Source organism: Petromyzon marinus, chromosome 37 (assembly GCF_048934315.1).
Source record: "Petromyzon marinus isolate PM22_M1 ecotype Great Lakes invasive population chromosome 37, UKy_Petmar_22M1.pri1.0, whole genome shotgun sequence".
Lineage (NCBI taxonomy): Eukaryota > Metazoa > Chordata > Hyperoartia > Petromyzontiformes > Petromyzontidae > Petromyzon > Petromyzon marinus.
In genome coordinates, this window is record NC_133703.1 from 21,203,301 (window position 1) to 22,212,716 (window position 1,009,416).

Here is a 1,009,416-nt window from a genome sequence, read left to right on the forward strand (position 1 = left end):
CCGTCGGGCCTCAGGGCAGAGGCCTCAGCAGCAGCATTCCTCCAACTATGTGGAGCTGAAGACCAGCCGCGAGTTGTACACCCCCAACCAAAGGCGCAATCTGCACAGGTCGGTGTTGGCGTTTTGGGTTTTCTTGTCGGAAGCAAAGCGATTGCACGGCCCACTCTGAAGAAACTGAGCTGCAACCTCATCCCAAACAGTGAATAAAATGAAATTTGACAGATATGTAACCTGCAAAACAATTTCATATTGAACTATTATAACATCGCCTTGGCCATGCCAGCATTTTACAGGATGTGTTATTGTAAAGGACTTTTGTAAGCTGGTTGGGTGGTGCTTTATGTTTGAGTCTTTGGCTCACAATCACAAGTTTGCAAGTTCAAATCCAGGTTAGAATCATAATTGTATCTATCCTGGAGGAATCCGTCAATGATCCACTCAGCCCATCATCTTTCCAGGGCCCTTAAAATGAGTACCAGTCTGACAACTCTGTTGTAATTATCCTCTGAGGATGCTGGTGTTGTCATGGCAATGTGGAATTTCCACCACTGACTCAAGGCAGCCAACAAGTACCATCTACACCCATTTTTTTTAGCAGGAAAACTTTGTCGATATTGCCCAAAGTATTATTTTGGACCCCCCACCTCAGGAGCAGCTAGCCCAGTGGCAATGAGGGGGAAGGGCTACAGTGGCACGTTTAGCTGCCTATGATCCTCACAAGGCACTGCTATGGATAGACTGCTCTCGACAGTGTGAATGTGGAATTGCCACTATTGGCTTTGTTTCTGATTTGAAAGTCACATCGGCTCCCCAGACTCGCTGTTTGGGCCAACGGGTTTCTCTGCTGACGTGTGCAAGTGTTTCCGCCCGTGGGGGCCACCTGACGTGGCTGGTGTGTGCTCGCTTGATTTACATCCTAGCAACGTTGCGCGTAAGGAGCCCCCTCTGGCTCTCGTGGGATTCCCAAGGGACTGTCGTCGTGCGAGCCGTCAGCGCGGTGTTTACACGGGGGGGGGGGGGGTCACTTTACGATTGGCCTGTGTAGACTTGGTACGTCCTACGTCTCACAGTTGCGTATGCATTTCGTCATGAGATGCAATAAAAATTCCAAGTTGCGTATGAACCCGTTAGTGTGCGCTACTATGCCGTTTATGAGCACTGTCTTTGCTGAATGATCGTTGTAGGATTTTTATAAATACTAACTTTTTTTTTTACCAGGTAAGGCCCAGTGAGCTATATAGCTATTGTACAGAAGTGACCTGGCCACAAATGATAGCCCAATGACGTGGCTTATCACGTGGAAATTTTTAGCAGCCAAATACTCTTAAACGCATGTTTCTCAATGTGGAAGGAAAAACCGGAGGACACGGAGAAACATACACGCGACCACAGGGAGAACATACAAACTCCAAATATACAGGCGTCAGGGTTGGGATCTAAGCCACAACCTCCTGTATACTAGACGAGATAGTTAACATTTCGCCAATATGGCACCGGTGGCGAGATATATATACACTCTTAATAGATGTTCGCAATCTGTTGTGTGGAAATTAAGGGAAGCCCAAACGCCAGCATGGTGTAAATTTAAAAACAATTCCACTGATCATATAGTTTACAGCACCTGGAGATGCAGGTCGCATTTAGACATTGGTATCAATCTAAATTGTATTTGTAAAAGTGTATTTTTATTCAGGGAACATAAGGACCTCATGCACATGCTGGTGCCAGTGTTCCTTTTCATCCAAAATTTGGCTAAACTTCCTTAACGACAGTGAGAAAAATTACCAAAGCAGTGCATTTTGGCCGTTTTTTTTTAAATATATTTGTCAATTTGGGTGCGTCTAGGTTTAAGCTGATCAAGTGGTGGGCCCAGTCGTTCCTGGTGGGAGTGCCAAAAATAGTGGCCGGCTTCCGTGATGACGAGGGCGTGGTGCGGAGACTTCAGACCTTCGAGACCCTGCACATCCCCAAGATGGTCGCGGTGAGACGTGTTTCGTGCTCAAAAAAGCGAAATGTTAAATCATCACCTTTCTCATGTGAACATTAAACCCGGTGATCACTTGGGAGACGAGTGGAATGCGGCATTGGCCCGTTGTTGGGAACCGCGCTTCCGTGTTAGAGCAGAGCACGTTTTGGAGGACGCCAGAAGTAAACTTGAATGTTTTTCCTGTCCTGGTTCATTGCAGAGATCGTGTTGCTGCTAATGAAGGGTGCTAATGAAGGGCCAGGCTGTGGGGCCAGTGATTAATGGGCCTTTCACAGAAGCTTGCTTGCGGGGGGGGCTGTGTGTGCGCGCAAATGCGTTGGCATTGGCACCTTCTGATGTTTGTCTTTTACGCGTGCGTTCACGCATTTTTGTGTTGTAGGATGACCAGGAGGCATGGAATGGCTCGGTTTGTCTCAATTTTGTTGAGGCGTTTCTGACCTTCATGAAGAAGGTTGTGACAAAGGATGACCCAAAGTGAGTGTGGGGGTTATTTGACCATATTCTCCATGCTGGCCAGTGCGAATTAGTACAGGTGGGGAGCCATAGATATTTGTGCATAGGACAGTACAACAATGGATATTTTTTGCTCTTGCCCTCTACTGTGGCTCTATATTAAGGCCAAGGTTGCCCCGATTTTGTTTTATTTAGCTTCTGCTTATGCATATTTTCATGACACATTTACAGGGCTTGCCAGTTTCTGACCTGGATCTCATTATACACATAACATATTTAAAAGGCCGATCTTTATTTTTTTTAAATGACCTGTTTTAATACATCCCTGATTTGAGTTTCACAAAATTAATTATCACGCCATTTGTCCGGCAAAGTCTCAATGAAGATTTTTTTTAAAGGGGACCTGTATTGGGATGTTTGGATACTTATTATCAAGTACATTTGCATGTGGGATGACACTTAAACACCATCAGAAAACAGATCCATGCGTACAAGGGGATAACACTTGGAAGGTCTGCACAGACGAGTTAAAATCCATTTTCCCTACCATATCTGAACCGCCGTACAACTCGGCAGGTTTGAGATTTCACATTTGTGTTATCCATCAACCCTCCCCTCCAGAGTGCTGGATCACAGGTGAGCACAACCGTTCCCTGCCAATATAAAATAATAATAATAATAATTACTGGCTTGATGGCCACTCGACAAGGCTGACGATGGAGGGCAGCCAACAAAGGGGATAACATGCCCGAGATAAACGTAGCCAAATTTTTTGTCGAGATGGGACGATGAATTTGCCTCGTGTGCAGGTCTAAGATGTGTCTATTGTTTCCTAGCTAGACTTAGGAATGGCTGTGGCTTGGGAAAGCCTTCATCCAGCAGTAGATTGTTCACAGCTGCCACCTGACGATGGATTGCTGGCTTGCAGGACGGTGTACCTTTTCTCCTGGGAGCCAGGCCGCGACGTCACGTACAGCGTTCACCCTGACTCGGAGCTCGCGTTCCTGCCCGACTGGTACGTCAGCGAGATGGTGAAGTCGTCGTGACTGGCGGAGAGAGAGAGCGTTGCCACCCTCTCGCCTGCCCATCCGACTGGTGCCAGCGGGGACCGCCCATCGCCGTCTTGTTCACCGAAGCCACGAGCAGAGAACGATGGAGCGAGCGAGCCTAATGGGGATGGTGTCGCCACCTCCCTCTGTTCTCCGCTCTAACACGTCTTGACGACGTAATGTCCACCCCCCTCCACTCCACCCCTCGCCACGGCCACCACCTGATTTTATGCAGGCGCCAGGTCAGGTGCTTTTAATGACATAAATGCGAATTGCAATTAGTTGATTATGAGGGTGGCATAATTACTAAATCGCAACTAATGGACTATAAAATGGGACACTATTTAAGAAGCGTTGCTTGGAGGGAATCAAAATAAGAGTTGTTGGGAGTGCATTTTGCGCGAGATAATTCACCCCAGCACTTTTCTGTCTACCCTCCCGGCTGTAGAACCCCGGCAAATGACCGCTGTTAATGGTAATGGAAATTACGGCAAATGGCCCGGGAAGATTAACCGGAAGCGAATGCCGATGTATAAAATATAAAAAAGCAACGAACTGAAATGAAAGTACATCGATCCGTGGCAGCTTTTCGTGCGGAAGCGTTTGGGGGAGCTACCACTACTTAGAGGGTGAAGACAAACCGAGTGAGCGGTGGAGTACAGTCATTCATCCTGGACTACCTTATAAGAGGGACACTCTTATGAGTGTCGTGTCCTCGTACTGCAAGCGTCGTTTACAAGCAAACAGCAATGATTCTTATGACGATGTCTCATCAATGTGTGCGCTCATGGCGTGAGGGCTGGTTTACGAGCATTCCCTCCTTGCTGCGAATGGACATTTTCCCGAAGGGAGTGTCGTCAGCCGTGGTGAGACGCGCGTTTGATGAGCGGTTATTGAAATGTCGCGAAGGAATGCACCCGCGTCGGGAACATTTGAACATTTTCTGCATTCAGTTTTTGTCACCAAGCCGAGTTCAAGTGGGCAACGAGCAATGTGATGGTGCTTTTCTCTGCTGGTGGCCCTGAGCCGGCAGTGTAAATTCCACATTCCCATGGCAGGGGTCGGCCGAACACTCATCTGGCCACAGTTGATGGCCCACTTAAGTGGTACTCGTTTTATCAACACTTGAGGGTTGATAGACCAAGTCTTAATTCCAACCAGGAATTCAACTCGCGACTTTTAACTTAGAGCACCACCCAGCCAGTTAACACCTGGCTCAATAGTCGTTCATAGAAATTATAACATGGACTACTTGTGTCTGTCCCAGCTTCTTGTTAAACAACTTGGCAACGCTATGTCAGCACTGGTGGAATCCCGAGCGATAGTAAACTGAAATACGTGTGTGTAATATAAAATTAAATGGCCACGAACAGAGAATACGACGATGCTGTGTCCGTTTCGTTCCAGATCATAATTGAGGCAGTCGAATAGATCTGCTGGCGATATTAATCCGGGAGTACAGCGGTGATGCGTACCAATGCAGGTGATGAAGGAGTAGACGTGTGTACAGCTAAATTACCTCTTGGTGATCGCCGATAATTATTACCGTAGTTAGTAAATCGGCCCCAGTACCAATTGTGAACGACCAGTTTAGGGACTGGATGGCCGGAAAGCATGATTCCCACTGCATGATAAAATAGTGCTCTGAAGTCGCACTGACAAAGCGATCCAAAATGGGTTTTGGACGCTTTGAGGATTCTGACACACGCAAAACCAGATTTTCGTTTTGAGGCTTTGCACAACTGTCTTGCAGGTGAAACCCCCAGTCGTTTGTAAAACCTGACACCCCAAACTTTTCCCCAGTAGGTGTTTCCATTCGGGCTAATGAGTGGTTAAACCAACGAATGTCTTTAAGGGATCTTTCAACATTATCAAGACGTATCGCCAGCGTACAAATGGTAAGTTGGGTTGGGATGGGCGTGAAGTGTAATGTAGGCTTTAAAAAAAAAGTGTTCATTTTTTTTCCCCACCATTTCTAATTGTGGCATCGGTGTTGTGTCATGGGACGTGTCTTGAACGGTCACCGAGTTAGATAACAACCTACATTCTCTTTGCTCCCGTCGCCCCTCCACTCCTTCCCGTCCCTCCCCCCCTACCCTTTCGTAATCCCCAAGCACCCTCTGCCGCAGTCACTCATTCCTCGATCCCTACACGCCGAGACCGTCAAAAACATTCTATTCTGTTTCCGTTTTGGAAGCCTTTGTCAAGCCCCTTGACTTAAGGTGCTCATTCAATATAAAATTAGATGAGATATCACATAACTACTTTTGAGATCACTTCAAGTGACCTCTTTTATCCACAGTAAATGGGCGCTGCATTTACCCATGCTCCCTGCTGTACGGTGATGTTAGTGACATAACTCTCAAACTGATTTTTGTTGTTCTTAATTCTCAGAGCCGAAAATGTTGCCCAAAGCAGCAAAAATCCGAATGTGAAGTGTTTTTTGTTCATTCATTGGGTGACCTTGCCGAGACCATCCACTCACTCCCCTTGAGAACCCAGTTCAATCACTGACAGCTAAAGCCCACATTTGGAAACCAGGAGCTCAGCAATGTATGCTCTGCGCTGTTGACCTCAGAGTCACCTGTCCATCTCGATATCGAATGTTTAAAAAAAATCCCTAAGATGTTGAAAAGTCTCTTGAGAATCATCGTTTAGAATGTGTGATTCACAACACTGGTCTCTGTGTACAGCTGCTGCAAGGGGGAGTCACAGTTGGGGTCAGGATCTGGGAAAAGTCACTTGTGTTGCGTGATTTGTGAACTTGGCTGACGGTTTCAAAACTGGTTAATTATCTGCCATGGGAAAGTACTGTTCCATTGGGGCAGTTGACATGGCAAGCTGTAGCGCTTTTGCCAACTGTAGAGATTCACAGTTCGCGATCCACGTCCGCCCTGGTTAATACAACACGGTCGTGTGTGTATTCTTAAGGGCAAAGACGTTTTCGGAACTGAAACCGATTGAACTGTCAACTCCTTTGTCAATGGGACCAGTATCAAAATAATAAAAAAACAAGAATATGCTCTTTACCCTTTCTGGCAATGAAACTTGAGATGTTCAAACACCAAATAGATAACTATTGCAATGCATACAGGCTGCATTAACCACATATTTTTGGCAAAACATGAAAACAAACATGCTGTAATAATATATGCCTCGTCTTTATTAGAGCACGTTTGTTTATATGTTTTGCCCCAAGTTTGTGCGGTTAATGCAGACTTGACGCCTTGAAATAGGTACCTATTTGGTGTTTGAACATCGTAACACCTGTTTTATTGGCAGAGGAAGGTTATGAAGCCTATTATTTTAACTCCGTTGTCAGCCTGTGGTTCTCAGTCAATCAAGTAACATTTGTATGCGCATAAAGCCACACCTCTGAAAACCCTAAAAACGAGAGCCATTCTGTTACCAGCTGTCCAGCGTTTAAAAAGAAGTGTAGGCGAATGGGACAATGTTCCACAACAACAAAAGGTGTTCATATTCTTGGTTCTTTCGGTAAAGTCACGTAGAAGGGAAATAATAAAATAATAACAATTAAACAATAGAATTCTCATGACGTTTCGATTGCAACACGAGCAATCATCATCAGGTGTGTTGCAATGGAAACGTCGTGAGAATTTTTATTGTTTTATTCTTGTTATTTTATTATTTCTCTTCGACGTGACTTTACCAAAAGAACCAAGAATATGAATCCCTGCAGTCACGAAAGCTTTAAATTTAAAACAAAAGGTGTTATTTAATGTGGTCTTTCTGTGGAGAGGTAAGGTTTGTTGCGTGGCTTTCACGAGCCACGCTTAAATGTCGATTATGTCAATCGATCTCTGAAACTGCTGACTTTGTGTTTTTTTGTTTTGTTCTTTCCATGTGTATGTTATATGAACCCTAATATTTATGAGAGAAAAAAAACCGTACACGTAACGTATTAGAATTTCACGTTTTAGCTGGTACGTTCACCGCAAAAATGATAGAATTTGCTTTTACGTTTTTATACTGTGTTTCCTCGTATTCTTTAAAAAAAAAAATAGAAGAACCAAGTTACAATTGTTTCAGAAATGTGACTAAATTGTATATTTGTGTACCGTGTAAAATATTGCAAATAAATAACTTTTTTTTTAACCGAAAAAAAACTCATCTCGCTCCTTGAATCACGTCAGAACCAGGGGTATCTACGTCTGCACTTCAGGAGCGGTTGTTTGAGAACCACTGCTCCAAGCAGTAGAGCTTTAATAATACAACCCACGCCCACAATGATTTTCCACTATTAGAGATGAGATTAGGTTTTCTTTTAAAAATATATATATCGATTTTCTGTAACCATTGTGATGAGTGCAGTGGCCACCAGTGGCTGGATGCGTCACGTGAACCTTTTCAGGTGCAACATGTGAATAGCATGCGATCCGATGCATATTTCAAGAGCTTAAACATTTATATTTGATGAATAAATGCGTTCTTACGCCTCTACCGAATTGTCATTCCATATACTTTAGTTAAATAAAAAATCCTCACTTCGACATGTTACAGGAGGGGTCTTGTGTTGGAATGTTTGCCCGATTCCTATTTAAATGTTTTGCGTGTGGCAATACAGCCGATGGGTTGGAGAACACCCATGCATATCGAAGAAGTATGCAGTAGATCATCGATTATATCCAGTGGTTTCGGGGGGTTGGGCGCCGGGTTTCAAAAACGCGGGCTAATCACTCCATGATTTTAAATAGCGTTTTTTTGCACATTCTTGCATGACATGTTTGTAGGTGTTGTTACATGTGTTTAAGTTTGCTAACGACGTGAAATACGCATTAATAAACGTACAAATGGACACTAAATATCCTACTTTTAAAAGTTACCGTATTTACTGTACCGTACTTACCACTCCCATCTCAATGACTGCATCTCAATGACTCTGCATAGGGTGATATATACGTGCAGAATTTCATTGTTTAAGTTGTATGTAGTGTATAATGTACCGTATATAATAGTTAACACTGAAATCAAGCATAGCTACTTTTTTTTGTCACGCCCGGGACCGCCGGATAATGTTGTAAGCAGCCGGATAATCGATGATCAACTGCACTCAAAAGGTCCACCACACAAGTGGCATTACAAACAACAGTCGTGTGTTTGTGTGTGTGAAAAGACTTATCCCGACCATAGGCATGTGGAATTTCCAGCACCGGCTCAGGGTCACCAACAGAGACGCGCACCACGCCGCCATTACTCAGAAAAATTGCGTGAATTCGACGACTTTTGACTTGGCGCTATGGAGAGCATTAATTTATTGTACCCTAACAAAATAAAAACTTGCCAAGGTTGTTACGTATCGCTTTCTCCCTCTTTTTGAGAGAGCGGCATTGATGATGATGATGATGATGGGAGGGCTCCAGCCACTCGTTGCTAGTTATCGCAGCAGCAGGCTGGACAGTAATTAATGAGTGAACGCGCCTTAATGAGGACCGGGTCGCAGATGCTGTTTGCGGAGTGGCAACGGGCTCCTTCACCTCCTCTCCCCGAATCGCCGCGGTGACTCCTGCCGTGGACTCGTGGAGGCGACTCGGCGATTTTTTTTTCTTTTGCTGGCCAGGGCTTAATTTCAGGTGGAGCTTCCCGGGGCTGAGCTCCGGAAAATATTACTCGGCCGTCTTTTCCACCCCTCCTTCCAACTCCACCACCATTCCCGCCGCCACCACCACCACCACCACGGCCGGAGTGGGGTCCCGTGAAATGGGTGGCTCTGGAAAGTATTCCATGAGAAATTTGAACGTGACTCAGCCTCTCATCACCAATCATCACGCAGGGGGTCGATTACATGGGCACTGCTTTGTAGAATGATAATTATTTACGCAGGTCGCCGGTTTGACCCATTGGTGCGGCAATTGAAACGCTGAGAAAGTTTCAGGAATCACCCTGCCTCTGTCTGTCCACCAACCCAACAGTATAAAGAACCGGTCCTGGGCCTCCCCGAAGTCGATTCATCTTCAAATGGGTACCGCGGTGGCGAGATGTTAACTACCTCGCCTGGTATACAGGAGGTCGTGGGTTCGATCCGACCCTGACGCCTGCTGTGTATTTGGAGTTTGCGTGTCTCTCTCCCCGTGATCGCGTGGATTTTTTTCCGGGTCCTCCGGTTTTCCCCTCCACATTTCTAAACATGCGTTAGTAGAGTGTTTGCCTGCAATACATTTCCATGTAATAAGCCACTTCGTTGAGCTTTCATTCGTGGCCAGGTCGCTTCTGAAAACGAGCTCTATATCACAGTGGGCATTATCTGGTAGAATAAAGCATTTATTAAATAGTTAATAGTTTGAAATGAGTACCTGGTTCGGTGCGTAAATTTCACCACTCGGGAGACAAAGGCGGCCGGGCGTGATGCTGGCCGCCCAACACACCCCCTTGTGTGTCGTGCAGGCCTTCATAAGTGCTCGCTAACAGCACTTTCCCCAAATAGCCTGTTCAGGCTACATGGGGATTTTTGTATTGCGTTATGTATAGGCGCGTTAAATATGGGCAGACGCCAGCTCATCACGTGGGTTTGGCCGCAAGCTGCTCCCAGGATGGGAGACAATCTGGTGTTTTAAGAGTTTACAATAATTCTTCTGCGCTTCTCTAATAACACACCGACTGTACATACGCGCGCGGCCCATACGCACACGTACACACGCTCACCCAGTATCAGTTCAGTGTTCCTGTAACTCATTGTATAATTGTTGCGATCAGTCGAAAAAATACAATTTGTGCTATATTGTTTTACTTCTCGCGTGACACTGTTGTTTTTGCACTGATTCCTATTCACTTCATTACTGTGCTTTCATTTGATTTCTTTAGCTTTTTCCCATCTGGTGGCCCAGGTCACACTTGCAAATGAGACTCTGATCTGGTCTCTTGAGTTGTCACCTACCTGGCTAAGCAAATCAACTTGAACTGAACATACACAGTTACCCCTTCACGTACACATTCAGCTCACAGAATATAAACACAGACAAAGCTCCCCCGTGTAGCGTCAATAGACTGTTGGGGCAAGTGCTGTCAGCGAGTAGCACTTACGAAGGCCGGCATGACACACGAGGGGCTGGGTAGCCAGCACCACGTCCGACCGCCTTTGTCTCCCCCAGTGGCGATGTTGACTACACACCCGCACCAGGTTAATCAGGCCGAGTCGATCTAGGGGCGGCCCATGAACGGTTCAGATAATCGCCACCGGTGGTGGCCGTGAGCGGGAATCGAACTCGGGTGGCCGGGTTCGCAGCGCTAACCGCTGCACCACCGCTCCCAACACCGACACACGAAGTCTGGCGCGTGTCATGAACCTGCCAGACTGGGAGGCTGTGCGTGCGGGCTGGTGCGAGTTCTAAATTAATATTTTTACATCGCACACCATGTCGGAGAGACGGGCACGTGAAGGAGACTGCTTGTTGTTTATTTTGGCACACACCATTGCACACGCATAAGGTGCCATCCACGCACGCACACAACGTGAAAACATTCAGTCGGTCATTCTTGGCGTATTATTATTATAGAGTCATTATTACTATGATGAGGGCGGGGAGGGGGGGCGGGGAGGGGGGGAGTGGGGGGGCAGGGGTAGAGGAGGGGGGCAGGGAGGGGGGGACAGGAGGGGGGGCAGGAAGGGGGGAGGTCAGGGAGGGGGGGCAGGGGGGGGCGGGGAGTGGGGGGGGCAGGGGTAGAGGAGGGGGGCAGGGAGGGGTGGACAGGAGGGGAGGGGGGGCAGGGGGGGGTCGAGGAGGTTGTAAGAAGGGGGGGGGGGCAGTTGCCCCGACTAAGTGAGGGGCATCACGTCGGGGACGAGATGCATCATCCAAGAGATGCATCATCCAAGTCGGTGGCGAACGTTTGGAGAGCCGTGGAAACAAAAACAACAACAATAACAACGTCGTCTTCGCTGTTTGTTAAACAAACAAACAAAACGTGCCCCTATTATTCCGGTGGGGTAACTTTTAGGCGGATCTCCCCGTATCGTTTGCAGGCTGCCGCCGTTCTGCGGTTTCTAAATCGCCGCTCCAATTTCGCGTCCGTCGCGGGCTTAGTCCACAACTCGTGTCTCTCTCTCGCTCTCTCGCTCTCTCTTAATCCGCGTGCGCGTGTGATTGCGCTCTCAGATTAAACTCGTACATAAACAACCACAAAGGCTCCCCAGGTAGCCTCTCACAGACTGTCGGGGCAAGTGCTGTTGGCGAGCACACAACACACACAGACACAACACACACAGACACAACACACACAACACACATATACACAACACACACAGACACAACACAAAACACACAGACACAACACACACAACACACACAGACACAACACACACACACAACACACACACAGACACACCACAACACACACACAGACACAACACACACAGACACAACACACGCAGACACAACACACACACACAACACACACAGACACAACACACGCAGACACAACACACACAGACACAACACAACAGACACAACACACACAACAGACACAACACACACAACAGACACAACACACAGACACAACACAGACACAACACACACAGACACAACAGACACAACACACACAGACACAACACACACACACAACACACACACAGACACACCACAACACACACACAGACACAACACACGCAGACACAACACACACAGACACAACACACACACACAACACACACAGACACAACACACGCAGACACAACACACAGAGACACAACACACACAACAGACACAACACACAGACACAACACAACACAGACACAACACACACAGACACACCACAACACAGACACAACACACACAGGCTCGCACGCACGACGCCCGCACAATGCGGAGGCAATCTCCCATCCCTGACCCTCCCACCACCACCACCGAGCTCCCTGCCCCATCCTCCCCGTGTGCCCGCAGTGGTGCGGCACCTCGCTGCCTCCAGCCCTGCGGAGGCATCGGCCGTCTCGCCCTGAACTCGGTCAATCCCGCTGGCGGTGATGATGGTGGTGATGATGGCGGTGATGGTGATGATGGTGGTGATGATGATGGTGGTGGTGATGATGGCGGTGATGGTGGAGATGATGGTGATGGTGGTGATGATGATGGTGGTGGTGATGGTGGTGATGGTGGTGATGATGATGGTGGTGATGATGGTGATGATTGTGATGGTGGTGATGTTGGTGGTGAGCGGAGCGCCGGGTGGCTAAAGCACAGCAGGTTGGCACAGTAGGGGGCACAGGTGGTGCATCAGCCAGTCATCTCAGTCATCTCAGTCAGTCGACCCGTGGCACCTGGGTCTGCCCCGTGACCTCCTGCCAGCGGGCGTTCGACACTTCACGTGGCCTCAAGGTGCACATGGCCTGGCACAAGCGTCGTGGTGATGTCACCGCCGCTTAGTGGCGAATGGCGGTTGTTGTTGTTGATGGTGGTGGTGATGATGATGATGATGGTGGTGGTGATGATGGTGGTGGTGATGATGGTGGTGGTGATGATGATGGTGGTGGTGATGATGATGGTGGTGGTGGTGATGATGGTGGTGGTGATGATGATGGTGGTGGTGATGATGATGATGATGGTGGTGGTGATGATGGTGGTGGTGATGATGATGGTGGTGGTGATGATGATGGTGGTGATGATGATGGTGGTGGTGATGATGATGATGGTGGTGATGATGGTGGTGGTGATGATGATGATGATGATGGTGGTGATGATGATGGTGGTGGTGATGATGATGGTGGTGGTGATGATGGTGGTGGTGATGATGGTGGTGGTGATGATGATGATGATGGTGGTGATGATGATGGTGGTGGTGATGATGATGGTGGTGATGATGATGGTGGTGGTGATGATGATGATGATGGTGGTGGTGATGATGATGGTGGTGGTGATGATGATGGTGGTGATGATGATGGTGGTGGTGATGATGATGGTGGTGGTGATGATGGTGGTGGTGATGATGATGGTGGTGGTGATGATGATGATGGTGGTGATGATGATGGTGGTGGTGATGATGATGGTGGTGGTGATGATGATGGTGGTGGTGATGATGGTGGTGGTGATGATGATGATGGTGGTGATGATGGTGGTGATGATGATGGTGGTGGTGATGATGATGGTGGTGGTGATGATGATGGTGGTGGTGATGATGATGGTGGTGATGATGATGGTGGTGGTGATGATGATGGTGGTGGTGATGATGGTGGTGGTGATGATGATGGTGGTGATGATGATGATGATGGTGGTGATGATGATGGTGGTGGTGATGATGATGGTGGTGGTGATGATGATGGTGGTGGTGATGATGATGATGATGGTGGTGATGATGATGATGGTGGTGGTGATGATGATGGTGGTGATGATGATGGTGGTGGTGATGATGATGGTGGTGATGATGATGATGATGGTGGTGATGATGATGGTGGTGGTGATGATGATGGTGGTGATGATGATGGTGGTGATGATGATGGTGGTGGTGATGATGGTGGTGGTGATGATGATGGTGGTGGTGATGATGATGGTGGTGATGATGATGGTGGTGATGATGATGATGGTGGTGATGATGGTGGTGGTGATGATGATGGTGGTGGTGATGATGCTGCTGCTGCGTTGGCATTGATGCATAGGCACCAAGATCAAAGGGACATTCAACACCTTTCGTCGTGGCCTTAAATGGGGAAAAATATAAATATATATATACCATAGACGATGTTTCAGGCAATGCTGCCCCCCCCCCCCCCCGTAAAGAGTTCTGAGGAAGAGCCTTTGACCGAAACGTCGTTTATTATACAGGTTTCCCGCGCTTTTTGCGGTTTCGCGTGTATGCGGCTAACTCATGACCCAAAATTCGCTGTATGATGCGGTTTGAATTCACACGCATGCGGCTATGCGGTCGGACGTGTGGGAACCTCGTGTGTACTGTGTGTGTACTGTGTGTGTGTGTGTACTGTATGTGTGTGTACTCTGTGTGTGTGTAGTGTGTGTGTACTGTGTGTGTGTGTACTGTGTGTACTCTGTGTGTGTGTACTCTGTGTGTGTGTGTACTGTGTGTGTGTACTGTGTGTGTAGTGTGTGTGTGTACTGTGTGTGTGTAGTGTGTGTGTACTGTGTGTGTACTGTGTGTGTGTGTGTAGTGTGTGTGTACTGTGTGTACTCTGTGTGTGTGTAGTGTGTGTGTACTGTGTGTACTCTGTGTGTGTAGTGTGTGTGTGTACTGTGTGTGTACTGTGTGTGTACTCTGTGTGTGTAGTGTGTGTGTACTGTGTGTGTGTGTACTGTGTGTGTACTGTGTGTGTGTGTGTACTGTGTGTGCGGTGTGTGTGTACTGTGTGTGTGTACTCTGTGTGTGTGTACTGCGTGTACTGTGTGTGTACTGTGTGTGTGTACTGTGTGTGTACTGTGTGTGCTGTGTGTGTGTACTGTGTGTACTGTGTGTGTGCTGTATGTGTGTACTGTGTGTGTACTGTGTGTGCTGTGTGTGTGTGTACTGTGTGTGCTGTGTGTGTGTACTGTGTGTGCTGTGTGTGTACTCTGTGTGCACTGTGTGTGTGTACTGTGTGTGTACTGTGTGTGTGTGTGCACTGTGTATGTGTACTGTGTGTGTGCTGTGTGTGTGTACTGTGTGTGCTGTGTGTGTGTGTGTACTGTGTGTGCTGTGTGTGTACTGTGTGTGCTGTGTGTGTACTCTGTGTGTGCACTGTGTGTGTGTGTACTGTGTGTGTACTGTGTGTGTGTACTCTGTGTGTGCACTGTGTGTGTACTGTGTGTGTGCTGTGTGTGTGTACTGTGTGTGTACTGTGTGTGTGTGTACTGTGTGTGCTGTGTGTGTACTCTGTGTGTGCACTGTGTGTGTGTACTGTGTGTGTGTACTGTGTGTGTACTGTGTGTGTACTCTGTGTGTGCACTGTGTGTGTGTACTGTGTGTGTGTGTACTGTGTGTGTGCACTGTGCTTGTGTACTGTGTGTGTGTGTACTGTGTGTGTACTCTGTGTGTGTACTGTGTGTGTGTACTGTGTGTGTAGTGTGTGTGTGTACTGTGTGTGTGTAGTGTGTGTGTGTACTGTGTGTGTACTGTGTGTGTGTAGTGTGTGTGTGTAGTGTGTGTGTACTGTGTGTACTCTGTGTGTGTGTGTAGTGTGTGTGTACTGTGTGTACTCTGTGTGTGTAGTGTGTGTGTGTACTGTGTGTGTACTGTGTGTGTACTCTGTGTGTGTAGTGTGTGTGTACTGTGTGTGTACTGTGTGTGTGTGTACTGTGTGTGTACTGTGTGTGTGTGTGTACTGTGTGTGCGGTGTGTGTGTACTGTGTGTGTGTACTCTGTGTGTGTGTACTGCGTGTACTGTGTGTGTACTGTGTGTGTGTACTGTGTGTGTACTGTGTGTGCTGTGTGTGTGTGTGTACTGTGTGTACTGTGTGTGTGCTGTATGTGTGTACTGTGTGTGTACTCTGTGTGTGTGTACTGCGTGTACTGTGTGTGTACTGTGTGTGTGTACTGTGTGTGTACTGTGTGTGCTGTGTGTGTGTGTGTACTGTGTGTACTGTGTGTGTGCTGTATGTGTGTACTGTGTGTGTACTGTGTGTGCTGTGTGTGTGTACTGTGTGTGCTGTGTGTGTACTGTGTGTGCTGTGTGTGTACTCTGTGTGTGCACTGTGTGTGTGTGTACTGTGTGTGTGTACTCTGTGTGTGCACTGTGTGTGTACTGTGTGTGTGCTGTGTGTGTGTACTGTGTGTGTACTGTGTGTGTGTGTACTGTGTGTGCTGTGTGTGTACTCTGTGTGTGCACTGTGTGTGTGTACTGTGTGTGTGTACTGTGTGTGTACTGTGTGTGTACTCTGTGTGTGCACTGTGTGTGTGTACTGTGTGTGTGTGTACTGTGTGTGTGCACTGTGCTTGTGTACTGTGTGTGTGTGTACTGTGTGTGTACTCTGTGTGTGTACTGTGTGTGTGTACTCTGTGTGTGTACTGTGTGTGTGTACTCTGTGTTTGTGTACAGTGTGTGTGTGTACTGTGTGTGTGTACTCTGTGTGTACCGTGTGTGTATACTCTTGTGTGTGTACTGTGTGTACTGTATGTGTGTACTATGTGTGTGTACTGTGTGTGTACTGTGTGTGTGCTGTGTGTGTGCACTGTGTGTGTGTGCTGTGCGGGCAAGCAGCTATTTGGCACACAAAACTACTTACGGAGAGATACACTGAGACACATACACACAGGTACATACACAGAGATACAACATTGTGTGTGTACTGTGTGTATACTTTGCGTGTACGATATGTAGTGTGTGCTGTGCAAGGCCGTACTTATATAAATATTGGGGGAGACATCCCCCCAAAATTCAAATATGCTCAAAATATTCCCCCCAATATATTGCTATAAAAATATAAAAAGTAATAATAATTGCTATGCTATGTAAATAAAAAGAACAATTTGCTAAACCTTGGCCACAATATCTGGACTTGTCTTCATATAAATCAATGCATAGATTTGTGTTAATATGATTATGGTTCTTCTTTATTAATTCCTAATCTCAAACATTACATACAATGAAACAAGAAATGGTAAAAAAAAGTAAAAACAGAGCAATGTAATACAATACACTATTAGACATTATTGTAAAAAATAAAATAAAAAGTCCATCCCATGTGTTAGTGAATTTTTAAAATATTTTTAGGTAGGAAATGGCAGAAAATTCGTTTTAAAATGTAGATAATTTTCTGGGTTGGGACCCCCAGGCCCCATGGAAGATTTGGTTCCTCCCAATGTTGACTCCATGCCTACGGCCTTGGTGCTGTGTGTGTACTGTGTGTGTACTGTGTGTGTACTGTGTGTGTACTGCGTGTGTACTGCGTGTGTACTGCGTGTGTGCTGTGTACGCTATTCGGAAGGCAGCTGTCTCTCCGTGCCGCTTCGCTTTGTGCACCACCCTTTCTTTGGAACGCAGTACCACCACGACTACGGCTACTACGGCGTAGAGCGAGGGAAGCCCCTGCAACGGTTTCGTCCAGTGTCACGGACCAGTTTGGTGACACTGCGTCGTGTCAGTTTCAGTTTTCATTGCATTTATTTGATAAAGCCCTGCGAGCCATGCGGCTCTTGACTCGGATGCAACCGCAACAAACAAAAACGTGAACAAGAAACATCGTAAAGTGACTACGCGCAACAGAAAAATCCAGGAAAAAACAGCGAAGTCTTCCAGAAATAAAAACCGTGTATCAACGCTGTGTGCAAAAATCCCAGTGGGATGCAAGTCAAACAATAACAACCATAAGACAATTTAGATTCAAGTTATCAGTCTAACTCTGTACTGCAACCAACAAACATGGCTAAACCAAAACGTATCCGAAATCACCAAAGTAAAGCTATAAAAACAATGTTAACAGTGATCATAGGAACTGTGATTCAAATTTAACAGTAAACTATATCCATAACATGTACGACCAAACTTTGCAGCCATAGCTGGCAGCATGAGTCACTCCATAACAGCAGGAGGATCAGTAGCAGTATCAACATTTTTCAATGCACCTTTAAAGATCAGCACACTATAATCAAAACTCAAGATCATACTTTGCAGCGGTCATCCGGAGCGATGCAGTTGATTTCAGGCCACTGAATAGCAGTGGCAGCTAGGGGTGTACAACTCCTCTAGAGCAGTTTTGAGTGAAGATCTCACAGGTAGTGATCCAAGTTGCAGTTTATTGGTGATAGGATTCCAGACCCTGGGGGCATCAACAGCAAAGGCCCTTCCTTCAGTATTTGTACGGCAATAAGGAATGTGAAGCTGGTAAATGAGCGAGGACCTTAGGTCACATTTGTTCTTCGAAACAGTGAGGAGATCCAGCAGGTAGTCTGGTGATTTTTTTGTAAGTACATCGTGAATAAATAAGATCTGGTGCACAAGCCGTCGATCATTAAGAGATGTTAAGTTTGACCCAATGTAGAGATCACAGTGGTGGGTCCTATATGGGCAGTTCAATGCAAATCTTAAGGCCGAGTGATAAATTGAGTCAAGCTTCTTCAGTACAGTACTGGGGGCTGATTTATATACGATGTCACAGTAATCAAGTAGAGGAAATACGGTAGCCTTTATCAATTCCCAACGGAGCATAGGGGGGAAGCAGTGCTTGTGTCGATACAGTGTCACCAACACTTTCAACGATGTGATCAGATTTTTCTCCCCTCGGGCAATTGCTTAACAGCAAGAGAAAGTTAATTCTAAAAGTTGTCCTCCTTAATTGGATCGTCTAAACGAGAGTTGTTGTGACATGCGCGGTGACCTCACCACCGCAGCCTTGCCCGCCCGCGTGCCAGCCAGCAAAACTTTTTTTACAATTATATAATGAAGTATGGACATTTTTTTATATTAACTGTTCTACACAAATTATGTGGTGATGTAAAGAATGGCCGTCGCTCGAAGCGTCACCTACTTTACGCTTTGTGTTTTTTTTATTTTGAAGGAATTGTGTTTTAAGGCAGACTGGTCTCCGGCATGGTAATATGCAAATTCCACCGTTCTTCCACGCATAGCCGAAGGAGACCAGCATCGCCACCCATTCATTACGCATAAAAGGAACGGTGTGTAAATTATAATGCAATAAATATCACACACAGCTACACTATGACGCAATAAATATCACACGAGTAATTACAAAACACTAGATAACACACCCGGTTAATTGTAATACAACAGATAGTACAGTTCACTATGCCTTTATTAAAGCACGTTTTCAAATGTGCTTACTCGTCAAATTAAGACGTCGTGGTTGTCCACAAAGACAAATATCCCGACTGTTGGGGCAAGTGCTGTTTGCGAGCAGCACCTATGAAGGCCGGCACGGAACACGGCACACAAGGGGGTGGGGTGGCCAGGACCACGCCCGGCCGCCTTTGTCTCCCCCCCCCACCCCTGGCGATGTTTACACACCGCACCAGGTACTCATTTGCTGCTGAGTCGATCGAGTGGGGGGGAGGCCCAGGACCGGTTTCAATACCTGTCAACCCCTTATCAGTGTCTCACCTTATTCCAGAACAATTCAAACCTTACTGGTCACCCCGTGCCCTTATAAAAATCAACGTTCATCCTACAAAGTCCCATCACAAGGGAGAGACACAAACAAATAGACAAAAACACAATTTCTTTGCCCTATTGAAACGGCTGTACGGCGTATGGACTTGAAAACGCAATTTCCCCGAACAAGAATATGAGGTTAAACCGTGTGGGTGACACAGTGTGGGCTTTCTGATAATCGTAACCGATGTGAGTGGCGGCGCTAACCACTGCGCCACCGCTCCCCGTGTTTGCACGCACGTACACACACACAAAGATGCCCCGTATAGCCTTAACAGACTGTTGAGGCAAGTGCTGTTAGCGAGCACCTATAAAGACCGGCATGGCACACGAGGGGGTGGGTGGCCAACACCAAGCCCGGCCGCCTTTGTCTCCCTAGTGGCGATGTTTACACACACGCACCAGGTACTCATTTGAGGCCGAGTCGACTTAGGGGAGGCCCAGGACCGGTTCACATCATCGTCACATCCACACACACACATCCACACACACACATCCACACACACACATCCACACACATCCACACACACTCACCCTGAACACGGCTCTGCCGTCATTCCCTCTCGCCTCGCATGCGCAGCGCTGACAGCGGAGCGCGCGTGCAGTGCGCGTGGAGGTGGCCGAGGTGGCAGGTAGGTGGGTAGTGAGTAGGAGGTAGGTGCTGGGTGGGTAGTGAGTAGGAGGTAGGTGCCGGGTGGGTAGTGAGTAGGAGGTAGGTGCTGGGTGGGTAGTGAGTAGGAGGTAGGTGCCAGGTGGGTAGTGAGTAGGAGGTAGGTGCTGGGTGGGTAGTGAGTAAGAGGTAGGTGCTGGATGGGTAGTGAGTAAGAGGTAGGTGCTGGGTGGGTAGTGAGTAAGAGGTAGGTGCTGGGTGGGTAGTGAGTAGGAGGTAGGTGCCTGGTGGGTAGTGAGTAAGAGGTAGGTGTCGGGTGGGTAGTGAGTATGAGGTAGGTGCCGGATGGGTAGTGAGTAGGAAGTAGGTGCTGGGTGGGTAGTGAGTAAGAGGTAGGTGCCGGGTGGGTAGTGAGTAGGAGGTAGGTGCCGGGTGGGTAGTGAGTAGGAGGTAGGTGCCGGGTGGGTAGTGAGTAGGAGGTAGGTGCCGGGTGGGTAGTGAGTAGGAGGTAGGTGCTGGGTGGGTAGTGAGTAGGAGGTAGGTGCCGGGTGGGTAGTGAGTAGGAGGTAGGTGCCGGGTGGGTAGTGAGTAGGAGGTAGGTGCCAGGTGGGTAGTGAGTAGGAGGTAGGTGCTGGGTGGGTAGTGAGTAAGAGGTAGGTGCTGGATGGGTAGTGAGTAAGAGGTAGGTGCTGGGTGGGTAGTGAGTAAGAGGTAGGTGCTGGGTGGGTAGTGAGTAGGAGGTAGGTGCCTGGTGGGTAGTGAGTAAGAGGTAGGTGTCGGGTGGGTAGTGAGTATGAGGTAGGTGCCGGATGGGTAGTGAGTAGGAAGTAGGTGCTGGGTGGGTAGTGAGTAAGAGGTAGGTGCCGGGTGGGTAGTGAGTAGGAGGTAGGTGCCGGGTGGGTAGTGAGTAGGAGGTAGGTGCCGGGTGGGTAGTGAGTAGGAGGTAGGTGCCGGGTGGGTAGTGAGTAGGAGGTAGGTGCTGGGTGGGTAGTGAGTAGGAGGTAGGTGCCGGGTGGGTAGTGAGTAGGAGGTAGGTGCCGGGTGGGTAGTGAGTAGGAGGTAGGTGCCTGGTGGGTAGTAAGAGGTAGGTGCCTGGGTGGGTAGTGAGTAGGAGGTAGGTGCCGGATGGGTAGTGAGTAAGAGGTAGGTGCTGGGTGGGTAGTGAGTAGGAGGTAGGTGCCTGGGTGGGTAGTGAGTAAGAGGTAGGTGCCGTGTGGGTAGTGAGTAGGAGGTAGGATCCGTGTGGGTAGTGAGTAGGAGGTAGGTGCTGGGTGGGTAGTGAGTAAGAGGTAGGTGCTGGATGGGTAGTGAGTAAGAGGTAGGTGCTGGGTGGGTAGTAAGTAAGAGGTAGATGCCGGGTGAGTAGTGAGTAAGAGGTAGGTGCCGGGTGGGTAGTGAGTAGGAGGTAGGTGCTGGATGAGTAGTGAGTAAGAGGTAGGTGCCGGGTGGGTAGTGAGTAGGAGGTAGGTGCCGGGTGGGTAGTGAGTAGGAGGTAGGTGTCGGGTGGGTAGTGAGTAAGAGGTAGGTGCTGGGTGGGTAGTGAGTAGGAGGTAGGTGCCTGGTGGGTAGTGAGTAAGAGGTAGGTGCCTGGGTGGGTAGTGAGTAGGAGGTAGGTGCCGGGTGGGTAGTGAGTAAGAGGTAGGTGCTGGGTGGGTAGTGAGTAGGAGGTAGGTGCCTGGGTGGGTAGTGAGTAGGAGGTAGGTGCCGTGTGGGTAGTGGTTAGGAGGTAGGTGCCGTGTGGATAGTGAGTAGGAGGTAGGTGCTGGGTGGGTAGTAAGAGGTAGGTGCTGGGTGGGTAGTGAGTAGGAGGTAGGTGCCGGGTGGGTAGTGAGTAGGAGGTAGGTGCCGGGTGGGTAGTGAGTAAGAGGTAAGTGCTGGGTGGGTAGTGAGTAGGAGGTAGGTGCCTGGTGGGTAGTAAGAGGTAGGTGCCTGGGTGGGTAGTGAGTAGGAGGTAGGTGCCGGATGGGTAGTGAGTAAGAGGTAGGTGCTGGGTGGGTAGTGAGTAGGAGGTAGGTGCCTGGGTGGGTAGTGAGTAGGAGGTAGGATCCGTGTGGGTAATGAGTAGGAGGTAGGTGCTGGGTGGGTAGTGAGTAAGAGGTAGGTGCTGGATGGGTAGTGAGTAAGAGGTAGGTGCTGGGTGGGTAGTAAGTAAGAGGTAGATGCCGGGTGGGTAGTGAGTAAGAGGTAGGTGCCGGGTGGGTAGTGAGTAGGAGGTAGGTGCTGGATGAGTAGTGAGTAAGAGGTAGGTGCCGGGTGGGTAGTGAGTAGGAGGTAGGTGCCGGGTGGGTAGTGAGTAGGAGGTAGGTGTCGGGTGGGTAGTGAGTAAGAGGTAGGTGCTGGGTGGGTAGTGAGTAGGAGGTAGGTGCCTGGTGGGTAGTGAGTAAGAGGTAGGTGCCTGGGTGGGTAGTGAGTAGGAGGTAGGTGCCGGGTGGGTAGTGAGTAAGAGGTAGGTGCTGGGTGGGTAGTGAGTAGGAGGTAGGTGCCTGGGTGGGTAGTGAGTAGGAGGTAGGTGCCGTGTGGGTAGTGGTTAGGAGGTAGGTGCCGTGTGGATAGTGAGTAGGAGGTAGGTGCTGGGTGGGTAGTGAGTAAGAGGTAGGTGCTGGGTGGGTAGTGAGTAAGAGGTAGGTGCTGGGTGGGTAGTGAGTAGGAGGTAGGTGCTGGGTGGATAGTGAGTAAGAGGTAGGTGCTGGATGGGTAGTGAGTAAGAGGTAGGTGCTGGGTGGGTAGTAAGTAAGAGGTAGATGCCGGGTGGGTAGTGAGTAAGAGGTAGGTGCCGGGTGGGTAGTGAGTAGGAGGTAGGTGCTGGATGAGTAGTGAGTAAGAGGTAGGTGCCGGGTGGGTAGTGAGTAGGAGGTAGGTGCCGGGTGGGTAGTGAGTAGGAGGTAGGTGTCGGGTGGGTAGTGAGTAAGAGGTAGGTGCTGGGTGGGTAGTGAGTAGGAGGTAGGTGCCTGGTGGGTAGTGAGTAAGAGGTAGGTGCCTGGGTGGGTAGTGAGTAGGAGGTAGGTGCCGGGTGGGTAGTGAGTAAGAGGTAGGTGCTGGGTGGGTAGTGAGTAGGAGGTAGGTGCCTGGGTGGGTAGTGAGTAGGAGGTAGGTGCCGTGTGGGTGGTGGTTAGGAGGTAGGTGCCGTGTGGATAGTGAGTAGGAGGTAGGTGCTGGGTGGGTAGTGAGTAAGAGGTAGGTGCTGGGTGGGTAGTGAGTAAGAGGTAGGTGCTGGGTGGGTAGTGAGTAAGAGGTAGGCGCCGGGTGGGTAGTGAGTAAGAGGTAGGTGCCGGGTGGGTAGTGAGTAGGAGGTAGGTGCTGGGTGGGTAGTGAGTAGGAGATAGGTGCCGGGTGAGAACTGAATACCCCAGCTGTATATACACAGTGGCTGAACAATTGACTATGTATGTATGTTGGACTTATTTTTCACCATACGTAGCCAACCGTGCTAATCGGAGGTGCGAGAAATTAACTAATTAATTAATATTATTAATTAGTGTGATATTTGTTTGGAGGTATCGACAATGTCGATATTGGGTAGTAATGTGGTACTGAGTAGATATGTGCTGCGTGTATCGGCATGTGCTTTGTGGGTAAGTATATGCTGAGGGGGTGTAGGTATGTTATGTCGAGGGATATGGCGAGTGATGGGTGGCGCAGTGGTTAGCGCACTGCGCCGTGATTCCGAGCCGCGGTTAACGCCAGTGGCGAGTGCTTTCAGAACCGGTCCTGGCGCCTCCCTTAAGTAGACTCAGCCTCAAATCAGTGTTTACGTTGGCACGAGGGAGACAAAAGCGGCCGGGCGCGGTGGTGACCGCACCCTCATCTTGAAGCGTCGTGTCAACCTTAATAGGTGCTCGCTGACAGACTGCTAGAGGCTATACGGGGGCAGTCTGTATTTTGTGGATGCTGGATTGGTGGTGACTGTGTGTGGTTGTTTGCGAGGGGTGTGTGTGCGGTGGTGGTATGAGCGTGCTTGTGTGTGTGTCTCTGTGGATGGGTGTGTGTGTGTATGTGTCTCTGTAGATGGGTATGTGTGTGTCTTTGTGGATGGGTGCGTGTGTGTGTCTCTGTGGATGGGTGTGTGTGTCTCTGTGGATGGGTATGTGTGTGTTTGTGTGGGTGGGTATGTGTGTGTGTCTCTGTGGATGGGTGTGTGTCTCTGTGGATGGGTGTGTGTGTGTGCCTCTGTGGATGGGTGTGTGTGTCTTTGTGGATGGGTATGTGTGTCTCTGTGGTGGGTGTGTGTGTGTCTCTGTGGATGGGTATGTGTGTCTCTGTGGATGGGTATGTGTGTCTCTGTGGATGGGTGTCTCTGTGGATGGGTATGTGTGTGTGTGTCCGTGTGTGTGTGTATGTGTGTGTGTCTGTCGGGAGCGATAGTGTAGCGGTTAGCGCGCTGCGCTATGAACCCCCGCTCACGGCCAACACCAGTGACGATTATCTGAACCGGTCCCGGGCATCTCCTAGGTCGACTCAGCCTCAAATGAGTACCTGGTGCGGTGTGTAAACATTGCCACTAGGGAGACAAAGGCGGTCGGGCGTGGTGCTGGCCACCCACCCCCTCGTGTACCGTTCCGGCCTTCATAGGTGCTCGCTAACAGCACTTGCCCCTACAGTCTGTTAAGGCTATATGGGGGATCTTTATTTTTGTCTGTGGATAGGTGTGTGTGTCTCTGTGGATAGCTATGTGTGTGTGTGTCTCTGTCTCTGTGGATGGGTATGTGTGTGTGTGTCTCTGTGGATGGGTATGTGTATGTGTCTCTGTGGATGGGTATGTGTGTATGTGTGTATGTGTCTCTGTGGATGGGTATGTGTGTGTGTATGTCTGTGGATGGGGTTCACGAGGTCGCTGTCACCAATGTCGAGGCGGTCTGCTGCTGCTGGCCACGACGAGAGGGCTTCAGCAGAACGAGAATTCGCTGTTTCTCCTCCTGGTTTACTGTGCGGTCCATAGCGTGGGTTGCATGGCCACAATCACACTACCGTGGCTTGCCTTTAATGCCTCTGTATATCCTTGTATCTACAGTATAAGGTTCTCTGTGTATCTGTATTTTTCTCAATGTATGTCTCTGTGGGTTTACGATGCGTTCCGTAGTGTTTTGGTTGCATGGCCACAATCACACTGCCGTGGCTTGTTTATACTTTTCCATTCCTCTTTCTCCAAATAATTCTGTCCGATGCGACGAAGCTCACGGCAGACGTTCGCATGGCGAGGTTAATACTGGTAGGAAACGTAGTGGACTGGAAGCCCAACCGAGATTATCACAGGAGGCAGGGGATTAATTGTGTATGTCTGTGGATGTCTGTCCACGTGTATCCGGACACCCGGATATATATAACAAATGCGCTCCTAGTGGGCATTACTGGTAGGAATCGTAGTGGACTGGAAGCCCAACCAGGATTAATTCACAGGAGGCAGGGGATTCATTGTGTATGTCTGTGGATGTCTGTCCACGTGTATATGGAAACCCGGATAAAATGGGAGGGGTGGGGCTGGGTGAAGAGGGGAGGGTGGGGAGGGGCTGGGTGGGGAGGGGCTGGGGAGGGTGGGGAGGGGCTGGGTGGGGAGGGGCTGGGTGGGGAGGGTGGGGCTGGGTGGGGGGTGGGGCTGGGTGGGGGGTGGGGAGGGTGGGGCTGGGTGGGGGGTGGGAGGGGTGGGGCTGGGTGGGAGGGGTGGGGCTGGGTGGGGAGGGGCTGGTCACCCCGTGGTGCCCTTATAAAACTCAACGTTTAACCTACTCACGCCGGCTTGTGCCCGCCCTCACAGTTGGGCATATTTGCGGAATACACCACGTGGTGCCGCGGTTGACCCTGGCCATTGACCGAGCAACCCAACGTTCCTACCAGCTCCCTCCGCAGGAATGTGTTTTTGGAAACGGGACTCCAAAGTGTAATGTTATCTCGATATCTCAAGGGCATTTGTGTTTTCACATCGGCAATATTTCTTCAAGGAAGGGGGGAAAAAATTACAAAAACGCGATGTAATGTTAAACACATCGCTCGTCTCGGAGATGTTGTAGGTTCCAATCCTGTCAAGGGCGGAGGTTGACTCAACTCATGATCATCACAATTACGGAAGGAGGGGTCGAGAATAAGATACCTCTTTGTCGAAATGTAACCGTCCGTCCATCCATTCATCTATCCATCCATTCGTCCATTCATTCCTCAATCCATCTGTCCATCTATCCATTCATCTGTCCATGCATTCATCCATCCGTCCATTCATCCATCCATTTGTTCATTCATCCCTCCATCCATCCGTCCATGCGTCGATCCATCCCTCTATCTATCCATCCATCCCTCCATCCATCTGTCCATTCATCCGTCCGTCCGTCCGTCCATCTGTGTCCAAGCATCTGTGTCCAATCGGCGCGCCGCAACCCCGCACCAGCGCGACCCGAAGGATGCTCCAGGTGACGAGACAGCGCCGCACGGTGGTGGCCATCGCGCTCAACGTGCTGGCGCTGGGCTTCTCGAGCACGGCGTTCCTCTCCACCTACTGGTGCCAGGGCATCCACAAGGTGGTGAAGCCCATCTGCAACCCGGAGCGTGGCCAGCACGTGAACTGCGTGCACATGAACGGCACCACGGTGGGCGGCGAGGAGATCCTCGTGGCCAGCGCCGCCACCGCCGGCGGTGCCGGCGGTGGCGTCAATGCGTCGCGCGACGGCCCGGTGGGCGCCGTGAGCTACAGGAGCGTGCACGTCGTCCGCTACACGTGGGACACCGGCGACGACAAGTACGCCTACCGCTTCTTCCACACGGGTTTCTGGCTGTCGTGCGAGGAGAACATCTACAAAGAAGGTTCACCTACCTGCCTGCCCATCTACCCCACCCCACCCCCTCTACTCCGCGTGTGTGCTGGCACCTGTGGGGAGCGGTAGCGCTGTTAGTGGTTCGATTCCCGCTCGCTGGCCAACACCAGCGACGGTTATCTGAACCGGCCCTGTGCCTCCCCTAGGTCGACTCAACCTCGAGGCTACATGGGGGATCTTCGTCTTATGAGACACGGTGACACGGTAGGGAGTGGGGTAAACGGGCGTGGTAAAGGCTAGAGAAGAGATGAAGCTGGCACGGTGCGGGAGGACGTGGAGCTGAGTGGACTTGCCGGTGGCCGGTACCAGCGGTGTCAAGATCGGCCTCTGTGGAGGAGGGTCGTGAAGGACGCTGCTGCTGGGCAGTTGGAGGCAGTCGCCCTCCAGCAACAACGGAGGGCAGAGGAGCGACGCTCACAACAACGAGCGGAGCATCGGGCGGATAAAACGCAGCGAATTGGCACAGTCGGAAGCACAGCTGGTGCATCTGCCAGTCATCTCAATGAGTCAACCTGTTGCACCTGGGTCTGTCCACCTTCTAGCAGCGAGCCTCCGCACACTTCACGTGGCCTCAAAGTTCACCTGGTTTCCACAGACTTTTGGGGCAGGTGCTGTTAGCGAGGGGATGGGTGACCAGCACCACGCCCGACCGCCTTTGTCTCCCTAGTGGCGATGTTTACACAACCACACCAGGGCGAGGCTGAGTCTACCTAGGGGAGGCCCAGGAGATGTTCAGACAATCGTCGCTGCTGGCCGTGAGCGGGAATCGAACACGGCTGGCTGGGTTTTCGTAGCGCGTGGCGCTGACCACCGCGCTGCCGCTCCCCCCACTCGCCGCCGCCGCCGCTCGCGAATGGCAAACACGCACGCCGCTTATAACGCGCGTGTCACGTCGTGAAGAGTGCCGCTTATAACGCGCGCGTCACGGTGCCCGTTACTGGCGTTGTCAGCGGCTGCCCGTGCCCACCGCTCGTTAATCCTCTCTCCAGCCACCCCCCCCCCCCTTGCGCGCTTGAGTGACTGCCGCGATGTGTTCCACCCTGCCCCGTTCTGTGTTGCCCCCCCCCCCCCCGGCAGGCGAGCAATGCCGCAGCTTCGTGGATCTCATCCCCTCCGCCGAGCGCGGTAACCGACGCATTCTCTCTCTCTCTCTCTCGAGCACGACGCCCGCTCGTTACGCACCTACAGTACCTCGGGACCCGAGTCGCGCTCGTTCAGTCTGCAGGGCTCAATGCGGCTTCGAGCTGCCTTCATAAAACTAAAACAAAACTCATCCATCAGAGGTTTTTGCGGTTAGTTCGCGTTAATATGAGGAGGACATCAGCTTCATCCGCTTAGACAGTTTAAAGCGTCGCAGGCTTTCACGACCAATATTATTCATGGTAAAGGTTTTTGGGTTAGATCGCGTGAGTACACATACACTCTCCAGCACACCGGTCGGCTGAAGTAGTAAACTAACTGGCGGGCGTTGTTTACGTGACGATCCTTCCTGGCTGTGTCGTGCGGTGGAGGGTTACGACGTATTTATACTTACGTGATCTAACCCAAAAACCTTTATTATGAATATAAGCATTCACGTCGTCATTCGCCGGGTGGTGGTGATGGTGGTGGTGGCTTATGCTCGTGGACTGTGACCCAGCACTGTTGTAGCGATGTTTGGTGGATCGTCACGAAAATGTTGCGAAACTCTTTTTTTCCGTTAGGCGTCAAGGAAGTTTAATTTCCTAGCTTGCCCGCAAAAATGTGGCCTCCACATATTGGGCCATGGTGAACTGGACTCCCATGGTAAATGTTCCTTCAATGGTTCATTTTACTTTCATGGTAAACTGGACTTCAATGGTGAACTTGACTTCCAGGGTAAACTGGACTCCCATGTTAAACTGGACTCCCGTGGTGCATTCTACTTCAATGGTTAATTTTATTTCCATGGAAAACTGGACTTCAGTGGTACAATGGACTTCCAGGGTAATCTGGACACGAAGGGAACAAAGGCCACCGGACGTGGTGTTGGCTACTCACCTCTCTCGTGTGCTGTCGTTCCGTCCTTCACAGGGCGCCACGGTGGCGAGATATGAACTCCCTCGCCTGGTATGCAGCAGGTCATGGGTTCGATCTCAACCCTGATGCCTGCTGTATATGTTTTGAGTGTGCATATCACTCTCCCCGTGGTCACGTGGATTTTTATCCTGGTCCTCCGGTTTTAACGTCCACATTTAGAAACATGCAATTCAAGTATTTGGACTCCTGTACATTTCCACGTGATGATGAGCCACTTCGTTGAGCGATCATTTGTGGCCAGGTCGCATCTGAAACAGAGCCGCATAGCTCGGTGGGCTTTACCTGGTAACATTTAAAATAGTTTTGAATAGTTTAATAGGCGCTGCTACTCGCTAACAGCACTTGCTCCCCGGCAGCCTTCCTTACTCCTCGGGGTTTCCGGCGAAGGTTTTGGGGACGACTACAGACAGCCTCATCCCGTGAGCACATTAACACCCCCTGTAATTTAAATCTCTGCCATTGGCTTCCCATTCAAATTTCGGGTACAATTTAAAGTGTTGCTGCTCCACACGAGAGGCCACAAACGGCCTCGCACCATTGTCACATTCAACAACTGATACTCCTGCACGCACCGTCGCTACCTCTCCGAACAGCCCATTTACATCTGGCCCACGTGCCCAGAACTCGACTCTGCACCTCGAGTGACCGTGCCCTGTGCATGCGCTTCGCCGAGGCCACGGAACGCCCTCCCCCGCCAGTGGCTCGACAGGCGAGCTCACCCGCCCTGTTTGTTTCGGTCTTCTCTAAAGACTCGCGTGCTTCGCCTGCAGCCCTACACTTCCAGTGAACTCTGAACTCTGCCGTGTTTATATTTCCTAACTTGTTGCATGGCGCACCGAGATCCCTGCATGAATTGCGCCTTTATAAATGTACATTGTTATTAAAGGCTAATCCGGATGGTTCTTTCTTGCCTTCGTCCAGGCGTGCTGTGGCTGGCCATCACGTCCGAGGCCCTGTACATCGGCCTGCTGGCGATCGGCTTCCTCCTGATGTGTCTGGAGCTGTGCCAGCAGCGCAACATCGTCGGAGCGCTGCGGCTCAACGCGTTCGCGTCGGTGTTCACCGTGCTGGCCGGTGCGGAAGGAACATGCTCACCGCCGGGGAGATGATGGGGAGAGATGATAGGGAGAGATGATAGGGAGATAATAGAGAGAGATGATAGAGAGAGATGATAGAGAGATGATAGGGAGATAATAGAGAGATGATTGGGAGAGATGATAGAGAGATTATAGAGAGAGATGATAGAGAGAGATTATAGAGAGAGAGATGAGAGAGAGATGAGAGAGATGATAGGGAGAGATGATAGGGAGAGATGAGAGAGAGATTATAGAGAGAGATGATAGAGAGAGATGATAGAGAGAGAGATCAGAAAGATGAGAGAGATGATAGGGAGAGATGATAGGGAGAGATGAGAGAGAGATGAGAGAGATGATAGAGAGATTATAGAGAGAGAGAGATGATAGAGAGAGATGATAGAGAGATGATAGAGAGAGATATGATAGGGAGAGATGATAGACAGAGATGATAGGGAGAGATGATAGGGAGAGATGATAGAGAGAGATATGATAGAGAGATGATAGAGATAGATGATAGAGAGAGAGATGATAGGGAGATTTCGTTCATTCATCACGCGTAGTCAGCGAAGGAGCCGTTGCGCCAAACGTGTGGCTTCTTGCGATGACGGCGTTCGCCAGAAGCTGCTCTCGCTGCCGTGCACATCGCCGGCGTCTCGAGCGGCTTGCCTGATCCACGGATCACGGGGGAGGGTCGCAGTTCCACTCCGAACGTCGACCGCCAACTGAATCGCGATAAGGAGGTGGAAAGGGATGGAGAGAAAGATATGTTATTTTAAGATGTTGTGAGTGCCTTCGCAGCTCGAGGCGCCCTCTGACGCAGTTTACAAGCTAGAACACACATTTAAGAGTGATTTAGATGGCAGGGGCAGTGCAAGGGGGTTGAGGAATGAGTACCAGAGGGCACGTGGGGGTCACGACATGGACGGGGAAGGGATAGGACAGGGTGGAGGGGCGTCGGAAGGAGGTGAGGCTTTGAGAGAAGAATGAAATGGGGTTAAAGATAACAGACGGAGAGATATACAGAGAGAGAGAGAGGTTAGAGAAATGGATGGATGGGCGGGGAGAGATGAATTCAGAGATAATGACAGAGACACAGAAAGATAAAGACGCCGACAAAGAGATCAAGAGATATGCAGTGAGGGGAAGAGAGATACACAGAGAGAGTGAGAGACAGAGAGATACATAAATTAGCCAATGAAATTACAGATTTAGAGACACAGAACGTAAGAGAAAGAGAGCAAGTGTTATATATATATAGAGAAGACTTAAATAGAGACAGATGGAGATAGAGTGAGATAAATATGGAAACATACAGAGGTCGTCAGAGACAGCGAGATAAGATGTGTATCTATAGCCAAGTGAATTGATCTCATTGAGACCAGAAAGTCTGTTTTTCACTTTTTTTCAAAACATAGACTTAGGAGACTTACATGCACACCCATAGACTTTGCGTATAGACCCATAGACTTACGTGCACACCCATAGACTTAGCCTAGAGACCCATAGACTTACGTGCACACCCATAGACTTAACGTATAGACCCATAGACTTACGTGCACACCCATAGACTTACGTGCACACCCATAGCCTTAGCCTAGAGACCCATAGACTTACGTGCACACCCATAGACTTAACGTATAGACTCATAGACTTACGTGCACACCCATAGACTTAGCCTAGAGACCCATAGACTTACGTGCACATCCATAAACTTGGCGTATAGACCCATAGACTTACGTGCACACCCATAGACTTAGCGTATAGACCCATAGACGTCCGTGCACACCCATAGACTTAACTATAGACCTATAGACTTACGTGCACACCCATAGACTTACGTGCACACCCATAGCCTTAGCCTAGAGACCCATAGACTTACGTGCACACCCATAGACTTAGCCTAGAGACCCATAGACTTACGTGCACATCCATAAACTTGGCGTATAGACCCATAGACGTCCGTGCACACCCATAGACTTAACTATAGACCCATAGACTTACGTGCACACCCATAGCCTTAGCCTAGAGACCCATAGACTTACGTGCACACCCATAGACTTAGCCTAGAGACCCATAGACTTACGTGCACATCCATAAACTTGGCGTATAGACCCATAGACGTCCGTGCACACCCATAGACTTAACTATAGACCCATAGACTTACGTGCACACCCATAGCCTTAGCCTAGAGACCCATAGACTAACGTGCACACCCATAGACTTGGCGTATAGACCCATAGACTAACGTGCACACCCATGAACTTAGCGTAGAGACCCATAGACTTACGTGCATACCCATAGACTTAGCGTAGAAAACCATAGACTTGCATTGAGACAAAGACAGAATGCCTCCCAATGCCACGCCATGCTTTTTGCGCAAGAACACCTACCATAGTTGATGGTGAATTTGATGTTGCTGATGTCAATGGTTTGGCGCCATGGTGGCGAGATGTTAACTACCTCGCCTGGTATACATGAGGTCGTGAATTCGATCCCGAGCTGCTGTATATTTGGAGTTTGCACGTTCTCCCGGTGGTGGCGTGGATTTTTCTCCAGGTCCTCCGCTTTTTCCCCTACCGCGTTCAGAATCAACATCACGCGTTTGGAGTATTTGGCTGCTATAAATGTCCACACGATAAGCCACTTCGTTGAGCTATCGTTTGTGGCCAATTCGCTTCTGAAAAAGAGCCCTGTAGCTCAGTGGGCCTTACCTGGTAAAGATAAATAGATTATATATTTAAAAAAATATGCTATATCATCCATAAAAAAGTTGTTTTTTTGTTAGATCGCATAAAAATATAAATGTGTCGTTAAAACCCGCCACCACTCGACACAGCCAACTAGTAAGGGTTGTCACGTAAACAGAACGTGGCCAATTCATCACTAGTACAGCACTAACCGGTGTGTTGGAGAGCCAAGCCACGACATTTACAATCTGAGTACGACATTTCGCCAGTAATTACAACCAGCTTCATCAGGCGGACAGCCAGATTTGTGGAGAAGTCCACCTGTTTCCTTCCTTATATAGAGGCGTAGATGTGGTGACCACGCTTCTGCACTCTTCTTCAGCAAAGTGGGGGGGGGGGGGGTTAATGAGTCAATGTACATTATTCATGCGCATTATGCGGTGTATCAGATCCCCCCCTCCCCCCCTCCTTGTCCTCTGTTATCTAATTGGGGAAATTAAGCCTCATCGGATGTTAAAGAGGCCTTGAGGTCAGGTGTTCGCAGCATAAATAATGCACTTTGCAATGCTCAATTATCAATAATTGAAGCAAGTCCCATCAATTTGTATCTTTAATTGGAGCCGAGCAAGACCCCGAGGTAAGGTGACGTGTGTTCGGGGCTGCAAAGTATTTTGATTCAAAGAAATCTCAACAGCAGTCTAAATAAACATTGCTAATTAAAGCCACGGGGGTCATACATCTGCCATTCTCAGCCTACAGAGTCAGTGTAATAATAGGCACGGAATGAGCCAACGATTCATTGACCAAGCATTGATAATTTCGCTCATAACGCACGCAACAGATAGTGCAAGCAAGGCTGCTGTCATGGTCGATGCGTACTGAATCGAGTATGTAGATTAGATCTGGTATCCCCTACTTATTGGATGCTGGGTTTTCTCCGGGTGTATAATAATAATTATCGAAACATCACATATGCCAAACACCCGTTTAGTGGAAGCACTGCGTGGGTATTCACGGTTCTTGCTGCACCAGCAATACGGGGGTTGTTCATCGATTCGCTTCGTGTCCCACCACCACCCCACAAGTACGTGTGGTCAATGCAGACATGATTCCTTGCAAAAGGTTTATGTTTGGTGTTTTAACATCTTAACACCTGCTGTTTTATTGCCAGAAAATGGCGAAAGCTATTCTTATATTCAGCCTATTCATGTCTTCAGACCCTTTTAGAGACAGATGTCTTCTGTTGTCGAGACCTCCATCAGAGACCAGTCTCTCTATACATTATGAGAGACACCATCACAAACAAATCTGTCTATCCATCACCTAGAGACCGCCATCATGAGACCTATCAATTCGTCCGTGTATACGATGGGAGAGCTTCATAGGTCCTTGTCCAACAGCACTTGCCCCAACAGCCTGTGTAGGCTATACGGGGGGGTCTCTGTCTGTTGTGTGCCTGACGCAGGTCTGCTGGGCATGGTGGCCCACATGATGTACACCACCGTGTTCCAGGTGACGGCGCACCTAGGGCCTGAGGACTGGAGGCCTCAGAGCTGGGACTACGGCTGGTCCTTCTGGTGCGTCGGAATTCTCGAATGGGCCTCGCAGAAACCATCGCTTGCATCTCCATTGGCGCCGCGAGACATCTTCCCCTTTTAATTGTATGGCGTGCCGATGGGGCCATCGCGTGCGCACCTGTGTGTGAGACATGCCACGCGTGAGAAAAACAATTGGCGTGTGTGTGTGGCGCCCTGCCTGTTCAGGTGCACCTAGCCTGGAACAAGCGCCGTGGTGATGTCATTATTGTTGGGTTTGTCGTTGTCCAGTCCCTAGATCATGTGGTCCCATCATGTGTATTCCCACAGAGGTGTGGGAAGCTCCCCTGGAATAAATAAATTCATATTCCAAGGCACTGGTTCAATAAATAACCAGTGCCTTGGAATATGTAAATTAATATATAAAACACTGTGCAAGGCCACGGCCAGAGCCGTCCCTCGGGTACAGCAAATTTGGGCGACTGTCCCGGGCCCCGCGCTTTGGGGGGACCAGCGCTTCGACGTCACGGTATCAGATATAACACTTAGGGTTTAGTTTGAAGGCGTCGAGAGGGGGGGGGGCACAGAGTGGAATTTGCCCCGCCCCCCCCCGCCCCCCGCTCCCCCTATAGACGGGCCTGGCCATAGCTGCCAGAAGATCTCCAAAGGAAACTTACCACCCGTTGCTGCTTCTGCTGCTGCTGCTCGTTGCTAATCGCCGCACGAAGCGAATCGTTCCCAATTCCCTGTCCGTCCGTCCGTCCCTCTCTCGAAACACCCCCCCCCCCCCCACTCACCCACCCGACCTCCACCTCGACCCCCGGCAAATCGGGCAGCCTGGCCTGGGTCTCGTTCACCTGCTGCATGGCGTCCTCGGTGACGACGCTCAACACGTACACCAAGACCGTCCTCGAGTTCCGCCACCGCCGCAAGGTCTTCCAGCAGAAGCTGCGAGAGAGGGACGTCTTCATGGACCCCGAGGTCCTGCTCGGCCTGTGGCCCGGCACAGCCAAGCGCTGCAACCCTGGTAAGGGGGCAGCCTGAGTTGGGACGAGCGAGCGCAAGTGTCGCACTCGTTAAGCACACGAGGTGCCTGCCGCTAATGAACCACGACGCCCTCGCTGATATCGCCGCTGAGCGTAAACCTGCACGCGCCGAACAAAGACTGCGGTCACCGGCATCGCGCTCTATCAGATGCGCTTCTGCGGCCGTCTGGAACGCTCCTCCTTCCGATATTAGGAGGGCACTGAAGCTACGCACTTTTAAACCGAGATTTCTTTATAACTGCATCTTGTGTTTAGTTTGTTATCTTTCCCCGCACCTCCGATTAGCATGGTTGGTTACATACGGTGCAAAATAAGTTCTACATACATACAAGTACATCTATAAACGTGCAACTCTTAGAACATAGCTTGTCACGTGTGCGTAGTATGCATAAATTGTAAGCTCTATTAAACAATTCTATCTTGTATTTTCTATTGAGCTGGTGAAACGTCTGTCATGTAAAGAGTCTCGAATATCGTGCAGCGGCAGTGAGTAGGTGAGTTTGAGGCTGATGGACCGCTGAGTAGGTGAGTGGGTGGGTGACTGGGTGAGTAGGTGAGTGAGCGGGTAGGTGTGTTCGAGGCTGATGAACTGCTGAGTAGGTGAGTGGGTGGGTGAGTGGGTGGCTGGGTGAGTAAGGTGAGTGAGCGGGTAGGTGAGTTCGAGGCTGATGGACCGCTGTAACGCGAAGCTGCGAGGTCCAAATCTCGCTATCCGAGTGCGCGGAACTATCAGGTGTTCACCATGAGCTGTCCAACATTGACAATGTACCGGCAATCACCACGAGTCCATCAGATGACGTGGAGAGCCGCCCCGCGGCAGCTACGCGGTTAAACATTCCAACGTTGGGATAACGTTGCATGCGCTTGGAACCGTTGGACCAACGTTAGCCCGACGTTGGCATGTTTACCGGGTAGGTGCGTGCCCCCGTAGTTGTTTGTGGGATGCCACCATGGTGTGGCACCTAGCGCACTGGACATGCAGTGCAGACATAGGCCGCCGGTTCCATTCGATCTTTCTCCAAACCCCGCTGCTCCCGTGTGGTGGGGTAAAGTGTGGGTAACTCCCACCTCTTGCGAGACTTCTAACCAGCGTGGAAAAGTGGGCCACATTGTCCTCGAGAGGGGAGCTCTCTAGAGCTCTCTCCAGTAAGGACCTTCTGCCAGCAGCGGCGTGAGAAAACAATCGCAGCATTTCCCCCTTTACCCTTTATTGCTCAAGTAGCCAGGTTCACAGCGCTGTGTGATAACCACAGCACTACCCCTCTACAGTACTTCCAATTCATTGTAACAACAATAATAATGACCATGATCATCATCACCATTCACTATCGAATCCCCAGATGAAGGAGACTTGGAGCTGGGCATCAGATCTGCCGCGGCCGCCCTCACCGAACACTGCGGCGACTCCCGCTCCTCGCGGCATCCCGACCACGGGCCGCCCAACCTGTGGCCCGGCAGCGGCGCGGCGCTCCGAGGGGCGGCCGAGGCCGTCATCCTGGCCCACGGGCTGCAGCCCTCTGACGGTGGCGCTGGTAGCGGCGGTACAATACGCGAGCATCACGGCCCCGGCGTGGCTGCGAGCCGGAAGAATGCTGCACGGGAGCCGTTCTCGAGCTGCGGCCGACACGCGCTCCGGGGGGCGGCCGAGGCGCTGGCGATGGCCCACGGCTCGATGGAGAGCGAGCGGGGACCGCACGGCGTGTTCGTGAACCCCCAACGCCAAGCCTCGGTCGAGGACAAAATGTACTGAGCGCGGCGCGACGGACCGCCGGTCGAATGCGCGGGGAGTGGCGGTGGTGGGTGGGGGGTGGGCGATGTGCTAGCGAGGCTTCGTCCTAAGATCAGCCTCTGGGTTTTTTGCTTTTAATATTTACATTTATTATTTTTAAAATTTTATTTTATTATTATTTTATTTTATATCTACGTGACTTTACCGAAAGAACCAAGAATATCAGCTTGTGTACCAAGCGCGGCGCTTGCCGTAACGGCGTGCTGGGGAGAATTGTCGTAACGTGTTTCATTTCATTTCTCCGGTGAGGGTTTTTCTTTTTCTGCCCCCCAAGGTCATTCCCGGTTTGTGCGGCCGGCGTCGTCAGGCGAGGGATCCGTTAAGGAATTTTCTCGGAGCGGTGCGAACATTTCTGTTTGAGAACGGCCCGGGCAGGGAAGGAGTTTTTTTGTTGTAAAGTTTATTTTTATGGAGCTTGTTAAGATTTTCGCTTGCACTCTTCAATGAGCTTTCTTTGTCGCGTGACGGTGAAACAGATGATTTGTTTTTGCCAATTCAGGCTTTCGCCACGCACGACTGCGGCGAAAGTTCAACACGTGGCCCAATCCAGAACGGCATTCGGACCCTCCAAATGATAATAATTCTTTATACTTTTCCTGAAAAAGCATAATTTAATCTCAAGACTCCTTTTCATAATGGTGCTGACAATTTATCGATTTCATTTTACAGTATTATGCTATTCCTTTATTTGTGTTGCTTTTATTAAAAAAATAACAACCCCATCTTTTTTCACAATGTTTACGATGCTTTGTACAATATTGTGTGCATGCGTGCGCGTGTGTGATCGTGACTTTTAAAAAGCAATGGTAAGAATGAGCTCTCAGAAAGTTGCAATGATTTTACGTCCACAAAACAAAGCGAAACAAGAATTTAAGTGGGGCGTGAATGCTGACATTTGCAGTGGTAACACAGTGCCTGGAATTTGCGAGGGGAAGTCTGGGTTAACGAGTGTTCCCCGAGTTTCCAATTTACTTTCTATCCAACCGTCAATTAATTTCGTTAGAAACAATAAATATTCGCTTAGTTAACAGCGAGACGACCACTGAGGGACCTTGGGGAGGGAGGGAGGGGGGAAACCCCCAAAGAACTGAGGCAGAGAGGTTCAACAAACTGAGAGCAACCCAAGAAAGTGAAATGAAATTCCATGACACTGAGGCACAGAAACATTTAAACTGTGACGCAGGCACGGGCTGCTCCACTTTTGGGGTGGCGGGAGTTACCAAATGAGTCGGCAGAACGGTTACAACCACGTGCCAACGTTGACCCAACGTTAACGTGCCAACTTTGGCCCAACGCGTCACGTTAAACTGGGAAGGAAAGGATGGCGAGGTGTAACGTCCATCGACAAGGCGAGACGGGGCGTGGTCCGAACATTATTTAAATACAAACGTTTCAGACTCGATCACAATAACATATATTACTTCCTCATTGTGTGAAGGTTAATCGTCGTCAGCCTTCATCTATTCACTGCTGGATAAAGTGCTCCCCATCCCGTCGCCGTTGTTGACAAGCTACGCGATGTTACGCCGTACTGAGTACTTATTAATGCCAACCACATTGGTTATTATATTCTTAGCTCTTTCGGTAAAGTCACGTTGAAGGGAAACAATAAAATACATATAAAACAATACAAATTATCACGATGTTTCGACCATAACACAAATGGTCGTCAATAAAATAATAAAATATATATAAAACAATAAAAATTCTCACGACGTTTCGACCATAACACAAACGGTCGTCATCAGGTGTGATGACGACCATCAGGTGTGATGACGACCGTTTGTGTTATGGTCGAAACGTCGTGAGAATTTTTATTGTTTTATATGTATTTTATTACTTTATTGTTTCCCTTCAACGTGACTTTACCGAAAGAGCTAAGAATATGAAGTACTGCAGTCACGAAAGCTTTAAATCAAAATTTCACATTGGCTATTATTAAGAATGTTGATAAACACTCACGTCCACTGGAAGGTAAGATTAGAGTTGAGCCTGGATAGTGCTTGCATGTCTTCATTTCCCTCTCAACTATACGCTTCCACGCTCTAGATTGCAAACTCGTACCTTTGGAACTGCTTCTTCTTTTTTTACTTTGTTGTCCTTCCACAGCACCTCCGATTTTAGCCACGGTTGGCTGCGTACGGTGCGAAGGAAGTTAGACTACGTACGGACACACGCGTCTGTGACGAGCGCGTTGATGAGTGGCACTCATCCAGCAGTGGATTGACGAAGGGGGGATGTTGTGCGTGCGTGTGCACACTACAACTGCGTGATGGGCCGAGTGCTTTGTGTGTCGGAGCCAGACGCGAAAGGGTTTATTTCCAGTGACTAATCCTCGCCATGGTAATGATGATGATGATGAAACGACTGCGCACGGCGCGGACAGAATTGTGTCTCTGGGCTTACAAGGTCCGGGTAATGAAAAACCTGGTGTTTTTACAACGACAACAAATACTGTCGTGTAACGTATTTATTTTTATTGTTTGGTGTCGTTTTATTATTTGTAAGTTACACAAAAGACAAAGATCCCCCGTATAGCCTTAACAGACTGTTGGGGCAAGTGCTGTAAAGGCCGGCACGGCACACAAGGGGGTGGGTGGCCAGCACCACGCCCGGCCGCCTTTGTCTCCCCAGTGGCGATGTTTACTACACACACAGCACCAGGTACTCATTTGAGACTGAGTCGACCTAAGGGAGGCCCAGGACCGGTTCAGATTATCGTCACTGCTGTTGGCTGTGAGCGGGAATCGAACTCGGGACGCCGGGTTCGTAGCGCTAACCACTGCACTACCGCTCCCCACGTACGTACACACGCACATGGTGACTTTCAATTTGTTGCGGCATTCGACGATCGTTCAAGCTCGTTCCATTCGTGAGCCGAAAGAGCGAAAGAGCGAACGCGCCTGAGAGAGGACCCCTCGCGTGGAGATGGAACGATGACATCAGCACGTGCGTAGGATGCCAGTTGGATCGTCGAATCGTACGACTGTGCAGGCTGATGGTGATATTATCTCGGAGAAGGCGTTCATTGAACGGTCGATTGATAACGGCCGTGCGTATTTCATTTTACAGGACCGGATTTTCTTTTTGAAGACATCATCCTTGGGGGTCCAAGCCAAGCTGACACTTTTTGTTCACAACATTCGTTGCAATATTCACGTTCGCGACACCCCCCCCCCCCCCCCAGATATTCCATATTAGGGGCCGTCCATAAATGACGTCACGCGATTTTGGACGATTTTTGACCCCCCCCTCCTCCTCGTCACACGGCGTCATAAAAAGTCAGACCCCCCCCCTCAAATATGACGTCACAAAGCTCTGCCCCCCCCCCCCAAACCATATTTCCATTTTGAAAATAAAACATGCTTCAAATCGCTTTAAACTTTTGTCATTGTGGTGCGTATTTAATGTGGCGCTGCACTCTGATATTGTAGGAGTGTTGTTATAACAATTAGTGTTGTTATAACAATTCTATATTTATTTAAAGTTGCGCATTTTGATGTGACGTCACATTTCTCAACCCCCCCCCCCCTCGTCACAAATGTCTGACCCCCCCCCAGGTGCGTGACGTCATTTATGGACGGCTCCTTAACCTCTATAGGGTGTAATTACAGGTGCTGTTAGCTAGAACCTATTAAGGCCAGAACGGCACAAGAACTATAAACTATTTTTTGTATTTTACCAGGTAAGGCCCTCTGAGCTATTCTCAGCTCTTCTTCAGAAGCGACGTGGCGATCACAAACGATATCTCGACGAAGCGGCCGCTTGTCCTCACGTGGACAATTAAAGCAGCGCAAATACTCTTCTTAAACGCGCGTTTCTAAATGCGTGCGGAAAACCCGGAGGACCCGGAGAAAAATCGACACGACGACGGGCAGAACGTGCAAACTCCGAATGTAATGCGCGTCAGGGTCGGGATCGAACGCCACGACTTCATGCATACCGGGCGAGGTAGTTAGCATCTCGTCACCGCGGCGAGATGCTAACAGGGTGATGTGGCCCAGCGCTCTCGCCAGCACCACAGCTAACCACGTCTGTCTCGACCCCAGTGCTGCGTTGCCAAACCACTGTTACAATGCTCTACGCACACACAAATGTAAATTGTGTGAATACAAAATTATACCTTTATAATCGTACTGAATTCATGTTAATTGTGCGTGTGTGTGTGCCTTTGTACAACCTGGGCTTAGAAGGCCCATTGGTTGTATTGATTACTGTGTTTGTGAGATACACCCACGTGTTATTCACCAGAGCGCAGGGCGAGCCGAATTGCATATATGCATATAAAGTGGTTCCTTTTAATGACAGCTACATTATTATTATTCTTTGTACCATAATTGTACGGACCGTGGTGACCTTATTTTGTTTCCTGGCCACGGCTAACATCAGTAGTGAGTGATAACGTGGGCTCATCCCACACTCATCAGCGTGTTTTTCACAATATAGGGAGGGCTGAATTGCATATATGAATATAGCGTGGTTCCCTTTAATGAAAACTAAAATATAATAATTACAATTATTATTCGTACCATAATTGTATGAACCCTGGTGACCTGAATTTGACTAAAGCCACGACTAACGTCAGCAGTGAAGTGACATGTGGGCTCAACCCACACTTACCAGCATGGTGAGGTATGGTCAAACCATCCCCCTAACTGACACTGCCTTGGCTCAGCTTCACTTCACATCCAGGCGGTGGTGGTTTATAGCACGTGGCTTGTAACCCAGCATTCCGGAGGCCCAGGGTTGGCGAATCACAGAACTGTTGTGAAATTCCATTCAAGTGGGCATCGAGGTGCCCTGCACTGCGGCTCGCCAGGAGATGGCGGTACAAAAAGCGTTTCCTTCTCTCTGCGGGGATAGAGTGTTGCTCCCTCACGCGCTTGTGTTTTCTCTGCCTGCTCCGGTTTCCTCCCACGTGTATAAACACACTCGTAGATTAGCGAAACATATCAAAATAGAAAGGCCCGATCTAGCAGGACCCTCCTGGACTCGGTATGGCTTTCCTGGGTAAATAATATTGTTATGGTTATAATTATTACATCCAGAAAAGGGCTGTAAATTATTAATTGTAATTATCTCAACTCGGAAATATTCCTACCTCTACCCGCATAGCCTCCCTTGCGTGCGGAATGTCCTTAACCGAATCTGCTGCTGTGTCCCTAATTCAAGATTTCATGACTTTCTGACAACTGGGAACTTCCCTTCGACGTTCTCCCAAAATCCCTCACTGCTAAACTCCAGATTATCCAGAAACGATTCCGCCACCAGACTTCCAACTCTCACCCGCAAACGAGATCCCGCCAATCCTGAAATCCCTCCATGACTCCCAGTTCAACCAGGAATCAATTACAAGATCACCCTTTTTCTGTGTTTAAGATTTGAAGTAACCTGGCTCCAGCTTACCTCTCTCTGTCTCTCCTGTTTCGTCTCTCTCTCTCTGCTTCCCAACGCGCACTCTCCACAATTTAAGATCTCCGAGTAAAACACCACAGCCAACACACCGCAGGAAGGCACCCCCTCTTTCTGCTGCCCATTTCATTACAAGGAATGACAACACACCAAATTGCAGGCATTAACGTACAGACGAGCATCAAATTGATTGGACACCTCCTGAATCTAAATTGTTTATAAGCGTAAACTTAATCTACTGCACAGATTTGTATAAACGGAATCAAAATATTCAAGTTAAATTTAACTCCAAGTAAAATCTTTACTTGAAACTTTCGTGACTGCAGGAATTGATTATCTTTTGGGTCTTTTGGTAAAGCCACGTAGATAGGTTATTTTAAAATTATGTTTTAACCTATCTGCGTGACTTTACCGAAATACCCAAAGAATATCCATTCAAGTAAAACAATCTCCCCGTTCAATGGATAAGTGGGGTGGCAATGTTGTCCATTTGTGACTCCTGAACCCGTGGTGGTAATTCCACATTAGCATGACTGTGTCGGTCCCTCCATACGATAACCACTGTCAACTTTTTGTACTCGTATGATCATGTCCACTAAGAGATATGACAACGATGGAGATGCATCGTCACGAAGGGTTTTCACAGTTGTGCTGCACGGCGTCACGTTCGTTCGGCACGATGTTCGACGTTTCGCTCTACGCGCGAGGACGATGATGGAGCTCCCAGCAGGGACGTGGAGAGAAACGCCGGAAATCCATGCAAAACAACACGGGTTACAATCTGAAAATACAGCACCGTACGTAGTCAACCGTGGCTAATCAGATGATGACAATTATCAGGTGAGTTTACCTCCAACCAGGATTTGAACTCATACCCCCTTAGGTTGTCAGCCGGCCCGCACCACAGTCGAATTAGAGACCAGAATGACTCGGTTCATGTATCTTATCTGACAAATTCAGCAGAGACTCATTAAAAAAAAAGATCACACAAGCAGGCTAAACCCCGAAGAGAAAACTCCATCTCCAAGCTGCTTAGGAACACTGTTCTGTACAATGCGTTTTATATAAATCTCATTAACGACTTTGCGCGCAGTAAATGACTTCTCTGTAAAGATTTCTGTAACGTGTTTTATTCCAATTAATCTCCGTGTCCTTCTGCTGTTGCTACTGCAGCTAAGAGCAAGCCGCGTGTTCCTCCCCGGAGCCTCGCCGAGCCTCGATAGTCAGTCGCGTAACTGGCGTGGGGGCAGATGGGTGCCATGACCTTCTCTGGTGGACAAAGCTACGAATTGGGGGCCTCTTGACACCCACATTGAGATGTGTTTTCAGCAGTTTAGTATTGGAAGTAACACCGTGGTTTTTTTTAAACGTAATGTAACGCAACGAAACGTAGTTTGCTTTGGATGGCGGTGACTTGGGTGAAATAACATTGGACATAGAACTCCGTTTCTGGGATATTTGTTCCATTAGATACGCGTCAATTATATTGCAGAGATTGCACCACTATGCAGCTGTCGTGGCTGCATTCTGCGTAGACGGAGCGCGCCCCTGCAGCGCTAAATGTCTGAGACCGTGAGCGTAACGACGATGTGGTTACTACGCCACTGTTAATGCAGTTACTACGTCATTGTTAATGTAGTTACTACGTCACTGGTAATGTAGTCACTACGTCATTGATAATGTAGTCACTACGTCATTGATAATGTAGTCACTACGTCACTGTTAATGTAGTCACTATGTCACTGATAATGTAGTTACTACGCCACTGATAATGTAGTCACTACACCACTGATAATGTAGTTACTACGCCATTGATAATGTAGTTACTACACCACTGATAATGTAGTTACTACACCACTGATAATGTAGTTACTACACCACTGATAATGTAGTTACTACACCACTGATAATGTAGTCACTACACCACTGATAATGTAGTCACTACGCCACTGATAATGTAGTTACTACGCCACTGATAATGTAGTCACTACACCACTGATAATGTAGTTACTACACTACTGATAATGTAGTCACTACGCCACTGATAATGTAGTCACTACACCACTGATAATGTAGTTACTACGCCATTGATAATGTAGTTACTACACCACTGATAATGCAGTTTATTACGCCACTGAATATTAAGGACGGTCCTGTAACCGATTGCAGCCCGCAAGCTCTGCCAATCCGCTCCCTTGCAAGGATCACAATGCTCACTCTTATCACCATTAAAGTCACCATTAATCATCACCAAAAAAATCATAATCTGCATCACCATTAATCGTCAAAAGAATCAGAAGTATTTTCCGAGCAAATGTTAATTGAGCTAAGAATATCGGCCAGCAGACAACATTAAATTATTTCACAATTACAGATAAAAAAAAGAATGCAATTATGTTGTAAAATTACATTCACATTTCAACTTTAGTGATTTTAATAATGGCGTCAGTTTAAATGAGGGACTGAGATGGCAGAATTGAGATGCCAAGAGATGCGAAACTTCGGTAGTTACCGACACCTTTGGTGCAGCGTTGAATGCTTTTCATCGATAATTGTGTGCAAAATCTGGGAATTATTAATCGACAATCAGACGCGCGTCGCAGATTTTATTATTTTGCTGCTAACCCAGACGGTTTACCCGTATTCTTGTACAGGGAAATTGAGTTTTCAGTTCCATACAGCCGTTTCAATACGGGCAACTACAAAAATGTGTTTATCTATCTGTTTGTGTTTCTCCTTTGTGATGGGACTTTGTAGGATGAACGTTGAGATGTACTGTATAACGGGGACGGGGTGACCAATAAGGTCTGAATTTTATGGATGGGTGTTTAGAATTGATGTGGAGAAAGATGGCAAGCTGCCATTCTTGGATGTTCTGTTTGAGAGGAGGACTGATGGCTCTTTGGGACATTCTGTTTACAGGAAGGCCACCCACACAGATTCCTACTTAAAGCCTGATTCCCACCACCACCAGGCTCAAAATAATTATCTCATCAAAACATTATACCACAGGGCTCATTGCATTTCTGACCAACACCACCTGGCCAGTGAATTAAAACATGTACATCTGGCCCTCAAGATGAACGGATACTCTGACCGTACTATCCGCCAAGCTGTTTCTCCTACCATACAGAAACAACCACCTGATACTCCGATCAAAATCATCACACTGCCATACATAGCAGGCGTTACCAAAAAGATTTCCAAAATTCTAAACAAACACAAGATCCAGGTCCGGTTCAATACAGTAGACACAATCCGTGATCTGATTCCATCTGTAAATGATGTCATTCCTGACTTACAGTACCCCGGTGTTTACAAATTGAGTTGTACCTGCGGTGACTGCTATATCGGGGAGACGAAACGACATATTTCTGACCGAATTCGCGAGCACAAATCAGATTTGAAACACGGCAGAACAAATTCTTCGGCCGTGGCTGATCATTGTTTCAACACAGCGGGTTCTCATGACATTGTTTTCTCCAATACCAAAGTACTATGCAAACCTCCCGGTTATTACCAAAGATTTGTCCATGAAGCCATCCAGATACACAGACATAGACACAACTTCAACCGAGAGGATGGTTTTAAATTGAGCAACCATTGGAAAGATGTCATCAACCAAGTCAAACTTTAGCTGCCTTATAATTGTACAGCCATTTCCATTTCTACCAGTGGTTGTACTCGCTCTCGTGCAGTGCACCACCGCTTCCCCCGAACCCCCTGCAGCATAACAAAAGGCGGCTTAACTTAGCCCTCCCCTCCCCACCCACGTCCCTTTTCTGGCTCCTCCCCCCCCCCCCTTAACCTGTATATAATCTCGGGTGTCTCAGAGCTCTTCACTTGATACAGCTATTTGTATGTGGCTGTTCCACCTGAAGACGGAAGCTTGTGTTGCCTCCGAAACGTCGTGATTTAATTGAGATGTTTTCATTTATTTTATTTTACCTACGTGACTTTACCGCAAAAACCAAAGAGTATAGGTGTTAAGATGTTAAAACACCAAACTGAAACATTTTGCAAGGAATCAGATCTAAATTAAGCACTGATACTCGTGATAAAAATACCAAAAAAACATATTCTAATAGTATATCAATTGTTTTTTAAACGAATTGGTCCATACCAGAGACGGCTTTCTTTTGAGCCTCGTCTCAAAACGGTGTTAGACCAGAGGACATCAAAAGGCGAACATCACAAAGACAATGCCACTATCAGAGTAACGAGAGCTCGGGGTGAGCATCTACAGTGAGGGGAAAAAGTATTTGATCCCCTGCTGATTTTGTACGTTTGCCCACTGACAAAGAAATGATAAGTCTCGGTAAAGTCACGTACGTAGAAATACAATAAAATTATATTAAAACAAAAAACAATCACGACGTTTCGATCACAACGCAAGCGATCTTCATCGGGTATATTTTTGTTGTATTTACCTCCGTTATTTGTTCTTCACATCTGATGAAGATCGCTTGCGTTGTGATCGAAACGTCGTGATTGTTTTTTGTTTTAATATAATTTTATTGTATTTCTAGATACGTGACTTTACCGAAAAAAAACAATGAGTAATTTTATGCAGTCACGAAAGCTTTAATATTTTATTATCACACTTCTACGGGGAAGTTACCGTTGTAATTATGTGTAAGATGTGCCCTTTTTTGAGCTGCCGTTTTGTATTTACAAGAGGGGACAGGACAACTTCACCGCACCAAAGGGACGATGGACGGGGACCTGTACCGTCAAATCTTGGGTGAGAACCTCCTTCCCTCAGCCAAGGAATTGAAAATGGGTCGTGGATGGGTATTCCAGCATGACAATGACCCAAAACACACGGCCAAGGCAACAAAAAAGTGGCTCAAGAAGAAGCACATTAAGGTCCTGGAGTGGCCTAGCTAGTCTCCAGACCTTAATCCCATAGAAAATCTGTGGAGGGAGCTGAGGGTTCGAGTTGCCAAACGTCAGCCTCGAAACCTTAATGACTTGGAGAAGATCTGCAAAGAGGAGTGGGACAAAATCCCTCCTGAGATGTGTGCAAACCTGGTGGCCAACTACAAGAAACGTCTGACCTCTGTGATTGCCAACAAGGGTTTTGATACCAAGTACTAAGTCATGTTTTGCAGAAGGGCAAATACTTATTTCCCTCATTAAAATGCAAATCAATTTATAACATTTTTTACATGCGTTTTTCTGGATTTTGTTGTTGTTGTGATTCTGTCTCTCACTGTTCAAATAAACCTACCATTAAAATTTTAGACTGATCATTTATTTGTCAGTGGGCATACGTACAAAATCAGCAGGGGATCAAATACTTTTTTCCCTCAATGTACATCATGGGACCTCCTTTGCCAGTACCAAAATATGATAATAGGTTTTCACCTTTTTTCTTGCAACAAAGCAGGTGTTGAGATGTTAAAACACCAAACTAAAACCTTTTACAAGGAATCATGTCTGCATTAACCACAATACTTGTGGTCAGAAAGCTGTCTCTGGTGTGGACCAATCAATTTCAAAGACAATGCATATATTATAATAGTATGTTTTTTTGCTTGCGTTCTCACTACAAGTATTGTGGTTCATGCAGATATAATTCATTGTAAAAGGTTTCAGTTTGGTGTTTTAACATCTTAACACCTAAATTTAGATTTAAAGCTTTCCTGACTGCAGGAATTCATATTCTTGGTTCTTTCGGTAAAGCCACGTTGTTTCCCTTCTACGTGACTTTACCGAAATAACCAATAATATCATTAGACCTCCTTTGCCAGTACCAAAATGTAATAATAGGGGTTTTCCCCTTTTTTCTGGCAACAAAACTGAAACCTTTTTTTACAAGGATTTATGTCTGCATCAACCACAATACCTGCAGTAAAAATGCAAACAAAAACACACACTATGATAATATATGTGGCATTGTCCTTGAAACTGATTGGTCCACACCAAGGGACGGCTTTCTTTTGAGCCTCGACCCAATTGGTGCTCGACCAGATGACGCCAAAAGACGCGTTATGGCGTCATGTGGTCGAGCACCAATTGGGTCGAGGCTCAAAAGAAAGCCGTCCCTTGGTGTGGACCAATCAGTTTCAAGGACAATGCATCATATATTATCATAGTATGTTTTTTGTTTGCATTTTGACTGCAGGTATTGTGGTTAAAGCAGACATGAATCCTTGTAAAATAAAGGTTTCAGTTTTGTTGCCAGAAAAAAGGGGAAAACCCCCTATTATAACCAATAATATCTTAACACCTGTTTTATTGCCAGAAAAAAGGGGAAAACCTATTACCATATTTTGACACTGGCAAAGGAGGTTTTATGATGAAGGCTACACTTATAGTTGGCCAACGTGGAGTTTGTTTGTGACTCTTATACAAGCTGGAAATTCCAATAAAAGCCCACCCCCTTCCGGCCTGCCAATGTGAATTACAAATTACAATAGCTGTCGACGACCCCCACTGCGCATGCGCGGCGCTGTGCGTTGCCTAGCGACAGCTGTTGGGCGCCTCTGGGCTTCACAAATGAATTCAGACAAAGGTGCTTATCTCGCGTGAAATTAATAATGATTGCTTCTCAATGAGTTAAAGAACGTAACAGTTACATTGTTTAGCGTGCACTGGCCCTTGTGGTGTGTTCTTTTTGCGTGTGCGGGTATTCGTGTGATAACACGCATTGGTTAAAAGCCGAACTTTGGAATAGTGGTGATGCCACTAGGCCGCACTAGTGCAATGTCACAAAACATGATTTTAGATTTTATTCGTAATTATTTGAGAGACCAAGAGATGTAACGTCCTTGGTTGCAGTGGAGGCTGCTGCGTTGTTTATTAAGATAGGCTATTTTGTATGCCATTGTATAACTGTTATCTTTTTGATGGACTCATGCTCGTCGCGGGAATGTGGAATGTCCAGCGCTGGGTCGGGGCTTCTGTTTTAAATGCATGCGTCGCCCGATGCTACTGTCAGGATGCAAAATGTTTACGTGATATTGTAGGTTTAGAACATCACATTGACGGTAAGTTAAATAGTTGCAGTAAATTGACATAACTGCAACTCGCCATATGAATGTGGATCTTTCACCATTGGCTCAGGAATGCTCGTGGAAATGAGTGCGAATTTATTGTTCATATGAGCGGAGAGGCATGATAATGAAATGGGGGAGGCACACCAGCCTTTTGCTTAAAAAGTGAGACATTTCAACTGCTTTGTGGCATATGTCTGACCTTGGGTTGATTCTGTTGGGTTAGTTTGGAACTTTAACTTCTCATAACCTGAGCACCGTGTGTTTCCCATGTCTCCCCTGGCTTCTATGCCTATACATAAGCCGATTGCAGAAGTGCTGCCGTTTCAAACTCATGACTTCTACGATCTTCTTTCCGTAGTCAAAAGGTCTCACTTGTGTTAAATAAACGCGCTTGGTATAAGTACCGTGTTCATATTCTCAGCAGCCCTTCATGTATTCACTTTGACTTTTGACGACAGTATTCTACGTGGACTGAGAACAGTGGAGGCTAAGTATTAACAACGCCGGCTGCGGCCGACAGTGTTGTCATCCAAAATACATTGTGGTCTACTGCTGTTCGTGAAGGGCGACACGGAGTGCTGAGGTGCAGTGAGGAGGAGGATGAGGAGGACAATGATGAGGAGGAGGAGGAGGAAACGGCAGCCATCGCTCAACCGAGAGACGAGGTGCTCTTAGAGCCAGACCATGGCACTGTTTGGTGATAGACGACAACTACATTAATTGTCACCTCAAATGTGTTAACGCTTCTGAGTAAATATTCGTTGTGCAGGCTGGGGACATTCGGCTGATTAGAAAGGATGTCGATTTTCTTCTTCACTTTACAGTTTAGTTGTGCTATTGGCACATTGGACAATGTGTCCCATTTGGAACACTTGCAGGGTTAATGCGTTAGCCAATGTCCCGTGGCAAATGAGCGCAGGACAACTTGCTGAGTGATGTATCCACACTAATGGTGCTGCTCCATCCCGCACACCCTGCCATAGAGATAGTATCACATGGTAATCAATTTGAAATTTGTATAAAAAACATTCTCAGTGCCAGAGTTATTGCTAAAGTAAGTGAGGAATCAAATGTAATAAGATGGGGTTTGTTTTGCAGTCATTGTTAACTTGACTGGGACCATCAACTTGACAACCTGATTTAATCGTGGGTGGGTGTCTGAATTTTAACCCAGGACCTCAGCAGTACCGGCTCAGAGCAATGACCCCTGAGCCCACCTGTGTGCTCATCGTAAATGGTTTAAAGTTTTACTCTATCATGGCAAAGCTGGGGTTAGAAGGTTTACAACATTTCAGTGAAAAAGAGGATTTGGAGCACACAAGCGATTTGTGTGATGTGGCCCTGACTGTTATTTGAATGCATTTGGTGAAGTGCTCGTTTATTAATGTGAAATCTGATCAGGAACATTTATTGATTAGAAATTGTATTTTGTGATATTTTGTTTGCGTACGTTTAGGGCCTTTTATTGTTTAAATGTTGTAGTTGATTGTTTTGTTTTAATTCACGCATTTATTCCACAATTCTTTATCTTTGTGAAAATGCATTGTAATGTATTTTTTTTATTTAGTCACTAAATACAAATTGCAACTACTGTATAACATTCTTATTGATAATGTCATTTTTTTGTCTGAAAGATATGTATTGTCAAGCAGGGATTCTATTTAAATAGTAATTTTGTTGTGTAGTCTGGTGGCAACAGTACTGATTGACTTTGCAATTGGTAAGAGTAAGTTGTGCTTGTCAAATCTGATTAGCCTGCGCAATTACACATAATCAGTGTTATAAGCCTGTTTCACTCAGCCAGCTATTGCACCTGAAACGCATGAGGCTTTTAAACTGACAGCAAAGACACACATTCTATTCCCACCTTCCTGGGATTATAAGCCAGTTTCACATCTCTTCGAAACTAACCAAGTTAAGGGATGGAGAAATCGGAATATTTTCCCCAAATATCAGACAAAAAGGAAGATTCACCAGCATGTGTCTGGTCCTAAAAGGCGATGATCGTGCAAAGTAAATTATGTAGCTGTAGGCCTTATCACTACACGTTATTTCTTTTTTTAACACTGTAATGGCTGGAAATTGCACCTCAGAGTACGATCTATTTGAACATTAGCATGGCACTAAACTATGCAGAGTACGTGATGCGGTTCACATACAGGGTTACTGCGAATGGCGACTGGCCAGAGAAGACGGTGTTGATTTTTCCACAAGAAACGACGAGCTACTCATAGACTTGCAACAGCGGAACAGGTGATTATGTTTAAATACAATATAACATATTTACGTGTCGAATGTTTAGTGTAGCAATCTCTGTATGTTTAAATTCACGATTATAACATGTTTCTGCTTATTCTAAGTTAAGGAATATGCTACTAAATAATGCTTTTCTTTGACCCAATTTTATGGGGGAGGGGGGGTGGTTATGCTAATTTGGCTTTGTTGGAACGCTGACATGGTGGTTTGCGTGCTGCGCAATGAACATCATTACCTGAGTTCAATTACGGGCCATAGCTAGCATTCATGGCGAGTGATATTTGAACCGTTCGTGGGCCTCTCCCCACTAGCTCGCACTGACCAACGTGGTGAAGTATGGTTAAACAACGCCTGTGACCCACACAATTTGGGAATTCCTTCATTCAGCAGCGGTCTAACAAAAAAGGGCTCTAAATTCAGATTTACAAATCAAATTGACCAACATGAATCACATATTCTAGGTATTAATTTACAACATAATGGGAGATTTTTGGATTTGCATTTTCCTTTCATGAAAAAGATACGCATAGAATTGACTGATTGTATCCAGCTAGGTGGCAATGTAGCTTGAGCAATTAACCCACAGTTAGAAGTTTGCAAGTTAAATGACCACCACTTTGGAAAACTAACAGTCAGTGGTCATCTTATGGAGAGACTGGTCCCCGTTATAAAAATGTGGAAGTTCCACCACTCACGCAGGGCTGCTGACACTGATGGAAGTGAATGTCACTGTATTGCTCATTTAAGCAGTGAGACACTTTGGTATTGTGCATCTCTCGTAAAAAAATTAAGAGCAGATGTGAACAAGTCATTCACCAATCTAACTGATTGCTCAGATGGAAGGTGCTGTCTTGTACATTCTAATCAACTACAGAAAACCTTTGGGAGTTCAGCACAATTAAAATATGCAAATCGAGCTTGATCAAGATAGTGGGCACCTTTCTGACATTTACCCAAAAGACTTCACAGGGCTGAAATTGCCCATTTGAGCAGCTGGTCACATAAACAACACACGTTGTGTCGAATTACAGCTTGCCCAACATCTAACGTCGCACGCAAGCTGCCTCCGTTCATGCTGCGATGAGTTTATTTGTCTCGTCCCAGTGAGCACTTGTCACTTTTTCAAATTATTTTCTTGTAATTCGGCTCGACGGTATCAGCGAATATTCTGTCAATAATTGCTTGGGTAATCGCGTTTGCTGGGCTGTTGTTTTCAGCTCGATTAAGTTATGTTGAGTGGAATGGTATGTTGATTGATTTCATGTTAATCTTTAACACAGTGCATTGCCTGAGCTAATAGGCAGAACTACAGTGAAAAAGCCATACTTTCCCCGTGTCCATTCCTCAATAGTTCACCTTTTGCGCAGCCAAGGTGACTTTTTAAATCCTACATCAAGGCGTAACGTTTTTCCTGTGAGTTTATTAGGCATCAACACAGCATTATGTTGCCTTAAATGAGTACCTGGCACAGTGTATAAACATCAGCAATGTGGAGACAAAGGCAGCTGGACATAATGGAGATCACACCACCTCCTCGTGAACTAGGTCGGCCTTCGTTGGTGCTCGTAAACAGCACTTGCCCCAGTAAGCTATATGGGGTATCTTTGTGTGTGTGTGCGCGCGTGCGTGTGTATGTGTGTGCTGCGTTGAATTGCTGCCAAGGCTGCTGAGAAAGCTGCGAGTCAAGGACCCGCGACAAATTGAGTTGGAGAGGCTCGAGCAAGGGTTCTCCATTTACCTCAACGGGGCCAACGCGGACGGCAAACGGGTGACGCGGAAGGTCCAGCTCCCTCCCAGAAACGTCTGGACAGCAGGTACTATTGACAAATGTATACACTCAACGTATGCACGTACAGTTTAACGCATAGGCTTTCGCGTCCAATTGTAAATGTTGTGAGTGCTGAAGTAGTAACTAATTGGCACTTTTCTTAACGTGACAAACCTTACTAATTGGCTGTGACAAGTGGTGGTGGATTAACGACATATTTAAGTTGACACGTTTCTAACCCAAAAAAAAACTTATTATGGACATGCATGTACAACCTCGTTTGTATCAATCTACTGCTGGATGAGGGCCACAGCACGGCATACAGATCGCTGGCGTTAATTGATAATGCTTCACCACGCTTGTTATTGCAGATTGAAGGTGGAGAGCATAGACGTGGGAGCATATAATTACGTAGAAGTACTATACAATGATAGATTTGATGGACCATCCTCTGCTGTTGCAGTGTAGAACCGCAACACATTTTCCAAGAACTTCTGAGATATAATGAGATGGGTGCATATACTGGGTTATTTGGTCAAAGGCAAGTATTCAAAACACCTCTGTTTAACATGCGCCATTTGTTGAATCACGCCAGAGCGATTCTACGAATCGTCACAATTGGGATCACAATTTGTTGCAGTCAATTGTGTATTTTATCTCGTTTGTATCTTAATTCTGGCTCTATTTTACAATTTTGTAACTCCTTAAACATAGATAATAACATTGCCACAAATTAGTAAATAATTTGCGTGCAATTATATTGCCAGCGTAAGAATCACTGCTGCAACTGATCATTGCACGGATATTGAGTATCTATTATAAAAGCTCAGCATTCTGTTTGTTCGTCAACTAAATTAAATAGCCTTTCAGAAGGCCTGAATCAAAAATATATAGAAAGTGGACCCCCCCCCCCAGATGTGGGGGTGAAACGTTGATCCAACAGGTTTACAACAATCGTTGACCCCCCCCCCAAAAAACATTCACTCCCCACCCCACCCCCCACTACACACTCTACATACAATAGAGTCAGTAGTATCTGCACACAAGGGGTGGCGGGGAGGGAGAAGAGGATATCGGTGGGGACGAGGCGCGAAGCGACGAGAAGCATTCCGCAGGAGCTAGAATAATGCGGCCATAGGCCGCCGAAATTCAAGTAGTAGAAAAGGGAGGCAGTGGTTAGCGCAATTGATACCCGGCCATGACGAGTGATATCTGAACCGGTTCTTGTCAAACCCGCTTACCCTTTCACCAGCCCACACTGACCAGCATGGTGAAGTATGATCATACAACCACCACGACCAACACGGCGTGGGGAGGGCCTTCATCCAGCAGGTGATTGACGAAGGCGCTCAGAGTGTGTGTGGTTTTGTTAGTTCACACGGGGCCTTCGTTGTGAAAGCAAATGGCGCTGGAAAGCCAGATGCTGTCGCTGGCCTCCCTGTTGAACGGCGATCCAATTTACTTACGAACAGGTCCCTCAAGGCAGGACGGTGACGTGACGGAGGGGAAGACGGGCAGGTCTCGCACTGCTCCCGGCAAATGTCAACGCAAAGGATGGCAGCAGGTTAAACGCACAGTGTGGCATGAGCCGAGGGTTCCACCTGGGTGTAATTGATGAGGCTTGAAGAGGCATTCCAGCTTCTCTTGTTGGCAAATGATCCTTGTAGGTTGTGTGCGTGCCCGCGTGTGTGTGGGTGTACGTGTCCGTGTGTGAGCGGGGAGGTATGCTTGTGTATCAGGGGGCGGTGGTGCAGTGGTTAGTTAATGCATTGTAACACCAACTTCAATTTATGGCCAAGGATAATATCAGTGGGGAGTTATTACAGAATTGGTGCCAGGTGTCCTCTAGGATGACTCAGCCATAAATAGATGGTGTGGTGTGTGAACATCAGCACTGGTGAGGCAAAGGCGATTGGGTGTGGTGCTAACCATGCCACCCTTCACACATGCCATTCTCACCTTAATAGATGCTCACGAACAACACTCGCCCCAACAGTCTGCTAAAGTCTATACAGGGGATCTGTCTTTTTTTGTGCAGGGAGGATTGTGGTGCAATGTTTTGCATACTCTCTTTGTTCTCAGTGACTTGCCTTCGATGCCAAATCATGGAAAACGTCAGTGGCACATGGTATTTACGCCTGTTCGGGCCTCTTCTAGATCATCTCGGCCTTAAGTGATTACGTCTTTGGTGTATTAACATCAGTGCCGAGGAGATAAAGATAAAGGTGGCCAGGCGTGGTGCTGGTCACACTCCTACCACATGTGCCATTCAGATCTTAATTGGTGCTTGCCTATTCCGTAGGCTATACGGCTAAGTGGGAGATCATTGTGTGCGTGGTGTGAACAGAGTTCCGTTCAACTCAAGACGGATGGGGGACAATGGGTGAGAGTGGCTGGTCCAGTAGAATACTCGGAGGACTTTGACCTGGATGCTGACACTACACTGGATGCAGAGGAAGCGGCTGTCAAAGATAGCCGAGATGTAAGCTAACTACCACATGCAAGAGGCAGTTAAATACGAGTGCTGAAACAGTACTCAAAGGCATTCTAACCTAATCACATGCTGCTTTCAATGCACCGTTCCTCATGGTTTTCGAATAATGTATCAGAGATTTCAATAATTTTTTATTGAATTGTGGTGAATGTTACGTCTGCTATTGGCGACAAGGGTCAGGTGTAACCAGTATATATATAACTTCTCTGAATAAAAAAATGTTGATTATTACACAAGTGATTTGATGCATGCATCTTCAGCTTATTAATCTGCATTGATAACTCAATGCGCCATTACACCCCGAGAACTAATGCACCTCCGATTAGCACAGTTGCCTACGTATGGTGCAAAATATGTTCGACATACATAGATACAACTAACCACGTGAAATTACGTTGATTCCTATTTTCATTACTGTAACAACGACGAGCCTGTTCTTAAGTTTCGATCTTCATTCCATGGACAATTTTTGCTACCGACTGAATGCATAAAATTAATCACAGCCCAAAAACGGGCTGATTCAATTCAACACGAGACTGTCCATTACTACATTAAATAAATGACTCTCGTTGATCACTTTTGCAATTGTTAATTTTAACTATAATTTATTTGAAAAGTTAATATGGATTTCTGTTTAAGTTCGCAACATAATCGAGTGACATCAGAATATGTTTGAATCAACATCAATTTTGCTACATAACAAAATACCCAATGGAAACATTAAATAACTCTCGTTGATGCGTACCTAGGCTGGGAATACTGGGTTGTGCAACACGAATTTGAAATGTATTAATATTTGAAAACATTTAATGTAATTAAGCTTCCAGCTCATGTCAGACAGCCTTGGAGAGCGTCTGCATTATGCTGAGGACTTTTAGCTGTTTGCTCATTAAAATATTGCGGTCTCTTCCAGAACGAGACGGAGTCAGATGCCTCAGGAGAAAAACACAATGGGGCGAGGAAATGCGAGCCACAAAATAAGCTCCTGCTTACTCTGACGGACGTCAAGGTATTTGCCATACAGAACAAAATTCTACACAAGCAAAATATATCAACTATAAGTTAAAATACATGCTTATAATCACACTACAGCTTTTCATGAAGCCTTTATACAGTGAATCTAGCTGAGTGACACGATTCCTATACAGCTCAACTGACCGTCTTTCACACTAGCATACCTCTTGTAGACACATTGACAATAAGGTTGTATGAGAGATCTTACCTGGTAAAATAAAAAAAAAACATTTGTTTGGTAAAATAAATATAGTTTTAGTTGTATATGTTTCTTTATTATGTGTTTATGGGTAGTGGTGGCACAGTGCTTAATTAACTGTGGGAATTAAGTACTGTGCTGGTAAATTAAGTTTGATTCCTTGCCAAGCACAACTCAAGCAGTGGCTGAACTTGGCCTTGTCCTCGACTTTTGGTCGAGTCAAACGCAAAAAAAATACCTGCATTGGCAGTGTAGGCAAAATCAACATCGGGAAGACGAAAGCAGGCCAGGCATGCTTAACCCTGGCCATGCGATCCTCTCGCGTGCCGTGGCAACCATCCCAGTGGAAGTGCGAGGCTAAGTCACGGTGCGGAATGCTCTGCAGGCTCTGCGCAAAAGTTTGAAATTCAGCCTGAGCACAAGCATCTCCAGCAACAAACCCAAGGAGGGAGTCACTGCCATGGACTCGGACAAGAATTCTTCAGAGGACTCCATAGAGGAAGACCTCGACGGTGGCAGCTCAACGGGGAGTCCCGGGGAGCCGCAGGCTGCGACGGCGCTTGGCCGGCCCTCTCATCACAAGGGCACAGCGGACAAACCGTCGGCGGCAGCTGGCGTTGGCTCTGGGGAGCTCATTGTGCTGGAGTTTGCGCCAGCTGGTGTGTGTGCGCGCACACTGACAGTGTTGAACGGTCGAGTTTGAACGCGCTGTCATTTTGTTTTTGTTGTTATTTTCAACTAAGACAACATAACATGGGGCATTGCTTTAATTTAGATATGTTTTATTAGCGTGGTTGTTTTTACTTTGTTCATTTAAGCAAAGATTGTTGCTTGGCTCATTAATTTGGTTCTGATAATAGACTGTTGATTGTCTGCGCTTCAGGCAGCTGCATGCATGATTCGTCATGCAGGTAAAAGTCAAAGTTATTTTTCTGAGCGTGGAGCGGTTGCTCATACGATCTTATTTTCAGTCGTCTGGCCAGGAGTGGAAATTTCTCAATTTCTCGTAGGGATGAATCGGTCCAAAGAATAAACCACTGTTGACTTCCCACAGAGTGGGAACACATTTTATAGACCCTGGAACGCTGACCTCCCACTTAGATATTATTGTGAGTCTCACTTGGATATGATAGTAAGATTCACAATCTAACAACTGTGCCATCTAATCATCTATTTATACGTACATTTGTGCGGAGTAATTATGTGCGTTTGTGCCTTTACAATTAAGACACCATCTCACATGTAGCAACCTGCCTGGACCCTTGTACCGTCTTCCCACCCTCATTTATCCTCCTATCCTCTGTGGACAGAAAGATTTGTTAATGTTTATTGCCCACATAAATTATTAATTTATTCAAGATTCTGTCTTAACTGATATTGTTCGTCAAGAGCCATCTCTATTGCGATACTCAGGTTTTCAGTGGTGAATTATAACACAGGGGCCGTTTTAAGTATGCTGATATGTTCAGGATTTTACTTTGCTAATTCTTATCTGGATTAAGCATAAAATACCAAGCAGGTGTGATCCATATACAAAGTACATTCTTTAAAAGGAAGATGCAACCAAAAATACGAGGTTTTCTTGCAGAAAGTTATCTTGGTTGTATGTCCTGGGATGGTTGAAATATATTTTCAGGTTGTTCACGAGAAAAACGTATGTATACCTTTTTTCCCCCGTGGTGCAAATGATCTACTGTTGTACATTGTCTTGAGGAGTGGTTCCACTGAGATAATAATCATTAATAATAATTTAAATTTCTAAAGCGCCCTTACACAATCGTTCTCAGTTAATCCAAATTGCTATTGTAAACTGTAAATTGTATTAAAGATAACTTTCAAGCTACAGTCACCTCCATTGTAGATTTCTAGTGACATCACTGGAACATCATTGTTCATTTTAAATGTTGTAAATGCAGTGACATCACTAGATTACTATGGAGGGCCTCGATGGGATTTCAAAGTCTTTTTGCTCAATTAATAAGTCTTCAAACTCGTGTTAGACAGCCTAGATATGGATCTACAAGATAAGAGCTATATTCCTGGTTCTTTCGGTAAAGTCACATAGAAGGGAAACAAAATAAAATATAAAACAATAAAATTCTCACGACGTTTCGATGTTGGCGCGGAGTGGTCCAACCGTCCGTGCGGGTAAAACCACAGCAAGAATTTCAAATTTTCTTGCTATGGTTTTCACACCTGATGATGATTGCTTGTGTTGCAGTCGAAACGTCGTGAGAATTGTATTATTTTATTGTTTCCCTTCTACGTGACTTTACCGAAAGAACCAAGAATATGAATCCCTGCAGTCACGAAAGCTTTAATTCAAAAAGATAAGAGCTATTTTAAGTGTTTGAGTCGTTGCATCTTCCTTTAAAAAAGAACAAGAAACCGCACAATCATGATCGGCGCATTCTCAGCTACGTTCTGAAACCGATCCGGCCTGCTTTCTCTCCAATAAACAACGTGCTCGTAGCGGCAGAATAATAAAGCACTTTAATTATGCATCCTCCTTTTTGGCCACGTTTGGTTGGGTTACGGCCTTATTGAAATTCCTTTCAGGGGCTCGGAGGGAACGGCTGCTCTCTGCCAAGAGGAAAGCCGACGCTGACTCCGTGGTGCCCACCAAGGCGATGTTGGCGCGGAGTGGTCCAACCGTCCGTGCGGGTACTGTCATCCCGGCCTCCGTGGCCCAAGACGGGCGGAACGTCGTCCTTCAGAGCGGTAGTGCAGCATCTCTGCTTACAGTGCTGGGATGTGTGTGGTGGAGGGGGGGGGAGAGGAGAGAAAGGCATCCCTTGTTCTCTGTGTGCGCGCGCACTTACACAATGCGGCTACACAAAAGGGTTTTACCTTTCCGAATGAAAACTCGCTCTTGGTTAGGCCAGGAGATGGCTAACGCCACCGCTGGCAGTGGTGGCGTTTGATAAGGTACTTGTTTACCTTATGCGATGTTCAGTAAAAGTGGTTATGAGGTTTTTGTTCTCTGTTTTCACGACACGGAGAGCAAGTGGTAGATAATATAACACCTGTATGTATGTTGAACTTCATTCGCACCGTACGTAGCCAACCGTGCTAATCAGAGCTGCGAGTGTTAATCGGACGTACGGGGTTTTGCCACCTGTTGTCACAACACTTGTTATGACACCCACATCATTGTATCTAAGTGGGACAGGCTTGCTTCTTTGAGTCTGATGGTTTTATTTCTTCAGGCCTCTCAATTGTAGATTGGGCATTGTGTAGCACCTTGTGTGCTTAAGAGGCTGCCCGTTTAAAAGCAATTAAAGTATGAATTTGGCTTTAAAAAGACACTTAGAAATGCATTTCGTTAGCTCATATACATATATAATTGCATGTAATTAAAATAAAACACTCAGGCATCGTGAGACAGCTTTAAATAAGCACACTGGATGTAAACAAATGACAGTGGTGGTGTTTTTTGTTTGTTTGTTCCAGGTTCATCAAAGGGAGTGGAGCAGCCCCTTTCAGCAAGCAGGCGTGGGGTCTCCCAGGAGGCGGACCCCACCAGCAGGGCCCAGGCTGTGGTTCAAGCTGTGCGGACAGAAAACCAATCTCTCATGACCTCTACTCCCACAGAAAAATCTGTGCAGGTGCCCTTGGCTGGCTATTGTTGTTGTTTCCTTTGGCGGTGGTGTTGTAGAAGCAACCAGAATAGATTATTATGGCATTTGAATTCGGATGTATGTGGAGGTAGGATAGGGCGAAACGGTTTGGAATTTGGGAACAGTCCATGGCAAGAAAGTGTAGGGGACTGTATGCGCAGAACTTGAAGGATGTGTGTTGTACTTTATAAACAACTTCAGCATCTAATAAAAAGAAAGAAGCGGTAGAATGGTGTGATGGCATCAACTTGGTAGAACATTCGACTTTTCATAAGAAGATAACCATTTTCAATTCCATTTGGTAATCAACGCTGCCCTTCCATCTGTTTGAAGTCGATAAAATAAGTACCACTTTGCGGCACGCTGACAGTTGTGCTATGGAGAAAACTAATCTCTGCCCCAATATTCTTTTGAGTATGGATACACTTAGATTTTTGACGTTTTTGTGCTTAAGAGCGTCATTACACATTTCATTGCCATATTACACATTAGCATAGTTTTATACTTTAATTATGAACTGTACGATGATAATGCAAAGGTATGTGCATAGCGAAATTGAGCTCCCTAGGCACAAGAAAGCCTGGAGCAGTTACCCACCAACTAAACACAAATACCAGAGGCACAGATCTGTTAATGATTGGAGGCGGCTGGGAAGGGTTTCGAGTAATACTCAAAAGACTACGTGCTTATTCACAGAGGGGAGGCACACTGCCAAAAAGTGTAATCTGGGGAGGCCTCTTATAGTGATGCAAGAGACAATGTTCAACCCTTGCTAAGGTTGCTTGAAAGGTATTTGGCTTAAGTGAGCACAGAAGCTGAAGAATAAACTACGTATATTTTGTATTCATACACTGCCATTTCTGCTGCGCTTTGTCACATTAAGTTATGTTATTATTTGCGTGGTATTTTAAATGCATCGTCGGCGTGTTGCCTTGAGTTTAGTGTCCTACTTCATTGACGTTTAAAATGTAGGAACGTTGTATGCTTAACAGGCCACTCAGTAAGTCATGCGTAACGTTTGTAGGCTGTGATTTTTTTTGTTCAATGTTTTTTTTAGGCTAATAATTCACCCTCTGAAAACGACAGTGTCAGTAAGGCCGTGGAAAAAATTCAGCAAATGGATCTATGGTAAGGCCAGAGAGACTATTTCACAGTGGTTATTTCATTATAACTATTAAAAAGAATGACAATGATGTAATAACAATGACGAATACCTTTTTTCCACAAATCGGAAAACAGTGATCTATAGTGACAACTGCATTTTACTTCCTACACTTAGAAATATGTTGTAAATGTGATGTTTTAATAACTCTAGCACATGCCTGTATAAACTGTATGATCTGATTTTAATAATGGTGTTCAATTACCTTGACCAAATAATATTACTATGACATACTAAAGTAGCACTCGGCTAATATGTTTTCCCCCCAAAGTGCCATTTTAATGTCCTGTCATACACCATTATGTAGGATTGGTCTAAGGGATAATAATGGAGTTGTATTAAATCATTGTAATTAGTATTTGGCTTTAATAAGTGGGAATGTATAAGTTTCATATGCTTAACGCGTAAAAATGTTTGGCTGTACTTTAGATGAATGATAGACCATTACCAAAAGAGACTCATCGCAGAATAATATTGCGTTGCATTCGTATCTGTACTGCATCATGAACACTGCGACCTGAATAAAATATCTGCCCATGGCTAACCACAGTGGGGAGTAACATCTGAACAAATCCTGCCTCTTCTCCTTTCACGAACCAGCACTGACCAGGCTAGTGAAGTATGGCCAAACAACCCCATTACTGACACAGGCTTTCATCTAGCAGTGGCTTGAAGAGAGCTGTAAATTATTTTATTATTATGAGTTCTGGCATACCTTCACCTTTAATTACTCATATTAGCTACTGGCAACATTCTTTCCATTCACTTCATATTCATGTTTCAATCAAGCAATACTACACATTGTGTAGTATGAATGGCATTTTATTCTGATTTGTTTGTTGTGTCCCCTGTGCCGCGCTTGATACCCAGGCAGCAGAAAAAGCTGCTGAAAGCCCTTGGCAAGCTTGAGCTCTCAGCCTCAGCACCATCAAACGATGTCAGAACCCCGGTGAGCGATGCCAGCGGTTCGGCGAGCCCGCACATGTCGGCCTTACAAGTGGACCCGGAGCGCCCGGGAGCGTCCAAGGCACATGGAGAAAGTAGCGGCACTGGAACCACTGGGCAAGGAGCACGAGAAAAAACTTGCGGCGCAAGCCAAAATTCTCAGCAGCGGTCGAGAAAAGCCTCCATCTCGGATGAGGAGATGTCCATGAAAGATCAGTTGGAGAAGGCCACCGGGAGGAGGATTGCTAGTTCTGAGGAACCCCAACAAGTGCCCGCCTGGCTGGAGGGAGCGGACAGACGGGAGAGAACGAAGAAAAAGAAGATGTTGTCAAAGAGCAAATGGAAGCCACCCTGGCTGGAAGGCGACGTTGACTTACGCGGAGGTTCCAGCGACGAGAATCGGAACAAGGCTACAGCCTCCACGTCGCGTGTAGGTACGTGAAGGCAACGCTATTTTGAAAGCATTGTATGTCATTTAAAATTTAAACCGGGCGATGTTTTGATATGCTCATAAAAGTATTGATTATACACAAATAGATTGGTCATGCCACTGAAAATAATATTTTATTCAAGGGTAACATATTTACAAATGAATGCATGTGAAAGTAATGGTTTACCTCCCTAATGAAAATCATAGAGTATGAGTTTTTTGTATACTAGTGTTATGATTCAGGCTCGTGTTAAATTTGCAAATCTTTTCTCTTTACGGTGTTGCTGCATGTAGAGTCAATAGTGGTATGAAATTTGAAATCTCCATTTATATAAATTAATTAGAATTGATGAAGAGATTAACCAGATGATAATGAATTCCAAGTGCATTAAAACATTCCAACTAAGATTTAAAGCATGTATGCATGAGCTTTGTCCGTCTTTCTGTCTCATAGGTTGGAGTGGGCACTATAACTGTTATAAACATGAACAAAAATGAACTAAAATGTAGTCAACAGTTGTGTTGCGATTAGGTAATTACTCTATTTGAAAACCAGCCAAATTGATCTTAGGGTTGCAGAGGTGGCTGGTTGGCTCAGGCATAAACCAGTGCAAAACATTACTATTTGCAAATATGCTAAAATAATTGTGCCCTGGCATCTACCCATTGGCTTCCAGAATGAAAATTAAATAATTCCAAAACACAATCGCCAGCTTCGACACCATTGGATAATCCATGCGTATGCATGATTTTGCCTAAGTTGTTTTTAAAAATTACACTTTTCTTCTAGGAGAGGCAGTGCGATCTGCTCGGTCGATCCACAGCTCCAGCAGCAGCGGGGAGGAGCGCGGCACCCGGGATGCTCTTTGCGGGGATGAGTGCAGCAGGGGAGATATCGACTTGGTCTCATTCCTGGACGCAGGGCCCCGGAGGGCAAACAGGCCCTTGAGTGGACGTCGGAGCGCGCTGCAAACGACCAAGTGCACCGAGGCGCCCATGTTCTCAGGTGTGGTTGTAGCAGGACTGCACTTGCGTGCAAAAATGCTTGCTCGCGTGAACGTGTTTTATTAGGGAATGTGCTCTTTAGATGAGTAAAAAATCCGAGCGTCTGCAACCTTTTTTGAGCGTGGGCTACATTAGGAATGTCCTAGTTCCCCATGGACAGTCACGTTCGCGATCATTGATGTCGTTGTGGTAGCCTGTTCGCGGCAAACGATCTCGCACATCACTAAAGAGCTATGATGGAGCACCTTCCTGTGACTAATGCATTTTTTTTAAATCATTGTTGAAGCATCGTATCTCAGGTATGTATGTCCAAGAATATTTTTTTGGGTTGCATTTTTAATGTGTAGTTTACGAGAAAACATTCTGTCAACAAAGCAACAAGAATGCAGGATAAACAGTAATAAAACAAGGTACAGATGCAGAATAAAAATACAAGCACAGCATACATTTACGAATTTAATGTAACTTGTCATCCATTTTTTAGCCAGTTTAAAAATTCTAAAAAATGACTAATGCCATATAATGTGTTTCGTGGACTGCTCCAGTACTGGGGAATTGTGGACAATGTAAAATAAGTAAATATATGTCAGGGGTACCTTTGATCGCATTCAATTACGTACAGGCCTTTGACCGATGTGCTTTCTGAAAGGCCGTAATTATAATATATATTGGGGGGGACACATCCCCCCAAATATGCTCAAAATGTACCCCCCAATATATTGCTATAAAATAGAATTCTGGTGATATGATTGTGGTTATGGCTGTACTTTATTAATCCCTAATCTCTGCCATTACATACAATGAAACAAGAAAAGGTAAAATATATAAAACAAGAGCAATGTAATACAATACACTATTAGACATTACTGTAAAAAATAAATAAAAGGTCCATCCTATGTGTTAGTGAATTCTGTAATATTTTAGGCAGGAAATTCGTTTTAGACCCCCTGGAAGATTTGGTCCCCTCCCAATGTTGACTCCATTGCTACGGCCTTGGCTTTGTGGATCAGTGTATTGCATTTGATTTAATGAGGCATACTCTGAACTGGTTTCGACTTCAGGAGTTGCATTTTTGTTAACAGCACTGGCCATACAAAAATCAATAATTCCAACGTAGAGGTGGCAGGGCGGCTCAGACATGAAAGTGCTGAGCTGGCACCGCTGACTCCTGGCAGAAGCGCTGTGATTAAATCGCAATCTCAAGTGAAGCCAGTTGATCGTCTCAGCTAGGCCATCAGTCATTGCCCAAAAATGAAATAAATAAATGTGTATTAAATCTCGTTTTGAACTTTATTTGGCTAAATCCCAAGTCCGATCATTTTCAATGTCATTTCAGTTTTTATCCTAATGCTTATGAGAAAGTGAGCCTCCCCCCCCTACTGAGTGAAGGCTAAAAAGGCAACATGATTTCGCCAGGTTGTTCTGCCACATGAAGCTCACTGCTATTCAGTATTTCCAAACTGATTCTTCAACTTCGGTAATAAATAATAAGTAACAATAATCACATCGGTGTTATCTTGACTGGTAATTGAACGGCAACTCTGATGTGCACCAACTTGGGGCATTACCAGAACGGGCACAGGCTTGCACTTTTATTTTTTATTTTTACCACAAGCTATAGTTAAGGCTGAATTAATGGGTGTCCCACTAAACAAAAATCTAAGCCCACAATGTCTACCCATTGAAGTTCTTTCCCCTGGTAAAACCTCCATGGTGGGTCTTTTTGTTGATGCTGCCACCATTAGTGCCACCCTACGTGACTAACTCTTGCTTTTCGGTGCCTGGACGTGCCTTTTGCCGAACGGGTGTAGCCCACGGGACAAAGGCAGAGCAAATCACTTAATGTACGGTTAGCGTGAATTGAAAAGTGCATTGTATGTGCTATTGGCAGGTGGTGGGAACAAGAACAAATTTGGTGCACAGCTCCAAATAATAGACAACTTCATAGTTGACTAGAAACACTTGAAGTCCACGAATGCAAGGGGACACCGCTGAAAGATTACACAGATGGATTCAATACCCCATGACCTTTATTGCCATACATATTCTGGCCACCTTGCAAGCCCAGTGGATTTGGGAATTTAACAAAACTATGTGAGCTATCGGCCTTTTCTTCCAAATTGCCAGATTACAGGCATGCACCACCATGCCTAGTATAAGTGCTGGAAATAACTGAAACAAAGACGTGATATGGGCCTGTTGACTGATGAGCTTTCTCATTAACATGAGTTGCTGTGGCGCATGTGAAGTTTCATACAAATGTTCATCTCCAATTTTGTATTGTACATGTATAGCCCTTTTGTCAATCCACTGCTGGATGAGGGCTTCCCAAGCCATGTGGGTTGTGGGGGGGTTATTAACCAGTACGTTACTTCACGACATAGCCCCCCCAGTCCAGGATTTATGACTGCCCACTTGTGTAAGGGGTCACTTATCCAATTACTATCTCGGCTCATCCGTATGACCATATGTGTAATCATGAATGAGCTTCGAGATGTTCATGGAAGGCTGTTGACCAATTATATCAGAAAACTCAGTCAGTCACATTTGGTTAGAAGGCCACACCGGAGTGATGAGGGAGAAAGTTGAAACCAGTCCAGAGTTTTCCTACCTCAACATTTTGTTGGTGATGATATAAACCCTTGGCTGCCTTGTTTATTAACAACTTGCAGAGGTATGTATCATCTAAAAGTGTATTGTCTTTTGCCGCCAGTGTCAGAGTATCAAAGCTGTAGAATGTTCACAACATTGTGGTTACCAAATACTTTGTTAGGGCGTTCCCCTTAAAGGTATTTGATGAAACTTGATGTCTGTTGCCAACAAGTACTGCATGTGTGGGCCTGCACAGACAAATGTGTTATGCATTGAGTTCAATATCGTTTGTCTGTTATAATCGTTTTTATTTAGCTCACGTAGCAGAGTGCGTATTGCCATCGTGCAGCTTTGCACGTCTTGTATGTATGTTTGTTAAACGTATTTCGCACTGTACCATAGCCAACCGTGCTAATCGGAGGTGCGGGGGAAAGACAACAAACTAACGTTCACTACGAATTCATAAAGATAATCAGTTTAACACGTAGGCTTTCGCGACCAATATTATTCATAATAAAGGTTTTTGGGTTAGATCGCGTTATTTATAAATGTGTCGTAACCCTCCACCACCCGACACGGCCAATCAGCAAAAAAAGTGTCACGTTGACAAAAGACAAATAATTCACTACTTTAGCCCACCGGTGTGTTGAAGAGTGAATCCAAATAAGGTGTAACCCTCCACCACCCGACACGGCCAATCAGCAAAAAAAGTGTCACGTTGACAAAAGACAAATAATTCACTACTTTAGCCCACCGGTGTGTTGAAGAGTGAATCCACAACATTTACAGTTTGAGTACGAGGTTTCGCTGGTAAATACATCCAGCATCATCGGGCAATTCGCCAGAATGGTAAAGCCCTCGCTTGCTCCCGGTTTTATATAGAGCAGCAGGGTGACGTCATTATTTAACTCATTTCAGGTGCAGTGATTAGAGGCGGAGGGGGGGGTATTGTAATTATATAATCTACAACTCATTACTAATCATAACCATTGACTGATTACTAATCGATTATATAATTACAATACCCTCCGCCTCTAATCACTGCACCTGATATGAGTTAAATGATGATGTCACCCTGCTGCTCTATATAAAACCGGGCGCAAGTGAGGGCTTTACCATTCTGGCGAATTGCCCGATGATGCTTGATGTAATTACCAGCGAAACGTCGTACTCAAACTGTAAATGTTGTGGATTCACTCTTCAACACACCGGTGGGCTAAAGTAGTGAATTATTTGTCTTTTGTCAACGTGACACTTTTTTTGCTGATTGGCCGTGTCGGGTGGTGGAGGGTTACGACACATTTATAAATAACGCGATCTAACCCAAAAACCTTTATTATGAATCGTAAAGATAATGTTGGAGACAGACTGCCTTAAAGCAGGACAGTAATAGAGTACTGGAGGAGTGTTTTAATTTCTATGTCTAATTTGGCTCCCGACCCTAATGCCTGCATATTTGGAGTTTGCGTGTTCTCCCTGTGGCCGCGTGGATTTTTTTCTGCGTCCTCCGGTTTTTACCTCCACATTTAGAAACATGCGTTTATAGTATTTACCTGCTATAAATGTGCACATGCTAAACCACTTTTTTGAGTGATCATTTGTGACTAGGTCGCTTCTGAAAAAGAGCTATATGGTGCAGTGGGCCTTACCTGGTGTAATAAAAGTAGTAAAATGAAAATAGTACAGTTTAGTTTTTAGATTTATGTCTTATAGAACTGCTTAAATGCACTTTGCGATTACTTGTCATGAAGGTCACTTAATACGTCCGAGGTTAACGCTGTTGCCGCTTGTATAAAAACTACGCCCACAGTACTTATAAGCGGTAGCCAGGTGTAGTGCATCCGAGCGGCTAGAAATCTTGACGATTGCGCACTGAGAGAACAGAGGTCATGGCGACGAGCGATCCCGTTCACCTCGTCGTCCGCGCTTCTCCCGCTGGTATCGGTGCAGAGCGGAGCGGCGGTGCAGAGCGGGACAGCGGTGGGGACACGCGAGCGCGGTGGGCTCGGGAGCAGGACCGCTCGCTCCTCGAGTCTTGGAACTCGCTACTCAAGTTTGACCGCACGCAGAAGGGCCGCTTGCCCAGCCTGGACCTGCCCGACATGGAGGCGGCTGGGCCCGCGTCGCAACGCTCCGCCCGGTAACCCGCCACAGACTCCGGCTCCTCTCGCAACCTGCCCCGGCGCCCACCGGTCGGTTGCGGGGCTGAGCTTCCGCAGTAGGACAGGCAACACGCTGCACTGTTGACGACACCTCAGGGACAGGCGATACCACTGAAATATTTCCACTGTAGGCGTGTGATCGATTCATCGTTGCAGTTTTTTTTTATGCTAATGATATGAGTATCGAATCGTAATAATGCAGTGTGCTGCCCTTTATCAATACACTGCTGGATGAAGGCCTCCCCCACACCGTGTGAGTCGTGGGAGTTATTTGACAATACTTCACTGTCAGTGGTGGTCAGTGTGAGCGAGTCAGTGAAGGCAGGGAAGTATAAATGCATGAGCATAGAAGCACAGTACAATCATGTATGTTGTAGCGCAGCTCCGTGCTCACAAAGTAGCGAGTTACAGTGTATCAAATCATGTGTAGAAAGTGCAATTGTCGACGTATGGCTGAAGTGGTAGTGCAGTGGTTAGTGTACTTCAGTATGAACCCGGTGACCTGAATTCGATTCCCTGGCACTGATAAACATCACACCACCAACTAGCGTGATTGGCTATGTACGGTGTGAAAGAAGTTCACCATACATACATCATCAGTGGCGAGTGATATTTGAACTTGCCCCCCCCCCATCACCATCTCGCACTGACCAGCCTGGTTACGTTTGGTGAAACACGTCGTGAGGAGACCATCTAGCAGCGAATTGATAGAGAGCAGTCAATAATAATAATAATTCTGCACATTTCATGAAAATGTTTCCTTTAGGTTCATGGCCATAACGAACAAGACAGAACAACAGAACAAATACAATGTGGATTTATAGTGTCTAAATACAGTACTTTAAAGAGCACAAATGGGACAGTATCGACAGTATACACGAGGACAGTTCAGATGAGACGTAAAATGAAAGTGAGACAGACGGCACACTCACTGCTAATGCGATAGACAGTGCAAACAAGAATCGACTTTTGAATGGAATCTCGACGACTTTCTTGGATCGCGATGGGGGAGCGGGGTCGGGGGGGGGTAGTTGAGGACATATCATTATTCATGACTCGTTCCACACTGGAGTATCAAGCTGCATTAACCTGTGATTAGAGTGGTGACTTAAGTCATAGTGCTTGACATTCTCAACCAGAATGCTGTGAGTTGGAGGTCGACTTAGCCAATCACCATCCCTCTACAATTGATAAAATCAATACCACTCGCGGTGAGAGGACAACAAGTGGATGTGTATGTCTTTTGAACTTTTTTCCACACTGTACGTAGCCAACCTTGCCAATTGAACGTGCGGATAGTCTTGTGGATAGTTGTGGCCCCCAGCATATAAATGTGGACTTTTCATCACTGGAATAGACGCGAGCGCTACCCTACAGTTATTTAAGCATGGGACTACTGTAACTTGACTTTGACATTTAAAGGGAGACAAACAGCAGCGATTTCGTAGTGGTCTGCTGACAGCAAAATACATTAACTTCAAAGGTTTGTGTAGGAATGTGGCAGCTGAATTGATGATAGTCGCACACTTGTGTAAGTTTGCTCATTGTGGAGTTTCACTAGACTCCCATTGGGAAGATGCAGAGGAGGTGATTGTGTTTTCCTGCAGATTAAATTACATATTTCGTTTTTGGTTTGCTCGTGTTTATAATTACACTCTTATTTAACTTAATTTGAGCCAACGTGGAACAAGTAACTATGCATGGCCCACCACGGATAGTGACAGCTTGAGGTTTACATTTACGTCGTGTGGTTTACAAAACAAATATCATTAAAGTGTCACTTAGGGGGATAGCGTGGGTAAGGTAATCTTGCTGCTGATGAGCCTGTGCTATGGGAACGTGCGGGGTAGTGGGAAAGTGGCCCTCCCACATTTGGACGGTCTCAAACAATGGTCGCTGAGAATAATACATGCACGTTGCCAGACTGTATGTATGTTCGCAAAAATGGAAGGAACCGGAAGGAGAGGAAGTCCTAACAGAGAATGGCTTGACGACGACAAAAGAGATTGGTGCCAGAAAGATGTGGCACGACTTGAGCATATTGGCACAAGACAGAGGAAACTGGAAACAAATGACAGTGTGTAGTGGACACCTATGGGCTATCTGCCCATGGATCGTGATGATGATGATGTATGTTGAACTTCTTTCGCGCCGTACGTAGCCAACCACGCTAATTGGGAGGTGCGGGTCACACACACCGTGACCCTTGCGTTGCGCAGCCTCGCAGAGGGCTCCTCGTTCGTCGACTTGGACGAGCGCGAGGGCCCCGAGTGCCACGCGCTTGCTGCGGGGCCACCCGCCGTCTCCCAGCTGCCCTGCTGCGACACGGCCGAGCCCTTCGAGATCCCCGAGCTGCCCTACGGGCGGCGCCTCGTCATCAACATCCGCTCCACGTGGGGCGACGGCCACTACGTGGGCCTCAACGGCCTGGAGGTGTTCACGAGCACGGGGGCGCCGGCCAAGGTGGCGCGCATATGGGCCGAGCCGGCCGACGTCAACGTGCTGCCGGGTTACGGCAACGATCCGCGGGTTGTCTCAAACCTCCTCGACAACGTGAGACATTTGTTCATTTAATTGCCGGTAAAATTTAAAATGCACTTCCCGTGAACACGCAAGCGCAGTGTTGTATGTAGTTGGCGAGGGTACAGGCAGTGCAACTGCACCGGGACCCGCCGGTTGGAGGGTCCTACGCGCCTCGCTATGAAGAAGAGAGAGGTTGAATAGGGTATCGCATTCATTCATTTCCGCACCTCCGATTGGCACGGTTAGCTATGTACGCTGCGAAAGATGTTCAACATATCCTGTACATTCATTTATCCAGCATCCACACTAAACACGCTACTCTGCTGCATTAAGCGAGTAGTATTTTGGTTATTTCTACAGGAGTCGCATTTAAATCGCATAATTCCACCATGGTAGATTTCAGGAAGGTCTTAATTTATTTCATAAAAATTGAGTATTCCCACGTTAAAATGTTAATATTGATGGTATTATAATAGGGTTGGTGTGCCATCTGGCGGTGATTGTTGGACTTGCCACGAGAATACTATTTGCATCAAGATGCAGAAATTGTGATTTAAATGAGTACGCGATGGATGACTTCAGCTGTCAAAGAATCATTCATTTCAGCGGCAATTCCTGCATCTCCATTCAATGTCTCATCGGTTGCATACGATGCATTCGTAGTATGGAAATGATGCGGACGTCAGATAGCTCAGTTCGTACGACCATATATTAAGTATTAAGTCCCCTCACAACAAGGAACCCGATACATGTGTTCACAGATAGGTGGTTTCCACCAATATTTGGTGTAAAAATAGCAAATAAAAATATATAATCGACCAATTGCCAATGTTTGCAATGAGAAGCTCAATGCGGATTCCCGTAGTGAGGTGGCCATCTTTTGTTTTACAGCTAGAGGTGAAAATTCCACATTCCCATGCCCAGGGGCAGCTATCCCTGTGGGTACAAAGTCACTCAGAACTTAGTCTGCTAATGGGCATTACTCTACCAGTAGGGGAGGGGGGGCGATGATGCCTTCGTGTAATTCTAGGTTGAGTAATTTGCGGGTAATATTTTGAATGTGACACATTTGGACCATGACGCCGGCACACATTGGCCTACTCGTTTCGAATGACGTCAGGGCATCTTTCACGTCGACTGCGAAGCAGACGCTGCATATTTAATTTTAAATACCGCGGTATTAACCAGGGCGGCTGTCGGGTTTGAACCACGAACCTCCGCAACAGGCGGCCGAACACACTACCGCCGGGCTGTGTGCACGTGCACGATTGTTTCTGTCACCGAGTTTGCCTTGCCTGACCCCGGTGCGGCGCAGGTGAACCGGTCGCGTGACGACGCTCACATGTGGCTGGCGCCATTCACGGTGGGTGGCGACCACCTGGTGACGCTGGAGCTGGCCGAGCCGTGCCACCTGGCCATGCTGCGCGTGTGGAACTACAACAAGTCGCGCGTGCACGTCTCGCGCGGGGCGAGACACCTGCACATCGCGCTCGATGGCCGCGAGGTCTTCCGGGGAGAGATCGCGCGCGCGTCCGGAACGCTGATGCGAGGTCAGTGGCGGAAGGGAGCGGTGGATCGTCGTCAGTAGTCAATGAAACGGTCTGCGAAACTCTTTTTGGCTAACGGTCAAAAATACAAGTATACTTGAGGGAAGTTGGGCTGAGTCAAGCCCTGCACAGGATTTTACCTCGCGATATTCCAAATGTGTCTCCTTCCCCCGCACCTCCGATTAGCACGTTTGGCTATGTACGGTGCAAAACAAGTTCAACATATATACAGTACCTAGCTAATTATTCTCATCATAATTTCATTCATGGTTATCCTTATCGTAATCACTATGTCATAAAAAAATATAATCATTGTTACATGATGGTGTTCATTATGATCGTCATGATCATCATCATATTAGAAGCAACAAAGGTTCCAGCATATGCAGCAGTCCAGGGCCACACACCCCAATGTGTGCAGTTCAAGACCGTGGTACATTTGTTGTGCGCGCATGTGTCCGTGCGTCTGTGCACATAAACTTTGTTGCCGCCCAGACCTGGAGCAGTTTGGCGACACCATCCTCTTCACAATGGACGACAGCATCCTGGAGGCGATGGCGGCTCACGACGTCACCTTCACAGCCGCGTCGCCCGATGCGAACGGCCCGGCCACCGGCGTGAGTGGCGAAGGTCCCGGCGAGGAGGCCGAGAGGCCCCGAACGGCGCACGTGGACAGCCCCGAGGACGTTCCCGACTCCCCCTGCGTGCCCAACCCCTCCGTCGAACGGCCCACGACCCGGGCTGGACGTGGGCCCAACACCGGCCAGGTCTGACGCTGCTCCAGCCGGAAAATGCATGCGCGGTGGTGTTGCGGCGATATATTTCGATCTCCCTCAAAGAGCTTTCACCTGGTTTCTGATTACAGGTTTTTGTGTTTTCGTTGTCGAGGCACCACATTGTGCAGTATTGATCCTACATTATTTATTTATTTATCTGCTCCTGAGAAGGAGTGTGGTCTTAAATGGGGTGTTCTGAATGTATTTGTGGGCATGGGCCACTTTGTACAATTACAGTTTGCATTTAACGTGTCTGTGAATGTGTCCACATCTCAAGGCGGGGTACAAATAGGGAGGACATGCATTTTGGGAGAAAAAAAATGGAGTTCTTTTCAAGGATAGAGGAGGTGACAGCAGAGGGTACGCAGACAACGATGAAGATTGTAATGAGATACTTCGTCGAGGGACATGCCTAATTTCTTGTGATGTGTTCTCATGTTTTTCTATTGCCCTAAACTAATTTGCCTTGTGCCCTATACAGAAGGCAGCCTCTGACGAGACATCTACTCGGCTTTGTGGACAATACGTGGGGAAATGTGAGTGCTGTACTCCAGCTGAGCTGTTGCCTCATAATTATTTGACAATTAAAAGTTGTCAGCCTACGGAGTTTAAACGTATTTGTCTCTGTGGCAGCCTTGACTCGTGATCAAAATATTTTGAGTTCATTAAATTAACCGAATCTAAATAAGGACAGCACCCATTGCTTTACTGCCATCTCCTGGCACCTAGCAGTCCTAACAACTATATTCCAACTGTTGTTATGCCCTGGCAGTCACGCATCAAGCACTAACGAGGCTCAGTCCTCCTTCGTGTCCGAGATCTGATGAGATGGGGCACATTCAGGGTGCTTTGGTTGTAAGCATATTTGCTTCTTTTTTGAAGATAATGATGTTGATAAATGTCTTCACGAGTCATAATTTTAATGTTCTGTACTCTGAATATTGAGTGAGAGAGCTGATGGGAAATCGACCACCTTGTGTAGTTTTTTTTTTAATGTTGATTGCCATTAAACCAGGGGTGGGGAACTTACAGCCCACAGGCAATATCCGGCCCGCAACTTCATTTCGTTCGGCACGCAGCCACACGAGGCTTACCACTTAAAAATTATATCACTGCAAGCATCTAAACCATACTAATCAGGCAATAGCGGGAAATATTTTCAACCTTACAACACCGTGTTTCCAACTGTAACGCATTCAATCAGAATTGGCGAAGGTGTCTTGTCATTGCGTAGCCCGCCAAAGGTATTTGAAAGTCCTATTGCAGCCCTAAACGATCCCTGAAGCGAGCTTTGTTTTCCACTGATTGTGTGACCATGGCGGCACAGGTCTGAAGCTGAGCTTCTCGGCAACGTGGGGCGACCCGCACTACCTGGGCCTCACGGGGCTGGAGGTGATGGGGCCGGACGGGGTGACTATCCCACTCCAGCTGGCCATGCTCGATGCCAAGCCGCGCGACCTCAACGACCTGCCCGAGTACACGGACGACAACCGCACCCTGGACAAGTGAGAGCGAACCCCCTCTGTTCCACCCCCCCCATGCTCTAGGGGGGGATGGCCATGCCCATCGCTGTCTGGAACTGCATTCAGTTATTTGTCTGTGCTGCCAACTCTGTCACCCTGCATATATGTGTGTGTTTGTTTTGTTTACGTATACGTGCATATTTGCGTAACAATCTATTTTCACTCTTTACTTATACGCTGTCATACTTATATCCCTGGCCTTCACAAACCAGCAATGACCGGTGTGATGAAGCCCGGTCAAACAAACCCTACGACGAACACGGTATGGGGTTGCCTTCATCCAGCAGTGTACTTGACAAAGGGGCTGTCAATTCATTTATATCTGTGCGCGTGCGTTGATTTTGACGCGCGGCTGCGCGCAGGCTGATCGACGGCGTGAACGTGACGACCAGCGACGAGCACATGTGGCTTATCCCGTTCGCGGTGGGGGAGAGCCACACGCTGACCGTCACGCTGCCGATGACCCAGCCCCTCGCCGGCCTGCGGCTGTGGAACTACAACAAGTCGGCCGAGGACACGTACAGGGGGGTGGGTCTCCCTCTGCGTGCTCCGCGTCCTCAAACGCACACCCACACACAAGGCGTGCTGTGCCGGGGGTCGCTCGGACGACTCGCGACGGCCACGTCATAGACACCGAGCTGGCACGCTTGGGATCCCTTGTTTCAACACGGGCTTCGACCGCGCATGATTGAACCGAGTTGTCAAGTGTAGTTAGTCAGTGGTTTTAGTTAGGGCAACGGTAACTGCTCGAAGGGTGAAGTGGGTTTCCTCTCGCTACCTTGACATATCTTTACTGTTTACAAATCGGATCTTAGGCTGCACCCTCATTAAGATGCAGTGTATTGGAATTGTGTTTGGCGCTAATAAGCCATGGCACAGACAGACAAGTGGTGACTTTTCCCATCAACGCAATTTATACGTGTGATGTGTAACGTCTTTACACCGTCATCCCTCAAACTCTTAACATCTCAGCATGCATAACAGCACATGTTGTACTGTGTTGTAAGCGCTGCGTGTACGATGTGCTGTTTTATAAATGCTGTGTGCTGTTCTGAGAACTGTCTGCTGCATGTTGTGTTCTGAGTGCTGCATCCAGGGTGCTTTTATGCATCATGTGTTCGGGGTGCTTTGTGCTGTGTTCGGAGTGTTGCATGCTGTGTGATAACCGCTGTGTTCCAAGTGTCATGTGCTGTGTTAATTCCCATCTGATATTGTGTTCTGAGTACTGTGTGCTGTGTTGTGAGGACCATGTTGACGTGTTGTGAGTGCTGTCTTCCTTGTGATGCGTTGCGCTTTGCGATACATGTTGTGCATTGTGCTGCGTATTGTTTTGAGTATTATATATGCTGTATCCTGCATGCTGTGTATCATTTTGTTCGTGCTGTGCACAACGTACTGTATTCCGAATACTGCTTTCTATATTTTGCGTCTTGTGTGCGCACCGTATACATTGTACTGTGCATTGCGTACTGCGTGCGGCATCCTGCTTGTTGCGTGCCGTGTGTTTTTGTGCTGCGTATTGCTCGTACAAAACCTTCCACCGACGTTTGAAACAGCTGCTCCCTGCTTGGTGTGTCGCCAGGCCAAGACTGTACACGTGACCGTGGATGGGAAGGCAGTGTCTCCTCCGGAAGGCTTTCTCGTTCGCAAAGGGCCTGGGAACTGCCATTTTGACTTCATGCAAGAGGTCCTGTTTGCTGATGTGGCTCGCAGGCATGGGGACGGCAAGTCAGGGGTGCTCAAGTGAGTAGACCTATGAAGCTGTGCAACTCGCCGTTCACACAGTGAGACTGACAATGCACTGATGTCTACCATAGTCAAAAATACATGTATACACTGCTGTGTGAGGTAAATTAATCACCACAATATAGGCCATATAGCAATGTTTGATTCATTGATTGAACCTGATTCTTACACACTTATGATGCATGCATCATAAGTGTGTGAGAATTGCTTTTGATTTATAAAACATTACTCCATGCTACTCGTCAGAATGAACCAGATCGAGCAAATCTGACAGAACAAGATAGTACACATTACCAGCTAGGAAGCACAAACAAGACTGACAATACACAGACGTTAGCCATCGCTAGCAATCAAACCCAAGTCACCTGTGTTCATTCTACATCGCACTCACCACTGCGTCACTGATAGTGATGACAATACATTTGTGATATTTCACAGGAACAGACACAAAGATCAACGGGCTGCTGTTATGGAGAGAGCAAGCATGGACTATGAGGCCCCGCTGATGCCCTGTGGCTGTATCCTTTTTGGCTGTAGTGGGGGGCGGGGGGGGCATGGGGGGAGGGGGGAATCTGGGGGGCACGGGGGGGTGGCACTAACACAACCCTGAGTCTTACAATTTAAAATTAAACGTCTTTGTCGGGTCCTGGTAGGTTTAATGCATCACATTGCTACTTAAAACTGGGCAACATATACAACCACATTTTTGGATATATAATGGCCAAACATTCAGAGCTGAGCAATGTACCATTTTTTTTAAATACACCATCATGCAAATTTGAGAACACAGCACTTGTTCAGGACTTTCGTGAAAAATAATGAGGCTCATAAAAGCTATCCTGGATACACAAAGGACACCTATTTACTTTATTTCTTACAACTGATTTCCGTAATCTCTGTTTACATGCAGCTGTCAAAAATTGATCTTTAGTCAGCCACCGCATTTTGTATATGCATTTTGCATATGCATTTTGCCAAAGTTCTGCCTTCCTTGACGGCGCTTTCCAGTTCTCTTTCAGTTCCAGCTGCTGTCAAGCTGGGGCGACCCCTACTACATCGGCCTCAACAGCCTCCAATTCTACAATGAGGAGGGCGACCCGATCGCCCTGACACCCAAGAGTATCCGTTCATAAGCCAACCAAATCACGACATGCGTGCCCGGGTTTGTCTGTGCAACGTGCTCCTGAGCACACCGCCTTGTATACTGTGTGCACCGTGCTCTGTATTCTGTCCCGAGTGCTGCACATTGCGTGTTGTGCACTGTATGCCGTGTGCTGTGTATTGCGTGCTCTGTGGTGCACCCTCTGTGCTGTGTTCTGTCCTCTGTGCTGCATTGTGTACTGTACTGTGCTCAGTGATGTGTGTTCTGTGCTGTGTACTGCGTGCTGAATGCTGTTATTGTTCTGTGTGTACTGTATGCTGTGCTACGTGTCGTGTGCGTTATGTGTTCTGTGCTCTGCTGCCTAAACCTCGTAATATAGAACGCTGCATTGAAGCGCTTGGCCCCTTGACTCACGTACGCGGCAAGACATCGCGGCGTATCCCGACAGTGTGAACGTTTTGGACAGAGTGAGTGGGGATGTGCGCACGCCAGACAAGCTGGTGGACGGCGTGACGGATGGCGGCGATGGCCGGCAAGCGTGGCTAGCTCCTGTGCTTCCCGGCCTGGTAACAAGAGCAACGCCGCACGCACGCACGCATGCCATGCTCCACCACGCTCTTCCCCTCTCTAAACGAACGAAACTAAACTTTCAATTTTACCACATAAGGCCCACTGAGCTACATACCTCTTTTTCGAAAACGACCTGGCCACAAATAATGTGGAAATTTATAGAAGCCAGAATACTCTAAAAGCATGTTTCCAAATATGGAGGGGAAAACAGGGGGATCCGGAGAAAATTGACACAACCACGGGGAGAACATGCAAACTCCGAATATGCAGGTGTCAGGGATGGGATTGAACCCACAACCTCCTGTATACCAGGTGAGGTAGTTAACATTTCAACTACCGTGGCTCCCACATGTAATACAAAAATGGCTCTGAATGAAAATTTCTCAATATTAAATTGAGTGATGCAAAGAACAGCAACGTTTTTTCCACCAGGTGTGGTGGTGCACACCTGTAATGCATTGCATTTGAGTTGAGATTAGTGGATATAGCAGATATGAGTGTCTTTTGAGAATTCCACCCTTATACGCTATGGAGGTGGTAAGGAGATGGCAGGACAGCAAGTGGGTGAAAGGTCATGTTTGTAAAGTTTTTAATCCCACCTGTGTTTTCTTTAGATGCTTTGGTTTCCTGAGATGTGAACACTCCCTTCTTAAAACGGTTTGACCCAATATCTAAATTCAGGATTCCGACAATGAGTTTTGGGACTCGGCGAGGCTTTGTGGGATAAGAAAGTCCTTATTTATAACCAGGAAAGGGCATATTTAGAATGAACATCACTTTTTCATTGGACTTGGGTTAAGGAAAATATAGTAAAGGACTGTTGTTTCTAAACAACAAAGACAATTACCACAAATTGTGTGCCTGTCACGGTCTTAATTGTAAAATCTCACACTTGAGCATTGCATCTCTTCCCCCTCATCCAGGCATTAGACTGCCATAGGTGTTTTTTTTCCAGGAAAATGGTGCCACATGTAAAAATGCTGGAAAGGAAATTTGTACGAAACATTCAATCCAATACTTGAGAATTGGTGACGCTTTACAAGTAAATAAACTATTACAATTAAACTAAACATGAATTATCTTTTTCATTAATGAACAAAAATTTACACCATTGGAACCTCCTTTGCCAGTAGCAAATATTAATTGTTTTTTTACCCTTTTATCTGGCAACAAAACTAACACCTTTTTTCATTATCAACTAAAATTTAGTTTTGTATTTTTGGTAAATGGACCTTATGCTGACCCAATACTTAAAATCAAAATTTCAATGAGGCAAATGCTGAATTGGTCTTAGTTTCTCCAAAATTTATCAGCAAACGGTGGTCAGTTAAAATGGAAGTTTAAATATTTTAAATGGTTTCTGAGCACAGGCCCAAAACTTCAAGCAGCCAGCAACTGACATGAATATTAAAGTTGCTGGGGTTTTCAATGACATAAATGTCTAAGCTGTTCATTTCTTTGGTGCCGATGATTGTGTATTTTCAGTAATTGATTTTTTTTCAATGTTCCTGAATGTGGCTTGTGCGGCAGGTCAACCGTGTGTACGTGATGTTCGACTGCCCTACGACCGTCTCAATGATTAAGTTGTGGAACTACAGCAAGACGCCACAGAGGGGCGTTAAGGAGTTTGGGGTAAGAACGAGCCCCTGCCGAACGTGGTGTTATAGTACCGAGCCGTCACTGCCGAGAACCTGGCTTTGAATTCAGGATTCAGCTGCCCGTGATAAAACTGCGTTTTCAAGTATAGTGAGGCCATGATGGTGGCGAAATGTTAACTCCCTTGCCTGGTATCCATAGAGGTCGTGGATTCGATCCCGACCCTGATGTATGTTTTTTTTAAGTTTGCATGTTCTCCCTGTGGTCTTGTGGATTTTTCTCGGGGCCCTCCAGTTTTTCCCTCCACATTTAGAAACATGTATTTAGAGTATATGGCTGCTATAAACTTCCATGTGATAATCCACTCGAGCTATCATGTGGCCAGGTCACTTCTGAAAAAGAGCTGCATAGAGCTCTACCGGGTGAAATAAAAAATATGTAGTTTGAGTTTACGGTCTCAGCCTGGTTATCAATGACTGCCAATATGGTTACGAGACACATTGTTATGGTGTGTGGTGATATTCCACATTGTAATTGTCCTTGCTGCAGCTGCTCGTGGATGACCTGCTCGTGTACAACGGAGTGCTGGACGCCGTGAGCCAGGCGGCGCGTGGAATCCTGCCCACCTGCACCGGCCCCACGCCGTACCACACCATCCTCTTCACGGACAGCGCAGACGTCCTGCGACGGGAGCGACACACCGTGCTGCGGTATGATGCTCACCTCTCCTCGACAGATCTTTTACTCCAGTATTCACGGCTCCAATTGACTCCTTGGATTATCAATCTTTCCATCAACCAAGATTCTCCCAGAACATCAGTTACTCATTCTTAAATGTTGGGAGCCTCAGAGGTAGTTCTGTAACATCACCTTCCTTGGGACAATCTCAACCACCGTGCGATGCATTGCTCTGCGAGGGTCGTGAATTCCAAATGTTTCATCGTATGACATAACAAAGATAGTACAATTTGAACAAAAAATGATTTGCAAATATAAAAACCACAAGGTCAGTATTAGTCACACAGTTGAGGTGTGGTAGCTTAGCTGGCAACTGTGGTTGTGTGCGTCTCGGAGTAATTAGTGGTTTTGGGACCCCACCCAGGAACCGTGCGGAAGAGCAAGAGGTAAGCCTCCTCAACGACAACCGCATCCTGCAGAGCAGCAAGAAGACGTCGTCGGTGGATCAGGGTGAGTGTTTTGGCAACGTGGCTCTCTGACAAAGAACTGGCGAGATAGACCCTGATACTTGCCAAGTCACTCTAACATCAAAATAATATTCGTGATGCATAGATTTTCATTAGGCTGTTAAATAGAGGTCAAGCCATTGTCCTTGTCAGAATTGCACACAGGCTCAGGAGAGAAGCTGTGGTCTGTAAGCGTTTTGACTTTTCAAGTTATGCATTAACAGCTAACTGGAGGGGTGTGTGTTGTGTATTCTCACAGCTCTCCGCCCCAAGACTTGCCTCATCGAGAGGAAGGTGGCGGGGAGGAAGCAGAGATGACTTGTCACGTCCGTTGCAATGTTTTCACCGCATGGCACAACTTCTAATAAATTACACACATCCAGCGGTGTGGAGTATCACAAACACCCACGCCCTCGTGCCACATCATGCATGTATTTGTGTTTACCAACAAGCACAGCGTGCATAGTGTAAGAACTTGTGACCAGATTCACACCTTTATGAAACAGCGGAAACGCATCCCTTTGGTGATTTTCACAGCCGCTATGTGTTAGATATATTGGCATGTTTTCCAGTAATTGGACAAGAATATAATTTAATCAGGCCGTTAGTATGCACACGGATGGCGACTATTGCCGTGCGTGATACCTCAGAATGTGAGGACTGGGCTTTGAAAAACCTCGGTTTAAGTGCATTGAAACCTGCCAAATTGAACAGATGGCTCATTACTCTCAACCATGTTTTTTTGTTTTGTTCGCAGAACTCTAGATTAGGGAGTAGTTTAAAGTTGAATTCTCAAACTTGATTTGCTTTTTGCAAAGTGTAGAATGGGAGAGAATTGTGCACGTGGTCTTGATTGTATTGTACCAGCTTTGTACAATCTAAAACGAGCTGCGAATTGCACTAATCCTGCTGTAAATATGTCTTGTAAATAAAAGCATCTCGCACATGTTTGTGCTGTAGCTCGGACTGATTTTAATTTCAAAGCACTTGCGTATGCATTTTTAGTTTTCATCAAAATAAAACAAACTTGGTTTTAAAGTTGTTGTTTTTTACATTTGAGCCAAATTTTATATGGCATACATTACATTACCCTATTCATTTAAAAAAAAAAGTCTTAAATAATTTTGTATGCAATCATTTTGCAATTCAACATTTAATACAATTTACATTAGAATGTTTAGGTTTTTTTTTATATACAAAATTTATTTTACTTCCAGTTTCTTTGCACTGTATTGCAAAGTTACCATAGAAGACACCAACATCGCCCTCAAGGGTATGCCAATGCATACGAGTATCACAGTTGAAACCACAATTATTGAATTTACTCGCAAAAAGCAGACATTCAAATTTAAGACATTCTATTGGTTCGTAATGGATATGAGTTAGTACCGCCTATTGTGCTACCAACTGCCAATTCACTCTCATAGGCCATCAAGAATTAGTACCACCTAGTTTTGCAACCTTCAGTTCTGCTCTGACCCATAGATTAACTATATGTCCCCGTGTAAGAGAAATCGCAATGCTTTCTCCGTCGGTTAAATAAAGGACATCAGCCAATAAAACACCAAACAATCTCAACACATGCATGCATGTATTACCAGTCGATGCTGACGCTTCAATTTCCACACCAAAGGTTGAAGTCATTCAAAAAATGCATCCTCACGCAATTTTTACAAAACAGTTCGTAGAGAAATGTCTCGGTACTAAAAACAATATTAACAACAGAAATGTATTGCCTCCATACAGTGATAGACTACTGGTGTGTATATATACAGGTGTTGAGTCTGGCAAGTGTGGTTTTAATCCAACACGGACCTGCAATAATTTAATTCCGGTGCTTGATTCCAATCTGGACTGCTGTTGCACAAAACAAACACTAACACAATAATTAATACCAACTATAACCCTACCCTGCCTGTAACACTAACCCTCCACCCCAAACACTTAATATCTTTAACACGAACCCCCAACTCTAAAACAGCTACTATTCTAACCCAGTAAACCATCACCCGCATCCATAATACAAAATGTATTCATAGCTCCATCCCAAACCTGCAATTGTTGACCACAGGCATGTCCTCCCCCCTGTGTGTTCCAATGATTAATTAAGCATGTATATGTGAAACAGTGCACAGGTATGGCCATGAGGAACAGCATTTGCTACGAATGCTTTTCATTGTATAATAGCTGCCTCAAAACGGATACCCATAATTAATTTCTCTTTTAAAAAAACAATATTCATTACTATAAAAAAAACACAAGCCCAATCACATGCGTCCGAAAACGCGCATCCCGAAACAAATCTTTCTGTTTCGGCCTTTACGGAGGCCGCTGGGGGTCCATGGGTCACATGCAGTAGTCTGCCATCGATTTCTGTCATACACCAACTGTTGGTTGGTATTGCGTTCATGCCATTCCTCCTTTCCGATGCTTCCAGAACACCTTCAACCCAAAAAGAGAATGCTGTGTACGAAATCTAACAATAGGCTTATCTGTGCTACGATTTCTCACCCGTGGCACTGCCGCATGTTTCCATAATTCGTACAAGAAAAATGGTTGGCTTCTGCTTTTGCCAACGGCCGCTGCTCCTCTTCGGAATGGCCGTGTCTCCCACTCATTAGGTGTGGTTGATGGCACCAGCGTTCTCCGTTGCCGACGATCCTTGTTGGTGTTTAATGTAGACATTTGCCAAGTGCTCGCTGTCTTTGCTACGATTCAATCGTATCGAGGTGTAGCCATGAAGCTTGGAAGACATGTGGAGGCATGACAATGTCATCACACCGACAGGATGATGTCATCACAGCGACAGGATGGCACCCCTGGGACGATAGCATCGTATTTCTATACTCTGCATGTGGAAATGTGAGCAGCGGGGTCCACGTGTACAAGACTTGTTTAGCAATCTCCCTTTTGTTTTTGTATTAACAATGACAAAAGGGGGGTGGCTATAGTAACAGCCTCCGAGGGTAGACAAATACAATGACTCACCACCAAAGTGGATCACAGTCTGCAAAACTAAAGATGTATCTTTCAGAAAGACGATTGTTATTTTAACTTCTCTACCATTGCAAGTCAATAGCTGTAGTCATCATTAAGTTTAGCATTTTTTTCGTAGGCTTCGGGGAGACGTCGTTTTCCAGCCCCCCGGCCGTCCTGCCGCTTCATCACCACAATCAAGCAGTGTCAGTTTTTGTTGTCGCTCTCCCCCGGCCGTTAAGTCATCTGCTGCCCTCCCCGTCCGGCGCAAAACGGCACGGCCGCGTGGTGGCTCGAGGACACGGGCGGCCACGTCTGCCGTGGTGGGGCTGCCACCACAGGCACCTGCGATGTCGTCGGAGATGCCGCCCAGTGCTGGGCTCCTCCCGGGGTGGGCGACGCAACCTCAGCCCCACCGCTGTCCGACGCCTGGAGGCGCGAGAACATCGTGAGCGCCTCCGGGAAGTTGGGCGGTGTCGCCGGCGTGTTTGACGGCGCGCACACCTGCGCGGGCAAACAAAGACACGCGCGCGAGGATTTTTCAATCGGTCATGGCGAACAACGACGACAGCTGCCATGCACCACTAAGTGGCGGTAATGTCACCACGGTACATTTGCCAGGTTAGGTACACCTGAAGACCACGTAACGTATCGGATGGCTCGCTGGCAGGAGGTCCCAGATGTTGTGGGTTAACTTACCGAGATGACTCAGATGACCCCGGAATCAGAATGTATTTATAATGGAGGAATCCGATGAGCTATAAAGTTCTCTTTCACAGATGTCAAGTAGGGGCGTGTCAGAATTTAACAAGATAATAATACACAAACACGATAGGAATGCAAAGTATAGGAAAGGTAAACAAATAACTTACAAATAAAACTGAACTTTTGTATTTTACCAGGTAAAGCTCACTCAGGTATTAACCTATTTTTCAGAAGCGACCTGGCCACAAATGACAGCTCAACAATGTGGCTTATGATTTTGAAATGTATAGCATAAAAAATATCTAAATGGTCATGGTGCACATACACATGCATGCCGCCCCCCTCCCTATTTAGCCTAAAGGCCAGGATACGATAATTATTGTTGCAGGCTGGTTTCAGCAGTAATGGTGGCCGCAGTTTTCTATTGCACAAAAAAATATATATATACCGGTAGTTGCCCAATTGTGGACAACTCTGACCACTGCTGCCCCTATTGGACAACTGAAATGTCAACTTCCAATCACATTTTTAATTGGTCACTTAACTCAGGATTATTTATGCACTTCGAAGACCACTAGTCATCAGATGCTTTTTAATAAACTCTGTTTTCATTGGCCAGACGGTATTTCGTAACTTTTTGATAGTTCTATGCCAAGTTGCTCAAAATATATCTGTTGAAGGCCAAAGTACCACACCCGTTGGGTGTTTGTTTCCCCAAAGCTAATATTCACACATCCTGCACCATGTACTCATTTTCGATTGAGTTGACCTGGGGGAAGTGCAGGAAATGTTTGTATCCCATGTGCTACTGCTATTGTGCATGCTCAGAAATTGAAAACCACTGCACGACTTCTCCCACACACACACACGGATACAGTGGTGGGGTGTGAGGAGTCGAGTTTGGAAAAGCCTGGACTGTGGGTGTGGGGCTAAAGGTGATGTCTTTCAATCTTGGCGTCTGTGAGTGGCTCACGCATTTATAAATAGCCCTGGCTGCACAAGTGCATGTTATGGCCACACGCTCATGGTATGCGCGACGTAGCCCGTCTCCGCAACCCCCTCAACACGGTGTTATTTATCGCTTTCGAAAGGTTTCTGTATTTTTAGCGAGGACATGTTCGTTATTTTCCAGCCAACCATTCAAGCAACTTCGGTGATATAATTGCGCAAGCGTTGCTCTCTTCATACGCATTTGCATAATTCACCAGCAAAGGCTAGTTCGTGAATACAATGAAAACTTACCCTTTCAGGGTTACGCAACGCTGAAACCACGGGTGTTGGTGGCAAAAAATGAGCATCAACTGGGACGATGAAAACATTAACTGGAGGCTCCGTGAGGTGGGAAGAGAGTTCCATTGACCAGTTGCGGTGTGTCCGTGAAGACACTGCTGTCTGACCTTTGGATTGACCACAGCAGGTTCTGGTGATGCAGTTAAGGTAAAATAAATAAGTATATTTTTATCTCCACCATCCAGACTCTTGGCATCTCAAAGTAGTGACAGTTGATCGTGCTAATAATAAGAGTTATAAATGTGATGTAGGTCGCAATGTCTTGCTTATTCTCACTGGTGTCAACACCCTACAGCAAAGTTTGCCAAGATCTTACAAACCTATTGTTAAAATGTTTCTGAAAAATATATATTTTTACCCTGTTCGTAAATTGCAAATTGTCTGTAAATTTTAGTAAGACTAAACTAATATTATAAAAAATGTACGCTCTGGCTTACAGTCTGTTTGAATCAGAAAGGTCATGAAACCGATTATGTTTGGGGGGTTGTAGCTTCTCCATTCCCTTACACGAACCCTGAAGGAAGTGCTTGGTGACATCACCAACGCCTCCATCGTCACAGTACACGCCTTTAAACGGAGTTTGTAAAAGTGTTCTGTCAGTAAAAGGAAGCCATACCTAAATTTCGATTTAAAGCGATCTTGCTGTGACTATCCCACCCGAAGACGGAAGCTTGTGTTGCCTCCGAAACGTCGTGATAATTTTTATTTTCTTATTTTATTATTATTTTATCCCCATTCTACGTGACTTTACCGAAAGAACCAAGAAGATGAAGCCATACCTGATCTGTGTATGAATTAAAAAAAAAACACAAGGCACACACGGTCAGTAAAACTGCTGTCACGACTGTGGGTTTTTGTATTGTACTGCAAGTACCATGGCGTGGTGATGGTGGTGGCTTGTGGCCTCTTGAAAGAAGATGCTCAGAGCTGCCTGGAAGGGGGAAGAAAGCCACACAACGTTTTGGTACAAGCTCAACAGATGACCTACTCACTCCTGCTGCCATAACAGCAGATTTATTTTCAAAATATATATTTTACAACACTTTGTCAATCCATGTCTGAATGAAGGCCTCCCCTGCCCAGTGCTGTGTCGGTCATCGGGGTTATTTGGCCATACTTCACCACACTGGTCAATGCCGGTTGGTGAAGGGGTGGGGGGGCATACAGAAACAGTTCAGATCTTACTCGTCACTGATGTTAGCTGTGCCGGTTAATCAAACTCTCGGTTGTCACTTCATTATACCGTATATATGCAAGTCCAGGGTCCATAGGTTGACATTCATAAACAAGTTATATAATTGTAATGTATTTAGCCAGTAAAGTATCACCGATTTTTTTTCTAAAGGGTCCTGTATTGGAATGTTTGGCTTAGAGTATTCAAATCAAGTTGTCTTTTTGATAGACCTGTTTCTTCACCTGAAGGCCACTTGTGTTGTGGCCGAAACGTCGTGAGAATTTTTATTTTTTACATATATTTTATTATTTTATTGTTTCCCTTCAACGTGACTTTATCAAAAGAGCTAAGAATACAGGTTTGGGATGTTCATAAATTTGAGCGATCGACCAACCCGCTCTCATCCCAAAGAGCTGAATCACAGGCGTGGGACACAACGCCCAACTCACTTCCCACTGAGACATTCAAATTCATGACCTCATTTACATTAAAAAAAACGTTTCCCCTCAACTCGAAGGGACATTTACAAACAAATATAAAAGGATGCCTTTGGAAACACATCCGAAAGGACCGATGACTACTTAGCTCATGTTCAAGTGCTAGACCGCAGAACTGAAACAGCAATAGCTTTGGAAGACCTTCATCCAGCAGTGGACTGACCATGGCTGATAATTGTATCTATTGGATTATTTATTCTATTCATTCACGTATTTCTTATGTCAAGGTGTCTGGCCAAAAGAGTAGGCCAAACGCCCTTTAGAGGTAGCTTATTAGAGCCATTCTCTCTAGTGTAAGGACCTTTCCACAAGCTGGTGCAAGCAAGAATTCGCAAGGTTTGGACCTGGGACCGTTTATGATTATTTATATTTTACTGAACGCATGCAATGTTGGTGCCGAGTATACAATGGCCTCCCCTCCCTCTTGCCAAAAAAAATCGTCACAAGGGCGTTAATGTGACTAAGTACAACCCCAAACAAGCCAAGCCGCAGAATGTAAACACAAGGCGGCATTTTGTAGCTTCACACGCCAGACTGCACGCCCGCACACAAACACAAAACCTGGCAGACTTGAAGAGCACAGCTAAACAACAAACCACGGGACACAAAGAAGTGGAACGTGTATGTTTTGTTTTACGGCTGTAACTCGGCACGTTTGGAAATCGGGGTTGGTGGATCACACAAAGATGGCACTGTACTGTGAAACTCCAAACTTTGTGTGCACGGTGGCCGGGCAAATTGCAGTTAACAGTAATATGGTTCCTGACCCATCCGCGTGGACTTTTGATTGCTATTCCCCCTTTGTATGCGCGGCCTTCCTCCAACGTGGAAAGCATTACCTAGAGAGGGACTGGTCTAACATCCAATTGTGGGTCACGTCTGAAAATGTCTTGAGACTTTGTGAGGCTTTCCTTGAAAATTAATTAATAGTATTTTACATATCCCAGCCGGGGTGGACGAGGCCACGTTATTCATCATCACGATCATCGTCCACTTAGGCAGGATAAAATTAACATCGAGGAGAACAGATCACCGTCTGGTGAATAAGCTGATGACCTAACAACAGTTGGTTGACATACACGACCCTGCCACAGAAATGTTGAATTTCCAGCAACGGCACAGAACGACTACCGAATACGAGCACAATAGCCTCACGTCCACATGAGCAAGCGGGACGATTTGGATTTATTGCCTTTTCTAATAGCTCAGCCAGATGACTCAGTATATAGCTCACGAAATCATAATTTGCTGTACAGTAACATGCGCATGCATACCACGGCTGATCATCACTACCTTTGTCTGACCCTCATGCATTGCCTATAACCAAATCGCCCTGAATGTGCCCGATCTCATCGTATCGGTGATTATCGGTCATGGATTGCTGAATCTATCCGTGAGGGCCTTGGGACTGGGCCATTTTCTCCCATATCCTGATCATTCATTGAATTGTCCATACATTCCCATTGAGTGTAAAAAAAAAAACAAGAGACTCTCATGGAAAATAAACAGCTTTCTTATTCAGGCCTGGGACAATTGTGTAAAATTCATAATTCGAAATCACAATGCCATTGTAATTCCAGCGAACAATGCTGGTGTAATTATTATACCAACTGACCCCAGGCGTGTCTTATTCACTCGCTTGTGTTAAATGAAATTGGGCTGCTGCCTCTGTTATGTGTGTGTGTGGTGTCTGTGCACACTGCAGTAAATCACCGTGTTATGCAAGACCACTGCGAAACAAGACAGTTGGCAAATCACCGGTGCGGCAACGTACTTACAATGTCAGGAACACGAGAGACGACAAATACTGCATCAAGTACTCGCGTACGTGAGACCCCGGCCCACGCATTAAACCAAATACAAACGACGACATTGGTACACACACACACAATTGCTCGACGCTTGTATACAGGACAAAGATTCCCCCAACACAGCCTTCAACAAGAGTGTTGGGGCAAGCGTTGTTAGCGAGCACCTATGAAGGTGGTCACGGTACACGAGGGGGTGGGTGGCCAGCACCACGCCCGGCCGCCTTTGTCTCTCCACAGTTGCGGGCCTTTAAACGCATCGCACCAGGCACTCGTTTAAATCTAAGTCGACCTATAATTATCATGCACGACATATTGCATGTTACACAACACTATATCAGAGGGTACGTGACAAATAATACACAGTACATGTATAAACACACGCACACATGCGGGTACAGGAAACATAAACACAACAGACATCAATACAAAACACATGACATCATACGTGCACACAACACAGCGTAGCGCCCGGAGATACACAATATTTAAAATACCAGCACATACCACACAACACGCCACCCGCCAGAGCAAAACAGGAAAGAGTAGATACCAGTGTTGATTTTTTTTTAAATGTAAACACGTACCAAATGGGGAAACGCGCAGGAGCATCAACAACACAAACGTTTGATATCTCGCGACGCAAGCACCCAAAGTACGTGTCAATAACAATCACTACACCACAACAAGTATCATTCGTCGATAACAATGTCACCATTGCTGATGGGTGGTAGATATGGTGGACATGCAGTTAGGCACATAGTAGGTAGTAGATATGGTAAAGTTGGTAGTAGATACACGCCAGGTAGGTGGGCAACTATGTAAGTACTGGGAGCGGGTATGCTGGCAAGCAGTACATGCTAAGCAGGTGAGATGAATGAAGGTGGCGAATTGGTATGCAGGAGGAAATGAGGACAATGTGTGGTGTGTGGGTAGGCAGGAGAGACCAATGTGGGGTTGGGGGTATGGTGGGGTTGGGGGTATGGTGGGGTTGGGGGTATGTGGGGTTGGGGGTATGGTGGGGTTGGGGGTATGGTGGGGTTGGGGGTATGGTGGGGTTGGGGGTATGGTGGGATAGGGGGTATGGTGGGATAGGGGGTATGGTGGGGTTGGGGGTATGGTGGGGTTGGGGGTATGGTGGGGTTGGGGGTAGGTGGGGTTGGGGGTATGTGGGGTTGGGGGTATGGTGGGATAGGGGGTATGGTGGGGTTGGGGGTATGGTGGGGTTGGGGGTATGGTGGGGTTGGGGGTATGTGGGGTTGGGGGTATGTGGACTTGGGGGTATGGTGGGGTTGGGGGTATGGTGGGGTTGGGGGTATGGTGGGGTTGGGGGTATGTGGGGTTGGGGGTATGTGGGGTTGGGGGTATGTGGGGTTGGGGTATGTGGGGTTGGGGGTATGATGGGGTTGGGGGTTTGTGGGGTAGGGGGTATGGTGGGGTTGGGGGTATGGTGGGGTTGGGGGTATGGTGGGGTTGGGGGTATGGTGGGGTTGGGGGTAGGTGGGGTTGGGGGTATGTGGGGTTGGGGGTATGTGGGGTTGGGGGTATGTGGGGTTGGGGTATGTGGGGTTGGGGGTATGATGGGGTTGGGGGTTTGTGGGGTAGGGGGTATGGTGGGGTTGGGAGTATGTGGGGTTGGGGGTATGGTGGGGTTGGGGGTATGGTGGGGTTGGGGGGATGGTGGGGTTGGGAGTATGTGGGGTTGGGGGTATCGTGGGGTTGGGGGTATGTGGGGTTGGGGGTTTGTGGGGTTGGGGGTTTGTGGGGTTGGGGGTATGGTGGGGTTGGGGGTATGGTGGGGTTGGGGGTTTGTGGGGTACGTGGCAGGGAGAATGTGGATAGGCTGATACTGGATATATCGAGGGATGAGAAAAGACTATGAGTAAGTGGGTACTTGGTATACAGAAGGCAAAATACAAGATGGGTAGTGAGTACTGGGCAGCCAGAGGAAGGAGGGCACAATATGGGTGTGTGGGTACTTGGCTAAGCAGGGGGATGAGAGAAAAAAAGGTAGGCAGGGGAAGGAAATACAAAATGGGTGAGTATCAAAACATTTACTCCGGAGTAATCCGATGAGCTATAAAGCTCTTTTTCACAGATGTCCAGTAAAGGGGGAGTAGCCAGGGTAAGGAGACCAGGTGGGTAGGGGAGTACTTGGGTAGCCGGGGCAAGGAGTGAACAAGATAGGTACAGTATGTGGATACTTGGACAAGAACAGGGTGGTGGGTAGGTGGGTACTTGGTAGACAGGTTAAGAAGACACGCAGGATGGGTAGTTGAAGAGTGGACAGGTCGGTGGGTAGGTGGGTGGGTAAGTAGGGGGGTAGTTGGTCGGTCGGTGGGTAGGTAGGTGGGTCGGTAGTTGGTAGGTAGATGGGTAGTTGGGTGGGTAGGTTAGTGGGTGGGTAGTAGGTAGGTGGGTGGAGGGTAGTTGGTAGGTAGGTGGCTGGGTAGTAGGTAGGTGGTGGGTAGTTGGTAGGTGGGTAGTTGGAAGGTGGGTGGGTAGTAGGTAGGTGGGTGGAGGGTAGTTGGTAGGTGGGTGGGTAGTTGGTAGGTGGGTGGAGGGTAGTTGGTAGTAGGTAGGTGGGTAGTTGGTAGTGAGAGGGGTCGTCACCTCGAGCTGCCAGTGGGAGGTCACCAACATCTCGAGCGCCGTGTCCGCCGAGCAGCCGGCCACCATCACGAACTGGCCCACCAGCAGCTGCCTCTTCAACTCCTCGATCTTCGTAGACATTTTTAACGCGTAGGCAAACGACGACGACAACAACAACAATAACAACTAAACTCGCCACCCCCCCCCTCCTCCAACGGCGGGGGAATAACAATAAAAAATAACCAAACAAAAATGTAAACAATAACGACGATGGCAGCCGCTGTTACAACCGACTGCTGTTGTTGACCGTGAAGACAGACGATGGGTTTGCTCTGCTTTAAGAATATATATTTTTTTAAAAACACGGCGAGAGAGACTGACTGGCGGTAGCCGACGTCGAGGGGATACAACGAAGACTGCTAAATTCTATCGTTTGTTGTGATAATAATCAACAACAACGCGCGACGGCTACGCGTTGTGCGAAGGGTCTTGGAGGAGGGCGTCTGTGTACCGGCAGACGCTAAAGAGGACGAGGCGAGGTTGTTTTGTTGTTTTGTGAGGGAGACGGCCTCCCGCCAGCCATTGGCGGCCCGGAGAGCCGCGCCATTGGGCGACGGCTCCATTTAAACCTCGCCGCCATTACGTAAACATCCCTCCCCCTTCACCATCATCATCCCCCTTCACCATCATCCCTCCCCCTTCACCATCATTATCATCATCATCATCCCCCTTCACCATCATCATCCCTCCCCCTTCACCATCATCATCATCCCCCTTCATCATCATCCCTCCCCCTTCACCATCATCATCACCATCATCATCCCTCCCCCTTCACCATCACCATCATCATCATCCCCCTTCACCATCATCATCCCTCCCCCTTCACCATCATCATCCCTCCCCCTTCACCATCATCATCTCTCCCCCTTCATCATCATCATCCCCCTTCACCATCATAATCCCTCCCCCTTCACCATCATCATCACCATCATCATCCCTCCCCCTTCACCATCATCATCACCATCATCCCTCCCCCTTCACCATCATCACCATCATCCCTCCCCCTTCACCATCATCATCATCCCCCTTCACCATCATCATCATCCCTCCCCCTTCACCATCACCATCATCATCCCTCCCCCTTCACCACCATCATCATCATCCCTCCCCCTTCACCATCATCATCACCATCATCATCCCTCCCCCTTCACCATCATCACCATCATCCCTCCCCCTTCACCATCATCATCCCTCCCCCTTCACCATCATCATCACCATCATCATCCCTCCCCCTTCACCATCATCACCATCATCCCTCCCCCTTCACCATCATCATCATCCCCCTTCACCATCATCATCATCCCTCCCCCTTCACCATCACCATCATCATCCCTCCCCCTTCACCACCATCATCATCATCCCTCCCCCTTCACCATCATCATCACCATCATCATCCCTCCCCCTTCACCATCATCACCATCATCCCTCCCCCTTCACCATCATCATCATCCCTCCCCCTTCACCACCATCATCACCATCATCATCATCCCTCCCCCTTCACCATCATCACCACCATCATCATCCCTCCCCTTTCATCATCATCACCATCATCATCCCTCCCCCTTCACCACCATCATCACCATCATCATCATCCCTCCCCCTTCACCATCATCATCACCATCATCATCCCTCCCCCTTCACCATCATCACCACCATCATCATCCTTCACCATCATCACCACCACTATCATCATCACCCTCCCCCTTCATCATCATCACCATTATCATCCTTCCCCATTCTCCTCATCACCCTCCCCCATCATCACCATCATCATCCTCCTTCGCCATTCTCCTCATCACCCTCCCCCATCATCACCATCATCATCCTCCTTCCCCATTCTCATCACCCTCCCCCTTCCCCATCATCATCACCATTATCATCCTCCTCCTTCCCCATCATCACCACCATCATCACCCTCCCCCATCATCATCCTCCTTCCTCCCCCCTACCCATCATCATCATCCTCCTTCCCCCCGACCAACCTCCTCCTTCCCCATCCTCCTCCTTCCCCATCCTCCTCCCCCTCATCATCAGCATCCTCTCTCCCACCCGACCCATCCTCCTCCCCGCCTTCCGCTCTCTTCCTCTCGATCCAAAACAAAAACAATGGTTGTTACATACACACAGTGTGTATGTATAGTGTATGTGTGTGTCTGTTGAATTTATTTCGCACCGTATCGTCGCAACCCGAGGACAAACCATGAACGCACCAAGCAGTTGTAAATAAATTAGTTTGTCAATCGAGATGATTTAAAGGTGCCATAGCTCGCGGTGGCTTCCGAATGTCGGAAGGACGTTCCAGACGGCCGCAGCTGCAACACCAAACAACATACAAACACTGGCGATACATTCGTCCACAATAACAACATTTGCCTTTTACAAAGGAACACTTTTTTATTATTACAATGGCCCATTTTCTTCATAGCACGTCTCATATAGACGGTACTGTGTATTGGTTTTAACTATATATTCTTGTGAGTAATATATACACAAAATATACTGCAAGTTTATCCCACTCCCTTACTCCAATATTCGCGCGTTATTGATAATGTTTGATGATTTCACTTAAACCACCACCCACGTCTGCTTTATTGTTAGCTGTTGTGGACCGTGGGCTGAGAGCAGCCATCATCACCATCATCAACACACACACAGGCAACAATAACAAAGGCAGGTTTTGGTAAAAAGCGTTTGTTGGTTCTTTAAATAATCTTAACGATGGCGAGGGTAAAGTGTTGTTAGCGAGCATCTATTCAGACGTGGGGGTGGAGGTGATATTTAGGGGTCACTGACATGCAATGTTTACAATTCAAATGAACCACACAGGCACAGCTGTTTTGCATTATACAGAATCGGAATCTTTATTTATACTGGAGGAATCCGATGAGCTGTGACGATTCTTTGTCATAGACGACACACACACACGTTTATACAAGTCACGTACAGACAAACTCATACACAAGTTACATAGACACATCATATACACAAAGACAACGACCCCCCCCCCCCCCATATTGCCTTCACATGCTAGGGGGTGGGTGACCAACACCACGCACGGCCGCCTTTGTCTCCCCCAGTAGCGATGTTTACTACACACCGCACCGGGTACTCATTTGAGGCTGAGTCGACCTAGGGGAGGCGCAGGACCGGTTTAGATAATCGTCACCGGTGTTGGCCAGTGACGATTATCATACACACAGACATTTACATACAGAGAACACATGTTCCTGTGCAGTGTACACATATAGATGCAACACACACGTACCTACAATAGACACATACACACATATACAAACGTAATTACATATACATAGTGCACAAATATAACGGCCGCCATTCCACCACTAAGTGTAGGCAGTAATGTCATTAGAGTGCTTGTGCCAGGCTAGGTGCACTTTGAGGCCACGTGAAGTGCAGAAGGCTCGACGCTGGCAAAGAGGTCACGGGACAGACCCAGGTGTTATTGATTGGCTGATGTGCCAGGCTAGGTGCAGGAGGTCACGGCACAGACCCAGGTGTTATGGGTTGACTGATGTGACAGGCTAGGTGCAGGAGGTCACGGCACAGACCCAGGTGTTATGGGTTGACTGATGTGCCAGGCTAGGTGCAGGAGGTCACGGCACAGACCCAGGTGTTATGGGTTGACTGATGTGCCAGGCTAGGTGCAGGAGGTCACGGGACAGACCCAGGTGTTATTGATTGTCTGATGTGCAGGAGGTCCGGCACAGACCCAGGTGTTATGGGTTGACTGATGTGCCAGGCTAGGTGCAGGAGGTCACGGCACAGACCCAGGTGTTATGGGTTAACTGATGTGCCAGGCTAGGTGCAGGAGGTCACGGGAAAGACCCAGGTGTTATGGGTTGAATGATGTGCCAGACTAGGTGCAGGAGGTCACGGGACAGACCCAGGTGTTATTGATTGTCTGATGTGCCAGGCTATGTGCAGGAGGTCACGGGACAGACCCAGGTGTTATGGGTTGACTAATGTGCCAGGCTAGGTGCAGGAGGTCACGGGAAAGACCCAGGTGTTATTGTCTGTGCCAGGCTAGGTGCAGGACGTCACAGCACAGACCCAGGTGTTATTGATTGTCTGATGTGCCACGCTGTGTGCAGGACGTCACGGCACAGACCCAGGTGTTACGAGATGACTGACAGATTCATCACCTGTGCTCCCCACTGTGCCAACACCAATGCATTCACGCATGCACCAACACGCGTATTCATACAACAACGATGCCCCAACCCCACGTAGCCTTATTGAGACTTTTGGGGTGCAAGTTTTGTTAGCGAGCACCTATTAATGTCGGCACGGGTACGCGAGGGGGTGACCTGACCGTCTTTGTCTCTCCCCAGTGCTGGTGTGTATTTACACACTGCACCATGTAACCAATTAAAGGTATAGTTGAATTACGGGATACCCAGGACCATAACAAAGACCAATATCCGCCTTAACAAACTGTTGGGGCAAAGTGCTGTTAGCGAGCACCTATAAAGGCCGGCACGCCACACGAGGGGGTGGGTGGCCAACACCACGCCCGGCCGCCTTTGTCTCCCTAGTGGCGATGTTTACACACCGCACCAGGTACTCATTTGAGGCTGAGTCGACCTACACATACACACAGACACACACAGACGCACACACACACACAGACACGCATTGACGCGTACACACGCCTTCAAAGGAACACAACGTTCCATTATTTGAGACCTTTTTTTGTTGGGGGGGGGGAAGTGCAGTTGGCGGAGCACCTATTAAGGCCGCCACATCACGACGCTGCGGTAGCTTAGGGACAACGTCGTTCGCTTGGGCAATTCGAGTCCCTTGAGCGTGACTCGTTGTTTTCAAATGAACGACGACAAACAATAAGGGAGCCCCAAGAAACACAATGCCACCGCGGTTCGGGTGACATCATTAATTCATCGAGTGGTCAGGCGAGCTTGAGTCAAGACGGTACCAAGACGTGGTGGTTCGATCCCCGTCTGCAGGCGTCTATAGTTTATCCTGCAAATGTGATCATCACCATCCACAGTCGTACTAATAATCCACATTGAACAACATCCAACGTAACAAATAATCCGCAATAATAATAACCATCATTCACAATCATCCACGCAGATCATCCGCAATGAACATCGTCCAAAGTAGATAACCATCCACAATAACAATGATCAGTCATCAACATACACAACCATCGTTGGCGTGATCAAACATCAACCACAATACTGATCACTCGTGCTAATCATCCACAATGTTCACAACAATCCACACTCATATCGTCATCATATCATCATCGTCGTCGTCGTCATCATCAAAGCAATGTCTCATCCACACCGTAAAAAGCAGCCCATTCACAGCTCACTTGTTTCGCAATTCTGTAAGCTCCCACAAATGCAACAGTAATCTAGGTCCGCATTGTAAGTTAAACAGTCGCCGTGTGTGTACGATTTTGCAAGCTTTGCTAATCAATCGATAATTCGTCTCCACGTTTCCCCCCGCTTTGTTAAATAAAGAACGTCAATCAATGGAACCCGCGTTGGGGTTCATAACGTAGAATCAGGGCAACTGCATAGATACGCATTGTTCAGAATCTCAGTGTTATCATTCAAAACACGTGCTTAAAAAAAAACACCGAACTGTATTACTTCCTCGAACGCCTTTGTCTTTAAGCGAGACTCGCGTCAGCCATGGCGCACGCACGCGTTCATTAAAATCGCATTCGTTCAATAGGGGGAGGTGGAGTGAACTGCATTTGTATTCTACCGATCATAACAATGACCATACACAGCAGGAAGGCATATATTCACAGCTGCGTACTATATAATACCATACATGATTACAGTAAACCGCTTTGCGTGGAAATAGGAGCAATGTATTGGGGAGAGGGCCCTTGCCTATAACATCAGGCAATTCACCAGCATTGACTCAAGCCTGACTGCTGATGAGACACGGATGCCAAAACCGATACGGAGTTTGGGTTGTACTGAATCGATGCTGTTGAAATGATGCACTCCCAGGAGGCTGATGAATTGTGCAAGGTACATAATATTTTAGTAGAGAGGCATATATATGCGGACATATTGCCTGCTAGTAATCTATTTCCCTCTATATGTTGAGATGTTTTAAACTTGATGAGTGTGTTTGTATACGTGGGAGGAAACCGGAGCAACCGGAGAAACCCTGCGCATGCGAGGCGGGGGAGGGTGCTCAAATGTTTGTCTCTTACCGTCAGCACAGCAACATAACAAAGCTTGAGTGTGCAGATGGAACCCATGAATGTAAAAGCCTGTCCATGCTTTGATTTTAATGCTGATGTAATACACTGGGTGGGAAGGCCAGTAAATTGATCGACTACAAATATTTTATTTTTTTATGTGGAGAGACAGACTTTTGTTTATTTATCGGTTTCATAATATAAAAAAATACCATCCTCCAACAAGGGTCGGGTGGTTGTTCATCTTCGTGGGCGGTCTCGAAGCGGTTGTGGAAATTCCTCATTTCTGCGGCAGGGATGAATGGGCCGGGTGTTTAGAACATTAAAGCCACGTGTGTAGGATCCAAAGTTTGATAACTTACCAAAGAGGTTGCATAACACGTTGAATTCATCAACACCATGATGAGCTTCTTTGAAAGCGTCTTATTCGTAAAGTGTGGGCACCCACAAAACCACTGTTCAACGCTTCTTATTCTGTTTTAAATCGCTCCGCCCTATGCTTGTACTTTCGCCAGACAGGTTAAACCGCTCAAGTCGTTTTGCTTCGAGGCAAGTTACAGCAGGAAATGTTCTTCGACCAAAACAACGCAGATCAAATCAATGATAAAAAAGCCAAGGCAAAAACAAACACCGTGTTCTTTTCAGTTCCTCATTTGTTTGCTTGGGTATGGAAACCGCTCCCTTCCAACTGCTATTGCGCTCAGTATTTTTTTTGTCTGTTGGGCAATTGTTCGCTTTATCAAACGTGCCACAAATGTAGCAACACTTCCCACATGGTGATCAACATATACCGACAAACATTTTGAAGATCACGTAATGCAGAGACTAACAGTTTTATTCACCTAAACGGGAGGTTAGAAGCATTTTATCAAACCGATATGCGTCACGTTCCAATACTCCCACCACTAAAATTGTATCTTGTACTATAGGTACAGGGAGTAAAAGTCCATGTAATGAGCGGATGGCTAAAGAAGGCAGGAAGAGGCTTTCATATCCACGAGGCCTTTACTCAGTTGCAGATCAAAAACAGCGTAGGTATATGCCAACCAAACCGCATACGGTCAGTAAGCCTTGCGTTTACTTTTTGAACTCGCAGGACCCCATTCACAAAGATCCCCCGTATAGCCTTAACTGACTTCGGGCAAGTGCTGAGCAAGCGCCTATGAAGGCCGTCACGGCACACGAGGGGGTGGAAGACCAGCAGCACGCCCCGTCGCCTTTGTCCGCCCAGTGGCGATGTTTATACATAGCAACAGGTACTCATTTGAGTCGAACTCGGGGAGGCCGAGGATAATCGTCGCTGGTGTTGGCCGTGAGCGGAAATCAAAACTCGAGTCACCTGGGTTCGTAGCGCAAAGTACAATTACCAGAATATCACGGTTGGCTACGCACGGTGTGAAAGAAGTTCACCATACATACCATACGCTATTGAGCACACACATGCATAAATTCAATGTTTGCACCACTTTGCTCGGAATTGTGGCCTAACATCTTTATTTGACAAACCCATCACAAACCTGCAACGGCGATATAAGTAGATTCAAAACAATTGTAATGTATTTTCTTGCCAGGGCATCTTGGAAAAGCCCAAATCGCCCTTAAATGCTTCATTTCAATGAGCAGTAAGCGCGCCACAAGGCCAAACGGCACGTCCCATGAAGGCACATTCCTCCAAGATGTTTAACTGTAGGAATTTGCACTTTCCTTTGACTTCTCAAAGATCCAAATTAAAAATAACTATGTGCCAGTTGCACATTCTCGATCCTGTTACAAAGACGCAACAGCCACCTGGCGTTTTACAGCATGAACTCCATGGCGTTTCCATTGTAAGCCTGGCTATAAACCAAAATGTGATACAAGAGCACAAATTAAAACTCTAAAATGTGCATCATTTAACACTGCTTTGTAACAGAAAAAAATACCATAGGCTTAAAGTTTGAAGAATGGACCACTGCCTCAAATGTTAAGCATTTTTCTGTTACGAAGTAGCATTAATGGCGAAAGCGATTTGTATTTGTTCGTGCCTCACCTGCAAACAGTCCCGTATTTCATGTTTTGCTTCACCAGGTACGAACTCAAAAAGACCAAAAATGTAATTTGCGAGTGACCTGGGTAACCATTACATACATTTGTATATACACTGTCTCTGCATTTTAATCCGCCTCTGCGTTTATTCTGAATATGGAAACCCCCAAGTGGATTCGAGGGCTGACCAAAAAATATGCCATGAGCTGCCAGTGAGGTCAACATTTGAAGACAGTGACCAGCACCAGAGGGCACTGACCAACATATGCCTATCAGCCTTTAAGACACCTCACTCATGTTGGTAAGAACCATGGGATGACCAAAACATAAAATGTATTTTTACAACACGTGGCACACTGTTAAATGTACATTAAAAAACGTAATAGAACAGTATGAAGTGAAACGCAAATTTCACCATAAGTAGCTACAAAAATGAAACTAAACTATCAATATTGGTGGTATTCTCAGCAAGTCTTTTATATAATAGAGTTTCATGTACAACAGCTGCACCTAAGACTAGAAAAGCCACAACTATTTAGCCCATTTACATAACCATGTTCAACAATGCATGTTTTCTCAAAATAATAAAAACTAAAATACATTTCTGCATTACAATATTCACCGATTGCTTTTCAAAGTCCAATTATCTCGAAAAACAATTTTGTACAGCAGAATGCTTGATTGAGCACACGTGATAGGAGCCGAAATGGTACAACGTCTTGCCAATTTTACACCTCCCAACAGGGAATTATACAACTCCCCATTCGTGGCGGTACAATCCCAACAGGGAATTGTACCATTCCCAACAGGGAATTGTACCACCACGAATGGGGGGAGTTGGTGCTCACCCAGTAGCATCCAGAAGCACTTTCGGTTGCAGCAAAATGGGACCGTCGTACAGGCTTCGGCAAAAACAGGTGGCATGCGAGCAAGTGGAAGCGTGTGCACGCGATTGGAAAGCGACGGTGCACTATTTGAACCCTTGCAAGTCGTTAAAATAAAACTCAAAATCGTTGCACTGAGCGTGTGCGCCCCCCCCCCCCGTCGTTGCAGTTGGAAACTTAATGCAAAACTAAATTGGTGGCGCGGCTGTGGCCAACGGTCGATCGTTGGGCGTGGTGGTGGTGGATGCTGAAATGCAGATGGTGGCTAAAAATGCGGCACTTCACTGCAGGAGGCGGGGTGGGCGGGAGCCAGAGGCGGATGATTGGAGAATGTGCCGTGTCATGCTAGATGGGATGTGGCGGTGGACGTGGGAATGGGGTGAAGGGATCGGCCACTAAAGCGCGTGTGCTGGGGTTTGAGATGTCTTCACCCGACCGTCATGTCACGTCCCTCGGCGGAACAATCTGTACCAGTGCAAAAAAAAACGAAGCAAAAACATTCAATACTTTCTAAGGACTACCACTTAACCGTGTCCCTCCTACCTTTAAACACACACTGGGCAGTGTTAATGTCCCCTGGTGGAAATTCCACTCTCCTACAACAGGCGGAGATGTCGGTCTACAAAGTCGCAATTAAAAGTGCAAATTTTAAAAACACCGCTAGATTTTGCCATGTAGATAATTAACTAGGCTGTGGCTATTCCAGTCTGTCCAATTAGGCGTTTGAAGATTAATTAAAGTGAAAACAAATGGTAAAATTTGTCAGATGCTTTGGCACAGCACTCTGGTCACGTAACTTCAATTAAATTGTATTAAAACATATGGGGAGAGTTCTTCGAGAGCTACAATGATGCAATTCAGCGTGACTTAGAAGTTTTTATTCTCATAAATTAAACTTTTAAGGCTGTTCCAAATATGGGGAGGGGAGGGGGGACAGCTTTGGTACATATCGACAACTTTTTTTGAGTTGCATCTTTTATTGAGATCCACAAATTATTAACATTTACTTTTGCTTAACCACCAGCGTAGTTATGAACAAAACGACCTTCACTTCAAACCATTTTGTGTGACGTGTAAGAATATGCATGTGCCAAGTCTGCACATGGAAGTTTTGTAGTCAACAGGTAACGACACCCCACCACCAAACCTTGATTTGGTTGGAATTTTTTTTTCTATCAGCCATATAGTGACACGTTGACACATTTTCACACTGAATATTGGCAAAACAGCCTTTCTACTGACACACAAATTAGACTCACAGGGTCTGTAATATCCACTTCGTAACCATTTCTTGCCCCGTTAAAGTGCTGGTGAAATAGCCTATGGATCAAGACCAGACGTTGGTGTTGTTAGTACACCCAACGTTGCCAAACTTAAGTGCTCCGAATTATGTTTACAAGTCAATGAAACAGTTAATTCTTACAGGCGTCATTCAACGCACCCACTACGAGCCTCAACAACAACAAAATTAGTATCGATTGATCGCCACATCTCCACAGCACACTGAAGTACACTACTTGCGCACTTACTCTATCTCTGTCTCGCACACACGCAGTCCGGGGGGGGGGGGGCAGCCCGGGGCTACGTGTGGCGGGCGCCGCGCTCCGAGGAGCCGTGCCGCCCGTGCCGACTGCGGGAGCGGCTACGTGAGCGGTGCTTGCGCCGGCGGTCGCCCGAGCGGGAGCGGCGCCGTCTATCTGCAGAGCCCGAGCGCGAGCGCCTCCTGCGTCCTTCCCCCGAGGAGCGTGAGCTATGGGAGGGTGGGGGGGGCACACATGGGGGAAAAAGATGATCCCATTAGAAAACTATAAAGTGTTTTTGTACTTCGAGACGATACAAAATGCCACTGCCTTCACTTTTTACACGCACTAAGCAAACACGATAAATCGTCGCATTTCTGACCTGCATCGTTTAACCGCCCAGACCCAGTGCAGTATTGTGGATAGTGAAGCTGCCAATTTATATAAATGTTGACATAGCGCACCTTTCAACACATCCGCCTATAACTCATCCCACAGCGAGTCAGATATGCGACAAACTGTAACATCATGTTGTCATACTCAAATCGGTCCAATAGTTCACAATCCAATGCTAGATTAACTACAAGAGACCGCCCTGTCACACACATTAAAAAATGTTATGAGACCTCCTTTGCCAGAAACAAGATATAGGAATAGGTTTACCCTTTTAACTGGCACAAAAACTGACACCTTTATTCAAGGCATCATGTTTGCAATAACCACAACACAAGCAGTCAAAATGCAAACAAAAAAGACAACTCTGATAATATGCACTGTCCTTGAATTTGATTGGTCCACACCCGAGACGCCTTTTGGCGTCTTCTGGTCCAACACCAATGGAGACTAGGCTCTAAGAAAAGCTGTCTCGGGTGTGGACCAATCAAATTCAAGGACAGTGCATATTATTATCAGAGTTGTCTTTTTTGTTTGCATTTTGACTGCTTGTGTTGTGGTTATTGCAAACATGATGCCTTGAATAAAGGTGTCAGTTTTTGTGCCAGTTAAAAGGGTAAAACCTATTCCTATTCAAAAATGTGTGATATCTCCTAAGACCATTTTGGCAACAACCTCCCTTCTTGATCTACTTCCCCTCTGTTCCAGGAACCAAGACTTTCAAATGACTCTGTCAACCGCTGATCAATGGGGGTTGGTTTTTTATTTTATTGTATATTTTTATTCTATGGTTTATTATTATTTTATTATTATTTTGTTTCCACTCTGTGACTTTACCAAAAGAACCAAGAAGAGGGTTGGTTTCTGTTTACCTGTCGCTTCTGAGGTCTGTAAATTCCCTTCCCTGGTTGTCCACACTATCTCTATATTTCCTTAATTCATGTTCTGGCTTTTAAATACCGTGTTCCCTTCACCTCTCCTCCCACTGTGTACCGCCACCATAAAGTCTGTACAGTACCTTCCGATGCAGTTGTGTTTGGACACTTTACGAATCCAAATTGTATTGGATACAGAATCTTTCGAACCAACAAACCACAAATAAATCCACCATGAACAAATTCATGTTATTGTTAACAAATCCCACGTTGTGCCTCGTGATGAGTCCATGGCACCATTTTTTTTCAATTGTGTTTTCTGAAAAATATGGTATTCTTGAAATTTGTGGTTATAGTGCAGGTAAGGGCACGGTAACAAGAACTAAGGTAAATATGGGATGCTTCATGCCCGTTTACAATGCAGTTTTTGACTCGCTAAAATAAACAAGGCTGTTCTTTTCAGGAAGCGATAACAAAACAAGAGCAATCCTTTACACAACCGCACAGAATGCTTATAGTTAAATGGTGATAAAAAATACACTTCTATTTTTGGCAATATACGCCAATTAAAATAAGTGGTAGCTCGTCATTTGCAATTTTTTAAATGCAACCCTGATAAGAAATTGATACTACTTAACAATGTTACCAACGTGACGTTGATGCATTGCTGTGTAGCAATTTCCTTTTTATTGCCTCTTTTCCAAAAATGTTATTATTGTACCGTTGCCATCGTGTTATGACACAAAGCATCCGTTTGGAAAGATAAGAGCAGTGGATCACCCTGTGTTTGAGAATTATCCCAAAACTCTTCCGATATCCCTTCAGGTGATTTCACATCTTTACATTTTCCCACACCTTCTGCTAAGATGAAAATGTTCATCGCAAGAGAATAGTACCAAAATTTGCAATCGTTCGTTAGGATTCTTTTGCCAAATTAAGTGAAAAAATATCATTTCATCAAATGGATTTATTTTGAGAAGTCATTGGCGACTGGACTAAGAACCTTTTCGCTAAAAGTGAGAACACAGTCTTAAGCATGGGCAACTGAAAACTGGATTTGAACCCAAGATCACAGCAATGTCAAATCAATGCTAGACAGTGCAGCAGTTTTAATCTGTTGCTGTACATAGACAACTTCTGATGCCCTTCTGAAACGGTCTCCCCCTAGCCCAAGCACAGCCATTTGCTTTTAAATTCCCCAGCTTGCACTGACCTCCATCGGTTTAATGGGCCAATTCTCACATTGCACTGCATGTCACGAATTAGCTGTATTAATACCTATGGTGGTCACATTGCAGGAGCGCCACTAGAATTAACAATGGTGGTGCTTTCTCAACCTAGTGTGGGCCACGACTTAAGTTTTTGTTTTTCCACGAATGAAGCTTTAAAATATTGTCCGACAGAACTGGACACAGCCTAAAGTATGCGGCTACCAGATAAGAGAGCTCTTTAGTTTCCGGGTTACGGGTGTGGTAACTTACGCCCTGTACTCGCGGCTCCGAGATCGAGACCTCGACCTGCCCACAAACACAAAAGCACAAAACCAAGGAGGGTTAAAACAGAGATGATACTAGTGCAGCTGCACTACTTAACAAATACGACAAATTATGTATTTATTTACGACGCATTTGCTTGCGATGGTCACTGGCCCCGTCACACGAGCCAGACACGGTAGCAACAATTCTGACATTCTAAACATTATGATTATATCGCGGTGTTGTGGGGCTGCTGCCTCGCCTCCTCCGTGGTCTGTCCTCGCGCTCTCGCTCGTCCAACCTCCTCATACGGTCCTGCTCGATCTTGTCCCTCTTCTCCTCCACAAGTTTCTGCGGAAAAAAAAAGCAACCGGGGTTTAGAGCTTTACGGCAGGGTCACCTTGACTGCAGGGTTTGCGCTCAATTGTATATATTGAGACGACTCGCTTTCGCAAGGAAGACAAAGCATAAAGAACAGATGGAAAAAGCTTACGTAGAAAAAGATCGTACATAAAACAGAATATATTAAATTAAGATGACAAAACACACACAAGTGGTGTGTTACTTGTCAAAAAATATCCATACAACCACCACCAACAATGGAAAAAGCACAATAGTGAGTGTTTAAATTAGTCCCCGACTGCCTATCAACTACAAAATATCAAAAGACAAACATGAGGAACTCAAACAATGAGTCATACATGGAGTCCTCGTACCTATTCTAATTTAAGTGTTGCCATAACAACATTATTATGCAAACTCCTTAATTAAACCAGTTGAAATCTCACAAAGAAAAATCACATTCCAATTTACTATTTAATCTACACATTGCCTACTCAAGCACATACAGCTATAGGAACCCATTGTTTTATTGAAAATCACTTTCTTATTAATGGTAAGTAAAAAAATATCTATAAGCCATATACAGTTACACGTTGACACATTTTCACACCGAATATTGGCAAAAACAGCCTTTCTACTAACACACAAATTAAGACTCACAGGGTCTGTAATATCCACTTCGTAACCATTTCTTGCCCCGTTAAAGTGCTGGTGAAATAGCCTATGGGTCAAGACCAGATATTTGTGTTGTCAGTACACCCCCAAGGTGGCAAAACTTTAGTGGTTCGAATTATGTTTTCAAGTCAATCAAACTGAATCTGCATGAAACGCTATCGACAATTCATTGTTACTGACAAACCCTGCAGACATTGGTATGAATAAACGTTTGCCACCACAAGCAGTACCAATTTCTGCTCTGGCTCATAGACCAAAACAGACCGCAGTATGTCTACGAGATTTGGATACCATTTATGTTGCTTTGCAGAAATTGCAAGTGACAAATCACAGTTAAACAGTGTAACAATTTGAGTTGGGACCGTTCATCTTCTCATCACTTCTGGTCATTCAAACGTACGCATAGTTTCTGCTCATGTGCTACAAGATATGTTCTTCCAAATGTAAGCACAACATCAAATGTGAAATGATAACTGTGGGGGGGGGGGGGGGGGGGCGCCGCCTCACACCTTGAGCTCCTGGAGTTTTTCCCGGATCTCGATGAAGCCCAAGTGCAGCTTGCCGCCAAAATGGTCGGCAAGGCGCCGGTCGTTGTCGTGCAGGCCCAGGTAGGCGGAGCACACCTCGCACACGCGCAGCTTCTGCTGCTGGAAGCTGGACGCTGGCATCGAGTTGCGGTACTCCTCCTGCGGGCCACAAATAGCGGCGCGGTTATGCAACGATCGACGCTTCCCAGCCACGTTTCAAGAATTCGAGATCGGCAGTCTTGATTGTGGATGCGATTATCTTTTCGTCTCATTTTGACAGTGGCATTTGTACGGTTTCCCTTTTTACTTCATTATAAGTTGTCTTTGCTCCATGCCCAAATGTGCATATAATTCAAATACATGAGAAATAATCCATTAAATACAAACTCGCATATACTATCGACGAGCATACGAATCAATAGATGAATCCTTTTTGTGGTTACATAAATACAAGTGAAGACTGTTGTTGCATTACTGATTTAAAATCTTGGTGGTCATATTCACCCCATCATCCATCCAGGATTTATAAATATGAATACCATGTGTAGTCTTACAGGTTAGGCCACGTGTTGAGCACTTTTTCTCTTCACGAGTAGTGCATAGCTAAAGCTTAAGAGACAATTGTTAGCTTAACTTGGACGACAATTGGTTGTGAAAACCTACGCACTAAAATGAATGCACAACTGTTGTACTAACGTATAGGACTTTCCGCTGTGAAAGGAATGTGGCTCAGGGCTGTGGTTCCTGTTGGCATACGACTGTGCCAATGCTGGCGAGGAAGTGAGGTGCCTGTCTTTACCTCCGCGTCACGCTTGCGCTGTCGAACTTTCTCAACTTCGTCCATCACGTTCTGGGACTCCTCCACGTTGCCTGCAGCACCCAGGGCTTCGGCCTTGGCAAGCAACTTGCCGATCTCCTCGTTGATGGCATGCACATTCTCAGCCTGCACGGGGGAGGGGGGGGGAATTCACATGGAGCATGAGTTGAGATACTCGCAGTTTAATTCCCGGTGCCCCCAAGACAGTAAAAACAATCTTCTTCCACGTGTTTGTCCCACTCATGTGTGGTCCGCTGCCTTTGCCAACCTTCGCCACGTTGCCCTGCGCCATCTCTTTCCACTCCTCGGGCCACCTTGTCCGATTGCGCCATATCCCCTCACCTCTACTTCTGCCCTCCTCTTGATCTCGTTCCTACCACTTGCACATTCTGACCCACATAATTTTCCTGTTGTCTCTCAACATGGCCGAACCACACCAGCCTTTTCTCTCATCTCCTCTGTGATTTCTACCACCTTGAGTCTTCCTCTCACTTCTTCATTTCTGATCCTATCCTTCCTTGTCAAACCCAACACATCCACCACAATATCCTCATCTGTGTGACTACCATAGCTTGGTCCTCCCTCTTTCGTGTTCCCCAGCACCGGCCTCACCACCATCTTGTACACTTTTCCCTTCAACCAAACTGGGACCCTCTTATCGAAAACCACACCAGCCATCTCTCGTCATTTCAACCATCACAATGACCGCACCAAAATGCTCCGTTACAAAGGCAAAGCAGTGGGTGAATGGAAAATGGAACACAAGAAAATGAAAAATGTTTACAATTTCGTTTTTGCATTTCAAAATCTTTAAGCTTGAATTGGACAGCCTTCGACACAGGATGGTGAATATATACAAACAGAAGGTTTCATATAGGTTGCATATTACTTTAGCAATACAAGAATGAGAACTACATTGTTAATGTCATGGATTTATATTTCATGTATGTAGAAATTATTTCGCATTTCACGTTTGTTAACTTCATAAAGGCCAATGCAAAATATGCATGTTTATAAAATAAATATATTTTGTGTTCTCCAGGTCTACTTAACAAAAATTACTTGAGATCAACTTGTGAAAAAGTAAACCCACATATACACTAATACTAGTCATTACTAATAGTGATGTTAGTCGGGTACCGGCACAATCGTAACGTTTCCCTACGGCATGCTTCTTAATCATTAACTTCCTTTACCGAGAAAAGCCTCATTGAAATGTAAGACTCTCTGGAGAATCCTGCACGAGGAAGCGTTCTAAATTCTTTGATGCATGTTTTACACGGATATCTGCGCAGGGAAACAACACCGTTGCATTAAATACTTTACCTGAACAGTAAAACCTTGGATTGCCAGTAACTTGGTCTGCGAGTGTTTTGCAAGACGAGCAAAATGTTTAAATAATATTAATTTGATAAAACGAGCGAGGGTCTTGCAATACGAGCAGCATGTACATACGCTGTCTGCCGAGCGTCACATGATCACAACTGATATACAACGAGTGCTTTGATATACGAGTGCTTTGGATTACAAACACGTTTCCGGAACGAATTATGCTCGCAATCCAAGGTTTTACTTTATTCCGAAAGCCCAACCCAGGCGTTTTGTGTGTATTGTGAGGTTTCTACTTTTTAAATGGGTTTCTTACCTTGGCAGACACCTCAGCACTGATCTCTTCCTGGGTCTCTGCCAGGCGCTTTTTGGCAACTTCAGTTCGCCTGTCGCAGTCAGCAATGAACGACTGCAAGTGCTTCATAGCCTTGCAACAGAAACGATTGCACGAGTCATTCCCAGCACTGCAAAATGTCGGCTAGAGACATTTAAGAAACCAATATCAGCATAGCTTGAACACGATTTTCGCCTTGTCATTTCATCAACTTTTAATGGCAATCAAGCAGAACCTTCCTTATGATTGCGTTAATTAGTTGTGAGAATATCAACATACAAGAGGGTGTTTCATTTTCAAATATACAAATATAATGTAGGTGCATCAGCTTAGGAGCCTTCTGGACAAATGTGTTCCGGGATCATTTGTTTCAGCAGCAAACTACAGAATGGTTTAATATTTATGAGTAATGATCGTGGTAAGGTTTGGCATACAGATGCTCCTGGGTTATCTGGTGTAAAAGGCAATAGCCCTCCACAAACACTGTGGACTCATTCAGTACAAAAGAGAAAACTATGATAATGAATACCCTGTCTTGCTGAATAATGGGAAATAATACAGATCGGTGTCACCACCAATAGATAACATAACACTTAGGAGGCCCATCAGCCTGTTGGCCTTCTGGACCAATTTTTGTGAGAATAATTATCTTATAAAAATATATTTTCATCACATACACAAAAGCAATATGAATGAAATATATACTTACATCCACTTCGAAGAAGTAGTCTTTCTTCTTTGAAGCTATCTCATAATCAGCACGAAGAGCAAGATCATGCGTCTTTGGGCAGTCTCCCAAATCCATTCTCTGAAATAGAAGCCAAACATTGTTTAATACTTACACAAGATGACAATATTTATATTGGGCAGGAAATATCATCACCGTCTGTATGAGAACAGTGCATTTTAGAGCTAACGTCCCACACTTGTAAATATGTTTACAAGTTATCGGTATTATTGTCCACCGACAGGCAATGCAAATGCCGACTTAACCATATCATCAAATTGCATGGCCCTGCTTTGTTGTGTATGTTACTTGGTGATGCTGCATTGGCTGTGGTGCACAAGCACAATAAACAAAAACCTTAACACTGCCACATAATTTAAGTGCTACGAAGGGCAAATACCCAAAACGTGGCCTTACTATAATTGTTTTCCTTTAAGGCAGTGTTATTTATTGTTTCGAGCATTATTGTTCAGCGTACTTGAGATATCAACTTGGTGAATTGTCACAATTTTCATTCGTCTGTCGAGTTCATTCTCATTAGCCTTTAGGTTAAATTTACATGTAAATTCACATGTAAATTTTACAAATGGTGAATAATCACCTGCTACACGTAATTTGCTGCATGTACCATGACGTTAACAATCAATACTAATCGATCACTTCGTTTAATGCCGACTTGCTTATCCGTTCTGGAATGTTCCCACTTTTGGTGGGACATTTCCTTTACCCGTGTAAGTAGCCAACCCTTTACCACCCTCCTCAATTCTCCCCGTTAAGAAAACTCACAGTTGTCTGGGTGCCAGAAGCACCAAAGGCAGAGCCCTGTACTCACAGTTCCCGCCAGCGTGTCATGGGGGCAGCAGTCAAGGAGATGGCTCTTGCAGACAACATCGTCTGTGAATTTAATGCGCTGTCGACTGACGTCACCTGCAACAATGGGTTTTAAACACGATTCAATTTCTCAGCAACATCTCATACGGAAGCAGCACTTTGCTACATAGCAGGGAGACAGAAAGGGGCAATTTGCATTGCGCCATTCGTAACAGATGCACTGTCGTACATCGTGCACTGTCCTTGTTACGGACAGCAGGGACAAAGCTCTGCTTTTTGATATGTGACCAAGGTAAAATTGTGAGTTGATTGCACTAGCGTATATATGCTATTGCCTTGGGATATAGTTACGTAGAAAAATACATGGACTGTAAAACATTAACAAAGGGAATTCGAACCTTTTTACAGCTGTCATGTAGGCCATAAAAATCCAGCAGAATGACGTGTTTAATGTCAATACAAAACAGTAAAACTCATCATGCACATTTTGTATGAAAACATTTCCAAGGCAAAAATATGTGTAAATATCAGTGTTCTTAAAATATATTAGGTGTGATGCAAGTTTTTTTTTTCAGGGAGGATGCCTCTGAATACATAATGAACACAATGCCAGAGAGGAAAACACAAAGTTAAAGATAGAATACACACTGCGATTGCCGCACACAACACCATTTCACGTCTTCACTATCTGGTCAGCTGCACAAACTTTATACCTCACGCAGAACACTAAAAAGGAAAAACGTTGTCAGCCACAAACCTGTGATAGGACGTAGTCAGAAGTAGAGACAATCCAAAAAACGGTAAACATTGTACACGATTCAACCAACAAACACGTTAGGCATGTCCAGAGAGTGCTTTACACATATATAAAAAAAAACTTAGCCAAGTTTTAGGTTTTCGAGAGCAAATAAAAATAGTTGCACTCTCTCTCTCTCTCTCGAGTTTACGGCTCCTTTCAAGCAACGTATGTTGAAACTGAAAACTCTTTTTACCAGGGTGTTTTGTCACAAAAAACTGTCACATCGGTGTTTTCATTTTTTTTTACGCTGGAGCGTAAAAATTCGACGGAATCACGAAGCACTTTCCACATTTCATAACACAGCTTTAAAATTTATTTTTTTTGCATGACTCACGGCTCGGCGAATGTGACGCTTTTCTGTTTTTTCCTTGCAGACTGAGGTAGGCAGGCAAAGATACACTGAACCTTTGCAAATAAAACAAGGGGGCCACAATTGTTTAATAGGTATACAGAATTTGGCCAACAAATATTAAGCTATGAAACTGCACACTGCCATCAATAGGTTGTCTCGTGAAAAAAAAAATAAAAGGACGTACACATGTACAGTTTGTCTGCGGAAAGGGTTTAAGCATGCACATCATGTCTTGTGGCAGCATTTTATTTGTTTCCAAACTAGGAATCGACCGATACCCTATTAAACCGGTAAGGTGAGACCTCACTTTAATACGGATGCAGGTATTGCAAGAGAATGAAATGAAATGTTGTCTTTTTAAATTGCTGAAAATGGAATTGGGCCACATAGGTCTACAAATGTTTATGGTCCACAAATTCGAAAACCCAATGCAACATTTGACAACCTTATTTCACAAGCATAAAGGTTGATATATTTTTTGAGCTGGATAATTTGGCACAAGGTTTTTATAAACTAGATCAGCAAATCGTCTCACACAGGCAGCAGTGCTCAGGAATAACTAAGAAAAGAATTTCACCAATGAACCTGCAATGCGAGTAATTTGTTTAAAATTGTGTCACGTATATAGAAAAATGTCAAATTAGGCCTCTTAGGCAAGTGGTTCTCAAGCTGCAGCCCTTGCACTCCCATTCCGGTCCACTTCTGCGGCTTTGAACCACGGAAGCACGCAACACACCTTACGCATTACACCTCACGGAATTTGAATGCGAGACTTCCTCTCCATCATGACCACCAAAGACCAGTTTTTTTTATTCCATCCCAAAATGATCTTGTGCACCTTAAAGCAACAGGCAAGTTATTCCTATCTCCATGCAACCTCCAATCCTTAAGGCCATGATCCACTTGGGAAATTCAGGGCAATCATTGCCGGCAATTACCACCGGCAAATGGATGCGTAGCATTTCCCACTGTAAACGTCTCGCTGTCCAAAATGTGAACAATTCCGATTCTAGCAGCACTTAGTGAGCAACGGAGCAGCAACGTCCAATCAGATCTGAGATGGACAACACGTGACCACCCGACGTCAATTTCTGAAACCCGAAAAAATTTGTGGCATCCAAACATAACATGCATGAGATATAGACGGATGGGCATAAAGCCTTCTAATTGTTTGCTTGTCTGGTAACTAGTGGCTCGTTCTAGGCCTACTCCATCCATAATCATATTGTGACTAGTACTAGGCCTACCACACATCCCCACCCAACAGGTTCATTTATAGTCTGTAGACCAATCTTTATTCAACATACACACCCTCATCGAGGAATGGCATTCATTGGCTGCAGAAAATTCCGTCACTACATTCCGTTACACATCCAAATTGCCATAGTCGCTCATGGTTAAACCGTAGCCGATGATGATGATTGCCAGAAATTACTGCCCTGAAATTTCCATTACAGATCATGGCCTTAGACAGTCGCAGTTCAATTTCCCATGCCCAACAATCGTACGTCATACTCCAATGACATAACCTGGAGGGGCTGATAGCAGAAGCTGCTGAAACTGTAATCCAAAGGGTTCAGATTGCATGGGAGTTTAACACGTAGGCCTTCGTGATCAATAGTATCAACAAAAAAAGGGTTTTCTTTGGGTTAGATCGTGTAAATATATTATCGTGTAAATCATTATGGAGATTCCAAGGGATTGGGGTGCACATGTCAACTCTTGGGCATCGTCTTTGGATGCATACTGCTGCAAAATGTCCAAGGCCATGACACAATAGTTATGATCATTGACAATAATTCGCCATTTGTGCCAATTCAATTGGCAAGAAAATGGGTTAACATTAATAAATTACCCCAAAAATGTTTTGGATGTATAATTTGTTTAAATGTGACAGAATCTCAAAACACAATACAAATATGGAAAACATGCAGGGAGGGTTTTGTTTTTAGAAGCTGAGTAGAGTAGAAATACAACATTGCCCTTTGGGGGATGATCAGTATATCTGTTTAAACTCCCTGTATGCATTTCAATGCCTCAAACTTTGCATTCACATTTCGTATGTAGCACATGGATTAAAAACTATTATAGTAATCTTTGCGCCACTTGACCATTCTGCTTTTCTCCCTGTCCGTTCTAAGACCATTGCCTGGAACGTCGACCTATAATGTCTTAGAACAGATCACGCAACGTAGCTAAGGCGGAGGTCAACATAATTTCGATGTTGGTGCGAGTCCTCTGTCAGCATAACTGCAGCCCATATTCAATACACTACACCACACTACTAACGTGATTGCCACATAGTGAAATATAAAGGCCGACAGAGAAACCACGTAACTTACATTGAATAAAGGCAGGTGCCATGCTGGGGATTAAAGGCATGTACAGTGAGAACCACTAGCCTGAAGGTACGTCCAAGCAACGGAGCAGTGACGACTGGTTTGCACTGGGTGGGTGAATACCAGACATGAAGTCAACTATATTGACAGTCATTGGGGCAACGTCAGCTGAAATGACAATTACACCCGCGATTGCAATTCATTACGATTCACATAATTGCGATAATTGACCTCAGAGGCCTGGTTCACACACCACCACAGCCGTTATCCAGTGGCAGCGGGAGAACGTCGTTCGCGCAGTGCCACAGCACTGAAAGTACTGCGTCGCAGTACTAGATCGCCGCAACTTGAATCCATAACGTTACTATGGTGGGTGGATGCCCTCCCCTAGTCGGTTTGACACTGTATCGGTTGATGCTGCCTTGTCTGAGCGCGACGCGTTTTGGCAAGATGTGGGAGGGGTGTCGGTGGCAGAGGCTTCTTTCTTTGCACGCCCCCTCCATATTGATATCATTAGATGGCGGGCTATGTGAAAGCAGGAGCTAACATGTACCGCTGAAACCCTTCAGTAATAAAGATCAGCACCAGAAGCAGCAGCAGCAATCTCACAATACCACACCCACATCCTCAATTCTAATTTACAATCGACAAAGCACGAAAAATAACCTATTAATACTAAATAATTACATTATACTTTTTTTCCATTTTCGGTTTTAGAACGTTAACAGTGGTGGCTCACGGCTGTTATTACAACATCCACGCAACACAACATGCACTTGGCTAATTGTGCAAACAATTTAAGGCTCAGCTGATGAGCATCAAGCTCACGGAGCCGGTCCAAGCACCATGTGCAGTCCACACAACTATCAGCAACATATGGTTCACTGATGTGCTATATAATTCCTTACATCTTGAAACGGGTAAGAGTATGCTGTGCTGTCACACGACTATATGACCGGCTATGGAATGGTTTTTGGGTGCCAAGAACATGCAGTCCAACATGTCTATTGTATTGAAAAAATACCAACGTAAAAATCTGGAAAAATACTAGGGATTTGTAACGAATCGTTGCCAATATGATTTTTTGTCAATGGTACGAGTAACAATATCAATGGCTTTATAATAATTTTTACATAGTAAGTGTACGGTGTTAAGGTGTGATAATTGAATGTAATTTTAATGAAGATAAAATCACTCAACGCAGAGCTTGTGATGGCTCGCCTACATTAAGAGGATGACGGTTTGTAAAATTAACCATCGCTACCCAATAATAATAATGAGGGTCAAAGTAATTTGCAAACTCAATACTGTCGATCGCGAGTGCGATCCTAGAATCGGTTCAGATGTTATCCGTAGCCAGAATCGAACGCGCAGCCCAGTGTGCTAACTGCTGCGCCACCGCTCGAGTCCACGATACAATTAGGCGATATAAATGAACTTCCTCAACCCTAATGTTAAGCGCTTTACAATCGACAATCAAGGGCTTGAGAGTTTGTTAACAAAGAAATTGCAAATTGATAACTTGATTATAAAATTGCCCATTATCATAAATTGTTAACGATTGCAATACATTGTTAACAGTAGTTATAGCAGTCGCCTGTTGTACGCATGAGTATATATTATCTAGTTTAGCGACAACAAAGTTGTTGATAGTTTGAAACCCTAAAAGTATTAACGAGATTATAAAGTAATCCATTCTAAATTAACTCTTATTACAAAAGGAACTAATATACTATACGTTCACCTACACGGACATGACAAGATTTGTGAACAAGTCAATTATATATTTAAATTTTAACACGTAGAGCCAATTACAGTACAACCATAGAGTAGCCACCTAAATTACAGGGGGGAGGGGGGTGGGAGCAACACAATTTTCTCCACAAGTGTCATTACACCGAACATAAGCACCGTAAAAATTTGAATCACTAACAACGACCGCCCCCGTTTTAAACCCACAATCCTAACCGCGTTCGCCGTAGCGGCAATGTCACAATGGTAGCGACGTGGGCCCTAAAAAAAAAAACTCGCAACGCGCGGTTTTTATTTTTTTTGGCCGACGGAAACTGTCGCAACAAACAAAATGTGTAACCCCTCCTCGTCAAAATCTAAACAGGCAACAGACACAGTACACAAGCGCGGCCCTTAACGAACACCACCACCCCCGCCGTCACAACGATTTAAGAATAAACCCAGCGCATGTGGCGCATTTGAACAAGAGGGCGAGTCGAATTTTGGGGCCTAACCCGCATCGAGTCACTTGCCGAACAACCCCCCCCCCCCCGGCTCAGCCCAGCCCGCCCGCCCGCCGGGGCTCCCCTCGCCTAGCGACGGCGAAACTTAAGGAAAGTTCTCTCGCTCCGCGGCGCTTACCATCCCTCGCCGTGCCCATCAGCTGGTCCAGCATGGCCCGCATTTGCGCCTGCGCCGACATTTCGCGCTCACCCAACCCCCCACGCCGCCTCACCTCGTGAAGCTATCGGATCGTCCCAAGTATGTTTTACGTATTTAATTAAAGAGGGGAGTACCTCTCTCTCCGAAGTTTGTAAAAAATGGGAACCAGAGAGAGAGGAGGAGGAGGGGGGTGAGAATAAAGGCCGCAGCGATGTGAGCGGTGCCGCCTTTCACCCTCGGCTCCCTCTCCCCCTGCGAAGAAAAATGGCGGCGACTACGCCCCCCCCCTCACTTCCCGCCACACAGCACCCCCCCCGCCACCGCCGCACCCGCGTGACGTCACGGGCCGTACCAACTCCAACGGGGGCCGCCTCGAGAGCGCCGCCAACGCCGCGTACGTCATCTCGAGATAGCGCCACCACGCGTCGGCCGTGTACGTCATCACGAGATAGCGCCAACCACGCGTCGGCCGTGTACGTCATCTGGAGGTGGCACCGACCACGCGTCAGCAGCACGATGATGATGCTGATGATGGGGTGGTGTTTTCACTATTTGTGTACGTATTGTCGGGGACCGCACTGAAGGCCACCAGGGGCCTTGCGATGAAGAACGCTGCTCTGTAGAATAAAAAAGTGGCATTCAAAAAAGTGTTAAACTAACATTTCATCCATACTCCTTGGTTCTTTCGGTAAAGTCACGTAGATAGAAGATTAATAGATCACGACGTTTTAATCGCAACACAAGCGACCGTCTTCAGGTGTGAGAGAGAGAGCTACTGAAACAAGGTCTTATATAGGCCGCAGGGTAAGAGGGCGGGGCTAGAGGCGGTCTCCCTGAGGCTTTGGAAGTGGCCATTGTAAACTTGGTTCGAAACTTTCGTGACTGCAGGAATTCATCTTTGTTTTTTTTCGGTAAAGTCACGTATAAATAAGAAATAATAAAATAACATAATAGCGTACGACGTTTCGGTTGCAACACAAGCAGCCATCATCTGGTACAGAAGAGCTAAATTTACGAGAGAGGGGAAACACATAACCCCAGATGTATACACAGACACCCAAGTAGGGGGAACTAACACAGATACAACAGGGGACACAGAGAGAGAAGCATACCAAACAGTTTAGCAGAATTTGGAAACCATATAAAGCAACACAGACGGTCAGTCAAAACACAATTTCAAAGATTGCTAATCTAAATTGCAATTTAGATTGCAATTTAGATTAGCAATCTTTGAAATAACGTAATCAACCAGGCTATGCGTTAATTGTGTTTTGACCGACCGCCTGTGTTGCTTTATATGGTTTCCAAATTCTGCTAAACTCTGTTTGGTATGCTTCTCTCTCTGTGTCCCCTATTGTGTCAATGTTAGTTCCCCCTACTTGGGTGTCTGTGTATACATCTGGGGTTATGTGTTTCCCCTCTCTCGTAAATTTAGCTCTTCTGTACCTGATGATGGCTGCTTGTGTTGCAACCGAAACGTCGTACGCTATTTTGTTATTTTATTATTTCTTATTTATACGTGACTTTACCGAAAAAACCAAAGATTAAGTGGCTATTGTATTGTGAGAGATTCGCATGTCAATGCATGAGCTTAGTATGTCGCAGCATCGGTGACTTGAGCGAGAAGGACATCCCGCCCGTCTATACAAAGACATCCACGCACAATAATTGCACTTGGGTGCGGGCGGTTAAGTGGTCACCAGTACGGATATGCGACGGTCGGATACGCGACGTTGTAACCTATACACCGTCGCGCATCCAACCGTCACAACAGACACAAATAAGTTTACGTTATTATACTTTATCGTTACAACACTAATTTGTATTCTTAGCTCTTTCGGTAAAGTCACGTTGAAGGGAAACAATAAAATAATAAAATATATAAAACAATAAAAATTCTCACGACGTTTCGACCATAACACAAACGGTCGTCATCAGGTGTGTCGGTTTGCATAAATTTATTTATTTTTAAAGGGGTATTCTATTTATTTATTTTTAAAAAAACGCCAGCGCCACGCGCAGCGATTTGGCAGTTTATTTAGAAGGACGAGTCCATCTATGTTCTGAAAAGAGGAGGGGGGAGACGAAAAATTAATGTATGCTGTTTGAAAGCCACCGTAAGCGTGAACAATCAATTAAGACCTGAAATGGTTTATCAAATCCTTGCACATATACAAGCACAGAGACAATTTCAACCAAGAAGATGGATTCTGGCTTAGCAATCATTGGAAGGATTTGATAAACCATTTCAGGTCTTAATTGATTGTTCACGCTTACGGTGGCTTTCAAACAGCATACATACATTTTTCGTCTCCCCCCTCCTCTTTTCAGAACATAGATGGACTCGTCCTTCTAAATAAACTGCCAAATCGCTGCGCGTGGCGCTGACGTTTTTTTTATAAATAAATAAACCCTTTAAAAATAAATAAATTTATGCAAACCGACACACCTGGTGGTCGAAACGTCGTGAGAATTTGTATTGTTTTATATACATTTTATTATTTTATTGTTTCCCTTCAACGTGACTTTACCAAAAGAGCTAAGAATATTAATTACTGCAGTCACGAAAGCTTTAAATCAAAACACTAAGTGGGTTAAATTTCGATTTAAAGCTTTCGTGACTGCAAGGATTCATCTTCTTTGGTTCTTTCGGTAAAGTCACGTAGAATGAGAATAAAATAATAAATTGATCAAATAAAATAACACAATAAAATTCTCACGACGTTTCGGCCACAACACAAGCGGCCTTCATCAGGTGAAGGGACGAGACTGTCTGGAGGACAGCGCTGGAGTGAGAAAGCCACGCTGAGATCACGACCTTTAAGCTGTGTGAGAAGAAACAAAGCGCCTTGACAAAGGAATTAGCATATAATTTAGCATTGAAATGGCTGAGTGATTAGCTTGTGACTGGTCACAGAAATGGCTATGTTAAAGTCAAAGCATACACATCCACAGAGGCACCCCTTGACAAAGGAATTAGCATAGAATTTAGCATTGAAATAGCTAAGTTAAAGCATACACATCCGCAGAGGCACTCCTTGACAAAGGAATTAGCATAGAATTTAGCATTGAAATAGCTGAGTGATTAGCTTGTAACTGGTCACAGAAATAGCTATGTTAAAGTCAGTGCATATACATTCACCGAGGCAACTAGTACAAATCAAACAGGAGAATTTAGCATTGAAAGAACTAGGCGAATTTAGCATTGAAATAACTGTTACTGTGAATAGCTCAGATGTGTAGGCCTTAACTTCAACAAAGCCATTTCTGTGACCAGTCACAAGCTAATCACTCAGCCATTTCAATGCTAAATTCTATGCTGATTCCTTTGTCAAGGCGCTTTGTTTCTTCTCACACAGCTTAAAGGTCGCGATCTCAGCGTGGCTTTTTCACTCCAGCGCTGTCCTCCAGACAGTCTTGTCCCCTTCACCTGATGAAAAGGCCGCTTGTGTTGTGGCCGAAACGTCGTGAGAATATTATTGTGTTATTTTATTTTATCAATTTATTATTTTATTCTCATTCTACGTGACTTTACCGAAAGAACCAAAGAAGACTAAGTTGGTTGCTGTAATTATAATTAATTCAATCTGGCCGAAACGTCGTGAGAATATTATTGTGTTATTTTATTTTATCAATTCATTATTTTATTCTCATTCTACGTGACTTTATCGAAAGAACCAAAGAAGACTAAGTTGGTTGCTGTAATTATAATTAATTCAATCTGACGCGCACCACCCCCCCCTGCCCGCACCCGATGGTCGCGCCCAATGCGCTCGTCCCAAAATGGCCGCTGCGTTGAGCAGGGCACTGAAGCTTCCGGGTAAGTGAGCGCGGCTTCGCGTGGCTCTTTTGGCGACGTTTTCCCTCCTCCCCCCCCACCGCCGCTCGCAGTCGGTCGGATTTACCGGCGAAGCGCCGCAATTTGCTTAGCGGCGGCGGTGCCTGTTTGTCAGTTGTTACACGACCCCTCCCCCGGCTTCCAGCCGCGAGCGACCGAGGCTGCGATACATTCAACAAATTAAGTGGATGTGAGAATCGACGGCTTAGACTCCAGTTTACGATTTCGCACACGATTCGAATGCCGTGTAAGCCGACCTAGGTTGAGGAAATCGATTCGGGTTGGTTGTATCGCGAAACGTCGATTCGATCCGTTTGGGTGCCGCAAATCACGCCCTCCGTTATGTGTTAAAACACATTTATAAATGTGATGGGAAATGTTTAAAAATGTTACTCTTCGCCAAAAAGGCAGCTTCATTCACGACGTAAACACAGTCGTACGTTTATGATGAATCGCAGTTCGCCGTTGTGCCAATTATATCGACACCAGGACTCAACTAGAACAAATCTGTGATTCCGTTTTGACGCTTAAATATTTAATTCGGATTAATAAACAGTACAGTAGTGTTATTATCATACGCGTGTGTTCGTGACTAAAGGTCGAGAATTCCCCAAACGTAGGTCATGCATGTATATTTGTTTGCATGACTCCTATCGCGCGACGCAACATACGTGTTCATCGTTTGCGTTACGAGTTCGTGATGTACCGGCTGCTGCAATGAATACAGGGTGGTCGTGAACGCTGCTGGGTACGATTGTCAACATTCCTTAAAATTGTTCGTAAGTACATTTAACGTACGCACAGTGTCTACGCTCAAGGGTAATTCATTTCAATCTCTGGCATTTTGTTGCGACGTGAAACGCGGCGGTGAATTCCAATGAGTGCGTGAGATGTTTGGCTGTCCGATTTTGACCCGAGTTCATTGAGGCTTACTCGATTGCCTCGTTTGTAAATTAAAACAGCAGCATGATTTTTGCCTTATATGTGTGTAAATATATATACACAACCGTCAGAATATGAAGGTGCTTTATGTCGCTGGATAATCGAGCGTGTTTTGACATCGCCACACTCATTTTCAGGCAGGCCCTGTGTGTCAAAAAATATTTGACAAATCTCCTTTTGTCAAAAAGTATGTGGGGTTCTTTTTACGTGGGAGAAAACCGAAGCATACGGGTAGTAGATGTATAAAATAACACAAAACAATCCACGCAGGACAGTCAACAACCAGCTTGCTGTACTGCCACCACCTGGTCACCAGCAGCCCAGATATTTTAGCATTCCCCAGCACTTGTTTTCTGGGCAATCCACCAACAGAATTATAATCAGGATCTTTATTTGTCCTGGAGGAATCCGATGAGATTTGAAGCCCCCTTTTCCACAGATGCCCAGTAAGGGGCGGATCGGCAAGTTACTCTACAAACAATACAAAGATTAACATTGATTATATTGGTAAAAAGACAAAAATAAAAATTGGTTTTCTGTATCGACACAAGCACTGCTTCCCCCCAATGTTCCGTTTGGAATTGATAAAAGGTACCATACTGCCTCTACTTGACTACTGTGACATCGTGTATAAATCAGCCCCAAGTACTGTACTGAAGAAGCTTGATTCCATCTATCACTCGGCCTTAAGATTTACATTGAACTGCCCATATAGGATTCACCACTGTGATCTCTACATTGGGTCAAACTTAACATCTTTTAATGTTCGACGGCTTGTGCACCAGATCTTATTTATTCACGATGTACTTACAAAAAAATCCGCAGACTACCTGCTGGATCTCCCCTCCGTTTCAAAGAACAAATTTGACCTCAGGTCTTCGCTCATTTACCAGCTTCACATTCCCTATTGCCATACAAAAACTGGAGGAATGGCCTTTGCTATTGATGCCCCCAGAGTCTAGAATGCTATTGCCAATAAACTACAACTTGAATCGCTACCTATGAGATCTTCTCTCAAAACTGCTCTAGAGGAGTTGTACACCCCTAGCTGCCACTGCTATTCATTGGCGTAAAATAAAATTAAATGTTTCGCTCCGGATGACGCTGCAAAGTATTATCTGTATTTTGATTTGGCGTGCTGATCTTAAAGGTGCATTGAAAAATTTGAAACCCCGACTGATGCTTCTGTTGGTGTGGAGTAACTCATGCAGCCAGCTATGGCTCTAGGATTTGGTGTTACATGTTATTTATGTAGTTTATTGTAAAAATTCGGTCACAGTCCTTGTGAGCACTGTTACGTTGCAATTATGGCTTTATTTTTTGGTGATTTCGAAAAGTTTTTTGGTTTGGACATGTTTGTTTTGTTGTAATACGGAGTTAGACTGATTGCCTTAATCTAAGTTTTCTTATGGTTGTTGTTGTTGTTTGACTTGCATCCCACTGGGATTTTTTGCACATAGCGTTGGTGTACGGTGCTTTTTTCAGGAATATTTTGCCGTTTTTTTTCATGGATATTCTGTTTGCACAGTCACACATAGTCACTTTAAGATGTTTTCTTGTTCGTGTTTTTGTTTGTTGTGGTTGCACCCGATTCAAGAGCCGAATGGCTCACAGGGCTCTACCTAATAAATGAACTGAACTGAACAACGAACAATAAAATACAAAACAAGGCCGTAGCCATGGAGTCAACATTGGGGGGGACCAAATCTTCCAGGGGGTCTAGGGGTCCCCCCCCCCAGAAAAAAAATCGAAATTTGAAAACTCATTTCCTGCCTAAAATTTAAAAAAATTCACTAACACATAGTATGGACTTTTTATTTATTATTATCTAATAGTGTATTGTATTACATTGCTGTTTTTTCTTTTGTACCTTTTCTTGTTTCACTGTTTGTAATGGCAGAGATTAGGGATTAATAAAGTACAACCATAACCACAATTATATAAACAGAAATCTATTTTATAGCAATATATTGGGGGGGACATTTTGAGCATATTTGAATATGGGGGGGGGGGGATGTGTATATTACGGCCTTGATACAAACACTCGAGCTTGGGCAGCAACAAAAACAACTCAACTAATTCGCCAATAACACTGTAGCCTTTAAAGGAAAAATATATAATAGGCAACGTTTCAGGCAATGACCCTTGAAATCGCACCTGAGGGAGTGTTTCTTTACTCCTAGCGAATCGCCTTTGTTATTCCCATTCTTTTTCTGTTCATATGTAAGTTAAACCTCTGCACCTTGCGCATAATCACAGAAAGCCGTATCATTGTTGCAAGGACTTGGGTTGAGAAACACTGGACTAAGGTCCACTACAACCATCATTACAAACACATTCCTGCGGAGGGAGCTGGTAGGAACGTTGGGTTGCTCGGTCAATGGCCAGGGTCAACGGCGGCGTGGTGTATTCCGCAAATATGCCCGACTGTGAGTGCGGGCACAAGCCGGCGTGGGTAGGTTAAACGTTGAGTTTTATAAGGGCACCACGGGGTGACCAGCCCCTCCCCACCCAGACCCTCCCCACCCAGCCCCTCCCCAACCTCCCCTCTCCACCCAGCCCCACCCCTCCCATTTTTGGATGCACGACAGACGGACACAATAATCCCCTGTGGGCTGGTGGTGTAACCAGAGGTTCCTACCAGTATAACGTGCTGATATCGTCAAGGAGCATAAACCATCATCACGCAAACTCCGGTGGTCCTCCTCGCAGCAGCGGCTTTTGGCTCAGCCGTCGAACAAAGACGGTCACCGCATCGCGCTCTTTCGGATGCGCTTCTGCGGCTGTCTGGAATGCTCTTCCTTCCGATATTAGGAAGCCACTGGAGCTATGTACTTTGAAATATAAATTTTAAACTAATTTCTTTAGAATTGCCTTTTGTGTTTAGTTTGTTGTTCTCCAGCACCTGCGATTAGCATGGTTGGCTGCGTATGGTGCGAAAGAAGTTCAACATCCATACATTAACATCACCCTTGTATTCCGTTTTTTACGTTTATCCTGTACTTGCACTATATGAAACGATGTGATGTTTTTGCACTGTAAACTATGTTCAGTCCACTGCTGGATGAAGGACCTCAATCCCAAAGGTCGTGGGTTGCTGCGATTGTCAGGATTCCTTCGTGCATCTTCAACATTTAGGGTGTAACATTTGTTTATTTTAGCATTGCGGTGAATGTGGCGGTTCATGTAAACCTATTACAACGTATACGATAAAAAAACACAATTCAATGTGTCGTGTGTTGCCAGCTTAATAATGGGTATTCGTCCTTGCGATCTTATAACCTCACTCAACTGCATGCCGCTGTGCCACTCTTTGTTGAATCTTTCAAGGCATCGCATGCATGTTCCTCTCACCTTGGCTGCCATTCCATTTTTTATTTGCGATACCTAGCAATGCATATGTATGGCTACTTTTGTCAATTACTGCCGGATGAGGGTCCCCTCATGCCGTATTGAGGCGGATGCGGGTGTTTGAACGCAGGGGGCATATATGTGGGGGTATAGAAGTACAACAATGCATAGTCCCGAAGCAGCTTATAACCACATGTTGCTTAGCTTCCAAGATCTGATGAGATTGTGCACATTCGGTTTTAATTCACTATGTAACAGGATTTTTGTTCCTGGGTAGTACGTGTTATTTTCTAATTGTTTATGCCTCAAAAGTACAGAAAATGGCTATTATTCCCCACAAACTTTTCTTTTGTGACCAGGACTTTATGTGAAGGAATGACACAAATTTGGCCGTTTTCTCATTGAAAATAGGGAAATTTCAAAATATCACTGTCCTGATCACAAGAGTAAAGTTTGTGGGGAATAATAGGCATTTTCTGTACTTTTGAGGCATAAACAATTAGAAATAACACGTACTCGCCAGGAACAAAAACATGTTTTTATTACACAGTGTTTCTTGTCATAAGCAGCTAACACTATGCAGACTCTGAAATTATAATTGGCACGGTACCAGGGATACAGGCAGACAGGCCACTGGAGATTAAGCGTCACATTGCCATAACTGCACATGACCTAACATGCTCTTGGCATAGTGTCATATATTTTGTAGTCCCTGGCTAAGTGATCTTCACCACAGTAATGTGGAACTGCCACCTCTGTCCCCAGGTCTGGCCAGTAAATGTGTTTAGCCATTGTCCACACCTTTACTTTTTGACGTGGCCTACTTGGTAGAATTAACCCATTGTAGTTTAATCTTTGTTGTCCAATGTGTGCTTTTTCAGGTTGAGAACATCGGCTATCAGTATGTAACCACCAGCTTCTCCATCCTGCAGACTAAATACGCTGTCCGGGAAATAATAAACCTCAACTCTGTTCTGTCGCCGCTTCGCTCTAACGGAGGACGCAGCCCAACAAACAGCTCTGGTGTCGATGTCCACGTAGGCTGTGTATGGACCGTTTTGCTTACTACCATTTGATGCCTCATTCATGAGAAAAGAGACTTAATTATCACGGTTAGGTGAGATGGCCCCAGTCGTGCAGAGCTCAAGAGTGCTGAGCCAGCACTACTGAAATCCTGGTATGGGTCTATGATTGAATTGGGATTTCAGGTAAATTGAGTTGATGTTCTCAGCCAGGTCACTCGCTGACATATACGCAATAAAGCAATCGCATTAGACTTCACTGTGATTTATTTGACTAAATCCTTCACATTAGTGTATGTACTGCCGGAGCAAGTACGATGCTGGGCAGAGCGAGAAATCCGAAAATAAAATTAGGGTGAGACACGATAGTGTGTAGTGCTCTGTCACTGGTGCACAAGAAAGCAACACCTGACCTGATCTTTAAAGTCTTTATTTTTCGTGAATGACGCTTCAAACTCATGTTGGACGGCATAAAAACGCATAGCTTATGTACGTATCTCCAATCTAAGAGCTGCTGTCCGCCTTTTGGGTTGCGTCCTTCCTTAACCCAGTCTAATGGTGCTTGCCACTCGGCGTGCAGTCTGCACGGCTGCTGGCATTTCTTACGCAGCTGTGTAAACTTTAGACTAACCCCTAATGGTTCGCAGCTTTGCTTTCAAAACTCGGGAGCTGACTCCTGCTTTTTGCTTGAAAAGCCTCAATGAGGCTTTCCTGGGTAAATAATAATATATATTGATGATTGTGAGGGTTCATATCCAGGCTAAGGTCAAATGAGGCCATCGTTTTTCCTGATCTCGTAAAAATAATTACTGGCTTGGTGTAAATTCAGTCGCAGTTGACTTATCAGAATCAGAATATTTATTGACAATGGATGAGGAATACGATGAGCTATGAAGCTGTTTTTTTACAGATGTCCAGTAGGGGCAGATAAGAACGTGACAACAACAAACAGTACTAAATCATGTATGTTGTGCAAAGAAATCGCCCAAACATCCAAATAATGGTCCCTACAATGTAGAATCACCTTCACCAACCTGGGACCACAATCCGGTGTTTGCCGACAGCTAAATCTACCCCCGAGTGGAATTTGAACTCGCAGCCATTTCAATTGTGAGCCAAGCCTGCAGCTTACGGATGCCCCCAGGGGCAGGCATACATACAGATCAGGAAGATTATTCATTTCGGCACGTAGCACAGCCATGTCCTCTTTGCCCAACACGTCGTCAAAAACACCGACTTAAAGAGATTAATTACATAATAGCTAAAATTTGGTGAATGGCCCTTCTTTACAGCATGTATATAGATACATTGCACAGCCCTGTACCTCTCTGACTTTTCCATATGGTGTGAAAGAGAAGGGCTATCGCTCAAAACGTCGTCTATTATATGCACTTCCTTTTTTCAGGTCACGGTATTATTGACGAACGTGTTGAGTTTTTTTGTTGTTGCTGTTGTTTGTGCAGCACTGCCAAAGCAGTATCGCCGAAAAATGTGTCCTCTTTTGAAGCATTTAGTCCAAACCTTGCCACTGCGTTAGAAAGCAGCTTGCAGCTTGCCGGCCGGTGTCGGTTACACGGAAGGGGACCTGACGTCGTCCTTTTCAACTTTCAACCCCTCGCTGCACGCGGCCTGTTAATTTGTTACGCAGCAACGGCATCGTGTTCCAAATCGGTCAATCATCAGCCGATTTTTTTTTCGATTTAACGCTCCGTTTCCTTGAGGGTGAAAACACGGGACTGTCGCCTCGCTAACCATTAATCGAGTCAACTCACCGACTCACATTGGTTTACATTACGTTTTCACGTCCAATTGTTGGTTCAGAACGTTCAAGTTGCACATTGGAATTGTACGTCAACGCTTTTTTTTACTTTGATCGAAATCATGATTTATGAATTTTTTTGTTTAGTCCCTCAACTTTTCTAATGCTCAAAGTTCAAAACTTTACGTTAATTTTCATGTAACGGTTATTGTGCTGCGCTGGTATAATTTTGCTTTATTGTGATTCACAACTTAATCTTTACACATACTTTTAAAATCACAATGCTTTTTTGTTTCACGCTTTACGAACATTGTGTACATTTGAATGATTATTACAAGTTGATTCTGCAAGTTTTCAATTTGATAACAACCTTTACTACGGATACCTTTGTATCTCTCTAGTCTACACAGTCTTTTATTCTAGGGATTGCCTATCAATGGTCATATGTTAACGCTAAAATAATCAAAGTGATCATTTATAGCCCTTAGTCAATTTTCCTGCTGGATGAAAACTACTGCAGACTATACTCGTCTGTGAAAACACAACGCTTTCATGATAGCCTTGTCCTGCTTTAGAAACTTTGCGAATACCAAATGCGCTCATGGTTTGATTTGATGAAAGCTTTCCCAGCCCACGTCGGTCCGTGGGGAGTTAATCTGACCACACTTTGATCCGTGCACTGATTAAAACCTGCGCTCTCCCGTCACCGCTGCCGTTTCCGTCCAAGTTGTGGCGTTTGTCCGTCTTAGGTAAGCAGGGACGCGGTTCCGGTGAGTACGACCCTCTGGCCCAGGTGGACAGCCAGGAGAGCGGGGACGAGGAGGAAGACGAGGAGGAGGACCAAGACGAGAGGATCGAGGGCGCCGCCAAGCAGTCGCGCGGCAACAGCAAGACCAACGGCAGCGCCGTTCCGCGAGCCATGGACACCTTCAACAACAACCAGCAGCCGCTGCAAACTCAGGCGGCCAGTGTTAAGGATAATGATGCCGCCGCCAAGGGACCGGCGCTCGACACCGCAAGCAACGTGGAACTGCGGCCCCTCCGCAGCGACGAGGCGGATGCCAATGGCCCTGGTGAGACCGCGTTCGGGGACCCCGGCTTCTCGTGCTTCGTGGGGTGGTGGGGGGGGGGGTAGTGTGGTTGTGAGTGCATCGTGCTATGAAACCGGCGACCGAAGTTAGTTTCCTGGCCACGGCTAACATCAGTTGCGAGTGATATCTGCACCGGGGCGTCCATGCCCCCTTCACAAACCACCACTGAACTGCGCTGTGAGGTGTGGTCAAATAATCCCCGTGATTGACACGGCGTGGGGAGGCCTTTATCCTGCAGTGGTTTGATTAGGGGGCTCTAATTTATTGGGCACCACCATGAAAATATAATTGTAAAGTTGAAGTACTGCATGAGCACCAACAAAAACTCAAGAATAAAGGGGGTGGACAATGAGAATTGTTGAAATTTTTGTTGGAGATTACAAAACTACAATAATGCAAACAGCTCTTATATTGTAGCTATGCACCTCGGCTGTGTGTTCTGTGTGTATATATGTTGAACTTACTGTACGTAGCCAACCGTGCTAATCGGAGGTGCGAGGGAAAGAGAACAAACTAAACGCAAAAATCACTTCCAGGTTCCAGTCTGAAACGAGCACAGCAACATGACTCCCATACATTTAACTTACACTACAGTGTGACAGCAGTTCTTCCAACTGATCATATAAAGTCCTTTTTGTTCAATTTGTCTTAATTAAGCTTCAAACGGCTACATTACATCGTGTTCTATTCGACATCACAGCAACCGTTAGCTTGTTATGTCCAGAAGCGCCGGCCACTTCCATCACCTCTTTCTTTACGGTCATCACCCCCGCTGAACGCGTTACCGCGCTGCGCAGGCGATTTGCAGAACCCGCGCCAGCAGCAGAGCGGCGCGACGAGGGGCGACGCGGAGAACGCACGCGGCACCGCCGACGGAAAGGGCCCGGCGCGGAACGAGAGCCGGAGTGGCCGCATGCGCACGGCCGCCTTCATCGTGGCGCTCTTCGTCTGCGTCCTGTCCGTGCTCGTCTTCGCCTTCTTCATCCCGTGCCCCGTTGTGATGCCCCCGCGTGCTGCCTGGGAGGTCGAGCTGCCGGCACATGGTAGGCATCGACGGTGATGGGTTTTGTTTTGACGTTTGTTTGGAGGAGCCGTCGCCGGTAAAATGGAAGTTGCAATTTAAGATGTGGAGGTGGTCGGGTGGCTTGGGAGGAATCACAGTGGTCATGTCGGAGACTCGGAGCTGATAGTGATGAGATTCTGGGCGCGGGTGCAGGTTTGGGTTTAAACCACACCGTCGTTCAACAAGGTGCTGAAGTTGAAAGCCTCCAGCCCTGAAGACTATAACGTTTTCCACTGCATTGCAATGTGACGATCACTTCTATAGCAGGGCATGCGAGACGGTGCACTGCCATCTCGTGTTCGGGTAAACTGTGACGATTAAAATGGATGCCTTTGCGCACGATACATGCATGCAATCATGTGTATAATAATCGATGAACATCGAAGCACATTAATTCCACATTATATGCAAACCTTTTCTTGTTAATGGAATGAACGAGGCGGTGAAAACAATGCCAAAAATCATTAATTTTTTTATTGAATTATGACCCCCCCAAATCCGGACCATTAATCAATTTGATGGCGTGTGATGCATTAAATCCCTTCTCTCGATGACTTCCAAGTTTCGTCTACGCTAGATGGCACTCGTGTTCTCACATGCGGCGAGCTAACGGGCTCGGCCAAGGGTCGCCAGCGACTGTGCTCACAGTGGTCTCTCTGTCTCACCCGTGCAGCGGAGACCGCCACCGCGTTGGCCATGCTGCGCGTCAACAAGGACCCCACCACGGACGTGATCGTAATGTACCGCACTCTCAACGGCAGCGGTGACGCTGCAGCACGCTGCGTCAAAGCCGGTGAGGACCCGGGCTCACGGCATGCCAAGAACCAACCTCACTAAGAAAAAACGTCTGGCGTCTCATAGTTACACAAACTCACTCGCGTGGACACGTGGGATTGGATGCCCCCTTAATGAGGAAGAGATTGTCAAGCACGTGCCATTATCACTGCGCCATCACCCAATACGTTTTAATGAATTATTGATTAAAACGTTTTTTTTTAGCTTCTTACACACGCATCCAATGGGGTGTCGTGGACTCATTTAATATGCAATGTATGCAACTTAGGTACAACATCTTACGTGACTCCAGTGCTATGACGGAGCACCTGACCGTGACTAATTAGATACTTATTTTCATACTAACAGCCCCAGGACACACCTAGCCTAAATGTGTAGCACAAGATGAGAGCCGTTTGTTTATTTTGGGTTTGTGCTTTGCTTTATAAATTCAGGGGGTTCATATACCAACCGGGTCTGCTTGGGTCAGCAACCTGAAAAATATTTCCGCATCCGGCACACCGCATCCAGTATATCCCTCGCTATTGCTGCGAGTCATGTGCCTACTGCAATCTGCCAGAAACCCAGAAAACATTTGGTGAGAAATTAAAAAAAGATAAATGTGCAGCCTTGCAATTATCTGCTCACGCCACAATTATCGGAAGGTCCTCCCCTCAAGAAAACTTTATCAAACTCTTCCAAAGGGGTGTTTTGGCTGACTCTTCCACAATGACCAGTCGTCTTAGAAGAGGTGCGAGTCACCACACTTTACCCCACCGTACACGAACTGCCGATCAAGTAACCATGATGTATCCATTTATACTGCTGGGTGGACATAGTGGGCGCCACTGGCAAGATGTTAACTCCCTCGCCTGGTATGCAGGAGGTCATGGGTTCGATCCCGACCCTGATGCCTGTTTATTTGAAGTTTTCATCTTCTTCCCGTGGTCGTGTGGCTTTTTCTCCGGGTCCTTTGGGTTTTCCCTCCACATTTAGAGTCAACGTGTGTTTAGAGTATTTGGCTGTAATAAGTTTCCACATGATGATAAGCCACTTTCGTTCAGCTATCATTTGTGATAGCCAGGTCGCTCCTGAAAAAGAGCTCTTTAGCTCAGTGGGCCTTTCCTGGTAAAATATATATATATTTTTTTAGAGTTTAAGGAACTTGCACCGTCGATTCACCTGTGCTCACCATTGCACCACGGCAGCATCCCTGAGCGCGGAATTCTGTTCCACTGTGGGGCCCGCAGGGTTTGCCTCCGGGTGCACGGAGGTGATGGCGGTGTCGGGCGTGGACGGGGCCCGGCTGTGGCGCCGCCCGCTGCACGGGAGGCCCAGCTCCTTGCGCTGTGACGGGAAACACGGCGGCTCCAAGTCGGAGAAAGGGCGCTGCCTGCTGTCGGGAGAAATCGGACCGCTGCGCAGCGTTGTCGCGGATAACGGCACGTGCTGCTCGCATCTTACTCGGGCTTATCTGTCTGGGTTGGCGATGTAAACACGGAAAGTTAAAACCCCAATCTTGGTCCTGATGGTCATGCAATAATCCGAAATCCGTTTTTGACGTTTACACAGCTTGGTTTTTTTTACCATGAATGTTTTTGTTTAAGTTATTTTTCCCGAGTTAACTTTCATAATGGGATATCTATTTTATCTCATCATGATTTGTGTTTGTGTACTGTTTTCGATTACCTTGTGAGGAAGTTGTTTCCACGCCGGTTTCTATTTACGTCATTGTTTTTACGCTATTGCTGTTGTCATTTTGGTGGCCGAGCTCGCTCTTGCAAATGAGACTCATCTTGGTGGTCTCTTGACTTCTCACCTGCTGAAACAAAATAAACTAAACCAAGGTGAGCGGCCGCCAACCCAACATAGGACCCTCCTTAAAAAAGAGCCATGAGAAACCCGAATGGGTGATTCTTAGCTAAATAACTTTTTTATTTTAAATATTTTTTTGCATGCAAGAATATAAATTTGCAAGGATGATAATGTGAGCCAGCGGTCACCGTGATCCCATTAAGCCAAGCCACAAAGGATTCTTAGAACTGAAGACTCACGGCCAAATTATTGTATTGTTCCACATTGTCACGAGCTTAAAAAGTACACGCACAGTATCTGCTTCTTCAATCCTTCACCCCCCCCTCCAACACCAGCATTTCAAAGTGTGTATAAATATATAAATGTGTCGTTAAACCCGCCACCACCCAACACAGCCAACTAGTAAGGGTTGTCACATAAACAGAACATGCCAATTCGTCACTAGTACAGCACACAACATTTACAATCTGAGTACGACGTTTCACCAGTAATTACAACTAGTTTCATCAGGTAACAGCCACATGTGTCCACAATCTTTATTCCATAGCGTACGTTGTGAAATGGGTATAACGTTTGAACAATCCCCAATGGGCAAATTAACCGAGGACTCGGGGAGCCAAATTAATGACCCGTTTCCATGGATGCTGGGAACCGGCCCAGAAACAGTTTGAGGAACGTTAGCACCTCCCCCTGGGCCGCCTTTCCATCACTTGGTGAGCCCCAAGGTGCCGCGTGTCACATGACTCCTCCAATCCCACTGTGTTCCTCCCACCCCCTTTGTCTCGCTCTCTCCCTTCGCACGCTGTCCTAAATCAGAATCTGAACTTTCTATTTAACCTGGAGAAATCCGATGAGCCATGAAGCTCCTTTTCACCGATGTCCAGTGGGTGGCGGAGTCAGAAAGTTACAATTGTGAACAATACAAAAAAACACGATCGGAGTCCAAAGTCTCCAGGGCTAGGGAGTAAGAGTTGAGAAGAGTTTGTCATATCCTTTTTTCTTTTAGAAATGTTAACATGAATGGTTTAATTTTCGATTTAAAGCTTTCGTGACTGCAAGGATTCATCTTCTTTGGTTCTTTCGGTAAAGTCACGTAGAATGAGAATAAAATAATTCTACGTGACTTTACCGAAAGAACCAATGAAGATGAATGGTTTAGGTTAAACAATATTTTTGTTTACTAAAATCGATTAGTTTTTTTTACATTTCCATTGTATGTGTTGAACAACGTGGCCGGGAGGTCACAATGAGTGACTGCTTCTGGTATCGGCCCAAGTAAAAGGCCGCAGTTAGTTTACAGAAGTGACCCTCGGAGCCTGGTTCCAGTGTCTTAACTAGAACTGTGCTGCCTCTTGGGTCTGGCCTCGTTCCAGCGCTGAGCCGGCACCACTTCACACTGGTCATAGAAACGAGGCACGAGGCTAAAACGTATTGAGAATTCAAGGAATTCTAGGAAACCGGCTTGTGTGGCTGCCTTGGCTCTTTGTTAAATTGATTAGTCCCCAACTCTAATGCTGGGCCCTGTGCTACATTCGCAGGGAAGGACATCTGGGAGGCATGGACGGGGGCGGAGGACGAAGCCCCCCGGGTGCTGACCCCTCCCCTCGAGGTCGGTGACCTCGATGGGGACACGACCCCTGATGTCCTCTTCTGGGTCGCGCCCTCTCTGACCTTATCGGTATGACACTCCCGAAATGCACCTCTCGAGAAGAGCCTTCCCTTAGTAGTGGTGGTGATGTCTTATGTGTGTTGTATGCATGTTGAAATTTGTTCGCATCATACGTAGCCAACCGTGCCAATCGGAAGTGCGGGGAAAGGACGACAAACAAAACACTAAAAGCAGTTCTAAAGAAATGAGTTTTCAATCTAGATTATATAAAAGTGCATAGCTCCAGTGGCTTCCTAATATCAGAAGGAAGAACATTTCAGACGGCTGCAGAAGTGCATCTGAAAAGGCGCGATGCAGTGACCGTCTTTGTCCGATGGCCAGCCAAACGCCGCTGCTAGGATTACCGGTGTTTGCGTGGGACCTTGTAATGGACGTGACGAGAGAGAATTTAAAAATGAGTCACGTCTGTAATCCAGTGGCGAAGGTTGGTGGATCACACACAGATCGTCGGGAGCTTTGATACTCCTAACCTGCTGTGCTTTCAAAACGTCTTGAGAAGTGGCCAGGAGGTAGCAGTACAGCAAGTGGGTTCATAACCCATCTGTGTGAACCTTTAAGTGTTGTTTCACTAATCATCAGTTTCTTAATCGTACTTCTGAGAAATAACTATTCCTCTGTTGAAGTTCATTGTTGTGCTTACACGACGTAAAATTGTGCTTGTAATATTTATTATATCCCGTTAAAATATATATAATGTATGGTGCGCAGCAGGGAGCAGAACAATATTTTCTATTTACTCTGCTTCCTGACATGCATATAAATATTACCTGCCTTAAACAACCCACACGGACCAGCGTGGTGAAGTATGGTTAAAAAACCTCTTTAACCAGTATGGCATGGAGAAGGCCATCATCCAGCAATGGGTTGACAGGGTACTGCGAATCTCTCGCCAGCAGAATGGTTCCTTCCTGCTCCTGTCCGGCTCGTCGGGGAAGCCGATTGGTTCGGCTGTGTCACATGCCATCGCCCCGGGAGAGAAGCCACTCCCCCTGCGGCTACTCTTCACGGCGCATGGAGCCGCGTTCGTGCTCATCGCGTCCGGTACGGTACTACCCAACAGTGCAGAGTTGGTATGCCAGTGACGGTGCAGTGGTTCGCGCGATGCATTACGAACCAGGCAACCTGAGTTTGATTCCTGGCCACAGATAAAATTGGTGGCGAGTGATATCTAAACCGGAACCTGGTCACATTCCTTCTTTACCAACACGCAATGACCAGCATGGTGGAGTATGGTCAAACGATCCCCTTGATTGATGCGATGTGGCGAGGCCTTCATTCAACATTGGTTGGAAGGGCTGTGAGTTATATATATACATATTTTTTTATAATTCAGGTGATGATGCCACTACTACTCATTATGTTGATTATGGTCATTCTTGAGGTAACGTTAACCATATTGCTGCTGCTGATAATCTTGGTGGTGATTTGGATTGCTTTTAATGTCGTCATTGATAATACTCTTAGCACTGCGGATGTTGATGGTGCTGCTACTGCTACTGGCCATAACAGTATTGCTACTGCTGAAGATGATATTGATAATGTTTATGTTTCAAGTTCATTTGGTTTACCCAGTGAGAAATAATTTGCAAGAGTGAGCTGGGTCACCAAGTTAAAACTAATAAACTATAAACTATTTTTGTATTTTACCAGGTAAGGCCCACTGAGCTGTATAGCTCTTTTCAGAAGCGACCTGACCACAAATGATAGCTCAACGAAAGTGGCTTATCATGTGGACATTTATAGTAGCCAAATTCTTTAAATGTGTGTTGATTCTAAATGCAGAGGGAAAAACCGGAGGACTTGCACAAAAATCCACACGACCACGGCGAGCTATGGGGAGAACACACAAACGCCAAACATACAGGCGTCAGGGTCGAGATCAAACCCATGACGTTCCCGTATACCAGGCGAGGTAGTTAACATCTCGCCACCTTGGTGCCAAAATTACGAAAACAAAGTAACGAAGCAAAGCAATTGGAACAAAAACAAAGATCGGTGACAATGATTGGTGGCGATGACGACACGACCGTGACGATTTATCTTCATGCCTGAACGTGCCGCGATGCCCAGGTTGGGAGGTGCAGGCGCTGCCCCTGGCGGACATTTACCTGCGCGCCGTCAGCACGGCCTCGCACTCCACCGTGGCCCCAACCCTGCGAACGCACGCCGCCACGTGGGCTGGCATGGCCGACAACCTAACCGGCATCGTGCTGGTGCATCGGTACCCTCATTCATTATTTCCTTCTTCTTCTCCTCCTCCTCCCTCCTCCCTCCTCCCTCCTCCCTCTGTCGCTGGGCTCAGGCTCAAAATGTTAAGCAGGCCGGCCGAGTGGTGGAGTGAGAGTTGTTGTGAAGTGCAGCGTGGTGGCTGAGCATAGCATGGATGAGACTAAACAATCAGTCTAGTAAACAGAGTCGTCAACAAGGTTGGGTGGATAAATCAACGACTGAAGTTCGTGGGAACAGTAACCATAGTATTGCCTGCCAGTGATCGAGGGTTCATTTATCGGCTCACCCACACGGGTGAAATCCTGCTGTTGCTTGCCGTCCCGTGTGTATGGATCGGTCCAGTTCCAGTTTGGGTCCGATAGAGGCCGTGGTGCCAATCCCGGTGGGGGCGTGGCGCGGACACCCGGCCCTGCTCGTCGCCGCGGCTGGGAACGTCCGGCTGCTCAATGCCTCCGGCCTGGAGACGCTGTGGGAGGTCTCCGTGTCTCGACTCCTCAGGTGCCCACACTGGCGTGCCGCTCTCGCACACCGCCCCCTTCCCCCCCTCCCCCCCCCCCCCCCCCTCATCTGCTCAGACCATAACTAGAATTCCAAATTACCCGCAGACTACTCAACTAGGATCATACATTTCAATTATGGGACTTTGTAGAATGAACGTTGAGATTTATAATGGGCACAGGGTGACCAATAAGGTCTGAATTGGTCTGTAATAAGGTAGGGCACTGATAAGGGGTTTGACAGGTATGGAGATGTCTCGACGCGTAGGGCACTTTATCAAAAAACAAATAATTGCCATTCATACAATGTGGATTTGAAGTCCCGTCTGAATGCAACCGCATCTCTAGATGCTTACAGAAACAGTGGGTGTAATTATTTGATCGTGGAAAGCGAAGGTTGACTAGTAGAATGTGTTGCTGTGGAGCGTAACATGCGTGGAGGGGGAGTAAAGTCATTTGAGAGGGTAATGTTGCATGTATGTATGTTGAACTTTTTTTGCAACGTTCATAGCCAAATGCGCTAATCGGAGGTGCGGGGGGAGGACAACAAGCTAAACACACAAAGTAGTTTGCAGGGGTGAGTTCGTGGAGACTCTCGAACATGGCAAGTGTTATTTCGAAATTTACCGGGGTTAGTACAGTATTCATTATCACAACGTAGATGACAGTTGAGATGAACATTTAATCGCAACTAGAGGGGAAAGGGAAGCTTCTGGAGCAGATTTTGTGGGTGATATGGCAGCAGAGAGAATTCCAGAAAGTCAGGACGTCAGATGAGGAGTGAACACCCTCCGGGCCAAGTTTGACCAGTGATGTCCTTAGCAGGCCTTGGTTTAATAGGATGTCTTGCACAATAAAGGTTATTCGAACAATGATAGGACAGAGGTGGGCTGGTATGATTTTTCTTTAAGGATATTAAATGTAGTACGTAGACTTATGTACATAAGTTTAACTTCTTTCGCATCGTACGTAGATCAACCGTGTTAATCGGAGGTGCAGTCTTATCGTCAGTTATTCTTTGACGAAGAAAACATGAATGGGTTTTCTTTTTTTTTGTAAATGCAATTTCTCTTTAGTCTGCCAGTGTACGGATTCTTCAACAACGACAGCATCCCGGATATCCTGGTGGAACACGAGTTGGGCCAAGGACTCATGCAGGTGAGCAGTGAACCCAGGAAGCAAAATAGATGCATGCAGTTTATGGGGGCAGCGTGCGGGAGTTGTTGTTGTGTTTTACATTTTCTGTATGTATATGGAACGTCTTTCGCATTGTACATAGCCAACCGTGCTAATCGGAGGTGCAGTCTTACGGTTGTGCGTTCGCCAGCGCTGTCTGCACATCGGTTTGTACGCCTGTCCGCGCTCCCATTGATGTACCCCGACCGTTCGTCCTTATCTCTGCCCGTGCGTCCGTCTCACGAGTCTGTCCTCGCCTGTGCCCGACGGCGCGCTTGCGTGCCTGTGTGCGTGCGCCCATGCGTGCATCCATCCCGCGTGTCCCGCGTGGCTCGTGTCCTAGGTGTCCGTGCTGGACGGTTTGTCGGGCTCTGCGCTGTGGACGGCTGTGTTGGGAGCAAGCGGAAGCCGCGCTGCGGGGGTGTCCGTGCTCTCCGTGGTCGGCGGTGGGCGCGACGCCTTCGCGTTCTGGGGCCGCGGGGCGCCGGCTGACTCCGCGGCGAGCACTCGCACGCACGCACGCACAGATGCACGCACAAACACACGTGCACACATCGACACGTGCAACGGCAAAGATCCCCCGTATAGCCTTAACAGACTGTAGGGGCAAGTGCTGTTAGCGAGCACCTATGAAGGCCAGAAATGCACACGAGGGGGTGGGTGGCCAGCACCATGCCCGATCGCCTTTGCCTCCGCAGTGGCGATGTTTACACACCGCACCAGGTACTCATTTGCGGCTGAGTCGACCTAGGGGAGTCCCAGGACCGGTTCAGATAATTGTCACTGGTGTTGGCCGTGAGCGGGAATCGAATTCGGGTCCCCGGGTTCGTAGCTAACCGCTACACTACCGCTCCCCACGACACGTGGACGCGCACACAGACACACGTGCACGCACAAACACATACGCACGCATAAAAAGCACAGGAACAACCGATTTGATTTAACCGACATAGCATCCAGCACACATTAATTGATTCAACATCTCTTTTTTTGTTTTGTGCCAAACAGAATGGCAGTGGCCCGGCCGCACAGAGCCCTGTCCACCAGCTCTACCTGCTGCACGGGGAGATCGCTCACCTGCTCATTCCCCTCGCCAACTCGTCGGGGCCCGTGGAAGGGCACGCCGGTACGTATCCCTCCTCGCCGACCTTCCGCAGTGATTCAATGAATCGTCACAATGCGATTCAGAAATCGATTCCATTTTTTGTCGAATTTTTACCATCTCGTTTATGCGGATTCGTTCGGTCTGTTGGCCTGAGCGCACACATACAGCCCTCTGGTCAGTCCTCTCCCGGGTGACGGCTTCCCCATGCCATGCAGGTCACGGGGGTTACTTGACCATACTTTACCGTGCTCTGGTCTCGGCAACCAAAATAACAATTTGGTGAAAAACGTTATATTTCAAGAGCCGCAATGCACTTCGTGGTGAATACGAAGCGGTGGTCCTCAGTAAATACAATAAATAACGTCACGAAGTAGCAATCCTTGAAGAGCCGCGGGCGGCTCCGAAGTTGCAGTTTGCCGACCCCTGACCATGCCGGTCCGAGTGATTTGATGGTAGATCCTGAATGTGTTTAGGTATATAATTACATGAATTGTAAATAACTGATGCTCGTGCAAAAAATGCACGTATCACGAGTGGAGGAACCGATTGCGATTGACGAATCGGCGCATCGTTGCAAGTTGAAGCGTCGGCAACGCCGGCAGACGAAATGAGCAAGCGGAAATAATCAGATTAAAGCCACCAGAGGGCGGAACTCTAACACCGCGTGTTCAATGTGTCCTCACATTTCCCAACTGCAGCCTCCAATCTCGGAACAATGCTGACAACAGCTGAACGCAATATGTCCTCTCGCCATCCAAGTGACTTTAACCCGTTTCTGAATTCAGTATTGTTTCAATCTCAGTGCAATTGCTCGTAACGTTTTAAATAGTTATACCGTCTCATCCTCTGTTACCCAATTTTCACCCTCAAACGTCGTACGGGGTAGAGCGGTGGTGTAGTGATTAGCGCCCTGCACTATGAACCTGACAACCTGAGTTTTTATTAATTCCCGGCCGCTGATAACATCAGTGGTGTCTGAACCAATTGTCCCCTGCCCCCCCCCACCTTCATATACCCACGCTAAGCATTGTGGTGAAGTATGGTCAAACAACCATCATGGTGGACTTCATCCAGCAGTGGCTTGAACAGGGTGTGTAAATAATAATCATAATTATTATTATTCTGACGTTGCACCATGCCTCAGCTCCAACGCTGCAGAGTGTTCAAACAACCTCGTAGCCACCGAGCAAAATGGGAAAATGCTGGCCTGCCTTTTTTCAGGCGTGAAGCCTACGCTGGATTGCTTGGGGGGCCATTACGTAATCCGTAGTACTTGCGCTATAATCACTGCGACAACGCGGTTGACGTGTTTTAATCTGGCAGCGCTGCAACCTACGCACCACACCTCCCCCCCCGCCCCCACGTTTTTTTATTAATTCATTATTAAATATCAACATGGTCTCATAAAAAAAAAGTCCTCGCGTTATTGCTTCAATCCACGCTGTGTTTTTGGCGACTTGTTCCGTAGACGTGGGCAAGATAAAGAACGCTTTTATTTTTCTGCAACAGTTTAACACAGAGTAAGCTTTCACGACCAGTATTATGCATAAGAGGTTTTTTTGGTTAGATCGTGTAAATATAAACGTGTCGTTAAACCCACCACCACCCGACACGTAGAACAAAACACAGCAATTCGTTACTGGTACAGCACACCGGTGTGTTGGAGAGTAAACCCACGTCATTTACAATTAAAGTCCAACGTTTTGCCAGTAATTACAACTAGCATCATCAGGCGACAGCCAGAGTTGTGGAGAATTCCTCCTGCTTCGGTCTTAAATAGAGTGATACACGTGATGTTGTTACTTGTGAGCCAATCAGGTGTGAAGGCCATGGTGGGTGTAGGGGGTTAATGTACGCATATAAATTACAATGGATATGCATTGTCTGCAACAGTTCACTTTCCTCCCACAGTCTGGCTCTTCTTGTCTTCCATATCATTGTATAACCTTGTATGTATGAATGTATGTTGAACTTCTTTCACACGTAGCGAACTGTGCTAATTGGATATGCGGGGGAAGGACAACAAATTAAACACCAAAGCAGTTCTAAAGAAAAGAGTTTTTAATTCATATTTAGGAAAAGCGTTCCAGACGGCTGCAGAAGCACATCTGAAACCGTGCGATGCAGTGACCGTCTTTGTTTTATGGTTAGCCAAAAGCTGCTGCTGCTGCTGCGAGGATGACCGGAGTTTGCGTGATGGTTTATGCTCCTTGCCGAGATCAGCAAGGTATTGTGGTTCATTTGTGGCAAGCACCTTAACAGTGCACAGTTCACCCATGTGCAGTTTGGTCAACTGTTAAACTATTTACTTACCAGGTAATGCCCCCTGAGCTATATAGCTCTTTTTCAGGAGCAATGTGGCCACAAATGATAGCTCAACAAAGTGGCTTATCACGAGGACATTTTTAGCAGCCAAATACTCAAAATACAGGTTTCTAAATGTGGAGGAAAAATCCGGAGGACCCAGAGAAAAATCCACGCGACCACGGAGAGAACATGCAAAACTCCAAATATACAGGCGCCAGGGTGGGGATCGAACCCACGACCTCATGTCAACCAGGCAAGATAGTTAACATCTCGCCACAGTGGCGTGTCCATGCACACCCAGTTCAAAGGCTGTTGGGCAGAGAGGAATGTAGTTTAACTACCGCGGTTATGAACATTAAATTGTTTGCGTCTCTATATAGCGCATGCTTAAAATGTAAGTGCATACATTTGTTTTGCATCTGGAAGTAAAAATGGATTTAAATTCTGGTGTTCGCCTTTACCGCGTAATAATTTACAGTACTGAAGTGTGCTGTACCCAGCCACAGGTTCACTGTCTTGTGAATTAATAAACAATTACCAACGACGATTATGGCCACGATAAAGCAATGAAAGAGTTAGTCTGTAGGATACATGTTGCAGGTGAAACATTCAGGCAAAGTCCTAAGTAATAATGATATTGATATTTTGGAGAGAAAAAAGTTTGAACGCAATAATAAAGTTTAATGCGTCCTTGAGGCTAAAAAAAATAACTCGGCTCATTCGTCAATAACACTGCCTTAAAAATAAAAAGTGTATAGTGGGCCACTTTATGAACAATGTGGCTATTCTTCACAGATCGTAGAGAGGCCGGAGGGCTAGATGGGGGTGGGCAAAACCGTGAATGTAAACTCTTCACAAAAAATAACAATGCAGGTGTCCGCCACAGCACCACCGATTAGCACGGTTGGCTACGTGCGGTGCGAAAGACGTCCAACGTGTACATACGTAGCAACGTGGAAAATTCTGCATTACGATTGCAGAAGCCATTCTGACCGCGAGACGGCCGACGTTTCACCTGACGTGCACTTCCACGTCAGTGTCGAGATGCAGCAGGATAACGGCGTTTCCCATAATCCCACATTAAGAGACGTGATTTTCCGGAACGTCTGTGGCACCCAGCGACATTGTGGGACAAGGAGAAAGACATCGGATACGCGTTTGTGGCCGCACCGAGTGGCGGCGGTGGTGACGGCAGTGACGGAGATCCCCCTGGCGCGTTGCTGCGGCACTTTCGGTTCAGCGACGCCTTCGCAGCCCACGCGGAACCCGTGCCGGTTCCAGGGATGAGGGGCCAGCCCGGGACGGAGGCCGGCGAGGGCCTTCAGGAGTGGCTCGGCCATCTCCAGTTTCAGGCCGTGCGGTGAGACCGGGCGACGAGACACTATGCACGAGGCGTCGCATCTCTTTTTAATTGTACCCAGTGGCATTCCAGTTGTGATGCTGATGGTGATAATAATGACTGATAATGAGAATTATCCTGTTGATGTTGATGATGTTGAAGATGGGGTTTACGATGGTAATGATGCAATTTTAACGTATTGTGACGAGGATAAAAAGTTGATGGTGATGACAAAAATGATTGTGGTGATGATGGCATATATGAGAACGATAAAGTTAATGATGAAGCTAATAACAATAGTGTTGGTGGTGGGGATAATGCTGGTGATAATGATTATGATTTTTTCGTTGACGACGATTCTCCTTCGTTCCGCCCTTTGCAGCGGTGACGATGTCATGTGAGCGAGATGGACGACGTCGAGAGATATTCGAGACGACGTCTCCCAGCTGCCGATCGCCAGCTCGCTGTCCCATCATTACCCCCTACTCGTGCGGTCCGCTCCACCCTGACAACCATGAACTCGTGTGGAAAGTGTAGGGGGGGGGGGCACGGATAGCATTAAACGATTTTAAGCAACGGGATGATGAATACGTATAAGTGCGAACGACGCTGAATCCGGCGCACGGTAACACGCCCGTTTTCCCAGAGGGCTTCGGTTAAAGCTGGCGGGGCAATAGCTGCGGTCGGCTCGGAGCGCATGTTATAGCGAATCGCGCCTGCAGGGTCACCGCCTCGCTCTTTCTTTGCTGACTTTTTGGCAGTGTCTCAAAGTTCAGTTGCGTGCGGTGAAAGTGAGCTCTGTGCGTCTAATACGGGTGGCGGCTGTGATTTTGGTTTTTCGTTTTGATTTTGACGAGCGCCCCTTGTGACAGTGCAAGCGTTGTCAGTGGCGCCGAGTGGCGCACCCTGCGTGTTGGCTTCACCGAGATGGCGGGGGGTGGGGGCGGTGACGGATTGACCCGGAGGGAAAACGCTTGCATTTGCCAATATTACTTGAAGTGCATAACTGCCCTCCTGCCCCGAATGTTCGCTCTGCTGTGCATGCACACGCACACGCGCGCATGCACGCGCACACAACATTCTTTCTCGCTTCTGGCCTCCTTACACTGGGACAAGCTGCCCCTTGCACGTCAAACAATCAGCCTCACTGTCCACTTTTCATTCTTCCATTCGCTTACCCCAAACTCCTCTTTTCCTCTGCCCTTCCCCATCATCAACTTCCCTACCCGTTCAACGCACTCACTCGTCATCAACCACGCATTGTCACTCATCATCTTGTATTTCACACATACTCGTATTCATGTACTACCATCCTCATCAACTCATCTCATCGCACTGTTCTGCTGTACAAATAGTGAATTATTTGTTCATATTATGAAGCCACTGGAGCTATGCACTTATAAACGTAGGTTGAAAACTTTATTTCTTTCGAATTGCCTTTTTGTGTTTAATTGTCCTTCCCCCGCACCTCTGATTAGCACAGAAGTTCAATGTGCATAAATCAAGGCACTATATAAATTAAAATAAGATAACAACCCAGCAGCACCTCTACATTCACACTTAAAACTGTTCCTGAGACCCCCATTAACCATTAATGGAATGGTTTCGTACGCCACGTAATGAAATAATGAACATTTGCTGGCGGGCCAAGGGACGTCATGTCACCTGCGCGGGCATTATGATGTCACGTGATGTCGTGTCACAACGTGTGTAACATGCGACTCCTAAGCTGTTCCTCATCTCCACGCGTTTCACAACTCTTGTTTCTCACCCATCTCTCCTGTCTACAGATGCCTCATCTCTATCTCATCTTCATCGCTCTTTCATCTCAGTCATCCGTATATCTTTATATCTCTCAACGAGCTACGACTCCTGAGGCAACTCCCAAGAGTCTTTGCATGCCAGATCTGGCCAGTTAAAGAACTCCGTGTTAATCCATCGCCGGGTAAGAACAAAACGAAAGAATAATAATTTGCTCGTAAAAATTCCAGCTTGCGTCAAACTTAAAGCCCTTAGGTTGCGTAAAAACCTAAATCGACCCGTGTCTGGATTACCTACGATGCCAAGTCTCATGGCAAGGATCTCGGCTCTCTGGCATGGTCTACTGACTCCCTCCACACCTGCCATATGCCTGCATCCGTGAGCCCAAGAGATTGTTCTTAAACGCCCACGAAATCTGTCCACCCTGTCCTAATTAATCCACAGGCAGGCCAACTCTTTACCCACGGGCTCCTGTCCCATGTTAGGTTTTAAGGCCCTGCCTTGTTCTGGATAATATTCCTCTGGCTAGGGGCCCAGTTATTTTTTAAAATCCAAGTTGAGTTTCTGCCAAATGCTTTCGACACGCCATAAAGTCCTTTACAGCTGCCCTTTGGATTTACTGGGCTTTACTCGAGCCGTAAAGAGACTAGCAGATGTAGTTACGGGTTTGCGGTCGATATATTTGCGCTGTTTTGATCTTACGGTGAACACAGTAGGACTGGCACTTGCGCCCCCCCCCGTTTATGTGTTGAAGTAAGCCAGGTGTCTAGGCAGTAGTGTTGCGTCATAAAGCCACACGGTCCTGCTCCGTATCATAGCTGTTGCCTCATTACCACCTATTAATACACGGTTCATCGATTTACCCCAATGCCAGAGCATTACCTCTTGATATCATCCAGGTACCAGAGTATTGCCTGGAGCGGCAAGTCGAAAGTCAGATCTTCTCCACGGTCAAATGATCACTGGTTGCCACTCATCTTATTGTAGCCTCTGAGCTCGTGGTGGAAATGCCAATAACTGGGGCGGAGCAGGAGGGGGTGGATGCTTTAAAATAGAATGATCGCTGTTGGCTTGCGACATCGCGTCTTCGGCCACAAAAGGTTACCAGCGGGGCGGGCTGCGTTGAGCCACCAATCGGGATTTGAACTCATGTGACCTTCCCGGTGAGGGTCGGGTTCTTTGACCACAGCACGCAATTCTCTGCATAAACGTACGAGGAGACCGGCGCATCAACAACAGTTGCATATCGGCACAATGGTGTGAAGGCGGGGGGGGGAATGCTGAATTCACTACTGCGGGTTATCGCCCAGTCCTACTCGGGAGTCTTGCGTCCGCCACTCTAGAAATGCTGCTGCGGTTTGTTTTTGTTTTGCACAAAAGTGTTACCGTAATTTATGATGTACATTTTTTTTAAATAAAGCCCCTCGCTGCTGTCTTCTCGGCGCTCGCTCTCAGTGCGACGCGCAACCCGGAAGGCTCCCGAATCGGTGCGTTGGACGTCGCCAAGATGCTCCGTTGGAGGGGCCACACAAATCGAGGTTACCTCGTGTTCGCGCTCGACGAGAGCCGATGAGCGACGATCGGGGTTCAAACCTTGTCCAAGCGCCCGTTCTGCATCTCCACGTCAAAAAAATATCAAACATCGTTTATTCCACCGGCCTCTTGAGCCTTTCGGCAAGCCTTCTTTGAAGGGACTCCTGGAAGGCCCAAAAAAGTTGATGGACTAAAATATATATTTTTACGTGGATATATGGAGACGACGATTCATTATTTAACTTAAATTGATTTGGCGATGAAAGAGACTGAGCCAAATGCAAGTCGGGGAAGGCCAGACGGACGAGTGTTACAGCAGTTGTACGGGTGAATTATTTGCATGTGCGTTATTTATTTTAAATATATATTTTTTCAGACGCTTTCTTATATATTCAGAGGATTGTGAGGACACCACCACAGTATGCGCTTCTGCATGTCTGCGGCCGCTGCTACGCTGGCTCACTGAATGAGGTGAAAACGACTTTGAAAAGTAGTAAATCCACGTGTAACAAGACAATCCGCCACCCGTGTCAAGTGTCTTTTGGTTTATTCCCGTGTGTGTGTGTGGGGTGGGGGGGTTCCGCCAGTCGCCTTGGTTTCTTTACCCCCCCCCACCCACCCTCTGTAAAAAAAAAAAACTTTAAGAAGGAATTTATTTGACCGAAGATCCCAAGTCGGTAAAGGAGCAGCGATGTAATTTGCTTGCTGGCACCATTGCCAGTGGAAGGGCCTTCACGAGAGAGAGGGAGAGCTAAGTAAGCTTTCCCCATGAAGGGAATTTTGGCCAACTTTTTCACTGTGGCCAGACGCCTTGGTTCGAGGCGACGTTACCTAACCGCTCCCCCCCCCCCCCCCCACTGCACAAGCCCGGCCGATCGACGAGCTCGCCGTCACGTGGATTTTTTTTCTCTCTCCGGGTCCTCCGGTTTTACCGTCCACATTTAGAATCGAGCATTTAGAGCGGTGCTCCTTCACCTTTACTTAAGCCTCACCCCTCTGGTTCTCAGAGAGGGCATCTCGCACCCACAGGGCGTGCGTGCAACCGAGGTCAAGAACCACTGCTTTAAGAGTATGTGGCTGCTATACATTTCCACACGACAAACCACTGCGTTGGGCTATCATTTGTGATAGCCAGGTCGCTTCTGAAAAATAACTGTTTTGCACAGTGGGCCTTACCTGGTGAAATAAAAGTTATTCGTTTTTAAATAGCTTTGGCGAACCAATGTTTTCTAGCTGGGAGGAGCCATGGTTTTGAAATGTGCCCAATGTTTGAACTGCCTGTGCCTTGTGATCGAACCGGTGACCTTGGTGTGCTAATCATTACCCCGTGGCAGCAATCGTCCCGAGCAGGACATGAAAAGGGTCCCGAGACTTCTTGGAGGCTTCCCTGGCATGCAATGGCTATGTGATGTGCATGTGAAGCCATTTGTTAATTCACTGGCTACATGGTCTGTGTGCTCACACACGTGTACACACGGAGTCGTGGTGTTCGCCTATTGGGGGACCCGAAGCAGAATTTGTGTTTGGCTGGTTCGCCTCTCAGTTTACGTAGCCCTCGTGAGACGAGAGAGACAGAGACAAGAGAGTGTGATTTTTACTGAGATGGGAGAAACGTAGGCAAAGAGTAGAGATACTCTTTTGTTCTTTCGGTAAAGTCACGTAGGTAGAAGTAAAGTAAATCAGCACTTGTCCCGCTGTATCGGTTCCGCTTGATGACGGTTGCTTGTGTTGCGATCGAAACGTCGTGATTTATTTTATTTCTCTACCCACGTGACTTTACCGAAAGAACCAAAGAGTATGGATTCCTGCAGTCACGAAAGCTTCAAATCAAGAAAGAGTAAAGATGTCGTGACTAAAGAGATGTAAATGAGTTCGGTGGTTTATGTTACCGTAATTAGCTTGTTTGACTTTATTTGCATTCTGATTGAGCTTATTGCTTTAAATTAATCTCTCGTGTTAATACATCCAGGCGTCATCGAGCTGCTTGGGTATCTAAGACAAGTGTTCACCGATTTTCAGAGGGGAGGGGGCAGGCGGGGGGGTACTTTCGCCGATAGGACATCATCAGCGTGAGTGGGTTTCCGCCACACCATTTGAAACCATTGTTGGGTTTGACGGCAACACGACGATGATGATGATGGTGGTGGGGTGGTGTTTTCACTATTTGTGTTTTGTCCGTGGCCACACTAAAGGCCATCAGGGGCCGCCAGTAGCTCGCAGGGCCTTGCAATGAAGAACGCTGATCTAAGATTTTGCTTAGTTTGCTCATGGATAGCTCTGCCTGTGTACGCTGGCACACACGCATCTCTAAAGAGCCAATGGAACTCAATTCCCACTGGCGACAGATGAGCATCGCTCAGCACTCTGTGAGCCTGAGTAGGCATTGGCACTGACATCAAATAACATACATAATAATTAACAGCGTCTTTTTGTCAATCAACTGATTTACGAAGGACCTTCCCATGCTGTGTCATAATGGTTATTGTTTCAGCATACTTCACCAAGCTGGGCATTGCAGGTATCTAAAGCAACCCTACCAATCTAGGTTTGTCGCAGCTCTGTTGTATCGTCGCTGATGTGTGTTCCATTTTGCACATCCACCGCGGAGATGGAGCGATTAAATCGACTCGTACGCAGAAGCCACGTGGATTGTTGCGTCGCAAGACAGGGAGACGTGGCGATGGCTTTGGTGAGGCCTTCACCCAGCAGTGGATCGAGCATGGCTGTGACGATGGTGCTCGTGATGATGATGCTATTGGTGACGGGTAATGGGGTCCCGCAGCTATGGTTGCTAGCCCATTGGGGACCATGCACAGGAATCCGAATATGTATTTATACTGGAGGAATCCGATGAGCTATAAAGCGCTTTCACAGATGTAATTTTGGAGTAGCCCCGTTTTTAATTCATACAATCCTAGTAAGATGACAGACGAGATACTGTACTGACAAGAGGCAGAGATGTATGGAGCTGATGATTATATCCTGAGCCACTATTTGTATCCATTCCAAATTTGTTACGAATTTCCACTGAGCTCCTTTGGGGGCCCTGCGCCCTTTCTCGGGTTGCTTATGGGCGAGGCGCCTCCACAGCTCACCCCCCCCCCCCCCCCCGTAACGTTCCACGCGATGGCAGCAGAGGTCCTGATCGGGTGGGGAAGAGACGTAGATGACAGCCAGGGTGAGAGGAGGGGCAGCAGCAGCAGCGTTGGGACCGAGAGGATTGGCCGCTTTAAACCTGGGGTTGGGTAAAAAATTAACGAAACTTTAAAGGTCACACATAGACACCACACACACATTCTTTGTTCTCACGTTTGAACTAATTGCACCGATCATCCCCCTTACACCCCCCCCCCCCAATTGGTAGGAAGTGACAACTTGGAGAGGGCCATAAATGAACCGCCCAGGCTGTGAATGAGGGCGCCACGAAAGGGTTTAAAGTCACGGCGCCGTGGTCGAAGCGCACAATCCACATTCAGGGGGCCCGCGGGGTTAAAATCGTGGTGGCAGATTGAATCGGAACCACGATCATTACCACCACCACCACCATCATCATCGTCGTCATCTGAGGGATCAATAAACTATGCACCCCCCCCCCCTTTGCGGCAATGAAACGTGGTTAAACAAAATAAAGATCGGTTTAACACGTGGACATTCGCGACCAATATTATTAAAGACTATTCTGATAAATCACCCGATGTTGCTGGATGTGATTACCAGCGAAACGTCGTACTACTCAATTTGTAAATGTTGTGGATTTACTCTCCAACACACCGGTGGGCTGAAGTAACTAATCGGCACGTTTTGTTTACGTGACAAATCCCTTACTGGCTGTGTCGGATGGTGGAGGCTGACGACGCATTTATACTTTAGGAATAAAGTAGAGATCGATGGCTGCATTATGGCCTCTGCAAGTTTGATCCCTGGCCATGGCGAATTTCAGTGGCCGAGCGGTAGATCTATCTGGAACGTATGGCCCCTCCGAGTGAACATGGAAACCTGTGCAAACGTTGGGGCAACGTCGGTTGACGTCCGGCCAACATCTTGCGTGTTTATCGGTAAGTTGGGCCAATGTTGGTTCAATGGTTCCAACCACATTCCCACGTTGCGTGTTGACTAAAGGCTCGTTTCTCCCCGCTTCATTAACCACCACTGACCGGCGTGGTGAAGTATGGTAAAACCCTCCCCCACCTCCTCCATGACAGGGGGGGGGGGAGGGGGGAAAGAGATATTTTATCCGGCTGTGGATTCACAAAGGGCTGAACATGCACGCGTGCACCGGTGTGTGTGTGTGACGTGCCACGATTCTACTCTGCTGCGTATGGACGATGGGATAGGCTTCAGATATGCATGCATCATCTTATCTTGAAATATGTTTTATAGCGCCTTATCCAAGGCGCTTTACACAGAATTAACAATGTTACATATGAATGTAGTGGTGGAGATGAGGTTAATGAAATAGATGAGAGGAAGCAATGGGCACATCTGTGATAATCACAGCGAGTGATGATGACTATTTAATGAATGGGGAAAGAGTGAGAGCCATATAATGAGAATATGAAGAGCGAAAACAAAAGATGGCGGATATGAGGTGGAGATTAGAGGGTTATTGGGTGAGCTAGGGAAATAAGTGATTTTTTTAGTGCCCTACCTAATTACAGATCAATTCAGACCTTATTGGTCACCCCGTGCCTTTATAAATCTCAACGTTCATCCTACAAAGTCCCATCACAAGGGAGAAACACAACCAAAAAGACACTTTTTTTCCCCGTAATGAAACTGATGTACGCCGTATGGACCTGAAAACTCAATTTCTTTGTACAGGAATATGGGGTAAACCGTCTGGGGTGACAACTGTGGAGATTCCTGTCGCCGTGTATGGAGGGGGTGGTGGGGAGTGGTGGAGTGCATGGTTATAGAGTGCGCGAGTGGTGCCACGGGGTCGGTTCTGTGACCCACAGACCATGTACGTATGCTGAACTTCTTTCGCGCCGTACATAGCCAACCGTGAAACTCGGAGATACCGGGACCCGAGTTGATCATTCTCGGCGAGGTTCGCATTTCGGCCAGCGGGAGCGAGTCTACCTCTGCGACTCAAGAGACAAATATACAACTCTCCGCACGCTCGTCCGTAACACCGTGGCATTAACTATATAGAAATAGGTGACGTTTTCCAGGCACGGTCCTTTTTTTTTAAAGTACACAAACCTCGTCATTTACTGGTGGGTGGGATCGCGCAGGAGGCAATCGTGCCCCGGGGCCCTCTCAGTGAACACGCCAATGCTGGGAGATAATCGGTCAGGGAAAACCCCTCCGGCTCAACAATATCAAGATTATTTTCCAGGAACATTCTGCATTGGGAGATGTTTGGCCGAGAGAGAGAGAGAAGAGAGCTATAATTGAGTGGCATTTTGTAGGAAAAGCCCCGACTGCCCACAGAGAGGCCACGCACATCGAGGGATAACGCTCGAAGCTCCGCACACAGAAGGAATTACATTCAACTTGCTGTACTGCCCAGGGCCGGCTTAAGCTAGTGCGGGGCCTGTAGCATGTGATGTTATAAAGGGGCCCTAAATAATAATAAAAAACACGTAAATATAAAAATACACATTTTTTTACTTGCACAGTAAAGTAGTTGTATTTTTTTCATTTGCTATACAGGCATATAATACGACAAATCGCTAACCTTAAACTCCCAGTCGTTCATAAAAAAAGTTAAAGGAAGTATAGTACTATAGTAATAGAGCAAGTGCAGAATCACTGAACCGGATTTGATAGCTTGAAAGCGTTTAGCGCGCAGGGGCCCTTGAAAATGCGGGGCCCGTAGCATATGTAGCTACTTTTGCTACTATCCTACAAAAATACATTCATTTCATCCATGACTAATGTGTAAGAGATTCTCGCAACATTTTTCATATTAAATATATTTTTCTATAACATTGAAAATTGTTCAACATTTTAAAACTAAAAACTTTCACAATTTTTACAAATTTTAAACCATAAAATTCCGAACAACAATTGTACATCTTACCTTCCAGAGTTTTTTTTTGCATTGCTCGCAGGTGAAATGAGGTGCCCTAAGTTTGTCTTGATCCCCAACAGGCATGCCGAAATGTGCCTTGTATGCCTCACACATCTTAGCAGATGCTTCCACAGAGTACTTTTTCGCTCTTGTCTTGATAAATTGGCTACAGACAGAGCAAAATGCGTCTGCCAGGTGCTTTCAGCCTCTTGTTGCCATCTCAGAAAAATGCAGATATGTATCCACTTAGGCAGCTGGAACTAAACTGAACTGGTGGGCTTAAGGCCCCTGTATTTATACTACTATTTATATTACTGGAAAGTTCTAGAATGTTATAGAAGTTACTCCAAGTTTAGTCAGCACTGAATCTATCTGGAATGTTCTGGAAAATAGGTAAATTTCAAAATATCACTGTCCTGGTCACAAAAGCAAAGTTTGTAAAAAATAAAAGCCATCTTCTGTACTTTTGAGGCATAAGCAATTATGAAATAACACCTACTACCCAGTAACAAATAAAATAAAAAAAATGTTACAGTGTAATCCGGCACTGGTACTGCCAGCGGGTGTGTGGGAGTTCCGTAAATGTTATTCATCACTCCCTATGCTTCCGAAGCGTTGGCTCAAAGATGTCAACACAAGGCCCCGGCGTGCAAAGAATATTCTCATCTCTGCGCAAAGAAACTCCCGCAAGGCAATACAGTGACTCGATTTGTTTTATCACAGCAACAGCCACTGATGAGCTACACCAAACAAAGATCCCCCGTATAGGCTGAAGGGACTGTTGGGGCAAGTGCCGTTCGCGAGTTGCACGCGGAGGGTTGGGTGGGTGGCCAGCAATCATGCCCGGCCACCTTTGTCTCCCCAGTGGCGTTGTTTACATACCTTACCAGCTACTCCTTTGAGGCTGAGTCGACCTCGGGGAGAGGCCCAGGACCGGTTCAGGTAATCGTCGCCGGTGTTGGCCGTGAGCGGGAATCGAACTCGGCTCGCTGGGTTCGTAGCATAGTGCGCTAACCACTGCACCACCACTCCCCTCGAGTGACTCAACACGGATACACAAGTCTCGTCCCGTATAGCCGACGGCAGGCTGTGGTATGGGGCAGGTGTTGTTCGCGAGCACCCATGAAGGTTGCCGTGTTTAGAACCATGCATTGAGATTATTTAGATTATGTTGGTGCTATAAATGTCCAAATGATGGGGCCACTTTGCTGAGCTGTCATTTGTGGCCAGGTCGCTTCTGCGAAGTTAATGCCTCAGTGGGCTTTGCCTGGTAGGATGGGGGATGGTTCAGTGTTGTATTTGTTTGTGTGATTTGTTTACCTCTCTTGCACTTTGCACTCCTATCGTGCTTTTGTACTGTTTGTTGTTGTAACGTTCTTACCCGCCCCGACTGGACACCTGTGAAAAATAACATTATAGCTCATCGGATTCCTACAGTATAAATATTCGGATTCTGGTTGTTGTGACCAGCACCACGCCCGGCAGCTTTTATCTTCCCAGCGTCGATGTCTCAATACTGCAGACGGGTACTCGTTTAAGGCTGAGTCGACCTAGGGGCGAACTCGGCAGCGCGGTTTTGGATATTCGCCACCGCTGCTGGCCGTGGGTGGAAAACGTCGAACACGGGCCACTCGTTTCGCAGACACACGCAAGACACAAAACCCACATATGCGTTCTCATCTTGTATGCATTGTTAAAATTTATTAAGTGGTTTATTTTGTGTGTGTATTTTTTTAATTTGTACATAAATTGAATAGGAGCACGAGGAAGCTTTACAAGGCTACCGTTTTCAGTGGCGATCAAAACGATGAACGGTAGCGTCTCGGATGCCAACGCTAAAAGCATGCGCTAAGAGGGGAAATCATACAATTGATAGCAACGTAAGAAAAACAGCACTTAAAGTGAAGATTACCACTCAAGAGAAAGAAAAAACAATCTACTCTTACAATCACAAATATACACTCTTCGCTACATCGTTCATTCTTTTTTTTCTTACGCTTTTTTTAACAAAAGGGATAGTCAATAATAATAATCATTATGATGCTTTGTCATATACACATACCATGTTGAAGAAACACTTAAAAGTCTAGTCAGCTGTTAGCGGTATTCATCCGAACGATTTCCAGCACAAGGTAAAGTATTTCCCCCCCACTCAACAACACCACGAATCCTGACGAACGTCCAATAACTTAAGATGAATTTACTTTGCTGGTTGATGATAATACAACGGGGCCTAGTTGGCAGAGAGGCGGGGTGTAATGTGTATATTTTGAACTTCTTTCGCACCGTACGTAGCCCCAACCGTGCTCATCGGAGGTGCGGGAAATACATTTATCCAGTGGTTTATTGATGAGAATATATGTTGAGGGTGGGGGGGGGAATTAAAGACCGGTCAAATGGATGGGAAAATGTCATCCTCAGGCCTTGCAAGAATGTAGTACATTATGTCAGAAGTGACGATTTGCTCGCTTTAGAACACTCAATCTTTGCACACACACGATCTACGTTGCCGCCTCTGCTACAGGCACGCTCTTTCAAGCAGATCGTCGTTAGGGAGCGTTGTTAGGGAGCAGCTGTTAAAGCTGCCCGAGCACCGCATTACAACCTGGGTGCGGGTGGCACCACCTTGACAGACAGCAGTCGACTTCCGAAACGTTCACCACGTGACCCGGCCAGTCAGAGTTCGCAGCCCTGCGGCACGTGGCAGGGATGTCCCATCTCCCGCGACGAGGGCCAGTCTCACCACAGAACGAACCCAACAATTGATTTGATCACAAAGTGAGAACCCATTCTATCAACCTGGGGTGACGATCACGATGGGCTAAGCCAATGCTCGAAACGCAGAAGATCGGACGCGAAAGTGCACATTCTCGTTAGCAACGGCAAATATTTAGAAAACCACTTGGCTGGAAATTAAACCACCTCAACTTCCCTCTTTTCAAATCAGTGAAAATGTCCTTAATGTGCCCAAACAAGTCCCCCCCCCCGCCACCCCCCTCCTGTGGCGGAAATTCCACATTCCCGTGGCGTGGGCTTCGTTTATTATTGGGACGACCACACGATTCTCCTCGACGATCATCTCCTCTGCCCACCCTACCCGTGTCTGCCCCCCCCCCACGCTCTCACAACTCAAAGCGCCCACAGCACCACATGCTTGCACGTGCACAAACCAATTAGAGCCACAACAACAATCCAACTACCGAGTGTTAACGTTCCATTGCCTATCCCATACGGTCAGGTTGTCAACCGATGTGGAACCCTTCAAGACATTCATCGGCGAGCCTCAAACCCCGGCCTACTAACATCCCGTGCACCGCCTTGCGGGCAAACGACATCGGTTTCCCTGTAGACATGCTGCTCCCCGCCATGGGAATGTGGAATTTGCCATCACTGGCTCTGGGTGGCCAACACCCTGAGCCGGGGAAACCCACCTTTGTGTTTGCTTGTTACGGCCACGGTGACCTCAGTGTTATCACGCGCACCTTTCATTTGCTAACGTACGTTCGTGGCTGCCCTGATTAGCACTGGAGACGGTCACCCACAACCAGAGGCTTGACCGGTCCCCTACGTCGCGCCGTGAATTTACAGGCGCGGTCCCCTGCCTTATTTTATTTTTTTAAGGAGTCATTTTCAGTCCGTCTTACCGTCTTGCGATTAGTCGTTACAAGCGGACTACCTGGAGTGGGGTACAATTTTCGTTAAAAGAAATGCCATCAAACCATTGGCGTTGTGACGCACGCCTTGTCGCGCAGTATTGAAGGAAACTCATAGCCAAGGTCAGATGTCAACACGGCCAGCACCCTTGGCGACGATCGGTGCCGCGGATGTCATCGGGGGTGCCGCCCAAATCGCAAGACGGCACAAGCGAGAGCAGCACGTGGTCGCGTCGCGGATGGGCACGTGTTTTCATTGAAGGGGATTATTGAAGCTTCACGAAGCACGCCGAATAGTTTTCGGTAGCCGATGCAACGAGTTACAATTTGGCATCATTTCCTCGTCTTAAAATTCTCTCCGCACGCCACTCGAGGCTTCCGATTTTGTTTGTCGTTACGCAACAGTGAGCGCCGCTTTACGCGAGTTAAAAACGATTTGGGAAAACAGATTTGGACGGGCCGTAATTATACCGCCGCGAGATTATATTCCCCCAATGAATACATTTCGGACGCGGTGACTGATGTTCAGATAAATGGAGTAATTTCTCTGACCTTGAATTAGGAACCCATCAAGTTGGCATTATAGTTAATAAAATATAAATTATTGGACAAATCCGCATTTGAGCTCCGTACCAATAACTCGTGTGGATATTTCAAGGCCCTGACCTTTGCTTTTCGACCAATGATTAACACATGAAAGGGCAATTAAATTGTCATGGTTTCAGCCCGACATACGTGGTGATCTCACGAAATCATTTCGCGCACGGCCTTCGACCACCGACTGCAGTGTGCCGATTGACGGCGCAGCATACATTCATTCACTTTAAATTAAGATGAAATATTTCCAGATGACATATTTCGCAATCCCTTCAACACTCCGGGTAAATTATGGGACACTGCATCGTGCGGACGTTTAAACACTGCAAAAAATAGTGGCGCGTTGATTATGCAGATAAACCATGAACGTACGATTTTGTTTTAGTACCGTACGTGCATGTATGTGTGCTTATTTACATATTACCACGTACAATTAATTGGAAGAGCCATCGGTAGGGCTAAGAACTCCCCCGGGCATGAGAACATCACGTTAAAATCCTGGCTAATGATGCTTCAACATCATCACCTCTTCTCCGGGGTATGGAAATGGAACGCTCCCGCCACCGCGATGAGGTTTGTCCCAACAGTTCGTAAGGGAAGGCGACCGCGGTCGTTGTGGCCATGAAGTTAGACAACGATCTATCGTAAGCAGAGTTTACGTTGGAATCGCAGAAGCCACATTGGCCAATCGGCGACTTGTGGGCTGCCCAACTTTAAACAACTACAACCCCCGCTGCTCGGATTACGACCTGTGAGCTCAACACTGGTGAGGTGCAACGTGTGGCTCGAGAGCCCAGAGTGGAGTTTAGAAACATGCGTTTAGATTGTTTAGGGTATTTGTCTGCTGCTGCCGCCATACATTTCCACGTAATGATAAGCCACTTCGGTGAGCGATCATTTGTGGCCCGGTCGCTTCTGAAAAACAAGCTAATAGCTTATTGGGCTTTAATTGGTTAAATAAAAAGTTTATTTTATTTTTTGAGTGATTTGCTTACCTTTCCTAAACTTTGTACTCCTAACGTGATTTTGCACTGTGTGTTGTGGTAACGTTCTGACCACGTGCCCCTACTTGACATCTGTGAAAAAGAGCTTCATAGCTCATCGGATTCCTCCTGCTGTATAAATACACATTGATTCCGATTCTGGAGTTAGTTGCCTGTTGAGTGATAGAAGGACTCGAGACCCGATCCGCACGGCGATCGTAATTAATGGCCGTGTGTAGAGTTAGCGACTCGATTCAAGATTAAATTGTTGTTTTGCCAGTTTGGCGAGTGTAGCAGCCTCTAGTGGCTGGAGGGGGGGGGGGGTCACGTGAATTCATTACAAAAAAACATCGGAATCGAAAAAAAAACATTCTTACAGGTGCGCTTCGATGCGTATATGCATCGTGAACTGAATACCAATAGATGAATTGGTGCATCATTAGCGCAAATCGCCTACGAGCACAGGGCAATGCTCAAAGTGCCTCCATATAAAATGGGTCTCCTCGCATTAAAACACTTCGAGTGGCTTTCAAACAATCGTACAAAAATATATTAGAGTAAGTATAGTCCACAGGAGAGACAGGCGTGCCGTATAAACAAGCATATGTTTACAAGTTTAATCGAGATTGTCCTTTTCCATGGAGTTAAGGCCACCTGTAACCATCAAGGCGGCGACACCCTGAGAGTGCCGAGCGTGCGCACGATGCACGAGACACTTATTCGTTATTATCCAGCCTGGGCACTCGATCGCCAATCGGGAAGGTCGCACACGTTCCAAGTCTTCGGTGAGGGAGCGGCTCATCACATCGTCGTCATCATTATCACTACTCGCTCGGAGAAGGATAAAAATGACTATCACGGCTGTTCTGTGGATACACTTACCACCCCACCCCCACCCCTGTCAGAGAAATGTGGAATTTCCTCCACTGGATAAAGGGCAATGGACAAGAGTCCCAGAGAGGTGAGTCGTCGACTTTCTCAAACTCGTGAAAACTCAAGTAGAAATTGGACAGTTTTTTTGTAAGATTTTTTCGTGCATTTTTTTTTTACTTTATTTTAACATTTTAACCCTCATTAGAAGATTGCATGCACAGAGTGAAAAGTCAAAACTGGGGTATTTTTTTTTTATGCCAAAATATTTTTTCTTCCCACCTGGACTTATGCGTCACAAAATCATACAAAGCAAAGCCTCGACGGTCGAAACTGAAATACTGGCAATGAAAACGTCAGCCACGATTCAGGGTGAATATTAATGCCGCTTCGAGCGAGTTGGGGTCGGGGGACAAGTTGCCATCACGTGAACGCGCCGGCGAAATCGTGGGGAAAGGAAGTTCACCATCGTGCGCTACAAAAATAAACTAAATCTCGAGCATGCTTATTTGTCGACGTTGCTTATTTAAATTAGTTTCGTTGAGCGTGTTAGTTCGAGAAAACGGGTTAAATTGAGTGTATTCGTCGCAAATTTTCACCCCCCCACCCTACCTAAAGTAAAATGATTAACAACAATCTCTTTTAACACTGAGCTTCCAGTTAAGGCCGACGGGAAAAACTGCTACACGCTAGAAAGCCGAGACCGTCGCAAGGAATCGTGAAAATTTAGTACAAAATGCGACCGCTAATTGATTAATTAACATTCCGTGGAAGCAAACTTGCAAATTCCCGACACGTCATTTCCTTTGCTCATCGACAAATATAAATCGGATTGGTTGTAATAAATGATCAACTCGCAATCGACGACGACAACGACAACAACAAAATCTACGCTTCCGTAATCGTGGTAAAATTCATTCAGATGAACCGAAGAAGCTGACTCCGTGATTTTCGTAGGTCATAGTTCGTGACTTTTAACCTGGGCGACCGCTTACAAATCTGCGAGCTACATCCAAATGTTCCTCTATTCGATAACAAAAAAGGAAACTAAAAATAATAATAAAATAAAATACAATATCCTATCAATCCACATAACTGTCCAGTCAATTACCACAAACTGACCGTGTGCCATGTGAGCCAAGTGCATTGTGGGAGTAGCGTGGGGGAGTGGGGGGCGGTAGGTGTGTGTGTGTGTGGGAGAAGAAATCATGGTAAAAGTGTATTTGCCGCTCAATATAATCACCATACGTGTTAAATATCATACACATGTATGTTGTGTTTTTTTCTCTGACTAGAGACAAGAGGGAGGTGAGTCGGGGCAGACTATGGCAGGTTAACGCATACACTGATTTTGACGATGTTCGTGTATTCACTCCGGAATCGTCTTGGGTGTTGTTGGGGAAGTGGCAACAGCAGCTTTGTGGTTCTGGTTTGGCCGGCAATCAAACTCCAACGCGAAGTGACATTTCCAGGCGAGGCATGCAGGCGTTTGGGTATCTGAAGTTTCAAAGACAAAGATTCTGGCCCTCCCACGAGGTTGTCAGCCTTAAATTGGCACCTGGTACGATATGCAGCCTTCGGCACAGGGATGACAAAAGTCGGCCGAGCGTGGTGGTGGCCACCCACCCGCCCGTGCGCCGTGCTGGCCACAACGAGCGCTCGCTAACAGCACTGGCCCAAATATTATTTGCCGGCTGTATAGGGGATCTCTGTCTGACAAATGTGGTCTCGGTGGTATCAGGACGATCCCCGAGGAGTTCCTAAGATACGGCAACGTTATTTTGTCTGACACAGAAGTTCAGCGAATGACAACGTTTGTGCCAAGGGTCAAATGAGGACGGCCTTTACTTCGTGACAAGAAGCCGAGAGCATGGCTCTGAAATTAATAAAGAAAGAAATAAAAGGAAAACCTCTGATGGAGTTTGTCACCTGCTTAAAACCAAGGCCACGAGCTGCCATTGAGGGGGGGGGGTGGGGGGGAGGCACCAATGGGCAAAAAGGGAAAGGCTGAGAGAACGGGAGACTGGGTGGATGGGAGACTGGGAGATCAAAAGGCGAGGTTGGGAGGCTGGGAAAGGCAAAATGGGAGGTTGGAAGGCAGGGATATTAAGAGGGTAAATGATCTCTGGGAATTTGGTATGGAGGCTAAGAGGCAAGGAGGGGCTTGGGGATATTGGGGGGAGGGGGGGGTAGGGGGGAGGTTGGAATTTGGGAAGTTGGCTGGGAGGGTTGGGACATGAGGAGTGAGGGGGCTGAGAAGCTCGGTGGCCGGGCACTGCGAGGGAGACCGGTGGAGCCTGTGGGGCGGTGGCTTGCTGGGAGGTTTCGCTCTGGAGGCCGAGGCTATGCGGCTGCAGTGGATGGCCGTGCGTGCTGTGAGCTTTTGGGGGTGGGTTGGGTGGTGGGGGGGGGGGGTAGGTGGGTAGGGGGCAGTGAGTGCACAACGTGCGAACTTCAGAAGCTGCTGAACAGCTCCTTCTTCTTGCTCCAGTCCATGGGGGGCGCGCGCCGGCCGCCGCGCTTCCGCACGAACTTCTCCTTGGCGTCCGCCACGCTGAGGCGCAGGTCGAGGCCGACCTCGGCAAACGGGTCCCGCTTGGCATCCCCGTCGCTCGCCTGCACGGGAAGAGCGGCGCGGCGAGCCGTGCGTTAGACCGCAAGCAGGGCACACGGCGGCACGCAGAGCGCCTTCGCGACTCCCGCTCGGCGGAAAGGTGCCCCTACTACTGCAGCGTGGCGCCTATAATGTACGCGCGTGCGTACGTACTTTGAGCTTCCTTCACACACCGTACGCAGCCAACCGTAGCCTAAACCCCCCCCCTCCCCCCACTACATTCTGCCAAACTTTGTCAAGTCCTTGCGCCAAATGTGAGTGGCGGAGTGCCGACGTGGTTAGGCACGTGCAAGCGGGTTGATAAGTGATGTTTCTTTGCTGATTTCCTCATTCTGCTCACGACAAAGAGAGAGAGACAAAGTCTGTCGTATTGTTAATAGCAGAGAGAACACGTCTTGGGTTAAAATGTGCTTTGTTCAGCTGATCGGCTTCAAAGGTTGGACGTTCGTTAATGGGTGAATGTGCCGACGTGGAAAAGGATTGAGTTAACAGACTTTACGTTTAATCAGTAGCAAACGGCGGTGGCACGAGGTGCGGTGCAAATCCGCCCATCGTCTGCAATATTGCTTTTCCTTTTGTATTAATGGACATGGCGCCATAGTTTAGACAGACAGCTCTTGCCAGTTACATCTGCCAACAGAGTAGCATTTGCTTAACAAGCACCAACTCTGCTGATGAGACCCACACGGTCAAAACCAGTCCCGTGTTTCCTTGCAAAGAACTATAAACTATTAAATAAACTATTTTTTTTTATTTTACCAGGTAAGGCGCACCGAGCTAGCTATGTAGCTCTTTTTCAGAAGCGACCTGGCCACAAATGATTGCTCAACGAAAGTGGCTTATCACGTGGAAATTTGTAGCAGCCAAATACTCTAAACACGTGATTCTAAATGTGGAGGGAAAAACCGGGGGACCCGGAGAAAAATCCACGCGACCACGGGGAAAAGAGAGACACTGCAAACTCCAAATATACAGCAAGCGTCAGGGTCGGGATCGAACCCACGACCTCCTGCATACCAGGCAAGGAAGATAACATCGGGCCACCGTGCCGTGATGTTATATTCTGCTGCTGGGTAATATTTATGTGGGAAGCCAATAGGTAAGATGGACTAGAAAATATATTTAATTTTACACCGAATAATAAACACACAATGGGCGTGGACCAAAACTGTGATTTTTCCACGACCCCTTCATAGCGTACGGAGGCCTTGGCCGGGACACAATTCCCACCACGTTTACTCTGCCCCAGAGGTGACGGTGCAGCCCTGAAATTGCTCGCTCACGCCACTGCTGGCGGAAGAGCCTCAACCGGAGGTCACCACCTCTGGAGGGCATCGCGGCCTGCCCAGCCACGCCAGCAAGACTTCTTGGAAGAGCGAGCGAGTGCCCACACTTTATCTCACCACGCGAACTACCAATCGTCTGTCAGCGGTGCGCCCATTCATACCGCTGGGTGGACCAGAAACTCGCACCGTTGCTTCAACTGCCACGCGCAGTAAGCATGCTCACCATTACACCTCTGTGTACGGATGTACGTACGGTGTTGAACTTCTCTCGCACTGTAAGTAGCCAACTGCGTTAATCGTAGGTGCGGTGGGGGTTGGGGGGGGGGTCAACAAACTGTGGCAGCGTCCATGCAAAACGGTCCCCAAAAGCGTGCTCAAGGCCTCTCTTGCTGGGGCTGGCCGCCTCAGACGAACCGGGGCCGGCCGACGTTGCCGACACCACCGTGGTTATGAGAGACCGGTCTTCAACCCGACAGGGGGGGGGGGGGGAGGTGTGGCCTCGCTTCACCACCGTCAAGTTTGTTTTTTAAACTACACGGCGGCGAGTCACACAACTTGCAGATGCAGTGGATGAAACGCAGCCAAAACAAAACACGCGCTCTCGTTGAGATGTTTCTAACGGCTGCCGGGTGGCGGCTTCGGGGGCTCGTAATGGCTTTTGCCAGAGACAGGGAGCAGGCGGTGATGAGATCACGGGTTCAAATCCGGGTTTCAGCTGCTCATGATTTAACTGGATTCTCCGTGTGTGTAGCGAGCTAAGGTTGACGCGCTAACCGCTGCACTACCGCTCGCAACAAATACGGTCGCATACAAACGCACACGCTTACACACACACACACACGGCTAGCGAATTCTAAGACGGGAGGTGGACAGTGCCAGGCAGGGGACATGAGGGGGGGGGGTATCAACGAGGACACGATGGCTCACGGCGACGTGGCTCGGGCCCAACCGGGCTCGGTCGTGTGGCCCATTTTCAATGGCGGGCACGCAGGGGGACGTGGGAAAAGTTCCGCAGATTAATTAAACATTAGACGCCACACTGCATCGTTCTTTAAACAAGCACCTTATCAATTAATTGTGTTGTTTCCAAACAGAATTTGTCTTTTGTTGTTTTGCAAGAGGCGCAGGAGTACACACTGTGCCCCCTGTGCAAGTCTGGCAGTAAAAATAGCATTTTTTTTACTTTTGTATTGAGCCACGGTTTTTATGTATTATAGTTTGTTTGCCAAATTATCTCCTGATTGGGTTAATTGCGCCACGGGCATAGCCATGTGAGATGAAGAAGAAATATCGGCACCGAACGGAACGGCCCGCAGAAGATGACATTGCAGAACTACTTCTGAAGTCGATTGAACAGGCCTGTCATTGGAAACACGTGGATTAATTGTTATATACGGTATATGGTCACGTGACAATAGGGGTTTGTCACATGACCATCAACTAAATATTTAGTATTCAGAGTGAGAATAAGCTGGATCGAATGACAAAGAAAACAAAACATTTCGGGTGTCCCATTTGAAGGAAACCACTTGAGCAGTGCACTTTGAAATCTAGAATAACTAATTTCTTTAGAACTGCTTTTGTGTGTTTAGTTTGTTGTCCTTCCCCCGCGCACCTCCTTGTTGGCTACGTACGGTGCGAAAAAGGTAAAAAATGCATACATACATACATACACACTCCACTTATTAGAAAGTGGTTCAGGCCTGATGACGAATAGGCAGCCCAAGGAGATATTATGCTCAAAGCGGACGTCAACCAGGGAGACGGAGCGGTGACATGCGTTCACGTGCAGGAGCTCGACGGATTGTTGCATTGTGAGAACGTGATAAACGGTGATGCTTTGGAAAGCCTCTCATCCAGCAGTGGATAAATCATGGCTGATGACCGTTTGAAAAACAACACATTTTTGTTTCTTATTCACGTGCGTTCGAGACGCATAAAATACGAACGTTTAACTTTAAACATTTGCCTTGGACATGATAAGGAGGCTTGTTTTTCAAGCACGTGTACTTATCTTGTCACGCCTCCAACGCATTTTTATTACGAACGTACTCGCGACTTGCGTGAGAATCAACACGGAACCCCGTAGCCTCAAAAGGGTTGGTGTGTTATAGAGAGGTCACAAGTCACTGGGCCCAGACCAACAACTTGCACAACACTTATCAACAACAAAAAAGCCACTCAACACATTCGTCAATAACGCTGTGCAGGCCTTACAGGGAAATAAAACCATAACGGGTGACGTTTTGGGCAATGGCCTTTCTTCAATGGTCACAATCAGAATCTAGATTTAGACTGGAGAAATCCGATGAGCTACACAGCTCTTTTCTCACAATGGTTGGTTTCTCTCTGCCCCGACGACAGTGGTGGGCCGCTCTCGACAGCGCCCGCAACAACAACAACGCGTGGAGGAAGAGGACATTGTGGACGCATCCTTCGTGATTGCGAAGAGGTCGGGGGACTCCAGCCAACTGCGAAACGGGCGAGGTGCGCACCCCGTCAGGCCGTAACATCACCGATGACCGCCCCCCGATAGAACCACGCGAGTTCCGGTGGGACGAGTGAACTTCTCCACTCGGCTGCCCCAATACAAACACGGCGTACTCTGGTGCAACAAGCGAATTCCACTCTGCCACCACACCCTGGATGCCGTGGAATGGCTCGCAACATTTAAAAAAAAATAATACAAATGTAGCCCTGTTGCCTTTTTGTTCAAACACGGTGCGAAAGCGGACGATAGTTCGTCGCGCTCGAGCACGACTGCCAACGCAGCCTCGCCAAGAAAATTATTATTACTTTTAATTCACGGTCATCTGAAACCTGTATGCCCGTTGAACTTCTTTCACACCGTACGTAGCCAACCGTGCTAATCGGAGGTGCGGGTGAAGGACAAACTAAACACGGAAAGCAGTTCTAAAGAAATTAGTTTTCAATCCAGATGCTTTAACAGTGCATTCGCTCCAGTGACTTAATAATAGCGGAAGGAACAGCGCGTTCCAGACGGCCGCAGAAGCGCATCCGATAAGCGCGCGAAACCTTGATTCGAACTCGGGAAATTCGCCGTCGCCTGGCCGAGTGCCCGGGACCGTGGGTTTCGTAATCGTCGCAACGCTCATCCGGCAGCGCCTCAATTAGGTCGCGGCTGAAAAGATGAGGATCGGAAGCGCGGGAAGAGGGCCCCCCCCCCCCCCCCCCGCGTGTCCATGCCTCGTTAGTCGGTAATTGCGGTCACGTTAGGGACGTGCAACACCGCCGCACCGCGGCCACGGCCCACTGGGCTCATTTAACGAGCGCTCGCTAACGGCATGACCAAAATAGTCACGGTGGTAGTAGCAATAATAAAGCCTTACGTCGCGGCTACAACCGAAAAGAGCACACGACTACGTTGGGGTTCGTAGCGCGAGGGGTCGAGCAGGGGAGACGAGGGGGAGCGGGGTGCCCTGGAGGTGGGGTGGGGGCGTGTGATGACGGAGATATCTTCCTCCAACAGTGGATTGATCGTGGCTGACAATATTGATGATGATGGTGGTGGAGATGCCTCCATCCAGACGGTGGATTCCCCATGATTTACAATGATGATGTTATAGAATATAGGACACACAAACACGCGCAGGTATCGGACACACATTAGATGGCGGGAGCAAGAACAAATGCCGCTGGGTTCAAGCGCGGCGTACGCGGTGTTATCAAACGGGAGCTGCTCGCAGTCGAGAGAGCCACAGAGCTCCTGTGGCCACGCGGCTGTGTGAGCGGGGCTCACCGGAGGGGAGTATGGGGAGGGTGGAGAGTCGCCGGGCTGCTTGGGAGATGGAGGCTCGCTGCTGTTATTCTCGGAGAGGCTCCCGTTGGTCTGAACGCAACAGATACAAAGATTCACCACCCCCCCCCCGATGTTAGCCACACAAGACTGTCTTCATACGAAGACACAGAGTTATAACGACTTTTGTCTTCCTAGTGGCGATGTTTACACATCTCACCAGGTACTTATCTAGGGCTGAGTCAACCTAGGGGAGGCCCAGGACTGGTTCAGATAATCGTCACTGGTGATGGTGGCCGTGAGCAGGAATAGAACTCAGGTCGCCGGATTTGTAGCGTGGTGCGCCAACCCGAACCACTACTCCCCACACGTGTAGCCTTAACAGACTGTTGGGGTAAGTGCTGTTAGTGAGCAGCACCTATGAAAGCCTGAACAGCACACGAGGGGGTGGGTGGCCAGCACCACGCCCAGCCGCCTTTGTCTCCCCAGCGGCGATGTTTACACACCGCACCAGGTACTCGTTTGAGGCGGGAATTGAACTTGGATCGCCGGGTTCGTAGCTTAGCGTAGCACTGACCGCTACACCACCGCTCCCTACACACACACGGAGGGTGGGGGGTGGTAAACTATAACTCCCTTTAAGAGGGCACTCGGATACAAGCATGGTGTGTGCAACACAAACATGTGCTTCAGTGTGCATTTCAGTCATGAACGAATTCGGGTCAAAGTGTCTCCCTGTTCAAATTACGACTAGGCTATGTCAATCTGTTTTTTTTTTTACTAGTGGTGGAAATTCCTCATTCTTACGGTGCAAAACCGTCTTTCCATTGGCTTAGCCACTGTTGTCTATCAATCAAATCGTTGTTGCTCATTGCATCGAGTCAAAAAGGTTGTTCCCACCCTGCCATGCCCTGTAACCGCCACCACTGCTAACGTCTTGGGCCATCGTCATCATTGTAGCTCATTGGGGCCTTGCCAGCGGAAATAACGAAAGCGCAAGTTCTGTCGATGGGTCGAATCAATTTCTTCCCGGGATTTCAAACCATACAATTTTGTTTTGTTAAGTTGAGGCATCCTGGTCACACCATAAGCTGGCCAATACGAATTATAATCGTGAAATAAAGCAATGTTTCTGGGAGTGAGATTTATTCACTTTTCTCAGGAAGTATTTACCACTGACCCAGAAACTATTTGGTGAGAAATTATGGCCCCGTTGGCGAGATGTTAACTACCTCGCCTGGTATACAGGAGGCCGTGGGTTCGATCCCGACCCTGACGCCTGCTGTATATTTGGAGTTTGCGGGTCTCTTTTCCCGTATTCGTGTGGATTTTTCTCTGGCACTTCCAGGTTTTTCCCTATGCATTTAGAATCAACGTGCTTTTAGAGTATTTGGCTGCTGCGAATTTCCACTTGATGAGCCACTTCGTTGAGCTAACATTTGTGATAGCCAGGTCACTTCTGAATAAGAGCCCAGTGGGGCCTTACCTGGAAATATCAATCATTGTTCAGTTTAATCAGCCAATCGTCTCTTCGCAGTCTATCACGCGAGATTCTCCTTTTGTGGGGAGTCGGAAGCGGTTGGTGTCGCGAGGATGGGCGAGCCCCCGCCCGAACAAAAGGAACATGGAATTTTCACCGCTAGCTCGGTTCCATCACCGATGGAGACAGACACCACCACCGCCACCCCCCCCCTTGCCCCACGCTCATTTGAGCAGGGAAAACGCTTGGCCTCGGCGGCCGTGTGAGTGCGGCGACGCCGTAGCTAAACGACTGCGTACCCGGCTCTTCGGCGTCCCGTTCGGCAGGGGCTGTGGCAAGGGACCTGCGAAATACAAAAAAAAAAGCACAAAAAAAACCAAGAGGTGAAGCGCGGCGACGAAACGCGGCGGCGTTAAGTTGGTTCAACACGTAGGCTTTCGCGACCAATATGATTCACAATAAAGATTTTTGGGTGACATCGCGTAAGTAGAAATGTGGTGTCGTAACCCTCCACACCACCCGAAACAGCCAGTAAGGTTTGTCACGTAAACAACGTGCCAATTCGTTACGACTACAGCCCACCGGTGTGTTGGAGAGTAAATCCACGACATTTACAATTTGAGTAGTATGACGTTTCACTGGTAATTACATCCAGCATCATCGGGCGATTTGCCAGAATGGTTAAGTTTGTGGCGGCCGCGCGCCATGCCGCTCTCCACGACGTTCTCAGAGAAGCTCCCAGCGCAAGCGAAACGTCACGCATCGTGCCAAACAACTCGGGCTCAGAATCTTTATTTTAGACTGCAGGAGGATTCCGATGAGCTGCGGGCGCTCTTTTTTTTCACAGATGTCCAGTAGGGCCCACGGGGTCAGCAAGTTACGACAGCAGACAAGCCGAAACAACGATAGGAGCGCAAAATAGAGAAAAAATGTACGCAAGTCACTAAATATAAATAGTAAATAAACAATTCAACTTTTCATGTAACTCCGATTTATGAAGCTTGGGCCAGGCACCAAGGCGCCGTTGTGCAACACAGCGCAGGAACACGTACAGAGGACGACCCCCCCCCCACTCCACTCCCACAACCGCGATGGACCCTGTGTTGCCAATAAACGCAAAAAGTACCGGGCGGAAGGGGGGCCGGGGGGGGGCGGAGGGGAATAGGGGGGGGGGGTCGGGGGGAATGGGGAGGGAGCGGGCGGGGGGTGGGGGTGCAAATGCGCAGGACGCCAAGCAGGGGAGTGCCGGCGGTTCGCATTCTCCCCTAAGCGAGAGCGACAGAGCGCCGCTTGTTTTCCCCGCATCAACCCGTGCCACCCTGTCACCCCCTCTCCCTCCCTCCCAACACCACGCGCAGCCACCCCCGCCACTCGGAGGCTTTGGATCAAAAAGTAAAAAAAACATAATTACGCGCGTGAAGGCTCCGCTTTGTTCGAGAACGATACTTTGCTGCAAATAAATAAATAAGCAAGGCCTAAAACCGCGGCCACCACCCCCGCCGGAACGCGCTGCGCCGGGCGAGGGGAGGCCTCGTGATGGCGAGAGGCCGCGAGCGGCTTGCAAGGGTTTGGCGATGGGGCAGCTGATGCGATCGTATTTACTGCGCTCAACTGACCACAACGGGACAGAACAATTGCTCGTCACGTACGTACAGTGTCTCGGGCCGTTAAGTAACCGCTCGGGAGCGGATGGCAACGCGATATTGTTGGGAGGCTTGTCGCAACACACGGACCAATTATGTTGAGGAACATTCGTGGATTGTTATATTACATTCTCGCGTGCGGAAATATGCTCAGGAGCTAAGTGTCGATGTCGGTCCGCTGGCCATGAGGCGGCTTCAAGAGAGAGAGAATTCGTGTAGCTTTGCCATTCCTCCTCCATTGAAGAAGCGTGCAGGACTGCAGTGGTTTAACTCCGTGGTTCCAAAGTTTGGGTTGCATGGCCACAGTTGCACACAACTGCCGATTGCCCTTCATTTGTCGTTTATAAAGGAGATGTACACGAATCGGCCTAAACTAAACTAAAAAAACTATTTTACGAGACCTCCTTTGCCAGTATCAAGATATATAAATAGGTTTTACCCTTTTAACTGGCACAAAAACTGACACCTTTATTCAAGGCATCATGTTTGCAATAACCACAACACAAGCAGTCAAAATGCAAACAAAAGAGACAACTCTGATAATAATATGCACTGTCCGGGTGTGGACCAATCAAATTCAAGGACAGTGCATATTATTATCAGAGTTGTCTCTTTTGTTTGCATTTTGACTGCTTGTGTTGTGGTTATTGCAAACATGATGCCTTGAATAAAGGTGCCAGTTTTTGTGCCAGTTTAAAGGGTAAAAACCTATTACTAAAAAAAACTATATTTGATCAGGTCAGGCCCACCGAGCTATAGGAGCTCTATTTCAGAAGCGAAATGGCCACAGATGAAAGCTCGACAAAAGTGGCTTATCATCACGTGGAAATTCTATGCAGCCAAATACCCTGAGACGCGCGATGTTGATTCTCGATGTGGAGGGGAACCCTTGGTGATGTTTCTGGTGGGACACGGTATAGCCTTCACGTGGTGGCCCACCTCGTGTTTTTGTGCGACCTGAACCCTTTCCCGTTCCGATGACGTACGTGTAGGCCATCGGAACAGAACACGAAGGAAAACTCAGATTAAAATTACTTTATCTGTACCGAGGCTCCCACAAGACCATGCGTGGGAGGGCGTGTGGAACAGTTTGGCATGCCAGCTATCATAGATCAGCGGTCGTGTTGCTACGGTTCTCTACGGTGAGCGCAATGTCTTTACAAACAACGGCGCTACGCCTCTCTAAATAATATTAACGCTGACCCCTTATGCCTTCCGAGAATTAGCGGCGAACAGGACCCACCCTGCAACTTGCAGTCGCCTTGAACGGAAATGGGTTGAACACAACCGATACCATCATCTCGGTGAAATGGACGTCGTTAATTCAAATCCAGATATGATCAGCAGAGCTACATTTGTGGGTAGTAATCACAATAATATTCGCAGGGCTTTGTCAATCCACTGCTGGATTAGACAACGCCTTTGTACGCTTATTGCCATTTCTATAGTCCTGAACGAAGTTATTCACAGCGCCACGAGAGGGTGCTTCCATCTGAAACTTGGGATTGGCGAAACACAAGCTGGACATGTAAGTGGGAAAAAACTTAATGACCTCATATTTTGCTAATGACGTCGTTATTATTATTACTACTACTACTACGTATAACGCCCAAAGGAAATGAACGGCAGGAAACGTTAGGACTTTAAGAGAGGAGGCTGCAAAGATGGGCGCCACCGTGGCGAGATGTTATCTCCCTCGCCCGGTATGCAGGAGATTATGGGTTCGATCCCTAACCTGACACCTGTATATTTTGAGTTTGCACGTTTGTCTCCCCGAGGTCACGTGGATATTTCTCCAGGTCCTCCGGTTCCCCCCCACCCCCCAACTCCACCGCCCCCACATTTTTTATCAACACGTGTTCAAGAGTATTTGGCTGCTATACACATCCACGTGATAAGCCACTTCTCGGTGGGTCATCGTTTGTGACAACCAGGTCCGCTTCTCAGTGAGAGTTATGGAGCTCAGTGGGCCTCGCCTGGTACAATATAAAATAGTAGAAATAAAAATAAGACTCCTCAGAAAGAATGCGAGCAAAGCAGAGGTTCACGTACGGGCGAGTGCTCTTGGCAACGGGAGGCGTCCGCCAAGATGCGAGGCAACGGGAAAACAATGGAATGAGAGAGATCGAGGGACAGCTGCTCAAGGTGGACTCCGGGTTCTGAACGGCGAACTGAAGAGGTGGACGAGAGCGAGGTGGAGCGCTTTCGAACGGCCGGCCTTGATGAATCAACTTGCATTGGCCGCTATTATTATTATTATGATTATTAATGCTGGCACGTTTGACTGTTTTGTGTTCCGAGCGCTTCACGTTTGGCAGGATTTGTTTAACGCTGGGCTACGCGCCCGCACCCCCAGCCCCCTTCCACCACCGCCCCCAACCCCACGCCACCTGAAACTTCACCCCGCACCTCAGAGCTCAATTAAACTAACGACCGCCTTGAGGATGCGATAATGTGAAAACAACACGCGTTAATGAGCCCATCGGAAACTCCCAGAACACTCCTCTGGCTGACAACAGGCCGTCGCAACTGAAGCATAACGGCGGAGATGTATGTGGCGAGGTGGTGAAGTGGCGACGTGGCTAGGTAACAAAGAGGTGAGGTGGTGAGTTGGTGACATGGCGAGATAGTGAGGTGGTGAAGCGACGAGGTGGGGAGGTGACGGGGTGGACAGGTGGCGAGGTGACGAGGTGGCGAGGTGACGAGGTGGCGAGGTGGCGAGGTGGACAGGTGGCGAGGTGACGAGGTGGCGAGGTGATGAGGTGATGAGGTGATGAGGTGGCGAAGTGACGAGGTGGCAAGGTGGCGAGGTGACGAGGTGGACAGGTGGCGAAGTGACGAGGTGGCGTGGTGACCAGGTGGCGAGGTGACGAGGTGGCGAGGTGACGAGGTGAAGAGGGGAAGAGGTGGACAGGTGGACAGCTTGAGAGGTTGTGAGGTGGCGAGGTGACGAGGTGGCAAGGTGGCGAGGTGACGAGGTGGCTAGGTAACGAAGTGGTAAGGTGGTGAGGAAACAAGGTGACGAGGTGGCTAGGCAACGAGGTGACCAAGAGTTGATGAGGTGGTGCCTGGCAGGTGTGCCTTGCATGGTGATGCCCTTCTCCACAGGTGTGCGTGTGCACATTGTGGAAGTTTTGGAAGCAAAGTTTGAGGCCGGTAAGTCCTCGTGTGGGAGACTGTCTGGCAATACCAGGCAGTGCGGTACGGTGAGGTGAGTGCATATCGGTGCGTTGTGGCGAGTTGTGGCGAGTTGTGGCGAGTGTGTACACTCTGTTGAAGGGAGGTGAATTTTTACTGATGAGGTGTCGTGAGGTGAGTGTGCCGGTGAGTTGTGATGAGGTGTGTACCGGTGAGATATGGTGAGGCGAGTATTTACTGGTGAGCTGTGGTGAGATGAGCGAGTTGTGGGTGAGTGAGTTGCAGTGAGTTGCAGTGAGTGTGGACCGGTAAGTTGAGGTACGCTGCGTTGGTGAGCTGCGGTGGCGAGCTGTAGCGGTCAGCTGTGATGGTGAGCTGCATTGGTGAGTTGCGGCAGTGAGCTGCAGTGGTGAGCTGCGGTAGTGAGCTGTGAAGGTGCACTGCGGTGGTGAGCTGCAGAGTGAGCTGCGGAGTGAGCTGCGGTGGTGAGCTGCGGTGGTGAGCTGCGGAGTGAGCTGCGGTGGTGAGCTGCGAAGGTGCACTGCGGTGGTGAGCTGCGTTGGTGAGCTGCGGTAGTGAGCTGCGATGGTGAGCTGCGGTGGTGAGCCACGGCGGTGAGCGCATACCGGCGATGTGAGCGGGGCAGGGGGACACGCCGCAGCGGCGGAAGAACTCGTCCGCCGGGGGGTCGACCACGAGCAGCCGCGTCTCGTCCCCGCCGGCCTTGATCAGCGACACCACCTCGCTGTGCCGCTTCACCTCGATGTTCACCCCGTTCACCTGCAGCAGCACCGCCACCACCGCCACCACCACACACGGGTTCAAATCGGCCTCCCCCGCATCGTCGTCACCGTCATCGCCGTCGCCGTCCGGGTGGCAGTGCAGTGGCAACTCTCGCGCCTCGCGGCAGGCAAGGCCCAGGTTTGATTGCCGACCCGGTTGCCCTTCATCCCTCCGGGCCTATGGCATGAGCACTGCTTTGTGGGGCGTAGTTAACCAGTAGAGAGCCAGGCTATTGGAGAGCCAGGCCGGGGCCCTTGCCAAGTTGAGCAGTGAGACTCCTCGGCTTAAAATTAGAATCATAAGAGAAGGTCGGATAAGAGAAGGTCGGATAACTCACGGGCTGTGGCACCGGAGGCAGCACCGCTGTGAAGCTGGGTTCCAATCTGCGCTTGAGCCACCAATTGGTGGCATACCCGTAGAGAATTTCCGGTAACCGGCGCGACCAATAAAACTTGGGTTTTTTTCCCCTTAATTTGGCAAAATTCCAGCTCTGAACGCAATTAAAATCATAACAATAATAAAACCTCGGTTTGACTGCCATGCAACAAAACATCCCTCAATGAAGTGGCACCACGTGGGAAAGCGCAGTGCGCCCCCGAGCGCGGGTACGAGGTCGCTTTAAAGGGCCCTAAACCAGTCCTGTGACATCTTATTCACTTTGAAGGGCCCTAAACCAGTCCCGTGACATCTTATTCACTTTGAAGGGCCCTAAACCAGTCCTGTGACATCTTATTCACTTTGAAGGGCCCTAAACCAGTCCTGTGACATCTTATTCACTTTGAAGGGCCCTAAACCAGTCCTGTGACATCTTCTTCACTTTGCAGAGACCTCAGCCAGTCCTGTGACATCTTATTCACTTTGAAGAGACCTCAGCGAGTTCTGTGACATCTTCTTCACTTTGAAGGGGCCTCAAAGCCAGTCCTGTAACATCTTCTTCACTTTGAAGGGGCCTCAAAGCCAATCCTGTAACATCTTCTTCACTTTGAAGGGGCCTCAAGCCAGTCCTGTGACATCTTCTTCACTTTGAAGGGGCCTCAAAGCCAGTTCTATCACATCTTCACTTTGAAGGGGCCTCAAAGCCAGTCCTGTAACATCTTCACTTTGAAGGGGCTTCAAAGCCAGTCCTGTGACATCTTCTTCACTTTGAAGGGGCCTCAGAGACAGTTTTGTGACATTTTCTTCACATTGCAGAGGCTTCAGAACCAGTTTTGTGACAGTTTCTTCCGCGGGCAGATCTCCGGCACGGCCTGGCGCAGCATCGCTCCACGCGAGTTCCGAATTGGACACGTCGCACATCACCCTCAGAACGCGCGACCGAGAGAGAACAAAGCAGAATAGAGAATCCACACGTCAGAAATATTCAACGAAAGATGCCGTGGTCATCGTTCGGCGCCCTTCGTCCGGGAGTTGAACATCTCCACTGCCTCCTCGCTCATGGGGTGGTCGGACCGAGCGGCCACCCCCACCCCACCCACCACCACCACCCACCACCACCACCACCCACCCCCACCACCCACCCACCACCACCACCCACCCCCACCACCCACCCACCACCACCACCCACCCACCCACCACCACCCACCCACCACCACCACCACCCACCACCACCACCACCCACGCTATTTTCGGAGCGACAGTTTTGGCAGCTGCGGGCAAAATGAAAATAATCGCGGGCAGACTTTGGTGCTAAATGTGGTGGCGGCGGAGATTAGTGCCGACGGGGGGGGGTGTGGCGTTCACGCAAACACGCGGGTGAAATTAAACGCCGGGACATCACCTGCGCTCGCACTAAAGAGCGCTGCGACCATGGAACCTGCATACGTGTCTCTGTCTCGATACGTCTCTGTGTCTGTGTCTCTGTGCCTCTCTGTGCATGCGTGCCTCTGTGTCTGGGTAACGGCAGAGCAGCGGTTAGCGCCACGCTACGCCACGAACCCGGCGGCCCGAATCCGATTCCCGTTCACGGTCAACACCAGTGACGAATATCCGAACCAGTAATGGGCCTTCCACGTAGGTCGACCGAGCCTAAAATGAGTACCTGGTGCGGAGTGGAAACGTCGCTACTAGGGGACAAAGGCGGCTGGGCGTGGTGCTGGCCACCCACCCCCACGTGTTCCGTACTGGGCTTAATAGGTGCTGCTCGATAACAGCACTTGCCGCAAACGTCTGTTCAGGCTACACGGGTCTCTATAAGCAATAATTAGCACCCGGCATACACTTAGTAATGCTGCTAAGTTCCCATGCTGTTTCTGTAAGAAGGAAAATCATTTATCAATTGATCAATCAATCATTAAACACGACCTCCCTACCCTACCTATGCGTTTATTTAGTTTTTTTTATATTCTCCACAACGGTGCTGATGATTATTTGGAGTTATGCATCGCTACAAAATGTTGCGTCGAACTAAGACCCATATCGCAAAGAGATAGGGGTCTTACCTGTAACATCTGGCAATTCAGGACCATTGATTCAAGCAAAGTCTGACTCTGCTGATGAGACCACTGTGTGTTGAAACTCGTCCAGAGTTTGCGTGTATTGAATCCTTGCTGATGAAATGACGCACTCCCAGAAGGCCGCGCGGCCGAAGAGTTGCACAAGGAACACTTTCATCGTCATTTTACGCGCAGAGACGGATACGTGAAGGCAGAAGCATCGTCCGCGTGTCGACTCTACTGCCTGTGCGTCTGTCGGCAACGCCCGGCACACTCTGCAGCGTACAGAGTCTCGCCGTGACGCGTTTGCGAGAGCCATCTCCCCCCGTAGCCCCCCCCCCCACCACCGGGGGCTGGCACAGCCGGCGCTTGTTTTTCAGGAGAGAAGCGCCGCGCACGGCACGTCGTGGGGAGCAAGAGGGGACGCAGCGGCTCCCCGTGCACGCGCACGTGGAGGACACTTCGGAATTGGCTGGAAATGCCGGAGGCTCCGATCACCACATTTTAGGCATTCGCCTGCAACTCCCCTCGATTCGAACGCCTTTTGTGCCGTCCGCCCCGCGCCACGAGACGGAACTCTCGCAGAGCAAGGCAATGCACCGCGATCGAGAGCGGCCCACCAGAAGTGGATATCACACAACGACATCGGGAGATCCCTCGCAAGGGTTCCCAACTTTCAAGAGTCAGTTTAAATCACCATCATTATCAGACACCGTCATTGTTATCATCGTGGCCAATACCATCATCTTCTGCAACAACCAGGCCACCGCCACCATCGTAATCGCCATCATCATCATCACCATCATCATCATCGGTCCCCCCAGTGTTGGTGGCGTGAGGCTGCACCACTTTGTGAGAAGCGGTCAACAAAAGGTTGTTGGTTTTTTTGTTGTCCGATGGCCACCGTGAGTCCCCTGCCATGTGAATGCGGGAATTTCCACCACCTGTTTTTACTCAAACTTTTCGTGAAAAAGCCGGATACATAAAACGGCATTGGCAGTGGTGCATAACCACACATAATAAAAAAAGGCAAAGCACATTCGTCAATAACACTGTGGCAGAAACCGTGGAAAGAATATATATAATAGGCAATGCTTGGGGCAATGGCCCTTCGACTTAACCCGAGACATTGCCCGACACGTCACCTGTTATATATTTCTTCTCACTTTTATGGCCACGGTGTTATTGATGACAGCGTGTTTGAGTGTTTTTTTTTTTTTTGGCTTGGCAACGTTCGCGGAGACGAGCGGCGCCCGTCGAGCAGTTTGCCCTGGACAGAAGCTCCCTTTCTTCACTCTGCTGCCCGGATATGGAACTGATGAACACATTGGTCGGCGAGATCACAGATTCTGGTCTTCAGGACTTCAAATGCCGAGCACGCATCTCATAACTACACCGCACGCCTTGTACGACTACTGAGTCTTTGAGCTGCAGTGAACCGATGATTATGCCGATTTACGTGTGCTAATGTCTGATATGGCTATTGTACACAATTGCACTCAATAACAAAAAACAACTGTTGTGGCTTCTCTCTCTCCCTTCCCAGGTCAGTTTTTTTGCCGTTGTCATTGCCGGTTTGAGTCCAAACCCACGGCGGCGATCCTGGCAACGCTGCGATCCTGGCAACACTGCGATCCTGGAAACGCGGAGATCCTGGCAACGGGTCGATCCTGGCAATGCGGCGATCCTGGAAACGGGGCGATCCTGGCAACGAGTCGATCCTGGCAATGCGGCGATCCTGGAAACGGGGCGATCCTGGAAACGCGGCGATCCTGGCAACGGGGCGATCCTGGAAATGGGGTGATCATGGCAAAGGGGCGATCCTGGAAACGCGGAGATCCTGGAAACGGGGCGATCCTGGCATCGGGGTGATCCTGGAAACGCGGCGATCCTGGCAATGCGGCAATCCTGGAAACGGGGCGATCCTGGAAATGGGGTGATCATGGCAAAGGGGCGATCCTGGAAACGCGGAGATCCTGGAAACGTGGCGATCCTGAAAACGCGGCGATCCTGGCAATGGGTCAATCCTGGCAACGCGGCGATCCTGGCAACGTGGCTGCTGACCGGAGGCTTTTTTTTTTTAAATGGACGGCGGTTGACAGAGACCGTTGGCCAAGGGTGAATTTTTATTTTTATTAACCGTGAAACCAGAGCCGAGGCGGCCCAGTTAGAGCCGCCTAAACATTTACTGAGCAAAGGGCGGGGGGGACACGGGGGCGGCACGTGGACACGCTTGCCAAGGTGTTCCTTAACCTCCCACGCTTATCCAAGAAGCACTGACACATACTAATCTGCCGACTTAACCGGCCTATCCTACCAACCTACAAACCGTTCCTACTCTATAATTACCTACCAATCTGCCAGTCTACTTGTCAACTAATTTAATCTCTGTTTACAATTTTGCAATCTTCATGCCCTATCAACCTATCTACCATACCACCTGCAAAAATATATACCTAGCCTGCCAACAACACGATCCTTCATGGACTCACCTCCGCCCACCTCTCCCCTCTCATCTCACTCTACTCCCCTCCACACACTCTCCTACCTCTCCCCTCTCATCTCACTCTCCCACCTCTACCCTCACTCTACTCCCCTCCACAGTCGCTCTCCGTTACAGCAAGCAAAACCTTCCATCGAAGGCCCCCGTCAGCCTCTGCTTAGTAGGAGGTCGCTTCCTCTGCTGCTGCGCTCGTGGTCCTGAACCCACGTCCCCGGTCATCTTATCTGTCGGGTTCCTTTTGATGTTCAAGTCCAAGCAGTTCTTGCCCCCTTCCTATCCTCCTCCGCTATCGACCGATTATCTCTCTCTCTCTCTCTCTGAATGACGTGTCTTCAATTTCAGCTTCACTCTCTGGCTGCCCTATCTGCTGTGAAACCATCTGCCCCATCTACCCCTTCCCAGGACACCCTTCAAATTCATCCCTCTACTTTCCTTGGCTCTCAAAAGACGTGCGAGCTCATTCCGGTGCGGGTCTTGCCGTGCGATTGCACTTAGATGGCGTGTGCATCGACAATGCACTCCGACGACTAACATTGCACAGGATACATCATTCATGGGACACATCGCCTAACTACTTTATGAAACTGCTTGGGGTCATACTGTGGGAAGTAAAGAGTTGTATTCCAGTGGACATCCTTGCCCCCCATCACAAGAATGTGGAATGTCCACCGTTGGCTTGGGTGTCGCTCAGCAGAGACGAGGGCCACTCCGATACTTATTTGTTTCACGAAGAAAAATTACGAATGGACAGATTAAGTGATGGCTGGATGGACGGACTATGCAGACACACGTCACACACCGACTGACACACATCAAAGACACACATGACGGATACGAGACGAACATCACACAGATGGACCAAAAGACCGATATTACATACACGAACACATAAGTATAGACTGATCTGACAGACATCATATGAAACAGACTAAACGGACATGTATCACAGACTAATATACCGTTGGACGGAGAAACGCACTGGGCAGTGCCGTTGTGTTTTGTTAACTGTTTCGAGTTAACCAGAGCTGCCAATTTTCATCGGAGTTCAGAGTTCAGCATCGTCTAGACTCAATTTTCACGGGCCCATTGCGGGGCATCTCTGGGGAGAATGTTTTTTTTCAAGACAAGATTCGTATCTCGAGGCGAAGATTTCATTTTCTGGCAGCCTCTCTCTCCCCCGCTCTCCCTTTCCAGAGCACAAAATCAATGCGGTAACAAAGAAATCCTGGGCTCTCCAGACGTCAAGTGGAGAAAGGAGCTTTACTTATAAATTGAAAAGGAATAAAATTGTGACTTTAAACAAAAATATCCCAGGCTGTTGGCTCGTCTTCACCCTGGCGCATTTACAGAACTCTGCAAAGGCCTGAAATTCATTGCGCGATTTCCCATAATGCTTTGAACTGCCGATTTGTTTTTATCACCAAAAGCACGCAGCTTAAGCAAACTCCTACAAGAGTTAGTGGATCGCAAAACGACCGGGATTCGTCCGAGACAGCCAACCTGTAACGAAACGAGGTGGCGAACACTGCGGTCTCAAAAACAAAAACACATATATATACTCGGCGACATTTCGGGGCAGTGGGTAAACAACCAACGGAAAAACCTCAACAGCTCCGTCGACAACACCGCGGACGAGCGCTCCCGCAGGGCCACGCGTCTCGTTTGTTGGCACCGCACTGTCGAGGCGGGGAGGGGGTGCACGAGCCGCACCTCGACGATGCGGTCCTGGGGCAGCAGGCCGGCGAGCTGCGCAGGGGAGCCGTCGTCGACGGCGCGGATGAACTGGCCTGGTTTGCTCTTCTCGCTGTGCAGGTTGAAGCCGTAGCCGCCAGGGCCCTTCACCATGTGGCAGAGGCGCGGCCTCGGCTCGACGGGCGTCCCCGGAGAGGACACCTGCGGGGGGGAAAGATCCAACGTTCGACATCAGCATCGTCGTCGTCGTCGTCATCAGCATCGTCGTCACTGACGTCGTCATTGACGTCGTCGTCAGCGTCGTCGTCGTTGACGTCGTCGTCAGCATCGTCGTCGTTGACGTGGTCATCAGCATCATCGTCGTCAGCATCGTCGTCATTGACGTCGTCGTCAGCATCGTCGTCGTTGACGTGGTCATCAGCATCGTCGTCGTTGACGTCGTCGTCGTCGTTGACGTCGTCATCGTCGTCGTCGTTAGCGGAGTCGTCGTCGTGGTGGTCATCTTTATCGGCACTGTCGTTACGATCGTCATCGTCGTTTAATATCGTCGCCATCGCCAATGTTACGATCGTTGCCGTTTGTCGTTGTCATCGTCGTCATATCGTCATCTTCATCAGTATCAAAATACACCATCAATCATCGTCTTCATTGTCGCCACCGCCATCATCATCGGCAGGATAATCGTTAATATTGTTGCCATCCACATCGTTTTCATCGTCATCACAATTTTCATCTCCATCATCATCGTCATCATGTTCTTATGTCATCATTATCATCATCATCATCATCCTAAAAACAGACTGTCATTATCATCATCATCTTCAACACCATCATCATCATCATCATCTCTCATTATCATCAATATCAGTAGCAGCATTTAGACAAAATTATCATCATCATCATCATCACATACTGGAGAACTCCTCTTATCCACAGCCCTATCACCCGTGACACCTATTATCCGCGGGTGTTAAAGCCTGCGAGAACCCCTATTGACCATCCTGTTATCCGCAAATTATTCCCAAAGTTCATCAAGGGAGGGGTGTGCAGTCACTCCACCCGCGGTTTATTTAGCGGATGAGTGACGCAAATTCGCGGATAACCTTGCAGATGACAGGACCCTGCGATATTTGTCATCAAGTGTATCGCCGTGGAGAGGAGTTATCCTGTATCTCGAGGTTATCCTGTATCTCGAGGTTATCCCCCCAAAAAAACATGTAAATCGTCATCATCATCATCATCCATAATATAGGTTGTTGGGTTAGATCGCGTAAATATATAAATGTGTCGTTAAACTCGCCACCATCCGACACCGTAAGGTTTTGCCACGTAAACAGGACTTGCCAATTCGTCACGAGTACAGCACCACCAGTGTGTTGGAGAGCCAAGCCACAACACTTACAATCTGATTGCGACGTTTCGCCGGTAATTACAACCAGCTCCATTATTTTCTGGTTTGAAGAAAAGTATCCTCTCTCCATGGAGGTTCGTCAGTTTAACACGTAGGCTTTCGCGACCAATACCATCAGTGTATTGAAGAACGCTGGCGAAGACAGCGGAAAAATGCGGACACATCCAAGAATGAAAGAAAATCATTCGAGAACCCCAACGTCACAGCACCGTCTCGCTTCGACACTGCCCCAAGACACCGGTGGTGTAACCATCGACCACGTCAGAACAGCACACCACCTCTCGCGCAAATTGAACATTGTCCACAAAAATTCCATTCCTCAAACATTCACAGGCCAATGTCTAACCCCTGTCAAACATTACAAACATCGGGTGGGCACATCAGGGGTTAACACGTTGAATAAATAACAGTTTAAATCAACATAAAAAATATTTTTTCACAGTCACTCAGGAGACGCAGATTTCAATGCTTAGACCGATATCCTATCTTTAGGGAACATATCCTGAACAATCTAACTTCTTGATGGCCAGTAGGCTGAAACGCTTACATCTTTGCAACCTAAAAAACCCACAGCTCTTATCTTGAAGCTATGTACTTAGGACGACAGCCCTGGACTCACCTACGTACATTTTTACGAGAGAAAAAAATACTTTAAAATTACAATCAAGCCCTCGATAATGATTGTCCAGTGAATATAAATGTGTCATTAAAGCAGCACCACCCGACACAGCCAATTGGTACGGTTTGTCACGTAAACAAAATGTACCAATTAATTGCTTGTTCAGCCCACCGATGTCTTGGACAGTAAATCCACAACGTTTACAATATATGTACCGTGACGTTCAGCTGGCAATTACATTCATCTTCCTGGTGGCTTCCACACAGCAGTGCGCAGCCGATGAAAAGATAATGTTGCCCGACTAACTCGGAAGTGAGACCTCTGCTGCCAAACCGAATGCTGATCATGGGCACACAAGGACCAGCCAGGTGAAGTATGTTTAGCAAAACTCCCATAACTAAGTTGGCATTCGGGAGACGTTTGGCCATCAGTGTATTGAAGGACGCTGGCGAAGAGAGTGGAAGAATGTGGACGCGTCCAGAAAGACGCCGGCGGTGGAATCACCGACGGCGTCAGAACATCGACAGGCCGATGCGCACGTCTCCGTCACGAATGGAAAATTATGGACACAAGCCACAGTAGCGCGTGCGATTGTGGCCACGCAGCCCAAACCATGGACGGCAAAAGTAAACCCACTGTCGCCTGCGAGCCCCTTCAATGGAGGAATGGCAAAACTACAAAAACTCTCTCTCCTGAAGCCCGCTCGTCGTGCGTGGCCAGCAGCAGACCTCGGCATTGGCATTTAGCTCGCGAATATATTGCCATGCGCAAGAATAGAATAGAATTGACAGAAAGGCTGAACTTTTACATATTATTATTATGCATGTTAGGAACGGACACGTGACTGTTCAGTGCACTCCAGTGAACTTGTTTACAGCGAGGGAGCGAAATTTGCACATATGACAGGACAGGCGCTGTGCTGGGCTCAGCGCTTAGCTCAGTAATGATGGCAATCAATTTCCCCCTTCGTCCACGGGCGGCACCGTTTCGCCTCGGGGGAATTTTCGAAAGCTGGATGCAACGTTGGGCGGTAACAGAGGAGCGAAGGATGTGTTTTTTTTCCTTTTTTCTTTTATAATGCAAGTGAAAATATTGAGATGGGAAATAAATTGCTGGAGCGGCAAAGTAACTACGGTCAGCGCACTGCGCTAAAAGCATCGGCCCACTTGAGTTCAATTCCCGGCTACGGCTAACAAATGACTGTTCAGTATACTTATTAACAGCGAGGGAGATAAATGTGCACCGTGTTGGCGAGATGCTAACGACCTCGCCTGGTACGCAGGAGTTTGCGTGTTCTCCCCGTGGTCGCGTGGATTGTTTCTCCAGGTCCTCCGGTTTCGCCCGCCACATTTAGAATCAACGTGCATTCAAAGTATTTGGCTGCTATAAATTTACACGTGATAAGCCACTTCCTTGAGCTGTTATTTGCGGCTATGTTACTTCTGAAAAAGAGCTACGTAGCTCAGTGGGCCTTACCTGGTAAAATAAAAATAGTAACAGCTGTGGCAAGTGTTAATTGAACCTGAACCTGTGCAGTAGCTATGGCTTCACTGGCCTAGGTGAACTTGACCTGAAATGAGTACCTGGTGTGGTGTGTAAACATCGCCACTGGGGAGACAAAGGCAGCCGGGCGTGACGCTGGCCACCCCTGCCCTCGTGTGCTGTAACCACCTTCAAAAGGTGCTCACTAACAGCACTTTCCCCAACGGGTTTTGAGGCTATACGGGGGATCTTTGTCTTTTTGTGCGTGTGAGATGTGGGTGTGTTGTATGTGTGTGGGGGGCGTGTGTGCACCGGGGAGTACGCTGAGGTGTGTGTAGGAGGTTGTGTATGTGTGTGGGCGTGCGTTTCACACGTACAAACCGTGCTGTACATATTAAGCATTTTGTATATAAATAAAGTAATGAATGTTTTGTGAAACTGGTATTTGCATCACTAGATTCAGTGCTGCCCTATGTTCAGAGAATCAACAATGATGTTAAACAATGGCAAGGTGCGAGCGATCGTATTTATATCTCGAGACCAAGTCGATGCAGACTCACAGAGCATCTGGAAGATCAATGATGGGACAACGTCGACTGGTTCGTGGGCCCACCACTGATCTTGATGCATCTCAAAGCACACGCGCGGTTGCCCCTCACTCACCCGGGCTTCTGTTCTCAGAGCCCGCGGCTCCCAAGAGGAATGATCCGGGTTGAAAACCCGGTGTGGGTTGGGAGGTTAACTCAGCCCTTTCAATTTCCTCTCCAGAAAAGTATATTTGTCAAGAGCTATGGTGGAGCATTCTGGGTATCTAAAAAAAACAAGTCAACCGACTTGCGTGTGGAGAGATGTGGAGCACGACTAAACGAGAATGTATTTATTTAAAATGAGCACGTATCAGAAAATCTTGATCGTATTACCCAGGAGGGGGGTGGGTTTACAACCGCACGTGGCAGTCAAACCGATAGAGTTTAAAATCTCAGAGCTGGAACACGGCCAAATGAAAATGGGGGGGGAGAAAAAAAATAACGAATGTCATCACGACGAGTTTCGTTTGTGTACGGCACTGGTGACTGGACCGACACCATCACTGTACACTTGAGCAACCCGGTATCAGAGCCACAGGCAGCTCAAAACCCCGGATTCCAACCCAGGCCCCCTCAGTGTTGCCGGCTCGGTTCTCTGACCCCTGGCCCAAAGCCAGCCACCTTCCAAGAGAGAGAGAGAGCACGCGCGGTGGTTTTAATGTTGCGAGTCTTAGGAGGAAACCGGGCATTCCGCAGGCATGGCAGGCTTTCCTCTGACCTCCGGGGCAGTTTCATTCCTGTCTCTGAGCGATGCACACCCCCCCAGCCTCGCAACGTGGTCGAGCTGATGCTGCAACGACCCCGCATTTAAAGGCAATCATTTGTTACATGTTACCGGCACCGTGGCTGTGTGAGTGATATGTCAAAAGTGTCAGGCGTGGCGGCTCATGCGCCCACCTGCGGTTCGCGCTGGTGGGAAATTCGACGATTTTACGATGTTATGCTCCCTGTACGCGCCGGCTGCCCAGTGCGGTGAAGTATGATCACATGACCCTCAAAGCCCCGCCTCGGACCCACAAGGCGTGGGGAAGCCCTTATCCAGCAGTGGATTTACAAAGGGCTGTACGTGTACAATGAGCAATCGTGAGATGAATCATCCAGTGTTAATTATACTTGGGTATAGAATGTCAACCAATTCAGAGAAGGGATAATTTGTCCACCTTTCTTGGTAAGGGAGAAATGTTTGCTCGTCACACTGGTGGTGATGAAGTTAATGTACGTGTAAAACCATGAGCCTATTCCGTGAATAAGCCTTATTTTCCAGGGATTATTTGGTAACGGTGAAGTGGTGGTGATAAGTGACTGTGGCTGTATTAGCGTGGATAAAGGTGGCGACTGTAGTATTGGTGGGTGTAGGTAGGTCATGGTGACGCGAGTGGTGGTGACGTGAGTGGTGGTGATGGTCGTGGTGATGGCGAAGAGTGTGGTATTTGAAATGGTGGAGGTGGAAGTGGCGATGATGATGGTGGTGGTGGCAATGATACTATTGTTGATGACAATTATGCTATTTTTGACAACAATGACGATGGTGGAGGTGGGAATGATGGATGGCTGGAGTGGTGGACGCAGTGGCAGTTGGAGTGCCCGTTCAGTGTTCAGTGTTGGTTGGGGGACGGCACCACGATCCTGAAACCGTATCGTAGCCTCTCCACCGCTCGGTTGCTATGCTCACGAGGGGGCGGCCCACACCACGTCCGAGCGTGCCTCCCCCACCCATGCGCGCGGCTCTCAAGCCCTCCGGCCGAGTGTTCCCAAGTGCTCGCTGTCCCCGCTTGAGCGCACGCCGTGACTCACCGTGGGGGGGGGGGCGGGGGGGGCAGAAGGATGCCGGGCAGCAGCGTGGCAGTGACCGGAGAAGGCAGCGGTCGGCAAGGGGACCAAGCACGCTCGCTTGTCAGCAACACTGGGGCAGCGTTGCTGACAAATGTGAAGAGTTGTTTTTGTTCATTGCGCTAACGCAGCATCATCATCATCATCACCGAATACAATTTGTTAAATCATGTAAATGTGGATGATTTCCTCAAGTCTCACACGAAACAAACAGGGTCCCACAATGGGCCTGTTGTTTTGTTGCTGGTGAATAAGGGCCGCCCCCCCCCCGCCTCGTCACGTGGCATTCCGCCCCTGTGGGCCTCCAGCCGTCGGCCTCCAGGAACCTCTGGACAGCCCCTGCTAGAGCAAAACGATGGCACTCGTCACTGTGGCTTGGAGATGTTAACTACCTCGCCTGGTATGCAGGAGGTCGTGGGTTCGATCCTGATCCTGACGCCTGCATATTTAGAGTTGGCACGTTCTCCCCGTTGTCATGTGGATCTTTTCTCAGGGTTCTTCCGGTTTTTCCCACCACATTTAGAAACGTGCGTTCAGAGTATTTGGCTGCTATACATTTCCACGTGAAAAGTCTCAGTTTTGTGGCCAGGTCACTTCTGAAAAAGAGCTATAGAGCTCAATGGGCATTACCTGGTTAAAATTAAAAATGTTTTTTTTTTCTCGTTCACAAAAATCTTTCAAACTTGTGTCGGACAGCCCACGACACTCAACTTACATGTCATGGGTGGGAGGAAAATTAACAACCTCCCACGGAGCCGTTCTAACTTGCTTCAAAGAAAGCTCATTAACTCTCACCTACGAGCCTTCTCTGTTGCTGGCCCACTTTGATTAATATGCTTAGGAGCCCTTTGCTTAGCTTGGCAACTGCTAAAAGGACAAAAACAAAACACAATGTAGGCAGGGGTAAAATTTCGTGGAGTTCAGTGACATTTCACCGCATTTCCCAGAAGGTTGAGCACACACAAACACACCGCGAACAGAATGTTTGCGAAACCCACGCGCGCCCACTGTTTTGTGAACAATACAAAGCTCCAGCACTTTGGAGGCAAAGTCAGTGTCAAATGTCAAACGGGGCAATGAGCGACCCAACACTATTTGGGAGGGGTGGCCCAAGCCATTGTTTGGTAAATTTTGTTTCTTCGCTTTTTTTGGACTAATCACGCAAACTTTTCAATTTGTTTGTTTTGGATTGGATGTTGCTGCTTGGACCCTCCCCCCACCACCACCCCCGTAGGGGGGGTCGGAGAGGGGTGCGGAAGATCTGAGGGGGTCCGGCGAGAGCTGGTTGCAACGTCCGCCGACGTTCAAAACAAAACGTGCGAGTGAAAGAGATCCCACGGAAGACGCGACCTTCCCCACGGCTGCCTGCAGGAGCACAAGGTCACCGGCCAGGCACAGCGGCTTCGGTGTTTCCCAGCATCCACATTTATTTATTTCCACCCCCCCCCCCAATCTATCATAATTGTTTTCGACCCTTCCACCAATCGTATTTGTGGCGTGCGCCGTCTCCTCGTCGTCACGTCAAGAAACGGAGAATCCATTCAGAAATCTCACAAAGCCGGTTTTACACGCGGCAGGAAAATGGAGCACCCAGAGGAAACCCACGAGAGTGAGGGGGCAACACTCTATCCCACACAGTTGGGACAAATGGCATTAGCCCACAACTTGCTGTATCACCTTCTCCTTGCGAGCCCGGGGTAGGGCACCTCGATGCCCAACGGGTTAACGGTTTCGCAACATTTGCGCGGTGGACCCACCAACCCTCGCCGCTGCCTCCACGGCGCTGGTATTACAGTCCGCGTGCAAGCGTAGCCCACCACCGCCCGACAATTTGGCCGTATTTACGCGCTAAAGACAAAGCGAGATAAGAGCAGGCGGGGCGATGTGGCGTTGCCCAGACAGCGGAGCCACCATTCCAGTCGGTCACACGGCTGCCAACAGCAGCTGTCGATGTCTCAGGACACAAGATCAATGATGACACAGAGGTCTGTTTGCGATAGGTCCACGAGCAGCTTGGACTGCAAGGGGAACCCGCCCGCCAAGGAACGCAAACAGCCCCCCAGGTCTCGAGAGCAATGGTGACTCATCTCAATGGTCACTCAACCCCGGGTTGACCCTGGGAATGCGTGTCTGGCTCTCTTTACTTTCTACCACAAGGGTGCAAAGTGTAGGTGTGCATGTGGTAGTATAAGGCGGTGTGGGTGTGTTCTAAATAATAAATTCACTTAAAGGGAAGGCTTTAACCAAAAGAACAGATTTAATCTACCTGGTTCATTTGTAAAATGTAGACACAAACTTCAGACACGTCCCTTAGACTGGTCAAAATTAAGAGTGACGCTTTGCAAATTGTTACATTAATCAGTGTGCCAAATTTCGAAAAATGTATTTATTCATTCATTTCCTGTCCTATATTTTAGCCAGGTGAGTGCCCCATGAGACCAGGAGACTATCTCGAGGGAGACCTGGGTTACACAGAGCACTAGAGTAAACAATGACATTTCCACACGCAATTTGTCACGAACAAAACTCTTAAGGTTGTAAGCAAAATAACTCATTTTAAGCGTAGACGAATACATTTGCGCAGAGCACCGTCGAGTAAACCAAGCGGCTGTGGTATAAACAACGATCGCACTCGCATGTTGTAAACTTTGAATGCAGTTCATCGTTATAGCAGCGCGATTGACAGGGAACAGACCACGCGGCATTTTTGAAGCTGCTGCCGTGTACGGCCCCCTCCCGTGCGCGTTTTTTTGCCTTTGTTATCGCCGCTGCGTGTTGTTCGGAAACGGCGTCCGACGTTTCGTGCCACGTGCTGCCGGGGAGGTTCTCCGCGAACTCATCAGAATTTCCCCAGCCGGCCGCACGGAGCTAAAAAAACCGCCGGACATCTCGGCGCCAAGCAACGCGCGACACGGCCCCGTAGGACACGCACATGTCGTACGCGATGAGTTTTAATGTCACCCCCGCGGCCACAAGAGGTGTGCTAGTATTCAACGAATTGAAACCTTGAACTGTAACAATAAAAAAAAATTGCCGAGCTAACCTCATCACTCCCCTTCTCTGCTGTGGTCCCCCACCTCGTGCACATTCCCACCCTTTGGGCTGCCATTCCCGCACCGGCGTTGTCCATCGGCCCGCAACACCTTCGGCCGTGATGTGCCCTGGCCCCCAGGGCCCGCTTAAGTTTTCTTGACCGTCAACACGGCGACGCCTCTTCATCTCTCCTGTTTTTGTTCCCAGATTCGCGTGCTACCTCGGCGGAAAAAAGGCCATGGGACTAAGACGACCTCGCAACCAAGGAGAAGGAGGAGGTTCAGCTCATAAATCATTTACTTGGTCGCCCGGTATGTTTCACAATTTCAGATTATTATTTTTTTCAAAGCCGCAACTTCCATTGTTCGTCGCGAGCTCCACCTCGCCAACTTCCTGCCGCCTCCCACTTTTACGCGAGCAGCCACTGACGGGGGGGGGAGGGGTGGAAAAATAAAAATCCAACCCGGTCTTGGTCTTAACATAAATAACATAATCGACCGCGTCTCTGTATTTGCTCATTTGCCACACGTAGACATTTGGGACGTAAAAAAAAGACGGCTCACAAGGTCACGAAGGATCCACGCCCCTTGCAGAACCGCCCCGCCAACGCCCTTGCCCCCAAGTAACTTTTGGTCACGTCAATGCGATACATTTTCGCGCCGGAGAAAGATGAGAAAGAAAACAGAGTTTACGTTACAAGCAAGAATTATGTGGAGGGGGAAACGGATGTGTGGGGTTTGCGACCCTCCCGAACCTGCTCAGGTGTGTGTGTGTTAGCGAAAAGCCGCTCTGAAAATTATATTCGGCAGCAAATACAATACAGTACTGTCGAGACAAATCGACAGAATTGGCAGGAATTTGTCAGTTATCTCAGTATATTTAAATCAAAGCTGCTTCCCTGCCAACGCATAAATTAGATACTTGACTCACTGAGCTTGCTTCTGGCCATCACAGTCCAAATGTTACCTCGCCCCACCCATCTATATATGTTTTTTTTTTCCAAAACAGCAAACACATAGCATGTTATGCCAGAAAACGTTTCAACCTTTGTGTAGAGTAACAAGGAGTCAGCAAAACGGAGCACCGGAGAGTGGCCTCTTGCCGATGGCAGTTTTAATTAAATCCACCTCCCGTGCTTTTGGCACCCACACGTTCACAAAGTCGGGGGGCCAGGCAGAATGTTTACGATTGTTTCTTTTACAAAGTCAATATACTGGGCGGTATTGGTAGTGGGTGGTTTTGTTGTTGTTGTTGTATGTCTCCACACTGTGTACACCAACAGCCATATGAAGATTTGTTTGGAAGCCTCCAATCTCACTGGGGTTTTTTTGGGTTCTGTTATCACTAAATCCAGCAATTGATGGAGTACAATTTATTAACTGAAAATGTTGTGTTTTTCGCGGTCTTTAAGCAAACCAAAAAAATCGTGGCACTCAACTATTTTACTACATGGCCAAAACCAAAAACAATATTTATCTTCACGGAATTGATATTGTGCCTTTGGTTCGCCTTAACCAAGGCGCTTTACAGAGAATAAACAATGGTACGACGTCGTGTGGTAGGTGAGGTGAATGCAATAGATGGCAAGAAGCAATGGGGCAAATCTGTGATGATGCGTGAATTTGGTGAAAGCGAAATTGATGACAGTAAATGATGATTAATGGATTGAATTAATGGCGGTCCATGAGTGCCAGCCGCATAATGAGAATATGAAGAGGGAACAGTAACGGAGGCGGTGGTTATGAGCGGGAGATTGAGGGGGTTGTGGGGTGAGCTCGGGAACAAAAGTGAGTTGAGTGAGGAGCGGGAACTTTAATGAGTGAAAGTGAGGGGGAGGTTTGTTCCAGTGAAGGGGGTGGGGCGAGAAGGGAGAGCGAGTGTGGATTGAGCACAAGGAGGAGGAACAGAGAGAGAGAGTACAGATTGAGAAGGTGGAGGGTGAGAAGGCGACATAGAAAGACGCAAGAGTGGCAACACACGGTGGGGCAAGAACCTGAAGGCATGTGTAGACCAAGTTGAGGAATTTAAACAGCCAATGGTAGCACACAGGGAGCCGATGCGGTCGAGGTACGAGAATTGTCGGGAAGGTTGAATATAGATAACAGAAAACTGCTGTTCTCACATTGCGTTCCCAGCCACCAGGTCTGAGGCTAGGGCCTTGTATAGATAGGCCTTGGCTTTACTTTGGCTGGTTCAAATCCATTGACGTAAGGATGTAGCACTCAAAGGCTTCTGTCCTCGACAAAAGGCTGCATCGTGGGAGTAACTGCTGCAAGTGCATCTGATGATGATGATGAAGAAGATGATGTTTGCTTTGGCGGAGGCAGGATTGGGACTGGCAGGAAGCTCAGCCAAGAGTGGGTGCGGTTCTGTCCATTGGGCTCATTAATCACCATCATTGTATTTTAACATCGTACAAAAATAACATTAATACGGAAATAAAGCAGGTTATTTTAATATTTAAATGACTGACATTTAACGTAGCGTAACTTCAGGAAAGGTAAACTGTCAGTGTATTTTTTTGGCAAAGCGTCGATCTCATGCAATGGTCCTAGCAAATTCGGGTATGCCTTCACTTAGCGTTTAATACATCCAATGTCCTTTGTTTAACAAGGCAAGCACCCAGACCTTCTAACTGTAGCTCGGCATGTGATAGGATTACTACGGCAGTCACGGTGTATACGGCTTCGGGAAAACAATGAGTCTCCCTGCTGAAATGAAAATTGGATAGCCCGAATATACACGGCATTCCAATGGCAAGGGGCAATTATATCCATAATATTTTGATTCATAAAGGCGTTTTGAGTTAGATCGCGTACATATAAATGTGTAGGGTGCTAGCGGGTTTAACGCGATCTAACCTAAAAAAAAACCCTTTATTATGGATATTGGTCGTGAAAGCCTACGTGTTAAACTACATTTTTTATCGTTTACTTCCAACAAAGTGGTACCCATGTACGCAACTTTATTGACCCCCAGATGGATGATAGGCTAAGTATAGCCATGGCACGGAGCTGGTTTTGCAACCTCCCAATTACACGTGCGGAACTATGACGGTGGCAGCGTTTGTTTAAGCAAGTAAACTCTGGACCAGTTTAGAGTTTTCCGAGGCCTCGGCAGTTCGTGGCTAGTGGCGCAAATACCACTTGGGTTGCCTTACGTTGGGGGCGAGAGCATTCAGCAACACACTCATTGGGCCCACCCAGCGCGGTACGGCGACCGTGGCTCAAACGTGATAACAAATGTTATAACTTTGCTCCTCGTGCCGATGGCTTGTGGTGGACTGCGCGAGAGTGCGTTTTGGCGACGCAAAAAGTCACATTCTGTTCGCACAATTACTGGACAATACAATTTGGATTCATAATCGCATCTAAAACGCCTCTCAAGTAGACGCTGCGCACAAAAAAATGTGGGATTATTTTTCTAAATAACATCGGCAGAGAACAAAATCGTTTTGAGCCCCTACTTGAATATGGGCAGGGTGGATGACTGGGGGTGGGACAAGGGGACTTCCACAGACTGTGCGAGAAGCAGTGGGAGAGGGGGCAAGCTGCCACCACTGGACATCTTTGAAAAACAGCTTCACAGCTCATCGGATTGCTCCAGTCTAAATAACGATTCTGATGTCGTCGCGTAGCGTAACACCAGTGGGTTGTTCGTTTTCGCTGGACAGCTGCGCTAGTCCTCGTGCCGGGATGTTCCCGCGCATTTGGGGGCTTCTTCGGCGAGACGTCGGACATCGTGACAAACGGCACGCTGCGCGACCCGAAAATACAGCCGAGAGGGGAGCGACGTCCATCGGCATCTTTTGTCAGCCAACACGACGAATGTCGTTGGTCGAAAAAAGAAAACGTCTCTCCTGCTGAACGAGCAGAGAGAAGCTGACGGACCACAAAGCATGTCTTTCACTTCGTGTGCATGCACGTTCGATGAACTTCTTTCGGCACGTTACGTGGCCAACTGTGGCGACATCGGCCAGAGGGACGGACCCCTGTCTGCTTATTTATATTTGCAAGCGAGGGATATGTTCGTGCCAACGGGTGAACGGCGGCGTTTTCAAGCAGCGCGCCGTATTAACTCGGCTTCCTTCAGGGCACGCCATGCCACTCCACCTCCTCCTCCTCCTCTCCCCTCAGAGGCCCTCAGCTGCGGACGGACAAGTGCCACTAGCAGTCGGCCAGCAGTAACCGCACGTCAAAACAAAATCCACGCCGCTTGGCTTCAACTTCGACCCCATCCACGAACGTGGTTCTGGCCGAACGTCCTCCCCCCCCCGTCCTCAATCCTAGAGTGGCAGCTGCTGCCATGGCAACCTGAAACCAACAGCGACTTTAAGAGACTCCACTCCCTCGCATCCTGACAAGTGGATTTCTTATAAACACGCTCGAACGTAACAAACAAAACAAAAATCGATGCTCGTTGATTATTTCACTTTGTGACGAGTGCCGTCTCTGTCTGTTTGCGCGGAGGGTAATGGAATCATCTGCTGCAATCCACTCCGTCAACCGCAGCTGGGGCGGTGCTCTGCGTGGTTGCGACGCATTGCTGTGGCCGCATTGTGCGTGGTTGTCGTTTTTTTGTCCGTGAGCATGTGTGGTTGTTGTTGTTGTTGCTGCTGCTGCTGCTGCAAACTGGGGGCATTCACTCTTTAGAGCGGAGAGAGGGGCAGCGTGGCTGTGCGTGGTTGCGGACGTGTCCAAGTACGTGTGCCGTGGTGTTACACTGCATACGATTGTGTCGTCGCAATGCGCCTTACGAATGTTGCATTGCGTGCGGTTATTAATTTATAGCCTTCTCTCCGCAACTGAAGAAGGCGCCACTGGCCGATGCGTGAGCCCACCACATATTCAGACACATTTGCTACAGTTGCACTACCGCATGAACAACGGTAGTAGTGACCTGTAGTGTTTGTTTACAAACAATTGGCATGACTACCAAACTTGTATTTGTTTATCACAAGCAGACAGACGCTAGTTCAAACATTGCCTACGTGTTAAACTTACCCATCATCGTTAGGGTGAATAAAAACAGGTGCACATGTGCAACACTTTCGCAGTTCAACAGTGGTTATTGCATCGAGCAATTTGCCCCTGCCATGTAAATGAGGAATTTCCACCACTGCCTCTGGGTTGCCAATGGAGATTGAGCACTGCCCCCAAAGCTCACTTTGAGTACAGAACCACTTTGCCGTTACTGTAGATAATCACTCTCAATTTCCCCATAAACTGAGAGGCCCTTGTAATCAACAAGTCTATTTTGTAAGGGTACGTTAATTAATTGTTGCTCGTTAAGGCAGCGGTCAAATGCTGTGATTCACTCGTGATGGTTTGCTGGATAAAGAGATGGGGAATCGATAACAACCGTTGTGAAGACACACACACGCACTTGGCAGCAGACCAATGCATTGTTAAAACAAATTAAGATTGCCCTTTGCCAAGCCACTGCTGGATGAAGACCTCCACATGCTGTTCCAGCCATGGCGGGGTTTGTTCGAGCATACTTCACCACTCCGGTCAGAGCGGGTCGATGAAGATGGCGATGGGTACCAAAGGACCGGTTTAAACGCCACTAACTACTGATGTTAATCCTGTCCAGGTATTGAACTGAGGCATCAGGTGCTTAATAAATACTAGAGAGCTGGAATATCTGATTATTTAAGTAATCGATGACTCTGCCAATTATCCGTTCATTTACTCAAATCTGATCTCTGTTCCCACACGTGCGTGCCACTGGCCGGGAGGTGTTGGCAGGGGCTCGGTGACTTCATGGGCACCAATCAGTCGCATCACGCTGGCCATTGCCTGTAGGGGGTTTCCCACCTTCGGGAGGCAGGATGTTGGGGGCGTCGCTATCGTGAAGGGGGCCTCAATAAAAACGGCCACGAAAAAATGGTTCGTCGATTACGGATTCGTAGCGGCTCAGCGGGCTCGATCTACTCAGCGCCCAAGCTCGGATAAACGCGAGCTAAAAAAAACAAACTCAACAACCCACAAGGCACATCGTCGCAAAGGAATGTTTTGCCATGAAGCCGGTTGCATGTGCACCAGAGAGAACTGCTGACTGTAATTTTCCTTGGCTGGGAGGACCCATTTTTCAACAACAACAAAAAAAACACGCTTTTTTAAATATATATTTCTCGTCTCGTGTGGCTGGGAGTTGTTAAGGACGGTTATTGTTTTTTTTTCTCTCCAGGCAGTGTTTTTGTTATAAAATTGCTGAGCGTGTCCAGCTGTTGGACTGGAGACTCCACGGCAATGTGTTTTCGCCGCTGGGCCGGCTGGGAATTTCAGATTGCGTTAATGCATCGCGGATAGTAATCGCAGATATGGATCTCACAATGACCGGGTGGGATCATCAACCGATATACATTTCACCGTTTTAATATCGGTTCTTGAGCTCGCAATGCATGCGTCAGATCGCGTGCTCGTAAAAGAAAAGCAATGCTTTTTGTGTCCATGTGACCGACTCCGGCCACTGGAAGCCGCTACATTCACCGCACACATAATTTAAAATTTGAAGGCAATTAATTGAATAGTGATTGGTGTGGAGAGTTGAGAGCAATCATAACACTCATAATAATAATGATGATTATGGAATGGGTTTATCCAGGAAACGCTCCACGAGTCTCAAGACTCTCTTTCATGAGCGCCCCTGCAGTGGATTGGCTCGACTAATTCCGTTATTAACAACTGCGCCATAACTGTCCGCAGCGATGTATGTTTGTTGAACTTCTTTCGCACCATTCACAGGCAACCATGCCAATCGGAGGTGCGGGACATACGAGGTTCAATTAATGCAAGGAAAATGAATGAAATACAAAATCTATTACCCAGATTACACCACTTTCAAAATAGTAGATACGGGATTACGAACAAGTCACTTCTGAAAACCGATTTGCAGGTCACGTGCGGCACTCCTGGATACCACGAACCTTCCTTCCCCGTGCCCCACAATACAAAAGCCAGACGACACCCCACCACGTCCGGCCAGATTGCGGCTGTTTATCGTGTGATACACCAACTCCAACCACACGTGTCACACACACACACACGTCACACACACGTGTCACACACACACGTGTCACACACACACGTGTCAAACACACACGTGTCACACACACACACACACACGTGTCACACACACACACACGTGTCACACACACACACGTGTCACACACACACGTGTCACACACACGTGTCACACACACACACGGGCGGCCAATAACGGCGGGTGCTCTCCAGTAAATTCTATGCCTTCCACACCCCCCCCCGTCTGTCACTCTCTCGAGCAGAGGCCAGGATATTTTCAATGTCTGACACATTCACAAAAGGTCATCCCTCCCTACCACTACCCCCCTAAACGTCGCCTCTTGTTGTATAACACAGCTCTCTCGCTCTCTCGTTCTCTCCCGCTCCCTGCTCGCTCCCCGTTCTGTTTGACAGTGGCGAGGGAAGGCGAAGCTGTGCGGGCTTGGGGAAATTCTGCACATGATCGATCATTATGTATTCTTCACCTTGTCATCACAACGCACTGCAAGGTCCACGCGGCCTTCTCTGAACGTAACCGAAGGGGGGGAAAAAACCCCGAAATCATCGCGGCAGGGCGGCAGAGGAGCGCACATGTGAAATACCGAGGGGCAATTGTTGCGGGTTGTTATTAGATTTTTTAAAATATATCTCGAGCAATTACCGAAGGGCGGGGCAGCGAAAGACTTTGAAGCTGCCGTGTTTTGTGTAAACACCACTGGAGTGTTATCTTCAGCGGCATTGCTTTCATCTTACCGTAGTAGTTTGTTTGCGTGCAGTATTGTGATTTCCATTTGTTTGTGTTCAGAATCATTGCACAGTGATTACCCTATACAGTTAGCGCACTGAATAGGGTCGGGCAAGATGTCTTGTGACCCCCCTCCCCATTTAATTTTCTAAAACATTTTAAAGTATAGTTTATTTAAAACAGAAATTAATATACAAATGAAAACCATGTGAGGGGTCTATTATATTTTGGGGGGGTCACAAGAAATCTGGACCACACTCTGTACCGCGAACTGCACTGCGCGGTTTGATTTCCCGACCACGGCTAACATCAGTGGCGAGTAATATCTGAATCCATCCTGCCACCCCCCCCCCCAAAGGGGGGCGCCGCTTCACCAAGCCACACTGACCGGCGTGGTGAAGTATGGTCAAACTACCCCTCCATAAACTTGGCAGAGTGGGTGGCCGACCGAGGTCCATCGCGTGCGCGCGCGCGCAAGACGACTGGGCCGAGACGAGCGCCAGCAAACAATTTTCCATCGCCGTTTAAATTCTCGTCTCGGCCGACAGATGTGGCTCTCCATCTCTCTCTCTCTCTGCCTGGTCAACTTGGCCCCAGCGCGAGGTCGCGGCGTGCTGCGTTAGGGGCCGTCCATAAATGACGTCACGTGATTTTGGACGATTTTTGACCCCCCCCCTCGTCACACGGCGTCACAAAAAGTCAGACCCCCCCCCACCTCAAATATGACGTCACAAAGCTCTGCCACACCCCCCCCCCCCCCAAAAAAACCACATATTTCCATTTTGAAAATAAAACATGCTTCAAATCGCTTTAAACTATTGTCATTGTGGTGCGTATTTAATGTGGCGCTGCACTCTGATGCTGTAGGAGAAAACATTTATTAAAAAGTCTATTTAATTAAGTAGAACGTGTTGTCTATATTTATTTAAAGTTGCGCATTTTGATGTGACGTCACATTTCTCAACCCCCCCCCCCCCGCTCGTCACACATCGTCACAAATGTCTGACCCCCCCCATCCCCCAGGTGCATGACGTCATTTATGGACGGCCCCTTAACTGTAAACCGTGAATACCGCACCGAAGAGGAGACAAGAAAGAGGTGGCTGGCCGCGTAATGGTGGTGTGACCCACGCACATCAGCATCTTAACAGGTAACTACCCCCCCTCCTCCTCCCCCGCGCTCACAGCAACTTGCCACAACAACAACAACGTCTCTCTCAGGGCCCTTTGGTTTTAATCTCTACCCCCTCCCTCTTATCCCAGTTAAAATCCTTGTTGCTATCCGCGTAATGTTTGGGGGGGGGGGGTAGGAACATTGACCAATTACATCCAGGGACGGAGGGAGTTCTACCGCGTTTATACTCCGCAAATCGACTCCGCTCATCTGCGAAATAATTTTGCGGGCATTCGCCGACAATAGGTAAGATTGCGGGGTGGTGGGAGCGGGAATCGTGGAAGAGAATTCGCGGATCCTACAGCTCGCGCGGCCCACTGGGAAGTCGCCGGTGAAAGGGTTCGCTATGGATAAGAGGATTTCCACCGTACTGTACATGTTGGTCCAGAAGTCTTGGGACCTCCCCCCCCACACACCGTTTAATTCCCTACAACTTATTTTTTTAAAAGGTTTATTTAAAACAAAAATGTGCATGCATAGGGAGGGTGTGCGGGAGGGCGGTGGGGGGGGTAAATGTTAGGGGTCAATTGATTGTGGGTCACGAGACATGTGGACCACCCTGTCATCTCCTTAGCCTCCATCAGGTAAAGTGTTTTTTGGCTGCGGTTGTATCTCGCCCCGAAATCCCCCCCCCCCCCCCCAATTCATTTCGACCACGTGACGCGTTACCACCACGGGCTGCCAAACGAGACCTCGAGTGAGAGATCCAAGCTGTGTAACTTCACAGTTCCTGAGCAGCCCTGCTATGATGCACGTTCGCAGTTACCGAAGGGTGGTCTTGGTGCTGGTGGTGGTGGAACAAAAGAACAGGGGACATTCCTCCCTCCCGTTACTTTCACATGTTGAGAGACAAGCCTTAGTTTTGAGCTTGAGTCTCGAGTCTTCCTGTTGTCAAGGGCCTTTCATAATTTTTTTTGTTCTTGACTGTTAATTATTAATCCTGATCATTCGCGCGCGCGCGCGCCGTCTCGTTATATAACCGTCCCCCGCTTGCCCCCCCCACGCCCCGCTCTTCTGAAATAAACCTCTCGTACACGTCGCGTTAAAAAATAACCCCGCAAGCGCGCAATTATTTTCGTCTCACATTATGTCCAAGGGGCCGTCCATAAATGACGTCACGCGATTTTGGACGATTTTTGACCCCCCCCCCCGCCTCGTCACACGGCGTCACAAAAAGTCAGACCCCCCCCTCTCAAATATGACGTCACAAAGCTCTGCCCCCCCCCCCCAAAAAAAAAATAAAACATGCTTCAAATCGCTTTAAACTATTGTCGTTGTAGTGCGTGCTTAATGTGGCGCTGCACTCTGATGTTGTAGGAGAAAACATTTTTTTAAAAGTATATTTAATTCAGTAGAACGTGTTGTCTATTTATTTAAAGTTGCGCATTTTGATGTGACGTCACATTTCTCAACCCCCCCTCCCCCTCGTCACACCTCGTCACAAATGTCTGACCCCCCCACCTCCCTAGGTGCGTGACGTCATTTACGGCCGACCCCCAAGCGTCGAGCAGTGTAGCAATTTCCAGAAAGCTACCAACACCCGTGGGACCGTATTCGCTGTCCGACCGACCGGCCGGTCGTTCAACGTTTAAACCTCAGGTCCGGGGACAACTGCGCGCAAACCGTGACCCTTTTCTAAAACTTCCTAAAGCGAAGCAACTCACGAACGGACGAACGGACGCTAACGGCGTTCGGATGAGCGGCTTGGCCTCACGGAAGAGGCGATTTTGGGAGCGATGCGGTCCAAACGCTCTCGCCGCAGATCGTCCGCTCAAGCCGCCAAGATGACAAAGCCTTAAATGCCCGCCCTACCGTGCGACGCTAATTCGACACGACTGGCCAGAGGACACATTAGGTTGTGGTGGGGTGGAGTGGCCCTGCACAGGTGTCGCTCATGCTGAGCCAGGATTAGGGCATTTGGGCGACAAGGAATACGCAACGCGGTCCCGTTCCCGTTGACGACCGCTAGCTGGAGGGGCTCGCACTGGGCTCAGCAGTTTTGCTGTGCAAATGACATCTGGGGTCACGGGTGTGTGTGTGTGTGTCCCACCCCCAACGTCGGCTCAGGCTTAAATGGGTAAACCTTGCGGGCCACGGCTTGTGTACAGATAATCAGCATTGGGGAGACGAAGGCGGCCGGGAGTGCGTGGCGCTAGCAACACCACCCACCCACCCACCCCCCCATGTATGGGCATGCCAGCACTTGTCCTAACAGTTAATGAAATCAAACAAGGAGTCTCTGTGCGTGTCTTAGTGGTCCACAGTACAGTGGAGCAGTGGTAACTGCAATCTTTTATGAACCCGGCGATGCAAACGTGACTTTTGTTTCCTGGGCACCGTTAACATCACTAGTTGCACGCGACAACTTAAACGACCCTGTGCTGCTCAATATAACAACTCGCGTTGGACCAGCGTGACGAAGTATGGCCACGCAATCCCCCCACACAACCAACACGGTTTTGTGGGGGGGGGGGGGGAGGTGCCCCTCATCCAGCAGTGGATTTACCAAGGGTCTGTAGAGTATTATAATTATTATCGAGGTATATTTTTAGACTGGGTGGCTGGGACACAACGAGCGGGTGAAGTGAAGACCACGGGCGGGGTTGTTATCTGCCATTAATCTCAGTCGGTTAACGCACAACGCCCGGGGTCCGTCTCCTGTGACATCCCGCCTGCCTCCGCCACGCCGCTTGGCCTCAGAGGCAGGGCCGTATTATCCAATAGGCCCTGTGCGCCTAGGGCCTACGAAAACTAAAGTGCCTACTAAACTATTTATTTTTTCATGGTTTTTTTTGGTGTTTGTATGATAAACAAAAATGTCACCAAAATATCTTCTTGAATAAATAAATATATTTACTTAGCAAGGATAGGCACAAAGAGGCAGAGTCGTGTCGTTTTTTATATACATATGAGGTGAGAGATAAATTAACACCAGAGATGAGCTTTGAGATTGTTTTCATTGCATTATCAATAACATCTTCAAATGGTGTTTTTCGCACAATCTATCAATAGAGGGCTGTGCAAGAGGAAGGCAAAGGCGTTGTGACAGCGGCGGTTGTAGTGACATGGGGCAGCAGCAGTATCAACTGAAGTGGCCTAGGGCCTACAAGAACCTTCGGCCGTGCTCAAAGTGCACCAAGACCTGGCCTAAGGCAGCAGAGCTGCGACATAACCAGGGCTCCAGAGCCAATTCCCATAAGCGAGCAGGAATTTCCATTCCCCCCCCCCCCCTTTTGCTTCGACGGCATGTCGTCCGACGCGCGACTATAATTTATTGGCAGACTGTTCCAGCAATGCGGTATTGGTCATAAGTTTTGTGGGTACACTACACCGCATTTGCCAACCTGGCCAACACAATGCAGTTGTTTGTATTGTATGAGTTATAGTATTTTTCCTGTAGAGTTTGACTTGCGTCTGACCTCTTCCCTTGGCTGAAATCAATAAAGGGCTTTTGGGTGGAAGGGGGGGGGAAGAAATTGTATGTTGGGTTTCTTTTCTTTCACAAGTCTCACTCTGATGCAATTCGCTCGAGCAAACTTCGGTAACATTGTCCTTTGTCCAACCAGGTTTAAAGAAAGCCTGTCGAGATCGATTGTTTTATTTACCAGGGTCGGACCTGGAAACTTTAGTTGAGGCGTGGGCTGGCCTAGGGGTTGGCAACCAAAATAACACGAGCAGCCATTTTATTTTCCTTCAAATTCGGTAAAAAAATCAAACATTTCAAGAGCCGCAAACGCGCGTGAAAAACGTCACGGAACAGCTCTTTTGAGAGCCACTTGCACCCTTGGAGCCACAGGATGCCTACCCCTGGGCGAGCCATTCATCATCAACATTATAATCGTCAGCCACGGTCAATCCACTGCTGAATGACGGCCTCCCCCAAAAGCTGCCGTCACACGGTAGACGCGGCCATCTCCTACGCGACTGCACAATGAAGAAGGGGCCCACGGCGTGCGGCCACCCATCTCAAACCACGGCCCATGCGTCGGTGCGGCTGCCCACTTTCATCGTTCGCTGGGAGCATTTCAAATAGTCACCGTGAGGCTCCTCCTCAGAATCAGAATATTTATTTATTATTACAGAAGGAATCCGATGGAACAGTAGTTTTATAAAGCAAACCTCCCGACGCCGGCTGCAATTCGGTGAGGTTTGCTGTTTTCCCAGCAGTCAGAAGTACGGCGAGTAGTTGAGACACACGGTGATGCAGGTGTTGGTTGGGAAGCACAGATCCACGCAGAAGTGCAGCAGGGATGTCCCTTTCCTTGCTTGCCCACAACACCCACGGATCACCGCAGAATCAGAATCTTTATCCAGACTGGTGGAGGAATCCGATGAGCTATGAAGCTCTTTTTCACAGATGTCTAGCCGGGTAAGAACGTTACAACAACAAACATTGCAAAAACACGATAGGAGTGCAAAGCACAAGAAAGCTTAACAAATCACTCAAACACATACAAATAAAACTAAACCATGCCCATCCTACCAGACAAAGCCCACTGAGGTATTAACTTATTTTTCAAAAGAGACCTGGCCACAAATGAAGCGCAACGAAGTGGTCCATCATTTACGGTGCACACTGGCTCACTCGCCGTCCTCTGGACGAACGCCGCTGATCAACTCGCCCACAGGTGCACAAGAAGAGTAACTGAGCCTACGAGTCCCCGTGCGAGTCCGTGAGTCTCTCTGGACGTCTATGCGAGGATTTCGCGGATCCCTGTGGAAGTCCATGAATCTCTGCGCGAGTGTACACAACCCAAAAGCGTTGCCCAGTTAAACCAACGTCACCGCCTCGCATCCATCGTTCGCCGTCAGCGTTTCGCAAAAATTCACCACGGGGCTACTGGAGCCGTGTGGGGAAACTGGCTCACTCACAAACCAGTGTGGGAACGCAGAGCATAAACCTTGCTGATCAATCAACTCTCCCCCCACCGCATGAGAGAAAACACAGCAACATGGGCGGCTTCTGCTGTTAGGTTAGGCTTAGGTGAGTAAAAAACAAAATAACACGTACAACGTGGCTTTAATGTTCCACTTGCACAGCTTGAGTACAAAACAAACGGTCACGTAGAAAAGACTGGGCAGGTGCTTGAACATAGGCCCTCGGCCCTGTGCAAAGCCATGAGCTGGCTGCAACACGCTCCTAATCGCAGCCCTTCAATGCTGTTGCCCACCACCGCTGACATCTTTGTTTCAACAGTTGCCAACGACGACCACCTACCCCATCAACCAAGACCTCAACAATGTTCCTCGTCACCCGACTCAAGCCTCGATCCCCCACCCCATCCACCCCATTATGGGATCGCGCTGCTGCTGCTGCTATCGCCATCCTAGAATCTGGAAGAACGCTGCTGTTGCTGCTGCAGTGTGAACGTACGCATGTACGTTGAGCTTCTTTCGCACCGTACGTAGCCAACCGTGATAATCGGAGGTTCCGGGAGGACAACAAACTGAAGACAAAACAAATGTCGGTTCTAAAAAAACGAGAACAGAGCGGAACGGCGCAGACGTCCAAAGTAAACACCTCGTTCGAGACACAAACATCGCACCCGGCTGGCTTTGACATTCCTCGAAGACACCGAGTGGTACTGACATCAACCGCATCAGAACACCGCCATATTTCGGAGACACACAGAGATAAAGAGACACATAGAGACCCGTTCAAGGCAAGCCGCAGTTGCAGGCCATGAAACCCAATCTATGGACCCTATAAGCAAACCAATGTAATTCTGAACTCCTTCAATGGAGAAATACCTCTCGCCTGAAAGCCCCAGCTGATCATAGCTTGCAGCATACCTTGACATTGCTATTTAGCTCCCAATAATATAATAGAAGCCAGGACAACACCTACCCGCCCGTTAGTGGCTTGTGCGTGCGTGTGGATGTTGTGTGTTTTCCTTCAACAAGTCAACACGCCCTCAAAGCCCACGGCTAAACGTGAAGTGCGTAACCCTAAGCCCGTCCCTGAAAATGTAACCACACACAGCCGTAACCCTAACCCAGTGTCAAACCTTAATGCGAACACCCCCCCCCCCCCCTAATCCGGCCTGGCTTGGAAAAGCCAATCAATCAAACATGAGATGTATTTATAAACTCAGGTAGTAGCTGGGCTCACTCGTCCACACCATCGAATGCCCTGTGATGATCATCATAGTAATTTAATAATAAGGATAACTTTCAGACGTTTGTGTGGGTTGGTGAAATGGCGGGCAGGATCGGTTCAGATATCACCTCGGCCGTGGCCAGGAATCAAACTCGGCCTGGGGTCCGTAGTACGGTGCACCTAACACCCCACTGCGTTCCAGCTCTACCACGTATTTGCTTATTACAGTGGGAGGTTGTTTTTCTCCCTCATTTGTATTAAAGTTACGCTTTTGTTTGTCCCCCTCTGCGATGATTGCAGAAATTTTTCCACCTGATGACGGTCGCCTGTGTTGCGATCTAAACGTCGTAGTTTTTTGTTTACTTTATTTTTTTAACCTATCTACGTTACCGAAAGACCAAAAGAATATGTATTTATATTATACTTTATAAAGGTATGTACGTTGAAGTTTTTTCGCACCGTACGTTGCCAACCGTGCTAATCGGAGGTGCGGGGGGGGGGGAAGGACAACAAACTAAACACAAAAATCAGTTCTAAATAAATTCGTTCTCAATGGAGATCATTTAAAAGTGCATAGCTCCAGTGGCTTCCAAATATCGGAGGGAAGAACGTTCCAGACAGACGTACAAGCACATCTGAAAGCGCCGCGCGATGCGGTGACCACCGTCTCCGTACGATGGCCAGCCAAAAGCCATCGCTGCTGGGAGCATGACCGACGTTCACGTGATGGTTTTTATGCTCCTTGATGAGATCAGCAAGGTACTGTGGTTCATTGTGGCAACAACTTTGTGTGTAACGAGTGCAACTTTATAACGCGTTCGCTCGGCAACGGGAAGCCAATGCACCTCGGTGAGCACCGGACGGACATGGTCAGATCTTGCTGTACCAGTCGCGACACGAGCCAAATAATTTTGTACACGCTGCAGCTTGAATCCCACCCCCCCCCCCCCCCCCCGACAATCCCTCCTCTGGCTCCCAATTCTATCTCGGATCAATTACAAGATCGCCCTCGCTTGTTTATGACATCTGTTTTTAAGATTCACTCCTAAACCTCCCCGCCTCTCGCATTTCACTCCACTCCCCAACTCAAACACTCCGCTCAGGCAAAACCCAGTGGCTCCTGGTGAAACCCACGGGCGACATCCAAACGAATGCTGCACCGAGTTTAGACCGTGACGCAGTAGGGTTTTTAAAATATAAAAATACTTAGATACCGATTGCCTCGGTTGTGCATCGTAATGACTAAGGCGCTGCATCACCAGGAATGAATCCCAAATGTGGGCAGTGTAGCACGGTTATAAAGAGAACCTTGACATCGCTACACAAAGAATCACCCCCCCCTCCCACCGGGTAGCCTTAATCACTGTGAGGGCAAGTGCTGTTCATGAGCACCTATTTAGGCTCGCACTGGCTGTGGCTAACACGCCGCACACCGGGTTATCATTTTAAGCAGAGTGAACCCAGGATGGGTTCAGATAACCACCGCGAGCGGGAATCGAACTCGGGGTCGCCGGTTTCGGGAGCGCCGCCCGCCAACCGCAGCATCACCGCGACCCCTGCAAAAGGCGCAAGGGCAGCTTCCCACTCATCATCCGCGTTGACAATCAGCAGGGTCCCACGTTGACAATCAGCAGGGTCCCACGTTGACAATCAGCAGGGTCCCCCGAGTGACTGAACGCATTTCATGTAATTACTTGCAGCGTAGCGAGCGCTATGGTGGTGGTGGGCTGGTCTTTCCCCCGCAACACCCCCCCCCCCCCCCAAAAAAAAAAAACTGTTTTGACGCTGCAGCTGTGCAGCCGAGTTAGAGAGACGCGAAACGACGGACAACGCGCTGAACTACACGCGCGGCAGCGCAGGAACAAAACAACCTATGCCGTAGTAAATAACTCTAATCTTGCGGATAAGTGCCCAGGCAACGTCTGCGTGACACTGGTTACGAGTTTCATTGATGAGAACACACAACAATTGAAAAGACTTTAACGCGGCTCTCGGGCATCACACCTCTTCAAGCTCTCCAGTGACACGATTGTGTAATACGACATCACTACGCAGGCCGGGGGGATTTGACCTCCCAGTTGGATTCCCTGTCAAGGCTAAACATCGGTGGCGAGCGATATCCAAACTGCTCCTGGGCCAAAAATTCACCAATCCGCGCCGGCGTGGCGAGGCCTTTACCCGGGCAGTGGCATGACAACGTGGCTGTACACTCTTGTTGTATTATTCAAAACAAAAAAGGAATTGGCCAAACATCCCGGGTGCAAGACCCTCCTGACGGCGAGTCTTGAGATGTCCGGCTGAACTGAATACCCTCTCGCGAATTTCCACGCGTTCCGACGACGGCGCGGCGCGAGGATGAAACCGCAGGCGACTGCCGTCGACTCCCCACAGTGTGGTGCTTAGTTAGGATGATGGTGGCGGTCGACCCACTCACCAGACTAAAACAACAATAATGTACTACTGTGGCATTATAGATAGCAGCCTCCCTGCCTGCCGGGTGCGCATTCTCAACGTAGGGCCACACCCAGCGTGTCAAAAGCGCACGGACCAATGTTGATTCTGACGCTCGTGACGCATGACACATCATAAAATCGCACCGCGTAAATATTTCTTAGTCATCACGTTTTGTGTCAACTACCGCGGTCAACTACTGTACCCGAATCGTTACGGTCACGGCGGTTCTCCGCCGACAGCGTAGGCGGCCGGCATTTTCCCTTTGCTCGCGCTCACATTCGGGGTACCGTAGCAGACGAAACAAACGAGGGGGGGGGGGGGGGGAATCTAAATACAGAAATCCTACGTAAAGCAGACGGCGGGGTATACAAAAAATAAAAATGGGGTATAAAAAAAAGAGAGAGAGAGAGACACCCGATGATTCTCAACTGAAATCGCGGCTCCAAATTCGTGACGATCCGTGCATTCGCTCGGGCGGAGGGGAGGGTCGGGAGGGGATAGAATCGCACACCCAAGGTGACACGCGCATTTGCGCCCTCTAAATGCACGTTGGTTCGAAGTGTGGAGGGGAAAAAACCAGGAGGACCTGGAGAAAAATCCTCGCGACCACGGTGAACGAGACACTGCAAACTCCAAATATACAGCAGCAGGCGTCAGTGGTCGGGACCGAACCCACGACCTCCTGCATACCAGGCAAGGGGAGATAACGTCCCGCATATCGCTACCCAACGATGCCAACTTGGGAGAAATAATGGGCCGAGCTCAACCCCCCAAACATTCCGATTGTGGGACGAGTGCTCGAACCTCCGCGTGCACTCGGGGCCGATGGCAGTCCAGCAAAAAATCGTGGGACTCCCCTCCCCCCCCCCCACCAGTTGAGTCTGTGTGGGATAGAGTGTTTCGCCCTCGCACGTGTGGGAGTTTTCTTCCAGGTGTGCTCCTGAAGTTGCCTCCCACATGCGAACACTCATTTATTGTTTTATTGCCAGAAAAGGTAAAACCTATTCTTATTTGTCATACTTTTATCCTTCCAAAAGGCTATCTTGATACTCATTTACGTGCCGATAACACCTTGCTATATCGAGGACCGCAGAGCTTTGGGCAATTACTGGTGCCGGGCTCATCGCATGGCCGCCTTCCTGCTCGTCTGTAGTTTCTCATGCCTCCGAGTCGTTCTCCCTCTACGAGATCGAGTTCATACAAGTTGAAAATCATTTTTATTGACCGTAATAACGATAAACAGGCACGCTTCCGACAGGACGCTGCCCTAACCGCCAGTGCCTTAGCGGACGAACTCATGGTCACTGCGATTGGTCAGCACTCCTTTAATAAATAGGCAATGAATATATATCAGGAATCGAACCCGGGTTGCCAGAACCATTGCACAGCCAACAGCATTGCCCTCACTGCACAAAGCTGACAAGGCAGAGTCTCGCTCTACTTAAGCAATAACTACGGTGGTGCCAATCTCCAATGACTGCCCTGGGCCAGTGCTGGAAATTCCACATTCCTTTGGGGGTGGGGGGGGAGACGTGCCAGGCCATCTGAAGGATGATCTCACATTGAAGCTGGAATTATCCACACACAAAGCACAACAATATCCACTGATTCTTGCAAACCAGCCATGAGGACGAGTGGCTGTTAGCGATCACCTATTGCGGTCATCATGAGTTTTTGACACATAACGGGCTGGTGTGGCCAGCACCATGCCCAGCCACAGTGTTTCATCCCAGTGCGCATAACGACACACCACACGAGGTACTCATAGGAGGCCAAGTTAACCTAGGGAATGCCCGGTTACCACTGTATATTTCACTCAACACTGATGTATATATGCTGAACTTCTTTCGCACCGTACGTAGCCAACCGTGCTCATCGGAGGTGGGAACCGTACCCAGGTCGCAAGGTTTTGCAGTACGATGCTCTAACCACCGTGAACACCGCTCCTCCCAACCACTTGCCGCAAACAAAGACACACACACACGTGGAGGAGACATATGTAGAGAGATTAACATTTGGAGAGATATGTATATATATAAATTGCACGCAGTGAACATGCACAGAAGTTGTTTAAAATAAATCTGCCTCACGTTTTCGGTCGCGATCATGTCCAAGGCCGGGTCACACTCGGGGCCCGCGTCTCCGTCCAGTCTCCACTCTCCAGCATCGCCCGGCTGGTCCCTGTCGCCGCGTCCCCACATGTCCTCCTCCCCTCTCACTCAAGCGTCCACCCGGGTCGAAAGTCGATCCCTCTCCTCCCACTCTCTCTCTCTCTCTCTGGGAAAAATCACCCCTCGCTCACAGCTTCTATCGCCCCTCTCTCTCCAGGACCAACTGAGGCTGGCTCGCTCGCTCGCTCGCTCGCTCGGGTCCCCAAGCTCCCACAGCAGCAGCGGCAGCATCACCTCATCCCTCCCTTCCTCCCCCGCAGTATAAATTGAGGCACCATTGTGATCCTGGCTGGGGGGCCAGGGGAGGGGCGAGGCGCGTGTGTGGCGCGCCTGATACGGGGGCCCGGCCGCCGTGCAGTCGAGAGATATCGCCTATAACGTCGGAGCCGGGGAAGGGAGCCGGGAACAATGACGGAGTTATATGGGCGCGCGTGCGCTGCACGCTGCACGCCTCGAAAGCAGAGAAACAACGGGCGGAGAGGAGCGGTTCGAGAGCTGACAACCGGTTCCGGACGACGTGGCCCCGCTGGCGAGGAGGGGGGGTGGAGTGCAAGTGGCCTGCCTCCCCCCACCCAGCAGAGCAGACGCCGCTAGACCTCGCTACGCCGGCCCCCCACCAGCGCGAGGTCAGCACCGACGGACGCAAGGGGCATTCTACGTGCACCAAGGGACGGTCTGGAAAGCGCTCGCGGCGACCTAGATGCGTCGCTCGGTCACTCCGTGCGGGGTTTTCTTTTCGTCAAAGTGTCCCGGTCTCCTTCCACACGACGTGCATTGATGAATCCGGAAGAGGTTGGGTTATTTTTTTTCGAGGATGCGTAAATATGAATTTGTCGTTAAACTCGCCACCACCCGTCACAGTCAATTAGTAAGGTTTGTCACATAAACAAAACGTGCCATATAGCTACTATACTCTTTGGTTCTTTCGGTAAAGTCACGTAGGTAGAAAAATAAAATAACTTTACTTTACCGAAAGAACCAAAGAGTATGGATTCCTGCAGCTACTAGTTAAGCACAGCGGTGTGTTGTAGAGTAAACCCACAGCATATACAATTTGTTTAAGTGAGGAACCTTACGGCTTGGTCGTCTCGGGTTTAACGACACATTTATATTTACACGATCTAACCCCCGAAATAAACCTTTATTATGGATTGTATTGGTCGCGAAAGCCTACTACGTGTTCAACGTACATTCGTGCAACTGGCCAAACATTCCGTTGCAGGACGCTCCGAAAAATAACGTTTCTTGAGGCTCGGCGAGGCGAGACTCCGGGATCAATAAAAGAACACCGCCTCAGGACGGAGGGGTGGTGACGCGCAGGGGGCTACCATTGTGAGATCTGGCACGCAACGCGCAACATGAACCTCCCGGTGACCCGAGTTTTGCCAACCCCACCGTGGCTGATGTAAGCGGCAAGTGACATTCGAACCGGTCCTGAGCTGACCCCCCCCACTCCCCTTCCTTTACCAGCCTAATTTGACCAGCGTGGTGAAGTATGGCCAACCAATACAGACCCCCCCCCCGCTCCACCCCCCCCCCCCACCCTGTGACCAACAGCAACGAGAAGCCTTCGTACGGAGGTGGATTTGGCAAAGGGCTGTAAATTGTTAATATTACCGTTGCTATATTTAGCAAAAAATACCGCACAGAAAATATTTCCAGGCGGGGACGTTCTGCAGACAATGCCTCCCCTCTCCCAGCCACTCGGGAGCGGAATGCGTCTTTGTCTTTGAGAGGCACAATGGGGGGCGTGGTGGTTTGGTATTCAACACGTAAAAAAATCCGGGATCTATCCTGGGAGGGAGAATATCTCACGACATCAGGAGAGGAGGGAAGAACTACGGGTAAATGCATCGTCAGTGCCAAATTATCCTAGAAGCACAAGTAGCTACATATGTAGCTACGGGCCCCGCACTTTCAAGGGCCCCGCACCATATGTTTTTAAGCTATCAATTCCGGTTCAGTGATTCTGCACTTGCTCTATTGCTATAGTACTATACTGCCTTCAACTTCTATGAACGACTGGGTGTTTAAGGTTAGCGATTTGCGTATTATCTGGCTGTATAGCAAATGAAAAAATACAATTACTTTACTGTGCAAGTTAAACATTTGTGTTTTAATATTTATGTGTTTTTTTATTTAGGGCCCCTTTATTTAGGGCCCCTTTATAACATATGTTACAGGCCCTGCACTAGCTTAATCCGGCACTGTCTTTGGTGACGATGCATGATTTTTATTATTTGACTACTGCACAACAGACAACAATAAAAAAAGACCACTTTCAACGCCCCGGGAAGAGTTACAGATTTCTCAGGACAGCAAAGCTGCCCCGTCTTTTAAAAGAGGACGTCCAGGGAACAAGCAAACAAAACCCAGCGCAGGTGGCAACTCAAGTCGGACGTGGGCCTAGCGGAGGTTTATCACGCGAGTCGCCCTCCTGCAGTGGCGGGTGATGCGGCCTTGCGAGGGAGTACAGCGAGCGGGGCTGCAGCACAGCAAGTGGGTTTGAACGCCCCTCTTTCGTGGACCTGTTGACAGTGTCGTCTCCGTCGAAGTGATGCGCGTCTTATTCCGGGAAATTCCAATTTCCCTCCCACGTGCTGAAGGGCTACTTGACAAGCTCACCTCGCCCGATATGGTGGGCGGCAAAGGCGCAGCCCTGTAATCGCTCGCTCACGCCACTGCTGACGGAAAGGCCTCCACTGGAGGGAACTCTCCAGAGAGCCCCCTCTGTACAGTATTTGACCTGCGCTTCCATGGTGGCCTTTGAAGAGGTGGTGCGAGCCCCCCTCACCTCGACCGCACCACGCGCGGACCCTGCCGCTTGACCATCTCTGTGGTGCTGCTCACGAAAACTGCTGGGTGGACAGATGCGGTGGGAAGGGGGCGGGGAGAATTTACGAAACGTGCACCATTGTTTCGACTGCCGCGCTGGCACATCGTCGACTGTGGAACTGGCACCGTCCCGAGATCGCAGGTGCAGCTGCGCTATGTATGGCGAACTTCTTTCGCACCGTACGTAGCCAACCATGCTCATCAGAGGTGCGGGGCAGAGACAACAAACTAAATACAAAAAGCAGTTCTAAAAAAATGACCTAGACAACCTAAACAACCTAGATTTAAAATGTGCATAGCTCCAGTGGCTTCCTAGTATCGGAAGGAAAGAGCGTTCCAGACGGTCGCAGAAGCGCGCCTGAAAGCGCCACGCGATGCGGTGACCACCGTCTTTGTTCCGATGACCGAGCCGAAAGCCGCTGCCACCGCGAGGTTAACCGGAGTTCGGGTGATGGTGGTCCACGATGACCGTCGCACCGCAGCACAGGTGCACCTAACCAGGCAGGACCTGACCCTCCTGACGAGAAAGGCCCCGAGATTCTGGGGCTGGGGCCTTCGGGGTTAAATAGAGGAGCATTATGTTAAGGCGGGTGTGGGTAGGGGCCACTGCTGGCAGTGGAGGAGGCACTGAGGACAATGGGGCGGCATTGTGAGCACGGAAACACGGCGGTGGGGGGGGGGCGGTGGAATCGCCTTGGGGTGAGTACGCGGATAACAGACAAGGAAAATATGAGGTGGCACTGTGAAGATGCTGGGGAGGCGGGGGGGCTGCGTGAGCTACCGACGCGCCGCACGTGTGCGTTGGGCACCTTCGTTTTTGCATGGCGAGCGTGGACGTGAGAAACACTCGCTAACGGTTTTTTTGTTTAACCAGGTAAAGCGCCCCTGAGGGCTATGTAGCTCTTTTGCAGAAGCGACCTGGTCACAAATGAGAGCTCAACGAAGTGGCTCATCACGTGGACATTTTATGGCGGCCAAATACTCTAAACGCACGTTGCTGATTCTAAATGTGGAGGGGGGAAACCGGAGGACCCGGAGAAAAATACACGGGGAGATAGAGACACGCAAACTCCAAATATACAGACGTCGGGTAGGGATCGAACTCACGACCTCCTGTATACCCGGCGAGGTAGTTAACGTCTCACCACCGGGGGATGCTTCCCGCTCTCGTCGACGAATGTCTTAAACACAGCAGGCAGGAGTTGAGCCGCCTGAATAAACGCAACTATTTTTATTTTACCAGGTTAAGCCCACTGAGCTATGAGCTCTTTTTCAGAGGCGACTTGGCCACACATGATGATTGCTCATCATCGAAGTGGCTGATATCATCATCATCATCACACGTGGGGAATTTACCGCAGTTGCCAAATGACCTAAAGGCGTGTTCATTCTAAATGTGGAGGTAGAGGGGTGGTTGAGTGGGGGGGGGAGAAGGGCAAAACCGGAGGAACCCAGAGAACAATCTAAACGAGCACCATGGGGACAGAGAAAACACGCGGACTCCAAATATACAACAGGCATCGGTCAGGGTCCGGGATCGAACCCATGCCCTCCTGAATGCCAGGCGATGGAGATACCCCATCTCTTTGCCACCACGGTGGACGGTGTTTGGAGACGATGTTCGGACGGGCACTGCGTGAATGAAAGAGATTGCTACAAGGCTACTGCTGCTGCAGGGTTACGTGGTGGGGCAGCGAAGGGGTACTGCGGCAACGTTCATCGTTGTACCGTACTTCTGCGCTCCCTGCTCTTACCAACCCACGCCCACCTGTGGTGAAGTCTACGAGGCGGCCACCTGCCACCCCCGCAGCGCCATGGTTCGAGAGCTGCAATCCGCAGCAGGGAGGTCAAGGTGAGAGTTAAAATCCCAGCTGGCTTTGACTCAGCCCAATCATCCCGCCGGCATGGGTTAAAACAAGTACCGCTTTGTTGGAGGTAAACAGTGGTTGTCCGATGGACATATTCGTCCGCCTCCCCCCCCCGCCCCTTGCCTTGGCCATATTAATGTCGAATTTCCACCACCGGATCAAAGGCGACCAATAGAGACGAGCCCATGCCCACACTTGTTTCACACTTAAAAGTTAAACTTTTTTTGTAACATTATCTGCATCCCTGTGTTAACCCACTGCTATATGGAGCCCCCCCCCTATAACGCATCGGTTGTGGGGGTAGTTTCACCGTACTTCACCACGCTGGTCATTGCCCATTGGTGACGAGAATGGGGAGCCCACAAAACCGCTTCTCATGCATAACTTGGGTTATTTATCAAAACCGGTTCTGATACAAACCCGAGCCCAGAAACCGGTTCTGAGAACATAACTTGGGGACCCGACTTGCGAGTGAGTGACCGATGAGGGTTGGCAGCCCGGACGAGTCTGCAATGTGTGACGACGGATGAGTGGACTCGGCGGCGGTCTCGTCGTATCTGATCATCTGGATTTGGGCCAGGGTACGGCTGCTGCTCCTGGAGTCGATTTACAAGAAGGGGGGGGAGGGAGGACTGCCTGTGGCTGAGCGGTCACTCAAAAGTGAAACCCACTCGGAGGTTATTTTGGCCTCGGCTGTGGGTTCTACTGCTCTGGCAGTCATGACCATGGCTGCTGATAGCGGACCGATCGAGCCACTGACTAAACATTGGCCAGAGTTGATGGTTAACCGATTAGACACAGGACACCGTCAGATGCTTGCTTGCTTGCTTGCAATCACGCAAAGCTATCAAATACTAGCGTTCCTCCGTTCACCGTTTAGCAATGTTGTACTTATCCGTGGCGAGTCTATCAATCTGCTTGCGGTGACCATTTTATATTGTGTTTGTTGACGCTGGTAAGAAACGTTCAGCTGTGAGACGTTTGACAAGAATGACCCTTGGAGGGCCTTGGTGAAAAAATACAAATGAACGTTACAAGCATAGAAACCATAACGTTGCAGACACCGAGGAGTAAACACACCACTCAAGTAACACCGGAAGGTGACGCACACCAGGACTGACGCATCAGGTCGCGCCAAGTCCGTGATCCACACTTGCAGGGATGCAGCGCATGTCGGGCAAACAACGCCAATTTGTGTGGCGTTCTCCAACCACGTGTGCAAGAGAACGGGTATCTTAATGCGACTTGTTACGGGGCACAACATTAAATAATATGACGAAGGATGCATTGAAGAAGTTTGGATTTCGTTTTTCGAGCCCAAACCTCCTTGACCTCTGAAAGGTTGAGACCTTTTTAGAGGGGGGCCACGTTTGCCGATAATACATCATCAGTGTGAGGGCAGCCACACATTTGAAACCATTGGGGTTTGACAGCAGTGCGATGATGATGGGGGGTGGGGGGGTTTCACCCTGTGTATTGTGGGGGGCCACACAACAGCTCAGGGGCCGCACTCAAGGCCACCAGGGGCCGCCAGTTACCGCACGGTCCTTGCAATGAGGAACACTGCTGTAGATCCTATCTCACAATGCTCGAAAATGCCCATCACGAAGCAGCTAAGCGAGTTAACTGTCCTTTCCCCCAGAGTTCGCTCGCTCGCTCGCTACCCCCTCTTGCAGCTCTTTCATCGCGACTGCCACGGTTCTCCGGCGAGGTGCGCACTTCGATACCCCTGCCAACTTCGAGGAATACACGCTCCGGGAACGTCGCTCGTCGCCTCTCATCCGTACTGCGTACAATCTTCATGCTGCAGTGCAAAGCTCTTTCTCATTCCTCCACGATGGTCGCCTTCTCCCCCAAGTCCCTAAACCCTACAACTCGGTTCAAGAAATGTGTCAGCTCTCGCAAAGTTCATCCGTGCTGCCTGTCACTGGCTTTGGAACTCCCTCTTGTGGCTGGCTCTTCCACCCCCCCCCCACCTCGAGTTCCTATTAATATATACATTTATTTTTTTACCAGTTAAAGCCCACTGAGCTATTAGCCCTTTTTCAGAAGCGACCTGGCCACAAATGATAGCTCAACGTAGTGGCTTACCATGTGGAAATGTACAGCGGCTCAAATCCTGGAAGAACGTCCGTTCTCATCTGCTGCGCTTGCCCCCGTTGCTCCCCGTTGCTTTGTGTTGCAAGGACATTCGGGGCCTCTTGCTCAGCCACTGTGACGGCACCAACGTGTAATCAATCGGGAAGTTGCGTCTTCATTGTGCGCCGCTGGCATGCTCTCCCCACGGAGCTATATTCAATCCGGATGGGCGGTGCCGAGGTTCGTGCGTGGTGCGTGGGCTCTCGCAATTCGGGGACGTTGCGGAGTTCAATTCCCACTCAGGGGTTTTGGCTCTTGAGCATCAAGGTCGATAAAGTGAACAACCGCCCTGCGGGAAGTCGCTGTCCTGTACGTAAAGTACACCTGTCCCTGCCACGGGAATGTGGAATTTCCAACGATAGCAGATGAGAGCACCATCTCGCGCTCATGTTCATGGTAGACCATGTCGACTTTTGATTAAAAAATAATTATACTAAATATAAATACATGAAATAACTGTGGACTGATGACAGAATCACAGTAGCCACGAATGATTTACACACCAACGACATCTAATGACCGTACTGGCCATACTTCACCACCAGTGGGAGTTGGTTAAGGGGGTGGGGCGTCCAGGAGCGGTTATCTGTGGCCAAAAATCAAACCGAGGTCGCCCGGTTCATAGCGCAGCACACAAACCACTGCTCCACCCTCAAATCATCATCACTATTCGTGAAAATAATTTCCTGCACAAACATTCATGGGGCGGTGCTCATCTCCTGTTTACAAGCATGAGCCAGTGGTGGAATTTCCACATTACTATGGCAGGGCAGGGGGCTGATGGGGGTGGGGGGTGAGCCGATCTAGAGGACAACCACTTATTATAAATTGTGAGTCAAAACCTATCCACTGCTAGATGAAGGCCTCCACCCACCATCATCACCATCTCTCATGGTCCTGCAGTGCCACCAACTACGCAATTTCACAATCCGTGCACACGAGCCGATTTCAGCGCTCCATCTCCACGCTGGTGGGGACCCTCTCGGGCACGTCGCCTCCTTTAGCTTCTATTCCATCACCAGCCTCGGCCACCGTCCCTTTTGCCTATGACGCTGCCCTGCTTCACCGCACTTAACTTTCTCGTCATTCAATACGATCACTCCGATACGTGTTTATGATGACTCTGATCCATGTTCTGCTGAAGCAGGCGAGAGAGGAATTTGATCCATGTGTTATTCTTTCCATCCCCAAGCGTAATCATCAATCAATCAATCAATCGATCTTTATTTTACGTGCCAATATCACTATCAATGAAGTTTGGCATCGGTGCACCATTGCAGCAAAATGGAAGCGGGTGCAGGGGGCACGGGGCAGCAACAGGAATGAGAAAAATAAACCCGTCACGACATCGGCGGCTCACACCGACCGAGCAAAGTAAGTTGCAACCGCGTGCACAACAAAGTGCAACCAATTGCGACGAATAGCATAAGATAGTTAGGTAGGAAATATAAAAAACAAATTAAATAAATGGAAAGTAAAGAGGCAGTTTTTATCTGAAATTGTAGATTGTATGGGAAGGCAAGTCTTGAATTATCAGCGCAGATCTCTCCACGCGTCTTTGCGCAGCGCTCGTCAGCTTTTGTTCCATTTCCTTTACAAAGTGTCGATGTTTCCGATCCATACATCAATGCTGGAAATATAATACGCGATTTATTATTATATTTTAAATCCATTGAGGCAGGGCGGGGGGGCACTCTGGTGGGAGGAAAGGGCAGCGTGTCAGCTCAGGTTGGTTTGGGGGCCAGGGGCAAGGATAATGAAGGGGTTGGAGAGTTTGGGGGCGGGTGGGAGACGAGGCTGAAGGATGGAAATTCCTGCAAAAAAGCAAACATTGGCTTCCTTCCTCTGCCCCTCCCAGCGTCTCAGCCTCGCACCCCCCCCAACAAGCCCGCCTGCTCCCCCCCCCCAACGCACCTCATTTGCACCGCCACCGACTTCTCTATGCGTACGCTCGCTTGCAGATCCACACGCAACCGCGATCCCAGCGACCCGAGTCCGACTCTCGGCTACGACAAGCGAGGTCGTAATGACCACAGCGCACAGCTGGGAAGGGTGTTCTGGCACACCGGTCACACCCACAGAATGGCCTGCTCTTTTAAATAAAAAAAAACCGTCACGGGATCTTTAATGTCCACTACAAAGCAGACGCCGCGTTGGTCGATGCGCACACGCGCGCGGTATTAACCAGGGCGACCGCTTGGCTCGAGCTGCACACTTCAAAGCGGGAAACTCGCGGTGGCCCGCCCACCGCACCCAACTCCCTTTCCCCAGTCGCCGACCTTCCACCTTCAGGATTCTCTCCAAACCGATTCTCCCGTCAGCGTAGGACCTCAAGAATTAAACTTGGCTCGAGTTCCTTCACGATTAATGGGGTACAAGTCAATTGCACCATCTGCTCCAGCATCATGCCAACCCTGCACCACTGCCCAACAGCACCAGTGCTGCTCGTTATGACCGTGATGCATGATAGCAGCACCTGCCTCCTGAAGCATACATTACATAAAGACAAAGATCCCCTGCATTGCCTGGAACAGACTGTTGGGGCAAGAACTGTTGACCTAGGGGCACACACACACACAAAGATCCCCGTAGAGCCTTTACCAGACTGTTGGGGCAAGTGCTGCTGTTAGCGAGCACCTATGCAGGCCGGCACGGCACACAAGGGGGTGGGTGGCCAGCACCACGCCCGGCCGCCTTTGTCTTTCCAGTGGCGATAAAAACACACTGCACCAGGTACCCATTTGAGGCCGAGTCGACCTTGGGAAGGCCCAGGACCAGTTTAGATAATCGTCAATGGTGTTGGCCGTGAGCAGGAATCGAACTTGGGTCGCAGCACGCGAACATCCTTACACACACATAAACACACGCATACACATACACACCGCACACGCACACACACACACATAAACACCGCACACACACACACACACGCGCGCATGCTTTACCAGTAAACACACAATGTTGGGCCAACGTTGGAATGTGGCTGCAACCATGTTGACTGGGTTGCCCGTGTACCATCCTCCCAACCACCACCCCCCCTCCCCGAAAACCCCGCCCAAAAGAACACAGCAGCTGCAGACTTCTCATGCCATCACTGACAAGCGCAAGTGTTGCTCGTGGCAGCCTCCTGTCCAACACACAAACATAATGTGCCATTCTCTCAGCTGGGGGGGGGGGGGGGTAGAGGGGGGTGCAGTGCGGGGGGAGGAGTAAGAACGCTGGCCACTGTGGTGGCCCCTTGCCACCGTCACAGCCTTCAGAATGCCACGAATGCGAGCGTGGGATGGCCGGGTTCAAAATAATGACCGCTGCATGCCCATCGCTGTACTCAGCCCCCCTGGGCGGCGCTCGTTAATGCAAGCACGAGCCTGTAATGACTTAGCCAGTCGCCTGGGGACAAATTAAAATGTTACAAGCCTAATGCTGCTGCTGTGGCGGTGAAGATGCGTTTGAGCGAAGAGAGACGTTTTGACTTTTTGGTGGCGTAATGGGACAGCATGCTTTGACATGATGCCCTCTCATCCACCCGCCCAACCTACCCCTACGCCACCTCCTCCAGGGTTGGTGAATTGAGTCCCGTTGGCCACACATCCCCTCGTGTACCGGTCTGGCCGTCACAGGCGCTCGCCTGCCCCAACAGTCCGTTCAGGCTACACGCGAGATATATTTGTCTCTGCTGTTGGAAGGTAGGTCGGGGGATGGGTAGGCAAAACAGGTAGGTGGTGTGGAGGTAGGTAGGTGGATGGGTCGGTGGGTGCACAGTCAGGAAGATATGCAGTACACATCTAGTGCACAATGATAATTACGCTGTTATCAGACTCGCATCACGTGGAACTTCTGCAGTTCATGCTCAGTTTGTCGTCCTTCCCCCCCCCCGCGCCTCCGATTAGCACGATTGGCTACGTACGGTGCGAAAGAAGTACAACGTACAGACCATGTAACAGCCCCGTAACACAAGACCACAGAGCTAATCTGAAACAATCCACTGCTCTCTCGCCCAACTCTAGCCAGGACCCCCCCCCACCCCGCCCATTGAGCTCCATGAACTTCAGTTCCCCACGAGTCGTTCATGGCATACTTTGTAAACTTTATCTCTCAGAGTTTGGACATCATCAAGGGTTAGGGGGAGGAGGGGGGGGCAAGCCAAGCTTTGTACAACTGGTTTATCTTGTGCGGTTATCGGAGGCCCTCAACTCTTTACACAGCAGCACTGCTATCAAGTGTGCAGGCCGTGCAACTGCACCGTGACCCACGAGCCAAAGGGTCCCCAGGCCCCTCAGCTTTGAAGATCAGAGGCGCGGGGGGGGGGGGGGGGCAAATAATTCCTTGCATCAGGGCCAATGCCAACCACGCCACTGCACTGTTATTGCTCCACTCCAGAATGCGGTTTCAATCGCCGGTGAGAGGGTAAAAAGGAGCAGCCCTGCAACTGCTCCGCTCACGCCCTACCGCTGGCAGAGAGGGCCTCCCCTCGAGGGAGGCGCCGGTCGACAATCCTTCTCAGAGGGATTTTCTGGCCCAACTCCTAGTGTGACGGCACAACTTTATCATCTATTGGATGACCAACAATTTCGGTGAAGTTAATTTACAGTTGGAAGTGTATGACTTTTGGAAGTAACTTAAAGGTTTGTTCGACACGTAGGCTCTCGTGACCAATATCATACATAACACAGGTTTGTTGGGTTCAATCGCGTAAATATAAATGTGCCGTTAAACCCGCCACCGCCCGACAGCCAATTAGTGAGGTTTGTGACGTAAACAGAGCATGCCAATTCGTCACGAGTACAGCACACCGGTGTGTTGGAGAGCCAAGCCACAACATTTACAATCAGAGTACGACGTTTCGCCAGTAATTACAACTAGCTCCATCAGGCGACAGCTTCATCAGGCGACCTAACCCAAAAAACATGTATTATGAATTTAAAGGTTTGGTTCATCAGAGCGAATATACTTCATCTCCAATTGAGATTATGTAACTCCATATTTTCCCGTGGGGTTTTCCTTACATCACACAACGCTAAAAATGCATTCCACGATTAAATAAAAAGGTCAAAGTGTCGCCTACTTAAACGAGAATTGGGTGGCACCCACCTACTCCTGATGCTCCCTAAACTAAAACTATTTTTTACTTTACCAGGTAAAGGCCCCACTGAGCTACGTAGCTCGTTTTTAGAAGCGAGCTGGCCACAAATGATAGCTCAATGGAGTGGAAATTTATCGCAGCCAAAGACTCTAAGCACATTTTTTTAAATGTGGAGGGAAAAATGGAGGACCCAGGGAAAAATCCACGCGACCACGGAGAGAGAGAGACACGCAAATTCCACATATACAGGCATCGGGGTCAGGATCGAACCCACGACCTCCTGTATACCCTGCGAGGATATTAACATCTCATCACCATAGCAGCCCTGAGGCAGCATTGCCCATGGCTGGTGCCACTTCACGCACTGAAACAAAAACTCTGCTTACTTCAAAGTGGTATCCATTGTATCCACGCTGGAGGGATGATGAGCGAAGCCGATCCTCAAGCCAGGATTTGACCGAGAATTTTCTCAACTATAAAGGCAAAGGAGCGCTTCAACCAAAGAACTATTACTCAGGGTGAATCACTCATGATATCAAATTAGAACTGCCCATTTTTTCTGCTATAAAAAGGGCCAAAGTCCGACTAGATTCTTTATCATATTCTCTTTTGAAGGCAGCGCTAATGACGACAAAATTGACAACGATTTATTTTTTGGTCTGCACGCAAACGGTGTAACTCTACTTATCCACGGTGATGTGGGAGATGAGCATCACGGATCCTATTATCCGTGACGCTAACCGTGAATGTACCCCACATTTACCTGGAAAACCAACCAACGGATAACAGGAAACTCAACACTATCGTCTATAGCTTTTGTTTAATCTCGCGGATAACAGGATTCATCTTACCCGCAAAAAGTGCGGGATATAGAAAGCCGCTCTGCAATTGCAGAGGATTGAAAAGGAAACAACTTGCAGCCAATAACGGAGCCTACAGCTCGACTGGACGAACCTTTACACCGCTCCTGCTTAGCAAGGCCGAGAGACCTCCAGAAGTTGTCCGTTGATATGAAGCGACGCTAAACCGAGGTTACGAGGTGGGGTTTTTTTTTTAAATCAGAGCTTAAAAAACGCAACTTGCGTGTGAATATACTTTGAGCTATGAAGCGTCTCCCTTGATATGTTAATGAATGCTGACAAACAGGTTTGATCCTCGCTTGAACTCCGAGTATTAAATACTTGTTGCACGCGTCAGCAAAAAAGAATCGCAGTGCGTTCACGCCAACGGAGTCAGACACGTGCAGCGTTTAATGGTACAAATGCTCAAAGTTCTACGCGGATAGGTTCACGAATCCACTGCTGTACTGCTCATCGCCGAGTCACCTTGCATTCTAACCCACAGGGTGTTGTATCGTTCACGCTTGTTGGGGCGAGTGCAGTTAATGTCCGTATCCCAAAGCAAGACTGACGTCATCACTCTCAATGTCGAATGTGCCGTGTACATTCCATATTCCTATGGCATGGTCCAAAACAACTGCTGCCCAACTTCCAAACCGAGTCGCGCTGCAACCTTAATAGGCGGTCCTCATTTTGATGATGGTGGTGATGGTGTATTGGTGGTGGAAATTATAACCTAGGAGCCATGATAATTAAGATGCTGATCATCATAACGATGATTAATTCCACATTTTTCTATCACGCATTGCGAATCAATCATTCAACAACAACAACAAAAAACCTGTTATTATCCAGAAAGAATGGCGGGGGGGGGGGGAATTGCTATCAAATCATCCCAACTAACAACCTCGGTCAACAAACCCTGGCTTGGATTTGAACCCACAAACTCCTCACCTGGGTTTGACCCTGTGTCACTTTATTAAACCTGCCCAAGACTGCACTGTACGCAAGCGAGCTCGTCGTGTTGACGTTTTGTGTCATCACCGCTGCGGCCACCTCCTCCGAGTCCTCCGAGAGAAAACCAGAAAGGCCACTTATGTGGACAAGTGGTCACGTGCTGCTGCCCCTGCTACTGTCACTGCGGTTTGCTCTTCGCACAGAGCTCGCGGGTCGCGTCTCAGGTTCACGGGGAGCCGACACAGGACCACCACCCCCGCCCTCCCCCCGGGGACTTCATAATTAATTCGTTTGAAACCCAGGAAAGTCTGAGCCGAGACCTTGAGGTTTTTTTTTGGTGGCTGGGTAGGTGTGGGGGGGGCAAGGGAGGGTGGGGGGTTAGGATGCCGTGCGCACCCAGGCTGTCTGAAAATGTGTCGCCGATCCTTTATTGAGACGGATTTAAACAAAAAAACCCTAAACACACGGGTGAGAACACGCGAGAGAAAACAAACGAGTCCGCCGCTGTCCCCCTCATGAATGCTGCCTCGCAGCTATGAACTATCCACTGCAGGGTGAAGGCCTCGCTCCCCCGAAGGCTATCCGCCATCCAGTGCGTTTCCGACGACACCCACAACCCATCTGGGTAATGCGCAATCCTCTTAGGGTGTTTCCCCTCCTTTGCCTGCCTCTTGGTTATTCGTCTCGACACTTGATCGAGTCCAGGGCAAGCCCACCTACTTTTTTTGTTTAAACTCTACGAATGTATTTGTTTTCTTCAATTCAAAGTCAAAATTAAAAAAGGGTCTCCCCCTGCTCGAATTTAGCGCAAGGCCGCGGTGGCTCACCGATGTTGGCTCTGGCCAAGTCGGCGGTGGAAATTCCTCATTCCTATGGCGGGGGAGGGGGAACCGCGGGTCGCAACCAAAAACGACGTCACACTTTGTGGTCAAGATGAGGTGAAGTCGTAGCTCGGTGTCGCCATGCCCCTTGCAAGTGCTGGCCGTTGGGCATTATGGGGAGGGGGACGATTGACCCACCAGCGATTCGCACAAGCGTTGCGGTTCAAGGTCACGATTTTGTTTCGGGGGCCTCCATTGGACTGCGGGGGGTGACGAGAACCCCGTGACAAGAGACATAACGAGCGGAAGAAAATGTCGATTCGCATAACGCGCACGATCTCACGCATTTGCGTGGCGAGTCCGAGGATTTACATTCAAATCGATGAACCGGTGAAGCATTGCGCAACTTATGGTCATCATTAACTAATTCTGTGGAAATTCCGCAATCCTATGGCAGGATGGGGTGGGGGGAATCGGAGACACCCACAAAAAACAACTACAGCTGACTTCCCACGGAGCGGCACTTTCGTGTTACTGGGCTGCATACGGTGACACACGAATTCATCCCCATAATGCACAGGCACTGTGAACGAATACATATCGTAAAATCATGCACAGTACCCTAACCTAACCCTAACTTAACCCATCAAGTGATGCTTCTTCTGTGGTGCAATGGTTAGCACACCAAACTTGCAATCCAGAGGTCACCGGTTCATTCGTTTCTAAAATCCTCCCCACGTCTATCCATCCAGCAGTATAAATAGGTACAACTGCAGTAAGTTGATTGGCCAGTTGCGTGTGGTGGAGGTAAAGTGTGCCAAATACTCCCTAGAGGAGGCTCTCTAGAGAGAGTTCACTCTAGGAGAGGCCTTTCCACCAGCAGTAGCATGGGCAAGCAATTGCAGGGCTGCGCCTTTACGTGACACTGAATCAGTGAAATTAGGTTTCACAAGTCAGCCATAGAGGATCTGCAATTTTACGAATGTACATGGAAAATTTCCACCGCAATTGTATTTGTCACATGTACTTAAATACAGTGGTGACCTTACAGCAAAAGGAAATACAGTAATTGAAATACGGCACAGGAAATAATGACTCTTCTGCTGCCCTCCTTACCGAATCCAGGGGACTGGTGAAAACAGGCCACAAAATATGTCACGGGGATGGGAAAATAAATTAGACAATGAACGAGGAGGCGACGCGGATTGCAATCGCTGCAGCGGAAGGGCCTGCGATGGTGAGGGAGCTGGCGATAATGGGTGGGGGCGAGTGCCAATGTTCCCTCGCTTTAAAAATAAAAAAGCAATCATTTGCAGTATAAATTGTATTCTTCCATTTGTATTATCCGTTGCGTGTATGTATATGCCCGTCCATGGGGGGGGGGGGGCCGGGGATAATCCCAACGTGTAGGCCCCCCCGACGTCTTCAAACTAAACTGGAGGGGGTGGGCCCCAAAACACGGGGCCCGGGACGGTCGCCCCGATTCACCGTGTACCCTAGGGACAGCCCTGCGCATGTTTCCACCTGTAACGTCTGCCGATTTCATGCGTGGTGAATAATCGATTCTGACATGCGTGTAACGGATCGTATTTTGGATTATTGCATCGCGAGAACAGCGAGAGATGGCGACAGCATAGGAAAGTATTCATCCAGCTGTGGATAGATCATTGCTGACAATGACGATGGGCTACGTGTGTACGATTTTATAAGTGCATTGTGAACGCAAAGAGATAACGTTCATTGAACAATTCATTCGCGATTATAGGAGTCGTAATAGGGTTTGGGTGAGGGTATACGATATAAACCCATGTACGTACACAGAGACACAAGCTGAGACATTGATACAGACACAGGAAGGCAGACAGCTTGGCAGGCAAACAGACAGAGATACAGACAGGTAAGCCGACAGACTGACTTAGACATAGAGACATGATAAAATACATTGCGTACTAAATTATTTTGCACGTGTCGTGACCGGCACTGCAAGATACGACCATGTCCGTTCAGTGCTCGCTGAGCTGCATTGGCCTTCTGATTGCGGAACGAATACATTATGAAGGTCGCACTCCTTACACACAAAGTGCTTGCAACAAATGACCCACAATACCATGCTGATCTCGTCAAGGAGCATAAATCATCACACGAACCCCGGTCATCCTCACGGTGGTTTTTGTGGAAGACTCTTCCTGCCGATATTAGGAAGTTACTGGAGCTATGCAATTTTAAATCTATATTGAAAACATATTTCTTGAGAACTGCTTTTTGTGTTTAGTTTATTGTCCTTCCCCTTGCACCTCCGATTAGCACGGTTGCCTACGTACGGTGCGAAGGAAGTTCAACGTACATACGTACTTACAAACACCGAGAGGCAGACAGACAAACAAAACCACAAACAAGCTGGTCAGCCACCAGCTCCTGACAATATTCTGCACCACTGGAAGCAAGGCCACCCTCGTATGGAATTCAATAGACGCTCACAGAAACTTGCGATTGCATTTCTTCGTGCGGTGATTGCTTCTTATCAAAGTCCATAATTCCGTGCCCCAATTGTGCGGATCCAATTCTGTGCACACGTTCCAGAAAGAATAAAAACGGCCAGTCCTTCTTGTAGATTCCATTTTTTTTTTAGTGCCTCGCATTATTTCAGGAAGCAATGTTTCACGCCGCTTTCCTCAATGCTTCCTAAAACCTGCGGCAGTGGGAAAATGTAACGGTTTTTTTCCACAGTGATCTCAACAAAATTATGAATAATCCTTTGAGCCCCTCCCTGAATAAACACCACGAATGAAATCTCTCAGTGCAAATGTAAGCGGCTGGCTGCATGGTATAGTGAGAAAACTATATGGTTAGCGTGAAGGTTAGCACTAAGGTTCAGGTCTTGGGGCTAGCATAAGGGTGAGGAGGAGCTAACGCAAGTGCTATAGTTTGAACTAACGCTAGGAGGTTAGGGATAGGGCGAGCGTTGGGGACTAGGGGCCTTGGCAGTTGTGTCTTTGCACGTGTCTATGTGCGGCCTTTCTTCGGGCACCACTCCAATTCCCCTCCCACATAACAAACACCTATTTGAAATGAACCGGCAAAATGATCTAATCGATAATAATCCTGAAAAAGAAAAATTCTCGTTGAGACTCCACATGGATTTCTTGGTTAAATGTAAGGACGTCATTTTTTGTCCATCCACGTCTCCACATTGTTCGGTCTCTATCCTCAAAGAAACCCATGACAGATCGCAAATCCTGAACAGTCAACCGCAGTCTCGCAAATGAACCGCGCGGAGTCATAGAACGGGACGGCTTTGACCCCTCATCTCGAGTCAACATTTCTCTGCACTGCGCAGAAGACTTTGGGGGTGCACCCCGGCTAGAACGTGCATTGCGATGCCTGCCGCAGATTACTGTAGTCCTACAGACACGCGGGCAACATGAATAATAGAAGTACACGCGACTAGCCTGCTGCTGGAGTGCACAAAATTATTAATCGCAGGAGGCAACGGAAATGCAACACTGCCAGACATTTTAAGGCCGAAAGGGGGACACGGTGGGTCACGCATTTTTTTAAATATATACCTGGCTCCTTTAATTCGTGTTCCACTGGTTTTTTTTAATTGTCATTTCAACAACTAAAACTTTAATTTCATACGGAGGGCGTTTGAGGACCAATATTACGCGATTCGTAATTGCTTTATAATGTCAGACCGCAGTGTGGGCTTAAACGTCAACTCAGGCGTTGCACCCTCCTGCCGCCCTACACAGCCAAACAAATCGGGTCGTCGGCAGCTGTCGAAATGAGAACGAAATCAACAACATATTGTGGTGGTGGAGGAGGGTGCCCAGCTTCAAATTGAGTGCTGCGGTGGAGAGATGTTAACTCCCTCGCCTGGTATGCAGGAGGTTGTGGGTTTGACCCTGATGCCTGTATATTGGGAGTTTACACGTTTTCCCCACGGTGCCGTGTATTTTTCCTCGGGTCCTCCGGCTTTTCCCTCCGCATTTAGAATCAACGTGCGTTTTAAAGCATTTGGCTGCTATGCATTTCCACGTGATAAACCACTTGGTTGAGCTATCATTTGTGGCCAGGTCGTTCCTGAAAAAGAGCTACATAAGCTCAGTGGGCCTTACCTGGTATATATAAAAAAAATGTTTATAGTTTTAGATATCGCACTTACACGATGATCCGATCCAATCCAACAGAAGCCAATCATGAAACAAAACTTTGATGAAAGCGCAAGAGCGTGGAAACGAAACGTCGGCCCGAATGGCACGTGGCAGGCACGACCTCGAAATGCGCATCGGAGAGCTAGAGAGCACAGACCGTGAAAATTCGAGCAGTTATGGTGTGCCCATTGCGCTCGGCGCATTGGCACTCGGTCACGCCCGAATGAAGGGGGCAGCTGGCTAAGTGTGTTATCGTTTGGAAATGAACGTCATGTGATGACGGTTTTTCACGGTGATTTGGAGCTGGCACACACAATAACAGCCGTTTTCGCACGAGTCCTTTTAGTGGCAGCTTTCTGGTTGTGGCGTGCGTGCGTGTGTATGCGTTGCCTTTGGGGACCAGTCGGTTAACCCATGACGCCTGGGTTTGTCCCGTGGCCTCGCGTTCGTGGCGAGCCTTCCACACATCGTGAGGCCTCAACGTGCACCTCGACTGGTACAAGGGCTGCGGTGATGTCGCCGCCACTTCACTTCGCGGAGGAGAATGGCGGTCGCTGTTGGTGTCGCAATCACCGAAAAGATCTTGAACCACAACAACAAAACCGCACAACCAAGCAGCAACACCAGAAAAAGTGACACTTTCGATATGAACGCGACGACGGGTGCGCTCGCGCCCGAATGCCCCGATGGGCGCGATGGGAGTGGTGGCGTGGCGGCGACCAAATTGGACGAGCAATAGAAGGAGGAGGAGGTCTCGCACTGACCGCGCGGAAGCCGTTAACGGAGGTTTGCGCGCGCGACAAGTGGGCGAAGCGAGCGGAGCCGCTCCGTCAGCTTTCGACCTCTTCCATATTTCGGCGGTATTTATAGAAAGCGACAAAAAAAAACAACGAGAATAGATAACGACAAATTTTGATGCATTTTTTTTTAGTTGAGCCAGGAAACAAAAGAAAAAAAAACAGCGTACGAGACGTTTGCACATTTTTTTTTACAGCGGCACGCTGATGAAAACTAACGCACGGCAATACCCCGGTTTGCGTCGGGGAAGCGTTCCTGAAAGTGTGCGACGACGAATATTGAAGCGACGTCGAATCAAAGCGATTTACAGGGGTAGGCGAAGGCTGAGAGGCGACGGATAACGATGAAAGGACGGACGATGATCCTGTCGGCGATCTATGTGTGGGATTGAGGCGACGCCAATCAGGGAGTGGTGTTAATAAAGTGACAAGGCATTTGCGAAATTATGTAGAAGGGGGAGATTTAAATAGAGGGGTTACTGTACCGTACTATACAATATATTTTTTCTCATGTACAGCCCTTTGACATTCGATTGCTTGATGAAGGGTTACCCATGCTGTGTCGGTCACGGGAGTTGTTTGACCATACTTCCCCATTGCTGGTCAGTGTTGATTAGCGAACGCAGTGCCCAGGATCAGTTGAGATATCACTTGCCGCTGCTCTTAGCCGTGGCTGGGAATTGAACCCGGGCCACCGTGTTTGTAGCGCAGTTCACGAACCAATAACACGCATCGCTAGCACACCCCAAAGTAAGTACCGTGTGGTCTAATAATAACAGAAAATAACAGCCATTAACAAACGTGCGCTATGTAAAATCACGGCCGGACAAAGGCCGCCTGAGTTGGTCACGAGCGTCATTCGACCACACTTCGCCACGCCGGCGAGCCCGTGTCGGCTTAATGTTTCGCTGCGCAAGCATCCCAGCATCCCCGAGTTGGATTCCTGCCCACGGCTAACATCAGCGGGTGTGAGTCGGCAGAGTAACAATGGTACAGTATGGAGCCGTTTGGTGAACGAGCCTCGACGACAACAAAACCGCCAAAAAAGTGTTCCCCAACAGCTTCTGCGCGCAAGTTTAGATGCTTCCCTAGAGGGGTTGGAGGGGGTGGCCGTAACAAACGTCAGCCCGCTCCAAAACAACGCGCGGGCGTCAGCACGGTTGTGATATTTCAAATGGAAAAACGTGCGTAAGGGTTCCTGACGTCTCGATTTGGGTTAAGGTCGAGATCGGGGCGTGTGCAGTTGTCGGTAGTATGGCGTGCGCAGTCTGTTGTTCTCCTATAACGGCGGTGGTTGCGTTCCTGGATAACACTGCGTCACGGAACAAAAAAATTACGTCATGATAAATAATCACATATAATATATAGGGTAAAACACAGTCCGCGATGACGAGTGTTAATCGGGCTCAACTTCGCTTAGGCGGCAGCCTTAATAGGTGCTCGCTAACATCATTTTTGTTGGGGGGGGGGGTGGTAGGACTTCCACATGTCGAGAGCGCGCAGTGGGAGGGCAGAGGCATGGCAATGGGGAGTTTGTGTGCGTGTGGGACACCACTCGTGACAGCAGGGAGTAAACCCTGCACTGTCCTCCTAACGTTCCCCGCCAGCCGGAAGGTGCACTCAGGTCCCGTGCCACGCGCACCGACGACCTGCTCGTTATAGTTTATTTGACCAGTGTGGGCGGCGGGAGTGGGGGAACTCAGAAGAGGTCAGGGCGAAAGTCTCGCTTGCAAGAGCGGGCTGGCTCGCCAAAATGGTGACCGGGTCGAGCGGCGTTGCCGCGACGGAGCGAAGAGAAATCGGTGCAAAAGCAATGGTGTCACGTGGGGGGGAGGGACATCAAAAGTACTCCGCAAACGGACGTCACTGTTAAATAATTACATTCCCTGCAGGGCAACAACGGTGACGAATATCTGAACCAGTCCTGGGCCTTCACTAGATTGACTCAGCCTTAAATGGGTACCTGGTGCGATGTATAAACATCAGCGCTGGGGAGACAAAGGCCACCCACCCCCTCGTGTGCCGTGCTGGCCTTCATAGGTTCTCGCTAACAGCACTTGCCCAAACTGTCTCTTGAAGGCTATACGGGGGGGGGGGGGGGGTGGTGGATCTTTGTCCACGTCTGTGTGGGTAGTAGAAAAAAGCTCATGGCTCATTAATTATGAAGATTAGAAGGTTTCCTTAAGAGCACTCTTATATGCGAAGGTGGCTTCTGTAAAACAAATGTTATTCTAATTCTGTGTTCAATAACCAACAGATGCAATGTCATTTAATTGCATTTTTTTTATCAATCTAAAACCCAGAGCAGTCTGGTCAAATATTTACCGTTATTGTCACTACTCAAGGGATGCTGTCACTGCGGTGTCACGGCTATGAGCACCCTGGATTTGCAATTCAGAGGGCATCGCTTCGATTCCATTGCTTCGGTCAGTCGATCGGTGAAGTGTGGGGGGACTCTCACCTGTCCGACGATATCTGGCGAGCAATGGAAGTGTAGGGCCCATTCATTAGCTCCACTATAAACGCAGATAAAGACACTTGTGAAAATGTAGTGTCGCGAGAACGAACGAGGCTTTGCTCGAGAACTGATGATGAGTATTCAATTGGGATGGAAGGATGCCACCCCACGGTTCGGTGAAGGGATTCTTATTTGTAAACATTGCAGCGCTTCTAACGGCCTTCGGATTGTTCACGTGAACCCATTCTGCACAACATACGCAGGTCTGCGAGCGTCGATGCCTTCCACGAGCACGTATCGTAACCCTTAAGCACCAACGATGAAGAGATAAATCGATGCATCTTTAGACCACCCCCCCCGCCCCCGATTAAATAGCCCAAAACTTGACATTAGCTCAACCATTGCTCAGAAAGGGGCCTCGTCGAGCTGTTAGGTGGTAGGGGATTGGCCGATGGCGGGTTTCGCGCCGGCTTGTTTTTTAGGGCTCCTGCCGTGTGTTCAATGCAAAACGGGTCAGCGGCGAATCGCGGAGCAACAACAACAACAACAAAACTCCGGGCCTCGCTTTCGGCAGGCGGGCGGAGGGACGGGCGTTGCGCGCGGCATAATAACGCCGTGAATAATGCATCGACGCCAGCAGCACGCACAGCTGTTGGTGAGCGCCGCGTTACCGAACCGTTTTGGGCGGCGGCGGTGCGTGCGGTCACCGCCAGATATGCTCGGTGGCAAAAAAAAAATGTTCAGGCAAAGCCCCCAAAGTCCCTTTTCGAAAGTGCGAACCCCGTGCAAGTCAATTATATTGTCCGCATGCCAGCTGCCTACTGAACGTCATATTCATCAGCCATGATTGATCCACTGCTGGACGAAGGTGTCCCCACCTGCCCTCCACCGTTCAGCCTGCCCAAGTCGGTGTGCCCGTCTCGCACGATCCTGCCTCGCAATCATCCACTGAGAACCAGCGCACGGTTCCGCGCCCAACGTAGTGAACGTTTAATAAAAACGTGCAGCACAGCGAATGGAAACCGTAGGTGTGCTGTGGACTAACTGGTCCCCAGGCAGTCGTTACGTACGTACGTTGAACTTTATTCGTACCCGCATGTAGCCGACCGAGCTAATCGGAGGTGCGGGGGAAGGACAACAATGAGAGGTGCGGGTGAAGGAAGACACGGCGTGGGGAGGCCTTCATCCAGCAGTGGATTGACAAAGGGCTGTAATAATTATTACTACAGACCACACCCATTGAGTGAGAACTCACAATGTAACGGATCTAGTTTCAAATACCTAAATGGCTATCTACCCCTTCATGCCTGTCCACCGAAAAAGTCACCCAAACTAAGGACACTCCTGAAAGAGAGCCTTGAGACTCGGCGAGACTTTATTGCCCGGTAATCGATTGGCATGGACTGCATTATCTCACCAAGGAGCATAAACCATCACGCGAACTCTGGTTCATTCTCGCAGCGCCTTCCGGCAGGTCATCGGACAAAGATGGTTACCGCATCGCGCGCTTTCCGATGCGCTTTCTGCGGTGGTCTGGGACGCTCTTTCTTCCGATATTAGGAAGCCACCGGAGCTATGCACTTTTAAATCATCTAGATTGAAAAATCATTTTCTTTAGTTCTGCTTTTTGTATTTAATTTTTTGTCCTTTGGTGCACCTGCAATTAGCACGGTTGGCTACGAAAGAACTTCAACATACGTACTTTAATAAAATAATTATTGTGCAGCAGTAACCATTTAAGACGCACCACTCACGGACTTCACGTGACTTTAGCTCGTTCATTATTAACAACTATATATCCAGGATATAATTTCGCACCGGGTCTGACCAGGTCATCAACCCAGGAACTATGTCGGACCCACACTGGCACACCACATCCTGTCAATACCACTGTGGCTACTCGTCAGCTTACATCTACTACAGGCTACCAGCGACCTAAAATATACTGAGTGAGAAATTAAGCCTTTGGTAATCATGTACATCTCATAAGTGTCCGTGTGTGGATGTACGTGTATACACGACCTTTATTTACCAGCGCACATGTGGACAGGGGGCCCGCAAACAGATCAGCGAACAATCTAGTATTTCACGATCTTGTGTAAAAATGGGATACATCAGGGTAATTCCAAGCTATGGCATTCTGCAGTTTCACTATCACCAGCGGCCATAAACAATCCACTGTTGGATGTCAGCCTTCCCCCAAGTGTGTATTAATCTATACATTATGCCAACTTACGTGGAATTTGATTTAGAATCTAGATTTGATTAAATAATTATTTTTGAAAACTCTGGTGTATGTGGACGCGGCCTCTCCCAGCTGGTAATAACGTCCTGGGTTATATGATTGGCAAAACATATTTACGTGTGACACGTAATTCGATAAGCGGTTTATGAGCTGGAAATTCGTTATCAATAGAGGCCCAGAAAACATGCCAACTTTGTGGCTGAAATGTTCCATGTTTACTTGGAAATTGGCATCAAGTGATGCATCCTTTGCACTCCTAACTGGAGTTAAACTCGCATCGCATGCGTATATCACCCGTGTCTCACTGGGAAGGGAGTTCACATTATTAATTTATGTCATCTTGGTTTAAACGGTTGATTAAATTCTCCACTTAGCAACAAGTCAGTATGTATATATTTTCATCTTAGTAAATAAAGACAAAATAATTGCAGAAAAGCCACCTGCGTGATGTTAATGTTGTTGTAACTGGCACGGGAAGCGAATTACTCGGTTCACCGATTATGGGGGGTGGGGCGGGGCAGTGGGTCGTATACAGTATTTGGATATCACGAGAATTAAAGCATTGTGGAACTTTTAATAAAAAGGTCATTATCAACCTGCTCAAGTCAGGGGTGGTGTCCATATGTGATGACCTATAAGGTGGGACATACCACATTCACATGGCGAGAACCGGTCATTAATTACGACGGCCACTTGGTAAAAATGATCAACAAGTGGTGTGTATTTATTTTATGGACCGTGATTGTGGGGGATGGCCACTCGGCAGCTGCACCACCACCCATATCTACAATCTCACGTTATCTTGTCACACTCGAGCCAGTGGGGGAACCCCACGATATGAAGGAATTAATTGGTCCATCTGTGCTTTACAACTGGATCCAATACAGTATGTATACTCAAATAGAACACCACCAGGACATCATTAATGACCACAGCGACGACCGGCATCTCACCACAACCGCCACACAACGAACATCACGACTGTCAGATCACACCACAAGCACCACACCATCTAGCCACAATCACCACCACCATCTTGCCACAATCACCACCACCATCTAACCACAATCATCACCATCTAGCCACAATCACCACCACCATCTAGCCACAATCACCACCATCTAGCCACAATCACCACTATCTAGCCACAATCACCACCACCATCTTGCCACAATCACCACCACCATCTAGCCACAATCACCACCACCATCTAGCCACAATCACCACCACCATCTAGCCACAATCACCACCACCATCTAGCCACAACCACCACCAGCTAGCCACAACCACCACCAGCTAGCCACAACCTAGCCACAACCACCACCTAGCCACAACCACCACCATCTAGCCACAACCACCACCATCTAACCACAATCATCACCATCGAGCCACAATCATCACCATCGAGCCACAATCACCACCACTATCTTGCCACAATCACCACCACCATCTTGCCACAATCACCGCCATCACATCACAACTACCACTCCCATCACATCCCACCACTGTGACCACCATTATCAACAACCGCCAACCAACAATATCACAACACACCAGAACAACCACCACCAGGGCCACACCACCACGACCACGACGTACCTTTCCAATGCTGCTCCCGCCGCTACTGCTTGTGTCCGAAATCCTATCCTGAACCGGGGTCTTGCCACCTCCACGCGCGGCATCTTGGGCCCCATTCTGACCTTTCCCATTGGCCGTGGACCGGCCACGACCCCCATCGACCTCCTCCTCCTCCGCAGCGCCGCCGCCGCCACCGCCGCCGCCCTCCTCTCGCTCGACGGCCGTGGCAGCCGGAGGAGCAGCCGACGACGCTACGATCCCCGTGCGCGCGAACTCCTCCACGCAGCGCAGCCCAAGTTGCCGGAGCCTCTCGTCCGTCTCCCTGTCCACGACCAGCAGTCGCGTCTCGACGGCCACCGACTTGATGAGAGACACCACCGTCTGGTGCGACTCGCCCTCCACGTTGAGGCCGTTCACCTCGATCAGGCGGTCGCCCGCCCTGAGCCCCGCCACCTCGGCGGCGGAGTCCTCCTCGACGCGGCGGATGAACTGGCCCGGCTTGCCCTTCTCGCCGTGCAGGTGGAAGCCGTAGCCGTTGTCCTTGCGGACGATGTGGCACAGCCTGGGACGGAGCTGGTGGTCCTTCCCCGTCATCGCCGCTTGCTCGGATGTCGCCTGACTACGGGGTTGACGTTGCGTGCTCGGCTCTTTAAGACGTGATCGCCCCCCCCCCCCTCTCTCCACAAACAGTCTCCCCCGTTGATCCTCGATCTCTACAATGCTGTGTGGGATTGGGCAAGGTGTCCGTCTATCTCTCTGCTGCTGCTGCTGCTGCTGCGGCACGCGCGTGTGTGTGGCCGTGTGTCTTTGTCCCCCACTGGTGTTGTTAATAGGTGCTCGCGAACTCTGTGCCCGGCGCTCGTCCCTCCCGCGATGTTGCCGTTCAACGCCACGTCAAAGAGGTTAGTTACCTTGTCCCACGAAACTTCAGTTACAACGCACCAGACGCGCGGTCGGCGTGCGCTGCGCTAAATGATCACGAGCGGCCGATGGCTTTTATCAGCTGCTGCCGTCGTCGAAGCGGAGCGAGGATGGTGGAGGAGAAGAGCTTGGTGATGCCGAAGAAGCGACGCCTACAGAGCCGACATCGTCCGTCACCGCCGCTCAAACTCGCTCACGACTTCAGCAAGCCAGCCACGTTGACCGCGAGCTCCTCTGACTGTCACACATCGACCACGTGAACGCGGACACTGGCGCGCGGCAGGAGTGTGCCTGCTGGACTGGAGGTCACAGACAAAGAGAAGCAAAGGTAGGAAGGAGGAGGATGGTGGTGATGATGATGCGCTTCCTCGAGTTTCTCAGCAGAGATGAACCGGCGCGTTCCTTGTGAAGGACGAGACGCATCGAGAGAGGGCCCTCCCGGTTAACATCAGATCTCTCGTCCCCTCCTGTTGCTCTCTCCCCCTCCGTGTGTGCTCGCCTGTTGCTGATGTTGTGTGCGGAGCAGACCAGCTGTGGGGGTGGGAGGAAGCGGTGACGTCGGCGCTCGCTGATTTACATCGCGACAGCCTCCCTCCTCCTCCCCCATCATCATCCTCCTCCTCCTGCTCTGGCGTGGAGCTTTCGTGAAGGATGACGCGCGTACGCGTGGAGGGAGACTCGAGGGGACAGGGGGGGGGAGAGACAAAGACGGGGGGGGAGAGACAAAGGCGGGGGGGGAGAGACAAAGGCGGGGGGGAGAGACAAAGGCGGCCGCGGTTCGTTGTGCCGGGAGCGGAGTGGTTAGCGAGGCTCCTCTAACAAAGTTCGCCGAGCCACCCGAGTTCGATTCGCCGCTCGCGTCCGACACCGGTGAATGATTTGATCTGAACTCCCCTAGCTCGACTTCGCCTCGAATGAGCGTCTGGTGCGGTGTGGTGAGACAAAGGCGGGCGGGCGGGTGTGGTGCTGGCTACCCACCCCGTCCGTGTGCCTTCGGAGGTGCTGCTGGCGAAAAGCACTTGTCCCAAGAGTCTGCTCAGGCTACACGGGGCAGCTTTGTCTTAGTACCTACCCGTGTGTCAATTGCGTACAACCAAGGCAGTTGTCAATCCGCTGCTGGATAAAAGCCACTCTCTGACCCTCGCGGAACGAGGACGTGTTGGCATCGGTTATAGTCGTGATGAGTAAAGTGTGCCTTCTTAGTCAAAGCTTCACTTGCCCCGAAATTCATCTCAGGCTACACGGGGGATCTTATATGGGGGAATCTTTGTCTTTGATGTCGAGTGTATGATGTGTGCGTATGGGTTGGTGTATCACACACATATTGTGAGCATCGAGGTACCATAAACCCAGACTGGCCATAAGAAGGTGATAAAGCAAATGTGGACTATTTTCCATCTGTTCCATCTGTATGGGATAGTGTTACGGTTTTTTCCCACATTTAAAAATAATCATTAATTGGTTGATTATGCCTTTATATATAAAGAGGACTTCAGAGCTTGGGGTGGAATTCTTCTGCTGCCTTCCCCACTGTCGTTCTCTTTGAAAGTGAAGCAAAAACTGTGTTGGTTACAAATTAAATATATGATTGTGTGTTTGATATTGTGTGTCTGTGTGTGTTTTAGTGTGCGCGAGAGAGAAAGTGTTTCTTTCAAAGTGTGATTGCGTTCGTGTGTGAATTTGTGTGTGTGGTTATATATATATTTTTTTATATTAGGCGGTCGCCCTCCAGCAACAACAGAGGGCGCACAACAACGAGCGGAGCGCTGGGTGGCTAAAACACAGCAAGTTGGCAAAGTAGGGGGCACAGGTGGTGCATCAGCCAGTCATCTCAGTCATCCCAGTCAGTCGACCCGTGGCACCTGGGTCTGTCCCGTGACCTCCTGCACTCGACACTTCACGTGACATTAACGTGCACATAGCCTGGCACAAGCGCCTTGGTGACGTTAGCGCCACTTAGTGACGAAAGGCGGTTGTTGTGGGGATTATGCGTTTCAGTGTGTGTTGAGTGTGAGTTTGCATGCAAAATCAGTGTTTGTGTTTAAGATGAAGTAATTCAGCGTGTGTTAAAGTTTGCGTGTGAAAGTATAGTTCAGTGATTGTGCATGTCGTTGTTTTTTTTTACACCTAAACCATATCTAACTGGCTGTGCGTGTGCTGACACAATTTAGCGCTAGGTGTGCAGTAAGTGTGTAAATATGAGTTTGTTTATATGGGTGTGTGGGCTATATCTATATCTGGTTGGACCGGATTACTTAGCCTATAACTGACTGGCTTTCTGTTGTGTCACACAAGCGTGTGACTGAGTGTGGCCACCCCCCACCATTACGGCCACACCACGATGGCATGGCCTGGTTGGAGCGGGCGTGCCGCTTGTTGCAGATTCACAGTTCCAATCCAGTGGCCAACCCCGGTTAATACTGCGGGTGCATCGACCGTAATTATGTACGCGCAGTCTTGCTTCAAGGTGAACGGTCAAGATCCCTTGACGTAGTGCGCAAATTTGCCAAATTTGAAAGTTATATCCGTAAAATTACTGAATTGGGATTAGAGACATAGCAATCATCGCCGCCGCCTACTGACAGCCCCCAGGTGACTTTTGCACAAGAAACTATTCTGGTCTATTGAGATCTCACCTGGGGTAAACACGAACAAAAACCAGTGATGAGACTGGAAGGAGCGGTTCTTTAAAATGTGAAGCAAGGTGCTTAGACCGGAAGCCAGATTGTGATGATTATTATGACGAAACTGCACAAGTGATCTTTAGAGATCGGATCTCGAACTGTGCAACGTCTATGGAGTCCCGCCAGTACGAGCAGGTCCACACTTTACTTTATAATTATTTGACAGAAACACTGTATGCTATATATTGTTATGCACAACATGTGACAAGATTGACACCATACACATTCTTTACAAGAAATGGTAATTCGCATTTTAAGTCACTAGGAACATCCACTATTGTGGAAGTTACGCATGATGGCACAACGGACTGTATAAGAATGTCCAAAAAACACGTCCTAAACAATAGGAATGTATAAACAACAGACGTTGGCAACGCTGCAGCTGCTTCGAGTTTCACTTTGACAGAGACAAATGCACACACTGGCAAATCCGCAGGAAGTGCTGGGAAAGTGAGATTGTTAAACCTTCACAGTGGGCCTTGTTGCTGAATTTTCTTGGGCACTATCATCAAAACGGCACAGCCGTTGAACACCGGTTCCAGCTGCGGTCCGGTGTTGACGGAGCGGTGGTGCAACACCCGAGTTCGATTCCCGCTCACGGCCCACAAACACCAGTGACGATTATCTTAACCGGTACTGGGCCTCCCCTAGGTCGACTCAGCCTCGAACAAGTACCTGGTGCGGTGTATAAATATCGTCATTTGGGAGACAAAGGCGTCCGGGTGTGGTGCTTGCAACGCATCCCCATCGTGTGCCGTGTCGGCCTTAATTGGTGCTCGCTAACAGCACTTTCCTCTAAAGTCTGTAAAGGCTATACGGGGGATCTTTTTTCGTGTGCACGTGTCTTTGTGCTACAATCCTGGCGATCTGTTGTGATACTTTGCCATAATTAAAGACATCTAAGTGCTATCTGAACTTGACCTGAAACCTTTCTTAGGTCAAATGAGCCTGTAATAATACTTGGTACGGTGCGTAAACATTGGCACACGGGCGACAAATGGTCACATCATACCCACATTAATAGGTGCTCGCTAACAGCACTTGTACGAATGTTCAGTGGCAAATTATATCCGAACTTAATTTATCGTGTAATGTAAACATCATAACGTAGGAGACAAATGTGTCAGGGCGCGCTTGCCACGTGGTGAGTGGACATAATAGGGGGCCGTCCATAAATGACGTCACGCGATTTTTGACAATTTTTGACCCCTCCCCCTTCGTCACACGGCGTCACAAAAAGTCAGACCCCCCCCCTCAAATATGATGTCACAAAGCTCTGCCCCCCCCCCAAAAAAAATATATAAAACTTGCTTCAAATCGTTTTAAACTATTGTCATTGTAGTGCGTATTTAATGTGGCGCTGCACTCTGATGTTGTAGGATAAAACATTTATTTAAAAGTATATTTAATTAAACCGCCACTTTGTTCAAATTGTCTTGCTGTGGTTTTCACGCCTGATGATGATTGCTTGTGTTGCAGTCGAAACGTCGTGAGAATTTTATTTTTTATATTTTATTATTTTATTGTTTCCCTTCTACGTGACTTTACCGAAAGAACCAAGAAGATGAATCCCTGCAGTCACGAAAGCTTTAAGTCAAAATTTAGAACGTGTTGTCTATATTTATTTAAAATTGCGCATTTTTATGTGACGTCACATTTCTCACCCCCCCCCCCCATCGTCACACATCGTCACAAATGTCTGACCCCCCCCCCTCCTAGGTGCATGACGTCATTTATGGACGGCCCCTAGGTGCTGACAAACAGATGCGCTGTAATGTACAATTTACAATCGAAATGTGAAACGGAGGAGCTATAATCGGAATGTTGATGCCACGGCTTTGATATTTAGTGAACACGAACAATGCCATGAACTGTACTCGTTAATATAATGCAAGGTAGCCAGATGGCAGTACAGCAATGGATTATTGAATCTATCCGTATGGCGCTTTGGATAATTATCCCTTCATATACGAGGGTTTTCTCAGCATACTCTGGTTTCCCTACCGCAAGCCCAACTTTCATATGGAATGCCAAGTATGACAATTGAGGACCCTCCTAAAATTAGTTTTGAGACTGAATGAGGCTTTCCTGTTGTTTTTCTACATGTAAGACACATTGCTTTCATTTACTCAGGAAAGCCTTACTGAGTCTCTCGTCCTATATTTAAGACGGTCTTGGCATTGGGAAGTTTGACTATTCGCGAAGTTCCTGGAGAAAACGAACTGAAAGAATGAACACACTCTAAATTATATATAAAGACAAATACCCCCCCGGGTATAGTCAAGTGCTGTTAGCACCACGCCCGACTGTCGTTATATCCCTAGTGGCGATGTTTACACATCGCAACAGGCACTCATTTGAGGCTGAGTTGACCTAGGGGAGGCCTAAGACCGCTTTAGATAATAATCGTCACTGGTGTTGGCCGTGAGCAGGAATCGAACCCAGGTAGCCGGGTTTGTAGCACATCGCGCAAACTACTGTACTACCGCTCCCCACACACACACATTTTAAAGTGCTTTGCTGGTGGATTGTGGATCATAATAGCAATATTTATAACTATTTAATTAATACACACGCAAGAAGAATCCTCCCACCACTAAAATAATACGCAGTAATTTCTAGGTCCACCAGCTTATGAGCCCTTCCTTGTCCAGTCTTTTCCAAGCAGACCACGCTCTCCTGATGAGACTCAGAGAAGAACAACCCCATTCGAAGAGTTGCTTTCCTTTGCTTAAAATATATGCTTCGAGGAACATTGGTCCAGATGTTCAGTGAGCACGTGGTCCCGAAATGCCACTCCTGTTTTGTTTTATTCGCTGCATGTTACACACTCTCGATCATTTGGACATTGATAGAGAGAGAGAGCACGCAACTCCCCCTAAGACAAGGCTGTGATGAACGACCCCATTGGTATCATCACGCCTCTGCTTGCCAACCTGAATGTCCCTGATGGAAACTCTCACACACGTGCTGGGCCTTCCTCCAAGCTGAGTGGTTTGTACATTGCTAAATTAACGAGTGCTTTCAAAACCAGACTTCACTTTGGCATGGGATGTGGATCAAGGATTTTACGCATTCATTCTGCCAGCCAACATTGGCCTAGAAACCAAGTGAATCTAGTATGGAGAAACACAACAAACGCAAACACCATCAATGCATACAATACACAAACAACACACACATCGCATGCATGTAACATACATTGCACAAGACATACACTGCATACATACGGCACACTAAACAATGCTATGTTTATACAACATGCATGCATGTAATACACACACTTCACAATATATTCACGTATGCATACACAACGTGCCTACCTATATACGATACGCTGGACAACACGTGCACAAAAATAGATCTATGTAATACACACACTACGCAAAAATGCACACACCATGTATGAAGAGTATAACACAATATGCCTTCACCATGCATACATAGACGGCACACAATGCAGACACAACATTTGCACATACAACACACGCAACGTACTACGCATGACACAACATTTATACGTAAACAAAAAATGCATTATACAATACATAACACTGCCCCGTAAAGTATTGCAAGTTTGATCCACGTTCACCCAATGTTGACACGCTTACTGGGTACCGAAACAATACATACACAGACACGTGGCTGCTTTGTGCTGTAACGTCACAATGTGTGGCTCGCACAAACCAGAAGCACACGCATCTCAAGCGCTGTCTTCTGGACAGTCCTGTTTCTTCACCTGAGGACGGCTACTTGTGTTGTGGCCGAAACGTCTCGTGAGAATTTTATTGTTTTATTTTATTATTTTATTCTCATTCTACGTGACTTTACCGAAAGAACCAAAGAAGATGAACACACGCAAAGAGTTAGACCGCCACCTTGTGATCCGTGCTTGCATATGTCGGCATATTGTATGAATATTTTATTTTGATTTTCAATATTTGATGGCGCGTGCCTGCCTCATTTTTCATCGCGTGGCCTTGGACAAAAAGTCAATGCCAATACTGAACTAGGACCGTAACTGTGTTTTTGTCTTTACCATTTTTTTTACTTAGAAGTATTTTGAGCCATTGTTATAACGTTTGTTTTACGTGTGTTTGTATTTAACGCATTGCAAGTATGTAAACCAGAACTTGTATAATACAGTGGTGCACAATAACAGCCAGGTACAGATAACTTTGACGGGAAATACTGAACAGTTACATTGCAGTTATGAGCTTAGGATTAGAGGGTTAGCGTTTAGGATTAGGGTTGAGGTATTGGGGGGGGGGGGGGGGGTTGGATTCGGGGACAGAGTTAGGGGGATAAGGGTTATAGATAGTTTAGTGCCTGAGACCGACCACGGAGAGTGACATCTCAACCAGACCTGGTGAAGTAGTTACTATTTTTTTTAACAGGTAAGGCCCACTGACATGCAATGTAGCTCTTTTTCAGAAGCAACCTGGCCACAAGTGATAACCCAACGAAGTGGCTTGTCACGTGGAAAATTATAGCAGCCAAATATTGTAAACGCGTGGTGTTGTTGATTCTAAATGTGAAGAGGGGGGTGGGGGGGGGACAAACCGGAGGAGCCGGAAAAAAATCCACGCGACCACGGGGAAAGAGACACGGGATCGAACCCACGACCTCCTGTATACCAGGCGAGGTAGTCAACATCTCCTAGCCACCGCGGCGTGATCAAACAACCCCGTTGACCGACGTGCGGATTTTGGGAAACGTGTCATCCAGCAGTAGATTGAAACAACAGCTCCGCAGTAATATCGTTGCTGTATAGTATGTGGACTAGTTTTAATCCTCTTCTCCCTCGCCTACCACTCTCCGTCTCTTCTCCCAATCTTCCCTCTCGACTCACACCCTCCACCTCTCTCCTCCCGGACATCTGGCGAGAAAGAGCTTTATAGCTCATCGGATTCCTTCGTTATGAATATTATGATCCTTCCGTTTCCCTCGCTCATCCAATCCTTCCTCCTCCGTCCCCAACTAATCTCCCTCCCTCTCCAACCCACATCTCTAACCTCACTCCGCAACGTTCATGTGTAACCCCTAAACTTCATCCGCACAAAGCATGGCAGATGGGGATACCTGATGAACACATTTTTAATTCACAACAATTAACCACTCTCCCGCCGTGTGTGGCGACTGTTGGTCATCCAGAACAGAATCATGTAAACGCATAAACAGCGACTCAATGCCCCATTGAACGAAAATGAATGAGGAGCTCATCAGCCACTTCGATTGAACCTTCGTTAGTTGCTGCTCGAGATCAACATCGCCTCCCTCGCTCTCACTAACTCCTCGATCCTCCGTCACCCACTCATCTCCCTCCCTCCCTCTCGTCTCCGCATCCTTCCTCAGCTCCATTCGCCCCTCTCTCCTCCTCCTCTCCCTCCCTTGCACTGTACCACCCTCCCTCTCTCCTACCCACTCTCCCCCTCTCTCTTTCCATCGTCCCTCTCCTCTCTTTAGCCACATCCCTCTCAACCCAGCTCCTCTCTTTCATTCTCCTCCCTTCCCCACTCTCCTCCCCTCTCACCACCTCCACTCTCCTCACCACCTCCACTCCTCTCACCACCTCCACTCTCCTCACCCACCTCCACTCCTCCCTCTCACCACCTCCACTCTCCTCACCACCTCCACTCCTCCCTCTCACCACCTCCACTCCTCTCACCACCTCCACTCTCCTCACCCACCTCCACTCCTCCCTCTCACCACCTCCACTCTCCTCACCACCTCCTCTCCTCTCACCACCTCCACTCCTCCCTCTCACCACCTCCACTCCTCTCACCACCTCCACTCCTCCCTCTCACCACCTCCACTCCTCTCACCACCTCCACTCTCCTCACCCACCTCCACTCCTCCCTCTCACCACCTCCACTCTCCTCACCACCTCCTCTCCTCTCACCACCTCCACTCCTCCCTCTCACCACCTCCACTCCTCTCACCACCTCCACTCCTCCCTCTCACCACCTCCACTCCTCCCTCTCACCACCTCCACTCTCCTCACCCACCTCCACTCCTCCCTCTCACCACCTCCACTCTCCTCACCACCTCCTCTCCTCTCACCACCTCCACTCCTCCCTCTCACCACCTCCACTCCTCTCACCACCTCCACTCCTCTCACCACCTCCACTCTCCTCACCACCTCCACTCCTCTCACCTCCTCCACTCCTCCCTCTCACCACCTCCACTCCTCCCTCTCACCACCTCCACTCCTCCCTCTCACCACCTCCACTCCTCCCTCTCACCACCTCCACTCTCCTCACCACCTCCACTCCTCTCACCACCTCCACTCCTCTCACCACCTCCACTCCTCCCTCTCACCACCTCCACTCTCCTCACCACCTACACTCCTCTCACCACCTCCACTCTCCTCACCCACCTCATCGCCCCGCCCTCTCCCCCATGTCTCCTCCCCCCGTGGCTCTCTCCTTGCTCGCCGTTGCCGCCCTCCGCCTCTGCATTGGCGGAGTCCCCGCAGGGAGAGAGGCGCCCAAGGGGAGGAGACTCGGAGCGGTTGCGAGACGATTTGCGTGCCAGCATTCTTCGTTCTTTAGTCACTTTTGGTGCGGGTGGAAATTTTGTTCTCTCATTCGCCTCCCTCTCTCGCGTGCCGGTTGCGTTAGGAGTCATAATTTCACGGCAGTCGCAGCTTGCGCGCGCTAATCTTTTAGAATGTGCACGTTTCGTCGGATGCGCTGGTAACATTTTCATCGCCATCATCATCATCGTCGTCATCTTCTATCGGCCGACAGTGAAGAGCATCATCATCATCAGCATCGTCGTCATCTTTACAGGTGAGTTTTTATCCCACCCCAGCGTGCCACCGAGATCGCGTTAACAAAATGAATTCCGCTTTGTCGGCTTCATAACACCACCAACAACAACATCACACATCCACAGTTTAACATCACATGAAGCCCATCATCACCACCACCTTCCACGATCATCATCAGCATCACCGCGCGTGTAATGTAGTGCGTGTACACAATAAACACAATATTGTACAAAAGTCTTTAAGTGCCGCCACGCTGTGTCTACATTGTCCTATGGGGCTGTCGTTGAGCAGGGCGGAGATTCGCGACCGTCAAGTTCGAGTTACGGATAGTCCCCGAGTTACGACGGTCCGACTTACGAGATTTCGATCTTACGATGGCGATACCGACACGACAAAATTGTAAAATAATTTTAAATTTCGCACGGCAGGCAAACGCAGCAGCGAACGATACGTTCAATGCATGTATGATACGTAGCTTTAGCGATTTCATTTTAGGGTTGCCACGATACGATACGTTCAATGCATGTTAAAAGTTTTGATAGGTTAGATAGGATTGTTTTCTGAAACAAAAACTTTCTATAGGTAGCGCTAAGAATTTACCTTGGTTTTTTTTACTTTACATTTTACTGTGCAATACAGTGTTGTAATTAATAAATACATACAGTTTGAGATATTTTCAAACAACACCGCGGCTTGTGGAAGACGGCAAAGCTCCCCACGCCGCCTAACGCGACCGCTACGAAGTGGCGGTGACGCGTGCCAGGCTAGGTGCACCTTGAGACCACGTGAACTGTTGTCGTAGGCTTTTGCTGCTGCCAAGTCACGGCACAGACCCAGGTGCAATGGGTTGGCTGTGCCAGGCTAGGTGCAGGAGGTGGTCACGTGACAGACCCAGGTGCTACGGGTTGACTGTGCCAGGCTAGGTGCAGGAGGTGGTCACGTGACAGACCCAGGTGCTACTGGTTGACTGTGCCAGGCTAGGTGCAGGAGGTGGTCACGTGACAGACCCAGGTGCTCCGGGTTGACTGTGCCAGGCTAGGTGCAGGAGGTGGTCACGTGACAGACCCAGGTGCTACGGGTTGACTGTGCCAGGCTAGGTGCAGGAGGTGGTCACGTGACAGACCCAGGTGCTACGGGTTGACTGTGCCAGGCTAGGTGCAGGAGGTGGTCACGTGACAGACCCAGATGCTACGGGTTGACTGTGCCAGGCAAGGTGCAGGAGGTGGTCACGTGACAGACCCAGGTGCTCCGGGTTGACTGTGCCAGGCTAGGTGCAGGAGGTGGTCACGTGACAGACCCAGGTGCTCCGGGTTGACTGTGCCAGGCTAGGTGCAGGAGGTGGTCACGTGGCAGACCCAGGTGCTACGGGTTGACCGACTCAAATGCCTCCCAGCCGTGCTCCCCCACTGTGCCACCCTCGCTGCGTTTTATGCGCCCCGGCGCTCCGCTCGTTGTTGTGAGCGTGGCTCCTCCGCCGTTCTGCTTTTGCCGAAGAGCGGATATACAACAGTTCAGTGTTACATTAAACGTGCAGTCTATGAACTGTTAATCAGTGCACAATGTGCGCGTGAGCTCAGAATTAAGACTGTGGATAATATTGTGTTAAACTAAGCTCGCATCAAGACTGCACGCCTCATGCACTGTATACAGTACACGCGTGTACTGTAGATGACACGTGCAATAAGTAATCTACAGTATATATTCGGTACAGTGCATGTTTTTTTTCAGCCTGGCACGTATTGCAGTACTGTAGAGTGCTACCCGACACTCGTACAGTACAGTTCTGCATACTGCATCGTACCAGTCGACTTTGCTGTATGCACAGTACGTACAGTGTGTACAGTACATACAGTGAGTACAGTGTGTGCAGTACGTACTCGAGACTGGAGCCCCCTGTGGATCTGTGGCCAGAAAGTCTTGGTGTACAGTGCTTACTGATCTTAACTCTAACTCGTAAGTCTGTCCCTAACAACTAAGTCTGAACTCTTACCCCCTCCCTATCCCTCCCTAACTCTTCTAAGCCTTAATTCTAACCCTATCCCGAACTTGATGCCAACACTTAACTGTAACCTATATCCATAACTCTAAACCACCACCCTGAAACTATTACCCCAAATCCTTGATTTGTAACCCCTAAGCCTCAACTACAACTCCTAACTCTTAAATACTCGAACCTCTAATCCTTAACCCCGGAAATCCCAACACGAACCGCTAAACAAATTATCTAAACTCAGCCCTAAACCCTAACCCCAAAGCAGATAAACCCAAACTCTATCCTGTCAACTCTAAACCCTCACATAAAACCCCATAGACCCAAAACCTTCACCTTCAAATCTACACCCTTAAACCTACAACGAAAACTATAAGGTGTGGCTTCTCAATATCAAGTTCAACCACGAAAAAACCCCAGCAGGAAGGGCTGCATGAATGAATATCTGGTCTTTGATGGGATACACATTTTCAGGTACCAAAGTCGCTATAATATTATGTATACGCAAGCAGGTAAGTACATCTTCATATACTACATCTGTCCGTTCAAATTAAAATTAAGGTACACTTTACACATCTGATCAGCCACACGGCATTCTGGGAGTGCTAATTTCAGCAGCATCGCTTAAGCAAGAAAGAACTCGACCGATTTCGACATTAATTGTTTCATCAGCAGTTGAGGCTTACTTGAACCCTTGCTAGATGTGTATAGTTAAGGGTCCTTTATTTAAGATATGGGTCATTATTAACGCAAACTCATAATACATCAACTGATGAGACACTGACATTCGCTTGGCTTGAAACAATGCTGCTGAAAATATTCACTACCAGAAGGAGGTGTGAACATTTATTTCATTTTCACGTGGAGACATTTTATGATTAGTTCGATTCGTCATGCAGGTTGTTGACCATAACTTCACCACGCTGGTCAGCGGGGGTTGGTGAAAGAGTTTAAGGGTCAAGGGTCGAGTGGGTTTGTTATTAAATCCATTTACGATTTTTGTTTTACCACGTAAGGCCAACAGCTATATAGCTTTTTTCGGAAACGGCTTGGCCACAAATGATAACTCGACGAAGGGGCTTGTCATGTCGAAATTTAGAGCGGCTAAATATTGTAAACGCGTGTTGATTCTAAAGATGGAGGGTAAAAACAGTAGCACCCGGAGAAACATCCATGCGACCACAGGGAAAGAGGCATGCAAACTACAAATATACAGCACCCACGACCTCCTGTATACCAGGCGAGGTAGTTAACATCTCCTAGCCACCGTGATGATGATGAGAGAGAGAGACACGCAAACTCCAAATATACAGCAGGCGTCAAGGTCGGGATCGAACCCACGACCTCCTGTATACCAGGCGAGGTAGTTAACATCTCCTAGCCACCGTGATGATGATGATGAGAGAGAGAGACACCAACTCCAAACATACAGCAGGCGTCAGGGTCGGGATCGAACCTACGACCTCCTGTATACCAGGCGAGGTAGTTAACATCTCCTAGCCACCGTGATGATGATGAGAGAGAGAGACACCAACTCCAAATATACAGCAGGCGTCAGGGTCGGGATCGAACCTACGACCTCCTGTATACTTGGCGAGGTAGTTAACATCTCCTAGCCACCTTGGCACCCATTATAGCGCCACTGACGGTGAGCCCTAACTGGGGATTCCAACTGGGAGAGTTAGTGTTGGTGGCGCAATTCGCCAACCGCTGCCACCGCTTCAACACTGCATTATATGCTGGATGATATTTGTGTGTAGTGTATATACATAACTATGTTCAAACAAACGTACCTCAGAAGGCAATGTATATGATGAAGGTGGTGAGTTTGCGGTCTTTTTTTAGAAGCTTGTATTTTTATGTCCAACGTCATCAACAGCGATTTTGTCACGTTTAACTTTGCAGTGTTTGACATCACGGTAGTATATATATCTCTCATAGCAGATATATTGTGAACGTTTGTGTCTGTATCTTGGCAGATTTACACACGAACGATGCTTTGAGGAAATTGCTTGACTTTGTGGGCAACTTGCACACAATCTGCATTTGCAGTGGTCATACATTTGGTGAACTTTGCGGTACTTGGGACATAGACGACTATATCCGCTGTTGTTAAATATAAATACTGTATCAGTATTCTGTAATCCATGGTGCCATATAAACACTAAATGTAGGCCAGTCTTTACACCATAGCCATCACCCTGTTGGCGTTGATTAAACGAGTACCACTGGAATTCCACCTGGTTGTCCTTTGGATAGACTCGCCACTGTCGTAAGAATGTCGAATTGTCACTTCTGGCTCAGCACTGCCAAAAAGCGATTAACATTACCCAGTGTTTATTTAAGCAAATGAGTACTTCAACTTGACTTTTAGACTCCAGTTAAAAAGGGACTTTCCAGACCAAACATCCCAATGTAAGGACCCTCATGCAAAGTGGTCTTGAAACTCTAAAGCTCCCGGTCATGTATGATATGTTATCATCGTTTTATTCTTGGCCCTTAAGTAGTAATATGAGATTTTAGTTTTTACGCAGATCACTTGCTAATGAGACTAACATGCTCTCTCGAGTTCTCAACTGGTTCAACTAATTGACTCGATCTAGACCGGAAGATAGGAGTGTCTTTTGAAATGACAGCAAAGGGACATGTGACTCAATAAGTACTCCACAGTGTTTCCGTGAAGAGCGTGGACGTTTGCCCAATTTGTATATTTTATTAAGCATAAACATGTTTTTTTTTAGTCAAGTCATTCTATTGGCCTCTGATATCTCTCGCACCATAACAGACATGAAGGTTCTGATGCCACTTGCTACTGATGTAATGCATGCTCGGGAATTGAACCCAGTTGGATAGTTTGTAGGCTTTGCACATTGTGTTCACTTACACAGCATACAAACACATTCATTACTGCGGTTATACCATGTACAAAAGACAGAAGACTCCACAAGAAATCGTTAGATTCCTTAGCTGATTTCAGCTAGGGACTTCTCAGGTCAAATAATTCTTATATTTGGGATTGTGACAAAACAAGGGGTGATTGAAACGTATCGCCTGAAACAGAAAACAGACGAGACTCATTTGCACCAAGTGCAATGCACTTCAAAAAAACTGTCTTGCTCTAACCATTCACTAACAAAATATGTTGCTATATTGCCACTAGAAAAATAAATTGCCTCTAGAAAAAATAAATTGCCTCATCAGTTATTAATTGACTGTGTAAACATGGATGGCTCTGGGCCACTGATCTGATGAGTTTTAGTTTTGTTCTGGTTTCTCTATCTCTTGATTTACTGCGTATTTCTCTGGGTTTTTCCCATTTTCTCAGTTTTAAAGTTCACACACTGGCAGGGTTACTTCAAACGGCGGTAGAAAATAAACAGCTTCTCCCTTGGATAAGCATTAAAATAAAATAAAAATGTTACGTATAATATCTTCAAGTTAAGCTTATCATTCACCCTTTGCTGTAGCACCACGTATTCTATGTCAGGGCACAGACGTCTTGGTCACCCCTCGTATGTTTGTGGCAGCGAGATTAATTTCCCAACTGTGTCGTTCCAATTTCGCCATTGCGGGAGATCATCAGCAAGGCATAGTGCGAGTTTTCTTTACTCGCAGCGAGAACATTTGCACAAGCCGCGTTACGAAACAAAGCCAGCCTAATCCTCACTTTGGTCTCATTCGTCATTTATCATTTAGTACTTTGTGCATGAATGAACATGCATCTGACTAATATGTAAAGACAGCGAAGCTAAGAGAAAGATCCCCCATGTATCCTTACAAATGTTTGGGGCAAGCTCTGTTCGCACCCAGGCACTTAAAGTTCAGTTGTACTAGCAGAGGCTCGCTGTCGTTCAAATACTACTCGCAGCACATGTACACCACCACTTGCCAATGCTCCAACACACAACGTTTTCTTTCCCAGTGTCCTATAGGCAACCAGGGTTGTACTCAGGAGTAGGCTTCAAATTCCGCTTTCCACGTAAATGCCCTGTTATGTTTGTTGAGCACACCTTTACAAACCTAGGTCTTATTAGACAACAACATTTGTGGAAACAAACTCTGGGTCAGTGTTATCTGGGCCTTATTAGCTGGACTACCAAGATGCTGTTGTCGAGCCTTCTTTATAAATGATGGGGCACTGTTAACCAAAAAAAACCCTTTCATATTTCTTTTGTTTATCCTGCACATCCTGCCTTCAGAAAGAGGGGAATCCCCCCCCCCCGGAGTGACCCCTGATTATGCCGATGACGCAACCAAGCCCCGTCCATCACGTGTCCAGCGACACGTGGGAAGTAGTTTGGACCATTTGTTCTCTTCATGTAGTGTATTTTCATGTAATCTGATTGGTCGCATAATCGAATTGCTAATCAGCAGAGGAATCCGTTGGTTCAATAACCACCCCAGCTCTAAAAATACTTTTACGTAGAGATACATTGCCCACAATGCAACAGTGCAAAACAAGTTTTTATAACCTTCCTATTTTTGCAAGATCACTACTCAGTACAGAGATCTACAGCCCTGTAATCCACCCATTTCACTGCCTTCACGTACATACAGTGAGGGAAAAAAGTATTTGATCCCCTGCTGATTTTGTACGTTTGCCCACTGACAAAGAAATTATCAGTCTATAATTTTAATAGTAGGTTTATTTGAACAGTGAGAGACAGAATAACCACAAAAAAATCCAGAAAAACGCATGTCAAAAATGTTATGAATTGATTTGCATTTTAATGAGGGAAATAAGTATTTGACCCCTCTGCAAAAACATGACTTAGTACTTGGTGGCAAAACCCTTGTTGGCAATCACAGAGGTCAGACGTTTCTTGTAGTTGACCACCAGGTTTGCACACATCTCAGGAGGGATTTTGTCCCACTCCTCTTTACAGATCTTCTCCAAGTCATTAAGGTTTCGATGCTGACGTTTGGCAACTCGAACCTTCAGCTCCCTCCACGGATTTTTTATGGGATTAAGGTCTGGAGACTGGCTAGGCCACTCCAGGACCTTAATGTGCTTCTTCTTGAGCCACTCCTTTGTTGCCTTGGCCATGTGTTTTGGGTCATTGTCATGCTGGAATACCCATCCACGACCCATTTTCAATGCCCTGGCTGAGGGAAGGAGGTTCTCACCCAAAATTTGACGGTACATGGCCCCGTCCATCGTCCCTTTGATGCGGTGAAGTTGTCCTGTCCCCTTAGCAGAAAAACACCCCCAAAGCATAATGTTTCCACCTCCATGTTTGACGGTGGGGATGGTGTTCTTGGGGTCATAGGCAGCATTCCCCCTCCTACAAACACGGCGAGTTGAGATGATGCCAAAGAGCTCCATTTTGGTCTCATCTTACCACAACACTTTCACCCAGTTGTCTTCTGAATCTTTCAGATGTTCATTGGCAAACTTCAAACGGGCATGTAAATGTGCTTTCTTGAGCAGGGGGACCTTGCGGGCGCTGCAGGATTTCAGTCCTTCACGGCGTAGTGTGAGATCTTGCATGGAGCCCCAGGCCGAGGAAGATTGACAGTTCATTTGTATTTCTTCCATTTGCGAATAATCGCACGAACTGTTGTCACCTTCTCACCAAGCTGCTTGGCAATGGTCTTGTAGCCCATTCCAGCCTTGTGTAGGTCTACAATCTTGTCCCTGACATCCTTGGAGAGCTCTTTGGTCTTGGCCATGGTGGAGAGTTTGGAATCTGATTGATTGATTGCTTCTGTGGACAGGTGTCTTTTATACAGGTAACAAGCTGAGATTAGGAGCACTCCCTTTAAGAGTGTGCTCCTAATCTCAGGTCGTTACCTGTATAAAAGACACCTGGGAGCCAGAAATCTTTCTGATTGAGAGGGGGTCAAATACTTATTTCCCTCATTAAAATGCAAATCAATTTATAACATTTTTGACATGCGTTTTTCTGGATTTTGTTGTTATTCTGTCTCTCACTGTTCAAATAAACCTACCATTAAAATTTTAGACTGATCATTTTTTCGTCAGTGGGCAAACGTACAAAATCAGCAGGGGATCAAATACTTTTTTTCCCTCACTGTATAACAGGAGTGCGAATTCTGCCCTACACAAGCATGCTATATATAGGCCCTGGGTAGTTAAAAAAACATCTGTAAATTCCAGTGAGCTTTTTCCGCAGGCAATACGGTGTAACCCATATCCCATATACCCTGCCCTGGGATGGGCCCCAGGGTTGGCAGTTTGATGCGGGGAATTTGCAACGCGTGGGCGGCCAAAATGATACGGCATCAAAGCGTGACACGCTGTACCATGGCAGAGAGCAATCTGGGCTTGGCGGTATAGACACTCCCCTCTGCAACAAAATGGCCTCCAAACAGGGAGCACGGTTCCCAGGTTTCCATTTTCCTGAGATGTTCACCTGATATTACCTCCACCCACACCACGGTTTGGCTATATCAGTCAACCAGACGTCTTCCACTGAACTGTGGCATTCAGTGCGTGCAACATGCGTGTCCCCGTTAGCGTCTCTTGAGTAGAGCTGGGATATTTTATTATTTAAGTGCAGTGTAATCGATTGCCCTACGGATTGTCGGTTTGATTACACGTGTGCCGCTGAACGGGAGGTGATGGGTGGTGGCTTGGTGATTTTATCGGTAACTTGTAGGGGGTTTCTGCCTTTGAGAGATGGTTGGATAATGGGGAGGCTACCATTTTTAAAGGAGCTCAAGTACCCCAATCAACTACATCAAAAGTGGCCAATTGCAAAGTTTTAGTCGAATATTCGGCTTAATCTACTAATCGACCCAGCTCTGGTCTTGAGTTATCCTATGTGTGGGTTTTCCGTAGCTTCTGCGGTTTCCTACCACGTGAAAAAATACTCATTGGAAATTAATTTGGCAATTATCCCAACGCAGTGTCCTCTTGAAAAAAGTATCTTCACACTCACTGAGAGTTGTTTTATTTTTCCAACATAAATAGTGTGAATTAAATGGACACCATATTTAGATATTTTCAAAGCATATTCTGATCATTTCAAGTGATATTTCTACAGCTGTGGCTGCAGTAATGACTCAGTCCTATAACTCGTGTGTGTTCTAGATGATTTATCGACGCAACATCAGGACTAATTCTTTCCATAAGTGAACTCAAGTTTGTCCTACGCTTGCTATTGGCACAGGTGGTGCATAGGCCAGTAATCTCAGTCAGTCGACCCATGGCGCCTTGGTCTGTCCCGTGACCTCCTGCCAGCGGGCGTTCGACACTTCACGTGGCCTTCACGTGCACAAAGCCTGGCACAAGCGCCGTCGTGACGTCACCGCCACTTAGTGGCGAATGGCGGTTGTTGTTGTTGGGCATTGTAAGTTGTACATTTGTACTTTTTTTATTGGCTGAATTAACCAACAGGCTTATAAAATTAACCCCCACCACCAATCATCATTTGGAAATTGGATTAAAAAGTTAGGCTCTGAGAATAGGTTTTCCCCTTTTTTCTGGCAACAAAACAGGTGTTAAGATATTCTTGGTTCTTTCGGTAAAGTCACGTAGAAGGGAAACAACAAAAGCTGTTAGACCAGAGGACGCCAAAAGGCGAACAGCCCAAAGAAAGCTGTCTCTGGTGTGGACCAATCCGTTTCAAAGACAATGCATATATTATCAGAGTTTTTTTTGTCTGCATTGCTGTCAATGCAGACGTGATTCCTTGTAAAAGGTTTCAGTTTGGTGTTTTAACATCTTAACACCTGTTTTGTTGCCAGAAAAAAGGGGAAAACCTATTCTCATATTTTGGTACTGGCAAAGGAGGTCCCATGAAGTTGGACTCTGCTCAAATCTTATTCAAGTCAAGTCCCAGGCACCAGGCAGCTCTTGTCACAAGTAATGATATAGTAAAGTCGGCTTGATATTTTTCGTGGTTTAGCAGCCAACCACGAGGGTGACAGGTTTCACCAAGTAATCTTTTGGATTTGCCAAAAGTTGCGACGTGCTATTCAAAAGGCTTAGATTTGGTTTGCTTCCGTTGTGTGACCATACACTTCATTTTTAGTGACTCCACATCTTCATGAGATAATTAATCTGTAAGCCATTCCCAATACTGTAGAAACATACAAGATAGTATTGTGGAAAAAAACAATGATGTGATGCTTTCATTGAAGTTTGACTTGCACTGATCTTGAAACAAGATTCAGATTCGACCTCAAAACTGCTCTATATGCATGTATTCACACGATCTGACTCGCACCGTGATTTAAAACCGAAGCCTAATTTGATAATGTAATTATACTTAATATGATTAATCTACACGGAGAATTGTCCTGCAATTTTAAAACACATCTGCAATATTTGTGGAAAGTAATCTATATTTGCCCAATGTTCATGGAAGGTGGTTCATTATGAGCAATTATTGCTTTGTATTAATGTTCATCAATTACATCACATCTTGTATGGATACTACTGTTAATGATTGTTCCCATTTCAGAGCCTGACAAATTCAGGGCACATTTGATCATACAGTACAGAGTTGGGTGCCATGAAATATATAGTATACAGTTGATCATTTTAGACCAAGTCACCCTCCAGGGGAGGGTATCGCCAAGTACAAACAAAACTGGATTTAGAGAAGTTTTAGATTAACTTTTATTTTCTATTTAAACAAATTCTTCACAATGTGGGTGTATGGACATTTTAAAGATTTGGGAAATTCTAAAGAAATGTTTTTTTGTTCAGGGCACATTTATTTATTTAAATTAGGATTTTATGAAACAACAACAACATAGGGCCCCTTAACAACGTTTTAGGTGACAGAGAAACCGGCCAGGGACAATCTCGGGCGGAGGAGGCCCTCAGACCCGACGCGACCGGTCTATATAAGACGAATGTAGGGGGGTAGTGCCAGGCCTGCAGGGGAAACGAATCGGCGGTGAGGAAGGGGGGCGGCACATTTCATGTGTTAGAGGTGAATTCTACGAATTTTCGGTTTGAGGTAAATTACCACAGAACGCACACGGTGGAAAGCGGTGAGCTGTTTGACAGAGTTTAGGCACAATTCATCGCACGCATCTCTTTCGGGAAAAATAAACTTTGTTCAAAGCAAACATTAACCAAAATATATATGAAGAATAATATTTACACGCCATGGGCTGTTCGCGGGCATTTGCAACTTTAAAAAGTCGATTTGTTTGGCCGATTGTGTAATTGCGGATAATTATCGAGCGGATAATTGTTGAGCACTTAAGGTGTTGGAAGAGTGTGGGGGGGTCGGCAACACAGCGAAGCGTGCTGCTAATTTTGTGCTGCTAATTTTAAGCGCACATCTAAAATGCACAACACAGCCCTTCGCTTTTAGGGGAGGGCACACATTCTCAGCCTGAAATTCTCCACCACATTACAGCTGTTTATGCAGACGGTGGAAAGGCAAAGGGGAGGGGAGGCTCAGAGGGGAGGGTAGTTGGAGGGGGTGAGTGGGAGGGGGGGAGAGAAGCTCAGCAGCTGAGCGGTGGAAAACATTGTGGGAGGAGAGTGAGCACGACGAGACGGGAGAGGGGCACGTGAGGAGGAGGAGGAGGAGAGAGAAGCAGTCAAAAACATTCTTACCTCGGGCAAAGTGGCCGTTTCAATAGCGTGTTTATGAGGCTTCGATGTGCACACAAGACGGCCTGTCTGCCGCAACGTACTCGGGAAGTTGTTGAATTTCACTTTTTTTTCAAGCTCGTTTTTTCACCCCCTTTCTCGCTACGAATGTTACTTTCCGCTCAAAGCGGCCGAAGCTAGTGGCTGCGGCATAGTTCAACGCCTCCTTGCAAATTCAGGTTTGTTCCGAAATGTTTGGAATCTCAAATAAATATTAAACTTCCTTTCGTGCTTGCACAACGCTGCCAACACAGTTCCTGACTTTTAGTTTTTGTATACGATTTTAAATTAGTTCAGTTGTTGCTGTGTGGTTTTTTTACATTTGTGTTTCTTTACCCAGGGCCTCAACATCGGCAAGAGCGATGAGTTTCAACAAAGCTCACCGCTACGGCCGGCAAGTCAATGGGACTCACTCGGATAATGGCATCACTGTAAGCGCTCCACGGAAATTCTTTACTTCACTTTCTTGCACGTCTTCTATTTATGATGGCATAGATGAGCGTAATTTGCATATATATTTTGGATCACATGGGTGACTCCCTCAAAGAAAAACTAGTTCTTATGAAATGTGGATGGGTGTTGCGATGGTAGGATTGAATAGCTTAATTAGAATGGTGAAATCCCAGTTGCGAGTTAAACTATTTTTTTATTTTTACCACGTAAGGCCCACTGAGCTATACAGCTCTTTGTCAGAAGCGACCTGGCCACAAATGAAAGCTCAACGGAAGTGGATTATCACCACGTGGAAATGTTGGCCCAGTCCATCATTAACCTGGGAGTGCATTAGCATGAGACTGTACCAGATTGTGAAAAGTCAACTGCAGCTGTCTTTAGGGGAGACTAGCTCCCCTGCCATCGTAATGTGGATTTTCCAGCACTGAATATGGACCATTTAAAGGATATTGGCGTTGCCCCAAAAACTCATTTAACTTAAGTCGTGATAAAAAAAAAAACTGACATTTGAATCCCATGCCTATAATTTTTGAGATGTAATAGCCAATCGCATTCGATTTATTAAAGTGGCTTGATTCTACCTAAACAAGAGGTACTTGCTTACTAGGAGTGTAACAATGTATCCATTCATCATTTAGTAATTATTAAGGTTCATCAGTCACTCATCACGACAAGTGTGTTTTTTTTTATTATCCACAAATGATATGCTAACGTTACATTTAAGCAAAGGGAGCTGGACACCACGATACAAATACAACTGTACAAATTAGACCAAGAAATTATAAGCGTTTAAATGACATTCCTCGTCTGAATCGCCACGATAATAGTCGCCAGGGGGTGAATATTTCCACTGCTCGAGCTTGCCTACTTGTGTCTAGCGCAGCGCGCGAGTGCATCCATGTTGGCAGCTGTGTGTGATACACGTTATTTGTTTCCACAGTCGCCCATGGATTCCTACAGCTCTGGCTTCAGTGGCTCAGTAAATGCCAGCAAATGTAAGTCCTCCTCGTTTCACCAGATTCGTCCGGTTTATTGTTTCATCCGCAGTTGCTTCCAGGAAATCGTCTACGATGCACGATGACACGTAGGTGTAGTGTGGGCTCCCCAGCATGTACCGCAGATTGTCACACAGCCGTATTAACCCTTTTCCGTTTCCGAGACATTCGCAAGTTGCAGAGCGTGGGGTCCCGTTCACCGCTGAATCTCGGAACGTGCAAGCAGTTCGCGTTAATTTTATTTAGAGGCATAATGACGCTGTTTTTAAAAGACATTGTACTCACCGCAGAGAACTGTAGCGACACAACCGCACTCTATGACAGCTGGTGTCAAACTGTGCCGCATGCCCACCTCCCGCATGGCCTTTTACTCCCGAATCGATTCGATTCCGTTTGGAATCAATTTCGTAGCGATGAAGTAAACATACGTAATTGGAACGTAATCGGAAGAAAAACTGATAACCTACACACTTATGTACGTCATCGGAACGGAAAAAGGGTTAAGAGCTAATGCATTGTTATTTATCCCCCTCCCACAACCCAAAACACCAGCATTACAGAGGGAGATACAAATCGCGAACATGTCTCGAACCCAGAATAATACACCCCCAAATGGGGGGGGGGCGTCTGGAGGCGCTTGGGCTCACTGCCCTGCCGCTGTAGGGGGCAATGATCGGGAGCCTAAAGCTACTGGGCATTCTTTACAGCAGTGACATCAACGGCATCAGAACATATTACCAAGTCGATGTGCACATCTCTTTCATAAGTGGGACAATTGCAGAAGTCGCAGTGGGATTTGTGGCCATGTAACCCAAACTGTGGACCATATAGGAAATCACTGTAGTCTGTGCTGCTTCACTGGAGGAATCGCATTCGGCAGTTAGCAGGACAAAGTGTACACAGAAAAGTTTTAACTGGTGCTGAAAGCTCTAATCTCTGCACCCTTTGAGTGGCGAGGGGGAACACTTTGTAGTCGTTATCTGGGTCATGGGAATGTGTCCCAGCGAAATTATTAAATGCTGTCAGCAGCCTGGACGGGATCCTTCCACGGATGCACCCACTGTGCCGGCTGGGACAGATGGATTTAGCCTCCTCGTGTTATTCCAACAAAGCAAATATTGGCCCAAAGCAAATGACGACTCCAACAAGGTTTGGTCTCAACTGTTCCTGTGATGGCCTAGAAATTCTTCCTTACCGTTCAAGGCAAACGTGCCAGATTATTTGATTAAATTATTCGTTATTTTGCTCCCGACCAATTTTGTTTCTACCCCGATTACGCTGTGGACGTCACAGCGGGAGACGATGATGCACCCATTTATATCGCTTGTGGAGGAGTTGCGAGCCTTCTGCGTTTATAGGCAGTCTCAAAGCAAATAGTAAAATATAAAAGGTGAACCGTAACACAACACGCCACGTCTACTGTAAAACTATTTATTTATTTCCTATGGAATGTGCACAGTTGCCCATTTGCATCTTGACAAAATGGACAATGGCTTGGGTGGTTTTGCCCTGCTGCAGGTGATAAACACAATGGTATGTTTTCGCCAAAAATCAGAAGAACGAAACACCGAATGTTGATTTTAGGTGTTTAGGTGGAAGTACAGCAAATAGATTTACTGGGCAAAATTGTAAGCACTTTTGGTGTCCATTCTTTGCATTTGTGGGTTTTCCTTAAAAGTGGAAACTTAGCAAGCTCACATAGGAGCCTTTTGCAAATAAGCAGTAACTCTTGGAAATCGCTGAGGTTTCCCTGGTTACATTCAGGGGGTATTATTATTACATAAGGGTGTGCGAAAAACCATGTTGAACAAGCACTTGGTGTAGATAAGAGCCCCATTGAAGAGAGTCCAGGAATAGATGTGTGATGTCGTCTTCCGGAGCTGTGCCCCCTGGCATGATGCGACGGTCAGACTGAGGGAATTCCAGATGGAAATGTCTTCGACTTGTGACAAGACGCCGACTTCATAATTGAAGTACAGGGTGATCCATTGATAGATAACTCCACTAAAACAAAAGGGAGAAATGACGAGTATTTGTGTATACTATCTATTCATTCAAAGGCTCTGTGTCTCCAACAAATCGAAGGAGGATTCATATCCCTGCAGTCACGAAAGCTTTAAATCGAAAAATCGGAGGATTGTTAAACACTATCAGATGGTGCTGTGTTGGCAGTGGTGTGCGCAAGCACACATTTACAAAAAATCTCAATACGTCCGTCAATAGCACTGCATATAAAGAAGCACATAGATATAATAGGCAACGTTTAAGGCAATACAAAAAACTTTAACTCTTATCCATTACAACTTTTAATCGTGCTGTTTTGTTGCTGGCCACTTGTTGTTTTGGGCATTTGGGCCCCGTGCTCGGCAACTGTGATTTCACAATGTATCTCTGCTGGCTCCATTCCATCGGTCTCGCCTTTGATATCGGAGAGATCAGCCATTGGACGAATGGCGTCCGTGTGTTGAGAACTGGCCTTCCACCCTCACGTCTCCCCCCCCCCGTCCTCCAATGTCAGACGGCACACTTCGGTGAGACGGCGAGTCTGGGATGGAGGATGTCTGTAGGTGGACTGGTGGTTGATTTATAGACATTGTGAGATTTTAAAAGGGGGAAGGAGTAATTTGCGGAATGTTGGAGCCAATGTGCTTTCGTGACCAAATAATATATAAAGAACTAATCGCAGGAATGAGGTTTTGAGGCTTTTTGTTTTTCTACGTTAAACAGTCATTGCCCGCATACCCTTACAATCCATTCTGTTTCACGAGACCACGGGTTTTAGTCTTAGCAGAAGGGGTGGACCTGGTGGACAAAGTTCACCCCTTCTGGTGTTCGATGATTGTTGTGAATTGGGGTAATCATCTCATTTAAACATTCAGGCCTCAAGGGCAGTCTCCAGCTGTAACCAACTTTCTCTCTCTCTCTCGCGCCTCTATGTGCTACGAAGAAGGGCCATTGGGCAAAAAATGTTGCCTGTGATATATTTATTTTTCCTTTTAAGGCCACAGTGTTATTGGCGAATGTGTAGAGTTTTCTTTTTGATTCAACATTCTATTCTCTTGGTGAATTTCAGCACCTCTCGTGCCGTGACTCCATTGCATACAACAATACAGTAAGGTCTCGGAGTACGTGGGCTCGGAGTACGTGGACCCGCTCATACGCGACCGACCCCGATTCCTACTTGCACTTGTGACTCGTACTTTCGCTACACGCATGGGGCTGGAAGCGAGGAGTCAAATCTCACCCCCCTGCCATCACGCAGACGTGGATTTGACGGCGTGTAACTCTATGGCCTGCGCGAGAAACAAGTCCACCCAGCATGCACTTATCATATATAAATTATTCGTCAATCATTTGCTGTACAGTACTGTACTTTATTAAACATTTCTGTACATTTGCATACATTTGATATCACTTGTAACATTTTATATGTACACTCGTATAGACGAACCCCAACTTACGGGAGTTCTTTGCGCTGACGCGGGGGTACACGGAACCTCACCCCCCCACGTACCCTCAGACCTTGCCGTAGACAAATCTAAAAAAAACGTTGATTCTTGCCCACGCCGTTCGACGTGCGTCTCGTGCGCTTAAAAATCCGCATTAAGCAACGGATCGGTCCACCCCAGTTTTAAAGGGATGAAGTTGTATTTATTGTTTTTGAAAAGAAGCAACGGTTGCCTATGTGTACAGCGTCAGGCTCATTGAGAGGAGAGCCTCTCTGGCTATTGGGGTAACTATAATGATGTAACAGTGATAACAATCTGATTTGATACAGCCTCTCCCTCTTCTTCGTAGCACTTGAAGCTTTTTTTTTGCGTAAGTAGGGATAACGTCTGCTAGCAAGCAGCTGACATACCACATGACGGGCTGGCGTTACCGGCACCAAACTGAATGCATTCCTTTATCAGGCTAAACAAGGATCTTTGTTCGGCAATTGTGTAGGTTCCTAGGCCTCCCTGAGGCCAACTTAGCCTTACATGAGTACCTGGTGCGGTGTGTCAACATCAGTGTTGGTGTGGTGATGCCCACACCAACTCGTTTACCGTGCCGGCCCTCATAGGTGCTACTCGCACTTGCCCCAAAAGTATGTTAAGCCTATACGGGGGATCTTTGTCTTTGCGTATTTTTACCTCGTGCTCTCGTTTACAAGATTTAACAGGGGTCTTTGCCATTGTACGTTCGTATGTGTTTATGCATATAACTTTATATGCGTGTCATACATTCGTCCACATATGTGTGTGTGTGTGCGCATGTGTGTATATGTACACAATATTTGGTTGCCAAGCAATTTTACATGGGGGCAACCGGACCCCCCCAGCCGTTGGGAATGACCTCATGCGGGGACTTGGCAGTTCCTTGGCCACCCCCCTCTCGTGCAGCCCCTTGTCTGGGCCACGCTTGTGCCAAAAGGTCACGAGCACGAGTTCCCACCCAGAATGAAAACGGTTGCACGCCGACGTAAGTGTGAGATCGAGCTGCGTGCACGTGCAACCTTAAAACCACCCCGGTCGTCATGCGTGTACGTTGAACCTCTTTCGCACCGTGCCTAGCCAAACCCGTGCCAACCGGAGGTGCGGATCCCTGTAAAATAACTGCGTGAGCAAATGGCCCCTCAATGCTCGGGAGATTCCGGCGAATTACACTTGGGTGGGAGACTGCCTAGGGAATACTGTGTTGTCGTCTGTGTGGAAGACTGCCTAGGGAATGCTGTGTGTTGTAGTCTGGGTGGGAGACTGCCTAGGGAATGCTGTGTGTTGTAGTCTGTGTGAGAGACTGCCTAGGGAATGCTGTGTGTTGTAGTCTGGGTGGGAGACTGCCTAGGGAACACTGTGTGTTGTAGTCTTGGTGAGAGACTGCCTAGGTAATACTGTGTTGTAGTCTGGGTGGGAGACTACCTAGGGAATACTGTCTGTTGTAGTCTGGGTGGGAGACTGCCTAGGGAATACTGTGTGTTGTAGTCTTGGTGAGAGACTGCCTAGGTAATACTGTGTTGTAGTCTGGGTGGGAGACTACCTAGGGAATACTGTCTGTTGTAGTCTGGGTGGGAGACTGCCTAGGGAATACTGTGTGTTGTAGTCTGGGTGGGAGACTGCCTAGGGAATTCTGTGAGTTGTAGTCTGGGTGGGAGACTACCTAGGGAATACTGTGTGTTGTAGTCTGGGTGGGAGACTGCCTAGGGAATGCTGTGTGTTGTAGTCTGCGTGGGAGACTACCTAGGGAATACTGTGAGTTGTAATCTGGGTGGGAGACTACCTAGGGAATACTGTGTGTTGTAGTCTGGGTGGGAGACTACCTAGGGAATACTGTGTGTTGTAGTCTGGGTGGGAGACTGCCTAGGGAACACTGTGTGTTGTAGTCTGGGTGAGAGACTGCCTAGGGAATACTGTGTTGTAGTCTGTGTGGGAGACTGCCTAGGGAATACTGTGTGTTGTCGTCTGTGTGGGAGACTGCCTAGGGAATGCTGTGTGTTGTAGTCTGGGTGGGAGACTGCCTAGGGAATACTGTGTTGTAGTCTGTGTGGGAGACTGCCTAGGGAATACTGTGTGTTGTAGTCTGTGTGGGAGACTACCTAGGGAATACTGTGTGTTGTAGTCTGGGTGGGAGACTGCCTAGGGAAAACTGTGTGTTGTAGTCTGGGTGGGAGACTGCCTAGGGAATACTGTGTGTTGTAGTCTGGGTGGGAGACTGCCTAGGGAATACTGTGTTGTAGTCTGGGTGGGAGACTGCCTAGGGAATACTGTGTGTTGTAGTCTGGGTGGGAGACTGCCTAGGGAATACTGTGTGTTGTAGTCTGGGTGGGAGACTGCCTAGGGAATACTGTGTGTTGTAGTCTGGGTGGGAAACTGCCTAGGGAATACTGTGTGTTGTAGTCTGGGTGGGAGACTGCCTAGGGAATACTGTGTGTTGTAGTCTGGGTGGGAGACTGCCTAGGGAATGCTGTGTGTTGTAGTCTGGGTGGGAGACTGCCTAGGGAATACTGTGTGTTGTAGTCTGGGTGGGAGACTGCCTAGGGAATGCTGTGTGTTGTAGTCTGGGTGGGAGACTGCCTAGGGAATACTGTGTGTTGTAGTCTGGGTGGGAAACTGCCTAGGGAATACTGTGTGTTGTAGTCTGGGTGGGAGACTACCTAGGGAATACTGTGTGTTGTAGTCTGGGTGGGAGACTGCCTAGGGAATGCTGTGTGTTGTAGTCTGGGTGGGAGACTGCCTAGGGAATACTGTGTATTGTAGTCTGTGTGGGAGACTGCCTAGGGAATGCTGTGTGTTGTAGTCTGGGGCTGTGAGGTGTGCAGGAGGTGGCAGTACAGCGAGGGTTTTTTTTGCCAGAAAGTCGAGGCAGGCAGGATGTGGTAATGTCTCGGCACATAGCAGACATTGCACGTATGACAGTTTTATTTTAGCAAAGTATGAAAAAATATGTTTTACCCTTTCTGGCAATGAAACGGATGTTAAGATGTTCAAACCTAAAATAGAAACCTTTCAAGGAATCAAAAGGTCCCATTTTATTTTAGCAAGTTCAGTTTATTTTAGTGTTTTGCTTCATTACATTCTGGGCGTGAGCAGTGGCTCGGTTTTTCACGTATTGCGCTATCAACCTGGGCAACCTGAGTTTGATTCTCAGCCGTGGCTAATATCTTCTTCATCTTCTTCTGGCTGTCCATCGCGAACGATGACGACAGCTTGTAGCAGCATTTTCCTGTCCGTTGGTGGTCTGAGAGCCCAGCCCTTGAGGAAGCATCGGCCGCACTTCGGCCAAAAGTTGCTGCTCGTCTGCTGGGATGGGATTTGTGTTGTCCGATTGCTGCCGGTGTTGATGCTGATCGTTTTTTTTCTTCCCCCATTTCTTTCTTCAACCCTCTTGGCCGAGTCTGCTACAGCAGCCACTTGTTCACTGCTTACGGTTGGCTGACGTTTCCTCCCGTGTGTCCACATTTAATATTGGCTGTCTTGAAGTGTCTTTTAAGGATGTCCTTGTGGTGCAGTTTTTGACCACCAGGAACACGCTTGTTTACATCACTGGTGAGTGATATCTGAATCGGTCGGGAACCACCCACCATCACCAACCAGCATTGATCAGTGTGGTATATAACACAGTGCAATAATGAGCATCATTGGGAGGACGATAAGTAACAAAATAAATAAGACGACAATACCCCTGGTGTATGGTCAAACAACTTCCGTGACTGACGGGGCATGGTGTGGTGCTGGCTACACACGCCTGTAATCTAGCACTGTTGAAGCAAGGGTTGGTGGATCGCACGAATGTTGCGAACTCCCTTCACGTGGGCGTCGAGGTATCATACCGTGGCTCACCAGGAAAAGGCAGTGCAGAAACGTGCGGACTGACAGCAGCTGTACCTTCTGGAGGAGATGGGGCGTTTCTCCGTTGCACGAGTGAGATTTCTCCGGGTGCTCCGGACTCCTCACATAAACATCTTGATAAATCATAGAGGACTGCAGAGCTTGGGCATACTTTGGTAGTGCCTGCTTCGTTGCTGCTTTGCAGCTTGTCTGTGGTTCCTTGGTGATTGTGCGGGATGAGATTGTCATGATCAAAGACCACTATATAAATATAAACATATATAATAGTATAATGGGCATGCCTTCATAGAGCAATGGATTGAAAAACAACTGTCTTTTTTACGTTTTATCTTTACAGCATTCATAGACAGTATATATACAAGTAATAAATATGCAAAGCAGCTGCATGCTTGCACCAAGTGAAACTACAGCAGTGCGTAAACAGCCAGACATTATTTGAACAATACTGCAATTTCTTGTAAACTTCAGTGAGTGTCAAGCATTTATCAGGGGAGTGCAACATTGAGACGTTTGGCCAATTGATTTTAAAGGAGTGCTTTCACCAAACGTATCCTAAGCTCGTATAAGAGAGTCTTGGGAGTCATTGTTTTTGTCCGAGGCCCAAACAAACTGACCAAGAACCTGAAGGGATTGTTGTGGTTCAGTGTAAACAACTGAGGCTCAGAGAGCCAGACCTTTGGGATTTGTATGGGTGAGTGTTAATGGCCAAGGCTCAAAGGGGCCATACTCGTGCACGGTTCGGGTTCTTATAATTCGGTGTGGAAATGCCCGGAACTGACAAGACTGAGAGCGGAATAGCTCTGGGAAGGTACCTGGCATATACAGGCAGTCCCCGGTTCACGGAAGGGTTAGGTTCCCCAGAACCATCCGTAACACGAATTATTATCCTCATGTCGAAAACTGAACAATTTCCCCCCCCCCAAAAATCGAGATAAAATCCCATAGCCAGAAATAGTTGTGCCTCCCCTACCCGAATAGTAGTTCGTTTTTACAAAAGGAAAATAATTACTTAACGCTACAAACAATTCTCATTACCTTAATCCTAGTGAAGCTTGGGCTCTGTGAAGGCGGCGTTTTGGCAGAGCGAGGCGTAAGGCGGCTGCCCGCCTTACGCCTCGCTCCGCGGTATTCATCCGCAACCTCACAGCGCTGCACTACTTGCACTTGCATAACGAACCCATACATTTCCAGATATTGACATTTTTGAACATGATTTATGGGAGCATTTCCGGAAAGTCGGATTTTTGTGAGTCGGATGTTCCGCAACCCGGGGACTTACTGTACTCTATTTACTTGTGACGCATAATGACGTAATCAGGCAGGTCACAGATTCAAATCCCCCAGCCTTGGCTCAGATAAGCAGTCGTCCTATGGAAGGTGGTAGTTAGGCATGCATGGAGTCGCGAACCCTTGGGATTTTATCAACTTTTTACCCTTTGCATTTCGATTCGATGTTGTGCTTTCGTACACGTTCGTGATTCAAATACATGGACACGTATGTTGCACAAGAATGTTAAAATATTATTCATAAAGCCATCTTAATTTCCTAATTAAATTTGGCGCCACGCGGAGGAGAATTCTCGCGTAGCTTGAGTTACTCTGGGTTAAACAAGTCGCACTTGGCTGTGAGTTTGCAGCAGATGTTAATGGGAACCAGATGGAGCAGTGGAAAAAAGGCCAACGGAAAAAAAAGCGGCGAGTTTTGCCGCGAGAACAGAGGACTCATTCTCTACGCACATCTCTCCTCCGTTTCCCTTGCGTGTTCTACCCTGCCAGTGTGAACGTGTGTTTATATGTGTGTTTATGCATATACAGTGCTGCATGTCTACGTGTGTGTGTGTGTGTGGGGGAGCGGCGGTGTAGTGGTTAGCGCGCTGCGCTACAAAATCCGGCGACCCGAGTTCAATTCCCGCTCACGGCCAACACCGGTGATTAACTGAACTAGTACTGGGCCTCCCCTAGGTAGAATTAACCTCAAATGAGTACCTGGTGCAGTATGCAAACATTGCCGCCGGGGACACAAAGGTGGTCGGGGTGGTGCTGGCCACCCACCCCGTCATGTACCTTGCCGGCACTTGCCCCAATAATGAATAATAATTTACAGCCCACTATTGGATGAAAGCCTCCATGCTGTGTGGGTAACGGGGGTGGTTTGACCATACTTCACCATGCTGGTCAGTTCGGGTTGGTGAAGGAAAGGGGGAGTGCCCAGGATTCTGGTTCTGGTGTCAGGAATTGAACTTGGGTTGGCAGGTTGATGGCGCAGTGCACAGACCACTGTGCCAACCACTCCACCGCTGCGCCCTTATGTTCCTGTGTTTGTATACATTGGACTATGTAAGGTATACTTGTATGCTAACACAAACACAATGTTCTCCGAGCCTGGCACAAGTCCTGTGGTGACGCCACCACCACTTGGTGGCGAACGGCGGCAGCTGTTGTTATATAGGCACACTAAAACAATTAAAACCGAGCCAGCTCAGATTTTTCCTGGTTGAGAACAATTTGCGATGGAAGAACCACAAAGCTCAGGCCGTTGTTGCTCGCACCGGTCCTGGCTGCCTTGTCGCTTGTCTGGGGTTTCCCACACCTCTAAATCGTTCTTTCTGCCCTCTCTCTCTTTCTCTCCCTGGGAGCGAATAAAGCTGCTGTGCATGTGACACATTCTTAAATGATCATCAAACAAAACTAAATAAGCATCAAACAAAACGTCCACCGCTTTGTGGAATCTCAATTGCTCAGGATAGGCGGCATCGCTTCAGATGCGCTTCTGCGGCCATCCAGAACGCTCTTCCTTCCGCTGTTAGGAAACCGCTGGACCTATGCACTTTCAAATCTAAATTGAAAACTAATTTCTTTATAACTGATTTTTGTGTTTAGTTTGTTGTCCTTCCCCCGTACCTCCGATTAGCATGGTTGGCTACGTACGGTGCGAGAAAAATTCAACATACATCCATGGCTCGTGGAAGCAGCGAGGTCGCTTTTACGTCTGACATGACCGTATATTCACGGTGTACATGCCAGTGTAGCGGCGGATCACTGATATAGTCCTTGTGGACCTGATTTCGATCCCCCCGCGGCCACGTCCGTAAAAAACGCAGTGATATCCTGACCAGTCCTGGGCCACAATCCATATCTTGCGTGGTAAAGAACGGTCAAAGCAACCCCCCCCCCCACGTCTGACACCTGCGTAGGGAAGCATTCATCCAACAACAGTGGATGAACAAATGGGGCTGCAAATTTTGATTATTATTTATTGCAGGCGAGCGTGGGGATTTTTTGTTTTTTGTTGCTTTTGCCGTCTCGCCGCGCGTGGGGAGGGCAGCCGGCCGGCCGGGCCGTGTCTATAAAAGGGGAGAGCGGCCACGTCCATGGTGCACAGATGCGGCACAACCGCCCCATGCCACTCGCCCTGTCCAAGCCCTCGAGCGCCCTTCGAGTCGCGCAGGGGCTCCGATTCATTCCGGGGATACTTCAGGGGCAGCAGCCCGGGGCCTCCCGATTCTGAGGATGCCCCCCTCGTCTCCCGCCTCCCCACAAAAGAGTAAATATATATACAGCTTTGTAACGCTTGAAACACAATTTTTCAGCACTGTGGTAAATCCTATAGGTAACTTTGTAATTAAAGCCTTGGCATCGCTGTGAGTATTAACTACCGGTAATGTGCCAACGTTAAAATGGTTTTGTTCGTTTGAACTTTGATTTAGCGTAGCATTCATATTTCTATGACATTTAAAATCCACACATGCGCTAACCGTAATAAATAACACTTGAGTGTTTAGTGTCGGGCACGAGTGGTGATTAACCACTAAAGAGACCAGAGTTGAATGTGCAAAGACGGTGCTACCAAAAACTGTTAACGCTTCGGTGATGTGAACCTTGCGGAATTGAAACGGAAGAAAATAGCCACGTAGGAGGGTTTGTGGTGGCACGGTTTGGCGCCAACTATCAGAGTGCGGTCGTGTCACTAGAGTTCTCTGCGGTCAGTACAGTGTCTTTAAAAACAACGGTGCTAAGCCTCTCTAAATAAAATTAACGCGAACCGGTCGCACGTTCTGAGTATCGGCGGCGAACGGGACACCCCGCCCTGCAACTTGCAGACGTCTTGGAACGGGAAAGGGATAATATATACGCACACCTCCGAGTGTTGTGAGATGCATTTTGCAAGAACGGCGCGGCTCTATAAAAGCGCTCGTTAAACCGAATCCAGCTCTGCCTGGAGTCACGCCTCGGGTTTCGCAGGGAGAGACGCGTTTCATTGACCCCTCCTCTCTCGTTGACTTGGTTGCAACGGGGGTGGGGGGGGGGGACAGTCGGCGTTCCGCGTAGAGCTCTGCAATCGAGGTGGTGGGTTTGGGGCGGAGTCGCAAAGAGATCGTCACGGTGTGTGCAGCTTCCGTTCAATGTTATTTTGTTTAAACCGGGTGAGACGTCTAGGGAGCAGGGTATAGTCTCATTTGCAAGAGTGTAGTGACCTGGGTCAAAAGAATTGCCAAAGCAAACCACAAACCAAAACAAAGTACAGCAACGAAGGAAAACGGCAATCGGAACAAACAAAAAAACGAAAACGCTATATGACGCAATTCCATATCGTACAAAGAATTGAAAATATCGCGAGCAGAAACATTTGGATGTTATATCAAAGGTAAACGTGAACATTTTTCTGCAGCAGCGTGCATCGGCTCATCAATACGACTTTTACAGTCAGAGCCAAGCATGTGATTATGGTCCTGGTGCCATCGCTGTTTCGCCACCCCGACACAGTTTAATGAAGTGCAAATTTGCATATCCAACGATCAATCAGCTGCCCACACGCAGTGCAATATTTTGTGCATAGCGGTGTAACTTTTATCTGCTCTAGATGTTCACCTTTTCACAAATCCGCCTGTACCAGAGTCCCCAGCGATTTCAATGCGAGACTTTTTACTGCATCGCATCAATGCTGCAATGTTAGTAAACTGAGATCACGCACACGTTGAGCCTTTGAGCATCAGATACCAACGTGGGTCTTCTGCGTCACTAGCAGAACTTCAAGCTTGTATCGGATAGCCGGGGGGCAGAGGACAGCCTTAGGCTTGTATCTACCAGACAGGGGCCACGTGATTCACAAACATTTGTTGTTACCCCCTTCCCCTTTTCCACTCTGCGTGTCTCTCCCCTCACCCCCTTCCTTGACGTCTTCTCCCACCGCAGCTGACAACAGCTGCTCGTTCACACAGCACAGGACGAGCGCCGCGGCAGCAGGGCCCGCGAATAGTCACCCGACACGAGACGGAGAACCGGTACGGGCGAATGAGGACACTGGCACCCCCCCCCCACCTCTCCCACGGCATAGACGACGGCATCACAGGGATGGGGGGAGGGGGGTGAGGGTGAGGGGGGGGCCCTAGGGGAGGAACGATCGCGTCCTCCCACGTGGCAGACTCAGGGGGTTGCGGTTGGCAGGGGGGGGGGGGGGTCGAGGCAGGAGACGTGTAACGATTCAGGCCCCTCGCAGTTCAGCGGATCGTCACATGTTGGAGAGAAAGTCAATGCCCAAACACTTTAAAGAGGACACCTCCTGGACAAGAGTCTTGAGATTCATCCAGGGTGTGCATATGTATGAATATAAAGAGCTGATATTATTGAAAATGTAAGAGGAATTTGTATGAAAACGATGTTAACATTCATTACGTATTTTATTAAGTAAATTTTTGACTCTTTGTTGTTTTTTCTTCGTTCGGCAACTCAAGCATCCCGGAACTGGATCCAGGCGGTCAGACTCTGCCATCTCCGTGCACTCTCTGCACTCCGAGTCCACGCTCTCGATTCGCTCCACGTTTTCCCTGCACGGTCCCGAGGAGGAGGAGCAGCAGGTGAGTGCAGGGAAAGTTGTTGCTCCGGAAACAGGGAGGGTTGTCAAGGTGACACTGTTATTCAAAGCGGAGGTGAAAAAAGAGAATTGGATTAATCCGATCATTAATCCTAACACTATTGTAAATATAAACCTTGGTAACCCATACACAACACTCTCCCACCGCAGCTGACAACAACACTAATAATGACCCCAAAAATTAACAGAGCTCCACCTAAAAACCTGAATGTAACTCAAGTTATAATCTCCGCCTCAATCTAAGACGCCAGCTCTGGGGAACCTGTGCAGTGAGACTTTCCGCATTTTCCAGTTTTAAAAGCAATAACCTCATGCTAACCCCTACACCCAAGCGCTAACCTAATTCTAACATTAACCTAAAACCCCTAAACTGTAACTTAACTTGAACACTAACCCTAACCCTATTCTTTGTTTTTTTTTTCAGTAAAGTCACATAGGTACCTACGTGAACACTAAGCCTAACCCTATTCTTTGGTTTTTTTTCGGTCAAGTCACATAGGTACCTACGTAGGTACTTTACCGAAAAAAAAAAACAAAGAGTATGAATCCTTGCAGTCACGAAAGCTTCAAATCTAGACCTAACCCTATTCCTAACCGAACACTTAACCCTATAACTAACCCTGAATCCAAGCCCTAACCTCTAACTGTAACACCAACCCAAACTCTTAACCCTTGTCCTCTTTCATCGCCGCCCCCGATATCTCTCAGGAGCCACTGGTGTTCGTGGATCAGCCGTCGGGGAAGCTCACTTGCCAGCTGTGCGGGCGCGTCTACCGCGATCCCGTCATCACCACCTGCGGGGTACGTGAGCTGCGTCGCCATCACGCCATCACGCCATCGCCGCACCCCGCCTCAGGGTTTGGGTTCGAGTCCCGTCCGTTGTTACAGGGCACTTCAATAAATCGATCAATCATTATTTTACGTGCCAATATCGCCCTCAATAAAGTAGGCATCGGTGCACTTGACAAAGGGATGGGCAAGGTACAGGGGGCATACAGCAATAGGAGTTAAAAATAAACCCGTCACTCCCTCAGTGGCTGACACCGACTGAGCAATGTAACCTGCAACCGCGCGCAAAATGATGAGTTCAGCACTTGACGAGTTCAACCCCTATGATATGGGTCGATGAATGGTCAACATTCGAGATCGCGGTCGTGATGCAACGTTGTCGTGAACGCGGCTGCTGGGCTCGCCGGATCCCATTCGTAAACTCCGTCTTCGTGACTCTCGTCGGCCATGTTCTGTCCCAACTGCTGGGATAAAGGCCGCCTCCTCAAACCGGCACTGCCTCTCACAGTCTTGGGACGCAGCAATCAATCTGGCTCCTGCGCATTAGCCGATCTCATCGTTAAATAGTTGGGTAATGCTTTGGTGACGTGGTCATCCTTGTCGTTAATATTCTCTCCACTCTGTGTGCCTTCTTCTCGTCTTAACAGCACACGTTTTGTCGAAAATGCACCCTGACGGCCGGTAAGCATTTACCGTACAATCGACCACGCACGACGACGAACATTTTAGCAATCAAGCCCATTGCTCTGCATCTGTATCTTGTAGCCGTCGGTGTGTAAGTAGGTTTAAGACGCTGCGTTGTCTGCGCACGTGTAACTGTGGGGAGCACCGGCGTAGTGGTTAGCGCGTTGCACTACCAGCCTGGTGGATTCGATTTCAAGCCACGGCTAACATCGGTGGCACATGGTAGAAAAGGGGTTCTAGGTCTCCCCTAGGCCTAAATGAAGTACCTGGTGCGATGTGTATACATCAGTGCTGGAGAGACAGCGTTGGCTGGTTATGGTGCTGGAGGGCAGGGTCATTTTCATGCTCCCAACGTGAGCACGTTTGCCGCTTGTTGCAACAGGTTCACGGTTCGAATCCTGGGGCCGCCCTGATTATTACCGGGCCTGTAACAGCCACTAATTATACGCACCATCTGCTTCACAGTGGATTTTGAAGATCCCGTGAGGTCCGTTCGCAAGAACGGGGCCACTTGTGTGCCGGCGTCAGGGTTCAAATTTTGCCAAATTCGAAAATTAACCGCAAAATTATTCAATTGTGATACATTTCAGTCATTACCATCTCCTGGCAGACTAGGGCTCCAGGTCACTGTTGTCAATGAGATTATCCTGGTTCCTTGAGCTATCACCTGGTTACACAAAATACAAGTTTCCCTCGCTCAATGCGGGTTCAGTCTATGTGATTTCGCGTAGATGCGGCTAACCTATTTCTTCCCGAAATGCGCTGTATGATGCAGGTTTGAATTCACTCATGTCGGTATGCGGTCGGATGTGGGGCAACATCGTGTGTACTGTGTGTGTGTGTGTGTACTGTGTGTGTATTCTGTGTGTGTGTGTGTGTACTGTGTGTGTATTCTGTGTGTGTGTGTGTGTACTGTGTGTGTATTCTGTGTGTGTGTGTACTGTGTGTGTATTCTGTGTGTGTGTGTGTGTATACTGTGTGTGTCTTCTGTGTGTGTGTGTACTGTGTGTGTATTCTGTGTGTGTGTGTGTATACTGTGTGTGTATTCTGTGTGTGTGTGTGTGTGTACTTTGTGTGTATTCTGTGTGTGTGTGTGTATACTGTGTGTGTATTCTGTGTGTGTGTGTATACTGTGTGTGTATTCTGTGTGTGTGTGTATACTGTGTGTGTATTCTGTGTGTGTGTATACTGTGTGTGTATTCTGTGTGTGTGTGTATACTGTGTGTGTATTCTGTGTGTGTGTGTATACTGTGTGTGTGTGTGTATACTGTGTGTGTATTCTGTGTGTGTGTGTATACTGTGTGTGTATTCTGTGTGTGTGTGTATTCTGTGTGTGTATACTGTGTGTGTATTCTGTGTGTGTATACTGTGTGTGTATTCTGTGTGTGTGTGTGTGTATATACTGTGTGTGTATTCTGTGTGTGTGTGTGTATACTGTGTGTATCCTTGTGCGGTTTCGCTTTGTGCGCCCTTTTTTTTGGAAGGCGCCTACTACCGCAAAGAGCGAGGCGAAACCTGTAAACCTGAAACACGATCCCCTCGTGCACCATGTCTATAGGCAGTCGTGACGGGCTGGAAAACCGACGTACTCTTATGACTCGAGGCTTGCGTTGTACGATTGCATCTTGCCGAACGCGCAGACAAGTGCCCGGCCGACCTGGCCAAGCTGAGCGTGGTGGTGAGCAACATCGCCGTGGCGGAGCAGGTAGGCGAGCTCGAGGTCCGCTGCAAGTACGGGTGCCGCCCTGCGGGCACCCCACTGGGCGCCACGGCCGCCCCCCTCTTCCGGCCGTCGGGGTCCTACGACTACGAATCGGACCCCCAGGGCTGCCCCATCACCATCAAGCTGTGCCTACGCAAGTACGGGCACTGCCGAGAAGCGAGATGGAATGCGCGCGGGTGTGGGCACGACTTGAAAACCGACGCGCTTTGGTCAAATGCACGCAGGATCGACCCGTATGCAGTGGTTGTTGTTGGTGGAGGTTGTGGTGGTGGTGGTGGTGGTGGCGATGATTGTTTTTGTACTAATGGTGATGGTCACGGCGAAGGTTGTTCGTGGTGTTAGTGGTCGGGTCATGATGGTCAGGTTGGTTGCTATTCCTGGTGGTTGTTGGTGTTGGTAGCAACAGTAGTGGTTATTGTTGGTGTTGGTAGTGGTTGTGGTGCTAACGGCAGTGGAGGTTGTCGTTGGTAGCAGTGGTGGTGATAGTGGTGGCAACGACAGTAGCGGTTGTTGTAGATGGTGGTGGTGGTGGTAATGGCAGTGACGGTTGTTGTTGGTGGTGGTTGTGGTTTTGGTAACACCCGTGGCGGTGGTGGTTTGTTGTTGTAAGTGTTGCTCTTGTTGGTGACGCCCGCAGGGAGCACGAGGAGACCTGCGAATACCGTCCCGTTCAATGCCCCAACAACCCCGACTGCCCCCCGTTGCTCTGGACTAACCTAGAGGCCCACCTGCGCGAGTGCAAGCACATCAAGTGTCCGCACGCCAAGTACGGGTGCGTCTACACACACGCACGCACGTGTACGCTCGGATTCAAGATACACGTGCACATGCGGAACGGGTGGGTGTGTGCACGCCGCGCGCATCTACACAGGCGTGCACACAAAATCCAGTTGTAAGTGCAAGCACGCTCATGTACAGAATTACCTGTGAATATGGGTACTTATGCTCGTTCAGTAGAGCATGAAGACTGTTGATCTCACAAACCCACGTCTGTATAATGTGCCACAGCCTTGCCCTCTAAGGGATGCTGATGCCGCGGTTTAATGTACGTATGTGTATCGTCACTGGTGGTGGCCGTGAGCAGGAATCGAACTCTGGTCGCCGGGTTCGTAACGCAGCGCGCTACCCGCTACATTACCACTCCCTGCACAAAAGGCAAATATCCCCCGTATGGCCTGTTGGGCCAAGTGCTGTTAGCAAGAACCTATGAAGCCCAGCAAAGTACACGAGGGGGTGGGTAGCCAGCACCACACTCGACCGCCTTTGTGTGCCCAGTGGCGAGGATTTTACACACTAATTTGAGGCTGAGTCGACCTAGGGGGAGGCCCAGGCCTGGTTTCATTCAGATAATTGTCACCAATGTTGGCCGTGAGCGAGAATAGAACACGGGTCGCCGGGTTTGTAGCGCAGCGAGCTATAACCGCTGCACCACCGCGCACACGCACGCACACACACACAGGTGCGACTTCGTGGGGAACGACGACACGGTGCCGGCGCACCTGTCGCGCTGCCGGTACGAGGCGGTGAGCGATTACCTGCGCGCGTGCGAGGAGCGCTTTGGCGAGATGCGGCTGTCGCTGACGCAGCGCGACCAGGAGCTCGCCTTCCTGCGGAGCATGCTGGGCCGCCTCGCCGAGCGCCTCGAGCAGCTCGAGAAGTCGGTCGACGTCAAATTTGGTGAGGGGTGGGTGGGGTGGGGGGGCGTGCACGGGGAGGGGGAATGGGAGGGGGGGTGTCTGGGGCGCGAGAGGGTTGTCGGGGAAGGGGGCGGTTGTCCAGCTGTCTGTCTGTCTCCTGATGGATAGCTGACCAGCTCCTTGGAGTAGATAACTGCCTGTCTGTCTGTCTGACTGGCCGTCTGTGTTTTTTTTAACTCGTGTCATTATATATACAGACACACACACAAAGGGAAAGATACCCTGTATAGCCTTTGAACGGACTTATCGGGCAAGTTAGCGAGCATCTATGAATGGCGCATGAGGGGGTGGGTAGCCAGCACCACACCCGACCACCTTGGGCAATATTTACACATCGCACTAGGGACTCATTTGAGGCTTAGTCGACCTCGGAGAGGCCTCGGACATGGTCAGATGTATATCACTGGTGTTGGCCGTGAACGGGAATCGAACTCGGGTCACCGGATTAATAGCACAGCGCGCAAACCGCTACGCAACCGCTTCCCACCTACATATATAGGTACGCGCAAACACACTGAAGTAATTATTTACTGCTCTTTATCAATCTGCCGCTGGATAGCAAATTCAGCGACCAGATAAAATGGGCACACATCTGCAATCCAGCACTGTGGAGGCGAGGGTTGGTGGAACACACAATTGCTGTGAGAAACTCCCTTTCCGTGGGCGTCAAGGTGCCCATTCCCTGGCTCGCCAGGAGAAGGCGGTACACCGTATGCGAACTCCCACCTGTTCTATCTGTATGGGGATAGAGTGTTGCCCCCTCGCACGTGTGGGTTTTCTCCGCGTGCTCCGGTTTCCTCCCACATGTATGAATGCTCATTATTTGGCCGATAACGCCTCAACATATAGAAGACCACAGAGCTTGGGCATTTGTAAGAACAGACCCACGGTGTGGCTGCCTTCCACTTCTCCGTGCAGTTCCTCGCTCCTCCGAGTCATTCTCCCTCTGCCAGCGAGCGAATGCAGTGGCGGCAGCCGTGCATTACGAGTTAAAACTAATTTAGTAATCTTGAATGCACAATCTGATAGCGAGCGTTGAAATCAACGTTTAAGGTTGTAACCAATCGCCCCTCTTGTCATTCATTGAATTTTCACGATTTGGGATTTGACGCATGTGTTGTGACCATAACAATTGATGTTGATGAATGGATGCACTGTGTCTGTGCGACTGAATATATAGAATCATCAGTGGTATTTGAAAATATGTATGTAAACATGTATGACTCGAAATCAGTCTAACTACACAAATGATGGTATCGTAAGCTTAAAACACACACTTTCATCGATGACATCCCTAATATATACGATATCATTACTGTTTATTGTGTGTGTATGATGCGTATGTTTACACACAGACATGCTACATGAAAATCAGACGAAGCTGGGCGAAGAGCTGATGGAGTTCCGTAGAGATACCACCCTGCTAAGCGTGAGTCAGAATCTTTATCAGAATATTTATTTAGACGGGAAGAATCCAATGAGCGATGAAGCTCTTTTTCACAGATGTCCAGTAGCACACAAAATGACAGCCATAGCCAATTCAGGTATGCAGAGTCCATGGTCCAGTGACCTCTTTTTAGCCACGTTCAAGGCCATTGACATGAGCAGCCTCTTTTGCAAGGTAGACTTGGGTTTAAATTAGGATCGCAAAACAACGTAGACTCGCAGCCCTGGCGGATTTAATTAGTCTCGCATATCTCTGTGGTCTGCAACCTCTTGCCCCTAAAAAGACAAAATTCCTCCGTAAAGCTTTAACAAACTGTTGGCAAGTGCTGTTAGCGGGCACTTATGAAGGGCGGCACGTCACAAGAGTGACGTTCCAGCCTTCATCGCACTGGGTACTTTATTTCAGGCTAAGTCAACCTTGGAGAGAACCATGACTGGTTTTTCACTGGTGTTGGCCGTGAGCGGGAATCGAACTCGGGTTGCCGGGTTCGTAGCGCAGTGCGCTAACCGCTAGACTACCGCTCCCAGCTCCAGAGCCACTTGCTACCATTCCTGGCTTATGAGGTCATTTATTGAATTAGTAAGTGCTGGTTGTGTTGCGTTCTTTTAGGGACCATGTTAACAGCTCTCTCCGCTTATATATTTTTTTCTTCCGCAGGATGAGATGTCTCACATCAACGATCGGCTCAACATGGGCGTCCTGGGATGTACGTGCTTCCACAATAAACGCGCAACACTGTCTATCCGTGTTAGGAATGTACACAATACGAGCATTGTGACCGCGCCTCCGATTAGCACGGTCGGCTATGTAAGGTGCGAACGAAGTTCTGCGTACGTGCGTACGTAACTGCATGTTTGGACGGTGACATCCCATCGCATGTAAAGACCGTGAGAGCGATTGACACATCTTGGAGGTGTCTGGGTGGATCGGGGGGGGGGGGGCGAATAGCATAGCAGAGGCACTGATTTGTAATGGTTGAGATGTCAGGATTTAATCTGGGGTTTGATCCCGACTGGATGTAACCTCTGTTCTCAAGTCTAGCGAGTTGATGGTCTTAGCCCAGTAACCAACGACTGCACACAAAAAAATAATCGCGTTAAATTCCAACGCTGAAGACTAAATAACACCACCTTAAAAGAAAATAACATTCCATGATGTAATATTCTTTTTGTACTGCTTTGCAACGGATATCTCTATTTATTGCAGTCAGGGAATGAGGGAGAATGTATCACCGTTAATGTGGATAAGAGGTCACTTGAAGGGATCTCAGAAATAGTTCTGTGATTGCACCTTTTGCGGACCATTCATGGTTGTGGAGTGCTGCTCTGGGAGATTTCCGAATTGGATTGTTTTTCTCTCCATCTCATGATATGGTGCTGATAGCACAATTGGAATACGATTTTGAAAAATATACGAAAAATGTATTATTCATACGTTCACGACATTCCCCATGTGAATATCAACGACTTTTTTTTATCAGCTCAATTTGCAAACACGTCAGTTTAACACGTTAACTTTCGTGACCGATATCCATAATATAGGTTTTTTTTGGATGAGATCGCCTAAATATAAATGTGTCTGGCTGTCGCCTGATGATGCTAGTTGTTATTACTGGCAAAACGTCATACTCCGATTGTTATTGTTGTGGATTTGGTCTACAACACACCACTGTGCTATCCTAGGACGAATTGGCATGTTCTGTTTACGTGACAAACCTTACTAATTGGCTGTGTTGGGTGGTGTCAGTTTTAACGACACATTTATAGTTACACGCTCTAACCCAAATAAAACCTCTTATGGTTGCAAACACGTATTGTTTAAAAAATATATGTAGGAGGCATTATCTTATGGTCATCTTATCTTGTCTGAGAAGGAGGAGACCTGCTGTTGGACAGTTATGACCGCCTTCTGCAGAGGAGCTCTTACTCATGAAGTAATCTCTGGTGTGCAGCTTATGATCCCCAGCAGATCTTCAAATGCAAGGGCACCTTCGTGGGCCACCAGGGACCCGTGTGGTGCCTTTGTGTGCACGTCGGAGGGGACCTGCTGTTCAGCGGATCGTCCGACAAGACCATCAAGGTGTGTGGTAGCGCGAGTGTCTGCTTGAGCGAGTGTTTAGTTGGAGCGAGTGTTCTTTTTCTGGAGCGAGTGTCTGCTGGAGCGGATGTTTGCTGGAGAGAGTGTTGGTTGGAGCGAGTGTTTAGTTGGAGCGAATGTCTTGGAGCGAGTGTTCTTTTTCTGGAGCGAGTGTTTGCTGGAGTGAGTGTTGGTTGGAGCGAGTGTCTGCTGGAGCGAGTGTTTAGTTGGAGCGAATGTCTTGGAGCGAGTGTCTGTTTGAGTGAGTATTTAGTTGGAGCGAGTGTCTGCTGGAGCGAGCGTTTGCTGGAGTGGGTGTGTCATGGCGGTTGACAAAGTTCATTGCGAGGAGGTGTATTGTTACTTTGTTGCTCGTTGGGCACTGCTGTCTGTCTGTCGCTAAGGTGTGGGACACGTGCACTACTTATAAGTGCCAGAAGACATTGGAAGGGCATGACGGCATCGTGCTGGCTCTGTGCATACAGGGGTGAGTGAAATCACCGAGGCTTCAACACAGCAGAGGGACGTGTGTCTGTACACATGTACACGCACAGTGGTGCTTCAATAAAAACCTAACCGAAAACACAAACGGCTCTTAACTCGTAGACTGTCGAAATGGTATCTGCTTGAGGGCATACAATTCAACACATTTGTCAATAACGCTGTGGCTGTAAAAAAGAAAAGGTATTTAATAGAAGACATTTCGGGCAATGGCCCTTAAGAAAAAATGAGAGGGCTACTGGCCAAAAACGTCGCAGTTTATATACTTTTGTTTAAGGCCACAAATCAGATGGACTACATTCGACAAAGCGCACCACGAGTTTGAAAACATTTAATGAGTTTGTTGATTTACTTGCTGTGAAGATGGGCTATTACCAGGAATGTCACCTGCTATACATATGTTTGTTGTTGTAAGGCCACGTTGTGCTATTGATGAATGTGTTGTTAATTCTGCTTGTGCCACCACTGCCAATGCAGCAGCAGCATCGCCAAATAATTTGTTTGTAAAGGAATGCACAACAGGCATTCGCAGCTTGCTCCCCCCCCCCCCCCCCGGCTCTCAGCGCTCCTCCTAACTCGAGGGTAGACAATCTTTCTAGTGCCCCTCATACCCAGCCTGGCGTGCTCCTTCTTGTCGCGACAACGAGTTTGCAGCGTTGATTCATGACATAAAAGGCTTTGAAAACGGCGGTCAGGCTCTTCGCCGTAATAATTTTAGTGCCGCGGGGGCTTGGTCATGTCAGCCGGAAACACCATGACACCTCCAGTCGCGTGCTTGAAAGTAACTTATTTTTCTTCCCCCCTTCATAGGTGCTGCTCACTTAGCTGCACACTTGCCCCCGACAGTCTGTTGAAGGCTATACAGGGGGGGGGGGTGCGGAAGGCGTCTTTGTCTTTGTTGGTGATGTGGTGGTCGAGGCATCTCAATAGAGCCGCTGTAGAGGTGGTTTCTACGAGGCCACCAGCGCCCGCACCCAGTGGTCAAGCCCTGCCAACTCCTCCTCGAGGTTGAGCTGCACAACCGTCGGCGACGTCCCACACTTTTGGCGGGCATTCGGGGCGAGGGGCGGGGGGGGGTTCAAAAGACTTTGGTTATTACCGCAGCCGCTCCGAGATCGCAACTTTAAAGTGTTGCGCAAGCCGCAGGCTCGCGTCGTCGGGCAGCCGAGAGAGGGTGCAGCCACGCGGTGGGGCGTCGTTTGTTTTGCTGGATTGCATCTCGGCCAGGACGTGGCGGCCCTATTTTTAGCGTCACTGAAAAGCTGCTGCCATGCAAAAGCTGTTGCCATGCGGCGCGTTAGACACAGAACGACACTGCCTCCACCGCATAGCTTCATGCTATGCCCAGCTGTTCGGTACATTCCTCTGTTGGATGGAAAGTGTACGGTTTCACGGTTATTTTGTCCATCGCGGGATGTGACACGCAGACGCACGCACGCATACACTGGTGGACATAAACACACATGCACGCGTACGTACTTGCTCATGCAAGCACACGCACCTACACAGGTGTGTACACACACACACACGTGCTCTCGCGTGAACCTGCAAAGGCTTGCTAATGCAAGCATGCACGCGAACATGCATACAGTTATGTTCACAAGCAAATGCTCATCTGCACAGCCTCAAGACAAAGGTCCCCTGTATAACCTTAACAGACTGTTGGGGCAAGTGCAGTTAGCGAGCACCTATGAAGGACGGCACGGCACACGAGGGGGCGGGTGGGCAGCACCACGCCCGACCGCCTTTGTCTCCTTTGTGGTGATGTTTACACACCGTACCAGATACTCATTTGAGGTTGAGTCGACTTAGGGGATGCCCAGAACCGGTTCAGATAATTGTCATTGCTGTTGGCAGTGAGCGGGAATCACATGCACACATTCTCACATACACACGTATACCCACACCAGTAAACACACAAAACAAAGACAAAGATTCCTCATATAGCCTGAACAGACCGTCGGTGCAAAGGGCAAGTGCTGTTAGTGAGCGCCTAAATAAACAAAGACAAATATCCCCTGTATAGCCTTAACAGACTGTAGGGGCAAGTGCTGTTAGCGAGCACCTACATAAACACACACATGCGAGCGTACATAAGCAGACGTGCAAACACCCTACACACTAACGCACGCTTTGCTTTCTCTTTCAGGAACAAGCTCTACAGCGGATCTGCCGACTACAACATAATAGTAAGTCTGGCTGCAGTGCAAGTGTGATGTAGGCCGGCACCCCGCGAGACGAGACATGTCCATGCCTACAGGGGACGTGAGTGGGGGCAATGGGCAGGAGTGGCGATCCCTGTGTCTGTCTCTGTTGCTCCGTCTCTCGTGGTGTCTCTATGCCTCTCCATGCAACTCACTCTGTTCCGCTTGTACATGTCTGTTTCTCTCTGTGTATCTCTGTTTATTTGTGCCCGTGTGGTTACGGTTAAGGAGTGGTCGGGGTCGGTGTGCAGCTAATCTTGCTCATTGCCAGCGCTAACGATTGGTCACGTTCCCTTATGTGCGTTGTGAGTAGGATTTAGGGTTAGGGGTTATGCTTAGGCATTTGAGGAATCTTTGGGATTAGGGTTATGGTTACGCTTAGGGATTTTTTTTTAGGTGTAGAGTGATGGGTACGCTTACTGTTTTGGTTAGCCTTAGGAGTTCAGGTGCGTTTTATGGTTATTGTTAGCCTTTAAGTCATGATGAAGCTTAGGATTAAGATAAAACTACGAGTTAGCAATCAGGATCATCCGGTTTCCACATCGCACGCACGACCGAGGCCGTTAATGAGCTAGAACGCGGATTGGGCGAGCGGCCGCGGTTTGACGCGTTTGCCGTGTGCTCCGTGCGACCAAGGTGTGGGACATCCCGACGCTGCAGAAGGTGAGCATGATGCGAGCTCACCACAACCCTGTGTGCACGCTGGTCGCCGCCAACGGCATGCTGTTCAGCGGCTCGCTCAAGGCCATTCGGGTGAGCGCCCCCCCCCCCCCCCCCCCATCGCACGCGCCTCTGCACCTCCACCCGGCACCGGGAACGGACGATTTGTGATGACAGCACGCACTTTGGGGCACATTCTCCCCCCCCTTTACGTTTACCGACTATCGACCACGCACAGGGCGGGCGTGGTCTCGGAGCGGCTGTGGTAACCAAAGTCCTTTGACCGCCCCCCCTTCCCCCCCCCCCTGAATGCCCGCCAAAGGTGTGGGATATCGACGGTGTGCAGCTCAACCTCAAGAAGGAGCTGGCAGGGCTCAACCACTGGGTACGGGCGCTCGTGGCCTCGCAGAACCACCTCTACAGCGGCTCCTACCAGACCATCAAGGTGCCTCTACCACCACCGCCACCATCACCGCCACCATCACCGCCACTATCAACGCTACCATTGCCTCCACCATCACCACTGCAGCTTCTACAGTGGCTCTTATGAGACCTTCGAGGTTATTCCACCACCAACACCACCGTCATTACCACCACCATCATCATTACCACCTTCTACAGTGGCTCCTACCAGACTGCCACCATAACCACCACCACCACAACCATCACCACTGCCATGACTACAATCACCACCACGACTATAGACATTGAAAACGAGATTTGCATTTGTTATTATAATTTTCAGGGATGTAATGATTACATGCACCTACGATTTTAGAATATTCAAATCTCAAACGTGCAGTTAGATGCATGAATCTTAAGAAAAATAAAAAATAAATATTTGAGCAAACCATTTTGGCCTTGTTATGGTCGAGGGGGCCAAGTCGTGGATGTGGTGGGCGTGAGGTTTGTGACTGCGGTGTTCCAAGTGAGTTGGCATCGGGCCCAGCGCGTCGCGTAACAATCACTGAGCTGAGTGCGTGCGTCGTGATGTGACTGCTCGCTCGTTGCGTTTGTTCAAAGATCTGGGACATCCGCACGCTGGAGTGCGCGCACGTGCTCGAAACCTCGGGCGGCAGCGTCTACTCCATCGCCGTCACCTCGCACCACATCGTGTGCGGCACCTACGAGAACGTCATCCACGTGCGTCCACCCTCGAGGCTCGCCCGCCTACTTACCCGCTCGCCCACCTACCCGCTCGCCCACCTAGCCGCTCGCAAACCTGCCCTCAATTCCTTAGTGACCAAAATGGTTTCAGCCTCACCTGTCTGCCCATGCGCCCGCTCACCCACCCACCCACCCGATTTCCTATTTGTGCACAGATCTGCTTGCCCACTCACTCACCCGCAGCCCTGTTGTCATAGCTACCTACTTGCCCACCTACTTGAACAGCTCGCCCACCCACTCACCCACTCGCCGACCAGTCCACTCACGCGCCGACCCAAGCGTTCGTTGGCTCAGACGCCCACCTGCTCAGCCACCAAGTTGGCTGGCTCGCCCACCAACACGCTCAACGACCCCCACCCACTTTTGGGGGGAGACAACTGAGGCTGGGCACGACGACGGCTAACAAAGCCCCCCTCGGTGTGCCCTGCGGGCCTGAACAGGTGCTCGCCAACAGCACCTGCCCCCGCAGGTTTACGTAAGCTTACACGCCGTGGGGGGGACCTTTGTCTTTGTGTGCTCATGCCGCGATGCAGGTGTGGGACCTGGAGCGGAAGGAGTGCATCCGCACCCTGACGGGGCACGTGGGCACCGTGTACGACCTGGCCGTCATCTCCACGCCCGACCAGACCAAAGTGTTCAGCGCCTCCTACGACCGCTCGCTCAGGGTGGGTGGCGGGCGGAGGCAGCGGCGTCAACGGCGTTAGCGGCTGTGGTGGCAGTGGTTACCTTCGGTGCCAGCGCACGGCCAAAGCTGTAGAGGACGCGAGAGCAGTGGCGTAGCGATCGAGCGGGCAGGCGTTGGCGACTGCACCGGGGCCCAGCGGGCCACAGGGGTCAGAGTGCTCGGCTTATCAAATGGGGGGCAAAATTGGACAGGTTGGGGGGGGGGTCCCTCCGTTTCGTTCGTTGCGCCATGACCCACGACGCCAACGCCGCGCCGCTGGTGTGCTAACGTTACATTTGGGCTGACGGAGTGAACAAGACTGTGGCAGGATCAAAAACATGTGACAAATACATTTCTGGATGTCACTGTGAGGCTGGGTGTCACTGCTAGGCTGGGTGTCACTGTGAGGCTGGGTGTCACTGTGAGGCTGGGTGTCACTGTTAGGCTGGGTGTCACTGCTAGGCTGGGTGTCACTATGAGGCTGGGTGTCACTGCTAGGCTGGCTGTCACTGTGAAGCTGGGTGTCACTGTGAGGCTGGGTGTCACTGTGAGGCTGGGCGTCACTTAGGCTGGGTGTCACTGTTAGGCTGGGTGTCACTGTTAGGCTGGGTGTCACTGTGAGGCTGGGTGTCACTGTGAGGCTGGGCGTCACTTAGGCTGGGTGTCACTGTTAGGCTGGGTGTCACTGCTAGGCTGGGTGTCACCGTGAGGCTGGGTGTCACTGTTAGGCTGGGTGTCACTGTGAGGCTGGGTGTCACTGTGAGGCTGGGTGTCACTGAGGCTGGGTGTCACTGCTAGGCTGGGTGTCACTGTTAGGCTGGGTGTCACTGTGAGGCTGGGCGTCACTGCTAGGCTGGGTGTCACTGTGAGGCTGGGTGTCACTGTGAGGCTGGGTATCACTGTGAGGCTGGGTGTCACTGCTAGGCTGGGTGTCACTGAGGCTGGGTGTCACTGTTAGGCTGGGTGTCACTGTTAGGCTGGGTGTCATTGGTATACTGGGTCTCACAGTTTATTGTGAGTCCATTTGTGCATGCATCTCGTGGCTCCACTCCACGTGGTGTGTGCACATAGGTGACGAATATCTGAGCCGTTGCTGGGCCTCCCCTATATTGACTAAGCCTTAAATGAGTACTCGGTGCGATGTGTAAACATCACCACTGGAGAGACAAAGGCGGCCGGGCGTGCCGCTGACCACCCCCCACCCCCTTCGTGTGTTGTGCCGGCTTTCATAGGTGCTCTCTAACGGCACTGACCCCAACAGTCTGTTGAGGCTAAACGTGGGGGTGACCTTTGTCTTTGTGTGCATGTGCAGGTGTGGAGCATGGACAACATGATCTGCACGCAGACGCTGGTGCGGCACCAGGGCAGCGTGACGGCGCTCGCCGTGTCCCGTGGACGCCTCTTCTCCGGCGCCGTCGACAGCACCGTGAAGGTAGAGGCCAGTGGAGGGTTGGTGGCCGGGTGCAGGGCATTACAGGGGGGGGGGCGGGGGGGTGGGTGCGGCACAGAAGGGCGGCCATCCCATTGTCGTTCATTGACTCATCCTTCAGTTTACTCACTTCATCGTTCAATTAAGCATTCGTTTATTCACTCGTTGCCACAAAGTGCGTTAAATGAAGACCCCGTTTATAAAAACGGTGCCGCACTTGCCGGTGGTCGATTCAGCCCATCGCGTCTCTGGAGTGAGTAACATTTCTACCGTTTCGCAGCGACGGTGGTTGCCTTGGGTGTGGAGACTAGCCTTCGCCCAGTGTAGTTCGGAATTCCCGCTGCTGGCCGTGATCCTCGCCGGCCCTTTGTATGCGCGGCCGTGGGCGAGAAGCAGACTAATTATTAATTGGCGTGTCGCCTACGTTGTCTCTCCATTCACAGGTGTGGACTTCCTAATTACGTCACATGCTGGTCACGAGACGTCGCATCGCGCCTCCGGCGAAGTGGCCGCCAGACACCGCTCCAACCGCGCAAGCTGCGTTACGGCGCCGAAGAGTTAAACTGGACGTCGACGATGTAGTCTGTAAATATGCTGATGTCGTAACGTGACGGTTGGTTGGCGCAGCGTCTTAGACGGGCGTGAAACGGGGGCCTCCCTGATCTGCAGCTCCTGTGTGGCTTTCAGCGTTTGCCAATCTTCGTCAGGAACGCACGAAAGTTGCGTGTACGCGCATGCGCAAGGATCGCGAACTGAATTCGTACGGACATCACCACGTGTCGGATATTCCATTAATATCGACACTTCACGACGATACGTGCATTGAATCGCATAGAATCGTACATGTGATGGGTTCACCTAACTCTTGCAGCCACATTCACCAAAACGTAAAAATTATCTGTTCTTGAATCGAATCGCAGCCGTGCTTCGCGGCAAATTTTATTAGCACTCCCTGTATACATGAGGCCAACACGTGTACAATCGGGGATCGATATCTAAATTTTGAATCGGCGCTCTCTGCGTCATGTGGGACAGGCTTTACCAATCCTTGGGCACACAACTGAATTTGTAACAACCTCATTGCGTATAACGAGCACATTTATATTTGAACTGAAGATTGGTAAAAGTGGTAAGGCCCGCACCCATTGTGGGTTGTGAGTACTGGAGTTTATGAGAATCTAGCCTCAGAAAGACAAAAAAAACACGATGACCTGCAGCTTGAGTAATGAGAAAAAGACTGCAGTGACAATCAAGAGCATGAATTGACATACTGAGAAGTATACAACTGACACTGCAGTCACATCACGAGACTTTAAATGCTTTTATTCTCATTTACGACCTCGGATCGGAAGAGGTGGCTTGTAATTTGGGACATTGTGAGAATTTATATTCTTAGCTCTTTCGGTAAAATCACGTTGAAGGGAAACAATAAAATAAATATAAAATAAAAATTATTACGACGTTTCGACCATAACACAAACGGTCATCATTATTTTATTGTTTCCCTTCAACGTGACTTTACCGAAAGAGCTAAGAATATGAATTACTGCAGTCACGAAAGCTTTAAATCAACATTGTGAGAATTTGTTTTGCGTGAATGGGTTCGACTAAATTTTCTTAGATTTTTATTTTCGTTTGAAAAGGGATATTTGCATCGTCAGATTTGTTAGCATTGCCGTCGATTGTATCGCCAACATCATGAGCATCACCGGCATCTTTTATTGTCAGTCATCATCATTATTGTTATCAAGTGCATCAAAAGCATCAATCATCAGAATCCCAGGGTAGATGAAATAGGTACCACCCTGTGAAGCTAAACCTCTTGGTGGTGAGGAAGTAATCAGTCACCTCTGTATTGCATAGAAGTACGGATAATTTGCGCAAAAAAATACCATTGCTGTACCGTACTGTGCTCGGATGACTGCACTTCCCACATTCACCGACCCGCACTGACCAGCATGGTGAAGTATGGTCAACCAACCCGCACAACTTGCGCGGTGTGGGGGGAGGAGTTCCTCCAGCAGTGGTATAGGCAACAGGGGCTGTACATGCACACGCTGTCGACTGCCTAAATGCAACCGCATCTTAGCGTTGCAAAATATTGTGCCTAAGCGTGTGCAAGCGGCGGAAGTATGCATCCAAAAGAATCGATGAACGTCGACTCTTGAACCCGCGGTGTGTGTAAGAATGGCGTGTGTAAAAAACTTTTTTTGTTTAAGTTTTTATGATACCTGCAGTGGGTTCTTGTCAGCGCTGCAGCCACTAGTGGCCACCGCATTCACTACGATGTGAACATAGAAGCGACCCTTGAATCAAATCGTGATCTTTAATCGCAACATGTAAACACTCGTTAATTGGCCATTAACACCTACATACATATACATATAGGATCGCAGCACTTGTACGCACGCGTTCAACGTCTTTAGCAATTGTTGGCGCGACGGCTCTTTGAGTGGCTTGTCGATGATTCCTCGCACCTCTGCGTCGTTCCCCCCACCTCTGCGTCGTTCCCCCCCTGTTCGAGTGAACACATACTGTGCGCGTCACAAGTTATTTACTCATTGTTTCTCTTGGCGGGCTCAGAGGTGGATCGTTCCGCTTGTGGCTTGCCCCAGGCACGTGACATCTTCACCGCTGTCTCAGGACTATGTAACGCTCGGACAATGGCTCCGCAAGAGGCCGTTGGCATTGGTACGGACTGCCACTCAACATTTGTTTCGGTGGTTGCCACATGTTGCATTTGACATGGTATCAGGCCAGGTTCGCGCTGGGGTTTAGAATGTTTGACTGTCAATTTGGTTGCCAGTTCAAATCCCCGACGGTAGGTTACCGTTAAACCTGTCATAATCACCATCATTGATACGGTTGATAAAATAGGTACCCCCGATGTGGGTTGCCCACTGGCTCCCACCATGGGAAAATGGTATGTACTTTGACATTGGGTTGTTGAACCGTCGTAGAGACGATCGCTATAGCTACCACGCTATTAAAACACGCTTTGGCTGTGAAGTGAAAATGTGATGGCAGTACAGCCGTGCGGGTTCACGAACCTGTCTGTTCGGACCTTTGTTGAGTACTACCCGTCGTAGGCTTTGTAGGTTTTCTCCACACTCGCATGTTTCACTTATCCCATATTGGTACAACACACCTGTTACATCTAGATTGAAAACACATTTCTTTAGAACTGTTTTTTGTGTTCAGTTTGTTGTCCTCCCCCACCTACGATTAGCACGGTTGGCTACGTACGGTGCGAAAGAAGTTCAACGTGCACACCTTAAAACGGAAACTGTTCCAAACAAACAAAAAAAAAGGGCTCTTGGGACTCTGTGAAGCTTTGGTGGATAGGTATATTGCAATTGTTATTATGGACTGGTCTGTGACAGGAGGCCAGTGCTGCTTGCCGTACGCTGCGGCTGTTCACGGTGTCAGAGTCCCCCATAGGTCACCGTGGCCCTCAGCCCATGCCTTGCGTCGTGTATTTTTGAAACTCCTTTTGACATTTTATATACACGTCACGAAAAGCACTGTTTGCTGCACAGCTATGAAATAAAATAAAAATTGCAAGTGCCAAATGGAATGTACTTAGCTGCTAAAGATTGCCGCTTAAATTATATTTTTTAAGATTAAAAACGGATAAAGATTTTTTTTTTTAAATCGGATAAATTAACGTTTTAATCTGGATAAGGTTAACTTAAGGAAAACTGATGGTGACACAGTTCCGTGTGCGTTTTGGCCAAATTGACCGGTTAACTGCTGTGCTGGAAACAGAGTTGAACCAAATGTATTTAATAAGAGTCCTTCGTAAGTAGTGTCATTATTTTATTCCTCTTGGCAACCTCGTAAAAAAATGTGTTTTTCGAAAGACTTTATTATATGCTGACGCATTTTACGAATACAGGGTTTCTTCACTGCGGCGGCGACGTCGTCGTCTTTGTCGACTGCTGTTCTCGTGTTCGCATGGCGTCGTTTACAATGTGGATGGAAACGCGTGAGTGCCGGATGAGCCCCCCACAACCAACACGGCGTGGGGGGGGGGGGGGGTAGGGCTCATCCAGCAGTGGATTGACACGGATGTCAACTATTCACATCGCGCCTTGAGACGCGCTTATATTAAGGGCTTTTTAAAAAAATCTCTTGAATCCTTTGTTTTGGGGTTGCATTGCATTTGCTGTGAACCTGCGTGTGCTGTACAGCGACTTGTGATCTCTGGGTGAAAGGCGGTTGAGAAGTATCCTTTCTTTTTAATTACTATTACTACTCTCCCCACGTACCTGCAAAGCCAATACTTGGGGATAGAATGGCACTGGGTTTTGCCATTCACCACTTTATTTGAACTGCCATTTATTTCAGTAAAAATGTTGTTTGGGAAAATCAATGGGACAGATACAATGTATACATGCGGCATTTTTGGAGGGATTGACAAAGCTCCCCCGCCGCAGTGTAGCGCTCAGAGACATGACAAGCATTTCTGGAATCCTTTACATAATCTTGAGCCAATGCATTCCGGAGTCCGCACACGGTGAAAACAATTTTATTTCCAAGTAAAGCTACACGTGACGAAATTGTTATTCAATTAATGCGGAGAGAGAAAAAGACAATCGGGAAACGTTAACGCTTTCGAATCGACTTAATTTTCACGTTAGAAGGGAGGAGGAGGAGGTAGAGTTGACGTCTGTGCTCAGCGATTGTTTTTGACTGTGGATGTCACAGTTTAAAAAAACTGCATTCAGATTTCCTTTCCTTTTGCCAAGGGCTGTTTGCGAGTCTTGATCGCGGGCGGCGGCAGTCTCGTCAAGAACATTTACGTACATCGCAGAGTTAATGAAAGGCAACGGTTAAGAGAGGGGTATGCGGCTGAAGTAGATTCGGATAAAATATCTTGGGCATATACAGATTCCCCGTTGGACCGTTTGCTTAATCGTTCTACAATTGTGATTTGACTACAAAATATACCCGCGATTACATTGAAAATCTGCGGCTGCTATGCACAATTAACATCGATTCTACGCGCACCAGCCGTAGTGCTGGTCAGGAGAGGGTTCTCGAGGGGGCCGAGTTCCCCCAGGGTCTACATTCTCGTAATAGTGAAATAAATGTCGGTACCAAAACAAGGTTTTGGTACCGACGAGCGTCACCGCCTTCCCTCTTATGCATCAGTGGGGGGGAAGTAAGTGCAGCGGAACACGCGATGGACAAGGACAGTACACCGTTACTCATGCTTTTTAACAAATAACATGTTTAGAGTTTAACAGTGGCTGTGTTCTGGCCCCCCCCTCCCCACAGTTAACAAGGTCACATAGCTGACGCAGAGTATTTTAATTGGCACATTATCTAATTAAGTGTCGGCGCTTCATGCGTGAATCTAGTCAGTGCTCAGAAGTACAACGGAATCGATTTACAATATTTCGAAAAGTTTTACAAAATTAACATCCCATTTGTTTTGGCTGCAGAAGATGCCCACGTGTAATCTGCAGTGATCGCAGGCAGCAGCTGGTGAAGCTACGGACCAATAGGAACGGTGGGGGTGGCCCTGAGCAAGTCCCAAATCCCACACGAAACTTTTTTTGGAGTATCTCCACAGTTTATCTAATATCACTACAGCATTATGTACATATCACTCACTATAGCGTTGCCCAGTGCGTTTAAAACAGTGGACTCTGGGGCTTAACAGCCCATTGCATTCATTGTGACCCTGGTTATGAATTCGGTTTGTGTCTTAATGACTTTTCGTGGAGTCGTCTGGAATGGAAGTTCGCAACATTCTAACATTTTCATGGGTTGAGAGCAGGTCGGTGCGCTATCAGGGAATGCAATGCAGGTCGTACCAGTGGGAACTCGGGTTGTTGGAACGAAAGCAGCTGTTGGAACAAAAAACGGAGTAAGTGTTTTCCCCTCCTGCTAGCCGCCCCCACAGTACAACGTACATGTGGTCTGACCCTTCGGGCCTGAGCGGGAGTGTTGTTAGCAAAAAGGCCATCCACGAGCTGGCACCAGAGAAATACTGGGCCATTCGGCGGGGCTATCAAGTGGGATGTCATATTGGCTGTCGCACAATGTTCTAGGCCGTCACGTGGTATAACACATTGATATGTGGTGGGCTATGATGAGATGTCTTGGGACTATTACATGGGTTGTCACATCTAATAACTCATATGTCATGGACCGTCATGAGGTGCCATAGGCTCTCACATGGGCTGTCGAGGACTGTCCACGTACTGTTGCGTGTGGGCTATCGATTTTTAACGGGCTCTCAAATGGCCAGGCAGAGGCTGTCGTGGGATATCCTGTGCTCTCACGTGGACCGTCTCGTGGTGTGTCACATGTGGCCGCCACAGCTGCTGCTAGCGCTGTCGCGGGGCTGTCGCTCCGAGGAAGCGCCGGCAGCGAGGTCAGGCGCCGCCTCAGCTCCGTGGCCCCATCATGGTTTCCATGTGCATGCTCATGTTGTGGCACATCTCCAACGCCTACGGGCACACGGAACCGAAAGCGGGCACGTCAGCGGGGGTGGAGAAAGAATAACAACCCAATAAGAAGGGGCCTGGGTTCGATCCCTGACTCGGGTGCCTTTCTCCGTGGAGTTTGTAAGTTATCTTCCCCTGTTCCGCATGGGTTGACATTGCGTTCTCAGTTTTACTCCCATAGTTAAAAAAACAATGGTAGTGGTATTGACCAAACATCCCAATGCTGCAAAATATTCCTACAAGGTACTCGCTTGGGGCTTTACATATAAGTAACATCACCCACTCATGCGAAAACTTGGCAGGACCCTCCTGAAAAGGTGTCTTGACATGGTGAGACTTTCCTGGATTGCCGAGCGCTATAACGACACTGTACAGGCCAGCCCGTGGTGTCACCACCACCACTTGAGTGGCAAATGGCAAAATCTCTTCCTCCCAGGTAAGAGGTGTCCGAGGAAGGTGATATCACCGAACCACTTCTGAAATCCCTTTAATTGACCTATTTTTACCTACACTAGGGGAGCAATTGCCTACACACACTGCACCAAACTTTTTTTTTCTCAAAACTTATTTAACACTTTTTACACGATTATTGTTTTTTCTTTGCAGACAAAGAACTGAGAACAACTCGCTAAACTTGTGAATCCAATATAATCACAGACAGCTGCTCGCAATTGCACTCAGGAACGTCCAGCAGTGGGTGCAAGCTCCGTGCTGTTACCTCCTGAGCCACTCGGGCCCCCTCGTGAACGCTTTTGCACAGTCACTTTGCGGATTGGACAAACGATGAAACATAGCTTCGTAATTCCATGAGGAACGAATGTGGACAAGTCACGGGCACAGCAGGGAGAGCGGCTGTGACGATTGACAGCCTCGCCAGGGGCGGCTGTGGCCATACCCTGAGCGCCGAGACCCCCCCTGGGTTTCGGTGCCGTAGATTCTTGAGTGCGTGTCACGAGACCACCACGTTGAATGTACAATGCTCTCAGCCTCGTCTTGACCGCCAACTCGAAGGCTCGTGCAACGCGGCGGCCAGCCACGTGACGCCACGCGACGCCACGCCACGTGACGCCACGCGACGCCACGCCACGTGACGCCTCGTGACGCCACGCGTGTGACGGGAGTCGTGCCTTGCCGCTGGTTTGTGACCAGCGCGCGCCTTTGTGCGCCCGCAGCCACTACTCGTGAACCACCCGCACGTGTGTTCCCATCGTGTCCGGTTACGAATGGCTGTCGGCTCCGCGGTTGGCCCTTACATGCTGGACATCCAAGACGGTCGTCTTGCGGGAGCTCTGGTTCCCCGATATGATCTCGAGCTGCGGACTCATGGACTTGGTCGGCGGCAGGGCCTTGACGGAGTTCATGTCTCGCAGGTGCATGATGTTGAAGGGCTCCTGGCGAAGCAAAAGAGGAGACAATCATCGTCTGCGGTCCTGCACAAACTCATGGCAGCGCTTGGGCCAAACTGACAAATACGTAGCAGCTAAAGGTGCAACGATGTAATGAATCGTTGACTGATATTGTTGTGCTTGCGATATACGTACTGAATCGTGCGTGTATGACAATTGATACTTGGGAGTCGTATATGCACCATGTAACAACGTGGTCACCTGACCCATTGCAGAGCCGCGCGAGACATAGCTTAAATTTTGAATGAAATCTAGAGGCGTTATGGAAGCAAATCTATCGAATCACGAAGCAGGCGACGGCAGTTTGGGGAGGAGGGGGCGGGGGGCGTGGGGTTTAGGTTGGCGTGGGTAAATCATTGTACCTCGAACTATAGGAATATACTGACATCAAAGCATCAACCGGACACGAAAACGCAGCTGGAAGGTGTGGAGGGGATTAAGTAAATGTGACAACACCCCATAGCAGATGTTGCACGGCACTCTTGCCCCCTCCCCCAAAACACACGAGGCCACACGGCCATGCTACGCTGGCGCCGCGGCGGCCGAGGTCGCGTGTCGTGACCCAGGAGGGCACGCACCGCGTTCTCGATTTTGACGAATTGCAGCCCCTTGAGGTTCACGGCCCCCAGGCACGGGGGGATTCCGCTGCCCTTCACGTTGAAGAAGTTGGAGCCGAACAGGGGTAGGGTGCTCATCTTTTCTGCGGGCGGATGGCGAGCAGAGGGAGGAGCAGAAGGAGAGAGACGGGCGGGGAGGGACAAGCACTCGGTGTTGTTGGAGGGCCGAGTCGAAGAGAAGGCACGCAATAAGCGGTGCCACTTTTGGTCAAACTTCACACATGGCATTCACAATACTGGCTTTGGAATCACATTACGGTTTAAAACCTGCAAGCTATTGTGGGGGGGGGGCAGCAGCACTAACTTAAATGCTTTTTAGGAATTGATCCTTATGGCGGTACCCTGGGGTACCAAATAATACAAAATGGCCGAGGCAATTAAATATTTTATTTCTGGGACACTATTTTTCCCAGGGGTGTACTTAACTCCACGACTTGGGTACCAATCAATCAGAAATCGGTGCTACTCCACGATGTCGAAACGCAGCGAGGACTATTGCGCTGAACCCCTGAACGCTTGTACGCACCACGATGGTGCATCGTGTACAGCTCGTCGAGATGAGTCGATTGCCGCATCGCCGACCATCGGACTAAAAATGACTGCATCACGGATATTATGCGAGAGCCGGATGTGCTATGGTACCCCGGGGTACCGCCATAAGGTTTAAATTGCTTAACTGATTGTTGGCACAGGAACGTACCGACACTTCTCATTGGATTCAGAAATCGTACCGGCTTTTGATACCTTTTCAAGATTGCCTGGATGGAGCCAGTATGGCTCGTCTAACATTCGTGACGCTACCTGGCCATTCACAACGTCGGACAAAAAACCACACAACGTAACCAGTCTTGTCTGGAGGAGGCTCGCTCGTCCTGCCTCGCGAAATCCGAGGATACCCTCTAGTCGAACGTAATCGGGAAGTTTCGCACCCACCCAGTCGAGTGAAATCTGGAGAATAACTTTCCACCAATGCAGCGTAACCTATAGGCTGCTTGCCTACACAGTCTCCTGTAAAGTGGCGGAGACTCGCCCTTCAGTCAAGTGCAATCCAGTGAACACTCGCTCACCTAGACGGTATCGTGAAATGTCGAGGAGACCCACTCGCCCACCCAGTCTAGTGTGATCTGTTAGTTGCTCACCCTCTGGTCTAGTGCCATCTGGAGGGATCTCCACTCACCTAGGAAGGTGGTCCGGGCCTGAAGGGCACTCATGCCGTGCACGTCATTGAGCTGCTGCGAGATGAGGCTCTGCCAGTTGGACAGAGACTGCAACCGGAACCAGATGGTTGGGATGTAGGACTCCATGTCCTTCCTGCAGGAGCGCAACATGCGGCCGTCAGCGACGAGCGATCGTGCCGACTCGGACGAGCCCCCGCTCCGACCGCGCAGGTGGCGGAGGGCAGGGGGGGGGGCACTCACTGGCTCGGGGGCTGCCGGTCCTCCTTGGCACGGTGTTGCAGCGCGGCCATGCGCGCCACCATGCTCAGATGCTGCTCCGTAGGCCGGCCCGAAGGCAGCGCCAGCAGGTGGCCCATCGTGAAGTCGCGGCGCACCTGGAGGCAGACAGTGGCACAACGACGCGGAACAGGGCGGTTGGCAAGGGCTGAAACGGGGTGAGGCCCCCACCCTTCTTCACTGCCCCCCCCACCCCTTCCCTATAGCCCCCCCCACCCTTCCTCATAACCCCGCCCCCAAGCTGCCCCATAGCCCCCCACCCTTCCTAATAACCCCACTACCCTTCCTAATAACCCCGCCCCCAACCTTCCCCATAGCCCCACCCATGGGCGAGCGTCCAGGCCTGCGAGCGTGTGGTGCGTGGCCGGGTCTCCCGCCACACCTGGTTGAAGTGCATCGTGATGTAGAGGCTGTTGGACAGCACCAGCGGCTGGCCCCAGACCACACGCTTGATCCAGAAGCTGAAGGCCGGGTCGATCTTCTCCGCCTCGGCCACCACGTCCATCACGTACTCGCGCTTGAGCAGCGGCTTCTTGAAGGAACCTGTCCGCGGGCCACGAGCGGAGCGGTTGAAGTCGGACGAGACAACCGATACTGACGACTGTTAAGGAGCCTAAAGGTTTGCTGGGGCGGCGCGCGTCGCTCAAGAGGGGCAAATGGATGGCTCCGGCAGTCGACGCCAACGACGAAGGGCGCCCGCGACAGAACGCTGCCCCCCGGCGAGAGGTGGCGAGGGCTTGGGGGGTGGGGGGAGGCCTTCATCCAGCGGTGGAGTGATCGTGACCAATGACGTCCATTACGGATAAAAGGAGTAAAATGCGTGGATAATGACGAACAAAAGGATTCGTTTGTCGCCACCCCCACATCAAGTCGGATGGGATGAGCCGCGGGGGGTGTGGGGATCGGGGGGACTGGGGGGCGTTGGGGGGCATTGTGGGGACTTCTCACCGCTGTTGCACAGGGCGATGATGGCGTACTCTTGCGCCGCTTGAGGGTTGCTAAGCTCCATCTCCTTGCACAGCTCCATGAGCACGTCCAGGGCCACCTGCGTCCCACGACACCGACTCGCGGCTCACGGCCCAGCACCGCTTCCTCCGTGCCCACTGGCCCCATGCCCCCCCCCTCTAGCCGTGGTGGTAAAATCGTGCTCGGCCAGTTTAAACGGTAAAGGTGCAGCCCTGCAATTGCTTGCTTGCGCGCGCCACTGCTGGCATAAGGGGCCTCCGTTAAAGGAAGCTCCGGCGAGCCGCCACATCCCCCCTCCTCCTCTTCCACGCTGCCCTCGACGTCTTGACATAGGTGGGAGCGCGCACACTTCATGCCCCGCCACACGCGACCTGCAGTACGCGAGCCGGCGACCTCTGGCAGCTTCCCCCGCCGTGATGGCGCACGCAGCGCCAGCAGCACCAGCAGCGCCAGCAGCACCAGCAGCGCCAGCAGCGCCAGCAGCGCCAGCAGCGCCAGCAGCGCCAGCAGCGCCAGCAGCGCCAGCAGCGCCAGCAGCGCCAGCAGCGCCAGCAGCGCCAGCAGCGCCAGCAGCGCCAGCAGCGCCAGCAGCGCCAGCAGCGCCAGCAGCGCCAGCAGCGCCAGCAGCACCAGCAGCACCAGCAGCACCAGCAGCACCAGCAGCACCAGCAGCACCAGCAGCACCAGCAGCACCAGCTCTAGCCGCGCCCCACAAAGACGTGGGGTGCCGCTCGCGCCCGACCGCTCACGAACACAGCACCAGCTCCTCATAGGCTTCGGCTTCAGCGCCTCCGGTAAATGGCGATGACAGATCTGGAGCGAACACCAATATTCCGAGGAGGCGCCTGATCGCCGATCCCACTGAAAAACCTGTGGGATTTAATGTCTCCCTCGGAAACCCTGTCAGTCTGTATGTGAGCCTATGGGTGTCTCTGTGGGTCTCTATGCAGGTTTGTGGGTCTCTGTGATAGCCAATAGGTCTCTGTGAGTCTATGGGTCTCCACAGGAGCCCAGATAGTGAACCACTGAAGCAACCGTCCGCACATCAGCTAAAGCCACGTCCCCCGGCCATGTGACCTGGACGCCTACTCGTAAGTCGCTCTTCGTCCGGCCGTAGGCACAGGGAAGGGCCGCGTGCGTGAGTAGTGTTGCGGGGCTCACCGTTGAAGTCTTCACTTTGAAGAACCTGTCGATGCCACCGGGCAGGTTGAAGAGCTGCCTCTTTGAGTTCCTTCCCGACTGGAAAAGAAAACGCCGATCACCAACCACTCGGTTTGTGACGATGAACCCTAAAACCCCCACCGCTGCATCAAGATGACAAGATGACAAGACTCGAGCCGAATTAGCAATTGCGTCCAGACAAAACCATCTCGGCCCCATTAAAGAGGCATCAGGAAAACGGAACCACTCAGGTGAGACCCGAGTGGCCGGGGACTCTCGCAATCGCGATCCTCCCTCCTCCTCCTGAGCCGCCGTCGTCGTCGTACCATCATGGCGACGAGCTCCACCTCGCTGGGCACGCTGCGCCGCCCGCCGCACAGCAGCGTCTGCTGGAGCTGCTCCTCGCACACCTTGGCCATTCCTGCGCGGGCACACGGGGGGCACACGAAGACGCACATGGGGATCACCACGGGCACTCGTGGGCACACGTGTGGCAACACGCGGGCACGCAAAGGGCTGAGCAAAAAAAGACGACTATATGAAACGTATTCTTGGTTCTTTCGGTAAAGTCAGGTAGAAGGGAAACAATAAAATAATAAAAATATTATTTATTGTTTCCCTTCTAAAAATATAATATTTTGATTATTTTATTGTTTCCCTTCTATGTGACTTTACCGAAAGAACCAAGAATATGAATCCCTGCAGTCACGAAAGCTTTAAATCAAAATTGATATGAAACGTATTTACCCTGGCAGCTACCCCGGTCAGCTTCCTATCAAGCAAGCATTTGAAAGAGTTACATAATCCGTACAATGTGCGTGATGCTTTCCCGACACCCCCCCCCCCCCACCAGGGACCTCGGCACAACCGACCGTGACGAGACAAGAGTAATGAGTCAATTAACAACGAAAGTAGTTTTTATTTAGCAGGTTAAGGTCCACTGAGCTGTATAGCTCCTTTTCAGAAGTGAACTTGGCTACAAATGAAAGCTCAACAAAGTGGCTTATCACATGGAAATGTATAGTAGCCAAACACTCCAAACGGGTGATGTTGATTCTACGATTCTAAATGTGGAAGGAAAAACCAGAGGACCAGGATATAAATCCACACGATCACGGGGAGAGGGAGAGAGACATGCAAACTCTAAATATGCAGGCGTCCGGATCTGGATCGAACCCACGACCTCCTGGATACCAGGCGAGGGAGTTCACATTTTGCCACTGCGGCGACCCCTTCCGGCAGGGTGCTGCACTGTCAATGGGGATCCATTGGCATGGAGCGACCCCCCCCCCCCCTGCCTCCCTGCTCCCCCCGCATGCATGGCGGGCTTGCGGCGTACCTTGGAAGGGGGAGGGCTTGCTGGCCAGGCCGTGGAGATACGAGATCAAGTACGGCTTGAGGACGTCCGTGCACTTGAAGTACGGCGTGAGGATGTAGAGCAGCCGCCAGCCCTTCTGGGCGCTGTCCCTGCACGGACGCCCAAAGGGGGTCGTCACCGGCGGCAAACGACGACCGCGTTCGGACACTCCGATTAGCACGTACGGCGCGAAAGAAGTTCAACATACGTACAACATGCACGGGGCACTCTGTCAATCCAAACGAACAAGAATTATGAAATAACAAACTGTATTAAGTGACGATTCGATGCGTCGTTATCTATTTGCCCCCTACTTTTTGGGCACTTTTTTTTTCCCCCCGAAACGCTCCAACTCCTTTCGGTTTCCTCACGTCCGAGAGAGTCGGCGTTTCGCCCGTGCGAGGTGTCGCGCAAGGGGTTTGGGGATACGCGCGTCTCGGCGTGCGTGCGTGCGTCTTACGGCTTGTTGCTTTGGTTGTTGGTGACCTGCTTGATGACTTGGCAGTAGATCTCATCCTTCAACACGTCCTGATGCCCATACTGCCAGGGCACACAACGCACGCGCGCCACGTTAACCCAAGTCTGTGCGTGCACAACAACAGTAAATAGTCAAAATGCGCTTTATTTACCCGAGGAGGGGGGGGGGGAAGCCTCTCCGAGATTGAAGAATACTTTTCAGGAGAATCCTGCCATTGCGATCTTTGGTCAATTCCATGAAGGAGTGAAAAGTCGGGTGCACGAGGAAGTTCGCACTCAACGCTCTGCACAGTTAAAACTCAACACGTTTGAAGGAGCACAACCCCGCAGTAGCAGCTGTCCCTGTGCGGCAACAACGTGACTCAGCACCTGGCCTGCAAGCGAGCATTAATCTGCCAGTAGGGGGGTGATGATTGCTGCTGCTGCGTGTAATCCAAAATGAATCCTTTGCGGTGTCATTTTCAAAAATTGTCAAATTTGTAGCCACGATGGCCAACTCTCGCGGACGACGTTCGGGGGGTTATTGGGCGACAATCGTGAGAGAGGCAGGCGGCCCGTAGTGGCATTCATTTTTTCCATTCCATTCCATCAAATTTTTGAGTAAAAACTCTCTCCCACGAAAGGGGCCATCGCAATACTTTACTGTATAAATTAAGCGAAGGTAGTCCTACCAATAAAATCAAGACGCACGTCAAAACATCTAAACGAGGGGAACACACTCGAAGAAAAAGGGCAGCCGCTGGATTCGAACCGGAGACCTCTGCAACAACGGCTGGGCAAAATGTGTCGCCGCAATGGCACGTCACTGTCCCGGTGATCGCGCAAAAACTCACCCGCAGCAGGCTGTACACACACTCCGCGTCGGATCCCTTGGGCGGCAAGTCTCCCATGAACCTCATGATGGCTGTGCGTGGGGTAGAGGTACACACGCACAGCGCAAGCTAAGCACACATCTCACCAACAGCGATAAAATGAAGCGCTGCGTGCGACACCAACGGAGCGACGACGCAATATGTTCTCATCGTGACGGCGTTATTTATTTTTGTTATATCTTTTGAAATGTTATGATGTATAGGACATTGTCAGTGCACTGCTGGATGAAGGGAGGTAAACAAAAGCGTGGATACGTTTTTTAAAATATATTTTTTTTATTGAGGCAATGTGCGGGCACGATTACTTAACGTTGGGACGCACGTTACACACCGTCAACATAAACGTGGGCACATTTTTTTCGAACTCAAGCCCTGGGTTTCCGTTCCGTTACCGGTCAACCACTCACTCTGAAAGGATTCCACCGCCTGCTTGTTGAGGTTGCTGTCCTTGATGTCGATGAGTGAATCCTGGATCGGGTTCTGCGGAACACGCACGGGGGATTTCCCTCGAGATTCATTTTCTAAAGTAGGGTGTTAAAATAAATAAAAAACCCGCGAGGACGCAGAGAGCTACCGCCGGGTGTGTTCGCCGCAGCACATTTATTGGGACGTTTTTTTACGTCCTTCAGGGCTTTCATGCCGGTTCCAAGAGCGATGCTGGCCCGGCTGTAATCATGCAGGGGCAATTTATTTATAATGAATTTTAAACTCGGCATCGTGGTAATTGTTTTTTTCAAATTTCAGATTATGAGCAGCACTCGACAGATTGCAAACGACGCAGGTAACGAGTGCATCGTTCGTGAGGATATCTCATGTCAACAACATTAATAGAATTAACATCAGTCACTCATTTGGTGAGTCACTCACCTAGGGCTAAACAGAGATTCCTGCAGAAATTGCCCCCTTAAGGCCACACACCTCTTCCACCACCACCACCCTCCCTTTGGGCAGTCCTGGACTCACCCGTGACCTCCTCTGTGTGTCTGAGAAGGTACGGTGGGTGCGAGTCCGTGGTGTGCGTGGCCTCACCCTGCTGAACACCACCATGTCTGCCGGAGACATGGACTCATGGCCCTTTCTGCTCTTCTTGTTGAAGGGCTTCCTGTGGGGGGTCAAAAGGTCACCCGAACAAATCCACAGCGAGTGAGCGGCTGGAGTCGGCCCTTTCAAAAGATGGAAGTTTCGAGTTTGTGGTGGCCACAGGTCCACCGGTTGTTCAATGGAAAATCTCGCACAGATCCAATCATTATTATTACTACTACATACCTGTCAACCCCTTATCAGTGCCCTACCTTATTACAGACCAATTCAACCTTATTGGTCACCCCGTGCCCTTATAAATCTCAACGTTCATCCTAAAAGTCCCATCACAATGGAGAAACACAAACAAATAAAAAAAACAATTGCCGGTATTGAAACGACTGTACGCCATATGGACCTAAAAACTCAATTTCCCTGCACAAGAATACGGGTAAACCGTATGGGGTGACAAGTATGTTATTGTTGTTATGTTTACAATTTGTGTCAAGCCTACATTGTGTCTCACCCAAAATAGAATTCTCCCTCAGAATTATAATTGTACGTCGTGAATATTTAATAGAATGATGGAAACTGAAATCTTCTGGATACATTACTGGGCATGATGGGGAAAACTCGGAGACATCTTTAAAGATTAGTATCAAGTGGAAGGTTAAAGAAACAGAGATAGGCAGACGAAGATGGACACGATAGTATTGCAAATGTAACCGGGAGGACAATCAAACCAATGTCAATAGCACAGAGAGTAGAGTAGCTTCACCACAGAGGTCACAAATACGCATGAGTAGAACGACTAACAGAGATGGCATTCGTAAATAAATAAGCACGGAGATTATAGAAATATTCCATACTTCCCAACGTCCATGTATTTAGCATTAATACAATAACGTCTGATAGGCCTCATCCTTGACAGAAAATGTGGTCCTTCACACTTTGTGTTATTACTGCCATCTAATCTCGAATGTTTACATTCAGCTTCTTTCTAACTTATTAAGTGTTTTTACGACCACGTGAGTCAATTTAGTTGGCACCGTACCATTAACCCAACTACATGAGTTCAATTCACAGCAACAGTTAACATTAGTGGCAGGTGATATCCAAACCATTCCTGGGCATCCCCCCCAACCAAGCCACACTGACCGTGCCCGATTTGAAAACGAATTTCTTTAGAACCACTTTTTGTGTATAGTTTGTTTTCCTTCCCCGCACCTCCGATTAGTACGGTTAGCTACGTACGCTGCGAAAGAACTTCAACATGCATACATACAAACACGGCGAAGTATGGTCAAACAATCCCCATGAGTGACATGACGTGGGGAGGCCTTCATCCAATGATGGGACCGATAGACGGTTTAAACACGTTACATAACGCAGCATCACCTGAAGTGCCTCTTGGCAAAGTCCACCATGATGTGAGGGTTTGTCTCCACCAGATCTTCCATGTAGGGGTTCTCCTCGGACTCTGGGGCACTGCTCTGTGGGCGCACACGAAGGCAAAGATCCCCCGTATAGCCATACAGACTGCGTGGGTAAGGGGCATTACCGTGCACCTATGAAGGCCGGGAAGGCTCACGAGTGGGTCTCGGTCTGTGGATTTCATTTAGTGACACTCTTAAGTTGAGTTGACTCAAGAAGTCAAACATGTGCAACACTTTCTTAGTTATCGAAGCTTGGTGCGAGGGGCACGGAGTTGTTCCCCCCCGCCAAAATATGATCAGCTCAGCCAATGTGCAAATCTATTTAATAACGTCACCAAATTATCCTAAGTGTGCATCTTCATTGAGCAGGGTTAACCTCGTCTCCTTGTAGCCGTGCTCTGGTCTCCGGTGAGAAAAGTTATGCTCATGCGAAATGATTTTAGTTCCCTTCATGATCGCCACTGATTAAAATAATGAACGCTCCATCGACTAATATTTTTGTCAATAAATAATTTAAAAGAATGAACCCTTTCACAGCCATGCGTTTTTTTTTCTTTCACAGTAAATCTACCCTGCGACCAGTCACTGTTTACAATAAACTCTATAAACTTAATTTATATTTTTGGCAAAAAAACGTTCGGCGGGAATGCTGCCATGACCCTTGTGTGCAATGTCAAGGGGCACCACGGTGGCTGTGAGATGTTCACTACCTCGTCTGTACTCTTTGGTTCTTTCGGTAAAGTCACGTAGGTAGAAAAATACAATAAAATATATCACGACGTTTCGATCGCAACACAAGCGGTCGTCCTCGGGCAGAAAAAATAATCCAGCAGTGGAACTGCCGAATCAGGAAGAACACAACGAGCCATGACAAGAGGTTATATACGTGGCGAAGGGCAAGCAGGCGGGGTCTGAGCTGGAAAGGAATTCCATCCCCGCACGCAAGCGCGTCAGGTATACAGGAGGTCGTGGGGTTGATCCCGACCATGGCACCTGCTGTATATTTGGAGTTTGCATGTTCTCCCCGTGGTCGCATGGATTTTTCGAATCAACGTGCGTTTGGAGTATTTGGCGGCTATACATTTCCACGTGATATGCCACTTCGTTGAGCTATCATGATTGCAGCCAGGTCGTTTCTCAAAAAAAGCTGTACAGTTCAATGAGCCTTACCTGGTAAAATACAATTTTTGTTCTTTAATTTTCGTTATTTTCCAGATGTTGTCTCTAGATGGCAGCAGCAAGCAGGCATATCACGTGTGCATGTTTGCACGTGCTTCAGGCTTTAAAGGCCCTGGCTAACAGCACTTGCCCTAACAGCCTGTTTGAAATCTACATTGGGCAGCAGCGTGAAACAATCAGCACAGCAGGAGAACATCGACGAGTCTCAAACAATGGACGGGGATCGACCCGGTCGTGAAAGGGTCAACACTGCTGCCCGATAGCGCCGCCCCCCCCCCCCCCCCGACTCTTACCCTCGAGCGACTGCTGGAGCTCTCTGCCCTCTGGCTGATCGCCGTCGCGGCCGGGGCCGACGCGATGGCGACGGCCACGGCGCCCGACTGCGCCACGTGCATGGGCGGGGGTGTCCAGCTCTCCTCGTGGCGCGGCTCCGGCTGCGAGATCGCAAAGTCCGGCGGGGCGATCGGCTGCACGTAGTCGGCCGGGAAGATGCCCGAGCGGCCGTGCGCCACGCCAAACTTCCAGCCTGGAGGGGGGGGGGGTGGGGGAGGGGGGCGGCGGGGCACGGATGACGACAGGGTCAAGGGGTCGCCGTGGCGATGGGTCTTCAGGTGTAGGGGTCGGCAACCGAAATAACAAACAACGAGAGGTACAAACCTCAACAATTCAAGAGCCGCAATGCATCTCGGTACGTGCCGTAGACGCGTTACGTGACGACGGCAGTCCGTAAAGAGCCGCGTGCGGCTATGGAGCCGCAGGTTGCCGACCCCTGTGCAGGTGAAAAGACTCCACCACCCCGCCTGCGAGAGAGTGTGTGGCTGGCGCCAGGCGGTTTTTGGCGAGCTATGAAGTTAATGGAGTGCAATGTTGGAAACAAAAAATATCCGCGGTGGATTATCCACGGTTGCGGATTTCACCCATGCTCAGCCACGTGATTTGTCCGCGTGCCAGAGGCTGCTCCTCACTCGTATCGGGTCGGTGACTCGGTGCCCACGTGACCGCAAGGACGTCGGCAAGTTCAAACCGAGCGCTTTAAGAAACGACGCAGGCGGACGACGCACTCCACGTAAGCAAACCCCCTTTTTCGTACCCCAACTTGCTTACATTCAATTAACCCGTGCACTCACTTTAATCCTCGCTCTCGGGATAAACGAGCGTTGGCTGTACTATACACGTCTGGACATTGCCTGAAATCAAGCTGCTGTGGACTTGCTGCTGGGTGTTTTGTCCGTTAGTCCGCGTCCGACTTGAAAACCAAAAGTAGTGCGAGGAAAACCAATACCTCAAATATCTGCAAAACATTTTCCCTCTTTCAAAATGCAAGGGGTATTTTTTTATTTTTATTTTGTACGTAAGTGCGCCGTGGCCTGACCTGGAGAGGAGGATTTTTTTTTTCTCAAATGGAAGAAACTACCAGCACGACAACTGCCGCCTCATTGCCATCTGCGAGGCGGGTAGCAGGAGGCGCAATGAGAAAATCGCAGACGGTGAACACACGTGCGCGTTTGGACAAGTCGCCAAGAGAGAGAGAGTAGGGACTGCAAACTATTCACGATTTATCGATTGTGGAAAAGGAAAAATCGTGATGTCTGTGGTGGCAAAGCAGCGCTGAAGGTTACCACCACAGGCTGTCAACTAATCAACTCCAATGAGCCACACAGCATGGGGAGATCTTTATCCGACACTGGAATGACCAAAGGTTGTGAATTATTATTCCTATTCACTTAATTTGGAGTCGCACACCGCTCTATATTGTGAATACCTATTTTGCCTTCTCAGCCCAGAGATTATTAAAGTCATATTCTTAGGGATTTTCGGTAAAGTCAAATTGCCTACCCACTCACCCGTGACTGCAGGAATATGAATTCCTGCAGTCACGGAAGCTTTAAGTCAAGATTATTAAAGTCGTCGTCGATGCAATGGACGATGGCGAGGCACTGCTATTCTATTCTAGCGCACAATGGCAATGTGGTTCAGGAGCTAAATGCAAATGTCGAGGGTCTGCTGCTGGCCATGACGAGGCGAGACAGAGAAAGAGTTCATAGAGTTTGACTGTCCCCCCTCCATTGAAGGAGTACAAACAACAGTTGGTCTGCTAAATAGTCCATAGTTTAGCTTGCATGGCCACAGTCGCACTTACTGCTGTGGTTTGTCTTAAATTTTACATCTATGTTGACGTTATTGAACTTCTTTCGCAGCGTATGGAGCCAACCTTGCTAATTGGAGATGCGCACATCCTCCTTTATGCTCATCGGACCGTTGACATTCTGACGATGGCGAGGCACTGTTAATCAAATCAGATAAAAGACAATAAAATAATAAAATATATATAAAGCAATAAAAATTCTCACGACGTTTCGACCATAACACAAACGGTCGTCATCAGATGTCGTGAGAATTTTTATTGTTTTATATATATTTTATTATTTTATTGTTTCCCTTCAACGTGAATTTACCAAAAGAGCTAAGAATATGAATTACTGCAGTCACGAAAGCTTTAAATAAAAATTCAGATAAAAGACGTACCCCGGTCACTGAAACATTTCGGCATGTTCTACTGGGCTCGAGTTTTCTCGTCGTAAAAACATTGAAAAAGAAATCGCCGAACAGCTGTGATAATCAATCCGTCGAGACAGTATAATTTGGCTCGGTGACGAGCTATCCAATTGCTTTCCTTTTCAGTGTGGTGCCAATATATATTGAGGTGTCAGTCTCATATCGGGAGGCAGTGCTGTATTGTCGTTGTACGCAATAGCCGCTGGGGTTGACTTTATTTTGCCAGGAGAGAACCTGGTCAAAGAAATAAAGTCGACAATGTTGCCAAAGATAAAAGAGTTCAAAGCGGGAAAACAGAGGAGTCGTTGCAGAAATCGGCGACAACAGGAAATGCCACGGCACTCGAGCACTGCACACGGGAACGGGCGTGCGGCGCACCCCGCCCCAATACCAAACCCACCGACACACTTCGCCTCCCCGTGGACGTCTTCGAAATAGTTGAGGGTTTTCCGGAGCACGCAGCCGTGCCTGGCTCCTGCACGAGCGGGGCCAGCAGTCCCGAGGAACAAAACGGGCGGGCACAGCGATCGCGCGGGCCCAGCCCGGCCGAGCCGAGCGGCCGTTCAGCGCGAGAGGACGTCTCTCTCGCAGCCGTGCAGGCAACAGTTCACCCACCGCCTCCGACTACCCCGCCACCCCAACACCGGCAGCGATTCAATGAATATCCACACGGTCACTGGTCGTCATTTCATTGTTTTGCTCTCCTAATTTCGTCTACTGTTTTTCGTGTCTCGTTTGCGCACTTTTTTTCCCCCCACCCCATTGGATAAAAGTAACGCGACCATGTACCCAGGATGCGGTGGTGCTGCCCTGGCTGCTGAGGCTGTCCCTGGGGATCGTCGTTGGTGTTGGGCCCCGGGCTGAGCTCTCTGCTCTCCCTCTGTGATTCCCTCTAACACCCCCACACTCCCCCCCCACTCCTTACCACCCCCCGCCCCCTTAATCCTAATGGGATTTTGAATTTCGACACAAATGTCCTAAAATGCTGTTGCATTTATGTTTTAAAAAAAAATCAATAGATCAACAAAAAAATGTAATAAAAATGTATTTTGAGTTCAATTACTCAATCCCCTTTTAAAATATCAAAATGCCTCCTGAAGGCAGGAAACCCCCTGCAAGCCACGCCCGCTGTGACCGCAGCTAATTATACCGACGACGTCTCTCCAAGCCTCGCCCGTCCATCACCTCCCGTCCAGCAGCACGCGTCGGAACAGAGGCGAGACCTTTTCCAGCCGACTCTTCTCGTGTCGTCCGTCGAGCCGAGCAATCGAAGCGATAACCGGCAGAGTCATCCGTCACTTAAACAATCGTGTTCCAGCCCAGCTCGAAATTATCTGCCCGATAAATCCACATCGTATCGTACTGATTTCCACAGGGGAAGCATCACAAAGCTATGGGAGCCTGCGGAGGGGGGGGGGGGGAGCGGGGGTGGTGGGGGTGGCAGCACCCACCTTCCTGCATGGGGGCGGCCGCGGTCTGAAGTTTGATGACGTCTCCCTTCCTGAAGCTGAGCATGATTTTCTGGTCGGTGAAGTAGCTCTTCACCGCGATCACGTACGCAGAGTTCTGCACGAGAACAACAACAAGAAACATCTCACTTGGGTGGGGTGGCGGTGGGCGGTCGAAGCCCTAACCCTAACCCATGAGAAGTAAAAGGTGCAGCCCTGCAATGGCTTGCTCACGCCACTGCTGGTGGACGGGCATCCACCACGGGCAGCTCCTGGAGATCCCACACTCGAGAGCATGTTTTTTGTTTTGTTTGCATGTTCACCACAAGTACATGTGGTTAATGCAGACATGATTCCTTGTAAAGGGTTTCTGTTGGTGTTTTAACATCTTACAACAACTGTTTTAGTGCCATAAATGGTAAAAACCTATTATTGTACACATACATCTTCTAATAACCTCCACGATCTCTCACGGAGGCCCTCATCTTCCAATCAGTGGGTTAACAAGGACGCTACAAGTTCAAGTTGTAGCAAACAGCTGCTGCCCGGCCCTGCCCGGCCCTGCCCGGCCTGGCCGGGCGTGAAGCCCGAGGCCTAGCTGTTGGGAGTGGGACGAGGCCTAGCTCACCCTCATGAGCTCGGAGCAGTAGAAGTCCACGAGCTCCTTGATCTGGCTGGCTTTGGGCGAGTAGATGGTGATCTGCTCGTTGCGCATCGCGAACTCCAAGGTGACCTTGTTGGCGATGGTCACATAGAGGATGTCGGCATAGCTGTGCGAGAGGTCAAAGAGCACCACGGCGGCTTGGGATGAGGAAACGATTTGGAAAACTGCCACAACTTATTATTATTATAATTTTATATCAGCGTTGGAAGCCTGCAGTCATTCTCAGCTGATGCAGCGATGTGGTGATTGTAGAGACGTGAAAGAAAACGACAAGATTTGTTGCTTGGCTTCTGCAGCGGGAAAAACAACACAGAAGCCTTCTGAGCCACGCCGGGGATGGCTCGGCACGGCCCCGGCATGGTTCAGCTGTGCAGTGGAAAAAAAGTTGCTCATCTACACCATGGTGATTCGGCCTGTCCGAGCAGTGTTGCAGCTTGTGCTGGACCAGGGCTCGGCAGCCTGCGGCTCCGGCGCTGCTTACGGCTCACTAAGGGACTGCCTCGTGACGTCATTTATTCAAGGACCGCCATCTCGCATTCATCACACGGTGCATTGGGCCTCTTGAAATATTGAGTTGTTTTTTTTTACTACTACGACCGAAATCGAAAACAACAAATGTGGTTCTTCTCGTCGTTGTGTTTGGCGACCCCCTGGTCTAGACCAGCACACCCCGCTCACCTGTAAGGGGCTAAGACCTTGATGTACATTGTGTTAGCCCCGGCCAGCTTAACGATCTTCACCAACTTGATCCCCTTGTGGGATACGGCCAGCATCTGGATGTCGATTCCGATCGGGCCCTGCGTGGGGAGAGAAAAAAAAAAGCCCAACTCTTCATTCATTCGTCTTCCTCACTCTGGTACAGCCACACTGGAAGGGGGTGACCGAGATAATGCCGGCGGGGAGGGCAGGGGGGTTGTGGTGGTGGTGGTGGCTATGCATGTGTGATCTGGCACTGTGGAGGCAGCGAGGGTTTGTGGATCACACAAATCCTGTAAAACTCCTCTTCGCGTGGGTGTCGAGGAGGAGCCCGTACACTGGCTTACCTGTTCCATCTGCATGGGATACAGTGTTGCTCCCTCGCTCACGTGGGTTTTCTTTGGGCGCTCCGGTTGCCACCCACACGAAAAAACCCTCATTAATTGGCCGGTTACACCTTAATATAGGGTGCTTCAAAAAGATGTTAACACTTACATGGGACTATCGTTTTTAATGGAAAAGGAACGGATAACACACTGTAACATGATACCAAAGGTATGTTGATAGCTTCAACAAGTCAAAGTCTCCAGTTGTTCGCCATCATTGTCAACACGTGCCTAGAACCTTCTCTAAGGTGGTCTCCAGAGTCTGGAGGCACATTTCTTTTGGCATTGTTGCAAATTCTCAGAAGTGTTAAAAAAATTGTTGTAGCACCCTGTATATAGAGGACCGCAGAGCTTGACGGGGGGGAATTTGGTGCCAGTTCACGGCCTGGGCCACTCGTCTATGGTTCCTCGTCCTCCTCACGCCTCCGAGTCGTCCCCCCCTCTCTCTCTCTCTGCGAGAGCGAGCAAGCGCTGTGCAGTGGCGGCGCAGTGTTACAAATGAGTTGAAATTATAATAAAAATGCGGATGAGTTTTTCGCCCCCCCCCCCCCCCCAACTTAAATTTTTTCCCTTCTTCTCCCTGCTCCTCCAGGAATGGGGGGGGGGGGGCGCTGCTCACCGCCGCGGGGAAGAGACGGGAGAAGTAGGTATCCCACTGGTCCCGTGCAGCCATCACGATCCTCTTCTTCACCGTGTCGTCCTTGGTGGGCGTGTTGGGCGTCACCTTGCACTCGTCTGAACACAGCGTGACAAAAAGAAAGTCAAATAGCGCCGGCGCCGGCACCAGCACTGGCAGCACCGCCAGCACCGCCAGCGCCAAAACCGCCGTCGTCGGCGGGCACGTGACGACGCGTTGAGCGTAAAAATATTAGCGTGTCGTTAAGCTCGCCACCACCCGACACAGCTAATTAGTAAGGTTTGTCACGTGAACAAAATGCGCCAATGCGTTACTAAATTTTGATTTAAAGCTTTCGTGACTGCAGTAATTCATATTCTTAGTTTTTTCGGTAAAGTCACGTTGAAGAGAAACAACAAAATAACAAAATATATATAAAACAATAAAAAAATTCTCACGACGTTTCGACCATAACTCAAACGGTCATCATCAGGAGTTATGGTCGAAACGTCGTGAGAATTTTTTATTGTTTTATATATATTTTGTTGTTTCTCTTCAACGTGACTTTACCGAAAAAACTAAGAAAAATGCGTTACTAGTTCAGCGCACCGGTGTGTTGAAGATTAAACCCACAACATTTACAAATCAAGTACGATAGTCTTGATGAGGCTGGCCGTTGTAAACAAAACGACTTCTAAAAGGCTCTCCACCTCTCTCATCTGGCTTTTCGAGCGATACCGAACTTTCCGCGGCGCCTTCAGAGTACGCGGTCATTCACGTCCGCGTGAAATATCGCGCGCGTTATAAATTGCATTTGCGTCGTCGTCGTTGTGGTTAAAAAAGAAACCGTGAATAAAATATGGCTCAAATGTAGGGCCCAAACGACCACCGACCCAGCAGGATCCTCATCCTGTGGCACTCCTCCTTGGTGATCCTCATGCAGGAGTTGGAGAAGGTGTCGTGCACGATCTGGGGAAACACACGGATGCGCCATCGGTCTCGACCTCGCGTGCGTCAAGTTCCCTACACTTTAAACACGCGGGTAAAAAAAAGTGGCTTTCCGGCCACGCATGGAACGTCAACCAATAATTAATTAGTCCACCTTTCTGAATAACGGGAGATTAACAGAGCGAGATGGCATCATGGCGAAGAATCGTTGATGCAACCTGCAGGGAAAATGTGCTCTCATAAATCGCCACGCAATCGGACACTGTACAAAGGCAAAATTACTTTTTCATCCATGCTGGGACGGCGACCGTGGCATTCAATGTTTAAAAAAATAGATAAACTATTTTATTTACCAGGTCAAGCCCCCCCCCGCGCTACTAGCTCTTTTTCAGAAGCAACCTGGCCACGTACGATAGCTCAACAAAGTGGCTTATCGTGTGGACATTTTTATACCGGCCAAATAACCTAAAACCCACGCGTTTCCAATTCAGGTTCGTGTGAGCACGTCGAAGAATTGACCCCGTGACCTATTCCCTGAACAAGCCACTCGGTGGCAGCTCAGCGCTCTGACCCCCCGAGCCACCCAGACCACCGCGTTTCACAAACGAGAACCGTGACCCTGATCCGCATCGTCATCATCGCCGTCGTGCGAGCAGTGGGAAGTGGCGGGGGGGGGGGGGGGTGCTCATCACGGTACCTGCTGAACCAGCAGGTTCAGCACGGCTGGGTTGTTGAGGCTGTCCTGGGGGTAGAAGATCTGTGGGGGGGTGGGGGGGGGGGCAAAGTCTCTTGTCAATAAAGAATGTGCGTTGAACTTTTTTCACACCGTACGTAGCCAACCGTGATAATCTGTGTTTCTGTGGGTCTCTGTGTATGTACTGCATGTTGAACTTCTTTTGCACCGTACGTAGCCAACCGTGCTAATCTCTGGGTCTCTGTGGTTCTCTATGGGTGTATCTGGGTCTCTGTATGTATTGTATGTTGAACTTCTTCCGCACAGTACGTAGCCAACCTTGCAAATCAGAGGTGCGAGGGAAGGACAACAAACTAAACACAAAAAGCAGTTCTCAAGAAATGAGTGTTCAATCTATATTATTTAAAAGTGCATATAGCTCCAGTGGCTTCCTAATATCAGAAGGAAGAGCATTCCAGACGGCCGCGGAAGCAGCGCATATCTGAAAGCGCCGCGCGACGATGCGGTGACCGTTTTTTGTTCGATGGCTGAGCCAAAAGCCGCCACCATCGCCGTTGCGAGAAATCTTGGCACGGATCAAAGTTCACGTTTTATTTGTGTAACCATGGGGGAACTCAGGAGCACCAGGGATGCGGCTCCATTTGTCAGAGTGACATGGGTCACCAACATGACAAATCGCAAAAATAAATGAAGAACAGCCGGGAAGGGCGATGGCCATTCTACACAGCACATACAGCACAAGGCCCATTGCCTAAAACATCACCTTTTTAAAATATTGACGAACGTGTTGAGTTTGTTGTCATTGTCAATTGTGCTTGTGCCCCACTGCCAACGCAGCAGCCGCAGCAGCATCACCAAATAATTTATTTCATTTCGTTACGCGTCCGTCCCATGCGTATGTCTCTCATGTCATCACACCTCTATCCTTTGTCCGCTCTCGCCACGTCTCTACTTCACGTCGGTATCTCCTCTGTCACGTTATTGGGAGTTCATGAATTGAAAGGTGGGGGGGGGGGCATCATTGGACCAGCGGTTCCACTGGAAGCAAGCGAGGATGGAGCTAGCCGGCGTGGGAACGGAGCGAGCCATGCCTCTTTGCGCAGGAAGAGCTTCCAGCGCACGTCCGTGTAGCTGTAGAAGTCTTCGTTGTACCATGGATGCAGCTCCGTGTGGATTCGCTCGTCTTCAGCCAGACTCGGGCCACCCCCGCGCGGCTCCACCGGCCTCACTGGGCGGGACAGCGACGATGGTGGGGAATGACGAGAGAGGGCGACGCGGTGAGAGAGAGACACGTTGAGAGGGACGCGGTGAGAGGGACATGACTAGAGACACTGAGAGGGACAAAATGAGCGTGGGACACAAAGACATGGTGAGAGGGTGGGACACGACTAGAGAGAGACACGGTGGGAGGGACACGACGAGAGAGAGACACGGTGAGAGGGAAATGGTGAGAGAGACACGACTAGAGAGAGACACGACGAGAGAGAGACACGGTGAGAGATACACGGTGAGAGAGACACGACTAGAGAGAGACACGGTGAGAGGGAGATGGTGAAAGAGACACGGTGAGAGGGAGATGGTGAGAGAGAGACACGACCAGAGAGAGAGAGACACGGTGAGAGGGAGATGGTGAGAGAGAGACACGACCAGAGAGAGACACGGTGAGAGAGACACGGTGAGAGGGAGATGGTGAAAGAGACACGACGAGAGAGAGAGACACGGTGAGAGGGAGATGGTGAGAGAGAGACACGACCAGAGAGAGACACGGTGAGAGAGACGCGCAAGCTCACCTCCGTCCATGGCGTCGAACCGGGGCTCGGCGGGTGGCTTCGGCGCTTCGGCTCCGGCGGCGCCGGGCGAGGCCGTGGCTCCCAGGGCGGCCGCCACGCGCACCATCGCCTGGGTGAGCGCTGGCGGAGCACGAACACGGAACGCGATGCCCCTCTACGCGCCGCGGTCTCACGACACCCCCCCACCCCACCCCGCCTGTGCCGTGCAGTCTGCCGTAACGGCAAGGCAGAGCGATGTTCCCGCTCAGTGGTGCCCCATCTCGCGTTTTAAGAGCCCCCGAAGCTAGCGGTGCTGTGGTGCGGGCGAGTCTAAACATTTAAATAAACGCGTGTATTTGTTTACCAGCTAGGGCCCCTGCTTAGCCACGTAGCTCTTTTTTCAGAAACTACCTGGCCACAAATGGTAGCTCAGTGAAGTGGCTTATCACGTGGAAATTTAGAGGAGCAAAATACTCGTACGTTGATTCCAAAATGTGGAGGCAAAATCGGAGGACCTGGAGAAAAAGCCACACGACCACCTGGGATCGAACCCACGACCTCCGGTATATCAGGCAAGGTAGTTAACATCAGGGGCGGAGCCAGGATTTCAGGCCGGAGTGACATTCAACAAATGTTAATTTCAAGAATGATTAGAGAGTCAGGCTGTTGAACTAGACGCCATCGGTTGGCGACACGCTCTGACAATGCAGTTGCACGGAGTCCGCCAGACCGAGTGTCGTACACTTATACGCAGAATGTCACACCTGTCACCCCCCCTGGCTCCGCCCCTGGTTAACATCTTGCCAGGTGAATTCCTCGCAGGGCGGCGAGGGGCCGCTCGCTCACTCGCTCGCTCGCTGTACAACCGAGCCACCTGGCCAGTGCTTCAACGTGGCAACCGCAAAGCAGAACGGTGCCATAACACGCAATGGAATTATTCGTGGCAATGATTTTACTGCCCAATGTCAAGCAGCTGCGCCACGGCAAGCACAAAATGCTTTGCCGTGGCCAACTCCATTGCCGATCTCGAGTTTCCACCACAGGTAATGCATCGCCCGCAACGGATTGCTGGTGACAACTGGCTAAAAACTTGATTGAATCCTATCGCGGAAATCAGAAGAGCACCTGCCCGGGGATGTCGCTCAGTGGCCTCGCTATCGAGGAGTGTGCAGGCGGTGCAACGGCAACCGCGGCCCATGGGCTGGAGGGGCACAGGAGCTCTTTGAGCGGGGGGGGGGGGTGGAATTAGACTGGGGGGGGGGGGTTACCACCTCTGAGATTTAAAATGGGAAGAAAACTATCTCACTATGCCATAATATATATAATCATTATTGTGCTCGTTTACCCAGGAAAGTCGAACCGAGTCTCGATTCTCTTGTTGTTTAGAAGGGTCCTAACAAGTTTTTGCAGTCGGGGCACGATGTTGCTGCGACTGTGTGTAACCCCAAGTGAGTGACTTGCAGTGTAATATTTCAACATTGGAATCTTTGGGCAAGTACCAGTTCACAGTGTATGTTTCGTTGCCAATGGAAGGAAACCAGAAACCCATGCAGAACAGGGGGAGAGAACATGCAAACTCCACACAGGAAGGCACTGAACCCAGAAACCTGTTGCTCTGGGGGCACAAGTGTTAGCCTTGGGCCATCACCCTGTCGCCTGAAACTACAAGCAAGTGCACTGTCTCGAGTGAGTGGTGCATCATTGCTCAACTGACAAAACTGGGACTCTTAAAATGTCCCCGGGAAGAAACTCCCAAAATTTCCCCGAGGACGAATCAGCAGCCGCCTCAACGAGGGGGCGACCCTGGGAAAAACCTCAGACCGGTGGCAACCCGAACCTCACGAACTGCTCCAGCCTCGGTTCTCTGCTGTCGCCCCCTCGGTGTGGAACTCTCTAATCCCTTTGCACATCCGCACCACCAAATGCACTCTGACTTTCAAGAAACATCTAAAGTCCATAATGCAGGTTTTTTTTGGGTTAGATCGCGTAAATATATAAATGTTGTGTCGTTAAACCCGCCACCACCCGACACAGCCAATGAGTAAGCTTTGTCACGTAAACAAAACGTGGCCAAATCGTTACTAGTACAGCCCTAACCGGTGTGTTGGAGAGCCAAGCCACAACATTTGCAATCTGAGTATGACATTTCACCAGTAATTACAACCAGCTTCATCAGGCGACAGCCAAATTTGTAGAGAAATCCTCCTGTAAACCAAACATCTGAAGGCCCATCTGTCTGGGTCAGGCTTTCGAGCAGCCTTGAGCTTGGCTCCGCGCCACTTCGTCGGTGACTTGTCGGCAAAATGTGGCACGTTTTAAATTTCATCATCGTCATCATCATCATTATTATTAACCGGTGGAGGTGGGGGGGGGAGGGGGGGAGGGACCCCCATTTCCTTCCTCGCACCAGTGCCCATGACCCGCTCGGCGCGAAGCCGTCGCGCTAACCGTGCAGCTAAACGAATCACCCCGAGGCGCCGCGTGCAAGGGTCCTTACTTGCGCTGACCTTGTGCTTCCTCCCCAAGGTGTTCGCCTGCGGGGGGACGGACAACGCGCGCTCGTTGAGCGTGCGCGGCGGCGACGGCGGCCCCACGGCCGTGAGGCCGCGATGCCACCCACGCACTCGTGCGCCGTGCCGGCATTCGTAGGTGCTGCTCGCGAACTGCACTTGCCCCAACAGTCTGTTAAGACTACGGGGCGAAGGGGGATCTTTTTCGTGGCAGTATGACAGCACGCGGCGGCAACCCAAGCGGGCGCAGTGGGGACCACAGAGACGGCCGAAATGGAGCGAGCATTCATCATGTGGAATTGATAACGTCACGCTCGGGCCATTTGTGCGACGATCGATCAATTAAAAGTGAATTTCTTTAAAGGCGACCTTTCATTAAACCAAGTCCCCTTGTACGTGCATTGTTATCCGCCAAACAACACTTAAATGCCACGCAATTAGAAGAGTAATCAGGTCGACGTGCAACAGGTTAACAACGTTTTTAAGTTCTTTTTGGAAACGGTGGACGGTCAGGCCAGTGCCTTATCAGGCACGGCAGGGAATTCCAATCCACAGGATGGGGAGCCACAGCAGCGATCGTTTTAGCTTGAATTACAGAAACCTGATGGAGATTCTTATTATCGTGAACTGATTTGTTGGAAATTGTCAATGTGAAAAGAGACAAACCGAAACGATAAACTTTAAATCGATACAAACAATCAACGTATCTGAGGGCTCCACACCCGGGCCGTGTTTTTGTCGTCGTAGAACGACTACACTATTTTTCAACTATTAAACTTTTATTTTTTATTTTACCAGGTAAGGCCCACTGAGCCATGTAGCTCTTTTTCCCGAAGCGACCGGGCCACATTTGATAGTTTAACAAAGTGGCTTGTCACGTGGAAATGTAGAGTTGCAGCCAAATGCTCTAAACGCTCGTTGATTCTAAATGTGGCGGGAAAAACGGAGAAAAATCCACACAACCACGGGGAGAAAGACACGCAAACTCCAAATATACAGGCATTAGGGTCGGGATCGAACTCACGACCTCCTGTATACCAGGAGAGGAAGTTAACATCTCACCACCGAGGCGAGATCGTAACAATATGAAGGGAGCCCCACATGGCGTTCTGCCTCGGGACTCCAGGAACCTCTGGCCGGCTTTTATTGAGACCGACAACGGAACGCATGACAGATCATGCCATTCATTATTCATTATGTTTAACATGTGTCAAGCCCGCTTGACATTGATTGGTGTTGCACCGTAGGGTCGCGCACCTGCTACACTCCCGATGGATGGCACACCTAAGCCTGCCGTACGTAACGTGTTTGCCCAAACCCCTCTAATCAAGCTCACGCTGCTGGGCTTGCAGTACCTGAGGCGCCGGAGGCGGTGGAGGAGGAGGTGGCGGAGGATTGGACGGCGCGCTGGCGGTGGTGATGCCAGCAGCAGCCGGTGGCGGCGGAATGGGCGGAGGGGGCGGCACGTTCTCCGGGCCCTTGGCTGCCGTGGTGGTGATGGAAGGCGAGTCATGCCCGGAGGACGTGGCTGGGCTGGTGCTGCCACTGGCGTTGCCCTGCTTTGACAACTGCTTTGTCTTCTCGCTGAGGATCGTGAGGGCCTCCGAGCGTGGGTCCGATCTTTTCACGAACTTGGGTTCGGATCGCACGTTCCTGGAAAGAAACGGAGTGCACGAGCCCACATGAGCGGCTGCTATGGAGTGCAACTAGTGCATTTCACCGTCTCTGAAAGAAAGCATACTGAAATATAGCCGAGGACCAGTGAACTCCAGTATACTGGTCTTGGGCTGGCTCCGGAAAACTCGATATGCACGACGTTTTTTGTTTGTGAAATCAGCCGAAGAGGGATGCCAGCACGTGGAGGGAAACGTCGGGACGTCGCGCCGAGTGGCACAAAGCGGTTACAAACCCCTAAAACGCGTTGCCGTGCAACGAAACCGCGAAAAATCTTATCTTAACGGGATTTATATAGTGCCGTTACCAAGGCGCTTTACAGCGAAATCGCGACGGTACGATGGGTGTGTGAATGCAGTGGTGGCGATGAGGTGAAAAAAATAGATGAGAGGAAGCAGTGGGTGCAAATCTGCGACGCGTGAATCCGGTGAGAGCAAAATCGATGACAGTAAATGATGACGAATGCCCAATGGGTGGTGGACCCGCGGCGGCCAAAACCGGCAAGGTGCCCAGCAGCCCGTGGGGGGTGTTGCTACGAGAGGCACTCTGCCGTACATCTTCGGGATGATCTCCTCCGGCTTGGGAGGCGGCTTCTTGTTGTACATGCTGATGATGTGCTTGATGTTTTTCGTGGGCTCCGGCGCGTTTCTGCTCGATGCCACGACCACTTGGGGCCTCTCGGGGCTGCGGCTTTTATCCCTGCGCCAGGATTTGGAGTCGGGAACGTCTTCCTGCTCGCAGTCTGCACGCGGCACACGCAGGACGTTTGTTCGCTCACCGCACACACGCACGGCCCGTTCGCCGATCCACTGCTGGATGAGGGCCTCTCCACACGGTGGTCAGGCACGAAGCCTAGATGGTGTGAAAGCGTATAAGAACAGTGCAACGATGGAATTTGCCGTGCCCCGCAGTAGCCTACGGCAACCTAATTCAACATGGCGGCTCCCCACCCAAGCATCATCCATGCTCAACTCTGCTTAGAGTCCGAAATCTGATGGCACCGGGGGGCATTCCAGGCGATTTTGTCTGAATAAAAGTGGACGAATTAAAGGTGGCCAAAATCAACTCGCAGTTAGCAACTTTATTTCAACCAGGTTCAGAGACCACGCTCACTGAATGTCTCTTTTGCAACACGCACCACCAGAGTGACCAAGTACTATCAAACGACCCCCATGACGGGCACGGCATTGGGGAGGCATTCATCCAGCAGTGGATTGAGTTAACAGAATTAATTTTTCTCAATCTTGCCTCCTGCACAACGCGCGAGCCGTGTGTAGCACGCCTCTTCGGGAGATCACTCGAGAGTTACTCGGCTGCTATAAATGTCTACGTGATAAGCCACGTCGTTGGGCCTGTCAATTGTCGCCAGGTCGCTCCTGACAAAGAGCTCTGTAGCTCAGTGGGCGTCACCTGCTAAAATAAACGTAGCTTAAACATCGATTTCAGAGCAATCTCCCAAAATGGTGCCACCTGTATCCGTGTTATCCTCTTCTACATCGTCGCTCTCCTCGCTGGAAGTCGATGATCTCTTCCGGTATCGAGCGGGCGACTTGTCAATTGGAGGAGGTGGAGGCTTGGCGGTGGACACTTTGTTGCTCTTGCGTGAAGGAGAGGGTGATCGCTTCCGGTATCGAGCGGGTGACTTGTCGATTGGAGGAGGTGGAGGCTTGGCGGTGGACGCTTTGTTGCTCTTGCGAGAAGGAGAGGGTGATCGCTTCCGGTATTGAGTGGGCGACTTGTCTAGTGGAGGAGGTGGAGGCTTGGCGGTGGACCCCTTTTTGCTCTTGCGAGAAGGAGAGGGTGATCGCTTCCGGTATTGAGTGGGCGACTTGTCTAGTGGAGGAGGTGGAGGCTTGGCGGTGGACACTTTGTTGCTCTTGCGGGAAGGAGAGGGTGATCGCTTCCGGTATTGAGTGGGTGACTTGTCGAGTGGAGGAGGTGGAGGTTTGGCGGTGGACACTTTTTTGCTCTTGCGGGAAGGAGAGGGTGATCGCTTCCGGTATTGAACGGGTGACTTGTCGAGTGGAGGAGGTGGAGGCTTGGTGGTGGACCCCTTTTTGCTCTTGCGGGAAGGTGAGGGTGATTTTTTCTGTGATTGCACGGGCGACTTGTTGAATGGAGGTGCTGGAGCCTTGGCGGTGGAAGCTGCAGACAAAGACACACGCCGTCACGCGTTATCCAACTCGAATAGAACTAGATGGCCTGTAGCCGCATCTACTGCACTAAAAGTACGCTGCCCACTGCACATCTTTGATTATATGCTTTTACCTTAAATCAACAGGGAAGTTCAATCTATCTAGCGACCCCACTCCTCCATTTAGGACCCAACCTCTTTTTACTTTAAACTCCTGCTTGAGCCTATTTTGGCTCCGCCCCTTTAGGCTCCACCCCTTCCTGTTTAGGCCCCACCCCTTCCCCCCGGACACAGGGGCTGGGTCGATTTGGGTAGCGTTGGGGGTTTGTAAAAGGGGGTGGAGGGGAGGAGGTAGTGGTGGGCGGCGACAGTAGCGGTAGGGCTGCGGGCAGCTTCACGACGGCCAGAATCCCTCTGAGAGCATTATAATACAGCAAGCGGGGTTCTTCACGTGCAACAAGGCTAACGTATGCCGGCAGGCCACGCGACGTCACATGTCACGTGGTGTCTTGACGTCACTGCGTCTCACGTAACTAATTGGCTATGATCCAGCCACGGCTTGGTGAAGGCCTCGGCGAGCTGTAGCTGTGTCTCACAATCTTTCTGTGCGGCAACCCATCTAACTCCTGATCTCATCGCTCAGCTCGGTAAATGTTTCCACACGCCTGTACAGCCAATTACCATTTTTGGTCTTGCTCAGCTCACTGCAGTTTATAATCAAGTTACCAGATGATCTCTGTCTGCGCGTTCATTCCGACCGGTTGACATTTTCATCTCGTCATAGTCACGCCGAGGCCTTCGGTGGTGGTGGAGAAGCCATCGCCGTCGTCATATGCTCGACGAAATGTGCTCGCTCATAGTCTTTTTTTTAACGCCACTTCGCTGACAAGAAACATTGCCGTCGCCAACTACGCTCACAGGAATAACGCTGCCTAGCAGGTGCCGTGATGTTGCCGCGACGCGTGTTCCAGGGGCGGAGGGATGGCAGTTGGGCGGGAGAGAAATGGATCCCGTCAGATTGTAACGGAGGTCGATACGTGTCCCAAGCCAGCGGCAGCAACAGCGGACTTACCACCCCTGGAGAAGCGGTTGATTTTACTGGCGATGGCCATGGATCCACTCTGCGACTCGTCGGGCACGCGGCGTCTGGGCGATGGTGGGGACTGCACGGGACACACACACAGCCGAGATGCTGCTGTTATGCGACAACAACTATTTACTTTGTTTATTTTACCAGGTAAGGCCCCCGAGAGCTATGTAGCTCATTTTCAGAAGCGACCTGGCCACATATGAGAGCTCAACGAAGTGACCTTATCAGGAGGCAGGAGTACCTACACTTTACCCCACCACAAGAGACAAGCCAAGTGATTCATGGTGCTACACCCATTAATATTGCTGCGTGAACGGAGACTGTGGGAATTCAAGAAACTCGGCCCGTTACTTCTAATGCGCTTAACAATGCAGTAGTAAGCCATGTCCCGTGCGTGCATGGGTGGGTGGTGCGTCCAACCTCATCCGAATCGGAAGAAGCAGCGGGAGGAGCAGGAGGAGGAGCAGGTGCAGGAGCAGGTGCAGGAGCAGGTGCAGGAGCAGGAGGAGGAGCTGTGTAGAGCGGCACTTGCTGCTGACGTAGGCCCGTGCTCCTCAGAGGCTACGAGGGGCAGCACACGGCGGAGAGAGCGTAGCCCCGTTACGCACAGACTCTCGACGCTACCAGTTGTGGTTTGAGTGTTGAGTTTATTTTATTTGTTACGCGGGTGTTTACGTTTAGCCAGTTACCCGGCGGAGTTACAAGGCAGATCCGTGGTGCGCGAGTACAGCAGCCAGGCTCCGCGATTCCAGAATTCCCTTCCGCGGTCCATTGGGGAATCTGAGTCTGTTACACTTTTTAAATTGCATCTTAAAACTCACCTGTGTTTACAACAGGCTTTCTCTGTAACAGAGGCTTCATGCAAAGCGCTTTGAGGCCTTATGCAAATTGTGGTATTATAGAAAAGCGAGTTTACTATTATTTCTATTATTTTTGGGTAAGTCATCTTATAAGTCATAATAACAAAGAACTGAATTCAGTTCCTTCAAGAAGGCACTCTGCCCACAGAGTGAAACGTCGGCTGCCGTACCGAACAACATGCGGGCGCAACCTAAAATCGCCGCGGTGGTTAAATGTTCACTACCTCGCCTGGTTTACAGGAAGTCGTGAGTTCAATCCCGACCCTGACGCCTGCTGTATATTTGGAGTTTGCATGTTCTCCCAGTGGTCGTGTGGATTTTTCTCCGGGTCCTCCGGTTTTTCCTTCCACATTTAGACTCAACGTGCATTTGCAGTATTTGGCTTCTGCTATGCATTTCCACGTGATAAGCCACTTCTCGTTGAGCTACCGTTTGTGGCCAGGACGCGTTCAATGGGCCTTACACCTGATAAAGTTTCAAGTCGCGTCGGAGAGCCGTGCAGCACGGCGGCAAACACAACACCCGAGTTGCACTCCGCACCCTGTTGAAGCTGTGAGAAGATGAAGCTTGGGCTGCCCTCATTGCCGCCTGCTGCTGCTGCTGTTGCTGCTGCTGTTGCTGCTGCTGTTGCAGGGCCGCCGCAGTCATCTGCTGGGCCTGGCACGGGGAACAAACGTGGCCGGAAACGCTGTTTATAACTTCGGTGTCCAAATGATGGCGGAGCTGTTTGAACGCGACCGTGTCTGGGTGTGGGCGGTGTTGTGCAGTTCAGAGAGAGCTTGCAGATGAGGAAAATCCATTTCGTACGGTCGCATCGGGTGACCCCCTGCAGGTAATCCTTAGATGAGTAAGTCAGTACATCTGGTACCCGTGCCACTATTGTAGCGTAAAGGCTATCACGAAGGAGCTATGTTAATGCCTTGCATTGCAGAACATTCATGACTTGGGTCTTCGGGTCAATTGACCAACGGTGACAAAGGGGCCGCCCATAAATGACGTCACGCGATTTTTTACGATTTTTGACCCCCCCGTGTAGTGCGTATTTAATGTGACGATGCACTCTGATGTTGTAGGAGAAAACATTTATTTAAAAAGTCTATTTAATTAAGTAGAATGTGTTGCCTATATTTATTCAAAGTTTCGCATTTTGATGTGACGTCACATTTCTCAACCCCCCTCGTCACACATCGTCACAAATGTCTGACCCCCCCCCCCATGTGTGTGACGTCATTTATGGACGGCCCCAAATCCGCGTTAATTGCTTTGGCTGCACTGCGATGATGGGCGACCCGATTCAACGATTACAATTCACCGGATTAAAGCCGCACCATGGGAGGCTCAACCAGGACCATATGGAGAGCTGGCAAACCCCTCCTCTCCTTCAGCCCCTCCCCCACCTTTACATAACCACAAAGACAAAGAGCCCCCTATAGCCTTAACAAACTGGTGGGGCAAGTGCTGTGAGTGAGCACCTGTGAAGGCCAGCACAGCACACGAGGGGGTGGGTGGCCAGCAACACGCCCAGCCCCCTTTATCTTCCTAGTGGCGATGTTTATGCACCGCACCAGGTACTCATTTGAGGCTGAGTCGACCCAGGACCGGTTCAGATAAACGTCACTTGTGTTGGCCGTGAGCGGGATTCGAACCCGAGGTCACCAGGTTAGTAGCGCAGCGCGCTAACCGTTACACCACCGCTCCCCACACCCCCACTCAGTCACTCCCCTCCTCCTGACCTTGGCCCCGCCTACTGCTAATAGGCTCCACCCACCCCTCTCTCAGCCCCGCCCACTACTCGAGTAGCCCCGCCTTTTGCCGGGTTGTCAGTTGAGCACGAGGTCAGAAAAATGTTAAACCTGAGAGAAAAATCCCAAATTCAAAGCACCGGGGACAGCCTTTTTGGTACCGGGGGACTCTCCCGGCTGAGCCAGGATGTTTGGCAGCTAGATACCCGCTGCTTCTGGAGAGTATGCGTGGTACGCTGCGAACTTCTTTCACAGCGTACGTAGCCAACCGTGCTAATCGAAGGCGCGGGAAGGGCGAGAGCCGAGTCGGGGAGTGTGCCGAGTGACGCCGAGCTCACCAGCATCATGGCTTGCTGGTTGATGAGGGCCTGTTGTGCCATCATGGGATCCATCACACCTGGCGACGAGAGCAAAACATCGGCGTGGCCCTCACGGAGCGTTATAGGTCGTGGTGTCGAAGGGCAGTGAGACGTGTGGACTGTGAGCGCAGTGATAGTGCCCGAATTGGTGTGTTCTCCCGCGCTTAATTTTAAAATCGCAGTGTATTTTTTTTGGTTTGCCGTTGTTGTCGTTCAAATAATTTGCATCGATTTACGGGCGCATGTTACCCGCTCTGACGTGGGGATCGCAAATCGTGGACGTTGAGCAAAGAAAATGGAACGGAAAAGACGCGGAAAGTGCGCAAAGAAGCGGGGATAGATGCGGTCCTTGGATGACACTAACTGACAGGGAGAGGGACACAGAGGCTAGAGAAAACATCCAGATTAGAGACATCACATTGACTGTATTTTTGGTTCTTTCGGTAAAGTCACGTAGAAGGGAAACAATAAAATAATAAAAAAATAAAACTATTAATTTCTCACGACGTTTCGACTGCAACACAAGCAATCATGATTAGGTATGAAAACCGCCACTTTTTTCAAATTTTCTTGCTGTGGTTTTCACACCTGATGATGACTGCTTGTGTTGCAGTCGAAACGTCGTGATAATTTTATTGTTTTATATTTTTACTATTTTGTTTCCCTTCTAAGCGGTGACTTTACCGAAAAAACCAAGAATATAAATCGCTGCAGTCACGAAAGCTTTAAATCAAAATCACATTGACTGTTAGGGTAAGTAAGTGTTGCTGGGGCGGGGCACGTCATGGCCAGCAGGGACGGTGGTTGAGAGCCGAGATTAACAACAGGGTGGCATCCGAAGGAGAAGGAGCGACGAAAATCGTCTCTTGTGCAGGAGCCAGAACGCACCTGGCATTGCGTTGACTTGCATGCCCATGGGTGCCATGCCACCCATGCCACCCATGCCACCCATGGGTTGCATGCCTTGAACCATGTTGGGCATCATTGGCATCATGGGCATCCCCACTGTTCAGAGACAACAGGCATCATCAGCACAAGCATCGACACGCACACACATGCGTCTGAACCTAATGTCATTCCTTCCTCTTGAAGCGTTAACTCCGTCAGCACCTTCATCACAACGGGTCGAACCATCCACCCCACGATTCGATGAATTGTCGCAATTCAGGGTCTAAAGATAAAAATTCAAAAATGTAGTTTTTTGTTGTTGTTTCACGTTGTGATGAATGGTTGTCCTTCCCCCGCACCTCCGATTCGCACGGCTGGCTATGTACGTTGCGAAAGAAGTTCAACGTACACACGTACGTGATATTGCCTCGAGTGGCTACAGGGATGTCATGAAGTAAACAAACATTCCTGCGGAGGGCGCTGGTAGGAACGTTGGATTGCTTGGTCAATGGCCAGGGTCAACAGCGGCACCACGTGGTGTATTCCGCAAATATGCCCGACTGAGGGCGGGCACAAGCCGGCGTGAGTAGGTTAAACGTTGAGTTTTATAAGGGCACCACGGGGTGACCAGCCCCTCCCCACCCAGCCCCACCCCTCCCACCCCCCACCCTCCCCACTCAGCTCCTCCCCACCAAGCCCCTCCCCACCCTCCCCACCCAGCCCCTCCCCACCCTCCCCTCTCCACCCAGCCCCACCCCTCCCATTTTTGGATGCACAACGGACGGACGGACACAATAATCCCCTGTGGGCCGGTGGTGTAACCAGGAGGTTCCTACCAGTAAAATAAATGCAGCATACTGTAAATGATAAATAATAACAATAATATACAGCCCTTGGTCAGGACACCACTGCTAGATGAAGGCCTTCTCATGCTCCATCAGTCACGTGGGGTCCAGTTGACCATATCTCACCACGCTGGTCAATATGGGTTGGTAAAGAGGCACAGGGCTGGACTCCAGAAACGGTTCTGATATTCGTCGCCACTTATTCCAGCCGTGGCTGGGAATCGAACTCAGGTCGGTGGGCTTATTTTGGCACGATGCACTTGTAAAGCTAACATTTGGATCGGCACGTACGTGGTAAAAACTGGATTAAATTTGTGCACATTTACCCGATTTGTCACGCCTGTTATTACGAAGACTGTCGTGTTACTCCCGCTGCTTTAAATGTACTCTTTCACCCATCCGTCATCACATCTCTGACTGTAACATTCATCACCGGTGACATTCTCATAACGGTCCCCATCGTCACCAGCTACCGACACTTCGGTGGTGATGGGGGGGGGGGTCACTCACTCACTCACTCACCAACTCACTCAAGTGAATCCACACACACAGTGGGCGTGACGGAGACATCGCTCACTCAGTCACTCACGTGATCCCGAACGCACAGTGCCATGTGATGGGGGTGCAACTCACTCACGGACTTGGTCCAACAACACACTCTTGGTGTGTGGGAAATGTCACTCACTCACTTACTCACGTGATTCCAAACACACCGTGTGTGTTCTATGGGAAGTGTCACTCACTCACTCACTCACGTGACCCCACACACACAGTGGGTGTGACGGACATGTCACCCACTCACGTGACGGTGTGACGGACATGTCACTCACTCACCCACTCACGTGACGCCACACATGCAATGGGTGTGATGGGAAGTGTCACTCACCCACTCACGTGACGCCACACACAGTGAGTGTGACGGACATGTCACTCACTCACTTAGTCACTCAATCAACGCGACCATCCACACACGGCGAGTACGACAGGGCAGGCGGTGTCAGTTACCCACTGCCGTGACCCCACAGGGATGCGTGCGATGGGGCTTCACTCACTGGCGTTGGGCATCTGGTTTTGGTTGACCGGGGTGCCGTTCCACATGCCGCCACCTCCCTTGAGCCGGTTGGACAGGTGGCCCGGGGTCTCCTGCGAGTAACCGCGTGAGCTTCAGTACGGCTCTCCCCCAGCAGGAAAAAGACTTCGATCGATCGATGAGTCGGTAAAGCCATCGTGTAAAGTGACCATCGGTCAATCAGGCAAAGCTCAAAGCACGCAAAGATCAGTGTTCTCCAATGGAACAAGGTTTGATCAGTTATTGGCTAGCAACGATGTTTGTTCCATATCACTCAAAATGAAGTGTTTTTAAATCCAAGTCAAGCGCAATAGTAAACATAATGAGATATTTGCGCAGCTATTTGTCACCATGGCCGAGGCTATCATCTCACTATATGATAGGATCCAGTTTGATCACCAGTGGCTGAAACCAGGATTCGAACCCAGTGTCTCTGCGATACTTTAGCACTTTGACGTTCGAGGCACCCGGCCGCCCCACCACCTCCGTATGTTCACGTCGCATCATTAATCGTCTGAAAGAATAGCATTTCTGAAGGCCACTTCAAGTGTAATAAACCGTTGTATAAACGTTTGTACAGCAGTCTAAATCTACCAGCATCCGTCGATCCCTTATCAAGCAAGCTCTGCGCCATTGAAAGCCGCGGCAAAGCTTTCAATGGGTGTGCACAAAAAACTACGTTCCAGGCAAGAGGTCTCTCTCCTGCCTTTGTCACAACTTCGTTAGCATTGCGAGCTCTGTTTGACGAATGTCGCTGGGGTACTCGGAGTGCGCTGAGCAAACACATCCATTGCGCCACATCCACCGTGATGGTTGCGTGGGGCCCATCGGCACGTGACCTGACGCTGATAAGGGCCGCCCCCACGTGTGTGCTCGTTCGTTGAGTTTTTATTCTCCCCCCGAACCCGGAAAGCCGCGCTTGGATTGCACGGCGACCGCGGAAACGGGAGCGCGTTCCTCACCATCGAGCGCCCGTCGTGCCAGCTAGAGTCAGATCAACGGCGACCATTTGTGGGAGCCTCGGCGCCAATACAGCATTGGTGCTTGAATCGTCAGCTGTGCACGCGTGTTGGCCCCTTCCCCATTCCGATTCTGCTTCTCGATGACGTACGTATAGGTCATCGGAACGGAAAACGGACGAAAAACTTAAGCAAAGTAACTCAATCGGTAGCGAGGTTTCCGCGAGGCCACGCGGGAGGGCGCGTGGCACAATTTGGCACGCCAGCTATCGCAGCGCCCGTGCGGCTACTGTTCTCTGCGGTGAGTAACAGTGTCTTTAAAAACAGCGGCGCTGCGCTTCCCTAAATAAAATGAACGCTGAACCGCTTGCGCCACCCTGCAACCTGCAGACGTCTCGGAACGGGGAAAGGGTCACATTTGGCCTTACCCCGTGGCTCATGAGCGGATCGAAGAGCGTGTCCACATAATGGTTGATTTCGTGCTCGGAAAACCCCTCGCCCCGACCGTTGAACGGTGCTGCGATGGTGACAACAACAAAAACGACACGGGGAGGAGACGTCTTGGTGAAGCCTCCATTGACGCGAGGCGCGGCAGAGACACGTGTCTGCAATTTAGTTTGCCACGTTAAGCCGGTCAGAATCAAGCAAACAAATCGAGAAGCGACACGGACGAGACGAAGCAAACTAAGCCACTCTTGAATCACAGCCCTGAATCGCGATACATTTGTTGAATCGGCATGGAGATTATTCGTGACACCCACCCATGGCGACGGCCACCGATAGAGGCGAATGCATGGATTGTGGGTAAGGTTTTCACAGTGTGATCTTTCACGATATCAAATTTCACGACGTGACGATTATCGGGACATCAGCTTCCCATAATTTGTCATTGTATTTTGAAATTAAATGGAATGATATATTTTTGCTTTGATCGAGTCATTCAACTGCAGCTTCCTCAACATTTGCTTGCTGTAGATATTTTAAATGGTTACAATGTTACAACCGAAAATGCTTACTATGCCACACACTGCGAGTAATGACTAGAAATAATTACGTAATTAAATGAACGAGGAAAATTACGAGGTCGTATAAGGGGCCGCCCATAAATGACGTCACGCGATTTTGGACGATTTTTGAACCCCCCCCCCCCATCGTCACACGGCGTCACAAAAAGTCAGACCCCCCCCTCAAATATGACGTCACAAAGCTCTTACCCCCCCCCCCCAAAAAAATGCTTTAAATCGCTTTAAACTATTGTCATTGTAGTGCGTATTTAATGTGGCGCTGCACTCTGATGTTGTAGGAGAAAACATTTATTAAAAAGTCTATTTAATTAAGTAGAACGTGTTGTCAATATTTATTCAAAGTTTCGCATTTTGATGTGACGTCACATTTCTCAAACTCCCTCCCCCCCCTCGTCACACATCGTCACAAATGTCTGACCCCCCCCCCCTAGGTGCATGACGTCATTTATGGACGGCCCCTAAGTAATCACGATGCCATCAGAAACAGTTTACAAAGCCCTAATTTACTTTGAACTTCAGTTCTTAGGTTATTTCTTAAATGTTGTCAGCAGATCAACGTTGTTTTTTTACCAATAAAATGAGCAGAATAAGAATCTTTACTTATACTGGAGGAATCCGATGAGCTATACAGCTCTTTTTAACAGATGTCCAGCAACTACCGTCACCATGCAACGGACGATGCGATTGTTATAAGAATAAGTTTTACCCATATTCCTGGTTCTTTCGGTAAAGTCACGTAGAAGGGAAACAATAAAATAATAAAAAATATAAAACACTACCCAGTTTCAAAGACAATGCTTATATTACCAGAGCATGTTTTTGTATGCATGTTCACCACAAGTCCTGCGTATGGTTAATGCAGATGTAGTGACATCACAGTAACATCGCGGATGTCACTGTGTAATGTCGGCTCTGGAGAGGCAAGGCGGGCAGTGCATTGACATCACAGGCACCACGTGTATATGGGGGTGCAGTAGCGGCCCTAGAGAGGCTCGGGGAGCACTGACTGACAGTGCTGGATGGCACCACGCTTTGTGTGCAGTGCCGACCCCTATAGGATAGGGTGTGAGAGTGCCGGCCACGGGAATGGGGTTACTATAGGCTGTGGTACTCTGGTTGATCCCAGAGGACACGTGACCGGTTGAGTCTACACAGGGCCCCCAAGTGGGGGCTAGGGATGGTCACGTGTCAGGGTCGAGATCCTGCTCGAGGGTTCTGGAAGGTGGGCGTGGCTAAGGGCGGAGCCAGCCACGCCATAGAGGATATAAGCCGGGTGCCCCAGAGGGACCAGCTGCTGTTGTCATCCTGAAGAATCTACGTTCTACGTCCTACAGAGTCTCCAATACGTGGACCCGGACACAAGCTGTGGTCCGGTCCGTTGTAGCAGTTACGTTGTAATTAGCGTAGTAACTAGTGTAGTAACTAGTGTAGTTAGCCTGGTGGTCACCACCTGGCTAACTACAACAGTTACGGTGTAATTAGCATAGTTAGCCTGGTGGTCACCACCATAGGTTCTTATTCTGTGTTGGTGTTAATAAATGTGTTGCCTCCAAAGAGTATGTCTGCAACTCAGTTGAACTCACTACACAGACATGATTTCTGTTTAGCATTTGAACATCTTAACCCAACTGTTTTATTGCCATAAAGGCTAAAACTTATTCTGATACTTTGATACTGGCAATGCGATTGTTGTGGGCCTTGCGCTGCAAATCTCGCGGCAATTCAAATGGTGGAGGGGGCTGTTGAGCAGTCACGGGGTCACCTGGTGGTTGGTATCCCCGCTGGTCGAAGCCACTCATCGCGGGTGGGTAGTTGGAGCGAGGGGGCAACGTGGGAGCGAGTGATCCTGGAGGCGGCGGGATAAACTCCACGTAGCTGCCTCCTCCCGTCGTCAACCTGCCAACGACGCGGCAACGACGTCATGGGGATGTCGATGATGTCATGGCATGGCAACGATGTCCCTGATTTTTTTTTACTTACCCAATTCTTTACTTCAACCACTATCATCTTTTGATTTAAAGCTTTCGTGACTGCAGTAATTCATATTCTTAGCTCTTTCGGTAAAGTCACGTTGAAGGGAAACAATAAAATATATATAAAACAATAAAACTTCTCACGACGTTTCGACCATAACACAAACACCTGATGACGACCGTTTGTGTTATGGTCGAAACGTCGTGAGAATTTTTATTGTTTCATATATATTTTATTATTGTATTGTTTCCCTTCAACGTGACATTACCGAAAGCACTATCATCTTATGCACAAATGTATCTTCATTGCAAAGCGTCTTGCAATGAGGCGTCGTGTAAATCTCCCTGTGACATAAGGTAAGCCGTTATCGTCGTTGTTGTCAACAAGTCCATAATACAGTTCTTTTGGGTTAGATCGCGTGAACATATAAATGTGTCGTTAAACCTGCCACCACCCGACACAGCCAACTTGTAAGGGTTGTCACGTAAACAGAACTTGCCAATTCGTCACTCGTACAGCACACCGGTGTGTTGGAGAGCAAATCCACAACATTTACAATCTCAGTACAATCTCGTGGATTTGCTTTCCAACACATTTATATCGACGCGATCTAACCCGAAAAAAACCTATGTCACGGACGATAGTGGTCGCGAAAGCCTCCTACGCGTTCAATTGTCAACAAGTGTCGCTCGACGGCCGGGCACCCACGGGCTGCTGTTGCTGCTCAGCTGGTGGGGGAGCGGAGGGGGAGGAGGCGGGGGCGGCGGAGGCTGCGGGCTAACGTGCGAGCTCCCGGCGCCGGCGAAGGCGCCACCACCGCCACCACCGTGCGGTGTGGGCGAGCCGGGGCCCAGGCCGGATCCGCTGGCGGAGTGGAGGAAGTAGGAGGGCGGCTTGCGGAAAGTCTGTGGCAGCTCGACGTCGCCCAGCAGGTCCAGGACGTAGTCGTGGCCCGCGAGCTCGCAGGGCCCCGTGCCCGCGTCATACATCGCTATCGTCCAGCCGTGGCAGCCTTCCGAGATGCCCCTGTCAGCCCCCGCGACCGTCCGGGAGGAAGGAGGGGGTGGAGGACATTGATTTCATTTGGCGCGCTTCACGTCCAAGGTTATAGGCATTCACAGGCAAAAAAAAAACAATACAATGATGACCGAATAGCGCTCTTGATTGGTGAATAAACCTGAGACCGATTGGGATTGATTTATCACCAAAAAGCGCTCGTTCGTTCAGTCACTTCTTGCCTGTGGCGGCAATTCTACTTTTGTATTGTTTGTGCTGTTTGTTTTGGTGCCATTATTCATTTGTTTATTAATCTTTCGAATTGACTTGATTGTAGTAGGGTTTTCACTTGCTTGGCATGTACGTGCGTGCGTTGGGGCTTCTTTCGCAGCGTGCATAGCCACCCGCGTACAGGGGAATTGGTCCTTGCATGTTATTAATGTACAGCGTTGCGGGATGCTGTTGGACATGCTGTACAAAGTGCAATTATTATTATCACACTGCCGACTGACGTTGTGACGTCGACTGCACTTCTACGCCGATTCACCCGGCGAACAACAACAGCAGATGTGGAGGCAAAGGTGCAGCCCTGCAGTGGCTCGTTCACGCCCCCGCTGGCAGAAGGGCCTCCACTGAAGGAAGCTCTGCACGGCCACCCTCTGGAGAACACACTTTGGCCTACTTGTCCACCGCGGCTAGACATCTTGGACTAAAAAAAATGAGAACCCACACTTTACCCTACCACATGCGACCTGCCAGTTGACTAACTGTGGCATTCCCCATTCGTACTGCTGCGTGATAGAAGGGGGGTGGGGGATGGATTTAAGAAACCTGCACCCTTGCTTCGACTGCCGTGCCAGGCGAAAGAATCGGTGACATCTGCATTGCAAGTCCAGCGTGATAACCGTTGCAGCAGTAGCAGCAGCAGCAGCAGCATCCCAACGTTGATCACCTCGAGTCTCCAACAGTCTCCCTCTCTGCCAAGAGGAGGCTCTTGGAAGTCCCAAACAAGTTTGGAACTTACCTAATTCTAATCAGTGAATAATAGTCAGATGAGAGGTCGTTCAGCAGGAACTACAGAAGTCGCTCTCGTGCAATAAATATTCCATGTTTATAAATTCGATTATACGTTCCATTTCATAGAGAGAAAAAAACATGCCACGCAGGACGTGCACATTTTATGTCGTCTCATCAGAAGTGTCAGACTCGCTTGAACCAATCAACGCTGGTGAATTCACCCACACGTTCACAGGCAATGATCCCCGTCTCTCCGTTAGACAAGAGATCCTACCTAATTTGACACGAAAAAAACTTGACAGTACACACTAAAATCATCATTTAGACTCTCGCGACGAAAGCTTGACGGCACGGGGCCTTCTCGATCCACCGACCTCTGGCGGAGGACCTGCTCCCCCAGCTTCTCCCCCGTGGTCCACGAGTCCAGCCCCACGGTGGCCACGTTTCCTGAACAACGACAAAGATCAAAACAAAGACAAAGAACCCCCTTATAGCCTTAAACCGACTGTAGGGGCAAGTGCTGTTAGCGAGCACCTATGTCGGCACGGCACACGAGGGGGTGGGTGGCCAGCACCACGCCCGACCGCCTTTGTCTCCCCAGTGGTGATGTTTACACACCGCACCGGGTACTCATTTGAGGGCGAGTCTACCTAGGGGAGGCCCGGGACCGGTTTAGAAAATCGTCACTGGTGTTGGCCGTGAGAGGGAATTGCATTCGGGTTGCCGGATCTGAAGCGCAGCGCACAAAGCGTTGCGCTACCGCTTCCCGCACACACACGCACGCACACACACACACATACACACGCGCACGCACACACGCACACACGCGCACACACGCGCACGCACACACGCACACACGCGCACACACGCGCGCGCACATTCCCACGCCAATTTTCAAACCGCGTGCGTGGGCTTCAGCTATCGGTGGCAGGTGGTTTCAGGGCGAAGGGTGTCAGCTGAAGGGGGCCCCTCCTCAACCCGACGACACTCTGTCGACCGCGTTGCGTTCGAAACGCAGCAGGAGGAAGAGGGCTGGTGGTGGTTTAGCCGGCGCCGCGCCGTGAACCCGGCGACCTGGGTTTAATTCCTGGCCGTGGCTGACACCGGGCAGCATTTGATATCAAAGCCGGTTTCCAGCCCCACCTCACCCCTTTCACCAGCCCGCACTGACCAATATAGTGAAGTATGGTTGTAAAACAATATTGACCGATACGGTGTTGGGTTAGGCCTACGTCCATCGGTGAATAGATTGAGGATGGCTGGAATATATTATTACGTTACATTCAAGCACAGATTGCACGGTTGCAACCTCTCGAAGCCAGATTTCGCCAAGAAAGCGCAAGGTGCACTGCGCTATGAAAGAATTACGAATGGATCCTTCGTCTTACGAACCATGGCAATCAAAACAAATACGAATGAACCGTGCCAATAGAGCCTGGTATTATACCCTTGAGAGAGGAGCTCTCGAGAGCTCCCTCTCGTAGAGGCCTTTCCTCCAGCACCGCAGTGAGTGAGCGGGCAAATTGCAGGGCTGCGTCTTGATCTCACATCTACGATGTAGGTTTGAGCCACTGCAAAGCACCGCTGGTGGGCTGCTTGCCGTGTGCACGCGCCGGGTCAGGTTGCTCAGCAGACGGAAGGTTGTTAAAGTTTAAATCCTGGCTGGGGGTTGTCTCAGCCCGTCGTCCACCCACTGGGATTGATCAAATTAGCGTCGCTTTGTGGAGACTTCAATAGTGGTCGTCCTATGGTTAAACTCGCCCCTGGCATGGGAATGTGGAATCGTGGATAATGATGGTTGTCTAGGAGTGATAATGATGGTGGTGGTTGTCAACTATGATAATGATGACCATGAAATGGAGATGATGATGATGATGATTGTACAGAATAATGATTACGGTGGTGGTTGTCTCGAGTGACGTGGCCGATGATGTTAACGACAGTTGCCCGGAGCGACGATGAACTTTATTAGTGAATACGTGGTTCATTTTTCAGCAACCAAAATATTTCCAAATTGTCGTGTGGATCAACAATTCTGAATTCCTAACTGGAATGGAGACCAGTGGGCGAGGAAGTGGGTCTAAACGGTTGATATTAAACAACTGGCGGTGATGACGACAAGGACAATGACGCTGTGACAAAAATCGCATCAAGAATGCTCCACGCCCTGAGTACACTACGGCGCTAAAGTTAGCACTTTTTATAGCGCAAGTATTGCCAACCTTTGCACCCAATTATTACCTCTGCCAACAGTGCCCTATCAGATGCTTGTTAATATTTAAGCTTGTACTGTACACTATTCATAAACGCACATTCCCGTTTGTAAACTCTAACTTTATAGACGTGCGTGTGTGTGTGAACACTGGAAGTGACGTTATTTTTTGTTGTAAGTGTATTTTAGTTTTTATTTTTCAATTATTTTTGTTAAACATGTGCTATTGGCATGAGGTCACAGACATGAAGGATCCATTCCAGAATACAGAGCAGAGCAGAGCAGCCACGTGTATTTTCAGAGAATGGCTTGCGGAAGTGGATATCGAAGAGTTACCTCTTGAGATTCCTGAAAGTGTGACCTCTGATCCACACGGCAATGGTTAGCATGAGATGTAAAGCAGCGTAGAATGTTAGGTTGAAGCTGCCCCTATAAATGAAACCAATGAACATTCCAGGCTGCAATGTGACATTGTGTGTGCGACTGTAGTCTATCACAGCCACGGTCACACACACAGGACACGGATACTGTCAGCAGTATCTTCTTCGGACACAAACAATACTTTTGGGGTTTATTTAGCTATAAGCGTAGACTCAAATGTATTTTTGTTGCCAAATTTCAGCTTTCTAACCATTATCGGTCATTGTAAAAATGTCCATCAGTCACTCAGTCATTATTGTCCGTGCATACCATACGGTAACACTCAAAGCTTTGGACACATCGATTCAAGAATCCAATACTGTACAGCCATCTCCTGGCCATCCCACAGCTGTTTTGCTTCGGTAGAAAACAATTATCAGTTTAACAAACACCTTCATCTACTGGGTTGGTTTTCGCTGGTCCTGTTGCAACAACTTTTCGACGCGTCTTCTGGGGGGGTTGTACTGCGCGTTGTCCGATGTTCCGCTCCACGTGCTGGCAGCTCCTTCGGAGAATGAATGGAGCAGATCGTATTCTCCCCTAGACTAACTAAAGTGGACGGCTTCTGCTGTTGCTGCTGCTGCTACTGATACCAGCACGTGATGCGAAAACATCTGGCACCGTACCGAACGACACGTGACACACACAGAATCGGCGAGACGCACGGTGGCACAATCCGCGACAGGCTGCCGACCTCTGCGTGGGCGTGGGATGAAAGCTGCAACTCGACAACCTTCTCGCGAAAAAGAGCAAGCTTTTGGATAACCATCGAACAAATACGGTCACTGCATCTGTCAAGTTACTCGGCCGTTCTTCTCCCACTTGGTTATGGGCGACGCTTGTTCGCGAGCCAACACAAGCGGCCGGAGTTTGCGTGATGGTTTCTGCTCCCTACTCTGATCTCGTCAAGGAGCATAAACCATCAACCACGCGAACTCCGCTTCATTGCCGTAGCAGCAGCGGCTTTTGGCTCAACCATCGGACGAAGACGGTCGCTGCGTCACGCGCTTTCAGATGCGCTTCCGCGGCCGTCTGGAACGCATCTTCCTTGCGATATTAAGAAGCGACTGGAGCTATGCACTATTAAATCTAAGTTGAAAACTCCTTTCTTTTCCACCATTTTTTTGTGCAGTTTGTCGTCCGTCCCCCGCACCTCCGATAAGCAGGGTTGGCTACGTAGGGCGAGCGAAGGAAGTTCAACACGCACGCATACGTACCTCGTGCCTCCGCAACATCGCAAGCAAAACGGAGAGAGCGAGAGAGCTAGTTTGCGGTTGTTGTTGTTGTTGTTGTTTTGTTTGGTCCCCTCCAACCCCCTACCCCCACTGCCAGAATCTGTGCGCCGGCCGTACCGTCAAAGGAGTGGACGCTGACGGTGGTGCGGGCACAGCGCTGGTTCGCCGTCCACTCGAGGAAGGTGGAGGGGAACTGGCGTGAAGTCTCGGGGTCCCTGACGGCCTCGGACGCCCCCTGGATCAGCTTGCGCTGGCACAGGGACTTGAAGCCGTTCATCGCGTGGTCCGACACGTACCTGCGCGTAAAGCGAGGCGCGGGGGGGGGGGGGTTGGGTGGGCGACCGTGAATTCGCGAACGCACGCCCGGTACCCACGGGAACCACCATCGCCGCTTCCAGGCGGACGTTTAAAAGATCCCCGTGGCGCCATTTGACAGCGAGTGGGCCGCACGTGCCGGCATCGTGGCCCAACTCATTATGTGCCAACTCTGAGAAGCGACTCGCAACACCCCGCCCCCCACCCTGCTCCCCCCCCCTTACTGGCAGGACAATGGCCCGTTCTGTAGGCCAGTACAGCGCACATCCTCGTGCCGTATAGGGACAGCTGCCGGTGGGGGTCCCCTTGCCTACACTGTAGCAGGACCACTGGAATGGTTGAGGTGGGACGCGAGGCGCTTGTAGTCGCTGAAGTACTGAAGCGAGCGCAACTCTAAATATGATCGCGAATGTGTGAGATTCACCGACTGCCCGCTGATAGAGGCGACAGTCGGTCAATAACAATGTCTCTCGTTTGCATTTGTTCCCAGATCTATGCGTCTTCTCTCTACCATTCCAAGCGCGCGTCTCTCCACGCTCATTTGTGCGCTCTTCACATTTTATTTCCCATTAATTTTCTTCGTCAATCCCGAAGTCATCGTGCAACCTCAACACATTTGTCAACAGCACTGTGACCTTGAATGAAAACGTATAATAGGCAACGGCTAAAGCAAATGGCCCTTCTTCATAGCGCATAACTAGAGAGATCGGAGAGACTGAGTGGATAAGAATTGGACACGGTGCTTTACACCATGGGGCATGATGGGTATTTAATTAGTAGCCGTTGAGCAACAGACAAGTATTCCTCCATCAACTAATTGGTATTCAAAGTAAAATTATAAAATGTTGCTGGCACACTGCATTCTGGGTAGAAACTGCTATACGGAAGTCAACCCTACCACGATTAGCATAATATGCTTAGCGATGCATTCCTGGGCCCAATTTCCCATTTCAATAGGGCTATGTAATAGTGGTTCATATGAGGCGCCACAGAAGTCGGGTCTAACATTTGTAAGTGCGCGACAACTGCACGGTACATTCCTTCGCATTCATTATCAAGTTATTATATAGAGACATTGCTCGATATTTTATTAAACCGGTAACGTAAAGCAAGTTCAGTCTTTATTTTATGTTCGTATTTAATAAACGCTCATGTACCCAGGAAAGCCTCATCAAGTCTCCCGACTCTTTTCCAGGTTTTCACAGAAGTGGAGTAAGGGGGGGGGGGCGATGATTTCTAAATATATTCCAATTGTGGGTCATTTTAAAAAGTTGGTAATTTTTTTTACATTGAGAAATTTTGGACCACCACCCCGCGTTTGTCTATTCTTAAGAACGACGTCGCGGGATCATTAACAGCCACTGTGAGGCGGATGGCACATATATTTTACGGTTCACGCACCCGGTCTATTAAATCGGGGCGGCCGCTGGAATCGAACCGCGAACCTCTGCGACCAAGCTGTGAACACGACGCCGCTGGGCCCGCGTTGCCGCCCCCAAGTGGAATAAAGAAATAACGAAACACGAGCGACGATGAAGCTCGCCGCGAGGTGATCATCACCCTATCAGCCGAGTCATACGATAAACCATATTGCTTAAATAACCTTGAACCAACTCATTTATAACGATAAAAGACTTCCTTGAAGTGGGCTATATAAAAGTGCAAATACAGTATTGGCAGGTCGAAAATCCTCCACTCTAGTAGCCAGTTAGGGTGGCTAAGGTGCTTGCCGTCACGGGCAAGTGCGTTGATTGGGGGCCCTTTTGAAGTGTAAGGCCTCACATGGCCGCCAGACGCACTAAAGAAGTTGAGGGGCGGATGCGACACCATGGGCCATAGGTTTCTCACCATGAGGGTTGCCACCTCTAAGATCAAACAACGAAAGGACCAGGTCATATCACGAGGACAAGAATATCTCGCAATGTCAGAAGACGGGGAAAGCTACAGTCCACCGCAATGCGTCATCTCTCGTGGAGCATCGTCAATTAACTGACAAATACAGAGGCACTTTAAATGTCCCGAGGAAGACTTACAGATCTCCCACGACAAAGGCTCCCTCAACAAGAGAACGACCATGCGAAAAACCAGGACAGGTGGCGACGCTATCCACCCCTGATCATAGAGCCCACCACGAGCCCTTGGCACTGGGTGCCACGGGGGGTGTGGGGGGGGGCCTCACTTGAGCAGGTACGGTCGCAGAATGGGCGGCACGGCGAAGCAGCCGAGGCAATTCGCGAGCAGCAGCCAGCCCCGGCGGGCGCTCGCCGGGTCCGGGTTCTGCCACGTCTGGTTGGCGAGCTGGCACAGCACCTCCTGCCGCAGGCCGGGGATGTTGATGGCGCGCTGCACCACGTAACTTCCCAGCAGGAACTCCTGCATGGGGCTCATGGTGCTGTCCGCCATGAAGCGCATCACCTGCGGAGCGGGAGGAGGCCAATTGTCAGGATGGGAATGGCGCTCGACATTTCCGCGCCGAGACATCTGTGCGTCAGTTACGACAAAATCACCCTGACTGTACCCGATATCCTCGATTCTCAGAGGTCACGGGGCGTCCGGGTTCGAGAACTTCCCTCGCAAGCAGATATCACAGAACTACCTCTAAAAATTCCTTCAAGTGATCTCTGTCCCATACAGTAGGGGAGAGCACTTTATCAAACGCCCTGTTACATGGGAATAATGTTCAATGCATGGTAGTCACACCAATTTAACACGTAGGCTATCCCGACCAATTTCAAATCTGGCTGTCGCCTGATGAAGCTAGTTGTAATTACTGGAGAAACATCGTGCTCAGATTGTGAATGTTGTGGATTGCTCTCCAACACACCGGTGCGCTGTACTAGTAACGAATTGGCATGTTCTGTTTACATGACAAACCTTACTAATTGGCTGTGTCGACTGGTGGCGGGTTTAATGACAGATTTATATTTACGCGATGTAGCCCAAAATAATAATATAAATCTATATTATGACTCAAACCAATGCTTTGTTCATTCTCAGGACTGGCACTTCACTAAATTAAGTGCAGAACCAAATGTTCTGAGATGGTTTATTGTGTGCAGTCATTGGTGAGCACAACAACTCGCTGCACTTGAGTGCCCAGTTTTATCCAGGCGGCTGCCTCAATTTGAACCCAGGATCACAGCGATGCCAGCTCAGCGTTTGGGACTCTTTGTGCCACACGGTTACCTCAAATAAACTCCCAACATCTGAACAAAGCGGTTGAGAAGGATCCGTTTCAATATGTTTGCATAAATATCGCTTAAAATCAATAGAGGAAACGCATGCCAGCTTCACAGAAAGCATTGGCACCTTGATAATCACAGTACAGTATTACTGTACGAACCTCAAACAACGCTAACGGTTAACACTGATGTAATTTTTGCTCGGAACACTGTCCTGTAGAGTCTCAATTGTGTAAACCGACCCTGACGATGCCAGTGAAACATCCCTTGTACCCAATTGTTGAAACGTTGTGGATTGCTCTCCAAAACAACGGTGTGCCAAAGCAGGAACTGAACTGGCACGTTGCTCCCGTAACGTTATTAATTGGCTGCGTCGGCTGGAGGAGGGAATGTTGTTTGCGAAACACATTTTACGGACGCAATCTTACCCAAGAATCAATTGTAAGTCGTAAGAGATCGGTCGCGAAAGCCTACGTGGCTAAATTTAGAGCGGGGTCTCTGAACTCCGGTCCTCGTGACCCGGTACACGGTCCGGCCTGACGCAACTATCGACGGTGAAGTGCGTGGGCAGTGTCCAGAAGCCCCGCGTTGCGCACCAATTGAAAAGATTGGTAATCGCAAAAAGGTGGACGTTGGGAGGAAGTGGACGGAGGACTGGAGTTCCGAAAAGCTGCCGACTTCCCAAAAAATATTTAACGACTGAAGAGTTGACACGCTCTTCTCTGAAACGAGCATAAATCAAGTCGCATTAAAATATAGTAATCAAAGCTGGGCACAACCGGCACGCACACCCAATCGCGTTACGTGACACCGAGCTCTAACTGTTTTTACAGCCACGCGTAAAAGCACTTGCTGAAGAAATAAATTCACCAAGGATTTTGGCAGAGGTGACCAATTTTACGACTCGTCACATTGTTAGCAAGCAGCACGGGTGGTCAGAAAAAATCTGATTTGTTTTTAATTGCACATAAACGGCTTTGGGGAATGCACCAAGACCTTTTCACCTGTTCCGCAACCATGTTTTAAAGTCAACTTATAGTACGGTATTTACTGTGATTAGTCTCTTGGATTGGGCCTCACTTTCATAAAGGACATCTCCTTCCCCTTTACCGAGGCATAGGACGTTGAGCCAATCGCAAACAACATACGCACAAACGGCGTCATGTCACCTCACGGCGTGAGCTCACCAGCTTGAAGATGGATATGGCTTCCATCTGCTCCTCCTCTGTGATGACCTTGGTGAGAGTCGAATCCACCGGAGGTCCAAGGTAGCCGAAGCATCCGTTCTGCGAGCAACAAGCACAGCGATTGGGAGGGCGGGGGGGGGGGGGTCCAACCTGAGGTGACGTCCCGAGGGCATCCCCTGGCCGTGCGCAGGCCGAGAGTATCTCACCATACGTCGCGAACGCCAATTACGTACACGTACAGCCCCTTCCGTCAATCCTCTGCTGGATGAGGGTCTCTGCACAACGCCGCGCGGGTCGTGAGGATTATCTCGCCGTGCTTCACCCGCCGCTCGTCAGCGCGGGCTGGCCAAGGCGTGGGACCACAGACATGGAAGCGTAGATGTCCAGAACAATGGGGATTTCTACAGCCCAACACGTAGCCCTGGAGTGGCCGATGGCAATCTGTCTAAGGCAGGATTGCCCCACACTGCTTAGCTTCTGAGATCTGATGAGTCTCGGGCACATTCCGTGTGATTGGCCTGACGGGCAACGTCAATTACAATGCCAATTGTGTATCCAGGAAAGCCTCACTCTTGTTTCCAGGAGGGTCCTGCATTGGGATGTTTGGCCTCATACTGATGAGTGTTTGACCTCATATGGAAGGAAACCAGAAAACTCGAGAAAAAACACAAACGTGAGATTCAACGAGATAATGCGCAATTAGTGTGATTTGGTGGTAGGCAGTGGACTTACGTTAATCTTTGCCATACTTATATTGTGGCTGGCCTGCTATGACCTGTTCTACAAGGGACCAACGCAATGAAGTACTCCGTTGTTCCCTGAACAGACTTTTGGGGCAAGTGCTGTTAGCGAGTAGCACCTATGAAGGCAGGGGTGGCCCACAAGGGGGTGGGTGGCCAGCACCGAGCCCTGCCGCCTTTATCTCCCCAGTGGCGATGTTTACTACACACCACACCAGGTACTCATTTGAGGTTGAGTAGACCTAGGGGAGGCCCAGAACCGGTTCAGATAATCGTCACCTGATGTTGGCCGTGAGCAGGAATTGAACTCGGGCCGCCGGGTTCACACCTAACCGCGACACTACCGTGTCCCACAAGGCAACGGGGACCTCACCCACCATCGAACAAACACCGATGTTAATCATTGACGTGACCAAGGTGCCTTCTACGGGTGCCACTCTTTTGGTCGGTGACATGAACAGCAGACTGGGGAGGAAGACTACTCTGTGAATGTCCCGCGGGGGGGGGGGGGGGGGTTCAAGGGGCTCACCTTGAAGGCGCCCTTCGAGAACTTGGAGAAGGGATGGCTGTTGATGTCACGGGGGAGGTCGTAGACCCGCGTGTCCCTCATGGGAGGTGGCGACATGAGCCTCACCTTGTCGCTGTGCATGTGGTACTTGCCTGCAGCACCAACGAAAGAACATCGTCGCCTTGTCAACGGGGAAACTTACACGGCGAGGTTTAAAAACCGTGCGGGCGAATAATATTAAAGCGGGCAAAGAAATAAATGGGACGTTCAATCTGTAATTCTTTCCAACGTACCTTTGTGCTCAGACGTGTGTGTGTCTAAACGTAAGAATGTGTATAACCCATGGTGTACGTTTGCGATTAGATTGAGACAGAAAGAGGCACACATGGATTAAAAAGGAAATTCACATCGGAGACATTGCATTTTACTTCATCAGCCAGTTGATAGCTCATGACTGATGGTGATGATGATGGTGTTAATTAAAAACGACTTAGGCCTACCACGGTTACTCTCATTCCATTGCCTGGTGAGGCACCAGGACCAGGGCAGTGAAACCAGGCAAGGCAGGCCTGGGCCCTCGAGGCACTAGAAGCAAACTACATCTATGTTTATAATGATTAATGTATTGTTTAATACTTTTATTATTTTATTGTTTCCCTTCTACGTGACTTTACCGAAAGAACCAATAATATGAATCCCTGCAGTCACGAAAGATTTAAATCAAAATGATTAATGCAGTTCATAAATGTGATTGCATCACACATAATGAGAAGACGTCAGCTGTAATGACATCATCTTGTTTATCAATAACTGAGTAAAAAGTTTTAATAACTTTTGTTATGCTGTTATTGTAATTTCTTGTGAAAATGTCAAAAAATTGCGATACAGCACAGTCGCTGTTGAAATAATCATCATCACCCATTGTCTATGCACGGCTGGATGAAGGCCTCTTCCACGCCTTCCAACATTCCTCACAATGTCACGATCCATCTCACTCTGGCCTCTGATGCGCTGATGTCATCTATGGGTCCCCATGGTGGTGACTGTCTCTCGAGTATATTCCCTCCTTTGGCTGCCATTCCATCACCGGTCTCGTCCGTTGGCCTTCACCCCCACCTTCTAGCCACGTGTTCCTGCCTGCCCCAAGCCCGCATACTTGACTTGATGGTCATTATTACTATCTCTGATTTGAATTGATAAATCAGAGGAGATGTCGAGCACAATAAAAAGGCACCCCCCCCCCCCAATTTGGGGAAACATGAGCATAATGGAATTTCGCTTAACAGGGGCGAACGTTTGTTCACTGAATCATTTAAGTAATCAAGCGTTCACAGTTTCCTTGTTTTACGACGTATTACAACGATCATAATACTCTTTGGTTCTATTCGGTAAAGTCACGTAGGTAAAAAAATAAAACAAAAATCACGACGTTTCGGCCACAACACAAGCGGCCTTCCTCAGGTGAAAAGGATAGACCTATTGGGGAAGGCCACTTGTTGTCCCAACAGGTCTGTCCCTTTCACCTGAGGAAGGCCGCTTGTGTTGTGGCCGAAACGTCGTGATTTTTGTTGTTTTATTTTTTACCTACGTGACTTTACCGAATAGAACCAAAGAGTATGGATCCTTGCAGTCACGAAAGCTTCAAATCTAGAAACGATCATAATAATTTACAACAATATAATGTTAAGCCTTTTGGCAATTCACTGCTGGATGAATGCCGCACCACACTTTGATCTTTATTGTCCCATTAAATAACCCTCCCTTTATGATCCCACGAGTGCTAATGCCTCATTAACCCATGAGGAACCATGGCCTCATTAACCCATGAGGGAACATGGCCTCATTAACCCATGAGGGAACTGCTTTTTGCGTTTCGTTAGCTTGTCCTTCCTCCGCACCTCCGATTAGCACGGTTTGGCTACATAGGGTGCGAAAGGAGGTCAACATGCACACATACAAGGGACCACATCTTTGTGAAACCAACGAGGGACCTTACCTTCGTACACCCGCAGCAGCATGGCCAGGTCAGGTGGCACCTCCAACTGGGAGACAGCCGTGTTCCTGGGTGCCCATGCCTGCACACACATTCATCATCATCATCATGCTCCTCCATCATCTATCCACTGCTGGATGAAGGTCATCTAGACGCCATCTCTGGTCATCCTCGCAGCAGCGGCTTTTGGCTCAATCATCGAACAAAGACGGTCAACCGCATCGCACGGCGCTTTCAGATGCGCTTCTGCGGCCGTCTGGAACGCTCTGCCTTCCGGAATTAGGAAGCCACTGGAGCCGTGCACTTTGGAAACATCATCTAGATTGACAAACTAATTTCTTTGGAACTGCTTCTTGTTGTGTTTAGTTTGTTAGCCTTCCCCCGCACCTCCAATTATCACAGTTGGCTATGTACGGTGCGAAAGAAGGTCAACATACATACACCATACATGTACACAACATACATACAACAATCCATCTGTCTCCTTCACGCGAAGCAAACATTATTCCATGCATTTCTTCCGTGCAAGCTTTCCCACCTGTGCTGTACAGCTCCCTGACAACACAACAGGACAGCTCCATTACACCATTGCATCCATGCGTACACAACGCATGGATGTGATGTCTCTCTCTCTCGCTGTCTCTCTCTCTCGCTGTCTCTATCTCTCGATGTCTCTCTCGCTCTCTCTCTCTCTCGCTGTCTCTCTCTCGCTGTCTCTCTCTCTCTTGCTGTCCATTGAATATCCGAAGCTTAGCATGGTTGAGTCTGGCTAGTAGGTGGATGGGTGATGGTTGAGGCTTACCAGGTGTTGTAGCCGCATACTGTCAATCCATACGGTTTATCAGTATTCTTGTACAGGGAAATTGAGTTTTGAGGTCCATACGGCATGCAGGCGTTTCAATAAGCGCAAAAAAATGTTTTTGTCTATTTGTTTGTGTTTCTCCCTTGTGATGGTACTGTACTTTGTAGGATGAACGTTGAGATGTATAACGGGCCAATAAGGTCTGAATTGGTCTGTGATAAGTTAGGGAACTGATAAGGGGGTGACAGCTGTGTGTAGCCGTGGCGCTGTGAGGTGGCTCGAGAGTGGCCCTGCCGAGTGTCACACAATTCCCTGGCACTGCATATGCACGGTGGGTTCTCTCCGGTTACTCCGGTCTCGTCCCTCACCAAGTCGAGCATCACGGATAGAATTGGCCAAGCGTCCCTCGTGGGGCAGGCGATCACCATTAATCGTCGGAGCGGGGGAATGCAACAACAACAACAAGGGGTCTTTCGGCCAATTCCAGGTGCACTTTCACCCAACGATCGCAAGGCGTTTGGCTTGGGCACGCAGCGCGACTTCCAAGTCAACGCCACGTCTGGCCGCTTGAAGAGGGCAAAGGGGCAGCCCTGCAATCGCTTGCTCACGGCCGCCGCTGGCGGAAGGGCCGACACCAGACGGAACTCGAGAGCAGTGGTTCTCAACCTGTACTACCCCCTTGTTGAATTTAGTTTCAACCGAGTATACCCCCCCCCTCCCTTGCCTGACCCAACATGGTTCTGAGAAATACATGTATGAGTAATATGAACGTCAATAGTATAACCAATTGTCCATTTTATGAGATATCCTAACGAGAGAGTAACTTGCAAGCGAATAAAAACATTTTTTAACGGACGCTGTGCACGCATAAAGTGAATGTGTTCGCGCTCGCTGGTACTCTTGGAAACCCGCACTGTTTACCATCAATGAGTTTACAAAGTTTGACTTAAAGCTTTCGTGACTGCAGGAATTCATGTTATTTGGGTCTTTCGGGAAAGTCACGCAGATAGGTTCAAAGAAAATAACAACAAAAAAACTACGACGTTTCGATCGCAACACAAGTGGTCATCTTCATAAAAAAAACAGACGACCCTTTGTGTTGCGATCGAAACGTCTTAGGTTTTACATTTTGATTTAAAGCTTTCGTGACTGCAGTAATTCATATTCTTAGCTCTTTTGGTAAAGTCACGTTGAAGGGAAACAATAAAATATATATAAAACAATATATTTATTATTTTATTGTTTCCCTTCAACGTGACTTTACCGAAAGAGCTAAGTATATATCTTAGGTTTTTTTACCTATCTACGTGATTTTACCGAAAGAGTTTACAAAGATCTTTTATATCGTTCTTGGTAACCATACGGATTTACACTTTATCGTAGTTATTTTATATTGGCAGATTCATACACGATTATTCACCAATGACGCCCATCTATGATACTGGGTGCTTCAAAAAAATGTTAACACTTCCGAGAATTAACAACAATGCCACAAGAAATGTGCCTCCGGGTTCTGGAGACCACCCGGGAAAGATTTCAGGCACGGGTTGACGATGATGGCGAACAAGTGGAGACTCTTTCACTTTTTCAAGCTATTAACATAACATATGTTATCATGTTACAGTATATTGTTATCCGTTGTCTTTCCATTAAAAACGATAGTCCCATGTAAGTGTTAACGTTTGTTTGAAGCACCCTGTATAATTTCACACATTTAGAATTCAACTCACGCTACCCCCCTGGGACATTACCACGACCGCCCCCCTCCCCCCAAGGGGGGGTCCGCGTACCCTCGGTTGAGAACCACTGCTCTAGAGTAGCCCCCTCCAGGACTAACGCCCCCTCGCCCTTGGAAGAGGTGGGCATCTTGGAAGAGGTGGGCTTGCCCAAGCCACGCTTTGTGCCGATCGCACGCCGACCTGCCGGTCGATTAGCCGTGGCCGTGCCCACTCACGCCGATGGGTTGGAGAGAGTGGGCAGGGATGTAAGACACTTTACTCATTGTCTCAACCGGCAGTGTCGGGTGGTGTGGGGTGGGAGATTGGAAGCGGTGACGCGAGCACACACCGACCGCGCCGCTTTATTCGACGGTAAATAACAGCCGGAGTCATCAATTATGTTTTGTTCTCCGGCGTGGAACTTTGCACCGACCTTTACGTTGTTATAATCACCACGCTGATATGAAGGACAATACCAAAGCAAGCCTGGCCGCGTTGGGCTTGTTTGTAAACGCCCCAATTGGCGTTTGGCTTGGGGGGGAAAACAAAACCCGTGCCTCCGTTTTAAGGTGTGGCAGGCGACTACCTGTCACAGATGGAAAAGTTTGGCCATAAAACTCACTCACGGGAAAAAAAAAAACCCAAACTGGTTAGATGCCAACGCTGAGCATTTAAACGTTGGGGTTCGCTGCTTTGCGACGAACACCAAAACCTCGTGGCCGAGCAAGTAAGTTTAACTTTTTCGCACCGTTACGTAGCCCACCAACGCTAATCGGGAGGTACAACTCCACCTCCCCGCGCCCCCCTCCCCCTCTCCTTTGATGCGCGAAGAAAACAAAAGCCACTCACTCGGGCGGGCGTTGCAAAAATAATCTCCATGAAATTCTCTCCCAGGCGAGCCGTCCGCGGGCACATCGCCGACGGGGTCGCACCGGCTCTGCCAGCCACACCTCCGAACGGATGATTTGACAAGGTGCCGATAATGCACAGCCGGAAATGTACCTGGGTCACTACACGCAGTGCGACTACCAGGAAGGGATACCAATGTTCAATACAATTGAATATTGGCACCGGTAACATGATCAATACAATTGAATATTGCCAACGGTAACATGATCAATACAATTTAATATTGCCACCGGTAAAATAATCAATACAATTGAATATTGCCACCGGTAACATGATCAATACAATTGAATATTGCCACCGGTAACATGATCAATACAATTTAATATTGCCACCGGTAAAATAATCAATACAATTGAATATTGGCACCGGTAACATGATCAATACAATTGAATATTGCCACCGGTAACATGATCAATACAATTTAATATTGCCACCGGTAAAATAATCAATACAATTGAATATTGGCACCGGTAACATGATCAATACAATTGAATATTGCCACTGGTAAAATTATCAATACAATTGAATATTGCCACCGGTAAAATAATCAATACAATTTAATATTGGCACCGGTAACATGATCAATACAATTGAATATTGCCACTGGTAACATGATCAATACAATTGAATATTGCCACCGGTAAAATAATCAATACAATTGAATATTGCCACCGGTAACATGATCAATACAATTGAATATTGCCACCGGGAACATGATCAATACAATTGAATATTGCCACCGGTAACATGTTCAATATAATTGAATATTAATACCGGTAACATGATGAATACAATTGAATATTGCCACCGGTAACATGATCAATGTAATTGAATATTGACACCGATAACATGCTCAATGCAATTGAATATTGACACCGGTAAAATTATCAATACAATTGAATATTGACACCGGGAACGTGTTCAATGCAATTTAACATTGACGCCGGTAAAATTATCAATACAATTGAATATTGCCACTGCCGGGAATGCAACTGGGACACTAGATGCAGCCCCATTACCACTAAGGATTACAAAGGTTAAGAAAACAATCATGGCGAACCAATGGATCTCAGGCAGCATTCACACCATTGCTATTCTTGAACGCGAAGGCGAAATGTTCAGGAGCTACATGCCAATATCGAGGTCTGTTGGCCGCGAGAGGGCTTCAGCTGAGGGAATTTGCGTAGTTTTTGCTATTCCTCTTCCACTGCAGGAGCGCAGACTACGGTGGGTTTACTATACGCTCCTTCCTTTGGGTTTAATGGCCACAAACGCACGACACTACAGTGGCTTGTGCCCTTCAATTTCTACTGCGCACAATGAGCCCACTGAACCAACCAATGTTCTACCCTCTCTGCAGTTTTGTCTTTGCAATGCACTGCTGGATGAGGGCCTCCCCGCGCGGCGTGGGGGTCACGGGGAATTATTTGACCATACTTCACCACGCTGGTCAGCGCGGTTTGGTGAAGGCCAGGGAGCATAACCGTGGTTTCGAGCAGAGATGCCGCTGCTGCACCACCCTCTGTTGAACCATCACCCAGGCACAGCGCTGCTGCTGCAGCAGCGCCGTGACTACCCTGGCATGCACGAAGATCACCTACCCAAGCGCTATCCTCGCCCACAAAGGAAACCAGATCACAATAAATCACCGGAACCTATCGTGACCTTTACGGTTTGACCGTGCGCGTGTATGTGTTCGGGTTCACAGTTCCACCTATTATAAACATTATCGACCTACGTAACCTAAACCAGGTCTTCTGTGTGTCCGCACTATCGGTGTATCCGTCATGGGATTCCAGCCTTCCTCATGCCATCGTCGCCGCCTCAGACTCGGTTATCAGAGACGCGTGCCGTTATCCCTGCTGTTTGTACTGTTCATTAGTTTTACGACTGTAGCAGAAGACCACCCCTGGAATCAAGGTTTCCATAAGTTCAGGTCTCTCCCGCACACAGCGCACCGCGCAACATGCTCGGATCCGTGATCGTGACGAACGTTCATGAGTAATCAGAGGGGGTGACCACCAGGGCGTGGAAGCTGCTGTAGGCGTGGGGCTGTGAGATGGCAGAGTTGAGTGTCACCCCCTTCGTGTGAGTGATGGGTTTTTTTTCAGGTTTCTCCAGTCTCCCCCCACATGAAGCCAAACACTCACCGTGAGTGCAATTGGTAAAATAGTCCAATGTAGCATGCTCCTAAAGAGTAGTCGTGAGACTCAGTCAGAGCCAACTGTGCACCTCCGATTAGCACGGTTCGTTACGTACGGTGCGAAATAAGTTCAACATACATGCATACATACTTTCCTGGATTGGTATTATTATTGTTGTTGTTATGAATGAATCGCCATGCTTAGTGACAATATCCCAACGCGAGATAGGCATCGACAACTCACGTTCGCCATCGCTCCTGTCCCAAACGGCCCCAAATGGGCCTCGTGTCTCAGCTTCTCTTCTTCTTTATACTGCCAAGGGGGGGAAAAAAAACAAAAAAAAAACATTGATTTGATCAGAACCCAATGCTCGTTCCAGGAAGGTCCACGTGGTCAGCCTCCCAGGCTTGATCGTCGCAGGGCCATCGAGATAACCGCGACGTGTAGAACTACAACCGAGCCCGCAGCCGAATGTGCCCGACGTCGCCCCAATCCTGGAAGCAAAGTACGAATAATAATCCTCGCCAGTACTTGGGACGAGCGATCACCACGTGCTGTGGTGGGTGTGCGGCGGCAAAGGTGCGCGACCAGGAGATGGCGGTGCCAAGTGTCACGCCACGCTTGGTGTGCGCGTTGGTCGGGGTTGTTTTATCCCGGGCCCTACCGGTTTTCCTCCCATGTGAAGACAAACGCTCGTGAACGGAATTGGCCCAAACATCTCAATGCATGGGGACCCTGGTGGTAAAGGATCCCGAGACTCGGCGAGGCCTGCAGTTACGTCAGGAAGTTATACAGTTTGGTTAGATGGAAAAAAAAAACACTGCAATTATTCATATTTGCAGGAAGACAGTGAATATATCAACATATTGTCTGGTTTGCCATTTTCAAAAAAAGGCCTTAATAATGATTGTCAAAGCAGCAATAATAAACTTCACAGAAACGCTCCACATGTGTAATAATTGACAAAGAGTTATCATTTCAGATGAGGGTTACTCCCCCTTCGACTCTCGGCAATTCCTCGAGCCATAACTCGAGACTAGGTGTGGCCTACAGACTCCAAAGGAACCCACAGAGATACGGACACTTTTACCCTGCACTGACCCTCTCTTGCATCATGTTCACTATCGTGACCGTGATGTTCACTGCCGTGGACGTGATGTTCGCTATCGTGGACGTGATGTTCACTGCCGTGGACGTGATGTTCGTTATCGTGGCCGTGATATTCGCTGGGGTGCACGTGATGTTCGCTGGGGTGGACGTGATGTTCACTGGGGTGGACGTGATGTTCACTGCGGTGGACGTGATGTTCACTGTCGTGGCTGTGATGTTCACTACCGTAGCTGTGATGTTCACTGAGGTGGACGTGATGTTCACTATCGTGGCCGTGATGTTCACTGGGGTGGACGTGATATTCGCTGGGGTGGACGTGATGTTCACTATCGTGGCCGTGATGTTCACTATCGTGGACGTGATGTTCGCTGGGGTGGACGTGATGTTAACTGCGGTGAACGTGATGTTCACTATCGTGGCCGTGATGTTCACTGGGGTGGACGTGATATCACACTGTGTGGAACCTCCCCAGATAGTTGTCTACGAGTCCAGGTGCTCCGACATTGTACAATTGCACCGAGTCTGCATTCCTTCAACAGCGATGCTGCTTGTGATGTAACGGTTAGCACACTGGACTTGCAATCCAGAGGTCACCCCCGATTAGCACGGTTGGCTACATATAGTGCAAAATAAATTTAACGTACAAACGCGCAATTTGATCTTCCGGCGTGGCAGTTTGGAAGGATGATGCAAGTGCTTTTTTCACCAACATAAAAGAAAATAAAAAAAAAACATAAGAGACGGACTGAACGAGCATTTTTTATTTATTTTAGCCCACCCCTGGGATTCAAGGTCCCGTCTAATCTGCGGTGCGAGTTTCTGAAAAGCACTCTGCCACCCGTCCACCCAGCGGCATAAATGGGTGACACCACAGTTAGGCGATTGGCGGGTCACGTGCGGTGGGGTAAAGTGCGGGTTTAGCCTCACTTCTTCCAACACGTCTGATCAGCATGGAAGAGTAGACCAATACACCCAATAGAACTCCCTCAGGTCTCAAGCGGAAGTCCTTCCGCCAGCAGTCGCACGAGTGAGAAATTGGAGGCCTGCACCTTTACCGTGCTCTCTGGTCCTGTCTCTACTCCAGTCCGCCCCGAAGCCATCCGGAAAATATTCCGTGAGAAATTCAGCACTTGGAGTGAACAGGCAGCCACAAGTTACTGTCAACAAGTTTCCTCGACTGTCGCTACAGATGAACTTTCATTTTGTCAATTTGGCAGCTTGGGAGATGTTGAGCCGTCTCAAGATTTGCGAAAGGCATAGCCATGCTAACGATCAGTGAAAACAAAACTGTAGGAATGCACTGAAGGATATCACAAAACGAGGAGCTTGGGCTCAAAAATATATATACGAACAAAAGTTGCGCAGAAAAGGTGTCCCGAACAAAATTAAACCAACGGTTGGAGGAACACCGTTATAAATACAAGCAGAATATGTTCACCTAGGGCAGTGATTTAAGGTAGATCAGGATCAAACTGATGAAATAAAGAGGGGATCAAGAGCAGAATCTAGTGATTTATAATTAAAAGCAGCATCCCGGAAAGTTTTCAATTAGCGCACACTGCCGCCTATGTTGTATGGGTTAGACGTGGGGACAGTGTCACAGAAAGCGGGAGGGGTGCACAAACTCAGCAAGGGAGAGAGATGCTTGCTCAGAATCACGCCGAGGAAAAGGGAGAGAGAATCGCGCGAAGCAGGGGACGCAAAACCAGGGGTGTCACATCGACCACGCGAGACAGCCACGCGGACTGGAGTGGGCCACGTTCATCGCTTGAAGGGCGTGGGACGAGACTGGCGGTGAAAAACTGCGGCCAAAGGAGGGACCGCAGCCGAGGGGGGCGACCACGGCAGAGACGGAGCGGTGAGATGAGTTCACGTGCAGGAGCAACATTAATTGCGGCAGCGCAGGGACCACGACTGACGGTGTGTGGGGACGTCCTTCGTCCAGCAGTGGATCGAGAATGGCCGATGATGATGATGATGATGGGCAACGTCAGCTTTATAACAGCCCATTTCATTTGTTACCGTTTCACCTTATTACTTTCACCTTATTACTCTCACAAAGCCACCACGTTCGTGCAGCAAATGTATGCGGTTATCTGCCGTGTTCAAGCTTCCCATCCCTTCACGTAACGCTACACAGTCGAGAGACAAAGCTCAGTGCGGTAGCCATCGAATGTGCAGGCGGTGTAACTGCACCAGCTGCACCCTCGAGGGGCCCAGGACACACGCCGACCATGCTACCACGAAGATCCCCCGTATGGCCTTAACAGACTGTTGGGCCAAGTGCTGTTAGCGAGTAGGACCTATGAAGGCCGGCACGGCGCACGGTGGGATGGGTGGCCAGCACCACGCCCAACCAGCTTTGTGACGATGTTGACACACCGCACCGGGTACTCATTTGAGGCAGAGTCGACCTAAAGGAGGCCCAGGACCGGTTAAGATAATCGTCACTGGCGTTGTTGGCCGTGAGCAGGAATCGAACTCGGGTCGCTGGGATCGTAGTGCAGCTACGCGACCACTCCCTCGCACGCTAACACACCGCTGCGCGAAACGGCACATTTCGCGATAACAAATATTATTTTTAAAAACAACACGAATACGACAACGATTTGGTATTGTCCCATTACTTTCCTACACGGATGATCCATCGCTTAAAAAAACAACACTGCGTCCACCCAAACGTCTCGGTTAGAAAAAAAAAGACCCCAGCGAACAACGCCCCAGAAGAGCCAGCCTCGGCGAGCCGCGTTGTCGACCGCGCGGAGTGGTCCTGCCCAACGCCCTGCCGCACGGGGAGATGGACGGGGAGATATCCCGGGGATGGGTTCTCGCACAAACTCACGACGGCACTCACCTGGCAGGTAGCGCTTAATCCTCTCGGGCAAACCCTCGGTGGCGATCGGCAGGCGTCTTGGCCTCGCCGGTTACTCACGCCGTTGAAAAGAAAGGTCCTCTCTCCGTACGTACGTCTCTAACATCTGCCTTTTTTTCTAGCAGACTTGAAAAAAAATCGTTGCGGGCCGAATTCTAAACGGGACACCGTTAAGGACTTGGACTTGCGAACACAAACAACGCAACTATTTCCCGTGTCAAAGTCCAGCCATAAAAAGCCGTATTGCGCTACAAACGTTATCTGGCTTTACGCACTACCGCTGTGCGCCCTGCCTAACGCCGGCTCCCAGAAAACGAAGCAACACCCTGTAACATCGCACTGCAACAGGTTGCAAGGGCAGCGCAATAACGGGGGCATCGTAGGGGAAATCTCTCGTCTTTTTGCCGCTTTGGGGAAAAAAGGACGGCCGAGGTGGTGCTGCGTCGTGATCTCGCATTCGTGGATCCAGGTTATAAGTATCTGTGGAATCTCGGCTCCAAGTGGCCCCGTTAAATAGGAGGCATCTGGCCAGCTCAATAGAGCGGTAGGGTCAACACGGCGCATGTCAATGCCCTTCTTTCTGCTTCGTGCATCTCCCGTCGTCTATTTTCCCACACTCTAATACACCCCTGGTCAGGAGAAGTATTAATGCGTATCGACTTATCTACTAACACCCACAATGGTGCTGTTTGTTGTTGACCGCCTGGCGTTTTGGGCCTCTATGCCTGCGCCAAGGGATGCTTATTTTTATCAATAATTTAAAACAGCAAGACAAAATAAGTCCCTCTATTTCAAATCAGATAAGAGTCCACATTATATATATAAATAACATATATGCCCCCTGTTCAAGATATATTTAATCAACTAAATTCACATTTCTCCCACCACATAACTCGAGAAAGGTCTGTATGCTGGGTTGATTGACAACTACTGCACTTGGTGCGAGCTAGACAGGAGAGAGGGGAAAAAAAACCAAATGTCGTGATTATATTGCATTAAGATGCTTGATAACTCAAGTGGCTGGCTGGTCCAGAGGTCTCATGTGCAGAGCTGGTGCTGCTTGTAAGCTGGATTCAAGCCCAGGTTTCAGCCACCTGTGATCACAATTGGTTGGCAAGTCGATGGTCTCATCCTGGTCGCCAAAGCCGCACGAAAAGGCAAACGCCGCGTTAAACGTAAAAAAGAAAATTAATATTCGCTTTAGCGTGATTCAATTCCAGCTGGGAGAATTAAAAACATCGCTTTGTCATGCTACAACAAAAAAACAATAATCTCATATCAAGAGTGTTTGGAAACGTGCACACCGCTAACTGCATGAAGTGTAAAGATGCCAAGTCAATGTCTTAGGAGACGTCTCATGAAAAAATAAATCTCTTTTCCGGTAATTCTCCAACAGACGTGGGGCCACACCGCCATGCCAGCTTACCCGATGGATTCATCATCTCACGACGGCACGATGCTGACAGGAGAAACTTAGAACGAACTGGGGAAATACAAACGACATCACTTTAAAAGATGTTGAATTGCTTTTTTGACAGGCCTCGTGTATTACTCAATAGCTCGGGGGCTTTGCGTTTGGTTGTGTAAAGACTGAAAAGAGGGAAGACCCCACGTGGATAATGGATAACACCACACTTAGGCCTTAGGCTTCAAGGTGTTGAGAACAATACTCGTGGATCGAGGCTGCAGGGAATAGGCAACGATATTTATGCGATAGGTAAACATCAAAATGCTCTTTGGATTTTGTCGAGCGTCTCAAATAAAAAAAAAACTGCATAGCCAGACTCTTCACAGAAGGACGTGCATCGTGGAGAAGAATGAAAGCGTTTTCATTGTTGAAGAGAAGAGCCGGTCATAGGAGAAGAGGGATGTCTTGAGAGCAGGGGGTCGACAGGACAGATGGCCGCGGTAGGGAAGGACGTTCCAGATAAGAAGATTGGCAGAGAGAGAAGGAGCAATCTCCCACTGAGCGGAGGTTGACCGAGGGCTTCAACGTAACTCCTTGGTTGCTGGATTGGAAATTGAAAAAAGTGCATGGACGGGAGTAGAACGGGGGGGGGGGGGGAAGGGGATAATGTGGGGAGAGATAGGAGGCATGTAAAATGGAACATCTTGAAAACTGTGAGGGAAGTCTTGAGGTAGAACTGGGATTGGATTTGGAGCCAGTGGAGGGATCAGAGTATTGGGGTTATGTCGTTTAGTTTCTGAGTTCAGGTGAGGAGTTTGGTAACAGCAGACTCTGTAATATAGGTAGTACATCAGTGTGTTATCATCTTAATTCAGTGACTATATTCTTTTCAAACTGTCGTGAAACACAGTACACCCCACGCCAACACTTTTATCCCACCTGAGTCAAAAGCAGATAAAGGGTTTTGTGTCACACGGTGAATACGAGATGCTCTTTCCCATTTTCGAATTTTCAGGTCTGGCCAGTGATGGATAACTTTGAACACGGTCGGCTTCAGCGAACCAACGTGGAGATTGATCGCGTGAGCTCCATCAGCCCGCAGCCACCTAAATCTGATCTCTACCCCACGGGGGGAAGGGGGGGGGGCATGCCTATCCACTCCACTCCCTACACGCTGGCGTCTCCTCGCCTGGTATGCAGGAGGTCGTGGGTTCGATCCCGACCCTGACGCCTGCTGTATATTTGGAAGTGTGGTCACTACATCTACGCCTCTATATAAGGAACGAAACGGGTGGACTTCTCCACAAATATGGCTGTCGCCTGATGAAGCTGGTTGTAACTACTGGCGAAACGTCGTACTCATTGTAAATGTTGTGGCTTGGCTCTCTAACACACTGGTTAGTGCTGTACTAGTGATGAATTTCCACGTTCTGGTTACGTGACAACCCTTACTAGTTGGCTGTGTCGGGTGGTGGCGAGTTTTAACGACACATTTATATATTTACGCAATCTAACCCATAAAACTCTATATTATGGATGTACATTTGGAGTTTGCACGTCTCTCTCCCCGTGGTCATGTGGATTTTTCTCCGGGTCCTCTGGGGTTTCCCTCCACATTCAGAATCCACGCACGTTTAGAGCATTTGGCTGCTGCTACACATTTCCACGTGATAAGCCGCTTTCATTGAGCTATCACTTGTGGCCAAGTCGCTTATGAATAAACTCCTTCAAAAAAGTTTTTTTTTTATAAACAACGGTTTTATTTTAAAGTGCTACTAAAAAGTAAATAACTCGATTGGACAACGGGAAGTGGACGACATCTTGATTACAAGAGACACGTGGCGCCTGAGACACGTGGCGCCTGAGACACGTGGCGCCTGAGACACGTGGCGCCTGAGACACGTGGCGCCTGAGACACGTGGCGCCTGAGACACGTGGCGCCTGAGACACGTGGCGCCTGAGACACGTGGCGCCTGAGACACGTGGCGCCTGAGACACGTGGCGCCTGAGACACGTGGCGCCTGAGACACGTGGCGCCTGAGACACGTGGCGCCTGCTTCTTGGGCGAGGCGATTCCAGAGTTTAGCGACCGCGGCGTTTTAGACCTACACACAAATAAATATAAATAATAAGGCGTCCGTACTAAATGTTAATCGCTTTAAAGGAGGCAATTAATTGATTAATTTATGCTGATTTTGATACAGGCACGCATTGTCACCGGATCTGAGTGCGTGTGCAAAATTTCGAATTGATTGGACAACAGGAAGTAGACTACATTTTGATTACAATAATTGACCACGACAAACAGGAGTCAAGTTAAATAAAACCGTTGAAAAAGAGCTTCATAGCTCAGTGGGCCTTATCTGGTAAACTAAAATAAATTGTTTAATAGTTACATTTACAGATTTGATCTCGCCGCACGTATTTAATGCTCCGGGTGTCTTTTGAGCAAATTCGAGGACAAAAACATTCACCGACGGTGCGGCAAATCGTCGAGTTACACGAAAAAAACAAATGTGACAGATCAGCCCACAATGAATCGCATTCAAGAACGCGCGCCATAAACCGTTTGTGGTACCTGCCCATAGTGCTGTAGCGCCGCAGTAAAAGCTGCAAAACTATGCGCATGGCCCTGGTGATGCACGCTTTACCGTCCATAAACAATATAGGCTCGGCTTAGTTTTAGTGTCACGAGTAACGGGTGAGTGTTACCCCCCCCCCCCACCCCCAAGCATTAACCAGAGTACAGCCTGGCCTTTGCCGTAAGCCATCGTCTTTCCTCATGGCCGCTCACGACCAGGGTTTGCCACCTGTCCCGATTCTTCCCAGGATCGTCGTCTTTTTTTGAGACAGCTGCCCTGGCAAATCCATTGCGAGGCTTCCATAAACGTTAAGAGTCCTGCGGGGGCTTTTGCTCTTTTTCTCGAGCCAACTTTAATTTCTCCCTTTCGTCTTCCTTTTTCCTCCCACGAAATATATCCTGGGGGGTTTTCTTTTTTGCACTGCAGTCGCGACAACCACCACGGGGATGGGCAGGCGGCGCGGGAGGGGCCTGCCACGACACCACAGGCTGGTGCTCATTTGGGCTTGAAGACATGTTCACTTTGTGAGCAGCCCCGTAACTGGGCGGCCCATGAAGGACCGTAGCAAAACCACGCAGCTGTCGACTGCTGAGACATCGGCTCAGTCGCATTCCTGAAATGGCCTTGATGAAGTGAAGCGTGGGGCAGAATTGAGTGCATTGGATGGACCGATGACATCAGTCATCTCAATTTCAAGGCCAGTTCGAAAGAAAACGAATTTCTTTCAAGCTGATTTTTGCTTTTAGTTTGTTGTCCTTACCCCGCACCTCCGAATAGCACGGTTGGCTGCATACGGTGCCTAAGAAGTTCAACATACATACATGAACTCACAGAGAGCCATAGGCTCACACAGAGACCCGTAGTTTGGTGTCCTTAAACTGCACCTCGATGAGCGACGTTCATGGGAACATTAACAAACGACAGTAGCGGTAGAAGAGTCGTAAAGAGGTGGCTTGGCACCAGTAAGCGAGTCAGTGGAGTGAATCGGCGAGTCCTGGATCAACAAACAACGCGACTGCTTTACGTTGAATGCTGTCAAGTGCAGTGAGGTGGGCACTGGGCGCTCCGCCCCAAGATGACAGCGGTGTTCCAACTTGGGGTGGTCAGATGACATGTGCCAGGCATGGTGGGAGTCATGCCTTCCTGTCGTGTGTGAACACACCTCCGAGTATTATTATTTCTCCACCGTGGCTGCCTGTAATCCAGCACTATCGGGGCAGCAGCGAGGGTTGGTGGGTCACTGTAACAAGTGTTGCGAGACTCTCTTCCCGTGGGCGTCCAGGATGTGCCGTACCCTGGCTCACCAGGGGAAGGCAGTACAGTAAGTGGTCGAATCGTCACCGATCTACATTTGTACAGGGATGGAGCTTTGCCCCCTTGTGTATTTTCTTCGGGCGCTTCGGTTTCTTCCAATTTGCATAGTAAGCAATCATCATTGTTGAAACTTTCTGACCCGCCCATACTGGACATCTGTGTAAAAAGAGCTTCATAGGTCATCGGATCTCTCCTGCAGTCTTAATAAAGATTCTGGTTCTGAATCGGCCGAAAACCTCGTAAGATTAAAACCCAACGCTGAACCCTCGTGAAAAATAGTTCAACCACCCAGTGTCGCCTTCCTAGATAGATCAACAAAATCAGTATCATTATTAAGACTCAAGCTCATGCACTGGGCAGGGGGGTCAGTGCAGGAAGGGGTGGGGGGGGGTGTGGAGTAGAAGGGGGGGGGGGGCGGTGTCTCCCGGGAGCTGCGCACCTTCAGGTACCTCCGCGTGAGCACGATGATCCGCACCGCGGCCCGCAGCTGCACCCCGCCCTGCCGGTACCGCTGGAACCGCCGCCTGCGCAACGACAACGAGCCACGTCATGGGGACGGCCGCCGCCGCCGCCGCCGCAACCGTCGCCACCCTCCTAGAGGCCCCCCGACGCGCACACGCAGGTCAAAGGTGACTCACGTCCTGCTCCGGAACACAATCGCCTTGTTGAGGTACAGGCGGTTGCGCTGCCCGTGAAGACGAATAACGCGCGCTATCTTTGTTTCCACGGATTCATAAAACAAAAATAGGAGGCGATTCGAGTGAACTTGGGTGTGGCGCAATTTGTCCCACAATTCCAGTGGATGGACGACCAGAGGTTCGAAAGTGGAATTTTCGAGTTACTTGAGGTATCACGTGAATTGGGTGGTACTCTCCCCAGAAATTAATATTTTCACTTGGCTCGAATTTTGACGCAGGGAACTCAGGCCAGCCCGAGTGAATCAGTATTTTGTCCAAAAACATGGAAATTGTGTTTTATGGCCAGAGAGAGGCAAATAGGGAAATGAACATCCATAAGTTATTAGGTTCATACAAATTGGATATTTGTATTCTGTATTTTATTTAAACACAAATACAGACAGCCCATGCACCTTCTCATTCGGTCTCTGCCAGACTTCCAGAGGGGAGAGTGAACACCCAAAGCCCATCGGTTATACTCATGTTATAGAAGTAGAATGTTAGAAATATCAATTAATGGGGCGTCACTGTGACGAGATGCTAACTGCCTCACCTGGTATACAGGAGGTCGTGGGTTTGATCCCAACCCTGATGCCTGTAAATTTGAAGTTTGCATGTTCTCCCCGTGGTGGTGTGAATTTTTCTTCAGATCCTCCGGTTTTCCCCTCCACATTAAGAAACATGCGTTTAGAGTATTTGGCTGCTATACATTTCCACATGACAAGCCACTTCATTAAGCCATCATTTGTGGCCAGGTCACGTCTGAAAAAGAGCTATATAGCTTAGTGGGCTTTACCTGGTAAAATAAAAATAGTTCAGTTCAAGTGGGTGCCAAGGCCCCTTCATGCATAATAACAAAAAATACCGATCTATTCAGATTGCTATATGGAGCACTGGCACAAATGTTTAGTGCACTGCACCATAAACGTGGCGACACATAACATGAAGGGCGAGCGACTTCTGAACAAGTCCCCGGACCTTCCCTTCGACAACGCACACGGACCCAGCATGAGGTGGAGTACGGTCAAACAACCCCCACGACTGGTTGACAAAGAATCGAAAACAATCGTACAAAGATAATTAATCACACAGAATCAGTAACCTGAAAAGGACCAAAAGAAATGCTGACATCTCTCATGCCCATAAAGTACAACCCCACTCACTGAACTTTATCCCAGCCCTGTCAAACTGGAGCCACCCTTTTCAGTGACGCACACAAAAGCTTGTACGTACGCACGCACGCACGAAACCCACACCCACACAAAATAGACTTCTGGTCTCTCAAGCCCTCGCCGAGTTAAAAAAAAATAACAAACTTGAACTTAGAACCAAAAACAATACGGCAGTTTTCTATTTATATAGGGCATAGGGGTGCCTGGTGATGAGGACATCTTATCTCTGTCGCCGAGTACGCAGGAGGTCGTGGGTTCGATCCTGTACCCTGACGACGCCTGTTGTATATTTGGGGCACATGTTGCCTCTCTTTCCCCGTGGTGGTCGTGTGGATTAATCTCCGGGCTCCTCCGGTTTAACACCCTTCCACGTTCAGAATCAACACGCGTTTAGATTCTTAAACTGCTGCTATAAATATCCACGTGCGATGACGAAATTGGCCACTTTGATGAGGTATCGTCACGCGTGTGTCCAGGCCGCCTCTGACACAGCGCCAACAGCTCAGTGTGCTTTACCTGGTAAATAACACAATACCATACTCTTTGGTTCTATTGGGTAAAGTCACGTAGGTGAAAATAAAATAACAAAAAATCACGACGTTTCGGCCACAACACAAGCGGCCTTCATCAGGTGAAGGGACGAGACTGTCTGGAGGACAGCGCTGGAGTGGGAGAAGCCACGCTTAGATCACGACCTTTAAGCTGTGTGAGAAGAAAACACAAAGCGCCTTGACAAAGGAATTAGCATATAATTTAGCATTGAAAGGGCTCATTGAAATAGCTAAGTTAAAGTATACTAAAAAAAGTAACTTAGCTATTTCAATGAGCCATTTCAATGCTAAATTATATGCTAATTCCTTTGTCAAGGCGCTTGGTGTTTTTCTTCTCACACAGCTTAAAGGTCGTGATCTAAGCGTGGCTTCTCCCACTCCAGCGCTGTCCTCCAGACAGTCTCGTCCCTTCACCTGATGAAGGCCACTTGTGTTGTGGCCGAAACGTCGTGATTTTTTGTTATTTTATTTTCACCTACGTGACTTTACCCAATAGAACCAAAGAGTATGGATCCTAGCAGTCACGGAAGCTTTAAATCTAGAATACAATACCAGTTTAATTCATCTCCTAAACATGACTACACATCGTGGCATCGGTCGGGGAAGTTTGGATAATCCGTCGCGATCGCCACGCGCGAGTGTCCAAAAACTTGTCAGGACCCTTCTGAAAGACAGTCACGAGACTCCGTGAGGCCTTTCTGGGTCAACAAACGTCAACAATTATCAATATATATAAAAAGATCTGGACTCAATGCCGCCCATTCGCGTTTTAACATTGAGTTTGTGTTCAAGATAACGCATGCACATACACAGATAACGTTCCCCATGTTAGCATTAGATACCGTTGGAGGAGCGACCCGATTACGAACTGAACAACACACAAGGCAGCGTGGGGGATAGGCCAGGAATAAAACACAAAGATCCCCAGTATAGCGTTAACAGACTGTCGGGGCAAGTGCTGTTAGAGAGCAGTTGAGCACACATACAGGCACATATCATTCTGTAAAGCAGCGGTTCCCAACCCCGTGGCAAGTTTGACATCTCTAGGGGAAACATACGCGAGTCCTGACATTTTTCTAAGAGTTCAGGGCCTGTGGTTATGTAATATTGGAGAGTGAGAGAGAAGATCCTGCGAATAGCACCGAGCTCAGGGTTCTGCATTAAGGTGTTCAGGAACACCGCTTATATATGGATTGCGGCTGCAGGATCCAGGCTACGGGGTGGGGTTTACTGACATCGAAACAATGTGACACGATCTTGATTCATGAGACCAATGCCACGTTAACTACGAGTCTGATCCCACTGAGGCCATGCAGCAAGCAGCAAATGCGGCGCCACCTGTCCCACGTGTTAAGTTCTTTCCGCGCGGTTCTGCGTGATCCCCCCCCCCCCCATCAGCTCCCGCGAGCAGCGCAAGCACCTGGCCCTGAAGCCGCGGATGTGGGCCTGCAGGACCACGGCCTTCTCCCGGAAGACGCGGTACTGCTTGCGGAGGATGTAGCCCCGCAGGTGCCGCTGGATGGTGATAGCCGCCACCTTGACCCGCCGCTCGCGCTCCCTGTCCAGTCGCACGTACAGCGCCTCCTTCATGAACACCTGGACACCGCGCAAGCACACACGCCTGTATGTTGTATGTTGTATGTATGTTGAACTTCTTTCGCACTGTACGTAGCCAACCGTGCTAATCGGACGTGCGGGGGAAGGACAACAAACTAAACACAAAAATCAATTAAAAAGAAACGAGTTTTCAATTCAGATTTAAAAGTGCATAGCTCCAGTGGCTTCCGAATACGGAAAGAGCGTTCCAGACGGCCGCAGAAGCACATCTTAAAGTGCTCGATGCGATGACCATCTTTGTTCTACGGCTAACCACAGCACAACGGCAGTGGGATTATAATAAAATGTATATGGCGGTATTCGTGCAAAAACTGCACGTCACAACACTGTACAAGAAAACAGCAAAAAAAGATAACAATTTAATACTCAGCAGCGCGACCGCGGGTGTGCAATTACCGGTAATGGATTCCCAGTCGACTCAGATGTTCTGGGTGCGAATCGTTTTGCTTTCATTGTTTTACACGCTTCTGACAATTCTGTGTGTTCCTCCCCCCCCCCCCTTCCCAATTGTATCCCAACTGTTGTCAGTGTCGTGCAACTCAACGAAAATTCCACAAGGAACTCCCGCACAACTACTTCCGAGAACCCTTCAAGTGACGTCGGGTCCGCTCAATAGGGGGCAGCACTTTCCCACCCATCACGTTAAAGGGACAAATCGCTTGTTGCGTCAAATTTTACTCTCAGAGCGGGAATTTAGCCAAAATTTAGTGCAGAACCAAATTTAGCGAGATGGTTTATTGTGTGCGGTCCGTGGTGAGCACTGCACTTGAGAACCCAATTTCATGCAGGTGGCTGCCCAGATTCAAACCCAGAGTCTCAGTGATGCCAGCTCCAGCGGCTCTGACCTCTGAGCCACCCACCCACCCAGCTCGACAATCTGTGTTCGCTAAACCATGACGTACGAGTGCAATTCTCTCACACATTTCTTAGCTTTGTACACGCATTAGGTCCGAAATACACTCTACTTTTGTCAAAGGTATTTGAAAATCCTCTTCGATACTCGGTACAGAAAATGCTTCCCCCTTCAGCAATGCCGTCTCCTGGCAACTGCACTCCTGTCTCACCTGGCTGAGGCCTATCCTGAATAGGCCCTCGGGTTCTGGCTTGAGGATGTTCAGGATGGAGAGGCACCCGTTTTTCCCTTTTCCAGTGCTTTCTGTCAGAACTGCATATCTGAGCCGAACAACATAATGTATCATCATTTGCACTTTAAACCATTGAAACGAAACAACAAATATTTTATACTCTTTGGTTCTTTCGGTAAGGTCACGTAGTAGGTATAAAATAAACGAAATCACGACGTTTCGATCGCAACACAACCGACCGTCATCAGGTGTAACAGATACTGCAGAAGAACTGCTGACGTAGGAGAAAGAGCTGCTGCTGCAACAAGAGTTTATATCGGATTTTGGTGGGCTCAACCCAAGGCTAAGTGGGCGGAGCTAGAGAAGGAATTTGTACGTCAAATCCAGATAGAACAAATATTTTACCAGGTAAGGCCCACTGAGCTATGTAGCTCTTTTTCAGAAGCGACCTGGCCACCAATGGTGGCTCATCGAAGTGGATTATCACGTGGAAATGTATATCAGCAAAATACTCTAAATGCACGTTGATTCTAAATGTGGAGGGAAAAAACGGAGGACCTGGAGAAAATTCCACGTGACCACGGGCAGAGAGAGACACGCAAACTCCAAAAATGCAGACGTCAGGGTCGGGATCGAACTCACGCGCACTCCTGTGTACCAGGCGAGGCAGTTAACATCTCGCCACCATGACGCCATTGACATTCGCATGTAAAACCATTTGTATCCAAAGATCGCCAGACATCGTATTGACCACTAACAACAAAACTAAGTGGGCCTGAGCGAGGACGCACGGCTAGAATGGATGTTGATCGACGGGCGATACTGGCGACAGAATGGCAGCCGAAGAGAGAGCACATGCTCGAGAGGATGAACCACGGTGGAGATGGAGCAATGAGGTCAGCTCTAGCGTAAGGAGATGGGATGGATTGTGGTGTCGCAGGACCGTGAGAGATGGAGCCAGGACATGTTAGAATGGACGATGGTCGATGACCAATAATAATAATGGAGTGCCAGCCAAGGCATGGAACGCGCAGAGGATGTTTTTTTTCCAAGGAGATGGAGCAATGAAAACAGGTCGTGTGTAGGTGCTGGTTGGATTGCTACATCGCAGCTAGGTTCGCGAGAGATGCCTGCGGCTTGGGGAGGGGCTTTCATCCAGCGGTGGATGGACCGTGTCTCGTGACGATCTGACATGTTTCGACCCACGTGGGTGGGTGTTTTGTGGGAGGGCCAACCCATATGAGAGTTAGTTAAGTAACTGCACAGGCTAGGAAGGGCTCCCACATACCGGAGGCGGACGCGCCATTGTGACGCCAGTAGGCTTTTTCGGGGCTTATGCGTGTGGAGTTCCAACTTTCCGAATGCATTTCCATCAAAAGTACAAAGGCACAGGCGTTCGTTAGAGGCCACGAGGCCTCCCCCACCTCCTGATGAAGGAGTCAAAGGGCATCCGCACCGGGAATCCGGCCTTGCGGATTCGAATCGTCTCCAGGATCCCCAGGTACCGCAGCTGGTTCCGTACGAGCTCCGGCTCAAACGAGCCAGCTTCCTGGTGAACGGAGATCACAAGCACGGTCACTTTAAACGTCGCTCTCCTTTAAATGTTACAAACGCGTCGATCGGAGAACGCCCGTTCTGTATGTATGCTGAACTTATTTCGCACCGTACGTAGCCAACCGTGCGAATCGGAGATGCGGGGGAATGACAATAAACTAAACACAAGAAGCAGCTCTAAAGAAATGAGTATTCAATCTAGATTTAAAAGTGCGATATAGTTCCAGTGGTTTCCTAATATCGGAAGGAAAAAGGTTTCCAGACAGCCGCAGAAGCGCATCTGAAAGCGTGCGATGCGGTGACCGTCCTTGTTCCATGGCCAGCCAAAAGCTGCTGCTGCGAAGATCACCGGAGTTTGTGTGATGGTTTAAATGCAGGCATAATTAGTTTAACATGTAGGCTTTCGCGACCAATATCATCCATAAGAGCTTTTTTGGGTTAGATCGCGTAAATATATGTCGTTAAAACTCGCCATCACCCCACACAGCCAACTAGTAAGGGTTGTCACGTAAACAGAATTGGCATGTTGTGATGAATTGTACACCCTCCACCACCCCCCACCACCTGACACAAATGTGTGTCATAAAAAACTGGCAACTGCCCAATGGTGCTGGTGGTAAGTAGCAGCAAAACGCCGTACCAACTTGTGCAATGCCGTGGAGTGCTCGCTCTCACACACCGGTGTGCCGCAGCAGTACGTTTGTTCACGTGACAACTTTTATTCATGTGCTATGTCGGGTGGAGGAGGATATACAACACACATTTTACTTGTGCGATCTGACCGAAAAAATATCAATTACGTTTCAATTGTTTCTGCTTAAAACCCTATTCCTCTGCATTCTAAATGCACGAGTAGGGTTTTTTTGTAATTCAACGGCCCTTGAATTTCCCCACGTCAAGTTGTTGAGACCTCACTAATTATGATTTCGAAAGTCAATCTGAAAACCCGGTGAAATGTTGCCCTCGGTGCGCCATTTACCTTCCTGGAGTTTGGCTTCAAACATCGAATCAAACACGTGTTGCACCTGCAGAGGAGAACCATTCAGACGGAATTACGACGGCAATCGTCCACAATTAAAAACATTATTTTTTTTCCATTCCTTTTTTTGTTAGGTCCCAAGGTGTCCCTTGCAACATTATACTTTTTTTAAAAATCTAAAATGGCTCTCAACTGCCACAAAAGGGTCTTTTTTTCTTTCCTCCAAGCACTTGAGATGTTCACACAACCAACACACACCGAAACTCGGCGCTTCACGTGACGCAGAGAAGGAAAACGAAGGCACATAGCTGCCCACAATGCACTGGGCCAAAAAACGAACAAAAAGTGCCAATGGGCAGCTACGTGCCCTTCATGCGCCACTTGCTGCAGCACTGCGGTGGATGCTGTCAACCGGGGAGGTGACACAACGATCAAGTCCACCCCGGCGGCGGGTAGAATGTTGTAGCGCAGGATCGCGAGAGGTGGCGGTGGCTTGGGGAGACCTTCATTCAGCAGTGGACTGACCGTGACGGCCGATTACGGTCATCACGATGATGACGCATTTGAAACTGTCAAGATTTAGATATGTATATGCCCTTGTGGGAGAGCCAAAGAGGTTGCCCATCGCGGAGAAAGAGTGAAGAAATCGGCTGGGAATTTCTTCGAAGCTTCTTCGCACAGAGGTCAACCACACTTTTGAAAGCCCCCCCCCCCCCCCACCGTGGCCCATCAGCGCCTCCTCCTCCTGTGTGCCTTTTCCCCACCAACCACTCACCGCTCCATGCGTGACAGCAGCTCCTGCAGGGAATGCTGGAAGGCGGAGGAGACCGTGTGGCCCAAGGGACCGCCGCGAGGACCCGGCACCGCCGCCGCCAGATGGCGCCGAGTCTGAAAGATCTCGGCGAGCAGCTGAGGACAGAAGGTCGGGCGCGGGACACACGAGGGCAGCTCAGTGACTCGAGGGAGGAGGTGGACTCAGCGGAGACAGCCGCATGTCTGCACGTACACACGGTGGGTCTGTTCCTTGTTTATCGGTTGCGTATTGATCAGGCGTGTGCATACATATGTATCTATGTTGAGCTTATTTTGCACCGTACATAGCCAGCTGTACTATTCGGAGGTGCGGAGAAAGGACAACAAACTAAACACAAAAATCAGTTCTGCAGAAATCAGTTTTCAATCTAGATTATTTAAAAGTGCATAGCTCCAGTGGCTTCCTAATATCGGAAAGAACGAGCGTTCCAGACGGCCGCAGAAAGTGCACGATGCGGTGACCACCTTCTTTGTCCACCCCTAGATGTAAGTGTGTGTGTGTGTTTATAAAATATCGTGCTATAGTGGTGTGGTATTTGTTTTTATGTTTGGCGTGTGGCAGTGGCGAGTGAGTGTGTGTGCGTTGATTTGTGATCGAGGCGAGCGTTTGTGGTGATCGTGTGGCAGTGGCGAATGTTTTTTGCTGAGCGCGTGTGCATGTGTGGCAGTGGTGGTGGTGGTGCGCCTAGCTTGGCACAAGCGCAATGGTGACGTCACCGCGACTTAGCGGCGAATAGCAGCTGTCGATGTGAGCATGTAGTTTGCGGTCAGCGCGTGACAGTGGTGAGTGTTCGGATCGGGTGAATGGTAGCGAGCGGCGAGCGCTGGCTGCACCGTGGGAAGGGAGCTACCGTGCAACTGCTGCCAAGGAAGAGGTCCATCACATCCTGCCGCACGTGCTCACGATTCTTCTCCACAAAATGAGACACCTGCGCACGGCAGAGTGCCGCAGGGCGACGCGAACGTTCATTCAGCTCAAATTTGACTCGATCGCAATCGGCGCTCAAGCCTGGCAAGCGTCCGAGGAGAATATTTCACAATGCCTGCGGCATCTGGAGCGGTGCACGGTTTGTGACGTTCAGATTTCTCAGGACAGGCCTCAATTCTGAATGTTAAAAGTCCCAGTGTGTGTCATTTACAAGTAACAGACCACTCAATAGAATACATTTGCATGCAGTTTCTCCCCTCTTGTGGTTTTTATAGATGATCTGCTTCTTCTCTTCCCTAGGATCTGTCCCGGATTTTACTCCTCAGAAGTGGCAACCCGAGCAATGACGCCTCTGCGCCACCAAGCACGTCCGAGAAGAAGAGGAGCCTCCATACAGCCACCACACAGAAGCATCACACAGAAGCATCACACAGAGAAACCCTCATACAGACACCACACAGAAGCATCACACAGAAGCATCACACAGAGAAACCCTCATACAGCCACCACACAGAAGCATCACACAGGCAGCACACAAAGAAACCCTCATACAGACACCACACAGAAGCATCACACAGGCAGCACACAGAGAAACCCTCATACAGACACCACACAGAAGCATCACGCAGCACACAGAGAAACCGTCATACAGACACCACACAGAAGCATCACACAGGCAGCACACAGAGAAACCCTCATACAGACACCACACAGAAGAATCACACAGAAGCATCACACAGAGGAACACTCATACAGACATCACACAGAAGAATCACACAGAAGCATCACACAGAGGAACACTCATACAGACACCACACAGAAGCATCACACAGGCAGCACACAGAGAAACCCTCATACAGACACCACACATAAGCATCACACAGAAGCATCACACAGAGGAACACTCATACAGACATCACACAGAAGCATCACACAGAAGCATCACACGGAGGAACACTCATACAGACATCACACAGAGAAACCCTTTTACAGGCATCACACATGCTGTAGGAACTCATACAGGCATCACACGGAGGAACCCTCATGCAGGCATCACACAGAGGGCCAGCCTTCATAGAGGCTCCTAAACCTTTGGACCCCTCAAGAGGCACGGTGAGAGCAGGCCACGATGGACGTGCCTGGTAGGTGACCCGGCCCGCGTAATGCTTTATCGTGAACTCAGGCAGAGGGATCTTGGGCTTGCTGTAGAGCTCGTTACCACCGTGGTGGTAGTGGCACTTCTGCAGGAAGCTGTGGTCTGAGGCCTGCACACACACACACACAAATAATAACCCGTATCGCCTTAACAGACTGGGTAGCAAACACCACGCCCCGCCACCTTTGTCTCCCCAGTGGCGATGTTTACTACACATCGCAACCAGGTACTCATTTGTGGCTGAGTCGACCTAGGGGAGGCCCAGGACCGGTTCAAATATTTGCCGTTATTATTGGTCGTGAGCGGGAATCCAATTCGTGTCCTTGGGTTCGTAGCGCAGCGAACCAACCGCAACACTACCGCTGCCCACATCATTCCTGCACACGCAGACACAAAGATAAAGATCCCCCGTGTAGCCTTAACAGACTGTAAGGGCAAGTGCTGTTAGCGAGCACCTCTAAAGGCCGGCACGGCACACGAGGGGGTGGGTGGCCAGCACCACGCCCAGCCGCCTTTGTATTCCCAGTGGCGATGTTTACACACACGCACCAGGTTACTCATTTGAGGCTGACTCGACCTAGGGGAGGCCCAGGACCGGATCAGATCATATAATCGTCACTGGTGTTGGCCGTGAGCGGGTTCGTAGTGAACACCACCGCTCCCCACATCATTCCAGCACACGCAGACACACACACGCACACACGCAGACAAAAAAGACAAAGATCCCCCATATAGCCTTAACAGACTGTAGGGGCAAGTGCTGTTAGCGAGCACCTATGAAGGCCGGAACGGTACACGAGGGGGTGGGTGGCCAGCACCACGCCCGACCGCCTTTGTCTCCCTAGTGGCAATGTTTACACACCGCACCAGGTACTCATTTGAGGCTGAGTCGACCTAGGGGAGGCCCGGGACCGGTTCAGATAATCGTCACTGGTGTTGGCCGTGAGCGGGAATCGAACCCGGGTCGCCAGGTTCATAGCGCAGCGCGCTAACCGCTACACTATCGCTCCCCACACACACGCAGACACACACACGTGCACACGCAGACACACACACGCGCACACGCAGACACCCACACGCGCACACGCACACACGCAGACACACACAGGCTCGGACCTGAGGGAACGCGGTTTGGTCGTCAAGGATGTGCAAGATGCCGTGCGGCTTTTGTGCGATGAGGGCCAGGCAAGGCTGATTGTCGCAGAATGGAACCTCCTTCCAGCTCAGCCGGTCCCGCACATACTCCTCCTGCGTGCTCGTCCAGGCGAACACAAATGCGAGCAAGTTCAAGCAAAATTCCATCTCCACCATCACCGAGCGGGAGCCGCAGGCTAAGGGGCCGTCCATAAATGACGTCACGCGATTTTGGACGATTTTTGACCACCCCCCCCTCCATTACACGGCGTCACAAAAAGTCAGACCTCAAATGACGTCAAAAAAATAAATAAAACATGCTTCAAATCGCTTTAAACTATTGTCATTGTAGTGCGTATTTACTGTGGCGCTGCACTCTGATGTTGTAGGAGAAAACATTTATTAAAAAGTCTATTTAATTAAGTAGAACGTATTGTCTATATTTATTTTTAAAGTTGCGCATTTTGATGTGACGTCACATTTCTCAAACCGCCCCCCCTCGTCACACATCGTCACAAATGTCTGACCCCCCCCCCCTAGGTGCGTGACGTCATTTATGGACGGCCCCTAAGCTGGACAGCTGCCGGGGCGGTGAGCCGGCACCAACGATTGCTCCGCAGTCCTCTACGTATCAAGATGCTTTCAACCACTCTGCGAGCGTTCATTATGCACGTGGGGAGGAAACCGGAACGCCCGGAGGAAACTCACGCGGAGTGGGGGGGGTTCAGCAACACTCCATCCCAAACAGAAGGGACCGACATTTGTCCACACTTTGCTCGACTGCATTCTGCTCGTAAAGCCAAGGGGCACTGCACTTCGGCGTCCGCGGAGGGGGGCGGGGGAGAGCCTCGCTCCCGCCGCAGCGCTTGCTACGCCACAAGGCCACGTGCGTAGCCACCGACGCGCACCTGCTCCTGCTTGAAGATGATCTTGTTGATGAAGGACTGCAGGCACTCGTTGGCGTAGTTGATGCAGAGCTGCTCGAAGCTGTTCACACCCAAATCCTGCACGCACAGCCGGAAGGGGGAAAGCGGCCACCCACTCACTCGCTCGCGCTCTCTCTCGCTCTCTCAGAGCCTCTTAAAGAGTGATAAATCTCTTTAAGAGCAGTATTCGAACGTGCATCAGCAGATTCATGTTAAACCTGTTAAATGCAATGCCACAAAAGTCTGACAATTCGTGAGCTGCGTTGTTTTTTTTTTAAGTTGATCTGGGCAGCAACGGTTTTGGTCTTCCTAAGTTCATTCGTGTTTTGTGTGTGTTAATTATCACCAGATTGGAAACCCTTACAATGAAATGTCCCAGGTAAATAATGGTCCGTATTATTGTATCTACAAATATCACAAAGAGACATTGAAACGAACAGGCGGAGCAGAGAAGAAACACAACTCTGAGGCATCACTTTTGACTTTGAAAAAGCGGGCTTGAGCAAGGGATGACGGCTCTTGGATGAGACTGGTCACAGAAAGGTAGCCAAAAGCAAGACCACAATCGACAGCCCAACCAAGAGTGGAGATGGAGCAACGGGTTCAGTTCACGCACGAAAGTGAGATTAATTGTGGCAGCACACAGGACCGTGAGTAATGGCGGTGGTGTCGGTGGTGCGGGGGGGGGCCTTCATCCAGTAGCGGATAGAGCGTGACTGATGAACATTATGACGATTACGCTTACATCTAAAGAGCTATAATCGACTCCGTATAGTTGGGGGTTGCTTAATCTCGTCCGGTCGTTACCGCCGGCTGTGTCGGTGAAGAGGGAAACTACGGCGCAACGAAACGCCCGAAGCACCTCGAAGCCGTAAATGTCGAGAATGGCGAGGGTTACACCCTGCTGCGTGGAGGCCCCCTTGGCGTTGAGACGCGCGATGATCCAGGCGAACAGCTGAGTGTACAGCACCTTGGCCAGGGTGTCCCTGCAAAGCATCGTGGGAGAAATGTTTTTCTTGACAGTCAACTCGTGATTGTCGTGGGCAGTGTGCGGTGGCATGGCTGAGCGGTTAGTGCCACAAAAATTATTTGTTGAGTACCTAAGTAGTATGGAGATGTATTCTTGGGTCTTTCGGTAAAGTCACGTAGATAGGTTCAAATAAAATAACAAAAACAACCTAACCTATCTACGTGACTCTACGTGACTTTACCGAAAGACCCAATAATATGAATTCCTGCAGTCACGAAAGCTTTAAGTTAGTGTGGAGATGAAGACAGTAGTGGAGTAACGAGCGAGGAGCAACTAATTATAGAACCAGCATGCGCAAAAATGGTACAAACGAGCGTGGAACATCCTATCCTCTTATTTCTACTCCTTTTTTTATCACAGACGTCCCCAGAATTCATTGCGAGCCACACAGACGACACTCACCTGGCTTTGACCGAAGCCTCGACAGAGAGAGGGGAGAAAATTTTCTCCCGCATCGTCTCCTGCAAACAAAGACTTCGTGTGATTAGTTCCAACACAGCGGGCACCGATCCCTAAGCTTAAGAGAATACAAATGTGTATCTATATATGTATGCTGAACTTGATCATAGGTTTTCCCCTTTTTTCTGGCAGTAAAACAGGTGTTAAGATGTTAAAACACCAAACTGAAACCTTTAACAAGCAATCATGTCTGTTTGCATTCTGACTACAAGTATTGTGGTCAGAATGCAAACAAAAAACATACTCCGATAGTACATGCATTGTCTTTGAAACTAATTTGTCCACACCAGAGGCAGCTTTCATCAAAATAAAATCATCATTGCTACATGATGGTGATGATTGTGATCGTGATGATCATGCTGATGATGATCATACATACATACATCTTTCCCCTCTTTCGGGCCACCAATAAAAAAAAAATGTGTTCGAATTTCATAGTTTCCAGTGCGAGGTCACAGGGTGGGCGGATCGGTGCCTGACCGTGAGCTTGTAGGTGATGGACATCTGCAGCTTCTGGAAGGAGACCTGCAGGAGGTCGGCAGTGATGCGCATCTCAGGCCCGCTCGCCACGCATGCCACCTCCTGGCGGTCCATCTGCGGGTGAACGTGGAGGTGGAGCACACAGAGGTGGAGCACACAGACATGGAGCGCACGCGGGTGAGCGTGGAGGGGGAACACATTGAGCAGATAGGTGGAGCACGCATGGGTGAGAATGCAGGGGGAACACAGATGTGAGGCACATGTTGTTGGACATGGCAGGATCACAGGTGGGTGGATCACGTAGTGTACGTTGAGCTTCTTTCGTACCGTACGCAGCCAACCGTGCCAATCGGAGGTGCGGGGAAAGAACAACAAACTAAACACAAAAAGCAGCTCTAAAGAAATGAGTTTGCAATCTAGATGATTTCAAGGTGCGTATCTCAGCACACGTGGAAGGTCGCGTAGGTGTTGGGCAGGCGTGTCGCACGTACGTTGGACTTCTTTTGCACCGTACGCAGCCAAACCGGGGGTAGCGGAGGGGTGGACGGGACGGACGGCAAACTAAACGCAGCCGAGAGGCGCGGGCGAGGAGGCCTCCTTGCGCTGCCGCCGCCGCCACAGCAGTGGGGGGGGGGCACGGCACGTCGAAGCGCACCTCGGCGCGGGCGAAGTAAACGTTGCCCAGGTGCAGGATGGCGGCGAGGATGCGGAACAGGGCGCCCCGCTCCTCCAGCGAGAGCCCCAGGCGCTCCAGCGCCCCCCGCAGCCGCTGGAAGTCTCGGCCGTCGGACTTCCCCGGTAGCTCGCACACGCCGCCCTGCCAGCGTGAGGTGACGGCGGTGGGGAAGGGGGGGGCACGGGGATGGGGGGGGGGCACGGGGATGGGGGGGGCAAGGGGATGAGGGGGGGGGATGAGGGGGTGGGAGGGGCCATGTCAGGGGCAAGCTACAAACCCAACCAAGGTCATGCGAGGTCGGTCTGAACATTCAGCAGCTGACGCTCACGAAATTAATTCTCCAAGTTGCCAAATGACCGTTATGACTGGTCAAGAACACAGCTGTTTAATGATAAGGACTTTAAAAATAATTGTTAATGTTGCTTACATCTATCAAAATTTTTATATCATACATAGTGTCGTTATTAGTTTGACTTGGTAAAAACATTGATGCAGTCTTGTAAGACAAGGCATCATTGATGGCCAACTGGATTTAGTTCCCTTACCTGTGTGAAACAACAGTGCTTATTGGCTCACCTGTGTGAGTCAATAGTCCTTACTGGCTCACCTGTGTGAGCCAATAGTACATACTGACTCACCTGTGTGAGTCAATAGTGTTCATTGACTCACCTGTGTGAGACAATAGTACGTACTGACTCACCTATGTGAGACAATAGCACTCACTGACTCACCTGCGCGAGACAATGTTCTTTGCCGACTCACCTGGTTGAGGTAGTAGTACATCTCGGCATCTTGCAGTCCCAGCCTCTGCTTCTGCTGGGGTGGCAGTCCCACCAGGAGCTCGTAGAACACGTGGTAGTTCCTCTCGTTGGCGGCCTGCATGCCGCGGTGGGTGGAGGGGGAGGCGTTTGCAGATCCATCGAGATGCGTCGTGAGGAGTGTTTCTGAAACCCTCGCTCACACGTTATGATCGTGGCGGGGAGTGGGAGATCGGACAACTTTGTTTGAGCGAAAGGAAGTGCCACAATCTGTAGGTTGCAAAGCGAAAAGCGCCGGAAGTGAAATCGCAGAAGTGATGTCGGGGAACATTTGAATCCAAATCCGAAACAATATATTTTGGGATCCTCTGAACTTTCCACGAAGTATCAGTGCTTTATGCATTTCCTCACCTGATAAACAACCCTTGACCTCTCGAGCAAATACTCGGAGGTGATGGAGCCAGAGATGACACCCCTAGAGCAGAGAGCAGCGGGAATATTCCACGTAAACATTTGTAGGTACATCACAAAATCCCGACTAAATCGGCACACCACTTGTGTCCTCGCCACATAGAGAGTTTGAGGATGTTTTAAACGAGTCAGGCAAGGCATCACTATGGTCGTCCCACCAGAGGGTACAGATTTGTGGTGTGAAACTGCGTACAGGCGAGTATGTAAATGTGTATGCATGTTGAACTTCTTTCGCACACCGTAGCCAACCGTGCCAATCGGCAACCACACGCCCACTAGAGACAAACACCCAGCAAGCACTCCTCAAATAATTACGACTTCAACTTGAAATGCGCCACACACTATTCGCTCCCTCTCCTCGACAGTGTGCGACTCCAAAGGTACGAGGAGCCACGGGCAAGCGGGGAGGCAGCGGGGCAGTGAGCCAGAACCAATAATTGCCAAAAAGCTGCGGTCATCTATAAAAAAAAAATATCATACATAGAGTGTAGCGATTAGTTTTACTTGGTAAAAACATTGATGCAGCCTTGTAAGTCAAGGCACCATTGATGGCCAGCTTGATATCTTTCCCTTACCTGTGTGATACAACAGTGCGTACTGACTCACCTGCGTCATACAACAGTGTTTAATCAGGTGTTGTCAGCCAATTACAGTGTTAAAAAAATATGTGGGGGGAAGCCGGAGCGGCCGGAGAAAGCTCCCACGTGCGAGGGTACAGCACTAGTATATCCCGCTCATATGGAACGGATGGAGATTAGTCCACATTTTGCTGTGCCGCATTTCCCTGGTGAGCCAGAGTATGGCACCTCGCCGCCCACGGAAAGGGAGTTTCACGAAATGTGCGGTAATCCACCAACCCTCGCTGCTTCCACAGCGCTGAATTGCAGGCCACGTGCAGAGCCACTACTGGTGTGAGAGTAAGCAATGGGGACAATGGGCCGGATAAAATAAAACGTAAAAACGTGAAACATGCAAATGATATGTAAATATGTATATATATAAATATGTATACATTTACATTTATTGTTGACCTGCGGAGGTAGAATGAGGTGCACCTGGAATAGAATGTGTCATCTATGTTTATTGTTTCGGAATTATTGCATTTACGAGCTGGTAATTCTGCGGTCACATGGACACCGAGTCACTGGGATCCCTCAACGAGTGAGGGGGCGGCTAATAACATAACCGGGCACTCGAGTAAAAGGCACAAATAAGCACGGTTGATCCACAACCAAATAATCCACCGAGCATTAACTGAACAGAGCACGTTAAAAACCAAACCAGCATAGTCAGGGACAACACTTAAATCTCTGTAAAGAACGTGTCAAGAAAGTGGTGAATTTGTACGAAACGTTAACGTGTGTATGTTGAACTTCTTTCGCACCGTACGTAGCCAACCGTGATAATTGGAGGTGCGGGGGAAGGACAACAAACTAAACACAAAAAGCAGTTCTAAAGAAATTAGTTTTCAATCTAGATTATTTAAAAGTGCATAGCTAATATCGGAAGAGCGTTCCAGACGGCCGCAGAAGCGTGTCTGCAAGCGCGCTACGCGGTGACCACCGTCTTTGTTCGATGGCCAGCCAAAAGCCGCTGCGAGGATGACGACCGGAGTTGACCGCGTGATGGTTCATGCTCCTTGACGAGTGGGGTATTTTTGGGTTCATTTGTGGCAAGCGCTTTGTGCGCAACGAGCGCGACCTCATCTCGGACTCACCGCTCCACGAACACCTGCAGGTACTTGCCAAATCGGCTGGAGTTGTTGTTTCTCAGCGTCTTCGCGTTGCCGAATGCCTCCAGCACAGGGATTGCCTCCAATATCTGCAGTGCAATACAACGTGCGTCTTATACAATGTACTGCCTAGCGTCTGCGTGCAACAGCATCTCGTAGATGCACCTTCGGTTAGCCCGGTGGGCTACGTACAGTGCGAAAGAAGTTCAACACACATACACACATTTGGGGTATTTCTTTTGGAGAGAAATAGCGGCAGTCAGTCCTAGGCAGGAGGAGAACGGAAGGTCTGAAGCCTTCACCAACACAGGGGCAAGGAGTCAGTAGCATGGATTGCTGGGGTAAGGGAAGTCCCAGGCTATGGGGGCATTACATCACGTTTCATTCAAAATGATTGAAACACATCAACAGCTGATGTTACTTTTACTCTCCTGTGGCATGTAGGAGGAGCAAGGTTAATGCGCCAAAGCAGCTGAAGGACACATCTAATCACACGGTATGGTATGGAAGATTCGGCCAGTGTGTGCCAGATAACTACAGAACCCACAATATGTAACCACGAAGCTTCACTAACTAGAATACTGCAGTGATATGTGATGATTTTTCTAATACTCTGGGTACACCAGGAAACGAACGGACACATTGCTTACAAAGTTTGTGGTGTCACGAGACAGCGTCCGTGTGGAGCCTCTCGCAGAGCTCTGTGTAAATCCGCGTGTTGGAGAATTGCCCGTGGAATCAGATATCACAGAACTAAGTCTGAGATCCCTTAAAGTGACCTCTTTTGTCCCCCCGTACCGTACACTTTTCATCTGAACCGTGCTACGTACACATAGATGTACATTTGCACGTTTAACTTCTTTCACACCGTACGTAACCAACCGTGCCAATAGTTATCATGGGACCTTTTTGCCAGCAGAAAAGTATGAAAAATAATAATAGGTTTTAACCTTTCTGGCAATAAAACAGTTGTGTAAAGATGTTCAGACACCAAATATAAACCTTTTGCAAGGAATGAAGTCTGCATTAACCACCCACAGTACTTGCGATGAACATGCATGTTCATCGCATAGCGGTAAAACCCACAAGTTAATTCCAGGTGCTGAAATTCGGCTAAATTCAGAGAAAACCCCACGACCAACGTCATTTTGTTTTTGCATTTATTGGTGACTCGGTTGAGTCAATCATCAACTCACTACGCTTGACAACCGGGTTTAATCGGCGGCCGCCCGAAGCCACGCATCTCAACGACGCCGGCTCAGTCTCTCTGATCCCCTTAGCCACTCGGCCACCTCAGCCTCCAAGGGTTCTCGACAAGAGGAAGCGGCGACAACAGCAAAGCGCTGCGCTAAGCGGTGCCCCACGCTTCTGCTCCAGCTGCTGCACGCATACCTGCTTTGAGGGGTCCACGTGTTCCTGAGGACAGCTGCTGCTGCACACATACCTGCCTTGAGGGGCCCACGTGTTCCTGAGGGCAGCTGCTGTTGCACACATACCTGCCTTGAGGGGCCCACGTGTTCCTGAGGGCAGCTGCTGCTGCACGCATACCTGCTTTCAGGGGTCCACGTGTCCCTGAGGGCAGCTGCTGTTGCTGCTGCTGCAGACATACCTACTTTGAGGGGTCCACGTGTCCCTGAGCCAGCTGCTGTTGCTGCTGCTGCAGACATACCTGCTTTGAGGGGCCCTCGTGTTCCTGAGGGCAGCTGCTGTTGCTAGGCGTCGCCGAAAGGAACCCGAGAATCAGCTTGGCAGCCTCCGTCTTCCCTGAGCCACTCTCTCCACTGCGCAAGGACAAAAAAAACGCTCAGGAGCTCTCCCACCCTTACTCAAGCGCTGCTGTCTACGATGCAACCCAGAGACGTCACCCACGGTGGCCAAATGTTAACTACCTCGCCTGGTCTACACAGGAAATCGTGGGTTCCATCCCGACCCTGACACCTGCTGCTGTATATTTTTGGAGTTTTGCGCGTCTCTCCACGTGGTGGCGTGGATTTTTCTCTGGGTCCTACGAGTTTTTTTCCCTCCACATTTCAGATCAACATGGATTGAGAGTATTTGGCTGCTCTCAATGTCCACGTGAGAAGCCACTTCATTGGGCCGATAATAGAATTTGTTATAGCAAGGCCATAGCCATGGAGTCAACATTGGGGGGGACCAAATCTTCCAGCGGGTCTGGGGGTCCCCCCCGCCCAGAAAAAAAAAAAAAACGAAATTTGAAAACTCATTTCCTGCATAAAATATTTAAAAAATTCACTAACACGTGGGATGGACTTTTAATTATTTTTTTTACAATAATGTCTAATAGTGTATTGTATTACATTGCTCTGTTTTTTATATTTTACCTTTTCTTGTTTCATTGTATGTAATGGCAAAGATTAGGGATTAATAAAGTACAACCATAACCATAATCATATAAGCAGAAATCTATTTTATAGCAATATATTGGAGGTGACATTTTGAGCATATTTGAATATTGGGGGGGATGTGTGTCCCCCAATATATATTATAATTGCGGCCTTGTGTTATAGCCAGGTCGCTTCTGAGAAAGAGCGATCTAGCACAGTGGACCTTACCTGGTAAAATAAAAAATAAAATAGTTTAAGTTTAAATAGATTGATTGCCAGACCTGATAATGACACACTGCTGCCGCTGCTCATTGCTCAGGGCTGACAGGGCGATGTTGGCAATGGCAAAGATGTGCCTGGAAATGACATGAAAAGTCACGCTGGTCAACAACACTCATCCCGGTGCAGTGTAGTCCTTCATTTCTATGAGGGCAGCGGTTATGCTACGCTCATACCATGATACACGAACACTGTGATACACTAACACTGCTGTACACTAACACCATGATACACTACAATGTTACTGTGATACACTAACACCATGATACACGAACACCGTGATACACTAACACTGCTGTACACTAACACCATGATACACTACAATATTACTGTGATACACGAACACCGTGATACACGAACACCGTGATACACTACAATATTACTGTGATACACTAACACCATGATACACGAACACCGTGATACACTAACACTGCTGTACACTAACACAGTGATACACTACAATATTACTGTGATACACTAACACCATGATACACTACAATATTACTGTGATACACTAACACCATGATACACTAACACTGTGATACACTAACACTGCTGTACACTAACACAGTGATACACTAACACTGTGATACACTAACACTGCTGTACACTAACACAGTGATACACTACAATATTACTGTGATACACTAACACCATGATACACTACAATATTACTGTGATACACTAACACCATGATACACTAACACCATGATACACTAACACAGTGATACACTATACACTGCTGTACACTAATACAGTGATACACGAACACTGCTGTACACTAAGGGGCCGTTCATAAATGACGTCACGCACCTGGGGGGGGGGTCAGACATTTGTGACGATGTGGGACGATGGGGGGGAGTTTGAGAAATGTGACGTCACATCAAAATGTGCAACTTTTAATACATATAGACAACACGTTCTACTTAATTAAATAGACTTTTTAATAAATGTTTTCTACAACATCAGAGTGCAGCGCCACATTAAATACCCACTACAATGACAATAGTTTAAAGCGATTTGAAGCGTGTTTTCTTTTTTTTTTGGGGGGGGGGCAGAGCTTTGTGACGTCATATTTGAGGGGGGGGGGGTCTGACTTTTTGTGACGCCGTGTGACGAAGGGGAGGGAGGGGAGTCAAAAATCGTCCAAAATCGCGTGACGTCATTTATGGACGGCCCCTAACACCATGAAACACTACAATATTACTGTGATACACTAACACTGCTGTACACGAACACCATGAGACACTAACACTGCTGTACACTGAAACAGTGATACACTAACACTGCTGTACACTAACACTGCTGTACACTAACACCATGATACACTAACACTGCTGTACACTGACACAGTGATGCACTAACACTGCTGTACAGTGACACAGTGATGCACTAACACTGCTGTACACTAACACTGCTGTACACTAACACCATGATACACTAACACTGCTGTACACTGACACAGTGATACACTAACACTGCTGTACACTGACACAGTGATGCACTAACACTGCTGTACACTAACACTGCTGTACACTAACACCATGATACACTAACACTGCTGTACACTGAAACAGTGATACACTAACACTGCTGTACACTAACACTGCTGTACACTAACACCGTGATACACTAACACTGCTGTACACTGACACAGTGATGCACTAACATTTCTGTACACGAACACCGTGCTACAATACAATATCACCATGATGCACAAACACCGCGTGACACTGCACTTATTTAAAAAAAAAGACTCACACTGCAACACACTAACACTGCACAAACAGTAACAACGCACACGTATCACACGGGGTACTGCAGTACATGTACATCGCGTCTTAGCACCCCCACCCCGTCCCGTGGGTCCCGTGTGCAGTTGCACCGCCTGCACACTCGATGGCTACACGCACTGGTGACCAGGGCTGCCCCAGAGGCTCATGGAGACCTGGGACTGAAGGCCACTTGGGGCCCCCCTTCACGCCACCATTCACAGACCCATTGCGGTGGGGGGGGGGGTCTTTTGTTTGAGGACTGAGACAAATTTATCCCTTGCCCCCCCCGCCCCTTCCCACCACACCGTTTATCTCTGCCGGTTATAACACGGTTTCTCGGATCTGTACAGGGTAGTCCAGATGTCTTGTGACTCCCATCTCATTCTCTAAAACGTAATATATTTTTTAACGTAAGGTTTCTTTAAAACACCACATGAATATGCAAATGATAAAACATGTTATGGGTCAATTAATTGGGGGGGGGGGGAGGGTGGTCACAAGACATCTCTGGACCACCCTGCAGTGTATTTGAGATTGACTTCGTGGTGCAATGCATTGTCCTCTCAGTCATCAATCGAGTGGTGGAGTGGGTGTCTTGGCTCACGGTGGGTTTTCGGAGATCTCAGATCCCCGGTACATGGCAATCGTGTCCGGCCCGTAGATGTCCGTGGCACTGTAGGGATTCAATGAGAGGAGGATGCTCCCAATGTACGTCTGCGATATAACAAAACACAGGGGGGCTGGCATTAGAGTTGGTGAAGACTGTACTCTTAAACATGAGCAGGAAGACACGCAGTGAAACCGGTGTTTCTGCACCGTTTGCCATTCATGAATGAGTGATGAAGGCAGTCTTGTTCTCGCAATCGTTCAGAGTCATCCCCGAGGACTCCATTTTACAGGCATTAACAAACCAGGCCATCCTGGGTATGATGTTAAACTGCATCTGGTGATGGTGTTGCTGGAAAAAAAAACACACTGTTGAGAAAGGCAAGGGACATACCATCGCACCAGCTCTCCTTCCTTAATTATGGGTCTATAATTTCGTACGGGGTGTGTTTTCCGTGAGACTGGATGGGTCAGAGCGGTGTTTCTCGCCCTTTGTTTTGGTCCGCGCCGCTGGTGACAAAACGCATTCACGTATCTCTCAATACCAGTAATTTTATTATTAATATTACCGGATCTTATTTTTGTATACGCAGCTATAAGATGTTTTTTTTTCATCGGGGGGGGGGGCATTTAGATCTTAGAGTTAGGGTAGTTTCATCAGGGTAGTTTACCTTGCTTAATTTTTTGTAATTACAGGGTGCTTCAAATGTTTTTTAACACTTACATGGGACTATTGTTTGTAATAGGAAAAGAACGGATAGTACACTGTAACATGATAACAAATGTATGTTAATAGCTTCAACAAGTCAAAGAGTCTCAAATTGTTCGCCATCATTGTCAGTTTCAGTTTAATTTATTTGGTATAGCCCTGTGAGCCATTCGCCTCTTGAATCGGGTGCAACCGCAACAAACAAAAAACAAAAACATGAACGAGAAAACATCTTAAAGTGACTATGTGACTCTGCAAACCGAAAATCCAAGAAAAGACGGCAAAATATTGCAGAAAAAGCACCGGACACCAACGTTGCGTGCAAAAATCCCAGTGGGATGCAAGTCAAACAAAAACATTAACAACAACCACCAGACAACTTAGATTAAATTTCGATTTAAAGCTTTCGTGACTGAAAAGGATTCATCTTCTTGGTTCTTTCGGTAAAGTCACGTAGAATGATAATAAAACAATAAAACAAAATAAGACAATAAAATTCTCACGACGTTTCGGCCACAACACAAGTAGCCTTCTTCAGGTGAAGAGACAGGTCTGTACGGAAGACAGAGCTCGAATGGACGCCGTCATGTATGGACAGCGTTTATTAAGCTGTGTGGGCAGAGTTAAACAGACTGATGGCACCCCAATGGGCTCCCCCCTATCTCCAGTTGTAGCCAACGTGTTCATTGAAAAATTTGAAACTGACGCCATCCAGACTGTCACTCTACGCCCGACCTTATGGAAGAGGTACGTAGATGACACCTCTGTTATCTGGCCACATGGCTTACCAGCTCTAGACCAATTCCTCGACCACATCAACTCCATACACCCAGCCATCAGATTTACCATGGAGGTCGAAAAAGAAGGCAAGCTACCGTTTTTGGATGCCTTAATTAAAAGGAGACCTGATGGTTCAATGAGCCACTCGGTCTACAGGAAAGCGACCCATACGGATGCTTACTTAAAACCGGATTCCCACCACCATCCATCCCAGAAGAACTCCCTCATCAAGACTCTATACCATAAAGCCCAATGCATTTCCGACCAGGATCACATTGCCAGTGAATTCAAACACGTACACCAAGCTCTGAAGGCTAATGGTTCCTCCGACTACACAATCCGCAAAGCCATCACTCCAGTCATGAAGAAGGATCCCCTTGAGGAGCCATTCAAAACCATCACCTTACCCTACATTGCGGGGGTCACAAAAAATATCTCCAAAATCCTGAACAAACACAAAATTCAGGTCCGATTCAACACAGTACATAAAATCCGTGATCTGGTTCCATCTGTAAAAGATACTGTTCCAGACATACAGTACCTGGGCGTTTACAAACTAAAGTGCCTCTGTGGTAGCAGCTACAATGGAGAAACCAAACGACATATCTCGGACCGCATCCGCGAACATAAAGCAGACTTGAAACACGGTAGGACTAACTCCTCTGCCGTGGCAGAACACTGTTATAATTCAGTGGGCTCACATGACATTGACTTCTCCAAGACGGAGGTTCTTTGCAAGCCAAACGGCTACCATGAGAGATTCGTTCATGAGGCTATCCAAATATACAAGCACAGAGACAATTTCAACCGAGAAGATGGATTCTGGCTTAGTAACCATTGCAAAGATGTTTTAAACTATTTCGGTTCTTAATTGATTGTATTTCACGGTGACTTTCAGACCACAGCCCTTTCGCTGACACTGCCTCTTAATACTTCTCACACCACGGTCAATGGTATGGCTTATAGCATGTAGTATAATAATTAATAGTATAACATTGTAATATTTAACAGAACTCATAAGGCAATATAAAGCATCGTAATTGCATAGTGAATATACAACAGTGTGGTATATAGTTGGGTTCATATCATAAGACATAGTGTAATATCACAAGTCAAATAGTTTATAATCTAAAGTATAGGGTAGTGTAAAGTAACGCATTGTATAATTCAAAGGTGGAACTTGTCTATGATATGACATTATACCATGTAGTTTAGATTTGAAGATATAATATTGTACTGTATAGTAGTCCAGTTTATAGCATCGTCATGAAGCTGCTCAGGACACAACATCGTACCTTGCTGTACCTGCTCATTATCTTTAGTCTTTTTTCTTCCTCTCTGCCTTTGTTCTCAGCCCCACCCCTCCCCCTCTCCCTCTCTGAAGTTTGATCGGGCTCTTGTTCTGACTCCGCCCACACTGTTTGATAGGCGCGTTCCTTTTCATTCCTCTCTGCCTGTGTTCCCCCCCCCCCCGTCCCTCCCCCTCTCTGGAGGTGATGCTGGTAACGTAGACTCATGTTTTAACTCCGCCCACACAGCTTAATAAACGCTGTCCATACATGACGGAGTCCATCAGAGCTCTGTCTTCCGTACAGAGCTGTCTCTTCACCTGAAGAAGGCTACTTGTGTTGTGGCCGAAACGTCGTGAGAATGTTTTATTGTCTTATTTTGTGTTATTGTTTTATTCTCATTCTACGTGGTGACTTTACCGAAAGAACTTCGATTCCAGGCCAACACGTGGCCTGGAATATTCTCCAGCTGGTCTCTGGAGCCCGGAGGCAGCAGCACATGTCACGTGATGTTGTTGCAAATTCTCAGAATTGTAACATTTTGAAGCACCCTGTATATATCACAATTAAACTATTACTTAATGTCCGAAAAACAAAGGTTTAAACGTCGCCATTATTTCCGGATTAAGCTGCGTTTGCATCAGACACCACACTCTTGAGGGCCACTGTGATAGAGGGCACTCCAGCCGTGGACCTGCCCTTGGGCTCAGACAACTTTGAGATGAACAAATGATGCCTTATGGGCAGCTGTAAAAAAAGCTTTATAGCTCCTCGGATTCCTCCAGTATAAATGAATATTCTGATGACGCACAAAGTGGTCACACGTGCAGTGCGTGCACCTTCCAGATAAGGCTGATTCTTGAGATACATGTGCGTGATAAAAGTGAAAAATTACAGACACAGTAGTCACTCGGTTAACGGGTTTTTTCGGTTAATCTTTACATTGTGGCGAACGGTACCGCAGTGTTTACGTTGTGCACGCGGTGGCGCCAATATCAGCCAATCCGAGCGCTCGTAAGCGGCGCAAGAGGCGTGGCCTCGGCCAATCAGCGACGACCATGTGCGAGCCGTTTCGACCTCGGCTGCCTTGGTTTACCATTAAACATTTTCTTGTTTCCCTTCTACGTGGTGACTTTACCGAAAGAACCAAGAATATGAATCCCTGCAGTCACGAAAGCTTTCAATCAAAACGTCCGCACAGCATTTAGAAAGGGGCGCGCGACTCACGTATATGTGTCCGCGTTCGTATCTCTTCTGCAGATTCATCAGCACGACGTCTTCGTGCAGTTCTCTGGGGAGCGAGTTCACACCCACGGGGAACACGTGTGAGCGATATGGGGCCCGGGCAAAAAAATCGGGCCCAGTGTGTGCTGAACTTCTTTCGTACCGTACGTAGCCAGCCGTGCTGATCGGAGGCGCGGAGCAGGAACAAACTGAACACGCAGAAAACGGCTCTAAAGAAAAGAGTTTGTCAATGTAGATTATTTATTTTTAAAGTGCATCGCTCCCAGTGGCGTCCTAATTATCGGAAGGAAGAGCGTTCCAGACGGTCGCAGAAGCGTCTCTCTCACTCTCTCCAACAAGTGACTGCTGCTGCACCATGAGAATGTGGAACAATACAACAACCACTTGTTGAGGATAAGCAGCGCGAGACACAAATGCCGCCCCAACGCGACTGAGAAGAGCCAATATCACTGCCAATGGTGGTGGGTGGCTGTGATGATGGTGATGATGGTGGTGGGTGGTTGTGATGATGATGATGATGGTGGTGGGTGGCTGTGATGATGGTGGTGGGTGGTTGTGATGATGGTGGGTGGCTATGATGATGATGGTGGTGGGTGGTTGTGATGGTGGCGGTGATGATGGTGGTGGGTGTCTGTGATGGTGGTCGTGGTGATGATGATGGTGGTGGGTGGCTGTAATTATGATCGTAGTTATGGTGATGGGTGGCTGTGGTGGTGGTGGTGATGGTGGTGGGTGGCTGTGATGGCGGTGATGATGGTCGTGGTGATGACGATGGTGGTGTGTGGCTGTGGTGGTGGCGGTGATGATGGTCGTGTTGATGATGATGGTGGGTGGCTGTGATGGTGGTTGGTAGTGGCAGCTGTTCACCTAAGGACGGTCATGTCGGGGACTCCGTCCTCCCCGAGCTCCACCCAATCCCTGCTCCACCACTGCAGCTGTTCGTGCTTCTGCTCATGGGGGACATGGCCACACGCAACCACTGAGATGACATCTCTGCTCGCACGCTAAAGCTCACCTGTAAGTAATGGTATCAGTTGGGAAGGGGGTGGGGGGAGAGGAGGAACCTGCTACTTTTTGGGATTGTGTAAGTTGAGGGTTGTGTGGAATTGTTTTTTTTTTACATTAATGCTGCTCGGCCGGCTTGGAGTATGGATTAATAGTGTATGACACTGCCACTGAAGTATACATCAAACCTGACCATAATCTTAATTTATTGTACCCTACATAGTAAGTACAGTATTCCTCATATGCTGTGAGCACACATAAAGTGCAGTATCCTGAGGCTAAGATGAGTCGGATGTAGCGTGGCCAATATAATAATTCCCGGAACAGTGTTTTGGACTGTTGCGACTGAAATGAATCACTGGGTGGAAGAGTGCCTTTTGATTTGAATAGACAGAGGGTGGAATAAATCTTCCGTACTGACACGCGCCTTATATTATTTGGCTGCCATACATCTCTACATGATAAGCCACTTCGTTGAGTTATAACCACGTGTGGCCAGGTCGCTACTGAAAAATAAGCTAGTATCTCAGTGGGTTTTACCTGGTAAAATAAAAAATAGTTTATTGTTAGTGATTTCCTCACCTTTCCTATATTTTGCACTCCTATCGTGTTTTTGTATTGTTGTAACTTTCTGACTCGCCTCCACTGGACATCTGTGACAAAGAGCTTTATAGCTCATCAGATTCCTCCAGTATGAATAGATATTCTGATACTATTTACCATTTAATTCCGGTGACCGTGATATGCGTTGGACGGTGAACAGTGGCAGTGTATTCCTGACTTGACGACCCTCCGGTGAAGGCTCTTATAACGATATTTGCTTTCATTAAACACGTTCACCTTCCCAGGGTCTTATAAATCACCCGTTTAAAATTCGCAGCGCCGATTTAAATCTAAACGGAAATTTAATGGCTCATCTTCATTATCGCTTCCTCTTAGTTCTGTGTTATATACTTTTACTTATCCAGAAAGCCACACTGCGCCATATGACTCTTTTCAGGAGGGTCCTGTTTTGGATTTTTTAAAAATGTAATTCTAAGATGTTTTCAGCCAATTAATAAGTTTTTACACAAGTGGGAAGAAACTTGCATAAAGAGGCTGCTGTTGCTGCGGGGCTATGTTGTCAGCAAGGCCATTGCAGCAAAATATATTGTTGTACTCTACCATGCTCCCTGCCTTCACCAACCTGCACTGACCAGCGCGATGAAGTACGCTCAAATAACCCCCACGAATGCGTGGCATTGAGGAGGCCCTCGTCCACCAGTGGATTGACAAAAGGAGGCTGTACGTATACATGCATATTACAGCCGGGAGCATTTCTCTCTCTCCGAACATTCCCATGAAAACCCACACCTGCATTGGTGGATCTTCGTCATCCATGTCCCATAGGTCTCCACTGTGATCAGAAGCGGCAGCTCCCAGTCCCTTGTCCCTGTCACCAAAGAGGCTCCACTGGGCCATTTGTGCCGCTGTCTGGGCGGACAGCGGAGCCTCCCTGGGTCGGCCGGGGCGAGCCGTCCCCATCTCCTGCACGGCAGGCGTGAAGGCCCAGTGGAGAGACCGAACGCTCTGGCTGTCCCACGTGTGATCCTCATGAAAAACCTGCTGCACTCTCGGGAAGACGATCGCAAACTTGCCATCCCTGCAGCTGCCCGCTGGCTTTGTGTCTTCCTCGCTTGCGCTGCCCGAGCTCTGGCTGCTGCCGTCCTCCTCCTCCTTGTTGCAGCCCTCGCCACCTCCAGGAAGCAGCACCTTCACCGCGGCCGCCTTGCCCTCCGCCCTCTTGCCACTTTTCTTCGAGCTCTTCGTGTCGTTGGCGAACCCGTGCGCCTGAGTGTCAGCTGCTTTCACCTTCCTGTACTCTTTGCTTTTGCTTCCTAGCCTGAAGCCCCCCATCAGGAACTCCTGGGAGGAGGATGAGGACGAGCTCTCCTCGAGTTTGGTGAAGCGGCCGTTGGTTCCCTTCGACAGCGACAAGAAGTTGTCATTCTGTGCCAAGCTTCTCTTTGACAGCTGCCGGCTCAGTTGCTTCTTCCGGAGGGTCTTCAACAGCCAGCTGGACGTGCCCACGGCCCGAGTGATTTTTGCCACACCTTCCTTCCTGCTCACCTCCTTGGTCATCTTCTTCTGGATCCAGCCTTGAAGCTGGCCGATCATCCCCGGCTTCTTCGTGTCCCCGCCAGCAGGTGTGCCAGGTGACTGACCAGAGGCCGATCGCAACTTACCCACCAGCACTTCCATCCTCGCTTTCCGAGCCATTGCGCCAAACCGACCCACGCATTTCTTTCCTTCTCGTAGCATAACCTCATTATTTTCTGCAGCCGTGGCCCCATGGCTATCGCCATCGCCATCTGCGTCCTTTGCGGCTGGTCTGTCAGAGGACTTGCCCACCTCTGGGGCCCTTGGGGTGTTCTTTAGTCCCAGCATGAGATTGCTTGCTTTCATCACACTGAGCTTGGAATTTGGTGCTGGTCTGGAGTCCGGCTGTTGCGTGTTCACCACTTCATCCTTTGAATCTTTTTCATTCTTTAAATCTCCTTCTTCCTTTAACTCTCCTTCATTCTTTGACTCTCCTTTATTCTTCAGATCCTTTGCAGTTGAGCCATCCGACGGCTCCACGTCAGAAGCAGCGGCTTGGGGCTGTTTTCTTGGACTCTCGTTTTGCTTGTTCATTCCAAGCAGGACTTTGGTCGTTTTGTGCAAGGCCTTGCAATTTCTCGAGGTCAATGCAGCTTTTGTCGCGACGTGCCCTTCCACCTGAGCTTCGTCTTGCCGCTTTTCGGGCACCGTCGGCACTTCTGCCGGGGAGCCCGTTGCAGTCTGCACCGCAGAGCCACCTCTCACGCCCAGCATCACCCTGGACGTCTTTCTCAAGAGCGTAGCGTTGCCTGTCGGAGCCGATGCCGATTTACCAGCGCCGCGCTCCCTCGCATCGCTCTCGACCGCACCTTTCCATTGCTCGTCTTTCTCCTGCGGTTTGAGGGCCGCCCCTTGGACCGTATTCTCCTTTTTCAGACCGGCCATCAGCATCGTAGCGTTTCGGAGGGTGCTACTGCCGATTCGGTACGCATTCTTCATCCTGGCATCCCTCTTGTTGCCGCCGCGTTTGTTTCCATCGGAGGAGCGGTCAGCGGCCTTCGCGCCCTGCGCGGGAAGCGGAGCATCCTTTTTCACGCCTGCCACCATCATGGTTGTGTGCCGTATCTTGGCCTTGGTGCGTGGACTTGGACGCGGAACTGGGCCCCTTTTGGGCCCAGCGTCCACCCCGTCGCAGGTTTGACCCGATCCCGGCGACTCTTTTGTCTTCATTGACTCTCGTTCTTGGGTTTCTCTCCCTCGTTGGCTGACCTTGGAGGGCCTTTGAGCTACTACGGTGACTCGCTGGCTGCCTTCCCGTTTTGCTGTGGACTTTTGCGCTTCATTCTCCTCACCCTGGCTTTTGGGCGCGTCTTGCTGCGCCATCTGCGAACTCCTCATCGCCTCCTTCCTGAGCCCGGCCGCGAGCCGCGACGCATTGTGCAGGGCGGCCGCTTTAGGAAGGGGCCTCTTTTGCCTGAGGCTCACTTTTCTCGCCGGAATAGCTGCCGCCGATGTCACCACTTCGCTCTTAGTTTTATATCCAGCCAGCATAGTCGTAGCGGTTTTGAGCGCTCTTGCTCCGGCTTTACCTTGCTGAGGCCGCACGCTTGCTCGCCCTTTGTCGACCGTTCCCACTCCGCTCGGTCTCGGAGAAGTCTTGGGCAAGTCCCCCTCCTTCTCGGCTGCACTCTGTGGCGAAACTGCCTTTGGCGCCTCCTTCGCCTCCATCGTCAGCTCTGTTGGGGCATCCTCCTCGCCGTCGCTGCTGTCTGACTCCTCGCTCTCGGTGTCTGTGTCGCTGGGCTCAGCATCGTCACTGCTGTGTCCGTTGCTGCTGCCGTCGCTGCCGTCACTGGCTTTCTGTTCCGAGTTCTGCTCTTCGTTCAGAGGTGGAGTCGGAGGAGCGTCCGCTTTGGGACACACGGCTTCCTTGAGTGAAAAATTTCCCTTGCTTTTTTGTGAAGCCTTGTTCGGTTTCGCGGAATCGTCGGCGGGACACAACGGTGTGGTGGTGACACGATCGCTCGTCTCCTCATCCAGGCTTTCCTCGCTGCTGCTGCTGCTGCTGCTCTCTGCACTCTCCTCTGAGTCGCTACTCTCTGTGGTCTCATCCTGGGAGCTTTCTGTGTCAGATTTGACCTTCTTCGGCACCTCACCTCCCGATGCTGACATGCTTGCTTAATATTTACTTTCCTTTAAACACCCCCCCCAAAATTTTTTTTAGAGCTTACTCAGCGATCCAAGTGGAATGTCTTCCTCTTTCTTCATTCAATTTTGCACAAACTCAGGAGAACGTGTCTTAATTGAAGCGGCATTAACATTTTAAATATTTGAAAAAAAAGTTTTTGCTGTCCTTGAATGCTTAGAGTTAATGCCTCATTTTTGCTCTCAGCTTCAGCGATGTCCACGACACCAGGCAGCCACAGAATGGCACAAGCAGCGTCACTCATGGACAAATAATTAGTGCCATTCGATTCCCGGAGGATATGCGATAGCCTCATTTGTGAGCACAATTAAAAATCGTAAAGCCACACCCCAGGCCAGCTCTGCTTACAATTCCAGTAATAATTCCCCCCCCCCCCATACCCCCCAATAGGCATGTGCCTCGTGTTAAGCGGCACATTCGCCAGTCAACCACTGTGAATTATGACAATGCAAGGCACTGCAGCGTATATATAAAGAGCGGTGCTGCAATGCCGAGGCGGGTGGGCGGGCGGGTTGGCTCGACAGTGGGGGTGAAGAATATTAACATCAGTCGAACTTTTCGGGGGCTCTTGTATAATGCAGGAGTAATGGCAGTCTGTTGCACAGCCTGAATTATTGAGCAAAGCCGGGTTATGCTTCGACTGAAAGATCGCTGAAAACCATAGCAAATAAAAATGTACGTGTTCAGATCGGGGAATGACTCATTGCATAACCGTAGCGATGTAATGTACGCAAACTGTTTCGTATGCATGTGTGCATAATATATATAAAGTGAACCCTAGTGCTTCGTACAGGTGTGCATGTGTAACAAAATATGGCCACCCGTCAGACTCCTCTCCCCCTTTGTGTTTGTATTGTTTGGCTCAACGAAGGCGGCCTTTATCGGCGTAAATATTACATGAACCGACTTGTCAACGCTTCGGCCTGCTCCAAGCCAGTGTACCCATAGACTCCCAGCCACTGTGCACGCACACGGTATACGAGACTCCCGACTGGTATATCCACACGGATGCTCCTGCCCAGAGGATAGTAATGCAGGTTGTATTTCTGTTGTGAAAATTCTCCATGGTGCTTGTGAGCGACTCAAAAACACAACGCATATTTCGGCTAGTGAATACGAATATCAGTGGTATTGTTCACGTAAGGCCAATTCGGAGTGGTGGCAGCAGGAGGCTCTCGAGTCAGCAATTCTCCTCTCATCGATTGTTTCTTTTCATTTGTAATCCAACCTTTGCAAAAAATCATTATGGGCCTTGGTCAATCCACGAAACAATGAAAGCCTCATATTCTTAGCTCTTTCGGTAAAGTCACGTTGAAGGGAAACAATAAAATAATAAAATATATATAAAACAATAAAAATTCTCACGACGTTTCGACCATAACACAAACGGTCGTCATCAGGTGTGTCGGTTCGCATTAATTTATTTTTAAACGGTGTATTTATTTATTTTAAAAAAACCGTCAGCGCCACGCGCAGCGATTTGGCAGTTTATTTAGAAGGACTAGTCCATCTATGTTCTGAAAAGAGGAGGGGGGAGATGAAAAATTAATGTATGCTGTCTGAAAGCCACTGTAAGCGTGAACAATCAATTAAGACCTGAAATGGTTTATCAAATCTTTCCAATGATTGCTAAGCCAGAATCCATCTTCTCGGTTGAAATTGTCTCTGTGCTTGTATATGTGGATAGCCTCATGAACGAATCTCTCATGGTAACCAGATGGCTTACAAAGAACCTCTGTCTTGGAAAAGTCAATGTCATGTGAGCCTACTGAATTATAACAGTGATCTGCCACGGCTGAGGAGTTCGTCCTACCATGTTCCAAGTCTGCTTTATGTTCGCGGATGCGGTCCGAGACATGGCGTTTGGTTTCTCCAATGTAACTACTACCACAGAGGCAACTTAGTTTGTAGACACCAGGGTACTGTATGTCCGGAATCACATCTTTTACAGACGGAACCAGATCACGGATTTTATGTAATGTGTTGAAACGGACCTGGATCTTGTGTTTATTCAAGATTTTGGAGATCTTTTTTGTGATCCCCGCAATGTAGGGTAAAGTGATGGTTTTGAAAGGCTCCTCAAGAGGGTCCTTCTTCATGGTTTGAGTGATAGCTTTGCGGATTGTAGTCGGAGTAACCATTAGCCTTAAGAGCTTGGTGTACGTGCTTGAGTTCACTGCCTATGTGTTCCTGGTCGGATATGCATTTGGCTCTATGGTACAGAGTCTTGATGAGATAATTCTTCTGTGATGGATGGTGGTGGGAATCCGGTTTCAGATAAGCATCCGTATGGGTAGCTTTCCTGTAGACAGAGTGGCTCATTGAACCATCAGGTCTCTTTTTTATTAGGACATCCAAAAAAGGTAGCTTGCCATCTTTTTCGACTCTTAAGGCTAATGGTTACTCCGACTATACAATCCGCAAAGCTATCACTCAAACCACGAAGGACCCTCTTGAGGAGCCTTTCAAAACCATCACTTTACCCTACATTGCGGGGATCACAAAAAAGATCTCCAAAATCTTGAATAAACACAAGATCCAGGTCCGTTTCAACACATTACATAAAATCCGTGATCTGGTTCCGTCTGTAAAAAATGTGATTCCGTTTAAAAAGAAATTAATGCAAACCGACACACCTGATGACGACCGTTTGTGTTATGGTCGAAACGTCGTGAGAATTATTGTTTTATATATATATTTGATTATTTATTGTGTCCCTTCAACGTGACTTTACCGAAAGAGCTAAGAATTTGAATTACTGCAGTCACGAAAGCTTTAAATCAAAAATGAAAGCCTCTACAAGCTGCTCTACCATGTCTCACGACCGTGTGATGTAACAATCCACCTCGCTCCTGCACAAAAACCCATTTCATCGTTACGTCTGCACGGTGGACATTCCCTGGTGCTTTCCATTCCTTGGCTGCCAATCTGTCGTCATGCTTGAACCGTCTGCCATCAACGTGGGTTAAACACAGTATTTAGTAAGATTGAGTAGCTCTGTGGAGGAATGTATCCCGTCTTCTAGTATGCTTCAGTGGTTGTTTTCTTACCTGCGAAAAAAATAATCCAAATCTCTTCAGATCTTGAAAGCTAAAACATGGTTGAGCCTGGCCCGTATTTGATGGGTGACTATCAGGGCTTCTACCACTCAACTCCCAAGTCCTCCACTGGTGGATGGCCTCCCCCACACCATGTCGGCCGTGTGGATTGTTTGAACATACTTCACCACACTGGTCAGTGCAGGTTGAAGGAGAGGTATCACTTGCCACCGATCTTAGCCGTGGCCGGGAGTCGAACTTTGATCCCACGGTTTTATAGTGGAGTGTGCTCACCAAGCAACATTACTCAAGCCGCAAACACAAAACGAGCAAAAACAATCTTCAAAAAATAGGTTTTATTTTTTTCATTTCTGGATATACATAATTAAAATATGCATATTACAAAACATAAAAAACCCTTCGTTAAAACCTTAGTCCGGTCAAGAGAGAAATGGAAGCACGGCGCGACTGAAGTATGGCACACACCACGGGCAAGAACCGGTCGTGGGAGGGGTTGGCACCACCAGTCGCCGAAGTGCGACGCTGCATGCACGCGCCTCGAAATATCGCCCGAACATTTCTCATGGGGATACATTCACAATACATCTCCACCCACGCCGTCGCACAAAGTACACCATTATTATTATTGTTGTTTCGTCCCATTCATAGTACGTTGAACTTCTTTCGCGCTATACGCAGCCAACCCTGCTATAATCGGAGGTAAATCGTTACGACGCAGAGTCAATGTCGAAGAATTGCATAACTCCTAATGACCTCATCCGCTCTAGTACTTTACTCAGCCCAGACCTGGCCATACTTTTTGTTTTTTTAAAGATACTTTCCATTTGGTGAAAGTGTCTTCCTCAGTTTCAGCCTCATTTTTACAGTGAGAACCGGCCAACCCTGGTGATTGCATTGCGCCGAGCCAGAGCCCACAGCTCGTCCACTCGGGTGAACTCGGGTTGCTGTGATAGTTTTTTCGCAATACATTACGAAATTACATTTGCCAATGTGATGATTACTGCAATGAGTGTCCTTTAACGTCCTAATTGTATTTCACATTTGTCTTGTTTTTGCACTTTGATACGTATAAAAATGAATTATTCAAGTTATTCAACTGCAGTTCACTCAACATAAGCCAGCCATAAGTCTTTAATTATTGCAATTTTGCAATCGCTAATGCGTATAATGCTGTTGGAAAAATGGTGACAACCACAATGACATCAATTTCTGGAAATTTGCAAAGCCCTCATTTCATGGGTAATGGCTACTTATTTAGAACTCCAATTATTATTGTGAATATGAATCAAAATTGCATTATCATAAGGGAATACGAAATAAAATGGCCCATTATTTACCAAAATGCATAAGATAATTGTGGCTATTACATGATGCGATATCGTACTAAAGCCATATCACGGCAACCCTAGGTTAGCCCATCCCATGAAGTTCCAGATTGCAGCCTTTTCAATAGCATGATGGGAGCAGCATTGGCAGAACCACAGAACTTCAGGGCTCAAAACCTCAAGACTCATGCTTCAGCTGACAGATCCTGTGTTCGATTCCGGACACGGGTGCCTTGTTGAGAATGTATGTTCTCTCCTCTTGGTTCCGTATGGGTTTCCACAGGGTTCTGCAGTCTCCTCCCCACAAGCTCAAACAAAATAAAACGTCCAATTAAAACTGGCATTGGCCAAACATCCCAATTCTGAAAAAATTACTTGGAAATTATTAATTTGCGATTACACGGCAGTAACATTGTGAAAACTTGCCAGGCGCTTCCTACAAAGGAGACTCGATGAGGCTTTTTCGTGGGTAAAGAGCACAATAACTCTGGGGCCTAGTGCCCAATCCCGGGCCAGCAGAAACTGGGTCCCCCACCCCCAGTGGCTGCGGAAATGAGGCATAAGACATATTTGTGAAATCCAAAGTAAAAAAACAATTAAGTTGCCTTGTACAGACCAACAGATTCACATTCTGCTTAAAACATCCACAAGAGTAAAGCTGCATGCAAAGAAAATCACAAACAATTGCAGGGGGGAAAAAAAATACCCCCCACATACATTCGCTTCTCCGTTATCATACTCCAGTGTGTTTGATCATGTTACATTACTGTGTACAGGTAATTAACGTAATTGTTACCTGAATTATTTGTATTGTATTCAGAGTTTAAAATCGTAGTGTGTGCGTGCACATATAAACAATTACACAATACAAGTAAAGGAATTGGACACGGACATTTTAAAGAGGCTGCCTCTTTAAATTAAACCTTAACACTCGACCTGTACGCAAACACAAAATCACGTGAAATATCTTGCGAGTAAATTTTGATAAAAATTTGGATCATGTAATAATCAACTTCTACCAGCTCAATAGACGTGGTTTGAAAATAAATTGCCACTTCGCAGCACTTTATTGGTGTGTTACATTCTCACGGTGCCTCACCAATCGCGAAAATTTTAACATCCACATCCGTGTCGGTAACTCGACAATTGCATCACTCAGCTTCTTTTCACTCGCGGTACCAACACGATCACGACCTAAAAACACACCCACACTAACCTACAAGAATCTGCTACCGTAAGATCCATTTTAACTATTTAAATAAAAAATGATCCAATGAAAAATTCTTGCTGCTGGAAGATGTATAAATTGACCGTTGTCTCTCAACACAACACAGCACCGATGCCAATTGAATAACTGCTCACATATCACTCGTCCTGGCCTCCCCTGATGCGACTGCCGATAGCACATGAGGTGTAGCAGCTGGCCCAATGAGGTTAGGGAGTAGAAATCCTGGGCAGGGTTGATGCTCCCTCCATATTAACCGAATACATCCTTGCTTATATTCCTTGGAGGGAGCTGAATACCACCTGGTAAGCACCACGAGCAAATAACTCAACAAAGGTTATCCTATGGCGAAATCGGTACCTTGCCGTAAGGCCACACATTTACTGCCTAGATCACCGACGATACAGCAACGCTTGAAAACGCGACGATGAATTTTGAAAATAATCGTAGGCGTGACCATAGAAAATCACATTTACTGATGAGCTCACAAAAACATTTTTACTTTGTACACTTACTTGGGCACAAAGTCATGCCTCCCTAGCGTTATTCGTTTGACTGTTAAACTGAAGCACTTTTAAGTTTAAAGACAATCCCTCGATTTACCGGTTGCTCAACAGAGTTAAAAATGCATAAGGCAATAGTCATAGTATAGGGCATATATGCAAAGAGTGGCAAATCCTGACCAACCTGTAAATATTAACAGATTGGAACATTCTTAGCTTAACTTTTACACCCAAAGTAACAAATCAAGGGGGAGTGCGATCCAATAAATCTGACACTTCACTTTGCCATATTCATATTGAGTGGCACCCTAATACGCATAGATCAAGAAACCAATGTCTCCACCAACACTGCCACTTGTTCACCTTGTGCCATGTCCAAAACTGGTTACAGTGAACGCTGGCCTCCTGGTAACACGCCCTGTTGATCACAGGATTCTTCTCGGTGCCATTACAATGCCTGCCTTGGTAACATTTCCCTCCTCCATCCTAGACACGTGTCCTGCTTCGCACAACACCTCGAGATGTACTGCACGGCAGGCACGGGTATGGATAGAAAACGAAGTGCACTCCACCTTAATTAGGTCGGGACCAATTTCTAACAGTTTAACACATCGTAGGCTTTCGGGACCAATATTATCCACAAGAGTTTTTGGGTTGGATTGCATAAATGTGTCGTGAACCCCGCCACAACCCTACACAGCCAATTCGTAAGGTTTGTCACGTGAACAAAACATGGCAATTCGTGACTAGTTCAGCACACCGGTGTGTTGGAAAGTAAACCCACAGCATCTAAAATTCGAGTATGATGTGTCGCCAGTAATTACGAACATCACAAGGTGATAACCAGTTATGGAGAAATCCTCCTGTTTCGGTCTTATACAGTTACATACGATGTCATTACAAACCCTACTAATTGGCTGTGTTGGGTGGTGGCAGGTTTAACAACACATATTATTGGGTCTTTCGGTAAAGTCACATGGATAGGTTCAAAGAAAATAACAAAAAACACTTATTTACACAATCTAACCCAAAAACCTCTTACGGATAATTTCTTACACGTCTGCTCATACCTTGTGTGTATAGAGAGGTATTACCCCATTGTAACAAACCACTTGCGGACCTGGAACAAAGTTCACGACTATATCAGAGGGGCGCTTCGCCATACAGTAAAGGGTTTAATGACAATTTGAACTGGGCCTCTGAAGAAACAGGAGACAGTTGATGCATCGCCACACCAGTGTAAATTTGTACAGGTCTCCTTGTCAAATACAACATCAAAAACATCACACGCTGGTACCGTATACAGTAGTGTATAGTACCGTATCGTACACCAAGGGAAACGACCGGAGATTTGGCAGCACGTACGATCGTTATAAGCGGGGTTGCTAACGTAATTTTTGTATGGAGGTATAAATCAACGCAAGAGAATGCGTTCCCGCAGCTGCGTTCATTATAAAGGGGGTATTCGTTATAGGCATGGTTCGTTGTGACACGGTAATACTGTACATACATATTGTGTAATGCGTGCTTTTAATGTGAGACAGCTCAGTGGACTGTTGTAGGCTTGTATTACGCTATGAGGTCAGAGGTCTCTGTGGAGCAATCACTGTGCAAAATGGGGCTAAATGCGGGCAGGTGGTATGTAAGCGCCACTCGGTCACTGCACAAAAGCCCACGTGTCCGCAAGGCATTTTAAGGACAGCTTCAAAGCAGTGGCAGGATTAAAATGGCATGGCCAAGTGCTATTTAGACCATATCGCCCCAAACTGGAAATCGCTACAAGATCTGGAAAGATGTAAACAGCTCGATGGAAATCGTTCATTAAGACGGTTGTGCCAATTATTCTAGGAGAAAATTCTGCAATGGCCTGGACATGTAATGAGATTAAAATAATATCATATTTGGCACGACATATATGTGTGTGTGTAAAGTTGAACAAAAGAGTAGGAAGGTAGAGAACCAGATGGAGATGCGTAGCAAAGAAATCTCCCAAAGGAAACAAAACTCCAGCTATCTTACGTGACGAGACAGATTCAAGGCAGGAAAAAACCCAAGGCGTTCAAAGCTTTAACGTCGTTGTTGAGTAAAGACCCTGGGCTGGATCTGCTTTTGGCTGTAAATGCCAACCAAGGTTCCAATGCGCATTAGACTGTTAAAAATATCAATTAATTAGATGATAGCTTTGATTAATCAACAACAAAATGTGCATGTAATTTGCATATGTATGTTTGTCGTATCTCTAATCAGAATATCAGTTGCAGATATAATAAACAATAGTCACGCTACTATGTGGCTCAAATGCGCGAGGTGAAGATTGATGGAGTCGTCATCATTCCATCACGATGTGCGCGTGCACTGTGCAGTTTCATATGATTTTGAGGGCCAGATGCCTGGCGTTCACCATTTCAACACAATTGCCGATTAATCGATCTTAATATATATTTTTAAACGATCCATCGCTTTACTCAATTGTTTCATTACTGATGTACACAAATGTCAAGAACACACAATGGGCATTCAGACCGAACGAGTTGGAACTGTTCTTGAAGTCTAACTTGATCACGTGACAATTGTACGCAAAATGGAAGAAGGCTCAGGCTCAAAACCATACGGAGGGACACGGATACGTCTTGATAGCTTAACGGTTCGGGAAGCCGTGGTAGGAAAATGTTGCATATACATGAGATGTGTCATCTCAGCCCGAAGAAGCAAATGCATAACATTTCCAAATGTCACAGGCTAGTTGGCCATAAAGTTACGATCTTCGTTTCCTCTCGGCAACGGTTGATAAAAATAAACATCCCGCTGTTGTTTCACGAACCATTAATTTGTGTATCAAGTTTACCGAAGCGGCAACATGATAAGCGAATGTAAAATTATCATGGCACACGATGGGATGGGTGCCAGGCGCACGTGACTGGTTTTAAAGGCACTGGAAGCGGTTAACGCGTCGTCAGATTTAAATGCGGCTTGTAAAATAAAAAAAAATATATAAACACACCTCTCACTCGCTTCACCTGTTCCTTACTTTTGCATAAATCGCTGTTGATGTTCCAAATAAGTGCTGTGAAATGATCGTCGAGCGTATGGAGCCACAACGTGAAAATCCACACGATGATCGAGGAGGCTCTGTGGGTGTACAGGAAAAATCTATGCAGTCTAAAAATAAACGGCGTGTCTGTCTTTGCATTTTAAAATCGATGTTCAAAATAATACTTCAACTTGCATAATTTCATTCCGCCTCCATAAACTTTAAATAAATAATCCACAGCTTGAAGTTAATTCGAATGTAAATCAAAGTGCCTATAAGTCACGTATTATAATCTGCAGAGAGGCACATGACAATATTAGCCTTTACCAATTTACCTACAACCACAAGCAAATGCGTTAAGTGACTCCTGTCAGGTGTGCAACTGGTTACATTGTTTTGGATGCATACAGTATGAGGGAATCAAGTAACAGTGAAACCGTTGATTGCGAGCATAATTCGTTCCGGAAACGTGTTTGTAATCCAAAGCATTCGTATATCAGTTGTGATCACGTGACGCTCGGCAGACAAAGCGTATACATACTACTCGTATTATTGCAAGATCTCGCTCGTTTGTCAAATTAATATTTATTGAAAAATTTTGCTCGTCTTCCAAAACACTCGCAGACCAAGTTACTCGCAATCCAAGGTTTTGCTGTACCATGTTTTCCTTGACATTCCAATGAGGGGAAAAACACTTTTTTTCAACGAACAAATGAACATGGTGTAGCCTATATAATAAAGGATGCTTTATTGGGATTACATTCACTCCAATTTTTAAAAATATATATATAAAACAAATGATCAATGACCCAAACACTCTTGGGTCATTGGCAATTAGATTTATATCAGAAGAGTAAAATAGCCGAGATTCAGACTTGGGTGTACTTTCTATCCAGGATGCCAATTATCATTTGACATGATCATGTATATTTCCTTTTGATAATACAATGTGTTTTGAACTGAAAGGATTGCCAGAAGGGTCTAATAACACGCCCTCAAAATTAATTTGTGGTGTTGTTATAACAGCATGCGCCAACCATTCCATCTCGAACATATTCACACGAGCCCCATGCATAAACATTGCCTTCGCAAAATAAAAATAAAAGATGTTTTTCAGATGGCTCAATACCTCGTCATTATGTAAAGTTTTAGTTTTGAAATCCACTGTGGGGGCTTGCCTGGGATTTTTCCAATAATGCATCTCTCACCCGCTTGTTATGTCCAAGATGAAAATCACATTCCAAGATTAACACCAACAAACCAGGAGTTGCAACAGGTGGGCAATAACTTGAATACCTAATAAAGGTAACTAGAAAATAAATCAAGACATCTGTCCATCTCTCCAGATTTCAAAACGTTTGTAATCCACAACACTGTAACTTCTGGACTATATTTATGAAACAGCATACGTTTAAGCCACCAAACGCCGCACCAGTTTTACGTTTTTTTCGTGGGAAAGATGAACAGAAGCCTGCTTATTTTGCCCACAAAGCACCACAACAACCGCAAAATGAGTTATCCGATGGTAGTGTCAGATTCCATCTTGCAAAAAAACAACCCCCAGTTTGAACACTGTCTTAGTTTCAGCGATCTGCACCAAATGAATAAACCGATTCGTAAGACTCCCTTCCTTGGTGGTTGGTGTAGATTTGTCCTGTGAACCAAGCGAAGGTCAACACTGTTAAATGTTCGAAGCGACGAGTGCCAAGAGAACGACATTGGTCAAAAGTGGGGGCCCCTCTGCCCTGCCACTCTAGCAAGTGCGGCCGTGCGTCAGGACGTCGTACTTGCCCCCATGCATCGCCCTGTCTTGTGTTGGCGTGCTCAGATGCCTGCACCTCCTGGCCCTCTTCTGTTTACTACGGCCTTCTCTCACCAGGTTGAGATCTCCCGTGGAGATGTGGAGATGTGGCAGTGCCGCATGGGCAGCACCATCCTGCCCCAACCACCTCTCGCTGCTGCTGCCGCCGCCGCCGCCGCCGGCAATGACGTCTGGTCACCGGAACTCGTAGATGGGAAGGCTGTGCTCGGTCACGTGAGTGAGCGTCAGAGATTGAAACCTGCAACAAGCAAATGTTTGGTCATGTGTCACTTGGCCAACGGAAAGAAAAAAAATCCTGTTTTCAATATCAGTGATCAGGATTAACCATACCTAGAGTGTGGTAGCTCTTCGAAAGTCTCTTAGCTCTGAGAAACTCGAAGAAAAACAAAGTGGCTTTTTTTCACGAGCAGACCCTTTTTCTAAAAATAATGTTCTGAAGTCAAACGCAGGGATTCTGATAAAACTTCGAAGCATCACTTTTCAAATATTTGAATGGCATACATTTCACTTACATTACAAGTTTTGACTTTTGTTTTACATTACATCTTTCGATTCTACTCTCCTGGCTATTTTACTCTATGCTCGAACGATGTGCACACAACAAATGCGATTGGTTCTATTTTAATGGCGGAGATGAATGTGGTGAATGGCAAGATCGGGGAACACCCACCATGCTAACGTGAACAATGTGGGTGGTCATCGTGTGAAGTAAATGCCTCCGACACACCTGTCTTCCCAACTGATACTTACACCTGACAAAAAGTTTAGTCTGAACCATTATGATGCTCAAACAATGGAGGTTGTTTGAGCATACTTCACCAAGGTGGTCAGTGCAGTTTGGTGTGGGTGGGCACGAAGACCGATTAATACATCACATACCACTGATATTAATAAGCCATGGCCGGGAATCAAACTCAAGTTGCTGGTTTCATAGCACAGTGCGCTGTCCACTGCACCCCCGCTCCACTCTCAACTTACTCTTATATAGATATATTCCAGGATTTTACATGCAAAAAAGGCACTGTTGTTTGAGACAAAATTTACTATAACGTTGGCCTGCCTTCAAGCACAGCCTCACTGATGTTTTCACTCTGGAGCTATTTTTTTAAGAAGGGATGATACAAAACACCGTCACAGCATGCAGGGACCCTACACTCCCACTGATGATCACGAAAACAAGTTTGGTACCTATGAACCTAATACGACATTGGCTTATATTATTAGAAAAAGGCGTCAGTGAGATGCTATGAAAATAAGCTCCGATTTTACCCGTCTGGTGTTCCATCGTACTTTGTGAATCATGTCCTATAACTTTCTGTTGTGATTGCACAACTCCCGTGAAAATAAACTCCGCTGATATTAAAAGAACCCAACGTGACAAGCCAGCTGTTATTTTACTCTTAAGTCACACTGTAGCATACGGACTATTGCAATACACAGCATTGCCATTCGTTTTCAGTGCTTGTTAATCTGTGGTTCATCTGTTAACATTAACGATAAAATCTAATAAATTTACATTAAATATTGGTGGATGGATAACTTTGCCCCCGACCACCCTCAACAATTCAATGGATTGTCACAATTCAGTTTAACACGTAGGCTTTCGCGACCAATATTATTCATAATAAAGGTTTTTGGGTTAGATCGCGTTATTTATAAATGTGTCATAACCCTCCACCACCCGACACGGCCAATCAGCAAAATAATAATACGCTTCCAGGCCGCACTAAGCCTGTAGCTGTCAGAGCGATTAAAGTTATTTTTATTCCTCTCAATTTCAATGGATTCTCTAATTAGTCTTTGCCAGTAATAATTAGTTAAATAATACACATTACAATTCCTTATAGGGGAAACACATACTAATTAACGGATTACTAACATAGCATATAATCACTAACACACATTAAAACTAATTACTAATCTACAACTCATTACTAATCATAACCATTGACTGATTACTAATCGATTATATAATTACAATACCCCCCCTCCGCCTCAAATCACTGCACCTGAAATGATTTAAATGATGACGTCACCCTGCTGCTCGATTTAAGACCGGGAGCAAGTGAGGGCTTTACCATTCTGGCGAATTGCCCGATGATGCTGGATGTAATTACCAGCGAAACGTCGTACTCAAACTGTAAATGTTGTGGATTCACTCTTCAACACACCGGTGGGCTAAAGTAGTGAATTATTTGTCTTTTGTCAACGTGACACTTTTTTTGCTGATTGGCCGTGTCGGGTGGTGGAGGGTTACGACACATTTATAAATAACGCGATCTAACCCAAAAACCTTTATTATGTCACAATTCAGTCACAATCCCATTCAAGCATGCTATTTTGAACACTATCATGAATGGTAGTGCCTCACATGTGATTTGACGCATGTAACAGGAGCCCAAGAATCCATGTTACTCAATATGTATGAACTTCTTCTTTGGTTCTTTCAGTAAAGTCACGTAGAATGAGAATAAAATAATAAATTGATAAAATAAAATAACACAATAATATTCTCACGACGTTTCGGCCACAACACAAGCGGCCTTCATCAGGTAAAGGGGACGAGACTGTCTGGAGGACAGCGCTGGAGTGCTGGAGTGCTGTCCTCCAGACAGTCTCGTCCCCTTCACCTGATGAAGGCCGCTTGTGTTGTGGCCGAAACGTCGTTAGAATATTATTGTGTTATTTTATTTTATCAATTTATTATTTTATTCTCATTTTACGTGACTTTACCGAAAGAACCAAAGAAGATGAATCCTTGCAGTCACGAAAGCTTTAAATCGAAATGTATGAACTTCTTTCGCACCGTACGTAGCCAACCGTGCTAATCAGAGGTGCGAGAGAATGCATTATTTGTTCCACTCCTAGCATCACGCACACCGTCAGGAATACGTGACTGCAAGGTCATGTTGAATGTTCTTTTTACTCTATCGAAGGTGGCGATGATGCACGTTTAATGTTACGTGCCATTTTTACAGTGCTACAACCACAAATCTAAGAAATGAGGAGAGGTTCACACGAAGTTGTGCGAGTCACCATTCTGAGCTGCGATGATAGTAGTAGCCCTCAATAGTGGCCGCAGACTTCTGGAAGCAGATGTAGTAAAAGCCAGCGAACGAAGCTCCGTTAATGTCCTTTATTTTATGGTCCGGCACCAGAAAATGCTCCTGTCACCAAAGGGGAGAAAGAAAACCCACACAAAAAAACATTGCAATCGAGAACACGCGCGGATAACATCTGGAGGGAAGACTGGAGAAATGTGAGGATAATTATCACAGGTGCCTGATGACATCATCATGGCACATGCACTTTAATTTAATCTTTACAGCCCAGTTAAAAAATGTTATACTTGGAAAGTGAATTGCAAAAACATCAACATTCCAGTACAGTGGAACTCCTCTTATCTGAAATCCTATAACTTTAGCCCCTACACAATCCAGGAAAGATTTGTTACACAAGGATCAAAGTTTATTTTCAAATAACATAAACCACTTGCAAGTAGTCATAGCAAGGGCTACATTTATCCTATTATACACATTTGTTAATGGATAAGAGGAATTGTATGGTAATTTATTCCCATTATCCGTGTGTATCTACAGATAACAGGTTGACCAAGGTGAACATAACAAACATCGTGCTGTTGCTGCTATTACCACAATTGCTGCTGATATAATTGATCATAATGCTACTGTTGCTGCTGCTGTTATTCACCATGCCTCTGCTGCTATATCTGCTATTGATGATGCTGCTACCATTGATGACGATGGTGGAAATGATTATGACATGTAATTTTCCAGGAAGGCCTTGGACTACTTTCTTTTGCCGGACAGTGCATTTTAATAAGTTACGTTTACATTTGGAGGCACCAGGGGGGGCACCCACAAAAAAACCCACGCGTAAGGGGCGATAAAAGTCAAAAGGTGAGCACACAGGCAGGATCACATACCCACTTGCTGAACTGTCATCTCATGCGGTGACCCACTGTGCGGCTCACGCAGTCACCTGCTCTGCAGCCCACGCAGTCACCTGCTGTGCGTGTGGAAGAGACTAGTGATGGAGTGGCGGCCAAAGAATAGAATGCGTCCGAGAGGACGACCATCGTGGAGATGGCGCAATGAGATAAGTTCATGTCCAGGAGATGAAGAGTGGCATCACGGGACCATGAGGAATGACGAGAATGGGGGTAGAGAACTTTATCCAGCAATAGATAAGATGAGATGATGGATGAAAGGATGAGGATGTCAAGATAATGACAACTGCTAATCATGAGGATGCAGTTTTGTTTCTGCCACTGGCTAGTCTTGCTGGTATTGCTGCACCCACAACTCGCACTACACTATACCTCTTCTTCATCTTCGCATTACTTATGCCTTTATTCAGTCTCATGGCAAAAATGTATCCCATTGACATTTAGCTAATATTTTCACAGAAAAAGGAGATTTATTTCTGCAGACAGGATGAGACACCTAGATTTGCTTGTCAACAGTCCCCCCCCCAACTTCAACGCAGATAAAGGAGTTCCACAGTATATTTACGGTAAAGCAGGCATCCTTTGTAAAACACACACACACATCTACTTATTAAATATACCTACAGTTAGACGTGTAAAGCTAAAATGGTATGCACACCACACATACCTTCCATCGCATGAAGATGAAGTCGCTCTCTGTTAGTTCTTCAAAATTAAAATCATCCGAGTTGAACGTTTTACCATACTGCAAAAATGCTGGGAACTTGCTCTGAAAAAATATAATGGAAATAGAAGTATTTTATTCTGTGAGATAGTAGTCTTTTCGTGGGTCACCGGTTAACATGTATTATGCTACCTTAAACACAACTAACAACATAATATCTAGACAACGGACGAATAGAAACACTTCAAGAACGATGTCCTGAAGCCCTCTCATGGCTCACGAGCAAAGCTCGACATTGGCATGGTTTTCCTAAACAAGCTGCCATATTTTGATTTAAAGCTTTCGTGACTGCAGTAATTCATATTCTTAGTTTTTTCGGTAAAGTCACGTTGAAGGGAAACAACAAAATAATAAAATATATATAAAATAAAAAATTCTCACGACGTTTCGACCATAACTCAAACGGTCGTCTTCAGGTGTGTTGGTTTGCATAAATTTATTTTTAAACGGCGCATTTATTTATTTATAAAAAACGTTAGCGCCACGCGCAACGATTTGGCAGTTTATTTAGGACTAGTCCATCTATATTCTGAAAAGAGGAGGGGGGAGACGAATTTTTTTATATATATAATGTATGCTGTCTGAAAGCCACTGTAAGCGTGAACAATCAATTAAGACCTAAATAAGAATATAAATAAGATTAATTGACTAATTTAAGAAATAACCTATTCTTCAAGTACTTTTTTCGAAGGATAACTCACGTTAACAAGTGACAAGCAAAATAGTGCAATACAGGCATAACAATGTGAAGCCAAGACTAAATTTGAAAATAACCGTTGAATGCACATGACGAAACGCAAATGGTAAAGCAAAATAATTAGTCTCTTTAGAGTAACAACACCACTTCAGACACATCAAAACAATCCAATTAAAATGTCTCATTTAAAATTAAATAATGCTTCATACATTTTGCAACTGCCCTTCAGTACTAAACTTGTTCACATATTTATTCGCACCTCCGATTAGCACGGTTGGCTACGTACGGCGCGAAAGAAGTTAAATATACACACACAGGCCCGAGACCAGTTCAGATAATCGTCACTGGTGTCGACTGCGAGCCGGAATCGAACCCGGGTTGCCAGGTTCATAGCACAGCATGCTAACTGCTACACCACCTGGATTCAAGGCCCCTAAAACCTCTGCCACCACCTCTCATTAATACAAACTTCCGTGACTCACACTCAGGAGCACCACCTGCCATAACCACCCAGGCTCTCACCCAGTGCTTGCGGTCAACATCTTCGTCCGCATCCCACTTTCTGGTGAGAAAGGGCCGACCCTTGCTGATTATCTCACCATCAAAGAACGTTGTTAGAACCGGGAACTCCTGCAGCAGCAGACACATTTACCCATAAGTCAGCAACACGCCAACTCATGGGGCCAAACACGCACAATGATGAGTCAAGTAACCCTCCAGCTAGATTAGAACTTTAATTCTTTACAACAAGGTTCTTTATATTTTACTGCAGACCACATCGTAAAATGCAATGCATAGGCTATATAAAGGGCATTTATCTCTTGAAAGTGTATTACCTTTGGTGACGTAAGTGACTCACCTCTGTTAAACCTTTAATTTTCAAATATCCACAAAGAAATGCGTTCTCCATGTCAACATGCTGCAATAAAGAAAAAAAACCACATCAATTGCATTCAGTACGTTTTGATGTTAACATCTGAAACTCAGTTTTTGTCAATGAGAGACATATGCCTCATCTACTCAATTCAGATTCAATAGCCATATATATACAGCTAACACGTTTGTTGCTCAACACAAATACATTTTAAAAAGTTTGAAACTGCCATAAATAACCAAAGCTGATCCAGTGGAGTAAAACCACCAGCAGCTCGCATTGCATACAATGTCCGTAGACCCTAACCATGCTAAACGTGTGTGTGTATGGCCTGTGATGTTGACACAATGGTATCCGATTCTGTCCTGGGCCTCTCATAAGTAAACTTAGCCTGCATGGCATAGTAAAATATGGCCAGGCATGGCCCTGGCCACATCACCCCATCATTTAGTTGGTATATCACTGCCCAAAACAATCTATTAGGCTAAAAGGAAGATAGTTTTGCTTCGTTAAAGTGTAGCAAACAATGAAGGCAAAGGCTAGTCAGGGCATAATTGTTGTTGGGACTGATGAAAATATTGTTACGTTTCCACATGAATAATAATTATTTGATAGAGACGGGTACTCTAATGTTAAGTAAAATGTGTTTACACTTAACAAAAACAGTGCCCATAAATGTGTTATATACTATGCTCTTTGTTAGGCATTTGAAAAGGTACATTCTTTAAAGAAAATAAAAAAACTAAACAAAAATGTCCTGCAGAAGCTTGAGCTGATACTGCACCCGGTTTGTACCAAGGGATTTCTTAAACGTGTTAACTGGCTCAGCTGCACTCCAAACCAAATGAGGCACACATATTTGACCATGACTAGGAGCTGAAGCTGCTATCTCCAGCATGCTGCATGTGTTCAACAGATTTCTAACACAACACCACAAGAAACACTCTGTGCCCCACGAGCCATCTTTACTGGTTACTTGAGTAGGCATGAGCAGGACACGTGCTGTCATTTTGGAATTTTCTAAATGTAAACGGCGTTTAGTGAGGACAGTGCAGTAGTTGCATGCACACTGCAGCCTTTACATGGACAACTTTTTCATCAGCCATGATCAATCCACTGCTGGATACAAGCCCCACCCCCACACCTATGCCGCCACCACCCCTCACAATTTTTCGAGGCGACAATCCATCCAGCACCTGCATATGAACCGATTTCATCACTCCATCTCTTTGGTACACCTACTGTCATAAATGTTCCATTCCTTGTCTGCCACACCATTACTATCCTTGCCCACTGCCCATCACCAGTTCCCTCCATGACAGTGTTCTGCACAAGCCCGCATGCTGTTATTAATAGTTTGGGTTACGTCATTAACCTGCGTGTTCTATAACCAACGTGTTCGTCTTTCCGTCTCAATATCATTTCAAGCACGTATCTGTTTGGTGGGTATTGCAGTATCCGCATGCACACTGCTAATTTACATGGACAACTTTTTGCTTTGTACCAATTTAATGCATTGGTTGCATATCTCGTGTGCAGCTGCTTGTGACAAAAAATATATCTTTATGAATAGAGAATAAAACAATTACTACCACACGTGATATCCAATTATAGTAACTGATAAATGTAATGGGCAAGTTCTCCCGCCAACATAAGAGGTAATTAAAGTTAAAAATTAAAGACTGATGAAGGCCGCTTGTGTTGTGGCCGAAACGTCGTGAGAATATTGTGTTATTTTATTTGATCAATTTATTATTTTATTCTCATTCTACGTGACTTTACCGAAAGAACGAAAGAAGATGAATCCTTGCAGTCACGAAAGCTTTAAATCGAAATTTATTTATGCTTATTTAGACTGTTTTTACGAGAAAGTAGTTTGTGGTTAATTTGGCAAATTTTGGCCAAGACGCCAGCACACAATGGCCCACTCTTGCGAATGTCACGGGATCGTTAGCATCCACTATGAACCAGACGGTGCATAACGTTTAAGATTGATACACCCGCGGTAATAAGCAGGGTGGCTGCTGGATTCAAACTGCAAGCCTCTGTTTTAACAGTTATAATCACGCATCACGACTTCTCATTGTACTCCAGTCTTCAAAGTCAAAATTGGAAGAAGCAGGGATTTAGCATAATTTCACAAAAACAAGTAAGTTATTTGGATAAACCATTTGGTCATTTCGGTAAAGTCACTGCTGAAGCAGTTTCCCTGCTGTGATTGTCTCGCCTGATGACGGTCGCTTGTGTTGCGATCGAAACGTCGTTATCTGTTATTTTCTACCTACGTACCGAAAGAACCAAAGAGTATGATTTCCTGCAGTCACGAAAGCTTCAAATCAAGAATTATTTGGATATCTCATCATGGTAAGAGAAGTAACTTGCATTTTAGTGCATGTAATGTCTTATATAGCTTTTAAAGTGTATTTGTGCAATCCCGTTGACAAATGCAACGTTTGTCATCAAATCCACAAAACCATAAACGGAAAGTGATTACATTGTAGATATCATCCAAGGAGTTTGGCTATGTAAGCTGTTAGGCGGCATGAGCAGGCGCTTTCGTGTAACACAGAGAGCATGGCCACACACAAAATGGATTAGTAACTTACAAGTTGAGCACTGTAGCGAAATTAAGCGCCGATTGCTAACCGTATGGGCTCTGCATAAATGCTGAAAACAATCCCTATCATTAGTACAGGACAGCGGCAGTGTAAAGCAAGTCCATCGGTGATGCCAGAAATGTGGATGCAGATCTTCATGCCTCCACCACCCCTCCACCACCCCACCACCACCACGTGTATTTTAAATGTGTTCAGTGTGCGAGAAGTGGCACGCGTTAGACAATTTCGTGGCGTTACCTCGTGGTGTGCTGGCTCAGCGTTGCCACTTTTTACATTATTAATTGAACCTCACGGTGGGACCCCGGGGTTCCATAAGGCCACGGATCTCGCATAAACTGCGTTGCGACGTCATTTTACGTCTGATGAAGGCGAACCATACGGGCAATTCTATTCCTCTCGACGAGCTCTACACGATGCGCTAATGAAAGTTTAAAAGTTTTGTTTACGACCACGGCTATTTTGGCAACGACGGGTGCTTGGTGAAGAACGTGGAGAGAGGATTGATTTCTGGTGGGTCGCGGCGTTTAAGAATTCAAAACCAACTCCTGATTTGACAAATTGTTTACCCCTATGACTGTGTACACTTTAATTCACACACTATTAGAATGTATACTGTGACAAGGGTTCATATAATTTTCAGGCGATTTATGATCTAGGCAAATCCCCTAATTTTTGCCAATGCGCTTTAGAATAATCAATTTGGCCTATTTTATGATGAAGCATTTATTTGATTCATTCGCGTGTGCATTACAATTCTCACTCTTGCTTGTGGGAGCGTCTGTACAAGAAACCCGGCTGAACACACACACACAGAGAGCAAGAAGCCCTGTCGTGCCCCGTGTACACCAGAGGAACACGCAACTTCCAACACCAGTGTGGTCTACTGGCGACACATCTGGGCTGTCCCACACCACTCGGCATGGAGCTCGGTCACTAAAACTGCTACCGGTAAATATGAGTGGGTCATTCATAATAAAAAACGTGTGCGTAAGTGGCTCACCGACTCCCGACCTTTCAATACGCCGCACGGGAGACGATCCTAGAAAGCACCCCAGATCAACGTGGTATTTTGCTACCGACTAGAACGCTTCGAGAGTCGCGTAGAACACAGCGGTCTAGGGGACACGATACAAGAAACATCCATCGAGTGATGTCCCACGCCTCCCTTGAGAGACCAACACACCCAAAGCAACTCAATAGCAGTCCGCGCTGGGGAGGAGCGGGGGGTGGTGCCCTTCACCGACCTCGCCTGGCGGCTCCGCGGGGGATCCCTGGCGCCTGGCACGGCGACGAAACTAGGCCCAGGTCGTCGGGGTGCGCGGTGATGTCGCACAACGGAGCGCGCGGGCGCGCGACTGCCCTCACCTTGAGCACGACCTCGACGTCGTAGGCGTTGCCCTTGCTCTTCTGGAAGCCCCTGAACTTCGAGCCGCTGTAGAGCAGCGAGGTGTTCACGCCGGGCTGGTGCGTGTTGATGGGCGGCGGCGGCACGAGGCGCGACTCGGCGCGCACCGGCATCTTCGCGCGCCTCTCCGCGGCTGCGGGGGTGAGAGAGGGGAGGGGGAGAGAAGGGGAGGGGGGGGTGAGAGTGGGGAGGGGTGAGAGAGGGGAGGGGGTAAGGGGAGAGAGGGGAGGGGGTAAGGTGAGAGGGGGGGTGAGAGAGGGGAGGGGGGGTGAGAGAGGGGAGGGGGGGTGAGAGAGGGGAGGGGGTAAGGGGGGAGAAGGGGAGGGGGAGGAAAGGGGAGGGGGGAGTACGAGGGGAGGGGGGTGAGAGGGGGGAGAGAGGGAGGAGGGAGGGGGAAGAGGGAGGGAGGTGTGGCTCTAGCGCCGCCATCTTACTACTCCCCGAAGTGCCGCCCATTGGCTCCGTAGCCGACGCGTCACGAGACGCGCGCTCGTGATTGGCTGGCGACGGGGAGACGGGAGGGGGGCAAATAACAAAACTATTTTGGTTTTATATTTTTGGTTCTTTCGGTAAAGTCACCACGTAGAAGGGAAACAATAAAATAATAAAAATATGAAAAAATAAAATTATCACGACGTTTCGACTGCAACACAAGCAATCATCAGGTGTGAAAACCACAGCATGAAAAAAGTGGCGTTTTTTAAAAATTTTCTTGCTGTAGTTTTCACACCTGATGATGATTGCTATGAACAACAGGTGGGCTTGAGAAATTAACAAGTCAAGGAGCTCGGATTAGTAATCTGACGACGACGACAACCGGGTGGGCGAGTGAAAATCGCGGCAGTTAAAGCTTGGCGCGGTTTTATCGCATCCTTCCAATGATTGCTCAATCTGAATACATCTTCTCGATTAAAGTTTTGTCTGTGTTTGTGTATCTTGGATGACTTCATGAACAAATCGCTGATGGTGGCCCGAGGGTTTGCAGAGCACCTTGGTCTCGGAGAAAACAATGTCACATGTGCCCACAGCGTTGAAACAATGTTCCGGAACAATGAAAACTGTTTTGCTCCTTCTTCGCCCGCCGTCAGAGTGGGAGGAGTAAGATGATGTCGGTGGCGACGTTTCCCGCAAGGCGGCGTGAGAAGTGATGGGATGGACCCCCCCGTGATTCCCTGTAATTATATTTTTGAAATATATTTATATAAAATAATAATGACCTCAAACCATGTTCCTCGCCGCTGATCCAGGTGACATTCCAGGTGTCGCCATCCTAGAATGTCACCCAGATCCGGAAGAACGTTGCTGTACGGAACAGAGTGGAAACAACGCTCGTTGCACGTCCACAATAAATGCCGCCTCATGCGAGAGACCCCAAAAGAATCGTCGCACCTCTTTTTGCCTTTGCCATTCGTTCCTCGAAGACACTGGCTGGTTGCGACCGCCAACCGCATCAGAACATCACCAGGCCGCGATGCGCCCATCTCCATCGTGAATGGAAAATTTAAAGTCAAGTCCGCAGTTGCGCGACTGTGTGGCCATGCAACCCAAACTGTGGACCCGTCAAGTTAAAACCCACTGTGGGTTTGCGCGCTCCTTCAATGAAGGAGGAATATTAAATGTACACAAACTCACGTGGTACATTAGGAATGGACCACTATTTTAATTATTTCCTCGTGCAACAAGGGAGTAAAGTGCGGTGTTTGTGAAAGTCCTTATGTGCTTCATCATGAGGCCTCCTTTGCCAGTACCAAAATATACTAATAGGGGTTTCTGGCAACAAAACTGACACCTTTTGCAAGAAATCATGTTTACATTAACCACAATACTTGCAGTCAAATGCAAAAAAAAACAATACTCTGATCATGTATGCATTGTCCTTGAAACTGATTGGTCCACACAAGAGACAGCTTTTCTTAGAGCCTAGCTGTCTCTGGTGTGGACCAATCAGTTTCAAGGACAATGCATAAATTATCAGAGTATTGTTTCTTGTTTGCATTTGACTGCAAGTATTGTGGTTATTGTAAACATGATTCCTTGCAAAAGGTGTTAGTTTTGTTGCCAGAAAAAAGGGGAAAACCCCTATTTATTAGTCCTTATGTGCTGTGCAGTACATCATGGCACGTGTTTACACCAGCATGCGATAGCTGAGTTGGGCCTGTGGGTGGCTGGCAGGGTTATTGATTAACCGGACTTGTACATCAGTCAAGTGGATAATGGCGACTCGGTTAAAGATTGCTGTGTGTGACACACGTGCTGTTGCAGTCTACAGGTAAAGGACTCAAAGGGTGTTTTTTATAGTTATAGAAATGTTCTAGACGTGTTCTAGACTTCAAGCTTGGCTTTGAATTGTTAGTTTGTGATATATTCAACAGGAGGGGTTTTAGCACTGTCCATTGTAAAGGATGACGTATTGTAGTTAATAATACTTGTAAATCTCTAACCCTAATACGGTGTATTCTATAACCATGCCCATGCACCCAGAGTATGCAATGCTATTGAGAATATAATACATGTACAGTCGTAAGTTGTACAATGGTGACAAGTACAGTACGTATATTGTACACATACATAATGGGCGTAAGATACCGATATAAGTGTATGGTATAGATAGACATACAGCTTAGGATTAAAGTAATATTAGAATAGTAAAGTGCAAAGGTTACAATCAAAGACAAAGATGGTTTATCAGAAGTAGAATTGGGTTTAAGAGACACTTACTGATTAACCTGACTTGTACACCAGTCACGTGGTTAGGGGCCGTCCATAAATGACGTCACGCACCTAGGGAGGGGGCGGGGTCAGACATTTGTGACGATGTGTGACGAGGGGGGGGTTTGAGAAATGTGACGTCACATCAAAATGCGCAACTTTAAATACATATAGACAACACGTTCTACTGAATTAAATAGACTTTTTAATAAATGTTTTCTCCTACATCAGAGTGCAGCGCCACATTAAAAACGCAACTACAATGACAATAGTCTAAAGCGATTTGAAGCATGTTGTATTTGGGGGGAGGGGCAGAGCTTTGTGACGTCATATTTTAGGGGGGTCTGACTTTTTGTGTGACGAAGGGGGGGGGGTCAAAAAATCGTCCAAAATCGCGTGACGTCATTTATGGACGGCCCCTAAGGTCTGAATTGGTCTCATAAGGGGCCATCCGTTAAGTACGTACCATGGAGGGGGGTTAACCCAAATGCGTACGCTTGCGTATGGGGGGGGGTCTACTGACTGTACGTACGCATAGCAAACGGCGTGGGGGGGGTTCGTCAAGCGTACGTACGCAGGTGGGTGGGGGGTGGGGGTGTGTGAAAAGTCCGTGTCCCTACAGAGAGAGGGGGGGGGTCAAATCTTGACAGATTTTTCTGCGTCCCTACTCAATGGACGGCCCCTAACCGTCGTCATTGTCAGGAAATGAAGAGCAAGCGAATAACGAGAAGGGGGCGCTGACGCGACACCCCCACCGCCACCACCCACCCCCAAGCAACGTAGCCCACGTGCACAACACCAGCAGCCTTGCGCGTGCACACTCAGCGTCTTGCGGACAGAGCCGGAGACGTTCGGACCTTGTTGTTGTTGTTTTTGTTATTGGTTTAACAAACAAACAAAAAACTTTCCCATCTCCCCCCCGCCTCCCCAGCGTGTGCATCATCTGGCTCAAGGAGTGCTCAGCGCAGGGTGAGTGTTGTTCTTTTTTCCTACCCCGCTCACACCTAGACCTCCCCCACCACCACCACCCCTTACAGAGGATTGAAACATCACAGCTGATGGATTTGCTTTAAAAGATGATGGGTGGATTTTTTGTTGTTGCTGTTGGAATGATCATAAAAAGTTGGCAGCTCTAAACAAAAACGGCGTCAAGGGATGGCTCGGCAAAGGGCGAGTGTCGTTTTCTTCCCCGCACTCACACCTCGGCAAATTTGACGAGACAACTCACAGGTCTGAGGTTGAACATCCGCGTGTTGTCACCAAGTCCTTCAGCCTGGATCACTACCTGTGAGATCTTCAAACTTGGATCACTACCTGTGAGATCTTCAACTTGTATCACTACCTCTGAGATCTTCAACTTGTGTCACTAGCTGTGAGATCTTCAACTTGTGTCACTACCTGTGAGATCTTCAACTTGTATCACTACCTGTGAGATCTTTAACTTGTGTCACTACCTGTGAGATCTTCAAACTTGTATCACTACCTGTGAGATCTTCAACTTGTATCACTACCTGTGAGATCTTCAACTTGTATCACTACCTGTGAGATCTTCAACTTGTATCACTACCTGTGAGATCTTCAACTTATATCACTACCTGTGAGATCTTCAAACTTGTATCACTACCTGTGAGATCTTCAACTTGTGTCACTACCTGTGAGATCTTCAACTTGTATCACTACCAGTGAGATCTTCAAACTTGTGTCACTACCTGTGAGATCTTCAACTTGTATCACTACCTGTGAGATCTTCAACTTGGGTCACTAGCTGTGAGATCTTCAACTTGTGTCACTACCTGTGAGATCTTCAACTTGTATCACTACCTGTGAGATCTTCAACTTGTGTCACTACCTGTGAGATCTTCAACTTGTGTCACTACCTGTGAGATCTTCAACTTGTATCACTACCTGTGAGATCTTCAACTTGTATCACTACCTGTGAGATCTTCAACTTGTATCACTACCTGTGAGATCTTCAAACTTGTATCACTACCTGTGAGATATTCAACTTGTATCACTACCTGTGAGATCTTCAAACTTGTATCACTACCTGTGAGATCTTCAACTTGTGTCACTACCAGTGAGATCTTCAACTTGTATCACTACCTGTGAGATCTTCAACTTGTATCACTACCTGTGAGATCTTCAAACTTGGGTCACTACCTGTGAGATCTTCAACTTGTATCACTACCTGTGAGATCTTCAACTTGTATCACTACCTGTGAGATCTTCAAACTTGTGTCACTACCTGTGAGATCTTCAACTTGTATCACTACCAGTGAGATCTTTAACTTGTGTCACTACCTGTGAGATCTTCAAACTTGTATCACTACCTGTGAGATCTTCAACTTGTATCACTACCTGTGAGATCTTCAACTTGTATCACTACCTGTGAGATCTTCAACTTGTATCACTACCTGTGAGATCTTCAACTTGTGTCACTACCTGTGAGATCTTCAACTTATATCACTACCTGTGAGATCTTCAACTTGTATCACTACCAGTGAGATCTTCAAACTTGTGTCACTACCTGTGAGATCTTCAACTTGTATCACTACCTCTGAGATCTTCAACTTGTGTCACTAACTGTGAGATCTTCAACTTGTGTCACTACCTGTGAGATCTTCAACTTGTATCACTACCTGTGAGATCTTTAACTTGTGTCACTACCTGTGAGATCTTCAAACTTGTATCACTACCTGTGAGATCTTCAACTTGTATCACTACCTGTGAGATCTTCAACTTGTATCACTACCTGTGAGATCTTCAACTTGTATCACTACCTGTGAGATCTTCAACTTATATCACTACCTGTGAGATCTTCAAACTTGTATCACTACCTGTGAGATCTTCAACTTGTGTCACTACCTGTGAGATCTTCAACTTGTATCACTACCAGTGAGATCTTCAAACTTGTGTCACTACCTGTGAGATCTTCAACTTGTATCACTACCTGTGAGATCTTCAACTTGGGTCACTAGCTGTGAGATCTTCAACTTGTGTCACTACCTGTGAGATCTTCAACTTGTATCACTACCTGTGAGATCTTCAACTTGTGTCACTACCTGTGAGATCTTCAACTTGTATCACTACCTGTGAGATCTTCAAACTTGTGTCACTACCTGTGAGATCTTCAACTTGTATCACTACCTGTGAGATCTTCAACTTGTATCACTACCTGTGAGATCTTCAACTTGTATCACTACCTGTGAGATCTTCAAACTTGTATCACTACCTGTGAGATATTCAACTTGTATCACTACCTGTGAGATCTTCAAACTTGTATCACTACCTGTGAGATCTTCAACTTGTGTCACTACCAGTGAGATCTTCAACTTGTATCACTACCTGTGAGATCTTAAACTTGTATCACTACCTGTGAGATCTTCAAACTTGGGTCACTACCTGTGAGATCTTCAACTTGTATCACTACCTGTGAGATCTTCAACTTGTATCACTACCTGTGAGATCTTCAAACTTGTGTCACTACCTGTGAGATCTTCAACTTGTATCACTACCAGTGAGATCTTTAACTTGTGTCACTACCTGTGAGATCTTCAAACTTGTATCACTACCTGTGAGATCTTCAACTTGTATCACTACCTGTGAGATCTTCAACTTGTATCACTACCTGTGAGATCTTCAACTTGTATCACTACCTGTGAGATCTTCAACTTGTGTCACTACCTGTGAGATCTTCAACTTATATCACTACCTGTGAGATCTTCAACTTGTATCACTACCAGTGAGATCTTCAAACTTGTGTCACTACCTGTGAGATCTTCAACTTGTATCACTACCTGTGAGATCTTCAAACTTGGGTCACTACCTGTGAGATCTTCAACTTGTGTCACTACCTGTGAGATCTTCAACTTGTATCACTACCAGTGAGATCTTTAACTTGTGTCACTACCTGTGAGATCTTCAAACTTGTATCACTACCTGTGAGATCTTCAACTTGTATCACTACCTGTGAGATCTTCAACTTGTATCACTACCTGTGAGATCTTCAACTTGTATCACTACCTGTGAGATCTTCAACTTGTGTCACTACCTGTGAGATCTTCAACTTATATCACTACCTGTGAGATCTTCAACTTGTATCACTACCAGTGAGATCTTCAAACTTGTGTCACTACCTGTGAGATCTTCAACTTGTATCACTACCTGTGAGATCTTCAAACTTGGGTCACTACCTGTGAGATCTTCAACTTGTGTCACTACCTGTGAGATCTTCAACTTGTATCACTCCCTGTGAGATCTTCAAACTTGTGTCACTACCTGTGAGATCTTCAACTTGTATCACTACCTGTGAGATCTTCAACTTGTATCACTACCTGTGAGATCTTCAACTTGTGTCACTACCTGTGAGATCTTCAACTTGTATCACTACCTGTGAGATCTTCAAACTTGTATCACTACCTGTGAGATCTTCAACTTGTGTCACTACCTGTGAGATCTTCAATTTGTGTCACTACCTGTGAGATCTTCAACTTGTATCACTACCTGTGAGATCTTCAACTTGTGTCACTACCTGTGAGATCTTCAACCTGTGTCACTACCTGTGAGATCTTCAACTTGTATCACTACCTGTGAGATCTTCAAACTTGTATCACTACCTGTGAGATCTTCAACTTGTATCACTACCTGTGAGATCTTCAAACTTGTATCACTACCTGTGAGATCTTCAACTTGTATCACTTCCTGTGAGATCTTCAACTTGTGTCACTACCAGTGAGATCTTCAACTTGTATCACTACCTGTGAGATCTTCAACTTGTATCACTTCCTGTGAGATCTTCAAACTTGGGTCACTACCTGTGAGATCTTCAACTTGTATCACTACCTGTGAGATCTTCAACTTGTATTACTACCTGTGAGATCTTCAAACTTGTATCACTGCCTGTGAGATCTTCACTCAAAACTGCTCTAGAGGATTTGTACACCCCTATAGCAGCCAATGCTATTAAGTGGCCTGAAATCAAATGTATCACTCCGGATGACCGCTGCAAAGTATGATCTTGAGTTTTGATTATAGTGTGCTGATCTTTAAAGGTGCATTGAAAAATGTTGATACTCTTACTGATACTCCTGCTGTTGTGGAGTGACTCATGCTGCCAGCTATGGCTGCAAAGTTTGGTCGTATATGTTATGTATATCGTTTATTGTTAAATGTGAATCACAGTTCCTATGATCACTGTTAACATTGTTTTTATAGCTTTATTTTGGTGATTTCGAAAACGTTTTGGTTTAGCCATATTTGTTTGTTGTAGTACAGAGTTAGACTGATAACTTGAATCTAAATTGTCTTATGGTTGTTATTGTTTGACTTGCATCCCACCAGGATTTTTGCACACACAGCATTGATACGCGGTGCTTTTTCTGGAAGACTTTGCTGTTTTTTCCTGGATTTTTCTGTTGCGCATAGTCACTTTAAGATGTTTTCTTGTTCACGTTTTTGTTTGTTGCGGTTGCACCCGATTCAAGAGCCGAATGGCTCACAGGACTATACCTAATAAACGAAACTGAACTGGTGCTGTAAGTGCTGTGTGATTATAATAACGCTTTGTAACCTAGACGTGTCCATTGTAGCTCCCTCTCCAGAGAGGTGGAGTTAGGTCGACGCAACCGATGTGTATCGACTTAAGCGCTCATGGTAATTTAAAACGCATTGCAAGGCTCCCCAGCGTGGTGAAGTATGGTCAAACAGCGATGCTCCCATCCAGCAGTGGATAGAGAGGAGAGCTCAGCATCGCACAGAATACATATAACACTGTGCACGTACTGTATAGTGTACACAAGGATAGGCGATGCTTCCGTGGTGAAATGGGTCATGAGCACGCGGGGTAGCATTCCAGAGGTCAATCCGGTTGGAGGTAGATTGCAATCGCTGTGTGCAAACAATTCAACTTGTAGCAGCAGCAGAAGCAGCACAGTGCCAAAGGAAACACAGATAGGGCACGGTGCCCATACACGCCCTTGCAGGTATGGAGCCCAAAGATGGCAATCCGTCAATAAATATTTCTAACCTTAACTGGTGTCTTGTGTTTTAGGAATGTCTAGCTTCAGAGGAAAACCCAAATCCAGCCCAGGGGTAAGTAATATTGGCACAATATCGTACCATTGTATTTGCATAACACACGAGTCACTTAAATATTTGCATCATACACATTGCCATCGCGTTCATAAGAACATCCATAAGAGTATCATTCATTATTAAAGCAATTATTATTCGACAGCAGTTAAACTGGGTAGATATACACTAACGAGCACATATAAATATTTTCCTGTAATCCTCGGCTGGTCATGAGTTCCTCTAAACCTCTGTGTGTCCTGGTGTTGGTGAAACATTGTAAAGTATGGGAGAGAGTCCCAGTTGTTTTTCCATTATCTCAGGTGCGATTCAGGCCCCTTTTGTCATGGCTTTCCATGTTACACGGCGTGAGAGCATTTGTCATTATTATTCAATAAGATTGCCTTAAAAGGAAAACATAATAAATGGTGTTTTAGGCAATGGCCCACTGAGCTATATAGCTCTTACACCATTGGAACCTCCTTTGCCAGTAGCAAAATATGATTATTGGTTTTTTTACCCTTTTATCTGGCAACAAAACTGACACTTTTTTTTACAAGGAGGCATGTTTGCATTGACCACAATACCTGCGGTCGAAATGCAAACAGTGCGCCTTTTGGCGTCATCTGGTCCAACACCATGTGAGACGAGGCTCTAAGAAAAAGCTGTCTCGGGTGTGAACCAATCAATTTCAAGGACAGTGCATACATTATCAGAGTTGTGTTTTTTGTTTGCATTCCGACCGCAGGTATTGTGGTCAATGCAAACATGACTTCTTGTAAAAAAGGTGTCAGTTTTGTTGCCAGATAAAAGGGTAAAAAACAATTATCATTATTATATAGCTCTTTTTCAGAAGTTACCTGGCCACAAATGATAGCTCAACAAAGCGGCTTATCACGTGGAAATGTATAGCAGTCAAATACTCTAAACGCGTGGTGACGTTGATTCTAAATGTGGAGGGAAAAACCGGAGAACCCAGAGAAAAATCCACACGACCACGGGGAGAGAGAAACGCAAACTCCAAATATACAGGCCTCACGGTCGAGGTCGAACCCACGACCTCCTGTATACCTGGAAGGGTAGCTAACATCTCGCCAAAGATAGACCATTGCTCAAAACATCTCCTATTATATACTTTAACTTTTTAGGCCACGCAGTATTAATGACACATATGTTGAGTTTTGAGTTTAAAATATAAAAATTGTAAACTCGCTCCTCTTCCTTCAGTCGCGGAACAATGTCAGTTTTAATTTGTTTCCTTCAATTCCAGAGTGGTGGTACACGTCATCCAAAGCAGGGAAGCACGGGAGAACACAGGAGATCTGGTCAGCACGATCAGAAACAGGGTGAAGGACCGAGGTATAGCGGCCCACATAATCAACAGCATAAAGGAAAGCAAGAAGGCCAAAAGGCTGAAGCCGGCCAACCTGGATACAAACAAGGAGGAGGAGGAGGATCAACTGAAAACCAGACTGCCAGGCCGCATCACTCTAGACAAGGAGCGACGGCAGCATGTCAAAACCCTAGGCCACGTGATCCAAAGCAAGGAGGAATTCCAGAGTTAAATAAACTTAACCTGGATTTCTTAAGATCAGAGAAGACTGACTCGGCTTATTATAGACAAGGAGGATCTTTAGAGAAACATAAGAGTGGCCCACATCATCATCGGCAAGGAGAAACGACAGACCACCAAAACACATGCCAAAAAGATCAAAGACCAAAAGGAACTGCAGACCATCAACAGAGTCGTCCACATCATAAATCAGAAGGGGTGGGAGAGCATCAAAAGCCCTCTATAATTCAACATCAACAGAGACCCAACACGTATATTCGTAAACCAAGAATCGCCACATTTCAGCATAACCAAGGAATTACTCAGCCAGTGCAGTTTATCACGCACAAAACCCCTATTGTCAACAACACACAGTACTGGTTAAATTTGAAACCACCGACGTGCACTGTCGAAGATAAGACTGCAGACGTATTGGCGAACGTGAACAAGCAGGTCCCAGTTGTAGACATTGGCCGAGTCAACCAGACTGCACAGGACTGCCTGACTGTCTTGGCTGACACTGACCAGCATGTCTCCAAAGATGTGGTAAGATTTGGGCTGATTTTGTGTACGGTTGAAGGCTGCTTGATGCATTGCAAAATGCCATGAATTCAATTAGCTCAAAGTCCTTCAGGTAAGATGAGAGTTCTCTGGCCCACAATGGGCCTGCATCCTGTGTTGAATACATTTCTTTGCCGATAATTATTGGAGTGGAGTGTTGGTAGATTGGTTAGTGCGCTGCGAATCCTGTGACTGGAGGTTCATTTCCGGCCACAGTTAACATCCGTGGCGAGTTATGAATGCCAGCACGGCACACGAGGGGTTGGGTGGCAAGCACATGCCTATACAGGCCACCATACTTAAATAGGTATTACCGTTGGTAATGCTATTTTAGTACACACAATGGACAGGAAGGGAAAGATTAATGGGCTCGCATAATGCGCATGCATAATGTACGTGGACTCAGTAATCTCCCCCAACGCCACTTTGATCAAGAAGAGCGCGGAAGTGTGGTCACCACATCTACGCCTCTATACAAGGAACGAAACAGGTGGACTTCTTCACAAATCTGGCTGTCGCCTGATGAAGCTGGCTGTAATTACTGGCGAAACGTCGTACTGAGATTGTAAATGTTGTGGCTTGGCTCTCCAACACACCGGTGTGCTGTACTAGTGACGAATTGGCACGTTCTGTTTACGTGACAACCCTGAATAATTTGCTGTGTCAGGTGGTGGCGGGTTTAACGGCACATATTTATGCGATCTAACCCAAAAAAACCTCTATTATGGACGGTGCCTAATGTTTTACTGATAACAATCGGGCCACATTGACACTGCAGTGATGCCGTAATACTTTATAAACTGCACTCTACCTTTGTCTACTAAAAAAAACACCATTGAGTGTCTTTAAATATTCGAGACTCATGGGGTGAGTCGGCACCACTGAGATCCTTAAAATATCTGTTTACAAATACATCTGATGGGTACGTGTCTGTCCGTGTGTTTTCAAAGTAAGATACACCATATAGAGTGCAAGTACTTCTTGTATCTAGAAAGACACAGTTGGTGTCTGTGTTTTTGTTTGTTTATATAGGTGTCCGCACTGCTTTGTAAGTGCCTGAAAGTGCCGTCGGTGACGACGATGGGTCTGAAGAGCGAGTACGACATCCCTGCCATCGCAGAATTCATGAAAACCCACAAGGCGGTGCATACGTTCATCAAGGTCCGTTGTTCTTCTAGCCCAGCGGCCGTGCACTGGGTTTTAGCCAGCTCTAATTAAACCAGGCTCCCCAATATAGCGTGCAACAGCTAAAATGACCCACACCACTATCATTACGTATATCCACATTTTTTTAAATAGATGAGTAGAGCAAATTCCACGGATAACATCGTGGATAAGAGGACGTGCGATATTATTTTCCCACATGAACGTGGATAAGAATAATAGTTCTCCCAAATAACTTATTTGAAGCTGGAAATCATTCCCTCAACATGCATAACTGCAGTGATGAACAATTCCAATTTGCATCGTCATGACATGCTATGTATGCATGTTGAACTTCTTTCACTCCGTACGTAACCAACCGTGCTAATCGGAGGTGAATAGCTCCAGTGACTTCCTAATATTGGAAGAGCATTCCAGAGGACCACAGAAGCGTATCCGAAAGCGCTCAACGATGACCGCGGTTCGTGTGATGGTTTACGCTCCTTGACGGGATGAGCAGGGTATCGTGGTGTTCATTTGTGGCGAGCGCTTCGTGGGGAATGACCACGACCTCGAAAAATACGCCTGCGAGTGCGGCATCTCGGCGTGTTCCGCTGCAGGCCTACAAGAGCATACGCTGCATCAGCACTTTGCACGAGCTGGGCCGGGATGCGGCCGCCCTGCAGAAGAAGGGGGACTTCCGCGAGCTGGGCCTTGGGCCACTTTGCCGCCACCCCGCGGTAGCTGCACAGTACGGACAGCCGAGCTCGATGAAGGACGACGACATACCCAAGATCACCACCGCGGACGTCCTGAAGGTGTCGGACAGCCCTCGAGGCCGTAACTAAGCGCGATGGTGTGTGGGTAACGGGGCATTGAAGAGAGAGAGAGGACCTGAAAGTGATCACAGGTTCTGGGGATCGTTGGGCCTTCGAAATGAGTAAGCTTGGCACCGCTAAGGGTCTTGTGTTCATGTATGGGCGTCTGACTGTGATTGTAGAGTACACCGGGAACTGAAGTGTAGCCACCACATGATGAGCTCAACCCGGTCACCAATGACTACACACACACAATATAAAAACCGTGCATATAAAATTTGATTATGCACATTTATTAAATCACGAAGAGGGGTGGGGGCAAATCTTTAGGTTTCTTACTTGGACTAAGCGGTGTTTTTGGTTTGTGATCCTTCGCTGTGACTAAACTACTGCATGAACCTGGATGAAGTCCCGCAATAAAGAAACTAACAGGTAAACAAGGCATGTAGGAGAACTCCAGTTAAAGTTTGATTTTTTGTAATAGTAGGAGTGTCTATCACGGGGATAGCCCTATGTACTCAACCGTTAAACGTGAGCATTCGTATCTGAAAGCAGTCGTATGATACCACTTTTGAGTCCCGTCTCTTGTTGTGTATTGCAGAATCTGCAATCGTACTTGCTGATTAACCAGGGCCAGCGAGTGGATCAGGCCGAATTCATGATGCACCTGAAGGACAAATACAGACTGAACAGCGTGCAGGAGCTGGGAGTCAGCATCAGCAGCCTCGGCCTCGCCATTTCTGTAAGTGCACGGCCTCGGAATGCAGCGGCCTATCCTTGTCATTATTGTTACATGGACCAAACAACGACTACGGCGTAAGAGGTGGCAGGGCGGTTCGGGGAACGCAGAGCACTGAGCTGAACTAGCTTAGGTTCTGAGTTGGAATGCAGGTTTCAGCCGCCTGTCATTTTAACCAATAACGTCAAACCGTATAAATAACCTACAAGGTACGGTGAACTTCTTTCGCACCGTACATCTCCAACGTTGCTAATCGGAAGTGCGGGGATAATCGGAGGTGTGGAGTTGATGGCCACAGCCCGGTCGGTCACCAATGACTGCACAAAAAAATGAATCGTGGCAAAAAAAATGTTTCAGTTGATTTGGCAAAATTTCGGCTCTTCAGAGTGAAATTGTTGGTTTGACTGCCATACAGCAAACACCAAAAAAATCATAGTGGAGTGCGGGAGAGTGCGCCCCCCCCCCCCCACTTTTGAACGGTTTATCAGAAGTTACGTGAACATTTTTTGTGCATCTGTTCTCAGACACATGGGGGCTCGCTCTGCCCTGTGAGATTTCCGAATGGATTCTTTGTTTTTCCTTGGCATGACACTCGATATCGCGCTCGGAATAAAATGAGTGAAAAAAACTAAAAAAAATCTTTAAAGGAAAAAACCACAACCCCACCCCAGTGTGAGCTCGGAATTACCGTGCTGCTTCCACGACCAAGAGTACATAACCAGCTTGCCTGATATCGTTAAATATCTATTGACGATGTTATATTTATTGATTTAAAAAAACATTTTTTTAATACAAATATACAGTAACTGGACACACGTCGAGACGGTGGTTTTGTCGTGCCCACAGACGATTTTCAAAGTGCAGCGGTGTGACACTGAAGCGCGCGAACAAGCACGGGCCCAGCTGGAACACGATGTTCTCAGGGACTTGGAGGCCAAGCTCCAGCGGCAGAAGCAGAGCCTTCTCAACCTGTTCGACGATGGGGATGGAGGTGCCAGGCTGAAGCAGCAATATGCCAGTCAGTCTGCAGCAGAACTTCTCTACGTAGTCTTCAAGAATGCCGATCAGATATTCAGCAACAAGATAAAGAGGGTAAGGTGGGGAATAACATGGTGGGGTGGGGGGGGGTGGTGGTAAGAACGCTCGCCATGTTTGTCACTTTCAGAATCGGAGTCTTTATTATTTATTGCTGGACAAATCCGATGAGCTATGAAGCTCTTTTTCACAGATGTCCAGTCGGGGCACGAGGTCAGATAGTTTAAAAAACAAACAATACAAAAACGGGAGTGCAAAGTATAGGAAAGGTAAGCAAATGAGGAAAAAAGCTAAACTAAACTATTTGTATTTCAGCAGGTAAAGCCCACTGAGCTATTAGCTTTATTTTTCAGGACCTGGTCACAAATGATAGCGCAACGAAGTGGCTTATCATGTGGAAATTGATAGCACCCAATTCATCTAAATAATCTAAATGAACACTGCCTTGTATGGGCCATTGTCTGTCATCGGCAATGTTATACCATTGTATATTATTCTGTTATAAGGCAGTGTTAATGATGAACATGACGAGTTGTCTTTAACGTGTGCTTGTACATGACTGCCATTGTAGTTCATTAATGTATTCTATGAAAGAGGGTAGGTTGCTGATCAGCATGTATGCCTAAAATGTAAATGAAACAGATATGATATAATAATAAATTACAGGCCTTTGACAATCCACTTCTGGATGAAGGCCTTCCCTGTGCCGTAATGGGGGTTTTACCATAATTTGTCATGCTGGTCATTGCTTATTTGGTTGAATGAAGGCCCTGGACCAGTTCAGATCAGATTTCGCTCACCACCTGATGTGGCTGGGAATCGAAACTCAGGTGGCCGGGTGCATAGTGCAGTGCGCTAATCACTGCACCACCTTTCACCAAGAGCAATATTTTACAAACGTCACATTGGACAAAGCATGCCTCATTTCAGTAGCCAGATGAGTGTTTCTCAACTCAGGTCCTCACTGCTAACCGTGGTCCACCTTTCCATATTAAAATTTATCCACCGCAAACCGCATGCATGCACCTTGTGGTTGGTCATCATGGAAAGCTGCAGTATGTGGGGGGGTCATGAGAACTGGAGTTGCCAAACTCCAATTGATGGTGTATGCAAGGCCGTACCATAACTACCTCCTGACCTCCCATCAAAAATACCCATCTGCATGCGTGGGTGGTGCACGTGTGGGAGCAGACTATGGGGGAGCGGTGGTGCAACGGTTAGCACGCTGCGCTACGAAACCCAGCGACTCGAGTTCGATTCCCGCTCACGGCCAACACCAGTGACGATTATCTGAACCGGTCCTGGGCCTCCCCTAGGTCGTCTCAGCCTGAAACGAGTACCTGGTGCGGTGTATAAACATCGCCACTGGGGAGACAAAGGCGGCCAGGCATGGTGCTGACCATCCACCCCCTCGTGTGCCATGCCGGCCTTCATAGGTGCTCGCTTCCAGCTCTTGCCTTGACAGTCTGCTGTGGTGAGATGCTAACTCAATTGCCTGGTATTCAGGACGTGGTGGGTTCAATCCCGACCCTGATGCTTGCTGTATATTTGAAGTTTGTATGTTTCTCTCCCCGTGGTCATGTGGCTTTTTCTCCGGGTCCTCCGGTTTTTCCCTCCACATTTAGAAACATGCATTTAGAGTATTTGGCTGCTATAAATTTCCACGTGAAAAGCCCCTTCATTGAGCTATCATTTGTAGCAAGGTTGGTTCTGATAATATGAGCTATATAGGTCAGTGGGCCTTACCTAGTAAAATTATTTTTTTATATTGTTTAGTTCATAGTTTAAAGGCTATATGAACCTTATGGTGGTACCCCGGGGTACCATAGTACACCGGCTCTCGCATAATGTCCGTGATGCAGTAATTTGTAGTCTGTTGATGGTTGGCGATGCGACAATCGACTCATCTTGACGAGCTGTACACGATGCACTATTCAAAGTTGAATTTTTCAATACCGGATTCTTTCTGCTGATGTTTGGCGTTTCGACATCGCGGAGTAGCACTGAATTCGGATTGATTGGTACCTCAGTCGCGGAGTTTAAGTAACACCCCTGGATAAAATAGTGTCCCAGATTACTCATTGGTTTTTTCGGTAAAGTTACGTATGTAGAAATACAATAAAATTATATTAAAATAAATCACGACGTTTCGACCGCAACACAAGCGATCTTCATCAGGTGTAAAAAATAAAACAAATAGGTGACATCAACGCAACACATAGAGAGCGTTAAACTGTACGGAGGTAAATACAACAAGAAGATGAGAGACGAGAATTCAACAAACCTAAGAAAAAATTACGTGATGCAAAACCAGTCAGGCCAACAACACAGTTAGACACTTGCCTGGCGGACCACGAATTTCAGAGGAGTGCTAAATTTCGTGTTCATCCTCTGGGTTGAACATACCAGCATAGACAGAGTGAACAAATACGAGGTACAAGGCAGCAGAAATACATGTATACAGGGACAACAAGAGGCAAGTAGAGGAAAGACGGACAGAGAAGCAAGAACAGGGCTGGAGGGATGAACAGACAGAGGCTTAAATAAGTCGCAGAGGTATAATTGCCTTGGCTATTTTTTATTATGTAGTACCCCGGGGTACTGCCATGAGGATCATATGGGGGATCTTTGTCTTTGCAGACTGTTCAGGACTTCCTGTCCCTGGCGGCAGGAGACCCCTTGGCCAAGACGCTGTTCCAGATCGCCGTGTGTGGAGGTTCCCTTGCGACCCCCTCTCAACCGGGACTCAGTGAGATGTCCTCTAACTCCTGCAAACTTAAGGCCGACGACATTCAGCCCACTCTTGCAGAAAGTAAGAACCCATTCTCCTATCTGTTATCCTTAAGCTGCTAAAATGTATCGTAAGAATACCAAAGTGAGATTTAAAGATATCTACGGCAGCATGTGCCATGCACGCATGTACGACGGAAGCTGTCGGCATGAAGTAAAAATCGTAAATATGTTTTCCCTTTTGTCAATCCACTGCTGGATGAAGGCCTCCTCATTTGATGTCAGCCATGGAGATTGTTTGATTATATTACAAAATGCTGGTTAGTGAAGGTTGGTAAAGTTGGGGATTGGCATCCGGACCAGTTCAGTTACCACTCACCATTGATATTAGCCGTGGCTAGGATTCAAACTCCTCACCCAGTTCATAACTACATCGCCCGGTATACAGGAGGTCGTGGGTTCGATCCTGACCCTGACGCCTGCTGTATATTTGGCGTTTGCGTGTCTCTCTCCCCGTGGTCACGTGGATTTTTAGAGTATTTGGACACTATCTATTTCCACATGATAAGCCACTTCGTTGAGCTATCATTTGTGGCCAGGTCGCTTCTTAAAAAGAGCTATACAGCTGAGTGGGCCTTGCCTGATAAAATAAAATATAGTTTAGTTTTAAGGCAGTGTGCAAACAACTTTGGCTCCCCTGCCCCCATCATTTCCTGTAAGGGAAGGCTCCTTTCTACCCCTTTTCCACTGACACCTCTGAGCAGAGCCAGCGCAGGGCTTATGATGCTCTCATTACGTGTGGCGTCAGTGTTTTACGCAACCGAGACGCAGTGTCACCACCGTCATCTACATACTACTCGACGCGTTCATTGTGCGGGACGCCACGTGGCACGGCTCGACTTCTGAAGTAGAAACGCAACCTAAAGCCACCTGAACAGCACTGGGCTGGCTTGACGTGGTCCCAGCATGACTCAGTAGTAGAGTGGGAAAATGAGGTGTTAGTATTCCAAAGTGAAAAACGTTGGCGAACAGAGTGGAGCAATGTGAATGTCCATAATAAACACCCCATTCGAGATCCAGATATTGCAGCCCAAGACTTTGACATTCCTCGAATACGCTGCTGTACCGTCAGCCGCATCAGAAGATTTAACAGTGTGATGTGCACACCTCCTGCATGAATGGAAAAGTAAAGACAAGCCACAATAGTATGGTCATGGCCAGGCAACCAAAACTATGGACCATATAGTAAGCCACTGTAGTCCTTCAATGGAGGAGTAGAAAAAATGCAAAAAACTATAACTCCTGAAGCCCTCTAATGGCTAGCAGACCTTTACATTGTCAAATAGCTCCTAACCCCATTTTTTATACTCAAGAATTTAATATAATAGTGTCCCAAATATAGATGCTTACTATACAGCCTGAAAGGCGTAACCACAGCCACCTGCCCTTCTACATCTGCCTCCTTTTTGCCGGACGACTCTCTAACCCTCGCTCGCCCAACGCGGGCTGTGGCAGGCGTCGTGCGGGATGAGATGCTGGAGCTGCTCGGTGGAACCGGCGCCGCTGCCTCCCTGAGCCTGGGGGACCTGGCTGAGACGGAGAAGCAGCTGGCGGAGCGCTTCAACGTTCCCGACTTCCCCAGCCTGGGCCATGGCTCTTTCCTCGAATTTTTGAACGGCAACTCTAAGGCGGGTGACACGGACGTTATCGTTTAAGCTCCGTCACCGTGGCTGTTATTAAGTTATCTGCTAATCTTAATGTGCCCCCCAACACCAACCCCCCAGGCAATCTTTGGTTTGTAGGAGCTCACTCATTCTCCATCAGAACAAATTGCGTTTTTGCATATTTTTACCCTAATAGAAACGTAACTTTAAAACTACAGTTTGGTTCATAGTGGATTATATTTATAAGCGCTATAGTGCCTCACTGTTATGGACAGATAGTCGAATGGACAGAGCTAATGCTTTCCGCATAAATGTATCAGTATGCATGTTGAACTTCATTGGCACCGTACGTAGCCAACCGTGCTAATCGGAGGTGTGGGGGATTAACAACAAAAATAAGTTCGAAAGAAATTAGTTTTCAATCTAAATTTAAAAGTGCATAGCTCCAGTAGCTTCCTAATATCAGAAGGAAGAGCATTCCAGACGGCCGCAGAAGCGCATCTGAAAGCACGTGATGAAGTAACCGTCTTTGTTTTATGGTTAGCCAAAAGCCGCTGCGAGGATAACTGGAGTTTGCGTGATGGTTTATGCTTCTTGATAAGATCAGCAAGGTATTGTGGTTCATTTGTCGAAAGAACTTTGTGTGCAGCCGGAAAGTGTTAAGAAGGTGCGGGGGTGTATGCGTGTAGAGTGGTTGTTTCATTTCCGCGCATGTCCGTTTCGTTGTCGCTCAACGATGTGCTGCTGACTTTGCCGCTGCAGGTGCTGGGAAAGGCCGGGGTGTCAACACTGAGCTTGGACACTTCGGAGGCGCACGACGTCGGATTTTCTTCGAGCGGCAAACAGCTCATTGACTTTGACGCGTTGTGCGTTAACTTGAACATCACCGAGGTGACGGGTGATCGATCACCAGCACGTTGCGCGATTGCGCACGTCACACGTGCCAGTAATGTAAAACTCTCCTCAGGTGGAGCAAAAAAGGTTTATAAACCTTTGGATGAAGCGCGCGATGGATAGGCAATAAGAGCCGAACGACGCTTTTATTCATCAGTCAAATAGACGATGGCACTCGTGATGCATGTGCAGTGAGTCCAACTGAGTCGCAGACATTGTTCGTTTTAGAGGCAACACATTTATTTGTAACACGTAACACAAAGGGGTAACTGCCCCTTCATCAGATACAGCCTAGGGCGGTGACCACCCAGCTAACTACTCTATACAGAGGAGTTACTGCTACGAAGGGTCGGGTTTCTACTCGGGTCCGAGACCACGTGTTTGCCTCGAAGACGCCGAGCTTCCAGCTTGAGATGTAGGCTTCAGCTGGTGGACGTGGAACTTCAGCTGGTGGACGTGGAACTTCAGCTGGTGGACGTGGAGCTTCAGCTGGTGGACGTGGAGCTTCAGCTGGTGGACGTGGAACTTCAGCTTGTAGAATGCAGCGACCCCGGTCCCTCTCAGTGACCCGCCTTATGTCCCCCTACGGTCGGGGTCGCTCCGTCCTTGGCCCTGCCCGCCTTCTGGAGCCTTCCAGCTCCCTCTCGATCCCTCTCGAGAGCTCTCCCTGGACACGTGATCACCCCCTAGTCCCCCCACCTGGGGGCCTGTCTATGGACACTCTAGATCACGTGTCTGCAGGGTCAACCAGAGTGCCACGGCCCGGGGCAACCCTGCCCCTGGGCTGACACTCTCCCGCTCCCCCTCGTGGGAGCCCCCACCACACGCTGCGCGTGGTGCCCGCGCTATCCAGCGGTCACCAAGCCCCGCTAGGGCTGGCACTACACCCGCCCACAGGGTGTATGCGATGAGGGTGCATCGCGTGCCCTGGCCCTCTCAGCCCGGCACCATATCATGACATCCCCGATGTCACTACACATGCATCGAGTTGCGCGTGTGATGGAAAATAAGTTTTGTTTTCATGAATTATGGAAAATGTAAATGCAAATTAGATGAGTTTGGCAGCCCAGAGGGAGGAGAATGCGCCCAAGGAGATGACCACCACGATGATGGAGTGATTAGGTCAGCTCATGTGCAAGAGTTGTGGTATCCTTTGTTTAATCATGAGATTAAATATGGCCATTGAGAGACGTGAAGCAGCATCGCCTCGATTGCAAGGAGTGAGGTCAATTGTGGCATTGCAAAATCGAAATATAAATGAGCTTGTAAAAACCAGACAATTTTAAATAAGAACATCAGAAATATTACAAACGAGGGGGCGATTCAGGCCATCTGGCTAATTCGGTTGTGAGTAACCGATCAATCGAAGAATCTTATTTAATCATTTCGTGAAGAGTCCCAGTGAATATTCTTCCATGCCTATGTTGGAGAGTTGTTTTCTTTTTTAGGCTTATCGTTAGCTTCGAAGCATTGTGGTGGGATAGGCATTTGGTTTCCTGACCAGGGCCACGTGGTGTGATCGCATCTGGCTGTGCTGCAGGACCAGGATAAGGAGCCTCAGCAACAAGACGAGCCATTCAAAGACCCTTCCAGCCAGTCGCCCATCTTCCCTGGGATGACACGAAGCGACGGCAGGTAGGTGGTTCATGCCGATTCGTGCCTGTGTGTTAAAATGCGTATCGTAAAATTCAATGACGTTGGATGCATTTTTACCGAAATGCATAATTATCAATAAATACATTCATGTATTAAAATCTGTTTCATCCAGTACCTACAATGCGTGCATCAAATTGTGCACCTGAGTTATTGATGAATTGCGATTGATGCAAATGGCACGGCATAATAGCCAATGGATTGGACGAGACAGACTTGTGAGAGAACCATAGCCAAGGGAGAGAACGCCCTTGAGAGAACGACCACCAGGAAGATGGAGCCATTAAATCTTCTCACGGGCAGGTGCCACGTGGATTGTTACATCGCTGGACCGTGAGAGATGGCTACTGCCCGGCAAGGCCTTAAAAAAACACTAAAACCAAAACGTTATCATTTTTATTCAAATACAAACTATTTACCAGGTAAGGCCCACTGAGCTATTTAGCTCTTTTTTTTCAGAAGCGGCCTGGCCAGAAATGATAGCTCAATGGAGTGGCTTGTTACGTGGAAATTTACAGCTGCAAAATACTCTAAACACATGTTGATTATAAATGTGGAGGGAAAAACCAGAGGACCTGCAGAAAAATCCACGCCACCACGGGAAGAACACGCAAACTCCAAATATACAGCAGGCGTCAGGGTCGGGATGGAACCCACGACCTGCAGTGTACCAGGCGAGATAGTTAACATCTCGCCACCATGACACCTTAATTCAGCAGTGATCATGGCTTATGATGATTTGCTTTGCATCAAATGTTTACTTCCACGATTATCATGGAAACATTCATTTGACGTGGGGCAAACACATATATATATAGGTATGTATGTTGATCTTCTTACGCATCGTACGTAGCCGACCATGCCAACAGGAGGTGCAGGTGCGAATTGGAGGTGCGGGAAAGTAAGTTGAGCATAGATAAAGACTGCGGGACAAGGTTGTGTCGTTTATCACCTTCGTGGTTTGTACGACACTGAACACGTTTCGGCGGGTGTGCGGTGTCCTCTAGCCGGGATGTACAGAAGAGCCAGGCTGGCGTGGGCGTGCAGGGGAACGTGGGTGCAGACCGGGCACTGCAGTGCCTGCTGACTGCCCCCCTCCTGGAGGACCTGGCCGCCTGGTCCCACTGGGAGTTGCTCTTTGAGCAGAAGCACGGCCCGCTCAAGGAGTTTATTGAGAACGTTTGCTCGGGCAAGGTAGCCAAGCTGGGAGAAAGCACGGGTAAGTGTTTGGCGTCGTCATTTTCTTTCACTTCTCAGAACGTGTAGGTATCTGTGACGATAGAGCTTTATAGCTCATCAGATTCCTGCAGTATAAATAAAGATTCTGACATGTCAAGTTGAGGAAGGGTTGTTTAATCTAACATTCCAATTTGGAAAACGAGGCTAGTTTAGTTTTTTTAGCCAGGACAGCTTCAACGAGTCTTTCAGGATGTTCTTGCATTGCACTTCTTTACCAATTCCATTGTTGGGTGGTGGGGTAAAGTGTAGGCAATCGCACCTCTTCCAAGACGAGGCCTAAATATCCTCAGGAGGGTGCTCTCTGGAGCTTCTGGAGCCCTTTCCGCTAGCAGTGGCGTGAGCAGAGAATTTCAGGGCTTTACCTCGAGGAAAGCTGTTTGCCTGTGGCGGCGGCGGCGGTGGAAGCGAAGCCGTGAGATGCGTTCTCTGTCCCACGCAGCGACCAAGGCGGTGTTGGCCGAGGTCTCCGAGCTGCTTGCTCTGGAGTTGCAGCCGGGACTGCTGCTGCGTATCGCTGCCGAGCCGTCGCCCGAGAAATTTGCGGAAGCCGCCCTCCACCGCGACCCCGTGGTGTCGGTGGCTCAGCTCGTGTCGCTGGTGGCAGCCCAGGGCCTCTCGGAAGCCCCCCTGGCGCTGCTGGCCAATCGAATAGAAGTGGTGCTCACGATCATGGCCGAAGAGAAAGGTACCCAACGGGTGGAAGCGCACGCGCGACGACACGGGTCGAAATTCGCATCTTGGGTGAAAGAGCTTTTTGCCTGAAAATATAATGGGTGTCACGGTGACAAGATGTTAACTACCTTGCCTGGTATGGAGGAGAGCGTGGGTATGATCACAACCCTGACACCTGCTGTATATTTGGAGTTCGCATGTCTCTCTCCCCGTGGTCGTGTGGATTTTTCTCCAGGTCCTTCGGTTTTTCCCACAAAATTTAGTCAACATGCATTTAGAGTACAGTAAAACCTTGGATTGCGAGCATAATTCGTTGCTGAAACGTGTTTGTAATCCAAAGCACTCGTATATCAAAGCACTCGTTGTATATCAGTTGTGATCACGTGACGCTCGGCAGACAAAGCGTATACGTACTACTCGTCTACTCGTGTTGCAAGACCTCGCTCCTTTATAAAATTAATATTTAAAATTTTTGCTCGTCTTGCAAAACACTCGCAGACCAAGTTACTCGCAATCCAAGGTTTTAGAGTATTTGTCTACTATACATTTCCACATGATAAGCCACTTGGCTAGGATGTTTCTGAAAAAAGAGTTCTTTAGCTCAGTAAGCCTTACCTTGTAAAATAAAAAAAATATATGTATTATTTAAGTGTGAAATAATTTCCCCCCCCCACCCCCCCCCCCCCCGTTGATTTTATGACTTGTCGAGATTCAGTTATGAATTCATTGAAGGATTGATTATTTGTTTGACTGTAATTAAACCGGATTCTCCATTGTAGATATGATGGCCTAAGCTCCGTAAGCAATGAATGCCCCAACTTTTTGCTATTATTAATTTGCAAGGGTTGCAGTGCGTTTAATTTGGATAAATTCCAGTTCTGGTATCTGCTCACACGGGCCATTCTTTCACACGGAGAGTTACACTCACTTGCGGGAGATCCGATTGTCTCACGGCATGAAGCCAGTAGCATGGCAAGTGGGATAAGGTTCAGAGGAAAATACATTTTTACTTTATTAAAAAAGAGGCTCGTTTCTTCAAATATTCCAAAAAGGCACGTTTGCTTCGTGGATGCTTTTGTCCAAGTGATGTGAGTTCACACCAATTCTCTCGCACTTCTCGACTCTGAAACTCCCTCCCATCGTCCCTTTGCACAAGTTCTCATTATAACCTTGCTCAAACTCAGGAAACGATAAGCGTACTTTCGTTTCTGGCCGATTCGCATTTTTTGTCTTTTAGGCCAGTGCTTGGCAATCTCGTAATTTAAATAAATATTTAAGAGATGTCTATTTTTGCACAGCAAGAGTCAGAAGGGCAACCTCTAAACCTCCCCATAAGCCCTGCGGTAAATACCAAGTGCCCTTCGTGTACTGTTGGCCAAGCGCCCTCTCGCTTATGTCTGTTATGTTAAAAGATAAGAAACCTGAAGTGTACCCACGGACGAAGCCTGACCCGACCACCTTGTCCTGTGCCCACTCTGAACGCAGTCGACCTCTACACGGCGGGCGGCATGCAGGGTGGTGCAATCACGGCCGCCCACTTTGTCCTCGACTGCCTCTGCCAGATCCCTCTGCAGCTGTGCAAAGACCTCGCTCCACAGGTGACTCCATGTGCATTGCTGAAAACCTGAATAGCGCCGTTTATCAATCCGCTGCTTGATGAGAATGCCTTCCCCAAGCTGTGTTTGTCGTGGGAGTTGTTTTTGTCACCATTCACCACGCTCAGCAGTTCGGGTTGTTGTTTGTTGTTGAAGTTAGTGGGGAAAGGGCAGGGTTGGTTCATGTGTCTCTCGGCACTGGTGTCAGCCGTGGCTGGGCATCCAACTCAGCTTGCTGAGGTCATGGCATAGTGTCCTAACAATGACGTTAGCTCATTTTTTATATGAGAGAGTGAGGAGTTCGGATCAATTTTTTCTCCAATGCAATTCCCTCAATATTTTTTTATAGGACACCAATATGGAATTTTTTTTAAACATGCTTTAATGGCGACAGAAAGATGGACAATAACTCGATCCAGAATGCAAGATTTGGAATTTATTAACTATGTCTTGATTCCTTCTGCAATATTGCTACACTATGCACAATGATGGTGAACCAACTATGGCGGATAAATTCTTGACATCCAAGTTCAACCAACGCATCAACATTCTCAGGCGACAGTAACAACACACACTAACCAGTGTGCCACCGCACCAACGACTGCACCATCATTATATAGGTCACATACTGTCGTGAAATCAGAAACATTAAATTATAATCGGCATTCACTTCCCACCCTCCTCTTTCCCCACACCAAGCGTGTTTATTTTAAAAACAATTCATCCAACGCAATACACTCTCAAAAATAAGCTCTGTAAATAAAGACGCGTACAACCTGTAATGCCGGGCTGTATGTTTATTGTTGGAACGTACCATACATACAACAAAAACATGTGAATCGATCTAGATTTTAAGTTTTCGTGACTGCAGGGATCCATACTCTTTGGTTCTTTCGGTAAAGTCACGTGGGTAGAAATAAAATAGATCACGACGTTTTGGGCGCAACACCATCCAGATATTTGAACATAGACATAACTTCAACCGGTAAGATGGATTCAGATTGAGCAATCATTGGAAGGATGTTATTAACCAGGTAAAACCATAACTGCTTTTGGCCTGCCTTCATATCCGCATGTCCAGTTTCCTAACCCTCCCACTCCCAGCCTCGCCCACTTCCCCTCCCCACCCCGGCATTTTTTGCCGTGCTTGTGTCCTCCACTCCCCCTACCCCACACTCCCACCCTCCCGGTCTCTCCTCCCTGGCTCCTCCGCCCCTTCTCTTGCCTATATGGCCTCTTGGTGCAGCAGCCCTTTTGCCCACTTCAGCAATTGTTTCTTGCTGTGGTTGTCCCACCTGATGACGGACGCTTGTGTTGCGCCCGAAACGTCGTGATTTAATTTATTTTATTTTACACCTACGTGACTTTACCGAAAGAACCAAACAGTACGTGAATCGATAATTTTTTTTTTTACAATCCGGCAAAGTCCAATCTACTGGTGGATGAAGGCCTCCTCCCAAGCATGCAAAAATCTCAGCTAGCCTCGCAATGCAACGATCAGTCTAGCTTCCGTACACGTGCTGATTCCATCGCTTCGTCTCCGAGGTGGACGTCCTCTCGGGCACGACCTCTCCTGCCGTCGTTAGTGTCAACCACCGGCCGCCATCCCTTCTCGCGAAGTGTCCATGCCCACTTTCTTTTCTTGACCATCAATACTTTGCGCATCGTCTCTGATCCACGCGTGCTTCATTCTACTGAACGTCTGTGAAAAAAAGAGCTTAACGGCTCATCGGGTTCCTCTGATTATAAATAAATATTTCAGATTTTTTTTTTTTCTTGGCATCCGCCTGCTGGCAGGTGTTTCTGGCTCCGTTTGAGCACACCGTGGGAGAAGCCGACTGGCAAGACGTGCTGTTGCGTGCCGCGTCCATGCCCGATTGGCAGTCGGGCACCCGCAGGGCTCGACTGCAAGAGCTGGGGCAGCTGCTGGATATCGAGGAGTGGACCTGTGACTTTGAAGGAGGCCTCGAGGTACCTCGGCTGCCACAATTGCAACCAAAATAGCTGACATCGTTTTTAAAGGGGTAGCTGGGTGGCCAGTATTCAGCTGGCACCACTACAACCTTATTCTTGTAGTTTAACACGTAGGCTTTCCTGACCATTATCCATAAGAGGTTTTTTTGGGGGGGTTATATCGCGTAAATATATAAATGTGTCGTTAAAACCTGCCACCACCCGACACAGCCAAATAGTAAGGGTTGTCACGTAAACAGAACATGCCAATTCGTCACTAGTACAGCACACCGTGTGTTCTTGTAGTCCCTTGGCCTTTTGGGCTGTTTGGGGCCATGCACAATTAGTTTTGTTGTCTTTCCCCCGCACCTCCGATTAGCACGGTTAGCTACTTGCAATACGAAAGGAGTTCAACATACATACAGATTTGCCGTGTGCGTTTTTGATACGCTTTTGACGTTATTGGTGTTTTTGTGTTTCGCTAAATTTAAAATTGTGTTTAACTCTGTCGTGTAGTGGAATGTGTCTTCATATATCTCCTAGCCTCGTACGTTGGTCCTGCATTGCGCCGTTCTGCTATCACTTGCTGACCCAGGTCAGCCTTGTAAAAGAAACGTGATGTCTCAATGGGTTACCACCACTGCTCTAGGAGAACACAACAGCTTAGTCTCAACCTTGGAGCAGTACATGAGGGCAATGGATGTATGTTGAACTTCTTTCGCACCGTATGTAGCCAACCATGCTAATCAGAGGTGTGGGAAACGTTAACCCATTCTCTGGTATTTGTCTTGCAGGACCAGGAGATTACAGACAACTCGGAGGAGGACAGTGGCTCCATGGAATCAGCGTCTGGCGCTGAGGAAGAATCAGAGTTTGAGTTATGCAAATTAAAAGAGAGCACTCCGTGATTTCTGATATTGGTACAGAATCGTAAAAAAGGGGAGGATGTTTTTGCTTTTTTTAATTCAATGAGCTTGTAGCAGCAATGATGTTAGACCTCCTATGTATGGATGTTAAACTTATTTCGCACCGTAAGTAGTCAACCAAAACATGTTTCATTGCAGTCGCGAAGTATTAAAGCAAGTATCGTTACAATTATATCAGAATCCCAATATTGATTTATACTCGAGGAATCCGATGAGCTATAAAGCTCTTTTTCACAGATGTCCAGTAGGGGCATCTGTGCAGAAACTTTGTCAGTCCACTGCTATGCCATATCCCTCCACATTCCTAAACACGAGTTTAGATTATTTGGCTGCTACTATTAATTCCAATGTGTCATCATCCACATCGACGAGCTGTCATGGTGTGGCCAGGTCACTTCTGAAAAAGAGCTCATAGCTCAGTGAAAAAAAAATAGGTAAAATATGTTTAGGTTTTAAATACACACATTAGGGTACAATTTAAATACTTCAAATATCACCACACTACAGTGCAGTACATTTGGTGGGAATTGGCACAAAATTGTACGGCGCATGCACGCACTAGAGAAGAGACGTTGATCACGCGTGGCTTATTTAATTTATATGCCACTATGCTAGGGGCAAACCCGAGTCGATACATGCAAATGGTCCTGAGAATTGGAAAATAGGGGGAAAACCCACGGTAGCCAGACACTTGTATGAATGTTGAACTTTTTTCGCACCTTACGTAGCCAACCGTGCTAATCGGAGATGCTGGGGGGGGGAAGTACAACAAACTATATCGCTCCAGTTACTAATTACGGGAAGGAAGAGCGTTCCAGACAGATCCACCCCGCCCCCAGGGAGCCCCTCCCCCCTCCCAGAGAGCCCCTCCCCCCTCTCACCACCCACTCCTTCACTACCCCCACCCCTCTACGTCCCACCCCCCTACCCCTCCCCTATATCCCCCTCCCCTTTGCGACCCCCCCCACCCTCTTACCCCCACGGCGCGCGCATCACGCACACCCCCTCCCCCCCGCCGTAATGCGCGGTGACGTCATCACGCACTCGCGAGCCACCGCGAAAGTTGCCGTGCGCGGTGACGTCATCACGCACCGAGTTGAATCCCCTTGCCGCCAAAACTCGTCATGGGCGACGGTTGTTTCTCACTCGTGTAAGTTTATTCGGCCCGGAACATGTGAGGGGAATGTTCGCCTACTAAAGCATTAAAGTCGCTTGGTTGAGGGTAAATAATAAGAATATAAACATAGAAGGATTTGTGGCGAGCATTTTGCTGTGGAGTGTGGAGGGGGTCACTTAGCCATATATTTGCCAGAAGTCTGATGACCCCCCCCCCATAACCGCATCTGTTTATGTGCTTTCATGGTTTACGTTATTATCATTAAATGTTTTGTTGAGAACCATGTTTAAGTAACATCGTTATTTTTTTAAAAATCTAATTGCATTTATAAAAACCCACAGTATTTTACTTCATAAAATCACGTCAGATCTCCCACCCTGGAAATGTTCCCCGTGTCTCTTTGAGCACTATTTACCATTTTTTAAGCTAATGTAAATAACTGATCGTATAAATAAAATGAGATACACACTTATGGCATATTTGTTCCTATATTTGATATTTTAATATTCAAAATTAGACGTTTAATAAACGTATCTAACCCCTCATCGACATCAATGGAATTATCTACACCATTAAATCATTTTCCCAAATCAAGAATGTAACGTTGCACATTTTAAAATAATTCATTTTGATAATCGATGACATTAAATCAACATGTATTAAACATGTTCAATTATAAATGTTTGATAATTATCAAAATAATTGTCAAACATTTAGAAACACTGTAAACTTCATTTGCATATGTTGATCAAATTTGCAAATATGCTGAATTTAAATGTCGATCAATTTCTTTGTGCCTACTCAATTTACAACAAAATAAACTGCTATTTTATATAAGTTAATTTCTGCTTGAAGAGTGTGCGATGCATTGCTATGCTCAGCCGCTATAATAGGTGAAGATATTACTTTTAATGATTTAATATTCTCGATAATTAAGGGCATAGAGTAAGTTATTTAATTTCGATAATTAAAATTAATTACGTTTAAATATGCTGTAGATTGCTGAACAACAAAGAATCTGGTCTCACTTTTCACCTAAAGCATGTTGTTTACCTTTCACAATATTTTGGAGTTTGAAATCTATTGTAGCGGAAGGGTCAGACTCACCTGAAACTGATAACTCTTAGTCATAAATAGTGTATTGATCACAGTGTTCGATCACATAATACGTGCATTGTGTCCGATTACGTTAGTGTCCGATCAGATAATACGTACATTGTCAAATCACCTAAATACATTGTCTGTTCACGTGATAAATTGTGTCCGATTGCATGATTAACATTTAACAAGTGTATGGTGCTTAACTTCCGTTCGTGGAGACGGATGGGGCTCAATTACCTGCCGTATGATAAAGTGCGCGAATTTTGCACGTATCCCTTGCTATGAATACAATTATGTTTAACCCTTGGTCAATATATGGTGTTGTCAGTCGTGGGGAGGGGGATTTAGACCATTCTTCATTCATCACGCTGATCAGTGCGGGGTTGTGAATGGGGCAGAGAATCGGGACCGGTTCGAAATATCACTTGCCAATGATGTTAGCCATGGCCGGTAAAGCAAAATCGTGTCACCTGGTACAGCACGGTGCCCTAACCACTGTGCCACCGCTCCTATTTGGTCGCATAATTAAAATACAATTGAGTTTCATCACGCGTCTCTATACAATTAGATCTAACTATAGGTTAGAATTTTCCAGAAAATATAAAAAGGTTACATTTCACCTACACTTATGTACCATACCTGTCAACCCCTTATCAGTGCCTACCTTATTACAGACTAATTCAGACCTTATTGGTCACTCCGTGCCCTTATAAATCTCAAAGTTCATCCTACAAAGTCCCATCACAAGGGATAAACACAAATACATTTGTTTTTTGCCCGTATTGAAACGGCTGTACGTCGTATGGACCTGAAAACTCAATTTCCCTGTACAAGAATACGGGGTAAACCGTTTGGGTTGACAGGTATGTTCTATCCACTGCTGTATGGAGACATCACCTCGCTCATGCACATGAGCTGATCTAATTGCTCCATTTCCGCGGTTGTCGGATCGAGAGCGTTTCTTCTCTTGGTTGCTGCCACGGACGGCATCGTGAGTCTCGACCACTGGCCATCAGACAAGCTGCTTCAGGAATACTATACATGAATGTAAACTGTAACATGCAATAAGATGAGCAGAAATGTTTAAAACACCAAATTCTAAGGGACTAAATACAGCCATTAAGAAAGAGCCTTACATTTGAATAATTACACAAAATAGCAAGTCCATGATTTTATTTCCAATATGAAGCAATATCGCTATACAGTTTAACGTTAGAAGAGAATGGCGCATACATGCAGTGTTTCCATAATCTTGAGATTGGAAGTGAGATATTGTACTGCAGTGGTATAAAAAATATATTGACCTTGTGTCGAGCTTATGGGCTTCGTCCACATTTGCCACAGGTTAAATAATAAAGTTAAAGTGTCCATGTCCAAACCAGCAGTAAGAGACAGTTGAGGAAAGGTCACATTCCCATGGCGAGAGTCGATCTCTAAAGGAAGACCACTATTGACATCTCACAAATTGGTATTCATTTCAACTACGACTGAAATAAATAAAAAAATTACTAGTTTTTTGTTTACATTTGCAACAATTAATACAGGGCATCACAAACAGTGTGGAGGGGACACAAGTTGAACTTGGATGAGGGCTGCAGTGCTGCTGACGCCAGTGAGAAAAACCGCGGAGTTTTCACTTTTCCAGTGTTCAGGTGAGGCTCAAGTTCAAAGGTCTTCAGACGAGCGCTGATACTTCTGAGATGCAGGTGGCATGGGAATAATAATGTCTCACATTACCAGTACAGGGAGAACTACATGTGAATGCATTGTTTCAAGTGGTGTATTATTTATTGTGCAACTGAAAAAAACATAAAGAGGATGATTCTTGAAAAACCAGGGCAGTTGGCAACCCTGCTTCACATAAGTGCAAATAAAAGGCCTTGTGTCAGATGAAAATTCCACATTCATATGGTAGTGCCATATGAATATGTAATTTTGTCAAGTACATGTTAACCAATACTGCTTTAGGAACGGGACCTAGATACATTCAAAATAGTGCATCCATTATGTTAGTCTATCATATATCCAGCCTGACAACACTGGGTAATGCAGCATATAGAGTCAAAACGTATAAAGGCTCAAACAGTTCAACATTTAAATGTTGGTAATACCAGTTTTCCACCAGTCTATATCCTTAAATATATTTGTCAGAAACACCTGCCTCCTTGTGACCACTAACAAAATAAAGTTTCTCCCGGTCATGTAAAATTTTGTCTACAAAACCTTTTAATTGAATTACTGAAATTTGCTTTTTTTTGCACAATACCTGGTGCTCACAGGTTTGCCATTGTAATTTTTCACTTATGGTTGCAGAAAAAAAGGTGAGGATGTTCAGTTGCCACAAAAAGTGGTAAGTACTGAAGTTACATATCCCTATGAATTACAGTTAATATAGCATTGCTTTAAAGATGCTGTCTTTGCTATGGAACATGGCATAATATGATTTGTCCAGTTGTCAAACTTAATGAAAATTCTTGTAACAACAATATAGCAGTTTAAGCTTAACACCTTTGGTCGTATGGTCAGAGGTCTGCAGGCTTTGAAAAAGTAGATTTTCCATTTTTCCTCAATAGTGACGCCCTCTATCAAGGGATAATTATCTTATTTGGTTTATTGAATTGTAAGATTTCAACCATGTAAACATCCTTATATTCACCTCAAGTGCTGTAAAAGAAACACTTGGCACTAATGTTCACGTGATGTCATTGAATGAAGCTATCATGTCACCGTTTATAGATTTCTGGACAGGTGGTGGATACATGTGCAGATGGTGCACTGAACGTCGATTGGCCTGCAAATAGACGCTTCACATTTTCCATGAACCCACACGACTTGCCTCATCCAAGCAAAATTATGGGTCGCCGGAGCAGCCGTAAAAAATCTGCAATGACCTCGAAGAAGACTTTGAGACACAAATACGATGGATCAATACAGACTCCGTTTGCATATCTCAAGAGCAAGCAGGCACAGCTGGATACGTGAGTTCAAATGGGCATTTCTAAACTATATGAATCCTTGCATATAAATTAATAATGCAAAATGCTTGTCTTAAAAAAAAGTGTTCAATAATACAATGACAGCTGTTGATAATGTCATTATACAACTCAATTAAGATTCTGGGGCCTGAGTACACAATGACTTAAGCAATTCTATAGAGAGCTAATATAATTTTTTTTGTTAAGTTTGCACTTAAACGTGGTCAGGACCACTCGTACATCAAGTGACAAAGTAAAACAAAATAACATTTTTGACAATATCAACATTGATGTCAACTGCGAATATAAACATTGAAAACATTTACAGCATATTTATCTACTGCAACGTCATGAAAGGGGACCAGGATCAATGTGATAAAATAAATAGGCAACTAAGAGCAGGATGAAGTGCTTTTGGAAAAATGAAATTGACAAAAGCAAAATACAAACCTGCTGCAAGGAAGAAGTTTACAATTGGTACATATTATCTGCCACGACATATTCATCAGACACGTGAACACTGTCAAAAGCTGAAAAGTACACAAATAAGTATGAAGAGATGGATGCTTGGAATGAGAAACAGAAAAATAATAATCATTAACCAGACATACAAATTAGAGCCATTGACTGTTAAGAAAATTAAATGGGCTTAGGCAGGACATCGCTGAAAGGGATGATGGTTGATAGATGAGACTGGTGATATTATTACAGCCAAAGGAGTACACACGTCAGAGAGGAGAGGATAACCAGCAATGGGTGATCAAATCAACAAACTTGTGGTATAGGTTTGAGGACAATATAACATAAAATTAGAAAATGCTATATAAGTATAGCCAAACAATATTGTACCTTGGTGTGATTGCAGCTGTGCAGGCCCACATTCCGCCTGCTAAAAGACCCAGAATATTAATAACGTATCTCTGCTTGTGCTTGATGGTTGAATGGATCTGTAGGATACAAATAACTCCCTGCCTTCCTGTTAATGCAACCAAAACTGAGTATGGAAATAATGACAAGGCTAAACTGTGGAGCTTCATGATGAACAGGGATAGTACGGCACAGGATAATGGTGCAATTGCCATGCAAGTGAGTTTAACATTGTGAGGTGTCACCTTATCAGTGTATCAAGTTAAAGTCAAAGTATATCCCTGCCCAAACAAATACAAGTGGTACTAGATCGCACTAACCTTGGGGTGAATGACTGGGAGTTTAATTTACAAAACGACTTCCCAACTCTTAACTTAAAACAGTAATTGGACAAAGGTTTCAACATTTCTAAAACATGAGATTAGCATGGAGAAAATTTTTGGTCTTTTTTTTACAAAAGTAAAGGTTATACATAAGACGATCAACTCCTTTTGCATTTAAGACCACAAACTAAGTGTCAGGTGTTACAGATTTTTTTCCCCCAATTTTAATGCCATAGAACCAAGCACCTTATGTTCTACTTTGTTATTTTTCGATTTAAAGGGTACTTTGTTATTGTTTTGTCTTGTGATAGGACCACGGGACAGCAGCCACGATGCCAAGTAAGCAGTTCAAATGGTGTGCGCATGGTAAAGCTTTCAATGGAGAGAGTACTATTTGGTGTGAAGTGGAGAGAAGTCCGCCTTGCGTGGAGGCATGGCCGACACGTCAGCCTCATTCCATGGATTCCTTCCTCTCACCCAATATGTATAGCAAGGTTGAGGAGTAAAAAACCATGATTCAGCTCTCTCCAGTACCGAACACAGCTGTAAGACCAATCATAAGTTGGCGTACTGTCTACGTGTTTATACCTGGTTACCTTGATTTATTTTATGGTAATTCTGCACTTAGTAAGGGTACTTTGTTTTTGAAAGTGAACCAACTGAAATTCGTTACCAGTGTTCCTCATTGTATTGGAGAGTAGTTACACTTAATGCTTTACTATTGTTGTTTACTGAATATTTATATTCATGAACTTGTAATGCACTTAGAGGTGGTACAGTAAGATATGGCGATATGATGAAAATGTGACTATAAAACAGGTTCCCATACAGCAATGTGTTATCCAAACTCCTTCGCATGACATAAGTACATGAACTGCACACAAGTGCTTATATGGTGAGTTTTATTTATTCATTTAAAAAAAAGTATTCTACATATTTATACACATTTAGTAACTTAACTCATTCATAATAAAGGTTTTTGGGTTAGATCGCGTTATTTATAAATGTGTCGTAACCCTCCACCACCCGACACGGCCAATCAGCAAAAAAAGTGTCACGTTGACAAAAGACAATTATAATCTTAGCTCTTTCGGTAAAGTCACGTTGAAGGGAAACAATTAAATATATATAAAACAATAAAAATTATCACGACGTTTCGACCATAACACAAACGGTCACCATCAGATGTGAAAAACCAACGGCAAGAAACATTTGAAAGAAGTGTCGGTTTTTATTTCTTTTTAAACGATGTATTTATTTATGAAAAACGTTAGTGCCACGCGCAGCGATTTGGAAGTTTATTTAGAAGGACGAGTCCATCTATGTTCTGAAAAGGGGGGAGACAAAAAATGAATGTATGCTGTCTGAAAGCCACCGTAAGCGTGAACAATCAATTAAGACCTGAAATGGTTTATCAAATCCCTCCAATGATTGCTAAGCCAGAATCCATCTCGGTTAAAATTGTCTCTGTGCTTGTATAATTTCAACCGAGAAGATGGATTCTGGCTTAGCAATCATTGGAAGGATTTGATAAACCATTTCATGTCTTAATGTATTGTTCACGCTTACGGTGGCTTTCAGACAGCATACATTAATTTTTCGTCTCCCCCCTCTTTTCAGAACATAGATGGACTCGTCCTTCTAAATAAACTTCCAAATCGCTGCGCGTGGCACTAACGTTTTTCATAAATAAATAAATCGTTTAAAAAGAAATAAAAACCGACACTTCTTTCAAATGTTTCTTGCCGTTGGTTTTTCATATCTGATGGTGACCGTTTGTGTTATGGTCGAAACGTCGTGAGAATTTTTATAGTTTTATATATATTTATTTTATTGTTTCCCTTCAACGTGACTACCGAAAGAGCTAAGAATATGAATTACTGCAGTCACGAAAGCTTTAAATCAAAAGACAATTAGTTCACTACTTTAGCCCACCGGTGTGTTGAAGAGCGAATCCACAACATTTACAGTTTGAATACGACGTTTCGCTGGTAATTACATCCAGCATCATCGGGCAATTCGCCAGAATGGTAAAGCCCTCACTTGCTCTCGGTCTTAAATAGAGCAGCAGGGTGACGTCATCACTTAACTCATGCGCTGCATTGTAAAGGTGTGAACATTTCAAAATGACTACCTGACTTAACTTATTTTATTAAAATTAGTACCAAAAATGTAAAATTTTAAGTTGAAGAAAATACCATATTGCAATACAGTACATTCACATCTGTCATGCCTATACAGAATTACAGGTACTGTACAATAGAATATATGAAATAAGTGTTCTGATTTACTGCACATTAAATACTTTTTGAAAATGTTTAACTCTACTCAACTTTACAGTTGTAAATTCATTTCTGCAGACATTTTAAATGAATTCAGATATGAAAAAAAGAAGAAAAAATTACAAACTTTAACAAACATTAACAATTTCACTTGTTAATTGTGCACAGTGAACACAATTGAAAGTGTGTTCAAACAGATTTATGCCAAACATTTGCCATGTATATATAATCTTGGGTAAAGTACATAATACCCAATGTGTGAAGCAAGACTCGACACTTAAAATCTGTCATTCTATGAGCCATTCAATTATAGTGTAAAATCAAATGTGAAGTATATCAGCATTCCAACACATTTCTACCATTTATAAAGCAACACAAACCCATTCTTGAGAAGCAAAGCTCTGTGCTATGTAGCAGTCAATTACATGAAAGGATGTCACGATTCTTTTGAGTTATATGTCCACACGTGAATAAAGCTTTAAAAAGTTTCCTTTATGAAACGAGTATTTCCTTTTTTTCTTATCATTCCTTTTAACATGAACCGACTCAGTATGTTGTACCTAACGTGCTCAACATCGCCTTTTGGTTCATGCCAAACATTCCCATGTATGTAAACATCATAACTAGATAAAACGAAGATACTTATGCAGTGATTGTTGTAGTATTTAAACACTTTAATGGCTGTAATTTCAAGTTTGCACAAGTGTATAAATCACAACTTAAGCTAATGGGAACTAAAGGAGATGTGCATGTCGATTCGTAATTTATTTTTGGGTTAGTAGTGACCTGGTGAGATTTAACATTGCATTTCTGAGATTTTTTGACAGTCATACTCATATGCTGTGTCGGTCATGGGGGTTGTGTGATATTTCACCATGCTGGTCAGTGCAGGTTGGTAAAGGGATGCCTAAGACCAGTTTAGATATGACTCGCCACTAGAAATCAAACTCGGGTTATCTGGGTCACAGGCGGGTATCGACAACTGCACCACCACGTCTCGGAGTGCACGTAAAATATAATTTATAAAATATTAAATTATCGCGTCCATTCAAATGTCAACACAAGTAATCAACACAAAGAAATGTTCAAATGTGGCTGTATAGTTTACTGCAGTGATTCCCAGCCCCATGTAATTTTATGGGCAACCCGTTTTTCCAATATGCCTATGGCCATTTTTGATCTCTCTCCAAATGTTAACTTAAGGGCATTCCGTATTCTCTCTGTAATCCGTTTTCCCTCTGCAACCCTATGAGAACTGTATTCCCAATGTCCACATGGGAATTACGTTTTCCCCATGCAACCCTATAGACATTCCGTTTTCTCAACGTTAAACTATGGGCATTCCGTTTCCCCCGTGTATCCCTATTGGATTTCGCTTACCATTATTTTAGTTTGTCCCGAAATGAATCTGTTACAGTACTTCAATACACACCCATGCACCATCACTGCAATACTGTACTGTATATCTTATCCGCGTCACCAACTACTGCACAATTCCCGCTGCACAGTTCATATCCAGTTTTACGGGTAATAAAACAGACGCATCCAATTATTACCACGGGCAACGATTACGAAACCAGTCCCACCTCATGTATGCACCTCATGTATGCAAGTAATGTATGAACGCTCACAACAGGAACCTACCCCCGCCACCCCCTCCCGAGCGGATGTAGTGGTCGCGCCCGCCGCGTCATCCCGGCAGGACAGACCCTGCCGCGGACTGTTCCATTACCCCGGTAGAAGAGGTGGTAGGGGTGGGGGTGCTGGCTGTGAACTCGTGGCTGGGTGAGCATGGACACCGTGCGCGACACGCTGGGCCGGGTGTTCGGATTCGAGGCCTTCAGGTCCGCGCTGCAGGAGGACGCGGCCCGCGCCGTGGCGAGCGGTTCGTAAAGGGGGGCGCCGAGGGGGGGTCCCTGCTTGGCTCCCTGCGGGGTTACGACGCGGCGAGGGGAAGCCCCGCGGCGGCCGTGGTCCGAGCGGAGTGAGCCCAGAGTGTATCTGGGTGCCTGTGCGTTGCATGGAAGATATAGGGGGGTCTCCGTTAAAGTGATGGGGGTCCTGGAGGGGCGGGGGGGGGGTCTTGAGGGTTCTGTGTGGATGGGATGAGAGTTTTAAGGTTCTGTATGAATGTTGCACTTCTTTCGCACCGTACGAAGCCGACCGTGCTTGCCCGGAGGTGCCGGAGAGGAATGACAACAAACAAACAAAAAACACAAAAAGGCAGTTCTAAAGAAATTCGTTTACAAGCTAGATTTTTTTTTTAAAGTGCATCGCCCAAAGTGGCTTCCTCTTTAACATCGGAAGGAAGAGCGTTCCAGACGGCCGCAGAAGCGCGCACGTGAGTGAGTAGGACGCGTGGAAGGAGATGGAGCGCTGCGGGGTCACGTTGAAGATAGGCCTTGGTGTGTTTCGTGTGCTCCCGATGAATAGGAATAGGGTTGTCTGTGTGTAGCCCTGTGTGCTGCTCTGCCCCGGTACGGAGTGTCCACGAGACGTTCACAGCGGGGGTTGTGGTCCCCCTCGGGACTTGGGGGACGTCCATAAATGACGTCACGCACCTAGGGGGAGGGGGGGTTTGAGAAATGTGACGTCACATCAAAATGCGCAACTTTATAAATAAATATGGACAACGCGTTCTACTTAATTAAATAGACTTTTTAATGTTTTCTCCAACAACATCAGAGTGCAGCAGCGCCACATTAAATACGCACTACAATGACAATACATTTTGATTTAAAGCTTTCGTGACTGCAGTAATTGATATTCTTAGCTCTTTTATTAAAACAAAATAGTAACATATTTTATTGGTTTCCCTTCAACGTTTTATTTTATTATTTTATTGTTTTCCCTTCAACGTGACTTTACCGAAAGAGCTAAGAATACAATGACAATAGTTCAAAGCGATTTGAAGCACGTTTTATTTTTGGGAGGGTGGGGGCAGAGCTTTGTGACGTCATTTGAGGGGGGGGGTGTAAAAAAATCGTCCGACATCGCGTGACGTCATTTATGGACGGCCCTCTGGGGGAGATATTGAGTCGATCCGGTCAGACCAGTGGAGCGCTCCTAACATTGTGCGGTGTTACCAAACTATTCGCCCATGGGCCACAAGCGGAGATGGATTGATTGATTGGTAACCATCGAAGGTAGCAAAACACTTTGCTCGTCCGTAATCGATGGTTTTTGGGTTAATAACGCGTAAATATAGTTATGTGTGTGTGTCGTTAAACCCGCCACCACCCGACACAGACAATTAGCGTGACAAACCCAATTAGTCAGCGTGACAAACCCTACTAATTGTCTGTGTCGGGTGGTGGCGGGTTTAACGACACCCATTTATTCATTTACACGATCTGACCCAACAACGTCTATTATGGATGATATTGGTCGCGAAAGCCTGCTACGTGTTCCAACTTCGGTAGTACCGGACCAATGTATATATATTTTTTTAGTGTGGCTTATACGAATTAATTACCGAATCACCCAACGCTTTGTCCACATTCATCTCTCCGTCGTCCACGTACAGAGAGAGATTGGAACCGCTGAAGTTGCACCGGGCAAGTGGGGGGCTGCATGGGCCCCTAAAGTAAACGAGGGCACCCACAACGTCTTCCTCTTTAAATTATTACACGATTTTTATTTAACTCACTCTGTTGTTGTATCCTCAAATCTTGTAACTCAACTTTAACCCACTTCTCAATGAGGTATCGACTGCAAACTTGGTATACTTATGTCATACTGATGATAATACTATATTCTATCATTAAAAACATATACAGTATTTTAAAACATTATTTTTTATGTGTTTTCTTTCGGCTTGGCTCTAATTGTCCACGCTCAACTGACGTTGGCTGTTAATCACCACGGTCCCCTTACGTTGTGGCAAGCTTCGGGGCCACGTCCTGGAGTCGTGGAGTTATTCCATTTAAAGTACGGTACATTTCATTAAAGATGTTTTTATTTTTTAAAGTTGTTTTTAATGTATTACTTATTTCCCGAAGTGCGCACCGCGTCTGGATTTTCTTGATGTCCCGGTGGTGCGCACCGTGACAACAGCACCGCCTTGTTTATTATCCACGCTGGAGTGCAATACATCACTTGTGGTGCGGTGTTCTTCACGCATCTTCGGAGTGGAGGGACACCTTCTCCGATAGGACATCATCAGCGTGAGGGGGTTTCCAACCACGCCACTTGAAACCATTGTTGGGTTTGACGGCAACACGACAATGATGATGATGGTGGTTGGGGTGGTGTTTTCACTCTTTGTGTATTGTCTGGGGCCGCACTAAAGGCCACCAGGGGCCCGTCAGTAGTGGCCCGTGGGGCCTTTGCAATGAAGAACGCTGGCATAGTCCAATGAAACAACCGTCGTGGCGTCCCACGTATGACTTTGAAATCTTTTCAAGAAATTCAAAACTACCCGCGGTCATGTCTCAGAACCGTGCTGTGTAACAGCAAAGTGCACCACCCTCCCCCCTCCCACGTTAATTGCAATTCGCACTTGTGCATGTCTCAGGCTTGTGTGTTCTTATTGCATTCGCCTGCGTAACGCACTTTTGATTAACAGACGTTTTGATCCCGTTCGGTTGTCACCTGCCTGAACGATAAAGCATGATCCGATTTGACTATCCCTGTATAAGTACGTAACGTGGTCAGTGGGTCCCTGGGGGGTGATGGTGCCACGTGGCCCCACTGTGACTTCTGTGACACAGCACTGCACCACGTGTATGGATTCTGGCGCATGAAGCGAATTAAGCAAAATGCCATAACCCAGTGAAGCCAGATCAGAAGGTTTATCTCCAGATACTTAGTCCAGCGGTGGATTGACCAAAGGACTAACATTATACACAGGATATTTTGTTTTGGATTCGAGAAACATTATTTGCACATGCAGAGTTTTTAGAGGTATTCGTGTTAGATTTTTAAAAGATGTGTTTATAAATGGCTAGAAATCTAAGTCCTGAAAAAGTGTAATGATGCAGTTATTATCCTGAATTGGGATGATTTGACATGATTGGCTGTCCCTTTGTATGACGTATTCACCCCATATAAATTATGAACTGCATAATTAGTATGTAAGCTTTGAAAACACAGCCGTGGAAGATACTTGTGTATTTGGGCTACAGCTTGCTTCCCTGCATCTAATTATAAAGGCCTTGCTAACGTTAGTTTTAAAGTTGAACATTGACTGTATCGCGCCCGCATAAATGTTCGCATGTAAACCCCTGCCCGCATTAAACAAAGTTATACACGCTCGTAGGGTTGCTGAATGTGCTGCTGCATTAATCTGAGGCTGTACAAGTGACTACAGAGGCCAGAGCTTTAACCGCATCCGGCAGCAGCCATTCCGCGTTGTTTTAAATTCAGCACTGCGCTTCATTCGGCACGGTCTTCAACCTGGACTACTGTAGTTGTGTGTTTGTGTAGAATCCACATGAACGGCCAATTGTAACTCCACTGCTGGTTGAAAGCCTCCCCCATGCGGCGGCCTTCTCCCGCGCCTCAGATTAGCATGGTTGGCTGCGTACCATGCGAAAGAAGTTCAACATACATACACGGGGTTTGTTTGGCTGCACATAACCACAGTGGTTGGTGCGGGCTGGCGAAAGAGGTATTAGAGCCGGCAGGAGTTAAGTTTTTGCCCATGTGTTGCTGTGTCTAGGCACCAAAGATGTGTTCGTCTCCATGCCGACCGGGGCGGGGAAGTCGCTGTGTTACCAGCTGCCAGCGGTCATGGCGCCCGGGGTCTCCCTCGTCATCTGTCCACTCATTGCCCTCATCCAGGTTACGTTTTTGTTGTGTTTTGTTTGTCGTCCTTCTCCCGCACTTCCCAATTAGCACGGCAGGCTTCGTACAGTGGGAAAGAAGTTAAACGTACCTAAAAGTCCATTTCCTAAAGTAAAATTTTTTCCCCCACCCGCTGAAGAGATGGAGTGTTGAAATCAGCTTGTGGGCAAAAGTGTTAGGTGGATTGATATGTCACAGGATCACGATGGATTGCTGGCAGCGTGGGGAGGCCTTCATTCAGGAAGTCTGATTGTGATAATAAATTGGCAGTATGATAATAATGATGAGTGTTCATCGTATTCTCATTCTAGTATGTATGCATCTTTTTCTAACCTTAGTCCTTAAAAAAACTCTAACCCTTCCCTTAGGAGAGCACTTCCAGCATCGCAGTTAGAAACAAATGTCTCCACTGAACACAGGACCAGCTGGATCACCTGCACCAGCTCAATATCCCAGCGCGGACGCTCAACTCGAAGATGGGAGCGCATGAGCGACAGGCGGTGGTGGAGGACCTCCACGCCGACCCGCCGAGCCTCAAGATGCTCTACATCACGCCCGAGATGGCCGCCACGCACAGCTTCGGCGCCGTCCTGGGTCGGCTGGCGTCGCGCCAGCTGCTGTCCTGCCTGGTGGTGGACGAGGCGCACTGCGTCTCCCAGTGGGGTCACGACTTCCGGCCCGACTACCTGAAGCTGGGCCGGTTGAGGTCCTTGCTGCGTGGCGTGCCCTGCGTTGCGCTGACCGCTACGGCCACAAAACAGGTGCGTGCCTTCCTGCCAGACCGTTGACATTTATTTTTTGTCAACTCAACACGAGCCCGAAACAAAGCGCCGGTCACCGGCCAAAGGGGGTAACAGAAATTCCGCTAACAGCAGCCCGAGCTCGTCGCGACAGGACCCGGCGAAGGGGGAGAACTGGGCTCAGTGCTCTACCCAGGTGAGGACCACCAGCGGTGTCACATGATCGTTTTTAAATAGCACTAAGGGTTGCCATTGTAAAAAAAATTCACGACACTGTGTGTGATGTCATATTTCATGCTATGCCAACGTGATATCAGTTTTTCATAGCTTCTTGATTGTGTGTTCAGGGATTACCTCCATAGGCATATCAACTTGTTCCCCTCTCTTTGCTTTCAAGTCTCCTCAAAACCTTCATCTGCAACCCTGTGCATTTGAACACTGTGACCTTAAACAGGAAAAATATATAATAGGTTGACGTTTCGGGCAATGGCCCTTCTTCATCGCTCAGAGACGGGTATAATGGATATACGAGTTGGAGATGGGACTTTATACCAGAGTGTCAAGAAGTTAAGTCGGGTAAGTCTGGCTTGAACTGTTTGGTCAGTGTGATAAAATAAAGAATATGAATGGGAGAAAATGAAAGCAGCTGGAAACAAGAATCCACAATGGGGTGAAAAACAAGTTGGAAGGTTGCGGAGGTATTTGGGAGCATGCAGTTTGCTGCTCGAGTTACATAACTTGAACATATATTTTTTATTTTGTTTACTTCTCGCAGGTACAAGAGGACATTGTGTCTATCCTGAGCCTGGACAAGCCGGCGATTTTCAAAAGCTCCTGCTTTCGGCCAAACCTCTTTTACAACGTGAGCTACAAGGAGGTCATTCAGGACCCTTACAAGGACCTTACGCAATTCTGCCTCAAAGCCCTGGGAAAGAAGAATGCAGCTGGGGTACGTTCGTCTAGGTAGATTGATACGTTAATACAAATGAATGATTTTACACAGCGTCACGCAAATCGTATTTCAAAGTGGCGTAGAATTTGTGACACGCACAGTGGCGCAATAAAACGCGAAACAAGCGGGGAGGCAGCTGGAACCAACACCAGCGATTGCCAAAGCTTTGTGGTCCTACATTTGGGATGTTCAGCCAACTCCAATGGGAAGGTTAGCATTGAGGGGCTTTTGCTGGGGCAATGATATTATTGCCCCAGCATGGTGGAAGTGCCATGTTAACTAACCTCACCAGGTATACAAAAGGTTGGGGGTTCAATCCCGACCCTGACGCCTGTATATTTTGAGTTTGCACATTCTCTCCCCGTGGTGGCGTGGATTGTTTTCCAGGTCCTCTGGTTTTCCCCTCCACATTTAGAAACAGGAGTTTTAGAGTATTTGTGGCTGCTATACATTTCCACATGATGAGCCACTTCGTTGAACGATGATTTGTGGTCAGGGTGCTTCTGAAAAAGAGCTGCATCGCTCAGCGGGCCTTACCTGGTAAAATAAAAAATAGTTTAAATTTAGTTTTACTTGAATGGTTATAACCGGTTATTGTTTACCGGGCGTGTGTTAACCGTAAACATACGATGCGCCTTCTGCTTCACAGTGGACGTTCAAGATCCCGCGATGTCATTCACAGTATTCCATTTTATCAGTTTCATGGTCCTACTTTGTTCGAATAAAAAAAACCCCTCTAAATAACTATTGAAGTATAAACAATCATCATTCTCCTTCTGCAAAAACATTGCAGAAACCCTCCTGAAAAAGAGTCATGAGTCTTTTTCCTAGGTAAAAGTGTAATAATACATGAAATAAAGTAGGAGCAGTTAAGCAGCAATGTGTACTGCACTATGAACCTGGTAACTTGAGTTTGATATCCAGCCACAGCGAATATATGTGCCATGTGATCTCTAAACCAGTCCTGGGCCACCCCCCTGCTCTTTCATGAACCCGCAACGGAATGAGCGACACCCTTAACCCAGCATATGGTTGACATTTGGATGTCAAATTTTGCTTATTCACTTTGTAACAATATATATCCTATTCTTAGCTCTTTCGGTAAAGTCACGTTGAAGGGAAACAATAAAATATTGAAATATCCTGCCGTGAATTGTTTCTGTGTGCTGTAAAAGCATGGCTACTGTGACCATTGGACCATTGCGTTACATGTCTTGTGACTGCTTCTACATCGGGGTTCTATTCCTGGCGATGAACCGGCTCTGGGCAATCTCCGAGGTTGACTCGAACTTTAAAACATTCATTATCTTGCAGCGAGTAAATGTCAGAATTTATAAGACAAAGTTGGCAGGGCTTGATACAATCCACACCACCCCCTGGTATCATTTGTTGTCCTTAATAGGTGCCCACTAACAGCACTTGCCCCAGCAGTTTGACAAAGGATCAATGGGGAATCTTTGTCTTTGTGCCGCGTGCTAGGGCTTTGATGGCAGTGGGATTGTCTACTCTCGCACCAGAGAATCCTGCGACATGTTGGCCCATGAGCTCACCAAGAGAGGGGTAAAGACCAAGGCTTACCATGCAGGTGTGTGCCCTCTTTTATTGAGGGCTTGCATATTCTTAAGCGGTCACTTTCATTCTATTTCAAAGGAAGCTTCTGGTGGGGATGTCTTATTGCTGCACCTGTGTGCATGTGTAGCTCTGCGTAGAGCTGTTTTACAGTGAGTAGCCTACTTTTGCGAAATCCGGCGACATTAGTTCGATTCCAGACCATGCCTAACATCAGTGCTGAGTGATAACAAAACCAGTCCTGGGCTTTCCCCTAAAGTGACTCATATTTAATTGCGTACCTGGTGTTATGTGTGAACATCAGTGCTCCATAGCCAGTGTGACCCCTTTGGAATTCTTAGGATTCATTCTGAAGGGCTGAATCTAAGTAAGTCAGACTGACACTCGGGATTCTTTGAGTTAATGCCTGATACAGTCAGGATTGACTGAGCATTCTTAGGGAGGTATGGTATTTTCCCCCCAGACAAATTGAAGCCTTCTTTTTGGATCGCCTTCTGAGACTGTTATTTATTTCATAATGCTCATTCATCATTGATTTGTGACTTATGATTTCGCTTACCATTGGTGCGAATATAAACATTTATGAGAATATACGTAAATAACACAATTCCTTTAGTCCATTGGCCTGTTGGACTTAACTCGGCCAATATTTTCAAGCGGCATTTGTTTTTAAGCGAGCACGAACCCTGGGGCATTTTTTTTCGACCTTCTGGGTCTCACCGGCGGAGTCGCGCTTTGTTGAACAAGTGCCGTAGGATCGTCGGCCGTTGTTGTGCTTCTTCAGGCTTGAAGACGGACGACAGAAGCAAGGTGCAGGTTGAGTGGATGGAGGGAGAGACGCCCGTCATTGTGGCCACCATCAGCTTTGGCATGGGTGTGGACAAGGCCAATGTCAGGTTGGAGCTCTGCACTGCACCGGGCATTGCTCAATGGCAGTTGGGAGGTAACACACACCGCGTGTGTTATGATGCATAAATTCATCATTTTGAAATTGCCTCTTTCGTTCATCCCCACACGCATTGACCGTGCGTGTATTGGTGATTGATTATTTGTTCTTTATATTGTAATTATGCGTGGTTAAGGAGGAAAGTCTTTGCCGATACTCGTTACTTTTTCAGGAGGGTCCTGACTGTGTGTAATCCCAATTGAATAATATTAAAAGTGTGTGCTCAAAACCTTATCTGAAGCAACGATGGCATTCGTAACTTGGTTTTTAAGTGTGGTCATCAATTTAACATGATTAGGAGGCATCTGATGGTTGTGTTGTTGGACCTGTCGTCCTGTGTGCGATGCTTGTATATAAAGATTCGTGGCCCACTGGAACATTGCCAAGTCGATGGCCGGGTACTACCAGGAATCGGGGCGAGCGGGGAGGGACGGGAAGCCAGCCTTCTGCCGCCTCTACTACTGCCGTAAGGAGCGGGGCCAAGTCAGCTTCCTCATCTCCAAAGACATCGCTGCAAGCAAGGTCTTACATCACGAGTCTATCCACAGCCAAGCCCTATGGGCATATGCAGCACTCACTATAATAACATGCTGTTGTGTTTTTTTTTTACTTTTCTCAAGACTGCCATGGCAGAATTTGGGGTGGATATCAGGCTATGTCTTTTTTGCCCACTAGGCATCGGCCATGGTAATTGTGGTTGATATTAGCCAGCTGGTGTCAGGGTCAATTCCAGCTGGGGTCGAATAATTTAGGCCATTGGCCATAAGATTCAATGGCGATTCTACTAGGCTGACCAGGCACCCGGTTGTTTCCACACAATTCTGTTCGAAATTGTTTTCGATTCGGTGGTGAGATATTAACTCCCTCGCCTGGTATGCAGGAGGTCGGGGTTTCGATCCCGACCCTGACGCCTTTATATTTGGAGTTTGCGTGTCTCTCCCTGTGGATTTTTTTCTCCGGGTCCTTCGGTTTTTCCTTCCACATTTAGAAACTTGCATTGAGATTATTTAGATTATTTTGGTGCTATAAATGTCCAAATGATGGGGCCACTTTGTTGAGCTGTCATTTGTGTCCAGGTCGCTTAGAAAAATAAGTCAATGCCTCAGTGGGCTTTGCCTGGTAGGATGGGGATGGTTCAGTTGTTGTATTTGTTTGTGTGATTTGTTGACCTTTCTTGTACGTTGCACTCTTATCACGTGTTGTTGTTACTGTTTGTTGTTGTAACGTTCTTACCCGCCCCTACTGGACATCTGTGAAATAGAGCTTTATAGCTCATCAGATTCCTCCCCGTATGATTACATATTCTCATTCTGACATTCTGATGCAGTCGTGTGGTGGTGCCGCTGAGTCACCGCCTATGTCACGTGCATGGCCTTCTCTAACATGTTTCTCTTGTGTGTGTTTCTCTCCCTCACTATTTCTTCTCCCAGAAAAAAAGGGTAAGCCTTTAAATCTATTTTTTTTTATCACGCGTGCTCTTATTATGACGTCCCGTTCATGCGTGTGAAATATTTGGTTTGCGTTGTTTGTAACGTGAGGAATTCTGAGTTTACAATGGATGCTAACGGTAAAGAATAATGAGTTGGACAGTTGCATTCAACGGGAGGGCAGTTCAGCAAAATCTATTCTACTATGATTCTATGCTTTTGTCAGATTAGTGCAAAGTATTTTTCTCTGTGTTCCAGGATGATACTGGAAAGGTTTCAGAAACAGATAAGGCAGCCATGGCTGGATTCGAAGCGTTGGTCAACTTTTGTGAGAAACTTGGGTAAGCCTTTTTAAACGTGTGGTCATACGCGTCAACGCGTGAAGCCAACGTTTGCAATCGTTGTTGCACTCAAAGCTTGATAATAATGAATGTACAGTTCTTCATGATCATGATTTTATTTTACACATATATAGTGCCCTCCCGTACTCTGGCGCATCTGAAAGCACTTAACATCACAGCTCATCCCAAATGTTTATTTGAAAGGAGGGCATCCCCAGTGGCAGCTGCCCCAATTGGACACAAGGTGACTCGGCACCTGGCCAGCAAATGGGGGCAGTACTCTACCAGTAGGAGGGGGCGACAGTTTACTGTGTATCGTTCCAATTGAGTAATTTGCAGGTAGATTTTCTAAATATAGCAAATTTGGATGTCGTCATCAGAACAGCGAGTGGGCCTGCTCTTGCGAATGACATCGGGGGATATTTACGGCTAGTCCACCCACGGTAATAATTATGGCGGCCGCTGGATTTGATCAATGAATCTCTGCAACATGCGGCAAACGCCCTCCGATTAGCGTGGTTGGCTACATATGGTGCGAAAGAAGTTCAACATACGTACAGTGGTGGCCACTAGTACCCGAGGTAGCATCAACAGTTCACAGGCAACAGAGGCTACATTTACGGTTATTTTTCCACAAGCCATTACCATCGGAGAACTCCATTTATTGAATAAATAAAGATTATTTTTTATAGAGCAATAAGGGATCCCCGGCTCTCTTCACATCAGAACTGGCCTAAGTTCAGTGGAGCCCTGATGTTAAAGCAAAACTATAATTGTGTTCAATCGATATACTTGGCCGGAGCGGTACCTGCACGTAGTATAAATATTAGTAAAGCATATCTAATGATAGCCTAACAAAAGCTTTAACTATATACTTTTAGGATGTTTTCCGAAACTGATGATAGGGACATAAAATCGCTGCTGAACGAACGCGCTCTGAGTTGTAACTATTGGAGTGGTTTGACGTTCTATAAATTATTCCCAAACTTCCCACCAGAGGGCCCTCTCAACCATGTGAAGGGCTTACATGTGATGTGTGGACACACTTTACTCTGATCTGCGAAGGGAGGCCCAAAGTTTGGATCGGATATATCCCTCACCACCGATGTTAGTTGGTCATCGGAAGATCACGTCTCTGGGTTTATAACGCAGTGAACGGTGCTTGCCATAGTGCCACTGCATCCTAAACATCCGATGAGATGTTAATATTTTTTTCTCCGTTAAGGGGGATATGTTATCCGTACATTTGACCTGTGTCTTTTAAAATATTCCGAAAGGGAATAAATATTGTAAAAAAAAAAAACTGGTGTGCAACTTGGGGGATGTTAACAGACATTGTGAATTGTTTGAAGATAAAAAAAGAGCTGAATTGATTCAAATGTCACACCTCTAGTAAAGTCGCTCGTGAACATGAATCTTATCGTGAAGTTGCATTGAATTTTGGGAACCAAAAATTCATCCCGGGCACAACAACGATAAACCGTTGTCCTGTGCATCACTCACAAGATTTTAATTGAAAACAAAGTCCTGTGCATCACTCACAAGATTTTAATTGAAAACAAAACAACATGAACTGGCAGGTGAATAAAAAATATTGATCGGATTTCACAGACGATCAGATTTCGCTTGGCGCACCCGAATCGTCAGTTTATTGGAATCGCCGCCATATCAACGCAACATTTTTATCTTTAACAAAGAGGTCACTTGAATGGACGGAGGTAGCAGTTCTGTGATAACCCCTTCCACAGCCCGTTCCCTAACGCTTGAAGGATATTGTTTATCGGTCCATGCTAGAAACCTCGAAAATAAATAAGCAAACACAATTAATGGGAGCATAATTTGCCTGTTTGCACTTCATTTCCGGGCTGACGTACGATAACCGACGATTCCTCGCCACCGTTGCTTTCCGCCGTCCCTGATACTGACTGCAGGTGCAGGCACAAAGCGATAGCTCAGTATTTTGGAGACAAAATAGCCGACTGCCGCAGCGCGTGCGACAGCTGCAAGGACTCGGCGTTGGTCGTCCAGGATTTGGACGCGCTGCAGAAAGTGGGGTCGAGCAAATCCTTTGGTCGAACCGCCATCCAGCAGCCGCAGAAGGCGAGCGGCCCCTTCGGCTTCGACCGGGACCTGTACGCCGGGGGCCGGCGTGGATACGGCTTTGAGCGGTAACTGCGGCGGGCGGTTTCGATCTGTGTTGGGGGGGGGGGGGGGGCGGGATCCGTGAGGAGCCACCGACCAAAGTCTTAACGGACTGTTGTGGAATCACTGTCGTCACGTTGGATTTTGGGGGGTTAAATCATTGCCGACCGTGAGAAACCTCCGCTCGCTCCTGAAACTCGTTACTTTCATTGTTAAATTATATTGTGTTTTCGACAAGTTAACAAGTTCCGTATTCCTGTAACGCGTGAAACACGTACCGATACTTGCTGTTTGTATCGCGACCTATGTAACCACGATTGTAACCAAGATCTCTACTGAACGATATCTGTGCCGTCGTTGCAAGGACGAGCCATGAAATGGAGCCGAGGAAGCTCCATTGGGATCTTCCTGTTGAAATAAATAAAATCTACGTGAAACAAATGCCTTGCTAACACAAAACGCGCTAAATCAACGACACGAAAGCTATTATTGTAGCTTTCGGTACCGGATATCGCTTTGAATCCGTCTGCAGTATATTCATAAAAGAGCACCGTGACTTTGCGACGAAGCGCGGGAGGGGCTTTCCCTGCCTCGAAAGCGATTTCCCCTCCCTCCCCTGTTGGTTTGTAGATATGAAGAAGATGATGAAGGCGGCAGCAGCAGTGGCAACCAGGAGGAGGCGTTGAGGCTTAAGAAGGAGTGGAACGACTTGTATCGGCACCAGATCAGCCTACGCAAGGTCGGTCTTTTAGCTTCACGGTGAACTTCCCCGCTTGTGCAGGCGCGATGGGTGAGTCGGCTGGCTTGGGGGTTAGTCGGCTGTTGCGGGCGAGTCGTGCTTGTGCAGGTATGTCAGGCGAGTCGTGCTTGTGCAGGTGAGTCAGATGGTTCGGGTTGTCATGTTTAGTCAGCCGGTGTAGGTGTTTCAGCGAGTGTAGGTGTGTCGGGTGGTATAAGTGTCGCAGCAGCGCCGTCGGTGCAGGTGTGTTAACTCATCAGCTGGCGCTGCTGAGCCAATCAGCTGATAAAAAAATGAGTCAGCTGGTACAGCTCAAGTGACCGGTACAAGTGAGCCAAGCTGGAGAGTGTTGTTCATAGCCACTGCGCGTGAACCTGCCTGCCGGTCATGGCCAGGCGGAGTAGCCGTTGGCCAGTACAATTCAGGCTGTGCAGTCTTAACAGCATCTGCAAGACGTGAGACGCAAGACTCGAGAGCGTCGTGGCCTGTGAATGGCATGCATCATGTACAGTCACTTTCCTGTCACGTATATTCACTTTCACGCCTTGGGCTTTTGTGTTCGTTGACACGAGCCGGTGCGCCTTCAAAGGGAAGAACATATATACGTATAAACGGCGACGTTTGGGGGCAGCAGCAGCCCTTCCCCCCAGCACAGAGAGGCATGTGCTGTGAAGAAGTGGCATTCCATAGAAATGTTGCCTAATGTACATCTTTAAAGACAGAATTACTGTCGAAAGTGTTGTTGTTTTTTGCTCTGCGCTTCGTAATGCTTAAGGATGACACCCATCTCCCTTTTGCGCGTCTCTTGCAGAGTGAAGATGCAGACAATTTTTCGGCCCCAGGTAAGTGTGCTGCGTGCGAAGTGTTTCTCGCAGAAAAGTTGTTTCCCCTCCCCTCTCCTCCCCCCTCCCTCCGCTTGTGTGAAGTGGCCGACTGTAAAGTACGGAGCGTTGGGTGACTTGCTGGGAGGAAATAATAATTCCGTGTGAGAACATTGAGCCGGCATAGGTCTCCTGAGATATCCTGGGTTTCAATCTTGAGTGTCTGTCACCTGTAATTAAACCAGACTTTCAAATTTTAAATGCGCTTGTCCCCTCACGATAAAATTTAGAGATGCCCATCGCATTTAGAAGTTTTCATCATCGTCATCGAAAACTCATTTCTTTAGCACTGCTTTTTACATTTAGTTTGTTGTTCTTCCCCCGCACCTCCGATTAGCGCGGTTGGCTACGATCGGTGTGAAAGAAGTTAAACTGGCACACATCATGATCGTATCAGCCATTGTGTATCCGCTGCTGGACGAAGGTCTGCATGCACCCTCGCCATCCCTCACGGTCCTGCTATGCTACCACCAAACTCATTCTTGCCCACACGGAATTTATCAATCCAATCTCCGCAGTGGTTATCCTCTTGAGTTTTGAAAAACACGGTTGTGGGTACGGTAAATGTATTCTCACACGATGCTGAAACGTATTGTGCTAGATTGTGCCCTTCGATTATTCGTTTTTATTTAATTTAATTGTAATTTGGAGAGAAAAAATAGAGAAAAACATGCCGTAGCAATTTCAGTTAACGAAGCCACTTGGGATGTTTTTAATGAAATGTTTTCAGTACACAAGAACAAAGGCCAGGCGAGGTTCGTCCGCTAGGGGTGTTGGGGTGCCCACCCCACAAAGCAGCTGGAGATGAGATAATTTTTCTAATAACAATACTTTTCTATAAATAATTAAGTTGTGTTTGAAAAAAATCTAGATATAATGATTCTTTCAACGTGAATTGCCTAAAGAAGATAACATTTTGAGTTGTTCATGTAAGAATCCACTGCAACGCAGTCTTGATTTGTGCCTCGGGGAGGTCTCGGGGTGGCTGTGAAGGCGTCCGAGTGAGAGATTTCCCTTCATTCATTGCGATCAGCTTCTAGCATTTTAGCCGCGCTGTTTGAGACCCATTCAGGACGGTAAAAACGGCGCCCATGGCTGTAATGACGACATCACAACGCGAGGTTGCACTGTGAAAATTTAGTAGTAGGTCACGGCCTATACGCTCTACGCTTTTAGCAGTGTCAAAGGGGTTGTGTAGTGTGGACTTTGTGGGTCATGGAGACAGCATTTTAGTGCTTTGTTGTTTTGTTTCCTACCGTTTATAAATGCCTCACCGTTGGTAGATAACACGGTTACATAAGTTTCATGGGAAGGCCAATAACATGATGAGTTTTTTTTCTTAATGAGAACACCGAGTGTCCACCAGCCCCACCTAGTGAACATGTCACGTAGGCCGCCACTGAAAAAGGCCCGTCGGGGGACAAAAAAACAACCGCTCGCGAATGTCCACCAGGCCCCAGGTGGGTGGGGAGGGGGCAGATAACCTGGGGAGCCACTTGGGATCTAACAATGATGGACACGTTTGTGAATGTCTTTCAGACCCCGACTGCCCTCTCCTAGATGCTTCCAGCAGGAAGGTATCCAAGCTTACCGTCAAGGTATATTAAGCCCAAATGATTCCCTTCCTAAAGTTTTTAATCGTGACGCCTGCTGGCCTCCAGTGGTTCAGCAGTGAGCGCGTGTGTGTGCATTTGGAAGGAAGGACTTTTCAAGACACATTACTTTTCTTGTACCTCTCCGGCACATTTTCGTGGCGCGCGCTGTCACCGAGCGTGTTAATTCGCCACCCTTTTAATGCCACCACAACAACCTTGACGTACGTCGGAGAGAGCTATCCAGGACAACCGTGAAAAACCTGCACGGTAGCATTCGCTTCCTTTCCCCCCCAACTTTTATCTCAACTGCGCCGTTGGTGTCAACGTCGTCGTGCGACGAACATTCCCAAGTCGAGGTCGGCGGAGGCGGATGTTGCAGAACTACTTCCGAGATCCCTGATCAATACCATGGGGCAGCACTTTTCCCACCTGCCCTGTTACCAAGTAATGTTTTTTTTTGCACGACAGTCGTTGCCGGTGTGCGGTGTCCTTTGCTGTGTGCAGGTGCGTGAACACTGCATGCAGAAGTTGCTGGAGGCCCTGGAGGGTAACGAGACCTGCTGCACCCAATCAGCTGGGTTCGTGTCCTTGAACCTTCCGGGGGGGTTAATATTGGCGTGCGTGCGTGTGGTGGTGTGAGGGGGAGCGGTAGCGTAGCGGTCAGTGCGCTGCGCTACGAACCCGGCGACCTGCGTTCGGTTCCCCGCTCACGGCCAACAAATTGAGGATTATCTGAACCGGTCCTGGGCTTCCCCTCGGTCAATTCAACCTCAAACGAGTGCCTGGTGCGGTGTGTAAAATCATCGCCACTGGGGAGACAAATGCGGTCGGGCGTGATATTGGCCACTCACCCCCTCATGTACCGTGTCGGCCTTCATAGGTACTCGCTAACAGCGCTTGCCCCAACATTCTGTGACGGCGGTACGGAGGATCTTTGTCTTTTTTGTGGTGTGAGGCGGAGCGGCAGTGTCGTGGTTAGCCGCAATGCGCTACAAACGCGGCGACCCACGTTCAATTCCCGCTCGTGGCCAGCATCAGTGACGAAAATCCGAGCCAGTCCTGGGCCCTCTCCTACATCGACTCAGCATTAAATGAGTACCTGGTGTAGGCTGTAATTGTCAGCACTGGGGATACAAAGGTGACCAGGCGTGGTGCTGGCCACACCACCACCTCGTGTGCCGTACCGGCCTTCATCGTTCATCATTATCAGAATTGGCCCCCACATTCCGTGTATGCTGCACATAAGATCTTTGTCTTTGGTAGTGTGTGAGTGTGTAAGGGTGTAATGGTGTGTATGTGTGTGCCGCTGTGAGTTGTTTTGTGGGTGTGTTTCCTCGATAATTAAGCAAACAAAGTAAATAATTTGAACGAGAAACGTTTTAAAGTAATGCTGGGTATCTGATTAGGATACTATTAACGGGTTGCAATCGACAACATTCTCTATTTATCTTCAGGGCATGTTGACATGGCTCTCTTGACCTCATTATCTTATTGAAATCCCCGTCTGCTGCTGTTGCTGTGTGTTTGTGTTGGATAGCGGCGCTCGCGACGGAGGGGATGTCGATGCCAGAAGCTATGCCATCGATTTGGAATATGAGATTTTCAAGGCCAGCAAAATGTCTAACCTGTACAAGGCAATGTGTCTCAAGAAGGTAAGATGGCCAACTGTCGGTCAATGCATTATGAGACCTCCTTTGCCAGTAACAAGACATAGTAATAGGTTTTACCCTTTTTAACTGGCACAAAAAACGGACACCTTTATTCAAGGCATCATGTCTCGGGTCTGGATCAATCAAATTCAAGGACAGTGCATATTATTATCAGAGTTGTCTTTTTGTTTGCATTTTGACTGCTTGTGTTGTGGTTATTGCAGACATGATGCCTTGAATAAAGGTGTCAGTTTTTTGTGCCAGTTAAAAGGGTAAAACCTATTACTATGTCGGTCAATGGGTTGGAAATTTTTATTGTGTGTTGTGGTGGCAAGTATTTAAGTAACCAGCATTTCAATCAAAACCTCTTAAGTTTCGATTTAAAGCTTTCGTGACTGCAAGGATTCATCTTCTTTGGTTCTTTCAGTAAAGTCACGTAGAATGAGAATAAAATAATAAAATAAGACAAAATTCTCACGATGTTTCGTCCCGACAGCCGACAGTTTTGTTCCTTCACCTGAAGAAGGCTACTTGTGTTGTGGCCGAAACGTCGTGAGAATTTTATTGTCTTATTTGATTATTTTATTCTCATTCTACGTGACTTTACCGAAAGAACCAAAGAAGATGAACGTCTTAAGTGTCCAGACAATGGTTGGTGTTTTAATTGTTACCAGCTTCAAGATGTGTGTCGCTCTCATTACCCACGAATAATTACCCCCATAACTCAGTCGTGATTAATCCTAGCAATCGTTGCCATTCACCCCTGCTTGCAGACAAATACCACAGGGTCCCTCGTACAAATGAGACTCATCCTGGTCTCGTTGAATATTCACCACCTGGTTATTTTGCTGCTATAAATGTCCAAATGATGGGGCCACTTTGTTGAGCTATCATTTGTGGCCAGGTCGCTTCTGATAAATAAGTCAATGCCTCAGTGGGCTTTGCCTGGTAGGATGGGGGATGGTTCAGTGTTGTATTTGTTTGTGTGATTTGTTTACCTCTCTTGCACTTTGCACTCCTATCATGTTTTTGTACTGTTTGTTGTAACGTTCTTACCCGCCTAGACTGGACATGTGAAAAAGAGCTTTACAGCTCATTGGATTCCTCCTCCAGTATAAATGTATATTATGATGATTTTGATGAACAAAATCACCTTGATGTTGCCAACATTAGGAACGTTGCCATGTTTAAAATATTAATTTACGAGTATGCGAGCCAGCTAAGTGTGTCTGAATGTCAGCGCTGGCTAAGCGATGCACCCTTCGCTCGGTGGTGCGTGAGAAGTTGGGATTGTGGCCTGCGATGTAACTTTCTGGACAAATGTCTCTGTCGTGATAACGTTTTTGTTGTTTGAGCCATTTCTTGCGTCGTTTATTCATTCATACTTTCTGAGGGTTTGCTTGGCAGTTGCTATCAAGAGGACATGGCCTCTCGTGTATAATTAACGTAAAGCGTTGTGGGATGTATAAAATTAAAACAAAATATTAAATGTCAGCGCCAGCTAAGCGATGCTCCGCGCCGTTGCCGAATCGTGTTGGTGAAGGTGGCGGAGATCGGCCAGCACACGAAGGAGGCCCGTCCCCACGAGGTGTGGGCTCGAGGCCTGCTGAACGGCGCCCTGCTGGAGGAACAACGCCGCTCGTCGCTCGAGGCCTCCTCGCAGTCCTCCTCCTTCTACTCGGTGAGTCGATGCCCCGCACCCCCCGCACCCCCCCCCACCCCCCTCTCCCCACACTCCCCGGACGGTCATTCCGCTACGACCACTGTCGGGCCACGTGGTTCCAAGCGCTCGCAGGCTACGCACCGCTGCGCTGTCTGGGCAAAGAGTGCCTTAGGCAGAGGATCAGGGTAATCTAATGCACTGTTAGTAGTAACGTAACAAAAACATTATTGGCGTCGTGGAGAAATATAAGTTCCAAAATCGATGAGCAGGCAATACGTCTCCTTCACAGAAATGTCTCTCCAACGTAAAAAATGGAAGTAATTTTTTTTTTACTCAACCATCAGCGCCACAGCCTTCTGGGAGTGCATAATCTCAGCAGCATCGATTCAAAACAAGAAAACTCTGGACCGGTTTTGACAAATTCTCTCATCATGGTGGACAGCAACATCTGCTTATAGACTGCTTCCTTAGCAGTGGATTAACCGTATATGTGTGTGTATACTAGCCTTTTGCCCGTCCAAGGACGGGTGTATTTGCAGTAAACCTGAAACTTGCAACCGAAAAGCAGACCGCGACGTGATATTCATTGCATCCATTCGTGTGCAATGTGTAAGGCCGCGGTGACACAGACCTATTTCATTTAAAGGTTATAATCCCTTGTTCATCAAGACGTCCTTTTTACTTTGATGTCTCAACAGCGTTACGGAGATCACGTCACGTGAGGGTTCTGCCTTTGTAGTGAGGGTTGTCAGTTGACGCCGAGGAGGGGGGGAGGAGGCGCCTCGCCCCCCCATGTGGAGTGACGTCACCCGCTAATTATTATATTATTAATGGGGGGGTGTCCATTTGGAGGACGTCACCTGTTCATGATTATTAATGAGGGGGGCTGTTCGATGTGGAGTGATGTCACCTGCTCATGATTATTAATGAGGGGGGGGGTCCATGTGAAGGACGTAACCTGTCCATGATTATTAATGAGGGGGGCTGGCCAACGTGGAGTGGCGTCATGCGCGGGACACACAGACATTCTTGCCTCATCATAGAAGTAAATTAAGTCTTTTTTTTTTACTGACGTTTGTTCACCCAAAAACTGATTGTGAACCCTTTCTCTGCGTCCAGAAAAAAACCAGTCGCACAAGCCTCGTTCAGCCTACATTGAGCAGCCAGTCTTTCCAGAAGGCCTCCTACTTGCTCAAGCTCGCGAGTTCCCAGGGTCCCGAGATCCCCGCTGGTTCTAATTCGGCGAGTTCCCACGACGTGACCACCGAGTGGGATTCGGACCCAGAGTCCGCGCCGTCCACCAACGGCACTCGTTCCGGTCGCGGTGGCAGCAATGACGGCGCGCACGCCGCGGACCGACACCTCGCGAAGGTGAATTTGCGTAACCTTAAACGGGAAGCTGCCGACAGCAGCGACCAGGTGAAGCAACAGCCCTCCGGCTCTGACAAGCTGTCTGTGAAGCGGCAAGCCCTCGCCCATACCGCCAGGAAGAACTCGCAGGACATCAAGAAAATGTTTGAGAGGAAAGCCCCCGGTGGTGGTGGTGGTGGTGGCGATGGCGGTGGCGAGTCATCCGCAGAGGCCTGCGGTGCGGCTCAGGGCCAGGAGGTGCAAGTTTGCGGCGCTGCCGACGGGACCGATGTTACGGCAAACGATGCCGGAAGTGGTGTGGGAATGCCGCTGGGCAGAGACGCGGAATCTCTCACGGGTGGCACTCGAGGAAGGGAAGCACACGGGGGGAATGGATTATCGTCCTCTGCAACTACTGCCAAGGTTGACGGCGGTGGCGTAACAGCTCTTCTGGGAGAAGAACCGAGGTTGGTTTTATTCTGATGAACAAAAAACTAATTACTAATTGCATATATTTGTGTAGCAAGGGCTGCTGTGCGAGATGTTGCGGGGATGTCAACGTGAACGAGATGTGTGGATTTGTTGAAGCTGTGCGGTGGTGGCCTCAAGTAAAGAAATGGCGCTCCCGGGGCGGCACACCACACAGCGTCTCAAGCGCCTTCGCTTCAAGGTTTGTTTACGTGACAGCCTTGGGTGTGGGACGTGTGCACCGTGCGATCGGGTGAGGGCCCGGTGAGAAGAGGCTCCTCTTGTAAGGAGGTGACTTTATTTTATTTCATCGGAGTTTTGCCGTGCACAAGCCCAAAATGCCAAGTTGTCGCCGACAAACAGCGCTCGCTTTGTGTACGATGGCAAAAATATTTTTAAGGAACTGAATACCAGATGCTGAGGTCTACTCGAGGGCTTCAGGGAAGAGTTTGTGGAGTTTTTGTTATTCCTCCGTTGAAGGAACGCAGACTGCAGTGATTTACTTTTGTACGGTCCATCGTTTGGGTTGCATGGCCACATCTGGACTTCTGTGCTCTGTCTTTAAATTTTCATTCATGAAGGAGATGTGTGCAGCGGCCTGATGGTTTTGTAAATCTAGTTGAGGGTTGCACCGGTGTCTTTGAGGAGGAGGGGGATGTCAAAGCCATGAGGAGCTGCGATGATGTGTTTGGGCCAGGAATGAGGTGTTTATTCTGGACCCAAACAGCACTAATTGAGTTGTACTACACCTGAGATGTGAGTGAGCAAAGGTATGATACATAATGTCGGTGCAGACAAACATATTACAATGCAAACAGAAAGCAAAATGAAATTAAAATTGTAAATGTAAGATTAAATCTTAATGTCGGTCACGGATTTGGGCACATCTGCTCTCCCCGCGCCAACAAAAGCCATCCTGGAAAAACCCACGATCGACCTCCACTCAATGGGACCGCGCTCGTTCGCTGCTACTGGCCCCACAGTCTAGAATTATCTCTCCCTGGCCATCCGTGCTGCCATCATTTTGGCCCCTGTTGAAGTCCAGGCTCAAGATCCTCCTCTACCTCCTGACTCTTCCCCCATATATAAAGTGATTTCAGTCATACTTTTATTTTAAAAATATCGTACTTCTGGCGTCCCTGTAATGTGCGCGTATTGCTGTTCTATACAGCGTCTTCAGATGCAGTATCTATATATATCTATAACAGGAACCATGTAAGATGCCAAAGGATTACCGACGCCCGATGCGGTTATCGCCCTTGGAGACACACTGCATAATGAAGATATATATTTAAACCCACGTTTCGTTATATTACATAATGCAAGTTACATTGTCTCTCGACAACACCATTTTATCATACGCCGAGGCCTGTGCCTGCCTCGGGTAAATTATTACAAAGTGCCCACTTTCACGGACGTTGCAGGACGAGGAAGGCCAAAGCCCCACGTGCAGGAAAGTCGCCAAAGTGTCTGCAGCGGAGGTGCACGTCGGGACTCGGGGTGACGCGGAACCCAGCGGTCACTCGGAACCCAGCGGTCGCTCGGAACCTAGCCACAGCGTCATCGCCATCAGCAACAAAACGGGAGGGGCGAAGGGCGGCGGCGTCAAGCTGAAGGTGGCCGCCGACCTGGTGGTGAAGCTGCTAACGCCCTTCTTCAGGGAAGGGAAATTTGCGTCAAAGGCGAGTCGTGCGGGGACCCCCCCCCCCGTGTGGGATTCGTGTTTTACTTCGGCAGCTCGCTCTGCCCTTGCCCCCCCCCCCTCCCCCCCTTTACTTAAGGCCGCCAGCATTGTTCGTGTCAGCCGCAGTGTCGCAATGAGACCAAGTTCTCGTTACGGACGTTGGCTCGTAGAAGATCTTTCCAAATGCATCGGGTGTTAAAAAAAATATCATAGCTCCGAGCTGGTCACTTACAGTCTGCCGTACGTAGCAACAGTTGCGCGGGTTCTCATTGTCTGAAAATAATATATATTTTTTTAAATGTGCGATTTGTGAATTCTGCTGGTGGATGAAAGTCTCCCCACAGCAATGTAGGTCACGTGGATTTGTCTGGCCATACTTCGCCACGCTGGTCTGCGCGAGTGTCAGCCGTAGCTGCTAATCCAGTGGTTCTTAACCTGGGTTCGATCGAACCCCAGGGGTTCGGTGAGTCGATCTCAGGGGTTCGGCAGAGCCCCCGCCACGGAGGTCCGGACACACTTGAATTATTGTGTAAATTTGTGATGACACACACGGCCCGCTTGGCCATCACTGGCTGCAGATGATCATGCTACACTGCTTGGCCAATCAGCGCTGCGGGGAATTTAGTGCGTACTCAGTAGTCAACGTGTGACTGTTGTTGTCGTACGTCGTGTGATTTCTTTAATATTTTATCCATACTAACTATGTCGGGCAAAAGAAGAAAGTGGTCGGACGAATATGTACAACATGGATTCTCATGTATCACGGAACGTGATGGGAGTGAGCGTCCTATCTGCATGATTTGCAACGCCAAGTTGAGCAACTCTAGTCTTGCACCGGCAAAACTAAAGGAACACTTCTTGAAGCTGCATGGAGACGGGGAATACAAGAACACAACACTTGCTGAATTCAGGGTGAAGAGAGCCAGATTCGATGAAAGGGCCACTCTGCCTGCTCTTGGATTTGTACCTGTTAACAAACTGATCCTGACAGCATCGTACGAAGTTGCTTACCTGATCGCAAAGCAGGGCAAGCCACACACCATTGGTGAAACACTTGTGAAACCAGCTGCATTAAAGATGGCGAATCTGATACTCGGAACAGCGGCCGAAGGTTAATTATCCCAAATTCCCCTTTCAAATGACACCGTCAGTGACAGAATAGAAGACATGAGTAAAGACATCTTGGCTCAAGTAGTCGCGGATCTGATTTCAAGCCCGGCAAAATTCAGCCTTCAACTCGACGAAACCACAGACGTTTCTGATCTAAGCCAGCTTGCTGTTTTTGTACGCTATGTGAAAGACGACATGATAAAAGAAGAGTTTTTATTTTGTAAGCCTCTTACAACAACAACGAAGGCAGCCGATGTGAAGAAGCTTGTGGATGACTTCTTCAGAGACAACAATCTTTCATGGGATATGGTTTCTGCAGTTTGTACGGACGGAGCTCCAGTCATGCTGGGAAGAAAGTCTGGTTTTGGTGCGCTAGTAAAGGCCGATGCACCACACATCATTGTGACGCATTGTATTCTGCACAGGCATGCGTTGGCAACAAAAACCTTACCTCCAAAAATGGCAGAAGTATTAAAAACTGTGGTGGAATGTGTGAACTATGTGCGAAAAAGTGCTCTGAGGCACCGCATCTTCAGTGAGTTGTGTAAAGAAATGGGCTCTGAATTTGAGGTACTTCTGCTCCATTCTAATATTCGGTGGTTATCCCGGGGACAGGTGCTGAATCGTGTTTTTGCCATGCGTGTGGAATTAGCCCTGTTTTTGCAAGAGCACCAACACTGCCATGCAGATTGCTTCAAAAATCCTGAGTTCATTCTCATTTTAGCATACATGGCTGATATATTCGCAGCTCTCAATCATCTCAATCAGCAGATGCAGGGTGGTGGAGTCAATATCATGGAAGCGGAAGAACACCTGAAGGCTTTTCAAAAAAAGCTACCGTTATGGAAACGACGAACAGAGAACAAGAACTTCGCAAACTTCCCGCTTCTGGACGACTGTGCAAGTAAGATCGAAGATGTGTCTGGAATCGGAGATATTTCTGTATCCACGGAACTGAAGCAAACAATTGCCACGCACTTAGATGAGCTTGCAAAGTCTCTCGACGGATATTTCCCTACAAGAGAGTCATATCCATCATGGGTGAGACAGCCGTTCACGTTTGCTGTTGAAACAGCAGATGTCAATGATGAATTCCTCGACGAAATCATTGAAATTCAGCAGAGCCAGGTTCAACAGCAACTCTTCAGAACAACAACGCTCTCAACGTTTTGGTGTCGACAAATGAACAAGTATCCAGTTATTGCTAAGAAAGCCCTGGATTTTTTTATACCATTTGTTACAACATATCTTTGTGAGCAATCCTTTTCGAGGATGCTGGACATAAAAACGAAGAAAAGGAACAGACTTTGCTGTGAAAATGACATGAGAGTGGCACTTGCCAAGGTGAAGCCACGCATATCTGAACTGATCTCTCAAAGGCAACAGCAGAAGTCACATTGATTTCCAGGTATGTAATTTGTTGTGAGTTTATGCATTGTGTTGGTTTTATTCTTTGAACAAGGTAATGTTCATGCACGGCTCATTTTGTGTACCAGTAAAAAACATATCTATGTCTTGAATTTGAAAAAAATCACATTTTATTTTTCACTAAAGAGGGGTTCGGTGAATGCGCATATGAAACTGGTGGGGTTTGGTACCTCCAACAAGGTTAAGAACCACTGTGCTAATCAAACCCAGTGTTGCCACACATGAAACAGAGCTTCATACTCATTCGCTTCCTCCAGGTATAAATTAAGATTCTTATTATCAGGATTGCAAAGGAAACTTGGAACCAAAACAAATTGCAAAATGGTAAAAAGAGACGATATGCAACCGATTTTACGCACAACTTGGGCCTATGTATGTAAATAAAGATTTGGGGGGAAATGCGGTAAAAATAGCAATACCAGAAGAGAGCAAATAAGGGCTGTAGTGGCCAAGTGAATGCATTGGCAGCAAAAATATTTAAAGAGCCAATACAGCTAAAAGGTTTTGTACTGATGGACAAGTAAATAATGCCACTTGATAAGCAAATTACATTTTGAAAAAAGCAAGCAAATGGAAAAAACTATGAAATGTTAAACGGACCGTTTTTTTAATGTTCGTATACGAAGCGGTGTTGGGTGTTTGCGGTTGCCTGCATAAGGCGGCAGAGTAATTACCAGCGTAGACTTTTAGTGTCCCCGTGTCATAAATCGAAGGATGGAAGGAGTGCGTTGATTGAGGAGGAGGAGGAGGAGGAGGGAGGGGGGGTGGCATGGATTTGGTTTCCAGACGCCGCTGTTCCACAGGGTTGCTGTTGCCTTGGCGCTCTTTTAGTTTTCATTCCTCCTTCGGGGAACAAAAAAAAATCACCTTTGTTTTTTTCTGATAGAGCTTCGCTTGCACGCTCACGGGAACCCAGCCTCACATCTTCGGCTCGTTTCGCTCCCCCCGCCTGTTTTGTATTCTCGTGTTACGTTGCGTTTTTCTCTCGGATGAATTAGCGGTGTCACCACGATGGTGGTGCTCAGCTCGTTGACTGCGCCGTGAACCCGAGCCACCCGAGTTCGATTGTTGGCCGCGACTAGCATCGGTTGCGAGTGATATCTGAACCGGTCGTGGGTGCGCCCCTCTTCACAAACCCGAACTGACCGGCGGCGCGGGGAAGTATGGTCAAACACTCTTGTGACAAGCACGGTGTTGGGATGCCCTCACTCGAGCAGCGGATTGACCAACTGAGAATTACGAATAGCTATAAAAATGTATCTGATCTCATTGGATCCGGGACACTAAGTTGAGGCCAGTTAGTACTTTGATGCATGGCGAGCAGGGGGTTGTCGGATTTCGTCGGCGTGGGGCTGCGAGGTGTGGCTAGAAGATGGTAGTGCTCGGTGTCTTCCCCCCTTGTCTGCATAGTGAGTTTTCTCAAAGCGCCCCAAATTCCTCCCACAAGAAGTCAAACTCCCTGGAATGTCATTGGTCAAACATCCCAATGCGTAGGACCCTCGTGAAAGAGAAAGTCTTGACTCTCAGTGAGGCCTCTGTGGGTAAACTGCCTGAATTTAATTTCATTTATATCCAACACCGTTCCGTCAGCTGAAAGCGAAGCTGTCCAATTCGGCGCATACACCATGGTGTGAACCTGGCCGTGCGGGTCTTAGCGGACTCGCAATGATCTGACCTATACTGACCACCAACCTGACCCACAGAGACATCCTCGCTCCTGAAAGTGCCCTCCACACTGACTCTTCACGAGATCATTTCTTTAAAATCAAGGAAGGTGGACATGTTATTTCTTTCTGCGTTGCGAGTTCAAATTGTTTGTAATACTACAACCTTAGCCAGGTTAAAAAAAAGCAACTTCATGGCCGTACTCATAATCACCGTGTCTGTAAAGCGCCTAAATTGTGGAACGGCGGCCCATAGGTTGGTTTTCAGTGGCCCTCTTGAGGATGCGTTTGCTGCAGTGATCGTGCCGCCCTGTGCTTGTTCATCTAACACTGCTTTGTGGTGATGGCGATGACGGCCACAGGACCTGTTCAAGGGCTTTGCGCGGCACCTGTCGAACAAGCTGACGCAGGACAACTCTGTGACGCCTCTAAACGGTGAGCTGGCTGCTCGTGTGGTTCATGTCGACTGTTTGCTAGTAGGTTTTATATAGACTGTCTGCTAGTAGTTTTAGTATATACTGTCTCCTCATGGGTTTAGTATAGACTGTATCTGTTGGTGGGGTTCACATCCTTCCTCCTGCCCTCGGCTGGAGATGCCCTCTCTACACAATTGAATTGTCATCAGCTTGTGATTTTTATTTACATCGTTGCAACATATATTTTACGATCAGTATTTTTTGTACGTTTCGTTGACAGTGAAAGAAAAAGCCAAGGATAAAATTGGGATCTTCTTTAAAAAGCAAAAGAAGTGCGACAAGGAAGACGACTGGAAACTGCTGTGAGGACTACCTTCTCCTCGCAGTCTTCATCTCCTGTCTGCAAGGGAAGAGCGGCACCTCCAGATTGTGTTCATTACGCCGAAGCTGCTGTTGGACGATGACCCGACAAATGATTTTGTTTGTAAATACTGTACAGAACTTAAATTCGTTTTCTTTGCCTTGGACTGTACAGTAAAACCTTGGATTGCGAGTAACTTGGTCTGCGAGTGTTTTGCAAGACGAGCAAAAATTTTAAATAAATATTAACTTTTGATTTAAAGCTTTCGTGACTGCAGTAATTCATATTCTTAGCTCTTTCGGTCAAGTCACGTTGAAGGGAAACAATAAAATAATAAAATATATATTAATATATATTTTTTTATTTTATTGTTTCCATTCAACGTGACTTTACCGAAAGAGCTAAGAATATGAAATATTAATTTGATAAACGAGCGACGGTCTTGCAATACGAGCAGCACGTACGTACGCTTTGTCTGCCGAGCGTCACGTGATCACAACTGATAAATGACGAGTGCTTTGATGTACGAGTGCTTTGGATTACAAACACGTTTCCGGAACGAATTATACTCGCAATCCAAGGTTTTACTGTATTTCGTGCCTCTGAAGTAGCCGCCTGCTGTGTTGTGCCGTGCTGCGGGGCTTCTTACGTGGTGCTGCGTCCTGCGTTACCTTCCATTGGCTCGTACGATTCTGCCCGGTCCCGGCCGTCGTTCGTTCACCACTGTTCGTAGCTTTTCAGGGTCGTGCTGGTTTCTCTCTCCGATGTGTCTTCAGATTGCGTCCCGCGCGCCGTCCGGCCTGATGTGCCCGAGCGTCACGTTGGATGTTTTGCTCCATGAGCTGGGAACTACTTCCGGAACAGGATAACAGAAACTGAACACCTGAAGAAGCTCCCAGCACGTGGAGGGACATTTCGGACGTCACGCCAAACGGGGCACAGTGGTTCGAACCCGAGAGAACACCGGAGAGCAATATTGTCGATTTAGTTTCACGAGGGGTTGTGGCGATGCCGGGGGGGGGGGGACATCCGATGTGCATGGGAGTTTTTTTTTAAGGTTTTCACCGGTGTGGCATCTTCCTGGCTGCCTGCGCTGGTCTTGTAATATCCAATCGCTGGCCTTGACATCTTAAAGCTCCGCAGCATTCCTGAACCTCGTGTGCCTCGTTCCCGCGTTAATCGCGGGGCGTGGGGTTATGTTCATTTAGACACGAGGTCGTACGTGGCTGATGGAATATTTGTGTTTTAGCAAGACGGGTCAGCATGTTGAGTTTTTTCAGTGTTACTTTCAACATCTTCTCCGAAATGAGAGGAAAAAGTGCAATTTCATTAATGCTTGTAATTTTAAGAATCCAAGGATATCAGAGCACCTGACAAATGTCGATAATAAAGCCAAAGTTGTCAAATAATGTTTAGCTCTGTCCCGGACTCACATTTCATTTGAGATCTTGTTTTCGCCTAGTTGATTTGGGGTAGAGACTGCTCAATCAAGTGACGGTGCCTTATCTAGCGCATCATTTCAGAATGCAGTCACGATTGAATATTAATTTATAAATCAATTATTCTGGTGGAACTTGATTCTACTTAACCAGCTGAGAACTCTTGAGACCACAGTTTGGGCTCATTTGCGAGTGTCTCGGCACGGCAATATGAATTTACCTTACCGCTGCAATTGTAGTTAAATCGACACGTTTCATCTTGGGAGGGTTCGTGACTGACGGAAAACACAAGACTTGCACTAGATGCCGACCGAAACTTGAATTTCTGGCTTTGGCCGAAAACGAAACCAGACCGAAAGTGAAAGATTGACTTGCGGCCTAAACCGAAAGTAAACTTTTTGGCTTCGGACGAAACAGAAACTATGCCGAAAGAGGCCATTTGGCAACTTTTTGCGCCGAAACCGAATTTCGGTCGGCCTCTAGACGCGTCACAGACTCGCACGCACACCCAAGCCCCCTCCTGCTGTGTGGAACCCATGTGGAGGTGGGGTGGTGGAAGGGTTGAATTGGATCATTGGAGGGGTGGGTGGGTTGGTGTGTGTGTGTGGCTGGTGGGCGGATGAGTGAGTGCGTGTGCGCGCGCGCGTATACTCACTGTTGGCATCAGCACGCTGCTATAATCTGCTCAGTGCTGTGCGGGCGCCCGAAGATGTGTGTGTGGTGCGTGCCTCGAGCTGCCTGTGAGACTCCAGCCTCTGAGCCGCTCAAACAAAAGTGCTCCTGGTGGACTGCTGCTGCGATTGCTGGCTACGTGTGCTGCTGCTGCTGCGAGTGCTGGCTACGTGCTGCTGCGAGTGCTGGCTACGTGTGCTGCTGCGAGTGCTGGCTACGTGTGCTGCTGCTGCTGCTGCGTGCGCTGGCTACGCGTGTGCTGCTGCTCGCTAGTTGGGTGGTTTTGGGGGGGGAAGTTATTTTTTTTATTCTTCTCTGTCGTCTGTCTTATCCCACCACCACCACCACCACACCCCTCTCACGCCCATCCTTGCTTGAGTGTGCGCGTGTGTGCTGCTTGCGATCGCCGAAGAGAGTGAGGAACGTCTGCCATCAACCACCCCCGCCGCCGCATGCGCGCGTGTGCCGAAAACAAAACCAGACCGAAAGTTAAAGATTTACTTTCGGCCGAAACCGAAATCGAATTTCGGTCGGCCTCTAACTCGCACTACAGTCGAGTACGGCGCGACTGACCGCAGCTTATTGTCACGGCAGTTAATCATAAAATAACACACTGATTTTGGCAGGATGTTAATCATTTCACTTAGTAAAGTATCAATATCCCCTGCCAAAATAATTGTGGAAGCCACCGTCGAGGAACGATTAATACACCCTGGATTTGCAAATCCAGAGATCGCAGTTGAAAGATGGGAAAGATTGTTAAAACCATCCCTCTGTCTACCCAGCAGTATGAATGGGTAACTCAAAGTTAGTCCATCGACAGGCCATGCATGGTGGGGTAAAGTGTGAGTATTCCCACCTCTTACGTTTATTTATAATTTTAAGTCCACTCTTGTCTTTCATATTTGTGGTGGCCTCATCCACACCAGAATATAGGTCACGGAGGACTGACACATCAGCTGTCCCTTAAGCGGACTATCAGAAATGGCTTGGTTACGAAGGTAAGACTAACTTTCAAGAAGTCTGAATATCTGCTTTTAGATCTTCAATAATTGAGTTTTATGGGGGAGCATTATGCAATCTCTTATCAACTTTGTTGCCTGAGACTTCCTGTTGATGGCTACGAGGCCATCAAGACATATACCGTCTTGGTTTGACAACTTGTGGTTGATCTTAAATTGTTTGAAAAATTAATGATGAACAAAAACATTGCTACGTTCTTCCAGAAAGAAAAAAAACCGGTATATTATTCGTTACGAGGATAACCATGTGCATGTATATATTTTGTATATATTTAATATATTTTGTCAAATACATTTGGAGCTTACTGAATACATTTGGAAGTCATATCGGCTGCTTGTGATGCACCAATTGAGAATCGGTGACAGAGAAATTGGGGGACTACCCGAGCACAATGTAAATTGCAACAGACTGCCAGCAGTGGCTGCTGGACAATACGTTTAAAAAAAAAAGATAAATTAAGCAGATTATACACGTAGGATTCAATGAGCGATTTTTTTCTGTTCCCAATTGTTGGCGGAGGAAACATTGGCCTGGGTTTTTTTTGCTCAAATAAAACACACGAAGGATTACTTTGCCAATGCGTGGATTGGGTCGTGCAGTACAGTACGTGCAAAAGCTGAACGTAATGCCAAAGTGAAAAAAAACATTTAAACAAGCGAGGAGGCAAAAAAATCTTGGTCCATCTCCTTTCATGTTTAGACGACTTGACGACACTGAAAGCCACGAAAAATACAACACACCAGCTCAGCTCGGCGGGGACGAATGGACACGCTGAAAGAGTCTTAACTCGTCGCGACCACTTAATGGAAAGAGTTTTTTTTGTGCGTCAATGTGAGCGTGTCTCCACATCCGCCTCGACTCGACCCATTGGTAACGCAACGCTTCTCTCGTGAACAGAACGCGCCAATGACCGCTGTGCACGCCGCTGTCGATGGCGACAAACCTCACCGAATGCCGAGTGCGTCGGGTGGAGGCATCGCGTGTCGCGACACGGGATGCCTCCGTCGAGGTGACGCTGCGTTTTGGATGTTCCACACGATGAGCCAGCCCCTTCGCTGAGCTATCGTCTGTGGCCAGGTCGCTTCTGCAAAAAGATGCGACCTGGCGCAGTGGGCATTGCCTAGTAATATACAAAAAATAGTTTAGTTGTATTTGTATTTATTATTTCACTGATTTGCTTACCTTGCCTAGAATTTGCCACTCCTATTTTGTTTTTTTTTGGTGTTATTTGTTGTTGCAACGTTCTGACCCGCATCTGCTGGAACATATGTGAAAAAAGAGCTTTATGGCTCGTTGGATTCCTCCAGTAGAAATATTCCGATAAACAAAGATCTCCTGCATCGCCTGTAACAGACTGTCGGGGCAAGTGCTGTTGGCGAGCACCTATGAAGGCCGGCACGGCACACGAGGGGGTGGGTGGCCAGCACCACACCCGGCCGCCTTTGTCTCCCCAGTGGCGATGTTTACGACACACCGCACCAGTACTCATTTGAGGCTGAGTAGACCTAGGGGAGGCCCAGGACCGGTTCGGATGCTCATCACCAGTGTTGGCCGTGAGCGGGAATGGAACTCGGGTCATCAGGTTCGTAGCGAGGCCCGCTAACCGCTACACCACCGCACACTCGTACACGAACACCACACACACACTCGTACACGAACACCACACACACACGCGTACACGAACACCACACACACACTCGTACACGAACACCACACACACACTCGTACACGAACACCACACACACACACGCGCGCTCGCGAATGAATCACAAGGCTGTTGTTATTCTGAGTGGTTCGTTATAACAATGACTGCAGCCTTGCACCCTTTTGGTTCTCAATCGTAAAACAAAAAAAAAGAATGTCAATAATGACATCGGGTTTGATGAAACAAAGTAAGTTGTTGCTTACGTGCCCGTGATTAGTTCGCGTTTCCGATTATTTACCTTCTAAAAAAAAAACCTGGCCACGTCTCGCAACCTCCCCCCCCCCCGCAGCGGGCGGGCAAGGGGGGTGGTTGCGTGCACCCCCCCCCCCCGCCGGGTTAAGCAGCAGCAGAGGAAGAAGAAGAACCACCGCTCTGAGCGATCTCGCTCAAGCACCGGGACTCCCCCTGTGCCTCCCCCTGGGCCTCGTACTTGGCCGTGAGGTTGCGCACCCGGCCCAGATCAAGGCGCATCTCGGCCAGCTCGCGACGCAGCGCCGCGTTCTCCTGCTCCAGGAAGGAGGCGCGCACCACGATCTGATTCACCTTGAGACGCCGCGCGTCGCGGGACCGTTTGGCCGCCGTGTTGTTCTTCCTGCGTCGGGCCCAGTAGCGCTCGTCCTGGCACACAAGGACGGGTGGAGTTGGATTATTGTTGTTGTTGTGGCTTCGTTTAACACGTCGTAGGCTTTCGCGACCAATAGCATCCATAATAGAGGTTTTTTTTGGGTTAGATCGCGTAAATATAGTACAGCACACCGGTGTATTGGATAGCAAATTCACAACATTTACAATCTGAGTACAACGTTTCGCCAGTAATTACAACCAGTTGTTACAATTAGTTGTAATTACTGGTGTGCTACTCTACGAACGAATTGGCACGTTCTGTTTACGTGACAAACCTTACTAAATTGGCTGTGTCAGGTGGTGGCGGGTTTAACGACACATTTATATTTACGCGATCTAACCCATAAAAAAAAACGATATTCTGGATATTGTGACTTATGACACCATTACCGATGTACTACTTAAGCGTATTGACACAAGGCAGAGAAAAATGGAAACAAATTACGAAAATGTGCAGTGGGCACCTAACGGCTACCTGCCCATGGATCGTGATGGCGATGGTGATGATGATTACCGATGCCCCAATGGAGGCCTCTTATATTGCTCGCACAAAATAAATAATGCTTTTGGGAACGCATCCCCATACATCCAGCGGTGCAATGACTCCCTTTCAGCGCCGATTCAATTAGCGCTCACTCCTCCAGGAACGCATCTTGAACGCTAAGCGAGGTCTGCCTGTATACGTGATGAAGTGAACAAGTAGACGATATGCCTCATTCTCATATTTCTCTCCAAGTAAGAGAATAGATTTACTATACGTCCCATCAGCCACGCAGCCTTCTGGGAGTGCATTTTTTCAGCAGCATTTGGTTTAGTACAAGGACGCTGGACCAGTTTTGACATTCGTTATCATCAGCGGAGTTAGATTTGCTTAAACCAATGCTGGTGAGCTGTAATATGTTTAGAGGCAAGGAGCCTCTCTCTATGTTAGGTATCGATCCTTATTCTACGCAAAGCTGTATAATATAGTACATTTTAAACGCCTGGCATGTAAATGTTGTGGGTTTACTCTCCAACACACCGGTGCGCTGAACTAATAACGCATCAGCATGTTTTGTTTACGTGACAAACATCGCTCGTTGTCTGTGTCGGGTGGTGGCGGGTTTAACGACACATTTATAGTTACGCGATCTAACTCAAAACAAAACCTATCGTGGCCTTGCACTGTCACGCATGATCCTCCCAAATCACTTGGCCTCTTGGTACAAGAGGTGTTCGAGGTAGAGCTGCCCCCCCCGCCCCCCCCCCCCCCCCCCGCCTGTACGCGTGCAGTCAGACTTCTTCCGCACCACGCGTAGCCAAACCGTGCTCGGCGCCTTCGAGCATCCAGCGCTCTGCTGACCTTGAGCTCGTCGGGAACGTGACTCTTGCACGCCTTCTTCACGATGGGCTGCGGCTTGAGCTCCATGTCGGAGAACTTGCATTGCCGGGGGTCAAAGGTCCCCTGCCGGGGCAGCGAGGAGATCACCAGCTGCTCCACGGGCTCCGCCTCGTGGTCCGGCGGGGCGTCCGGGCTCCCGGGCCCCGCGTCGCTCGGCTCTGTCGATTCGCGGGCGACGCGCGCGCACCACGAGGAGGTTGCAGAGCTGTGGAGGTTGCAGCGCGACGTCTACGGCGCCGCTCGCAGCGCAGTGTCTCGGCGCAGCACGTCACAGCTTAGAGCACGAGACGTGTGGTACATCGCGCCACAGTTTACAGGACGATTGCCGAGCACATCACAGCACAGCTTGCAGCGCGACACGGACATCACAGCACAGCTTACAGCACGATGTCTAGCACAACGCAGCGTACAGCACATCACTTACAGCACAGGACAGCTTACAGCACAGCGGCCGTCTGGAACGCTCTTCCTTCCGATATTCGGAAGCCACTGGAGCGATGCACTTTGTAAATCCAGATTGAAAACGCAATTCTTTAGAACAGGTTTTTGCGCGTTGGTTTGTTGTCCTTCCCCCGCGCCTCCAATGAGCTTGGTTGGCAGCGTACGGCGCGAAAGAAATTCAACATACATTTAGAGCTTACGGAATAATGGCTAGGACGTCAGCGCCCAGGTTTACAGCACAACACCTGCAGCACATCACAGTACAGCTCGCGGCAACATTGCCTAGAGCACGTTTCCGAGCACAGGACATCGCGAAGACGGAACACACATTTATAGGGGTGGGGGGGGGGGGGGTACAGTGTTACATCGTCTGCGCTTGCAGCAGAGGCAGGGCAGCATTACAGAGGCAGGTGACTGCGTAAATGACGACCCCGCTCCTGCACACACAACAAAAACGAATCTAAGAGCTCATCGGCTTCCTCCGGCATGAATCAATAAGACGGCCGGCTACGACAAAGAGGATCGAGAGTTGAACACGCCCTAGGCTTTCGCGACAGATATCATTCAGGTTTTTTTTTTTGGGGGAGGGGGTGTGGATGGTGGGGTTGGTGTGTTAGATCGCGTAAATATTTACGTGATGGAAGAGGATCGACGTTGATGGCGCGGCAGCCGCTCGGCCCCGGTGGCAGATCGCCCACGGACGGCGCCCGAGCGGGGAGAGGCGGGGATGGCAGCGGCTGGGGAGCCGGGCCCGGGGACGCCACGGGAAGAGCCGTGGCAGTGGCCGAGGCCACGGCCGTGGAGTTGGCCACCGGAGGAATGCCGTTCTCGAGCAGGAACTCGTCCAGGTCCATGTACTCGAGCTGGAAGCTGTCGTAGTAGGGCAGCGTCTTGCCCCAGAGCGTGGGTCCAAAGAAGGCTGAGGGCCCGAGGTGCCCCCTGGGGTCGTCTTCATCTCCGTCGATGCATTTGGCCTTTTCTGCTCGAGCGGACGGTTTGGGCACAGGCCAGGTGTCAATATTGTGTCCGGCCAGGGTGACGGCTCGCGAGGACCGGGGCTGCGTACGGTGCGAAAGAAGTTCAACATGCATACATGGTGCAAAGACAAAGACCCCCCCCCCACCTCCCGTGTAGCCTGTAACAGACTGTTGGGGCGAGTGGCTGTTAGCGAGTAGCAGCACCTATGAAGGCCGGCACCGTGGCACACGAGGGGGTGGGTGGCCAGCACCACGCCCGACCGCCTTTGTCTCCCCTGCGGCGATGTTCACCACGCACCGCACCGGGTACTCGTTTGAAGCCGAGTTGACTCAAGAGGACCGGGGCTGCGTACGGTGCGAAAGAAGTTCAGCATGGATACATAGTACATGCACAGAGTCTCATTGGCAAAAGTGATCTGCTGGGTCACCCAGATGATTAACAGCAAGGCAAAGACAAACAACGCACATTTAAAATAATAATAAACTCAGTTTTATATAAGGCACAGAGATAAAAAAGAACTAGAATTCTATATTAAAATAAATCACGCCAGTAAAATCACAATCCAATGAAATCAAAGATAAAACCAAAGTAGAAATATCACAGCTGTCAACCCAGACGGTTTACCCAGTAGTTTTGTACAGGGAAATTGAGTTTTCAGTTTCATACGGCGTACAGCCGTTTGAATACGAGCAACTACAAGAACAACAAAATTGTTGTGTATTTGTTTGTGTTTCTCCCTTGTGATGGGGACCTTGTAGGATGAACGTTGAGATTTATAAGGGCACGGGGTGATCAATAAGATTTGAATTGGGCGGTAATAAGGTAGGGCACTGATAAGGGGTTGACAGGTATGAAATGTATGCGACTATCGTTCGAACCCTGGGAAGCTACCGTTGGAAAAAAAAACTGGTTGAAAACATAAAGACGTCACGATCGCCATAAAATCAATCGTAAAGAAAATGCATCGAATTAAAAATAAAATAGCCTTTAAGGCTTCATTTAGAAGAAACCACCCGAAGTTGGAGTGCCTGATGTCGATGCCAAAATCCTGTCGCGTTCCACAGACTCGGTGCAGAACGCCACTTGGAATTTGGGATGGTGCAGTAACCCACAGTTAATGGGATTGGATGCAGGGAGAGACAGGGCGCTGAGGTCCGCTGGGTGCTTACTTTACTGTGACATACAGTCAAGTAATCAGAACTACAAATATATAAAAACACTCTTGAACGAAGAGTTTATAAGACTGCAAACGCAAGTCGGTCTTAGATCGAAGATAAAATGTTGAATTCGCTGCAACGCAAACCGGCTGGGGCGCATCTATCTCCAGGGTATTGATCCCAGCTGCAAATTGCAACGCGAAGCTACAGAGACAACGAACGGACAGAGGTCGACTCCAGTACTAATATGTAAACAAACAAGGACATGAAAATAATTAATAATAGGAGTTACCCTTTATGGAAATGAAACGGGAGTTGTTTTAAGATGTTCAAACACCAAATAGACGATAGCTTTTGCAAGGAATCACGTACTGCATTGAACACACGTGCGTGTGGTGAACGTGCAAACAAACTGTGCTCTGATAATAATACATGGGAATTGTTCATAATAAAGGTATTTGGGTTAGATCGCGTTATTTACAAATGTGTCACAACCCTCCACCACCCGACACGGCCAATCAGTAAAAAAAGGTGTCACGTTGACAAAAGACAAAATATAAATAACGCGATCTAACCCAAAAGCCTTTATTATGATTCATATTGGTCGCGAAAGCTTGCTACGTGTTAAACTGATATGGCCCTTGTGTTTGAAACTGATTGTCTGACACCACAGACAACAAACGTCTTTGTGGCCTAGTCTGACAGTGCGTGAGGTTACTGCAGTACTTGATGCCTTGACAAAGATATCTCTTTGATATTTGAACAACTTAATACAAATCCTGTTTTATTTCATCATCATTAGACCTCCTTTGCCAGTACCAAAATGTAATAATAGGGTTTTTCCCCTTTTTTTCTTACGCCTTTTGGCGTCATCTGGTCGAGCACCAATTGGGTCGAGGCTCAAAAGAAAGCCGTCCCTTGGTGTGGACCAATCAGTTTCAAGGACAATGCATCATATTATCATAGTGTGTGTTTTGTTTGCATTTTGACTGCAGGTATTGTGGTTAATGCAGACATGAATCCTTGTAAAAAGGTTTCAGTTTTGTTGCCAGAAAAAAGGGGAAAACCCCTATTATTACTGCTTTATTGCCAGACAGGGTAAAAATCTATTCCTATTTGTTCGTACTTTGATACCGGCAAAAAGGTTCCACGACTAACAAGGACACATTGACAAATGCCACTGCAAAAGGGGGTTAATCACGAAGATGATCACGATATTATTTTTTTTATAAGCGCGGCTGTGTCGGGTGGAGGTGGGTTCACGACACACACACTTCGACACGACCTTATCTAATATTAAAAAAAATAAAGCAATGAAGAATCATGTCTGTGTACGTCGGCGCGTGTCTTGCACGTACGCACACCTATGTACGTATGTCCAGTATATATGTGCATGCATTCATGTGTATGTAAGTGCACCTAGCCTGGCACAATCGCTGCGGAGATGTCACCACCACTCAGGGACGAACGGCGCCAGTCGTAAGCATGCCCACGCATGTACGTGTAGCACGTACATATGTAGCTACTACATATGTTGTAGCTACATATGTTGTAGCTACAACATGTGTAGTAGCTACGGGCCCCGCACTTTCAAGGGCCCCGCGCTAAATGCTTTCAAGCTATCAATTCCGGTTCAGTGATTCTGCACTTGCTCTATTACTATAGTACTATACTGCCTTCAACTTTTATGAACGACTGGGTGTTTAAGGTTAGCGATTAGTCGTATTAGCTGGCTGTATAGCAAATGAAAAAATATAATTACTTTACTATGCAAGTAAAACATTTGTGCTTTAATATTTACGTGTTTTTTTTTTAATTGAGGGCCCCTTTATAACATCAAATATGCTACAGACCCCGCACTAGCTCAATCCGGCACTGACCACCCCTTGGGTGTGAACCCAGAGCACGAGCCACTAAACGGGATCTCTCTCCACTTGAGGATTTTCCTCCCCAAGGTCGCCCACTTTGACAATTCTCGAGGTAGACAAAATTGGCTAGAGTCCGATTGTGAATGCGGGCAACCCTCTCTCTCTCTAGGTTGCCAAAGCCCTGTCTATGGCACTGCGTAATTTGCGTAACAATAGAGGACAGGGAGAGTAATGCGTCGACTCGTCAGGCATGCTGCTCCCTCCGAATTCTGGATGAAATCCAAAGCACATTGAGGAGTGGGTGACAAATCCGCCGCCCCATCCCTTCCAGGGCGAATGGTGGAACATCACGGAGCCAGAACTCTCTCTCTCTGTCTCTCTCTCTCTGTACTCTTCGGTTCTTTCAGTAAAGTCACGTAGGTAGAAAATGATAGATTACGACGTTTCGATCGCCACACAAGCAACGTGAAGACGGTTGCTTGTGTGGCGATCGAAACGTCGTGATCTATTATTTTTCTGCCTACGTGACTTTACCGAAAGAACCAAAGAGTATGGATTCCTTCAGTCACGAAATATTATCTCTCTGTTTCTTTCTCTGTCTCTGTCTCTCTCTGTGTCTCTATGTCTCTCGCTGTGTCTCTGTCTCTCTCTCTGTCTCTCTCTCTGTCTCTCTCTCTGTCTCTCTCACGGGGACACAGACTTTAGACTTTTACGGGGACACAGAGAGCGAAGTCTGTCGAGCCAGCGCAGCAAGGCGACAGACAGCGAGGTCGACTTCAGAGTAGCAAGCTCGGCATTCTCTCAGTAAGTGGTTGTCGCGAATAACAACAACAACTTTGTGATTCGTTGAGCGCGTGTGTGTGTGGGATGTTGGTGTGTGGAATGTTGGTGTGTGTGTGGGATGTTGGAAACGTCCTGGCAAGGATTATTCAACATCGCCTTGCCAGGCACGCTGAGGAGAGGCTTGCGGAGCCCCAATGCGGTTTCAGCAAAGGGCGGTCCTGCACAGATGCCATATTTTCTGTCCGTCTGCTACAGCAGAGGTGTAGGGAATTCCAGCAAGACCTACATCTCTGCTTTATTGACCTGGTCAAGGCCTATGATACCATCAGTAGGCCTGGGCTCTGGGTTGTTCTTCGTGCTTTTGGAGTCACTGACCCTCTGCTCACGATCATTAAGGACCTTCATGATGGTGAGCGGGCCCGGGTGGCCGGGAGTCAGAGCCATTCCCTGTACACCTTGGGGTGCGACAGGGATGTCCTCTGGCTCCCACATTATTTAACATCTACTTTGACTACGTAGTTCGTGAAGCCTGCAATAGCTGTACCGGGGGAATCTCCATATGGTACAGATATAATGGGAGGCTGATCGATGCCCGAGTACGGTCAAGGGATGGCTCCCTATTGCTCAACCACGTTATGTATGCCGATGAATTGGTAATAGCTTCTCATTCAGAGGAGGAGTTGGAGACGCTGCTGCTGAGACTGGAGCGTGCTACTAAGAGATGGGGCCTTACCATCAGCCCCACCAAAACTAAGCACCTGCCTGGGTATTTTGTACCATCGGACACTCCACCTCCACAACTCCCAATCGGTGATGGGGCAGTTGTGGAGAGAGTGGAGAGTTTCCCATACATGGGCAGTGTGCTTATGACCGGCTCCAGTTTAACAGCAGAGGTCTCACTCCGAATCAGTTAAGCGGCAATATATTTTCATCGGTTGCGTAACGCTGTGTGGAAGCTACCTGGTCTGTCGCTCCGCACTAAGCTTCAGGTCTTCTCGGCCACGGTCATTCCCTCCCTTCTCTACGCTTGCGAAACGTGGACCCCCTTAATGGAACATCTTCACCGGTTAGAAACATTTAGGCTGGCCTGCCTACGATCCATCCTGGGTTTAACCAGCTGGATTGTGTGAGGAGCTCACAAATCTTTGAAAGATCTGGGCAAGGTCCCATCGGTGAGCTCCTCCGGCAGGCAAGGCTGCGTTGGCTGGGTCATGTAGCCCGCATGCCCAGCCACCGCATGCCGAAACAGCTTTTGTTCGGCCGCATCGAGGGGGCTAAACGGGCGCGGCATGGGCTAGAGAAGAGATGGAGTGATGTGGTACAGGACGTGGAGCTGAGTGGACTTGCCGATGACTGGTACCAGCGGTGTCAAGATCGGCCTCTGTGGAGGAGGCTCGTGAAGGACGCTGCTGCTACTGGGCAGTTGGAGGCAGTCGCCCTCCAACAACAACGGAGGGCGGAGGAGCGACACTCACAACAACGAGCGGAGCGCCGGGTGGCTAAAGCACAGCAGGTTGGCACAGTAGGGGGCACAAGTGGTGCATCAGCCAGTCACCTCAGTCATCTCAGTCAGTCGACCCGTGGCACTTGGGTCTGCCCGTGACCTCCTGCCCGCGGGCGTTCGCCTCAAGGTGCACATGGCCTGGCACAAGCGTTGTGGTGACGTCACCGCCACTTAGTGGCGAATGGCGGTTGTTTTTGTGTATGTATGTGTGTATGTGTGTGTGTATGTATGTGTGTGTGTATGTACGTGTATGTGTGTATGTATGTGTGTATGTGTGTGTATGTATGTGTGTATGTATGCACAATATGTTGAACTTATTTGGCATTGTACGTATCTAACCATGCTAATCGGAGGTACGGGGGGGGGGGGAATGACAACAAACTTAAACACAACAAGCCGTTTTAAACAAATTAAGTGTTCAACTTAGATACCTTAAAAGTGCCACAGTTCCCAATGGCTTCCTACTAAGTGCTCGCTAAGAGCACTTGCCCCAAACGCCTGCGAAGGCTATGCAGGGAATCTTTGCCTCTTGATAGCACGTGGGCCGGCAAGCCTTCAAGAGGTAGCACGTGTGCCTCCGCGTGCACCGCCGCCACTGTCGAAACGCCCTCCCTCCCACCAAGCGGTGGCCCAACGCGGCTTCAGAGGGATGCCCTGTCAGCAATCAGTGCCCGTGGCGGCCTGCGACGCACCAGCGGGCAACTTGAGAGTCGAGTCACCCAAGGAAGGAGTCGCACTGCCACTCTGCCCTGCTTGCTCCGGGGGTAGTATAAGCAACGCGGTGTGATGGGGGATGGAGGTGAGAGGTGAGGGTGGTGCATACTTGGCAACCCCCTATCATTGTCCTACCTTATTACAGAACAATTCAGATATTATTGATCACCCCGTGCCCGTTATCAATCTCAACGTTCATCCTACAAAGTCCCCATCAAAAGGGAGAAACACAAACACATAGACACGAAAAATATGTTGCCCGCATTGAAACGGCTGTGTGCCGTATGGACCTGAAAAACTCAATTTCCCTGTACAATAATACGGGTGGGCAAACCATTCTGGGTTGACGGCTATGGGATGAGAGGCGAGGCTGGTGAGAGGCGTTGGGCACTGTTTACGGAAACGTCGCACTCCCGACCCAGCCCGACTTTCACCCTCCTCGTCAACCCGAGCCAAGCGACTGACCGCGACCGCCTGACACCCGAGCGGCGTCACACCGCAGTTGCGAGCAACCGCACGGCAAGAGGCATGCCCGGATGCCTGTTGCCGTGCGGCCCCCAGCTACAACTCATGTCCCAGGGGTTATTTTTTTAAGGACTTGCTTGATGAGGGACAACCGTCTCGTATTCACCACACGCCAATTGCGGCTCTTGAAAAAAAAAAAGGTTTTTTTTTTACAGAATCCGGAAAAAAAATTGCTCTTTGTAAATTTTTGTTGTTGTCGACCCCAGAAGTAAACTATTAAAACATTTGTTTTTATTTTACCAGGTAAGGTCCACTGAGCTATTTAGCTTTTTTTTGTTTAGAAGTGACCTGGCCACAAATTACATCAACAACAGCCGAAAAAATACTCGAAGCGAAGAGAAAAAAAAGCGGAGGACCTGGAAAAAAATCCACGCGACCACGGGGAGAGCGCGAGAGAAACACGCAAACTCCAAACATACAGCAGCAGGCGTCAGGGTCGGGATCGAACCCACGACCTCCTGTATACCAGGCGAGGTAATTAACATCTCCTAGCCACCGTGATGATGATGAGAGAGAGACACGCAAACTCCAAACATACAGCAGCAGGCGTCAGGGTCGGGATCGAACCCACGACCTCCTGTATACCAGGCGAGGTAATTAACATCTCATAGCCACCGTGATGATGATGAGAGAGAGACACGCAAACTCCAAACATACAGCAGCAGGCGTCAGGGTCGGGATCGAACCCACGACCTCCTGTATACCAGGCGAGGTAATTAACATCTCCTAGCCACCGTGATGATGATGAGAGAGAAACACGCAAACTCCAAACATACAGCAGCAGGCGTCAGGGTCGGGATCGAACCCACGACCTCCTGTATACCAGGCGAGGTAATTAACATCTCCTAGCCACCGTGATGATGATGAGAGAGAGACACGCAAACTCCAAACATACAGCAGCAGGCGTCAGGGTCGGGATCGAACCCACGACCTCCTGTATACCAGGCGAGGTAATTAACATCTCATAGCCACCGTGATGATGATGAGAGAGAGACACGCAAACTCCAAACATACAGCAGCAGGCGTCAGGGTCGGGATCGAACCCACGACCTCCTGTATACCAGGCGAGGTAATTAACATCTCCTAGCCACCGTGATGATGATGAGAGAGAGACACGCAAACTCCAAACATACAGCAGCAGGCGTCAGGGTCGGGATCGAACCCACGACCTCCTGTATACCAGGCGAGGTAATTAACATCTCATAGCCACCGTGATGATGATGAGAGAGAGACACGCAAACTCCAAACATACAGCAGCAGGCGTCAGGGTCGGGATCGAACCCACGACCTCCTGTATACCAGGCGAGGTAATTAACATCTCCTAGCCACCGTGATGATGATGAGAGAGAAACACGCAAACTCCAAACATACAGCAGCAGGCGTCAGGGTCGGGATCGAACCCACGACCTCCTGTATACCAGGCGAGGTAATTAACATCTCCTAGCCACCGTGATGATGATGAGAGAGAGACACGCAAACTCCAAACATACAGCAGCAGGCGTCAGGGTCGGGATCGAACCCACGACCTCCTGTATACCAGGCGAGGTAATTAACATCTCATAGCCACCGTGATGATGATGAGAGAGAGACACGCAAACTCCAAACATACAGCAGCAGGCGTCAGGGTCGGGATCGAACCCACGACCTCCTGTATACCAGGCGAGGTAATTAACATCTCCTAGCCACCGTGATGATGATGAGAGAGAAACACGCAAACTCCAAACATACAGCAGCAGGCGTCAGGGTCGGGATCGAACCCACGACCTCCTGTATACCAGGCGAGGTAATTAACATCTCCTAGCCACCGTGATGATGATGAGAGAGAAACACGCAAACTCCAAACATACAGCAGCAGGCGTCAGGGTCGGGATCGAACCCACGACCTCCTGTATACCAGGCGAGGTAATTAACATCTCATAGCCACCGTGATGATGATGAGAGAGAGACACGCAAACTCCAAACATACAGCAGCAGGCGTCAGGGTCGGGATCGAACCCACGACCTCCTGTATACCAGGCGAGGTAATTAACATCTCATAGCCACCGTGATGATGATGAGAGAGAGAGACACGCAAACTCCAAACATACAGCAGCAGGCGTCAGGGTCGGGATCGAACCCACGACCTCCTGTATACCAGGCGAGGTAATTAACATCTCATAGCCACCGTGATGATGATGAGAGAGAGACACGCAAACTCCAAACATACAGCAGCAGGCGTCAGGGTCGGGATCGAACCCACGACCTCCTGTATACCAGGCGAGGTAATTAACATCTCATAGCCACCGTGATGATGATGAGAGAGAGACACGCAAACTCCAAACATACAGCAGCAGGCGTCAGGGTCGGGATCGAACCCACGACCTCCTGTATACCAGGCGAGGTAATTAACATCTCATAGCCACCGTGATGATGATGAGAGAGAGACACGCAAACTCCAAACATACAGCAGCAGGCGTCAGGGTCGGGATCGAACCCACGACCTCCTGTATACCAGGCGAGGTAATTAACATCTCCTAGCCACCGTGATGATGATGAGAGAGAAACACGCAAACTCCAAACATACAGCAGCAGGCGTCAGGGTCGGGATCGAACCCACGACCTCCTGTATACCAGGCGAGGTAATTAACATCTCCTAGCCACCGTGATGATGATGAGAGAGAAACACGCAAACTCCAAACATACAGCAGCAGGCGTCAGGGTCGGGATCGAACCCACGACCTCCTGTATACCAGGCGAGGTAATTAACATCTCATAGCCACCGTGATGATGATGAGAGAGAGACACGCAAACTCCAAACATACAGCAGCAGGCGTCAGGGTCGGGATCGAACCCACGACCTCCTGTATACCAGGCGAGGTAATTAACATCTCATAGCCACCGTGATGATGATGAGAGAGAGAGACACGCAAACTCCAAACATACAGCAGCAGGCGTCAGGGTCGGGATCGAACCCACGACCTCCTGTATACCAGGCGAGGTAATTAACATCTCATAGCCACCGTGATGATGATGAGAGAGAGACACGCAAACTCCAAACATACAGCAGCAGGCGTCAGGGTCGGGATCGAACCCACGACCTCCTGTACACCAGGCGAGGTAATTAACATCTCATAGCCACCGTGATGATGATGATGAGAGAGAGACACGCAAACTCCACATATACAGCAGCAGGCGTCAGGGTCGGGATCGAACCCACGACCTCCTGTATACCAGGCGAGGTAATTAACATCTCATAGCCACCGTGATGATGATGAGAGAGAGACACGCAAACTCCAAACATACAGCAGCAGGCGTCAGGGTCGGGATCGAACCCACGACCTCCTGTATACCAGGCGAGGTAATTAACATCTCATAGCCACCGTGATGATGATGAGAGAGAGACACGCAAACTCCAAACATACAGCAGCAGGCGTCAGGGTCGGGATCGAACCCACGACCTCCTGTATACCAGGCGAGGTAATTAACATCTCATAGCCACCGTGATGATGATGATGAGAGAGAGACACGCAAACTCCACATATACAGCAGCAGGCGTCAGGGTCGGGATCGAACCCACGACCTCCTGTATACCAGGCGAGGTAATTAACATCTCATAGCCACCGTGATGATGATGAGAGAGAGACACGCAAACTCCAAACATACAGCAGCAGGCGTCAGGGTCGGGATCGAACCCACGACCTCCTGTATACCAGGCGAGGTAATTAACATCTCCTAGCCACCGTGATGATGATGAGAGAGAGACACGCAAACTCCAAACATACAGCAGCAGGCGTCAGGGTCGGGATCGAACCCACGACCTCCTCCATACCAGGCGAGGTAATTAACATCTCCTAGCCACCGTGATGATGATGAGAGAGAGAGACACGCAAACTCCAAACATACAGCAGCAGGCGTCAGGGTCGGGATCGAACCCACGACCTCCTGTATACCAGGCGAGGTAATTAACATCTCCTAGCCACCGTGATGATGATGAGTGAGAGAGACACGCAAACTCCAAACATACAGCAGCAGGCGTCAGGGTCGGGATCGAACCCACGACCTCCTGTATACCAGGCGAGGTAATTAACATCTCCTAGCCACCGTGATGATGATGAGTGAGAGAAACACGCAAACTCCAAACATACAGCAGCAGGCGTCAGGGTCGGGATCGAACCCACGACCTCCTGTATACCACGCGAGGTAATTAACATCTCCTAGCCACCGTGATGATGATGAGAGAGAAACACGCAAACTCCAAACATACAGCAGCAGGCGTCAGGGTCGGGATCGAACCCACGACCTCCTGTATACCAGGCGAGGTAATTAACATCTCATAGCCACCGTGATGATGATGAGAGAGAGACACGCAAACTCCAAACATACAGCAGCAGGCGTCAGGGTCGGGATCGAACCCACGACCTCCTGTAAACCAGGCGAGGTAATTAACATCTCATAGCCACCGTGATGATGATGAGAGAGAGACACGCAAACTCCAAACATACAGCAGCAGGCGTCAGGGTCGGGATCGAACCCACGACCTCCTGTAAACCAGGCGAGGTAATTAACATCTCATAGCCACCGTGATGATGATGAGAGAGAGACACGCAAACTCCAAACATACAGCAGCAGGCGTCAGGGTCGGGATCGAACCCACGACCTCCTGTATACCAGGCGAGGTAATTAACATCTCCTAGCCACCGTGATGATGATGAGAGAGAGACACGCAAACTCCAAACATACAGCAGCAGGCGTCAGGGTCGGGATCGAACCCACGACCTCCTGTATACCAGGCGAGGTAATTAACATCTCATAGCCACCGTGATGATGATGAGAGAGAGACACGCAAACTCCACATATACAGCAGCAGGCGTCAGGGTCGGGATCGAACCCACGACCTCCTGTATACCAGGCGAGGTAATTAACATCTCCTAGCCACCGTGATGATGATGAGAGAGAGACACGCAAACTCCACATATACAGCAGCAGGCGTCAGGGTCGGGATCGAACCCACGACCTCCTGTATACCAGGCGAGGTAATTAACATCTCCTAGCCACCGTGATGATGATGAGAGAGAGACACGCAAACTCCACATATACAGCAGCAGGCGTCAGGGTCGGGATCGAACCCACGACCTCCTGTATACCAGGCGAGGTAATTAACATCTCCTAGCCACCGTGATGATGATGAGAGAGAGACACGCAAACTCCACATATACAGCAGCAGGCGTCAGGGTCGGGATTGAACCCACGACCTCCTGTATACCAGGCGAGGTAATTAACATCTCCTAGCCACCGTGATGATGATGAGAGAGAGACACGCAAACTCCACATATACAGCAGCAGGCGTCAGGGTCGGGATCAAACCCACGACCTCCTGTATACCAGGCGAGGTAATTAACATCTCCTAGCCACCGTGATGATGATGAGAGAGAGACACGCAAACTCCACATATACAGCAGCAGGCGTCAGGGTCGGGATCGAACCCACAACTTCCTGTGTAGACCAGGCGAGGTAGTTAACATCTCCTAGCCACCGTGATGATGATGAGAGAGAGAGACACGCAAACTCCACATATACAGCAGCAGGCGTCAAGGTGGGGATCGAACCCACAACTTCCTGTGTAGACCAGGCGAGGTTGTTAACATTTCCTAGCCACCGTGATGATGATGAGAGAGAGACACGCAAACTCCACATATACACCAGACCAGGCGAGGTAGTTAACATCTCACCACCGCGGCACCCACAATTAGCATCGGGCTCAGATGCTCGTCTGATCCGGGGTAGAGCCCGCGCAAGCCCCACATTAGCACGCGTTACCAATGTGCACGCACGTGTACACGTGCGTGTATACTCGTGTATGTGCAATGTAAGCGTGTATATGCATGTTTATGTTTTTGTGTGTACTCGTATGAGTGTGTGTGTGTTCGCAACGCAAGCATGTACATGCATGTGTATGTACATGCTTGTATGTCAAGGCTCTTGCAAAGCAGCCGATGGCTGAATTGTACTCACGCGTGTCACCAAATAAGACAACGAAACTCTCTTTGAGGAGTATCAACCCTTGACGCTCACGGTTTGATTATCCCACGGACGTCCAACGGATTCTCACGTCTTTGTTGTTTAACCTGAGAACTATCATTGTAATTAGCTCTGCGCCTCTTAATTGCTGTGCCGATTCGCGTCTTGTGTACCGGTCGGGTGCAAACAAAAGCAACCTTTACTCGCAGCCTTTCTTATGAGAAAACAGCAGCTTAACTAAGAACAACTATCCAAGGCAGTTTATTATAATCAATGTACTACGTGGGTGTTCGCTAGGTGGTGTACGTGATATCCTATCGCTGCTACGCCAACTCCTTTAAAGTGGACCAGCCTTGTGCCTGCGTGATGGCTAAATGTTTCTGTGCCTTAGTTTCCCGGGTTCTATTCTTAGTCTCCTGGCTTTATAACCTCCTCTTTCTGCGCTTTCCTGCAAACTTTTTTCCCCCCATAGGGACCTCCAATGACTTGACCCCTAATGGGCTTGACATGCGATGTACATGCAGAGTGTGCGTGCAGAATGGCGTGTGCGCCCTGACCTCCTGCCTCCGCTTGTCGGGCGCTGGGCGGGTTCTCAAGCAGAGACTTGAGCACGCTGTGCAGAGGGAAGGGGCGATGGCCAGACATGGCCATAGGGCAGCGAAGGGCAGCTGGGGTCCCGGGGGAAGAGGAGGCGAGGAGACGGGAGGAGGTTACAGCTCCGGTCCCAGGGCGACTCGAAAGCTCGGCGAAACGGAGACACTCCGAGCCCCGAGTCCTAATCTCGTGGCTTTGAGTGCGGGGGCTGGGCACAGGGAGGCGTGTGAGTGGTGAGCAGGTTGGAAGAGCAAGAGAAAAAAAACACCCAGCCACCCAAGCAGCCAGTTTACTCGCCTAGCCAACCGGTCAAGCACCCAACAAATCACCCAGTCACCTACCCAGTGACCGGCTAGTTAGGTATAAAGGCAATCGCCCGTCCAGCTACGTATCCAGCCAACCAGTCGAATATTAAGCCAATCAGCCAGGCAGTTATCCAGCCGGCTACCAAACAATTCGCTCTGCTACCTACGCGGTCAGTAACCTGCACCTCCGATTTACCACGGTTAGCTGCGTACGGTGCGAAAGAAGTTCTACATGCATACATAACCCATTCGGCCACCCACCCAACCAAGTATCCAGCCACTCAACCACCCACCCTGCCGCTTACCTCGTCACTCAGAAAGCCACCCAGCGAGGATCATGGCGATGGTATTGGTTGAGGATGGTGCAGTGGTGAGGTGTCCTCGTGGTTGTGTTGATGGTTGATCCTGTTGGTACGGTTGTGGCTTGCGGTTGTAGTGTGGGTTGTTGTGAGCTGGTGATGTCGATGGTGGTGGATGGCGGCGTGGTGGTGGTGAGTTGTGGAATTTCTTGACACGCGCGGTGAAGTCTCCGAGTAAAAATAGTCCGCTGGAATCGTGGTAGACGGAGTCGTGGTAGACGCGTCTAAAGTATTTGGTGTTTTAACATTTCAACACCTGTTTTATTACCAGTAAGGATAACATCTCATTTTATCGACCCTAGAGGGATGATGGGGCTGAGTCGACCCCTCCAAAACAGGATTTGAAATCGCGACCTTCCTAGTGTGAGCCAATCTCTCTCTAAGTGACGAGCTGCCTGGCCCGGATAAAGATAACGGAGTTTTTTTGCATTAAAACGGGACATGGTCTAAGTTTTACGTTAATGTGCATATGTTAGAAGTAGCGACTATTCATTTCAAGCTGAAATTCCCAAGCTTGACGGCAAACAGAACCCTTTTTCACCAAATCCTAAATTTAAATGTAAAAAAATATATATTATTATTTCTGAACAGACTTGAGCACAACATTTCGGTAAAGTCACGTCTTTTTAAAATATATATTTTTTCTAATTACCGAAAGAACCAAAGAGGGTGGATTCCTGCAGTCACGAAAGCTTCAGATCAACACAAAATTTGTGTGTCTCACCGACGCTTCTGCGCCAATACATTTACGGTCAGATGCAAGTCGTATCGACACGTGGTTTTAATTTTTACATTTTATTGTTGTTGTTGCCATTCTCAGTCTGCTCCCATACATGTCAACCCCAACCGGACTAAAATCCCACAGTTAGACCCCCCCACCTACCCCTAAAAACTGAGAGAAAAGCCCAAGATACCGAGACGTAGCGAGGCGCTCATCAGTCACGCGCAGGCAAGGGTGAGTCGACTTTTGGAAAGCACAGAACTAAGGGCGTGGCCACTGAGTGGTGCACATTACCATACGGACTCGCAAAGTGAATTAAACAATAATCATAATAAGAACAACCTTTGTACGTATGCAGAACTTCTTTTGCGCCGTACGTAGCCAACCGTTGAGCTGCTTTGTTTCTCCAGGGAAAAGCCGAAGGCCAACTTTTGGAGTTTGAGCCGTGCGTAAAACCCAGAAGCACTCAGGCAGCAGCTGACGGTGAGACACTGCGATGCACAGGAGCTCGACTGAGTTGTTTTACAACCAGGCAAACAACAACAACAATAACAACACTGTGAGAATCCATTGGACAGCCGCGAGACACTCAACGTTGTGAAAAAACGCGAGTCTGACGGGTAATCCTTAAGACTGGACGAGTATGCATTGTTATCCAATCCGTGTGGCTATCTCTGTGTGTGCGGAGCGGTAGTGTAGTGGTTAGCGATGCACAACGAACCTGAATACCCGGGTTCGATTCCCTCTCACGGCCAACACCAGTGACGATTATAGCTGAACCTGTACTGGGCCTCCCTTAGGTCGACTCAGCCTCAAATGAGTACCTGGTGCGGTGCGTAAAAACATCGCCACTGGGGAGACAGAGGCCTGCTGTACAGCACACCTGTGCTGATGAGAGGGGCCTGCTGTTCATCACACCCGTGCTGGTGAGAGGGGCCTGCTGTTCATCACACCAGTGCTGGTGAGAGGGGCCTGCTGGTCAGCACACCAGTGCTGGTGAGAGAGGCCTGCTGTTCATCACACCTGTGCTGGTGAGAGGGGCCTGCTGTTCATCACACCCGTGCTGGTGAGAGGGGCCTACTGTTCATCACACCAGTGCTGGTGAGAGAGTCCTGCTGTTCATCACACCCGTGCTGGTGATAAGATGGCGCCGATGATGGTAGCCTCAGCCGGTCGGTGCGCCCTGTTTTGTCTTGTTTTGTCTGTCAATTCAGTGTTTTGCCAAGATTTTCGGAGTTCTCTAACAAGAGACGAACTTTTAAATATCAGGGAAACAACTCCTGTGGATTTAATTCCTACTTTTCTGCTTCCAGCGGCAGAATTAGTAGGCATTCTAGTCAATGCCGCGCTAGGCTTTGCTCAAGCAACGAAACGCCGCCCAAGGGGTAAACGGTCGGGGGCTCTAGTACGGCTACGCAGACGCGGGATCCGAACAGTGCTTCCGAGCTTTTTCCTCTCCAACGTACATTCACTGTACAACAAAATGGATGAACTTCAGCTACTGATGGTAAAAAACAAAGACTTTCTTTCATCTTCTGTTTTGTGCTTCACGGAGACATGGGTGTGTGATTTGATTCCGGACACTTCGCTACAACTAGCAGGATTCCATCTTGTAAGATCGGATCGTGACATAGCACTCTCCGGAAAGACGAAAGGCGGTGGTATTTGTTTTTACATTAACAGTGGCTGGTGTGTAGATGTCACAGTGATTCTGCAACATTGTTCTCCACTCCTTGAATCAATTTTTATAAGCTGTAAACCGTTTTACTCGCCTCGCGAGTTCGCGTCGCTCATTTTGGTCGGAGTTTATTTGCCGCCGGGTCCTCAGGTTAAAGAGGCCCAACGCATGCTCGCCTATCAGATTCTGAGTGTGGAGCGAGCAAATACAGATTCGTTGGTTATCGTACTTGGCGACTTTAACAGAGGTAATCTCAGCCACGAACTCCCCAAATACATACAATTCATTAAATGCCCAACCAGAGAAGGGAACACTCTGGATCACGCTACACTACAGTGAGTAGAGCCTACCACGCCGTCCCCCGAGCAGCACTAGGACACTCTGACCATGCAATGATCCACCTGATTCCTGCATACAGGCAGAAACTAAAACTCTGTAAACCTGCTGTGAGGACATCTAAACAGTGGACCAGTGAGGCTGTGGAAGATTTGTGGGCGTGCTTAGACTGTACTGACTGGGATATGTTCACGACTGCTACCAATAGTCTGGATGAACTCACAGAGGCTGTGACATCCTACATCAGCTTCTGTGAGGACTGCTGTATCCCAACACGTACCAGGGTGAACTATAACAACAACAAGCCCTGGTTTTCAGCAAAGCTCAGAAGGTTGAGGTTGGAGAAGGAGGAAGCGTTTAGGAGTGGGGATAGAGACAGAGTCAAGGAGTCGAAGAACAGGTTTAGCAAAGCGGTGAGAGAGGCTAAACGACTGTACTCAGAGAGACTAAAACACCAGTTCTCTACTAACGACTCTGCTTCTGTCTAGAGAGGGCTCAGGCAGATCACCAACTACAAGCCCAGAGCTCCCCACACCACTAACGACTTCCGCCTGGCCAACGACCTGAACGAGTTCTACTGCAGATTTGAAAGACAATTGGACTGTCCTGAACTACCCCTTCCCACCCAAGAGGCCCCATCCCCTACCCATACTACAGAGACGACTCTCTCCTTTCAGGAGGGAGAAGTTAATAGACTTTTCAAGAGGCAGAATCCACGCAAAGCAGCCGGGCCGGACTCTGTCTCTCCAGCCACCCTCAGGCACTGCGCTGACCAGCTGCCTCCGGTGTTCACCAACATCTTTAACATCTCCCTGGAGACATGCCATGTACCAGCCTGTCTCAAGTCCTCCACCATCATCCCTGTGCCCAAAAGGCCAACAGGACTAAATGATTACAGACCGGTCGCCCTTACATCTGTGGTAATGAAGTCTTTTGAGCGCCTGGTCCTGGCACACCTCAAAGCCATCACAGACCCTCTCCTGGACCCCCTTCAGTTTGCCTACAGAGCCAACAGGTCTGTGGACGACGCAGTTAACATGGCCCTCCACTTCACCCTACAGCATCTGGACGCCCCAGCATCCTACGCTAGGATCCTGTTTGTGGACTTCAGCTCTGCCTTCAACACCATCATCCCTGCCCTGCTTCAGGACAAGCTCTTTCAGCTGATCGTGCCCTACTCCACCTGCAGGTGGATCACAGACTTCCTGTCTGACAGGGAGCAGTGCGTTAAGCTGGGAACACAAGTCTCTGACTCCAGGTCCATCAGCACCGGAACTCCTCAGGACTGCGTCCTTTCCCCACTGCTCTTCTCCCTGTATACCAACAGCTGCACCTCCAATCATCTGTCCGTCAAACTCTTGAAGTTTGTCGACGACACCACCCTCATTGGGCTGATCTCTGGTGGGGATGAGTCTGACTATAGGTGGGAAGCTGACAACCTGGTGACCTGGTGTAGCCAGAATAACTTAGAGCTAAATGCTCTAAAGACAGTTGAGATGGTTGTGGACTTCAGGAAGAATACAGCCCCACTCACCCCCATCACCCTGTTAGACTCCCCAGTCAAAATTGTAGAGTCCTTCCGCTTCCTGGGCACTATTCTCTCCCAGGACCTCAAGTGGGAACTGAACATCAGCTCCCTCACCAAGAGAGCTCAACAGAGAATGTACTTTCTATGGCAGCTGAAGAAATTCAACCTGCCAAAGACAATGATGGTGCAATTCTATACAGCAATCATTGAATCCATCCTCACCTCCATAACCATCTGGTATGCTGCTGCCACTGCCAAGGACAAGAGCAGACTGCAGCGTATCATCCACACTGCTGAGAAGGTAATTGCCTGCAATCTACCAACCCTCGAGGACCTGAACACGACAAGGACCATGAGGCGAGCGAGGAAGATTATGGCCGATTCCTCCCACCCTGGACACTCTCTGTTTCAGCTACTCCCCTCCGGCAGAAGGCTTCGGTCCATCAGGACCAAAACCTCACGCCATAAAAACAGTTTCTTCCCATCTGCTGCTGACCTGTTAAACAAGGCCAAGATCTTACACTGATTTTATCATTTTATCTACATAATGACACCTTTCCGATATTAACTATGTTAACCTATTTGTATTTTTTATTTTTAAATTATATCTTAAAACTATTTTATATTCGATATTTATTCAATTTTATATACTTCAGCCCCTTGGTGTTAGTTAGACTTTTAACCCTTATTATAGTAAGACTTGTTTAAAACTTAAGATCTTAGATTCCTCTATGTTGAATGTATGCACCATCCTGCCAAAGTAAATTCCGTGTCGGTGTGAACTTTCATGGCGAATAAAACCCTTTCTGACAAAGGTGGCCGGGCGTGGTGCTGGCCACCCACTCCCCTCGTGTGCCGTGTCGGCCTTCGTAGGTGCTCGCTAACAGCAGCACTTGCCCCAACAGTGTGTTGAGGCTATAACGGGGCAGCAGGGGAATCCTTTGTCTTTGCCGACTCGTTTGGTCTCCGACGACCCAGATCAGTCGACCCTTTTGGACGAGAGCATCGCCGCGCGAGACTTGAGGCTTCGCTTCTAAGCGCTCGCTCCGTGTCGCCCCGGGGCAGCACGAAGTCGGTCTGACGTTGGCCGATGGCTTTGTCGTGCGTGGCCCTCTCTATCTGTGTCGCTTTGTCGCACCAACGCTTGGCTCACGGAATAACGCAGGGGGGGTGCATACTGGCAGTGCCGGATGAAGCTCGTGCGGGACCTGTAGCATATGTTATAAAGGGGCCCTAAAATAAAAAAAAGAAACACATCAATATTTAAACAATTTTTTTTACTTGCATAGTAAAGTCATTGTATTTTTTCATTTACTATACAGCAGTATAATACGACAAATCGCTAACCTTAAACGCCCGGTCGTCGTTCATAAAAGTTGAAGGCGGTATAGTACTATAGTAATAGAGCAAGTGCACAATCACTGAACCGGAATTGATAGCTCGAAAGCATTTAGCGCGGGGCCCGTAGTATTTGTTTCTACTTTTCACTTGGAGGGACGTCGCACCCGGCGCGTTCTCGCTTTGTGCCTTTGATTGGAACGATCCAAGCCAACAACAAGACTCGGGGCGATTGCTTCTTGTTTCGTTTGTTACTTTGTTCTGCTCGAACGAGCAATTGAGGCGGCGTTCATGTGTTTGACCCCCCCCACCACTCTCCCTCCTGAGCCAGTGGTGGAGATTCCAGTGGTGTAAAGATGATGTAGCTCCGTCAAACACGTTACACTCGAAATGCTTTAATATGGTCTGAATAAATAAGGGTAGGTTTTACCCTTTCTGGCAATAAAGCAGGTCATTCAGACGTTCAAACACCAAATAGAAACCCTTTGTAAGGAATCAAGTCCTGCATTAACCACATACATTACTTGTGGTGAACATGCAAACAAACATTCTCTGAACATATATGGGCATTGTCTTTGAAACTGATTGTTCTACACCGGAGGACGGTATTCTTCAGGGCCAAGTCTCACCAGCGTCAGATCAGAGAACAACGCCAAAAGGCGAACAGTGCAAAGACAATGCCACTATCAGAGCATTTATAGCTGGGGCTTAGCGGCTGTATCGTGGGATACCTTTTTGCCAGTATCAAAGTATGAAAAAAATATTAAAAGGTTTTACCATTTGCGGCAATAAAACAGTTGTGTTAAGATGTTCAAACACCACGTAGAAACCTTTTACTTTGATGCGTGCAAAAAGGTCCCATTCCATGCTTTAATATAATTTCCCAATTTACTTTTCCTGCACCCGACCTAGGCCTCGGGTCATTTGAAAGTTATCCAACCAATCCACTGTGGTGATATTTCCCATTCCACGCTTTCTTCCAGCGTGTGTGGGGGGGGGGGGGGGCGGTCCCTCAATTGATGTTCTGGATGTAGGTGAAACCGATCAGTTTAAAAAAAAACTATATTTGACAACTGAGCACTCTACGGGACAAAGTCGAATTATCTTTGTTTTCACGTCGACCACGCGCCCCGAGAAACTCGAGACGCGGACACTCGAGCCATCGGCGTGGGGTTTCACATCTCCAAATCGTTGCGATTGTTTTTGAATGCCCACTCCCGAAGCCCGTTTCAATTCACTCGATGTTCATATTCCTACTGCCAACATTTAAAAAAAATAAACTCTGCTAAACTACGTGAATGAAGAAAACCCAAGACACAATATAACACCTTTACTGAAAAAGAAAATAATAATCAGATTTCATGCTCAATAACAACATTGAGGTTGTTGGTGCTTATTTCCCATGAAGTGCACTGCATTTCCAGTGGTGGAAATTCCACATTCCTATGACCGGGGCGGCTATTCATTTACCGTCATCGACCCTAGAGGGATGATGGGGCTGCGTCAACCCCTTCAAACCAGGATTTGAAATCGCGACCTTCCGATTGTGAGCCACTCTCTCTTTAACTGCCAAGCCACATGGTCCGGATAAGGACAACTAAGTTTTTTGTATACATTAAATCTGGACATGGTCTAAGTTTTGCGTTATTGTGCATATGTTAGAAGTAGCGACTATTTATTTCAAGCTCAAATACCCAAGCCTCGTGGCAAACAAAACCCCTTTTTCACCGAATCCGAATTATAATAAGGTCCTCGCAGCGACTTTTGACTGGCTGGGCAGCGAACAAAGGCGGTGGTCACCGCATCGCGCGGCGCTTTCAGATGCGCTACTGCGGCCGTCTGGAACGCTCTTCCGTCCGATCTTAGGAAGCCACCGGAGCGATGCACTTTTTAAATCCATCTTGAAAACGAATTTCTTTAGAACTGCTTTTTGTGTTTGGTTTGCTGTCCTTCCCCCCCCCCGCACCTCCAGATTTGCACGGTTGGCTACGTACGGTGCGAAATTGGTTCTCCATACATTGCGTGGATGTGCATTCGAGTTTATTATGATAAACGTCCTCTTTGTCCTCGTGGTCACATGTGGCTGTTATCTGAGCTGCAAACACCACCAGTAAACAGGTGCCTCTGAGAGCAGGGTGCCAATCTGCACCGCATGGCTGATGATATCTCTGTTCGCACCAGGGCAACAAAGACCTCTTACCAGCTCCATATCCTTCATACAAAGATAGAAAAACAATATTTAGTTCCATCAGGTTATTGGCTTCCCAGACCAATACTCAAAGGTTTAACCATCGGGCTCTCATCAGCAGTCAACACTTGTGAAACAAATTCTGCTGGGTTTCCAGATTGTATTGGCAAGAGCACTCCATATAAACGACTAGAGTAATGTGACCAGGTAATAGTAATGTACGGTAATAAGACTGGAACGTGATTTTTAGATGTGTGTATTTTGGGGAGCGGCAGCGTAGCGGTTAGCGCACCGCACTACGAAGCTGGCGACCCGAGTTTAGGTTAGATCGCGATCTAACACAAAATAAAACCTATATTAAGGGTGGTAGCTGTTTGGAGCAGGTGTAGGCAGCACCGGCCAGCAAAGGGGCATCAGACTGCCAGTAGTTGCAGGCGATCATGACAGTGCGCTCTCCAGATTTAATATTTTGCGGTTAATTTTAGAATTTGGCAAAATGTGGACCCGAACTTCGGCACACAACAGCCTATTCTTGCGAAAGACGTCGATGGATGATCTTTAACGTCCACTGGTGATGCAGGCGACCCGTGTGTGTGTGTGTTTTTTTACGGTTTATTACACCCGCAGTTTATAACCAGGGCAGCCGCTGGATTTTAACCGCGAACTTCTTGCAACAAGCGACGAACGCGCTGCCGCTAGGCTGTCGTTACAAAACTGCGGCGAGATGAGCAGTCTTCTTTTCGTGTCGGAGAGTTGGTCAGCCGCGTTCAAATGTTCATGTGGAGGTTAGCGAGGCGAGCCAGTGGATGGTTTCAGGAATAACCTCACGGTGAACATCTGGAACGCTGCTGGCGAATAATCGAAGCTGGCAGTGGCGTTACTGCGTGGGCCATGGTTTGAGAATGGTGACCACAGTTGCATTGTGAGCTCCTCTTGCCCGCTGGTGTAGGAGGTGGTGGTGGTCTCATTGGCTGTGCGGTGTCGACGGGGAATGAGGTTGCGCGTGCACGGATGGAGCAAGAACGTTTCGAAAGTGCTCGCTTACAAATCCAGCGGGCGTCGGTCAGACCCAGCCACGGCAAAACGTGGCCCAGAAGCCACAAGGCGGTGGTGCCTAAGCTGAGGAATGATAATCCGAGTGGACTATGCTGCCACATCATCTTAGACCAAACATTCAACACGATTGTGGATAACACTGTGGCCTTAAAAAGAAAAAACATCTATAATGGACGGACGGACGGAGCTCACTTTGTATTTTAATGAGAAAAAATATTTGAATACATATCATCTTTGTGAACATGCCAGTTTGTCTTCGGGGAATGTGTATGTGTGAGTGCGTGGCAATGGCTTTCACGAGTGGTGTCAACATGAGGATTGATGGAGGGGGATGCGCAAGATGTTAATGGGTGTTGGTCAGCTGCCGCCATCCTCGACTACAGCAGGAGGTAGGGGAACAATGCTCACAACAACGAGCAGAGCAGCAGGTAGATAAAACTGAGTTAGTCCAGTGGAGAGCGCATGTACATCTGCCAGTGACCTGAGCTAGTTCATATCTGGGTCTGTATCATATTCTTCCTGCTGGCAATCCTTCGATCACTTCTCATGGCCTCCAACTGCATCTAGTCTGGCACAAGTGCATGTTAATGTCACCTTAAGGATTCGGATTCATAGGGCAATTAATTGCCTAGGAAATCAAGTGCCCTGCATTACATCTCATCTGAACCGTTTCAATGCCCTGAAGTCTAGCCAAGGGGAGCCTCCAGTGATAGCTGTCCATATGTGGCACAAGGTGTACACAGGACACGGCCTCCAAAAAAGGGTAGTAATCAACTCGTAACACTTGGGTCTGTGCCGTGATCTCCTACTAGCAGCGAGCCTTCCAGACTTCAAGTGGCCTCGAGGTGCAACTAGTGCGGCGTAAGCGCCATGGTGCACGTCATTGCCACTTGAGCATCGAACGCCGTTTTGTTGTTGCTGTGTGGCAATATGCAATGGGGCCTTGGAAAGTGATGGGTCACAATAAAGGCGAGACACGGCTGTCACACAGCCAGCCTGCCACCCTACATCGCGGTGTTCAAACGGCAACGCCCTTTTTGTTTCCTTCAAACACGAATACTCGGCATCGTATGAAAACGAAATAAGGCATGTCGTTGAAAATAACACTATACCTTCTGTATTTACAGATTCTCAGAAATACGCACACCTTTTTTTATCATGAAATAAATCCACATGGTTGCAAAACCAAAGCAAATCCCACAGTTTTGTCTTCACAGTTTGAATTTAAACTGACGCGCCGCTAATGTTCTCTGCGCTAAAGTAAAGTAAAATGGTTTAAAAACTGTGAACAAATACCAGTAAAAATATACGTGCTGGGCTGCGATAGTTACAGGGCTGTTGACACCTTAAAATAAAAACAACGCGCTAATGAATGACATAACTTCTACAACCAATGTACCGGTAACACTAAACTGTTTAGCTTCATATACATCATCCTTTGCCAAGGTCTATACACTGCTGGATGAAGGCCTCCCGATGCTGGCATCAATCCTTCACGGCCCTGCGACGGGACTATCGTCTTCACGATGCGTTTAACATTTAAACCACGTCGGGAGGCATCACGTGCTCTGGCTTTCTTCTGATTTACAAAGTCCACGGGGTTCTTCTTTGTACATGGATATGATACATTTGCTCGTAGGCACACTACTAAAAAAAAGTGTCAAAAGTAACATTCTTCCATTACATTCCTCCGCGACCTCGACACAGGTGACCGCCGGCCATAGCTGGTCCAAGCTCGCGCGCGATTGGCTACGTGGTGGACTCTCCAGCAACCCCATTGGCCGCGTCGTCTGACAGGGGCAAGCTGAGCGTGCTGGTCACCGGGTGAACCCACGAGGTCGTCTGCGTCACGTGACTGTGGGGTGGGGTCGGGTGGGGGCCAGGGTGCAAATACAACGGCGGCGACGACGACATCAGCGTCACGAAACACGACCCTCGAAGTGTGAAGCGTCGTCTCGGAAGAGTTGTATGCACCGTAGCGCGGCTCCTCCCGAGACCAGCACTCGGGAGGAAAGGTCACGGCGATCGCGGCGACCGCGCCGGACTCGGTCACCACCAGCTCAATCGCACTCCTGGCTCGAGCGCGATTATTGTGACCCGGGGGTTGTGCCGCGCTCTGGAGGTTGCGGGCACGGGTGGCGGAGCGTGACACTAAACCAGACTCCTCTGTGCTCGCCGCGCCACGTGACAAAGTGGAAGCGTCGGCTCTCGTACACTTTATCCTTCCGCTTAAACGCGAGCCGTGGTATTTTTTTTCCGCTTGCTCTTTGTAGGTTGTAACGTGGCATCGATTTGTCGATTTCTGTTTTTAAGTTTCACACTCAAGGCTAACGACGTGTGTGTGTGTGTGCGAATCGTTTTAGCGATTTGTACAAAGCAATAATTTGCTAACGTTATATATGAGACAAATGGATGAAAAACAGTTCGAGCGAGAGCAAGAAAAGGATAAATAATGTAAACTAGATATAAAAACACGGCTAAAGATATATTCTTTAACTGAAATAACACCGCGTGAATTGCAACAATTCACCGAATCACCATGGAGTGAATCGTTGCACCGCTAACATTTTAGCTTCATGGTGTTGTAGCCGGTGTGAGCTCACCCATGATTAATTACATGGAGAGGGGACATCGCGGACCGACTACAGCTTGCTGCTCTGAAATTTCGAAACGACGCTCCAACCGCTCGTAGCTCAGTGCAGCGTGTGAAGTGGAACCCGTGGAGTTTTTGGGGAAATAATTAAGGATGTGAAACGCCGTTGTTTCCCCATGGCCAGTGTTCTACCATAAACAGCTGCTGACCACGCAGCTTAGCCAGCGGCCTCTCAAACGAAGGTTTGAACCGCAAGAGGTGACATGCCACGAGGAAGGGGTTCCATCCAGCAGTAGATTCACAAAAGGGGCTGTTAAATCCTTTATTATTCCTGCATCGTGAGGTGTGGCGACTCGCTACACGTACTTTATAAAATACTTGATGCCATCCGCTGTGTAGGCCTCTTCCCAGCCATATGGCAAACCTGGGGAGAAAAATAAACACATGGACCAAAAAAGTCAAAATACTATTTGATTTGGGTGGTGGTTGTTCTGGGACACACTTTACTACAACCCACCCATATCCACTGTCACCGGAACTACACCACCACTTTTAATAACCCCGCTCTTTATCTCAACCACTATCATATGCACAATCCTGTAATTGCCATAAAGTGCCCTGGAACAAGGCACTTTATGAATCTATGAACGATCGGCCCAGTGGTTGGTGTCCGTGGGTCGTGCCCTGTGGCCCACACTCACAATCGGCCTCGATGAGCCCGCGAATGGACTTGCTGATCTCCCGAGCCTCGGCCGCCAGGCCAAGGCAGCTGGCAGTGCCGTTCCGCACTCCGCGCGACACCACGGGGGACAGGTGATGCACCCCCACCGTCTCGCCTCTCGTCAGCCTGCACACATGCACACAAAAAAAAAGATTCCCCCGTATAGACTGAACAGACTGTTGGGTGCAAGTCTCGTCAGCAAGCACCTATGACAGCCCGCACGGCACATGAGGGTGAGGGTGGCCAGTACCACGCCCCGGCTGCCTTTGTCTCGCCAGTGGTGATGTTTACACATCATACCAAGTACTCATTCGAGGCTGAGTCGACCTAGGGGAGGCCCAGGACAGGTTCAGATGATCGAACTCGGGGCGCCGGCCTTCGTAGCGCAGCGTAGCGCTAACCGCTGCGCTACGGCTCCCCACGCATGCCCACTCACTCCCCCAGGAATGGCTGGACTCTGGTGGGGGTGACCACTGTGAAAGAACACCAAGCGCAGATCGGCGCCACGCCGGAGGGGGTGGTGTGGCCAGCACCACACCGGAGGGGGTGGTGTGGCCAAGCACCACGCCGGAGGGGGTGGTGTGGCCAGCGCCACGCCGGAGGGGGTGGTGTGGCCAGCACCGCGCCGGAGAGGGTGGTGTGGCCAGTGCCACGCCAGGTCGCCTTTGTCCCCCCCACCGAGGAGCGACGTTTGCACATTCAAACGCGCGGCGTCAAAGCTCCCGCCAAGATGCAGTTGAAGGCGGCATTCCTGCCACCGACGAGCGTACAAGAGACTCTTGAGGCTGGCTTCACGCCTCCCGCGTTGTGTCTGAACACCTATTCGTCTATTTCACGAAATGCGTGCAATGTTACAAATTGCATTTTTAAGGATGCGTCAATTGGAGGTGGGGGGGGGAGGACCCTGAACCAGTTCAGGTGTTGGCCAATGGCCGGTAATCTAACCTGGGTCACCAGGTGCATAGCACAGGTGTGCTAACCACGACGCCACTGGCTCCCCATGTACGCAACGCGTGCACGCACGCGTGTAATGGTGATACGAAACAAACAAGAGGGACATCATGAATGGCACACGAAAACAATTAGACTCTCGAATAAAATGGTGAATTTGAGTGGAGACAATACAATGGAGAGGAGGGTTGCATGATGACAATTCCTCTGGTCAATGACGAGATGCGCCCTCCGATTGGACTGCGTGCGCGTGTGTGTGTGTGCGTGTGTGCGTGCGTGTGTATGTGTGTGCGTGCATGCGTGTGTATGCGTGTGTATGTGTGTGCGTGTGTGCGTGAGTGTGTGTGTGTATGCGTGTGTATGTGTGTGCGTGCGTGCGTGGATACTCACGCCAGCTGTCCTTGCGCCGGGACCAGACTGGACAGGACCTCCTGCACCGTCTGACGCGCAAGGAGAATCCACACGCAACAGCCCATGGCGACCACACACACACAAAGATACAAAAATCCCCCATATAGGCTTAACGGTCTGTTGGGGCAAGTGCTGTTCGCGAGCACTTCCATGAAGGCCAAAACGGCACAGGAGGGGGGTGGGTGGCCACACCGCACCCAGCCGCAGTCGTCTCCCCGGTGCTGATGTTTACACACCAGGTACTCATTTAAGGCTGAGTCGATCTAGGAGAGGCCCAATACCAGTTCAGATAAACGTAACTGGTGTTGGTCGTGAGCAGGAATTGAACTCGGGCTGCTCCTCACTGCGCACGCTGGCACACAATCACGCGGCCGCTCACCCCACAGCACTCGCTCACATTCTCTCTCGCACGCCAAGAGGGAGGCCAAGGCTTCCTCATGTGACAAACAAAGACGAAGATCCCCCATGTAGCCTTAACACGCTGTTGGGGCAAGTGCTGCTAGCGAGCACCTACGAAGGCCGGTACGGCGCACGACGGGATGGGTGGCCAGCACCAGCAGGAATGGAACTCGCGGGGTTCGTAGCGTGCGCGCTCGTGTGTGCACGAGGCCGCCGAGGTATTTTGCCGTTGCTGCAGGGTCACCTCCACGAACTGCAGCAGCTTGTCAGTGGAGACCTCGAAGGTTTTCCTCGTCATCTCGGACTTGCGCAGCTGGCAGTCGAGCACGGCGATTCTCTTCCTCAGCTCCAGCACCTCGTCCTGCACGCGTGCAGCAGCGGAGAGAGCACGCTTCGAGATCGCTCGGTGTCGCTGCGATGCGCAAGAGCGACGGCAACAACAGCCCCACGCGTAGCGTCGGTCCAAATTTGCCAAGTGCGAAAAATACAGTGCCCGCAAATTATTCGACTGCAATTATCACCGTAGCATTCGTCGCTACCGAAAAAAAAACATGACGTGTCAAGACCCTCCCGAAAAGAGTCACGAGACTCTGCGAGGCCTCCCTCTCTCTCCCTCTCTCTCCCTCTCTCCCTCTCGTGTCGCCGGCGCCCCGGAGCCGCCCGCTCGCGCCAGCGCACCTTGGCGGCCTCCTTGCGCTCGAGGTCGATGAGCTGGCCCTTGACGTCGGACAGCTCGATCTCGAGGAGCCGCACCACCTCCTCGTAGTCCTGCTCCATGCTGTGCGCCTGCCGCGTCGCCACCTCCGCCAGGTGCACGCGGTTCCGCAGCGCGCGGCTCTCCTCCAGCGCCACCTGCGCCTCCTGCGAGGGGCGGACACGGACCGGCAGCGGCAGCGCGTTCGCGGCTCGCCGATTCGAATCCGGCAGGCCGCCGTTGGGTAATGCTGCGGGCGAATGAATGGTGAAATACGCACGCCCCCCGCACGCCCCCGCCCCCCATCTGTCTCTCGGTCGACGTCTAGAAGCCACGTGACACCATTCGAAGAGCAGGCCACTGTGCGCAGGCTGTCGCACACCAAATCTGCTCGCAAACTACCGGAGAGCTATGAAAAAGAGCTTCATGGCTCATCGGATTCCTCCAGTCCAAAATAAAGATTCTGATTCTGATTGGGAAACGCACAGCAGCGATCGTCGCCTCCGACCATGAAACATTTAGCAAGGAGCCTCCCAAGGATTTGCTGGGTAAACACAAATACTCTGCAACAGCAAACACGTGGCTGGTGCTGGTGCTGCTCGTGCTGATGGTGCTGGTTGGCCCAGCAGGGGGCACAGGTGGTGCACCGGCCAGTCATCTCGGTCATCTCGGTCAGTCGACCCGTGGCACCTGGGTCTGCCCCGTGACCTCCTGCCGGCGGGCATTCGACGCTTCACGCGGCCTCAACGTGCACGTAGCCTGGCACAAGCGACGTGGTGACGTGCCCGCCACTTAGTGGCGAATGGCGCTTGTTGCTAGTGCGAAGGACCGTGGTGGCGGCGGCGCCGTGTGTTGATGTCACTCCAACTCCGCGGGAATCTACGAATGATCGGCCCAGTGGTTGGTGTCCGTGGGTCGTGCCCTGTGGCCCACCGTGGCCCTCACCTGTTTTGCCTTCTGCAGCTCCTCGTGCAGATCCTTGCTCGAGTGCTCGACCTCGCTCAGCCGGGCCTGTTGAACGCGCAAGCCCCGGTCAGCACAACGCGTACACGGAACCACCGGCCGCACAGGCGGATGACTCGGGCAGGGCCCTGATTGGTTCAGTGATGACGTCATCTTGCTCTATTTAACACCAGAAGCAGGTGGATTGCATCACTATTATGGAAAATTGCCCAATGATGCTGGACGTAATTACCAGCGAAACGTCGTATTCAAATTGTAAATGTTGTGGATTCACTCTTCAACACACCGGGGAGCTGCTGGCTGCGTCGGGTGGTGGAGGGTTACGACACATCGATACTTACACGATCTAACCCAAAAACCTTTATTATGAGCGGCGAGATGTTCACAACCTCGCCTGGTATATAGGAGATCGTGGGTTCGATCCCGGTACTCCGGTTTTTCCCTCCACATTTGAGAATCGACGTGCGCTGAGGTCATTTGGCTCTTGCTATAAATTTCCACGTGATGACAGGCCACTTCGTTGGGCTATCATTTGTGATAAAAGAGCCATACGAGTCTCAGTGGGCCTTGCCTGGTAAAATTAAATAAATACTTTTATATTTTTTGGCATGTTTTTTCCTGTGGTAGCCAAGCAAGCTCGGTGTAACGCGTCGATCGTTCCTGGGGAAGGGGACAGAAAACCCGGGGTGGGGGGAGGGGAGGGTAGGGGCGAAGGGGTGTGGGGTAAACCATCATGAGGAGATGGGTGTGGGGAGGGAGGTGGAAAAATGAACACGATATAATCCTGATTTAAAGCTTTCGTGACTGCAGTAATTCATATTCTTAGCTCTTTCGGAAAAGTCACGTTGAAGGGAAACAATAAAATAATAAAATATAATAAAAACAATAAAAAAATTCTCACGACGTTTCGACCATAACACAAACGGTCGTCATCACGATGACGACCGAAGAATACGATATAATCCGTACAACAAGCACGCAGCTTGTTGTACGGATTGAATCGACTGATCACGCCCGGTCCGGTCGCGCCTGCTCCGGGCCCACCTTGAGGCTGTGGTTCTCGAAGAGAGCTTCATCCCTCTCCCTCCTGAGGCGCTCCGCTTCCCCATCGTCGCTGCCAAAGCCCTGCGCGCACAAAACGCAAACAACGGAGGTAAACGTCAATGTCGAAGTCTGCTCTAGGCCACAACGAGAGGGCTTTATGAGAGACAATTTGTGCAGTTTTCTGTTCCTCCTCCTCCTGCGTTGGAAGGAGCGTCGACTCCTGTGTGTGGGTTTACTACACGCTCGATAGTTCGGGCTGCATGGCCACAATCGCACTACTGCAGCCTGTCTTACATTGTTCGGCATGTTGATGTTTAAGTTCTGATACGGTTGACGGTCCATCACGTGCCATCAGGCGGGGCCATTGCCCGACACGTCGCGTTGCATATTTTGACTTTTAACGGCCGCAGCGTTATTGACAAATGTGAGGTTTGTATTCTTCATAGTAAAGGTGTTTTGGGGGTAGAGCGCGTAAATATAAATGTGTCGTCAAGCCCGCCACCACCCGACACGGCCAATTAGTAAGGTTTGTCGCGTACCTGAAATGTGCCAGTCCGTTACTGGTCCAGCACACCGGGGTGTTGGAAAGTAAAACCGCAACATGTTGGTATGTACTGGGCACCACCCTCCAGGCCTTCTTGTGGGGGTGGAGGGGGGAGGGATGGGGTTTGCGTGACGGTGACGCGACAACACGCGGAGCAAGCGTTCGTCCCGGTGACGAGCGCCGCTCGCCCGTCATGCGTCTCTGACCCGGCCGAGCGGGGACAGCGGCTCCAGCAGGGCGGCCAGCTCGCTCGTGCCGACCAGCACCGCGCCCTGAGCCGGCCCCATCTCCTCCAGCTGCAGGCAGAACACCTGGCGAGCTGCCCGCACAAAATCTGCGACCGAAGACAAAGACCTCCCGTGTAGCCTTAACAGACTGTTGGGGCAAGCGCTGTTCAGCGAGCACCTGTGAAGGCCGGCACGGCAGACGAGGCAGGGGTGGGTGGCCGGCACCACGCCCGACCGCCTTTGTCTCCCCAGTGGTGATGTTTACTACACACCGCACCAGGTACTCATTTGAGACCGAGTCGACCTATGGGAGGCCCAGGGCCGGTTCAGCTAATCGTCACTGGTGTTGACTGTGAGCGGGAGTCAAACTGTGGTCACCCGGGTTCGTAGCGCAGAGCAGCACACTACCGGTCCCCATACACACCCATACCCGCACCTCCGATGAGCACGGTTGGCTACGTACGGTGCGAAACAAGTTCAACACACATACAAACCCACACATTGAAATGCACAGATGCAGCCTGGAAGTGGGCTCAAGACTGGGAGGGGAGCGAGCTTCTCACCTCCGTACTTGACCGTTCCGCGCGAATCCACTTGCAGAGCTTCGCGGAGTGCCTCCTGCTGCTCTTCCCGTGCCTCCACACCCAGATAGCGCAGCGCCTGACACCGCGAGATGGCACCGCACGTCACCACACCACGTCACCACGCCACGTCACCACGCCACGTCACCACGCCACGTCACCACGCCACGTCACCACGCCACGTCACCACGCCACGTCACCACGCCACGTCACCACACCACGTCACGTCACCACGTCACCACGCCACGTCACCACGCCACGTCACCACGCCACCACACCACGTCACCACGCCACGTCACGTCACCGCCACGTTACCACGTCACCACGTCACCTCACCACGTCACCACACCACGTCACGTCACCACGTCACGTCACCACGTCACCACACCACGTCACCACACCACGTCACCACAGCACGTCACCACACCACGTCACCACACCACGTCACCACACCACGTCACCACACCACGTGACCACACCACGTGACCACACCACGTCACCACACCACGTCACCACACCACGTCACCACAGCACGTCACCACACCACGTCACCACACCACGTCACGTCACCACGTCACGTCACCACGTCACCACGTCACGTCACCACACCACGTCACCACACCACGCCATCACTCGATCAGCAGCGGAGCCAGGCAGCGCACACGCACGTCTCGAGACACTTAACAAGGCAGCTCATCTTGTCAAGGAGCATCGACCATCATCACGCAAACTCCGGTCATCCTCGCATTGGCTTTTGAACAAAGACGGTTACTCCATCGCACGCTTTTAGGTGCACCTCTGCGGCCATCTGGAACGCTCTTCCTTCCCATATTGGAAGCCACTGGAGCTATGCACTTTTAACTCTATGTTAAACACGTATTTCTTTAGAACTGCTTTTATGTTTACTTTTTTTATCCTTCCCCCGCACCACCAATTACCACAGTTGGCTATGTATGGTGCAAAAGAAGTTCCACATACATACAGCACAAAGACAAAGACCCCCCGTAGCGAGCACCTATGAAGGCTGGCACAATACACTAGCGGATTGGTGGCCAACACCTAGGGGAGGCCCAGGACCGGTTCAGATAATCGCCACAGGTGTCTACCGTGAACGGGAATCGAACTCGGGGCGCCGGCTTCGTACCGCAGCACGCTAACCGCTACACTACCGCTCCCCGCGCACACACCCACACACGCACACACACCCACGCACGCACACACGCACACACACCCACATACGCACACAGAAGAGAACAGACAGGCGCAGAATGCAGCACACTTGCAGAGCTACACAGAACGAGAGTTAGGCCACTAGCTCTGGAATCTCGCACGCCAGGTAGGACACACTTGAGCGGCCGATTCGTTTTAGCTGCGAGGACCCGTGGGACCCCTTTCTCACCAGTTCCAGCTTGTCCACCTTGAGCCGCACGTGTGGGTCCAGCGACAGCTTCCTGCTCAAGTGCCGCCCCCCTGTGACACAAACGGGCGCTCGTTCGTCACTCCGGAGAACACGTCAACAGAGGTGGCCACATCGGCCCGGCCTTCAATGACTAGGACCCGGTGCGGTGTGTTTCAAAAAGTCAGCACCGGCGAGACAAAGGCAGCCGGGCGTGAGCGCTTGGCTGCACCGTCCCCTGATGTGCCGTGACAACCGCAATCGGCGCTCGGTAACAGGAGTTTCCACAACACCCCGTGACGTCTTTTTCTTCATGAATGCTATACCTGCGTGTGTGGACCCTGCCGAGTTGATGACTGGTATGGGCGCCAAGCCTTGCCGAGAATTTCCCTGCAACGACACGACGACGTGAAAATCATTCCACAGCTCATTCTAAACTCTGATGGCACCCTGAAGCAAAAGTGGTGACAAAATCGTGACTGATTTATGAACAAAACTCATCAGTGACACCACTTGTTAAGCAAGGGTCTGTGGACCACAGACAGAACTGGAAACCTTCCAAACCCACAGGGCTCTCCATTGCAGGCTCTACACTTCTTTTTACAGAGTTAAGGAAAATGTCACGTGCGTTTGTTTCGGTACTTTTTGATGTCATTAAAAACAGAAGAATCCTTTCTGCACCTCTCAGGAATATGTTCAACCACCACCTGTAAGGTGGGCCTCCATTTTGAAAAAAGACGTGAGTAGTACTAGTCGATAGTAGCTGGCAAGCAGTAAATCATTGGGCTGCACCTTCCTGGGCTGCACCTGTTAGAGCTGCACCTGCCTGGGCTGCACCTGTTAGGGCTGCACCTGTTAGGGCTGCACCTGCCTGGGCTGCACCTGTTAGGGCTGCACCTGTTAGGGCTGCACCTGTTAGGGCTGCACCTGTTAGGGCTGCACCTGTTAGGGCTGCACCTGTTAGGGCTGCACCTGTTAGGGCTGCACCTGCTGGGCTGCACCTGTTAGGGCTGCACCTGTTAGGGCTGCACCTGTTAGGGCTGCACCTGTTAGGGCTGCACCTGCCTGGGCTGCACATGTTAGGGCTGCACCTGTTAGGGCTGCACCTGTTAGGGCTGCACCTGCCTGGGCTTGCACCTGTTAGGGCTGCACATGTTAGGGCTGCACCTGTTAGGGCTGCACCTGCCTGGGCTGCACCTGTTAGGGCTGCACCTGTTAGGGCTGCACCTGCCTGGGCTGCACCTGTTAGGGCTGCACCTGTTAGGGCTGCACCTGCCTGGGCTGCACCTGTTAGGGCTGCACCTGTTAGGGCTGCACCTGCCTGGGCTGCACCTGTTAGGGCTGCACCTGCCTGGGCTTGCACCTGCCTGGGCTGCACCTGCTTGGGCTTGCACCTGCCTGTGCTGTACCTGCTTGGGCTGCGTGCTGGGGATGCCGGGCTGCGAGGAGTAGAGCGCCACGCTGTGGAGGGCACTCGAGTACGGGGGACCCTTCCCTCGGATGAACGCGATCTCCACGCCGGCGTCCGTGCTGCATTGCGCACGGCGACACATGGGGGAAGAGGATGGGGTCTCCAACGGTGCCAACGTCTCCACGCCCGGAGCTGTCTCGGCTCTCCGGTTTTTATCCGAGTGCCGCGGTGCAGCTCACCGAAGCTTGGTGCGAGTCAGCAGCCCCTTGGCGTCTTCGTGAGTGATGCCCACGAGCGACTCCTTGTTGATGGCCACGAGCTGATCCCCTGGTCTCACGCGCCCGTCCTGCGGGGCGGACACACCGGCACGCTGATGCCCAGTCCACGCTGATGCCCAGTCTAATCTGCCCTTCTTACAGAGTCACCACCGGTTGCACCCAGCAATTCACAACGCTGGTCCCCTGTCCTCACATGCCCCTTCTGGAGGGACAATAGCCGGCGGTCGTGATGACTCGGGTGGACAACCACAAGAGGGAACGCGCCCCCTAGAGGACGTCCATCGCGGAGACCGAGCGATGAAATCTGCTCATGCGTGCTGGAGCTGGATAGATTGCTGCATCATCATGCGACCGTGAGAGATGTCCGATGGTCTTGTGGAGGCTTTCATCTCACAGTCGATAAATCATGACATGATGACGACAACGATCAAAGTGGAGAACTCTGGAGCGCCATTTCTGGAGGGTGTACAGGTTCACTGTGCCTCTCGGCGACGTGGCGGTGGCGAGAGCACAGCGGGCGCGGCACAACGAGCGTGACGGACCTTGTGGCAGTCGCCGCCCGGCAGCACCTCCTGCACGTACACCATGGGCCCGTCAGGACGGTTCGTGCCGCCCATGAGGGTGATGCCCAGGCCCGAGGTCCTGACCAGGGAGATCACCTGGATGGCGCCGCTCTCGCTCTGTGGGCTGCGGGAAAACGAACCCCCCGCTCAGATTTTAGAGTGGTGTCTTAGGGCCCAGCGATCGACGCGTGAGCCGCGCGGCCCCGGTAACTGCGCAGCTCCGGTATCCGCGCAGCCCCGGTAACCGAACGTGCTCCACGCAAACCAGTCAGCAAAACGTGGCGCGTACGTCGTCTGATATGTATAACAGGGGACTGGTTCGGGCAATGGTCCTTCTACTTATGTATTTTTTTATCCATATGTTTTACCCATAATGCAGTGTGCCTGCAAAATTCTAAGATTTTACATTTCATACACTTTGAGTTTCTATCTATCGGACCTTTTTTGCCCATATGAAATTGATGAAAAAAAATAGGTTTTAACCCCTTCTGGCAATAAAACAGGAGGTGTTAAGATGTTCAAACGCCGAATAGATGCCGTATTGCAAGGCATCAAGTCTGCAATAACCGCACGTACATGTGAAAAAACATGCACACAAACATGCTCTGTGCGTTCGCCTTTTGGCGTTCTCTGGTCGAACACTGGTGAGACTGGGCCATAAAGAAGGCTGTCTCTGGTGTAGGCCAATCAGTTTCAAAGACAATGCCCATGTATTATCAGAGATGAGCTGAGACTGAGGAAGGTGAGCGTGTCTGCATGTGTGCGTGTCCACATCTGACGAAACGTAAAACCAACGCAGTGGGAGACTTGTTTTGAGACCCGTTTCGCAGACCCCGATGAGAATCAACGAGGTGCGGTGAGAAAATTGACGAAGACGATCGCGATCGCTTGCGTCTGCGCACGCGTGTGTGTGTGCTTGTGCGTGGGAAGCGGTGGCGCAGCGATTAGCGTCCTGCACTATGAACCCGGCGACCCAAGTTCGATTCCCGCTCATGGCCAACACGAGTGACTATTATCTGAACCGGACCTGGGCCTCCCCTATGTCGTCTCACACTCAAATTAGCACTTGGAACGAATCTTAAACATCGCCACGAGGAGACAAAGGCGGCCGGGCGTGGTGCTGGCCACCCACCCTCTCGTGTGCCGTGCAGACCTTCATAGGTGCTCGCTAACAGCACTTGCCCCCCCAGTCTATTAAGGCTACACGGGGGATCTTTGTTTTTGTTTGTGCGTGCGCACCTGCTGGGCGTGGTGGCTCGCGAGTCGCGCGAGGCCGGGAACGCCCCCGAGGTGTGGCTCAGGCTGTCCTTGGGGCTGAGCAGGGGACTCGGAGATCGGGACGACGAAGCTGACGAGGTGCTGTCTAGGAACTTTCCTGCACAGTGGACGGGCAGGGGTGGCAGCAGCACGTGACCACATCATCATCATCATCACGATCTATGGGCAGATAGAAGCTGTAGGTGTCCACTGGACATTTCGTAATTTATTTCCACTTTCTTTGTGCCAATATGCTTAAGTCATGTCACATCTTTCTGGCACCAATCTCTTGTGAAGTTATCATCGTCAAGTCATTCTCTGTGAGGTCTTCCTCTCTTTCCGGGAGAGGAAGACCTCACCTGTTGTTGTCCATCCTACACGTGTCCAATTAGTGCCGGTTTCGTTCTCATCACTGCCTGCATCAGGTCCCACAACCAACAGTCAAATCTGTAACCGAAGAGGGAACCAGCCTCAACGGAATAACAGTGTAGGCCAGAAAAGCACAAGTTTAAAGCAACAACAACAACACAAACGTGTGTGAAGAGCACACGGCCACTGTGCATTATGCAAACAACCGTTGGCAGGTCCTGAAGAAGTGCATTGTGGTCCTCTTTCCTTTGGTCACGATCACAATAAATTTGAGCAACTGTTACCAGACGACATCAGCGGTGATAGACAACTGTGAACCGGTATTGTCTGCGCTGATGAATCATAATGGGGACGAAGCCGGCAAAAACAGCTGCCTACCATTGAATCACAGCTGCTGTCTAATTTTGATGGTGAGATAAGAACAAGAACCACAATGCACTTCTTCAGGAAATGCATAATGCAACAGAGGGCTGGTGTGTTTTTTACACGTTTTTGCCTGCTGTTTGAAACTTATTGCAACTAACACGGTGGCGTGAGTATCCACGCGCGCGTGTGTGTGTGTGTGTGTCCCTGCTCACGACCAACACCAGTGATTATCCGGCATCAAATGAGTGCCCGGTGCGGTGTGTAAACATCGCCGCTAGGGAGACAAAGGCGGCCGGGCGAGGTGCTGGCCACCAACCCCCCTCTCGTGCCGTGCCGGCCTTCATAGGTGCTCGCGAACAGCACTTGCCCCAATAGTCTGTTAAGGCTATACGGGGGATCCTTGTCTTTGTTTGTGAAACCACGTGTGTGTGTGTGTGTCCAGGGAGAGGGAAGCAGGCGGGCACCTAACGTGGGCGGCGTCGGGGAGCTGTGTGCTGAGCTGGCGTCACTGTTACTCGCGTACTTCTCCAGGAGCTCCGCAAACTCTCTCCTGGTCACAACAAGCAAGGGGATGTCCAGCGAGCGATCACACGCATGCCAGACGCCGTGGTTCTAGGGAACCACACTTCCGGTTCCTCGTGAATTTATTTGCGCGTGTGGGAGGAGGACGGAAATTCCGAATTCTCCATCACTGACAAATGGGGTAACCCGCCAATTGTTATGCCTTTTTGACCATAGTTCCCCCAAGACGTTTAAGCTAAAAATCCAATTAACTTGACACACGGACACAAAGCTTGGACGCTTTTGGTTGATATTTTACAAAGGATTTTTTCTGTGATAAGTCATTGAGCACTGGACTGCGGTTTTACATTGTCATGAGTAACAACAATGATAGTAAATTTGACTATCAGCTTGCCGTACAGTATTCACTCGCTCTCGAAGAGAGAGAGAATGACTCAAATGCACGGGGAACCACAAACAGGCGAGCAAGGCATCCACGCGGTTAGCCAGCGCCAACAATTGTCCAAGCTCTGCGATCTTCTATATTAAGGTGTTATTGTCCAAATGATTAATGTTTTCATGCGGGAGTAAACCGGAGCATCTTGGAGAAAATCATAATATTTACTTATACCGATGAGCTATAAAGCTATTTTTCACAGACGTCCAGTCGGGGCAGGTCAGAAAGCCACGCTCGCGAGGGGGAAACACTACCCATACCATGCCTTCTCCTGGCAAGCCAGGGTAAGACACTTTGATGCCCGCGAGATGAGAGTCTCACAACATCCGTGCGATCGACCTACCCCTCACCTCCGCAGTGCTGGATTGCGGGCGTGCGCCAGCACCACCAGCAACAGTGGTGAACAGACTGTGATCTCCAACTTGACATTCCATGCACTCATTAGCTCACGCACAGCCTCATGTCAAAGGACCATAATAATACAAATGAGGGGCTTACGAGAGACGCACAAAGAGACGTGATATAAAGGCATGCAGATTAGTCCTTGTAGGAAAGAGTCTGTCTGCAACATCATGGGTATGACCAGTGCCACCAGATAAGCATCTCGAGCGCACTGCGGTGCCACACAGAGTAACGGATTAATTCAATTAAGCTGGGTGGATCTTAATTATAGCGGGGGAACGTCCCACACCCAGCGACCTGCGGGGATCCTCGGATGCTGTAAGGGTCTTCAGAGTGCACGCAATTAAAATAAACGAAAATATATTTTTTTATTTGACCAGGTAAGCCCCACCGAGCTACGTAGCCCTTTTTCAGATGTGACCTGGCCACAAATGATAGCTCAACGAAGTGGCTTATCACACGTGGACATTGATAGCAGCCATATACTGTAAACGCATGTTTCTAAATGTGGAGGGAAAAACCAGAGGACATGGAGAAAAATCCCTGTGACCACGGGGAGAACTTTAAAACTCCAAATATGCAGGCATCAGCATCGGGATCGAACCCATAACCTGTATTCCAGGCGAGATACTTAACATCTCGCCACCGTGGCACCCCCCAATGTATGCCAGTTTTCATTGTGGCCGAGCTCCGACAACTTGCAAAAGCATAGCAGCACATTACTCAACGCAGACTAAGAGCAACTGCTGCCTCACTCGCAAACGTTCATCTTACCAAAGCCAACACAAGATACCTCGCTGAGCTCGAGTGCCCATCGAGGACCGCTTGACAATTATAAACATTTTAATAAATAAGCAGATTAAGCTGGGCTTATAAAGCTAAACAAAGATCCCTGTATTACCTTTAACACTATTGGGGCAAGTGCCGTTTGTGAGCACCTTTGAAGGCCAGCATGGTACACAAGGGGGTGGGTGGCGAGCACCACATCCAATCTTGATTTTAAGCTTTCGTGACTGCAGGAATCCATACTCTTTGGTTCCTTCGGTAAAGTCACGTAGGTAGAAAATAAAATAAATCACGACGTTTCGGGCGCAACACACAAGTGTCCGACATCAGGTGGGAAAGCGTGATCTGCTGCTGCATTTGTCTCTCCGGTGCCGATGTTTACACATCACACCAGGTGCTATTTGAAAGGCTGCGTCGAGCTAGGGGAGGCCCCGTAACGGGTTCAGATATTTGCCACTGTTATTGGTCGTAAGCAGAATCGAACTCGGGTCACTGTGTTCACAGCGCTCCGAGGAGCCCATGGGAGAAGCGGAGCGAGGAGGAGGTTGCACGGGGCGTAGAGCCGTCGCCACTCACCGAGCCTCGTCGTCGCGAGAGATGAGCAGCGACATGTGACTGCTCACGGAGGCCAGGCGCAGGACGTCGACCGCGCTACGGCGACACACGCGCACGTACCCGGCGGGATCCGTTACCAGCGCCGTCGCCCATGACCATCAACACTGGCATCATCTAACAATAGGGTTTTTCCCCTTTTTTTTTTTCCTGGCAACAAAACTGAAACCTTTTTACAAGGATTCATGTCTGCATGAACCGCAATACCTGCAGTCAAAATGCAAACAAAAAACATACTATGATTATATATGCATTAAATTTTGATTAAAAGCTTTCGTGACTGCAGGGATTCATATTCTTGTTTTTTTTTTTCGGTAAAGTCACGTAGAAGGGAAACAATAAAATAATACAAATATAAAACAATAAAATTCTCACGACGTTTCGACTGCAACACAAGCAATCATCATCAGGTGTGAAAACCACAGCAAGAAAATTTGAAAAAAGTGGCGTTTTTTTTACGTTAGCACCACGGAGAGCGATTTGACTGTTCAGATGGACGAGTCCATCTATGTTCAGAAAAGAGGAGGGGGGAGACTAAAATAATGGATGCGGTCTGAAAGCCACCATAAGCGTGAACAATGAATTAAGACCCGAAATGGTTTATCAAATCGCTCTCCGTGGTGCTAACGTTAAAAAAACCGCCACTTTTTTCACATTTTCTTGCTGTGGTTTTCACACCTGATGATGATTGCTTGTGTTGCAGTCGAAACGTCGTGAGAATTTTATTGTTTTATATTTTTATTATTTTATTGTTTCCTTCTATGTGACTTTACTGAAAGAACCAAGAATATATGCATTGTCCTTGAAACTGATTGGTCCACACCAAGGAAGTGGCGTACGCCTTTTTGGCGTCATCTGGTCGAGCACCAATTGGGTCGAGGCTCAAAAGAAAGCCGTCCCTTGGTGTGGACCAATCAGTTTCAAGGACAATGCATATATTATCATAGTATGTTTTTTGTTTGCATTTTGACTGCAGGTATTGTGGTCAATGCAGACATGAATCCTTGTAAAAACGTTTCAGTTTTGTTGCCAGAAAAAAAGGGGAAAAACCATATTATTATATTTTGGTACTGGCAAAGGAGGTCTAATGATGTAGACTGGCATCATCATCACGATCAATTCGATCATCATCATCATCATCACCAATTTTATCCGCATCGCGTCGATAATCGTCATCATATAATCATCACCGTTGGTGTCACCATCATTACTGATATGATCATCGCAGTAAAAACATTTGAAAAAAAGATATCATCACCATCGCAGAAGTGTCATTTACACTGTAAACAATTTAAGCGGCGTTGCATCAATATACCATAGAGTTGCACATTTTTTATTACAGAAATATAAGCGTCGCCAGAGCCATTTATGCCTCGAGTAAATTGAGATCTTTCTCTGAGAATGTCAGCAAAGACAAGTGGAGGCTCTGCGCGAATCCATTTAGGATTATATTTCACGAAAGAGAATTGTCAACGCACATTATAAATAAAGGATTATGTTTATTTAACACCCCCTCCCTTGGCCTTAATAGGTGCTCATTAACAGTATTTGCCCAAACGAAGTCTGTTAATGCTATATGGGGGATCTTTGTCTAAGCGTGCAGTGTTTGTGTGTCCGCTATGTTTGCTAGGTGTGTACTGTGTATGGGTGTGCACGTTTTGGGAGCGGCGGTGTAGTGGTTGGCGCACTGCGCTACGAAACCGGCAGCCCAGGTTCGATATCCGCTCGGAAGTACTGTACAACACAGCATATGACACCTGTTATACACAGCAGTAGCCCATTGGGGAGCCACTTTGGTGAGATGATAACTACCTCGCCTGGTATGCGGGAGGTCATGGGTTCGATCTCGACCCTGACGCCTGCTGTATATTTGAAGTTTGCGTGTCTCTCTCCCCGTGGTCGCGTGGATTTTTCTCCGGATCCTCCAGTTTTTCCCTCCATATTTAGGAACATCACGCGTTTAAGAGTATTTAGCTGCTGTAAATGTCCACGTGATAATCCACTTCTGTGGGCTATCATTTGTGGCCAGGTCACTTCTGAAAAAGATCTATATAGCTAAAGTGGGCCTTACCTGGTAAAATAACAAAAATAGTTTTTTGTTTTTTGGAGTTTTATAGTTCGCAGAACACTCTCCCGGGTCAACCCCTTTCTTAGCTTTCGAGATCCGAAGAGGGCAGGGCGCTCTCCATGTGATTTGGTCGCAGGAAAACGGAGTTGGCTACTTTGCGATGCAAACGCGCGCGGCGAGCGGGCACAGGCGCTGGACGGCGCTGCGTCGTTAACGGCAGGAGGAGGTCTCCCTACCTGTCATTAGTCACTCCCAGCAGACTCTCGCCGTTCACCTCCAAGATCTGGTCACCTGGCCTCAGCCGCCCTGTGTCGGAGCAGAGCCACCACCACGCACTCACGTTTTAGGCTTTGTTTCAGCTAGCAAGGCCCCAACGAGCTAAGCAGCTCTGCTACAAGGACAACCACAGCCCAAGACTGTCTGTCGGCAGTGGCGGCAGGAGCAGGATACTGTAGGTTTATAGAGTTACATAGAGACTCGTGGAGTTATGTACAGATCCACTGAGTGATATCGAGTTACGTAGAAACTCAGAGCACAGCCCAGGACCGTCAACAGTGACAGCAGTTACAGGACATTGCAGGGTGGAGGGAATGTGCAAACTCACAAGAGCAAAAACAACAACAACAAATTATTTACATGAAACCCACTCCAGAACTTCCTACAAACAGGATAAACGATAAACAGTGCTTAAAGACGGTGAAAAAAACAACGACAACAATCGCAACAATAACAAATCAATAACAGTGTCAAAAATCACGTGACGGATGTGCGTAAACAAACCACAGATACAGCCCCACACGTAATGGAGCTCAGTGACAGCATTCGTTCGTTTCGCAGCATTCACGCATTCTCAAACCGGACCTCGAAGGTGCCCTCTGTTACTTTGCTTGATTCACTGTACACCGTGTGATTGTGAACGGTTGCCGAGCCGGCGACCTTGGCTCTCATTCTCCACCTCTGTTGCCGCGTTTGCCACGGCCATTGCGGGCGAAGCACTCGAGTTATCATCCAGGTAACGTGCTTTCATTTTCTTTTTTGTCAACTTCAGTTGGGCTTGCATTCGTGCCACAGCCTGAATTTATTTAGGCTGATTTTGCTTTGTGGACGAGCCGAAAAGTCCATGTCACAATCAACAATGATCCAGGCGGTCGGAACAGTCAACATTTAATTCAACCTTAATGAACTATTTTCATTCCATCAGCAAACGTGGTCTACACCCTTTAAACGGAAATATTTCTGTGAAAGACCTACGCAACTCGTGTGATAGCGCACGGAACTCGGGAGAGTCACAGACGCGTCACCTTTTCAGCAATGCACGTTGTCCATCAACTCAAATTCTGGGACCAATCAGGCCAACTCTGGTCAACTCGGCCATCTCTAGTCAACTAAAGCCAACTCTAGCCAACTCGAGTCGATTTGGAATAATTACATTTCGTGCTGTGCCAGCAAAATCCAGTCCCAAAGTGGCCGTGGAAATGGGGCACGAATCAACGCACAGAATTCCACAGCGCAGTCGGGACTCCTGCCTCTCTGGTCTCTCGAGGTGCCATGAAGAAGCTGGGCCATTGCTCGAAACATCCCCGATGATACACCTTTATTTTTTTTTATTTTGGGGTTAGTTGGTCGCTGACGAATGTCTCGAGTTCTTTCGCTACACAATCGCTTGCGCAACGCTGCCCTACGCAGGTGTCACCGACGAACACGCGCCGCAGTGAGTGCCAGCGACCGGAGGTACCGTCTAGGGCCGCCATCCCTCCGGGCAGCACGCGTTTCACGTAAACACCGAACTCCTCTCCGGATTCGCGCACTCCACCGATCACCTTCACTCCTGCGGAACAACACGACAGCCAGGCCGGCGTTAAACCCCCATCCCTCCCCCACAGCCTGCCGACCGTTCCACATTCAAATGGGCACACAGTCGCAGACCGGAACAAAAACACCAAGTAGCTCCCACTCTGAAGGCTTTATCCAATTCGGTTTCACGGCGACCATCACCAGCTGTCGATCTATCCACGGATGGATAAAATCGCCCCCAAGCCATCACCATTCTTGAAGGTCTTCCGATGCGACGCTCAGTCTAGAGGCCTGTGCACCAGCTGATTTCATCGCTCCATCTCCGAAGTGGACATAGTCATCTCCGGTGTGCTGCCTCCTTCGTTAAAGAGTCTCGACGACCAGAAAAAGTTTTGTAGAACGTAAATTCTACTCTGTGTCTTCCAATAAATTTAGAATTTTCTGCAATATAAACTAAAAACAGTTTATTGTTGTTGTAATTTACCAGATATGGCCCACTGAGCTATGTAGCTCTTTTTCAATGATAGCTCAACGAGGTGTCTTACCATGTGGAAAGTTATAGCAGGCAAATACTCTTAAACGCTTGTTTATAAATATGGAGGGAAAAACCGGAGGACCCAGTGAAGAATTCACGTGACCATGGGGAGAACATGCAAATGTAAAAGCATTTTCAGGGTCTGGATAGAACCCACGACCTCCTGCATACCAGGTGAGGGAGTTAAAATCGCGGCATCCGCGGCGCCCCAGAACAATCTCTGAAGCCTTATTGAGCCGCAATGGAGAGTATTTGCTAATGTGGGTACAGGTGCCATGTTCGCACGAATACAAACTTCCTCATAAGCACAGCATGGCTTTCAGGTCTCCCAGAGCTTAAACAAGCCGTGAACTTCTGACTTCACTTTGCCACTGCATCACTTTTCCTGCCAGGCCCCAGTCTCACAGAGATTGTCCTAAGCAGATTTATTGGCCGACTTTGTAATTAACAAGAATGCGCATCTGGTGGGTAATATCTCTCCCCCCCATCACAATCAAGGCTAACCGCGCTTAGCCTGAAACACCACTCGCTGTGTGGTGCTCATGAGTGTCTCACCTAAACTAAACTACAAAACTCAACTATTTTTTTTTATGTTACCAGGTAAGGCCCACTGAGCTATAGAGCTTTTGTTCAGAAGCGACCCGGCCGCGAATTATATCTCAACAAGGTGACTTATCACGCGGTGGTAAAATGTTAACTACCTCGCCTGACATACAGGAGGTCGTGGATTCGATCGCAACCCTGACGCCTGCTGTGTATTTGGAGTTTGCGTGTTCTACCCGTGGTCGCGTGGATTTTTCTCCGAGACCTCCGGTTTTTCCCTCCACATTTATAAACGTGCATTTGAGAATATTTGCTGCGAAACATTTACACGTGATTTGCCACTTCGTTCAACTATCAATTGTGGCCAGGTCGCTTCTGAAAAAGAGATATGAAGCTCAGTGGGGCTTACCCGGTAGGAAAAAAAAAGTTTGAGGTTTTTTTTTTTAATATACGCTACTGAGGCAGTGCAGGAAACACAATGGCCTCGTGCAGAGCACATCACGGAGCCAGTGATGGACATCCTGGCGAAATATCAACTCTTGCTTAAGCACTGCACCAAACCCAGTTGTAATGGGACTTAAGCTCTTTAAACACGATTTAACTCCACTCGGATGATGTCACCACACACTGCACCGACCGCTCCCACACCTTCCATTCGGGTCGTTCAGTTTTGTCTCTGTACAGCGGTTTGTCAATCCATTGCTGGATGTAGGCGTCTCCATGGTGTAAGGGTTGGTTAACCATACTGCATAACGCTGCCCAGTGCGGACTGATGAAGGTCCGAAATATTACTCACCGCTGATGTTAGCCGTGGTCGGGAATAAGTCGCGGGTGTCCGTGTGGACAACGCGACGCGTTAACCACCGCACCACCACTCTCTCCCATTTGATTACTTGGCCTTATTAATGCAAAGGATTTGTTCACACTACACGGCTGACATCATGATCTATCCACTGCTGGAAGAAGGCCTCCCCAGGCTGTCGCCACATCGCACGTTTTTGCGAACAACAATTCGTACAGCTCCTGCACACACGCCAATTTCATCGCTCCATCTCTGCTTAACGCGTGCTTCCCACGTGCTTCCCACGTGCTTCCCACGTGCTTCCCACTCGCTTCCCACTCGCTTAACGCGTGCTTCCCACGTGCTTCCCACGTGCTTCTCACTCGCTTCCCGCGTGTCTACCACTCGTTTCCCTTTTGCTTCCCACTCGCTTCCCACTCACTTCCTTTTTACTTCCCACGTGCTTCCCACTCGCTTCCCACTCGCTTCTCACTTGCTTCCCACGTGCTTCCCACGTGCTTCCCACGCGCTTCCCGCGCGCTTCCCGCGTGTCTACCACTCGCTTCCCACTCACTTCCCACTCGCTTCCCACGTGCTTCCCACTCGCTTCCCACTCGCTTCCCACTCGCTTCCCACTCCACTTGTTTCCTCATTCATTTATACCTGATGACGGTCGCTTGTGTTGCAATAGAAACGTCGCATTCTATTATTTATTTTATTTTATTTCTACGTGACTTTACCGAAAGGACCAAGGAGTAATTCCTGCAGTCACGAACGCTTCAAATCAAACAACTACACGGCAGAAACGTGAAAAAAAAGCACCCAGCCTTTTTTGTAACGATGCAACAAAAAAAAAACAACCCATCGCAGCAGTTCCTGAAGGAGTGGACTGTGGTCTTTGGTTCTTTCGGTAAAGTCACGTAGAATGAGAATAAAATAATAAATTGATAAAATAAAATAACACAATAATATTCTCACATATTCTCACGACGTTTCGGCCACAACACAAGCGGCCTTCATCAGGTGAAGGGACAAGACTGTCTGGAGGACAGCGCTGGAGTGTCCTCCAGACAGTCTCGTCCCTTGACCTGATGAAGGCCGCTTGTGTTGTGGCCGAAACGTCGTGAGAATATTATTGTGTTATTTTACTTTATCAATTTATTGTTTTATTCTCATTCTACGTGACTTTACCGAAAGAACCAAAGAAGATGAATCCTTGCAGTCACGAAAGCTTGAAATCGAGTGGATTGTGGTCGTCGTCAGCCAAGGGGACACTGGCGGAGAGTGTGGGCGTCACGCTGCGCATTCCGTGACACGCGGTGAGAGCGCAGCGAGCGTTCCCAAAGAGAGGCTCACAATGAATCGTGACGAGCGTGGCTCAAACAAAAGAAGTGAGAAGCAAGGTGGGGGGGGGGGGGTGGGTAGTCCCCCCCCCCCCCTGCTGCGCACAATGGTGAGCGCGTGTCCCGGCAAGCCCTCGGGGTTCATCGCTCACTCACCGAGGCCGTTCTCGCAATCGGACAGGACGATGCGGTGGGCTGCTCGGTTGATCCCGTGAGGTCCCATGATGGTCCTGCACGCGCACGCACGGACGGGGTGGAGGGTAGGGGAAGCGTCAGGTCCGGCGTAGGAATGCGCCAAACATGTCAGTCGACAAAGGTGAGACGGCCTTCGTGTCCGGTTGCATCAACGGCACCTCGTGTCAATATGAGATAATGCACCATTCAACACGCCGGGCGCTTGGTAAACGGCGCTACGCTACGTGCGTTAGTGATGCATCGAATTCGACAGACCCAACATTTTTTTTTGTTGAACGTAACGCTCAAGATACGAGCATCGAGTTGAGAACTGCACATTTACGGCTGATGGAAATGGCACGCCGTTACATTCAGGCCAACGGGATGCACAAAAAGGCATTACAAACGAGACGAAAAGAAAAAGCAACACGAACGCGATGGTAAAAACGAGAAGGGGAACAACCGATAAATGTAATTGTGAAAACAACGCCAACTTGCCGTGGTAGGCGAGCAGATCGTTACGTGACTATTCGCAACGCACCTGCTAGTGTTCAACTTAACGGACAAAGAAAGGCGTCACACAGTTAACACTTGAACGTTAACGTCCAACCGAACTGAATTGATACGATAACCGAGCGACTTAAGGATCCGGTAACCACTTGCACGGCTCGATTGACGGCGTGGTCGGAAACGCACAGGCGCACAATTAGAGGCTTGTTGATCGGTTAGAAGCACATGGTGAATGTGCTCGAGACTAGGACACAACGTTTATAACAGCTGTGTTATGTGGATGAACCCCCACACAGCCACAAAATGCATCACACACAGTTACAAAGTGTTTACGTGCCGTTTTGCACACTATTTACAGTAAAATAATAACCAGTTTACCGTCTGTTCGTTTGACGAACCAGTTAAGCCACCAATCCCACCAGAAGGCAATTAACTCCTCGTTAATTACTTTACAGTACGAGTGGTGGCGCAGTGGTTAGCGCAATGTGCTATCTATGAACCTGGAGACTTGGATTTCGATTCCTGGCCAGCGTTAGTGTCATTGGCGAGCGATCTCTGAAATGGTCTCGAGCCGCCTGCCCTCTTTCACAAACCCACACTGACCAGCATGGTGAAGTATGGTCAAACAACCTCCGCATCTGACACGGTATGGGGAGGCCTTCATTCATGGGTGGATTGACAAAGTGCTGCGTTTTATTACTTGAAGAACTATTTGTTCGAATTACCGGTTGTTTAATAGCAGCGAAAAAACACCCGTGCAGATTAGAAAATAACAACAAAATGAAATAACAAACAAAATTACATTATTAAAATAAAAAAAACCACCTGACATATCAACATTCAAAAGTACAGCGCCTTTGCTGCAAAGCCCCTCGTTTCAACAAACAGAAACAAATGGTCGTCGCTGCTTGAAAGCGTTGATGGCCCAATGACCCACACCATCGCTCTCCTCCCTTCCGCCAGATCCCACGGGCCGTGACGCAGTCAGACGCCCGACATTTGAGGTCTGCTCTGACAATCCCCCATCGCTCCCGGTCTGGACGCGGGCTCGTCGTGTCCATCGACGACCTCCGGGCTCCCACTCTAAATCCGCCCTCTCTCTCTTTCCTGCCCCCCTCCAACCTTCAACACGCGACTACCCCAGTTCAACCTCCTCCGTCGTGTGCCGCTCCGGGCTTCCAAGTCGCCGACAAACCAACAAAAATGTCTCGCCTCGTCCACGCACGCACGCACGCACCTATATGCTCTCTGCGGCCAGAAGTGTACCGCGGACACTTTTCTTTGTTAATATTCCAGCTCTCTGACGGCACACGACAACACAGCGGTGACGTGAGACACACAGAGCACGCCCGCACGAGACATACCTGGTAACCTTCAAGCAGCCACCGTGCTGCCAAGGTCTGCTCGAGTAACTGGGCGCTTCAAGGTAATTCTTGGCATTGGCGCCGAATCTTCCTGACACCCACCCCACGGTGCCCTTCGCACCGTGTCTGACGGGTGCGTCTGTCATAGAGCATCTAGTTGATGTCACAGCAGTGGGGGGGGGGGGGGTGTGGAGGGGGATGAGTCTAGGGGGCGGGGATGAGGCCATGACGCCAAAGTTAAGCGGGTGAAAAGAAATCAGAGTCTAATTTGTGGTGGCGCTGGGGCAAACGGGGTAAGAAGACACGGGCAACGGATTGACTTAATGAGTCAAAGTATGCGGGTTCCTTTCCCATCCATCGTTGCTCACAGCGGCACAAGGTACCCGCTGCGTGCAGTCATGAAGCATGAACACCACCACCACCACAGAATCTTATCTGCAATCTGCAACACGTCCACAATGTGAAAAATATGTTACGATGAGAAAAAAAGCCAACGCTGTGTTAATGACACTCACGTTTAACTGATGACATAAAGGAAATTGATGACCTCTGCTTCTCTGTCCACAGGGATTTTTAGTTGGAAGGCTGGTTTAAGTCGATACTTTGTCCCCCAAAGTCTGACAAGGAGGAGGGGGGATAGGGAGCGATAGCCCGCTAACCCAACACCCACGTGGGCTGGCCTGTAATGCCCCTGGGAACTCGTTGTGCAATGCCCTGCATTTGGGTTGGTGCATGTGGGTTGGTGCATGTGGGTTGGTGCATGTGGGTTGGTGCATGTGACCGGCACGGATCCTTTGTAGTACAGGACTACGGAGCAGAACCATTGCACAACTATTAATTTAATCTATTAAATTACCTTGCCATTCTCTTTTATAACTTGACAACTGCATGTAGTTTAGTAATTCTTAGAGGAGCAAATTCAGTCCAAATCGGCAACGTCAAAACTACTCCGAATTTGTTGAGATGAATAACTAGTGCATTTTTTTTCAGTTTTTTTTGCACAGAAGCATAGACAACAACGGCAAGATAACACACAAAACACTGGTACTCCGTGAAACAGGTGTGATGGCAAACTGCTGTCATTCCCAATACAGGAAACATCAATAATGAATGAGCACCCCAGCTGCGCTAAGCTCATTTTTACGTCCCATCCTGTGCTTTGTGAGTCCCTTTTATGCGTTGGGACCGTCCACCCCTGCCGTCACGAGTAAATAATGCATCGTCATACAGTGCGGCGGGGCGGGGAGGACGGATGGCCTGGAGGTTACCGCAAGCTCCGCCTCCGCTCCGTAGCGTCTCTCTTTTCCACCGCACAACCGAACCGCACCGGGGCCGTGCCGAGCCAGCCCGGCGCGGCTCGGAAGGCATCCACAGGATGTTTTCCCCCCCCACCGCCGCTGGCGTCGCGCGCGCGGTGAACGAGTCGTAGCGTGCGCAGACGGCGCAGTGACGCCGTTGTGTCACATGCAATGAACGTCATCATTAGCCCCGCCCCGGGCCCTGCTTGGCCCCCGCCCCCCACCACCGAGCCAGATTCAAGACATCTTGCGAGGCCAACGTATAACGGTTTGGTTCCGGATCGACATGACAAATAGCCAACGGAAAAAAAAACCCCCACCCAAACCATTATGTCCCTCGTGCTGGCTTAGCTTGGAAGGTCGAAGAGCGGCAACGATGCTTCTGCCGTTAGGGATGCCGGTACTTGCTGGGAAGTCCGCATCCCAGCCTTGTCACATCGCTCGCAATGGTATGAGATTGGATGTGTCTATCTAGGCTCGAGTTTCCAATATATAAACCACAATTTTCGTACCTGGTGTTCCCGAATTCTAAATCCGGCCATGCCTGACATCAGTGGCGTTTCTGGAAGACTCCCGTTCCCCTTCACCAAACCGCACCGACCAAGCACAGTGGACTATGGCCCGCACGGCGGTGTGGAGAGGCGCGCGTCCAGCGGTGGATTGAGAAAAAAAAAACGAATGCAGATGTAAATATGTCCCTAAGGGTCCTGTCCCCGTCCCCCACCACCACCGCCCCCCTTTCCTCACAGCACCACAACCCCAGGTGCGCGACGTCAAAACGTCAACGGAGGGGGAGCTCCGTCTCCTCTGCGGCACGGCTCCGCAGCGGCGGCTGCGTGGGCATCGACGACGGTGGGGAAAATGAGCGAGGGGACGACGGACAAAAACAGCCACGTGGGTAACAGACGCAACGGTGAAATGCTTTGGGAGGGAAAAATGTGGTGGGAGGGGGGGTGAGAGATTGAACGGAGGCGGTAAATGGTGGGAATTTGTTCGGCCACATCATCACCCGTGCGCTCTTGAACGGAACAGATTATGACGATAAACCTGAGATATATATTTTTAAAACCCGGTGGGAAGCCCATTGAGGTTCAACAGTAATTGATTTATTCTGATATCTAGGGGGGTTGGTTGAGTAAATAGTCGTATTAAGCGCCGGATTTTCGGGAAACACGCTCATGGGTGGTGTCTGTGTCCCCCCTGGGGTTGCCCGACTTGAATTTTTAGTTTTATTCAACGAATTTAAAATGTGTGCATAAATAGCATTTAAAAATCCAATGCGCCACGGTTGCGGGATTTGAACTACCTCGCCTGGTATGCAGGAGATCATCGTGGGTTCGATTCCGACCCTGACGCCTGCTCTATATTTGTAGTTTGCGTGTCTCTCTCCCCGTGGCCGCATGGATTTTTCTCCGGATCCTCCGGTTTTTCCCTCCACGTTTAGAAAAGTGCGTTTAGAGTATTTGACTGCTATAAATTTCCACGTGATAAGCCACTTCGTTGAGCTATCATTTGTGGCCAGGTCGCCTCTGAAAAAAAAGAGCTGTGTCAATACTACCTCACTTAAGGTTTACAGCCACTGAACGTATTTTTAATAAGCTGCTCACGGATTTCCTGCCCCCTCCCCACACCCCCCCCCCCCAAAGAAACCCACCGCGAAACTGCAAGTAATAGCAAATAAATAAATTGGGGCATAATCCGAAGCAACAATTGTATTACAATCCGACCGCCAATCGGATAAGTTCCTCCTCCTGCAGCTATATTAAGCCCATCACTCGGACGGGCAGATCGGGTGCAACGGGAACTTTGCAATTTCCGATGATGAACGACGACAACGACCCATCCCTGAGGTGCACCCCCAGCCAGGGCGGACGAAGCATCGCCGCACAACGCTCGCCACCCCCTCTCTCGCCACCCCCTCTCTCGCCACCCCCTCTCTCGCCACCCCCTCTCTCGCCACCTGCCTACCGTGGGGAAAGACGTCACGGCGGACACCACCCCACCGCCCTCCGCCACCCCTCCACCATGGAATAACTCTGCAGCAAAGCATCGACAACAACAACAACAAACTCAACACAGGCGGCAATAACACTGCCGTCTGAAAAGGAACGGTATACAATAGGCGACGTTTCGGGCGATGGCCCCCTTCTTCATGGCACATAAACAGAGAGGCCAAAGAGACAGAGGAGAAAGTAAGGATTGGAAACTCCCCTTCACACCGTGGGACCTGGTGAAAATTACATTTTTTTTACGTTTGCCTGATGAGCAGTTTTAAAATTGGAATTGGGGTAGTTAGCTACGGGAAGATATTGAGTAACGGACAAACTCGAATTACAAACTGTAATTACCGGTGAAATGTCATGGTACTCGAATTGTAAATGTGGGTTTACTCTCCAACACACCGGTGTGCTGAACTAGTAACGAATTGGCACGTTTTGTTTACGTGACAAACCTCACTAAGTGGCTGTGTCAGGTGGCGGCGGGTTTAACGACACATTTATATATTATGAGACCTCCTTTGCCAGAAACAAGATATAAGAATAGGTTTTACCCTTTTAACTGGCACAAAAAAACTGACACCTTTATTCAAGGCATCATGTTTGCAATAACCACAACACAAGCAGTCAAAATGCAAACAAAAAAGACAACTCTGATAATAATATGCACTGTCCTTGAATTTGATTGGTCCACACCCGAGACAGCTTTTCTTAGAGCCTAGTCTCCATTGGTGTTGGACCAGAAGACGCCAAAAGGCGTACAACTCAAAAACAGCGCACTATCAGAGTATTGAGGGCTCGGGGTGAGCATTAACATTATGAGACCTCCTTTGCCAGTTAAAAGGGTAAAACCTATTCTTATATCTTGTTTCTGGCAAAGGAGGTCTCATAATGTTAATGCTCACCCCGAGCCCTCAATACTCTGATAGTGCGCTGTTTTTGAGTTGTACGCCTTTTGGCGTCTTCTGGTCCAACACCAATGGAGACTAGGCTCTAAGAAAAGCTGTCTCGGGTGTGGACCAATCAAATTCAAGGACAGTGCATATTATTATCAGAGTTGTCTTTTTTGTTTGCATTTTGACTGCTTGTGTTGTGGTTATTGCAAACATGATGCCTTGAATAAAGGTGTCAGTTTTTTTGTGCCAGTTAAAAGGGTAAAACCTATTCTTACATTTATATATTTACGCGATCTAACAAGACAAAAACCCCTCTATTATGGACAAACACTTCAATAAAAAATCCAGAAATGCATTTGTACGTGCACTCGTTCGCATTGAAAGCAAAGTTATAAACCGTTGCTGGCTCATTGCACGATGGGTAGAACTGCTGTTGGCCGGTTCTGTACCACAGCATAGCACCGACCGAGCGTTTAAGGATCACCCCGAGACCAAACTGCGTGACGCCCGTCCAGACGTGCGAGACGGCTGCCGCGGCGATCCGTGACTCCGCGCTGCATACAGTGTACAGTGTTTACAAAGTTTTTCCTGCAGGCTGTAGCCGTAAAGCCTCCTCGGGCCCCGTCCTTCATCTCATTACGGGATTACGCCCGTGGGTCTGCTGAGCCACCAGAGCTGCTGGGGTATTTATAGCGGCGCTCCACCGTGGGCATCTGCCCCTCGGGCAAGCACCGGACACGGGGCTGGCGTGCAAACGAAATTAAACACCTACGTTTCTTACGCGCCGAGTTGGCGACGTTAATTCCTGCACATATCGTTCGGACGAGTCACGCCGCTTTCATTCGCCTACGAACGGAGGCGAAGTATCTACGTGCGCTCAGGTCAGAGGTCACCGATGGGGTCTGCATTCGCCGAGGAACAAATGAGCTGCTGCACCATTCCTAGATAGCCGCCTTCCGCGAAAATGTCGCAAGCACAGGTCACCGTCGAACTAACGTGAGCAGGGTAGACAACATGTTCAACGCAAGGGACATTCAAGGCAGGTCTCGATTCTATACAACTGGTATTTAAACTGGCGGCAACTGTTAATGGTCTTCAGATATGCTTTAAACGTAGGACCACAGAGCTTGGGCAATTGTTGGTACTAGTTCTGGCTTCCTTCCCCCACTCGTCTGTGGTTTCTCACGCCTCCATGTGAAAACTGTGTGCGTTACAAATTCGACAGCGTTGTTGACACGCAATTTGCATAAATCATGCCATGTACAAAAATAAAACATCGTCAAAATGTCACTAAATATTCTTGCAAGAGACCCTGTTGTATTGCAAAAGCAGCAGAAAGACAAATAATGCGCACGATGTAGAGCTGTACGCACTCATCTGAGTGTGGACTTCTGGGTCATGCTGCGCATTGAGCAAGTCTCCTCTCAAACTTTCGCCATGCACGACTGCGGGCATTTTCAGCAATGCGACCCGTGATCAACTCCTGAATCACGAGCGGCTGCGGCAAAGCCCACGTGCTAAGGCTGCGTGCCGTTGCCGACAGCCTTTCGCACGGGGAGCATCACGAAACGAACCACCTGCCTGCCTGCGTAAATTTAAAAATCTTGTGAAAACTTAATGTGAGCAAAAAAAGCCAATCCCTCGATAAGACGCAACTCACAAGTTGCAGTGGTGGCTCGAGGGTCGGGGGAACCGAGCCAGCAATGCCGAGAACCCCCTGCGCTTGAATCTGGGCAGACACCAGCGATCGAACCGAATTTTCAACTGGAGTGAGTTGATAGCTTCAGCCTGGTTGCAAATCAACAAATTGAACCTTTTCACTTCATCTGACCAAAACGCCAGCTCTGAGAATGTTTGGCACGTGACGAACATTCCTCTGCAGCGAGGCATGTGGGAAAGCACAGCCCCCCACTCATGTGAGTTTAAAAATATAATTTGAAGTGGTCTCAAAAGTACTTCTTTGATATTTACTTCCACGGGCCGTGCTCTAACAAAGGGGTTTTGCAATGCTCTGCGGCATATTAGAATTGACACGTTGTCTCATGGCATCGGTAGAACTGGAATAAAATTGAAAAAGGAAAATTTTATTTTAAAAATGAAGTTATTGAAAATCAAGTCGATGTGCTGAGTGGAATGGACACTGGGTGAGTGATCGATCAGATTTGATGAGCCATAAAATTGCTCGCAGGTTTCTGACAAACAGACTTTACAAAAAAGAGAGTGACTATGGTTTTGCTGGGGGGGGGGGGGATATATAATTTGACAGATCGTGGGGTCAAAATAAGTCACTCAAAAAGCTTACCGCTGGGGATGACGGGAAGTGCTCCTGCGGCTAATAAGTTAATGAATTAATCAATTTAGGGCACTGAGAGGGTGGCAGGGATGGAATTCTGAGTTAATTAAGAGGTAATATGCGTTAGTTTAATGGCTTGCCATGTTACGGCACAATAGAAATTGCCGTTGTTATTATTATTATTGATTAACTTTACTACGCTGTCAACGTGACAGCTACACCGCTGGGAAGTAGCGGGTGCCGCCATTGATGGTCTCATCGTCTGCACGGGGACAGCCCCAAATAGTCGGAATCGGCTCTGACACACGCAACATTGTATTTTCGAATCCGCATTTTTCACCCTTCAACGAGGTATGTGTGTGAACTTCTTTCGCAGAGTACGTAGTCAACCATGCTCATCGGCAGAGCGGAGGTGCCACAAATGCCTATGAGGCTGATAACGGAAACTTTAATTATTATACAGCGGTCGACATGGTACTGAGTCAGTCGCGAGTCGTTGCAAAGATTTAACAAGATTTTATTTACCAGGTGAGGCCCACGGAGCAATTAACTCTTTTTCAGAGTCAACTTGGCCACCCATAATAGCTCATTGCAGTAGCTTATATCTATTTTAATTAAGAGGTTTTTATTTTATTTTACCAGGTAAGGCTCACTGAGCTATATAGCTCTTTTTCAGAAGCGACCTGGCCACAAATGATAGCTCAACAAAGTGGCTTATCACATAGAAATGTATAACAGCCAAATACTATAAATGCACGTTGTTTCTAAATGTGGAGGGAAAAACCGGAGTACCCGGAGAAAATTCCACACGACCACGGGGAGAATATGTAAACTACAAATCTAAAGCACGTGTCAGGGTCCTGTACACTCGTTCTCTGCAATGTTGATGTTTGTCTTGTTGTTGTTGTTGCTATGCTCAAGCACCACGGATCCCCTTTGTTGAGTCGTGACAAAGCCAACATAGTGGTACGCAGCATATTATTGACAAGGCTCGATTATTGCAAATTGCTATTCTACGGGACGTCTGGCAAAACATTACCAAGCTGAAGCGTGTACAAAATTGTTTGGTACGTGTCATGACGGGTACTGCAAAATCTAATCATGTCCATCCGGTGCTCGCCAAGGTGCATTGGCTTCTGGTTGCCGAACGAATACATTGTAAGGTCGCACTCATTTCACACAAAGTGCCCGCCACAAATGACCCACAATCCCTTGCAGATCTCGTCAAGGAGCATAAACCATCATCACGCGAACTCCGGTGGTCATCCTCGCAGCAGGCTGAGCCATCGCACAAGGACGGTCGCTGCATCGCACGCTTTCAGATGCGCTTCTGCAGCCGTCTGGAATGCTCTTCCTTCTGACATTAGGAAGCCACTGGAGCTGTGCACTTTTAAATATAGATTGAAAACTATTTTCTTTAGTTTGTGGTCCTTCCCCCGCACCTTCGATGAGCACGGCTGGCTACGTACGGGGCGAAAAAAGTTCAACACACGTAACTGGCGAAGCGGGATAATCCATGTAAAAAAAACAAATAAACTCAAAGCGACTGTGGTTCAACTCTGTGCAGCTGATTGTGTTGAATAAACATTATATACCCTCTCTGTTGGCCCTGCCCCCGTGACTGCAAGCCGATGACCTTACGAGAAAGTAATTTCTGTAGGACCCCGTACGCATCGTGGCATATGCTTCCCCGTGGCATTAGGATTACCGCGGTGACCGCCATGCAGCAGCGGGTGCTCTCGCAATGAAGGTTGAGGGCCCTGATTTGAATGTAACTTTGCAGTCACAATACACGCAACTCTGGCCTGCAGCTTGCTTAAGCAGATTAGCGGAGACGTGGCTGAACCAATTGTCATCGGACGTTCGTGTCCTTTTCTGTAACCTCACGGGCGACTGTCACGACAACGTGAGATTGCTGAACAACACGGTCGATATATAGAAATATATTCCCGAAAGTTAACATTATTGTTCACTGAATGTGATGACGAAAACAGCTGAGCTGCCACGTAGAGGCGAGTACCATTATCGGCTTCCGAGTGCAGTTCGGGATCGCTTCATTGCACGACCAACTGATCCGCACGGGTTTGGAGAGAGAACTCTTGCCAACATATGGTGATGGGAGTAGTCAAATCTTTAACTGATGAGAAAACCCACCAGTGTAACAGAAAAATCAGTGCAGAGGTCAAGAGCGATGAGTAGGCACTGCCGAGATCCTGGGGTCAAATCCAAGTTTCAGCCACTGCCTGTAATTGAAACGGATCCTCAGGTGTCGTGAGTTCATGGTCTCAGCATAAGTTCATGGTCTCAGCATGGTATTTAAGACCGAAAAAGGAGGATTTATCCACAAATCTGGCTATTGCCTGATGCGGCTGGTTGTAATTACCGGTGAAACGTCGTACTCGAATTGTAAATGCCATGGGTTCACTCTCCATCACACCAGTGTGCTGAATTAGTAACGAATTGGCGTGTCTTGTTTACGTGACATGTCTCCATTATGGACAATGTTGGTCACGAAAGCCCACATGCTTTACCAGCATGGTTTCGAATGGCAATGGTGGTGAAAACCACAGCAAGAAAATTTGAAAACAGTGTTTTCACACCTGATGATGATTACTTGTGTTGCAGTCGAAACGTCGTGAGAATTTTATTGTTTTATATTTTTATTATTTTATTGTTTCCCTTCTACGTGGTGACTTTACCGAAAGAACCAAGAATATGCCTTTATACGGTTTGCCTTTTGACGTTCTCAGGTCCGAGACTGGTGGTGAAACTTGGCCATGAAGAAGGCTGTTGTCCCTGGTGTAGGCCAATCAGTTAAAAAACAATGCATGGATCATCAGAGCGTGTTTGCATGTTCACCACAGGTGCTACGTGTGGTTAATGCAGACTTGATTGCTCGCAAATGGTATCTGTTTGCTGTTTGAACATCTTAACATCTGATTTAAAGCTTTTGTGACTGCAGGGATTCATATTCTTGGTTCTTTCGGTAAAGTCACGTAGAAGGGAATTTTATTGTTTTATATTTTTATTATTTGATTGTTTCCCTTCTACGTGACTTTACCGAAAGAACTAAGAATATGAATATCTTAACATCTGTTTTATTTTGACTTAAAACTTTCGTGACTGCAGGAATTCATATTCTATGGGTCTTTTGGTAAAGTCACGTAGATAGAAAAAATGATAATAAAATAATAATAATAAAAATCACTTTTTAAATAAAAATCACTTTTTTATTATTATTTTATTGTTATTATTTTTTCTATCTATGTGACTTTACCGAAAGAACCATAAAATATCTGTTTTATTTCCAGTAAGGGTAAAAACTATTGTTATTTTTCATGTGCCGCCTGCCGTCAGCACCTATGCCGACGGTAGAGAAGTTGTCCACAGACTTGTGACACGGTGGATCTCGGACACGGTGGCTCGCCTCGTTGTAATTCCACTCGTTTACTCAGGAAAGCCTCACCGAGTCTCAGGATTCTTCTTCAGGAGAAGAATCCTGCCAGGTTTTCGCAGTATTGGGCCATGTTTCTATTTTGCAATCCAAAAGGGTAACTCCGCAGGCAAGTTTTCCAACAGTGGGATGTTTGGCTAACACCTCTCGTGCACTGAATGTTTATTCTTCGCAACGGGGGTGGTGGTGGGGGGGGGAACTGGAGAACCCAGGAAAAAACCCGCGCAGAACAGCGGGAGAACTGACAAATTCCACACAGAGTCGGGAATCGAACCGGGGAACATCTAGCTGTGAGACACGAGCGTTAACACTGCGACGCCACCCTGCCGCCCAGAGAGGGTATCCGCATGGCTCTGCGAGCTGTCCAATCACAAAAGAACGCAGCGCACAACGCGCCTCTCCTCTGACTGTGAACCTCAAGGCCTCTCTAAGCCGTTGGAATGTGAAGGTATCCAAGCTGCCAACAGCTCAGCTGCAAAGCTATGCGTTCTTAACAGTATGAAGTGTCTTGCTAAGCAAACCCCAAACACCGGATTAATGGGAGGATTATGATACATTTTAGAGGTCAGCTTAAAACAACGGGCTACTCGAGTGCGAACCTGTCTTTCATTTAAATAAATACATCATGAGACTGAAAAAAAGTCTTTTGAGGAGCCATTTACAAACATAAGCTTGGGGAGTGCGTTCCAAAGCCGAGGTCTATAAAAACGCCAAAACCTACACCTGAAGATAAAACAGTTAAAAGTTACCAATTTGTAACGCGCTGCACAGCTTCCGTAGATCCAGAGGCGCGGGAAACCACAGACGGGGTGAGAAAGCACACAGAACCAGCTCCAGTAATTGTCCACGCTCTGTGGCCCTAACTTGGAATGTTTGGCCAACTCCGTTCTTCTTTCGTATGGCGTTGAAAAAAAGTAACAGGCTACGGTTGTGTTTTTAACATTGTAAGTCATTCCATGGCAGCATTCGGGGTAGGCGAGTGGAGTCCGCTTCACCAACCAGAGCAGGCGTTGTAGTGTCGGGGAGTTTCGTCAGTAATATGCCTGTTGGTTTCGCATCTCATCGCATTCGCAGTTTGGCGAGTCCTCGATCTTCCATTAATGGGGGAAATATCCCCCACACCTTCCTCCACGTGATGTTGGGACACGGTTGAGAGCTGTCCCCACTGGCGTTGGGGCAGATTTAAAAAACAAAAAAACAGGGATGTTACTTCGTCGGATCTTCAATGACGTCCTTGTTCGGGACTCCGCTGTGTTCCCCCTCCCACGTCTCGCGCCATTGGGTGCGGGGGAAGGACAACGAAACTGAACACTCAAAAAAAAAAACAAGCACCATCCGCCTCAGAGGGGACATTAAAGATCCCGTGACGTCTTTTTAAAATATTAGGCCACTGTGTGCCGGCGTCAGAATCTGAATTTTCAAACTTTGAAAAATGAACGTGTAATGTGAAAGCCAATACAGAGCTAGCAAAGCCAGCTTACCAATTATTATTCACGCACAAATTATATGCCATGCCTCTTAGAACATAGTAATTAAAAAGGGCTGTAACCATGCATTTTATAGTGATTCTTAGGCTGACGATGCATGATCGCGCATGTTAGAATACATTTTGTTCCCTTCGTATATGACCGCAGTCAATTGAACCCATCAGCTACCAGAGGACTTTACATCGCCACATTAAGTATAACTCACGTTTAATAATAATGTGTTTAGTTTTAATGTTTTACTGTTCGTGCCAATCACATCGCACAATGACCGCGGAACCACAGACAAGCTGGAAGGCAGCCAGGCCATAAGCGGTGCTCTATATATTAAGATATTTTCAGCTAATTAATACGTATTTACACATGCAGAGGAAACAAGAGCACCCGGAGAATATTCACTCAGGAGAGGGGGAAATGCTCTATCCCATACAGAAAGGACAGATTATATTAGTCTGCACTCTGCTGTATCGCATTCTCCTGGCGAGCCAGGGTATGGCTCCAAATCGACGCCCACAGGAAGGGAGTTTCACAACATTTGTGCGATCCATCAACCCATAGCACCTCCAATGTGCTTGATTATAGGCTAAGTGCATATCCACCACCGCTCGGCATTCCTGAATGTCGGTAATTCCCTGTATGGCGAGGCGGGGAGCGAAACGTTAAACCCCCATTAATTATCCGCAATCAGAACAGAGTACGGCTAAAAATGTGCAGCGAGTGTGAAATTCCTCATTGTCCTAATTAAACATTCCACCTTTATTCACGGGATTGTAGGTGACAGGGATAATGGAGTGATCTAACCGCGTTTGGAAAAAAGCAGCTCACGCCGACTTAAATAAGGGTGTGTATCTGATCCCATTCAAGTGAACTGGGATAATGGAAATGAGACGAGAGGCGACGCTTGAATTTCAGGCAGGCCCGCACTGAGTGTGCGACCGGAAAAATAATTCCACACCCAACGCGCCACGTCGAGTGTTACCTCTCGCTGTGGGCTGTCGGTTGCCAGTCACGTGACACCTACTCCCAATGATGGCAGCGACTTCTTTGGTTCTTTCGGTAAAGTCACGTAGAATGAGAATAAAATAATAAATTGATAAAATAAAATTTATTATTTTATTCTCATTCTACGTGACTTTACCGAAAGAACCAAAGAAGATGAATCATTGCAGTCACGAAAGCTTTAAATCGAAATTTAGATGCCAGCGACCCCGAAAAAAAGATTCAGTTCGAACATGAGCTTTTGGGTGTGCTTGTATTCAGACGTATGTCACAACTGTGCTTAAATATGGGTGTTTATAAAGTGTACTGCTGTAAACGCCATTCTGTTATAAGCAACACATCGCCAGAGCTGTGCTTACGTGAAGCGTACTGGTATCCATGCGTAGACTCTATCGCGTGAGACTTTCGAATCGATAAAACCAACGTTTTGACTTCGCTACTCCACAATTGTGGGTATAAATAATTTGACGGTTTAGCTTTAAAAAAAACACAACCCGTGATTACGAAAGTTTCTACCCTGAGGTTTTCAATGGTGCCGAATCCAAATAAGACATCCTATTCTTGGTCACTAGATCCGAGTACTTTTTGAAAACGTGTGGACCCTAAAGTTGATAAAGAGTGGACAATCGTATGAATTTGCTGTTAAATCCGTAAACTCCGAGTTTTTACTGGTTAGACTAGGGCCCCTTTGCTGTCGATGTTTAACTACGTTATACCAGAATCGATTCTGCTTGTGTATATTATTTTTCTTTCCCAGGCCTCCATAGAAAAGGAAGAATTGTGTTCTTGACAGAAAAGGCTCTTATTATTTGGTCTTAAAACTGTAAGGGGTAGGTCTGCAGTATTTTGGCCTACATTTCAACACTGGTCAGACTTTTGAAAGAGGTGGGGGGTGGGAGGGTACCTGAAAATCAGAATCTTTATTTTAGACTAGGAGGAGGAATCCGATGAGCTATGAAGCTCTTTTTAACAGATGTCCAGTAAGGGCGAGTCATTAAGTCAAAACAGCAAACAAACAAAACCGATAGGAGTGCAAAATAGAGAAAACGGTAAGCGAGTCACTAAATGGAAATAAATAATAACATTAAGTTTATATTCTTGGTTCTTTCGGTAAAGTCACGTAGAAGGGAAACAATAAAATAATAAAAAATATTAAACAATAAAATTCTCACGTTTCGACTGCAACACAAGCAATCATCATCAGGTGTGAAAACCACAGCATGAAAATTTGAAAAAAGTGGCGTTTTTCACACCTGATGATGATTGCTTCTGTTGCAGTCGAAACGTTGTGAGAATTTTATTGTTTTATATTTTTATTATTTTATTGTTTCCCTTCTACGTGACTTTACCGAAAGAACCAAGAATATGAATCCCTGCAGTCACGAAAGCTTTAAATCAAAATTTTCTAATAACATTATTAAGTTTATAAGTCTGAATTTTGATTTAAAGCTTTCGTGACTGCAATGATTCATCTTCTTTGGTTCTTTCGGTAAAGTCACGTAGAATGAGAATAAAATAATACATTGATAAAATAAAATAACACAATAATATTCTCACGACGTTTCGGCCAGAACACAAGCGGCCTTCATCAGGTGAAGGGACGAGACTGTCTGGTAGGACAGCGCTGGAGTGAAAAAGCCACGTTCAGATCACGACCTTTAAGCTGTGTGAGAGGAAACAAAGCGCCTTGACAAAGGAATTAGCATATAATTTAGCATTGAAATGGCTGAGTGATTAGCTTGTGACTGGTCACAGAAATGGCTATGTTAAAAGTTAAAGCATGCACATCCGCAGAGGCACCCCTTGACAAAGGAATTAGCATAGAATTTAGCATTGAAATAGCTAAGTTAAAGCATACACATCCGCAGAGGCACCCCTTGACAAAGGAATTAGCATAGAATTTAGCATTGAAATAGCTGAGTGATTAGCTTGTAACTGGTCACAGAAATAGCTATGTTAAAGTCAGAGCATACACATTCACCGAGGCACTTAGTACAAATCAAAGGAGAATTTAGCATTGAAATAACTAGGCGAATTTAGCATTGAAATAACTGAGTGATTAGCTAGTGACTGGTCACAGAAATGGCTATGTTGAAGTCAAGGCCTACACATCTGAGCTATTCACAGTACTATATAGGGAACCAATAAAAAACTAAAATATAAATTACCTTAATGTTATCAATAAACTCTATATTCTCCAATCAGCTAAGCTACCAACAATAAGTCGTTATATATCACAATGCTATATCGCGAAAAAATGGGTGGATTCTTACCCTCAATTTTAGCAACACGGATAGCTACGGGCCCCGTTCAGACGGACGAGTTCATCCATGGTCGGAACAGAGGAGGGGGAGAGAGACAGCTGCGAGGCGCTATTATACTCCATGTTGTAAACCATACCATTAACCGTGGTGTGAGAGGTATTAAGAGTCAATGCTGGCGAAAGAGCTGCGGTCTGAAGGTCATCGTAAAAAACATCTTTCCAATGGTTACTAAGCCAGAATCCATCTTCTCGGTTGAAATTGTCTCTGTGCTTGTATATGTGAATGGCCTCATGAACGAATCTCTCATGGTAGCCGGTTGGTTTGCAAAGAACCTCCGTCTTGGAGAAGTCAATGTCATGTGAGCCCACTGAATTATAACAGTGTTATAACAGTGTTATAATTCAGTGGGCTCACATGACATTGACTTATAACAGTGTTATAACAGTGTTATAATTCAGTGGGCTCACATGACATTGACTTCTCCAAGACGGAGGTTCTTTGCAAACCAACCGGCTACCATGAGAGATTCGTTCATGAGGCCATTCACATATACAAGCACAGAGACAATTTCAACCGAGAAGATGGATTCTGGCTTAGTAACCATTGGAAAGATGTTTTTTACGATGACCTTCAGACCGCAGCTCTTTCGCCAGCATTGACTCTTAATACCTCTCACACCACGGTTAATGGTATGGTTTACAACATGGAGTATAATAGCGCCTCGCAGCTGTCTCTCTCCCCCTCCTCTGTTCCGACCATGGATGAACTCGTCCGTCTGAACGGGGCCCGTAGCTATCCGTGTTGCTAAAATTGAGGGTAAGAATCCACCCATTTTTTCGCGATATAGCATTGTGATATATAACGACTTATTGTTGGTAGCTTAGCTGATTGGAGAATATAGAGTTTATTGATAACATTAAGGTAATTTATATTTTAGTTTTTTATTGGTTCCCTATATAGTACTGTGAATAGCTCAGATGTGTAGGCCTTGACTTCAACATAGCCATTTCTGTGACCAGTCACTAGCTAATCACTCAGTTATTTCAATGCTAAATTCGCCTAGTTATTTCAATGCTAAATTCTCCTTTGATTTGTACTAAGTGCCTCGGTGAATGTGTATGCTCTGACTTTAACATAGCTATTTCTGTGACCAGTTACAAGCTAATCACTCAGCTATTTCAATGCTAAATTCTATGCTAATTCCTTTGTCAAGGGGTGCCTCTGCGGATGTGTATGCTTTAACTTAGCTATTTCAATGCTAAATTCTATGCTAATTCCTTTGTCAAGGGGTGCCTCTGCGGATGTGCATGCTTTAACTTTTAACATAGCCATTTCTGTGACCAGTCACAAGCTAATCACTCAGCCATTTCAATGCTAAATTATATGCTAATTCCTTTGTCAAGGCGCTTTGTTTCCTCTCACACAGCTTAAAGGTCGTGATCTGAACGTGGCTTTTTCACTCCAGCGCTGTCCTACCAGACAGTCTCGTCCCTTCACCTGATGAAGGCCGCTTGTGTTGTGGCCGAAACGTCGTGAGAATATTATTGTGTTATTTTATTTTATCAATATATTATCTTATAAGTCTGATTTATCGAGCTTTGGCAACGCAGCAGAAACAACAGCAGCAGTCCCAGACCACACCAAGATAACGCCACACAGCAGGAGTGCCCTCAATAAAATGGCACCTTTAACATTGAACTAATGACAAACGCAACCTGCTCATTGGCTAACTGTGGTGGACAGCGGGATTTAAGAACCCGTCGTTTCAAGTTTATGTTGCCGAGATATCGACCCAAAGACGATCTGGGTTGCAATTCCATGGTGCTAACCTTTACACCAGGGCCGGGTCCTTGCTCTGTCTCAAATACATAATTGAGGAAATATTATACAGAAAATTGTATCGATCATCTAGCCGAGTATATCTGGCTCAACGTTGAATGTTAAGTAAACACTCAGCAAACACTCCTCAAGGTGAATTCAACACTCGAGTGTAAAGTGCTTAGTAAGTGTCACCATACCTCCTATCACTCTCTTTGCCACAAGCACGCAGTAGAATTATACCTCCCTACTCATTATAAATCAGTGAAACCTCATGAGTGTGACCCTTTAATCCGATAAGCAATCCCCTGGCAAGACATTGCATTTCTCTATCATCTCTGACAATGCGATCTCGATTCACTAATAGATTTATCCGTGGAAGCTGCCAAACACATAAATAACACGATGATTCTAGATTTAAAGCTTTCGTGACTGCTAGGATCCATACTCTTTGGTTCTATTGGGTAAAGTCACGTAGGTGAAAATAAAATAACAAAAATCACGACGTTTCGGCCACAACACAAGCGGCCTTCATCAGGTGAAGGGACGAGACTGTCTGGAGGACAGCGCTGGAGTGAAAAAACCACGCTTAGATCACGACCTTAAAGCTGTGTGAGAAGAAAAACACAAAGCGCCTTGACAAAGGAATTAGCATATAATTTAGCATTGAAATGGCTCATTGAAATAGCTAAGTTAAAGTATACACATCCGCAGAGGTACCCCTTGACAAAGGAATTAGCATAGAATTTAGCATTGAAATAGCTGAGTGATTAGCTTGTAACTAGTCACAGAAATAGCTATGTTAAAGTCAGAGCATATACATTCACCGAGGCACCTAGTACTCATCAAACAGGAGAATTTAGCGAAACACAACCACGCTCAGACAGCGGACCTTTAAACTGTGTGCGAGCAAACAAGGTGTTCTGACAAAGAAATTAGCATAAAAATTAGCATTTGATTGGCGGATTTTAGGAAAGAGGTGGTGTACGTGCCGGTGGACTTGCCGTTTGGCGCGGGGGGGGAAGGGGGGAGCGGGAGTTTACCTATTGATGGTGTGAAAAGGGAATTTATAAGAGCTGCGAAAGTTTGGGGTACCACTACTTGAAAAAATATACTGTACCATTGAAATTAGTTTAATGTTTAGTTCGATTTAGAACATCTTTCCAATGGTTGCTTAATTTGAAACCATCCTCTCGGTTGAAATTGTGTCTGTGTTTGTAGATCTGAATTGCTTCATGAACAAATCTCTGATAAAACCCCGTGGGTTTGCAAAGAACCTTGGTATCGGAGAAAATTATATCGTGATCCCCCACAGCGTTGTAACAGTGATCAGCCACGGCAGAAGAATTCGTTTTGCCGTGTTTCAAATCTGATTTGTGCTCGCGAATTCGGTCAGAGACATGTCGCTTTGTCTCCCCGATATAGCAATCACCGCAGGTACAACTCAATTTGTAAACCCCGGGGTACTGTAAATCAGGAATGACATCCTTCACGGATGGGATCAGATCACGAATTTTGTGTACTGTATTGAACCGGACCTGGATCTTGTGTTTGTTTAGAATTTTGGAAATCTTTTTAGTAACGCCTGCTATATAAATCAGATTTGAAACACGGCAAAACGAATTCTTCTGCCGTGGCTGATCACTGTTACAACGCTGTGGGGGATCACGATATAATTTTCTCCGATACCAAGGTTCTTTGCAAACCCACGGGGTTTTATCAGAGATTTGTTCATGAAGCAATTCAGATCTACAAACACAGACACAATTTCAACCGAGAGGATGGTTTCAAATTAAGCAACCATTGGAAAGATGTTCTAAATCGAACTAAACATTAAACTAATTTCAATGATACAGTATATTTTTTCAAGTAGTGGTACCCCAAACTTTCGCAGCTCTTATAAATTCCCTTTTCACACCATCAATAGGTAAACTCCCGCTCCCCCCTTCCCCCCCCGCGCCAAACGGCAAGTCCACCGGCACGTACACCACCTCTTTCCTAAAATCCGCCAATCAAATGCTAATTTTTATGCTAATTTCTTTGTCAGAACACCTTGTTTGCTCGCACACAGTTTAAAGGTCCGCTGTCTGAGCGTGGTTGTGTTTCGCTAAATTATCCTGTTTGATGAGTACTAGGTGCCTGGGTGAATGTATATGCTCTGACTTTAACATAGCTATTTCTGTGACCAGTTACAAGCTAATCACTCAGCTATTTCAATGCTAAATTCTATGCTAACTCCTTTGTCAAGGGGTACCTCTGCGGATGTGTATACTTTAACTTAGCTATTTCAATGAGCCATTTCAATGCTAAATCATATGATAATTCCTTTGTCAAGGCGCTTTGTGTTTTTCTTCTCACACAGCTTAAAGGTCGTGATCTAAGCGTGGCTTCTCTCACTCCAGCGCTGTCCTCCAGACAGTCTCGTCCCTTCACCTGATGAAGGCCGCTTGTGTTGTGGCCGAAACGTCGTGATTTTTTGTTATTTTATTTTCACCTACGTGACTTTACCCAATAGAACCAAAGAGTATAACACGATGAGTTGAGCAAACAACGACCCGCACGAACTCCTGGTTTAGAGACCAAATTGGACCCACGCCCTGTCAACGCATTGCTTCTTTTCGATCGATCACAGGCCGGAGGAATTGACGTAGCAACACCAGAACTCGCTAACGGTCTGCAGATACTGGAATAAAATTGTTAATCAGAACTCGATTTTCTTTCCTAAGGCTCGTCTCCTGTCCTCCCGGTGTCTCTCGCCAAATTTAGTCATTTTGGCGACCAAGGTCACCTCTTGAGAATGAGGCCACCCTGGTTTCTTGAGCCCTCGCTTGGTGAAGTAAACAAATAAACTAATTCACGAACCCTCGTTCTCACCTCTGTCCACGTGTCTTTCCGTGTTCCCGTGCCAGTCTCTTTTTTTTACTTAGTTATTCATAATTCAGACGAGGCTCAAAAGAAAGCCGTCTCTGGTGTGGACCAATCAGTTTCAATGACAATGCACATATTATCATAGTATTTTTTTCTTTGCATTTTTGACCACAAGTATTGTGGTTAATGCACACATGATTCCTCGTAAAAAGGTTACAGTTTTGTTGCCAGAAAAAACGGGGAAAAACCCTCTTATTATAATTATTAAAATGTTGCACAGTATCTAGTGCTGCCTCTATTTTGCAAAACAGATACCAATATTATTGATCATTGCATTCAATCACAGACCATCTTAATTAGTCTCTTGTTCTGCAAGCATACGCTCGCAGTAGACACGAGTTCACTCAGAGACTCAGACTCGCACAGCAACCCAAGGATGTACACAGACCCATAGGCTAACACAGTCCCATACACCCACACCGAGACCCACAGACTCACACATAGACTCCTAGACTCACTCAGACTCAGAGACTCACCAGTGGACATGAAGTTCACGACAATGTCTTCCACTGTTTATTGTGCTTCGTTGCAATTGAATATGGTCGATTATGTGAGGGGACAACGCTCTATTCCATACAGAAGGGACATATGATATTAGTCCCTTCTTACTGGACCATCGTCTCCTGGCGAGCCAGGATTTGACACCTCAATGCCCAACGGGAATGGATTTTCGCAACACACGTGCGTTCTGAAAACCCTTGCTATCCACAGTGCTTGATTACAGGTGTGCAGCACGACCGCCCCGAAATGTATTTCGTATTCTCCCAACTGATCCTTCACCAGTCTTTGATGCTGCTCGGCTGCTCGGTACGCGGCTGAATCTTTCTGTCGTATTCGTTTCATCATCGATAACATGCAAAGGTTATGTTAGGCATGGCCTGAGGCGCGATCTCCCAACCCCTACCCTCCGCTCTTGCCTGGACAGCCCAGTCCAGGGAACTCAGGAGAAGATCGAGGAGAGCAAAAGGCCTATATATATGAAAAAACAAAAAAACTTTTCAGGAATTTTAGAGAATACGAAAGAAAAAATAATAAAATATCGGGTAAGCAAAAACTGAAGCAAGTGGTCTTATCTCCACAGAGACTGATACATGCAATCTTAGTGCGAAACGTATCTTAGTTGTCATCTGTTTACAACCTACAGCCATGTGGGACCGAGTTGCCATGGTGAGTACGTGACCCAATCCAATCGGTGTGCGTGCGCCGATTATGCAACGGCCCCCACGTGTCAAAGCTGATTTCGGAAATAAAAAAAACAACGTCGTTTCTGTGTTGCCGAGCCTCGTGAACGAAGGTGACTTTCAGACCGCATCCATTAATTTTTCGTCTCCCCCCCCTCCTCTTTTCCGAACATAGATGGACTCGTCCATCTGAACAAACTGTCAAATCGCTGTCCGTGGTGCTAACGTTTAAAAATAACCCGCCACTTTTTTTTCAAATTTTCTTGCTGTGGTTTTCACACCTGATGATGATTGCTTGTGTTGCAGTCGAAACGTCGTGGGAATTTTTATTGTTTTATATTTTTATTATTTTATTGTTTCCCTTCTACGTGACTTTACCGAAAGAACCAAGAATACGTTCTACTTAATTAAATAGACTTTTAAATAAATGTTTTCTCCTCCGACATCAGAGTGCATCGGCGCATTAAATACGCACTACAATGACAATAGTTTAAAACGATTTGAAGCATATGAATCCCTGCAGTCACGAAAGCTTTAAATCAAAATGTAAGTAGAACGTGTTGTCTATATTTATTTAAAGTTGCGCATTTTGATGTGACGTCACATTTCTCAACAACCCCCCCCCCCCGCTCGTCACACATCGTCACCCCCCTAGGTGCGTGACGTCATTTATGGACTGCCCCTTATCTACAATCGTACCAACAACTATAAACACTCACCGACACGACCCACAGCGGTCACCCCCACCCATGCGTGATGCACGTGCGACAAACACGAACAAGAAAGCCGTGGCAAACGACGCTGGTGCCCGCGAACAAAAGCCGGGGGCAACGGATCGCCAACTGACCAGTAGAGCAGCGAGACGCCGTCAAAGTGCTCCAGCTCGAACCCGTCCGTGACCAAACACGACATCACCCCCCACCGGCACACAACGACGACGACGACGCACACAGCGCGCGCCTCCGCCGCCTCCGCTCGTCGCTCTGCGCCGCGTGACCTCGTCCCGTCCCACCCCCACCCACCCCGCGCGCCTCTCCCGGCCGTGCCGGCTGCCTCCCCTCCGCCACCAATTGGCTCAGCGGCTCGGTGGAGATTGGGGGGGGTGGAGGTGGGGGGGGTGGAGGTGGGGGGGGGTGAAGGTGAGGGTTGAGGTGGGGGGGAGATTGAGGTGGGGCGGTGGAGGTGGGGGGGTGGAGGTGGGGGGTGGAGGTGAAGATTGGGGGGGGGTTGAGGTGGGGCGGTGGAGGTGGGGGGTGGAGGTGGGGGGGTGGAGGTGAGGGTTGAGGTGGGGGGGTGGAGGTGGCGGGAGGTTGAGGTGGGGCGGTGGAGGTGGGGGGTGGAGGTGGGGGGGTGGAGGTGGGGGGTGGAGGTGAGGGTTGAGGTGGGGGGTGGAGGTGGGGTGGGGGTGGGGTGGAGGTGGGGGGTGGAGGTGGGGGGAGGTTGAGGTGGGGCAGTGGAGGTGGGGGGGTGGAGGTGGGGGGGTGGATGTGCGGTGGTTGAGGTGGGGGGGGTGAAGGTGAGGGGGATGTGATGGGGTGGACGTGGTGGGGGGGGGGACGTGGTAGGAGGGATTGAGGTGGGGGGGGATTGAGGTGGGGGGTGGCGGCCTGCGGCGGTGTTTGCGAGCGTGCGCCCGCAAGACACGCTGCGATAATCTACCTCCGTCCAGATTGAGAGGCTGCAATGGGGTCGCAAGCGAAAAACAAAAGTAAACCTCACATTCACCCTAATCTCAGATGTCACAGCGTGACAGGGCCACCGGGGCCCCCTCCCTGCCCGCCTCCCCCGAGCTGCGCGTCCGCCCCCAGGGCCCTTGGGGCGACGTCGTGAGCCAAAGCCGCCCCGGGCTGCTCCTTGGCGCGTGCCAGCGCCATGTCCCAAGTGGCTCAATCACAATAACTCTCTCTGATCACCGCCATCGGGCAGACGAGATGCCAAGTGGTGGGTGGCACGCAGGCAAACACCGCGCGTTGCTGCTGCTGCTGCTCGCCCAATAACGCACTTGCCCATCATCCTGGAGTGACGAGCAGGTAAGGGGCCGTCCATAAATGACGTCACGCGAGTTTAGACGATTTTTGACCCCCCCCCCCCTCGTCACACGGCGTCACAAAAAGTCAGACCCCTCCCCTCAAATATGACGTCACAAAGCTCTGCCCCCCCCCCCAAAACCATATTTAAATTTTGAAAATAAAACATGCTTCAAATCCTTAGCTCTTTCGGTAAAGTCACGTTGAAGGGAAACAATAAAATAATAAAATATATAAAACAATAAAAATTCTCACGACGTTTCGACCATAACACAAACGGTCGTCATCAGGTGTGTCGGTTTGCATTAATTAATTTTTAAACGGTGTGTTTATTTATTTATTAAAACCCGTCAGCGCCACGCGCAGCGATTTGACAGTTTATTTAGGACTAGTCCTTCTAAATTGCTGCGCGTGGCGCTGACGGTTTTTTATAAATAAATAAATACACCGTTTAAAAATAATTAAATTTATGCAAACCGACACACCTGATGACGACCGTTTGTGTTATGGTCGAAACGTCGTGAGAATTTTTATTGTTTATATATTTTATTGTTTCCCTTCAACGTGACTTTACCGAAAGAGCTAAGAATATGAATTACTGCAGTCACGAAAGCTTTAAATCAAAATTTTATGATTCAAATCGCTTTAAACTATTGTCATTGTAGTGCGTATTTAATGTGGCGCTGCACTCTGATGTTGTAGGAGAAAACATCACCTGAGGACGGCTGCTTGCGTTGTGGCCGAAATGTCGTGAGAATTTTATTTTATTGTTTTATTATTGTATTATTTCCCTTCTACGTGACTTTACCGAAAGAACCAAGAATAACAGGTCCCTGCAGGGTGGGCTGGTAGGAACATTGGAATTTTGCTCAATTTTATGACATTGTTACGTAAAATTGTGCAAATTGAGAGCGTCTTCCCACCTTTTTGCCCTCAAAATCGTTGAGGGTTCTTCGGACAAATTAACCTCTGTAGAGGAATGGAATGATGAAATCCTTATTGACTGAAATCTGCTCATTTTGGAGCAATGTATCATAAAATCGTTAAGGGCTGGGCCGAAAAATGACAACAATTGCATTTTAAAATGAGGATTTGTTTCCCGGTATACGGTAGTATGGGGCTTTTGAAAGGGGACGGACGGACACATTAATCTATTGCAGGCTGGTACACTCAGTTTACAACTTCGTTCCTACCAGTATAAACGTCTCTTTAATTAAGTAGAACGTGTTGTCTATATGTATTTAAAGTTGCGCACTTTCATGTGACGTCACATTTATCAACCCCCCCCCCCTCGTCACACATCGTCACAAATGTCTGACCGCCCCCCCCCCAGGTGCGTGACGTCATTTATGGACGGCCCCTAATTAACACCACCAGCCTGTTGTGCGTGAGTTTATTTTTTACCTTTACATTCACAGCTTACTAGAGACGTCACGTAAACACAATTTCATACCCATTGTGTTGCCGCTAGACAAAAGAAAAACTTCAACAGCAGCTGCCCGCCACCGGTTGTCATAAAAATTATTCTCTGGCACGGAACGCGAGGAGCGTTCAGAAGGTGAACGGAAATTTCCGTTGTGCTGGCTCCCACGCGGTGCCGCGTCCACGTGGTCACGTGGTCCCAGTGATCACAAAGCCATCGTCGTGCCAGCTGGTACAAACTTGGCTGGTTAAATTCTATTGTTGTTGTGTCCAAATTACTCCCAAATCTCGTGAAATCTCCGAAGTTAAGCTGGTCAGAGCCTGATTAGTACTCGGATGTGATCATTTCCTAGCGAATGCCAAGTTTCATATTCCTGGGCTGTGCAGTGGCCCGAAGATGGCAGTAAGGCAATAGATGCTTGAACCTGTGTGGAGCTTTGAGTTGATACACCTCAAAAGGGCCAATTCGACTACAGACCTGAATTTGAAATGATGGCTTTGAGATTGTGAGTTGCATACCCTAATCACTACACCACCAGGCCCCATGACTCAGGAAGGTTTTTGCATATCCATTCACTCGAATGCGGGAATGATGTAATCCAAGTGCAAAATGTGCCACTTTAAATAAAATATGCATAAGTAATGCATCAAAAGAAGTAATAATTTTACAATTGTACGCACATTCCGAGGTATTAAAGTGATCAAGTTAATAGGAGGCTAAACAGGGATTTGCGCTTTGAAATGTTATGAACATGCTGCCATGAACCGCATGCACTTTCCCTCGCTGTAATCCAACGGATTTTAACAATGTAATTAAAAGCATGCACAAATAAAATAAAAATGACCCTTATTCATCGGCCATAACAGGGAATTTCTGACACCACGCTTCAGGTCGTAAATAAGAGAATTGTGACTCGTTACACGAGGCATGAATAAACCTGACATGGGTATCACCTAGGTTGGCTCAGCCGGAACCGAGTACCTGGGGGATCATTTTGTGTTTGCTGATCCCACCACACTGTCGAGTGAGGAATTTGTTTTAATACCCACGAGGTGACGAGCAGGCGGAAGTGCAGCGAGTAGGTTCGTGAACGTAACTCTGAGGACCGGGAAGTGTTATTCTCATACGTGCACACATTTCTCCTGGTCCTTCGGTTTCCTCCCACACATCAGTTAATGGAACTGGCCAAACAGCTCATTGCACATCCCTCCAGAACGAATCTTGAGACTCAATGAGGCTTTAATTTATAAAGTACATTTTGGCATTATCAGAATTCTAGATTTGAAGCTTTCGTGACTGCAAGGATTCATACTGAGTATTATTAGAATTATTATTCATCATAGATTCTGGCCTCAACAGAAAATGTCACGGTCCACATTGATGCACACGTCCTGCTATAAATTATATATCAGCAGCGTCTGCTTGAGACGTCGTTGCATTCCGGCTGTCCACAGAAGTACAAGTTCTATTCTGTGATTCGCTTACCTTCACCCAGAGTCATCCGCTCCCACTTAAACACGCACGTCCCCGATGGTCACGTCCGGCATTCAGCACCTGCGGAAACAGGGCAACAAACGTGTTGCTTACTTCAACCTGTACGTGGCAACTGGGGTACGTGAGTTGATCGCGCTTGGCTTTGAGGCGACGCGGGAGCTGCAGTGGTTTTTGGGGAAGCCGTTGCTTTTTTTTGCTCCCCCCCCCCCTCCACAAAAAAAACCAATGAAATCTCAACGGTAACTTTTCATTCGAGCAAGCATGGTGTGGCATGGTGCTCATCTCCTATAGCACACCTGCGCCAGTGGTGCAAGTTCTACAACTCTACGGCAGTCATTTTTATTGACTAAAGAAGAACGAACGGCCCAAGCTGACTCCTGGCCGGGATATGAACTTGCAACCTTGCGATCGTGGGCCCACACGTTGTAAACACCGCGCCACTTGAGCGGAAACAATGAAGGCAGCTAGTTCTGATTAAGCCGCTATGAGGATAGATTAAGGTATTCTGCATCAGTGTTAACATATCTGGGAGCATATTGAACTGGTAATACGTATCATAGCAAGCTGATGCACATTCTACATCAGCTTACTGCTGGCAGAAGAGTCTGTTCCTTGAAGCACTTCTATAATAACGCCAACCCCAGACATCTCTGACAGTAGCCCAGTATCTGCTGTGATGCTAGATTATCCAGTGCTTTCACAGGCGTGCCACAGCTCCACCCCGCATTAGATATGAATTGTATTAATGTAAAAAAATATCGGTTTCTGAAATATTACTTTAAACGACCGATTAAAGGAATCGTGAACAATGACTCTTTAATGATGCTCCTTTGAAATGTATCTTTCTAAAGTCGTCATATGAGGTGCGAGGTTTGGCTCTTTGTGCAATACTCAGTCCGCCTCCGATTTCTAAGCTTGTTAGAAGGGCTCTCACCCGTGCCTTAGTTAAAATGGGTCAAAACATGATCATAATAAAAATATATGAATCTCTGTGATAAACGAGGAATCTTTCACGCAAGAAACAACGCAAATACATTTTTCCCGGTACAATTTGGATGTATAAAGTGTCTAACTAAACGTGACTCATCTCAGGATGCTGGACATATTGGGCTAAGACCAATGGCAGAGCCAGAATTTTCAGGTAGGGGGGCAACGCCTCCAGCAATGAAAAATGATAGAGGAGTTGTTAGTGAGTAAGGAGTTGTTAGTGAGTAAGGAGTTGTTAGTGAGTAAGGAGTTGTTAGTAAGTAGTTGTTAGTAAGTAAGGAGTTGTTAGTAAGGAGTTGTTAGTAAGTAAGGAGTTGTTAGTAAGGAGTTGTTAGTAAGTAAGGAGTTGTTAGTGATAAGGAGTTGTTAGTATCTAAGGAGTTGTTAGTGAGTAAGGAGTTGTTAGTGAGTAAGGAGTTGTTAGTAAGTAAGGAGTTGTTAGTGAGTAAGAAGTTGTTAGTAAGTAAGGAGTTAGTAAGTATGGAGTTGTTAGTGAGTAAGGAGTTGTTAGTGAGTAAGGAGTTGTTAGTGAGTAAGAAGTTGTTAGTAAGTAAGGAGTTGTTAGTAAGCAGTTGTTAGTAAGGAGTTGTTAGTAAGGAGTTGTTAGTGAGTAAGGAGTTGTTAGTGAGTAAGGAGTTGTTAGTGAGTAAGGAGTTGTTAGTAAGGAGTTGTTAGTGAGTAAGGAGTTGTTAGTAAGTAGTTGTTAGTAAGTAAGGAGTTGTTAGTAAGGAGTTGTTAGTAAGGTCTTGTCCCTTGCTTTTTATTCGACGCGTGTGCGGCGATCGCGCAGACATCGATCGAGGGTCGAATTCGAACCGCGTTGTGATCGGCATCGCGCTTGCTGAAGGTGAACGCCTTCAGGGAAGTCGTGGACTGTATACGCAACTGCGCACAATTCTGTGAGTCACTTAAAACTGCTTTGCCGTTACTTATTGCCAATTATGGACTCAGACTATTGTCCTATCATCTCATAGAGTCCCTAGCACGTAATAATATGCTACACAGTGGCGGTGGGGGGTCAAAAATGCCGATTTATTACTAATATTATCATTGGGGGGGCACGTGCCACCCCACCCTCCACTGGCTCCGCCAGTGGCTAAGACCACTCTGTAGGTCTTGCGTCCTCGTATAGTTCGCCGACCGAGTTTTTTGTTGCGTCGCGCATTGTTATGCACGATGTCCGACATTTTGCTCCAAGTGCTGGGATCTTCATTCGAAGTTCTGGGATCTTCATTTAAAGTGTGGGATCTTAATTCGAAGTTCTGGGATCTTCATTCGAAGTGCTGGGATCTTCATTCGAAGTGCTGGGATCTTCATTCAAAGTGCTGGGATCTTCATTCGAAGTTCTGGGATCTTCATTCGTAGTGCTGGGATCTTCATTCGAAGTGCTGGGATCTTCATTCGAAGTTCTGGGATCTTCATTCGTAGTGCTGGGATCTTCACTCAAAGTGCTGGGATCTTCATTCGAAGTTCTGGGATCTTCATTCAAAGTGCTGGGATCTTCATTCGAAGTGCTGGGATCTTCATTCGAAGTGCTGGGATCTTCATTCGAAGTCCTGGGATCTTCATTCGTAGTGCTGGGATCTTCATTCAAAGTGCTGGGATCTTCATTCGAAGTTCTGGGATCTTCATTCAAAGTGCTGGGATCTTCATTCAAAGTGCTGGGATCTTCATTCAACGTGCTGGGATCTTCATTCAAAGTGCTGGGATCTTCATTCAAAGTGCTGGGATCTTCATTCAAAGTGCTGGGATCTTCATTCGAAGTTCTGGGATCTTCATTCAAAGTGCTGGGATCTTCATTCGAAGTTCTGGGATCTTCATTCGAAGTTCTGGGATCTTCATTCGTAGTGCTGGGATCTTCATTCGAAGTTCTGGGACCTTCATTCGAAGCTTACTTCAGAAAACTTCAAGCACGTAGAGGGGAAACGTCAGAATAATAACAATTTATTTATTGTCCAGGAAAGCCACGCTGAGTCGTAGGACACTCTTTCAGGAGTGTCCGGCATTGGGTTTTTATCTTAAGATGTTTTCAGCCAATTAATGAGTGTTTATCATACATGTGGGAGGAAACCGGAGCACCCAGAGAAAAGCCACGCATGCGAGGGGGCAACGCTCTATCCCCAGAAGGAAATTAGTCCACTTGCTGCGTAGATGTTGTGGCACTTCGACAACCAAGGGGCGTGCACATCCACCGCCGCTTAGGACATCATGCCAAACCACACGCAGTACCGCCCGAAAACACCTCGGAGGGAAAAACGGAGGTGACATTCATGTATTGGGAGCAAGGGAGGGCAAGGAATGGAATTCTTCATTTTTCTATAGGAAGGAATGCAGGAGTCTACAGGACAGAGGGAAAGAAGGCACTTCATGGAGTGAGAGCCACACGCAGATGAGACGGTGGCAAAGCCTAACAGACTATTACCAATATAAACACGTGAATGAGGCGTTCTCGGATTAAAATCATTCAGTGAAACACATGTACACAATTTTATCAACTAGAAAAGAGGTTAAATAACTATTTATTGATTTTTTTTTTAATTCGCAGATCTGTAAAATCCTGCAACAGCAAGAACACACGAACCTTCCAGAGGGATCTGCTCGGCACTCATCTGCGGTTATCCCCTTGTTGACCCTAATCTCTCTCTTTATAAGCCGCAAACAGGCTGTTGATTAGAAGGGCCTGACCCACCCCTGGCGGTCTATTGTCACACTGCAATTAAAATGTTCACGGGCAAATTCAATCGTGAGCCGGTGGACAAGCAATGGTTTCTGTGAAAACACGTAACTGGAATTTGTTTTATTGACTGAACTGGTTTGTCAACTCGGATTTATGAACGTGAAGATCATCCATGGTCCGCCCCTGCCTACATCTCCCCTCTCATCTCACTCCACTCCCCTCCACGCACTCTCCTTCATCTCCCCTCTCATCTCACTCTACTCCCCTCCACGCACTCGCCTACATCTCCCCTCTCATCTCACTCCACTCCCCTCCACTCACTCTCCTTCATCTCCCCTCTCATCTCACTCCACTCCCCTCCACTCACTCTCCTTCATCTCCCCTCTCATCTCACTCTACTCCCCTCCACGCACTCGCCTACATCTCCCCTCTCATCTCACTCCACTCCCCTCCACTCACTCTCCTACCTCCCCCTCTCATCTTACCCCACTCCCCTCCACTCACTCTCCTTCATCTCCCCTCTCATATTACCCCACTCCCCTCCACTCACTCTCCTTCATCTCCCCTCTCATCTTACCCCACTCCCCTCCACTCACTCTCCTTCATCTCCCCTCTCATCTCACTCTACTCCCCTCCACGCACTCGCCTACCTCTCCCCTCTCATCTCACTCCACTCCCCTCCACACACTCTCCTACCTCTCCCCTCTCATCTCACTCCACTCCCCTCCACACACGCTCCTGCCTCTCCCCTCTAATCTCACTCTACTCCCCTCCACGCACTCGCCTACCTCTCCCCTCTCATCTCACTCCACTCCCCATCATGCACTCGCCTACCTCTCCCCTCCCATCTCACTCCACTCCCCTCCACGCACTCGCCTACCTCTCCCCTCTCATCTCACTCCACTCCCCATCATGCACTCGCCTACCTCTCCCCTGTCATCTCACTCTACTCCCCTCCAAGCACTTTTCGCTCCAGCACCCAATGTTTTCTGTTGAAGCCCTCATTCAGCGTTTGCACAGTGGGAAGTTGCACATTCTCCTCCGCTGTCCCCAACACAGACTGGGAATACCATTCCCCCGTCCATCCATGCTGTCAACTACCTGCCCCTGTTCAAGTCCAGGCTCAAAGGCCTTTTTTTCCCTCTGCCTATGACCGGTCGCCTTCATCAACAAAGTATGCACACCGTTTCTGTACAGCACCCTGAGACACGGCTATCTAGCAGGGCCGGATTTAGATTCTGTAGGCCCCTGGTCTACAGGTACTGTGAGGCCCCCAGTAATATTTTCAAAAGGAAAGCAAAGTTAAATGAAATAAAATTGTATTTTTACAAGGCTAACAACAAATAAAATTCAGCATTCACGAGTGAAATAACGTTCCACTTAATCTCTGGAGGCGCTCCAGCTGGTGGAGGCCCCCTCGGCTGTAGCCCCTAAAGCCCCCCGTGCCTTAATCGGGCCCTGCTACCTTATAGACACTATAAAATGCACATTGTTATTTAATTGGAAGTCGGTAACGCGATAATGGTAACCTGTGTTGCAGGTATTCATGCACCTTTACACACTCGCAGCAACTATTTACTGTCACACAGCTGAAAGGTGCCGCACCTCCCTCTGGAATTCTCCTAAGCCCAGCCAGGCAGCTTACGACACCCAACTCTGCTTGGCTGCAATAAACACAGCAATCATCCGAGCAGCTTGTACACTCTACCTGCAGGAGAAGACAAGGATTTTACAATCCTACTGCTACTGATGCCACCAGTAGGCTTTCCATTTCACTAAACAGCATATGTAGCTGATAGTAGGGGTTTCCCTTTTTTTCTGGCAATAAAACAGGTGTTAAGATGTTAAAACACCAAACTGAAACCTTTCACAAGGAATCATGGCTGCATTAACCACAATGCTTGTGGTCAGAATGCAAACAAAAAAACGTACTCTGAGAGTATGATGCATTGTCCTTGAAACTGATTGGTCCACACCAGACACAGCTTTCTTTTGAGCCTCGTCTCAAACGGTGTTAGACCAGAGGACGCCAAAAAGCGAACAGCACAAAGACAATGCCACTATCAGAGTAATGAGAGCTCGGGGTTGAGCAGCAACATCATGGAACCTCCTTTGCCAGTAGCAAAATATGAGATTGGGTTTTTCCCCACAATGTTTGTGGTCAGAATGCAAACAAAAAACATTCTCTGATAATATATGCATTGTTCTGTTGCCAGCCAAAAGGGGAATGCATATACAGTATTATCAGAGTATGTGTTTTTGTTCGCATTCTGACCACAAGCATTGTGGGGGAAAACCTATTATCATATTTTGGTACTTGCAAAGGAGGTCCCGTGATGTAAACACATGTAGCTCCCTGCCATTAATTTGGCAGTGTGTGTTCTTGTTTCTCCTATGATGGGGTTTCTCATCATTTATGGATTGTATGACGGTAGCAGAGAAGGTTGGAGGATGCTGCCCCTAGTGTGTAGAACACAGCTCCGTCCCAGGCCCTTCAGAAGTAGCTCTGTGATATTCACTTCAGCAAGCTCTTCTCTAGCACTGTGTGAGAGAGCCAATGGATTTTTGTTCAATTTAAAGCTTTCGTGACTGCAGGGATTCATATTCTTGATTCTTTCGGTAAAGTCACGTGGAAGGGGAATAATAAAATAATAATACAAATTCTGGTTGTATTTTTATTATTTTATTATTTCCCTTCTACGTGACTTTAGCGAAAGAACCAAGAATATGAAAGCCAATGGATTGTTCATCTCGTTACTATAGATTCCCGCACCTCCGATTGTTGTCTCCGTGTCTGTGTTCTGTCCTCTCAAATTTAGCAATCTTTGGAAGAACGTAATCAACCAGGTGGGGTGTTGACTGTTGTGTTGGCCGACTCTCTGTGTTGTATTGCATTGTATTTCTGAGTTTACCATGTTTGGTTTTCTCATTCATTCGTACCTGATGATGGTTGCTTGTGTTGCAATCGAAACGTCGTATTCTATTATTATTAAATTTATTTTCTTTCTACGTGAATTTACCGAAAGAACCAAAGAGTAGCATGGATTTGGAGTTATAATTTAGAACTCTATATAGACATGCAACTTTAATTAGAGTTAGGTTCGGTTGGGCTGAGAGGTTTGGGTTAACATTGCATTAATATTGCATTGATATTAGCTACCGTGGTAAGTGCAGTGAGCTGTGTGCATTGTTTAAATAACACAAGACTGTAGATATTTTTGACCCCCTCCCCTCGTCACACGGCGTCACAAAAAGTCAGACCCCCCTCAAATATGACGTCACAAAGCTCTGCCCCTCCCCCCAAACCCATATTAAATTTTGAAAATAAAACATGCTTCAAAGCGCTTTAAACTATTGTCATTGTAGTGCGTATTTAATGATGTTGTAGGAGAAAACATTTATTTAAAAAAGTCTATTTAATTAAGTAGAACGTGTTGTCTATATTTATTTAAAGTTGCGCATTTTGATGTGACGTCACATTTCTCAAACCCCCCCCCCTTCGTCACACATCGTCACAAATGTCTGACCCCCCCCCCTCCCCCCTAGGTGCGTGACGTCATTTATGGACGGCCCCAAAGTCCCATCACAAGTGATAAACACGAACATTTTGTTTAATTTTGCCCGTAATGAAAAGGCTGTACGCCGTATGGACCTGACAACTCAATTTCCCTTGCGATGGCACTTTGTAGGATGAATGTTGCGATGTCTAAGGGGCACGGGGGTGACCAATAGGGCCTGAATCGGTCTGCAGTAAGCTGGGGGCACTGATGAGGGGTTTGTGAGCAGCGATGCAGCCGAGTTGACGAGGTAGCGCGCGCCGACCACTGCGCCCACCAAAGGTCCCCCGCGTAGCCTTGACAGACTGTTGGGGCAAGTGCTGTCAGCGAGCAGCAGCACCTATGAAGGCCGGCACGGCACACGAGGGGGTGGGTGGCCAACAGCCACGCCCGACCGCCTTTGTCTCCCCAGTGGCGATGTTTACTACACACCGCACCGGGTACTTTTTTCAGGCTGAGTAGACCTAGGGGAGGCCCAGGGCCGGTTTGGATAATCGTCACTGATGTTGGCTGTGAGCGGGAATCGAACTTGGGTCGCCAGGTTCGTGGCGCGGGGCAGCGCTAACCGCTACACCACCGCTCACGGCTCCCTCCCCCACACCGCATCCACCACACCACATCATCCCCTACACCACATCCCCTACATCACATCATCCCCTACACCACATCATCCCCTACACCACATCATCCCCTACACCACATCCCCCAAACCACACCACATCACCCCCTACACCACACCACATCATCCCCCACACACATCACATCATCCCCTACACCACATCCTCCACACCACACCACATCATCCCCTACACCACATCCCCCACACCACACCACATCATCCCATACACCACATCACCCACACCACATCATCCCCTACACCACATCCCCCACACCAAACCACATCATCCCCTACACCACATCCCCCACACCACACCGCATCACCCCACACCACATCATCCCCTACACCACATCATCCCCTACACTACATCCCCTACACCACATCCCCCACACCACACCACATCATCCCCTACACCGCATCATCCCCCACACCACATCACCCCACACCACATCACCCCACACCACATCACCCCACACCACATCACCCCACACCACATCACCCCACACCACATCACATCACACCACACCACATCACACCACATCACCCCACACCACATCACCCCACACCACATCACCCCACACCACATCACCCCACATCACATCACCCCCCACATCACACCACATCACCCCACACCACATCACCGCACACCACATCACACCACATCACCCCACATCACCCCACATCATCCCACATCACCCCACATCACATCACCCCACATCACCCCACACCACATCACCCCACATCACATCACCCCCCACATCACATCACCCCACATCACATCACCCCACATCACACCACATCACATCACCCCACATCACCCCACATCACACCACATCACATCACCCCACATCACACCACGTCACACCACATCACCCCACACCACATCACCCCACATCACATCACCCCACATCACATCACCCCACATCACATCACATCACCCTACACCACATCACACCACATTACACCACACCACATCACCCCACACCCCTCCGTCAAAAGTCCTCCAGTCCACACGCTCGAGTCCGCGCTTACCTCGATTCAGTATGGGGAGGAGGGGGGTGGTTCGTATTCTTCCCGGGGTCGGGGAGGGGGGTGGTGGTCCCAGGGGTTCTTCGGGGTTGGGGGGGGGTTCAACGGGGGGGGGGCGTCGAGTCCCGGGGTCCCCTGGGGTTAGGGGGGGGGGTCTCGCTGCTCCCAGCGGACTCCGGCAACCTCCTTGGGATGAACGGGGACGGCCCCGGATGCCAGCCCAGAGGTTTTCCCCCCCTCTCCCCTCCCCTCTCCAGATCCACATTGAACATTCACAGCAGCAGAGTTGTGAGCACCCTTCAGTCAGTGCCCGACCGTGTCACAGACTAACTCAGACCCTAGTGGGCATCTCCATTGCCCCTTTATACATCGCCACGTCCATCCTGCAAAGTCCCGCGACAATGGAGAAACACACACAGACACATTGCTTTTGATCGTATTGAAACGGCCGTACGCCTGTACAAGAATACGGGTTAACAGGTATGGGGCCGTCCATAAATGACGTCACGCACCTGGGGGGGGGGGAGGAGGGGGTCAGACATTTGTGACGATGTGTGACGAGCTTGAGAAATGTGACGTCACATCAAAATACGCAACTTTAAATAAATACGGACAACACGTTCTACTTAATTAAATATACTTTTCAATAAATGTTTTTTCCTACAACATCAGAGTGCAGCGCCACATTAAATACGCACTACAATGATAATAGTTTAAAGCGATTTGAAGCATGTTTAATATATATTTTTGGGGGGGGGGGGCAGAGCTTTGTGACGTCATATTTGAGTAGGGTCTGACTTTTTGTGACGCCGTGTGACGAGGGGGGGGGGGGGTCAAAACTCGTCCAAAATCGCGTGACGTCATTTATGGACGGCCCCATATAGCACACGTATTAAATACGTAAGACGCATGAATACTGCACAGTAACGTTAAATGCACGTTCTGTAATTGCTTAGTATATCGTTCCTTAAATTGACGGTATATTCCACACCACCACTCCACGCATCACGATACACCGCACCCACGGCACAAACGTGGTCAGGAGATGGCAGTACAGCGACGCATTTCTCGATCCATCTGTGCGGAGCCATGAGTTGTATCCCCTCGAATGCGAGGATGTTTGCATGTACAGCAACATCACTGGGTTCCTCCCACATGAAGCCAGACACTCATTTGTGGAATTGGCCAAACATCCAAATGTAGCCTGTACGTAATCCTCCTTGACAAAAAAATTGTGTTGACACCAAGTGAGAGATTCCTATTCAGCACATCCCATTCCCTCCACCACATCTGAACCTTCTAGAGTGGAGCCCAGATCATAACTATACTAACCGATCAGACCGAAGCAGTACCTCGAGCACTAATCACACTTGCCAACCAGAATATGATGTTTGCTAAACTAGGCAATCAAACCCCAACGCTAGCAAAATACTCGAACTAGCTCTCGCTTGAGGAGCGTTTAATCTCAACAGTATCTCTCTCTCCTCTGGTTTTAAATTATTTCAATGAATTAAAAAGTATCTACATCATTAGACCTCCTTTGCCAGTACCAAAAGAAAGCCGTCCCTTGGTGTGGACCAATCAGTTTCAAGGACAATGCATATATTATCATAGTATGTTTTTTGTTGCATTTTGACTGCAGGTATTGTGGTTAATGCAGACATGCATCCTTGTAAAAAGGTTTGTTTTTTTTTGCCAGAAAAAGGGGGAAAAACCCTATTATTATTGAATTAAAAAGTGTTTTGCGTGTGTTTATCGCCACCTGCAGTCTCAGTCACAAGCCTGACACAACCAACCATCACCAGTATCTCGAACGGTGTGCGGGTTGGTCATGCTTGTGACGAATAATAGTTTCATTAAATTTGTGTGCAATTTTTTTTACTTCTCATGCTCATTGACTAAACGAGATGGAACAGATGAAGCAATGCATTTTGGGTAATAACATACTATTTTGTCATTTTACCCAGACATGTTTGTGGCACTTGATTTAGCTTTTGCAATTTCAGTTTTGATGCATTCACCAGTTCTTTTAATATGCAAAAACATGTTTCAGAGCGACTGATTTTATACCATCCAAGTAAAATAAAACCAAGATTTTTTTCTATCTCAACACAATGAAAATTATTACCCACTTCAAAGAGACACTGCAACTTTACCCTTAAAATATTTTTTTCTGGTCAGTAATAACACTGAAAGTTTTTTTTCTGTTATTTAAAAATATATAGCAATAGATGAATAAAGGCTGTTGAGTGGATAAGCATATGGCTTTCCCCCTGCTACTAATGTGCAATGTGTCAGAATATTATGATCATTTTACAAAAAACAAATGAGTTTCTGCTTACATTATTGACTTTTTAAGGGTTTGTCTGTCACTAAATATACACTAATTGGTAAATGTTTATATGCCAGCTTGACTAGATATTCATCAATTTCGATAAAAATCTTAACATTTAATTTCTAAATGTAGTCTCCAACTATGATTCACTCAATCTCCGACCTCTTTGTCTCTCTGTGATAAAGGGCCATTGCCCTGATTTTTTTTTATCGATGTATGTTTCCTCTAAGGGAAGTGCTGTAAGCTAACGTGCTGAGTTTTGATATTTGAACGGGATCTATCAAATTATGCCATGAGAATGTGGAATTAATACCACTGGCTCAGGATCGCCAAAAGACATGAGCTCCACGTCGGTGCTTGCTTAAGCAGGGATACATTTGACTGTGAATTAGAAAATAAGAGGTCTGCGCACAGAATGACGACTTTATCATTACAGGAGAATCCTCACCGTATTACTTTATTCGTAAAAAAAAGACAATTATTTCATTTAAGACAATAAACAAATGTGACTCAACAGTAAACAACAATACAACGGCTTACCGACTACTGTAGTTATGTTCCTTTTATATTGTTTAGCACGGATTTAGTTTGACAATTTAAATACAAACTGTATTTGCAAGCTAGGTTTACATGACGTTGCTATCAAAATATTCAAGTACAGTATACATATTGAACAGCAAACTTAACATCAATGTATCAAACACATTACATAGAAGCCTAACAACACAATTGTACTAAGACCAAACAAAACTAAAACAATACATTATTGTCCTCCTTCCAAAGTCTTACTAAAATTAAGTGCAAGCCACAAGGAGAAAAAAAACCCCCATCTAAATCATATTTTCACTCATTGTCATGGCATCGATTTTTGTAACAAACACTGCAAGTGGCCATTAGATAGCAATTACTGTGCACGAGTTAGAATTTGTAAGTTGTGCAAGGGCTGTGATGCCTAGAAATTTCCACATCCTACCACATGGCCCTCGTCAGCAAAGCCACATTTAGATATGAATCATTATTAGCCATTATCTATTCACTGCTGGATGAAGGCCTTCCAAAGTCGTCACCACCTTTTGCTTACCTTTCCTATACTTTGCACTCCTATCGTGTTTGTGTAGTTTGTTTTTGTAATGTTCTGACTCGCCCCTACTGGACGTCTGTGAAAAAGATCTTCATAGCTCATCGGATTCCTCCAGTTTAAATTCATATTATGATTCTCGTGGTATTGTGATGCAACGATCTATCTAGCTCCTGCACACAAGCTGATTTGATTGCTTCTAGATTTGAAGCTTTCGTGACTGCAAGGATTCATACTCTTTGGTTTTTTCGGTAAAGTCACGTAGGTTTTAGTTTTACCGACGTGACTTTACCGAAAAAACCAAAGAGTGTGATTTGATTGCTGTCTCTGCGCTGAATATCCTCTCGTGTTCATTCTCTCCTTTGGTTATATGAATGTGTCGTCCAATTTAATGTGTGTTATAATGTTCAAAATGAGTACATGTGCGAGGGCAACTGATGGCCTCAAAGAAAAAAAGGTAATGTTATTTCTTCATGTGACATTTAATTACTGAATTATCTCAGAATCTAGCCACCCAGCCGTATCAGACTACTTTGAGATGAGCAGCACAGCGCGTCTGCACAGAGAAATGCACGTGTGCACATGTACATTACAATCATCAATGAGAAAAACAATGTGCACTATAGTGGCACTTAACATTTAATACATATCGCATCGGGGCAATGATCTACCCACTGCAACGGGCTGACAATTTAAAAATGTTTTTGATCTTACAAAATTAAACTATCAGTCGATGACGACCGTTTGTGTTATGGTCGAAACGTCGTGAGAATTTTTATTGTTTTATATATTTTTTATTATTTTATTGTTTCCCTTCAACGTGACTTTACCGAAAGAGCTAAGAATATGAATTACTGCAGTCACGAAAGCTTTAAATCAAAATTTATCAGTCGAGAGTTTCAGCATAATGGCATATTGTGTTAGTTTGTGGGGCAGTGTAGAACATTCGCGTTTGTTGACTCAGTTTAATTGATCTATTTTCATTGCCACCAGCGTGCGCGAAGCAAGGCAGTAGGTTGCTTTCTAAGGTCTCACATTGTCGCACCTCCGATTAGCACGGTTGGCTACGTATGGTGCGAAAGACGTTCAACATACATACAAAGATACATACATAGTCAAACTAAGGATGTCAGATGAAGATTGCCACCAACTCCAGCAACAGCAATGTGCTTCCCCCCGAGAGCAGTATCCAGTGCCTGCACAGCCTTTCCTATTGGCACATTGCCCAGCACCTGTCACACACACACAGAGCCATCGACACACACAGCACAGCAAGGCAAGTGGGCCAGTCAGAATTACGTACAGGCTGTGAAAGTTTTCAACCTGGACTGCAACACTTGAGCCACCTGGATCACCATCTTAGATTAAATGCAGAGATTGGGTCCTCCAAGTTAAATGGTGATGTAAACACCCAAACAACCAAACTCTCATATATTGTGATGATTCCCAAATAGCACGTGATAAAACTGGATGATTAATACCATGTAACGATTTGGTTGATTTTAAATGCATAGAATCCTGTGGTCAATGTTTGTAAATCTACCTCTCTTACGGTGGGATATACAGGTTTAAGGACTTGCATATATTTAGCACTTCAAAATAGCATATCAAGCACTTTTCAATGCAAACTAAAAATTACAAAACACCAAGGCAAAAAAAGGAATGTTTGTGACTTTTTCATATTATTTGCAAACATCATAAATAATCAATTCTTTCATGCACGATTCAAGGCACATACCGAGACCACAAACATGTATCGTAATCGATTGTTACGTGTTTACATTTTATCACGCAAATATTGCAAAAAATACTATGTGGCTGCATATCCATAAACCTTACAGTACACAACACCACCACATGCAGTAATGCGACGCTTGGTTTAAGCGCCACTTGCAAAGACATTAACCCTTTGCGGTTCTGCAAGTTGTAGGGTGGGTCCCAATCACTGCTAAATCTCGGAACGTGCAAGTGGTTCAGCATTCATTTTATTTAGAGAGGCGTAGGGGCCGTTGTTTTTGAAGGCATTGTACTCACCGCAGAGAACCGTAGCGACATGACCGCACTCTATGATAGCTGGCACCAAACTGTACCACATGCCCTCCCACATGGCCTTGTGGGAGCCTCGGAACCAATAAAGTTATTTGATTAGTTTTTTCTTCCAGTTCCGTACGTCATCGGAACGGGAAAGGATTAACTGTGGTTTGTTTCACCTGGTCAGTCTTGTAGTTGATGACATGAGCAGTGTTCGTGCCACTGCCACCAGCGATGACAATGTCGCGGCTGCAGAACTGGGCGGCGTACAAGAACTCGCCCTGCTGCGGCTCGCTCGGGATGGGGATCTGCTTCTCCTGCTTGCAGCTGCCAAAGTCCCACAGCTGCAGCGAATTCTGGGCCACCCATGACGCAGTCAAAACCTTGTTGCCCTGGCAAATGTTAGGCAAAAATGTTATGGTTTACTGTCTCTGACTTGTCACTTTTAACAAACAGCATCATTGTGGTAATAGCGAATAATGTCTCGTCACGTGTATTTGTGACTTATTCTTTTAAGACACGAGTGAAATTAGGAATTTCAAATTTATTGTATTATATGAAAAATAAGAATATGTTTTACCCTTTCTGTTAAGATGTTCAAACACCGAATAGATACCATTTGCAAGGAATGAGGTCTGCATTAACCACATGTACTTGTGGTGAACATGCAAACAAACACCAGTGTCATACCAGAGAACATCAAAAGGCAAACAGTACAGAGACAATTCACATATCAGGGCATTTATAGTTCGGTGTGAGCAGCTATTTCTGATATATGACACTGGTGAGACTGGCCATAAAGAAGGTTATCTCTGGTGTAGGCCAATCAGTTTCAAAGACAATGTAAGTATATTATCAGAGCATGTTTGTTTGCATGTTCACCACAAGCATTTGTGGTAAATGCAGACTTCGTCGTGATTTTTGTTATTTTATTTTTTACCTACGTGACTTTACCGAATAGAACCAAAGAGTATAAATGCAGACTTGTTTCCTTGCAAAAGGTACCTATTTGATGATTTAACATCTCAACACCTGTTTTATTGCCAGAGAGGGTAAAATCTATTCTTATTTGTCATACTTTGATGCTGGCAAAAAGGTCCCATGTAAAAAGAATGATCTGTAAAAACTTACTTTGATGTCGATGCCTGGGCCACATATGTGTGGACCGATGATAAGCTTCCGAGCAGAGCTCGTTATCCTCTTGTCCCAGATCTGAGAAAGGAATGTGAGTGCTTACTGCTCTGTTTAAGTTTGAAGAGAGTAATATTCCACTCGGTGAAAGCTAATTATGAAAACAGGTACTTTGAAGGTTTCATTGCGTGAAGTTATCTCTCTTGCCATAACATTGATCTACGTGAAATTGCAGTTAAACAATGTGTACTATGCATTTTACAATTTCAGTAAGATTTCAGATAAAAAATCTCAGATTTTTTTTTTACTCATTATACACTTTTAAAACTATTTTGTGTTACCTTAATTCCCTCTTGTTGCAGTGGCAAGTTATACCTTAACCGGTCATGGGCCAGCCCCATGCTCCAATCCACACTGATCAATATGATGATGTACAATCAAACAACACCCATGGCCGAAAGGTGTGGGGAGGCCTTCATCCAGCAGTGGATTAATAATAAATGGAAATCACTATTATTTTATTATTACCGTACCAAGAAAACGATGTATGTAGATGTAGGCTTAAGCAGGAGGTTCATTCATGTGATCAGAGACTACAGTCCAGACTGAGAGCACTAACCTTCAGAGAGTTGTCCCATCCTCCTGTGACGAAGTAGTGCAATTCTTCAGGATGAAACTTGAGTGCAAATATCCTACGGGAATGCCCACTGGTCAGGCTGATGTCTTCACAGGAAATATCAGGTGCTTCGTACATATGGACCATCTAGCCAGAGAAATGAGAGATCACAAACATACACACACGTCAAGTATGAAGATGGATTTGTAAGGTTTGTTTTTACTTTAAAAATTCTGAGTAGGTTAGCTCTTGTTATTTAACAATGACCCCAGTGGTGTCTTTGGCACCATCCAGCAACTACTGATCGCTGCAATGAATCATGAATGGCACGCAATCTCCACTCTATTTGCCTTGCCCAAATATTCACCGTTGTACCCGCTCGTATTTGATCAATCCTGTATTTTATATGTTTTATTTGCACTGGCTGTGGTTGCTCAGCTGTTCTGTGCAAGTCAGGTGATGCTATCTCAAAAAAACACAAACTTGCATTTGGAAAAGGGGATTTTTGTTATTGAAACATTCACACATTTTGCAGTGGTTTTTCATATTGTTTAAGGATCCCCTCTCGTTTTGTTTTCTTATTTCTTGTGGTACTGACCACTGCAACATTACCTGATTTGTTTGACTGTCGTAGACGCGGATGTTCTTATCCTTTCCGCAGGTGGCGTAAACGCTTCCATCCAGACAGAAATCAAGTCCATTGATTTCATTTCCTTCCTCTGCAGAAAGAGCACATGGTCAGCGCAGCCTAGCATAGATCCCCCTTCACAAAGTGGCATCATGTCCTATAGAAGGAGGAACGGAACGCTGCAAAGTTAAATCATTAACAGTGAGGATAATGGCCCAACGTGTAATGTGTTCATCATGAATTCTGTAAAGTTCCACACAGAGATATGCAAAATGAAGTATTACAGAAGTCAAGGAGGGTTCTAAGAGGGGTGGGGGAGGGGGGTTAGTGTGGCAAAATGAAATGGGAGGGGGGCAAGTGATTATTTTTACCCCCCAATCCCCAGGTCACTATTCCAAATGAGACTATCTTAGTCGCTTGGGTTCTATCATGATTAAATAAAATAAGCTGAACTGAAAACTGGAATGCCTGAAATGTTTTGACAGCAATTTTATCATTGACCATGTTTGAGATTTTTCATGCATGTAAAATTTCGAGTAAATAAATCATATTTACTGATGTATATTTTATTTTAGATGAATGTATTATGAATTTATGAAATCTGAGTTTAAAATGCAATAATTTTTATTTCAGAAATGAGTGGTCTTTGAAAAAATATGCTGTCTCCGAACTATTTAGCTGGGCGCAGCACTACTTACAGTTCATAAAGACTGCCACACTCTATAAACAGCAATCCAAAGTTCGACAAAAAGCCTGCTCAAAATGAAATACTTGTACACCAGTGGTAAAATTGACAGTATATGTACTGCATATATATAAAAAATGTGAACATTACTTGCTGAAATATAACTCAATCTTTTCACCAAACGCCAACAAGCCCTCCAAAAAGTAACTGGGCCATCTGCTCAATGGGAGCCACGATTGTGTTCACCCTCATTAATAACCTTCACATAAGGCTGCACGCTGTGAAAGAAGACCTTCAGCGATGAACAGATGACTGATGTGATATTCTATCACAATGTAAACATCAGTGTATGGGCACTGCTTCTGGAACAAAACTGAGATGTACTTGTTACATGAAGTTTCATGTAAAGCAGCCAACATAGTCCATATCATACCACAAAGTTGAAAGCTGACTTTAATTTTATGGGACTGATAAAGCTTAAGTCACACCACCCGATTACCACTCTCATTATATATCAACCTATCCAATCTACTCATGAGACGCAAATTAGTGCGTTTGAACAGAAATTAAGTGCATTAATGTGTTCCCACTAACACATAGTGGTTAGCCCGCTAAGCTATGAACCCAGAGACCTGAGTTTGATTCCCAGCCACAGCAAATATCACTGACGTGTGATGATATCAGAACGGGTCGTAGGACCTATATCCCTTTCACCAACCCGCACTGACCACTATGGTCAAATAACCCTCATGGTCAAATAACCCTCATGGTCAAATAACCCCAAATCAACATGGCATGGGGGGACGGGTGCCTTCATTCAGCAGTCGATGACAGAGGTACTATATGGATATGAATCACTGTTTCTATTCTAATTTTAATTGTAACATATTAATGTGTAATTTTACTTCTCACACAGGTGGACACAACCGTACAAGGTGCCTGCGTGAAGCCGCTGCTTACCAGTGAACGACAGGATACACTCGCTCGTCTCGCTATTGTAAACGTTGACGCTGCCGTCAGCGGACGCGGCCACCAAGAGGTCCATGTTCTTGGGGTGGAAGGCCATGCAGGTGACTGCCTGTCGCTTTGGGTGGCCAAGGCACAGGTCTGCCTGTGGGGTTCCTTCCGGCACCCTCAATACCTAAATAATAAAAACACCATTGCGAAGAATGGCAGTGTGTTCTACACGGAGGGTGATGACGAACCCCAATCAAAGAACAATGGTGCAGAGACTGTAATTAAAATGTGTCTCCAACCGCAGTAAATATTTACAGAGCATGCACATCCATGGACGTGTAGCTTTTATGGGGGAAGGCTTCTCAGGAAATTAATGTTGGGATCATTTGCTCGAATTAATTCAATTGCGGGATTGTGAGAGACGGTGACAGCTTGGGGGATGTCTCACATTCAGCGGTGGATTGATCAGGGCTGACATTGTGCTGGGGGAGCAGGTTACCTGCACAGCCCCATTGCCAAAGCCGACGGCCAGCTTGCGCACGCTGTGGGAGAACTGCAGGCTGTAGATGCCATAGCTGTCCCGGTGCAGGGGCACATGCTGGGGATGCTGCAAGCTCTGCTCCGGCTTCATCAGCTCCAGCTTCTCATTGAGCTCCCGCGCTGTGTTCACCGCCTCCTCGAGCCGTCGCCGAGCCATGCTGCACTCATGCACGAGGGGAACCGCAATCGTTTCAAAGGTAACTTAATTTAATGTCATCAAATTGTGGTTGACAGTGTACAGCCCTTTTGTCAATCCACTGCTGAAGGCCACTCGATGCCATGTCCAGGGTCTTGGGGGTTGTTCGGCAATACTTCACCACACTGCTCAGTGTGGGTTGGTAAAGGGTGGGGAATCTAGGACCTGTTCATGTGGCCCGGATGAAAATCAGATCACCGGGTTCATTTCGTAGGTCTGCTAACCACTGTGCCACTGCTCTTCCAGGCAAAATTTTAGTTTTATGATCACAGTAACAGGTTTTTATTGGGGGGGAAGTGGTGGTTATCACAGTGCGATCTGAACGCAGTGACCTGATCTCAATTGATGGCTCTGGCTAACATCAGTGGCGAGCGATATCTGAACGGGGCCTGGGTGTCTCCTTCTCACCAACCAGCACTCACCAGCATTGTGAAGTTTGGTCAAATGCACATTGACAAGAGCTTTGGGAGCCCCGAGACAATGACTTTTATGTATTCACACGTATATAAGCGTGAGCTTGCTCTTACTATTGGCTACAGTCATTGTGTTCAGAGCTATAAACATAATTCATTCCCTCTCCTCACCAATGTAATCTCACATGAAAAATCAATGTACAGGTATAGTAATAGGTTTTTACCCTTTTATCTGGCACAAAAACTGACACCTTTATACAAGGGATCATGTTTGCAATAACCACAAGTAGTCAAAATGCAAACAAAAAAGACAACTCTGATAATATGCACTGTCCTTGAATTTGATTGGTCCACACCCGAGACGGCTTTTCTTAGAGCCTAGTCTCCACTGGTGTTGGACCAGAAGACGCCAAAAGGCGTACAACTCAAAAAGCAGAGCACCATCAGAGTATTGAGAGCTCGGGGTAAGCACTTACATGTAAGTATTGAGAGCTCGGGGTAAGCACTTACTCAATACTCTGATGGTGCGCTGTTTTTGAGTTGTACGCCTTTTGGCGTCTTCTGGTCCAACACCAGTGGAGACTGGGCTCTAAGAAAAGCCGTCTCGGGTGTGGACCAATCAAATTCAAGGACAGTGCATATTATTATCAGAGTTGTCTCTTTTGTTTGCATTTTGACTACTTGTGGTTATTGCAAACATGATCCCTTGTATAAAGGTGTCAGTTTTTGTGCCAGATAAAATGGTAAAAACCTATTACTATATCTTGTTACTGGCAAAGGAGGTCTCATAATGTACAGGTACTTATAACTACGTAAGAATGACACATTACGATGGGCGAATTACTGTATTAATACTTGTTATTCTATACGCACGTTTCTGCGTTTAATGCTGACAGAGTGCATTACACTTAAAGAGTTTTACAGTGGTGTTAAATTACTGTGAAATAATACCTTGATTACCAGGTAAGAGCTGGAAAATGAGACCAGAAGTTTCTTTTTTTGAAGGAGACCTGGGTGAAAATGAATATGATTAACATAAAACTGTATATTCTTGGGTCTTTCGGTGAAGTAACGTAGATATGGCCAAATAAAATAATCAAACATTACAGAAAACTACGACGTTTCGATCGCAAGCGGTCGTCTTATTTCCTTTGAACATATCTACGTGACTTTACCGAAAGACCCAGCATGAAACGGATTCTCGGGGAAACAATTATAACACACCATTAAGGATAGCAGCAGCAACCAGTTATCATGATGTGAATTCAAATGCAGAGTTACAAACGTCGCAGCAGCAAACATTATGACAGCAAAAGGTTATGGAGTGCGACAAAATGAAAACTCGGAAATGCACATAATGAAAAACAAATATAACAGCAACAGGTCCTAAAGTGCAAACACCTTTAAAACGTATGGTATGTGTTCGTTTTAGTTTATGCGACGCTAATTAAATGTCAATATGAATCGTATAGTATGACGACCATAACACGTTTATGATTCTCATCTATTGTGAAGTGGATGCTAGCAACTTCCTGTGAATTCACGCACAGAAGCCGGAAATTTTGTATGCCAGCCTCGCGGGGCCAATTTAGCAGATTTGCAAACCGAAATGACAAAGTTGACAAATGTTTGTCTCGTCCCAACACACACACACGACCTCTCAAAGAAGCGAAGGCCACGTCTCACAGAACCTGAAACATCACGGATGTGATCTTGTCCGACTCTCGCTCCACACACTGGGGGCATCTTACAGAAGCTGAATGTACCAACCACCCCCCACCCCCCCACAAGATGCTCCTAAGCACTCGAAACGAAACGTCGTCGGTCATCACGCTGAACAACAACAGCACGCAGTGGTACTCGAAATAAATAAAAACACACAACAACCGAGAGCAGAACCAAAAACCGCGACAACCTTCACGCTGTTACCACCCAGGGACAACTTTGTTGAGAGTCAATGAGCAATGGGGATGAGATCCCTACTCGGGCACCATCACCTGGGCCGCCGGGGCAGCCAGGTGTGGTGATGTCCAGGGGCTATGTGGTTTGGCGTCGATTCCCACTGGGTTACAGTGAATTCTCCCCTGTTTCCTGCATATGTGTCTCCCTGTGCGTCTGTGTCTATAGTGATATGTCTGTATGTATGTGTCTGTGAGTTTCTTTGAGTCTGTGTGTATACGAGTCCCGATGTGTTTGAGTCTCTATGTCTTAGTATCGATGTCTCTGATTACGTCTCTGAGTCTCGATGTCCGTGTGTCTTTTATGTCTCTCTGCGAGTCTCAACGGGTCTTTGTGACTCTATGTCTGTCTGTTTGCGTCTGTCTCAGTCTTTGTGTCTCTGTGTGTGTGTCCCTACGAGTCTCTGTCTCTTGAGTGTCTGCGTCTTGGGTGTCTGTCTCTTGAGTGCGTCTTGGGTGTGTCTTGACTGTCTGCGTCTTGGGTGTCTGCGCCTTGAGTGTCTGTCTCTTGAGTGTGTCTTGAGTGTCTGTCTCTTGAGTGTGTCTTGAGTGTCTGTCTCTTGAGTGTGTCTTGAGTGTCTGTCTCTTGAGTGTGTCTTGAGTGTCTGCGTCTTGAGTGTGTCTGCGTCTGGACGTCTCACCGAGTCGGCCTCTCTCTCCCTGCGGCGTCTCCGGGGGCGCGTGGCGCCGTTGCCGTGGCGACGGCCTCGGGCGAGGTCACGTGGCCGCAGCCCTGCACACCGCCACCACTACCACGGCCACAACCACGGCCACCACTACCACCAGGGCCACCACTACCACCACCACCGCCTCCACCACCACGGCCACCACCAGGGCCACCACTACCACCACGGCCACCACCGCCACCACCACCACCACCACCAGGGCCACCACTACAACCACGGCCACCACTACCACCAGGGCCACCACGGCCACCACCACCAGGGCCACCACTACCAAGTAGACCCCACCGACTCGTTGGGACTAAACACCCCCGACTACCCCACTGAATAAACACCAAAACAATCTCCTGCGCTCCTTCGACGGAGGAATCGCATAATTCCAGGAACTCTCCCTCCCGAAGCCCTCTCCGTGGACAGCAGACGTCCACGGTGGCGCTCTGCTCCTTATTTCGTACGGCTTTGTGAAATAAGCAACAGCGGCATTTCGTTTGGTTTTTCTTCCACCGAGCGTTATTGCGCGCGAATCGACACACAGCAAGTGCGTAACTGCGCCGTGGTGGTCTCACGCACGGGAGATGCGAGAGAGCATCTCTCGTGGAGTTGATACTTCATCTCCGTATCTATCGGCCGTGATCAAATCGACTGCTGGATGAAGGCCTCCTCCAAAAAGCTCCATTATTATACTGGTAGGAACGAAGTTGTAAACTGAGTGTACCAGCCTTCAATAGATTGTGTCCGTCCGTCCGTCCCCTTTCAATACTTTAACGAAGTGAAATCTCGTGCTGTTGGGTGTAAAATCAGCAATAGACAGCGCAGAGACTTGTCCTACCAGCCCACCCTGCAGGGACCTGATTATTATTATTGACCATGGGCCATTATAAAGTTCCACGCGATAAGCCACTTTGTTCAGCTGTCATTTGTGGCCAGGTGGCTTCTGAAACAATAAGTTGAATTCCTTAGTGGGTTTGGTTAACATAAAACAAAATTGTTTCGCTTTATTAGTGTATATTTTTGAAAGTGATTTATTTACCTTTCCTATACGTTGCACTCCGATCGTGATATTGTTTTGTTTGTTGTTGTGACGTTCTGACACGCCCTTACTGGACATCTGTGAAAAAGAGCTTTACAGCTCATCGGATTCCTCCGGTATAAATACTGCACATATAGTGATTCTGATCTTTGACAGCAGTGACACAAGCCTCAAATGGCTTTTATTTACCCACCTGCGTATGTTCTACTAAGCCAAGGGGCCGTCCATAAATGACGTCACGCGATTTTTGACGATTTTTGACCCCCCCCCTCGTCATACGGCGTCACAAAAAATCAGACCCCCCCCTTCAAATATGACGTCACAAAGCTCTGCCCCCCCCCCAAACCATATTTCCATTTTAAAAATACAACATGCTTAAAATCGCTTTAAAAACTATTGTCATTGTGGTGCGTATTTAATGTGGCGCTGCACTCTGTTGTAGGAGTGTTGTTATAACAATTAGTGTTGTTATAACAATTCTATATTTAGTTAAAGTTGCGCATTTTGATGTGACGTCACATTTCTCAACACCCCCCCCCCCTCGTCTGACCCCGCCCCCCCTAGGTGCGTGACGTCATTTATGGACGGCCCCCCACGTGTTTACTATTTTCTATCACGCAATTGAGTTTCAATCACAGCACCTCGACCGTACGTGAGATTTGACAAGCGTTAAACATCGGCACCATTTGTTTTTAAAAGTCATTAACATTGGAGTCGGTGATGTGGCCCTGCTCCAGTGCGTGGCGCCTTCGACACTTGCCGCAGAGGTTCGCGGTTCAGAACCAGCGGCCGCCCTGGTCAATACTGCTATAATACTACAAGCCGCATGCTTCGCTGTGGACGTCAACAGATGCCCTCCCGCCATTAGCAAGGGGAGGCCCATCGTGTGCAGGCGTTACAATTTTACAAAATTAGAAGGGGAAAAAAATTACACCGCAAAATTGACTGAATTGGGATTAGACGTAGCAACAATCATCGTCCTCACCCCCACCCCTCCAACCTCCCTCCCTACGAGCAGATTAAATGGTGACTCTTGCAAATCCGACGGATCCAGGTCCCCTGAGTTCTCACCTGGGCTAAACAAAATAAACTCGGCTCGGCTCGTCTTGGATGAGAAACTGAATCCCATAGCAACCACTGTACGAGGGTGGAGGAGGGGGGGACCCCACAGCAATTGAATCGATTCCAGATAATCTACGCAACTCACCTACCGCCGTGTGCACTTTAAAGCGGAATCGACCGCGGGGAGCAAATCTGCGCGGTCGATTCCCACCGGTGTACGGCTCTAACACGCGAAGCAGGGGGAATCGAATCGATTAGAATTCGTTATAAAAAATCTATTTCACTTTTCCGCGCGGGTCACGTGGCGAAGGAAGGGGGCTGGCTGCTGGCTGCTGCTGCCGCCGCCGTCACTTGAGGCGCTGTTATATATTTTTTATTCTTTCACAATATTAATCACGTTTCATTTATCTCGCGTGTTACTCTACGCCTCGGCTCAACCCGCCGGCTCCGCAGTCGCCTCGCGCCAGCGGAGAAGCACCTCCCTCCCACCTCTTGTCGGCGGAACGCAGCGAGGTGAAAGTGGTGAGAGTCCCCGCACTGTACGCCGACGCCACACTCGCGCGCCCTCCTGCCTCGGTGCCGCGAGTGGACGGACTCGCCCTGGCCATGCTACTGTGGAGTTTCCTTACACCCGCCCCCTCCCCCCACACATACTACCGGGTCGCAAGCAGGGTTGAGACGCCGTGGGTGCCGCGAGTGGACGGGCTCGCCCTGGCCATGCTACTGTGGAGTTTCCTTACACCCGCCCCCTCCCCCCACACATACTACCGGGTCGCAAGCAGGGTTGAGACGCCGTGGGTGCCGCGAGTGGACGGACTCGCCCTGGCCATGCTACTGTGGAGTTTCCTTACACCCGCCCCCTCCCCCCACACATACTACCGGGTCGCAAGCAGGGTTGAGACGCCGTGGGTGCCGCGAGTGGACGGGCTCGCCCTGGCCATGCTACTGTGGAGTTTCCTTACACCCGCCCCCTCCCCCCACACATACTACCGGGTCGCAAGCAGGGTTGAGACGCCGTGGGTGCCGCGAGTGGACGGACTCGCCCTGGCCATGCTACTGTGGAGTTTCCTTACACCCGCCCCCCCCCCCCACACACCAGCGGGTCGCAAGCGGGGTTGAGACGCCGCGCCTGCGTTGTTGTTTCGTGACGGGTGATGGTGGTGCAACGTAAAGCGCCGCTGTTAGTCGCTCTGCGGTAGTGCTCCGTGTGTGGATGGACTGAATACGGAGCTCTCACCACAGTACTATTTAGTTCCTCCGCGTTTGTCCGGGAAGCTCTGCTGCATAAGAACTAGTGCTAACACAAACCTGTGCATGAACGTATAACAAATACTTCATTGGCAAGCGTACACCCGTGCCGCACAGGGACTGCTGCCGCTGGGGGTCCCCTTGACCAAACTTATAGCAGGGCGTGGATATGGTTGAGGTGAGGTGTGATGCAAGGCACCTTTGAGTTTGCTGAGGAATGTAAGCGCCCTGTAAATGATTACAGTGCTTTGAATAGCGATTGATCCACATGGATGTACCGGCCTGGTCATGGGAATATGGAGTGTCCACCGTTGGCGTTTGAGCCGCCATAGGCGGTCGGGCTATTGCCGAAGCAGGTAGAATCTCGGACGTTATGTAACTGGTCACCCTGTGAACCTGCAGCATCGTTGATGTCCGGTAATGTGATATGCAGCGGCACACTGGCACTGCTTGTAGTGAGAGCGATTCTACATATCCGCTGTTAAAATGTTGGTGGTACTAATGAGATCTGATTCACCATTCTGTGTTGTCTCTTTTAGACCTTGTTGTCTCATCTGTACTGGTTTTCTTTTTTTTTATCTCCAAATCGAGTGAAGCACGTTTTTGTGTTATTCGCTCGTTCCGTCTCCATCGGAGGAATCCGATGAGCTATGAAGCTCTTTTTCACAGATGTCCAGTATGGGCGGGTCAGAAATTATGATTATCGCTAACTAAACGCTTCCGATGGCAAACGCATGGTTGAAAGCGTTATACGGTCTTTTGCAATGTCACCTGTAGAGCCCATGTGCACAATCTCGTGTATTGGTTTGTCCGGTTATATTTTTCAGCGTGTGATACATTCCACTGCTATCGATAACGTGTACAGGTAGTACATTAGTACTGATGAGGCGTAGTGTACTCTCCTTTATTACATATGAGACGTAGTGTAGTCTCTTGGCCAAATGCTGACGGGGCCTCATTGAGAGCTTCCTCTGGCTTACATGTGGTGCGGTGGTTAAATTCTCATCATGCGCTGGCCATGTTCGCTGCCTTTTCCCGATAGCGGACAGGACGAGTGTTGTAATCCGCAGGCATTGCAGAGGAGCACCGTACTTCTCCCTTGCTTGTGTGAGGCAAGGCAGTAACATAACTCGACAGTCGTCAAGGGAACAAAACTGAAACCTTTTTACAAGGATTCATGTCTGCATTAACCACAATACCTGCAGTGAAAATGCAAACAAAATACATACTATGATAATATATACATTTTTGATTTAAAGCTTTCGTGACTGCAGTAATTCATATTCTTAGTTCTTTCGGTAAAGTCACGTTTTTATTGTTATATATATATTTTATTATTTTGTTGTTTCCCTTCAACGTGATTTTACCGAAAGAACTAAGAATATGAATATATACATTGTCCTTCAAACTGATTGGTCCACACCAAGGGACGGCTTTCTTTTGAGCCTCGACCCAATTGGTGCTCGACCAGATGACGCCAAAAGACGCGTTTTGACGTCATCTGGTCGAGCACCAATTGGGTCGAGGCTCAAAAGAAAGCCGTCCCTTGGTGTGGACCAGTTTCAAGGACAATGCATCATATATTATCATAGTATGTTTTTTGTTTGCATTTTGACTGCAGGTATTGTGGTTAATGCAGACATGAATCCTCGTAAAAAAAGGTTTCAGTTTTGTTGCCAGAAAAAAGGGGAAAACCCCTATTATTACATTTTGGTACTGGCAAAAGAGGTCTAATGAAGTCGTCAAGGGTTTATAGGCAGTGCAAAGAGAGGATTCGGTAAAAAAAACGCATTAACATAAATCATGTTTACATTTATCATATCAAGGAATAAGACAACGTATTTTTTCTTAAAAGTCAGATTTGAAGATGGGCCTTCTGCCTGGCAGTGCAGATAGTCCAGGGGGAGCGAGTCTCAAGAAATGGAGGCAGTGGTTTGGCACGTGACGCATCAACAATCGTCGACGACAGCGGTGTTTAACATTCTCCGAGATTACGTTGTGATGGTGAGCGAGTGGGTAGAGGAGGTTGATAGAAGTACTGTAAAAACACACCTTTGTTGATGGACGAATAGCATCTGGAGGATAAGAGGGGTAGCATTGATTGTGACAAGGTAGTTGGAGACAATTCCCTCCTGGGGTCTTAAATACATTGAGGGCAAAAAGGCTTGCAACCCACAACTTGGCTGGGGTCCTGAGCGGAGTCTAAAAGCTGATTGAGCACTCTCTTTACCAATGACAATGGGACTGCTGCATGCGGTCATGATGCAGAGCCATTGCTCCCAGTCACCGTGTTGTATAGGCAATGCAAAAATTTTTTTCCAAAACAAGTCGATCAATGTACCTTGCTAGGTAGCTTGGTAAAGTAGGAGGCGGTCTGTTTCTTGTTTAAATCAATTATGAGCCAGGCATTTTGCAACAGATTTTAAAACATTTTTCAATGCAAGCACTCATACTAGGTGCTTGGTAAAATATGCAAAACGAGTGTAAAAACACTTGATAAACTGGTTTCAAAGTAAATCCGTGGTTTGTGAATTGGTGTCTTTGAAACGGCCGTCTTTGACGCCGCAGTTTGAGGAGTGGAAGCCGGCAAATCCACTTTGCGACATTTACTTCTTTCACCTGTCCACAGGTAAAGGGAAGACCTCCTCTGAGCCTCCATTGGGACTTTGGCCACTCGCAGTAGGCGAGATTGGTGCACAGTGTTGGGTTTGGTAAAAAGTTGTCTAGGTAAGACTTTTTTTTAGGGGTGGAGAGTTTCATGTTTTCTTTAAGTTAAGAATCCGTGTTATTCAATAAAGTGATGAAAAATTCCAGCGCTAATATTTGAACTGTCAAGAGTTTAAACCATCTCTATACTTAGGACCAGAAACCGTTAACTGCCAGGCATCGTTTCTTCCTTGGGCAGCCTTCATTGTGTGTAACACCATCCCGCTGCAAATTCTCAGCATTCAATTTTCACTGACTTTTAAGAGACTCTTCAAGGCCCCACCACCTCCTTTTCGCCCAGCTTTCGAGTGATGCCGAGTTTGGCTCCGGGCCTCGGGAGTCATGGTCATTTGCATCTGTGAAATATTGTGTGCGTTTATAAATTGCCTTGTTTATAACAATCTACTGCATTATAACTCTTCTTCTTAATGTCCACAGACATCCTTAATCCAGAATCTTGTACTACGAGTTGACCAGAAGATAGTGGGACAACAAATGGGTTGGTAAACCCATTGTAGTTTTTTTAGTGTTGTTCCCTGATATGCATGCATTTCCTCTGTGCACTCCGCATTTTCCTGTGTACAAAGCAGTCCCTACAATGAATGGCAGTGGACTCATGGAATAAGATCCTCCTGCCAGATCTGGGGTAATTGTAAAAGTAATTACAGCAGCATTGCTAGCTCAAATTACATTGTGACTGCATTTCATGGCAAAATGGCACAATCACAATTGTAATCGACCCCAGGCCTGCCGATTCCTGAAAAAAAATGGCTGAGGCTTTGTGTGAATGAATGACATGCATTTATACCATGTAAATTATTTAGTCTCACGTGCAACTGTAACAGCGGCAAGTGGTATGACAGCGGATAGCGGTTAACGCTGCGCTATAAACCTGGTGACCCGAGTTCGATTCCTGCTCACAGCCAACACTGGTGACGACTATCTGAACTAGGCCTGGGCCTCCCCTAGGTCTACTCAGCCTCAAATGGGTACCTTGTGCGGTGTGTAAACATCACCACTGGGGAGACAAAGACACCCCCACCCCCTTGTTTACCGTTTCGGCCTACATAGGCGCTCGCTGACAGCACTTGCTCCAACAGTCTGTTAAGGCTATAGGTGTACAGCAGCTCTGGTATCGGCGGTGGTGAACGTGACGCTGTTTTCCACTGACGCCCGTGCAGGTGCAGCTATGGTGCTGGTAGAGGGCATCGCGGACGAGGTGTTGGTGGTATGCACCGCGGCGCTCGGCTTTGCCACGCTCGCCGTCGTCTGGTTCTCCACGAGCATGGCCGACAGCTGGGGCCGCACGGGGCCTGCAGATGCTCAGGGACGGCCACCGCACACCGCACCGCACACCGCACCGCACACTGCACCGCAGCCAGCCAACCGCGGCGACGGCGACGGCGGCGGTGGCGCGAGCCCCGAACCAAGCCACGACGCTTCGGCCGCCGGTGGCAGCGGTAACACGGGGGAAGCAGTCGGTGATGCTAACAGCCAGCCGGACACGCATGGCAGCGGCTCGGTTGAAGGCAGTTCATCACCCTCGCACGTAGGAGACCATGGTTTGCCATCTCCATCGCAAGCGCAAAGCAGCAGTAGTCCCAGCCACTCACCGGTGTCGCGCAGGAGAGCCGAGGACCAGCGGAGCGGCGGTAGCAGCGGCAGTGCGGAATCGCTCGAAGAGGCTGTGAACAGCAGTAGTGCAGCTCCCGAAGGTGACAGACTAATCCAGATCCGGCTAAAGTTTTTGAATGAAACGGAGAGAATCGTCAGAGTCCGGCCTAGTGACACCATTGGACATTTTAAAAGGTATTTTTGTTCTACATGCTTTTAACTGCTATGCATCTGCCCTCTGGAACTCCCTCCACACCACCTCTGCCTTGTCCCCTCTCCCTGCTTTTACATCTATCCTTTGTCTTCAACTGTACCTTTGAATCCCCTTCATGGCTTCCTTTCTCTCTTTTCCTATCTATATCCCTCCCTTTACCTCCCATTCTTCCTTTATAATTCTGCACTCTGAGACAATTGTTATAATTATCGGTGCATTATAAATGTAAATTGTTTCGGGTTTGACAAGTAAATACACACGTTGTGCGATTTTACTGTACGCCGTGTATGGATGTTTAAAAAAAAAAGACCTAAAAATTCTGACGAGTTTTCATTTGTGCTGCGGTGCAAAACTTCAGCGCGGAGTTCCCCGGACAGGAGGAGCAGGTGCGGCTGATTTACCAGGGGCGCCTGCTGCACGACGACAGCCGGCCCCTCTCGTCGTACGGCCTTCACCACGGCTGCGTGCTGCACTGCCACATATCGCAGCGGCCCACGGCGCCTCCCTCCGCGGGCTGGAACGCCCGCATCAACGCCGCGCTCGCCGACCCCAACGCGGACGGCCTGAACTTGGGGGGGCTCATGCTGCCCCTGTTCCTGCTGATGCTCGTCGTGGTGTGGTACACGCGAATCGCCTACAAGCAGCTCTTCACCGCGCCTGCCACGGTCTCGCTGGTCGGGGTCACCGTCATCTTCAGCGTCATCGCCTTCAACACTTACAGACGATGAGCCCCAGAGCTCTGGGCCTTTGCAACGCTCGCGACGACGTCTTAAATGCTACACATTCGTTTTCTGTAGTGCCTGCCAGTGTTGAGACGCACGCGTACTGTGGGGCTTACGCAGCGGAGCTTAAATTCTCCGAAAAGACCCGACGCGGCCTGGCGTTGCGAGTCTTCGACGTCGCTCGCGCAGCGTCCTTTTGTGAGTGCGCGTTGTCGATGCCCCGCTGTGCCGGGTTACATCGTAACCTCGGAGGCTGCGCCATGTACCTTTGCGCACCAGAATTTAAGCACTGCTGATAACGGTACTTGTAACAAAGCATGCACTTTTCACAGCGCCCATTAATTATATTATCAAACATGTCAAAAGGCCATTTTTATATGACTATAAAGGGGGCGAATGCTTGAATAATGCTTATCGGGATGCAATGAGGCAGACCTTCTGTTTGAATAACTTTAAACAGTACATGCACACGTTTTCACCTAATTATACTATATTTACTGCTTCAAAATTATTTTAAATAGCGCTTAAGTTCATATTTTTTTATTATCAGTGTACTATAACAACGTGTATCCATGTTCAATGTGCACCCTAAGTCATTGGGGTGATGACATTTATCATGCGTAATCACTGGCGATTCCCATGGGCAGAGATAGGCTTCTCTTCGTAGGAGCGAGAACGTGAACTAGAGAAATTTAGCAAATTTCCATGCTTGCGAGTCGGCACCCGTGTGACTACTATGTATGACTCCTACTTGGAAAGCCAGCCAGCCAGCCGATGCAGAAACCAATGCAAGCAGGCACAAGGCCAGCAACTTAAGATGGCGTGCCTATTCGGGGGGCGGGGGACCCTTTGCATTTACAAGTGCCCTTTTTTTGTGTTTCTGCATGCAACTTGTGTTCATGACCACCTCGAGCAGCCGGCAGTCCATTATGTAAACAGTTGTGTGCAGGGATAAAGCCCCCTCACCTCCCCCGGGCTTTCTCTGTTCATCCCCTTTCCAATCCCCATCCACTCTCCTCCGTCGCCCATTCCCCCGGGAGGCCGAATGACTGGGCCAAGCAAGGATGTGTCTTCGTTATGCAGTGGTCTGGGTGAGGTAAAAGGTTATCGGGATGGAGTTCAAAGCAGTGTTTTAAAACTTCGTCTTTAACAATAAATTATGTAATTGGAGTTGAGTTATGTTTGAATAAAATATTTCTGTAATGAGCCTTTCCATTGTGTTAATACATGCTTTGGTTGTTGAGGCAGTGAAGTTGTGTGGCCATACTTTAATGACCACTAGCATTGTCACCTTATTAAGGTTGTCTGATCAGAGCGCCAGCTCTTGGCTTACCGAGCTACGCGTGATGTCACGAATCTACTAGCAGTCAAGGGAAAACCGCGGACCTCGTTTTGGCCACTTGATACTTGTCTATAAAATGATTTGACACCCAAGTAGTAAACAACTGTTGGATTACATTCAAATGTTTTCCAATGTTGCCTCATTAAGGTGACACTTGTTGCCATGCTAGCACTTTAGAATGTATTTTTATTGTTGTCGAGAGGAAAGCCATCTTATGCCTTAATTGATATGGGCAATTGTATATACATTGTTGCTGCCAGTGCATTTACTATAAGCAACTTTGTATGCCCATGGCAAGTAAAAAATGTTGAAAATTGAAAAATTGGGACCTTTTTGCCAGTATCAAAAGTATGAAAAAAATAATAGGTTTTACCCTTTCTAGCAATAAAACAGGTGTTAAGATGTTTAAACACCAAATAGAAACCTTTAGCAAGGAATCAAGTCTGCATTAACCACACAGTACTTGTGGTTAACATGCTCTGATAATGAATTGTCTACGAAACTCATTGGCCTACACCAGAGACGGCCTTCTTTAGCGTCTAAAGAAGGCTGGAGGCCAATCGGTTTCAAAGACGATGCATATATTATCAGAGCATGTTAGTTTGCATGCTCACAAGCACTGTGCTTAATGCAGACTTGATTTCTTGCAAAAGGATTATTTGGAGTTTGAACATCTTAACACGTTATTTCCAGAGGGTAAAACCTATTTTTATCTATGGCAAAAGATTGGTCTACAAAGCACACTATCGGGTCCATGTGACCTGGGATCTGATTGCAAGTTGCCATATCGGTTGCCCACTGTGGCAATCGGATTTTCCTAAATTAAGGCAACCATTTTTTAAAGTGTATATACATAAATCATATAGCAACTAATGCTGATGTGTTCTTAAAAATGCTCCTGGTGTATCATCTTTAACATGCAGCCATATCAGCTTCTTCACTGGGGGCCACCATTGAGGACTGATGGATGCATCGGGTGCTGGGGAAGACACTGGAGGAGCTGTGATGGAAATAGGTGTAGGGTACTCTGCATGCTGTATATTTGAATGTAGTGAGAAGCTACCGTAATGTAAAAAATCTACAGTTCTTTGCAATGACCATATATAATTTCCTCACCACTCCAAGGAGTACAAATGGGAGAACACTGGTAGTCAGAAAACACTACAAGAGGATAAATCATGCTCAAGTTCGCACAGATGGGTACATGACCTCCGATTTCTGTACTGCCACAATACCAGCAGCCCAGTTCTGCCTTTACAAACAAAACCAGCCATGAAATAAAAGTTCGTTAACAGTGGCTTTTTCCATTTACGTAATCTTTTATTTGTCAAATTTGTAATGTTTTACAATCCACAAAGCATTACATGGTTTCAAAACAGAAATTCACACCACAAAGCAGGTATTTCTAGACTCGTGTGTGTGTGTGTGGCATCCTGTATGCTCTGCTCAACCAACTACAAAACCTGGCCTGGAAAAAAAATTCTATACCCTTTCACTGAACAGGACTGGTAACTTTGCCAAACACTTTTAACTTTCGCGTGTGCATTTACCATAGTATGTAAAAAGAAAAACTTTTCCTAACATATGCCAAGAAAACAACTGCACCCTCCGTGCAATCCCGACACCTCAGTTGTAGGTCATGTAGCGAGGGGTGGCGCTGAACTTGGCGTAGGACTTTATCACTTTGTTGACGGCCTCCAGGAAATCCTTCTCGGTGGCCACCTTGCGGCGCGCGCGGATGGCGAACATGCCGGCCTCGGTGCACACGCTGCGGATCTCCGCTCCGGTGCTGTTGGGGCAGAGTCGCGCGAGCAGCTCGAAGCGAATGTCCCTCTCCACGCTCATGGAGCGCGCGTGGATCTTGAAGATGTGCGTGCGGCCCTCGAGATCTGGCAGCCCGAACTCGATCTTGCGGTCGAGGCGGCCGGGGCGCATGAGAGCGGGGTCGAGCGTGTCGGGCCGGTTGGTGGCCATGAGCACCTTGATGTTTCCGCGCGGGTCGAAGCCGTCCAGCTGGTTGATGAGCTCCAGCATGGTGCGCTGCACCTCGTTGTCGCCGCCGGCGCCGTCGTCGAAACGCGCCCCGCCGATGGCATCGATTTCGTCGAAGAAGATGAGGCAGGCCTTCTTGGTGCGCGCCATCTCGAAGAGCTCGCGCACCATGCGGGCGCCCTCGCCCACGTACTTCTGCACCAGCTCGGAGCCGATGACGCGGATGAAGCACGCATCGGTGCGGTTGGCGACGGCGCGCGCGCACAGCGTCTTGCCCGTGCCCGGCGGCCCGAAGAGGAGCACGCCCTTGGGCGGCTCGATGCCCAGGTTGACGAAGCGCTCGGGGTGCAGCAGCGGCGTCTCCACCACCTCCCGCAGCTTTTCGATCTGCTCCTTGCAGCCACCCACGTCGCTGTACGTCACGTCGGGCTTCTCTTCCACCTGTGCGGTGCCACGCGGCAATGACGAGAGAGTCGTGAATGAATACAGGTATCACAGCTGGTCGAAAGGATGTAAATCCGTAGTCTCTTGAGGCCTCAAGAGCAATTCTATCTTAATGGAAGAGATTCGATGAGCACCCCCATTTTAGTTTTATTTGTATTAAACCCAGGTCTCATTCCTGTCTCAGTGGACTATCACCTGATGTAAGAGACCTCTCACAAATGACAGTGCATTATGTCCGATACACAACTCGGGGTTATCTTGGAGATGTCTCATCTCTCCGAGCCCAATGGTTCAAAGTGACCCATGGTCGTCTCTATCACATTCTTCACCAAATCCCAACGTTTATAATGCACATTGCTCACCATATAAGATGGTATCCTGAGCCCCATAATTCACCATGATACCATACCACATGGTCCACAATTGTTCACCATGTCCCATGGTTCACCATGCATCTTCTTTCACCATAATTCATAACCCCCACGTTCCACACCATATCGCACCTCTGATTAGCACGGTTGCATACGTACGGTGCGAAAGAAGTTCAAGATACGTACATACATAACAGGCCAGACGTGCAACAGCAAGCAGAGACATCACCTGCATCATGGTAACAGTGGGGTCGATCTTGGGCGGCAGTGGGATGTGGATCTGGTACTTGTTCCTGTCCACGCCGACCCTCATGCCCTCCTCGATGTCCGTGGGTGCCACCTGGTCGCCCAGGTCAACCACGAACTTGGCAAATTGCTTCACATTGATTATGTACTTGGCGTCTTCACCCTCGGCATTGATGATCTTGGTGCAGCGGGCCACCTGCAAGTAGCGTTGCAACAAAATCATGTTTTGCGATGCGATATTTCACATGTCGACTGTTGCAATGTCAGTTAACCGTAAGTTTGTAATTGTATTTTTAAAAAAACCCTTGGGTTAATTTGGCCGGTTTTCTATAGGGCGAGTCCTTTATAGCAATACAGCCTTAAAGTAACTTTCACTCATATTTGGTCATCTTTCCAGGTTTTGTGACAGCATGATAGACGGAGATAATGAATTAACTTAAGCTTTCAACCTCATTTGGAAAGCATACAAAATGGAAATACTCTAATTATCTTCGTGGATTTATTTTATCTAAGTACAGACACGATATTCGTCCGTTTGGGCGTTAGATGAAATATTTTGGGACATCACTTATTTGGTTTTTGTGCAGGGTTAGGGATAAAGTATTGATTTGGTTAGGATTTATGGCAACAGGTTAAAATGTAGGGGATAGGATTTTGGGTTGGGGTTAGAGTTGAGTGTGAAGGCTTAGGATGTATGGCAAGCGTCGATAGCTTTTAGTGGTTGGGTTTGTGGGGTTACAGACTGCAGTAAAAGAGAATGTTTTGTCACGAATCTGCAGGGACAAAAGAATAGGATCGGCCTTAAATTACGCCGCACCTCCACCAACATCTCGTGACACAGCAGGGTTTATTCCGCAAGCCTCTGGTCCCAAGTTGTTTCCCCCCATAAACAAATGCGCCTCGATAATACCCGCCTGGAAAGCCAATTAATTGGCTGATGGCCTAACCCATATTTGTACTTATGTGCGGAGACAATCCGACTTGTGATTTTATATACGTAATGTATTATAGACGTGCCGCCAACCTGCAGGGGCTGCTCGCTTTGCAGGGTCTGCTTGTCAGCGGCCAGGTCCCAAAGTGCAGGGGGAGCCAGCCCAGTGTCAGACTCCTTGATGCCCGTGAGCTCGTTGATTTTCTTGAGCATGGACTGCACATCTTCCTCCGCCTGCTTGGTGAGGCGGCTGTAGGCGCTCTGTCCGTAGGTCTTGAGCAGGGCGATATCGCCCTCGTCCAGGGAGCGGATCACTCGCTCACCCTCGCCATCCTCGCCGCCCTCCTTGGCCGAGTCCTTGGCCTTCACCTTGCGCTGGTCGCTGCCCAGGTAGTCCGGCATGGTTGTGTCGGGCGTGGGAGAGCGGTGGTGGTGGTGGTGGTCACGCAAATGGGAGATGTGCAGATAAGTCAGAGCAGGTCGGTGGTGGCACTATCTGTGGAGGAGGGGGGGGGAGACTCAGAACTAGGAGAGACCAAGAGAAAGACTCGGGGGAGACTCAAGAAAGGCTCGGCACTAAGAGTGAGAGACGGAAGAAGCAGAGAGACCGCTTGTGAGACGGGAATTCGAGGATTCTACGAGACTCGACTCGGAGACTCCGGAGAGGGCCTCCCGCCCAATACGAGTCCCGGAGACTCTGAGAGAACAAGCGTGGGACTCTGGGAGACTCCGACCGAGAAAGAAACTCGTAGAGGCGACAGAAGACTCCTGGTGGGTGGCACTCTGCGACGAGGGAGCAGCGGAGGCAATGACGGAGCAGAACCACGGCGACACGGGCCAGAGTCGCGCGCCGATGTCGTCGCCGGATGCACTCGCGGTGACGTCACCGTCGGCGGAACAACGTCATCGTGCTCGTGAGCCGGCTCGATGACGTCACGCAACAGTGTAAGCAGATATTGCCGCGCAGCGTGGTGGAATGACGTCTCCGCGAGGGGGCTCGATGACGTCCCGGAACACTCACGCAAGATATTACCGCGCAACGTCGGGGAGAATGACGTCATCGAGCTCGCGAGCCGGCTTGATGACGTCACGAAATCCCCATGCCAGACATCGACGTTCGGCGGAGTGACGTCACGGGCATCGCCTTATGTACGTGACGTCGCCTCAATGCGACAAGGGGGAGAAATGTGCGTTCGGTGACGTCACGACGCGATGACGATGTTGCTGCTGTCCATGCGTTAATTAGTGGAGTTGATTGAGCGGTGAGCTCTCCAACACACACAAACATCACTGGCTGTTGTTACCGTACACACCTATAGTACACGTGGACAGACTTATACCCTTTGGTCTATCCACTGCTGGATAAGGGCCTCCCCGCGCCGCGTGCGGGCCTACTGAACGCCTGTGAAAAAGAGCTTGATAGCTAATCGGATTCCTCCGGTAGAAGTATTCCGGGTCGTACGGGTACGACACCAAGGTCGGTCAGTGCGGGTTTGTGAAAGTGCGGTGCCTCGAAGTGCACCTAGCCTGGCACGAGCGCCGTGGTGACGTGACCGCCGCTTCGTGGTGAACGGCGGTTGTGAAAGCGGTGGGAGCATAGAAGTACCGTACAACGCAAGTTTCTACAGTGTTTGACTGTAGTATGCTGTGCTATATTCTGCACGCTTATACAGTATGTATAGATGTGTCATGTTCCATTATGTATACTGGGTGTGATGTAAAAGTGTTGCCTCGAAGTGCACCGAGCCTGGTACGAGCGCTACGGTGTGTGTCTGTCGCACAGAGATGGACAAAAGGAGTCGTCCCCGTGTACAGGGGGGATGGGCGACGCCAGCCACCAACAACAAATCTCGTCCACCTGCAGGTTCCTCTGTTACAGTCACCCCTAGCGAGCATACACCACCTATCAGTCACCCCTAGCCTCGTCCACCTATCAGTCAACCCTAGCCTCGTCCACCTATCAGTCACCCCTAGCCTCGTCCACCTATCAGTCACCCCTAGACTCGTCCACCTATCAGTCACCCCTAGCCTCGTCCACCTATAAGTCACCCCTAGCCTCGTCCACCTATCAGTCACCCCTAGCCTCGTCCACCTATCAGTCACCCCTAGCCTCGTCCACCTATCAGTCACCCCTAGCCTCGTCCACGTATCAGTCACCCCTAGACTCGTCCACCTATCAGTCACCCCTAGCCTCGTCCACCTATCAGTCACCCCTAGCATCGTCCACCTATCAGTCACCCCTAGCCTCGTCCACCTATCAGTCACCCCTAGCCTCGTCCACCTATCAGTCACCCCTAGCCTCGTCCACCTATTAGTCACCTCGAGCCTCGTCCACCTATCAGTCACCCCTAGCCTCGTCCACGTATCAGTCACCCCTAGACTCGTCCACCTATCAGTCACCCCTAGCCTCGTCCACCTATCAGTCACCCTTAGCCTCGTCCACCTATCAGTCACCCCTAGCCTCGTCCACCTATCAGTCACCCCTAGCCTCGTCCACCTATCAGTCACCCTTAGCCTCGTCCACCTATCAGTCACCCCTAGCCTCGTCCACCTATCAGTCACCCCTAGCCTCGTCCACCTATCAGTCACCCTTAGCCTCGTCCACCTATCAGTCACCCCTAGCCTCGTCCACCTATCAGTCACCCCTAGCCTCGTCCACCTATCAGTCACCCCTAGACTCGTCCACCTATCAGTCACCCCTAGCGTCGTCCACCTATCAGTCACCCCTAGCCTCGTCCACCTATCAGTCACCCTTAGCCTCGTCCACCTATCAGTCACCCCTAGCCTCGTCCACCTATCAGTCACCCCTAGCCTCGTCCACCTATCAGTCACCCCTAGCCTCGTCCACCTATCAGTCACCCTTAGCCTCGTCCACCTATCAGTCACCCCTAGCCTCGTCCACCTATCAGTCACCCCTAGCCTCGTCCACCTATCAGTCACCCCTAGCCTCGTCCACCTATCAGTCACCCCTAGCCTCGTCCACCTATCAGTCAGCCCGAGCCTCGTCCACCTATCAGTCACCCCTAGCCTCGTCCACCTATCAGTCACCCCTAGCCTAGTCCACCTATCAGTCACCCCTAGCCTAGTCCACCTCTTAGTCAGCCCGAGCCTCGTCCACCTATCAGTCAGCCCGAGCCTCGTCCACCTATCAATCACCCCTAGCCTAGTCCACCTATCAGTCACCCCTAGCCTAGTCTACCTATCAGTCAGCCCGAGCTTCGTCCACCTATCAGCCAGCCCGAGCCTCGTCCATCTATCAGTCACCCCTAGCCTAGTCCACCTATCAGTCACCCCTAGCCTCGTCCACCTATCAGTCACCCCTAGCTTAGTCCACCTATCAGTCAGCCCGAGCCTAGTCTGCCTATCATAGTCACCCCTAGCCTCGTCCACCTATCAGTAACCCCTAGACTGGTCCACCTATCGTAGTCACCCCTTGCATAGACCACTGATGTTAGTCACCCCTAGGCGAGACTACATTCAGGTACAGTAATTTATCATAGTCACCTTAGCCTAGTACACCTACTGATACCTCTGGCATAGTCACCCCTGGTCTAGTCCACCTACATATACCTCAACGATGGCCACCCAGAGCTTATTAAACCGGCATGAACACAGGTGGAGAGAAGGAGCGGTGGTGCAGTGGTTAGGGGCCGTCCATAAATGACGTCACGCACCTAGGGGGAGGGGGGGGGGTCAGATATTTGTGACGATGTGTGACGAGAGGGGCGGGTTGATAAATGTGACGTCACATAAAAATGCGCAACTTTAAATAAATATAGACAACACGTTCTACCTAATTAAATAGACTTTTTAATAAATGTTTTTTCCTACAACATCTAAGTGCAGCGCCACATTAAATACGCACTATAATGACAATAGTTTAAAGCGATTTGAAGCATGTTTTATTTTTGGAGGGGGGGGGCAGAACTTTGTGACGTCATATTTGAGGGGGGGTCTGACTTGTTGTGACGCCGTGTGACGAGGGGGGGGGGGTCAAAAATCGTCAAAAATCGCGTGACGTCATTTATGGACGGCCCCTTAGCACATTGCACTAAATGCAATTCCTGGTCATCTTTGGCGAGTGATTTCTGTATCGGTCCCAGGTGCCCGGAGAGGTCTTCATCAGCGAGTGGATTGACAACGGGCTGAAACCTTTTGTAATCATCAACAGTTTCTGGTGAACACGGGCGTGAATTGTGACAGCATTGTTTTACTTCGTGTTCCTCTAGCCTCTCAACAAGTGACAAAGGCACCCATCTCTGCACCAAAGCAGAACAACGCCGAAACTCAAGATGGGAAGTTTGTGTATGTGGACCCAGAGAAAGTGAGTATCATGCTAAGACAATTGTACATTAAAAGCCACGTGTTTCAAGCTGTTTGGGAAACATAATTATCCTTGTGTAGGTACATAAGCTAGTGGTGGGTCACACACAATGCTGTGAAACTCCCTTCCCGTGGGTGTTGACGTACCAGACCTTGGCTTGCCAGGTAAAAGCTGTACAGAAAGTGTGGACTTATCTCCATCTTTCCCATTTGTTTGGGATAGAGCGCTGCCCCCTCGCATGCGTGGGGTTTCTGCAGGTGCTCCAGTTTACTCCCACAAGTATAAATACTTGTGAATTTACTGCGTGTTTGCGGATTGCACAACATTGTGTAATGCTGCAGGAAATGATGTTTTATCACTATTATAGGCTTGATGGTGCCTGCCTGTCATCCAGTGGTTAGGAGGCAAGGATGGGTGGCTCACTTCATGAAACTTCCTAACTTGAGAGACAGCGCGGAAATGTCAGTACAGCAAATTCTATGAGCAATATAGGCAGGCTACACTAGACTCAGCCGTGTTACGTATCTTGGTGCACGAAGGGAGAGGATCATTATTGAACAATAGATTGGGTACATCTTGACAAGAGATAGAGACTCAGGCACTGCGAGTTATGGTGACATTCATCCCTCAACCTATTTGCGTAACTCCAGACTTTGAGCCATTGTATGATGCTTGTATCGTGCCTGTTAATATGCCTTTTAAATTTCGATTTAAAGCTTTCGTGACTGCAGGGATTCATCTTCTTGGTTCTTTCGGTAAGGTCACGTAGAATGGAAATAAAATAATGAAATAAAATAATAAAATTCTCACGACGTTTCGGCCACAACACAAGGCCACTTCGTCGTGAGAATGTTATTTCATTATTTTATTTCCATTCTACGTGACTTTACCGAAAGAACCAAGAAGATGCCTTTTAAAGTTTACTTTTAATGTGTTAACAGCCTCTGAGAAGAGCACCTGATGTAAAAGTCATTAAGTGAGTAAAATCCGCACATTGTTTTTTTACAGAAATACAAACAACTATCTCAAGTAGACTACGGTATTAAAATCTAATGTGCATTTCATTGTGACAATGACATTTGTGATTTGTGCTTTCCTTCTAAAGCGTGGCTGGTGACTACGAGATCAGCACGGGCCCTACTGGTGTGTCCAGGTAGGAATTGACGTTGATGTTCATCGGCGCATTGTACGGCCCATCTGTATATTTGACAATTTTGACAATTTGTCATCGCCATCTTCTTGACCTCTGTTATTTCCTTGGCATATTTTTTACGCGAGGTCTCAAATTGTGTAACACACATTGTACTGCTCAGTATAAGACGTACAGCCAGTGTATAGGAATAGACATTGTTTCGTGTGTGTGTGTGTGTGTTTATACAAGTGTACGGGTGTTTGACATATATATACACACCCACACACATAGCTTACTGGCTTGGGGAGGCCTTCATCCAGCATTGGACTGACCAGGGCTGTGCGAATGTGCTGGGTGTCTTGCAGCCTGCGGCTCTTTCCTGGATTTGTTGAGCGCGCCGAGGCCGACTGGATGTTCGAGCAGCTTGCGGCCGAGATCCCATGGGGGCAAAGGACGTACACCAAGCACGGTGCCGCTCGCCGTCTGTGCATGATTTCACCTGGCGTGTGCCTCTCGGCCATCCATTCATCACGCATGGTCAGCGAAGGGCTGATTGCGCCAACGTGTGACCTCTTGCGACAGCATTCGCTTAAACTGCTCTTGCTGCTGTACGCCGGCGTCTCGAGTGATTTGTCTGATCCACGGATCACGGGGGGTGTGGGGGGCAACCACGGTGGGCGGCGCCATTCCTTTGAGGGTCGCAGTTCCACTTCGGACGTCAACCGCCAGTCGGAGTGAGCGCGCAATTTGCTGCTGGAGTTTTCGCATCAAGAAGGGGCGACGTGTCCACAAAGTGACACAGCCGTCTCCCTCGAACTAAGCTCTCAATCGCTCGGAGACCGGTTGTAGATGCAATGATGACATTTCTGATGAAGTCTCATCCAGCAGTGTTTCATATTATCATGGTCATCGTGTAAATGCCTGAGGCTCAGGGCCAAGCTTCAGCAACTTTTGGATTCTTTGGGATTATTGTGAATGCCAGATGCCCATTTAAACTATAAACTAAATATTTTTTTTATTTTACCAGGTAAGGCCCACTGAGCTATATACGCTATATAGCTATTTTTCGGAAGCGACCTGGCCACAAATGATATCTCAACGAAGTGGCTTATCACGTGACAATGTATAGCCCCCGAATACTCTTTTAAACCCGTGATGTTTCTCAATGTGGAGATCAAAACTGGAGGACCCAGAGAAAAAGCCACATGGCCACGGACGATGATGAAAACTCCAAGTATACAGGCGTCAGGGTTGGGATCGAACCCATGAACTCCTGTATACCAGGCGAGGTAGTTAACATCTCGCCACGGGAGCACCCATATGGCCAGACTATGGTTTGTTTAGGATCCTTAGAAAAAATTAATGCCCGAGGCTTAAAAGACCAAACTTAGGCATCTATAGGATTCTTACGGAGGTACTTCACAGAGTGCCATTCCTAGTTCCTAGTTCGTACTAACTAAGCATCACATAGTTGTTATTAACCTCGGGTCTTTGAACTTGTCATGTGGAGCAGGGGTGACGAGTCTGGAGCCCCGGCTGACGTGCTGGTACGGGGATCATCCCTACACCTACTCGCGGCTCACCATGGAAGCCAACCCACATGTGAGTGTAAACACTCGCACACAATCACAGCTTCAAGCAAACACTGTGCCTTCATGTGCACGTAGCAAATCATTACACCGAGTCCCCTAAAGAAATCTCTATTGTAGGTTGAGCGCCTCCTCTGGACAACTCTATTACCCAATGCTGGAGCTTGTCTTCAGGCACACGGCAACACAGGAAGATATTCCGCTGCAAAACAAATACAAAGTGTTATGATGACACTCGATTGTGTTTGCGGTCGACTTCCCATGCATTTTGTCAGCGGTTAAGGGATGCCTGCACAAGGTGGTACATGCACAGTAGTGCAACCTTAGTGCACACAATAAGTCTTTTCAAATTAAAATTTAAATAATGATAATGCTTTGAATGACCCAGAAAGGCTTCACTAAGTCTCATAACTTTTTATCAGCAGGGTCCTGCATTGCAATTTTTTAGCCAGTTTCTTTTATGCTTGCTGACGAGGGCCGGAAAGCGAGAACCCTTCAAGACCTCCTCCTCGTGTTCCTCTTGCCCTCGTGTGTGCGTGCCTGAGGCTAATAGAGCCACACTAAAGCACGCATAGGGTTCAGTGGGAATGCCCAAGCGCAAGAGCACCAGATGAAGGCATCTTTAGGATATTTTTTAGGGTTCACTTTTAATATTCAAGACTCTAAAAGCCAGGGTAAGGCATATTTAGCATTATTAAGATTCAGTGTTCATGCCAGAGGCCCTGCGAGCTAAACCACGGCACATTTACGATTCCTTCTCACCCAAAATGAGGCCACTTGAAGACCCTTTCCCTCCTGTTGCTCTCGTCCAACGTCTGTGTCCCTGTGTTGCCGGCGGCGTCCCCTAGTGGCATCCGCTGGTGACGATGCTGCGCGACCGCATCGCGGAGGTCACGGGGGTGCAGTGCAACTCGGTGCTCGCCAACTGGTACCGCAACGAGCACGACAGCGTGGACTGGCACTGCGACGACGAGCCCGACCTGGGCCCCCAGCCGTCCATCGCCTCCCTCAGCTTGGGCGAGATGCGCTCCTTCGAGCTGCGCAAGAAGCCCCCGCCGGTGGGTGAATCGTGCGTGGGCACTAGACGACTCGTTCGTTAAATCCTTCGCTCGTTCGTTTGTTCGGCTCTCTCGATTTGTTTTTTGGGTTCTGCCACCTGTTGCCTGGCGTGATGTCCGACGTTTCGCTGCGCTCGCTTCTTCTTGGCCACAGAGACTGCATTGGTATACTTGGGGGCCGCACAGAACCGGAAATTCAGTTCGTGAAATAAGTTGCCAGCAAGCGTATAGAAAAGATCGGACATTGTGCCGAACAATACGCGATACAGCTCATAAACCCATCAGAGGGTGATGTGTTAATTGCTCATCATTTCACGTGTTTATGCCTTATACATCCCTTTGCTATAATGCAACTTTAACAGGAAAACCATCAACAGTGCACGTCGCTGAGTCTTGAGGCTCCGTTTGAGGAGCGTCCCTTAATACAAAAGTTCAATGTCAAAGGGCACTTTTAGAGCAGTGACGCGAGCAAAGAGCGATGTTCTGGAGTCGTTCACGTTGGCACACGATTCTGTGCCAGGAGGATGAAGGGGACTTCACCTACGTGGAGCGTCTACGCGTTCCTCTAGGCCACGGCGATCTCATTCTCATGTTCGGGGCCTTGCAGGACGACTGGCAGGTAAGCACTACAGCCTGCCACACGCAAGAAGAAGACCCCCCCCCCCCCTCCATAACTACTACCACAGAGGCAACTTAGTTTGTAGACACCAGGGTACTGTATGTAGTTACATTGGAGAAACCAAACGCCATGTCTCGGACCGCATTCGTGAACACAAAGCAGACCTTAAACACGGTAGGACCAACACCTCGGCCGTGGCAGATCATTGTTATAATTCAGTAGGCTCACATGACATTGACTTTTCCAAGACAGAGGTTCTTTGTAAGCCATCTGGCTACCATGTGAGATTCGTTCATGAGGCTATCCACATATACAAGCACAGAGACAATTTCAACCGAGAAGATGGATTCTGGCTTAGCAATCATTGGAAAGATTTGATAAACCATTTCAGGTCTTAATTGATTGTTCACGCTTACAGTGGCTTTCAGACAGCATACATTAATTCTTCGTCTCCCCCCTCCTCTTTTCAGAACATAGATGGACTAGTCCTTCTAAATAAACTGCCAAATCGCTGCGCGTGGCGCTGACGTTTTTTTATAAATAAGTACACCGTTTAAAAATAAATAAATTTATGCAAACCGGCACACCTGATGACGACCGTTTGTGTTATGGTCGAAAAACGTTGTGAGAATTTTTATTGTTATATATATTTTATTTTTTTATTGTTTCCCTTCAACGTGACTTTACCGAAAGAGCTAAGAATATGAATGTCTGCAGTCACGAAAGCTTTAAATCAAAATGCGCTTACGTGCATACATGCATAAAAATAAACACGCGCGTGCGGACACCAATGTACAGTGAGAGAAAAAAGTATTTGATCCCCTGCTGATTTTGTACGTTTGCCCACTGACAAAGAAATGATCAGTTTATAATTTTAATGGTAGGTGTATTTGAACAGTGAGAGACAGAATAACAACAACAAAATCCAGAAAAACGCATGTCAAAAATGTTATAAATTTATTTGCATTTTAATGAGGGAAATAAGTAATTGACCCCTCTGCAAAACATGACTTAGTACTTGGTGGCAAAACCCTTGTTGGCAATCACAGAGGTCAGACGTTTCTTGTAGTTGGCCACCCGGTTTGTGCACATCTCAGGAGGGATTTTATCATACTCCTCTTTGCAGATCTTCTCCAAGTCATTAAGGTTTCGAGGCTGACGTTTGGCAACTCGAACCTTCAGCTCCCTCCACAGATTTTCTATGGGATTAAGGTCTGGAGACTGGCTAGGCCACTCCAGGACCTTAATGTGCTTCTTCTTGAGCCACTCCTTTGTTGCCTTGGCCATGTGTTTTGGGTCATTGTCATGCTGGAATACCCATCCACGACCCATTTTCAATGCCCTGGCTGAGGGAAGGAGGTTCTCACCCAAGATTTGACGGTACATGGCCCCATCCATCGTCCCTTTGATACGGTGAAGTTGTCCTGTCCCCTTAGCAGAAAAACACCCCCAAAGCATAATGTTTCCACCTCCATGTTTGACGGTGGGGATGGTGTTCTTGGGGTCATAGGCAGCATTCCTCCTCCTCCAAACGCGGCGAGTTGAGTTGATGCCAAAGAGCTCCATTTTGGTCTCATCTGACCACAACACTTTCACCCAGTTGTCCTCTGAATCATTCCAGATGTTCATTGGCAAACTTCAGACGGGCATGTATATGTGCTTTCTTGAGCAGGGGGACCTTGCGGGCGCTGCAGGATTTCAGTCCTTCACGGCGTATTGTGTTACCAATTGTTTTAATGATGACTATGGTCCCAGCTGCCTTGAGATCATTGACAAGATCCTCCCGTGTAGTTCTGGGCTGATTCCTCACCGTTCTCATGATCATTGCAACTCCACGAGGTAAGATCTTGCATGGAGCCCCAGGCCGAGGGAGATTGACAGTTATTTTGTGTTTCTTCCATTTGCGAATAATCGCACCAACTGTTGTCACCTTCTCACCAAGCTGCTTGGCAATGGTCTTGTAGCCCATTCCAGCCTTGTGTAGGTCTACAATCTTGTCCCTGACATCCTTGGAGAGCTCTTTGGTCTTGGCCATGGTGGAGAGTTTGGAATATGATTGATTGCTTCTGTGGACAGGTGTCTTTTATACAGGTAACAAGCTGAGATTAGGAGCATTCCCTTTAAGAGTGTGCTCCTAATCTCAGCTCGTTACCTGTATAAAAGACACCTGGGAGCCAGAAATCTTTCTGATTGAGAGGGGGTCAAATAGTTATTTCCCTCATTAAAATGCAAATCAATTTATTACATTTTTGACATGCGTTTTTCTGGATTTTCTTGTTGTTATTCTGTCTCTCACTGTTCAAATAAACCTACCATGAAAATTATAGACTGATCATTTCTTTATCAGTGGGAAAACGTACAAAATCAGCAGGGGATCAATTACTTTTTTCCCTCACTGCATACACACTTATACACGGAGACATATGCCCTTGAAGATATCTGTACTGCCACTTATCAAGTTTTCAAATACCGATTGTATCGTTCAATTAAATTAGTTTTGTATTTTTCTATTAGATTATATCGAGTTTGGGCAGGATACATCGCTAGAAGGGGGGATGATTGCCGATGGACGAGACTGGTGATGGAATAGCAGCCAAAGGAGGGGACACACCCGGGATGACTATCACGGCTGACGTGGAGCGGTGAGGTGAGCTCCTCTGCGGGAGCGATATGGATTACGGCGTCACAAGACCGTGACGGATGGCAACAATGCAGGGATTCCTTCATCTAGCAGTGGATAGATCATGCCTGTTGCTGTTAATGATTATAAAAGCTTAGGGCTGAAAACAACCCAGTATACTTATGACGATCCCCACCTGACCCCCCCCCCCCCCTCCGTGTCCCCCTGACAGCATCGAGTTCCCAAGGAATACCACAGCCGGGCTGGCAGAATAAACCTCACCTACCGCACCATCTACCCCAACAAGACCGCACACACCTGAGCAAGGACGTCTCCCTGGGCCGAAGATCGTCCAGAATGGATGTCGGCGTCAGGCCCGTTGGCATCTGAGACGTTCACTTACCAAGGAGGTGGCTGGCTGGCTGAGAAGGCAAATGACCGTGTCCTGGCCAGGAATCAGACTCTGGTTGTCAAGGTCATAGCGCACTGTGCGTAAACCCAATGCACCACCGCTTTACTCATGTTTCCATTGTAAGACTGTGTTCATGATGGATGTGTTGATATACAGTGCATAAAAAACACACATTTTTCAGAGAGGTAGGCAACTATTGGTTCCATATGCAGCCAGGAGCATTCCTCAGTGTTTTTTGAGACCACAGCTAGAATCACCTTCTCCGAGTTATCCTCGCCGCCGCCTTGTCAACGTGTTGTTGCTTAAGCAATAAAGCCACACATCTGTAACGTTGTTACTACAGGAGGTGGCCAGATGGCTCAGGAATTAGAGCGCTGAGTTGACACTAGTGGGGTTCTGGGTTCGGATCCAGATACCGTCCACCTGTGAAGTTGCTATAAAACGACATTTACCTGGAAGATTGTGTGCGTGCTGCATTGATGTGCCTGAGTTAAAAGTTGCTTAATAACTGTTATTTATTTTTATAAAAGTCGCTTGCAAAAATCGAGAACATGGATTAACAGGTGGAAGTCTTTCCAAATGTTTGTGTAGCCAACCTGTAAAACAGGATGGATGCGTCCATAATAGAGGTTTTTGGTATTCTTAGCTCACGAAAGCTTTAAATCAGAGGTTTTTGGGTTAGATCGCTTAAATATAAATGTGTCGTTAAACTCGCCACCGCCCGACACAGCCAATTAGTGAGGGTATTCACGTAAACAAATTCGCTACTAGTACAGCACATTAGTGACTAACCTCCTTTGAAAGGATGAATATGTATATGTCCTTCATAACATATGGATTGAATATAATTTGGACACAATTAAGAATGTTCAATTTGAAATAAAGCTACACCTTATGGACTCTATTAAACTTCAGACAGTTATAATCGTGATGCAAACACGAAAACTGCATCACATGGCGGGAGCGGTGGCTGTTAAAGATAATTCCATATTGGAAATTTCTTTGTTTGCTCAAGTTAGCAAATCAAGGTTTCATCCAAATAAACCGATGCCTCATTGGATGAAACAAACTTTGGTGATGCTTCGTCCGGCAGCGGCGCACACCGCACCTCCGTTTAGCGCTGTTGGCTACGTGCGGTGCGAAAGAAGCTCAACATACACGCATTAAGCATACATACACCGCACCTCCGATTAGCGTGGTTGACTATGTACTGCAAGAAAGAAGTTCAGCATACATATGTACAGGCGCAGTCAACGAAAAACGCTCAACGCATTCGTCAATAACAACTGTGGCTTTAAAAGGGAAACTATGAACGGTGACGTTTCGGGCAATGGCCCTTCATAGTGCATAGAGAGTCTAGAGAGACACGGCTTCGCTGTGCTGTGAGATTCTGCACATTGATTCGTACCTCGCTTCTGTGGATACTTGGAACCGGATTCCGCTGGCCCAGAAACAGCCTTGAAGCTGCACCAGATCATCGTATACGTGTGTTATGAAGATGGCCATTACCCGAAACGTCACCTTTTCTTTTGAGGCAGTGTTATTGATGAATGTGTAAAGTGTGTTATTTTTTGTGAGTCCTTTATTGGACACCCACTGTTGGGAGGTGCTTCGCATAGCTCCCCAAAGTGTTTTTGGAAGCATGTGGACATACCACATGCCACGTTGTTTTGGCTTCCAAACTACATTTCACATTCTTGACAGCTGGCGTTGCAAGGTACTGGAGGGTCAGAATCCAAGTCTCATTTGTGACCAGGCAGCAGACCCCTTGCTTGCCTCCTGTCGCTCAGATGGTGAGACTCCTCTCGATCGTGAACAGTCAACCACTGCCACCAGTCAACCACTGCCACCGCATTCAACCACCACAGTCAACCACTGTCACCACATTCAACCACCACATTCAACCACCACAGTCAACCACTGCCACCACAGTTAACCACCACAGTCAACCACTGTCACCACATTCAACCACCACATTCAACCACCACATTCAACCACTGTCACCACATTCAACCACCACATTCAACCACCACAGTCAACCACTGCCACCACAGTTAACCACCACAGTCAACCACTGTCACCACATTCAACCACCATATTCAACCACCACAGTCAACCACTGTCACCACAGTCAACCACCACAGTCAACCACTGTCACCACATTCAACCACCACATTCAACCACCACAGTCAACCACTGCCACCATATTCAATCACCACAGTCAACCACTGCCACCACAGTCAACCACTGTCACCACATTCAACCACCACATTCAACCACCACAATCAACCACTGCCACCACAGTCAACCACTGTCACCACATTCAACCACCACAGTCAACCACTGTCACCACATTCAACCACCACAGTCAACCACTGTCACCACAGTCAACCACCACAGTCAACCACTGCCACCACATTCAACCACCACAGTCAACCACTGTCACCACAGTTAACCACCACAGTCAACTACTCACCACAGTCAACCACTGCTTGCACATTCAACCACCACAGTCAACCACTGTCACCACATTCAACCACCAGTCAACTACTCACCACAGTTATCTACCACAGTCAACCACTGCCACCATATTCAGCCACCACATTCAACCACTGCCACCACAGTGAACCACTGCCACCACAGTCAACCACCACAGCCAACCACTGCCACCGCAGTCAACTACCACAGCCAGCCACCACAGTTAACCACTGCCACCACAGTCAACCACCACAGCCAGCCACCACAGTCAACCACTGCACACCACAGTAAACCACCACAGTCAACCTCCACCATCAATGATCCAATCCGGTGGGGTGATTCACTCACTTGCACAGCCGGATGGTACGACCAAAAAGCCCATCATACCTGGTGGGTGCATACACCAGTTTCTAGTTTAGCAATTAAATCACGATGACGCTCAGAACGGTGGCACGGGTCGGGTTCGTTGCACTGTGTCGCAGGTGCCCCTAGCAGCTCAAGCCAGCAGGGGTCGCACGCGCAACAGTGACTCGTCCACGACTCCACGGACGCCACTGGATGACAGCAGGCGTCTGGGTGACAGCAGGCGTCTGGGTGACGACAGGCGTCTGCCATCCAAATCTGCAGGAAACTTTATACTCTGGCTCTTTCGGTAAAGTCACGTAGGTAGGAAAAAAAATCACGACTGCAGGAAACTGCTCTTGTCTTACGCGCAAAGTATTTCAAGGTGGCTACGCGCATTTAAAATTCGACAACTAAAGGTTGCTTGGTCATAATTCACAGGGACCCGTTTGTGCGCTTCAAGACTCGACGAGCGTTTATTCGCACAGGATAGTGAATGGAAGTTTCCACAGCAACAAAAACAATGCGTTGAGCTCGAGCGTACGCGTACTTTGCACAGAGCCACCCGACGTGGATTCGCACCAAGAGCCACCCGCTGCTGGAGTGGATTTCGCAAATACAAGATTTGAAAACGTAACGCTTGTAGCGGGGGAGCTGCGTACCGCCGAACTGTTGATAAAAGGACAGATGTTTTATTGTTTTTGTTACCCCCGCGCTGTTTTATGCGTTGCACTCCAGTGGGCGGTGGATGGCTTTATTCAAGCAGAGGGACCTTTTGGGACGAGCGAATGCCATGGCACAGCAATGGGTAGAGAGCCCTCGTGGACACGTGGCCGTGCCAGGAAAGTGACATTTTTCAGCAAGCAAAGGATTCCTGCCTGCACGGCATGCGATGATGGGCCACCGCCTCACACCTGTGTTGGCCGGTTGTTTTGGTGCGTCTGAAAGCAACTTCGGCAGTCGCTGGGACCAATTGCCGTTGCCCAAGAGGCGTACGGAACTCGTCGGCCTTCCAACAATGAGCACGATTGCTGTTGTAAAGTCCTGACGATTACCAGACAGTGTCACGGAAGAATATTATTCTTTGACGGCCACCCACACACATTGCTTTACGTGCGTGACTGCGGTCCGGGTACTACCGGGTGGGAGTGTGATGTGTCCTCGCTTTGTTGTGATCACGTTATTTTAGTTTTTGTAGTGAAACCGGGCAGAACACACACACACAAAAACTCTTCTCGTCACGGAACATAAACCATCACGTGAACCCCGATCATCCTCGGAGCATCGAACAAAGACGATCACTGCACCGCATCCTTTCCGATGCGCTTCTGCGGCCGTCTTGAACGCTCTTGCGATATTACGAAGCCACTGGAGCTATGCGCTTTAAAATCTACATTGAAAAATAATTTCTTTAAAACTGCTTTTTGTATGTAGTTTGTCGTCCTTCCCCCGCACCTCCGATGAGCACGGTCGGCTACGTACGGTGCGAAAGAAGTTCAACAGACTTACGTTACCCATGACCATGGCACTTCTAGCTGCAGGCCTCCCCTAGTCGTCGATGTCTCTCTTCGTCTGCTGATGCAACAATCCATCTCGCTATACTGCACATGATACGATAGCTCCAATGTTAGCAGCTTGTGATAATGGCTTGACATGTTACCGTGCAATAGAAATCGTCACTTATCGTTAAGCGGCGCTCACGTATCCTTTTTTTAAACTGTGAAATGTCCAAGCGGCTCCGACAGATGGGGCTGATGTAGCAATAATTACACGTCTCTCACTGCCTGTCACCACACTGAAGTTCACCAGCCTCGACTCGAGACACACCAGCTCAGACTGCCAAAGAACATTCCACTTTGTGGCACTTCGTACGGTTCCACAATGCGTTTTATGGTCGCGCCGCGTGTCGTTCGGCGCGGTGTCCGACGTTTCGCGCCACGTTATTTTTTTCTTCCTCAAGGTGCTCGGTGGGAGCTTATTCAGGAGCGTCGGCGATCGTGCTGGAAAAGCACGCGGTACAATCCTAAAACTCCGATCGGAGCGCTGCGCTTGACGGCTGCGGAGAGCCCCACGAGGCACAACCGCGAAAATCCTGCGCAGTGGCACCTCGACGTCGACGGACAACTGCACAAAAGTTGAGCGACATCTGGCAGAAACAAACGCACTGTAGTAACAAACGGCAAATGAGATTAAAAAAAAAACCAGCGGAACGTCAGGACCACTGACGGACGGGGTTCAGGTCAGGAGGGAATTACGCAAACCAACAATGTTAAGTCCGGTAATAACGCTTGCGAGACGGGGGATGATTGTGAACGGTCGGTCACGTGGGGCTGCCCCGGGGGGCGAGTGGGCCCCTCGCGGCGGCAGGTCCCCGAGGAGGATGAACGACCCCGGCTGGAGAGGGTAAGCTGTCGCTGCACTTCCACGCGCGCCTGGCAATGCTACGCCACCGATGGCCAACGCCGGCTCAACGTCACCGCTGCAATCGGCGCACACCCAGGCGAGCCTGCTGCCTTGGCTATGCCACATTAAATAGTTTCACGAATGAGTTGATGTGTGTGGAATAGCCCGAATGGGTCTGTTCACACGCTTGTCAACACACTGCTGGATGAAGCCTTACTCAAACGAAATATCGACAATGGGGTTGGTGAAGATGGGTGCAGGACTGAGGTTCAGATGTCACAAATTACTTTCGCTATGGCTGGGAATATAAATTGGGTCACCAATTTCAAAGCGGATTGTGTCGATCCACTGATGGTTGAAGGCCTCTCCGTTCCAGCTCAGTCACGGGGATTGTTTGACCATACTTCCCCATGCTGGTCAGCGTGGGTTGGTGTGATTGAGTTGCCTAAGGCTCGTTCGGGCATCACTCGCCACGGACGTTATCCATGGCCAGTAAGCGAACTTATTATCGCCATGAAGGGTGAAACCTATTCTTATTTTTGATACTGGCAAAAAGATCCCATGATATGGCTGCTCACCCCGAGGTATAAATGATATGATGCGTGCATTGTCTTTGTACTGTTCGCTCTCTGGGCTGACACTGGTGAGACTATGCCATGAAGAAGGTTGTCTGGTGTAGAGAACAATCAGTTTCAAAGACAATGCAATACATGATGAGAGCATGTTTTGTTTGCATGTTCACCACGAGTACTGCGTGTGGTTAATGCAGTCCCTTGATTCCTTGCAAAATGTTTCTATTGGGTGTCTGAACATCTTAACACAGCTCCTGTTTCATTGCCCAAGAGGGTAAAACCTCTTCTTATTTTTCATAAGCGAACTTTGGTCGCCGGTTTCAGAGACGGGTGTCTAAAAGACGCTGCGTCACCTCTGCCGTTCAAACGCCTCGCATTCTCAATGCTCAACATTGCCGAAGTAAAGAAGATTAATAACAAAGCTGCCTTTCACACTCAACACGCACGGGGTTTTTAAAAGTTTTTTTATTTTATTTTCAGTGTAACAACCGCCGTGAAACCGACTCCTGCACGGGGCGAAACACTCGAGTGGTGGTGTTAGGGGGTGGTGGGGGTGGTGGTGTTAGGGGGTGGTGGGGGGGTGGTGGGGGTGGTGGGGGGTGGTGGTGTTAGGGGGTAGTGGGGGTGGGGGTGGTGGTGGTGGGGGGTGGTGGTGGTGGTGGTGTTAGGGGGTGGTGGGGGGTGGCGGTGGTGTTAGGGGGTGGTGGTGGTGGGGGTGGTGGTGGTGGTGGTGGTGTTAGGGGGTGGTGGTGGGGGGTGGTGGTGGGGGGTGGTGGTGGTGGGGGGTGGTGGTGGTGGGGGGTGGTGGTGGTGTTAGGGGATGGTGGGGGTGGTGGTGGGGGGTGGTGTTAGGGGGTGGTGGTGGTGTTAGGGGGTGGTGGTGGCGGGATGTCGACCTGGGTAGTGTAGCGGTCAGCGCGCTGCGCTACAAACCTGGCGACCCGCTCACGGCCAACACCGGTGACGAATATCCGAACCGGTCCTGGGCCTCCCCTAGATATACTCAGCCTCAAATGAGTACCTGGTGCAATGTGTAAACATCGCCACTGGGGAGACAAAGGCGACCGGGCGTAGTGCTGGCCACCCACCCCCTTGTGTGCCCGTGCCGACCTTCATAGCTGCTACTCGCTGCCAGCACTTGCCCCAACACTCTGCTAAGGCTACACGGGGGATTTTTGATCTTCGTTTTGTTTTTGTCGACCTGGGGACGGCTACTTTCATGCGCGGTCAAAGCCCCCCGGAAACCCCAACGAGCACGCGCACTCCCCACACTCGAGCTGCGAGAGCATTTAAAAAGTGTTGGGGGGGGGGGACACATAAAGCAAAGCATGGGAAAAACAAAAAACCCCGAAATGATGAACGAAGCAAAGTGGTGCCGACTGCACCGAGCATCTTCTTGTTTCCTCTGATCGTAAAAAGAAGAGAGAGGAGGAGGGAGGGAGAGGAGCGAAGCTCAAAGTCTCGTTGAGACTCGTAGCCCGGCGCGTGCGGCCAATGCGAGTTCGTCACAGGCGCAGCAGCAGCAGCAGGGATGTTGTCGTGCAGACGCGTCCCTGCGGCGCTAATCCCACACCCGTCAACCCCCGATCAGTGCCCCTGCCTGATTACAGACCAATGCAGACCTTATTGGTCACCCCGTGCCCCCCCCTTATAAATCTCAATGTTCATCCTACAAAGTCTCCATCACAAGAGAGAAACGCAAACAAATAGAAAACACATTTAAAAAAAAAAAATTGTTGCCCGTATTGAAACGGCTGCACGCCGTATGGACCTGAAAACTCAATTCCTCTGTACAAGAATGCGGGGTAATCCGAATGAGTTGACAGCTGTGCTACTATACACTACACTATACACTACACTATACACTACACTATACGCTACACCACTATACACTACACTACTATACACTACACTACTATACACTACACTATACACTACACCATACACTACTATACACTACACTACTATACACTACACTCAGCACTACATACCTGTCAACCCCTATCAGTGCCGATGCGGCGGTTTGACCGAGCGCAGTTAAATTTCGAAGGGCTGTTGCGTACTACTGAACTTCTTTTGCGCCGTACGTCGCCGACAAGTGCTAATCGGAGGTGACCCAGCGCATACTGTTTGACGCTGTTTAGTGAGTATTTAAACAGTGTGTGTGTGTTCTCAGCTGGCAACACGCCAGCTGGCAACACGCACGGCGTCCGGTTGCTCTCCATCGACTTGGAGGCGCGAGGAGCCACAGACAAGCTGGGAGGTAGCCACGCGGTAGGTCCGACGCCAACAATTGTCCAAGCTCTGCGCTCCTCTCTATTTGTACATGACGTCCACTGGTAGCAGCTTGTAATTTGAATGGCTCCAATGTTAATCCAGACCGTTGGTTAGCATCCCATCAATGTCTGTATGCTTCTGCTACTATGCACTTCTCAGCTTCCATATGGTACAGTCAACATGCAGGGTGCATACAAATTAGAGGGGGTGACATCTCACGCTGTCATTTCCTGACATTTTGCTGTCGTCACTTTGCAGCCACCTCGACTACAACACCTGGCAAGCCCTGGCGGTCACGTGTCCCGCAATAGGGTTGCGTCTCAACCCTGCACAGCTCCTGAGAGTTTGCACGGCCGGGTGCTTTTAGCCCGAACTGCGCCGGTGAGAGAACTAAAAATAAAGAAAAAAAATTTCATCTTGCCCAGCATTTGCCTGTTTCAACAAACCCTGCTGTTTAGTAGCAGCATTGGTCAAGAGGACACCTTGCCTGATGTACGCACACGATCTTGAGTGCTTATTTGTTTACTGATCTGTCTGTAATCACCTTTGGGCAATTACTAAGCGAGCCCACCGGTTAGTTATTGCTATGCCCCATTAAAAATTGTGTCAAAGTCACCTGCGTGCGTTCATTCATAGGGGGACATAAAACAGATTCTCATAAAAAATTAAGAAAAAAACCTGAACCAATCACTCCGGAATTTGCAACGCAGCTTGCCAGCAACGATGTCTGTTTCGTTTTTTTTGGCAAAAGTGGCAATTAAATTCTTTCAAAGAAGGAGTATTCTTAAATGTATTTCCAAGATAACGTTGCACCGCCTACCGGCGCTGTTAGCGTGCGTGCCTTTAGACCGTGAGCGCGTGGGTGTGAGCGGTTCGGGTTGCCCCCTATGGTACCAACGACAATAAAAAAAACCGGGACATATCATGGGAAGAAGAATACTGTATCTCACAATGACCAGAATAATATAGAACTACACGTAAATATATTGTCTTGAGTGGTGTTGCTTTATCGCAACTGCCATGAATCGATAATGTTATTGTCGTTGGAAGAATGGCAGATTTCGCAGTACAGCTACCCCCAACAGAGGATGATCCGAGCCATACCAGGACAGCTGGCAACTCTAGCAAATGGCACACCAACGTGTGGCGTCTGCATGTATATCCTTGACCAGCGACGATTATCTGAACCGATCCTGGGCCTCCCGTAGATTGACACAACCTTAAATGTGTACCTAGTTTGGTGTGGACATATCGCCCCGAGAGAGACAAAGGCGGCCTGGCGTGGTGCTGGCCAACACCCCCTCGTGTGCCGTGCTGATCTTCATAGGTGCTTGCTAACAGCACTTGCCCAAATCGTCGGATGAGGCTATACGGGGGGTCTTTGTTGTTTCTGAACGCGCGTTCCACAAGCTGGCAAACCAGTACAACGAGGCCCCCTTATTGGATCGGATCATCAGCTTGTCGGCCACTGACAATGTTGTTGAGCCACTTTTTTGGTTGGAGAGAGTTACAGCTTTTCCTCTGCACGCAGAAGCGTTCCTGTCTCCAGGGCTCTGTATCTTGGGCAGTAACAGTTTACGTGTTTTCATGTTGACCGATATTCTTTGCCAAGCCACACACGCGCAGTCCATCTGCTCAACACAAATTGTGCCCCTTTTCGGTTGAGTGGGATAGTATCCCGAACCAATGGTGAAAATTCCACATTCCCACGGCATGCCCCCCCCCCCCCCCATTTTTTACATAGAAACACCACTGTCCAGTGGCTCCAGTAGCCAAAGTAGTACTTGTTTTTATCAATTCCAGACAGGTGATGGGCTGTGTTGACCCTTAACCCGGATTTGAACTTGCGACCTTTCAGTTACGAATTCAGTATCAGAACTCGTTCAGAAAACAAAGAGATTAGGCAATAAAAGCCAGGGGGGTGAACATTAACTCAGCAGTCTTATTGTCAGCCTGTGCAATGTACTTTTAAAAAATGTATGTCCTTAAACAAAACGAGATCAATTGGCAACTTTCATGTTTATCCTGGGTGACCACATTTCAGCACCTCGGTCAGTGTGGGTCAATTCCAGGTGAGTCCGAGGATCAGATCAGATCTCTCAGCACTGACTTTGGAGCCACGATTCAGAATCACAATATTTATTTATACTGGAGGAATCCGATGAGCTATAAAGCTCGTTTTTCACAGATGTCCGGTAGGGGCGGGTAAGAACGTTACAACAACAAACAATACGTTTTGGAAAGGTATACAAATCAATTCAACTTATAGACAAGTAAAACTAAACTTTTTACTTTACCAGGTTAATCCCACTGAGCTATTCGGAAGCGACCTGGCCACAAATGGTAGCTTTAATAGGTGATCGCTAACAGCACTTGCCCCAACAGCCTGTGTAGGCTACCTGGGGGGTCTTTGCCTTTGCTACGCCGCCTGGGGGAGGGGGTGGGGTGAATAGTGCAGAAGAAGTGTGCAATGCGCTAACCACTCTGCCACCATTCACGTAATAAACAACAGGCAGAATTTAATATTTGAAAATTACAAAACTGCGACAATTAAGGCATGAATTCGCACGCACGTTTGGCACCAGGAACGTGTTGCCGACCTGCGAGAATGTTTGTGCTCGCCGTGAATTCATCTTCGCCGCAGTTATTCCTGTGTAAATATGCATAAACATTTTTTTTGTTTTTAAACGAGGGGCTACCGTTAAAACGATCCATGCGCCAGTCGCCGAGTCGGCAACGGTCATGAAGACATGACGGCCGGTCTCTTAACCGTTGACAGTGACACCCCCCCCCACCCACCACCTCCCCAAGTTGTAAAGAAGTTGTGTGAATGCGTGGGAGCAACAAGAGGCGAGCCCAAGCGAGAGTAATCCCAGCGGCGCTCCCGCAAGTTACCCGCCGAATGCCCAACTCGGCGCAAATTGTTCCCGAGCGGAGGGCGGCGCTGTGAAACGTCACTACGCGGCCGAGATGTCGCGTCTCCCTCGACCCCCGCTCAGCACGGCCACCGCTGCGCTGAACTGTTCGTGGGCTCGTCTCTGGCCGATGAATGCGAGCGGGGAGAGGTGGGAGGGGGGGGGGGGTCGAGTATCTGCGTGGCCATGGGCAACGGGTCCTGAAAAGGGACACAAAAGAACGAACGCATCAGCTCCACTCTTTTTTTTTGGCTGTGGCATGAAAGGGTCCTTTGTGTGGTCTCCCTCCTTGCCTGCCTGCCTCAACTGTGCACAGAGAGGCGAGCCACGGTGGCTGAGACGTTAACTACCTCGCCCGGTATACAGGAGGTCGTGGGTCCGATCACGACCCGGACGCCTGCTGTATATTTGGAGTGTGTGTGTGTCTCTCTCTCTCATCATCATCACCACGGTGACTGAGATGTTGACTACCTCGCCTGGTATACAGGAGGTCGTGGGTTCCATCACGACCCTGACGCCTGCTGCTGTGTATTTGGAGTTTGCGTGTCTCTCTCTCATCATCATCACGGTGGCTATGAGATGTGAACAACCTCACCTGGTGTACAGGAGGTCGTGGGTTCGATCACGACCCTGACGCCTGCTGCTGTATATTTGGAGTTGGTGTGTGTCTGTCTCTCATCATCATTATCACGATGGCTATGAAATGTGAACAACCTCGCCTGGTATACAGGAGGTCGTGGGTTCCATCACGACCCTGACGCCTGCTGCTGTATATTTGGAGTTGGTGTGTGTCTCTCTCTCATCATCATCATCACGATGGCTATGAAATGTGAACAACCTCGCCTGGTATACAGGAGTTCGTGGGTTCCATCACGACCCTGACGCCTGCTGCTGTGTATTTGGAGTTTGCGTGTCTCTCTCCTCGTGGTCGCGTGGATTTTTCTCCGGGTCCTCCCGATTTTTCCCTCCACAATTAGAATCAACATCACCACGCGTTCAGAGTTATTTGGCTGCAACAAAAAAAGTCCACGTGATAAGCCACTTTGTTGAGCTATCATTTGTGATAGCCAGGGATCAATGGGACTTTACCTGGCAAAATAAAATAATAAATATAACTTAATTATATATGCTTGGTTCATTCTGTAAAGTCACGTAGAAGGGAAACAATAAAATAATAAAAAATATAAAACAATAACATTTTCTTGTTGTGGTTTTCACACCTGATGATGACTGCTTGTGTTGCAGTCGAAACGTCGTGAGAATTTTATTGTTTTTTTTTATTTTATTGCTTCCCTTCTACGTGGTGACTTTACCGAAAGAACCAAGAATATGAATCCCTGCAGTCACGAAAGCTTTAAATCAAAATATAATTAAATTAGTTGTTAGTTTAGTTACAAGTAACAGCGGAAAAAACTGCCAGCCACCGCTGGGCCCCACATCACCGCACGCGGCTTTGCCTCTGCTCCTCCTCCCCCCCTCACAGCCAGCAAATGTCACGAGAGACGGCGTCTTCGCTTCTCAAAGGCAGCCGTGGGTCACTTGTGCGGGGCATATAAAAAAAAAACCACCCTCCTCACCCGCAGGGCGTCGTCAACTCGCGTCGCAGACCGCCTCTGACCCACCACCCACCCCCTGTGCGTTGCGCGGTGTTGCAGCACCGCCAATGCATTGCCACGGCGTTGCATCCAAGCGAATGCAAACGCCACTCACACAAATCTGGAATGCATAATATACTTACTTACATCCTGCAATATACTTATTGATGGATGTGAGGTGTGTAATGGAGGTGGGGGGGGGATGGAGCGAATGAGGTGACAGGGATGTTGATTTGTAAAATATATATATTTTTTAAAATCAGATGTTGCTGTGTTTTATTGTTGCATCGCTTGGTAACGTCGGGTTGCCGGGCTGGCGACCGCTGAGAGCCTGGGTTCGAGTCCAGGTTTCAGCTGCCAGTGGTACCACTCGGCCCTCGCGTGTGGCGGACTTCTTGGTGTCCACGCGGTCGCCAATAGCTGCAAAGACAAAGATCTCCCGTGTAGCCTTCACGGATTGTTGGGCAAGTGCTGTGAGTGAGCAGCTATGAAGGCATCACGCCCGGCTACCTTTGTCTCCCCACTGGCGATGTTGGCACGCCGCACCAGGTACTCATTTTGAGGCTGAGTCGACCTAGGTGAGGCCCAGTTGTTCAAATAATCGTCACCCGTGTTGGCCGTGAGCGGGGATCGAACTCGGGTGGCAGCGCGCTAAACCGCTCCACTTTACCGCTCACGGCTGTGAAAGTTGGGAGGCGTTGAGCAGTCACTGAACAACCGTTGACACTGTTCCTGGGGTGGGGTGGGCTGGGGTGGTGTGGGCTGGGCTGGGGTGGTGTGGGCTGGGGTGGGGTGGGCTGGGGTGGTGTGGGCTGGGGTGGTGTGGGCTGGGCTGGTGTGGGCTGGGGTGGTGTGGGCTGGGCTGGGCTGGGGTGGTGTGGGCTGGGGTGGGGTGGGCTGGGGTGGGGTGGAGTGGAATGGGCTGGGGTGGTGTGGGCTGGGGTGGGGTGGACTGTGGTGGGGTGGGCTGGGGTGGTGTGGGCTGGGGTGGGGTGGGCTGGGGTGGGGTGGGCTGGGGTGGTGTGGGGTTGTGTGGGGTGGAGTGGTGTGGGCTGGGGTGGGGTGGGGTGGGCTGGGGTGGTGTGGGCTGGGGTGGGGTGGGCTGGGGTGGGGTGGGCTGGGGTGGGGTGGGCTGTGGTGGTGGTGGGCTGGGGTGGGCTGGGCTGGGCTGGGGTGGGCTGGGGTGGTGTGGGCTGGGGTGAGGTGGGCTGGGCTGGGGTGAGCTGGGGTGGGGTGGGCTGTGGTGGTGTGGGCTGGGCTGGGGTGGGGTGGCGTGGTGTGGGCTGGGGTGGGCTGAGGTGCGGTGGGCTGGGGTGGACTGGGGTGGGGTGGGGTGCTTGCTGAGGAAGTGGTGCGTGGGTTGGTGAGCTTGGAGTGGTTGGAGTGGTTGACGCTGTACGAGATGGCGATGGTGGCGGTTGGGTGTGTGGATGATGGACTGCATCGTTCTTTCATCCCTGTTGTGATATGTAACTTTTCCTTCGATTTTGTCCGTTCTGGACGCTTGTGGCTGTTGCTCCCCAGAAGTGTGTGCGTCCATTTTCATTTTATTATCCCACGTTGCTCTTTTGAAAATATTTAATTTAATTTTCATTAACTTGGTGGCTTGAATTTTCCTGATTGTATAAAGAAGCACCTTCAGATGTTGCTCGTATCCAAGTGCTGATTAAACACCGTTATTCAACCACCACTCATTACACGCACAAAGTGCTTGCCAACAAATGAACCACAACGCCTTGCCAATCTCGTAAAAGAGCATAAACCATCACGCAAACTCCGGTCATCTTCGCAGCAGCAGCAGCGGCTTTTTGGTGAACCATCGAACAAAGACGGTGGTCACCGCATCGCGCGGCGCTTTCAGATGCGCTTCTGCGGCCGTCTGGAGCGCTCTTCCTTCCGATATTAGGAAGCCACTGGGAGCTATGTACACTTTTACATGTAAATAGAAAACTAATTGCTTTAGCACTGCTTTTTGTGTTTAGTTTGTTGACTATCTCCCGCAGCTCCGATTAGCACGCTTGGCTACGTACGGTGCAAAGGAAGTTCAACAAACGGTATATAGACCACACCGCAGGCCACAACACTCTTTCTTGTGCCACTCCCCTCTCGCACCGCTCGACTTTGAAATTCCCTCCCATCGTCTCTTGTGCCAAGTCCTTGCACAATAACCTCACTCAGTTTAAGAAACGAATTCACTGCTTTTCTTTTACACGTTCAATCGTGCTGTCTGTTGCTGGCCGTTTTGGTCCTGTCCTTAGCAGCCGCGATTTATTTTTAGGTTTAATGTTTATCCTTCTGTTTAACACGCAGTAGGCTTTCGCGACCAATATAATCCATGAAAGAGGGTTTTTTTGGGAGTTAGAGCGTGTAAATATAAATGTTGTGGGCTAACTCTCCAACACACCGGTGTGCTGAACTAGAAACGAATTGGCACGTTTTGTTTACGTTACAAACCCTAATTAATTGTCTGTGTCGGGTGGTGGCCGGTTTAACGACACAACATTTATACCTACGCGATCTAACCTTAACAAAACAACCTCTATTATGGTTGATCCTTATTCCGGTATATTGCTGTCATGGAAACTAAACTTCACAGATGACCCGATCGGTGTGAATGCCACATCAAACTTCGATTGCTCGTCCAAGGGCCGCGTGCCGGCTTTGTTTTAGAGATGCGGCTATGTTAGAGACAGACACACGGACAGTTTGTTGAGCAACAGTGACAACCAAGGAGGGTTGCGGTTTAACGGCGCGTGGATTTACCGTGGCTCATCTCGTACCTTCAGTTGCCATACCCCAGTGGGGTGGGGTGGGAGGGTGTTACACGTCTACATATCCCCTCGGGATAACGTTTTGAATTAGCAATTCCTGCATGCTTGAGCCTGGTTAGTGCGTGAATTGAGATTGTGTGTGGGAGTGGCGAGAGTTGTTGGGGTTTTGAACGTATTTTTGACTTATTTCGCATCGTACATAGCCAACCGTGCTAGTCAGAGGTACGGGAGGAAGGGCAACAAACGAAACACAAAAAAATCAGTTGGAAAGAAATTCGTTTTCAATCCAGGGTTTTCAGTCTATGTGAGTCTGTGCGCCTCTGTGTGAGTCGATGGGTCTCTACAAGTATGTGGGTGTTTGTGTGAGTCTGTTGGGTCTCTATGTGTGCCTGTGTGAGTCCCTACGTGGGTCTGTTGGGTCTCTATGTGAGTCGGTGAGTCCCTGTGTGAGTCTGTTGGGTCTCTATGTGTGCCTGTGTGAGTCCCTACCTGAGTCTGTTGGGTCTCTATGTGAGTCGGTGAGTCCCTGTGTGAGTCTGTTGGGTCTCTATGTGAGTCGGTGAGTCCCTGTGTGAGTCTGTTGGGTCTCTATGCGAGTCGGTGAGTCCCTGTGTGAGTCTGTTGGGTCTCTATGTGAGTCGGTGAGTCCCTGTGTGAGTGTGTTGGGTCTCTATGCGAGTCGGTGAGTCCCTGTGTGAGTCTGTTGGGTCTCTATGTGACCCTGTGTGAGTCCCTGTGTGAGTCTGTTGGGTCTCTATGTGAGTCGGTGAGTCCCTGTGTGAGTCTGTTGGGTCTCTATGTGAGCCTGTGTGAGTCCCTGTGTGAGTCTGTTGGGTCTCTATGTGACCCTGTGTGAGTCCCTGTGTGAGTCTGTTGGGTCTCTATGTGAGCCTGTGTGAGTCCCTGTGTGAGTGTGTTGGGAGTGTCTATGTGAGTCGGTGAGTCCCTGTGTGAGTCTGTTGGGTCTCTATGTGTGCCTGTGTGAGTCCCTGTGTGAGTGTGTTGGGTCTCTATGTGAGTCGGTGAGTCCCTGTGTGAGTCTGTTGGGTCTCTATGTGAGTCAGTGAGTCCCTGTGTGAGTCTGTTGGGTCTCTATGTGAACCTGTGTGAGTCCCTGTGTGATTGTGTTGGGTCTCTATGTGAGTCGGTGAGTCCCTGTGTGAGTCTGTTGGGTCTCTATGCGAGTCGGTGAGTCCCTGTGTGAGTCTGTTGGGTCTCTATGTGAGCCTGTGTGAGTCCCTGTGTGAGTCTGTTGGGTCTCTATGCGAGTCGGTGAGTCCCTGTGTGAGTCTGTTGGGTCTCTATGTGAGCCTGTGTGAGTCCCTGTGTGAGTCTGTTGGGTCTCTATGTGAGTCGGTGAGTCCCTGTGTGAGTCTGTTGGGTCTCTATGCGAGTCGGTGAGTCCCTGTGTGAGAATGTTGGGTCTCTATGTGAGTCGGTGAGTCCCTGTGTGAGTCTGTTGGGTCTCTATGCGAGTCGGTGAGTCCCTGCGTGAGTCTGTTGGGTCTCTATGTGAGTCGGTGAGTCCCTGTGTGAGTCTGTTGGGTCTCTATGTGAGCATGTGTGAGTCCCTGTGTGAGTATGTTGGGTCTCTATGTTAGTCGGTGAGTCCCTGTGTGAGTCTGTTGGGTCTCTATGCGAGACGGTGAGTCCCTGCGTGAGTCTGTTGGGTCTCTATGTACGTGCATTGAACTTGGCTCACACCGCACGTGACCAACCACGCTTTATCGGAGGGGCGGTTTTATCAATGGCTTCGAGGTGGCCACGCAGGAAATGGAAGCTCCTGAATCTCTCCGTGCGTGGGCTTTGAATGTCACCACTCCCTTCTCGCATCCGTGAGTTGTCTCTGGGTTGTCCGGTCTCCTCGAGCAAGAAGCCAAACAGTCACTGCTGGAATTGGCCATTGCGTCCACGCGCAGCAGGAACTACCTTCGACTGCCCTGGCGCTGAGACGTTGCCCTACCGATGGGTGCAGATGTGTACGCGGTGGCAAGGGGGGGCGGGACACCTTGTAAAAGTTGGCCACGCTTCGTTTTGTTTTAAAACCAAACGAAGCGTGGCAGCTGCACATTGGTAAGCGGCCACGTACAGTAGAACGTTTATCCACCTGCTCTGCAATGCCAAGGAACAACCCAATGGACTGGAGGCACTTTCCAGTTTCAGTAAACAAGGCGCTTTAGCACGGTCACCCAAGGCACCGCGCGACAGGAATGCAACGCCGCCTTGACGCGGCGCTTTGAACGTGCGAGTCGCGCTCCGTTGCCTCGGCTCTACCCAGGGCATCGTCGAGTCACGGCGACTGCGCGGGGTCAAACTTCGCCTGCTGACCTCTTGCTGCCACAGCCGACCATTATATGCACGTACGATGCCGAACTCCCGACACACAACCGGTGGTGCCGAATCAGGAAAACGAATTTGGCATTAAACTAGTTTGGCACGTTTAATTTCGATTTACAGCTTTCGTGACTGCACGGATTCATATTCTTGGTTCTTTCGGTATAGACACGTAGAAGGGAATTAATAAAATAATAAAAATGAAAACATAATATATAAAAATTCTCACGACGTTTCGGCCACAACGCAAGCAGCCGTCCTCAGGTGAAGAAACAGAGCTGTCAGAAAGACAGCTCTGTTTCGACAGCGTTAAGACGCTCATTAAGACGCTGTCTTTCCGACAGCTCTGTTTCTTCACCTGATGACGGCTGCTTGCGTTGTGGCCGAAACGTCGTGAGAATTTTATTATGTTGCATTTTTTATTATTTTATTATTTCCCTTCTACGTGACTTTACCGAAATAACCAAGAATAGTTTGGCACGTTTTGTCCACGTGACAAACCTCACCGATCGGCTGCTGTGTCGGGTGGAGGTGGGTGTACGACACATTTTACGTGATCCAACCCAAAACCGCAACAACAGCAAACTGCATCGTATGTACGTACGCGTGAACTTCGCTCGCTCCGCATGTAGCCAACCGTGCTGATGGGAGGTGCGGTGCTCGAGAGAGGAGTGCGGCACGATGTTCCACGTTTACCGCCTCGACCCAACCTCACCCGCCATATGAGTGTGGAATTCCCACCGTCATGGCTCAGGGTTGTGAACGGCAGATGGTCACCGTCTCAACAGCTCATCTGAGCAGGGATTACTTTTGTGAGCGTTACTCTCACACGGTGGGGGGCAGTGGGAGGCACAGTGCCGGATTCTCCTAGTAGCACAAGTAGCTACATATGCTGTAGCAGCTACATATATGTAGCTGCTACTACATATATGTAGCTGCTACTACATATGTAGCTGCTACTACATCTGTAGCTACTACTACATATGTTACATATGTAGTAGTAGCTACGAGCCCCGCACTTTCAAGGGCCCCGCGCTAAACGCTTTCAAGCTATCAACTCCGGTCCAGTGATTCTGCACTTGCTCTATTACTATAGTACTATACCGCCTTCAACTTTTCTGAACGACGACTGGGTGTTTAAGGTTAGCGGTTTGTCGTATTATCTGGCTGTATAGCAAATGAAAAATACAATTACTTGACTATGCAAGTTAAACATTTATGTGTTTTAATATTTACGTGTTTTTTTAATATCTAGGGCCCCTTTATAACATCATATGCTAGAGGCCCCGCAATCGCTTCATGCGGCACTGGGGAGGCTCCATCACCTCCTAGCGAGCGGTCACGCCGAGATCCCTGCCCGTGCTCACCGTGGCCACGTGAAGGCTGCGGCCGCAGTTGCCATGGAGGTGGGTGGGGAAGGTGGGTGGGGAAGGTGGGTGGGGAAGGTGGGTGGGGAAGGTGGGGGTGGAAGGTGGGTGGGGAAGGTGGGTGGGGAAGGTGGGGGTGGAAGGTGGGTGGAGAAGGTGGGGGTGGAAGGTGGGTGGGGAAGGTGGGTGGGGAAGGTGGGTGGAGAAGGTGGGTGGGGAAGGTGGGTGAGGAAGGTGGGGGTGGAAGGTGGGGGTGGAAGGTGGGTGGGGAAGGTGGGTGGGGAAGGTGGGGGTGGAAGGTGGGTGGGGAAGGTGGGTGGGGAAGGTAGGGGTGGAAGGTGGGTGGGGAAGGTGGGTGGGGAAGGTGGGTGGGGAAGGTGGGGGTGGAAGGTGGGTGGGGAAGGTGGGTGGGGAAGGTGGGTGGAGAAGGTGGGTGGGGAAAGTGGGTGGGGAAGGTGGGTGGAGAAGGTGGGTGGGGAAGGTGGGTGGGGAAGGTGGGTGGAGAAGGTGGGTGGGGAAGGTGGGTGGGGAAGGTGGGTGGAGAAGGTGGGTGGGGAAGGTGGGTGGGGAAGGTGGGTGGAGAAGGTGGGTGGGGAAGGTGGGTGGGGAAGGTGGGTGGAGAAGGTGGGTGGGGAAGGTGGGTGGGGAAGGTGGGTGGAGAAGGTGGGTGGGAAAGGTGGGTGGGGAAGGTGGGTGGGGAAGGTGGGTGGGAAAGGTGGGTGGGGAAGGTGGGTGGAGAAGGTGGGTGGGGAAGGTGGGTGGGGAAGGTGGGTGGAGAAGGTGGGTGGAGAAGGTGGGTGGAGAAGGTGGGTGGGGAAGGTGGGTGGAGAAGGTGGGTGGAGAAGGTGGGTGGAGAAGGTGGGTGGGGAAGGAATGTGCGCCCACGTCGTCCCCTCGTGGGTCCGCACCCCCCGCCAACGCCGTCAGCCCCCACCCCCCGGGGGGTAGGAGGAGGGGCGGGGGCCCAGACCAGACAGGGCCAGAGCTGCCCTGCACAGCCCGCTCTGGCCCCGAATGAATTCTCGCGCGAACCACAAGCACGCAGAGAGGGTGTGCCACCTTAGCCCGTGCGCGCAGACAGCACGCAGACATGTCGACATTCCTCCGGTGGACCGCTCAGCGAACGGACTGTTCTTCTAAAATTATTTATATTATATGCGCGTGTGTGTTTATTGTTAAATCACGTTAAAAGTCCCCCAGCCCCCCCCCCCCCTCCACCAACAACAAAAGGCCCCAAAAGACTGTCAGGGGGTTCAAAGCTGTCAATTTGACGAGAACATCCGAACATCCATCACACGACAGCCACGTGAAGTGCTGCCAGGAAAACGAAATAGGTGCAACGACACGCGAGAGATGTGCACAGCTTCACAGTTCGTTTGACGCTGGTGGTCTGGACAAGGCTGAGAGCTTTTTGTGCACGCGTTTGCAAATTTGTGCGTGTGTTGTTCAATGTAATTTCGAAGGTGTAACAGATTATGTATTTATGTTTGAACGTCTTTCGCACCGCGCTGTGACGGAGGTGCATGGGGAAGGACAACAAACTGAACACAAAAAGGCATTTCAATAGAAATAAGTTCTCAATCGAGATGATTTAAAAGTACATAGCTCCAGTGGCTTTCTAATATCGGACGGAAGAGCGTTCCGGACGGCCGCAGAAGCGCGTCTATTCGTGCGCGATTCCGCGACCGTCTTTAAGAGTTATACATACTCGGGTTATACCTATTCTCCAGATTGTAAGACGCACTTTCCCACCTTGTATTGCAGATCAAATGTTTGGGGTGGGTCTTATAATCCGGTGACAAATTTAATTGGCACATAATGCTCCTCCTTCGGAAATCTCTCCCTCCGCGTAAAAAAAATCAATCTTGTTTTTTTTTTACATCCCATTGGCCACACGGCCTTGGTCAGAAATATGTTTGCTTTAACACACGCAAACTCTAGGCCGGTTTCCACATTCAATGTCTCATCAGCAGTCAAGCTTACTTAAACCGCTCGGCGTGTGCGTGAGGGACTGGGGAGCGGTGGTGCAGCGGTTAGCGCTGCGCTACAAACCCGGCGACTCGAGTTTGATTCCCGCTCACGGTCAATACCGGTGACGATTATCTGAACCGGTCCTGGGCCTCCCCTAGGTCGACTCAGCCTCAAATTAGCATCTAGTGCGGTGTGTAAAAACATCGCCATTGGGGAGACAAAGGCGGCCGGGCGTGGTGCCGGCCGCCCATCCCGTCGTGTGCCGTTTCGGCCTTCATAGATGCTCGCTGACAGCACTTGCTACAACAGTCTGTTAAGGTTATACGGAGGATCTTTGTGTTTGGGACCAGATTTGTAAAACCTTAATTGACACAGGGCACAAGTTTGTGGCGTGTGCTATTTCCCGGTGCCTCGTATGATAATGCAGTATTTACAGTAACGTTTCTTGGATGGAGCAAGGATTATTGCAAGAACTTGTAACAAGAGACATTGGGGGATAATTGCAAAGGGAAGAAGCGATGAGAAAAGTGTTGTGACCTGCCGCGTGGTGGCTAAACACAGAGTGGATACAATAAAACAGTCCGGGAGATCAAATCCTCATCATGGGTGGAGGAATTAATGAGTGAAGCGAATTATTATTTGACCAGGTAAGGTCCCACTGAGCGAGCTCTATAGCTCTTTTTTTAGTAGGTGACCTCGCCACAAATGATAGCTCAACGAAGCGGCTTATCGTCTGGACATTTCTAGCCGCGAAAAACTCTAAACGCGTGATGTTGATTCTGAATGTGAAGAGGAAAGTCGGAGGACCCGGAGAAAAATCCACACGAGAAGATGGAAACTCTAAATATACAGCAGCAGGCGTCAGGGTTGGGATGGAACCCACGACCTCCTGTATACCTGGCGAGGCAGTCAGCATCTGACTGCCTCGCCTGGTGTACAGGAGGTCCCTTCAAGTGACCTCTTATCCACACTCGGGAGCAGCACTCTACCGCCTGCCATGCTTGACAGAGGACTGGTATTTATCGCATGACAGCCAAACTTGATTTGTTTTATTCTGAGAGCTGGGATTTATTTATTTTTTAAACGAGCTGCAAAACCAAAGTTTCACATGAAAACTTTGTGTACACTTGTAAACCCCTGGCTCAATCACAAGCCGGGCCACGTGAGCCTCTGCGTCTCTATGTGAGTCACTGGTGATCGGACCGACACCATCAGCTCACCACACTTGAGAACCTGGTTTCAATCACGGTTGATTGAAATCACGGCTGATTGAAACCCAAATTGGAACCCAGAACCACAGCATTGCCATCTCAGTGCTCTGGTCTCTGAGCCACCTCTTCAGATTTATTTTATTCAAAGTTAAAAGTCATGAAAAGCCACGTTTAAAAACCTCGGTCACCTTCGTGAAATCTGCCTCTGGCAGATGTAGCCCCGCACTGTGCGTGTGTGGGCCTGTTGCCAACATGGCGGACATTGCTGGTGTAGATGGGTACTTTTTTATGGTTCAGTGTTTATGCCTGAGGCTCAGAGAAGCAGGCTAAAAGAGGCACTTTAAAGAAAAAGGTACCTTTCAAGTGCTTACTGATATTCCTTATACCTCGGAGTGCAACGATACGCCACTCTTTCGACTGTTATGTTTCATTGTTGATATTTGAGTTTCAGAGCTAGAGTTGTCACCCCTTTCACAAACCAAACCCGGATATATTTCTTAGTCAGCCTCGTTGAACACAATACCGGTACCAGATCTCGGTACAAATAAATTCCGGCCACCCGAACACAAACGCCACTTACATAAAAGTCAGAATTGAAAATTGTAAACGGCAAATTTGAAAACATAAATATATCCTGTCCCATTTCTAAGCCCACAAAACATCGATTCTCTAACACGAAATGTAATTATTGTATCCTGAGATTAAGAATTAAGAAGAGCAATATTTTGTTTACATCGCATTTAAATACAACCTGATCTCCAGACGCTTTACACAGCCAATATTACACGGTTAATCGACACGCTCATCTCCGCACCGCAAAATCTCCAGTCACAGATCAATCCGTTAACCCCCCCCCCCCCCCCATCAGAGGATGTAAGGGTTTTGTATTTAAAGTTGTTTCCCTTTGAAAGACTAAAGCCTCTGTCATTACTAATCTTAATTGTTATGCTTCTCTCCAGATGATGGAGATTATTGTTATCGTTACTGCAATGGGTGTTCGCAAATCCTAACTCAATTTGGGACGGGACACTTACGGGATTATGAAACAATACACACAAACGCGTGAACAAGAAGCATTTTCCAAAGACCATCAACAGTTTTCTGAAGTCACCATCAATTATTTTTTTGGAGCAAATGTTACCGTCTGACGGGCATCAGTGAGACAGAGACGGACAACTGTAGGCCGGTTTCGTTCTTGCTAGGACTCATCAGCATAGTATAGCCACCAATGCTCCCTGCGCAAAGTCTGCCTGTCGGAACCACCACATACGCTGGTCGCCAATAACTCCACAACGACAAAATCCCATCACAGTAACTCGGAAGTTTGCCCTTCATCCGGCTTTAGTCGGCATGTGGAATAATTCAAGCCGCAGGATCCACCCACGCCACAGGTTGAATGGAGCTGTCTCTGCCGCGCTGAGTTTCGCAACTTGGCCGAGCCACGCCAGCCTCTGCGTCGCGCAGTGGGCCAGCCATGGCTCCTGCATGATGCGGGCGATCTTCCTCTCGTTTCTTTAACGTTATTCACACCCCACCACCCACCAAGCGGCGTAGCAAAGACAAAGACCCCCCCCCCCCCAGGTAGCCTCCACAGGCTGTTAGGACAAGTGCTGTTTGTGATCGACTATTTGTGGTCAGGTCGCTTCTGAGCCACATTGAGTCCAAGACGTGCAGCGATGCCATGATTGTGGTCACGTCGTACCACGGGCCAATTATTGCCTCTCTCCTCCCAATTCAAAGCCCCGCAGGTGCTTCCCATTTCTTTTCGCTGGCTATGGATCTTCCGGAATAGGTAAACGCGCGTCATTGTCCTGCGTTAGTCCTTTCCGATTACTTTAATTGCCATAATAATCTGAAACAGAAGCGAATAGCTCGGTGGGCTTTATCTGGTCAGATACAAACATAGTTTAGTTTTACTTGTATATATTAAAGTGATTTGTTTACCTTTCCTATACTTTGCACTCCTATCGTGTTTTTGTTTTGTTTGTTGTTGGAACGTTCCGACCCGCCCCTCCTGGACATCTGTGAAAAAGAGCTTCATAGCTCATTAGATTCCTCCAGTATAAATATTCTGATGACACGCAAGCGTGTGTGGGGGGTGGCCATCACCACCCTCGGCCACCTTTGTCTCCCCAGTGCTCATGTTTACACACTGCACCAGGTACTCATTTAAGGCTGAGTTGACTTTGTTGTTAGCCGTGAGCGGGAATCGAACTCAGGCCCGCTGGGTTTCACAGACCAGAGCGCTAACTACTGCTCCATCGCTCCCCATTGCCGTACCACGACCCCCACCAAAGACAAAGACCCCCCGTATAAACTTAACAGACTGTTGGGGAAAGTGCTGTTAGCGAGCACCTTTGAAGGCCGGAACGGCACACGAGGGGGTGGGTGGCCAGCACCACGCCCGGCCGTCTTTGTCTCCCTAGTGGCGATGTTTACTACACACCGCAGCAAGCATTCATTTAAGGCTGAGTCGACCTACGGGAGGCCCAGGACCGGTTCAGATAATCGTCACTGGGTGTTGGCCCTGAGCGGGAATCGAACTCGCGTCGCCGGGTGCGCAGCGCCCCACCGCTGCACGGACGCACGGGTGGCAGACCTCCAACCTTGCTGTTGTGACTCCAGCACCCATCATCATCATCCTCGTCGTCATCACATCCCGTGGGTGGTGGCTCCGCCTCCCCCTCCTTGTGCCGTGTGTGGGCAGGCGGTGGGGCGATCCGAATCAACGGGCGCGAGTCCGCGTCACAGACGCGCGTCAAAAGCCACCTCCGTCGACGCGCACGGGTCGGCCACGTGCGGCGTTAAATAAGTTCAACATGCACACCCAGGGCGGGATTAAGATTGTGTGGGCCCCCTGGGCGACAGGGTACTGTTGAGTCCCCCAGTCATATTTTCAAAAGGAAAAACAAAGTTAAAGAAATATAAAATTGTATTTTTACAAGGCTAACAACATACAATTTAGCATTCACGAGTGAAATAACTTTCCACTTAATCTCTGGAGGCGCTCCAGCTGGTGGAGGCCCCCCTGGGCTGCAGCCCCTAAAGCCCCCCGTGCCTTAATCCGGCCCTGTGCACACCGATACATTATGTGTGAAGAAAACACATGGTGAGAGCTTGAGTCGTGTTCAAAACCAAATGTCATCACTTCCTTTGTTGTGCATTCGTTAGTGGACCGGTTTGAGGCGATACATCTCCACTGCATTCGAGAACCGAGTTGTAATCATGGATGGCTGGAAGGCAGGTTGGAACCCAGGATCTGAGCGGCGCTGGCTCCATTTGCTCTGACATCTGAACCGCCCAGCAACCTCAATAGATATACACCTGAAATGGGGCCTCACTCAACATTAGCGTGGCGGTCGTTTGTGGTTATTTAGATGATGGACCTACACACGACGGTGTTTTTCAGCATCTCATTCTCTAATTGCCCTGTAGCAGCCCACTGTGGCCCAGCGTGTCGGCGAGCCTGCGGCTCCGGAGAAGCATGCGGCTCTTTAAGGACTGTTGAGCTTCCCCTCCGATTAACGTGGGTGACTACGTACGGTGCGAAAGAAGTTCAACATACATACATGGCGGCGTTATTCATTAAGGACCGTCTCGTATATACCCCACGGTGCATCACGGCTGTTCAAATATAGAGTTGTTGTTTTGTTACTACCGGATTCTAAAAAAAGAAATGCTTCTTCATATTATATGGTTCTTTCGGTAAAGTCACGTAGATCGAAAACATAAGAACAATAAAACAATAAAAAGTGAATTAAAATTATCACGACGTTTCTCGTTCGCTTGCGTTGACGATCCCTTTGCTGTAGCCGACGAAGGCGCGGCTCCGCCTTGCGTCTCCACGTGGATGAAATCGGCGTCACCATCGCCGCAGGCGTCAGCGGCGACGCACGTGGAATGCCCCGGACCGGCTCCTCGCGAGCCGCCCCTCGCCAAGAATGCCGGAGACGTTGGGAAAGCTTCACAGCAACAACAAGAACAACAAGAACAACAACACGGCCCGCTAAATTTGTACAGCAACAAACGGCACCTAAACAGACCAACAATTAACCTACTGTGGCGCCTGCTTGTATATAATAATAGAACGTTAATGTACAGCCCTTTCTCAATCCACTGCTGGATGAAGGTCTTACGAGCTGATGTGCGGTTGCTGGATGAACACGTGTCATGAGAACAATACTGGAATTTAGAACGCTTTATCGGCCCACTGTTGGATGCTGATCGTCCGCATACCGGTCAATGAGGATTGGTGAAGTAGCTGGGAGGGGGGATCCGTTCAGGTATCACTCGCCACCGCTGTTGGCCACTGGTTGGCAACCAGACTTAGGGTGGCCAGGCTCAGAGTGCAGTGCGCGAACCACTCCACCAACCCAACCCTATGGCAGAACAGTTACGTATCGATAATATAAGCTGGTGGTTAAACAAGAGAAGAATTCATAAAAACACGCTTTGTATGCTTTCTCTGCACGACAGGAGATTGTGTTGCTTGGCCAGGGATCAGAGAGCTCATAAAGCGTTTGCGGAACGTGTTTTTTTTTTATTAAAAAATATATGTTACAAAAAAAACGGAAGGCCTAGCAGGTATCTCAACGAGAATGCTGCAAGCGGAGCAATGCGCTGACATTCGTGCGTGCTGTGCAGATTAGGATCAGCTGTTTGTCTTGTTTAGATTTGGGCTCTGCGGCACTGCATTGGCATGCAGGTGAAACACGTGGGGCTAGCAGGACAAAGATCCCCCGTATAGCCTTAACAGGCTATAGGGGCAAGTGCTGTTAGCGAGCACCTATGAAGGCCGGAACGGTACACGAAGGGGTGGGTGGCCAGCACCACGCCCGACCGCCTTTGTCTCCCCAGTGGCAATGTTTTTATCCACCGCACCAGGTACTCATTTGAGGCTGAGTCGACCTAGGGGAGGCCCAGGACCGGTTCAGATAATCGTCACTGGTGTTGGCCGTGAGCGGGAATCGAACACGGGTCACCAAGTTCGTAGTGCAGCGCGCTAACCGCTACACTACCGCTCCCCAGCAGGACACACACACATACACACAGACGATCTCGTATGATACGAGATTTAAACCCCTCATATATCGCTTGCGTTGGGGTTTAAACACGTGCCATCTGATGGCACTGTTAGGGGAAAAAGTCGGAGAGTGGTAGTGCAGCGATTATCGCTTCCGGCCAACACCAGTGACGAGCATCCGAACCGGTCCTGCGCCTACTCCTAGGTAGACTCAGCCTCAAATGAGTACCTGCTGCGTTTTGGGACAAGTGCTCACGAACAGCACTTGCCCCGAAATCCTGTTAAGAGCTATACGGGGGATATTTGTATTTTTTTGTTTGAAAAAAAAAGGATTTTCTTTTAAAGTAGCGCTTACTTAAATGCTTGAGTAAATAAATCCCACTTACATCACATGTCAAACCATGACAATGTCCTGCTGCAGTCTGGCCTCGGGAAACCCCAGTGGCAGTTATCCCAAAGTGCGCACAGCAAATGGGCGTTAGTTTGCCAGCAGAGGGGTGATGTGGAGTCACGGATATGAAAAATGAGAAAGACGAGGTGTTTTGTGCACCTTGGTCTTTCAGCCGCCTTTGGATAAACGACTCGGAACGGATGCTCACCGCGGAGATGGAGCGATGAAAAATACAGCTCACTTGCAGGTGCTGTCTTCAAGAAGGGAATTGCGGAGGGCCCCCCTCCCGAAGACTTGCGACGTAAATTGCCCCCCTCTCGTGTTTTTTTTTTACCCCGGCGAAATGGGAGCTCCTTGGGGCGTGAACTCAAAGGGTAAAGAATCGGGGGAATTTGAGGCTCATAGAGCCGTGGTTCTTAACTCCCTGGGGGTGCGAGACGTGGCCTAGATGATTTTTTTAGGAGGTAAATCATCGAAACACAAAGTAAGCATGGGCACGTAAGCACGACTTACTTTATGATCTTAGTTCTTTCGGTAAAGTCACGTTGAAGGGAAACAATAAAATAATAAAAAATATATAAAACAATAAAAATTCTCACGACGTTTCGACCATAACACAAACGGTCGTCATCAGGTCACCTGGTCGAAACGTCGTGAGAATTTTTATTGTTTTATATATATTTTATTATTTTATTGTTTCCCTTCAACGTGACTTTACCGAAAGAACTAATAATATGAATTACTGCAGTCACGAAAGCTTTAAATCAAAATGTACGACTTACTTTGTTTCATCAAACCCTCTGTGTATTTATGAACACTATCATTATTTATATTTTTTTACGTTTGAGAACTACAGTGGGGGGTGTGCAAGGCTACAGTAAATGTTAAGAACCGCTGGGCTCAGATGGTTCCATCAGAGGGCCCGTGGGGGTCCACGACCACGCCACCTACAGCAGCGACTCGCTCGCCCGGCGCTTAGACGCACGCGTGTCCGGTAGATCATCGATTGTGTACAGTACAATAGATAATCGATCATGTACAGTACGGCAAAGCATCGATGATATACAGTACAGTAGATCATCGATTATGTACAGTGCAGTAGATGATCGTCTATAATATTTAACGCTGAAGTCAAGCGTGGCCACTTTGTTTTTTTAACGCTCCATGGTGCCGATCGCCGGACCTGTTACAGCCTTTGGAGCCGTTTCGTGTTGAAAGCAGCCGGATAATTAATCGATGATCAACCGAATGTTGAACTTCGTTCGCACCGTACGTAGCCCAACCGTGCGAAGCGGAGATGTGCGGTGGGGGGGAAACGAACCAAACGCAAAAATCAGTTCTCAACACGTGAGTATTTCAATCTTGATGATTTAATTTGACGATTCTGTTCGGGTGTTCGGTCGGGTACATTCTCTTCCTGCACCCACCCACCCTGAAAAAGACCGCGTTCCGGAACGTTGCCCCTGCACGCTTAGTCGCAGGGCAGTGAGTCCAACCACCTTCCCTACTCCCTACCCCGAGGGCATCCGGCGTCGGGTTTGTCGTTCGTGGAATATCTCTGTTAACCCCTTGCCCCCGTTGCAGAAAAATAATGAACATTAAAGAATAAACTTCAGATGAGTTTTGTATTGCGTTAAGAAATGTTGGCACGGGGTGCCAGCCACGTGGTTTGGCCGTGCGTGTGAGGGCACGCGTTGGACCGGTCCTGGGCCTCATCCTCGGTCGACTCAGCCTCAAACGAGTACCCGGTGCGGTGTGTAGTAAACATCGCCACTGGGGGAGACAAAGGCGGCCGGGCGTGGTGCTGGCCGTGTGCCTTCGAAGGTGCTACTCGCCAACAGCACTTGCCCGCCCCCCCAAACAAGTTTGTTACAGGCTACACGGGGAACCTTTGTCTTTGTCTTTGTTGCCCACTGAGCCCCAAAGGGGTCACTCCTCGCCAGCTCTGACCGCTACCAGGGCGAGCACGTGGGAAGCGCTCAACCGCGGGTGACAGAATCCCGAGCAGGCTGGCACCCTCGTGGGGGGCCTCCATAAATGACGTCACGCACCTCGGCGGGGGAGGGGGGTCAGACATTTGTGACGAGGTGTGACGAGGGGGGGGGGGTTTGAGAAAAGTGACGTCACATCAAAATGCGCAACTTTAAATAAATATAGACAACACGTTCTAGTTAATTAAATATACTTTTTAATAAATGTTTTCTCCTGCAACATCAGAGTGCAGCGCCACATTAAGTACGCACTACAATGACAATAGTTTAAAGCGATTTGAAGCATGTTTTATTTTGGGGGGGGGGGGAGGGCAGAGCTTTGTGACGTCATATTTGAGGGGGGGGGTCTGACTTTTTGTGACGCCGTGTGACTTGGTGGGGGGGTCATAAATCGCCCAAAATCGCGTGACGTCATTTATGGACGGCCCCTGGGCACAGCCCCCACAGAACCCTGCCGTGCCGCCCCAGCTGAGCACCGCGTGCTCAGAGCACCTCCCATCAGCACGGTTGGCTACGTACGGTGCGACAGAAGTTCACACGTACGTACATACGATGCAGTTTGTTGTTGTTTTGGGTTGGACCACGAAAAATGTGTCGTACGTCCACCTCCACCCGACACGGCAGCCGATCGGTGAGGTTTGCCACGTGGACAAAACGTGCCACATTAGTTGACTGATTCAAGCACCACCGGATGTGTGTCGGAAGAGCAAAAAAACCCCGCAGCAACATTCGCAATTCGAGTGAACGACGTCTCGCTGGTGATCACAGCCGACAGCATCGTCAGGCGATTGCCAAAATTGTGATGGATGTCTTCCCGTTACCGGTCATGACGAGAGAGTAAGGCGATGTCATCCTTCGAACTCGGTGGGGGAGTGGTGGGGAGTTAACGTGGTCATATCAATAAAAAACGACTTATGTTCGTGCATTATCGATAATTGCGATGTCCGTTCGTTGAGGGTTCAGCGCGCTCGGCCATGCAACACAGCACAGAGGTCGCCCGGTTTGACACAACGGTGGTGCAAAGTTTATTAAACCCCACCAGCCCCGCAGCAGTCTGTCAACGCAGCAGTCTGACTATCAACGCAGCAGTGTGACTGTCAACGCAGCAGTGTCACTGTCAACGCAGCAGTATGACTGTCAACGCAGCAGTATGACTGTCAACGTAACAGTGTGACTGTCAACGCAGCAGTATGTCAACGCAGCAGTATGTCAACGCAGCAGTGTGACTGTCAACGCAGCAGTATGACTGTCAACGTAGCAGTGTGACTGTCAACGTAGCAGTGTGACTGTCAACGTAGCAGTATGACTGTCAACGTAGCAGTTTGACTGTCAACGCAGCAGTATGACTGTCATCGCAGCAGTGTGACTGTCAACGTAGCAGTATGACTGTCATCGCAGCAGTGTGACTGTCAACGCAGCAGTATGACTGTCAACGCAGCAGTGTGACTGTCAACGCAGCAGTGTGACTGTCAACGCAGCAGTGTGACTGTCAACGCAGCAGTATGACTGTCAACGTAGCAGTCTGACTGTCAACGCAGCAGTGTGACTGTCAACGCAGCAGTCTGACTGTCAACGTAGCAGTCTGACTGTCAACGCAGCAGTGTGACTGTCAACGTAGCAGTATGACTGTCAACGCAGCAGTGTGACTGGCAGGTCGCGTGTGGTGGGGTCGAGTGTTGCGTACTCCGACGCCTTTCGTGTTGGGGACATCTCGTCGGGCGAGTGTGAACGAGCGGGACAATTGTATCCTCGTGTGGACGGCCCTCCCAGCCACCAGTGGCGTGAGGAAAGTGCTGCAACCCTTTCCCTATCGTTCATTCGGATTGATTTGTCATTTTTTTATGAGACAAATTTGGGATGTCCTGAGTCAGTGGTGGAAATTCCACATTCCGATGATAGGGGCCAGCATATATATAAAAAACACTCTTGACTTACCATAAATCGGTACCAGTTGTTGAAATGGACTGATGGATGTCACGTAGGAATCATTATAACGGCTGGATGAGTCAAACACGATGGATGGAAGGGAGAGTGAATGGTTTGGCCTATGTTTGACAAGACCAATCTTGGCTGCACTCCATTTTACACACTTTGGGCAGATGTGGGCTCTATGAGTGTGTGTATCTCTCTGAGTAACTATTACAGACACAGACTCTGAGTGTGTGTACTTTGTGTCTCTGTAACTCGAGAGAGACACGGACCCCATGATTGTGTGTGTATCTACAGGAGTTACTATGCAGACACGGACTCCATGTGTGTGTGTGTCTCTAAGAGTAACTCGATACAAATACGGTCTGAATCTTGCGGTGCGACTCTTGTGGGATGTTTCCTCTTCTTCTGCTGGGATGATTTCTCCGTGCATTTGGAGTCGCAAATTCGCCGTGCCGGCACAACTGTTGCAATGCGTGAATGCTCTCAGATTCCATTACATTGACATGCCACGAACACACTTTGCGGGGCACATAAATGGGGGGGGGGGAGGATTTCCTCCCGAGTGCGGATAAAGAGTCAAATTCGTGGCACCTGCACACGCGTTCTGCGATGTCATCTTCTGGGCTGCCCTCTGACACATGGTAGTGCACTGCTCGCTCATTGCCAAGCGTTATGAATAGAAACGTCTTCACCTCCTTTGACCTCCAAGGCAAACGTCCTCTTATTACATTGCGGTTGGATTGATGTTGTTTGTAATTGTTCTCCCCCACCTCTGCTTTTTGTTATAACGAGATAATAGTCGTCGTCGTCGTTAAGACTGCCCCAGTCCTTCCATGACGCCCGCTCGGCCAGCCTCGCCCGCTGGCAGGAGGAGTCTCTCTCCGCGTCCACTCCCAGGACCTTCGCCTGCTCGCTCGCTCTCTCTCTCTCACTGCCATTGGTTTTTGGCCATGTTTTTGTTTATTGTAGTACGGAGTTAGACTGATGGCCTTAATCTTAGTTGTCTTGTGGTTGTTCTTCTTGTTGTTGTTATTTGACTTGCATCACACTGGGATTTTTGCACACAGCGTTGGTGTACGGTGCTATTTCAGGAATATTTTGATTGTTTTTTTTCCTGGATTTTCTGTTTTGCTCAGTCACATAATCACTTTAAGATGTTTTCTTGTTCATGTTTTTTGTTTGTTGAGGTTGCACCCGATTCAAGAGCTGAATGGCTCACAGGGCTACACCAAATAAATAAACTATGAAACTAAACTATGACATTGCCAGAAATATCTTCATCTATGGCAATGCCAGTGGGCACAATTTAAATACACAATTTATTTATTTAAAGCAAAACACTTTGGGGGGGGGGTAATGCGGGGGGGGGGGGTGGTCCAGGTGCCTGCTGCACCCCCATCGCACACAGCAGACGCTGGAGGCAGGAGAGCACGATGCCTCGTCGGTCTTCAACGCCCCGAGCTCCCAAACGACCCGGCCCGCCTCTTGACCTCTGCTCCTCTTGACCTCTTACACACAGCACTCACCAGACAGGGTCACAGCGACTGTTTTTTGTTTGTTAAAGATATATATGTATACTCTTTGGTTCTATTCGGTAAAGTCACGTGACTTTACCGAATAGAACCAAAAAGTATGGATCCTTGCAGTCACGAAAGCTTCAAATCTAGAATATATATATGTATGTCTGTTGTAGGTGCAGCAGAGCTGTAATCCTTTTGCACAGGGCGTGGTACTGACCACCCACCACCCCCTCGTCTATTCTGCCTCCGGCCTCCCGAACAATAACTTCACCAAGCCCCGATCCTTATCACACGGTCCCATCTACCGGGGTGGGGAGGGGAATGGATAAAGGAGTTGCCGCTGGTGGACCGGTTCAGTGTCCTGTACACAGGCGTGTTGATTACTGCATGGGGAGAACGGCCGAGGTTAATCCCCGCTCACACAGCCGATACACGACACCAAGATCCTACTGATCACGCGGCGCGCAGAGAGGTGTCGTCTGCGTGTCGCGGTTAGCGCGCTGCGCTACGAACTCGTACGAACCGGGTTCGATAACCACTCACGGCCAACACCAGTGACGATTATCTGAACTGGGCCTCCGCAAAGACTCAGCCTCAAACGAGTGCCTTGTTCGCTGCGTAAGCATCGCCACTCGGGAGACAAATGCGGCCTGGCGTGGTGCTGGCCATCCACGCCCTCGTGTGCCGTGCCGGCCAGCCTTCATAGGCGCTCACTAACAGCACTTGCGTCTATTGTCTGTTAAGCCTATACGGGTGATCTTTGTATGTATGTGCCCGTGAGTGTGTGTGAGGATTATCTGAACCAGTTCTTGGCGTCCCCGAGGGCGACTCAGCCTGATTTAAAGCCGAACATTTGATTACTGCATGAGGTTGGCTGCTCGCATTTGCTCTCTCCGTGTTCCATCCATTCTGCGCCTCTTCTCCATGCACTGTCCTCATGTCTCGTTCCACCGCATTCTCCCATCTCACCCACAGTCTCCCTCTACTCCTTTATCCCTCCACCGGTTGAATCGTCATAACCCTCTTCTCCATCATGAGACCTGCTTTGCCAGTACCAAAATATGTTAATAGGTTTTTCCCCTTTTTTTCTGGCACAACAAAACAGGTGTTAAGGTGTTAAAACACCAAACGGAAACCTTTTACAAGGAATCATGTCTGCATTAACCACAATACTTGTGGTCAGAATGCAAACAAAAAACATGATAACATATGCAACATCTTCTCTTCGATGGGTCTTTGTGTGAGTCGATGCGACTCTGTGCGGGACTACGATTCTCTTTGCGAGCGTGTGGGAATCTGTTTGGGGCGCCACGTTGGCGAGATGTTAACTACCTCGCCTGGTGTACAGGAGGTCGTGAGTTCGTATGCATGTACTTTCGCGCCGTGTTCATCGGAGGTGCGGGGGAAGGACAACAAACGAAACGCCCTGACCCCTGCTGTATATTTGGAGTTTGCGGTGTCTCTCTCCCCGTGGTCGCATGGATTTATCTCTGGGTCCTCCGGTTTCCCCCCACATTTAGAAAAAAGGCTTTTTGAGTATTTGGCTGATGTAAATTTCCACGTGATAAGCCACTTCGTTGAGCCAGATTGCTTCTGAAAAAGAGCTATATAGCTCAGTGGGCCTTGCCTGGTGAACTAAAAAAAAGTTTAGTTTCATGTGAATCTATGGGTCTCTATTTGAGTCTATTGGTCTTAATATGTGTCTGTGGGTCTCTACGTGATTCTATGCAACTCTATGTGAGACTATGAGTCTCTATTTGAGCCTATGGACATGTGTGAGTTTATGGGTCTCCTCCGGGAGCCGATGGGTCTCTATGTGAGTCTACGGGTCTCTGATCTGTTCTAACTGCACCATCTTCATCTCTTCTCAACAAAGTGCCCAAACCGTCTGAGTGTGCCTCCCGTGACTTCTTGAGAAATGTTCAAGAAGCTCTTCAGGGACTGCTTCGTGACGTAATTCATGAAGGACTCCGCCGACTCGTGTTCATCACACAGCGCATTGCAGCACTTAAAATACCGAGTTCTTTGTACCGAATTCCAACAAAAATGATCAATTATTGTTATTTTGTTTGCCCATCCCCTGCTCTAAGCCAACAACCCAAAGACACAAAGCACGTGAGTGAAATAAAATCAAACACGAATCATATGGCGTGCAAAACTAACATTCTAAACAAACTCTGTGCGGGACTACTGAATAACGTATCACTATTAAAGATAAAAAATACACAGTAAATACTTGTAATTGTCTTGTGTTTTCCAGCAGTTCAGAAGAAAAAAAAAAACGTTAAAATTCACACTTTACAAACGTTGCCCTGCAGAAGGCAGAGGCGACAGAAGCCCAGACTGGTGTGCACTTGGCGCCGACATCCGCTGCAAATATTTGCCTCGGTGACACTTTCCCCGCCACGCTCGGACTCCGCTGCCCGTGCACCGACACGCGCCTCGGCGCTGCTCCGCACGTGGCTGCCCACGTGGCTGCCCCGCACGTGGCTGCTCCGCACGTGGCTGCCCACGTGGCTGCTCCGCACGTGGCTGCTCCGCACGTGGCTGCCCACGTGGCTGCCCGCGTGGCTGCTCCGCACGCGTGGCTGCCCGCGAATCCAGCAAGCGTGGAGGTCTGGCAGCGAGGGTTCGTGGATCGCACAAATGTCACGAAACTCACTTTAACCCGTGGGCGTCGAGGAGGTGTTAACCTCCTCGCCTTGCCAGAATCGTGGACTCCGCCGGTTTCCATGAGTGCGGGATGAGAGTGGTTGCACCCCTCCTCAGAGTGCCGTTTTCTCCAGGCTCTCTGGTTTCACACCTTACAGGACGTTGAACTTCTTTCGCATCGCGCGCAGCCAACCGTGCGAATCGGAGCGTGCGGGGTGGGGGGGAAGGACGACAAACGAAGCGTGTGAAATGTATCGATAACACCTTAATGTCGAGAGGACCGCAGAGCTTAAGGTCGAGTATCTGGCGCCTGCTCACCGTCTGCCTGTCTTTCCCCGCTACCCGTCCGTGGTTCCTCCTCGTGCCTCTGAGTCGTCTGGCACACAGCCGAGGCTGGGAATGTAATGTTTTGTTTGCTTGAAGAGAGGAGTGCAGTGAGTGGTTTATGTTTGATTGTAACTGTTGTGGCTTGGCTCTCCAACACAACGGTTAGGGTTGTACCAGTAACGAAATTCCACGTTCTGTTTACGTGACAAACCTTACTAATTGGCTGTGTCGGGTGGTGGCGGGTTTAACGACACATTTATCTTTACGAAATCTAACCCCCCCACCCAAAAAAAAACACCTGGATTATGTTTCATGAATCTGCCTTGATTTGAACGCATTCGTTAGTTTTACATCGGTTGATAAATTTGCTTGATGGCTAAATGTTTATATTTTTTATTCTGCTGCAAGATGTAATAACACCCTGCACATACTCAGGCACCTTCCCTCATACACATCTTGGTCCCCTCATAACCTGAATCCGGACCTGTCCCTGACGCACCTGCCCAACGTAGAAGTCTTTGTTTTGTCCGCGAATTCGTCTGTGCAAAGAAATCTGCGCACGCAAGCGTACGTGAAAATGTACGTAAAATCATACGTGTACAAAAGTAGGTACAATCATACGTGTACAAAACTACGTACAATCATATGTATACAAACTTACGTACACACGTATGTACAAACGTACGTACACAGAACTACGTGCTTTCATTCGTATACAAAGTTACGTACAAACGTACGTACAACCGTACGTATACGAACGAGACGCGCGCATCCGACAGGGCGAACTGTGAAGTTAAAAACAGGCGGTGTACGGCAACGATTTCTGTTGCAAATACAACTCCAGAGATTGGTGTCAGTGAGGCCGTGTTGTGTGCACGTGATACGCGTCATTGGCGTTGCTTCAAGGGCTTTGCAAGTCTTCGTGAAGACGCGCGAAGTGTCGCACCTGCGATTAGCGCTCACGGCTACGTACGGTGCGAAAGAAGTCCAACATACAAGTGTTGACGGGACGGACGGACGTGACATTTTCCAAGCACAGCAAATAAGTGCATGAAATGCTGCCACGGTGGTGCAATGGTTGGAATACTGGGCGTGCAATGCAGAGGTCGTTGCCAACAAAACGTTGTACGTTTGTGAAATCCTCCCTCGCCTGGGTAGTAACACCACAATGAGTCGGTCGGCAAGTTGCGTGCAGCGAGGTTAAAGTGTGGGCACTCCACCTCTTCAAATAAATGTAGAATCCGTGCAAGAGCAGAACCAAAAACAAACCCTTCAGAAGAGGCTCTCTGTAGGTCTGCCTTGAGCAGAGGCCACTTCTGGCAGGCAGTGGTGCGAGTGAGCCAATTGCACCTTCACCTACAGCTGCATTGCTATTAAAGAGGTGGCCTTGTCGCAAACCATGTGAAGAATTAAAACAAAACAAAAAATCATCTTCGTCCGGCCCTGCATGGGCAGTCGGTACGCGCCCTATCCGCCAGCCCATCTCTGCCACAGTCAGTCTCCGACACAGTCAGTCTCTGACACAGTCAATCTCTGACACAGTCAGTCTCTGCCACAGTCAGTCTCTGCTACAGCCAGTCTCTGCTACAGTCAGTCTCTGACACAGTCAGTCTCTGTCACAGTCAGTCTCTGCCAGTCAGTCTCTGACACAGTCAGTCTCTGCCACAGTCAGTCTCTGCTACAGTCAGTCTCTGACACAGTCAGTCTCTGCCACAGTCAGTCTCTGCTACAGTCAGTCTCTGACACAGTCACTCTCTGACACAGTCAGTCTCTGACACAGTCAGTCTCTGCTACAGTCAGTCTCTGCCACAGTCAGTCTCTGTCACAGTCAGTCTATGACACAGTCAGTCTCTGTCACAGTCAGTCTCTGCTACAGTCAGTCTCTGCTACAGTCAGTCTCTGCTACAGCCCGTCTCTGCTACAGTCAGTCTCTGCCACAGTCAGTCTCTGCCACAGTCAGTCTCTGCTACAGTCAGTCTCTGTCATAGTCAGTCTCTGTCACAGTCAGTCTCTGACACAGTCAGTCTCTGTCACAGTCAGTCTCTGTCACAGTCAGTCTCTGACACAGTCAGTCTCTGCTACAGTCAGTCTCTGCTACAGCCCGTCTCTGCTACAGTCAGTCTCTGTCATAGTCAGTCTCTAACACAGTCAGTCTCTGACACAGTCAGTCTCTGCTACAGTCAGTCTTTGACACAGTCAGTCTCTGCTACAGTCAGTCTCTGACACAGTCAGTCTCTGACACAGCCAGTCTCTGCTACAGTCAGTCTCTGCTACAGTCAGTCTCTGACACAGTCAGTCTCTGCTACAGTCAGTCTCTGACACAGTCAGTCTCTGCTACAATCAGTCTCTGTCACAGTCAGTCTCTGACACAGTCAGTCTCTGACACAGCCCGTCTCTGCTACAGCCCGTCTCTGCTACAGCCCGTCTTGGCCACCAGAGGAATGGGAGCGTTCGCTTTTGTTTTGTGAGCGGCGATTCCTCGCGTAGACGAAGCCACGCGGGGGCCACCCCATGAGGGGGTGGAGGGGGGGGTCAGGCGCGCGTCATCATGGAGGAGAGGGGGGAGGAGCGGGGGGGGGGGTGAGATGAATGCACGGCGTGTAGTCGCTGCAGTATTGGGATTTAAAAGTGAGCACCTTGGGCACCCAAGGGACTACAACTAAACACGTATTTTTTTAAACCAGGTGAGACCCACTGAGCTATATTATAGCTCGTTTTTCAGAAGCGATGTAAAAGTGCATCGCCTCCATTTGCTTCTTAAAATATCGGATGGGAGAGCGTTCCAGACGGCCGCAGAAGCGCACGTGAAAGCGCGGCGATGCAGTGAGCGTCTTTGTTCGATGGTGAGCCAAACATGTTGAGCTTCATTCGGGAACGTCGAGACGAAACCCAGCCTGCATTCGAAAGGGAGAGACGCTCAACACTCTCGCCAACTGGCCACTCCACAGTGATCAGTGGTGGTGGTGGTGGTGCATCGTCGTGCATTCGTGACTCACAATCGCAGCTGCCCTTTCCATACATCTCACAGAATGTCACGAAACGTTACGTTCTACACTCAGCTAAACGTTTGCCGGAGTGGATGGAGTTTTGGCACAAGTTGAACTTAAAAAAAAAATCACAAGTGTTCACGTAAATAGTTCCGTGTTGTTCGTGAGCTCGGTCGTTGCACGTGGACGCGTGGCCAACTCCGTGGACCCAGCGAAAACCAAACGAGAGCTCAGCAATGCCTCTCCTACACACGCCAGTCAGCACCACGGCAAATGACTGGACATTGTTGCAATAATCTTCGGAATTTGAGACAAATACAGGCGTTGCAATGGTACTGAAAGTCAAGATCTTTACCAATTTCGTTCTGTAAATACTTAGAAACGCATGACACATCACTCCCCACCGTTCCCACCCAAAGACACACCGAGAGAGAAAGCGGACGTGTAAATGAATCACACGGGAAGCCAATGATTTGCGGCGGTGGAATTCACACCGCTACGTTACGCTGCGTCCCGTAACCTAGCGAGCACACACTCACCGCTCAGGTATGTGCGGCAAAGCCACAGTCAGCCACTCCACTACCTGTTCACGCCTCCGACACCGTTGCCTGCCTACCTCCCTCCCTCCCACGATGTGTGCTGACACGACCAGCACGCCACAGGCAGGGGGACGAGGAAACGGGCACCCACCTGTATGTGCGTGTCGTCGCCACCGCCACACCTCTCCCCGGAAACCGATTCCCGGATGGAGAACAGCTCTCATCCCGTGCCAACACGATGAGGCCAGAGCCACGGAGTGTTGGAGGGAAATGGAGAATTTATTTGGCCACGAACTTGGGCGCAGTTCCAGAAGGCTCCTGCCATTTGGCATGTTTGGTCAATTGCACGATAGGAGGAGGATACCAGAGTGCCCGGAGAAATCTCACCCAAGCGTGCAAGGGGATAACGCTCATCACAGATACATTCAACCCACAGGTAAAAAGTGAGCCGTATATTACAAAAGCAAACCCAATAGAGAATCTTCAGGTCCAATCAGAACGCCCCGCTTTGGTTTCGATCTGCTCCAAAGCCGAAAGACAAACACATGGCAAGTCTAACCTTGGCTTTCTTTGCTTAAGGACTTTATAGTTGATTCAGTGACTGCTTTATGTTCACAGGAACAACGCAGACTCTGGGTTTATAAAAAAAACCGGTGTCGGAATGCTCAAAGCGAGCGCTTTTGCAGGATGGCTAAATTTGCGTGGCTCTCCAATGTCAGCGGATAAATGATTAAATGCGAGCCAATAAAAGTTGAACTTTATTCTTCCAGGGGGCTGAGTTAGCATCGATTCGAATTGGTTACCGTGCATTGTTAAACCATGCATCAGAATAAATAAAGAAATTATAATTCGTAACTTTCAAGTAAACCGCCCTGCAGAGAGGCGTGCGTAAAGGACGCAGCAGCACCTTCCCCTCCAGCACCACAAATGGCCCAGGATTGGTACAATCACGGCCCTGTTAGCCCAGGATTGGTACAATCACGGCCCTGTTGGCCCAGGATTGGTGCAATCACGGCCCTGTTGGCCCAGGATTGGTACAATCACGGCCCTGTTGGCCCAAGATTGGTACAATCACGGCCCTGTTGGCCCTGGATTGGTACAATCACGGCCCTGTTAGCCCAGGATTTGTACATACACGGCCCTGTTGGCCCAGGATTGGTACAATCACGGCCCTGTTGGCCCAGGATTGGTACAATCACGGCCCTGTTGGTCCAGGATTGGTACAATCACGGCCCTGTTAGCCCAGGATTGGTACAATCACGGCCCTGTTAGCCCAGGATTTGTACATACACGGCCCTGTTGGCCCAGGATTGGTACAATCACGGCCCTGTTGGTCCAGGATTGGTACAATCACGGCCCTGTTGGCCCAGGACTGGTACAATCTCGGCCCTGTTGGCTTCACCTGAGGATGGGGGAGTTGAGGGGTCCTCCTAAGCCCCCCCCCCACCACCTTGTAGGGTGGATCCGGGTGCCCACCCCCCACCACCTGGGAGGGTGGTGTGGGGGGGAGAGTGTTTGGGGCGGGGTCCTCCTTTGCCCGCCTCCTACACCACCACCAACCCCTCCCAAATCTTGACTAACCTCTCCGTGCTCACTGTAATGTTGGCATGGATTACCAGGTCACCTTGTGCTCCTGTCGTTACGGAGAGAGCAAACTCATCAAGGACAGGCGGGGTGTCGCTACCGGAGTCACGAACATCGCAGGACAGCGCAATTAATTTCCGTCGTCCGGCAGGAATGCAAATTCAAGGGGGCGACTGCGCACGGCGTGGTCCGTGGTTGTGATGATGTATGTACGTACACTATGTGTGTTGGACTTCTTTCGCACCGTACGTAGCCAACCGTGCTAATCGAAGTTGCTCGTGAGTGAAATGAGGGCTCCGATGTAATTTGCTGGATTCTCAAGTTCCCTGCTGTCTTCCGATGAAGTTCTCATGATTGTGAATCAAACAAATATTTTATTAGGAAAATCGATTGGATGGACACACATCTGAAACGTTTTTATTTTATTTTAACGTTTTGCCGAATTAATGCGTCGAGCAGGCAGTGAGACAGTTTTTGAAGTTGGAGCTGCATGGGTTTGGCAATTACATTTTCTATTTCACCGAGTGCTGGTGACGATTTGAATAAAAGCCGCTTGGAAAACGTACGGGACGGATGCAAATACATATACTGTACATCCTTCCAAAAACACGTACTCGGCTCACACGCAGGCGCACATGTACACGTCCTTTTAAACATGCGTTTCCCAATAAATGCACTGAGAGCAAAGCGAATGCATACAAAAAATAAGATGCTCCACTCCACCCTCACCTCCTTCTTCCCCTCCCCTAAAAAGGACTACGCTTACAACCGAGCGTTGCTGCTCCTCTGATTAGCATAGTTGGCTACGTACGGTGCGAAAGAAGTCCAACGTACGGTACACACGAGCGTGAGTGGTAGGGCAGTGAGGCTAGCCACCTTGCCGCTCCACAGCCCAGTGGGCACGTGGCCTCGGGGTTGTCGTCTGGACCCCATCCCCGCACCCCAGGACCGGATTAAAGTTTTCGTGGGCCCTATGCACTTCGGTTTCGTAGGCCTTGAGTGATAACTTTCTACATTTGGTGCTGCTGCTGCCCCGTGTCACTTCTACCGCCGCTGTCACAACGCCTTTGTCTTCCCTTGCACCGCTCTCTATTGAGAATGAGATTGTGCGAAAAACACAATTTGAAGATATTCTTATTGATAATGCATCTCCGGTAATTAGACCTCCTGACAGTGGTGGGGGGGTGGATTCTTCCCCCATCACGGACGGTTCTTGTTGGTATGACCACGAACACGACTGAGAATCACAGCAGCAGTAGCCTTTGGTGAATCCACTGGTGGATGAAGGCCTCCCGCCCCACTCCACGTCGGTAGTCGGGGTTGTTTGACCAATCAGTTTCAAGGACAATGCATATATTATCATAGTATGTTTTTTGTTTGCATTTTGACTGCAGGTATTGTGGTTAATGCAGACATGAATCCTTGTAAAAAGGTTTCAGTTTTGTTGCCAGAAAAAAAGGGGAAAAACCCTATTATTACATTTTGGTACTGGCAAAGGAGGTTTAATGATGTAGATGCTCACCCCGAGCCCTCATTACTTTGATAGTGCATTGTCTTTGAGCTGTATGCCTTTTGGCGTCATCTGGTCGAGCACCAATTGAGTCGAGGCTCAAAAGAAAGCCGTCCCTTGGTGTGGACCAATCAGTTTCAAGGACAATGCATATATTATCATAGTATGTTTTTTTATTTGCATTTTGCCTGCAGGTATTGTGGTTAATGCAGACATGAATCCTTGTAAAAAGGTTTCAATTTTGTTGCCAGAAAAAAGGAGGAAACCCCTATTATTACATGCTTCACCATTTCGGTCACAGCAGGTTGGTGAGAAAGGCAGAGTTAGCAGTTCCGATACCACTGTCCAGTGACGTTAGCCGTGGCTGGGAGTCGAACTCAGATGACTGGGGTCTTAGTGCAGTGCGTTAATCGCTCACTGTGCCACTGCTGCCCTTCTGTTTTCATATTTGAAAAAAAACATTAATTTGGGTACATTCATTTGAAAAAAACATTCCGCGATGCAGTACGATATAAATATATAAACCATATTTGTTTTGTTTGACCAGAAATGAAGAACTGACCGACAGGAATTCTATTTGTAATTTGAGAGTTCGTGAGCGCAGCGAAGGGGTGGGGGAAGGTGGCCCACCTCTCGCAGAAGCCGTGCAAATTCCACGTTTATGTGACACTTTTTTGTTGTTAAGGGGTCGTTCTCGCTTCCATGAAAGAAGTTCAATGTCACCCGGGTGGCGGCCCTTGAGGTGCGGTGTAGCTCAAAGAGCGCGGAGGCAAACAGCCCCGCCGGGTGCTCGGGTCCCGACGATGTTTTGAAATGAAAGCGGCGTGCCTTCGAGGGGTGCTTGTGGATCTCGGTAGAATGTATGAGTGTGTGTGCGAGAGTGTGAGTGAGTGTGTGCGAGTGAGTGGGATTGAATGGGTGAGTGTGAGTGTGTGCGAATGAGTGAGTGTGAGTATGCGAGTGAGTGGGATTGAATGGGTGAGTGTGAATGTGTGCGAGTGAGTGTGAGTATGCGGCGAGCGGTGGTGGAGCGGTCAGCGCGCTGCACTTCGAACCTGGAGCACCAAGTTCGATTCCCGCTCACGGCCAACACCGGTGACGATTAACAGAACCGGTCCTGGGCCTCCGTTAGGTCGAGTCAACCTCAAATGAGTACCTGGTGCGGTGTGTAAACATCGCCACAAGGGAGAAAAACGCGGCAGGGCGTGGTGCTGGCCACCCACCCCCTCGTGTGCCGTGCCGGCCTTCATAAGTGCTCGCTGACAGCACTTGCCCCAACAGTCTGTCAAGGCTATACGGGGGATCTGTGCCTTTGAAGGTGGATCTTATCACGAGGCCAGCGTTGTATCCATTTATACAAGGGTCGCATATTGCTCTGGTGTGATGGTCTGTACACCGGCCTTGCCCCTGGCTTAATACGATCTCCCAGCGCGGCAGTCTGACGCAACGGGGCAAAGCTTCTTAAAATCTCGCCGCCTCTGTCCACCCAGCGGCTCAAGTGGCGTTGGGTATCCCGGGGCCACAAGGCGTTTGACCGATTAAAATCAAAGACCTTGGCCGTGTTAGGTCTCGTTACCTTCATATCCTGAGTGAAGTGATCGAGCCACAGCATCACGTGCTGGTATTTTTTTTTCCAAGCAAGAACACATTTTTTTGTTCTAATCTCATCACATCATTCACTTGGTGGAGAGCCAGAACGAGGCAGACCGGCGATCGGCAGGTGGGCCAGGTGGCTGCTGTCGAGAGCGCAAGGAGTGCGTCCTCTAACGCATTGCAGTTGCCCTTTAGGCACCATCGATGATCTCCTACGATGTACTTGCTACTCCACGCTGGGTGCAGAAGCGCTGCCCGGATGGGATGTGGGTTAGATGGCGCGCCCTGTTGTTGTTGTTGTTTACTGTTTGCTGTCGCTGCCCTTCGCCTCGTGTATTGTGGAGCTGTCATCGGTGTGGGAATTTATGGGCGCGCTCTGACAAAGAGTTCATGTCACGACCGCTTTAGAGTGTGGGTAATGACGTGTTGGTTTTTCGATCTTTCTTAGACTTTCCCTCCAATTATTTGCGTCTGTCAACTTTTACGTGACGTTCATAATTGCTTACTGTCGGGACGATTTACACCGCTGTCATGATTATACTTTAACAACGCGTGAAAGCGTACCCAGGTAATGAACGGCGTTGATGTGACCAATGGCAGAGCCAGTGGGGAGGGGGGGGGGGTGGGGTGGGGTGGCACGTGCCCCCCCCAAACATCCGATCGAAATTCCTAATTTCGATCGTATCATTGGGGTTTATTAGTAATAATAAATCGGCATTTTGCGACCCCCACTGCCACTGTGTAGCATATTATTACGTGTCAGGGACTCTATGAGATAGTAGGACAATAGTCTGAGTCCATAATTGGCAATAAGTAACGGAAAAGCGGTTATAAGGGACTCAGAATTGTGCGCAGTTGCGTATACAGTCCGCGACTTCCCTGAAGGCATCAACACCTTCAGTGAGTGCGATGGCGATCACACAACGCGGTTCGAATTCGACCCTCGATTGATGGCTGCGCGATCGCCGCACACGCGTCCAATAAAAAGCAAGGGACAAGTCCTTACTAACAACTACTTACTAACAACTCCTTACTTACTAACAACTCCTTGCTCACTAACAACTCCTTGCTCACTAACAACTACTTACTAACAACTCCTTACTCACTAACAACTCCTTACTCACTAACAACTCCTTACTCACTAACAGCTCCTTACTAACAACTCCTTACTAACAACTCCTTACTTACTAACAACTCCTTACTAACAACTCCTTGCTCACTAACAACTCCTTACTTACTCACAACTCCTTACTCACTAACAACTCCTTACTCACTAACAACTCCTTACTAACAACTCCTTACTTACTAACAACTCCTTACTAACAACTCCTTACTCACTAACAACTCCTTACTAACAACTCCTTACTTACTAACAACTTCTTACTTACTAACAACTTCTTACTTACTAACAACTCCTTACTCACTAACAACTCCTTACTAACAACTCCTTACTTACTAACAACTTCTTACTAACAACTCCTCTATAATTTTTCATTGCTAGAGGGGTTGCCCCCCTACCTGAACATCCTGGCTCCACCATTGTTTGTGACGAGGGCTAGTGGTTAGCGCACTGCGATTCAAACCCCGGCGACCCAATTCAATTCCCGGCCATGCCCAATGGCAAAGTGTGCAAGTCTGAACCGGTCCTTGTGTCCCCCTCTCATGAGCGGTCCAGTGTGGTGAAGTATGGTCAAACAACTTCAATGGCAGTGAAATTATGAAGGGCTCTCTGTTATTTCGTAAGCTCAGTTATGTTTTCTACTTCTTGATTAAACGGATTCTTCGGTGATGCTGTTGCAGTGGTGAGCAAGCAATATGCGGCCTTAACATGAACAAAACTATGTAGTAGGCGACGTTTTGGGTAATGGCCCTTCTTAATAACACATACATGATGTATGTTATACATCGATGTGTTGAGTTGTTTTATTTGTCATGAGAAAGGCTGACGAACATATTCTGCTTTCCGAAGCAGAATTGCTTCTCAGCGACGGCCACACCTGGAATCATGTGGCTGTGATTTAGGCGGTCGGGCAAGACAGCCGTCTTAGGAATAGCGGAGTGTGTCGCTCTTATGTCTCCTTCGTTTGCGCTTATTCACTTCATTCAATTGCAAACCCAGTAAGTGTGCAGTGCTGGGAGCGGGGGGTTGTGGGTTCATGGTGCTAGCGAGGGCCACGCGGGGGGATTTGCGCGCAGAGAAAGAGACAGACAGAGACAGAGAGAGAGACAGAGAGAGAGACAGAGAGACAGAGACAGAGAGACAAAGACAGAGAGACAGAGAGAGACAGAGAGAGACAAAGAAAGAGACAGAGAGAGACAGAGAAAGAGAGACAGAGAGAGAGAGTGGCCGGAGGGGAGACCCGACCCGCACAACGACTCACAATCTCGCACCGCAACTCGCGTCCCTCTCCCTCCCTCCCTCCTGATCGTGCCCGTGTGACAGGGGCGTGTGCCGCTTGTTGCTGCCGCTGCTACACAGGACCCCCCACCCCACCCGCCACCGCCACTCCCCGCTCCCACTGCCACATTCCTGCGGTGCAACGTGCAGCGACAGATACATTCACGCGGCTGTGCCGACGGTTCTCTGCCCACCAGAGAGGCAGGGTGCAAGGTGGAGGTCTGGGCAGGGATGGATCACCTGTCAGCAGCCCTCCCCCCCCCTATAACCATAACTCTATACCTGGGTCAAAAAGTTATTCTCTCCGTCTAACTGTTAGAAGCGTGAACACAAATAGTTGTACTAATAATTTACAGACACTTTGTCGTACCCACTGCTGCTGCATGATGAAGCCCCCCCCCCCCGCCCATGGTCATGTTGCTGTTTTGACCATACTTCACCACGCTGGTCGGTGCAGATTTGTGAAGCGGGAGGTTTAAAATATCAATAACCGCCGGTGTCAACCGTAGCCGAGAATCAAACTCAGGTCGCCAGATTTTTAGTGAAGTGGTACACATAGCTGTGCAACCGTTCCACTCCCAACTGTTAATGAACGCTAATTTAGCCGTAATAATGTTTATCCGTGTATCAGCCCACTGTTGGATGACGATCTGCCCGTGCCGTCTTCGTCGTCGGGGTTGTTTGACCATACTTCACCACGCTGGTCGGTGCGGATCGGTTTGAAGTAACGGTGGACCCGGGACCGGTTCAGACATCGCTCGCCCCTGACGAGACAAGAGTTGTGGAAGGGAATCGCCGAGGCCTGCCTGTGTTGTTCAAGCAAATTGCACGTCATGAAATATAAGTACAGCTACAGCTTTTTTTATTGTTTAGCTTCAGGGGAATTTGCCCCAAGGAATATTTTAACATTGTCAAGAAAGCCTTAACGATTTGAAATACACAAGAATTTGTTTTTATTTGTGATCGTAATATTAGCGCTGATGAATTGTTGTGTGCTACCGTGTCACGGAATGTCTACTCAAATGGTGTTGTAAAAGCCCTCAGTCCTTTTTTTCATAATTTCTCCAACTGTAGGATGATCGCAAAGTCCTTTGCACGTACGTTGAACTTATTTCGAGAAGATGGACACGTTCATATGTTCTATAAACGCAAACACAGAACGTATTCTAAATTGTAGCCCAACTCTGCCGATGAGACCCAGAAAGAAAACAATCAGGAGTTTGCTTGCTAAAACAAATTGCTACTTGATTATCAGAATGAGAATAATGATTTATACTATAAAAATCTGATGAGCTTTAAAGCTCTTTTTCATATGTCCAGTAGGGGCGGGTAAGAACGTTACAACAACAAACAGTACAACAACACGATAGGAATGCAAAGTGCAAGAAAGGTAAACAAATCACACAAACAAATACAACACTGAACCATCCCCATCCTACCAGGCAAAGCCCACTGAGGCATTAAGTTATCAGAAGCGACCTGGCCACAAATGACAGCTCAACAAAGTGGCCCCATCATTTGGACATTTATAGCACCAACATAATCTAAATAATCTCAATGCATGGTGGATTCACACATATTTGTAATTATGTGTGTAGGTACAGAAATGAGTTTCGCCTATACTTATATTTGTGTTTAACCTAAAACTATGGGGGGGTAGGGGGCGTGTTTTTGGGTCTGGAGCTGCGGCAACATTTGAAAACACTTCAAGAGCATCGGATGTTTGAGTTTAAAGCAACTGGAGGGTTTTTGTGGCACTCAGTATATATGTGGTCTACACAACCCATCGGCCCCGCACGGCCTGCTGGGAATACATTCTGAACTCGCAGCGGTGTATCGGCATGAACCTCTCTTTAAGATAAAGGTCCTCGTTCGCCGCGACATTATCTAATACTGAATAAAAAATCATTTCCGTCGTTGTGCAGAATATCACTAACGGCAGGGAAAGGGCAGAGATTACGTCTAGTTTGTATAACTGGCTCTCCGTGTATAAAACATATAAAGTCATTTCTACCACAACCTATCAGACAAACTGATGGCTCAGGAGTGAATGATTTCAACAGCATTGATTCAGTATCAGGGAATTGTGGAGCGGTTTCGACATTCGGTGTCTCATCAGCAGTCGGGCATTGCTTTAATCAATTCATTCTGCACATTTACTAGAGAATGTAAACACTCGTATAGCCAGCGCAAGGAGCTTTATCCAGCAGTCAACGACTAAAGAAAACGTTGATCAGGTCACGCGGTCAGCACAGGCGAGCTATGACCAACACACAGCACAAATCATACTTCACCACGCTGGTCATTAGCATTGCTTTACATGATGAATAATGTAACAATACGTTGACGTTTCGGGTAACGGCCCCTACTTCAGACTGTTGCACCGACCGCCACTCGCCACTGATGTTAGCCGTGGCCGGGAGTGCGGCTCACGTGGCCCGGTGCGTGACACGGCGCGCTAACCGCTGCGCCACCGCTCCACCGCTCAGTCACAGCAATGGCGGAGGGAAAGCCGCAGCCCTTGAAATGATTGGCAGCACGGCACTGCTGGCAGGAGGACCAGCACAAGCATATGTAGCTGCTACTACATATATAGCTACTACATATATAGCTACTACATATGTAGCTGCTACATATGCAGAAGCTACATATGTAGTTGCTACGGGCCCCACACTTTCAAATGCTTTCAAGCTATCAATTCCGCTTCAGTGATTCTGCACTTGCTCTATTACTATAGTACTATACCGCCTTCAACTTTTATGAACGACGACTGGGTGTTTAAGGTTAGCGATTTGTCGTATTATCTGGCTGTATAGAAAATGAAAAAATACAATTACTTTACTATGCAAGTTAAACATTTATGTGTTTTAATATTTATGTTTTACTGGTAGGAACGAAGTTGTAAACTGATTATGTTTTACTGGTAGGAACGAAGTTGTAAACTGAGTGTACCAGCCTGCAATAGATTAATGTGTCCGTCCGTCCGTCCCCTTTCAATACTTTAACGATGTGAAATCTCGTGCTGTTGGGTGTAAGAGGTTAATTTGTCCGAAGAACCCTCAACGATTTTGAGGGCAAAAAGGTGGGAAGACGCTCTCAATTTGCACAATTTTACGTAACAATGTCATAAAATTGCGCAAAATTACAATGTTCCTACCAGCCCACCTTGCAGGGACCTGTTTTTTGTAATTTATGGCCCCTTTAACAGGTCCCTGCAGGGTGGGCTGGTAGGAACATTGGAATTTTGCGCAATTTTATTTTTACACCCCAACAGCACGAGATTTCACTTCGTTAAAGTATTGAAAGGGGACAGACGGACGGACACATTAATCTATTGCAGGCTGGTACACTCAGTTTACAACTTCGTTCCTACCAGTATAACATCATATATGCTACAGCCCCGCACTCGCTTCATCCGGCACTTGAGGGCGCCCCTCTGGATGTAGCAGCGCGCGTGGCTAGGTAGGGCGCGCAAGAAGTTCAACACGCATACAGCAGCAGTAGCAGTGGTACTCGGCGTGCGCTAAAGTCCCGCCCGGACCTGAGTCATCCCCTACACCTGCGGTTGAAACCGATGGAGGTATCCGGTGAGGGGTGAGCGAGCACCCCCCGGGCGCAGCCGGGGGGTGGAGGGGATGCGACCCCAACCTGAGTCAAGGGGACGGAGGAAGAGTAGGGGGGGTGGAGGGGAGGAGCCACGCGGGCAGCGGAGTGACAGAGGTAACGCTCACAAACACACGCATCGCACCACTCCCGAAGCCTCAATCTCCAGTCGCCTTGCCTGCCGACAAACATCGCCCATCCCGTCGGAGCCTCCACGCAGCTTCCGAAGCGCCCCCCCCCCCCCATCTCGCGGCGCGTACGCGGTGCCATCGCGCCCGGAGGCTTCCCGTGACACCCCCAGCCCGAGCGTCCGAGAGACGGCGTCCGCACGTGTCCACCGAGAGAGACGGCGTCCGCACGTGTCTACCGAGGGTGCACGGCGGAGTCTCCGTGACTCTCACGCAGGGCTGGTCAACGCCTCACCCCGCGTAGCGTGTTAAGACTCCCACCCCCAGTCGCCTCTTGAAGAGTCTCCCCACTTTGTCTCTCGACACTCGCCAGCGCTCTCCTCCATCCTCCGCTGCCAGGGCGAGCGGGATTACCACTCTCGCCGCTCACGTCTGCTGGGGGCGCGGAGGCCGCCGAGACGTTCCGTTCCCTGTCCGTCTCGCCTGAGGTGGGGGGAGGAAACCAGGGTGGTGGGGGGGGGTGACGAGAGGCGGAGTGGAACTTTGAGCCGACGTTCGCTCGAGGCCCGCAACAGGTAAGGCGAGGTGCGTGTGTGAGAGAGAGAGCGAGTTGTGATTACGGCTGTGGGTGTGGGTGCGTGTGGCGAGCGGTGGCGCAGCGGTTAGCGCCGCGCTGCGCTACGAACCCGGCGACCCGAGTTCGATTCCCGCTCACGGCCAACACCGGTGACGAGCATCTGAATCGGTCCTTGGGCTCCCCTAGGTCGACTCAGCCTCAAATTAGTACCGGTGCGGTGTGTAAAAAAACATCGCCACTGGGGAGACAAAGGCGGCCGGGCGTGGTGCTGGCCACCCACGCCCTTGGTGCGCTGTTCCGGCCTTCACAGGTGCCACTCGCTTGCCCCAACAGAGTGCTAGAGGGTAGATGGGGGGGACCTCTGTGTTTGTGACAGTCTATGCAGTATACACGCATCGCGAGCGGGGATATGTGCGTGAATTGCTGTGTGTGTGTACGCGTGTGTGTGTACGCGTGTGTGTGTATACGCGTGCGTGTATGTACGCGTGTACGTGTGTGTGTACGTGTGTGTGTGTGTACGTGTGTGTGTACGCGTGTAATGTAGCAGTTAGCGCGCTGCGCTATGAACCTGGCGACCCGGGTTCGATTCCCGCTCACGGCCAACACCAGTGACGATTATCTGAACCGGTCCCGGGCCTCCCCTAGGTTGGCTCAGCCTCAAATGAGTACCTGGTGCGGTGTAAACATCGCCACTGGAGAGACAAAGGCGGTCGGGCGTGGTGCTGGCCACCCACCCCCTCGTGTACCGTTCCGGCCTTCATAGGTGCTCGCTAACAGCACTTGCCCCTACAGTCTGTTAAGGCTATATGGGGGATCTTTATCTTTGTGCGTGTGTGTGTGTGTACGTGTGTATGTGCGTGTGTGTGTACGTGTGTGTGTGTGTGTACGTGTGTGTGTCTGCATGACGGTTACTGTAAGGAGCGGTCACCGCACCGCGCGCTTTCAGATGCGCATCTGCGGCCGTCTGGAACGCTCCTCCTTCCGATATTCGGAAGCCACTGGAGATACGCACACTTTTAAATCTTTCAGATTGAAAAACTCATTTCTTTAGAACTGAGTTCTGTGTTTAGTTTGTTGCCCTTCCCCCCTCACCTCCGATTATCATCAGGGTTGGCTACGTACGACGCGAAAGCAGTTAAGACATACATGCTATACGCGTGCGTGGATGTGCATGCGAGTTTCCACGTTAATGTTATGCATTTGCACGAGTTGTGTGGATATGCATTCGCGCGCGCGTGTGTGTGCATTTATTCGCGTGTATGTTGTCGTTGCTTGGGTGTTTGTGTGTGTTTGTGTGTTGGGAGCGGTGGCGCAGTGGTTAGCACGGAGCGCTATGAACCTGGCGACCCGGGTTCGATTCCCGCTCACGGCTAAAACTAGTGACGAAAATGTGAACCAGTCCTGGGCATCGCTTAGGTGGACTCAGCCTTAAATTAGTATCTGGTGGTGTGTGTGTGTGTAAAACATCAGCGCTAGGGAGACAGAGTCGGTCGGGCGTGGTGCTGGCCACCCACCCCCTCGTGTGCCGTTCCGGCCCTCATAGGTGGTGCTGCTCGCTAACAGCACTTGCCCCTACAGTCTGTTAAGGCTATACGGGGGGATCTTTGCCTTTGTTCCCGTGCAAGTTCCTGTTTTTGATCAGTTGTGTGATCGATCATGCAGCCACAACTTGCTTTTAAAACTTGCTTTAAAACAACTGTAGATGCTTTATCAGTATATATTTTGTCATTGTTTTAGAATTTTCACGTATTTATTTTATGTTGAATATTCAGGTGATTCTGGCGCTTTGAGTGGCAGATTTGTGCCAGAAAGACGCCACCACCACCACGAATGTAAACAAAAGTAAACTTGACTCGACTCTACCCCCCTCCTCCTCCGGAACGCATCGTGACGATCGTCTTCTTCCCACGTGACACGTCCTGGTTATCTTCTTTGGTTCTTTCGGTAAAGTCACGTAGAATGAGAATAAAAAAAAAATAACACAATAAAATTCTCACGACGTTTCGGCCACAACGCAAGCGGCCGTCTTCAAGTGAAAGGTACAGACCTGTCGGGACGACAGAGCTTCAAAATACGTCCTGGTTGTATCCGTGCCTCGCAGACGTGGCGACCCCCGCCCAGGGATAGCTCGAGGTGGCATAGAAAGTGGAGAGCCACTTGTTCAAGGCCTTGCTGGTGAGAGCACCTGCCAGGGGTGCGAGGGAGAGTGAAGAAGCCACGACGAGAGATGGCGGAGCAGAGATCGGGACGTGGTTGGTGGTGGCTGCAGCCTGAACACGCGTAGGGGTTGAAGGCACCACCACTGCCCATAGCCAGGGCCGTCCATATAATCGGAATCTTTGTTTACACTGGGGGGAAAAAATCCGATGAGCTTTAAAGCTCTTTTTTTTACAGATGTCCAGGAGGGGTGGGTCAGAAAGTGCAAGGTATAGAAGAGCTTATCAAATAGTTAAAAAAACGAAAACTCAATTTTTTATTTTACCAGGTAAAGTGACGGAGGATTGATGACGAGACATTCTGGCATAAAGGTTACCAACGCGGCATAACCCAAAAAACACAAACGTGTTTCTATGCACCGTATGTTGAACTTCTTTCGCGCCGTACGTAGACAAGGTGCGGGCGAAGGACAACAAGCTAAACACAAGCAATGTGGATCATAGCATTGGCTGAAGACATTCCCCCCACCCCACGTTTAAAGTCAGTGCTGTGTAGTGTGTTGCCGTGTGTGTTGCTGTGTGTGTGTTGCCGTGTGTGTGTTGCCGTGTCTGTGTGTGTTGCCGTGTGTGTGTGTTGCCGTGTGTGTGTGTGTTGCCGTGTGTGTGTGTTGTTGTGGCATCTTTGTTGTTCTGACGAAAGCACAGCGAGTTGGCACGGTAGGGGGCACAGGGCGGTTCCTTCGGCCACTCATCTCGTTCAGTCGACCCCTGGCACCTGCAGGGTCTGTCCCGTGACCTCCCTGCTAGCGGGCGTTCGCCACTTCACGTGGCCTTAACGTGCACCTAGCCTGGCACAAGCGCCGTGGTTACGTCACCGCCACTTAGTGGCGAATGGCGCTTGTTGTTGTTGTTGTTGAGCCTTCAAATTCCCACTGCTCTTGCCCCTCGTCCTGCGTCCCAACCTCTCCGTTCTTGAGGTCTCCTCGTCCGGTTGCGACCTCCGAGTGACCGCTGTGTCGACGCGTTGCCTCCAAGCAAACCGGCCGGATTTCACACCGCACTCATCACATCGCGAAAGCTAAGCAGGTCTAAAGCCTGGACAGTGTTTGGATGGGCGACCACCCCCGGCTGTCATAGGCGTCGTCGCTGCGTCGTGGGCAGTAACAGTGCTGTACAGCAACAAAAACAATCCACTGTTGTGCTGCACCTCTCTATGCTTCCACGTGTTGTGCTGCCCGGCATTTGACTTTCGCGCACCGAGCAGAGCCGTTCAGTGCGGTGCCAATAACGCCCCGTGACCTGCGCAGGTGCTGGGAGGTCCTCATCCAGCAGTGGATTGATACAAAAAAGAAGTAATCGTGCATGCACGCGCAGTTGTACGTTCGACGAACTCCCACCGATAGAAGCTGACGCTGAGTCTCTTAAAACGGATATTGTGCGTTGCGGCAGGTGAGCGAATCCAGTTGTGGTTATCTTTTTGTTTGCACAGAATATGTCGGGGCGCGTTCCATTCCCGCGCGGGTAGCCTACAACAACATTCAGCCGTCCGATAGTAGATTGAGAATTAAAAAAAATACCTTCAGTGTAAGTGACCAAGCCCAACAAACATAAAATAGTTCGTGTGGCTTTGGCGTGACCAGGTGTGTGTAGTGAGAGCTGTTAGGTGTGAGATACTGGGTGTGTGGTGTGAGACACTGGGTGTGTGGTGTGTAGTGTGAGACACTGGTAGTGTAGTGTGTGGTGTGAGACACTGGGTGTGTGGTGTGAGACACTGGGTGTGTAGTGTGTAGTGTGAGACACTGGGTGTGAGCTGTGAGACACTGGGTGTCTGGTGTCAGCTGTGAGACACTGGGTGTGTGGTGTGAGACACTGGGTGTGTAGTGAGAGCTGTTAGGTGTGAGACACTGGGTGTGTGGTGTGTAGTGTGAGACACTGGGTGTGTAGTGTGAGACACTGGGTGTGTAGTGTGTGGTGTGAGATACTGGGTGTGTAGTGTGAGACACTGGGTGTGTGGTGTGTAGTGTGAGACACTGGGTGTGTAGTGTGTGGTGTGAGACACTGGGTGTGTGGTGTGAGACACTGGGTGTGTGGTGTGTAGTGTGAGACACTGGGAGTGTGGTGTGAGACACTGGGTGTGTAGTGTGTGGTGTGAGACACTGGGTGTGAGGTGTGAGACACTGGGTGTGAGGTGTGAGCTGAGACACTGGGTGTGAGGTGTGAGGTGTGAGACACTGGGTGTGTGGTGTGTGGTGTGAGACACTGGGTGTGTGGTGTGAGACACTGGGTGTGAGGTGTGAGGTGTGAGACACTGGGTGTGTGGTGTGTGGTGTGAGATACTGGGTGTGAGCTGTAAGACACTGGGTGTGTAGTGTGAGACACTGGGTGTGTAGTGTGAGCTGTGAGACACTGGGTGTGTGGTGTGAGACACTGGGTGTGTGGTGTGTGGTGTGAGACACTGGGAGTGTGGTGTGAGACACTGGGTGTGAGGTGTGAGGTGTGAGACACTGGGTGTGAGGTGTGAGACACTGGGTGTGAGGTGTGAGGTGTGAGACACTGGGTGTGTGGTGTGAGACACTGGGTGTGTGGTGTGAGACACTGGGTGTGTGGTGTGTGGTGTGAGACACTGGGTGTGAGCTGTGAGACACTGGGTGTGTGGTGTGTGGTGTGAGACACTGGGTGTGTGGTGTGAGACACTGGGTGTGAGCTGTGAGACACTGGGTGTGTGGTGTGTGGTGTGAGACACTGGGTGTGTGGTGTGTGGTGTGAGACACTGGGTGTGAGGTGTGAGACACTGGGTGTGTGGTGTGAGGTGTGAGACACTGGGTGTGTGGTGTGTGGTGTGAGACACTGGGTGTGTGGTGTGTGGTGTGAGACACTGGGTGTGAGGTGTGTGGTGTGAGACACTGGGTGTGTGGTGTGAGACACTGGGTGTGTGGTGTGAGACACTGGGTGGGTGGTGTGAGACACTGCGTGTGTGGTGTGAGCTGTGAGACACTGCGTGTGTCGTGAGGGCTACAGGCGTGGCTCTCGGCTCGTCGCTATCGCCTCCCTCCCTCCCTCCACCAACGCAGTTGCAAAGGTCGCTTCGTCTCCCCCCATTTGATGCCAAGGGCTCTCGAGATCCTGAAGCCAACAGCAGGGAACGGTTGTCGCTCGGTGTTGGCTCAGAGGCTCAAAAAATGCCTAAGCGGCCAGCAACAAACAGAGTACTACTGTACTCGTGTTATTATTATTAATGAAGTTTGCCCTGGTCAGCAATGGGAAACGAATAACTTGTATTGAATCGAGAAAGGTTCTGAAGGAACTTGTGGATAGAGACGACGATGAGACGTCTCTGGAGCAGTGCGTGGGGAGAAGCAGAAAGAGAAACGTTGTTGGGACCTGCAGTTGTGGTGGTTGAACACAGTGTGGTGGTGGTGGTTGAACACAGTGTGGTGGTGGTGGTGGTACACAGTGTAGTGGTGGTGGTGGTGATTGAACACAGTGTGGTGGTGGTGGTGGTGTTTGAACACAGTGTGGTGGTGGTGATTGAACACAGTGTAGTGGTGGTGGTGGTGATTGAACACAGTGTGGTGGTGGTGGTGGTGGTTGAACACAGTGTGGTGGTGGTGGTGGTGGTGGTTGAACACAGTGTGGTGGTGGTGGTGGTTGAACACAGTGTGGTGGTGGTGGTGGTTGAACACAGTGTGGTGGTGGTGGTGGTTGAACACAGTGTGGTGGTGGTGGTGGTTGAACACAGTGTGGTGGTGGTGGTGGTTGAACACAGTGTGGTGGTGGTGGTGGTGATTGAACACAGTGTAGTGGTGGTGGTGGTGATTGAACACAGTGTGGTGGTGGTGGTGGTGGTTGAACACAGTGTGGTGGTGGTGGTGGTTGAACACAGTGTGGTGGTGGTGGTTGAACACAGTGTGGTGGTGGTGGTGGTTGAACACAATGTGGTGGTGGTGGTGGTTGAACACAGTGTGGTGGTGGTGGTGGTGGATGAACACAGTGTGGTGGTGGTGGTGGTTGAACACAATGTGGTGGTGGTGGTGGTTGAACACAGTGTGGTGGTGGTGGTGGTGGTGGTGGTTGAACACAGTGTGGTGGTGGTGGTGGTGGTGGTGGTGGTTGAACACAGTGTGGTGGTGGTGGTGGTGGTTGAACACAGTGTGGTGGTGGTGGTGGTTGAACACAGTGTGGTAGTGGTGGTGGTGATTGAACACAGTGTGGTGGTGGTGGTGGTGGTTGAACACAGTGTGGTGGTGGTGGTGGTGGTGGTGGTTGAACACAGTGTGGTGGTGGTGGTGGTTGAACACAGTGTGGTGGTGGTGGTGGTGGTGGTGGTTGAACACAGTGTGGTGGTGGTGGTGGTGGTGGTTGAACACAGTGTGGTGGTGGTGGTGGTTGAACACAATGTGGTGGTGGTGGTGGTTGAACACAATGTGGTGGTGGTGGTGGTTGAACACAGTGTGGTGGTGGTGGTGGTGGATGAACACAGTGTGGTGGTGGTGGATGAACACAGTGTGGTGGTGGTGGTGGTTGAACACAGTGTGGTGGTGGATGAACACAGTGTGGTGGTGGTGGTGGTTGAACACAGTGTGGTGGTGGTGGTGGTGGTGGTGGTTGAACACAGTGTGGTGGTGGTGGTTGAACACAGTGTGGTGGTGGTGGTGGTTGAACACAGTGTGGTGGTGGTGGATGAACACAGTGTGGTGGTGGTGGATGAACACAGTGTGGTGGTGGTGGATGAACACAGGGTGGTGGTGGTGGTGGTGGATGAACACAGTGTGGTGGTGGTGGTTGAACACAGTGTGGTGGTGGTGGTGGATGAACACAGTGTGGTGGTGGTGGTGGATGAACACAGTGTGGTGGTGGTGGTGGTTGAACACAATGTGGTGGTGGTGGTGGTTGAACACAGTGTGGTGGTGGTGGTGGTGGTGGTTGAACACAGTGTGGTGGTGGTGGTGGTGGATGAACACAGTGTGGTGGTGGTGGTGGTTGAACACAATGTGGTGGTGGTGGTGGTTGAACACAGTGTGGTGGTGGTGGTGGTGGTGGTTGAACACAGTGTGGTGGTGGTGGTTGAACACAGTGTGGTGGTGGTGGTGGTGGTTGAACACAATGTGGTGGTGGTGGTGGTTGAACACAATGTGGTGGTGGTGGTGGTTGAACACAATGTGGTGGTGGTGGTGGTTGAACACAGTGTGGTGGTGGTGGTGGTGGATGAACACAGTGTGGTGGTGGTGGATGAACACAGTGTGGTGGTGGTGGATGAACACAGTGTGGTGGTGGTGGATGAACACAGTGTGGTGGTGGTGGTGGTAGTTAAACAGAGTGGTGGTGGTGGTTGAACACAGTGTGGTGGTGGTGGTGGTGGATGAACACAGTGTGGTGGTTGAACAGAGTATGGTGGACGAAACGAAACAGTGTGATAGACCGGATCCTCAGCATGCGTTGAGGAATCCCTTGACCAGTCCAGACATCGCCCTACCCCCACTGCTGTACCTACATTGAACTTCTTTGGACGCGATCCGTTCTTTCGCGGATGCCAAGGGCTGAATGGTGACCACGGTCACCCCCCCCCCCCCCCGTCGCCGCTTAAGCACCCCGTAAACGCCTTGCCCGGCAAGGGGCTGGCTTTGGGAGAACTTGGGAGCGAGTTCGCTGAACGGACGGCACAATCCAAACTCCGAGTCCCATCGGGGTCGTGGGTGAGTGTGGCTCTTCAAGTTCGAATGCCCCGGCCATCCCGCTGCCTCGAGCCTCCAAACAAACTCTCTCCTGTTCCCAGGCACCTTTCCCGCTCGAGTCACAAATCCAACGCCCCCGAAAGAAAGAAAGAAATTAAAGAATCCTGCTTCGAGCTTCGGCGCATTGGCAAGAGACGCGGGGGACATTCGTGGAATTCTCTGCGCGCAATGCTCCTGCGGTGGGGTGTGTAGCGACAGTAGCGTGGTGACTACGGCTGTAGAGACAGTACACGAGACGAGTGGTGACTACGGCTGTAGAGACAGCACACGAGACGAGTGGTGACTATGGCTGTAAAGACGAGTGGTGACTACGGCTGTAGAGACAGCACACGAGACGAGTGGTGACTACGGCTGTAGAGACAGCACACGAGACGAGTGGTGACTACGGCTGTAGAGACAGTACACGAGACGAGTGATGACTACGGCTGTAGAGACAGTACACGAGACGAGTGATGACTACGGCTGTAGAGACGAGTGGTGACTACGGCTGTAGAGACAGCACACGAGACGAGTGGTGACTACGGCTGTAGAGACGAGTGGTGACTACGGCTGTAGAGACAGTACACGAGACGAGTGGTGACTACGGCTGTAGAGACGAGTGGTGACTACGGCTGTAGAGACAGCACACGAGACGAGTGGTGACTACGGCTGTAGAGACAGCACACGAGACGAGTGGTGACTACGGCTGTAGAGACAGTACACAAGACGAGTGGTGACTATGGCTGTAGAGACAGTACACAAGACGAGTGGTGACTATGGCTGTAGAGACAGCACACGAGACGAGTGGTGACTATGGCTGTAGAGACAGCACACGAGACGAGTGGTGACTATGGCTGTAGAGACAGCACACGAGACGAGTGGTGACTACGGCTGTAGAGACAGCACACGAGACGAGTGGTGACTACGGCTGTAGAGACAGCACACGAGACGAGTGGTGACTATGGCTGTAGAGACAGTACACGAGACGAGTGGTGACTACGGCTGTAGAGACAGTACACAAGACGAGTGGTGACTATGGCTGTAGAGACAGCACACGAGACGAGTGGTGACTACGGCTGTAGAGACAGTACACGAGACGAGTGGTGACTACGGCTGTAGAGACAGCACACGAGACGAGTGGTGACTATGGCTGTAGAGACAGTACACAAGACGAGTGGTGACTACGGCTGTAGAGACAGTACACAAGACGAGTGGTGACTATGGCTGTAGAGACAGCACACGAGACGAGTGATGACTACGGCTGTAGAGACAGTACACGAGACGAGTGGTGACTACGGCTGTAGAGACAGCACACGAGACGAGTGGTGACTACGGCTGTAGAGACAGTACACGAGACGAGTGGTGACTACGGCTGTAGAGACGAGTGGTGACTACGGCTGTAGAGACAGCACACGAGACGAGTGGTGACTATGGCTGTAGAGACAGCACACCAGACGAGTGGTGACTACGGCTGTAGAGACGAGTGGTGACTACGGCTGTAGAGACAGCACACAAGACGAGTGGTGACTACGGCTGTAGAGACAGCACACAAGACGAGTGGTGACTATGGCTGTAGAGACAGCACACCAGACGAGTGGTGACTACGGCTGTAGAGACAGCACACAAGACGAGTGGTGACTATGGCTGTAGAGACAGCACACCAGACGAGTGGTGACTATGGCTGTAGAGACAGCACACGAGACGAGTGGTGACTACGGCTGTAGAGACAGCACACGAGACAAGTGGTGACTACGGCTGTAGAGACGAGTGGTGACTACGGCTGTAGAGACAGCACACGAGACGAGTGGTGACTACGGCTGTAGAGACAGCACACGAGAGGGCCGTCCATAAATGACGTCACGCACCTGGGGGGTGGGGGGGGTCAGACATTTGTGTCGATGTGTGACGAGGGGGGGGGGTGAGAAATGCGCCTCGCCTGTCACGTTGTGACAGGCGAGGCAGGTTGGGTAGGGACAAGGGGTCTTCTTACCTGTTCCTAGCCAGTCCTGCACCTCACCCCCCCCCCACTTCCCTCCAAATACAAATACCAAACATCTGAGTGGATGGGGGTGGGGGGATAATAACACTCAATAATGTATACACACTGGATGGCCTCCGTACGGGTGGAGTAAATACTCAACTGTGAGTGACAAAGTTCCCCACTTTGGCCTATGGCTCAGCTCGCTGTCGTGATGAGTGAAGACTGTGCACACCGTGACACCTCGCAAGCCGTCGGACACTCACTCGACTCACCATACTTCTACCAGGGTCCTATTATCCCATAGGCAACAGTAGGCACCGTGCATAGGGCCTAGGGAAACTAAAGGGCCTGCGAAACATCAACATTTCACCGTGTTTTTTGTTTGTATGTATGTTAAAAATAATGTAACCAAGATATCTTCCCGAATACAAATATTTATATAGCAAGGATAGGCACGGTGTTTATGTCGTGCGTCTTTTTTTTATTCATAAGGTGAGAGAGCTTAACACCGGAGGTGAACTTTCGAGATTTTTTTCATTGCAAAATTATCACTGTAACAAAAAAAATGTTCTTGTTAGTAAGTGTTTTTTATTGCTTATGCCTCAAAAGTACAGAGAATGGCTATTATTATTCCCCACAAACTTTGCTTTTGTGACCAGGACACAAAAGCAAAGTTAATAATTAATCCACTCCATTAATAACAGTGTTATTCTTCCCCACTCCATTAATAACAGTGTTATTGATGGAGTGGGGAATAATAGAGACATTTTCTCTGCTCTTGAGGCATAAGCAATTAGAAAAGAAGACTTACTACCCAGGAACAAAAATCGTGTTACAGAGTGAATTATCAACATCTTTAAGTGTTTTTTTTCGCACACTCTCATTCTCAATAGAGAGCGGTGCAAGGGAAGACAAAGGCGTTGTGACAGCGGCGGTAGTAGTGACACGGTGCAGCAGCAGCACCAATTCTATAAAGTGATCACTCGGAAGGCCTACGAAACTGAAGTGCCTGGCGCCCACAAGAACCTTAACCCAGCCCTCTACTGTACGTCAAATCGCAGCGATTGACCCGTTAATCCAAAGCTGTAAATGGCAATGAAACAATCACAACAACAACAAAAACAACAGCTTCATGCAGGCCGTTGCAATAAATAGATAACCACGAAAGATGTGAGGCTGAGAGCTTTTTAACAAAGCGCACGGTGTGGTGTGTGCATCTATTGGCCAATTAGTCCTGGATCAACTTCACGTTCACACTCATCAATTTACGGACATTTTGCCAATCCACTGTTACAATATAGGGAGGAGGAGTGGTCAGTGCGGATTTGTGAGGTACAGGTCCAGGTATGGTTGAAATAGTCACAGCAGGGAATATTACTCGGCGAATTGCGCTTAGCACCCAACTTTCAAACCTTGCACGGTCATACTCAATGTACGCGTACAAAGACGTCGCAATAAATTAGCTGTTTCTACGTGTTTGTTCATTATATACACTCCGGTGTATACAATTGCATTAAGTTGTCTTTAAAAAAAGACACGTGTTGTGATCGTAAGTTCAAGTGTGCTCCTCTCTATGGGCAGTTGTCTGTTCAGTTCTTCTAAATTCCATTAGGCCCATACCTGTCAAAATATAGGGTTTTGCCCGTATTCTTGTACAGGGAAATTGAGTTAAAGAAATGTTAATTATGTTGTGTTTCATATTCTTGGTTCTTTCGGTAAAGTCACGTAGAAGGGAAATAATAAAATAATGAAGAATAAAACAATAACATTCTCACGACGTTTCGATTGCAACACAAGCAAATCATCATCAGGTGTGAACAACCCTTGTGATGGGACTTTGTAGGATGAACGTTGAGATTTATAAGGGCACGGGGTGACCAACAATGTCTGATTTGGTCTAAGGTAGGGCACTGATAAGGAATTGACAGCGATGTCGGCCTGCCAGGTCGGGACCTATACCTTCGCAAGGGGTGGATATTCAAGGGCTAAATGGTGACGATAACTGTGTCACCGCTCCCCACCCACACATCTCTCTTGCCGACAAGGGCTGGAATCATGGGAACGTGAGCAGTTGCTGTTGCAAAAGCTACGCGATGCAGAACGCATGATAAAATCCACACTCTCGTGGTTCATCGAGGTCGCGAGGGAGTGGCCCTAAACCAGAGACGCCTTTTTGCCGGATCAACACATCGGGAACGTCGCGATAAACGAGATGCGCGAGAAATACCATGCAACACAACGGCGTTGTTTTTGCCCAACATTTACCAACCAACGTAATATTTTAAGATTGCAATTTTTTTATATATATACCGAAACTTGATATTGGGTGTCAAGTCATTCGTGAAGCCCTGCGTTACTTTATAACAACAACAACAAAACTGGACAAAGTGGATTTATCACATTTTTACTCTATGTCATAGTATAAACTTAAATATTAAATTAACGGCCCTATGTCAATCCACTGCTGGATGAACACTTTGGCACAATAGTTGGCACACTGCACAATGAGCCCCAACGGCTCAAGTCGTATTTCTGGCTTTGGCTTTGTGTTTAGTTTGGTGTCCTTACACCCGCACTTCCGATTAGCGCGGTTGACTACGCACGGTGGGAAATAAACGATCAATGTCTACACGTCAGTGGGGTGAAGTATGGTGACACAAACATGCCCGACACAGTGTAGGCGAGGCCTTCCTCTAACATCGGTTTGACAAAGGGCTGTAAAAAAAGACGTGTTACTTGATTATTTCATACGGCAGGGGTGATATTAGCAACATTGTACATGTATATCGAGGTTATTAAGGCATTTAGTAGTCTCTGTAGAGGATCGGTGAGTCATAAATACTTTTAAAGCACAGTCGCATACTGCACACTAACGTTTTCATGTGTTGGAGGCTGAATGGGTGCGGCACATGCCAGAGAAGAGATGGGCTGATGTAGTTCGGGAAGAGCTGAAAGTTAGCGGACTTAGCGTCCATCGGCTGGTACCAGCAGTGTCAAGGTCAGCCGCTGTGGAGGAGGTTCATGACAGACGCCACCAGACAGTTGCTAGCAAACCACCTTTGAGCAACAACGAGTAGCGAAATGGCACTCACAACAACAAGCAGAGCGTCGGGCAGTTAAAATACGCCGTGAGTTGTCAAAGTGGCAAGCACACGTGGTGTTATCTGACAGTCTTCTCAGTTACGATACCCATTACACCTGGGCCTTTCCCGTGGCTCCTTGCCCCAATGAAACTTTTCCACTCCACGTGGCCTTGAAGATGCACCTAGTCTGTCACAGCCACCAGCAGCGTAAGTATGCTGGGGAAGTGGAAGATGTTTGTGAATTTGTGCATGTCACTAGTTTTCCAGGAAATTCCAGCAATAATGATACAACTTTATGCTCCTGACACCTGTGTAACTGGATTTTGATCTGAGAGGGGGACGGGCAGTGCCAACTCATGTGCTGCGTGTGCTCTTTACGGCCAACGAACATCGTTCCTCGGGGTTTCTTGATAGCGGCTATCAGACCGTCCATCACGATTCGTTGGCAATATACTGAAAGTCCTCATCTCCTCCGTCTAATTACTTTTAAACCTGACCTACGGACCGGTACCAGCCCCGTTCTGAATAAGTGCTGATAAAAAAATGTCTTCTTAACTACAATTCTTGATTTATATATATATTTAAAAAAATTGTTGCACGAGTAACCCCGAGCGTCCTGGTTGGGGTTTCCCGTCCACTACCACCGCCCACGCGGTCCCCATTACGCCGAGGTACAAAAAAAACACTCAGAAGATTCGAACGATGCCAGTTTAAAATGTTCACAAACTCCATCAAAAGTACAAAAAATGAATACTCATTTGCAGCGCTGCGTCAATTCCCTCTCAGATGAAGGCCTCACGACCCTTTGTTGGACACATGGCGTGATGGACCCTACTTCCCAATTGCTTGTCGGTGCAGGCTGGTGACAGGGCGTTGGTCCATAAACAATTCAGATCCAGTATCACTCGCCGCTGGTGTTATCCGTGGCCGGCAATCAAACTTAGGTCTCCGTGGTTCACGGCGCAGTACGTTGACCACTGCGCTACCCACTCCCCTCCATAAGGGTGACGTGGTGAAAAATGTTGGTCACGTTCAGTTTAACACGTAGGCTTTCGTGACCAATATCAACCATAATGTAGAGTTTTTGTTGGGGTTAGATTGCGTAAAGATAAATGTGTCGTTAAACCCGCCACCACCCGACACAGCCGATTAGTAAGGGTTGTCACGTGAACAGAACGTGTCAATTCGTTACTAGTACAGCACTAGTGTATAGTGTAGTGTATAGTGTAGTATACTAGTACAGCACACCGGTGTGTTGGAGAGCAACACATCGATTTGGATTTTCTCTCCAACACACAACCGGTGTGCTGTAATAGTAACGAATTGGCACGTTCTGTTCACGTGACAAACCTCACTAATTAGCTGTGTCGGGTGGTAGCAGGTTTAACGACACATTTATATTTACGCGATCTAACCGAAAAAAAAGACGTGGTCATGTTCAGTTGACCTGGGTCGTACGTAGCCCATCATGCTTCGGGTAACAATTAGCCCTTGGCAGTGGCATAACTAGCATTGTGTGGAGCCGAGGGGGTGCATTACCCCCCACCGCCCTGGTGGCCACGCACCGTAAGATTAGTTTTCAACAACAGTGGGAAAGAACACAGGCGCTGATTTAAAACGCGGTTTAAATTTATTTTAGTGAAAATGTTGCACGTGGTGTTCTCAATTTTAATTGGAGCAGCAGCGTAACATTGCCGCAGAGATACCCACTACGGAGCAGTAGTTGGCTGCATTCCACGTAGACGGAGCGCGCCCTCTACAGCGTTAAATGTTCGAGACCGTGAGCGTGACGACGATGTGATCGGGCAAGTGGAGCCGCCAAATATAACAGCCTCTAGGTGCGACCGTGCGAGACGTACTGTAATCAAGCATTTCCTTTGTTTGCTGAGAAATGTGTTCCAAACAGATGACCGCCCGTCGCTCCTGTGTCACAGGAAACCTGTTGAGTCTACTCTGGTCTATCAGTGACATTTTATTGACTGCAGTGTTGGCCAATTTTATGGCCCAGGACCTCGTGTGAACCCACCGAGTTTGACTTTGCATGCGTGTAAAGTTAAGGCGCTTTGGTGTTCGGTATGCAAGACTAAACCTTTGTCTTTGTGTGCGCGACTGAGCATACTCTACGGGAAGTTTTATGTACGTGTGTGTGTAGCAAGTCATATCTGAACCAGTCCCCAGCCACCTCTAGGTCCACTCAGCCTTTAAATGAGTACCAGCTACAGTGATCCGTTGACATCACATTTGACGTGTGTGTGCCAGTGTGAATATTTGCATGTTGGCTTGGGTCCATGCGTGTACGAATGCAAACGACTCCGTGACATGCTTTACGTGCTCACGGCCAACACTGGTGAAGATGATCTGAACCGGTCCAGGGTCTCCCCTAGGTCGACTCAGCCTAAAAATTAGTGCCTGGTGCGGTGTGTAGTAAACATCGCCACTAGGGAGACAAAGGCGGCCGGGGCGTGGTGCTGGCCACCCACCCCCTCGTGTGCCGTGCCGACCTTCGTAGGTGCTGCTCGCTAACAGCACTTGCCCCAACATTCTGTTAAGGCTACACGGGGGATCTTTGTTTTATGTTGCTTGTTTGTGGAGAGTGGTTGTGTAGTTCGCGCACTGCACTACAAACCCATTGAGCAGGGTTCGGTTCCCAGCCACGGCGAGCAAGAATGACGAGTGAAATCTGTACCAGGCCTCGGCCACCTCTAGATCTACTCAGCCTTAAAGGAGTACTGTACGTGGTACAGTGTGGAAATATGAACACTGGGGATACAACTGTGGTTCTGGCTACCCCACTGGGGTTGCCACCTTTTTCATAGAGCCGTACTTCTCAGTCAGCCTACGTCCTAACTTGATTTGACGCTTTCGTGGCTGCAGGAATTACTCCTTGGTTTTTTCGGTAAAGTCACGTAGAAATAAGAAATAACAAAAAAATAAGAAAATTACATTATAGCGTGCTTGTCAACTTGTGTCATTTACCCGCGCCGTCCTTTGCCGAGTATGTGCTACTGTTTCATGCTAATTTGTGTCCCATTATCTTTCAGTCCAAGCCCCGCCGTCTCTGTCTATTTAAGGCCTCGACACAGAGATGCTGCTTCACTGTGTGCGTGTCTCTCCTCATGTGCCCCTGTGCCAACTCGTTCTGCTTGGATGTCTTCTATATATGTGTATGCGGTCTGTATTCTATCACTCTCTTAAATTTCACACTTAACTTGCAATTTAACAATATTTGAAATAGCGTAATCAACCAGACCATGCGTTAATTGTGTTTTGACCGACCGTCTGTGTTGCTTTATATGGTTTCCAAATTTTGCTAAACCCTGTTTGATTTAGTGTGCTCCTCCGTCTATATATCTACGGTTATGTGTTTCCTCTCTCTCTTAAATTTAGCTCTTCTGTACCTGATGATGATTGCTTGTGTTGCAATCGAAACGTCGTACGCTATAATGTAATTGTATTATTTTTTTGTTATTTCTTATTTCTACGTGACTTTACCGAAAAAACCCAAGGAGCCTACGTCCTGTTATCAAAACTGTGCAGTTTACCGCAGTGAAAGTTCAACGTGGAAATACCGGTACCAAATCTCGATATAAAATAATTTCTTGCTGCTAATCGGACAAAGATGCCAAATCCCAGACTGTCTCGGTCAACCTCTGACAAGGTGGCAACGCTGCACACCAAACATTGTCCCGTTCACGCGCCGTGTCAGCACGGGCAGGCTGGTCCACAGGCAGCGTTTGGCCCTTGGGAGCTTACAAGGGGCTCAGTGGGAATGTCTGTGTCTGTCTGTTTTACCTGCAGGGACAGAGAGGGCATGGGGGCAGCGTGGCTCTTGGTGCTCCTGGCTGCCTTCGGCCTGAGTCAAGGGCAGACCCAAGGTGAGTCAAGGCTAAAACTAACTAAGCTACTTTTTTATTTTACCAGGCAAGGCCCCACTGAGATATATAGCTCTTTGTGAGAAGCGACCTGGCCACAAGTGATAACGCCACGAAGTGGAAATTTATAGCAGCCAAATACTCTTAAACGCATGATGTTGATTCTAAATGTGTATGGTGCCCCCCCCCCCAACGAAGACCACGATTTCTTACACCCCCCCCCCAAGGCTACTAAGGCCACACCATACAGAGCGATCGCATGTCCACTCCGCTCGTCACCGCGACATTCCTACGGTATTTGTTTCACGTTGTGCACGAGTGTGCACTGTCGCCGACACGTGGCGCTGACATTTTTAATTTCTCCTGCACGGTAACCATTCTGCAGCCTGAGCACCTCCCCGGCGGTTGAGCACCGCTATCTTTTTTTGCGCGGGGAAGAGGCATCACCTGGGCTTCACGTAACGTGCGTACGCTGTGCTGAACTTCTTTCGCACCGTACGGAGCCGGCCGTGCATTGGGCTCCGCCATGCGCAGCTGTGAATCACGCGAAGCGTTTGTTTCGTCAGGACGCCTCAAATGCGCGTGCGCTCGTGCGCGCGTCCCAGCAGATTAAATTCTGTACCAGGGTGTTTTTTTTTTGTTGTTGATGAAAATCACTTTCCACATCTTCAACGTTGGTACATAACCCTCGGGCCAGGTGCTCATCTATCCTCTACTTTCGCACCAGAGTGCCGGACAGCAGCTCAAGCGCACGCTCGACATTTGAACGCAACGACTGCACTGCGAGCTCGGCGACCCGACTCTTATTTCCCGGTCGTGCCCAACGTTGCTTGAGCGAGCGATATATCTGAAGCCACGGCGAACAGCGCTGTGAAGTATTGGCCAACCCCCGCAGCACGACCTCGTTTCACGGGGTGCATGCAAAATGTCAGAGGGGTTAGGAGGGGCGGGCGTCGAGTGGTAGCAGGGCGGAATTGGGTGGGGTGTGATGCGTCTTCTCCCCCTCCCCCACTCTCTGCCCCCCCTCCCCCTTATTGCCCGCCCCCCCCCCCCCCCCCACCCCACAGGGATAAACCAATGTCTCTCAAACAACCCCCTCACCTGCAGGGAGTGCCTCAAGATCGGGCCCAAGTGCTCCTACTGCTTCGAGGAGGTGAGGTGCACGGTCGCACGTCTGGCCGACCACCGCGCCAAGGCTTTCGGCAGTGCGGAAGCCGCGCAGGAGGATGAAGTCTTAGACACGGGGGGAGGGAGGGGGGGGGGTGCAGGAGAGGTGAAGGAGCCACCTTCCATTGAGTTGGGGAATGACTTGTGCCACCACCTTCTCCGGCGTGCGACAGGGTTTCACGGAGAAGCGCTGCGACCTGCTGGAGAATCTTCAGGCCAAGCGATGCGGCCAGATCACCATGGTGCGCACGTCCTCCGAAGTGGTGAAGGTGAGCGAAGGGGGCACGCAACGCCCCGGCGAGTAATGAGGAACCGCCAACCGAAGCAGCGTCTGAGGTGGATTCTCGTTTCGCGGGGTTTGTATTTTGGGGCGTGCCGACGACGTGCCAATTCATCGATCGGCAATGATCGGTCTTTTTGGGCCCGCGCAAATTTATTCCAACTGCGATAATTATCGGTGTTTGTGCCACGAGACGGAGGATCCGTTCGGAAATCTCACGGAACGGTACACGCCATGTCCCAGAGAACGGCTGCGGAAGACCACATGTGTTTACAGGGCCCCTGAAAAATCAACATACATACGTGTACATACAGGGGTCGCACTTTCCCCAGCACTCCGAGGCTGTCGCACGACAGTCAGGCCAATATTTGTCATGTTAATTCATAGGGCTTCAAATTTGGTTGAGATTCGTGTTGCGCATTCTCGTGGGGCTGGAGGAAAGAGTGAGTCTGTGCCGACAGCTGGCACCAATACCTCTTTTCCACTGCACAACCGAGCCACGCCGGGGCTTTGCCAAGCTGGCTCCGCCCGGCTCTGGAGGCTCCAGGTTTCTTTTCCACTGCAGAAGCCGTGCCCTGCTACTGGCGTCGCACATCAACAAATTAGTCAGGACGCTGTGTGGACGATGTCCCCACAGCGCACTGACCCACGTCACACACGATGAATGCATCATTATCCCCGTTCCTGGACAATGCTTGGCCCCAAGGTAGATTCGGATGTCTTGGGGGGTCAGCCTCTCATGGTTTGGATCCGACTCGGCACGTCAAATACCCAGTGGAATTCCGCCGGTACCGTGAAGTGTGCTGGCTCAGCTCGGATGTGCTAGTGGGAAAGTGGTACGAGTGGCAGGGCTGTCGGGCTACCGGTTTCAGTTGCGTGTGTGCATGCCGACTAAAATGTGCGTCCTCTCGTCTGATTTTGTGTCGCAGAGTTTGTCCACTTCGGATATGATGAGCTCACGCTACGCCCAAGTGTCTCCGCAGTCCATGAACATCAAGATGAGACCAGGTGAGTCACGAGTCCACCAGACATACCCACACAACCGCGCACTCCTGTTTAGAATGAGCAGCGAGGATCGAACTCCAGGCCCCGGTCGATGAACACACTTCATCTTGAGAATATACACGCAAAAAATAAGCGCTTTAAATATATATCACACACGTAACAGGAATCTCAGCTGGCTTTGCATATCAAGGTGACGTCGGCCATTTTTTTATATAAATTCTGCAAACAGTCTCGTCTTCGCAGAGTGACAAAGGTGCAGGGATACAGACGCAGTGGCACAGATACAGTGGACAGACACAGTAGTGCACAGGGTGACACAATGATACAGATACAATGACGCAGACAAATATCCCTTGCGTAGCCTTTACAGACTGTTGGGGGCTAGTCCTGTTTCCACGCATCCATGAAGGGCGGCACGGCACACGTGGGGGTGGGTGGCCAGCACCACGCCCGGCCGCCTTTGTCTCCCCAATAGTGATGTTTAAACACCCACCAGGTACTCACCTAGGGGAGACCCAGGACCAGTTCACTCATAAGGGGCCTTCATCAGAAATCAAACTCGGGTCATGGTATAGACGCAGATGAGGAGTGTTATGGGGTTCCCTGACGAGGTGGTGTGCGCGTGTATGTATGTATGCTGAACTTCTTTCCCACCGTACGTAGCTAACCGTGCAATTTGGAGGTGCACTACAAACCCAGCCACACGAGTTCGATTCCCGCTCATGGCCAACAGCAGTGACGATAATCTGAACTGGTCCTGGGCCTCCTCTAGGTCTACTCGGCCTCAAATGAGTACCTGCTGCGTAAACATCCCCACTGGGGAGACAAAGGCGGCCAAGCGTGGTCCTGGCCACCCACCCCCTCGTGTACCGTTCCAGCCTTCATAGGTGCTACCTGCAAAAAGCACTTGCCCCAACAGTCTGTTAAGGCTATACGGGGGATCTTCGTCTCTGTGCGTGTGCAGGGGACTCGCTCAAGTTTGACATGCAGGTAATTGAGCCCCTTAAGACGCCTGTCGACCTCTACTTCCTCATGGACGACTCCAACTCCATGAACGACGACTTGGACAACCTCAAGAAGCTGGGGAAACAGCTGGGTGAGTTCGTGGGCTCCCAGTGGGGGAGCTCCTCGTCCAGCGGTGGATCAACAAAAGCGTTGCACGTGCACAGGGCTGCCCAAAGGTTCCTGGAGGGCCCTCGACAGAATGCCACGTGGGGGGGCCTGCTCTGTAATTCGCGACCCAAAAAATTAAAAACACAGGCCCGCGATGCGGCCCTCTTTTTGAAACTAAACTATTTTTATTTTTCTTAGTTTTTTCGGTAAAGTCACGTTGAAGAGAAACAACAAAATAATAAAAAAATTTTTTATTGTTTTATATATATTTTATTATTTTGTTGTTTCTCTTCAATGTGACTTTACCGAAAAAACTAAGAATATGAATTACTGCAGTCACGAAAGCTTTAAATCAAAATTTATTTTTAGTTTATCAGGCAAGGCCTCACTGAGCTATATAGCTCTTATTCAGAAGCGACATATCACACATGATAGCTCACCGAAGTGGCTTATCGTGTGAAAATTTATAGCAGCCAAATTACTCTAATCGCACGTTCATTCTAAATGTGGAGGGGAAAAAAATCGAAGGACCCGGAGAAAAATCCATGCGACCACTGGGAGAGAAACATTCAAACTCCAAATGTACAGGCGTCAGGGTCAGGATCGAACCCACGATCTCCTGCATACCAGGCGAGGGAGTGAACATCTTTTGTGTGAGGCCCGGGCAAAAATTTCTCCCTCTGGGTGTCCGTGCCCACGGACACGATCCGGGTACACGCACGCCCCTGCCGACAAGCATTGGCTGCACTCGTGCGCTCCGTGCTGTGTGTCCCGCGTGCTGCGTCAATGTGATGCGTCCTGTGTGCTGTGTCTCGTGTGTTGAGACAGCGCACGTGCACCGCGTCCCGTGCCCCATGTCTCACGCACTGTATCTCGGGCGCTGTGTGTGGCTGCAGCTGGCGTCGTGCAGGAGCTCTCCGAGGATTTCCACATTGGCTTCGGCAAGTTCGTCGACAAGGTGGTGGCGCCGCAGACGGACATGCGGCCGGAAAAGTGAGGGCGGCGGTCGTGTTTTTCTAATCTATAAACTTTGTTTTTTGACCAGGTAAGGTCCCACTGTGCTATTACGGCTCTTTTTCATAAACGACGTGGCCAGCGACGTGGTTTATCACGTGTCAATTCATAGCCGCAGCCAAATACTCTAAACGGATGTTTCTAAACGCGGAGGGAATAACCGGAGGATCCGGAGAAAATCCACGTGACCACGGGAAGAGAAATGCGCGCAAACTCCAAACATACAGCAGCAGCAGGCGCCAAAGGTTGGGATGGAACCCACGACCTCCTGCATACCAGACGAGGGAGTTAACATCTCATAGCCACCGTGATGATGATGAGAGAGAGAGACACGCATACTCCAAATATACAGCAGCAGGCGTCAGGGTGGGGATCGAACCCACGACCTCCTGCATACCAGGCGAGGGAGTTAACATCTCCTAGCCACCGTGATGATGATGAGAGAGAGACACGCAGACTCCAAATATACAGCAGCAGCAGGTGTCAGGGTCTGGATGGAACCCACGACTTCCTGCATACCAGGCGAGGGAGTTAACATCTCATAGCCACCGCAACCGCTCATCACGCAGGCAGTGACGCTCCCTGCCAATGGCGCGTTTGCTGCTTGTTCTCACCTTCATCTCATATCGCATTTGAACAGCGCCTTACTCCATGGCGCTTTGCAACAGTTATAATAAAAAAAAGGTTTTACCCTTTCTGGCAATGAGATGTTCAAACACCAAATGGATTTTTTTTGCAAGGAATCAAGTCTGCATTAACCACACACAGTACTTGTGGTGAACATGCAAACAAAACACGTGGCTCTGATATTTATATGGGTGTTGTCCTTGAAACTGATTGGCCTACACCAGAGACAGCCTTCTTTATGGCCCAGTCTCACCACCACCACCAGTGTCGGACCAGAGAACGACGCCAAAAGGCGACCAGGTCCCAAGTACGGAGCATCGTGTGGCGGTTGAGATCACGAGTGGGGGTTTGTCGTTAAAAAAAAAGAGAGAGCCCTCAGACTCGGTGAAACTTTCCTGGGAAAACAAGCATGCTAAGACAACATGGAAGAAACACATTTGTACGTGAATGGCGATGGTGGGGGGTTTGGCCACTTCTTGCTAAGCTGTTGAACGTCCGTTGCGCAACGTTACAAGAGCAATCCCCTTGACGCGCAGACGTGACACCTTGTGTCGTGGGCTCGGCCCGCGGGGGTGGCCACGAGCTTGCTGCAGAGCAGCGGATTCCGGAATGCGCCTGTGCGGAGCTCCGCGCGTCAATTTCACCGCAACGCTCCGGCCCAAAGCTGCGGCTTGGAAGCGACCGTGGGGGGACCGGTGCTGCGAGTTCAAGAAGGGGGGGGAGTGGAGTGGAGTGCGGTCCGATGCACTGGGGGGGAGCTTGATCCGTGGACCCGCACTTGGGCAGTAAAGATAAAAGAGAGAAAGAGTTGCGAATATCCGTGGTTGATTGTGCTTGCATGAGACGAGGTTTTAGTTTGTTTTAACGAGCGCTCCGTGACATGTTTTACACGTCGCACATGTAAAGGACAACGAGGCGCGCATCCTGATGATCGCACCGTTGCTGCGGTAGCGCGCCGCAGGAATGTTGGTGAACTCTGTCTTAAGCGGGGCAACAGAGCATCATTCCCTTGTGTTCGGCAATGACGGGCAATTGCCGTGCACCACTGCAAGGTGGACAGCTGGCGTGGTGGTTGGCACACCGATCAGTGAGTTTAATTCCCAAAATGAAGGGTTCTTTTTTTTTGGGGGGGGGGGGGGGGTGGGGGGAGGTTTAGATCGCGTTAATATAAATGTGTCGTTAAACCCGCCACCACCCGACACGGCCAATTAGTGAGGCTTGTCACGTCAACAGAACGTGCTAATTCGTCACTAGTTCAGCACGCCCGGTGCAGAGTAAACTCGCAACAACATTAACAATTTGAGCACGACGTTTTCACTGCTGGTTTACAACCAGCCTCGTCAGGCGATTTGCGAGAATTGTGAAGAAGTCTTCCTGCTTCCGGTCTTCAATAGAGTAGAGTCAAGGTGATGGCATCACCGTGAGGATATCATGTACGTAGACCACAGAGTGTGTGTGTGTGGGGGTTCATGTAGCATTATGAAGTTACGATGGATAATTCCCGGCCAAGGATAACTGCCAGCAGTGACGAGTGACATTTGAGCCGGCTCCTGGCCTCCAGAACCCGTCCCACGTTGAGCCACGTTTCCGAGAGGAGCCGCGACTGGCACGTGACTGAGGTGCTGCTCGCTAACAGCACTTGCCCCTACAGTCTGTTAAGGCTACACGGGGGATCTTTATCTTTGTCTTTTGTGAGATCGCGGTAGTGGAGCTGTTAGCACAACCCGGTGATCGGAGTTCGATTCCCACTCACGGCCAACACCAGTGACGATTATCTGAACCGGTCCTGGGCCTCCCCTAGGTCAACTCAGCCTCAAATGAGTACCTGGTGCGGTGTGTAAACATCGCCACTGGGGAGACAAAGGCGGCCGGGCGTGGTGTTGGCCACTCACCCCCCTCGTGTGGCAGCCTTCATAGGTGCTGCTCGCTAACATGCCTCAGCAGTCTGCAAAGGCTCAACGGGGGATCTTTGTCTTTGTGTGTGCGTGTGTACCAAGCTGCCGTTGATTTACCATCTCATCGGTCGACTCAGCTCGACGCAGGAGTAGCTCCGCGATTCTCTCATCAGGTCACCCGCAAGGGCAAGGGGGCCGTCCATAAATGACGTCACGCACCTGGGGGGAGGGCGGGGTCAGACATTTGTGACGATGTGTGACGAGGGCGGGGGGGGTTTGAGAAATGTGACGTCACATCAAAATGCGCAACTTTAAATAAAATATAGACAACACGTTCTACTGAATTAAATAGACTTTTTAATAAATGTTTTCTCCTACGACATCAGAGTGCAGCGCCACATTAAATACGCACTACAATGTCAATAGTTTAAAGCGATTTGAAGCATGTTTTATTATCAAAATGAAAATATGGTTTTGGGGGGGGGGGGGGGTAAAAAATAGTCCAAAATCGCGTGACGTCATTTATGGACGGCCCCAATATCCTTTGGCGGAGGTCGATCAACGTCGGCGCATATCCTGCCCAAACCCCCCCCCCCCTCCGCCTTACCCCCTGCAGGCTGAAGCAGCCGTGGGAGGACAGCGACCCCCCCTTCTCCTTCAAGAACGTCATCCCGCTCACGGCCGACGTGCAGCACTTCCAGGACAAGCTGCAGGGCGAGCGGATCTCGGGCAACCGCGACGCTCCCGAGGGCGGCTTCGATGCCATGCTGCAAGTGGCCGTGTGCACGGTGAGGGCATGTGGGGGGCGCGGGGGGGCGTTGGCGAGGGTGGCACAGCGCTGGATGACGTAGAAGCACCGTACAACGACAAAGGCGGAGGTGGCGGCGGGGCGGGGGTGGGTGGGGTGTTAGCGAGCACCTTTGACGGCCGGCAATGCACCACGAGGGGGTGGGTGGCCAACACCACGCCCGGCCGCCTTTGTCTCCCCAGTGGCGATGTTTGCACAATCGCACCAGGTGCTCATTTTGAGGCTGCGTCGACTCGGGGGAGGCCCAGGACCGTTTCGGATACTCGTCACCGGTGTTGGCCGGAATTGAACTCGGGTCGCCGGGTTCGTAGGGCAGCACGATAATCATAACACTTCCGCTCCTCGTGGTGGACCACGCACACACTGACACACACTGACACACACTGACACATACTGACACACACTGACACACACAGACACATACTGACACACACTGACACACATTGACACATACTGACACACACTGACACACACTGACACATACTGACACACACTGACACACACTGACACATACTGACACATACTGACACACACTGACACATACTGGCACACACTGACACACACTGACACATACTGACACACACTGACACATACTGACACACACTGATACACACTGACACACACTGACACACACTGACACACACTGGCACACACTGACACACACTGACACATACTGACACACACTGACACATACTGACACACACTGACACATACTGGCACACACTGACACACACTGACACATACTGACACACACTGATACACACTGACACATACTGACACATACTGACACATACTGACACATACTGACACACACTGATACACACTGACACATACTGACACACACTGACACATACTGACACACACTGACACATACTGACACATACTGACACACACTGACACATACTGATACACACTGACACACACTGACACACACTGACACACACTGGCACACACTGACAACAAAGACAGACACTGACACACACTGACACACACTGACACATACTGACACATACTGACACACACTGACACACACTGACACATACTGACACATACTGACAACAAAGACACACACTGACACATACTGACACACACTATCACACACTGACACACACTGACACACACTGACAACAAAGACAGACACACACACACACACCCTGGCATGCCCTCCGTACCCCGCCGTGCATTGAACAATGTTGATACTCCGACTGATACTCCTGCTGTTATGGCGTGACTCATGTTGCCAGCTATGGCTGCAAAGTTTGGTCGTACATGTTTATGTATATATCGTTTATTGTAAAATTTCAACCACAGTCCCTATGATCCATGTCACATTGCTTTCATAGCTTTATTTTGGTGATTTCGAAAACGTTTTGGTTTAGCCATATTTGTTTGTTGTAGTACAGAGTTAGACTGATAACTTTAATCTAAATTGTCTCATGGTTGTTATTGTTTGACTTGCATCCCACTGGGATTTTTGCACATAGCGATGATACACGGTGCTTTTTCTGGAAGACTTTTAAGATGCTTTCTTGTTCATGTTTTTGTTTGTTGCGGTTGCACCCGATTCAAGAGCCGAATGGCTCACAGGGCTTTACCAAATAATTGAAACGGAAAAATAAACTGTGCAGAAGGAGATCGGCTGGCGCAACCGCACCACCCACCTGCTGGTGTTCTCCACGGAGTCGGCCTTCCACTACGAGGCCGACGGGGCCAACGTCCTCGCGGGGATCCTCAAGCGTAACGACGAGCAGTGCCACCTGACCCCCGACGGCGACTACACGGAGGGCGAGGCGCAGGACTACCCCTCCGTGCCCACGCTCGTGCGCCTTCTCGGCAAGAACAACATCATCCCCATCTTTGCCGTCACGCAGCACGCCATTGAGTGGTACACGGTGAGGCCACCCCCCCCCCTTCGCCGCGTGTACCGCTGAGCGCGCTCGCGTGCACGTGCGCGCGTGTGTGTGTGTATGTGTGTGTGCGCGTGTGTGTGTGCGCATGCGCACGTGTGTGTGTGCCGTGACCGGCTCGCTAACAGCACTTGCCCTGTTAAAGCGAGACGGGGGATCTTCGTGTGTGTGTAAGGGGAAGCGGCGATGTCGCGGTTAGCGTTACGCTGCGCTACGAACCCGGCGACCTGAGTTCGATTCCCGCTCGCGGCCAACATCGGTGACGATTATCTGAACCGATCCTGGGCGTCCCCTAGGTTGACTCGGCCTCAAATTAGTTCCTGGTGCGGTTTGTAAACATCGCCACTGGGGAGACAAAGGCCACCGGGCATGGTGTTGGCCACCCTTCATAGGTGCTCGCTAACAGCACTTGCCCCACCAGCCTGTTAAAGGCTACACGGGGGATCTTTGTATGTCAGTTGAACTTCTTACACACCGTACGTAGCCAACCGCGCTAATCGGAGGTGCGGGGGACGGACAACAAACTAAACACAAAAAGCAGTTCTAAGGTCACGTGGTGTGTAGCTGGGCCATGTAGCCCGCATGCCCAGCCACTGCATGCCCAAGCAGCTTCTATTCCGCCAGATAGATGGGGCTAAACGAGCACGGCATGGGCTAGAGTACAGGAGGATGTGGAGCTGAGTGGACTTGCCGATGACTGGTAGCATCAGTGTTAAGATCGACCTCTGTGGAGGAGGCTCGTGAAGGACGCTTCTGGGGAGTTGGAGGCAGTCGCCCTCCAGCAACAACGGAGGGCGGAGGAGTGACGCTCACAACAACGAGCGGATCGATCCGGGCGGCTAAAACGCAGCGAGTTGGCACAGCAGGGGGCACGGGTGGCGCATCTGCCAGCCATCTCAGCCAGTCGACCGACGGCACCTGGGTCTTCGACACTTCATGTGGCCTCGAAGTGCACCTGGCATGGCACAAGCGCCGCGGTGACGTCACCGCCTGAATCAGTGATGAACGGCGGTCGTTGTCGCTGTGTTTGTAGAGGGAAGTCGACCGCCCGTGTTTCTCGTGCCCGTGTCTCGGCAGAGTCTGGCGAAGTTCTTCCCGGACTCGACGTACGGAGAGCTCCAGGAAGACTCCTCCAACATCATCCAGCTTCTCCAGTCCTCCTTCAAGGTGCGGCCACCGTCACGCCCAGCGGCCTGGCGCCCCCCCCACCCCCGTTTTTTGTTTACTTTTACGACGGTGAAACGTCTCTCTTGTCCAATTCTCCACGATCCGTGCTTCCTGCCGTTATCCACACGCTCCGAAGTGATCCGTGCGCACCTTGTCTGCGTGCTGAATTCTCATTGTTATTTAGCTGTTTTTGAAATCTGAGGCTTTGTTCGGAATGTTTCTTTTTGCTGTAGATGAATGGGAAGAAAGTTTGGCGATTTCTAACACCTCATACGATTAGCACAATTTACATTTTCACTCGTGGTGTTTTTTTTACTGAATCAAAGGTTGTGCATAGCTGATCATCAATACCTGTTAGATCCCTGGTTCCTTCTGGTAACAAAAGAAAATAGCCCTCGGGTTGCCACCTCTGAGGTTCAAAAATCAACGGGACATGTCATGCAAAGAGGACGAGAGCGATGTACTATTATTATTACTACGACATCAATTGAAAAATTACCAGGACCGTTAATGTCCCGGGAAGGCCCACATATTTCCCTGGACAGCGTCTTCAAAGAGAAGGGCGATCTTCGGCAAAAACCACAACAGGGGGCAGCCCTCGGATGCTGTGCCCGACAGACAACCTGTCCGAGGGGCAAATGAGGTCTGTTGCTGGACAGTCGATGTAAGAGTCGGACTGCGGCGGTGTTGGTGGCTAACGGCGTTACTCTGCTCGGCCCTTCTCTAACGCGGCCTTGTGCAGGCTTTGCGCTCCAAGCTGCAGCTGCAGGCCGAGGGGCTCCCGCGCTACCTCAAGGCCGAGTTCCTGCAGGTGGCGGCCGACGGCACGGAGAAGGACGCCAGCGTGGTGAACGCCACGCCGGGCCAGATCGTGAGTGCCTCCTCCTCCTCCGCTGGGTCACGCTGTTGTCCGGCGGCGACGCAGGCACGGATCCTGGGCCCAAGCGGCGGCGCACGGCGGCAACCCTGCCTCGTGACCTCGTTTTTTTAACTCTTAAAAATGATTTCTGCTTTGAGGAAAATCTATTCTCCGTGGTGGAATTCAGCCAATTTATGTGGAACAAAAAACGACCTTCATAGCACGTTTTGTTTCAGAAGTAATTTCTGAGACTAAACTACTATTTAAACACAACTATATTTTATTTTATCAGGTAAGGCACCACTGAGATATGAAGTGACCTGGCTATCACAAATAATAGCTTAACGAAGCGGCTCATCACGTGGACATTTATAGCAGCCAAATACTCTAAACGCATGGTGACGTTGATTGTGAACGTGGTGGGAAAAACCTGGAGGACCTGGAGAAAAATCCACGTGACCACGGGGGAGAGAAACGTGCAAACTCAAAATATACAGGTGTCAGGGTCGGGATCGAACCCACGACCTCTTACTGTATATACCAAGCGAGGTAGTAAACATCTCGCCACCACGCCGATAGTTTAAAGTGGGGGGTGGGGGGGCAGATGTGGGGAAGCATACAGAAACTCTGGGCGTGAGGGAGGGCACGACCCTGTCATCTATCATGCATTCTGCTGCCGCTCCCTCGCTCTGTGTGTGTGAGCAAAGGCTGAAGCTACGAACCGACGCTGGAGTAAAATATTGTACCCACATTTTTTGGCTTTGACTATCAGAATTTAGGAGGGGCTGGGCCCTCCCCACCCCCCTGGATGCTGTGGTGCGGACTCTCGGTCTGTGGCCGAATCAGCCTGCATGCGCCTGATCTCGTCGGATATTGGAAGTTGAGCAGAGTTGAGCCTTACATGAGAACCTGCTCTGGGATTCCAGGTGTTGTAGGCATCAGCGCTCGGTATGGGAGACTGCTTGAGACTAACGGGGGTTGTGGGCTTGGTTAACGAGGTAGCCAGGAGATGAGAATACGGCAGATGAATCCTGCACGGGCACTGTGCCCTCACGTACTCATGTCCCGCATGATCCCCGTGTGCCCCATGACCCCGTGTCAACCATGTTCCTGTGTCACCATAACCCCGTGACCCCCATCCGTCCTCTACCGCCATCTCCCCCGAGACCCCTTAACCCCGTGCATCATCTCTCCGTGCTCTCGCGTGCCCCGTGACCCCGTGACCCCGTCTCCCCCCCCCCCCCCCCCACCGCCACCGCCCGCGTCGCCGTGCAGGTGAACTACCGCGTGAAGCTGATGGCGGACGAGCGTTATAACGACCGGTCGCTGTGCGACATGACACCCAGGGAGCGCAGCAACATCAACTTCACGCTGAAGCCGGCGCGCTTCTACGACGGCCTCAACATCAACGCGGAGATCCTGTGCGACTGCCCGTGCGAGGTGAGCTGAGCCAGTTCGCCATCTGTCGCTCGCTTCCGCGGTCGCGCTACGTCGAATAGCAGTTGGTGTAACGGCAGTCGGTTCGCTCGTCACCAGACGTTCCGCCGCATGCCACCTGTTCGTCAATTTACGACGTGAAATTGGATTTGTGCTCAGACACGAGGTGAGAGAAGGACGCAATGAGCCACCGTGTGGTACAATACACCGCTGAGAGTCTCGGGCAGAGGGAAAAAATGAAGGTCTTGAGACTGGACTTACACAGGGCAGGGAGACGACAGCAAGGATGGCTGGGGGAAGAGAGTTCCAGACAGCGGGGACAGCAGAAGATAATGAGCAACCTCCCACTGAGCAAAGGTTGACTGGAGCAGTAGCTCAGACTGGAGACGTAGGAGCGTGCGTGGAGTGGTGTAGAGTGAGATGAAGGGGGAGAGGAAGGCAGAGGTGAGTCCACGGAAAATCTTGAAGATGGTGAGAGCGATCTTTGATTGATCTGGAATTCGATTAGGAGCCAGCGAGGGACCCGAGTGGATGATCTGCGATGGTCTGCACTCAAACCTCCGATTGTCGCACTTCCGATTAGCACGGTTGGCTACGTACGGTGCGAAATAAGTTCAACATACATGTTGAACTTATTTCATACATGTTGAATTTATTTCTTATTTAGCCAACCACGCTAAAAGTGCATCGCTCCAGTGGTTTCCTAATGTCAGAAGGAAGAGCGTTCCAGACGGCCACAGAAGCTGAAAGCGCCGCAATGCCGTGGCCGTCTTTGTACTTGGGCACAACACAGCGAGCCACGCCGGCATAGGCTTCACGCTGACTCCCCTCCGTCTCGCTCCCCCCCCCCCCCCCGCCGCCTCTCTCCGTGTCCTCGTCCTCTGTCCGCCGCATCCACAGGCCACGCCGGTGTCGAACCCAATGTGCAGTGGGAACGGACGCTTGACCTGCGGCCACTGCTACTGCAACGATGGCTGGTACGTGGCGGCGCTCGCTCAGCTCCCCCCGGAGCAACTTCCACCTGTGCCACGTCACGAGTCGACCGGCAGGCGGCGTGCGGTGGGGGGGGGGGGGGGGCGGTGGTGGGGAGTGGGGGGGTAAGGTGCTGGCAACCCCCCCACCGCTTCCAAAAGAGAACGTCTGGCCAGTGGGTCACTCGCACCGAGACATCGTCGGGTGACGCCCCCGGTGGCCCGGTCGATGGCGCTGGTCAGGTTGGGGACACTTCACAGGTTGGACCGCGTGACGGTGGCCCATCGTGAGTGTGGGAGACTCGGTCCTAGTACCCTCCTCTAGGCCAGTGGTTCTTCACCTTCACTGCAGCCTTGCACCCCTTTGGTTCTGAAACAAAGTAGTTGTGCTTACGTGCCCGTGCTTAGTTTGTGTTTTTAGATGATTTACCTTTATACAAATTCTGGCCAGAAAGGGCATCTTGTACCCCCGGGGAGTGTGTGCACCTCAGGTTAAGAAGAACCAACCGCTTCAGAGGAGTTCTCTAGAGAGAGTTGCCTCTAGTGGAGGCCCTTTCGCCAGCAGTGGCTTGAGCAAGACGTTGCGGGGTTGCTCCTTAACCTATCGGGTGCCTCGGTGGCTATGAGATGTTAACTACCTCGCTTGGTATACCGGAGGTCGTGGGTTCGATCCTGACGCCGACGCCTGCTGTATGTTTGGAGTTTGCGTGTCTCCGTCTCTCCCCGTGGTCACGTGGGTTTTTCTCCGGGTCCTCCGGGTTTTCTCCTCCACATTCAGAATCGACGTCACGTGTTTCGAGTATTTGGCTGCTATGCATTTCCACGTGATAAGCCACTTCGTTGAGCTGTCATTTGTGATGGCCAGGTCGCTTTTAAAAAGAGCTATGTAGCAGCTTAGTGGGCCTGACCTGGTGAAATAAAAAAAAAATTCATAGTTTAGTTTATTGCGCAACTACCAATGAATGGTAGTTGCTTTTGTGAACGCTTCCATGAGCAACACATTCCTTGCACAAGCGCGGATCGGTGTAGCGTGACTAAAGCAAGCTTCGCGAGACGTGAAGAGTTCAGCTTTTGGGTTGTACCAACAAAATAAATGACACAAAAGGGTCGGGGGGGGTGGCGGCGGGGAGCCGTGGTGGGGGGGGGGGGGATGCCCATCCGTGCACGTGCCCATTCACGCGCGTGCCCATCCACGCGCGTGCCCATCCACGCGCGTGCCGTTCCGCAGGCTGGGCTCCAACTGCAACTGCAGCAAGCTGGGGACGTCGCAGTTGGTGAACGCGGCGTCGTGCACGCGGCCCGGCGACTCGGAGCCCTGCTCCAAGCGTGGCGACTGCGTGTGCGGCAGCTGCTTCTGCTGGCCGCGGCCCAACCCGCTGGAGAAGTACTACGGGCAGTACTGCGAGTGCGACAACTTCCAGTGCCCGCGCGCCAACGGCATCATCTGCAACGGTGCGCAGGCAGGCCGTGCCTAACCCAGCGCTGGCGCGGCTCTTGCCCCGACGGTCTGTTTAGGCTTCGCGGGGGCAAGGGGGGGCGGGGGAGACGTTGCACGGATGTTTGTACGAACGCTGAACTTCTTTCGGGCTCTACTCGGCCAACCGTGCCAATCGGAGGTGCCGGTGGGGAAGGAGAGCGAACGAAACGCAACAAAAATGGCCGTTCGAAAGAAATTGATTTTCGATTCTACAAATGTGAACTCCCTTTGCCTGGCATGCGCATTTGGCTGCTATCAATTTCCACGTGCGCCAGGTCGCTTCTGAAAACGAGCTCGGTGGGAATGACCCAGTAACAATAGAATAGTTTCGTTTATTTTACAAAAATTCTGGTTTTAGTTGTATCTTTGTGTCTCGTCTCTGTATCCATGTACGTGCGTGTGAGTGCAGGTCGCGGCGACTGCAGCTGCGGGAAGTGTGAGTGCAGCCCCGGCTGGACGGGGGAGGCGTGCCAGTGCCCCCTGGGTGTGGAAACATGCCGCGATGGCCGCGGGGTGAGTGCCACACTCACCCACTGACACACTCACTCACTGACACACTCACTGACTGACACACTCACTCACTGACACTCACTGACTGACACACTCACTGACTGACACACTCACTCACTGACACACTCACTCAATGACACACTCACTCACTGACACACTCACTGACTGACACACTCACTGACACACTCACTCACTGACACACTCACTGACACACTCACCCACTAACACACTCACTGACACACTCACTCACTGACACACTCACTGACTGACACACTCACTGACTGACACGCTCACTCAATGACACACTCACTGACTGACACACTCACTGACACACTCACTGACACACTCACTCACTAACACACTCACCCACTAACACAATCACTGACACACTCACTCACTGACACACTCACTGACTGACACACTCACTCACTGACTGGCACACTCACTGACACACTCACTCACTGACACACTCACTGACTGACACACAAACTCAAACACTCACTCATTGACACAACAACAACAACCGCCATTCGCCACTAAGTGGCGGTGACGTCACCACGACGCTTGTGCCAGGCCATGTGCACCTTGAGGCCACGTGAAGTGTCGAACGCCCGCTGGCAGGAGGTCACGGGGCAGACCCAGGTGCCACGGGCCGACTGACTAAGATGACTGAGATGACTGGCTGATGCACTACCTGTGCCCCCTACTGTGCCAACCTGCTGTGCTTTAGCCACCCGGCGCTCCGCTCGTTGTTGTGAGCGTCGCTCCTCCGCCCTCCGTTGTTGTTGGAGGGCGACTGCCTCCAACTGCTCAGTAGCGTCCTTCACGAGCCTCTTCCACAGAAGCCGATCTTGACACCGCTGGTACCAGTCATCGGCAAGTCCACTCAGCTCCACGTCCTCCTGTACCACATCACTCCATCTCTTCTCTAGCCCGTGCTGCGCCTGTTTAGCCCCCTCGATCTGGCCACGGCGCTTGTGCCAGGCTAGGTGAATTTTGAGGCTGGGTGAAGTGTCAAAGGCTTGCTGGCAGGAGGTCACAGGACAGACCCAGTTGCCATTGGTTGACTTGACTGAGATGACTGGCCAATGCACCAACTGTGCCCCCTAGTGCGCCAACTTGCTGCGTTTTAGCCTCACCGGCGCTCCGCTCGTTGTTTTGAGCGTCGCTCCCGTGCCCTCCGCTGTTGTTGGAGGGCGACTGCCTCCAACTGCCCAGTCCTGTCCATTTTACCGGACACAATGATAAAGATCCCCCGTATAGCCTTAACAGACTGTAGGGGCAAGTGCTGTTAGCGAGCACATATAAAGGCCGGAACGGTACACGAGGGGGTGGGTGGTCAGCACCACGGCCTGGCCGCCTTTGACTCCCGAGTGGCGATGTTTACACACCGCACCAGGTACACATTTGAGGCTGAGTCGACCTGCACGCACGCACACACGCACGCTCACACGCTCACGTGCGCGCATCAGCAACTGCTCTATCCACTGCCACTGTGGCTGCGTGGCCGCGCCGTTCCCCCTCTGTGGCTGCGACGGTCAGCGAGAAGGAGGGGAGCTGAGGGATTCGTTCTGTTCGCAGGGAATCTGTAACGGCCGAGGGACGTGCCGCTGCGGCGTGTGCGAGTGTGACAAGCAGCAGTTCAGTGGCTCCACCTGCGAGGTCTGCCTGGTGAGTGGTGGTGGTGGGGGCACCGCAGCTCCACTATTTGTACCGGGGTCACATCCTTGAAGAAGCTTTATACGGTGATTCTCACGTGCCGTGGGGTGTGCTTGTGGGCGGGTGTGTGGGAGCAGCGGTAGTAATAGGTGCTCGCTAACAGCACTTGCTCCAACAGTCTGTTGAAGGTTATGTGGGGATCTTGGTGCATAAAACTCGAGGTAGGTAACAATACACCCTGCCAGAGATTCTGTGACTCGCCATAGTTTAGTGGCACGATTCACTTTAACAATGTTTTGTGTATTTTTTATCCCATCTCATTGGCATTTTTCAATTTTCTTTTCATTATCTCATTCATACGGTTTTATTTTCTCCGTTAACCTGAATCTACCATAATATAATTCCTGCATAATTTTACGCAAATCGCAAGTGAATTGATTCCCGCGTGCACAATTCGACGTGCGTATCACGAGCGGAGGGCTCCGACCCGCGGACCGGGAATCAAACTCGGCTCACCGGGTTTCAGAGAGCGGCGCGCGAGTCGCCGCTGTGCCGCCGCGGAAACGCCGAGCGGGTCGGCTGCCTGCCACGATGGCTCCGAGTGCCCGGCGGTGATGCTCGCGCGTGTGTGCGTCGGTGCGAGCAGAAGTGCCTGGGCCTGTGCGAGGACACGCGCTCCTGCGTGCAGTGCCAGGCTTGGGGCACCGGCGAGAAGAAGGGTGATGAGTGCGGACGATGCTCCCCGCAAACCGTCATGGTCGACGAGCTCAAAGGAGGTCGGTGCTTCACACGCGCACGCACACAACACGTGCACGCACACAACACGTGCACGCACACACACAACACGCACACACACAACACACGCACACACACAACAAGCACACACACAACACGCACGCGCACACACAACACGCACACACACAACACACGCACACACACAACACGCACACACACAACACGCGCACACACACAACATGCGCACGCGCACACACACACAACACGCACACACACACACAACACGCACACACACACACAACACGCGCACACACACAACACGTGCACGCGCACACACACACAACACGCACACACACACACAACACGCACACACACACAACACGCACACACACAACACGCACACACACACAACACGCGCACGCACACACACAACATGCGCACGCGCACACACACAACACGCACGCACACACACACAACACGCACACGCACACACACAACACGCACACGCACACACACAACACGCACACGCACACACACACACAACACGCACACGCACACACACAACACGCACACGCACACACACAACACGCACACACACACACACAACACGCACACACACACACACAACACGCGCGCACGCGAACGCACACGCACGGTGGCACACCCGGATGAGAGTTTGTGATACTCGGAGGAGAATTGTGACACTGAGTCACTAACTGTAAATATATAAATGTGTCGTTAAACTCGCCACCACCCGACACAGCCAATTAGTAAGGGTTGTCACGTAAACAGAACGTGGCCAATTCGTCACTAGTACGGCACACCGGCGTGTTGGATAGCAAAGCCACAACATTTACAATCTGAGTACGGCGTTTCGCCAGTAATTACAACCAGCTTCATCAGGGTCGACAGACAGATTTCGTGGAGAAATCCGTACAAACAAGGTAATGAACAGAATTGAGAAAAATGCGAACGAGACGGGATCAAAAGATGATGCATCACTCGCGCGCAAGCCGGGAGTCGAACCCGGGACCGCCGCTCCGCAGCCGCGCCCCTCGCGTGCGGCGCCTTGGAGGGGGGCACGCGGTAAGTTTGACGCCAACGCTGGCCGTGGCTGCGCGCGTCGCGTTCGCCTGCTGTCCGTCTGCGCAGCCAACTCGGTGCTCGAGGTGTGCAAGTTCAAGGACGAGGAGGACGGCTGCGTGTACCACTATACGGTGGAGAACTCCCCGGACGACCGCAGCGAGTACAGGATCGAGACGCTCAAGAAGAAGGGTGAGAGGCCGCGGCACGGTCGGCCGGGTGGCTGGCTCCGGAAATGAAATGAATAAAGCCGTGCGATTTTTGTTTTATGCCAAACGTCAGAATCAGATTATTGGGATTTTTTTTTTCACTGGATTAAAAAAAACCGACGAGCTTTGAAGTCGGGGTGGGGGGGTCAAAATGTTACAGCAATAAACGATATTTAAAAAAAACGATCAGAATGCAGAGTATAGGAAATATAATCAAATCGCTATCAAAAAAATATAAATAACGTTTAAAGGTTTAAATTGGACATCAAATCCCAATTCCCAAGGGCAGGCCCCCAAAGGTTAGTTCATCGAGATGCACTACAAATACAAATAATTTTAAACAGTTTGTCAGTTGTGTTGCTCGCTGTGTTTGATGATTTGTGTTGCTGTGCTTGCATTGATTGCGCGAGAGTCTGCTAAAATGTGGGGTCACGCCGGGCTGATCTGCCATTGTGTGTCCAATCTTTGTGACGTGTGTGTGTGTGTCAACGATGATGGAAACACGCTCAGGACACTTCGTGCAGGCTACTTGTGCCTTGGGATTTCGTGGTGCAGTGGTGGTGACGCCGTCGTCGTATGCCATGTGCTCGTTGTCCCTTCGCCAGAGTGCCCGGCGGCTGGCTTCCTGTGGCTCATCCCCCTCATCATGTTGCTCATTCCGCTGCTCGGCCTCCTCGCCTTCCTGTGCTGGAAGTGCTGCGTCGGCGGCTTCGCCTGCTGCAAGGTGACGGCCGACGCACGGCACCCGCAGAGGAACAACGCGCCCGAGGGCGTTCGGCCGCTACGTGACAATAAGCCACCTCGTGGGGCTACCCTTTGTGGCCAGGTCGCTTCTGAAAGAGAGCTATATAGCTCAGCGGGCCTTAACCTGGTACAATAAAAAAAAATCTAGTTTAGTTTAGACCAGGGCAGAGGGATAGAGGGGCAGCGAAGGGACCGACACAATCCACTCGCACGTCATCACTGTGTACACGCAATGCTGGAGGGTGACTGCGTAGGGCTTGTACAGAGTGCACGAAATGCATGTTTGCTTTCGGAGTGAGCTACAGACTCCTTCTCAGCGTATGGACAGTGTGTGTAAGTTCATCGTCCAGGCTTTAAGCTTGCGAGCCATTGTGATAGTAGCTTCGAGAGGAGCGCCTTTTTTAATGCACTCCGAGAGGCTGGTATTCACACCTTCGCCACTTTTACATTACAGCTACAGGAGACGTTAAGACCGCATTTAATGGGCTTACCTGAAACTTCAGTGTCACACTGATATTGTACTCGTCATGTGGCGGGAAGAAAGTGGTGGTGCGGTGGTTCGTACAAAGACAAACATCTCCCCTATAGATTGTTGGGGCAAGTGCTGTTAACGGGCAATTATGAAGGCCGGCATGGCACATGAAGGGGTGGGTGGCCAGCACCATGCCCGACCGCCTTTGTCTCCTCAGCGGCGATGTTTACACACCGCACCAGGTGCTCATTTGAGGCTAAGTCGACCTAGGGGAGGCCCAAGATCAGTTCAGATAATTGCCATTGGCGTTGACCGCTACATCGAACTCGGGTCGCCAGGTTAGTAGCGCAGCACGCTAACCGCTACACTACCGCTCCGTTCGTACACACACACACACGCACTCACTCACCACGAACCTGGCCACCTGAGTTCGATACGGAGCCACGGCTGTTCCTTGGTCCCACCCCCACAACTTCACCAACTCAAACTGAGCAGCCCACGTGGGGAAGTACGGTCGATTGACCCCTCAAGACTGCCACGGTGCTTGGGGAGGCCTCCATCCGGAAGTGGACTGACAAAAGGGTCTGTAACTTATGTAAATTACTTTTATTACCCGTTGCGTTGTGTGACCATGTGACGTCTCATCAATATTGACATCTGATCATGGCTTCTTCCACAGGGATACCAGAAGGTCCCGATTGGAGCCTGGACTAAAGGTGAGCACTCAGCCGTTTTCAGAGCTCATATCAGGCCTAGCCTGAATGTAAATGCCTTCCTGGGCAACCAAAGCATTCCACATTATGTTCTGATAATGATCCTGCCCTTAGCTACCACGTGGGTGCACAGAGCAAGCTTTAAGAAAGGTGCCTCAATGTTTAAACGGCCGTGCCAGGAGATCAAACAGGCGGACCACTGGCCTTGCAAGGTGCAGTGTGCTCACCACATTACACCAAAGCGGATAAGATGGGTTGCTATCTACACGAGACACGGGGTGTCTATAGAAGAAAGGCTATTGGGGACGTTGTCTACGGTTTTTTTTTACTTCCAGGTAATGCTCACTGAGCTATGTAGCTTTTTTTTTTCAGAGGCCACCTGGCTTATCACAAATGATAGCTCATCTAAGTGGCGTATGGTGTGGAAATCTATCGTAGCTCAATACTCGTAACGCACATTGTTTTCTAAATGTGGAGGGAAAAACCGGAGAACCCGGATAAAAATCCACGCGACCACAGGGAGAGAGAGAGAGAGAGAGAAACGCACACTCCAAATACATAAACAGGTGTCAGGGTCAGGATCGAACACACGGCCTCCTGCACACCAGGCGAGGGAGTAAACATCTCTCCACAGCGGCACCATTTCATTAAGGGTCTACAGAAGGTGGGCAGTGTCTACGGGAGACACGGGTATCCGAGACGCTGCCGGAGCTTTGCCGGTTCGCTCGCCCACAGGTCGCACGGTGGGCTGGACGGAGGACCAGTACCTGTTCCACCAGAACGCGCTGACGGCCGACTACGTGGACACACCGCTGGCCCGCGCCGGGCCCCTGGGCGGCCCCGACATTGTCAAGTGGAAGGTGACGGACAACGTCCACAAGCCGGCGGCCACCATCCCGCCTCTCAGCATGCAGGAGACAGGTGTGGCGAGAAGCCGATGTCCCGCACACCGGGCGCTATCGTTCGCGTCTTCATCGTTTTATTTCCCCCCGCCCCACCTTCCCCCCACTCCCGCCGCCCTCCCTCCCCCCCCCCGATGATTTTAATCCCCAATTGTGCTATCGGCGTCACGTGACGAGACCGAGTGACCGTTCGGGCCTCTTGCGTTTTAGATTATTTGGGTGATTTTGCTGCTGTACATTTCCACGCGGCGAGACACTTTGTTGAGCTGTCATTTGTGGCGAGGTCGCTTCTGAAAAATAAGCTAAGAGCTCAGTGGGAATTACCTGGTCAGATAAAAGTTTAGTTTCATTCGTATAATTTTTTTCAAGTGATTTGTTTATCTTTCCAACACTTTCCTTTTGTATTTTTGTTGTTATAACGCCATGACCCCGTGCCCCGACTAGACATCTGTGAAAAAGAGCTTTATAGCTCATTGAATTCCCCCCACCCCCACCCCACTATGTTAGAGAGCAGCCTATGTTTTCTCCGCACGGTTGGAACCCAGCGGCCGCCCTGGTTACCACTGCGCCGTCTGCTTCACGCTGGACGCTGAAGACCCCTCGGCGTCATTCAGCAAAACGAGGCGGCCGTGTACGCCGGCGTCACGGTCCAGATTTTTGGCAAATGATAAAAAAATGTACTCCCAAATATTTCATTTGGGAACACGTTGTAATCATCGCTTTCTACAGCAAAAACTAATACAGGACCCCCCCCCCCCATCTGTAAAACATATGTTTGTGATAGCCTTGCTCCATAAGAATGACGTGAAGACGAAATGTATGAGTTCACCAGCATAGGGAAGGCGATAGTTGTCGAACGTGGTTCTGACCGCACCATCCCCGCCCCTAACAGCACTTGCCCCTACCGTCTATGTCGGCTATATGGGGATCTTTGTCTTTGTCAGTGTACCATGGGATCACCCTTCGTCTGGCGCGGCTCATGAATGATAACCTGGCGCAGCCGGGAACTCCGGAGAACAAGACCCTCATCAAGGAGGTGGAGCAAAATGTGAGTGGCACGGAGCACTTTCAACCACCACACACACACCTCTAAAAAGACACAGATTCCCCGTGTAGCCTCAACAGACTGTTGGGGCAAGTGCTGTTAGCGAGCAGCACCTATGAGGGCCGGCACGGCACACGAGGGGGTGGGTGGCCAGCACCACGCCCGACCGCCTTTCTCTCCCCAGTGGCGATAATTTCACACACCACACCAGGTACTCATTTGAGGTTGAGTCGACCTAGTGGTGACCCAGTAGGCCCACTGGTGTTGGCCGTAAGCGGGGATAGAACTCGGTTTGCCGGGTTCGTGGCGCAGCTCGCTAACCGCTACACTACCCCTCATCATGATCATCATCACCACCACCACTATCGTCACCACTGCCCCACCACCGTTACCAACATTATGGGGGGGGGGGGGGGTGGGGTGGGGGGTGATGACACCGTGGCGCGGCTCGTTCTGGTTCATCCGGCGAGCCGATTGTTCTTCTCACCTCGCGTTGTGTTTGCGCGTTTGCAGCTGAACACGGTGTACGGCAACGTCATCGGAACGCAGACCGTCCGCAACACGGTGCTGAGGTGCGTTACCGTCGTCTCAGCGTCCGCCACCCACTGAATCGACAATGAGCAGTGCACTTCACTCCGATCGTTTAGTGACGCTGCTGACAAAGTCCACTTCACTCGTATCGTTTGGTGCTGTTGCTGACAAAGTGTGGTGGTGCTGCTAACACACTGTGTTCATTACTAACGCTGTGGCCTTAACAGGACAAAACATTTTTAATAGGCGATGTTTGGCAGTGGCCGTTCTGCATTACATTTGCTTCAGAGTGCACGTCCTTTTTGAGACTTTCATGGGGTAAATATTTGGCATTATTATTATGGCCATTATGTATAACACAAACTAATTAATGCCGAATTGTTTTGCTGTTACAGATTGCAGCCGAATGCTGGAAAAAGGTGAGAGTTTGTCCCTGAAGAGTCTGCCTTACACCTCCCACACAGATTGTGTACCACGAGCAAACGTCTGATAACAAATAAATCAAGTTGAAAATAAACGTTGAGTTTTTAAAAAGTCAAGTGGCCTCAACCTTCTAAACTATTTATGTTTTCGTCGATGCCCATTAAAACATACTTCATTGCATACAGTCGTATAGATTTTATTTTCATGGATTTAATCTGCTATGTATGTATGTTGAACGTCTTTTGCGCTGTACGTAGCCAACCGTGCTAATCGAAGGTGCTAGAGTTTTCCACGCCGTGCTACGAACTCGAAGACCCAAGTCCGATTCCCGGCTAGAGCTAACGTCAGCGGCGGGCGATATCTGAACCCTCTCCTCCTTCCCGCGTGTCGTCCCTGGGTCCCGTCTCTCTCCCTCTCTCCGATGAGTCGTTCCGTCTCTCCCCCACCGGCGCCGTCGCGAACCTCTCTCCACGCAGGGACAGGAACGTGGTGGTGGACACGGTGCTGCCGGCGCCGCGCTCGGCCCTCCGAGAGATCATGGAGACCACGGAGAAGCAGGTTAACCTGGGCGCCTTCAGCAAGGTGCCCGTCGTGCCGGGCTTCTACACCGTGGCCACCGATCGCGGTGAGACCTCCGCACGCGCAACCACGGCAAACAAAATACGCCGACGGACGAGAGCCGAATAGGTCTGCGCTGAATGGCTCTCCGATGTGTGTTTCGGGCGTTGTGTATCGCTGCGTGATGCCCGGCACGATGTCCGACGTCGTTTCGCCCTCACGTGCTGCTGAGCTTCTCCAGGAACTGGGGTGGGCAGCTCGCTTTCGCTCTCCCTTATCAAGCGTTACTGCTGCTGCTGTTGCCGGTTCTTGATGCTGATTGGCTCAGCTCTCTGGAGTAGGGCCGGCCAATGTTGTGCCGATTGGTCTGCGAGCATGCCGGAGTGCAACGATGCGCTCATATGAAGGGCAATGGGAAGTCCATCTCAAATACACAATGGGACGTCTGTCAATTGTTGAGGCAGGCAAAGTCTCTTGAAAAAGAGGCGTTTGGTCTGAACAGTCTCTCACGTGGTCTGACATAATTTAGAATAAATAACGAATGAATTCTATTGAACGTGAAACCACTGTGACATTGAGCCCAGCACTTTTAAATTATCTAGATTGAGAACTTATTTCTTTATGAATGCCTTTTTGTGTTTTTTTCCCCGCACACTTCCGTTTAGCACGGTTGACTATGTACGGTGCAAAAAGAAGTTCAACAATACATGCATAGAGACCGATAGACTCACTCGGCTACCCATAGGCTCACATAGAGACCCACAGACTCACATCGATTGAACACTCTAGATTGAAAACTCAGTTCAACACACATACATGCGTACGTACATACACGCACCGTGAAATTAGTCACCGCGTCTTTGACGGCGCGGCGCGACGCTGTCTCGCACAGACGCCCACGGCGAGGTGGAGTACCAGGAGGGCGTGGACACGCAGGACGTGCGCGTGCCGCTCTTCGTCAAGGAGGAGGACGACATGGAGAAGAAGCTGCTGGTGGAGGCCACGAGTGTCCCCGAGGGGCTGGCGCGCATCACGCGCCGCAACGTGCACATCACCATCATCAAGGACATGGGTGCGAGCCGCAACGGTCGGGGGGGGGGGGGTGGGGCGGCGGTGGCCTCGTCGCCGTTGCGCCAAAAGCGCTCCTCACTGCATTGTGCTCCCGTCTCCGCCAACGCCCATTGGCTGGTCCCTACGACCTATCCGGCACGGGGTCATCTCCCTCGCCCGGTGCGCAGGAGGTCATCGGTTAGACGCCGGACCCTGACGATGCCCGTGGTGTATTTGGAGTTTGCGTGTGCTCGCTCACTCCGTGGTGGTCACGTGGATATTTCTCTGGGTTCCTCCGGTTTTGCCTTCGAAATTAATAATCAGCACCCGTTTAGATTATTTGGCTGCTTCTGTGAATTCCCACGTGTGGTGGTGATGATGATGATGACGTCAGCCACTTCGATGAGCTACCATCACACGTGGCCAGGTCGCCTCTGAAAACACGAAAGCAGTATGGGAGAAGTCAATTGACAAAAAGGGATGTAAAATGATGACAAAAATTCCAATTCTTTTATCACCGACGTTGTTTCTTTCTTAAGTTCATTCAGCCAGCTGGCCACGATTGGGCAAAGCCTATCCCACCGTCCACGCAGGCAACTGGAGAGCAGCACAGACTAGCTCGGCGTTCCTAACCCAACGCTCGAACGCCAACGACGACGTCTCTAGGAGCCGTCGCGTCACCCGTTTCCCTCTTCCCACCGTCGCGCCCCGTGGCTGCAGCCAAGAGCATCGTGAGCTTCGTGCAGCCGGCGTACACCATCCGAAATGCCGTCTCCAAGGTGGTGGTGCCCGTGGACCGCAACATCCTGGAGGAGAGCCCCGCCCAGATCAAGTACCAGACCCACGACCTCTCGGCCATCGCCCGGCAGGTGCGGCCCTCGCACACTCACACAAAGATCTCCCCCGTCCCACCGTATAGCCTGAACAGACTGTTGGGGCAAGTGCTGTTAGCGAGTAGCAGCACCTGTGAGGCACACGAGGGGATGGGTGGCCAGCACCACGCCCGGCCGCCTTTGTCTTCCCAGTGATGTTTACTACACACCGCACCAGGGTACTCATTTGAGGCTGGGTCGACCTAGGGGAAGCCCATGAACGTTTCAGATTATTGTCACCGGTGTTGGCCGCGGGCGGGAATAGAACTCGGGTCACCGGATTCAGTAGCGCAGGGCGCGAACCGTTGCGCCACCGCTCCCCGCCGCTCGCTCGCACGCACCTCTGTGCTATGAACCCCTGGGACACTTCATGGGAAGAAGAGTGTCTCATCACGTTTCCGGAATAGGGGAGAGGGTGCTGCAAGGACGTTATTCTCAAGATTATGAGACACGCAAGTTTCCCCCCCACACATGTTTTTCAAAGCATCTCATCGTGCACCTCATAGTCCGGTAGGTGTGTGTGTGTGGGAGCGGTAGACTGACGAACAGGCACATTATTATTATTATTTGTTGCGTTGTATTTAATACAGAAGAGTGGTACTGTGGAGGTAGGTGGCTACTCAGCTGGGCGCTTCTCTCACGCGCCGTGTCCACGATGGGCACGTCGGCAAAGTGGCAACCCTCTGGTCGGGAGACCGGCGCAGAGCTCAGGATTTTATTTTATTCTCAGACAACGGGGAAGGTTCACGCAGGGCACAGGAAAGTGTGCGCCCACCGGCTCGACTCTACTCCGGGCCACGTATGACTCGTGACGACCCCCTCCGCCCCTCCCTCCCTCCCTCACCTCCTTCCCCCCCCCCGCCGCGTTTCGGTCGTTTGGGCGCGGCGTGCTCAGGACTACGAGCCCACGGAGGGAGTCCTCAAGTTCACTCCGACGGAGAAGGACAAGGAGATCTCCATTCCGATCCTGCCGGCGCGAAGCTCCCCGTCCCAGCTCTACGCCCAGCCGCGCCAGTTCGAGGTGGAGCTCTTCGACCCCAAGCTGGGCGCTCGCATCGGCCGCTACAAGCGCTCCATCATCACGCTCCTGGATGACCGCGGTGAGCGGAGTTCACTCGGTATTGCACCACTCGTTTGGGAGACTCAAGCCGGGCTCGGAATCGGCGATCTTTACTTTAGGCCGCAGGAGGAGGAGGAATCTGATGAGCTGTGAAGCTCTTTTTTTTAAAATAAATGTCCAGTAGGGCACGGGTCAGCAAGTTTACAACAACAAACAATGCAAAAGAAGAACGATAGGAGTGCAAAAACTTAGAAAATGGTAAGCAAGTAACAAAATGTTAATAATTTATTAGTTAACAAAGTCCGATTTATCGAGATTGGGCAAGGCAGCCAAAACAACAAAACAGTCCTGGACCACTATAACGCACAGTTCCCCAACAAGTAGTTGACACGTGACAAGTCGCCTTCGCTCTTCTAGAGTTTCTTTTGCATTGTTCGCTCCCTGCTGGACATCTGTAAGAACAAAACAAAAAGAGCTTCACAGCTCATCGGATTCCTCCTCCAGGATAAATAAAGATCCTGATGATAGAAAGCCGCAGCCGCAGCGAGCGGTACACTGGATGTCGTGTGCCGGGTCAGCGACCTGGAACAGACCCGGCTGGGATGGAGCCGTGCGGTTGAGACCTCACGAGTGCAGCCACCCCACCGTCCACACCGATTCGTCCGTCGCGGTTTGTCCGTTGCGTTTAGTTACGTGTGGAATGTACAATATTATTAGGGAGCGCGGTGGGCCGGTGGTGTTACCCGGCGACCTCGCTTTGATTCATCAGCCACGGATAAAATCAAAGGTCAGAATCTATCCTGCGCCTCCCCCACCACCCCTTCACCAACCCGTAATGACCAGCGTGGTGAAGTATGGTAAAAAAAGACCCCCATGAACGACACGGCGTGGGGTGGCCTTCATCCAGCAGTGGATTGACAAAGGACTGTAATTTATTATAAATTATTATTGTCATATGTTGTGCAGGGTCGCTGCTGTGGTGCAGTGGTTATCACGCCATCTCCTGGCACGGTAGTTTGAAACAATGGGGCAAGTTTGGCAAATCCCCCACGCCTCCGTACTAGCCAGCAGTGTAAATTGGTGCGCCACCGTTAGTTGATCGGCACGCGTGGTGGGATGAAGCGCGGGTACGTCGACCTCTTCCAAAGCGTCTCGTCAGCGTGGAAGGATCGGCCGAATTAATCTCTCGAGGAGTTCCGTTTAGTGGAGGCCCTCCGTGCCAGCAGTGGCGTGAGCAGGCATTTGCGGGGCTGCCCCTTTACCTTTACGAACAAAAAGGTGGCAGAAGCGGCGGCGGCGGCGGCCTAAGTTTCCAGCACCGCAGCAGCGGGACGGCGGAGGCGATCCGCGCGACCGGCCCGACCTTACCTCCCCGCGTCCCGCACAGACCCCGGCCTGCTGGAGTTCTCCAAGACCTCGCAGGTGCACAAGCAGGGCCAGGCGGAGATCCACGTGCCGGTGGTGCGCACGCGCGGCCACGACGGCGACGTGCGTGTCAAGTGGAAGACGCTGCCCTCGCTGCCGTCGCGCCCCTCCGCCTACCAGAACATGTCGGGCGAGCTGGCGATGCCCGACGGCGAGATCCAAAAGAGCATCACCATCCCGTACCGCCAGCCCGTCGACCCGACGCGCGACGACAACTTCCAGGTGGTGATGTACGAGCCGTCGGGCGGCGTGGCGCTGGGCCAGCGCAAGGAGACCGTGGTCACCGTCAGCGCGCACGGGCAAGGTGAGCGGAGCGCGCTCCGGGGTTTTTGGGGACCGCCGCCCGGCCCTTGTTACGGGCCGCGTGTGGCGGTCGTGGTGGTGTTGGGCAGGCCCGGTTAGGGAACTGTCCGGGTCGTGCTTTATTGTGCAGGCCAGGTAACTCTTTTTTTTATTTTTTTGCAGGTAAGGCCCACTGAGCTATGTAGCTGTTTTTCAGAAGCGAGCTGCCTTTCACAAAGGATAGCTCAACGAAGTGGCTTATCACGTGGACATTTATAGCAGCCAGATACGCTAAATGCACGTTGATTCTAAATGTGGAGGGAAAAACCAGAGGACCCAGAGAAAAATCCACGCGACCACGGGGAGAAGATGGAAACTCGAAATACACAGCAGGCGTCAGGGTTGGGATTGAACACACGGACTCCTGCATACCAAGCGAGGGCAATAGCATCTCGCGACCTCAGCGAGTTGTGTAGGCCAGGTACTGTACATTAGACTGATGTTGTACAAGCCAGGTGTTGTTGTGCAAGGCTACGTTGGACAGGACCGTCGTTACATTGTCCAGGTTGTTACACACAACTGCTCTCGAGGAGTTGTACACCCATAGCTGCCACTGCTATTCAGTGGCCTAAAATAATATAAAAGGTTTCGCTCCGGATGACCGCTGCAAAGTATTATCTGTATTTTGATTTGGTGTGCTGATCTTAAAGGTGCATTGAAAAATTTGATACTCCGACTGATGCTCCTGTTGTTGTGGAGTAACTCATGCAGCCAGCTATGGCTCTAGGGTTTGGTGTTACATGTTGATTATGTAGTTTCTTGTAAAAAATTCGGTCACATTTCCCATGATCACTGTTACATTGCTTTTATGACTGTATTTTGGTGATTTCGAAAAGTTTTTTGGTTTGGCCATGTTTGTTTGTTGTAGTACGGAGTTAGACTGACGGCCTTAATCTAAGTTGTCTTGTGGTTGTTGTTGTTGTTTGACTTGCATCCCACTGGGATTTTTTTGCACACAGCGTTGGTGTACGGTGCTTTTTCAGGAATATTTTGCTGTTTTTTCCTGGATTTACTGTTTGCACAAAGTCACACAGTCACTTTAAGATGTTTTCTTGTTCATGTTTTTGTTTTTTGTTTGTTGCGGTTGCACCCGATTCAAGAGCCGAATGGCTTACAAAGCTACACCAAAATAAATGAAACTGAAACACAGAGCAGGTTTTGTGCGCAACGGCTGCGCTGGGCGGGAACTGAGCTGAGCGATGGGGGCGTGTGCCGCAGAAGTCATCGTGCCGGAGAGCATGCAGAAGTCGCACATGGACATGTCCGGCCCGGAGAACGTGCAGGCCGAGGCTCTGAATGGGAAAACGATCCAGATCAACTGGACGCCACCGCCCGGAGCCACCGTTAACGGATACAAGGTGCGGAACTGCTGTTTGTGTGTAGCTTGTTGTCCTTCTCCGATTATCACGGTTGGCTATGTATGGTACGGAATAAGTCAGCGTACAGTACATACAAATAGCGCCAGATTATCCGTGTAGAAAAAGTAGCATATGCTACGGGTCCCGCACTTTCAAGGGCTTTCAAGCTATCGATTCCGGTTCAGTGATTGTGCACTTGCTTAATTGCCTTCAACTTTTATGAACGACTGGGTGTTTAAGGTGAGCGATTTGTCGTATTATCTGGCTGTATATCAAATGAAACAAAACATTTACGTTAGAATGCAAGTTAAAAATTTGTTTTAATATTTGTGTTTTTTTTATATTTGGGGCCCCTTTATAACATATGCTACAGGCCCCGCACTAGCTTAATCTGGCACTGCATACAAACATGTGTTTCACAGGTTCCACCGACCTGTGTGTAAAATGACGACGTCATATGTTATTTCCCACAATGCATTGTCTCATCAGTTCCATCTCGTGTAGTTAATTGGCATGAGAAGTAAAAAGCTGCATACAAAATTGCATGAAACTATATCCATGACAAGCCTGACCCATCCACCCGCTGCCCGAGACGCTGGAGGCTTGTGACTGGAGGAGGCGGCACAGTTGGCTACATACGGTGGAAACAAATTACAAAATGTGCAGTGGACAACCTACGCGGCTACCTGTCCATGGATCGCGATGACGACAATGTTGATGATGCCGTGCATCCCTCCGACGTGTCATCGCGTTGTGCCACAATGGTGATGACGCCGTGCATCCAACCGACGTGTCATCGCGTTGTGCCGCGCGCCGTTCGCGAGCAAACGCGAGAGATCCGCTCCGTTCGGTTCCCCGAAGAGGCTCCCAGCGCTTGGAGCGCAGCGTCAGACAGCGCGCCGGAGCGTCACGCTCTGACTCGGTCCCCCCCCCGGGAACGCGGCCGCGCAGGTTCGCTACTGGATCGACGGGGAGGACGAGGGCGACGGGCAGCTGGTAGAGACCAAGACGACGGAGGTGCAGCTCACGAGCCTCTACGCGTACTGCGACTACCTGATGTGCGTCTACGCCATCACCCCACGCGGCCTGGGGCCCGCGTCGGAAGTGGTGACCTGCCGCACGCTAGAGGAAGGTGAGGCTGCCCGTGGACCCGGTGGTCAGCTGATCCGTGACATCCGTGGGATATGTTACGTCCGTCAGAGCCACACGTTCCATCTGATATATGCGTATGTATGTATGTACAGTTCGTGTGTGTGTGTGCGTGAGTGTGTGTGTGTGTGTTTGTGCAAGTAATTTGCTGACCCGCCCCTAGTGGACATCTGAGAAAAAGAGCTTCATAGCTCATCAGATTCCTCCAGTATAAATAAAGATTCTAATTCTGATATGTGTGTGTGTGCTGTGCTACTAACCTGGTGACCCGAGTTCGATTCCCGCTCACGGCCAACACCGGTGACGATTATCTGAACCGGTCCTTGGCCTCCCCTAGGTCGACTCGGCATCAAATTAGTATCTGGGACGGTGTGTAAAAAAAAAGCATCGATACTGGGGAGACAAAGGCGGTCGTGCGTGATGCTGCCCACCCACCCCCTTTGTGTGCCGCTCTGTTCATCATGGGCGCCCGCCAACAGCACTTGCTCCAAAAAAGTCTGTTCAGGCTACACGGGGGGGGGCGGGGAGGTGGGAAATATCTTTACCTTTGTGCGTGTACAAACGCACGTGTACAAACGCACGTGTACAAACGCACGTGTACAAACGCACGTGTGTGCCACCCGCGCGTGCGTGCAGTTCCAGGTGAGCCGGGCCGCCTGGCCTTCACCATCGTGTCGGCCACCACGCTGCAGCTGAGCTGGGGGGAGCCACCCGAGACCAACGGCCTCATCACGGGCTACGAGGCGTCGTACACGCCCATCAGCGAGGACGGACGTGAGCAGCCCCCCCCCACCGCCCCCCCCCTCCCCCCCCGCCAGCCGCAACACCGCAGAGCGCCGCGTGGGGAGAGCGTCGTGCACGGCGCACGCTGCGCGGTACAGAGCGGACAGCGTATAGCGGACAGTGTATAGGACGGAGCACGTGGTGCAGAGTGGATAGTGCATGGAGCATAGTGCGTAGCGCATATTGCACATTACACAATGCATATTGCGTCACGTGACATCACACGTAATGTGCAACGTATAGCACGGCGCATATTGCGGAGTCCGTCCGTGCACAGTCCATAGCGCATAGCATACGCGGTAGCAGTGCACAGCGCACATTCGGCAGCGCACAGCAGTGCGGATAGTGTTTCATAGCAGCACGAGCAGCAGCAGCACTATCAGCAGCACAGTCGTCTGTTGTCGCAGGGTCCATCGGGCAGACCAAGCGCGTGGAGGTGCAGGGCAACAAGCGGCGCGTGATGCTCATCGAGAACCTGCGGCCCATGGTGCCGTACCGCTACCTGGTGCGGGCGCGCAACAGCGCTGGCTGGGGGCCGCCCCGCGAGTCCACCTTGAACATCGCCAACCAGTCTACGCGGCCCCTTTCCAGTGAGTGAGCATGGGAACGATGCGGCGGCGGCGGCGACGCGCGTTGATGTTGCCGTACGGTGGCAATGGAGGCGATGGGCGACGTGGCTGCCATTGTAAAGTCTCTTATTCACCCGACGCACCCCACCCCACTGCAGCCTGCCAAGTGGTGGAGTGTGTGGGGGTTGAGATTAAGCCGGGTTTTTCAAGCGCAGTGAGTTGACGGTGTCAGCCCGGTCACCGGTGACGGCTTTTACTGTGTAGAGATCCACAGACTCGCGTGGAGATCCAGACGCTCACCTAGACTGCGCCATGATTCAAAGCGGCTTCTCAGGTTCCGCACTCGATGTGACCAAATTCCGGCTCTAAGGATTTAAAACATCGACTCGACCGAACAATGTGGCCCCCTTGCTAAAGTCTCTTTGCTTACCCATCCACGGTGCAGGGGTAGCTAGCCCACCCACCCACACTCCCCACCTCCACCCCATCGCCCATCAGCACCCCCTGTTCCCCTGTCCCCCCGCACTGCCCCCCCTCTGTGCCGCATGACCGCACGCTCTGCCCCCCCCCCCCCGCAGTCCCCATCATCCCGGACGTGCCCATCGTGGACGCCCAGGGCCCCGACGACTACGCGGGCTTCTACATGTACGGCGCCATGGAGGGCGGCGGCAAGGCGCTGCCCAGCACCTCCGACGACTCCTACAGCTACTCTACGCTGCCCTCGAAGCAGGGCCAGAGAGGTGACAAAGACAAAGATCCCCCGTGTAGCCTTAACAGACCGTTGGGGCAAGTGCTGTTAGCGAGCGCCTACTATGAAGGCCGGCACCACGCCTGGTCACCTTTGTCTCCTTAGTGCCGTGTTTACTACACACCGCACCGGGTACTAATTTGAGGCTGAGTCGACCTCTTGGAAGCCCAGGACCGGTTCAGATAACGGTCGCCGGTGTTGGCCGTGCGCGGGAATCGAACTCGGGTCGCCGAATTTTCGGTTGTGCAGCGCGCCAACCACCATCTCTTGACACAATGCTGACGGCACAATTGGGATTTGAACCCAGGTGCTCTGACCTCTGTGCCACGGGACCACCGCCTCCGCCGTGTCTCTCCCCGACCCCTTCACGGAGGCGTGGCCGGCGACGTCGCCCAAACTCGTCTCGCTTTCCGCCTCCAACAGGCGGCAGTTCGATGACCACGAGCACGACGATCCACCAGAGCCACCACCACCAGACCATGCTGGGCACGCTGGAGCTGCCGGGCATGTCGGGCGGCTCGCAGCACATGCACACGCTCACGCGGAGCACGCACGGTGGCTCCTCAACGCTCGGCGACGCCTACGGCTGGGGTGAGTCGGGGCGGGCGGGCGGGCGGGCGGGCGAGCGACGCGCTCGGATTCCACAGAGGGGCACAAAGTTTCGGGACGTTGTCGTGAAAAGAAGAGGGATATGTTTACCGCGCTGGACGAGGGGAGACTCACACGTGTAACAGTCGTTGTCTTTGAGTGATTATGTTGCTGTTCCACAGCTGACAGAAAAACCAGGCAAATTTAATGTCCCCGGGAAGATCTCTAAGAACAACAGCTGCCTCAAACAGAGGACGATCCGCCACGCACAGCGGACAAGGCGGGCGGCAAACCTCCACGGTGCCTAACGCTGGCCTTCCTCCGGGCCTCAGGGTGGGGGGCTCGCAGGTTGGGCATTAATCCCAGGCCTCATGTCTGTGGGAGCCTTAGAGAGGCCTAAAGAAGCCTTCGGGTGGGGGTGGGGGGGGTCCCATCTGACATTTTGCTTCCAGGCCTCCCCAAAAACCTTTGAGTGGGCTTGGGCCCCTCCTCTATTGGGAGGGGCCAGGACGGCCAGAGCGGTTGAGCAGAAACGAAACGGTGCTGCTTCCTTGATTGCACGCAACCTTATTCTCATTCTTCGAGTGTTGTGCGACACTCGACGTTGAACGCCGCTGCAACCTCGTTGTTTCTCGAGTGCGACGCAGTCGCACGTCACCGAGTCATCCGCGATTGACGTGTGGAGGTTTAGAGGGGTGAAAAACCGTGTGATAAAACGGTGGACTCTTCACACCGCCCAGCCCATGCAATGGATGTATCGTTTTATCCACCTCACCGCTCGGCCTGCTGTTTGATAATAACTCTTTATTGACGGATGATAGCTTTGTGGTCAGCCTGTGTACAGTGTTCCCTCGTTATTCGAAAGGGGTCCGTTCTGGAGATGCTCGTGAATAGTTAATTTTGTGGATAATGATATTGGCCTATGAAAATATTTGTAACGAATTACCTTCAATAAATATGTTAATAAGCTATTAAATACATGAAAATTTTCATAATAACATAAAAAAAGTAAAAATGCACATACATTTAATAAATAACAAATATTTAATCAGTTAAAAATACTTTTTTATAAATGCAGTCGTGTAGCGTTCCAGATGCTCTTCGTGGATAGCCAAAATCGCGGAAAGCAAGTTCGCGAATAATGAGGGAACACCGTATGACATTCCCATGGTCTGTGAATGAACCGATGTGTGGGTCCATAAACAGTGCACGATGGGAGTCTCTTGCGGGAGCATAAATAATCCTGTTTTGACCGAACGGCGAATGCGGCTCGGCCAGATTACTCGGCCGGCGCTTGGAGCCAGCGCGGAGCCTCGAGCTACGACGAGCTGGACGCACGGGAGCTAGGGAGCGTCGTCATGGAGACATCGGCTAGCCAAGTGTCCACTGTGCTGCACGAGTCAGCGGTGTCCTACCACAGCCTGCAGCAGACGAGTAGTCGCCCCGCCACAGCACCGCCGGGCCAAATTGTGCCGACCAATCGGGGGCCCAATCGCTGGATTTTGACCGATTTTGCCGGGGAATCCACAACTGAAACGCGTTTGAATGAAAATCAAGGGGTGGTGGAATACGATTGCAAAAGTGATTCTTGCATTTGCTTCCCAAATCAGAAATCTGCCCGTGTGAATGAAATTTTTTACCGATTGTCCAAATTGTCGATGGTGTACGGTCAACTGGGGTAACGACAGGGGTAATGCAAAGCATGTGTGAAGGTAGTATAGAGAGGTAACCCGTTGAAGGCCTCGCCACGTCGTGGGGGTCGTTTGACTATACTTCACCATCAGTACGCATTGGTGAGGGCTGAGTGGTGTGGTGGGTGGTGGAAGCAGGATCGGTTCAGATATCACTCATCGCTGAGCTGGGAATCGAACTCAGGTTGCCGGCTTCATCACACAGTGCGCTAACTACTGTGCCACCGCTCCCCCAATAAGAGTCATTCCCTTTACGCACGGAGAAAAGTCTCAAGTCTATTATTCAGGAGGCCCCTGCATTGGACTGTCTGGCCAAATTCCCGATGGTCGCGTTGTGCAGCACAATAAAATGTAGATTCAGATGTATAATATATTAAATATAATATATTAAATATTATATATTAAATATTATATATTAAATATATATCATACATCCGAATCCATATCTAGGTGCTGCAGAGGCAGTCAGTGACGGGCAGAGGAGAATAGGGAGATTGTTGAGGGTCGCCTTCAAAGAAGGGCGGGTAGTCAACAGCACGGACGCCTGGGGGAAGTGAGTGCCAGACTTTCACGTCCCTCTCGACGGTCTCACCTCCCAGGCGCTCGCGCGCCCTCACACGATGCCCCCTAGAAGCGCACAACGTCCGTCCGTCCCCCCACCCCCCCCCCGCCCCACCCCACACGGAGCTCCCGTTAATCGACCCCCTGCCCCCCACCTCCTCCACTCCGAGCGAGCTTTGCGGCGGCGTTTGCGAAGGTCAACGCGGCGCCTCGGAGGTCGCGAAGGGCACGGGCGGCTCAACGTGCTTTGCGTTTGCACCCCGGCAGGCCACGGGGCCGGCGTCTCGATGGCCGGCTCGCGCAACCGCACACAGTCGGAGGAGGCGCAGGAGGTGCTGCACCAGCTGGACTTAGCCCTGCAGCGTACGTCCTCTGTCCCCGTCCCACCAACCAACCCCCTCCTTCCCCTTTCCCCGAGTTACGCTTCGCTGCTGCGTGACCAAGCCGTACGATGATTTTGACAGGGGTGAGGGGGACGCTGTTCGCGTGCGGTGCTGGCGGAATGACGACGATCACACTTTGCCTTTCAGCCCGGATGAGCGAGGGCTTTGGTGGCTTTGTCATGGTGGAGCGAGACCCAACATCGTCCTCTGACGGCTTTAGCTCACCGCGCTTTTGCATTGCAGGACTCCACTTTTGTTCGCTTCGCAAATCAGCACCGCCCTTGCGAATGATTTCTTTTTTGTCCGATGACCGTCTTCATTTTTGCTAACATGCTTTTGCGTAACATAGCGATAATAACAATTCCATGAGTCAGTTGAGAAGCATAATGAGCGTGACTAACTCTATTAACTATAATACAGGTTGTTTTTTGGGTTAGATCGCGTAAATATAAATGTGTCGTTAAACCTGGCACCACCCGACACCGCCAATTAGTAGTCTAACCCAAAAAAAACCTGTATTATGGATGATATTGGATGATATTGGTCGTGAAAGCCTACGTGTTAAACAGTTCTGCTTCTGCTTGTTTTTTTTTCATAATATAAAATTCATTGCTTTTAAACTAATCCATTAATTCTATACTTAATGGCTGGGTCCTTAAATGTCAGTGTGGAATGATTAATCGCCCCTAGCGATACAATGAATTGTCGCTATCGTTTGATTATTTTGTCACACTGCGGCTGCAAGGGCGGTGTTAACCTGCGTCACAAACTGCTTACCGGAATTGCACAGCACAGATTTTTACACGTGAAATTCACTGCACGTATCTTAAAAATGAATATTTATAGATTAATCTTAAACACCGGGAATTCATCAATGAATCGATGCATCATTCCGCACCTAGTTGACGGACACGTTTAAGACTCTAAACTCTTGCCAAATGGGGTCTTCTTTAGATGCCAACCAATTCTGATGTAAAACCTCAAGTTCGTTACGCGAGTTAATCAACACGCGAGGCCTCTCGTGGCACATGCTGTGCTCATAATAATCTAATGGGCCGTTTAGGTGAAGAGTTGTAATGTATTGCTGTGCTGACATTGCTAATTGCACAATCGCAGGATCTTAATTTTATCACAAAGGTCACCACCAATCAATGCGCGACTGTGAACACGACGGTATGGGGATCTTGTGTGGACTTGGTGATAAGTAATGTGTATCACATTGGATTGAGCACAACGTGAGACAATGCTTCTAAAGCCTTGTGTGCGTGTGTAAAGCTCCAGTGCATGGGGTGGACAGGTGGCCCCAGGGTTCAGAGACACTTGAGTCACTACCGATGAGATTCTGGGACCAAATCTGCGTTTCAACCACCTGCGACTAAATTGGGTTCTCAAGTTGCCGTGATTTGATGGTCTGATCCCGGTCACCAATGGCTGCACAGAGCATCGTGTCACATTTGATTTGGCACTTAATTTGGTTTAGTCCACCTGTGAGAATGAAGCTTTTTGGTTCGACTGACATGTAGCGAACACTCTTTCGAGGGCACATCAACGTCGCTACTGGGAGGCGAAGGCGGCCGGGAGTGGTGCTCGCCACCCACCCCCTCGTGTGCCGTGCCGGCCTTTCATAGGTGCTCACTAACAGCACTTGCCCCAACAGTCTGTTAAGGCTAGACGGGGGATGTTATCTTTTGTGTGTTCCTCTTTCTTCCCGGCGCCGCCGTCGCAGCCTCTCCCCGCAGCCCCGCCATTCTCGGCACGCCTGGAATCCCCGAGGCTCCCGGCCGCCTCGTCTTCTCGGCCACCGGCCCCACGTCCCTCCGCGTCAACTGGCAAAAGCCGCAGAGCGACACCCAAGTGATGGGCTACCGCGTGACGTACCAGCCCCTCTCTGGAGGTGGACACCCGCACCGGCGACACCACCCTCTCTGCAAGCTCACCACGGCGGTCGGCGACGGCCGTGTCGTTTTAAGGAACCTCACTGGGAGCTCTGCACTTTCAAATCGAGATTTTTTTGTGTGCTTAGTTTGTTGTTCTTTTTCCCCGCACTTCCGATTGGCGTGGTTGGTTATGTACGGTGCGAAAGAAGCTCAACATACATACGTACGTAATTAACCTAGTACAAGAGCAGTTCCACGATTGAGGCATACTAACGGCAAGGGTGTCCCCACCGTTAGCGTCGTGGGTGTGCAGACATCATCATCATCATTTATAGACGTGGCTCAGAGACAAAACGGCCGGCCACATTTATTAAAAAAACATTGGTATTTTGAGCCGATCCAGACCCTGAACGCCTGCTGTATATTTGGCATTTGCATGTACTCCCCGTGGCCGTGTGGATTTCCCCGCCCACATTTAGAATCGACGTGCTGCAATCAATTTGCACGCGATAAGCCACTTCATTGGGCTATCATTTGTGACGGCCAGGTCGCTTCTGAAAAAGAGCCGTATATAGCTCAGTGGGGCGTCACCTGGTAAAATAAAGCTAAAAAGTAAAATTCCTAATGTATTTTACACGTGGCTGCCCCGTGGACTCCCCTGCAGGCTCCCCGCGGAACGTGGAGATCGCCGATCCCAACCAGGTGACCGTCACGGTGGACCAGCTGCTGCCCAACGAGGCGTACCTCTTCAAGGTGATGGCGTGCAGCGACAAGGGCTGGGGCCCGGAGCGCGAGGGCGTCATCACCATCGAGTCGCAGGTCAACCCGGCCAGCCCGCACATCCCCATTCCAGGTAGGCCGGCCTCACGTATCGACTCACCTCACGGGTTAGTTCACCTGACAGGTGAGCTCACCTGTGTAAAGGTACCTTGTCATTCTGACATGTTTGCAATGTCCTCTTTCAATTCGCGTATGTTCATATGTCACTGTTAAACTAAAACGCAGAGTTTACTTGTACCAAGTACCTAACTTTCCTGGCACTTCTTGCTCTCATTATATTTGCACGGGTTTTTTTTCCTTTGTGCTTAATTCATGACCGTTACATACCGCGTCTGTTAATTGTGCAATATACAGTATACTGACGTTTTTGTGTTTGTGTTGTTATTGCTACTGCAGTGCTAACGCACCACGGCAGTACCGTGCTAACTCACCACGGCAGTTACACGCACCACGGCAGTACGACGCACCACGGCAGTGCCGTGCTAACTCACCACGGCAGTGCCGTTGTAAAGTATCCGGGCAGCCGGCTAAACGGGACCATCATCTGCCCAGAAAAATCGAAATAAACTTAAAAACACACAAACATCTCACGACACAACGCCGATAGAAAAAATTGGGAGGGGGGGGGAGGTGGAAATAAAATGATAAGCAAAAACGTTTTGCACGTTCACCACGTGCGTGCGTGCGTGGGTGCGTGCGTGGGTGCGTGGGTGCGTGCAGGCTCACCGTTCACTCTGAGCACGCCAAACGCGCCGGGCCCGCTGGTGTTCACGGCGCTCACTCCGTCCTCGCTGCAGCTCAAGTGGGAGAAGCCGATGAAGCCCCAGGGCCCCATCCAGGGCTACGTGGTGTCATGCGAGCCCGTCCACCCCATCGGTCGGTGAAGCCCCGAACGCTCGCCGTTCATTTCCGGCGCCGCATCCGCGCGCTTTGCATTCACGTACGCCCGGCACCGTCGTTCGCGTTCGCCGGCGTCGCCCTCGTCGTCGTCCGTCCGCCGCTTGAATTAAGGCTTCACCGCCTCTCCCGGCCTTCCGATGTAAAATCCACGTAGCGTCTGCCCCCTTGAGCTGCTGATTTCATCCATCTCCGGGCTGCATCTCCAACGCAGCACCGTCCTGAGGGAGGTTGCTGAGACTCAGTGTCGCCTTTCCATTTCAGGGAGCTGCTGCACCCTCCTCGTCTGAGCACCTGTCGCTCGGTGTGCGCGTTTGTGCATTTGTGAGCTCTCTCACGGCCAACATCGGTGGCGAATTATCTCAACCGGTCCTGGTTCTCCCCGAGGTTGACTCAGCCTTAATTGAGTACTTGGTGCGGTGTGTAAACATCGACACTGGGGAGGAAAAACAATGTGCATCCAGGCATTGTGCTGGCCACAGCACCCCCTGGTGCACCGTGTTGCCCTTCATAGGCGCTGATGAAACGCGCTCGCTCAAAACAGCCTATGTACGATACACGGGGGATCTTTATCTGTGTATTTATGTTATCAGCGGGCAGCGTGGGCGAGCCACGCATCTTCACCATCGACGACCAGGATGAGACGAGCCTGGTGGTGAATGACCTCCTGGAGAACGTGCCCTACAAGTTCAAAGTGAAGACCAAGACGAGCCAGGGCTACGGGCCCGAGAGAGAGGGCATCATCACCATCGAGTCTCAGAATGGTACTGCTCGGCAGCCCACTCGCGCAAAACACACTCGCTTGCACGCACGCTCACTCACGTTGCACGCTCGCTGGTTCACGTTGCACACTCACATGCATGCACATACGCGATAGCAAGCATGAGTATGTACATGCGTGTTGTCTACTACACAGTTGTTTTCCAAATAATTATCTCATTCAGAAAATTATAGATTTGTTTTGTAACAACAGCTTTAAAGTTGCCTTTTTCTCAATTTTTATTTCAATATTGCTGTCAGTATCACGTGACAAAGCAAAGCGTCCATTCGGAATTCTCCTAGAACACTGCACCACACCGTGTAAGAGAATGGCGCGGAGAAGGAGATATCACAGAACTGCCTCCGAAATCCCTTTGAGTTACATGTTCCCTTTGTATCTGCACACGAGGTGGCGCTGAACTTTCTTATTCCTTCAATTCTCAAAACCGGAATTTAGTGAAAGTGAAAAAACTAACCTTAACATCATGGGGATCCTGTGCAGTCGTTAGCGACTGGGTTAAGACAATCAGCGCACTTAAAACTCAAGAACCTGTTTTAATCGCGGGTGACTGAAACCCAAATCAAGACCCAGGTTCTAAACACTGCCCTCTGGCTCTGAAATTTTGCCGGTGGTTTAGCAAGCATTGTTGCCACCTTTGTGTGTGTCCTGGATTGCATGCAAATCTCTTCCTCACTTTACGCAATATTCACATTCTTTGCTTCACGTGTTAAGTTTGGGCAATTTAAAGAAATTCGACAGATGTAAAGCATTTCCACTTACATGTCTAGCCTTTGTTAAAGCTTGCGCAGTACTTCAGTTGCTAAAAACCAGGGAGGAACAGAGAGATATTGTACATGAGGACGGCGAGGTGAATCTGCGTGGGATTACAAGACTCGATAAGGTCAGAAATGAAGGCCAGAGTAGTACCGCCCATCTCAGACAAACTGAAAAAATATCAACTCGGATGGTTGGGGGGGGGGACACGTTGTAAGAAGTGAGGATGACCGCAACGGAAGTATTGCGATTAACTATTTGGAAGCACCGGAGTGAAGACTGAGAGGGCAAGTCGAGAAAGAGGAGGTTCAAAAGTAGTAAACCGGAATGTGAAGGACTGTGGAGTGGACGTGGAGACGAACCAGGACATGAATGAGTGGTGAAATAAGAACCAGGAAGGCAGACCCCCACAGTAGTGAGTAAAGAAGTGTCAGAGAGCAGAATCATTAGCGTGCTTGCTTCTTCACTCTCGCGACCGGTGGGGAGTCACGCGTTCTCTCGTGTGTTCAGGTTTCCAGCAGGACTTCTCCGGCGGGATGGACGTGATGATGCACCCGTCTTCCTCCCAGCAATTTGTGTCCCAGTCCAGCAGCATGCAGAGCGAGGTGTTCGACTTCCCTGGGGAGATGATGCCAGGACTCATGGGTACGAGGTGCACGCGGCACTGACCAGTGCAGTCTGTTCGCATGTAACGGTGGTAGTTGCGCTCCTGAAGAGCACCACTTTATGGAAAATTCGCCGTTATAATAAGTCATGTGTTGTATAGGGGTAAAGCACGGTCTGCAATAACACTTGCGATGCATACTCAGGCTGAACAAAGACTGAGGTGCGTGGGGAGCATCGAGAAGCATCCAGCAGCATCCCGCCTTGTGTGATGCTACGCCGAGGCAGCCGCACGACCGCTTATTCCTACTCGCGCTACGTAGTTCCGTTAACTCAATCGCGTTGTATCCAATTCGCAACATGAGAACAACGCGCGGTGTTATAGCGGATCAGACTGAACTTGAGGCACACATTTAGTTTACCCACAATACAGCACAACACACGTAGCCAAACCACATGCTTCATCATGTAGACAGTCAACAAAGATCCCCCATATAGCCTCGACAATCTTTTGGGGCAAGTGCTGTTAGCGACAACCTATGAAGGCCAACACAGCACACTAGGGTGTTGATGGCTAGCAACACGCCCGGCCACCTTTGTCTCCCTCGTCGCGATGTTTTCACACCGCGTCTGGTACTCGTTGTAAGGCTGAGTCGACCTAGGAGAGGCCCAGGACCGGTTCAGATAGTTGTAACTGGTGTTGACCATGAGCAGGAATCGAAGTCGGGTCGCCGGGTTCGTAGCGCAGCGCGCTAACCACTCCACCCCTACTCCTCACATGGCCAAAACCACACAGTGTAACATACACATGGCTAACATTGGCGATACAACACACAGCCAACACACAGTGTAACATACACATGGCTAACATTGACGATACAACACACACAGCCAACCCACACAGAGTAACATACACATGGCCAACACTGACGATACAACACACAGCCAACACACACAGTGTAACATACACATGGCTAACATTGACGATACAACACACACAGTGTAACATACACATGGCTAACATTGACGATACAACACACAGCCAACACACACAGTGTAACATACACATGGCTAACATTGACGATACAACACACAGCCAACCCACACAGTGTAACATACACATGGCTAACACTGACGATACAACACACACTGCCAATCCACACAGTGCAACATACACATGGCTAACATTGACGATACAACACACACAGCCAACACACACAGTGTAACATACACATGGCCAACATTGACGATACAACACACACTGCCAACCCACACAGGGTAACATACACATGGCTAACACTGACGATACAACACACAGCCAACACACACAGTGTAACATACACATGGCCAATATTGACGATACAACACACAGCCAACCCACACAGTGTAACATACACATGGCTAACATTGACGATACAACACACAGCCAACACACACAGTTTAACATACACATGGCCAACATTGACGATACAACACACAGCCAACCCACACAGAGTAACATACACATGGCCAACACTGACGATACAACACACAGCCAACCCACACAGAGTAACATACACATGGCTAACATTGACGATACAACACACACAGAGTAACATACACATGGCTAACACTGACGATACAACACACTGCCAACCCACACAGTGTAACATACACATGGCTAACACTGACGATACAACACACACAGCCAACCCACACAGAGTAACATACACATGGCAAACATTGACGATACAACACACACAGCCAACCCACACAGAGTAACATACACATGGCTAACACTGACGATGCGGCAGACACAGCCAAGCTAAACTATAACACACGTAGCTGACAACAAACAACACGACCGACCAATACATACAACACAACACACATAGCCAACACCCTTAATACAACATACACATTGCTGATTTATACAATATCGCACAACAGCTGACAGCGAGAGGAGGTGGGTGGCAGTGATGGTAAAATTGTGAAATATGGGAGGTTGGAGCTACCACTCAGATGCCTGGGTCAATTGTTGAAATAAACATGAAGCACCAAGCAAACGCACGTACGTACGCATGTTGAACTTCTTTCACACCGTACGTAGCCAACCGTGATAATAGAAAGTGTGCGGGCAAGGACAACAAACTAAACACAGAAAGCAGGTCTAAAGAAATGAGTTTGTCAATCTAGATGATGATTTAAAAGTGCATCGCGCCAGTGGCTTCCTAATATCGGAAGGAAGAGCGTTCCAGACGGCCGCAGAAGCGCGTCTGAAAGCGCCGCGCGATGCTGTGACCGCCGTCTTTGCTCGATGGTCAGCCACAAGCCGCCGCCGCTGGGAGGACGAGCGGAGTTCGCTTGACGGTTTTCCGCTCCTTGACGAGATCGGCAAGGCGTGGTGTTTCATTTGTGGCGAGCACTTGCTTGTGGTGTAGCACGTAATGACTTCTCTTCTCTGTTCCTGGCCGCAGGTGTCACGCAGATGGTGGGTCAGACAGGCATCATCACCAAGAAGGTCACCACCGTCACCAAGACAACCAAAATGGACTCGGGCACCGTGTCCAAGCAGGGAGATATGAGGTTCTAGGGGGCGAACACTTACGACCCCTGAACTCCCGACGCACACACGCACACTCACACGCACCCGTGCATCCCTTCCTCATTCATGCACGCCAGCACTGGTTAAAATGAGCTTGCATCTACAATAATTGAATAGCAGCGTCGGTCCGTGTGTATCTTTGTGCCTCCGTGTTGGTGTTTGATATTTTTCAGATGTCAAAATGTCAAGTCCTCTTGTTTCCAGTGCGCGGTAATTGTTGATAATGATGCGAATACAGTACAGCGGTGGTTATTATTTCATGCATGCGGGTTTTCGACTCGGACAAGTTCTTATATTTTATTTTGTATTTGCTTGTTTTGTTCCGTTTTTTGTTGGGGTTGTTACGTTATTTTATCGTGCTCTTTTTAAGAAAATATAACATTTCTGGAATTTTAGCGAACGAATAATCGAGTCTTACTAACGGTGCCTTGTTTTCCATGGACGTTACAAAATGCAAGTTCTACAGTAGCTGTCTGGGGGCTTACACTCGAGGTTCGCTTGGCTGTGCTTCTCGTAGGCTTGTGTGCACTTTACGTGAGCGGTGGTCGTCGTGGGCTGACAGGGCCCCTGTGTGCGACAGCAGCGTGCACATGAAAGGCGGACGCAGGACAGGGCCCGACAGGGCGCGGGGATATTTCCGCAGCATTTTCATTCCTTTATCCGTGAGAACAAGATAACATTTCATAGGTTCGCATGGTGCGCCTTGCCTGTGAGACCTAATTTAATATTTTACAAACCTTTAGCGCCCTTGGGAAGAACGCTCATTATGAAATGGCTTCGTTATTCACCAAGTTTTTACTTTTTAAGGTAAGTTTCGTGCCAAACGAACATTGTGGAAGATGCATAGCACTCATAATAAGGTCCAGAAATCAATAATACATTTCTATATATATAATATTCTTGGAACAATGTGTGTTGCTTCAAGAGCTTAAGAAGCGTACATAATGGTACGAAAGCTTTATACTCTTAATACTTGTACAATTTGCAAATAAATACTGACACCCCATTGGGTCACTATTTCCGAATGGGGCTTGGTGTGGCTCATGGCTGTCCTTGAGAAATCAACACTGTGAACGGCATGGGTAGATGTCACGAGCCTGTTTACTCACGCAGGAAAGAGACCTGGTCAAGTTGTTTACAAACTACATTTGTTAACCGCGCGAGTTTGTTGAACAACGTGAGCACGTGCCTCAGTAATTGTACAGTTACAAAATGCCCCATTGGCATCGAGATGATAATGGCTCGGTTTGTAAGTTAACAGCATTTAACATCAAGACAATAACACAAACCTCTGCCGATCATCGTGTACTGCACTCTTGAACCAAAAGATCTTGCCTCAGATATTTTGTTTGTGAGGTGTTGGGATACTCGCCCACGTAGACCGTGTCGAAATGCTGTTTTTGTGAGGAATTATCACAATGTCACGCCCTGTGCCAGTCCTTACTCTTGTTTATCCCTTATTCTACAGAGCATCACATTCCTCATTTGTAAACACGATGCGTGGTCGTGGCCACGAATTCCTGCAGACTCCATACTCTTGGGTTCTATTCGGTGAAGTCACGTAGGTAAAAAATAAAACAACAAAAATCACGACGTTTCGGCCACAACACAAGCAGCCTTCATCAGGTGAAGGGACCAGCCTGTCTCGAAGACTGCGCTGGAGTGACACAGAGCCAAGGTCAGATCGCAACCTTTAAGCTGTCTGAGCTTGGCTCTGTTTCACTCCAGCGCAGTCTTCGAGACAGGCTGGTCCCTTCACCTGATGAAGGCCGCTTGTGTTGTGGCCGAAACGTCGTGATTTTTGTTGTTTTATTCCTGCAGACTGTAGAGTCGTTTCTTCCCTCTTGCAATAGTCAAACGGCATTCACCATCATCGATCCCAGCACCGTCAATGTTAGGCCCCTCCGTGAAGCTCTTTGCTTTACATTCTTTAATGAATAATTGGGAATAATTCATGATGTTGATGATAAACGTTGCCTTGGAGTAATAGTTTGGCAGGATGCATAGATTCCATTCACTTCAACGCAAGGACACAAAAGCCCTGATATACACAAGTCGTCGTTTAGTGATGTAAAAATGTTAAGGAACTGTACAAATTTAGCAACAAAAACAACCCCGTCAGCAATTTGTTCACTTTCGCCTGATAATAATGACATGGACCTTTTCTGTATCGGATAAAATTAAGCTGATGGCTTTTAACTCAGATATAAGCAACAAAAAATATCACGAGTTCGTGTTGCCGCTTCGCTTTCCAGCAACAGTCAGGGTTTCATTACAAGACACCCGCCTGAACATGACGCGCCCTGCACGGATGTTCCGTAGTTGTGGCGTGTGGATGATATATCTTTTTTCTTTATTGTGAAACAAGACGAGCTGTTTAGGCTACAGTTTCCACCCATATCCAGCACGTTTAGGGTGGATCCCCCTCAGCACCCCTCTGGGGCTCCCAAACAACTTTGTGTGATTTCTCTAAGCGCCAATGTTCGATATACGACTGAAGCACGCCTACTGTTGTACGCGATCTCTGTCCATATTTTGTTAAATTCGAGGGTGGCGACGGTTGCTTGGGCCTAAACGAGGACACGCTTTGAATCCTGTATCTCGGTCACAAGATGAGGCCTTGACCAATGAGTGCTGTGGAATTTTCGTCCAAGTGCTGTGGGTTATTATCTGCGTTTTCACATCAAGGGCAAGGAAATCCAAAGTGTAATGGAAATAAAGTACACTGCAAGTATTATGTATGTTATTGGCACCAAGTGCTGATAGCGCATCGTATTATTGTAAGCCAGAATGCTACCGTGGTATCATGGTTATCACACTCGATTTGCAATCGGGGGGCTTTGCCGGTTCGATCTCCTGGCGTGGCAGGTGAAACAATGATGCGAGTCTCTTAAATCCCCCTCGGCTCTGTCCATCGAGCAGTATAAACGAGTGACGCCACAGTCGATGGGCAGGTCACGTGGACAAACAAAGTGTGGGTACGCCCACCTCTTGCAAGACGTCTGGCCAGCATTGGAAGACTAGGCCAAAATACCATCGAGAGGGCCTCTCAACCTTCTTATAGTGGAAGCCCTTCAACCAGCAGTGGTGCGTGAGCCGATAATCGCAGGGCCGCACCTTTACCTGTGTTATTGTATGTTGAGATGTCCATTACAGTACTGCTATTCCGTTTTGTGGTTCACTGCAACGCAGTTTTTTTCTGTAGTTGATATTAGCTGTGCTCCTAGGGCGCCTGTCCTTCGACGCGTTGGCTGTGACACATAGCAAGGGGCTGCAGTTCCATGCTTTTTTATATATATACAAGAGCATCTCATAAGGTACAATGGTGGTGTATTTTTTTGTTCTCCTATGGCTCACAGGGCAGCAGTGGATGTCATTTACTGGAGTAGTATGGTAGTAGTAGTAGAAGTAAAAAAAGACTGGCAAAAAGTCAAAGTTTTCATTGGGCTGGTCAAGTCCTCACGATTCTTGTTTTACCCAAAATGCACTTGCTTTCGATCGTGTTATATTTGTGTTAAACTTACTGGTGTTACTGCAAACTGGCATGTTTTTTACTGTAATACATAACGGTTTTTTATGTTTAAAATTACATTTCTGAAATATTGTGCATTCCTAAAGGTAAGGTACTACTGTATTAATGCTTTAAAAAATCATTTTACAATTTGCAAAATAAAAGCTTGAAATATTTTTTAAGTTGTAAAGCAAAAAACAAATAAACGTTTTCAAAATAACACGATGCTTTCCGAGTGATTTTATACCCTATTTCGAACTGCAGAATTTGGCAACAATAAATGCTTTTTTTGTTATAGTGATGCACAAAACACAAATAAGAAGAACCCGCAATACATTTGTCAATATCACTGCACCATGGGGGGCGGGGATATCCAACGTGTGACATTCTTCTATAAATGTTACTTTACACGCTTGACTGTCACGTTGTTTGCATGGTACAGCCAACACTATTTGGACCGAGCTGCCTCGATTTTTCCCAGAATTTGAGTTTCCCAAAACACAAGGTGTGATGTTTTCGTGATTTGTTCGGTTACTGGAGTTACAATGTAAGATGGGCAGGTCTTCCCAGATGTACTTCCCAGTCAAGCGCCACGGTGGCTAGGAGATGTTAACTACCTCGCATGGTATACAGGAGGTCGTGGGTTTGATCCCGACCCTGACGCCTGCTGTATACAGGTATTTAAAATAAACTAGGAACAGAACTGCGGACGGAGAGGTTTATCCACCGTGCTACGAGAAATGAATCCGGCACACAGCGATATGCAAGCGCGCACGATTCCCGCCACACCTTCATATATGCAGTGGCGAGATATTAATTACCTCGCCTGGTATACAGGAGGTCGTGGGTTCAAACTCCACCCCTGACGCCCGTATATTTGCAGTTTGCACCTTCTCTCCGTGGTCGTGTGGATTATTCTCCAAGCCCTCCCACGTTTCCCCTCCACATTTAGAAACATGCGTTTAGAGTATTTAGCTGCTATAAATGTCCACGTGATAAGCCACTTCATTGGGCTATCATTAATGGCCAGGTCGCATCTGAAAAAGAGCTATATAGCGTAGTGGGCCTAATCTGGGGAGCAAAAAGTTCAGTTCAAAATATATCTGCGAGTAAAAGCAGTGCAGGATGAGCTAGTTACGGGGCCTGCAGCATGTTATAAAGGGGCCCTAAATATTAAAAAAACACACAAATATTAAAACACATACATTTTTAACTTGCACAGTTCACAAAAATTGAAGGCAGTGTAGCATACTCTTTGGTTCTTTCGGGAGAGTCACGTAGGTATAAAATAAATTACATTAAATCACGACGCTTCGGGCGAAACACAAGCGTCCGTCATCAGGTGGAACAACCACAGCAATAAACAATTTGCTGAAGTGGGTAGGAGGACTCCCGCCTCTCTTCTTTTCTAGCTGCTCTTCATCCGGCAGCACTTCCCTCCCTCCTCCCCCCCTCTTACCTATATAGCCTCCTTCTACCCACTTCAGCAGTTGTTTCTTGCTGTGGTTGTTCCACCTGATGACGGACGCTTGTGTTGCGCCAGAAACGTCGTGATTTAATTTATTTCATACCTACGTGACTTTACCGAAAGAACCAAAGAGTATGGATTCCCTGCAGTCACGACAACTTCAAATCTAGGCAGTATAGTACTATAGTAATAGAGCAAGTGCAGAATCACTGAACCGGAATTGATAGCTTGAAAGCATTTAGCGCGGCCGCCCTTGAAAGTGCGGGGCCCGTAGCATATGTAGTTACTTTTGCTACTAGGATAATCCGTGTTGCTGATATAATTAAATATGAAACGTTACTTTTAATATCTAGACATATTTCATTGGTATGCCTGGTGACATAGGGTTCTCTCGGCCTGAATGCTGATGTCTGGAATTCATGGCAGCCCAATGATGTACAATTAGGCCCAGAGAATTCAGGACGTGGCCTAAATTCACGGCCAACTCTAATTGGCAAAAGTTGAAATTTGCAACGCGCTGCCATGGCCACAACTCAAAACGCCAGTTGTTATGGCTATCGGATATGTGGCATAAAACGTTTCATTAAAGTAATATGTTACGTATTACTACACTTTCTTTGCCTGGTTGTCTGTGTTCCGTTGTGTCACGCTGTATATGCCGTTAACACGTTTATTTACAGAACATTAACGTTACACATAAAGTACTACATCTTACGAGACACTTTGTAGGGTGTTGTGATGTCACAACGCCCCACGTGCCATCAACGTTTTGGCGGTAGACACAACCTGTTTATCTAGACGACAAGGTATACGTAATATAGGTGACAACGGGATGAGTAACGGGGAGAGATGAAGCAAATGGTGAAGAACGTTGGCGAACGACGGAGGCAATCAATGCAGGTGGGATGATGATCTTTGGGTTACAGCAGGAGAAGCAGAATGGAGACATTTGCCGCTCCCCGTGAACACAGTGCAAATAAACGTCTGTGAACTTTCCTGTCCACAATGGCACGTGACGCCTCATGGCTTGCTGCTTATCCACCTGACTTGCGGCTACAATGAGTTGTTTATTTATATTACATCCTCACTGTGAACATTTACAACATGCCAAACTATCATGGACTTCCATAATAGAGGTTTTTTGTGAGGTTCGATCGCGTAAATATATAAATGTTGTGTCGTTAAAACCCGCCACCACCCAACACAGCCAACTATTAAGGGTTGTCACGTAAACAGAACGTGCCGATTCGTCACTAGTACAGCACTAGTGTATAGTGTAGTGTATAGTGTAGTATACTAGTACAGCACTAGTGTATAGTGTAGTGTATAGTGTAGTATACTAGTACAGCACTAGTGTATAGTGTAGTGTATAGTGTAGTGTATAGTGTAGTGCATAGTGTAGTGTATACTAGTACAACACACCGGTGTGTTGGAGAGCCAAGCCACAACATTTACAATCTGAGTACGACGTTTCGCCAGTAATTACAACTAGCTTCATCAGGCGACAGCCAGATTTGTGGAGAAGTCCACCTGTTATGGATGATATTGGTCGCGAAAACCTACGTATTGTGGACTTTCTGCTCTTCATTGCGTACGAGATTGCATTTTTGAACGTGCCACGCAGGACACTCGAGAAGGAACCCCACGATTATTGTTTTTGTACGAACATTAATCCAGACAAGCAAAGCAGAGCTAATTCGTCTTATCTCTCACTCACACACACGCGCGGCTGTGGTGACAATACAGCAGCAGGGCCTGGGGACGTGGCAAAGGCTGGAACAGTTGTGAGGGGTGCGGTGTTTAAGGTTTTATTTCGTGGTGTGAACGTTGTCACTCGTCTCTTGAAGGGCCTTTAAATGTCAGCACGACTCAATGCAATTATCTGGCATTTGTGTACGCGTGTGTATGCATGAATACTGTATCGCTCAGCACTGCGGCAGTGGGTGCGGTGGCATTCCAGGGTGTGGCTGGAGTCTTAAACTCCGACCTCTCCACTTTAGACCCCGTGGCGAATGCGGCAGAGTGCGCACGCCATTGCCAGAATGTTGTTAGACATCTCTCGCTCGGTGAAACACTATTTTACTCGCTCGACGTAATGGCTCCAACGCCGAGTGAGTGGCTGGCGTATTCAGTTGTTCTGTCGGATTTATAGTTCGCCCTTCCACCGGGCGCTATGTAATGTATGACCAGGTCATTTTTTTTTCTCTAAAAAAACTCTTCAACGGTTTTTGTGCCGGGAAATGTGAAATCCATTGTCCATGTAACATCCTTACACAGAGAGAGGGTCTTCCCACGCTCTTGCCAGTCTCCCTATCTTGATTTACTTCCAAGTAGAGCTCTTTTACACTCGCACCTTTGCAGTGCCAGATCAAGCTACGCGCGGTGCCTGTAGCATGATGTTATAAAGGGGCCCTAAATATAAACAAAACATAAACATTAAAACACAAATTTCTAACTTGCATAGTAAAGTAATTGTCATTTTTTTCATTTGCTATACAGCCAGATAATAAGACAAATCGCTAACCTTAAACACCCAGTCGTCGTTCAGAAAAGTTAAAGGTGGTATAGTACTATAGTAAAAGAGCAAGTGCAGAATCACTGAACCGGAATTGATAGCTCGAAAGCATTTAGCGCGGGGCCCTTGAAAGTGCGGGGCCCGTAGCTACTATATGTACTACATATGTAGTACATATGTAGTACATATAGTAGTACATATGTAGCTACTTGTGCTACGAGGATAATCCGGCACTGCACCTTTGCTGTTCTCTTTACGTTGTCAGGAGGTGGCCACAGAAACAGCGAGGGTGTTACAGAGAAGAGGCAACGCTTTAGCACCGTAGTGTTTACTTGCAATCGAAGCTGCACATTGAACATGCACTGAATTACATCCACAGTGTGTGGATAATACTTAAGTTAAAATATTGATCATCTTTGCTGGTGGTGGAAATTCCACATTTCTATGGCAGGTACGAATACACCTGCATGATGATCACTGTTGACTTCCCACAAAGTGCTCCTCACTTTAATGGCCTCGCCTCGACCAGAGTTTGAAATCGTGATATTGAGACAATTAGTCTCATCACTGGTTGATATAGTTCTATTATTTATTTAGGGGTGGGATGGTGGCGCGCTACACTAAGCACCAGGCCACATGAGTTTGATTCCTGGCCACGACTAACATCAGTGGTAATTGGCATCTGAAATAGTTCTAGGTTCATATTATTTTATTGTCTCCCTTCAACGTGACTTTACCGAAAGAGCTAAGAATATGAATTACTGCAGTCACGAAAGCTTTAAATCCAAATTTTGTTCTAGGTTACCCTGATTTAACACCCCCCCCCCCCCCCATTCACCAACATGGTGAAGTATGGTCAAAACCCCACATGACATCTGCACGTTCTGTTTACGTGACAACCCTTACTAATCGTCCGTGTCGGGTGGTGGCGGGCTTAACGACACAACCCCCGGGGGGGGGGGGGGGAAGGCTTTAGACTGCCGGCTGCCGCAGTGCGGGCCCCGGCCACCAGGGGGTGCCGTGACCCCGGTAGTCGGCGATCCGGGACTCCGCGTCGGCTGTCTCTCTCTCCCCGAGTCGCCTCCCATCCCCTCGGCCCCCCCTCTCTGTCGCCCCCGCCGCCCCCTGCGTCTCGGGGTCTTTGGTGGGCGCGTGGAGACGCCGAGACGCAGCCAAGGGGACTGCTGCTCCTCGCGCCGCAGGAGAGGAGAGAGAGGACGCACGGGGCACGCACGGGGCAGGCGCGGGGCAGGCGCGGGGCAGCCGCTGGGCAGCCATGTCCCGGAGGGAGCCGCTGCTGCAGAAGCTGAAGAGTGAGCGCGGAAACAGGCGCGGGCCGGGCAGGGGGGCGGTGTACGCGGGGTGAGGGTTGAAGGTGAGGGACGTAGCCGGGTGAGAGATGGAGCCGGGTGAGAGATGGAGCCGGGTGAGAGATGGAGCCGGGTGAGAGATGGAGCCGGGTGAGAGATGGAGCCGGGTGAGAGGTGGAGCCGGGTGAGGGGTGGAGCCGGGTGAGAGATGGAGCCGGGTGAGAGATGGAGCCGGGTGAGGCATGGAGCCGGGTGAGAGATGGAGCCGGGTGAGAGATGGAGCCGGGTGAGAGATGGAGCCGGGTGAGAGATGGAGCCGGGTGAGAGATGGAGCCGAGTGAGGGATGGAGCCGAGTGAGAGATAGAGCCGGGTGAGAGATGGAGCCGGGTGAGAGATGGAGCCGAGTGAGGGATGGAGCCGGGTGAGAGATGGAGCCGGGTGAGAGATGGAGCCGGGTGAGGCATGGAGCCGGGTGAGAGATGGAGCCGGGTGAGAGATGGAACCGGGTGAGAGATGGAGCGGGGTGAGAGATGGAGCCGAGTGAGGGATGGAGCCGAGTGAGAGATGGAGCCGGGTGAGAGATGGAGCCGGGTGAGAGATGGAGCCGAGTGAGGGATGGAGCCGGGTGAGAGATGGAGCCGGGTGAGAGATGGAGCCGGGTGAGAGATGGAGCCGGGTGAGAGATGGAGCCGAGTGAGGGATGGAGCCGGGTGAGAGATGGAGCCGGGTGAGAGATGGAGCCGGGTGAGAGATGGAGCCGGGTGAGAGGTGGAGCCGGGTGAGAGGTGGAGCCGGGTGAGAGGTGGAGCCGAGTGAGGGGTGGAGCCGAGTGAGAGATGGAGCCGGGTGAGAGATGGAGCCAAGTGAGGGATGGAGCCGAGTGAGGGATGTGGTGTGGCTTGGATGTATGAATGATGTATTGAGACTGGTGCGGCAGGAGCTATGTGAGTGTACAGAGGGAGCTATGTGAGTGTACAGAGGGAGCTATGCGAGTGTACAGAGGGAGCTATGCGAGTGTACAGAGGGAGCTATGCGAGTGTACAGAGGGAGCTATGCGAGTGTACAGAGGGAGCTATGCGAGTGTACAGAGGGAGCTATGTGAGTGTACAGAGGGAGCTATGTGAGTGTACAGAGGGAGCTATGTGAGTGTACAGAGGGAGCTATGTGAGTGTACAGAGGGAGCTATGTGAGTGTACAGAGGGAGCTATGTGAGTGTACAGAGGGAGCTATGTGAGTGTACACGGATGCAGCTGGTGGCTGGAGTGAGCCAGCCGAGTTGAATTACAACCTCTGATGTCGAGTCCGTGTGAGATTGAACACCTGGGCGAGCTGAGCAACACCTGCCCAGTACCAACTCTTGCCTCATCCCTGCTGCACACCCATAGGGGCACCACGGTGGCTATGAGATGTTAACTACCTCGCCTGGTATACAGGAGGTCGTGGGTTCCATCACGACCCTGTCGCCTGCTGTATATTTGGAGTTTGCGTGTCTCTCTCTCATCATCACGGTGGCTAGGAGATGTTAACTGCCTCGCCTGGTATACAGGAGGTCGTGGGTTCGATCCCGACCCTGACACCTGCTGCTGTATATTAGGAGGTTTTGGGCCGTCCATAAATGACGTCACGCACCTAGAGAGAGGGGGGGGGTCAGACATTTGTGACGATGTGTGACGAGGGGGGGGGGGGGGGTGAGAAATGTGACGTCACATGAAAGTGCACAACTTTAAATAAATATAGACAACACGTTCTACTTAATTAAATAGACTTTTTAATAAATGTTTTCTCCTGCAACATCAGAGTGCAGCGGCACATTAAGCACGCACTACAATGACAATAGTCTAAAGCGATTTGAAGCATGTTTTATATATATATTTTGGGGGGGGGGCAGAGTTTTGTGACGTCATATTTGAGGGGGGGTCTGACTTTTTTTGACGCCGTGTGACGAGTGGGGGGGGGGGTCAAAAATCGTCCAAAATCACGTGACGTCATTTATGGACGGCCCCTTTGTGTGTCCCTCTCTCTGCCCGTGATCGCGTGGATTTTTCTCCGAGTCCTCTGGTGTTTCCCTCCACATATCGAATCGTGCATCTTCGAGTATTTGGCAGCCTTCAATTTCCACGCGACAAGCCACTTCGTTGAGCGACGATTTGTGGCGAGCATCGCTTCTGAGAACGAGCTCCGAAGCTAGCTCAGTTGGTCGTTACCTAGTCAAATAAATTTCGATTTAAAGCTTTCGTGACTGCAAGGATTCATCTTCTTTCATTCTACGTGACCTTACCGAAAGAACCAAAGGAAACTAGTAAAATACATTAAATAAATGTTTCTTTTTCTGCAGGAGAGGCGAGAGGTGATCGCTAATCGTTTTATTAGATTCGATTGCAGCTTTGCCCCCCACCCCCCCACTTCAGACACTGTGACTGGGAGCGCAGCTTCAGTGAACGGTCTGGCGAGCAATGCGACAACCCCGTCACGTGAGGGTGCACGATGCGTGACGTCACAACGTGTAATGTAAGCGTCCTCTGGTCTAGCACCAGTTGAGACGAGGCCCAAAAGAAAGCCGTCTCTGGTGTGGACCAATCAGTTTCAAGGACAATGCATATATTATCAGAGTGTGTGTTTTTGTTTGAATTTTGACCACACGTATTGTGGTTAATGCACACATGATTCCTCGTCAAAAGGTTGCAGTTTTGTTGCCAGAAAAATGGGGAAAACCCCTATTATTAGGCGTTCGATGCTTCACGTGGCCTTAACGTGCACACAGCCTGGCACAAGCGCTGTGGTGACGTCACTACCACTTAGTGGCGAATGGCGGTTGTTGTTGTTGTTGTGTGCGCGTGTGTGTTTAGGGAGCGTGCTGACCCTGCAGGAGCAGGGCACACCAGCAGTGAGCGATGCCACCCCAGGGCTCACCACCTTCTGTGAGAACATCGAACACATCCTGCGAAAGGGCCTTAAACGTGAGCGTGGAGCACCCCATGCGGTTCCGTGCTTGTAAAAGAGGATTGAGTCCATTCAAAATACAATTGTGCTCTCGAATGTGTGAGAAGGATGAGCGCTGAGAGGCGGATCAGTTGGTGGCTAATGCTGTGTGTCTGGGTAATAAGCCAGCATAGGTTAGAGTCTTATAGGTGTCAACCCATACGGTGTAACCCCGTATTCTTGTACAGGGAAATTTTGTTTTCAGGTCCATACGGCGTACGGCCGTTTCAATGCGGGCAAAAACGTTGTCTATTTGTTTGTGTTTCTCCCTTGTGATGGGACTTTGTAGGATGAACGTTATAAAGGGCACGGGGTGACCAATAAGGTCTGAATTGGTCCGTAATAAGGTAAGGGTTGACAGGTATGGAACCTAGTTTCAAATGCATAGCTGCCGGTAATTAAACCGAGTTCTCAAGTGTCGTGAGTTGATTTTCTCAGTTAATTTGGTAAAATACCTTCTCTGAAAAAGAGTGCATGACAGATACAACGTTGTGCCATCTAGTGTGCATGAATGGCCGACTGAAAGGACTCAAGAAGTGCCTTTCCATGATGCAGGCCGATGCACTCCTTACTCGAAGCATTCCATATTGAATATTTCCATCTTTTCCTACTTAAATAGTTTTTGAGCCATTTATAGATTCACTCCTGGATGCCGCAAACCTATTTCTGCGTGAGCGAACTAACACCTCGTCTCTCAACCACAGCACTGTTCCTTATCCACGATCGCGTCCGCTCCTTTCAGGCTATCATTCCACGACCAGTCTTGTCCGTTGACAGTCTTCCCCTTCGTATTAGTGACACTCATAACGTTCAGTAGCTGTCATTCGTGTCTTAAGAAAGATCCAATTTGTTTTTCATCTTACAGAGTCCGCGTTGAGTTTTACGAACAAGGACTACTGGAACTGGATTGAGGCCCTCTCTGAATTGAGCTACTGCACAAGGTACTATTTTACTATTCCTGTTCATGTGCATTGACAGTCGAGTAAACTAACTAAAACTAAATTATTTTTATTTTGCCAGGTAAGGCCCACTGAGCTGTATAGCTCTTTCTCAGCAGCGACCTGTCTATCACAAATTATAGCTCAACAAAAGTGGCTGATAATCATGTGGACACGCATAGCAGCCAAAATACTCTAAACCCACGTTTCTAAATGTGGAGGGGAAACCCGGAGGACCCGGAGAAAAATCCACGGTACCACGGGGAGAGAGACACGCAAACTTCAAATATACAGCAGGCGTCAGGGTCTGGATTGAACCCACGACCTCCTGCGTACCAGGCGAGGGAGTTAACATCTCGTCACCGTGGTGTCCTTGACAGCAGCTGTCGAGTGTGCAGGAAGTGCAACTGCACCGGGGGCCCATGGGAGCAGCAGAACCCCCAGGCACACAAGGCCATGAAGGGGCAGGGACATTTTTACGGTTGGGCCCCATTTGATTCCTTGCACCGGGGGGGGGGAGGGGGGAGGCAGTTGCCGAGCATTCGTGCTCAGGTTGCTCTGCGTTGTGGCGATCGTCCTGAGTCACGCGTACCGGTAGATGTCGCCTCGCATTCGCACGGCGGTCTCGATAAAGATCACTTTGAACCACGGCGGTTGACGATCGTTCTCCTTTGTGCAAGGAGCCCCCGCTGGACTGCGATCTATGCTGAGCATTTGAGAGTGGTGCGCCGAGCACGTTTGTTGAACTGGGCTTGCAGTTGTTGTTAGCTTTGCTTGGATCGTCCAGAGCTGTGAACAACAACGTTGGTAACGACGGTTAAATGAGAACAGAAAAAACGATATATTTAAGCCTCAGAGCTGGAATTTAGGCATGTTAAGTGCTAAACCAAATGGCATCTGATGTGTTGGTTTTTTAATGCAGGCATTGGTAACCGGGCTGAGACCATCACCTCGCTACAACTGAGAGCGCAATTTTAATCACTGGTGGCTGAATTATGGATTTGAATCCAGGATCTCAACGGTGCCCGCTCAACACTCCGACCTCTGACCCACCACCCAGCCGCTTTGCTAAGCCACTTTATTCGCAGCTTAGCGTGGTGTAAATATAACATCGTTGCCCAAAGTAACAGCTTCTCATTGCGATTAGCACGGTTGGCTACGTACGGCGCTAAAGAAGTTCAACGTACATACATGTACGTATGTTGATCTTCGTAAGGCAGCGAAACACGTACGCACGTTGTGACTTCTTTCGCACCGTACGCAGCCAACCGTGAAGGCGCTGCCATCAACGGCGCTCGCGTGTTGTCGGCCGCCACAGACCCGCGAAACACGCGGCGCGTTTGTTCCCCAAGGAACGTCCCCCTGCTCTCCTTCCTGGTGGACATGGTGAAATCCCGAGCGGACATTTTCACGGCCCAAGGCCGGGGCCGGCTGCTGGTGCGGGTGGCGCTCACCAAGAAGGCACTGAGCTCCGTCGTCCGTGAGCTCACACGCCAGCCCTGCATGCTCCAGGTGGCGTGACGCGGACGGATATTTCATTTTATTGTAAATATATACGGTGGAAGTCCTCGACTTACGAACGTTAATTACGTTCCTGAGGCCCCGTTCGTAAGGCGGAACACAGCAATCGACTGCGTGTTTAAATGCCCGCACAGACACTCGCCTGCAGCACGAGGCCGACTCATTTACACGTCGCGGAGGATCGATCAGGTGGACAAAATAGTGTCGTGGTTCAATTTGCGTTTCAAGTCAATGTAAAAAAAATGTTTTATTTCATGGAAGCTGATTCGTAAGTTGGGTGTTCGTAAGTCGAAGACTGTCTTAATATGACTTTTAAAAATATTTTTTCCCCACCATTATCACGTTTTGTGTTGTTCGTCGTCACGTCACCAGCAAAGTGGTCGGTACCGGCCTCTTGACAACGACAGTAACTGGCGAACGTTCGCACGTACAGTAAAATCTTGGATTGCGAGCATAATTCGTTCCGGAAACGTGTTTGAAATCCAAAGCACTCGTACATCAAAGCACTCGTATATCAGTTGTGACGCTCGGCAGACAAAGTGTATATACGTACTACTCGTATTGCAAGACCTCGCTCGTTTATCAAATTAATATTTATTTTAAAATGTTGCTCGTCCTGCAAAACACTCGCAGACCAAGTTACTCGCAATCCAAAGGTTTGACTGTATTTGAAATGCTGTGGCCTCATCAAATGTATGTCTTTTTTTCCCCCCGCTTTGATAATTACCGGCGTGGCATCAGCGTCATGTCGTGTGATGAAGTATATCCATTCGGAACTCTCACGAGGCAGTGAAGCCCCCAGTATTAGAGAACGGCTCGCGGAAGCGGGTGACGCAGAGCTTCCTCTGAGATTCCTTCGAAGCCTCTGGCTCACACTAGGGGGCAGCTCTTCTCCACACACACTCTGCCTCTTGACAGGAACAAAGACAAATAATCCCCCGGATAGCCTATAAAAGACTGTTGGGGCAAGTGCTGTTAGCGAGCAGCTATGAAGTATGGCAGTGGGTGGCCAGCACCACGCACAGCCGCCTTTGTCTCCCTAGCCCCGATGTTTACACATCGCACCAGGTACTCATTTGACGCTGAATCAACATAGGGGGGAGGCCTAGGACCGGTTCAGATAATCGTCACCGGTGTTGGCCGTGAGTAACGTTCATAGCATGACGGTCAAACTGATAACTCGTCATCCTCAGAACTGGAATTTTAGTCAAATTAAATGCACATCCAAACTTTCACGTGAAAGTTTTTTTCGTGCAGTCATTGATGACCATCAACCTAGACCATCACAGGCGGCTGCCTGGATTCAACCTCAGGATTTAAGAGGTGCCGACTCAGCCTTCTAACCTCTGAGCCATTGGGTGAAGGCCTCTCCGTGCCGTATCGGTCGTGGCGGTTGTTACTCCCACGCTGGTCAGCGCCGGTTCTCGTATCACTCGCCGACTGATGTTAGCCATGGCTGGGAATCGAATCCGGGTCGCCGGTTTCACCGTGCAGGGTGCTCGTGACTGGGCTGCACTCCGCCCTTGTTTAACACAGGTGTAGCTTTATGTACATGTGTAGCTTTATGTACATTTGTAGTGAGTTCTTATGGAGACGGAGACACTTGTCGTAGAGGCAACACGGTTTATTGTTAACTAACAGATAACTCCCTTAACATCCCCTATCTAGGGAGGTACAGCCTCCGGGCGAACGTGACTCACACACTGCCAACTCAACTCTTAGCCCCTCCGGTTAGCAGTGCACTAGGGGATGCTATGTGACCCGACCCAGCCAAGGTACGGGTCTCGACCACTGATCCCAGCTCGACCTGGCCCTTACATGGGCAGCGGGCTCGAGGTCCCAGGGTCCTAGTCTAGCTGCTCTTCAGTCTTTGTAGCACTGCCCCGAGCTGCCCTTGGAGTGCTCCTTTTATACACCTCCAGGAGACCCTCCGCCCCTGGTACCGCCCCCTTTCTGAAACCTTCCAGAAGATCCTGGAAGGGCCCCCTCTCAGCCCCTCTCTATCCCCTTGTTCTGGCTAGCACACCCTACCGACCTCTGGCTGCAACTGCAGGTCAGTGGATACCGGCGGTGTGTGCATCCGTTATTCCGACGCTACACATGTGTTAACTACAAATGTTGGATGTAACGGTCATGCTGTGCTCATGGTGATTTTCGTGTTGCCGTTCTGTAGCAATGGTACGAGCCCGACTCTTCCATCATTGGCAACGAAGACATGTTGGGTAACAGACCACCTCTCCTCGTTTTTTTACGACTCGCGCTGAAGAACACGAATCGGTCACATAAAGCCTATGCATAGCCCACACCACGTGGCAATCAGTCAATCAGTCAGTCTCAGAACGCGTCCGAGGCGTAGCAGTCCAGGCGATACATCGCCAGGCAACCCCCAAGCACAGGCCGAGATGACGATGCCCGAGATCGGCTTCGATCGCCGGCATCCAGGTCAGCCTCGGTCTGCCCCTGGGCCACCTCTGATTCCGTGGAAGGCCGTCGGTGATCACGCACAGAGCTCTGGTTTTAATCCGCCAGCATATCTCACTTTCGCCAGCAGGGCAAATTATTAAATCGCGCGTGCCACTGCCATCGCGCCTTCACCACCGGTTCCACCACAACAACTCGCATCACTACTCTCAACCTTGCACTGAAGCTCGCTGGAGAACCCTACATAGCAGTAGCGTCACTCGACTTCTGCTTCGGACACCCAAGTCTCGAATTGTTACGGCCTCACGTCACTATGCACTACACTATACACTACTATACACTACCCTACTATACACTACATTATACACTACTATACACTACACTATACACTACACTTTACTGTTACAGCCTCATGTCACTATGCACTACACTATACACTACTATACACTACCCTACTATACACTACATTATTCACTACTATACACTACATTATACACTACTATACATTACACTATACACTACACTTTACTGTTACAGCCTCACGTCACTTTGTACTACACTATACACTACTATACACTACCCTACTATACACTACATTATACACTACACTATACACTACATTATACACTACTATACACTACATTATACACTACTATACACTACACTATACACTACACTTTACTGTTACAGCCTCACGGGGGTTCTCTGCTTTCGCCCCCTCGCTGTGGAACTCTCTAATCCCTTTGCACATCCGCACCATCAAATGCACTCTGACTTTCAAGAAACGTCCAGAGGCCCCGTCTGTCTGGCTGAGTCAGGGCTTTCGAGCAGCCCGAAGTTGCCTCCACACCTCTGAGTTGTCGACTTGTCAGCAAAATCCCACGCGTTATAAATGTCATCATTATCATTATTATTGTTATCAGGACCTGGCAATGTGTCTGAAGAGCACAAACGCTCCCTGGCTCTGACTATTTCAGACACCGGCTGACGTGCTGTGTTCGGTAATGGACTTTGGCATTTGTGATAAGCTCATCATGTGACAACTTGAGTGTATTACTTTGCTCGAACAAAGCACATTGCTACAACTGTTCATTTTGAGGCGGAGCGATGCGTCAATCCATCGATGAACGTGGATTTCTTCAGCTCACGATACACCACGCATCTCATCACAGGTGTACGAATGTTTCCTGTTCGTTTATACGTTGCATGTGATGGGTTTCCATGGCCCCCTGCAGCCAGATTGACTGTACCGTCCCTTCCATGTAGGGGTTCGACTTCCTTACTGCAGGGCACAACGTCTCCCCTTCATCCTCCTTCGCTTGCGCTGCTCAAATGTAGAATGATCGCCTGTCAACTCCTCTCCCAAGTTTCTACAGCTGCGATAAATTCAAGAAACACGTTCTCATCTGCTGTACAATCTCTCTGTTACGGGCTGCTTCGCGTCATAGACCCTCAAACCCATGCTCCTCAACTATGATAAGAATTTAGAGCCTCTAGTGTCTGCAGGGTTCATGTGAACCCCAATTCACACAACTTGTGAGTTGAAAATGCTCAATTGTGTTACACCATGAGAATCAGCTTTAATCGCTAAATCAATGCATCACGACGCTTTTCACACACTTTTATTAAACTTGCCCTGCTGTCTGCTTATATTCTTTCAAATCTTAATATATTCGGATATACGAAGCCTAACGAGCTGAAATTTTGCACACAGACTCGTCTATCACATTGACAATTCAAGATTTAATTTAAAGAACCGGTCCAGGTCCAGCCAATTCTAGGCTTCGTGTTTTTTGTAACAAAAATGTATTGCACTATTTCAAATATATTAAAATTATTTAGACAATGAACTATTGTTATTTTCCAGATTGAGATCCAAAAATGAATATGTACATATACAAATTATTTTTACAAGATTAACATAAAAATTTGTCAAAAACAAGTTTTGTCATGTACACACTTTTATTTCCACTCAAAAGTAGACAATACATTATTTTGACCCCAGAATTAATAATAAAAGTAGGCAGTTTCCTATCGATATGTTTAATTGACTTTATGCACTACGCTTTTGCAATGTAAGGTGGTACTGAATTATTATCTGATTACGGACCATCTATGTATGTTACATATGAATCTACGCCTTGTAGTAATATAATGAGAGTGAAAATGCTATGTTTAAGTCCTCAAGACTCTTTTTTCAGGAGGACCCTGCATTGGGATACTTGGACAATTCCACGTCGTGAGAGTAAACCAAAGCGCTCGAAAAAATCCGACGAGAGAATGGAACTCCGAGCTCCAATAGGTCGGCAGATCCAAGAATCCAATGGTCTGCCATCTCTTGCCCACCGTGCAGCCTAGGCCTACAGAACCCTGGTATTGCCAGGCTTGACCCGGCTTAGTCTCCCAATTTTCAACGAGATTGGGCCCGTTTGGTGGCGAGTTGGCCCCGTGGCTTTTGCGATCGCTGTGCACTCCGTGGTGTGTGTTTTTTTTTGTGCTCTGCAGAGCCATTCCTGTCCCTGGTGAATGCTGCTGCTCAACTTTCTTTCAACCTGGAGCTGGAGGTAAGGTGGCGGCCCGCAAGTGTGAGCATCAGCCTCTGGTGTGCCTGTTGGCCTGGCGTCGCGTTTTTGAACTTACAGCGTAGATGTGTAGCGATGTACCCGCCCCGGTAATATTTGACCTGTTGAGGTTTAGGGTGGGGATTCTATTCAATGATTTCATTCTGGATGAGTACCGCTCGTGTTATCTTTACAGTGTTCACCATGGCGATGCCCCAACCCGTGTCACGTGTTTGACCAGATTAACATTAATCGGGTGATGTTCAGGCTTGTGTAAACATAACCGCTGTTTGTCCGTCACAAACATGAGCGGCTCTCCGTCTTGTGATTTCTCTTAATCGGGATACCGTCCTCCCATAACAATAATAATTTACATCTGGAAGGAGCATTTCATCCGTAGATCCCAATGTGCCATATATGGAAAGCAGGATACAAACAGAACCATCGTTAAATGGTCAGAACACAGCGGTTAAGGCCAGTTTAAAGAGGTGAGTTTTGAAGACAGACTTAGATGTCGCTAAACAAAAGATCTCCCAGATCTTGTAAAATATTACAATTTACGCATTCTTTCATAAAAACGTATTTGTGTGAAAAGCTCTTAAGAAAGACTTGGGAGTGAGCGGTTTCTTGGTGCTGCAGTTAAGAGTCTGCGCCACAAGATGGTGCCACAACCCCCCAAGAGCGACTCATTGGTTTTGTGAGGCTATAATGAGCCGCTGACTCACTGCATAAAAATTAACTTCAGTATATTCCCTCCCCCCCCCCCCCCCTTAATATCAAACTATTCACCGTTTACAGTCAATCCACTTCTGCACAAAGGCCATCATATCGATGGTTCCAATTGTTCTTCAGTTCGCATATTGCGCGTCGAATGAATTCAAGCGATGCCTGCAACCACTAGTGGCTGCTAAGGTCAGAATGAAAAAAAAAGGTGCATGTAATACATTTCCTGAATGGAATCCGAGGTTGTGGGTGGTGGATTCGCTGCTCACTTGGCGCTCGCTAAGCAGGGAGGCGCGCACGTGCACCAGCCAAACGCTCGCGTCAATTCGCGTGCCCAACTCCTTCAATCCGACGCTCGTAAATCCCATTGAAGTGGTCGGTAATTTATTTCCACAATTCGTTCATTAAACGACGGTGAAGGTTCTTCGCCGAAGGGCGCCAGTTAATCCTTAGCTGGCCACGATGCGACTTGCTGTGAGGACTTCTGCCGCCCCGTACACGGCTGAATACCTGCGGCGAAGTGCGCAAATTCCGGGGAGAAGACGCGGGGACTTGCCTTTTCCACCTTGTTCACCATCGTCTTCTGCTGCAGGCGCTGTGTGACCCCCCCCCTGCTCTGTCTCCCCAGTTTTAATGCGCACACACACACAGTGTTGGCAAGTCTCTGCTTGCCGCAGAGATACATAATGGGTGTAAAAGACACGACCGCTTGGTTTTAAAAACTTCAAGATCTGAGAATGTGCCGTGTTATAAAACCTTGCCTTTGAGTTCACTGCCTTAACCATTATTTTTTAGTTTCTCCCACGAGAGCTAGTTATTCGCTTGGGAATCGTGTATGTCTGTAGCCCTGTCTTCACCAACACATTATCTACAAATATAAGACTTGAATCAAACAGAAACTCCCGAACTCTGGTTGTTAGTTGCGGAAATTCAAATAGCTAGCAGGTGTAGTTTTACTACATTTTATTTTAAAACTCCCAATGTTGCGCAATAGCAAACACTGTTATGTGACAGCACCACCACTGTTAGCCAAGACCAGAAAACAAACTCCGTTGTTACAATTCTTAGCGCAGTGCTCCAACCGGCGTGCAGCCACTCCCCCATATCTACTCTGAAGTCCTTTGAAATTTTTACATGTGCATATATGTTCACTATCGGTTCAAGTCCTGTTCTTAAATCTTAAAAAAAAACATTTCCTAATTGTTTTAGTTTTTAATCTTCAGCCTTACCTGGTAGTGTGATGGGCTATGAAACACGTTCTTTATGGCAATCTCGAGGGCTCAGTGGATTCGGTGTTTCCATCGCGTAACCGATCCAAACAGGGGAGCGAGAATCTGTGCGCTCCATCTCTGCGATGAATCCTGGTCGAAAACGCAGACGCACACGCTAATGGCGTTTGGGATTTGCACTCAATATCTCAGTGGTGTGGTCGTTTGTGTTTTGTTTAACACGTAGGCTTTCGCGACCAATACCATCCATAATAGAGGGGTTTTTTGGTTAGTTCACGTATATATAAATGTGTCGTTAAAACCCGCTACCACCCGACACAGCCAACTAATAAGGGTTGTCACGTAAACAGAACGTGGCCAATTCGTCACTAATACAGCACTAGTGTATAGTAGTGTAGTGTATAGTGTAGTATACTAGTACAGCACAACCGGTGTGTTGGAGAGCCAAGCCACAACATTTACAATCTGAGTACGACGTTTCGCCAGTAATTACAACCAGCTTCATCAGGCGACAGCCAGATTTGTGGAGAAGTCTGTTTCGTTCCTTATATAGAGGCGTAGATGTGGTTTCAGTTTCATTTATTTGGTATAGCCCTGTGAGCCATTCGGTTCTTGAATCGGGTGCAAACGCAACAAACATAAAACAAAAACATGAACAGGAAAACATCTTAAAGTGACTACGCAAACATAAAAATCCAGGGAAAAAACTGCAAAGTCTTCCATAAAAAACACACTTCTGCGATCTTGCACAAAGTTGTGTGTGGGGGGGGGGGGTTACTGAGTCAACGTACATTATACATGCGCATTATGCGAGCCCATTGATCTTGTCCTTCCTGTCTATTGTTTGTTTTGTGCGTATTATGTTTGCTTGGCTGTACTCATTTCGGCCTCGGTCTTCCCTAACCAATCGACTTGTGGTCTCGATGGACTGTCCCTTGGTTGTAAGTAAACGTCATCTCTCCACCTCTGCGTTTGTGCGCTTGCACCATGTTGCTGCAATTCACTCTATTTTTTTTTGCTGTTCACCCTGCAAGCGGATTAGACTCTTGCTGACGCACAAATGTGTGATTTGTAGAGCCATGCTTTTCGCCGGTAAATTAATGGGGGAGACAGTTCACGTAACGTGCGCAGACATTGGATCGTTCATCCTTCAGGTTTCAGACATAGGAATTTGTAACTCTTGTAGACACTGCTTGTTACAATATGAAACAAATCTATATTCAAAAGTGAGTTTTACTGTGCGGGTGGGAGGATATTAATAATGTAATGTCACAATCCTCCCTGCCCTTTCACATGCTCGCCACTCCATTACCCCACGCACTTCTGACAAAACCCGTGATCAGTTTCACTTTATTTTGAATTGCCCTGTGTGCCAAGAAGCCCTTAAATCGGGTTTCATCAACAAAAAACAACACTGCTTCTCCGACTTACGCAACAAGTCACAGCAGAAGACCCCGGGGCCAGCCCAGGACACGCTTGCGGGACGATGTCGCTCGGCTGGCCTGGGAACGCATGGGGATTAGCCAGGAAGAGCCAGATTCTGTGTGTAGTGTGTAGTGTATGGTGTAGTATTGTGTAGTGTAGTGTATAGAGTAGTGTATAGTGTAGTAGTGTATAGAGTAGTGTATAGTAGTGTATAGTGTAGTAGTGTATAGAGTAGTGTATAGTAGTGTAGTGTATAGTATAGTGTAGTAGTGTATAGTAGTGTAGTGCTAGAGTCTGTCGCCAGGTAAAGGGAGGTCTGAACGGCCCTACTCAACACGCTGACACCGCGACCGTCACCGGGACAAGCGGACTGAGAAACGAACGGACGAAGATAAGCGAAATAAAAAATGGCGAGCAAATCATAATCGCAATAAAAAAATGTATAATATAAATTAAGTTGAATATCGATTATTGTCAGATAGCACGCTGTGATGGGAGGCCACTTCTGTGTTGCTGCCCTCCATGCTCACGAGCTTCCCCTTTCTCTTCTGCCCATGGCTGTCCCACGTCTGCGATGTGCCTTGAAAATAAGTAAATAAACAAAAACATGCCCCCTTTTGTGAATGCGTGGACGAAGGCCTCCCCGTGCCATGCCGGTCACAGGGGTTTTTGACCGTACTTCACCACTCTGGTCAGTGCGGGTTGGAAGCGGACCCAGGGCCAGCTCAGACATTGGTCACCATTGCTGTTGGCCAAGGCGGGGAGTCGATTATATGTAACCACATTGTCAGTGGTTCCCCGTGAAGGACTTATTCTGTTTTTTTTACAGCGTCTGTACAGTCTTATCGATGTAGCTACATTTGGCTGAATGCTCCTCTGATTAGCACGCTTGGCTACGTACGGTGCTAAAGAAGTTCAACACACACACATAAATCCAAACAGTATTGCGAGATGGATGTGGGCAATATATCTCCTTCATATATCTCATCTCTCCACGTAAAAAAAAAACATGTAAAGTTTTTTTTACACACAACCCATCGGCCCTACGGCTTTCCTTTCAGCAGCATTGGTTGGGTTAGAAGCAAGCTGTGGATCGGTTTCGACACGGAGCTCCTCGTTGGCAGAGTGGGACTCGCTTGAAAATTGTATTTGTGTTGTTTCTGATGTGTCGCTTGTGCTGGCAGGTCTCCACATTCCTGGATGAGAGCTGGCTCCTTCCCGTGAGTACGTACACCGTCATGCTCAAGCAGACAAACCGGAAAGCTTTCGCGGGTCAAGACATCCTGAAGAGGGCTTGGCAGAACAGCCCGTGCGAACTTAGCAGGGCGCAAGTTTGAACTTGCACTCGTGAGCTTGGTGGTCTTTGCACCGTGGAGGCCAGCGCCGATTCGTGTGGCACTGCAGTGTCGTGAATATCGCCGCCGTTGCGACGTCGGTGTGATGATCAAACCTGTGAATGGCGAGGAACGGCCATCGTCACAGAAAGATAACGCAGGCCCGGCAAACCGTTAGTTTCAAACAACTCGCAGAGACGTGTAAAGAGCACTCTGCTCTTTATGCATTATACAAAACAAACCGCCGACAGCTACTTTTGATGGTTAATGAAGACGAGAGGATCACGATGAAGTTGTTCAGGAACATCTGATGGATTCTTTTTTTGCGTATTGCACAAAGGCCGAGTGTTTTTTTGTTTGTTACACGTGTTGGTGTGATGTCTTGAGTCCCGTTGGTGTGATGTCTGAGTACCGTTGGTGTGATGTCTGAGTACCGTTGGTGTGATGTCTGAGTACCGTTGGTGTGATGTCTGAGTACCGTTGGTGTGATGTCACACCAGGCAGCGTGAATTCCCCGTATCGCCACAGGTGGTATTTTTTTCTAAATCGGTCTCGCCGCACCAACGCGCGCAAGGGAAATGTGGTTCAGTTGTTACCTCGTCATTGATATTATCTGTGGCTTCGATTCAAACTCGGGTAGCCGGGTTCATAAAGTATTGCGTCAACCACTGCACCACCACTCCACCCCACATATCAATATAAACATTTGGTGATGCTGCATTGGCAGTCATGTACAAGCACAACACCAACACATTCGTCAAAAACACTGCCTTAAAATATATATAGAGTTGGAGACACAGCGGGCAATTGCTCTTTCTCATAGCAATTTCAAATAAACGTTCTTATGCTCAATGGGGAAAGGCCATTGCCCGAACGTTGCTTATGTATTTGTTTTTATTTTAAGGCAATGTTATTGACGAATGTGCTATGGTTCCTATAATATATGTAGAGCTATAAATATCACGACATTGCAACACAAGAGGGCACACTCACGCCACTGCAACACACCTAAGGCCTTGCCTCGCAGGCTGTCATTCTCTTCATGGTTCTTGCAGAAACATTTCAGTCATGGGCGTGGTGGCGCGCAACTTAAGTCCAGCGCTTTATGGGCCACGTTTGGTGGATCGCAACATTGTTTTTAAACTCCCAAAATCGACTGTCGGCTGCAAGGTGGCCTCGAAGATGGCAGGGCAGCAAATGGGTTTGTCAACCCATCTGTGTTAACTTTTTAAGCGTTACACACTCATGTCATGTTTTGCGGCCCTGAGCCAATGAAAGAATTATCCCATATTCCTATGCCGGGGGCAAGTCCTTGCATAGGATGACCACTGTTTACTTACCCACAAAGTGGTACTAATTTAATGGGCCCCCCAGAAGGACGGTGGGCTGAGTTGGACCCCTGACCAGGATTATAGCTTGTCACCTTTCAATTGCGAGCCAAGCACTCAAACACGGTGCCACCCAGTCACATTTCCTGGTTAAATAAATAGCAGTATTATAATTACTAATGTAGAATTAATCACACGGCCGTCCGTGTGTTCTGTGCTGCAGGTGCGGCACGTGTACGAGTTTGTCCCCTGCAAGGAGCTGGGAGCCCTGCTGTAGTGAGTCTGTCTTCGTGGCCTCACACCCATTGAAAGTTTTAAAAATGAGACGACTAAATAACCAAATCTGGAATTGAATTGTGACCGAATTGTCACGTTGGTATGTTTTCAGTTGGTGCATCATTTAAAGTCTGCTTCCCATTTAGCTACAGAAGCACTTCCAAAATATGGCCAAGGTTACGTTCCAGGTGCGCAGGATATTAATTGCGATGTTGTCACTTGAAGGGTGTGCCTGAAGCACTAAGTACTATATTAGCTGGTTATCTACAGCCTGCACAGATGAATCTACACGGCACACTTGTATCTAAACTTAAAACTAAATTGCTAAAGTTTTTATTTTGCCAGGTAAGGCCCACTGAGCCATACAGCTCTTTTTCAGAAGCGATCTGGCCACAAATGATAGCTAAACGAAGTGGCTTATCACGTGGACATTTCTTGCAGCCCAGATACTCTTAAATGCACGTTTATAAACGTGGACGGGAAGAAAAAAACAGAGGACTCGGAGAAAAATCCACGCGACCACGAGGAGAACGTGCAAACTCCAAATATAGAGCAGGCGTCAGGGTTGGGATTGAACACACGACCTCCTGTATACCAGGCGAGGTAGTTAACATCTCACCACCGCGGCGCCCTCATCTATGCAGATGTGGTGGGAATCGTGCGCGCTTGCATAAGCTGTGTGCAGGATTAATTTATCGTAGCACGGTGTAGAAACCTCCCTGTCCGCAGTTCTGTTCCAAGTTTAAGTTTACTTTGTGAAAGCTAGGTGAAAACTCTAGGGAGCGGAATGGTCTAATTTGCATGGGCGGCTGCCGGACACAAACCGTGAATCCCTGTACCAAGCGGCGAAGCCACTGGGCCGCTTCATTGCCCAACTTTGCGACTGCATCGCGTTTGTACCCAAGCGCTGTAATGCAGTCATACGGTCGTGATGTGCCGAGCTTGAGGACTTATTTTAAAAGTAAAAAAAAATTACGTGATTTTATCCGTGAAATTAGGCCTCATTTTCACTTGTTAAACCAAAAGTGAAAACTTTAAAAAAATACTCTGCAGTATGAAACTAATGTGGGTTTCCTTCTGGACCCTTTGCTAAGAAGGATGTTCCCAATCATGTATTAATTCTGGCATCATAGTGAAGGGTGGATTACCAAGTCTTCCATTCTCTTCCACCATTAGTCGTCTCAGGATGCGGCACGGTATCCATTGGCCGCGTGCTATATTTGTGCGCGCTCACGAGTGCTCTGCGGATCAGCGCTCCCGTGCGGCACGAGCTGCGATCGGTCGCCGCCGTCGTCAGCTGCGTGCTCTCACCGCCGCTGCGCCGTGCCCTCAGCTACGTGAATGGACGCGCCCTGGTGGCCCAGCTGACGGCTGGGACGTACGTGGCGGAGGACGGCCGGCTGACGCTCGGAGACGTGATCGACGAAATCAACGGCGTCTCCATTCACAACTCGGCCAAGGGCCAGGCAAGTAGCCAACGGAGCGGAAACGTTTCCTGCGCGCAAAAGAAACACATTTGCGCGCTCGTTTCGAATGCCGTGCGACATCTCGCATTGAAAACAAAGCCGCTCCGTTGTTTCTTGTTTTGCAACACGGTCGAACCGTTACCGAGCCATTGAGTCGCAGCTCGAGTCGCTGCCATCTCCCTGGGTCCAAAAAAAAAGTGTTTTATCGTGGGAAGTAGAATATCTGTGACGATAGCAGAAGGTGAGAGAACTATGAGTAAATGCGTCATCCTGAGCGATGTATTATTATACAGCTTTTGATGTCAGATACCTCAAAAAGCGGGCCATCCTGGGAAAACCAGGACAGGTGACAACCCTAATAGTGGCCCCTGTCTGTGTAATAAAGGATAGGCTGGGAGGCCCAACACCCAACCTGCCCTCTTTGCCTAGGCAGCATAGCCCAGGGCATCCCAACAGGGGATCTAGGCAAGGTATGGAGCCTGCTTGGCCGACCGAATAAAAAATGTTAATTAGAATATTAGGTAAGTAATTAAGGCGCAAATAAGAAAACAGCCAAATAATTTATATTATTAGTGTATTACCTGCCTTGGTAAACATTTTCACGCAATCGTGTGCATTGAAAAAGTTCAGCCATGTTGGGTTGAGGATTACCACGATTATACCACTGGATGCCGTCCAGCCTATTGCAGCTGTTGTTGCACAAGCAACAAGACATTCATGCGAAGGCTCTTTGAACAAAGTCACTCTGTGATCCAAAGCAATTTTAATTCTGCAGCATTACACCCCAGGTTAAAACTTGGCGATAAAAAACTCACGCAGGCCTCATCTTGCGCGGCTTTTACCGAAACGTCGCCGCTAATTAATTATTTCCGAGGGGGACGAATGCGTGCTTGGAAAGCGTCGCACAACTCCTTGCACGTTATTGCCCGTCAAAACAAAAACCGCTCTCCCGGCTCGCGCTCTCCTCTCCGCTGTCGCAGGCGCTGGCGCTGCTGAGGAAGGCACGGGGGGAGCCCGTGGTGCTGACGGTGACGAAGCGCGTGGGCCGGGACGGGAAGGTGTTCCCGCCCCTCAAGTCGTACTACAGGCGCCTGCACGAGGAGGCGCCTGAGCTGCACGTTCCCCTCGAGGTGGAGGAGCAGAAGAAGACGGTCGAGTCGGGAGGCCAGGACGTGACGCCCAGGCCCAGCAAGTTTCTGCTGGATGGCAGGCAGGTGGAACGTGGTCGGGGGCGCATGAGCGCTGGTCGTGCAATTGTACGTTTCACAGCCCTTTGGAAAATCCGACCGGGAATTGAACTCGGTATCCATGGGACCTTTTTTTGCCAATATCAAAATTTTTTTTTTTTAATTGAAGACGTTTTACCCTCTCTGGCAATTAAACTGGAGGTGTTGAGATGTTCAAACACCAAATAGACAGTGTTTGGCTCTTTCGGTAAAGCTTTCCCACCTGATGACGGACGCTTGTGTTGCGCCCGAAACGTCGTGATTAGTTTTATTTTATTTTTTCTACCCACGTGATGACTTTACCGAAAGAACCAAAGAGTATGGATTCTTGCAGTCACGAAAGCTTCAAATCAAGACCAAATAGATAGCTTTTTGCAAGGCATTCAATCTGCATTAACCACACGTACCTTGTGGCAAAACATGCAAACAAACGTGCTCTGATGATGTATGCATTCTTTTTTAAACTGATTGGACCTACACCAGAGACAGCCTTCTTCATGGCCTTGTCTCACCAGCGTTAGACCAGAGAACGCCGAAAGGCGAACAGTGCAAAGACACTGCAAGTATCAGAACACTTATAGCTCGGGTTCTGATACTTGCAGTGTCTTTGCACTGCAAGTAGCAGAACACTTATAGCTCGGGTTCTGATACTTGCAGTGTCTTTGCACTGTTCGCCTTTTGGCGTTCTCCGGTCCTTGCCAGCCACCCTTTGAAATACAAATCACCGCATTCACAGCACTTACCAAAGTTCACTTAATTAATTGAAACGTGTAATTGCGTTGGAAGAGAACCGCAATTATCGTTGTCAAAAACCAGAAACGCACCAGTTGGAACAAAACAGGCCCGACCTTAACAGATGCTTGCCGGACAGCACTTGGCCAGGACAGTCTGTCAGGCTGAACGGCGGGCGGGGGTCAAGGGGATCTTTGGTGGTTCTGACTGGTGTGTCTCGCCCTGCCAGACTCGTGCACATAATGAAGTATCTGGGGAGTGCGCCTGTCGGCAAGGTGAGTTCTGATTTTCAGCAGAGACACTGCAACTGTGCGGGGGCGATTAAAGCAATTGTTTAATCATCCTAATCAAACGGTCAGAATCCTCTTAGCCCGATACCAGATTTGCCCGTCACTTTTTAATTCAAATTTAGTAACGTTTAGGATTAAATATGAAGGGTGCGGCTCTGTTATTTTTTTAACCCACACCACTCCTGACAGAAGGGCCTCCTTTAGAGGGAACCCTACAGAGGGACTTGGAGTTTAATCGATTCAGAAATTGCTCGGAAAATCAATCGGACAGAGGAAGGTGCATCCTTACTTCCAAATGACGCACCCTCATTGCGAACAGGATAAAAAGTACACGTCCTTTATATTTTGTCGACCAAATGTCATTCTGGATGCAGTGAAGGCATTTTGATTTGAAATAAGCCACACGTGATGGCTTCTATATGGAGATGAGTGGACGCCCATCATGGAGATGGAGGCATCTCCCCGGTGATCATCCTCTCGGGCGTGTTCTCGCCTTGGGCTGCCATTCTTTCACCAGTCTTGTCCGTCGGGCCATCATCTCTTCGAGCAATTCGTCTCGCCCAAACCCACGTAATTTTCTCAACAGTCAATGCAACGTCTCTCCTTCGCAATTCTTCCCTTGATGCATCTCTGCACGCTTCTTTGCGAGCTCTTTTAACCTTTTGTTCCCTTCTTTCCTTTGTCTACGGTCGCGAGTTACCGATCCACACGTCGCCGTGGCAGGCACCACTGTCCGCACCGACTAAAACCGCCTCTCGTTTCTTCCGGACGCGACAGTCACTCTGCCAAACAGAGCCCCCAACACGGGTCTCGTCTTGTGTCGCAGGAGGGAGAAGTGAAGTCAATAAATCTTGGGATCCAGCTGGTGCTCAAGGGCAAGCCACAGCCGCAGGTGAGCCCACCCCACGCGGCACCGACCGTGCGCCCCACGCCCACCGACCACGGGCACTCGACTGGATGTCCGATTTCTCCGGGATAAATAAAGATTGTGATTTTGACTCTCGTTTGAAAAGCACAGTCGGGGGGGGGGGGGGGGGGGGTGCTCCTCTTATCCGCAAACTCGATTATCCGCGCAATTTCGCTTATTATCGCCTATAATCTGTTCTGCGGAGGCTCCTGATGGAAAGTATTATTGAGACAGATATTCTCCAGTGTGTAACAACAATGCATGCCATACAAACGTAACTGGTGTAAAAAAATAAATACACATCGCTGCAACTGCTGCATTAATTATTTATAGAATGAGACAATTCCACGTGAATGCGTGTGATGCCGTGTTTCCAGAAGGCAGCGATGTTGGGCCTTTGTCCTTTCTAACAATGTCTGTGACATTACCTCAATTGGGAAACATTTTGCTCACATCACAGGTACAGTGGCAAAACAGCAGTGCTGCAGGAAAGCACCACGGGCTATCAGCAAGAGCAGCTTTATTGCAAACACACACATGTACAAAAAAAACTTCATTTCGACACGATGAGAGCCCCCTTGAGATTTCACGGCTCTTTGTCAAGGGAGCCCTGGATCGTGACTGGTATACAGGTGGACACAACCCGCTAATCGAAATGAAACATTCAGCACTTACTGAAGCGGTGTAAAGTTTGAGAATAGACACAAATCGGAGGTTCATTGCACAGTGTTTCACTGAAATATGGTTCATTGCAATTACGTTCATAATTGCACAAGTAATGGCTTTTCGTTCTCATTACAAACTTACTGTGAAGGAATCGTTTTTAATCATAAGATAATCACAATATCCGTGATGTTTTTCCATGTGGAGCTTCATGGTAAAAAATAATTTTTAATAAGAACAAGTTCCAAATTGCTTTTATTGCAACAACAAAAAAATCAAACGATCAGTCGCAGGCCCCAGCCTGGGCATCGCCCGGCAACCCCTGCCCTGCGCCCGACCCCCACGACCAGCGCCGGCTTCGGAGATTACGATGTCTGAGATCGGCCTCAATTATTGCGAGTCCAGGTCAACCTCGGCCTTCCCCCCACTCCCCCCCAGGCCAATACCAATCCTCGAGGAAGGGCTGTCGATGATCGCGCGCAGAGCTCTCGTGAAATTCACCCGCACGTCAGCCCAGGGCGATGTGTCCTAAGAGCCGAAGCCTCCCGGCTCTTTAATTCAGGCACCGGCTGACGGACTTTGGCACGGTTGACGGTGCCAAAGTGGCGAGATGTTAACTACCTCGCCTGGTATACCGGAGGTCGTGGGTTCGATCCCGACCCCGCCGCCTGCTGTATATATGGAATTTGCGTGTCTCTCTCTCTCTCTCATCATCATCATCACTGTGGCTATGAGATGTTAACTACCTTGCCTGGTATACAGGAGGTCGTGGGTTCGATCCCGACCCCGCCGCCTGCTGTATATATGGAATTTGCGTGTCTCTCTCTCTCTCATCATCATCATCACTGTGGCTATGAGATGTTAACTACCTTGCCTGGTATACAGGAGGTCGTGGGTTCGATCTCGACCCCGCCGCCTGCTGTATATATGGAGTTTGCGTGTTTCTCTTTCCGTGGTCGCTTGGATTTTTCTCCGGTTCCTCCGGTATTTCCTTCCACAGTCAGAAACAAACGTTTTAGAGTATTTGGCTGCTATAACATTTCCACGTGACAGGCCACTTCATTGGGCTATCACTTGTGGCCAGGTCGCTCCTGAAAAGGAGCTACACAGCTCAGTGGGCCTTACCTGGTAAAAAAAAAAACCTAGAAACAGTGTAGTCGTTTTTATTCCATCGTTATTCGTGATACTCTTTTTTTACCCTTTTTAACAGCGGTGCAGTCAACCGCGAGGGCGCACATGCACGAAGTTTCTTGCAAGCGTTGACCGCGTTCAGAATCGCGCGCGGCTCAGGCGAAACGCGCGTCCGCTTTTATTTGCAGGAGGTTTACCTGGACGTGCGGGAAACCGAAGTTGTCACGGTGCTCAAGAGCACGGTGAAGGTGAGCGACCCCCCCCCCGGCCCGGTGCGGAACGACTCCCAGCGGAGCAAACCGCTCCGTCGCCCGAGTGTCCGGGGAAATATATTTACAGGGGCCCTCGGGCTGCTTCGAGGCCACGGGAATATTATTTCTGACGCCGCTCGTTTTCTGCACCGCGTGGAGGCGGCGTAGGCATTATTAATGGGCGTATGCATCGACGCAGCCAGGGTGGGAGTGGTGACACTGCATTATGAACCCCGCGACCTGGGATCAACTCCCACCGACGGCTAGCATCGGGTGGCCAGTGATACGTTAGAATTGCGCATTCGAGAATAAATTATTTACAGTTTATGGAATGAATATGTTAATGTTGCGTTCATGCCGATGTGGTGGGCAGTCATGCACAAATGAGACTGAGAAGGCTGAGCAAGAATACAAATAGTACGATGAATATTGCACTATATATATTTTCTTAAAGTTTTGCTGGCTGGGTGCCATGGATGGGCAAGTTCGCAATAGTGACAGCTTGCGCACCCGCGTCCCACAGCGTTGAGCCGGGATCGTGCGTTGCGCTAATATCACGCCTCCCACCCTCCATCCAATCCCTCCCCCTAGGCCGTGTATCCCACTCAAAACGCGCGGGCAGTGCTAGTTAGTCCAAGAAAACAGAACTTGATTCTAAAATAAAATAGCGGCTCTGGTTCACGACAATTCGTTGGATGAGTACGTGTGTATTTGTCAACGTGTGCCACATTGCCAAGGTTAATCTTGGATGGGAGGATGTGGCCAGATGGCTGACATGTCCCGGTGCTGAGCTGGCACTGCTGAGATTTTAGGTTCGAATTCAAGACAGTTGCCCCTGATTACACACACGGCTTCAAGTGTAGCGAGTTGGTGGTCTCAGCTCCGTCACCAGTGGCTCCATTAATTTCGGCTAAATACCAGCCGTTGAGAATTGAAATGTTGGTTTTGTTTGACCGTGCGACAAAACGTGACTCTCTGTGTAGCGGGTGCGGGTGACACAACTGCTCTCCCTTGGTGTAGAAAACATTCCACACGGGCGGGGGTGGGGTACGATACGATAGTGTGGAGTGAACATCGTCGGCACGGCCACTTGAGAACCTTCGCGTCGCGTTTACCGTGTCGCCAAGCGACGCATTTATAACCCTCTTGTGTTAATTTCAGCTGTTGATTACTCATGCCTACACCGAGATCTCAGCGGTGGGCCGACAGTTGGACAAGCCCTCGCTGTTCGGCTACTGCGTATGGTACGTTGGAGGGCTGAGAGGGAAGGGTTTGGATGCGGGCGAGTGTAAAACTGGCATCGTAAACTCGGGGAGTGTAGCGACGCATCGATTCCTCGATCAAAATCGATTACATAAGCTGCCGATAACACCCGTCGGATCGCGCGCAGACGGAACGACGGTTTATACGTGTACGCGTTGTGTGTCTGTGTGCCTGTGCTTTGACCGCAGCTCTAAAGGTGCCGACGAGGTCAGAACGTTTGAATGTTACGTGTTTGACGTTGGCAATGGTGACCAGTGCGAGGAGATCATCAAAAGGATAGGTAAGGCATCGGCTTGCGCTTGCGACCAAATCGCCGTTGATCGCGCTCGATCCCGTCCAGTAGCCGAGCCACGGTTGACCCAAGTTTGTACTTCGGCGGGAGGACTGCCTGGGAATACCAGGCATCGTGGTAGAGCTTTTCCTTTCGGATGTGTACAGCAGTGGATTATTGAATCCATCCGCGTGGAGCATTGAACGCTGTTGGCTCGTATGCGTGACGGGTCTTCTCGGGGTATCCTGCTTTCCTCCACCGTGAATAAAAAAAGCTCAGTCGTTGGATTAGCCAAGTGTCCCAAAATCAGGTAACCTCCCAAAGGTGAGTCTTGAGACTCGGTGAGGCTTTACCGGATAAACATTGTACGGTTACCATTTTGGTTTAACATGTAGGCTTTCGCGACCAATATTATCCATAATATAGGTTTTTCGGTTAGATCGTGTAAATTTTAACGTATCGTTAAACCCGCCACGACCCGACACAGCCAATTAGTAAGGGTGTTTTCACGTGATCAAAACATGGCAATGCATAAAGAATGTTGTATACACAATGTATGTTACAGTTATCGTTTAAATTTTCGCGCGTGCCTCATCTGGAAATTATCACTCGAAATTGGAACTTAAGCAAACACGCAGCTCAAATAACAGTGGCTTTCAGAACATGAGCTTGAAGCTTCATAAAAATGTTGTAATTAAATCAAGTTGCATTGATTTAATGAATAACATTTCATGAGGTATCGCCACATAATATATTGTATTTTTTAGTCTTATCATCAGCCTGTTGGCCTTCTACGCTGTATTTTCACCAACAGAATTTGTTAATACGTGCAAACTCGGAACCATCGCATTACGAAATAAAATTTCCGAATTTTGCATTTACACTTTGCGTAAAAACCTGGCTGTGAGTAAAAATCAGCACCCTCTCTGTTGGCCGCTACGTGCTGCCCCACCGCTGTGTGTGCTGCCCCACCGCTACGTGCTGCCCCACCGCTACGTGCTGCCCCACCGCTACGTGCTGCCCCACCGCTACGTGCTGCCCCACCGCTACGTGCTGCCCCATCACTACGTGCCGAGTTCCGTGACTTTTGACAGCCGGGAACTTTCAACGCGTCACCGAATTTGTCGCCTGGGCACGGCACGAGTGTACGTCGACGTAGAAGCCCTTGCGGAATTTTGTTCAAAGAGACGTAAAAACAAACGCTCGGCCGCGCGACTCCGTCACGCCGACCTGCCGTGTGACCCACAGCTGCCTCGTCCTCTCCTTCTGCGTTTCAGCGAGCGGCTTCGACAGAACCCAGTGGACGGTGTGACTGCGAGCCGAGCAGGGCTGCGCCGGGCCTTCCGCGCCGGCACTGCCGCCAGGGGGGGCCCCCTTCGCGCACAACGTGCTTTTCTCTAACGTTTGCATCGTAACCCTTCGACCCGTATCCTTAACTGGAAGCAACCGTACAGAGGTCGTCATGAGCAGACGTTGTGCCCCGGTCCGTCACGCCGCTGCTTGTCGCTCACCTTCCTTCCCTCCTCGCCGCTGTTCCCACCATGGCCCAAGCATGCTTGCCATGGGCCCCGAGGCAAGGGATGAAATGCTCCCCACCACCCCCCCCCTTCCCCCCTCTATCCAATTTCCTGCCTCTCTTCATAGTCCGGCACCTGGGCCCCTCCAGCCTTTGGGGCCTGGTGCGGTTGCACGGCCTGCACACTCGATAGTTATGGCAATGTCTGCCCAACCCTTTCCACTCATCCCTCCCTCTGACCCTTTTTCCTGCTTTCTTCACGTAGCCGCCACACCACCATCGCATTCACACGATGTATATATGTAGATCTTCTTTGGCACCCGTACGTAGCCAAGCGTTCTTATCGGAGGTGCGGGCACATCGGTGTGCATCCTTACCCATTCAGCCTGTCGGCACATTTCCCCATCGTGCCAACTGCGGCACGACCGCTCGTCCCAACCTCCCCCGTGTTCGTCTCTTCCCTCGAGCCCCCAGTGACGCCCAACATGTGCAACCCATTTTTTTTAATTTGCCCCAACACGCTTGGCCAGGGCGATTGGCCGGGTGAGGGCAGCAGGGCAACGCATCGTAGACGCTCGCTGCCTCGCAGCAAGAAGCTGCTGAGTTAAAGTTCCAACTAGGGCACCTTTCTGCGTGGAGGAGCTGGTATGACCCTCTCTCAGTTCTGCATGGAGTGTTTTTTTTTCTTCTTCTTCTCTCTCTTAAGTTCTCTAATTTCCTCCCATAGCTGAAATATATGTGTGACTGGTATTGACCAAATGTCTCAATGCAAAACAAATTACCTGCATATTACTTACAACTTTGGGATTTCGCGTATAAACAATGCTCCCCCTCCCAACCCTCCTGACAATACGTCTTAAGACTCCGTGGGGTCACTCCCGTATTTTTGATATTTATTTTTGGAGGTTCTCCGAGGGCCTGCTACGGAACCGTTCGTGGCAAGGGGGGGCTACTCATTTTTGGTCTTCTAGAGTAAAATGTATGTTTTTCCCATTGTTTCTGATAAGAGTCTTAGAATGTGGTTGCATGGAGATGCTATATGAATCAAAATAGTTATTTTGACTTGTTCATATTTACTACAGCCTGATGAACATAGTTTTAACAGTAATTTAAGAACTGTTTGTTTGTATTTGTTTACTGATGCACTGGTGTAGCAAGGAAATCGCACGTACGTGCGCCCTAATGCGCTGGAATTCCGCATTGGGGCTGCACTGGCAATGCAATACGGTTTAAAATGTTTTCATTCTAAAATTAATGTCAGCGCAACTCGAGGTGGTACAAGGGTTTCCACCCATCTGGGTTGGACGAGGACAGTCCAAAAATTAGCGTCTACGTTCAGATGAAAGGAATTCATTTGCACCAATATCAATTACCGGTATTGTGATAAAAGTAATAAATTTACACTTTTAAATCACGTTTCACCGAGAGTTCACGGAGTACTGTGCAGAGCTAATAAATGGTAATATAACAATAGGTTTTACCCTTTCTGGCAATAAAACAGGTGTTAAGATGTTAGAACACCAAATAGAAATCTTATTCAAGGAATCCTGGCTACTTGTAGTGAACATGCAAATAAAAAAACATGCTCTGATTATATATTGGCATTGTCTTTTAAACTGATTTCACACAATGCATATAAGTACGTGTGGTTAATGCTGACAGGATTCCTTGAAAAATAATTCTGTTTGGTGTTTTAACATCTTAGCACCTGCTGTTTTATTGCCAGAGGGTAAAGCCTTATTGTTAGATTTTGATACTGGCAAGAAAATAATGTCCCATAATAAATAGTAGTAAGATGAAAAAACCCAACAGTAAAAAAAAACACGCAGGCTCATGATAAGAACATCCCACCGAATAAAATGAACCCCCAAGGGTAAATAATAAAAAAGACCGAGAGAGATTTGGCACTGATACCGAATATCTGGTGGGGCGGGGGTGGGGGGATGCCACAGCTTGGAGGCCACACAGGAAAAGGCCCAGTTGCCCATCAAGCACAGAGGGTCGACCTTGGCACGCACAGCAGCAGGCCAGAGTCGTAAGACCCGGAGGAGGATTCTTGCTGGCACGTAGGGATGGATAAGATCACACGTGTACGAGGTAATGGCATCATAGTTTCATTTATTTGGTATAGCCCTGTGAGCCATTCAGCTCTTGAATCGGGTGCAACCGCAACAAATAAAAAAAAACATGAACAAGAAAAACATCTTAAAGCGACTTTGTGTGCATGTGCAAACAGAAAATCCAGGAAAAAAACATCAAAATATTCCTGAAATAGTACCGTACACAAACGCTGTGTGCAAAAATCCCAGTGGGATGCAAGTCATGGAGAAGACCACACGTGTGCGAGGGAATGGCATCATTAAAGGGCCTTGTCGGCTGAGGGGGAGGAGGAGGATCTTGAATTCCACCTGAAACTTGACTTCCAGCCAACGAAGAGATGCACGGCAGACGGGTTATATGTTCAGTGGCGGGTGTGTGTGTGGGTGGGAAGTGGAGCCCATTTAACAGCGCATTGAGTGTGCCATAAAACGGTGCAGGCATCTCGAGATGTCGACGCGAGATTAGGCGGAAGGCGTGACCCAGCTCCTCGGCGCCCCATAAGCAGCGCCTCGTCGGTCACGTCACCACATTAGCCGGAGGGAAGTTTGATCGCATCCAAGCCTCGATGGTCACGATAACGTTTTATATTGCCGCATTGACTTCGCGGCGCGGTCATGCGATCTCTCTGTGTATTGTGGCCCACGTAACCCGGGTAAGATGAGAACCACTGCTGCATCGTAAACTCACAGCGTCGCACACTCGTGCCACTGTTAACGTTGCGCGCGCGCGCACACACAAGGCCGATCTAAAAAAGCAAACTAGTGAAGAATGAGCTCACGGTGCTGGTGAGGGTGTGGGCTGGGGGGAGGGCCCTGAGGCTTCTCAACAAACCGGTTTTTCCTCGGGCGGGCACGTCATCGCAACAGGACGAGTCTTTTTTTAATCACCTGTCAGCCCAGTTAAGCACCCTGTCATTCCATCCACTTTTGCCACAGACTCCACGATGCTCCCCAGTCAGCCTGCCCTGTCTGCAGTGTTAATCTAACGAGACCCACAACCGTAATGCCTACCGCAGCACGTACATTTCCCCCAAACCACACCACCGGTGCTCTAGTTGTGGCACTTTTCCCAGAGAAAAAAAAACATTTAAACGGTCTTAATATTCTCTTGGTATCCCCCTTTCCCCAATGTATCACAATTGTGCTCTCGGCGTTACGAAATTAGATGAGAAAGTCATTCGGAAATCTCGGCAACGTGCTCCGTTGGAAGAGATTTTTTTACGTGACTTCTACAAGTAGCCTTGTCCTTCACACAAGAGGATTGACACTTTTCCACACACCCTGCTGTAAGATCGCCACCCGACAGACAATTTATCTCATTCTCAGAGCTGGAAATCGGCCACGTTAATTGCCAAACCAAATTTTCTTTTACGGGGCTTTTTGCGTGCAGACCTTCGTGACCGGGCCTTAGACCATACACTTGGCACAATTGAGAATCTGATTAATCACGGATGGTGAATATTCGGATGCAAACCCAGAATCTGAGTGGTGCCCGCTCAGCGCTCTTAACCCCTGAACCAACCAGCCCCCTCAAATTTTGAACTCCATTCCCGATATGGTGTTGCTGATTAAGAACACAACGCTGGAGGGAGTATTACCCTACAGTGCCAGAGGGTAATAACTGTAGTTGATTTCAAGATGCTATTCTCAGGTGTAAGTAAATGTGTCAATACTATGGAACAGATTCCATCACATTGTCGAAACTCTGTATTTCGTGCAAGCGTGGAACAAACCCGTTTTATGAATACCCATGGAGACACCGTCCACTATGATGACGCGGCATGTTGAAAATGATTGTGTATGGCAAGCTGTACAGGTATCCGTGGGTTTTATTAATAAATCTTTGGAGTTTTACAAACGTATCGAGTTTTTGTTTGCACGCGAATGTGATGTGCTGCAAGTTATAAGGGGATGGCTGTGTGCGAGGCTTGTTGTTATGAGAGAGAAATTAAAACACTGGAGTCGCGCATATGTGTCCACGAACATCTGATCTTATTATTGGTCGGTAATTGAGTTCAGTTCATAGTAGAGGGCGGTCCAGATGTCTTGTGCCCCCCCCTAATTAATTGGCCCCTAATATTTTTTCCTTTATATATTCATTTCTGTTTTAAATAAAACTTACTTTCCGTTTGTATTATAATTAAATGGGGGTTACAAGACATGGGCCACCCTGTGCATTGTGCTTTGCCGCTGCACCAACCACTTACACCGCTTATTATTCAGTGCTATTTTGAACGATTGCAACGCAGTATTTGTGTGGCTACAAGCTGCAATTTCGATGTAAATCGTCTAAATGTCACACGCCGTACCAGTGGCAGAGATGTGCGCGTGTCCGTGATATCTCTCGATGGGATTTTCTTTTGATTAAACGACGTCTATTGAATCGGTGCATATTGATGCGGTTATCAATTCGAAACGATATTCATTCCACCCGATAGACAAAACAAATATGAGAATAATCTTCAATTGTAAATGTAAGCTGTTTATGTTATGCCGTGCAATATGATGTGTAGATAAGCCACTGTGTGTTAGGAGACACGAGTGCAGTTGTCACGTGTTATTGTCAGAAAACAAAATATCACTACGGGTTTGTGCCATTTAAATTGAGATGCTTTGCACTTTAATGGGACACACCCTGTGCCATGGTTTTAATGGTACAATTGTTGTGACTTTCGTGTGGCCTACATATTCTTCTGCGCGACATTTGCTCCAGAATGACATGTCAGACATTTTCACGGTTAATAATGGTTTCCCGCACCTCTGATTAGCACGGTTGGCTACGCACGTACAGTAAATTGGAGATATTTTTTTAAAGATTAATAATGTATTTTATTAATCATCAGTTGCATGAAGGCGTCCCCCCAGGCCGTCCTGTCATGGGGGTTGTTTGACCATACTTCACCACGCCGGTGAGTGCTTTGGGAGTTGGAGGTAGGACCAGTCATGATATCACTCGGCAATGATGTGAGACGTGGCTGGGAATTGAACTGAGGTCACCTGGTGCGGAGTGCGGTGTGTAAACCACTGCGCTCCTGCTTCCCGGCAGAGGGATTCTTGGCCGGCATAAATTCGGTTCCCAGAAAATGTTCTCCAGCAGTGTTGCAGTTTTAACTCGATTTCTTGTAAATATAAAGATTACTGGTTCATCTCATTTTTTTTATCAAATCGACCGCAGGAATGCGCAAAACCTTCACAATTTTGAAGTGTAAGCCCTCGGCAAGACACCAACACAGATTATTCACGTTCCACTCTCACCTCCCCCTTGTGCAATATACACCGATGCATCATACCGAACATCAAGTACACATGACTACTCGTGCGTTTTCATACGCTGCAAAACAACTGATGCTTCTACACCAACTATAATAGCAGTAACATTCTCCGTGTGGATGCGGCCTTGGTTCTGAGGTTAAACATATGTTGCTCTAAAACGTGCACACAGACCAAATCTCCTAATATCATCAGCAATGGCAATGTAAAAGAAATGTTAGAAATGTGTTTTTTTTGTAAACCCGAGGAGACTACCTGGAGCTATCTTCGAGGTATTGAATGCGTAATGCTAAGGAATTTGCTGGGAGTCAGAAAAAACACCCACTTCTGTCGGTGGTTGTCATGTTACGCTTGTGAGAGACTTCGAACGCTCATTCCTTGCGATATTAGGAAGCCCACATGGAGCTATGCACTTGTAAATCTACATCGAAAACGCATTTCTTCACAACTGCTTTTTGCGCGTTAAGTTTGTTGTCCTTCGCCCGCACCTCCGGTTCGCACGGTTGACTACGTACGGCGCGAGAGAGGTGCGACGCACAGACTCACACACACACACACAGGTGCACGACCAGGGCTCAGGTGCAATGGTTGGCAACACAGACTCACACACACACACACAGGTGCACCACCAGGGCTCAAGAGGAATGGTTGGCAACACAGACACACACACACAGGTGCACCACCAGGGCTCAAGAGGAATGGTTGGCAACACAGACTCACACACACACAGGTGCACCACCAGGGCTCAAGAGGAATGGTTGGCAACACAGACTCACACACACACAGGTGCACCACCAGGGCTCAAGAGGAATGGTTGGCAACCCTCGCATAAATTGCAGGGGTGTTTCTCAAAACCGAACAGACTTTAATGGCATCGCAGTGGCTTTCTCGGACACTTGACCCGCTGATTAATTTCCACTGTGCGTCATGTTCAAACATTTATTTTATTGTTCCATGACCCTGTCGCCCGTGCACATTTCTGACATGCTTTGCGACGTCACGGGCACACGTGTTTGTTCTGCCGCACGGTAAATATATATAAAGAAACATACCGTAGGTGTTAACCCAAGTACGAATCATATAACTTTTAAAGAGTTGTCGTCCCCCTTAAAGGTTGGTGGTGAGGCCTTGGGCGGGTCACCCCATCGCGTCTGTTGCCCGATGTCCCGTTGGGTGTGAGCGTTCCATTGTTGACTTAACACGTGCACACACACACACGCCTCGCTGGGATGGGTCTCCTTCGTAGGGCGGACGCACGGCAAGTTGTTTCCCCTGGTGACGTTATTGCGATGTGTGGTAGACAGTAGTAACATTTCTTTGGTCACGTAATTTTGTTTTGTTTGTGCAGAACTGGAATGCGGGAGTCAGGGTGGGGGGGGGGGAGTTCGAGGGGTGTGACCCCCTCCCTCCCCTCCCTCCTCTCCCCAACTATGACGTCACTCATTCATATGTCGTCTATATCATGCCAATCCCAGCAGGATCATCATCATCATCATCACCATGACATATTTGTCATCATCATAATCATCCCCTCGGGCGCATCAACATCATCATCGTCTTCGTCGTTGTAATCATCCGTCATTACTCATGTCACCTGACATTACCATCGTAGTCATCCTCATGACCTTCGCTCGGTGACTGGAAGGCGAGTGGGCGTTGTCGTGAGCGGAGCTTCGTCCGACTCGGCCCTGCTCGGTTTCTTGTCGCCCGAGTCAGGATCGTGAATTGCGTTGGGGCTGCGTTCCAATGACCAATGTGGAAGGGCCACACGGGACCTGTTCAGGTATCACTTGCCAATGTGGAAGGGCCACACAGGACCTGTTCAGGTATCACTTGCCAATGTGGAAGGGCCACACGGGACCTGTTCAGGTATCACTTGTCAATGTGGAAGAGCCACACGGGACCTGTTCAGGTATCACTTGCCAATGTGGAAGGGCCACACAGGACCTGTTCAGGTATCACTTGCCAATGTGGAGGGGCCACACGGGACCTGTTCTGGTATCACTTGTCAATGTGGAAGAGCCACACAGGACCTGTTCAGGTATCACTTGTCAATGTGGAAGAGCCACACGGGACCTGTTCAGGTATCGCTTGCCAATGTGGAAGGGCCACACAGGACCTGTTCAGGTATCACTTGCCAATGTGGAGGGGCCACACGGGACCTGTTCAGGTATCACTTGTCAATGTGGAAGAGCCACACATGACCTGTTCAGGTATCACTTGTCAATGTGGAAGAGCCACACATGACCTGTTCAGGTATCACTTGCCCATGTGAAAGGGCCACACGGGACCTGTTCAGGTATCACTTGCCAATGTGGAAGGGTGACACGGGACCTGTTCAGGTATCACTTGCCCATGTGAAAGGGCCACACGGAACCTGTTCAGATATCACTTGCCATGAACTTACATGAGTCACAGGCTGGGAATCCAACGCAGGTGGCGAAGTTCATGCCGCGGTGCAATAACCAACTCCGATTAAACAATTTGTGGGGTGTATTCGGTTGATTTCGATTGGCGAGGTCAAGAGGTCATCACGGCCATGCCTTAGATGCCACCACACCTCGCCATCACTCCATTTCCTTTTTGGCTAGAATCCCGTGGTCGTTAAAACCTCAACACCAACTAGCAAGATCCACGCCGACGATATCGACTCTGCCCTCGGCTCCTCCCTTTGGCTGCTGACCTCTGCGGGTGCCACTCCAACGCCTGTCCCTTTAAACTCGCCTTCATCCATCCTACACACATTCCGGCCATCGCATCCTCCTCTTTCCGATAACATCGACAGCTCTTTGTGTTCACATTCTTGCCACGTTACATTGCTCCCGGAGCGTTGGAATCCGCGCGATGCAACGGCTGCTTCATTCTCGCAAACGTCCACGGAGGTCCACGGTTGTGACTCCCCCCCACACCCCACGCATCGGTAACTGGGGTCAAAAAACGGCGTTGTACCCCGGACACAGTCGTCCTTTGCCAATCCACGGAGGAGATTGATGGCCTTCTCGTACTATCTGGGCCATTGGTCACAACGGGGGGGGAGGGGGGTGATAGCAAGGAGCATGGACGTGAGAGGCGCAAACGCCAATCGACATTTATAGCTGTCAGAAACCAAGAATAATTAAATTGGTATCTCGCAGCGCAAGTGCTCTGGGAGTCTGGCCGCTACCTGAATAATGAGCTTATTGTATCCCGTGCGAGTGGGAAGCCGATTGAGATTAAACGACTCCCCGCCACACATGCCTCTCTCTCTCTCCAATGGCATACGCGTATTCGCTGTATGATTTTGAAATCGGGCTCATGGCACATGCCAGGCTATTGCATACGGTAGATCGCATAAGCCATGCTGGGGACCAATAAGTGAGCTGAATCATTGGGCCAAAGGGTAACATTGTTCGCATATTAAGGACTTTCATTGACACCTCATTCATTTAACATTGGTGGATAGGTCCTTGTGTGTGCTCCACCCAACCATGTGTGTAGTCCACCAGCAATGTGTGTGTGTGGTCCACCAGCAATGTGTGTGTGTGGTCCACCAGCAATGTGTGTGTGTGGTCCACCAGCAATGTGTGTGTGTGGTCCACCAGCAATGTGTGTGTGTGGTCCACCAGCAATGTGTGTGTGTGGTCCACCAGCAATGTGTGTGTGTGGTCCACCAGCAATGTGTGTGTGTGGTCCACCAGCAATGTGTGTGTGTGGTCCACCAGCAATGTGTGTGTGTGGTCCACCAGCAATGTGTGTGTGTGGTCCACCAGCAATGTGTGTGTGTGGTCCACCAGCAATGTGTGTGTGTGGTCCACCAGCAATGTGTGTGTGTGGTCCACCAGCAATGTGTGTGTGTGGTCCACCAGCAATGTGTGTGTGTGGTCCACCAGCAATGTGTGTGTGTGGTCCACCAGCAATGTGTGTGTGTGGTCCACCAGCAATGTGTGTGTGTGGTCCACCAGCAATGTGTGTGTGTGGTCCACCAGCAATGTGTGTGTGTGGTCCACCAGCAATGTGTGTGTGTGGTCCACCAGCAATGTGTGTGTGTGGTCCACCAGCAATGTGTGTGTGTGGTCCACCAGCAATGTGTGTGTGTGGTCCACCAGCAATGTGTGTGTGTGGTCCACCAGCAATGTGTGTGTGTGGTCCACCAGCAATGTGTGTGTGTGGTCCACCAGCAATGTGTGTGTGTGGTCCACCAGCAATGTGTGTGTGTGGTCCACCAGCAATGTGTGTGTGTGGTCCACCAGCAATGTGTGTGTGTGGTCCACCAGCAATGTGTGTGTGTGGTCCACCAGCAATGTGTGTGTGTGGTCCACCAGCAATGTGTGTGTGTGGTCCACCAGCAATGTGTGTGTGTGGTCCACCAGCAATGTGTGTGTGTGTGGTCCACCAGCAATGTGTGTGTGGTCCATCAACCCTCGCTGCCTCCACAGTGCTGGACCACCACACGAGCTGTGGGCGTTATTTCATCACAACTCAGAATATGTATTTATACTGGAGACATCCGATGAGCTATAAAGCGTTTTTTTTTCACAGATGTCCAGTCGGTTTTTTTTCATTCCCCCACACTGATCAGCGCAGGTTGGAGTAGGGATCGACGTACACTGCCCTCTGCTGATAACTCAACTTCACAGCAGCCCACAACACCCGTCTTATGCATTCTACACGGTGGTCACCCATCCAAGCGCTGTCCACACTCAACCCTGCTTAGCTGCTGAGATCTGATGCATTCGAATGTGTTTGGAGTTAACCGTATTTGGTGATAGGCCCCCTTTCACTCTCTACATGTGCGGTATAATTATCCAGCTCGGTTAGACACCCGGACCACATAATTTGACTGTTACGAACCCAGACACGTGGGCAGAATCATTTAGTTTCAACCAGGTGGAGATCCCGTTGTGACTGCAGGTATTTTCCCGCAAGGAAGGCCAGGGTTAACGAAATAAATATAGACTTTGCGTAGCAGTGTTCAGCATCCCGAACAAACCAGAGAAAATAAACGAAAATAACAAATTGTTTTGGTTAACAATCAAGACAACTTGTCAATCGGGCACAAGACAAAAATCCCCCGGATATCCTTGAACAGACTGTTGGGGCAAGTGCTGTTAGCGAGCTGCACCTATGAAGGCCAGAACAGCACACGAGGGAGTGGGTGGCCAGCACCACGCCCGGCCGCCTTTGTCTCCCCTATTGGCGATGTTTACTCCACACCGCACCGGGTACGCATTCGAGGCTGTCTGAGCGGCAGTTGTGAAACAATGCTGTTCGCCTTTGGTTGTCCTCTGGTCTAACACCGTTTTGAAACGAGGCTCTAAAGAAAGCTGTCTCTGGTGTGGACCAATCAGTTTCAACTACAATGCATCATACTCTACCAGACCATGTTTTTTTTGTATGTTCACCACAAGTATGTGCGGTTAATGCAGACATGATTCCTTGCAAAAGGTTTCAGTTTGGTGTTTTAACATCTTAACACAGCTGTTTTATTGCCAGAAAGGGTAAACCCTATTATTGCGCGGCTATTCATGAGTACACCACCACTGTAAGACTCACATCACGCACCCGTGTGCGTGTTAACGCCAATCGCGATGCATAATTCATCGATTCAGGTGTGGCCAGAGGCAAACAAACGGGTTGAGCGCCTCGTCGGCTCCCTGGGTCACCGCTCGTGCCCATATAAGGTCACCTGCAACGCTTTGCCTGCAGGCTGTGGGGTGCGAGCAACTGAGCTCAGGCGGAGGAGACCACCTGGGCGTGTGGACCTCACGAGAGGCACGCGCGCGCGGGCGCGCGCTCGAGTACCACTCCCTTGCATTTTAATTAAAAATATTTTTTTTAATTGTCTTTCTACGTGACTTTACGGAAAGAACCAAAGACTATGAATTCCTGCAGTCACGAAAGTTTTCAGTCAAAATTTGGGGCGGGCCCAGCAGCAGCAGCCTGAGTTGGGAGACAGCGAAGGGGCTATGTGGTGTGCCGTCAACCCTCGCGCAACAACTTCTTTGGTGGTGGTGGTGGTGGTCTTCTTGTCGTACGGCTGCTGATGTAGACGCAGAGCAACGACTACGATTTAACATGCAGGTGGCCAAGCCCAGTGTGGGTTGTTGAAGGTAGGGAGGCAGAGACGCGGGAGCACGGAGGTAAAGGACAACAACGGATTTGGCTAGGCACCATGTAGGTCCACGTTCTATCGCGAGTTTTTTTTTTGTAATTAGTTTATTATATCCGCCTGCCTCTGCCCACCTAGCAATATAAATCGATACACCACGGTTAGTTGAACGGTAGTTCGCACGTGACCGGGATGTCTGTCTAGCATGGAAGATGAGGCCAAATACCATTTCGAGCTCGTTCTCACGGAGAACCACCAGGAGTGGCATGAACAAATAACTTCAACTTACGTGTGCTGTTCTGTGTGTGTGTCCCCTTAAATTGAGTTATTCGTTCGCTATGTGATTTGTGGGTGCATTATTCATATTTCTGGGTTTGCTAAATCTAGCCAGAACAAAACGGCACAAATGGGTGTCAGAAGATGTGACAAGCTTCTTTGGTTCTCATTCTACGTGACTTTACCGAAAGAACCAAAGAAGATGAATCATTGCAGTCACGAAAGCTTTAAATCGAAATGTCACAAGCTGATCACATGTAGGCCAGTGAACGGCCACACAAAAGAATTTTGGGTTTAGAGAAAGGGAGTCGGTAACTTGCGCCTCTTTAAGGACTGCTTCGTGACATTATTCGTGACATTATTCACACGCAATGCGGCTCTTGAAATATTGAGATAGAGTTTTTTTTAACCGAATTTTCGAAAAAAATTGCCCTTTTTGTTATTTTAGTTGGCAACCACTCGTCGAGAATGTTTCAAAACAAGTTACAAAATATCACATTGCTTCTTTCGTTAACAAAAAAAAAACTTGCTTTTCCTGTTTAACACTTAGGATTATCGAAGGGGCGTATAGCCAAACCGTGAAAATCCATCTATATATAACTTTCCTTTAAGCGATTTTTCTCATGTAATATCTAAAGACAAAGTAATCCACAAAGTTTCAAACAACACACAGACACATGTACAAACATCCCCCAAACCGTGTGCGTTGTGCAACAAAACAACAATCATGAACTGCATGGCTGGTCCTCTTATCTGCGGTCTCCGTCAAATAATAATTGAGCAAAATGTGACGACAGATAGACAGCAGTAGACAAACGGTAGACCGGTATCAGTCGTATTGGGACTCATCGGCATAATATCGTCACCAAATGCTCACTGCACCATAATGGTGCTCTGATTCCAAGCAGCTACAACCCTTGTTTTTCTGAACAGGAATACAATTATGGTTGGAGTAACAACTGGAAAATACAACGGAGGGTGTGCACCCCTGTGCAGTTGTTGAAAGCTGCCCGGCATCAATATGATGAAAGAATGAGGCAAGCCAGAAACAGCAGAGAGTGCTTTTGAAAAATTCGAAAACGAAATGCGGCCTAGTCAATGTGCCCAGAAAATAACCTTTTTTTAATCGGTGCGAATGACCTGCTATCACGTGTGGAATAGACACATGACCCCTGACAACAACAACCACAACAAAATGGGAACGAAAGCTGAAAAGTTTGCACTGGAGCGTGGAAACATGCACGTCGCTGGGCATTGCGCGGAAAGGAAAGGCAAAAAGTAAACCCAGAGACAGTGGAACAAATGCAAGCTCGAGACATCGTACTGACTGTTAAAATGAATAAATAACTACATAGACTGCCAGGGGGTTGGGTATGACACATCGTGGCTGAAGGGGTGATGCTCAGTTGAAGTGCCTGGTGACGAGATGGGGGGGGGGGGGGGTGTTGCCAGAAGGAATAGGAACGCCCAAGAGGATGACCGCCGCTCATGTGCAGCAGTGAGATGGATTGTGGCCTCACAAAGCCCGCCATAGGTGGCGACAGCATTCGGGGAGACCTTAATCCAGCACTAGATAGATCATAGCTGTTGGTGATGATGACAAATCCAAGATGATATTTTTTTTTAAACGTCACGTGCCTATTATGAGTTGCATGACTGAAGCGTCGTCTTAAAACCGTGAATGGCGACTGAATGATTCGTCACGGAAGCTGGGCGTGGTGGCTATGATCAAGCAGGTAACATGAGAGCCCCGCGTCACCATCACAAAGAGAAATGCAGACCGGCTTGACAACTGGATTTGCCAATCCCAGTTCATAATGCTGCTGTTGGAATCGTTGCTGGATTTGCGGTGATTAATATTGTGTGTGTGTGCGTGCGTGCATTGTTGCGGTATGACGGGGTTCGTGGCTTGTTGTGCTGCATGGATTATCCGAGTTTGTCAGAACTCGGCAATCGTGTTGGAGGGCTTCTTCTCGACGTTATCTGAGCGCCGCGTGGCCATATACCGAATTACATTCACGCGTGCCGGAGACTACGGTGGGTTTTGGTTTTTTTAATAAATCGGGGAAACGGAGAAGGAGTGACTCTCCAAGACTCAGCACGAAGGGGCGGTGGAAGCAATTTTATTCATCGTTAAGTGATCAACGGCACAACGTGAACGCACGACAGCGACGACTTCCCCCCCCCCTCCCCCCACACCGCACGAGGCGCGCATGCAGCCGTGAGGCTGTGGGACATCTCCCGCCCTCGACGCGAACCCGCCGGAGATTGTCAAGAGTGGCCATCGCGCCAGTTGGCATCGTCTGCCATCATCCGTTCAGCCTCGTGTGGACAATCTGAGCGAGTCCCGGCTGAATGGAGAGATGACGTAGAGTGTATCTCCTTTGTTTAAGGGAAAGGGCTTACCAGCAGACGGTAGCTGCTGGAGGAGCATAAAACCATCATCACGCAAATGTGGCTTTTGGTGAGCCATCGAACAATGACGGCCACTGCATCGCGCGCTTTCAGATGCGTTTCTGCGGCCGTCTGGAATGTTCGTTTGTTCCTTCCGATATTAGGAAGCCACTGGAACTGTGCACTTTTAAAACTAGATTTAAAACTAGTTTCTTTATAACTATTTTGGTGTTTAGTTTGCCGTCCTTTCCCCGCACCCATACTGGGAATTGAACCTGGGCTGCCTTGGGTGAAAACCAGGAACTAGACTAGACCCCGACACACCTGCACTGGTTAGGCACTGCCTCAACAATACCTACTTTACTTGGAATGGCTCTTTCTACAAACAAAATGAGGGTACCCCCATGGGTTCCCCCTTATCACCAGTGATAGCCAATATTTTCTTGGAGAAATTTGAATCAGACGCCATCCAGACTTCCACCCTCAGACCTTCCCTGTGGAAGAGATATGTGGATGACACTTTCGTCATTTGGCCACATGGCCTCCCAGCCCTGAACCTTATCCTACACCACATCAATTCCAGACATCCCGCCATCAAATTCACCATGGAAGTGGAGAAAGATGGCAAGCTACCATTCTTAGACGTTCTGTTTGAGAGGAGACCTGATGGCTCATTGGGGCATTCTGTCTACAGGAAACCCACCCACACAGATTCCTACTTGAAACCTGATTCCCACCACCACCCAGCCCAAAATAATTCTCTCATCAAAACTTTATACCATAGGGCTCATTGCATTTCGGACCAACACCACCTGACCAGTGAATTAAAACATGTACACCTGGCCCTCAAAAGGAATGGTTACTCTGACCGTACCATCCGCCAAGCTGTCTCTCCTTCCATACAGAAACAACCACTTGATACTCCGGTCAAAACCATCACACTTCCATATATAGCAGGCGTTACTAAAAAGATTTCCAAAATTCTAAACAAACACAAGATCCAGGTCCGGTTCAATACAGTACACAAAATTCGTGATCTGATCCCATCCGTGAAGGATGTCATTCCTGATTTACAGTACCCCGGGGTTTACAAATTGAGTTGTACCTGCGGTTATTGCTACATCGGTGAGACAAAGCGACATGTCTCTGACCGAATTCGCGAGCACAAATCAGATTTGAAACACGGCAAAACGAATTCTTTTGCCATAGCTGATCACTGTTACAATGCTGTGGGGGATCACGATATAATTTTTTCCGATACCAAGGTTCTTTGCAAACCCACGGGCTTTTATCAGAGATTTGTTCATGAAGCAATTCAGATCTACAAACACAGACACAATTTCAACCGAGAGGATGGTTTCAAATTAGTTCTAAATCGAACTAAACATTAAACTAATTTCAATGGTACAGTATATTTTTCGAGTAGTGGTACCCCAAACTTTCGCAGCTCTTATAAATTCCCATTTTCACACCATCAATGGGTAAAATCCCCCTCCCCCCTTTCCCCCCTCCCCTCGCCAAACTGCAAGTCCACCGGCACGTACACCACCTCTCTGCTCGCACACAGGTCCGATGTCTGAGCGTGGTTGTGTTTCGCTAAATTCTCCTGTTTGATGAGTACTAGGTGCCTCGGTGAATGTATATACTCTGACTTTAACATAGCTATTTCTGTGACCAGTTACTAGCTAATCACTAAACTATTTAAATGCTAAATTCTATGCTAATTTCCTTTGTTCAAGGGGCACCTCTGCGGATGTGTATACTTTAACTTAGCTATTTCAATGAGCCATTTCAATGCTAATTTATATGCTAATTCCTTTGTCAAAGCCCGTGGTCTTCTTCTTCTTCCTCTCACACAGCTTAAAGGTCGTGATCTAAGCGTGGCTTCTTCCACTCCAGCGCTGTCCTCCAGACAGGCTCGTCCCTTCACCTGATGAAGGCCGCTTGTGTTGTGGCCGAAACGTCGTGATTATTGTTGTTTTATTATTTACCTACGTGACTTTACCGAATAGAACCAAAGAGTATGGATCCTTGCAGTCACGAAAGCTTTAAATCTAGAATTGAAAACCAGGAATCCTAACCAGGAATCCTAACCACGAGACCATATGGAAGAACCACTGCGCCAAATGGTCCTGTCACCCTTCTATCTGTCCCGGGATAAATATTTGCCACCGTGCTACTTACTGGCCCGCTTGCCCCCCACATGCTCTCCGAACTCACACCGAGAGAGAGAGTTCAGCAGACCCTTTGGACGTCGCCTACGCTGATTTCAAAGCGGCGTTTGGACATGGACGGCGACATACAGGGTGGTCTAGATGTCTTGTGCCCCCCCCCCCCCCCCCCAAATTTAGTTCTCTAAAACTTAATTATTTTTTTTAAAGGAACGTTTATTTATAACATAAACCAATATGCAAGGGGGGGGGGGGGGGGGAACAATGTTCGGGGTCAATTAATTTGGGGTCACAAGACATCTGGACCACGTAATGGACGGCTCCTCCCTACGGCGCTAGAGCCACCAGGTTGAGGGTCGGGCAAGAGCGGTGCGAACCACTTCGCACTGACCAGTGCGGTGAAGTATGGTCACACCACCCACGTGATTCATCTGGTGTGAGCTGGCCTGCGTCCATCAGTGGGTCCCGAAGGGCGTTTACATTTTTCTAAATATATTGAATGAAATATTTTCATTTAAATATTTGATTCGATCTCGCATACCTTCAACTTTGGAATGTAAATTATTATTTTTAAAACTGCCTCTTCTGGTTTATTTTTTTTTTTGCTGTGACGTCCGTACCCATTGTGAATTTTAAGAATTCTTCCTCATCCTCAATGTAACACTGCTGTGAGAAAACTGAACGTTCAAGGCAGCAACATGGAATACTGCCCTCCCCCCACCCCCGTTGTGTAAGGGAACGGCGCGCGGCGCGTTTCATAGAAGCTCAGCAGCTTCCCGAAGAAGCGAGACACGCAGCACCTGCCGCGAAACGTCGGCCAACGTGTCGGACAGACGCGTGGGTACAAGTCGAAAACACACGGGGCAGCTCTGCGCACTGTCGTCATTTCACGCGCATTGTGGAAAAGTCCTTACCCGTGACTGGCGTATTCGTGGATTCATGACCAGCGCTGCAGAAAGACTGTCGGAAAATGTCCCTGGCACCGGATTGTTTCTATTTATTTTATCAAGGATACATTGAGTGTAATAATAAATGTGTATATGTTGAATTTCTTTCACGCCGTACGTAGTCAGCCGTGCTAATCGGAGGTGCGGGGGAAGGACAACAAACTTAACGCAAAAGCAGTTCTAAACAAATTAGTTTTCAATCTAGATATAAAAGTGCACAGCTCCCGTGGCTTCCTAATACCGGAAGGAAGAGCGTTCCAGACGGCCGCAGAAGCGCATCTGAAAGTGCCGCGCGATGTGGTGACCACCGCCTTTGTCCAATGTTTGAGCCAAAAGCCGATCGGTGACGAGATCGGCAAGGTGTTGCAAGTAACAGCGAGAGAAATCCCCAGGAGAGGGCAAACCGATGCAGAGATGGGCTGACGAGTTCAGATCACGTGCAGGAGACTGATTGTGGCATTGTAGGGAGACTGTTGCGGTAATACTGCCCGGCGCGTCCTCCTGTATCTGCCGGCTCTTTTACTACCCGTGAATTAAAGGCAAAATGTTCTCCAGTAATTTCTTTAGTTCCTGTTTCCTATTCGACATCTTTTCTTGTGAGGCTTGTTCTTAATGAGGGCCTCAAGTCTTTGATCAAATTCACCCTTGAATGTGAACACGTTACATGGACATCACAAAGCCACTCAGTCGCACACGAGAATTGCAGCTAGACACACGGCCTTTTAAAATTAATTTATTTTAACTAATCTTAAAAAAAAAACTAAGTTTGGTTCAATCAAGTAGTTTCAACTTAAAATTACAGAGTAAAAGGGTATGCATGTAGAAATTAAATGGTTGGATGGAATTAAGTCGTTTCAAATTATATACTACATTTTTACATGTTCAACAAAGGTCTTTTGACTGACACCCATTCCAATTTTCTTCTTTCCCCCGATCTATGAGAACTGTGCTATCAATATGGAGTCATAAGAGTAAGAATCCGCTCGGCAATCTCGTTGCACATCACCCTGTGTGTCAGAGATGGCTCCGGGAGAGATTTTTCAGAGGGCTTCTGCCACGTCCTACAAGGGGTTATTCTTAAAGCTTATCCAGGATATATCGTGTAGGTATATATGCGATGTATATCCACGAAAATAACAATTTGCATTCCTCTTGTCAATCCACTGCTGGATTAAGGGCTGCCCATGCCAATGGCAGTAATTGTTGCTTTGACCATGCTTTACCACGCTGGTGAGTAGTGTAGGTTGGTAAAATGGGGACCCAGGACCGGTTCAGACAATCAATCACCAGTGAAGTTAGCCGTGGCCACGTACAACCCCCCCCCCCCCCCCCCCCATAGCTTCACCTTGTTTAAAGAGTGGCGCACGACACAGCCAATGTTAAACACAACTTCAAACGAATGTAAAACGCTGAGTAGAACGAGTCACAATAGTATCTGCCGTTTATCGTGCAATTATACTCATTCCTTTAACTTGACAAAAGATATTACCAGGCTGCAGCGTGTACAACATTCTTTGACACGTGTTGTGACAGGTAGTGTAAGATCTGACCATGTCCGTTCAGTGCTCGCCGAGGTTCCACTGGTTTCCGGATGCCGAACGAATACATGATAAGATCACACTCGTTCCACATAAAATGCTTGCCACAAATGAGCCACAATACCTTGCTGATTTTCTTCACGAAGCACAACCCATCAGGCAAGCTCCGGTCACCCTCGCAGCAGCGGCTTTGGGATAAGCATCGAACAAAGACGATCGCTGCAGATGCGTGTCTGCGGCTGTCTGGAACGCTCTGCCTTTCTATATTAGGAAGCCCACTACTGGAGCTATGCACTCTTAAATATAGATTGAAAACTCATTTCTTTATAAACTGCTTTTTTGTTTCAATTTAAAGCTTTTGTGACTCCAATGATTCATCTTCTTTGGTTCTTTTTTGTGTTTCGTTTGTTGTCCTTTCCCCGCACCTCCGATTAGCACGGTTGGCTACGTAGGGTGCGAACGAAGTTCAACACTCATACACAATAATTTAGTCGGGTGGTTGAGGCATCAGTGGAGCGGGCTCCGCCTCATTAAGGCCCCCACGCTAAGGCACTGATTGATGAGGGCCTTCCTTCCCACGCTGTGTCTACCACGGGGCTTGTTTGACCACACCCCACCATGCCAGTCAGTGCGGGTAGGTGAAGGCAATTCCCAAAATCAGTTCACCTTATTCCTAGCCGTCCACGTTAACCTCTGACCCAAGAATCAGGCGCAGGTCGCTGGGATCGTAGTGCAGTGCGATAACGACGGTGCCAGCGCATCGCCCCGTTCCACGGTGGAAACAGCAGCTGTGACCCGCAGGTGATGCTTGGTGATACGTCCTGGAACAGACCGGTTGGCATTATCACCTCGTGTTGACATGGCCGCGTACCTGAACGATGTGTTTCTTTCCTCGTAGTCGATGGTAAAAAATTACCCAGGTCATGTGATCGCAATCGTAGTCTCTCTGCAGTGTGTTATGGGGTTGTTATTTTCTTGTCATTCACAAAGCGGAAGCGGTCTCGCATTTTTTAAATAGATTGAGGAGATTGAACGTCTGGCGTGGGTTTAACGCAGTTGTGCCGATGCGTTTTCGAGTTGTACAGGGGTCTTTGGGCATTGTGTCCAACTTGTCGCTAAACCTGGAACGAAACGTCGGACATCAACCCGACCAGTTCAAAAACATCGGAGAGATTGAGATGAGTAATTTCAGGTAATTGTTGTGTTATATCAGCTATCTTCGTAATATTCTTTGTTATTGGAACATATCCGAGTGGAATGTGTGCAATCAGGTGAGTGAGTAGCGATTTTATTCCATTTACTTGGCTTACAATTGATTTATTTTACTCAATTCATGCGCTTATTTTTTAACCCATCTTTTTTAAAAAATTCTGTTAAGGGTTGCTCAACTCTTAAAACATTACACGACGATAATAAGCACCTTATGAATACGACAAATTGTTTGGTGATGCTGCGTTGGCTGTGGTGCACAAGGACACCATTGGGAAGGACCCAAAACATCGCCAATTATCGATGAATTTGTCAAGTTATTTTTTTGTTTGTTCCGAAAACACACGGGTTACGCAGATGTGTTTATTTTTAATAACCGCTCACTCATACATGGTGCGCGCGTCCATAATGCATTGTTGCACCAACAAGATTCCGATGGGGAAAATTAGCGATAGAAATTAAATGAAAACAACAGAAAAAAACCACTCCCTGGGACTCCCACGCAGGAACGATGGCATTGTCTACACTGAGCGAGTCGCTCATTGTCGGAATTGAGATTTGCGAAGTGAGGTGCATAAGGAAGACAGTGGAAGTGTCGAGGGTATTCTAGAAGCTAGCTAGTGTAGAAGGTGAGCGCTACGCTGCGATTCCCGCTCGCGGCCACCAACACCTGTTGATGCTTATCTGAACCGTTCCTGGTCCGCCTTTAGGTCAACTCAGCCGCAAATGAGTACCTGGTGCGATGCGTAAATGTCGCCACGAGAGAGGCAAAGGCGCAGCCGCGCCAGGCTTGGCGCTGGCCACCCACCCCCTCGTGTGCCGTGCCGGCCTTCATAGGTGCTGCTCGCTAACAGCACTTGCCCCTACAGTCTGTTAAGACTACACGGGTATGGGGATCTTTGTCTCACACCTGCGGGCTCTCGTCACAACGTCTTGTGTGGGTGTACGGTGGTGTAGTGTGTGTGTGTACCGTGTGTGTGTGTACGATGGGTGTAGTGTGTGTGTGTGTACCGTGTGTGTGTGTACCGTGTGTGTGTGGGTGTACGGTGTGTGTACGGTGTGTGTGGGTGTACGGGTGTGTACGGTGGGTGTGTGTGTGTGTACGGTGTGTGTGGGGGTGTGTGTGTGTGTGGGGGTGTGTGTGTGTGGGTGTGTGTGGGTGTGTGTGTGTGTGTGGGGGTGTGGGTGTGTGTGTGTACGGTGTGTGTGGGGGGGTGTGTGTGTGTGGGGGTGTGTGTGTGTGGGTGTGTGTGTGTGTGGGTGTGTGTGTGTGTAGTGTGGGTGTGTGTGTGTGTGTGCTCCACTCGCGGGGCCAGTCGAGCCGGCGTTACACCCCCTCAGACATTCCACACGCTCCATTCCTGCGCAAAAAAAACACACACAGACACACCCACACACTACACACACCCACACACACTACACACCCACACTACACACACCCACACACTACACACTCACCCACACACAGACACACCCACACACTACACACTCACCCACACACTACACACACCCACACACTACACACACCTACACTACACACACCCACACTACACACACCCACACACACTACACACACCCACCCACACTACACAGACACACCCACACACTACACACACCCACCCACACACAGACACACCCACACACTACACACACCCACCCACACTACACACACCCACCCACCCACACACAGACACACCGTCCCATGCCCCCCTTTGCTCACCCCCCCCCGCCCCTGTCAAGAGAGACAGAGGGTTAATAAGTTGCCCTTCAACCACCCCACAGCTCACGCAAACTAGAACGGACTGCACGGTCATTGCAACGCTTTGGACGTGCAGAGTGTGACCGATTTCGGGCGAAGAGCATGAGATAACAACACGACGTGCTGCACTCTATTCATCTTCTGTATTATAATAATCATTGTTATAGCAGAACTCTACGGGGTTTTTTGGGGGGGGCCATTGTGAACACCCATTGTTGGGGACGTCCGCACTCAGTTGGCTGGGTTCATAGCGCAGTGCGCTAACCACTGTGCCAACACAACAACCCAGATGCGCGCTGGAAACCAGTTGCCAGTCTCCTTGATGCGCAGGTGATAGGAAGTAGATCGAATTTAATATTCCGATACGTCCTGGATCAGACCGGTTGGCCTCCACATGCTGGGGGGTCGGCTCGATTGTTTGGCCTTACTTTACCATGCCCGCTAGGATGGGGGATGGTTTAGTATTTATTTATTTATGTGTTTAGGTGATTTGTTTACCTTTCGTGTACTTTGCACTACTGTCGTGTTTAGTATCGTTTGTTGTCACGTTCTTACCCGCCCATGCTGGACATCTGTGAGAAAGAGCTTTGTAGCTCGTCGGATTCCTCCAGTATAAATAAATACTCTGATTCTGAGTCCGCGAAGGGGAAGATCGCCGCGTTCTTGCATGATTTATTTGTATTTTTCTTTATGTTTTGCAGGTCGGTGAGAAACCCGGAGTACTCAGAGAAACCCCCACGTGACAACACTCTAAACCAGTGGTTCTCCACCTTTACCGAAGCCTTGCACTCCTTGGGTTCTCAATCGTTAAACATTTACAATGTTTATAAATGCGAACAAAGCAGTTGCACTCACTTGCCCGTGATTCATTTGTTTTTTCGATTATTTGCCTTCTAAAAACAAATTCTGGCCATATCTCGCACCACCAGAAAAGGCAACACGCTCCCCCAGGGCTGCACGCACCCCAGGCTAAGTAGCACTGCTTTAAACAATTCCACACGAATGGAGTCATTCCACTTCTTGCTGTGCTGCCACATAAAAAAACAGCACTTGCCCCGCGGGTTTTTCTTTGGGACTTTCACGAAATCGTCTCTTGTGTGAGCCACCAACTCTTGCCTCAAAATCGTTCCAAGTCGCAGACGAGCGCCTCCCAACGCTCGGTGACATGGGGATGTTTCAGCCAACTTCCCTTTCAATGGAATCTAATCGTAGCCCTCTCACACACACACACCGATTAAAATGGGGAGGGCATCTCAAGAGAATGTTTTGGTTAGGCCAGGATTTTTTGTTTCAGGTGAAGCCGATGAACAACTCACCCAGAATGCATCCCTGTCTGAGCTCGGAAACGAAGCAGCGCCGAGCCTGCGTGGTGCAGCTTGAATGGGTAAACCTCCATGCGCAAAGAGACGGGCGGAAAAGTGGTGAAGTATGGTATAATAATCCCCCGTGGACCCAGGGCCGGATTAAGGCACGGGGGGCTTTAGGGAGCTGCAGCCCAGGGGCCTCCGCCAGCTGGAGGGCCTCCAGAGATTAAGTGGAAAGTTATTTCATTTATTAATGCTGAATTTTATTAGCGTTGTAAAAAAAAATTAACTTTTTTTTCCTTTTGAAAATATTACTGGGGGCCTCACAGTAGCTGTAGCCCAGGGGCCTACACAATCTTAATCCAGCCCTGCATGGACTCCTCAAGACAGTGGGGAGCTCCACATCCAGCAGTGGGTTATAAAAATACAAAAGAGCAGTGTCATGGGGATCATAACATGTGAAAACATAATTGAGACATTGTCGTCTTTTTTGCCGTTTTAAAGAATTTTTTTGTTACTGACACATGCATTTGTAACGTGTCAGCATTTTTCGCTCGCTATTTAAAGTTACATTCCTTTCGCTCGGTTTGACCTGTATCCATTAAAAAAAAATACTTTTCAATTTTGTTGCAATGGACTGATAATAGATTCGAGGCAGTGTCTTAATCATCATCATCAGCAGCAGCAGCGAAGATCAATCCACTGGTGGATGAAGGCCGCACCAAGAGCTTTCGCCAATGTCCCATGGGTGGACCAGCGATGCAGCAATCTATCCCGTGCCTGCTTGCGTGTGGGCTGATTCTATCGCTCCATCTCCGCCGTGAATTCCGAGATGACGAGCACACACTGCGGTTTGTTTTACTCCGACGGCGTCATACAGTCGGAGCACAAACGTTCGGTTCGGTGATGTTTGTGCAGAAGATGGCATTCATGTGGGCATGCGTACATGCACATTTGCGACATTGGATACTATCGTCTGTCACGTTGTTTGCCTCCATACCCCACGCACGTACCTCCAAAACTAAACTAAACTTATTTTTTATTTTATTATACCAGGTGTTGCGCCTTGGTATAGCGCAACACCTGGTATAAGGCCCACTGAGCTATATAACCTTTTTTAGAAGCCACCTGGCCATAAATGATAGCTCAACGAAGTGGCTTATCACGTGGAACTGTATAGCAGCCGCCAAATACTCGAGACAGCAGACTCCACAGTAAACATGCCAACGTTGGGCTGACGTTGGCACCGGGTTGGAACCGTCGGCCCAACGTTCCATGGGTTATAGTCTCAGTGGGCCGCAATGTAACGTAACATGGACTTGTCAATCCACTGCTGGATGAAGGGGCTTTCCACAACAGGTCATCATGTGGCAGAATGTTGGCCCATGTTTCACCACGCTAGTGGGTACAGGTTGATTGGTGGTGTGGGCAGGCTCACATATTTCACTCATCGCTGATACTTCGCCTTCACCAGATATCGAATGCAAGTCACCAGGCTAATATCGTACTATTTCATATCTCAAGTGCGGTAGAGCGTATCGTGTAATATCGAATCTCTGCTTGACAACACGACGCATTTACCGCTTAGCAACCGCTCCGTGAATTTTAAGGGATAGTTAAACCGCAGCCTAAGGGACCTGCCCGTGGTGTAAATGGTTAACAGACTCAAAACGAGCAATTCTACAGGCCGGCCAGTTCCATTCCATCTCCCGACGCGGAATCTGCAAACAATGAGAGAGGCGATTTTCTCAAATCCCACACACACCACTCCCCCCCGCCATCTCTGCCTACCCCAGAAGTGTCAACGGCTGCACTACCCACAGCCAGCGTGGTGGGGTAAAATGTGGGTACTCCCATCCGTCCCAAAGATATATCTGGCCACCGCGGGGTAAAAAGGGGTTATAGGCCAAAATGTGTTCGCTGCTGTGGAGTCCATTCTGCTCGGCATAGTGACGCGAGCAAGGCAATTTCAGGGCTGCGCCTTGTACCCGGCCACCACGTGTAAGCTGAGGTCAAGTTTCTGGTCTCACCTTGTACACAGCTCTGTTCAAGCGCTCGCCGTTGAGACAAAGGGACCCCTCCCGGCCCATGCACATTCCAAACCCGGTTGCCATTCGGTACGTGGCGGCATTCCACGCGTCCCTGCCGCGTGACTCAAACCAGAGGGCAGCTTCCCAAATTGCCTGATTGGTATGCAGGTGTGTGCGTGTGTACGTGATAGCTGTGGTATGCAGGTGTGTGCGTGATAGCTATGTGGTATGCAGGTGTATATAGGTGTGCTTGTATGTCAGTATGTGATAGCTACGTGGTATGTAGGTGTGGCACGCGGTGGAATGCGTCTTTGATAAGGCGAAGGTTATTTAAATATCCCATTCTTCAGGTATATATTTTTTTTATTCATCGGTACACGTCAGTGTGTGTGTTTTTTATGATTTTTTACTATTATTATCTGAATTATGACTCTGTTATATAACACAACGCCAGGTTCAACGCGCTTGTAAAAAAAAAACCACGCATAACCCTGGCGAAATCTTCAACGTTATACGAGCCCATCAGATGTTCCGACTCGTGATCTACCAGATCATATTGAAACCGTAGGCGTCGTTGACGTGTTCGGCCACGTTTTCAACAATCGTACACCAGGAAACAATGCGCGGACAAAAGCACACGGGAGCTGCAGTAGCAGCAGTAGCAGCATCAACAGAAAATCAGTACGACATAAAACCACACGACGGTATCAAAGAGAGACAATGCGTGTCCAAGCTGGTCCTGAGCTTTGCTTGCCTTGAACAATGGCTGCTGAAATTATGCAATGCCAGAAGAAGGTCGTGCTGGCTGATGACTTGTGTAAGATACACTTTTATATGTATTCTTTTTATATGCGGACAGACGGAATGTGTGGAGGAGACGTATTGATTTTTATTTTATTTTAAACAGACTCACACTCCCCAATCATTTGCTTAACACTCACCCGACCCTTCACAAGACACCCTCCCAAACCTCACCACTCACCTGGCCCTCACCACTCACCTGATACCACCTCGAACTCACTTAAATACTCATCAAGACACTCGCCACTGACAGTTAACAGGGCTTTGAAGGGGTATGAAATGTGCACTATACAACGCAGAATCATAATGTTTTTATATATATAAAGATTTAATCAGTCATACTCACCAGACGCCACTCCATTTCTAAACACAAAATGGCATCTCCTGTTTAACACGTAAATGCTTTCGCGACTAATATCAGCCATAACACAATACCGATGTGTTAGGTGTTGGATTTGCTCTCCAACACACCGGTGTGCTGTACTAGTAACGAATTGGCACGTTCTGTTTACGTGACAAATCTTACTAATTGGCTGTGTCGGGTGGTGGCGGGTTTAACGACACATTCACATTTACGCGATCTAAGCCAAAAAACCTGTATTATGAATGACATCTCCTGCCCTCCACAGGAAGGTCTGCCCTGCAGTACATTAACACTTTCATGTGTAAATAAATACTTAACTGTTTTAATATATCGCATATCATTCAAGCGTTTACCACTTTCTCTTATCATGAGCCACAGACAAGGTCTATGAATTTTGCATTATTGCATCGTATTGAAGTATAGTACTGTATTAACCATGCAGCTTTTAACCATTTACCAAACTTCCCTTTTCCGTGAAGTAAACATAAGCACATGCATCATACACCTTGATGCCAAATTCTAATAGTAATAATATACCCAACATTCTCCCTGCATACGCCACGCCCGTTTAAAGAATGTACAGTACCATATGACTTTTCAGAACTTTAGGCAATAAAAACATGGGGTGCTACGGTGGTGAGATGTTAACTACCTCGCCGGGTGTACAGGAGGTCGTGGGTTCGATCCTGACCCTGTATAGTTGGAGTTCTCTCTCCCCGTAGTTGCGTGAATTTTTCGCCGGGTCCTCTGATTTGTTTTCTTCCACACTCAGAAATATGCGTTTAGAATATTTGGCTGCTATGAATTTCCACACGATACGCCAATGAGTTGAGCTATCATTTGTGATAGTCAGGTCGCTTCTTAAAAAAAGCTACATAGCTTTACCTCGTAAAATAAAGAGTAGGTTTTAAAAAATATATATATACAGTGAGGGAAAAAAGTATTTGATCCCCTGCTGATTTTGTACGTTTGCCCACTGACAATGAAATGATCAGTCTATCATTTTAATGGTAGGGTTATTTGAACAGTGAGAGAAAGAATTACAACAACAAAAATCCAGAAAAACGCATGTCAAAATTTGTATAAATTTATTTGCATTTTAATGAGGGAAATAAGTATTTGACCCCCTCTCAATCAGAACTCTGGCTCACAGGTGTCTTTTATACAGGTAACGAGCTGAGATTAGGAGCATATTCTTAAAAGGAGTGCTCCTAATCTCAACTTGTTACCTGTATAAAAGACACCTGTCCTCAGAAGCAATCAATCAATCAATCAGATTCCAAAATCTCCACCATGGCCAAGACCAATGAGCTCTCCAAGGATGTCAGGGACAAGATTGTAGACCTACACAAGGCTGGAATGGGCTACAAGACCATTGCCAAGCAGCTTGGTGAGAAGGTGACAACAGTTGGTGCGATTATTCGCAAATGGAAGAAACAAAAGAACTGTCAATCTTCCTCGGCCTGGGGCTCCATGCGAGATCTCACCTCGTGGAGTTGCAATGATCATGAGAACGGTGAGATATCAGCCCAGAACTACACGGGAGGATCTTGTCAATGATCTCAAGGCAGCTGGGACCATAGTCACCAAGAAAACAATTGGTAACACACTACACCGTGAAGGACTGAAATCCTGCAGCGCCCGCAAGGTCCCCCTGCTCAAGAAAACACATATACATGCTCGTCTGAAGTTTGCTAATGAACATCTGAATGATTCAGAGGACAACTGGGTGAAAGTGTTGTGGTCAGATCAGACCAAAATTGAGCTCTTTGGCATCAAATCAACTCGCCGTATTTGGAGGAGGAATGCTGCCTATGACCCCAAGAATACCATCCCCACCGTCAAACATGGAGGTGGAAACATTATGCTTTGGGGGTGTTTTTCTGCTAAGGGGACAGGACAACTTCACCGCATCAAAAGGACGATGGACAGGGCCATGTACCGTCAAATCTTGGGTGAGAACCTCCTTCCCTCAACCAGGGCATTGAAAATGGGTCTGTGGATGGGTATTCCAGCATGACAATGACCCAAACACACACGGCCAAGGCAACAAAGGAGTGGCTCAAGAAGAAGCACATTAAGGTCCTGGAGTGGCCTATCCAGTCTCCAGACCTTAATCCCATGGAAAATCTGTGGAGGGAGCTGAAGGTTCGAGTTGCCAAACGTCAGCCTCGAAACCTTAATGACTTGGAGAAGATCTGCAAAGAGGAGTGGGACAAAATCCCTCCTGAGATGTGTGCAAACCTGGTGGCCAACTACAAGAAACGTCTGACCTCTGTGATTGTCAACAAGGGGTTTGCCATCAAGTACTAAGTCATGTTTTGCAAAGGGGTCAAATACTTATTTCCCTCATTAAAATGCAAATCAATTTATAACATTTTGACATGCATTTTTCTGGATTTTTGTTGTTGTTATTCTGTTTCTCACTGTTCAAATAAACCTACCATTAAAATTATAGACTGATCATTTCTTTGTCAGTGGGCAAACGTACAAAATCAGCAGGGGATCAAATACTTTTTTTCCCTCACTGTATATAGTGTGGTTGTTTTAGTTAACGTCATAAACGCAGTGAAAAAACATTGGCAACAACATTTATTGAGGCTTTGGGTTGAACAACATCGCCTTGGGTTTGTGAAAAAGTACGGCTCTCCCATGTCCGACGTTCCACTCCACGTGGAACGTCGGGCATCGTATCTGTCCATACATAGATTCGGATGATAAAAGGATATCTACGCAATGCATCCTGTGGGTGTAGTTGTAATATTTAAAGAGTGTAAATGCTTTAGAAGCAGGTGTTCAGACAGACGGCAATTTTAGGCTGACGTGATATTCGAGCTCTGATTGTATTTAACATACTGTACACTGCCTATTATATTTCTTTAATCAAGGTAGTACAGCATTCAACTTGATTTCAGTAGACTGTACACATGCTTAACAGCCTCTTCATACAATTGCAATGTTCTGTAAATACTTGGCATTTATGATTTTTTTTTCGTAAAGACTTTAGATTATAATCTGTCGCACGCTTTCTTGCATTGTTATTTTTGTAATCCAGATTTTGTACCAGTCTCGTACCGCGTGTTCTTGCCATTTAAATACCCCGTACATATCCCTCCAGCTGGCCCTTGACGGTAACTACTTTAATTCCAGGTGTTCTCACGTATATTCGAGTGAAATCCACCTCAACTACTTCCGTCATAGAGCAAAACAGCAGCCCCATTTATCGGGGGATATTCCAAATGCCCTCGTTTCTAGGATATCAGCTCTACGTGCAAGTTATCGAATGGCATTCTTTTCTCTCAGAGCAGCAGCGGCCTGCCTTTCTGCCTGCACGTACACAGCCCATGGACTCCGTGATCCGTACCTTTCAAAGGCAAAACTTTCTGTAAACGATGATGGCTCAGCCATCGAACAAAGACCGTGGTCGCTGCATCGCGTGCTTTCAGATGCGCTTCTGCGGCCGTCTGGAACGCTCTTGCGTCGAGATATTAGGAAGCCACTGGAGATATGGACTTTTAAATCTAGATTGAAAACTCATTTCTTCAGAACTGATTTTTTTATGTTTAGTTTGTTTTCCTTCTCCTGCACCTCCGATTAGCACGGTTGGCTACGTACAAATATATTTCGTTCCACTTTAACTATGTAACAGTGAAGGAGTACAGCAGCGGTTAATGCACTTCACTAGAAACTAACAACCGATAAGATCGACGTGTCTTCATTCAGCCGAGGAATTACAGGAGTGCCGTGAAATAGCAATTATTGTTACATTATAACATATTTATGTTGAACTGCTTTCCGATTGGCGCGGTTGGCGGCGTGCAGTGCCAAAGAAGTAGAACAGCCACACATAAACAAGTTTCAAAACAAGATGCTTGCGGGCTGGAGACAAGTCGAGATGGGAGTCGCGCCTTCCTGCTGTTCGCCAGCCACACGTCTTGTGAAATTGACCCCTGACCCGCAACCACCGACTCCCCAGTTCATAACCACCATCACGAAACAGCGAGACCAAACGGTGAGAGTGAGGGAGATAAGCTGGTGGGAGACGCGGCTTATCGCAAATGCAATTATTCTAGGTGGGGCCGGGGACATAACCGCGAACGATGAATGATTCACCATAGCACGTTTCATGTTTATTGCAGTCATACAAATTGTGCACAGATTTGTAGTGAAAAGGTTTTCATTTGCTCGAGCGAACTGTTTGATCCAGTGGGGTGGGGGAGGGTCTTTGTTTTATTACCAGTAATCGTCATTCAGCAGCGATGTACCTCCAGCTCTGTTGATCACGGGGGGGGCGGGGGCATGAAGGGAGGCAATTCCCCCCTAAACTGGACACACATGTATTAATACATTTTCAGTAGTTTACAATTAAGATTTAAAATTAATATATTGATATGCACCCTCGATTCCGAACGTGAGGGACGCAGCGAACCGGAACCCAATTGCGCTTCCGTTCCGCGGTGTTTGCATGGAGCAATGACGCAAACTACGCAACCCCATTCTTCTTCACGTTCGACAGTGGAATTATAACACAACGGAAGACGCGGAGATTAAAATGTTATTAAGCCCCCTGCGGCCCTGCCCCCACAAATATAGAAGTCAAATTCCCCCCCACGGTAAGTTCACGTAGAATGAGAATAAAATAATAAAATAACACGGTAAAATTCTCACGACGTTTCGGCCACAACGCAAGCGGCCGTCTCCAGGTGAAAGGAACAGACCTGTCGGGACGACAGAGCTTCAAAACAGACGTCCCGACAGGTCTGTTCCTTTCACCTGAAGACGGCCGCTTGCGTTGTGGCCGAAAACGTCGTGAGAATTTTATTGTGTTATTTTATTATTTCATTCTCATTCTACGTGACTTTACCGAAAGAACCAAAGAAGATGAATCCTTGCAGTCACGAAAGCTTTAAATCGAAATCCCCCCATGGTGTTCACGATCGCACCGGGTTTTTTTTTTTTGGGGGGGGTCAATAAATTTAAATCAATTCGCACGAACGTTGAAGCCTTTGGCGACCGAATCTCGTTGGACCTCGACAGCGAAGCTGCGTTGAGCCCGAAACCGTGCTTTTGATGGGCCACCACCATGCACAACAGGTCGCTACAGGCTGCAGCGGGGCTACATGGCGGGCAGCGTAGGGCAGTGTGCAGCAACATCTATTGGTGTTGTACATGCAGACTGCTGTAATGTTGCGCTCCCACATTTATGCTACCCCGCCATCACCAACACGCACGAACCAGAGTGGTGAAGTATGGTCAAATAAACACCCGCGACCCACACGGCGGAGTGGGGAGGCCCTCATTCAGCAGTGGACTGATAAAGGGTTGTACACAAATGGTGCCACGGTGGCTAGGAGATGTTAACTACCTCGCCTGTTATGAAGGAGGTCGTGGGTTCCATCACGACCCTGACGCCTGCTGCTGCTGTATATTTGGAGTCTGCGTGTCTCCCTCTCTCATCATCATCACGATGGCTATGAGATGTTAGCTACCTCGCCTGGTATGCAGGAGGCCTAGTATGCAGGAGGTCGTGGGTTCGATCCCCACCCTGACGCCTGCTGCTGTATATTTGGAGTCTGCGTGTCTCTCTCTCTCATCATCATCACGGTGGCTAGGAGATGTTAACTACCTCACCTGGTATGCAGGAGGTCGTGGGTTCCATCACGACCCTGCTGCTGCTGCTATATTTTTGGAGTCTGCGTGTTTCTCTCTCCCCGTGGTCGCGTGGATTTTTCTCCCGGGTCCCTCCGGTTTTTTCTCCACACTCAGAATTTGGCTGCTATACATTTCCACGTGATAAGCCACTTCATTGAACTACCATTTGTGGCCAGGTTGCTTCTGAAAAATATCTATATAGCTAAGCGGACCTTCCTTGGTAAAATAAAAAATAAAAGTTTAGTTTCCATGTAAACGCGTAGTAATTCTGTTGTATAATATTTTTCTTTCATACAATCTTTCTCTTTATTTTGCATCAAAAACATGCTTACCGCTAACAAAAAATGCATCATAGCATTCACAAGCGAATAACTAATTGCAAATACAGTATTCAAATCACGTGTGAAAAAACTTGATACAAGTCCACTATTGTCCTTTCAAATAAATAAATAAACGCTGCGTACAATGCGTGTGATGTTACTCATACAAAAGAGGCAGGTAAACGTTTCAGGCTTGTCACCAAAATACTTTCCGTCCGGACGTCTAAATGCGTGCCTTGTAACGCACAAACGATGCACGCGCGAGTCATTTCCATGCAGTTGGTCGGTGGCGGCGTGGTTGGGATCTGGGAGGCACAGCTACAAAACGTTTTAAACGACATCCGCACCCTGCCGCGCCTCTCAAGCCAGTTCGACTGGTCTGGGCGTGGATGTGGGCAAAGCAGAGCGCGGCTTACTCCACCTGCAAGCGAACATCGGGCCAAGCCCGCAAAAAAAAAGGTACCCACTCACCGTCAAGTCCACACCTCGAGGAATTGCAATGCATCTGCGGAGTCACTTGGCAGCATTCCTGGCAGCTGAGCCATTCACAATGCTGTTATGAAGAGGGCTCGGCGAGCGGTGTGAATTGTGTCCCACACAATGCAGCGGCGGAAAAAGAATAATCAGAGGATAGACGGTGGAAGAGATGGTGAGAACAAACTCAAGCGGTGCCGTGGCCGCTACTGAACTCAGGAAAGGAAGGAATGGAATAAAATGTGGTTTGTCGAGCAATGGGAAGCTACAGCCTGTGCACCAAAAAATGCAATATTTGAATCCACGTTTGGTGTCTAAATGTGACCGCGTCTCAAGACGCTGAACAGGACCATTGGGGCTATATGTATTAATATATATTTATTTTATAGAGAGGCGGTCGGTCATAGGCAGGTGACACAAGGCAGGTCTTGCGCCTGGACTTGAACAGGGCCACGGCAGTCGACAGCACGGACGGCACGGGGGAATTAAGTTCCGTGCACTCACCTCCTGCACAACCTTGACAGCACGTTGGTACTTTAGTGGATTTATCAGACAATGGAGATCAATAATGGCTTACTAACACAGCACACGGCCTCCAAATGAACTATCAACCGCAGAGGTCGTGCTGTTCGGTTTATTTTGTCTATCTACTGATTACTGTTTGGCAATTTTTTTTTTACAAAAATTGTAATCATTAATAATTCAATGATGAGCATTTTAACAATAGTACTGCTCCGGTATGTGCATCGGATGTTCTAGAGGCCGGTTTGTTTTTAAATGTCGTCACATTGGTCGTTTGACCAAACTTCTCTGCACTGGGCATTTCGTGTTATAGACGGGGGGTCGAGTAACCAATTCGGATGGCATCGCTCGCCACTGATGTTAGCCATGGCCGGGAATTGAACCCAGGATTCTGGTTGTATGGCTCCGTGTGCCAAACAACCCGCAACACGTCAAGGGGAGGCCTTCGACCGGAAGTGAATCTAGACAAATATATGTATGTTGAACTTATTTCGCACCGTATTAAAAGTGCGAAAATATATATATAAATCATTATTGATGGGTTCATATTCTTAGCTCTTTCGGTAAAGTCACGTTGAAGGGAAACAATAAAATAATAAAATATATATATTGTTTTATATATATTTTATTGTTTCCCTTCAACGTGTCTTTACCGAAAGAGCTAAGAATTTGAATTACTGCAGTCACGAAAGCTTTAAATCAAAATTCATTGATGGGTTGTTTTACTTTTAAATTACGTGGATCTGGGTGATTGATATCCGAGTTGAGAGGACTGAGAGCGATGCTGGATCTCCAGTCATGAATGAAGCCAATCCCAACTCTGATTGCTAGGATTTGCAATCAACTCAGGTGATAGAGCCCTCGTCCAACTATTTCTTGTGGCGTCAAGACCCAGCAGCCAATTCCCTGCGGTGACGGTACAGGGGCTCTAGAAGGGCGACGTTTCTTTGTCGTCACACCGTCAGCGACATCCCTCGGCACAATTGGGAATAAGATTGATGATTTTGTTTGTTTGTTTTTGAAACTTACCATTTTTTCCACCGGCAAATTTAGCGCCATTATTATTGGGCGAACAGCCCGTGAAGGGCGTGGGCGCTGGTGCATTTGATGCGAGTGAGTCGCTCGCGAGGGCGCGCGCGTGCCTTCGTTTGCATGCGGCACAATCGAATGGGAGCTCGAGTCGTCGCCGCCGCCGCCGCCTTAGTTTACACATCGCAAAGGTGCGGCAGTCGTTCAGCCGCACCCCTACTCCTCCTCCTCATCCCCCCCCCCCTCGTCGTCGTCTCTCGCTCAGGTGAGCAGAAGGGGCGGTGTCCTTATCTGTCTCAGTTTCCCATGACGGTGGGTGGCCATGTCGAGGGTGCATGCAGTGGCTGCCTCCGACTCCCGACTTGCGGTGCGGTGTCAAGATGCAATAACATTCAACGCAGGGCCCACGTTAAAATGTTTAAATGAACAGACCTTTGTTTTGGTGGCAAGAACAACAATCAATGATTTTACAGCTCACACCCCCACCCGTGTGCCTTTTAATCGCCACTGTGGCTGGGAAGTACGTTAGCACGGTGTAAAAAGCATCCTGCTTCAAGAAGGAACAACATACAGAGTGCAACGAGTGAATAAGTGTTTGATTAATAAAAGCGTGTGCGTGTGTTTAAAAGCCACTTTTCTTGAAATCGTGAAGCAAAATGCCCTTGGCGGAATAATGTTGACAGCGTGGAATTGAAAAGACACGTCACATCTTGCTCCGCGAAGAATCCACAAAAATGTACAGTTAATAAAACTAACTTTTGCTTATTCTTGGCTCTTTCGGTAAAGTCACGTTGAAGGGAAACAAGAATATATAAAACAATAAAATTCTCACGACGTTTCGACTGTAACACAAACAGTCGAAACATCGTGAGAATTTTATTGTTTTACATATATATTATTGTTTCCCTTCAACGTGACTTTACCGAAAGAACCAAGAATATGAATCACTGCAGTCACGAAAGCTTTAAATCAAAATGTAACTTTTGCTTATTAGCATTTTATTGTTTTTCCTGCGCGAGTTTTCAAGGTTGCGCTACGTCGCTCTTTGATGTGTCTTCGGGATTGTTGTTCCACACTAACGTTACTTTTCTGTAAATGTAATAATGAGGATGTCCATAATTTAACTCATCATCAGCCATGATCCATCTCTTAGATGTGCCATTGTGTAGGGTCTATGTGAATACAAATGGTATTGTACTTTGTATTTATCCACGAATATATCAATGAACCTAAAGCAGAACGTTTTCAATCAGTGCACATCACCGTACGATGACGTGAATCAGAAACGTGGATACTGACAAACAAAATGGCACAAAGGCTGGAAAGCATGAAAATAATTACATTGATATCATATAAATGCTGACATCCATGTTGTAGTCATGCGTAACATAGGAACATTGCAACGTGCGTGTGTTTGTATGTATGGTGTACGTAGCCAACCGTGCTAATCGGAGGTGCAGAGAAAGGCCAACAAACTAAACACAAAAAAGCAGTTCTTAGTAAATTAGTTTGCCAATCTAGATTATTTAAAAATACATCGCTCCGGTGGCTTTCTGATATCGGAAGGAAGAGCGTTCCATACGGCCGCAGAAGCAGCGCATCTGAAAGCGCACGGTGTCGTGACCACCGCCTTTGTTCGAAAGCCGCTGCTGCTGCTGTTGCTGCTGCGAGGATGACGCCCGAAGTTCACGTGATGGTGGTTGACGCTCCTTGACTTGATTGTTTACTTACTATGGGGATACACAAGAAGACAGGGAAAGGATAGAGGAAGCCACGGGAAGACGGACGGAGGGCTTTGGGGGATACATGGGGTAGTGGGGGAAAGGGGGATATCGGAGACGGGAGGAGCTCGAGAGAGCGAGGCGGATGGAGGGAGATACGGGGAGAGAATGGGGATGGAGGGAGACACGGGGAGAGAATGGGGATGGAGGGAGACACGGGGAGAGAATGGGGATGGAGGGAGACACGGGGGGGAGAATGGGGATGGAGGGAGACACTGAGATAATGGGGATGGAGGGAGACACGGGGAGAGAATGGGGATGGAGGGAGACACGGCGAGAGAACGGGGATGGAGGGAGCCACGGCGAGAGAACGGGGATGGAGGGAGACACGGTGAGAGAATGGGGATGGAGGGAGACACGGGGAGAGAATGGGGATGGAGGGAGACACGGGGAGAGAATGGGGATGGAGGGAGACACGAGGAGAGAATGGGGATGGAGGGAGACACGGGGAGAGAATGGGGATGGAGGGAGACACGAGGAGAGAATGGGGATGGAGGGAGACACGGGGAGAGAATGGGGATGGAGGGAGACACCGGGAAAGAATGGGGATGGAGGGAGACACGGCAAGAGAATTGGGATGGAGGGAGACACGGGGAGAGAATGGGGATGGAGGGAGACACGGGGAGAGAATGGGGATGGAGGGAGACACGGTGAGAGAATGGGGATGGAGGGAGACACGGCGAGAGAATGGGGATGGAGGGAGACACGGGGAGAGAATGGGGATGGACACGGTCTGGGTGGGGGCGGCCAGCGAGAGAGACGGAGGGAGGTGGGTGAGGGGTTGGGAGGGGACGAGGTGAGACGGGTGGAGAGAGCCGCGGGCTCGTTCTGTGACTGCTCTCGGGGCCCGCCCAGGCAACCCCCCCCCCACCTCCTCCTCCTCCCGTCGGGCAGCGATGCCCACTTAAAACGGGTGCGCCGCGTCCCACGGTGCGAGCAGATCTCTCTCCACGCCTTCACGGACACACCGCACCTGTTTCTCGTCTCCTTCACCTGTGAGCTACAGCACCGCTGCTCTGAGAGTCTCCGTCGCAGCATCACCACCATCATCATCCCAACCCCCGGCCACTGCTCTGCCCTGCGAGCGTCCGAGCAAGGACTGCGGCTCAGCCGCGTCGAGTTTGGCGAGGAGGAGGAGGAGGGAGGAGTGAGAGGCGAGGCGCGAGGTCCTAGCGGGACCGCCAGAGGACCCCGCCGCGATGTCCATGCTGAAGGGACTGAAGCTCCCGAGGCGAGGGGACCGCGACTCGAGCACGGCCGCTGGGAAACCGCCCGTGGTGAAGATCAAGAAGTGAGTGGTCGTGATGGTGGGGGTGGTGGTGGTAGGGGTGGTGGTGGGGGGTGGTGGAAGCTGCAGGGGCAATGAACGTGGGACGGTGACAAACCACGCGGCAACGTTGACCCAACGTTGCCACGTTTTAGTGGTGGTGCTGCGCGCGCGCGTGTCTGTGTGTGCGTAAAAAAAAGTTATTTTAATGTTGAGAAGTGGAGGCGCAAATACGTGGAGGAGGCCAATCGCCTGCTTAAGTTCTCCACAGCGACGCCAGTGGTTGCCTTGTGTGTGTTGTCTAGTGTGTGTGTGTTGTCTAGTGTGTGTGTGTTGTCTAGTGTATGTGTTGTCTAGTGTGTGTGTGTTGTCTAGTGTGTGTGTGTGTTGTCTAGTGTGTGTGTGTTGTCTAGTGTGTGTGTGTTGTCTAGTGTGTGTGTGTGTGTTGTCGTGTGTGCGCGCGGGCGTTCACCTGCGTGTGTTGCATCGAACACCGGTGACGATGATGTGAGTGGGTCCTGGGCCTCCCCTAGGTCAACTCGGCTTTAAATGAGTACCTGGTAGCGGTATGTAGTAAAACCTCGCCACTGGGGAGACAAAGGCGACCGGGCGTGGTGCTGACCACCCACCCCCTCGTGTGCCGTGCCGACCTTCATAGGTGCTGCTCGCTGACAGCACTTGCCCCAAGTCTGTTAAAGCTATACGGAGGATCTTTGTTTTGTTGTATCTGTGTACCTGTGCGATGCATCCACCTCTACGTGTGCCTGCGCAGTCGCTTGGGTGTGTTCACTGTGTCCCTATCTTGTTCACCTGTGTGTGTATCCACCTACGCATGTGTCTGTGGTTTCATCCTGTGCACGCACTTGTGCGTGCATGTTCACCTGTGCACGTACCTGTGCGTGCATGTTCACCTGTGCACGTACCTGTGCGTGCATGTTCACCTGTGCACGTACCTGTGCGTGCATGTTCACCTGTGCACGTACCTGTGCGTGCATGTTCACCTGTGCACGTACCTGTTCGTGCATGTTCACCTGTGCACGTACCTGTGCGTGCATGTTCACCTGTGCACGTACCTGTGCGTGCATGTTCACCTGTGCACGTACCTGTGCGTACATGTTCACCTGTGCACGTACCTGTGCGTGCATGTTCACCTGTGCACGTACCTGTGCGTGCATGTTCACCTGTGCACGTACCTGTGCGTGCATGTTCACCTGTGCACGTACCTGTGCGTGCATGTTCACCTGTGCACGTACCTGTGCGTGCATGTTCACCTGTGCACGTACTTGTGCGTGCATGTTCACCTGTGCACGTACCTGTGCACGTACCTGTGCGTGCATGTTCACCTGTGCACGTACCTGTGCACGTACCTGTGCGTGCATGTTCACCTGTGCACGTACCTGTGCACGTGTGCGTGCATGTTCACCTGTGCACGTACCTGTGCACGTACGCGTGCATGTTCACCTGTGCACGTACCTGTGCACGTACGCGTGCATGTTCACCTGTGCACGTACCTGTGCACGTACGCGTGCATGTTCACCTGTGCACGTACCTGTGCACGTACGCGTGCATGTTCACCTGTGCACGTACCTGTGCACGTACGCGTGCATGTTCACCTGTGCACGTACCTGTGCACGTACGCGTGCATGTTCACCTGTGCACGTACCTGTGCACGTACGCGTGCATGTTCACCTGTGCACGTACCTGTGCACGTACGCGTGCATGTTCACCTGTGCACGTACCTGTGCATGTTCACCTGTGCACGTACCTGTGCATGTTCACCTGTGCACGTACCTGTGCATGTTCACCTGTGCGCGTACCTGTGCATGATCACCTGTGCGCGTACCTGTGCGCGTACCTGTGCGTGCGCGTACCTGTGCGTGCGCGTACCTGTGCACGTACCTGTGCGTGCGCGTACCTGTGCACGTACCTGTGCGTGCGCGTACCTGTGCACGTACCTGTGCGTGCGCGTACCTGTCCGTGCACGTACCTGTGCGTGCACGTACCTGTGCACGTACCTGTGCGCGTACCTGTACGCGTACCTGTGCGCGCACGTACCTGTGCACGTACCTGTGCGCGTACCTGTACGCGTACCTGTGCGCGCACGTACCTGCGCACGTACCTGCGCACGTACCTGTGCACGTACCTGTGCACGTACCTGTGCGTGCATGTTCACCTGTGCACGTACCTGTGCGTGCATGTTCACCTGTGCATGTTCACCTGTGCGTGCATGTTCACCTGTGCATGTTCACCTGTGCATGTTCACCTGTGCATGTTCACCTGTGCACGTACCTGTGCACGCACCTGTGCGTGCATGTTCTCCTGTGCACGTACCTGTGCGTGCATGTTCCCCTGTGCACGTACCTGCGCGTGCATGTTCCCCTGTGCACGTACCTGCGCGTGCATGTAACTCTCTTTGTCCTTGGGGGTGTGTCCACTTGTGTACCAATAGTTTGTTACCTGTGTGCTCACCTGTGCATGTACTTGCCGCCCGTGTACCAGCACGCCTTTGCCCGTCCGAACATGGTCGCGTTTACCTTGGCGAGGCATCTTGCGCACCCGCTTACCTGTACGCGTACCGACGTGCGTTTCTACCGGTGGACGTGCACCTATTTTTCCCCCTGTTCTGTTCTAAGTGTGCGCGTTACCTGTGCGCGTTCAGCTGACCACCTCCAGCTGTGACCATCTTGGGTGTGGCCCAGGTGTTTCTGCACTGCGCACTTCCTCCAACCCGCTGCTGTGGTCGTTGTTTATCGTTCGCTCGCAGACTCATCGCTGGTGTGCTATGGTCGACGACGACGATGACGACGATTGTTGTTATTATTCGGTGGCAGAACGACGTGAACGCGGCGGGATTTCAAGGCTCGGTGCAGCGTGTCGCGGCTGGATAGCGATGGGTCCTCTGCGCGGCCATCCTCGCGGCGTGTGAATGCACAGGCAGCAAAACAAATAATTTGCGTGCGCGTGAACCAGACGTGAACCAGACGTAGAACAGACGAGTCTTCCGAAATTAAAACTAAAATGCGCGGTGCGATGTCGATGCCAAACGTCTGTCTGCACCCCTTCCGAGGAAAACGTATAGCAGGCGACGTTTCGGGCAATGACCCGCCTTCGTCAAAACATCACCGTGAGATATTGTCACCACGGGCAGGGTACATGTTACGCGTTGCACTCGGGGACGGATTAGGATTGTATAGGCCCCTAGGCTACAGCTACTGTGAGGCCCCCCCCAATAATATTTTCAAAAGGAAAACAAAGTTAAAGAAAATAAAATTGTACTTTTACAAGGCTAACAACAAATAACATTCAGCATTCACGAGTGAAATTACTTTCCACTTAATCTCTGGAGGCGCTCCAGCTGGTGGAGGCTCCTGGGCTGTAGCCCCTAAAGCCCCCCGTGCCTTAATCCGGCCCTGGTTGCACTTATAGTCTAGGGGGCAGTGGTTCTTGGCCTTTACTGCAACCTTGGACCACTCTGGTTCTCAAGCGTTAAACATTTGATAATAAACACGCAGGGTCTGATGAAACAAAGCAAGTTGGAAATTTTGATTTAAAGCTTTCGTGACTGCAGAGATTCATATTCTTGGTTCTTTCGGTAAGTCACGTAGAAGGGAAACAATACAATTCTAAAAATAAAACAAAATTATCACGACGTTTCGACTGCAACACAAGCAATCATCATCAGGTGTGAAAACCACAGCAAGAAAATTTGAAAAAAGTGGCGGTTTTTTTATTTTATTGTTTCCCTTCTACGTGACTGTCTCGAGTGAACCAAGAATATAAAGTAAGTTGTACTGAACGTGCCGGTGCTCAATTTGTGTTTTCGATTATTTGACCTTCTAAAAAACACTCTGGCCGTGTCTCGCATAGCCCCAGAAAGGGCAACTCGCACTCTCGGGGGGGGGGGGGGGGTGCGTGACGCACCCCAGGCTAAGAGCCACTGGTTTAGGCGGCCTGGGCTCTCTCGTGGACGTTAAAGGCATCGTTAACCTTGTGGGATGACGGGGAGCTGGAGGCACAGAGAGGGTGGAGGCGTGGGCTGTGGGGAGCGGTGGCCCAGCGGTTAGCGTCATGGGCCTTCTCCTACGTCGACTGAGCCTCAAATGAGTGCCTATGTAAACATCTCCACTAGGAAGACAAAGGCGGCTGGGCGTGGTGCTGGCCACCCACCCCCTCGTGTGCCGTGCCGGCCTTCAGAAGTGCTCGCTAACAGCACTTGCTCCTACAGTCTGTTAGAGGCTATGCGGGTGGAGCTGTGTCCGTGTTTGGCTGTATGGCACAGATCGTGGTTAATGTGATGGGCGTGATGGGCGTGATGGGCTGGGACGTGAATTGTGGTCCAGAATAACCAGTTTATTCCGTCCACACCTCGCAGCTAGATGCTGGTATAAAACTTTGTCGTTTGTTTTCCTCATGCAAGGGCGTACCACGCGTTCTAGAACTTTGTGTTTGTAGCATTTAAGGAGTCTTCGAGTGCGACTCGAATTCCGGCGGCTTTCCAGAGTTCGAGTCCTAGTCACGGGTGACGTCAGTGACGAGCGATGCATCCCCTCTTGTCCTGGGACTCCAAATCCCCCTTCACCAAACCCGCACTGAGAAGTGTGGGGAAGTATGGTCATGCGCCCCCCCCCCCCCCGCGTGTGAAACATCACGGGGAAGCCTTCATCCAGCAGTGGCTTGCCAAAAGGAGGATGTCTATTATTATTATTGTGAACGCGCGCCGCGTAGCAACAAGACGGGCTGAAATTTTCGTGGCCGATATTTCAATGAAGCACATTTTCCTGAAAATCCACCGTTCAAAAAGTGGCTGGCACCGCGACGTGCCCTTACGGAGCAGGGAAGCGGTGCGTCCAATGCACTCGGAGTAAACCCCAGGAATACCAGAGGGGATCGCACTCAAAGAGCCCCGTGCAAACATGTAAGAATCTCTCGTGGTACCTGTGCCGTTCCCTGGCCACCTCGTCAACATCTCCGGTGTGACCAGGAAGTCCGCCATCCAAATAACTCGCCACAACATTCAACCTCGGCATCTGATAAGATTGGTCATGTTCCGGCTGGTATGGTCATTGTCATCCTCACCCACTGGTGAAATGTCCCACAACTCATGTCTGCATGATCTGCCCCTAAATACCTCCCCTGCTTCAGTTCTTTGAGGCGGAGAGGGGGATTCACCTTGCAGCGTGTATTGCATTCCCCAACGCATTGCTGTACGTGCTATTTGCGGGTCGTTTCTTCCAACACCTTTGGCAAAGATTCCGATGCCGCAGCGTTGTCATTCCCTCCCGTGATCGATTCCTCGAGGGCTTCACCGCGGCCGTCGATGTCGCGCGCCGCGTTTGCTCTCTCGCTCGACGAGCCTTCGTGCACCCGCGGCCACCCCACCGAGATGGCAGAGGCGCCGAGCACGGCGCCCCATTTGTAAACCCCCTCGCGGCGAGCTACCGTCGAAGGCCCGTCGTGACCCTCCTTCGTTGACCCCCCCCCCACTGACCCTGGTGACTGTTGGCATGTCACGGTGACGTGATGGCGAGCCTGGGCTGTCCAAGAATTAGAGATGGCGTATTGGGTAAGGACAGGACCCATAATTCACAAGATGGGTTGATGGCTGATGGACGAGATTGGTGATGGAATGGCAGCCAAAGGAGGGAACGAGGACGTACGATACGTTTTGCCGTTGGTGTTGATTGTGATGGTGTAAATTGTAATCTTGTTGAAAGTTCGTAATATTAACCTTGCCTAGTACTTCCTTCCAAACTATCTTAGGGAGCTGTGTTGTCACTGAAAATACGCTCTCAAAAAATGAGGTTTAATACTCGATCGCAGTTGTCACAATCCCTTCAACAAAAGTCCATTCGGAACGGATCCACTTTCAGTTCGACTCGTAATAGCCACGATGTATTTTCTTTTGGTCCGCTCGTACTTTTCTTGGTTTGTGGTTCTGGCCATTTTTTTCTGAACCCCTCCCAGTCCCGGCCCACTCCCCCCTCACCCTTGCTCCTGTGTCCTTCACTCCGTGTCCTTCACTCCGTGTCCTTCACTCCTGTGTCCTTCACTCCTGTGTCCTTCACGGCCCCTTCGTGCCACGACAGCTCTTCTCCTCAACCCCACCGCCCGTCCTCACGACTCCTTCTCGCTCCAGCAGCCTTCCCGATCCCCTGGGTCCAATGGGTGGCACGGGCCCTGGCACAAGGCATTAAATACCCCCCCCACCACTGCCTCCTCATCATAGCCCACCGCCTTGGACCCCTCTGCCACTTGGGGCCCCGGTGCAGTTGCACCGCCTGCACACTTGATTGCTACGCCACTGCCCGGGGTACCGCCTGCTCTCTCCCCAGCTCCGCAGCTCCCGCTCTGCCTACCTCCTCCATCCCTCCCCGTGGGCTGCGCTGCAAACTCCATCTCCCGCCGTAGTCTTGGGCTCCTCTGCCTCTCTCACAAAATCTCCCAAGCCGCCTTTGTGGCCATTTTCACAAACAAGGCACATTCGTCGTAAATGTTCCCTTAATTTGTCGTTAACGGCAGGCATATATAAAAGTTGGGGTAATCCACCGCTGAATGTGTTGTGCAACCGGGCCTCCCTTCCTTCCTCCTTTGCATTCCGCAGCCCACTCGCTGCAACAAAATCCCATTAGACTGCCTTCCCCGCTATGCCTCTCGTTACTAATCACTTCTCTTGCAAACGGTGACAGAGCAACTTCCACACAACTCTCAAATTCCTGACTCTGGCAATGCGTGAGTGTGGCCGGCAGGTTGCGTGAGAGAGCCCAGTCCCTGCGTAAGAGTTGATTTGAACGCTGGGTGCAAGGGTGGCGGCAGCAGCCCTTGCGTCTATCCACTGCTGGATGAGGACCGACTCTTAATATTAAGAGGCAGGCCCTGTGGATTATTCTCCAGTTTGTGGGTTACACAATACCAGTACTCGCTGCCGTGTATCGACTCAAAAGAAAGCCGTCTCTGGTGTGGACCAATCAGTTTCAAGGACAATGCATATATTATCAGAGTGTTTTTGTTTGCATCTTGACCACAAGTATTGTGGTTAATGCACACATGATTCCTTGTAAAAAGGTTTCAGTTTTGTTGCCAGAAAAAAAGGGGAAAACCCCTATTATTATATTTTGGTACTGGCAAAGGAGGTCTAATGATGACCCAGATTAAAGCTTTATTCCCAGTGGCGAGTGATATTTAAAACCTATTTTTATTTGATTTTACCAGGGAAGGCCCACTGAGCAATGTATCTCTTTTTCAGAAGCACCCTGGTAACAAATGAAAGCTCAGCAAAGTGACTTATCACGTGGAAATTTATAGCAGCCAAATACTCTGAATCGCATGTTTCTAAATGTGGAGGGGAAAACCGGAGGAACCACAGAAAAATCCACGCGACCACGGGGAGAGAGACACGCAAACTCCAAATACACAGCAGGCGTCAGGGTCGGGATCAAACCCACGACCTCCTGTATACTAGGCGAGGTAGTTAACATCTCCTAGCCACCGTGATGATGATGAGAGAGAGACACACACCAACTCCAAATATACAGCAGGCGTCAGGGTCGGGATAAAACCCACGACCTCCTGCATACCAAGCGAGGTAGTTAACATCTCCTAGCCACCGTGATGATGATGAGAGAGAGACACACACCAACTCCAAATATACAGCAGGTGTCAGGGTCGGGATCAAACCCACGACCTCCTGCATACCAGGCGAGGTAGTTAACATCTCCTAGCCACCGTGATGATGATGAGAGAGAGAGACACGCCAACTCCAAATATACAGCAGGCGTCAGGGTCGGGATCAAACCCACGACCTCTTGTATACCAGGCGAGGTAGTTAACATCTCCTAGCCACCGTGGCACCCATTTATGAACCCTCTGCTGGCTGCCTCTCCCAACCCACCACTCTCCTTTACCAACTCTCACCGGCCAGCATGGTCACGTGTGGTCACGCATGGTCACGTGTGGTCACGCGTGGTCACGCGTGGTCAAACAACTCCCGCATGGCTGCAGTTCACAGTGTGGGGCGGGGAGGGGGGGAGGAGACTTCTAGCAGTGGACTGTAGAAAAGCTGAAATGTGGGGATGTCATTGAGCTAAAGATGGTCGCCTGCCACGCCTCGGGGTAGAACGCAAGACATTAGCCACCGTCACCGCCGCCGTGAGGACGTGAGATTAGAGAGCTCTGCTCACAACGCCAATTACAGGAGCCGCCCCCCACGTGATTCTCGACTCTAAGCAGCAGCAGCAGCACAACACGCCCTACCCTCGGGCCAGCTGCAACAACAATATGGAGCAGGAACTGTAGGACAGCGTTAACAGAAGCCCGATGTGTGTGATAGAAACGATCAAAGCTATTTAAATGTCCTGAAGTGTGAAGTCACACCCATTCCGAAACTTCATTAGATTTGGGGCGTTTGTATTTTGTCGGTTCTGTGGCAATTGTTGTTTTGTAATGGTGAAATGTCTATTTCTAAATGACGTAAGGGCCCACGGATTTATTTGGGAAACTATTGTAATTTGGCACTCAGCTGTTGAGTGGATTTGTGTTTCATGTGGGGATGTGGTTACCACCACAGTTATGTTACAGTACTTCATGAAAAGTCTGTAGAAGCATTTACAAACAACAGCAATGGCACACAAACAAAACCACTCTTGCCGACTACGAACCTGGTTCGGCTATTACCGGCACGTACAGCTGTTAGTGATTCATCGATTATTATAGATTATTATAGATTATATCATAGAGTATTATAGATTACATCATAGATTCGTCTTCTTCTTTCGTATGGTGGGGAACTGATCGGCAACGTTTGTAAGTTTTGACGTCAAAGTTGGCGAGTGGCTGAGCCAGTGGACAACTTGGGGCACCTCATTTGAGTCCGAATCTGAATATCGTAATAGCGAATAACGGTGAATCCAGCTTGTAAAGCGCCACCGCACACGGCATTCGCTCGCTCTCCTGGACACACAACGACTCGGAAGCGCGAGCGGGAACCACGGACAAGCAGGAAGGCAGCCACGCCAACAATCGCCGAAGCTATGCACTCTGTATATGTTAAGGTGTTGTTGGACAAATAATGAGTGTTTACATTCGAGGAGGAAACCGGAGCACCTGGAGAAAACTCCACTCGTGCGAGGGGGAAACACTCTATCCCATACAGATGGAACAGGTGGAGTCCAAATGTTTGCTACACTGCCTTCTCCTGACAAGCCAGGGGTATGACACGTTTTATGCCATGCCCCAATTAGCACGGTTTGGCTTCGTAGGGTGCAAAATTAGTTCTACATACGTACATACGTTGTACATAATAGTTCAATAGTGGTAGCTACATTCATCGCGATGTTAACAAATTCTTGATTTTGAAATCTGTTGGCGACAAATGGAATCACCAGAGGGGTGAATCGTGGCAAATATGCTGACAAACGTGCCAGCTATGTTTACCCCCTCTTACATGAAGGCGCTTTAAGTCTATCACAGCTGGTTTTGAAAATGTCCTCTACCTTGATCAGCAGATAACAGCGCCGGAAACTCAACAGATCAGATTGGGTACAGGAGGTATGTATGTTGGGGTCCTTTACGAAATGTGTGGACTAAGCTGGCTGGGGACCATAGGAATGTGGAATTCCAAACCACGATCGGCATGTGAGATTATTCCTCAAAGTGATTCCTCGCCTCCTTGAGTGTGTGTATTGACGGATGTGGTGTAAATACAGGTGGTGCGTCGGCCAGTCATCTCAGTCAAGTCAACCCATGGCACCTGGGTCTGTCCTGTGACCACCAGTGGGCGTTCGACACTTCACGTGGCCTTAACCTGCGCATAGTCTGGCACAAGCGCCGTGGTGATGTCACCACCACCACTTGGTGGCGAATGGCGCTTGTTGTGGTTGGTATAAATGGTACCAGCTCGATTTGTCGTGAACTTCTGCTATCACAATACTTTAAAAAGACAAAAACATTTTTACTTTTCCAGCACTATCGAAAAAACGATTATGAACCACAGAACTCGTGATGGGTAGAAACGACTTTGTCAATCCACTCCCTAAGTCATGGCAGCTCACCATATTTCACCACGCTAGTCAGTGGGGGATGGTTAGTAAGGAGAGTGCCTCCAAACCTGGTTCGGACATCACTCGCCGTTATTGTTGAGCCATAGCCAGGAATCGGGTTGGGGTCACCAGGTCCAGTAACAAACTGGCACCTGAATACCCAAAGCCAGAGTGTAATCCTCTATGGACACCGTATGCTGTCTTTTCAATTTTCTTATCACAAAAAATGTTTCTTGGACTGGCAATAAATGAAGTGGATGTTTTTCTACTCGCGTAGTAAAGAACATCTATCAACGGCACAACCTGTTTTTCCGAGATTTGGGTGGCATTTGTCATTTCACTGCCAGGGGTAGATCAACCACAACTGTGGAATATGTTTGGGCAGATGTGTGTGTGTGTGTGTTTAATGTACAGTCAATGTATTCCCCAATGCTCGCTGCATATTTTGGCAGTGTCTTCTGCCAGCAAATGCCATTACCAAAGTGATCACCATCAATGTAAAACCAGAACCTGTATTTAAATACAGGCTAATTGTGCTTTTAGTGGGTTTTGTGGGAATTGGTTTAAATTTTCATGTCATAAATATGTAATTTAGGAAGCATTGAGGTTAGTTGAAGCCCACACTTTGAAGCCGCACTTTTTTTTCGTGAGAAATATTTTTTTACTTATTTGGCACAGCCTTGGGCCATAGAACCCAATTAACCCAGCCCAGCATGCGACAGGTACTGTAATGCAGCAGCAATAGCACGGACACATTAATATCACATGGAACATTGTGGTACACAACACCATTAACCGGCAATGCGTGTGCCGTGAAGCAGTGCAGCGCTTTTGAATTAATTCTTGGAGAGTTTTGAGTTTAATTACTTTTTTCTACCCCAAACCTTGGAAAGGTCTTCTTTGGTTCTTTCGGTAAAGTCACGTAGAATGGGAATAAAATAATAAAATAAAATAACACAATAAAATTCTCACGGTTTGCTGATGAGAACTCAAAAGTTCAAACCCGGTGACGAGTTCTCGTGCGTACGTTGAACTTGTTTTCCACCGCACGTGGCCGACCATGCTAATATGAGGTGCGAGGAAGGACCCCACAGACTTATGCCGTGGGCCGGCTTATGAAATGCCATTGAATATTTATGTGCGTGATACAGAGTGGAGGTTGATTTACTTAGTGGGTTATTAGCTACAGTCCAGTATGCACGAGTGTCGAACCTCATTGCCACCGGCGTTGTTAACAGCTGGCCGTGGAAACACGACACAAAGACAATGCTGCCACTCTTTCCCTAAATCAATTGTATCATTCGATGCTGCTGGTATTTTATTACCACAGCATTACTGTATTACTAAAGCATTTACATTTCGCTTGGCACACTTCATGCTGCAAAGACAAAGATCCCCCGTATCGCCTCTTTATAGGCTGTTCAGGCAAGTGCTGGTTGGCCAGCCACCTCATGAAGGCCGAGGCACGGCACGCAAGTGGGTCGCCAGCACCACGCCCGGCCACCTTTGTCTCTCCGTCACTGACGTTCACAACACCACACCGATTATTCGTTTAGTCTAGTTGTATTAAAGCACACCACATGCCCTTCTAAATAGTAACTTCCAGCGTCTGCGTTGGGGAGAGGGGGCAGTGTTTTATCAGAGTGCCATGCATTCATATTTCCTCAATGGCTTTATAATAATAATGAATAAGAGTTTAGTGGAAAATAGCGCAAAAAAGCGTGATTTATAACGGCACCGCTGTGGTGCGTCTCTCTTCCAATAACTCAGGCTTTGCCACACAATTGCCGTGGATTTGGAGTTGGCCCAACAACCCAACGGTGGACCCTCCTACAACAGCCTTTGGAGACTCAAAAATGCTCAACGCGTTCATCAATAACACTGTGGCCTTAGAATAAAATAAACCATATACACTGTGTGTGTAATAGGCGACATTTCGGGTAATGGCCTGTCAGAAACGTCGCCTATATATTGTATCTTTTTTTTTCAACAGCGTTATTGACGAATGCGAGGGTTTTTTTTTGTTAACTGCACTTTTGCACCGCAGCCAACACAGCATCGCCAAACACTTTATGTAACATTTGTGGATCTGAGGTTTCCACAGATCAAGAAAGGGCATAATGTGTGATCCTGGCAAAAAGGTGTCCCGTGATGTAGCTGCTCACCCCGAGCTCTAAATGCTCTGATAGTGGCATTGTCCTTGTGCTGGTCGCCTTTTGCCGTCGTTCTCTGGTCTGACGCTGGTGGTGAGACTCGGCCTTGAAGAAGGCCGCTGTCTCTGGGGTAGACCAATCGGTTTCAAAGACAATTCCATATAGTATCAGAACCATGTTTGCATGTCCACCACAAGTAATGTGCGTGGTTCATGCAGTCCTCGATTCCTTGAAAAAGGTTTCTATTTGGTGTTTGAACGTCTTAACACAACTCCTGTTTTGTCAGAAGTGGTGAAACCTATTCTTATTTTTCATAATGTGTTAGTTATTATTATTACTTCCTGTACTGCAGTTGCATTATGATCGGGCTCCTTCACTACGCACACCCTGCCTTGGTGACCCTGCAATCATTCTTAGAACATTCCGTGCCACCACTCCCCTCGGCAGACACACCTACAGCTTCCTACAACAGCTCCCATTATGATGTGCGAACGTGTGGAGAAGTCGGGGTAAACATAATGAGGCTTCCCCTCCTCTCTGTCCCCGTCGAGAAACATATTAAATCCACATTAATTAAATAACGCTTTGTGTAAACACTTCAGTTGTATACTTATAATGATGATGAATTACAATTCATCTTTTACTGTAGTTTGTTTTCATGCCCTGAACCGGGCCGTGGGTTTGATCCCGATGCAGACGCCTGCTGCTGTATATTTCGAGTTTGCATGTCTCTCTCCGGTTTCTCGCTCCACGCTGGCTGCTATAAATGTCCACGCAATGATAAGCCGCCACATCGTTGAGTTATCATTTATGGCCAGGTCGCTTCTGAAAAAGAGCTATGTAGCTCAGTGGACTTTACCTGGTAAGATGAAAAAAAAATTGTTTAATAAAGAAATACATAAAAATGTATTTTGGCTACAAGCTGATGTCCGGCGGCTTGAACGACAAACGCAGCTCGCCCACGAGTGCCCTCGGTTTCCCAGCACCAACGTCTGCTTGTGTCCCACAGGGCCCAGGCTAACGAGTTGGCCATCCTCATCAGCCGACTGCAGAAGAATGCCGACCAAGTGGAGAAGGACATCATCGACACGGAGGACAAGCTCGCCATTGTAAGCAGCAGGGTCCTCTTCCCCCCTCGCCACCGCCAGCACCCAAGGACTGTTCGCAATGCTGTTGGGTCGGTCGTTTCTCAGTACACCGCGGGCAAATTGTCTTTAACGGGGGCTCCTCGAACTCCGATAGCTCTGGCTGGTTACGCGCGTAGCGCGAAGGGGCTGCCTCTCTGCTGTCGTTTGTTTTGAAGCGGAAGCCTCCCGATTCATAGCTCGCGTTGCCCCACGCGATCTGCTTGTGGCAGAAGTTTCAAAGTATGCAAGTATTCCCCCCCCTTGATAGTAATACAACTGCCTCGCAACACAAATATAATTCATGAAGTGAAGCGTGGTCCTTCTCTGTCGTGAAGAAGGGCCGTACACTGAAAAATAAACACGTGCCAATCGTGTACTGTTCTGCAATAAGGCGTCGTTAATGACAAATGTGATCATTTGTTTCATGTGCGCTTGTGTACAACTGCCAAGCATCGTTCCATCATGTAGTTGCTGTATTAACATCTCCCCTGTTTTTCTCGATTTGGTTCCATAGGACATCAAGAATCTGGAAAACGGCCGGGAATTCCAATACCGCGCGAAAAATGCCGAGAACCTCAGCCGAGCCGAGGGCACCCTCAAGGACCTCTTCCTCGACTCGGAGCAAGTGAAGCAGCTCAAGCACCCGCAGGGCGAGATGATCAACAAAGAGTGAGAGCCGCCGGGAAGGCACAGCACCACCTCGTGCTCGCCACCTCACTCGTGCTCACCGCCTCGTACCACGTGCTCACCGCCTCGTACCACGTGCTCACCGCCTCGTACCACGTGCTCACCGCCACGTGCCTCTTCCTCACCGCCTCGTACCACGTGCTCACCGCCTCGTACCACGTGCTCACCGCCACGTGCCTCTTCCTCACCGCCTCGTACCACGTGCTCACCACCTCGTACCACGTGCTCACCGCCTCGTACCACGTGCTCACCGCCTCGTGCCTCTTCCTCACCGCCACGTGCCTCTTCCTCACCGCCTCATGCCTCGTGCTCACCGCCTCGTGCCTTGTACCGACTCAGGACCGAGTCGGCTACAACGAGGCCCCGGTGTTAACTAACGGTGGTCCTGGACGTGCCTGCCGGCGCCTTTCTCCCTCAGCATCCACCAACTGCACGACCGCTGGTCGAAGCTCTGCGCCGAGTACCGCCAGGTGTACGAGCAGGTGAACATCCCCAACATGCGCCCGCAGGTCGACTGGCTCAAGATGGTGGGAGAAAAGCGGGTAAGTCTGCCTCGACGCTTGCTCATTCCTCGCGTGTGCGTGCGTACGTGTGTGCGTGCGTGTGTGTGTGCGTGTGTGCGTGCGTGCGTGTGTGCGTGTGTGCGTGCGCGCGTGCGCGTGTGTGTGTGCGTACGGAGCGGTGGTGTAGCGGTTAGCGCTCCGCCCCAAGAATCCGGCGACCCGAGTTCCATTCCCACTCACGGCCACCAACACCGGTGACAATTATCTGAATCGGTACTGGGCCTCAAATGAGTACCTGGTACGGTGTGTGAACGTTGTCACTGGGGAGACAAAGGCGGCCGGGCGTGGTGTTGGCCACCCACGCCCTCGTGTGCCGTGCCGGCCTTCATAGGTGCTACTCGCAAACAGCACTTGCCCCGACCGGTCTGTTAATTTTTCCCGAGTGAAAGAGCCACGTTATCGCGAAAACGCGTTGTGTAAACACGACGGCGCGTTCAGCGAGGAATTGCCGTGAAGGTGCACGGGTCCGTGGTCTCCTAGAGCTCGGCTGCTCTGCAAGGCTGGCTGTGCCCGGCTGTGCCCGGCTGTGCCCGGCTGTGCCCGGCTGTGCCCGGCTGTGCCCACACAGCAGCCGTGCAGACGTTTTGCGACGTTCATGTTTGCTGCGGGGGAGCGTTGTTTAATTGCCGAGGCAAACACGGGAGGGCCGTTTTGTATGCAGCGGACGCCGTCGCAAGTATCCCGTGATGCCTAACCCCAGTCAACGCGGAACGTTGGGCCGACGTTGGTGCAACCGTTCCAACCTCGTGCTGACGTTGCCCCAGCGTTGCACGTTTATTGGGTTTATGCAACGTGCATTTAAATATTACATTCGTACCCATTTATATGTCGCAATAATTAAAAACAATATTTAAGCCTTTAGTTAATCGATAGCGGACAGAAGGCTTCCCTATGCGGTTGTCGGTTATGTTGACTCGTTTGACCATACTTCACCGTGCTGGTGATGGGAGCGCCCATGAATGATTACGAAATATTTGTTCGTCACTGTAATACGCAGTGAGCTAACTGCGCTGCGCCAACAACGCCCCCCCCCCCGAATAGTTTATCGCTGTGCAACTATGTACATTACCTATGCAGCGTCTGTGTCATTTTGCGAGCAGCCACGCGTGTAAATGCATTTTGCAAAAAGAAACCGCATACGATTATTGTGCCGTGTACGGCACAAGCAAACTTGGCCCGTAATGCATCGGGTATCCCCGTGAGCTCTTGTGACAATATTCAAAGAATATCTTGCACCGGTTCGCGAGTTTTTAGAGTTCACGTTTGCACATTGTTCGAGTTTTTTTTGTCAAAATTTCGAAGAAGCGTTAAGAAGATATCCATTTTCTACCCTTTTTTATTTGTTAGCGAGCCACCATAGCACTGGAATATACACCGCTCTGTGGGTGTGGATGGGAAGTGGTAATGTAGCAGTTGGCACATTTTTCTCCGAACCTGGAGACCCGTGTTCGATTCCCGATCGTGGCCAACACCAGTGACGATTATCTGAACTGGTCCTGGGCTTCCGCTCGATCGAATCGGCCTCAAATGAGAACCTGGTACGGTGTGTAAAAACATCGCCACGGGGGAGACAAAGGCAGCCGGGCGTGCTGCTGGCCACCCACGCCCTCGTGTGCCTTGCCGGCATTCATAGGTGCTACTCGCTAACGGCACTTGCCCCCAACAGTCTGTTAACGCTACGGGTGGGGGGGGATATTTGTCTTTGCCTGCAGTACTCGCTCAACCGGAAAGGCTTTGGATCGGACCTGGTGACCGTGGAGATGCAGATGGCCGAACACAACATCATCCACAAGGAGATCGAGGCTTACGGGCCGCACGTCAAGGCGGCCGAAGGAGACCCCGTAATTACGAGCACCAATGCCGAGATGGCCGATCATCTCTGGCCTACCTGACCACATTCCTACACTGCGTGCTAAGTGTCGGTGTGTGTGTGTGTGCGGTTTTTTTCTTTTTCTCACGAGTAAAAAAAAAAAGGCTTTGGGAATTTTTGTCGGTGGCAGCTGCTGACGTTATGACCCGCGCGTGTTGTTGGCAGGAGTACCTGCGCAGGCTGAACGAGGAGTACGCCACCTTGCTGGTCAGTGGCGCCGCACCGCACGCTGACGCACCCGCGCGCGTCACCCAACGGGCGCGGGTGCCTTCCGCACATTCCTCAAGTGCTCCACACGGACATCATTCTTGCTGCTGTCTGCTTTAAAGCAAACATATCAGCGACCCTGCGCGTGCGTGCGTGCGTGCGTGCTCGCGCGCGCACACACGCGGCGATTGTGTCTCGTGGGAACCGTGCGCGCGGTGGAGGGACGTTAAAACGCCGCCGAAATGTGGGTACCCCAATGGAGATAGTTGATCACGACTTGGGATCGCAATTGCCCGATGGTCAAAAAATAATATGCAGGATGAAGTGATTTTTTTTTCTAAATATAAACTGAATTTGACATGAGTGAAAGGCCACAATGTGCCTGACGAATAATCGTTTTAATCTTCTGCAGAGATGTGTGCTCTATAGGGTCATAATACTACGGGCAGCATGGTTGTATTTATGAATTGCATGCCAAAAGGTGGATATTCGTGCACGCGAAAGCTTGGGAGATATTGGTACAAAATGAGAACCCCACACACACACACCCATCTCACGGGATCAAAGTTCAAGTTGTTGAATGGCCTGGTCCAGAGCCTGGTCCATAACCTGGTCCATAGCCTGGTCCAGAGCCTGGTCCAGAGCCTGGTCCAGAGCCTCGTCCAGAGCCTCGTCCAGAGCCTCGTCCAGAGCCTCGTCCAGAGCCTCGTCCAGAGCCTCGTCCAGAGCCTCGTCCAGAGCCTCGTCCAGAGCCTCGTCCAGCAGTTGAGAAATTTCGGGCATTGAAACGGACCCCTCCCTTCCTATTAATTTAGCAGTCACTAATTTAAGGTGGAACGGTTACTACCATTGTAGGTTTTGGTGCCTGTGCTGTGTTCCTCTGCGATGCGTTTTCCGCGTCGAACTTTCGTTGGGTTTCCCGAGCGCGAAGAGCAAAAACGTCGACCGCTGCGCGGCAACGCAGGAACCCCCCCACCGTCCCCTCCCCTCATCCCTCCCCCCCGCCCCCCCCCCCCCCACACGACCCTAAAATACTCGGCAGAGCCGCTCGTCACGACGGTGCCACACGGCCCCCCCCCCCGCCCCCCTGTTTGTTCCCAGACCTCGTCCACCAAGCGGCAGAAGGACCTGAACGAACTGCACACGTACATGCAGCGCTGCACTCGCGAGCTCATGTGGCTGGACTCGGAGCAGGAGGAGCGCAAGGGCATGGACTGGAGCGACCGCAACCTCGACTATGACGTGCGCACCCGGAAGTATGAGGTGCGTCGTCCTCCTGCGCTCCTCCTCCTCCCGCTGCCGCGACACCGAGCAGAGCCGTCGGTGCCCCGGGGCTCGTCCGTCGTCGTTGGTCCTCGGTCCCGGTTGGTTGGCCCCGGGCCGCGCTCGCAGCGTAGCTCTCTCTCTATCTCGCTCATCTCTCTATCTCGCTCCTCTCTCTGCCGTGTATTCCTGGACGGACGAGCATCGTGAGGTGCGGTTGCCGTCGTTGTTTTTGTTGTTTGTCGCTCGCGTGAATGCGTTCGGCCTGGCCGTACAGCGCAGCGGTTGGGAGTGCGTGGCTCGCAATCAAAACAATTGCCACTACGCCGGCTCCCGGCTGTGAAACAGGAAACGCCCCCCCGCCCCCACCCCCGCCCCTAACCTGTCAAAACGGTGCCGACGTGCAGAACATCGTCAACAACGAGCTCGTGGCCAAGGAGGCGTCCATCAACCAGATCCAAGACGAGGGCGAGAAGCTGCTTGCGGCCAAACACCCGGCGAAGCCGACGATCGAGGTGAGCGGTAACGGACGAGGGGGTCTGACCGGAGAGGGCGCACCGTGATGAGTTGCTGATGAAAGTCGGGCACGACGATTGGCTACGTAGGGTGCGAAAGAAGTTCGACAAACGTACATAAAGAAGTCCCCCTCCTTAACCTCCTTCCGTTCCTCTCCTAATGCCTCACCACCTCTTCTCCAATCGCCCAATCCCTATCCTCTTTCCTCCCCCTCGCCTCAAAGGCGGTCGGGGTGTGCCGTTCCGGCCTTTGTAGGTGCTGCTCGCTAACAGCACTTGACCTGACAGTCCTGTGAAGGCTTCTGGAGGGGGGGGGGTGATCATTGTCTTCGTGGCATGTGATGTGTGTGGTACGATGCGATGCGATGATGTTTGGTTGGTGTGGTGGTGTGCAGGCCCACATGGACGCAGTGGAGAACGACTGGAAGAGATACCTCAACCTCCTCATCTGCGAGGAGGCTCACCTCAAGTTCATGACCGAGCACCACAAGGTAAGCGTCCTTGTGGGTGAGCACACGATGGTACAAACACGCGCACGTGCAAATTTACTGAACGTCCTACGGCATTTGGGTAGACACGCCGAACAAACTCGGTTGACGCAGAGATGAACCGACGTTTCATTGCAATGTTTTAATGACGATAATACAAATGATGAAGGTCGCTTTTGTTGTGGCCGAAACGTCGTGAGAATTTTATTGTGTTATTTTATTTTATCAATTTATTATTTTATTCTCATTCTACATGACTTTACCGAAAGAACCAAAGAAGATGAATCCTTGCAGTCACGAAAGCTTTAAATCGAAATTTAAGGCAAGCCATGCTCGGAAATAAATAAACACTCGCTAGCTCTCACAGCTCCTCAGGAGTTCGAATAACGGTACTCGCCTCTCATTGGCCAGGAACTATCATGGGGGGGAGGAGCCGATGTAGGGGGCACGCCCAACCGGAATTGAAGGTGGAGAGACATTCAAAGCCGATTGGTCATTGGGGAACAACACTAAATGGGATTGAGGGGTCGGTTGGGAGACCGGGAGGATAAATTAATGGGGATTAAAGACGGAGTTCAAGACTCACTCGGGCTAGGACTCCTTCACATCTGGTACCATCGAGAGTGCGATGAAGAGACCTCGCCAGCAGAGGGAGAGACACCGCGCTTTGTCGTTCCGTTTCAGTTCAACAAGGACGTGAAGGAGTCAAACGAGTGGCTGACCAAGCAGTCAGCGGACATGAAACGACGCTACACGGTCGACCCCAACGACAGTGCCCTGAGAGTCGAGGAGCTGCTCAAGGAGGTGCAGGTGAGTGCAGTGCCCAGCAGGGCCACGCCACCTTCACGCGCCCCCTCCCCCCCCACTTCCCACCCCCCCCCCCCACCCAACCCTCGGGGGGGTTGTGCAAAAAGCAACCCGGCGCCTCCTCAGGGCCCGACCAGACTGGACCAGCACAGAAAAGACTTTAAAATAAAAGCCTTATAAGCGAACGCTCGTTGAAGATTCAACTCCGCTTGCCTTCCCTCTCCAGCCGCCTTCGATCCTGAAGTTCTCGGCGAAGAGGTGCAGAAGGTAGCGGAAACGCTTGTCGTCGTAGTCAAAGCGGTTCCCAATCACGATTGAGCAGATGATGTTTGACACGGCATTATTGATGCTGAAGTGGGGGTCGAAGGTATCACCTGCAACCAGACACGACAGATAACATTTGCCAACAGTGATTTCCACTAAATTACTGCAGTGATCAAATGTACTTGTGTATGTTGAACTTCCTGCGCACCGTACGTAGCCAACTGTGCTATTCGGAGGTGCGGGGGAAGGACAACAAACTAAACACAAAAAGCAGTTCGAAAGACAGTAGTTTTATCAATCTAGATGATTTAAAAGTGCATAGCTCCAGTGGCTTCCTAATATCGGAAGAAAGAGAGCGTTCAAGACGGTTGCAAAAGCGCATCTGAAAGCGCATCTGAAAGCGCATCTGAAAGCGCCTTGCTTCCACACCTCCCGGGGTCTGAGTAAAAACCCTGAGCCTGCCCGGTATGATGCGAGCACAGTGCCATGAACGTTCATACATCTCGCCGCCTTTTTGTCATTATTATCATTGCCTTTGTCACGGTAATAACAACGACAATGGGCTCCCACCGCACTTGTGCGGTGGAAACAACAACAAAAATGGCAGCAAACTTTCAGCGCAGGCACCCAAGTGTCAGTTTCGCATGCCAACAAACCTTCCGGGTGACGAGCCAGACTGCCGATGACACCCGGAAGGTCAAAGCCGGCCCAGGGCTCGCTTGCTTCCTTGCTTAAACAAATCCTGCTGGATAGCATAAAGTCTGCAAAGCCCTCAGACTGATTGATATATGTGGATGCAAGGAAATCGAGTTCCGTTTGTGTTGGGTTTTTGTTGTTGTGAAAACGGCCACCCGCGTGCCTGCGGCTTATCGTGCAACGCGTCTCCGCTGCCCCCTCCGCCTTTCGCAGGAGAAGGAAAAAGAGATGGAAGCCTACGAGAAGAACGTGGTGGCGCTGAAGAACCGGGCCACTCAAATGGTGCCCCTCAAGTATCGCCGCGAGAAGATCCCCAAGCCGCTGACTGTGGAGACGCTGTGCGACTACGAGGATGGGGAAGTGAGTGCAGCGCGGGACCTCTGCGCCGCATCCGACTCGGGACACCGTCGTTTGCTCACCGTGTGCGAAACGCAGCCGGAGGGGTTCATGAAGTTTTCGTGACGGTCCTGTCAAAGTGGCTCTCAACGCGATCTCGATTTGGGGCTCCCGCCGAGGCGTAATAATCCGACGTACTCCTCCCCCCGCCTGTTGCGTGCGTTCGGCTGCGGACGCCAGGGAGGTGCCGTCCCGTCGAGCGTAACGAGCTCGGCGCTTGCGTGCGTTCTCCGCAGCTGGTCCTGCACCGCGGTGACAAGTACACGCTGAAGGACAACAGCGACAAGGAGAACTGGGTGGTGTCCAACTCGGCCGGCAAGACGGAGACGGTGCCGAGCGCCTGCTTCGTCATCCCCCCCACGGACCCCGACTCGATCGCGCTGGTCGACGGGTGCGTTACCACGGAGGCAACGATCCCCCCCCCTCCACCGTGCCCCCCACCCCCACCTATTCCACTTACCCCCCAATGCGTAGCCCAGGGGTCGGCAACCAAAATAACAAAAATAGCAGTTTCTTTTTCGAAATCGGTCAAAACAAGAAGTCCCCGCAATGTGAATAATGTCACGAAGCGGTCCTTGAGCAGCCGGAAGCAGCTCCGGAGCCGCAGGTTGCCGGCCCCTCGTGCAGCCTTGACGCCTGATGCGCGTCACGTGGGACACAAAGTCCTGCGCAGGCTCTACGTCGCTCCACACGCGCACGTGCGCGACCCCCCGAGTTTGTCACGAAGGCGCTCGCTCGTTTTCGCCGCTGCGCAGGATCTCCACGCAGTTCAGCGAGCTCAAGCAGAAGCGCCGGGAGACGGAGGCGGCGCTGCGGAAACGCGCGGGCGACGTCAAGCAGCAGGCCGGCCAAGGTACGGCTCCGAGGAAATCCTTCGGCGTGTCGGCGGTGACGCTTACGGAGGGAGAGAAGGGGGGTTCAGGGTGGTACCTGAATTGAGTAATTTCCTGATCTGTGTTTTAATGAAGGTAATTATAGTAATAAAAAATTCACCCCTGGTAAGGGATGCCGAGAGGCAAGCACTGTTCGGAAATAAATAAATAACTACCTATACACTCGCCGAGTCTTAATGGCTCCCTCGTGAGTTCGAATAGCGGCGCTGGACTCTCGTTGGCCAGGAGCTATCACGTGGGGAGGCGACGTAGCGGGCACGCCCAATCGGATTTCAAAGTGGAGAGCCATTCAAATCGGATTGGCCGTCAGGAAAAACTCAATGGAAATGAGGGGTCGGTTGGGGACACCGTTAGGAGAAATTAATGTGATTGGTGGAGAGTTCTGTAGAGTTTTGCGCAACGCAATCGTCGGTGCGTTTACCGTCAACGCCGACACGCTCGGCCACTTCCCGTCTTGGGCCCTTTCGGTGCCTGTGCTCAGCGGCCACGATGTCATTTTGCTTTAAAAACGCACACGATGAATAAGTACGTGATGGCCCCTGCGTGCGTGCGTCCCCCACACCAGTTCTGGCGGCAGACAACTCGGAGGAGAGGGAATGCGTCAAGCACATCTCCGACCTGGAGCGCATCTACTACGAGCTCGATGACCAGGAGCAGCAGATGCTGGTCAAACTTCGCACGCCACTCGACAAGAACCGGCCGGCCGAGGACGGCGCCTCTCGGCTACGCGAGCAGGACGTGAGCGCCTTCTTCAGTTATTCTTTTCCGCTAAATTTTCCGCCGGCGATGCTTTCTGCCTCGCTCGCCGACTTCGCCCGCGCGCTTACCGATGACGCCACACAAGCCGAAATGCTCCCAGAGTGATTTTTTAAAATATATATTTGGCAACGGCGCGCAAATCCAAGCGATCCACGCTGAGGTCAAGAGGGCAATACGATCGATGGGTGGCACCCAACACCGTTGCGAACGTGCGGAGCTTTACAGGGGGGGAAACGCGTACAATATCATCATGTTTATACTGCCAAGAGCATCATTGATGTCTTGTCCATAATTAAACGAGACCTTTTTGTACAGCCTCCACCTTTGTACACCTTTGCATTATCATTTTATCTCGTAAGTACCTCCAGTCTTCCGTGAACATTTTCAATTTGCAAGCGCATCACGGGAGCGCAAGCATCCGCAAACATTTTTTGAGAGTTTTATTTATTATGCTGACTATTAATGACGACGATGCTGCTGAATCGTGTGTGAATTATCTTTGATGATGGTGCCGATGATGACGTTGGTGATAGTGGCTAAAGACACTGCTGCTGATGCTGATGCTCATGAAGACGATGATGTCATAATGCTGCTGCTGCTGCTGCTGCTACTAATAATGGCAACAAGGCTCAACAATAAAAAAAAATGCTTCTGCTGCTCATGATGATGGGTGATGTTGCTGCACCCACTATTGCTGCTTCTGATGATGATGATGATGCTGACGGTGATGTTGACGATGGCGCACAACGCAGGCCATCCTCAAGAGGCTGCAGGTGCTCAACACGGAGAAGGCCAAGGTACAAAAGTCCGCCGAGGCCTTCCTCTCGCGCAAGCCCAAGTGCCCGAGCGCCCCCAAGCTGCGGCAGAAGCTGGACGAGACCGACGCCAAGTACACACGGGTCTCCTTGCTGGCCAACAACTACGGAGACAAGTGAGATCTCACCACCACCACCACCCACCCCTCCCACCGTGCACCGCACACTGCTCGTCCACACACGAATAAATAAGCGGGTGTTAGCGGTGGGGTAACGGTTTGCGCAGCTGCGCTGTGACCCCGAAGTGGCCACTGTCGTTCGGTTGCTTAGCGACATCAACACCCAAGGAGGATGCAAAATGAACAGCTACTACATTTAAAGATAAACGACCAAGCCTGGCATTGCGATACCCTGGTGGTTGTCGCTGTGGTGTCACTTTCGTACGAAGTGACGTGCGGCGCAGAACACTGAAAATTCACCGAACCGTGATTTTAGTCTCTCTTTTTGTTCCTTTTTTCCTCGCCAACGAAGCTTAACGCTCGCGTCCGACAATCCACGGGGCACCGGGTAGGTAGCTACAAGTCGAGAGCTGTAAAAAATAAAAATTCCCGCAAGCGAGGGCCTTATTCATTCAATGCCGCACCTCTCTTTGCCCGCTCCCCAGAGCCAAGGCTGCGTCGAGCATGGAGGTGTCTCTGCAGAAGGCGGAAGGTGCCATCGCCCCCCTGGAGCGCTCCCTCGCGCTGGAGCAGAGCATCCCCACGGACCTGGCGGGCATCCGCGCGCGCCGCAAGGAGCTGGAGGTGACCCCGGATACAGAGACAAATATTCCCCCCCCACCCCCCACCTCTTATAGCCTTAACATACCGTTGGGGCAAGTGCTGTAAGCGAGCAGCAATTATGAAGGCCGGAACGGTACACGAGGACGTGGGTGGCCAGCAGCACGCCTGGTCAGCCCTTTGTCTCGCCAGTGACGATGTTAACACATCGCACTAAGTATTCATTTGAGGCTGAGTCGACCTAGGGGAGGCCCAGGACCGGTTCGGATAATCGTCACCGGTGTTGGCCGTGAGTGGGAATCGAACTTAGGCCACCGCTGCACTTCCGCGTGCGCAAAACTCCATAAACCGATGGGGTGTGGCGGTGGCGGGATGTTATATCCCTCGCCTGGTATACAGGAGATCGTGGGTTCAATCCCGACCTAGACGACGCCTGTATATTCGGAGTTTGCATGTCTCTCTCCACGTGAGCCACTTTGTTGAGCAAACCTTTGTGGCCAGGCCGCTTCTGAAAAAGAGCTCATGCCACAGTGGGCTTTACCTGGTAGAATAAAATAGTAAAACAAAGAGCAGTATACGAAGCGCCTGCTTGAAAACCTGAGCCATGCCGTCCCGTCGGTTCACTTCCTCGACGAAACTCCTGACGATAGGGGTTGAGGCCCGAGACATCGCACGCACACAATGCATGGCTCCTCGAACCGCCGGCAAAGTTCAACCAGCCAGACGTGTCCGGCCCGCGCAGGCCGTCAAGAAAGATATCGGCGCCAAGAAGGCGCTGGTGTTGGAGGAGCCGGCGAGGAACCTGCAGAGCACCCAGCAGCACTGCCAGAACGTCGCCCGGAACTTCAACGAGCGCTGCCCCGACGTGGAGCGCCAAGAGAGCGAGGTGAACCGACTGCGCCAGCGCTTTGGCAACATGGGGGACCAGACGAATCTCAGGTGAGGCAACTGCCCTCCCGCCCTCACGCCCCCCTTTCCTGAACGGTGTTCACCTTGGCGGTGGTCCTGCTGCTGTGTTGCTGCGTACGATTTTCGGAGTCTGCGAGGCGTAGCTCTCCGATGCGTTTTTCGATGTCGTACCGCGCGCCGTACGGTCCCAACACCCGACGTATTTGCCCGCACACGCCCGTGGGGGGCTTCTTCAGAGGAGACGCTAACACATTTTGTTTTTTTAAATCGGCTCGCAGCAGGTGGGAGCGAAACGTCGGACGTCGTGTCCAACGACCCGCCGCAGCGCAAACCCCAAAAATCTCCAATCGGAGAGTCCGGTGTTTGTTGCTTGCGAAAGCGGCTGCTCAGACGTTGGGTTTTGTGTGTGTGTGTGTGTACCAGACTGAAGGAGCTGGACAATGCGGAGAAGGCCTACTCTAATTACCGGGGCACCTATGACAATCTCAACAGCTGGCTGGACAATGTGCCTAAACCAAGTGTGTCACAGAATGAGACCGTGGAATCCATCAATGCCAAGATCGCCGATCAAAAGGTACCGGTCGTGTCTCTTCATTTAATATGCACAGGTGCGACCCAGGCGCAGTTGTGTAACTCCGAGGATACATCTCTCTCCATACTTGGCACACTTTTCAGACCTTGTTGACAATGCCGCCCATGTTTATAATTATCGTTGTTGCTGCAGGAAATGCGCGTTTGATTTAAAACGCTGGTATTCCTGCTCTTCGTAAACGACTTCAACTTTTTCCCAAAGCTCCCCCCCAGTTTGTTCCTGTTCACGTCGTTGGTTCATCACTTCAATGGATAATTTAGGACGTGGATGAATACATGTCAAGGCACTCGTCTGCCACGTTTCGTATTTCTGTGTCTTGTATTAAAGTTGTCGTGCGTGTACGCGTCGTTGCAGAGATTGGCGGACGAGCTGCGTAGAAAGGAAACCGAGAAGAACAAAGTGGAACAGCTGGCGAACGATTATCAGTCAACGGTCCGGGTAAGACCTTTTATTAAAGCCCACTTCATAGGACAAAAAGTAGAATTGCATTTTCATCGTCTGTCCCTTCCATCGGCTCATAGTGATGATGTGACCCAAATAACTTTCAGCCACGGTTATATTTCTATGCCAGTTCTCTACTGCTTTCCTCAATTTTAATGTTTGGGTTTTTTTTCTTATAGCTCTTATACCACTTTATATATATCCATCAGGATGTCTGATTTACCCATACTCCTCATTCTGTGTCCATGTGTTTTTTTTACTTGACATAACAGTGGGAGGCTGGCTCAAAGGTCCAGGATATTAAACCAGCACAACCACAATCCTGGAATCCAGGCAGTGACCCATGAATAAAACCGGCTTCTCAATTGTAGAGAGTTAATGGTCGCGCTGTCTGATCACCAAAACAAACAAATTAGGGCGCATCAACAACAAAAATCCATAATATTCCGGGGCAAATCACTAAATGGTAATCCCTTCATGAAGGTGTGAAGCTGGCCTTTAAATGTTTGAATATTTTACGGACGTAGTCAAACTTGTGAGTCACAAACTTCCGCTGTCTCCCCTCCCCATCTGCCACCTTCAGAACTACGAGACAGCGAGCGATCGCTACCGGACGCTGGTGGAGCCGGAGCTGGTGAACGGCGTGAACTGGGACACGAACAAATCCTCTCCCACGCGGCAGGTGCAGGACGAGGTGAGTCCAATGTTGGAGACCGGGGCGGTCTTTAACTTTCCCAGAACGTTGATTCTTCTTAAGGCTTGCGATGCGTGCCTTTTTCATCGTGCGCACAAGAATGCTTTTGTAATGATTTGCATTTGAAATGCGCATAGGGTCGGCCACCCCTGGGTACGAAACAAACTAGGACATAACAAGGGAAGAAGAATATATGTTGCCCTTCCAATAAAGAAGTACATACAACTGCACCATCTTGAGGTGGTGCATTATTATGGATCCGACAAAAACTTTTAACGTCCCAGGAAGAGCCACAGATTTTATACAGGAAAGCTACGTGAAAGAGAAAATATCCTCGGAATACCAGGACCCTGTGGCAACCCAACATGATAACTACATGCAAACGACTACACTTAGGCTAATGGAGCAAACATTTGATATTAGGAAGCCACTGGAGCTATGTACTTTTAAATCTAGGTTGAAAACTCATTTCTTTAAAACTGCTTTTTGTGTTTAGTTTGTTGTCCTTCCCCCGCACCTACGGTGAGCATGGTTGGCTATGTATGGTGCAAAAGAAGTTCAACATACGTGGAAACAAAACCAAATAAAATGAGAAGCAATACAAACAAGATGGTAAACACTGCTGAAAATATTATTTGTTTTATTTTATTTTTCTACCTACGTGACTTTACCGAAAGAACCAAAGAGTATGGATTCCTGCAGTCACGAAAGCTTCAAATCAAGATTGAAAATAATCATTTAATCTCAAATTGAATCGTGGCCCTGAATCATTAAAATGCCAGCTACTTGCGACGATAGTGCATCATCACACCCCTAGTTCTAATAAGCAAAATCACATCTGGCAAATATAGCATTGTTCCAAAAAAAGTCAACTCTCTTAAGTTGATATAGTTTTAATAAACCATGAACTAGTTTAAATAATATCAATCAAACATAAAGCATTAGAAAATAGATGCTGCGTGGCATAGTCAAAATTTATAAATTAAAATACGCGTGTTCAAGATTGCAAATTGAAATTTCCTCTCTTGTTTTTTTAGGAGAGACAACTCGTCAAGAAATTTGCTGAAGTTTCTGCTGCAAATCAGCAACAGATCGTCTATCTGCAAAACATGCAGAACATCGTGAAGGTGAGGTTGCGTGCAGATATTGTTCATTTCCTAACGTGTAATTGTAAGCAATTATAAATATATTGGTTGCATTTGATGGTGAATGCAGGCAGTTTCACGAATGTGTGCCTTGCCATGCCACACTGGCATTGGGTAGTTTCCAATAATCCGGCAAGGAAACTTGAGATCTCGTCTCGTGAACTCTGGATTCGCGACGAACCTGGCTACCTGAGTTTGATTCCCAGACATGGCTCACATTAATTTGGTCAAACAACCCCCTATTGCCAACATTGCACGAGGAGAGATTTTTTTTTCTACAGCCATGAGAATTTCCATTAAATATATTTTTGGCTGACGACGAATTTACTTTTGAACATTGGCAATTCTATGAGAGCACATTATTTGGAATATACTTCTTCTCTCTTATTATGCTCTCGTTAAACCCTTTTCTCATGCTCTCTCCGTTTTTTTTTACTTTCTTCAACAGAATCCTCCAGTGCAGGAGGTGCAGGCGAGGATGTCCCAACAGAACCTGCAGAAGTCCCAATATTCGGGCCCAAGCAAACATGACTTGGAGCTGATAGAGGAAGAAAAGAAGAAGAGGCTGGTGCTAGAAAAGGACATGGAGTCGCTGAAAAGGCAGCTTGACGTCGCACAACAGAAGGCGGCGACACCAGCAAAAGACCCCGCTGCGGAGCAAGAGGCAATCTTCCTGCGCCAGCAGCTCCAACAGGAGGCCCAGAACAAGGAGGCAAAGGACGAGGAGCTGCGCCTCTTGAGGGACCGACTTCAGAAGTCGGAACGGGCAATGCAGGAGGCGGCACAGAAGGTCATCATCAAGGAGGTTTCGAAGGTGGAGAAGGATCCGTCAAAGGAGAGGGAAGTTAATGACCTCCGTAATCAGATGGCAGACATGACTAGGCAGATCGAAGAAGAGCAAAACAAAAGGTCATCTGCTGAGAAGTCCATCGTAATGTACGAAAGGAGAATCAAGGAAATAGAACAGCAAGGGCCAAGGGTTGAGAAGCAAGTGACTATCAAGGAAGTGCCGAAAATTCAACAAGATCCACTTCTACTAAAAGACTTGGAAGAAGCACGTAGAATGTTGGAGCAGGAAACCGCAAAGAATAAGGCATCGGAGGAAGAACTTCGATTGCTGAGGCAAAGATACTCCACACTGGAAAACACCAAGCCCAAAGTAGAGGTTAAAGAAGTATTAAAAGAAGTTGTGAAGGCAGATCCCAACACTGAGAAGCAGGCAGCGGACTTGAAGAGACAGCTGGAAATGGAGAGGCAGAAAAATGATCAGATGAACAAGGAGATGGTTACTCTTCGGACAGATCTCATGACGATCCAGAACCGCAAACCAGAAGTCCAGGTCAAGGAGGTGGTGAAGCTGGAGAAGGATCCTGAAGTGATGAGGAACCTCAGTGCTATTCAGCAGCAGCTGGAAGAGGAAATAAGTAAGAAGACATCTGCAGAAAAGAGAGTCTACATGCTAGAAAATAAAATAAAAAATTTTGAAGAGAAGCCACCTGTAGTTGAAGAAAAGGCAATTATAAAGGAAGTTTTTAAAGTTGAGACTGATCCCCAGACCACAAAGGAACTCGCAAACTTGAAGCAAATGCTGGATGAAGAATTTGAGAAGAACAAGGTTTCCAAGAAAGAAATTCTGACACTTCAACAAAAATACACCGCCCTGGAAAACACCAAGCCAAAAGTGGAGCTCAAAGAAGTCATCAAGGAGGTGGTGAGAGCAGATCCGGAGACAGAGAGGCAGGCAGCTGATTTGAAGAAACAGCTGGCCGAAGAGAAGCGCAAGTCTGAAAAAGCAGACCGAGAGCTCGACGCTCTCAGAATTGATGTTGAGGCCTTGAGAAACCGCAAGCCTGAGGTGCAGGTAAAGGAGGTCGTCAAGGTAGAGAAAGATCCCGAGGTGGTCCGAGAACTTAATAAAGTCAAGCAGCAGCTGGAAGATGAGATTGAGTCAAGAAAGGCTACAGAAAAGAAGTATGTGCTCATTGAAAGGAGGATTAAAGAGGTGGAACAGGCGCCTCCAAAGATAGAAGAACGACTCGTCATTAAGGAGGTCGCGAAGGTGGAAAGAGACCCAAAACTGGAAGAAGAGGTTGTTAGCCTCAGGAAACAGCTGCAGCAGGAGATTCAAAGATCAAAAATATCCCAAGAAGAGATTCAGACAATTCAGCACAAATTTGTCACCCTTGAAAACACCAAACCTAAAGTGGAGATCAAAGAAGTCATCAAAGAGGTGGTAAGAGCAGATCCGGAGACAGAGAGGCAGGCAGCTGATTTGAAGAAACAGCTGGCCGAAGAGAAGCGCAAGTCTGAAAAAGCAGATCGAGAGCTCGACGCTCTCAGAATTGATGTCGAGGCCTTGAGAAACCGTAAGCCTGAGGTGCAGGTAAAGGAGGTCGTCAAGGTAGAGAAAGATCCCGAGGTGGTCCGAGAACTTAATAAAGTCAAGCAGCAGCTGGAAGATGAGATTGAGTCAAGAAAGGCTACAGAAAAGAAGTATGTGCTCATTGAAAGGAGGATTAAAGAGGTGGAACAGGCGCCTCCAAAGATAGAAGAACGACTCGTCATTAAGGAGGTCGCGAAGGTGGAAAGGGACCCAAAACTAGAAGAAGAGGTTGTCAGCCTCAGGAAACAGCTGCAGCAGGAGATTCAAAGATCAAAAGTATCTCAGGAAGAGATCCAGACAATTCAGCACAAATTTGTCACCCTTGAAAACACCAAACCAAAAGTGGAGATCAAAGAAGTCATCAAGGAGGTGGTCAGAGCAGATCCGGAGACAGAGAGGCAGGCAGCTGATTTGAAGAAACAGCTGGCCGAAGAGAAGCGCAAGTCTGAAAAAGCAGACCGAGAGCTCGACGCTCTCAGAATTGATGTCGAGGCCTTGAGAAACCGCAAGCCTGAGGTGCAGGTAAAGGAGGTCGTCAAGGTAGAGAAAGATCCCGAAGTGGTCCGAGAACTTAATAAAGTCAAGCAGCAGCTGGAAGATGAGGTTGAGTCAAGAAAGGCTACAGAAAAGAAGTATGTGCTCATTGAAAGGAGGATTAAAGAGGTGGAACAGGCGCCTCCTAAGGTAGAGGAGCGCATTGTTATAAAAGAGGTAACGAAAGTGGAGAAAGATCCACAAACGGAGCAAGATCTGGTAAGCTTGAAAAGGAAATTGGAAGATGAGATACAAAGAAATCAAGTTTCACAAAAGGAAATTAACCTCCTGCAGCAAAAGTACATGACTCTGGAAAACACCAAGCCTAAAGTGGAGATAAAAGAGATCACGAAGGAGGTGGTGAGAGCAGACCCTGAGACGGAGAGGCAAGCGGCTGAGCTGAGGCGACAGCTGGCGGACGAGAAGCGCACCTCGGACAAAGCGGAGAAAGACCTGAGCACGCTTCGGCGAGAGCTTGACGCCCTCAAAAACAAGAAGCCCGAGGTTCAAGTGAAGGAGGTGGTCAAAGTCGAACGAGACCCTGAACAGGAAAGAGAAATCGTCAAACTGAAGAACACGCTGGAAAACGAGAGAAAGAAAAAGAGCATGGCAGAAGAGGAAAATGATTCGCTTCAGCAGAAAATCCTGATGCTTGAGAATCGGAAGCCCAAAGTTGAAATCAAAGAAGTTGTCCATGAAATACTCAAGGCAGATCCACAGACTGAGAAGGAGGCGGCCGAGTATAAACGGCAGCTGGAACAAGAGAAGCGTAAACTTAAGGATTCGGAGAGAGAACTGGCCTCCCTACGCACAGACCTGAACGAGCTACGCAATCGCAAGCCAGATGTGCAAATCAAGGAGGTCGTAAAGGTACAGCGAGACCCGGAGCAAGACAAGGAGATCAGCAAACTCACGAAGTCTCTGGATGAAGAATCTCGTAGAAACAGGAAGTTTGAAGATGAAATCCACTACCTCAAAGAATCGCTCACTAAACTTGAAAACACGAAACCTAAGGTGGAGATCAAAGAAGTGGTCAAGGAAGTGGTGAAGGCAGATCCTGAGACGGAGCGACAGGCAGTCGATTTGAAGCGGAAATTGACAGCCGAGAAAGAGAGATATGATACGGTGATGGGCGAGCTCAACACACTGAGGATAGAGCTGAACTCGCTGCGCAATCGCAAGCCCGACGTGCAGATCAAAGAGGTCGTCAAATTGGAGAGAGATCCAGAGCTGGAAAGAGAGCTGAAGCAATTGAAGCACATGTATGAGGAGGAAATAGAAAAGAACAGGGATGCTCAGAGGGATCTGGTCAGTGTCCGGAGACAGTATACCATTCTGGAGAAAGAAAAACCAAAGGTGGAAATCCAGGAAGTGTTGCGCGAAGTTGTGCGTCCTGACCCAGAGACCGAGAAAGAAGCCTCGGAACTTCGGTTGCAGATGATGAAGATTAAAGGTCAACTTTCAAATGCCGAACGAGAAGCACTGAAACTTCGTGAAGAAGTCAAAACGTTGCAGAACAGAAAGCCTGAAATTCAAGTGAAGGAAGTCCTTAAGGAGACTGTTAAGTTTGAGAAGAATCCAGCGGCGGAAGAAGAGGTGACACGCATGAAAAAGGAGCTTGATAGGGAAATGCAAAAGAGAACCGATGCTGAGCTGCAGTTAACAAAACTTCAAAACAAAATCTTTAACTTGGAAAACCAGCCCCCGAAGATTGAAGAGAAGGTTGTTATCCAAGAGTCCATCCAGTACAAAACAGACCCCAATCTGGAACGTGAAGTTGACTCGCTAAAACAATCTTTGAATCAAGAGAAGAAACGGCAGCAATCGTTGGAAGAAGATTTGGGACAGCTTCGCAGCACGGTATCTGAACAGAAGCAACTGATCACGCAACTGAGAATGGACTCGCAGGAAAAGAACGAACTTGAGCAGGAACTGAGGCGCACGAAGAATAGAATGACAACTCTGGAGCAGCAGAAAAGTAAAGTGGAAGAGAAAGTGGTTTACAAAGAGGTTGTGAAAGTGGAGCAGGATCCCGAGGTTATGAAAGAAGCGGTACTTCTAAGATCTCAACTGAACGACGAGCGCTCAAAGCGCAATAGGCTTGAGGATGAGGTGGATCGAATGAAGGCGAGAATGCACGATCTTGAAATTGAGGCCACCAAGGAAAAGATTGTTTATAAAGAAGTGGTAAAGATAGAGAAAGACAAGATGGTTGACAGCGAACTGGAGAAACTTCGCAGCCAGCTTGACGATGAGTTGAGAATACGGAGAAACAAGGAGAGGGAGCTGCAGAAACAGTCGGAGGTTATAACGGATGTCCAGTCAGAGATCGAAAAGCTCAAGAGAAAACTCACAGACACCGATAAGGTCATAAACAGCAAAGAGGGCGAGATAGTGGCGCTGCGTGACAAGCTTAGCAGATTGGAGAACAGACAACCGGAGGTGACGAGGACTTCAACGGAAAAGACGCAGTCTCATCTGAGCCGTAAGATCGTCGTCATGGATCCTGAGACTGGAAAAGAAATGACTCCGTACGAAGCCTACAAACTCGACCTCATTGACTGGAAGACGTACAGTCAGCTGGCAGGGCAGGAGTGTGACTGGGAAGAAGTGAGCGTGTCCGGGCCAAAAGGGATATCATCCTCTCTGCGGGACAAGAAAACGGGAACCAAGTTCTCCATTGAAGACGCCCTGGCGAGTGGGAAGGTCACGCAACAAGACGTGCAGCAGTACAAGAACAGAAAGATGACCATTGCCGAGTTCGCTGCTAAGGTGTCGGGCCAAACCTTTAAGCCTCAGCCTGAAAAAGAAGAGGGCGTAAAGAAAACAAATTCCTCCCAGGTGAGCAGCTCCTTGCAAAGGGAGCCCGCCCAAAGCAAGGATTTCACCGTCCTGGACCTCGAGACGCCGCCTATCGCCGGCGTGTTCGATGTGGACACCAACCAAAAGATGCAGATAAAAACGGCCACCAGCAAGAACCTCATCGATCCGATAACGGCGCAAAAGCTGCTGGAAGCACAGGCCGCGACCGGGGGCATCATTGACGTGGCCAACGGTGAGAAGTACTCGGTGCACAAGGCTGCGGACATGAATTTGATCGACAGCAGCTCCGTTCAGCGACTGCTCGGTGCGCAGAAGGCGTACACCGGAATCGAAGATCCGACAACAAAGGAGCGGCTTCCCGTGGGCATTGCGCTCAAGAGGGGCTGGCTGTATCAAGACGCAGCCTACAAGTACCTGGAGGCGCAGTTCCTCACGGGGGGACTGGTAGACCCCAACAAGGCCGGCCGCGTGCCCGTGGGAGAGGCCCTGGCTCTGGGCATAATCGATAACGAAGCCAAGCGGGCACTGGAGGATGACAAAAGCCACCCGAAAGACATCACGGACCCCATTTCCAAGAAGCGGCTCACCTACAAGGAGGCGTTGAACCAGTGCAAGGTGGAGAGCTCCACAGGGTTGCCTCTTCTCAAGGTGTCTTCCAAGAGCTCTGGGGGCTCGTCAAGGTTTACACGCTAAAGAGGAGCTCCGCTACAACTCCGCAGCGATGATAGGACATGCTCATTCACATCCATTGCCAATCGACACAAGCTCACAAAAAAATCCTTTCCCATTATTGTCCAAGGTTCCCGTAGGACCCAATTTTATTATTCAGGTGACAAGAGCGTAGTTCATTTACACTTGGTGAAACTGGACACTTTTCAAGAGTTTACTTGTTCACACTTCTTCAATTTGTCTTTAGCTTTAAAAAAAATTAAAAAAAACCTTTAACTATTTACAGACATGCGAGTGTAGCATAACAAAATCGGTCGAATCCAAGAATCATATTTGCATTTATTACACGCCACAGCGGAAGGTTTTACGGCTCCCCAACTGTTATTGCTACACTGCAGGGTTTTGTTGATTTAACATCTCATCAAAATGTTATCAAATGCTGCAAATAATAAATCGAAAGCAATCATCTGATGTATTGTAAATGTCAGTACAATACACACGAGGTAATTATTAAGCATGTTAAAATAACTGAGCTCAAGAGGAAATTGACTATTTCACAATTCGGAATTATTTTCCTTTTTAAAACAATGCACCAGCACGTTTATTTAAAATAGCATTGGGTTCCAAAACTAATTTGGATATCTTCCAGTCACACATGTTCACATAACACACTATCAGTACATCCGGGTATACAGTATTTGCAATTGATCATGCTACATCCCAAGCAAACATGCAACGTTGGGGCAACGTTGCCACGTGGTTGGACCAACGTTCCGTATCTACTGGATGCTTCTTGTAAAATGCTAGATAAAGGATTATATCGATATCCTTGGCACAACTTGGTGGCATCATCTGGTGTATTGTATAACAATGCATACTCACTTTTGCAAATAATAAATCGAAAGCCATATGACAAAGTGGCAATTGTTGTTTATAATTTATAGTTACAGGTGACATTTACTGTTTTTGGTACTGGCTATGACACATGCACATTGGCTGAATGCGGTTTAGACTGGATCACGTGACGCATGCAACGTAATGGTCGTTTGTGACGCGACGGAGGGTGTAAAGGTTCTCATGCCCGCCATATTCACTGGGTTGAAACTTTAGCAAGTTAAGGGACACGTTAAGTGAATTGGCAAGCCAATCGGAGTTCGGGTGGAGCAAAGGTGGTGAAGCCAAAAATACTCTGACGCAGTCGTTGTCACGCCCGTGGTAAACGCGCAACGTTGGACCAACGTCCGGTGTTTAGTCGGACGCCACGTGTCGCCACTTGACCCTCCCTACTCGTCATCATTCCCATCATCATTGGCAGCAGCGGCAATGATGGCCCGGGTGAATCCACTGCTGGATGAACGCCTCTACATACGATGTAAAATGCCAGCTTGGTGGTGATAAGTTTTTATGGTACTTGCTATCGGGTTTTTTTGTAAAGATGTTTAATGCATGATGTGTACATCTCTTTATTACATGACTGTACTCCGAGTTTGCCGAATGCTCTTACACTTTAACATGGGCTCTGCTGTGTACATGTTTGACGCGTCTTCAACTATCAAGCACAAGAGGATTATTACTGGCAGGCATAGGTATTGCATTTAGGTGCAAATAAGTAGAATGATAATCCCGTGTAATATTTTGTATCTTGATGATGGGTTTACATGACTGTTTAATAGGGGGGGGGGGGGGAGAGTTGAAATATATACATACATGTTTATCTGCCTAATATTGTGTTTGGTACCAGGGGGAAGTATTCTTAAGTCTCTTTAATATAAGCATTGCTGGGTTATGTATTGCATGGAACCTGTTTTGGTAATAAAAGAAAATAAATACTTTCTTTTTGATGCTTTGACATATAGTCCCCTTGAAGTGCAATGCACGTGATTGGTCACGCACTTGGCGCATCATCATGATGTCCCAAGGCTTGAATCACCACCGATGAGAACCATTTCTTTACACCTTTTATACATATTCTTGGTTCTTTCACTAAAGTCACGTAGAAGGGAAATAATAAAATAATAAAAATAAAACAATAAAATTCTCACGACGTATCGATTGAAACACAAGCAATCATCATCAGGTGTGAAAAACAATTTTTAATACATTTTTTTATAATTTTCTTGCTGTGGTTTTCACACCTGATGGCGATTGCTTGTGTTGCAATCGAAACGTCGTGAGAATTTTATTGTTTTTTATTTTATTATTTCCCTTCTACGTGACTTTACCGAAAGAACCAAGAATATGAATCCCTGCAGTCACGAAAGTTTTAAATCGAAACCTTTTATACACTTTACTACAATCGATCCACTGCGGGGCCGTGCTGAGCTTCAACATCCACTTTCATTTTGTTGAACGAAGTGAGTTAGTGACTCAAGAGAACGCGCGGATTAGTGTCCTCTGCAAGAGTCGCCTTGCTTCACCGTTCCGCTGAGAATTTATGTTGTTGCATTTGTCATTGTTGCAAGTGAGGTGTTATCCTGGCCTCTTGAGTTCTCTCCTGGTTAAAACGACATATACTTAAGCGAAAGTAATCTGGCAAAAAGCAATCACGTACTTGTGATTTTTTTTTTATATATGGGGAGAAAGAGGAGTATGGATACATTTTCTCACCCGTGCAATTCCCTCTTTCTATAACGGCAACAGAAAGGACAATGACTCAAATGCAGTGCATCTCTACAAGATTTGTAATGTATTAACGATGCCGTTTGATTCGTTGTGCACTATTGACATCGCGTAGGGACGCGAACCAACTTGGGCGGGAAAACAATTTCCTGCCAACCCATTACAACCAACCCACCATCACAGCTCTCGGGCGACGGTAACAGCACGGGCTTGTGCATGGCCCTCGTAGTTCACCGGCTTGCCAACGGCGCCCCGGCGTAGCGACAATCGCGGAACAACTCTGCGACGAAACGGACCCTGGTGCGCCAACCGTTCGCACCGACCCTGACGCGTGCTCCCCCTCCCCCCCTCCCTCGGTGTTTGAGGCGAAGCAGCAGAAGCCCCCAGGGTACGTAACGACAGTCTTAGGGCCTGCCTTACGCCACCTCGACGGCGCTCTGAGCGACTCCGCGGCACCAGCAGCCACCGGCTCGCCCAGACAACGGCGGCCAGCGCCCGCAGCGTAGCCATGCGCAAAGCACCGTGGCGGCCACCGAGCGGCCCGTACGACAGCAGCGCCCCGGCCGGAGCCCCGCGGGAGGCCCCCTCCCTCGGCTCTGGCGAACGTCGCCCCCCCCCCCACACTTTTTTGTACGCGGGTAGCCCTCGCTTCGACACACAAATGTGGTCGCACGCCATCGCAGCCCCTGTCAATCCACTCGACCTCGTGCAGCGCCCTCCAATCGGAGCCCCGTAATATCGTTACGTAAGCCCTTGACTTTATTTGTTGACCTCGCTCTCTACCAATCACGCACGGCCCCGTCGAATAACTCCTCCCCCCCCCCTCCTCTCACCCCGCACTGGCTAACTCGAGGCCCCTGCCCCCTGGTCAAGGGCAGACTCCGTGGTTGGCGATGCGATAACATCGGACACCCGACGAAATCACTGATCAGAGACTTGCCCCCCACATGTGGTGGGTGTGGATCGTAACTCGCGGCTGATTGCTATAGATTCCGCTAATATCAGCGAGATCGGCGATTCCCTATCATTTGATTGGCTAATATCAGCGAGATCGGCGATTCCCTTCATTTGATTGGATAATATCAGCGAGATCGGCGATTCCCTTCATTTCATTGGCTAATATCAGCGAGATCGGCGATTCTCTTCATTTGATTGGCTAATATCAGCGAGATCGGCGATTCCCTTCGTTTAATTGGCTAATATCAGCAAGATCGGCAATTCCCTATCATTTGATTGGCTACTATCAGCAAGATCGGCGATTCCCTATCATTTGATTGGCTAATATCAGCGAGATCGGCGATTCCCTTCATTTGATTGGCTAATATCAGCGAGATCGGCGATTCCCTTCATTTAATTGGCTAACATCAACTAGATCGGCGATTCCCTTCATTTGATTGGCTAATATCAGCAAGATCGGCGATTCTCTTCATTTGATTGGCTAATATCAGCAAGATCGGTGATTCCATCGCTGTTAGCTTTAGTTGCACCACAGCGCCTTGGCTTACAGATATTGGGGGGGGGGGGGGGGGGGGTTGTGGGATCCCCCCCCCCGCTCCCAAAATCGCTCACCCCCCCCCCCCTTACCTCACGTGACCCCGGCCACCCCGGCCTCAGCCCGGGGCCACAGTGTCTCTTTATTGTGGCACTGCTCGTGTGCAACAGCGAAGCAAATATATAATAACTCAAAGAAACAACAACAACCAAAAACATGTATATTCTTAGTTTTTTCGGTAAAGTCACGTTGAAGGGAAACAACAAAATAGTAAAATATATATAAAACAATAAAAAATTCTCACGACGTTTCGACCATAACTCAAACGGTCGTCTTCAGGTGTGTTGGTTTGCATAAATTTATTTTTAAACGGCGCATTTATTTCTTTATTTACCCTGGTGTCTACAAACTAAGTTGCCTCTGTGGTAGTAGTTACATTGGAGAAACCAAACGCCATATCTCGGACCGCATTCGTGAACACAAAGCAGACCTTAAACACGGTAGGACCAACACCTCGGCCGTGGCAGATCATTGTTCTAATTCAGTAGGCTCACATGCCATTGACTTTTCCAAGACAGGTTATTTGTAAGCCATCTGGCTTCCATGAGAGATTCGTTCATGAGGCTATCCACATATACAAGCACAGAGACAATTTCAACCGAGAAGATGGATTCTATCTTAGCAATCATTGGAAAGATTTGATAAACCATTTCAGGTCTTAATTGATTGTTCACGCTTACAGTGGCTTTTAGACAGCATACATTATACAAAAATTCGTCTCCCCCCTCCTCTTTTCAGAATATAGATGGACTAGTCCTAAATAAACTGCCAAATCGTTGCGCGTGGCGCTAACGTTTTTATAAATAAATAAATGCGCCGTTTAAAAATACATTTATGCAAACCAACACACCTGAAGAAGACCGTTTGAGTTATGGTCGAAACGTCGTGTGAATTTTTTTTATTGTTTTATGTATATTTTATTATTTTGTTGTTTCCCTTCAACGTGACTTTACCGAAAAAACAAAGAATATGAATTACTGCAGTCACGAAAGCTTTAAATAAAAAAAACATGTAGTTACAAAAAAATTACCGTGTTACCGAAGAAAATTAAATAAACTGCACGAACATAAATTGATATTAAATACAATAAATGTACTGCGATGCAAGTTGGCTCGGACAATTCGCTTTTGGAAACCGTTCAGGGTAAAAAATTACGTTACGGAAACATTCAAATGGCTTTAGCTTGGTTATTCCACCGGTGTGTTAACAGACACGGGCCGCATGTCGATTTTGCAATTGAAGTTCTACGGATTCGACAGTTTAGCAGCAACTTGTGATTTAAGTGGAAAAGTAACAAAGGACATCTTTGAAGCGCACTCATTCCACGCTTTGCTCGCCACAAATGAACGACCAACACCTTCGTGATCTCGTCAAGGAGCATAAACCATCATCACGCGAACTCTCCCGGCGGTCACCGCATCGCGCGGCGCTTTCCGAAGTGCTTCTGCGGCCGTCTGGAACGCTCTTCCTTCTGACCTTAGGACGCCACTGAAGCTATGCAACTTTTAAAATCTGAATTGAAAACTCATTTCTTTAAAACAGTTTTTTTATGTTCGGTTTGTTGACCTTACCCCGCACCTCCATTCATCACGGTTTACTACGTACGGTGCGAAAGAAGTTCAACATATATACGTACATACAAATTCCTGGTGTTTAGACCATTAACACAGCACTAGTAAGAACCGTGTTCTTATTAGTGTTATGTTCATGTGTGTTTGTCTCTCTCTGTGTGTCTCTCTCTCCGTGTCTGTGTTTGTCTCTCTCTCTGTGTGTCTCTCTCTCTGTGTGTATTGTCTGTGTGTGTGTGTGTATGTCTCTCTCTCTGTGTGTCTCTCTCTCTCTGTGTCTCTCTCTCTGTCTCTCTCTCTCTGTGTCTCTATCTCTCTCTGTCTCTCTCTGTGTATTGTCTCTCTCTCTGTGTCTCTCTGTGTATTGTCTCTCTCTGTGTGTGTCTCTCTGTGTGTGTGTGTCTCTCTCTCTCTCTTTGTGTCTCTCTCTGTGTCTCTCTCTCTGTGTCTCTCTCTGTGCCTCTCTCTGTGTATGTCTCTCTCTCTCTGTGTCTCTCTCTCTCTGTCTCTCTCTCTCTGTGTATGTCTCTCTCTCTCTCTGTGTATGTGTCTCTCTCCGAGCTTGCATTCATTCACACCTGATGATGGTTGCTTGTGTTGAAATCGAAACGTCGTATTCTATTATTTATTTTCTTTCTACGTGACTTTACCGAAAGAACCACAGAGTAAGGTGGTGTTAAGTTTGTGAGCTCTTTTGAGCTCCATTCAGCTCTGCAAGTTTCATCAGGGTTCAATTCGCACCGTTTAAGGTTCAGCGCAATGGGTCCAGAAGGGGCTCGCGTAACTTCAAGCAATGACGAGGGACATTCTTGAGGTCCTGATGAATTATGAGACATCAGCATATTTTTGCCAAAAAATGTTGGTACTTTCCAGCACGTGACCTTATACAATGTAAATATAACGAGACTGGGAACTTCGTCACTATTTCCAAGAAATCGTGTGAACATCACTTTCCCGTGGTTACCATCAACACAGGTGTGCAATAATAATAATATGCATGACACCACTAACTCTTGTACAAATATAAATGCATTTCAGCCTATCCAACGGTGTTGCAAAAAAAATGCCAGAATCGACGATTATAAAATATATATTTTTTTATAAACGTATTTTTTTTAAGGTCTTCATTCATTAGGCGCGGCGTCACACGCAGATGTAGAAACCGGCATTTGCACTTGACATTCTTTTGAGGAGCATGTTGAATTTGGAGCGCGTTCGGGCTTTCTTGGAGGAAGATGTGCACAGACCATGCGTTGAATCGAGATCTGGGTACGATTCAATTTCAGCCAAGAGCTGTCAAGTTGCGGCGGAGCTGAAGTTGCCCGATACGAGAGCCAACAAACGTTGCTTCTCTTCCGAGCAGCCCACCTTTAAATCCGAGTTGAAGATGCGCTCCATTCAAAAAGGTTGATATGCCTTAACATCGCAATGGTATGCTTAACGGCTTTGTGTAAGATGGTCTTGGCAGAGCGCAGCATGATTCACATTTTCATGTATTCTTTCGCGGCGTTTGCCGTCAAACACGAGACCCAGGCGTGCCCCCCGAGGTGCCAGTGCGATAGCCTCAAGCGCGACGTCGGATGCGTCTCCAAGCGGTTGACGAGCGTGCCGCGCGGGCTGCCACCCCGCACGCGGACGCTGCATCTCAACGGCAACAGCATCACGGCTCTCACCGCGCACTCCTTTGCTCGCGTGCCGCGCCTGGAGGATCTCCAGCTGCGGGACTGCGGCGTCCGAGACATCGGCGGCGGCGTGTTTCGGGGTATGAGCCACCTGGCGGGGCTCGACCTGAGCAACAACGACCTTCAGATTCTGCATCCCGGGGCCTTTGCTGGGCTGACGACGCTCAAGACGTTGCTCCTGCACAACAACCGGCTCCTCGAGATCAAAGCTGGGGCATTCTCCTCGTTGCAGCAGCTGAGCCTGCTGAACCTGACGGGGAACCGGCTGACCTACCTGCCGGACGGCGCGCTGCGGGGCCTCAAGTGGCTCGGGTACTTGCGGCTGTCCAACAACGCGCTCAGCAGCCTGGGCGACGACGTCTTCGCGGGTCTCTCGTCTCTGCGGCGACTCGACCTCGACGGGAACCGCCTGCAGTTCGTCCCCGTCGAGGCGCTGGCGAAGCTCCGGCGAGTGGTCGCGATGGACCTGAGCGAGAACCCGCTGACATTCATCGGAGACTCCGCGTTTCGCACGCCGGCCCTGCAGCGGCTCCGCGCGGACGACACCGCTCTGCAGAACGTGGCGCCCGGCGCGTTCGACGCGTCTCCCGGCCTGCTGTCGCTCTATCTCCGGCGTAGTCAGCTCAAGGTCGTCCACCCCATGACCTCCCTCACGCGGCTCAGGCAGCTGTCCCTGCACGGCAGCCCCCTGCAGTGCGACTGCTACCTGCGCGACTTCCGCGAGTGGCTGCGTGCCAACGCCGCCAATCTGTCGTTTAGCGGCACTTGCGCCACCCCCGTCGGGGTCTATCTCAGGCGACTCACCGACCTGCAGCCCGATCAGCTCAAGTGCAAGAGCGGGCAGCGTTCCGCGAGGCCCGGCGGGCGGCCCCGCGAACCCGAAGGCTGCCCGAAGCGCTGCAACTGCAGGCCAGAGGTCCACCACGTGGCCTGCAAGAGCAAGGGCCTCACGGCGGTGCCTGGGAACATCCCAGGGTACACCTGGCTTCTGGACCTGCAGGACAACCAGGTGTCTGTCGTTCCCAAGAAGGCGTTTTCCACGGCAAATAACCTCTTCTCGCTGCATTTGCAAAACAATCGAATCAACGACTTTGGTAAAGATGCATTTTACGGTTTGGGCAAGCTGATTTATCTATATTTGTCGAACAACAGCATTTCTCACTTGAGTAACTACGTCTTTAATGGCCTCAGCTCGCTCACGTACCTATACTTGGATCATAATTTGCTCACCGTCCTGGGTGCGTGCATGTTTAAACCTCTGGACAATCTGAATTCCCTCAATTTGGGCTACAATGGAATCCATCGCGTGGACGAAAAGGCCTTCGACGGGGCGCGCAAATTGCGCGGTCTGAATTTGACGAGCAATAACGTCTCGTCGCTCCCAGCCGCGACCTTTTCCTCGACCCCTGAGATCGAGACGCTCTCCCTGGACAAGAATAAGCTCGCCCACGTGCCAACGCGATGCTTGCAGAACGCGCCCAACCTCAAGAAACTTGATCTCTCCTATAACCCCATCAAATCCATCGCCCCGGACGCTTTCGCGAAGGGGCCCAGGTTCCTCCAACACCTGTGGATCGGCTACACGGATCTGCAGAAGGTGAGGGCGTTTCGTCTGCATCGTGTTGATTACACATTGCACGTACGCGTTCATCGTTCGTTTGTGGTCGGGATGAGGTCGTGGTGAAATCGCACGCGGGTGCTTGGTAGCTGCCTCGATTTGCCCGCGCGGCAGTTGAAGCAGTGAGGCAAGCGGCTTAAATCCATTCGCCTCTGTCACCAGAGCCCATCGGAAGGTGGCACGCGGTGGGGTAAAGTGTGGATACTCCAATCGTTCCCTCGACCTTCTGGTCAGCGTGGAAGCGCAGGCCACAATTCCCTCGAGTGAGGAGGCCCTTTTGCCATCCGTGGCCACGTGAGCTAGTAGTTGGAGGGCCGCACTTTTGCCTTTTACGTGAACTCTGCTTTCACCAATGCAATGCCTTTTCACATCACGTGCACAGCACATAATCATACGCGGGATGGCTCTTGAACAGAGAGGGAAATTTACGATTGTGGAGATTCATCATCGTCAAGACAGTTTTTTATTTATCAAACACTAATATCTGTGGCAGGTCTCACATCACCGAAAATATACTGGACGGTGAAAGAAACAATGAACACATTTTGATTTAAAGCTTTCGTGACTGCAGTAATTCATATTCTTAGTTCTTTCGGTAAAGTCACGTTGAAGGGAAACAACAAAATAATAAAATATATATAAAACAATAAAAATTCTCACGACGTTTTGACCATAACACAAACGGTCGTCTACAGGTGTGTCGGTTTGCATACATTTATTCATTTTTAAACGGTGTATTTATTTATTGAAAAACGCTAGCGCCGCGCTAACGTTTAATACACCGTTTAAAAATAAATAAATTTATGCAAACCGACACACCTGAAGACAACCGTTTGTGTTATGGTCGAAACGTCGTGAGAATTTTTATTGTTTTATATATATTTTATTATTTTGTTGTTTCCCTTCAACGTGACTTTACCGAAAGAACTAAGAATATAAACAATGAACAGTCGAACTTTGATACAAAACACGTGGTAACGCGTCATCTCTAAATGTGACCATTGCGAATGCTCTGAGCGAGATGTTTGGTATACAGTAGTCTCTCAAAATTAAATATGTAAAGTAATAAAACCAACAACAATGTGTGTGGGCAGTTAGACTGTCTTAACCATAACGCCGTATTTACTCTAAACTTCCATGCCTTGGTCACTTGCCTGTTTAAGTTTAAACTTTTTTTATTTAAATAATGACCTATAGGGCACTATTTTACTAACATCCATAATATGGAGGTATAAGTACATGTATGGGTCTCCGTGTAAGTCTGTGTACGTGTATGGGTCTCCGGGCAAGTCCATTGGTCCATAATATGGGGTCTTCTCTCTGTGAATCCTGACGAGTTAACAACCCCCTTGCCTGACCCAACGTGGCTCTGAGAACTCAGTGTCGGAATGACGAACGGCGGGGGGTGACGAGACGAAGAGCCACGGAAGAAGGGAAGAACGTGCAGAAGGACAATCTGGGCAGCCGACCCCCAATCGCTGTCGTGGGGTTTCCATCTCTCTCGATGTCTGTGATTCTCAGCCGTTCTTTGGCTACTGTGTTACCCCCCACGCCCCTTCTAGAATTTTGTTTCAACCGACTAACCCCCCCCCCCCCCCCCTTTGCCTGACCCAACTTACTTCTGAGAAATACACGTGTGATTAATGAACATCGATATCTTTTTCACCAATTGCCCATTTTGTGAGGTAGCCGAGCTGGCCAAGTCGCTGCAAGGGAATAAAAATAAAATTCCACGGACTCTGTGAGCGCGCGTGAAGTGAATGTGTTCACGCTCGCTGGCTACTGTTGGAAACCCGCGCTGTTTACCATCAATGAGTTTATAAAGGTCTTTACTGTCGTTCTAGGGTTACCATATGCATTTAAATTGTATCGTAGTTATTTTATATTTCCAGATTAATGCGTCATTTATCGCCAGAGACTCTCAGGCACGATATCATTTAATACTTTTACAAATCACCGCACGTTACACCCCCCCTGGGACATTACCACGTCCCCCGGTTGTGAGCCACCGCTCTCCGTGACCAACAACGGCGAATTATGCGATAACCATTTTAACGGAGTGGATCATCAATAGAGTTCACTCGCATTAGCCGTAAAAAACATCGGTCGTACTAAAGTTGTGCTGCCTTAGCTGGTATCGAGGTCTGCTCTGACCCCAGTGGACTCCACGTGATACGTAATACAGGAAGATAATATCGCCACGCCGAAATTGTCTGACACGAGCTGTGTCAGAACACTGCCAGACCACTCTGGTCTAGGACACAAGGCGTTGCAAACCAAACGAATGTTTTTATTTATTTTGCTAGATATACAGCCCACAGAGCTATATAGCTATTTTTTTCAGAAGCGACCTGGCCACAAATGATAGCTCAACGAAGTGGCTTATCGCGTGGATATTTATAGCAGCCAAATACTCTAAACACGCGTTTCTAAATGTGGAGGAGAAAAACATGAGGATCTGGAGGAAAATCCACGTAGCCACGGAGAGACACCGCAAACTCCAAAAATACACAGCAGCAGGCGTCAGGGGTCGGGATCGAATCCACGCCCTCCTGTGTACCAGGCGAGGTAGTGAACATCTCCGAGCCAGCGTGCCACCCACCCATCATCAGGTGGCTCGTGTCTCCCCTCCAGGTGCACGCGCAGTCTCTGCGGGGGCTGAGCCCGGCGCTGCGCTCTCTGGACCTGCGGCACAACAAACTGCGCTCGCTGCAGCTGCCCTTCTCGTCCCTGACGAGTCTGCGGATCCTGCACCTGCACGGGAACCCCTGGGCCTGCGACTGCAGCCTGATGCCCCTTCAGCGGTGACAACGATACTCTTGTGTCTAGTCTGTGTCTTCCCGCGTGTCTGTTCCCGTGTCATCTCCCGATACAGCGAGCGTGTTATTTGACGTCTCCTCCTTGACATCGACGCAGAGTGACGACTGCAATGCGTCACAGGCACGTGGTCAAGCCCACCAGGCAGCAGCGTCAGGAGGCAGCGCAGCGTGGCGCCGTATCTGTGGATCTGGCATTGGCTCGGTATACTGTGCACGGTCTGTTCTGCCATGACCACAGTCGCCCACTACGACTGGGGGAGGCATTCCGCGTCTCCTGCCATGACCACAGTCGCCCACTACGACTGGGGGAGGCATTCCGCGTCTCCTGCCATGGCTTGCAAGGACGCGCTTTATTTGACACGATGCTCCACACCAACGCGTATAAATGAGTTTGTACACAATATTGCCTCTCTCCCCCCCCCCACCCCCACCACCACCCCCATTTATCTTTGTGCTGTCGCGCAGGTGGCTCGAGGTTCGGCGCATCCGGCAAGGGGGGAGATGCACCGAGCCCAAATCCGTGCGGGGAAATCCGCTCCGCTCCGTCTCCCTCGCTCACTGCGAGGGGCGCCACAAATTCAACAACGCACGCTCGGCGGAACCCGACGGCCGGCGCGCTCGGCACGCACGCCACTGCGTCTCGGAGGCGCACGCAAACCCTCCCAAGTGATGTCCAGACACCCTTGCGTTTGCGATATCAGGAAGCCACTAGGGAGCTATGTATGCACTTTTAAATCTAGATTGAAAGCCCATTTTGGTAGAGTTGCTTTTTGTGTTGTTGTTGTTGTGTGTGTGTGTGCGCGCGCGCCTCGTTTGTCGCCCTTCCCACAACGGCACCTCCCGATTAGCGCGGTTGGCTACTGTGCGGTGCGAAAGAAGTTCAAAGTACGTGCGTATCTATCCGCTGCTGGGCGAGAGAGTCTCACCGCTGCCCCGCGTCTCGTGGAAGTTATTTGACCATACTTCACATTGATCGGTGGAGGGAGCAGTGGTGATGGATGTGGGGTGGGGGGGTGGAGCACATAAAGTACAGCACAACGGATTTACTGCTACACACTGCCCCCTGCCAGCGACACATCCCCTCTGCAGCCCTGTACATGCGACAACCTTCCACGTGTGCTGCAACGTGCGGTCGCCTCTCCAAGCAAGGACTCTTCAGGCTCAAGGCTGCTTGGTTTCCGAGGTCAAACGCATTCCGGGCATTTCTGCTTCGCGACACGATGGGCGTCCGAGACGCTGGAGAGTCGACAGAACACGCACGAGAATGGCGAAGGAGGGTGTTCTAAAGACGCGAGGCACTTCACATGCTCTTCACATCTCTCTCTCACTCACACTGTTGCGACATGAAATCACGTACTGGATGCATTATGTACGTTGAACTTCTTTCGCGCCGTACGTAGCCAACCGTGCTAACCGGAGATGCGGCGGGAAGTGTACAACAATACGAATGTAATAAATGACGAATTCGTCATTTCGCGACGACTGGTGTACCTTCAAACTGCTGATTCCTATCGTACGTAGTTTAGGAGCATATATCCTGATCAGTTGTGTTACGTGCTTGTACTTTCCGGAAGAAAACACTTTAAGTTAATAAAAAAAAACTCTTTGAAACAAATGGTACGATGCATGTACATGAGTGGCTCGGAATAAGCTCCCCAGGGGTCGTGACATCCTGGCACATAACGAGGGGCACCTGAAATAAACCTGATTCTCAACCACAGTGTCAGTAGATCTCAACCCCAGGCCCATCACACGCAGACCGGATTTGGCTTTCATGCCGCTATTCTCCGGATTATAAAACGCACGGAGGTGGAAGTCTTGTAATCGGGGTGACAGGCGTGACACCATACCAAGTGGGGTGTCTTGTCACAGGTGTGACATCATACCCAGTGAGGCTTGTCACAGGTGTGACACCATACCCAGTGAGACGTCTTGTCACAGTGTGACATCATACCCAGTGAGGTGTCTTGTCACAGGCGTGACATCATACCCAGTGTGGCGTCTTGTCACAGGTGTGACATCATACCCAGTGGGGCGTCTTGTCACAGGTGTGACACCATACCCAGTGAGACGTCTTGTCACAGGTGTGACACCATACCCAGTGAGGCGTCTTGTCACAGGTGTGACATCATACCCAGTGAGACGTCTTGTCACAGTGTGACACCATACCAAGTGAGACGTCTTGTCACAGGTGTGACATCATACCCAGTGAGACGTCTTGTCACAGTGTGACACCATACCCAGTGGGGCGTCTTGTCACAGGTGTGACATCATACCCAGTGAGACGTCTTGTCACAGATGACACCATACCCAGTGAGACGTCTTGTCATAGGTGTGACACCATACCCAGTGAGACGTCTTGTCACAGGTGTGACACCATACCAAGTGGGGCGTCTTGTCACAGTGTGACATCATACCCAGTGAGGTGTCTTGTCACAGGTGTGACACCATACCAAGTGGGGCGTCTTGTCACAGGTGTGACATCATACCCAGTGAGACGTCTTGTCACAGGTGTGACATCATACCCAGTGAGACGTCTTGTCACAGTGTGACATCATACCCAGTGAGACGTCTTGTCACAGGTGTGACATCATACCCAGTGAGACGTCTTGTCACAGTGTGACATCATACCCAGTGAGACGTCTTGTCACAGGTGTGACATCATACCCAGTGAGTCGTCTTGTCACAAGTGTGACATCATACCCAGTGAGACGTCTTGTCACAGGTGTGACACCATACCAAGTGGGGCGTCATGTCACAGGTGTGACACCATACCAAGTGAGGCGTCTAGGTGTGACACCATACCAAGTGACACCCCACCCCCATTCGCACGTGAAGTGCTCACAGGTGACGTCATCACACATCTATTTAAGGAACGAAACAGATAAACTTCTACACAAATGTCGCTCTCAGCCTGATGATGCTGGTTGTAATTACTGACTGTTGTCTCTGGCTGCTGTCTCTGACTGTTGTCTCTGACTGCTGTCTCTGACTGCTGTCTCTGGCTGTTGTCTCTGGCTGCTGTCTCTGGCTGCTGTCTCTGACTGTTGTCTGTGACTGCTATCTGTGACTGCTGTCTCTGACTGTTGTCTCTGACTGCTGTCTCTGACTGCAGTCTCTGACTGCTGTCTCTGACTGTTGTCTGTGACTGCTATCTGTGACTGCTGTCTCTGGCTGCTGTCTCTGGCTGTTGTCTCTGGCTGCTGTCTCTGACTGCTGTCTCTGACTGTTGTCTCTGGCTGCTGTCTCTGACTGCAGTCTGTGACTGCTGTCTCTGACTGTTGTCTGTGACTGTTGTCTCTGACTGTTGTCTCTGACTGCAGTCTCTGACTGCTCTCTCTGACTGTTGTCTGTGACTGCTATCTGTGACTGCTGTCTCTGGCTGCTGTCTCTGGCTGCTGTCTCTGGCTGCTGTCTCTGGCTGCTGTCTCTGACTGCAGTCTCTGACTGCTGTCTCTGACTGTTGTCTGTGACTGCTATCTGTGACTGCTGTCTCTGGCTGCTGTCTCTGGCTGCTGTCTCTGGCTTCTGTCTCTGGCTGTTGTCTCTGGCTGCTGTCTCTGGCTGCTGTCTCTGGCTGCTGTCTCTAGCTGCTGTCTCTGGCTGCTGTCTCTGGCTGTTGTCTCTGGCTGCTGTCTCTGACTGCTGTCTCTGGCTGCTGTTTGACTGCTGTCTCTGACTGCTGTCTCTGGCTGCTGTCTCTGACTGTTGTCTCTGACTGCTGTCTCTGACTGCTGTCTCTGGCTGTTGTCTCTGGCTGCTGTCTCTGGCTGCTGTCTCTGACTGTTGTCTGTGACTGCTATCTGTGACTGCTGTCTCTGACTGTTGTCTCTGACTGCTGTCTCTGACTGCAGTCTCTGGCTGCTGTCTCTAGCTGCTGTCTCTGACTGCTGTCTCTGGCTGCTGTCTCTGGCTGTTGTCTCTGGCTGCTGTCTCTGACTGCTGTCTCTGGCTGCTGTTTGACTGCTGTCTCTGACTGCTGTCTCTGGCTGCTGTCTCTGACTGCTGTCTCTGGCTGCTGGCTCCTGACTGCTGTCTCTGACTGCTGTCTCTGATTGCTGTCTCTGACTGCTGTCTCCTGGCTGCTGTCTCTAATTGCTGTCTCTGACTGCTGTCTCCTGACTGCTGTCTCTGGCTGCTGTCTCTGGCTGCTGTCTCTGGCTGCTGTCTCCTGGCTGCTGTCTCTGGCTGCTGTCTGTGACTGATGTCTCTGACTGCTGTCTCTGGCTGCTGCTTCTCGCTACTGCTGTCTCTGACTGCTGTCTCTGACTGCTGTCTCTGACTGCTGTCTCTGACTGCTGTCTGCCTGGTTCGACTCCCACGCACGGCGATCAGTGGAGAAGAATAAACACGCGTGGAGGTGTAAACAACTGAAGAGCAGGTGTCTGTAGGTGTGTGTCTCTGTATGAATGATGACGGGCACGGCGCAGCTGATTCACTAACTGTAGGTGTGTGTCTCTGTATGAATGATGACGGGCACGGTGCAGCTGATTCACGATGACGGACAGGATCGCATTTGGAGAGTGGAGGACACCTGGAGGAGGAAACCTGAAACATCAGGGAGAGATCGGTAAAAGGGAAATTACAAACACAAATTTACTTTTTCGAAAACTTTTGTCCGCTCGGGGAGCAGTTTCCGGGCGCTAGGGGCCGCTGTTTCGTTTCATTTTGCCAACAAAAACACTCATTTTGAGCTAAATATATCGATTTACACTGCTGTACGAACACGTTGACGCTGTGTATCCATCGTTTTTCGCAGAATGACCATGAAACTAGGTACAAATGTCGCCTTGGGAAGGGTATTTGTAATTTGTTCGCCCAACATCAGTTTTCAGATATTAAAAACGTTGCAAACCGATGTATGAATGAAAAAGTGTGTGGGGAGCGCTTAGTTTCACAGATATAGCACAAAACCATGGCTTACAGCTCAACTATGTTGATTCATCGATTCAGTGTCACAATTTGTACTTTTAGAGGCAAAAAGTGATTTTAAAACAGCGCCCCGAATGATAGAACAGCGGCCCTTAGTGGACACAAATTTAGTTCATCGCAAAATAAGAGTTTTTTTTGTCATGTTTTGTTTACATATATATCCAGTATAGAATAACAACCGAAAGCTTTAAACCTTAAAAGTACGACTAAACCTTTTAAAGTGTCTGATTGTGTAAAATGGCTGCAAGCGAACGACTCATGAAACAGGCACGAGCGGCACGTGACTTGGCAACAGTCTGTGGGAGCCACGGCCGCGATTTGTAACGTCACGCGTGTTGAACTTCTTTCACACCGTACGTCGACAGCCGAGCTTATCGGAGGTGCCATTCCCACCGTCCATAAATGACGTCACGCGATTTTTTGACCCCCCCCCCCCTCGTCACACGGCGTCACAAAAAGTCAGATCCCCCCCCTCAAATATGACGTCACAAAGCTCTGCCCCCCCCCCTAAATAAAACATGCTTCAAATCGCTTTAAAGTTTAAACTATTGTCATTGTAGTGCGTATTTAATGTGGCGCTGCACTCTGATGTTGTAGGAGAAAACATTTATTAAAAAGTCTATTTAATTAAGTAGAACGTGTTGCCTATATTTATTTAAAGTTGCGCATTTTCACGTGACGTCACACTTCTCAAACCCCCCCCCCCCCCTTCGTCAAACATCGTCACAAATGTCTGACCCCCCACCCACCCCAGGTGCGTGACGTCATTTATGGACGGCCCCTTAGTGAGAACAGTTGGTCGGCTGTCTGACTAGCGGCGGCCCGGGATGGTGACGACTCCGAACTTGAGCGGCACGATGGGGATCCCACCTCCAGCAACAGCCACGAGGCTCCCCACAGGGCCCCCTCGCTCCGCCCCAGCCACGCCCCCTTTCTGGAACCTGCCAGCGGGTTCCCGGGGCTTCCCGATGGGCCCCCTTCTGTGACCTTTCCCCTTTAGATGTTCCCGATGGGCCACTTCTGTGACCTTTCCCCTTTAGATGTCCCCCCCCCCCACCTCGTGTCTATCGTGACCTGCTGACTTGAACACTGCCGTACACTGCAGACCCCCTTTTTCGCCAGCAGCCATCGCTGTGGCTCTACAGATGTTTACCGGGGGTATCAACGGTGGGTTTGGCGGAATCAGCGGGTGGGAATCGGTTTGCAATGGCCTGGTAAATTGTAACAATAGGTTTTACCCTTTCTGGCAAGACAACAGATTCATAATAAAGGTTTTTGGGTTAGATCGCGTTATTTACAGTGTATAAATGTGTCGCAAATGGTACGGTACACAAAATTCAAAAACTAGTGTCGTGTAACTGCAGGGATTCATATTCTTGGTTCTTTCGGTAAAGTCACGTAGAAGGGAAACAATAAAATAATAAAAATATAAAACAACAAAATTCTCACGACGTTTCGACTGCAACACAAGCAATCATCATCAGGTGTGAAAACCACAGCAAGAAAATTTGAAAAAAGTGGCGGTATTTTTTAACGTTAGCACCACGGAGAGCGATTTGACAGTTTGTTCAGATGGACGAGTCCATCTATGTTCGGAAAAGAGGAGGGGGGAGACGAAAATAATGGATGCGGTCTGAAAGCCACCGTAAGCGTGAACAATCAATTAAGACCCGAAATGGCTTATCAAATCCTTCCAATGAATGCTAAGCCAGAATCCATCTACTCGGTTGAAATTGTCTCTGTGTTTGTATATGTGGATAGCCAGATTCGTTCAAGAAGATGGATTCTGGCTTAGCAATCATTGGAAGGATTTGATAAACCATTTCGGGTCTTAATTGATTGTTCACGCTTACGGTGGCTTTCAGACCGCATCCATTATTTTTCGTCTCCCCCCTCCTCTTTTCCGAACATAGATGGACTCGTCCATCTGAACAAACTGTCAAATCGCTCTCCGTGGTGCTAACGTTAAAAAAAACCCGCCACTTTTTTTCAAAATTTTCTTGCTGTGCTTTTCACACCTGATGATGATTGCTTGTGTTGCAGTCGAAACGTCGTGAGAATTTTTATTGTTTTATATTTTTATTATTTTACTCTTTCCCTTCGACGTGACTTTACCGAAAGAACCAAGAATACAGTATCTTGTACTAAAGATGAATTACCCAAGTTAACAGACGGTGTATATCGGATCAATTGCTTATACGGTAAGTGTTATATTGGACAGGCGGGACGTAACATTAGCGTAAGACTAAAAGAACACCAAAGGAACATTAAATTATCTCAAACACAGCTGTCAGCAGTGGCAGAGCATGCTTGCCAACAAGGACATTCAATTGATATTGATAACGTTAAAGTGGTATGCAGAACTAATTATTACTGGCCAAGACTAGTTATGGAATCAATCGAAATTGATCATTCAAATCATTTCAACCGCTGTGATAGCTACAGACTCGGCGCAGCCTGGAAGCGTATTATTAAGTAATACACAACACATTTTTCAATTCCTTACAGGTGAGTCATGGTGACTGGCTGATTACTGATCTATTACATTATTGCATTCACCCCCACCTCCGCCTCTGATCTCGAATACTGATGGGGTTCAACAACGATGACGTCATCCTGCAGTATTTAAGACCGGACGACCGTGGATGGCTTCACTAGTCTGGCAAATCGCCCGAAGGTGCTGGATGTAATTACCAGCGAAACGTCGTACTCAAACTGTAAATGTTGTGGATACACTCTTCAACACACCGGTGGGCTAAAGTAGTGAACTATTTTGTCTTTAATCAACGTGACACTTTTTGTTTACTGATTGGCCGTGTCGGGTGGTGGAGGGTTGCGACACATTTATAAATAAGGCGATCTAACCCAAAAACCTTTATTATGAACCATACTGGTCGCGAAAGCTTGCTACGTGTTAACCTGAATCATCTTGTTGCAGCAGCTCTGTCTCCTACGTCAGCAGTTCTCCTGCTGTGTTTGTTTCACCTGATGACGGTTGGGGGCCGTCCATAAATGACGTCACGCACCTGGGGGGGGGGGGGGTCAGACAATTGTGACGATGTGTGACGAAAGGGGAGGGGGGTGGATTTGAGAAATGTGACGTCACATCACAATGCGCAACTTTAAATAAAGATAGACAACACGTTCTACTTAATTAAATAGACTTTTTTAATAAATGTTTTCTCCTACAACATCTAAGTGCAGCGCCACATTAAATACGCACTACAATGACAATAGTTTAAAGCGATTTGAAGCATGTTTTATATATTTTGGGGGGGGGGGGGCAGAGCTTTGTGACGTCATATTTGAGGGGGGTCTGACTTGTTGTGACGCCGTGTGACGAAGAGGGGAGGGGGGGGGTCAAATCTCGTCCAAAATCGCGTGACGTCATTTATGGACGGCCCCTTGCGTGTGTTGCGATCGAAACGTCGTGATCTATTGATTTTCTATCGATCTACGTGACTTTGCCGTAGGGAACCAAAGAGTATGATTATAACAGCTGTGCTAAAGACGTTAAAACGCCGAACAGATTCCCTTTTCAAGGCATCGTGTCTGGTAGTAACCACACCACAGGACTTGGGGTGAATCTGCACACAACAAAAACACATGCTCTGATTATTAATTATATATGGCTTTGTCTTCCAAGCTGATTTGGTCCACACCAACAATCAGCACGTGTGGTTAATGCAAACATCATTCCTTGAAAAAGGATCATGTTTGGTGTTGCAACATCTTAACACCTGTTTTGTTGCCAGAAAGGGGTAAAATGTATTGCTCTATATTGACACTGGCAAGAAAGGTTCCCATATGGCATGGTAAGTTGTGAGATTACGAGAGGCTTTGATGTTCGGTGACAATGCTGCCAGGACCCTTCCACTTGCGAAGACCTCAAAGCGCGCCGTGCATGATGCAATGATCCACAAAGAGACAATTTCAAGCTGCGTAGCGCTCAGGCTGGGGGTGCTCCTCGTACCGTGAGCACACACTGCCGCCGTGCGTGCGTCTCTAAACACACGGATTCCCATCTCAAAACGCACCCTCGGCGGGCGCTTTGCTGAACCACCGCCGGCGTCTGATGACTGCGTGCGTCGTGGTCCGCAACGAACGAGGAGCGCGCGATGCGTGGACCTGAAGCGATGACGACGACGACGATGATGATGATGCATCGTCATCGTCAGCACTCGTCACTGCTTTGTTTGGTGGTGGTGGGGGGGTTGAAAATCTCTTGTTGTGCGGCAGTACAGGTGTGTGGAGTAGTGCAGGTGTGTGTGTGGAGCAGTACAGGTGTGTGGAGCAGTACAGGTGTGTGGAGCAGTACAGGTGTGCGTGCGGCAGTACAGGTGTGCGTGCGGCAGTACAGGTGTGCGTGCGGCAGTACAGGTGTGTGTAGAGCAGTACAGGTGTGTGGAGTAGTACAGGTGTGTGTGGAGCAGTACAGGTGCGTGCGGCAGTACAGGTGTGTGGAGCAGTACAGGTGTGTAGAGCAGTACAGGTGTGTGGAGTAGTACAGGGGTGTGGAGTAGTACAGGTGTGGGTGCGGCAGTACAGGTGTGGGTGCGGCAGTACAGGTGTGTGTGGAGCAGTACAGGTGTGTGGAGCAGTACAGGTGTGTGGAGCAGTACAGGTGTGTGGAGCAGTACAGGTGTGCGTGCGGCAGTACAGGTGTGTGGAGCAGTACAGGTGTGTGGAGCAGTACAGGTGTGTGTGGAGCAGTACAGGTGTGTGTGGAGCAGTACAGGTGTGTGTGTGGAGCAGTACAGGTGTACGTGCGGCAGTACAGGTGTGTGGAGCAGTACAGGTGTGTGGAGTAGTACAGGTGTGTGGAGTAGTACAGGTGTGGGTGCGGCAGTACAGGTGTGGGTGCGGCAGTACAGGTGTGTGTGGAGCAGTACAGGTGTGTGGAGTAGTACAGGTGTGCGTGCGGCAGTACAGGTGTGTAGAGCACAGGTGTGTGGAGCAGTACAGGTGTGTGGAGCAGTACAGGTGTGTGGAGTAGTACAGGTGTGTGGAGTAGTACAGGGGTGTGGAGTAGTACAGGTGTGGGTGCGGCAGTACAGGTGTGGGTGCGGCAGTACAAGGGTGTGGAGCAGTACAGGTGTGTGGAGCACAGGTGTGTGGAGCAGTACAGGTGTGTGGAGTAGTACAGGTGTGTGGAGTAGTACAGGTGTGCGTGCGGTAGTACAGGTGTGTGGAGCAGTACAGGTGTGCGTGCGGCAGTACAGGTGTGTGTGGAGCAGTACAGGTGTGTGCAGCAGTACAGGTGTGTGGAGCATAGGTGTGTGGAGCAGTACAGGTGTGTGGAGTAATACAGGTGTGTGGAGTAGTACAGGTGTGCGTGCGGTAGTACAGGTGTGTGGAGCAGTACAGGTGTGCGTGCGGCAGTACTGGTGTGGGTGCGGAAGTACAGGTGGGTGCGGCAGTACAGGTGTGCGTGCGGCAGTACAGGTGTGTGGAGCAGTACAGGTGTGTGGAGTAGTACAGGTGTGCGTGCGGTAGTACAGGTGTGCGTGCGGTAGTACAGGTGTGTGGAGCACAGGTGTGTGGAGCAGTACAGGTGTGTGGAGCAGTACAGGTGTGTGTGGAGCAGTACAGGTGTGGGTGCGGCAGTACAGGTGTGTGGAGCAGTACAGGTGTGCGTGCGGCAGTACAGGTGTGTGGAGCAGTACAGGTGTGGGTGTGGCAGTACAGGTGTGTGGAGCAGTACAGGTGTGTGTAAAGCAGTACAGGTGTGTGGAGCAGTACAGGTGTGTGTGGAGCAGTACAGGTGTGTGTAAAGCAGTACAGGTGTGTGGAGCAGTACAGGTGTGTGTGGAGCAGTACAGGTGTGTGTAAAGCAGTACAGGTGTGTGGAGCAGTACAGGGGTGTGTGGAGCAGTACAGGTGTGGGTGCAGCGACCCGGGTTCGATTACCGCTCACGGCCACCAACACCGGAGACAATTATCCAAACCGGTCCTGGGCCTCCCCTAGGTCGACTCAGCCTCAACTGAGTACCTGGTGCGGTGTGTAAACCTCGTCACTGATGAGACAAAGGCGGTCGGGCGTGGTGCTGGCCACCCACCCCCTCGTGTGCCGTGCCGGCCCGAACGGGTGCTCGCAAACAGCACTCGCCCCAACAGTCTGTTACAGGCTATACGGGGGAGCTTTGTCTTTGTGCCCCGCAACTCACACAGCCAATTGTCTCCTTTAGTCTTAACCCCGCCACGACCTCACGCATGACCGTGCTGCTCCATTCAACAGAGACGAATTGTCCATTACACCTTCGATAGCGACGTTGTTTTGTTATTTTGTGTCCGCATGCCGGTTTTTTTTTCGCCTGTGCTCAGCAAGTAATGAGATTCTGTTTATTTATTGAAAGATGTCCTACTTGATTCTCGTCCACTAACGAGACGGGGTTTGTTCCTCCACGCTGGTCATCGTTCACGACAAGTGGTGTAAGACGGTGGGGGTGGGGGAGGTTAACCCCCCCCATCTCACGGCCAAGTGAACTCACCACGCGCCTGATAACCGATGGGCGAGTTTGCGGTGGGGGGGTGACGTGAACGATGAAACACGCGGTCAATTAAGGAGGAAAAGGCTCGAGTGGCATGTGAACATTTAAATAAAAGTCATACAATCGTCATACTATACCATATGTAACATATCATCGGCCTAGCTTAAACTGCTGTCTTATAGTTATTTAATAATATATACTGTACTGTTATCCTATTATCACTGTTACATTGCTTTTATGGCTTTATTTTGGTGATTTCTAAAACGTTTTTTGGTTTGGCCATGTTTGTTGTAGTACGGAGTTAGACTGATGGCTTTAATCTTAGTTGTCTTGTGGTTGTTGTTGTTGTTTGACTTGCATCCCACTAAAATTTTTGCACACAGCGTTGGTGTACGGTGCCTTTTTCTGGAATATTTTGCTGTCTTTTCTTGGATTTTCTGTTTGCACAAAGTCACAGTCACTTTAAGATGTTTTCTTGTTCATGTTCGTGTTTTAATTTGTTGTGGTTGCACCCGATTTAAGAGCCGAATGGCTCACAGGGCTATACCAAATAAATGAAACTGAAATGAGTACTTTGTATTTTTTCCCCCTATCAAAGCAGAAAAAACATCTTTCCAAAACGTGCAGAAATGTCGACTTTGTTATTGATCTCCAAGGCTCTATTCTACGTTATGTTTTATCCCTCTAAGATCTAAAAACAGAATGTGTTTCATGACTGTCGAGGTCTTACCGAACCCAGCATTCACTGAAATGGTTTACACCGCATGCCAATGTTGGTTCTTTATGTTTTGGGAACGGCTATTTCCATAGCCAACGGTAGTCCAGTGGGTTATTGTTGGTATACTTACAAACGCGCCACTCTATTAACCGAGCCAATGACGAGTATATTGCACTGAATCTTGAAACATCAGTTCGATTCCCAGGCACGGCTGACATCAATCAGAAGTGATCTCAGCTGGTCCTGGGCCACATCCTTTCACCGAAGTATGTCTAAATAACTCCCATGACTGATACAGCCCTTGAATTGAGACGGGGCTGACAATTATTATACTGCAGTACATTTTCATCCGTAAATCATTTTTGTTTCAATATTTCTTTTAAAGTGTGCGCGATGAAAAACCATCGGTCGAAAAGTCACGTGTTTTTATTGTTGTAAAAGCAGAGTTATTGATGAATGTGTTATTTGTCTTACTACTGTAGTGTGCACAACCACGTTCCAGTAACAAGGGCGATTATTTTGTTGGCGCTACGAAGTTGCAAAAACACCAAAACTGGGGCAGAACGTAGTGGAAGCCATGGCAATTAGAATCAAGAGTGGGATTGATCCGCTCTTGCAGACCCAGGCTAATTAAACTCCGCACATAGTTTGTCAATCCATCATCCACTGCTGGATGAAGGTCATCCACAAAAATCCCCAATCATTCACGGCCTTGCGATGTAACAATCCATATGTAGCGCCTGCACACCAGCTGATCTTGTTACTCCATCTCTTCGGCTGACAACCTCGTCTCGGACGTGACCTTAGCTGTCTCTCGATGCAATATCTGTCTCGGTGTTTGTTCCACGCAGGCGATTCCAAGCACGTGTGTCAATAGGAAAGTTTTATTTGCGTTTCACCTTTACAGACTTACATTTACAGGCAATATGTTTGGAATAGACAATGATCTCTCTTTACAGAAAATGTACACCATCACCATATTTTCTCACAGACTTAAAAAAAAAACATTCATTGCAATAATTTCATTAACACTCCTATACTCTTTTGTCTTTTCTCTCATACATTTTACATAAGGCATGTCTTTAAACTTTTTCAGACATACAACAAGCAACATATTGAAAGTGGCACCATGTGCACACTCTCTCCCAACGGGACGGCTGCGGCTTCTGCGCGAGTTAACAATGGCACCTCTCATCACGAAACGACGAAGCAGCTGCGCCAAAGATCAGCTGCTCCAAATGAGTAAGCCCGGTCGCTTTTCTACTGTGCGTACGACAGAACGAAGCAAACGCGGTGCTAATGAGTTTGCAACGTCCTCCCAAGCAAAATGAATGTTGTATTGGCTATTACAAAATGCATTAACTTTATTGAAGCAATGGGGGTAATAACATTTAAATGCATTTCCGTTTGTTTTTCCATATTACAAAAAAAGCGTTTCAGCATTTTAGTGCTTGATAACGTAAGGCCGGAAGGCCAGATTGTAAGTTGATGATCACGGGAAGTTATGATGAATTGTATTTCTATATGTTGCGACATATGCTCCTGGCTGCTCCAGTGAGATAAATCGCGTAAGATATCCTATCCAAGCACGCAGCACGACATGAGCTAAAACCCATCGAGAACGGCCAAGTTTCATTCGCTGCATGGCCAAAAAAAATTGTTGCAAATGGTAACAGATGGCAAAAATTATATTATCAGAACAGAGTCAAATTTCTAAGCGAGCCATGTTCTAAAATGTCGATTTAACCGCAGTTCACCGAAAGGACATATGAACGTTATCAACATTATTAAAGCCCGTGTGTTGGGCCCACCCATCCACCCACCTCCACAAGAAAAATTGTTGATTGTCCAAGCTTTATCAGCATTTGTATGCTCTTCACTTTCCCACCCCACTAGCGTTTGGTTTGTGCGCACGTGATAAACGTTGTTAACGTTTGAAATGACGCCTTAAGATTGTGTTATTGCATAACAGCAGTCGATTATCGGTATAATACTAAAAGACGAGACTCCATGTAGTAGTAGTAACAATGCGTGTTGAATGTAGGGCCAAGGTGACAGAGGAGAGGGACAATGCGAGTTGTAATCAATGATTCGTTCGACATATTTGCCTCATTTTGGTAGTAAAAATCATGACTGAAAATACAACCATGCCGACTCGTGTTTGAGACAACCGTTTTACTGGATAGGTTTTTATACAAAAGTGCTGTATTTGCTGGATAAACCATATTAGGGCGTAACATTTCATGGAAACAAAAAAACGTTAAAGTCACATTCTGTGGTTATTGTTTGGCAACGTCTGGTTCCTGTTTTTTTCCCCGTTTTGTAATGTTGCTTCACCACTTTTCAGACTAAGAATGTTTGTTTTCAAGGTTCGCATTTCTTGAACAAATAACTTCAAGTGGGGCGTTTTGTTAATTCAATGTTACATTACATGATGCGGGAATAATCACCTGACGAATCTCATATTTCACGCCTCTGTCAGCACGTGCAATAAAAGCAGTTACTTTGAAAATGTTTTACCGTTCCCGAAAGACGTGGAAATTTTTGCGAAATTGGGCCACGTGATGTCACCAGAGCCTTAAATACACTGGAGGATAACGCAAACAAGCGGTGTGCTCGCTTAAACTAATGCTGCCGAATAATATTGGTCTGGCGAGACAATCGACTGATGGGCTAAAAACACACAGTATCGACATTTGGAGTTTAGCTGGTGGGGTAGGGTTCATGCTGTTGATGCAGCACCAATAATCATTAATCGTTCGCAGAGAATGGTGGGCAATGTCAGATTGGGTAAACACCACCCAGTGCCCGATTCTCCTAGTAGCACAAATAGTAGCTGCACACGTGTGTAGTAGCTACTACACACGTGTGCAGCTACTACACACGTGTGCAGCTACTACACACGTGTGCAGCTACTACACACGTGTCCAGCTACTACACACGTGTGTGTGTAGTAGCTACACATGCTACGGGCCCCGCACTTTCAAGGGCCGCGCGCTAAATGCTTTCAAGCTATCAACTCCGGTTCAGTGATTCTGCACTTGCTCTATTACTATAGTACTATGCCGCCTTCAACTTTTATGGACGACGACTGAGTTTTTAAGGTTAGCGATTTGTCGTATTATCTGGCCGTATAGCGAATGAAAAAATACAATTACTTTACTATACAAGTAAAAAATGTAGAAGAAATGTTTAGGGCCCCTTTATAACATATGCTACAGGCCCCGCACTAGTTTAATCCGGCACTGACACCACCAGTCGCCTCACTGGAGTTGCTCATCGGCGGAGTGGGGGACACGCAAGCCCAACGCGAGCGCCCCCCCCCCCCCACACGCGAAGTGTGGCCACTCACTGGCATTGACACGTCTCGTGCAAGGGGCTTCTCAATCTGACATCGCGTGTGCACTCACTGTACGCATCAACACTGTTCCTGGACACGTGCGGTTAGAAGAGTGACAAAACTAAAACTGTGAACCGTTTTGCATACGTGGGACTCATCTGGCTGGGGTTTTTTTATCAAGAAGCCAGCTGCAATAGTATTACACTTCTGATCTCCGAGGGGAAAACAAAACTTACTGTATATATTTATTTTAAAGGTTTCCAAAATATTTTTGTTAAATAATTATGTCCTATGATTATTGTGGTTTCAGAGTTCACGTCTACCACATGCATCCATGATGTCAATGGACGCACTGCTACCGTAACCGTGACAGCGTGATGCTGGATTTTCTGTTTGCTTTAGATTCTCTGTGCCGCAATAGCAGCAGTAGCAGCCTAAACAACTCAAATGAATGGCATGACAACAAGTAACGAGGAAAAGTTTTACACTTTTCAGCTGTTTAACGGCTCACCAACACATGGCGCAAAGAGACGACGAAGCCAAGTTACCCCATGCACGAGTAAACTTGCAGCGACAACACACACACACGTACATTATACCTAGCGTAGAACTGTATCACTGGGAAAGGTTATGCATAGTGACGTTATCTGCATTATGGCATTTATAAAAATACAATGCTTTACCAGTATTTCTTTACAAGCGTCATTGCAATTCTACGGCAGATTCACATTGGGAAAGTGACATTGTTCAACCCGTCCGCGCAGCTTATCGCATGATGGTATAATAACCGGCAGCACCCTAAAAACCTTTAGAAAAATCTAGTGCTCGAGCTCTTTAAACAGTAGTTTGACAGAGGTTGTATAACAAAAAATATATATAAAACCAAAACAGTTAAATACAAATCAACTGGGCACTTGCTTTCCCACAATTAACAGTACACCAACACGTGTATAACCCATGCCATGCACCACGAATAATAATAAAGGTAATTCACAGCCCTTTGGCAATCCACTGCTGGATTGAGAGCCTACCCACCACCATGTGGAGGTTGACCATACTTCACCACGCTGGTCAGTGCAGGCTGGTGAAGATGGTGGGACCCCCAGGAATCGCTCACCATTGATTTTTTTTCTCTCCCGTGGTTGGGAATCGAACCTAAGCAACCAGAGGTTCGTCACAACTGATGGTCACTGAACCATGAGCCATTGTAATGGATGAAAAAAGATAACAAAAGTCTGTCACAGCTTCAGATATTATCCGATTGTCAGTTAACAGAAGGTAATTGTTTGATTACGGTAATAGTTTCGCGAAATTTAGTCCAGCTCCTTAAAACATTTTAATCTGGAGCCCTCTTATTACATATAGCATCGTATAAATGTTAATTATCAAAATACCCTTGGACACAATAAACAATGTGCAACACACATTAAATTAAGTGGCACTACGTTGGGTTGTTAAAAGCTGGTGCAACAATTATTTTGGACAGATGAACCCAACAGCCACAATAAAAAAAACCGCACCCCTCCCGCGAAGCATTTCCCTATGTGCATCATAAGCAGACAATGCATTGTCTAAGCTCTCACAAGCAGTAACCACGTTCGTGCAAAAGCCACCTCCAAATCCAGTTCAAAAGCTCAATCTGCACAACCCCCACTCCTGCCGTGGATGACGTCGCCGAGTAACGTCGCAGCAGAAATGTCACGTGAGCAGTGGTGTGCAACAGCTGGGAAACATGTTTTGTGTCAATTGCGCAAAGCAGTCTGGGTATTTACAACACAGGAATGCGACGCGATGTGCTGCTGCGTGATAAGCATCGTGGCAATCGAGTTTCTGGCGAAGATAAATGTCAAAACCAAATTAAGTTTGTAGTTTGGCGATAGGCAACTCGCGCAAAACGTGCATGTACAACTCTTAACTTAAAGCTTTCACGACTGCTGGAATTCATATTCTTTGGGTCTTTCGGTAAAGACACGTAGATAGGTTCAAAGAACATAACAAAAAACTTCGACATTTCGATCCCGACATCAGCATGACGAACGCTTGATCGAAACGTCGTAGCTTTTTATTTTCTTTGAACCCATCTACGTGACTTTACCGAAAGACCCAAAGAATAAGAATGTGTACAACTCAAATCATACGCTGGTCCCCGACACGCTCCGAATCGATACGGTTGGCTGTTCAATTGTGTTGATTCGGAGCCAACGATGAACACCAGCTTGAACGCGAGTACTGAAACCCTGTTTTACATTATGGGTCGTTAAAAGCGATGGGAGACACGTACGATGCTCTAAACGATGCGTACAGATATATCCGAGAGACTTATGCTATTTTGGCATCGAGGCATTACACCACTGAAGGTACAACGTGTACGTGCAACAGGGGAACGTCGCGGACAAGAGTTTCATTCGCTTCACGTTTTATACAAAAGTGCAGGTTAACCTTGAACCACCCTCACAAGCACTGCTGCTCCAAACTTGTATCAACAGCGAACAAAATTACCCATTCAACAAATCAATTCTGATGAAAGTGGCTTACCAGTAACATTTATTCGGGTACTTTCCCCCCAGCTTCGCGGATGATGGGAGAAACTCCGAAATTCAGCTCAACACAGTTTCAGGCTCCACGTCGAAGGCCCGCTTCTCATCAAGTCGCTTAAGTGACTGGCGTGAAGAGCTACAGCATGATGGGATCAAAACATTGAGAGAGCAAGACCTTGCAACACATGCCGAGGTGCAGTTAAAAAAATCTTCCCGTTCCTATTGAGGCCAACTAACACGCTGCCGGACTGCTCATGGGAGGTGGATTTTCGTCACGTCACTTGGCGCTCCTGCAACAACGCGCGTGGACGCCGCACGACGCACGGGAATTCAGATGCCGTGACATTTAACGGACACGGGGGCTCCCCCAACGATCGTCCGTGAGCCCCACGCTCTTCGACACCCGCTGACGTCACAGAGACGAAGCCGACAGATTCGGGAAACACGAACGAATCGCAAACGTAGGAATGTACACGCTGAATGCGTTCGAGAGATTTAAACAAAAACCGCACGCCTTAAAGAAAAAAAGTCTGAAGAGGCTGGTAGTTATATCATCATCGCCGATGAGATTAATCTGTTTCACATGAAAGCATAACGTTTTAAGTCTTCCAACGCCAAAGAGGGGAAAATCCCCAGCAAACAGGATAATTTTCGAACTTACAACTTAGCACTATTGCTGTACCGACAGGCTGGGAAATGCCGATTTATTACCTCGCAAACTTGACCTCACCCGTAAATATATTCCAAAGTGTCCAGAGCACCTGATTTCACTCCTCTCTTTTTCCCTTTTACCTTCACATTGAATACGAATGAAAACAACGGCCGTCTTGCCACCGCTTTGCAACCGCTTATGCGGCAGGCTCTCTCGTTGGCAGCCACCCCCAAACTATAACGCCGGTGGTTCTTCGCCTCTACTGGAGCCTTGTACCCCGTTGGTTTCCCAAGCGCTAAATAAAATGTACGTTAATAAACACATTGGGGTTGATGAAACAAAGCAGTACATCCCTTCTAAAAACCATCTGGCCATGTCTCGCACACCCTCCCAGGTTAAGAACCACCGCTCTACAGGGACACTGCACGAGCGAGCAATGATTTGAGATGTTACATTATTCAAGTTTACGTTGCTTCACCGGATAAGAACTCAAGATACCAGGACACAGTTTCTCCTTCGCAAGCCGTCATCTTTCTGGCTCACCAAAACGACACGAGCAAAAACAAGGTACAATTACCAAAATAATTAGCAACACCGTATCAAAACTAAAATATCACTTATCCCACCAGCCACTGTGCTTGATTCTCAATGTAGCACATTTTCAAATGGACAGCTAGTTGTGTGATAACCACCCCTTGATTATCCTTTGTAACACAATAACTGTACACACCACGCAGAGCATACCCCTGTGTACATTGACAACAATACGAATGGATACACAGCTACACCGAGATCAAGTGTCCATGGACGAGATGCAACACAGAACCAAATTACTGATTCACCACTTGTACAGTGTAAGCCCAGCCTCACATCTATACACAACCGAGCGTTGAAAAGTGAAGCACATGAGGGGAAATTGGTTGCCAATTACACGAGGCTCCCAGTCGGATATTATCTGCAAAGTGAGAGGGAATGTGGTTGACAATGGGACAGAGTGGTGAAATCTAAGATAAAATATCATTGTGAGATTTACAACATTACATAGACTCCAAAAACTGAGAAGCAAATACGATCAACTTCAAAACACACGTTTACAAGGGGTGAACCAACGTCTCAGAGCAAAAGTATATTTATGGGATAATTTGGGAGCCTTTTGCATAATTTCCTCTTTGTAACATCGCTATTGAAGTTGCATTATCGCATTTCATTTGATTCCAGAACTCCAAAATATCTACATGAACCCATTCGTTTAATCCACTGCTGGATGAGGGCCTCCCCATTCTGTGGGTTGTGGGGGTTTGTTCGACCACACTTCATCGTGCGGACCAAAGCGGGTTGAAGTATAGATGTGGGCACATTGGTTACGACATGCTGTGAGTGATGCGCTCACCAATACAAGGCACTATCCAGGCTCAACCCTGCTTCGCTTACATCTGACGAGAACGGGCACATTTCGGGCGATTTGTTCAAAGTAAAACATAATAAACATGCGAATGTCCCAGTGTTTTGCGCGTGTGTGCGTAAACGTTTTGAAATGCAGAAGCTGTAGGGCGGGGTTGATGAGTCACACAGAAATGCTCATGTGCACAGAGACTCCCAGGCTGCAGGGCTGTGAGATGACTGGTATATGACAGTAAAATCAAGGTGGTTGCCTGACACATTTGTACGACTATTTAAGCATTAATCCCCTTGCATGTGTAAATTTTCAATGGATGTTTTGAGTTCGGCCACTTTCAAAATACTCTCAAAGTGGCCCAACATTTCAATACGGGCTCATCATGAAAATCTAGGCTCAAAATGCAGCCTTCCCTGTGTCAACTATAACGAAGACATGTTTTTTTACTCTGCAGTGTGTCTGCTATCAAGGAGGGCCATTGACCACAAAACGTCATCCATCACATAATGCTCGTCTTTTACGTCAAGTGTTATTGACAAATGTGTTGGACTATTTGCTTCCTGGATAAAGGAGGTGCTCATTACTTTCCTAAACGTTTAAAATTAGTATGTATAATTTTCATCCGTTAATATTGAGTCTATTCCGACAGCTTCTGCCAAGAATATAAATTCAGCACAGCAACACAAGGCCGTCCTCGTGATTTTTTTGAATTTTTCAGCCAACTGCGCGTCGAATTACGCCTTGTGCCGTCTCGCAAATATTAAAGCCCAGTTGTTACTCGGGTAAATACAGCCGTTTCAGAACCTGTGGGGACATGGAAACGTGTAATCACCGACAGCACTCCCATTACAACGAAAATGCTACATTGAGAATCAAGTCTATTGTACCTACACATGACAAAAAAACATGGTAATACAATGGACACGTGGATTCCCTATTGATTCGAAGCCAAGCTAAAATGTTTCAAGCTCAGAAACCCCATCCCCCCCCCCACAAAAAAGGACATATCGTGATAGGTAGTTGGAATAGATGAAAATGCTGTTTTTAAAAAAGCATTTTCAAATACAGTAAATGGATGCACATCATTCAAAGTTAAATAGAATCTCTCAAAAATGTAATTACATTATATATACACACAAAACGCTGAGATGCATTTCACTGCAATATTCAGGTAATGTAATTAGAATTACTTTCCAGTGACTGCCTTTTTCAAATACGAACACGCCGTCTCTTCGAGACAGCAGCACCAATAAATACCATAACACTTGTAATGCCTCTTGGACACACACAAGTTAGTGGGGGTTGCCTGTAAAGTGGTATTTGGTGTTACGACTACTGAGGATTGCCATTCTGCCGACGTTTAGCAGGAACACACACGTAGGAGGGGGAGTCAGATATTTATCAAGTCATTCCCATGAGGATACGAAGGAGAGCAGCAATAAATCACGCGACAATCTGCAGCGGATGTAGCCCCTTTTGCGAGGGACAACCAGTCTGCGGTGTCGCCCAGCGTGGCGCTACAGAGGCCGGGGGGAGTGTAACCCCAGACCGGGTCCCAACTGAGGTTCGTGGTTGTGGCCCCGGGGACCCCAATCCCCGAGACCCGGCGATCCGGCTTTACGATGTTGTAGTCGGTGCGTGACCGAGAAGCCGCTGTTCGCCTCCAGCTGAGACAGGATCAGCAGCACCTGCCTGTTGGTGAACAAGCAGTGGACATCGTCAGTGACCTCCCGCCCATACTGATTTGAAATGGAGATTTAAAAAAAAGGCCATTCGGGAGTGCTCACAAAGTTCGTAAAATGTCGGTTATCATAAACTCCAGCAGCGGCGACCGTAGCAAATGAAGGTCAGAATATCACTGGTGCCGGTGTTGTTGCCGCCAATCACACCCTCGTCATATCACGCAAACTTCTTTCCACCACGTCACGCACCACCCATCCGACCCGTAGATCTTCCTCTCTTGGGGTCTCCACTCCTGCACAGCACCCAGCACGATGCGATGATCTTTAACAATCCCTGAATGATGACCGAACGAAGAGCTCGTCAAAGGAGACGTGCGTGCGTACCGGTTGAGCGGAGGCACGCTGTCGGCCGTCTTGAGCCCCCCGCGGGTGGACACAACGTTGAAGCTGTCGGAGCAGTCGCACACGACCTGCAGGTAGCGGTCAGGGTGTCGATTTTCCACCACCACGATGAGACCCGCCCAGCCTTGCGTCAGATAGTAGCACGACATGCCCTCCCGCGCCTGGGGAATTCCACCGGTCAGGTTTTAATTCTTGCGCGTCACAACGTTAAACAAACGTGCTGTTATGTTATGTCGTTACACTGCCAGATGAAAGCCCCCCCCACCACCCGCCTGGTCATAGAGGGCCCGTTTTGATCATGTGCAGGAGTGAGATGGATTACGACATAGCAGGGTCACGATAGATGGAGATGACGTGGGGAGGCCTCGTTCAGCAGCGAGTATAACATGGCCTGTGATGGCAATCGACTAAACAAATGCAATTCTCGTTTTCCTTTCCAAAAGCAGCGAAAAGAGCACTCAGAATAGAAGGCAGGAGATACAAAATTGTGCTCTTTTGTAGTCTCTTTAAGCACTATGCATTGCGATTAATTAACTTCTCAATGATAATTGTTTTTTTTACCCTTTTATCTGGCAACAAAACTGACACCTTTTTTACAAGGAGTCATGTTTACATTGACCACAATACCTGCAGTCGGAACGCAAACAAAAAACAACAACTCTGATAATGTATGTGGCACTGTCCTTGAAATTGATTGGTCCACACCCGAGACAGCTTTCTTTAGAGCCTCGTCTCACATGGTGTTGGACCAGAAGACGGCAAAAGGCGCACTACTCAAAGGTAATGCACCATCAGAGTATGAGAGCTCGGGGTAAGTATTTACACCATTGGAAACCTCATTTGCCAGTAACAAAATATGATATTTGTTTTTTTACCCTTTTATCTGGCAACAAAACTGACACCTTTTTTACAAGGAGTCATGTTTACATTGACCACAAAGCCTGCGGTCGGAACGCAAACAAAAAAACAACTCTGATCATGTATGCACCGTCCTTGAAATTGATTGGTCCACACCCGAGATGGCTTTCTTTAGAGCCTCGTCTCAAATGGTGTTGGACCAAAGACAATGCACCACAGTGCATACATTATCAGAGTTGTTGTTTTTTGTTTGCGTCCCGACCGAAGGTATTGTGGTCAATGTAAACATGACTCCTTGTAAAAAAGGTGTCAGTTTTGTTGCCAGATAAAAGGGTAAAAAAACAATATTTTGTTACTGGCAAATGAGGTTAACTTCTCAATGTTGCCTCATACAAAGACAAAAATATTCCGGAATATTAAAATCTTTTAAAAATACCATCGCGAATCCTCGGCATAACAAATGCTGATGCTTACGAAAAAGTGAGAGTATAGTAGAGGTTCCGATAAATGGTAATTTCATTTATAGGCCTCCACAAACGTGGAGGCCTATAAATGAAATTACCACTTACTATTATTGCAAATACGAGATTAAGTTGATCACAATCATAAAATTCACGACTTCAGCACACTCGGACAAATAAGCAACACCTTCGAACCTGATCGAATGCGATGAACATCATAGTGCTCGAAGATGGATGTTTTAAAATTAATAAGGGTAATGTGTAGGGGAACAAAAAACCTTTATCAGATGCCAAAAGGCCAACCCAAACCAAAAAATAAAATGATCACCATCATTAACACTGCACCCTCTCTGTACACCACTGCCAGCGCACAAGTCCCTTGCCATCTGCATAATTCACATCGTGACAAAACGGTTGAAACCGCATATTGCCATGGCAATCTGCCCCATCGGGCATAACAGGGCACCCCCCCCCATCGGTCGCCACGCTTTCGCTAACCGCGCGTGAATAAAAAAAGTGGGGGGCCCACTAGCCAACGCACCCACCCCTCCCCCCGACGTTCGTTCAGCTCACCTCATGGCATTGCCCCTTGCTGACGGCTAAATTAATAACGGCGCTGGCCAGCACGCTGGGGGGCAGCACCAGCTGCTCCACAAACACGGGCTTGGAGCTGTGCACGGCCAGGATGTAGCTGCAGGGACTCAGCAGCTTGCCTGCAAGTACGGACAGGATTGTTTTGAACACGTTGCGAGAGACATTTAAACCTCATTAGGATCCTCAAGTCGCCTGTCGTTTGTACCCCCCCCCCCCCCCCTCACAGATAAGTTATTACATACAAATGAAAGTTTTCCATTTGAACAACCTCGTGTACCGAACAGGCCTTCTTTGGTAATCGCTAACAGTACTTTGCCCCAAAAGTTTAAGGCTATATGGGGCATCTTAGTCTTTGTTGGGCTTAATGACTCTGATATTTGACAGTAACTATGTACAGTGTTTAAAAAGCTATTCTTACATCAATGTGAGTCATTGCATGGAGCTTGACATTAATTATGATTGTATAACATTGGCATTACATTGTATAATACCTTATTGTCATAATACCTGTAATAACAAAATAAAGTCCATCATGCATATCATTAAATAATTTACCTCTAGATTTCATGTACTAAGTACATTTTAAAAACATAACCTTGTGTTTTTCACCACGCTTTAAGCATTCTATTCATCGGCCTTTATTGGCAACAAAAACATCTATTTTCACAATCCATTTATTTTTACCAATTATCAAATACTTCACAGAGACACCAAAATATCCCTAAAATGGAGAAAGCAAAAAGAAAATTAACAGGTTCAGGATTGAGTGGACTCAATTACAATTTGATGGTTTCTGCAGGGATGGATTTTGACAAAGAGGCCAAGAGGCATGATAAGGAAAGTACTGAACATGAGAAAGTGGGGGAGGGGAAGGTAACAAGCGAAATGAAGAAGACAGCTCACGATCGGACAGGATAGATGTGGGTTATGTAATGCAATGGCTCACAAGTGACGACATCAGGATTTCTCCACAACTCTGGCTGTCGCCTGATTATGCTGGTTGTAATTACTGGCGAAACGTCCTACTCAAAATGTAAATGCTGTGGGTTTACTCTCCAACACACCCGTGTGCTGTACTCGTCACGAATTGGCACGTTCTGTTTACGTGACCAACCTTACTAATTAGCTGTGTCGGGTGGTGGCGGGTTTAACGATGCATTTGCATTTATGCGATCTAACCCAAACACCTCTTTTTATGGAGGATGCATGGTGTTTGAGCCCAAGAGCTGTCGTTGTCCAGAGTACTAAAGAAGAGAAGGCAGTAACATCCCAGCCCCACCTGTCGGGGAATTGGGTGAGGTGGGACCAGCGGTTTGCCAGTGGTTGAAGGCCAGACAAATGATGGCGTACTGGCCAGGAGCCAGCATGCTGCTGCAGCCCACAAACTTCTTCACAGCCCTCTGGCTGTGCACAATGACCTTCTCCAAACACATCTTCTCTTTTTTGTCTGTGGTGACTTGGTAGATGACAATGCACAGATCCAGAATGTTTCCCTCCACGTCGTCTCCCCTCCTGCACGGCAAAAAACAAAAACGTGTTTTGCCGAGAGACGACCTCGAGAATAAAAACACACAACTGATTTTGCCACATGTTAAACAGGCCGCTTTGTTTAAGCCTACTGCACAGCGCCTGCTAACATTATCTGGTGCGTGGGTTAACCGTCATTAATCATGCCACGAAAATTAATTTGGCATGTTCTGATTCATTCCTCTCACCACCATAAAATCTATAAATTGTAAAAACTGAGTTAAAATATATATTTAAGTTTCGTTTGTACCCAACTCTCTCATTGGTAGTGTCTTATCTGTGTCATCTTGTTCATTCTATTTACCTAAAGAAAACGTTGACAAAACTTCTGTGAATCGCAATCTATCCTATGCACACAATTTGGTGGAAGTATCCCGAGTGCAAGACTCAATTTTAATCAACGAATTGATATTATGTCTAACATTCATATTGTGGTAGAATCATGGTTAGGTTAAACGAAGTGGGGAAAAAAAGTTGTCAAACTCTCATGCAGGAACAACGGTAGACCATCATTACAGGAGACCATTGTCAGCCAGCTGCTGGAGCGCCTCCCCCCAAGCTACACGGGTCATGGGGTTATTGGATCAAACTTCGCCGTGCTGGTCAGTGCAGGTCGGTCAAAGTGGGGAACATATCATCAGAATAAGAATATTTATACTGGAGGAATCCGATGAGCTCGATAACTCTTTTTCACAGATGTCAAGTCGGGGTGGGTAAGAACGTTACAACAACAAACAGTACAAAAACACGATAGAAGTGCAAAGTACAGGAGAGGTAAACAAATCACCCAAACAAATACAACACTAAACCATGCCCATCCTCCTAGACAAAGCCCACTGAGGCAATAACTTATATTTCAAAAGCAACCTGGCCACAAATGACAGCTAAAAAAATCGGCTTGTTATTTATTTGGACACTTCTATAAGTGAAATACAACAATTGCATTTGCTGAACTGCCCTCTCCTACCCACCATGGAACCCCCCCAGGACCAAAAACAAGCCGTTGCACGTGATGACGGTGCCACATCCAAACACTGTCATGACCCACCGTGAATATTTGGTGAATACATACGAGACAAATTTAAGCTATTTTACTCTAACGTTTTATTTTTCTGAGCAAATAATGTAACGAAATGTGCGGAGCTCACCTGGCACCTTCTTGAAACAGGGTCAAATCTACCTCCGTGTGGTAAAACACGCTGACGAGCGTGGCAGAGATGGGCCTGCCGTGGGACACGGGAAAGGTGCCTGGCAGCCGCACCTCATTCCAGTCCGGGTGCGTCTTGCAGATGTCCACGCTTTCGTAATACCTTGCACAAAAACAGGCCATTCAAAGTGTCTTCAATGTTTTGTAAAAACTGAACAATACTGAGTATTAGCGATGAAAATAAACACCCCCCCCCCCCACAATTTTAGCATGTGCCATGCATCGACTAAAATGTGTTATGCTCAAACGCACCTTAACATTATAATGAGACTCTCTGCCACATCACTCAGCCGGCAGCATACTAATTGTCACGTAAGCCAATGTAGTTACAAAAGCATTTAGAATCAGCGTGATTCATGCATCTGTTCAATAAACCATTACGAACCCGACTGAGAAATGTTATAAACGTAGTGGAAAATTGTAAACTAATGAAAACATACAGTGAGGGAAAAAAAGTATTTGATCCCCTGCTGATTTTGTACGTTTGCCCACTGACAAAGAAATGATCAGTCTATAATTTTAATGGTAGGTTTATTTGAACAATGAGAGACAGAATAACAATAAAAAAACGCATGTCAAAAATTGTATAAATTGATTTGCATTTTAATGAGGGAAATACGTATTTGACCCCCTCTCAATCAGAAAGATTTCTGGCTCCCTGCTGTCTTTTATACAGGTAACGAGCTGAGATTGGAGCACACTCTTAAAGGGAGTGCTCCTAATCTCAGCTTGTTACCTGTATAAAAGACACCTGTACTCAGAAGCAATCAATCAGATTCCAAACTCTCCACCATGGCCAAGACCAAAGAGCTCTCCAAGGATGTCAGGGACAAGATTGTAGACCTACACAAGGCTGGAATGGGCTACAAGACCATTGCCAAGCAGCTTGGTGAGAAGGTGACAACAGTTGGTGCGATTATTCGCAAATGGAAGAAACACAAAATGACTGTCAATCTCCCTCGGCCTGGGGCTCCATGCAAGATCTCACCTCGTGGAGTTACAATGATCATGAGAACGGTGAGGAATCAGCCCAGAACTACACGGGAGGATCTTGTCAATGTCTGAAGTTTGCCAATGAACATCTGAATGATTCAGTGGACAACTGGGTGAAAGTGTTGTGGTCAGATGAGACCAAAATGGAGCTCTTTGGCATCAACTCAACTCGCCGTGTTTGGAGGAGGAGGAATGCTGCCTATGACCCCAAGAACACCATCCCCACCGTCAAACATGGAGGTGGAAACATTATGCTTTGGGGTTGTTTTTCTGCAAAGGGGACAGGACAACTTCACCGCATCAAAGGGACGATGGACGGGGCCATGTACCGTCAAATCTTGGGTGAGAACCTCCTTCCCTCAGCCAGGGCATTGAAAATGGGTTGTGGATGGGTATTCCAGCATGACAATGACCCAAAACACACGGCCAAGGCAACAAAAAAGTGGCTCAAGAAGAAGCACATTAAGGTCCTGGAGTGGCCTAGCCAGTCTCCAGACCTTAATCCCATAGAAAATCTGTGGAGGGAGCTGAAGGTTCGAGTTGCCAAACGTCAGCCTCGAAACCTTAATGACTTGGAGAAGATCAGCAAAGAGGAGTGGGACAAAATCCCTCCTGAGATGTGTGCAAACGTCGTGGCCAAAAACAAGAAACGTCTGACCTCTGTGATTGCCAACAAGGGTTTTGCCAGATTTAAAGCTTTCGTGGCTGCTAGGATCCATACTTTTTGGTTCTATTTGGTAAAGTCACGTAGGTGAAAATAAAATAACAAAAAATCACCACGCTTCGGCCACAACACAAGCGGCCTTCATCAGGTGAAGGGACGAGACTGTCTGGAGGACAGCGCTGGAGTGAGAGAAGCCACGCTTAGATCACGACCTTTAAGCTGTGTGAGAAAAGAAAAGAAAAAAACAAAGCGCCTTGACAAAGGAATTAGCATATAATTTAGCATTGAAAGGGCTCATTGAAATAGCTAAGTGAAAGTATACACATCCGCAGAGGTACCCCTTAACAAAGGAATTAGCATAGAATTTAGCATTGAAATAGCCGAGTGATTAACAGTGATTAACAGAAATAGCTATGTTAAAGTCAGGGCATATACATTCACCTCGCTAATCACTCAGCTATTTCAATGCTAAATTCTATGCTAATTCCTTTGTCAAGGGGTACCTCTGCGGATGTGTATACTTTAACTTAGCTATTTCAATGAGCCATTTCAATGCTAAATTATATGCTAATTCCTTTGTCAAGGCGCTTTGTTTTTTTTTTTCTCACACAGCTTAAAGGTCGTGATCTAAGCGTGGCTTCTCTCACTCCAGCGCTGTCCTCCAGACAGTCTCATCCCTTCACCTGATGAAGGCCGCTTGTGTTGTGGCTGAAACGTCGTGGTTTTTTGTTATTTTATTTTCACCTACGTGACTTTACCCAATAGAACCAAAGAGTATGGGTTTTGCCACCAAGTACTAAGTCATGTTTGCAGAGGGGTCAAATACTTATTTCCCTCATTAAAATGCAAATCAATTTATAACATTTTTGACATGCATTTTTCTGGATTTTTTTGTGGTTATTCTGTCTCTCACTGTTCAAATAAACCTACCATTAAAATTATAGACTGATCATTTCTTTGTCAGTGGGCAAACGTACAAATCAGCAGGGGATCAAATACTTTTTTCTCTCACTGTAGATCTATAAAATGTATGCAAATGCCAAGATAATTTAAATATTACATGAGAATGACGATGTTCAGAATGAAGATCATCATGATGATCAGGTCGATGGAGATCACTGACAATGTTCACGATAATGATGATGTCTACTCCCAGATGCCTTTAGACCTAACTTTGCTCCCCAGGTACAAAACTGAAGATCTCTAAAATGGAACAAAATCCAGAGTGGAGTGTGATGCATATTTTTTATTACACCCTGCATGTGAGGTGGTGTGGAACAACCTACAGATGCCATGATTAAGTAACATTCCTCTTGGAGCTTTGAATCATTCCCAGAGCTAATCCATAACACTATCCCTCCTATGGACTTTCCCTATCTGGAACTGTCCGACTCGTGCTCATGTAACAAAAAAAATGAGATTAAAGATGAACAAAAAGTTGAACATTTTAATTTTCCTTTTAGTATAGGAACTGAATACAGGATCTGACCAGAAAGTATTTTCACTCCATTGTCACGCATTAACGTATTTGGGGAGCCGCGGTGGTGAGATGTTAACTTAGTCGCCTGGTATGCAGGAGGTTGTGGGTTCAACCCCAACTCTCAAGCCAATTTTTCCATCCACATTTAGAAACATGCGTTTAGAGCATTTGGCTGCTATAAATTTCCACATTGATAAGCCACTTTGCTGAGCTATCATTTGTAGAAAGGTCGCTCCTGAAAAAGAGCTATACAGCTCAGTGGGCCTTACCTGGTAAAATACAAAATAGTTTAGTTTTACAGAGTTATTATCCTACCTACACTTATAGGGAAAATGCTATGCAAGTGGTCACCTGCTGTTTGAATATTATAACGTTTGCAGATTAAGGAGAAATGGAACTCCAGCCAAAACATTTTTCCTGAGAGATGTTTTGGAGCTCAGCCCAACGCAACTGTCAAAAACTACTTTAAAGAGATCAGAGTTTTCTGTCAAATGCCTTTCATACTTTAAACATAAACCACACTGCTGAAACTCATTGTTGGCCATTCCAGCTTCAGCTGCGATATCCATTAGAATTATAGGTAAATAGGAGTGTGAGCTTACAATACAATTCAACTCTATGAATTTTTTTTTTATCACTGCAGGAACCTAAAAGTAATTGCCACAAGGCCACAGACGTCGCAATCTCTAGGTAAGGAGATGGTTAAATACAATGCCTGCCTAACACCTCTCTGAGCCAAGCCTAATTGACATCTGGAAACCTGCTGAGGGGAACATTGTTCATTACACCCACATAAACAATGCGCAGCCACCCTATCAGACCGCAGAAAAATCTTGCCCCACAAGAAGAGAAAAACAATAACCAAACTTAAAAAGACAGCCCTTTGTCAATTGACAGCTGGATTAAGGCCTCCCCCAGGGCGGCGGTGTACCAGTTAGAGAGAGAGAGAAAAACATGTTGGACAAAATTCCTGGTGGCTAATGTGGTTATGGCACACTGCTGGACGGTTGGAAAGAGCTGAACCCCAAACTCTCAAAAAGCTTCTTTTTTTTTTACCAAAGTGCCAATAAACTAAATAGCAGCTCTGCAATGACTTTCGTACACCAACTAGTGCTGGTGGAAGAGCAGCAACTACAGGTAACTCTGGTTAGCCCCACAGAGGGTGTTTTGGCCTACTCTTCCATGCATCCCCAGACGTCTTGGAAGAGGTGAGAGCACCCACACTTTTCCCCACCCCGTGTAACCTGCTGATGGACTGCGGTGTGACCATTTATAATACTGCTAGGTGGACAGGGGCAGGGGGGGCATACAAGCATCTCTCAATGTTGCAACTGCTGCGCCAGAAAAGCAAACCGGTTACCCCGCGATAGCCAGTCAAGTGTGCGAGCCAATACAGCACAACGCCATCCTGGCACATGTATCCTTACTTACCGTTTAAAGTCATCATAGTTCATCCAGAAGACGCCCTCACTGTTGCCGTGCGCCATGAGTTCCGTACGCAGTTGAGGGGTCCACTCGGGGGAGTTGTCGGACCACGGCCCATTCCAGGAGAAGCGGCCCCAGGGATTGCGCAGCCTCATCAGCCTGCACACCCACGCGTCCCGTCACACACGAGCACTCTTCCCTCATCAGCCTGCACATCCACGCGTCCCGTCACACACGAGCACTCTTCCCTCATCAGTCTGCACAACCACGTGTCCCGTCACACACGAGCACTCTTCCCTCATCAGTCTGCACATCCACGCGTCCCGTCACACACGAGCACTCTTCCCTCATCAGCCTGCACACCCACGCGTCCCGTCACACACGAGCACTCTTCCCTCATCAGTCTGCACATCCACGTGTCCCGTCACACACGAGCACTCTTCCCTCATCAGCCTGCACATCCACGTGTCCCGTCACACACGAGCACTCTTCCCTCATCAGCCTGCACATCCACGTGTCCCGTCACACACGAGCACTCTTCCCTCATCAGTCTGCACATCCACGCGTCCCGTCACACACGAGCACTCTTCCCTCATCAGTCTGCACATCCACGCGTTCCCATCACACATCGGCACTCTTCCCGACAGTTTTTGCTCTACGAAGCGACTCGCTTAGGGGACAGAAAACACGCGCGCACTCCGACTATTTGCCACTGCAAGGGAATGTAAAAATTCACGTTCTGCGCAATTTGGTAACAACATCCGAAGGTTCTCAAGGTAAAAAAGTAGCCAAACATACTACCCCCACCCCCCCCCCCCCCCCAAGGGAGTTCTCAAGTTCCCTCAAGTGGAGGCCTTGCTGCCAGCAGTGGTGTGAATAAGCACTTGCAGGGCTGCACCTTTACCAGAATGCTGCTCCATTGACTGATGGGGGTTGTGCTCAACACTACTGGCTACCCTGAGCCAGTGCGGGAAATTTCACATTCCCATGTCATGGTTCAGTACATCCCTGAGGACAATGGCCATTGACTACCTACAAATTAACATCGATTTAATCGACCCTGAGCAGACAATCGCAACATTTGGTTTCTGCACCGAACCCCCGGCTTACCTGTGGCCCTCGATGTCTCGCACATCTAGGATGGAGTAAGCGTGCCTTGGTCGCAGCCCCACGCGGTCATACTCAGTCTCGTCCGCCTTCATGTTCCCTCCGCCACATGACGCCCCCATCAAGAAGCTGATACAGCAGCCAGTAGAAAAACATCGGCACTTTACAAAGACTCGCTAGAGTTCATCAAATGCGTTGTGACTTTTTTTTTTAGTACAAACTATACTTCAAATAAACTTTCTGGGTTTTTTTAGACACTACCGAAGACATTTACTGTCTCACTGCTGGCGAAAGCATCAGGTGGTGGAAATCTGTTTGGTGGCCCGGAGCCAGTCGTGGAAATGTTATATTCCCATAAGTGGGGATTTGATGGATATTCACATGACTTCCACATTCACTTGAAAACAGTGGTTACGTTTAACGATCCAACATCACAGTGCGAACCAGTTGGACAGCACAGGGCTGTGTGGCATTATTATCCACGCATTCATGGCAGGGGTGGGAAATCTACAGCCCCAATCATATGGCCTGTAGCCACAGAAGGCTTACCACTTTCAACAGCCAGCAAACAAAATTCATCCATCACTGCAAGCATCTCGGCCACACTTTCTAATTTTAGAGCGCTTCGTCACCTGTAAAGATTTACATTTATTGTGCCGTTATTAATGTGTTGTTGTCCGATGAAAGGTATTTGAAAGTTCTGTCTGACCCTCAGCAATGATTGCCCCCCCCCCCCACCCTTGCCATATGGACAAAGCAGAATAAGCGCCGTGTCTCACACAGCTGGTGCTTTTCTTATCCACGGTGGCCGAGCAGAAGCCCAGAGGCCTAAGATGCCATGCGGCCAGCAACAAACAGATAGCACCATTACAATTGTAATGGATAAGAATTGATACGCAGAGCGCAAAATAAATAAAATAGAAATCTTGAATAGAGCACATCGAAGGGAATTCCAAAGTTGGGTAGTGCATGTGGAAAAGGGGAAAGAGAAGTGTTTTGACCTGCAGTATTGTTCGTCGAACACAAGTTTATTTAGTTGAACCAGGTGAGCACTCAGACGAGGATAGTTTCACACAAAAAACCAAGACGCTATGCAATGGAATAGACGCTCACCCTGCCTCCTTGCTGCTGAGAAGTTTGGCCCAGATGAGGTCGGTGTCAATTGGCTCACTGGGGCAGATGGGGCTGGGCTGCAGCTGCACGCTCTCGCAGGGCGCGCCCGTCAGCGTGGCCAGCCCCTCGATGGTGCGGCCGGCCTGCAGGGCATTGTAGGAGCCGTGCAACTTTGCCAGCGCCTTCTCGATGAGAGGCACCCACAGCTGCTTCCGCTGGGCCTGATCGCACCACGGCACAACGCAGCCATCGTCGTCGACATGCGGAACACGGTCTCGTGCGACAAGAGTGTGCGTCGTGCACCAACCAAGGAATGGTTGTGCACGATAATGTTCATTGGCCTACTTGAAACGACAGTGCGTTTCAAACTTCGCCCGAATAGGCAACTCCCGATAAATTTCAATTATGGGAAAAAAGTTAACCGTTCATAATGCATGAAAGCACATTTACAAACACTTAGTCAATCCACTGCTTGATGAGGGCCTCCCCATATTGTGTGGGTTCTTTCACTAAACTTCACCATGCTTGTAGGTGTGGGTTGGTTAAGGCACAGAGCATATATATGGCAGCATAGAAGTATAGCACAACAATGGATTTGGCTCATTTGCTCTGTTGCTCATGAAAAATGAAATATTGGGAAAATAAATATATTTTGAACCTAACAAATTGGCGACATTGCTAATCCAACAGCCCAATGGCAGAATACTCCATTATTTATTTATCAAGATCAGATTACGTTTGGAAACAATTTAACAAACAGTAAGGTTTACTCTACCTGACAACTGAAATTTGTATTGCCGTACTAACTCATAATAACAACACAAGCCAAAAGCAACCTTGTCCACTGTGAATCTGTTAATCTGCCGCTTCTGTTGCAGGCAAGTGAAATAATCAGTGGCGAGGCAGAAGCGGGAGCAATTGTTCGCGAGCGACATTTCACGTGACGCACGAGGTCACTTGAAAAATCGACAGCGACGCGGATAAAATAAACAACGGACCTGGGAAAACAGGAGGCAGCGGTTGTCGTCACACGGCAGCATGTCATCCACCAACACCGTCTGCCACACACCGTCCTTACACAGACGCACCTGGAGCAAGGGGGACAGGCGACGATGTCATCACAGGAGACGGTACCGCGAGGTTTCGCTGTTAAACGAGGGGGGGGGGAGGGGCGCACGATCCAGATGGGCGTCGGTTCGATCTCCAGGCGCGGGCAGTTGAAATCAATGAGCAAGTTTATTAAATCCACCCGGCCCGTATATGAAATGGGTACAGCATGTCGCGTACGGCAGGGTAAAGTGTGGCTACTGCCACCTCTTCCGAGATGTGTGGCCAGCGGTGAAGAGTAGGCCAAATACCCTGTACAGGGGCTCTAGTGGAAGCTCTTCTGCCAGTAATGGCACAAACAAGTAGATGTAGGGTTGACAGTTTACCTTTTTTTACTCATACTTTATATATGTAGCCTTATTTTTTGGAAATTCAAATATACTGGGTATGATTGTGTATCTCATCGGGATAACGAAACATTGCACAGAAATATGGAATTTGCAATTCAACAATTTAACAAAAATATTTTATTTAATAGACCGTACATTTTCAAAGCTATTTCATCAGTGGTTTAAAAAAACGAATTACCACTCGTCTGATAACATGTCATGCAGCTCTGACCTGATAGGCTCCCTCTGGGCAAATCTGCCTGGTCACCATAACCCTTTCCACAAGTTGTGGTCGTTCAGCCAACACAGCCAAGGCACTCAGAAACCTGAACAATGCAGTTCACACAAAAAAATGAATGAATGAAAAGAACGAGCTCCTCTTCATTGCTTTAGGCATCCAAAACAATCTTCAAGACGACAGAGTGTTGAGTGGGGGTGCCGCGAGAAGACAGGAGTGACCCACTTCTGATGTGTAATTCGAGTAGGTCTCATAACTCCTATTAAAAAAAGAGTAAGGATCACAATGTACAACTTTGGAAATCCAAAAATAAGTTAAGTTGTCATCGTGATCATTGTGAACTTACTTTACAGCCTGATAGGAGCATATTGAGACATACTTTACAAAACATATTAATAGAAGATGAATCAAAAGAGAATAATTTTCTCGACAAAATTATGCACGCAGAATATTACTAAAAGTTATCTTAGCTATGTGTTCATCAGTAATTTCACACACACAAATGGAGAAACAGAATAATTAGAACTAGACGTTTTGTATGTATGTTGAACTTCTTTCGCACCGTACGTAGCCAACCGTGCTATTTCATGAGTAAAACCCATTCGGCTATTCATCACGTTATCAAGTGGTAACTCGCTCGGCAGATAACAATGTAAGAAAAGGAATGTGTCCACAAATCTTACATTCGTTATTAAATACAAAATACAACAGTCTTAGCTATGTAGTTGAAATACTAGAACACGTTTTTTTAAACCAAATAGCTCGAGTTACCTTCCAACAGGACATAACAGAAGCGTTTGAAACATTTACAGCTGGGGTGTTGGCAAACACCTAGGAATCTCTCAATTCTCGATACGATGCACGTAACCAACTCCGCGGCAGATACGTGGATGGTTACAGGAATGAGACTTGTGCGATAACATCACCATATTACCATCGCTGTGTGTGCAGTTTTATTGGCCTAGATCTGTCATCTAATAATTCTATAATAACGGATAATACATGTATGGACAGCGTGCATATGACACACTAAGTAGCAGACTCGTCAAGAACAGGAGTACGGAGCGTACCAACAGTTTCCCAGCAGGCCCTGCAATATGTCACTGGGGCGCGGAGTGCGGAACACGACCCAGGGGATGGTCGTCTCGTGGGGCGCGCACGTGATCTGCGTAGGCCGCAGCCAGTGTGCCACACGCTGCACGATGGAGCTCTCCAAGTTCGAGCCCAGGGACTTCTTGCCAGGCACGAAGCTGTCATCCACAAAGTTCACTCCGGTCTGCAGCAAAACAAAGAGGAGCATTGCGTCTCATTAGCCACACGGGGAGTGGGGGGGGGGAGCCTGCACTTACCGAGGCAACATCACGCCAGCCCAGTAGTGCCAGAGGAGCGAGAGGAGGAGGCGGCACCCCACCACAACGCGACTGAAGGTGAATCTCACTTTATAAAAATGTTTCATATTAAAACTATTTGACTACAAAAGTGTCTGCAATTGATGCAGGTGGCTGGGGTCAAACAGCAAATACGAGTTTAATTGAGTGAGAGTTCGTCACGGTGTTTCCACATAGGCAGTGGATACGAGCCAGAGCAGAATGGACGTTATTCTGTTCAGCGGGTTAACATCGGTCCGTTGTTTATAACGTAGACTGTGTCATCGCGCCCCTCTAAACAAGGTCACACCACAGGGTTGCATCACACCAGTTGCATTCGAGCTCAACTGACCAAGATGAACACAATCGCTGCCCCAAAGGGACCGTAGCATCGCGCCCCTCATCGCTGGTGAGAGGGATGGGATGTCCACGAGGCAATTCAGATTTACAAACACAGACACAATTTTAACCGAGAGGATCGTTTCAAATTAAGCAATCATTGGAAAGATGTTCTAAATCAAACCAAACATTAAACTAATTTTCAATGGTACAGTATATTTTTTCAAGTAGTGGTATCCCAAACTTTCACAGCAGCTTATACTGGTAGGAACGAAGTTGTAAACCGAGTGTACCAGCCTGCAATAGATTAATGTGTCCGTCCGTCCGTCCCCTTTCAATACTTTAACGAAGTGAAATCTCGCGCTGTTGGGGTGTAAAAATAAAATTGCGCAAAATTCCAATGTTCCTACCAGCCCACCCTGCAGGGACCTGTTTTCACTTCACACCAACATTATGTAAACTCCCCCCCCCCCCACCGTGCCGGTCCAGTAGATCATTTTATGCTAATTCCTTTGTCAAGGCGTTTTTTGTTTCCTCCCACACAGCTTAAAGGACTCGACCTGGGCTTGGCTGTCTTCACTCTAATGCTGTCCTCTGGACAGTCCGGTCCCTTCACCTGATGAAGGCCACTTGTGTTGTGGCCGAAACGTCGTGATTTTTGTTATTTTATTTTTACCTACGTGACTTTACCGAATAGAACCAAAGAGTAGGGATGGGGTAATTTGTGTATATAGGAGACTCTCGATTATCCGCGCTCATGATGGTGACGATGGGCCTCGGATAATACAAAACCGTGGATAATCCAAAAATATCCATTTTCCGCGGATCTCGATGCCAGAAAACACTAATATAGGTATAAATTTTGTTTAAGTTAAGAAAATTGTGTTTGTTAATGAACGAAACACTTGTAGAAAATAATGTATTGATCGTTTTATTACTTACAATCGACCGATCGATGGGAATGCTCATTGATAACACTTTCCTGCTCCCGTGCAGATAACTCGGCCCACTAAGTGGACAGCAGAGCCACGCCAATCAACATCAAACTCCACCCACTGTTGTAAAGCTACGTAACTACTGTACTGTAGAGGCAATCGTGTGGATTTTGGTTTTAGCGGAGCACATATTTCTTCAGTTTAAGCACGTGACTTGCAATAAACATTTCCAATAATATCAATGTATAACTGTTTTCAGATTATTAATTTGGGCTAATGGGAAAATCCATGATTTATTAATTTGTCAAAATCTCAGGTGCACGGTTAATCCGCAAATCAGATAAAACGCAAGCGCATAATCAAAAGTCTACTGTATATATATTTATAAACTAAACTATTTATTGTTTTACCAGGTAAGGCCCACTGAGCTTTATAGGTCTTGTTCAGAAGCGACCTGGCCACAAATGATAGCTCAACGAAGTGGCTTATCACGTGGAAATGTATAGCAGCCAAATACGAATGATGTTGATTCTAAATGCTGATACACTGAATGTTTGGAAAACCAAACATTTGACTACATAATGAACCTTTTCTGAACATTGAGCAGATGCCAAAATACTAAATTGTATGCATCTAATGTCCCATCAATGTATCAATAATAAAATAATCTTATGCATATATCAATCATGTTGCATGTATGAACGTATAATTTATGCAAATGATATGCATAAGATATGCTGGTATATTTAGGATAATGAAGTAAACCAAAATTGTACATATCAGATGGTTAAAATTTGAATCGAATTGCAACCCTCAATCAATTTGCAACCATGAATTGTGAAAAGGAATCAAATCGGCAGAGGATGTTGCATGCGAACATAATGAAGGAAAATATAATAGTGCCAAGCAGGAGGGGCGAAGGAGCCAGGTGGAGGTGCAGAGCGCGGCTGGCGCAGCGGCGGGGACGGGAGAAGTGCAGAATACAAAAACCAAAGCACACGTTCGTGAGTGTGTACAGTATATGCTTGAGCGGTGGTGCAGCGGTTAGCGCTACGCTGCGCTACGAAACCCAGCAACCCGAGTTCGATTCCCGCTCACGGCCAACACCGGTGACGATTATCTGAACCGGTCCTGGGCCTCCCCGAGGTCGACTCAGCCTCAAATGAGTACCCGGTGCAGTGTGTAGTAAACATCGCCACTGGGGAGACAAAGGCGGCCGGGCGTGGTGCTGGTCACCCACACCCCTCGTGTGCCTTGCCGGCCTTCATAGGTGCTCGTTAAGAGCACTTGCCCCAAAAGTCTGTTACAGGCTATATGGGGGATTTTTGTCTATGTTATATGCTTGAAAGTACATATGTTCGTTACTTATTTATATTTAAGGCAAGTATTTTTATCAAAAGGTTAGCTTATCTCATAAGGCATGTTCATGAAAAGCCTCTGTAACTACAATGGTGTACCAATGCAATATTCATACTGGTTTCTTTAATAAGCCTTAGCACATTGTTATTATTAGTTGTTCATAAAATTAAACGTTTTCTTTGGGCGACGTGGCACGGTGGCAACAACCTTGGGATGACGCAGATCAGTCACGGCCCACGGAGCAATTACACGATTGAGGTTAACTCCTCTCTCATTTCTCTTATACTTAGCTCTTTCGGTAAAGTCACGTTGAAGGGAAACAATACAATAATAAAATATATAAACAATAAATTCTCACGACGTTTCGACCATAACACAAACGGTCGAAACGTCGTGAGAATTTTTTTATTGTTTTATATATATTTTATTATTTTATTGTTTCCCTTCAACGTGACTTTACCGAAAGAGCTAAGAATATGAATGACTGCAGTCACGAAAGCTTTAAATCAAAATTTCCTCTCTCATTCTCAAATTAACGCATCTTCCATCCAGGTTCTCAACATCCTCACATACGACAGAGCCGTGCACGTGTGTAATGCGAGGTCACTGTACGCGATGGCACTTGAGTGACGCAGAGTTTAGAGCCTCGGGCAGGCGGCGTACGTAACACGACCCTTGGATCGTTAAGACACTCCAAGGACAACTTTTGTAATTCACTAAATTGCTGATCTATGACCTCGTACCCAAACATTGTCACAGATAACAGCAGTTTCAATGGACTTCAGTACGAAAAACCCAATTTATCTTTGAAAAGATGACATGGAAATCACAACTTAAATGAACAAATGTGTGTCATTGGCGATTGAACAACATTTCTCAGTGGAAGACTTATTGTATTTAATACATTACTTTTAGAAAATGTTAATATGCAGTCATTTTGATTTAAAGCTTTCGTGACTGCAGTAATTCATATTCTTAGTTTTTTCAGTAAAGTCACGTTGAAGAGAAACAACAAAATAATAAAATATATAAAACAAAAAAATTTCTCACGACGTTTCGACCATAACTCAAACGGTCATCTTCAGGTGTGTTGGTTTGCGCCGTTTAAAAATTAATTTATGCAAACCAACACACCTGAAGATGACCGTTTGAGTTATGGTCGAAACGTCGTGAGAATTTTTTTGTTTTATATATATTATTATTTTGTTGTTTCTCTTCAACGTGACTTTACCGAAAAAACTAAGAATATGCAGTAATTTGTTTGCCTGGATTCAACTTCTGCTTTAAAAGGGACGCATTCTTGTTTAATTATAAGAATGTACAATCCACTGATAGATACAGTGCCTATTAGTGAAATAGGGGTGAGAATTTACCAGGACTGGTTCTGATATTTCCCCACTCGCGTTAACTATTTCTGGGAATCGAACTCAGTTTGACAGGTTCATAGGGCAATGTACGAACCCCGATGCCACTGCTCTGCCCCATGCATTTTGTTTACAGGCGTTTAATTTAAAATGTAAAACCTCATGAGAATATTCTTGATGAGTATAAAATCACTCTTTGGGTCGATAAAGTCACGTAGATAAGATATAAAATCATATCAACTGTAAAAACAACATGACGACTGAATAAAAAAAAATAATCAACATGAAGGAAATGCAGCGAAAAGAGTAATGGACCAATACATGAACTGGAAATGAAAGCGACACCTGGGGAGACATGACTCGATTTGACACATCGCACGTCGCCTTACGGGCAGCCGATATGAACCGGGACACCATTAAAGGGGGAAATGAAAGAGCCACTGAGAAATGTTGTTCAATCGCCAATGACACACAATGACCCAGAAAGTCCATAAACCACAAGTGATGTTTCTTACCTAATACTGAAAACCACGAATATTTTCACCCCACCTCATTAAATCATGCTGGAGACGACAAAAAAAAACCCAGTAGTTCCCAAACCTTTCTGTGGCCCTGGACCACTGTCAAACCCTCAAAACCTTTTCACAGACTTCCACGCAAAAAAAAACCACATGGGTGTTGTGAAAAAATAATATCCGCAACCGTGCCACGGTTCACTTCCCACGGCGTTGCACGTCACCAGTGGCCTGCAGACCACACGTCGGGTACTGCTTTACGCAATACAAACACGCGCATACATTTATTATTTTATACATGAATATCTGTGTGGCGTATTGCAAATGCACCATGACAGGGCCGGCCGCGCCGAGTTTACGAGCACCCTAGGCATCGCTGAAAAATCTGTGGGGGGAAATAGTGGCGGGGGGGGGGCGTCACCTCTAAAATGCATTTTTGTGCAACTCTTTCCGCAAATATTTTCCCGCCCCAGGCAACCCGCTTATGTCGCCCCACGCTTATGCTGCCACCACATCCAGCAGCAGATAAGAGGTCTGGCTCCAATGTATTGAATAACTGAAAATGTACACTCACATTAATAAATAAATAGCTGTGCTGTTGTATATACTGAAAAAAAGATCCATCATATTGGACACGGGTAACCATTATGACAATCATGAACTGCCTTTTTAACTTGGGCATAGTATATCAGCCAATCTGGACTGTAAGACAGAAATAATCTTTCCACCTTTCATGATAGAATGGTGAAATGCTCATGATACAGCAATGCGTTGGACTCATGAGTTTCTCGTCCACGATGGGATGTGATGCATGTAGAACTTCTTTCGAACCATACGTAGCAAACCACGGTTGTTAAAAATCTAAATTATTTCCCACCTGTAGTAATAGGTGGAGCCGTGGTGCAGTGGTTAGCACGCTCCCCGAGTTTGATTCCCGGCCACGGCTAACATGAGCGACGAGAGATATATTGTCCGATTATTTAAATTGTTACTTACATTCTCAAAAGGACTCAAATTTAGATGTTGTGTTACATTTATCAAGATCATTCAGAAATGTTGACCGCGGTTGAAAATTTAGTGAAAGTGACCGATGTTAATGAGTTTCCCCCAGTGTAGTATACACGATGGTGAATGGCATTTGTTGCGAGCAGTCTCACCTCTTTGGATGCTTGAACGATGTTTTCACGAAGCTCTTCTGCTGTCTTCTCATCGCTGTTCCTCTGAGCATTTATGTTAATACTTTCTCTTCTCTGTAATTTGTGCATACTCTTCATCTGTGGTTTAAGCTTAGGGTTGCTGCATGCTTCACAAACCTTATCCTTGACATCGTTATGCAGTGTACAAACACTGCAAACCCAAGCACCAGGGTTGCTCCGATCTGACTGACAGATTGCACAGACAGTATCAATGGCCTTGTTATGATAGGTGCACTGCTTGCAAATCCAGCCAGTTTTTCCAACAGATGGAGGTTGCTGCAACCCTTGCAATTTGGATGCTTTACATGCGGCACACTCAAGATTCTTCAATGAATTCACCAATGTGCACTGTGAACAGGTCCACACGAGAAAATGTGGGCTTGGGGAAGAGGTGTGCTTATGCTTAATTAAATTGGCAGTCGAACCAATGGCTTCGCTACTCCTTGGCACGTCATTGGCTGCTACAGAATTTGGGCGATTCCTGTTTCCAGAGACTTTTCCACCGCTGGAATTGGATGCGGACACAAACAATTTTGGGGGCTTTGAACCCTCGGGTGTGCACTGCTTGGCCGGTTCTTCCCTTCGAACTCCTTTTGGCTGCGGCTCGGGAAGGACATCAAACCTCCTGACAAGTGCAGGACGCTCCACCGGACTTTCAGAATCGAAACTCCTGCTCGTCGACACAACTTCTCCTCCTTCTGCGGTGAGAACAGGCGTCGGAGATTCTCTCTCGGCTTCTCCAACGTTGCCCGCAATCGGGACGCTCTCTGGATACGGGTGAGCATATGCCGAGCAGTTGCTGCAGTCTCCATTTTGCGTCGACGCCTCGGGAATTCCTGTCCTGCAGTTCACGCATTTTAACTGACCGAAATTGCTCGGCGATATGGAGGTGAAAAATGCCGCCAACTCGTCAGGCTTACACTTTACATTGCTATTGATGCAGCTCCTCAGTGCTGCATGAGATGGGCGATGGTGGGCGTTGTGTGGACGCATCTCTTTGCGCATCTTGGGAAAATTAAGAGAGCTGGGAGACTGTGCACTGCTAAATTCCATCATCCGGTCTAAGGCCTCTGGCTCATCACCTTGGTCACTCACTTCAACATCGGTGTTTTGTACTAATCTATGCCCTGCACCTTGTCTAGAATGTGGGTTTATGACATTGGGAACTGCGACATTGATTTCAGATACAGTGGGACTGATTATTGGTAGAGATACTTTTTCAGGGGCGCCACAGGCATTACACGCTTTATCCGCTATATTGTTCTCTAGAGTGCAACACCTGCAGACCCACGTTGTTTTAGGAATCTCACTGGCGACTGAAGGAAGACCGGTTCCCAAACTCGGTAGAACCGTGTTATTATTTTCAGGCAGTGTATCAGTCTGCATTCCACAGATACCATCGGCAGTGTCCCTTGACACGTCTGTCTTTTGTTCGGGAGGTTGGGCTTCTTTTTCCGATGTCCTAGCTACTTGTGCCAACTCACTGGCTGTAGAGAAAAGCGTCCGTGAATTCTGGCAGGCTTGACAATGCGTTACCGTATGCGCATTCTGCTGGCCACCACACGCTTGACAATTCAAAGTTTTTTCGACTGCGACCAAGGACCCACTGTTCACAGAAAGCCCATTGCTCAGCCTCAGAATGTTCTCTAGATTGCACTCCATGCGAGGGCTCTCGCAAATGGAGCAGCGGCTGAGCCCCTCTGGGTTGAGCAGAGTGCAGCGTTTGCATGACCACTGGCCGCTGCTGCCCATGTCTTCGTCATCCGCCCTGCAGCGAAAAGCAGAGGTCAACCAACACAGCACCACCATCACATTTCATCTGAACAACGGCGTGCTGGTGAAAACTGATAGACGATGAATTGAACTCATGAACCGACTGATGCAGATAAAATTTCGTTAAATAATACGTAAACAGTCTCTCACAGGTTAAAACTATTTTAAATGAACTATGTCCCCACGTCCTATGCTGATGGCAATCATCCTTAACAATTTTATCTGAAAAACCTTTTTTCAACACAACTGGGATATTATAACTTCAAGTAGGATGAATGTCCTTTTTCATTTTAAGCAAGATTTATCATCCCTGAAGAATAATTCTCAATTATGAATATATATTAAATATGCATGTAAAGCATACATTCACACAACGACAGACTAACCATAACCACGCAATCACACTTGCATACCAAATCTCTCAAATATGCAGTACATAATACACGTTGCTACACATGAAAAGCACGTCATTATACATTAACTTGCACACACACGGGCACGCATACATTAAACATGTTAATACACGCAGAAAGACACATGCGTACGCTGCAACACAGCCTTGAAAATGCTATGAGTACGCGCCAAAATGAATGCCTGCCTTGAACAGATGCCAGAACTATGACCTCCACAAAAATATATGAATGCCCTGGCAGATAATGAAAGACACAACACGAACATCTGTTACTATTTGAACGTGCAACTAATTTGTCCGATTCAAACAGATAAAGAGAGGTTAATTGTTGTAATATCGCAACATTTATAAAAAACAATTCTGAATGAATCCATAAGCAGGGCATGTTTATACTTTAGCGCTGGGTCTCCACACTTCTATAATGACTTAAATTCACAAGCGAACAATCAACATTCTACATTTTGTCGGAAAGATGCATGGATGACATGTACCACTGCATATGCCATGCGTGTGTCGTCTTAAAACAACATCTTGAGACGCCTAAGGCTCTCCTTCTGGGCAAATAACGCTCGAAGAAGGGAGACTGGCAGCACATTTTTGGAGGGTTCTCCCCAATACTCTTCGATAAGTTGCTTTGGGTAGTTGCTTTGGTTTGTCATTCAGAATCAATAGTGAGAACCCTACATACACACATGGGTGTGGTGTTCACCAACTTGCAGCGACCCATAGTTCTGAAATAATACAAGTCTGAAGGTAATTGTGTTCTTCATTTTCTTAAAACAATTATTGTCCATACTGTGGCGTTGTGATCCAACTTCCTCATGTCTGAGCATGAGCGCCGGCTTGCTGCTCTTTGTGTCTCGCGTTGATCGATTTTCGCATGCCACCACTTTTCCCGCACCTCTGATTGGCACGGTTGGCTACTTAACGGTGCAAAAGCAGTTCAACATACAGAATCAGAATCGTTATTTAGACTGAGGCAAAATCGCCCAGCAGACTTTGCTATTGTGTAAAAAAAATATTTTTAAGTGGGAATTTACTACAAATCACAAGTAGAGGTCAAGAGCCTCCAATTTTATGTAAACCTACACATTCGACATACATAACGTGTTGGCAAAAGAAAATCAGAATATAAACACCCAATTCCACGACTAAAATATAAATCAGCTGTGCCACTTGAGGTGGTTCGAGCACCTGGCGAGGATGACCCCCCCCCCCCCCCGGATAGACTCTCCCTGGTACCGGGGGGCACGTCCCACCTGGCGAAGACCCCGGGGCCGGCCCAGGACACGCTGGCGGGACTATGTCGCTCGGCTGGCCTGGGAACGCCTGGGAACGCCTGGGAATTCCCCAGGAAGAGCTAGAGTCTTTGTATAGTAGTGTATAGTGTAGTGTATAGCGTAGTTGTGTATAGAGTAGTGTATAGCAGTTTAGTGCCAGAGTCTGTCGCCAGGGAAAGGGAGGTCCTACTCAAAATGCTGCCGCCGACAAGCAGAATGAGAAACGAACGAATGATGTAAATCCATCACAAGCTATGGCTTAGAATAACAGTGAATAACTGTTGCATTTACAGGAACACCGTGACATCCGTGGCGTTAGAACTTAAGTTTTTTTTGTACTGACGAGCATCTTATCTGCGAGTCTCAGGGATAGATAAAAATATATATATACATGAAGCGTAAACCAACTGGGAAATGAAAGAACTGAAGAACATCATGGATGGGCATGACAATAGCACTAATGAAATTCATACATTTCATATAAGTTGCTATTAAGTCTAGTGATGGGATTTAGATAGGTAGATAGAATGTATTTCTTTCAGCAGAAAGGGCCCAATAAACTGTTTGGCTATATTTCACAGACCTCCTGCAATTTAAAAGTATGTTGTTATACAGTGCAAATCTTCAGTTACAATATAAAGGAACGTCAAAACCCCTGAGAAACCTTTCCAGTGAGTAGTACGCATCAAACAATTAAAATAATGTACTCAGAATTTACGTCGTAAAATTTCATTGAAATTTCATTGAAATTTTACTCAAAAACCGACAAACGTTGTATGTAACAAAGGCCCTGGAAAACTGCGATTTTTAAAAAAATTCTTTACTCAGCAGAGCTGAAGTTACACCACCGTTTGCATATCTCTCTCTCTGCATAACCACAAACAATAATCTTGTTTTCCCCCAGGTCGCTGTCGAAATACCCGGACGAAGGCGCTTTGTGCAATGCCCAACAGCTGCTTACAGATGCAACACAATAGGCATGATAAAGACCCCCATGAGACACGTGGATTTTGTGTATTTGTTACAAAAGGGGCATTGGTTACGTCAGATACTAGAACACATTTTCTGTTAAAAGGTTTTACATGTTCACTCAGGTTTCCCTTGAAAAAGTAAGACTTCTGGTCTCAATGGATCTCTTAATAATTCACAGCCCTTTTTAAATCCACTGTTGGATAATGGCCTCCCCCCCCACCCCCATACCGCGTTGGTCATTAGTGTTTGGCCATACTTCACCATGCTAGTCAGGGGGCAGGGGTTTGCTGAAGGAGGTTTATACCTGGACCATTTCAGATATCACTCGCCACTTATGTTAAGCCATCGCAGTGCGCAAACCACCGCACCATCTTTGGCCCAGCCTACATCGTTGACATGCTGCACCCATGTCCCCTCAAGGTCCCTAAGAGCTGGGCATGCTGCAGATCTTCTCTGCATTCCCAGGTCGAGAATTCGGTCTGTGGGTGACCAAGCTTGGTCCCGTGTAGCCCCCCCAGGAACGCACTTCCACGAGATATCAGGGATCTCTCCGAGTCTGTGGACATTTTGAAAATGCGCTCTAAATCCTATTTATACACTTATGCCTATTAAGATTTTAGTTCATTTAGTCAATTATTTTTTGTAATGTATTTATAATATTATTTTAATGCCGAGTGTCTGCTGCTGCTGTCCTGTAAAAGCACGATATTAATGTAAGTATTAATACTACCGTTGCTCCAGCAGCAATGGGCTTTTACCTCGCTAGTGTGTTACATAAAGTTAGTATTGTTGTTATGCTGGGCCAGTGCTAACAATGCCACAACACCAATGGCGTTAACAAGGGTACCGCATCAGGGCCACCCGGGGCACATTTCGCAAATAATTGTTCCATTTACTCGCAAAGATTCAGTGCTGCTTGTACATTTTCCCGAGATAATGATCCACCCAATAAAATAGTTTTCATTAAATGCAATATTTTTACATTACATCGGCCATTAATATCTTTTATGACCACAGATCCAATTTCAGTAAAATTGTTTGCCAGTACTGTACATCGTTCATGCCCTGCGGCTGTTACCTGGCAAAACTATCGCAAACGCCACCGAGGCGAAACGCACATTTATAACCAACTAGCTGTTACTACCCGGCTTAGCCCGGGACTTGGATCCACCACGCGCGGCCGTCTTTGTCTCCCCAGTGGCGATGTTCACACACCACAGCAGTTACTCGTTTGAGGCTGAGTCGACCTAGGGGAGGCCCAGGAGCGGGAATCGAACTCGGGTCGCCGAGTTCGTAGCGCGGCGTAGCGCTAACCACTACACTACAATGCGTTACGCTTCCACACACACACACAGACACACACAGACACACACACAGACACACACACAGACAACGCTAACCACTACACCACAATGCGTTACGCTTCCACACACACAGACACACACAGACACACAGACAACGCTAACCACTACACTACAATGCGTTACGCTTCCACACACACAGACACACACACAGACAACGCTAACCGCTACACCACAATGCGTTACGCTTCCACGTGCGCGGGTCACGTGACAGATTTGACGTCACAGCTCACTTGCCGTGCAAAAAATATATCAATTTTTTGGTGTATTTTTATAATTTTTGCATGGTGTACAGTCTGGAAAGTACCCACATGGCAAATTTCAAGTTTGCTGCATGTCGGGAAGTACGCTAAACATTTTGAACAGACACACATTCGCAACTTTGCCTTTTATATATATGGAGATGATAGCCATACATGATACCAGTAACACAAACACGTTGACGAATACACAAAGACCAGTAGTGTACTTGACACGCATGATCACTTGTTTATACACACACATAATGACATCGCTAATACATAGGGGCATCAGTAATACACATAAACACATTACAGCTGGTAACACACACACACGGGCATCTAAGATGTATTAAACACACACACAGTATTCTTCAGCAATACACACACGCGTACTGGCAATAGAAATAATCACACACACACGGTCAACATCTTCCTGCATGAAATACACAGATATAGTGAGGTCAGCAATTGATTTGACAGTACCACACGATACACTTAGCAACACTACCAATACATCAAACCTACATTTAACTTTAACACACACACACAAACTGATATCCATAATGCGTTGTTATTATTAAAAAGGTTCCACCAATAATAAAACCACTTGACAATAACGCAGTACACAAATACCTCGAATACAAACTTGAACACCTCTCACAGACATGTACACACATCTAATACGCGTACAGATACCACAGACAACATCTCTGTACACACACTAACACACAATTGAGAACTAAGATGACTCATACTGTATTGCACAACGCCTTCGTTTATCACGATATTGGAGGATCTCTAACAGAGACAATACAACCCGCATACAGTACACATTAGTATAATAAACATCACACGTCCATGTGCAATATATTAGCATACTGTACACATCCAACACATTTATATTAAACATTAGAAGATATCTAATACATATATCTTCAAGGTATACTTAGCCTGGCCAACTGTAACACTAGGTAAACACGGTTTGTGTTCCTGGGTAGTAAGTGTTATTTTCTAATTGCTTAGGACTCTATAAATTATATAAAATTGATATTATTCCCCACAAACTTAGCTTTTGTGAGCAGCACTTTACGTGAAGGAATTACACAAATGCGCACCACGTTTTCTCATTGAAAATAGGTAAATATTAAAATATCCCTGTCCTGCTCACAAAAACAAAAGTTTCGTGTGGAATAATAATAAGTCAGTTTATATAATTTAGAGTCCTAAGCAATTAGAAAATAACACTTACTACCCAGGAACAGAACAATAGGAACAGAACAATAGTGTTACATATTATTATTACAATAGTGTTACATATTATTATACCTACGCAGAGAGCAGCCGATGCTTGCCCCTAAAGAGTTTGGCGCGTCAAACAAGGCGCTCGTGCCAGGCTAGGTGCACCTCGAGTCCCCGTAGAGCCCCAACACACTGTTGGGTCACGTGGTGCCGACAGCGGCGACGTTGAACTCCGCACCGCGCCAGGTGCTCGTTTGAGGCCGAGGCGACCTGGAGGGAGCCCAGACCCGGGTCAGATCATCACCGCCCGTCGACCGTCGCTGGCCGTGAGCGGGAGTCGAACTCGGGTCGCCGGGTTAAGGGCGCTACAACCACGACAGCCAACCGCGGGTGCCATCACCACGGCCCACGTGTGCCAGGCTAGGTGCACCCACAAGTCACCACCCATCAACCCGCCTCGCTCACCTCGCCTGACGAGGCCTCGCCGCCCGCCGCTTGCGCCGCACGGTGCCCGTGGACGACACGAAGAAGGCGGAGTCGCCGAGCACGCGGTGATGCTGCGGCTGCGGCGGCGGCTGCGGCGGCTGCTGCTGCTGCGTCTCCGCCTCGCTGCCACGACTCCTCTCGCCGCTCGCGCGACCGCCGCCTGGGTCCGCGATCCCCGAGTCCGCCACCACCGCCGCCTCCTCCTCCACGAGAGACGACGCCGAGGAGCCCATAGTGGCGCGAGGCCACCCAGCCCCCGACGGTGCACGCCGCCGCCTACCACGTGACCCAGCAAGGGGGGAGGGGGTGATAATGACCCCGCCCCGCTCGCTCCCTCCCACCCCGCTCGCCCCCCACCCCGCTCGCCCCCCCCACCCCGCTCGCCCCCCCCCCGCCCCGCTCGCTCCCTCCCACCCCGCTCGCCCCCCCCCATCCCGCTCGCCCCCCCATCCCGCTCGGCCCCCCCCCACCCCGCTCGCCCCCCCACCCCGCTCGGCCCCCCCCGCTCGGCCCCCCCCGCTCTGCCCCCACCCCGCTCGGCCCCCACCCCGCTCGGCCCCCCCCGCTCGCCCCCCCGCTCGCCCCCCCGCTCGCCCCCCCACCCCCACTCGCCTCCCCCCGCTCGCCCCCACCCCCGCCCCGCTCGCCCCCCCGCTCGCCCCCCCACCCCCACTCGCCTCCCCCCGCTCGCCCCCACCCCCGCCCCGCTCGCCCCCCCGCTCGCCCCCCCACCCCCACTCGCCTCCCCCCGCTCGCCCCCACCCCCACCCCGCTCGCCCCGATGATCAAAGCGTTGTGCAACCACGTGATCGGAGGTAAACCACGGCGTGTACGTGAAGTGGGGACTGAACCCCCCACCACCACAGCAGCTGTCAACCCGCTGGGGTTCACCCCCTAGTTGTGTACAGGGACGTTGAGTTTTCAGTTCCATACGGCGTACAGCCGTTTCAATACTGGCAACAACAACATCAAAATTGTTGTGTATTTGTTTGTGTTTCTCCCTTGTGGTGGGACTTTATTAGGATGAACGTTGAGATTTATAAGGGCACGGGGTGATCAATAAGGTCTGAATTGGTCTGTAATAAGGTAGAGCACTGATAAGGGGTTGACAGGTAACGTGTACGGTCCACAATATGAGGCTCGTGAAGGACGCTGCTGCTGCTGGGCAGTTGGAGGCAGTCGCCCTCCAACAACAACGGAGGGCAGAGGAGCGACGCTCACAACAACGAGCGGAGCGCCGGGCGGATAAAGTGAAGCAAGTTGGCACAGTAGGGGGCACAGCTGGTGTGCATCTGTCGGTCATCTCAGTCAGCCGACCCATGGCACCTGCTGGGTCTGTCCCGAGACCTCATCCTGTCAGCAGCGAGCCTTCGACGCTTCACGCGGCCTCAAAGTGCACCTAGCCTGGCACAGGCGCCGTGACGACTTCACTTAGTTGTGAATGGCGGCTGTTGTTTTTGGCCCACAGTCGTTTTTGGGTTAGGTCGCGTAAATGTAATTGTGTCGTTAAACCCGCCACCACCCGACCACACAGCTAATTAGTAAGGTTTAGTTGCGTGAACAAAGGTCGCCAATTCCTTACTGGTTCAGCCACACACCGGTTGCGTGTTGGAAAGTAAATCCCGTAACATTTACAATTCAAGTACGACGTTTCGGCAATAATTACAACTAGCTTCATCAGGCGGACAGCCACAACTCTGGCTGTCCGGTGTGCTGAACTAGTAACGAATTGGCGTGTTTTGTTTACGTGATAAGCCTTACTAATTGGTGGTGGCGGGTTTAACGACACATTCATATTTACACGATCTCTTATGGACAATATTGGTCGCGAAAGCCTACGTGTTAAACTGTACTGTACAGTGTTTCAGAATAAATGAGAATATGCATTTATAAAGCTTTTTTTCACAGATGTCCAGTATGGAAAAACGGGGTCAGAACGTTACAACAAAAAATAATACAAAAACCACGATAAGGATTGCAAAATACAGTATAGCAAAGGTAACCAAATCGCGTAAAAAAATGCAACTAAAACTCTACAATTTTTTTTTTATCTTAACAGGTACAGCCCACTGAACTATTCGCTTAGTTTTCAGAAGCGATCTGCCCACAAATGACAGCTCAACGAAGTGGCTTTTGTGTAAATGTAAAGTGCACACATTGGAAAATAAAAAAAAGAAATGTTCCGGTCCATGTGCGACAGTGACTCTTGTCTCGCTAACGAACGCGTTGGGAGCCAGTTTTGTTGTGGCTGTGGTCACAGCCCAGAATAGACCGTGGAACGTCACGACTCTTTGGCCGATTCACATACAGTCGCACAGGAAGAAGGATGTATCGTTGTCTTCCTCGCAGCGATACACTCCGCTAACCCTTGACGCAATAATTTGGCTCAACCACGTTCAAAGTAACATTGTATCTTTTGCTCCGCAACCAGTGTTCTTCATTGCAAGGCCCGCGAGCCACTGGTGGCCTTCAGTGCGGCCCCCGATAAAAAACACACAATGTGCAAGCACCCCATTGTGCTGCTGTCAAACCCCAATGGTTTCAAGTCTGTGGCGGCCCTCGCGCTGATGATGTATTGTGAGCGAAAGTGGCCCTCCTCTGGAAATTAGTGAAGAACACCGCTCTACATCCACGTCCGCCAGAGGAAGAGGTCACGTAATTGAAGGGTCACGTTAGAATACGTCCTGTGACAAAGTGAATCAGGCCAAAGCCCCTGTAGTTTATTTGTTTCAAGTTGATTTTGTTTAATCAGGCGAGTGAACCTAAGAGACCAGAATCGTCCCATTTGCAAGAGTGATCACACAGAATATATATTTTTTATCAAAATATTTATTTATACTGGAGAAACCCGATGAGCTATGAAGCTCTTTGCACAGATGTCAAGTCTGGGTGGGTAAGAACGTTACAACAAACAGTACAAAAACACGACAGGAGTGAAAAGTACAAGAAAGCTAAACACATCACCCAAACTCAAACAAATACAACACTAAACCATCCCTATCCTACCAGGCAAATCCCAAATCGGTATTCACTTATTTTCCAAAAGCGACTTGGCCACAAATGATAGCTCAACAAAGTGGCTTATCATTTGGACATTTCCCGCAGCAAATTAATATAAATTGTCTAAACGCATATTCTTGGGCTTTTCGGTAAAATCACGTAGATAGGTTCAAAGAAAATAACAAAAAAATATACGACGTTTCGATCGCAACACAAGCGGTCGTCTTTCCTGAATTTTTTTGTTATTTTCTTTGAACCTATTTACGTGATTTTACCAAAACCCCCAAGAATGTGAATTCCTGCAGTCACGAAAGCTTTAAGTCAATGTCTAAACGCATGTTTCTAAACGTGGAGGGAAAACCCGACCAGGTATCCAGATACTGTATCTTCTTCTTGCATATGGCAACATTCAGCAGATACTACTGCAGGTACACCGCAGGTATTTACTATACAATCCATACTTTGGTTTGCATGGCCACAATCGTACACACCGCTTCTTAAATTTGACACGACGGCCAGAGTTGATGTTGCAATGAGTTCGATGGGTGACACACACCAGTGTCTTGGAGCAATGTCAATGCCAAGGGTGACTGCGCTCACTGCAGTCACCCGGGGGACGAGCCAAACGTTGACCTTAAGAGTCTTTGGCTGTAAGAAATGTCCACGTGATAAGCAACTTCGTTGAGCGAGCATTTGTTAGGCAATTCGCTTCTGAAAGAGAAGCGAAATCGCTCAGTGGGCTTTACCTGTGGTAATAATTGTTTTTTTTATTTGTGTTTATATTTTTTGTAAGTTATTTGTTTACCTTTCTTATACTTTGCACTCCTATCGTGTTTTTACACGCTTTTATTTTACTCACGCTCTGTTGTCGTATCCTCAAATCTTGTAACTCAATTTTAACCCACTTCCCAATGTGGTATCGACTGCAAACTTGGTAGACATGTCATACTGATGACAAAACGATATTCCATCATAAAAAAATGTTTTTTTTTAATTCTTTTTTAATATTATGTTTCTATACTCGTAGGTGACTTTACCCAATAGAACCAAAGAGTATGGATCCTAGCAGTCACGAAAGCTTTAAATTTAGAATTATGTTTCTACTTGGGTCTAATTGTCCACGCTCAACTCACGTTGGCTTAAATCACCACGGCCCCTTCCGCTATGGCAAGCTTCGAAGGCCACTTCTTGGAGTCGTGGAGGTCTTCCATTACGAGTAGGGTACATTTCATTAAAGCGTGTTTTTAAAAAAAGTATTTTTAAATATTACTAATTTTATTGACTGTTGTAACTTTCTGACCAAGTGCCCCCTACTGGAACTTCTGTTACAAAGAGCTTGTATCGCTCATCGGGATCCATCCCCCAGTATAAAGATTCGGAACTGGGACTGGTGATGATGCTGCTGTGACACGAGGAGGGGGTGAGCGTTGAGGCTTACGGTCCATAGGGGCCGTCCATATATGACGTCACGCGATTTTGGACGATTTTTAACCCCCCCCCCCAAGTCACACGGCGTCACAAAAAGTCAGACCCCTCCTAAAATATGACGTCACAAAGCTCTTGCCACCCCCCCCAAAAAAATATATAAAACATGCTTCAAATCGCTCTAAACTATTGTCATTGTAGTGCGTATTTAATGTGGCGCTGCACTCTGATGTTGTAGGAGAAAACATTCATTAAAAAGTCTATTTAATTAAGTAGAACGTGTTGTCCATATTTATTTAAAGTTGCGCATTTTGATGTGACGTCACATTTCTCAAACCCCCTCCCCCCTCGTCGCACATCGTCACAAATATCTGCCCCCGCCCCCGCCCCCACTCCCCCTAGTTGCGTGACGTCATTTATGGACGGCCCCTTACCGTCTTGTCAACATCAGAATGAGACGCACTGCAACAACGCTTGCCCTAGATAAAGTTAGACAGCTCTGTTAACTTGAACCCCCACACACACACACGAGCACATAGTGGGTGGGTCTCGTTATATCGGCCGGAGGGCACGGTCACACGTGTGAATGTATGACCGTGTGTGTGTGCTTTTGGCCTCTCGCGGTCCACTCGTGGTGTCACAGCGCCCTGCAAGCGCACGCTGCGTCACAGCAACCTCACGACGACTAAAACCATTACCTCTTGTGTCGAGTCTGTGGCTTCTTCGTCTTCTTCGTCTTCGTCTTGTTGTTGCTGTTGTTCTTCCCCCACTGGCACCTCCGATTAGCACGGTTGGTAAGTACGGTGTGAAAGAATTTAAACATACGTCTTTACATACACACATTAAAAACAAAGATCCCCCGTGTAGCCTTAACAGACTAACCAGTATGAATATTGCATTGGTACATCATTGTAGTTACAGAGGCTTTTCATGAACTTGCCTTATGAGATAAGCTAACCTTTTGATAAAAAATACTTGCCTTAAATATAAATAAGTAACGAACATATGTACTTTCAAGCATATAACAAAGACAAAAATCCCCCATATAGCCTGTAACAGACTTTTGGGGCAAGTGCTGTTAGCGAGCAGCACCTATAAAGGCCGGCACGGCACACGAGGGGGTGGGTGGCCAGCACCACGCCCGGCCGCCTTTGTATCTCCTAAGTGGCGATGTTTACTACACACCGCACCAGGTACTCATTTGATGCTGAGTCGACCTAGGGGAGACCCAGGTACCCGTTCAGATAATCGTCACCTGATGTTGATCGTGAGCGGGAATCGCCAAGTTCATAGCGCAGCGCGCTAACCACCACACAGCCGCTCCCCACAAACAACTACACACAGACTACACACGAAGCCGTCAACAGTACGTGCTGTACACACAGAGCGAACAGTACAGTCATACACGTGTGGTGCACACCTTACCGGTACAATCAACAGTCTACACGAGACATATCCGGGTCAAGTGCTGTCAGCGAACGCACGTGAAGGCCGGTTCGAGTGTGTGGCAGAACGTGATTCGCCAGCGATGGTGTTTACACACGGGTACTAGGTACTTATTTAAAGGCTGAGTCGACCTAGGGGAGGGCCAGGGCCGGGAATTGGGGGCCGGGTTCGGGGCGCTAAATCACTGCGCCACCACTTAAGCCACACACACACTCAGTCTACACACACACATTCTACATACACATTCTACATACACACATTCTACACACATTCTACACATACACACTCTACACACTCTACATACACATACTCTACACACACTCAGTCTACACACACACATTCTACATACACACATTCTACACATACACACTCTACACACTCTACATACACACAGTCTACACACACTCTACACACACACACTCAGTCTACACACACACATTCTACATACACACATTCTACACATATACACTCTACACACTCTACACACACTCAACATACACACAGTCTACACACTCTACACACAGTCTACACACACACATTCTACACACATACATTCTACACACATACATTCTACATACAGTCTACACACACTCTTCCATAGTTCCATAGTTCATTTATTTGGAATAGCCCTGTGAGCCATTCGGCTCTTGAATCGGGTACAACCGCAACAAACAAAAACATGAACAAGAAAAACATCTTAAAGTGGCTATGTGACTGTGCAAACAGAAAATACAGGAAAAAAACATCAAAATATTCCTGAAATAGCACCGTACACCAACGCTGTGTGCAAAAATCCCAGTGGGATGCAAGTCAAATAACAACAACAACCACAAGACAACTAAGATTAAAGCCATCAGTCTAACTCCGTACTACAATAAACAAAAACATGGCCAAAACAAAAAAACCGTTTTCGAAATCACCAAAATAAAAGCCATAAATGCAGTGTAACAGTGATCATAGGGACTGTGACCTAATTTTTAACAATAAACTACATAAATAAATTATAACACCAAAATCTAGAGCCATAGTTTAGGCCACTGAATAGCAGTGGCAGCTACGGGTGTACGACTCCTCTAGAGCAGTTTTGAGTGAAGATCTCATAGTGATTCAAGTTGCAGTTTATTGGCAATAGCATTCCAGACCCTGGGGGCATCAATAGCAAAGGCCCTTCCTCCGGTTTTTGTACGGCAATAGGGAATGTGAAGCTGGTAAATGAGCGAAGACCTGAGGTCAAATTTGTTCTTTGAAACAGAGAGGAGATCCAGTAGGTAGTCTGCGGATTTTTTTGTAATTACATCATGAATAATTAAGATCTGGTGCACAAGCCGTCAAACATTAAGAGATGTTAAGTTTGACCCAATGTAGAGATCACAGTGGTGGGTCCTATATGGGCAGTTCAATGCAAATCTTAAGGCCGAGTGATAGATGTAATCAAGCTTCTTCAGTACAGTACTTGGGGCTGATTTATACACAATGTCACAGTAGTCAAGTAGAGGCAGTATGGTAGCTTTTTATCAATTCCAAACGGAACATACATACACACTCTACATACATTCTACATACACACTCTACATACACACACTCTACATACACACACTCTAAATACACACACTCACACACATATTCTACATACACTACACACACACAGTCTACATACTTTCTGCATACACACATTCTAAATACACACACACTCTACATACACACAGTCTACACACATTCTACACATACACACTCTACACACTCTACATACACACACTCTACATACACACAGTCTACACACACACAGTCTACACACACTCTACATACAAACTCTCTACACACATTCTACATACACACACTCTACATACACACATTCTACACACTCTACACACACTCTACATACACACACTCTACACACATTCTACACACACACATTCTACATACACACTCTACACACTCTACATACACACACTCTACATACACACAGTCTACACACACACAGTCTACACACACTCTACATACACACACTCTACACACATTCTACACACACACATTCTACATACACACTCTACACACACACTCTACACACACACTCTACACACACACCACACACACACACCACACACACCACACACACACACCACACACACCACACACACACCACACACACCACACCACACACCCCCCACACACCACACACAGTCTACACACACACTCTACACACAGCCTGCACCCCCCCACACACTACACACACACCACACACACACACTCCACAACACGGCAGCAGCAGCACCAGGCAGGAGCGAGAGTGCAGAGTTCACTCTCTCCTTGCCGCTCTGGGCCCCCTCCACTGCTGCGTCCACCACCACCACTGCTGCTGCGTCCACCACCACCACCACTGCTGCGTCCACCACCTCCAGCACCACCAGCAGCAGCAGCACGCGAAGTCGGTCTCCTCGTGCTGCTCCGTGCTGCAGTGCGAACGACGAAGTACGAACGACGGCGTCGCCTCTCGTGCTCTACACACGCTCTGTTGTTGTTGTGTTTGTTCACGGACTGTCGGGGCGAGTGGCTGTGGAGGCCGGCACCGTGGCACGCACACGAGGGGGTGGCTAGCAACTACGCCCGGCCGCCTTTGTCTCCCTCCCCCACCCCCCCCCCAGTGGCGATGTTCACTACGCGCCGGGTGCTCACTTGAGGCTGAGTCGACCTAGGGGAGGCCCAGGTGCCGGTTCAGGGTACTCGTCACCGGTGGTGGCCGTGAGCGGGAATCGCGAACTCGGGTCGCCGGGGTTCGTAGCGCAGCGTAGCGCTAACCACTGCGCCACCGCTCCCCGCACGCACTCGCCGTGACACTCGCTCGCACTCATCGACACAACAACAGCAGCAGCAGCCACTAAGTGGCGGGGACGTCACCACGGCACGTGTGCCAGGCTAGGTGCACTTTAAGGCCGTCACGTGAAGTGTCGAAGGCTCGCTGCTGGCAGGAGGAGGAGGTTACGGGCACGGGTGGTGCCGTAGGATGACGCGACTGAAATCACTGCCAAGGTGATGGCACCACCAGCTGTGTGACCCCCTTCTGTGCCAACTCGCTGCGTTTTATCCGCCCGGCGCTCCGCTCGTTGTTATGAGCGACGCTCCTCTGCCCTCCGTTGTTGTTGGAGGAGGAGGAGGGCGACTGCCTCCCAAGTGACCCAGCAGCAGCAGCGTCCTTCACGAGGCTCGTGAAGGACGCAGTAAAGCACAAAGACCCCCCGGTAGCCTGTAACAGACTGTTGGGGCAAGTGCTGTTAGCGAGTAGCACCTGTGAAGGCTACCGGCACTGTGGCACACGAGGGGGTAGGTGACCAGTACCGAGCACGGCCGCCTTTGTCTCCCCGAGCGGCGATGTTTACACACCGCACCAGGTATTCATTTGAGGCTGAGTCGACCTACGTAAAGCACACACACGCGCACAGCTGAGACTCCTGTTGCACGCGAGTCAATGCTTCCTGTCACCCACGACGCTTAACGTGGTGGACATCTCCGGAATGTTTTCTCGATTCAAAGAATAACGACAACCAAGGTGGTTCACTCAGCCTCTGGAGCTAAGTGAAGTGGAGCCTGGATCGTGGTTTAGAAGGGCGACCACAGGGCACTCAAGCTGTTAGAGGTTCCAGAGTCTGCGGGAGTGAGCAGCTCCCAGACAATGCACCTCATCCGTGCATTGTCTTTGTACTGGTCGTCTTTTTGCGTCGTTCTCTGGTCTGACACTGGTGGTGATGAGACTTAGGCCCTGAAGAAGGCCGCTGTCTCTGGTGTAGACCAATCAGTTTCAAAGACAATCCCATGTAATATCAGAGCTTGTTTTTTTCTTGCATGTACACAAGTACTGTGTGTGGTTAATGCAGACATGATTCCTTGCAAAATGTTTCTATTTGGTGTTTGAACATCTTAACACAACTGTTTTATTGCCAGAAAGGGTAAAACCTATTATTACTTTTACATAATAGAGTGGACGCAAAACGCTCATCTGAATTGACAGACTTGAGCCAATGGTGGAAGTTACACATGCCCATGGCAGCAGCTAGTCTTTAGAAAAGCCGCTCATGTTACCAACCACAAAGAGATGATGACGCTGCTGATGTTGATGCTGTTGCTTTTGCTGTAGTAGCATGATGACAGTTTGCATGATGGTTCCCAGTTACAACTCTCCGGTTTGAGTGCGATTCGTTTGGAACCTGTGTTAATTCATTCGAAGAAGTTGTTTCAGTTAACAAAGCTTGCTTCACGGACCTTGATCTTTGCCGTTGTCTAGATCTGAGAAGGCTGCTGCTTGCAGGACACGTGAAGTGTGATGTCTCAAAAAGACGAGTGGAGCTCTGCTGCTGCTGCTGATGTGGACACGGACGACTGCTTGCCGAGCTACACGCACCTCTACAGCCCCACGCTGCTGAAGTAACGCTTCTCGCCGAGTCCCACTTCATTCCAATAGCAATTCCTCACCGTTGATCGATCTTCTACATGCCCACTTTCCTCCAATAATCTGGGTCACAAAGTCCCACTTGATTCCAATAACAATGCTTCACCGTTGGTCGATCTTCCACAGGCCCACTTTCCTCCAGTAATCCAACTCGATGAGTCTCGCTTGTTCACACGAACGTCACGCTGTGACTTAATTTTCAGGGACAAGGCTGAGAGCGTTGTACATGCACTGGTGGTGGTCAGATGGTATGCAAGGCAGGACGGGAGTCACGCGCCGTCCTGCTGTTTGTGAGCACAGCTTTCCGTGTTGTGTCATCTCCTATACAGCCCCACTCTTCCATAATCTCACTAGATGAGTCTCAGTTTACTCCACTAACATGCCTCACCCTCACGTTATCTTCTACAGACCCATCCTCCAGTCACCTGGCTCAATGATCTCTCCTAACCACATTTTCGAATGCACTACCACTGCTTAGTCCTTCTGAACTCAGCCTCATGTACCATGTCAGCCAAGCAGACATGTAACGCTTCATCCTAACCACAAAGCAATCGAAGGGCTGAGTCATTTAAAACTCTAATATTTGCTCTTAATTTGACCTATGAAAGAATAGAATGTTACTCACGATTCGATCAGTTGTTGCAATCCAGGGTCACGATGTGAGTCAAGAATAATTTCTTATTCTCTAATTTGTGCTCTTATGTGAATCGTCTGTCTCGTACGTTCAGCCTCATTCCATTCGCCTGAAGGTAACATTTGCATAAACGTGTAACTTGTCTAAATTGCGAAAAATCAATTCTCAGCACGCATGATTTGATGTTTGCATCGGAAGTCAAAAAAGTGATGGCGGTCGATAATTCTGTGGCTCATTGCAGGGTTCCTGCGAAAGACAACGCTTTGTTACCTGTGTATGTGTCCTCCAGAGGGAGGGTGGCGTTCATCACTGGGGGAGGTTCTGGAATTGGCTTCCGCATCGCTGAACTCTTCATGAGGTATTTGAACTTCTCGTCTTCATGAGCAGATGCGGTTCATTACAATTCTTGTGTCTGCCAGCGTAGAGGATTTGAAATCCATTATTCACACAAGATAATTAGAATCTCAAGATGCAGTACAGTTGGATGCACGTCACTGACAAAATTGTTTGTCTGTGTGTGTATATATATACTTAGTGGGGAGCGGTAGTGTAGTGGTTAGCACGCTGCGCTATGAACCTGGCGACCCGGATTCGATTCCCGCTCATGGCCAACACGAGTGACGATTATCTGAACCGGTCTTGGGCCTCCCCTAGGTCGACTCAGCCTGAAATGAGTACCTGGTGCGGTGTGTAAACATCGCCGCTGGGGAGACAAAGGCGGTCGGGCGTGGTGCTGGCCACCCACCCCCTCGTGTACCATTCCGGCCTTCATAGGTGCTCGCTAACAGCACTTGCCCCTACAGTCTGTTAAGGCTATACGGGGGATCTTTATATATACTTACTGTTTAAGGGAGAGGCAGTCGTGGTCAGAGAATAAAAAGGTCTGGAGCCTGGAATGAACAGGGTCGACATCTCGGGTGGCTGGTGGGAGTGAGTTCAAGACTACAGAAGGCACAACCTTCCACAAAGAAAAACAATGATTTGGAGGTTCGACAAGAGAAAGGTTTCGTTGCTAGAGTGGAGAGCACTAAAGTGAGAGAGGAGAAGTGGACAGGGTAGAGTCCATGGACTCGGAGTGTTCACCACAGATTGCAAGTGTTGTGTATGGCAAAGAGGTGGTCTCACTCAACTGCTTCTCCTGTCACCCTTTCCATTATTGTGCTCAAATTTGCAGGCATGGCTGTGATACCATTATCGCAAGCCGAAACAAGGAGCGGGTGGAAGAGGTAAGCATGTCTGCCTGTAAGGTGTTTATCTGAGTGACGCGTGAAGATCACTGTATCATAATCATCCTTCCTTAATTCCAGCATATTACATCACATAGCATTGTAAAGTCAAAGTTCATTTGTACATGCGACCATAATATCGACCTCACCTCCTTATCTCCCTCTTATATATCTCACTTTTATCTCATTAACCTTCATCTCTCATCACCAGCTCATCTCTTTCTCTTGTTTATCTCGCTTGCTTCTGATCGTACCTCTTGTTGGGGCACAGCTCGGCAGGACACTCCCAAGAGCCTTTACAGAACACATCTGGCCCGTGGGCAGCCAGTAGAAGAACCCCGGTGTTGACTGTGCTTGTGAGGCGATTCCTTCCGTGTAAGCGGTGCTTGCTCGCTGTCTGCTCGCTGTCTGTGTGTGTGCGTGTGGTGAAGGCGGCTCGCAAGCTGGTGCAAGCCACTGGCCAGAGCTGCGTGGCCGTGACCCTAGATGTCAGGGATGAGACCTCCATTGAGCGAGCCCTCGACCTCGCCCTGGAGCGCTTCCCCCGCATCCACATCCTCGTCAACAGTGATTCCTTCTTTTTATCTCCTCTATGGCAAAAAACATTACCCTGGGATTTATATATGATTTCAAAAGCATTTTTCTGAAAAACATGGCAGTGATATGGAAGTTCTCTAGAATGCCAGCGTCAAAGCCGTAGGAGGCATTGCACACGTCCCATGGCGGAATTGTGCAAAATTTGACCCCCAAAAATGTAACCTAGTTCCGCCAAACTGACACTATTACATTTGTAATATTGGTGGCGTTCGATTCTTAAATGCTGCTGCTGCCGCTGCAACGTTGGTGCTTCAAAATATTGTAAAAAAAAAAAACTACCGCAGAAATCTAACAAATTACTGCAGGAAAAGGTGCCTGTGTATGTCCCCTCATGTATACACGAGCAGCTCCTGGCTCCAGTTAGAGGCTACAAACCCCGACTCTGTTCCCAGGTGGCAATGCATGCAGGTGAATTCACGAAGTGGAATGTGCGAAAAGTGGATTTTTAATTGGCGCTTGCTCAAATGGAGACCTAGAGACCAATATAGTTCATTTGATGTTAGATGGAGACATTGTGAGAAACTGGAATGCCATGATTAGTGGCTTCTCTCATGGAGACTCATAGAGTCCCACAGAGAGAGTTATACTCGCATAGAGACCAACTGAGAAACTGGAAAGCGCTGGCAGTGGATTCAATATCAGCTCTTTCTCCATCAGACGGGTGCACGAAGCCCATGCAGCTTCCTTGGAGAACTGGTCTGGTGGGAGCCCGACATTGGTTAATCACCATCATGCATTTCCTTGCACATTCCAACCATCGATTCATCCAACCCGAAGCAGGAGAAGATAAGGTCGGATAGCAATTCTTCCTCCAACTGAGGGGGCGCGGGCCGCCACTTGTTCTCGTTTAAATTGTGCGCGCGGGCGACTGCAGACGCGGCGGGAAACTTCGTGTGCCCCATGAGCAACCTCACCCCCAAGGGCTTCCGCACAGTCATGGACATTGACACCATGGGCACCTTCAACACCAGCCTGGCGCTCTATCGACGCTGCTTCAAGGTCAGCTACATCGTGCTGCAAACACACCAGCCGCCTTCCAGTCGGGCTGACACTTAAACCATTTTTTTACTCATTTTATTTTTTTATACCAGATAATGCCCACTCAGCTATATATTGCTCTTTTTCAAAAGCCTACCTGGCCACAATTTATAGTTCAATGAAGTTGCTTGTCATGTGCACATTTATAGCAGCCAAATACTCCATACGCATGTTTCTAAATGTGGAGAAAAATCCACGTGACCACGAGGAGAGAGACATACAAACTTCAAATATACAGGTGTCAGGGTCGGGATTGAACCTACGACCTCCTGTATACTAGGCGAGGTAGTTAACATCTCGCCACTGTGACACCTTGATGTGGGTTTTACCAGGATTGTGATGTTTGGTGTAGTATCTTGTCCTGGGAAATCTGTAAGTCTTCCCAGAACATTAAAGCCAATTGTATTTTTATTTGCTTTATAATGTCACTCTACAGCAATGCATTCACATGTATTCTAGTTCTACCCTCCTACGGCGTTGAGATATTCTCTCGTTCCGTGATATATCCCAGTCTTTTTGTACCTCAAAGGTGGCAATCTTGCCTTCCAGTGATGCTTGCATGCATTATTGTCATTAATTCCTCAGCACTTAAATCCGACATCGGAATGGATTGCCTTTGGATTTTAACTACATAAGCCTGTGGATTATATCTGCTCAGCAGCGTTTGAGTGCTGTCTGTAGTCGTGTTAGGAATATTTTTTTGTATTCATATTCACTCATATTTATTCTGTGGAGTGGAGAGGTGGTGCCATGGTTATCACACTGTACTATCAATCAAGCTACAATGATAGTTCGATTCCCGGCCAAGCTAACATCAGTGGTAAAATCTGAACCGAAACCTTTGGCTCCATCCTTCAACCTGCATTGACCACCGTGCTACAGTAAGGTCATGCAACCATCATGGACAATATGGCACGGGGATAATTTTATCCAGCAGTGGATTGAAAAAGGTCTGTAACTTTCTATTTCTTAAAATACTTCAGTCTGACAAGTCTATACTCTTTGGTTCTTTCGGTAAAGTCACGTAGGTATAAAATAAAATAAATCACGACGTTTCGGGCGCAACACAAGCGCCCGTCCCACCTTGTGTTGCGCCCGAAACGTCGTGATTTATTTTATTTTCTACCTACTACGTGATGACTTTACCGAAAGAACCAAAGAGTATGGATTCCTGCAGTCACGAAAGCTTCAAATCAAGTCTGAAAAGTCTGTCAATCTTTTGTGATTACTTACCCATTTGTTTTTATGTTTATATCGACAATGCGCGTGATTTATTTTTTTCAAAATGTAAGCAAATATTGCGAACACGATATAGATTTTTCTGGTTTAGAACTCTCCATTGTCACATAAGCATTTAAGACCATGGATTGGAGACTGATAACAAGTGGCTGAAGTCCACTGCGCACCAACAAACTGTCAAAACTGGACACGAAAGGCAAAGAGGGCTGGCAATGTTTGTCAACTGCAGGAACAAACACTCGTATCTTGTTTTGGGAGGTCATGGTTAGATCAGCCCGGCGGTCCCTCATTCCCCACTTGTTTCAGAGGTTCTCAATTCGAACCTGGCTGGCCGCCCTGGTTATCACTGCTCGTCTATTAACCATCAAATGCACACAGTCTGCAACGCCTGTGGACATTTACGCGAGTCACCTAAACGTAATGGCGAGTAGTTTTCATTTTATTTTGCGTACGTCGAATAACTTTTGATTCGTACACATGCGATTCCATGTAATATCATGAGCCTTAAGAATCAATATTAATAAATACAATTGTGATGTTATACCTATAATGCTCAATACGTATAAGCCCAATAGAGAGAATTGAATGTGTGTGAATTTGTATGTACGCACTGCGCTATGACGCCGGCGACCCAAGTTCAATTCCCGCTCACGGTTAACATCAGTGATGAATATCTGAACTGGTCTTGGGCCTCTCTTAGATCGACTCAGCCTTAAAACGAGTACATGGAGCGGCGTGTAAACATGCTGCTGACCACCCACCCCCTTGTTTGCCATGCCGGCCTTAATAGGTGCTCGCTAACAACACTTGGCTCAAGAGGCCATTAAAGGCTTCATGGGGGGGGGGGGGGGGACATTTGTCTTTGTGCGTAATCGTGTGCAAGGTCTTGCGCATGTGCGGCAGCAGGAGCACGGAGGGGTGATTGTGAACATCTCCGCCACCATCAGTTACAGAGGACAGATGCTGCAGGTTCACGCCGGGGCAGCCAAGGCAGCCGTCGGTAAGAGAGCCCTCTCCACAGCGGCTGTGCCGTGACCGTCACAAAACAACTTCACCCCGGCGAGCTCCCAAAGACATTCGGCAAAACATGCCGTTGTAATTCTGCTTTTTACTTGGTTGGTGGCCCCATGAAGTGCGTGGTGGGTGTGAGCGTATGTTTCCATGTATGTATGCACGCGGGGCTACTTTGTGGGCAGCAGAGGGCAGTGAAGGCAAAATCAGTTGCTGTTACTGCACTGTGCGATGCTCCCACGTTTATGCTGTAACCTTCACCAATCCGTACTCGCAAACGTGGTGCAGCACGGTCCAATAATATAACCTGCACAGCTCTCACGGTATGGGGTGGCCCTCATCCAGCGGTGGATTGGCAAGATGGGCTGTGACATGTACATGGTGCGGTAGGTGTGATTGCAATTTTCGCGAGCAAAATGCGCTCCGCGAAAATTGCTCGGTAGGCGAACATTTGTTGAAACGATAGTTTTTTTAACAAACATCGACTCCCGTGTTAAAACTTGTGGTGCGCACCGTGACGCCATGGGACGCGTGTCGATCGATCGCTCTCTGCTCGCAAAGCGAACATTTGTCTCGTTTTTGGGAACAAATGGATCTAAATTCGCATTGCCCGTGATGGCGAGTCCGTGTAGAAAGAACTCCTCGCTAAACGAGACTAGCCTGCATGTGAAAATATAGCGACGCTTGTGGCCACGTGCCTTTTGTTTAGATGCGATGACAAAGCACATGGCGGTGGAGTGGGGGCCGGACAAAGTGCGCATCAACAGCCTCGCTCCGGGGCCCATTGCAGGCACGGAGGGCATGCGGCGGCTTGGTAAGTGGCTCACGGTGGCGGAGGATTTACACTCCGCAGTGAGCAGTCCTTTTGTCATGTGACCACACTTCACCACGCTCATCAGTGCGGGTTGGAGGGGGCGGTGGAGTTTGGATGTACACGACAACGACGGATTTTGCTGTACTGCCCCTGGTTGCCGTGTTGTGCACGATGATGCAGGGGTGTGGTAACCAACCCAGAATGAATAGCTGTACACAAGACATCGTCAGGTTTTCCTACTTCATTTTACAAAGCACTGCAACGTTTATTTAGTAGTCTGCATCATGAATATTAAAAACACACACACACACGCAAATAGTGCTGTTATCGCCAGCCTAGAGTAAATGCTCTGCACTGACCCAACGCGACCGTTGTTTTCTGGTTCATCTCTCCAGGCGGTCACCTCAAGGGGCAGAATCCCTTCGCCTCCGTGCCGCTGGGGCGTGCGGGCACCAAAACGGACGTGGCACACTGCGCGCTGTTCCTCGCCAGCCCCCTCGCCTCGTACGTCACGGGCTCGACGCTTGTCGCCGACGGCGGGGCCTGGATGACTTCCTTCAACGATTTCAACGCGGTCCGAGCCGGTCTCGTCACCTCCAAGATGTGACCGCCCTCTCCCCTTCACCGTCGGTCTCGCCAAAGCATTTAGCGCTGCGACAAATCGCAGGCGGTCAACGCAAACCGCCCAAGTTTCAAAGAAAAAAAATAAAACTGGATACACTGGTCAACAACACCGCCTTGAGTGGGCAGAAGAAAAAAATAATCTAGAAATAGGCGAAGTTTCTCGGCAATGACGCTTCTGCACAGCAGACACAGTGTCATACACATTTCTTTGTTAATGTCCAAGAAGACTGGCTGCATTAAGCCAAGACTTTCACTCGGGTCCTTAGTTTGAGTGGGAGGAAACTCTAGTTCAGAGACAGTCCACAGAGATTAAATGAATATTAGTTGAGATTCCGCTACATACCGATGTAGCACGGTTGGCTACGTACGGTGCGAAAGAGGTTCGACATGAACACAAACAAAATGTGTTTTAAGAATGTGTCTCGGTGAACAATCTTAAATTGATATACGAAGTTACCGATCGTTGAAAGTTGGGCACTGCATGACATTGGAAAGCGGGGGGTGGGGCTTGAGATTGACGAGCGGCAGAGTGAGACCAGTGGGTGGAGTTAAGCGGTATCTGCTGCAGGCTGCATTAACACTTTGATAATGAGGGGGTAGCATTTGCAAGTACAGTACCAATTATGTGTGAGAATCGCACACTTGATAATCGGTAATGCTCACGATGACGCGGTAAATGCGCGCGTCTTGAGGTGCTCCGAAATTGTTGGTGTGGCAAATTGCCGGCCTTGAATAAAAAAAAAATCTTAAACACCTTCAAGTGGTAGTGCCATATTTTTGATGTCTGGCTGTGAAAACACAAAGCGTTTTTGTTTTTTAGTATATTCCCCCATTTACGTGTGCTCACTGCCGTGCGAAAACAAAGGGGGCTGCAAACTTCGTGCCCCATCCTGCATGGTGCTGCGAGCCTGGATTCTTAGGGATGACCGCAGGCAAATGGGATGCGAGCGAGCGCGTGGCGGCGAAGAAGAAGAAGACCCGCGTCGTCGGGTGCTTTCTTAAATGCGGACGACGTAAGATCCGCTGGATGTCGAGTAGCGTAGCCAGCGTTTGGGGGGCTCCCCCGACAGTGCCGCCCCCCCTCGGCCCCCCAGCGTAGGACGCAGGCAGCCAATGCGAAGTCCCGACATGGCCAGGCTTGGAAGGTCAAAGGTCAACGCTACGGGGCCCACTTCCAGTCGAGCCGAGGGCCTGAGTCCGGGCACCTCCAACTGGAAAACACGTGCGCGCGTAACAATTACGCACGGGAACTGGCCAGCGAGAGCACCTCTCTCACGCACCGGTGCTAAAGTCAACAGGAGGTGCAAAACCTAAATATTTGTTAACAACCTGGGGCAAAAATAAATGGTGTTAATGTGCACCTATACGAGTGTTTTATTGATAATGCAATCAAATAAATCCGTGCAGCCCTTGAACATTCGACTGCTGGACGAAGGAGTCTCCAGTGTTAGTCGTGGGGGTCGTTTGACTCAGAATATTTATTTATACTGGAGGAATGCAATGAGCTATGAAGCTCTTTTTCACAGATCTCCAGTAGGTCAGTGAAGGTGCAGTGGCCAGATCCAGATATGATTTGAGTCACCACTGATGTTAGCCATGGCAGGGAATCGAACTTAGATTGACGAGTCCCAGTGGCAGGCCGTGTATCTTTACACCGAGGCCTTCAGTGCTATCCTCCCGCAAATTAAACCGCCTTCGAATAACCTCACCATGACACGAGGGCTATAGGCTGTTGTCATTCGACGTAACCACCCCATATTCACAGTGACAGTAACCTTTATCGAGTGGAATAAAGTGGTTTAGCACGAGGCTCGACACCTATGACAGTTACAATACACGAATTTGCAGAGACATGAATACATTGGTGACTGAAACCATCATGGATGTACCACTATTACACAGTATGATAGGATGCTGCATCACAAATAGACATCGCATAGCCCAAATCAATGTCATTACCAATGAAACAAGAACAACCAGTCACATTTGCTCATTCGACCACCAAGCAAGCAAAAATGCCGTAAAACACAAATAACACAATCAGGATTCAACAGGCTTCCCCACAGAAAAAAAAAATCTAAACGTCACGAAATAGAGTCAAAATAAATCTTAGATGATGCTACATTACGTGCTCGCTAGTTTTAATTCCGTTAGCTAACTGGCCCTCTTCCGATCACGCCACACGAAAAATTCTGACGTAGGCGGCTAGGCCAGCTAGAAGGCGTGTTAAAGAGTACACCCACCATGGAAAACTCGACATCTGATTGGTTAAAGATGACAATCAACAACATCGTCCCCATTTGCTTCAACAGCAGAGCGGATTCACTCGACATTCTGAAGGCCTCAGGGTAGATTTTTCACCCAGAGAGACGGAGACAGCACAGGTGGAAAATCTGACTGGATAAAAGCTCTCATTTATGAGTTGCACTGGAAGCAGCGCAACTGAGGGAGAGAGTAGCAATGAAATGACGTTAATAGACTGATGTGAACGAACATTGTAAAATACATATAGCATTAATGAAAATATATATTAAATTATAAACTATAATTTTCTGATTCTGACAATCTCTAGGCCAGCAGAGGTCTTGCTGGCCCTGACGGGCCGCCCCTGCCGAGTCCATAGTGCGGTGTGCTAATCAGTGCACCACTGTTCCATGCTACTCTTTTTAAAGTGAGTAGATATGCCAGAGATATCCGACAATGTTTACAAATTACCTTTAGACGTTAAATAAAATGAAGGGAGATGGAAGACTCATTGATATAAATAAAGGTTACACGACTACACTAAATTATTCATTCTAGATTTGAAGCTTTCGTGACTGCAAGGATTCATACTCTTTGTTTTTTTCGGTAAAGTCACGTAGGTAAAAAAAAGGAAACTAAATTAAATCACGACGTTTCGGGCGCAACACAAGCGTCCTCCTTCAGGTGGGGACAACGCAGCGAAAGCACAAGCTTGTGTTGCGCTCGAAACGTGATTTAATTTAGTTTTCATTTATTTTACTTTATTAAAATTATTCATGTATTGTACACATACAAGTGCAGACACGTACGCGCTAAGCTCTACACTGGTTAGCTTTGGTTACCCTTGGGCACCCGTTGCAGCCAGCACTGTGGATGAGTGGACAAACATAGTCAGATGTGATGATGCACTTGGTGCTAATTTTCAGGTTGCGCTATGAATACAGATCACTGTTTTAGAAGCTGCGTGATGCACCGCGGGTCACTGGGATAGAGTGCATTGTGCACGCGGTTAAGTAACTCCTCTCCGTTTCTCTCCAACATGCGTGCCGATTTACAGGGAAGCACACTTCTGGAACGACGTAAATGCACGGAAATGTCCTCTCAATGTGCATTGGCACACTGAAGAAGCACCATTTAAGTGTTTGGGCAAACAAATGTATTGCAAACAATGTTTTTTTTTTATGTAGCACTGCACATTACGTGTAAAACTCGGTTGTTAAACTGCTTCAGTTGTATTTGCCATCATCGGGTATACTTTATTCACTGCTCGATGATTGCTTTCCATGTCATTGCCGCCCCTCTCCTACACATTACTTTATTGCTTCATTCCTTCAGTCGTCATCCTCTGAGTACGATTATCATCATTTGGCCACCATTCCATCCTCTCTTTTCCAGTGATGTGTCTGCAATCCATATGATGTCTCTGATTTGTGTTTGTTCCCCGATAGATGTGTTCCTCTTTCTATCGGTGTCATTCCAAGCAAGCATTTCTCCGATATATTATTTCACAAAAACGCAAAGAGCCGCATTGCATGCACAGAAGGCCTGGGCGTCATGCAAAACCACCAGTTCAGAAGAACTGCTTTGTGGTCATTTTGTCTTCGACCTAAAATACATTCACAAAATGTTGCCAGGCAGGCGGCAGTCAGACACAACCGCACATTGGTATTCTCCTCCGCACGGTACAGCCACCAATGTTTCTTGTGGCCACGTGTCTCTGCTAGGACATACATGTTTCCGATTCATATTTCAACTTCCTTAACGTGGTTTGGATTCAACAGAAATGTTTACTTCAGCACGATTAGAATATCGGGATGGCTTGAGCCGCTCCACAAAAATCAACGAAATGAAGGCTTTCAAGGTGAAATCCCAGCTCAAATTGGTCCACTCAGTCTATCAATCCTCCGAGTTAGCTAAAATGAGTTACCCCCTCTTGCAGGAATCGCCAGCGGTGGGTCGCCACCACTGACCAAAGTCCACAAATGGACGCGAGCGTCGACCCTTGCTAAACGCGACGAGCACGGCCGCACCGGCCGTGCGTCAATGCCTACGGTGACGCAAAAGGATCGGTGGGCGCTGGCAATCCCCGTCCACGGCTCACCTGCAGCCCAGCCCGTCAGCAAGTCTTATTTCATCCGTAGGCGAGAATACATCGCTGGAAACCATAATGCTGCTGCTTGTTTCGTTTGTTCGCGATACGCACGCGGAAGATGGCGGACAGCTGCGATCCACCGGTGATGCGCGGAACTTTCCACACGACGGAGCTGCTGTCGGGCTCCAACGTTGCCGTCTGGTCTGGACTGCTCACGTCTCGCGACAAACTGAGACGCACGCACACACCGTTGTGATATATGACAGCGAAACATGTTTGTATTAAGGAATAGGTTTTACCCTTTTAACTGGCACAAAAAACTGACACCTTTATTCAAGGCATCATGTTTGCAATAACCACAACACAAGCAGTCAAAATGCAAACAAAAAAGACAACTCTGATAATAATATGCACTGTCCTTGAATTTGATTGGTCCACACCCGAGACAGCTTTTCTTAGAGCCTAGTCTCCATTGGTGTTGGACCAGAAGACGCCAAAAGGCGTACAACTCAAAAACAGCACACTATCAGAGTATTGAGGGCTCGGGGTGAGCATTTACATTATGAGACCTCCTTTGCCAGAAACAAGATATAGGAATAGGTTTTACCCTTTTAACTGGCACAAAAAACTGACACCTTTATTCAAGGCATCATGTTTGCAATAACCACAACACAAGCAGTCAAAATGCAAACAAAAAAGACAACTCTGATAATAATATGCACTGTCCTTGAATTTGATTGGTCCACACCCGAGACAGCTTTTCTTAGAGCCTAGTCTCCATTGGTGTTGGACCAGAAGACGCCAAAAGGCGTACAACTCAAAAACAGCGCACTATCAGAGTATTGAGGGCTCGGGGTGAGCATTTCTTCTGGTCCAACACCAATGGAGACTAGGCTCTAAGAAAAGCTGTCTTGGGTGTGGACCAATCAAATTCAAGGACAGTGCATATTATTATTATCAGAGTTGTCTTTTTTGTCTGCATTTTGACTGCTTGTGTTGTGGTTATTGCAAACATGATGCCTTGAATAAAGGTGTCAGTTTTTTGTGCCAGTTAAAAGGGTAAAACCTATTCCTATATCTTGTTTCTGGCAAAGGAGGTCTCATAATGTTTGTATTAAATTTTGATCTGAAGCTATCGTGACTGCAGGGATTCATATTCTGGGTTCTTTCGGTAAAGTCACCACGTAGAAGGGAAACAAAATAATAAAAATATAAAACAATTAAATTCTCACGACGTTTCGACTGCAACACAAGCAATCATCGTCCGGTGTGAAAACCACAGCAAGAAAATTGTTATTTTATTGTTTCCCTTCTACGTGACTTTACAGAAAAACCAAGAATATACATGTTTGTATTGTTAACAGTTTAACTGGAGGCTGACAACCAAGAGCGATGGAGGTGAGGTTTGGTGGGTCACGTCGAGGTTAGTGAAATTCCCAAACCCACTAGGCTGCAAGGTGGCTAGGAGCTGGCAGCATAGCAAGTAGGTGTGTGAACGCATCCATCTGTGGGGATTGCTACCCCTTCGTATGCGTGGATTTTTCACTTCTTTGTTTTTTTACCCCCACAATCATTAAAATGGCATTGGCCAAACGACCCAATACAGAAACCTCCCGCACTAGTCTTGAGACTTGGCAAGACTTTTCTTGATAAGTTAATGACATTAAAACTTACTTTGCTAACTTTTTACTAACGCTGCGCATTTAGTGTTGTTCATTCATCATTTTAAATCTTCTTACCTGATCGTGCTTTTTGGAATAGGCAACCGGACCACCATATTTGTAGCATGACTGTGGAAACAAAACACTAACGTCGTGAACAACATCATCATAATCGCATCCATTATCATACACTGCAGTATTTACAACATTACAACATTATCATACAATGCATTATCATATAACATTATTGTACAATGGATGATTACGTTGTATGATAATGTTGTAAGCCATCTGGCTACCATGAGAGATTCGTTCATGAGGCTATCCACATATACAAGCACAGAGACAATTTCAACCGAGAAGATGGATTCTGGCTTAGCAATCATTGGAAAGATTTGATTAACCATTTCAGGTCTTAATTGATTGTTCACACTTACAGTGGCTTTCAGACAGCATACATTAATTTTTCGTCTCCCCCCTCCTCTTTTCAGAACATAGATGGACTAGTCCTTCTAAATAAACTGCCAAATCGCTGCGCGTGGCGCTGACGTTTTTTATCAATAAATAAATACACCGTTTAAAATAAATAAATTAATGCAAACCGACACACCTGATGACGACCGTTTGTGTTATGGTCGAAACGTCGTGAGAATTTTTTTATTGTTTTATATATATTTTATTATTTTATTGTTTCCCTTCAACGTGACTTTACCGAAAGAGCTAAGCATATAATGTTGTAATACTTCATGATCATACATTGTATGATAATGTTGTAAATACCGCAATGCACAGCCCATTGCCAATTTACTTCTAGATGAAGGCATCCCCACACCGTGTCAGTGATGGAGATTGCCTGACCATACTTCACCACGCTGGTCAGTATGGGTTGCTAACAGTGTGATGGCGGGGGGGGGGGGAGGATGCTCAGGACCGGTTCATACATCACTCGCCACTGATACTCGCCATTTCCAAGAATCAAACTCAGGTTATCCAGTTCAGAGTGCAGTGAGATAACCACTCCTCCACCTGTTTACCCACTTCCAGAAATAACATACATACGCAAGATAATAAAGTCCATAACACCTTATGACCATCCCATTTTCTCATCTTAACTACCTCGCCTGGTATACAGGAGCTTGTGGGTTCAATCCCAAACCTTGACGTCTGCCTATTTGGAGTTTGCGGTGTCTCTCTCCCCATGGCCGCTTGGATTTTTCTCCGCATCCTCCGGTTTTTCCCCTCCGCGTTTAGAATCAACATCACGCGTTGAGAGGATTTGGCTGCTAAAGATTGCAACACACAACGATGATGATGAGCCACTTTGCTGAGCTATCATTCATGAGAGCCAGGATCTCACCTGTTAAAATAAAAAAATGGTTTAGTTATAGTTTCGTAACGAAGCTGTATACCCTACACCTTCCGCTCTCGAACATGTATTGTTACCTTATGCAGCGTACAATTGCACGGTATTAAAATGTTAGTTTAACACGTAGGCTTTCGCGACCAATATTATTCATAATAAAGGTTTTTGGGTTAGATCGCGTTATTTATAAATGTGTCGTAACCCTCCACCATCCGACACGGCCAATCAGCAAAAAAAGTGTCACGTTGACAAAAGACAATTAGTTCACTACTTTAGCCCACCGGTGTGTTGAAGAGTGAAACTGTAAATGTTGTGGATTCACTCTTCAACACACCGGTGGGCTAAAGTAGTGAACTAATTGTCTTTTGTCAACGTGACACTTTTTTTGCTGATTGGCCGTGTCGGGTGGTGGAGGGTTACGACACATTTATAAATAACGCGATCTAACCCAAAAACCTTTATTATGAATTATTAAAATGTTATTTTGAAGAAAAAAAACAATGATTCATCCCAAGTCCCACATTTATGCAGTGTGCAGGCTTAACGACCTGGTGTGTGTTGATTTACTACAAACCAACTACACTGCAGGGACCCAAAGCAATTACTCAATAGAGAAACAGACGTACATTGGTAAACGAATAAATGCTCAGTGAATGTTTGAATAAATCGGTGTGGTTTTTGTACGGTGAATGGTAAATGTGCCCGAGTCCATCGCCATATATAATCTATTCTTGCGCTCATGACACACGGTGTCAAGCCACGTGTGTGACTATTGATTGTTTACGATGAATGAAAATTATAAGCGAATGTTACACGTTAATGCCACTGCAAAAAAAAACGGGAAAGCATGAGACAGATCATGAGACAGATATTAAAAGTTAGATATAAAAACTAAATAAAAACGCAAGGGAACTGATTCTATGACCTAAATGTGACTTCATCAAATGGAAAATGTATGTGGGAGTAACGATTGTCTGAACCGGTCCTGGGCCTCCTCTAGGTCGACTCAGCCTCAAATGAATACAGTACCTGGTGCGGTGTGTAATAAACATCACCAAAAGGGAGACAAAGGCGGCCGGGCGTGGTGCTGGCCATCCACCCCCTCGTGTATCGTTCCGGCCTTCATAGGTGCTCACTAACAGCACTTGCCCCGACAGTCTGTTAAGGCTACACGGGGGATTTACATCTTTGCAGTGGGTAGTCCGCTACGAACCCAGCGACCAGAGTTCGATTCCCACTCACGGCCAACACCATTGACAATGATCTGAACCAGTCGTGGGCCTCCCCTAGATCGACTCAGCCTCAAATGAGTACCTGGTGCGGTGTGTAAACTTCACCACTAGGGAGACAAAGGCGGTTGGGCGTCGTGCTGGCCACCCACCCCCTCGTGCACCATGCCGGCCTTCATATGTGTTACTCGCTAACAGAACTTTGGAGTGGATAGCACACCGAATCATTAACCGAGCCACCCGAAGTCAAATTTCTGGGCCACAATTCACACCAGTGGAGATTGATGTCTTAACCAGTCCGGGGCCTTCCCCACTTCATCAACCTGCATTGACCGGCGTGGTGAAGTATGGTCAAACAACCTCCACGACCGACAGAACGCGGGTAGATGTTCATCCAGCAATGGACTGAAAGAGCGCTGTAAATGTCGATCGTTAAACGTTTACGATAAATTCTACGCGTTGACTCAACCAAATTGCAACATTGCAGAGTGGTGGTTAAGCTATTGTGCTTGCACCTCCGGCGTGTGAATGGATTAGACACTGGTAGAGCACTTCTTCTGCACCAGCCGACAATCCACAGGACAACTACAAAACATTTGTGACTCGTGAAAAAACAATAGGCCTTTTACCCTTAGATACAACTGCTCAACCCGAGCTATTCATGCTCTGATATTTTGCATTGCCTTTGTGGCGTTCACCTTTTGGCGTTCCCTGGTCTCACACCGGCAGTGAGAAAAGGACATAAAGGAGGCCGTCTCTGGTGTAGGCCAATCAGTTTAAAAGACAATGCACACATTATTATCAAAACATGTTTGTTTGCATGCTGTACCACAAGCAAGAAGTGTGGTTAATGCAGACTTGTTGCCTTGCGATAGGTGTGTCTACTTGGTGTTTGAACATCTGAACGCCGCCTGTATTATTGCCGGTAAAGGTTTAAAGCCTGTTGTTATTTTTTTGCCATCATTTGTAACCGAGCCTCACGCAAATGCCAAGGCGCGCGTGAGCCGCGTGTTCGCGTGAGGACGGCGATGTCCGTGCCACGTCTCGTAATACCTTCTCGGTGAGAGGTCACAACGCAGCTTCAAACACACCAACAGTCGACTGCGAACACAGACGGGCAGTCACAGTGAAGGGACCCCCGCATCGGCAGCAGTGCACAAAAGCTCAACTTGCATTCGGAGAGCAGAACGAACGGTAACAGAACTGAAGAGTTCACACTGCGATGGTATCGTCACGTCGGCCAGAACGATCCCACTGAACAGGAATCCCGTGAATGTCGGCGACAGGGTGGTAACACCTGTGCCTCACGGCAATAAGGACCTGGGTTCAATTCCTGACTCGGTGGCACACTGTGATGGTATGGTGTATCCCACTCCTTATTGCCTCACGGCAATAAGGAGCTGGGTTCTAGATTTTCCTCTTGTTCTGCGTGGGTTTCCTCCGGGTTCTCCGATTTCCTCCCATAGCTATAAAGAAATGTACACAGTAACTGGTATCGGCTAAACATCCCCATTCTGAAAAATTACCAGAAAATTACTCAATTGGGATCATACACATCAGCAAAGTCGCTCCCTACTGCAAAATTTGGCAGTACCCTCCTAAAAGAAGAGCTTTAAGTCTCAGTGAGACTTTCCCGAGCAACGCAATCATATTAACAATATAATAATTAACAGTGAAACCAATGACAATGCCAGTGGAAGGGAACACATCAGGGGTGAAGTTTGATGACGGCGACGACGATGATGATGGTAGGCACGTACCTCTTATCAGGCTGCACTTCCACTGTTGGGAACAGCCTGAAAGGCAGCGGCGTTGGGAAGTCGTCAAGCACCGTGTACTGCATCAAGGTCATCTGCGGTCACACAACGATGACTCGAGCTATGGCACTTTGAAATCATCTCCATGGAAAACTCTTTTCTTTACAACTGCTTTTTGCGAGTTGGGTTTGTTGTTCTCCACCACCCCCCAGGCCGCCGCACCTCCGATTAGCACGGTTGGCTACGTACGCTGCGGAAGAAGGTCAACATGCGTATGCACAAATGACATGCATTGCCTTGTGGCGATGCATCTCGTTAGCGGAACTCGTCTCTAGTGCTTCCCTCGTGCTTTCTCCGCTCCACAACAACCTCCCTTCTTCTCCTAAAGTCTGGAAGGACCTTACCGTGTGGCCACAGTCACAACCTTCCACTTGTGTTTACTTTAATTACACGTTACATAGACGTTGCCTATTATGCACGTGAAATCATCCTTGTGAATTTCCCTCTGTTTTGTCTTTAGAGCTACAACGAATGATTATAATGATGATGTACAGCCCTTTGTCAATCCACTACAAGGTGAAGGCCTCACAACGCTGTGATGGTTGTGGGGATTGGTTGACCATACCTCACCACGCTAGTCAGTGCGGGTTGGGGAAGAAGGATCAGGTTCAGATGTCACTTGCCACCGATGATTAGCCATGGCCGTGAATCAAAGATAAGCACGATTGTTGTCTGTTATTCTCTCGCTCTCCCTCATGTTAACTAACCCGAGCATTACTGTAGCGGCATCGAGAGATAAGACTTTACACTGTCACCAAACTGCTTTGGTGAGGTCGTGAGGTGGGTTCAGAATTAACCAAACCCCGTCCCTCTCAAACAACAGAAGTCCCCGCAATCCACGGCAAATGCGCCGACTGCCAAAGAGCCGAGGTTGTGTTGAGTGCTTGACCGTGCACTTACGCAGCCTTGCCTCTGGGGAGGGGCGACATGGCACGGCGCCCATGATCCCAGCACTCTGAAAGCAAGGGTTTTGTCGATCGTAGAGATTTTTTGAAACTCACAAACACCCCCCCGGACTACGAGTTGGGAAGGAGATGGCAGAGGGGCATGTGAGTTCGTGAACCTTTGAGCACTGTCTCCTCGTATGCGCGGGTTTTCTCTGGGTACTCCGGTTTTACTCCCACTCACTTCCACTGCAGGACCTTCGTGATCAAAGAGTGCCGAAAATCGTGGATAAATATATTACATTTTCAGGTGCGTGTCTGCGTACGTAATCACGCGAGCATTACCTCACCAGGGCCCGGGCTCACTCTGATTGCACGTTTGGTTTCAAAGTCGGTAACGTTCACGTTGGCGTGGAAGCGGCACTCATCCAATCGCACGGCACCGCCGTAGCCTGAACACAGAGAGAGAGGCGCAAGGCAGATACAGAATCTGTCGCGTGTATTAATTACTGCTGGAGCGAGCCCAAGGAATGTATGTATTGCACGTTGAACTTCTTTCGCACTGTACGTAGCCAACTGTGTTAATCGGAGGTGCGGGGGAAGGACAACAAACACAAAAATCGGTTTTAAACAAATGAGTTTTCATTCTAGATGATGATTTAAAAGTGCCCAGCTCAAGTGGCTTCCTAATATCGGAAGGAAGAGCGTTCCAGGCGGACACAGAAGCGCATCTGAAAGCGCGAGATCCGGTGACCATCATTGTTCGATGGCCAGCAAAAAGCCGCTGCTGCTGCGAGGATGACCACCGGAGTTTGCGTGATGGTTTTCGCTCCTTGACGAGATCAGCGAGGTATTGTGGCTTCATTTGCGGCAAGCACTTTGTATTTGATGGCGGTGAAGTCGTTTTCATTCCACACACCACAGGCCCGGTCACACTCGCACACCTCTCACCTCTATTCTGTGATGATCCTATGGCAAGATCATGGTTGAACGTCATGAAGATTTCTGAAAACACAGCAAAGCCACGTGACAAAACACACACAATGCATACTTGTTTCATCTTAATTTGAATCAAAGAGTCCTCATTGAAGTCAAGATAGAGATCGCGCGTGTACGTGTGTTCCATGTGATGTATAGGGCGCTGTGACTCAAATTAAATTACATATGTTGTGTGTGTTCACATCTGCCAGTCATCTCACTCAACTCATACCACCTGGGTCTGTCCTGTAGCTTTAAGTTTAGTTTCATTTATTTGGTATAGCCCTGTGAGCCATTCGGCTCTTGAATCGGGTGCAACCGCAAACAAACAAAAAAACTAAAACATGAACAAGAAAACATCTTAAAGTGACTTTGTGACTGTGCAAACAGAAAATCCAGGAAAAAAACATCAAAATATTCCTGAAATAGCACAGTACACCAACGCTGTGTGTAAAAATCCCAGTGGGATGCAAGTCAAACAACAACAACAAGAAAACTTAGATTAAGGCCATCAGTCTAACTCCGTACTACAATAAACAAAAACATGGCCAAACCAAAAAACGTTTAGAACTTCCTGCCAGTGAGCCATCCATACTTCACGTGGTCTGAAAGTGCAATTAGCCTGGCACAAGTGCCATGGTGTCATCACTGTCACTCAGTGGCGAATGGCAACTGCTGTTGTTGTGTGCTCCTGCGTCCCGCGTGACTCAGAGACCACCGAATCAAATAAAGATCCGAGCGCTCCCTACATCGGGTAAGTCACGTTCACAAGCTATCGCCGCGTGCAGCATGTCATTATTTTATTTGTATTTGAACGGAGAAGACTCGTGAAGGCGGAAAGGCAGGCCGAGGTGAGTCGCGAGGGCCGGAGTTTGAGAAAGCCCGTGCGACCCTACAGGGGCACCGCACACGACTTGCGTGGTGCGTGAAAGGGGGGGGGCAATAGCAGGGGGTGCCCTCCCCCCTTGACGTCATCAGGCAGTGGGAGCCCCTCGAAAACCAGAAGGGGCCACCTGGAGCCCCCCGCGTCACCGTTCGAGCCACCCGGTGTGCGTTCGGTACCTGAACAGCCGTTCACGAAGCTCTTCAAATTGATATCACCATTGAGCTCTGCTTGAACCACATTCCCCTGTTGGGACACACACTGCATCACTGAGAAACACGCAGGCAAAGCGTTTGAACAAATTGGCGTGCTTTAACCAGACGGTGAGAGTGGCGGAAGCAATGTCTCTTCCGGCGTCTGAGCATGCACATACGTGTGCTGGGGTGTGCATACGGCTGTGTTCACATAAGTGTGCATGTGTGCGTGTGTGCTCGCATACAAACGTGTGTGTGTGTGTGTGTTGGTACGCACATTTGCACCGATGAGCACTGTTAGCCTCTCCAAAACGTCCACGAATATCTCGTTGGTTTTGCTCTGAGCACAAAAGCGGAGAACATTAATTCCCCAACTGCAATGAATCAACAATTTCGAACGTCGGGTTGAGTTCATTTGTGAAAGTAATTGCAGATAGCTCTTCGTGTAGCTAGGATGCTGGAAAATGTCAATGCCAAATCAATGTGCATGCCTGTAACTCAGTGCTGTCAGTAAGGGCCATTGGATCACTTCTGTATTGGCATAGCCATAACAGAACACGGAGCCAAAAAAAATATTGGATGTTGCATTCCACAACTGTCAGATGATGATATTTCCACCACTTGACTCACTTGTGAGGCTGTCACAAGGCATAAACAATAATCCAATAATCTGCCACTCTTCAGCCAGCCTACAAGCACAAGCGGCGATGGCATGACCTTACGGGAGTGCATTCGCCGCTTGTTGCAGAGCCTCATAGTTCGAATCCAGCGGCCGCCCTGGTTCATACTGCGGCGTGCTATTCCCCTTAAGAATATGCGACAGGCCGCCTGCTTCACAGTCGACGTTAATGATCCCGTGACATCATTGACAAGAGACGGCCGCTGTGTGCCGGCGTCATCGTCCAAATTTGTCACATTTTGAAAACTTGCCCTGCAAATGACTCAATAGCGGAATTATACGTAGCAACCATCGCCCTTGATTGTGAAAGACGTGGCAGGACCCTCCTGTAAAAGAGTCGTGAAACTCAGAGAGGCTCTCCTGGGTAAAGAGCATAAACTGCCACCACGGTACAATAACTCTGGCCGTGTTATGACACGCAGTGCACTGTGGGACTGCTCAATGTTAAACACATGCACTTGAGGGGTTGTCCAGCCGGCGGTCGGGTTTTAAACAACACAACTTCATTTTCTATACTGCAGCGATGTGTCCGTCCATTGCTGGATGCAGGCATTCACACACCATGTCGATCTTGGGGGTTGTTTGATTGTACTTTACCACGCGAGCAAAAAGAACACTCACATTCCATCAACAAGACTGCCTTAATAAGAAAAATATATAACACGTGACGTTTTGGGCAATGGTCCATCTTCATAGCACATAGATGACCATACTATACCACACTAGCTTAGTGGGGGCCCAGGACAGGTTCAGGTTTAAATATCACTCACCGCTGGTGTTAGCTGTTATCGGGAATCAAATTTAAAAGAGCTCTTCGGATTAATACTGCAATGCACTAACCCCAGAGTGGGGGGGGGGGGCGGGGGGCACTTTCGCCGATAAGACATCGTCAGTGTGAGGGCTGACACACCACCTACAAGGGGGTGTTTTCACATGTTGTGAATTGTCAGGGGGCCGCCGTGATGAACACTGCACTAACCAACGCACAACCACGACACCAATTTACCCTTCTTATGGAAACACATTTCACGTGGAAAACCGGCACGCAAAAAAAACACGCAGTTCCTCTCGGATGATGTACCTGATGAGACAGTGAGCGTATCGAAGCTGATGCTGGGACCAAGGTTTTTTGTTGTGTGTCTGCTCCAAACTACAAAGACAAAGAGAGACACGCAGAAATGATAAAGATCACCCCCGTATAAGCCACACAGACTCTTGCAACAAGTGCTGCTAGAGAGCACTGATTATAGAGTCAGTGCAGCACATGTGATGCTGGTGGTGGTGTGAGTCGCTCCACAACCTGACCAGCTTTGTCTCCCAAGCAAGCATTGATGTTTAGACAGCACACTACTCATTTAAGGCTGGGTCGGCCTAGGGGAGGACCAAGACAGGTTCCGATAAACCTGCCCCTGATGTTAACCATGGCCGAATATACACAATTAATATGTTAATCGGAGCACAATCCTTCCAAATGCAAAGTGGCGCGTGTGTGGACACATGTACACGTGTATGTGTGTGTGTGTACCAGTCCGATGGTACTCATGTCAAACAGGCTGCTCGGTTGGGTGTTGACGGCTTCGCTCTGCACGTAGTTCCTCAGGACGTCCAAACGTGTAGTCTGTACCACTCCAAAGTCCTTCAACAAGAGGCAAAAGCCACAGTGTCAGCAGCACGGCACAGCTCTCGCATCAGCGTCACAGCCACTCGTCTCTGAAGTCGCTACTGGAAGATAATGAATTGAGCTCTGGTGCGAGTCCAAAAGGCTCCATCCCATTTTTCTGGTTTTCTCTTTGGACTTATCGGTTTCCTCCCACGTGTTGACACTCATTCATTGGCCGACGGCACCTTAACGAATAAAAAAAAGCTTTGGAGGATAATTTGGGCACTGGTTAACCATGCGGCTGCCTTTCCCGCTTGTCTCATTAAAATAAGGGTGGAACGTGGCACAGCGGTTTGCATGCTTGACTATGAACTCAACGACCCGAGTTCGATATCCAGCAATGGCTAACATGAGTGGCGAGCGATATCTGAACCGATCCTGGGCACTCACCAGCGTGGTCAAGTCTTCTCAAACAAACCAACACTGCGTGGGGAGGCCTTCATCTAGCAGTGGACTGACAAAGCACTGTAAATGGATATAATATAAGTCTTAAGCTGTTCTGTACTTGAAAGTTTGTCCTGAATAAAGCCGTTTTTCAATTCCACACTAATTTCACAGAACAATTATTGCCGTGAATTATTTTCACAATCTCTATGGCAATCAAGTTTTTATTTTGATACTTACCAGGATTTCTTCTAGAAGCTCATACAATAGTGGAAGGTTCTGCCTGATGGCCTCTTCAGAAACAGATCCACAGTAGTCTTTGACTATTGCAGCAAACCTACACACGAACAAAGGAGGTCACTGCATCGCGCACTTTCAGATGCGCTTTTGCGGCCGTCTAGAACGCTCGTCCTTCCGATATTAGGACGCCACTGGAGCTTTGCACTTTTAAATACAGATTGAAAACTCATTTCTTTAGAACTGCCTGTTGTGTTGAATTTGTTGTCCTTCCCTAACACCTCCGTTTTGCAAGATTGGCTATGTACGGTGCGAAAGAAGTTCAACATGCATACAAAAAAATGGTATCTCCATTGTCAGGTCAAACAAATAAAATACTGATTTGAAGCTTTCATGACTGCAGGAATCCCCACCTGAGGACGATTGCTTGTGTGGCGATCGAAACGTCATGATCTATTATTTTTTCTACCTACGTGACTTTACCGAAACAACCATAGGGTATATAAAATACTGTTTTTGAAGCACCCAGGGGTACATGACGCTAACACCATGTTAAATACCTGAGTTGACACACAGCTAAGATCCTGTGTTCAAATCTGTGTTTCAGCCACACGTAATGAACCTGGGGTTGTCAAGTGTTGGGAGCTGATGGTCTCAGCCCTGTCACCATTGACACCAATGACTCGCAGAGAGATTCGTAGCTTCATAAGAAGGTGCATACACTCAAAGATTTCCAGAAGTAGTCCTGTTATGTCATCTTCTGGGGAAGCTCTCTGCTCACAATACATGCGTTGGATCAAGTGTGCACGAATCTAATTCAATACTTTATTTAGGGTACCAAGCCAACTGTATGTAAATGATATCGTAACCATCGGGCTAATGAAACAAACAAGACAATACAAGCCAGAAAGTAAAAACAAGACAAAACGGAATGGATTTTTAAATTCGCGCTGTGAACCGTGGATCGACAGCACTAATTGAATCGCATGTGGGTGTGAATCATTGCGCGTGTCCTGTGTGTACGTACCGGTTAAGGAATTGTATCAGAATAAATGGGGAGGCCTGGGGCTTGCAGGTTAAACCAAAGTAAAGTCCGTTATGCCGCATGTGCACATAGCACAGCCCATCATGTACCTGAAAAAGAAATTACAGGTAAATGAATTGCACACATATTCATGTAAATGCAAATGTTCACACTCTGGTCAGAATCGTGTCCATTCGGAAACACTCATAGAGCAGAGCATTACCCAGCATTAGAGAACAGCCCACGGAAGGTGATATCATGGAACTACTTCCAAGATCCATCCAATTGCCTGTTTTAATCCTCACACTACAGCGCTGCAGTTGCCCACTTGCCCTGCTACAGAGAAACGTCCGTCACTCACTTGGTCGTCAATCCGACAGCCGGAGCCAGGAGACTGCAGAACAACAATTGGACTGTGTGACCTGATCTGCGCCTGACCTGCAAATGCTATGCGGGTTTTCCTCGGTAACTCGGGCCTCATCCCAAGTGCAAAACACTCCGGAAAATGGAATTGGCAACAGCAAATACTTTAATAGGACCATTTGAAAAAACGCACTCAGTGAGGCTTTTACTGGATAAATGACTGTACATTACAATCTTGGGAACTTTCGACAAGGCTGCAGGCAGAGGAAGAAGCACCCCCAAGAGCACATTCACCATGCAGATGGAGCAATAAAATGTGGCACTGCAAAGACCATGAGGGATGATGACAGCCTGGTAAGGGCTTCATCCAGCAGTCGATCGATCGTGGTTGATGATGTGTGGTAAGTTGAACTTCTTTCGCACCGTACGCATCCAACCGCGCTAATCGGAGGTTATTCCAGTACAGTATTAGACTTGATGAGTAGGATGTCATTCCTGACATGCAATATCCTGGAGTCTACAAACTAAGTTGCACCTGTGGTGGGTGTTACATTGGGGAAACGAAACGACATATCTCAGACCGTGTTCGCGAGCACAAGTCAGATCTGAAACACGGCAGAACTAATACCTCCGCCGTGGCTGACCATTGCTATAACGCTGTGAGATCTCATATTGTTTTTTTCCAAGAGCAAGGTACTCTGCAAACCTTCAGGCTACTATCAAAGGTTTGTTCATGAAGCCATCCAGATATATAAACATAGGCATAACTTCAACCGAGAAGATGGATACAATTTGAGCAAGCATTGGAAGGATGTCATTAACCAGTTAAAACCTTAACGGCTTTATTGTGTTGCCTTCATATCCGCATCTCCAGTCTTCGATAGCCTCCCACTCCCAGCCCCGCTCCCCCCCCCCTCCCCGGCATTTTGCCATACTCGCCCTTTAATCCCTTCTAGCAGCGCTTCACTTGGCAGCGCTCCACTCCCCCTACCCCACACCCCCCTCTATCTCTCCTCCCTGGCTCCTCCCCCCTCTCTTACCTATATAGCCTCTTGTTACAGCAGCCCTTTTGCCCACTTCAGCAATTGTTTCTTGCTGTGGTTGTCCCACCTGATGACGGACGCTTGTGTTGCGCCCGAAACGTCGTGATTTAATTTATTTTATACCTACGTGACTTTACCGAAAGAACCAAAGAGTATGTTGCGGGAGTAGTCATTACCTTAACAACGGGCTGCTCGCTCTCGTTCAAAGGGCACATTCTCTCGTACAAATGATCCGCGTGCCCATTACCTACATCTGTCAATCAGGTGGTTAAGGAACTTAAAAAACTCATCATGATCATCAACCATCACATTTACACGGAATACAAATCTTGAAAAGAAGCATAGTTTCTGGCAGTCATGGGTCGTTGTACATTCACGGACGCCCTAAACAACACTGCAAACATGCGATGAACACACGCACATATTGCACAGATTCACTTCTCGAAAAAATTGTCAAGTAAAAATCATCTTTGCAATGTGCTCCAATGTTGGTGGATGGAGATGTCGGTGGATGTCTGCCAAAAGAAAACATTCTGAGCGTTAACCCAAAAAGTAATGCCTCCCTGCCTTTTTTTGTCCCAATTACTTTTGAATGTAATGAACTGGTACAGCATTTTTTTTCTCCAATGCCCATTCATGACAACGCCATGAAATGTTTTTAACATGACAGGAGGCGACACAATGGAGCTTAAAAAAACATCAAGTGGCCATGGCAGAGTTCGGGTGAACTGGACTGTCATTGCTGCTCCATCAATCATACAACCCCAGCTCTGGCTCCTTCAAACATTCATCTGCTTGGCCCTTACTCTTTTGTTCTTTCGGGTAAAGTCACGTAACTTCACCGAAAGAACCAACGATTCCTGCAGTCACGAAAGCTTCAAATCAAGATTGCTCGGCCCTTCCTTTGAACGCTGGGCCCTACGCGGGCAACGTTTTAAAATCGGGCACATCTGGATCAAAAGTCTGAAGGGATCCAAAAGTCTGTTTTGAACACATTCAGTTTAATCCCGTTGGACGTGGTCGGACAAGGCAGTACAAATCTTGGGATCAGCTGACCAAGCCACGTTATGTGTGGCGCACGTGGAGGTCACGTAGAACAAAAGTCGATCTCAATGGACACACAAATTAAATACGAATAGCCCCCTTTTGTGCAGCCTACACAGAGTGTTAGGGAAAAGTGTTTTCAGCGAGCACCTATTAAGGCCAGAACGGGGCACTGATAGGGCGGTGTGGCCTAGAACCATTCCCCCGGGGGGCCGCTTTTGTCTTCCTAGTAGCTGATGTTTACACACTGGACCAGCTCTTGGGGAGAACCCTGACCCCGTTTAAAGTATCAATCGCCGCCACTGATGAGAGCCGTGGCTGGGAATCGAGCACACGCCTTTCCACCCCTTATCGGGGCCGACCTTTATTACAGACCCATTCAGACCTTGTTGGTCACCCCGTGCCCCTTATAAATCTCAACGTTCATCCTACAAAGTCCCATCACAAGGGACAAACACAGACAAAATCACATTTTACCCGTAGTGTAACGGGCTGCACGCAGTGTGGACCTGAACAACTCAATTTCCCTGTACAAGACTACGGGGTAAACCGTCGGTATTGACGGCTATGCGAACACAAGTGGCCGGGGTCGTGACATACAGTACAGCGCACACGTGTAGACTGTACACACGTGCGTGTTGCACATGTATACAGTACGCCGTGTACTGTACACCGTACTGTGCCCCCCCGTGTACAGTACACATTGCGCACTGTACATTACACTTCCGATTGGCACGGCTGGCTACGTACGGTGCGAAAGAAGTTCAACGGACATAACAGGCAGCGCGTTTAACACACAGGCTGCACAACAACAAGCGCCATTCGTCACTAAGTGGCGGTGACGTCACCACGGCGCTTGTGCCAGGCTAGGTGCACGTTAAGGCCACGTGAAGTGTGAAGCACATCACACTGTATTCAGCACACACACACGGTACACATATCAAACACACACGATATACATGTAACATCACAACATATACTGTACATGTAACATCAGAGGCGAAACGCCCCGTAGATGGAGAGAGCCTTAAGCATCTACAGCTGATGTGACCAATTATGGTGTAGTAACAGCGGTAGTGACATTGATAATGTCGATATTGTGATGATGATGATGGTGATATTGTGATGATGGTGATATTGTGATGGTGATGTTGTGATGATGGTGATATTGTGATGATGGTGATGTTGTGATGATGATGGTGATGTTGTGATGATGGTAATATTGTGATGATGGTGATATTGTGATGATGATGATGGTGATATTGTGATGATGGTGATGTGATGATGGTGATGAGGATACAGTCCCTGTAGAGCAGAGGGTCTCCCCGGGATGACAGCACAAACGCCTGGGACAGCATCGCCGAGTGGCGGCTCTCTGTGTAGCTGTGTGAGTGTGTAGCTGTGTGTGTGAGCTGTGTGTGTATCTGAGGATGTGTGAGTGTGTAGCTGTGTGTGTGTGTAGCTGTGTGTGTGAGTATATCTGAGGATGTGAGTGTGTGGCTGTGAGTGTGTAGCTGTGTGTGTGTGAGTAGCTGTGTGTGTGAGTATATCTGAGGATGTGAGTGTGTGGTTGTGAGTGTGTAGCTGTGTGTGTGAGAGTAGCTGTGTGTGTGAGTATATCTGAGGATGTGAGTGTGTAGCTGTGTGTGAGCGAGCTGTGAGTGTGTGGCTGAGTGTGTAGCTGTGAGTGTGTGTAGCTGTGTGTGTGTAGCTGTATGTTTGAGTGTGTAGCTGTGTGAGTGTGTAGCTGTGAGTGTGTGTAGCTGTGTGTGTGAGTATATCTGAGGATGTGAGTGTGTGGCTGTGAGTGTGTGTAGCTATGTGTGTGTGAGTAGCTGTGTGTGTGAGTATATCTGAGGATGTGAGTGTGTAGCTGTGTGTGAGCGAGCTGTGAGTGTGTGGCTGAGTGTGTAGCTGTGTGTGTAGCTGTGTGTTTGAGTGTGTAGCTGTGTGAGTGTGTAGCTGTGAGTGTGTGTAGCTGTGTGTGTGAGTATATCTGAAGATGTGAGTGTGTGTGTAGCTGTGTGTGAGCGAGCTGTGAGTGTGTAGCTGTGTGTGAGGTGTAGCTGTGTGAGTATATCTGAGGATGTGAGTGTGTAGCTGTGTGTGTGAGTATATCTGAGGATGTGAGTGTGTAGCTGTGTGTGAGCGAGCTGTGTGTGGCTGTGAGTGTGTAGCTGTGAGTGTGTGTAGCTGTGTGTGTGTAGCTGTGTGTTTGAGTGTGTAGCTGTGTGAGTGTGTAGCTGTGAGTGTGTGTAGCTGTGTGTGTGAGTATATCTGAAGATGTGAGTGTGTGTATAGCTGTGTGTGAGCGAGCTGTGAGTGTGTAGCTGTGTGTGTAGCTGTGTGTGAGGTGTAGCTGTGTGTGAGTATATCTGAGGATGTGAGTGTGTAGCTGTGTGTGTGAGTATATCTGAGGATGTGTGTAGCTGTGTGTGTGCGAGCTGTGAATGTGTAGCTGTGTGTGTAGCTGTGTGTGTGAGTGTGTAGCTGTGTGTGTGTATATATATAGCTGTGTGTAGCCGTGTTTGTGTGCGGGGAGCGGTAGTGTAGCGGTTAACGCTACGCTGCGCTATGAACCTGGTGACCCGGGTTCGATTCCCGCTCACGGCCAACACCAGTGACGATTATCTGAACCGGTCCCGGGCCTCCCCTAGGTCGACTCAGCCTCAAATGAGTACCTGCTTCGGTGTGTAAACATCGCCACTGGGGAGACAAAGGCGGTCGGGCGTGGTGCTGGCCACCCACCCCCTCGTGTACCGTTCCGGCCTTCATAGGTGCTCGCTAACAGCACTTGCCCCTACAGTCTGTTAAGGCTACACGGGGGATCTTTGTACCACTCGCCGAATGAGGAGGCTGACCGCACCTTTCGCTCAGAGGTTCGGAGAGCCCTAAGGCTCTGCAATGAGGTCCTGGGGGAGGGAAAATCCCTCAGCCAGGAACACATCGTGGCACAAAGTGAGGATGACCCTGCTGAGGCTGCGGTGCCTCAAATATTGGAAGAAGTCACCCCCTGTGAGTGGCTGGCTGAGGTGCCATCTGTTGAGGAAGTACTGAAGGCAGCGGGCAGAGATGATCTCCCAAGCGAAATGCTGAGGGAGGGTGGCGTTTGTGCACAGACTGCCCTATATGACATCATAACAACAGTCTGGACCACTGGACGGGTTCCGCAGGATTGGAAGGATGCCCTGGTGGTCCCCCTTTTTAAGAAGGGGGACCGCACAGACTGTAACAACTACAGGGGCACCTCACTCCTGGCAAGGATTATTCAACATCGCCTTGCCAGGCACGCTGAGGAGAAGCTTGCGGAGCCCCAATGTGGTTTCAGAAAAGGGCGGTCCTGCACAGATGCCATATTTTCTGTCCGTCTGCTACAGCAGAGGTGTAGGGAATTCCAACAAGACCTACATCTCTGCTTTATTGACCTGGTCAAGGCCTATGATACCATCAGTAGGCCTGGGCTCTGGGTTGTTCTTCGTGCTTTTGGAGTACCTGACCCTCTGCTCACGATCATTAAGGACCTTCATGATGGTGAGGGGGCCCGGGTAAAACTACGTGGCCGGGAGTCAGAGCCATTCCCTGTACACCTTGGGGTGCGACAGGGATGTCCTCTGGCTCCCACATTATTTACCATCTATTTTGACCAAGCAGTTCATGAAGCATTCAATAGCTGTACCGGAGGAATTTCTATCTGGTACAGATATAATGGGAGGTTGATCGATGCCCGGGTGCGGTCAAGGGATGGCTCCCTATTGCTCAACCACGTTATGTATGCTGATGATTTGGTAATAGCTGCTCATTCAGAGGAGGAGTTGGAGACGCTGCTGCTGAGACTGGAGCGTGCCACTAAGAGGTGGGGCCTTACCATCAGCCCCACCAAAACTAAGCACCTGCCTGGGTATTTTGTACCATCGGACACTCCACCCCCACAACTCCCAATCGGTGATGGGGCAGTTGTGGAGAGAGTGGAGAGTTTCCCATACCTGGGCAGTGTGCTTATGACTGGCTCCAGTTTGACAGCAGAGGTCTTACTCCGAATCAGTCGAGCGGCAATATCTTTTCATCGCTTGCGTAACGCTGTGTGGAAGCTACCTGGTCTGTCGCTCCGCACTAAGCTTCAGGTCTTCTCGGCCACGGTCATTCCCTCCCTTCTCTACGCTTGCGAAACGTGGACCCCCTTAATGGAACATCTTCGCCGGTTAGAAATATTTAGACTGGCCTGCCTACAATCCATCCCCATCCTGGGTTTAACCAGGCTGGATTGTGTGAGGAGCTCACAAATCCTTGAGAGATCTGGGCAAGGTCCCATCGGTGAGCTCCTCCGGCAGGCAAGGCTGCGATGGCTGGGTCATGTAGCCCGCATGCCCAGCCACTGCATGCCGAAACAGCTTTTGTTCGGCCGGATCGAGGGGGCTAAACGGGCGCGGCACGGGCTAGAGAATAGATGGAGTGATGTGGTACAGGAGGACGTGGAGCTGAGTGGACTTGCCGATGACTGGTACCAGCGGTGTCAAGATCGGCCTCTGTGGAGGAGGCTCGTGAAGGACGCTACTGGGCAGTTGGAGGCAGTCGCCCTCCAACAACAACGGAGGGCGGAGGAGCGACGCTCACAACAACGAGCGGAGCGCCGGGTGGCTAAAGCACAGCAGGTTGGCACAGTAGGGGGCACAGGTGGTGCATCAGCCAGTCATCTCAGTCATCTCAGTCAGTCGACCCGTGGCACCTGGGTCTGCCCCGTGACCTCCTGCCAGCGTGCGTTCGACACTTCACGTGGCCTCGGCGTGCACCTAGCCTGGCACAAGCGTCGTGGTGACGTCACCGCCACTTCGTGGCGAATGGCGGTTGTTGTTGTTGTTGTACCACTCGCCGTGTGTCGATGTTTACGTGTTCTGTACGTGTGAGTACGTGGCCGACACATGATGTGGATGCACAGCATGTCTTTAGAGCGGTGGTGCCGCGGTTAGCGCGCGACGAAGCCGGCCACCCGAGTTCGTTTCCCGCTCACGGCCACCATCACCGGTGACGATTTTCTGAACCGGTCCTGGGCCTCCCCCTAGGTCGACTCGGCCTAAACTGAGTACCTGGTGCGGTGTTAATTCATCGCCATTAGGAAGAGACAAAGGTGGCCTGGCCCTCTCGTGTGCCACAGTGCCGGCCTTCATAGGTGCTACTCGCTAACAGCACTTGCCCCGACAGTCTAAGGCTAAACGGGGGATCTTTGTCTTTGGTGACGTGTGACCTGTTATACTGTTCGCCTTTGGCGCTGTTCTCTGGTGTGACACTGGTGGTGAGACTTGACCATGACGAATGCTGGTGGTGTCTGGTGCAGGCCGTTCAATTTCAAAGACAATGCCAAATACTATCAAGAGCCATGTTTGTATGAATGTTCACCACAAGTACTGCATGTGTGCTTAATGCAGTACTTGATGCCTTGCAAAAATCTTTCTGTTTGGTGTTTGAACATCTTAACATAACTCCTGTTTCATTGCCAGAAAGGGTAAAAGCTCAGTAGACCTCCTTTGCCAGTACCAAAGTATAATAATAATAGGGTTTTTTCCCCTTCTCTGGTGTGGACCAATATGTTTCAAGGACAATGCATATATTATCAGAGTTTTTTGTTTGCATTCTGACCACAAGTATTGTGGCTAATGCAGACATGATTCCTTGTAAAAAAAAGGTTTCAGTTTTTTTGCCAGAAAAAAAGGGGAGAACCCCTATTAGTAGGGTAAACCCTATTATTATTTTTTCATACGATAATGCGAAAGGTCCCATTTTGTAGCTGCTCACCCCGTGCTATAAATGCTTTGACGCGTGCATTGTCTTGGTACTGTTCGCCTCTTGGCGGCGTTCTCTGGTCTGACACTGGTGAGACTTGGCCAGTAAGAAGTCTGTCTGGTGTAGACCCATCAGTTTCAAAGACAATGCCCATACATTATGAGAGAGCATGCGTTTGCATGTTGACCACAACGACTGTGTGCTTAATGCTGCACTACTTGATTCTCCCTGCAAAAGGTTTCTGTTTGGTGTCTTAGTTGCCAGACAGGGTAACACCTATTACTATTGTTTGTCCATACTGCTACTGTCAGCAACAATAATAACAATAATAACAACAATAATAACAACAATAACAATAAAAATAATAACAATAACAATAGCAACAATAATTATAACAATAACAACAATAACAATAATAATAACAACAATAATAACAATAATAACAACAATAATAACAACAATAATGACTATATAATAACAATAACAACAATAATAACAATAATAACAACAATAATAACTATATAACAATAACAACGATAATAATAACAATAATTACAACAATAATAACAACAATAACAATAATAACTATATAATAATAACAACAATAATAACAACAATAATAATAACTATATAATAACAATGCCGCTTCAGAGCCAAGGGCTCGAGTCGCATCGGTAACGTCGGCGGAAGCGGTAATCGATTCTTCCCCTTCGATACCGATAATCGATTCTTCCCCTTCGATACGGATAATCGAACGCCGCTGCCGTTAATCGATTATTGCCGATTCCCGCGTCTCCACTTTTTTTGCTTCGCGCGACTGGCGAGTTCGCGTTTATGCTTTCGCGGAGAGTTGGATCGTTAAGCGGTGCCTATTTAACCTCCGGAAAAAAGATTATTTTAAAAATAACAAAATAATAAATAAACATTTATAGAATCGATTCATTTGCGGAATCGATTTCCACAAACCACCAACGATAGGCGTCGAATCTGCGTGTGGTGTGTGTGCAGTGTTCACGCGAACCCGGTCGCCTCAACCCACGTTCCCGATCGTCGCAACGCACGCATCCTGGACTTTATTCGAGGAATGGCCACGGGGCTTTGAGAGCGATCGCGCCGCAAACAAAACAAACGGTCGATTCCACGCCGAATCGTAGTTGAGAATCTACGTGCGGGGAGAATCGCGAGTCATCTACTGTACACGGGAGGAGCCTCGCAAGGAGCAAGCGGCTTGAGCTGCCCGACAAGACGGGAGACGAGACGGGAGACGGGTAACGAGACGGGTAACGAGTAACGAGACGGGTAACGAGTAACGAGTGACAAGACGGGAGACGAGACGGGTAACGAGACGAGTAACGAGACGGGTAACGAGTAACAAGACGGGAGACGGGTAACGAGACGGGTAACGAGTAACGAGACGGGTAACGAGACGAGTAACGAGACGGGTAACGAGACGAGTGATCTGACGAGACGGGTGACGAGACGAGTAACGAGACGGGTAACGAGACGGGTAACGAGACGAGAAGGGTAACGTGTCTGCATAGTCACTCAAACGGGGGGTGGTGGTAACGAGATTGGGAGAACACGCGTGTGGTTTTGTGTCTGTGTCTGCATGTCCTGTGCCCTCCTTGTTTCTCACGTCCCCCCCAGTGTCTCCTCGTCTCTCCCTCTTGTGCTCCCCGCCGCCCCCGCTGTGCCTATCGGCTCTCCCGTGCCGTCGTGTGTCTCGTGTGGCCATGCCTCGCGTGTCTACGTGTCTCCTCCCAGTGTGTTCCTCGTCTCCCTCGTGCTCCGTGTCCCCCATGTTACCTTCATATCCTGTGCCCCCCCCCCACTCCACGTTCCCCTTACGTCCTGTGCACATCGTGTCTAACGAGTGTGCCCTCGTGTGTCTCTGCTGGAAGGTGTGACGCCTGAGGACACACATCAGCAAGCGGATCCCCTATCCAGAGCAGCAGCAGCGAGGAATCGGTAGGAGCAGGAGCAGCAGCAGCAGCAGCGTGTTGGGATCGGGATCAGGTGAGGGTGAGTTTAGGGTGAGGTCAGGATAAGGTTGGGATGAGGTGAGGGTGAGGTTGGGATGAGGTGAGGGTGAGGTTGTGATGTGGTGAGGGTGAGGGTGAGGTTGGGATGAGGTGAGGGTGAGGTTGGGATGAGGTGGGGGTGAGGTTGGGATGAGGTGAGGGTGAGGTGAGGGTGAGGTTGGGATGAGGTGAGGGTGAGGTTGGGATGAGGTGAGGTTGTGATGTGGTGAGGGTGAGGTTGGGATGAGGTGAGGGTGAGGTTGGGATGAGGTGAGGGTGAGGTTGGGATGAGGTGAGGGTGAAGTTGGGATGAGGTGAGGGTGAGGTTGGGATGAGGTGAGGGTGAGGTTGGGATGAGGGTGAGGTTGGGATGAGGTGAGGGTGAGGTTGGGATGAGGTGAGGGTGAGGTTGTGATGAGGTGAGGGTGAAGTTGGGATGAGGTGAGGGTGAGGTTGGGATGAGGTGAGGGTGAGCTTGGGATGAGGTGAGGGTGAGCTTGGGATGAGGTGAGGTTGGGATGAGGTGAGGGTGAGTTTAGGGTGAGGTCAGTGTGAGGTTGGGATGTGGTGAGGGTGAGCTTGGCATGAGGGAATCCCAAAGTCGAACACTGCGAGCTAAGAAGCATAAATAAATGGTTATGACCTGCAATGTAGGGGATTAACACAGTGTGGATAGCGTGTCCGTGTGTTGAACTTATCTGGAGTCAGTTAAAATGATTGTGTTGTCAATATTTCTATTTGGGTCTCTCTTCTCATGAAGCAAGTTGTGAAATATGGTCACACACTCGCCACTGACTTTAGCCGTGGCCAGGAATTGAACATTGCAATGGTGTTCATAGTGCAGTGCGCCAACTACTGAGGCCACCAATCCTCAAATTACAGCATTTCAGGATTGTCCATATACGTGTGTACAGCGTACGAGTGTCTGTGCTGTACACACGTACGCACGTGTGTAAGGGGAGCGGGAGTCTAGCGGTTAGCGCTACGCTGTGCTACAAACCCGGCTTCCCGAGTTCGATTCCCGCGCACGGCCAACACCAGTGACGATTATCTGAACCGGGTCCTGGACCTCCCCATGGTCGACTCAGCCTCAAATGAGTACCTAGTGCGGTGTGTAAACATCGCCATTCAGGAGACAAAAGCTGCCGGGTGTGGTGCTGGCTACCCACCCCCTCGTGTGCCACAGTGCCGGTAGCCTTCATAGGTGCTCACTATAAACAGCACTTGCCCCAGCAGTCTGTTAAGGCTACACAGGGGGTATATTTGTGCTTGTGTGCGCGCGTGTAGATGGAGGGAAAGCCAATCGAGCAGTTTGTGCTGCTGGCTCGCTCGGCGCAAGGCGTGGCGCTCTGCGCTCTCATCGAGCAGGCCCTGGATGCCCCGGGTGTGTACGTGTTTGGGGAGCTGCTCGAGGTTCCCAGCGTGCAAGAGGTGAGTGAGCGGATTTGCCAGCCGGGGATGAGAGAGAGAGAGCTCTCGTGCTCCTACTACTACTACGACTACGTAGGTTTTCACGGCTCGTGCTGCATAGCCGTCGGGTGTGTTTTCGGGTTGTTGCCGCGTGTTGTTCGGTACGATATCCAGCGTTTCGCTTCCATGTGCGTGGAGCTACGGTGGGGGGGGGGGGGGCTGTTTTATTTACGTTCCTGAAGAAGCTCCCAGCACGTGGGGAAAACCTGTGGGTAGCACCCGACCAAGGTGAGCGCAACCCACTGGTTGAGAACCGCTCGCTCATCTACACATCATCTCCGGGAGTCAACTCTCGCAATGGTGATTCCTGTACGTTGGAATTAATACCATAATACAGGTTTTTTGGGGGTTAGATCGTGTAAATATATGAATGTGTCGTTGAACCCGCCACCACCCGACACAGCCAATTAGCAAAGTTTGTCAAGCAAACAGAACGTGTCAATTCGTACTAGTACAGCACACCGGTGTGTTGGGGAGCAAAGCCACAATATTTACAATCTGAGTACGATGTTTCGCCAGTAATTATAACTAGCTTCATCAGGCGACAGCCAGATATTTACGCGATCTAACCCAAAAAAACAGTATTATGGATGATATTGGTTGTGAAAGCCTACGTGTTAAACTGGAATAAATGGTTTAAACTTGGAAAACATGATTTGAAGCTTTTGTGACTGCAGGAATCCCCACCTGAGGACGATTGCTTGTGTGGCCATTGAAACGTCGTGATGTAATATTTTTTCTACATACGTGACTTTACCGAAAGAGCCAAAGAGTTTGGAAAACATGGTTAATTGTGTTCATGGTTAATTAATTTTGCACATGTCATTGAGTACTCGTGGTGCACTGAATATTGTAAACAAAGGGGAGATTTTGGTGCTAACAGTGATCGGTATATTGCAATGACGTTTGTATATTTTAAGTGACTATGAACAGCTAACTGATGTAATTGTTCAAATGTGTCCACAGTTGAGCAACGGACCTCATGCTCCACATTTCCAGTTGCTACAGTTGTTTGCATATGGAACATACTCGGACTATACTGGTGCGTGAGCTTACACACGTGCTACATGCATATAAGTGCACAATGACGCTAGTAAACCTTATACACTTTGGTTATGTCTACATTATCAGCGTAATTTTTTACTCACGAGAACTGCACATAGATTTATAACAGAGTGCATTTAGACGATACTCATTTCCCTTGTAAACTAATATCTTACATTATTAATCCAGCCAGGTGGCTCAGCAGAGCAAAGCGAGTGGCTCACAATCGCTTGGTTGTGATTTCAACCCCTAGTTGTGCATTAACTGAGCCCATCATCCCTCTGAGGTTAATCAAATGAGTACCATTTTTGATTTAAAGCTTTCATGACTGCAGGGATTCATATTCTTGGTTCTTTCGGTAAAGTCACATAGAAGGGAAACAATAAAATAATATTTATTATTTTTAATTATTATTTGATTGTTTCCCTTCTACGTGACTTTACCGAAAGAACCAAGAATAAAAATGAGTACCACTTTGTTGGTAAGAATAGTGGTTGTCCTATGGGTATGTTCTTGTTGCTATAAAATAAGGAATGTCCACCACTGGCTAAGGATATCAGCACTACATCAATGCCCATTGAACAATAAATCACTGACTTGTTTGACATTGTTATCACAGGCAGCTATTGCATGTTAACTGCACACGTGTTTTAACTAATTTATTTGAGGCTGATCACCAATTCCCCCAATAATTGATAATCCTACATGATGGATTCCATATAATCTGTGGGGGTGGCCTCCATTTGCAAGCCCAGTAAGTTAACATTTTGACCACGTGATCTTTCCACACAAGCTGCCCGACTCTTCCATTACAACCCCATCTGTAACCCCCCCCCCCCCACTTCATGTATCTTTGCTGTGTATCTAGGCCGTGGGAAGGTGCGGTGATAACTAAACTACCACCTAATTTAACGAATGTTTGTGTCTTTCTAGCTAATTCATCGAATCTGCCGAATCTGTCGGAAGCACAGAAAAACAAGCTGAGACATTTAACCATCGTAAGCCTGGCTGCAAAGATGAAGGTGATGTGGTTTACGTATTTACTTTGATTGTGTTGATTTGTTTGACAGATGCATTGCTAACAGAGACTACTATTGCATGTTAATCGGCTGGGTTATTTCAAACTGCGTGCAACTGGGTTGGATGCTTTGTGTTTTAAGGATGACAGTTTGTCCCCTAGATCCCCCCCCTCGTGTAAATCCAGATTGGTTTAATTTTAGTTTGATAGTGCATCTGAATGGTATATTCAAATAATTAACTTAACCACTTATCTTATGAAGGCTCGCTCGACCAGAGCTCCATCTCTTCATGGACTTTTAGAGTAATATTAGGCCGGTGGAACATTGTGTGGTTGAATGGTACACATTTCATAATAATAAGTTATACAGGAAACCTCACGGAGTTTAAAATTGCTCTTTCAGGAGGGGCCTGTATTGAGAGGGAGCGCTATGCACATGGGTTAAAACCAGAGTGCTCAGAGATAACTATGCATACAAGGGGATAACTCAAAAATCCGCAAAGATTGGTTCACAAACCCACGTCTGGCACTGCCTTCTCCCGGTCCCCTTGCAGCCCAGAAGGTCTGAGAGTTTCACAAAGTTGCATAATCCACCAACTCTTTGAAGTGCTGAATCACATGCATGCACCACCACTACACCTAACGCTGTGTTTTGTAATCTGTGGTGGCCTGAATTGGGTGCTCGCCAATATCAACTGCCCCAACATTGATGCATGTTTGTGCAATTTTTTTCTCCTGTTACACAGTTATCTTTGCTCAGATTTCTGGTTTCTTTCATTGCTGTGCTTGAATGTCTTTTGCTTGTCATTTCGGTGACCCACATCGCTCTTGCATGCTGGCCTTTTCGGTTATCGCCTGCTTAAACAAAAACGAGCAAACCAACAGTCCATTCAAAGGCGATGTGACGGCATCTTGGTTTTCACGTGGGCGCTGTGCAGTGCATCCCGTACGGCGTGCTGCTCAGCGAGCTGGGCCTGACCAACCTGCGGCACCTGGAGGACGTGATCATCGAGGCGATCTACGCCGACATCGTGCACGGGAAGCTGGACCAGCGCCGGCGCCAGCTCGAGGTGGACACCTGCATCGGACGCGACGTGCGTGCCAGCGACGCCAACGCCATCATCAACACGCTGCAGCAGTGGTGAGCACGCGACTACCACGTGCACGCGAGGATAAGGATTTGTGTTTATTAGGGCCATTGCTTAAATGCTTCGGTAGATCAAAGCGCCCGTCACGCCACATCTGATCTCAACTGTTCAAATGCCCTCGTCTTACCTAGCCATACATACAATGGGACCCCCCCAGTTTCAGCTCTTCCCTGTGCAGCACAAGATGTGTATGCAGTACCAGCCTGAAATGGGCATTCATTTGGCAGCAGGGAGAGATGTTGCTATGTGGCGTTTCCCAAGCTAGTAATTTGTGGGTAATTTAGAAATGTTTGACTTTGACGCCGGCAAACATGGTCTACTGATCCGAATAACGCCATGGGACCTTTAATGTTAGTACAGACCCTCAGTGTTAACCAGGGCAGCCACTAGGTTCGAACAACGGCAGATGTGCCACCGCTTGGCCATGTAACCCCCCCGTTTGTCAATCCACTGCTGGATAAAGGGCTTCCCATGCCGTGTTGGTTATGGGGGTGTGTACAGGCAGTCTCCGGTCCGATGTGCGACGATCCATACTTACAACGTTTATATAACACCACCATGGAACGATTTACGACACAGAAACTTGATTGATGAAATGACTTCGAGGACATTTGAACAGAGTCAGTCTGGTTTTCCGATGTGGCTTGGCTGGCATGGAGCTTTTGTTGTTCTAAAATGTTTTTTTTAATGGATTTCTATCGATTAAGCCCCGTTAAATATGGCTGGTAAAAGGAAAAAAATCCATCTGCAAGTGATGTTTCTACTGTTGCAAAGATCATATTTACGAATAGGTTTTACCCTTTTAAAACCTATTCCTATATCTTGTTTCTGGCAAAGGAGGTCTCAATCATATTCACGGCCGGGTTTCCAGGAATGCATTGTCGTAAAAGCGGGGACGGGCTGTTTAAGTGTGTAAAAAAGACCTTTTGAGAAAATGGTAATATTTAAGTGCCTTGAGTACACACATATATGAAGAGTGCAATCAAAACAACTCAGTGCAATGAGGTTAACATCCGGGTATTCTTTGTGCTATAAGCAGTATTGCAATTCGTGTTATAATTAATCATTGAAAATGTTCCGTTCTAGGTGTGATGGTTGTGAGGCTGTGCTGTTAAACATCGAGGCTCAGATTCTGCGCGCCAACACCACCAAGGAAAACCAAATCGCAGTGCGCGCACAGATCGAGAACGAGGTGGGTAACACTCGCCAGCATTCACAGCGGAGCATCAAGACAAGAGTTCCCCAGTATATAGATCGTTAGCGAGCACACATTGAGGCCTGTATGCCATACACTGCTGTGGTATGGGCTGCCTTTGTCTGCTTAGTGCTGTTGTTGACACACCACATCCGCTATTCGTTCAAGGCCAAGTAAACCTCGGGGAGCTTCAGGACAGATGCAGGTTCCACTTGCCACTGATGTTTTCCATCGCCGATGCAATGATTGCGTTAATTCCGAGATGCCGGCGCATCTCGGTGTGCTTACTTGCATCCTTCGATTTACCAAATGAATGGGTTCTTCAAAAAGCACACACGCAAAACGGAATATCGTAAATAGGACTGGCTTATGCCATTAATTTTATACGAAAAAATACGGATGTGTTTAGGACAGTCATTCCAAATCTACGCCTAACGTAAAAATACAATACACCTAGATCACTTTTCACGATATAAAAATAATAAACAGCATAAATATGAAAACGTTTGAATTGACTTTAAACAAAAATAATGCACCTTTTTAGGGCACTCGCCAAAAGATCTGCTGCATGTTGGAATGACTGGCAAGGCGACGTGGAAGTGTCACTGTTACACCGCAGGGACCCCGTGACGCTGTCGCGGGTGGATGACGCAGCCTCCCGTGTGGCTCTCGTTTGATGACCTCACGGCGCGTGGCCGTAGTGAAATCTCGTTAACGCGGAAATTCGATTTCGTTCACCAAAAAGGGGAGGCTAAGAAAAAAAGAACATTAAAATAGCCAATGTGGAAGCTCTTGTGAGTTGCAGGTTTGATGGATTCAAACCCAGTCATTTCAAGTGTCACAGATTTGTTTAAAATGCTACTGTGCATCACGGGTATGGACAATTTACAAAATTACAACCACTTATAGGGCATCTGCTGAAAAATGATTTGTCAGCCGTGTTCACGCAGAATTTCGTAAACCGAGCGTTCGTAAAATTGAGGGATATCTGTACTATACGAGCCGGATGAACTGGGCGCTGCGCCAACCACTTACACCACTGCTCTCCAGTGGTAGTGCATTTGGTGCTTGTTGCAGAGATTCACTGTTCGGATCCAGCGGCCACCATAATTAATACTGCAGGCGTAACGTCTGCTTCTCGGCGAACGTTAAAGTTCCCGTGGCATTCACAAGAGGGCCGCTGCGCCGGCGTCATGGTCCCAATTTGGAAGAAAAAAAATGGAAAATTGGCCACAAATGACTCCAATTTGAATGCACATATCGTCGCTACCCACGAAAATTTGGCAACACCCTCCTGAAAAAGTCACGGGAATCAAGCGAGGCTTTCTTGGGTAAACTAGCATTATTATCTATGTAAAACAGCTCGAGCCTGCTCTAATCAAATGACTTGTGTGGCCACCCCCACTCTAAATCCCTGCCCTCTCCCCACCCCGTCAAAGCAGACCGTGCTGCAAGCAGCTTCAACGTCCTTAATTAGCCTGTTCCTCCATATCCTCGTGTTTCCTGACCCGTTCCGTTAATATATTCCTTCAACTCTTATTTCCCGTTTATTTATCTTCAATTCCCTTTCCGTTCGCTTTTTCCCCGACATGAAACGCGCGACTCCACTCCCTCTTCCCATGCTGTGCGGAGGGTGAGAACGTTGCTTGTAATAACAGCACTTGCCCCAACATTGTACGTGTGTCACACGGGACACGTGTGTTTGTAAAAGCCATTTTGTACGGATGTGTAGGTGAGCTCCCTAAAGCAAACGATGAAGGCCGCAGCTGCCTCGGCCGCCCAAGAGATGGACCAGGTGGTGGAGAGCCGCGACGCCATGGCGACCCCCGATCCCGCACGGCACCCTGGGAAAAAACCCAGTAAGGTCAAAGGGTACGTGTCCCCGTGGATCAGAGGGTCCCTCTGATTTCAGTTACATTCCAATATTCTGCTTTAAAATGTGAGATTTAATACAGGAAGTGTGGAAATGCTATGCCAACTGAGTCTTATGCCTTGTCCACATTTCTTTGTTTTCAGGTTGAGGGGCAGTGGAAAGATTTGGTCAAAGTCCAACTGAATACAAGCATTGCACACGCACATAATATGCACAGTAGGTACATATACAATATTAACATACACATACATTTTATGCTGACATCTGCATGTTTCTGTATATACACACACACACGGTGCACAAGCAGACAGCAAATGATCTGTACATACACAATTCACACAGAAATTATGCATACATGTATAAATTGGGCCTGTGTACACTGACAAAATTGAACGCATTCATCTATACAGTGCAATGACGTTGCAGCAGCTGTCTTCATAAAAGTAGTGACCGAACATGTTTATAAATTTACACGATTGTGCAAATGGACTTCCGGGATATAAAATCATGGCCCTAGCTTAAGACAAGGCCATGGATGTAATCCTTAACTCCTTTTGAGATACGAAGCAAATAGCTCCGAAAAATTTAGGTTCAAGACACAGGGGCATGTACGTGCGTGTTGAACTTCCTTCGCACCGTACGTGGCCAATGTGAAAGCTCTGGTGAGCTGCACGTTTGATGGATTCAAACCCAGTGATTTCAAGTGTCACAGATTTATATTAAAAATGCTACTGTGCATTAGGAGTATGGAAAATGTATCAAATTACAACCACTTTTACAGCATCCCTTTGAAAAAAATCTCATTGGCAATTAATTTTACAGGAAGCATTTAGTGCCTTGGTCTAAGGATTGTCTAAATATAGTGGACTTTAGATGGATACTATGAAGCCAATGCTTTGTGCTTATGTCCTCGGTTTATAATCCAGCTGTCTTCATGGAAGTTTTCTGCTTTGTGACCCAAAACAAACTGCAAAATCTTTACGATGATGATGCACAAAGTATTTGCTTCTCGGCCACAACATTGATACAACACAAGTACAGCCACCTGTGGTTTACAGCAACCCCAGATGACGGGTGATGCTTCATGGGGAGAGAATTGCCAATCTCCGAAAGTACAAACACATATGCAAGTTTTCACTGGTTATCCACCTCCAGGGCTCGCATATCTGCACGTTGCACCAGCAACGCGAAACACTCGCATGCATTGAGGTTTTTATTTCCACCTCTGCCTAACAGCCAGTCAAGAAACACGTGCACCTTCACACCCATGATTGCGAAGATGTTAATAAAGTCTATGCTTTGGAAACCGAACAGTGTCTTTTTAAAGTTGTTACATTCGATTCCCGGGTTACTCTGTGTAGCAGGGCAGGTGGCAAAGTGGCTACCCCTCTTGTATATGAGTTTTACTTTTGATATCTTAGTTCCAATGTTAGCTTTGGTGGACCGTGCTCCCAACGTGAAGATTTGCACTGCTTTGGGAGTTCCAAACAAATTATTCTCCTGACAAAGCTGAGGACGGGCACGGTAACATTGTGGGAAAATTATTTTGCCAAACCAATGTGGCAAATAAGTGAGAATATTATTTAAATTTTTATTATTTTATTTCCATTCTACATGACTTTACCGAAATAACCAAAAAGATGAAAGCCTCAAGTGGCTAGAAAAAAAAGCATGAACCTACTGCCTGCAATTCAATACGCGGAATTGTCACAGACCAAGCACATGACATCCTTTGTGTAACTCAAGAGCAGTATTTGGTTGTATGTGCTGATAAAGCTTTGGAAATGTACAGGCGTTTGTCAAAGCTTGTTAAAAGAGCTGACCATGTGGCAGAACATCGGACATTGTGGGAATGGCAAACCATTGACATTGGAGAGTCCAACTCGTCAATGAACGAGCTTTAGACACTGGGCACCGCTGTGCAAAGCTTTGGGCTCGGGTGCAAAATCAGTTCCCGTTCTTCTTTCACTCGTCCATGTTGGGGGTTATGGTAAACATGGCTTGCACGTGATGTCCTACCACTTCGTTTTGAAAAACGTTTTTATTGTTGCTTTGTATTATTTGCAAAGCCGAGCGTTCTTGAGCTGCATAGGATACCAATACTAAAAAATTCCATTGTTAATTTTTACTGGTTTTGCATTGTGGATAAGAGGTCAGTGCAGAGCTGGCACCAGAGATTTCTTGGTTCAAATCCAAGCAACTTCCTAGGACCAAATGGGTTTTCTAATGCAGAATTGATCTCAGGTGACCAATGACTGCACAACCCACAAAAGATTAAATATAATTCGACTAAATACCAGCTTCAAGATATCAAATGTATTGCTCGACTCTCATCTCACCTTAAATGGATGTATATAGCGCCTTAACCAAGGCACTTTAAAAATAATTAACGGTACATGAATGTTAATCTTAGCGGTAGTGTGGGAAAGTGTTTCCCTCAGTCAGTGGTTCTTAACCTTTATTGCAACCTTGTACATCCTCCCCCCCCTTTTGGTTCTCAATCGTAAAAAAGTATGTTAATACCGGGTTTGATGAAAGCTCGTTGTACATACGTGCCCGTGCTTAATTTGTGTTGACGATTTACCTTCTAAACAAAAATCTGCCATGTCTCGCACCACCAGGGGGGTGTGCAGCCCAGGTTAAGAACCACTGCCTTAATTGGGCCCAGATGTAACATTTAGGTCTCTCTCGAGGTAGCTCAGTGATATCCACCTGTGGTACAACTTTTACAAAAGAGATGCACTAAGAGATAAATGGGTTCATCTTATAGAATGACATCGTACGTACAACCAGTAAAAAAAAGGGAGAAAAATTCAAGATAGAAATCACACAATGTCCCGATAAGCGAAAAATAAACGTTGCCAAAAAATCATGTCACGAAAACAAAAGCAGGATGACAGTATGGCCACTTTAATGAAAGGTGCATGTTCACCAACAAGCTCTTAAAAATCAGGATCTTGCAAATGAACGATTTCCCCAAAACACATTTTATTTCGTAAGTTACTGAACAGTACTGTGAAGAATATAACACTTGCAACTTTTTGAACACATTCTCCATCTATCGGTTCTAGAAAATTACCATCAGATTTATATTGTGGAAAAGTGAAAACTGACCACGCGACAATGCGGGGGGGGGGGGGGGGGGGCGCATCGTGAGAACAGCAGCCAACGACCGTGATTGGTGGAAGCCCAAATTGTCCCTCTTGGTGAGCAAGAGCCTTACATACTAGATGATGCTGCCGTGCAAAGCTATGGACTGCCTGGGGGAGGGGGGCAAGTCACCAAGCCCGTTCTTCCGCTGGCTGTGAAGAGATGTTGGGGGGGCTATGGTGGCCGAGATGGCGGCTTGCACGTGGGTATCCAACCACCGTTTTTAAAAATGTATCGCGCTGTATACCATTCTTGAGCAGCGTGTGGGGTAATTAAATATGCGATACTGTTATAAAAATGTATTACTTTTGCATTGTGGCTCAGAATGCTAAGAGGACAACTGGTTCTGGATTCGAATCAGGACAACTGATTCTGGATTCGAATCTAGACAACTGCGATGATGAAGATGAGTCACAAGTGTAGCAGATGATCTTACCAATGACTTCACAAAAAAAACGATCAAATTAAATTTTCCAGCTCAGACAATTTAACAGACTGTTGGAGCAAGCGCTGTTAGCGAGCACCTATGAAGGCCGGCACGGCACACGAGGGGATGGGTGGCAGGCACCATGCCCATACGCCTTTTGTCTCCCCAGTAGTGATGATTGTGCACCGCACCAGGCACTCATTTGAGGCCGAGTCTTCCTCGGGGAGGCCCAGGACCGATTCAGGTAATCGTCACTGGTGTTGGCCGTGAGCAAAAATCTAACTCGAGTTCCTGGGTTCGTAGCGTAGCGCACTAACCGCTACACTACACTCGCACACGTTGAAGTTAACAGAATTATAAAACTGATGCAATAATAAAAAATAATTCTAAAATGTATCACACTGTTTTACAATGCATACACTGTTGTTAAGCAGTTACACAAAGGAAGCGTTTACCAGCCATGTGGTTTGGCCTCGTAGCTGGAGGAGGCATAAGACTGGGTGCTGTGCGCTGCTCCGCTCCCCGTAGATCCTCCAGTTCCACCCCATCCCCCATAGCCACCTCCCTGCCCACCACTCACCCCATATCCCCCGGACTTATTTGCCTGCGACTGCTCCAAAGGCTGCGCTTGGCCATGGCCTTGCCCCTGACCCTGCCCCTGCCCCTGAAACATCCCCATCATATTCCAACCACTCTGCATCATGGCAGCCATCACCGCGGGGCTGAGATTGAACGAGCCAAGCGGATTCATGCTGCCGTCACCTGCTGCGCCGCCAATGCTGGAGGAATTTGATGCACCCCCCGCGGCGTTCATCCCGCCGCCGCCGCCGCCGCGATTAAAGGACGAAGACCCGTGGCTGGACTGGGCGGCATTCGACGTCGAATTTGACCCCGTGAACGGACCAAAGGGGTTATTCCCATACCCGTAGCCGTACCCATAACCGTAGTTGTTGCTGGGTGTGTTATTGCCGCTCGAGCTTCCGCTGGAAGAGCCGAAGTTTGCGTAGCGCGCCACTTGCTCCAGGGCGGCAGTGTTGACCGTGAACGACTGCGACTGGTGCTGCGGATTGAGGCCGAGCGCCGAGAAGTTTGGATTGGCGTTCCCCATGGCGTTGTTGGTGCCCTTGGGATCGGCACTGGAGATGTGAATGCTGGACCCCTTGATGATGAGGTCTTCTCCACACAGGCTGTTTGCCACCTGTCAATGCATCCGCACGCACACATATAAAAAAATGTATATTGTGTTTTAATATAATTCATGTGCAACATTATGCCTTTATATTGGAACTGCACAACTTTTTGTCATGCATATTTTAACATTCTCAATACTTGAGAAACTAGAATTTTTTGCTGTGCATGTATATCTTTGCATGTTTCCATATCACTGGGACTGCATAGTTAAGCTTATGTAGTGTTATATGATATAAGCAAATAGCAACAATCACATGCAACATCTAACAAGTTTAGCAATGTATTCAACTTTATAAGGTGAATCCAAAAAGCTACTCCAAGTAGTTTTTTTTACGAAGTACCTCAACATCCAAATGTAGTTTATTTGGCATTAGTCTATTATTATTATTAATATGATGAAACTTGTTTAGTCAGACAAGCTTCAGGAGGGTCTTGCCAAGATTTTGCAGGAAAGGGGGGGGGGCGATTTTGCTGCTGTGTAAACCCCAACGAGTAATCTGCAGGTAATATTTCAGCATTGGGGTGTTTGGCCATAACCAGGTGCAGCACCACAGTGCACTTTTTTTATTCAGCCGTGTAAAGAAACCAGAGAACCAGGAGGACACTCGTGCAGAACAGAGGAAGAAAATACAAACTCCACACACAACACGGCACCCAAAGATGGGAATCAAACCCATGCGCTACTCGGTGAGGCTCAAGTGTTTCCCTACACCCTGAATCAATTTAACAAAAAAAAAATTATTCCAACGCTGGCGCTAACATTTGTATTCGTGTATATTTTCTATGTGACTGAATACCGGTATGTAAGGCTCTTCCTGTCATAACAGAATCAGAATCTTTATTTGTCCTGCAGAAATCCGATGAGCTATTTTTAACCAGATGTCCAGTAGGGGCATGGCTTAGCACGTGAAAATGTATTGCAGCCAAATCATCTAGGTTGGTCATTTAAAAAAGAAAAGGATGAAAATAATCATAAGCATGCGGCAGGCCTTGTGTCATTCCACTGCAAGAGGACATCCTCCTCACCACATGTGCGATGGCAAGGGCAGTAAACATAGACGTGACAGGACCCAAGTAACCAGTACAACAAAGTTTACTCAGCTGCCACCCTACTCACAACGTAGCCAGGCAGCTTATCATGCCCGTTTAATGCATGACGGCTGCCCATCCAAGCACTATCCAGGCTACAACATGCTTAACTTACAGAGATCTGACAATTATGGGTGATGTGATCATAGGCGAAGTGTATGAAGTCCCAACCCACCTGCTCATCTGTGAAAGTCACGAAGGCAAATCCCCTGAAAGGTTTGGGGATGAAGACGTCCGTGACTTCTCCAAACTGGCTGAAGTATGCTCGCAGGTCCTCCGTGGTCAGGTCAGGCGGGCAGCGGCCCACAAAGATCTTTTTGCTGTGGAAACCCGTTTCCGACTGCTGCTGCTTGTATATGTACATTTCATACACCCGTGGCGACCACGTCGCAACGGCCAGCACACACGCACACACACACAGCACGCGCACACCCAAACGCCACAGCACGCGCACACCCAAACGCCACAACACAGCACGCCCACACCCAAACGCCACAACACACAGCACGCCCACACCCAAACGCAACACACAGCACGCCCACACAGCACGCCCACACCCACACGCCACACACACACAATTCGAAAGCACACGCATGCACACCCCAAATCGCAAACCATACCCCCACACACACGATTCCACACAATACAGCGCACAACACCAAAACCCATGCCATACGAAATACAAGACCCACTCATACCACACGCCAACAATAACACACCACAATACGGACCCACACAATATACCACACCCCACACGACCACACACCCAGTGTTCCACACACACATCGTCACAGCATGCCACACACGACACATTACACACAAAACACCAAAGACCACCATACATATCGATTGACACACACGCCACTCACAACATTGTAATCACATTCATATACACAACCCACCTCACGCACGCACACATATCAGACACCCCCCACACGACATACCACACATTTCAGACCCACGAACACACACCCACGAACACACGCACGCGCACACACACCCACACACGCACACACACAGGCAAAACCAAATACACGTTATTTCACAAATGAATGCAAAAATAACTTCTTCAAACCCTGTTAAAAAACAAATATAAAATATTACTCAATATCAAAATTGCCATGGGGTCAGCCAGTTTCCTATAAACGTTAACTTGTGCAGCCTCGTACTTGGGATGAAATGTCATACTTGGGTACGAACAAACTCACGCCGACACATACATTCACAAACACAAAACATCACATCGATACACACGCACAAACGCTCACATTCACATACTCATACACACGCAATTGTATGCACACGTACACCAACGCACACTCAACGACAACTACTCGTATAAACTAACACACCCACACTTACAAACTCACACAGTTGCACTCACGCACTCATGTACACACCACTCACACACTTGTACACACTCAAGCACTCGCACACTTGTACACACTCAAGCACTCGCACACTGTACTTATAATCACACCCACACTATCACTCACACTCATACATACAAAGAGACAAACTCGCACACTTATACACACACCTACACACTGATATTCACACATATACAACCACACTGACAGCCACACACAGACTACTACAAAATGAAGATGCACAACCATAGGACTAAACATATTTAAAATGTTGGGTTATAGGATATTGTGAACCCCTTTATAGTTAAACGGTATGTATATTTAGTTCGACAAGTATCACTTACATTTTAAAATATATACAACATATACAGATTATTACACATACTTTTATAGGCCAACACAATTATCTAGACACACCACACTGATGAAGGAGTATGTTATAATGCAGTTGCCGTTAGACACTTTATAATCCAAAATTCATTGTTGAAATAACACACGGGGGGGGGAGGGGGGGTCTGCCAGGGCCTGTATCACTCAATTGGAAAAATGCAGAAAAGTCGCAGCCACTACTCCTTGCTCGGAGAACATGCGAGCGAGTTACACCGATTGATGTGGTCCAGGTAATGATATTCCTGCCGTCTACTCGCACAATGGAGTTTCAACTAATCACGAAGGGCTTCTGCTGACCGCCAGCCACCACAAAGGCGACTCCATCTCTTTGCCCACTACATTGTGACCACTGATGTTGCAAAATGGTGGCTATGTATAATTATTTAAGGTGAATATAACCCTTAAATGGCAAATGGGTCTTATTACGCAGATGCATACCTCAATCGGTGTGCCCCCAAGTTGAAAAAGTGCTTGAAAATGTTTGGTGGTAGAGAAAAATAACTTTGAAGTTACACAGGTCAAGCAATTCGACATTGCGCACTCTGGAACACCACTGCACTGTATTTAAACGCATGGATGTGATGTCACCGCAGTGCCACAATAAGCTTGACCCAATCTTCCAAGTATTTTTTTGTCAAAGCTTCAAACTGGTGTCCAACAACGCTTGGGAACACGGCCAAGGTGTACATGTCTTTAACAGCTGATTGTTTTCTGGTTGCATCTTCCTATAAGCCAATGTTCTTCAATTGTCTTTCAAAACGACAAAAAAATTGCCCCTCGTCAACTCAAACAGAGCAACAGAAGCCAATGCTGCGTCACTTAAGCAATCAACGCCAGTTGGCAGCTTTTCTAATTTAAAATCACAGTTGTAAAACTGTCATCAGCAAGGCTGCAGTCTGCCATCATCCAAATCAGGGAGCTCAACCACCACACAAACCAAAAAGACACATTCCAAACACTACCAATCATCTGTACAATTATCACACCTACACAGCACTAGGATTCACAACCGTCAGGATCGTAACAATAAAACACCACCACACCCACATTCGCAAATCGCACCGAATTAGACCCACTCAGGCCACCGCATGTATCACCAGAAGGCAATTGCATCTTCATAGTCACACACCTAACTCCGTAAACTGCATCAGTACCAAAAAAAATGTTTTCCATCAAACGCACGCTTACGCAACTCATTGCCAACCAAAGTATCCACAATCGCCTAACGACCAAAACAGTTCCACAATCAAATTTCTCACCCAATCCACACCTTTTGCACCTAGCTCTGCTAAATAAGCACGCGCACCCCCACGTACCTTGGTATTGGGCAGCTTGACATCGCACCAGCGGCCACCAATCAAGTGCCGCTGTGAGATGGCCTTCAACTGACTCTCGAACTCGCTGAAGCGGACAAAACCAAACCCCTTCGAAGTTCCAGACTTGGCATCGCGTTTAACCTGCAAAGGATATGAATCGTTACACGTTAAACTAAAATGAGCGTGGGAACGCTTGTCTTTCGTATTTCCGCTAAAACCAAACCTGTAAATGCTCCATGATCGGTGCCTTACAAAAGGAACCTACACATTACGTGCTGTAATTTTGGGTGATAAAACAACAAAGGTTTGATTTGCAATAGTATTTTTTTCAAGTAACATTCACCTTCATCAGCCTGAAGAACCTGCCGAAACAAATGCGTACGTTTTTTTTCCGGACCGAGTTTGACAGTATAGTACGGCTGTTAAATGCTTCTTGGTTTTTTCTGCCTTTCAGGATAATCATCCACTGCTAGGTCCCGTGATGTGACAATCCACCCGACACCAACGAGCGGATTGCACCGCTTCATCTCCGCGATGTTCCCTTTCTGGGCGACCATCGTTTAAACCACGGGCAGTGTAAAGGGGGCTAGCGACGCGTGTCCTCATCAAGCTCACTTTCATTCGCAGTCAATACCTTCAACTTGCAAATGCGTTCCCCTGGGTTTTTAGACGCATTTCGTTGAATAGAGGAAACAAAACCAGGACCACAAAACTGCACACATTCCGGATGTCCAATTCGACCATCTCCCCATGTCACCTGAGTGGAACGTACCTGAACCATGAGCACGTCCCCAACCTCTGTAAAGTAATCCCTCAGGTCCTGCTCGTTGCACTTCCACGGCAGACCCAGCACGATGAGGTCGGACGTCTTCTGCACGGAGCGCTTGATCTTAGCCACGTTCCACGCATCGCTCTCGTCCATCTTGCGTTTGTTGTCTATGCACGCACACACAAGACCAAATGAGCGACTGCTTCAGCTACGGTGCAGTGCAAATAGTCACCACATCCATCGTCGTTAACAAAAACGAACCGATTGTGTTGCATGTTTATGCCTAAATAAACTCGGTGACTTTATAAAAGTGACCAGGTACACGTTGTTGATTTATATTGTATAATTGTAAACGTACATAGTGTGTATACGGCTAGTATATGCAATGTATAAGCATTATGAATATGTATGTTTATAACCCACTGTTTAAGTCCACTATTTATGTAGTGTATATTAACGCAACCGTGGAGAGATAAATATTATTTTACGTATAGCTATATTTTATGCATCACTATCCCTCACGATGCATAACTTAGGGAAGCCTTCATCCTACAGTGGATTGACCAGGAAGGCCGATGCATAGCTCTACATATGATTCACGTGCACCCGTCCGTCTGTCATGCTCTGCAGATCCCTAAGGGTACGTCAGAGGACAATTAGCGAAACAAAGACTTCCATAATACAGTTTTTGTGTTAGATCGTGTAAATATAAATGTCGCAAAAACCTCCACTACCCGACACAGCCAATAAGTAAGGTTTGTCCCGTAAACAAATCTGGCTGTCCATATGATGACGCTAGTTGTAATTACTGGCGAAACGTCGTACAAGGATTGTAAATGTTGTGGAGTTGCTCTCCAACACACCGGTGTGCTGTACCAGTAACGAATTGGCATGTTCTGTGTTTACGTAACAAACCCTACTAATTTCGCTGTGGGGTGGTGGCGGGTGCAAGGACATTTATTTTTACGCGATCTAACCCAAAAAAAACCTGTATTATGGATGATATTGGTCACGAAAGCCTCCTACGCGTCAAACTGAAACAAAGACTTGTAACTCTCGCTGATGACATTCCCGGAAAGTTATCGTCCCGACACATCCCAACATTTCCTCACTTGTAAATCGGACTTTAAAGAATATGAATCCCTGCAGTCACGAAAGTTTAAAATCGAAAAACAAGTTATTCAATGAACACATTTTTATTTGCACTCCAAGTTACAAATACATTATTTTGAACCCAGAATTCATCAAATTTGATGCGCCGATTAAAAGTGGGTGGCGTACTAATTGACAAGGCAAGCTTACTTATTTTTTGGGCTCACCTTGTTTTTTTCTCAAAAAATTGCAAATAAAATCTGCTTATCTGCGACGCACAGCGCGCTCCCATCGAATTAGAGGAAACAAAGCCACGGACACGTACCGGCAGTAACGACACCTGCCCAGCATCTGGACGAAGTACCGAGTGAAACAAGCGGAGTGACAGCGGCGGTAGTAGTGGCATGGGAGCAACAGCAGTACCAACTGTTAGAACGTCATCACTGAAGGCGTTAACGAAACCTACAAGAAACTTGATCCGACCCTGGTCATTGGAAAAACAAAGATTTCGACCTAACACATGTCGTACAATCCCATCCGGTTATAATAACGGAGACCGTGCCCCACAGGTATGTATACGATTTCTCCTACCTGCCGATTTAAAACCAACGCGAACAACTTTCGGAGCTCTCAGTTGGATAGCATTTGCAATAATCATTGGCTCTCTCGGTAAAGTCACGTAGGTAGAAAAAATAATAGATCACGACGTTTCGATCGCAACAACAAGGGACCGTCTTCAGGTGCCACCTGGGTGTCACCTGAAGACCTGGGTGTCACCTGAAGACGGTCGCTTGTTGTTGCGAACGAAACGTCGTGATCTATTACTTTTTCTACCTACGCGACTCTACCGAAAGAACCAAAGAGTATGGATTCCTGCAGTCACGAAAGCTTCAAATCAAGATTGCCTTTGCAATAATTACATACGAGGTTGCCCGCCTATACTCGCTCTTGCTTCCACCCGCTTGCAGATGCATTCCCCGCGAGAGGGTTTACACGTTGAAGGCTGTGGCTCGGTAACTTGTACACACACAGCCGGCGGATTCGGGGCGTAGGCCGTGGGGAAATCCAGAGCCACGCATTACGTGAGCGGAAACACGAGGCCTATCACACGCACAAAGACGTCGCGTACAAAGACTACCGATGAAATAGAAATGTTGTAAAATGTATCTATTAATATTATGCCGTTCGCAATGTAATATTGCACGCGATTAGGGCCAACATCAGTAACGATTTTCTGAACAGATCCTGAACCTCTCCGGAGGTCTATTGGCCCTCAAACGAGAACCTGGTGCGATGTGCGGTATAATCGTTCCTGGGGAGACAAAGGCGGCCGGGCGTAATTCTGGCCACATCCCACCACCTTGTGCATTCTACCCTGCGTCGTGTACCCTACAGGGCATCTTTGTCTTTGATAGCAAGCCCCCCCCGCCTAGGAACACGTGTTCGAGAAACACCGCGACGTGCTGGAGTTACTTCGAGTTTTATCCTGCGCAAATGCGAGGACACTGCTGTTATAATCCTCTCACTATGCCAACAACAAAACGATACACGTTGAACGTTTATTAAATGTGCATTAGTCCCTCCAGTATGACATCTCGTCTCCTTTGGGAACAGTGGGGAGGTACAAGTTGTCGGCCTATTGTCATGTATAATTGTAATTGTTTTCGGCAAATTGTATATAAATTGGGGTACGATATACTCGGTACACATTCCAAGTTTGTGTACAATTGTACACGTTTGGAAACTCTGGGGAAGGTTGACGATTTAAAGTCAAGTGTATTTGTTCAACCACGCCAGTACTCAAGAGGCAAGTTATCTCGTGATGCTGCGTTGGAAGTTATGCATAAAGCACAAATAGCAAACTCACAATATTCAAAAACGCTGTGGCCTTAAAAGGAAAAAAAAATAGGCTGCGTTTCGGGCAATATTCAACAGGTGGAGTCTCAACATTACACCATGGGGCTCGATGATCGAATATGCAAGAGACCAAGATGACCCTAACATGCCCCCCCATAACAAAACAAAATACAGCATTCCCAGCAAACCCAAGTTGCTTGCTGCGAATATTAATACAAATGCATATCATTGCGCATCCGTTTAACTCGACTCAAACGAGTAAGTGTTGTGCGCTGTGCAAACATCGCCACGAGGGAGACAAAGACGGCCGGGCGTGGTGCCGCTGACGCCCCCCCCTCCCCTCGTGCGCCGTGCTCTATAGGTGCTCGCTAACAGCACTTGCCCCAACAGTCTATTAAGGCTACACGGGGGATCTTTTATTGTTTACCCCCCCCCCCACGCCATGGCGAGGCATTCCACATGGCCGACATTAACAACAAACCGCGCACAACCGAACCACACGTATACGTAAAAAAAACCTCTCTCATCTATCTCGCTCGCTCTATCTCTCTCTCGCTCTCTCACCCTTGGGGAAGGTGACGAGGTACACGTGGATGCCCCAGGACGCGGGCTCGGGCGGGTGGAGCGCGCCCTCGGCGAGCCGCAGGCCACGCAGGGCGCGACCCTCGCCCGCGCGGTAGCGAAGGCCGCAGGCGCCTGGGAACTGCGCGGCGACGCTCGACAGCAGCACGGTGCCGTCCTCCTCGGCGGGGATCTCGATCGGCTCCTCGCCCTCGTCCTCCGCCACGCGCACGTACGACGCCATGGATTTCTGCCTGCACGGGGTTTGCTGCTGCTGCTGCTGATTCACGCGGTGGCCGGAACGAGCCTCTAGCTGCTGCTGCTGCTTGCACAATGGCGGCCTCGTGGAGGATCTGGAGGCGGGAAACGGAAGCGGAAACTGCGACTTAGAAGGGCGGGAGCGGATAAAAGGGGGCGGGGCGAGAAGGGCGGGGTCAGATGTGGACCGGAAGCGGAAGTTTGTTGAACCCCCCCCACCACCACCCCCCCACCACCCACCCCCCCACCACCACCCCCCCACCACCACCCCCCCACCACCCACCCCCCCACCACCCACCCCCCCACCACCCACCCCCCCACCACCCCACCATGTGGTACAGAAGGCCCTCGCTAATAAAGACTGGCAGGGCACGTGGGTCGATTTTCCATTCCGTTGCCGTTAATCCCCAAAAAATGAAATTGTGACCCAGAACTAACATTCTCGCGGAATATATGAGATGCAACATTCCGTCTGGTATAGCGAGTCATCAACATGGGTGGAGGAATCTCGGCGTGTTTAAGGCCGAGTTCACCTAAACAAGGCCCAGGTACAGGTGAAAATGCTGGGTGGGGAACCTTTTTTCTGCCAAGGGCCATTTGGATATTTATATAACATCATTCGCGCGCCATACAAAATTATCAACTTAAAAATGTGCCCGTTATATTTGTTCAAACGTTTAATTAACTCACCCCTAATGTGATGGCTAAACCTGCTTCTCTTTGGCGAGGCGTCTGATGATGTTAGCTGGTATTGACGATGTTGCTACTCGCAACTGCTTTTCCAGGTTTGATCCTAGATTTATTGAATTTCGAGTCCCGCCTGCGGTTGTCTTGGCAGGGTCAGACTCGCGAGCAGGACGTTCCCCACCCCTGACTTTAAAGGCATCCAGCCACCACGAGAGGGCGCCACTGAAAGCTAAATCTTCAACATTTTTTACTTTAATGAAAAAAGTGACTGGCTCGCCGCTCATGGTAAAGTGTTCGGGATCCGAACCCAGGTTGCCTGAGTTATGTGAACCACTGAAATATGACCACAATGCAACACGCACACACACAATTGGCCAATAGAAATAGTCAATGGCAACACACACGGGGGGTGGGGGTGGGCAGCATTAGACCTCGTGTGCTGCTCAGAATGGACCACGAAACGACGCGAGCCCTCGACCCGGGGTTCAACTTGACTTAACGCCTGTGCAGTGTTTGCACAGTCACATAATCACTTTAAGATGTTTTCTTGTTAAATGTTTTGTTTGTTGCGGTTGCACCCGATTCAAGAGCCGAATGGCTGACAGGGCTATACTAAATAAATGGAACTATGAACTATGCCTGGGTGGTGGCATCTGCCCAACAGTTGCTCGAGCTGTTGTAAGTTGCTGGACAACCTGTGCAAAAAAGAGCTTAATGAAGCATGGGATTTTGATTTAAAGCTTTCGTGACTGCAGTAATTCATATTCTTAGTTTTTTCGGTAAAGTCACGTTGAAGAGAAACAACAAAATAACAAAATATATTGTTTTATTTTGTTATTTTGTTGTTTCTCTTCAACGTGACTTTACCGAAAAAACTAAGAATATGAAGCATGGGATGTTTCCTCCCGTCTAAGTAAAGATTCCGATTGCGAAACGTAAACACATCATGGGACCTCCCTGGCCAGTATCAAAATATAAGAGTGGATTTTACCCTTTCTGGCAATTAAACAGCGGCGTTAAGATGTTAAAACACCAAACAGAAACATTTTGCAAGGAATCACGTCTGCATTGACCACGTGTACTTAACTACAGACAATTATTAACCACATAAACTCAATGCAGACGTGATCCCTTGTAAATGGTTTCGGTTGGTGTTTTACCATCTTAACGCCTGTTTCATTACCAGATAGGGTAAACCCTATTCAGCTTCTCTAGATTTAAAGCTTTCGTGACTGCTACGTGACTGCCACTCACGTGGGGTCCGCTTAAACGTGAACACATTCGTACTTTAGAACGACCATTCAGCTCCCCATTGTTCAGGGAGGTGACGTCACTACCCCAACACAGACAAAGACCACCCGTGTAGCCTGTGCAGACTGTAGGGGCAAGTGCTGTTAGCGAGTAGCGCCTATGAAGGCCGGCACGGCACACGAGGAGGTGGGTGGCCAGCACCACGCCCGGCCGCCTTTGTCTCCCTCGTGGCGATGTTTTTACGCACCGCACCAGGTACTCATTTGAGGCTGAGTCTACCTAGGGGAGGCCCAGTACAGGTTCAGATAATCGTCACCGGTGTTGGCCGTGAGGGGGAATCGAACTCGGGTGGCCGGGTTCGTAGCCCTAACTACTACACTACCACTCCCCTCCCCTAACACACACACCACACACATCAACAACAACCGCCATTCGCCACTAAGTGGCGGTGACGTCACCACGTGCTTGTGCCGCCAGGCTATGTGCACATTGAGGCCACGTGGAGTGTCGAACGCCCGCTGGCAGGAGGTCACGGGGCAGACCCAGCAGGTGCCACGGGTCGACTGACCGATATGACTGGCTGATGCACCACCTGTGCCCCCTACTGTGCCAACCTGCTGTGCTTTAGCCACCCGGCGCTCCGCTCGTTGTTGTGAGCGTCGCTCCTCCGCCCTCCGTTGTTGTTGGAGGGCGACTGCCTCCAACTGCCCAGTAGCATCCTTCACGAGCCTCCTCCACAGAGGCCGATCTTGACACCGCTGGTACCAGTCATCGGCAAGTCCACTCAGCTCCACGTCCTCCTGTACAACATCACTCCATCTCTTCTCTAGCCCGTGCCGCGCCCGTTTAGCCCCCTCAATCCGGCCGAACAAAAGCTGTTTCGGCATGCGGTGGCTGGGCATGCGGGCTACATGACCCAGCCATCGCAGCCTTGCCCGCCGGAGGAGCTCACCGATGGGACCTTGCCCAGATCTTTCAAGGATTTGTGAGCTCCTCACACAATCCAGTCTGGTTAAACCCAGGATGGATCGTAGGCAGGCCAGCCTAAATGTTTCTAACCGGCGAAGATGTTCCATTAAGGGGGTCCACGTTTCGCAAGCGTAGAGAAGGGAGGGAATGACCTTGGCCGAGAAGACCTGAAGCTTAGTGCGGAGCGACAGACCAGGTAGCTTCCACAGCGTTACGCAACCGATGAAAATATATTGCCGCTCGACTGATTCGGAGTGAAACCTCTGCTGTTAAACTGGAGCCGGTCACACACATCACACACATTCCTACACACACACACCCACACACAACACTCACAACCACACAACACATCCACCCAACCCACACACGACGCTGACTTTGCACAAGCGAGACACAGAGGAGAACCTGCCAAGCGGCTGTGGGGTGTTCCACAGCACAGAGAGGACGATCGCCACTCGCCTACGGCACTCGGCATTCGTGTGCAATGCGTGACACTGCACGCACGCTGTGTGTGTTGAACTTCTTTCACGCCGCACGTAGCCAACCGTGCTAATCCGAGGTGCGTGCGGGGTTGACAACAACAAGACACGAGACAATTCTCTTCCAGCAGACGTAGCGTGCGTTTGCGTGAACACGACACGCTTATTTCTCGAGAGAGACGCGTCTCATCCGCAGACGCGCGCACACAGCAGCAGAGCCATCATGCACGAGGCCGCTTCGCCTGCTCTCCCGGGGCCCGTGTCTCCGCTCTTGACTCTGCTTCTCAGCTTCGTCCTCCTCCTCCTGCTGCTGCTCCTGCTGCTGCAGAGGAAGAACATCTTCATCAGACGGCCCCATCGTTTCCCCACGGGGCCCCCGATTCTGCCCGTGCTCGGCAACTTCGTGTTGATGGGTCGCAATCCTGTCGCGGGGTTACAGCAGGTGAGAGACACTGCGAGTGGTTTCGGGACTGGGCTGTTCCGATTGTTAGAATTGCCCATCGGGTTGGCAAGTGTTGGTTGGCTTTGTTTTAACCGGGTGAGTAGTCAAGAGGGGTCAGGATAGTCGTGATCGCGAGATTTTTCCCATGTCAGCCAGTGTTGGTTGTCTTTGTTTTAACCGGGTGAGTAGTCAAGAGGGGTCAGGATAGTTGTGTTTGCGAGATTTTTCCCATGTCAGCCAGTGTTGGTTGGCTTTGTTTTAACCGGGTGAGTATTCAAGAGACCGGGGTAGTCTTGTGTACGAGAGTTTTCTCATCAGCAATGCTGTTTAGTTTGCTTTCACCAGGATAGTCTTCTTCTAGGCAAGAGTGATGGCAAAATAAATAAAAAAATCAGAGCCAAAAAAGGGAGCAATGGAGCAAAATCGACCACTGACCAGGAGTAACCGGAGTGCAGTGTACAATTTGATACTAAATATGATCAACTTGCTTTTAAACAGCAGAGTACAATTCACAAATGCCAACGCACTTAACTCTCTCTTGACATATACAATGTACAGTATATACTGAGTTACGTTTCAGGAAATTGACCTTCATAGCACGAAGGGCTATTACCAGAAACGTTGCCAATTACTGTATATATGTGTGTTTTTTTCTTTTTAAGGCAGTTTTTTTTAAATAAATGTGAGTTTGTTGACGAGAAGCCTAAAACAATACTTTGACATGTGGAGGATATTTATTGCCCGCTTATTAATGTGGATGCCTTGGCAGTTTGGTTTGTTACTGTTAGCGCTGGGCTCTGCCTTGCACATTAGCAGTGTGCATCCTGCCATCAGCGCTAGGTAATGCATGCATGCCCTTTTCACTTTGATGCCTATGTCGTTCACACACATGATGACAATTTGACATTCCTCTGATTCACCCCTCCCCTCCTCTACCCTCAAGAACCACACAGCTCTTTCCATCTCTGCCACGGCCCTGTGTCGTTACCCGGACTGGACACCATAGCTCAGGGCCTTGACTGCGTCGTACACTTTGGAATATCCCGTGTGTTTAGTTCTCTGTGAGATGGCGACCGCCTGGGAAGGTAGACCAGTTGTATAGATTTAGCAAGCCTGACTCTTCTGATGAGGCCCAGACGGTCCATACCGGTCCAGCATTCGCTTCGCCTGTTGAACGTGTGTGGAGATATTTTATTGTAAATATCTTTCTTTTAATAACATATTTTGTTGTAAGTACAATTTTGTCGTAATTAAAATGTCATTGCAAATAATATATATATTTGAATCACATTACTGGACATTTATATGTACTGGACATCTGTGAAAAAGAGCTGTATAGCTCATCGGATACCTCCAGTATAAATACATAATATGATTCTGGACATTTTGAAATTAAATAAATACTGTTACTTGAAACATTGACCATCATATTCTTAGTTTTTTCGGTAAAGTCACGTTGAAGGGAAACAACAAAATAATAAAATATATATAAAACAATAAAAATATATTATATATATTTTATTATTTTGTTGTTTCCCTTCAACGTGACTTTACCGAAAAAACAAAGAATATGAATTACTGCAGTCACGAAAGCTTTAAATCAAAATTGACCATCATGTCAGGCAACGCGGTATAACCTGAAACCACGTAGATCTAGCCAGCACAACTTAAAAAAAAAAACACCAAGTATTACCAAAACAATTTTACTCAGCCCTTGTGTTTTGCACACGATCACACGCATGGCGGGTTTGTCAGCTTCTGACTGGACATCACTTCTGTCGTGCAGATGGCCACAAAATATGGGAACGTGTACAGCTTCTTCATTGGTTCGATGCCGCTGGTGGTGGTGAACGGCTACCAACTCGTGAAGGAGGTTCTCATGTCCCACGACTTTTCTGATCGACCGTACATTCCACTTATGGAAATAATGCAGCAAAACCTTGGTAAGTGGAATTTTTGCTCAAGCGATATACCGTTTTTTTGTTTCATGCTGCCTTTCTAAAACTATTGGCAAGCAAACCCAAAAAACTGTTCTGAGCCCATTCCAAAATGGCCCGGCATGGTTCATGCTACGGGAGCCACGTGACTCCACCACAACGGCAGGGGGAAGAGATGATAATCATTTTTACCCGAGGGTGATGAACACACGTGAGCATGCAAACGTTAGACAAGGATGTGCGCGTCCGAAAGCTTTAAAATTCCAACGTCGCGTATGACATTTGACTGTGTCTGCTCTTTTGCCCCGGTTGATTGCAGGCATCATAGGTGCTCCGTACGGCGAAGGCTGGAAGCGAAGGCGCAGATTTACTCTGTCAACCCTGCGTAATTTTGGATTCGGGAGGAAAACTATAGAAGAGAGAATCCTCACGGAGGCCGAGGTCCTCATTGAAACTTTCAAGCAGGAGGGTTGGTTGCCATCGATTCTTCGTGCCACTCCATTTGTAATGCACAGCCCCCCTTTTTTTGTAAATTCTATGCTGGATGAGGGCCATACATCACCACAATGGTCGGTCTATATTGGCGAAGGGGCGGGTGGGCAAGACCAGTTTTGAAATTACTCGCCACTGATGTTAGCCATGGCCATGAATCGAATTTGAATTACTGGGTTCATATTACAGCACGCAAACCACTGTACTGCCGCAATTACCTCAATGCTGCAATAAGAATATAATTTTAAAAACCCTCTGGACATGTATAGTCTTGCAAATACCGGCCAATCTCTCTCCTCCCTTCTTTAAGCTTCTTGAACGTCTTGTCCACTCCCACCTTACTCACTACGTCTCATCTCATCCTCTTTACTCTCATTTCCAATCTGCATTCTGCCCCTCCCATTCCACTGAAACTGCCCTCCTCACTGTACGGAATCACCTAACAAACTCTGTCCATCCGTAATACTGTTTGTTGGGTTAGATCGCGTAAATATATAAATGTGTCGTTAAACCGGCACCATCCTACACTGCCAATGAGAAAGGGTTGTCACGTAAACAGAACGTGCCAATTCGTCACGAGTACAGCACACCGGTGTGTTGGAGAGCCAAGCCACAACATTTACAATCTGAGTACGACGTTTCACCAGTAATTACAACTAGCTTCATCAGGCAACAGCCAGATTTGTGGAGAATCTGGCTGTCGCCTGTATTATGGATGATATTGGTCACGAAAGCCTACGTGTTAAACAAACTGCCCATTCTGGCCTCTCCTCAGTCCTCATTATTCCTCGATCTTTCCTCAGTCTTTGACACGGCCGATAACCCCACACTCCTATACACCCACTCCAGTCTCGCTAAGTCCAGCATACCCCTCTCCTGGCTGCTATATTATTCTGTGTATATATAAAAGGTAAAGTTGTGATTGTGTGTGTCTGTTCAAAATGTTTAGCATACTTCCCGACATGCAACAAACTGGAAATTTGCCATGTGGGTACTTTCCAGACTGTACACCATGCAGTCTTGGGGGGGGGAGCTCAATAATGTATATATTTTTTGCACGGCAAGTGAGCTGTGACGACAAATCTGTCACGTGACCCTCGCATGTGGAAGCGTAACGCATTGTAGTGTAGTGGTTAGCTCTACGCCGTGCTATGAACCCGGCGACCCAAGTTCAATTCCCGCTCACGGCCACCACTGGTGACGATTATTTTAACCGGTCCTGGGCCTCCCCTAGGTCGACTCAGCCTCAAACGAGTAACTGCTGTGGTGTGTGTCAACATCGCCACTGGGGAGACAAAGGCGGCCGGGCGTGCTGCTGGCCAGCCACCCCCTCGTTCTGTATAAGAGTGCAACTTCGTGTGTCTTCATCGAATCACATGCAAGCACGTGCGCGTGTGTGTGTGTCTGTACTCTGAGGTTTGCCATTGCCAAAATGAATTGATTTAATATTTTTTGCAGCCACAGCCTTTGACCCTCACTGTAATATGAACAACGCTGTCAGCAACATCATCTGTTCGCTGGTGTTCGGAAGACGCTTTGACTACGTCGACCAGCACTTTCAGGAGCTGCTGCATCTCATAGAGGAAAACATGGTGCTGCAAGGGGGCCCACTTGGGCAGGTCAGTCAATATTTTATTTTGTAGGACTGATGTTCTAGTGTCGTCCACTATTGTAAGCTCCCCAACCTCGTTAGCTCACAGGGCACTTTGACGGATTGGCTTGGCAAGACGTCCTCAGCGGAGGCTTTTTCCCCCAGAGCCCTCGAGTCTCCGGCATGTTTCCCCTTCTGAAGTTGACAAAAGCGAGGGAGAAGCATGCATTTTCAAGTTGTGACGGCCGTTGCCATGAGTTACAGAGAGTTTTTTGTTATTTAATCCGCACTTTTCTATTATGCTGTGGAATGAATCATTTAAGAGCAAGTTAAAGAGATGGATGTTCGAAATAAAAAAATAAAAATAAAAAAAATCAACACGAGCATCCTTCGCAAAACGCGTGACATGCGTTTCTGAAAAACAACGCGTGAGTGGAATCGTGCTGTCTGAAGCCTATTTCCCTGTAGACACACTTGCTAAAGGGGGATGGCATTTCCGAATAAAAAATTTAATATTTCATTGCAATATTTTAACACTGACTTTACAAAATACGTATATCTTCTTTGGTTCTTTCGGTAAAGTCACGTAGAATGAGAATAAAATAATAAATTGATAAAATAAATTTATTTGTATTATTTTATTCTCATTCTACGTGACTTTACCGAAAGAACCAAAGAAGATGAATCATTGCAGTCACGAAAGCTTTAAATCGAAATAAAATACGTATACATTTAATACTTAATAATAATATTAACATTACAAAAATACTTAATAAGGAGTTAAACTTTTTATTTTATTTAAAAGATTACGACTTACAAACATTACTGAATAAGGGGTAACTTCAGGGCTTGTTGAATGCTTCCGTGGGCTACTTCTACTTGTGGATGGTTGTGGGCTGATCAGTGCAGGAGCTGTAAAAAAAAAATTCTTATTTGGATTTACAAGAAGAACAACCGAAGCTGTTGTTCTTCTTGCAGCGGCACGCATGATGCAAACGAAGGCAGCAGATCTCCGATTACTATGCCCAGCGCGTGACACTCGGCACTGCCATGATGCGGTGATGCCATCAGATGGAGATTTGAGTTGGTTAACCTGCAAAATATTTATAGATTTTACTTTTTTAATCTTTGAAAACTAGTTTTATTTATCGATTTAAAGCTTTCGTGACTGCAAGGATTCATCTTCTTTGGTTCTTTCGGTAAAGTCACGTAGAATGAGAATAAAATAATAAATTGATAAAATAAAATAACACAATAATATTCTCATGACGTTTCGGCCACAACACATGATGAAGGCCGCTTGTGTTGTGGCCGAAACGTCGTGAGAATATTATTGTGTTATTTTATTTTATCAATTTATTATTTTATTCTCATTCTACGTGACTTTACCGAAAGAACCAAAGAAGATAGTTTTATTTAGAAAATGTCAATTTTCTTTGTTATTTCTTGTGCGTGTAACTGTAAAACGGATCGCGTAAGTGTCCCTAAAAGATGAATCGCGTGACTGCGAACTCACACAATGGGTGGGGTGGAGTCTGTTACACAAGGGGCGCCTGTATTGTGTTCACCAATGCTGTTGTTAAATCGCGAGAGAAATCATCAAAGTGGCAATGGGTAGGACACGTCACGAGAACAACTGACGTGGAGAGGGACAAAATTAACCGTGGAGGTGATAACGAGAGCGGGCAGACATGCTACGGGAGACGGCGAAATAGAATAGCGAGATGAAATCAAATGGTTTGGAGGCCACAACTGGACATTTAGAACTCAGGAATGGAAGGAATGGAAGAGAACGGGGCGGGGGCGTGGGGGGGTGGTGGACACGCCATTGCCCAACAGTGGAAAATCACAGGCTGACAACACAACCGTGGTGGCCACCCCATCTTGTGCACTGCACAGCGGTTCGTCATACACTTCTGAACCCGTTTTCTGTTTCGTTTTGTTTTCCTTCAGATCTGCAGCATATTCCCAGTGCTGTGCAAGTTACCCGGGCCGCAGCAGAGAATATTTACCTCGCAGGCAAAGGTACAGGCCCTCATGGACGACAAGATTGCCGAGCACCGCGCAACGCTGGACCTGAGCAACCCCAGGGACCTGATCGACGCCTACCTGTCGGAGATCGAGAAGGTTTGCGGGAAAAGCACAAACAATCTGACAATAGTTACCATACGTCGGTGAGGAATCCATCGAAGCGGGTACATGGACATCTATTTCGGAATCAGATTCTTTAGTTTTCCTGGAGGAATCCGATGAGCTATCAGGCTCTTTTTTTTCACAGAACGTTGCAACAAGCGATGTAAAAACACGACAAAAGTGCAAAGCATAGGAGAGGTAAACAAATCACTTAAAAAAATATTGACAAATAAAACTAAACTAGGTTTTATAGTGCCAGGTAGAGCCCACTGAGCTATTAGCTTCCTTTTTAGAAGCAACATGGCCGCAAATGATAGCTCAGCACAGTAGCTCTAAATGATATAGATGCATGTTCATTATTGTATTGTACTGTGCCACGGGTAAAATAACTTACTCGACCCGCACGGCGTGGGGGGAGAGTCTTCATCCAGCGATGGGTTCACCAAATGGTCGTGCTTGTACGTGAAACACATTGTGCTCTCAAGCAGTGGGGATGCGGTGGGGCAGCGATCAGCGCGCTGCGCCGTGAACCCGGCGACCCGAGTTCCATTCCCGCTCACGGCCAACAGCAGTGAACAGCAGTGACAATTATATTAACCGGTTCCGGACCTCCCCTAGGTCGACTCGGCCTCAAATGAGTACCTGGTGCGCTGCGTAAACATCGCCCCACGGGAGACCAACGCGGCCGGGTGTTGTGCTGGCCACCCATCCCCCCTCATGTGCCGTGCCAGCCTCCATAGGTGCGCGCTAAAAGCGCTTGCCCCTACAGTGTGTTAAGGCCATGGTGGCTAGGAGATGTTATCTACCTCGCCTGGTATGCAGGAGGTTGTGGGTTCGATCCCGACCCTGACTCCGACGCCGATATATTTGTAGTTTGCATGTTCTCCCCGTGGTCACGTGGATTTTTGTCCGGGTCCTCCGGTTTTCCCCTCGACATTAGAATCAACATCACGAGTTTAGAGTATTTGGCCTCTCTACATTTCCGCGTATTGAGACACTTCGTTGAGCTTTCATTTATGGCCAGGACGCTTCTGAAAAACATCTACATAGCTCAGTGGGCCTTACCTGGTGAAATATAAACAAAAAAGGCTATACGGGGGATCTTTGTCTTTGTTTCGAAACAGGAGAAGGGCAACCCGAACAGCCCCTTCCAGGACAAGAATCTCTCCATAGTGACCATGGACCTCTTCATCGCTGGCACCGAGACGACCTCCACGACCCTACGCTGGATCCTGCTCTACATGATGGCGTACCCAGACATACAAGGTAGGGAGTGCAGCGCATTCGTGGGCTGCTTTGCTGCTTGTTGCAGAGGTTGTTTGTGGTTCGAGTTCGGTGGCTGCCCCAGTTAATACTGGGGGGGTGGTTGCAATAACCAATTTAATAAGCACAGCCTGCAAAATTATTAACACTAATCGGAGTGAAACACGTTCAAAAGAAAGCTGAATTTTGCCGAATTGCTCAGTGTGACCCAAAGGATATAGTTGTAGGTTAATGTCTTAAGGTGTCTTAGATTAAGTTATTGCTATCAAGTTCCATATTTAAACACTCAACAGTAGTCCTAGCTATTTCCCACAATGCAGTATCCTTACTGATTCCGTAGTCATAACGGCCTCCTTGTGTACATATATATATAATCATCTATCACGCACGTCCTCTATTCGTGACGTTGCCTGTTGGGGCAGCTCGCTGCCACAAGGAGATCGACGAGGTCGTGGGCTCGGACCGCCTGCCCACAATGGAGGACCGGCCCAAGATGCCCTTCGTAGACGCAGTCATCCACGAGACCCAGCGGTTCAGCAACATCGTGCCACTCGGCGTGATGCATTGCACATTGAAGGACATGGAATTTCAAGACTACCTGCTGCCCAAGGTACCGCGACTAATCTGCTGGACTTCTATTGTTCGCTCGCCGACTCTATTCATGTCGTGAGCCTTGGTGAAAGCTGTCCTGGATAAACCCATCCTTCGATGTGCTCCGGCATCGTGCCACACGTTGTTCGGAGTGAAGCGTCTTCAGGTACTGAAGAAGCTCCCAGCACGTGGAGCGAAACTGCGGACATCGTGTGGAATGGCACGCGATAAAAACCCGACAACGCGTGGGAGAGCTGTGTGGCACAAACGCAGTAGCAAGGAAGCCTTCGTGCCGGAGAGTGTCTTTTAATCAGTCTGGAAAATCTAAAAATGTAATTTGCAGTGACTTTATAATTAAATCTTGACTTAAAGCGTTCGTCAATGCAGGAATTCATATTCTTTGGGTCTTTCGGTAAAGCCACGTAGATAGATGAATCGACGTGGCTTTACCGAAAGACCCAAATAAAATTTCTAATTAAGCTTTCTTCCCGTTTCTCTTTACTCAAGGTCATCTGTTTCCCCCCATCAGCCAGGATGCCAGCATCTTTATTTCATTTCAGTGTTTGAAGTCAAAGTTCTATTTTTTTTCTCTTCAACATTAACAGCATCTATTTTCTAGCGCGATCCTCTTCGGATTATAAGACGCACTTTCCCCCCGTACATTAAGCAAAAGTTAGGAACGAGCCCTTTTAATCTGGTAGCTGTGTGTGCGCATGAACAGATTTGCATTATCTCTGTTGACACTAGACACAAGTTTGCTGTGCGTCTTATCAAATGATATACTTTGTTGCGTCTGCCACAGGGAATCATTATATTGCCGAACTTTACATCCGTGCTGTTTGATGAGAGCCAGTGGGAATCTCCACATGAGTTCAACCCTGGCCACTTCCTGGACAGCAGCGGCAAATTCGTCAAACCCGACGCCTTCCTGGTCTTTTCTGCCGGTATGCTCACACGGTTTAAAAAGAAAAGTAACAATACTTTAATTTTACATAGCATCAATCATGCCAACAGCATTCCCACAACGTACAAGGATGGGAAATAACAATAGTTTATGTACACGTATTTATCGCCAGGTCCACGTGTGTGCCTGGGAGAGAACCTGGCCAGGATGGAGCTCTTCCTGTTCTTCACGTCTCTGCTGCAGCGCTTTCAGTTCTACTGGCCCGACCCGGCTTCAAAGCCAAACCTGGAGCCCAAATATCAGTTCACGCAGGCACCGCAGCCATACAAGATGGGAGTGCGCCCACGCAACTCGTGAATCGACAAAAAGCCGGGAGGCGTTCGACGTACCGGCAAGGCTTGCAGATTTCCCAGCAATTCCTGACGATCCTCCGGCAGAAAAAAACGGGACAAGGTGGCAACTTTAGCAGGGCGCAGCCTTGCTGTTTGCTTCAGAGTAACAAGAGTGCACATGTCAGGGAGGGTGTAGACCCGTGTTCTTCTTGGCATTATCGCTGCCCGTTGTTTAAAAAATTATATATAATTCTTAAGCAGTAATTTCCTTCACATGTCTGTAAAACATTTTTTTTATTAATGTGACAGCTTCTTTGGTGCTTTCGGTAAAGTCACGTAGAATGAGAATAAAATAATAAATTGATAAAATAAAATAACACAATAATATTCTCACGACGTTTCGGCCACAACACAAGCGGCCTTCATCAGGTGAAGGGGCGAGACTGTCTGGTAGGACAGCGCTGGAGTGTCCTACCAGACAGTCTCGCCCCTTCACCTGATGAAGGCCGCTTGTGTTGTGGCCGAAACGTCGTGAGAATATTATTGTGTTATTTTATTTTATCAATTTATTATTTTATTCTCATTCTACGTGACTTTACCGAAAGAACCAAAGAAGATGAATCATTGCAGTCACGAAAGCTTTAAATCGAAATGTGACAGCTATTTAATTTAGATTTAAAGCTTTCGTGACTGCAGGGATTCATATTCTTGGTTCTTTCGGTAAAGTCACGTAGAAGGGAAACAATAAAATAATAAAAATATATAAAACAATAAAATAATCATGACGTTTCGACTGCAACACAAACTACCATCATCAGGTGTGAAAACCACAGCAAGAAAATTTTAAAAAGTGACTTTACCAAAAGAACCAAGAATGTGACAGCTATTGCTTACTTCCATTAATCCTTCAACAGGCACATACAACGGTGCATATACCGAGTATGACAGCAGAGCAAGTTTTCAAAGTGAAACGTTGCGCAGTAGCGTCAACTGTGCTTGTTTAACATGAGTACATATACCGACACTTTGGTGGTGCACATTCTACAAAGAGGGTTTCAGTTTCTTTATTTTGGTATAGCCCTGTGAGCCATTTGGCTCTTGAATCTGGTGCAACCACAACAAACAAAAAACAAAAACACGAACAAGAAAACATCTTAAAGGGATTATGTGACCCTGCAAACAGAAAATCCATGAAAAAACAGCAAAATATTCCTGAAAAAAGCACCGTACACAAACGCTGTGTGCAAAAAATCCCAGTGGGATGCAAGTCAAACAACAACCACAAGAAAACTTAGATTAAGGCCATCAGTCTAACTCCATACTACAACAAAACAAACATGTCCAAACCAAAAAACGTTTTCGAAATCACCAAAAAATAAAGCCATAATTGCAACGTAACAGTGATCATAGGGACTGTGACTGGATTTTTACAATAAACTACATAAATAACATGTAACACCAAATCCTAGAGCCATAGCTGGCTGCATGAGTTACTCCACAACAACAGAAGCATCAGTCGGAGTATCAAATTTTTCAATGCACCTTTAAGATCAGCACGCTAAATCAAAATACAGATAATACTTTGCTGCGTCATTCGGAGCGAAAACATTTAATTTTACGCCAATGAATAGCAGTGGCAGCTAGCGGCGTACAACTCCTCTAGAGCAGTTTTGAGAGAAGATCTCATTGGTAACGATTCAAGTTGCAGTTTATTGGCAATAGCATTCCAGACCCTGGGGGCATCAATAGCAAAGGCCCTTCATCCAGTTTTTGTACGGCAATAGGGAATGTGAAGCTGGTAAATGAGCGAAGACCTGAGGTCAAATTTGTTCTTTGAAACAGAGAGGAGATCCAGCAGGTGCGGATTTTTTTGTAAGTGCATCGTGAATAATTAAGATCTGGTGCACAAGCCGTCGAACATTAAGAGATGTTAAGTTTGACCCAATGTCGAGATCACAGTGGTGAGTCCTATATGAGCAGTTCAATGTAAATCTTAAGGCCGAGTGATAGATGGAATCAAGCTTCTTCAGTACAGTAGTTGGGGCTGATGTATACACAATGTCAGTAGTCAAGTAGAGGCAGTATGGTAGCTTTTATCAATTCCTAACGGAACATTGGGGGGAAGCAGTGCTTGTGTCGATACAGAAAACCAATTTTTGTCTTTTTACCAATATAATCAATGTGATTTTCAAAATTAAGTTTTGAGGGTGGATGTATGTGCAGTGAAAGTAACGAGTGAAGGGACCGTGAGATTAAAGACGCTATTCTAGGGAGTCAAATCGGATATATAGTGGAAAAATGTGTTCAGCAAAACTATTTCCCCTTTTAATAATGTGACGGTGAAGTTTGTGCGAGTGACGATGTATCACTCCGCACACGCAGTGAGAGGGTGCGACAAAGAACGAAGGGTAGGCCGCCGCATCGCACCGCTCGGCCGTGCAGCTTAAGTAGTTCGTCGTCGACTGCTCAGAAATCACGTTATGGGGGGGAGGGGGGGGGCGTTCCACATTGTAACGGTCACGTTCTGCATTATGACGGCTGCGTTCCACATTGTAACGAGCGCGTTCCACATTGTAACGGTCACGTTCTGCATTATGACGGCTGCGTTCCACATTGTAACGAGCGCATTCCGCATTGTGACGAGCACGTTCCGCATTGTGACGAGCACGTTCCACATTGTAATGGCTGCGTTCTGCATTATGACGAGCACGTTCCACATTGTAATGGCTGCGTTCTGCATTATGACGAGCACGTTCCACATTGTAACAAGCGCATTCTGCATTGTGACGAGCACGTTCCACATTGTAACAAGCACGTTCCGCATTATGACGAGCACGTTCCACATTGTAATAGCCGCGTTCCGCATTGTGACGAGCACGTTCCACATTGTAACAAGCACGTTCCGCGTTATGACGAGCACGTTCCACATTGTAACAAGCGCGTTCCGCATTGTGACGAGCACGTTCCACATTGTAACAAGCGCGTTCCACATTGTAATGGCCGCGTTCCGCATTGTGACGAGCACGTTCCACATTGTAATGGCCGCGTTCTGCATTATGACGGGCACGTTCCACATTGTAACAAGCGCATTCTGCATTGTGACGAGCACGTTCCACATTATAACAAGCGCGTTCCACATTATGACGAGCACGTTCCACATTGTAACAAGCGCGTTCTGCATTGTGACGAGCACGTTCCACATTGTAACAAGCGCGTTCCGCATTGTGACGAGCACGTTCCACATTGTAACGAGCACGTTCTGCATTGTGACGAGCACGTTCCACATTGTAACAAGCGCGTTCTGCATTGTGACGGGCACGTTCCACATTATAATGGCCGCGTTCCACATTGTAACAAGCGCGTTCCACATTGTAACAAGCGCGTTCTGCATTATGACGAGCACGTTCCACATTGTAACAAGCGCGTTCCGCATTGTGACGAGCACGTTCCACATTGTAACAAGCGCGTTCTGCATTGTGACGAGCGCGTTCCACATTGTAACAAGCACGTTCTGCATTATGACGAGCACGTTCCACATTGTAACGAGCACGTTCTGCATTGTGACGAGCGCGTTCCACATTGTAACAAGCACGTTCTGCATTGTGACGTGCACGTTCCACATTGTAATGGCCGCGTTCCGCATTGTAACGAGCGCGTTCCGCATTGTGACGGGCACATTCTGCATTTTGCAAAGTGTTCCCCAGTGGAAGAACCGCGTAATTGCGAAAACGCGTTATAGTGTGAACACACGTTAAGCAAGGACTTGCTATACAAATATCTTAGCCAAGTATCAAAACACTCTTTATCATCTTCGACACGGAAACATTTGATATCTACTTTATGCCCATCTCAGACTATGCTGACATTACATTATTGCATGATATAAATGATGCGAAAAGAATCTGAAACTTTTTTTTCCAAAATCTAAAACTCGTTCCGAATGATATATCCATTCCCAATTTATGATTTTCCGCGGTGCACTGCAAATCTCGAATAAAATTACCAAATTGTCTTAGCCCGTGTCTTCATTCACACGAGCTCATTTCGTCTTGTCATAGTTGAGCTCTGATCTCTGGTGGGTCGTCGGTAGTTGATAGCCATGTGCTTGTTTATCACCCCCCTTCAGTCATCGCTGACAAGCGACGACTCTTTTGGAACGACAAAGGGCACCACTGCCGCCTGCCCCCAGCTCAATGCCCGCTTGCGCTGCGGTTCGCCGGCATTGAGTCAAGGAAAGACTGGCTACCAATGAGACACTGAATGGCAAAATCCGTCCCATTAATTTTGCTCGTGCTGAATCAATGCTCCTGAAATGATGCCCTCCAAGAATACCACGTGGCCCACGGATTGTGTAAAGGATACTTTATGCTTTTTTTGTAATGTGAAAAGAGATATTTTATAGAGAAAAATGTTTGTTGATCTATTTTGACTTTTGGCACGTGGTCAAAGTCACGTGGCCCGAGCACGCCGTGCATCTCGGCTGTCTGCCAATGCAAAACGCACGCGAGACAGGGATAGAGATGCCGAGTACTGGACATGTCGCAGTCCTTTGTGTCAATCCACTGCTGGATGAGGGCCTCCACTCTGCACAGGTTTGGCAGCATTTATTTTGGCCATACTTCACGACGCTGGTCAGTGCGAAGTGAAGCCGGGGAAGCATAGACGTTGGAACAAAGAGGTTCAGTACATACTCTATGGTTTTATTCGGTAAAGTCACGTAACTTTACCGAATAAAAGCAAAGAGTATGAATCCTTGCAGTCACGAAAGCTTCAAATCTAGAAGGTTCAGTACAACAAACGGATGTTGCTGCGTTGCCCTCTGTTGTACCGTAAATATATTCCATATACACACACGAGCCTTGTGTCCTGATTATCGACATCTGAACCCACAGATTTGACAGCAACCGACCAGCCAGCATGCCTTAGCTAAGTTTAACACGTAGGCTTTCGCGACCAATATTATTCATAATAAAGGTGTTTGGGTTAGATCGCGTTATTTATAAATATTTATGCCTTAGTTAAACATGCAACATCCTCAAACTATCTCGTCCTCGAACAGCTGCGAGTTACTCAGCAAATGTTGGAAGTACGGCACATTCACTTAAGGGTACGAGTTCTCAATTCAAATCTGTCAACACCTTATCAGTGCCTTACTTATTACATATCAATTCAGACCTTATTGGTCACCCCGTGTCCTTATAGATCTTAACGTTCAACCTACAAAGCCCGTATTGAAACGCCTGTTCGCCGTATGGACCTGATAATTTATCTGTACAATAATACGGGTAAACCGTATGGGTTGACAGGTATGGTGGCTGCTGCTACACATATCACTGTCGACTATCAAATTATCCCGGAATGTGCCCGATCCCCCGTCGGATCCAGTCAGATATTTAGAATACACTCGCTGTATTAATCGGGGCGGCTGTGGGAAAAAATCCGATCCGCGAAAATGCTGCAACAGGGCCTGGGCCAACCGAGCTACCTGCCCAGTTTGTTGTTTTTTTTTGCGTGGACCAGACCCGACCACAGCCGTGCCTCCTCATCGCTTCCTCCTCGTCGCCTCTCTCTCTCTCAGAAACAATTTAAAAGCAGGAAAAGCGACTAAGTAGGATGAAATGCGGCCACGCGGCCGAGGCTGAACATTGAACAACTCTCGACTCGGCACGGATCCACACCGTTCTGGGCCAGTTCCACCCAGAATCGAAAGTCAGCTCGTGATGGTGCGATTATACTGGTAGGAAACGTAGTGGACTGGAAGCCCAACCGGGACTAATTCACGGGAGGCAGGGGATTGTACACTGTACTTTCTGGTGCGACTGGTGGGACCTCTTTTATACTGCACTTTCTGGTGGGACCTCTTTCTACTGCACTTTCTGGTGGGACCTCTTTTACACTGCACTTTCTGGTGGGACCTCTTTCTGCTGCACTTTCTGGTGGGACCTCTTTCTACTGCACTTTCTGGCGTCGTTTTATAATTCTACTCACTTTTCATTTTGCTTTCTTCTGCGCACGAGCCTAACAAGTTTGCCTTAAATATCCGTACAAAATTACTTCGTAATTACTTCAAATTTCCTACCAGCCCCCTCCGCAGGAATGTGTTCCCCCACTGCACGTGTGCTATGGCGTTTTATTTGATTTATTTTATACCACGTAACAATGCATTTCCCAATCATTGCAAAGTGAGGATATTTACAAAAGCGCAATTTTTGCATTCCGATTTGCCACATTTAAGTATATTTGTTTAGAGCAAAGGGAAGAAAATATGAAGATGTTTTTGTTTTTGATTCGTAAACGGGGAGTCCTTACCAATAAACACCAAACAACGTTTATTTATTTTACAAGTTAAAGATCCACTGTGCCACGTAGATATTTTTTCAGAAGCGACCTGGCGATCACAAATGATAGCTTAACGAAGTGGCTTATTAGCATGTGGACATTTATAGCAGCCAAATAACTCCAAACGCGTGGTGATGTCGATTCTAAATGTGGAGGGAAAAACCGGAGGACGCGGGGAAAAATCCACGCGACCACGAGGAGAGAGACACGCAAACTCCAAATACACAGCAGCAGGCACCAGGGTCGTGATGGAACCCACGAGCTCCTGTATACCAGGCGAGGTAGTTAACATCTCATAGCCATCGTGATGATGATGAGAGAGAGAGACACGCAAACTCCAAATACACAGCAGCAGGCACCAGGGTCGTGATGGAACCCACGAGCTCCTGTACACCAGGCGAGGTAATTAACATCTCATAGCCATCGTGATGATGATGAGAGACACAAACTCCAAATATACAGCAGCAGGCACCAGGGTCGTGATGGAACCCACGACCTCCTGTATACCAGGCGAGGTAGTTCACATCTCATAGCCATCGTGATGATGAGAGACACGCAAACTCCAGATATACAGCAGGCGTCAGGGTCGTGATGGAACCCACGACCTCCTGTATACCAGGCGAGGTAGTTAACATCTCATAGCCATCGTGATGATGATGAGAGAGAGACCAAAACTCCAAATACACAGCAGCAGGCGTCAGGGTCGTGATGGAACCCACTACCTCCTGTACACCAGGCGAGGTAGTTAACATCTCACAGCCATCCTGATGATGATGAGAGAGAGAGAGACACGCAAACTCCACATATACAGCAGGCGTCAGGGTCGTGATGGAACTCACGACCTCCTGCATACCAGGCGAGGTAGTTAACATCTCACAGCCACTGCTGTATACTTTGTGGGTTTTCTCCTTTTGAAGGCCGCGCTATTGCTCGTTGCGAACCAAGTTGCGTGCAAACATCGCTGCGCCTCAGTGGCTGGGGAATGTTTAAGATGAAACCACCCAAAACCAGATTTGTAAAAAATAACAAAAAAACAACCCTCGGCCACTTTTAACCGCTCGGCCACGTGCAGCATCCCCCCCTCCCCCCCCGCAGAACATTCGAAACGTTGGTCGGACGTTGCGACGTCTTCTCGCACTCGCCGTGTCGACTGCAATGCAAACTGCGTGACAACACCACCACCACCCCAGAGCTGTTGTTGTTGTTTAGATCTGGAGCTCCACCCGGGTGTCAAAGCCCTTTCACCAAGAGGCCTCGCGAGTCCAGCGGCAGCAGCAGCAGCAGGTGAGCGGCAACGCAGCGGAGCTCTCTCAACCATCACCATCACCCTCCTCTACCATCACCATCACTCTCCTCTACCATCACCATCCTCTACCATCACTCTCCTCTACCATCACCATCACCCTCCTCTCTCAACCATCACCCTCCTCTCTCAACCATCACCATCACCCTCCTCTCTCTACCATCACCATCACCCTCCTCTACCATCACCATCACCCTCCTCTCTCTACCATCACCCTCCTCTCTCTACCATCACCCTCCTCTCTCAACCAGTGAGGGGCGAGGTGAGTGAGGGGTGAGTGAGGGGCGAGGTGAGTGAGGGGTGAGTGAGTGAGTGGTGAGTGAGTGAGGGGTGAGATGAGTGAGGGGTGAGATGAGTGAGGGGTGAGTGAGTGAGGGGTGAGTGAGTGAGGGGTGAGTGAGTGAGGGATGAGTGAGGGGTGAGGTGAGTGAGGGGTGAGTGAGTGGTGAGTGAGTGAGGGGTGAGGTGAGTGAGGGGTGAGGTGAGTGAGGGGCGAGGTGAGTGAGGGGTGAGTGAGGGGTGAGGTGAGTGAGGGGCGAGTGAGTGAGGGGTGAGGTGAGTGAGGGGCGAGGTGAGTGAGGGGTGAGTGAGTGAGGGGCGAGGTGTGGGATGGGGCCCCCTCTTCTTGAGCGTCGTGAGGAGGAAGCCTGCGCATGGCCATTGTGTGTGGAGTGGCTCCCTCGACACAGCAGCTGTCTCGGACAACAACAAACAACAACAATAAACAACAACACAATCACGCCTCAGGTTGTGTACCGCTGCTACCGTGGAGTTGTGCAGCTGCTGACCAACTTAGCTGACGGTGTCATGTTCACATGCTCTGCGGGTGCGTTCGTGTGTGGTGTGTTCATGCGTTCGTGTGTGGTGTGTTCATGCGTGTTGTGTGTTCATGCGTTCGTGTGTGGTGTGTTCATGCGTTCGTGTGTGGTGTGTTCATGCATGTGTGTTCATGCGTTCGTGTGTGGTGTGTTCATGCGTTCGTGTGTGGTGTGTTCGTGTGTGGTGTGTTCATGCGTGTTGTGTGTTCATGCGTTCATGTGTGGTTTGTTCATGTGTGGTGTTATTCATGCGTTCGTGTGTGGTGTGTTCATGCGTTCGTGTGTGGTGTGTTCATGCGTTCGCGTCGTGTGTTCATGCGTTCGTGTGTTGTGTGTTCGTGTGTGGTGTGTTCATGCGTTCGTGTGTGGTGTGTTCATGCGTTCGTGTGTGGTGTGTTCATGCGTCCGTGTGTTGTGTGTTCATGCGTTCGTGTGTGGTGTGTTCATGTGCTCGTGTGTGGTGTGTTCATGCGTGTGTGGTGTGTTCATGCTTTCGTGTGTGGTGTGTTCATGCGTTTGTGTGTGGCGTGTTCATGCGTTCGTGTGTGGTGTGTTCATGCGTTCGGGTGTGGCGTGTTCATGCGTTCGCGTGTGGCGTGTTCATGCGTTCGTGTGTGGTGTGTTCATGCGTGCGTGTGTGGTGTGTTCATGCTTTCGTGTGTGGTGTGTTCATGCGTTTGTGTGTGGCGTGTTCATGTGTTCGTGTGTGGTGTGTTCATGCGTTCGGGTGTGGCGTGTTCATGCGTTCGCGTGTGGCGTGTTCATGCGTTCGTGTGTGGTGTGTTCATGCGTTCGTGTGTGGTGTGTTCATGCGTGTTCATGCGTTCGTGTGTGGTGTGTTCATGCGTTCGTGTGTGGTGTGTTCATGTGCTCGTGTGTGGTGTGTTCATGCGTGCATGTGTGGTGTGTTCATGCTTTCGTGTGTGGTGTGTTCATGCGTTGTGTGTGGCATGTTCATGCGTTCGTGTGTGGTGTGTTCATGCGTTCGGGTGTGGCGTGTTCATGCGTTCGCGTGTGGCGTGTTCATGCGTTCGTGTGTGATGTGTTCATGCGTTCGTGTGTGGTGTGTTCATGCGTTCGCGTGTGGTGTGCTCATGTGTGGTGTGTTCATGCGTTCGTGTGCGGTGTGTTCATGCGTTCGTGTGTGGTGTGTTCATGCGTTCGTGTGTGGTGTGTTCATCCGTTCGTGTGTGGTGTGTTCATGCGTTCGTGTGTGGTGTGTTCATGCGTGTTGTGTGTTCATGCGTTCACGTGTGGTGTGTTCATGTGTGGTGTGTTCATGCGTTCGTGTGTGGTGTGTTCATGCGTTCGTGTGTGGTGTGTTCATGCGTTCGTGTGTGGTGTGTTCATGCGTTCGTGTGTGGCGTGTTCAGGCATTCGTGCGCGGGGGGGGGGGTGTTCAGTATGTGTGTGTTCATGCGTACATGTGCTTGTCTGTGCGTGTGGTGATGTGTGGTGTTCATGTGTGCATGCTATGGGTTGTGTGGTGTTCATGTGTAAGTGCTATGGGTTGTGTGTGTTTTGTTTGTGTGTTTATGGGTACTGTACATTGCTTGGGCTCTGTGTGTTCGTGTGTGCATGCACAAGAGAGTGTGTGTATTAACATGTGGTGTGTGTGTGTGTTCATGTGTTTGTGTTATGTGTAGTGCGTTTCAAGCGTTCGTGTTCATATTTACATCGTCATTGCAGTGTGTATTTCTTTTCGTACACAATACGGGGAACTGTGCAGATTATTTGTTGAGCGTGTGTTAATTCGGCATGTGCTTTGTGTAGAGAGTGTGTGCTCGTACGTGTTCACGAGAATGTTCCTGTGGATGTTAATGTGCCCGCTCCCTGGAGTGTGTTCATGTGTCCTCGTGAAACACGGCACGGGTCCAAATCTTGATCCTCCGCCACACGCTCCCTCGTTTCACCTCTTCCTGAATCAGCTCCTCGCCGCACTCCGTCTCCAACAATCATCGCCTCGCTTACTCTCACCTCACCCTCGTTAGTCTCACCTCACCCACCCTCTCTCACTTACTCTCACTTACTCTCACCTCACCCTCACTTACTCTCACCTCACCCTCGTTAGTCTCACTTACTCTCACCCACCCACTCTCGCTTACTCTCACCTCACCCTCGTTACTCTCACTTACTCTCGCCTCACCCTCGTTACTCTCACCTCACCCACCCTCTCTCGCTTACTCTCACCCACCCAGCCACCCTCGTTACTCTCACCCACCCACCCACACTCGTTACTCTCACCCACCCAGCCACCCTCGTTACTCTCACCCACCCACCCACACTCGTTACTCTCACCCACCCACCCACCCTCGTTACTCTCACCTCACCTCACCCACACTCGTTACTCTCACCCACCCACCCACCCTCGTTACTCTCACCTCACCTCACCCACACTCGTTACTCTCACCCACCCACCCACCCTCGTTACTCTCACCTCACCTCACCCACTCTCGCTTACTCTCACCTGGCCGAACCGTCCCGCACGCCCCACCCACTCGCCCACCCACCCACTGACCCACCCACTCAGTGACCCACCCACTCAGTGACCCACCCACTGACCCCCCCCACCCACCCACTGACCCACCCACTCAGTGACCCACCCACTGACCCCCCCACCCACCCACTGACCCACCCACTCAGTGACCCACCCACCCACTGACCCACCCACTCAGTGACCCACCCACCACTGACAATACCGACCCACCCACTGAACCACCTACTCAGTGACCCACCCACCACTGACCCACCCACCTACCCACTGACCCACCCACTCACCACTGACCCACCCACCCACTGACCCACCCACTCACCACTGACCCACCCACCCACTGACCCACCGACCCACCCACTGACCCACCCACTGACCCACCCACTGACCCACTCACCGCCGCCCTCGTCCTCATGCCCAGGCTGCCATGGCGGCGTTGCTGGGCTCCTCCGCGCTGGACGGTCTCTCCTCCTCGTCCTCCTGGTCCCTGTTCTCGCCGTCGCTCTCCACCTGCCTCCTCTTCCTCGCCACCTTCCTGCTGCTGCTCCAGTGGCGCAAGGTCCAGCGGCCACGCGGCTTCCCGCCCGGCCCCAGGGCGCTGCCCTTGCTGGGCAACCTGGGCTCCCTGCCCACGCAGGAGCCCGGCACGGCCCTGCACAAGGTGGTGACTTGTTGTTATTCTGTGACGGTCACCGCATCGCGTGGCGCTTTCAGACGCGCTTCTGCGGCCGTCTGGAACGCCCCTCCTTACGATATTAGGATGCCGCTGTAATTATGCACTTTTAAGTCATCTCGATTGAAAGCTCATTTCTTTGGGGCTACTTTTTGTGCTTAGCCAACTGTCCTCCGATGAGCACAGTTGGCTATTTACGGTGGGAAGAAGTTCAAAATACAAATACTGTGCATACATCTGCTTCCGTGGGGTGGAAGCAGATAGCGTGGCTTCGTGAAAGTTCTCATGGCATGACAATGCTCGCAGAATTTTAAATAAATTGTGTAAAAAAATACATTTCGTAAATTATCACCACCAGAAAGTCGTACAAGAGATTGCTTTAGAAATTCAAATTATTTTATGATGTAATCACCCCTAAGTTTTGCAATAGTGAGAACTGAGAATGTATTTAGCGCTTGTCCAGGCAAAGCTTAGTATGTTCTGGCAACAACAATGGTAAACACAACCCTTGGGATTAAAAAAAAGATTCCAAATGTCTATCGTCCACAAATCATTCATCCACAACAGCAATTACCCCTTGCCGCAAACTATCAGAAAGTAAGAGGCGTTCAAATTAGCGCTGGTGGATATTTACGGTGCGAAATAAATTCAACACATATATATACCCAGGGTGAGCAATGTTTGCAAATTCAACACCGGTGTCTGTTGTTCTATAACTGGCCACAGCATCGGAATGTGCTGACCCATCTGTATGCCATTGGGATGGCCCAGCGGTGCAGCTATCGGCTCGTAATTAAAGAGGTTGCGAGTTCAAACTCTGGTTGGGTTTTAATTCAGCCCATCATCCCTCCGGGGTCGATAATATAGTTACCATTTTGTGGACACGTCAACAGCGGTTGGTCTATGAACAGACTCTCCCCCCCCCCTGCCCCGCCATAGGAATGCAGAATTCACCACCACTGGCTCGGGGCTGTGAACAGGCGATGACTGTCGACTCGATGCTCACGTGAGCAGAAAAAATAAATCGCTTCGCCTTCGACGTCTGTACGCAGCTCTCGAAGCGCTACGGCGACGTGTACAGCCTGCTGCTGGGCCGTGAGCTGTGTGTGGTCATCAATGGCTTCGATGCCGTGAGGGATGCGCTGGTGAACCACGCGAAGGAGTTTGCCGGCCGCCCCTGGATGGCGATCGTTTCCAAGATCACACAGGGCCTCGGTGAGCTGCTCTACTCCTTCCGCTCTTGTCCACGTGGCATTTGAAGAGCGACGGCCTCTCCACGTGCTTGCTCTGCGTTGCTGTGAAGTAGGGCCATTACCTGAAACATCGCCGAGTATATTTATACTTTTTCTCTTTTTAAGGCAGTGGTATTGACGAATGCGTTGAGGTATTTTGGACAGAATATTAGGTTTCGATAGTGAAACTTGTGTGAAACCTAATCGTCCTGCAGCCCATCTTCACTGGCCGATTCCCTTCTGCAGAAACATTGTGGCACAAGAATAAGACCCGTTATGAAAAGTGCCAGTTTACGTATTTGGTGTTTATGGAAGTACCCGGCATGGCATACCGTCGCATAGCGGCACTTATCCACTACTTATTGTAGATTGGCGCTGAGTCCTGGAAACCATTCGATGGTGTCAGGAGTTGCTTCCTGTATGGCAATCGTCGCTGCTGTGTAAGTGCCGCAGTAGCAAGATGTTAAATCCCTCGCCAGGTATGCAGGAGGTCGTGGGTTCGATCACGACCCTGCTGTATATTTGGAGTTTGCGTGTCTCTCTCCCAGTGGTCGTGTGGATTTTTCTCAGGGTCCTCCGGTTTTTCCCTCCACATTTAGAATCCAAATCACGTATTTAGAATATTTGGCTGCTTTAAATTTCCACGTGATGATAAGCCACTTCGTCAGGTCGCTTCTCAAAAAGAGCTACATAGCTCAGTGGGCCTTACCTGGTAAAATAAAACGTTTTAGTTCAGGACGTCCATCGTGGGAGATGGAGCGATGAAATGGGCTCGTGTGCGCGTACCGGGCGGATCGTCGCATCGCGAGGCCGTGAGAGATGGCGACGGCTCGGGTGGGGGGTGCTCATCCAGAAGAGGATGACGATCAATTAATGAAATCTATTATAAAGCGATGATTGTTTACATCTCTGAATGTTTAGTATACTGGCAGCAGGGCCGTACAGAGATTCCTAGAGGCCACTTGAGGTCCCCACCTTCCTCCATCATTCACAAACCTCTTCTACCCACTCCTCTCGGCGGCTGTGGAGGGCAGCGGCTGGTTACGTGATGAACAGATTGAATTTTCGCATTCGCAATTCGGCAACTCTTAAATGTCCCCGCTCTTGAAGAAAATAGCCACACTTCCCCCCCCCCCGTGTGTGTTGTTCGAACACGATACGCTTGAGAGGTAAACAAACACAACAATTGAAAACCCAGACTTGCTAGGTCAGAAGCGGGACGGCTGTAGATATCCGACATCGCGTGGCCAGACTTGAACGTGCAATCTGCAACGGTCGCTTCGCTGCAGGCATCATCACGGCGGGGTACAACCACAGCTGGAAGCAGCAGCGGCGTTTCGCCCTCTCCACGCTGCGCAACTTCGGTCTCGGCAAGAAGTCTCTGGAGGAGAAGATCAACGAGGAGGTGGCCATCCTCGTCCAGACATTCCGGGAGTCCGGTGAGCGAGCGAGCGCACGAATGCTTGGGAACGCGAGCCGCATCACTGTGTTGAGCCCCAAAGCATCCCCCCACCCACCAGCACCCCCCCCCCCCCCACTATAATTATTTAATTCGTCTTCGCAGGTTGTCGTAAAAAAACACACCAGCCGTCCTGAGAACCGCGAAGTCATGCAGTCCGCAGCGCGATGCCAGCCCAGCTCCGCACTTCCACGCCTCGGTTTCGTCTATCGCGCCTACCCCCCCGCAATTTCCCTCCCGTCTTGCGCCGCCTCAACCCAGTGGCTCTGCACGACAGCCATCGCATACCGCGTGAAGCGATGCATTCCGATTGGCACGTTTGGCTACGTACGGTGCGAGAGAAGCTCAACATACCCGTACGTACGTACGTACGAGCTGCCGTTGTTAGGAGGCAAGTGGCCGGTGCGTCATGCACAAAAATGCGCCATTTTATTCCGTAGGCTGTTTTACTGTACCCAACCAGATGTGAACTAGACGTGTGTGAAAAAAAGAGCTTTATAGCTCATCGGATTCCTCCAGTAAAAATAAATATTCAGATTATCATTCTGACCTACTGATTGGCTCACTGTAGTGTATGCATACTGCCTGATGAGCAGAGGCGGGCGTACATATCTGCCATGTGAGGAGATCAAATTTGAAGCAGCAATCTCTGCATTGCGAGTCCAGTGTGCTGACCATCAGGTCGCACTCATTACACACAAAGTGCTTGCCATAAATGAACCACAATACCTTGCTGATATCATCATTAGACCTCCTTTGCCAGTACCAAAATGTAATAATAGGGTTTTTCCCCTTTTTTATGGCAACAAAACTGAAACCTTTTAACAAGGATTCATGTCTGCATTAACCACAATACCTGCAGTCAAAGTGCAATGCATATATTATCATAGTATGTTTTTTGTTTGCATTTTGACTGCAGGTATTGTGGTTAATGCAGACATGAATCCTTGTAAAAAGGTTTCAGTTTTGTTGCCAGAAAAAAGGGGAAAAACCCTAGTATTACATGTTGGTACTGGCAAAGGAGGTCTAATGATGTAGATGCTCACCCCGAGCCCTCATTACTTTGATAGTGCATTGCCTTTGAGCTGTACGCCTCTTGGCGTCATCTGGTCGAGCACCAATTGGGTCGAGGCTCAAAAGAAAGCCGTCCCTTGGTGTAGACCAATCAGTTTCAAGGACAATGCATATATTATCATAGTATGTTTTTTGTTTGCATCTTGCTGATATCGCCAAGGAGCATAAACCACCAAGCGAACTCCGGTAGTCATCCTCGCAGCAGCGGATTTTGGCTGCTGGGCCATCGAACAAAGGCGGCGGTCACCGCATCGCGCGGCGCTTTCAGAAGCCACTGGAGCTACGCACCTTTAATTCTAGATTGAAAACTAATTTCTTTCGAACTGCTTTTTGTGTTTAGTTTGTTGTCCTTCCCCCGCAACTCCGATTAGGACGTTTGGCTACGTACGGTGTGCAAGAAGTTCAACATACACACGCACATTTGATCACCGCAGTAACGTAGTGGAAATCACCGTTGGCAAATGTTATCCGTTGTGTCTGGTTGCAGGTGATACCTTCGACCCCCACTTCAGCATCAATAATGCCGTGTCAAACATCATCTGCTCGATCGTGTTTGGGAACCGCTTTGACTACGACGACAAGCGCTTCCGCAACCTTCTGCACCTCTTCGCCGAGAACTTCAGGATCGAAGGCGGCTGGAGAGGGAAGGCAAGCAGGAGTTGAATCTTCAACGAGCGTTCGCTTTTAAGGCTTTTATTTGAAGTGTTTTTCGTGCCGGGCCGGCCCGGTGCTGCTCTGAGAGGCGCTGGGTTGCTTTTTCCGCTGCACAACCGGAGCCGTGATGTTGGCGTGCAGCCGAACGCGACAAACGAGTCGAGAAACACGGCTGGGTGACGCTGCGTTTTTTTGAGTTGGACTCACGTTGCACTCACGACGAATGAAGGTTTGTTACTCGGCATTGTGTCAGGCGTTTCACTCCATGTGTTGGGAGCTTCTTCAGGAACTGAATGTCCACTTCAGGAACTGACTTCACCGAAGAGGCTCCCAGCACGTGGAGCTAAACGTTGAACATCGTGCCACGTGGGCTGTGCTTGAAGGCAAATGCACGCAAGATGCTTTTATTCGGCGAGAACACGCTCAAGCCGGTTGGGCGGCAACGACGACACTTTGATCATGGCACGTAATCTGTGCCGTCACTTCAGAGGACTCGGACCAGAGGCTTGCGACGTGGCCGAGCGTTATTGCGTTTGCCGCTTCTTTGCGGACGTTTGCGGCTCAAGCTCCTGGCCGCCCCAGCAAATACTGCAGGCGCGTAGCCGCCAAAAAACGTGCGCTCTCTGCGTTACGGTGGACGTTAAAGATCCCATGACGCTATCTCAGAAGAGAGAAGTTGGCCACGTTTGCCGGGCGTCACCGTCCAAATGAATTTTTTTTTTAGCGCACATCGCTTAATGGGAAAAAAACAATTGGCAGCATCGCCCACCGACTGGCAGACCGGTAGCCACTTGTGCTATGTTTCGATTTAAAGCTTTCGTGACTGCATGCTAATCCCTCACATGCTAATCCCTCACACTAACATCATGCTAATCTCCCAGCTACATGCTAATTTCTGACTTTAACATCCTGCTAATCTCTCACATTAACACAGCTGCTTCAATGCTAAATTCTTCTGTTGATATGTCAAGGCGCTCTGCTCCTCCCACCCAGCTTAAAATACGCTGCCAAGCTTAGCAGTGTTCATTGGAGCGCTGTCTTTCCGATAGTTCTGTTTCTTCACCTGAGGAAGGCTGCTTGTGTTGCGGCCGCAACGTCGTGAGACTTTGATTTTATTATGTTTTATTTTTGTAATTTTATTATTTCCCTTCTACGTGACTTTACCGAAAGAACCAAGGAGATGAACACTTGTGCTGTGTTCACTTTGTGCCGGCACTAGAACAACTGCGGTCAATGAGATGTTCGTAACGTCGGGGATGTTCATAACGTTATGGGCGCAATCTCAACGCATGTTTTTGGACGGTCTATTTTTCTCACGTCTCTCCGTAGATATGCATATTCATGCCATGGCTGGAAGACTGGCCCGGCCCCCACCAGCTCATCTTCCGGAACGCGGACAAAGTGAACCTGTTCTTTCAGGAGCGCATCCGTGAGCACCGGCAAACACGCGAGGCCGGCCAACCACGGGACCTGATCGACGCCTACTTGGACGAGATGGAGAAGGCGAGACTTTCGACAGTTTTTTTTACGTTTTTTTAATTTCTCATTATTTGTGTATATTCGTTATAAGTTTTTTATTATTATTTTTTGTAACGCAACGGGAGCTCGTTAGAGCGCGATGTCAGACTCGCCCGACCCGGTGTCACAATGCGCTAGCAGCAATCCTCGGCGCAAACTGAACCATGTAAAAGAGGTCGTGGGTTCGATCCCGACCCTGGTGCCTGCCGTATATTTGGAGTTTGCGTGTCTCTCTCTCTCGTGGTCGTGTGCATTTCTCTCCGGGTTCTCCGGATTTTCCTTCCATGTTTAGAATCAACGTCACGCGTTTAAGAATATTTGGTTGCCATACATTTCCACGTGGTGATAAGCCACTTCGTTGAGCTATCATGTGTGGCCAGGTCGCTCTGTGTAGGCCTTACCTGGTAACATAAAAAGTAATTGAAAAGAGGAATACCACCGCATGACACGCGTATCGATGAACACGATCCGGAGCATATTTTACTCTTTTCGTCATAAAGCACGCTTCTTAACCCAGGGGTTTAAAGGCTTTCGGGGCGGCAGTGCAGGCTGTGGCATGGATACCGTGCAGGAGAAATGTTTTGTACGCGCGTTGGGAACGCCAACGACACGTTGCGTTGACAACGTGTCGCCGGGGAGCATGGGGAACCAGTGGTCCTGATTGGTCACGCGGAAAAAGGCTGAGAGAACCCCTGCCAGGCTTGGCCGTGTGACAGCGATAACACGATTGCGCATGTTCACTCGGTCACTTGGTAGGAGTTTTGGCATCCCTCGCCCGCTCCAGAGAGAAGGATGCCGCACTCCGACAAGGCCCACACAATTCGGAGAAACCCCGCCCAGAATAGGGATGCCCCCCGATTACTATAGATGTTTCGGGCAGTAGCCCTTCTTCATAGCACACCCCGTCCTATGTTGAGGTTTTATTATTTTGTTATGATTATAATTTGTGTACCACTGCCGATGGCTTATCACCAAATAAGTTGCTCAATGTTAAAGGCCACATAGAGTCCTCCCACTACAGCCACAAGCCCTGCCCATCACCACAAGCCCCCCCCATCACAGTGAGATTCCCCGCCCACTAAGACCACACGCCACGCCCACCGTTGTAAGAAGCCGTTCCCCCCCCCCCCCCCCCCGCTCAAGTAGAAGGTGTCCAAAATTGGGACTGTAACTACAGTAAATGGCAATTGGGGGTCAGGGTCTTGGCTAAATGTCTCCACGTAGGTGTGCCCCTAAGAGGATGTCCCTCCCCGTAACCACCCCTGCTCCCGATCGTTACCCCTACGACGGGTAGGGCGGCGAGCCCGGACACACCCCCGGTCGGTCCCTAATTTCAAGGGTCTATCGCTCCGGGTTTGCTGCACGTTATTTGAGTTCTTGAATCACACAAAATGTATAACGAGGATGCTGCGTTGCGCGCGCCATGCAGGAGAGCCAGGACCCCGAGTCCACCTTCACCGATGGAAATCTGCTCAACGTGGTCGGAGACCTGTTCATAGCTGGCACCGAGACCAGCTCGACCACCCTGAGATGGGCCTTGCTCTACATGATGGCCTATCCCCAAATCCAGGGTACGGTTTTCTGAAAGCGTCTGACGTCAATTGTGAATGTCTCCAGCAGCAACAACAACGATTTGGATAAAAATGTGTATTTTCTGTTACAATGGGATCTCGGCGGTGCTACGGCAAGAGCCGTTGACTGACGGTTCGGTTCAAATCTTGGTTGGGAGTCAACTCGGCCGATCGACTCTTTGGGGGTCGATCAAAATGAGTATCACTCTGTGGGAAGCCAACTTTGAATGTTCTATGGTCCCTGCCATGGGAATGTCGAATTTCCATCATTGTCTGAGGGCCAATAACACATACGAATACCACCACGTGCTTGTTTGAACAGCGAAACACGAACCTTGTTTCCGCGCCTTGTGTTTTGGCTCAAACGGTTTAACTCAATACTGGTCACCGCGCCAGACTTGCGATCCAGAGGTCACCAATTCTATCCAACGGTGGGGCAGCTGAAACAACGGTGCGCCTTTCTTAAATCCCCCTGCCCCCCCCCCCCGTCCACCCAGCAGCATCATCGGGGTGCACCCCAGGCAGGTCTTGTGTGGTGGTGGGGTGCAGTCTGGCTACTCCCACCTCTTCTAAGACACCACGGACGAATAGGCCAAACTGCCCTCTTTAGGAGGAGGGGTTCTCTCGAGGTGCCTGGAGCTGGGGGAGGGACCCTTTTGGCCATGAGTGGTGTGAGAAATCAGTTCCGAGGGCTGCAGTTTAACCCTGACAGGTCACCTTACTGCGAGTGGCGGCTGGCTTTTGGTTTTAGGATGAGGCTTGGCCCGTTGCTCCTCGCACCTGCACTGCAGAGCGCTGTGAGGAGCGGTGGTGCAGCGGTCGGCGCGCTGCGCTTACGAACCCGACGACCCGAGATCGATTCCCGCTCACGACCAACACCGGCGACGATTATCTGAACCGGTCCTGGGCCTCCCCTAGGTCGACTCAACCTCAAATGAGTACCTGGTGCGTTGTGTAGTAAACATCGCCACTGGGGAGACAAAGGTGGCCTGGCGTGGTGCTGGCCACCCACCCCCTCGTGTGCCATGCCGGCCTTCATAGGTGCTGCTCGCTAACGGCACTTGCCCCAACGGCCGTTAAGGGTACATGGGGGCTCTTTGGTATGCATGTACGTTGACCTTCTTTCGCACCATACGTAGCTAACCACGCTGGTCGTTGCAGAGCGCTGTCAGAGAGAGATCGACGAGGTGATTGGCGGCGATCGCTCGCCAAACACGACGGACCGAGCAAACCTCCCATACACCGACGCTGTGATCCACGAGGCCCAGAGGATGGCCAACGTTGCCCCGCTGGGCGTCTTGCATTCTACCACCACCGACGTCAAGTTTCGAGGATACGATATTCCCAAGGTTAACGTTCATCGATTTTAGACACCTGTGTGGGTTTTTATTTTTATTTTGCGTGCCTGTAAAAGTGACGTTGCTTTTCACAGTAATGTAAAGAAAAGTGTTATATGTTATCGAAATCTATACGATTTAAAAAAAAAATCGAACTGCTTCTGCCACATTGTGATTGCATGAAGAGCTTTGAAAGCCAAATCGTCAGGAGGTACAAACGACACAACATGAACAGAGAGCCATTTGAGATGAGTTTTACATTTCGTGTCTTTATTGCTGCCAATGCTCCGCTAAACAGCCGCATTGTGAACGGCGTTGGGCGTGGAGATTCGGTCTCATGAAGATGAATTATTCACAGCGGCGATGTTGGAGGGAGGCTGCCATAGGTGGGAAGTGTTGTGGACAAGGGAACTCCTCTCAGGTCGTCTAGAGCCAGTCGTCTAGAGTCAAGTGTAGCCGCTTGCAGTGTTTACCTCAAGGCCGTAATTATATATATTGGGGGGGGACGCATCCCCCCACAATATTCAAATATGCTCAAAATGCCCCCCCCAATATATTTCTATAAAAAATTGCTATGCTATGTAAATAAAAACATCAATTTGCTGAAACCTTGGCCACAATATCTGGACTTGTCTTAATATAACAATGCATAGATTTCTGTTTATATGATTGTGGTTATGGTTGTACTTTATTAATTCCTAATCTCTGCCATTACATGCAATGAATCAAGAAATGTAAAAAAAGTAAAAACAGAGCAATGTAATACAATGTACCCTAGTAGACATTATTGTAAAAAAAATCCATCCCACGTGTTGGTGAATTTTGTAATATTTTAAGCAGGAAATGAGTTTTCAAATGTAGATATTTTTCTGTGTTGGGACCCCCAGACACCCTGGAAGATTTGGTCTCCCCCCAATGTTGACTCCGTGGCTACGGCCTTGGTTACCGACAGCGCTGCATTCCCACGCTTGCTGGTCGATGTCTGCACCCCATCCCTTGTGTGATGTGCGTTACTCGTGTTAGAGAGACTGGTGTGAGCTGCTTTAAACAATGATCATCCAAGCTGTAACAATCGTGTATTTTGTGGGGCTGATCTGTGAACCCTTGTGTTTTGAATTAATTTCTGCCTTTGAAATTACTACTCTTTGGGTCTTTCGGTAAAGTCACGTAGATAGAAAAATAATAAAATCATAATAAAATCACGACGTTTCGATCGCAACACAAGCAATTGTATTCAGGTGAAAAAATACAGCAGGCCAACTGCTGAGGCAGGAGAAATATAGCGGGAGAGCTGCTGCTGCAGCAAGAGGTTATATCGGTTTGAGATGGGTGCAACCAAAGGGTAAGTGGGCTGGGCTAGAGATGGAATTTGCGTGTAAATGTAAGATCGCGGAGCCTGAGAAACCTCAGGACTACGGTGCTGAAGAGGCGCCCATTGTATTGCTAGAGATTAGAGATTAGCGTGTCAACGTGAGCCGGCTCCCGCAGCAGCGGCTGTGTTGATGAGAAGATTGCCATGGCCAGTGTCAGAGAACCGGACACACCGCCACCTCGTGGGCAACGAAAGCTGCGCACTGGCACGGCCACCTGGCACGGTGGTTCTCTTGCGTTGACATGCTGGTCTCTCAGTGCAGAGGCCAACGACGCAGCTTTCGTTGCGTGTCCGGTTCTCTGACACTGGCCATGGCAATCTTCTCATCAACACAGCCGCTGCTGCGGGAGCCGGCTCACGTTGACACGCTAATCTCTAATCTCTAGCAATACAATGGGCGCCTCTTCAGCACCGTAGTCCTGAGGTATTTCAGGCTCAGCGATCTTACATTTACACGCAAATTCCATCTCTAGCCCCGCCCACTTACCCTTTGGTTGCACCCATCTCAAACCTACAGAACCTCTTGCTGCAGCAGCAGCAGCAGCTCTCCCGCTATATTTCTCCTGCCTCAGCAGTCGGCCTGCTGTCATTTTTCACCTGAAGACGATTGCTCGTGTTGCGATTGAAACGTCGTGATTTTATTATGATTTTTATTTTTCTATCTACGTGACTTTACCGAAAGACCCAAAGAGTATGAATTCCTGCAGTCACGAAAGCTTTAAGTCAATATTTGAAATTGCTTTCAAGACTTTGACGTCTCTCTTTGCAATGACACCCACAAAATTACTCAATTGGGAGGTTTATAGCAAAAATCGTCCCACTGCTGTGAAAACTTGGCAGCAGTTTCCTGAAAAAGCCAACAAACTCGGGCATTCCTTGGTTAACGAGCATTATAAACACAACTAACTAGACACGATGTTATGTCTACATACTTATGTACGTGAAAACAACTTTCATTTTTCTACAGGGAACGAAGGTGTTACTTAACCTGACGTCGGTTCTGCACGACGAGACTCAGTGGAAAACGCCGAATGAATTTAACCCCGACCACTTCCTGGACAACACGGGCCAGTTTGTCAAGCCTGACGCCTTCCTGGCCTTCTCTGCTGGTACGGAGCAATGACCCCGACTCGTGACCCTGCCCCCGACTGCCAGGCTGGTGCTCCGTACACCTTTGCACTGCACCGGGTTAGCCAAGGGCCGCCCAGATGTGGGGTGGGCCAAGGGAGGTCATTTACCCCCGGGGCTCGCACAAAAGAGGGCCCCGGGATGGGCCCGTGTTTATGTCACACGATTGAACAAGGGGAGGCTCACATGAGCATTCTACTCCCCCCCCCCCCACCCCGGGGCAGCCCCGGTGGCAGCTGCCGCAGGGGAATGTCCTTGGCTAGGCTGCAGGGCATTGGCGCGCTTTGCGATCGGTCGGACGTGATGTAAGTCGGCGTGATTTGCTCAGGCATCCGAGCGAGCATTCTATAAATACTCTTATCGCTTTTCCATCCTGTCATACGAAAGAAGAACGCAAATCCTTATCCCCCCACCCCCAGGTCCCCGTGTGTGCCTGGGAGAGAACCTGGCCAGGATGGAGCTCTTCCTGTTCTTCACGTCTCTGCTGCAGCGCTTCAAGTTCCATTGGCCCGACGCGACTTCTCGGCCCAACTTTGTAGCTGCCGAGGGTCTTAGCCGTGCCCCGGTGTTCTACAAGCTGGGCGTCCGCCCTCGTGACACGGCCAAGTGAGCTGTGGGCTCCGAATTCCCCATGAAGTCAAAGTCGACGTCACCTTTTTTGCTTAAACACGTCGGGGTCAGGGGCTCCTTTCTGGCATAAATCCACCACCCAAAGCGCCATCACGTGAATATTCGTGGCTATAACAACCGACGATTCTATATGGTGAGAGTGAAAAATAAATAAATAAATTTGACTATTCCCAAAGCCTCACACAGCCCCAAGTTTATTTTACGAAACGCATTGTTAAAGTAATGTTGAGTTCCTTAAAAATGGTTATTATTTTGTGTGTTTCTTAAATTCAAATACGGTTCTTTCCCCCCAACGTTATTCCACCTGTGCTGCGAGTTTAGTTTCATGAGATGAAGTATCCACTGAGAACCTTTGCAGAGAAGTGTATCACCCCATGTTCGAGAGAACTGCCCGTGGTAGGAGATAAGACAGAACTACTTCTGAGTTCCCATCAAGTGACCTTATCCATACACTCGAGTGCTCTTACACACGCCCTTCTGTTATAGGAATGTTCGTCGCATGACAGTCAACTCGATTTTTTGTAATTCCCAAAGCTGCAATTTTGTGGAAAGATAAAATATTTTTTTTGTTTGTTGGTGCAGTAAAGTTGTGAATGGGCTGAGAAAAATAAATCTCCATTAACTTGCGTACTCGCCTGTTTATTCACGGGTGGCTAAAAGCCAGATTCAAAGCCAGGATCTCAGCAGAGCCAAATCAATCCTCTGAGAGCTGTTTAAATGCTGTAACATTCCAACTTCAATCACATGTCTATGTCGTGTGAATGTAGCCTGAAACATAGACGCCAACTTCGAACACGTCATTGCAGTTTGTCTAATTGTATTGCAGTTAATTTTTTTTATTTCAGTAGTACTTTGGTAAATCACAAACTTTATTTTTTACAAGTTTTTTTGTCCAGCTCTTTTTTAACCGCTCATATCGTACCTAAAATAAAATGACAACTTCTCAGCCCAAACTGAGATGATGCTTGCTACCTGCATCGACACGGGAATATCCAACTATGGCGCTTTGAGCACGTGCCTTTATTATCCACCGCCGTTTGGTTACATTTGAAGCAGCCAAGAAGACGGAGAAGCAAGGGGGAAGGGCCGAATGCCAGCAGACGGTGACGATGATGAGACCGTGAAAGTGGTCCTTCCTTTGTAGCAAAGGGAATAGATAACGATATAGTGATGACACGAAGCATGGCCGCCCTGGAAAGGCTTGTCGGCTGTCGCATAAAGGGGACGATCTCAAGCCCAGATGTGGCCGTGATGAGACCATAAGAACGGGGTCCTTGAACGATGCTTTGACTCTGTAACAATGGGAAAACATCCAATGCCAAATGATGGTGGTGATGCAACTGCGAGAATGGTCCTCAAGGGAGAATGAGCAGTGACAACAGTGAGCCATGACAATGAGTGAGCGGTGACAATTAGTGAGCAGTGAGAACAGTGAACCGTGACAATGAGTGAGCCGTGACAATGAGTGAGCGGTGACAATGAGTGAGCCGTGACAATGAGTGAGCGGTGACAATGAGTGAGCGGTGACAATGAGTGAGCGGTGACAATGAGTGAGCAGTGACAACAGTGAGCGGTGACAATGAGTGAGCTGTGACAATGAGTCAGCCGTGACAATGAGTGAGCGGTGACAATGAGTGAGGGGTGACAATGAGTGAGCGCTGACAATGAGTGAGCGGTGACAATGAGCGGTGACAATGAGTGAGTCGTGACAATGAGTGAGGGGTGACAATGAGTGAGGGGTGACAATGAGTGAGCCGTGACAATGAGTGAGTCGTGACAATGAGTGAGGGGTGACAATGAGTGAGGGGTGACAATGAGTGAGCTGTGACAATGAGTGAGGGGTGACAATGAGTGAGCCGTGACAATGAGTGAGCGGTGACAATGAGTGAGGGGTGACAATGAGTGAGGGGTGACAATGAGTGAAGGGTGACAATGAGTGAGGGGTGACAATGAGTGAAGGGTGACAATGAGTGAGCCGTGACAATGAGTGAGCGGTGACAATGAGTGAAGGGTGACAATGAGTGAGTCATGACAATGAGTGAGCGGTGACAATGAGTGAGCGGTGACAATGAGTGAGGGGTGACAATGAGTGAAGGGTGACAATGAGTGAGCCGTGACAATGAGTGAGCGGTGACAATGAGTGAAGGGTGACAATGAGTGAGGGGTGACAATGAGTGAGCCGTGACAATGAGTGAGCGGTGACAATGAGTGAGGGGTGACAATGAGTGAAGGGTGACAATGAGTGAGGGGTGACAATGAGTGAAGGGTGACAATGAGTGAGTCATGACAATGAGTGAGCGGTGACAATGAGTGAGCGGTGACAATGAGTGAGGGGTGACAATGAGTGAGCGGTGACAATGAGTGAAGGGTGACAATGAGTGAGTCGTGACAATGAGTGAGGGGTGACAATGAGTGAGGGGTGACAATGAGTGAAGGGTGACAATGAGTGAGTCGTGACAATGAGTGAGGGGTGACAATGAGTGAGCCGTGACAATGAGTGAGGGGTGACAATGAGTGAGTCGTGACAATGAGTGAGGGGTGACAATGAGTGAGCCGTGACAATGAGTGAGTCGTGACAATGAGTGAGGGGTGACAATGAGTGAGTCGTGACAATGAGTGAGGGGTGACAATGAGTGAGCCGTGACAATGAGTGAGGGGTGACAATGAGTGAGTCGTGACAATGAGTGAGGGGTGACAATGAGTGAGCCGTGACAATGAGTGAGGGGTGACAATGAGTGAGTCGTGACAATGAGTGAGGGGTGACAATGAGTGAGCGGTGACAATGAGTGAGCGGTGACAATGAGTGAGGGGTGACAATGAGTGAGCGCTGACAATGAGTGAGTCGTGACAATGAGTGAAGGGTGACAATGAGTGAAGGGTGACAATGACTGAGCCGTGACAATGAGAGAGTCGTGACAATGAGTGAGGGGTGACAATGAGTGAGCGGTGACAATGAGTGAGGGGTGACAATGAGTGAAGGGTGACAATGAGTGAGCCGTGACAATAAGTGAGGGGTGACAATGAGTGAGTCGTGACAATGAGTGAAGGGTGACAATGAGTGAGCGGTGACAATGAGTGAGGGGTGACAATGAGTGAGGGGTGACAATGAGTGAGTCGTGACAATGAGTGAGCGGTGACAATGAGTGAGGGGTGACAATGAGTGAAGGGTGACAATGAGTGAGCCGTGACAATAAGTGAGGGGTGACAATGAGTGAGTCGTGACAATGAGTGAAGGGTGACAATGAGTGAGCGGTGACAATGAGTGAGCGGTGACAATGAGTGAGGGGTGACAATGAGTGAAGGGTGACAATAAGTGAGCGGTGACAATGAGTGAGGGGTGACAATGAGTGAGCCGTGACAACGAGTGAGCCGTGACAATGAGTGAGGGGTGACAATGAGTGAGCGGTGACAATGAGTGAGGGGTGACAATGAGTGAAGGGTGACAATGAGTGAGGGGTGACAATGAGTGAGTCGTGACAATGAGTGAGGGGTGACAATGAGTGAGTCGTGACAATGAGTGAGGGGTGACAATGAGTGAGTCGTGACAATGAGTGAGGGGTGACAATGAGTGAGCCGTGACAATAAGTGAGGGGTGACAATGAGTGAAGGGTGACAATGAGTGAGCGGTGACAATGAGTGAGGGGTGACAATGAGTGAGGGGTGACAATGAGTGAGCCGTGACAATGAGTGAGGGGTGACAATGAGTGAGCGGTGACAATGAGTGAGCGGTGACAATAAGTGAGGGGTGACAATGAGTGAGGGGTGACAACGAGTGAGCGGTGACAATGAGTGAGGGGTGACAATGAGTGAGGGGTGACAACGAGTGAGCGGTGACAATGAGTGAGGGGTGACAATGAGTGAGGGGTGACAATGAGTGAGCGGTGACAATGAGTGAGGGGTGACAATGAGTGAAGGGTGACAATGAGTGAGGGGTGACAATGAGTGAGGGGTGACAATGAGTGAAGGGTGACAATGACTGAGCCGTGACAATGAGAGAGTCGTGACAATGAGTGAGGGGTGACAATGAGTGAGGGCTGACAATGAGTGAGCGGTGACAATGAGCGGTGACAATGAGTGAGTCGTGACAATGAGTGAGGGGTGACAATGAGTGAGGGGTGACAATGAGTGAGCCGTGACAATGAGTGAGTCGTGACAATGAGTGAGGGGTGACAATGAGTGAGGGGTGACAATGAGTGAGGGGTGACAATGAGTGAGGGGTGACAATGAGTGAGGGGTGACAATGAGTGAAGGGTGACAATGAGTGAGCGGTGACAATGAGTGAGCCGTGACAATGAGTGAGGGGTGACAATGAGTGAACGGTGACAATGAGTGAAGGGTGACAATGAGTGAGCCGTGACAATGAGTGAGCGGTGACAATGAGTGAAGGGTGACAATGAGTGAGGGGTGACAATGAGTGAGGGGTGACAATGAGTGAGCCGTGACAATGAGAGAGCGGTGACAATGAGTGAGGGGTGACAATGAGTGAAGGGTGACAATGAGTGAGGGGTGACAATGAGTGAGGGGTGACAATGAGTGAGCGGTGACAATGAGTGAGGGGTGACAATGAGTGAGCCGTGACAATGAGTGAGCGGTGACAATGAGTGAAGGGTGACAATGAGTGAGTCGTGACAATGAGTGAGGGGTGACAATGAGTGAGCCGTGACAATGAGTGAGCGGTGACAATGAGTGAGGGGTGACAATGAGTGAAGGGTGACAATGAGTGAGCGGTGACAATGAGTGAGGGGTGACAATGAGTGAGTCATGACAATGAGTGAGCGGTGACAATGAGTGAGCGGTGACAATGAGTGAGGGGTGACAATGAGTGAAGGGTGACAATGAGTGAGTCGTGACAATGAGTGAGGGGTGACAATGAGTGAGCCGTGACAATGAGTGAGGGGTGACAATGAGTGAGTCGTGACAATGAGTGAGGGGTGACAATGAGTGAGCCGTGACAATGAGTGAGTCGTGACAATGAGTGAGCGGTGACAATGAGTGAGGGGTGACAATGAGTGAGGGGTGACAATGAGTGAGGGGTGACAATGAGTGAGTCGTGACAATGAGTGAGCCGTGACAATGAGTGAGCTGTGACAATGAGTGAGGGGTGACAATGAGTGAAGGGTGACAATGAGTGAGTCGTGACAATGAGTGAGGGGTGACAATGAGTGAGGGGTGACAATGAGTGAGGGGTGACAATGAGTGAGTCGTGACAATGAGTGAGGGGTGACAATGAGTGAGTCGTGACAATGAGTGAGGGGTGACAATGAGTGAGCCGTGACAATGAGTGAGGGGTGACAATGAGTGAGTCGTGACAATGAGTGAGGGGTGACAATGAGTGAGCCGTGACAATGAGTGAGGGGTGACAATGAGTGAGTCGTGACAATGAGTGAGGGGTGACAATGAGTGAGCGGTGACAATGAGTGAGCGGTGACAATGAGTGAGGGGTGACAATGAGTGAACCGTGACAATGAGTGAGGGGTGACAATGAGTGAGGGGTGACAATGAGTGAAGGGTGACAATGAGTGAAGGGTGACAATGACTGAGCCGTGACAATGAGAGAGTCGTGACAATGAGTGAGGGGTGACAATGAGTGAGCGGTGACAATGAGTGAGGGGTGACAATGAGTGAAGGGTGACAATGAGTGAGCGGTGACAATGAGTGAGGGGTGACAATGAGTGAGGGGTGACAATGAGTGAGCCGTGACAATAAGTGAGGGGTGACAATGAGTGAGTCGTGACAATGAGTGAAGGGTGACAATGAGTGAGCGGTGACAATGAGTGAGGGGTGACAATGAGTGAGGGGTGACAATGAGTGAGCGGTGACAATGAGTGAGGGGTGACAATGAGTGAGCCGTGACAATGAGTGAGGGGTGACAATGAGTGAGCCGTGACAATGAGTGAGGGGTGACAATGAGTGAGCGGTGACAATGAGTGAGCGGTGACAATGAGTGAGGGGTGACAATGAGTGAAGGGTGACAATGAGTGAGGGGTGACAATGAGTGAGTCGTGACAATGAGTGAGGGGTGACAATGAGTGAGTCGTGACAATGAGTGAGGGGTGACAATGAGTGAGTCGTGACAATGAGTGAGGGGTGACAATGAGTGAGCCGTGACAATAAGTGAGGGGTGACAATGAGTGAAGGGTGACAATGAGTGAGCGGTGACAATGAGTGAGGGGTGACAATGAGTGAGGGGTGACAATGAGTGAGCCGTGACAATGAGTGAGGGGTGACAATGAGTGAGCGGTGACAATGAGTGAGCGGTGACAATAAGTGAGGGGTGACAATGAGTGAGGGGTGACAACGAGTGAGCGGTGACAATGAGTGAGGGGTGACAATGAGTGAGGGGTGACAATGAGTGAGCGGTGACAATGAGTGAGCGGTGACAATGAGTGAGGGGTGACAATGAGTGAAGGGTGACAATGAGTGAGGGGTGACAATGAGTGAGGGGTGACAATGAGTGAAGGGTGACAATGACTGAGCCGTGACAATGAGAGAGTCGTGACAATGAGTGAGGGGTGACAATGAGTGAGCGGTGACAATGAGTGAGGGGTGACAATGAGTGAGCCGTGACAATGAGTGAGCGGTGACAATGAGTGAGGGGTGACAATGAGTGAAGGGTGACAATGAGTGAGGGGTGACAATGAGTGAGTCGTGACAATGAGTGAGGGGTGACAATGAGTGAGTCGTGACAATGAGTGAGGGGTGACAATGAGTGAGTCGTGACAATGAGTGAGGGGTGACAATGAGTGAGCCGTGACAATGAGTGAGCGGTGACAATGAGTGAGGGGTGACAATGAGTGAAGGGTGACAATGAGTGAGGGGTGACAATGAGTGAGTCGTGACAATGAGTGAGGGGTGACAATGAGTGAGTCGTGACAATGAGTGAGGGGTGACAATGAGTGAGTCGTGACAATGAGTGAGGGGTGACAATGAGTGAGCCGTGACAATAAGTGAGGGGTGACAATGAGTGAGTCGTGACAATGAGTGAAGGGTGACAATGAGTGAGCGGTGACAATGAGTGAGGGGTGACAATGAGTGAGGGGTGACAATGAGTGAGCCGTGACAATGAGTGAGGGGTGACAATGAGTGAGCGGTGACAATGAGTGAGCGGTGACAATAAGTGAGGGGTGACAATGAGTGAGGGGTGACAACGAGTGAGCGGTGACAATGAGTGAGGGGTGACAATGAGTGAGGGGTGACAACGAGTGAGCGGTGACAATGAGTGAGGGGTGACAATGAGTGAGCCGTGACAATGAGTGAGGGGTGACAATGAGTGAGCCGTGACAATGAGTGAGGGGTGACAATGAGTGAGCCGTGACAATGAGTGAGCGGTGACAATGAGTGAGCGGTGACAATGAGTGAAGGGTGACAATGAGTGAGGGGTGACAATGAGTGAGGGGCGCGACCTGACCCATAGAACAACCCACACCTTTGCCCGGCCTCCACCCCCGAGCCCCGTCTGGACGAAACCAGCTCAGACGACGAGGCCCTGGGTGTGTGACGCGTTCAGTGCTGGGCACGGCCACGTGGCATGCCACTCGCGTGCCACGTGCGTTGCTTTTTTACGAGCATTGAGCAACAGCGGCAAGAGTCCCGCGGATTGAGGGTTCGCGATTCTCTCTCGCACTGCCTGTGGAATTTGTTTTTGAGAGTCGAGCGAGCCGGGTGGGTTTCTTGACGCACTCTTGCATCATCACCACACCACCACCGTGAACTTTGTATCACCGCATTCTCTCGATTTCCCACTGTTTAAAAGTTAGGCGTGTCGTCTTATAATCCGGTGAGTGAGTGTGTGACCAGACTTGCATCAATGTATTTGGGGGCGGGAAGCGCGCTGCTCTTACGAACCTGGCAACCTGAGTTTGATTCCCGCTCACGATCAACATCAGGTGACGATTATTTGAACCGGTCCTGGGCCTCCCCTAGCTCGACTCGGCCTCAAATTAGTGCCTGGTGCGGTGTGTAGTAAACATCGCCACTGGGGAGACAAAGGCGGCCGGGGCGTGGTGTTGGCCACCCACATCCTCGTGTGCCGTGTCGGCCTTCACAGGTGCTACTCGCTAACAGCACTTGCCCCAACAGTCTGTTAAAGGCTACATGGGGGGCCTTTGTCTTTGTATGACTAGATTTGCATAAATGCGGTGCGACTTTCAGGCGCGTCTAATAATTTCCTTAGAATACAGAAATGCCTCTGGAGCAAGTTTGCTCCACCGAGCCTTGAACACTGTCATGTGAAGTGTCAAGGGTGACTTACCCGCATTGACTGTTCCGTAATTACCACTCCAATCTCGAAGACTCTGCATCATGGGCTGATGTATACACGTGCAGTATTTTCATTGTTTAAGTTGTGTGTAGTGTTATGATGTGGGAAAATATGTCACACTGGAATGAAGCGTAGAGACTTTTCTTCTTGGTTCTTTCGGTAAAGTCACGTAGAATGGAAATAAAATAATAAAAATAAAGCATAATAAAATAAAAATAAAAACATAATAAAATAAAACATATTTTATCAAAATATTTTATGTTTTATTTTTATTTTATTATGTTTTATTTTTATGACTTTATTTCCATTCTACGTGACTTTACCGAAAGAACCAAGAAGATGAATCCCTGCAGTCACGAAAGCTTTAAATGGAAACGTAGAGACTTTGTTTCGTCACGCTCCAGGGTGCCGATCGCTGGGCTGGTCACAGCCTTTGGAGCGGCTTTGCCCGCTTCTCCGGATCATACTGTTCGGTTCTTTCGCTAAAGTCACGAAGGTAGAAAAAATACAAATAGATCACGACGTTTGGATCGCCACACAAGCAATCGTCATCAACCCAGAAGGTTTACCCCGTATTCTTGTACAGGGAAATTGAGTTATCAGCTCCATACGACGTACAGCCGTTTCAATACGGGAAACATTTAGTTGTCTTTGTGTTTCTCCCTTGTGATGGGACTTTGTAGGATGAACGTTGAGATTTATAAGGGGCACAAGGTGACCAATACGGTCTGAATTGGTCTGTAATAAGCTAGGGTACTGATAAGGGGTTCACAGGTATGGTATAAACTACACTATACACTACACTACTATACACTACTATACTATATTTTGTCTATTTGTTTGTGTTTCTCCCTTGTGATGGGACTTTGTAGGATGAACGTTGAGATTTCGAAGAGGCACGGGGTGACCAATAGGCTCTGAATTTGTCTGTGATAAGCTAGGGTACTGATAAGGGGTTCACAGGTGATGCCTTGGTATGGCTGATGCAGACGCAGAGCGATGACCAGCTGCGAGACGCCACTGAAATCTGGTGATTCTGAACCTGGCCAAAACATTTCGAGAGCGACGTCTCTCGCGGCTCGTGACATTTGTTAAGACGAGACACAAAAATCTCAGCCTCCCTGTCGACGAAAGCAAAGCGCCCGGGTCTCAGAAACTGCGGCCACCTCATTCAGCTCATTCAGACCAATCGCTTGAAAGACAAATCGCTTTAAACTGTTGTCATTGTAGTGCGTATTTAATGTGCCGCTGCACTCTGATGTTGTAGGAGAAAACATTTTTTTAAAAGTCTATTTAATTAAGTAGAACGTGTTGTCTGTATTTATTTAGAGTTGCATCATTTTGATGTGACGTCACATTTCTCACCCCCCCCCCCCCCTCTCGTCACACGTGTCTGATTATTGCTTGTGTTGCAGTCGAAACGTCGAAGGAATGTTATTGTTTTATATTTTTATTATTTTATTGTTTCCCTTCTACGTGGTGACTTTACCGAAAGAACCAAGAATATCCTTAGTATCATTACGTGTGACGATATAATCCGGGAGCGAACATTTACGCGGACCGTTAGGAGATGTTGTAAGGTCACGATCCAGCTTCAAGCACCCCACACACCCATGCAAACGTAAAAAAAACTCAATGCATGTGGAAACTATTCAATGTGTAATTCATACTAACCAATAACGTCCCTGGTACATGAGTAAACATACATATGTTTGCAGTGCATCATGGGTGGTACGCACAACAGTCGAAAACACTGATAAAAAATATAACACTTATCTGCCAAATTTTCTTTTTACGTGCCAATATCGCCCTTAATAGAGTGGACATCAGTGCCATATTACAGCAGAACGAGAACAGTGCAGGGGCCACGGAGCAACAGGAATTAACAAAGAAACCCGCCTCGCGCTCAGCCATTACCATAATCAGAATATTTATACAGGAGGAATCCGATGAGCCTTAAAGCTCTTTTTCACAGATGTCCGGTAGGGGCACGTGATGAGAACGTTAGAACAACAAACAGTACAAAAACACGACAGGAGTGCAAAGTACAAGAAATCTAAACAAATCACACAAACAAATACAACACTGAACCATCCCAATCCTACCAGGCAAAGCCCCCTGAGGCATTGACTTATTTCTCAGGAGCGACCTGGCCATAAATGGTAGCTCGACAAAGTGGCCCCATCATTTGGACATTTATAGCACCAAAGTAACTCTGAATGCGCGTTTCTAAATGTGGAGGGAAAACCCGGAGGACCCAGAGAAAAATAATCCACGCGACCACGGGGAGAGAGACGCGCAAACTCCAAATACACAGCAGCAGGCGTCAGGGTTGGGATCGAACCTACTGCGTACCAGGAGAGGAAGATGACGTCTCACCACCGTGGTTAACAATACTACCCCTAAAATAGATTCGAAGCTTTCGTGACTGCAGGAATTACTCTTTGGTTCTTTCGATAACGTCACTTAGAAATAAATTAAATTAAATAATATAATACGACGTTTCGATTGCAACGCAAGCAACCATCATCAGGTACTAATGAATGAGAAAACAAAAATGGTAAACTGGGAAATATAATGCAATACAACACAGAGAGTCATTGAACACAGTCGACTTTCTGTGTTGTATTGCATTATATTTCCAAGTTTACTATTACCCCCAATTATATACTTACGAGGACAAACGCATGCTGGGAAGCGTTACGTGATCCGTGCATGTGCATGGTTTTTATTCATTGGTTTTTCTATGGCAGTTGTCAAAAGAGTACGGGGAAGTCTTCAGCATCTACCTGGGCCACACTCCTTAGGTGGTGCTCAACGGGTAAGAAGCTGTACGGGACGCACTGGTGCAGCACGCTAAGGAGTTTTTAGACCGTCCGGTGATCCCCATCATCTCTAAAGTCACCCAGCGACTGGGTAAGCAATTAAAAAAAACACTTCCAGAACATTAACATTTCACTTTGTCTTCTCAGTCACAATGTTAAAATACTACAATACGCAGTCGCGTGACCAGTGCCGGATTAAGCTAGTGCGGGGCCTGTAGCATATGTTATAAAAGGGCCCTAAATTTTAAAAAAAACACACACAAATATGAAAACACATACATTTTTCACTTGCACAGTAAAGTTATTGTATATTTTTCATTTGCTATACAGCCAGCTAATACGACAAATCGCTAACCTTAAACACGCAGTCGTTCATAAAAGTTGAAGGCGGTATAGTACTATAGTAATAGAGTAAGTGCAGAATCACTGAACTGGAATTGATCGCTTGAAAGCATTTAGCGCGGAGCCCTTGTAAGTGCGGGTCCTGTAGCATGTGTAGCTACTTTTTGCTGCTAGGATAATCCGGCACTGCGCGTGACCCATTTAACCACCCATAGCGGCAGCAAAAAAAAATAAACCTCATTGAACACACTTTTATTATTCGGTGTCTTAAGCTCTAATGGGCGTTGCGGTGGTGAGATGTTAACTACCTCACCTGGTGTAAAATACTTCGTGGGTTCAATCCCGACTCTGACGCCTGTAGTATATTTGGAGTGTGCATGTTCTCACCGTGGTCGTGTCGATTTTTCTCCGGGTCCTCCGGATTTTGCCCTCCACATTTAGAAAGGTGCGTTTAAAGTATTTGGCTGCTATGAATTTCCACATGATGAGCCACTTTGTTGAGCTATCATTTGTGGCGAGGTCGCTTCTGAAAAAAGCTACAGAGCTCAGCGGGCCTTACCTGGTAAGATAAAATCAATAGAAAAACAGGTCCTTGCAGGGTGGGCTGGTAGGAACATTGGAATTTTTTTTACACCCAACAGCACGAGATTTCACTTCGTTAAAGTATTGAAAGGGGACGGACGGACGGACGCATTAATCTATTGCAGGCTGGTACACTCAGTTTACAACTTCGTTCCTACCAGCATAATAAATATTTAACCATGACCTCGTGCAACTGTTTTTGACCAATGCCAAGCTTCAGCCCTAGTAGGCCTGGAAGACACAGACCCAAACGCATGCTGTGCATTCTGGCCCACTCGGTTAGACTCCATATGGCACAAAATCTAGGTTGGAGCGCTGGCGTAATCTGTGTGTACAGTTGTCTCAAAGGTCCTGTAATTATCAGCATTTCAATCGGTTAATAAATAACTACATTTTAAGGCAGGGAGAGATGGTGTAACGTTCATCACATTGCAACATGAACTTGGCGACCCGAGTTCAATTTCCCGCCAGCCAACGCGAATATCATTTGGCATGGTAAAGTGATATCTGAACTGATTCTGAACCCCTCCCAAATATAATCTCGCAAGGGAAGAAAATAATGTGATCTTGTCAATGTATGTATGTTGAACTTCTTTCGCACCGTACATAGCCAACCGTCCTAATTCAACAAACACGTTTGTTGAATGAAATATGGGCAAAGTGTTTTATTTATAATTCTGAAGCTGAGATATGAATTTGACACAATGAGATGAAATAGAAACAAGCGCATGTTAAACAAATAAGTGGAGTTGCCTTCCATTCTTTCATAAACAATCACTTTTAGGACAAACTATTTTGCTTTTCTGTATTTTATGGCTCGGCTGTAATGTTGGAGGAAGGTCATGGAGGTTGTTTGACCATACTTCTCCATGTTGGTCAGTTTGAGAACATAG

The 1,009,416-nt window shown here is 48.4% G+C and overlaps 31 protein-coding genes and 1 long non-coding RNA gene across 88 annotated transcripts in view; 19 read left to right on the forward strand and 13 right to left on the reverse strand.

Moving 5' to 3' along the window:
• The window catches only part of DXO (decapping exoribonuclease), a 12,225-nt gene extending 4,225 nt beyond the window's left edge, over positions 1-8,000 (forward strand). The window contains exons 3-6 of the mRNA XM_032967164.2: positions 1-108; positions 1,846-1,981; positions 2,367-2,461; positions 3,369-8,000. The exon at positions 1-108 is cut by the window's left edge and continues 178 nt beyond it. Coding sequence (XP_032823055.1) covers positions 1-108; positions 1,846-1,981; positions 2,367-2,461; positions 3,369-3,486 — 457 coding nt within the window. The 3' untranslated portion in view covers positions 3,487-8,000. The remainder of the gene's footprint in view (positions 109-1,845; positions 1,982-2,366; positions 2,462-3,368) is intronic.
• Positions 8,001-19,653: 11,653 nt separating this feature from the next.
• LOC116949635 (germ cell-specific gene 1-like protein) lies at positions 19,654-37,845 on the forward strand. The gene is made up of 7 exons (XM_032967163.2): positions 19,654-20,157; positions 26,471-26,921; positions 28,010-28,057; positions 29,912-30,064; positions 34,219-34,330; positions 35,125-35,315; positions 36,675-37,845. The coding sequence occupies exons 1-7, from the start codon at positions 20,098-20,100 to the stop codon at positions 37,082-37,084; spliced, it is 1,425 nt and encodes a 474-aa protein (XP_032823054.1). The 5' UTR covers positions 19,654-20,097; the 3' UTR covers positions 37,085-37,845.
• An 11,109-nt stretch (positions 37,846-48,954) lies between these two features.
• Positions 48,955-82,701, forward strand: LOC116949633 (katanin-interacting protein-like). Of its 2 annotated transcripts, none has more exons than XM_032967160.2 (28): positions 48,955-49,055; positions 50,104-50,204; positions 51,701-51,792; positions 53,458-53,609; positions 55,036-55,127; positions 55,911-56,045; positions 56,971-57,066; positions 57,656-57,929; positions 59,830-59,991; positions 60,724-60,878; positions 61,948-62,018; positions 62,923-63,431; positions 64,218-64,433; positions 68,975-69,164; positions 71,406-71,739; positions 73,025-73,259; positions 73,752-74,023; positions 74,514-74,568; positions 75,360-75,537; positions 75,918-76,083; positions 77,138-77,298; positions 77,740-77,819; positions 78,310-78,420; positions 78,830-78,969; positions 80,504-80,605; positions 81,119-81,279; positions 81,672-81,757; positions 82,013-82,701. In XM_032967160.2, the coding sequence occupies exons 1-28, from the start codon at positions 48,983-48,985 to the stop codon at positions 82,069-82,071; spliced, it is 4,458 nt and encodes a 1,485-aa protein (XP_032823051.1). In that variant the 5' UTR covers positions 48,955-48,982; the 3' UTR covers positions 82,072-82,701. The 2 variants fall into 2 exon arrangements, with proteins under 2 accessions (XP_032823051.1, XP_032823052.1); XM_032967161.2 differs by having other exon boundaries at positions 59,830-59,934.
• Positions 82,702-83,331: 630 nt separating this feature from the next.
• Positions 83,332-93,451, reverse strand: LOC116949634 (UBA-like domain-containing protein 2). Its single transcript, XM_032967162.2, has 3 exons — positions 92,817-93,451; positions 87,599-87,655; positions 83,332-85,233 (listed from the first exon to the last, which is right to left on the reverse strand). The coding sequence occupies exons 1-3, from the start codon at positions 92,934-92,936 to the stop codon at positions 84,967-84,969; spliced, it is 444 nt and encodes a 147-aa protein (XP_032823053.1). The 5' UTR covers positions 92,937-93,451; the 3' UTR covers positions 83,332-84,966.
• A 7,081-nt stretch (positions 93,452-100,532) lies between these two features.
• Positions 100,533-117,985, reverse strand: LUC7L (LUC7 like). 7 transcript variants are annotated; one of them, XM_032967158.2, is made up of 11 exons: positions 117,684-117,985; positions 112,954-113,024; positions 111,822-112,546; positions 110,972-111,070; positions 110,245-110,355; positions 108,582-108,725; positions 107,765-107,941; positions 106,501-106,589; positions 106,245-106,280; positions 103,505-103,725; positions 100,533-102,440 (listed from the first exon to the last, which is right to left on the reverse strand). In XM_032967158.2, the coding sequence occupies exons 4-10, from the start codon at positions 111,065-111,067 to the stop codon at positions 103,557-103,559; spliced, it is 822 nt and encodes a 273-aa protein (XP_032823049.1). In that variant the 5' UTR covers positions 111,068-111,070; positions 111,822-112,546; positions 112,954-113,024; positions 117,684-117,985; the 3' UTR covers positions 100,533-102,440; positions 103,505-103,556. The 7 variants fall into 7 exon arrangements, with proteins under 7 accessions (XP_032823049.1, XP_032823050.1, XP_032823046.1 ...); XM_032967159.2 differs by lacking the exon at positions 117,684-117,985 and having other exon boundaries at positions 111,822-111,916; positions 112,469-112,546; positions 112,954-117,579; XM_032967155.2 differs by lacking the exon at positions 112,954-113,024 and having other exon boundaries at positions 111,822-111,916.
• A 3,442-nt stretch (positions 117,986-121,427) lies between these two features.
• Positions 121,428-147,497, forward strand: FAM234A (family with sequence similarity 234 member A). Of its 8 annotated transcripts, none has more exons than XM_032967147.2 (15): positions 121,446-121,524; positions 126,717-126,736; positions 129,366-129,689; positions 130,505-130,750; positions 131,444-131,563; positions 132,795-132,986; positions 134,898-135,037; positions 135,922-136,069; positions 137,099-137,249; positions 137,600-137,755; positions 138,831-138,912; positions 139,274-139,429; positions 139,939-140,056; positions 143,462-143,702; positions 144,064-147,497. In XM_032967147.2, exons 1-15 carry the CDS (start codon positions 121,472-121,474, stop codon positions 144,080-144,082), a joined length of 2,166 nt encoding a protein of 721 aa, XP_032823038.2. In that variant the 5' UTR covers positions 121,446-121,471; the 3' UTR covers positions 144,083-147,497. The 8 variants fall into 8 exon arrangements, with proteins under 8 accessions (XP_032823039.2, XP_032823038.2, XP_075928545.1 ...); XM_076072430.1 differs by having other exon boundaries at positions 135,925-136,069; XM_032967152.2 differs by lacking the exon at positions 126,717-126,736 and adding an exon at positions 126,768-126,881 and having other exon boundaries at positions 121,450-121,524.
• A 7,178-nt stretch (positions 147,498-154,675) lies between these two features.
• On the reverse strand, positions 154,676-236,373 carry LOC116949630 (Na(+)/H(+) exchange regulatory cofactor NHE-RF2-like). Its single transcript, XM_032967143.2, has 6 exons — positions 234,854-236,373; positions 180,444-180,626; positions 173,642-173,795; positions 168,534-168,577; positions 166,758-166,847; positions 154,676-161,713 (listed from the first exon to the last, which is right to left on the reverse strand). Exons 1-6 carry the CDS (start codon positions 235,424-235,426, stop codon positions 161,552-161,554), a joined length of 1,206 nt encoding a protein of 401 aa, XP_032823034.1. The 5' UTR covers positions 235,427-236,373; the 3' UTR covers positions 154,676-161,551.
• Positions 236,374-244,917: 8,544 nt separating this feature from the next.
• Positions 244,918-290,384, forward strand: LOC116949629 (E3 ubiquitin-protein ligase TRAF7-like). Of its 2 annotated transcripts, none has more exons than XM_032967141.2 (21): positions 244,918-245,231; positions 257,126-257,216; positions 258,179-258,233; positions 270,752-270,840; positions 271,291-271,413; positions 272,139-272,231; positions 272,867-272,900; positions 274,544-274,763; positions 275,264-275,398; positions 276,086-276,303; positions 277,679-277,752; positions 278,428-278,476; positions 279,722-279,849; positions 280,251-280,333; positions 282,497-282,536; positions 283,188-283,304; positions 283,534-283,656; positions 284,235-284,354; positions 284,912-285,043; positions 286,355-286,474; positions 286,915-290,384. In XM_032967141.2, exons 2-21 carry the CDS (start codon positions 257,148-257,150, stop codon positions 286,927-286,929), a joined length of 2,037 nt encoding a protein of 678 aa, XP_032823032.1. In that variant the 5' UTR covers positions 244,918-245,231; positions 257,126-257,147; the 3' UTR covers positions 286,930-290,384. The 2 variants fall into 2 exon arrangements, with proteins under 2 accessions (XP_032823032.1, XP_032823033.1); XM_032967142.2 differs by lacking the exon at positions 244,918-245,231 and adding an exon at positions 256,722-256,964.
• Positions 290,385-290,986: 602 nt separating this feature from the next.
• MYO15B (myosin XVB) lies at positions 290,987-370,274 on the reverse strand. 2 transcript variants are annotated; one of them, XM_076072431.1, is made up of 51 exons: positions 369,747-370,274; positions 368,858-368,991; positions 368,083-368,128; positions 366,974-367,098; positions 365,529-365,637; positions 364,268-364,443; positions 360,887-360,971; positions 351,405-351,473; positions 345,592-345,670; positions 343,617-343,747; positions 342,348-342,446; positions 340,158-340,393; positions 337,781-337,959; positions 334,171-334,243; positions 332,492-332,809; positions 331,572-331,705; positions 329,213-329,301; positions 327,809-327,899; positions 325,912-326,028; positions 325,003-325,061; positions 323,463-323,579; positions 322,483-322,623; positions 322,045-322,135; positions 320,309-320,983; positions 319,394-319,580; positions 318,520-318,817; positions 317,152-317,188; positions 314,676-314,795; positions 313,977-314,113; positions 312,889-312,948; positions 312,137-312,212; positions 311,247-311,362; positions 310,224-310,342; positions 309,510-309,651; positions 308,885-308,999; positions 305,171-305,403; positions 303,661-303,755; positions 302,272-302,344; positions 301,650-301,722; positions 301,204-301,274; positions 300,354-300,433; positions 299,876-300,003; positions 298,863-298,957; positions 298,537-298,614; positions 297,358-297,454; positions 296,792-296,952; positions 296,374-296,507; positions 296,133-296,266; positions 294,917-295,038; positions 294,186-294,323; positions 290,987-292,935 (listed from the first exon to the last, which is right to left on the reverse strand). In XM_076072431.1, exons 1-51 carry the CDS (start codon positions 369,774-369,776, stop codon positions 292,873-292,875), a joined length of 6,585 nt encoding a protein of 2,194 aa, XP_075928546.1. In that variant the 5' UTR covers positions 369,777-370,274; the 3' UTR covers positions 290,987-292,872. The 2 variants fall into 2 exon arrangements, with proteins under 2 accessions (XP_075928546.1, XP_075928547.1); XM_076072432.1 differs by lacking the exons at positions 360,887-360,971; positions 364,268-364,443; positions 365,529-365,637; ... (2 more) ...; positions 368,858-368,991; positions 369,747-370,274 and adding an exon at positions 355,126-355,462.
• On the reverse strand, positions 370,120-393,372 carry LOC116949492 (uncharacterized). Its single transcript, XM_076072182.1, has 17 exons — positions 390,032-393,372; positions 388,541-388,620; positions 387,656-387,719; positions 383,649-383,758; positions 381,272-381,346; positions 380,315-380,426; positions 378,631-378,734; positions 376,854-376,917; positions 376,447-376,560; positions 375,664-375,825; positions 375,009-375,122; positions 374,472-374,530; positions 373,902-374,025; positions 373,022-373,117; positions 372,096-372,227; positions 370,922-371,088; positions 370,120-370,210 (listed from the first exon to the last, which is right to left on the reverse strand). The coding sequence occupies exons 1-17, from the start codon at positions 392,927-392,929 to the stop codon at positions 370,120-370,122; spliced, it is 4,566 nt and encodes a 1,521-aa protein (XP_075928297.1). The 5' UTR covers positions 392,930-393,372.
• Positions 393,373-396,342: 2,970 nt separating this feature from the next.
• LOC116949628 (glucose-induced degradation protein 4 homolog) lies at positions 396,343-414,396 on the reverse strand. The gene is made up of 6 exons (XM_032967140.2): positions 414,177-414,396; positions 410,179-410,238; positions 409,842-409,949; positions 408,566-408,667; positions 406,965-407,095; positions 396,343-404,166 (listed from the first exon to the last, which is right to left on the reverse strand). Exons 1-6 carry the CDS (start codon positions 414,327-414,329, stop codon positions 404,103-404,105), a joined length of 618 nt encoding a protein of 205 aa, XP_032823031.1. The 5' UTR covers positions 414,330-414,396; the 3' UTR covers positions 396,343-404,102.
• A 1,940-nt stretch (positions 414,397-416,336) lies between these two features.
• On the forward strand, positions 416,337-451,321 carry LOC116949627 (uncharacterized). 6 transcript variants are annotated; one of them, XM_076072439.1, is made up of 22 exons: positions 416,337-416,485; positions 417,857-417,894; positions 422,975-423,015; positions 424,265-425,092; positions 426,140-426,268; positions 426,871-427,068; positions 427,670-427,810; positions 428,654-428,899; positions 431,483-431,654; positions 433,088-433,260; positions 433,999-434,127; positions 435,671-435,765; positions 436,791-437,002; positions 437,462-437,707; positions 439,180-439,292; positions 441,087-441,260; positions 442,037-443,318; positions 445,931-446,038; positions 446,700-446,736; positions 447,123-447,364; positions 448,315-448,447; positions 448,863-451,321. In XM_076072439.1, exons 1-17 carry the CDS (start codon positions 416,430-416,432, stop codon positions 442,148-442,150), a joined length of 3,105 nt encoding a protein of 1,034 aa, XP_075928554.1. In that variant the 5' UTR covers positions 416,337-416,429; the 3' UTR covers positions 442,151-443,318; positions 445,931-446,038; positions 446,700-446,736; positions 447,123-447,364; positions 448,315-448,447; positions 448,863-451,321. The 6 variants fall into 6 exon arrangements, with proteins under 6 accessions (XP_075928554.1, XP_075928551.1, XP_075928549.1 ...); XM_076072436.1 differs by having other exon boundaries at positions 442,037-446,038; positions 446,666-446,736; XM_076072434.1 differs by having other exon boundaries at positions 442,037-446,038.
• Positions 451,322-452,401: 1,080 nt separating this feature from the next.
• RECQL5 (RecQ like helicase 5) lies at positions 452,402-481,154 on the forward strand. The gene is made up of 20 exons (XM_076072440.1): positions 452,402-452,718; positions 456,496-456,617; positions 457,040-457,381; positions 458,136-458,309; positions 459,792-459,897; positions 460,666-460,777; positions 461,187-461,349; positions 462,513-462,595; positions 464,527-464,763; positions 465,368-465,476; positions 466,288-466,318; positions 467,897-467,955; positions 468,457-468,530; positions 469,490-469,604; positions 471,145-471,282; positions 472,384-473,081; positions 473,203-473,284; positions 474,507-474,764; positions 479,331-479,403; positions 479,665-481,154. Exons 1-20 carry the CDS (start codon positions 452,625-452,627, stop codon positions 479,748-479,750), a joined length of 3,156 nt encoding a protein of 1,051 aa, XP_075928555.1. The 5' UTR covers positions 452,402-452,624; the 3' UTR covers positions 479,751-481,154.
• Positions 481,155-483,134: 1,980 nt separating this feature from the next.
• Positions 483,135-488,381, reverse strand: LOC116949491 (thyrotroph embryonic factor-like). The gene is made up of 4 exons (XM_076072183.1): positions 488,361-488,381; positions 487,684-488,088; positions 486,551-486,817; positions 483,135-485,202 (listed from the first exon to the last, which is right to left on the reverse strand). The coding sequence occupies exons 1-4, from the start codon at positions 488,379-488,381 to the stop codon at positions 484,921-484,923; spliced, it is 975 nt and encodes a 324-aa protein (XP_075928298.1). The 3' UTR covers positions 483,135-484,920.
• Positions 488,382-491,129: 2,748 nt separating this feature from the next.
• LOC142930195 (uncharacterized) lies at positions 491,130-537,303 on the forward strand. Its single transcript, XR_012946257.1, has 3 exons — positions 491,130-491,837; positions 528,078-529,897; positions 536,897-537,303. It is a non-coding gene; the product is annotated as an uncharacterized LOC142930195 (long non-coding RNA).
• STXBP4 (syntaxin binding protein 4) lies at positions 510,840-571,833 on the reverse strand. Of its 5 annotated transcripts, XM_032967134.2 has the most exons (24): positions 571,726-571,833; positions 562,845-562,913; positions 548,235-548,400; positions 535,406-535,479; positions 531,989-532,081; positions 530,490-530,559; positions 528,150-528,224; positions 525,892-525,977; positions 524,675-524,810; positions 523,415-523,559; positions 522,834-522,940; positions 522,593-522,713; positions 521,510-521,573; positions 521,187-521,257; positions 519,770-519,866; positions 519,186-519,313; positions 518,436-518,516; positions 517,374-517,439; positions 516,413-516,595; positions 515,979-516,095; positions 515,315-515,364; positions 513,954-514,099; positions 513,619-513,676; positions 510,840-512,514 (listed from the first exon to the last, which is right to left on the reverse strand). In XM_032967134.2, exons 4-24 carry the CDS (start codon positions 535,470-535,472, stop codon positions 512,409-512,411), a joined length of 2,067 nt encoding a protein of 688 aa, XP_032823025.2. In that variant the 5' UTR covers positions 535,473-535,479; positions 548,235-548,400; positions 562,845-562,913; positions 571,726-571,833; the 3' UTR covers positions 510,840-512,408. The 5 variants fall into 5 exon arrangements, with proteins under 5 accessions (XP_032823025.2, XP_032823028.1, XP_032823027.2 ...); XM_032967137.2 differs by lacking the exon at positions 548,235-548,400; XM_032967136.2 differs by lacking the exons at positions 562,845-562,913; positions 571,726-571,833 and adding an exon at positions 558,757-558,778.
• Positions 571,834-574,495: 2,662 nt separating this feature from the next.
• On the reverse strand, positions 574,496-587,148 carry LOC116949622 (GATOR2 complex protein WDR24-like). Of its 6 annotated transcripts, XM_076072441.1 has the most exons (10): positions 587,075-587,147; positions 584,932-585,023; positions 583,293-583,342; positions 581,683-581,881; positions 581,187-581,367; positions 579,526-579,632; positions 578,917-579,060; positions 578,298-578,378; positions 577,346-577,558; positions 574,496-576,367 (listed from the first exon to the last, which is right to left on the reverse strand). In XM_076072441.1, the coding sequence occupies exons 1-10, from the start codon at positions 587,130-587,132 to the stop codon at positions 576,251-576,253; spliced, it is 1,242 nt and encodes a 413-aa protein (XP_075928556.1). In that variant the 5' UTR covers positions 587,133-587,147; the 3' UTR covers positions 574,496-576,250. The 6 variants fall into 6 exon arrangements, with proteins under 6 accessions (XP_075928556.1, XP_075928557.1, XP_032823018.2 ...); XM_076072442.1 differs by lacking the exon at positions 584,932-585,023 and having other exon boundaries at positions 583,293-583,302; XM_032967127.2 differs by lacking the exon at positions 584,932-585,023 and having other exon boundaries at positions 583,284-583,302; positions 587,075-587,141.
• Positions 587,149-587,346: 198 nt separating this feature from the next.
• TMUB2 (transmembrane and ubiquitin like domain containing 2) lies at positions 587,347-594,775 on the forward strand. Of its 2 annotated transcripts, none has more exons than XM_032967129.2 (3): positions 587,347-587,587; positions 592,201-592,828; positions 593,206-594,775. In XM_032967129.2, the coding sequence occupies exons 2-3, from the start codon at positions 592,209-592,211 to the stop codon at positions 593,573-593,575; spliced, it is 990 nt and encodes a 329-aa protein (XP_032823020.1). In that variant the 5' UTR covers positions 587,347-587,587; positions 592,201-592,208; the 3' UTR covers positions 593,576-594,775. The 2 variants fall into 2 exon arrangements, with proteins under 2 accessions (XP_032823020.1, XP_032823021.1); XM_032967130.2 differs by having other exon boundaries at positions 587,347-587,578.
• A 1,435-nt stretch (positions 594,776-596,210) lies between these two features.
• Positions 596,211-599,817, reverse strand: PSMC2 (proteasome 26S subunit, ATPase 2). The gene is made up of 3 exons (XM_032967117.2): positions 598,989-599,817; positions 597,948-598,160; positions 596,211-597,344 (listed from the first exon to the last, which is right to left on the reverse strand). Exons 1-3 carry the CDS (start codon positions 599,295-599,297, stop codon positions 596,538-596,540), a joined length of 1,329 nt encoding a protein of 442 aa, XP_032823008.1. The 5' UTR covers positions 599,298-599,817; the 3' UTR covers positions 596,211-596,537.
• Positions 599,818-600,033: 216 nt separating this feature from the next.
• ALKBH3 (alkB homolog 3, alpha-ketoglutarate dependent dioxygenase) lies at positions 600,034-611,199 on the forward strand. Of its 4 annotated transcripts, none has more exons than XM_032967118.2 (10): positions 600,034-600,157; positions 600,679-600,759; positions 603,125-603,219; positions 604,161-604,195; positions 604,325-604,372; positions 604,717-604,820; positions 605,865-605,953; positions 606,789-606,998; positions 607,519-607,617; positions 610,470-611,199. In XM_032967118.2, exons 2-10 carry the CDS (start codon positions 600,681-600,683, stop codon positions 610,557-610,559), a joined length of 849 nt encoding a protein of 282 aa, XP_032823009.2. In that variant the 5' UTR covers positions 600,034-600,157; positions 600,679-600,680; the 3' UTR covers positions 610,560-611,199. The 4 variants fall into 4 exon arrangements, with proteins under 4 accessions (XP_032823009.2, XP_032823010.2, XP_075928558.1 ...); XM_032967119.2 differs by lacking the exon at positions 600,034-600,157 and adding an exon at positions 600,172-600,372; XM_076072443.1 differs by lacking the exon at positions 600,034-600,157 and adding an exon at positions 600,172-600,359.
• A 3,684-nt stretch (positions 611,200-614,883) lies between these two features.
• ITGB4 (integrin subunit beta 4) lies at positions 614,884-728,339 on the forward strand. Of its 4 annotated transcripts, none has more exons than XM_032967112.2 (43): positions 614,884-615,872; positions 678,370-678,446; positions 679,511-679,596; positions 679,784-679,879; positions 680,820-680,898; positions 681,860-681,991; positions 682,905-683,001; positions 686,161-686,332; positions 687,981-688,244; positions 689,337-689,426; positions 690,169-690,297; positions 691,561-691,725; positions 692,623-692,699; positions 693,922-694,145; positions 694,580-694,683; positions 696,262-696,351; positions 696,986-697,115; positions 698,227-698,349; positions 698,972-699,090; positions 700,262-700,298; positions 701,031-701,216; positions 702,142-702,245; positions 702,756-702,814; positions 703,169-703,192; positions 703,673-703,821; positions 704,647-704,826; positions 705,525-705,673; positions 706,572-706,776; positions 708,124-708,465; positions 709,722-709,861; positions 710,813-710,993; positions 711,647-711,784; positions 712,201-712,383; positions 712,941-713,102; positions 713,534-713,701; positions 714,977-715,132; positions 716,218-716,313; positions 718,060-718,227; positions 718,875-719,063; positions 719,711-719,866; positions 720,481-720,651; positions 721,932-722,066; positions 724,481-728,339. In XM_032967112.2, the coding sequence occupies exons 1-43, from the start codon at positions 615,736-615,738 to the stop codon at positions 724,594-724,596; spliced, it is 5,985 nt and encodes a 1,994-aa protein (XP_032823003.1). In that variant the 5' UTR covers positions 614,884-615,735; the 3' UTR covers positions 724,597-728,339. The 4 variants fall into 4 exon arrangements, with proteins under 4 accessions (XP_032823003.1, XP_032823006.1, XP_032823007.1 ...); XM_032967113.2 differs by lacking the exon at positions 614,884-615,872 and adding an exon at positions 660,753-661,638; XM_032967115.2 differs by lacking the exon at positions 714,977-715,132 and having other exon boundaries at positions 614,886-615,872.
• A 4,780-nt stretch (positions 728,340-733,119) lies between these two features.
• LOC116949618 (uncharacterized) lies at positions 733,120-763,821 on the forward strand. Of its 3 annotated transcripts, none has more exons than XM_032967108.2 (16): positions 733,120-733,415; positions 736,260-736,370; positions 737,258-737,333; positions 738,683-738,842; positions 741,025-741,073; positions 743,778-743,836; positions 748,395-748,430; positions 750,096-750,148; positions 751,482-751,614; positions 752,595-752,824; positions 753,802-753,847; positions 754,689-754,754; positions 756,752-756,811; positions 757,976-758,058; positions 758,266-758,357; positions 759,626-763,821. In XM_032967108.2, exons 1-16 carry the CDS (start codon positions 733,379-733,381, stop codon positions 759,658-759,660), a joined length of 1,326 nt encoding a protein of 441 aa, XP_032822999.1. In that variant the 5' UTR covers positions 733,120-733,378; the 3' UTR covers positions 759,661-763,821. The 3 variants fall into 3 exon arrangements, with proteins under 3 accessions (XP_032822999.1, XP_032823000.1, XP_032823001.1); XM_032967109.2 differs by having other exon boundaries at positions 733,393-733,477; XM_032967110.2 differs by lacking the exons at positions 733,120-733,415; positions 736,260-736,370 and adding an exon at positions 736,385-736,739.
• Positions 763,822-796,813: 32,992 nt separating this feature from the next.
• Positions 796,814-833,454, forward strand: LOC116949617 (periplakin). Its single transcript, XM_032967107.2, has 22 exons — positions 796,814-797,183; positions 810,356-810,455; positions 810,988-811,142; positions 811,579-811,702; positions 813,436-813,564; positions 813,759-813,800; positions 814,902-815,063; positions 815,471-815,578; positions 815,974-816,069; positions 816,751-816,876; positions 818,047-818,193; positions 818,466-818,620; positions 818,985-819,082; positions 819,688-819,860; positions 820,634-820,812; positions 821,301-821,439; positions 822,158-822,354; positions 822,748-822,898; positions 823,271-823,354; positions 823,941-824,051; positions 825,089-825,178; positions 825,645-833,454. The coding sequence occupies exons 1-22, from the start codon at positions 797,092-797,094 to the stop codon at positions 831,627-831,629; spliced, it is 8,643 nt and encodes a 2,880-aa protein (XP_032822998.2). The 5' UTR covers positions 796,814-797,091; the 3' UTR covers positions 831,630-833,454.
• Positions 833,455-838,137: 4,683 nt separating this feature from the next.
• Positions 838,138-841,194, forward strand: LOC116949489 (chondroadherin-like protein). The gene has a single exon (XM_076072153.1). It carries the CDS (start codon positions 838,773-838,775, stop codon positions 840,708-840,710), a length of 1,938 nt encoding a protein of 645 aa, XP_075928268.1. The 5' UTR covers positions 838,138-838,772; the 3' UTR covers positions 840,711-841,194.
• Positions 841,195-856,472: 15,278 nt separating this feature from the next.
• On the reverse strand, positions 856,473-893,841 carry CAPN15 (calpain 15). The gene is made up of 13 exons (XM_032967106.2): positions 893,536-893,841; positions 885,753-887,559; positions 879,787-879,992; positions 878,711-878,804; positions 878,041-878,130; positions 877,043-877,263; positions 875,933-876,058; positions 874,829-874,981; positions 870,202-870,363; positions 868,806-869,038; positions 867,506-867,645; positions 865,596-865,774; positions 856,473-865,221 (listed from the first exon to the last, which is right to left on the reverse strand). The coding sequence occupies exons 1-13, from the start codon at positions 893,787-893,789 to the stop codon at positions 865,047-865,049; spliced, it is 3,840 nt and encodes a 1,279-aa protein (XP_032822997.2). The 5' UTR covers positions 893,790-893,841; the 3' UTR covers positions 856,473-865,046.
• Positions 893,842-898,410: 4,569 nt separating this feature from the next.
• Positions 898,411-911,806, forward strand: DECR2 (2,4-dienoyl-CoA reductase 2). 8 transcript variants are annotated; one of them, XM_076072158.1, is made up of 12 exons: positions 898,415-898,775; positions 901,827-901,896; positions 902,070-902,198; positions 903,704-903,843; positions 904,072-904,158; positions 904,792-904,860; positions 905,677-905,728; positions 906,160-906,295; positions 907,200-907,324; positions 909,506-909,602; positions 910,323-910,427; positions 910,823-911,806. In XM_076072158.1, the coding sequence occupies exons 4-12, from the start codon at positions 903,743-903,745 to the stop codon at positions 911,032-911,034; spliced, it is 984 nt and encodes a 327-aa protein (XP_075928273.1). In that variant the 5' UTR covers positions 898,415-898,775; positions 901,827-901,896; positions 902,070-902,198; positions 903,704-903,742; the 3' UTR covers positions 911,035-911,806. The 8 variants fall into 8 exon arrangements, 7 of the variants coding, with proteins under 7 accessions (XP_075928273.1, XP_032822989.2, XP_075928275.1 ...); XM_032967098.2 differs by lacking the exon at positions 902,070-902,198; XM_076072160.1 differs by lacking the exon at positions 901,827-901,896.
• Positions 898,792-976,930, forward strand: LOC142930103 (uncharacterized). The gene is made up of 2 exons (XM_076072156.1): positions 898,792-900,922; positions 974,994-976,930. The coding sequence occupies exon 2, from the start codon at positions 975,396-975,398 to the stop codon at positions 976,668-976,670; it is 1,275 nt and encodes a 424-aa protein (XP_075928271.1). The 5' UTR covers positions 898,792-900,922; positions 974,994-975,395; the 3' UTR covers positions 976,671-976,930.
• AP4M1 (adaptor related protein complex 4 subunit mu 1) lies at positions 910,654-933,338 on the reverse strand. Its single transcript, XM_076072154.1, has 16 exons — positions 932,433-933,338; positions 932,131-932,346; positions 929,963-930,039; positions 928,384-928,490; positions 927,360-927,456; positions 926,601-926,711; positions 926,157-926,225; positions 924,674-924,736; positions 924,382-924,448; positions 923,293-923,346; positions 922,687-922,793; positions 921,401-921,492; positions 920,694-920,741; positions 917,127-917,177; positions 915,499-915,616; positions 910,654-912,262 (listed from the first exon to the last, which is right to left on the reverse strand). Exons 2-16 carry the CDS (start codon positions 932,186-932,188, stop codon positions 912,050-912,052), a joined length of 1,332 nt encoding a protein of 443 aa, XP_075928269.1. The 5' UTR covers positions 932,189-932,346; positions 932,433-933,338; the 3' UTR covers positions 910,654-912,049.
• On the forward strand, positions 937,562-947,685 carry LOC116949613 (COP9 signalosome complex subunit 7b-like). Of its 9 annotated transcripts, none has more exons than XM_076072165.1 (9): positions 937,562-937,885; positions 938,507-938,573; positions 939,914-940,057; positions 941,063-941,138; positions 942,074-942,162; positions 943,097-943,299; positions 944,393-944,498; positions 946,234-946,373; positions 946,518-947,685. In XM_076072165.1, the coding sequence occupies exons 3-9, from the start codon at positions 939,914-939,916 to the stop codon at positions 946,555-946,557; spliced, it is 798 nt and encodes a 265-aa protein (XP_075928280.1). In that variant the 5' UTR covers positions 937,562-937,885; positions 938,507-938,573; the 3' UTR covers positions 946,558-947,685. The 9 variants fall into 9 exon arrangements, with proteins under 9 accessions (XP_075928280.1, XP_032822981.1, XP_075928279.1 ...); XM_032967090.2 differs by having other exon boundaries at positions 937,562-937,873; positions 938,507-938,627; XM_076072164.1 differs by having other exon boundaries at positions 937,562-937,873.
• Positions 949,269-959,939, reverse strand: LOC116949611 (TAR DNA-binding protein 43-like). 3 transcript variants are annotated; one of them, XM_032967088.2, is made up of 5 exons: positions 959,590-959,939; positions 956,080-956,243; positions 955,308-955,448; positions 952,407-952,571; positions 949,269-951,149 (listed from the first exon to the last, which is right to left on the reverse strand). In XM_032967088.2, exons 1-5 carry the CDS (start codon positions 959,828-959,830, stop codon positions 950,403-950,405), a joined length of 1,458 nt encoding a protein of 485 aa, XP_032822979.2. In that variant the 5' UTR covers positions 959,831-959,939; the 3' UTR covers positions 949,269-950,402. The 3 variants fall into 3 exon arrangements, with proteins under 3 accessions (XP_032822979.2, XP_032822978.2, XP_032822977.2); XM_032967087.2 differs by having other exon boundaries at positions 952,407-952,577; XM_032967086.2 differs by having other exon boundaries at positions 952,407-952,580.
• LOC116949610 (cytochrome P450 2D15-like) lies at positions 962,969-973,284 on the forward strand. The gene is made up of 9 exons (XM_032967085.2): positions 962,969-963,672; positions 965,459-965,615; positions 965,929-966,078; positions 967,560-967,720; positions 969,646-969,819; positions 970,950-971,091; positions 971,511-971,698; positions 972,482-972,623; positions 972,756-973,284. Exons 1-9 carry the CDS (start codon positions 963,454-963,456, stop codon positions 972,938-972,940), a joined length of 1,518 nt encoding a protein of 505 aa, XP_032822976.2. The 5' UTR covers positions 962,969-963,453; the 3' UTR covers positions 972,941-973,284.
• A 1,602-nt stretch (positions 976,931-978,532) lies between the features above and the next one.
• On the forward strand, positions 978,533-997,140 carry LOC116949609 (cytochrome P450 2J4-like). The gene is made up of 11 exons (XM_032967084.2): positions 978,533-978,652; positions 980,464-980,538; positions 984,288-984,527; positions 985,592-985,754; positions 987,061-987,210; positions 988,792-988,952; positions 990,288-990,461; positions 991,906-992,047; positions 993,209-993,396; positions 995,724-995,865; positions 996,304-997,140. The coding sequence occupies exons 3-11, from the start codon at positions 984,294-984,296 to the stop codon at positions 996,492-996,494; spliced, it is 1,545 nt and encodes a 514-aa protein (XP_032822975.2). The 5' UTR covers positions 978,533-978,652; positions 980,464-980,538; positions 984,288-984,293; the 3' UTR covers positions 996,495-997,140.
• Positions 997,141-1,009,416: the final 12,276 nt, after the last annotated feature.

What these genes read in the sequence shown, in the direction of transcription:
- LOC116949635 (XM_032967163.2), top strand. Translation starts at nt 20,098, where the DNA reads ATGCGCAGCGCTGACAGCGGAGCGCGCGTGCAGTGCGCGTGGAGGTGG. An exon ending in GGTGTTCACCGTGCTGGCCG is followed by an intron (nt 30,065 to 34,218) that starts GTGCGGAAGGAA and finishes TGCCTGACGCAG; the next exon opens with GTCTGCTGGGCATGGTGGCC. An exon ending in AGCCAAGCGCTGCAACCCTG is followed by an intron (nt 35,316 to 36,674) that starts GTAAGGGGGCAG and finishes TCGAATCCCCAG; the next exon opens with ATGAAGGAGACTTGGAGCTG.
- LOC116949633 (XM_032967160.2), top strand. Translation starts at nt 48,983, where the DNA reads ATGCGCGGCGCTGTGCGTTGCCTAGCGACAGCTGTTGGGCGCCTCTGG. An exon ending in GACTTGCAACAGCGGAACAG is followed by an intron (nt 51,793 to 53,457) that starts GTGATTATGTTT and finishes ATTGCTGCCAAG; the next exon opens with GCTGCTGAGAAAGCTGCGAG. An exon ending in CCACAGAAAAATCTGTGCAG is followed by an intron (nt 60,879 to 61,947) that starts GTGCCCTTGGCT and finishes TGTTTTTTTTAG; the next exon opens with GCTAATAATTCACCCTCTGA.
- LOC116949634 (XM_032967162.2), bottom strand. Translation starts at nt 92,936, where the DNA reads ATGTCTACGAAGATCGAGGAGTTGAAGAGGCAGCTGCTGGTGGGCCAG. An exon ending in CCTCCCACTGGCAGCTCGAG is followed by an intron (nt 87,656 to 92,816) that starts GTGACGACCCCT and finishes TCCCCCTTCCAG; the next exon opens with GCAGCTCTGAGCATCTTCTT. An exon ending in ACCACCATCACCACGCCATG is followed by an intron (nt 85,234 to 87,598) that starts GTACTTGCAGTA and finishes TTGCCCGCGCAG; the next exon opens with GTGTGCGCGCCGTCAAACAC.
- LUC7L (XM_032967155.2), bottom strand. Translation starts at nt 117,744, where the DNA reads ATGTCGGCGCAGGCGCAAATGCGGGCCATGCTGGACCAGCTGATGGGC. An exon ending in GATGGGCACGGCGAGGGATG is followed by an intron (nt 111,917 to 117,683) that starts GTAAGCGCCGCG and finishes CCATTGTTGCAG; the next exon opens with GTGACGTCAGTCGACAGCGC. An exon ending in ACTACTTCTTCGAAGTGGAT is followed by an intron (nt 110,356 to 110,971) that starts GTAAGTATATAT and finishes TTCTGTTGCAAG; the next exon opens with GCTATGAAGCACTTGCAGTC.
- FAM234A (XM_032967147.2), top strand. Translation starts at nt 121,472, where the DNA reads ATGCGCTCGTCCCAAAATGGCCGCTGCGTTGAGCAGGGCACTGAAGCT. An exon ending in GTTCGTGCTCATCGCGTCCG is followed by an intron (nt 136,070 to 137,098) that starts GTACGGTACTAC and finishes CGCGATGCCCAG; the next exon opens with GTTGGGAGGTGCAGGCGCTG. An exon ending in TCCGTGTCTCGACTCCTCAG is followed by an intron (nt 137,756 to 138,830) that starts GTGCCCACACTG and finishes ATTTCTCTTTAG; the next exon opens with TCTGCCAGTGTACGGATTCT.
- LOC116949630 (XM_032967143.2), bottom strand. Translation starts at nt 235,426, where the DNA reads ATGACGGGGAAGGACCACCAGCTCCGTCCCAGGCTGTGCCACATCGTC. An exon ending in CCCAGGACCGCATCGTCGAG is followed by an intron (nt 173,796 to 180,443) that starts GTGCGGCTCGTG and finishes GTGCTGCTGCAG; the next exon opens with GTGAACGGGGTGAACATCGA. An exon ending in CCTCCCCATACTCCCCTCCG is followed by an intron (nt 161,714 to 166,757) that starts GTGAGCCCCGCT and finishes CTTCCCGTGCAG; the next exon opens with GCGAGCGACGGGGATGCCAA.
- LOC116949629 (XM_032967141.2), top strand. Translation starts at nt 257,148, where the DNA reads ATGAGTTTCAACAAAGCTCACCGCTACGGCCGGCAAGTCAATGGGACT. An exon ending in AAAATGCACCCTGACGGCCG is followed by an intron (nt 272,901 to 274,543) that starts GTAAGCATTTAC and finishes CCGAACGCGCAG; the next exon opens with ACAAGTGCCCGGCCGACCTG. An exon ending in GAGATACCACCCTGCTAAGC is followed by an intron (nt 277,753 to 278,427) that starts GTGAGTCAGAAT and finishes TTTCTTCCGCAG; the next exon opens with GATGAGATGTCTCACATCAA.
- MYO15B (XM_076072431.1), bottom strand. Translation starts at nt 369,776, where the DNA reads ATGGACCTCTTCCTTGGCAGCAGTTGCACG. An exon ending in ACCAGCAAGCCATGATGCTG is followed by an intron (nt 323,580 to 325,002) that starts GTGAGCTCGGCG and finishes TCCCCGTGCCAG; the next exon opens with GCCCAGCAGATGACTGCGGC. An exon ending in ACATGGTGGTGTTCAGCAGG is followed by an intron (nt 301,723 to 302,271) that starts GTGAGGCCACGC and finishes CGTGTTCCGCAG; the next exon opens with AACCCGATCCAGGATTCACT.
- LOC116949492 (XM_076072182.1), bottom strand. Translation starts at nt 392,929, where the DNA reads ATGTCAGCATCGGGAGGTGAGGTGCCGAAGAAGGTCAAATCTGACACA. An exon ending in GAGATCTCCGAAAACCCACC is followed by an intron (nt 381,347 to 383,648) that starts GTGAGCCAAGAC and finishes TGTCATTTCCAG; the next exon opens with GCACATCTTTGCCATTGCCA. An exon ending in CAGCAGTGTGTCATTATCAG is followed by an intron (nt 380,427 to 381,271) that starts GTCTGGCAATCA and finishes GTCCTTGCGCAG; the next exon opens with TGGAGAGAGTGGCTCAGGGA.
- LOC116949628 (XM_032967140.2), bottom strand. Translation starts at nt 414,329, where the DNA reads ATGCCGGTGCGCGCCGAGTCGCGCCTCGTGCCGCCGCCGCCCATCAAC. An exon ending in ATGTTGACCGCAAGCACTGG is followed by an intron (nt 408,668 to 409,841) that starts GTGAGAGCCTGG and finishes ATATTTTTTCAG; the next exon opens with AGCAAGTTCCCAGCATTTTT. An exon ending in TCATCTTCATGCGATGGAAG is followed by an intron (nt 407,096 to 408,565) that starts GTATGTGTGGTG and finishes CTTTGGTGACAG; the next exon opens with GAGCATTTTCTGGTGCCGGA.
- LOC116949627 (XM_076072435.1), top strand. Translation starts at nt 416,430, where the DNA reads ATGGCGACTCGGTTAAAGATTGCTGTGTGTGACACACGTGCTGTTGCA. An exon ending in AGCATGTCTCCAAAGATGTG is followed by an intron (nt 425,093 to 426,139) that starts GTAAGATTTGGG and finishes TTGTTTATATAG; the next exon opens with GTGTCCGCACTGCTTTGTAA. An exon ending in GATCATGGCCGAAGAGAAAG is followed by an intron (nt 437,708 to 439,179) that starts GTACCCAACGGG and finishes CTCTGAACGCAG; the next exon opens with TCGACCTCTACACGGCGGGC.
- RECQL5 (XM_076072440.1), top strand. Translation starts at nt 452,625, where the DNA reads ATGGACACCGTGCGCGACACGCTGGGCCGGGTGTTCGGATTCGAGGCC. An exon ending in CACTCATTGCCCTCATCCAG is followed by an intron (nt 456,618 to 457,039) that starts GTTACGTTTTTG and finishes CACTGAACACAG; the next exon opens with GACCAGCTGGATCACCTGCA. An exon ending in AACTTTTGTGAGAAACTTGG is followed by an intron (nt 462,596 to 464,526) that starts GTAAGCCTTTTT and finishes TACTGACTGCAG; the next exon opens with GTGCAGGCACAAAGCGATAG.
- LOC116949491 (XM_076072183.1), bottom strand. Translation starts at nt 488,381, where the DNA reads ATGCTGAACTTCTTTCGCACC. An exon ending in TGCTGAACTTCTTTCGCACC is followed by an intron (nt 488,089 to 488,360) that starts GTACGCAGCCCC and finishes CACCGTACGCAG; the next exon opens with CCCCGGTCCTCGCGAGCCGT. An exon ending in ACGTTCCCGACGAGCTCAAG is followed by an intron (nt 485,203 to 486,550) that starts GTCAGCAGAGCG and finishes CTTGTGTGCCAG; the next exon opens with GACGAGCGCTACTGGGCCCG.
- STXBP4 (XM_032967131.2), bottom strand. Translation starts at nt 537,524, where the DNA reads ATGGCCTCATCCCCGCCCCCTAGACTCATCCCCCTCCACACCCCCCCC. An exon ending in CCAGCACGCAGCCCAAGCAG is followed by an intron (nt 521,574 to 522,592) that starts GTACAGCACAGG and finishes GTGTCGTTGCAG; the next exon opens with GGAAATTCTCGGCAAGGCTT. An exon ending in AGCGCAAGGAGGCCGCCAAG is followed by an intron (nt 516,096 to 516,412) that starts GTGCGCTGGCGC and finishes GCACGCGTGCAG; the next exon opens with GACGAGGTGCTGGAGCTGAG.
- LOC116949622 (XM_076072441.1), bottom strand. Translation starts at nt 587,132, where the DNA reads ATGGGATTCAGTTTCTCATCCAAGACGAGCCGAGCCGAGTTTATTTTG. An exon ending in ACGACAGTCAAACAAATCAG is followed by an intron (nt 579,061 to 579,525) that starts GTAATGTTGCAG and finishes TTCTCTGGCTAG; the next exon opens with ATGGTCCATATGTACGAAGC. An exon ending in GATGGGACAACTCTCTGAAG is followed by an intron (nt 578,379 to 578,916) that starts GTTAGTGCTCTC and finishes TTCCTTTCTCAG; the next exon opens with ATCTGGGACAAGAGGATAAC.
- TMUB2 (XM_032967129.2), top strand. Translation starts at nt 592,209, where the DNA reads ATGGTGCTGGTAGAGGGCATCGCGGACGAGGTGTTGGTGGTATGCACC. An exon ending in ACCATTGGACATTTTAAAAG is followed by an intron (nt 592,829 to 593,205) that starts GTATTTTTGTTC and finishes GCAAAACTTCAG; the next exon opens with CGCGGAGTTCCCCGGACAGG.
- PSMC2 (XM_032967117.2), bottom strand. Translation starts at nt 599,297, where the DNA reads ATGCCGGACTACCTGGGCAGCGACCAGCGCAAGGTGAAGGCCAAGGAC. An exon ending in AAAGCGAGCAGCCCCTGCAG is followed by an intron (nt 598,161 to 598,988) that starts GTTGGCGGCACG and finishes CGCTACTTGCAG; the next exon opens with GTGGCCCGCTGCACCAAGAT. An exon ending in CCACTGTTACCATGATGCAG is followed by an intron (nt 597,345 to 597,947) that starts GTGATGTCTCTG and finishes GGCACCGCACAG; the next exon opens with GTGGAAGAGAAGCCCGACGT.
- ALKBH3 (XM_032967118.2), top strand. Translation starts at nt 600,681, where the DNA reads ATGGACAAAAGGAGTCGTCCCCGTGTACAGGGGGGATGGGCGACGCCA. An exon ending in TGTATGTGGACCCAGAGAAA is followed by an intron (nt 603,220 to 604,160) that starts GTGAGTATCATG and finishes ATGTGTTAACAG; the next exon opens with CCTCTGAGAAGAGCACCTGA. An exon ending in CCTGATGTAAAAGTCATTAA is followed by an intron (nt 604,196 to 604,324) that starts GTGAGTAAAATC and finishes TTCCTTCTAAAG; the next exon opens with CGTGGCTGGTGACTACGAGA.
- ITGB4 (XM_032967112.2), top strand. Translation starts at nt 615,736, where the DNA reads ATGTTAAGTCCGGTAATAACGCTTGCGAGACGGGGGATGATTGTGAAC. An exon ending in GAGTCAAGGGCAGACCCAAG is followed by an intron (nt 678,447 to 679,510) that starts GTGAGTCAAGGC and finishes CCCACCCCACAG; the next exon opens with GGATAAACCAATGTCTCTCA. An exon ending in CACCGTGGCCACCGATCGCG is followed by an intron (nt 703,822 to 704,646) that starts GTGAGACCTCCG and finishes TGTCTCGCACAG; the next exon opens with ACGCCCACGGCGAGGTGGAG.
- LOC116949618 (XM_032967108.2), top strand. Translation starts at nt 733,379, where the DNA reads ATGTCCCGGAGGGAGCCGCTGCTGCAGAAGCTGAAGA. An exon ending in GCTGCTGCAGAAGCTGAAGA is followed by an intron (nt 733,416 to 736,259) that starts GTGAGCGCGGAA and finishes GTGTGTGTTTAG; the next exon opens with GGAGCGTGCTGACCCTGCAG. An exon ending in TGGCAACGAAGACATGTTGG is followed by an intron (nt 741,074 to 743,777) that starts GTAACAGACCAC and finishes TGTGCTCTGCAG; the next exon opens with AGCCATTCCTGTCCCTGGTG.
- LOC116949617 (XM_032967107.2), top strand. Translation starts at nt 797,092, where the DNA reads ATGTCCATGCTGAAGGGACTGAAGCTCCCGAGGCGAGGGGACCGCGAC. An exon ending in TGCGCACCCGGAAGTATGAG is followed by an intron (nt 815,064 to 815,470) that starts GTGCGTCGTCCT and finishes GCCGACGTGCAG; the next exon opens with AACATCGTCAACAACGAGCT. An exon ending in CTCGGCTACGCGAGCAGGAC is followed by an intron (nt 819,861 to 820,633) that starts GTGAGCGCCTTC and finishes CGCACAACGCAG; the next exon opens with GCCATCCTCAAGAGGCTGCA.
- LOC116949489 (XM_076072153.1), top strand. Translation starts at nt 838,773, where the DNA reads ATGGTATGCTTAACGGCTTTGTGTAAGATGGTCTTGGCAGAGCGCAGC.
- CAPN15 (XM_032967106.2), bottom strand. Translation starts at nt 893,789, where the DNA reads ATGGGCTCCTCGGCGTCGTCTCTCGTGGAGGAGGAGGCGGCGGTGGTG. An exon ending in GGCCTGCTGGGAAACTGTTG is followed by an intron (nt 878,805 to 879,786) that starts GTACGCTCCGTA and finishes TGCATTGTTCAG; the next exon opens with GTTTCTGAGTGCCTTGGCTG. An exon ending in AGCGTGCCTCCGCTCAACCG is followed by an intron (nt 865,222 to 865,595) that starts GTACGCACGCAC and finishes GTTCACCAACAG; the next exon opens with GCAGGTGCTGCTGATCCTGT.
- DECR2 (XM_076072158.1), top strand. Translation starts at nt 903,743, where the DNA reads ATGTCTCAAAAAGACGAGTGGAGCTCTGCTGCTGCTGCTGATGTGGAC. An exon ending in GGCAGCCAAGGCAGCCGTCG is followed by an intron (nt 909,603 to 910,322) that starts GTAAGAGAGCCC and finishes CCTTTTGTTTAG; the next exon opens with ATGCGATGACAAAGCACATG. An exon ending in GGAGGGCATGCGGCGGCTTG is followed by an intron (nt 910,428 to 910,822) that starts GTAAGTGGCTCA and finishes TCATCTCTCCAG; the next exon opens with GCGGTCACCTCAAGGGGCAG.
- AP4M1 (XM_076072154.1), bottom strand. Translation starts at nt 932,188, where the DNA reads ATGCTGTCCCAGGCGTTTGTGCTGTCATCCCGGGGAGACCCTCTGCTC. An exon ending in TACGCTCACTGTCTCATCAG is followed by an intron (nt 924,737 to 926,156) that starts GTACATCATCCG and finishes TTTTGTGCTCAG; the next exon opens with AGCAAAACCAACGAGATATT. An exon ending in ATTCCAAAAAGCACGATCAG is followed by an intron (nt 915,617 to 917,126) that starts GTAAGAAGATTT and finishes CGTGCGTCTCAG; the next exon opens with TTTGTCGCGAGACGTGAGCA.
- LOC116949613 (XM_076072165.1), top strand. Translation starts at nt 939,914, where the DNA reads ATGGAGGGAAAGCCAATCGAGCAGTTTGTGCTGCTGGCTCGCTCGGCG. An exon ending in ATCAACACGCTGCAGCAGTG is followed by an intron (nt 943,300 to 944,392) that starts GTGAGCACGCGA and finishes GTTCCGTTCTAG; the next exon opens with GTGTGATGGTTGTGAGGCTG. An exon ending in GCGCACAGATCGAGAACGAG is followed by an intron (nt 944,499 to 946,233) that starts GTGGGTAACACT and finishes ACGGATGTGTAG; the next exon opens with GTGAGCTCCCTAAAGCAAAC.
- LOC116949611 (XM_032967086.2), bottom strand. Translation starts at nt 959,830, where the DNA reads ATGGCGTCGTACGTGCGCGTGGCGGAGGACGAGGGCGAGGAGCCGATC. An exon ending in GGGACGTGCTCATGGTTCAG is followed by an intron (nt 955,449 to 956,079) that starts GTACGTTCCACT and finishes TATCCTTTGCAG; the next exon opens with GTTAAACGCGATGCCAAGTC. An exon ending in TCAAGCTGCCCAATACCAAG is followed by an intron (nt 952,581 to 955,307) that starts GTACGTGGGGGT and finishes TACATATACAAG; the next exon opens with CAGCAGCAGTCGGAAACGGG.
- LOC116949610 (XM_032967085.2), top strand. Translation starts at nt 963,454, where the DNA reads ATGCACGAGGCCGCTTCGCCTGCTCTCCCGGGGCCCGTGTCTCCGCTC. An exon ending in AATAATGCAGCAAAACCTTG is followed by an intron (nt 965,616 to 965,928) that starts GTAAGTGGAATT and finishes GGTTGATTGCAG; the next exon opens with GCATCATAGGTGCTCCGTAC. An exon ending in TGAAACTTTCAAGCAGGAGG is followed by an intron (nt 966,079 to 967,559) that starts GTTGGTTGCCAT and finishes TATTTTTTGCAG; the next exon opens with CCACAGCCTTTGACCCTCAC.
- LOC142930103 (XM_076072156.1), top strand. Translation starts at nt 975,396, where the DNA reads ATGGGGGGGAGGGGGGGGGCGTTCCACATTGTAACGGTCACGTTCTGC.
- LOC116949609 (XM_032967084.2), top strand. Translation starts at nt 984,294, where the DNA reads ATGGCGGCGTTGCTGGGCTCCTCCGCGCTGGACGGTCTCTCCTCCTCG. An exon ending in AAGGCGGCTGGAGAGGGAAG is followed by an intron (nt 988,953 to 990,287) that starts GCAAGCAGGAGT and finishes GTCTCTCCGTAG; the next exon opens with ATATGCATATTCATGCCATG. An exon ending in GGCCTATCCCCAAATCCAGG is followed by an intron (nt 992,048 to 993,208) that starts GTACGGTTTTCT and finishes TGGTCGTTGCAG; the next exon opens with AGCGCTGTCAGAGAGAGATC.